At 41.7% G+C, this 1,003,853-nt stretch overlaps 4 protein-coding genes, 2 non-coding genes and 2 pseudogenes across 23 annotated transcripts; 4 read left to right on the forward strand and 4 right to left on the reverse strand.

The window, feature by feature from the left end:
- Window positions 1-278: 278 nt before the first annotated feature.
- On the reverse strand, window positions 279-216,043 carry LOC126337040 (E3 ubiquitin-protein ligase TRIP12). 15 transcript variants are annotated; one of them, XM_050001352.1, is made up of 33 exons: window positions 215,681-216,043; window positions 193,104-193,232; window positions 191,302-192,404; window positions 189,328-189,537; window positions 175,045-175,162; window positions 132,589-132,809; window positions 132,197-132,379; window positions 126,310-126,497; window positions 121,447-121,635; window positions 120,307-120,591; window positions 119,900-120,070; window positions 113,739-113,951; window positions 113,390-113,630; window positions 111,761-111,905; window positions 111,500-111,680; window positions 104,165-104,312; window positions 79,861-80,094; window positions 77,899-78,058; window positions 72,185-72,303; window positions 61,277-61,446; window positions 60,886-61,080; window positions 59,928-60,116; window positions 41,563-41,757; window positions 33,571-33,762; window positions 32,127-32,332; window positions 23,834-23,958; window positions 19,094-19,278; window positions 18,800-18,909; window positions 11,843-12,095; window positions 7,450-7,710; window positions 5,898-6,212; window positions 2,281-2,599; window positions 279-1,984 (listed from the first exon to the last, which is right to left on the reverse strand). In XM_050001352.1, the coding sequence occupies exons 2-33, from the start codon at window positions 193,187-193,189 to the stop codon at window positions 1,788-1,790; spliced, it is 7,107 nt and encodes a 2,368-aa protein (XP_049857309.1). In that variant the 5' UTR covers window positions 193,190-193,232; window positions 215,681-216,043; the 3' UTR covers window positions 279-1,787. The 15 variants fall into 15 exon arrangements, with proteins under 15 accessions (XP_049857309.1, XP_049857312.1, XP_049857310.1 ...); XM_050001355.1 differs by having other exon boundaries at window positions 113,390-113,549; window positions 132,589-132,818; XM_050001353.1 differs by having other exon boundaries at window positions 77,899-78,064; window positions 113,390-113,549; window positions 132,589-132,818.
- Window positions 216,044-241,830: 25,787 nt separating this feature from the next.
- LOC126337041 (zinc finger protein 252-like) lies at window positions 241,831-340,949 on the reverse strand. Of its 2 annotated transcripts, XM_050001363.1 has the most exons (8): window positions 340,639-340,949; window positions 339,543-340,560; window positions 339,377-339,465; window positions 327,712-327,829; window positions 313,867-314,064; window positions 278,134-278,237; window positions 266,596-266,706; window positions 241,831-243,377 (listed from the first exon to the last, which is right to left on the reverse strand). In XM_050001363.1, the coding sequence occupies exons 2-8, from the start codon at window positions 340,534-340,536 to the stop codon at window positions 242,466-242,468; spliced, it is 2,526 nt and encodes an 841-aa protein (XP_049857320.1). In that variant the 5' UTR covers window positions 340,537-340,560; window positions 340,639-340,949; the 3' UTR covers window positions 241,831-242,465. The 2 variants fall into 2 exon arrangements, with proteins under 2 accessions (XP_049857320.1, XP_049857319.1); XM_050001362.1 differs by having other exon boundaries at window positions 339,543-340,949.
- Window positions 340,950-418,703: 77,754 nt separating this feature from the next.
- On the reverse strand, window positions 418,704-459,347 carry LOC126337042 (uncharacterized). Of its 2 annotated transcripts, XR_007565034.1 has the most exons (6): window positions 459,144-459,346; window positions 458,658-458,860; window positions 449,390-449,469; window positions 449,204-449,301; window positions 448,953-449,088; window positions 419,090-419,357 (listed from the first exon to the last, which is right to left on the reverse strand). XR_007565034.1 is itself a non-coding variant. In XM_050001364.1 (5 exons), exons 1-5 carry the CDS (start codon window positions 459,211-459,213, stop codon window positions 419,320-419,322), a joined length of 489 nt encoding a protein of 162 aa, XP_049857321.1. In that variant the 5' UTR covers window positions 459,214-459,347; the 3' UTR covers window positions 418,704-419,319. The 2 variants fall into 2 exon arrangements, 1 of the variants encoding a protein (XP_049857321.1); XM_050001364.1 differs by lacking the exon at window positions 448,953-449,088 and having other exon boundaries at window positions 418,704-419,357; window positions 459,144-459,347.
- Window positions 459,348-460,094: 747 nt separating this feature from the next.
- On the forward strand, window positions 460,095-955,588 carry LOC126337043 (zinc finger protein 395). 2 transcript variants are annotated; one of them, XM_050001365.1, is made up of 9 exons: window positions 460,139-461,128; window positions 601,530-601,690; window positions 740,535-740,624; window positions 816,004-816,131; window positions 856,458-856,627; window positions 943,842-943,942; window positions 946,045-946,181; window positions 948,032-948,129; window positions 949,496-955,588. In XM_050001365.1, exons 1-9 carry the CDS (start codon window positions 460,766-460,768, stop codon window positions 949,700-949,702), a joined length of 1,455 nt encoding a protein of 484 aa, XP_049857322.1. In that variant the 5' UTR covers window positions 460,139-460,765; the 3' UTR covers window positions 949,703-955,588. The 2 variants fall into 2 exon arrangements, with proteins under 2 accessions (XP_049857323.1, XP_049857322.1); XM_050001366.1 differs by lacking the exon at window positions 740,535-740,624 and having other exon boundaries at window positions 460,095-461,128.
- On the forward strand, window positions 507,267-507,338 carry Trnav-cac (transfer RNA valine (anticodon CAC)). Its single transcript has one exon. It is a non-coding gene; the product is annotated as a tRNA-Val (tRNA).
- On the forward strand, window positions 507,496-507,568 carry Trnav-aac (transfer RNA valine (anticodon AAC)). The gene has a single exon. It is a non-coding gene; the product is annotated as a tRNA-Val (tRNA).
- Window positions 694,388-694,505, reverse strand: LOC126337423 (5S ribosomal RNA; annotated as a pseudogene).
- Window positions 804,364-804,481, forward strand: LOC126337193 (5S ribosomal RNA; annotated as a pseudogene).
- Window positions 955,589-1,003,853: the final 48,265 nt, after the last annotated feature.

Raw genomic sequence — 1,003,853 nt, forward strand, 5'->3', positions numbered from 1 at the left:
ACACAGGACAGTGTAAATGGATTGCAGTGACTGAAGTATTTTCAAAGAATTTTCATTTAATATAAAGGAATATGGCATTGTTAGTTAATAAACATTATAATTCATGCATACTTGCTTCACAGTTATGATAATTTGTGGGGAATATGGCATTTTTCATTACCAAACATAACTCCCATATACTTAAATCACAATCATTTTTTTGTGATAAATACAGGAAAACTTTCAGCAATAGAGACTACATTCTATGATGATAGGGATTCTGTGAATCACAACTTCAATCAAATTTCTATTTCTTTTATTCACAAAACAAAATAAATTCTTGGGGATAAAAATAAGGAAGATGCAGACAAATCCACAAATGATGGACTCTTCAACAATTCAGACAATGTACATACAGGCATTTAGAAAACAAATGAGAGAAGGTATAACTCTGATGCTCCAGTTGTAGCTCCAGAAATGTAACAATTAAAATTCTTGTCCTAAAACACTTCTCTGGCCTGATATCCAATTTTACCTGAAATACTAATGCAATAGCCATTATTTCCACACCCTTTCAATCATAAAGTTTGAATGAAAGAGTCAATGATTACTTTCCAAGACAGCAAAGAATTCCAAATTTAAAAGATTATTCACAGTAATTTAATGTTATCTGTGAAGTTCAAATTTGTTCTCACAAACAGGTACACACTTAATCAAAAGATGAATTTAGTAAAGCAGACATAATTTTACAATAATGACTTTTCCTCTGTGTTGGAAAACAGTTTTCATTTAGTTCAAATAGCTTGTCAACTTAATGTGGAAAATTTTAAATAATGCTTACACTGAGTATTTACCCAAATTAACTTCTGTTTAAAAAAAATTTTTATGTGCAAAGTTTGCTAGGTGAAATATCACACTGAGGTTAAGACAGTCTTCCTGCACAACAAAAGAAAATTAAACAATAAACACAATTTGTGATAAGAAAGGAAACCAAAACACAAAACAATTTTAAATATATCAAACAGGGCACAAAGGATAGCTATATTTATGTATCTCACTTCTTTCACTTGTTTGTTCATCCAGACACTCACTCTTACTTCCTCAAATAATATTTTATGAAAACACACTGTCTGTACACTAGGTTCTTCAGATAGGATATATAAAAAGTCCATAAACAATTCTTACTATCAATTTCTTACTTAGTCATTCAGTATTCACTCACAAACACACAAATGCACAATGAAAAATGCAACAGCAGGCCTCTCCTAGAAGGCAGATCATATCACCATTTTCTTCTCATCAATGTAGTTCTTTCAGTACGAAATCACAGTGTAACATTTTAACAGTTCATTTTACACAACACACAAGTGTAAAATTTCATATTCAAACTTTCTCAGTATGACAGCTGACTATGTAAATGTATCACAAGCAGAATAATAATGCCCAGTTTGGAATCTTGAGCAATAGGGCTCACTAATATTTGTTTTAACTTGGGTGACAGTGGTAAAAGCAAGTATTTACATTTGGTAAAAGTGAGGAAAAGTCATTTCACCAAAAATATGTCATTTATGACTGAGCTATTCTGCAAATAAAAAACACACATTTCTGTTATACTGGCGGAACAACCAAAGCTAACAGAGTAATCACAGCTTAATAAAAAAAACAAACACTTCTGTGTTTTTGAAAACAATACTCAGAATTTTCAGTCTGTGTAATAGCACTATTTTCGTTCCCTCTGAGCATCATTATTCAAACTAGCAATACTGTTCAAATATTCTTTATTAATCTCAACAGTCCAAGTGCTGATACTACGATAAATGGAAAGAATGCTGTCCTTCCATAGCAGCAAGTTTTAACTTGGCCTTCATCACTTCAATTGAAGAATAATCTGGTAGTTTGAGGTAGTTTACACAAGTCATCACAGATGGTAAAAAGTCATCGGGGTTCATATTTGGTTCCAGTGTTTTACGAACAACTGTGAGCGGTGGGGATAGACTTTTGAATCCTGTAAATGAAATAATGGTATATATCAGACAATTTGTAACTGTAATGCTTTCAATTTGTACAAATCAGATAAAGTTCAGTTTATAAAGATATTTTCTATCAGAAAGTAACTAACACTACAACTTCTTATGGGGAAAAATGGGAGGGAATATTTTTTTAAGGAAGAAATTTCTGACAGGGCTGGATAATTTGCGTTTTCTGTGAGATTTCATCTACTTCAATTCAAATGCACATTTTAGTTCTTGTTATATTAGTGAACAAAATGATAAGCAAAGGCGGAACAGAAAAATTGTTTACCTCCAACAGGCAGCCTTGGAGACCCAGTAACAAACTGGATAAAAAGTCGCCGTTCTTCACTATCATAAAGACTTAGAATTTCAAATAAGAAACGAATAGCACGAGAGTCTGGTGTATATCCATGATCTGGTCGGCAGCATTCCATAAGCATTTTGACGTCCCAACCGGATGAGGATGCAACACCACCACAGAAAACAGCTTCCAATTCCTCCGGGTAAAACATGTGCAAATGAGAAAGTGGAAAAACAGACTCAAACCCTTCACGAAGGGCTTCCATTTGTCTTGAAACACCTTCAACCAGGAACCAGTGGCAGACAAGCTATAAAAAGAAACCAAATATGTAAGTACACTGCTTTCTATCGTACAGTGACCAAAACTCTCAAATAACTAATAAAACATCTTTCTTGTTTCCACATTCTACAATTATGATGCAGACAATTTATAGAATTGAAGGACTACTAGCTAATGTTTCTCAGTTTGGAAATTACAGGAATGATAATTCTATACTTTAATGTTAACAGTTGAAAATCTAGCAGCTCAATACAAGTAGCTCTTTGGTGCCACTGCAAGTTTAGTTTTATGTTGATGGAAAAAAAAAACCTTATTTTCAGAGATAAAGTGGTGAAATATTACAAAGTGGTCCATTTTTCCCTTAATGAATCACTGTTGCATAAAACTTTATTTCAACGCAATTTTGACAAAATGCAGAAAACAGTAATGGGATGCAGTTGTACATATACAAATAAAGTTTATTAATATTGTTCTATGACGGCATCATATTGCATGCTGGACAAAATGCGTATATATAATTCATATACCTTTTTTTTTGTTCTTTTGCAGAAACCTAGCAACTGACATCCAATACTGGCACACACTGAATTTGTTGAAACTATTCACAACAATCACCAAGTAGACACTGAAGCAAGACAGGATACTAATCAGTAGGTCATTTGTACTATGTATACTCTAAGTCAAATGTTTTCAACATGTACACATTATCTGTAACTTTACTGGTGCTGTTTTAAAGTTCAGTCAACAAAATCTGGATGGACAGCGCAAGTGGCTAATTTCTGTCCTGGGATGGTGATAAAATAAAAGTGATTGTATGTGAAATGCATCAACACTTGGCTAATGCCCTGTTGGGGCCTAAAATAAGCCTCTCTCCACATATGAAACTACTGATTAACAATATGGATCACAGAACCGTGACACATTGACAGTCTTTTTTTACTTTTACTTTTCTGCACAAAGGCTGTACACTGTTTCTAGAAGTTGCGCAGTGCAGAGCTTAGCGGCTGATGAGAATTCAATTCCACTGCACAACTAAATTGTGTGGGGACATGGTCATGAACATGCTCCCGAGGGCAATCATTACCACCTACAATATTTTTCCACGTGAGTTACGCAAAAATTAAATATTAGCATGTGGCTTTTTATACCGGATTATGGAAAAAGGAAAGAGTGAAGAGGAAGATATCATTTTACACAAAATTTTACACAAAATTCTCAATATTTTTGACCTAACATTATACTTTTGTACATTCAACTAGAAATGACGATCTCTGTCATTCAGTGACATGGTACTGTTCAAAGAAACACCATGATAAAGTTTATTGTATTTTTCTGTTGTTGTACCCTTTCAGTTTTTACTACAATGTGAATTTCATAAGGAGACCAAAATGAGGCTGCCTCATTACGATTCAATGGGCAAGTTTTTTTACTATTTTTAATTCACCGAAACGAATATACAGATAAATGAGGAGGAGGAGGAGGAGATCAGTGGGTAACATCCTGTCTACAACAGAAGTGATTAGAGACAGAGCACAAGCTCGGATTAGGGAAGGATAGAGAATGAAAGTGGCTATGGCCTACTGAAGGAACCATCCTGGCATTTGCCTTAAGTGATTTAGGGAAATCACTCAAATTATTTTTTTGAGGTTATAATTTCAGCCTAAAATTTCCGGTGAAGATTTTGGCTATTTGTGATTTCCAATAAACCTGCAATTTCAGAGCTATATGCCAATTATAATATTTTTATCTTCAGGATACCACAAACTCACTCTTTCTTCAATTAAACTTATCAGTTTCTCACAGTTCATATTTCGCGTGTGAGAATTTTGGTCAATTTGACTGAAGAAAACAGCAGCTGAAAATTAGATTTGAACATTGTAGACCTCACTTCAAAATACAAATGAAGTTTATTAAAAACAAAGATTCCAAGACTTACCAAGCGGGAAAGCGCCGGCAGACAGGCACATTAACAAAACACACAAACACACACACAGAATTACTAGCTTTCGCAACCGATGGTTGCTTCTTCAGGAAGGAGAGGGAAAGACGAAAGGATGTGGGTTTTAAGGGAGAGGGTAAGGAGTCATTCCAATCCCGGGAGCAACCATCGGTTGCGAAAGCTAGTAATTCTGTGTGTGTGTTTTGTTAATGTGCCTGTCTGCCGGCGCTTTCCCGCTTGGTAAGTCTTGGAATCTTTGTTTTTAATATATTTTTCCCATGTGGAAGTTTCTTTCTATTTTATTTACAAATGAAGTTTATCATTCTAAAAGCTACAGTAGTTGCACTCAATTCATAAGCTTAGGAGTTGAACTTAAGCAAGGTTATTTTGTAGATTAATTTACTATTTAAAACCACATAATTTGTCTGCATACAGTTTATAGTTGTAGATGATATAAAAATCAATACAAAAGTCCGTTCTCGTGGTTCATTTCCTACATTGTCACTATTCCACATAAGAACAATACAAATGCCAATAGTACACGACATACATATTCATTGGTGTTTGCCGCTGTCTCAATCGAGTTTGTTAGGGTGATAGCATGTAAGTGACGTAACAGCTACCATGGAAGAATACATGGTTTAAAAGAAACCATTCTCTTGTCACTGGTAGGAAAACACTGAAAACATACCGATGAAGTGTTGGTCATATAGGTGTAAATCGTGAACACAGGTTTGCCAATCAGCTTTTCATAGCATATTTGTAGTGAAGTGGCAGTGTTGTGCAAACAGTGGCACTGAGCCGGGCTTTCTGGCCCCTTAAGCAAACCTGCAGCATGATTAGCACTTTTTTCCAGAAAAAAAATAACTTCCTTCTTGAATTTGGCACTACAATGAATGAGATTCATTATGGTTCACTGAAACCAGCACTTCACAAATACAACAAAACAATACATGAAATGAAAATGAGCCACAGCTTACGAACTCTTAAATGTGCCTTATGCACTGCAGGTATTTAGGTAAAGAAACTAATTTTTGTTGCTATGAATATTTGAAAGGCTGCTACATTCGAAGATGAGCAATACTGAATTTTTATTTCCTTTGTTAAGGATGTGTAACGATTCAATGGAAAAAAAGAAAAGAAGAAGACAAAGTAGATTCGTCTGTGTGTACAGTATTATGACTGGTTAATTACAATCCGATAAAATTTTGTGGGTATATCCAAGGCTTGCAACACACGAATTTGTGTGTTAATAAATAAGCTCTCACTATACTGCACACCACACCAGTTTAAAACAGGGACACCAAAACTAATATTTTGTACACTATTAATATTTTACACTATTTTTTTTAAATTTAACACTAATTTAGAGAACAACAAAGATTACCTTAATGTAATGGTCAATTGTATGTACTGTGAGTGCCATGTCTTTGCCACCACGACACATTTCCACATTGGCATGACCAGGTAATGTGAAATCAAGTCCAAGGTCAGCTATAGGACAGCCATCCAGATCTAGATGTTCAATAAGGTGGCGACGTTGTGGGTCCTGGGCGAGGCGATCTCTCAGACGAGAAACCTGTTGGAGTCTACCCAGTGTAGCATGAACTGCCGGGCACACGTGAGCCAGGTCAGGTAGTGAGAGAGTTCCTTCGTGCCCCAGTAGCCAACGATAAAATACAACACTGAACGGCAGATCCAGCTGTTGAAAATTAGAGTATATAATCCCATTTAACAATTCCACAAAAATTTTAAACGTTTCCAATTCTGAGCAAAATAGTAGAATCAACAATAATAATTGTTTATCTTTTAACAGTAAATTCTGATGAAAGCAACACACTAATATCATACACAATAAAGACTAAGCATTTTTTGTTGCCATTGTCAACTCAATATTAGCGTGAACCAAGTTACAGTTTTGCAAAAACACTATTTCTATTACAGGTAAGAAATGTGCTTATTTTCATCAAAATTGCTAGTCCAGAGCTTCAGCTGGAAACCATCACCACAGTGTCAAATATTAAGAGATATTTTCTTCTCGTAATCCAACCCTCTTACCAATCTTGTGCCTTCAGATTTGGGTTATGTCATTTACATAAATATTAGGAAGTATGTGTTTGATACAACTTCTTCTGCCACTGTTTCTCTTGCACTGCCAAATAAATGGCATCAATTATAACTGTAAATGGAAGGCCAACAAAGAGACCAGTATCTGGAAAATGGCAATAGATGGTCAAAATCCAGGTGGTGATGACTGACATGTCGTATTAGAATACTCTTCCACATACAGTAGTTTCAGCAACGCTACGTTATTACTACTTCTGCTGATCTCCAGTGTAATTTGTAAGAAACTCCTAAACTTGGGTAGCAACTTACCATCTCTGTACATCTGAATTACAGGCACTCCCACACAAACTGATGCATCAGTTTTATATGGTCATGGAACAGAAAAGTGCTCTACCCAAGGATTGCATATGCAATTTTTGTGGTCAAAAAGACTTTATACCACATTTATCTTTTCTTTAGTTCTAAATCTTCATTTTAATGTCATTTATTTACAACCACTTTATGACAGAAAGCAAAATGTAACAAATTCGTGGTTTTAGATGCCCAAGATTTGTGTGAATTTGTCAGGACGGAGTGGCATAACTACTCAAGTCACCAATGTAGTTAATAGTAACAGGCTACACAAAATTATGCAAGAACTAAAGTCATGATGATCATGACATCGCTAGCTCTCCTTTGTGAGAGATTACTGAAAAAGAGGAGAATAGCTTCTTTTTAAAAGATAGCAGAAAAGGTTGTGCTAATGACTTGGGTGTAATGATTAATCAGGCAAACCTAATCACATATTGTACTTTTAATGAATTTTGTACATTATACCAGTATCTGGGAGAGATTTAACTGCATCTTATGAAATACACAAAAACTAAACTTACCATTCTGGAATCCATTACAGCTTTTGCCATTAATTTTCCAAGAAACCTAAATTTGCTCTTGACTTTGGCAACAGTACTGGACTTTGCTGTGCGAGGAAGAGGTGTTGGGAAAAGGCCAACCGGTGAATGAATGTAACTGGTGCCACCTTCACTGTCAGTTGGCTCTGTACGTTCTCCATTCCATAACTCCAAATCTGCACGCTGCAGTTCACGAGATACGAGAGCATAGAACTCCAATGTTGGACCAAGTCCTGTTCCCACCTGTAAAATCACAACAAATCAGTGGCCTATGGCCAAATATTGAATGCACTGAAAATATTGTCTGAAAGTTCATACAACTGCAACATATAAAAGAATAACCTTTTTAACCGATTATACACAAACATAACAAAACTGGCAGTTTATATGAGAAATGCTAGAACTTTTTAAATATACTTTTCATTTGAAAACCAATTTAGTCAGCAATGATCTTCTTCAGATAAGTCCATGTTAAAAAATAAAAAAATAAAAATTAGTGCAAAGACTGGCAGTGTTAAAAAATAAAATATGTGCTAAAACTAAAGAACAAACATTATTTATGAACTATACAGTGTGGCCAGTGTCAGCATACTGTATTTGCAGCTGTAGCAAAAGCATGTGTCACTCACAGCATACATGTATTAAAAATGCCATGTATTACGAACCTCCAGGATGATGTGTATTTTGGAGAGAAAACAATTCAATCTTTATACATAGCAGTAAATGAAAAGATTTATGTTAATTTAGGGTGTATATGTGCACAAGTGAGGGGGTGAGAGAATTCTGGATTTCCCAGCTAAAAACACACTTTTTTTGTGTTAAATGACCATATACCTTACCTTCCCTTGGAACTGTGAAAGTTATCAATCCTTTGGATGGTTAAGGTTTTATATACCAGCATAGAACTTTCCAGCACTTTACAAGAAAACAGTAAACCTTTGATGTGCAGCAACATGTATGTTGCATATTTCCATTTTATGATATGATGCAAATTTTCATATTGCGAAAAAATAAATTCAAATTCCACCAATCACAGCACATTAGTTTCTGAAGCATTGAATTAGAGATTGCGATGCAATTTTGTAAGCCAATCATGTTATCTCCCAAGCCGATGGCAGCAGATATTCAGCGCACAGTAAACGTGATGTAGTCAGCCAATAGCAACATTACTGTTAAGTAGTGCGAACACGTAAATGGGAAAGTTAATGGTCTAAATTAATGTAAATAGTGTAGCTACTAGAAAAGCTAAGCTTTTACACGTAATATTGCCCCCCCACCCCCAACATAAATGTCTTGTCTTCTGGGCTCGAAATTCTTTTAAGTGTCTGGTCCTCAAAGCATTAAGTTTAAAATGAGAGTCAATCTCTCTCTGATTTGTAATGCAAAATAATTCATCTGGCATAAAACAAAATTTACTTTGAAATCCACCATTCACAATATTTTCTTGCTACCTGTTAGAAATAGGTTCATTTCAGCAGTTACCAGAGAGCGCCAGAAAATGGTCATTCCTGCGCATCCACAGCTATGTATAAAGCTTTAACGGAGCTTACATTACTTCATAAAAGTAAAAGGATGTCAGATGATACTCTAACGGCATTGAAATTTTGTGAACCATAATAAATATGTAATTTGACTTTAAGTGCACATTTGTATGTCCAGATCCACAATGAAGTAGTCCCCAACCTGATATTAAGCTTTTCACAGTATGGTATTTGGGATGTAAATTCCAATTTCTTTTCTTTTTCCTCCTTTGAATACAACTGTTTTATCTCAGGTTTGGTTCTGTATTATGGCATAGGTTACAGAAGATGAAAATGTGCACTCTAAATTCAACAAACTGTTGAAACTAGGCAATAGTGTGGAATGAAACACTTTGTTTCAAGTAAATTGACTACTTCAGCGGAAAAGATTAATAAAAGCCGAATTTCTTTAGCAAATCGACATAAAAACTTCACCGTTCTGCAAGACATATCAGTCCTTACCAGTCAAAATTACAAGAATTTAACTGAAAACGAAAACAATGAAAAATTTCCAGAATTATCAGAAGTTCCCAGGTTTTTTCCCCATTTTCTACTGGACTAAAAAATTCCTGTGTTTTTCCTGGTTGTCCCGAGGAGTAAACACCCTGCAGTTATTTGCATTTTGCAAGTTCACAGTACTGCTATGAGTACTCTAATGGTAGCTTACTATGCAAACCTGTTCAAGAAAAATATAGCGAAAACTTTTCTAGCATCCAAAATCAAACTCATTATTTGGCCCATGTTCAGTAGTAGAAACTAATCTGGACACCCTATTTTTGTTCTTCCATACTCCTAAAAACTCTTACTTCATCAATCTCTCCATACAATTTTTCCACATTAAACACACAAATCAACAACAAAAATATAAAAAAAGGATAGATTCCTGCTCACCATTTAAAGACGACACACTGAATTACAGACAGATACAATGGAATGATTGTTATAATTTAGCTTTTGGCCCAAGTCTCCTTCAGAAAAGCAAGCACCCATCACACACCCGACTGCCACTTCCGGCAGCTCGGACTTGCATGCATTCCAGTCTGAGGAGCTGTAGATGACTGTGTGCATGAATGTGTGTGTGTGTGTGTGTGTGTGTTTTCTTTTCTGAAGAAGGCTTTGGCTGAAAGCTAAATCTTAACAATCTGTTTACTATTCTTTAATATGTAGGGTGCACCTGACAATGTGGCTTTAGGCCATGAAACCGGTTGTGTTTCAATAAAACAACCATTTTAATGGCTATGAATGGACTTATTCTTAAAATCATGCCTTTCAACAGCTGTGGATGCCCGGAGTATAAAACACTTTGTAACGATCTCTTTGTTGTTCCTGTCTGTAACTCAATTTATCATCTTTACAACTGAGTGGCAATCTATCCTTTTACTTGCATTGTTGATATTCCAACCTAGAGTTTTTATTGTCTGAAATCAACAATAACATCTTTAAACATAGTAAAAGCCCAAGGTACCCCACTAGCACTTTGTTTCAAGTTGGACAACATCCACTTACTATCCACTTATGCCATAACCACCATTCTCTTCATTTCCCAAGTGGAAACTGTATCTCCACCCCATCTTTCCGTCCCACAATCCCCCTTGACCTGCTTTAGTCCTTAATCTGCAGCTGCCTCTGACCCCTTTCTTGTCATAACTGTTACCATTCCATTTACAATCCCTCTTCCGCCATCTTTCCACATAAACACCAACCACTTCGATACTTTCCTTTATTACCCAACTATGCTTGGGCTTGCAGGCTTCAAGTACACATATTGCTATCCTCATTGAACACCTAATCACATTATAAGGCCCTTTTTCTTTTTTATTATTAACTGCCTCTTCTAAATATGATTCTCAATTACAGATAGTCTTTTTGTATGCCTTCAGTTGCACTAAATTTATAACCTGAAGCTGTACACAATACAAGTTTTTATGGTGCATATTTATATTTTATCAGTACAAAGACTCATTAGTCTGTTAGTTCACTCTGCAAGGTATACAGATAAAATACCAGAAAGAGAACTGAATTTTCTGGGACTGTATTCCCAGAAGGTATTGGTTCACACAGTCTTATTCTTTAGTCAGGAATGTTGTAATGAAAAGGAAAGATTTAAGACTTTAGTTTCATAACCCTTGGATTATTTGGGAAATATCTTCAAAATCTAGAAAAACTGTCCATGAAGAAATGTGCAAGTGGAGCTGTGTAAGTTTTAACTGTAAATATATTGTTCAATGACTAAATCCAAAGACACATTTGTCAACAATGTTTATCAGCCAATAGACTGAGAAAGAAAATTTGTTATAAATCACAGCAAGCAACTACAAAAATCATTTACTGAAAAAAATAAATTAATTTCCCAGCTTATGGCAAACAAAAGCCATATTCTTACAAAGAAAAAGTTCACAAAAGCTGAAGCAAGAGAATGTTATTTGCATAAAATTACACTTTGTGCAATGGAAATTATAATTCATTTAATTAAAAAGTTTTTCATGTTTCAAGATGAGGATAAACCATTGAGGTATGTTTTATCTAAACTTCACACTGCGTTAAATTTGTTGGCTGGAAAGTAACAAATATATTTAGATCAAAAAAGGACTACTCAATGGGATAATATTCACTGCAAATGTTTTAAAAAGAGCTACCTACTCCAATGTATTCTTGGGCACTACTGTGTAATAAGCAAATAAGAATTATTAATTTGTTTCACATCACTAAATTTACTAATTTAATGCTAATATAAGACACTACTATACATGTCTGATTTATGCTTGAAACATGGACCACTGTATGCAAGAAAACAGTGCAATATGTGTTGATGATAGTAAGTAGCATACACGAATTTTAAAAATGGCATCCCTTACCTCATCATGATACTGGACTTCGAGTAAAGCTCTGGAACTAGCCAGCTCCTGCATAAGGTGTTCAGCTTGCTTCAATATGTCGTCACGCGATATGACACGTTTACGTCTGTCGAGTCGTGGAGTTACACGTTCCTGGGAATCTGAATTGCTAAGTTCTGGTGTCGAATCCAACAACCGCTGCAGTGCTCGGTCACGGTCAAAGGAGGTTGCATAGAAAAGTAGCTGACGTGTCTCAAATGGAAAAAGAAAGGGGCTGAAACAATGAAAAGTAACTTAAACTGCGTTCACACATTTGGTGTCAACAAACCTGCAGGCAAAAGTATTATTACTAAGAGCATAATTGTGGCCAATGGGAAGGAGGAGGCCCTTAAGCACTAAGTAGCACTGTGCGTAACTTGGTGTTCATTTTTTAAAGCATGTGTTTCTGTAGAAGTAAGGCTAGTCATTCACTCACTTGCACTCTGTCAGCTGTAAATACAACTCTGGATCTTCAATGTACTGGTGTGTGTGTGTGTGTGTGTGTGTGTGTGTGTGTGTGTGTGTGAGGGGGGGGGGAGGGGGGGGGGAGGGGGGGTAGAGCTACTGGACCCTGCCACAAGTTTTTACAAAAATTCATGAGCAGAACAGCTTGAATTTAGTGTAATTACCAACATAAGTTTGAACAGGTTTTTTTACTACTGCTCCTGATAGAGGCAGCTTAATGTTTGCAGCCTCTGAGAGAGAAATAAATATTTTTTCAACTACAGCCAATTTTCTCTTCCTCTGGCAGCACCAGTAAACTTGTCAAGTTACTGTGGACAAACAGTATAATATCACCACCACCACCACCACCACCACCACAACATTATAATGAGTACAGTGGGATTTGAATGTTGGATGTAACTTCCTATGGTAGGCACTACTACTGTGCAGCACCAGAGTATTTATCCTTTTGTTTTTCCATGTTCTTTATCCTTCACTGTGGAGGATTTTTTAGGTATTTTTTCAACAGCTTTAGATATAATGAAATATTGAAAATTTTATGCCATTCAGCTTTGCTCTAGTAATTCTTGATTTTAGCTGGCACTGTGAGTAAAACAACTTGCAACTTTAGATGTTTAGATTGCATGAGGGGTCTTAATGGTAACACAAATGGTGAGCCATCCTCTCTTCCTGTTCAACCAACATTTTGGTTGGTATTGTGGAGATAGTCACCATGTCATAGGCAAACAGTAGCACATTTTATCAAGTATTAGCAACTTCAGCATCCATTCAGATCTCACTGCACGGTCATGCTTTTCAATGTGAGAGCTAAACAAACCATGTCTCCTGCTGATGATGACATACGCTTCAGAGTGCAGTGTACTTAACAAGGCAGATCTGAGCATGTGAAATGATCAGTCTTGCAAAAGACTATAAGAAAGCGAATTAGAATTTCTCAGAGAAGAAATTCAAGTGGATCTGTCAATGACAGAGACAGAGTAATGCACAGCTCAAGTGGTTTGGCCATGTGAAGAAGATGAGAAAAATCTCTATATAGATACGTGCCAGGGGAAGACCAACTCAGAAACAGATGGCTGGATCAGATTAAGAAGTTCCAAACTGGAGAAATGTATTAAGACAAGTAGTATCAAGTGTGCTTTTTAACAAAGTAACATTTTGAAATAAAAATAAAGCAAGTAAGCTTTTCTTAGGAATTTTATTTTTTGATGAAAGCCTGTTCTTTAGTCTACTTTTCTACACAACTCCCATCAATATTAATATGCTTATTTATCTTGCAACCAGCCCTGAATACCATCCTCATAGAAATCTGTTAACTGAGAATAACTTTCTTTAAGGATGCAAGGAAGATGAAAACAATGAAAGCAACAGCAGAGCATTCATCACTTGAAATTCTGGGCAAGAAAAGGTACAACAAATGAGGAACAAAGGGAGGCACTGCTTTAACACACACACACACACACACACACACACACACACACACACACACACACACAAAGTATGTGCTACAGCCTTCAGGGCTGCTGAAAGTACTTACTTTGTGTGATCTCCATGCCTGACTTATTACAATTCTGGATTTCCCATTATCCTGATGAAGTATAATGGAAGCTGTGGTATCTAAAAGAGGTTGAATCAGTGATTTTTTTCTGAAGGACTATCAGTACAGATCTTGTTCAATTCAAGTAAAAAGATTTCTGCGTATCTATGAATCCCAGATGAAGTGGTAATTCACATTTGTCTCTTATTTTTATGACAACATTTACAATTTCTATGTGATCCACTGTAATACATCCATTTCTAATGCCTGCTAGTTCCTCAGATTGATTACATTCCAAAGCTTTTCAAGTGTGGAAAGTGATTATTTTAGTGAATACCTTCAAGATTATGTGGAGGAAACTGACAGGTCTGTAGTTTTTAAATATATTGTTTGTCTCCTTTCTTGCAAAGTAGAATCATTTTGGCAAATTGTCTCCTTTCATGTGTAGTCTGTAAATCCTCCACATATAACCTTTTCCTTTGAAGTATGATCATTCTAGGAGCCTTTCCTTTCTTTACAACTTCGACAGTTTCATGTATCTGTTCTGGCATCACTTTTGGAGTGCCCTTAATCTTATTAACAACTATACGTGTTCCTGGATTTAGCTCTTTTCATTGTTTTCAATTTTTCATTTTAAAAATTTTTCACAATTCCTTCGTACATTGCATTAAGACACAGCTGATCAATCATGTTTAATTCAACATATTCTTTCATGTTAGTATTGTCCTTGTCTTTAGACTGTGCATAAATTGGAAGTACATACTGGCAAATAAAAATGTAGTTTACTGATCTTCACGAAAATTTTAATTATATCAATATGGGAACTAATATGTTTAACTGTATTTGATATTATGATAATGTTCAGCAAGAACATTTCTATTGTTCTATAATTTTCATCATAATAGACTGTGTTTAGGATTGGTAGTGACTTTTGATATCTGGCTAAATAGAGGCAATGTGACGCCACTGACCAGTAAATATCAATGGTGAGTGGCTTTTCCTTCCGCACTGCCTGCATTTCGGTTGGTAAAATGCCCCTGTTGCCATGATGTAAATACACAGTACCACATGGTGTCACACATCAGATGAATCGATGTTCATCAGCTCTCATTGTAAAAGGGTATTCTTTGGCATTCAAGTATTCTCAGGGTTGCCACAAATTTCCCCACGTGAAATTCCCTGAAATTTTCCTGATTTTCAGGCGAGTTTTAGCATGTTCCCCTGACAAATTTTGATACCTCAAAAAATATGTATGAATTTCTGTATTTCTCCCCTGTATGAGCAAAATCTTAAGTACTAACAACAACGTCTTTTGAAATGAACGGTTTTCAGATGGAGAAGGCAAGCCAAATGGTATGTGTGTTTCATTAAGACCATTGTTGTTATTTTATTTTAATAAAATGAAACACATTTGGTGACAAAAATACGCATTTCCTTGGACTCTCAAAACAGATTTAAAATGCCTTCACTGTTCCCAGAAATAACCTCCTCAGAAAAAGTGTGTAAGGCAGGTAAGAGTTATGTAAACCCACACTACAGGTGACTGCCAACAAAATGTTGGTTCTACTATGTTTGTTATTGTCAGTTATCACACACTGCTTTATGTCTGTTATTTGGAGGTATTCTGCGATTTTTCTTTCGAGAATTATACGAGTACCCCAACTGCCACAATTTTCACCTTCTATTTGTCTATAATTTCTAATATATGAAGCGCCAACACATACTATAATAAATAAAATGCTTAAAAATGCCGCATTGTACAATGTACTTGTGGTGAGACAGTCACAATTCCGGAAATTCTTCGCCCACGGCCTCTGGCCTGCCAAGGAGCACCGCAGTCCTGGGTCCGTGGATAAATCACAAAATCCACCGCATTACACCACACACAGACAAACCCAGCCTGCGGGCAGATTGACGGGACTAGATTCTATTGGCAGGGCCTGCACTTTAGTGGGAAATGTTGGGCTTCAGATCAGCAGACCTGATCCATTAGATATATCTGCAGAAATGACCCGTGGTCTTGGCCAGCCACAAAAATTGACTCGCGGGCCAGCTATTCATGTGTCACAGTTACCATGTTGATGAAATGAGACCATGGTGTTTCACTCCATGCAACAGATAACTTGTACAAATGAGGATAGGTAGCAACTCGCCGTAAAGATGATCGATGAGTCACAGACAGGCATGTAGAAAAGACAATCACACTCTCAGAACTAAATTTTCAGCCACAGCCTTGTCAAAAAATGAGAGCACACACATATTCATGCAATCACTCAGATACAACTCGTGGGGATGACTGCCGTCTTCATCCTCTGTGTCTACAATCTCTGGGAATCAGATCCAAACAAACCATTCCTCATGCCTCTCATTGGCAGCTTCTAGGCTAGTGGCAAGAGGTGGTGGCAGCACTGACTGCAAGCTGAGGAGAGTTGTAGAAAGAGAAGTGGCACACATACTCAGCTGCTCCCATCCAGCAACGATGCCTGACACTTCAGTAAACAACCCACTGCATCTACTGAAACAAAAACAAGATTTCCCCCCCCCCCCCCCCCCCCAAATTTCTCTGACATCTTTGAAATGCCCTTATTTCCAGAACTTGTAGCAACCCTGATTCTGTCGTCTTCACGTATTGTGTTGGCATTGCATTTTTAATAACCATGCGCCATGTCTCAACATGAGATTTGCAACAACAGGGCATATATGCGGGGAGAGAGAGAGAGAGAGAGAGAGAGAGAGAGAGAGAGAGAGAGAGAGAGAGAGAGAGAGAGAAATAAATAAAATAAAATTAAAAAACCACCGTTTTCCCAGTTAAAAATACATTTTTTCCCCAGGTGAAACTACACTATACCCCTTGCGAAAGTACTTTCTTCCCTTGTTAAAGTAACAATATACTTATCAATCCTTTGACTCGTAAATGTTTTATACATCAGTAAACACCTTCCCAACACTTTGGGGGGGAGGGGGAGGGGGAGGAGAAGGAGAAGAAGAAGGAGGAGGAGGAGGAGGAGGAGGAGGAGGAGGAGGAGAAAGAAAGAAAGAAAGAAAGAAAGAACTCGTACACTGCACATTTTCATATTACAAAAATATAAGCAGAATGCCACAAAATTTGGCACTGTAGCTTCCTAAACACAAATCGAGATTCCACTACGCAATGTGCTGTCAGCCAATCATAGCTCACGTCACACTATCTTGCCAGCCAATGAAAGCAGATATTCAGAGCACAAGACACATGATGAAATCAGTCACAAAAACAGAGAAAGTTATGGCTTAAATTAATATACACACAGTGGAGCTGAAAGAAAAGCTAGGCTGTCACACCAATAATATGGTCTTTTTTATCGTGTGTTACTCTTTAAAATATCTCAAACATAAATGTGCCTGTAAAATTTTAATTTACTTTGGAAGTAACACTTCTGAAACCACCATTCACAGTATTTTCCCATTATGTGTTAGACATACAATTTACTAAGTATTTTTTAGCCTTCATCCTAAAGTCTTTAACACATTTTGCTGTTGGCAAACACTAGTGAATGCACTCTTCCAATGTTGTGAACGGTGCATTTTATTTTGACATTATTCTCTTGTTTATGGTTTTTGCTTGGTATTATTCTGCAGTAGTAGGCTGAAGTAAAACTGCTACAGTAACAGTTCTTATCTGTCAAAATTACAGAAATTTACCTGAAAACTGAAACAATGAAAACTACCCAGATTTTTCCTGGATAACCTCGGAAATATACACCCCGAATAAAAGTGGTTGTCCAGAAATACGTTCACAAGCTGTAAAGATAATTTTCTGCTGCAAAATATTCATCAAATTTGACATTAGTAATGGACAACATGTCAAACTATGTTGTGATGGACGAAACTCCAATGATGATGTGGGGGAAATCAGATACAGCTAAATCCTGCTTTTACACTTTTGCAGGATCTTTAAAAAATGCAGTAAAATGCAGAAAAATGGAAAAGTGGGAAATAACATTTTAAACAGCAAATGTTACGTATAGGATCCCCTCTTTCATTTTCATACTTTATGCCTGATATCAATGGCAAGAGATTGCTATTTGTTGTTACTTACACTGCTACTTTCTTTGGTAATAATCAACAAGAACCAAATAATAGACTGCATTATGATGATGATGTTCTGAATGAGAGTTTAGCGAAAAAAAATTCCGTTTGTAAATCTTTTCAGGCGCCTCTTTAATACATTGCATTCTGCACAGAAATTAGAGTCATCTTAGATTTTAAAATCTAGTCAGCTGCCGTGCTTCATGTCTGACTATCACTATACAGCATAAGAATAATATGAATATAAATATGACATGATACGTATACTCTTCCGCGTTTGCTGTTGTCTCACTCTAGTTTTGGAGTTTATTAGGCAGACAGGATTTACATGAGATAGCAGCAAACACAAAAGAATACATGGCATAATGTTTACATTCTTCTACCTTTTCTTTTAATTTATTTACTGCCGCAGAGGTTTTGGCACCAGTATTTATCTTTGTGCCTGCAAAGCATGCCTGTGTAACGCTACATATATTCTACGGCAGAAGTTAGTTGTGGCAGCACCTATCAACATTTTTCAGAACTTCTGTTGACTCTGAACTCGATTCTAAGCCGCAGGCAGTTTTTTGGATTACAAAAAACAGAAAAAAGTGCGGCTTAGATTCGAGTAAATACGGTAGTATTTGAAGCTACAAAATCCCATACCGGTAACACAAATGAGTGAAAAAGTTTCTATCAGCAAGGCAGAAATGGTAATTGTCACAACAACACAATTACTCAATATTATACTAAGTGCTGGTCAGAAAGTCAGTGTTTATAATGCTGACATCCCTGTAAGAATAAGACATCAGAATATTTTCTGCCTAATCTCATTTTCAAACAGGAATCGTCATATCCAGAACACGACAACCAACATTGAACATTTCGTTGCTCACCATGCAGATGCTATCTGCTGTAACCATGATGGTAGATTGCCTGTCATTATTACCAACGGATCTTGAAGTTGCCTGCTGGCTTTAGCAGCAATTTTACTGTTTATGAACTCCTGTAAAGCAGTAAGAAAAAGGGCATATATATATATATATATATACACATATATATTAAATAGCTGCAGTACAAGTCAAAAATCTGTTCAATCTTAATAAACAGTAACAAATGTTTCATTAAACAAATGGTGTAGTAAATATGGATTCCATGGATATAATACAAACAACAATTTAACAGCGTACCTGTTGAGTAACAATAGGTTGATATTCAACAGCTGTGTACAAGGTGCCCCAGTATCTGTTCAAAGCATGTAGTACCCTAAGCAGACACAAGACTTCAAGTGAGGCATCCTGCACTGTGACAGAATCAGGAAGACGTGATGTTAAAAATGGCACCAGTGGAGAGTTCAATGATGGAACAATGCCATCTGAAAATGCAACACGAATGTAATATTAGCAAACAAAACTGCCCGACAAAATCTGAAAATGTAACACAAATGTAATGTAATATTAGCGAACAACAATGCCTGATAGCATACACAGAAGTGAGGAACACACACCAATTACTTTAAAATAATGGAAATTCACTGATGGAACAAAACACGCACGCATGCACGCACGCACAAATACCCAATAACAGTAGGTATCACAAAGTTCTATCCAATAGCATCAGGTGTTTTCACCATAAGAGTTTGCATAACACTACTACTCAAAACCATAATCATATTAAAAAGTGGTAGTAGTAGTAATAACAATAATAATACAGCACAGCTTCACTCACTGTAACAAAACTAATGTACGAACAACGTTGAGAAGGAATAAGGGGTTGTGGTGGTGAGTGGAGAAAACAGAAGGGGGAGGGGTGTGGAGACGGTAGGGTGGCAGTGGAGGACAGTTTGGAGAAGCGTGGAAAGGATGATTTGGAAGGCACAAAAAATTGTTTTATTCTAGTCACCCAACAAAAGAAATTTCAAATCTTCTCTGTCCTGGTTAGATATGTAATTTCTGTATAAATTAAAGCAGAGCATTAGCCACATGAAACCTCAAGCTCTGTTGTGATCAGAGTGTTATCTTTTGGTGGAAGTTACTAAGTGCCAAAGTTGTAACTTAAGTTCTAGTTTGAAGGGTAGAATCATTTGAAGAAAGTCAGCCATTGAATGCAATCTCTGCAACACTTACTTATCCACAAAATGTCATTATAAGTTTTCAGAACAGTCACTTTAATGTTTTAGCAACTGTTACAAAATACAAGGATTGTTCCTAATACTACGAGCACAAAAAAGCAAGGTAGGAAGATTAGGATCTAACAACCCAATGGTGATTATATTACTAGAAACAGAGTAAAAGCTCAGAGGAAGGAAGGGAAGGGAGAGGAAAGGAAATTTAAAGAAATTAGAAATGTTCTTTACAAATGAATGATTCTGGTACTTACAATGATCATTATGGTTGTACCAGGGATACAAACCCTAGACCCTTAGGTGGTCAACTAAATATGACAACAGAATCACTGAAACTTTGTGGCAAATTAAAACTGTATGCTGGACCAGACTTAAACCTGCAATTTTTGTTTTTCACAAGCTTATGCTCTACCAGGCTGTGGGTAAGCCATGTCTCCACCATATCTTTTCTTCCAAGAGTGCTGGTCTTGCTAGGTTTGCAGTGGAACTTCTGCAAATTTTGGAAGGTAGACATGAGATACTGGTGGATGTAAAACTACGAGAACGAGTCATGTTCAGTTAGATCATCAGTAGAGCACTTGCCCTCTAAACGCAAAGGGCTCCGGTTTGAGACGTAGTCTGGCAAACTGTTTTAATCGGCAGGAAGTTTTAAATCGGTGCACACATTGCTGCAGAATTAAAATTTTTCTGGAACGTAATTAGTAACTGGCAGCAACTTGACAATGAAGACCAATTATACCTATAAGAAAGTTGTCTGCAGAGCATGCATTAGGAACCCCAGTTTTGAAACAAAGTGTTTCAAAGGCTCGGAGCAATTAGTGTGTAAGCCAAACATCCCATTGTGGGAGCCTCACTCTCCAAGTTGCCCACTTATGAAACCTATAATGTAATTGGATTTATACAAAAATCTGCTTGCCAAGAGGCGGCAGGGGAAAACACACATAAAGGTATTGAAATTTTCAAGCTTTTGGAGTTATTGGCTCTAGCTTTTGGCGAAAGGGGTGAAAGGGGTGAAGGGGGGGAGGGGGGAAGGGGTGAAGAGGGGAAGGGGTGAAGGGGAGAGGAGTGAAGGGAAGGGAAAGGGAGAGGGAGTGAAGGGAAGGGAAAGGGAGAGGGAGTGAAGGGAAGGGAAAGGGAGAGGGAGTGAAGGGAAGGGAAAGGGAGAGGGAGTGAAGGGAAGGGAAAGGGAGAGGGAGTGAAGGGAAGGGAAAGGGAGAGGGAGTGAAGGGAAGGGAAAGGGAAAGGGAGAGGGAGTGAAGGGAAGGGAAAGGGAGAGGGAGTGAAGGGAAGGGAAAGGGAGAGGGAGTGAAGGGAAGGGAAAGGGAGAGGGAGTGAAGGGAAGGGAAAGGGAGAGGGAGTGAAGGGAAGGGAAGGGAAGGGAAGGGAAGGGAAAGGGAGAGGGAGAAGGAGTGAAGGGAAGGGAAAGGGAGAGGGAGTGAAGGGAAGGGAAAGGGAGAGGGAGTGAAGGGAAGGGAAAGGGAGAGGGAGTGAAGGGAAGGGAAAGGGAGAGGGAGTGAAGGGAAGGGAAAGGGAGAGGGAGTGAAGGGAAGGGAAAGGGAGAGGGAGTGAAGGGAAGGGAAAGGGAGAGGGAGTGAAGGGAAGGGAAAGGGAGAGGGAGTGAAGGGAAGGGAAAGGGAGAGGGAGTGAAGGGAAGGGAAAGGGAGAGGGAGTGAAGGGAAGGGAAAGGGAGAGGGAGTGAAGGGAAGGGAAAGGGAGAGGGAGTGAAGGGAAGGGAAAGGGAGAGGGAGTGAAGGGAAGGGAAAGGGAGAGGGAGTGAAGGGAAGGGAAAGGGAGAGGGAGTGAAGGGAAGGGAAAGGGAGAGGGAGTGAAGGGAAGGGAAAGGGAGAGGGAGTGAAGGGAAGGGAAAGGGAGTGAAGGGAAGGGAAAGGGAGAGGGAGTGAAGGGAAGGGAAAGGGAGAGGGAGTGAAGGGAAGGGAAAGGGAGAGGGAGTGAAGGGAAGGGAAGGGAAGGGAAAGGGAGAGGGAGAAGGAGTGAAGGGAAGGGAAAGGGAGAGGGAGTGAAGGGAAGGGAAAGGGAGAGGGAGTGAAGGGAAGGGAAAGGGAGAGGGAGTGAAGGGAAGGGAAAGGGAGAGGGAGTGAAGGGAAAGGGAAAGGGAGAGGGAGAGGAGTGAAGGGAAAGGGAGAGGGAGAGGAGTGAAGGGAAAGGGAGAGGGAGAGGAGTGAAGGGAAAGGGAGAGGGAGAGGAGTGAAGGGAAAGGGAGAGGGAGAGGAGTGAAGGGAAAGGGAGAGGGAGAGGAGTGAAGGGAAAGGGAGAGGGAGAGGAGTGAAGGGAAAGGGAGAGGAGTGAAGGGAAAGGGAGAGGAGTGAAGGGAAAGGGAGAGGGAGAGGAGTGAAGGGAAAGGAAACAATCAGTATTTCCTTTTCATCCTGTCCTTTAAGTCTCCCCTGATCAGGGTTTTTGGCAACTTTTCCAAACTTTCCCCATTTCATCAGCCTCGCTGCTCATTTTCCTTTCCCCTTCAACCCTTCTGCCAGAAGGAAGAGTCACTAGCGTCGAAAACTGGCAAATTTCAATAACTTTGTGTGTATGTGCGCACGCATTTTCTTCTGCCACTGTCTGGTGAATAGATTTTTTTTCTATCCAATTACATTTATGAAACCTGTAGTAATGAAATAATGAGTGAAAGAGGAAGCTCTTCACAACTGAATTCAGTTCAGTTGGAATTGAAAAGGGACCTAGTTTGGTGGTTGGAGAAATGTTCTTACTACCTAGAAGCAGAGAGATTAAATACTCAAAAACCTGGGCCACTGTTCAAACATTTTGTTGGATGAGACTTCCTCTTCATTTACAATAATGCGTGTCCACATCGAACTGCTGTTAGTGATCAATCCATTTTTTGCAATAGAATATGTCACCTGTATGGAGTATCAAGCAAGATTTCTAAAGCTGAATCTCAAAGAGCAAGCTTAAGTAAATGAACTACTGTCCTTCAGGTGCGACCAAAGTTCCTTCCAGATATCTGTATAGCTATTTCTTAAAAGCAAACCTTACTGAATTGAACCTCTTTATTCAATTTACTGACAGCAAGAGGTATTGCTATATATTGTAAGAACCAACAACTGGTAACCAACCATACCCCCATGAACAATTATTATTATTGAAGACATCTGCAGCATTTGCTACCTTTTTCATACATATCTTGTTTTCTTATTGTTTGATATGTAACTTCAGTTCTGCCCTTTCCTGACAGTATGTTTTGGAAACTGCTGAATGCCCAATGCCTCAGTTGATAATTTTGTTCCAAGAGCTTTCTGACAATATGTTCATGTAATCTGCATTCTGACACTGTGGATGACATTCCAACAATGTAGTATGCTAACCACACCCTGAGCAATACACAGGAAATACAAAGTACAGAAAGGCAGTCACTCGTGTTAGAAACACGCGATTCTATTCAGTGCACAGCAGACCAGCGCCTTAACAGTGGCAGCGACTCCCAAAACAACTAATCTAGGATATGCTATCACTGTAATGGAATTATTTACAAAAATACCTAACACTTGCCTCATGAAATGTATGCTTTTACACAAAATATGGCTCCTCTGGACTTAAGTCTACATTTTATCAATGTTACTTGAAGGGTAAATGGACTACCTACATCATAGTGAGGCTCACAAAATCTGTTTTTATGATACACGAGAACTGAATGTGCACTAAATTCCTTTATTCCCTATCAGACCTGGCAGCACTGAGATTTCTTTTCACACGTCTCTATTTCTCTTTTGCGTTTCTCCAAATATGTACTACTAATGTATTACTAATGCCAACAATAACTATAAAATACCATTCCAAAGGCTGTCTCCCTTGCGACTGCGAGAATTGGCTTTTGTGCTGGTACCCTTGCCTTTACGACCAGAACTGGTCAAACTGGGTTTCACAGTTACTGCTGCATCCTCTTCTGGAACAGGCCTGTGAACAGAATGGTTGTAAACCACCACAATGTAGATAAAAAAATAAGAACTTGAGTACATAAAATGTCATTCTGTAATAATTAGCCAACTGAAATAATTTGGCAAAGGTGGGGTTGGTGAAAGCAGTAGCGACCACCCTAACTAAGCAATAAATCATTTAATTATTTCCCGTAAACTGAATGTGTGTGCGGTGAAAGTGTAAACTTTAATTTTAACCACTCTCTTTCTTGCATGGTCCCTCATGTGCCACTAATCTGTACTGTGCCTTTATCCCCTAACCTCATCTCCCTTCCTCCCCCCTCCACTTCCCCATTTCTTCTAAGATGCATCAATTGTAATCACTACAGTACTAGAGTCTAAACGCGTGCAACAGCCAGTCACTGAAACGTCATCTATTTTATGTTAGTCAAGATAAATACTACTGGAGCAAACTGTATCATATTATGAGTTACATCTCATTTTTACTATTAAACCATTTGCTGCTGCCATAAATATTTTTTTTAATTAATTTATATTGTGAGTGTCTCATGCTGCAAAGTAATTCCCATTGTCAAGTGTTGTTTTATTTTTATTACATGCGATCATTATGATATTACTCTGTCACAGAATTTTGAATGTACTGTTACATAGAAACATACACACATAAATCATCACTCATGCAGTTCACCTGAGCATGTCATGAACAGAAATTAAACAAATCAAACACAGAGATAATGTACATGAAATATTATACTGTAAGGAAACAGCATGTAATTACATCAATTTTAAGTTTCTAGTTATCTGAAAAAAATTCTGGGAGTCATGGCGACAGTTCTCAACTGCCCCATTCCAGGCATTACTTGAGCAACTCCTCATCTGTCAAAATCAGAGTTTGGCGACTATTGTTTCATTGAGACTAAGATAGACATGGTGTGCGTGTTCTTTCCTTTTAAACTTACAAATCAACTGTGTATGCACGATTTAGCATGTCCGAGTTTATATAGAATACAATACCCACAATTGCTCAAGTTTCTGGAACAACACAGCAGCTCACAAACAAGAAGCAGCCATCACATTCAAAACGATACATGAAATAAGAGATAAAGCATACATATTAAATTGGTAATGGTTTCCTGGAATGTGTCATATGGGAGACAAATTAAACAAATAAATTTGGAGGATTATTTACATCAGAAAACGAGTGGTAGCTCTAAATCTAATGAACTACTTTCACTTGTGTATGTTTCTGTGTACCATCCAACTGTTTCTGGTGAGCAGGTCCCTTTTTTATTATTTTATTTATTTATTTACTTTTGAAGAATCTAAGTATGTTTGGTAACTGTCAAATATCAGGAGGCACCTATTTAACCCACTGAAGCATTTAACACACACTGTGTGTGTGTGTGTGTGTGTGTGTGTGTGTTTTGCTATGACATGCTTTTCACACTATGACTTTAATCTACTCATTCAGATTACCGTAAACACGAACTACGATTCGTATCTTTCCATTCTTAATGACCAATTGTTGGTTGCTGCTGCTTCTACTTTTTCATGATATGCAGTAGAAGCTCCACCTTACAAGATGACTAGAGTCACTATCACAGGCCTGCACATACTTCATACCTCAACTGGCTTGCTAAATTAACTGCTTGTATTCCTACAGAAAATACTGGGTGATCAAAAAGTCAGTATAAATTTGAAAACTTAATAAACCACGAAAAATGTAGATATAGAGGTAAAAATTGACACACATGCTTGAAATGACATGGGGTTTTATTAGAACAAACACAAAAGTTCACAAAATGTCGGACAGCAAAATGTCCATGACTGCGCATGACAATCGTGTATAAAAGGAGCTGTAATGAGACAGAATCGGATGCGCCAGCAGAAGCAGCATGTTGACGTTACCTGAAAAGGTACTTTTTAGTGAAGCTGTATTATCAGAATGGGGAATTTGCTAGTTCAGTGTTACAATCCTATCGCCATAGGAAGGGGATTCGAACGGGTAAAGGTCCATGGACAAATGCAGCTGTAGCGAGAATGATTTCGAAGTTCGAAGCCCTGGGTTGTTTAGACGTTAGACCTCGTAGTGGCCGACCAAGCACAAGGCGTAATGCTGCTGAGACAGTTCAGGATGAAATGGGTACTGCAGCGGGTTCGTCTGTGCACGGGGAAGTCAGTGCTCGTGCAGTCGTACGTTGCACCGACACTCCACACATTACTGTTTGGTTGGATTTTGTACTGATAGCAACGGAGGGTACCCCTAAGTGCCATCGGCATCATGAACTGTTACCTGGCGATTTAGTGAAGCGGAGGGCATTTGTGGTGTGGGCGTTTCAAAAGATGGTGGAAGATGACAATTGTTTGAGTAACGTGTTGTGGACCGACAATGCTCATTTCACGCTTCAAGGGTCTGTCAACGCTCCCAGCTGCAGAATTTGGGCTACCGAAAATCTTAGTACTGTCGTGGTAACTCCATTGCATGACGAGAAAGTCACAGTATGGGTTGGATTTACCACATCTACAGTTATCAGGCGTTTTTTCTTCAAGGAAATGCGTGATTCTGGTTTTGTAACTGCTACCGTGATGGGTGAGAGGTGCACCGATATGTTACAGAATAGCATCATCCGCAGCCTGGCTGATGAACACCTGCTGGAACGTACGATGTTTATGCATGATGGCACTCCACCCCATATTGCTAGATGCGTGAAGCATCTACTGCGCGCGTCATTTGGTGATGATCATGTGCTCAGCTGCCACTTTCATCATGCTTCGGCTCCCAGATCCCCAGACCTCAGTCTGTGCGATTATTGGCTCTGGGGTTACCTGAAGTCGCAAGTGTATCGCGATCGACCGACATCTCTAGGGATGCTGAAAAACAACATCCGATGCCAATGCCTCACCATGACTCCAAACACGCTTTACAGTGCTGTTCACATTATTCCTCAACTACAGCTATTGTTGAGGGATGATGGTGGACATATTGAGCATTTCCTGTAAATAACATTATCTTTGCTTTGTCTTACTTTTTTATGCTAATTATTGCGATTCTGATCAGATGAAGCGCCATCTGTTTGGACATTTTTTGAACTTTTTTTTTGTTCTAATAAAACCCCATGTCATTCCAAGGAAGTGTGTCAATTTATACCTCTCCATCTACATTATTCCGTGATTTATTCAGTTTTCAAATTTATACTGACTTTTTGATCACCTGGTATCTGCAACTATTTGGTACCAGGGGTGAATCAACATCTTTCTTGCCAGAAGGAGGTGATTATCAAGACACGAGGTGTTGGTACATGGTACTAGCATATTGTCTGCTGGGGTGAAAGTCTTGTCTGATGTGCTTACAGTCACCAATTTCTTTTGATAATACTACTGTCCTTTGATATTACCAATGTACCTGTTTTCTAAAAAAAGCTAACAGGAAAGACAAATATAATCTTAAGACCAAAAACAACATCTAGAAATACTTACAGGGTTAAAACCAGTACAAAAAGGTGTCAAATACACAGATACACACTTATTCATCAACCTGCCAGAGATACAGCATCCAACATGACAGCTGTTATGCACTAGTGCTGAAAAGTAATGTGTGTCTACATCTACATCTGAATGATTACTCTGCTATTCACAATAAAGTACCTGGCAAAGGGTATAATGACCCCCCCTTAAAGCTGCCTCTCCACCGTTCCACTCTCGAACGGCATGCGGGAAAAACAAGCACTTAAATTTTTCTGTGCGATTCCTAAGTAGGTGGGTGCCAATAGAATGTTTTCGAAACTGGAGGAGAAAACTGGTGATTGAAATTTCATGAGAAGATCCTGTTGCAACGAAAAATGCCTTTGTTTTAATGATTGGCACTCCAATTCACGTATCATGTCTGTGGTACTTATGAGCAGCCCTTCTTTGTACTTTCTCAATGTCATCCATCATTCCCACCTGGTGCAGATCCCACATCACACAGCAATACTCTAGAATAGGGTGGACAAGTGTGGTGTAGGCAGTCTCTTTAGTCGACCTGCTTCACCTTCTAAGTGTTCTGCCAATGAATCGCAGTCTTTGGTTGGCTCTACCCACAAAATTATCTATGTGATCGTTCCAATTTAGTGTATTTGTAATTGTAATACCTAAGTATTTAGTTGAATTCACAGCCTTCAGATTTGTGTGACTTATCGCGTAATTGAAATTTAGCGGATTTATTTTAGTAATCATGTGAATAATTTCACACTCTTCTTTATTCAGGGTCAATTGCCACTTTTTGCACCATACAGATATCTTATCTAAATCATTTTGCAGTACGCTTTGGTCATCTGATGACTTAACAAGACGGTAAATGCAGCATCATCTGCAAACAATCTAAGAAGACTACTCAGATTGTCTCCTATGTCATTAATATAGATCAGGAACAATAGAGGGCCTGTAACATTTCCTTTGGGAAGCCGGATATTATTTCTGTTTCACTATATGACTTTCTGTCTCTTACTACGAACTGTGACCTTTCTGACAGGAAATCACGAATCGAGTCGCACAACTGAGCCAATATTCCATAGGCACGCAGTTTGGTTAGAAGACTGCTTGTAAGCAACAGTGTCGAAAGCCTTCTGGAAATCTTAAAATATGGAATCAATTTGACATCCCCTGTCGATAGTAGTTATTACTTCAAGAGTATAAAGAGCTAGTTGTGTTTCGCAGGAACGATGTTATTTGAATCTGTGGTGATAACATGTCAATAAATCATTTTCTTCGAGGTACTTCATAATGTTCGAATACAGTATATGTTCCAAAACCCTATGGTAAACTGACAGTGATATGGGCCTGTAACTCAATGGATTACTCCTACTTCCCTTTTAGGGTATTTGTGTGACTTGAGCAATTTTCTAGTCTTTAGCTATGAATCTTTCTGTCAGTGAGCGGTTGTATATAATTGCTAAATATGGAGCTATTGTATCAGCGTACTCTGAGAGGACCTGACTGGTATACAATCTGGACCAGAAGCCTTGATTTTATTAAGTGATTTAAGCTGCTTTACGATACCGAGGATATCTATTTCTATGTTTCTCATCTTGGCAGTTGTTCTTGAGTGGAATTCAGGAATATTTACTTCGTCTTCTTTGGTTAAGGAGTTTCGAAAAATCATGTTTAATAACTCTGCTTTAGTGGCACTGTCATAGGTGACTTCACCTTTGTTATCGCAAAGTGAAGGTATTGATTGCGTCTTGCCACTGGTGTGCTTTATATATGACCAGAATTTCTTTGGATTTTCTGCCAGATTTTGAGACAGAGTTTCATTGTCGAAATTAGTGAAAGGATCTCTCATTGAAGTATGCACTATATTTCAAACATCTGCAAAACTTTGCCAGTCTCGGTGATTTTGCGTTCTTTTAAATTTGGCATGCTTTTTTCGCTGCTTCTGCAACAGCAATTTGACCCATTTTGTGAACCATGAGGGATCAGTACCACCACTAATTAATTTATGTGGTATATACATCTCAATTGCTGTCGATCCTATCTATTTGAAACCACTCCACAACTTTTCTACACTTACATGATCAGATCAGAAGGAATGATGACAGTCTCTTAAAAAGGCATTAAGAGCATTTTTATCAGCTTTTTTAAATAGATATACTTTGCGTTCTTTTTGAGGAGTTGTGGTATTCAGCCTAGCAGCTACTGTCTTGTGCTCGCTAATCCCTATATTCGTCACGATACTATTTGTCCAAGATTATTTGTTCCTAAGAGGTCAAGTATGCTTTTGCAACCATTTACGCTTCGAGTGGGCTCATGAATTAATTGTTCAAAATAATTTTCTGAAAAAGCATTCAGTACAATTTCGGATGACGTTTTACGCCTGCCGCTGGCTTTAAACGTATACTTTTTCCAGCATATCAAGGGTAGATTAAAGTCATCACTGACTATAATTGTATGAGTGGGATACCTATTTGAAATGAGACTCAAGTTTTCTTTGAACTGTTCAGCAACTATATCTCCACTGTTTCACAGGAACTATCTACTTCAATTTCACTACAAGGCGAACTACTTCTGACAGCAATAAATACTCCACCACCAATTGTGTTTAATCTATCCTTTCTGAACACTGTTAGATCTTTAGAGTTTTTTTTTTGGAAAATATGATTTATGTAACTGTTATGATGGACTGCTCAAAGAGAGAAGATATTTGATTTGTTCCAATTTTAAGACATTTCAGTTTGTAGGACAGAAATAAAGTTGAACTTTTTAAATTTCGGTGATGTGTCAGGCAAGAACTTGCTCAAATTTTGACTCCGTATCTTTTTCATTTTGTGAGAAAATGAAAACTTCAAGAATATTTGGTTTGTTATACTACTGGTAACACTAACAGTAATTTAGGTCATATGAAGAGAAATGGGACGGAACCTGTGTTCAGAAAAGACAATGTAATTTAGATAGACCTATCTCAGGAATTGGCTTTTCAGCCCATATTGTACACAAACCAGTTCAGAAAGAACGGTCTAGTGAAAAATAAAACTATATAATCAGAGTTTAACATTTATATAACTGTTTAAACTTTTAAGTAATTTCAAAAAAAAAATGTCCTGGGTTGGATTGTAAGCCTAAGCACAGAGCGTGTGATTAGTACTGCAAGTGGCGAGGTAGAACGTTACCACTGTTTTTGTACGTCTGTTCAAAAAGCTTTATATTTGAGTTGTTTCTTGAAGAAACAATGTTATACAACATTACAGTTTCTGCTTCCTTTACTAAGTTCAGGTAGTGGTGGTCTTCAGTCAGAAGATTGGTTCGACCTAGATTTCCATACTAGGCTGTCCTGTGCGAGCCTCCATCTGCGGACTACTACTTCAATATATACCCATTTGAGTCTGCTTACTGTTGTCAAACCTTGTCTCCTACAATTTTTACCCTCCAGTAACACCAAATTGGTAAGTCCTTTGGATCTGGATTTATCCTATTATGTGACCCATTTTTTCAGTCTCATTTTCACTGGCCGAGCTAATATACCTACAAAATTTTTCTACTGTGGTAAGTATTTGTTTCGAGTTCATCTTCATTACAATAATGAGTTCAATATGACATTAGTAGCTAACACACATCAGAATTGCTCTTGTATCACTGCTATTTGATTTAGTGCTGATAATTCTGTAATCAACTGTTTCTTTTGCCACTACACTTCACTGATTCCCATTACATCTAACTTCACCTACCCATTCTCTTTTTACATTCTCCAACCCACCTACTCACTAAAGTGACCTAACATTCCATGCTCCAACCTGTAGAACACCTGCTTTGACTTTCACACTGACTACATCCAACGGAGTAGTCACCACCTGGAGATCCAAATGGGGAACTGTTTTACCTCAAGAATATTTTCCCAAGAGGGTGCTATTATCATCAAGCCATACATTAATGCGGCATGTCTAAGGTAAATTACTAGTTTGCCCTTGCTTTCAATTGTTTGCAGAACCAACATAGCAAGGCCATGTTGGTTAGTGTCAAAAGGCCAGATCAGCAGCACGTAAAGATGGTTGCTCCTGCAATTACTGAAAAGGCTGTCAATCCTGCTGTAATTTATTTCTATAAACGTTCAAGATATAATTATATGTGAACTATTTGACTACCAAAATGTCTGAGTAAAGGCTAACTGTAAAGGAATTCCACTTTAAATCAAGTGCATTTCACCCTACTTTCTGCCCGATTTTCTCCAAGTTCAACTGAACTCTCAGAATGTCCACAACCTGTAAAGAGGATCAGAAAAATGGAGGACCGATTTGGTACTGTATTGACTAACATCATGTGCCATTCTCATTGTGTTGTTATTTGCTTGAGAACACCTTCAATAACGACCTGTCACTGTTAATGAATAATATCCAATAGTATACTGATTGTAAGACATTTAAAGTACTACCTAAATGACCGAAGAGGTTTTAAAACTCTGAAATATTAAGTAGACCAGATATATTGAGATGACGAAGTGTTAAGAGAAATATTTTAAGCAGTGAAGAGCAGGTTTTATTTGGAATGATGACACTACAAGAAGGCAAAGAGAATCGTTAAAAGCAGAGGTGGCAAAATGGAGTTGGAGTACAGGACATACGACACACACATTAGGTGACATGCATATGTGAATCTTAAGTATAACTATAATGTTAGTACGAATTACAACAAAGGAAAAATAGTAGTGTCATCACTTACTTGTAATAAATAGTGTGTGTCTGAACCCACACACCCGAATTGCCAAGTGGAGCTTCATTGTCTGTGTCAGTCTCTGACTGATCATTTCCAACTGAACTAAATTGCCGAACAGCTTGATACACAGTCATGTTATATGGTAAAACCTGATCTCCAATCATGAATTGCAAACGATGCCTCGCACTACCTTGGCTAATGACAACAGCAGCCTGAAATTTGATAGGAAGTAATATTTTATTACCAGAGTGAACACAATCTAGAATAAAAAATGCAATTATATTTGTAAAGATTACCTTTACAAATAGAGATGGGAAACAGGATTCATTAACACATTTACAGCCAAGGTGAGAAGACATGGAAGCCCTTACTAGACAAGACATTAGTTTCAATGTGATCTGTGAAAACACATGCAGGAGTCTAATGTATGGAAAAAAAAACTTTAAAAGACCAAATATATTCTTTTTTTTAGTTTGTTCACACCTCTTTATAAATTTTACTTTTATGTGAATCTAAAGTACTTGTGAAATAACAGTCACTCAACAAGAACTCAAGTTCTCTCTTGCCTATGTCCAACAAACTAGAAGAGTGAAGAGGTAGGAAATTCTGCACGATCCTTTTTTTCACCTGATAAATGGAGCCCCATATCTTACCATTTTTCCAACACTCTCCCTTACACTGAATGCCCTTAAAACTGTTTAGTTACTATTTCCTGGTCTGCCACTCCCCACATCACACTGCTTTACTTAGCGTGGACTTATTGGGAGGTAGTATGACACACTTTCCTCCGACCTTTGAACTGACTGACTCCATTATTTACATGAGGGCCTACTGTTTTATATAGACTCTGAACAATGGTGCAACTTTGGAAATTTTCTTAATACAAATCACTGCCGTATGGGAAAGACATGATAAGTGACAAAAAATCATGAACATGAGCGAGGATTGAACCCCCACAATTGGATTAACATTTTGCAACTATCTGACAAATAACAAAATTTCAGTTATGCAATACCCACCTGTGCTGAGTATTTTTATTATAGATTAGTTAATTATTGTTGCTATGTTTCTGGAGAAAATAGCCAAGGTAAAAAACTGCGGAAAGAATTGTTACAGCTTAGAAGCTTCGCATAGCTCATACCAATTTCACGAAACATGCACAGCCCATATTGTAACGGGACTAAACAAGCTACAAGACATTTGCAAATGTGCAGTAAACCTATCTGGCATAATTATATATGGCTATCTTCCATCTCACTTCAAACTTTCTATTAAGTTTTGAATATGCACGGCTACACTTTTGTCTCCTCCCTCTAACCAAAATTGTTTTCCTCACCTCCACTTTGAAACTTAGCTCAAAACTACACCTGCCTTTTACCTGTACCTTTATTCCCTCCCCCCCCTCTCTTTATGTTTAAACAACGATAAACCATACCAACATCTTACATACCAATGTATCGTCAATATCCTCTTCACTGTTGTCATCATCTGACTCTCCAGAATCTTTATCTTTCAGTCTACCATAGCCTCTAACAACCAAGTATCTTTCTATAGCTTGAACTAGTGCAAGTGGATCTATCTTGACTGTTCCTCCTTTCCATTGTTTCAGATTGCTGCAGTCTGGATGTCGTTGTAAATTGCACTGAAAAATAATATAATATTAAAATATAACCTTCATAAAAAATATAATGTAAATGGATAGATAAAAAATCTACTCACCACACACACACACACACACACACACACACACACACACACACACACACACACACACACACACACACACACACACGTACGTGTGGATGGGTGTGAATTTGTGCTGAGGTTGACCTATTAAAATTCCTGGAGTCTCTAAACACCCCTAATTTCACCTGGTCCTATTCTGAATCCAATGCCATTTTCATTGATGTTGATCTCATCCTCACCCAAGGCAAGCCACAGACTTCTGTTCACATTAAACATACTAACAAACAACAGCACTTACATTTTGACAGTTGCCATTCTTTCCATGTCAAACGTTCCCTCCCTTACACCTTTGGCGTTCAAGGCAAACTTAGTTGTTCGCATGCAGACTCTTTACAGGAATACATAATCATTCTCACCTCGGTCTTCACTGGACGTATGTACCCCACCACTCTAGTTCAAAAGCAGATTTCTTGGGCCGTCACATCCAATACTGGTGCTGCTGGTCAGTCCAAAAAAAAAAAGCCGTGAACATATTAATCAGCTATTTCGACAAGGCCATGACTTCCTAAAATCATGTCCTAACATGAGATCCATTCAGTCTGAGATTTTGCCCACCTAGAATAGCTTTTCATTGCCCTCCCAATCTTCCCAATAACCTTGTCAGACCCTACTCTCCTCCTGCACCGATCTCCCTATCCTATGGTTCCTACCTCTGTGACCAAACCCGCTGCAAGACTTGCCCTATGCACTGTCCTACCACCACCTATACCAGCACTGTAACTGGCAAAACATATATTATCAGAAGGAGAGCCACTTGTGAAGCAACACGTCATACATCAGCCGTTGTGTAAACAATGTTAAGCCTTTTACATCAGCATGATTACCACCCAGTTATCAGTCAGGATGAATGGGCACAGCAGAATGTGTATACCGGCAGCACTCAATATCCCGTTGAAGAGCATGCTCGACAATGACTGTTTGTTTGGTTTTGTTTTGTTTAGAGTGCAAAAAGAACTAGGTCCACACATGTCCATGTCAGAAGCATAGAACACGAAGACAAAAAAGAAGTTAAAAGCAACTACATGTTAAGCCCAACTGATGGAAGAAAAGACAGCTAAGAACAGGGACTTGGAGAAAGGTCCATAAAATACTCCATAGAGAAATGGAGATCCTGAACTGAAGATTAAATGTCCTTCACTATATTGCAACAATGGATAAAAAGTAAAACGTGGTCGACGGCCCACATGATGTTCGCTAAAACAGCTGATAACTCAGACGGCAAACATAAATGAGAATGTAAGTTGTTAAAAAGGGGGCATTCTGTCAGAAAATGACAAGCCGTTAGAGGTTGAGGACAATGAGCACTAAGGGATGGACAATGTACAGCATATTGAGGCTCTGAAGGGGATTGAGAGAGACAAGAGCAGGTGATGCAACTGAAAGCCTGTGTCACCAGACGTACTACATGGCCTGATAGGGGGTGAAGAGCTCAACGGTAAATACTGAGCAGTGTTCTGGAAGACAATTCCGAAAATCATCGGGGCCAATGACAACGGCACACCCAACACTACAGTCAGTCCGAGAGCCGTCAGCGTACACAAAGGTACTATACAGCCAAGGCGATGAAGGGTTCACACCCATTGGGAAAGTGGCAGGCAGCGAGAAGTTAAGCTGTTGGACCGAGAGCCGAAAGCAAACTCCAGGAGGTAACAGAAGAGGGATGCATCCCATACTGGAGATCAAAGGTGTCATCAAAGAAGGATGCATAGTGTGGGTGGCAAGGCATGGCAGACAAGTGGCACACGTAGATACACAGTATGACAGTGGTAGTTCGGCAGCTTCAGCATACAGACTCACAACTGGGATAACGTAAAAGGTGCCAGTGGTCAAATGGATGCCACAATAGTGGATAGTACTGAGACAGCATAAAAGGGATGGACGTGCAGAGGCATAAATGGAACACCCATAGTCTTGTTTCAAATGGACAAGGGACTAATACAAACGGACAAGGGTGGTCTGATCCACTCCCCAGGAAGTACCGTTCAGGACATGAAGGGCAATGAGGGACCGCGTACAGCAGGGAGCCATGTAAGATACGTGGGAGGACCAAGAAAGTTTTCTATTGAACATGAGCCGCAGGAATTTCGTAGTTACAACAAAATGAAGAGCAACAGACACAAAATGTAAAGAAACCAATTGCACTGCCAGAAATTCATAGAAACGGTATGGTCAGTGGAAAAACAAAAGCCATTGTCATTGCTCCACGAGTAAAGACAATCGAGACATCGCTGGAGATGCCACCTAAGGATATAAGTTACTGGAGAACTGCAACAGATCACAAAACCGTCAACGAAAAGGGAATTGGAGATGCCCGGTGGTGACAGGCCATTATATGGTTAGTGGTGATAGCAAACAGAATGATGCTCAGGACGGAGCCCTGAGGCAAATCATTTTCCTGGCTAAAGGTGTCCAACAAGGCACAACCAATAAGAACCTTGAAAACTCAATCTTTTAAAATTTCCTGAAGGCAACAGGGCATGTGGCCAAAGAACCCCTGTGTAGACAGTATGGAGGATACCAGTCCTCCAGCAGGAGTTGTAGGCTTCCTCCAAATCGAGAAACACAGCTACAGTCTGTTATTTCTGCAGAAAACCATACATGACATAAGTCGACAAAGTGATGAGGTCAGTAAATTGCGAGACTCGAGCCGGGCATGAATCATACATTCTATCACTTTGCAAACACCACTGGTAAGAGAAATGGGGCAATACCTAAAAGGAAGGTATTTGTCCTTGCTGGGCTTAGGGTATGACAGTGGCTTCACGCCAGCATCTGGGGAATGTGCCCTCTGCCCAGGTGCAATTTCATATATGAAGGAGAAAGTGCTCTCCCACAAGAGAAAGATTGTGCAACATCTCAATGTGAACATCCTCCGGCCCTTGGACGGAGGATTGGGATGAAATGAGAGCATGACTTAGCTCTCTCAAAGTAAGGGTGGTGTTGTAGCACTCATGATTCTGAGAAGAGAATGGTATTGCCCGAGCCACCTACATACGTTTCCGACGACGGAAGGCAGAGTGATAGTGGGTGAAGCTCAAAGTCACCACAAAATAGCAGCCCAATGTGTTTGGGATAGCAATAGGGTCCACTGTGACATCATCTGGTATGGTCAGGCTGGAAAATCGGGACTAGGCCTTAGTCCCATACAGCCATTTGAGATTGGCCCACATGGCGGGATATGGACTGGAACTGTTAAAAAAAAAACTAGTAAACGAAATCCAGCTATCCTGAAGAATGTGACAACAATGTGCATGCAACTGCTTGTAATGAATACTGATGCCCATTATAGGATGGCTGTTAAAAACATGGAGAGCACGTCTCCACCCAAGAATTTTGCTGCAGAATGCCTCAGTCCAACAAGGATCAAGAGACACGGCGCAGTAAAGAGGAAGTGCGAGTAAAGGAACATTCCACGGTGGTAAGGATAATGTTTGTGAGGTATGCTACCTGGTCATCACAACTGGGGAAATTTTGTTTCTCAAAGGTTGCCAGGGAGGAGTAAAGCCTCCAGTCAACATTAGAAAGCTGCCATTTGGTTGTTCATGTAGGAGTTAGAAATTGGATAGCACACAGCAAATGGTCACCAGGTTACATGTCAGAGTGAACGGACCACTCAAGGTGTTGGACAATCTAGGCAGTGCAGTAGGAGAGATCCAAATGGGAATAGGTCTGCATGGAGTCTGAAAGGTATGTGGGTATTCCTGTGTTAAGGCAGATGAACTTGAGCTGATTGAGGTCAGCCAAGAGGGCACCTCTCTGACAGGTTCTGGAAGAACCCCAAAGGGGATGGTGCACTTTAAAGTTACCGAGCAGCAGACAGGGGCAAGGGAGTTGCCCAATAAGCTGGAGGAAGTCTGCCCTGTGACACCAAATGACATAGCATGTGAACAGTACAAAGGGAAAAGGTCAAGTGAGGAAGGAAAATATGGACTGCAAGAGCTTGAAGCCTGGTAGTCAGGGAGATAAGTTGACTATGAACGTAATTCTGGACGAGCAGCATGACTTCCACACAAGATGGAATGCCTTTCTTAGGAAGGAAGGTGAAAGTAGCCCATAAGAAATACAGGAGCTCAAAGTGGTCGCGAGGATGCAATTTTGTTTCCTGGAGGCAGAGAACAAGTGGACGCTGAGTTTCTAAGGGCAGCTGTAAGTCCTCTTTGTTAGATCGAAGGCCGCTAATGTTCCATTGGAGGAGAGTCATAATGATGAAAGGGAAAGAGGTGAAGAAATGAAGGGGTGTCACATCGGTGGCTGGCAAGTATCAGCCTTCAAAGACTCACTACTACAGGATGCAGAGGCTGGAGTATCCAGTTCAATGAGGTGATAAAGAGGTAGGTTAGGCGAGGGTTTCACATATCGACACTATCGACGATTATATCTGATCGGTAAAGGAGAAGACAATTTGCCTTTGTTTGACTTTCCTGTTGGCAGCAGAAGACTCAGGTGTTTGTTGGCTGAAGGGATGTAGGAAATCTTCATGGGAGAATTCCTTTTGTTCTTTCCGGCCTGCGGGTTGTGTACCAGGTGATTTCATCCCATGAGGTGAAAGTTTGGTGGCCCATTCAACAGCTCGAGGAGGAGACAGGGATGCTACCATGACACAGGGTGATTTCACAACCACAGTGCTGAATTTAAGATTGCATGTCTGCGTGGCCATGTTGTTTGTGGAGCAAGATATAGCAAGAACAGTACTGAAAATGCCAGATAGTAGAAAGGAGGGTTTCTGACTAGCCAACAACTTGCAAGTGTCCAGCTAAGGAAGACCCCTTTTCCTTCATCCGGAACTGTTGGAGAGCCCACTCATTGAGATACATGGGAAAATCTCTAGAGCCAGCTGCATGGTCACCTTTGCCGTTGATAAAGTTGGCAGGAGAAGCAGACAATCGCCCTCCCAAGCATCCCTACCACAGCTTACACATATAGCAGGGAGTCGACAGGACATTCTAGTTGGTTGCAATGACGATACTGGTAGCAGTGCACTGGGTTTGGAATGTACAGTCAGACGGTGATAACTTCCTAGCCTGCTTTGATCTTTGACGGAAGCACCACTCTATCAAAGGAGAGAAAATGAGTGCTTGTGGGCAATTACGATGCCTTCACCTTTTTTTAACACCTGGTGGACTGCAGTGACACCCTGACCAGAGAGTTAGGTTTGGATTTCTGCCTTGGGCAGATCATCGAGCAGCATAGTCTAAATAATACCATGTGTTCAATGGGCTTCGACATAAACAGGATAACCATGGAGGAGCAAAGCTGCAAATTGTTGGAAGTCGTGCTTAAGAACGAGAAGTAGCCTCAAAAAGCTAAGTGCCCTTTTATAAACAAGACCAGGATTTCACAGGGCCAGCAATTGCATCAACACCTTTCTGAATAATAAATGGATTAAGAGTAGCAAAGTACTGACCGTCTTAAGTATGTAAAACTTGAGGAACCATGGTGCAGCTGGGAAGATCTTTGAATTTGTAGCCTCATTCTGGGAGAAGGGGTCACACCATCTTAGGCAATTTTTCACACCTCAGATCACACCTCCCAACACCTGACCAAGGTACCAATTGACAATCTGGGAAGGCAGCAGCTCAGGCAATCAACCCTCCCTGGGCCTATCCTGTACCAGGAGATATGTGCGAAACCTACCTGTCAACCTGGGGCTAGTAATTACACGTTACCCAGCCACCTTTTACCCTTTTACATATCAGATGCTTGGGCTGGCCTTCAGGAGTGCACAGGGAGGAGGAAGAAAAAGAGAAACCTCAAAGGCTAAGTGGAGGGGGGGGGGGGGGGGAAGTGGAGAGACTGTTCTGGTATCATATACTGAATATGTGCAACACATTTCCAAAAACATCCCAGATATGTTCCCCAAGGAAGGGGAAAAAGAATATGAAGAGGATAGACATGCAGCACAGAAGGGAAAAGATGCTACAAGGGCTGCGGCCCCGTGATATCCAAGCACGAATGGCACCCCCCCCCCCCCCCCTCCGCCGCTGGATAAATTGTATGTGCAACAATAGAGCAACAAACTGTTGTGGCGTTCACAAGAAACTTGGAAAAACAGCTGCTGAAACCTATATTTTACTAAAAGATGTGTGTGGCGAAAAATGTTTAACATATAAGTGAATTTATGAGAGGTTCAAGCATTTTCAAGATGGCCAAGAAAACTTTTGTAATGACTCATGCTCAGGATGCCCTTCAACATCAAAAATTGATGACAATGTTGAAAAAGTATTAAGCTAATTTGATCTGACCATCGGTTGACTATTCGATCAATTGCGAAAACTTTAGGAATTGACAAAGAACGCTAATGGCAAATTTTGTATAACCTATTTAAAATGAGTAAAGTGTATGAGAAACTGGTGCCAAAAATTCTCATGGTCAATCAAAAAGCAGCTCATGAAAATGTTAATTCTGATACTTTGAATGCTACTGAAAATAGTCCTAATTTCTAGAAAGAGTGGTAATGTGACAAATCTTGGCTTGACCCAGAAAGTAAGTGCCACTCCATCTCCATGCATTGGAAGAGACAGCCAGCCTTTTTTTTAATTTTTTTTTAAAGAAAAAAAGGGTAAGTAAGTCTCTATCACTTTAACTTAGAATTACCACCTGCATTATACAGAAGACAAACAGGAAAAATGCAAACAAAAGGGCAAATGTCAGAAAGCGTCCCTGGCAGACTACAATATGAGTGTGACCCCCCCCCCCCCCCCCCCTGCCCAAATCAGTATTCCATGGCAAATTGATAACTGTTACGGTCTACAGTCTTAGCGAAGTGGACGTGGCTCAATTTACCATCATTTCAGTGCAATGAACTATTGTTACTTACATATTTGCGTGTTACATGGATCCTAACTGCAATCTCTCACTATTATGTGAGACAACGTGGGTTGTTTATGATAACAGCATACTATCTCATTGTAAAATATGGCAACATGTTGACCATTTACGTAACTATCTTTAACATTAATCTTAAGCTACCATTTTCTTGTGCCACACGATAACTAAGTGAAGGTGAGCTCTGATATGTACTTGGTATAGTAAATAAGAGTAACTTCACTTTATATGGGCATCTAACATACGCATGAACTTAGTGATACAGTCACCATTTCCACATCAACAGTGAAACACTAAATACTGGAATTAAATCCTCAGAGACTATTAACTCAGAGGAAAATCCATGATGGAATAACGACAATATTATGGAATGGGTGGATGGACCATGTAGACGAGATACTGAAATGCAGACAAGCACAAAGAGACATTTATACAGTTAAACTTGCAGCAAAAAGGTCTTATTCTAAAGCAGAAAACCACGTGCATGCACCTCCCCCTATCTCCCAACACGCACATGCTTGGGAAGGGGTTAACACACACACACACACACACACACACACACACACACACACACACACACACACTCACTCTGATGTCAGACACTAAGCAACTACAGCTGATTGAAGAATACACCCCCCCCCCCCCCCCCCCCGTCCCTCCAGCCCCATTGTCTGTCATTGCTGACAACAGACCATCAGCTGTACACAATTTTCTCTTTTCTTTTTTCTCACCCAGTTAAATCATTAACAACAACATGATGTTATAATTCTTTCATATTTATTACTTAAATAACTCAAGTTACATAAAGCAGTTCAGAACTAAATACAATGTTGAAATTGAAGTATGTAAAATCACTTTGTGGAAAGCTTACCTTCAGTTGATGAGTGTTGAAAAATTTTAGAGCACTAGTACCGCCTCCTCTGCTAGTACCAGACCCAGCCGGCAAGTCATGCACTTTTACTGGAAACTGTTCTAACTGGGACACACAACCACTAAGTTTGGCCACAAGTGCTGACAATGACGACGGATTCCAATCAGGTGGAGTACATGTGTATTCTGAGTCCAGCTGCCAGAAGAAGCAATAAATTAGAATTTGGATCAAATAAAAATGTGAAATTTTTGTAATTTAAATGTAGAAAAGACAAAGCAATTAATTGTGCTGTTATATTAACACACAATTGTATCAATCAAGTTCTGAAAATTCTTGAACTACAAGCTACAATAAAAAGCAGAGAACAAATTTATGTGCGGCTAGTATGGTAAATATTCAAGTTCATTATGTCTAAAATCCAGTTACTCTGGTGGAACAAACATTTATTCATTATGCAGTTACTCATCATATTTACCCACTGAACTATACTATATGGAACTTTTACGGGCCTCTGCAATCATCAATTACACTATCCAGTCACATTACTGTGACCACATGGCGAAAGCCTGAATAACCCTTTTTGGACCACATCCTGCTACCGAGTAGGAAGGTACCAACAGGGACATAGACCCATATCAACTCCAGTGCTGTGGCCAGCTGTGCTATGTTTCCCAGTGAGGATCCATGTCGTAAACGGCCTGATCATGAATATGTGAACTCATCCTGGTGCTGTTCGAACCACACACACGTACACTATGAGTAGTGTGATATGCTGCATCGTCCTGCTGGCACTTGCCATTGTGTCGAGGAAAGACCAACTGCATACAGAGGTGGACATGGGTCTCTAGGGATACTTCTGTTGAGTCATTGTCCCTTCAAGTATGACGAGAAAACCCAGAGAATACTGCGGAAAGATTCCCCAAACCATCACTCTCCCTTCTGGTTGCAGGTTGCATGCCTTAAGATGTTTCATGCCATACAAACACTTATGCATCAAGGTAGTAACATAATGGGAAAGTGAGAAAATTATATATAAATTTCTTACAGTCTGGCATTGATTGAACAACATGAGCCAGCTGTTAGACATAAACATTCCGACATGGTTAATCAGTCACCAACCATGTGACAACATTTGTGTATTGAGTGTGTGAACGAGCTCAGCAGGAAAGTGTAATACAAGAACAGGCCAACCTGTTTCTGTTACAGAAGCACTGTACAGGACACAACACCGCCTATCTGTTCCAACGCAATACAATCACTACACACTACTAATTGTATTATTACCAATGTCAGCACCACTTAAGTGGAATTATTAAACAATTTCTTGAAATTCCTTCACCACAGAAGCTGAAGTATATATTCCATAATTTGAATCTAGAACTACCAATGTGAGTAACTTAGAAGTACAGATCCTTGTTGTAGCAAAGCATTTTATTAAAGTATTTAATAAAGGCATGTCTTCCGGTCCAGATACCACTAAGTAGGGACCCAAAAAAGTAGCATCTATTTTTGGCAAAACATGAATGTTATTTCTTTGTAAAAGATTAGACACACACAAATTTAAAACGGTGTCAGGATACACAAGTGAAGCCAGACATAGCCTTAATTCTTTGAAACTGAGTTTTAAAATAGTGCTGATTGGGAACTTTTTGACTGTAATCTTTTCTTTTGCAAAAACTTCAACAGCAGCACCCAGCCCCCTCCCTCCCCCTTCCTCTCTCTTTCAAAATGGCCTTTGTTTTCTTCGTTTGATTGTATTTAAGCATTCAACAAATGATTGTTCTGTTGAAATCCAAACAAATGATTGTTCTGTTGAAAAGAAGCACTTTCCCACCACTGAACTGAATGTGTGTAATTTAAGGTGTTTCTCAATAGTCTTCATCTTTTCCCCACTCAATTTGGTGATCACAATATATGTGGAATTTTAATTTCTACTTTTCTTGGGCATTCATAGCTTTGTGACCCATACCTGACAATGCTAAAAGTAGAACTGACAAGGCACTTAGCATAGAAGTAGAACTGAATGTAACTCTACTCAAACATTAGAAAGAATTTCAGTACATCGAAAAACATGACATTTTGTTTTCCTATTAGTAAAAAAGTGCAGACACTATATGGTGACAGCCAGGTACAAGCATAAAATATCTAGAATTTTGATTGCCCGAGGGGAGAGCAATGGTTTGAGGAAACAAGCTCTGCCTCCTTGTCACGGACAGCAGTCTACACCCATGTTCTGCAAAAGCAGGACTAACACTGTTCACTGGGCTTGTCAATCTTTTATGATGTTGTAAGAGCATAATCGAAATCAGTGATGGACCAGGATTATAAGAAAACAAACAGCAACACACAGCTTGCGAGAACAGCTACCATGCAACTGCTTGTTGAAGTTTGCAGAGTACTGTTAACCTGTTAACGAGGTAGTTTAGGCCCAACTTCAAGCAGTATTCCACGCAACCACCATTAAAAACATCAGCCACGTAATTTGCCAATTTAAATTGTCCATATTATAGTAACTTTTGAACTTTAGCTAACGTACATATAATCTTATTTCTCTGTATAAAATGCTAGGTCCCATGGCTGAAGAGTTCATTGCATAACGCGACACTCAACTGCCCACAATTGACATGGCACCAAAGCATTGAGTGCACTGATAAGCTGTGGCATTAGAACAGTTTTCATTTGGCAAATAGGTTCTGACACAAATTATCTTTCCAAATTGGGCTTCACCAGATGCACAATATCAGCCACCTAAGATAGATTACATTTTGACAAGAAATCAAGCTATTTCAAACTACCTCTAGTAAAATAGTTCCTCTGAATACAATTCGCTACGTAGTAGCATCTATCAGGCAATTTTGCATTTCACATTTTGGGGCAGAAGTCACATCTATTTTGCATTTATCACATACCAATAAGGTTCCTTCCAAAATATGCTGATACAACAGCATCCTACTTAGCAATCTTATACAACTGCTCACTCGATGAAAGATCTGCACCAAAACTAGAAGTTTACAAAGGCCACACCAACACTCAAGAAAGGAAATTGGAGTAATCTGCTGAATTACAGACCCATATCACCAACGTCGATTTGCAGTAGGATTTTGGAACATTTCGTTGGCAACACTGCGCCGACGCGGACTCTTCGAGTATTTGCTGCACTAAATAATTATAAAAAGTGTTGTTATTAAGCTATTTTTAAACATCTACAAGTGTTATAAATATAATATAAGTGTTGTTAAATTAGTGAAAGTGTTAGTAAAGTATAAAATAAGATTAAACGGTGTAAGAAGCGTATTTTTCTTCTCACGCCTGTAGCGCGAATCCTAGGCCTAATTTCACGCGCGCATATCATAAGTAAGCAGTGAATTAAACTTATAGGTAAACGTTTCCAGTTGGTATAAATATGTTATAAGTGTTGTTACATTAGTGGAAGTGTTGGTGAATTGTTAAATAAGATTAAACGGGGTTGTTGCTGTTGTGGTCTTCAGTCCTGAGACTGGTTTGTTGCAGTTCTCTATGCTACTCTATCCTGTGCAAGCTTCTTCATCTCCCAGTACCTACTGTAACCTACATCCTTCTGAATCTGCTTGGTGTATTCATCTCTTGGTCTCCCTCTACGATTTTTACCTTCCACGCTGCCCTCCAATACTAAATTGGTGATCCCTTGATGCCTCAGAACATGTCCTACCAACTGATCCTTTCTTCTGGTCAAGTTGTGTCACAAACTTCTCTTCTCCCCAATCCTATTCAGTGATTCCTCATTAGTTATGCGATCTACCCATCTAATCTTCAGCATTCTTCTGTAGCACCACATTTCGAAAGCTTCTATTCTCTTCTTGTCTAAAGTATTTATCGTCCATGTTTCACTTCCATACATGGCTACACTCCATACAACTACTTTCAGAAATGACTTCCTGACACTTAAATCTATACTTGATGTTAACAAATTTCCCTTCTTCAGAAACGCTTTCCTTGCCATTGCCAGTATACATTTTATACCCTTTCTACTTCAACCATCAGTTATTTTGCTCCCCAAATAGCAAAACTCCTTTACTACTTGAAGTGTCTCATTTGCTAATCTAATTCCCTCAGCATCACTCAACTTAATTCGACTACATTCCATTATCCTCGTTTTGCTTTTGTTGATGTTCATCTTATATCCTCTTTTCAAGACACTGTCCATTCCGTTCAACTGCTCTTCCAAGTCCTTTGCTGCCTCTGACAGAATTACAATGTCATTGGCAAACCTCAAAGTTTTTATTTCAACTCCATGGATTTTAATACCTACTCCGATTTTTTCTTTTGTTTCCTTTACTGCTTGCTCAATATACAGATTGAATAACATTGGGGATAGACTACAACTCTGTCTCACCCCCTTCTCAATCACTGCTTCCCTTTCCTGCCTCCCAACTATTATAACTGCCATTTGGTTTCTGTTCAAACTGTAAATAGCCTTTCACTCCCTGTATTTTATCCCTACCACCTTCAGAATTTGAAAGAGAGTATTTCAGTCAACATTATCAAAAGCTTTCTCTGAGTCTACAAATGCTAGAAATATAGGTTTGCCTTTCCTTAATCTTTCTTCTAAGATAAGCCGTAAGGTCAGTATTGCCTCACGTGTTCCAACATTTCTACGGAATCCAAACTGATCCTCCCCGAGGTCCACATCTACCAGTTTTTCCACTCGTCTGTATAGAATTCGCGTTAGTACTTTGCAGCTGTGGCTTTTATTAAACTGATAGTTCAATAATTTTCACATCTGTCAACACCTGCTTTCTTTGGGATTGGAATTATTATATTCTTCTTGAAGTCTGAGGGTATTTCGCCTGTCTCATACATCTTGCTCACCAGATGGTTGAGTTTTGTCAGGGCTGACTCTCCCAAGGCCGTCAGTAGTTCCAATGGAATGTTGTCTACTCCGAGGGCCTTGTTTCAACTCAGGTCTTTCAGTGCTCTGTCAAACTCTTCACGCAGTATCGTATCTCCCATTTCATTTTCATGTACATCCTCTTCCATTTCCATAATATTGTCCTCAAGTACATCACCCTTGTATAGACCCTCTATATACTCCTTCCACCTTTCTGATTTCCCTTCTTTGCTTAGAACTGGGTTTCCATCTGAGCTCTTTATGTTCATACAAGTGGTTCTCTTTTCTCCAAAGGTCTCTTTAATTTTCCTGTAGGGCAGAATCTATCTTACCCCTAGTGAGATAAGCCTCTACATCCTTACATTTGTCCTCTAGCCATCCCTGTTTAGCCATTTTCACTTCCTATCGATCTCATTTTTGAGACGTTTGTATTCCTTTTTGCCTGCTTCATTTACTGCATTTTTGTATTTTCTCCTTTCATCAATTAAATTCAATATTTCTTATGTTATCCAAGGATTTCTACTAGCCCTCGTCTTTTTACCTACTTGATCCTCTGCTGCCTTCACTACTTCATCCCTCAAAGCTACCCATTCTTCTTCTACTGTATTTCTTGCCTCCATTTCTTTCAATTGTTCCCTTATGCTCTCCCTGAAACTCTGTACAGCCTCTGGTTCTTTCAGTTTATCCAGGTTCCATCTCCTTAATTTCTCACATTTTTGCAGTTTCTTCAGTTTTAATCTACAGGTCATAACCAATAGATTGTGGTCAGAGTCCACATCTGCCCTTGGAAATGTCTTACAATTTAAAACCTGGTTTCTAAATCTCTGTCTTACCATTATATAATCTATCTGATACCTTCTAGTATCTCCAGGGTTCTTCCATGTATACAACCTTCTTTCATTATTCTTAAACCAAGTGTTAGCTATGATTAAGTTGTGCTCTGTGCAAAATTCTACCAAGCAGCTTCCTCTTTTATTTCTTAGCTCCAATCCATATCCACCTACTACATTTCCTTCTCTCTCTTTTCCTACACTCGAATTCCAGTCACCATGACTATTAAATCTTCATCTCCCTTCACTATCTGAATAATTTCTTTTATTTCATCATACATTTCTTCAATTTCTTCGTCATATGCAGAGCTAGTTGGCATATAAACTTGTACTACTGTAGTAGGTGTGGGCTTCGTATCTATCTTGGCCACAATAATGCGTTCACTATGCTGTTTGTAGTAGCTTACCCGCATTCCTATTTTCCTATTCATTACTCCTATTTGATTTTGTGTTTATAACCCTGAAGTCACCTGACCAAAGGTCTTGTTCCTCCTTCCACTGAACTTCACTAATTCCCACTATATCTAACTTTAGCCTATCCATTTCCCTTTTTAAATTTTCTAACCTACCTGCCCGATTAAGGGATCTGACATTCCACGCTCCGATCCGTAGAACACCAGTTTTCTTTCTCTTGATAACGACATCCTCCTGAGTAGTCCCCGCCCGGAGATCCAAATGGGGGACTATTTTACCTCCGGAATATTTTACCCAAGAGGACACCATCATCATTTAATCATACAGTAAAGCTGTATGCCATCGGGAAAAATTACGGCCGTAGTTTTCCCTTGCTTTCAGCCGTTCGCAGTACCAGCACAGCAAGGCCGTTTTGGTTATTGTTACAAGGCCAGATCAGTCAATCATCCAGACTGTTGCCCTTGCAACTACTGAAAAGGCTGCTGCCCCTCTTCAGGGGTAAGAAGTTTATTTTCCTTTTTGCACCTATAGACTTTAGGCTTAATTTAACGTGCGCGTATCGTAAGTAAACAGTGACTTAAACTTATATGTAATCACCAGTGTTTTTTATTCGTTACTCTTTCAACATATTTATATCTTCCTGAATAGTTTCTAGGGTCCTTTGTTTAGGTATTTAGCCAGTATTTATATCAGTTTATACGATTTCTGTTTTTGCCATGAGTGAGAAGTCTGTGACATGCCGTAGGATCATTAGTTCCGGGGTATGGTGTGATGGGTCTTTTAGTTTCTTTCGGCGAATGTAGTGGCGTGGGAAATGGGGACATAAATGAGAGTCACCAGTGGTATTGTAGAATCTGCAGTAGAGATAGGAAAATACTGGAACAGGAAGGGAAAATTGCAACTCTTCAAGCTGACCTAGACAAGGCAAGGGAGGATCTGGACAGGTTAAAGAGGGAGAGGGGTGAACAGAGGTGGGAAGTGGCAACAGGTAATAGGGGGAACAGGCAAAGGAGAGCATCAGACAGTTTTGTGATAAATCTTGAAAATAGATTTGACCTGTTGCCTCAGTCAGAATCGGATGAGCCTCATGTAGCTGAAGCTGTAGAAAGGGCACAACAAGCTTTCAAGGACTTGAAAAAGGTAGGGAAATTTGTAAAGAGAAAGAAAGTTCTGTTAGGTAGTTCCCATGGTAGAGGTGTTGGCCAACTACTGCAGGGAAATCTAGGTCCTGAGTACCAGGTCACGAACTTTTTCAAGCCTAGTGCAGATCTGGGTAAGGTAACAGAGGATATAGGTTCTCTATGCAAGGATTTCACGAAGGAGGATGCCGTGGTTATAATGGGTGGTCCGGGAAACAGCACTGACAGAGACTCTGAATATTCCATATAGAGTGACCTGGTGAAGATAGCATCAGCAACGAAGCATACGAGTGTAGGATTTGTGTCCATGTTGAGACGCCATGATCGGCCTCATTTGAACTCTTCTGTAGGAATGGTGAACTTGGAGTTGGAGTGGCTGCTTAGGATGGATATAGGGTCCCATATTGGTTTGATTCCTGTGGATGCTATTGATAGGAGGGACTACACTAGGCATGGCCTTCTCCTCAATAGGAAATGGAAGGGAAAACTGTCTGACTTGATTGCAGAAAACTTAAGGGGGGACACTGTCACAAGTGGTAAAGTACCAGTGGTCACAGGTGTCAGAGCGATGCCTTTTTCAGGATAGGGAAGGGGGATAGAAAACGAGTTTTAAGAGAGATTGGCAGACACACTCAGTTTGAGAAAATAGATGAACAGGAGTCAGATTTTAGCATACAGCCTCCTTTTGAACAATGTTTAACAGAAAGTAATCAGAAACTGCCAGTTTGTCTTCACCAAAGCAGTTATAATCCCATTAGTATGCACTATCAGTTATCTTTATTACACCAGAACATTCCAGGACTCAGAAATAAAGTTGACGAACTACTCATTTGTATCGATGAAATGAATTCATCTAACAAAATTGACATAATCTGCCTCTCTGAACATCAAATGACCACTGGTATAGATATGTTAGACATTTCAGGATTTAAGCTAGCTTCCTACTTCTGCAGAGTAGATATGGATGGAGGAGGAGTTGCCACATTTATTAAAAACTGCCATAAATTCAAGAAAACTGACATTAATAAATTCTGTTTAGAGCAGCATCTAGAAGCATGTGCAACAGAAGTAGAGTTCCATAACAGATCCTATATAGTAGTAACTATTTACCGAGCACCTGCAGGAAATTAAAATCTATTCATAAATAATCTAGAAGCTCTTTTGGGTTATTTAACAGTAAGAAACAAAGAAATTTTGATTGCTGGTGACTTTAATACAGATTTTCTAATTCAATCTTCCAGTAAACATTTACTGCAGTTAGTAATGTTGTCTTTCAATCTAACTCTCACTGTAAACTTTCCAACTAAGATCACTAAATCATCAAGGACAGCCATTGATAACATTTTTATAGACAAATCAAAGGAACAAAATCATATAACAAAACCTGTAATAAATGGACTATAAGATCATGACATGCAGCTCCTTGTTTTAGATGTAAATTATAAGCTGATTATCAAGACTGCTAAATCTGAGTACAGGAGAGTATTCAGTCAACCAAAAATTGAGTGTTTTAGAAAACTGCTCAAAGATATGAACTGGAAAGATGATTATAGTGCTCATGACATGAATGAAAAATATAACACATTCATGAACAATGTCAGTACCATGATTGAAAACTGTTTTCCTCTAAAAGTTACTCAAATTAAACAGAAGTCTATAATAAAACCATGGATCACACAAGGAATAAAGATTTCCTGTAAGACAAAAAGGAAAATGTATCTGTCGACCAAGAATAGATGATTTAGCTAAATACAAGGAATACTGTAAAATATTTAAAAAAGTAATTCAGGCATCTAAACAAATACACTATGAGAAGAAGATAGCAATGTCAGGGAACAAAATAAAAACAATATGGGATATAGTGAAAGATGAGACTGGTAGAACCAGAAAGGAACAGGAGCAAATAGCACTAAGGGTAGATGACACATTAGTAACTGATGGGCATAGTGTAGCAAATCTATTTAACAAGTACTTTATATCCGTTACTGATAGAATGGGATTGTCAGGATCAGTAAATAATGCCCTTGAATATCTGAAACTAGCCTTTACAAATAGCTTCAGGTACATGAATATGTCACTCACTTCACCAAAAGAAATAACTTCCATAATAAAATCTTTAAAAACTAAGTATTCTAGTGGCTACGATGAAACATAAACAAAGTTAATTAAGGCATGTTCATGTGAGTTTAGTACAATTCTAAGTTACTTGTGTAACCACTCAATTATAACTGGGGCATTTCCTGACTGGCTGAAATATGCAGATGTTATGCCTCTATTCAAGAAAGGGGATAAAGAGATGCCATCAAACTACAGATCAATTTCACTTTTGCCAGCATTCTCAAAAATTTTAGAAAATGTAATCTACAGGCAGCTTCTCAACCATCTGACCACAAACAACATATTATCAAGAACACAGTTTGGATTTCTGAAGGGTTCTGATATCGAAAACGCTATTTACACCTACAGTGAAAATGTACTTAATTCATTAAATAACAAGTTACAAGCAGCAGGTATTTTCTGTTATTCGTCAAAGGCATTCGATTGTGTAAATCACAACATCCTTTTAAATAAATTAGAATTCTATGGTGTCACGGGCAGTGCTGCAAAATGGTTCAAGTCATACCTCGCTAACAGGAAACAAAGGGTTGCCAGTGCAAGGGACTAGTGAATTATGTCATCAGTCATCATCAGAATGGGAAGAAATTACATGTGGTGTCCCACAAGGATCCATCTTAGGGCCATTGCTTTTTCTTGTGTACATTAATGATCTCTCATCAGTTACACTGCCAGAAGCAGAGTTCGTTTTGTTTGCAGATGACACAAGTATTGCAATAAATAGTATGTCGAGTGTAGTTCTAGAAAGATCTGCTAATGAAAATTTCATGGATATTAATAAATGGTTTAAAGCCAACTCACTGACATTAAACTTGGAAACGACTCACTATATGCGATTCAGAACCTGTAAGAGGTTTCCACCCAGCATATGCATAAAGTACAAAGAAGAGCAGATAGAAGAGGTTGACAGTCTTAAATTCCTGGGATTAAAACTTGATAATAAATTCAGTTGGGAGGAGCACACCACAGAACTGCACTATGCTCTTCCTATCCACATAAACAATTTATGAGATAGTCTGGGCAGCTCCCTCATATTGTTTGCACATGATTACCATAGTCAGAATATATATATATATATATATATATATATATATATATATATATATATATATATAACAGAAAGAAACTTCCACATGGGAAAAATATATTAAAAACAAAGATTCCAAGACTTACCAAGCGGGAAAGCGCCGGCAGACAGGCACATGAACAAAACACACAAACACACACACAGAATTACGAGCTTTCGCAACTGGCAGTTGCTTCGTCAGGAAAGAGGGAAGGAGAGGGAAAAATGAAAGGATGTGGGTTTTAAGGGAGAGGGTAAGGAGTCATTCCAATCCCGGGAGCGGAAAGACTTCCCTTAGGGGAAAAAAAGGACAGGTGTACACTCGCACACACACACACACACACACACATATCCATCTCCCTTAAAACCCACATCCTTTCATTTTTCCCTCTCCTTCCCTCTTTCCTGACGAAGCAACTGCCAGTTGCGAAAGCTCGTAATTCTGTGTGTGTGTTTGTGTGTTTTGTTCATGTGCCTGTCTGCCGGCGCTTTCCCGCTTGGTAAGTCTTGGAATCTTTGTTTTTAATATATATATATATATATATATATATATATATATATATATATATATATATATATATATATATATATATATATATAAATAAAACAGAAAGAAACTTCCACATGGGAAAAATATATTAAAAATAAAGATTCCAAGACTTACCAAGCGGGAAAGCGCCGGCAGACAGGCACATGAACAAAACACACAAACACACACACAGAATTACAAGCTTTCGCAACTGGCAGTTGCTTCGTCAGGAAGGAAGGAAGGAGAGGGAAAAATGAAAGGGTGTGGGTTTTAAGGGAGAGGGTAAGGAGTCATTCCAATCCCGGGAGCGGAAAGACTTCCCTTAGGGGAAAAAAAGGACAGGTGTACACTCGCACACACACACACACACACACATATCCATCCGCACATACACAGACACAAGCAGACATATTTAAAGGCAAAGAGTTAAGGGCAGAGATGTCAGTCGAGGCGGAAGTACAGAGGCAAAGAAGTTGTTGAAAGACAGGTGAGGTATGAGCGGCGGCAACTTGAAATTAGCGGAGGTTGAGGCCTGGCGGATATCGAGAAGAGAGGATATACTGAAGGGCGAGTTCCCATCTCCGGAGTTCGGATAGGTTGGTGTTGGTGGGAAGTATCCAGATAACTCGGACGGTGTAACACTGTGCCAAGATGTGCTGGCCGTGCATCAAGGCATGTTTAGCCACAGGGTGATCCTCATTACCAACAAACACTGTCTGCCTGTGTCCATTCATGCGAATGGACAGTTTGTTGCTGGTCATTCCCACATAGAAAGCATCACAGTGCAGGCAGGTCAGTTGGTAAATCACGTGGGTGCTTTCACATGTGGCTCTCCCTTTGATTGTGTACACCTTCCGGGTTACAGGACTGGAGTAGGTGGTGGTGGGAGGGTGCATAGGACAGGTTTTACACCGGGGGCGGTTGCAAGGGTAGGAGCCAGAGGGTAGGGGAGGTGGTTTGGGGATTTCATAGGGATGAACCAAGAGGTTACGAAGGTTAGGTGGACGGCGGAAAGACACTCTTGGTGGAGTGGGGAGGATTTCATGAAGGATGGATCTCATTTCGGGGCAGGATTTTAGGAAGTCGTATCCCTGCTGGAGAGCCACATTCAAGGTCTGATCCAGTCCTGGGAAGTATTCTGTTACAAGTGGGGCACTTTTGGGGTTCTTCTGTGAGAGGTTCTGGGTTTGAGGGTATGAGGAAGTGGCTCTGGTTATCTGCTTCTGTACCAGGTTGGGAGGGTAGTTGCGGGATGCGAAAGCTGTTTTCAGGTTGTTGGTGTAATGGTCGAGGGATTCAGGACTGGAGCAGATTCGTTTGCCACGAAGGCCTAGGCTGTAGGGAAGGGACCGTTTGATATGGAATGGGTGGCAGCTGTCATAATGGAGGTACTGTTGCTTGTTGGTGGGTTTGATGTGGACGGATGTGTGCAGCTGGCCATTGGACAGATGGAGGTCAACATCTAGGAAAGTGGCATGGGATTTGGAGTAGGACCAGGTGAATCTGATGGAACCAAAGGAGTTGAGGTTGGAGAGGAAATTCTGGAGTTGTTCTTCACTGTGAGTCCAGATCATGAAGATGTCATCAATAAATCTGTACCAAACTTTGGGTTGGCAGGCTTGGGTAACCAAGAAGGCTTCCTCTAAGCGACCCATAAATAGGTTGGCATACGAGGGGGCCATCCTGGTACCCATGGCTGTTCCCTTTGATTGTTGGTATGTCTGGCCTTCAAAAGTGAAGAAGTTGTGGGTCAGGATGAAGCTGGCTAAGGTGACGAGGAAAGAGGTTTTAGGTAGGGTGGCAGGTGATCGGCGTGAAAGGAAGTGCTCCATTGCAGCGAGGCCCTGGACGTGCGGGATATTTGTGTATAGGGAAGTGGCATCAATGGTTACCAGGATGGTTTCTGGGGGTAACAGACTGGGTACGGATTCCAGGCATTCGAGAAAGTGGTTGGTGTCTTTGATGAAGGATGGGAGACTGCATGTAATGGGTTGAAGGTGTTGATCTACGTAGGCAGAGATGCGTTCTGTGGGGGCTTGGTAACCAGCTACAATGGGGCGGCCAGGATGTTTGGGTTTGTGAATTTTAGGAAGTAGGTAGAAGGTAGGAGTGCGAGGTGACGGTGGGGTGAGGAGTTTGATGGAGTCAGGTGAAAGGTTTTGTAGGGGGCCTAAGGTTCTGAGGATTCCTTGAAGCTCCGCCTGGACATCAGGAATGGGATTACTTCGGCAAACTTTGTATGTAGAGTTGTCTGAAAGCTGACGCAGTCCCTCAGCCACATACTCCCGACGATCAAGTACCACAGTCGTGGAACCCTTGTCAGCCGGAAGAATGATGATGGATCGGTCAGCCTTCAGATCACGGATAGCCTGGGATTCGGCTGTGGTGATGTTGGGAGTAGGATTAAGGTTTTTCAAGAAAGATTGAGAGGCAAGGCTGGAAGTGAGAAATTCCTGGAAGGTTTGGAGAGGGTGATTTTGAGGAAGAGGAGGTGGGTCCCGCTGTGATGGAGGACGGAACTGTTGCAGGCAGGGTTCAATTTGGATAGTGTCTTGGGGAGTTGGATCATTAGGAGTGGGATCAGGATTGTTTTTCTTCGTGGCAAAGTGATATTTCCAGCAGAGACTACGAGTGTAGGACAGTAAATCCTTGACAAGGGCAGTTTGGTTGAACCTGGGAGTGGGGCTGAAGGTGAGGCCTTTGGATAGGACAGAGGTTTCGGATTGGGAGAGGGGTTTGGAGGAAAGGTTAACTACTGAATTGGGGTGTTGTGGTTCCAGATTGTGTTGACTAGAATTTTGAGGTGTTGGGGGGAGTGGAGCTGGAAGTGGGAGATTGAGTAGATGGGAGAGACTGGGTCTGTGTGCAATGAGAGGAGGTTGAGGTTTGTTGGAAAGGTTGTGGAGGGTGAGTGAGTTGCCTTTCCGGAGGTGGGAAACCAGGAGATTGGATAGTTTTTTGAGGTGGAGGGTGGCATGTTGTTCTAATTTGCGGTTGGCCTGTAGGAGGATGCTATGTACAGCCGGTGTGGATGCGGGAGAGGAAAGATTGAGGACTTTGATTTGGGATAGGAGTTGACGGGTGTGTTCATTGGCCGAGTCGATGTATAGGTGAAGGATTAGGCGGGTGAGGGCTATGGATTGTGCTGTTTGGAACTGGTATAAGGACTGATGGAAAGAAGGATTGCAGCCAGAGATGGGAACTTTAAGTGTGAGGCCTTTGGGAGTAATGCCAAATGTCAGACAAGCCTGAGTAAATAAAATATGGGAGCGTAATCTGGCTAGGGTGAAGGCATGTTTGCGGAGGGAATGTAAATAAAATTTAATGGGGTCGTTGTAGGGATGTTGTGAGGTTGACATGGTATTGGTAGGTGGAAAGGGTAATATGAGGTTAAAGTGAAAGTAAAGAGAGATTTATATAGGGAGAGATAAAGGTGTGAAAAAAGTCGAAAAAGTGTTGGTTTGAGATGAGCTATGTTGATCATGTGCTGAACTTAGGTTGGTGAACAACAATGGGTGCAAAGGTTGGGTAGTTATGTTGTCTCCAGATCACGTTAAAGGGTGGGGAAATTCAAGAAAATTTCGAGAAATTCAAGAAAATTTCGACAAAAAAATTTTTCGAAAAAAGTTTCGAAAAAAAGATTTGCGAAAAAATAAAATTCGAAAAAAATTTTTGAATAAAATCTCGAAGAATATGTGTGTAAATGTATTCAAAGGACTGGTTATGTACTGGCAGGTTATGATAATGAGGCTAACAATTGTTTGATGAAGAAATAATAACGTGTAAACCTGTGGGAAGCTGCTAGAAAATGATCGGTTTTGTGGGAAAAACGGGAATGGAAATAAAACGAAAGTTGTTGAAAAAAACTGAGATGGTTGTGTAATGGGTGAAAGGAACTGAAGCTGTGAAATAGTATTCACGAGTTTACACGAAATGTTTGTAAACTTGGAACAATGGATTTTATAGCAGCGGTTATGTTGAAAGCGTTGAAAATTTTTGGTTATGGTTTGGAAGTAAATTACGTATTATTGAGTATAATTAGGCAGGATAAAATGTATGGTAGATTACGGAAAAATGGAAGATGAATACAAAGTGGAACTTCTTGTACAAACGAAAAGAGAAAGTAAGACGATAGAGAAGATTTCGAAATGCAACAGAGACAATAACAAACGTAATTGTTGGGTTCAAATTAATGACGATGTAAATAAAACAGAAAGAAACTTCCACATGGGAAAAATATATTAAAAATAAAGATTCCAAGACTTACCAAGCGGGAAAGCGCCGGCAGACAGGCACATGAACAAAACACACAAACACACACACAGAATTACAAGCTTTCGCAACTGGCAGTTGCTTCGTCAGGAAGGAAGGAAGGAGAGGGAAAAATGAAAGGGTGTGGGTTTTAAGGGAGAGGGTAAGGAGTCATTCCAATCCCGGGAGCGGAAAGACTTCCCTTAGGGGAAAAAAAGGACAGGTTGGAAATTGGCTTAGATATGGTATCCATATGGTGTCAAAAGTGGTAATATTGTTGCTAAATAAGGAATAGTGTGAGTTCGCATGCCATGAGCACAACGGGAAATCTGTTAAATTTCAATTACATCGTGAATCACACAAATTTAAAGGCTACCAGATCAAACCAATTAAATACTTAAGAATTACAATTATGAACAATTTAAACTGGAACATTCACATAGCTAACATGGTGGGGAAGGCAAATCAAAGACTATGTTTTATAGGTAGAACACTTAGAAGATGCAACAGATGTACTAAAGAGACTACTTACACAACTGTTTTTTGTCCTCCACTACAGTACTGCTGTGCTGTATGGGATACTTATGATGGGAGTGACAGAGGACAGTGAAGAAGTTCACGGCAGCGCAGTTTGTTTTGTATTACCAAGAAATGGGGAGAGTGATTCATAGATATGATAAGCGACTAGGAATGGCAATCATTAAAAAACGTTTTTCATTGCTAAGAGATCTTTTCATGAAATTTCAATCACCAACTTTATCCTATGAATGATGAAATCTTTTATTGTCATCAACCTACCTAGGGAGAAATGATCATTATAAAGAAATAAGAGAAATTAATGGAATGGTAGAGAAATAGTCTGAAGGTGGTTCGAAGAACCCTCTACCATGCACTTCTGAATAAATTGCCGAATAGTCATGTAGCTGAAGATGTAGATGTATCAGGGGTTTGACAAAGCAGTTATGATAGTAAAATAAACTGATTACGCCAATACTTCACCAGCCTAGAGTCAGTCGATCAACAGGATCAACGGTATTCATGTCACTCGCACTTTATTCTCTGATTATTATATTGTAATATCTTGTGCATGATTGTTCCAGCCTTGATCATACTCTTGTTGCCTAATGTGATAACCACCAATCCGTAGCCACAGATGACTACGAACCATCATCCAGTACTGAAGCCACCACTGATGGGTCATCCACAAGTCTGCCAACACTGTTCCAAGTCAAGGCACAAATTGCTCTGAAACTTCAGCATCACTTGGGTTTGATTGCCTACAGAACCAGCTAGCCAGGGTCCACATTCAACCCAACATCAAAGCATCATATATCGTGGTCCAACTGGTGGGACAATACAAACAGTGACCTGGGAGGGATAGAATAGTCGATGGGCATTGTGTAAATTACACACACACACACACACACACACACACACACACACACACACACACACGGGTCATGGCCTCATCAGTAGCAGACCAGCCCATGCGAAGCACTAGCGAACCAACAGGTGGGCAACCCACCAACGTATGCTCAGGACTGGCGCAGCAATCTTCAGCAGCCCTGAGACTGTTTCTGATTCCAGCAGATTCCACTCTGGCTTTATGAAGCCACCGGCCATCATGAAAAAAACATTGCAACAAGATTTATTCTGACATCACAGCAGAGGTTCTTTATATAGGGATTGGGGGGAGAGAGAGAGAGAGAATTTGAATTGTTCAGAGGTGAAGTAATTACCATTTAACTGCACCAGAAATTGTATACCCAGAAACGTGTGCAGGTATGGATGCATGTGTGTTAAGAATGTTGTGGCAGTTCTGGAACATTTATTCAATGTTAATTCCTTTGAGTTTTAGTGTACGGCTTAATATTTCCATTCTCCCCCAATGATGTACAGCAGTGCCAGTGCTGCTACAATGACTATTCTCTCTTCATTTTGACTTTCCCCACCGAAAGGCCCACTTAAAATTGGAAGTCCTTGTCTCATTGGGAGGTTGAGATTAACAAGTAGCTCGATAGGAGACTTGCGACTTCTGCATATTATAACATTTAATTAACACAATACTGGGAGAATGCAACTACATACATCTTTATCCATCAGCTCAAAATTTTCCGTTGGCCTACTCAGATAGCCATACCTCCCTACAATATCTTTGCTGTAAAGGGATGGTTAGAATAAGAATCAGTACAAATATCTTATTTACATGTGTGTGCCATTTAAGGAACCTACACACTTGGCCTCATCCTGACGAAACAGAAGGGTTTCCAGCCTAGGAGTGGGTGACCTCTGCAGTAAGAGCCATCTGCCTGATATGAGCATAAAACATGATTCATCTGGAAAGGCCAACTGTCACCACTCAGTGGATGTCCAGTTGCGGTATTGGCACACTAATTCCACCCTTTTTGATTGCTGTTCGTCAGTGACAAAGGGAGTGTGAACCAAGGATCTGCTGTGGAGGCCCATACACAGCAAAGTTCACTGAATAGTCAATGAGGAGAGATTGCTGGTAGCCCCTTGGTTAATCTGGGCAGTCAATTGCTTGCATGTCTATTTGCTCATACGCGTCTCTGTAGTCGTCTTTCAACCGTATCATCTATGGTACGTGGTGCACCAAAGTTGCCTCAGCACTGGTTTTGGATAGCACCATTTTGCCACGCACAGTATACTTTAACCAGGGTTGCAAGTGAACAGTTTACAAATTAGTCATTTCAGAAATGCATCTACCCTTGACCCAATAGCCAATAATCACGCCCTTTTGGATGCCACACAAATCGCTCCGTTTCCACACTATGACAAACGCACTGTTGTCCACATCCCAGCGTGCTTTATATACACTCAACTGATAGTGCTGCCACCTGTCATTTGTAAGTGGTTATAGCACGTCGATGTTGAACGTGGGTGGTGGTCCCATTAATGTTACTGGCTCGTACATAAATCACGAAGGTTCACATACAACTAAATAAACAATAAAAATATGAAAGAGCATTTTAAGCCTGACAGTTACAATAAAGTACTGCTATCAACATATTAAATGCCAAAATTTAAATACACGATAGTAGCGTGTGCTAGTGTATGCTACATCAGTTTAAGAAAAAATTGTAGCCTGATACACAAAAATTAGACACATTAATCTATTCTAGATTATACTTACTGGGCATCCTGCAAAAACATGCAGAAATGTTCGCAGTCGTTGCTCCCTTGAATCCACTGGGCTGTCCTCCTTAGTCAAGTACTGCAGGAGAGCTCTGATAAGACCACTGTGGTTCACTTCAAATGGAGAGATATCAGATTCTATGACAATACTTCGCAGCTCTTGAAGCGCACCCAAGCTTTCATTAGGCTGCAAAAGCAAATATACCAGTAATATTACATAAAATGTTATAACACAAGAGTGACAATTCAAAAGTGGGAGGTAAAAGAATGCCAGGCAGCAGTAAGGAAAGTGTTAACAGCACATTTTGATCCTCAATAGGAAAGACAATTGCATGGATTTGTAGACAATGAAAATGTGTCATGATAACAAAAAAAAGTTATAATTTTAATTGAACAGCAAATTTCTGTTTAAGGAGCATAAAGGTATTGCCTTTCTTCTGACCACAGAGTGAAATCTGGATCTTATTGCAAACCCTTTGACTGAAATTTACGTAACTAATTCCGCACAGGTTATGGAAAGGTTACTTCTTTAAGAAATTGACGGGATGTGGTTAGACTATAATAAACCAGCATAATATAAATTTATTTCAAACCAAATAATATTATATGCTTACGTAAACTGAAAACTTCAGTGGAGAAACTATTGCCGTATATAGACTGTAACCACGATTAGTGCAATAATAGCAGTTTGTATGCATCTATGTGTAGCTGTGCTCATACACATTGGGGAGCCTATGATTATTTGAGCTGGCTGGTACAATTAATACGCACTCAACGTGAATATAGTGAGCAGGACTGACTTCTTTTGTGATGTTCCTTATCAGACAGTATACAGACATTACATAGACATTCTTCTGCTAGCTGGTCGGAGCATGAACTACTACAACACACACACACACACACACACACACACACACACACACACACAAAATAAAATCACATTTTTGATAATATACCTGTGACTGAAGTTTTGTGATGGCTTGAGTAAGTCTAGCAAGAACATTCATTGCTGGATGTGCTGGCCCACTGACTTCATGGCCTGAATAAATTTGAATGAAATGCTGAGCCTGTTCTCTTATCCATGTACGAGCTTTCTCCTTATTACCAGCAGAAAGATTAGGATTACTTGGCGACTTTGTGATGGAAGATTCCTGTAAAAATGAATATGTAACATTCTCAACCAAACTTTGATATTTTCATAATAATTGTATGATAAACTTTTGACAATGCTCATTAAGAAAAGTAAATAGCAAACAAGATGCTGGTGATACCACAAGACTAGCCTCGTAACTGTGTCATTCATTTTCAGAATTGACAAACTGTGAAGGAGGAGAACAAAATACTTACCTTATGAAAGTGTCTCTCTGAGGCTCCGGAGCTACTAGAATTTGCATTGCGACCCCATCGAGCAGGATTAAGACTTGCTAAAAAGCTTGTTGTTTTAGAAGTTGCTCCTGCAAAGCGGGAACGGGCTGTACCTGTTGGTGTGGACCTTCCAGAGCTGCCCAGTGAAGTTGCTGTACACATGCAATGTGAGAGAAATAACATTCACAAAATTTATGCATTTCAAACTAACAATATTATTGAATGTTTCATTTATACAAGATTGACAAAATAATCTGAATAGATTGTAAAGCTATTGCAGGGTGATTTGTTTTACAAAATAATTGTAAAGAAAAAAAAATTGAGGAGCGCAAATTCAAGCAGCTGCCAGGTACAATTAAGTGTCAGTCTTTTTTATAACATAGATGATAGTGCATGAGATTGTTCAGCCATTGGCTTGGGTTTGATTCTTATTAGCGTTCCATGTCCAATTTTTGTATCACACTCTTGTTTGGTTTTCGGAACTGAAAAAGAACATGTTTGGCAACACTGCCTCTGTCTGTGTGCTTGATATTGCGTGCACAAAAGCCCATTATAAAACATTTCCAGGAGCAGATGTTGACTCTGACCACATTCTACTGGTTATGAACTGTAGATTAAAACTGAAGAAAATGTGGGAATTTAAGAAGATAGGACCTGGATAAACTGAAAGAACCAGAGGTTGCACAGAGTTTCAGGGAGAGCATAAGGGAACAATTGACAGGAATGGGGGGGGGGGGGGGGGGGGGAAATACAGTAGAAGAAGAATGGGTAGCTTTGAGGAATGAAATAGTGAAGGCAGCAGAGGATCAATTAGGTAAAAAGACAAGGGCTAAGAGAAATCCTTGGGTAACAGAAGAGATACTGAATTTAATTGACGAAAGGAGAAAATATAAAAATGCAGTAAGTGAAGCATGCGAAACGGAATGAGATCGACAGGAAGTGTAAAATGGCTAAGCAGGGATGGCTAGAGGACAAATGTAAGGATGTAGAGGCTTATCTCACTAGGGGTAAGATAGATACTGCCTACAGGAAAATTAAAGAGACCTTTGGAGAGAAGAGAACCATGTGTATGAATATCAAGAGCTCAGATGGAAACCCAGTTCTAAGCAAAGAAGGGAAAGCAGAAAGGTGGAAGGAGTATATAGAGGGTCTATACAGGGTAGATTTTCTTGAGGACAATATCATGAAAATGGAAGAGGATGTACATGAAAATGAAATGGGAGATACGATACTGCGTGAAGAGTTTGACAGAGCACTGAAACACCTAAGTCAAAACAAGGGCCCGGTAGTAGACAGCCTTGGGAGAGCTAGTCCTGACAAAATTCTACCATCCGCTGAGCAAGATGTACGAGACAGGCGAAATTCCCTCTGACTTCAAGAAGAATATAATAATTCCAATCCCAAAGAAAGCAGGTGTTGACAGATGCGAAAATTACCGAACTATCAGTTTAATAAGTCACAGCTGCAAAGTACTAACACGAATTCTTTACAGACGAATGGAAAAACTGATAGAAGCCGACCTCGGGAAGATCAGTTCGGATTCCGTAGAAATGTTGGAACACTTGAGGCGGTACTGACCTTATGACTTATCTTAGAAGAAAGATTAAGAAAAGGCAAACCTACGTTTCTAGCATTTGTAGACTTAAAGAAAGCTTTTGACAATGTTGACTGGAATACTCTCTTTCAAATTCTGAAGGTGGCAGGGGTAAAACACAGGGAGCGAAAGGTTATTTACCATTTTTACATAAACCAGATGACAGTTATAAGAGTCGAGGGACATGAAAGGGAAGCAGTGGTTGGGAAGGGAGTGAAACAGGGTTGTAGCCTCTCCCCGATGTTATTCAATCTGTATATTGAGCAAGCAGTAAAGGAAACGAAACGAAAGAAAAATTAAATACTTTGAGCTTCGCCGATGACACTGTAAATCTGTCACAGGCAGCAAAGGACTTTGAAGAGCAGTTGAGCGGAATGGACAGTGTCTTGAAAGGAGGATATAAGATGAACATCAACAAAAGCAAAACGAGGATAATGGAATGTAGTCAAATTAAATCGGGTGATGCTGAGGGAATTAGATTAGGAAATGAGACACTTAAAGTGGTGAAGGAGTTTTGCTATTTGGGGAGCAAAATAACTGATGATGGTCGAAGTAGAGAGGATATAAAATGTAGACTGGCAATGGCAAGGTAAGTGTTTCTGAAGAAGAGAAATTTGTTAACATCAAGTATAGATTTAAGTATCAGGAAGTCTTTTCTGAAAGTATTTGTATGGAGTGTAGCAATGTATGGAAATGAAACATGGGCGATAAATAATTTGGACAAGAAGAGAACAGAAGCTTTTGGAATGTGGTGCTGCAGAAGACTGCTGAAGTTTAGATGGACAGAACACGTAACTAATGAGGAGGTATTGAATAGAATTAGGGAGAAGAGGAGTTTGTGACAACTTGACTAGAAGAAGGGATTGGTTGGTAGGACATGTTCTGAGGCATCGAGGGATCACCATTTTACTACTGGAGGGGAGCGTGGAGGGCAAAAATTGTAGAGGGAGACCAAGAGATGAATACACTAAGCAGACTGAGAAGGATGTAGGCTGCAGTAGGTACTGAGAGAGGAAGAAGCTTGTGCAGGATAGAGTAGCATGGAGAGCTGCATCAAATCAGTCTCGGGACTGAAGACAACAACAGCGTCAGAGGCTGATTTCAATGCTAATTAACTCCAACAGTGCAACATATCTAATGTTTTTTATCTATTATTTCTCAAGACAACCTACCTTGCAGCACCTTTACAAGCTTTAAAGGTCATCCTGTATGTAAGAACAATATTATGAAAAGGACAGATTCCTACTTACCTTATAGGGGGACATTAAATTGCAGACAGGCACAATAAACAGCTATATATTTAGCTTTCAGCCAAAAGTTCTTCTTCAGAAGTAGAAACAACACACACCACACACACCACACACACCACACACACACACACACACACACACACACACACACACACACACACACACTTTTGAGCGAGAAGCTAAAAAGTATTGCAGTCTTTTCATTACGCCTGTCTGCGACTATGTCTCCTCTCTATGGTGAGTAACAATCTACCCATTTCATAACATTATTGTTATTCTATCCTGTACTTTCCACCATTTCGTTTATATATAAAAGGTCTGCAAAAAACATCTGCTACATTCGCAGGTATAACAGGAGTATACAAAGATTATTTGAAAACAACAACTTATTTTGTACAGACTGGCATACGTAGAAATGCTAAGTTAAACCAATGAATTTTAAGCAGCTATTATCTCCTGAAAAACTTGTAAGGAGGTCAAGTGTCCCTTACATATTGAGGACAATATATCTTTGCCAAACACAGGTTGCAATAGGTACTATAGATAGTCAAGTGGCCAGTGCGCCAGGTAGTCAGTGTTGAGACTCTGAGAAAGCAAGTTGTTGGCTGCTAAGTGCACAGGGTGGATTTTGGAAGGACGGCCGACCGCATTTACAAGTGTTTGTCACCCAATGATGTGGACGTGACCTACAGCAAATACAAAAATGGCATTAATTGAGCGACTTGTTGATGTGTTTAAATGTTAATTTGTGCACCGTGATTACAAGACAACTGCATCAGGTACCCACAAATTGAACTGCAGTGAGGATTGTGCTTTCAGTGCCACGTGGAGAACATTGGCATGTGACGATATTAAGAGGTGACCTGTGATGAGTTAAACATAATTATTTTGTCAGACGAAAGGAGTACCTGCGTCATTTGTGCTGTTTAAACAATATATACAGAAACTTAACAACACACTATGTATCCATTATTGCTACCTGACATCCTGATTAGTTTGTAGAATTTGATACGAAACAACTCCCATGCAAATATTAACCGATCAGTCTTTATCAGTTGCACATGGTCAAACTATTCTAAACTATTAGGCTATTATTTACTGGTCAACAATGGTGTGTTAATATGGGAGTGCTTCAAACAACAAAATTTTTTAGCTTCTTGTGTCTGCCTGTTTACACCTTATTATGTTTCTTTAAGGCAACATCATTTTTTTTCTGAATCATGTATTTTGTAACATCCTCACTGCATTACCAACAGAAGATTGTAATGGCTCTGTACTAAGAGGAATACAGCAGAGGAAACAATGGAATGTTTCTGCAGAAGGTGTATATATATATATATATATATATATATATATATATATTTAAAGTTTTTAGATTTGGCGTTGTTTCAGCAGTCGGAAATCTTAACTTAAACGTGTCCTCACAACTAAAAAACTTTGTATATTAAAGAATACTCAAGATATCAGTATGAAAGTTTGGAATAAGTTTGTGTATTATAACTAAATGTTAAAAAAATTACCATAGAGATACATTAAAATCTTCCAAATGGAAAAAAGTACAGCATTTTTTTAAAAAAGCTAACGAATGTTTAATTTTACAAAAACTGCAATATCTAGAGTCTCAGACCTGATAGAAAGCTCAAAATTGTTTTAAAATACTCTTAATTGTATAGGTTATTAGATAAAAGAAAAATTATGTTGGCTTTTTAACCTGTTTAATAGTTATCTAATTTTTAAAATAATATTTAAAAAATAAAAAGCACCAATTGACTTAGACACCGAAAATAAATTTTTGTCTTCTTGGAGTAACAATGTACGCTTGGATTTTGTTTTGTTACTCCTGTGTTTTGAAGTAAAAAATTATTACAGTGTTAAATTGTGCTTGGATAGTATTTTATTAAGTTTATTTGAACTTTCAGAACAAGTACTGTTACTTAGTTTACAGAGATTCTTTCCCAATATCCTATAAAAGTAACCAGACCAGTAATCAGACCAAAAGTGAAATCAGTATGTCAGATGTTCAAACCTGTAGCGTAGGGTTATTTAAAAAATCAGACTGTTTCCAAACAACCTACACACCTTCAAAAAAGTTACAACCGGTATCTGAATTGAGTGAGGAAGAAAAAGATTTGATCCACTTATGATCTGGAATTAATCTGTGTGAATTTAAGAATATATGTTCACATCACAGCTACTATTGTTAAATGCTTTTCAAAAGTATCAAATAACATGTGTAGACCCACTAAAAAACCACAAAAAGCCCATCAAAAAAATCGTTGAGAAGTGTAGGCTTGGATCTTTCTAAACAATTACTGACAAAAGCTTTGCTTTTGTGAGGAAAAATTAAGAGTTGAAGTCAATGAAAGTGAAACAGATGATGAAGTCATGGTTGAATTAGAATCATTGGATCCAGAAATGAATCCCTCGTACAAACAAACATTGCTCTTGATAATTTAGGTTTAACACCGATAAAGCTTCACGACTTGTCAGAATGAAGTAAAGGGTCTTATTTTAAAAGGAAGGTTAGTAGTATTGAAAAGACTGCAAAAAAGGCAGTTTCAAAAGCATTAAAATATGATGCACCATGTTCTGATGATGACGAAGAAGAGACAAGTGTGGTTGAGAAAGCAAAGGATTTTGATGTAATGATTTCTTTTATGAAAGAGAAGATTTCATCTGTTGGGAGATCTAGAAAAATCCATATTCTGGCCTTGGCTCCAGATTCTTGGAGCCGAAATAAAGTGATGAAAGAATTTAATGTAAGTGAGTACATGGTGCGACAAGCTAGAAAGCTAAAATCTGAAAAGGGTATTTTGGAAACTCTTGGTCCAAAAAAAGGTAAAACTCTTTCTGAAAATACAGTAAGACTGTAAGACAGTAAGACAGATTTTTATGAAAAGGATGAAAGTTCCAGTAAGTGGTCAAAAAAATGTGTACATGCATTTTGTGTAACTTGAGAGAACTCTTATTCTTTCAAATGGGAGAATCCAGAGGTAGAAGTAGGATTTTCAAAATTTTGTTTCTTGGGACCTAAATGGTGTATCCTTGCTGGTGTTGCAGGCACACACACTGTATGTGTATGCAGTATCCACCAGAATGTTAAACTATTACTGGATGCTGTGAAAATTGAAGAATTTTATAAAGACCTAATTAAGATGCTTGTGTGCAACACGGAAAACCAAAACTGCATGCTACATCATTGCGACAGCTGTCCTGCAAATACTGCACTAACTGAGTACTTAACTGAAAAACTAAGTGAAGATTATGATTCAGAAGAAGAAATTGTAATCAGTCAGTGGGTTAACACAGACAGGGCAGAAATGATCAAACAGTCTATCAGTGTTGAAGGCTACATTTCTTTATTGGTTAGGTCATTGGAAAAGCTCACCCTGCACTCGTTTATAGCAAAATCCCAATCAGCAGCCTTTAAAAGATTGAAAGAAGACCCACCACCCAAAACAGCAATGATTGTGGTGGATTTCAGTGAAAATTATTCCTTTATTATACAAAATGAGATCCAAAGTTACCACTGGAATAGAGGTGGTTGTACTCTACACCCAGTTGGAGATTTTCTAAGAAATGAGGAAAACAATGTTTTTGTTTCCAACCACTGTTTTACTAGTGATTACCAGGAACATAACACTGGTTTTGTTAACTTTGTACAAAAAGAAATTACAAACTGGCTGTCATTATATCATACTGACATTGACTCAGTTCACTACTTTACAGATGGTTGTGCTGGGCAGTACAAAACTAGAAACAGTTTTAAAAATTTGACTGAACACTTGAGAGACTTTAATTTGAAGGCCCAACACTTTTTTTGCAACGAGTCATGGGAAGTCAATTTGTGATGGCCTAGGAGGAACTATTAAAAGAATTTTAAGGAAAGCCAGTCTACAGCTTTCAGACGAAAAACAAATAATGACAGCAATTGACGTGTACAAGTTTTGTGGAAAAAAATATTGAAAACATTCATATTCACTTTATTGACAAAAAGAAGCTGATTTGCTACAGTTAAAACTAGAAAAACATTTTTCAGCAACCCGAACCATTCCTGGAACAAGAAGTTTTCATAACTTCAAACCACTTCCAACAAACAACCTTGAAATTAGAAGGACTACAGATAGTATGAGACCCTCCTTAGGCTTTTCTTTCCATTCTTCTTCTGATTGGGTTCGTATTGAATCGTCCATAAATAGCTATGTGGCTGCAAATTATGATGGTAACTGGTACTTTGGACTGGCAAAACAATATTCAATGATGAAGAAGATGCAGAAATTCTATTTCTACATCCTTCAGAACCAGCTGCATCATTTTATTGGCCTGAAAGAGAAGATTCTTGCATAGTGCCTTTGGAGCGCAGTCTTGTGTAGTGGACGCACCTCAATCAAGCGGCACTGGAAGAATGTATTACTTCAAAAAAGACTGTATCAAAAGAACTGAAAGCTCTTGGATGAAGTGGAAAAAACAGTTTGTCGGCATTAATGTTTATTAAAAAGACAAAATTACTCAAAAAATTCAATGTTTCAAGCAATCAGTTGGGCTATACGTAAGTGTAGTAAATACACTATCTTTGTGCTTAATTCTAATGTAATCTACTATAATTAATAAACATGTTAAAAAGCCATCACTATTTTTCTTTTATCAAGTAGCCTATATGTTTTAAGAGTAAATTAGAACAAATTTGAGCATTCTATCAGGTCTGAGACTCTAGATATTGCAATTATTATTAAAAAAAACCATCCGTTTTTATATATATATATATATATATATATATCAAAGATGAGGGGACTTACCAAACTCTTGGTGGAGTGGGGAGGATTTCATGAAGGATGGATCTCATTCCAGGGCAGGATTTGAGGAAGTCGTATCCCTGCTGGAGAGCCACATTCAGAGCCAGACCCAGTCCCGGAAAGTATCCTGTCACAAGTGGGGCTCTTCTGTGGGAGGTTCTGGGTTTGAGGGGATGAGGAAGTGGCTCTGGTTATTTGCTTCTGTACCAGGTTGGGAGGGTAGTTGCGGAATGCAAAAGCTGTTTTCAGGTTGTTGGTGTAATGGTTCAAGGATTCCGGACTGGAACAGATTCGTTTGCCACGAAGACCTAGGCTGTAGGGAAGGGACTGTTTGATGTGGAATGGGTGGCAGCTGTAATTATGGGGGTACTGTTGCTTGTTGGTGGGTTTGATGTGGACGGACGTGTGAAGCTGGCCATTGGACAAATAGAGGTCAACGTCAAGGAAAGTGGCATGGGTTTCGGAGTAGGACCAGGTGAATCTGATGGAACCAAAGGAGTTGAGGTTGGAGAGGAAATTCTGGAGTTCTTCTTCGCTGTGAGTCCAGATCATGAAGATGTCATCAATAAATCTGTACCAAATCAGGATACTTCCCACTAACACCAACCTGTCAGAACTCCGGAGATGGGAACTTGCCCTTCAGTATACCCTCTCTTCTCGATATCCGCCAGGCCTCAACCTCCGCTAATTTCAAGTTGCCGCCACTCATACCTCACCTGTCTTTCAACAACATCTTTGCCTCTGTACTTCCGCCTCGACTGACATCTCTGCCCAAACTCTTTACCTTTACAAATGTCTGTGTGTGTGTGTGTGTGTGTGTGTGTGTGTGTGTGTGTGTCCCCTTGTTTCCCCTTAAGGTAAGTCTTTCCGCTCCCGGGATTGGAATGACTCCCAACCCTCTCCCTTAAAACCCACATCCTTTCGTCTTTCCCTCTCCTTCCCTCTTTCCTGAAGAAGCAACCGTTGGTTGCGAAAGCTAGAATTTTGTGTTGTCTATCGACCTGCCAGTGCTTTTGTTTGGTAAGTCACATCATATATATATAGTATCATATTTGTCTTCAAATAAGTATAATAAATAAACTTTCTGCAAAAATTCATGATGTTATCTAAAAGAGTTTTTAAGATAAGGAGTTTTAAAGTTTTGAATACAAATTAAATTTACCATTTCCGAAGGTTCAGAAAGTGCAAAACATAAAAACTTTAAAAATTTATAAAAAAACTATAAGAGATACAGCGATAAAATTTGCAGGTGTTGTCAGGATGGTATTAGAACCATTTGAGCCAAATTTCATGAAAATCTAAGGAGGTGGGTGTAAAATTTATTTTTTATTGGGTGATTTGATATGGAATGACCCTAAAAGCTGATGACATGCAGAGCAGTGATTTATAAATCACACTGATATGTCACTTAAATGCACTTTCAGAGGAATGTTTTAACAGTTTTACAGTTGGTTGAATGGTAATCATCCAACAAGCAAAATATTACTTCCAATTTTCCTGGTTTTTCGGGGTAAGGAGTAATCTTAAAAAGATAATAATCGATTTTAGGATTTAAGAAGAGAAAATCAGTCAAATAAACAATACTCATAGTTGCAACAGGTCACAACAGCAAACACAACCTGTTGCAACTATTAGTATTGTTTGTTCGTTTGCAACAAGTCACAACAACGAATATGACCTGCTACAACTATCACTTCAAGTATGTGGTCCAGGACATATTAGGTTATACTACCTGAAGAACTTTAAGCCAATGGTTGGACTGAGCACAGAATTACTGCTCGGAAAACCCATGGCCTGCTGTGTAGGTCGACCTACATGGCAGGATTTTTTTTTAAAAAAAGAAGAAGAAGAAGAAGAAGAAGAAGGAGAGAGAGAGAGAGAGAGAGAGAGAGAGAGAGAGAGAGAGAGAGAGAGAGAGAGAGAGAGAAAGAAAAAAAAAAGAAAGAAAGAAAGAAAGAAAGAAAAAATGCCTCGAGCTAGGAGGTTATAAAACCCCACAGTGCAGATATTCTGAAAGTCTGCTGTTTGTGTGCCCCTAAACTACCGCTTGTGGGCCCCTCTCCCTATCCATCTCCTCATGTACTTAAATACCTATCCATCTCCTCGTCTACTCTCTCAACCTTCCCCCAGCTGTTCCCATCTGCATGTGCAGCCCCTGCAAAAATAGGTTGATAAATCAGCCCAATAGTATGACCTTAACAAGTCCCCCATTACGGGCAGCCTATATGCCAGGGGCTTTGAACCTTTTCTGCCCCTGCCATATAGGCTGCCATGCAAAGCAAGTTGAAAAAGTACGGCAATACTACCACATCACAAGATGCCCATTGTGCTGGGCAGTCTACAAGTCGGGGGCTAGTAAACTGCCCTGCAAAGCAGGTCGATAAGGCAGGCCAATACTTTTCCATCACCACTCCTATTCCATGGAGGGTGGCCTACATGGCAGGGGCTGAAGGGGAGAAATTAAACAAAAAGTTTGCCACTATATTTCCATTCCTATTCCAGTTTACCCCAGACATTACCTACACTGATTGATACCACTTCCATTCACAATAAATTTAACCAACAACCAACATTCATTCTCAGAAAGAGGGAAGAACTAACTAGTCACCCCAAAGAAGTATTCACTTTCATGAAGCTATTCTCAGAGCAGATCTATCCTCATAACAAAGAACAAGGTAAGAGACAAAAGAATTAAAATTTATGCCATTCTCACCAGACGGATATTTAGTTACTGGATAATCTCTTTACCATCTAGATCTAAATGCAATCTAATATAGTGACAATATTTACAAAAGAAGGCTAACATTCACACAAGATAAAATTATGTAAAGAAAGTTCTGTAGAACACGCAAGAAATTAATTTTAATTAACTGTTTTCCTAGTATATGTATTACTAGTTTTTCAACATCTTTCACAGCAAAGTTATAAAAGATGTAATATTACTGTAGAACCTTGATCCAAAAATTTAAGCATATAGTCAAAATCTACTAAATTAAGAAACAATTTTACTTAACACTTATGAGATTACATTAGATTAGATTAAACATTGCACAAACATAGCAAATAAAACACATTCTTTGTGTTCTGGTTCTGGGAAATATGACAAAATGTATCACTAAGTCATCAATTTTTAATTAAAACAATTACAGTTGTGTACCACAGTAATTTTCTTATTTTCAGAGCTCACAATGATATGTACTTTAAGGTTTATAGATTCCTTGGTACGCAAATCTATTAATTTTGAGAAGCCTACCTTTTGAGAAAAAATCCTGCATCACTGAAGAGGATAAACTATCATCTTGACGAGATTTCCTATTTGATGTCATATTTCTTTTAGGTGTTCGCTTCCTTTTTAGAACATCACTTAGACGTCTATAACAAATCACAAATTTTGTTTATTAGCTAACATTATACATTACATCATACAACACAGTACATAGTATTGAACTGTAGCAGATTAGGAAAAACAGCACTGTGCATCACTTAAATGCTTACTTTGGAAATTATAGTGTTTGCTGAAGTCTACAAGGACAAGTTATTCATCCTAACTGTACTCATTCATTAATTCCACACAGACATGGTGAGTTCATTTTCAAATGTCAGCATGCTATTTTACACATTGCATGTATTCAGTAATAAAAAGAACAAGTCATCACATGCAAAGGAACAAAGCTATTTCTGTTGAATAAGCGATACAAACTTATTCCAGCATTAAAACTCCATTAATATATCTCTTCCTCTTAGATTACACAGTATTCAGATCAATTTAATTGTTCTAATAGATCACCTGCCATCACAAACAAAGAACTCATTTTGGTTAATTGTAGAATGTAAAATCAACACAGTTCATATGGTTATTTTAATAGGCATACATAGAACTGTTCCATCAGTATTAAAAGCATAGGTAAATTCTGACAGATTAATGGAGCAAAGTTTATAAGGAAATGAGCACTGATATGGTTAACAGCTTCACTCTTTCTTTTATTTCACAAATTTATTTCACTGCTCAAACAATACATTCTCAATGTTACGTGCTTATGGGATTATGAACAGACAAACAGCATTGTTTCAGTATTGATGAAGAGTGTGGATCTGTGCCATACATGCTATAATTATGGATTTGGCACCTATAACAATACATTAAAGATATATTTTATGGAAGTGTTGTAAGCAAGAAGGTGTGTTCTGATCATCCACATAACTTTCCTTAAATTGACATTCAAATGCATTATTGTAATGGAAGAAATACACATTTTGCTGTGCTATCACACTATCTGCTTTGAGGCAATAAAAATGACATCAATGAAATTCACAAAAGAAATTTACAAGTTAGTTACAATCATCATTCCGGTTAGTAAATAAAAATTAAAGAAATGTATACTGGCAGTTGAGCTTAAGCTGTAATTTCTTAGACAAAGGAAAAAAAAAAAACTTTGTTCTTAGGCTATTCAATTCCATCAAAGCAACATTGATCAACTGTCAACAGCAACAATGCTCTCCTCCAGGCTTGCACCTCACTTTCTTTTCATAATAAGAGTATTTACTTGAGTTTTTTATATTTGTTTATTGCCCCTCTGTTGTGTTAATTATTTCATTTTCTGTCAGTTAGTAATAATTTAGTTTCCAGAAGGCCCATCAGTTCCAGATAACTTCATCACTGACATACAGTTCTCTTAAAATGCGTCACCTGACACCATCTTATTGTACAGGGTGCCAGCCAGTCATGGAATATTTTGGGATTTAGTTTGAAAATTTTATTTCATAGCCCTCAGCCAAGTCTCTGCAACTTTTCTCCTAGCATAACATTTGCCATGACTACGTGATCCAAGATACCTGTGTTTCAGAACCACGGCAGTTCTGTCTGGTTAAAGCCATCGAAAGGTGATGCCCTCAACCCTCTGTTGAATTTGCTGGTGAATTCACACTGTCAGTTAAGCCAATAGCATGTATAGAAGTCTGAGGGTTCTGGAGAGCAGAACACAATGTGCTTCATTTTCTTGCAATTTAGATTTCAACTGGACCAGACATCTCTCTTGGGAGACAGCCCCTGGCTCGATACTCCATAACCGGTCACCAAAAGAACTTAACATGAACCGCCACCTCTACTATTGCCTACTTTTTTAGTTCGTTCAATCTCATAGACTGACCTGCACCTGGTAATTTCCTTCCCTGTGCATCTCACATGTATTCCACATACTGAATTAAATGCTCTTTATTTAATGAAATTTCCTGTTCTCATTTAACATCAACCAAGAGGACCTCTCCCAAGTTCTGACCACCTGACAACCTGCATATTATTTCATTTATGAAACGTGTGATCTGCAAGTTGCAGAGCTTCCCAGTAAGTCATTAATTGTCATTTAAATTCATTTTTTCATGAACAATTCTTTGTTCTATTTTTGAAGAAACAAGGTGCTGGATTTCTTATTACAACAATCCAAGTAATTTGAGACATGGTATTTTGAGGTTCCGTGTAATGGGAGCTGGCCTTAAGAAAATTAAAATTTTACATAAAATCAGAGTAAAAACATATTTTCATGTGTTGTCCACATGTAAGATTTAACACTTTCGAATGTGTTGCATTTTGAACTTTCTTTCAATTTTCCAGGTGTACAATACAGCTAAAACTGACCCACTTAGGGTTTTTGTTCATAACACACAGAAATAACCTTGAGCCTGAGACTGCTAAAACATTTCTGTTATTGATGGACAGGTAGCATTAGGTTTCGAGGAGTGTAAGTGCTCTTTCTTTGTCAACCCTTCACCAACTGCGACCGCCTTACAATCAGTTGTACAGTGAATCCCAGCATTACTGTTACCCTATTGTTGTACCTACTAAGCAACAGCAGTCATTAAAATACAGTATGCCTTAGTAAAGACACAGTACACATTTTATAACTTCGGCTGACTGCGGTGTGTGTGTGTGTGTGTGTGTGTGTGTGTGTGTGTGTGTGTGTGTGTGTGTGTGTGTACTGTCGATGGTTGTGTAGTAACACCTGTACTGTAGTGAGTCCACTAGTGTCACAGTTTTGAAGCGTTGTGTGTATGTACAGGTATTGTACCTATGTAACGGTGTGCTTCTTTATGTTTTAATTCCGAAGTTACAATGAGTGGAAGGAGTAAGAGAAAATTTGTGGTGCTGTGTGTGAAACTAAAGACTTTGAAAAGACGAGATAAAGGAGAAACATTAAAAAAAAAAAACTTGCAATCGAGTATAGAATTGGTGAAGCAACAGTTGGAGACTGGCATAGAAACAGGGAGAAGACTGGGAAGTTTTCATCAAATAAGTGTTCTATTTCGTCATTTGAACAGAAGACAATGAAGAAATCTGAGTACGAAAAAAGGAGTAAAGCTTTGTCTGTTTGGTTTACTCAACAATGACAAAAAGGAAATCCAATTTCAGGAACTACTCTACAAGAAAAAGCTGTAATTTTTAGAAATGACTTGCAGGAAGGTGAGGTAGATTTTACTGCAAGTTCAGGATGGTTGAATTAGTGGAAGAAGAGATACAGCATAAGGTAGTTTAAAATTTGTGGAGAAACACTTTCTGTGGCTTCTCAAACTGTTATACAATTTTGTGAGAAATAGAATAAAAATTATACAAGAAGAAAACCTTACTCCTCATCAACTATATAACTACGATGAAAGAGGGCTAAATTAGAAAATGCTTCCATCAAACTCTAGCCTCAAGAGAAGAAAGGGCTGCCCAGGCAACAAAAAATGAAGAGAGGACAGCAGTTCTTGTTGCATCGAATGCAAGTGGAAACCAAAACTGAAGCTGCTGGTAATAGCAAAGTCTGCTAAGCCTAGATCTTTAAAAATGATCACTTCTTCTGCACTGTTTGTTACAAATGTCCATCAGAAATCTGTCTGAAAGGACAAAAAAAAAAAAGTGATTTTTTGAAGATTCTGTTCCAGAAGCCAAAAGATATCCACAAAAAAAAGTGTTTACCTTCCAAAGTTATTCTACCATTTGGAAACACTGGTTTACACCTTGATGAGAAGGAATAAACAATCTAACGGTAATCGCACAGTGTTCTTATCCACTAATGTGATGAGTTTAATAGAGTCTATGGATCAAACAGTTTCATAATGCTTAAAAAAATTATATTAAAAACTCCCACTCTATGGTAAAAGACTTAGTTTACTGGTCAGCCAATTCATGGTCTGAAATAAAGGCAGACACTAAAAAAATCTTGGAACCAAATTTTACGGAAAAAATGGATACCTACAGTACAGACCAAGATGACCTACCATTGGAAGAACAGATGAAAAAGCTTGCTTGATGTGAAATTGCGAATGCAAGTGATGTTTCATAATGGAACAGTGAAACTGTTTATAGTGGATGTATTTGCAACTGTTGGAATGATTAATGAACTCACTGAAAACAGTTACAATATGGTATTACCTGAAGAAGTTGTGCCAGTGATTACTCACACCGAGGGTTTGGCAGTGCTAGATGGGGCATTGCATTATATTGAGCATCAAGTAGAAGCTACTCCAACTGACACCATGCTAGAAGATAGTGTGACATTTGCTGCTAAAATAAAAACAAGGTTCTATTTTAAACAATGAACTATGGACAACTTCTTTAAAATGTAAGATATTTTTGCAACTTTGACACGTGCACCTATATATGTATATGCAATACAGGTGCGTACCCTTCTTTTTTTACCATAGTGTGCTCATTAACCATTTATTCTTGATTTACTGACATTTCCCTATCTGAGTGTTTTATAATTCAACGTAGTCTCAGCCCCAATTAGCTCAAATTACCGGGACTCTGCTGTATACCATTTTACACTGTGTACTGGATACTACAATACCGAATTAGGTAATGTGTCATTTAATACAATGCTATTTGCTGTGCATCTGGTGTTGCACTAGAAGTCTGCACATTTAAATACCAGCAAACCCCCATGGATGAAGGAATACATATCATCATACTACCTTAAACATTCACACTTACCAAAATATTACTGAGTACAAACTGGTGCCTATTCTGATGAAACATTTTGCTTAAAAGCTGCCTATTTGTAAAATGTCAGTACCTTTCAATAATTTATAATTCATTGGAAAATTTAGAGTGGAGTAAACACAATGGACTTTAATTCATGTTAAACTACAGGTTTTATTAAATATACAAATTTCTCTTATCAAAATTCTGGAACACACTCCATTCTAACAAGTAATGATAGTAAATCATATATGGGTTTCTGTGACACTGAAACAATGCATAAAACCAGAAAGTCATTTCTGGAGAAAAGTCAACACTGAAGTGGCAAAAAGCTACTGAGTTTAAGTTCCTTGCACTATTAATAATAGGAACACTAAATTATAACTTCATAGTTAATTATCATTTCAAAGTAGTAGAAATATTACATTAAACTCCGCTGCATCTGTTTAATGTATACCGTAATTTTGAATTAATATTAATTGTCTGCATGAAGATGTTGAAATGTAAACTTTGTATTGTCTTGAACTAAGGTGCCATGTTTGGCAGTGACAAGCCAGGGAAGGAGGTGCTGTTGAGATATATTATAAGAGAAATTCTCTATACGTATGGTGTTGGACTGTATTAGCATTTATGTTGAAACTTACACAGTTCTGAAATACTTCTGGAGCAAGGAGCTAACATAAACCAAGAAGATCATTGAATTTGACTGTTGGTGTTTTTCATTTATGACAAACTGAATCCATTATGAAAATTTCTGCAAAGATGAAACTGTGAACATTGCGATCAGTGACAATTAAAAACACTCAACACACCCAATTTGCAGAAAACTTGTCGCCAGAGAAACTTCAAATCAAAAAGGTGTGTAAATTAATGTTCATTATTTTAAAATAAAAATTCTGTGAAATTAATACCTGTGGTACAGTCTGACAACTAAAAGTTAACTGCAAGCTGCACTTTGAAATATAAACTACTTAACACAGATGTAATAACGAATATGACATATCACTTACAGCTGTGATGGACTTGGTGACCTCACATCATCGCCCAAGTTAGATGACTCATGCTGCTGGAATATGCGTCTGGCTTCAGGACTTGGATTCAGATTCTGACTGCTACTGCTGCTAAAAACCAGACTTGCTCCACTGCCCAGCTGGCTGTTCAAACTCCCACCTGAAACTAACTCACAGTTAATGACCATCCTTTCAAAGAGCCTCAAAAAGGATACATACTAAAATACATACAAATGAGAAAAGCCAAGAGCTTTATATTAATATCAGCAAAACACAGAGTTAGTTGTCAGATGGGAATATACACAATATTTTGACTGGGAATATACACAGTATCATACAATGTTGTAGCCTGCAGATCTAGATTACTTACATGCAGAAAATAAGTGAAACCACGGAATTATATTTATTTTGAACAAATAATAATGAAAGCATAACTTGATTTTATTTATGTCCCCAGTTCAATTAAATCAATGCTTTAGGTGAAATACAAGTTTTGATATGTTGGTAAATGAATATATTCCCGTCTTAATTGACTTTCATAATAACCAATAATGTGCACAGTTTTGTTAATTTATTCTGGGCACAGAGATAGAAGACCGCAATTTCCTTTCATATTGGGTGTTTAGTGGTGTGAATTTGATCCATTTACGTGAAAAACAGTGCGACAGCAATATAAGAACATGAGGATGACAGCCGCCACATACTACAGCCAAAGCTTGATTTCTCACGTCATCTAACGAGGAACGATTTAGTACCCTTTCAGTTTTGTGGAAAGGATTGTTGTAGGAATCATGTAACATGATTTTCTGAATCGAACATCTTTTTGAAACACCTTGCATATAGAGTACCTGGGTAGTGATTGAGTTACATGCTGTATTGGAAAACAAATTAGTCAGACAACTACTGAAATCAGTATACACAAGTTAAATGGGAGTGTCAGTTTTTCTTTTACTCCCCTGATATGTCACAATACAACAATCTTAAAGCAGAGAAAACAGTGCAACTATAGCAAAGATAAAAAAAAAATCCTGGCAAAGTTAATTGAGTTTTTATTTAAGATAACACTGTATCAAAACTGACAGTATGTCAAAATGGCCATCATTATAAACACAGGCCTTGGTTTTAAGATTTCTCATTTTTACTTGTTATATCCTGAGGAGGCTTTATTTTGTGCATTATCGTACACAGGTAGATCTGAGACGAAATTTTGTTTGTGTTTGCACCCACACTAAGGTAGTCAGCTGCATGACACAAAGATCTAAACATGACAAGTGTTAAAGTATCATGTGGCTAACCCGGTTGCATAGCAAGTAAGACAGTGTACTGTGCGCACAGTACAGAGATTGAAATAAAATGTAGTATCAAAAAATTAAAAGCAAGGAACTCCTTTCCTCTGTTAATTATTTTTAAAGGAGTGATTCTTGAGGGCATTCCATAGAAGCAGGTTTTAGCAGTATCTACAATTAATCATGATTGTAACAGCAAAGAACTCTAGAGTGAAGTTAAAACATAGAAGGAAGTATTGGCCATTAGGAATTCTGTTACATACAAAAGTTTTTAGGTCAAGATTTCTCTATCTTCAAAACAGTATTCTTTGAAACAAACTCATTTCCCTCACTTCCTCCCTTATCTTTGTGTCTTCAAATAATTTGTATGTTTTTTTCTCTGGTTTCCTATGTCTGAACTTTATATGAAGGAAATAAATCAAGGGAAGAACTGTTGGTTTATATCTATAATAAGCCACACTTATAATTTAGAGCAGAACTAATGAGAATTGGATTGGGAAATATGCTGACTTACACACAGTAGAGAACATGGTCTGGCTATAATCAAAATAAGCAATAACTAACCTGTCACATGCAAATAAAATCCATAAATTATTCTAACTTACTAAAAATGCAATGACACTGACATAAATGTCAAGTTAAATTCAGCTTACATTATGTAGTCAGAAAAACTAACCGAGCTGCAAAATGCTGCCATTTGGACTGCTGCCAGTAGGGCTGGTGCTAACAGTTGGCTGGCTACTACCGCTACAGATGTGAGCAGATGAAGGGCCAGGCTGTGGTGCAAGAGAACAAATTGATTCCTGCTTCAGGGGCACTGATGCACCACCAACACTGTTCTGGCCTTTTGGAAGGTTAACTCCTAATGGCACATCAGGATCTGCCAACTGCTTGATTTGATACATCACACCTATGAAGCAAAACCAGTTCTATAAATCAAAAGAACTAATATCACTTGGACACATAACACTACTGTTCTACAAGAAAGATCAACAGTTGATTACAAAAACCATAACTGAAACAACAATACTTTAACACAATCTTCAGCAAATGCATGTATCTTTATTATTTGTACGGCAGCAATTAACATCTCTCATATACACATGACAATTTTCAGAACAACATCTACCACTCACAGGAAGTCCTGATTAGTGGATTGATCCATAAATAACAACTTGGCCAATATCATCCATCCGTCCATCCATCCATCCATCCGAGATGTAAATATCTAAATTATTGTGCTGCAGCTTAATTTTGCCTCTTACCACAGTCAGAACACTGATGAGTGCAAATGTCACCCTCTCTTCTGAGAGAGGGAGCAGAAAAAAAAAATCTTCACAGTTTAAGGACAATCTAACATGCATGTGGTGGCTGCTAATTGCTTAACTTTTTAAGTAGTGGAAAGCTATATCAGAACACAAAAGGTTTATCTTTTCTCTTTGTTCCATTTAATTGTTTGTTACAGCTATCTGAATATCAACTATAAAGTGGATACACTACAATAAATTGCATTATCAAAGAAGAATTTTATTATTTCACATGGGATTAGTGGTGTTAAATTCCTGGGCATTTATAAGTTGGGGCAAATGACCATGATAAATGCTTGGGCAAATGCCTGCAATTCATAAAGCTTGGGCATTTATGCATTTTAAAGATAGAGTAATAAGCCGTGCTTATAAAAAAAATTTAAGCTGGTTTTTCCTATTGCAAAAGGAGTTTTCAACACTGCTTCTTTAGTGGTTGGGTAACCAAGTTGAACAGCTGCTTGAGAGTTAGGGAAGAGTTATATAGGAAATAAACAGGACTGTAAAATTAACTTTTAACATCTTTAATGATGTCAATTTTATCTTCACAACAGTGTAATCATAAGGAAGTACAGTACATAAAGAAAGGAGCAGACTGGTCTGTCTAAGATCTTGCTACATCTGAAAAAGTAATTTATATATATTGTATCATTACACAGCTGTTCAGCACTGTGCGTGTGTGCGTGCTGTCATTAAATGGGATATACTTCATTGTAGCAAGCCACAGAAAGACAGACTATCTTCTCGGCCCAAAACATTTTTAAGAAATACAAAAAGATTATTTGAAGAGGATGATGAAGTTCAAGATGATTTTGAAGGCAAAGTGAACAAATTAAGACGACGAAGTTAAAGTTCAGCAAGAAGATTCAGAAAGAGGAAGATAACAGTGAAGATGAGACAAAATGAATAATTTCTATGATCACAGAGAGTACATTTCTGGGCCAACAATATTATCTGAAAGTTATGTGAACCTATAAGTGTAGACAAAGCATTAAGAATGCCTTTTGAATGTATGAATTGCCTCCAGAAGCCAGAGCGTCATTTCGGCATGGAAGATACAAAACTAGTGATAAAAAAATTTTGAGAAAAAACAGCAACATAAAATTACTTTTTTTTAGTGAAGTATCATAAAAATCAGCAATTTTTACAAAGTATTGCAAAATTTGGAACTCTGCAGTATAAAAATGTCTTGAATATTATTTGTAAATATTTCAAACTAACTCCACAATGAGTTAGAGACTTTCAACTTTCAACACAGCCCAAAAATCGATGGCAACACAATATTAACTTGCTCTCTTGTCACGTATGTGGAGGAGGATACTTTGTGTTTCACTGCTATTTGTCCCCTTTGCTTGATCCTGTCACAAACGTTTCACGATAAGAAAGATTTCAGGTAAGCCTCCTTGTGGAATTTATTCTCTTTAATTTTTATCTTCATGGTCTCTTCACGAGACATACGTAAGAGGAGGCAATATATTGGTTGACCCAGGGAAGAGAAACCAAAATAAACCTTGAATTTACCATATGTCTCTGTTGTAATCTCATCAAAATGTTTGAAAATGAATAATTTCACACAGACTAAACTATAAGGTGCAAAATAAATATTTAAATAAATAAATTTTCCAAATAGATTACAATAGTCCTGAAAATCTGTGTTTTTGAATTTTTAAAAACATGCAACAAGATAATGGGGAGGAAGGTAGAGAACAGCTATTTTTTGAGACAAGTTTGTATCATTTGCAGTGTTATAAAATTGTTATTGACTTAGGTGAACTACTCGTACATCAATTATCTATTGCATGCACCACACAGTTTTAATTTTTAATTTTACAAGTATTCTCAGAACTACCAAATTTCACAAGCACAAATTTTCTGTAGTGTCTGGATTGGGCTAGGAATCTGTGAGGCGATGAGAAATTATTTTATACTTTTTAATCCATTTTAAATAAGTATTTGATTGAAAAGTGTTTTCTTTAAATAATTATGCATCATCTGGATGACTCAGGAATTTATATTGATCTTCATAAGACACTTAAATATTATGGGCCAAAATGTGAAGAAGAATCAGAAGACTAAAGCAGAAACACAAGTAATGGAACTCTTGGTTTACATTATTTTATTGCTTTAGAGACCATCATGCCTGGCATAACTCTCTGCGAGTTCTTTCCATCTTAACTTTTTTTTTTTTTCCTCAATTATGTTCTGCATATTCAGTTGAGCTAAAAATATTCGTCTCTCTTTTTATCAATTGAATTATATACAGTCAATTATCTAAGGGCTTTCATTTCACATTCTTCTACTCACTTTTCATCCTCCTCGTATTCATAGAGCAGTGCACATATAATAATAAAACTACTCATGTATTGCCATAAAGTGAGGTCCGAGCGCATACAAATATGTGCAGTAATTGTTATCCCGCAGGTAAAAGTAAGCGCCCTTGCAGACATTTGCGAGCTATCTGTGAATTTCCACAATAATAATGGCTTTGCATATTTCCAACATGTTTAACAAACATTAGTCAAGTCCCTATACATACATACCCACTTTATTTACTGATATTTTGGGATGAACTTTTACTTGGCAAACATTGATTGGTTTGAGAATGGGCATAATCCAAAACCAGTCACAGACTACATATCCATCCATTTTAGTTGCAACTCCGGCTCTTCTTTTTGCATCGTAACTGCTTTGTAGTTAAAAATTAACAACAGCAGCAAATCTCATTTTATGCTCTTCATCAAATTGTGGAACCTGTGGTCATGAACTCTCATGTCTATTTAAGTCTGTGGACATTCTTAATTATACTTAACAATACACCACATCTGGGAGCTGGTTTTGCAGCCTCCAAAAATTTTTTAATTCAATAACAGAGGTAAAAGCCGTTAATAATAGATTAATAACAATTCCCCTTGAATGTGCAAATAAAGCATACACTTTAATTAATGCCCAATACCAGTCAATGAGAATAATCATAAAAAACCTGAAGGAGTTAAAACGCTTGGTTAATGTTAGAAAGCACCATCTCGAAAATTTTCTCAAACCATGTTAAAAATTTTAATGGTTGACTTTAATGCTCAATTAGGTTGTTGTTGTTGTTGTCGTTGTTGTTGTTGTTGTGGTCTTCAGTCCTGATACTGGTTTGATGCAGCTCTCCATGCTAATCTATCCCGTGCAAGCTCCTTCATCTCCCACTACCTACTGCAACCCTACAAATACTTTCAAAAACGACTTCCTGACACTTAAATCTATACTCGATGTTAACAAATTTCTCTTCTTCAGAAACGCTTTCCTTGCCATTGCCAGTCTACATTTTATATCCTCTCTACTTCGACCATCATCAGTTATTTTGCTTCCCAAATAGCAAAACTCCTTTACTACTTTAAGTGTCTCTTCTCCTAATCTAATTCCAACATCATCTTCCGACATAATTCGACTACATTCCATTACCCTCATTTCGCTTTTGTTGATGTTCATCTTATATCCTCCTTTCAAGACACAGTCCATTCCGTTCAGCTGCTCTTCAAAGTCCTTTGCTGTCTCTGACAGAATTACAATGTCATCGACGAACCTCAAAGTTTTTATTACTTCTCCCTGGATTTTAATACGTACTCCAAATTTTTCTTTTGTTTCCTTTACTGCTTGCTCAATACACAGATTGAATAACATCGGGGAGAGGCTACAAGCCTGTCTCACTCCCTTCCCAGCCACTGCTTCCCTTTCATGCCCCTCGACTCTTAGAACTGCCATCTGGTTTCTGTACAAATTGTAAATAGCCTTTCGCTCCCTGTATTTTACCCCTGCCACCTTCAGAATTTGAAAGAGATTATTCCAGTCAACATTGTCAAAGGCTTTCTCTAAGTCTCCAAATGCTAGAAACGTTGATTTGCCTTTCCTTAATCTTTCTTCTAAGATAAGTCATGAGGTCAGTATTGCCTCAAGGGTTCCAACATTCCTGCAGAATCCAAACTGATCTTCCCCAAGTTCGGCTTCCTTCCAGTTTTTCCATTCGTCAGTAAATAATTCGTGTTAGTATTTTGCAGCAGTGACTTATTAAACTGACAGTTCAGTAATTTTCACATTTGTCAACACCTGTTTTCTTTGGGATTGGAATTATTATATCCTTCTTGAAGTCTGTGGGTATTTCACCTGTCTCGTACATCTTGCTCACCAGATGGTAGAGTTTTGTCAGGACTGGTTCTCCCAAGGCTGTCCGTAGTTCTAATGGAATGTTGTCTACTCCTGGGGCCTTATTTCGACTCAGGTGTTTCAGTGTTCTGTCAAACTCTTCACACAGTATCATATCTCCCATTTCATCTTCGTCTACATCCTCTTCCATTTCCATAATATTGTCCTCAAGTACATCGCCCTTGTATAGACCCTCTATATACTCTTTCCACCTTTCTGCTTTCCCGTCTTTGCTTAGAGCTGGGTTTCCATCTGAGCTCTTGATATTCATACAAGTGGCTCTCTTTTCTCCAAAGGTCTCTCTAATTTTCTGTAGGCAGTATCTATCTTACCCCTAGTGAGATAAGCTTCGACATCCTTACATTTGTCCTCTAGCCATCCCTGCTTAGCCATTTTGCACTTCCTGTCGATCTCATTTTTGAGATGTTTGTATTCCTTTTTGCCTGCTTCATTTACTGCATTTTTATATTTTCTCCTTTCATCAATTAAATTCAATATTTCTTTTGTTACCCATGGATTTCTACTAACCCTCATCTTTTAACCTACTTTATCCTCTGCTGCCTTCACTACTTCATCCTTCAAAGCTACACAGTCTTCTTCTACTGTATTTCTTTCCACCATTATTGTCAATTGTTCCCTTATGCTCTCCCTGAAACTCTGTACAACTTCTGGCTTAGTCAGTTTATCCAGGTCCCATCTTCTTAAATTGCCACCTTTTTGCTGTTTCTTCAGTTTTAATCTACAGTTCATAATCAATAGATTGTGGTCAGAGTCCACATCTACCCCTGGAAATGTCTTACAATTTAAAACCTGGTTCCTAAATCTCTGTCTTACCATTATGCAGGGTGATTCAAAAAGAATACCACAACTTTAGGAATTTAAAACTCTTCAACGACAAAAGGCAGAGCTAAGCACTATCTGTCAGCGAATTAAGGGAGCTATTAAGCTTCATTTAGTTGTACATTTGTTTGCTTGAGGTGCTGTTGACTAGGCGTCAGCGTCAGTTGATGCTAAGATGGCGACCGCTCAACAGAAAGCTTTTTGTGTTATTGAGTACGGCAGAAGTGAATCGACGACAGTTGTTCAGCGTGCATTTCGAACGAAGTATGGTGTTAAACCTCCTGATAGGTGGTGTATTAAACGTTGGTATAAACAGTTTACAGAGAATGGGTGTTTGTGCAAAGGGAAAAATTCTGGACGCCTGAGAACGAGTGATGAAAATGTAGCACGCATCCAGCAAGCATTTGTTCGCAGCCCAGGAAAATCGACTGGCAGAGCTAGCAGAGGGCTGCAAATTCCACAATCAACTGTATGGAGAGTCCTACTAAAAAGGTTAGTTATGAAACCTTATCGTCTGAAATTGGTGCAAGCACTGTCTGCAGCTGATAAGATTAAAAGAATTGATTTCTGTGATTTTATCCTTGCTCAAATGGAAACAGATGAATCTTTCGTTTCAAAAATTGTGTTTAGTGATGAAGCAACTTTACACACTAATGGGAAAGTCAACCGTCACAATGTCTGTATATGGGGCACTGAGAATCCGCGGGAAACAACTCAGTATGAACGTGACTCGCCTAAGGTGAACGTTTTCTGTGCCATTTCAGCCAATAAAGTTTTTGGTCCCTTTTTCTTCGAAGATGGTACTGTAACTGGACTACAGTATCTGGAGATGTTAGAGAATTGGCTGTTCCATCAGCTCGAACAAGAAGCACAACAATTCATATTTCAGCAGGATGGAGCGCCACCACATTGGCACTTATCTGTCCGTAACTACCTGAACGTCAACTACCCAAGGCGATGGATCGGCCGCCAGGCAGCCCGTGACAGAGCACTTCATCACTGGCCTCCAAGAAGCCCTGATCTTACCCCCTGCGATTTTTCCTTATGGGGGTATGTTAAGGATATGGTGTTTCGGCCACCTCTCCCAGCCACCATTGATGATTTGAAACGAGAAATAACAGCAGCTATCCAAACTGTTACGCCTGATATGCTACAGAGAGTGTGGAACGAGTTGGAGTATCGGGTTGATATTGCTCGAGTGTCTGGAGGGTGCCATATTGAACATTTCTGAACTTGTTTTTGAGTGAAAAAAAAAACCCCTTTTTAAATACTCTTTGTAATGATGTATAACAGAAGGTTATATTATGTTTCTTTCATTAAATAAACATTTTTAAAATTGTGGTATTCTTTTTGAATCACCCTGTATAATCTAGCTGATACCTATTAGCATCTCTAGGATTCTTCCATGTATACAACCTCCTTTTATGATTCTTGAACCACGTGTTAGCTATGATTAAGTTATGCTCTGTGCAAAATTCTACCAGACGGCTTCCTCTTTCATTCCTTAGCCCCAATCCACATTCACCTACAATGTTTCCTTATCTCCCTTTTCCTGCTGTCGAATTCCAGTCACCCATGACTATTAAATTTTCACCTCCCTTCATTTCTTTTCTCTCATCATAGATTTCTTCAATTTCTTCATCATCTGCAGAGCTAGTTGGCATATAAACTTGTACTAGTCAATTAGGTAAAGAGAAAAAGTATAAGAAAACTGTGGGTGGACAAACCAAAATAGTCAAAGACATGTTGAAACGTGCAAAAATTTTAACCTTCAATTCACATTATTTTAAAAAGAACCCTTCGAAACAAACTTGGCAGGTACCCAATACATTTATTGGTTAACTTCAAATTGATGATGCAGCAATTTCATACCCTAAATACATAGAAAGTTTAAACGCCATGTTAGGAAAGGGGCTAATATTGATTCGGACTGTTATTTAACGCGAATAAAATTAAAACCTCAAACTCAAAAACTCTTCAAAACAAAACAAAAATGTTATCCCAAAATTTGACACAGCTAAAATAATCCCAGCTCTAGCAAACTTGGAGTGGTTCCACTTCGAAAGAGACAAACAGTTTTGGTGTAATGTGGATTTTGAAACAGCAGTCAAGTCTAGGCACGAGACATTCAGTAACTGGAATAGTAATAAGAGGGATTGTATGTTAAGGTAACCCTTTCTGTACTACTACTATCCATTAATTTATGAATTCTTTTATTCTGGCATTAACATGAAAAATTTGTTCTCTCCAGCGTACTCTCAATTATGCAGAAAAGGATGGACGTTTTAACCCATGCAATTTTCGAGCACCTCAACTGACATACCTTCGATTAACATACAAAAGACTTCCTTCGTCGATGTCAATCCCAATTACTTACTGAAAAGTATTGAAAAATGCAGTTTTTCTCATTTATGCAGATAAGACTAGTTGATGAAATCGAAATGTTGTCAAACAAGGAGGTACAAAATTCAACAAGCATTCAACAAGCTGTATCTAATTGATACTGAAACATTTGAAAAATTTAAGGATGCTTGGATATGCCACAAACAACAAAAAACGAATACATTGCAACAATGGCAAATGGCCGTTGCTGTTCCGTATTTATTGGAAAGCTTTTCATTCTTTGCAAGAGGGAAGGAGATGATGTATTTTAAAATAAAACACTGAATATGTTCAAGAAAAGTGACTAAATTCCTAGTGCAAATGGTGTTGCAACAACTTAAGACACTATAGAAGCAGCGCAACGATTCAAAAAATAATGGGCGATTACAGTCCAAGCTTTGTTATTAATACTCATCAAATAAGTTGCAATTATGAATCAAAGCATCATCAACCACTGAAGTTTTGGAAGATTAAAAACAGTTTTCACACAAAAGAGAAATTTGGCAAAAACTGCACATTTCTGTACAGTTCAATATGCTATCACGCATATTCTTATACATGCAGAAAGCAGAAATACATTCAGACTGAGGGTTGCTAAAGAAACAATTAGTAACAAAGTGATAGAGGGTCTGGCCAGTACTTACCTCAGCTCAGTACAGCCGATAGAAACACAAAAAACAACCGAAAATTTAAGTTCCTAGCTTTTGGAATAAATGTTCCTTCATCAGGGAGGAGAGAGGGGAAAGAAAGGGAAGAAGGGAAAGTGGATTTAGTTACTCACAACCCATGTTATGAAGCAACAGGGAAAGGAAAACAGGGCGGGTAGCAAGGATGGAGGCATGGTTGTCAGAGGGAAGCCAAAGATATTCTATTGTAGGAACTGTGCCAGCTTCAAACCAAAGAGGATGCATACAGAAGTAAAGAGGTATATAGTATAAAGATGTAGGATGAAAAGATGCACAAATGGCTAAAGAGGAAAGGGAAAGAGGAGAAGACTGAAAAGTAAATGGGAGTGAGGTTGGTTAACGTAGGTTCAGTCTAGGGGGATGGTGGAATGAAAGGATGTGCTGGAGTGCAAGTTCCCATCTCCGCAGTTCAGAGGGACTGGTGTCGGGTGGGAGAAGCCAAATGGCACATATGGTGTAGCAGCTTCCTAGGTCCCTAGAATTATGCTGGAGGGCATGCTCCACTACTGGGTATTGGACATCTCCTAGGCGGACAGTTCGTCTGTGTCCGTTCATGCGCTCAGCCAGTTTACTTGTTGTCATACCAATGTAAAAGGCTGTGCAGTGCAGGCATGTCAGCTGATAAATGACATGTATAGTTTCACACCTGGCCCTGCCTTGAATTGTGTGTGTTTTGCCGGTAGCGGGGCTGGAGTAGGTGGTTGTGGAGATGAAAAATGGAAAGGCAATGGGAATGGATGAGATTCCTGCGGAACTGTTAAAGACATTGGAGAAAGAAGGGAAAAGGGAGTTGACTGAATTGTGTAATCAAATATACATGACAGGAAAATTGTGTTCATTGATCTTGAGAAGGCTTTTGACTGTCAGATGGGACAAACTGATGGAAATCCTAAGGAAACATGGAGTTGACTTGAGGGATACACAGATAATTAGAAATGTATATTTGAACCAGAGAGCAAGAGTAAGAATAGGAGGTGTGAAGAGTGAAGAAATTTAACTGGGAAGAGGTGTAAGACAAGGTGGTTGTTTTCAGCAACACTGTTCAATATATATATATGGAGGAAATTATTTGTGAAAGTTTTGATGGAAGGAGAGGAATTTGTATAGGGGGTCGGATAGTGGAGTGTGTAAGATTTGCAGATGCATGGTTGTGATGGAAGAGTGTGCAACAGACGTGGAACAAATGTTAGATAATCTAAACACAAGATTAGAAGAATATGCAATGAAGATCAACAAGAAGAAAACGAAAAGCGTGGTAATTGGAGGAAAGGGGAGAACATGCAGTATGAAAATAGGGAGAGAGGAAATAGAGCAAGTAAATAACTTCAATTACTTGGGAAGTGTAACAATGGATAATATGTATTGCTCAACAGAAATTAGGAAAAGAATTGCAATGGCAAAAGGATGATTTATTAGGAAACAGAAATTACTTTGTGGACCACTAAACAAAGATCTGAGGAACAAAATTGCCAAATGTTACATCTGGAGCATTAGCACTATATGGTGTGGAGTCCTGGACATTGAGGAAGGAAGATGAAAGAAGATTGGAGGCAGTAGAGATGTGAATATGGAGAAGAATGGAAAAAGTGAAATGGAAAGACTGAGTAAGGAATGAAGAGGTATTAAGAAGAGTTGAAAAAGAAAGAAACATGCTGGAAGTCATCAGAAAGAGAAAATTGAACTGGATTGGACATTGTTTGAGGAGAGACTGTTTACTGTAAGAAGGAATAGAAGGAATGGTGGAGGGAAAAGGGGGAAAAGGAAAAAAGAAGATATTAAATGCTAGACAATATCAAAGGGGGCAAATATTCAGAAATGAAAAGACTGACTACTGACAGACAAAAGTGGAAGATGCTTAACCCATGACAAGACCTGCCGTAAGGCAGAATACCATACTACTACTACTACTACTACTACTACTACTACTACTACTCCATTTGACTGCACTGCAACAGAAATGATGCACGGAAAATTTCATAAAATCTGCTTCAGTAATTATGACAGTATGTTGTTATTTGCCATCTGAAGCAACGATATGGCAGGCCATGTTGTATTACAATATGGTACATTAAATTACAGCGACCATACATAAAATGTACAGGTACAAAATTTCTTCCAAACAAATAACTTTCTACTTAAATAACGTACAAATACATTGTGAGTCACTCATATGTGGGAAATTTCGTATGACTGTCATTGAAATACACCCAGTCTTAATTCAAATCAAAGGCAAGTGCAAACTTCAACAGACAAAATTTCAAGCTATGCACAAGTCTTCTATCAGAGCAGTTGAGGTCGAAATTGCTTTACAAAACAATAGTATCTGTGGCAGCAAGTAAGCAACTGGCAGATGCAGACAGTAGCTTTCTTATCTGCTTATACCCCCAGTCATAACCTTATAGAACTTCAGTCGAGGGTGGGTCTCTGTGGTCTTTGTTTCCAAACGTTCTGCATGTAATTCCACACAAATAGTTTAACAGGTCTAACTTATTTTGTATGTTATTATTTGCTTTAGATTTAAATGTATTAACTTACTTTATGATCTGCCTGTTAATACCAACTCACATGAGCTGCTATAGACAAGTGTTACCTCAATTAAAATCAGCTTCTTGTATGTCATTTTCATTTTGATCAACCACCACTTGGACAACAGCAATAAGCAGTGTACTAACACCCACACGGTTCATTTTAAAATATTTTATTACCAGTACGCACATTTCGATTACATTAATGATACATATATTAAAAAGAGTGGGTGAAAGGGAGGCAACTTTGTCTAAATCTTTGGTTTATTTCAGCCACAGTATGTCTGCTGTCCACTAGTTTTAGTTGCATCTTTATTTTGATCTGTAAACCCTGTATGGCTATTATAAAATATGACGAGTTTCCTGTGTTTCTTAAAATTTCCATAGTTTGTTTCAATTTACTTTACTGAATACCTATCTATAATCAATATAAGGCAAGAAAATTTTTTAAACTGAATCACAATGTGGTAGTGAATAAATTGTCCAAGGATGATTTCCCTTTGCAGAAATCATGTTGGACACACATTTTCATACACTCAAGTGCTCTGGTTTTTGCAATACTTGATGCATATTTTATCAGTTCTACACTATCACATACTGGATTCTTCTCATTCTAGCTAGAAGTTATAACATCCTGTAGTTTCTCCAATGTTATTAAGTTCACATTCCTTCCTGCTTCAGCTAGAACCATCTCAGTATGTTGCACATCCATCCAGAGTGTTTTACAGTACTGTAACCAATCAGTTTCAGATATGTTATTTCTGGATTGACATTATGTTCTTAGTTTAAATGTTTCACTATTGTGCTGCTATGTCTTCCCTTCCCTTCATCCATGTTCAATATCTGTAATTCATTTTTCCCAATTACAGTTTTTAACCTTCCTGACTTTGCTGTTGACAAGAGCCAATTTTCTTTTTTAATCCAGTCTCAGATATTGATCATCTGGAATACTCAACATTTTTAAGTAAGCATGCTTCTTAGCTTCAATTAGACTACAAATTTCAGCACCCCAGTATCACAAACACCATTTGGAGGAAAAATAAAAAAAAAAAAACCTTTTCTTTCTTGTACGATATTGCAGTGTCTGTGTTATTCTGAAAAATGATGCTAAGTTTGTTTGGACATGCACGCATATGAAAGTTTAGGTCTGGCCATGAGTCGTGCGTGTATAGACAAATGGTAAGGCGACGACTTGTGATAAGCAGAACGCAGGTTTGAGTACTAGTCCGGCACAAATTTTCATTGGTATCAGTCCATTCTACACCTCATGGTGGTCCACAACCCAACTGCAAATATATTTTATTTATTTATTTCCTGTTTAAAGTGCTTCTGTTGTTGCTTTAATTAATGTTTCCTTTATATTATTAAATTCCTGGTTGATGTTATCCGCTTTTGAACTTAAGACTTTTATATTCTTTGAGCCTTTTCTGAAAAATGTAATAAGATGCCGTTTTCTTGAAGTACATTTATTTTAAATGATATATCAGCGTTATTGTGTTTCTGCTTAGAACTTATCTTCCATCTTTTAAGTAGTTTCATTTTTAAGACTAGCAACAGATGGTCTGAAAAGGCATCTGTACCTCCGACACATTTATGCACTAGATGCCAAATCATCTTATTTGCTATCACATAGTCTAGAATTGTGGCAAAGCCTCTAACTGACCAGGTATCTTTGTGGATGTGTGTATGTCTCAAAAAAGGCTTTGTTGTCCCTAACTCATTATTTAATGACAAGGCCTTCAGCTTGTATCCATTTTTATTTATTTCTGTTCCCCTTCAAAACCAACAAAATTTGCCACAGAGGTGTTACCAATCCTTGCATTTAACTCTTGCTGTTATCAAATAATCATATTTGTTTACCTTACAAAGAGTTCCTTGTAAAATATTGTAGAATTCTTCAGAGTCTTAATCCTGTCCCTCTTCAACCCTACTTACCAACAGGTAAATATCTGTTCACTGATGAAGTGAAAGAGTACATTTTGTTTGTTAAGTCTGCTCGCATAGAAAAGCAATTGCAGCACAGGTTGTTTCCCTTAGAGGCACTCTACTATAGGTCATGTCATCCCTGTTCACTGTTGTACAACCTCTTGCTTCCATTTTAGTTTCTGTTATTTGCCGGTGATAATGTGTCTAGGAAAATTTAATGAAAAATCAAGAAGTTGTGCTGAAATTAATTTGATACAACATACCCTATCACACTGCGGAGAACACAGTGCCCAATGTCATTCTTCCTGTGCCTCATACACCAGTGGAATGAGAAATACCCTCTGCTAAAGACTTCACAGTCATTTACAGAGGTATATGGCTCTGGGTAGCATCAGTGTCATAACGAGGCACAATTTACATTTTGTCAATGATAAATAGTTTGACTAGTTCCATTTCAGGGAGAAGCTGAATAACATACAGAGTATTATTCACATATTTTGGTGAAATATGATTTAGTATGTGTACATTGAAGATGATCTAAATGATTTATTTGCACCCCAGCTCACACATCAGCTTTAGACTAGATTCAGTATAGAGAGAAACCACATGCTTGGAGAACATATCATCGGAAAACACACACACACACACACACACACACACACACAAAGTCAAAGAATTACTGAGAACAGTAAGCTGACTCTTTAACTATCAGAATTAAAGTATCACCAAGAATTAAATGATTCATGGTTTCTTTGCTGGAGTGAGTTACTCCTTGATAAGTAAAAGGATAAAACTACAGTTTTTTGTTTCTTGGCTTAAAGTAAAATGTAAGAGTAACTGTCACATTTACTTCTACCAACCTCAGCAAGCAATTGTGCAGCAGTCGTTACAAAACATTTTGTTTACTCCACCTTGTTTTCAGTTGTGCATTGCCTTTTTTTTCTTTTCACATTTAGAAATATGTGAAGAGGTTAATCCTGGCCCACCAAGGGGTCTCCACATAAGACAAGATTGGCAAACCCTATGTGCCATTTCTGCTATAACTGAAGGACAAATCATGGGTGCACACTGTCAAACCCGCAAGAGGAAGGCATGGTTTGTTCTCCACACAGCAACACAGCTCTCAGACAGTCAAAGTTCTTGTTTGCTTGCACACTCGCTGCCACATTATACCAAGAGCTAGAGACTAGAATCTACAGGAACACTACATAAATACACTGAAGCATCAAAGAAACTGGTATAGGTATGCATATTCAAATACGGAGGGATGTGAACAGGCAGAATACGGCACTGCAGTCAGAAAGGCCTATATAAGACAGCAAGTGTCTGGAGCAGTTGTTAGACCAGTTACTGCTGCTATAATGGCAGGTTTTCAAGATTTGAGTGAGTTTGAACATGGTGTTATAGTCAGTGCATGAGCGATGGGACATTTGCATCTCCAAGGTAGCAGCAGTGCAGCAGGGTTTTCCCGTACGATCATTTCACAAGTGTACTGTGAGTATCAGGAATCCAGTGAAACAGCAAATCTCTGATATCGCTGCGGCCAGAAAAAGATCCTGCAAAAAAAATGGGACCAACGACAACTGAAGAGAATCGTTCAACGTGACAGAAGTGCAATCCTCCTGCAAATTGCTGCAGATTTCAATGCTGGGCCATCAATTTTGGCAATTCCAACAGAACAATGTAATACCCCATACGTCCAAAATTGTTACACGAGTTATTCCAGGAACACACTTCTTAGATTAACACTTCCGCTGGCCACCAAACTCCTCCAGATATGCACATTATTGAGCATATCTGGAATAAGTTGCAACATGCCGTTCAGAAAGTATCTCCAACCCTTGTACTGTTACAGATTTACGAACAGCTCTGCAGGATTCATGGTGTCAGTTTCCTCCAGCACTACTTCAGACAATAATAGAGTCCATGCGAAGTAGTGTTGCGGCACTTCTGCATGCCCACGAGGGCCCTACACAATAATAGGCTAGTATACCAGTTTCTTTGACTCTTCAGTGTATTAAAATGGATAGTAATTCTGCTCTCCGAAAATTAATAACTCAATTTAACTATGAGTCTAATAAGTAACAAAAATGCTCATCTATTTGCACAATTCTAGAATATCTCAAACACACACACACACACACACACACACACACACACACACACACACACAGAGAGAGAGAGAGAGAGAGAGAGAGAGAGAGAGAGAGAGAGATATGCTTTCTGGAGGAAAATGTCCAATAAGTTGGCATTATGGTCCTGAAACATAAGCCCTGTAGAGAAATGCTGACTGTAGCACTGGACAGTGAGTAGAAAGATACTGTGTTGATATTGAACAGTCTTCAAATTATACTTGATGCAGTTGAGGTGTGTTGCAACACCTGCACACTGTCAGCACAAAGCATGACTGTCCCACTTTCCAAGTAAACCTATGACAATTAGAGGGTCAGACAAATGCTGCACTCACCAGTGAAGGACCAAGATCCTTTCCACATTTTTTCTTGTGCAGGTTGGTGCTGAGTGCTTTTGTATTGTTGTTCACAATCAATACCTAAGAGGTCAAATGTGTCATTTTGAGATGGTTATGCTATCTTGGTCAATACAGTTGCCTCCAAAAATGCAGCACATGTCTATGCATTCTCCTCCATGTACCTATCAGCCATAAATTGTAAGTAGCGGTGTTGTGGATAGGAGGTGGCACTTCAGGCAACTCTTCAATGTTTTGAATCTCTCAGTAACAGCTAAATGGCTGTATGAATGACATTGCTGTGATGAACACCAATTCAAAGGGAAACTTTCCTTCTTGCAAAGCACACACAGTCTCAGCTTGAAAAGATCCTTCAATGCACATTGACAGACTGAACAGCCTATGCAAGCCTCTCAGTCCCATTCACAGAGAAATGACATGCTATACTGAACTAGGAAAACGTGTTTACTTTTATCTCCACTGCATTTCTTGCGATGATAAGATTATTGAGGAGGCAGCAAGCTCTATGTCCTTGAGATCTGTGAAGCCTTCTTTGAGCATTTTATACTGACTTGTTCAACACTACACTAGGAAATAAAACTTGGAATAGGTATTACTAATGTGCTATAGATGAACCACCAAAAAGGAGAACTATGAAGGTTTGCTTTCAAGATCTGAGATACTCCTAAAAAGCAGTGGAGCTGTTAATTGCATTATTGAAGGATAGACCGATGCGAAACGGACGTGGTGTATTGGTTGCAGTAAACAAGAAATTAATGCAGTGGGACTGACATTGAATTCCCACACACCACATGCAAATTATAGCTCTAAGAAACCCTAATGTGTGGTACAATAGCAAGTATTCTATGCCGAATACTTCACAGTGTTTTTAAAATTCTAAATGCAGATGTTTGAGTATAAGTAATTGTTCTATCCCACCCTCAAAAGGTCTTTACAGAAAAGTCGCATTTGCTAATATGTGGGACACTGTTCAGTATGCATCGAACAGGATGCAGTGTGAGAAAGTCATGAAAAGATGGAAAAGAGTGGATGTTAAGTAAACTCCTGTAATACTGTTAGATGATAGTGCTGGGAAAGCTGTGATAATCTTCTCCAACTGACAGCTGAAATGGACCAAGATTGTATTTGTATTTGCTTTGTGTGTGATCAATAACATACATTTTCATATTCCATTTACACTAACTTCGTATAAGTTTCATGAAACCAAAAACAATGGAAGTTGAACAAAATTTACCGTCCTACACAATGTGACAGAAAAGTGACAAACATGAAACAAGGGCTGCACTATTTATACTCTAAATAGTACATGAACAAAGACTTGGTAGATGCAAAGAAATGCACACCTTGGTGCACTGTTGAGATGGGTCTTTTGTGAACAAATGGGTCCACAGAAACAGTTCACCAAAATGAACAAAGGAGTGAGAAACAGAGTTCTAAGGAACAGTCTTTCAAAGATCACTTTGGTCATGGCTTTCTACTTATAGTTCCCAGGAACAAGAAATGGTCGGTTCATTCCCGCAGCAGCATGTCAGTCAGTGTTGGTCCAGCCTCGGTCCTGTTTCCGTTTGTCTCAATCTACCCTCGGCCGGAGTCTTCCTCCTTCGCGTGGCCACTCATCGCAGTTCCACTGCCGACTGCTCCTAGTTAGTCAGTTTCGAATTGTTCATTTCATTTGCTGCACATGCCCATTCTAGATCTGTTTCAAACCTTTTTTGAACTCTGCACTTCCGGTTTTTTTCGCGTTCTATTCAGTGTCCACGACCGGTAATTAAAATATATTTTATAATTATGTAAATTACATAAAAATTATGTTGTATGTGATACATACATCTTTCCAGGTAACAATAGGACATATCAGCTTACTTCATTATTTCTATAAACAGCAGAAGACATATTTATAAAAATCCAAGTTTGTTTGTTATTACACATGCAAAGGAAGTTGGCACACAGGAGCGGCCATTTTCAGTCTTTTTTTATGCAAGGTAAAACAGCATGTTCATTGTTATGGAAGGCAGACCGACGTACAATCGAATGAAGCCCACACTCCATAATCGAGTGTACAATATCTTCTACAATATTATTTCAGTGGTACAGGGCGGCACACAAAAAAATCGGCCCGAGTACTAGACTGCTCATTGTCGCCCACCAATCATCATCTATTGCTTTGAAGTGGTTGTTTGCATTAGCTTATTTGTTATTTCTTTACTGCCTAATTATTACATTTTTATCTATTCTGCTAGAATCCCCCAACAAATCGAGCATAATTGACGAGCAGTCTGTACTCACAGCCAGTTTTTCGTGTGCGATGTTATATTATTTCACTACCATCAGCCACATAATGCTATAGTTGGGCTAAATGAGAAGTGTTGTAGAATCACAGAACTCACTTCTTACAAGTGTGTGAGGATTGTGTAATGAATAAAGACCCTGAGGGGAAAGCAAATGCTTCCTCTTGGCGGCCTCCAGCCTTTAGTCACTTATTCCACTCATTTTCAATTTTTTTCTACGATCCATATACCAAGGATGAACGAGTTTGTCCATCTGCAGTGCACTGTCAGTCTTTTTCAGTGACATGCTTCAACAAAATTTTGTTAGTTTACAAGCCATGTAAATGACTGCTGTGGCTTGCACGTTCTGCTTAAATAGATGCAATAGCAGTGTCTGGAACATTCCAGAGAGCTGAAGTGACACATGCACAGAAGACAAGTTGGGCAGATCAGAGCAGCTCAGTCCTGCTGCAGGACCAACTGTTGTCAGATGTGCAATGGGCTGGTGCCACATTTGAAACTGCCACTCCCAGTTCCCTACAGTGTCAAGCCTCTGTCTTTGCTTTTGATTAATGCCCTAAGCCTACCTCCTGCCCTACTACATGTGCAACCCTGGTATCCACTAAAATTGTTGCTGCTTGTTCTATTTTCAGTCACTTCTTTCATAATGGCATCCCAATATTATGATGATTGAGCCAAAGCACTTACATTTTCAAATTATATTTTTATGTCTGTTTTCTAGGTAATGTTCAGCCATGGCCAACTTCTCCGATCTTTTTTTTTATTATTATTATGTTGTGAGTGCTTTGCGCAGTACTCAGTAATAGTGTGAATAGTTTGTCCTTTGTAAATGCTACCACATTCGCAAGGGCACCATTCATGTCTTAAGACTCATATATGGCACCCTGTTAAAGACCACATAACTTATGTTGGAGGTGGGATTGAGGACTTTCCTCAGTCCATGTCTTTAAGCAAGCATGCTATCTTGCTAGTCATTGCTCCACAGTATGGAAGGAATGCAGCCAGCTTTGCTCCTTTAGACAATTCACAAGGCATCTTCATTGGTGGCACATAAAAGCTTTTGCAATTTCTACCTTGCTGTAATAATTTTTCCTGGTGATAACTGTTGTCATTAAAGTACTGGTCAGTGTGTACAGATTTCCTGTACACTGAAAGACGAAGCCAGTGTCATGTCTTATGCTCAACTAAAACATCCAAGAATGGAATTTACTGTCGGAATGGACATCATTCATGTGTTCAATGAACTGCTGTGGGGAGGGGTTGTCAAGGTAGGCTTTCCTGATGTCCAGGATTAGACCTGAGTCTCTTTTAAATGCCATCCAGGGTAATGTATGGGCTTGCAAAAAAGTCTGTGGTTTGAGAATTTTATCACTATCAGCCGATATAGAGCCAGCGAAGACATCAATGGTGAAGCGTGGCAGTGAGTTCCGCCTCAATATTCCACTTAATTTCGTCATTCCACAACAACTGAGGAAACCTGTTTACGTTTTTCGCGTGTGAAGCAACTTGTTTACATGTTTTTCGCCTCACCGTTTTGCAATGGCAAAACAAAGTGTGTATTTAGTGTTTCTTTAACAAGAATAAAAATTTTTGAAACTGTAGAATGGCAGTAAAAATGAATGTGTTTATTGTGCATAATGTAATAGAATTTTCTGTTGCACATAATGGGAAAGGCTGATATTAAAGATTACATGCAAACAGCCAGACATAAGAATGCTGTTACTTCAACTGCCAACGTCAAAAATGAGAATTGTGATCTGGAGTGCGTTGCTAAAGAGGCTACATTTTCATATCACACTGCTAAGACACAAGCTCAGTGTCAAACCATCAGATTGCACATCAAACTGGTTACCAAGTTATATGACCCGAAATTTTCACCTACTAGAACCAAAATTGAGGCAATTACTTTAATATTATTTCACCACTTACATATGACACTGTGTTGTGTACTTATAAAAAATTTAACAGGAACAATGGATGATAACCCAAAGTGAAAGCTCATTCCAATTGTTGTAAGCTTCTAGGGATATTCAATTAAGACTGGCACAAATGCCCATGTAACAATTAATTTTTAAAATATCACTCAGACTTTTGCCCCCTTCATTTTCGTAACCCATCCATAATCGTCTTAATAATTTGTTGCTGCAAATAAAAGTAAAATCTAAACATAATGCAGCTCTTCCAGAACACAATAATGGCAGTTCCATATCTGCGTATTGAACAGTGTCTGTCTGAGCGAGTTAAATAAAATATAAAATTACGTGTGCATTCTGTGCCAGACAACATACAATATAAACATTTTAAAGAAGGAGGGGAGGTAGTGAGAAGGAACTCCCTCGCCTAAGAATATGCTTCGAAGTTTTTATTCGTACAAAAATGGGAACATCCTAAGAGAATGTTCTTTTGCTCTGGGAATCTTATCCAGAGGATGTTATCTTTTTTATTCATACAATCCATTATAGAGGCCTCGTAAACTCTCTTCAAATCATTCCAGGTTTCAATGGTGTATCTTCAAGATAGTTCAAAACTTTATTGCATAGTGCTGTTCACAAAGATCAGCCATGACGATGTTTAGAGTTGATTATGAGTCACATTAATTCTTAATGGCTACCAACACTCAACTGACATCACTGTGAAATTTGCAGTGACTAGTGATTAGAGCACATAATTCAATAGCATATGGGCTGATGTTGCAAGCCAGACTTAACAGAAGGGGTGGGGGAATTCAGTGCCAACTTTTAGTGGACATCTCATATTTCAGTCTGGAGGAGGGCATTAAAGTTAATATTTTAAATTCAAGCTGGTCTTTTAAATTTCAATGCTAAGTTTGCAAAGAAACAGCTCAAAATTTAACTCAAGTGTCTTTTGTAGTGAGTGAAAGAATATGAACTTTAAAGTAATGTAAATGGATACACACACACACACACACACACACACACACACACACACACACACACACAACTTTCACAAGCTTTTGGAGCGTCCTGCAGCTCCTTCTGGCAGAAGAGTTGAAGGAAAAGAAAGAGGCACGAAGGAAAAGGACTGGAGAGGTTTAGGAAAGAGGTACAGTTCAGAAAAGTCACCCAGAACCTCTGTTTAGGGGAGACTTATCAGACGGGATGAAAAGGAAAGACTGGTTGTTGGCGACTGCACTGGACAAGATTTGAAAATTTTGTCAATAAATAATTATTTTTCTTGTTAAACTTTAAGGTAAGTGTGTTACACAGTTGATAACATTAAAAATAATTTTGCCAGTGTGAACACAAAGGATAATGAAAATGTGATCACAAAATGTCGATGTTATGTAGACAAACCTAGTTAAGAGATGGCTGTTCAGCTCATATTGCACACACATTATTTCTGGGGGGGGGGGGGGGGGGGGGGGGGGGGGGGGGAGGTACCCTCATGTCTTGTGAAAAACTTAACTGGATAAATAAAATTTAAATGTTTCAATATACTGTTAAGACTTAAGATAATTATGTCCTGGGTTAGCCCAAAAATAAAAGGTATTTTTGTCCTGGGTTGGACCAAAAAAATATGGCAAGCCTCAACCGTAGCAGTAAGATGGACGCAGAGTTCAGAGCTTACTCCTGAAGATGCTCCACGAAGAAGTTCGCAACAGCTGGAGGCAGTGGGGATCCCGCGGTTGTATTATCCATCATTTCATGACACCCAATGCAGTACAGGAAGTATGTTGTCATTAAGGCATCATATAACAGCTCGATAATCCCAAGCAGAAACTGTTGCACCAAAAAATCCACTGTCTCTTGTATCAGCATACTTTTAAAATGTGACAATGTCCCGATTAGCCATTATATCGGAAGCTTAGCCGCAATCCAACACAAGTCATCAGAAAGACTAGCAGGTTAATACGTGACTCTAGTATGCCAGAAGAAGTAGTGACAAAATGAATGCCACATGCCACCAGACCTCCCAGGCTTATGGATTGCCAAAGACAAGGAAGAGGCTTCTCTCAGGCCTATAGTTAGTGCAATCTGTTCACCCACTTACAGACTAGCAAAACATCTGGCAGGCTATTAGGAATCAAACTGTGACACTGCAATGATCATATTGTTAACTTATGTTCATTCATCGAGACCATCAGGAAAATAAAGATAGGCCAAACATCATAACCGTTAGTCTGAAGGCTGTGTCATTTTTTACGAGAATGCTGGCACAACATAATATGGAACTTTCAGCCTAACAGCTTCCCCTGAGATGATCAAGCTGTTCTGCTATGTCTTAACTTCCTGCACCACAAGGAATATTATGAGATGACGAGTGACAGCCTTGGGATTCCCACTGTCGCAGGCTGTCATGAACTACTTCATGAAACACTGAGAAGCAAACTCTGAACTCTGCAAGGGTGTGTTCATCTCGCTTCTTACTTTCCTGATATGGCCTCACACTGCAGCAGTTCATCAACCACATGAACAGTATATGTCCCAATATTAAATTTACTGTTGAAATGGAGAAGTATGGCAAGCTTCCATTCTTGGATGTTTTAGTTCAGCATAAGGCTGGCTTAGTCACTCTGTGTACAGGAAATCTATGCACACTGACCAGCAATTGAATGACAAGTTTCCACCACCCAGGGCAAAGATTATTTCTGACAACGACCGAGTTTGAATTACAGCATTAGAACAGCATGTTCAGGGAAAACTTTTACAGCAAGGGAGGAATTGCTTTTAAGTGCCACCAACAAAGACTCCTTGTGAATTGGCAAAAGAAGCAAAGCTCGCTGCGTTCTTTCCATACTGTGGAACAATGGCTAGCAAGACAGCAAACATGCTAAATAGACGTGGACCGAGACCAGTATTCTACCTTATCGCCAAGATGCAAGGTATGTTGCACCCTGTTACAGACAACACAAATCTTAAGAGTTCCTGGCATGAATAGTGTCCCCTGCAAATGTGGTATCATTTACATTGGGCAAACTATTTGCACTGTTGCCGAGTGTTGTGCAAAGCACTCATGGCATAATAAACAAAGGGATCTTGAGAAGTCTACCATAGCTGAACATTGCCTAGAAAATGGACAGAAATAAAATTTGAAACAACAAGAGTTCTGACTCAAACATCATTATACTGAGATTCTGTTAAAAAAAGTGGCCAAAAACAGAAGAAGCTGCAATGAGTTTAGCAGAGACCAGGGATACACACGTAGTAGAGCATGGGGATAGGCTTAGAACATAGAGCAAAACCAAAGACAAAGGGTTTCACATTCACAGGGAGGTGAGTGTGGCACTTTCGAAGATAGTGTTACCTGACATCGCTTGGTCCTGCAGCAGGACAGAGCTGCTATGAGGTGACCAACTTGCCTTCTAGGCATGTGTCACTTTGGTTCCTCAGGAAGGTTCCAGACACTGCTACCGCATCTATTTAAGCAGAACATGGTGCCAGCCGCAGCTGTCACTAACTCCTGATGACAAAGATGGCGATAGCCATTAAAAGCTCAAGTATTTTACTTGGAGTGACACGGCTTGTAAACCAAGAAGATTTTATTAAAGACATAGATACTGAAGTTACGATGACCAACAGTTGAAGGGCATGAAGTGGACAGCACAAATGACTGACAGTAGAATTTTGGAGGTCACATTTATTTTTCTGGATATCAGCAAAGTATTTTGCTGGAAAAAAGATAATGGAATTGTTTTATAACCACGAACATCAACATTTTCAGTTTTTCTCTGTTTTCCTTTGCTCTCCCCCTTGTTTGAAACACCCTGTGATTTCTGTACAGCACACTGAAACGTATTCTATCAGACCACCTCTTATGAAAACCATCAACATGTAAATCACTCTCATAACATATTGACAATACTATGAAATTGATTGCTGCTACTCACCACATAGCGGAGATGCCAAGTCACAGTCAGGCATATCAAAAATACTGTCAATCAAAGCTTTTGCCCAAACAGGCCTTCATCAGAATTAGGCAACACACACACACACACACACACACACACACACACACACACACACACAGTCTAGTCTCTCACTGCCCATGTCATACTCAGTCGGACAATGTGTGTGTGTGTGTGTGTGTGTGTGTGTGTGTGTGTGTGTGTGTGCTGAATATTTTTGAAGGCCTGTTTGGTTGAAAGCTTTATTTGGCAGTTGTTCCCCCCCGCCCCCCCAACCTGTGACTCATTGCCTCTTCTACGTGGGGAATAGCGACTACCCTTTTCCTAATACTGTCACTATTCCATCCTGGATTTTTCGTAACATATTGAACAATTTTTAAGATTTGTCACTAAGTTGGTCTTAAGCTATGTACACAGAAATAAATTACAGGATACTGGGACTGCCATTTACTTAAAAACTAAATGGAACACCAATATTCAGAAAACTTACCTTCTCTCCTGAAGTGAACACCAAACACATCAGGAAGCTTTTGCATCAAAATTTCTGCCATTTGTAATGCTCCAACTACAATTCTGAGATCCTGAGAAGCCATCATTCCAGCAATATGGCTAGATACTACCTGGTTTTTTAGTACCTCCTGCATAAATACATTGCAAAAACATCAATTTTACACATTTAATGAAGAGTGCTTATAAAGCCTATTGTGAAAAGAAATCCACTAAACATAATAGCAAGAGAACATAATTTGAATTTTCACTCATTAAAATTCTATTAATAACACTTACTGAAATTTCACTGTCATCTCTTAAATCAAGCACAAGTAACATACAGAAAACTGACAGTTTTAACACGAAATGTAAAAATTTCTGTGATCTAAGCTATTGTTCAGCTTCATTCAATTACCAATTTTTGACTTTTGTTTAGAACATGATAGAAGGATTAGAAATACATAGGTACTAAAATTGTGGAAGAGAGAATGTAATACAATCTAGCTGGATTCAAAGTAAATTCTATACGAATTAAATTTACAAGATTTGGCGTAGCTACACACAGTGTTGATAATGGATGATATATCATCAAGAGAAACACCAATACTGTGTCTTTTAAGAAACATTTATTTTTACTGTCTTTGTGACAAATGACTGACAAACAATTTTGAGTTAATTTAATGCTTACTTCAATAAAAAAAAGATTCAGATACGTCGAAATGTGGAAAGTAAAATATGAAGATAATTTTTAAATATGACTGAATCAAGTCGTCATCCATACATGGTTATGTAACTGTAACAATAAACGACTAAGTATTGCTATGGGCTATGCTACATGGCACATGTAGTAGTGGTTAGCAGTGGATGGTGTGCTGCACGTCATCAGTGCAAATCTGATCACCAACAAATATTTGTTACCTAGTATTTATGTTGTAGGAAACTTCTTGTATAATAATGTAAATACTTGAGGATTTACTTTAGGATTAAAGGACACCACTCACCAAAAAGCAGAATCACTGAGTTGTCAATAGAAACAACAGAAGAAAAACTTGCCAGCTTTCAGAGTTGTTATTTGACAAGCTAGAGAAAAACAACACACACACACCACTAAATGGCACTGGCTAGACCTGACAGTGCCAATGCTATTTTGTAGCAGATGAACTGGTGGTGGTGTGGCTAGTGTCAGGTGGGGAAGTGAGGAGAAAAACTGGGGGTGGGTGGCTGCGGCTCTGATGGTGGAGGCCGGTTTGCCGGTCAGCTACGCGGGAGGGAGGGGTAGCAGGTATATGGGATGGCATGATTTTAGTGCCCAGTGGGAAGTGGCACATGCTGAAGATGACTTGGGAGAAGTAGCGCATGCTAGAGGCGACATGGGGGTGTGGATTAGGAGGAGTTGATAGGATGGAGGAAGGGGAAACTGCTGGGTGGAGGGTGCAAGAACAGAGGGTCACTTGAGATTGAGGCCCAGGGCGATAATGGGAACAGATGTGTTGCAAGTATAACTGCTACCTGCACAGTTCAGATAAGTCAGTGGTGGAGGAGAGGATACTGAGCACTTGGGTTATGAAGCAGACATTGAAACTGGGTATGTTGTGCACAGCTGCATGTTATGCTACTGGGTGATCAACTCTGTTCTTGACAATAATTTGGTAGTGACCATTCATTCTTATGGACAGCTGGTTGTTACACATACCAACACATGAGTTCTGTTCAAAATCTGTACACAGAAGTTTTCTATGCTTATTTTGCATGCTCTCCTTTGAAAAACTCTCCTCCACAATTGATTCACCACTCCCAATGTGTTTCTACTTTTGGAAGCAGTCTTGGTACACCTCCTGCTGGATCATGTGAAGCACTGTCTGCAAATTTTCTTTTATCTATCATTGCAAATCTTTGTCCTTTTAGTGGAGTTTTTAACTTTGGAAATTTAAAAAAAAAAAAAAATAGTCTGCAGGGGCCAGATCCAGCGAATATGCAGGATGAAGCAGCACAGTGATTTCGTGTTTTGTGCTACAGTCCCGCACCAATAGGGATGTGTGTGTGTGTGTGTGTGTGTGTGTGTGTGTGTGTGTGTGTGTGTGTGTGTGTGTGTTTATATCGTGATGCAAGAGCCATGAACTGTCTCATCACATTTCAGACTGCTTCCTTCTCACATTTTCTCGCAGGTGACAAACACATCCTGATAGTACCATCTATTGTCAGACTGTCCCTGTAGCATGAATTCAAGATGAACTAATCCTTCAAAATCAAGAAAAATATCAGCATGGATCTGAAATTTGACCTGACCTGGCAAGCTCTTTTTGGTCTTTGAGAGCCTTTCCCAACCCATTGTGAAGATTGAACCTTGGTCTCAACATCGTAATGTCTCATCACCAGTTACGAATCTCTTAAGAAACATCTTGTTCTTGAACTTAGCAGTAACATGATGCATTCGAAGATGATGATTCAGGATTTTAAGTCATGACTGGTGGGTTGATTTGGAGGGAGGGACCAAACAGCGAGATCATCGATCCGTCAGGTGAGGAATGAATGGGGAAGGAAATCAGGCATCCCCTTGCCTGAAGTGATTTCAAGAAATCACCGAAAACATAAATCAGGATTGCCGGAGATGGATTTGAGCAGCCGTCCTCCCGAACGTGAGTCCAGTGTGACAACCATTCTGCCACCTCTCGCTTGGTCATGACATGATGCAACTGGAATGTTACATTCTTCAGCAATCTTTGACAACCATTCTTCGATTGGCACGCACAATTTCATTAACTTTCTCGACGTGAGTGTTGTTGATAGAAATTGCAGGGTGTCCTGAACAAGGGTCACCTTTAATTTCCCTCTGGTCATTTTTAAACTGTGTGACCCATTTGTAACACTGACCACAGCTTTAGAACTGATCATACACTCCCTGCACCATTTGGTGTATCTATGTACTGGTTTCCTTGAATTTAATGCAAAATGTAATTCATATGCGTTGCTCCTCTATCTCTGCCATCTCAAAATTCGCTAACTGTTCAACACAATGTTCTACTCAATACAGCACTGAACAATAACTAACAGACATAAAACAATGAAACTTCCGGCAGTTACACATTAAAAACAGCTGTGTGCAGGGATGCCAACTGCATTTCACTCCAACTCGCCATTTGTGTGAAATTACAAATGTTACAAAATTTTGTTGAACAGACCTTGTGCAGTGCTTGCATTAGAGGTGGTAAATGACATGCGGGTAATATAAGCTGTGGCAGGAGTGGAGTAGGAGGTGCTGGTTGGGTGGATTGGGCACGTCTTGCATCTTTGTTTGCCAAAAGACTATGATCCCTGTGGGAAGACATTGGGGGTAGGAGTGGCATATGGATGGACTAAGATGATGTGTAGGTCAGGCAGTTGACAGAACACCACTTCAGGAGGGGTGTGAAGGATCATGGGTAGGGTGTCACTCATTTCGGGCAGGATGACAAATAATAATGAAGCCCCTGGCGAAGGCTATGGTCCAGCTATTCCAGTCCAGTATGATATTTGGCTACGATGGGAGTGCTGTGCAAGAGGGGGGGGGGGGGGGGGGTAGTATTGGGTTATGTGAAGATATGGCACAGGATATTTTTTATGAGTAAGGTTTTTAGGTTTGGGAGGTACTGCCTGACTGAAGACATTTGTGAAGTATCCAGGTCTGAGCAAAGGAATTTTCATCATTACAGATATGTTTTACATGGGTGAATAGGCTGTACAGGAAGGATTTTTCATGTGGAAGGGATGGCAGCTAATGAAATGCAGGTTCTGTTGCTGGTTAGTGAGTTTAACATGGACAGAGGTGCAGATGGAGCCATCAGAGAGTTAGATGTCAATGTCTAGGAACGTGGCATGTTGGAATGAAGAGGATCAATTGAAGCAGATGGAAGAGTGTGTATTGAGATTGTGAAGGAATGAGGATAGGGTGTCTTGGTCCCGAGTCCATATCATGACAATATCATCAATGAATCTAAACCAGATTAACGGTTGGAGTTTTGGCAGACTATGAATGTTTCCCTAGACAGCCTTAAACAGGTTGGCTTAAGAAGGTGCCATGACGGTGCCCATGACTGTGTCATGAATTTGTTTGTAAACCTTCTCTTCAAAGGAAAATTAGTTGTGGGTCAGGATACAGTTGTAGGATACATAAAAAGTGAGGTGGTGGGATTAGAGTTTGAAAGAAGATGGAAGAGTGTGTGTCTGATAGTGGCAAGGCCATGGACACAAGCGATGTTGGTGTATGAGAAGTAGCATCAACAGTGATGACAAGGGACCCATTATTTGAAGGAGTGGGGATGACAGGAAGTCAATGAAAAAAGTGGTTAGTACTTTGATATGGGAGCCTTGGTTTCAGGCAAATGGTTGGAGGTGTTGGTCAACAGGAGTCTAAATTCCTTCAGTGGGAGCAAAACAGCCAACAGAAGTCCACTGACAAATTTTCAGAAGTTTTTCAGGGATAACTCTTAGTATCTTGGTATACGGGCTCATACCTGTTTGAATGTTTTACTCTTAATGGATGTCTTATCTATAACAAAAAACATTTATTAATGATTCTGTCAACAGTTGCAGTATTTATATTAGGTGAATAGTTTCAAACCACACAGGTTCATTTTCAAACCTCGCCTACTGAGGATGCACTGCCAGTGCTCGATTTAGTAACACACATGAAAGTGGCAACACATGCTTTACAAATGTTTGCAGAATGAATGCCACAATCCAAACACACCTCATACCAAGTTTGATTTTGATGTGGTAAGAGGCATGTGTGGTTTATGGCATCCATTTTGCAAAAATTTATAAAGTATGTGCTGCCACTTTGATTTTTATTATTAACCCTTGAGCAGGCGTGCCGTTTTCCAGAACACAAGAGACTGTGTGGTGCACTTTGTACACATGTATAAAATAGCTGTCTATGTTACCAAGCTAAACATGTATGATCAAAATCACAGTTTATTTTAGTTTATTTAAACAATGAGAAAATAAACTTACATAATATGAGCTAAAACACTGTTTTATTATATTTAAAAAAAAAAAAAAGAAGAGAGAGAGAGAGAGAGAGAGAGAGAGAGAGAGAGAGAGAGAGAGAGAGAGAGAGAGAGAGAGAGATAAAAATTTTCACTGTAATACTCTCTTGCCAAGAACAGGTGTTACAGAGACAGTAATGACCCATTCAAAGCATTAAGCAATGCAGTTGCATCAGATCCATGCCAGCAGCTTATTTGGTCACTAATTATCTCGTAGACAACTGCCTCAATGTGGGATTATGTTGCTAGTTCGTAATCAGGGTCATTTTTTGCACAGATCATAAAGTTTTTCTCACCTGGCTCACTTTGTATTTTATACTCCTGCTGCTCACTTGGACGTATGAAACACAATTTATCGCTGTTTCACCTGAAGCAATAATGAAGGAATAGGTATGGGTTTGCAGTTGTGAAACAACAATGGAACTATGCAAAATCTTTTTATTTTTGGTTGGTGCATTTTACACACAGGCGCGCCTGCTTGTGGGTTAAAAATCAGACAGTGTCAGTCCAGCCTCTGTAGGCCAGGTTTGAAAATGAACCTGTAAGGTTCAAAACTAGTTGCCTAATATAACTACTGCAACTGCTTACAATTATTAATAAACACTAAAGAATTTAATAAAGTTGCTGGTTCTCTGTCAACAAAATACTGAAACTGAAGTCTTATCTATTTTTACTGTGGCAGTAAAAGTAACTTAAATTGTAATTCTTCATGCTTTCCTGAAGATCTGTTGACATGTCGAAGAATCAGGTTCTCCACCAGATGTTCGCGAACAGCTGGCAGAGACCCTGATTATTCAACATGTAACTTAAATTGTTAAATGATTCTACTTTACCATAGTGCAACTTCAGTTAACTGCAATTCTTTAGACTTACTTATATTACCCTGACACTGTTGTTGTTGTTGTTGTTGTCTTCAGTCCTGAGACTGGTTGGATGCAGCTCTCCATGCTAATCTATCCTGTGTAAGTTCCTTCATCTCCCACTACCTACTGCAACCAACATCCTTCTGAATCTGCTTAGTGTATTCCATCTCTGTCTCTCTCTACGATTTTTACCCTCCACGCTGCCCTCCAATGCTAAATTTGTGATCCCTTGATGCCTCAGGACATGTCCTACCAACTGATCCCTTCTTCTAGTCAAGTTGTGCCACAAACTTCTCTTCTCCCCAATCCTATTCAATACCTTCTCATTAGTTACGTGATCTACCCATCTAATCTTCAACATTCTTCTATAGCACCACATTTTGAAAGCTTTTATTCTCTTCTTGTCCAAACTATTTATTGTCCATGTTTCACCTGCATACATGGCTACACTCCATACAAATACTTTCAGAAACGACTTCCTGACACTGAAATCTATACTTGATGTTAACAAATTTCTCTTCTTCAGAAACGCTTTCCTTGCCATTGCCAGTCTACATTTTATATCCTCTCTACTTCGACCATCATCAGTTATTTTGCTCCCCAAATAGTAAAACTCCTTTAGTACTTTAATTGCATCATTTCCTAATCTAATTCCCTCAGCATCGTCTGACTTAATTCAACTACATTCCATTATCCTCGTTTTGCTTTTGTTGATGTTCATCTTATATCCTCCTTTCAAGACACTGTCCATTCCATTCATCTGCTCTTCCAAGTCCTTTGCTGTCTCTGACAGAATTACAATGCCATCGGCGAACCTCAAAGTTTTTATTTCTTCTCCCTGGATTTTAATACGTACTCCGAATTTTTCTTTTGTTTCCATTACTGCTTGCTCAATATACAGATTGAATAACATCGGGAACAGGCTACAACCCTGTCTCACTCCCTTCCCAACCACTGCTTCCCTTTCATGCCCCTCGACTCTTATGCAGTATTTTTAACAGTTACAAATTAAGATTTCGGTGTACCCCACTGATGTTTTGTTTCTTATCCCCTCATCCAGCCTAATATTTCATGTTACGTTCCCTTGACATTTAATCGCTGTTTACCTTACATATTTTCAACTATGTTGTAGTTGCACACACTAAGTAGCGCCATACACTCTACATGTTAACATGTTTTTTGAAGTTGTCCTCTGGCATTCTATCCTCTCTGATGGCGATAGGTATCTTACAATGGCGTTTTAAACTGAATATTGGTCCATTTAATGAAATAAATTTGTACAGTAGAATGCAGTATGTATTTTCACCGATAAACATGAAAATTTTCTATCAAGCAACAACAAAAAGACTCCATTAATGAAGATTTTTTACATAATTTGCTCAAAGAAATTTATTAGAGTCAACAAACTAATAAGTAAGATAATTTTCATACAAATGTTTGAGTTTATACCTTAAGAAGATCTGGAGAAGCATAATACACCATTCGTAGCAAGGCACGCAAACATTTACAACGAACAGCTGGTCCAGCTGATGAACTGTATACTTCATACAAAACACTGAATAAAGAACGGATGAATGAAGCAGCAAGTCCATGTTCTTCACGCAGACACGCAACACGTGCATCACGGGAACTGTGGAACAGTAGCATGGACACTTAATATCAATTTTCACTTCTTTAGTAACGTACATTTAATCAACACTAATGTATTACCTGTTACTGCCATTCATTTGAGCATTGCTGATTCCACTATTTTCACTCAAGTTGCTTTCTGAATTTGAACTAACTGATGATCCACCACCAAAACAAGGAGGTAGCTGAATACTTGTTGTTGGGCTAACAATGTTTGCATGAGAACCTAAATCATTAATGACTAAATTAGTGAACAGTACCAAATAAAAAGAACTAAAGTAGTTGCAAAAATTTGAAAATGTTTGGAAAAAAAAAAATCAGGGCACACATACTAGTGTATTTAGAAACCATTTTTTCTATCAAGTTCACCAGACAAACAGCACAAGACCCTTGGAAAGAAATCACAGCAAACTATTGTGTAGTAATCTATACACTGAAAATGAAGAAACCATATGGATAAAATTATAGTTCTCCATACAACCAGATTCAAACATACTTATAAGGTGCTAATTACTCTCACACAAAACCCACTGCACTCCATCAAGAACGCATTCTAATGCACACTCCTTGCTTAAAGAAAAGACAAATTTTAACAACAAACAAACCTGGACTAAGGCAGCAACTAAAACTTTTATCATCCAAAACAAATAACAGTCAATGTTAAGAACAGACTGCGAATAATGTAGTTATCAGAAAATACAAATTCTAATAACTTCATTACTTCACAATTAAGGTAGTAATGATAAGGGAATCATCTAGTTTTCATTAATGTATTTTTACTTTACATTTTTAAGGTGGTTTCTCTGTGTCTTTACCTCTGTACTTTTGTTACAGAAATTGCAGGAGCTCAAAAGCTAAAGAAAATAATACTTTCTGTTGAGTGTTTTTATGCACCACACATCAGTAAGCTTACAGCGTGTCCCAGAAATGTTGACAAACTTTGGAGGTTGGCGTTGAGTGTTGAGGGCATCCTGCGGAACAAATCAAACGGGATTCCACGTCCAGAAATGTCATCAACAATGCTACAGAATATCAAAGTAAAAGAGGCTGGCACATGCCAGTAAGCCACCCCTTTGGCAGCAAATGTGACTTCGCATGCTGATGGACAGTAGGTGGATCACCTCACAACGTTGTTATTCAGTGATCACAACTAATTGGCGTGATCATCAGTGGAGATGGGGCTAGATGCTTGGAAGGCTTAGGCTCCTATGAATGCGATTTTCTGTTCCTCAGTGGATGATAGTTTTGGATACAGGTTTCCATCTGTAGTTTATTTTCTTCCTAGATTCCTCTAAAATCTCCAGTGTTTTTTGGTATGCAGGAGAAAAATAAACTGCAGGTGGAAACTCGTGTTTGAAAATGTTATCCACCGAGTCAAAAGAGCATTGCTGGCAGTCAATCACTGAATAACAAACAACTTTGTGAGACATTCCACCTATGGTCCTTTAGCGTAGTCACATTTGCTGTGGAAGGGGTGGCCTAGTGGCACCTATAAATTCAACATTCTATAGCCTCACTGGATGACATTTCCAGACATGGGTTACTATCCTTGATTCGTTGTTCAGGACACCCTCTTCAACCTCTCAAAGTTTGTCACAACATTTCTGTGACACCCTGTAGATGAGCTACTGCCTTCCCTTACTTTAAATATTAAATGAATAATGAAATTACATATGCAATAATTTAGTCTGTATAGCAATAAATACTTACCTGTGGAATGCATATTGTCTGCTGGGTTTGAGCTACTGACAGACATCGAACTGCTTCCAGCCGTAACAGTCCCAGAGCTCATATCCACAGTAGCAGCTAGAGACACAGGATTCAGACGACGCTGGACTGGCCGCGTTGTCCCAGTGTCTTCATTTATCTGCTGCATTGAATGAAAGTCCACTGTATAGGTTCGACCTAGTGTCGATAAGCTGATTTCATCCTCCCCAGACTGATGAGCAGCCTATGTAAGAGTTCGTTTTAAACAGAATCTAGCTCATTCAAGTGACCATTACTTAAAACGAAAGCAGACTATACTGAAGAGTACATGTAACATATAAAATGAACATACCTCAATTATGCGAGAGTCTATGGTACTGTATGGGTGCCACAAGCCACGGTCATCCCTCCACTGCCATTGAACGGTATCATGAACATGGTTATTTGGCCTTTCCAAAAGAGCATCAACTGTGAATATTCCATCAGTAGGTAGACGTGGCATAAGCTCTCCGATAAGGCAAGTTATTTCATACAGCTCCTGCGGGCTGCGAGACACCAGTTCAATCTGCAGAAAAAGGCAAAAAACTGTAACTGTAATACTTCATAAAGCATTCTCAGCTAACATCTCAAATTTCTGCTATTAAAACTATAATGCCATAACATGATCATCATCGTTAGCTATGAGCAGTACTCATTTCCTGTAAGAAATACATATTACGATTAATACACACGAGAGAGAGAGAGAGAGAGAGAGAGAGAGAGAGAGAGAGAGAGAGAGAGAGAGAGAACTAGCCAGTTCCCCTACACTTTGACACCATCCCAGTTAAGATAATGCCATATTTCATGCTCAATCTTTATGACTGCTACAGCACTAAGTATGGAATCAGGCAGAGTGTTTCTAAGATATAGGTTTTGATTAGCTTCAATTTAGAAAAATGATCTTTCTGGCATAGAAGTAGCAACTGGCACACTGAAGTACAGCTGAGGATCGGTATACGCATCACAAAAACCACTTGCCAGGGAAGTATTTAAAAGAATAAATAAAGAAAGAATTGGTAAATGCTTCAATTGACAACACGTTTCCTTTCTTTCCAAATTCTTTCAACATAAGTGTCTTTAGGCTATTACGTTCATTCATATAAAAAATTAATCGTACAATCTGATTCGTACTTCCTCACTGAGCTTTCTGTTCTTTTCTAAATATCTTCATTTTCTAACTTTTGTAAGAAAGGAAAATAATCATTAACATTCAGCAGGCTGGTAAATGCTTGTTAATTACTGAATCAAAATATCAACAGAAGCACTGAAAACTATGACTTTAAAAGATTTTAATGTAGGGGTTCTTAAATGTTTTTGGTGCCGGAACCCTTTTGAAGTACCAAATATTTTACAGAGTCCAAATACAAACAAACCTGGTTTCATTATAATCAGATAACAAAAATCTTAGAAAAAAGATATACCATACACTACTGACTTCCAACAAGAATACATAAAACAACATGCCATAATACAATATACATACAACACTGTATTGCTTCCACTGTAAATTGATACATTTTTTTTTCATTTAATAGGCTTTATGGAGCTGCTTTTTAATTTTGACCAAATGTTAGGTGTCTGCCTTAATAGCAGATAGATGAAAATGATTGTCATGTTCAACATCCATTCTATTCTGGCATTTTGTCTTGGTAGCTGTATAAGCAGAAAATCTGCTTTTCAACCAAGTATGCTGTTGGAAACAGTCAGAGGCTGTGTGGCACTCATCATGAACCCCATTCTGGACATTATCTTTTCTCGCCCAATTCAATGATTACAAAATTTGCAGACGATTAATTTCTATCTTTTGTGGGCATTAATAGCCATGTGATCCACACTTGAGAACGCTACCAACAGAAATGACAAGACACTTGGTGAAGAAATAGAATCAAATGTACAGTAACTATTTTACGGCTAGGATAAAAATTTTGGCAGAGCCGAAAAACATTACAGATATTGTTTCCTTATCGCTAGAGGGTACAGTGTGGGCACTTTGGGCTTTGGTGAGTGGTAGACGGCTGCGAGCATATACAAACCGGAATTTTGATTGCCAGAGAGAAGAGGACTGGTGTGGAGAAACAAGCCTTACCTCCCTTTAGCAGGATGGCAGCCTATAGCAGAACTGAAACATTGTTATAGGGATCACTGATCTCTTCTGGTGTCTTAACGATCTTAATCAAAATCCGTGATGAACCTGGCTTGACCACTTCATTTATTTCAAAATAAGCAAAGAAAACAACAAGCAATGCAAAAGACAAAGCATTTGGGGCAGCTATTGCGCAATAGCTGGTTGATGTTAGCAGATTACACTGATACAATAGCTCCCTACTTATCAATCATATACAACCGCTCACTCACCGATAGATCTGTACCTACAGACTGGAAAATTGTGCAGGTCGCACCCGTGTTTAAGAAGGTTAGTAGGAGTAATCCATCGAACTACAGACCATATCGTTGACGTCTGTTCGCAGTAGGGTTTTGGAGCATATACTGTATTCAAACATTATGAATCACCTCGAAGGAAACTATCTATTGATACGTAATCAGCATGGTTTCAGAAAACATTGCTCATGTGCAACGCAACTAGCTTTTTATTCGCATTAAGTAATGGCCGCTATCGACAGGGGACCTCAAATTGATTACGTATTTCTAGATTTACGGAAAGCTTTTGACACCGTTCCTCACAAGCGACTTCTAATCAAGCTGCGGGCCTATGGGGTATCGTCTCAGCTGTGCGACTAGATTCGTGATTTCCTGTCAGGAAGGTCACAGTTTGTAGTAATAGACGGCAAATCATCGAGTAAAACTGAAGTGGTATCAGGTGTTCCCCAGGGAAGCGTCCTGCGACCTCTACTGTTCCTGATCTATATAAATGACCTGGGTGACAATCTGAGCAGTTCTTTTAGGTTGTTCACAGATGATACTGTAGTTCACTGTCTAGTAAGGTCATCCGAAGACCGGTATCAGTTGCAAAGCGATTTAGAAAAGATTGCTATATGGTGTGGCAGTTGACGCTAAATAACTAAAAGCGTGAGGTGATCCACACGAGGTCCAAAAGAAATCAGTTGGAATTCGATTACTCAATAAATAGTACAATTCTCAAGGCTGTCAATTCAACTAAGTATAAAAAAAAAAAAAAAAAAAAAAAAAAAAAAAAAAAAAAAAAAAAAAAAAAGGCAGCTCGTTTTGTATTATCACATAATAGGGGATAGAGTGTGGCATATATTATATGCGAATGGGATGGAAGTCATTAAAGTAAAGACTTTTACGTCGCAGCGAGATCTATTTACGAAATTTCAGTCACCAACTTTCTCTTCCGAATGCGAAAATATTTTGTTGAGCCCAACCTACATAGGTAGGAATGATCATGAAAATAAAATAAAGAGAAATCAGAGCTCGGACAGAAAGGTTTAGGTGTTCGTTTTTCCCGCACGCTGTTAGGGAGTGGAATGGTAGAGAGATAGTATGACTGTGGTTCGATGAACCCTCTGCCAAGCAGTTAAATGTGAATTGCAGAGTAGTGATGTAGATGTAGATGTAGAATAGGCACTTTACTTTGTGGTGCATGATGCGGGTTTATATAGCCCCAGGTGGTGAAGCACATATGGCGAACTGATGAAATCCTTTGGAGCACCTGGAGGTGATGACAGAGATGGAGGGAGTGAGAGGGAGAGACCAAGACTGTATGGGGGAAGAGAGGAAGACTGCTGGGATCATGCACTGCTTCCTCAAAGTACATAACTACTACTGAATCCAAAATACACGATGACAACATGCCAAAAAGGAAAACGGATGCTTGGGAAAAAACACACACTAAATACAACGCAGAAGCACTTACATAAAGATCACAAGAGCAGCTGAAAGTAATCTGGAAGGACATGAAAGCCAAAGCAAAGAAAATGAAAGCTAAATGCAATCGAGAACAATTTCAAACTGCCAGTGGAGTATGTGAGACGAATATCAATGACATAAGCCAAACGGTTGTTGACATGATCTCGCGAGTTTTAGAAGGGATACTGGAGTCAACAACAATGACACATCTGAAGATAATGTGATTTTTTTTTCAAATGGTTAATATGTTCTTGTTTCTTGTATAGCATAATATATGTTTTTATCATTTCGGCATCATTATAATTTATGTTAATACCAGATTCAAATATTTATTTGAATTTGCATTATTATAAAATAAGTCTTTTTTTCTAGAAATCAAAATACTGTATGACTGTATAAGCAATAAAATGATAATGTTAGTCCTTAGAGTGAGAAGAAGAAGAGAGAGAGGAAAATTCTTTACACTATCTTCTACTTTTGCTAGCAATCTAGGTACAATTTTAATTAAAGTAAGTAAGTATAATATACCTTCTGACAGCTTGGCCTGCAGCACCTGCTTCTGGCTGAAATGCACATTAATGTTGTCATTCACCTCCACAGCATCAGGATGAAACACATCTCTAACTTCTATTCCAAAGTTGTGTAGAACTGCAGCAGCCACAACAACATTCGCACACTTGTTTGGTTTAAATCACGTTGTTTTAGTGAGAATTTGGAAACATTTCTTCCAGACCCCAAAAGCTCGCTCCATTACACATCTGGTAGCAATATGGACTCTATTGTAGTGCTGTTGGCTCATGTGTGGGTTCGGAACACAGGCATCTTAAGATGTTTGGAGAGAGCATATCCACTATCTCCAACAAGCAACCCATCATAATTTCAATTTTCAAATTCTGCAGCAACTCTACTACTGTCCCAAAAGCGTGCATCATGTGTAGAACTCGGCCAACGGCTTACCATATTCAAAATCTTCATATTGGCATCACAGATGATGTGTGTATTGACAGGAAAGAAACTCTTGCAATTTCTGTATAGTTCTGCTTGTGCACCCCTATGACATCTCAGAATCCACCATTTCAACATAATTCCCTTTTATTCTTAGATATGTTTTCTTGGCTCTGTGGCATGGACACATACAGTGGTTTTAAAGCACATAAACTGTTTATCACACTATTAAAAGCTCTTCCAGCAGTAGTACGATGGATATTAATGAGATCCCGTTATGATTTTAGAAGTACCTGTGCAAAAGATTCGCAGTCCACAGAGAAGCAGCAGCCTAGGAGACAAAGCACGTTTCCTGTCAGAATTATGCTGCAGTAACGGCTCCAGAAAGCCAAGCAGCAACTCTAAAAGATTCCTTATGAAATCCAAACCACACTTTGAAATCACTGTCACTATACATCACTAATGGGTCTCTCCTCTCCATTACAATCCTCATACTTGGGATGTTCACCTCTTCCCCCATCTTACATCCTCCATCTTCTTTGTAGTCCAGGTAATCCATAAAATTCGACACTTAAAACAGAACTCAAATATCGCACCTTACACTCTTACTTTACTCCAAATACTGCCTAGGAGTAAATTTTGGCCGCATTTCCTCCTTAAGTTACTAATATAGCAACGTAAGTTACTAATATAGCAACGTAAGTTACTAATATAGCAACGTAAGTTACTAATATAGCAACGTAAGTTACTAATATAGCAACGTAAGTTACTAATATAGCAACGTAATCTTCAAATATGCTCTCCACCAGTAATGGAGTAAATAAATTCACTTTGGAAGTAAATGAAAAATTTACTCCTGGAGTAATTTACTCCTTTAGTTCAGTACTACAGTCAGTAAGTCGCCGATTTCCTTCTCTCTTAGTAAATTACTACTTTAGTTTCACTTACTCCTGATTGGTGCTCCCCACCCTTAGTTCATTTCCACAGAAAACTGTTGCAACTGACAACAGAATAATGGGTACAACTTCAGGAGTTTTACTGTTTATACCACCAATTTTTTCAAATGCTCTAAGTCCGCAATGTAAGATAAAGTACTTCTTGATGTACAGGAAAACGAATCCCATTTGTCGATCATTGTAATTTCTTGTTCATTGTCATCTAAATGTCTTAATTCTCTCTGCACAGTACTGCAATCCTGTTTCATAGAAAATAAGTGGTATCTGTCGCTAATGTGATCTGAGAATACTCATCCCTCTCTTCTGTTATTCCCATTCATTTTAAAGGATTGTGACAATAGATCACTAGGCTGCCTCTTTCTACGGAAACAGCCACTGGACCTGTGAACGAACTTCATACTGCGAACATACTGATGAGGGTGAACAGCACTGACATCACGATTTTGCCGAAGTCTGATAGTTGTGCTGAGAGCAAAATGCCATATTGCAATGCAACTGTTTCGTATACCTCCAAGATGGACAGAGCAAAACTGAGTGATATGCCAGGCCTTGTCATGCCCGCAGTCCACACAAGACGTTCGGCACACCGTAGCCAGATTTGCTGTATAATATGCATAGCCATTGTGAGCTCTCAATTCTTAAATCTGTGTGTGTTCAATTAAAGATATTTAATGTACAACATGAATGGTTACAGTAACTAACATATAAATGCAATTTTTGCCTTAACTGAAGTACAGTTACATACCTCCTCATTACTGCAGTCCCCTGATCCAGTTAGGAGGTAACATAATGTTTCTGCAATGTTCTGCTTGAGCAGAGTTAGTGCAAGATCTGGACAATTTGAACACATCACTGACATCATGCGAAGAACAGTAATGAATGTCCCTGTGCTAATTACTGGTGGTGACAGAACAAGCTGCAAAGTAAATATTTTTTATATTTATGATGTTTGGATATAATAATGATAATAATAATAATAATAATAATAATAATAATAATAACTTTACATTCAAATGCCATCACAATTACAATTGAAATGTTAAGAAAACAACAGCACATATTCAGTGTTTTTTTAACTTCTCCTGAAAAATGATTTATACTAATTTTGCCACTAATGTAGATATTTTTAACTGCATAGATAAAATCTCTTACCAGTTGCTGCAAATTTGTAAGCAGTTCTGGACTGGCTATCTCCTGTAGTTTACAAGGATCTGCTTGGAAACTGTCCACAAGCCGACTGAAAGCTAAGCACACACTCTCAACACTTTTCTTGTCTTGCTGTGTTAGACGATTTGCTAACAAGGCCATTGAATCTGCTACGAAATGGAATTCATCAGCGTGTAAATTTTGGCAACAGTTTGCCGTGATAGCTAAGGCTGCACGCTGTGCATTGATGCTGAAGAAGTCAAGGTACATCAAGCAGGCTGACACACCACGCTGCAAGCAAGACACACACATTAAGTCCATATCTATATCACATACCTGCTAAAAGGTTTACCCAGTCCCAGTTGTTGGTTGTGTATCTAGCTGCTTCCAGGGGCAACAAAAATTTACTTTTCAGTTACTTCATGTAATTATGGATCAAATTTAAGAATTTAAAATGCTGTCATAATTTATTCATTACAAGGTATAACCTCACATTAGGGGTTTGATACATTATGACAAGTATTAAAGTTAGAAACTATGTGCATATCTTTAGACAGTGGAAGTCTGGAAGTCGGTCGTAATGTACCAATTACACAGACAATATTCATCCACTGTTTTAGAATGAGAATGCTCTAGAATAGATGACTGAAGCTGTTTTATAAATGGGAGTTTTAATTTTTTTAAAGAACTGACATTTGGAAGGGGTTACTGTTATAATTTCTAAACTAGTTTAGGAAGCCTGTCTATGTAATTCTAATGTTCCAGAATACTAGATATTTGGCAATAGTATTAAAGATGGCAAATGGTCCTAGACTTTAAATGTTGGCAGAAAAAGCCATGTAGACAGAATCACAGACATCTGTATACCTGTAATCAACACATACTGGCTATCATTCTTTTTAAGCGAATACTGTGTGCTAATGAACTTTTATGTTTTAAGTGGTTAATTTATAGTGTTATCTTGCAAACCAAATATTCATCTTATGTCATTAACTTACAAATATTATGCAGCAGCCACATCCTGAAGTGTCTTCTGCCACTGCACAATGTTCTTGGTGGTGCAAAGACACAAATTAAGAAAACGAAATTCCTGTCCTTCATATTTCAAAATTTCAACACAATACTGTATTATCACTGGTAACTTACTGCTTGGAGGATTGCCTTGCTATGCCTGCGAGACAACATCTCCAGAGCTGTGAGGGACTGTTCTGCAACATCCATACACTGAATCACTTGCAGCTTTTCCAGAAAGACAGGTACAGCATCCACGACAACAGCAGAGGATCTCGGAAGGGCTTCCATCATGTACGTCAAGGCACGACAGGCATGATTCATCTGTATATGATAAATTATTTGTGTGATCCCACTGTATAGCATACATTTAACTGATCGCATGAAGTCCTTATTCTAATAAATTATACACATACCATTTCAATAATGGACATGAGTGATATTTAAAAATAAAATTAACTACTCGTCTCCTAACTTGATAAGTCCACGGAATTTTATCAAGAAAGGGTACAGATTTTCAAATTTTCACTTTTTTTGTAGGTGAATTAATGAGTTTGAAGACGCCATACCAAAAAATGTATATTTTATGGGAGACACTTTAATCTTCACATATACCAAATAAATTGGTAATCATACATTCAATATTTTTGTTTACACCAGCTATTTCATTGTTAAAAAGGCAGTAGTAAAGACTAACATGGCATATACTCAAGAAAAAAAGGGATCTGGATTTTTCCAGCATTTCCCAGTTAAAAATACACTTTTTCCCCAGATGAAACTACATCATACACCCAGGTGAAAGCATATTTTATCTGTGTTTAGTGACATACGTTCCCTTGGAACTGTAAAACTTATCAATCTCTTGAAAGGTACAGGTTTTTCAACCAGCACAGAACTTCCATGCACATGGGGGGAGGGGGGTTTGGAAATATCTTTTATGTGCAGCAACATAATTTCACCAAACACATCATGGTAACATCTGATGCACTGAAATCTAGATAGTGATGTGCAATGTGCTCTTGTCACCCGATCATAGCTCATGTCACCTGATCTCGTCAGCCGATGACAGCAAATACTCAAATAGGGCATGTGATGTAGTCAGCCAATGGCAATATCACTGTTAAGAAGTGCAAACAATTAAATAGGAGCAATTAATGGTTAAATTAATGTGTGTTCAATACAGTTACAAGGAAAGCTACGCTTTCACACATAATGGGGGTCAAAAATATTTTACTGTTTTCCCAAGGGTGTGGTAAGGCAGTATCTTGACAGCACTGCTTACATCACAGCAGCTGAACATTTCTCACAAGCACAATTATAAATTTCACTCCTGCGCATCAAACATTTTGTGGGTTACATAGCTGTTGAGCATTTTGAGTTTTCCATACAAGAGCCTATTATGTGTAAAATTGCTCAAGAATTCACGAGCTCGATCCTTTTTAGCCTGTGTTATTATATAAGACATATCAACACAAATGTGTCACTAAAATTTTAAATAAATGCATAAATGGCTGGTCTCCTGCTTTGGAATTCTGCTAAGTGGCTAGTCCTCAAAGTGAAAGGTTTGAATAAGAGACAAACACTCCTCAATTTGAGAAATCCATCACACGTAACATAATTCATTTCGCACAAAGGGAAGTTTTCTTTGAAAGTAACGCGTCTCAAACCAACATTTGCAATATTTTGCCCAAGACCTGTTAGAAATGTAAACAGTTTTGACATCATACTTCTCGAAAGCAGTTTACTGTTATGAAGTATTGCACAGTCTTCATAGAGCCTTTGACACATTTTGTTGCCAACTGATGATTGTGTGTGCACTGTGTTTTGTTGCTGTAAATTGTGGATTTTCTTTGTAATTAAAGTTTTATTTCGGTGTTATTCTATCTACATCAATAATCTGCAAATCACATTTGTGTGCCTCGCAGAGAGTTATGTTTTGTTGCTGCAGTATTATTCTCCTGTAGCAGGCTAAAGTAAAATTCTTTATTGGAATACCAGTTCCGCCAAAATTTACGAAAAATTTAATTGGAAACTGAAACAATGAAAAATGTATGGGTTTTCCCCATACGTTCTGGGGCACATACACCCTGACTAGGTACTTGATTTTGAAATATAAAATTTACTATGGACGACAAAGCCTTTAAATTATGATCTATAAATACATCCTTAAGTAAATGAACTCTCAATTTATCTAGCAAATTCTTCAAAGCTACAATACAGTTACAAAGATATTTTTTGTTTTGTATAAAATGGGATTGACATTTAAGATTAAAACTCTGAAAGAACAAAAGAAGTCATAATTGAAATAAAACTGTTTGACAGCAATAAAAATTGCTACACAAAACATTAAATGCTCCCTGTAGGTTAAGAAGCAAGTAAGATTTCTTAGTTATTTGACTTTGATGTCATCTATAATGCATTGTTTGCTTGAAAAAAATTAATGTCTGATCATGTTAATAGATGTATTATTTCATTACTCTCTGCTTCCAATTTTTGTTGGGTTGACTGGCATAAATAAAGTTGATTACTGATGTGCTGAGAGCTTTATTATTCAAGACAGTCCCCATCTCGAGTTCAACATTTTATTGTGTTACCAATCCAGTGTGGCTCTATAAATGCAAGTCTAACAGTGTTGCCTCTTACTAAGTTGAAGAAGACGACAACTCCTGAGACAAAATGAAAGACGACAACTCCTGAGACAAAATGAAAGACGACAACTCCTGTGACAATATGAAAGACGACAACTCCTGTGACAATATGAAAGACGACAACTCCTGTGACAATATGAAAGACGACAACTCCTGTGACAATATGAAAGACGACAACTCCTGTGACAATATGAAAGACGACAACTCCTGTGACAATATGAAAGACGACAACTCCTGTGACAATATGAAAGACGACAACTCCTGTGACAATATGAAAGACGACAACTCCTGTGACAATATGAAAGACGACAACTCCTGTGACAATATGAAAGACGACAACTCCTGTGACAATATGAAAGACGACAACTCCTGTGACAATATGAAAGACGACAACTCCTGTGACAAAATGAAAGACGACAACTCCTGTGACAAAATGAAAGACGACAACTCCTGTGACAAAATGAAAGACGACAACTCCTGTGACAAAATGAAAGACGACAACTCCTGTGACAAAATGAAAGACGACAACTCCTGTGACAAAATGAAAGACGACAACTCCTGTGACAAAATGAAAGACGACAACTCCTGTGACAAAATGAAAGACGACAACTCCTGTGACAAAATGAAAGACGACAACTCCTGTGACAAAATGAAAGACGACAACTCCTGTGACAAAATGAAAGACGACAACTCCTGTGACAAAATGAAAGACGACAACTCCTGTGACAAAATGAAAGACGACAACTCCTGTGACAAAATGAAAGACGACAACTCCTGTGACAAAATGAAAGACGACAACTCCTGTGACAAAATGAAAGACGACAACTCCTGTGACAAAATGAAAGACGACAACTCCTGTGACAAAATGAAAGACGACAACTCCTGTGACAAAATGAAAGACGACAACTCCTGTGACAAAATGAAAGACGACAACTCCTGTGACAAAATGAAAGACGACAACTCCTGTGACAAAATGAAAGACGACAACTCCTGTGACAAAATGAAAGACGACAACTCCTGTGACAAAATGAAAGACGACAACTCCTGTGACAAAATGAAAGACGACAACTCCTGTGACAAAATGAAAGACGACAACTCCTGTGACAAAATGAAAGACGACAACTCCTGTGACAAAATGAAAGACGACAACTCCTGTGACAAAATGAAAGACGACAACTCCTGTGACAAAATGAAAGACGACAACTCCTGTGACAAAATGAAAGACGACAACTCCTGTGACAAAATGAAAGACGACAACTCCTGTGACAAAATGAAAGACGACAACTCCTGTGACAAAATGAAAGACGACAACTCCTGTGACAAAATGAAAGACGACAACTCCTGTGACAAAATGAAAGACGACAACTCCTGTGACAAAATGAAAGACGACAACTCCTGTGACAAAATGAAAGACGACAACTCCTGTGACAAAATGAAAAACTTAATAAAAATTCCAGGCTCCCTTTCTTCACTTGCATAATATACAATGGCATGTTCTGTTTGCCACCGATTTATTTTGTCCACAGATGAACAAACCAACAGTACGAAGAGATTCAAGTGGGTGTATTAGTATCGCTCAACCATACAAAACTAAATGTAATATTAGAAAGCCAACACTCGGCTAGAATTTGTGCAGGTGAAAAATACATTATTGTGATTATGAAGTTGTGTGGGAGAGGGAGGATGAGGTCCTGGGTATGGGCAACTGACATCCACCAGGTATATTAAGCCTTGTTTATGTCATCAGTGTTGAGATGGGGTCTGCTATTGCTAATTTCTAGCTGACTATGAGCACAGAAGTCTTGGATCGGACTATTTTTGTAGCTTGATAAATGAGAAAGTGAAGTGAAGAAATGTTATGGAGACAAATCTGTACTTGTTTGCTAAAACAAGGATTATTTCTTTATACACGGTGACAAAAACTGCTGCACCCTTTCCCCTCAATAAAGTGAAGAAATGCAGTGACTTCTGAAATCAGAGTATCTTCCACTATGTCACATAATGTCAAATGAAGCTAAACCTATGGTATAACAAAATATTAACAGATTAAACTTCAGATCAACAGCCTTTATTTCAACACTACCCACAGAGTTCTAAAATACAGTACATGTACTCATGAATGAGTACATTATATTTTCCAGTGTAACTCAATGGATCTTAATTTTTGACTGTTAAATCAATATGGGAATTAATACCAAACAGAGTAAAATATTAGAGGGAAAAGATTGAGAAATTTAGTGCGCACTGGTGTATTTAATTTAAGAAGTCACCACAAACAGTAGAGATGTTGAACCACCAAAAGGCACATTCAATCATTCACAGGTTCCATAAACAAAATCGTTATACTTACCAGTTCAAAGTTATGTTCCATCCCAAGAAGTGTAATAAGTGCAGGTACAACTTGTTTCACCGGAAATCCAGCCAGCGTGTCCTCATTTCCCATAACCAACATCTGACACATCTCCATAACAGCCTGGAGCTGTTGCCCTTCATCACCTGTCGCTTGCACACCTTGAAGTAGCTGTTGTGCTTTGGAAGCTGCAACATGCACAGCACCATCAAATTGGCCCATTTAAGATTTCCATGCTAGTTGCACTGCACAATGCTTTACTACACCACAGAATAAGGACCATTGCAGACAGGTTTTCTTGATTTGTACATTATCAGTTCCGAACACACACAATAATTTAACACTGCACAGTTAAAATAAATTGCACTTTTTAATGTATTATTATTTCCAGTTCATGCTCAGATTAAAACTGCACAAACAACTGGTCTGCCATGCTGGCTACTGAAATTTTCACATTTAAAAAATGCATGCATCCATTTCTTCCTGTGTAAGGTTTCAGCAAAAGCTATGCAACAAGTTAAAAATAAAGCACTAGATAAAGACTCCAAGTATGGCATCCTTCCATTGGTAAATGAACTAGCCAGATATTCTCTTATAGCCCCTTTCAAAGCTTCAACTACTCTGTTCCGATTTGTCTTCTCATAATGTGCGAGTACACCAAACTATGCTGGAGAGCCTCAACAGTATTCGAAAAGTAAGGGAGTTATACTGCTCAATCGAGGCAGATCTGCATAACTTAGATGTATCAAGAGTAATGGGTGCACGAGGTAAGAGAGCAAAAAAATCACATGAAGCAATAGTGTTCAAAATAAATGAAATGCCTTATGCTGAGTGATTAAAGTGACTTATAGGTTTGTTCTTCATGAGAAACCAGCATGAAACCAACTAATTTACATTAGGTACATTTAACCATACACCAAAGTTACAGCAAAGAATTTACTAATTTCAAACATTAAAATCATTTGAAAATAACTGTATATGGGTTTCTAAGGTTCTCCACAACAGTTCATCATCATCATCATCATCATCATCATCATCCTCCTCCAAATGCTCCACTGTTATAAAACTTAACATATGTAAAATATTACAGTGTAGCCTAGAATAATTGCCTTTCAGAAGTTTTTGTAATTTCAGTGCTGCCAAATGAGTGCAAAATTCTATTACCTGTGGTGTTGACCACCTCTTATTACCTTGTCCACTAAAAGCTCATTAATATGCAAGTAGTAATAGTTTCAGCACCTGACGATGTTTAAGTAACATACACACTACAGACTAAAACATCATGCAAGAGTTCATAAGAGCATTGTATGTGGCAGAGGTGGGAGGACACACACAAGGCAGAGGCAGAGGCAGAGGCAGAGGCAGGGGCAGGGGCAGGGGCAGGGGCGGGAGGACACACACGAGGCAGGGGCAGAGGCAGAGGCAGAGGCAGAGGCAGAGGCAGAGAAAATGAAAGATATAGAAAAATTAAAAGGGAGTGAAGAAAGGAGTAGTTACTATGCTGAGACCAAAGAAATTCATGTAAATTAATGCTAGCTGGCTGGCGAGATCCAAGGACATGTGGTAATGCCAGTTCCCACCTGTGAAGTTCCGAGAAACTCAAGTCTGGGGGAGGAATCCACATGGGGCATGTGGCAAAACAGGCACCAACGTCATGACTATCATGCTCTACAACAGGTTTGTGTGTGTTGCCAGGGTACACCCTCTGCCTATGCTTATTCATCGCCAACAACAACTTGGTGGTAGTCCCGTACACGGAAAGGGCCGAACAGTTTTTACATAACAGCTGGTATACTCATATGTCATATCGAAGGTAGCTCTCCCTTTGGTAGTGTATGTCCTGCCAGTTACAGAGCTTGTGTGGGTTGGGCTAGGAAGTTGCACAAGCAAGCCTTACAGTGGAGACTGTCACAGGAGGGGGAGCCATAGGGTTTGGAAATGGGTGTGGAAGGAGCACAGCGCCCGACAGGGATACTGCGGAGATTGGTAGGGTAACAAAAAGCTATTCATATATGAAGATAGTAACTGTTCTCGAAGGAACAGATACAACTGATGACCGTGCAGCTTCTCTAGAATAAATGATAATAAATTGAAACCTTCAGCTGCTGACAGGTGTTGCTGATATACCTCAATGGGGACAGCTGAAAATGTGTGCATTCGTACCGGTTGCCCAAATTCTTAGGGAATCGTCACCTTAGTGTGTGCAAGTAATGAGTGGATGGGCAAATATGTATTAGGAAATTTACATATGTAGGTTGTGGATAGTTGGGAATGTGAGTCTCACGGGAAGCGTGCAAGGGTAAGTCTCTGCAGTTACACTATTCATCTGCAACAAGATAGTTAGAGCGTCTCCCATGTAAGCAGGAGATCCTGGGTTCGAGTCCCAGTCGGGGCATATATTTTCAGCTGCTCCCATCAAGGTATATCAACAACACCTGTCGGCAGCTTAGGGTTTCAATTAATTATCATTTAGAAAAGCTATCCTGTGTGTGGAGGACAAAATGAACAGAACGGACTTCATTAAAAGACTTGAATTTATGAAGTCATAGCCTTGTTGAAGTAGCTGGTAGGTATCAACAGTACCAGGATTGGGTGTGATAGCCTGGGAAATTCTCTCTGAACTAGGCTGGTGGGGTAATTATGTCAAATTAAGGCCGAGTTGAGAATGGTGGTATATTGCTGTAAAGAGTCTGCTACTGAACAAACTGTTTGTCTCTAAAGCCAAGGCTGGATGGGAGCAAACGTTTTGACACAGAAAGGATGATAACTGTCATAATGAAAATAATGTTGTTTGATAGTAAGTTTAATGTGAACAGAAGTGTGTAGCTGACCTTTGTTGAGGATGAGGTCAATGTCAAAGTAAGTGGTATGGGTTTTGGAATTTAACTGGTAGTATGTATTTAAATCAGCCTCAGCCTCATGAACCAATAGGGCAAACATGTCAATGTAGCTAAAAAGAAAACAGGAGCTAAAGGCTTATGGATCCCAGGAAAGCATTCGTTGTTCCCATGGCTGAGCCCCTTATCTGTTCCTGTGTCTGTCCTTCAAATGTAAAGCAGTGGTTGGTAAGTGTGAAGTCAACTAAAGTGAGCAGGAAGCATGTCATAGGTTTGGAATCAGATGGGCACTGAGTGAGGAAATGTTCATGTTCAGCAGCAGACTATGTACATGGGGGATGTTGGTGAAGAGGGAGATGGCAGCAGTTTTTGGCAAGGAAGGTGCGTGGTGGGACTGGGGTGGACACAGATTACACAGATAAAGTTGTTCAGTTGGAGACACTTTACAACAACTACCACCAGTCTCACCTCAGCCTCCAGTGGATGTAATTACCCCTCCAGCTTAGTTAAAAAACTGATTTCCTGTCTCAGCACAGCCAATCCTGGCACTGCTGATCCTCCCAACAAACAACTGAGGAGTACACCCCTTTTATTGCCCAGTATTATTCTGATCTTGAATGTATTAATTGGCTACTTCAACGCGGACCATTCTGTCTGTCATTTTTCCCCACCACAACTCAAATAGCTTTTTTGTCACCCTCCCAACCTCCGCAACATCATTGCCAGACTCTGAGCTGCTACTTTACCCATTTCCCTATCCTCTGACTGTCACCACAGTAAGACTAGCCCTATGCACTCTCTTTGCACCTCCTGTACCAGCTCTGTAACTGGCAACACACATACTAACAAAGGAAAAGCCACCTGTGATGTGACACATGCTGTATAGCATTTGCTATGTGAACACTGGTCTTTCACATCATCAGTGTTACTTCTACCAAGTTCCCATCAGGAGGAATGGCCATAGGTAGATGGTGTATACTGGAACACACAATATCCTGTTGTACAGCATACCTTACATAACACTCGTGACCTCAGCACTCATTTCACCACACGCACCATGGGGATTCTCCTCCCAGACATCAGTTTTTCAGAAATCTGTAGGTGGGAACTGGCATTACCATATGTCCTTGGTTCTCGCCGCTCCCACTTGGCCTTAATTTATGTTAATTTCTTTTGTATTAGTGTTTCTTCACAGTAACTATTCCTTTCGTCACACCCTTTAGTTTTCTATATCTTTCATTTTCTTACATGTGTGTTTTTTCCCTGCCCCCTTCTCCCCTCTCCCATCTGACACATACGATCCACTCAGCTTTCCATTCTTACTGACTCAAGCACAATGTTTAGTCAGTAATCTCTGTCTTGCATATTACCCTATCTTTCACCTTCCAAGCTCTCGTTTTCAAATCTCGTCTGATGCAGTCCCCAATCAATCAATCTTTCCTTCTTATCCCTCTCAGTTAAGTTCCTCTGACCCATGGCTGTGGGCAACTTTCCCGGACTCTCCCCATTTCGGAAAACCTCTTCAGTCCGTTTCCTGCACCCTTCTTCCTTCCCTTCCAACTCTCCTGCCAGAAGGAGCCAATGGCTCTAAAAGCTTGCAAATTTAAATACTGGTATGTATGTGTTTCTCCTGCTGTTGCTTTGTGCGAATATTTTTGTCTATATGATTACATTATATTTTGAAAAATTAATTACACTCCCTGAAATACACATCACTGTCCTGGCCGTGGCTTCACTGTCGGAATCTTCTGGCAAGAATTGTATAAATTGTGTCATTTTCCCTGGTACTTGCTTTGTTTCCATTTGCCAACATTTTCCTCTGTTGCTTTCTGTCATTTTTCCTATGCTATACTGAGATATTTTAGTGTCTTACATATTGCTGTATTAAGTTTTGATTTAATGTTCTCCATCTGAACAACAAACTTAGTCTGCATTTTGAAAATTTAGGTTTGGTGCTGCAAATAATTTATGAGATTTACATTTTGCATGTTCTTTACTGACAGATGCATATACTTCCCTTGTTATAAGCTTTTCTCTCTTTTATTCCATAACACAAATCAAATTTTCTAGGTGTGAGAACATCATTTTGATAATGAGAAAACCATTTGTCAGAACTGTGACAGAACAAGTAAATTCAAGTCAAGAGGACATTCATATACTCCAAGTGTAATACAAGTTAAGAAAAACATACACATAGCAGAACAAAAATGCGACGAAACACAATAAATGAAAGAGGACTGACACAGCATGAAAAAGTCAACTAACAATGACAGAGAAGACAGACTGATTAAAATGCTGAAGGATTGGACAAAGTAATGCACATGAAACACACAGTCTGTTTATCCTAATCTCTTTTCACCCAAATTTCATTCGCCCGAAAATTCAGCACTCTCACAAATTTACAATTTAAATTCTGGAATTGAAAAATATTAGAACATGCATTCATCAGAATTAAGATAATGAAGCTATCAAATATTGTTATGACAAGAAAGCCTTAACTTTTTTCCACACAGAACAAGAAGTTCCTGGTCTTGTTGTATATCAAAAATGACCAAACACAAAAATCATCAGAATAACTTTAACAAAGTAATCTACTCACAAACTGAAAATTACATGCATGTAAACATGTTTAAAATTAATGACTTTCAGCTTTTCAAAATGAAAGTTTATATTTCAGCAGTTGAACATTCACATTTGAAAAATATTACACAGCAAATAAGCATACTTAGAAATAAATACCAAATTTACTTCTTTGTCACTGAATTTACTGCTTTGGAAGACAAGTAAGCACAATGTAAGGTTGCAGGAATAGACTCTCAATATTTATTTCCGAGTACACATCTCAGCCGTAACACATCTTTTATCCTTCAATACTCACATAGGAAACTTCTAACTAAATTATTTAAAAAATGATTATATATTAATTGCAATGATACACACACACACACACACACACACACACACACACACACACACACACACACACACACACACACACACACACACAGAGTCAGGACTGAGACACAAATATAGCAAGAAAGATGCCTTACACGAGCTGGCACCCATACTACGATGCAGAAGGGTTTGCATTCGAGGTCCTAATGCACCAAATAAATGAGGTGGCAGTCCTCTCGCTTCCAAAAGTGCCTGCAAACGTCCTACTTCACTATCATCACTCTCACTGTCTGGAGCACTTGACGGCATTCCTGAAGGAATACCCGATGCTGATGGAACTGTCAAATCATACATGACAATTTGTTATACACATTGTAAAGTTTCCTTAATTTGTTTCTAAAAACTATGTGAGAAAAAATAATGACACCTATGAGGTTTCAATAATTTGACAACCAAGTCACATTACACTGTAACATCAAACATTAACTACTTACACAGAACAGTAACAACATACTTGGTTTACTTCATAATTTTAATTTGCACTCACCTGCAGAGGCAGCACTTGCAGGCTCTTCAACAGGAACTTGATTGCCCCCTGGAACACTGTTTGTTGGATGAGATTCTGACCCCGTTGTTTCCTGGGTACCAGAGGACATGGCAGCTCCTGAAGCAGTTGATGATGTTGCAGCCGTCGCTGTCGCTGTCGCCGCAGCGGCAGCAGCAGTGGCCCCAGGCAAGGAGGCTTTTCCAGCCCGGGACGAGCGGCGGCTGCAAACACTGCCACAAGTCACAGTCCTGCGTCATCTCAACTTATAACAAAAAAAAAATCTTTTGTGTGGTATCAGACATGTGAAATCAATTAGTTGCCCAACTACTATAAATTCTAACAGATTATCCTACTGTGACACTTTCTTCAATAAACAATTGTTACACTGTTTACCTGAATCCAACTTGAATTTTTTGCTAGGGTGTTCACATGATAAAGGTGGATGATCTGATATTCAAAATATTTAACACGTGAAGAACATGTATTACAACAGTTCAAATATCTTGGGCCACAATGTAGGTAGATTGTGTTTAATGATGCATTTAATTTAGTTCAATGTACTACCAACTGCTCTTCCGAACACTCCCTCTTATGTGTTGAAAGATATTTTATATTGAGCTGTTAAATTAATACACAAGGTGGATGAAAATACACCCAAACTAAGCTGGCCTCAAAATATGACCTGTGACAGTTGATGGTAAACATGTGGTGAGTGTGAAAGGCATTTATGAACTTGAAGATGCAGTGCAAGACTACTACCAATTATCATTTCAATCTGTTGAAGTTTCTGTCAGAGCCACAAAAAGGTCCTTACAGATCCAAGATGGTAAAAAATAAGGCTCACACAAATCCAAAAACTCTAGGCTTAATAACCAGTCAAATAAGTAGACTAATCAGCCTTACACTCCAAGAGTTTACAACAAGAAAAATAAATTTAATTTGCTAGGAAGCTGTCTTGCTGTAGAGACTATCGGTAGACGATCATGAATAAATGAAACCTGGAGACACTCTCCTTCAGTTCTCAAAATTCCTGAGCAAGGTTATTTGACAACATTGTTAGGCTGTATGACGCTGCAGGTTGCGATTGTCAACCACAACCAAGAACTCAGCTGACTTGTGCAAATGCTTGTTCACCATAGTTTGGGCAAAAGACTATGTAGTCACAGGTATGGAGAACATTGGCAACAATTAGCTCCAGAATCTAATCATCTCAAAACCCTCAAAAACTTGCCACACAATCACTGCAGATTATGCCTTCTGCAATGTAAGTTGTGTGGAGTATCACATCGTATGAGATTTAATCATGTGAATTTTTTTCTTGCCTCAGCTTCATATGCACAAAAGTTTTGCATTATCTTACAGCATAGTCATATTAAAAGCAGCACAATTAATAGCCTGAAATAATCTGAAGAAAGAAGAGTCATTCTTAACTCATCCACAGACATTTCTCCATTTACGAGGGGTAAGGTGCAAGGAGTGTGAGGAAAGGGACAATGTCCTGAACTACTGTTTCGCTTTTTTTGCTACTTACAGATTTCGCAATCAATCATTTACAAGCCTTTTATGGTTAAAATATGGGTAGTGAGTAACTACAACAAATGTTTGATCTAGGGAAATACTGATTTCCTCATATGATAAAGCTGGTTGCCCTGGCAGTGGAGACCTGTGGACAAGTTAGGTCCTGCAATAGCTCAGAGCCAGTTGTCCAAAACATAAAACATTTCAGATTTGCAGACCAGGTAGTTCTTATATTAGTAACCATTTATTTCATAAGAAGCTTCACAAAACAATTCATCTACTAAGGATCTTTCCCAAAGATATTATGGAGTTTATAAGTCTTCTATTGCATCAATGGCGACTTTCACACATTGTTAGCCATGCCACATGCCAAAGAGAAGCTCGCTTCACAGAATGTTAACGGTTAAAGCAGGAGCATGGTAATCGATAATGAGTATTACTACCACAAAGAACCTACCTACCAAAAATACACTCCTGGAAATTGAAATAAGAACACCATGAATTCATTGTCCCAGGAAGGGGAAACTTTATTGACACATTCCTGGGGTCAGATACATCACATGATCACACTGACAGAACCACAGGCACATAGACACAGGCAACAGAGCATGCACAATGTCGGCACTAGCACAGTGTATATCCACCTTTCGCAGCAATGCAGGCTGCTATTCTCCCATGGAAACGATCGTAGAGATGCTGGATGTAGTCCTGTGGAATGGCTTGCCATGCCATTTCCACCTGGCGCCTCAGTTGGACCAGCGTTCGTGCTGGACGTGCAGACCGCGTGAGACGACGCTTCATCCATCCCAAACATGCTCAATGGGGGACAGATCCGGAGATCTTGCTGGCCAGGGTAGTTGACTTACACCTTCTAGAGCATGTTGGGTGGCACGGGATACATGTGGACGTGCATTGTCCTGTTGGAACAGCAAGTTCCCTTGCTGGTCCAGGAATGGTAGAACGAAGGGTTCGATGACGGTTTGGATGTACCGTGCACTTTTCAGTGTCCCCTCGACGATCACTAGAGGTGTACGGCCAGTGTAGGAGATCGCTCCCCACACCATGATGCCGGGTGTTGGCCCTGTGTGCCTCAGTCGTATGCAGTGCTGATTGTGGCGCTCACCTGCACGGCGCCAAACACGCATACGACCATCATTGGCACCAAGGCAGAAGCAACTCTCATCGCTGAAGACGACACGTCTCCATTCGTCCCTCCATTCACGCCTGTCACGACACCACTGGAGGTGGGCTGCACGATGTTGGGGAGTGAGCGGAAGATGGCCTAACGGTGTGCGGGACCGTAGCCCAGCTTCGTGGAGACGGTTGCGAATGGTCCTCGCCGACACCCCAGGAGCAACAGTGTCCCTAATTTGCTGCGAAGTGGCGGTGCGGTCCCCTACGGCACTGCGTAGGATCCTACGGTCTTGGCGTGCATCCGTGCGTTGCTGCGGTCCGGTCCCAGGTTGACGGGCACTTGCACCTTCCGCCCACCACTGGCGACAACATTGATGTACTGTGGAGACCTCACGCCCCACGTGTTGAGCAATTCGGCGGTACGTCCACCCGGCCTCCCGCATGCCCACTATACGCCCTCGCTCAAAGTCCGTCAACTGCACATACGGTTCACGTCCACGCTGTCGCGGCATGCTACCAGTGTTAAAGACTGCGATGGAGCTCCGTATGCCACGGCAAACTGGCCGACACTGACAGCGGCGGTGCACAAATGCTGCGCAGCTAGCGCCATTCGACGGCCAACACCGCGGTTCCTGGTGTGTCCACTGTGCCGTGCGTGTGATCATTGCTTGTACAGCCCTCTCGCAGTGTCCGGAGCAAGTATGGTGGGTCTGACACACCGGTGTCAATGTGTTCTTTTTTCCATTTCCAGGAGTGTAGTTGGACTATTTTAAGCCAAGTGGCCTAATGGTACACACCTACGAACTTACAGACAATTGCACAAATTTTAGTTGACAATGCGCCTTGTTTTGTCTTTAGGAGATCCTCCAAAGCCAAGGTTTCTGAAATTTTGTTAAGAGGATACAAAAAGATGCTATTTTTGAAGTGGTATTTTTCAATGGATCGTTAAAACTGCATCTCTTGCAGCTGCCACGACTAATTCAATAGTCAGGATGGTATCAGGCACATAATTTTTAAGAATTCTGTTGTAATATCCACTGCATCACAAGGTGCATCCAACGTCTTGTAATGAAAAATATTCAAATCACAGGCAGAATTATTTCTGAAATAATTGTCATAGAGGGCTCTACTATTACGTCTTTATTCTCTAATAGTTTATTTGTGAGAGTTGCAAAATTTATCTTTCAGAAGTGGACTGCTTATCGGCGGTAAATTTTGGCCCAGAAAATGTCTCCCTGATATTTACAAGTATGGAAAAAGATAGATTGCTACTCACCATGAAGACGACTCTTTACTGACAGGCAGAACAATAAGACTGTTCAACATAAGCTTTCGGAAAAGAAAAACACACGCGTTCACACAACCAAGCACACCTCACATACGTCCTGGTTGCTTAGGCCAGACTGAAACAAACACGTTGAATGGAAGCAACAATCTATAGCAAAACATGGAAGGGGGCAGGGATAGCAGTGTGTGGGTGGGGGGAAGAGGAAACAATGCTGTCTGATAGAGTGTACAGACAAACAAGCCTGCCGTGTGCAGTGCCAGAGGGCTGTGGGGCCCGGAGGGATACCCAAACATGGACTTTCCATTGTTTAATTTCCCTAATAGTTAGGTAACTTCGGATTCTTGTCTCAGAATGACTGCTTCTAATGCACTACATGAGACATTCGTTACGAACATTTTTTTTCCACAATAGGATACCAAAATTTCACTTTGTTATGTTCAGATATTCCTAAAATTATTAAAGAAACATTTGTGCAAATTTTTACACGCAAAGGATGTGATTGTTGATAGTCTTCATCATACTGCTGTTTCAAAATTGTAACATGCATTTTGGCAGCACACTGCTGAATAAAAATTGCAGTTTTTAAATACCATAACCAGGTTCACATTTATCTTAAAGACTGATCAGCTAATTCTGAGATTCATATAAATACAGCCAAGAACATTGTAGAAAACGGTTTGGTGCTGATACTAAGGATGGGAAAAACTAACCCAATTAAATTGGCAAAAGTGATCAGTACTATTTTAATAATAATGCCTATGATTAGAATCTATCAACAAATATGATGTACGAGTAGGTTTTCAGAGACAATAATGTGCCTGTCCTGTGGTGTGGCCTAATAGAGAGTACTTGTGTACATGTAGAGTGTGACACTTGCCCCCATTTGGTTGGGCAGTTTTTTGTCTTCGTCCTCAGACAACAGGTATATTGCAAAATGGCACCATCCCTAGTTTGGAAGTGTTTTACAAAGTAGAATGCTCAATTTGCTTAAACGACTAAAAACAGGAGGAGACACAACAAACTTGCAACTTCATACAGGGAGAAAATTACCACAACGTTCCTTGGAAAAAAAAAGGAAGTTTGACTTTAGTGACATGTCTTAAACTCAGGATAATAACTGAATCCTTAATTTCGCAGTTGCTTCAGGATAATAATTCACACCATCCAAAAGTGACAATGCAGGGAAGCCATCAACTTGTGACCCTTCAATCTCACTGTTGCCACGCATGTCCCCTACACCTTTACTCTCTTCGCTGGGGACAGCGAGGCCAATTTTGGGCAAAACATCAACCCTATATCTATCATTAACTCTTACTCCCCTACCTTCTTCAGAATTTTTCAATATTGAGTGTTTATTACTGAAAGCAATAGCAATAAAAAACTGAAAATTGATCGTTTCAAAAACAGGTCATTTTGAGCAGTTTTAACAGTAAGGTTAAACGGGAGATGAAAATAACAGGTGCAACCAAAAACCGATTGTCTCAGAAATCACCAACATCCCTAACTGACTGGAGTTCTCTCGCAACTGTTCGAAGGGGATTTTGTCACTGGCACTTTTTAAGGAAACGGTATATGCTGTGCCAAGAGGCCACGCCCAATATGCTGTCAAGACCTGCCACTAGTGAGACACTTCTTCAACATTCCCAATACTGTTAACGTATTACTTAAGATGTTCCCAGGCTTCACAATGGGCAGCTTAACTAACATTTCTAAACCTCAGGTGGGTTGCCCAATAGATCCCAAGCTGGAATTCCATCAAGAAAATCATCTACCTGCCAGTGCCGCAACAGCTTACATTTTCCATTTATGCTACGAATGAACACATCTAGGAAAATTGTAATGTCAACCCAAAGACAACACTTGTGAGAATATGCTTATCAGGGATCCAGCAAGCGCAGTCGTCCTGAGTAGCCAATCAAACAAACGTGCAAGGGCCCAAGGATGCATCAAACTAATAAAGAGCATCAGTGTCTCCTTACTGGAAAACAGTCTAGTTTGGACTTTTAAGAGCAAAGGTGGAGGACAAAAGTAATCTCAATGGTGGGTGCACACACAGTAGTTCTCACAGGTTACAGCTTTGGTTTGTTACACACGAGAAAATGGTAATAGTATATATACTTTTATTTCATGAATTGACATTTCAGAGAATTTTTGTGCAAGTGGTGTGGATGCAGAGGCAAAAGTGAAATTATACTGTGTCAAATGCTAAAAACTTAGGAGAGCTTGTAGTGTATCCAACACTGACAGATCTGAGAGGGTGTGAAATAATGAACGTGTGCTCTTCCATTTTGAAATTCAACAGTTAGGTTATAGTGAATATGAGGAGGGAGAGTGGGGAGGGCTCAGAAATGAGAATTGTTATCCTCCTCTGGTAAAAATCCAACAGCCAAAAACGCTACTTTGGGGAAACACTTTATTGTGCATTTTTCTGACTCTTATATTTCAGGTCAGACACGAAGAATTATTGTAAGCAGACATTTGAGGACTTTCACAGTGTGTCCAAGGGAGACGAACTTGTGGCAAATAAATCATCGAGAATTAAAAAATGCGACCCTCTTCAGGTAACTAGGCAATTGTCACTTCATCGACATCATGTTAGAACACAATGTAGTTCCACCTCCACGACAATTTACAAAGGGTGACAAATATCAGCATCCATATTATCTGCTTCACAGTTACGAGACACCTGTTGTTGCTGGTCCTTTCACTAAGATTTTCATGAGGAAGGAACTTCAAATCTACACCTTCTGAATGCCTAAGTTGTTAACCATCTGCCTATAGCAGTAACAAATTCACCTGTAATGTTTTGAAAATCAATAAGAAGATCAGAACTGATACTGTAACAGTACTATGTTCTGTGAGGACACAATGTGGAATTTTATTGTCCTTTGAAACTTCTACACATCCTGTAAGAAGTCTAGATGAATATTGTGTTCAGGTAACAGTCACTTCATTGAGAACAACTTACCCATATCTGCATCATGCAAGGTGGAATGTGTAAGACCAAGTTGTCACTGATGTCAACCATTACAATAGTTAACCTGAAGGAAGCCATAGAAGAGACTAGTGTCCCATGCTATTCTGTAGATCAGAAATTTCATTGTGTGTACAGTGCCTGAATATAGTCCGTGAGTTCAATACTGGACTGTTGTGGTATCAAAATGACCAAACTGGTTGTCACTTCACAATCAAATAGATTGAATTTTCAGGAAGTTCCAACAGTAAATGAGATATCACATATCCAATACCTCTGGCTATTATTCTAGACATTACATATCACTGCATTTCTAAATCATTTACCTTGGATGGATGACAAACTACAGTATGGGAAGAGAAATCTCTTACAGAGCACTGGACAAGCGTATAAAGAATGTGTATATTATTGCAGCTTCTCAACAGTTGATCTTTGATCTAAGACAATGGTAAAAACACACACTCAAAATTCAGCGCAACTGTACTTTACTGGTTATATGTGCAAATATGTTAAGTCATGTTGAGTATCATAATGAATGTGTGTATTTCAGTTCAATAAAACCTATAACACTCCACTAGTTAAACCTTCATTTAAATATAGCCATACAACCACTATTTCCCTTAATGAGTATTGTATTTTATTTTTATCCATCACTGTACAGAAGAAAACGAGTAATAGATGAAAACTCGTTATTGCAGACATCTGTCATGAGACTTCAGCAAGTGTGTTAATAATTTAAAAATTTAATGTTTATTTTGCCATCTTACTAAACATTATTCCAAGTGTCTTTAAAAGAACTACGCTGTTCTAATTAGCTTTCAGACGGATAACTGCTTTACTTGAAATGACTGATTACACCACTTCAAAAAATTTCTGTTATGGGAATAGTAACAACATTCATAAATTTCTTCAATTTGTATATAAACTATCTACAAGCTTTTTACCCTCACCCTGAACCAATGAAAACTCATAGAACCTAGTATTAATCCAAAACAAAGGTCTGATCACAATGGAAGATCCTCAGAGATACAAATCTTGCAATAGTGAACAAGTGTAAAAGCCCTTAAGGATCCTGTTCACCATGGTGGTCTGAAGATCACACATTTAATGGGTGATAGGATGCAACAATAAATATGATTTGTTCACATATCACATACTGCATCCTGTCATGAAACACTACTATTCCTCTCCACATCTGTAAGTTATCTTACCTCAAAACAATTAACATCATTTCTCCTTTCAGGAAAGTAGCCCACTTTTCTAGATAAAGGAAAATGAATGTGTACCAAAAGGTATCAGTGTGTGCTACCAACATATGCTGTTTGTCATGTGCTACACTTATGACTGGCCAGTTACGAGGACCACAATACATATCCTTTGCTGTTCCCATTATTTGAAGGGAACCAACAGACCATGCAATGGACTCTTATTTTTGTGTAATAAAAACAGATGGAATCAGCTCAAAAACTGTGCAATAAGACCTGTATGTCACAGTGAAGAACTGCCAATACCAGTCCTCTTTAAAACATTACAGTAATAAAGTTGCATACAGTGACAAACACACAGAGGACAACAAATGAGATATGAATGCTGAACCAACATTTCAACGTCACTTTCAAATTAAATGAGCCATGATCTCAACTATCCTGCCCATGATTTAAATTTGCTGAAGCAACAGATTAAGCTTTAAGGTTCATTATTACAAGGATTGAATCTTCTCAGTGATTAAGGATGTGTTTATCCTGATAGCTATGATTTTTTGCTGAATATTTCTCTGGCCCATGACTCTTGGTCATGATTTCAGTGTAAATAAGGGGTACTCTTTCACGGATTCTAGCAAAGTTAATCTGAAAGTTGTACTTCTCCTAAATGGGAACAAATTTTCTTCTGTTCCAATTGCAGAAATAGTTAATTGGAAGGAAGCATATAAGAATTTAAACTGCTACTTACACTTATACAGCATGAGAAACACACTGCTTTCTATGCAACAGGGACAGCAGAGATGATACAGGAGAAACAGACTACTCAGAATGATCTACTTCCAGAACAGAACATGTTGGTGAGCACTTCTCTTATTACCACCTGCACTGCATATTAAACTGGTTCTCCTAAAAAGAACTTGTGATAGCCATGGACAAGAGTCACATAAATTTGTGTACTTTTGTGAGAAGTTTCCCACATGAGTGACACAAAAATAAAGAAAGGAATAGGACCACAAATTAGTTTATTAATGCTGCAAATTTCTTTGACTTGTTGAGTGATGGAATGGCTCCTATTCAAAAGTGTGTGTGAGAAACTGGTAGGCTAACATAAGGTGGAGAACTACTGTGATATAGTCAAGAACAACTGAGATATACCACCTACGGAGAAGTAACATGCTACTTGCCCTACATTTCTTTAGTGGTCATTAATGTTTCTTCCAAAATAACTGACACTGTTAGTGATGAATATGGAGAACAGTTTCTTCAGAACATTTCTCCAAATGGAGAGCTGTAAGCAATGCAAACAGAATAATGTTGCTGGACTATTGTTGGTCCTTATGAAGCAACATTCCCGAGGTAAACCACCACAGGAAACCTGAAGAAAATATTTTTTGTATGATTCTTTACTTATTCTTTGATGCTTTTGTGTGTTTTTGCTGTTTTCATTTGGAAATCATTATTATCACTCACTTTTTACAAAAACCATTAACACATGGAAACTGATGCCATACAGAAATTCTGAACTTAGTTCTGTAATCAGAGGAAAATTATCTCCCAGAAACATTTTATACTGTTCTTGCAACTCAAAAAAAATTTTTTTTAGACCTAGTCCACAAGATCTTAAGATTTCAAATTGATGCAAAGATTGTGAACTTACTTTGAATGTTCAAAAATGTAAAATTATGCACTTCACTCAAAATAAATACGTAGTTTTCTATGACTGTTGTATCAATGAAATCACAACTGGAATCAGTCGTCTCGCACAAATATCTGGGCATAACAATTAGTGAGTTTTAGAATGGATAAAGCACACAGGGTCAATCTTAGTAAAGTGGGTGGTACACTTTAGTTTATAGGTCGGATACTTCAAATATGCAATCAGTCTGCATGGGAGACTGCTTACTTAACTCTCACGTAACCCATTATAGAATAATTGATCACGTACATTGGAATCTCACGAGAAGATTATCCGGGGAGAAAAAACATAATGTACACAGGATTGTTTGACCAAGGGAGACCATTATGAGCCGTTATGAGAAACTAAAAAACTCTACATGCCAGATGCTTTGAGATAGATGTCAACTATCCTGTGGAAACAGAGTTTTGAGAACCCGTATTTAATAAGGAATCTAGGAATACACTACTGCCCTCTATGTATTGCTCTCATAGAGTGGGCAGAAAATCATTTAACTAACCAAAGCCTGCATAGATGCATATAAGCAGTAATTCTCCATACATGAATTGGATGCAAATAAACATGTTACATGGTACAATTTGAAGTATCCTTTGCCGCACAGTTCACAGCAATTTGTCAAGTATGGATGAGACATGGAGTATTTAGATGTTACAGATTTGACATTTAGAAAACAAAGCCAATTACAGCAGGTCCTTCTTTCCCAGGCACAATGCCAATCAAGAGGAAACTTACATGGTCTCTCCAGCCACCATTTAGGGTTATTCTAAACCAATACATAACTATACAGTCAGATCGGTTTTCAAGTGACTAGTCAGGGTGAAGGCTCCATCATCATGAATAAAATTTTTATGTCAATATCAGTCATCAAAATATTATATGTAAGAGTGAAATCACTAAGCTACCTGTTGTTATCATCACAGTTGATACTCTAAATGGAAAAAATCTTTTTGGTTGTCTTCAGTAGCTTCCATAACAATGATAATCATCCACGGACTGGGTAAGGCAGTTCAATTTATTAAACTATTGAAACATAAACGGAATAAGAAAAAGGATAGATTGCTGCTCACCATAAAGATGACATGTTGAGCTGCACAGTCACGCGCAGCAAAAAGATTGTTACACATTTAGCTTTCAGCCACAGCCCCTTTCAGAAAAAGAAATGCACACATGCAAGCACAACCCAGGCACATATGACCGCCGTCTCTGGCAGCTCAGACTGGAATGCAACTGTTAGTTTGAACAAAAGCAGCAGTCTGGAGGGGGCAGGGATAGCAGAATGCAGGCTGGGAAAGCGGAGAGTGCTATCTGGCAGAGCGTGCTGGGACTGGATGGAGGTTTGACAAGACTGCCACCATGCACAGTGTCTGGAGGCTGTGGGAAGGGGGTGGGGGGGGGGGGGGGGGGGAGAGAACATGACAGGATGTGGAAAAGGAGAGGACCAGGGAAGTGTGGAAAGACAGCCGAGTGTATTGGCAGAGGGCAGCACACACTGAGCGTAATGGGTCATAAATAGAGAGGAGGTGATAGGAGGGAACGGGGGTAGAAACTATTGGGCGAAGGATGTGGGGCAGTAGGTTACCGTAAGTTAAGGCCAGGATAATCTTGGGAGCAGAGAATGTGTTGTTTGGATAATTGCCATATGCGAGTTCAGAAAAACTGATGGTGGAGAAGAGGATCCAGATGGCCCGGGTTGTGAAGCAGCCATGGAAATCAACCATGTTATGTTCAGCAGATGTTATGCCACAGGGTGGTCTACTTTGATCTTGGCCACAGTTTGGCACTGACCGTTCAGCCTGCACCAATAGGACTTACTCTTACAACATATTCTCTGTTGCTCGAACTATCTGGCCTAAAACTACGGTCTGTCTCCAAACACTCCTACAGTTTCTGCCCCCTCTGTCCTGTCACCTACCTATTCACAACCCCTAACCCTCATTGTGTCCTACCCTCTGCCAATGTACCTGCCCATCTTTTCCCTTTTCTACTCCTCTCCTTTTCAGCTTCCCCCCCATCTTCCCTGCTCCACAGCCTCTTGGCACTGCACCCGGTGGCAGTCTTCTCGTGCCACCGTCTAGTCAATGCCCACCCTGCCAGACAGCACTCTTCTATCCTCTCACCTGTCCCCCGTTTTGCCTTCCCCTTCCCCGGCCCCTCCAGATTGCTGCTTTCATTCCATATGACAGTAGCATTCCAGGGCTATTTTCGATAAAGTGTTTTAACACTGCATGGCATGCAGAAACGAGTTACTAATAATACTAACACAAGAAATGCATTTGTACAGAATCTATGTAAAAGTCTGCATATTATTCCACACTGCTAGAGAGGAAATTTATTCTTTGTCATCGTATAAGGCAGCTATAGTATTATTCTGGGAAAGGCAACTTCCCCACCATGAGTGCTGCTCACTTTACAGTTTACTAACTGATTATACCTCCCCAGCAGTTCCTATCCGGTACTCTTATGTGAGTAAACAAGGTAACTTCACAGATCCTGTTTATAAAGGGGAGTTATTTTCAATCTATGAAGCAAGTAGTTACTTGCAGCTGTTAGCTGAGGTTTGATGTAAAAGTGCTCAACAGCTGGAGCTGTCAACTGTCTGCCACACTGAAGACCCTGTCTGAAGTGTAAAGTGCTGTGAATATGCATTCAACAATGTAAATTTCATTGTCTCAACTATCATTAGCTGGAAAACTTTCCAAAATATAAGAGGTATCAATGCACTGTCCAACCTTCACTCTCCCGACATCTGAATACACCAAGATACGTACACAGACTCCCTCTGTAACAGAATTATGTTACACCTAGGTGTTATGGAACTTCATACATTCGAACACAAGCCAGTCAATGCATTACAGCAAATCAATGTTTTAGATTTGGGCATGATCAGCTGTGGATGTGTGGTAAGTGGTTAATTTTGTTATCCCCTTTATACAGCCTCTACAGGAGCCAGCAATTCCTGAGTGGAAGAGATTTATGCAGTCTGCCAGTAACATAGTGGATAGCGAAAGAAATGCAATAACTTTCTGGTCATTCATTAATTCACCACCAAGTGACTACAAGATGGTTACAAAACCTTACAATATTTGTCAACAACAGGTATCAGTAAGATGCCACATTTACCCATCCGATCCCTTTCCCTCTAATACTGTGTAGGTCACTTACCAAATCACACTTACAAATTAAGCATTTCTTTGTCAATGGTAACAGCAACATATTTGACACAAAAACTCACATGACAACTGCAAATAAGGTTTCACTTAATAGACAAAACCAACTCTGAAATGAAAACATAGGCTCAGGAAAGTTATTTGATCTACTTACATAAGAGACTTGGACAGGTAACACTGGGGAGGTATAGTCAGTCTGTATACTGAAAAGCAAGCATTGCTCATGGTGGAGCAAATTGGCTTTCCCAGAATAACGCTTCAACTACCATTCAGGGTGACTATGAATCAATTTTCCTTGTAGCAGTATACAAGTGGGCACAGATTTATGTATAATCTGTATCCTTTCCTTGTGTTAGTGTTATTAATAACTTGCATACATAACCGATGTAGTGTTTACACACTTTGTGGAAGATGAACACCACTTGAGAGTGAGTGAGCACTGCATCACCTGTGATTTGAAGCGAACTCAGGAATGGTCGGTTAGGTTTTCTGTAATACCCTATAGTGGCTTTTTCTGATGTGGTGGGTAGAAGAGAGACTAGTGACTTACTTGCTCACTCTTCAATTCACAATGAAGGAGGTAACTGCATGACCACAATGTCGTGACCCACCTTCTGTTATGTGTTATGCTTCTAATGCCCCCCCCCCCCTTCTTCCTCCCTGTTACACCCTAAGAACACAATCTATCACTTAACAGTTCTGCAGCAGTTACATGTGGTACAAACATTTAATATTTGTTCTTAACGTACTTTAATTTAGAATAATTAATTTTATACCATTAAAACCCTATTTTTAATAATCTGCAATGCATAAACTGTTAGCACCAGGAAAAAAACGATTGGGAACTTTTATGCAGGAAATTTAATGTAGCTTGATTTTGTACTGGGAAAAATACTCACTACAAATCACAGTTTTTAAGAGTCAAGAAAAACATAAGAAAGTTATCTTTAAAATCCACCACACACACACACACACACACACACACACACACACACACACACACACACACACACACACACACACACAGAAAAAGAAAGAAAAGAAAAATGCTACTACTGTACAAAAATTTGTGATTACAACATTTTTTTACCACATTTGACCTGTTTTGATCTTTGTTGAACGGCTTCATTTGATGGCACAGCAAATTAAATTAAGCTAAAACACGGCCCTGGGAGAAGACAACATTACGTTAGACAAGAAGAGAATAAAAGCTTTCGAAATGGGGTGCTACAGAAGAATGCTGAAGATTAGATGGGTAGATCACATAACTAATGAGGAGGTATTGAATAGAATTAGGGGAGAAGAGGAGTTTGTGGCACAACTTGGCTAGAAGAAGGGATCGGTTGGTAGGACATGTTCTGAGGCATCAAGGGATCACCAATTTAGTACTGGAGGGCAGCGTGGAGGGTAAAAATCTTAGAGGGAGACCAAGAGATGAATACACTAAACAGATTCAGAAGGATGTAGGCTGCAGTAGGTACTGGGAGATGAAGCTTGCACAGGATAGAGTAGCATGGAGAACTGCATCAAACCAGTCTCAGGACTGAAGACCACAACAACAACAACATCATAACAATTCCATTTTCAGATGCTGACAGATGTGCAAATTACCGAACTACCAGTCTAATAAGTAATGGTGGCAAAATACTAACATACATCCTTTACAGAAGAATGGAAAACCTGGTAGAAGGTGACCTCAGGGAAGATCAGTTTGGATTCCGGAGAAATGTAGGAACACGTGAGGCAATACTGATCCTACGACTTGTCATAGAAGAAAGGCAAACTTGCATTTACAGCATTTGTAGACTTGCAGTAAGATTTTTACAACGTTCACTGGAATACTCTTCTTAAAATTCCAAAGGCAGCAGGGAACAGTAGGCTATTTACAATTTGAACAGAAACCGGACAGTAGTTATAAGAGCCAAGGAGCACAAAAGTGAAGCTGTGGTTGAGACGGGAGTGAGACAAGGTTGTAGCCCATTCCCAATGTTATTCAATCTGTATATTGAGCAAGCTGTAAAGGAAACAAAAGAAAAATTTGGAGTAGGCACTTCAGGGAGAAGAAATAAAAACTCTGAGGTATGCCAATGACATTTTTATTCTCTCAGCAACAGCAAAGGACTTCGATGTGCAGCTGAAGAGAACAGCCAGTGACTTGAAAGAAGCGAAACGAGGATAATGTAATGTAATCCAATTAAATCAGGTTATACCAAGGGAATTAGTTTAGGAAATGAGACACTTAAAGTAGTGGATGAGTTTTGCTATTTGGGAAGCAAAATAAGTTATGTTGGTTGAAGTAGAGAAGATATAGACTGACAATGGCAGAGAAGCACTTCTAAAGAAGAGAAATTTGTGAACCTCAAAGATTTAAGTGTCAGGAAGCCCATTCTGAAAGTATGGGTGTGAAGTGTAGTCGTGTATGGAAGTGAAACGTGGACAAGAACAGTTTACACAAGGAGAGAATAGAAGCAATTGAAATGTGGTGCTGTAGAAGAATGCTGGAGAATAGATGGGTTGACACCTTACCTAATGAGGTGGTACTGAATAGAACTTGGGGGGGAAGAGAAATTTGTGGTACAACCAGACTAGAAAAAGGGATTGGTTAGTAGGACACATTCTGAGGCATCAAGGGTCATCAATTTAGTATTGGAGGGAAGTGTGGGGACTTAAAATCACAGAGGCAGACCAAGAGATGAATAAAGTTAGCAGATTCAGAAGGATGTAAGTTGAAACTACCTGGCAGATTTAAAACTGTGTGCCGGACCAAGACTCAAACTCAGGACCTTTGCCTTTTGCGGGCAAGTGCTCTACCATCTGAGCTACCCAAGCACGACTCACAACCCATCCTCACAGCTTGAATTGTACCAGTACCTCGTCTCCTACATCCAAACTTCACAGAAGCTCTTCTGTGAACCCTGCAGAGCTAGCACTCCTAGAAGAAAGGATATAGCACTTGTCTGCGAAAGGCAAAAAGTTTCAGATCAGCACACATTCCACTGCAGAGTGAAAATTTCATTCTGGATGTAGGTCGCAATAGTTACTCGGAGATGAAGAGTCTTTCACAGCATACAATAGCAGGGAGAGCTCTATCAAACCAGTCTCTGGATTGAAGACAACAACAACAACAACAACAACAACAACAACAACAACAACAGTGTTCTTTCAAAAACGTCTGAACTATACCAATGTTGGAATGCTGCACATGAAGTTACAAGTGCACGACACAACAGGGTGGTCACAGTACTGTCTGGTTTCTTTGCCCAGGTGTTTTGTCTCGTATCTAAATTATATGTACAAATTAATTTAACACCAGAACAGGCAGATTAATAAAAGAAATCCCACACCTAAATCGAAAGATTTCTACCCCTGACTGATCGTCTGTTTTATATCAACACTCAAAAATGGATCAGCCAATTATGGGGGGAGGACAACAAAGGATATAAATTCTTTTAATATTTTACATAACATGGCTACAAAAACTTTTTGTATACATAAAAACATTAAAAGGCAGTTTATATGGAAAAACTGCAACAGCAAAGCTTTTCTTGTCCAAATGCTATCAATAATTTTCCAAAGTTCCGTAAGTAATAATTCTATTATCGATTTTTCAACAGCAGTGTAAATCACTAAACTAAACTCAATGGACTACATGAGGGACTGCATTCAGACAGGTGCAACAACCAATCAAGTCCTACGAGACAAACTAATACAGGACTTTTAGACCAAATGCAGAAACATACTGGGTATGCTAGTACTGCAGTGTTTCGGAAGACACAGCAAGCAGCACACAAAAATAGACAAATGTCTGATATATTCCAATCAACTTTCCCTGACAAATGTCTGATATATTCCAATCAATTATAACACCACCGTGTGGACTAAAAAGAAGTCAGCCGATACACTGGCATGTTGCATGCTAGTCGACAAAGAAGTTAATACTTATCATTACATAGCACGCATTACCACCCACCCCTCAAATTATGTCTACTAGTGAAAAGTGAGTAATGGAAGTCAAGGAAACTTGTCATGACTTGCATTTTTAATTCCTTATTCCCTTGGCACCTGTTGCTGTAACACCAGTGAAAACATTTTGACTATTGAAGTTCCTTTGCTGACCAAATAGCTTTTATATTGAACAAACAGAAGTGGGTAAAAAGCAATGACCTGATGTTTCAGATCAGCAGTAACGAACTTCATTTCTTGACAACTGTTTAAAATTAGCAGAGTATGGAATAAAATTTCAATGAAATGTACATTAAAGGACTTCTGAAGATCACCTTGAAAAAATTACATACAAGAAATAACAAGCTGAAGAGAGCTAAGTCTTGTACATAAACAAATAATATCACTGAAACTTTAGAAACAGATGTTGAGTACAAATGATCATCTTCTGGGGACTCTTTGCAGGACACTAAACATCAACTTAAATCATGTTACACTATGTGATCAAAAGTATCCAGACATCCTCAAAAACACACTTATTAGGTGCACTGTGCTGCCACCTAATGCCAGGTACTCCACACCAGCGACCTCAATAGTCTTCAGACATCATGAGAGAGCAGAATGCTGCACTCCGCGGAACTCACGGACTTCAAATCTGATCAGGTGGTTGGGTGTCACTTGTGCCATACGTTGGTACACGAGAGCGTACAGGCCAATCTCGTCTGTTGACAGAGACTGCCGAAAGTTGAAGAGGGTCGTAATGAAGACATCCATCCAGACCATTATACAGGAATTCCAAACTGCACCAAGATCCACTGCAAGTAGTACGACAGTTAGGCAGGAGGTGAGAAAACTTGGATTTCATGGTCAAACGGCTGCTCATAAGGCACACATCTTGACAGTAAACGCAAAACGACGCCTCGCTTGATGTAAGGAACGTAAACTTTGGATGACTGAACAGTGGAAAAACATTGTGGGGAGTGACGAATCACGGTACACAATGTGGCGATCTGATGGCAGGGTGTGGGTATGGCAAATGTCCGGTGAACATCATCTGCCAGCGTGTGTAGTGACAACAGCAAAATTCGTAGGTGGTGGTGTTATAGTGTGGTTGTCTATTCATGGAAGGGGTATGCACCCCTTATTGTTTTGCATGGCACTATCACAGCACAGGCCTACATTGATGTTTTAAGCACCTCCTTGCTTCCCACTGTTGAAGAGCAATTCGGGGATGGCGGCTGTATCTTTCAACATGATCGAGCACCTGTTCATAATGCACAGCCTGTGGCGGAGTGGTTACATGACAATAACATCCCTGTAATGGACTAGCCTGCACAGAGTACTGACCTGAATCCTATGCAACACCTATGGGATGTTTTCGAACGTCGATGTCTCTCCTCAGTGCAGCATTCCATGCAGAATGGGCTGCCATTCCCCAATAAACCTTCTAGCACCTGATTGAACATATGCCTGCGAGAGCAGAAGCTGTCATCAATGATAAGGTTCGGCCAACACCATATCGACTTCTAGCATTACCGATGGAGGGCGCCACGAATTTTTAAGTCATTTTCAGGCAGGTGTCCTGATACTTTTGATCACATAGTGTATGTTCAGTCAAAATCATCTTGTGGTATTCATAAATCACTGGTTTCTTGAAGCTCTACTTTCAATTTTGAAATAACTATTAAAAATACTAAATTGCTACTAAATCCATTAACTACATACTAGGCAGACTTAAGTAACAGTGGGCACAATCGATAAATTTGTTAGTTTCCTGTCTGTTTTGTTTGCAATGAAGCTGAACAGCTTTACTTAATTGCCTAGTCACTCACCAAAACGATGTTAATAGCAATGAAGCTGATAAGCCATTCTGAATACACAAACAGCTTTACATGCATATAAAAGGTGTTGCACAAAAGAAAGTAGACATGCTTGATTGTACCATCTAAGATTTCTAATAGACGAAGTAAGTGGATTAATCATCTGTGATAATTATTTTTTTATTTCCTGTCTCTCTAGAAAAACTATCATCAATAGTTTTAAACTCTTTAATGTGAGTATTTCCTAAACCTGCTGCCTCAATGTTTAGTTCTTGGGAACTGATCAAATTACTGGAGATACACGACAATTCAATGCTTATCCTCATCTGAACTGCAGTCTACCCCCTTGTAGTTATTACACATCTTTGAGCCACAACATTCGTTGAAATTTTGTTGTTCCATAATCATGAAATATGACAATAAAGCTGTGGTAATACTGAGACAGGGTCAGCCAAGATGTTTCTTAATGAGTCACAAAGAGCAGAATACTTTTGAGTTATTGTACTTTTGTAACATAATCATAACCAGTCTCACCACTAAGATATTATACGAGACAAACATGTTGTCATAATCCAACATGAGGAGAGAAACAGTGAAGCATCTCAAATATCAGTGCATTCAAATGTTAGGAAACTACTTGTCTGTATATGGGCAACGGAAATTCAAGTCTTTTATATTTGTCACATTGTAGTATTTTTTCCTATGGTAATTTTATCTGCAAATAGTTTGCGCACAATTGCTTTCTAATGCTGTAGTAATTAGTAATCACAAGAGCAGTACATTTTACAGGGCTCATTAACATTTCACATGAACAAACAATGTGATTTTTTTATGCCGAGGAAGTCCATAACATTCTGTGACAATGTCATGACAGAGAAATTATTTGGCATAATTCTGCACGACGAGGACATATTGCAGGGATTTAAAAAAATTAATAAAGTTTTAAATTTCCTCATGCTAGATTCAACAAAAACAGATTTTCCATATTTCTACAAACTTAAGGAATATTTGAAAATGTCTTAGTCCCTTTCTCATTAGTTGAACCATATGTAACTAGTCAACACTTGGATGTAGGCTAAAAGTTATAAGAAGGGAATAGAAACTAGACAGTATTACACATTATGCATTGTTTTTGTTGAGGAGACTAAAATTTTGTTCATGTTATGAAATCATTTAAGAGTTTATTCAAAGACTACAGAATAGAAGATTAAAGAGAACTGTGAATAAATATTGTAGATTATCCTCTTAACTATCGGGTAGTCAGATCCCGAGTCCACAGATAATGAACAATATCATCAGCATTTTTATATTGTTTTCATGCACTAAGTGCATAATTTAGGTTGATTACTGGAGACTAATTATATCTTGAACAGATCCGAACACTGCCATGAACCTTTTCTCCACAAGCCCTAGTCCGACAGAAGTATCAGTCCTTTCCAAAGTCCTTACATGTTGTCCCGCTCCCAACTTTGATCATGCTAAACAGATCTACCATGCGTTATTTACTCTGTCACCCGCCACTTACCGAAGTTCCCACCATCTGGCCACAAACAAGCATTCCCCTTGTGACTCAGTACCACTAAGGATTGCAGCATCTGAATCATATTTTCCACCTTGGTTCGAACTACCTCTTGTCATACCCCAAAATGAGGAATACCCTACTCACTATCCTTCCCACTCCTCCCACAGCGTATTCAGAAGCCCACCAAACCTATGCAATATCCTCATCCATCCCTATTCCACCCCTGCTCCCAATCTCTTGCCTCAAGGCTTATATCCCTGCAATAGACCTAGATGCAAGACCTGTCCCTTACATCCTACCACCACAATCTACTCCAGTCCAGTCACAAGCATCACTTATCACATCAAAGACAGGGTTATATGTGGAAGCAGTCATGTGATCTACAAGCTATGCTGCAACCACTGTGCTGTGTTCTACATGGGAATGACAATCAACACAAACTGTCTGTCCACATGAACAACCACCAACAAACTGTGGCCAAGAGACAGCTGGGCCATCCAGGTGCTGAGCACGCCACCCAACTCAATGCTCTCCACTTTAATGACTGCTTCACAATTTGCACAATCTGGATCCTTTCTACCAACACCAACTTTTCTGAATTGTGCTGGTAGAAACTCTTCCTCCCCTCCCCCTTCAGGTCAACTTGTGTTATTTGCTGTCCTTAACCTGTCTATCACATTCCCTGCTCCCACTCCACCACTACACAGCCTTCTATTCCACCAACACAAAAACAGTCTTTACTTCTCTCCTTTTCCACTTCTTCATCCCCCCCACCCCCTTACCACACACCACCTCTCGATCACTGTATAACCTCTAGACTGCACCTAGCTGCCCTGCTCAGACAGTGGAGATAACACAAACAAACAAACATTAAAAACCACACAACTGAGACAGTTATAAGGTAAAATGTACGAGAAATATTTTCACAAGGATTTCCTAACCCACAAAAAAAATTAATGATTATTATATAAAACATAATAATGTTAACAAAGTCAGATCACCTAGGAGTCTACAAGAATGTAATATTGCCAATGTTGTACCTTTTATGTAGGAGTACGAGACCTGAGTATGGAATAAACTAACACCTAGCAGAATCCATATAGGACAGTTGAAGACTGCCAAAATACCTTTCCATCTGCCAACTAGCAAGCCAAAGAGAATGACTTTATATTCGCAACCAAACCCTTGGTTACGAAAGCTTGAATTTTGTGTGTGTGTGTTTGTGTGTCTATCGACCTGCCAGCACTTTTGTTTGGTATGTCACATCATCTTTTGTTTTTAGATATATTTTTCCCACGTGGAATGTTTCCCTCTATATATATATATATATATATATATATATATATATATATATATATATATATATATATATATAAAGACTTACCAAGCGGGAAAACGCCGGCAGACAGGCACAAGAACAAAGCATACAAACACACACACAGAATTACTAGCTTTCGCAACCGATGGTTGCTTCTTCAGGAAGGAGAGGGAAAGACGAAAGGATGTGGGTTTTAAGGGAGAGGGTAAGGAGTCATTCCAATCCCGGGAGCGGAAAGACTTTCCTTAGGGGGAAAAAAGGACAGGTGTACACACTCGCGCGGGTGCGCGCCCACACACACACACACACACACACACACACACACACACACACACACACACACACTCCATATGGGTGTGTGTGTGTGTGCGCGTGTGTGTGCGCGTGTGCGTGCGCGTGTGTGTGCGCGTGTGCGTGCGCGTGCGCGTGCGCGTGCGCGTGCGCGTGCGCGTGCGCGTGCGCGTGCGCGTGCGCGTGCGCGTGCGCGTGCGCGTGCGCGTGCGCGTGCGCGTGCGCGTGCGCGTGCGCGTGCGCGTGCGCGTGCGCGTGCGCGTGCGCGTGCGCGTGCGCGTGCGCGTGTGCGTGCGCGTGTGCGTGCGCGTGTGCGTGCGCGTGTGCGTGCGCGTGTGCGTGCGCGTGTGCGTGCGCGTGTGCGTGCGCGTGCGCGTGTGCGTGCGCGTGTGCGTGCGCGTGCGAGGGAGCGAGTGTACACCTGTCCTTTTTTTCCCCTAAGGGAAGTCTTTCCACTCCCGGGATTGGAATGACTCCTTACCCTCTCCCTTAAAACCCACATCCTTTCGTCTTTCCCTCTCCTTCCTGAAGAAGCAACCATCGGTTGCAAAAGCTAGTAATTCTGTGCGTGTGTTTGTGTGTTTTGTTCATTGTGCCTGTCTGCCGGCGCTTTCCCGCTTGGTAAGTCTTAGAATCTTTGTTTTTAATATATTTTTCCCATGTGGAAGTTTCTTTCTATTTTAATATATTGCTACACAAATTTTTGAAAAGATACATTGTAAAATCTTCATACAAGAAATTAAGATCACAGTATTCCAAAAGAAGTACTCAATTCTATCAAAAGTTTATATAAACTGTGTGATTAGAACAAACAGTATGTTGGCCACATCATCAACAATACATCAAAAAGTGAAGACAAAGCAAGAAGTGACTAACTACATGCAGTATAGGGATGCTCATAAAAAAAGACAATGTGAGACGGCACACACACAAAAACTGATGACTCACCAAAGCCAAATGGAATAAATATCTACAAAGAGTGGACAAAAATTGCATACCAAAATTACATGTGTATTATGCATTTAAAAAAATTGATTTACTAGGCATCTGCACCTCATTCCATTTTTCACACACACTAAGCACAGCTAGAATAGAAAGTATCGGTAATTCTTTTGTGCTATATGTATAATAATATTTTGTTATACTTCTTTTTAATATCTAGAATTTCTAAACTGGTGTTCACATTTAGTTTATAGTCACAAAATACTTAATTTTATTTTTTAAATAATTGTTTGCAAAGAATGTGTGGTAGATGTCAATATGGCCACAGCCTTAGCTAGCAAAGTGAGGCTTTTCTGCTAGCAAGTACTTTCAAATTTGTCGCTATTTGTATGAAATATGAAACTGAAGAATATTTTTTGTGTTCTGGTAGTGCTTGGCATTATGGGATTCTGCATTCTCTTGTTTCTTTCTGTATACTTATGTTTATACACATGGTTTGTGGTGGTAATGTGCTGTTATTTATGTGATATGGTGATTAGTTTTGATAACAGTAGCAAAATTACAACTATAAAATGGCTAAGCACAATAATATAGTACTCAAATGCCATGTTGATTGAAGAGAAAACTGTAAAAACAGTGAAGAAGCAAATCTATCGTATGCTGTTTCACCAGTGCCTGCTAACCTCAATAAACATACGGCTACAGCCAGAGAAAGTCTTCCCAAAAGAAACTAAACACTGTAAAAAATAAATAAAACACTAAGGCTAGTGAATAGTTTGAAATAATCGATATTTCTATTGTATCTAGTGTTTTGAAGAACCAGGTATCATGCAAACAATGTAAGAGCAAAGGCATGACATTAGAAATAAAAATAAAAAAAGTATCATAGGAATAGCTTCAGAGCTTCAGTTACATCTCCATGTATAAAAGGCAATGTCCTGACTGACTGACTGACTATCGTTGTCCAGCATAAACTACTTAGGGTAGAAACTTTAAATTTGCTGTGTTTGTTAGTCCTTACTGCAGGTATTGTATGAAAAGGGATTTTTCCAAAGAGGAAAGTTTTTTTGGAAAATATGTCACTATTTATTCACTTTTGAAGCTAGATCTACAAAAATTGTTATTTGGATGGTTGGAAATTTAACCCCCCCTGAGTGAGGAATAATGATTTTTTTAATAAGTCATTATTTAATAACTACTGAAGTATTTTTAAAGATGCAACTATGAAAATTTTTATTTGACTTCTCCATTACAAACAGAAAAATACATGTTTCAGTATTTTCGGAAACTCAACCCCTAAGGGGCTGAAACTGGGGATGAAAGTTTTTATCGAAACACTTCATAGATTCAGCATTTGGGTTCCTGGCTAGCAAATGAAAAACTGTGTGGCCAATGCTTTTGGAAATTCAACCCCTATGGATGTTAAATAGGGCCACAGCAGAGACATTTTGATGTCTCAACTTTGGACTCCGTTTTCCGTAAGTTTATTTTTTCAATGCGAAAGGTACATTTTTATAGCTTCTACTCAACACAGATAGCTGCAATTTTCAGGGTAAATGTAAACAGATATTTTGCGTCACCTAAAGTTATTATTAATACAAACAGATATTTTCAAGGGGAACAAGACCGAAATTTAAAATAAAAATAAATAAAAAAATCAGCTTAGAGAAAAAGTTTATGTCTTCCCTTAGAAGAGATAATACTTTATTCCTTCAGCAGCTACACAAGGAATGTATATATGATCCCTACACATTTCATACTTTTACTTGCATAGTTTCCGAGGCAATGTACGTATACGGAATCAAATTTTATATTACCCAGATAGGGCATTCCGTTTCCCCTGATGAATATAAAATATGACTTCATGTATTACTCTTCATGAATGATAAACTTTTATCATGATTAATCTATGGCTCTATGCTTTATACTGCCCACTGCTAACTTATTTCATATTATCACACTTACAGTTTAGTTCACTCACCCTAAGTAATGATCACATTACTCCTCTATGGAAAAGCATGTTAGGCTGTTCAGCTTGAGATGAGAAATAGCATTAATGATGAAGGCTCTCTGAGCTCTTCCCAATGAGGACATCACTTTTCCGAATTACAATTCACAAATGAAATACCCTAAATCACGACTGCAACATACGATAATGAGCAGTAAGTGGCCCTGTTGAGTGATAGCACCCAGTAAGCAATCATAATATGACCTACTATACCTCCTTGAAATTGCAAAGTGAAACTAGTAAGTCCTGTTAGACACAAAATTAAAAGCAGCAGTTTGTCAAAATTTGTACACACATAAGAATCTGTAAATTTACAAGATCTTAGAAAACAATTGCGCAATTGTGTTGCGATGGGCCAAAATGTGAGTAATGCATCACCTGAGAAAGGTGCCGCTTAATGTTATGTAAAGATAATACTTATACATGAATCGTAGACCTTGCTGTTGGTGGGGAGGCTTGCGTGCCTCAGCGATACAGGTAGCTGTACCGTAGGTTCAACCACAATGGAGGGGAATCTGTTGAGAGGCCAGACAAACGTGTGGTTCCTGAAGAGCCTTTTCAGTAGTTGCAGGGGCAACAGTCTGGATGATTGACTGATCTGGCCTTGTAACACTAACCAAAACAGCCATGCTGTGCTGATACTGCGAACGGCTGAAAGCAAGGGAAAACTACGGCCGTAATTTTTCCTGAGGGCATGCAGCTTTACTGTTTGGTTAGATGATGATGGCGTCCTCTTGGGTAAAATATTCCGGAGGTAAAATAGTCCCCCATTCAGATCTCCGGGTGGGGACTATTCAAGAGCACATCGTTATCAGGAAAAATAAAACTGCCGTTCTACGGATCGGAGAGTGGAATGTCAAATCCCTTAATCGGCAGGTAGGTTAGAAAATTTAAAAAGGGAAAGGGAAATGGATAGGTTAAAGTTACACATAGTGGGAATTAGTGAAGTTAGGTTGGGGGCGGAGGGGGGGGGGGGGGCAGGATAAACAAGACTTCTGGTCAGGTGAATACAGGGTTATAAATACAAAATGAATAAGGGGTAATGCTGGAGTAGCTTTAATAATGAATAGGAAAATAGGTATGTGGGGTAAGCTACTACAAGCAGCCTAGTGAACGCATTATTGTGGCCAACATAGATACGATGCCAATCCCTACCACAGTAGTACAAGTTTATCTGCCGACTAGCTCCACTGATGACAAAGAAAATGAAGAAATGTATGATGAGATAAAAGGAATTATTCAGATAGTGAAGGGAGACGAAAATTTGATAGTCATTAGTGACTGGAATTCGTTAGTAGGAAAAGGAAGAGAAGGAAACATAGTAGCTGAATATGGATTGGGGCTAAGAAATGAAAGAGCAAGTCGCCTGGTAGAATTCTGCACAGGGCATAACTTAATCATTGCTAACACGTGGTTCAAGAATCATGAAAGAAGGTTGTATACATGAAAGAACCCTGGAGATACTAAACGGTATCAGATAGATTATATAAGGATAAGACAGAGATTTAGGAACCAGGTTTTAAATTTTAAGACATTTCCAGGGGCAGATATGGACTGACCACAATCTATTGGTTATGACCAGTAGATTAAAACTGAAGAAACTGCAAAAATGTGGGAAATTAAGGAGATGGGACCTGGATAAACTGACTAAACCAGAAGTTGTACAGAGTTTCAGGGAAAGCATAAAGGGAACAATTGACAATAATGGGGGAAAGAAATACAGTAGAAGAAGAATGGGTAGCTTTGAGGGATGAAGAAGTGAAGGCAGCAGAGATCAAGTAGTAAAGAGGCAAGGGCTATTAGATATCCTTGGGTAACATAAGAAATATTGAATTTAATTAACGAAAGGAGAAAATACAAAAATGCAGTACGTGAAGCAGGCAAAAAGGAATACAAACGCCTCAAAAATGAGATCGATAGGAAGTGCAAAATGGCTAAGCAGGGATGGCTAGAGGACAAATGTAAGGATGTAGAGGCTTATCTCACTAGGGGTAAGATAGATACTGTCTGCAGAAAAATTAAAGAGACCTTTGGAGAAAAGAGAGCCACTTGTATGAATATCAAGAGCTCAGATGGAAACCCAGTTCCAAGCAAAGAAGGGAAAGCAGGAATGTGGAAGGAGTATATATAAGGGTGATGGATGTACTTGAGGGCAATATTATGGAAATGGAAGAGGATGTAGATGAAGATGAAATGGGAGATATGATATTGTGAGAAGAGTTTGACAGAGCACTGAAAGGTCTAATTCAAAACAAGGGCCTGGGAGCAGACAACATTCCATTAGAACTACTGATAGCCTTGGGAGAGTCAGCCCTGACAAAACCATCTGGTGAGCAAAATGTATGAGACAGGCGAAATACACTCAGACTTCAAGAAGAATATAATAATTCCAATCCCAAAGACAGCGGGTGTTGAAAGATGTGAAAATTACCGAACTATCAGTTTAATAAGTCATGGCTGCAAAATACTAATGCGAATTCTTTATAGACAAATGGAAAAACTGGTAGAAGCAGACCTCGAGGAAGATCAGTCTGGATTCCATAGAAATACAGGAACACATGAGGCAATACTGACCCTACAGCTTATCTTAGAAGCTACATTACATAGAGAAAGCTTTTGACAAGGTTGACTGGAATACTCTCTTTCAAATTCTGTAGGTGACGGGGGTAAAATACAGGGAGCGAAAGGCTATTTACAATTTGTACTGAAACCCAGATTTAAGTGTCTGGAAGTCTTTCTGAAAGTATTTGTATGGAGTGTAGCCAAGTACGGAAGTGAAACATGGATGACTACTAACGAAAATTCTGCGATCTAAATGGTAAGAATTGTGATATTTTTACAGATACTAACGAACGCCATGCTGCCAAAGCCAGGCACCACAGTACCAAAAGAGAGCCATAAAATGTAATCAAGCATTGACAACAGTTGAGTTTTAAGTTTGGAGTATCTGGATGTATTTGTCAATGGGAAAAGGAAAGTAATTATCTTTGGGACAAATTGGATACATCAGCTATTTTCCGTAGCTGAATTGCAATTTTTTAAGGAGAGAGAAGGCAAAGCCATGACTTTGTAACAGTAATATTAAATCCAGAAAACAGCTATGTCAGTGAAAAATAGCGTTCCTTAGTTGATTGTGAAGTAAATTACATCTAACAGGTCTGGAGATACATTATAAAATAAAGTTGTTGGTTTAGTAATTGGACCAATCATTATCCAGAATTCTTAACTAATCCATAGGCAACACATTTCTAGTAAGAACAGTGACCGTTTTCTCTTACAGTATTGTGGCACTTCGTTATTTTTTGTGCTACAAAATAGGAAGTAATATTTAGAAGTTGATGTGGATGGTACTATTAATATTTCCAGATAGTTCAAACTGATGTAGGACACGTGTAATACTGAAAGTCACATAGAAAACTTTTGCTTATTTTTACCATATTCACAAGTAGTCTTTTTTGGAACTAAAGGAAGCAAGGAACTACATTGTTTACTACTTCACGAACAGGCTGCTTTAAGTATCCACCACTTCTTGTAACCAGTTATTTGTCATGAGTATGATTCAGCAATGCCAGTGCCTGAAGTGGAAGAGTTTCTTACTTCAATGTTTAAAAATAAGGTAAAAATGGCAGTGAAAATTAGTCTTTTTGCTTTTAGGGAAGGATAAGAGTACTTTAAAGTGGGGGATACTGAGAAAGAGTTTATGTACCACAGAGAGAAAAACTGATATTCAGTTACCATAAGTCACATTGGTGGGTGGTAGAATACACATAGGACTGGTCTCAAGGCGTAACTGATAACATGAAGATAGGTGAGGAAACATGGATCCACGAGGGAATGCTTAAGTACAGATCAAACAGATGGTCATTTCCATACAGACCAACTCCACTTCTATATCCGACTAAGAGGACAGTGATTCTTCTTCCTTAGGAGTGGCATAACACAAATATAAAAGTATTCAATGAACTAAGTGTGCTGTTTGTCATTATTGCTTATTTATTACTTAAGAATGTTTCCCTACAGCTAGTTAACGGCCACATTACAAAAAAAAGGTGAAGCGCACTTGCATATTTTAACACCACCACTCTTCTCTACTTGCTCTGTGCAGAACTGCTCGAAGTCATGATTTATTTTAACAACATTATAGTCGCAATTGTCCCACCAGCTAATTCCTGTGTAGACTGACATGAATCAAGAGAGTGGGAAAATGATGGCTGTGTTTGGAAATAATTTGGAACTGTTGGAAATTCACAGGCAATCCAGGGATTTTGCTGTCTGTACTTATTTTCTGCATGCTTTTGAATTACGAACTATATGTCCTGCAGAAAATAAGTCTTGTATTATGAGCTATGGAGGATTAGATACTGCATCAAATGAGTATTTGATTCCTTACACTAGGTTTGGTGGCATAGGAAAAACTGAGCTGGGAACACCCAAGGTTACATATTAATGAGTTTTCACATCATTTTTAAAAATTAAACACATACCAGACACAAAGTACTGATAGTAGGACATCAAATTCTACATTTCTGGATAACCAAGGACAGCACTGCGAAAATTGTGGAATTAAAATAAGAATTTTATATCTTTGTAATCAAAAACTATGAAATAATAAGTTTCTAGTTGACGATTAAATAAGAATTGAAATGAGTTTGGTAACATTCTTTTTATTCTACTTATTATGCTGCAGACAATTATTACACTGGGATTAAAAAAAAAACCTCATAGCTGCACACAGTTCTGGTGGGTACAGAAACAGGTAGTGCAGCACTTAGCATTTTTTGACTCACTTTTGGGAAGAGTGATTGAATTCCATTCTAACAATGCGGAGTTATCTTTCAGTCGATTTCCTAATCAATTAAGATGAGCACTGGAATGGTTTGTTTGAAAATGGTACCATTGATTTCGTACTCCTCTTACCTTAATGTAAGCTAGTGCTACACCTCTAATGATCTAATTGTCAACAGAACATTAAAATCCCAGTTATTCTCTTTTCCTCTTCTGTCCACTTCCACTAATTCTGAAATGTTTGTTTATGATACATTTTTGTCCCACTTTTGAAATAGGGAAACATTTCATCTTCGTTTCCTACTACTACTACTACTACTACTACTACTACTACTACTACTAACAGCTTCACAATCCTTTTAACACTTACAAGACAATGAGCTGAGAAATTCCAGTCTAGTTTTTTTTTGCAGTGACTGGGAGCAGCTCATGCTTTGGCAACAACCAGCTCGTATCAAGGCTATGAACATAACAGTAATGTAATGAAGACGTACTGGTTTGAATGATTATCAAAATATGGGAGGTGAAGTCAATTTTTCTGGTAGTAACCTCCATTTCACCTTCAACAACTTAATGCTTCCAACATAATATTTCCAGAAGCTTGGCAAATTTCATTTCCTCTGTTTAGAGTTGAAAAAATGTCGAACTGTGTGTAGTTTGTGTAAAAACCAAATTTTTCCATACAGTGATTTCTTACCTTGACTCCTCTCATTACATTCCAGCAAGTTCCCTCATTTCCCATAAATATTTTCTTTATTAACACTTACTGTCACTGGCCAAAATGAAGACAACTAGGTCTACATTTTCCACAACTACACCACAATATGAGGAAGCACATTCTACAGCTTTGTTATTGAGTAAGCATCCTCAATAACTATCACCAATAAAGTTCTTTGCACCAATTTTTTTGAAACACATCTGCATGAGACTATTCTGTTGCCTTTATGGGAGAACAGCTTTTTGAAAGTAGCACTGAACACAGTCAACAGCAATGATTTGTGTTCTCTGTGAATATGTTATGTGGCATGTGTGCTCTTATGAGAAGAGTCATTATCATACCCGTCTAAGCTGACGAGCACTAAAAATTTTTAACATGTTCAACATATTGAGACAATTTTTTCATCAGATCCAAGCAACTTTAATGAGAAATCCACCTTCAATCAAAATGAGTGGTGCCAATATTCAAAGGCATGTCCACTGGAGCAATATGTTCCTCAGAAACTTCACAATTTTTTTCAAATAATACTTTCCATGATCAAATTTCAACAAAACCTACAAGGCGAAAGTTATTTTTTCCATCCCCTGTTGCTCAGATACGAACACATTTACAGATTGCCAACTGGGAATGGGTTATGGCAGAGGAATCAAGACACAGTTTACTTCACACAAGTGACACTCCTCATATGGTTAATCCTGTTCATTCTGAGCAATCTTTCACCCATATTTTGCTCTGTCATACAAAATGAAACTTGGATAAACTTTTATGCCTGAAGAGAAAAATCCATAAATAGCTGACATGATAGAATCCATTAGTTTTCATGTTACTGCTCAAAATCTATTCTTCTGATCACATATGACCACAGACCAGACCGAAATTGATCACTTCAACAAGTGATTTACAAACTATTTATACTCTTCATGAATCAGTCATTTTAGATTTAGCTTCCCACAGGTATGAATTTCATGCTCTTACAAGAAAGAAATAAAAATACCTTTGTCACCAACATGCAACTACAAAGCATTTTCTTCTATGCTATGCTATGCCCCCCACAGTTCCACTCTTGCAGTACACTTACACCTTTTTAAGTTATTTACATGCACAATTCGATGCTGTCTGCCTTTATTTTATCAATTTGCTTTCCTACAATACACGCCTAATGAGTAAAATAAGGTGAAATGTATTAGTACTTTAATATAAAATGGGGAAAAAATAGCTTTAAGGTCATATTTCCTATGCTGGCAATTCTAATTTGATAGATCCAGGTATTCATTCAATGCAGAATTTGGTATTCAGGATGATCGGTTTTTAATAAGTCAGAAAAATAAATAAAAATTGAGGCTTTTGTGATCGCTTGGCTTAAGCACACGAAAATTGGTGCAAATAACTAAATCTTAAATTTCATGATACAGCAGAGATGCTGAGTCGCAGACAGGCAGAACACTGTTACATTCCATCCTGGATTTTCCATTGTTTGAAATCTTCAATTTTCATGTAAATAAAAAGGATTAATACCCTTCCCAACTTTCAATGAATTATTTCAAACCACTGCCCTTTTTTCCTATTGTTTCTTGACCTAATACACATTAATTGAAGTATGATATTGCATGTCTTTGTTGTTTAGAAGAATTATGCAATGTTCCTTCGGACATGCAGATCCAAAGGAAGAGGTACTGCAGCAACTACAGCTGGTATGAAATACATGAAATGTATTTGCAGATGCAAATATGAACATCCATCATCTGTATAAGGAAATAATGACAAAGAAAATTTGTGCTGTATTGGGAGTTTAACCCAGATTTCCTGCTTTACACGAGTGGTCACCTTAACTACTTTGCCTATCCGTGCACGACCCACGGCCATACCAATATTTTCATATGCTGTCAATCCCACGTTATAGCCCGTACTCATACATACATTATGTGAGCCCAGCACAGGGGAGGACATTTTAACTAAAAGTCACAGTCTGGTATTGGCGGATAAATACAATATTGCAGTGCCTGTGTTGTTGAAGGAAAGATACGATGTTCTACTGCAATATCTTACTTATCAGCCAATCTCAGGCAACGACTTTCAATTAAAATGTCCTCCCCTGTAGGGGGACTACATAATGTGTGTAAAAGTACAGGTTGTCATGCAGGAATGACGACAGATTTGAATCATGACAATGTAAAAATTTTCCTTGTTGTCATTCCCTTGTAAGCTGATGGTTGTTCGTATTCACAACTATCAACACATTTCACTTATTAACTTATCCAAATGGAGCTCCAGGATATGGTGAATTTCTCACATCAAACTGGCCTACTTCGTGACGTGTTTGCTCCATAGTCTGAAGTTATGGACAGCAAAGGGCTTGTTATTGAATGTCTTCAGCATCAAAAACTCCACTCAGTTTTATCAAACGTTAGTGATGCAAAGAATGCAACTTATCTTGTTTAATGGTATTTTATGTTGCAAAACGACAGGTACAGCTCTCATGAATCTAGTAAGTTGTGAGGAAAAATGATATGCACAGAAACTGAAAAGTTGAACAACCCAGTTAACAAGGGAAACAATACTTCCTCAGATGATTATCAGCACAAAAACTGTTTTCTTGGACTACTTTCAATGTAAGTATTATCACAATGAGTGAGTGTGTAATAGTTTCTTACTGGTATTCCTGATTCTTCATATTTGCAGATAAAAGTGTAAAACCACAGATTTGCACTCAGTAACTTATGGTGGAACAAGAAGTATAGTAAAAAACTATCGGTGATTCAGTTCTCAGACTTACCAACAAGAAAAAAAGGTTAAACTGGAATAATTATATAAAATGTAATAATCAGCCAACATGTGTGTGCAACCAGTTGGCTAACTACTACTTTCTATAGAATTACATACATAGTTGCTGAGCTCACAGCCACAAAATATTGAACTATAATAGAAAATCGAATGGCAAAAAGAAATACAATTTTCTTCACTTCTGGCAGCATGGATAAGAATACACCAATGAAAAGGCAGAGGTGATTCCAAAAATATAATGTCAATGCGTTTCTGATGTCTTACATAAATTATCTTCCTCTTCACTTTTGTACTTATTCAAAAGGAATAAAGATTTTTTTGTGTACAATCAATCTTACCTAGCTGTTTCATAGCTAAGGTAATAAGAAGCACATTTTTATCTGAGGTGTGGAACTGTCCACACTGCACAAGAAGACAAAAATTTTAAGACACTGTGCATTAAACTTTCTGTAATTCTTTACAAGAATCTTTCCATTTACATCCAAATCTTACTACATGATGATAATGGAAACTTTTAATGCAAAATAGTAAACAACTAAATATCAGTTCTTCACTGGGAGACTTTTGTTTTTAAAGCTTAATTTACAGAGGTTATACATTAGTTGGCTTTTGCTAAAAGCAACGTGTATGTTCTTAAGGCATTCATTCAATAGAAAACAAACAGAATTGGAATTTTTGATCACAGGCAAAGTAGCATTAATATGAAGCTAGAATTAAGCAGATAGGTCAAGCAGGAAGGCAGGCTTGTAGATTAAGAATGTCAGATGAGGTATGTATACCTGATTAAATTTCTACAATCACTCAAATGTTTGCACAGTTCAATGGATAAAACATATAGTGAAAATAATGACATTTTACGTGTAATACTAGAATTAATACAAAGGAGTAAAGGTAGCAAAAAAGTAATACTGGGATAATGCTGTAAACATTTTACTTCACAAGAAAAGTGGGTGGGTGGGAGGGATATTGAATTATCAGTATTTTCTCCAAAATGCAAAAGATGGTCACGAAAATTATCTGTAAATCACACAAAAGAATTTTTTGTTAATGAAACAAATGATGAACACACTGGCGTTAGAACTGATTAAGCCCCATAGAGGATATGCAAGTTTTGATTAGAATACAGACTGAAAATAATTGATATAAATTACCAGTTCACTTGGGATTCACAGATTCTGAGAAAGTTTTTGACTCAATTTCAACCAAGTTTGTAATAATAATCCTTGAGAAATAATGCACTGATTCAATGTATGCCTGTTCAATTTAAAATATCTATGCCATTGTTACATCTTCCATTAAACTCGGTAAGAACAGTCTGAAGTTCAGAACAAAAAATAGCTGCTCCGAAGTTACAGCCTGAATTAAACCCTGTAAGGATAGTGGCAAATTCAGAGCAGAAAGAAGACTCAGCCAAGGAAATTCGACAAGGAAATTCCATTTCACCAAGGTTATTCTCAGCAGCTCTAGAGGAAGTTTTCAAAACCCTAAATTGGTAGAAAGAAGGAATGATTAATGGAAAATCTCAAAGATGTGAAACAAATACTAGCAAACAGATAGAGGGGCTGGCCAGTACTTACCTCAGCTTAGTTCAGCCGATAGATAACACAAAACAGAACAGAAAATTTACCTTCCTAGCTTTCGGAACTTTGTTCCTTTATCAGGGAGGAGAGAGGGGAAAAAGGGAAGGAGGGAAAGTGGATTTAGTTACTCACAACCCAGGTTATGAAGCAACAGGGAAAGGTAAACAGGGAGGGTAGCAATGATGGAGGCATGGTTGTCAGAGGGGAGCCAAAGATATTCTACTGTTAAGTATTGTGCCAGCTTCAAACCAAAGAGGATGCATACAGAAGTAAAAAGGTATAAAGATAAACACAACTATGTAGGATGAAAAGATGTGTGAATGGCTAAAGAGGGCAGGGAAAAAGAAGAAGACTGAAGAGTAAATGGAAGTGAGGTTGGTTAACGTAGGTTCAGTCCAGGGGGATGGTGGGATGAACTGATGTGTTGGGAGTGCAAGTTCCCATCTCCACAGTTCTGAGGAACTGGTGTTGGGTGGGAGAAGCCAAATGGCACGTACACTGTAGCAGGTTCCTAGGTCCATAGAATTATGCTGGACGGCCTGCTCTGCTACTGGGTATTGGACATCTCCTAGGTGGACAGTTCGTCTGTCCCCGTTCATGCTTCAAATCCATTCCTATTCCCCTCCCACCTGAAACCTTTCTTGTCACCTTAGATGCTACATCCCTTTACACAAACATCCCACATACCCTTGGTCTCTCTGCCCTTGAACACTACCTCTCCCAACACCCACCCAAAGATCGTCCAAAAACCTCGTTCCTTATCACACTTACCAACTTCATCCTCACCCATAATTACTACACTTTTGAAGGCCAGACCTACAAACAAATCAGGGAACAGCCATGGGAACCAGGATGGCTCCGTCCTATGCCAACCTCTTCATGAGCAGCATGGAGGAGGCTTTCCTAAAGACCCAACAGCTGCTTCCCCTGGCCTGGTATAGGTTTATAGATGACATCTTTGTGGTCTGGACTCATGGTGAAGAAACACTCCTTAATTTCTTCCATAACTTCAACTCCTTTTCGGGTCTGAATTTCACCCAGTCCTTCTCCAAAACCCAAACCACCTTCCTGGATGTTGACTTTCATCTTGTTGAAGCTCACATCCACACCTCTGTCCACATCAAACCCACAAACAAACAACAGTACCTTCACTTTGATAGCTGCCTTCCTTTCCACATTAAACGCTCCCTTCCCTACAGCATAGGTATTTATGGCAAACGTATCTGCTCCAGTGATGAATCCCTCAACAATTACACCAATAACCTGATCAGTGATTTCCTCTCCTGCGACTATCCTGCAGACCTTGTCCACAAACAGATCTCCCGCCCAATATATTCCTCCCCGTCCAACAACAATGTTCCTACCCCCAGACCACACACAAGCATCCCCCTTGTTACTCAATATTATCCTGGCCTCGAATACATCAACAAATTACTCCGCCAGGGATATGACTTTCTCAAGTCAAGCCCTGAAATGAGATCATCCCTTGACAGTATTCTCCCCACACCACCCAGAGTTGCCTTACGGCACCCCCCTAACATCCGTAACATCCTTGTCAAACCCTACAATGTTCCCAGACCACCACCTCTACCCAGTGGTTGGTTCCCCTGTAACCGACCACGCTGCAAAACCTGCCCCATGCATCCCCCCCCCACAACCGTCTTCTCCAGCCCCACTACTGGTAAAACACACAATTCATGGCAGGGCCACATGTGAAACAACATGTCATTTATCAGCTGACATGCCTGCACTGCACAGCCTTTTACATCGGTATGACAACTAAACTGGCTGAGCGCATGAACGGGCACAGACGAATTGTCTGCCTAGGAGATGCCCAAGACCCATTTACTCTCCAGTTTTCTTCTTTTTCCCTCTCCTCTTTAGCCATTCATGCATGTTTTCATCCTACATAGTTGTGTTTATACTATATACCTCTTTACTTCAGTATGCATCCTCTTTGGTTTGAAGCTGGCACAGTTCCTACAATAGAATATCTTTGGCTTCCCTCTGACAACCATGCCTGCATCCTTGTTACCCTCCCTGTTGCTTCATAACCTAGGTTGCTAGTAACTAAATCCACTTTCCCTTCTTCCCTTCCCCCCCCCCCCCCCCCCTCCGTCTCCTCCCTGATGAAGGAACAAAGTTCCGAAAGCCAGGAATGTAAATTTTCTTTTCTGTTTTGTGTTATCTATCGGCTGTACTGAGCTGAAGTAAGTACTGGCCAGCCCCCCCCCCCCCCCCCCCCTCTCTCTCTCTCTCTCTCTCTCTCTCTCTCTCTCTCTCTCTCTCTCTCTCTCTCTCTCTCTGTGTGTGTGTCTGTGTTAGTAAAAAGAAGGAATGTGTGTTAATGGAACTTATCAGAAGCACATTTACTATTTGCCTACATTTAGACAACTTGATACATATGAAAAAAATAATTAAATAAATGCATGAGTAAAATCGGCCTGTAGTGCTTTTAATACACAAGGGTTTCAAAACCATTACATTTTCATAGATGTGAAATGGAAAGTTTACTATCATATATTATCCTTTCTGGTTTCCAGTAGCAACACACAAACGTAATGTGAAACCCATTCAAATGGATAAGGAAAACGACAGATTGCTACTCACCATAAAAATACATCTGCATACGTAACGGAAATTTCATTGTGCCTTTCTGCAACTCAATGTATCATCTTTATGATGAGTAGTAATCTATCTGTTTCCTAATATTGTTGGTATTCCAACCTGGTGTTTCAGTTGTTTTAAACGTACAAGAGAATAGAGTGGAATGAACAATATACACTTTATGAAGTTAAATTCGTAATTGCATCCTGTACCACAAGAATACGAATATTAATCTGCTCAGGTATCTGTTGTGATATGTACAAATTAATTATGGCCCTGCATACCACACTTGCTGCCATGTACCACACTGTGTGTGTGTGTGTGTGTGTGTGTGTGTGTGTGTGTGTGTGTGTGTGTGTGTGTGGGTGTGGGGGTGTGTGGGTGTGTGGGTGTGTGGGTGTGTGGGTGTGTGGGGGTGGGGGGGGGGTGGCGGCACGCGCATGCTTGCACGCATGTGGGCACGTGCACACCACAGCAGAAACTTCAGCAGATTATAATATATACTTGTAATCAGAACAGGATGCACATGCGTACCGTACAACACATTTATAAATGAATGTTGTCTGTACTTGGGGTAACTATGTTGTCAAACTTTCTCCATTCAACTTCCAAATGTTGCTGCAGTTTGAAATCAATAGCAATTCTAAAACATCCTTTTTATATAGTATACCTTAATCACTATAACAAACTGTTTATCAATAAGAACCTACACTAAAAGCTGCAACAGCACAATTCATTAATCTACCGTACAGCACTCTCATTTAAGCAGAGAAGAACAACAGTAGCACATACTCTCAGTCATATAAAACAGGGAAACAGGAAGGGAAAATAAACTGAAAGCACTTAGACAGTCAACGCGCGTCGTGCACTGTGCTGGTATGCATTGATGGAAATCTTACCACATGAAGGAACTGAGAAGTAGTAACTATTCTGTTTATGAGGAAACCATAAATTTTTACTTTCATATTTATGATATTTATGGCTAAAAAACAGTAACTCCAATTTCATACGTACAGCTTTGGAGATCTGAAAGAAAAGTGCTACTTGATAAAAAAATTTACTTTGTATTCTGATATAATTCAAGACAATTATAAAGAAGCATCTCACGATATTCACATAATATCCCAAAAATTATAGCTTACATCTTAAATGCTAGAAGTGACAGCAGCAAACACTAGATATGCAACTGTGTCAAAACCTGAGATTTCTAAATCCATAAGAGTTCATCATCTAGCAATTCTGTTTCTGTAATAAGTGCTAAATAAAACTGATCTTTCTTTCCATCTGCGAGCAGTATAGATAATATACATTATTTTTAATTAAAGGAGTTTATTATACCACTGTCTGAGTAAGTGATCATAATCTACAATTCCTTCCCTAACTTTCAAACAGTGTGAGATATCAATCTTATTCAGCTAACTACTTTCTGTTTTGCACATATCCACTAATTTTGCCTTGTGTTCTGTTCAAAGATCTTATATTTTACCACAATGGATAAAATACCACTACTATTTGTCATGACTATCAACTTTTCTAATATTTCCTGCATGATATTGTGAATCAAATCTAAACTTCTTTTCAGTATTATTTACTGTATATATTATTGGGCACACACAATAAAAAAACTGCATCATTTTTCTGCAAATATCCAAGGATGACAGGAAGATTAGAACTTAACATCCTCTTTACAATAAGACCATTATGGACTGAGCCCAAGCTCAGATTGGGAAAGGCACACCATCCACACACAAAACATTCTGGTATTTGCCTTTAAGTGATTTGGGGAAACTATGAGTAACTTTAACCTGCTACTCACCATATAGTGGAGATGCTGAGTCGCAGACAGGCACAACAAAAGGACTGTTAAACAAAGCTTTCAGCCAAACGGGCCTTCATCAGGATACACACACACACACACACACACACACACACACACACACACACACACACACACACACCCTTCATGAAATCCTCCCCACTCCACCAAGAGTGTCTTTCTGCCGTCCACTTAACCTTCGTAAACTCTTGGTTCATCCCTATGAAATCCCCAAACCACCTTCCCTACCCTCTGGCTCCTACCCTTGTAACCGCCCCCGGTGTAAAACCTGTCCTATGCACCCTCCCACCACCACCTACACCAGTCCTGTAACCCGGAAGGTGTACACGATCAAAGGCAGAGCCACGTGTGAAAGCACCCACGTGATTTACCAACTGACTTGCCTACACTGTGACGCTTTCTATGTGGGAATGACCAGCAACAAACTGTCTATTCGCATGAATGGACACAGGCAGACAGTGTTTGTTGGTAATGAGGATCACCCTGTGGCTAAACATGCCTTGGTGCAGGACCAGCACATCTCGGCACAGTGTTACACCGTCCGAGTTATCTGGATACTTCCCACTAACACCAACCTGTCAGAACTCCGGAGATGGGAACTTGCTCTTCAGTATATCCTCTCTTCTCGATATCCGCCAGGCCTCAACCTCCGCTAATTTCAAGTTGCCGCCACTCATACCTCACCTGTCTTAACAACTTCTTTGCCTCTGTACTTCCGCCTCGACTGACATCTCTGCCCGAATTCTTTGCCTTTACAAATGTCTGCTTGTGTCTGTGTATGTGCTGGCCGTGCACCAAGGCATGTTTAGCCCCAGGGTGATCCTCATTACCAACAAACACTGTCTGCCTGTGTCCATTCATGCAAATGGACAGTTTGTTGCTGGTCATTCCCACATAGAAAGCGTCACAGTGTAGGCAGGTCAGTTAGTGAATCACGTGGGTGCTTTCACACGTGGCTCTCCCTTTGATCGTGTACACCTTCCGGGTTACAGGACTGGTGTAGGTGGTGGTGGGAGGGTGCATAGGACAGGTTTTACACCGGGGGTGGTTGCAAGGGTAGGAGCCAGAGGGTAGGGAAGGTGGTTTGGGGATTTCATAGGGATGAACCAAAAGGTTACGAAGGTTAGGTGGACGGTGGAAAGACACTCTTGGTGGAGTGGGGAGGATTTCATGAAGGATGGATCTCATTTCGGAAGAGAAATGAGAAGTTACTAGGGGAGATTCTCAGGGAACATTTGTGCTGAAATTCTTTGACGTCACATTACGGAGCTCACATTTTACCACGTCATTTGAACAGTGCACGGTAGTCAGACTTTCTGGACAATGCCTTGCCTGAACTACTGGAGGTCGTTCACTTTCAACTACGTCAGGGTGCATCTCCCAGACAAGTTCAGGAAGAGAGTAACTGGAAAGGCATGCCCATTCCCTTGAGTTGTGTTCTCTGCTAACCTAACCCCTCTTAACATTTTCCTCTAAGATTATGTTAAATCCTTTGTGTACTTAACTCAGTAGCAACAGTGTCTGAGCTTATGGAGCATATCTTTACAGCATTTTATACTATCAGATAAGAGTGCGGAATCTTTCAGAGAATCAGGCAAAACATAGTTCGTCTTTGCGCATCATATAAGAAAGTTTCATGGTTGTCACACTGAACATTTACTCTACAATAGTGAAGCCAGATGTTCGGTTTACAGTATTTGATTGTACTCTATGATTACCAAAAGTTTTCCAAACCACACTATTCCAGAGTTTCATTTAGCCTACCAAATGCATAGAAAATGGATAGTGCTGTAGAAACTTCGTATTTCTAGCTACATGTTCAAAATTTCATACTCTAATTGCTTACATTTTTAAAATGTCTTTCTGTTAAATCCTATGTATCTGCAAGTTTAATAAGCCTTACAATGATAAACCAGTTTTTGAAACTCTCTAAATCTGTTCTAAATTGAGTACCCCTTTGAATGAAAGATCTTATACAACAAAGGATAAAAACAGATAAACTTATACAAAATGTATTTTTTAATTGCAACAACAAGGGCATGACACATGGCGGAAGAGAGAACTTAAAACAGTATGTACTGAATGTTGGAACTGACAGGTAAGAATTGGGCAATTACATTCTAGGTCAATAAATCAAATTTTATTTGAAGGGTGAGAAGTATTGTTGCTGTTTTCACCTCAGTTTACATCAATGTTTATTTTTTGTTTTACTATTTTCTCCCTACGATTCTTCTATCGTGGAACAATCTAATGATTTCCCTTTATCACCACACATACCTCTCCTCTCCTGCAAACCAACTTCTCCAAAGAGAATTCTTATGGATTTAAAGCACTAAAATTTTGACAGTTCACTTAGCTCATTGTAGCCTACCCATTAATTTTTCATGATTCAAAGCTAGTGTCAATTATAAACTATAATGTAAGCTATAATTAAAGTAGAAACAATAGCTACTTGTGAGGCACCAGCAGGCAGACAAAAACAAAATGTGACAAAGATGTGAGGCTTTTGGCATCTGATTTTAGTGTTTCCTCCAACTACCAAAACTGGATTCAACAAAATGGATCTAATCAAGATTTTAGTAGGGAAGAAGCAACAGGACAAAAAAACAGGCAAATCAACAGCAAAATGCCAGCAACTCTCAAGAACTGAAAACCTGAGATGGCATCCCACATTCTTCCAAACTTGTCAGCAACCTCAAATCCCTTCATTATCTTCCTTTTTCCTTTATCTCTGATACTTCATTGTTGCTAATTGCGTGTCTCTCATTTTCTACACTTTGACTGCTTTTATGTGTACTTCTAGATTCTTTCTGATCTACTACGATCACCATTAAACTGTCAGTTCTAATGTCTCACATTTTCTGTTCTCTTCAATTCCTGGAATTCCTTGGTGGCTTTGATTTCCTACTTAGCCTTTCACACAGTATTGGACTTTGTAGAAATAAATCTACCTGGCAATTACAAAGAAAAGTCACACAGGCACTAAATCAAACCTCCGCTTTACCTTACCACATTTTAAAAAAGAACTTTAGTTCCTCAAGTGCATATTCATGTCCCCTTTTATTTGTCTGCCTGCTGCTGCTGCTAAGATTGTTACCACTGATGCCCAGCAAGAACAACATTTTCCTATTTTTATTTCAAAAACAACTTTTTGAAACTTTTATTTTAAAGTAAGGTGTCCAATACAAACAAATAGTGAACTTTTCTGTATAGAAATGGATACAATTGATTCACAGCAGGAACAATTTGTAAGTACATGTCACAAATGACTACTGCTCTGAACCAAACTAATCCAAATTAATAATGATACACATTTAAAAACTGACCTGCTACTGGCACACGAACCCGTGGTGGCCTTGCTGCGAGAGGTCCGGCGTAACACGGGCCCCTCACCTGTGTTGGGGCTTTCTGTCTTCTTACTAGATGTAGAGTTTGCAAATGCAACTGTAAAGAGACACTAATGCTAATAATGGTACCTGAATTACAACACCAAATATTTTACAAAAATGTACATTACACAACTTCAGAAGAAACAAATTCATGAATTACTGTTGATATATTCTGCAATCCTCACCGCAGGTATCACGATACACTACTCAGTCCAACTTGAAAATGGTAAGTAGCACTTATCTTAGTAACAAGATTCAAATTTGAGAACAAAGTCAATTCTGTAACACTTGTCCCTTGTTGAAAAAACTTAAGTATTAAATGGAGTGTAAAAAGAAAAAGTTTCCAAAAATTTGTACCATAAATTTTCAAAGCAGTGTTTCTGGAGTGCAGTTTGAAGAAGAATGGTTGGAAGGTAGCAACAGAAGAAATAAGTATCTCAGTGCCCAGAAACTCCAGTCACAGAGAAGCAACTGTTTATGTTAATTACCACTAAATGAAAAAACTACCAGGGACGCAAATTAAACCACAATTGTCCTGACAAAGCAACTGACATGAGTTGTTATCCTATTAACAGAAAGAACTCAATTAAAAAGAAAAACCATTACTTCCATCAATGTTAAGATGGTTCCTCTTAAAACAGCCACACCCAGCAAAATTCCTTCCCACATTCTTAACCATACTGATGCTAATGATCTACTGTGAGTTTCTCCACTTTTAAAGACCCACTCTTTATTCAAAGACAATGTCATTGTTGTCGTCTTTTAAGCTGCTTCATCTCCGAGAAACTACTGCAACCTACATCCTTCTGAATCTGCTTAGTGCATTCATCTCTGGTCTCCCTCTACAATTTTTACCCTCCACATTTTACCCTCCAAACCTAAATTAGTGATACCTTACCTCAGACCATGACCTACAACCTGATCCCTTCTAGTCAAGTTGTGCCACAAATTCCTCTTCTCCCCAATCCCTTTCAGTACTTCCTCATTAATTACATCAACTACCCATCTAATCTGCAGCATTCTTCTGGATCACCACATTTCGAAAGCTTCTATTCTCGCTATTTATTGTCCCTGTTTCACTTCCGTACATGGCTGCACTCCCTACGAATACTTTCAGAAAAGGCTTCCCGACACTTAAATCTATACTCGATGTTCACAAATTTCTCTTCTTCACAAATACTTTCCTTGGCATTTCCAGTCTACATTTTATATCCTCTCTACTTCGACCATCATTAGTTATTTTGCTTCCTAAATAGCAAAAATCACTCACTACTTTAAGTGTCTCATTTCCTAATCTAATTCCCTCAGTATCACCTGATTTAATTCGACTAAATTCCATTATTGATGTTCAACTTATGTCCTCCTTTCAAGACATTGTCCATTACGTTCAACTGCTCTTCCAGGTCCTTTGCTGTCTCTGACAAAATTATGATATCATGAGCAAACCTCAAAGTTTTTATTTCTTCTCCACCAATTTTAATTCGTACTCCGAATTTTTCTTTTGTTTCCTTCACTGCTTGCCCAATATATAGATTGAATAACGTCAGGTATAGGCTACAACACTGTCTCACTCCCTTCCCAATCACCACTACTCTTTCATGCCCCCTGAACTCCTGTAACTGCCATCTGGTTCCTCTACAGACTGTATATAGCCTTTTGCTCCCTATATTTGACCCCTGCCACCTTCAGAATTTGAAAGAGTATTCCAGTCAGCATTGTCAAAAGCTTTCTCTAAGTTTACAAATTCTAGAAATGTAGGTTTGCCTTTCCTTAATTTATCTTATAAGTCTTAGGATCAGTATTGCCTCACGTGTTCAAACATTTCTACGGAATCCAAGTTGATCTCCCTCGAGGTTGGCTTCTACCAGTTTTTCCATTCGTCTGTAAAGAATTCGTGTTAGTATTTCGCAGTCATGACTTATTAAACTGATCATTCAGTAATTTTCATACTTGTCAACACTTGCTTTCATTGGGATTGGAATTATTATTTTCTTCTTGAAGTCTAAGGGTATTTCACCTGTCTGATAACATCTTACTCACCAGATGGTAGAGTTTTGTCAGGGCTGGCTTTCCCAAGGCTATCAGTAGTTCTAATGGAATGTTGTCTACTCCCAGGCCATTGTTTTGAATTAGTGCTCTGTCAAATTCTTCTCACAGTATCATATCTCCCATTTCATCTTCATCTATGTCCTCTTCCATTTCCATGATATTGCCCTGAAGTACATTGTCTTTGTATAGACCCTCTATATACTCCTTTCACCTTTCTGCTTTCCCTTCTTTGCATATAACTGGTTTTCCATCTGAGCTCTTGATATTCATACAAGTGGTTCTCTTAATTTTCCTGCAGGCAGTATATGTCTTAACCCTAGTGATATATGCTTCTACATCCTTATAATTCCCCTCTAGCCATCCCTGTTTAGCCATTTTCCACCTCCTGTCAATCTCATTTCTGAGACATTTGTATTCCTTTTCACCTGCTTCGTTTACTTAATTTTAATATTTTCTTCTTTCATCTCTTCTGTTACCCATATTCACCCACTACTATTTCCTCACTTCCTTTTCCTACTATGGATTCCAGTCCCTCATAACTATTAATTTTTTCCCCTCCCTTAACTATGTGAATAATTCCTTTTATCTCATCATACATTTCCTCAATCTCGTCGTCATCTGAGGAGCTAGTAGGGATATAACTTTTATTACTGTGACAGGCATGGGCTTCGTGTCTATCTTGGCTACAATAATGCGTTCACTTTGCTGTTAGTCACAGCTTATCCGTATTTCTATTTTTCCCCCCTTCATTATTAAACCTACGCCTGCATTACCGTTATCTGATTTTGTATTTATAACCCTGTATTCACCTGACCAGATACCTTGTTCCTCCTGCCACCAAACTCCACTAATTCCCCCTATATCATACATTGACCTCCCAATTTCCCTTTTTATAATTTTGTAACCTACCTACCCGATTAAGGGATCTGACATCCCACACTCCGAGCTGTAGAACACGAGTTTTCTTTCTCCTGATAATGACGTCCTCCTGAGTTATCCCCGCGCAGAGATCTGAATGGGGGACTATTTTACCTCCGGAATATTTTACCCAAGGGGACGTCATCGTCATTTAACCACACAGTAAAACTGCATGCCCTCAGGAAAAATTGCAGCTGTAGTTTATCCTTGCTTTCAGCCATTCGTGGTACCAGCACAGCAAGGCCGTTTGGTTAATGTTGCATGGCGAGATCAGTCAACAATAATCCAGACTGTTGCCCTTGCAACTACTGAAAAGGCTGCTGCCCCTCTTCAGGAACCACATGTTTGTCTGGCCTCTCAACAGATACACCTCCATTGTGTTGCACCTACCGTACAGCTATCTGTGTTGCTGAGTCACGCAAGCCTTCCAGCCTTCCCACCAACAGCAAGGTCCACGGTGGTGGGGGGATTCAAAGACTATACAGATGAGAAGTGAAATAGAACACTTGCTGTCATATAAGAAGCAGACAAAGGAGGTTATGCTGATTGCAAATTAGTTGACTTAATGCCATCAAATATTGCATGGAAATTTTTTAACAGAGTCGTACCTAGCCACCAGCAAGGCTGAACCACTTGGAGACATCTGACAGAAGTTCTGAGGAAATATTGTGGAATTTGCACAATGTCATACGGCGGCAAACCCGTGAAGATTATTTACAACATATCCACTGGGAAAGCTTGAAGAGTCACATACCTGAGCTAGTTTGAAGAGGCTTCAAAGCCCTTAGAACATATATAAATAATTTAAAAATAATCAAATATGTTCTGTAAACGACAAAATTTTTCTGCCACGTTGAGATTCCAGGTTCTGACAATGTAATTTACAGAAGTTATGGATGTAATCTTGTCAATTATGCAACATGTTTACTGGTAATATATCATTTATTAATACAAATGGATTGCTGATGTTCTTTTAAAGAAGTCGGGAAATTCAAAACCACAACTCTGACAGAAGTAATATGGCATTGGCAGTGGAAGAATTTGACACACATTTTAAGGGGTCATAGTCACAAAACATAAAAAGGTAATGAGAAATTACATTAAATCATACGGCATCTACTGGAATACCTCAATATACAGTGAAGGGCATATTGGGTGACATTGTAGGCTTTGCCGGTTTCAATTTTGTTCCAATATTATTTATAACACTTGTTTTAAAAACAATTTTCCAGTAAAAAATTTCATTGTGTAACAAATCAGCAATCAACACAGCTTTGTTTTGGTATCATCCTAATGTTACAGTGTCCTTATAAAGATAAATTTGAGAATCCATGTGGAGTAACATAATTAAATACCATATTCAGTATGGCAAAAGAAGAGCCCTGACACATAAACTGGGCTCGGTGAGATTGCTTTGTGCATCTACCACAACCAATCATGTAACGCAATTTTGCATTTCTATACCAGCACCTCAGTGTTGCCACATTTCTAAAAATGACTATTGTTTTCAGTCCTGTAGCATAAATAGTGCCGGCAGCCATTTCCACTTTACAGTTAAAAGTTTCCCATGGTCAGTCATGGCTCTTTCACCATATCAAGTACAGCAACAATTATAAAACTAACATTTATACTCAAACTGTGAAGAAGGGGAAAAAAAAACTTTACGTTCTGGGACACTAAAGTACTTTACATCCAACCACATCAATAATGAAATGTGTTGGGTGACCTAAGAAATAAAGAAGCCTCTGATGAAGCTGTAGTACACTGTAACTTTAAAAATATGAAACACCACTCTCTCTCTCTCTCTCTCTCTCTCTCTCTCTCCCCCTCCCCCCCCCCCCCCCCACCACTCACCCCTCAAGAACATTTTCACTAGAAGACACTCTTTGAAATTCTTAATGTAGCAGGGTTAAAATAGAGGGAGCAAAGGGTTAGCTATAAATTGTACAGAAACCAGATCACAGTTCAAAGACATGAAAGGGAAACAGAAGTTGAGAAGAGAATAAGACAAGGTTATAGCCTATTGTCATTGCTATTCAAATCTGTATATTAAGCAAGCTGTAGAAAAAAAATCAGAGAGAAATTTGGAAAGAGAATTAAAGTTCACAGAAGAGAAATTGTGCATCTGTCAATAACATGTTAAGTCTGGTAGAGCCGGCAAACGACTTTGAAGAGCAGTTGAATGAAATGGGTATTGTTTCGAAAAAAAGAGGCTGTAAGATGAACAAGTTATTTCTTCAGCAAAATAAGTGACAATCCAAACTAGAGGAGATGTCAACTGCAGGCTGATGAAAACAAGAAAAGCGTTTCAAAACAAAGAATGTGGTATTATCTAACAAGTTTAAGTGCTGGGGAACTACTTCTGAAAAGTCTGCCTACGATGTAACCTTGAACAAAAGTGAAAAGATGGACAATTAGCAATCTGGATTAGAAGAGGATAAAGCTTTTGAAATACGGTTCTACAGATGAATACTGAAGACTATATGAGCAGATATAGTAACAAACGAGGCACTGAATCTCAAACTGGGAGGGGGTAATTTATGACAACTTGCATCACGGAAGTGCACATTTGCTAACAGAAGGAAGAGGATGGGACAAAAATTTTAGATACACCAAAGCTTGAGTACAGGAAGTATCTTCAAATAAATATAGGTTGAGGTAGTTATAGGGAAATGAAGAGGCTTGCACAGGACAGACGGCATAGAGAGCTGTATCAAATCAGTCTTCAGAATGAATACTGCGATTATGATGGCAACAACAGATGACAGGTTGAGAATCAACAAACAATGCCAACAGCGGTCTCTTCTTTCTTCATAGTTTGTCATGATTCTTATTCATAAGACTAATGGCAAAGTTTAGAAATCATACTGTGCTTATGATAGCATCATCAGTTCTCTTCCTTAGCACTTATGGAATAACACTCAAAAACAGTTCAAATATGTGGTATCTTGCACACAATGAAGGCAATTCCAGCAATCCACTAGGTCATTCTACTAACAATCCACAACAAAATCTCTCCTGTAAAACTCAATTTAACAGCAGTGATTTAGTCACAAGTAACCACCACCACCACCACCACCACCACCACCACCACCAGTTCCATATTACTTCTGTCAGAGTTGTGGTTTCGAATTTCCTGACTTCTTTAAAAGAACGTCAGCAATCCATTTGTATTAATAAATGATATATTACCAGTAAACATGTTGCATAATTGGCAAGATTACATCCATAACTTCTGTAAATTACATTGTCAGAACCTGGAATCTCAACGTGGCAGAAAAATTTTGTCGTTTACAGAACATATTTGATTATTTTTAAATTATTTATATATGTTCTAAGGGCTTTGAAGCCTCTTCAAACTAGCTCAGGTATGTGACTCTTCAAGCTTTCCCAGTGGATATGTTGTAAATAATCTTCACGGGTTTGCCGCCGTATGACATTGTGCAAATTCCACAATATTTCCTCAGAACTTCTGTCAGATGTCTCCAAGTGGTTCAGCCTTGCTGGTGGCTAGGTACGACTCTGTTAAAAAATTTCCATGCAATATTTGATGGCATTAAGTCAACTAATTTGCAATCAGCATAACCTCCTTTGTCTGCTTCTTATATGACAGCAAGTGTTCTATTTCACTTCTCATCTGTATAGTCTTTGAATCCCCCCACCACCGTGGACCTTGCTGTTGGTGGGAAGGCTGGAAGGCTTGCGTGACTCAGCAACACAGATAGCTGTACGGTAGGTGCAACACAATGGAGGTGTATCTGTTGAGAGGCCAGACAAACATGTGGTTCCTGGAGAGGGGCAGCAGCCTTTTCAGTAGTTGCAAGGGCAACAGTCTGGATTATTGTTGACTGATCTCGCCATGCAACATTAACCAAACGGCCTTGCTGTGCTGGTACCACGAATGGCTGAAAGCAAGGATAAACTACAGCTGCAATTTTTCCTGAGGGCATGCAGTTTTACTGTGTGGTTAAATGACGATGACGTCCCCTTGGGTAAAATATTCCGGAGGTAAAATAGTCCCCCATTCAGATCTCTGGGCGGGGATTACTCAGGAGGGCATCGTTGCATACCACCTTCACAGTGTTGCAATTTTAATAGCCAGAAATGTAAAGTGTTAATAAAATTGCAAGTTTTATTCAGTGGGTAGGTGTAGGGATTTAGTTTTCAATTACTGTTAATACCATTCATGAATTATCTATTCATATGTTGAATGGACATATGGCCCACCATGAGCTGTTGTATCTTCCTACTAGCTGCACATTCCCTTAGTATACTGCATTATCCTTTCAATACTGTGCCTCCACCTAAGATTGTTATTAAAGCTAGAAGCTCAGTATATACTGTCAAACTCTCTCAAACAAAAATACAACTACCAGAAAGTCCATTCAACATATGAATAGATAATTCATGAATGGTATTAACAGTAATTGAAAACTAAATCCCTACACCTACTCACTGAATAAAACTTGCAATTTTATTAACACTTTACATTTCTGGCTATTAAAATTGCAACACTGTGAAGGTGGTATGCAACGAATATCAAATTGGCCCCAATGGCTCTAAGTGTACCACATGCTCAGATGTGGAAGGAATTAGTATTTCACCACAACTGCACAAAGTAAGTACTGGTTGGCAACGCAAAGTGGTAACCTGGTATTAAAAGGAGCTAACTTGGTCAGGTGACTAGGTACAATCACATTCCAAAACGAAGCAGCACACATTGTTAACTTGCAATGGGAATGTTAAAGTGATCATGAAAAGCGATCATGGAAAAATACCTTCACAGAAAGCTACAACAACTTGCTGTTAATACCATTAATTTTACTGACAATGAAACATGCAAGAAAAAAGTCAATGGTGTACAAATTACCAAAGGAGGGATGCAATACTGAGTGGAGAAATATTCATTTACCTGTCCTAAAGCACAATAAGTAAAATTCACACAATAAATATTTCACTTATGATACAGATAAATGTGTTATTAGGCAGAAATTTCTGTGATACTTTAATTGCTACAAAGAAAATCATCTCTGCAAAACTTGCACAGCTTTTGTTGCACATAACTAGACTTTCAGAGTAGGAAAGAGAGCTGAGAAAAAACTGTTTCCCACAGGATCTAATCTCAAATGGTGCCTGAAGAAATAAGTGATTATTTGTAATTCCTAAGGCTTTCCCAGTGCAACAACATGCCCACTGGCTAAGTTCTTGAAGAAACTCTTGTGTTCATATGTGGCCAAACATGTTCACCATGACCACAGCTCTGAGTATTTCTTGCAATGCCTGAGCAACTACATATTGCAGAATCTGATGTAATTGTCAGTTGTAACGCAGTCTCCCTGTTTACTACAATACCGCTGAAAGACTAACTACAACTGATTACGGAGAACCTGGACAATGTTCTGATGGACCTATTCAGACATATACTGACTCCACTGTATTTTCTGTAGAGATATGAACACACACACACACACACACACACACACACACACACACACACACACACACACACACAGGGAGTGGCCATTGCTAAAGTCAGGTGACAGGGGGCTGCCCATCTGTTCATGGAGTAATTTGAGGAGGAAGCATTAGAGATGGCTAGATACTAACCCATATGCTTCCTCAGTTATGCACATGATACCTTTGTGGTTAAGGCCTCATGGTAGGAAAGAAGAGGGGGGTGGGGGGCACTATCTGAGTTTTTGGAACATCTTGACTCGTGTGATTCAAAGTTCACACTAGAACTGGCTAAGGTTGCCATTTCTGGATGCACTTGACAGAAGAAGAGCAGATGGGTCGTTTGGCCACAGTGTGTACCACAATCCTACATACAGAGGCAAGCTAGTAGCTGTTGTCACCCAACACAGAAAAATGGAGCTCTGGAGTTATAAGGACATTGGTTGACACTGTCAGGCGAACAGTGGACATCAGATGCAAACAACATCCGGGGCACACCTAGCTGAGGCAGGCAACTAAGTCAGCCACTGCCAAGCACTATCTGGATCTTAATCGTGATATGAAGTATGAAGAATTGATGGTTCTGACCTCCAAATACTAGGAAAGGGTTGTGAGAGTCAATAGAGACAATAATGGCAGCAAACCTCATGAATTTTGACACTAGGTACCAACCCGTCAAAACTGAGTCCTGCATGTTGCTAAAAATGCAACACAACAAAAATAAGAACTGAAAATGTGTACATGGAGACTGAACCCCCAGACAGAGAACCACATACACAGTGCAGAGAACAGTATGCCAGTCAGGCACAGTGGACTGAAGACAGAACATCTCAGGATTCTTACTAATGGGCACATCCAGAATCTAAGATGGAGGTAGGTATATATAATGGACCCGTTCCACTATAATAGCAGTTCCAGGTAGCACCTGTTGAAGACAACGAGTCTTGCTGTTGAAATATTGTGCATGGACGACATTTATATCTGGCATAACACCCAACACCACAAAGCAAATTATTATTTTTGATACACGCTATACTGTGCATAGATGTTGAAAATTACAGTGTCTGAGCAGTCTTGTCAAATGTGGTAGGTAATGTTTGATTATTTTGAATACATTGTTTCATTTCACAGTCCGCACAGTCAGTTCTCCCGACACTCATGTAGAAATGGGCAAAAAAATGGTTACACAGAGACCAGGAAAGCAGATGCCACCAATCTTCCCCTCTCTGCTCTACTGACAAAACTGTGCAAGAAAGCTGTCCTATATCTACTGCCACCTTACTACCTAGGCCGAACTCCTATAGAATTGGTCTGGAATCTTGGAAACACTAATATCCATGGTCATCATTAAGCATTTCACTTCCTAAGCCATAAAAATAAATGATGAAGCTTTTGCTACTAGTAAATAAACATCACAAGTCACCTTGACTGGTGCAAGCCATTCAATACACTACTTTGGTGTCTTGCAGGTGGATTTCACTTCACTGTGTTCATATTCAAGCAGCTTTTCACTTGGCCTTGTGTGTGTCTTTGTTCATAACCTTTCACAAGCGGAAAAAATAAGTGGTCGCCCAGAATCCAATCCAGGGCTTCATCGTTACTAACGAAACTAACAAATAATGCTGACCATTAGATGACACAGCTACATTGGTTCTGCTACAGAATTATTTGCTTGTACTCTTGTCATATTAGAAGACTTGAAAGGCAATATATCCTACTTAAGAAAGTGTGTGATGACTACTGGAAGGGAGACACTGATAAGACATGGAAACTGAAAATATAACACAATCAGTAAATACAGATCCAAACGGAGTTGGTATTATCATTCATGATTGAAGCAGCAGATGATGAATCAAGACATCACTGCGGAAAACAGCAACATCTCCAAGAAAGTTAGTTTTACAGGTGCTGCACTGTGAGCAGCTAAGGTGCGAAATACTGTACATTCTGTTTATGTCTTAAATGAGCACTTCATTCAGTGACATGTAAAATGTGTGTAGTGTGTGACAATGCTCCACTTTTAAAGAGTATTGTAATGTACAGGAACTGGACAAAAAACAGTGCAAGAAATGCCCACTTGCACATAAATACAGGCACTAGCCAAGTTTGCATGTTGCACTACTGTATTTGACTAAAACTTGTGCAATGTCCTCAATATGTTGCAAAAGCCAGTCATAGTCAGAAAACTGTTCTGTATAACTGTGAGAGCATTATGTCAGAGCTAAGTGAATTCGAACATGAGCAAAAAGTTGGTGGTCATATGGTGGATATTTCCATAACGAAGGAAGCCAATATGTTCGATGCTTCAAGACACACCATATCTAACAAGGTAAACTACTCATTGCATCCTCCTCAGATTTAGTGGTAAGCTGGCCCATTGGATAGCCCGTCACAACTGGGTCACAGATCAAGCATGATAACAGGAATAAGGTATATTCAGCTGTGGAAAAATAAAGAAAAATAGAAACAGTGAATGGTTCACATTTAACATCTGCAATATTGAGCAACGTTCATCGTGGTTGTGTGGTCATGGTGTTGGGCTGCAACACGGGAGATCTGGGTTCAAGTCTCCCTCGGTTCAATTCTTTTTTTTCTCCACAAAATTACGAACTTTCCGTCCATTCATTGACTTGTCTGTTCACAGTATTGATATTTGTGTATGTGTCTTGGTGTAATATCAGTTTGCAACAGCAATGTATAATGAAGGGACCTTCCGACATACATACCTCATATTTGTTCTACACAGGTATCATATGTTATGCCTCTTGCATCTCATTTTGGAAATTTTGACTCTTTAATACCTCCTTTGCAACATAGTTCAAACCCATTTATTTGTTGTTTTCATTTCTGTGAGAAGTTTATGCACTATCTCACCTGCTCTCACTAGTCATCACATTTACTTACAACGGTAATATATTCTTAGCACATGACTCATATTCTGTGATGAATAGTGACATCAGACGAGATGCTGGGCAGACCTCTCACAGAAATGAAAACACAAACAGGTGTGAACTATTCTTACAATGAAGGAATTCAAGAGTCAAAACTTCCCAAACAGAACACAACACACATAGCTTGTGGTACCTGTGTAGACCAAATAGGAGCTACATATGTCAGGAGGTCCCTTCATTACACGTGGCTGTTGAAAACTGACATAACATCATGACACACACACACACACACACACACACACACACACACACACACACACACACACACATTTGAATACAGCGAATAGACATGTCAGTGATCGGTCAGAAAGTTAGATATTTTGTGAACAAAATAATAATAATAATAATAACAGGACCGGGTGAGATTTGAACACAGATCTCCCACGTTGCAGTCCAACACCGTGATCCCACAACCACAATTGCTACCATTGCTCGATATTGCACATATTAAGTGTGGACTATTCACTGTTTCTATTTTTCTTCTTTCGTCCGCAGTTCAGTCACTACCTTCCTCTTTTCATGCTTGATCTGTGTTCAGTTTTTGATTGACTACTAAATGGGCCAATTTACCACTAAATTTGAGAAGACAGTTATGGGGAATTTACCTTTTAAGATTTATACTGCATACAGGGAAAGCACAAAATCATCCTTTAGGTCACGACCTGGATGAAAGTGTGTGTTAAGTGATCATTACAGATGATCATCAAACGATTGTTACGAAAAATAAGAGGAGGACATCTGCAAAAGAGACTGCAGAACTGAATGCCGTACTCACAAACCCTATCGGCAGCAAAACAGCAAGAAGCAAACTCCACAATCGGGAGATTGCAGGGCGAGCTGAAATTCTGAAACCATTCATTCAGTAATGCAAATGCCCATAACAGGAAAATGTGATACCAAAACCATAAAACTTTGACTATGGAGCAATGGAAGAATGTGTCTTGTTTCACGCTGTTCCCAAGTTGTGGCTGAGTCTACATCCCAACACGGTGAGGTTCAGTTATGATTTGGACAGCCATATATGGTATTCCATGGGCCTCAAGGTTACTCTGGAGGGTAGCATTACTGTCACGGATTACATGACCATTTTGGCCAGTCAGGTCCATCTCATGGTATTTGTTGCCCCCAACAGTGATGCTTTGAACAAAAATGATAAGAGGCCCTGTTTACATAGGTATGACTTGGTTTTGTGAGCATGAGGATGAACTATCATTTCTCCTGCGGCCCCCAGTCTCCTGAGCTCAATATTAGACCTGTGTGGTCTACTTATGGAGAGCAGTGTTTGTGATCACCTCTATCATCATTACTTCACTTTTCCACTATTTTTCGGGAACAGTAGAATCAAATTCCCTTGAAAACCATACAGGACCTGTGTTTATCCACTCTGAGATGACTGACAGCTGTTTTGAATGCCAACATGTTTGCTACATTGTATTAGGCATGGTAATGTGTTGTCCCCCCATATTTTGTGCAGCCCCTGTACACTACTGCTACCATCCGCTCCATCCTAAACATTTGTTGGCTGAGTAACAGCAACAACGCCACCTATATTTTGCTTACAAAGAAAAATTTTGAAGCTAGTTTCTCACTCAAGAATCACCTTAGAATATCGGTTACTTACAAGACGATTATGTAACACCTCACATGAGGAGGAGGAGGAGGAGGAGGAGGAGGAGGAGGAGAAGAAGAAATGTCTATCAAAGTGTGTTGGAATTCAACAGCAGCAAGATTGTGACCTACAAGAATGCAGTTTCTTGTTCTAGGATATTTCTGCTCGCTCTGACCATGACTGTTGTGTGATTATGGAATCGAGGAGCCCAGGACAGTCATTTTCACCATTATTCAGTGTCTCAATGGCCCCATACAACTAGCAGCTGAGAGAACAGACATACTGAGACAGAAAGTGGGCTCGTCTGCAGAAAGACAAGTAAACACACAATCGCACGCGCACACACTTTTCAGATACGTCCTGGATCTGCTTAAAGCATTAGATGGAAATATTCATTTGTGTAAGTTCCAAGGAGAACAGGTGCTGCTAGAGTGGATTTTCCCAGGTTGGCATGGTGGTATGGGACACCACAGGGTACACAATACCTTCTCCTATGGTTCACATAACTGGTAATTTGAACAGCAGGCGTTCCATGTCTGAAGTGTTACGAGTGGTAACTATGCCGCATTTCAATGTATGTACGATATCTTTTGACAAAGTAACTAAAGACCGTACATAAACTGTGTTGTTCTGTCCTATCTCAATTCGAAGGGTGCTCGACTGTTACCATGCCCAGCACATTCATCCAACATCCCATCCATTGAAAACATCATGGGCTGCCAAGTGACTAGCGTCTTACCACTCACCAGCCTTTACAATTGACACATTCTGACAGAGAGTTGAAGCAGCACAGAATGACATACTCTTCACTGCCATGTAGGCTCAGTCCAACTATGACCATCCATGTTAGAGCTGTAGTATACTAAATTCCTCCCCCCTCCTCCACCCCCCAATATATGCCTAAATCACTAGAAATTTTATCATGTATTCTTTCTACTTTACTGTACACGCACAATAGGTAAAAATCTTGTTATTTGCTATCCTCCTTGGCAATGCAATTGTTAAGGCCAGCAATGTTGTAACATCAATTTCACAAAGATTATATACATAAAATTTGTACTTGTTACTGGAATGGAGTCAAGAGGTAAAAATTATTAGCAAAGACTGGAAAATAGATTACATGTACCGCAGAAATGAGGTTTGTGAAAAGACAAATTACGAGGTTCAGGGAAATATAAGAACTCTAATAGTACTTCCTTGAATAAAATGTGGCCGCACGGGTTGCGTTAGGAAACATACCCAAATTTTTGGAGCTTTCACCAACTTTGGCTTTCTTCTTGGGAACCACAGTGATGCGGCGAGGCAACAAAGCAGATGAGGGAGGCGTATAACAAATACTTGTGTTGCTGCTGTTGCCGCTGCTACTGTCACTTGATCCCGGCAACAGTAAATTTTGTTCACTAAGTCTAATGCGATTTCTGAGGGGGTACTTCAGTTCAGCAACAGGTTCTGGAAAGAAAAATGTGCCTATTACTCTAACTACACAACTATGAGCTAGCAAAATTCAAGCTGAAAGCAGGTATTTAAGTAGCGAATCCCCAAGTTTATTCGTGCAGAAGTGATCAGCACCTTCTTGAATTTACTGAATATCTGTGTAACACTGTTGTTATAAATACTGTAACTTACCCGTTCTTTTTCCCAAAATCTGTGTGTTCTCAGCTGAAGTTGCTACTACCGTTTTATCATCACAAATATCCCAGTGCATCAAATACATATTCTCTAGGGATTCTACATCAAAATACACCAACTCCAAGATTCAAACTACAATACTTCTATTTTGACAGTAAAACCCAACAAGTAAAGGAACTAGTTTTAAAATCTGCGAGGTGAGAAGAGTCAATCATCAATTAAGTAAATTGTGCTTCTGTGAGGTCCTTTATTAGTTTGTCCATAGCATGTAGTACACTTTTAATTAAGTACTTCAATACAGCAACCTAAGACTCTGAGCTTGTGTTGTAATAAGTGGTCACAAATTTTTGAGTATCTAGGATTTAGTCTAAAGAACATTTTGTTTGACTTTATGAGCTATAATGTCAGTTCCTCCTCGACTACTAATAAAAAGTTTCACCTCAACAAACTGTACAACAACAATCTCACTTTGTCTTTTACAGCAGAGAAAATCTTGCAACAATTCACTGTTTACTTCGCAGTTACACCTCCCCACGAGTAAAATAGGAAATAATATCACATTTCTCAAATTTACAGCTACAAGTACTAACATCAATCATTCCAGTAGAGGATATGACGTTACACTCACTGCCACATCAACTGAATGCAAGGACTGAGCACACCACACTACTGATCCAATTCCATTGCCCGACAAACTTTTGGTGTGGGTGGGGAGGGGGGTATGGGGATGGGAGGATAGATAAGTAAATACATAAGTAAATAAATAAATACCATATTAATAGGAAGAGAGGTTCAGCAAAGATGTCTGAAAACAATAATGCAATGGCCTCAATAAAGCATACCACTACACACTAACTATACATTCAAAATACAAGGGATTATCATAAGAAATTTGAATTTTCAAAGATACCATTTCGAGGAATATCATCTCAAAATGAAAGTACAATCAAATAACGGCACAAAAATATGTACACATTGGGCAGTAGCAGACACTAACAAATACAACTCAACTGTGAAAGAAAATTAAAATGCAAGGTTAAAACAAGTCACCTTGCTAGTATTAACCACGAGAGACTAGGAAATGTGACAAGTAAATCAACAGTGCATCTCTGATATGAATACTTAAAAGTGGAAAGTATCTAGGACGCAATTATCGAGTGTGATAAGGAAACAACGGACAAGACTGTATCATCCACAGAGTAGACAAAAACTAACATAAAGAGGGAAAATAAACAAATGCTACAAAAGAAACAGCCTACTGAAGAAAAAACTGCACGGTTGGGGTGCAGCAGTAAATGTAAATAGCCAATGTGAAACCAACCAACCACATTATAGTCACGGTGTGAAACATATTCCCATTTTCATAATTTACTGTTGATTAATTCTCATACATTTATTTTTCGTCAGCACCTTTACATTACCCTATTTTCAATATATACTATCTTTTCACTAATGGTTTCTCCCCTCTCTGAGTAGAACACATGTGGAAAGTACTTAATGAAGTATGAAGTCTGAGGAATGACAGAACACAGTCTATAATATTTTTACAGTTAAAGTTTTAAAAGTAAAACAAACATTGCTAACCTGTAACTTTCTGAGAACATGCAGATCCTGAAGAGTGCTGTGCATCCAAGACTTTTTTTGTTTTATAAATGTTCTTTACAGGAGCTGACTGAGAAGTGCTTCCTTCCTTAGCCTGAGATTTTCGAGCTGCTTGCCTCTTATTGTCAAGTGTTGCTGTTCCTTTCTTCAGCTTCACTGTCTCTTGACTGCTTATTGTAACTGATGCCAAATTATTGTTGCCGTTGTATTTCTCTTTACTAGAGGCAACAACAGTTTCAGCTCTAGAGGATTCTCTTGTCTTTTTTTCAACGATTTTCTCACCTTTGCTTTCTTTCAAAGCTCTACGATTCTTTACTGATACAGAATTAGTCTTGGGTGAGGCCTCTGAATGAGAAGTAGGACGTTTCGAATGTGATGCAGTCTTATAACTTATATAAGAAGTAACAGATGCTGGCTTTCTGCCTGATTTCTGTGAAAGATTTTGTACTGGCGGGGTTCCTGAAGGTGTCTCCTCCCCTGGGTAAGATGCAAGGGAACTTGACCGAGAACTGCGAGCTTCAGCAGTTACAGATGCCAAACGAGAAGAGGTTCTGGTTCCTGACACACGTCGTTTCTGGGTGTCCGGCTCGACAGTTTCCAAGTGACTCTTGGTTCTACAGCCGACTGAACTTAAACTTCCAGAACAAGGTGATTGGTTGACAGTGTCTCCAACAGAGGAGCAAGAATACACTGTTGAAGCACCACTTTCCACAGATAAATCTGTTACCCTGGTTCGCCCCCTAAATCTAGAAGGCTTCTCGTGGCTCTTTCCTCCTCCACTTGTATCAACACGTTCTTGTTTTGGCGGCGTCTCCTGTGTTTCAATAATTTCAGTTCTGGCAACAATGGGTCTGTGGCCCGATGCAGACCCCTTATTACTGCGCCCTGTGACACCCGGACTATCGGGCCTGCCACTGCCTCTAGATCTTGCAGGCGCCGTAGCAAATTCCTTACTTTTTCTCGTAGTATATAATTCAAATGGTACAAATTCTCCTTTATCGTCAAAACACTTTGAACGTTTTGAGCTAGCTGGATGATGAGCAGCAGATCCCCCACGCTTTCTTGAAGCAGACTTGACTGTACTCCTGGGTGAAAAAGAAAAGCTTATTTTAGAGAGGAAAATCCTTAAACTATGCATTTAATTTTATGTGAATATTAAGCTTTGTCTCTTAAATAATAATGTATTGTACCTACACTATTAAGGATTTTATTTCTGTTTGTTTGCAATAGTTAATAAAGGGTACGCAAAACTTCATACTTACATGTTACCCGGAAACTTTCAAAAACAATTCAGCTACTGGAGTAAAATATCTTACTCTTGCACACATATAACTTTCAATCTGAGGGATAAACAATGTATTGAGTAAATCCCTAAATCAAGTGACTGTCTCACTATGAAACCTTTAGTGAAATCTGTTCTTTTGCTAAAAACCATGAGAAAGTGAAACAAGCATGTCAACAGCTATTTACCAGTGCCTAAAACCAGTGAAAAGGGCATCTGACATATCATTATCTAGTGCAAGAACCACATACACTTGCATCCTAAATCCTAAACACTAAGAGACATTAGGTATTTGTTTCTCTGTCAAATTGCTGCGCGGGGAAAGGAACTGAAAAGTGGAGAGTGGTGAAAACAGGTGTACCTGTTAAAACTGCTTTACTCTGCTAAACATAAGTAACGGAAAATAAAAAGTGGATATCTAACTGACCAGATAAGGGCCTTCTGGCTGTCTCTTACATCGGGCCAGGAAAGCTATTACCATACGAAGAATATGCATACATACTTATTGGTGTTACGCCTAGTGGCAGCCCCAGCTGTACTGAGAAGCAACTCTGACCCCCCGGGAACACAGTTAGGTTGCTCGGCCATAGACGCTCTGCGTGGACTTGGTCATGCCACAATCAAACTATGCCTGAGAAAAACCAAAAAGAAAAAATTAGTATATACTATCATTATACATAAGGAAAACACACACACACACACACACACACACACACACACACAGACACACACACACAGACACAGACACAGACACAGACACACACACACAGACACAGACACAGACACAGACACAGACACAGACACAGACACACACACACACACACACACACACACAGACACACACAGACACACACAGAGAGAGAGAGAGAGAAAGAATATTCCTTAAAATGTCTAACAACTTACAGCTATTCACATTAGTTTAAGATAATTCATTACAACTGTACCTACTAAAGGAATCTATATTCTTTTTCTCCATCAGGACACAGCTACGACAGTACCAAAATTAGACAGCAGGTTGTGTTATATGCACTAAAAAAACCTTTCTGAATGGATAAAAATATGTACACTGCAACAATATAAAATAAACACTATTTTGCATTTCAATGTGTGTATTTGTCAACTGAAAAAACACTTCCTGTCAACTGTTCTATTGTACCTCATGACTACACCAATGCCTGAAACATCCTCCCTTTCCAGAGCAGTCACCACATTCTCTAAACAAACAAGCCTCTTACTTTACATCACAGACTACTAATGACTTCAAATGCCCAACCAAGGTGTCTCATGTCACGTGCTCCAGTAAGTACTTCAAAATTACCACACAAAGTTAAAAATTCATGCAGTACCGACATAAACAGACATCTCTAGGTGGGTGTGGAACTACCCACTTAGGTCATAGTGCATAAAATTCTGATCTTCCAATATGTGAAGTTGTACAGCTGCTCTTATAAGCAGCGAAAGTTCCTTTAATACGGCAAGTCGTATACCTCTTCTCTTTCACAACTTTTTGAGTTTCAACTGTTACTGTTATAGTGTGTCTTCTGTTGGCACTCTGGTGAGAACAGTCCCATTTATCTTCCAGATAAAATGACAGCACTATTTGAGCTTTACCTGCTTCTAAAGGATGACCATAATAGGGATCTGGTCTTAAAGAGACTCCTTTTACAGACCTCACATTTCTTGTTTTGTCTACTGCATACTTTGATACTGATGGAATGTGATTCAAAATTGTTTTCTTTGAAAATGACTCTGGAATAATAGTTGAAACTTGCACCTGCTCACTGCAGAATGCACAATATTCAACAGGTGAATCGATTTTAGTGAAAAATTCCTGGCAAGATGTGCAAGAGTGCTTTGGTTCATTTTCTTCTGAATATGGAATTTCTACTTTGAAGAGGGCAGTCAGTTTGCTGTAGTGTATTCATCCATAGCTTTAGTACTTTCTCTGTACTTTCTTGATGCATAGAGCTTATGACTCGACTTCACTGATCACAGTTTCTTAACAGGACTAACACCTACCTCTGTAGTTGACTGATTCAGGCTATTTAATTCTTCCTCTACTGATGCAAAATCTACATCAGCATCACGGGAGGCTTCACCTTGTTTAGATACTATCATTGTTGTTATTCTGTCAAAACATTTAAAATGCAAAAAGTTGTCGCTGGAAACATTTTCACTTTGAAACAGAGTCTTCAAATGAGAACACTTATTCCCAACCTGAACAAAATCTGTTTTTTGTTTGTGTTATACATCACTCTTTTATTGATACGCAAATAGTCAGCACACTTCACTTTTCTGTGGCACCAGTCAGAAGACATTTCAAAGAGTCCTTTTCGCAAAACACACAGAAAATGTGTTAACTGGAAAATTCCTCACAAAATCACGGAACTCACTGGGTGGTCTCAGATTACTTAAAAGCCTCATCAGTAAACAGATTTGTACTGAACAACTACAATACAGAAAATTGCAATGAACAACGATGACACACAAACTGACAAGGAACTACAACAAAGGGTAATAAATATCTGGAACAATGAAAGTGAAACGAAATAACTGCAACAAAGACAAAACAAATAAACATTGTAACAATGAAATTCGTAAGAAACAACTTCAGTGAAGACACATGCATTACTCTTTAAAGTTAAAAAAAGGTATATATATATTCCAAGACTTACCAAGCGGGAAAGCGCCGGCAGACAGACACAATGAACAAAACACACAAACACACACACAGAATTACTAGCTTTCGCAACCGATGGTTGCTTCTTCAGGAAGGAGAGGGAAAGACGAAAGGATGTGGGTTTTAAGGGAGAGGGTAAGGAGTCATTCCAATCCCGGGAGCGGAAAGACTTCCCTTAGGGGAAAAAAAGGACAGGTGTACACTCGCTCCCTCGCGCACACACACACACACACACACACACACACACACACACACACACACACACACACACATCCATATGGTGTGTGTGTGTGTGTGTGTGTGTGTGTGTGTGTGTGTGTGTGTGCGCAGGTGCGAGTATATACCTATCCTTTTTTTCCCCTAAGGCAAGTCTTTCTGCTCCCGGGATTGGAATGACTCCTTACCCTCTCCCTTAAAACCCACATCCTTTCATCTTTCCTTTTCCTTCCCTCTTTCCTGACGAAGCAGCCGCCGGTTGCGAAAGCTCGAAATTTTGTGTGTGTGTGTTTGTGTGTTATTTTATTGTGCCTGTCTACCGGTGCTTTCCTGCTTGGTAAGTCTTGGAATCTTTGTTTTTAATATATTTTTCCCATGTGGAAGTTTCTTTCTATTATATAAGCGATACAGATGGCCGTGCCATAGGTGCAACCACAACGGAGCGGTATCTGTTGAGAGGCCAGACAAACGTGGTTCCTGAAAAGGGGCAGCAGCCTTTTCAGTAGTTGCAGGGGAAACAGTCTGGATGATTGACTGATCTGGCCTTGTAACATTAACCAAAACAGCCTTGCTGTGCTGGTACTGCGAACGGCTGAAAGCAAGGGGAAACTACAGCCGTAATTTTTCCTGAGGGCATGCAGCTTTACTGTATGATTAAATGATGATGGCGTCCTCTTGGGTAAAATATTCCAGAGGTAAAATAGTCCCCCATTCGGATCTACGGGCGGGGACTACTCAGGACGTCCTTATCAGGAGAAAAAACTGTCGTTCTACGGATCGGAGCGTGGAATGTCAGATCCCTTAATCGGGCAGGTAGGTTAGAAAATTTAAAAAGGGAAATGGATAGGTTAAAGTTAGATATAGTGGGAATTAGTGAAGTTCGGAAGCAGGTGGAACAAGACTTTTGGTCAGGTGAATACAGGGTTATAAATACAAAATGAAATAGGGGTAATGCAGGAGTAGGTTTAATAATGAATAAAAAAATAGGAGTGCGGGTAAGCTACTACAAACAGCATAGTGAACGCATTATTGTGGCCAAGATAGACACAAAGCCCATGCCTACTACAGTAGTACAAGTTTATATGCCAACTAGCTCTGCAGATGATGAAGAAATTGATGAAATGTATGATGAGATAAAAGAAATTATTCAGGTAATGAAGGGAGACGAAAATTTAATAGTCATGGGTGACTGGAATTCGGTAGTAGGAAAAGGGAGAGAAGGAAACATAGTAGGTGATTATGGATTGAGGCTAAGAAATGAAAGAGGAAGCCGTCTGGTAGAATTTTGCACAGGGCATAACTTAATCATAGCTAATACTTGGTTGAAGAATCATAAAAGAAGGTTGTATACATGGAAGAATCCTGGAGATACTAAAAGGTATCAGATAGATTACATAATGGTAAGATAGAGATTTAGGAATCAAGTTTTAAATTGTAGGACATTTCCAGGGGCAGATGTGGACTCTGACCACAATCTATTGGTTATGACCTGTAGATTAAAACTGAAGAAACTGCAAAAATGTGGGAAATTAAGGAGATGGGACCTGGATAAACAGAAAGAACCAGAGATTGTACAGAGTTTCAGGGAGAGCATAAGGGAACAATTGACAGGAATGGGGGGAAAAATACAGTAGAAGAAGAATGGGTAGCTTTGAGGAATGAAATAGTGAAGGCAGCAGAGGATCAATTAGGTAAAAAGACAAGGGCTAAGAGAAATCCTTGGGTAACAGAAGAGATACTGAATTTAATTGACGAAAGGAGAAAATATAAAAATGCAGTAAGTGAAGCATGCGAAACGGGATGAGATCGACAGGAAGTGTAAAATGGCTAAGCAGGGATGGCTAGAGGACAAATGTAAGGATGTAGAGGCTTATCTCACTAGGGGTAAGATAGATACTGCCTACAGGAAAATTAAAAAGACCTTTGGAGAAAAGAGAACCACTTATATGAATGTCAAGAGCACAGATGGAAAACCAGTTCTAAGCAAAGAAGGGAAGGCAGAAAGGTGGAAGGAGTATATAGAGGGTTTATACATGGGCGTCGTACTTGAGGACAATATTATGGAAATGGAAGAGGATGTAGATGAAGACGAAATGGGAGATAAGATACTGCGTGAAAAGTTTGACCGGGCACTGAAAGACCCGAGTCGAAACAAGGCCCCGGGAGTAGACAACATTCTATTAGAACTACTGACAAACTTGGAAGAGCCACTCATGACAAAACTCTACCATCTGGTGAGTAAGGTGTATGAGACAGGTGAAATACCCTCAGACTTCAGGAAGAATATAACAATTCCAATCCCAAGGAAAGTAGGTGTTGACAGATGTGAAAAATTACAGAACTATCAGTTTAATAAGTCCAGCTGCTAAATACTAACGCGAATTCTTTATAGACGAATGGAAAAACTGGTAGAAGCGGACCTTGGGGAAGATCTGTTTGGATTCCGTAGAAATGTTGGAATAGGCAATACTAACCTTACGACTTATCTTAGAAGAAAGATAAAGAAAAGGCAAACCTACGTTTCTAGCATTTGTAGATTCAGAGAAAGCTTTTGACAATGTTAACTGGAATACTCTCTTTCAAATTCTAAAGGTGGCAAGGGTAAAATACAAGGAGCGTAAGGCTATTTACAATTTTTACAGAAACCAGATGGCAGTTATTAGAGTCGAGGGGCATGAAAGGGGAAGCAGTGGTTGGGAAGGGAGTGAGACAGGGTTGTAGCCTCTCCCCGATGTTATTCAATCTGTATATTGAGCAAGCAGTAAAGGAAACAAAAGAAAAATTCGGAGTAGGTATTAAAATTCATGGAGAAGAAATAAATACTTTGAGGTTCGCTGATGACATTGTAATTCTGTCAGAGACAGCAAAGGACTTCGAAGAGCAGTTGAACGGAATGGACAGTGTCTTGAAAGGAGGATATAAGATGAACATCAACAAAAGCAAAGCGAGGATAATAGAATGCAGTCAAATTAAATCGGGTGATGCTGAGGGAAATAGATTACGATGATGGTCGAAGTAGAGAGGATATAAAATGTAGACTGGCAATGGCAAGGAAATCGTTTCTGAAGAAGAGAAATTTGTTAACATTGAGTATAGATTTAAGTGTCAGGAAGTCGTTTCTGAAAGTATTTGTATGGAGTGTAGCCTTGTATGGAAGTGAAACATGGACGATAACTAGTTTGGACAAGAAGAGAATAGAAGCTTTCGAAATTTAGTGCTATAGAAGAATGCTTAAGATTAGACGGGTAGATCACATAACTAATGAGGAGGTATTGAAGAGAATAGGGGAGAAGAGGAGTTTGTGGCACAACTTGACAAAAAGAAGGGACTGGTTGGTAGGACATGTTTTGAGGCATCAAGGGATCACAAATTTAGCATTGGAGGGCAGCGTGGAGGGTAAAAATTGTAGAGGGAGACCAAGAGATGAATACACTAAGCAGATTCAGAAGGATGTAGGTTGCAGTAAGTACTGGGAGATGAAGAAGCTTGCACAGGATAGAGTAGCATCGATCGAGAGCTGCATCAAACCAGTCTCAGGACTGAAGACCACAATATCCATCTTAGAAGTGGAAGCTCTCCTTTACAGACAATATATGTACAATGTGGTACTAATCAACAGAAAGATTTTCCTGGACAGGTATTTTTGAAAAAAAAAAAAAAATCTGTAAATTATAAAAAAAATCAAAAGGCGACAATAAAAGAACTTTAACAGATATGTCCAAACAGATGCTATCATTGTAATCATAAAGCAATTATCTTTCAAATAAAAAAACTAACAAAATATGCAAAACTGTTACAGAGATACAGCATTTCAAAAAATTTTCCAAAATTCGCAGTGTCATCTTTGGAGGCCTGTATCTCGAGGCAGAAATTTTTTGGAGGAAACAAAAAATACGTGTTTCTTACTTACTCATAAATTTTAACATATGCTAAATTCAATAACATCCAACTCTATGAAGGTAACCCCCCCAGCCCGAAGTGATACAGATTATGCTTTGACAAACAGCAACAAATAACTGTCAACAATTTCACTCAGTATTCTTCAGTGCACCAACCAGTGTTCCAATTTCAATGCCGCTACATTTCAAAGCTGTCACACAGCATCTTTTACTCTTCTCTTTCTTTCTTCTTTGCAAAGCTACCTCATTAAAACTGCAACAGTCTGTTCATTGTTTATCTATCTACTAGACATTTATTACCTTCCAGTATACTCCCTGTCTCTCAGTGCTTGTGCTTGTATCCATGCATACTTTGCACCTATATAAGATTTATATAGTATTTCATTTTACGATCACAGTTTTGTTGCACAAGTCAACAGTAACTCTTTTCTCCTCCCAATCAAAAGCCGAATTATGACAGCTAATAAAAAACAACCACTCAAAAAGCAGTGGTAGGAGCAAAAACGTTAACAATTAAGGAAAACACCCAAGCTTTTGGAGCCAGTGGTTCCTCCTTGTGGCAGAAGGATTTAAGGGGAAGGAAGAGGGATAAAGGAGAAGGACTGGCAATGTTTAGGAAATGAGGAAACTTATGAAAAAAGTCACCCAGAACCTCACGTCTGATGAGACTTAAATGGATGGTATGAGAATGAAAGACAGACTGTTGGGGACTGGCAGTAAGTAAAATATTCCACAATAAATACAAAAGCAGTTCCACATATCTGCCATAATTAAGGTTTCTAATAAGCAATTTACTTTTCTCACTCTTTGATAACTTCTGAAACTCTATAGCATTACAATACAAATTTAGTATCTGCATGAAATGTATCAGGTATTCTAGGTAGTTTGTTGTGTCTCATGTAAACTTCGTGCTTTGCTACTTAAGCAGGATTGTTTCTTCACCACTGCTATACACTGTGAGATCAAATGTATCCGGACACCTGGCTGAAAATGGCTTACAAGTTCGTGGCGCCCTCCATCGGTAATGCTGGAATTCAATATGGTGTTGGCCCACCCTTAGCCTTGATGACAGCTTCCACTCTTGCAGGCATACATTCAATCAAGTGCTGGATTGTTTCTTGAGGAATGGCATACCATTCTCCATGGAGTGCTGCACTGAGGAGAGGTATAAATGTCAGTTGATGAGGCCTGGCATGAAGTCTGGGTTCCGGAACATCGCAAAGGTGTTCTATGGGCTTCACGTTAGGACTCTGTGCAGGCCAGTCCATTACAGGGATGTTGCTGTTGTGTATCAACACCACCACAGACCATGCATTTCAAACAGGTGCTCGATCGTGTTGAAAGATGCAATTGCCATCGTGAATTACTCTTCAACATTGGGAAGTAAGAAAGTGCTTAAAACAACAATGTAGGCCTGTGCTGTGATAATGCCATGCAAAACAACAAGGGGCATAAGCTCCCTCCAGGAGAAATACAACCACAACGTAACATCACCGCCTACGAATTTTACTGTTGGCACTACACACACTGGCACACGATTTTCACCAGGCATTCGCCATACCCACACACTGCCATCGGATCGTCACATTGTGTACCATGATTCGTCAGTCCCCACAACGTTTTTTCCACTGTTCAATCGACCAACATTTACGCTCCTTACATCAAGCGAGGTTGTTGTTTGGCATTTACCGGCGTGATTTGTGCCTTATGAGCAGCCGTTTGACCATGGAATCCAAGTTTTCTCACCTCCCACCTAACTGTCATAGTACTTGCAGTGGATCCTGATGCAGTTTAGAATTCCTGTGTGATGGTCTGGATGGATGTCTGCATTACAACCCTCTTCAACTGTCGGCAGTCTCTGTCAGTCAACAGACGATGTCAGCCTGTACACTTTTCTGCTGTATGTGTCCTTTCACATTTCCACTTCACTATGATTTCGGAAACAGTGGACCTAGGGATGTTTAGGAGTGTGAAAATCTCACGTACAGACATATGGCACAAGTGACACCCATCACCTGACCACATTCGAAGCCTGTGAGTTCCGTGGAGTGCTGCATTCTGCTCTCTCATGATGTCGAATGCCTACTGAGGTTGCTGATATGGAGTACCTGGCATTAGGTGGCAGCCCAACACACCTAATATGAAAAATTTAAGTCTTTGGAGGTGTTCTGTTACTATTGATCACTAGTGTATTTTTTCCATTTAAATTCATCTCTATAATATGGGAGAGACTGACACTCGAATAAGAAGCCAATTTTATCAGTGATCTGAAAAGCTTGGTTGGAAACTTGTGAGCAACTACTGTCAAACAAATTTGCAAGAAAATGTGTGTGAAATCTTACAGGACTTAACTGCTAATGTCATCAGTCCCTAAGCTTACACACTACTTAACCTAAATTATCCTAAGGACCAACACACCACACACCCATGCCCGAGGGAGGACTCAAAACTCCACCGGGATCAGCGGCACAGTCCATGACTGCAGAGCCAAATTTGTAAAAGGGGGCAACAACTTCCCATATTTGAAGCCTCTTACAATGACCTGGATTAATTAGATGGCATATGTACAGTGGAAGAAACACACTACATAAATGTATTGCTCAGTCCTTAAAGAACGAATCTTGGAATGACAGAAAATATGAAAAACCTATATATTTATATTGATACCCATCCAAATGTGAAAAGTGTCTTGCCACTGCGACACCTCGCTCAGTGGTAATAAATCTTATTAGCTCTCCATGCTCTCCAAAACCATGGGAATACCAGTACCCGATGGACACGGAGGTGCAAGGACAACCATAGCTACTATCGTCTAATGCCCCGTCACCAGTGAAGCTTTGCTTCCTGAGAAGCTTTCTGTTCGTAAACCCAAGATATCAAATAACATCAAATGTGCTTCTTTCAGAAACAGTGATCTCAGCCTGTGCTTGAGTAGTAAGACATAGGGCTGAATAGTCCAAGGACAAGGTTGCTGTTCTCAATTTCAAAGGTTGTGCAACAGGGCCTTGCATACTGTTGGCTTAAGCAGAATTTGCCGCACACCTTTTAGTGTTAATGCTTCAGTGCTAATACACTGCACAGTTTCAACTTTTGCTTGGGGCCCCCAAGACTAGCCATGAACTATCAGATCATGCATGCAACATGGCTGAGCACCTGCTGCCAGAGGAATGGAGTAGATATGTATATGTGCAAGTGCCTGGTAGGAGAGCAGCTGCAAACTATTTACAGTGAGTGCTGGGTGAAGATCTGTGTCACAGTAACACCTGTAGATCGAGGTAGCTTCATTTCCCAAAGCAAACAGACGGTTAATTTGAGGAAATTGGATCAAGGAATTAAGTTGGGCATTCACAATTTAACTGTACAGGATAAGTGAATTGTTCAGCAAATGTGTTCAGCGCTTTTAAAACAGAAGAGAATGAGAGTCAAAGAACATAATTAATAGTTCCACTCACCTATTTAAAGTTAAGTGTTGGTGCCGTTAGGTATGTTTCTGTCTCTAATACCCATTCATATTTCAGAGTGATGCCTCCATCCTTGCTACCTTCCCTGTTTTCCTTTCCCTGTTGCTTCATAACCTGGGTTGTGAGTAACTAAATCCACTTTCCCTTCTTCCCTTTCTTTCCCCTCTCTCCTCCCTGATGAAGGAACATTTATTCCGAAAGCTAGGAGCTTAAATTTTCGGTTGTTTTTTATGTCTCTATCGGCTGTACTGAGCTGAGGTAAGTACTGGCCAGCCCCTCTATCTCTTTGTTAGTAATTGTTTCACATCTTTATATGAGATTTTCCATTAATTATTTCAATTACTAATATCAGTATGACAATATGTCACATACAATCATATAATCATGACAGAAATCCAGAGGTAATCACCAACATAGGAAATGTGTAAGAATGTCCAAGCAAATGCTTCAAGATGACTTCTGTGCTTTAGGCACTAGCCAGTTCAATGTCACGCAGGGCAATTGTGTGCAACTCGGGTTGTCCCTGATAGTTTGCAAAGAATGTTGTTTTTTACTGAAATCTTACTTCCCATTTCTCTCAATTTGAGCATCTTCCTGACAAACTGCACAGATTGCAAAACAGTATACGTCACAACTGTATCTAAACAGGGTGAAAGAAGTGAAGCAAACGATCATAGACAAATACCTCTGATGTGGCACAACTGCACTATCCTGAAACATGTTCTAATGTAATGGTATTTGATCACCACAACATGTTCGTTACAGCAAGCTGGACATAGTTATCGATGAGACCCTTCCACAACGGTGAGTTCATCTATAATTCTTGTTCATGAATTTGAAGTGCCTACTTTTGACGTCTTTAAGACATCTTCCTCCTAGCCTCTTCCAAAAGTATATTATTTTCATTGTTTTATTTCAAATATGCCAACTGGCTTCATTCAAATCCTAGCAGTTGTCATATATTCATTCTTTATTTTATCCATTCTTAACTTACAATTTCTGTTGTCAACAGATCACTTTATGCTCGCCCAATAATGGCTGCTGTGTTCGTTCCATAAGTCAATATGACCACAGAAGCCTATGGAAATGTTTCATTAGAAATTATCAGAAATACTACATGGTAGAATTTGGGAGCTTTTTGTATTCTGTAGTCAATGTCTTTACATATAGTATTGCCTGATGAGATAATGCCTCCTAATCTACACTTCATTTTCAATTATTGGATGGAGAATTCTGCTTGACACACAACATACTGTTGTGTTTACTGTTATTTTACAACCCACTGCCATGAATTCTTAGTAACAGATAGATAGTTTGACTGTTAGCTACACTTCTGTCTCACCCCTTATTATTACATAATCAATCAAGATTAGGCATGACTTGTTAGATCCTTTCTACTATTGCACAACATTCTATTTTATGGGAGTATCATCCTCTCACAATGACATTCTAAGGCTTTTACTTATGCCTCAAATATTCCCACATATGCTTATGAAGTATATTACCATGTTCTTCACCAATGTGAAGAAACCCAGAACTTACTCAAAGTATTCTTGTGGCAAAAACTGAGTGTATAAAAAAGACCTAAGAGCTCTAAAGCCTTGTTTCTCCTTGAATGTTAATTCTACTGATTTCCTCATTCTGTCCATAGGAAATGACAGGCTTTTACACCTCGTGAAAGTAAAGCTACACATCTGTAGTTTAGTTACCTCTTCTGACCCTTTTTCAGTAGGGGGATGATGCCTCCCTTTTCCAATTTCAGTGAGTTACTACTTCTTTCCAACAACACACAGTGCCCTGTGTAGCCATTGCTGAACAGTTCCTCCGAGTGCCCTGGTCATGTTGACACTGAATTCATCTGTTCCAGCTGCCTTGATTTCTTATTTCTATACTGTGCGTCCAATTTTGGCCAGGTCGACCTATTTACAATAACAGAATCATACAACTCAAGTGGGTATCTTTTTTCTTGCAATTAAGAGTGTGTATCGTGTTGAAAAGTTCTACTGACTAGATTTGTCGGCCGGTGTGGCCATGCGATTCTAGACGCTTCAGTCTGGAACTGTGTGACCGCTACGGTCGCAGGTTCGAATCCAGCCTCGGGCATGGATGTGTGTGATTTCCTTAGCTTAGTTAGGTTCTAAGTTCTATTGGACTGATGACCACAGATGTTAAGTCCCATAGTGCTTAGAGCCATTTGAACCATTTTGAACTAGAGAGATTTGTTGCAAGTTATATTATTAACAACACAGTACAACAATTTCACAATTTGTAACAGTTTAGAATAAAAACAGTGATCTAGGAAACAGAATGTGTCTCTTTTATTCCACTCCACGATCACAAAACATGACTATTTTTGAGATCATACATTAGAGTAAAAGAAACTATTCTACAGTTTTTTTTTAAATTCCTGACAAGGTTATACAAAAAATAAGACCACAAGAAGCTAATTTGAATTCCTCGCACAAGGTGTAGAAAAAAAGTAAAGATATATGATAAAAATAGCTATTCAAAGAAAACAATGCATTGTGTACACATTCCTGTTTCCAAACAACCAGTATGTTCACAAGTGCCATGGTATAAAAACGGGAAATATGGTTGTTTGAAACAATCCAACTGTCACCCATTTGTATTATTTAACTCAAAGATGCGTTCAAAACTGCAGCACTGTTCATTTTATTTCAAGGTGTTTACATGATATGAGAAATAATAAGCAAATAATGTAGATTTTCAAACAACAGCAATTTCCATCCTAACAGAGTTAGTGAAATGGGCTCTTTTTTTCTGTTGGCAGCTGCAACCAAATATCTGGCCTAAAATATTTTCTAACAGTAAGATGACAATTTACCTTCTGTTCTGCTCAAGTTCCCTCGTGTTTTTGATTGACAAAAAGCTCTTTTGGGCCAGTTTCTAGTCTTGATAGTATTTTTAATATAATTCCATCAGTTGTAATTTTAAGCTCTTGTATTTTGAGCTGTTACCTACATTTATTATTATCTACTAAGAATACTGCAGTCAATTTCAGAGTATCCCATTCTTCATCTACTGATTACAGTTATTCACAAGGTGAAACCTTTCTGATCTGTCTGAATTTATTCTTTTATGCTTGATTCAGTCAGCTACCCAGATTTATTTATTTTATAAGGGCCGATGAACAAAAACAGGCTCATTTTTCCCGCTGTATCCTAGTTTCCCGTCTGTACCACGATTATTACTAAAGAACAGGTTATTAGGTACGATACCCATAGGCAGCAGCACTCTAGTATTGACAGGTTGGTAGCAATGCTGTATTATGTAGAAGCTCTTTGCATTTTGCGTACCAAACAATGGAAATGACCCAAGAATAGCAGTAAGGCACAATAAAGTTGTGTGTTCATTTAAATCACAAAGCCATTGAAACTTGACAAAAGCTGCAACAAGCATACGGTGAATATGCACTACCTTGTGCAACAATGTTTGGGCAGTTCAAGGACTTCAAAGAAGGCCAACTTGTCTATGTTAAGCAAGGTTGTCCTGAAGTCAACTGCCTGTGAGGATCAGTGGGTAATGTTTCATAACATCAGTGAAGTGTTGAGAATTAAAAATGGCTGTGTCTTTACAATTATGCATTATCATCTGAGTATGACCTGTGTGTGTGCGCGCCCACTGGGAGCTGCATCCGACTCCTAAAGAAAAGGCTGTGCAAAAGGAGACAAGCCGTGAGCTGCTGCATCTATTTGCTGATGGTACGGATTTCTTCCTGGAATGTATCATCACCGATGACCAGCATTGTCGAAGTCATTTTGAATCCTCCTGTAGCCATTCAATAACGATACCTCCACCCCCCCCCCCTCCCCCACAGCAACTTCAGCAAACATCAACAGACTGTTGCTTTCCCTGTCCGCAGATCATTTACGTGTATAAAAAGTAACAGCAGTCCTACCACACTTGTCTGAGGCTCTCCAGACAATACCTTTGTCTCTGATGAAAACACTCAGAGCAAAACATGTTGGATTCTGCCACTTAATAAATCTTCAAGCCACTCGCATATCTGGGACCCTATTCTTTATGCTCGTACCTTCACTAACAGTCTGCAGTGTGCACAGGGTTCAGATGCTTTTCAGAAATCTAGGAATATTGAACCTGCCTGGTCCCCTCCATCCATAGTTCGCAGGATATCATGTGAGAAGTGGTCAAACTTGAGTTTCGTATAAGCGATGTTTTCTAAAACCATGCTGACTTGTGACAGAAGCTTTCCTGGCTCATGGAAAATTATGACATTCAAACTGAGAATGTGTTACGAAAATTCTGCAGCAAACCTATGTTAAGGATATTTATCTGTAATTTTTCAGATCCATTCTTTCACCTTTCTTATATGCAGGAGTCACCTGCACTTTTTTTCCAGTAATTTGGGACTTTGCACTGGGCGAGAGATTCGCAATAAATGCACACTAAGTAAGGGGCTAGTGCCATAGAGTACTCTCTGTAGAACCTAACTGGAATTCCATCCAAATGCCAGGGGTGCCCATTACTATGTCCTCCAGTCTGTGTAGTTGTCAAATGGTGATATGTTCGCATGGTTCTCATGTGTGAACTATTTCGTAAATGTGAAATTTAAAACTCTGGCCAGCCTTTTGCTATCTTCTTCTGTCAAACCCGACTTGTCAATGAATGACTGGATAGAAGCAATTTTACATAAGACCAGAATTTTCTCAAGAGCTCCGTAAGATATTTTGCTAAGGTATGATTGTGGTGGTAGTTGTATGCTTTGCCCATCAATCTTTTTACGGATGCACAAATCTATACTAACTTTAGCCTGTCATCATTTCCACTTTCCCTTTTGACCCTAGAGCGCAACAGCCTTTGCTTCTTCAGCATTTTCCGACTTTCGTTTTTAAACCATAGTGGGTCTTTTCCATCCTTAATCCACTTTGTAGCAACAAACCTTAAAACACTTCACTTTGTGCGGACTGTAACTAGCTGCTCACTAGTGTTTCCAGAAAATTATGTTCAAAAGTACTCTGCAAGATTGAATGACTGTACCCCCTGAAATCAAACTATAGACTTCCTAATCTAGACTTGGTAGGTTAAAGTCACTTCCCATTACTACTTCATGATCAGGGTATTTGCGAGCTACTGACCGTAGACTTTCCTTGAATGACTAGAACTGTCACAACTGAATTATACGGCTGGTAAAAACATCTAAAATTAACTTGATTTCACCTAGACCTGTTATGTATGACCAGGTAACTTCAATCACACTTAAATTTGATATCAATACAAACAATATTTTTCTCAATTGCCTCCTATGGTGTCTAATCTGTCTTTTGGATATAGTTTCTATGAATCACTTAATACCTCCGAGCTTTCTACTTTGGGCTTCAGCCAGTTTTTGTTTTCAAGAATAATTAGAGTTCAAGAAATTTCAGAAACTTTGCTACCAATACTTCGACAAATTTACTGATAAAATTTTGACAGTCAAAAGTGCCTTTATCCTGAATGCAGTCTGAATTTGCTATCTACATGTTGTAAGGCAAGAGTTCATCAGAGTACCTCAAACTACCGCACAACCACAAAAAACACTACATGCACAACACAAGCACTCTGCTACCCAAGCAGTTGCTTCCTCTGTGTAGTGCATCCCTGACTTATCAAAAGACATCCTGCCTGAGTGTGTGTGTGTGTGTTTCTGCTCTGGATTTGTTTTTCAGAAGTTAAGAAATGAATATAGTTAGCAAGAATGTATTTATTTATGCAGTAATGTGACATAGAAAATTTTAAAAATATTAACGTATTCAACTTTACGATATTTGGAAAAATTGCAAGGGTGTTGAAAAAACACTTATTTCTCCAACCTGATGGGAACCTACTTTTGGTCTTTAATAATTCAAGGTTTTAGACTTTCTAATCAAATAAAAACATTAATGGACACACAATCTCAAATCAAAAAACTTTACACAGTGATAAAACACAGGTAATTCCCAGTAATGTCTTAATAACTAGCATAAAATTTCTTCCATATATTTCATTTAGTTTTTGAAGGAAGACGTGTAATGCGATCATAAAGCTTACACTGTCTGATGCTTCCCATTTGTAATGCTTTACATTGGGGGGGGGGGGACAGAACTTTACTTATTTTCAACAAAACACTTCTTTTTTCAGATAACAGAAAGAGACTGTATCTTTATTGGGTGCAAATATTTAACAGCCCTTCTCGACTTCTGGTAATAAAGAAAATCAACTTAATTCTACTGGCCAAAACAATGATTTCTTCTATATTCAAAATACTTTTAGACACACTGCTATCAAGGCCATTTTTTTTAATTGAAGCTCAAATTTGATGTAACTAAAAAAAAACCATGAGTTCCAACAGACATAAGATTTAATTTATGTATTAATGTACTGTAACATTCTTCAGAAGGTTTTTGAAGCATATTATGTAGACTGCTAAGCTTCAGTGCATGTATTATGTTTTGTTAAAATAATAAAAGTGCAGAGCCAAAAGTTATAATTTTAATTGAAATATTTTAATTACTAATATTAGCTTTATTTAGGGGTATCATTTTGAAAGTCAAATGAGTGTATTTAAATGATAATTATTCAACACAGACAAATGTTTAAATTTAAAACATACTTGTTCAGCAGTAAAGATTGTTAAAGTTCTCTACTGACAGTTTTAATAACGTCTCTGTTTGAAGCCACAATGAGAAATTAGATTTCACTGCCTTCATATTTGCATTAATGTAATACATTCTTCCTAATGTGCTTGATTCAGGTACACCAACAGTACATAAAATGTTTTCCAAAAGCTCAAAACAAGTGTACTCTTTCTCTGGCTGAAAGTGACACTGCCAGTCAAGGTGAGTGGAGAAAAAGTAGTTCGGCACCTCCTTAATCACACACATTCTTGATTACGGCAAAGTACCTCCTGTCATAATATACAGCTGCCACAAAACAGTTTTCTTGATGATCGAGGAGCATTTTCATTTTGGAAAAATCAACTAAAGATTTTCAGAACAAGGTACTTTTCTAATTTCTACTGAAACACAGATAAGCGATTTGTAATTGTGAAAATTCCCAGTAGCTGGCATTGTGCTGGTTGCCAAACACCTCTTTGAGTTTTTTCATTTGACAATCTACGTAGCAATTGTCTAAGAAAATTTCTCACTATTAGACATGCAGAAATTGAAAAAACCCGATGTAGTTGTTATGAGCTCTTCCCAATCCATCACACACAGATTTACCATGGCGAGTAACAAAAAAGGAATTTTAAGCATCAACGGAAAAATGATTTCTGTGTTCACACAAGTTTTTAAAGCTTTTTTATTATTTTCATATTGAGCAGCACACACACCAGTGGAACAATGCAGTTTCTTGACTTGATGGTAGGGTTCAGCCAATTACTTTCTTTCTGAACGCCGTTTGCAAATCCTACATCACGATTCATATCACCACTTACGAAGCAATGGTTTATTGTTATCAATTTATTTTCCTCCTTTATCACATAAACACAAATGGACTGGATTGTACAGCTGCTTCTTGTCCAGCGGTAACTTCCGATTTCCATCTGAATTACAAAACAGTAGTTTTCATCAAAGTGCATTAAGAGAATTGCTTTCTCTGGAGTTAGCTTTTCTTTCAAATTTTTCACACCCCTTGCATGACATTTAGACATGATTGGGCATATTTTAAGTGCCTGTAATCTTATTACCAACAAATCAGTGTATATTCATCAACAGTTGCAATTGCTTTACTAACTGAGTCCGATGGTCTGAGTTACTCCACTGGCTGTGCTTCAGTTCATCATAAGCATCTTTCAAAAATTCCAACAATTTGACAGCACTGGGAAAACTACCACAGTGGTTAAGCATGTAGTCATAGAATGAGATTTTCACTCTGCAGCAGAGTGTGCACTGATATGAAACTTCCTGGCAGATTAACTGTGTGCCCGACCGAGACTCGAACTCGGGACCTTTGCCTTTCGCGGGCAAGTGCTCTACCAACTCAGCTACCGAAGCACGACTCACGTCCAGTACTCACAGCTTTACTTCTGCCAGTATCCATCTCCTACGTTCCAAACTTTACAGAAGCTCTTCTGTGCAGCACCATTTAAATTATACCACTTTGGTATTACTGAACAAAATTTAGAAAAAAAACAATGTTAATGTTTGAGTTCTCACATCCAAAACAATAACATAGTTCCCTTAGGTTGCAGAGCACAAGCCTTTTTATGCATATACACATTCTTCTGAGTCCTAACAATCATGTACATTCACAATTTTGGCAAAAATCAGTACAATCTTTACTACTACATCAGTGATCATTTTACCCTTTTTGGTTCAGAATCAATTTTTAAAAAAAAAGTGTTTGCAGTTTCCTTGCTTGTGGAACTAGATACTCACTAACATTAAATTCTGATTTTTTTTTTTTTCCCTTTTGACAAGGAGGGAGGAGCTAAAGTAACAACATTAAATTTTTAGATTTCCTTACACCAGCTACTTTTAGTTTCATTAATAATATTATGGCATCAAAGTCTTTGGTGTTATAAATTTAATCAAACATTTTATTCTCCCTACTGTCAGAAATTTCAACATTGCAACCCAATTCCTGGTAAATTTTTTTTCTTCCAAAGCACACTTCACTTAGCTTCCATTTGCCATATGAGGCCTTGCTGTGATTTGGAATGGAATGACGTTTTAAGATAGAGCATCTTTTTTTTCCCTCATGAAATCACCTGGTCCCTGGCACCACTTTCATTTCCCTCCCTGATTTGAATTTTTTTTTATTTCCTCACAAATTTTTTGACATGTGGAAGGTTTCTTGCCTGGTTGGACATCAATTCTACTCACACTTAATGATTAAAAAAAAGCCAAATTTACTGATCTCATGGATTTTTCAACTGTCTGCCTGTGTATTTTGAAAGGTTCACAAGTTCTTTGATGGCTTTCAAAAACCTTTAACGTAAGAGTTACTGAGATGTCCACATATCGTTCTTTCATCATCATTTGGAAATAGTCTACTGAATCACAACACTACAAAATCTTGTTGGTCTTCACTCAGTTCCAAAAATTTTTGAAGAGTTTTTACTGAGATGCAGGTTGTCAAATGTAATGGTGGTGTAAGCAACTTTCCAACACTAAATGAATTAATATTTTTCACTGAAAGTAACTGAGCACTACTGCAGATAAAAATACAATACATTAGCAAAGAAATGATAAATGGCTGCACTACAGACAAATATGACCCTTCTCACAAAGAGAGAGAGAGAGAGAGAGAAATTGTTGCATGTGGGCAATGTTCACAAACACATACCAGCAACTGTTAGTGTTTTCATGTAAGTGCATGTTTCAAGCAAGCTTCTGCAAACACACAGAACACTGTCACTGTGAGTTGGTGATTAGCTACACAGATAAATGCAATTTATTATTTTATTTCAAAAATCACTTAGTTAATAAAATGAAATAAATTTTTCATGTCTAAGATTAATTTGTCTGCCTAGAATAACTGATATTTAAATATGCTAATTCAATACCCTCGCATCTGAGGCAGTGGGTATCACACCTGGCTGAACTTAATTGAAATGATCCGTTTTTCATCACTGTAAAAAGTCTTCTGATTTGCGATTTATTTGTGTATCCATTCACAGAAAACTTATTAATAATTTTTACTTTGTTATAAAACTTACAACATAACAAATTTTTAAGACAAAAACAGGGTTCCCATCTGGTTGGAGAACAGTGGTTTTCAACATCCTTGTAATTTTTCCAGAAATCAGAAAGTGACACACACTAATATTTCTTCTAATTTTCTCCATAACTTTATTGCTTAAATAAATACACTCTTGTTAACTATATGCCACTCAACTTCTGAGAAATAATTCAAAATTAAAAGCTTCATGTACACCTCAGTTATGAGTATTTCTGTAGATAAATACTATCTTGCATGGACATTTTCACAGTGCAAAAATATCAGAACATCACTACACCAAAAAATGAAATCAAAAAAGTTTTAGTCCAAGATTTAAAAGAATTATCAGAAGTTCTTGTTATAAGAATAAGCAGGTATACAATGTTTCGTGAAAATCTCAGATGGAGTGTTAGAAATCCTAGAATTACTGGGCAATTTGACATAGAATGACCCCTTAGGCACAGCCTAGAGCATTGGTTCCAGAATGAATTTTGACTGAAGCACAGTACATGCAGCACACAGGTTTAGTCTGCCACAATTTCATTTTTGTAATTCATCAGAGTTGTAAATGCAATTTTGAATGAGTAATTGTGTAGGAGACTATGTACTCCTGTATTGCATACAATACTAAACATCCTTGTATGTTTATCCAATTTAACTCCCAACAAAATTCAGGCAACATATACAGTCTATGGACGAATAAACTAGTAGTATTCTATCGAGGGAATAATCACCATAACTCCAAAAGAATATGCCATACTAATTTAAACCTTATTAATTAAGACAGCATTAGTATAATATCCCACACATTGATCACGAGACAGTCTTGCAACTAAAATGAGGGAAAGAGGACGATTTTACACTGATATGTAGCAAATACTAAATCAAAAATGAAGTTCACCACTGACTAGTTAGAGTTGTATCAAGTTGAGCTTTATTTAATGTTTATTAAGAGATCCGAGTGGTGTGACTACTACTGAACATACATACAGCAACACAAAAGCACGACAGCTCTGGTCCCTATAGTCGCTATGCCATTAATTACTTTACAGGAAAATGCTACAAACTTGTGAAGGAATCATGACTAATTTCACTGTAGTAACACTGTAGTAGTTAAATTCAGTTAATACAGGCTATGAAATGGATATGGCAGCAGACAGCTTTTACTGTATGCTATATTACGGATAACAAAAAAGCACAATTTCAGACCAGAAAGGAAATTAATGCCATAATATTTCTTTTCCAATTTATTACTTAACATTCATCATTGTTGTTGTTTAGAAATTTTATGGAGGCACTTCAGCTCACAATTTGTGGAAGAAGAGGCTTAAATCCAAATCACTGGTTCAAGAGGAAAACATTTGTCTTATTTCCTATGGATAAAATAAAGAACCTTTGTTTACAGGAAAATAAACTCCACTATAAAAGTGGACACCGAAATGCAAAAATCAGAAAAAAAAACATTTCCATTCTCTTGTGGGAAATGTGCAGTAGAGCCAAGTAGAAAGACTAGAGGCCCTAATATAATTGCAACAGAATGTTCTACTTAGTATCACTCATCAATGGTCCCTTCAATTTTTCGCAAGTACAGGAACATTTCCAATAGACGCGTTGAATGAGTTAATACCTGCAGGCTATCAAAGCGTTGGACTTTACTAATTTGTTGAACTCCTTGTATCGTTTCCGTTTATCGCCACAAATAATAAAGCAAGAAGTCGTAATCAATACAATGACCAACAATGTTTACATGGAAATTATATTCTTCCCTTAATATACTGACAGCTGTGTGCACTCGTACTTGTTCCCACTTTGTTCGTCAGAAAATAAACTACTGCATTTACTGAGAACAACTGATAAGTTTTTTTTTCTATTCCATTTCAGTACTTAATAAAACTAAAGACAATTTCAATTTCATTGGTCCTGATAATACAGTAATTACTGGACGTACCATCCAATACTAACAAGCAGTGTAAAAATCACAGAAACATTATGAGTTTACCTTGCACAAAAAAAGTTTTGACGGCCTACGGCTTGAAAGTGACGTAATATGTACATATTTCGTGATTACATTTGGAAGAGTAATTCCACTGACGTCTTTCAATAAAGACGCACGATTCAACATTTAGAAGCAAATTATACTATCTGCAGTTGTTTAGTTGGACATATATACGACCTTCGGATCATCTGTTCTTAGTTTCATCACCTTTCAATGCTAGATAGACCACGACCATTGTAACTCATTAATCCAACTAGAACTAAATAAAACCATATCCGCGGCATATATGTTGTCACGCTGAACCTATCAACAAAGATGTTTAAATATCGAATTACGTCTTGTACAGTAAGCTGTGTCAACAGACACACAGGTTGGTTATGTACCTTTTTTCCGCTCTTCCAAAGTGACTAATACACGAACATTCAAAACGTATTTTACACTGACGACGCAGCTTGTTTAATGACATTAACTTCCATTTGGGCCGCATTTTTTATGGAATAAAAGCTGTGAATTACTGGAACTTTATATTTCGGATAAGATCAAATTACAACATCCGTTTGCCTACCTTAAACACATAAGTTGCTTATTAAAGGTGAAATTCAATCGCAAGCGATGAGCATAATTACATGTCGCCCATGTCACTGGAATCATGACTAAGCTAGAGGCCTATGATTTACAGCAAATCGTAGAAGCAACACTGAAATGTCACGACGGAGAAGCGAGACAATAACCAAATCCACAATTCTCGAAATAGTCTTACAAGTTCGTCCAGGTACTGCTGTTTGTCCCACACATAATACAAATGTGCACGATACCAACCAAAAGTTTAAAAATGAAACACGAGAATGCTAACAATCCGTTCTCTTTATTCGTGTTAATTTATTTTATCACTCGTGAAACAGAATCGATTGTACGGAAAATTACCGCAATAACTTTTCTTTTCACTCGAATTCGACACTTCCAAATAAAATTTGAAACGGAAACAAATCCGAAATTCACTGACCGCAAAAAAATCTCTACAGTAATGGATCTTCTGCAAGAAAAACAACAGCTCAAAGTCAAGGACCACCATTGTGAACTTGGGTTTCCATTCGCCAAGGACTACAGGGATAAAATTATTAGTATGTACAGCAGAATAAATAAACCATTGCAGATTAACCGTACCTCCTTCTGCAGTCCGAATCAGCAGCATTAATTTTTCCGTATAGGACTGGCTACTGCAAATGCCAAACTGAATCGCCAGTCTCATCAACATCTCTCTCCCTTCTATCGTATGCTTCAGAATTGCACTGATTATGACAAATTCTTACGGCTTCGTAATGGATCCATGCTCTCTCTAATATAGTTCCATCATATTTTACAATTAAGAAAAAAAATCGTCCATGTATGGTTACAGTACGATAGTACAACACACAGCCATATTACAAACACTTCCCTTCAACGAGACAAAGCAATAAAGCTATGTCTCACAAATAACATAGCTCCACAGCTGTTCATGCCCTATCAATACGCACCAAACATGTTTCTCAGCTGCTTGTGACATCGATATTCACAGTCGACATGAAATGTCAAGAAAACTCAAAAACATTAACACACAAGGGCACAAACTTTGTTTCAGTTTACAGATTTTGTGAACATAATTTAATTTTAGTCGCGTAGTAAAAAGCTAAACTCTTTTGCCTATACTTCAGCAGCTGATGATATTCCTGTTTTAGAGATAATCGACCGTTATCGATAGAGAATTAGCAATAGGACAACAAACAAACCCGCGAGTAACAAAATAGGATCATTGATCATAATTCAAGACAAGACAGTTATCGTTTACGGTAAATTAATGTAACTAGCGTCCTAGCGGTCTGTGAATGCGTGTGTGTGGTTGAGGGCGCTCTTAGTTGTCGTAGCGGCGTGTATTATGGTAAAAGTTTCTTCACAGGTGTCAAAACTATCGTCCGCTTTAGTAACGCATATTTTGAGGAAATAATAGTCTCACCAGCTGTGAAAAATGAGTTTTTCATTCATCCGCTCAACATCGGCTGCGTTGTATTGAGCATCTAGGAACCATACCTAAGGGAAAAAATCAAAGGCAATTACTTTTAAGTTTTGTGTATTATACGAACCCAAAGCAAATGTTTAGTCTTGCAGATATGGATATCAGCACGCTGCAAATTGTGAAGGCAGTTTAACAATACTTTTCGAATAACCAAGTAGTCAATTTTACCTACTAGAAAAAATAATAAAAGCAGAGTTAGGAGAAGCAACTCTTGACGTCAAGACCCATAATACACAATGACGACGCGCCGAAGATGGTTGAAGGACAATAAAGAGCGCAAAGTACATCAATGACGTCATCTAGCCCATATTGTTGAAGTCATGCGTCGGAGAGCTTGTGTTTACAGCTGCTTTATTTTCATGCACACGCGTTTCACTTTTACCAATTCACGCTTCAAGATCGGACTATTCATCATCTTCCCATACTAACAATAGCACCAGATTACTTAGATAAAGCAGAGTAGGGGTTTGATAAAAAAATGTTATACAAACAAATAATAATAATAATGATGATGATTATAAAACGTCCAATATTCCACATAACACCTTCACTTTATTATTTTTCTTCTTTTTTCCTTTCTAGAGACACTCTCCCCTCAAGCTATGCATAGCACAATACTAACACCTCTTCCTCTTTCTGAGCTCAACATCTCACTCATTATGAAGGGATGCTGACTCAGTTTTTCAGGATAGCAAATGGGAACTTGCAGTACAGAAAATGGCCCAAGGATCACCTGTGTGTGTGTGTGTGTGTGTGTGTGTGTGTGTGTGTGTGTGTGTGTGTGTGTGTGTATGTAGTGAGTGAAGTGTTATGAAACAATGTGTGTATAGTGTGTGCAGTGACTGATAGTGAAATATGAGTGAATAGTGTGGCATTACATTATTTAATGAGTTATTTGTAAATAAATTATTGTATACCAGGAGTAAAATCTAATGATTGTCTCTAACTAGAAGTCTGTAAATATATGTGTATACGAATTAGCTTATTGTAAATTGATCTAAGCTTGTAAATACTTTGACATGTCCTATATCCTTGTAAAAAGAGATCTACGGATGAATAAAACTACTACTACTACTAGACCAATCTGTATAGGGATTCGTGAGGAGAATGTAGGACGTGACGGGTTTGTGTCGGGCTAGGCTACTATTCCCAGCAATTTTGTTCTGTTGCAACAAGAACCCCAAAACGACACATATGCATATTATTTATAATTATTCCTTCTACCCACAAATGCGAGACTCTATTGTAAATAGGACAGCAATGCTGAAGTTATTGTCCAAAACAATGTGACTGAAATTATTACCCATAGTAATATGATCCTCTGACTACGCTCATATCAGATTAGAATCTGTATGGGATACTGTAAAAAGTGAAACTTGGAAGATACACGAAGAGCTGGAAATTTAACTTGTAAATGCAGTTGGATATAAATATTGGCTAAAAGACATGCCAAATAACATGAAATTAATGTATAAACTCTTCCCAAGCACTTACCTTAAATTTAACACACCAGGGTAAACTTAGGTTTTTGACAGTTACATTCAGCATGACGTTGGTTCCAATTAGTGAGGAGGAAGAAATAAAGGTGATTAAAAGCCTCAAATGCAGAATGTTAGCTGGTGTAGGTGATTTACCAGTCTCACTTATATAACCTATACTGCTTCACAAATCCCCAGGCCCTTGGCTCACAGTGTTAATTTATCATTCACTGAAGCAGTGTTCCCCCAAAGATTAAAATGATTGAAAGTGGTACGTTTTTTGAAGAGTGAGAATAGGAGTATAGCTGAAAATTACTGACCAATTTCACACCTCTTGGCATTCTCAAAATTGATTGAGAGATTAATGAAGCAATGAATTACCAAGTGTGTAGATGACCACAGCATACTGAATAATAAGAAACATGGATTTTGAGTAGGTAGATGTACATAAGCAGTGATAACATCCTTAAGTCCTTAGATTCGTGGTTCCATGCCAGTAGCCTGATCATAAATGTAGTGAAAACAAACTACATACAATTTGGGAAGATGAATCGAAACCAAGATCTCCATCTGGTACTGGGCAGGAATGAGTTAGAAAGGGTGCAGTTACAAAACTGTTAGGAATGTATGTTGACCAAGACCTAAACTGGAAAGATAATGTAACTAAACTCTCCTGGAGATTCAGTTCCGCGTGATTTTCCTCTGAAAATTGTTTCTACTGCTTGCTCCCCAGATGGCGCTAATGGCTTATTTTGGTTACTTCCACTCAAATCTTGTGATAGCTATTGTAGAGTGCACTGTTAAGCTCCTGCATAAAAAATGGTATTTGCTTAATGTACCCTCCTTGTATGTATAAAAATATTTGTTGATGACAAGAGCTAGACTTGGTGACCTGAAAATCAAGCCCGATTACCATAGTTATAATACTCGCAACTGTAAGACGCTCCATATATGCTGAAGTGCCAAAGAAAGAGGTATAGGCATGCATATTCAAATAGAGATATGTAATCAGTCAGAATATGACACAATGCCTATATAAGACAACAAGAGTCTGGTGCAGTTGTTAGATCAGTTACTGCTGCTACAATGGCGGGTTATCAAGATTTAAGTGAATTTGAACATGGTGTTATAGTCGGCACACGAAAGATGGGACACAGCATCTCCAAGATAGTGGTGATGTGGGGTTTTACGGTATGACCATTTCATGAGTGTACCATGAATATCAGGAATCCGGAAAAATATCAAATCTCTGACATTGCTGTGGCCAGAAAAAGATCATGCAAGATTGGGACCAACGTCAACTGAAGAGAATCATTCAACGAGACAGAAGTGCAACCCTTCCGCAAATTGCTGCAGACTTCAAAGCTAGGCCATCAACAAGTGTCAGTGTGTGAACCATTCAACGAAACATCATCAATATGGGCTTTCGGAGCCGAAGACCCACTTGTGCACCCTCGATGACTGAATGACACATAGCTTTACGCCTCGCCTGGCCCTGTCAACACTGACATTGGACTGTTGGTGACTGGAAACATGTTGCCTGGTTAGACAAGTCTCATTTCAAATTGTATTGAGTGGATGGATGTGTATGGGCATGGAGGCAACCTCATAGATCCATGGACCCTCCATGTCAGCAGGGGACTGTTCAGGCTAATCGATACTCTGTAATGGTGTGGGATGTGTGCAGGTGGAGTGATATGGGACATCTGATACATCTAGATATGTCTTTGACTGGTGACAACTACATAAGCATCATGTCTAGTCACCTGCATCCATTCATGTCCATTGTGCTCCCAATGGAATTGGACAATTCCAGCTGGAGAGTTCAACACCCAACACATCCAGAATTGCTACAGAGTGGCTCTAGGAACACCCTTCTGAGTGTAAACACTTGCACTGGCCACCAAACTCCACTAACATGACTATTATTGAGCATATCTGGGATGCCTTGCAACTTGCTGTTCAGAAGAGATCTCCATCCCCTCGTACTCTTACGGATTTATGGACAGCCCTGCAGGATTCATGGTGTCGATTCTCTCCAGCACTACTTCAGGCATTAGTCAAGTCCATGCCATGTCGTGTTGCGGCACTTCTGCATACTCGTGGGAGCCCTACATGATATTAGGCAGATGTACCAGTTTCTTTGGCTCTTCAGTGTAGAACAAGTGAGAATAGTCCATACTCAAAGACATGTGAGCCAACTTGGTGTCATTCTTTACAGTGCCCTGCCAACATACATGAAGAAGTCGGAGTCAGAAAAGGCTTTTAGAGTAGAGTTAAAATCGTTTCTTGCTGGGAAGTATTTGTACAATGTAAATGAAAATGTTAGCTTACAGGATTACTAGGCCTTAACTTATTGTTGACTCTTTTTTGATTCTCTTAGTTGATGCAACATCTATGCTGTATTTGTCTCTGCAAAGAATGTTTATGCTGTTGGTTTTCTGTTTGCTCTGTTTCAAATACAGTGTAATACACAACTTCTGAGAAGGGGTCAGTTGCTAGCCTAGTTGTGAGGCACATAGTGTCAGCAGATTTTCACGTGTTTATGCTTTATACCATACTTTTCAGCAGAGCTATATTATGTGTCCATGGGTTTTATTTTTTCAGGAGTATTTTATCAAAGTTCCATAATTTACCTACATGTTTCAGCAGTGCTTTATAAAGTGCTCATGTCTTTTTCGGAGGTGTTTTACAATAAAGTTCCGAAATTTATCTACATCACTGATTTTCTTGTTGTTCATTTGTGATTTTCAGTAATGTTATGTTATATGTTTCCACTTTTTCAGTAGTGTTTTTATTTTCAAAATTGGTTTTTCAATTATTTATTTCTTGTCCATATTGCACACACAATGTTGACTCTGCCTCTGTGATTGCTCGTCCAGTCATGTATCGAGTGAGACGGGTACACCAGTGATAATGTACAGGAGTTGCATGCAGGAGGACTAGGGTTATTTCCATCAAGCTATTCTGGTTTGGGTTTTCCATAGTTTCCGCAAGTTGCTAGAGTTAGTATCGAGGTATCTCCTTTGATTAGGCCATAGCCAACTTCCTGTACTACCCTCACCTAACCCTCCCTTTCTTTGTTAAACTTTTATATATATATACATTATTTTTGTACTGTATCTGACATGTCCAATATTATTGTACTAATTGGGCATGGATGAATAATTAATAAATAAATATTTAGTGTACAGCCTGTGTGTCAGTCCATGTGAAATCAGCTGGTAGTCTGGTTCATGACAGCAGATTTTGATAATTTTTTGTACATTTATAACAGCAGCTGTTTACATGAAAAGTCCCACTTAAAATTATGGTGTTTGAGTTATTAATTTTTTTAATGTGTTCCGAAATTATGCGATTTTTGTTATGTTTTGAAACCTTAAACTCACCATATCTCAAAAACATTCGTCACACACTATTAGTTAATGTGTGTGCAAAATTTCACGATACAACATATTAAAATTAATTTTATTTTGCTGGGAAGTGCAGCACCTAGTGTTTAGTCTGTAGGACTTTGGACTTATTACTAATTTGTAATGAAAAACAAATAAGGCTGTCAATTCATTTTTTACTTGGTAACAATCAGTTGATTATATTAGTAGGATTATATACTTAAATTTAGTCATATTTGGCTTTCCCACATTACATGTAAAAATATGTGCCCAAAAATGCTACGATCAATTTACCTTAGTTATACCTTCATTTTATAAATACATTAATACTAATCAATGTTATTAATTAAACAACTTTATAGCTGTTATTATTTAACAATGTCTTATTTGAGTGACTTACAATGAGATATGAATGGCAAATGATAATTATATCCAGCAATCATGAAACAAATGCAAGGCTGCTTGGAGAGTTATCAAATCAGAACTGGTTAATAGTAATTGAACTACTTTTGATACTACCAATATCACACCTGTTGAAATGAATAATTTCTTTATTAATTCCGGTAACAAAGGACACCCAGCTCAAGGAAATGACAACTATAAATCAGGTATTAGTAAACATGTAGAGAAGACAAAGTTATTCATATCATAAAACAAACATGGAACAACTATATTCACGGCAGTACAAATTTTTGTCAATGGCATTCCAGTAGCTATGGCAAAATTCTGCAACTCATAATCAGAAGATTTGTATGGTCTGTCAGATCTGTTATTAAAAAGATAGTGGACATTATACTACAACCACTTTGTATACTAATAAATTGGATTTTTGCTAATTGTTCCTTTCCAGCCTGCTTAAAGATAACCGTAGTTGTCCTTGTACTTATAAATGACAAAGGTCATGTGTTGATAACTACTGTCTTATTTCTCTCGTACCAACACTTTTGAAAATAGTAAAACATTGCATGTACCACAAATTTACAAACATTTCAACTACAGTGAAACTCTGACAGACACTCAGTATCGCTTCAGGTAAAATTCATCTACACTGAAAGCTGTTGAAAGTATTGTTTCAAAACTACCCAGTGATTTTGAAGCCAGATCACCTATTGATGCCCTGTTGATTGAGCTGAGCATAGCATTTTAGATTCAGATAGATAAGCTGAGGTCCCATGACATTTGAGATACAGAAGTGACTCCTATAGAATCGTAGGTTAACAACATGAAGCAAAAGCAATACTTCAATATTATGACCTCTGGATTCCTAGATATTTCAAGAGGCATGCCTCAAGGTTCTGTGCTGGGATCCTTACTGTTTATAATCTACCATCAATGGTCTCACCTAGTATCACACCTTATAAATCTCTTCTGTATGCTGCTGATACCACTTTCATTAGAACTAGAAATGACACAGAGGAAGAAAGCAAAGCCAGTCTAAGAATTTCTAGTATCTGGTTTAAAGAGAATGAATTAACTGTAAACCAAAGTAGAACGGAAAATGCAATTTTTAGTTTATGCACTACTAACAGTGATTGTGTGTCTGTTAAATTTCTTGGTGTACACTTGGGTTTCAAAATAACTTGGAACCTCCACACAGACTATGTAAGTCATGTACATATGTAAAACTTAGAGTACGTGTGAGTGAAAACATGATGCTTAGCTCATGTTATGAATTTTTTTCACAGGTACATAAACTTCATACTGCTCTGGGGCAGATCCACAGGAGCAAAAAGAATTTTTATGTGGCAGTAAAGGCTGTCAGAGAAGTAGCAGGTACTTTAAAAAACAAATGTACCCTGTAGGCCACTTTTCAAGGAACTATGTGTCATGACAGTTCCAACATTATTTATAGTAGTTGCCTGTCTACACAAAATAAAATCAAGATAACTGTGGTAATCATTTTGCTGCTGCAAAGGAAAAACACAACAAGCCTTTACAAGATCAAGCAACACTCACAATGGCTATACGTACCTTGGAGTAAAACTGTCCAATGCACTGCCACCTGAAACATTACTTCATTAAAAACTGTCAAAAATGTTCTACAAAACAGGCCTGAGAAGAAGGCTTTGTGTGCCACAGAGAAATATTTTGACTGTGCAAAAGAATATCTAAAATTTTAACTTATACTCATTTCCATTTTTATTATCACATAATATACCATAAACAATCAAAGATTGTGACATAGGTGACTTGTCAGTTTTATGCTATACAGGGTGGTCCATTGATAGTGACCAGCCCAAATATCTTACAAAATAAGCATCAAACGTAAAAACAACAAAGAACGAAACTTGTCGAGCTTGAAGGGGGAAACCAGATGGTGCTATGGTTGGCTCGCTAAATGGCGCTTTCATAGGTCAAATGAATATCAGCTGCATTTTTTTTAAATATAACCCCCATTTTTATTACATATTCATGTAGTATGTAAGGAAATATGAATGTTTTAGGTGGGCCACTTTCTTCGCTTTGTGATAGATGGCGCTGTAATAGACACAAACATATAAGTACTTGGTATCACGTAACATTCCACCAGTGTAGACGGTATTTGCTTCATGATGCATTACCTGTGTTAAAATGGACCGTTTACCAGTTGTGGAAAGGGCCGATATCGTGTTGATGTATGGCTATTGTGATCAAAATGCCCAACGAGCATGTGCTATGTATGCTGCTCGGTATCCTGGATGACATCATCCAAGTGTCCGGACCATTTGCCAGATAGTTACGTTATTTAAGGAAACAGGAAGTGTTCAGCCACATGTGAAACATCAACCATGACCTGCAACAAATGTTTTAGCTGCTGTCATGGCTAATCCGCACATCAGTAGCAGACAAATTGTGCAAGAATCGGGAATCTCAAAAATTTCGGTGTTGAGAACACTACATCAACATCGATTGCACCTGTACCATGCTTCTATGCACCAGGAATTGCATGGCGATGACTTTGAACGTCGTGTACAGTTCTGCCACTGGGAACAAGAGAAATTACGGGACAATGACGGATTTTTTTCACACGTTGTATTTAGCGACAAAGCGTCATTCACCAACAGCGGTAACATAAACTGACATAATATGCACTATTGGGCAACGGAAAATCCATGATGGCTGCAACAAGTGGAACATCAGCGACCTTGTTGGGTTAATGTATGGTGCAGCATTATGGGAGGAAGGATAATTGACCCCCATTTTATCAATGGCAATCTAAATGGTACAATGTATGGTGATTTCCTACGTTATGTTCTACTGATGTTACTACAAGATGTTTCACTGCATGACAGAATGGCGATGTACTTCCAGCATGATGGATGTCTGGCACATAGGTCACGTGCGGTTGAAGCGGTATTGAAAAGCATATTTCATGACAGGTGGATTGGTCGTCGAAGCAGCATACCATGGCCCGCACATTCACCGGATCTTACATCCTCAGGTTGCTTTCTGTGGGGAAAATTGAAGGGTATTTGCTGTCGTGATCCACCAACACCACCTGACAACATGCGTCAGCACATTGTCAATGCAGGTGCGAATATTACGGAAGGTGAACTACTCACTGTTGAGAGGAATGTCGTTCCATGTATTGCCAAATGCACAAATGCATTGAGGTTGACGGACATCAGTTTGAGCATTTATTGCTTTAATGTGGTATTTACAGGTAATCAAGCTGTAAGAGCACGCATCCTCAGAAATGATAAGTTCACAAAGGTACATGTATCATATTGGAACAACCAAAATAAAATGTTCAAACGTACCTACATTCTGTATTTTAATTTAAAAAACTTTCCTGTTACCAACTGTTCATCTAAAATTGTGAGTCATATGTTTGTGACTAATATAGTGCCATCTATCACAAAGTGAAAAAATTAGTCTAACTAAAACATTCATATTTCTTTATGTACTACTCGAATATGTAATAAAAAATGGGGGTTCCTATTTTAAAAAATGCAGTTGATATACGTTTGACCTATGGCAGCGCCGTCTAGTGGGCCAAGCATAGCACCATCTGGTTTCCCCTTTCAAGCTAGACTAGTTTTGTTCTTGGTAGTTTTTTCGTTTGACGCTTATTTCGTGAGATTTTTTGCCCGGTCACAATCAGTAGACCACCCTATATATAATAATACTAAAAGTAGACAATAAAGTAATAATACGTATGGTGTAAAATCTTCAAAGAGGTATTTTAATTGCAATTATAATGCATTGTTGCCACTGAAGAAATCTTCTGCACTATAGTAACATTTATCTTTCAGATATTTTTCCAAGTCTCTTTTGGTATCTTTTACATTTAGGTCATCCATACCTTTCCATATTTTATTTACAAATTTCATGCCCATATAGTATGGGGTTTTTTCATATGATTTTAATTGGTGAGTAGGTAAAATGTAGCTCGTTCTATATCTAGTATCATATTGATGCAAGAAGCAGTTGCCCTCAAAAAGATGTGGGTTCTTTTCGTGAAAGTGAGAGTTTCATAGATGTATGTGCTTGGAATGCTCATTAGATCTAGTTTTACAAATAAAGGTTTACAATGTTGCTTTGGTTTTGCTCCCACCATTGCTCGGATGATTCTTTTTAGTAGTCTAAAAGCTCTAAGTAAATTTGTTTTTCAGACCTCCAGAAAATTAAACTGTACTTTATGACTGAAACAAAATATGCATTATATACAGTTTTTCTTACAGCTAAATCAGTAATACTATACAAGATATTCATAATATATACAAGGCTATCAGTCAAACCAGTATTTTGTCCACATGGTGACTCCATAACAAGTTTTTATTGACTATTACGCCAAGTATTTTGACACAGTCTGCAGTCTCTAATTTTTTGTCCATATACCTTTTTTCACTTATAGACTTTGCAGATTTTTTTGTGGTGAAATAAACAATTTCTGTTTTTGTAAAATTCAATGTCAAGTTACTGTTTTTGACCCATGCCTCCACTTCCCCATGTTTTTGTTCAATATGACAAATTAGGTCTACCTCATTTTTACAACAGACTACAGCTGTTGAGTCATCTGCATAGAAGACAGTACCAGACTGGTCCTGGCATGGCATATCATTAATATAATACAGAAAAAGTAGTGGCCCTAATATTGAACCTTGTGTAACACCTAATTGAGTGAATTTCCAGCCAGAGAGAAATTTCTTACCATTGATGTTAATAAGTACTCTTTGTTTTCTGTTTGCCAAGTATGATGACATCCAGCTAAGAGATTTGCCTTGAAAACCATAGCGTGCCACTTTTTGGAGAAGCAGGTCATGATTTACTATGTCAAAGGCTTTGGACAGGTCACAAAAGATGCCCGACACACACATTCTATCATCAAGACATCTTCTGGCTTTTGCGACTAATTCATTTATCGCATGGATTGTGCTGCGGCCTTTTCTGAAACCATACTGATTGCATAAGATAATGCTGTTAGATGAATTGTAATTTTCAATCTGATCACATTCAGCTCTTTCAAATATTTTTGAGAAAATTGGGAACACTGAGATTGGCCTATAGTTGCCCAATTCATCTTGTTTGCCTTTTTTATGTACTGGCCGAACTTCTGCATATTTTAATTGATCTGGGAAACATCCCTAATCAAAAGATTGGTTGATTATGATAGAGAGTGGATACACAATACTATGACAGACTATTTTTATTATTTCAGTGGGGACCTCATCGCACCCCATAGATTTTGAATTTCTTTGGGACATTATTATTTTGATGACATCTGAGATGGAAACATGAGAAAACTTAAAACATGGGCAATTAGTGTCTGTCATATTGGTCTTTGTTTTTGATGGTAAACAGTCACCAAATTTGTTATAGTTTATGAAAAATTCATTGAATGATTCACAAACGGTACTAGGTTCTGTAACAGCTCTACCATTTATCACTATTTTAGAAGGGCATTTTCTCTCTGCCTCACTGCCAACTTCACTTCTTATAACAGAAACTCAGGGCTTCAATTTATTTTTGCCTCCATATGCAGTTTCCTCTTAGTTGCACTAGACACTCTAATTCCTTTTGTTACTCATGATCTACTTGTATGGGACCTGGTCCTCACTGTTACAAAAGGGAAGCATTCACTGAATATACCCAAGAATTCAGTTAAAAAGTTATTGTAATAAGCGTGTTTGCTGACTGCCCACTTGGTTTGGCTTAGTTTTTTTTTTACAAAATACTTTACATTTTCATAACTGAAATTCCTAAGCCTTTTTGTTGTGCAGAATGAATTTTGCTTCAGTAGTGATACAAATAGCGCTTTATGGTCTGATACTCCTAAACCTAGAAGAAACTTTTTTTCTACATGATAATTACAACTACTTAAAATATTGTCAATATGTGTTGCAGAGGTTGCTGTAATTCTTGTATACTGATCAAAATAGAGATTTAACCCATTTGTGGCTACCAGGTTCTTTAAGTGTGAAGGAAATTTGTCATCAGTCCTTACATCTATGTTGAAGTCACCACATATAACCACTTTCTTGTACAGTTTCTCACTTTTTAATTTATGTAGCAATGTGTCAAACTTATCTAAAAATACAGAGCTTATATGGTACCCAGGGGTGTGATATATGCTGATAATTAATATGTTATACTCTTTAAGTTCTATACAACAACTTTCAAATGTACCTTCTTCATTCAGATGGCTAAAATTCTGTCTGATATCATAGTCTACCAAGGAATGGACTAATATGCAACAGCCTCCATAATACAAAAGCTGGTAGTTTATTCAGGAGACTGATATTTTTAGATTTTAGCCAATGATCATTAAAACATGTTACTTTCACAGATTGTTTCACACTTTCTAGCAAAATTTCTATTTCATAAAGCTTCCTGATCATTCATTCAGACAGACCTCTGATGTTTAAGTGCATAATGAAATTACTACTGCATATATTATTAGGTAGAGGGTCCTTAAAACTAATTTGACTATAAAGTAATGGAGTGTCCACCTGAGTGTTGACTGCTTGTTCTGGATTCATTGTATTGGACAAAATTCGGAAAGAATTAGCTCCTTTCATCAGTTTCCTTGTGTGTGAGCACCTGGATGACGAGTAGGTACAGTTTTCTTGGTGATAATTTCAATCTCTGCTGTATCTTCTGAGGCTGGTTCTGGCACTGTCTCATCTTCTGCATGTGATGTTCCTGTTTGAGCTGGTGCTGTGGTTGTGTCTATGTGTGTGGTTTTGAAATTGTTTTCCCGTTTTTCCATTTCCTTGGTCAAAACTCGTTTCATGGCAGTTGGTTTCCTTGCAATGTTGTCATCTTTTTGTATTAATTTTGCTAGCATTTTGGCAATGTATGCCTTGCCAGCATTATTATAATGTAGTCCATGTTTCGTAAACAAATCTCTTGCAACAGGAAGATCAAAAAATGTTACATTTTGATGAGACTTGCATATTTTCTAGAACTGTCTTACTTTTGCGAGCTCCAGATTTACTATGGAATTGTCTTTCAGGTCGTATCTGAGAGGTAAGCTAGTAACTATGCTGTTCGGAACTTTCATTGTATATTTGTATGCAAATCTACATGTTTTAAATATTTTCTTTATTGTTATATATATCATTATATATTATTCAACTTTTACAAACTATTGATGACAGTAGCATGCAAAATACTCAAAGATGAAAAATATAAATAAAACGTTTTACTCACCTTCAGCGAGACAGACTTTATGGTGATCCAGTAACAATCTTATTAGAGAGTAAGATCATGATTGCAGTTTTCTTTTAAATGAAGTAACTTAGGTCTCCGAAGTAATAATAAGATTTTAATGATGTTACAACATGTCCTTTTCCGTTATAATACCGATGCTTTTTGCAGCTTTTCAACTGACAATCTGTGTGTTTCTGATGACAGATTGGGATTTAATACACAATACATGAAGTTTTTTAGTGCAGCCGTTCCAACGATCCTGAACAATAACATTTGAGAGGTAGACTGATTTTTATGTGATTTTACGAAGTACATCACTCTGCTTAGTCAGTTGGATGAACTTATGCATACAGTAAGTATTGTCCTAGCCCCTTTGACAGAAAGCAAACATGAGACTGTGAAAGCTGCTTTACTTACCTGTTTCACCCAGTTCTAAGAGAAACAAATTCATTTACAATGAAGTTTCAAGTAACAAGACTCCATCACAATTATGGGATCGCCTCCACACACAGATTGATCTCCACCTCATGCCTAACTGTACGCTTTGGGCCTTATAGGTTGTGAAGTCCAACTGGCCATTGTCACTCATGAGTGTGAAACTTTGTGAGCCCACCTTCAACTCACTGATTGAATATATTCTATCATAAAGCACAGGCAATACATAAATTATGTCAACAGCAATGGCAGTGAGTGTGACTTGCAACTACAACAGCAGCAAAACTGACCTCTGTCCTAACACAGGCTGAGCCGTCCTCGCCTGCTTCTGCTGATTCTGGCATCACCACGTGATGATCTTGGCAAAGTGGTGACAAACCCCAGCTTACCCACCATCAGCACCATACTCATGCCTGCAAAGAACACCACCATCTGCATCACACCTGCGCAGAACACCCATCAACTGCACTGCATGCAGAATTCTGATGCCCACGCCACGCCCGTGGCAAAACTGATTTTGCAGGTACCATACACAACATGCCCGTTCCCCACACAACTATTTTCCACCAAGCAATTTCCCAAACTTCACTTATGGACTCATGATTCAGGAGGTGCATTGGACCATACAGTATACCTAAGTCGCCTGGACACTCACAACAATGATGATGAACCACATTGCCCCCAGTTTTCACAAAAGACCCTTTGTACATTATCACATCAGTGGTTGTCTATACAGCAATAACACCAGCTCATATGTCAGTACTTCACTGCCCTCTTTGCCTTGTCGAAGTATAGTCAATGCACCCATACAACTCCATGCAGCAAATTATACGACGATCAAAGTCTAATGTAGCCAAACCAGTTATCAGCACAAACTTTCTCCGTCACTTCCATCTGGTTCCAGACCTGTCTGGAGTCGTGCTAACTTACCCCCACCTTTCATAGACATATCCAACGGTCATTGGCTCCTCCAGGAGTACCTCCACACCATCAACCATATTCAGTGCATTCAGTAACTCTGTTTGAACACAGGTGAAACAAACTTTTCCTTACAACATGACAACAGCATCATGCAACACAGAATTCAAGACCTCAAGTGGTAACTCGGACAACATGGCACCATCTTGATCAGCTACATCAACTGCCTACCCCCGTTGTCACCATCTCACTGACATCTCCACACTATGCCAACTCAGCACCTCTACCACTATCTAGGGCTGTGCTCACAGCACCACCTCCATCTACCACTATAAACGATAGTACTGTGCCGCCTGCCCACCCAGTAACTACTGTGTCCCCAAACATTTCCACACAAGAATTATTCATACAGTGTGGCATTAAGAATGGAACAGTTCATAAGACTATCACCATGCTCAGCTCCCTTGTACTTCACAGACCATGTCGACCGCTGCCAGATCTACTTAGGGCTGCCAAAGCAGCCACAGATGAAATCTTAGAAGCTGCAATTGTTTGCTCATCCAACAATTCCTGGGCTTCACCCATGAAAACAAATCCCCAAAGTTGTGCAGTGATACATAATCTGTAACGCTTGTACCATTGTGGACTGGCACATGGTATCAAATATTCACAACTTCACCCATTAGTTACTGAACGTTTCTGTTTTCTGTGTCATTGACTGTAAGATGTGAGCAGATGTTAATCACAGAACAGCCATTACGATGCCTTTCTGTTTTATTGAGCTTATGTTTGTGTCATGCGGATTAAAAACATGGCACAAATGTGGCAAAGTTTTTTGATGGTTTACTGTCCCATGTCCCATTCTGTTATGCCTATCTTGATGATGTCTTAATTTTCTCATCAGACAATGCCTCCCACAACATGCAATTCAAACAAGTTCTCGACAACCTCTCTCACAACAGTGTCATGAACAATGAAGACAAATTCCAATTTCAATTCAAAGTCATCTTCCTTGGAAATGCTGTGGATATCTGTATCACACCAGAACATGTAGAGACTATTTAGTAACTACCACCACCACAAGACTATTAAGAGCTGTGTTAGTTCTCAGGCATGATAAACCTCTACAGAAGACACCTTCCACAGGCAACCTTTCTACACGAACTGCTAACCCAAGTCCTCGCCAGTAGTAATACCACTGGTAAATGAAAACTCACAGGGATGAACAAGATGCAATCTGCTTTTGAACGCAAAGACTGCCTTACTCTGTCCATCAACTTCGTGATCATAACATCAGCCATGAACAGCTCAGCTATTGGGACTGTGCTGCAACATGAAGTGAAGGATGTTCAGCAGCCACGCCATTTTTGCTTACACAAGCTCACACTATCACAAGACATAAGCACTCTATGAAGCAGTGCACTATTTGAGGTAAGACACAGAAGCACATTCCCTAGTTATTTATACTAATTATCATCTACTTGCCAATTCTATTCAAAACCTAGCTAAAAACCCTTTCCTCTGATGGAGTTGGCACTTAGACTACAATGCTCAGTTTATCACAGATGTCCGCAATGTGAAAGGTGTGGAGAACATTATGGCAGACTATTTCTTGTGCGTTAGTGCCTTATCATCTCACTTCAATTATGAACAGTTTGCTGAGGTACAACAAGATGAACAAATACAAGCCCTCATTCCTGACCAGCCTGCGAACCTAAGAATCAAATTCGACGTGTCTTGATGCAACCCGCCAGATACTCCAACATTTTCACAAAATCCGACATGCACCCTTGCATCTTGACAATTTTGCTGAGGCATCTTCGAATAACTCCTTAATTTACCACATCCTGGCATTTGTCCATCCACTTGCCTCGTGATAGACCTGTTTACAAAACCTAATGTGAAGAAAGACAATAAGCTTTGGGCTTGTGTGTGTGTGTGTGTGTGTGTGTGTGTGTCACATGTCAAAAGAGCAAAGTTTCCCATCATGCACAACTGCCCCACATCACTTTCAAATCCCAAAAGGGTGTTTTCAGCATGTGTATATTGACCTCAGCAACCACCTACACATCTCCAATAGCTCTTGCTGCATTCTCTTGGCGACTGATCATGTCATGTAACGGATTAAAGCAACACACTTAAAACAGACAACAGCTGGACCTACTGCCAAAGCATTTATTGAACTGTGGATCTCATGCTTCAGCTGTTCCACAACTGAACCAGGACCAGCAGTCAACTCTGCCCTCTTCCTAGTACTGTGAAATATGACATGCACTAGGCGCTTCCAAACCACAGTGTACCAAAGTGAGGCCTTGTCATGCACTGCATGTTAAAGGGGCCTCATGTACCACAGAGGACTATGGACTGAGGCACTACCATGGGTACATCTGGGAGTCTGCACAGCACAAAAACATGACCTAGGAGACTCACTGGCTGAAATACTATATTGGGAAACACTGTCCCTGCTGGTGGACTTTGTACTCCATGAACCACCAATAATGCTCCCAGACCTCCACAACCTAGTTTCTCGCATCAGGCAACCCATTGCTCGCATATGCATACCTCTGCCCTTTCTGTACTCGGTGCCTAAAGTCTTTCTACATAAACCACTTAAAGATTGTGACTTCAAAATGTTACCGTCAGCCTTAAAATTGTGGACATCCACAACTTCCTCCTTAAAGAACTCAACATCAAGCTCATGGACAATGAACTCCTCACTGACGATCAGTACGCAGACTGCCAGACCACAGATGGCTCCATCTCATGCCACTTCCGAAAGATCAGCCAATTACTACACAGCACACATTCTCACCTTTCATCTTTTTGCCAACGGGGTATCCTCGCAATCACAGCTCCACACTTGCCTCTGGTGGATCTCACACCAGCACCATCTGGCCCTGGCAACATACAAACCATTCTTCTGACCTTGGACATTGCCACACACTCATGCTATGGCCACCCAAACCATCTGACTCCATGACCACCATCTATATGTCATATGGCATACATCACCTCTTGATACTACTGTGCTGCACATGACAATGTACCTGGAAGACTTCTCCATCACTGAGCAATCTCACCACCCCCACACTTCATGCCTTCCTCACAGTGCTCCACACTGTGGGGGACACTCTCTGTATGAACACTGCATCGACAAAAACATTACTGCATTCACGTAACCCTTCTGGCCTCAACCTTCAATTAGTCACTCTCCTCACTCATCCAGCCCTCTCCTTACCTCCACCCAGTCACCACTTACTATCATGCACTGGTGCTGCTGCTCGCAGTGTGGCTTCAGTTGCCTGAGGCTGAAATTGTGTGAGTGAGTTGCATTTGTGTGTGTGTGTGTGTGTGTGTGTGTGTGTGTGTACACACCTATTGTTGATGAATGCCTTATTTTGTTGTGCCTATCTGTGACTCAGCATCTCCGTTATACGGCTAATAGCAACTTTCCTTTTCATAATATGCCGTATGATGAACAGATGGTGGCCATGGAGGCACATGGTTTGGGTGGCCATAGCATGATTGTGTGGCAGTGAAGGTTAATAACTCAGTGTTTGTGTATTTCTGTATCTCACGGAACGGGAGGTCTCAGCCAAGGATCAGTTATAGAAATCATACTGTCCTGAGGCGGTGCAACAATGTGTGAACTACCAAGAATTTCCAATTTCCTACCATATCTCCATGGCAAATCGGCAGCAGCTGTAGCATGAACATCATCTGCCACCAAGGGGTCATCCAATGCTGGACTTCAGGTCAGTCTACTCAAATTTGGCTAGAATATGAAAGGCACTGACAGATTTGTAAAACTTTTTCCTGTACTTGAGTAGTTTCTTTGAAATATGTTAATACAGCCAATCTCCAAGCTGTAATGAATGGTTTGTAAAATGCAATTTAGTGGCTAAAACCAGACAAAAGTGAGCACAGCCTCCATGTGATATGTTAAATGATAGCTCTTGCAGTGCTGGCCCCATAAAGTATTTCTCATTATTGCTATCAGTACCATTGTTTAGTGGGAAACCTGAGGAAGACACAAAAGTATGTTTTTCAGAAACTCAAAGACGCTACCTTGCTGAATTCATGGATTGACTCAGATAGATTAGCAGTTGCTAAATTAAGAATTAAGGGATCCATACATATTTAATAAGTGCAGAATCCACTTGCGTGAAATCAGAAGATTACAATGAGTTCAAAATGACTGTTGTTCAGAAATTCAAATGTAAGAATGGTATGAAATCCTACAGAGAGCAATTTCACAGTCTGTATATGCAATGAGATCAAACTATCAAGCAGTTTGCTGACAAAATTTTGATCATTAATGCTCAAATATACAAGTTGGTAGAAGAAAAGAATGAGAATCACATTCAGTTGTTTGAAGCCAGTCAGAGAGCTTTAGACACATTCATTCCCGGGTTGCACAGACAGGAAGTAAGCAAAGCAGTCCAACTGGTGCAAGCTGCAATGTAAGACCTTTCAGGAAGCAATCAAAGCAGCTGTTGGCTTTGAGGAAGCATTAAGACAGACACATGATATGTGAAGAGAAGACTGTCGCAGGTTCAATGCAAATGTAGAATGTTACAGATCGAAGAAGCCTGATAATAAGCTTAAGTTCTATAAGAAGAACAGAATTTGCTACAATTGTGAGATACAGAGTCACATATTGAGGGATTGCGACAATAAAAGCAAAGATAATGCGAGCAAGAGACAACTCGGCAGATCATTAAACAAGTACAGGGGCATAAATGGCACCACACAATCTGCCCCCTGCCCAAGACAGTGATTCCTGTTAGCTCCACAGAAAATCAGGTTGAAAATGACTTTATGATAGATGCTGTATATTGTGGACAACAAATTAAGCAACTTACTGACACACACAAATGTGATGTTGCACTGACAAAAGGAACAGGTTATGACTGCCACAGTTATAGGTGCATGGGTTAAATGGCAGGAAGTTATGTAACCATGGAGAGGTTGACATAGAATTATGTTAGGCCAAGATAAATGCACAGCAATGGTGGAAATAGCTTTAAACAATGAAACATGCTACAACAATGTATTTGGACTTTATTTCTTGTCTGCTAACAGGGCAGAGCTAATTGCCACAGAAAGAAAGATCAGGCTAGCATGCAGTAACTATAACGCAGAAAATTATTCTTCAGATCACACTCAAAGCAGCAGCAATACTGACGTCTCAGGATTGGACTACCCAACTGGACATCAGTTCAAATCCTCAGAGTCTATGTACAAATTGATCAACCTCAGCAAATTCCTCAGGGAGCAGGAAAATCAATCTTTGTCAAAGTCAAGTCATCCTGACGCATAAAGGGAACTTTTGCTATTGATTAAGCGGTCAGATGAATGTGGATTACTGGGCAACATGCGCTGTTATGTTGCCAGGACTGGCTGCAACAGTGTGACAGAACATAGCTTAGAGTTCAATAACAATAGTGAACATGAGCAATAAAGACGTTTTATTGTCACAAGGAACGAAGGTTGCTGAAGTGTTGGGCATAAGTAAAAGTAACGTCATACAGATTCCAAAGTATCAAATCCTCCAGTTAAAAATACAGATTCCTATGGTGGTATATAAATTAGTAATGAACTAAAGAACATGATTTGAGATAATACAGAACTTTGACAGTTGAGTAGCAGAAGATTTTAGTGCCTGTTTAACAGAGTATGGGGATTTTTTTTTCTGAGTGTGTTCAAATTTACCTGTAAGTCATTTGGTACAGCATCATATACATACTGGAAATGCAGCACTGATGACTCAGAAACCTTACAGACTATCTTTCAGTCAAAGAGAGCTGGTAGAGAAACAGTTCACGAACAACTGGAAGCTGGAATTATAGAACCAAGAGATCGGGAAGATCCCCCATGGTCTTCAGCAAACTTTCATTGTTAAAAATAAATTTGTTTCTACAGAACCATAGTTCTGTTTTTGCATTGATTACTGAGTTCTGAATGCAGTAACCACATTAGGCATTTACCTCATACCAAACTTGGTAAAAAGCCCACATTACTTGAGCAGATGTCAAATTTTGTTTGTTTGTGATCTAACACAGTGGATATCATCAGCTGACAGTGCATCCAGCTTATCAAGTGAAAACTTTATTTTTTACAGCAAGAGGAGTATGTAAATACTTGGGTGTGTCACTTGGATTTCAAAATGTGCCAACTACCTCTGAGCACCTGATGGATTCAGTTTCATGAGGTTTCACACCAATAAGAGCTATTTTATATGTCAAAGACGTAATAAGTTTCACTGAAAACATGAAGCAGCATACTGAGAGACTTCAAGCAGTTTTCAAGCATATAAGAGGTGCAGATCTGTCTTTATCAATAGACAAATCTCACTCAAAAAAGTCAAGTGAACTTGCCTTGGACATATTATAACTAGTGAAGGTGTCTATCCTGATCCAAAATTAACTGAAGCAGTCAAGAATTTTCTTTAACTACGTAATTAAGATTAGAGAATTTCTAAAGATATTTAAAGCCAGTTATGCATAGAACGATGCAGCTACTGAAACAAAAAAAGGAAGCCACATTTAATTGGTTGACAGATGGAAGAACTTAAAGCCACCCTAACCATAGCTCCAGTGTTAGCCCATCCAGACTTCAGCAAGTCCTCCTCCTTTCAACAAATGCTTCAAATTTTGCTGTTGATGCTATTTTGTCTCAAGAAATTGATGGCCATGAGCACCCAAAATCACTTGCTTCGGGACAATTAAACAAAACAGAATATATTGTACTACAACAGAAAAGGAGCTTTGTGTTTTGGTTTATTGTATAACATATAATAGATGTTTTTTGACACAATGACTGACCATGCTGCACCTAAATGGTTGCTGAGCTTAAAGAATCCAAGTTCCAAACTAATAAGGTAGGCTTTGAGACTGAGTTCCAGTTTAAGGTTATTCACTAACCTGGTATCTACATGTAAATGCTGGTGCAATGAGCCGAAGCATTTGTGTTTGAATTACAAGAAATCATGAGGCAGAGTTAAGAGCAGCTCAAGAGGATCCACAATGCAAAATATGGGAAAATGATCAACATTTTGGCGAAGTAGATGCTTGCTGTACAAAATCATTTGTAAAGAAATCTGCTCGTTATTCCACTAAATATAAGAGAACAAGTCATGATGGTAAAATGCAATTCTTTATCATACTGACACTGTGGTAAAAACACAACATACATTAAAGCAGCTGAGTTATATTGATGGCCCAGCTGTAAATCTGACTTTTTGAGTTTGTTTCATGAGGTGATTCTGGTAACAGATGGAATAATTCGGGAAAATGAAGGCAACATTACAAGAATTATCACAGACTAGTGAACAAATCGAAAAAGTAGGCTTGGATGTTGTTGGACTGTTATCTAAGACTAACACTAACCATGTTAGATCATTTCTCCATATATCTTCTCATGATACAACTACCTGATCAAAGAGATGAGACAGTAGCTATCAGTTTTGTTAAAGAGTGGATTCTAAATTTTGGGTCACCATTAAGGATAATCAGTCACCAAGAACGAATTTCATGACTGAATTGCTTAGACAAATTTTGTGAGTGAATTGCTTAAACAGACTTGTAAGCTAATGCAAATGCTTACAGTGCAAAAATTCCCATGTCAACTGGTCTGAGTCCATATGAAATTGTAAGGAGGACACATTAAGTCTTGGGTTTTGCCTGACTGACCACTGGAATTGGTAATGAACACATAAAGGAATTAATGCACAAGCAAGGAGTTATGGGAGTGAAACAGCAGAATCATCAACCTTTTCTGCAGCAAGCAAAACAACACAATTGCCGGCAGTTGCACCACAGTATCGAGTCAAAGATCTCGTCTGTCTGAGCAACACAGTGTTGAAGAAGAGTCCGGTCAAAAATTTTATCCATATTTTGCAGCTGCAAATGTGACTTTTTTTCAATACACTGAAATTAAAAAATGCCTTCATTTCACAAGTTTGTGCATATTTAATAAAACACAGAAATTTGTTACTGAAGGCATTTTTTAAATTCATACTACAGGTTACAAAGTTTAAGAAGTTTCGCAAATAACAATATCCGATATTGAACTGTTATCACCAGTCACTCTTAAGCTCTATCTACCTTTTTGTTGACTGTTGTTCATATCAACCGTTGTAAAGCCATTTCTGGCTAGACTTCCATAGCATTTCAAGATTGCAAGATGATGACAAGGACTGACTGAGGGACAGAATAGCTGTTCCTAAATCCAGACAACAAGCAGTGCAGTCCAGACTTCGATCCCAAGGCATCAACATACACCAAGCAATCTTCCTTACATCCCTACAATCTTTGAAGATGTGTAGTGTGAGTGCAATGCATGTTTTTATTTCACAACCATACACTTATGTGAATGTGTTGTGCAAATATAGATTCCAGCTATTATACAGAGGACGTAAATATAACTGAAACTTATTCTGCACTTCACCACTAGATATGATTTGCATTACATCCACTGTTTTACTCTAGCGTTTAGAACTAATTAACCATGTTTACTGCAATTCTAATTTTGGAAATGACAATGTGTTCCATTAATGCTATATTAACAGTATTGCATACAACAGGTGTTTTGTTTGAACCATGATCAGACATGGAAGTTTCAACAAATAATGCTAAACTTGTACTTAAATACAATTTGAGATTTAACGACAACTGAGTTTTGTTAAGATGCAAATTGATTTAATTTTCTCATAAAAAGATAATGACATAGTTTTGGAAATAGGAATGTCTTGTTATAACAACTGGACCATTATAAAAATGGAGGTAGAAGCCACATTTGCTGGTTATGAACAAAATACTAGTTGTTATTTTAAACCTTTTACCACACAAAATATGGATTATGCACAAATATGCCTGGTTTTATTTTGGAGGAACTACCTTTTGTAGTGTATTTGGTGCTTTAGCCACCCATGATCTCACATTAAAGACAAAATTTTGCTTTTGAACAACAGTCCAGTATAAATTCAATTAACCTCTGTAATGAAACATAAAAAAAAGAAAATCTAGGATGGATTAATGACAGTATTATGAAAAGGATAGATTGAGTTGCAGACAGCCACAACAAAAAGACTGCTAAACAAGTAAGCTTTAGACCAAGAAGCCTCCCTCTACTGAGACTAGCCAAAGACAGAGGTCATGTGTGAGAATTGCATTTGTGTGTGTGTGTGTGTGTGTGTGTGTGTGTGTGTGTGTGTGCGTGCGTGCACGCGCAATTTTTTTTGGACAAAAGTTAATTTGTTTAGCAGTCTTTTTGTTGTGCCTGACTGCGACTCAACATTTCCACTATATGGCGAGTAGCAGTATATCCTTTTCATAATATTATCTCTAATGAAATAATTATATTAAGGAATATCCAAAGAACCATTACTAGCCACATAGTTTTTATTGAACATATTGTGAAGCAATTCATTACAGATTTCAACATAATTCATGGTGAGATGAATGCTACAATTTGCGAGTTGTTTGAAGGACTGTGTGCTGTGACTGCTCAGTTAGATTTTCAACATTCTGTTGTTAAGAATTACTGACAGTCTATCAAATGCTAGAACTGATGCTTTTATTTTAAGTACAGCTCTAGAAAGTAGTTCTATGATTATTTAAGCAGTGTACTATTGCAATAAGATCAATTCTTACAGATCCTACTATTAATTGAATGGAAGTTAGATGCAATATCTACTTTGATTTACCCTGTTAATTCTTATAATTTATCAGCTTACTACAAATTAGCTAAAATATACTTTTTAATTATGGGAGATGAATTAACTGTTATTCCTACATCAACACACAGTTTTGAAATGCACAAGATTGATTCATGTCATGTATCAGCTAAATGATTATTTACCGTAGGTATTTTTTATCTCTGAATGAGCATGATCTGTATATACGTAAACATAGTCATAAGTCAATTTGCTCAGAATCAGAAATATTCTTAGATAGTAGCATGTACAGCTGAGAGACAGAATTATTTATGAATAATCCTCTGAGAAATGATTGCCCTAGGAATTTAATGCACCTGCAGCCACAATTTCTTAAACAATGGTCTGAAGGTATAATTTACTCTGTCCGTTATAATTATACGGGCTGTTATGCTGTGGTCGGTTGATGAATTCTGTGTCAATTCCCAATGTTTAATTCCATGCCCTCCTCCTTTCGACTGAATTATTAGGGTGTTTAGCGATTTCGATTGCCTCCCTGTAGAGCCTTTCGTAATATCCACTTGTGGCCACTAGTACTTGCGTCTCCTCGAAATGAATATTGTGGTTTCCTGGCTGGAAAGCATGCTCCGCAACAGCTGTAATACAATTACCCTTGTGCTCTTATAAACGTTTAGAAACAGTTCTTTCTTTGGAAGAGCACAAGGGCAATTATAGAAGAAGAGAAACGAAACAACCAGCTGCTGTGGAGCATGCTTTCCAGCCAGGGAACCACAATATTCGTTTTGAGGAGACGCAAGTACTAGCGACCACAAGCGGATATTATGAAAGGCTCTACAGGGAGGCAATCGAAATCGCTAAACACCCTAATAATTTCAATCGAAAGGAGGAGGGCATGAAATTAAACAGTACATGGATGCCGGTGTTAAAGAAGATGTCTACCATCCATCCACTATTGGGTGATGGCAATGGCAATCGACGGCAACAGACAGCGGCCAATTGCACTGATGTTTTCAAAACACGTGATGTCACGCCGCGGCGTGGGAGCGCGCGGACACAGAATTTAGCGGCAGTCAGTAGCGAGCCAGTGGGTGTGATGGACCTTCCATCGAGCTACGGACCCCCATAAAGATGTCTCCCACAGTCGGAGACGAAACATTGGGAATTGACACAGAATTCATCAACTGACCACGGCATAACAGCCCAGATAATTATAATGGACATGATATTTCCGGCCGTGATAGTCTACATTTTAGTATAATTTACTCTTTCAATTCGATTCTAAATATCACCTTAACATTTATAATATCTGGTACACATGAAGTACCTTTCATACTCAAATGGTAATGGTTAATTGTTATTTTTCATGAGATCTGTTTGATATGCCATCTGTATAAGAAAATGTAATGACTACTAACAATGTTTTAACTTCAAGCAAGCAACGAATTGGATTAAATCTGTCAAATCTTCAAGTAATATTAATACATACTTAACTGTCAGTATTGCGTTCTTGCTACTTTTAGTAATTTGTCTTGTGTCTACAGCATGTCATGTATCACATTGTGATTTTAAAAGCCTGTCTTCAGTACCAATCATGACAATAAATGTTGCAATGCCTTCTGATGCTACAACTGGAGAAACCGATTCATAATGCCTGAGTGGTTGTCTGGAGCTCACCTTCTGTGTGTGTGTGTGTGTGTGTGTGTGTGTGTGTGTGTGTGTGTGTGAGGGGGGGGGGGGGTGATGTTTATGAGTCTTGGAATGTAAAATACTATGTCTCAACATACGCTTGTGGCAAGTACCTCCACACACACATTGAAAGTCGAGTCATGTCACTGGCTGCCTGCTTGGACAAAAGTGTTTTTAACTTGTGTGGTTTCGATGTGAAATATGTCTTTTCTGGCTCAAAATGGAGTCTTGACAAATCCAAATTATCCAGTACCAGATTGTCTGACACAGTTGTGACAGATAAGCATTTGCGTGTTTCTGTACCTCACTAAGCCAGTGTCTCCATAGTCTTGACAAGTAGTGTGTGAAGTCAGCCGAGTGTACAAATCCATACCCCCTCATATCAAATGGAAAAAGAGCCACAATCCATACTGGAAAGAATGACAATTTTCCCAACATGCAATAGGAATAATTACATCATGAGATACCCATAGACATTCAACATAACACAGCCCCAAATAAATAGCATTACTTAAAGTGTTGCTTTTCAAAAAGTAAACCAGCAACATATTTAATGGCACTTACTATGAATGCTCTTTATTCCTAAACAATGCAAGAGAACACTGTCACACATATTTCTGAACATGTAAGTGATAAAAACATGCAGTTGTCATAACAAATAAAAAGACACTATACTTTATATATCTGTGTCATAAAACAGATTAAGAGATTCTTCATTCAAAGTTAACATTTGCTGTGGAGGAGACATACATTTTGATGCTTCATGAGTTCCTGAATCACTTTCTTGAGTAAATTTTGACGGTGAAACTGCAGTACCACAAGTATTACCAATATACACACCTGACTTATTTCCTAAATCAGGATTTTCTGACTTACAGCTTGTTAAAATATTTTGTTTATCATTAGGAAGATACACAGATTCAGCACTAGTGTTAAATGCTACTGGAATATTCAGTGTAAATGGATCGTTGTTTTCATGAAATACTCCTGGGTTTTTGGAAGCTTCAGATTGTGACTGAGATGATATAACTATATTTAACATATCTGATGATTTAGAGGAAGGACAGTCTTTAATTTGGGATATATTGTGTGTGTTTTTTAGCTTGGTGCTATACATTTTAATAGCAGTAGTGTTAGCAGTCTTACTTTGATTTACAAAATTAGTATCTTTTTCATCCTTGCATATTTCTTCATAAAAAATTTCATCATTACCCATAGTTTTATTAACTGGACTATATTTCAATGGATAACTTCTTGTAACAGTTTCATCATTACAGTCTTTCTGAACTTGCTGTAGCTTTGTATCACATAAACCAACTATCTGTGGCATATGCAAAGATTCTAGACCTGCATCCTTTGTCTGTGATTTTTCAACTTCTCCCGTTATCCAAAGTATGGGAGAAGAATCTACCATAACATCATGTGACAATGCAGATTGAATGTGACTGTTCGCCAGAAAGATATAGTCATTATTTTGTTGCTTCTTGACCAGCTGTCTCTCTTTGCTCCAAGTGTGGTGCTTTTCTAATAAACTGCATCCTTCTTTAACATTTGCAGCCAATACACCATTTGTGACAATGTGTTTTTCCTGAAACAGAAAAAAAAGATCTATTAATGTTTTCATTGCACCATCAGACGAGCATCAAAAGTGTCCACTTAATAATTTTACTAGACAGTAACAGGACTGCTTATAAATACAGCAAAGATTTTTCAGAACAAATCTGAAACAATGATGATGTGGTAATACAGGCCAGCACTTTGTACTTCTGTTGTTCTTGAAATCAAGCACAGTTGCATAAAACATGATTATGCTCCCCCCCCCCCCCCCTTTCTCTCTCTCTCTCTCTCTCTCTCTCTCTCTCTCTCTCTTGCACAGTAGCCTGACTGGGATGGAAGAATGGTTGATGTGGAAGAAATGAGAAGGGGAGAGGTTAGAGCTTAGGAAACATAGGGGCAGCAGAGCAGAGGAGAAACCTTGAAAACTGCACTAGAATGTTGCTCACAAAAACACAGAAGCAAGGGAAGGTGGGAGGAGAAGGGCAGCACAGAAGACTCGAGGGTGGCAGCTGAGATCCTTACTTCACAGCACTTACGGATAATGTGACGACGTCGCAATTTGCTTCAGTAAATACATTTTTGTGTTTCTATGACTTTATCCAATCACTAGTTCCTGGGAATACCAAGCAGACATATCCACAGGCCTTCAGATCACACACTTGGTTCAAAGATGTTTATGCATGTGAGCACATACTCCCCATTGAACTCCATTTGCCTTCATTTTCTGGAATATGTTCCCAATATTTTTGGTTCTTCCATTTTCTGAAGCCATCACACTGGGCAAGGATCTTCCTCAAGATATTTTGCTTACAACACACTACTTTCTTGTCATCTATCTTTCTGATATTTAAGATCTCAAGTTCCTCAATACATCTAAAATTCCATTATATACCTTTAGTTTTGCTCAAGATAGCACAAGAAGTTATTATCGGTTTCAAGGTTTTTGTGGCCATTGAAGCATGTGCCCTGAAAACTATAAAGCTCCCAACTCAAGAAAATCTAAAATACAAGACTTGCAGTAGAGAACTGCATTGTTACTGTTACTCGAGGGGGGGGGGGGAGAGAGAGAGGAGGGGAGGGGAAGGAAGAAGGGGCGGGGGACTGATTACAGAAGCACTGATGGACCATGAGATCTGTTGGAAAGTCAGCTTCCACTTTTGTGATCTGAAAATCTGTGATGATGTGGAATGATACAGGTGGCACATGTGAAACATTCACATAAGTTGATAAAGTTGTACTGTGCAACATGGCCCACCACTGCATAACTGACATGCCCTTAGTCACAATTTGGTGGTGCACATTTGATTTGTGGTCATGTACACATAACAAATCATGCCATAATTGATAGAGAACTAGCCATATGACATGGCTGAATGCTAGAGGGGGGAGGAGGAGGGGGCAGGAGGGAGGGGTGGGGTGCTGCATGGTACAGATTTTTGTACTTAGTTCTTTGACATGGGTATGACTTGTGGTGCAAGAGTTGGAGTGATTTAATAAGATAGTGAAAGCATTATTGTGGCCAAGATTGACACGAAGCCCACACCTACCACAGCAATACAAGTTTATATGCGAACTAGCTCTGCAGATGACGAAGAGATTGATGAAATGTATGATGAGATAAAAGAAATTATTCAGATAGTGAAGGGAGACAAACATTTAATTGTCATGGGTGACTGGAATTCAATAGTAGGAAAAGGGAGAGAAGGAAACATAGTAGGTGATTATGGATTGGGGCTAAGAAATGAAAGAGGAAGCTGTCTGGTAGAATTTTGCACAGAGCATAACTTAATCATAGCTAACACTTGGTTCAAGAATCACGAAAGAAGGTTGTACACATGGAAGAAGCCTGGAGATACTGGAAGGTTTCAGATAGATCATTTAATGGTAAGACAGAGATTTAGGAACCAGGTTTTAAATTGTAAGACATTTCTAGGGGCAGATGTGAACTCTGACCACAATCTATTGGTTATGAACTGTAGATTAAAACTGATGAAAATGCAAAAAGGTGGGAATTTAACGAGATGGCACCTGGATAAACTGACAAAAATGGAGTTTGTAGAGTGTTTCAGGGAGAGCATTAGGGAACGATTGGCAAGAATGGGGGAAAGAAATACAATAGAAGAAGAATGGGTAGCTTTCAGAGATGAAATAGTGAAGGCAGTAGAGGATGAAGTAGGTAAAACGATAAGGGATAGTAGAAATCCTTGCGTAACAGAAGATATATTGAATTTAATTGATGAAAGGAGAAAATATAAAAATGCAGTAAACGAAGCAGGAATACAAATGTCTCAAAAATAAGATCAACAGGAAGTGCAAAATGGCTAAGCAGGGATGGCTAGAAGACAAATATAAGTATGCAGAGGCATATATCACTAGGTTTAAGATAGATACGGCCTACAGGAAAATTAAAGAGATCTCTGGAGAAAAGAAAACCACTTGTATGAATATCAAGAGCTCGGATGACAACCCAGTTCTAAGCAAAGAAGGGAAAGCAGGAAGGTGGAAGGAGTATATTGAGGGTCTATACAAGGGCGACGTACTTGAGGACAATATTATTAAAATGGAAAAGGATGTAGATGAAGATGAAATGGGAGATATTCCATTAGAACTACTGAGCCTTGGGGGAGCCAGCCCTGACAAAACTCTATCATCTGGTGAGCAAGACATACGAGACATGCTTCAAGAAGAATACAAGCCGACCTCCGGGAAGATCAGCTTGGATTCCGTAGAAATGTTGGAACACTTGAGGAAATACTGAACCTATGACTTACCTTAGAAGATAGATTACGGAAAGGCCAACCTACGTTTCTAGCATTTGTAGACTTAGAGAAAGCTTTTGACAATGTTGACTGGAATACTCTCTTTCAAATTCTGAAGGTGGCATGGATCAAATACAGGGAGCAAAAGACTATTTATAGTTTGTACATAAACCAGATGGCAGTTATAAGAGTCGAAGGAACATGAAAGGGAAGCAGTGGTTGGGAAGGGAGTGAGGCAGGGTTGGAGTGTCCCCCCGATGTTTTTCAATCTGTATATTGAACAAGCAGTAAAGGAAACAAAAGAAAAATTCAGAGTTGGTATTAAAATCCATGGAGAAGAAATAAATACTTTGAGGTTTGCCGATGACACTGTAATTCTGTCAGAGGCAGCAAAGTACCTGGATGAGCAGTTGAAGGGAGTGGACAGTGTCTTGAAAGGAGGATATAAGATGAACATCAACAAAAGCAAATCGAGGATAATGGAATGTAGTTGAATTAACTTGGGTGATGCTGAGGGGATTAGATTAGGAAATGAGACACTTAAAAGTAGTAAATGAGGTTAGCAATTTGGGGAACAAAATAACTGATGATGGTCAAAGTAGGGAGGATATAAAATGTATACTGGCAATGGCAAGGAAAGCATTTCTGAAGAAGAGAAATTTGTTGACATCCAGTATAGATTTAAGAGTCAGGAAGTCGTTTTTGAAAGTACCTGTATGGATTGTAACCATGTATGGAGTTAAACATGGGACGATAAATAGCTTAGGCAAGAAGAGAACAGAAGCTTCCGAAATGTGGTGCTACAAAAGAATGCTGAAGATTAGATGGGTAGATCACATGGCTAATGAGGAGATACTGAATAGAACTGGGGAGAAGAGAAATTTGTGGGATCGGTTGGTATGACATGTTCTGAGGCATCAAGGGATCACCAATTTGGTATTGGAGGGCAGTGTGGAGGGTAAAAATCATAGTGGGAGACCAAGAGATGAATACACTAAGCATATTCAGAAGGATGTAGATTGCAGTAGGTAGTGGGAAATGAAGAAGCTTGCACAGGATAGAGTAGCATGGAGAGTTGCATCAAACCAGTCTCTGGACTGAAGACCACCACAACAACAACAACAACAAATATGTTTTCTCAGAAATTGTAAGGAGACACCTGAGGCACATATGGTGCTTTCTTGTACCACTCCCCCTCGCCACCTCTGCTCTGGTAATCATGATGGCCATGGGACAGGACCTCCCTTACAATCCAATGATGAAGGTGTGTGTCATTCAAGTGTTCGTGGACATTAACATCAAAATAGGCTGGTGTACTGTCATGTTGAAAGCAGATCCTTTCGTGGACAACAATAATTACAGTCTCCAAGAACTGTGGCAGCGTATCTCACAGGAACAGCACGTAACATTGACCAGTCACACATGGAAGCAACAAATAGGTCCTATTTAGGTGATCTTGGTCAATGCCCACCCATACGTTCCATAACACAATAAATATGGATTTCCAACTGTTGGTTTCCTATCTCAATATACTCGGTTGTGCACCCACTATCGCTTGTTTCAATTTTACCCAAGGGGAGCAACTTAAATCACTTAATGAAAGCAAGTCTTCCTGTCTTGATCTTATACTAATCAGGTTGCTTCCAGACTATGCAGATGAAATAGCTCCTTTTTAGCATTCATACGTGACCATGCTCTTGACCAAAGATCTGTTCCTAAAGACTGGATAGTTGTGAAGTTTACACCAACACAAAAGAAAGGAAACAGAAGCAATCCGCTGAATTACAGACTCAAATCACTGTCATCAACTTATAGCAGGCTTCTGAACACACAGTGTGTTCCAACATAATGAAGTACCTCAACGAGAACAACCTACTGAAACACAACTAACATTAATTCAGAAAATATCATTCTCGTGAAACACAACCACCACTTTATTCACATAAAGCAATGATTATAAACAATAGGGGTCTCCAGTTCATTCCATATTCCTATATTTCCTGATGGCTTTTGACACTATTCCCCATAAGTGGTTTCTAATCAAACTGTGTACCAACAGAGTATCATCTCAGCTGTGTGATTGAATTCATGATTTCCTGCCAGAAAGGTCACAGTTCATAGTAATGAATGGGTAGTCATCAAGTGAAATGAAATTTATCTGTGGTTCCCCAAGGAAGTGCTATTTGCCCTCTGCTGCTCTGAATCTACATAAGTGATTCAGGAGGCAATACGAGCAGTCCTCTTAGATTGTTTGCAGAAAATGCTGTTTCTTACCCAGAACAAAAAGTGTAAGGTAATCCACATGAGTACTAAAAAAGTTCCATAAAATTTTGTTTACATGGTAAATAACACAAGTTTAAAGATTGTCAATTCAGTTAAACATTTTGGGATTATAATTCTGAACACCTTAAATTGAAACCATCACATTGAAAATGTTCTGGGGAAGGTGAACTGATGACCGTATTTTAAAAGCAGAGCATTTAGAAGATGCAACAGACCTACTAAATAAAATGCCTACATTATACTTATCCATCTGCTTCTGGAGTATTGCTTTTTACCATGGGATTGGTACCAGGTAAGATTTATGGAGAACATCGAAAAAGTTCAAAGTACAGCACCTTATCTTGTGTTGTCACAAATTAGGAGGGAGAATGTCACAGATGACATATGCAAGTGGAGGAGGTGATCATTTATTAAAACAAAGGTATTTTTGATTGCAGTGATATCTTTTTACAAAATTACAATCACGAACTTTCTCTTCCAAATGCCAAAACACTTTGTTGACTCCCACTTACATCGGGAGGAATAACTATTATGATAAAAGAAGAGGAATTCAAACTCTCACAGAAATATTTAGATGTTCATTTTCCCCACATGCTATTTGAGAGAGGAATGGTTGAGAGAGTGTCTGAGCACTTTCTGCCAAATGCTGAAATGTGAATTGCAGAGCAAACATGTAGATTATCCATTTCAATGACAGATGTCTGGCTGGTGCTGGGATGGAAACACAGCTGAAGATAGAGACTAATGTCGATTATGCTACAGCGGGTAAACACTAATGACAAAAGGCACCAAAATGCAAAGATCATTTATCAAATATTAATAAAGCCAAATACTATTAAAGGTATGGACTATTTGTAAACTATCTATGCATTTACCACACCACATTAATCTGTGGATATTATAGTGTGATTAAAATAACTTGTATGAAAAGAAAAATTTAGTTGAGAAAATTATAAAATTCTGAGACAGAACTGCTGGGAAGGCTTCCTTTCGAGAGGCTAAATCCCAATTCTCAGACATATAAAAATACACGAGCTTGTTTTATCTTTTGTAACTAACAGTGTCTTTCATAGAAACTGGTTTCAAAACTGGCAGCAAACACATCTCAACTTTAGCTGACCAGCATCTCAAACCTGTCACAGAGTGCCTCCCAGCCATCATAAAATGCAACAAACACTTCCTGGAATGTCTTGAATCCTCACTCCCACCTAAACTCCCCCTTTTCTCTATTTATGTGCCCTTGCTTTAAATCACCAATCCACACACATGTGGTATATTAGCCGTAGAGCACTACCTATCTCTCCCAACTGCCACATGAAACTCTTCCTAACCTTTTGTTTATTGTCAGAATTGCCAACTTCATCTCCAGCCAAAACTACTCACGTTTGAGAGCCAGACCAACAAACAAATCATGAAACACAAAATCAGGATGGCCCTGTGCTACACGATCTTTCTATAGGCTGCATGGAAGAGGCACTTCTCCAGACTTGGAACCTGGGCATCACAGTTTAGTACAGATTCATCATCATCATCTTTATGGTTTGTACTCATAGTGAAGAATAACTCCTTCACTTCCTGTAACATCTTACTTTCATTCCCAATTAAAATTCACCTGGTCTTTTTTCAAAACCAGGGCTACCTTCCGTGGTGTTGACTCTCGCCTCACTAAAGCCCGCTTCTAAACCTCGCTCTAGCAACTAATAACTAACAATACCTACACTTTCACAGTTGCCACCCATTCCCCATCAAACACTCACTTGCCTACAGCCAAAGTATTTAAGGCAAACGAATCTGCTCCATAACCAAATTCCTCAACACCCACAAAAACAAACCCTCACGTTTTCCTTTTCCGCAATTACTCCAGACATTTCCTGGGCAGTAGCCTCTTCTCACCATTTGACTGACACAGCTACTTCCACAAAACTCAGAAGCACCCCCCCCCCCTTTCTCACCCAACACCAACTGGCCCTTGAATGCTCCAACACGTTTATTTGCTAAAACTAAGTCCTTCTCAAATCAAGCCTTGAAATCAGATTCTCCCTCCAAATGCCACCCACTGTCACCTTCTGTTGCCCTCTTAACTTCCATAACATCCTAGTCAAAACATGATATTCTCAAACCATTGCTGCTATCCCTAAGTTCCTATCCTTGTAATCGTTCTCACTGTAATACCTGCCCCATGAAACCCCCTGCTACCATTTACTTTAGATCTACTAATGGTAAATATGACAATGTTGAAGGGAGAGCAGTTTGTGAAACTGTGCATGTTGTTTAACAACTAACTTCTGTCCACTGCACAGCGTATCATGTAAGAATGACTACCATAAACTGCATGAGCACATAAATGGGCATAGAACAGGATTTTCCAAACTGGGTCCTTGGGAAGCAAATAACTGGTCTGCAAAAAAATTATTAATAACATGGCTTATTTTCCTGACATTCTGACAGTACTAATTTAAGGGATGTAAATTTCATAACTGACCGCTGTTGGTGCCACAAAACATCATGTGCACGTGATAGGCATCTCTTACAGTTTATATTCTGTATGAAAATAGCTTATGCTATGCTCTCACCATTAATTTGGTACCATACTCTTATGAATAAGCATCTTACCATGTAATTTACCATATTGAACTTAATGGAGAAGCTCATTCAATTAGAGAAAAACGTTTTTTAAGCCGTTTGTAAAAGGCATGGTTATTAATGAACAGACTTCATTACTAATGAACAGACACTGTCACTAATGAACAGACACAGTTACTAAAGAAAAGACACAGTTACTAATGAAAAAACACAGTTACTAATGAACAGACACAGTATCAATGAATAAACACAGTTATCAATGAACAGACATAGCTATTAATGAACAGACTACCAAAAAAATAAATTTGGTACAGTTAGCTAATAATAGTGTTTCACAACACGTCGAAGATCTTTCCGGTGGCATATAGAAGAAATTAATTTATCAACTTGGTATCCACTGCAAACGGACGATCCACAGATGTCACAGGACTAGCTGTATTACTAATATTTGGTTGTTATACATTTAATAAAAATATTGAAGATTTAGTCGTGAGTGCATATTTACATAAAAAACAGGAGAAGATCTATATAGTTGTATTAATGATTATGTTATAAAACATGAGATTGGATGGGAGAAGTGTATTTGTACAGATGGAACTACAACCACGGTAGGAAAAACAAAGAGAGCTGCAACACATATACTGTAGGTATAAGTTGTGCAGGATATGGTAGACGATGTGCAGCGACCAATTTTTGTCTACAGCACTGGGTGATTTCATTCATTTTTTCAGGAGGCCTACAAGCGTTTGCCACCTTTCAGCCGGTCAGCGATGACGGAATAGACGTGCATGCCCTGCAATCTTCGTCAAACAATTTTACAGAACATATTCGGTAAAAAAAATTCATTTTTGCTTTACTTGTAGCTTTGTGTGTCAAGTTTATTATGATGTGTCCATCATTTCATTAATGGTCACAGTTATTGTAATATTTAAGTGGAAGTAAGACACTGCCTGAAATTCAAAAAGCTTGGAATGAAACCAGTCTCGAGAAAAATGATTTGACGTAGCACACTCATTTGCAATCACACGGTGCCAGCGAAAAGGAAGAGTGAAATATCCGTAATATTGCTCATATTTCATAAGCGGTTTGAGATATCAAAATGAGATTTTGGCAAATGATAGCACACAAAGAGGAAAGTATTTTGGTGGTTGGTTATTATGCAAAACGTCTTTGTCTACCACATTATTCTACTAATTACAGACATTTCCGATGAAAGAATATAATTTTTAAGGAGCATCAGTAGCTGGTGATAAGAGGGGTGCTATGGGTTTTGGTACAACGTAAGTGAAGTCATTACACATTTATTTTGTACCGAGGATGTGCTTTTTTGGTAAGATGCTAACTTTACTTTTCCTCACTTAATAAACGACTGTCTCAGAATTCTCTCGCAATTGTGTCTGCACAACAGGTGATGTGAGACTGTGTAAACTCCACTGAGTTTTGGCAAAAGAAGCAAATTTTAACATGACAACAAGAGAAATGTGTAAGTTTTGCTCAAAACTCCCCACTTCTGACAATTCTCTGAAAGTTACAAATGGTTAACAAACAAGGCAAAAATAAATCACTGTATTTTCAGTGGAATTCCTTTTAGATATTAACCAAAGGAGAAGTGACAGATCTTTTTGAATGGTCATCATGCAAGTGTGGGCGTGAAGAGGACCTACTTAATATCCACATAAAATTGTGCATTTTTGCTTCAGTTTAGAATGGCACTTCCTCTCCAGCACTCAGCATTTCCTCTACAGTGCCTGCCCCCAGCCCCCACCACTATTTCTCTCCTCACGCTTGCCCTACCATCTGCGCATCTACTGGCCACAGTATTCTGCATGCACAAAAGCTACAAGAGCCACCAGCAGTCACTCTATTTTTCATAGGCTAGCTCTAGTAACAAAAAGAAATGCCTACTGATTTAAAATACATTTAAATAAAGTGGTGATAATGATAAACTATGTAAAATCTCAACCACTGCAGTCCAGATATTTTTAAATTTTGTGCGCTGTAATGATTGGTGAACACAACGCACTTTTACTCCATACAGAAGTGAGATGGCTATCCAGAGGAAAAGTACAACTGAGGCTTCACGAAGTTCATAGTGAGTTATTGGTCTTATTTAATGCGCAAAATAATTCCATACAAAGTTTTATTGAATTTTTAAGACATCCTTTATGGTTGATAAAACTTGCATGTCTGGCAGACATTTTTACAAACGGCAATAAAATTAACATATCACTGTAGGAAAGAGTGTTATAATTTTTAGAACAATGGACAAAAAAGCATCTTCAGAGAGAAAATTGAAAATAATAATAATAATTCTGTGTGGCTCAATGGCCTAGTGCAAGTCTTTCTATCAGATGCCATTTCGACGACTTGCATGTCCCTAACGTACCCCAGTTGTTGAACTGTGGAAAGTGGACCTACAGTTTAATATGAAATCTAAAACATGTGTTGTTTCTGTTGACTCCTCTCATCACGGAGAGATGAAGACTAGGTTAAAATGAAGACCAGGAAATCCATGGCCAGACCGAGATTAGATGCCGTAATCTCTCAGTTTCCAGGCACACACCTTACCCTAGAGCCTGATGCCCGGCATATAGCAGACAGTTCCCCTATAGGTTTCAATGAGTGAGTTTGTAAGTATCAAAATATGTGACGTGTGTGGTCATACTGTATGTTTTGACTGCATTGACTTAGCAGCTTAAATTATTTACACCAACAAGTGACTTAAGTCCTTAGTACCTGTCATAAATTTCAACTTGATACTTTGATTTTTTGCTGAGAAAAAGAGGTCTCAACAGTCAGACAGACAGATGGACGGACAACAAAGTGATCCTATAAGGGTCCCAGTTTTACCAACTGCAGTACAAAACCTTTTCAAAAATACTAAATACATTTGAAATAAATAATTTTTACTTATTTTTTAAACTTTTATGACTTCCATGTGATTGAAGTAATAACTGAATAAACAAATTTTTCTGATTTTTTAAAGCTTTATTAATTTTGTTAACCTTCAAAATAAGCAAGATGATTCATCAAACCTATTTTATCAGGGGAAAAGTTTGGGAAACCTTGGAATAGAAGAACTGTTTATTTGAGGGACACCAAGTACTCACTGCACATAATTTACAGCACAGTTCAAGGGGCCAGGCTGTTTGGAGCCTCCCATCTACTAGTTTCCCTTAACTCAAGAGGCGGGAATTTTCCCTGACACAACCTTGCATCCCAACTTCTTCCTGGACTTAACACATTTCCCCCTCTTCTTCCTTCATCATCATCACTCTATACTTATTTTTATATGTCACATGTTCTAGTTCCTTTGCCCCTCCCCATCTGCTCACCATCTCTCACAACTCTTTCTCTCTCTTCCCCCCCTCTCCCTGTGTGTGTGTGTGTGTGTGTGTGTGTGTGTGTGTGTGTGTGTGTGTGTTTTAGTGGTGGTGGTCTCCAATTCTTAACTGCACCATTCTTTTCTCTTTCTCTTGGGTCATTTTAATTTCTCACTATGTTATCATATCTAGACAAGCGAGCGTAGTGTTTCACAATATAGATAGCCTCCCTCCCCCAATTTTTCATTATTGCCTTCCTTTGTCCTTAGTTGAGGTGGATTCCTCTCATCCTGGTCTTTCTTTTTAACCTTCCCCAACCAATTCCTCTCCCCTGGTAAGAAAAGAACTATTAACTGAGGAAGCTACTTTCTGAGGGTAAGTACTGGCCAGCATTCTGTCTCTCAATTTTCAAATAATTTGTGACTTTTTACAGTTCATTCCAGAGTAGCGGACATGACCCCATAGCCACAGTAACACCAACAATGACATATTTTGTTCTCCAGCACCACCAACAGGTCGAGAGGTATACTGCACCTTGTTACCACACTGCCAATAACTAGTAGTACATAGTGCTTTTATGTTCCTCTGGTCTCACTGTGACGCATAGAGTTTTCCAGCACTGATGTGTTCTGCATTTACAAGCTATTGTTGTGAACTAGTGTTTTTGTATTAGAATTGTTTTAGTAGGACAGTGATGTGACTCAACATGAGGCTAACTGCAAAAGACATCATCCAAGAGTACAGTCACCAGCTTCAAAGGTACTGAGGGTAGAATCAGAATTCCAATCTGCTGCAGATTTGTGTGTGCTATTTGTACATATGATTAATTGTGGTACAACAGTGGGAGTCTGATATTATATGTTCAAGTGTTGTGGACAGGATAACCATATCACTTAACATTCATAGATATACAATGCTGAGAATTGGAAAACTGAAGGGAAGGAAGGAAAATGAGAACAATGGGCCATCAACAGGTCATTCTCTCTTGGAAACACTGGGCAAGAAATGAATTTACAACACGTAACCAAAATGGATGCATTCCAGCAGGATGCAGCATGCAGAAACATGTATGCTTATTATTAGTGCAAGGAGTACACTACAGTAACCTTCTCTGAAAAGCAAAGATATTTAATGGGAACAATCAGTCTCTTTGAAACTGCTGACAGAAACTTAATTTATGACATGGAAAATGTTTGTCTCTGAAGATACCACCGACATATCACACAGCTGCCTGGAAATGTCAGTATCTACTCCCGTGAGGAGAACTTCATTTGAAGACATCATGTAGATTTGTGAGACATGGGCTAATGCATTTCACACTTTAACAAAAGCTGTATGGACTGCACAGCTGAAGGAACAACAAATACGCCGACAGTAAAGGGCGGCAGCATAATCATCATTCCAGAAAGAAAGGTGACTATCATGAAGAAATAATAATCACAGTTTTCTACAGCAAAATATTCACCCAAATACAATGACAGTCATGAAGCGCATGCGGTATCACTCTGTTGTGTTAGAGCTGAGAGACTGCAGTGGAGGAAAGTGGATATTTTATTTTGGACACAGAGAAACATTACATAGTAGCAAATTGAACCTGGCATCAATATGGCTGATTTACAGGAACTTGCAAAAACTATGTTAACCAAAAACCCCACACTACCAAGTTGTTGAACTAGGTATGGCAATACGGCATAGCATAATAAGGCTTCTCCTGCTCATTTCAGTCCAAATGAACTTATAAGAGCCTAGGTGTAAAGTAACATAGCAGGCAATAAAATGTTTATTCTCAGTGAAATGTAAATTTTAACAAAAGGAGTCATTGAGAACAATACCCCGAGGATTTAGTCTCGAAGTGAGTCATACCACAAGGTAGCCAAGGAAACAAAGACCCGTGAAGAACTGCTGGACACGCAGAATGAGAAGGTGGTTGTTTCTGTCAGCTCCAGCCATGTTCAGATCTGAGGAAGAGGAGCACAATGATTCTTCCCTTATGTCATGTTGCTTACAACATAATCTTGAATATTTATAAAATATTCATTGATGTCACTGTCCAGATTGATACTGTCATTCATTTATTACTTCACAAGGCTTGTGTCTGTGTATGTGCGGAGGGATATGTGTGTGGGTGTGTGTGTGCGAGTGTACACCTGTCCTTTTTTTCCCCTAAGGGAAGTCTTTCCGCTCCCGGGATTGGAATGACTCCTTACCCTCTCCCTTAAAACCCACATCCTTTCATTTTTCCCTCTCCTTCCCTCTTTCCTGACGAAGCAACTGCCAGTTGCGAAAGCTCGTAATTCTGTGTGTGTGTTTGTGTGTTTTGTTCATGTGCCTGTCTGCCGGCGCTTTCCCGCTTGGTAAGTCTTGGAATCTTTGTTTTTAATATATTTTTCCCATGTGGAAGTTTCTTTCTATTTTATTTACATCATCATTAATTTGAACCCAACAATAATGTTTCAACTTTCATGGACATGCATGCACAGGATTCAGTGCCAAATAAATGCAGCTTTCAATAATCAATTTATGTCATTTGTGCAACAGTTTCCAGCACATACAATAAAAGCCACTTTTTTGTTCATGTATAGCAATAGCTGGCTGCCAAGAGCAAAACAGCTGACACCAACTGGTGAGTGGTATAGAGATGTTTGTAGTAACTACTTGCTGAGGAAGATCCAGACAGTTAATTGCAACTCAGCCCGCTATACTTAATCACCTGACATAGATCAACAGTGTGTTGGTTACAGTAAAAGCTGTTAAAATGGTGTCATCAGCAACCTGAAAAATTCATATTTGCAACAAATGTGAATACAGATCCAAATTCTGCCACAAAATATGAAAATGCAAAATTACTTAATAAAGGCTATTTCATAGTGAACTGTATCCAGATGAACTATTTTATTAGAAAACATTTGAAATAGCTTTATTTTATGCATTTTATATTGAACATGTAACAAATGTTTGGTTCCTGGTATTGCACATCTGGCAAAGAACACTTTGGGAAGATTTTGTACATAAGAAAGAGTTTGCAGAATACAGCAATAATGTTAGGAAAAAGATAGATTGCTACTCACCGTAAAGATGATGCCCGAGTTGCAGACAAGCACAATGAAAAGACTGTTACACATTATTTAGTTTTCAGCCAAAGCCTTCTTCAGGGAAAAACACACACACACACACACACACACACACACACACACACGAGTAGCAAACTATCCTTTTCCTGATATTGTTGATATTCCAACTTGGATCTCACACTGTTCGTTATCATTATTGGCTATGTATCACAACTGGAAGGTACATATATGTGTGTCATAAAAAGTAAGTTATAATTACAAGGGCTATAGCTGACTGCTGCAAACCACCTTTAATATACTTACAACTAAAAAAGGAAGTAACTGAACTTGAAATTTATGTGATGTTTTATTATTTACGAATCTTCTCTTTCTCTGTATGGAGTTATTTCTGATATTTGTCAGGAGATTGGAAGTGAGTGTTTATTGAGGCAAAGATTAATATAGGGTGTGGTTCAGGAACTTCCTTATTTGAAATGCACATCAAAAAGTGGCCATTACTCACTGTTTTGTGGGACTGAGCCAATTCACAAGGTTCTTTTCTTAAGATTAGTTTAGTGGCGAACATGCAGTGGAGGGGAGAGAGGCCATGGTGGCTCACTTTTCCAATGGTTGTTCAGTACTTAGAACCCAGTGAGCATTCAGGGAACAGTTTAATATCACATCTGCAGACCATGTTCCTGACTGAAAATCAATTGTTATGTGGGTGGACACATTTATTGATACTGGTAGTGCAGGGGGGGGGGGGGGGAGGAAACCAGGGCCGTCAAGAACCACAAGGACACCAGAAAATGTCAAGAAAGTAAGGCCGGCAATTTTCAATTTCCCCAAGAAACCTGCATGTAAACATTCAGCTGCTCTTGTAACTTCTAATCACACGAATTATTCATGAAGACTTGAAATTTTAATCCATACCAACTGTCAATGGTGCACACACATAATCCACCAAATTTTGTTTCACAAAAACAATGCATTGAAGCCTTGATCAAAAACCTCCTGCCGTACGATGCCATTCTCTTCTTCAGCAACGAGTCACATTTTCATTTGTCTGGATATGTGAATAAACAAAACATGCAATATTGGAGGGGCACAAGCCCCAGAGAACTTCATAAGCAGCCCATGCATACAGAACATGTGACAATTTAGTTTTTATTATCCAAAATTGGCATTGTTGGCCCATGGTTTTTCGAAAAAATCCAATGGGCAGTTATGCTCACTTCTGATAATTATAAAAAATATTTACTATTAAAAACAGTCTTGATCACAATTTATTTCTCAAGGTGACCGGTTTTGACCACTACCTTCAGACCATTGAGTAAGAACTTCTTTCTGTTGGATTCTCCAACAGGAAGAGGTTCCTACTCAATGGTCTGAAGATCACCACAGTAGTGGTCAAAACCGGTCACCTTGAGAAATAAATCGTGATCAAGACTGTTTTCAATAGTAAATATTTATAAGACATTGATCACTGCAGTTTCCGTAATGCATTCAAAAGTAATTCTGATAATTATGTCAAGATGACTGAGGAGTTTTTGTTCCCAAACTTGAAGAAATTGTTGTGGGGATGTCTGATTCCAGAAAGATGGCACCACGGCTAACATGTCACAAACATTGCTTTGCTGGAACACTTCCCCAACTGTCTCATTCCTTTGAGGGGCAATCTTCGTGGCCAGCAAGCTCACCAGATTTAGCCCCTTGCAACTTTTTCTTATGGGTTACCTTAAATCATTAGTCTATACCACCTGTCCATGGACCACGAGTGAGCTGTGGAACAACATTTGTGCTACTACTGCCAACACAGACATGCTGGACAAACTGAAATAATACATCTAATATTGGCTCTCCAGATACAATGAGGAAATGGAGAACACCTTCAAGATATAATTTTCAAAACCTAATGAAATAAAACTTTAAATGTACCTCTATGTAAAGAATAGATAATTAAATTTATTTTTTAAAACAAGAAAGTTCTCATGCCACACCCTGTATTTAAAAAGAAAAAAATACAAGGGACAGGTACAACAAATGAACTGCTATAGATTTCAGCTTCCAGCCCAAAGGCCTTCTTCTGAAGTAACATTGTTGTTGTTGTTGTTTTCAGTCCTGAGACTGGTTGGATGCAGCTCTCCATGCCACTCTATCCTGTGCAAGCCTCTTCATCTCCCAGTACCTACTGCAACCTACATCCTTCTGAATCTGCTTAGTGTATTCATCTCTTGGTCTCCCTCTACGATTTTTACCCTCCATGCTGCCCTCCAATGCTAAATTTGTGATCCCTTGATGCCTCAGAACATGTCCTACCAACTGATCCCTTCTCCTAGTCAAGTTGTGCCACAAACTTCTCTTCTCCCCAATTCTATTCAATACCTCCTCATTAGTTATGTGATCTATCCATCTAATCTTCAGCATTCTTCTTTAGCACCACATTTCGAAACCTTCTATCCTCTTCTTGTCCAAACTAGTTATCGTCCATGTTTCACTTCCATACATGGCTACACTCCATACAAATACTTTCAGAAACGACTTCCTGATACATAAATCTATATTCGATGTTAACAAATTTCTCTTCTTCATAAACGCTTTTCTTGCCATTGCCAGTCTACATTTTATATCCTCTCTACTTCGACCATCATCAGTTATTTTGCTTCCCAAATAGCAAAACTGCTTTACTACTTTAAGTGTCTCATTTCCTAATCTAATTCCCTCAGCATCACCCGATTTAATTTGACTATATTCCATTATCCTCGTTTTGCTTTTGTTGATGTTCATCTTATATCCTCCTTTCAAGACACTTTCCATTCCGTTCAACTGCTCTTCCAAGTCCTTTGCTGCCTCTGACAGAATTACAGTGTCATCGGCAAACCTCAAAGTATTTATTTCTTCTCCATGGATTTTAATACCTACTCCAAATTTTTCTTTTGTTTCCTTTACTGCTTGCTCAATATACAGATTGAATAACATCGGGGAGAGGCTACAACCCTGTCTCACTCCCTTCCCAACCACTGCCTCCCTTTCAAGCCCCTCGACTCTTATAACTGCCATCTGGTTTCTGTACAAATTGTAAATAGCCTTTCGCTCCCTGTATTTTACCCCTGCCGCCTTCAGAATTTGAAAGAGAGTATTCCAGTCAACATTGTCAAAAGCTTTCTCTAAGTCTACAAATGCTAGAAACGTAGGTTTGCCTTTTCTTAATCTTTCTTCTAAGATAAGTCGTAAGGTCAGTATTGCCTCACGGTGTTCCAATATTTCTACGAAATCCAAACTGATCCTCCCCGAGCTCCGCATATACCAGTTTTTCCATTCGTCTGTAAAGAATTCGCGTTAGTATTTTGCAGCTGTGACTTATTAAACTGATAATTCGGTAATTTTCACATCTGTCAACACCTGCTTTCTTTGGGATTGGAATTATTATATTCTTCTTGAAGTCTGAGGGTATTACGCCTGTGTCATACATCTTGCTCACAAGATGGTAGAGTTTTGTCAGGACTGGCTCTCACAAGGCCGTCAGACTCAGGTCGTTCTATGCTCTGTCAAACTCTTCACGCAGTATCTTATCTCCCATTTCGTCTTCATCTACATCCTCTTCCATTTCCATAATACTGTCCTCAACTACATCGCCCTTGTATAAACCTTCTATATACTCCTCTCACCTTTCTGCCTTCCCTTCTTTGCTTAGAACTGGGTTGCCATCTGAGCTCTTGATATTCATGCACGTGGTTCTCTTCTCTCCAAAGGTCTCTTTAATTTTCCTGTAGGCAGTATCTACCTTACCCCTAGTGAGATAAGCTTCTACATCCTTACATTTGTCCTCTAGCCATCCCTGCTTAGCCATTTTGCACTTCCTGTCAATCTCATTTTTGAGATGTTTGTATTCCTTTTTGCCTGCTTCATTTACTGCATTTTTATATTTTCTCCTTTCATCAATTAAATTCAATATTTCTTCTGTTACTCAAGGATTTCTAGCAGCCCTCGTCTTTTTACCTATTTTATCCTCTGCTGCCTTCACTACTTCATCCCTCAGAGCTACGCATTCTTCTTCTTCTGTGTTTCTTTCCCCCATTCCTGTCAATTGTTCCCTTATGCTCTCCTTGAAACTCTGTACAACCTCTGGTTCTTTCAGATTATCCAGATCCCATGTCCTTAAATTCCCACCTTTTTGCAATTTCTTCAGTTTTAATCTACAGGTTATAACCAATAGATTGTGGTCAGAGTCCACATCTGCCCCTGGAAATGTCCTACAATTAAAAACCTGATTCCTAAATCTCTGTCTTACCATTATATAATCTATCTGATACCTTTTAGTATCTCCAGGTTTCTTCCATGTATACAACCTTCTTTTATGATTCTTGAAGCAAGTGTTAGCTATGATTAAGTTATGCTCTGTGCAAAATTCTACCAGACGGCTTCCTCTTTCATTTCTTAGCTCCAATCCATAATCACCTACTATGTTTCCTTCTCTCCCTTTTCCTACTGACGAATTCCAGTCACCCATGACTATTAAATTTTCGTCTCCCTTCACTACCTGAATAATTTCTTTTATCTCATCATACATTTCATCAATTTCTTCATCATCTGCAGAGCTAGTTGGCATATAAACTTGTACTACTGTAGTAGGCATGGGCTTTGTGTCTATCTTGGCCACAATAATGCGTTCACTATGCTGTTTGTAGTAGCTTACCCGCACTCCTATTTTTTTATTCATTATTAAACCTACTCCTGCATTACCCCTATTTGATTTTCTATTTATAACCCTGCATTCACCTGACCAAAAGTCTTGTTCCTCCTGCCACCGAACTTCACTAATTCCCACTATATCTAACTTTAACCTATCCATTTCCCTTTTTAAATTTTCTAACCTACCTGCCCGATTAAGGGATCTGACATTCCACGCTCCGATCCATAGAACGCCAGTTTTCTTTCTCCTGATAATGACGTCCTCCTGAGTAGTCCCCGCCCAGAGATCCGAATGGGGCACTATTTTACCTCCGGAATATTTTACCCAAGAGGACGCAATCATCATTTAATCATACAGTAAAGCTGCATGTCCTCGGGAAAAATTACGGCTGTAGTTTCCCCTTGCTTTCAGCCGTTCGCAGTACCAGCACAGCAAGGCCGTTTTGGTTATTGTTACAAGGCCAGATCAGTCAATCATCTAGACTGTTGCCCCTGCAACTACTGAAAAGGCTGCTGCCCCTCTTCAGGAACCACATGTTTGTCTGGCCTCTCAACAGATACACCTCCGTTGTGGTTGCACCTACGGTACGGCCATCTGTATCGCTGAGGCACGCAAGCCTCCCCACCAACGGCAAGGTCCATGGTTCATGGGGGGTGAAGTAACATACACACACAAAACCACTGTCTTTGGCCGCTGTGGCTGGTGTTTCGTGTTCCAGTTGAAGGACAATACTGCATGAAGAGGGAGGTGTTCCCTCATGACTTGCAGTCTTAGTAAAAGATTGTAAGCATGAGAGGATACAGCACAGGCTATCTTTTTTGGACCAAGTTTGAGGGTTAGTTTCAGTCTCAGTGGGCTTTGTAAGGCCTACAGCACAATGGGAGAGGGCTGCCCATATAGCATGTAAATTTAGGGCCTGTGGGCGGACATGTGCCCTCCAGTGTATTATCTGTGTTCTTGTCTGTACATTTTGTATCTACTGAGGTGTGGGTCTGATGTTTTGTCATTCACTAAATAAATAAATGTGTCTGCTAAACTTCTTTACCATATCTCCAAGTTTTTTGCAAATCTGATCACTGTCTTACTTTTTTGAAAATTATTTCATGTCCAATGGATGCATATTGTGAGTATTGCTTGGAAGCAGAATTTATCAAATGTTACAGATACATTATATGTTGTTAGGTACAGATTTAACTTTATGGCCAATTTTCTACAGCAGTAATTCATGAATAAAGCAATAATAATGATAATAATAATAATAATAATAATAATAATAAGGTATTATGTTAAGAACAACTACAAACTTTTACTGAGTACTGGACAAATTTCCTTTCATCATACCACAAAAGCTAAGACATTGTAGTGTTAACACCTACAGAATTTTGCAGTGACAATAAGGGTTCATTACATCACAATATGGACAAGTACTCCTGTATTATGTTAACAGTACTCATAGGTTTTAGCTTACAGCACACAGATCACTACTGGCACATTACAACTTATAAAGTGTTATATGATGTCAAAAAATTCCTGCCTGGAGTGGAAGGACTTCTATAAAAGTCAATGTTTTATACAGTTTCTGAATTGAACAAGTCACCAGTATCAGACTGGACATGAACCGGTAGAGAATTGCACATTTTGATGCACCAGTAATGTCCTCTTTTGTGTAGCGTGCTGAGATTTGTTTTCTCACTTTGTAACTCTCGTTTATTTTGTGTATCTTCTTCATGATGCATACCTTTCAATTTTTTTTTAAGTGAAGTAAGAGAATATACTGATATGAGATAGTGATGACTCCCACCTTTGTGAATAAATCCATCTTTGTGAATAAATTCTTGCAGAAGTGACTGAGATGGGCTATGTTAAAGACTATGACAACCCTCTTGCAAACATTACAATCTATCCAAGCTTGAGACTGAGTACCTCTGAATATAATATCACATATCATGATATAATGGAAATAATTGTAGTAAGCCTCTTGGGTTCCCTTGTGATCGCAAACAGACCAAATCACATGAATAGCAAATGTTGCCGAGTTCAGTCTTGTACAGAGTTCTAGTTTGTGTACCGTCGAGCTGAGCTTGCTATCAATATTTAGTCCCAGGTATTGGGAAGCTTCTACTCTACTCCTAAAGATTAATAGCTCATCACTTTTTTTTATAACATACAAGGTGCAACCTGAAAGTAAGTTCCAACTGCCAACACAGAAAAATATTTATAAATTATAAATAGAGAGTGTAAATGGCTACTTTTGAACATTGTCACCACCATCATTACGGTGTTTATTGAAACAGCAGACCAACTTTGTTTGCCTGTGAAGTAAAATTGTTGTCTGCACCTCTACACTCTTGTGAAAAAGAGACCACACTGCCTCAGGTTGCCGGAGACTGTAGTCGTGTGTGTGTGTGTGTGTGTGTGTGTGTGTGTGGGCACGCGCGCACGCGTTTATTTTTGACAAAGGCCTTACTGGCCGAAAGCTTTATTTATGACAGTCTTCTTGTGGTGCCTTTCTGCGATTCAGCAACTCCGCTATATGGTGAGTAGCAACTTTCCTTTTCATAATATTGTTACATAGCAGCAAATTGAACCTGGCATCAATATGGCTGATTTACAGGAACTTGCAAAAACTATGTTAACCAAAAACCCCACACTACCAAGTTGTTGAACTAGGTATGGCAATACGGCATAGCATAATAAGGCTTCGCCTCCTCATTTCAGTCCAAATGAACTTATACGAGCCTAGGTGAAAAGTAACATAGCATGCAATAAAATGTTTATTCTCAGTGAAATGTAAATTTTAACAGAAAGGAGTCACTGAGAACAATACCCCGAGGATTTAGTCTCGGGGTGAGTCATACCAAGAAGGTAGCCAAGGAAACAAAGACCCGTGAAGAACTGCTGGACACGCAGAATGAGAAGGTGGTTGTTTCTGTCAGCTCCAGCCATGTTCAGGTCTGAGGAAGAGGAGCACAATGATTCTTCTCTCATGTCATGTTGCTTACAACATAATCTTGAATATTTATAAAATATTCATTGATGTCACTGTCCAGATTGATACTGTCATTCATTTATTACTTCACTGAAGATCAGTTAATGACTACACTTCAAAAGTAGTTTAAATTCAAATGAACTTATAAGAGCCTAGGTGACAAGTAACACAGCATACAATAAAATGTATATTTTGCTGTAGAAAACTGTGATTATTATTTCTTCATGACAGTCACCTTTCTTTCTGGAATGATGATTATGCTGCCACCCTTTACTGTCAGTGTACTTGTTGTTCCTTCAGCTGTGCAGTCCATACTGCTTTTTTTTAAAGTGTGAAATGGTATTAGCCCATGTCTCTCAAATCCACATGATGTCTACAAATGAAGTTCGCCTCACGGCAGTAGATACTGACATTTCCAGGCAGCTGTGTGATACATCAGTGGCTTGTCTTATTACACATGCAATATGCAAAGCCACCAATCATTTGGATTCACCATAATTCATTCTATCAAGAACGATTATGTGATGTCCTATCTCCTACATTGCATTTTATTCTAAAAAGTTAAGTTTCTTAGTTTCAGTATTTAACATAAAGTCTATCTTCATTTCTTTTAGATGCTTAGCCAATTCAGTTTCCTTCTGTGTGGCACCTCCAACATTCCAGGTGGGTAATTTTATCTAATTTGAGACCAATTTTCATTTATGCTCTTTGGCTGCATGTGTCACTGAAATACTGAAGCCCATCCTGTTTTCAATGTTAGTTTGGGTATTGCAAGTAAATGATATTTTTACTACATATGGTTACTACCACCCAACTAACCTTCTACCAGAAAGAATAGGTTTTTTCAGTTTTGGTTCCCCACTAAACTCAAATACAAATTTTTTCCTAGGCTGTGCCAACATGCTTAGAAATGGTTCAAACCAGATTTTGGACCTCCACAAAGTACATCAAAGACCAAAGTTGATTTATATCCATAGATTCACTTTTGCTCCAGACAAACAATTTTCTATTGCAAGCAATGTCTATAGTCAATGGCTTTTCTCCCGGATACAAGTCATTCGCTGGTGAGGAATGACAGATGAGTCCACCTCAGAGCCGAGTTATCAGTGTATCTGACTGCCATGCAGAGGACCTGGGTTCAATTTCTAGTACTAACAGTGATTTATCCTTGGTGAGAGGACCGAAATAGGGTGCACTCAGCCTCTTGACACCAACTGAGGAGCTACTTGACCAAGTAATAATGGCATCACATCTGTTAAACTCACAATACCCAGGAGTGTGGTGTGATGAGCCCCAACCCTCCATGCTGCATCCAAATGGCCCCACAGGCAGAGGATGACATGGTGATCAGAATGGTGGCGCTTATTATTTTTATGGTTAATATACTGCACATTCTGTAAATTTGTACAGGACTACATTTTTTTCTTGATTCTTCAATGAAAAAGATTATTCATTCCTCTTATCCATTATCTGCATTCCATTTACTTACAGTGAATGATAACATTTACCTCTCATGTAACTACAATTCTTTTACCTGAAGAAGTAAAGTTGTAAAGTAACTGGCTGTACCTGCAATGGTTTGACCTCAACAGCTTGTCGCAGTTTCTGCACCAAGTCACTTGACTGCCTCACTACTGTTCCTGGTGGCTGGGATGGACATTTGTGTGTTCTCTGGCTGACCTACACTCAAAGTGAGTGAGCGAAACAAACATAAATACAAGAGACAGTTGAAATAAACTATATGTTTCACATGTATTTATATAGCAACCATTATTTAATTGTCAAATACAATGATATGTTTCTAACTATATATTTCATAGACATAGTAAGCATTTATAATTCATGATAAATTTCAGAAATAGTTTTCTGTAGACTTAGCTAATTAAATTTTCTCCATGACCACGGGCTATTTCCTAATGGTAGAGATGAAGTAAATGCATTTGGCTTACATACAGACTACTGAAGTAACAGAAACTGAATGCAACAGAAGATGCCCCAAAACAAAAACAAAATGGTTAGGAAGTAAATACCATAACATTTTGTTCGCAGCCAGGGTGAACAAACTGAATGGTCCAATAGGAATTCTAATATTAATAACGTGCAATGTAAATGGTGAATGAGTCTGTCTTTTAACATGCTGCATACATGAAACCACATTTTCTCTAGCTCGTTACCTTAGACAGTCCTCCTCAGTGTACATGTCATTTTGCAAAAGAGAAATAACAAATAACAACATACAAGATGCTGCCCACAGCATTTAAGAATATCACTGTACTGATCAAACCAGTAGAATTCCCGCACCATCATCATTCACCAGAGTAGGGAGGATGCAACTTCTACTTGTTCACAAAGATGCAAATCATGTTGAAAGGGAAACATTTGAAATTGATTGAAGACATCCAAGTGAAATCACAATGGGACCTGAACACCCTTCACCTTGCGGATTTCCAGGATTGCTTTCAGAATGGGAACAAAGATGGGGTTGCTGCTAATATGCTACAGATGACTACTTTGAACGTGACTGAGGACATAAGTACAGTTTTCTGATATTTACAATGAAGTTCTTAGATATTCAGGGTAGCACTTTGTATAAGAGGCAGATATGGACACAACAGAGAAAAGGGGAAGTAGATTCAAACAAAAATGGAATGAAATTACAATTGAGTGTGTGTGTGTGTGTGTGTGTGTGTGTGTGTGTGTGTGTGTGTGTGTGTGTTCCAGCAGGTTAGATTAATTTTTTTCTTGTCCTGTGTCCTTCAATACTGTAAAATGACCTGAAAATTAGCTGAAACCTAGCTGAGCAGAAAAGAATGCAGATTCAAATAAATTCTACAAGGAATACAGTAATTTATAACAAATTCCAGGGTCACTTGCACAAAGTTAAATGATGTCTGATGCAAACAGTCACATATTCTACCTGATGTAAAATATCTGGATATTGATATGTAATGCAGGATAGACCACTAGATGTCACAAGAGGTGGGCGCGCCAGTATGAAAGGAGGTGGGAAGTACTGCATTGTCATTAGAGAAGTTGTAATAATAGAATGGTTTGGTCAACAGAGCTCAGTGACTTGGAATGTGGACTAGACAGTGAATGTCACTAGAGTAACAAATCCATCAAGGGCATTTCAACCATTCTAAAGCTACCAACATCAACAACTATTGGTGCGATTGTGAAATGGAAACGCGAAGCAACAATCACATCTAAACCAAGACCAGGCAGACATCTCACACTGGTGGACAGATTGTCCAGCATTGCAGAGGATAGTTGTGGGAGAAAAGTCACATGAAATCAGTGGAAGGAACCACTGATGAATTCCAAAGTGTTACCAAGAGTCCAACATGCACAATAAGTGTGCATAGGGAGTTAAAAAGAATAGTGTACAATGGCTGAGCATCTCCTCTTAAGCCACATATTTCTGTAATCAATGCTAAGTGACATTTAAGGTGGTGTAAAGAGCTTCACCACTGGGCAGTGGAGAACTGGGAGTGAGTGATTTGAATTACTAAATCATACGATCTGATGGATGGGTTTGGCGAATGCCTACTGTTGTGTGTATTGTCAACAGAGAAATATGGAGGAGGTGATGTTGCAGTATGAAGTGTTTTTTGTGATTAGGGTGTTTTCCCCTCATAATGCTTAAGAAAACACTAAATGTGGAAGCATATGAACATACGTTACAGCATTGTGTACTGCATGCATAGAGGAACATTTCAGGGAAGATGATCGTTTATATCAGCATGACAATGTACCCTGTCATAAAGGAGAATCTCCAAGGCAATGGTTTGCGGGCAATAACATTCTTGAAATAGACTAGAGCCCCTATCTGAGTCCAATGGGCCACCTCTGGGATGAGTTAGAGTGTCGACCTCACTCCAGACCTCAGTGTGCCACATCACCACCTTCTCTGGTTTCAGCTCTCAAGAAAGAATGGGCTGCATTCCTCCACATACATTCAGACACCACACTGACAGTGTCCCCAGCAAGTTTAAACAGTCACAAAGGTGGTGGGTTGACCCACCCATGTTAACATCCACTAACATGTCTCAGGATACATCTAATCAGACAATGTAACAAGTTGTCTGACAGTTGTAAAATGCTATTTATTCAAACAAATAGTGTCATTACTGGTTTTGAAACAACAGTTTCATCTTCAGACTTAGAAGCACATTTTTAAAATTTTTACATTAGCTTTTGGCTCTTTAGTCCCCCTTGTGTTGGAAGTTCCTTGTGGTGGTGGTGGTGCCCTACAGCAAGTAACTAAGTGAGAAATGGCCTATTTAACTGCTAACTGTACCTAATAACAAGTGAACACAACATAATCAATTCTTTAAGCTAAAACTGTTTTAGCAGTGGAGAAAATACAGATTGATTCTTGCAAAGAAGAAAACAGCAACCAGCCATTGTTAATAATGCTATTTACTCATACAAACAGTGCCATTACTGGTTTCAAACTGTCATGTTCATCTTCAGACAGCTGTTCTCATTTAGATGCACATTTGTTAAGGTTAACATTAGCTTTCAGCACTTTATTCCCCTCGTTGTGAAAGTTCCTGATATGGTAGTGCCCTACAGCAAAAAATCATGTGAGAAATGGTCTATTTAACTGGACCCACTAACAACTGAACAAAATGTAAACAAATCTTTAAGGTAGGTCTGCTTTAGGTATCCTACATCGAAAATCTCAAGTCATTATGTTGCAATGTTTACTGCTTGTGTCTGTTCAGACAATAGTGCTGGCACGCACAGGTGCACCCTAACCACCCAGGCCAAAAAGCGATTTACACACTCTTCAGTATTTTGTGAATGCAAAATAAACAATTTTTGAAAATACAATGGAATCGGACAGAGAAAAAAAATCTGCTCACCAAGAGGCAAAAGGAGGACATACAAATAAAGCTACTGAAATTCTCCCAGAAGAGTTGAAGAAGAAGGAAAAGGGGAGAAGGTAAAGGACTGGTGAGGTTACGAAATAAGGGAGAGTTCAGAAAAGGCGCTCAGAATCGCCAAGTCAGGGGAGACTTATGGACAGTATGAGAAGGAAAGACTGATTGCAGAGGATTTCAGCAGATGAGATTTGACAACCTGAGAGATTAAAGGTGTAAAATAGGGTAAAATGCAAGACAGAGATTACTGAGAAAACACTGTGCATGAGTTACTAAAAGCAGAATATATGTGTGCACCTGGAAAAATAGACAGGTCAGGAAATAAAAGATATAAAAAACTAAAAGGAATGAGAAAGCAACAATTAATGAGGAGAAATTCTGAGACCAAAGAAATTAATGTAAATTAATGCCAGGTGGGTTGCAAGAAAAAGGACATGCCATGCTGTGTATGTATCAGTGACGGTTCATTTCCTGGAGGTTTTTCTAGGGGGTTCTCTGGAAGGTGGTCTTCAAAGTTTCAAATAATTAACATAGAAAGGCTAATAATGAATAAAAAATAATTGATGTACAAAACACACCTACTTTCAATGAATGTTTGTATGAAAAATCCATTTTACACACATTAAGAGTAGAGGCTCTGTCAATGAAGTGTTCACTGAAGTCTATGATGCTGCATATGAAGTTTTTCTTGCTGGAGAGCATGCTGCTGCTGCTACAAGCCGTGACTCATAATGTTTCCCAAACAAGCTTTTATTTTCTTTAGATCACTCCGCCTCAGACGATGCTGCCAGTATGGTAACAATAACTTCAGTCATTTCACTGTTTCACCAAAGGGCTTCTGCAAATTATTTTTGAACAGGAATTTCAGAAGTGGGAGAGCATCACTGAGAGTTCTAAACTCATTCCTCATGCACTATATCTGAAGTTCTGTTCTCAGCTTATTGCACCCATCATAAAAAAGATTTTTTTGCACGACCTCTGCAAAAATGTTTGCAGACTTGTGTACAAAACAATTTTTTTGAAATAAAATAAATTTGCAGTGGTGACATATCTGTAAAGTCAAAGTGTTCAGCAATCTGATCGATAATTTTATCTCAAACTTTTCTAGCAACAACAGTTCTTGGAATTTGTTTCCATGCCTCTGTCTCTTCACAGGATGCAGCAGCTGTCTGCACATCGAAATAATCTCAATGATGCTATCTCTATCCCTTATTGTGCATTCAGTGGGTCAATTACTCATTTTTGTGATTGGCTGTACAACAGGGCAATGTATAACACAGTATGATTATAAAAAAGACAACCAAAATTGAAATTTGGCTATCTTAATTTCAGGTGGAGCCCTGTTGCTTCAGTGATTGTAATGGTAGTGACTATCTTTTACACAGCTTGCACAGCTCTTCACTGTTTCAATTAAAACAGCTATTTACTGTGAATAGGTATGGAAAGAAGAATCTCACTAAGGTCGGTAAAAAAATAAACCACCTAATATCCATATTATAACTCATTGCATAGGTTTAAAATCAGATTCAACTTACAGCCTTAAGAATGAACAAAACAGGCATGTTTAAAATGTTCTCAGACGAGTCTATGCACCATCACAGCTATGAGAAATAACTTTATTTGTAGTAGTCGGGTGTTCTGCCGGATGTTCGTGTCAAACTTGCACAATATTTCGACAGTGTGCCTCACTGTCTTCCTCAGGTGCAAGTTTGACACGAACATCCGGCAGAACACCCGACTACTCCAGAATGTCAGCATTTCGCCGGGAAAGCATGAAATCATACAACTTTATTTGTGTTTATCCACTAATGTTTCTTTGAGTGATTCTACTAGCACTGTTGGATCATGTTCAAGAAGAATAAGAAAAGTCTAAAATGCTTCTAAAGGTTGATCCTCAGAGAAAACATATCTGATAACTATGACAAACTGTGAAACTGTTGAAATAATATTGTCTTATACATGATAACTGATAGAAAATCAGTGATAGCAATTTTCTTTCTTACTTGGTCACAGTAAACATCCAGCAAACAGGAAAGGAAATCATTTTGAATATGTTTACATATGCCTTTGAAAGCAGTAGCCTTTGAAAGATAATCACTAGGTACAGCATCAAATCTGGCAGTGAAATCTAGAAGTCTGCGGGAAATTCCTGGGGACACCACAGTACACAATTTTAGAGAGTGTGCTATGATATTTGTAAATCTGATCATTGTGTCTTTCGACTGACAGCTTATAAGCACTTTCCAGTTGCTGCACAATATTCCATTTCACTAAGATATTGTGCTCTGGCTATGCAGTCACACATGATATGAACCACTCACCTTTTTTTTTTCTTTTTTTTTCCCTCTCCTGGGATAAACAGCATTTTCTTTTTCTTTTGCTAACAATGAACACAGAAAATCGTATAATTTGTTTGTGACATCACAACCATATATCCAATCTACTTTCTCAGAAATGTCTGGTCTGAAAATTCTTACAATTTTTTTACTTTTATCTTTAGTTTTCTTGGCTAACAATTTCCAGTGTCAGTCTCCTTAAGATCTTGGTCCAAAACTCTGCACTAAAATATCACACATACTGACTACTTCTTTCAGACACTGCATATCTGAGAACCCTCGTCTCTGAACTCACAACTACATATTGAATCTTCCTGTATGACAAACAGTAAAGTTGGTCACAGTAATGGCAACTTACTGCAAACAAACAAAAGAAAACTCCTTCTGGTCATTGCTGGCTTGACTCTTGTCAGTATTTCAGTTTCAGAACTATAATAGCTCACAGGGATCAAACATACAACAGATATCATAAGTTACAGAACAATGTCGATATGAATTATATTCAAAATCTGCTATTCAAGAGTCATATAGGTGGAACAACTGGGAAGGAATAGGAATGGTGTTTCAGTGAGGTTCTACATCAGGAGGGAAAATGGAGGCTCCTGGTGGATACATGCTTGAGCATTGCTCCAATGCTCAGAATAGGAGACACCTGCTGCCTCTGCTCTCTTCTCCACCCCTCATCTACAAGCTCAGCAGCTGGCATGTGGTATTCGGTGGTGCACAACCAGATTCTGCGCACATATCAAGCCAGGCATATGAAAGCTGACCACCAGTTTCAAACATCACTGTAGACGTCAGCAGGGAGGTTCATAAATATTACTGAATAATAATCTGACTGTTCCAAAAGAATGAGCGATTTTAAATTTAAAATCTTTATGCACTATAAAATTCTCTCAGATGTAAATACTTCTATGGAGGTTTACTGTTCTATTGTGACACAGGACGAACTGCCACTGATGTGTATTTTCTCTCTCTCTCTCTCTCTCTCTCTCTCTCTCTCTCTCTCTCTCTCTCTCACTCACACACACACACCAATTTGTTTGTCTCTGAGGGGGGCATCCAACGAAACCTCACTCGACCCCCCCTAACCCCATCCTGTGCATGGATGGTAGCAGGCCAACTTTGGAATCTTCAATGACTACCCTCATTTTTTACTGCAGATTATGATTCTACAGCAAAATCTACCCATTTTGTATGGAGCATTTTCTTCATTTCGCCACAGATGGTGCTGTAATCGGAGGAATAGAAATGGATACACAGTTGCAATTTATAACATGCTACCCAATGACACATGGGACCCCACCTCCATGCTGCGGGAGTGGGACAGGCCAATATTTCATAAGTTCTAATTGGAAACTTCAATGTTGTATTCCTCTAACATATCGAACAGGGCCACTCTGGTCATGGTTCGAGGTGAACGCTATCCTGTTTTTTTCAGTCAGAGTATGTGTTGAAAGATATCTGTTGTGTAAGATAGATACTGCCTACAGGAAAATTAAAGAGATGTTTGGAGATAAGAGAACCACTTGTATGAACATCAAGAGCTCAGATGGAAACCCAGTTCTAAGCAAAGAAGGGAAAGCAGAAAGGTGGAAGGAGTATATAAAGGATCTATACAAGGGCGATGTACTTGAGAACAATATTATGGAAATGGAAGAGGATGTAGATGAAGATGAAATGGGAGATACGATACTGCGTGAAGAGTTTGACAGAGCACTGAAAGACCTGAGTCGAAACAAGGCCTCGGGAATAGACAACATTCCATCAGAACTAGTGACAGCCTTGGGAGAGCCAGGCCTAATAAAACTCTACCATTTAGTGAGCAAGGTGTATGAGACAGGTGCAATACCCCCAGACTTAAAGAAGAATACCAAAGAAAGCAGGTGTTGACAGATGTGACAATAACTGAAGTGTCAGTTTAATAAGCCACAGCTGCAAAATACTAATACGAATTCTTTACAGACAAATGGAAAAACTGGTAGAAGCCGACCTCAGGGATGATCAGTTTGGATTCCATTGGAATGTTGGAACACATGAGACAATACTGACCCTACGACTTATCTTAGAAAATAGATTAAGGAAAGGCAAACCTACGTTTCTAGCATTTGTAGACTTAGAGAAAGCTTTTGACAGTGTTGACTGGAATACTCTCTTTCAAATTCTCAAGGTGGCAGGGGTAAAATACAGGGAGCAAAAGGCTATTTACAATTTGTACAGAAACCAGATGGAGGGTTATAAGAGTCGGGGGACATGAAAGGGAAGCAGTGGTTGGTAAGGGAGTGAGCAGGGTTGTAGCCTATCCCCGATGTTATTAAATCTATATATTGAGCAAGCAGTAAAGGAAACAAAAGAAAAATTCAGAGTAGGAATTAAAATCCATGGAGAAGAAGCAAGAACTTTGAGGTTCGTCAATGACCTGTCAGAGACAGTAAAGGACATGGAATAGCAGCTGAACAGAATGGACAGTCTCTTGAAAGGAGGATATAAGATGAACATCAACAAAAGCCAAATGAAAATAATGGAATGTAGTTGAATTAAATTGGGTGATGCTGTGGGATTAGATTAGGAAATGAGACACTTAAAGTAGTAAATGAGGTTTGCTATTTGGGGAGCAAAATAAATGATGATGGTTGAAGTAGAGAGGACATAAAATGTAGACTGGCAATGGCAAGGAAAGCATTTCTGAAGAGAGAAATTTGTTAACATCGAGTACAGATTTAAGAGTCAGGAAGTTGTTTTTGAAAGTATTCGTATGGAGTGTAGCCATGTATGGAAGTGAAACGTGGACGATAAATAGTTTAGACATGAAGAGAATAGAAGCTTTCAAAATGTGGTGCTACAGAAGAATACTGAAGATTAGATGAGTAGATCACATGACTAATGAGGAGGTATTGAATAGAATTGGAGAGAAGAGAAATTTGTATCTCAACTTGACTAGGAGAAGGGATCGGTTGGTGGGGCATATTCTGAAGCATCAAGGGATCACCAATTTAGTATTGGAGGGCAGCATGGAGGGTAAAAATCATAGAGGGAGACCAAGAGATGAATACACTAAACAGATTCAGAAGGACGTAGGTTGCAGTAAGTACTGGGAGATGAAGAAGCTTGCACAAGATAGAGTAGCATGGAGAGCTGCATCAAACCAGTCTCAGGACTGAAGACCACAACAACAACAATGTTTTGAAACATAGTATTGTCAACTTCAATACACTTAGTGATCCACTTTTCAAAAGACCGTACACAGGACAGAAACATATCTGCGGCAGTGTCACCGCCTGTTGACCCTTGCTGGTACACCCTATCTTTTGAATATTTCCACAGAAAACAATACGGCAATGTCAAATCCAGTGACCTAGTTGGCCAATTACTAGGCCACCACTGCCATTCCACTAAACAGTGTAAACACAGTCTAAAAACTCCCGTGCTTCAATTGCATAATGCACAGGGCAACTGTTATGCTGAAACCACAGAAGTGGTTGTACATCCAGAGCAACATCCTGCAGTAGTACTGGTAATTCCTGTTTCAAAAACATTCCATATTTGTGTCCTTTGAATGTGCTGTCGACACAATACAGACCAATGAGTTTTTTCCCCATGATGCTACACTATATGTTAACCGACCAAGGATGCTGACGGTCAACTTGCCTTAGCCAGTGGGGATTGCCTACACTCCAGTGAGGCATGTTATCACTTCCATCGTTTGTGAATATACACACATCAGAAAAAGACATGCCAATTCACAAAACATTACCCGGTTATGGAAATCAGTGCCATGAAGTTCTTGATGCAGTTACACATGGTAAGGATGACACTTATGATGCAGTACTGTGATAATACTACCTACAGACATACTGTAATCGCAGTTTAACTGCCAAGTGCATATCCGTGGGTTGTTGTGCACCAATACAGGTACAGCTATTTCAATAGCTTCTCTTGTAACAGGTTTGCTTCGTTTCCTGTTGCTAGTCTGTACACTGCCTTCAGACATAAAGCTGTTCACAACTTTGTAAAAGAATGAATGAGAGCCAGCTTTCTCTGGAAAATGCTCGACATACAAGGCAACTCTCCATAAATCAGGATCACTTCAGTTTTTTCTTCTGTGGTTGCAACATTTGTTGTCCATTTGCATGTCCGTTCTCCAAATGATGGGTATATGTGCAAGCAAATATCGTATGTTTACAGCCACTTTCTGTTCTATGTCTGCTTGATATGTGAGCTCCAGTCAATGTGTACTGCCTGTATGACACCTCATAGTTCACAAGACGGCCACGGTGTAGATACAGTGGCGCTCCGAGTAGTCCTCTGTTCGATATGTCGGAGAAATACAATACTGTGAATGGGGTTTTCAATCAAAAATTATTAAATACTGTCCTGTCCTACCCTGGCAGCATAGAGGTGGAGTCCCACGACCCTCTAGATATTCAAGGGCCACTGAGCAGCATGTCATAAATTACGATTGTGTACCCATTTCTATTCCTTTATTTCGCCATCCATGGGAAAATGAAGAAAATTCCTCAGACAAAAATGGTGCAGATTTTTATGCAGAATCGTAATGTGCAATAAAACATGGGGGGGGGGGGGGGGGGGGCTCCTATTGAAGATCTCAAAGTTGGCCCCTGCCACCAAAGCTTCGGGTGCGGTGGGAGCATCGAGTGTGGTATCGTTGGATGTCCCCCTTCGAGACAAACAAATTGGAATTATAACTTTCTTTTTTTACCCAATGTGTAGTTTTCAAGATATTTCAATGCCTTCATTTAAAATGAACACCCTGTAAATCATAAAGTTCTTTATACATTCTTCATTTTTTTGTGAACACAAGTAGTAATCATTGCAATATAATGATGCGGGATTTTCAGTGTAGGTAACTCAAAATTAAAACAGTTTTACCATCAAGATTTTTTTTTTTTTACATTGTGTTCAATAATTATTAGGTACAGCTAAATACGCCATTTCTTACATTTTGTTTTGCTGTAGGGCACCATCACCCAAGGAACTTTCACCACAAGGGGGAGTAAAGAATTGAAAGCTAATGTTAACCTCAACAAATGTGAATCTAAATGGGAACAGCCGTCTGAAGATGAACCTGAAAATTCAAAATCAGTAACAATGCTATTTGTATGAATAAATATCATTATTAACAGTGGTTGGTTGCTTTTTTTTCTCTTTGCAAGAATCAGCCTGTTTTTTCTACACAACCACAGTCTCAAAATCCAATGTTAGATAAAACTGGTATTTTAAAGTGTACAAGATAATGACCTGTGTTACTTACTTGTGATACTCAAACAAACAAGCAGTACTAGAAAGAATAACGTAAAGTTATTACTTGAGTGTCACATAGTTTCCCGATATCTTACTACTAAGGACATCCATATGACACTGTTGTAATTTTTTCATTTATTTTGTAAGTTATAATAGAACCTTTTCCAAGAACTTTCAAGCTGCAAGTCTTCTAAGGCTACAGGTTTGAACACTGCAAATTTATTTGAAGATTGTTTCTCTGATCTTAGAGCTTGTTTCTATAAAGATGAAGTTTGAATAAAGAGAATATTGTGTTGTATCATAACACTTTCATCTGTACCTCTACTTTAGCACATCTACTTTTACTGGTTTCAAAAGGTAGGTTTCTGAAACAGAACGGGGCAGGAGAAGGAACATTTGTCTGTCATGCTATCAAATAAGACCATATACAAAACTACTTGGGCTCATTCCAATTCAAGTGGTATACATTAGTGAAGCACTGCTGCCTGATTATTATATTGCTTTGTGTGAATATAAATCTCATCCAAATTCATTGTCACAATGCCAATCATTTCTAGTTTCAATAAACATATCAGATTACTATGTCCTCTATTAAAGGGATGGAAACTATAATCACTGACCTTGTACCGAAAATTTTTTCCACATGCAGTACATTTGTAAGGCATAACACCTGTGTGAATACGACGGTGTACTAAGTAAGACACTCGTTGACGGAAGCATTTGCCTGCAAATTAAACACATACACAAAGTGAAGAGCATATTCCAAAAGATACTAATTGTTCTACACATATACTTGCTACCACTTACCATTAGTACATTTGATGGTTTGTTAGTCACACGGCACACAACACAGTTAGGTGAAGATCAAAAATTACTGTAGTTTGATCTGAAAAGAGTTTTTAACAATGTTACTCATATCTACAAAGCTACATCAGACATCAAACACAATAAGCTTTCAATTTGAGCTATTAATGGGGAACTTTTGCACTAAACATTTATTGTACTGAAACTAATGCATTAAATATTTTCCAAGCAGTAAGAAATGATTTCGGGTTTTCATATACTGCCATTTATGTAAATAAAATCACAAAATCTACTATAATAATAAGCTGAAGTGGCCTAGTAAAATAGGACTGATCAATAACTTTGAGACACTGCCCACAAAAAAGTGCAGTCTGTATATTTTACAAAACACACATTCTAGTACAAAATATTTTTACAAAAATAAGGTTCCAGTCACTATATTCCTACAATTAGAACTTCCACAATCTCTGTACAAAAGCATTTTGCCAAAAAGGAAACAACCTATGAAAGATATGAAAATTTTGTTTCATTAATGTCAGGTGTGTGCAGAAAGTAGTGCAAGTTTTTTAGCCAATAGATGTATTGTCGATATCGTTACAAACATTTAATATCCTTCAAAGTAGTTCCCTTGGCAACTAAACACTTGTTTCAGCACGTCTGCCATGCATGGTACATGTCCTGGAAGGCTTCAATGGGGCCCTCAGTAAGGGTCCTAGTCATGCCGCCTTGGATGGCTCAACTGACCCAAAACAGATTCCTTTCAGGGTGGTCTTGATCCTTGGGAAGAGAAAGAAGTAGGCCGGGGCCACATCTGGACTGTAGGCATTGTAGTAGCATTATCAAATTATGCTTCACCTGCTCCTCATGGAAGCACAGAGTGGTGTGGCTTGGAGTGTCATGGTGGATCTCCCAGGTAGTGGCAACCTCATTTCTCATTTGGACAACCCTTTTTCACAGTTTTTCCAGCATATCAAAGTAGTAGGTAGCGTTCACAGTTTGGTTTTAAGGAACAAACTTTGTGGGCCATGCCTTTGGCATCAAAAAAATATCAACAGCATTTTCACTTTGACTTATTCATTCTTACTTTTTTTCAGCTTTGGGGACCCCAAGGTGTGCCACTCGCATCTCTAGACATTTTGATTCTGGATCATACCAGAAACAACATGTTTTGTACCCAGTACTGAGACTTTCTAAGAAAGAAGGTTCAGTTTCCACACATTTGAGGAATTCAGTCATGACAGTCACCCAATGAATCTTCTGATCTTCCATCAAAAGCTTGGAAACCAGACTGGCATTCACCTTCCTCATATGCACTTTACCAATCACATTTCATGCAAAATGGTTTTAAGAATGTTGAGAGTTTCTGCAGTCATTTGGACACTCACCCACAGTCAGAATTTAATAGAGCACACACACATGCCAAATTCTCGTTGGTTGTGCTGGTTGATGGCCATCCAGCATAGGGCTCATCGACCACCTCTTCTCAGCCTTCCTTAAAACCTTTCAGCCACCACAAAACTTGCAAATATGATAGAGCACTGTCACTGTAAGCTTACACAATCAATTGGTGGGTCTCTGCAAGAGATTTGTTCAGTTTCAAACCAAAATGTATAGCACAATATTGCTCGAGTGACAATTCCATCACATTTCGTGATACAGACACTAAACGGAGTGCGCAGAGACAATGACCCTGATGCTTGGAGCAGACTGATGAAGGCATGTCTTTGGGGCTGAGAGCCCCCACAACTAACCCAACTGGTCAGAATGCCCTGTGGCCATTTTAACTACATCACAAAAAACTTGAATTACTTTCCTGAACACTTTATACATCCCACAGATTTAAGATTATCATATATCACAGCAACACATGACTGAATGCAAAGCACAACACACGGCACAGCTCCATCTGACATCAAGGAAAACTGAATTTCAATAGTGAATGACACTATACAGCTTTCACCTGTCACACTGATACAGTTTACCATTCCTCCTCTACACTCATAAGCAAGAGTCAACCTGAGTGCCAGAGTACACTTTGTTCCCACTATAACATATAAAATTTTTGACAAAAAAGTGTGTTGTATGCATACTGTGCTTTGTGAATCAGAGTGTTGTCATGAAGAGAGTATTATTTTGTATATATCACAGAAATGGTAGAAACTTGAGGTTGATGGTCTCGCAGATGTATCTGTGAACTATGTACAAACATAAAAGTTCAGGAATTACCAAAGCCCATACCAAAATTTCAGGTAAAAGATCTTGCAGACTGTAGGATCTGCACAGAACCAATGTGCCTATATTCCCTGTCTGTCATATCATGATGAGTTCCAAACCCTTGCCTGCACTAGGTGCAATGATTAATCTATGTGAATAAACACTACATTTCAGTGGTGACCCCACAGATCAGATTAACCCTTTAAGTGACATCGGTAAATGTGTATACCATTGGCTTTAAATGCTGTTTATTACTTTATTTACAACAAACAATAGTTTTACTAGTATTAATATGTTCACAATAGTAACTATTTTTATGTTTCTAAGTTGGTAGGCAAGATATATTAGCAAACAAGTGAGTCATATCAAGTAAAATTTTATCACCTGTGGATTTACTGTTATGATATAAATGATGGTAGGCTAAATTCACAGCAACATTTCCTATATTATAAAATATAGAAGTCATTTTTATGCATATTTACAGCTATTTTTCCTCTGCAGCGTAAATGCATGCAAACAGATTGTTATGAATTCAGTTCTTAGGTACACCCAAATTTACTGATCAAATGTTCTGAATAGCGTCTTTTAATGAAGAATGAACACTGCAGATAATATTGGTTAACAAATTATCTTGAAAATGTTAACCACTGAGATAATATAAAATTATTTCTGCTGATAGTGTACATGTAGGATGATTACTGAAAGCACGCAATGTGACGAAAACAGTTCATGCACACAACCCAATACAACAAGCATATTATTTACTCATTTTTGGTACGTTTTTATAGTTGGAGGGATCATACTGATATATCTGACTATTTCTTCTAGATCTATATAAATAACATCATGAAGGAGGCATAGTTCCATGGCAGATGAAGTTCTGCATGGCTGCATAATGTACTACTGGGAAGAGCAAGCAGAAGAAGAGCAAGAGAAGAAGAAGAGTTGGTGAAGGCGGAAAGCATCGCTCGCGGGGTGGAATCGGAGCTAACTATTTGTAGTATCGTTCCCAGAACCGATCGCAGTCCTCTGGTTTGGAGCCGAGTGGAAGGCTTAAACCAGAGGCTCAGACGATTCTGCGGAGAGCTGGGGTGCAAAGTTCTCGACCTCCGCTATCGGGTGGAAAAATGTAGGGTCCCCCTGAATAGGTCAGGCATGCACTACACACCGGAAGCGGCTACGAGGGTAGCGGAGTACATGTGGAGTGCACATGGGGTTTTTTTAGGTTAGAGAATTCCCTCCCTAGGCCCGACAAGACGCCTCCTGAGACGTGGCAAGGCAGGAGTAGGTAAAATGCAACAGGGAATAACAATATTAATGTGCTAATAGTAAACTGCAGGAGCGTCTATAGAAAGGTCCCAGAACTGCTCTCATTAATAAACGGTCACAACGCCCATATAGTACTAGGGACAGAAAGTTGGCTGAAACCACATGTAAACAGTAATGAAATCCTAAACTCAGATTGGAATGTATACCGCAGAGACAGGCTGGACAGTGACGGTGGAGGAGTGTCTATAGCGATAAGAAGTGCAATAGTATCGAAGGAAATTGACGGAGATTCGAATTGTGAAATGATTTGGGTGAAGGTCACGGTTAAAGCAGGTTCAGACATGGTAATTGGATGTCTCTATAGGCCCCCGGGCTCAGCAGCTGTTGTGGCTTAGCACCTGAAGAATAATTTGGAAAATATTTCGAGTAGATTTCCCCACAATGTTATAGTTCTGGGTGGAGATTTTAATTTGCCGGATATAGACTGGGAGACTCAAATGTTCATAACGGGTGGCAGCGACATAGAATCCAGTGAAATATTTTTAAGTGCTTTACCTGGAAACTACCTTGAGCAGTTAAACAGAGAACCGACTCGTGGCGATAACATGTTAGACCTTCTGGTGACAAACAGACCCGAACTATTTGAAACAGTTAATGCAGAACAGGGAATCAGCGATCATACAGCGGTTACTGCATCGATGATTTCAGCCTTAAATAGAAATATTAAAAAAGGTAGGAAAATATTTCTGTTTAGCAAAAGTGACAAAAAGCAGATTACAGAGTACCTGACGGCTCAACACAAAAGTTTTGTCTCAAGTACAGATGGTGTTGAGGATCAGTGGACAAAATTCAAAACCATTGTACAATATGCGTTAGATGAGGATGTGCCAAGCAAGATCGTAAGGGAAAGAGCCACCGTGGTACAACAACCGAGTTAGAAAACTGCTGTGGAAGCAAAGGGAACTTCACAGCAAACATAAACATAGCCAAAGCCTTGCAGACAAACAAAAATTACGCGAAGCAAAATGTAGTGTGAGGAGGGCTGTGCGAGAGGCTTTCAATGAATTCGAAAGTAAAGTTCTATGTACTGACTTGGCAGAAAATCCTAAGACATTTTGGTCCTATGTCAAAGCGATAGGTGGATCAAAACAAAATGTCCAGACACTCTGTGACCAAAATGGTACTGAAACAGAGGATGGCAGACTAAAGGCCAAAATACTAAATGTCTCCTTCCAAAGCTGTTTCACAGAGGAAGACTGCACTGTGTTTCCTTCTCTAGATTGTCGCACAGTTGACAAAATGGTAGATATCGAAATAGATGACAGAGGGATAGAGAAACAATTAAAATCGCTCAAAAGAGGAAAGGCCGCTGGTCCTGATGGGATACCAGTTCGATTTTACACAGAGTACGCGAAGGAACTTGCCCCCCTTCTTGCAGCGGTGTACCGTAGGTCTCTAGAAGAGCAAAGCGTTCCAAAGGATTGGAAAAGAGCACAGGTCATCCCCGTTTTCAAGAAGGGACGTCGAACAGATGTGCAGAACTATAGACCTATATCTCTAACGTCGATCAGTTGTAGAATTTTGGAACACGTATTATATTCGAGTATAATGTCTTTTCTGGAGACTAGAAATCTACTCTGTAGGAATCAGCATGGGTTTAGAAAAAGACAGTCGTGTGAAACCCAGTTTGCGCTATTCGTCCACGAGACTCAGAGGGCCTTAGACACGGGTTCACAGGTAGATGCCGTGTTTCTTGACTTCCGCAAGGTGTTTGACACAGTTCCCCACAGTCGTTTAATGAACAAAGTAAGAGCATACGGACTATCAGATCAATTGTGTGATTGGATTGAGGAGATCCTAGATAACAGAACGCAGCATGTCATTTTCAATGGAGAGAAGTCTTCCGAAGTAAGAGTGATTTCAAGTGTGCCGCAGGGGAGTGCTATTCACAATATACATAAATGACCTGGTGGATGACATCGGAAGTTCACTGAGGCTTTTTGCAGATGATGCTGTGGTGTATCGAGAGGTTGCAACAATGGAAAATTGTACTGAAATGCAGGAGGATCTGCAGCGAATTGACGCATGGTGCACGGAATGGCAATTGAATCTCAATGTAGACAAGTGTAATGTGATGCGAATACATAGAAAGATAGGTCCCTTATCATTTAGCTACAAAATAGCAGGTCAGCAACTGGAAGCAGTTAATTCCATAAATTATCTGGGAGTACGCATTAGGAGTGATTTAAAATGGAATGATCATATAAAGTTGATCATCGGTAAAGCAGATGCCAGACTGAGATTCATTGGAAGAATCCTAAGGAAATGCAATCCGACAACAAAGGAAGTAGGTTACAGAACGCTTGTTCGCCCACTGCTTGAATACTGCTCAGCAGTGTGGGATCCGCACCAGATAGGGTTGATAGAAGAGATAGAGAAGATCCAACGGAGAGCAGCGCGCTTCGTTACGGGATCATTTTGTAATCGCGAAAGCGTTATGGAGATGATAGATAAACTCCAGTGGAAGACTCTGCAGGAGAGACGCTCAGTAGCTCGGTACGGGCTTTTGTTAAAGTTTTGAGAACTTACCTTCACCGAAGAGTCAAGCAGTATATTGCTCCCTCCTACGTATATCTCGCAAAGAGACCATGAGGATAAAATCAGAGAGATTAGAGCCCACACAGAAGCATACCGACAATCCTTCTTTCCACGTACAATACGAGACTGGAATAGAAGGGAGAACCGATAGAGGTACTCAGGGTACCCTCCGCCACACACCGTCAGGTGGCTTGCGGAGTATGGATGTAGATGTAGATGTAGATGAAGATTCAGAATTTGGAGGGGAGACTGATGCAAATAATTGTAGCTGCTATTTCTACAGATTGAAACACTACTATAGTATGTGATGGTAGTTCGGGATCACAGTGTCAAATGGATCAGTGGGTGAAATGTCTCGTACAGAAACAGAAGATATGGTAGACTTTTTGTCTCTGCTTGAAGACGAATCTCATGAAAGCTGTGAATCTGACTCTGCTACTGAAGCGGTTGCAAATGTGTATTTATATGCGTGGTCTAAATTTGGTATGCGTGGTCTAAATTTGGTTGTGAACCCCAGTTCTTTAGGAAATGTCTTCCTCCTGAGGGCATATGTTTACTAACATAAGTTGCCACTGATAATTTCCTGTAATTTTTTTTCAAATTTACCAATGGAACTACCATGTACAATTTTGTGCTCCTGATTCACTGGCATTAATATTTACTACCTCACAATTCTTGGTGGGCTTGGAAAAACATAATAAGAGTACATACTGATGTGTTTCATTGTTATGCTGGATGAAACAGTCATTTAAAGAGTTATGGGAAATTTGATAAGATGACCAACTCACATGCTCACAATTTTGACTTGTCAGAGAACTCCTACTGATGATGGTGATGTCAATGTTGATGGACTGGTGTCTCCTTTTGTCACACATACCTGACAATATAGTAAACTGCACACTCGCCATACTGGTATTACCATATTTTGTCTTCTAATATGTCAGCTATTATCCTCTGTGTCATGTGCTGCTGTGATACCATCTTCAGTTCATTAAGATAACAAGCCAATCATCTTGATAATCTTTGTGAGAAATGTATTAAATGTCTCTTATTTTACTTTTTTGATGTTTCACTTACTGCGATCAGTATAGTATGAATACAGTGAAATGCACTGTGGCACCCTGTAAGACTAAGGTAAATCACACTGTTGATCAAATGTAACACCTGATTAGAATTTTCTACAGAGCATTACTTTTCTACCAATTTTACTTTTTAGTAAATCATCCCTGTCTTCCAGTATTATTTGCATTCCACACTACTAGCTTTCATTTGGAAAACAGAACAACTAGAAGTAGTACAGAACTTTAGGGCAAATGCAGTATCATGGCACAATGAAGACTATGCCATCTTTATCTCAGAGACAACTTCAGATAAATGTGCAGTAAACTGCTGCAGGAAGGGCTCTATTTACAGAACAGCAATTTGTCAAGTATTTTTCAGAAGTTATTCCACAGATATTGTGAACAACATCAAACAGGTTTTCTGCAGTCTTGGTGGACCATCACACTTCAAGTATAAAACCTAGATTCCACTGCAAAAATGCTGTCAACAAACAGTAATCTCAGTAACAACTAAAATAAATTTCTTAACATTTCTGCTTCACACATTCCAGATGGTACCAGAAATCGTTTTTACACATCTCTCACCTTCTGCATCAAATAAACAGAGGGTAAATCTTTCTGCATAATATGTCATAAATGATTTGCCATTTATGAATCTATTCTCCACTCATTCAGTAGTTATTTCAGCCTGCTCAATGCATACAGGAGTTAGTAACACACAGCAGTTGTCAGTTTGCTTATAAGTTTGAATCTTTAGCCTAATGTCTACCAGTCAAGTTCTCTAACAATGTCATACACACTTCTGGTAACTACCAGCTACGAAAGCTAGAAGGTTTTAAAAATACTGGTCATGTTTAACAAAAACATGTTGCATTAACAAACACACACAAACTTCTTCAAACTGACCATACAGTAAAGATTATTCTATCAATAACATTTCATAACTTACACGGGTCACTTCAGTTTGCTGTAGTTCTGAAATACATTTACCCCATATCATACACGGCTTCATGTGATACAAGACCTCTGAATCTGATTAAGGAGTTGTTTCAGAATGATCAAGTGAAGTCCTATTTGTCTGTTTACAATTATAAGTACACTTGGGAAACAAGACATGCATATAAGTCTCAAGTACCATAGCAGGACTAATTGCTTAGTCATATCAATGTTAGTTTGGCTTCAGTTGTTACACATGCATTGTGCATGTTCTAACCCTTTAGACAACAGACATCACGCCACTGGTAACATGGAACTGTTGAGTGATGGTATATCATGTGCAATGGTATGATAAATATACTAATGATCAGTCAGCAAAATACTAATTAATTGTTTACATTTAGCTTTCAATACAACTGACAACTAACAGACTATAACCATTCTGTACATGAAGTTATACTACATCATTGTGAAAATCCAGGAAATAGCACACACTGCACAACAGTTACACACTCTTTCTGAAATACAGAACAAATTTTGAAATACAATGGAATGTGGCAGCTATTTCGTTTTGAACTGGCAAGTGCTTTCCATAATGAAATTAAGTCCAGCCTCATAAAAATAAATAGATGAAGTCTGACATCTCACTATCATTGTGAATCACTCCTGCTGTTTTTATGACACATGTATTCACAAATCATGTACACTGAAAAGTCAAAGAAACTGGTACACCTGCCTAATATCCTGTAGGGTCCCCGTGAGCACGCAGAAGTGCCACAACACCTGAAGTAGTGTTGAAGGGAATTGACACTATGAATCCTACAAGGCTATCCATAAATCAATAAGAGTACGATGGGGTGGAGATCTCTTCTGAATAGCACATTCCAAGGCATCCCATATATGCTCAATAATGGTCATGTCTGGAGAGTTTGGTGACCAGTGGAAATGTTCAGATTTAGATGAGTGTTCCTGGAGCCACTCTGTAGCAATTCTGGACATGTGGGGTGTCGCTTTGTCCTGCTGGAATTGCCAAAGTCTGTCGGAATGCACAATGCACAATGCACATGAATGAGTGCAAGTGACCAGACAAGATGCTTACATATGTGTCACCTGTCAAGAGTCATATCAGGGATCCCATATCACATGCCCCACACCTTACATAGCCTCCACCAGATAGTGGACATGTAGGATCCATGGATTCATGAGATTGTTTCCATACCCCTACATGTCCGTCCACTTGATACAATTTGAAACGAGACTTGTCCAATCAAGCAACATGTTTCCAGTCATCAACAGTCTCATGTCAGTGTTGATGGGCTCAGATGAGGTGTAAAGCTTTGTATCGTGCAGTCATCAAGGGTACACAAGTGGGCCTTCAGCTCCAAAAGCCCATATCGATTATGTTTTGTTGAAAGGTTCGCACTCTTGACACTTGCTGAAGGCCCAGCATTGAAATCTGCAGCTATTTACAGAATGGTTGGACTTCTGTCAAGTTGAACGATTCTCTTCATTCACCATTGGTCCCATTCTTGCAGGATGTTTTCCGGCAGCAGCAATGTTGGAGATTTCATGTTTTACTGGATTCCTGATATTCACGGTACACACGTGAAATTGTCACAGGGGAAAATCACCACTTCATCGGTACCTTGGAGATGCTCTGCTCCATTGCTTGTATGCCATCTGTAACACCACGTTCAAACTCGCTTAAATCTGATAACCTGCCATTGTAGCAGCAGTAACCGATCTAACACCTGCACCAGACACTTGCTGTCTTATATAGGTGTTGCCGACTGCAGTGCCGTACTCTATCTGTTTACTTGTCTCTGTATTAGAATATGCATGCCTATACCAGTTTCTTTGGTGTTTCAGTGTATTACATGCAGGTAATACGCGGTACATTGGTGCAGCTTGTCTGCAAAATGGGACAATGAGTTTAGCATCTCTACCTGCTGTGGGCCACTTGCTCTTGGATGAAGTGGCTTGTAGATGTGTTCCAGCCATGTAAGAATGGGGTTCAAAATAACAATAGTGACATCACAGAAACAAACAAAAGATGTTTTTAAACTGGCATTCTGCTACTCATTCTCTGATGTGTCAAAATGTATTCATGTACATTCTAATGAGATAAGACATCTGCAATCAGTCCAGGAAATGTAATATGGTTGAGTTATACATATCTGATAGGATTTATCTGATGATGCATGAATAAGTTTTGTTTGTTGTGGTCTTCAGTCCTGAGACTGGTTTGATGCAGCTCTCCATGCTACTCTATCCTGTGCAAGCTTCTTCATCTCCTAGTACCTACTGCAACCTACATCCTTCGGAATCTGCTTAGTGTAGTCATCTCTTGGTCTCCCTCTACGATTTTTACCCTCCACGCTGCCCTCCAATACTAAATTGGTGATCCTTTGATGCCTCAGAACATGTTCTACCAACCGATCCCTTCTTCTGGTCAAGTTGTGCCACAAACTTCTCTTCTCCCCAATCCTATTCAATACTTCCTCATTAGTTATGTGATCTACCCATCTAATCTTCAGCATTCTTCTGTAGCACCACATTTCGAAAGCTTCTATTCTCTTCTTGTCCAAACTAGTTACCGTCCATGTTTCACTTCCATACATGGCTACACACCATACAAATACTTTCAGAAATGACTTCCTGACACTTAAATCTATACTCGATGTTAACAAATTTCTGTCTTCAGAAACGCTTTCCTTGCCATTGCCAGTCTACATTTTATGTCCTCTCTACTTCGACCATCATGAGTTATTTTGCTCCCCAAATAGCAAAACTCATTTACTACTTTGAGTGTCTCATTTCCTAATCTAATTCCCGCAGCATCACCCAATTTAATTACACTACATTCCATTATCCTCGTTTGGCTTTTGTTGATGTTCATCTTATATCCTCCTTTCAAGACACTATCCATTCCATTCAACTGCTCTTCCAAGTCCTTTGCTGTCTCTGACAGAATTACGATGTCATCGGCGAACCTCAAAGTTTTTATTTCTTCTCCATGGATTTTAATGCCTACTCCGAATTTTTCTTTTGTTTCCTTCACTGTTTGCTCAAAATACAGATTGAATAGCATCGGGGATAGGCTACAACCCTGTCTCACTCCCTTCCCAACCACTGCTTCCCTTTCATGTCCCTCGACTCTTATAACTGCCATCTTGTTTCTGTACAAATTGTAAACAGCCTTTCGCTCCCTGTATTTTACCCCTGCCACCTTCAGAATTTGAAAGAGAGTATTCCAGTCAACATTGTCAAAAGCTTTCTCTAAGTCTACAAATGCTAGAAACGTAGGTTTTCCTTTCCTTAATCTATTTTCTAAGATAAGTCATAGGGTCAGTATTGTCTCATGTGTTCCAACATTCCTATGGAATCCAAACTGATCATCCCTGAGGTCGGCTTCTACCAGTTTTTCCATTCGTCTGTAAAGAATTCGTGTTAGTATTTTGCAGCTGTGGCTTATTAAACTGACACTTCAGTTATTGTCACATCTGTCAACACCTGCTTTCTTTGGTATTCTTCTTTATGTCTGGGGGTATTGCACCTGTCTCATACACCTTGCTCACTAAGTGGTAGAGTTTTATTAGGCCTGGCTCTCCCAAGGCTGTCACTAGTTCTGATGGAATGTTGTCTATTCCCGAGGCCTTGTTTCGACTCAGGTCGTTCAGTGCTCTGTCAAACTCTTCACGCAGTATCGTATCTCCCATTTCATCTTCATCTACATCCTCTTCCATTTCCATAATATTGTTCTCAAGTACATCGCCCTTGTATAGATCCTTTATATACTCCTTCCACCTTTCTGCTTTCCCTTCTTTGCTTAGAACTGGGTTTCCATCTGAGCTCTTGATGTTCATACAAGTGGTTCTCTTATCTCCAAACATCTCTTTAATTTTCCTGTAGGCAGTATCTATCTTACCCCTAGTGAATTAGACTCTACATCCTTACATTTGTCCTCTAGCCATGCCTGCTTAGCCATTTTGCACTTCCTGTCGATCTCATTTTTGAGGCGTCTGTATTCCTTTTTGTCTGCTTCATTTACTGCATTTTTATATTTTCTCCTTTCATCAAATAAATTCAATATTTCTTCTGTTACCCAAGGATTTCTACTAGCACTCGTCTTTTTACCTACTTGATCCTCTGCTGCCTTCACTACTTCATCTCTCAAAGCTACCCATTGTTCTTCTGTTTATTTCTTTCCACCATTCCTGTCAATTTCTCCCTTATGCTCTCCCTGAAGAAGTTTTAATATATTGGTATTAAAAGAAGAAATTTTCTTGGTCATTACATAGATTGGGCAAGGATTATAATCATTCTTCAGCCTCTACCACTGAAGACACCAGAAAGGGAAAAGAAGCCTGCTAAGAAGAATAAACGCATGGTTATTCGGAATTGATTAACAGATCCAATTCGTAATTAATTCATGACAAAAGTGACCTCAGAAACTGTATCACTTATCATTTATTGATCGATTAAAGGGACAGATATACTCTACATGTTTGGCATATTGTAATCTGATCCCTCTGACAGTGCTGAGTTCCTGTGTCCATCCTTATCTTCCAAAATCAGCAATGTTTCTCCTGTTCTTACCTGCACGTGCGTGTCGAAGATCCCCCTTCTTACTGGGCAAGGGTGAATGTTGAAACACTTAAATCATGTGTGATTGTTTGTAATCAGGAACTGAACTAGCACATACAGTCATCTTTGATCTGTCCTAACTTGGAATGTTGCTTTGTGGCAGTACAGTGGAAGAATTCATTCACTGGGCCCAGTGATGAGTCCCCACTCTGATGACAACTTTTTGTAAGCCCATCAGGTACTGCTCTGGCACTAGTAGTGCAGGACATAGCTAACCATGAACTGTATGGTGTATGGCTTCCAGCAAATTTGACACTGCTAGTCACAGCATCCAATATGCTGTCAGCTAGCGATTGTAACAGCTTTGTAAACATCACTTTTGTGCCCTAACACTTCCAGTCAGGACTGTATAACCCCCAGGTACGAGTTCACGGTGTTCACTGTTATCTTCATATACTCTATTAACTCCAGTGCTAACTTCTTCTATGTGTATGTATTGTTTAGCATCCCCTGTTCCAAACTTGACAACTATGCACTATGCCATTCTGTCACAGCTTCGTTACTCTGTGCCAATTCCTTTAACTTCCATATGGTGCCATTCCGCTTCAGCATATCACTGTTATCTGCAGACCCTAAAACTGTTTTTAATATCCCCCCCATACAATCAACCCCTCTTGTGCCGTTGCAAGGTAAGTGAAACTGCATCTACTGCTTGCTGCGCTTCCCCCCATAACAATATGTAGGGCATATGCAAAGTGCTATACTTTTCACACATTTCTCTGAACACACCTTCTTCTCGCTTCTCGATGTTACTTTAAAAATGTATCCTCCAATCCCCTCACCTCATTCCTCGTGTCCCCAGCTTTAAATAACAGTCTCAGTGTCCATCATGACTGACGAGAACATTATCTTTCCACCTGGAAAATAACTCTGCACTTTACAACTGATGACTTCCACTCCACCCTCAAATAGGAGTTGGAGCATTGCCATAATTAGTATGCCCCCGATTCCATCTCTGACACACAGCAATCTGGGAACAGGAAGTTGTAATTACTCTCACTTCTTCCCTCGAAAGAGCCAACACCTCCCAACAAAGCTCGTTGAACACAGAGATAAACCACCCATGACATGAAACAATAACAACTACAGCAAAAAACGTTATTCCTTACAGCCCCTTTAACAATAAAATCTTGCTGTGCAGCAATCATATGCTATCCTTCAAAAGCCATACAATACAAACATCTTAACATTACAATAAAGCCTAACCTAACATTGTACCCTCACTAATTGTAACATCATACAGAGGACATTCCTTCATATTTTCCTGGTTTCAACCCATAAGGTATCTCATGTGCCAGTGTTCCAAAATCCCTGTTCCCACCCTTCTTATAGTCTGATATTTACTAGTGTCATTTCTTTCACTTGGTATTGCACCTGGTACCTTGTTATAAATCTTTTCAATTAACCCATTGGGTTATACAAGCTCAATAACATCACTCATTGTCCTGCCCCATAATATGGTAACTTTTGTGTACATTTTCCTTCCTCTTCCTGATGTACCACAGCCTTAGTGTTTGTCTCCTTGTACACATATCCATATTTCTTTTAGTGTCTTGGTGAAATCCTGAACTTGCTGCCCATCCTTCCAAATTTTTTGTCCTATTACGTCAAATGTTGAAGTTATCTTCCTTCCATACACTATCTCATAAGCAGATAGTGCCAGGCGGGTACGAGCTTTGGAATCATATTGCTGCTACCAGTAAGTATTGAAGAGTTACTGTTGATGTTTCGTTGTGTGGTAACACTCCACATACGATCTCTCACCTTAGTTCGTGTATGTCAGCTTTACCTTGTTAATAATATCTGGCGCCATTCTCAAAGTTAATTACTTCCATGGTTCTACTATGGAGTGCCATAGTGCTGTGCCATTGCACTTCTTCACCTCACTGAAATGTGTGGGTGATGGAAGACAGCTCTATCTGTCCAAGTTACAAAATGACAAACAGCTTTGCCTCAACTCTTCTGTATTTTTACACACAATGTTTTTCTTGTACAGCTCCAGTTACAATAAAGGGTGAACAGATCTATCTTACTTTGTATCTCATGACAGATAACATCATAAGTGTATTGCTTTGACATCATCCATCATATCAATGACAGTTCTTATAATGATTTTTCTGCTGTTTTTCCACATTTGCATTCTTGTGCATGTCTCTTTGGTTCTTGACATCAAAGGCACCACCAAGCCTTAATGCCCAAAGAAGCCTCCACAGCAGGTGAAGAGACAAAATTGCTGTTGCACCCTGTCGATGTCCGTACGTGGTGGCTTTCTCATCATGTCTGTACATTACATTAATATCATCTTCCACAGTAGGATGTCCCAAAATTTAAATTACTTATATTTTCAGTTACCACAAATATCTTTCATTGGTCTAAGAGGATAAAAGTGGAACACATTAGCCTGGAGAATCCCAAGATACACCACAGTACTTCGATCATTATGGTGGGAGTTGACATACTAAACTCAACATTCTACCACTGAACGACGCAAGCGTTCTCTTTTTCCATTGGCTTGTGGGTGCACCAGGCTAGTTCTTGGTTTCTGAACCATAGCTAGTGACGTAACTGCTTCATCACGTTTGACATAAAATTAGTACCTTGGCCTGCGATTTCTGTTTCTGGGACCCAAACTACAACAACCACTTGATCACCATTCCCTACACCATTGTAGTTGTTTGTTGATAAGGAATGGCAATCGTTTCCACATATACCAGAAATGGTCAATAATCATTAAAAAAATAACCGTTTCCCACTGAAGTCTGGTTAAAAGGTCTAAGAATATCCATTCCTGTCATTCCAAAAGTGAGGTTGCCACGATTCCAACTTAGTTGACCTACATAACAGGCCACAGTGCACAACGAACTGTGGCTGTGACCCAGTGCTTGCAATAACACAACCTTCCTGCTTCGACTGCCCCTGTTCCCATGCTTCTTGCCAGCTTATGAACAACTTCATAGTTAAACACACTTACAATTAGTCTCAATGCCCAACTTGTAGAATAATTTCTTCCTGAGTTATTTAACTCCTGTGATGCATGAGCCACAGTATGCTCTTCGCCATCTATCACCTGACTTAAAACACATACCAATGCCTGACTGGAAGCATCACTTCATAGTACAAACCCTTTTTAATAGCCTGGAAAAATCAGTATTGGATTTGCAATGACACATACACCCATGTGTCCAACAGAGATTTTATGTTCCTTGTCCTTGTCCTTCCACCCCTCCCCCCCCCCCCCCCCTCCACAATACCTATTACACAACACTCCACCCATGTATCTGAAGCATCAAAATTTAATGGGAACACCACTTAGTAGACTTGGAGTTCCCATTTGTGTTTAATGATTGTCTACTTCCCCCTGCCTGCCTACTCCATCTGTTGCTTCTATGATTCCACTGCCAATGTCCAAACACAACACACTTTTCACATTCAGGCTGATGACAGTGCCTCTGGACATGCCCTGATGTTCTGCACTTATAATACACCTTGCTATCACACACCCCTGTCATTATATCCATCTCTTCTATTTCTGTAGCCAACCTGATAATGGCGCTGAGGTCTTTCTGGTTGCTTATCCAAATCAGTGCAGATATATTAGGTGGCGGCCTCACAGGGGAGAATCTAGTGCCCTATGCTCAGCTTCTTGGAGCGTAATACTATTTGCCTCACTTTCCTCCAGCTCATACGTGTGTACATTTCCATATTCTATCAGCAAAACTGTCCACTGCCTCATTCTGTTTCTTCACTATTCCACTTAACTGCTTGTAGAGAAACCTTGTGCTATTTGCTTCTGTATAGCATTGCCTGAGGCTCTGCTTCAACTCCTCAAACTTCTGGCATTTTTTTTTAAAAGCTTTGGCTTTTCATATTAACCTCAACTTTGCCATTTGCAATAGCTGACTATCCACCTAACCCCCAATCTCTGCTGTGCTTCCCTGTCTTTCCAAGAATGACGTCGTATCCTCAGTTGACTTACCTGAAAAAGGAGTAATCAAATTAGTGCCAGCTGAATCTATTAGAGGACTATCTGCCTTGGACAATACCTCCTTTCCCTCCTTAACAACAATTTGGCTATGCAACAATGCATTATTCACCTGCATTTGCTATACTTTATTAACTAACAACTAAATTGCTTCCTGCTTGGAACCATTCAGTGTATCGGGCTCTGCCTTTGTGGAACCTTTACTCACAAATGCAAACAAAAAAACAGAACTACACAACAACTGTTTACACACTCACAGCTACAGCATCCTATTTGCACATGATGCCTAATTCTTAGCCACTTTGACTCAATACACTGCCCAGCACTATTACCATAATGGTGGCATTTATTTATTTACACGTCAGGTTCCATAGGTCATAGAACGTGTCAGTACATAAAATTACAATGTAAAAGCAATAAAGATAAAAATAAAATGTTTATGAATCAAACAAAAGTCAAGCCAGAAGTTAAAGTAAATGCAATCAACAATACACTATAAGAATCAGCTTAATTTTCCAAGGAACTCCTCGACAGAATAGAAGGATTGACCCATGGGGAAACTCTCAGTTGTGGATTACTGCTAAGATTTTCGAATTCTTGTGGTATCTTATTGGAAATTGATGCAGCAGTAGACTGCACACCTTTCTGCACAAGAGTTTAGGACGTCTGATCCGAATGCACATTTGATTTATGCCGAGTATTAACTGAGTGAAAGCTGTTTATTCTTGGGAATAAGCTGACATTGTTAACAAGAAATAACAGTAAAGAATAAATATGTTTTGAGGCCAATGTCAAAATACCCAGACTAGTGAATAGGGGTCGTCATGTGGTTCGCGAACTTACGCCACTTATTGCCCAAACCACCTGTTCCTGAGCCAAAAATATCCTTTTTGAATGGGAAGAGTTACCCCAAAATATAATATATGCGATGTAAGCAAATGAAAATAGACTAATTTTTATGTTGAATGATCACTTACTTCAGATACCATTTGAATAGTAAAAATGACAGTATTAAGTCTTTGAACAAGATCCTGAACATGGGCTTTCCATGACAGTTTACTATCCCATCTGAACAACTAGAAATTTGAACTGTTCAGTTTCACTATCCATATGCCCATTCTGTGAAATTAAAATGTCGGATTTTGTTGAATTGTGTGTTAGAAACTGTAAAAACTGAGTCTTACTGTGATTTAGCGTTAGTTTATTTTCTATAAGCCATGAACTGCACTAATTGAAACCAAGCCATTGTTGCACACAGCATCCTTTACTAGCAAGCTTGTGTAATCAGCAAACAGAAATATATTAGAGTTACTCGTAATACTAGAGATCATATCATTTATATAAACAAGGAACAAGTGTGGCCCCAACACTGATCCCTGGGGCAACCCCCACTTGACTGTAACCCACTCAGACCCCACATCACAGCCCTTCTCAATACTCTGAATAATGACCTTTTGCTGTGGGCTGCTACAGTAGGAGGGGAACATACTGTGAGCTACTCCCCGTATTCCGTAATGGTCCAACTTCTGGAGAAATATTTTGTGGTCAACACAATCAAACACCTTAGATAAATCAAAAAAATATGCCTCATGTTCAAAACCTCTTTTTTTTTAATCCATCCAGTACCACACAGAAAAAAGAGAAAATAGCATTTTCAGTTGTTAAATGACTTCTGAAGCTGAACTGTACATTTGATAGCAAATTATGTGATGTAAAATTATCAATTATCCTTACATGCACAGCCTTTTAAATAACTTTAGCAAACACTGATGGCATAGAATTAGGTCTAAAATTGTCTACATTATCCCTTTCTCCCTTTTTATACAGCAGCTATACTACTGAGTACTTTAATCGTTCAGGGAACTGACCATTCATAGAAGAAAAATTAAAAATATGCTTAAATACAGGGCTAACATGTGCAGCACAACACTTTAATATTCTGCTAGGCACTCCCTCATATACACGAGAGTTCTTAGCTTTCAGTGATTTAATGACTCAATCTCCCCCTTGTCTGTATCATGTTGTTGTTGTTGTCTTCAGTCCTGAGACTGGTTTGATGCAGCTCTCCATGCTACTCTATCCTGTGCAAGCTGCTTCATCTCCCAGTACCTACTACAACCTACATCCTTCTGAATCTGCTTAGTGTACTCATCTCTCGGTCTCCCTCTACGATTTTTACCCTTGACACTGCCCTCCAATGCTAAATTTGTGATCCCTTGATGCCTCAAAACATGTCCTACCAACCGATCCCTTCTTCTAGTCAAGTTGTGCCACAAACTTCTCTTCTCCCCAATCCTATTCAATACCTCCTCATTAGTTACGTGATCTATCCACCTTATCTTCAGTATTCTTCTGTAGCACCACATTTCGAAAGCTTCTATTCTCTTCTTGTCCAAACTAGTTATCGTCCATGTTTCACTTCCATACATGGCTACACTCCATACAAATACTTTCAGAAATGACTTCCTGACACTTAAATCTATACTCGATGTTAACAAATTTCTGTCTTCAGAAACGCTTTCCTTGCCATTGCCAGTCTACATTTTATGTCCTCTCTACTTCGACCATCATGAGTTATTTTGCTCCCCAAATAGCAAAACTCATTTACTACTTTGAGTGTCTCATTTCCTAATCTAATTCCCGCAGCATCACCCAATTTAATTACACTACATTCCATTATCCTCGTTTGGCTTTTGTTGATGTTCATCTTATATCCTCCTTTCAAGACACTGTCCATTCCGTTCAACTGCTCTTCCAAGTCCTTTGCTGTCTCTGACAGAATTACAATGTCATCGGCGAACCTCAAAGTTTTCACTTCGTCTCCATGAATTTTAATACCTACTCCAAATTTTTCTTTTGTTTCCTTTACTGCTTGCTCAATATACAGATTGAATAACATCGGGGAGAGGCTACAACCCTGTCTCACTCCTTTCCCAACAACTGCTTCCCTTTCATGCCCCTCGACTCTTATGACTGCCATCTGGTTTCTGTACAAATTGTAAATAGCCTTTCGCTCCCTGTATTTTACCCCTGCCACCTTTAGAATTTGAAAAAGAGTATTCCAGTCAACATTGTCAAAAGCTTTCTCTAAGTCTACAAATGCTAGAAACGTAGGTTTGCCTTTTCTTAATCTTTCTTCTAAGATAAGTCGTAAGGTCAGTATTGCCTCACGTGTTCCAACATTTCGACGGAATCCAAACTGATCCTCCCCGAGGTCTGCATCTACCAGTTTTTCCATTCGTCTGTAAAGAATTCGCGTTAGTATTTTGCAGCTGTGACTTATTAAACTGATAGTTCGGTAATTTTCACATCTGTCAGCACCTGCTTTCTTTGGGAATGGAATTATTATATTCTTCTTGAAGTCTGAGGGTATTTCGCCTTTCTCGTACATCTTGCTCACCAGCTGGTAGAGTTTTGTCATGACTGGCTCTCCCAAGGCTGTCAGTAGTTCTAATGGAATGTTGTCTACTCCGGGGGCCTTGTTTTCACTCAGGTCTTTCAGTGCTCTGTCAAACTCTTCAAGCAGTATCGTATCTCCCATTTCATCTTCATCTACATCCTCTTCCATTTCCATAATATTGTCCACAAGTACATCACCCTTGTATAAACCTTCTATATACTCCTTCCACCTTTCTGCCTTCCCTTCTTTGCTTAGAACTGGGTTGCCATCTGAGCTCTTGATATTCATACACGTGGTTCTCTTCTCTCCAAAGATCTCTTTAATTTTCCTGTAGGCAGTATCTATCTTACCCCTTGTGAGATAAACTTCTACATCCTTACATTTGTCCTCTAGCCATCCCTGTTTAGCCATTTTGCACTTCCTGTCGATCTCATTTTTGAGACGTTTGTATTCCTTTTTGCCTGCTTCATTTACTGCATTTTTATATTTTCTCCTTTCATCAATTAAATTCAATATTTCTTCTGTTACCCAACGATTTCTAGCAGCCCTCGTCTTTTTACCTACTTTATCCTCTGCTGCCTTCACTACTTCATCCCTCAGAGCTGCCCATTCTTCTTCTACTGTACTACTTTTCTTTCCCCCATTGCTGCCAATTGTTCCCTTATGCTCTCCCTGAAACTCTGTACAACCTCTGGTTCTTTCAGTTTATCCAGGTCCCATCTCCTTAATTTCCCACATTTTTGCAGTTTCTTCAGTTTTAATCTACAGGTCATAACCAATAGATTGTGATCAGAGTCCACATCTGCCCCTGGAAATGTCTTACAACTTAAAACCTGGTTCCTAAATCTCTGTCTTACCATTATATAATCTATCTGATACCTTTTAGTATCTCCAGGGTTCTTCCACGTATACAACCTTCTTTCATGATTCTTAAACCAAGTGTTACCTATGATTAAGTTGTGCTCTGTACAAAATTCTACTAGGCGGCTTCCTCTTTCATTTCTTAGCCCCAATCCATATTCACCTACTATGTTTCCTTCTCTCCCTTTTCCTACACTCGAATTCCAGTCACCCATTACTATTAAATTTTCGTCTCCCTTCACTATCTGAATAATTTCTTTTATTTCATCGTACATTTCATCAATTTCTTCATCATCTGCAGAGCTAGTTGGCATATAAACTTGTACTACTGTAGTAGGTGTGGGCTTCGTATCTATCTTGGCCACAATAATGCGTTCACTATGCTGTTTGTAGTAGCTTACCCGCATTCCTATTTTCCTATTCATTATTAAACATACTCCTGCATTACCCATATTTGATTTTGTGTTTATAACCCTGTAGTCACCTGACCAGAAGTCTTGTTCCTCCTGCCACCGAACTTCACTAATTCCCACTATATCTAACTTTAACCTATCCATTTCCCTTTTTAAATTTTCTAACCTACCTGCCCGATTAAGGGATCTGACATTCCACGCTCCGATCCGTAGAACGCCAGTTTTCTTTCTCCTGATAACGACATCCTCCTGAGTAGTCCCCGCCCGGAGATCTGAATGGGGGACTATTTTACCTCCGGAATATTTTACCCAAGAGGATGCCATCATCATTTAATCATACAGTAAAGCTGCATGTCCTCGGGAAAAATTACAGCTGTAGTTTCCCCTTGCTTTCAGCCGTTCGCAGTACCAGCACAACAAGGCCGTTTTGGTTACTGTTGCAAGGCCAGATCAGTCAATCATCCAGACTGTTGCCCCTGCAACTACTGAAAAGGCTGCTGCCCCTCTTCAGGAACCACACGTTTGTCTGGCCTCTCAACAGATACCCCTCCGTTGTGGTTGCACCTACGGTACGGCCATCTGTATCGCTGAGGCACGCAAGCCTCCCCACCAACGGCAAGGTCCATGGTTGATGGGGGGGTATAGAGGAGTATTTCAGACATCAATCTTGGAAAATCATTTGCCAAGAGAGTTATACGATTCCCTGTAGAAACTAAATTTTTATTGAATTCACAAGCTCAGAAAATGATTGTTTAATACTGCACATATATCTGATTTGTCAGTAACAGAAATATTTTTACTACGAACTGATTTTATATCGTTGACCTTGTGCTGCTGGCCAAACACTTCTTTCACAACTGACCATATGATTTTAATTTTAGCATGGGAATTCGCTAGTCTATTTGCGTACCACATACTCTTTGCCTTCCTAATGGGCTACTGTAGCTCGATTGTTACTACTTCTAATATTTTGATATAATTCCCACTTTGTTCTACATGATATCCTTATCCCATTAGTCAGCCACCCAGACTGCCTATTACTGCTAGTACCCCAGTTAGAATGTTCTAACGGAAAGCAAATCTCAAAGAGCATGAGAGATGTGTTAAGGAAAGCATTATGTTTGTCATCTATGTTATCGATACTATAAACCTCCTGCCACTCTTGTTCCTTGACGACATTTAAAAAACTCTCTATTGCCACTGGATTAACTTTCCTACATTGTTCATAATTAGATGTGACATTTGTTTGAGTACAAAAGCCTTTTAGTGTTACAATTTGTGCACCATGGTCTGAAAGGCCACTCACCCTTTTATTAACAGAATGCCTATCTAGTAATGAAGAATGAATAAAAATATTGTCTATGGCTGTGTTACTGTTCCCCTGCACCCTAGTTGGAAACAACACAGTCTGTATCAGATCATATGAAGTTAGGAGATCTACCAATTCCTTCTTCTTGCACAATCATATACAAAATTAATATTGAAGTCACAAAATATGACTAATTTCTGGTATTTCCTATAAAGTGAATCAAGAACCCTCTCTAGCTTGAGCAAAAATCCTCTGAACTCAGATTTAGGGGACCTACAAACAACAAAAATTAGAAGTTTAGTTTCACTAAATTCAACTGCCCCTGCACAACATTCAGTGCAGTGCTATGATACGTCTATGGGCTCAAATGGAATACCGCTTTTTACGTAAATGGCCGCACCACAAGGAACTCCTTCAAAAACAGCCAGCTAATCTGTATCCTGGTAAATGAAGCCTCTGAATTGTCAAATTATTTAAGTGGTGCTCCGATATACCAATAATTTCAGAGTCAACATCTATAAGCAGTTCACTAATTTTATCTCTAATACCTCTCATATTTTGATGAAATATGTTAATGACATCCTCTGAAGATGATTCCTTAGTTAGAGGGACTTCTTTTAAGCAAGTATACCTATCAACTGACTTCAATCTAAAAAAGGTGCAGCTCCAACACCAATTACTGCAGGAATTTTTCCCTGAGTGATTCCACCACCACCTACTATACTGTCACCTATAAGCTTTGCCAGCCTGTCCTTCCTATACATATTGAGGTACAGGCCATGCCTAGTGAAACCCATCTACTGACAGACTCAACTGGCACCACTGCAATGTGACCCATGCCCTATGCCATCAGTGCCTTCTCCAACCCCATGTTAATGTGTCTAACAGCCGCATTAAGACTAGGCTGATCATGACTATTAATCAAATTGCATGCATATGGAGTATCATCTCAGTTGTGAGACTGGATTTGTGATTTCCTCTCAAAGAGGTTACAGTTCGTAATGATAAATGGTAAATCATCGAGTAGAACTGAAGTGATATCTGGCGTTCCGCAAGGTAGTGTCATAGGTCCTCTGATGTTCCTGATTTATATAAATGATCTAGGTGATAATCTGAGCAGCCCCCTTAGATTGTTTGCAGATGATGCTGTAATTTACCGTCTAGTAAAATCATCAGACAGTCAATTCCAATTACAAAATGGTCTAGAGAGAATTTATGTATGGTGCGAAAAGCGGCAATTGGCACTAAACAAAGAAAAGTGCAAGGTCATCCAGGTGGATACTAAAAGAAATCTGCTAAATTTTGGGTATACGACAAATCGCACAAATATAAGGGCTGTCAATTAGAATAAATACCTAGGAATTATAATTACGAGCAGCTTAAATTGGAAAGACCAGATAGATGATATTGTGTGGAAGGTGAAACAAGGACTGCGCTTTTGTTGGCAGAACACTTAGAAGATGCAACAAACCCACTAAAGAGACAGCCTACATTACACTTGTCAGTCCTCTGCTGGAATATTGTAGTGCGGTATGGGACCCTTACCATGTAGGATTGACAGAGGACATCAAAAAAGTGCAAAGAAGGGCAGCCCGTTTCATGTTATCATGCAACAGGGCTGAGAGTGTCACTGATATGATATGCGAGTTGGGGTGGCAGTCACTGAAACAAAGGCAGTTTTCTTTGCGGCAAGATCTATTTATGAAATTTCAATCACCAACTTTCTCTTCCGAAAGTGAAAATATTTTGTTGACACCCACTTACATAGGGAGAAATGATCATCATAATAAAATAAGAGATATCAGAGCTGGAATAGAAAGATTTAGGTGTTCCTTTTTCCCACACACCATTCGAGAGTGGAATGGTAGAGTAGTAGTATGAAAACGGTTCAATGAACCTTCTGCCAGACACTTAAGTGTGAATTACAGAGTAACGATGTATATGTAGATGGAGATGACGCTGAAAAAGTTGTACAAAATGTGCATTAGTGCCACCTGTTTCAGTAGCTATCTTCACCAGGTCACCACCTACATCATATTCCCCGTCCCTATCAAGATTCTTCCCTGCTCCATATACTATCATTATCTGATTCTCCTTTGTGAAATTCCTACATAACTCCCCTATGCAGTCAGTCATCTAAGCCAACCCTGCACTAGACTACACAATGCTGGTGGCCTGGTACTCACTCCCAAACACTTCCTGCGATTGCTGGCCCACACCTCTACCACCAATCCACTGATATCAAGCCAGCACATGGTGCACTGTGCTCTAGTAGGTTGCACTGTGAACACCTTACTCGTTGCAAATAGTGCTGCCTGCCATTGCCAAAAAATTGTGATATATCAGCTGGTTCTAACGGCCTCACAAATGCTACCTATTGTGCTGCGGCAGAGGGAGCCATACCAAATAGTGTGTTCCAAGCAGCAAGAAATAAATCAGCTTTATTTATATTGAAACTGAATACAGCAAAATAACCATTTGGACTTGAATACAAACTACTTGGTTCCAATCCAACGACAGTCGCTAACATTGTGCTATAAGACTTCTTTTGAGGTCGACATCTATGAGTAGAAGAGCTTGGGGACAGTTCTGGGGAGAGGTACTGGCCAGGTGGTAGTCATTGCCAGTCGCAGGTAGATGTGGCTGCTGTGGTGAGATGTCACTCTCTGATGAACCGATGATTCAGCCGGCAGAGGAGGGAATGACAGTAAGCTGCACACAAATGGGCTGCTGCAGCCGATGTTGTGCCCAGCATGGAGAACTCTAGCGAGACACTTAGTGATGCCACTGATGTGACTCAGAGTGTAGGCGTTGGTGACTGGTATGGGGAATTCAAACTAGGCACAGAGTGAAGATTCGGAAGGCGGCTCTGAGTGATGACATTGGCAGATGATACAGTGAACTTGTACAGGATGCAGAATGAAGAGTCAGATGCAGGCAGCATGTATGACAGTGAAGGATAAAAGAAGCTTCAATTGAGGGACTGGGGACTGCAGGCAGCACTATAACCCCATATGTGAATTGGCTCTGGTCAGCCTGGCAGTGCCCTTTACAATTGCCTGGCAGAAAAATACTTCCATGAGATTGGTGGGCACATGATTAATACAAGGCTGATTGGTGCCCACAATGGCAACATTAATTATGGCACCTCTTGTGCCTCTAGCGGCAAAGCTGGTGTCACGTATTACCCTGGCAGCTGCAGGAGATAGGATTGACAACAGTGTGCTTATGTTTGTGATCACACTGTTTACCCTGCATCTCTACAGAGGTGTTGCTAGGGCCCTGCAGAGGCACCAGACAACAAAACACACATCTATGATGCATACTGGTGAGTCACAGCAGGACACTATACTACTGTGGAATTCTAGTGACAGTCCAGCCTTACATCCATTTCCCCTGCACACAAAAGTACGTGAAAGAAACCAGTTTGTTCAGTCATCCCACTGTATGTTCACACTGCGAGCTGTGGTTGTGATGCATGTGTGCAGCTGCAAATATTGGCAGTGGTCAACTCTTACGGTACCAACTGTAATAGTTTGGGGTGAATGGCCTCAAGGTGGCAGGGTTGGTAGCGGTAAAGCGTTATGAGAATGTCAGGCATCAGTAATACAAGAAAACAGCATCAATAGTCAAACATTTTGTTCAGACCTAAGGTAAAACAAACATACAGTGTTGCTTCATGGCAAACATGAACCCCCTTTGGTGCATGGTGAAGTCTGGAAGCAGAGGACTGCAGAGGATCACTGAGGCCAGCAGGTGATGTGTGCAGCCACAAATGCAGTGCCATGTGCTATGCATGGCATGGCTGTTTGGGTCAAGGTGTGCCAGAAGCACGGAGGCCCACTGTAATTCCTGTAGGAGATGTCAGCTCACAGAATTGGAACTTGCCGTTGTGAGCAAAGGCAAGCAGTGCCAGGATGCCCACACCAATGGGAGAGGGCGAGCAGCTGCACCGCCCACATCTCAAATGGCTGCCCTCTGGGGCAGAAGTCTGCTGTGACTGGAGTGAGTTAGAAAGTGGCTCTCCAGTGGGAATGCACCAAGTCCAAGCAAGTTGACTCAGAGCCTGCAGTCGGACCAATGGTAGTGATGGTCAAACGTCACGGTGACTGTTTGCAAAACCGTATTGGCCCTCCACCTGGTGCAGAATTCTCCTTGTAGCTGGTGCTGCCAATCTGGAACACCTTTGGCTAGAAATGAAGGGTATTTATTCTGGTTAGGTGTTCATTTGATGCGCCGATGTACCACTTCTAACCATCCAGTATAACAAGTGTCTCACTCAAAGGCGTGGAAGCTTGTCAGCCAGACTCACAGTAGCCCTGTCCTTTTGCTATGTCATCGGTATTGCAATGACTGGCCCAACTTGGCCCTCAAAGTGTAAACAGACCAGTTGCCGTTACAATGTTTCAACTCCTGTTGACTTCTAAGGCTTTTCACAAGGGCTGTGACAGAGCTAATATTTTCTGAATAGTGCCCAAAAAATAGAGGCTGCGCAACAGAATTTTAAGAAACCTTTTGAGAAAAGAGAAACAGTTGTATGGATATCAAAAGCTGTGTTGGAAAGCCACTACTAAGCAAAGAAGGGAACACTGATTGATGTAAGGACTATATAGCAGAGCTCACATGAAGGACAGAAACTTGAAGACAGTATTATTGAAAGGGAAGAGAAAGTAGATGAAGATGATTGGGAACTGAAAGATTACTCAAAACATTCCTCAGAATTATTGAGATCCTTGGAAGCACACACACACACACACACACACACACACACACACACACACACACACACACACACACACACAAAAAAGACCTATATACAAGATTTACGAGACAGACAAAATACAGCCAGACTTCAACAAAAATGCAACAATCCAATTCCAAAAAAGTCAGGTGTGAATATTGTCATACCATCAGCTGAATAGGTCATGTTGCAAAGTACTAATAAAATTATTTATAGAAGAATGGAAACAGGAGTAAACTCGGGGAAGACTAGTTTGCGTTCTGCAGAAATGTAGTAATATGCAAGGCAATACAAACAACATGACTTATCTTAGAAGACAACTGAAAAAAGGCAAACCTATGTTTACATTATTTGTAGATTTAGATAAAGCTTCTGACAATGCTGACTGGAATACACTCTTTGAAATTCTTAAGGTAGTATTGATAAAACATAGAGAGTGGAATTTTACATACAACTCCTACAGAAACCAGATGGCAGTTATAAGAGTCAAAGGGCATGAAAATGAGGCAATGGTTGAGAAAGGAGAAAGACAGTGTTACAGATTATCCCTGGTGATATACAATCTATACATTGAGCAAGCTATGAAAGAAAGCAAGAATCAATTTGGAAATGGAAGTAAAGTTCAGGGAGAAGAAATAAAAGCTTTAAGGTATGCCAATGACATTGTAAATCTGCCTGACACAGCATGGAAGATCAGATGACAAAATGGAAAGCATCTTGAATAGAGGTTATAAGATGAAAATTAAAAAAAAGTAAAATGGCGATGATAGAGAAGGCATCACAATGGCCAAACTAGACAGATTGATTGGGTGATGAGGGAGGTTAAGGAACTAAACAGTAAAGTCATCAGATCCTCATTCAAAGCATTGAAGTTAATGACGTTAACCAGAAATTTGATGGAATTGTAATAGCATGCAGGAGAGGTAAAACTGAGGCACTGAAAGCCATACTGATGCAAGGGACAAAACAATTTTTAAAGAGAGGTGGAAGTATGTAGGTTGGTAGGTCTGCAGGTCACAAAGCAGATGAGGCTTCCCACACAGCTCATCTGCAGAATGAGGCACCTCCCTCAGGTTTGACCCCACCTACACAAGCGGCAAGACGCAGTCAATACCTTCGCTGCGCAGTGCCGATGGTACTGTTATCGACGACTGTGCCGCTAAAGCGGAGTTATTGAACGCAGTTTTCCGAAATTCCTTCACCAGGGAAGACGAATGGAATATTCCAGAATTTGAAACACGAACATCTGCTAGCATGAGTTTCTTAGAAGTAGATACCTAAGGGGTTGCGAAGCAACTCAAATCGCTTGATACGGGCAAGTCTTCAGGTCCAGATTGTATACCGATTAGGTTCCTTTCAGATTACGCTGATACTATAGCTCCCTACTTAGCACTCATATACAACCGCTCGCTCACCGATAGATCTGTACCTACAGATTGGAAAATTGCGCAGGTCGCACCAGTGTTCAAGAAGGGTAGTAGGAGTAATCCATTTAACTACAGACCTATATCATTGACGTCGGTTTGCAGTAGGGTTTTGGAGCATATACTGTATTCAAACATTATGAATCACCTCGAAGGGAACGATCTATTGACACGTAATCAGCATGGCTTCAGAAAACATCGCTCTTGTGCAACGCAGCTAGCTCTTTATTCGCACGAAGTAATGGCCGCTATCGACAGGGGATCTCAAGTTGATTCCGTATTTCTAGATTTCCGGAAAGCTTTTGACACCGTTCCTCACAAGCGACTTCTAATCAAGCTGCGGAGCTATGGGGTATCGTCTCAGTTGTGCAACTGGATTCGTGATTTCCTGTCAGGAAGGTCGCAGTTCGTTGTAATAGACGGAAAATCATCGAGTAAAACTGAAGTGATATCAGGTGTTCCCCAGGGAAGTGTCCTGGGACCTCTACTGTTCCTGATCTATATAAATGACCTGGGTGACAATCTGAACAGTTCTCTTAGGTTGTTCGCAGATGATGCTGTAATTTACCGTCTAGTAAGGTCATCCGAAGACCAGTATCAGCTGCAAAGCGATTTAGAAAAGATTGCTGTATGGTGTGTCAGGTGGCAGTTGACGCTAAATAACGAAAAGTGTGAGATGATCCACATGAGTTCCAAAAGAAATCCGTTGGAATTCGATTACTCGATAAATAGTACAATTCTCAAGGCTGTCAATTCAACTAAGTACCTGGGTGTTAAAATTACAAACAACTTCAGTTGGAAGGACCACATAGATAATATTGTCGGGAAGGCGAGCCAAAGGTTGCGTTTCATTGGCAGGACACTTAGAAGATGCAACAAGTCCACTAAAGAGACAGCTTACACTACACTCGTTCGTTCTCTGTTAGAATATTGCTGCGCGGTGTGGGATCCTTACCAGGTGGGATTGACGGAGGACATCGAGAGGGTGCAAAGAAGGGCAGCTCGTTTTGTATTATCGCGTTATAGGGGAGAGAGTGTGGCAGATATGATACACGAGTTGGGATGGAAGTCATTACAGCATAGACGTTTTTCGTCGCGGCGAGAGCTTTTTACGAAATTTCAGTCACCAACTTTCTCTTCCGAATGCGAAAATATTTTGTTGAGCCCAACCTACATAGGTAGGAATGATCATCAAAATAAAATAAGAGAAATCAGAGCTCGAACAGAAAGGTTTAGGTGTTCGTTTTTCCCGCTCGCTGTTCGGGAGTGGAATAGTAGAGAGATAGTATGATTATGGTTCGATGAACCCTCTGCCAAGCACTTAAATGTGAATTGCAGAGTAGTCATGTAGATGTAGATGTAGATGTAGATGTAGATGTAGATGTAGATGTACCCAATGCAGTGATAATGCAGTAACAGAATAAATAATCCCTTCTAGCCATGTGGAGAGGAAATCTGTAAAAGTTAGAGTGAAAAGGTTAAATACATAATGAACATCAGTAGGACTGACAATAGTACAGTAGGATGACAGAAATAATACATTCAATAGGTAGGTGGGTACAGTTGAGTGTCTTCTGAGACTCAGCAAGTGGCAGGTGAGTGTACCTCCCACAACCACCCAATTCCCGATCAGTTATAGTTAAAGTGTTAAAGATGTAAACAGAAACCACTATCCTCAGAGAAAGAATAAAAATGAGTTCAATTGTACTTCTATCATCAGCTAGTATGATAGAACCATTTTAAAATTTACTAGGGGAAGAGACTTCTCCAAGTACATTTTCAATATTCTCCACAAGTAACATCAGTTTGTAGATAGAAAGGATCCTTATTGGTCTGGGAGCAAACCTGGGCAAGTTTTTGCAGTTAACTCGTTTTTGATTTCCTCTCATAAGGGCCCATGGAAGGCAAATTCTCAGTACCATGAAAACCGGGAGAATTCAGGTCTGTCTGAAGAGATTGCTGGAACCTCGTGAAAACTGGCTGATAACTTTTGTCTTTTTCACTGCACAAGGTGTCTTCCTGATGGTGTCCACTCCTATCAAGAGCTCTTTTTAGGGTGTCACACAGCCAGAATTATGTTCATCTGGCTTTATGGCCAATGTCTTGAGTCACAGTGCCTGTAAATGGACAGGCACCTATTCCTAAAATTGTGTGAGCAGATAACAGCTCAGGCATCAATAACACATTTCCTGTGGCCTGTCAGGGACTACCATCATATGGATACCTGACAACCACCCCCTTGTTGGGTATCAGAGGGACTTGCAGTTGAAGGTCAAAGTAAGATGTAAAATAAATAAACAAAGTTGGACAAGCCGTAATTGATATCATACAAACAAGCTAAGTTGTCAATAGGGAATCTGTCCTATAAACCAAATCTGAGAAAAGACATAGAGAATAATATTGTAGCACAAGAAAGAAAAAGTACTGCACTGGTTTGGAACTCCATGTTTGCCACACACACGCTCACAAAAGAGTTGAGAGCCCCGGGGGTGGAGGGGGGACACGAAATAGAGAGGATATAAAATGCAGACACACAATAGAAGAAAAGTGTTTCTGGAAAAAGATAAATATTTTAGCACATAACATGAATTTATGCACTAGGGAGTTTTCTATGCCATAGCCTTCCACAGAATTTAATGTGGATGATAAAAATTACAGACAAGAAGACAATAGAAGCTTCTGAAATGTGTGCCACAGAAGAATGCAGAAAATTAGGTGAGCAGATCACATAACTACTGAAAAAGTAATGAACTGAAGTAATGAGAGAAGCAATTTATAGCACATCATAACTAAAAGAAAGGTTTGGCTGATAGGACCACATCCTGAAACATCAAGGAATGGTTAGTTTAATGAGAGAAGTGCGATGGGTAAAAATGGCAGAGCGAGAACAAAATGTGACTACAGTAAGCTGATGCAGGTTGTGGTTGTTATGAAGAGGTGAGGAGGCTTGTTCAGGATACACCAACATGGAGTGGCACATCAAACACCTCTAAGGACAACATTTAATACCTTTGTTGAGGTTGTTATGTAGCACCTCAAAGTACTCTCACTGTGATAAAGACTCACCAGAGAGCATTGTGTTAATTTCTTTCCATTCAATATTCAGAAACATCCACAAACAAAAAGAGAAGGAAAATATCCACAAATTTATTTCACTTTACTGTCAAGTTCTGCATGCCAAATTAAACTGAAGTACTGAATACAGCAGATACTCACTTTTGCTTTGCTAACTTCATAGAAAAATATAATCTCATCATCATCATCATCATTTAAGACTGATTATGCCTTTCAGCGTTCAGTCTGGAGCATAGCCCTCTTATAAAATTCCTCCATGATCCCCTATTCAGTGCTAACTTTGGTGCCTCTTCTGATGTTAAACCTATTACTTCAAAATCATTCTTAACCAAACCCAGGTACCTTCTCCTTGGTCTGCCCCGACTCCTCCTACCCTCTACAGCTGAACCCATGAGTCTCTTGGGTAACCTTGCTTCTCCCATGCCTGTAACATGACCCCACCAGCTAAGCCTGTTTGCCCTGACTGCTACATCTATAGAGTTCATTCCCAGTTTTTCTTTGATTTCCTCATTGTGGACACCCTCCTGCCATTGTTCCCATCTGCTAGTACCTGCAATCATCCTAGCTACTTTCATATCCGTAACCTCAACCTTGTTGATAAGGTAACCTGAATCCACCCAGCTTTCACTCCCATACAACAAAGTTGGTTGAAAGATTGAACGGTGCACAGATAACTTAGTCTTGGTACTGACTTCCTTCTTGCAGAAGAGAGTAGATTGTAGCTGAGCGCTCACTGCATTAGCTTTCCTACACCTCGCTTCCAGTTCTTTCACTATGTTGCCATCCTGTGAGAATATGCATCCTAAGTACTTGAAACTGTCCACCTGTTCTAACTTTGTTCCTCCTATTTGGCACTCAATCCGTTTATATTTCTTTCCCACTGACATTACTTTCGTTTTGGAGATGCTAATCTTCATACCATAGTCCTTACATTTCTGATCTAGCTCTGAAATATTACTTTGCAAACTTTCAATCAAATCTGCCATCACAACTAAGTCATCCGCATATGCAAGACTGCTTATTTTGTGTTCACATATCTTAATCTCACCCAGCCAGTCTATTGTTTTCAACATATGATCCATAAATAATATGAACAACAGTGGAGACAAGTTGCAGCCTTGTCTTACCCCTGAAACTACTCTGAACTATGAACTCAATTTACCGTCAACTCTAACTGCTGCCTGACTATCCATGTAGAGACCTTTAATTGCTGGCAAAAGTTTGCCTCCTATTCCATAATCTCGTAGAACAGACAATAACTTCCTCCTAGGGACCCGGTCATATGCCTTTTTTAGATCTATAAAGCATAGATACAGTTCCCTGTTCCACTCATAACACTTCTCCATTATTTGCTGTAAACTAAAGATCTGGTCCTGACAACCTCTAAGAGGCCTAAACCCACACTGATTTTCATCCAATTGGTCCTCAACTAATACTCGCACTTTCCTTTCAACAATACCTGAGAAGATTTTACCCACAATGCTGATTAAAGAGATACCTCTGTAGTTGTTACAATCTTTTCTGTTTCCATGTTTAAAGATTGGTGTCATTACTGCTTTTGTCCAGTCTGATGAAACCTGTCCCGACTCCCAGGCCATTTTTATCCTGTGTAGCCATTTAAGACCTGACATTCCACTGTATTTGATGAGTTCCGACTTAATTTCATCCACCCCAGCTGATTTATTGCACTGCAATCTATTGACCATTTTCTCCACTTCCTCAAATATGATCCTATTTCCATCATCATTGCTATCCCCTTCTACCTCGAAATCTGAAACATTGCTGATCGTATTTTCACCTACATTGAGCAACTCTTCAAAATATTCCCTCCATCTGCCCAAGGCATCCACAGGATTCACCAGCAGTTTTCCTGACCTGTCCAAAATACTTGTCATTTCCTTTTTACCTCCGTTTCGAAGACTGCTAATTACACTCCAGAATGGTTTTCCAGCAGCTTGACCCACGGTGTCCAACCTGTTTCCAAAGTCTTCCCAAGATTTCTTCTTGGATGCTGCAATTATCTGTTTGGCTTTGTTTCTTTCTTCAACATAACTTTCTCTGTCTACCTGAGTTCTAGTATGTAGCCATTTTTGATATGCCTTCTTTTTCCTTTTACAGGCTGCCTTGGCTGTGTCATTCGACCAAGCTGTTTGCTTCATCCTACTTTTACACACTACTGTTCCCAGACATTCTTTAGCCACTTCTAGTACTGTGTCCCTGTACCTTGTCCATTCCTTTTCCAACGACTGTAACTGACTACATTCAACTAACTGGTACCTTTCTGAGACAGGTGTTATGTACTTGTGCCTGATTTCATTATCCTGAAGTTTCTCCACTCTTATCCTCCTACATATGGACCTGACCTCCTGCACTTTCGGCCTCACAATCCCAATTCCACTGCAGATTAAATAATGATCAGTGTCATCAAAGAATCCCCTGAATACACGTGTGTCCCTAACAGCCTTCCTGAATTCCTGATCTGTTATTATATAGTCAATGACAGATCTGGTTCCCCTGTCTTCCCAAGTATACCGGTGAATGTTCTTATGTTTAAAAAATGAATTTGTGATTACTAAGCCCATACTGGCACAGAAATCCAAGAGTTGTTTGCCGTTCCTGTTGGCCTCCATATCCTCTCCAAATTTACCCATAACCTTTTCATACCCTTCTGTTCGATTTCTGATCATGGCATTAAAATCACCCATGAGCAGAACACTGTCCTTGTCCTTTACTCTCACAACTACATCACTGTGTTCCTCATAAAAACTATCCATCTTATCTTGATCTGTCCCTTCACAATGCGAATGTACTGACACAATCCTAATTGTCTTGCTAGACACTGTCAAATCTGTCCACATCAGTCGTTCATTTACATACCTTACTGCAACTACGCTGGGTTCCATTTCTTTCCTGATGTAAAGACCTACACCCCATTGTGCTATTCCTGCTTTGACTCCTGACAGGTAGACCTTGTATTCTCCCACTTCCTCTTCTTTCTCACCCCTTACCCGAATGTCACTAACAGCTAAAACGTCCAGCCCCATCTTACTTGCAGCCTCTGCCAGCTCTACCTTCTTCCCAGGGTAGCCCCAATTGATATTAATAGCTCCCCATATCATTACCATTTGTTTGCCAAGTCGTGTCTTAGGAGTCTCTGGTTTGTCAGTTAGAGGTGGGACTCTGTCACCTCCAAAGGTCCGAGGCATTTTGCTCTGATTGTTGCCAGCATCATATTTAAAGTATCGGGGAAGCAGGTTGCTAGCCTTACTTGCCCCGAGTCCCATTGAGTTTTACCCCTAACGGTTGAGGGACTAACCGGTGGATTTGGTAGTCTTTGCCGTATGAGCACGAAGGTGACCATGACTCAGAATATGCCCGAGATGCCCAGCCTTATTCCAAAGTAACTGGTATCCCGACTGTCGGGACCACTTACTTGGCCACTCATACGTTGCCCGTGGTTCATGAACTAGGATATGACTACAGGAACCCACACCATGAACCACAAAAAAAAAAAATCTACAGTACATTAATTTTCCAAGCATGAAACATTAATACCACACAACAGTGACAGCAAAATATGGAAAATTTCAACCTGAATACAAAAACAAATGCACTGTACCACATGTTTCACATGCAAATGGCTTCTCTCCTGTGTGTATTCGCTGATGGTTATGGAGTGTTGAAAGTTCCTTGAAGGCTCTGTCACATTCAGTACAAACGTGTGGCTTCTCATCACTGTGGTACAGCAAATGTTTATGATATGACTGTTGGAATGTAAATGTTTTATCACATATACCACATCTGTATGGCATTTCACCTGAAGAAAAGAAAGTTATACACAGAAATTGAAATTTCAGCTGTGAAAAGTTCCACAGGACAATATGCAAAAGGACACACTAAATTTATGACTCTGCATGCAAAGTTCTATTACATTTAGCAAGAATAAGAAGTAAGAAATTTTATCAAGACACCATTCCACAGCCACACTCGATTAAACTTCTTTATTCACATTGCCAGCTATACAGGGTGAGGCAGGAAGTACAGCCCATCCCAAATATATCCAAAATGAGTAAATATACCAAGATGCCATTTGGTGAATTATTGAAGACACTGTAGCATATTTTTTCATGCACACAAGTAAATCTGAACATTTATATCTGCAAAATTATAGCATTTTTAATGGAGCCACACACTTTTCTTCCTATGGTGCTGAACAGTCTTTGAAGATGACTTCAGTCACATGAAATGTGGAACTTGATCACACAGAACAAGGTAACAGTGCCACAAAACATTGTCCTGCTCTTTGGAGACAAGCCTCTTGCAAAGTTTTATCTTACTGAACCATATGTAAGCATATACATAACTCAGGTACAGTTCATGTGTACACATGTGTGCTTGAGGTCCTCAATCAGTGCTCTGCTGTTGAAGCACTCAGAGGACTTGCTTGTAAAGCTATTCAGATTTTCACAATCATACCAAAACTGAAAAAGTGGATATGGACTTTGTTTGTGATGAATGTCACCAAACTGTTGGAGCAGCAGTGAGGTTGTATCCAAAACATATCCAGACTGTGCCAAGCACTCATAATCATTCTTTGCAAACATTACAAAAAGTTCAAGTACATCTACATCTACATTTATACTCCACAAGCCACCCAACGGTGTGTGGCGGAGGGCACTTTACATGGCACTGTCATTACCTCCCTTTCCTATTCCAGTCGCGTATGGTTCGCGGGAAGAACGACTGTCTGAAAGCCTCCGTGCGCGCTCTAATCTCTCTAATTTTACATTCGTGATCTTCTCAGGAGGTATAAGTAGGGGGAAGCAATATATTTGATACCTCATCCAGAAACGCACCTTCTCGAAACCTGGCGAGCAAGCTACACCGCGATGCAGAGCTCCTCTCTTGCAGAGTCTGCCACTTGAGTTTGTTAAACATCTCCTCCATCAACCCGATCTGGTATGGATCCCACACTGATGAGCAATATTCAAGTATAGGTCGAACGAGTGTTTTGTAAGCCACTTTCTTTGTTGATGGACTACATTTTCTAAGGACTCTCCCAATGAATCTCAACCTGGTACCCGCCTTACCAACGATTAATTTTATATGGTCATTCCATTTCAAATCATTCTGCATGCATACTCCCAGATATTTTACAGAAGTAACTGCTATCAGTGTTTGTTCCGCTATCATATAATCATACAATAAAGCATCCTTCTTTCTATGTATTCGCAATACATTACAATTGTCTATGTTAAGGGTCAGCTGCCACTCCCTACACCAAGTGCCTATCTGCTGCAGAGCTTCCTGCATTTCGCTACAATTTTCTAATGCTGCAACTTCTCTATATACTACAGCAACGTCCACGAAAAGCCGCATGGAACTTCCGACACTATCTACTAGGTCACTTATATACACTCCTGGAAATTGAAATAAGAACACCGTGAATTCATTGTCCCAGGAAGGAGAAACTTTATTGACACATTCCTGGGGTCAGACACATCACATGATCACACTGACAGAACCACAGGCACATAGACACAGTTGGCACTAGTACTAGTACAGTGTATATCCACCTTTCGCAGCAATGCAGGCTGCTATTCTCCCATGGAGACGATCGTAGAGATGCTGGATGTAGTCCTGTGGAATGGCTTGCCATGCCATTTCCACCTGGCGCCTCAGTTGGACCAGCGTTCGTGCTGGACGTGCAGACCGCGTGAGACCATGCTTCATCCAGTCCCAAACATGCTCAATGGGGGACAGATCCGGAGATCCTGCTGGCCAGGGTAGTTGACTTACACCTTCTAGAGGCCGTTGGGTGGCACGGGATACATGCGGACGTGCATTGTCCTGTTGGAACAGCAAGTTCCCTTGCCGGTCTAGGGATGGTAGAACGATGGGTTCGATGACGGTTTGGATGTACCGTGCACTATTCAGTGTCCCCTCGACGATCACCAAAGGTGTACGGCCAGTGTGGGAGATCGCTCCCCACACCATGAAGCCGGGTGTTGGCCCTGTGTGCCTCGGTCGTATGCAGTCCTGATTGTGGCGCTCACCTGCACGGCGCCAAACACGCATACGACCATCATTGGCACCAAGGCAGAAGCGACTCTCATCGCTGAAGACGACACGTCTCCATTCGTCCCTCCATTTATGCCTGTCGCGACACCACTGGAGGCGGGCTGCACGATGTTGGGGCGTGAGCAGAAGACGGCCTAACGGTGTGTGGGACCGTAGCCCAGCTTCATGGAGACGGTTGCGAATGGTCCTCGCCGATACCCCAGGAACAACAGTGTCCCTAATTTGCTGGGAAGTGGCGGTGCGGTCCCCTACGGCACTGCGTACGATCCTACGGTCTTGGCGAGCATCCGTGCGTCGCTGCGGTCCGGTCCCAGGTCTACGGGCACGTGCACCTTCCGCCGACCACTGGCGACAACATCGATGTACTGTGGAGACCTCACGCCCCACGTGTTGAGCAATTCGGCGGTACGTCCACCCGGCTTCCCGCATGCCCACTATACGCCCTCACTCAAAGTCCGTCAACTGCACAAAGGGTTCACGTCCACGCTGTTGCGGCATGCTACCAGTGTTAAAGACTGCGATGGAGCTCCGTATGCCACAGCAAACTGGCTGACACTGACGGCGGCGGTGCACAAATGCTGCGCAGCTAGCGCCATTCGACAGCCAACACCGCGGTCCCTGGTGTGTCCACTGTGCCGTGCATGTGATCATTGCTTGTACAGCCCTCTCGCAGTGTCCGGAGCAAGTATGGTGGGTCTGACACACCGGTGTCAATGTGTTCTTTTTTCCATTTCCAGGAGTGTATATTGTGAAAAGCAATGGTCCCATAACACTCCCCTGTGGCACGCCAGAGGTTACTTTAATGTCTGTAGACATCTCTCCATTGAGAACAACATGCTGTGTTCTGTTTGCTAAAAACTCTTCAATCCAGCCACACAGCTGGTCTGATATTCCGTAGGCTCTTACTTTGTTTATCAGGCGACAATGCGGAACTGTATCGAACACCTTCCGGAAGTCAAGGAAAATAGCATCAACCTGGGAGCCTGTATCTAATATTTTCTGGGTCTCAAGAACAAATAAAGCAAGTTGGGTCTCACACGATCACTGTTTCCGGAATCCATGTTGATTCCTACAGAGTAGATTCTGGGTTTCCAAAAATGACATGATACTCGAGCAAAAAACATGTTCTAAAATTCTACAACAGATCGACGTCAGAGATATAGGTCTATAGTTTTGCGCATCTGCTCGACGACCCTTCTTGAAGACTGGGATTACCTGTGCTCTTTTCCAATCATTTGGAACCTTCCGTTCCTCTAGAGACTTGCGGTTCATGGCTGTTAGAAGGGGGACAAGTTCTTTTGCGTACTCTGTGTAGAATCGAATTGGTATCCCATCAGGTCCAGTGGAATTTCCTCTGTTGAGTGATTCCAGTTGCTTTTCTATTCCTTGGACTCTTATTTCGATGTCAGCTATTTTTTTGTTTGTGCGAGGATTTACAGAAGGAACTGCAGTGCGATCTTCCTCTGTGAAACAGCTTTGGAAAAAGGTGTTTAGTATTTCAGCTTTACGCGTGTCATCCTCTGTTTCAATGCCATCATCATCCTGGAGTGTCTGGATATGCTGTTTCAAGCCACTTACTGATTTAACATAAGACCAGAACTTCCTAGGATTTTCTGTCAAGTTGGTAAACAGAATTTTACTTTCGAATTCACTAAATGCTTCACACATAGCCCTCCTTACACTAACTTTGACATTGTTTAGCTTCTGTTTGTCGGAGAGGTTTTGGCTGCGTTTAAACTTGGACTGAAGCTCTCTTTGCTTTCGCAGTAGTTTCCTAACTTTGTTGTTGTACCACAGTTTTACTCGGCATGTACCTGTCTAAAACGCATTTTACGATTTCCTTGAACTTTTTCCATAAACACTCAACATTGTCAGTGTCGGAACAGGAATTTTTGTTTTGATCTGTTAGGTAGTCTGAAATCTGCCTTCTATTACTCTTGCTAAACAGATAAACCTTCCTCCCTTTTTTTATATTCCTATTAACTTCCATATTCAGGGTGCTGCAACAGCCTTATGATCCCTGATTCCCTGGTCTGCACATACAGATTCGAAAAGTTCGGGTCTGTTTGTTATCAGTAGGTCCAAGATGTTATCTCCATGAGTTGGTTCTCTGTTTAATTGCTCGAGGTAGTTTTCGGATAGTGCACTCAGTATAATGTCACTCGATGCTCTGTCCCTACCACTTGTCCTAAACATCTGAGTGTCCCAGTCTATATATGGTAAATTGAAATCTCCACCTAAGACTATAACATGCTGAGAAAATTTATGTGAAATGTATTCCAAATTTTCTCTCAGTTGTTCTGCCACTAATGCTGCTGAGTCGGGAGGTCGGTAAAAGGAGCCAATTATTAACCTAGTTCGGTTGTTGAGTGTAACCTACACCCATAATAATTCACAGGAACTATCCACTTCTACTTCACTACACGATAAACTACTACTAACAGTGACAAACACTCCACCACCGGTTGCATGCAATCTATCCTTTCTAAACACCGTCTGTACCTTTGTAAAAATTTCGGCAGAATTTATCTCTGGCTTCAGCCAGCTTTCTGTACCTATTGGCAGTCAAAGAATAAAATCCATCAATGAAAAATAACAATAATCACAAAGACACAGTTTGAAAGGGCGAGTGGGATGAGCCAAAGCAATGTAAAGATTTCCACTTTCCACATTTTGCTTTGTCAACGGGTTCACAAGTTGTTACACTTTTCCGGATAGCCTCTACAAAAAATGTGAAGTAATGTGGCGTTTCTATGCAAGATTCTGTTTATGGATGAAGCACTGCCTACAAACCATGGGGGCAAATCAATCCTCCCAACATGCACTATTGGTCAGTCGAAAAGCCATGTACTTCAGGAAACACACAATAACCTGTACTCTGTGCCCCAGTATATATGCGGGGAAAATTGCAACAAGAGGTCCACAAGGAAAGTTTGACTGTTCTCGAATGCACGAAATGCCTTATAACATGGGTCTTTGCCACAATAAGTCGATGAGAAATTCAAAGTGCAACCTGTCTATCTGGCATTGCTTTATAGTATTTACTAATGCTCAAGGTCCACCTATTTGAGTACTTCTATGCCAGTAACAATAACAAACACATGAACCAAACCCACGTAACTTGTTTCTTTACATTTGGTACAGTACAGCATGACAGTGGTTTGTGGTGCCCTTATCTTGCTGCTATTGATCAAGTTTCACATGTTATGTCTTTGAAATAATCTTTGAGGGATCTTTCTAATGCCACAGAAAAAAGTGTATGGTTCCAATTAAACTTTAAAAAAAACTGTCATAATTTGCCAACTACAATTTTTAAAACTTACTTATGTGCTATTTGCGGGCCAGGAGAAGGTCCAGCAGCAGCTTATGGGCATGTTATCGAATGTGGACACTACAGTATGAACTACCAATACTGGTTCACTTATCATCTAAAAGTGGAATGGCTGAAGTTTGCCAATACACTTTGCTACTCATGTTGCACATGTGCACAGGGCACTTTTGTCTTATCATGCCTGTCACTCTTCTGACAGTGCTATGGTAGGAAGACTATTAAAACAATAAACAATAATCTTGTATATCCCTTCACACAAGCAGAAATTAGGCAAATAATTTGAAGATCTCTGTCAGATTGGATAACTGCCAAAATAATACAAGTGTTTTGTGACCAATTAGAACTGTACAATGAGTGTCTCTTGCAAGGAAGGATCCCAGCACCATGGAAAAATACTGATGTGGTGATTATTAGTAAATGACAAGAAAAGAACCCAATGATACCCAAATCATACAGACCACTTTGCTTTCTAAATGTTCTCTTCAAGATATCTGAAAAACTATCATGCAAGAAACTAAAATCATAGACTGTACATGGAATGAGGCCTCACCAGTACAGGTGTAGAAGAGGAAAGTCAACTGAAGATGCAACCTACATTCACTATATGTTCACTACGGCAATGATGATCAATATTACTGGCTGCCTTTCTTTGTTCAGCTTGTGGAGTTCGAGCATCCAGAGGTACTGTAAAACTGTCTACAGAGCTATTGACATGGGAGACATGCACCTTTCATATGATCACAAATGGAATGACAAAGACCATATCAAAAGGCTATTCACATGTATCCATGTGTGGTTGAGAGTTTTGAAATGTATTATTAGAGCCCATTACAGAAATTACATGACAGCGGTAACATAAGTGGAATGGTAGCATTTGCAAGTGACAAATTGTAGCAGTGACTCCAGAATAACTACAGATATGCAACACAGGGCTCCATGAACTTGACAGATGGTGTCAAAGTGTCACACTGTCACTACCATCTCACTAAGCTATGTACTTTCTGTTGAAAGGAAAAGAGCAAGTAATCTTAAAATAAAGTTAAACAATGTAATGACTAAAAGAAGCATAGGAATGAGATGTCTTGGACGAACATCATAATTTTGCACATTATGTAGAGGAGCCAGACAGAAAAGATTCAAATGTTATAAATAAAATTGAAGAGGTGAGCGGAAGAAAGTGATAACCCGCATTTTGTAAGGGTTAGTCTGATCATGTGTTTTCTAGAGTCTATCTGGACAAGGGTGCTCTCATCTCTGTCCACAAGGTGACAGAAACAGGGGATTGGCTTAAGGAGATGGTGCCCAAGATATTTCCATGGGAGGAAATGACGGTGCTGGTCAAGAGAGTAGGTGAGCTCTTCAAAACCACAGAGATATCAATCTGGGTACCGAACTTCTTTACGGCATTTCTTCTAAGATGGTGTATGAGAAAGTATGGGCGCAGATCCAGAAGATCTCCGTCAGATGAATGGAAGGTAATCAACTGCAAGATTGAGCAGATGGCCAAACCCTTGTGGCTGAAGTCAGCAAGAAATTCCTTATGGCAATGTGAGAACAGGACCCGAAATTGTACTAAGGGTTCTTGCAGGTTGCCATCAGGATAATCAAACACATTGGAAGTGATCATGATGGCAAGCTGCAACACAGTAAAGGGGCAACTGCCACCCTGAGTCACTTTCTAGGAACAGGATGTAGACATGGCCCTGATCCAGGAATCCTATGTGTATAAAGGACACGTTTCAGGCCCCAGAGAACTGGAGATAAGTTGATTTATGCTAGGAATCTAAAAAACTCCAGAACATTCTTTTATGTTAAAAATGGAATTTCATTCATGCAAATGGAGAACTTCTGTTACTGGGACTTAGATACCATCAGGATGAAACAATGGGAGGGAGGTAGCATGAGGGAAATTGTATTGGCCTCAAGCTTTCCTTCCCTACAAGTACAGTACTACTCCTTCTCTGGCAGTTGCTCAGAGCAGAATAAACAATTGCTCGTTAGTTGTGATGCCAACATGCACAAAACAGTGTGGGGAAGCAGTGGCACCAACAACAGAAATGAGTACCGTCTTGAACATTTGATTGAGAGTAAGCTGGAGAGCCTGAATAGGGGCAGGGAATCTATATTCAGGAACATAAGGTGGGAAGAAGTAATTTACAGAACTTTTGGGTCCATTCTAATGGGTGTGCATGTCTAACAATGGCATGTGATATCCACGTCATCCATATATGACTACATGTATATTAAGTTTGAGGTTGAAATGAGTATTAAACAGACCATGGCCTATAGGAATCCTAGAAGACACAGTGGGGCTCTTACAGCATAAAGACTTGAACTCACACTTATCTGAACTCAGAATATTGATAAAGAAAACATTAGATTTGGAGGAAATTTCAGACACAGTGACATTTGTCATTATGACCTCATATTTAGAAAACGGAGCAATCACCGAGAAGTTTGCAAACAGGAATGTACCTCGTTGGAACAATGGCCTGGAACTGCAAAGGAAGCAGGTAAGTACACTGTTCGACCTTGCAAGAAGGAATGGTCAAAGGACAAAATATCGGGAGGCCCTTGCAAAATACAACCTTGCAATTAACCAAGCAAAATTATGATTGCGAGGAAGTGGAAGGTACAACTACTTGTGCCAAACTTCACAAGATCTTCTGCAGAATACCAACTAAACCAAGCAGTACTCTGCAGGAGGAGGATGGTGAGTAAACAAGATCAGTGAATGACGCTGGATGTGTTCCTGAGAACTTAATGCCCTCAGTGCACTGTGGCAGACAACACACACCAAGATTCAATTCCTGAGACACTGGTTTACAGGTTATCAAAGGGAGAACTGGAATCTGCCAGAAAAGGTGTTGATTTCAAACAAATCCAGTGGGCAGTGGAAAAGTTTCAACCATTCAGGCACCACACCGATGGAATCTTTCAGCTCAACTGCAACAGTGAGGAAAGAATTTCGTTAGATTCCTACATAGCCTGTTTGGCATCAGCCTATCAGTAGGAATCATCCCTAATTCTTGAGGGATACAGGATTTTTTTTCATCTTGAAGCTAGTAAGAATTGATGATACTGAGGTCAAAGATATGAGACCGATCAGTTTGTCCTCCTCTCTTTTTAAAGACATTAGAAAAACTGGTTAGGGAAAGGATGCTAATTAAGGTTCCTCTCCATGTAAACCAACAAGCATATCAAACTGGCAGTTCATGAAACAGCACTTCACCTACTTGTTGGGAAGGCAAAAAAAAGAACTACACTTTCAGGAAATTGCTCTAAATACTAGATGCTGCATTTGCCATGGATATGGAGGCAAGTTCGTCTTAGTAATTCTTGGCAAATTTATTAGTACTGTCAGAACTATGACACAAAGTGCATTGGACACCGTGCAAAACTGGTACAAGGAACTGGATCTAAGGGTCATCACCAAGAAAACTGTTGTAGTAGCATTTACAAGGAAGCGTATTCAGCACATGTATGAGAATCTTAAGCTTCTTGATGAAACTCTGCCCATAAGTAGGTATTGCAGTATCTAGTGGTAACCCTTGTTGTGAAATTATGTGGGAAAATTGGAAAGTAAAGCACAATAATTTTATTTCAAAAAGTTTAATACATGACAAAACAAAACAAATAATCACAAACAAACTTACATCTTTTACCTACTTTCCTACATAGTCACCAATGTTTTCAACAATTTCTCCCGTTGTGGTACCAGTTCCATAGAAGCCTGTTTGGCTGGAGAATAACCATCTGTGGACTGCTGATTTCACTTCTGCATCTGTCGCAAAGCATTGGCTGACCAGGGTTGTATTCATGGCGGCAGCATTCATATTGGTCCCATGTTTACTGAAGTCCACCAATACCACACCATGCGTATTCAGAATATTGTCACAAGCACCTTCCTACCAAACTGGGTCACTTTGAATATTTTTCGTACTTGGGTAGCAGCATGTTTCCACTCCACAGAGGCCTGCTTGGTTTAAGACATGTAGTGGTATGCCCACAACTCATCACCAGTGACAATTTCTTTCAGAAACTCATGTCCTTCTGTGGTATAATGCATTCAAGTGATTCAAGCTTGTCATCATTCACTGGCCTTCGGTTATATGTAAGCACCCAGCGAGCATTAACTTTACGACATTTTAACATGTCATGAACAATATCGTACACCACATCATAGGAAATGTTGAACTGCTGCAATAAATTTCGCAGTTGCAAACACCAGTTGTTCAAAATTTCTGCCTCAATGGCACCAACATCCTGCAGGGTTGCAGCTGTTACCAGCTGCCCGGAGCATGGAAAATCACTAAGGTTCACACAGCGCTCTTGGAAGACTGCACATCACCTGGAGACATTGCTACGATCAATACAGTCGCCCCCATACACATCACATATGTTTCTGCGAATTTTACTCGGTTTATGCCCTTTGGCCCACAAATATCAAACTACACTTTGCTGCTCTTCACAAGCTGACAGCAGTAACATGCGCACCATGTTCGTTTAGCAGTTCAGGCATCTCTTGCTAGAGCTGCACATGAAAACAAAATACCCTCTGTAGTGCAAACTTCAGACTATATAGTTGGAAATTTCAACATTCAGCTGCTATACAAGGGAAGCAAAAATTATTGTGTTACTTTCCAATCCTCCCTTGTATCATGGACCCCTTAAATAAAGAAGTATGTTTCCAGACGAATTATGGGCATCAGAATGGTCTGTGTGAAAAAGTAGGGTCCAAACCCCAAGAGTATGTACAGTATATACTTCATTGTAACAAGAAAAATGATTATTTATGGGGCAAACAATGCAACAAAAGATGACTAATAAGGAGCTTGACAAGGTCCCGAGACTGGACTGCTTAGCCATAAAAGGCAGAATTAGCAGCACACCTGCTGCTTGGATGGACACATTGCTGGACATGCCTCATTACCCCTGTGGGTTCAAATGGAGGCAGGGGCATACAGAATGTTGGACGATTGACAATTGCTACCTACTTTGTTGCAAGCAGAAAAATAAGGTGACTGAAAAATTGGCTCAAGGAGCAACAACGATCACTCACGAAAGCTTGGCAAGAGAACTGAGGATGAATAAATAATGATCATCATAACTTCTTCTGTGTTGATGGTCTAACCTTTGGTACAGTACTGGAAATCATTCTCCTTCATACATTGGTCTCCCAGTACACAGGCACTTGCCCAGGTCTTCCCTCCATCCCTGGCCCCCTGGATAAATTTCTGTGGACACTCATCTCAATCATCAAAAAACACAATGAGAGACGCAGTTCCATAAAGTCCGCATTTGTCAATTACGTAACGATGTATTGTTACAGTCAATTCCTTCAAAAAGTTGAAATTTACAAGTACAGTTTCATCTTACAGTATTTGAGACAGTTAAGAGAACTTGTCATACAATAATATTTGCACTAAAAGGATTATATTTGAGTAAGTGATGTATACACAGAGCTAAACATCTGTATATACTTTTATTCATAACTTTTTATCAATTATTTTTTTTAAAAACACCTTCCTTCATAGCCATTCCCTATATTTACTGAGCAACAAGTTATACAGTTCATCAATCTTAACACTTCCGTTTGTATTCATCTGCCCTAACATCCCATGACGACTTATACCAATGGTCATCAAACTGCGGCTCACAGGCTGAATGTGGCCTGATTAAATGTCTATGTGGCCCGTGGTTCTCAACTGTACATTATTATGATATATGGCTGAAAATCATGGGTTGCACTGACACTTAATTGGGCTGCATTCAACCTGCAGGCCACAATTTGATGACCACTGATTTACACATTTTGATGCACTCTAATAATAATTTTCTTTCATCTTTTCACCTTTCATCTTGTCATTTTCACACAACAACAATAAACTAAACCAAATATAACATAACCTCCCTGGTCTCTGTAGCACACAAGAGACTGTCAAAAGATATTTTCATTATAGCTCACAGAGGACAAAATATTCCCATGCGGCACAATAATTCTAGGGAGGACAATATATTTACTAAGTTTTTGATGTTCTAAATATTACTGAATAACCTCTCAACCTCATTTCTAGATGGTCAATATTATTGTGCATCAGGAAATATTGAGCAACATACTGCCCATCTAGAGGCTACTTTTGGATATCCTGAATCCCACACCAGTACAGGCAATGTGGTAAATGCAGGAATTGGCAGGGAAATGCTGGTTGACTATGCAATAACTTACAGCTGCTTCAATAAGCCTTTCCAGGTAACAAATGAAAGGAGGAAGCTGTGGAAGAATGCACCATGACATCATGCAGTAAACATTGTCTGATTTACTGATGGATCGAAAATAGACAAAAGCACTGGGGGCTGGGTACACTGGTACAGTTTACACTAGAGAGCACAATCTCCCTGGGGAAGCTGGCCACGATATTTCAGACAAAAATATCTGCTCTCAAGGTGTGCACAGAGGAGAATTTGCGTAGGCGCTATAGAGACCACAGCATCTACAATTATTCAGGCAGCCTAGCAGCTCTGAAATCTCTATTCGCCCCTGTAATAAGATCAAAGATCATTGTAAAATACTACAAAGCCCTTGTGAGACTAGAAAAAAGCAACTGGATACACCTGCTGTGGGTCCCTGGTCACTCAGGAATCAGTGGCAATGATAGAGCTTACAAGGGTGCCAGTAGAAATGCAGCAACTCCATTTATTGAACCAGAACCTATGTTAACCATCACTAAGGTGACAGTAAAATTAAAACTATGAAACTGGATCAGAAAGGATGTAGAATATTGTACTAGGAATCAAAAATAAAAATATGGCAAGCTAATGACACCAGCCATGTTTTAAAAGTACTGTAATCCTGGGCCTGAACAAGAGACAGACTAAACTCATGGTAGAACTAATGACAGGTCATGGGGAGTGTACGAAACATTTACATGCAATGGTATAGGATACAGAGAAAGAAACTCCTATGTGTGGGATGTGTGGTGAGGGTGATGAAACTGTGCCACACAAAATCTTCCAATGCAAAGCTTTAGAGATTAAAAAAAGACAGAATATTTGAGTTATCAAGTCCTTAAGAAACTGTGTCTAATAAAGAACTAGTAAAAGGCATCCTACTATTCTTTAAAAGTGCTTGTCAGATGTACTAGAACCACAGGAATTGAAACCACATAATAAACCCTATTTGCATGTGGGCAATAATTTGCTAGGACTGCTCATTTTTACCTCCCTGTTCAAATCAAATAAATCATGCAAAATGCTACTACAAATGTATCACTACAACACTTTAACTGTCACCACTGCCTTGTGTTAGCAGCAAAGTTTCTTTCTTGATAACAAACAAAAACTGAATGCTGCTTCTGAAACTGGTAATGTGAATAAAGAAGTCTCATTGAGTGTAGCTCTGGAAGGATGTCATAATGGCTGCAGAACCCTGAACCACGAATAAAGAAAAGTTTTGTAACAACATTGGAGCAATCTTAGTCAGTCAAAACTTTTTCTCCTATGAGCAATATCATCCAAACACATAATGAAGTGCCTGTTGTTAATAAATGAAAATGTGAAGTGTTTATCATGCCAGATTTTGATCATGAAACAAGCAGTAACTAATAATATGACAATATGCATTCTTTTAAAAGAGTAAGTTTCAGGTATTAATTAAATCTTGATTTTCATATTTTTAAAATCTAATGTCAGATCAACTGTGACACTCCTGTTTAGAAATTCATATACTATCAACATTATGACACTTTTATGTCACACGTTAACTGAAGACAATGTTATGAGAAAGTTTTGGTGGCAGTCACACTTATTATATTTCACAATTTCACAACAAACAAAGAAACTCAAGCTTATAGGCTAAAAGACTGGTCTCTCTGCTTATGAGGCCGCATTTTACCTGTACTAGAAACTCAGTATTTGCTTAGACACGACAAAGCAAAAGGAAGAAATAAATCTTGGTCATTGTACTGCTGAAGTAAGAGTCTCGTCTAAGCCTGAAGATATTTAGAGAAATTACCAAAAATTTGATTAGAACATACAAAAGCAACAACTTACCTGTATGAAGTCTTTTATGCTTTTTAAGAAAATATTTTGTTGTGAATAGCTTGCTACATACATCACAAGCCCATTGTTTTCCATCATGTGTCTTCATATGCTGTGTCAGATGATTTTCCTGATAACAACAAAATAAAAAAAAATTATGTTAAATTGTAGTCAGTTTTCATTTCTTTCATAAATTTGAATGTGTATGTGCAAAAATGGCAAAAAAATATAGTAAAGTATGTTTGCTTTCAAACTGAGTATGTAATAAGCTATGAAAATACAAGAAAACATGAGAAGACTTCAGGAGTTTCTTCAGATTTTTGTACACAACAGGGTTGTGTAAATAAAAAGAAGCTAGTAAATTGGAAATAAAATTGATTATTATTATGACAGTACTTATTCACAACATAGCCAAAGAGAAAGAGAAAATCAACAGGATACAAAGATAATGAACATAGTAATTTCAATACCTGGATGAAAGGAAGTAACTGTCATTCCCTTGATTACAAAGAAAGGTTTTATAACAAAAATAATTTTCAAGGTAATTTATAATAGCAAAATAAATAACAAGTGAGAAGATAACTGAAGTTCCTAATGAAACCCTCTCATTTAAAGATATATATCCTCACTTTAGTGTCAGATCAACACACAGCTATCGTACATCTACTCCGGAAACCTAAGCATCTCATATTGTTTCTATGCATTTCCATTCCATACAATCTATAACAAAATCCTCAGTTGAATTCTAAATATTATTTTCTATTTATAAAATACCCCCTATGTTTTTCCAGGAGGGAGAAATTGAATCCTGAAAGTTACTTTCTTTTATGTCTTTCTTTATGCCTTGCAATATACAAGTGCGGTACTGCTGTCAGTACATATCACACTACCTCATCCACAACATGTAGAAATTCATTTTCTAATTGTACTCAATGAACTTAGATGACTTTCCTAATGTGCTATATAGACACAAAATACATAGATAAAAAATTGGCAAGGTTAGAGTACGACTCGTGCACTAAGGATTCCTTACAATCTTAGTTATGTTTATAGACAGTTAACTGATTCCAAAAATCAAAGATTTTTTTATGATTTTTGTCTGTTATCGAGATTGATAATGGCAAGATATTGGTCCCAGGGATTAAGCCTTTCAAGAATGTTTTAATTTCCAGTTCAAAATTGGCTAACAAATGACACAAAAACGTCTTTGGGTGATATCATTACAATATGTCAATTTTGGATTTTTCTCTTACTTGCACTGTTAAACTTTTCTTCTTGCCAAATTTCATGATTCTAAACAAATGGGAAGTACCCTATAGGTTTTGATGAATGAGTTTGCTAGTATCAAAATATGTGACATATATGGCACATCTTCTGATTGTACTGACTTAGAAGCTTCTCTCTCTCTCTCTTCCCCCCCCCCCCCCCCCCCATCACCGACAGACTGTAGACGTCATTATGTGACATAAATTTCAACATTTCAACTTGACATGTGTACCTGTTCCTGACAAAGAAGGGTTGAAACAGTCCGGCAGACAGACAAAGTAATCCTATAAGTGTACCGCTTTTACCGATTGAGGTACAGAACCCTAAAAACTTCATCTTTTTCATTTACTTGTGAACATTCTGAATTCTGTAGTACTAAGGAATTTGGACGTACTGTTAAAGAACTTCTTACATCAGTTCACCAACAGCATGTTTCAAGACTAATAGACTTACATTACCATGTGATACTATAAACTTTCTGGAGAAGGAACATGATACAAACAAGTACTCTTTTCTCAATGGTTTCTAACATAGAGTAATTTGTCACTAGTAGAAATATAAGCAGCAAATATGAGGTAAATGAACATATAATTGCTCATGTTTTATGCCTCATTACCCCTTACAATTCCTATTAAAAAATTCCACTTCCAATTTTGATGTATTTTGAAGTTCCAATTAACATAATAACAGCTGCCGTCCACATTACAATATTCTGTAAAACATACATCAATTTTAAATATTGTTGTTGTTGTGGTCTTCAGTCCTGAGACTGGTTTGATGCAACTCTCCATCCTACTCCATCCTGAGGAAGCTTCATCTCCCAGTACCTACTGCAGCCTACATCCTTCTGAATCTACTTAGTGTATTCATCTTTTGGTATCCCTCTACGACATTTACCCTCCATGCTGCCCTCCAGTACTAAATTGGTGATCCCTTAAGCCTCATGACATGTCCTACCAACCGATCCCTTCTTCTAGTCAAGATGTGCCACAAACTCCTCTTCTCCACAATTCTATTCAATACCTCCACATTAGTTATGTGATCTACCCATCTAATCTTCAGCATTCTTCTGTAGCACCACATTTCGAAAGCTTCTATTCTCTTCCTGTCCAAACTATTTATTGTCCATGTTTCAGTTCCATACAAATACTTTCAGAAACGACTTCCTGACACTTAAATCTATACTCTATGTTAACAAATTTTTCTTCTTCAGAAACACTTTCCTTGCCATTGCCAGTCTACATTTTATATCCCTTCTACTTCGACCATCATCAGTTATTTTGCTCCCCAAAAAGCAAAACTCCTTTACTGCTTTAAGTGTCTCATTTCCTAATTTAATTCCCTCAGCATCACCTGACTTAATTTGACTACATTCCATTATCCTTGTCTTGCTTTTGTTGATGTTCATCTTATACCCTCCTTTCAAGACACTGTTCATTCTGTTGAACTGCTCTTCCGAGTCCTTTGCTGTCTCTGACAGAATTACAATGTCATCGGCGAACCTCAAAGTTTTTATTTCTTCTCCATGGATTTTAATGCCTACTCCGAACTTTTCTTTTGTTTCCTTTACTGCTTGCTCAAAATACAGATTGAATAGCATTGGGGATAGGCTACAACCCTGCTCACTCCCTTCCCAACCACTGCTTCCATTTCATGTCCCTCGACTATTATAACTGCCATCTGGATTCTGTACAAATTGTAAATTGCGTTTCGCTCCTTGTGTTTTACCCCTGCCACCTTCAGAATTTGAAAGAGAGTATTACAGTCAACATTGTCAAAAAGCTTTCTCTGAATCTACAAGTGCTAGAAATGTAGGTTTGCCTGTCCTTAATCTTTCTTCTAAGATAAGTCATAGGGTCAGTATTGCCTCACGTGTTCCAACATTTCTGCAGAATCCAAACTGATCTTCCCCGAGGTCAGCTTCTACCAGTTTTTCCATTTGTCTGTAAAGAATTCGCGTTAGTATTTTGCAGCTGTGGCTTGTTAAACTGATAGTTCAGTAATTTTCACATCTGTCAACACCTGCTTTCTTTGGGATTGGAATTGTTATATTCTTCTTGAAGTCTGAGGGAATTTCACCTGTCTCATACATCTTGCTCACAAGACGGTAGAGTTTTGTCAGGAATGGCTCTCCCAAGGCTGTCAGTAGTTCTGATGGAATGTTGTCTATTCCCGGGGCCTTGTTTCGACTCAGGTCTTTCAGTGCTCTGTCAAACTCTTCACGCAGTATCGTATCTCCCATTTCATCTTCATCTACTTCCTCTTCCATTTCCATTACATTGTCCTCAAGTACATCGCCCTTGTATAGACCCTCTATACACTCCTTCCACCTTTCTCCTTTCTTCTCCTTGCTTAGAAGTGGGTTTCCATCTGAGCTCTTGACATTAGTAAAGCAATTTCCCTCTTGTCCGACCGTTTTGCCAGTAAATTTCAACATTTAATCACACTTACAAATAATCTTGTGGAGAAAGTTTAGGTGGCCTTAGTGGCCAGGCACAAATACAATCACAAGGGAAACATTAAGTTACAATAGGGCTACCATTAGCCACCAGGAATGTGTGAAAATTCCATGCTGGCACAAAGTAATTCATTCCTTGTTGCCACAGGAACACCTTCCAACTATAGTTTTTGTAGACCAAGCCACAACTATCAAGAATCAATACAGCACCTTTTCTTCAGAAAGAAATAGTCTATATGTTTATGTGATATTTCCCCTCCAAAAATGACTCAGATTATCGATCAGTAATATATATCTGTTAACGCTCAAAAACCACATATATGACACTGAAAGAATATTATGTATCAACACAAGTTTCCATAGGTGAGATCATTTCACTGAAATTCTTCTGGATATGTAGTCTAATTAAAGTATAAAATACTTGAACACTAAATGCAAAACTGAGTATGGCCAATTTTGTAATCTCTCACATTACATTGTTGGGTTTTATTGTCTTAATGATGTCTGCCGTAGCTAAGATGAAGAGTAAGGGGCTCGGTGGCTCACCTTGCAACACTCCAACTGTTTGCTGTATTAGGCTGGGCTTATCTATACCATCATGTATTTTCACCCAGTTGTTAGTGAGAAGATCTCTAACGATTGGCAACAGGTAATGTCTTGGACCTAAGGTGGGTTTCAGTTTCTTCATTAGAATGGCTCTATTTATTGTATCGAACACCTTGGTGTAGTCTATGAATATTGCATGGAGCTTTCCCCCTCGGTACGCTAAGGCCATTTCTATATTGGTTTTGAGACAGTGTACAGTTCGTGTCATTGATCTTCCATGTCTGAAACCAAACTGTGAATTGGGGAGTTTCCCATTGATGACATCTCTAAAATTAACATAGCAATTTACTGTCCAATCAACATCTGCTTCTGCAACTGACTGTGGTTGGTTCAACATGGATACTCATAATCTTGAATAGTGAATGATTTCATGAGAGTTCATTATGAAACCTTTCAAAAATTAAACTCTCGATGGTAAGAAAAATATTTTATTAAATGTAACACTGACAGCATCAAGTCCTCATGGTAGATCTGATGATGTGTCATAGTATTACACACACACACACACACACACACACACACACACACACACATACACACACACAACCATTAATTGTAAATAACAGCTTGCCTGCATTATCACTGAATGGGTACAGCAATTCTTTCTATGGAGATACACGTCTGCACCAACATAAATGATTACAGGGTAAGCACATACATAGAAGTCAGAATGCCAACTCAGATGTTACATTTGGGTTGAAAATGCTTGTTGGGTGTGTAAAATACTTCCCTGCCTGTGACTTATTTTCCAATCCAGAATCCTAGGGACCATCCTGACCATCAGTTGAACAATATATAGAAAAGAAGGTTTGAAGTAGACAGGAAGGTCTTTTGGCAGGGTCAATCTGTGGGAGGAGGAAGTAGTCCTACCATATGATCTACGAGTCAGGAGAGGATAGTAAGTCTATCTTTGCACTGCAAAAAACTCCATTCACAGGTCGTGGTTGGCCCATCGGTGCTGTACAACCACCAAGTGCTCCTCTGCCAATGGCATCATTGGACGCTGCATGGAGGGGCATAGGGTCAGCACACCGCTCTCCCAGCCGCTACCGATTTTTGTGATATAAGAGCCGCTACTACTTAGTTGAGTATCTCCTCAACTAACATCACGCAGTTGAGTGCACCCTTTTACAACCCTCCCACCAAAGCAAAATCCTTAGCAGTCACTGGAATCAAACTCATGTCTTCTTGCATGGCAATCAGTGGTGCTGACCACTTAGCTATGGAGGCAGACTTTTGTGCTGAAATTAAAAATATTTCCTATAATTAAAGGTTTGAATAATCATAGGTATCAAAGACCTACTGCACCAAAGCAGTAAAATCTTGAGAAAACCTCTCTATAAACTTTCAGTAACTCTGTCTGTGACTTTTACTTTCACATACACCTTTCGTAAGCTCTAGAAAATTTAATTCTTGCACAAAATAGCAGACAGGAATTCCTCCAACACATTTAAAGTGAGTACTTGGGGCTAAGGAATGAAACCTACATAGAAAAAACAGGTATTTTAAGACTGTGCATAGTATCAGTAGCAGTAGGGTAGCTTATTAGGACCAACCACTAAACCTCTAATTATATACAGAAAAAAATTCCAGTGCTTAAAACAGCTTTCAAATTTTTGATTACACTACAAATGAGTTAATGTATCACAAAAGACTTGAAATTATGCTTAAAGTATACTGGCAGTCAGTAAGTGCCCTCATTATGAAACACTATATATTCCCTTATGAAATTTGTTGATAATAATCCAACCCAATTCAAAAGTAATAGCATTGTGCATACCTATAACACCAGGAGAAAGGATGATCTTCACTATGCAGGGTTAAATCTGACTTTGGCACAGAAAGGGGTAAATTATGCTGCCACAAAAGTTTTTGGGCACCTACCAAACAGCATCAAAAGCCTGACAGATAGTCAACCAACATTTAAAAATAAATTAAAAGAATTTCTAGATGACAACTCCTTCTACTCATTGGCTGAATTTTTAGATATAAACTAAGTAAAAAAAAAAAAAAAAAAAAAAAAAAAAAAAAAAAAAAAAAAAAAAAAAAAACTTAATCATTAGTGTCATGCAATATTTTGTGTAATGTAATTTCTTGTACAGACATCTTTTATTAACCTGACACGTTCCACATCATTACGAAGTGTCGTATTCATGATCTATGGAACAAGTATTAATCTAATCTAATCTATAGTTTGGGAAATTGTGCTCCATTTTAAGCAAAAGCAAGAGTTTCTTGCATCTGAATGTTTATGACATCACATATCCTGAACTACATGTCTTACAATGGCATAATTTTGCAGATACATTCAGTGACATGTGTAAATACTGCCTGCAAAGTGTGTTGTGAACATATTTAGTGTTGAAGAACAACTAAATTAAAGCATCATGCCCGATGCTGAAATTTTACTGTGTGAACAGTGAAAATGCAGGAGGCGATAAATTGTTTTCCTCTTATCATTTTGTATGGGGGGGGGGGGGGGGGGGGGAGGAGGGGTCAGCAAGAAAAAGTTTTGTAGGGTTTCAAATTATCTGTAAAGTTGGTTGGAAGTCACTATGTGGTTTCATTCTTAAATACTGGATGAATAAAGTCTGGATGTTTCCACAGCATCAGTTACGTAGCCTCAAGACAAAGACACAATTTCTATCTGTAATACTTGTTTATTGTGTTAAACTTTTAACATACGACTATACCTCTTAATGAGTAGGTAACGACAGCATTTTAAAATTTTTAAATCAATCAATTATGCAAAATACTGAAAACCAAATTTTTGTTGCTCCTGGAAGCCATTAGACAGACGACTTGCAACTGGTACTAGGTTCCCGGATAGTGATTTACAATGAGAAGGCTATAGACACAGTGAACTGATTTGGCTCACGTTTGGCAGGTCACTTGTGTACAACCTAAAATGAAAGACTCTTCAGGAATTTTGACTTTCAATTTTTGAGAAACTTGACCCCAAAAGTTCTTGACACAAAATCAACTCAGAACTAACAGGACTGAGAGAGAATTGAAAATTGAGCACCAAGCCTTTTCATCAAAATACATGGTCCAATCAGATTAATGTGACCACCATTTACGTTCTGTGTCAACACGCAATAACCACTCTCAGGTGCAAGGGGGTAGCACTAGTAGTGGCAGGTATATAAAGTGTGTCGGGGCAATGCAGAGAACTGTGCAATCGTCTTTGAAATGTGGGAACAGAGCAATTTATCTGACATTCAAAAGGCCTTGATCATTGACTTTCAGGCCAAGGGTGGAAGCATTTCTAAAACATTTAAGTTTGTAAACTGTTTGGGTGCCACCTTGGTTACAGTAGGCCATGCTTTGCAAAATGATGTTATCCAAAATTGGCATTGAGGCAACTGTCGTGTAGCAACAGCCATAGATGACAGGGATGAATGACAGCCACAGACATGAGTACTGGCTAACAGATGGGCAACTATTGAGCAACTGACCACCCTGATGAACGAAGAGGTTACCAATAGTGTCTCCTCAATGACCAATCAGCTAATGTTGCTGCATATGGGCCTACGCAGCAGGTGTCTGGTTCATGCACCCATGCTGTTCATCGGTGATGAAGGCTGGAATTTGCATGCCAACATCACAACTGGATGTCCAATGAGTGGCAACAAGTGGCCTTTTCAGGTGAACAACATTTTATGCTATACAGGTGTGAAATGTCTGAAAGCAACCACCCTGCAACAATCATCGGAAAAGTCCAGGGCCGCAGAGATGTCATGGTCTGGGCAATGTGTTTGTTTTGTCATACGCAGGGTGATCTCATAATTCTGGAATGTATAATGGATCAACACAGGTATGCACCTATCCTTGGGGATCATGTCCACTCCTAGATCCAATGTGTTTTCCTCAGCAAGATTGCACCTATCAGCAGGACAACACAATGTGTCACACTCATGTGTGTTCTCCTGGCTACCAACTGCCGGGATTTAAACCCTGTATTGGGCTGTTTGCACCTTGGATCTTCAACTGAGAAACTTAGCGCAGCTGACCATGGGATTGGATTCTTGACTCTCTTTCTGTATGTCTAGCAGCAGCAGCAGTCTGCTCGGCAAAAGGTGGTTATTCAAGGTTTTGACAGACAGTCACATTAATGTGACTGGGCAGTGTACATGGGCTCCAGAAAAGCATATTTTCCTAAAAGTTGAGGAAAGGAATTTTTTAGGTGCCGCTTACGTATTCGTAAGAACTGTGCCATTAAATGGAAGTGCCACTGGCTTAGCAACCAAAGCACCTGGCTAGGGAGGAGAGAACCTGTGTTTGATTCCCAGTTGCATTCTACAGTCTGTTTTTCTTTAACCTACCCACACAAAAGCTGGTAGGAATATGAGGGTTAATAAGATAAGTAAATCAATGAAGAATAACAACAAAATGAGCAAATAAATTACTCAAATGACTTGGATTAGTAAAGAATTAAGATTGTAAGCCTTGTTGTATGAACACAATTCTGAGAAAGATCGCTGCGAAGATGAGCATTCTAAACATATTATCACACAAGGGAGAAAAAAATAATCCTTCTCCACTTGGCACTGTACATAAAATAACACATTCGTATGTGGCCCAATATTCCATCACAATGTCTGGAAAATTGTTCTCAAACTTTTTCCTGTGCTTATAAGAAACTAATGATTAATTTGGCCCTTGGGGTACAAAAGAAGTCAATCGCTTAACCAACTTGTTAAGGGGATGTTTACTTCACTTGCATCAAATCTGGGAAATACAAAAATTCAATTTACAAAACATATCTTGAGAACATTTTACAACCATATGTTGCTGGTGACAGGTTTTGTTGATATTGGACTCCTGGGGTAGACAACTAACACAGTCATGTGCGACTTCCACAGCAGAAATAATACCACCAAACAGCCGTGTGATGTTTATTCTTATCAACAAGTTTAAAAACTTTATTTCAATGCTTCAAAATTACAGTCTGCTTCTTGAAACCCAACAGAAATAACACAACCAACCAGAGGCAATAAATTTCACAGCACTATTCATGATAAATTTTCAGCACTGAGTTTTCTGACAATGTTATCGTATGTGTAGTATGCATCAAAATTAATTCCCGGCAGAAATATTTTAGAATTTAAAGCAAGTTTGTATTCATCTGAATCTTCAGCAGGAACAACATAGTTGTGCAAATATTATATTCATTACATGTTCTTGATGTTATGAGTATTTTGCTGCAAGTGTTTATCCAACAAGTACCATCCATTAAATCATTGTTCAAAAGGAATTGAGAACAGGTACAATATTTGGTGAAACAAACATTGTAAATCAACCAGGATAAAATTTTAATTCTTTACTAACTCAAGTCATTTGAGAAATTTATTTGCCTACCTTGTAATTATTTTCTACCAATTTACTTACCTTAGTAATCCTTCTATGCCTACCAGTTATGAAACGGAAAAAAATTCAAATAAAAGGAAAACTGCAGAATGCAACTGAGAATTAGACACAGGTTCTTTACTCTCATATGTCTTGGTTGATATACCATTGGCGTTTTCCTTGAACAGTGTTTACCTTATGGGTATATATAAGCAGCAGTTAAAAAAGTTTCTTTATTTGACTTAGGAAAATAAGCTTTTGCAGATCCCATTTATGTTTATGAAATACACTTAATCATCTATCGATACCATCGATACTTACTCGATTGTGAGTCATGAAATTTAGGGGTAGTTTATCCAAAAATGGGTGGTTGTTGAGCCAAAATATCTAAGGGTCTTTCATTTTGGATTGCAAACAAGGGATCTGCCAAATATGAGCCGAATCATTTGGTCGTATCTGAGGTCTTCCCTTGTTAGCGATATAGATGTTGTTCCTGGTATATGCCAATGGCTTTCTACATAGTGTTAGTCACAGCAAAAAAAAAATTTGGTTGATGATAGCAACATTCTAGTCACTGGGAAAAAAAAAACTCTTTCCAAAGAAATCAAATGAAGCCTGCAAAGCTGTTTACAATATGCAATAAATTTGCATTGAACAAATTGCCGTGAAATTCTGTTCGAAGAAGGAAAATCATACTATAAAAATTTAGCTAGCAGTTTCCTCTAAGGACAGCATAACCAACACTGAATTTCTGGGAATGAATATTGATTCTCAACTGAAATGGTATGAACACACAAAAGACACCTGCAAACAGTGTGTTATCCACATCTTGTGGGCATAGAGTCATGTCATCAATGTGTAAAAGTCAGTGCCTTCTAGTTACCTACTAATTGCACCTGCATTCAATTCTCGGCTATGGAATAATTTTATGGTGAACAATTGCACAAAATACGAATACAGTTTCAAACTAAAGTAATGGGACATTGTAACACAATCAAAAATAGTAATGAGACTCATTGTAAGGATTTAAACTACACCATACAAATGCATTTTCCAATCAGTTACACACAGGAACAATAATTTTCATAATTACTGCACAAACATCTTTATTCATGACCATGGGATAAGAGCTAAACTGAACTCATATCTACCTAGAAAGACTAAACAAAAAAAAAAACCTCAAAACAGCTTTTTTTCTATTATGGAAGAAAATTGGACAATAAAAAGGAGATTATTAAATGAACTTATTTCCAGTGAAGGATTACTTCTCGATAACACAGAGTTGGAGTGATTTCATTTCATAACACACTTCTGCACTATGACATCTTCCCTCCTTGCTCCCCTTCCAGGAAACCTTACACCAAAGCACAGCAATGGATAAAGCTGACATGCTCTCTCTGAGCTACACATCTCACCCATTATGTAGGGATGCTGTGTCAGTTTTTCATGAAAACAAACTGGAAGCCGTAGTACACATAGCGGAAAATCCATGTCATTGTCAGCAGAGGAAACAAGAAAGAGCAATAGAGTAGCATGTGCAGTGGTTGGTGCTGTGAAATGAACGACCAGTGTTGCATTATGAATATAAAACCAAGGCAGTACCGTACAATAGTGATAAATGGAGGAACTTTGCACCGCTTTAAACATACTGGCCTTGCATTCAAACACATGCAAGCTCTAATCACCACTGGCCACCCTAATTTCCTAATACCAGAAAGACGAAAGATTCTTATTACAAGAACACAAACAAATAATTACCTGCCTCATCCTTGTCAACCTAGTGTTTTTAACTAGGCCTATTTAAATTCCTATGTACATATATTAGGTGTTATTTTTCCCCTGTTCACTAATTGTAATACTGTGTGTGTGTGTGTGTGTGTGTGTGTGTGTGTGTGTGTGTGTATAAAATACAGGTTGTGTGTACCATTACACTGTCTACAAAATATTTATGCGACAGACTAAAATAACCTGCGATTTCAAACAAGTACTGTGGCATACCTTCTTAAAAGATTTGTCACATGTACTGCAAGTGTAACTTCGATCATCTTTGGCACGTTGCTCATGCTGACTGAATGTCTCCAGTCTTCCTGCAAACATCAACACCATTACTTTTCATGCAAATTATTGTCGTTTATGAAGAATTGTGATCCACAATCTGTATTACCTGCTCGGAAACCATTGTGAGCTACCCGAACATGCACCATTAGACTCCCTTTCATTCTGAATGATTTAGGACACAGAAGGCAAGGGTAGTTTTTCATATCACCAACGTCTGCATTATCAGAGTCTAAAACTGAATCACTGCTTTTGGGGCTCAGATCTGAATGAATCAATTGCTTATGCATTTCCAAAATAGTATCTTCAGTAAATGAGAACTGACAAATCTCGCAAACTGCAGAACTATTAGTACAGTGTCCTGAAGATCCAAATTGATTCGCTATTCCGTTGGACGGGCGGTTCTCTGTGGTGGACTCGCTGTCAGTTACTTTGGTTATCGGTATCGCAATTTCGTCAGCACACACGCTTTTACCTTCAGAGGGTAGCAAGTTGTAAATATTTTGCTGGAAGCTGTGAGTGACCGTCGGAGACGTTTCTGACTCTGTCAACTCTTTCATACTCGCTTCGTTATTGCTGATTATCACACAACTGCTTCCTTCTTGCGTGTTTTCAGACGTACTCCCAACTTCTGCATCATCAACAGCATTCCTACTATCGTCGACGGCTCTACACACTTCACGGACACAGTCACCATGTTCAAATGTCAAATTCTGTATATTACATGTGGTCCGTGAACTCTCTTCCTCTTTGTGCTGTCTGCTATCTTCGTGAACTGGTGAAGATACACGAAAGTCGGCAAATGAATCGCAAATGATTAATGGTTTCTTTAAATTTAAGGATAAAGGCCCAGCGACTTTGGATGATAATACAGATTGCTCTTCTATCGAGGTAGATGACTGGACTCCTTTTATATGTTGCCCACGAAGTATGGAATGGCTAAATAGATGTATTGTAAATTTATCGAGTCCTCTCAAAACATCATTGCAGACAGGGCAGAGGAACTCTCTCGTCGAAGCGTATAAAAGACCATGACACAAAGAATCGACGTTAATGAAGCCCGGCTGAGTACAAATGGGACATGCAAGAAGCGATGACTCCATGTCTGGTACATTCACGTGGCTCGTCTGCAAATATAAACACCTTAAAAACAGCAATTTCTACGTCTACAATTACATGTCACAAAACAAGGTTAGCTATCGCACTTTCCAAAGCCATTAGAAAAGTGGTAAACAAAACACTATTTTCCACAGATGAAACGTTTTATTTATTTATTTGACCTGGCTTATACACCGTTTGGACATTCCACTGTAATATATCTTGTATACATAATAATTGCTTTTCTTGGTATAATTAATCTGTAGTGTCCGTTTCAAGGTAACGTCGATTAAATCACAGTTGACGGAACGGGACGTCAAAACATTCCAGTCCACAATGCACTTCAAATGCCGGTTCTTGGTTCTACAAAAGGGCTGTCAACGGCACGGAACTTCAAAGTTTCTCAGACTGAATGTTTTGACACTGCTATTGGTGGAGGGAATTGCATTGTCGTAACCGATTTTCGTCACACTCACTCATGTTATGATAGTTGTGCTTTTGAATCTTGCTAGTATTTGTTTCATTATTCTGCTTTGTTTTCGCGACAAACTGCAAATATTCCATGACGACTTGGGTGTCAGAATCAGAATTTTTATTGTACCATAACATACAGACTTAAATCACAAGAGTTAATGTACAGGGAACTCGTCAATACCGCAATTACAATTTATGTATATTACAGAAACAATAATTATTAACTTATAATTTACAGAGACTGCGTGTCGTCCTACTACCGCAGTATTACTGTGAAAAGAGAGTATATTTATTAAATTCATTTATGAGGCATAAAACTTCTAAGTTTAATTAACAAAACATTCCAGCCACTTCATTCCTTGCTCAGATTGTCATATAATCTTTACGAAATTCTTCTAAGAAATAACATTTCTGTACTAACAATTGTCATAGTTTTCTTTAGTTGCTCCATCTCCATGAGAGGATTTGTTTCTTTTTAGAATGTTGTAAATTTTCATGCGCATGTCTTCTGGCGCTTGTGCAAATAGCTTTAATCTATGAGTGGGAAGCATGAAATTCTCCTTGTTCCTAGTATTTTATTGATGTTTAAAGTTATTCTCTATGAATACCAGGTGTAATGGTATGAAATGAGCGTTGAGATACAAATGTGTCGATAAGGAAAATTTGTTGTGAACGAGCCCTAATTTTTTTTGTTTGGTTGGTATGACATCTGTCAAAGATATTTAGTATACAACAAGTCATGGAACAAACAACATCATATGTTTTCATCACGTTAACCGGTGTTAACAATGAATTTTGTACCAGAAAGTGATGATTTGAGGAAAGCATTAATTTCTTGTTTTCATTCGACAAAAAGTGCTGCAGAGTCGCATCGAATGCCTGTCGAGGGATATGGTGATCATGCTCTATCAAAAGTAACATGCAAAAAATGATTTCAACGTTTCAGAAACAATGATTTTGATGTAAGAAATGAAGAACGTGGAAGACCGCCAAAAAAGTTCAAGACGCCGAATTGCAAGAAATATTGGATGAAGATGATACTTTGAGTTACAAGCAAATGACAGCAATGCTAAATGTTGCTGGCCGTTTGAAAGGTATGAGAAAGATCCCAATGTGTGGAAAATGGGTTCCACATGGATTGAATGAAAGACAGATGGAAAACCGAAAAACCATTTGTCAAATTTTGTTCCAAAGACATGAAAGAAAATCAATTTTGCATCGAATTGTTTCTGGCAATGAAAAATGGGTTTATTTTAAGAATCCAAAAACGGGAAAAATCTTGTGTTAATCCGGGACAACCATCAACATTGACTGCAAAACCAGATCGATTCGACAAGAAGACAATGCTCTGTGTTTGGTGGGATCAGAAAGGTGTGGTGAATCATAAGATTCCAAACCCCGGTGAAACTGTGAATACTAATCGCTACAGACAACAAATGACCAATTTGAACTATGCATTTACCGGAAAAAAGACCAGAAAGGGCCAGAAGACATGGCAAAGTAATTTTCTTACACGACAATGCAACTGCACACTAGCAAAACTGGTTCAGGATACAATCAAAACACTTGGCTGGGAAATGATACCCCACCCGCGTATTCACCAGACTTGGCCCCTTCCGACTACCATTTGTTTTCATCAATGGGACATGCATTGGCTGAGGAACACTTCGATTCCTACAAAGAAGTCAAAAATTGGGTGTCTGAATGGCTTGCTTCAAAAGACGAACATTTCTATTGGCGTGGTGTCCACAAATTGCCACAAATGTGGTCAAATTTGTATAGAAAGAAATAGTAATTTGAATAAAATGACTTTACTTTTCAATTAAAAATTAGTGTTTCATTTTCACATACAAACGCTCATTTCATACCGGTACACTTAGTAACTTAGGATTACTGTATACAAAAATTATCCACTCATAAATATACATACATGGAGCATTTAATACTTTTAAATTTGTGAACAGTGGGCAACAGGATACTTTTGGTTTTGTATTAGACATATTTCTAACAACTGAGTTCTGTAATTTTAAGGTTCTAAACATTTTGCTTGTGCCCTCCAAAAAATAATGCCATACCTTATAATTGATTCAAAGTAGCTGTGGTGAACTTTTTTTCTTGTCTCCATGTTAGTTGAATATGACAGAATCTCCAGGCTGTTTAATTTACTTGCTAAATACTTTATTTGTGAAGACCAGGAAAGATTTTGGTCCAAATGCATGCCAAAAATTTTAACACAGTCAGTTTCTCTCAGTACTCAGTTTCTAAAACTATTGTGTTACCTTGGAGTATTTAGTTTTAAATTGCAGCAAGTATGTTTTCCCAATATTCAATTTCAGTTCATTTAGTTGGAAAAAATTTCCAAATTATCTACCAGATTTGTGAGAGTTGAAGGAATTTTATTAAGGTCTTTCTTTCAACAAGAGCAGATGTATCATCAACGAATAAAATTTAAGTTCAGGGGTAGATCATTCATATAAAGTCAAAACAAAATTGGACCCAGAATTGAGCCTTGTGGGACGCCTTGCGAAATAACCGTCCCTTCATAGAAGGACTTTACCTTACTTCATGACACAATTACCCTTTGTTTTCTGTTTGTGAGTTATGACCTATTCCACTCTAAAACACAACCCCCAATTCCGTATCTTTCCATTTTATACAGGAGCAAGTGATGGCTTAGGCAATCTGATACTTTCATGAGGTCACAGAATAACCTTGCAACTTTAAGGCGGAATCGGGAGTATAGAACTTGGGCAGTAGTACCCCATATCTTCTCTTGAGCCTGTTTTAAACAAAAGTTTTACCTCTGCATGCTTTGGAACATCTGGAAAATGGGCTTCTTCGAGTGATTTATTAATTATTGAGCAAAGAGGGTGAGCTATTATCCTGGCAGCTGCTTTAACGACATTGGCAGGTATGCCATCCCACACAGAAGAATTTTGTTTTTTTAGCTGTAGTATAGTTTTCTCTACACCTTTAACTGAGATTTTCTCGAATTTGTTAAAGTATTCTTCTGCCTTGTATTAAATGTACTTTCTCCACATAAGAATGTCAAGAATGTACATTTACATCTGATTTAGATACATTTATAATAAAAAGTGTTGAATTGTTCTGACATCTGAGCTGGGTTTGTAACAATTTTACTACCCACCTTAATTTTGAAATTTTTTTTGTTATCAGTTCTAATCCCCAGTTCTGATTTTATGATGGACCATACTGACTTTGATTTGTTTTCATGAGCAGAGACATATTTATTATTAATCATTTCTTTTGATGCTTTTACTATCCATTTAAACTGTTTAACATAGTTGATGAAAACAGGGTCTTCGTCGTACCGGGTGATCAAAAAGTCAGTATAAATTTGAAAAACTGAATAAATCACGGAATAATGTAGATACGGAGGTACCAATTGACACACATGCCTGGAATGACATGGGGTTTTATTAGAACCAAAAAATACAAACGTTCAAAAAATGTCCGACAGATGGCGCTTCATCTGACCAGAATAGCAATAATTAGCATAACAAAGTAAGACAAAGCAAGGATGATGTTCTTTACAGGAAATGCTCAATATGTCCACCATCATTCCTCAACAATAGCTGTAGTCGAGGAATAATGTTGTGAACAGCACTGTAAAGCATTACCAGAGTTATGGTGAGGCATTGGCATCGAATGTTGTCTTTCAGCATCTCTAGAGATGTCGGTCGATCATGACACACTTGCGACTTCAGGTTACCCCAAAGCCAATGATCGGGTCTGGGGACCTGGGAGGCCAAGCATGACGAAAGTGGCGGCTGAGCACACGATCATCGCCAAACGACGTGCGCAAGAGATCTTTCACGCGTCTAGCAATACTTTTTTTTATTCTAATAAAACCCCATGTCATTCCAAGCATGTGTGTCAATTTTTACCTCTCTATCTACATTATTATGTGTTTTTTTAAGTTTTCAAATTTATAGTGACTTTTTGATTACCTGGTACTTCAGTTCCTTGTACAGTTTCTTTTTCTTCACTGGGTATTTTTATTCCAGCAGTGATCCAATTTAGCTTATTAGTCACTTTTGTCTGGCACACTCAAAGTGGAAATATTTCATTAAACACAGGAGTGTCGTCCTAACCACCGTCTGCTTCACGTCTGCTGTGCAGCGAGCTACTTTAATTTAAGTATTAACTGTATTTTTCTTACTTGTCACTTCTTCTACCTTGTGTTTTTGCTTTTAGGAAGCTTAAATTGTCGAGTGCTACTAATAGTGTTCCATAGATTTCGTGTTTGTTTTGAATATAGTCACAGAGTCCCTTTAGTCAGCCATAGTGCAATTAGTGCTAGTGTTTGCTTTCAATACAGGTCAGTGACAGGTAGCGCTATTTTCATTGTTTTCTACAAGAAGTGGCTGGCAATCACAGTTTAGTCAGCCCACTTCAGTGAATTAGCAGTCAAGTTAAAAGTTGATTAACTCTCTTCAGCAAATTGATTCCTTAGGATGGATAGGATGTGTGGCTGCTGTGTACGGACGCAGGAGGAGCTGGCCACTCTTCGCGAACAGTTGAGCGTGTTGATGGCCGCGGTCAGCCGTCTTCAGGCTGCTGCTTCGGAGTGTAGCGGCAGTGGGGAGTCTCGTGCGTCGTAAGGTACGCCCCAGGTGTTACATGCTTCACCCACTGTCCCTGCTGTCGAGACATCTTCGTGGGTACCGGGCGCGGTTGGGCCACCCTCTCCCCAAGGGGAGTGGCGAGTTCAGCGGCGTTCGCGGCGCACGAGGCGGAGGGTAAATGTGGAGGCTGGCCGTGTGGCATCGCCTACTCTGCCTGTGAGTGGACATGTGGCTGCTCCTTTAGCAAGGTCCGAGCAGGCACACGGGGGGAGGTGTTTATTAGTTATTGGGAGCTCCAACGTTAGGCGGGTGATGGAGCCCCTTAGGGAAATAGCGGAAAGGTCGGGGAAGAAGGCTAGTGTTCACTCTGTCTGCTTGCCGGGGGGTCTCATCCGAGATGTGGAGGAGGCCCTACCGGGGGCGGTAGAGAGCACTGGGTGCACCCTTACTGCAAATTGTTGCTCATGTCGGCACCAATGACTCCTGCCGTCTGGGTTCAGAGGTCATCCTCATTTCGTACAGGCGGTTGGCGGAATTGGTGAAGTATCGTTCCCAGAACCAATCGCGGTCCTCTGGTTTGGAGCCGAGTGGAAGGCTTAAACCAGAGGCACAGACGATTCTGCGAAGAGCTGGGGTGCAAATTTCTCGAACCTCGGCTATCGGGTGGAGAAATGTAGGGTCCCCCTGAATAAGTCAGGCGTGCACTACATGCCGGACGCGGCTACAAGGGTAGCGGAGTACGTGTGGAGTGGGCACGGGGGTTTTTTAGGTTAGAGAATTACCACCTAGGCCCGACAAGACGCCTCCTGAGACGCGGCAAGGCAGGAGTAGGCAAAATGCAACAGGGAATAACAATATTAATGTGCTAATAGTAAACTGCAGGAGAGTCTATAGAAGGGTTCCAGAACTGCTCTCATTAATAAGCGGTCACAACGCCCGTATTGTACTAGGGACAGAAAGTTGGCTGAAACCAGACGTAAACAGTAATGAAATCCTAAACTCAGATTGGAATGTTTACCGCAGAGACAGGCTGGACAGTGAAGGGGGAGGCGTGTTTATACCGATAAGAAGTGTAATAGTATCGAAGGAAATTGACGGAGATCCGAAATGTGAAATGATTTGGGTGAAGGTCACAAATAAAGCAGGCTCAGACATGGTAATTGGATGTCTCTATAGCCCACTGGTCTCAGCAGCTGTTGTGGCTGAGCACTTGAAGGATACTATGGAAAATATTTCGAGTAGATTTCCCCACCATGTTATAGTTCTGGGTGGAGATTTTAATTTGCCGGATATATACTGGAAGACTCAAACGTTCATAACGGGTGCCAGGGAAAAAGAAAACCAGTGAAATTTTTTTTAAGTGCTTTATCTGAAAACTACCTTGAGCAGCTAAACAGAGAACCGACTCGCGGCGATAACATATTAGACCTTCTGGTGACAAACAGACCCGAACTATTTGAAACAGTTAATGCAGAACAGGGAGTTAGCGATCATAAAGAGGTTATTGCATCGATGATTTCAGCCGTATATAGAAATATTAAAAAAAGGTAGGAAGATTTTTCTGTTTCGCAAAAGTGACAAAAAGCAGATTACAGAGTACCTGACGGCTCAACACAAAAGCTTTGTCCCAAGTACAGATAGTGTTGAGGATCAGTGGACAAAGTTCAAAACCATCGTTCAATGTGCGTTAGATGAGTATGTGCCAAGCAAGATCGTATGAGATGGAAAAGAGCCACCGTGGTACAACAACTGAGTTAGAAAACTGCTGCGGAAGCAAAGGGAACTTCACAGCAAACATAAACATAGCCAAAGCCTTGCCGACAAACAAAAATTACGCGAAGCGAAACGTAGTGTGAGGAGGGCTATGCGAGAGGCGTTCAATGAATTCAAAAGTAAAGTTCTATGTACTGACTTGGAAGAGAATCCTAAGAAATTTTGGTCTTATGTCAAAGCGGTAGGTGGATCAAAACAAAATGTCCAGACACTCTGTGACCAAAATGGTACTGAAACAGAGGATGACAGACTAAAGCACGAAATACTAAAAGTCTTTTTCCAAAGCTGTTTCACAGAGGAAGACTGCACTGCAGTTCCTTCTCTAGATTGTCGCACAGATGACAAAATGGTAGATATTGAAATACACTCCTGGAAATGGAAAAAAGAACATATTGACACCGGTGTGTCAGACCCACCATACTTGCTGAGAGGGCTGTACAACCAATGATCACACGCACGACACAGCGGACACACCAGGAACCGCGGTGTTGGCCGTCGAATGGCGCTAGCTGCGCCGCCGTCAGTGTCAGCCAGTTTGCCGTGGCATACGGAGCTCCATCGCAGTCTTTAACACTGGTAGCATGCCGCGACAGCGTGGACGTGAACCTTATGTGCAGTTGACGGACTTTGAGCGAGGGCGTATAGTGGGCATGCGGGAGGCCGGGTGAACGTACCGCCGAATTGCTCAACACGTGGGGCGTGAGGTCTCCACAGTACATCGATGTTGTCGCCAGTGGTCGGCGGAAGGTGCACGTGCCCGTCGACCTGGGACCGGACCGCAGTGACGCATGGATGCACGCCAAGACCGTAGGATCCTACGCAGTGCCATAGGGGACCGCACCGCCACTTCCCAGCAAATGAGGGACACTGTTGCTCCTGGGGTATCGGCGAGGACCATTCGCAACCGTCTCCATGAAGCTGGGCTACGGTCCCGCACACCGTTAGGCCGTCTTCCGCTCACGCCCTAACATCGTGCAACCCGCCTCCAGTGGTGTCGCGACAGGCGTGAATGGAGGGACGAATGGAGACGTGTCGTCTTCAGCGATGAGAGTCGCTTCTGCCTTGGTGCCAATGATGGTCGTATGCGTGTTTGGCGCCGTGCAGGTGAGCGCCACAATCAGGACTGCATACGACCGAGGCACACAGGGCCAACACCCGGCATCATGGTGTGAGGAGCGATCTCCTACACTGGCCGTACACCTATGGTGATCGTCGAGGGGACACTGAATAGTGCACGGTACATCCAAACCGTCATCGAACCCATCGTTCTACCATTCCTATACCGGCAAGGGAACTTGCTGTTCCAACAGGACAATGCACGTCCGCATGTATTCCGTGCCACCCAACGTGCTCTAGAAGGTGTAAGTCAACTACCCTGGCCAGCAAGATCTCCGGATCTGTCCCCCATTGAGCATGTTTGGGATTGGATGAAGCGACGTCTCACGCGGTCTGCACGTCCAGCACGAACGCTGGTCCAACTGAGGCGCCAGGTGGAAATGGCATGGCAAGCCGTTCCACAGGACTACATCCAGCATCTCTACGATCGTCTCCATGGGAGAATAGCAGCCTGCATTGTTGCGAAATGTGGATATACACTGTACTAGTGCCGATATTGTGCATGCTCTGTTGCCTGTGTCTATGTGCCTGTGGTTCTGTCAGTGTGATCATGTGATGTATCTGACCCCAGGAATGTGTCAATAAAGTTTCCCCTTCCTGGGACAATGAATTCACGGTGTTCTTATTTCAATTTTCAGGAGTGTAGACGACAGAGGGATAAAGAAAAAATTAAAATCATTCAAAAGAGGAAAGGCCGCTGGACCTGATGGGATACCAGTTCGATTTTACACAGTACGCGGAGGAACTTGCCCCTTTCTTGCAGCGGTGTACTGTAGGTCTCTAGAAGAGCGTGGCGTTCCAAAGGATTGGAAAAGGGCACAGGTCATCCCCGTTTTCAAGAAGGGACGTCGAACAGATGTGCAGAACTATTGACCTATATCTTTAAAGTCGATCAGTTGTAGAATTTTGGAACACGTATTATGTTCGAGTATAATGACTTTTCTGGAGACTAGAAATCAACTCTGTAGGAATCAGCATGGGTTTCGAAAAAGACGGTCGTGTGAAACCCAGTTCGCGCTATTCGTCCACGAGACTCAGAGGGCCATAGACACGGGTTCCCAGGCAGATGCCGTGTTTCTTGACTTCCGCAAGGCTTTAGATACAGTTCCCCACAGTCGTTTAATGAACTAAGTAAGAGTATATGGACTGTCAGACCAATTGTGTGATTGGATTGAGGAGTTCCTAGATAACAGACCGCAGCATGTCATTCTCAATGGAGAGAAGTTTTCCGAAGTAAGAGTGATTTCAGGTGTGCCGTAGGGGAGTGTCATAGGATCGTTGCTACTCACAATATACATAAATTATGTTGTGGATGACATCGGAAGTTCACTGAGGCTTTTTGCAGGTGATGCTGTGGTGGATTGAGAGGTTGTAACAATGGAAAATTGTACTGAAATGCAGGGGGAATTGACGCATGGTGCAGGGAATGACAATTGAATCTCAATGTAGACAAGTGTAATGTGCTGCGAATACATAGAAAGATAGATCCCTTATCATTTAGCTACAAAATAGGTCAACAACTGGAAGCAGTTAATTCCATAAATTATCTGGGAGTAGGCATTAGGAGTGATTTAAAATGGAATGATCATATAAAATTGATCGTCGGTAAAGCAGATTCCAGACTGAGATTCATTGGAAGAATCCTAAGGAAATGCAATCCGACAACAAAGGAAGTAGGTTACAGTACGCTTGTTCGCCCACTGCTTGAATACTGCTCAGCAGTGTGGGATCCGTACCAGATAGGGTTGATAGAGGAGATAGAGAAGATGCAACGGAGATCAGCGCGCTTCATTACAGGTTCATTTAGTATTCGCGAAAGCGTTACGGAGATGATAGATAAACTCCAGTGGAAGACTCTGCAGGAGAGACGCTCAGTAGCTCGGTACGGGCTTTTGTTAAAGTTTCGAGAACATACCTTCACCGAAGACTCCAGCTGTATATTGCTCCCTCCTACGTATATCTCGTGAAGAGACCATGACGATAAAATCAGAGAGATTAGAGCTCACACAGAAGCATACCTACAATCCTTCTTTCCACGAACAATACGAGACTGGAATAGAAGGGAGAACCGATAGAGGTAGTCAGGGTACCCTCCGCCACACACCGTCAGGTGGCTTGCGGAGTATGGATGTAGATGTAGATGTAGAAAGTACTTCGAAAACATGTTAAAATGTTCAGAGATTCGAATCTCTTCTTGGACTTTCCACTGCACCCCTCCTATTTTAGAGAAGCACAAGTTTTCAACAGTAAAATGTCTCTTGCTGTAAGTTATTCTAATACTTTGTTCATTTGTATTAGTCATTTCAATAAACAAAATGGAGTGGTCTGAAAGTCCTAAACCTACACATCGCTTCCTTGCATCATCGAATTTATAATTTGTTAGAATATTGTCGATACCGATTTGTGTATTGACAATTCCATGAAGTTTGACTAGAAACCACAGTTTTGGATTAGGTCCATAAACTGTACTGACTCACTGGTTTCATTTGATAAATTGATAATATCAGTGGCTATTAAAACACTTTTCCTTTTGTCATTACTTTCTGTAAATACCCATTAACATTGGGAAAAATCATTTTGTTACTGCTACATCAGAAATTCTGTATATTGATATAATGAGAATATTTTGTTTCTCTAATTCAACTGAGCATCTTTCAAATATACCTTTCTCATTTAGAAAATTGAAATCAATTTCACTTTGTATTCTAAAGACTTATTTACAAGTATGCAGAAGCCTCCATGTGCACTATTTGTTCTACAGAAACTTGAGCTACAGTGAAATTGTTTAGCTTATTTAAAATGGTGACACAATCTTTTGTAAGCCAGTATTCATTCAAACAAATAATTTTAATACTTTCTGCAGTTCATCAATTTTATTCATTCTATGAGTGGGTGTATCTAATCCCCTTTATGTTCAAGTCTATTAAGAAAGTGGTGGTACTTCTGTCTAAAGTCTCAAAATTAACATTCCTTGTAAGATTTCTACACTGACTCTTTTCCAGTTTCTTATTTATACTAGTGTATATTTGGTTCTACTTAAGGTGATGGTTTCCTCCTCCTCGTGCCTGATGTTAAAAAATCTTTCAGGTGAGATGGAGGCACTGTTTCTCCTGTCTGTTTCACTACACATTTCACTTCCTGCTATTTCCTCTTCTTCTGTTCCTGGGGATGTTTTATCTGCTGGTTCTGGTCTTGTACTGCTGTTGTTCCTATGGTTTGGGACACTTCACTGCACTTTATATGATTACGATTTGCACTTTGTGAAACTATTTGGATTGACTGGGGTAAAGGAATGGCAACTGAGTTGGATGTGCCATGAACATTTCTCAAGATTTCTACAATTTTTTTAACAAATGAAACTTGTTCCCCTTCCCATTAAGGTGCAAACCATGTCTGGTATAAAATTCTCGGTCCATACTCCCAGTGTCAAGAAAGAATGTGTTTTGGAAGACTTGGCAGATTTTATAATACTGCCTGTTGGTTTCCTCAGTCTCACACAGGAGAAACTTGGGAGGTCGAATCTGTGTGGTATTCTCAACACAATTGTTTTTGTTTCTCTATTAGCATCAGTGTTTTTGTAAACGACTTTGTGGCTTGTTTGGGTTCATTTTTATACAAGTCGTTGGAGCGTGCAATTAACACTATGCATTGTTCGTTACTGGTATTGGAGTAGTTCTTTATGATTTGACACATGGATGAAATTGGTGTGACAGAACTGGTGGTGTTTACACAATGTTTATATCGTAAAATTTTGGCGATTCCTCTCCCACGACTGTCGAAATATACAGAGATATCACTGTTATTCTTCTGTTCTTCAATTTCATTTGTCTGGCTAATTGTAGGTGGAATAAGGTCAGGTATAGTGACTGTATTTCGTGATGAGAGAGTTCTTAAGTTTATTTTCCTCCACTGCTCTAATTTCATTTTTAGAAACATTTGGAATGTGTGAACATGGTGTCGGTATTTCGCATCTATTATTTAGCTGTACACGATGGTTTGCTGGTTTCGGCCTAGGACAGTAAGCGCTTTTACACTCAGTGAACTGTGACTGTTTACCACTTGTTGACTCCACAGAAAGCTGAGCAAGGTATCTTAACGCGTCTTCCTTTTTTTTTTTTTTTTTTTTTTTTTTTTTTTTTTTTTTTTTTTTTTTTTGCACCCTTTATTCCCCTGAGGAGTGACTCTGCCACAGAAAGTTCCACACCTTCGTTGTGCAATTATATTGCCGATTCGCGACCGTTACATTTTAATCCGCACTCACGTTTTTTCTTCGTTAATTCGCGCGAAACATCGCCTTCGGCTGTAAGAGAGCCCTGATATCTGAAAACAAAAATGCTTTACATTTTACAATGTGTAGTGTTTCAGAGGTAATAGACGTACATTAAGAACTGATAGGTCATTCTGTAAGGAAAATATCACAAAGAATATAGACTGTTTATTTCTGAATGGTTTACTAGAGACTGCTGTTTCATACTCGCGGTGTTTGGCGTAAAACTGTAGTTGGAAGGTGTTCCTGTGACTGACACCTACGCTGTGTATAAACAGATGAAGCAATTTTCGTTAAATAAGACTTTATTAACAAGGAGACCACACAGCAATCGGATTTTGAAATTTCATATTTATGGTACGTGAATTTCGGGACTCAACTATCAATGCTTCATAGCAGCCCAATGCAATTCCCAAAAAATCCTGAGAAAATCGACTTTGAAATTCTCCGAGCGTCTTCCATACATCAATATATTCGGCAGGAATCTTGGCTCCCTTGTAAGTTGCGTATGGGACGTCTTGCAACACGAACATGTTGTATGCCTGGTCCGCTGTAACGTTTGCGAATCGCAAATAGTGGTTGTTTACGCCATGTTATCATGTACTGTTTACTCAATGTCTTCGTCTTGTAGTGTTTTGAGTTGTGTAATAGCGCTTTCAGCCGCATATTAGTCACGATAATGTCAGCTGTATTTCCCAGGAAATGCACAGTTTCGTGTTCGACAAGGCAACAAAAAATGTTCAGTCAAGTTCATTAGAAGTGCATGACTGGATCGTGGAATTAATCGGACTCGTATAAGGTCTAGTTCACACTTTACTATCACACGGAACTCTATTGCAATTGCGTGAAGGTCTTAAACCTTGTGTTGCTGGAAAGGATTCTGCTCAAACATGGAGGGAAAGCTGAATTCTTCAATGTGATGCCTAGGCGAGTACTGTAATAATTTCAAACGTTGACATAGAACAGGAAAATGTACACATGTCTTATCTGCTTCCAGAGGTTGAGAACTGTTATTTAAAAGAAGTTTCAACCAAGTACGGAAAAGTGAAACAAAACCGTAACGAACATTGTTCTAGCCAACGTACATTGAAGCGACACAAGTGAATAGATACCTCCTAATATGGTGTCTGCCTCTACAGCCGTCCATAGCTGCGAAAATGTTTCTGATGCAGACTTTTCTGGACGAACAGACCTCTCGAATAGGTCCCATAAATGTTCGATGGGATTCAAATCAGGCGATCTGGGCAGCCAAATCAATCGCTCAAATTGTTCAGAATGTTTTTCAAACAAGTTGCGAATAAATTTGGCCTCGTTACATGATACATTGTCTTTCATAAAAATTCCATTGTTGTTTGGTAACATGAAGTCCATGAACAGCTGCAAATGGTCTCCATGTAAGCCACCACCAGCTTGCCCAGTGCCTTGTTGACAACTTGGGACCATGGCTATGTGGGGTCTGGGCCACATTCGAACCCTACTATCAGTTCTTACCAATTGAAATCTGCATTGATCTGATCAAGCCACGGTTTCTCATCGTCTAGGGATCAATCGACATGGTCATGAGCCAAGGAGAGGCGTTGCAGGCGACCTGATACTCTTAGCAAAGGCGTCGGTCTTTTGCTGCCATAGCCCATTAACGCCAAATTTCGCCATGCTGTCCTAATGGATATGTTTGTCGTACGTCGCACATTGATTTCTGCAATTATTTCAGCCAGCGCTGCTTGTCGGCTAGCGCTGACAAATCTATGCAAACGCTGCTGCTCTCAGTCGTTAAGTGAAGGCCATCGGCCACTGTTTTGTCGGTGATGAGAGTTATAGGCTGAAATGTGGTATTATCAGCACACTCTTGACACTGTGGATCTCGGAATATTGAATTGTCTAATTCTTTGTGGATATAAGATGCACGTTACTTACAGTGCGGGAAGAGGAAAATGGCATCTAAACCCAAAGGCGGCTCGTGATGTATACATTCCGAGTGTTCACGAATTTTTAGATGGAGATAAATTTGAGAATATGAAATTAATAGCATCTGCTGTATAACAGTTATGTTGATCAAAAATTTATACAACTACAGGGACTGCCAATAATAACAGCACTAATAATAAGATGCATAATTTATCTGACAAAAGAAAGGATTGTTCATGTGGATCTTTGTTGTTTTCTTACATGATTAGGTAGAGTTTAGGGCGATAAAAAAATAGTAAGAGTTCGCAGCTCTCTGTTTCGCATTTTTGTATAAATGAGACTTTTCGTACTTCTCCATTGTTTCAGACGCTTGTAGAAGATCCTTGACACATGTATTAATTCACGAATTTACTTCCGGACTGAAAATCAGACATTCCTGCACTGCGCCCGTAAAACAGCTTCTGCTAACTGTACACTTCCTCATTAAATGATCGTTTGCAGTCACGCTTATTTGATTTCGTCACTCTCTCAATCAAAGGACCTGTTCTCGGAGTCCCTAGTTCCTTTGAGGCTAACTTTTGCTGGTAATTTTTTTTTCTGCTCCTTCCGCAGCGGAGTGTGCGCTGATATGAAACTTTCTGGTAGAATAAAACTGAGTGCCGCACCGAGACTCGAACTCGTGACCTTACCTTTTTGCGGGCAATTGCTCTACCGACTAAGCTACCCAAGCACCACTCACTACCTATCTACACAGCATTACTTTTCTGTTAGCATTTAAAATTGACTCAACGTAGCTCGCGTTTACACTGCACACGAAAGTTCATTCCCATACAATAAATAACTGATTCCAATCACAAACTACCGTTTGTGGAAGTGATTAAACTGAAGTAGTAGTGTCTACCTACATGGTCACTTGACTGGATTCGATAAGGACCTGAAGAACACCGCCGTCGATCCCACATTTAAGTGAATGTCAGAGAAACCAGTGGTACAGCTTTCCATGAAGTTTCATATGTATAATGTGGGCCTACAGCACACACAAACCTGACTCACCATAAGATCAACAGATTTCAGAAGCATTAAAGAATTCTACAATGTTACAATAGACAGTGATGTGCTTCAGGCCCTTATGATTCTCAGCACATTTAATGGATTACTGTATGACAAAATTCATAACTTAATTTACCATAATATGTCATTCAGAAACCCACAAAAATAAGTTTATTGTCAGTACAACTTCAACGTTTACTGACGTCCGATGTAGCGTTACTACATAGTGAGTAAATTAGCATATCTGAGCAGTGTACAATCATCTAGCAGGATACAACTGAGCGAACAGGGATAAAAGTCTGCCGCAGTGTGCTACCACCTGGTGACACTGATGTACATTTCTCGTTAAGCGGCAAGGGCTAGACGTGCACAGGGTGATTTGTGTACATTGTTTATCAAATCGGTACGTATTTGGCTTATATATAAGGCAATTATGTCATACGAGTCGCGCATGCGCAAAAGCTCCTTAAAACGCGCACAACTGAAGGTGTGCTCACGACCCTCTACACAGCAGCCGCCTCTGTACAAGTCGAACAGGTCAAAAACTACAGGAGAAGCAGTGGAGACAGCAGCACAGCACGCCAGGCCAATCAATGCGCACGCAACTCTTGAGTCGCAATATGCAGAGGCCAATTTCACGCCGCACGCGCGGCAGCTAGCCGCCAAAACGAAACAAACAGACATGTTTATTTCTCGAGCAGGAAAATCTTTTCGGGCAAAGACCTCGATATTGCTTAAAGGCAAAGACTAAAACCGTTGCCTAACGATATTTTTAGCAGCTAAAGATACCCAATAACTCAGTCCTTTCCCGTCAAATGCATATATGTATCACCAAAGGAAAATCCACACATCTATTGGGATCTAATGTACCGTATATACGAGAAATGCCCAGACTTTTTGTAGATATAGACTTAAGGCTCCAAATTAAGAGAGGAAGAAAATGTATAATGTGCCTTTCTCTGTCAAAAAATACATGGATCAAAAATGTTTCAACTGCTGAAGACAACTTAAGTTTGTCTGTGGAAGCTGTAGACATACTAGAAGCCTGAAAATATGTCAAAACCCCTTCGTGTTTCCAAGATCCTCAGTTTATCTGACTCTATGTCGCTTATACAATATCTGAGGCATTGTGGGGAATTGTGAACCAGCAATCTCATCTTGGCAATCATTTGTCAGTGCATTCAGTGTTAAATCCAAAGATAGACGATAGAATTCAAAGTCGATATTTCTGCTAAAGAAGCCACAAGAAATCCGGAACTTTCATCGACCTCAAACTTTCGTCCTCTTAAATTTACCGTTTATCCACTCAGAATGCCTTTAACAAGAGCAAGAGGATTGGACCGTATCTCAACTATTAAGGGAAGTAGTATGCTGTGTTCAGGTTCTTATGCCACATAGACCCTGTTTCTACGATGTTCACTTACCCAGGTGGCTGTAGTCTGTTGATGAGATTCAACCACATATGTTTTCGAATGAATGTCCATTGCAATGGCGTTACTCCAACACTGCTCAGTGACTGTAATAACACATCACATCCTCTTTGCACAATAAGCTGTTTTACAACAACTGTTGTCTGAAAGTAGAGTTTCCCAGAAGTACCACCATTCTACTTTCTTTGAATCAAGGAGGTATATAAACACGTGCGTCTCGCGGGCCACAAGGAATCGTTTCATGACGTCATCAAAAAGGCTAAAAGCGTGACAGCGCTGCCTGGTGACTAGACCTGTAAACAAATCTCTTGACGTAAGTGACGTCACACGTTGGCTACAGCGTTTATACAGACTTGCCTTCAACCGTTGTTTTGGAATGTCAAATCAATCCCGATTGTTTGAATGAAGCTTCCGTTAACAGAATAAAATGTAGAAAGAAGGTTTAATTGTGAATAATCTGGATTATGGTGACATGATAAATCCGCAGCGTAGTCAGTTACATATTAGAGTCGTACGTGATTGATTGAAGCCAACTGATTACAAATTATTGGTTGAAAGGCAGAGTGATTTATAGCATAACACATATTACGCATTGCGGACAATGTGTCTAAATGTTTTTAACACAGTAGCGAATGCGGAAAAACGAATCAAATATGGTAAAGGATGCATAGTGGAACACCCATTGCATTTTTCCAGTTTGTGTACGATATCTGTACGTAATATGCATCAAAACACGTCGGATGCTTGTTCATTTTCTAATATATGTTTTTTGGGGATGATCTAGTAGTTTTATTTTTTTATCTTGAGAAATGCGTTAAATGTGGGAAAGTGCATTTAAATACGCCGCAAACAAATATCAGGCAAAGACACACGTCTGTTTTTACCACAGCCTTTATTTCTCATTCGCTGTGTTCTACAACTGTCAACGAAATTATCGCTTTTCAACCTAATGTAGACCTCAGACTATGCTACAAATAGAGTTATTACTCCAGTCAAGGTTTCTAGTGAAAAGGGGGGGGGGTGGAGGGGGGCGAAATCCAGTATAGTGCTCTAGCCCAGATATGTGCTCTTGCACTGTGTGTGTTACCGATAAGCTTAAATTTTGATTGTTGTTTTTCTGTAAACAAACAGCTAAATGCCGATCACATCTTCCTGTATGTAGTTTCTCAAAAACCAAGTTTATGTGATATTAAGATAAAAAGAGCTCAATGAGGGAATATTAATAGATCGAAGCAATACTGACACCTCCAAATTGTAAGGCTGCTATAGATGCAAGTCAGTGATTGTCAGTGTGTGTCAGTGGGACTAAACATTTGAAGTAAATCACGAAGCTTTAAATTAGTTCAGCTATTACTTCTAATGTAGTAGGCAGTCACTATTTTCTTCCGTGCTTTTATGTATATACATACTACACAAGCAACCAAATGGTACCTGGTGGAGAGTACCTTGTACCACTACAAATCATTTTCTTTCCCGTTCCACTCGCAAATAGAGAGAGGGAAGAAAGGCTGTCTATCATCCGAGACCCGATTTCGCATGCCTTCTAAATTTTCTCCATAGTGTTATACAAAATAATACTCACACATAGTTAGAAACTACTGGTAACCTATCTAGCATCCAGCCTCTGAGTTGCTTCAGTGTGTTGCTTAAATCTGACCTGGATCTCAAACTTTGGAGCAGTACTCATGAATGTGCCTCATAAGTGTCTATACGGGTGGTCTAAGTGATCTTCCCCTCATTTCCAGTCACAAAACGTATTCACTTTCCCAGAGGAAGGAAGTAATGACCGTGAAAGCTAGAAATGGTATTTTTATTCAAGTGCTGTTTTTCTCTCATACTTCGTACAAAGCATTTCGGAATTTTGCAATGAGTACTGTCAGCCCTACATATAATGGTAACTTTAAAACCCTGTCAATTTGAACCTTAGTGTTAACTATCAAATGCATCCTTGAGTCGAAACATTATGTTTAATTATAATTATAGAAGGAGAGGCTAATAAAATAATTTTTTTTACTTTGTATTTTTTTCATATCTTAGGATTTTCAGTTGTCTGCCTGATATCTAGCAGCAACCTGTTAAAAACTTTCGATCAGACTGTGAAATCCGATTCTGAATCGTAGGCAGGGTTGTATAGTCTACATGGACATTGTTTTTGCTTCCAGTATTTTGCAAGTTCATGTCACTGAAGAGAGTAAAATTACCCCTATTATGAACAACAAATACTATTAGGGAGTAAAAATGATGACATGTAAGTGAAAGGCTCCGATGGCCCTGAAGAGACTTCTGTAAGAAGCTGCACTTTCGATTTTACACAATAATCTTACTCACATAGATCAAAAGTTCTGTTAACTTGCCATATCAGATTTGAATAATATTGCAAGCTTTTCATAACAGCCTCCGTCACTGCCACCAGTAATGGTACTGGTATGTAATGGTATGGTGTTCTGTAGCACCACATTAAAAGTGTTTGAATTGCTTCTGCATTATTTCTCTTCCCCATGTCCTTGACATTAATGCTACCAAGTTATGTTCTTGTACGGTAATTATTTTCCATGTTATAACATGTTAAATATAGAAAGTTTACCTGTAACCAAGCAGTTGTTTTCGTTGATGACAATATTAGTTCCAGTGCACAACTGAATTTCAAAATCTTGCGGGGTGAAAATCCGTTACGCTGCTATCTTGTGCTGACAATTATGTGACTTCCATAGAAATACTGAATTATTTCATTTGTAATGCAGTTTCATAGTTTTTGTAGTTGCTCATGATCTTTACATTTGCATGCAGTGGGTGTAGCATCAGCATACAGGACTATCATTCAATTTGAGGAGCAGTATTTTGTCATTTACACAAAGTAACAAAAGAAAGTATCCCAGTACAAAGTCTTGTGTACCCTGTATTACCCATCAGTAATGTTAGATCTGTGCGTGCCACTCGACATCCTTACGAGTAAAAACTGATTTGTGTTAGATAAGCTTTTATTAAACTGTGAACAATTATCAGCATAATTACCAGCCGTTTTCCCTTAGTATTTACTACCTCTCTCTACAAGCAACTGATAGAGATTAGCTAAAACAAATCTGTACTTTCAGATGGAGGTCTGTCTATATCTAAAACTATGTTTCCTTTCCTATCTATAGCTTATCACAGAAAGTTCAGTAACACCTTCAACATGTAGGACTTACATCTTTGAGGACCAATTATTGCCACTTTTTGCAACATCACCATAATGTTTGATATCCCTACTGAAAGATGAGCAGAAATTCTTTGTTACTGGATTGTCTGCAAGATGGCGTCAAGTAAAGAAGCAAGTGATGGGAATGTGACTAAAAGTTATAGTTTTACTGTAAAAAACGGAGTTTCTAATAACTGTAAAAGTGAAATCGAGACGCTGAACGAACGATTACAAAGCCTTCAGCTAGTCGTTGATATTCTGTGGCGAGATATCAGTAATCTTCGAGACGAAAAACGCGAGCTACAAGCAGCAGTTTCAAGTAACATCCAAAGCAAATTACCAGGTATAAATGTGATACAGAAAACTGAAGCAGATCGAAAACTCATGTGCACAACTGGTTACAATGCGTCAGTGGGAATTAATAGTCCAAAGTACGTAAAAAAACCACTCACACTTCAGAGTGAAAATAACGACCAAAACAAATCAAATAGACATACTACTAGGCCTACCAGTGTAAACAACAGTGGACAATGAGAAATAATATCTAACACGGAGTCTAGCGTAGGGAAGATATTCCCTGTAGGAAATGTGCAGAAACATAACATGGCTTCTAGGCAAATACATGTTTCCATAACATCGAGTGCAAAAAAAGTAAAAAACGATCTTTGTGTTTCCATAAAATCGAGTGCAAAAAAAGTTAAAAACGATCTTTGTGTGTTAGGTGATAGCCACGGACGTGGAATTTCTGCACTGTTGACAGAAAAATGTAATTTAAAGGTATCAGGCTTTGTCAAACCAGGAGCGCCGTTTCGTGAGATAGCAGAACAAACAAATTCTGCTCAGATATCCAACTTAAATAAAGATGATTTTGTCGTAATTTTAGGTGGCTCAAACGATGTTTATCGGAATGAAACGTACAAGTTAACAAAAGAACTGAAGAACTGTTTAAACAAATTAATACACACCACTATTCGCGTTGTAAACATACCACCTCGTTATGACTTGCCTGTCTGGTCGTGTGTAAACCATGAAATTTGTGCTGCTAACAAACAAATCTCTGAAATATGTTCTGACTTTCAGAATGTAGAAGTTATTGACATACATGGCTTAGGTCGAAGGTTTTTCACAGCTCATGGACTCCATTTAAATAAATTAGGAAAAGAACTTTTAGCAGAAAAGCTATTTACCAGTACCTGTGTCGTGAGGACACATGCACCAAGCTTAAAAATCGCCAGAAAAACACGAATTACGGATTGGTTTAAACCAAAAACTACAATCTCGTTAGAAGAAGCAGATCACTCTCACCAACTTGAAGGCATATTATGTACTGATGCAGCAGGAGAAACCATCCCACCATCAACAGCCAGCCCAGCAGCAGAAACCAATCCACCACCAACAGCCAGTATGACAGCAACAACCACTCGACTCCCAGCAGGAGAAACCATCCCACCATCAACAGCCAGGCCAGCAGCAGAAATCAATCCACCAGCAACAGCCAGTACGACAGCAGCAACCACTCGACTCCCAAATAGAAAAATCAAACAACCATTGCACTTAAACGATTTTTAGTGCCAGTGAGCCTAAGGCAAATACAAAGGTAAGAAACGTTTTTATTCATGATTGTGCTGGTTCCCAAACATTTCCAACAAAAACTGTAAAGAAGGAAAAAGAGAATAGGAAGTGTAATAATCCTATAAAGAAAACTATTCTTGAAACCTTAGGCAAAAAAACAGCACTTTTCTAATGCACGTGAACGTAAATGGCATGGTTACTACCCATCAAAATGAAAGAATGAATAAAATTGATGAAATACAAATTTTACTCTCTGAATGTAAAAATGTTAAAATTGTTTGTTTAAACGAGCATTGGCTTACAAAAGATAATGTCATAATATTAAATAAGTTAAAAAATTTCAATGTAGCATCAAGTTTTTGTAGAAAAAATAGAGCTCATGGGGGCTCGTGCATACTTGTAAATAACTCTGTAGAATATAACGTAAAAGACGATTTCAATTTTCTAAATGAAGAAGGAGTATTTGAAAGCTGCTCAATTGAATTAGAAACACAAAATATTATTATTGTTTCTATATATACACTCCTGGAAATGGAAAAAAGAACACATTGACACCGGTGTGTCAAACCCACCATACTTGCTCCGGACACTGCGAGAGGGCTGTACAAGCAATGATCACACGCACGACACAGCGGACACACCAGGAACGCGGTGTTGGCCGTCGAATGGCGCTAGCTGCGCAGCATTTGTGCACCGCCGCCGTCAGTGTGAGCCAGTTTGCCGTGGCATACGGAGCTCCATCGCAGTCTTTAACACTGGTAGCATGCCGCGACAGCGTGGACGTGAACCGTATGTGCAGTTGACGGACTTTGAGCGAGGGCGTATAGTGGACATGCGGGAGGCCGGGTGGACGTACCGCAGAATTGCTCAACACTTCGGGCGTGAGGTCTCCACAGTACATCGATGTTGTCGCCAGTGGTCGGCGGAAGGTGCACGTGCCCGTAGACCTGGGACCAGACCGCAGCGACGCACGGATGCACGCCAAGACCGTAGGATCCTACGCAGTGCCATAGGGGACCGCACCGCCACTTCCCAGCAAATGAGGGACACTGTTGCTCCTGGGGTATCGGCGAGGACCATTCGCAACCGTCTCCATGAAGCTGGGCTACGGTCCCGCACACCGTTAGGCCGTCTTCCGCTCACGCCCCAACATCGTGCAGCCCGCCTCCAGTGGTGACGCGACAGGCGTGAATGGAGGGACGAATGGAGACGTGTCGTCTTCAGCGATGAGAGTCGCTTCTGCCTTGGTGCCAATGATGGTCGTATGCGTGTTTGGCGCCGTGCAGGTGAGCGCCACAATCAGGACTGCATACGACCGAGGCACACAGGGCCAACACCCGGCATCATGGTGTGGGGAGCGATCTCCTACACTGGCCGTTCACCTCTGGTGATCGTCGAGGGGACACTGAATAGTGCACGGTACATCCAAACCGTCATCGAACCCATCGTTCTACCATTCCTAGACCAGCAAGGGAAGTTGCTGTTCCAACAGGACAATGCACGTCCGCATGCATCCCGTGCCACCCAACGTGCTCTAGAAGGTGTAAGTCAACTACCCTGGCCAGCAAGATCTCCGGATCTGTCCCCCATTGAGCATGTTTGGGACTGGATGAAGCGTCGTCTCACGCGGTCTGCACGTCCAGCAAGAATGCTGGTAAAACTGAGGCGCCATGTGGAAATGGCATGGCAAGCCGTTCCACAGGACTACATCCAGCATCTCTACGATCGTCTCCATGGGAGAATAGCAGCCTGCGTTGCAGCGAAAGGTGGATATACACTGTACTAGTGCCGACATTGTGCATGCTCTGTTGCCTGTGTCTATGTGCCTGTGGTTCTGTCAGTGTGATCATGTGATGTATCTGACCCCAGGAATGTGTCAATAAAGTTTCCCCTTCCTGGGACAATGAATTCACGGTGTTCTTGTTTCAATTTCCAGGAGTGTAGAATCCCAGGTGTAGAGATAACAAATTTATTTTTGCCAAAATTAAAAAATCTTTTACAGAAAGTCATCAGTGAGAAAAAGAAAAAGGTATTAATAGCAGCTGATTTCAATATAAATTTATTCAATCAGACAAATGACTCAATAAAGTTTATGGACTTAATCCAAAAATTTGGTTTCAAGGTAAACTTCCTGGTAATCACAAGGGAAAACGGAAATACAGGAAGTTGTATTGATAACATTTTAACAAATTATAAATTTGATGATACAAAGAAGTTATGTGTGGTATTAGGACTCTCAGACCACTCTGCTCTGTTTATTGAAATAGCAAATGCAAATGTACCAAGTACTAAAAATACTTATAGCAAAAGACATTTTACTGCTGGAAATTTAAAACAGTTCTGCTCTAAATTAGAAGAGGTGGAGTGGCAAGTTGAAGATGAAACTCCAACCTCTGTACATTTTAACAGGTTTCTAGAAAGTTTTCTACATGTATTTAATGAAATATTTCCACTTAGAGTATTCCACACAAAGGTGTCAAATAAGCTAAATTGGATCACCACTGGAATAAAAATATCCAGTTGGAAGAAAAGACAACTGCACAAGGAGTTGAAATATAACAAAGACCCTGTTTTCATAAATTATGTCAAACGGTATAAAGGCTTATTTGAAAGGGTAGCGAAAGCTGCAAAAGAAATGGTAAATAATACATACATCTTGGCTCATGAAAACAAATCAAAGGCAGTCTGGTCTGTCGTAAAATCAGAACTGGGGATGAGAACTAACAGCAAAGTTATCTCCAAAATTAAGGTGGGAAATAAAACTATAACAAATCCTGCTCTAATTTCAGAATCATTTAACAATTTTTTTTATAAATGTATCAAAATCAGTTGCAGATGTAGATGGTTATACCAAAAAAGTAAAACTAGGTCAGAAGGCAGAAGAATGCTTTAACAAATTTAAAAAAATTTCAGCCAAAGTGTAGAGAACACTATATTGCAGCTCAAAAACAAAAATTCCGCAGGGTGGGATGGCATACCTACTAAAGTAGTTAAATCAGCTGCCAAGATAATAGCTCACCCCCTTTCCTCAATAATCAATAAATCACTCGATGAAGGCCACTTTCCAGACGCCCTGAAGCATGTAGAGGTAAAACCTTTGTTCAAAAAAGGCTCAAGAGAAGATATGGGGAACTACCGCCCAATTTCTATTCTCCCAATTTTCTCAAAAATATTTGAAAAATTGGTAGTAATACAAATAAAAAAATTTATAGAAAAATCAAACATACTGTCAGATAATCAATACGGCTTCCAGAAAGGCAAAAACACAGTAGACGCCATAAATGAGTTTGTGAAAAAAATTTGTTCTGCCTTAGACAAGTCTAGCAAAGGTGCAGGATTGTTCTGTGACCTCACAAAAGCATTTGATTGTGTAAACCATCAATTGCTCCTGTATAAAATGGAAAAATACGGAATTGGAGGTCCTGTTTTAGAATGGTTCAGGTCATATCTCACAAAGAGAAAACAAAGAGTAGTTATATCATCAAGCAAGGGAAATTTCTTCTCTGAATGGATGATTATTTCACAAGGCGTTCCACAAGGCTCCAATTTTATTCTTACTTTACATAAATGACTTGCCACTAAACATAAATTCACACTCAGTTTTATTCGCTGATGATACGTCTGCCCTCATCGAAAGCAATCACTCAGAACAAATTCCCTCAACTGTCACAAATCTACTAGACAGTTTAGAAAACTGGTTCCAACTAAATGGGTTAAAATTGAATATTGGAAAAAACACATTTACTACAGTTTAAAACTAAAAACTGTAAAATAAATGAAATTCATATTGCCTGCAGAAACCAGGAACTGAAAGAATCAGATTGTGTTAAATTCTTAGGCATACATTTGGACCAAAATTTATCCTGGTCTTCTCATATAGAATACTTGGCAAACAAGTTAAACAGCCTGACCTTTGCTATGAAGATTTTGTCATACTCAACTAGCATGGAGATAAGAAAAGTAGTTTATCACAGTTATTTTCAAGCTGTTATAAGGTATGGCATTATCTTTTGGGGCAATACAAGCAAAATCATTAGAATATTAAAATTACAAAAATCAATTGTTAGAAATATGTGTAATGCAAGACCAAAAGAATCTTGCCGCCCACTATTAAGAAATCTAAAAATATTAAGTGCCCCCTGTTTGTACATCTATGAACTGATTATTTTTGTGTACAGTAACCCTACGTTATTCACAGACAACAATTTTAAACATCAATACAGCACTAGAAATAAGACAAACTTCATGCTTCCTACTCATAGATTAAAGTTATATGCACAAACCCCAGAATATATGGCCATGAAAATCTACAACATGCTAAAAAAGAAACAAATAAACAGCATCGAGCTAGGGCAACTGAAACCAAACCTGCACAAGTTACTAGTGGAGAAATGTTATTACTCCATAGAAGAATTTATGAATGATGATGTGGAAGTCTGAGCAAGGAAACATCACCTGTAAATTAAGCTTAGCAGTTTTGTGTAAAATAAATGATTTTAAAAATATGTTTACTACGTAAACACCGCTGTTCTATATTACTTTGTGATACATGTAAACTGGAGTGTTGATATGTTGTTTTTGTAAAACTGTATATACAAATTGAAATTGTAATGTAAATGTAATGTTGACGAGTCCCCAGTACATCAGATCTGTGATTTGACTTTGTATGTTATGGGATAATAAAAATTCTGATTCTGCATAATAGGATTCTTTTTTGCTATACCAGTGCTCAGTAATAACTGAAACATCTGGTTTATTAAAACATGCTATTATGTCCAAATCATTGTGCTTATTTCCTAGGCTCGTAAAGTTTTGGAGGATGATTTTGGTTAGCATGTTGCATTGTCTCCACATATTTTTTTATAACTATAAATATCCTCATTAAGCAAATCAGATGTGCTTGTCAAACTGGGAAGAGGAAACAAAAAGGCCACACATGTACAAAATAATAATAAAAGGAAAGATTCCAAAAGAGTTCCTGACAGCAAAATGTAAAATTGTTTTTGGATATATTACTTACTTATATCCTTCATTCAAAAACTTAAGAAGGCTGTTAGTTTAGTGTCTTCAAGGCATAATGCTGTTTCAGTGAGCATCGCAACAATCAAGTCTGAGATAGTAGTGTACTATGATACTACCTATGAATAAATTGATGCACTGGATGTGAAGTGCACAGTTTAGTCTACCCAGCAGGTGTTCCAGAAAATGAACCTGCACTGTTCTATACCATCATGAATATACCTATACATTAGTGATATATTCATCACTAACAGAAAATTGAATAATCACATTTATGCTTCAAGTTTCTGAAATGGCAGTTGATGAGATCATATCTGAAGAGACAGCTATCAACCCACACTTTCAGCATGAGGTAGGACTAGCAATTACCAGAATTCTGAAATGTGGATCTTGTAAACCTAGAGTTGCTCTAGGAAAACAAGTAAGATGTGACACGTGTTCCAGATCAAAGATGAGAAAGTAAAAGGTTGCTGTATTAGTTATAGCACACAAATATGCAGTGAATGAGAAGTGTGAAATGACTGTGTTCACCGGCTGGGGTGGCCCAGCAGTTCTAGGGGCTACAGTCTGGAACCGCTACGGTCGCAGGTTCAAATCCCGCCTTGGCATGTATGTGTGTGACGTCCTTAGGTTAGATAGGTTTACGTAGTTCTAAGTTCTAGGGGACTGATGACCTCCAAAGTTAAATCCCATAGTGCTCAGAGCCATTTGAACCAACCATTTTTTGACTGTATTCAAAGCTATATAGACTTGTTTAATTCCTGGTTTAAGTAATTCACATTATTTCATTGCTGTTTCCTGCTGTCATCCATTAACACCTTCAACATGTTCACTGTGGCTGTCACAAAGGTCAATAAGAGCTACTAACACTGCTTTTAAGTGTCATCCGCAGTGAATGTGGAAAACAAGAACATTTTTGCAATTTAATTGAAAGTCCTAATTCAGCTTCTTTTTCAGGCATGTTTATTTTTAAATATTAAAACTGATGAGAGTTTCATTACTAGACCACTAATTTTGAAATCTGGATGACATCATCCCAGCACTGCAACAAAATGTGCACCATACACAACAGGTGCAATGCAATCTCTCCTCTCCACAAATTTGCACCTCAGATACGTTGTATGTCATATGATACTACAGTTAATTTTCCATATATCTGAGCAAAACCATTTCTTGCATGTCCAAGTTTATCTCATCTAGGCATTGCCCATTTTTTTAGTGTGCTTTACAATAAAATTTGTATGAAAAGTTTTCTGTGTAAATTACCTATTCTACACCTACAGCTAATGCTTGTGTAACCCAGTGTGCCATTCAGGTTGGTTTATTTGTGTGTCAATATAATTGTCAGGTTTGGTATGAAAGGGTTTCTTGAAATATATTCCCACATTAATTTTTTAATATCTATTCTCAGTTGCAAAATATATTACGCTCTGTCAGTGTCATTTCAATGCAAAAATTTTAAATCATGCTGGGGAATATACCAATAATACAGTTCCAGCACACCTCAGAAATTTGATTTTAGTTGCTTCAACCAATGAGAATTATGGAGCAAGTCTTCCACTGCTCTGTTTTGTGTATTAACCCATTGGCTGGCATGAAGGTGCCGGTGGTCACAGCAGATTGCTCTGCTGGGGCCAGCAGTGATATGGTAACAACCAGGTATCAGCAATTTTACACTTTAATCTTACTGAGGAAAAATATTTACTTATATTTGATTTTCCTTGCCATTTCCAGACTATTTTTGGGTCTGTAGTATTTTTATTTAAAGGTCTTACAAAACCGCTGTTCTTTTTAGCCACGACTGTACAGATTCATATACTTCACACTCAGTTCCTAAATGCCTGCTTAACATATTGACTACCAATGCTGCTCACTGCAGAGCAGGACACTTAATGCTGTATGCCTGACCTGGTGGTGAAATATCCATTACTAATCATGTCAGGGTCCAGAAATGCAGAAGATAATCTCTCAGGGAGTACTATAATCTAAAAACGTAAAATTATAGCCAAAAAGGCCATTTCCAATTATGTCTACCAAGCAAATTATGCTTTCAGTCAGTGATTACTTTTGCCATAACAAACTAGTGAACGCACATGCCAGAGGATGATAAATATTCATACTTTACCTCTGAGAAGCAGCAAAGCCATTAGAAACAGCTATGCACATAGTCCAATTTATGTTGAAATTATCACCTGGGTATTTTAATTAAATTTGGTATAGTATAAGCAACACGATAAAGGAATCAAAAGAAACACACACACACACTGAATTAATTTCTTTATTAACAACGCTCGGATTTCCACATCACCATAGAGGTACCAAGCTTCATGCGCTACTCGTTTTTTTACATGGTGAGTTTCCCCAGTAGGCCTATAAACCATGAAACAGACAAAAAGCTACTTCTCGCTATCTTCTCTTCTTCGGATTTTCATTTCAGAAACTCTGAAACATCCATTACAAAAACAGATTACATCACTTAAAAATCTGGATTCAGTCACTGCAATTCGTACCTATTTTACTGTAAAAAATACTATGATGAATGATGTAATTTTGAAGATTCAAAAGTTTTCAAATGTGCAAGTTACTGAAGTTAGAATACAGTTACTACACAATTTTTGATCAGGAAAAGTTACGATGATTGCAACTTAAATACTGAAGCCATTTGTTATGAGAATACGTCGTTACCACAAATAATCCGCATAGATGCATTGAAAGAAACTTTATGGGTAACATAATGCATCAGAATACTATAGGCACAAAGAATGAAATTTCTGTAGATTTACCATACACTTTACTTTTCTTGAGCATTATAAGATTACTAACGGAAGTTACTTACCGTCCATTATCTGGAATATAAACTATCCTTTCTCTTCTGCAAACATCTGTTTTTGCCAGCAAGTATTACCAATTTTTTTCCGTGACTGAAAAACTTTAACACACACACACATTAGGCATTAGCATGTCATGTTCAAAGAAAATGCGCGTTTCGAAAACTACCAGCGATATTGGCTAGCGTGAGAGACGATCTCATTTCATGATGTGACATCATGATTGCTCGGGGCCAGCGAGACGCTTCTGTATATAAACTATAAAGAGTGGCTATCTATGAGGTAACAGCGCTCCCAGCGACAGCAAAAAGCAACTTCGGCCGCCATTTTTTGAAACGTCTGCATGTCAGTATGTTTACATTTGGTGTCTACTACTGGCGTTAGAAAAACACTGTTTTCTGGTTGTAAATTGTTTTAAAAGACTTATTGACCGATCGCGAATCATGCCCAGTGTATCTGCAGCGTACAATTGCGCTAATAGAAGTGGAATACCATATTTCAGGTGAGTATCTAAATTCGTGTTGTACTTAGCGTCTTGTGGACCATTTTCATCTTTAAGCTGTCTACAAAATGTAAATAAGCTACTGTATGCACGTCTCTCTATTTTTAGATTTCCTCTGGCAAAGAACAGCTGTTAAATCGGTGGGTAGCCAATATGAGGCGAGATAAGTGGCAGCCAACTCAATATAGCTACATATGCTCGTTTCACTTTGAAGATAGATACATGTATTGTACAAATGAAAAAAAGCGACTTCTGGCAAATGCAGTACCGACAATATTTACGTTTCCTGACCATCTGCAGAAAACAGCTATAGTATAGAGACAACCAAGGAAACTGCCTGTCAGTGAAGAATCAGCTTCCTTATGAAGTGAACCAGGTAAAATAGTTTTCCTGTTATTTATTTGATATTTTGCAATCTATTGGTTATGACCTGTAGATGAAAACTGAAGAAACTGCAAAAAGGTGGGAATTTAAGGAGATGGGACCTGGATAAACTGAAAGAACCAGAGGTTGTACAGAGTTTCAGGGAGAGCATAAGGGAGCAATTGACAGGAATGGGGGAAAGAAATACAGTAGAAGAAGAACGGGTAGCTTTGATGGATGAAGTAGTGAAGGCAGCAGAGGATCAAGTAGGTAAAAATACGAGGGCTAGTAGAAATCCTTGGGTGACAGAAGAAATATTGAATTTAATTGATGAAAGGAGAAAACATAAAAATGCAGTAAATGAAGCAGGCAAAAAGGAATACAGACGTCTCAAAAATGAGATCGACAGGAAGTGCAAAATGGCTAAGCAGGGATGGCTAGAGGATAAATGTAAGGAAGTAGAGGCTTCTCTCACTAGGGGTAAGATAGATACTGCCTACAGGAAAATTAAAGAGACCTTTGGAGATACGAGAACCACTTGTATGAACATCTAGAGCTTGGATGGAAATCCAGTACTAAGCAAAGAAGATAAAGCAGAAAGGTGTAAGGAGTATATAGAGGGTCTATACAAGGGCGATATACTTGAGGACAATATTATGGAATTGGAAGAGGATATAGATGAAGATGAAATGAGAGATACGATACTGCGTGTAGAGTTTGACAGAGCTCTGAAAGATCTGAGTCAAAACAAGGCCCCCAGAGTAGACAATATTCCATTGGAACTACTGACGGCCTTGGGAGAGCCAGTCCTTACAAAACTCTACCATCTGGTGAGCAAGATGTATGAGACAGGCGAAATACCCTCAGACTTCAAGAAGAATATAATAATTCCAATCCCAAAGAAAGAAGGTGTTGGCAGATGTGAAAATTACCAAACTATCAGTTTAATAAGTCACAGCTGCAAAATACTAACACGAATTATTTACAGACGAATGGAAAAACTAGTAGAAGCTGACCTTGGGGAAGATCAGTTTGGCTTCCGTAGAAATGTTGGAACATGTGAGGCAATACTGACCCTAAGACTTATCTTAGAAGAAAGATTAAGGAAAGGCAAACCTACATTTCTAGCATTTGTAGACTTAGAGAAAGCTTTTGACAATGTTGACTGGAATACTCTCCTTCAAATTCCGAAGGGGGCAGGGGTAAAGTACAGGGAGCGAAAGGCTATTTACAATTTGTACAGAAACCAGATTGCAGTTATAAGAGTCGAGGGACATGAAAGGGAAGCAGTGGTTGGGAAGGGAGTGAGACAGGGTTGTAGTCTCTCCCCGATGTTATTCAATGTGTATATTGAGCAAGCAGTAAAGGAAACAAAAGAAAAATTCGGAGTAGGTATTAAAATCCATGGAGAAGAAATAAAAACATTGAGTTTCGCGATGACATTGTAATTCTGTCAGAGACAGCAAAGGACTTGGAAGAACAGTTGAATGGAATGGATAGTGTCTTGAAAGGAGGATATAAAATGAACAACAACAAAAGCAAAACGAGGATAATGGAATGTAGTCGAATTAAGTCAGATGCTGCTGAGTGTATTAGATTAGGAAATGAGACACTTAAAGTAGTACAGGAGTTTTGCTATTTGGGGAGCAAAATAACTGATGATGGTCGAAGTAGAGAGGATATAAAATGTAGACTGGCAATGGCAAGGAAAGCGTTTCTGAAAAAGAGAAATTTGTTAACATCGAGTATAGATTTAAGTGTCAGGAAGTCATTTCCGAAAGTATTTGTATGGAGTGTAGCCATGTATGGAAGTGAAACATGGACGATAAATAGTTTGGACAAGAAGAGAATAGAAGCTTTCGAAATGTGGTGCTACAGAAGAATGCTGAAGATTAGATGGGTAGATCACATAACTAATGAGGAAGTATTGAATAGAATTGGGGAGAAGAGAAGTTTGTGGCACAACTTGACCAGAAGAAAGGATCGGTTGGTAGGACATGTTCTGAGGCATCAAGGGATCACCAATTTAGTATTGGAGGCCAGCGTGGAGGGTAAAAATCGTAGAGGGAGACCAAGAGATGAATACACATTAACAGATACAGAAGAATGTAGGTTGCAGTAGCTTGCACAGGATGGAGTAGCATGGAGAGCTGCATCAAACCAGTCTCAGGACTGAAAACCACAACAACAACAACATATTTGCTATATGGGTTATGTGTGACTTTTACTGTTAATCAATGTATGTTTAAAGACAAAAAAACCTTAGTGATAATACTTCATTTTTGTAGGTGAAAGAGTGAATCAGAATGATCATACAGATCATTCTTATTGTTTGCCTAGCTCCAAAAAATTGAAACAGAATTATGAGGCACTACAGAAAAGGACCGAGAAGCTGAGGAAGCAAGCGAAACATGCAAGGCAAAGTGTTTCAAGAAAGAAGAAACAAATTGTGACATATAAAAAAGTGGTTGTAGGCCTAAATAAAAGACTTGAGAACTGTGCTTCTGAAGTGATAGGATATGACAAAAATAGTGATATTCTGAATCAACTTTTTGCAATGCAAACAAATGCTCAATTCCTCAATATCTTAAGATACGACAGTTTGCCCTTACACTCAATTTTTACTCCTCCAAAGCTTATAATTATTTGAGGAAGTTTGTCAAATTACCCCATCCTCGAACACATGGCAGGTGGGGAACTACAGTAAAGGGCAGTACTGGATTTACAGAAGAAAGCTTAAAAAAATTAGCAGATGAGGTTTAACGTAGTTCAGGACCTATTTTAGCTGCACTTATGTTTCTATAATGTGGCTCTTAAAAAAGACTTAATATGGGATGGTAATAAGGTCTGGGGCTTTGTTGACTTAGGTCAAAGATGTGAGGAAAGTGATGATAGCCAAATAGCAAAAGAGGCACTAGTGTTTATTGTCACTGGGATTAATAGGAGTTGGAAAATTCCTGTTGGCTGTTGTTTTTTTAATGGTTTAACAGCAAGTGTGAAACTTAATTTACTGCAGCAGTACCTCTGTAAATTGGAGGAAACTGATGGAAAACAGGTTTCATTGCAATAAAATTCATCAAAAATAGTTTTTATACTGCTCCAAATGGTGTATTCAAATTGTTAACAGTGGCAGAAAGAGTTTTCAGGGACTGTCAAACCTTAATATGGAAGAAGAACTTCCTTCTATAGTTGTGTGTGGAATTGTTCAGAATTTTGGGTGACAGGCCGAATTTATTTACTCGATTTTGACCATCTAATGATGCCATCTTAATTTGGCGAAGAGTCACATTACTCTTTTCTAGTCTAGTATTTTAATTGTAGGTTACATCATTTGTGCAAAAACCAGGCCAATGGAAGAAAGAGGGAAACATATTCGGCAAATATATATAAACGTATATTGTTTAAGGGACAATGAAAGGTCCTGCGCTGTCAATTGATCGTTTTTGGAGCTACTGAACTATTTAAAATTGTTTTTGACCTAATCCTTAATGCATTTTAGCGAAATGGACTGCAACATTTCGAAATAAACTTTTCAATTAATCGATGTCAGAAGTGTGTTTCATTTCCTTTAGCCTTCATCACTATATGTTTTACAGTAGAGAAATCAGATTATCAGTGCAGATTGGCTTTTTTTGCGCTATGCGTAGTAAACAATAACTACATTCAGTATTAGCAGACGACGTCTGGGCTGCACCTTGGCGTTACAAGACATGACGGCTCAGTTTTCAAGTTGCGTCAAAGATGGCAGTGCCATAGCCAGTCTATGTTGTTTATATAGGTCATTGCTATGAATAATGCTAGATGTACCAAAGAGATTTTCAATTTTTTACAAGCTGCCAAGATATCTCTGTAATAACAACACAGCATTGGGAGCTACATTAACTGTTATGTTAATGTGTACTTTATACCTGTTGTTAATTCAGTTTAAGCTTTGAACAGCTGTATTTCCAGTGCTCCTATTTTTTCGTTTTATCTACTAACTTGTGTTGCTGCATAAAATTGTTACACACCATCTTCAACATCTTTTTTAAATGTATACGTTTACGTTTATTTGTATTTTGCGCCATTACAGAACTCTTAATCGTTAATGTTGTATGTATCACTGTCACTGTTATGTCATCAGTTTATGGTTTGTACTAGAGGTCTCTTATTTACCTTTTAGCTGGCTAAGTTGCCATTAGCTCTGAACACTCTTATACAGATGTATTACCTAAAATTTTGCCCATTATGTTTAATGCAAATATGATATACTTCTTTTGTTCTGTAAATCTTTGGATATTATGTGTTAATTGGAAATGTGATATGTGCTATAATCCATATAAATTGTTCTGAGTTAATGCACCTAGTGAAAGTTAGGAAAAGTAATATCGTTGGCAGTGAGTCAGTCTGATGTAAGAGCAGAGCACACAAGAGACTTACTTGGTTGTGAACTGCAAGAGTGAACACACACTTGTGGTGTGCACTGTCTAGCTTATATGAGGTGTAATTTTTAAAAAGAGCATCAAGAGCATAACAAGTGTGGGCAGACTTAAGAGCCTACAATAACATCAAGATCCTGCTCCATAAATGATCATTACAAATCAAAATGTGCCCGCAATATTATATGGAGCAATGCGAGCATTCTAGATGACAATGAAGATGATGGCCTAACATCTGCAAAGAACAGTAAGGTTGTTTTATTCTCGTTCGCTTTAGAAACTTTGTGAGGCATTGCCCAGTGACATTCTCAGTGAACATTATTACAGTAATATGTGTTGTACATAAAAAAACTGTAGGTACCTGGTCCTGTTAGTATTCTCAGACATTGTCATCTAGTTAGGGTTCCAATAATTTTCAGTTATCAAAAACCCGAATGTCTTTCTTTAAATAGTTAAAACAAAAGTCATGAAAGATTATCATTGTCAGTCTTGTTAATTTGCTAAAAAATAATTGAAAGTTTTTAATAATGAAGCCTCAATAAGTTAACAGGTTTGTTCAAGAATATGTAGAGGCAAAGTCATTTTTGATAACTGATTGAAGACAAAGTAATGTAACTTAAAGTAATTCTGGCAACTTCAGATCAAAGAAAAGAATATATTAAGTTCACATATTTTGTAACTGTGTCTACTGTAATAAGAGTATTGTGTTGCCATTGTTTGTATTTTGACGTTCACAATTGTCTAAAACCAACAACTGCTTATTTGATACAGTAAATGTTCATAGTAATGACATTCTACTCAAAGTATGTAGCTTACAATATCCAGGAAACTGAGGATACATAAATAATTGCCATAACAAAAGAGCTAGCTCCATCCGGCCACATTTTCTTCGAAGGTGATAGTCTTATCAAAACTCAAATTCGTTATGCATATGCCAACATGGTCATATTATCACACTAACTGTTTAGTAAGTGGGGAGGTTGCAAGCTGCTGGAGGCTCAATAAATAAATAAGTGAATAACATGAAAAATCGCTAGCAAGAATCACTTTCATGAACTAACACATTTTACAACCTGGCGTAGTGCTACTGACGGTCTGAGGCGGAACAAGCACTCTTGTCATTGCACGAGGTTCAGAAGTGATCCAAGTATGCCAGTGCTTATTCCATTTCACTACTACAGCGCCACATCATAATAATACGCCTTTTGCTCAACATGCGAAGGATTACACCATAACTTAAGAGTGAGATTGGAAATTAAAAGAACTTTTTAAATGTCGTCAGTGTACACTCAAGTAGATTAATGTTAAAACTGTAAAGTCTCAGAAGGGTCAAACGAATATATTAGGCAAAATATACGATCTTAAGAAAAACAGTAAGTAGCGCTTTAAAGATAAAAGTAGGAAGCAAAAAATTGCTTAGAATATGCAAACGTATGTCACAATTGAAAGTTGCAGGTCTCAACTTGATCTGAGCAATATTTTGGTTAAAATGTACGTTTTCATGAAAAATTGAAGATGCTAGATACTATACTTAGAAATCTGAAAATTCGTATGTAGCTTCAATTTCACGTGAAGCGTTAATTTTATGACATCAATAAGCGACCTCCATTAGTTTGAAATGAAAATGTTCTTAATAATCTTCTGTATTCGTAATAGAAAGTTCTAATTGCAGCACTCGATTACATTCATGAAATAATACAGCTGTAAAAACTTAAAGACTGTATTGTAAATAACAATGGATACAACAAATCTTAAGGAGGCAGTTTAGAGTCATGCTCTACAGCGCATTACGTTCAAAAATTTCTAGCGAGCAAAGTTTAAATGCAGTCGAACTAAATCTTTTTCAGTAACTAAGGCAAACTTAACTCTGTTTATACAAACATTAAGAAGATTTAAAATTTTTAAACGACAGAGCTATTTATTATTGTATGTCTGTGAAAGGGGTCATTGACATGCTGCTACCTGTGCCTAGTAATTGAGCGGGGTGGCGCAGTGGTTAGCACACTGGACTCGCATTTGGGAAGACTACGGTTCGAACCTGCGTCAGACCACGCAGATTCAGGTAGGCCGCGATTTCCTTAAATTGCTCCAGGTACATGCTAGGATGGTTTCTTTGAAATGTATGGCCGATTTCCTTCTCCATCCTTGTCACAACCCGAGCTTGTGCTCCATCTCTAATGACCTCAATGGCGACGGTACTTTAAACTCAATCTTCCTTATTTCCTGTGCAAAGGACAGCTGATAACAGATGTTTCGTTTGATGTTCCACTGTGTCCCTATGTAAATACAGTCAGAGTGTCAGTAATTACTTATCACTGAGATGTAGAAGTGTTGGACGCGACAAAATGCGTTTCTAAACCTGTTAGCTCGAAGTTGGGCGTGCACATACTAACCAGAATTACATCTTCTCGCATTTGCTATTATGAAGTCTTACTGATTAACAATACTACAACAAAATTTAATTTAATATCAATACTCGATACAAATGGTTACTACGGCTTACTCTCTTCTGCTTAACAGTCCTCGTTTCATACAAGAAGAGGTGCCTTATGCAGCTGATAATCATTTTGGCATGATTTTCATTGTACTCCAGTACAGCTGTAACAAATTATAAGTAGGCCTATAGACTTCCGGGGAATGGCCTTGCCACATTGGGTACACCGGTTCCCATCAGATCACCAAAGTTAAGGGCTGTCGGGCGTAGCCGGCACTTGGATCGGTGACAATCCAGGCCGCCATGCACTGTTGCCATTTTTTGGGGTGCACTCAGCCTCGTGATGCCAATTGAGGAGCTACTCGGCCGTATAGTAGCGGCTCCGGTCAAAGAAAACCATCAAACGACCAGGAGAGTGGTGTGTTGCCCACACGCCCCTTCTATCCGCATCCTCACTGAGGATGACACGCCGGTGGGAGGGTCCTAATGGCCACTTGTGGCCTGGAGACGGAGTGTTATGGACTTACAGACAATGTAGGACTCCATAATAGCGGATTCCAGTAGAAGATGCAATTATCGTTTTTACATACTCATGTGCTTACTAGTTAACAGGTGTAGAAACGTGGTTTGCTGAGTCGAGCGAGCGAGCGCCGTGGCCTGTCTTTCTCGTAGATCTCGCCCACGTGCATTGTGCTTCTGATGGCGTCAAAGCTGGGTAGACCTGAATGCTCAAATGGTTCAAATGGCGCTGAGCACTATGGGACTTAATATCTGAGGTCATCAGTCCCCTAGAGCTTAGAACTACTTAAACCTAACCAACCTAAGGGCATCACACACATCCATGCCCGAGGCAGGATTCGAACCTGCGACCGTAGCCGTCGCGCCGTTCCAGACTTAAGCGCCTAGAACCGCTCGGCCACAACGACCGCCAGACTTGAATGCGTTTTCGGTAAAAGTACAAAGTGAACTCGAGATGATTGTACACCGTCCAGGATCCCTTAGATTACACAGAAGTAACTGATTGTTTGCCGCCCGTAATGCTGACAAAACTGCGTAGAAAGTGGCGAGGTCATTTTCCATTTTTAAGGCAACCAATTAGTTTCTGCTGGTTAGAAACCAATATGACAGACCAATTTACTTGAAACTTTCTGTAAAGGTCGCCTCTGAAATGTTAATAGCGCTGTTTCCAATAGGGATATTAGTTACAGTACTAAGATTTATATTTTGTGCATATAAACTTATACAGGAAACATGAATCAGTTAATACTCAAAACTTTTTTTATAGTCATGGTCATAGTTCCCGGTCCCACTGAGTAAATACCAAGTAGGACCATTTTCTTTCATTGGGCACAAAGAGCAATGTGAGCTTGCAAACTGGAAATGTTCTCCATCACTTTCTGGCTAAGAGCTAAAATTGTTTTCAGGCTCTTGTAGACGGCAAAGGTAGGTGGAAAGCACGTTGTGTTGTTGTGGTCTTCAGTCCTGAGACTGGTTTGATGCAGCTCTCCATGCTACTCCATCCTGTGCAAGCTGCTGCAACCTACATCCTTCTGTATCTGTTAATGTGTATTCATCTCTTGGTCTCCCTCTACGATTTTTACCCTCCACGCTGCCCTCCAATACTAAACTGGTGATCCCTTGATGCCTCAGAACATGTCCTACCAACCGATCCCTTCTTCTAGTCAAATTGTGCCACAAACTTCGCCTCTCCCCAGTCCTATTCAATACCTCCTCATTAGTTATATGGTCTACCCATCTAATCTTCAGCATTCTTTTGTAGCACCACATTTCGAAAGCATCTATTCTCTTCTTGTCCAAACTAGTTATCGTCCATGTTTCACTTCCATACATGGCTACACTCCATACAAATGGCTACACTCCTCTCTACTTCGACCATCATCAGTTATTTTGCTCCCCAAATAGCAAAACTCCTGTACTACTTTAAGTGTCTCATTTCCTAATCTAATTCCCTCAGTATCACCCGAGTTAATTCGACTACATTCCATTATCCTCGTTTTGCTTTTGTTGTTGTTCATCTTATATCCTCCCTTCAAGACACTATCCATTCCGCTGAACTGCTCTTCCAAGTCCTTTGCTGTCTCTGACAGAATTACAATGTCTTCGGCGAATCTCAAAGTTTTTATTTCTTCTCCATGGATTTTAATACCTATTCCGAATTTTTCTTTTGTTTCCTTCACTGTTTGCTCAATATACAGATTGAATAGCACCGGGGAAAGGCTATAACCCTGTCTCACTCCCTTCCCAACCACTGCTTCCCTTTCATGTCCCTCGACTCTTATAACTGCAATCTGGTTTCTGTACAAATTGTAAATAGCCTTTCGCTCCCTGTACTTTACCCCTGCCCCCTTCGGAATTTGAAGGAGAGTATTCCAGTCAACATTGTCAAAAGCTTTCTCTAAGTCTACAAATGCTAGAAATGTAGGTTTGCCTTTTCTTAATCTTTCTTCTAAGATAAGTCGTAAGGTCAGTATTGCCTCACGTGTTCCAACATTTCGACGGAATCCAAACTGATCCTCCCCGAGGTCCACATCTACCAGTTTTTCCATTCGTCTGTAAAGAATTCGCGTTAATATTTTGCAGCTGTGACTTATTAAACTGATAGTTCGGTAATTTTCACATCTGTCAGCACCTGCTTTCTTTGGGATTGGAATTATTATATTCTTCTTGAAGTCTGAGGGTATTTCGCCTGTCTCATACATCTTGCTCACCAGCTGGTAGAGTTTTGTCATGACTGGCTCTCCCAAGGCCGTCAGTAGTTCTAATGGAATGTTGTCTACTCCCGGGACCTTTTTCGAAAGCACGTATACACTATTTAAGTCTTTTCATAGTGACGTAATGTAGTAAAGACCATTTGATTATTACTCGCCGCTCCACATACGGGAAACTGAAATGTGAAGGTGATCGGTACAAAATAGGGAATTCGATAGGCACTAACAGGATGAAATATGCTGAAACCAGTGTGGGAACAGAGTTAAGATGTGATTGCGGAGTGTAAAAACTAAATTGTGAATGTTAGCCACGGTAACCTTGACCTTGACGGAAGGAGTAATAAGAAGTAGAAGGGGACGGCGCATACAGGCGGAGCTGCACGGACCTGCAGGTTATCTGCAAGATACTGTGCGCGCCCACCAATGTCCGGGCCCCCCTCGGAGCTTCTGCATTAGGCAAAAGCCACCGCCATCATCACCGCCATAGCTGCTGCTACTGCCAGCATATGTCACAACGCATCACACCACGTTTGCTGGTAGGCCGCACTGACATTGCCCGTCGAGGTCAATTAAATTAAGTCAAGAATATTTAAAGTGTTTGTTAATTGCCTCTAACAGTTAATTAAAATCGAATCTACTGATAAAGAAGTTAAGATGGAACCAGTCCCTGAAAATGAAGAAATTAGAAATTGAAATTAGTGAGGATGGTTCTTTCAAAGTAATAAATCCAAAATCTGAAAGTGATTTGACAAAAGTAGAAACAGAGGTAAATTTCAGTGTTACTACATAGTTAGAACAAGTTTATGATGGTGATGAAATTGAAATTGAAGTCAAAAACGGAAAAGTAGAATCAACTGAGTTATCAAATAATGAAACTGAGTTCAATATTTCTAAATTCAGCCAAGTTAAGGAATGCTATAAACTCCTTTAAAACCAGTTGAAACGCCATGGGTCAAGGTAGGGGCACAAAACTGGATGTAATTACTGTTATCTAAACGTGAAATACATCATTAAGAACTGAACAATAAGATGAAATCCAGTAGTTAACAGTTAAGCAGTAAGATTGAATCTAATAATAAAGAACTAAGGGATGAAATGAACTCAAAACTGAATAGCTTAAATTATAAAACTGATTCTAGTCACCATGATCTGCAAGTCAAAGCACGACAACAGCTAACTAAATTACATAGTATTTTAAAACCGAAATTGGTGAAGTTTGTAAAGATTTCAAAGATGCAGATACTCTTGTGGAACGGAGGTTTTCACAAAGAATAGGCAATGAATCCAAACTTTGCTCTAATCGGTTTGAGGAAGTAGCTAATAAAGTAAATGCTTATCTGATATTATCAATATAAAATCTGACTGTGTGAAATTATGTGAGGCTGTTGATAAAAAAATTTCTCACAGAGTGGAGGCTGCAGAACTACAAGCAGAAGAACTAAATACTAGCATTACTAACAAAGAAAATAGAGTAACCTCTGGCAGCTCTTGTGATACTACTGTACAGCATGTTGCTTCAGTTAACACAGGTTTAAACGGATGTCATCAATTTTCACACTTTTATCTAGACAAAGAAAGTCAGCCATTAGCGTTCTGGAATGATTTTGAGGATATTTTACCAAACACATGGTCAGAATGTGAGAAAATTTCTATAATAAGAATTCATTTGTCACGAGGTAATTTGCGATGGTGAGCTGACGTAATGATTAGATGTAAAACTCTTTCTGAATTTAAGGCTGCATTTCTCAGTGACTACTGGTCACACAACAATTAAAACGATGTTTTGAGAGAATTTTGGAGTGGTAAAAATTTTACTCCAGGTCGTGGATCAGTTAAAGTGTTTTCTAGAAAGTGAGTTTAATGGCTTTCACATCTGACAGAAAAGATGAAACCAGAAATGATGATTTTGGGACTAGAAAGTAAGCTGCCTTGATATTGGTAAGAAGTAATCATTCCTGCACCTAAAGATAATGTGAATATGTTCACTGAGTAACTGGAAAGAATGGAAACAGCAGTTGCTGCTGAGGAGCAGGCGCAGAATAATAATAGGTCCTTTAACAGTAGGAACACGAATGTTAGAAGTATGGAAGTTCAGAATACACGATCTAATTCTCATGGTCAAGGCCGTGGGAGAATATGGAGGTAGACAGCTACCGTGCTTCCGCAATAATTATTGTGACGAAGGTAGAAATATAAATAATGTGCCACTGAGACAAAACAGAGAGCAGAATGCTGTCGGAAATGATCCTGAATCGAAATAACACAGTAGGTTGCATGTGGGAAACTACGTCTCGTCTATGAGGAAACTGGCACTCACCATGCGGAAACAGTGACTCAGTCAGTAACAAAACATAGACTACAGTCAGTCAGCGCACACAACCCAATAACAGGGATAATGAAATAGGAACATATAGTACCAGTAATTTGATATATAACTCTCACCTTGACAGCATTTTCGACACGTTAGAAAAATGGGACAAGAAGGAGAAAGATAACGCTACAGATAATAGAGAATAACAGACTGATTGGTTTGAATCCGATGAAGAAAAAGATGAGGTAAAGGCTTACATTGTCGATAATAATGGCACTCTGAATGTTAAAGTTTCGGTGAAGGAAGCAAAGCCAGTTTTGCAAGATTTTGAGGAAGAGGAGTTGTTAGATGAAGAGGTTGCCAATGATGATGAGGTCAGGGAATCTGTTAGCTGTATTAACTTCCCATAACTTTAAAAGCAGTGGACAGTATTATAGACAGCAAAATTGCACATGGACACAGTCGCTCAGAGGTACAGAGTAGTTTAGCTGATGTGCAGCAAACGAAAGTAGAGGAAGTCATCAAGTTCTTTGATTAAAATTGGTGGAGATGTTAGAAAAGGCAGCTGTGGATGGAGAGATTGATGAACCCCACGAATCTAAGCGTAAATGTGCTTGAAACTGAACAAAATTTCTTGGGGACATACTGAAAGTGATTTATTAGAAGACATTCGTGAGGAACATGTTCAAACTGGAATAACTCATGGTATTATAAAAATTAACGCAACATTGTGTTGTTCTCTTGATAGTGGCAACAAAGCAAATGCATTGTCCTAAGTATTCTTTGATTCTGTTCCTGATAAGAATGAGTTAACAGTCACGAATGTAAGAGGATTAAGAATAATAGCTGCTACTGGAAACGTTTCTAGAGCTGTGCAGCATGGAACTTTGATGCCAGTTGGTATAGGTAACACAATAATAGATCATGCTTGCTTAATTGCTTTGGAAGAATGACTTTGATCAGAGCCTAGTGTTAACTTTACTACATTTTCGAGTGACAACAGACGTATTGGGACAAGGGGGGTACAGTACCGTTATCCAAGATGGAGGCGATGACGTCATCCAAGATGGCGTCCGTGATATCCAAGATGGCGGATTTTGGAGGAACCTTAGAAAGGATGGTTATATTATATCTAAGTGTGGCAAACTGGATGTTGTCCACCTAGCAACAGGACAGCCATTTGCTGAGTTTAAAACTAATGGAATAACTACATTTAATGGACACTTAAAAGATCTACACAGAAATCCCACAAGAATGTGGAGCAGAAGAGTTGCCGACATACACACAGGAAGACATGGAATGCTTTAACACTAGCGTCATGGAGGAGATACGTGGAAAAATTAAAATCCCCGAATGCCCTCGCCTAGAAGAGCTGCAGGAAGGAACAGAGCTAATAGTTAAAGCCATAAAACAAGTATTTTTCAGGAAGAAAATTAGATATGTATTATTTAGATATACCTTCTCTGTATTTGTCAGATTACTGGTTGGAGAAAGAAATAGATGATTCAGATGTGGATTAATTTTTTTAAGTTAAAGATAAAATTGGACATTATTAAAACTACACCTAACAAAAATAAAGAAAGAGTTGTTTTCTGTTTGTAGATGTATATGCAAAAGTTAATAAATATTTTGTACGAGAATATAGACCTGTCTTATTTGCTAAGCAACCGAAATCCTAAGACATTTCTCATATACAACAATCTATGTGCCTGTATTTCGGATGTGGAACTGAGCAGTTCGATAACATTGAAAAGTAGTTGAAACCAGGTAGTTGAAAGCATAGAAAACCCCTTTTCGTACCTATATGAAGTGGGCTTAGGTTATTGGATGTGACCCAGCTGGCCAATTTCAGACCATTTTTCCATAGGTGTGACCAATTATCGTGTTGGAATTCGAACTAGTGACCAATTTTTTTATGGGGGATTAGGTTAGTGGACGTAGCCCAATTGGCCTATCTTCCCACCAAAATCCGCCATCTTGTATGACGTCACGGGGCGCTGTCTGGTGGCTACAATATCAACTAAGCCAGTTGGTTTCTGGACCTCGTGGCCAACAGACTTGCAAGATATTGTTTCCATAATAATATAGACAAGTCTGGTTTTTACGCCATTATCGCGCTGGAATTTAAACTTTCCGCCATTTTCTGTGGGGTGTGGGGTTAGTTTAATGGAGGTAGGCCAAGTGTACAATCTTACACCACGTGGTGGATACACTGGATGCAGGCATCTTGATTGACACCATGGTCACCATCTTGGATGGCGTCACGGCGGCGCTCTCTGGTGGCAATGATATGTACTAAGTCAGTTGGAGTCCAGACCTTGTGGTGAATCCACTGGGTGTCCCCATCTTGGATTACGTCACAGATGAGAGCGTCCTCTGATTGTGGCGAATCATACTAAGTCAATTGGTCTACTCTCCTTCCCCAGAATATGTAATTTTATTGCTTTTGCCTTCTGTTATTTTTATCGTATTTTATGTATTCTCACTCAGTTTCCATAATTTTAATAGGTTTTCGCGATTTTACTAAATTCATGGTATTTCCCTCCATTTTTCCGTATTTCATGTTAATTTTTTCTTGATTATACTAGGTTTCATTCAAGTTTTATCGATTTTATGACACTTTTCATATTTTTTTCACAGTTTTCCATAATTTTGACATACCCATGTGCTGTTCGATTTTCTACGAGTATATTTGCACATCTTATACAACACCCTGCTAAAAATCCTAGGACTTGTCCTCTCCCTGATGATACACATGCATACATTTTGGACAGGACGAACATGAAAAGTATACTAACTGTCACTTCATACCTATATGAAACTGAAGACTCTATTTACGCATGATGTGCTGCAGGGGGATGGAGTACATCGCATAAATCTTCGTTCATCTGGAGGAGGGTACCCAAATAGGTTTTCCTTCAATGGACCTGTTTCATCACACATGAGTTAGAAGTTCTCTGATGACTGTAGTATTGAGAGGTTTGCTGATAACGATCGCAGGTAGATAGAGCCCTAAGTCACACAATACATGCAGTTGAATAAGAGTCGAACACAGTTTGTACCACGCCACTGATTTGCGCCGAGAGAACAACGGAAAAAATGGTCAAATGCGCGATAAATGGCCTGCAGTAACATCTCTCTCTCTATAATACATCATCAGTCTACCATTAAATTATACCTCATGACAACCCCATTTTAACCGATCACTAAATCCACTTTCTATCATCTTTAACGTAGATGCATGTGAATTTATTGGCAGATGGTTCTCTTTCCCAGGAAAGCATCAAATGCTGCAGTTAACTTGTGTGTATCACTATTACTTCAAGAGACATACATTAGAATGTTGTTGAAAGAAAACATACAGCAGTAGTTCGTGAGGTATTTGTTAGCTGGCTCTGCAAGATTGTGATTGGTGGAGAATACAGAGAAGAACATTCTAAATATTGTATCTTTGAGTTTAAAACAGCTAAGCAGTCCTGCACATGGTCAAACACTCGATCCATTCTGTAGTTATATATTGCAGTCCCACAGCTGGTAATACCACGTGCTTTAGCTAAGGACACTTTATAATAATCTATAAGGCGGTTGCTGATAACGCTGAAATCACATGTGGGCTTGTAATCCAACATATGCAGATTTAGTACTCTACATTTGGTAGTCAAGCATGTGAAACATTTTGTTCCAATCATCTTGTTGCTGCTGACAGAAACAAAAATTTCCCTGCACCAAGCAGAAGACATGCAAGTACTCCTTCAATTTCCCCCGCATTTTCATGTACTTCCTCAATTTATACGTAATTTCCATCATTTTTCTAAATTTTATCTATTTTATGTCTCTTCTGCAATACCATGATGACATCACTTCTCATCACGTATTCTAACATTACTTCTAAATAAAGTACAGTTGTCAACACCTGTCGCAAATTCACTATTTTTCTGGTCAGACGGTATAATACAGCACTGTACTCAGATGCATCTAGGCACCTCCAACCACATATTCTATAGTTGCCGTATGTTTACTCAATTTTCTGTATGTGTGTGTCTGTGCATGTGTCACACATCGCTCCCAAGACCCAGAGTTGACTCGAGACTATTTTCGAGTGTGGATCTGCCATGCGTTATAACCAGACTGATATTCGGATATGGATTCACTATACACCAAATCTGGGATAAGGTTGGAAGGTGTATCTGCCACGCATTGTATCTGGAGTGACGTCCAGAGGTAGATCAATTGAATGCTATGACCGGGATAGCGTTCGTAAGTGGATCTGTCAGGCTTTACATGTGGAGATCAGCTCTATGCCTGAAGACATGTCCACTAGGAGGAACATACAGATGATACAGCAATTGGGAAGGATGCAGCCGTGTCGGTGCTGAAATTACAGAAAAACTGGAAAAATTGCTAAAGTTGATTTCACTATCAACCGTGATGCTTATTGTGGTGCATTGGCCCATATTGGTAGTCTCTTTTCTATGCCATCTTTCCACTGGTACACTGTTGATTTCCACTTAATGATGGACTGACACCACTTGTTTGAGATGGAGAGAGAGTTTGGTGGGAGCAACGCCTTCCAGGGATGGCCAGTACTAAAACAGTGATCGCATACATGACTGCAATATGAGGAATCAATTGAAATGGAATGCCGAGACATCTGCTACCCAGTCACTGTAAAAGATGAATTTAAATGTAGATGTCATCAGTCGCCTTCAGATAGCTGTTTCGAAACCTACACAATGATGCAAAACTATTCCAATTTCCATATTTTCTGGTTCCTTTCACATTTTTGTCAATTACAAACACCGCCTCTATCTTTTATTTCAATCTTCCTGCGTGTTTTGTGAGAGCAGCCACTAGCTTGAAATGTGTTAAGGTTAGTTTTAGAATCTGGCACTGACATCGGAGTCATGGCGGAAAAGCAAAATGTATGGTGATGTACAATGCTGTAACCATACAGTGCTTAGATATGTTACAGCACAAAAAACAATATATCAGACAACAACACAGGGACCACCTCTTGCGACTGGTAGTGTGTGAGATATGGTCCTCCTACAGTACAGGCGACGAAATTTTGCAATCACCACATAAAGTCAATGTCAACATACAGACAGTAATTGCTTACTGATACATAAGAAGAGAGAGATGCGATAAAATCTTCTCGAGTTCTCTATTGGTTGATGTTAGAATGAACGGAGAGATTTGGCTCCAAATTGCAGTCAACATATCTACTGGAAAGCATAACAGTATAGATCTGAAAAAGCCAGTGTATTGGTCATAGGATTTTGTACATTCCTTATGAGCTCAGTCTCGTATTGCAATTTTTTAAGTGATTTGTCACATAGCTTACCATAAGCTGTAAGAGATCATTCTCAGTCAATCATCCTCCTCCCTTGCCTATACCTCAGTGGATATATCACACAACCATCGAGATAGATTGCGTTACAAATCCTGTTTGTTAGTGTTAGAAAGATCTTGTAGCGGCATGAGGGAGTTCCAAATATCTGTTTAAAACCACCTAACTTAGCCGAATCACTTTCTAAATTCAGGAGCTTACACCGTCGGCGCCATGCACCCGCGCTTTTAGTCTGTTAATTGGCACCCCAGCGATCACTGTCAATATTCACATCGCAGTATTTGTTTCGAAGACCAATTCATTTGGCAGCAAGACCATTGTTGGGGTGTGGAGTTACTGTGGTCAGTGTTCCGATATGTGCAAAGAAAATTGATATGTCCTATTGTAAGGAAGGTATGGATTTGATGTGGAAAATTTGCAGTTTCAGTATATCGATAGCTGTAAGGGGAATGAAAGATTTTATGTAAATAATTATGCCCAGTCATAAGAATGGTAAAGATTTTGATATATCCAGAGCCACAGCCATCATGGAGAGAATATTTCCGATGCTTCATTCATTGTCGAATGTCAACAGATTGAGGCTCCAATCGTAATACTTAATTGTAATTAAACTGATAATGAGGCTGGTTTCCCAGGACGAATCTGCCTGGTGTGCTGGAGCGCGTGGTGTAGGTAGCTTGTGGCTGGAACGACTTGTCATTTCCAGCTTATGACAGGGTGGGGTACAAGACTGCAGCTGACATAACCATGTCGCCCTCTAGGCGAGTGAATATCGAACTAATACTCGGTAACTGTTGGGCAACCTTCTCGATCGCATATGGTGTGAGTGTTCTTGACAATTTGATAAAGTTCAATATGGGCGAGTGTTTGCACTGGACAGATATTCCTTCCCACGTAAATTGACTGCTTGTGCCGGCATTCTACACATTTCCTGTGTTTATTTGGTTGACGGCTCTGAGCACTATGGGACTTAACAGCTATGGTCATCAGTCCCCTAGAACTTAGAACTACTTAAACCTAACTAACCTAAGGACATCACACAACACCCAGTCATCACGAGGCAGAGAAATTCCCTGACCCCGCCGGGGATCGAACACGGGATATTTGGTTGAGAGAACATCGATTGTTACGTGTGTTGTGTGCATCCAGATGATTTGGAATCTTTTATATCATTAACATCGGTATTTCTTAAAAAATACGAGTGGAATAATGGTATGATTTTCTGGCAAACCATGTAAAAACACATATGTTCTTGTAATCCCAGAGTCTGGAAACGATCGCAACTCACCATCAACAGACGCCTTTGTGCTGGAGGATCCAGCCCAGCCTTTGTACGTCATTTCGGAGATAAGGCTCAGATAGCGATTCAGGCTAGTGTGTGATGGGTGCATTTGACATGTGACAGTTGGCTATGATGGATGATCAGCCTACCTCTGAGGAAACATCTAATGCTGCGACTATATATGGTTCGCGTGCTTATGTGTTTTGGGGATCTCTCTGTCTTTGCAGTATATGTATGTGTGTCTGGTGGTCGGTAGTTCTATGCAGGATGCAAAACTGATGATTTTGTATGATGCAGGTTACGAACTGTGCTTACTACATCGATAAAATATGGGGATACAGTTGTTTGTGGTGATATAAACCTGGTTGGAGATCGGTTACACACAAAATAATTCAAGTTATCCCTGATTGTAGCAGAGCAGTGTAATTAAGGAAGTGCCTTTGGCGATAGTTTCTGTATTTCATTTTCTCAGGGTTTAACTTTCAGTGGAACATGTCCGCTATATGCTTTTTTGTTTTTTTGTTTTTTTTCAAAGAAAGCATTTTGCCGCTGAGAGTCTCGTAATTTATCCAACTGCAGAAAGTGGTGGACATTGCTCTAACTCCGAAAGCAGCAATTCGGCAGGTAAATTCAGTAAGAAGCAATCAGCATGCTCCATTCACAGGAAGTTCCATGACATCAGAGACTCACAAGACATCCTTTGAGCAGGATAGGAGCCTCTACAGACTGGTTCGAACAAGGCAGGGGCAATGTATCTACAGAAAGTTCAATGACGTCAGAGAGTCATGTGGTGTCTTCTTTGTTCAAGCATTCATAAACAAGTCCGCGCAAACCATCCTCCCCTGGTTCGAACAGGCCGGAGGTTGTCCCACACCCACCATTGTGGCTTTAGAGAATCTCCAAACCAGCTGTTGTAGAACATAGAATATTCCAACCATTTATCTCGTCTGTGGGACAGTGGTTCGAACTATTTGTTTGTGTGTGTGTGTGTTGTGTGTGTGTGTGTGTTGTTTTTTTCACGATCTGTTGTGGGAGTCGAAATATGCCTAGAACTTTTATATATGTAATTGTTCTGATCTTGCGGTCTGTGCATAGACAGTAGACTGTTTCGAAAAGTGAGGAAAATAAAAAATAAGAGACTTAACGTCCCTGACTACAGCAGCTAATATTAACTAAGCCCATCCAGCGTTTCTGAAAAGTAATGAAAACAACAGTAGGACTCAGAAATTTTTTGTCTCTCTGGCAGTGCCTTCAAACAAGCAGCTAAAACTCGAAAAGTGGTGGGCGTCCTGTTTAGAGTTACAGAGACATTTATTTCAGCTTCCAGATACCGTCAGTTTGGCGTGTGTATAATCGGAATTTCAGCTGATATCGGTTTCGGTATCTATTTCTCCCAAAAGTGCGCCAGGTGTCTTTGGGAGGAAGTCTGGACGGTTTCACAACTGTGCTACAATCTTTTTCGAGTCAGTGTTCAGGTTTGGCGGTATCCCTCGGAATGGAACGTATAATTACATCGCAAATCGTTTAAAAACTCTTGCACCATCTGCAAAACTCTCTCTCTCTCTCTTTATACAAGGGTACGTTTAGTTCCTATGATATCTTCAAGATTTCTGTATGACAATATTCTGAACATCAGATTTAAGAATTCGTAAGCAGTTCATGTTCAGTGACAACAGGTATCTGTGTGCCACAAAAGATGGAAAGTCAGTCCCGATGAGCAGGAGGGAGGCTGCAGGTGTTTCCAGCGGGACAGGAAGTGCTTAGCATGCAGCCTTGCAGTTACCGGTGGCCAGTAGCCAGTGTGAAGTAGCCCGGGGCATAGCTTTTTCCAGTATGCACGTCTCTGGTGCAAGGAGTATGCGTGAGAAAGTTTTTCAGATATCTTTAGTGCACTCTGTGACAGTGTAACTACGTGGTTCCTTTCACTATCGGGATTAAAAAAGTAAAGGTACCACCCTGTTGCTTAACATGGTTTAAATTGTTTAACACCAGTGCGAATTTCGAGGTGTATTGCGATTTCAGAAATAAATAAACAATATGCTTAAACAAATTGTTTAAGTACTGCCTTCTGCGTGCTATATTAGCCTCCCAGTCTAGTAGCTAGACACAAACTGAGCGAATCTCCAACCATCTTTGATTACATTATGGGTCGGGGGGGGGGGGGGGGGGGGGGAAGGGGGATGAAAAACGTCCTCTGGTAGTTGTAATTAAACTGATAATGAGGCTGGTTTCCCAGGTCAGTTGGATTCTGGACCTCAAGGTGAACACACAGGATGGAGCTATCGGTCAGTGACAACTCAAGTTATTTAAATAAACTAGACAACAAATGTATACAAAAAAAGATTTACATCCACCCTATCTGGCAGTCCGACACACTGACTCATTTCCGCCATTTTCGGGCAGGAGAAGGAGCATAGGCAGTGGATGTAGTTCAACTGTTGTTGATTGTTGATTATTTATTATTTGCAAATACTTGCAGGTAAAAGAATTTCCGGGTGCTTGTTTCCAGTGAGTCCCCTCGCCTCTCACTTTCGGCCTGCTTGTTGTCCGTAAATCCCCTGTATCTCACCATTTTATGAAATCAAATGTTCAAAGTGATGACCTCCAACTTCGATGCAGTTATTGACTCGTGCTGTAAATCCCTGTGCACATCTTGATAACATGTCTGGTGTAATTGCAGTGCAAGCATCTCTAATCTTTTCATCATCCTGATAAGCGCTACCTTTTACCCCACAAGATAAAATCCGTTGTGGAGCTTCAGGATTTTCCAAACACTCATATGTGAAATTCCTGATTGCCTTGATATTTCTCTTGTGCTCGCATGTGGATTATGAGGCACAGCAGCTAGGACTGCCACTTGATTCTTTTCTCCACGAACAGTAGCTACACGGGTTCTTTTTTTCTGGTTCACATTGCCTTCCGCATTAAATTGTTTAATAACTCTAACAAAAGAGGACCGTGTTCCCCAGGGAAGCGTCCTGGGACCTCTACTGTTCCTGATCTATATAAATGACCTGGGTGACAATCTGAGCAGTTCTCTTAGACTGTTCGCAGATGATGCTGTAATTTACCGTCTAGTAAGGTCATCCGAAGACCAGTATCAGTTGCAAAGCGATTTAGAAAAGATTGCTGTATGGTGTGTCAGGTGGCAGTTGACGCTAAATAACGAAAAGTGTGAGATGATCCACATGAGTTCCAAAAGAAATCCGTTAGAATTTCTATGAGCGAGAAGCGGCCCGCTCGGCGTAATTCCGACTAAAGTGCGTGTCATTTATGTTGGCGGCCGAGTTTAGGATCATTCTGCGCATCTGACGTCAAAAAATACAGTCAGCCAATGAGCAGAGAACGTCGTTGCCAGATCTCGACTGCAGAGCAGAGCACAGACGAGTGCCTTCAGTTTTAAAAACGTTCAGTCACAAATAAAGTAATAGAACAAAAGCAATGTCTTGATAGCAGACTTTGTTTTATAGAAAGTTTGGAAAAACCATTTTTTATACCAATTGCTTCATATTCTGTTAATTAATTAAACCAAACAAGCAATAAGGCTCCTAATTCAGGCGATATGGTCGATTTTAGTTGCCACAATGTTGAGAATGAAATGTGGACAAGGTACCTAAATTTCATATAAAATTTACTGTATAACAATATCTCATTTAATTTAAGTACCACATAGGTGTCGTATCGACCATACGGAAAGTATACGCAATGGACTTTTACCTCTGCAAACTCTTCAAAATTTCCTGCAATGGTTTACTACATTTAATGCTGCATAATAACTGGGTTGAACATCGAAACAAAATTAAGTCATTTATGGGGGGAAGGTATCAGTCAAGAAGACGTGTAAAAATCTAATTTTTGGGCCAAATAGTTTTTGTGCAATCGAATGATAAGTGTGTCAAAGCAGTCGGAAGACCACGTGTCAGCACAGGCGAGCAGTGCAGCGACAAAATCGCGTACAGCGCGAAATGCCGGGAGCACGTCTCTGTAGCAGCGAAAGGGTTAATGCGGCCGTGGTGGCTTTACTTCATAAACTGCGCTCTCCCCCCTAAATGTAAGTTTGCGAACTATACTGTACTATGGCGCTGCTTCTCCCCGTGCAACTGGCAACGCAGCAATCTCCCGCGTCTGGGCGGGCATGCGCGAGCCGCCAAGATAAAGGAATTCAACTATAGCAATGCTAACTTCGCGTCAAACGTGACAGGTAGCGAGCAAAAGCCGCGAACGCAGTCACACAATGCTGAATGCTCAGACGGATAAAAGATACGGTTCATTTATTACGTTAATACTTATAATTTCTGAAGCACAGTCCTGTTACGAGAAAGGGCGAATTGCTCGTCCCTGCGCTACACATCGGCGGCGCTCCGAAACATTACGCCGCACATCAGCAAGGGCTGGGTAAGAGGATCGATTATCGATCACGACTGAGTGAGATATCGATTAACGTACATGATTCTAAAAATGTGAACGAGGTAACAGCCGCGATAACCCGAAATAAAATAAAGGCCTGAACAATGTGATTTAAGTCAAAAAATTCTTTAACGTCGTTTTCTATATTTTTCCACCCGAATCTAAAAGACTCAAATTAAGCAAGCGCCCCAGTTGAGACTTCTCGACAAGAGTGATTACTCTGAATCTAATTAAAAATAGGTTCGTCAGTCAGTTAGTTTTTTAGTTAATGAGTTCACTCGTTATAAAGTAGGATGTCTGGTTAGTTAGTTAGCTAGTCAGTCGATTTGTTTGATAAGTAAAAGTTGTGTGGCCTCATGACCACGAAAAACACAAAACTTATCCGAATCTGCAGAAAAAATTAATATTTGGGTCAACATTTTTAAAGCTCTAATTCCTCTCTCCCTATAGGGAAAGAGGGAGTTTTAGTTTTAGAGAATCAAAATTTATGAATTAAATAAGTATTTTTTATTAATCCATAACCATTCTCCAAAAAAATGAGAACATGGATTTTCCTGAATTAGAGCGCCAAACAAATGTTTAAGACAAAATGTAAGTAGTTTTTTTTTAGAATCTGATTCTGCAATAAAAAACGGGGGTTCCCATTTGAAATTTTAAAGTTACCTCCCAAACCATCCCCAAGGGGCTGCCTGGGGTGGTGGGCTAATTTTAGCACCAGCAGATGTCCGCCTCAAAATTAATCAACTTTGGATTCTACACATTTTTTCGTGTGAAGCTTATTTTTCGAGTTATCCTAGTTTGTCAACTTAAAATTTACATCCTGTATTTCATAATGATAAATACTTTCTACAAAAGTTGAATAACAATTCAATACAAATAGCCTAACAGTTGAAGTAAAATAATAATTGCTTGAAGTTTCAAGGAACTCATCTTTTTATTAAAATGAGCGATTATCTCCGTAGACTTTCACTTGTATTTTAACCTATTTAGTGTCTTCCAACAATTTTGTGTGAGTAGATAAAGTCTCTTATAATATTATGCTAAGGTGAAGAGTGCCTTTCTGAAATTATGTGTTCTTGTGTTTTTTATGTGTATGTGTTCCTTTCACCTTGTGTTGCAATCGTGCACTATGTAATTCTAGTTCATTTGTGAGTCTTGTATAGTCCCATTTCTTTTCATGTACATCACATATTCTAAAATGGGTATACAAGAAGAGCAACCTACTGTGTTTTTTGCAATGATCCTCATGTTTTTCATTGATCTACATCTTCCATTACTCTTATGTAGTCTCAAATATTTTAAGCTGACACCACCGTTTCTCCATAACAGTACACCACATTTAAGTATGGAGTGAGCATAACTGGAGTACACACATTTGAATGTGTTGCTGCTGATGCAATTTTTTACCACTCTCATCATGTAAAATGCTGTCCTTAATTTTTTGTTTATTTGCGTTCCATTGAAGATGGTACTCTATCCAAAAGTGCAGAAATTTTATTCTATCTGTCTTTATGAATGTTTGACTAGACATTTAAATGCAGGGAGACAACGAAATTTTGCTCTAGACTCTAAGTACATCAACAGTTTTGTTTGTATTTGTTGTTAAACAGTTGACATAAAAACAATTTGAGATGCTATCTTTTGCCTCTTGAATGTGTTTCAGTAGTGTTTCCTTAGTGCTGCTTTTACTCAATACACTAGTGTCATCTGCAAATTGGAATGTCTTTTGCGTATTAACTCTTAACACTGACTCAGTCGCATAGAGGAACAGAGTAAGAAACTGAAATAATTCTTTTGGGGCACCATTTTTTACCTCTAAGAGGACTGGGATATATATCACAATTGAATCAGTTCTCTCCATCTTTGTTGCAACATATTGTTTCCTTTCTGGAGATATTATCCAATCCAGTTATTTTCTGTTCCTTAACACCTATTTTTTCCAATTTAAATGCGGTTTTTCATGACTGAGTGCCACAAATACTTCTACCAAGTCTAGAAATAAAGTTGTTTCGTTTTCTATGCACTGGCATAAATGTTATTGTTTAAAAAATTGGGAAAGTTCATCGAGGAAAGGACAAATTGCTTATATGAGACAAAGTTTTAGAAATCAGATGCCCACATTTTTTATAATAAAGTCTGATATGTTATCTGTGTCTGTTTAATGTTTTACTTTTAGTTTTTTATCGCTTGCTCCACTTCCTACTCCTTTTTAGGGTATAAAAACATTGCTTAACATGATTATTTGATTTTTTTGTTCTGTAGACATTTGGTGCTCTTGGAACGAACTTTTCTGTAAAAAGTCTTTCACAATATTTGTGATGCACTAATCAAATGTGTCAGCTATTTCTACAGTACTTTTAATACACATTCCTTTTTTTAAGTGGTGTTGTTAACATGATTTTCCTTTTCTGTAATTTCTTTTTCTAACACTTCCCTCATCACTTTTGTCCTGTTGGAAGCATATCTCATGTACATATCGTCCTCTAGTCTTCTTGCTTCTTTTATTACTTTTCTCAGGATCGATTTGTGAGCTTTAAAGTAACTATCACAGTCAGATGTGGAGCTACTTTTTTTATACATCGTGTAGGTTTCGTTTTCAGGCACAAGATCTTATCCACTACTCGATAGAGCCACTTTCCTTGTACCAAGTGAGCCACCTGAAAGTCTAGAGGATATACACACATCAAAAACAGTCTTCCATCACCACAGTTTCCAGACCTCCTGAAGATAGACGTTGACTGTGGGTACTGTCTCACAGACACAGTCCCTTTGACTGTTCAGAGGGGTCACTAAACCCGCCCAAAGATGTAAACAACCATGCACGAGCAGCGCCTATTAGACGGAGGGGGTCCGACAGTTGATCAGTTCCAGTCATTTCACCAGGAAGGAGGTACAGGACTTGTGTTGTCTGTAGTTCAACAATGCGTAGACGGTGAATACCGCAGTTCAATCGCGTCTGCATTGTTACTTTGTCCCATGAAGGGGTCTCAACAAGGGAAGTGTCCAGGCGTCCCGGAGTGAACCAAAACGATGTTGTTTGGACATGGAGGAGATATAGAGAGACAGGAAATGTCGATACATACTTCGCTCAGGCCACCCAAGGGTTACTACTGCAGTGGATGACTGCTACCTACGGATTATGGCTCGGAGAAACCCTGACAGCGACGCCACCATGTTGAATAATGCTTTTTGTGCAGCCACAGGACGTCGTGTTACGACTCAAACTGTGCGCAGTAAGCAGCATGATGCGCAATTTCACTCCCAACATCCATGGCGAGGTCTATTTTTGCAACCACGACACCATGCAGCGCGGTACAGATGGGACCAATAACATGCCGAATGGACTGCTCAGAATTGGCATCATGTTCTCTTCACCAATGAGTGTCGCATATGACTTCAACCATACAATCATCAGAGATGTATTTGGAGGCAACCTGGTCAGTCTGAATGCCTTAGACACACTGTCATCAAGTGCAGCAAGGTGGAGGTTCCCCACTGTTTTGGGGAGACATTGTGTGGGGCCGATGTACGCTGCTGGTGGGCATAGAAGGCGCCGTAATGGCTGTACCATACATGAATGCCATCCTCTGACTGATAGTGCAACCATATTGGCAGTGTATTAACGAGGCATTCGTCTTCATGGACGACAATTCGCGATTCCATTGAGCACATCTAGTGAAAGACATCCTTCAGGATAATGACATCGTTTGACTAGAGTGCCCAGCATGTTCTCCAGAAATGAACCCTATCCAGCATCTCTGGGGTAGACTGAAAATGGCTGTTTATGGATGATGTGACCCACCAACCACTCTGAGGTGTCTACACCTAACCGCCATTGACGAGTGGGACAATCTGGTCCAACAGTGCCTTGATGAACTTGTGGATAGTATGCCATGGCGAATACAGGCAGGCATCAATGCAAGAGGATGTGCTACTAGGTATTAGAGGTACTGGTGTGTACAGCAATCTGGACCACCACCTCTGAAGGTCTCGCTGTATGATGGTACAACATGCAATATGTGGTTTTCATTAGCAATAAAAAGGGCAGAAATGATGTTTATATTGATCTCTCTTCCAATTTGCGATACAGGTTCCAGAAATCTCGGAACTGAGGTGATGCAAAACTTTTTTTGATGTGTGTATTGTTGATTTTTTCCGCTGTGTACAAACTCTAGGGACTCGTCGATGAGAGAATATGGAACAAAAAAGGTCTAATGAACTTGTGTTCGGATATGCATACTTTCCATGTTAGAGACCATTTATTCAATCATACATTGTTACAGAGATTGCGGTCTAACACACGCTGTACAATGCAGCCACAGTCACTGTATGCATTGAAAATGGTTTATATGTGCCTCATCGCATGTGTGTGCAGGCCATAACATGTTCTGTCTCACACGTTCACATTGGCCAGGCTGGATCAGAACAGTGTCGAAGGAAGTATGAACATATTGCTCCAGTATCTCTACATGTGGAATGGTCTCTGCATACATGATACTTTTGAAATGGCCCCATAACCAGAAATCGCAAGTGAGAGTTCCAGTGAGCGAGTAGGCCATGCAAATGAACCACCTCGTCTGATCCATCGACCAGGGAAGACACAACTGAGGTGCGTCCAGACATTAACGCCAAAGTGGACTGGAGCCCCATCATAGCAGCCCCACAGGTCTTCGAATCATCAATGGCACTTCTTCCAGGAGGGGAGACAAAGTCATCCGCAAGAAAAGCCGATAGTCTTGGCCTGTTAGGCGTCGTGGAAGGAAGACTGGCCCCAAAATATGGTCTCCAATTATCCCGGCTCACACATTCCAGATGCAAGCGATGCTGAAGCTTCACTGTCACCATACCATGGAGGTTCTGGATACTATCCCACAGATGACTGTTACGAAAGATGGAGATACCATTGCATGTAAAGGTGGCCTCATCTGTGAATAGAATGGAGAACCATGGTTGTTGGTGAAGAAACCAGCGACAAAACTACTCCCAATATGGAAAGTCTGTTGCTAGTAAGCTCTGAACATTCTGCAAGTGATAAGGGTAGTAACAATGGTCATGGAGAATGTTCCACACGGTCGTCTGCCTTAATCTGTATTGGTGGGCCAACTGCCTAGTACTGAAGCAACGGTCGCCTTCCATAGTGTTAACCACATTTGAAATACGCCCTTCATCGTATCCTGCTACCTGAAACGTCCCTATCTCAGACAAATGGCGAAAAGCTTTTGCAAACGTTGAGTGCTGTAGCTGTTGTTTGTGAGGATAGGTCACCTGATAAAATCTTGCTGCCCGCCGCCCATTCCCATTTGCCTTTCCATAAGTAAACACTATGTCGACAAGCTCGCGATTCGAATATGGAACCACTGTGTACAACGCTGTGACACATCCACTACCAGGTGTATCGACAAAAAAAGTGAATCAGACACACCATTACCAATTACTACAGCAGGAGAGGGCGCTAGTGCACGATGCATGAGGAACAGTATCACACTCGAAGAAGAAACCATGCATACTGTAACTGTGGCTGCATGGTTCAGCGTGTTGATAGACTGCTGTCTTTTAATAACAAAGTATGAATGAATAAATGGTCTCTAGCATGGAAACCACGCATTTTCTGACATGAGTTCATTATACCCTATCGATCAATCACTAGAGTTTGTACACCGTGGAAAAAATTACCTTGCCTTTTGCATTTGTTGTTTAATTTGTTACTGCTTTGTATTGAATGGCAATAAAAGAATGAAAAAGTGACTGTGTTATTTTACAAACATGGTGACTGTGACTGTGTATTCTATACTTACTTGTACATATAGATTAGATTAGATTAATACTTGTTCCATACATCATGAATACGACACTTCGTAATGATGTGGAACGTGTCAGGTTAATAAAAGATGTCTGTACAAGATATTGCATTACACAAAATATTGCATGACACTAATGTTTAAGCTAGTTTTTTTTCCCCTCCTTTAATTTCTAAAAATTCTGCCAGTGAGTAGAAGGAGTTGTCATCTAGAAATTCTTTTCATTTATTTTTAAATGTTGGTTGACTATCTGTCAGGCTTTTGATGCTGTTTGGTAGGTGACCAAAGACTTTTGTGGCAGCATAATTTACCCCTTTCTGTGCCAAAGTCAGATTTAACCCTGCATAGTGAAGATCATCCTTTCTCCTGGTGTTATAGCTATGCACAGTGCTATTAGTTTTGAACTGGGTAGGATTATTAACAACAAATTTCATAAGTGAATATATATACTGTGAGGTTACTGTGAGGATCCCTAGATCCTTAAGTAGATCTCTGATTACACGTTTTTAAGCAATGAATACTTTTCTACTCAACGATGAATTACCCCAGAATATGATGCCATGAGAAAGCAGTGAGTGAAAGTAGGCATAACAAGCTAATTTACTGAGATTCTTGTCACCAAAATTTGCAATAACCCTAATAGCATACGTAGCTGAACTCAGACGTTTCAGCAGACCATCAATGTGTTGCTTCGAGTTTAACCTCTCATCAATGGCCACACCTAAAAATTTTGAAAATTCTACCTTAGCTACAGACTTCTGTTCAAAGTCCATATTTATTACTAGAGTTGTGCCATTTACTGTACGGAACTGTATATACTGTGTTTTATCAAAATTTAAAGAGAGTCCGTTTGCTGAGAACCACTTAATAATTTTGTGAAAGACATCATTTACAATTACATAACTTAGTTCTTAGTTTTTGGATGTTATTACTATACTTGTATCATCAGCAAAAAGAACTAACTTTGCATCTTCATCAATGTGGAATGGTAAGTCATTAATATATATCAAGAACAGTAAATGACCTAAGACCGAACCCTGTGGGACCCCGTACTTGATAGCCCCCCCCAGTTTGGGGAATCAGCTGTTGTTTTAACATTACATGAATCACTTATTTCAACTTTCTGCAAACCACTGTCTAGTGCATGGCAGAGGGTACTTTGGGTGGTGCCTCATGTTATGGGTTTCTTCACATACCACACACACATGAATAATGGCTTGAACACCTCATTGTGTTATATCTTCACATTCCTTACAGGAGAAATAAGCAGAGGTCTGAAGAATATACTGGTTTCAGGAATTTCGTAAGTAGGATTTTGTTCTGTAATTAACATTTGTCTTCAAGAGTCTTCTTTTTTAGGGTATTCGACATTTCCATAACGCTCTTCCCTAAATAACAGAAACCTGTGATCATTTTTGCACTCCTTCTTTGTATATATTCAATATCCCTTATTTTTATATTTGGTGTGGGGTCTACACAATTGAGCAATATTTTAAGATGGGATCCGTAAATGATTTGTGAGCAGTTTCCCAGTATCATGCCAATGACAAGGCTTCCACATGACTCACCTATATAAAGTCGTATGGCATGAACAACTGGGAAATCCCAAAGGACATGTCCAGCTGCCTAATTGTAAAGATGTTCCCTTTCCTTTACATCTACGATCTCCTATACTTTGGGAAGTATGAGACCTATGTGCATAAGAGTATCTGTTAAGTGTAGGTGACTGTAATGGGTAAAGGTGTGTAGTGTCGTGATAATGATGGAGATGATTAGAGGAGAGAGTGGGGGAAACCTGGTGCCAGCACATAGCCCATCTTACGTCTACATCTACGTACATACTCCGTAAGGCACCATACAGTGCGTGGCGGAGGGTGGCCTGTACCACTGCTAGTCATTTCCTTTACTGTTTCACTCGCAAATAGAACGAGGGATATACAACTATCTGTAAGCCTCCATATGAGCCATAATTCCTCATATCTTATATTCGTCATCCTCACGCACAGTGTACGTCGGCGGCAATATAATCGTTCGGCAGTCAGTTTCAAATGCCGATTTACTAAATTTTCTTAATAGTGTTCTTCGGGAAAAACCTCGTCTTCCCTCCAGCAATTTCCATGTCAACTCCTGAACCAACTCCATAACACTTACGTGTTCTTCCAGCCTAATGGTAACAAATCTAACAGCCCACCTCCGAACTTCTTCAGTATCTTCCTTCAGTCTGACGTGGTACAGACCCCAAACTCTCGAGCAGTACTCAAGAGTAAGTCGCACTAGCGTCCTATTAGTGGTCTCCTTTACAGTTGAACCAAACTTTCCGAAAAATCTCCCAGTAAACTGAAGTCGACCACTTGCCTTCTCTACCACAATTCTCAGCAGCTCATTCCATTTTTCTACAGTTAGAGCTAGCTACCATTCATCAGACCAATTGGAAATTTTGTCTAGGTCATCTTGTATCACCCGCCAGCCACTCAACTACGATACCTTACTGTATACCAGAGCACCACCAGAAAACGACCACAGATTGTTGCCCACCCTGTCCTCCAAATCAGTTATGTGTATAAAGTACAACAAAGATCCTATCATACGTCCCCTTCGACACTCCTGACGAAAAGTACATTTAGTTACAGAGGCATGAGCATTTTATGTGGTGACGTGATGAAGTTCCTTATGTGATCTTAAGCTGTAGGTACTCGATATAGTAGTAATCTAAAATAAAACCTAACAGATCTTATGATTCCATACAAATATATTTTATTGTCCTACAAGGTACAAAGCATGTTGTTACAAACATCAAGCAGAGTGAACTATCTGCAACTTCAAAGAGGTTAGTTGAGTTACCTCAGGGCAGCAATATTGCTCCAGGCAGCTCCACGGAGCTACGTTCCTACAAAAAAATGAACTACATCCTAATTCAGCGAGCCTCAATTTCATGATTTCGATCATATCTAAAACTGTGGTCAGCGCGCCGCTCTCCCGGCCGTTTGTCAGTTTCTGAGACCAGAGCCGCTACTTCTCAATCAAGTGGCTCCTCAGTTCACAAGTGCTGAGTGCACCCCGCTGGCCGACAGCGCTCGGCAGACCGGATGGTCACCCATCCAAGTGCTAGCAAAGCCCGACAGCACTTAACTTTGGTGATCTGACGGGACCTGGTGTTACCACTGTGGCAAGGCTGTTGACATAATCATCTCTGGAGATGTCAAATGAATGAATTGAGTTGGTAGGTGAGTAATAATGAGAATATGTTACAGGATTATTACTGCACATAAATCTTGTTGCAACTCGGGATACGCTGCCCTCTTGGGATCACGATTAGGTGCTTTGTAGAACAACCAGTGTTAAGTAATGTTAACGTCTGATCCCCAAACCTTTAGAACGTTTTTTTTTTTCGTTTTATTCTTATATTGTGGTGTTTTAACTAACAGTTGACATGTATGTAAGCTGTTGTGTATGTGAACTAGTTGTTGAATTGCTGTAATAGTGCAGTGATATATGTAGTTTTCTGGGTATGTCTTATCTCCTTTCATAATTCAGTTTTTTTAAACATGTCTGTACAAAAGAAAAATGAAAGTGGAACAGAGTGAAAGAGGCGAATATTGGAGACAGAAGAAACAAAGAATTATAGAAAGTTCTTGAAGACATCATGAAAAGCTAAAAATAACATATATCATCAGCAGATTACCAAATAACCAACTCCAGTAGATATACATATTGGTCACCCAGTTGCATTTTGCATTGAGACTTCCACATGGGAAAAATATATTAAAAACAAAGATTCCAAGACTTACCAAGTGGGAAAGCGCCGGCAGACAGGCACATGAACAAAACACACAAACACGCACACAGAATTACTAGCTTTCGCAACCGATGGTTGCTTCTTCAGGAAGGAGAGGGAAAGACGAAAGGATGTGGGTTTTAAGGGAGAGGGTAAGGAGTCATTCCAATCCCGGGAGCGGAAAGACTTCCCTCAGGGGAAAAAAAGGACAGGTGTACACTCGCACACACGCTGGGATGGATATGTGTGTGTGTGCGAGTGTACACCTGTCCTTTTTGTCCCCTAAGGGAAGTCTTTCCGCTCCCGGGATTGGAATGACTCCTTACCCTCTCCCTTAAAACCCACATCCTTTCGTCTTTCCCTCTCCTTCCTGAAGAAGCAACCATCGGTTGCGAAAGCTAGTAATTCTGTGTGTGTGTGTTTTGTTCATGTGCCTGTCTGCCGGCGCTTTCCCGCTTGGTAAGTCTTGGAATCTTTGTTTTTTATATATACATACACTACACATGTGTCCAGGTTCTTCTACTAAAGCTCAGGATATATTTCAAGACGGAGGTGCCACAAGAGCAGAATATTTAGCAAGTATCATCATTGTCGGTACATCTCCTTCTCACTTGAATAGGGCCCCAAATATAGAAAAAAAATGTGCTTCTCAGCTCCTATCGTATAGGCTGCTCTGCATGACACCAGTTGTGTGGGAATAGTATTCTCTCACCTTACTGACCTGTCTTGCAGAGTAGCCTACGAATTTATGCTACATAATAATTTGCAAGCCCATGATGTGTATTCTGCCCTGTATGACAGATATGTACTGCTGGAGTAGTTTCAGCTATCCTTATCAACCTACTTTGCAAGGCAACCAACACATCAGGGGGAAAAAATGGTTTTCCAGCCCTTAAACTGTAGGCTCTCTGACTAACAGGCATGTTATGACAATAGTATCAGCCTCCTTTATTGACTTGTTTTACAAGGGTTATATGTGAGGATAAGCATGGCATGGGAAAGTTAGAGATGGATAGAGGGGAGGATGGATAGAGAGAGGGAGCAGGAAGGCATTGATAAGGAGATAGATGGCCAGGAGGAAATGGACAGAATAATTGGGCAAACTAAGGGAGAGGGGGAGCAGGACACAAACAAAGAGAGATAGAGGGAGAAGGTGATAGATAGGGAGAGGCAGTAGAATGAGACAGACATAGCGAAGGGAAGGTGGAGATGAATAGATAGATGTGGTGGAGGAGGAGTAGATTGATAAAGATGGAAAGAAGCTGGATTTGGACAGAGAGAGGGGCAGGAGTAGATAGGGAGAGGGAGAGGGAGAAGGAGGGGGCAGGAGGAGATGGAGAAATGGGGAGGAGGAGATGGGCAGGGAGGTGAAAGGAATGAGTGGGCAGAGACAGTGGTAGGAGAAGATGGGCAGTGAGTGGCCAGAAAGGAGACGTTTCAGAGGGGGTGAGGAGGCATTAAGTGGAGGGTGGAGAAAGGTATTGACAGATGGGAGAAGGAGATGATCAGAAAGAGGGGAAGGAGAAGATGGGTAGAACTGTGGAAAGAATGCGATGGGAAAGTGTGGGTGGAGGACATTGATGCAATATAAGTCTTGAACATATACACATGTGAAGCCGTGTTGAAAAGGCTAGTTATTAATATAATTCAAATATCAGAGTCTCTGGCCCAACTAACTTACTGGTGTCTTGAGCTGTTCACAAAACTCCAAAAGTATGACATCATTCCTGTAGATTAAAGAATGCCTATGTCAGAATTATAGTGAGTCCCATCAAAGTATTTATCTCACGATTTCTGTGTATGCAGATGGCCAACAACACTAAAATTACAGTCATGATCTCTCATAAACTGCTGGTTCTTTCGGTATGCAAATTGTGTTTATGATATGATGATTGACCTGCGTTGAAAGGAGTGGAGAGGTAGAAGAGCTGATAACATACAAAAACGAAAATCACTAAAATATGGCTAAATAAATCTCAACAAAATGCTGCAATTATGATTAACAAATCATTCTGTTTCATCAGTGGATTACTGGAAAATGGAGTGACTTGGAATATTTACAAAACATTTTCAAAATTGCACCATATTTGTTAACAGAATGGAGGCCTTACGTACAAGGTGTTACAAAAAGGTACGGCCAAACTTTCAGGAAACATTCCTCACACACAAATAAAGAAAAGATGTTACGTGGTTATGTGTTCGGAAACTCTTTAATTTCCATGTTATAGCTCATTTTAGTTTTGTCCACCTACGCTCAATGCAGCACGTTATCATGATTTCATATGGGATACTCTACCTGTGCTGCTAGAACATGTGCCTTTACAAGTACGACACAACATGTGGTTCATACACGATAGAGCTCCTGCACATATCAGTCGAAGTGTTCATACGCTTCTCAACAACAGATTCGGTGGCCAGTGGATGGGTAGAGGCAGACCTCCACGCTCTCCTGGCCTCAACCCTCTTGACTTTCATTTATGAGGGCATTTGAAAGCTCTTGTCTATGCAACCCCAGTACTAAATGTAGAGACTCTTCGTGCCCGTATTGTGGTCGGCTGTGATACAATACGCCATTCTCCAGGGCTGCATCAGGGATTCCATGCGACTGAGGGTGGATGCATGTGACCTCGCTAAAGGAGGACATTTTGAACATTTCCTGTAACAAAGTGCTTGAAATCACGCTGGTACGTTCTGTTGCTGTGTGTTTCCATTCCATGATTAATGTGATTTGAAGAGAAGTAATAAAATGAGCTCTAACATGGAAAGTAAGCGTTTACGGACACATGCCCATATAACATGTTTTCTTTCTTTGAGTGTGAGGAATGTTTCCTGAAAGTTTGGCAGTACTTTTTTGTAACACCCTGTATAATACAAAGCCGGTTTAATATACTACATCTTCTGTTTTTTGCTTTTGTTTGTTTCTCCAATGTTCCAGACTACACACATTGAACCTGGAATTCTTTTCCTATTGTAGTTGCACATGAAAGCAGTTTTTAAAGTAATTTGTTTTACAAGTTTAAGTATTATTATTTATTTCCTTCCTTTGATAACATAAATATTGTCGCAGGAGAAACTGAGCAGTACAGTTGTCGTAGTGTAATGGTTATGCTACTAGACTGTTGCATGGAGTGTGGAGAGTTCGAAACTCCCCTTAAGTGTAACATTTTAATTTCTATATTCGGTTCGAGTACATTCTAGAAGTATCCCCAAATGGCAAGAATGATTGTACTGGAAGGTTCTGTAGCTGTATATATACTGTATATGTTCCGGCCAGAGGCAGTTCACTTCGCGCTGTTGTATGTGCAAGTGCTGAATAAACTTTCGTTTAGTAAAGTTAGTCTTCGTCGTTCATCTACTTACACCTTCTTCTAAGTGACATTATTCTGGTGGAGGCGCCGGGTATTGGAACTTGTCATACCGCACATTATCGACAACGCAGTGGCTCCCATCAGGCCACGACAGAGCCTCCGTTTACGTGGCGAGAAACCCGAGTTCGAGCTATATGCAACAGATCGCAATTTATCGAGACGGAAGAAGAAGAAGGAGATTACAGCAAATGTGAGCCACCACATGAGACAGCCTTCTGGGTTCTCTGGTGACGATGGCCAAGATACAGACAAGTGGCTGAAGGTATACGAGCGTATAGCCAAATGTGATGACACTGTATGTTTGGCTAACGCATTTTTCTACTTGGAGGGTACTGCCAGGCAATAATGTGAGAACAACGAGGAGAAGTTCATACGCTGGGAAGTATTCCAGGCAGAACTGCGCAAGTATGTTGGCGACACACAACGACAGAAGTGCAAGGCTGAAGATAAATTAATGTGCAGGGCACAGCGTCCAGGAGAAACTACAGCATCCTACATTCAAGACGTCTTGGAGCCGTATAAAATAGTGGATCCTAGAATGAAGGAGGAAGACAAGGTCGCACATCTCGTGAAGGGTTTTGCTGCGGACATGTATCAAGCCCTACTCCTGAAGGAGGTTGCGACAGCAGACGACTTCATGAAATGGTGCCGGTCTATCGAGACAATGCATCAAAAAAGAATTACATGCAAGAAGTTTGAACGGATTCCAAACGTTGTATCGATGTTTGTGATGGAGGAAGAAACTGATTTCACGAGTATTCTTCGTCAGATAGTGAGAAAGGAAATTCAGAAGGCACTTGGATTGCATGGCGAGCAAAAAACCGAGACGCTTCAAGAGGTCATAAGGGAAGAAGTGGAACAGACATTGAACCCAATCTTTTGTCCTTCATTTACGTTAAAAATGGTAAAAAAGTGGAGACCCAGGCGGAGTTACGTTCCTACAATGCCACATGAGAACCGGTTTGGGCACCAAGGAAGACTGACGTCTGGAGTACCCAGGATAACCAACCAGAATGTTTACACTGCGGACGAACAGGGCATGTGGTGCGCTATTGTCGAGAAAGGCGGCGGATATTTGATGACGCCAGCGCCAGAAGACAGCAGACCTATCTCAGGCGACGCCAACTCCGGGACGACGAGGATGAACAAGAAGATGTGGGTGCAGGACGACGTAGGTCACCATGGCCGCCAGCTAGTGACTGGAGAGGACGCTCCTCAACATGGCGATCAAGGTCTCCATCGCCGTTTAGAAGCTCCAACCGATCACCTAGCTGCCGCAACCTGGAAAAATTAAGGGTGCGACCTTCATTGGAGGTGAAATCCTCCACTACGAAAATGATGGGAAACTACGTCGATATTCTCTTGGATGGCCGACCAGCCCAAGCTCTTGTGAACTCTGGAGCATCATATTCAGCCATTTCGGAGAAGTACTATCGCCAGTTGCAGAAAACCGTATTCGTCAACAACAAAACATCTCAGGTGAAGGGGGAATGGGAAATACGTAAAACCTAAAGGAAGATGTGTCATTCATGTGGGTATAAGTGGCCACACACAGCCCTTACAATTCATCGTCTTACAAGAGTGTAGTCATGATGTCATTCTCAGATGGGACTTTTTGAAAACTTCTCAGGAAATTATAGATTGTGGTCGCTCGAAGATTATGCTAGATGAGATGAGATACAGTGAACAGGAAGATGCGTATCCAAGTGTGTGGAGACTATGTTTGCTGGATGAAGTGATCATTCCTGCAGTCAGTGCTAGAAAGATAACTGTCACGTGTCATGCCATGCATCAACCATGGATCTTGTAATGGAATGTAAGGGAAACATACCACTGAAGAATAACTTGGTCATCCCATCCTCTGTCGTCTCGTTTAAGAACGGATTCGGTTAATTGTGGATAGTTAACTGTCGCTGAGAACCGCAGATCCTTCGAGGATGCATGTACATAGCAAACGCTGTGCCATAATTGCAGTACAGATGAGCATCACAGAAACCTCCCATGCTGAGTCTGTGAGTGAAATTAGGACTACCACTAAGAGACAAGATCTTCTAGCTCGACTATCACCAGATCTCACTAAGGAATAACAGAAGAAGCTACTTGCCATTCTTCAAGAGTTCTCTGAATGCTTCAATTCACAGGTGAAGAGCAAATAAGACAAATCAACGGTGATGCACCGAATTAGCACTGGAGGCCATCAACCCATAAGCCAGAGAGCATACCGTGTGTCAGCAACAGAATGTCGAATAATTCGCGACGAGGTAGAGAAAATGATGAAGAATGACATCATTCAGCCTTCGCAGAGCCCATGGGCGTCACCAGTGGTTCTTGTCTGGAAGAAGGATGACAGTTGGCGCTTTTGTGCTGCTTACAAGAAGCTTAATAAAGGTGACTAAAAAGGATGTTTACCGTCTTCCACGAATTGACGATTGTCTGAAGGGGGCTAAGTTTTTCTCAATCATGGACTAATACTCAGGATACTGTACAATCGAAGTAGATTAGGCTGATCGTGAGAAAACTGCATTCATCACCCCTGTGGCTCTGTATGAGTTTAAGGTAGTGCCGTGGGATGGATGATGGATAATCTTCTAGGTCAGCTGAAGTGGACGATGTGTCTTTGTTATTTAGATGACATTCTCAGAGACATTTGATGAACACATAAAGAGACTGAGGGACGTTCTTAAGTGTCTCCAACAAGCCAGACTGAAACTTAATACAAAAAAGTGTCTCTTTGGAGCAAAATAAATCAAAATACTTAGACACCTTGTGTCAAATGAAGGTGTGCGGCCAGACCCAGAAAAGGTGAGATCTATAACGGAATTTCCTATTCCTAAAAGTATTAGAGATGTGAGAAGCTTCCTCGGATTATGTTCTTATTACCATCGTTTTATCAAAGACTTTTGTATCAAAGATAGGCCACTCTAAGAGTTGTTAAAGGCCAATGCTACATTTTTCTGGAGTGGTGCTCAACAAGATTCTTTCGATGTGCTGCGATAAGCTCTGACAACCCTGTACTTGGTCTGTATGATGAGAGAGCACCTACAGAACTACACACAGATGCCAGTGGGTATGGGATTGGTGCTGTTCTGGTGCATGTTTCGGATGGAAAAGGGAAGGTTATAGCCTATGCTTCTAGGACACTTACGTAAGCAGAGAGAAACTACTCAACTGCAGAAAGAGAATGTCTTGCTGTGATCTGGGCCATGTGCAAATTTTGACAGTATCTCTATGGAAGGGCATTCACAGTTGTTACAGACCATTCACTTTGTTGGCTGACAGGTCTTAAGGGTCCAACAGGACGACTCGCCAGGTGGGCACTATGTCTTTAAGAGTATGACATTCCCATAGTGTACAAAAGTGGAAGAAAACACCAAGATGCCGACTGTCTCTCAAGAAACCCTGTGCAAGACTATCAAGATTTTGATACAGATAGTGACTGTCACTCTGCACACCAGGATCTCTCTGCTTAATAGAAGGACGCCAAGATATTTCAAGTTAAGCTTGCCTTAAATCAGTCAGAGGATGTGAAAGGACAATTTAAGGTAGTTAATGGATAACTTTGCAAGAAAAACTTTGATCCGTTTAGAAAGAGGTGGCTACCAGTGATTCCTAAACACATACACTTAGATGTTCTACAGAAATTCCATGACACACCTGAGATCGTACATTTAGGATTTATTAAGACATACGATAGGATCTGCTAGAGATTTTTCTGGCCCGGTTTATTTAGAAGTGTCCGTCACTATGTGTCGCACTGTGGAGAGTGCCAGAGGAGAAAGGCAGCTCCTCAGAAACTACCTGGCCGACTCATACCAATTCCACCAGCTGAAACACCTTTCCAGCGTGTTTGGATTGACTTCCTTGGACGATTTCCAACCTCTGCTAGTGGCAATAGATAGATTATTGTTTGCACTGATTATCTGACACGCTATGCCAATACAAAAGCCGAGACAAAAACGAAAGCATTCGAGTTAGCCAAAGTATTTATAGAAGACATTGTATTAACACATGGTGCCCCAGTGTTGTTAATTATGGATCGAGGGAAAGTTTTTCAGTCTAATCTTGTGACAGAGATAAACCGTCGGTGCAACGTTACTCATCACACGACGACTGCCTACCATCCACAAGCTAACGGCCTTACTGAACGCCTTAATAAGACCTTGGCGGATATGCTATCAATGTTGAGCAGAGCAACTGGGATGAAGTGCTACCTTTCGTGACGTTTGCCTACAACACCGCCAAACAAGACAGCACAGGATTACGCCATTTTTCCTGGTGTATGGGCATGAGACGACAACGACGATGGACGCTGTGTTGCTGTTACATACTGACGACGACTACTCGGCCAAGTGTTAACCAGAACTGAGGAAGCTCGGCAGTTAGCTCGACTCCGCTTGCTGCAGGCTCAAGAAAATGATCGCCAAAGGTATGGCGCGAGACATGGCCCTGTTGTTTATCAGTCTGGTGACCTCGTTTGGATCTTCACTCCTGTTCAGAAGGTTGGTCTCTCTGAGAAGCTCCCGAGGCGCTACTTTGGACCTTATAAGGTGCATGGGGGCTTAATTACAATGAAATAAATGCAACAATTTTAGTAGGTGTGTGACCAGTTATGAAGTCTCGTAATCGGTTGGCCCTGACTAGTATTAGCACACAATCTGACTGCATAAAATAAAGAATGACAAGGAATTTCCATTAACGCAATTGATTAATTAATCAAACAACAAAGCACAAGTGTAACTGTTCTGTGTGTGGTAGTGTGACTCAATGTATATGTATCTGGCTCGGTTCTTTCTCAATACGACAAAATATTTTAAACACCATTTACAATGAACTAATTGAAAAACTAGAAATACTATAAATGCACATAGAAACCAGAATTACAAGTCTAATAAATGAACACAAGCCGGATGCCTTGTTGACTGTGCCTGTGAGCATGAGGCAGTGTCATTAAAGAAAACTGTAATACCTTTTTACCTCATTATATATTGACAAAAATTTTCCATTACACCAGCATCATAAATCAAAAGCCCATCTCCTTTCTCAAATACACTCTGACAATTGCAACTTCTTACATCTATTTATTACACCAACCGAACAGCATCTACTCTCTCACCCAACAGAACAACAATTGCCCTCGACATCGCCTGAACTATTACTGCACCAGTGGAGGCGGCGGAATAATAATCTTTGGCGCAATCCCTGGCGCTGTGACTCAGTGTAGCCACCTTTCAGTTGTCTCATGTTACTTATGAAGTTGAAGGTTTCTACCCCAACAGAAGATCACAGAGATCAGAGACACAGTCCATGTCCTTCGAATGAAGGGTAAATTCGAAGCTCCAGTGACAGGCAACAAGAGGAAAGGTGACGAAAAACGTAGCGGCAGGGACAAGGAGGATGTAATGCTGAGATGCTGTTCTGTTATGTATCCACAAATGGCAAGAAGCAGTGTACTGGAATGTTCTGTAGCTCTATATATACCGTATGTGTTCTGGCCGCAGGCAGTTTGCTCTGTGATCTTGTACGTGTAAGTGCTGAAAAAACCTTTGTTAAGTCAAGTTAGTGTTCATCATTCATCTACTTACACCTTATTCTATGTGACAATATAGTTCCCACATTTATAACTAAATTTTGTTTTTACAAAATATGTGTGTGAGGTAAAACATTAATTGCAACGGTATTATTCTCATTCAAAAAAAGTCAACTGTTATACAAATACCTGCAAAACTTCTGCAATAAAGAATGATTTAGAGACATCATAACCACCAAATGCAACACCAAAAGACAGTCTTCGTCACTTACTTACTTTATATAAATGCAAAACTCTACAAATATCACGTTTTACAATTGTTACTGTCATCAGAAACGTTATGTCAAGCAAACAACACTTATTTGATTCTAGTTTTGAATGCCATTTCCTCACGAATTTAATTTCATCTTCACTCATAAATAGTCCTAGGAAATGTTTTACACTTTCATTCCCAGCAAGCCTCACTAGAAGATATTTTCTACACAAACCTTCAAATTTTGCTTAATGTTGACATCAAAGATTAAAAGATGTATTAGACTTTTCGCACAGTTAAATCTAGATGTTCAATTTGCCAGTAAAGTATATTTTTTTTTTAAATTTTTGAGCTTGAGCTACTTTATATGTCATGTATATGTTTCCGAGGTTAATAAAAAAATTTGTTTCATGAATTTTATTTATTTGTTTACCTAATTATTGGTAGATAAGAGAGTACTGTTTTGACAAATACACAGCAGAAAGGCTCGATTATTTGCTGTTTTAAAAGCACCTTATGTTAATTTGTTACCAAAATAACACATGGCTGTTTATTATTGTTATTAAATTTAAAATGATGCTAAATTACTATTCAAAGCCACATCACCATTCGAATAACTCCATTTTACTAAAGAAACTGAAATTGGATTTTGCCTCAGTGGTGTGTTACCAAAGTTATTGACATACCTTTATTTATGTTCTAATTAATTAATAATAACTAGAACATCTTTTAAGTAAAACTGATTTTCAGAATTGCGGTATGTTGACCTTGTGTTTCAGTAAAAATACCTTCATTGCTTCAAAAGACATTTCTAAAAAAAGTGTTCAACTTAAAATGAACAGACTTAAGACGAATCCATTGCCATCATAGATGCCTGCATAGATAACTTATAAAATCTCTATGCATGCAATAAATTTTAGAAAATGTGGTGTGTTCACATGACAGAGTTCCAAGGCCAATACACAACTGCTATCACATAAAAACATTCCACAACGAATTTCAAATTGCGGCATTCACATAGGTTGTCAATGCCACAAAATGTCACTGACAAGGTTCCCTGGGAGAAAGTTAACAGAGCTACATTTGTGGTGGCGGTGGAAAAAGAATGCTAAATAAAAGAAATATAGAGGGTATAAAAATAGTTTCATATGCAAATAAGTGTGAAAAACGTATTGCGAAACAAAATTCTAAGAGAAGAACAAAAAATTAATTAAAAATGTGCTGCAAGTCACATGAATTAAACCAAAATTATGTTCAGTTTAAATTTATATAAGTCCACTTTATTTATCTAATTAACTGATGTGTGTTTCGCTATAGAGTTATGAAACCAAAATATAGAGATTATCAAGATAATGACATTTACAGTTATAATACTGAAGATCTTTTTGAAGATATGGAGATGTAGCTTGGTAAATTTGGTTCTAGTAACTATCCAAAAGAAAATATTTTTGACATTACACAAATAAATAAAAAAGCTTTAGGCAGAACGAAGGAGGAATGTAGTGGAAAAATCAATAAGGTATGTTGATTAAATTGTAAAATCATAAGGAGTTAAGAAATGTATTGTAAAAAATAGGTTTAGAAGATTATAAATACTATCTAATAAACCTGAAAATATAGACCTGTGAGTATAAGCATTAAACATAAAATTTATTCAGTTGAGATAAATAAAAATAGCATTAAGTCCACATGAAGATAAAATACATGGTTTTTGAAAATAAAATAAATTATTTAACATATGTACATTGCCTAGTTAAAGAATTAATATATAATTTGTATATTTTAGTTTTTCAATCTCTTCTTAATCTTTACTTCAGTGTCATCTTCTTTTAATGTTTTTCAATATATTCTTCAACTTCATCATCAAACATGGGAATCCACTCTTTAATTTTAACTTCATCTTTAATAACTGAAGTATTTAATTCAAATTTATTACATAAAATTTATACTTACTCTTCAACTGTGTATATCCATTTGTTGTTTCCTGAGTGTCTTTATATTGAATAAAATTTAATACAAGAATATTGTCTGGATCTGACCTGACTCTAAATAAATTTAAATTCTATTATTAATTATTTTTCAACATAAATGGAAACACTACTCTAGAAATTCAGCAACACAATGACTTTTAATTCATTAAAACAATGAACTGGATGAAAATGTTTTATATAACTGGATGTGAATTTTTGAACACTAGATATGGAAATAAATTTTTTATTGAGCTCAATAAGGAGTTTAAAATTATGTTAACAGACAGGTGTTTGAAATTAATAAGTGGGATTGGTTTTCAGTTTTTTGAAGGAATATGTGTGAAACTGAGATAAAAAGGAGTGAAAGAACTTCTTGAAAATAATAGAAATGAATTTCATGACAAAAAATTCACTATGTAATATCCAGTTTGAAACAATTATGAGGAAAAATTTTTATTCAGGTCCACTAAAAATTCTTAATAACTTTTCCCTCTGTATTATGGCTCCCTTTTCAAATATTAAGAATTACAATAAAATTTAACCAAAATGTAACTAAAAATTAGTAAAACTTCATTATCAAAAAACACTATCTTATCTAAAATCGAAGTTAAAGAACGTGGTATGGTTATAGTCTATGGAAATATGGTGAAGTTTTAGAAAATATTGGAAAATGGAACGGAAATATGCAAAGTAGTGGAAAATAGCGGAAAGGGCAGAAAAATGGTGGAAATGCTCAAAATGGAATGAAGAAACGGTGAATTTTTTCTTAGTTTCCCACTGAGTCTCTTCTTTTTATTACGATGACCTGATTCTTGGGGAAATCGTGTTCTTAGAAATATTGTAATGAATTAGTTGGAACTGAAATTGAATTTTTATGAAATTCTTTATTTTTGAATAGAGAGACATTTAATGCAAATATACCCTACTGTATTCCTATGTATACACTATTTAGGTGTCAGCTTGGTTCTGTTATTGTAAAACCCAAAGCATTTTTACGTTCAGATATCTTGCCTCGATAATGGAAGAACACTGATTGCAGAAATATCTAAGTTGTCGAGGAACATTTGCAGTCTGTCTGTAGCTCTCTTAACTTTCTCCCAGGGAACCTTGTCAGTGACATGTTGTGGCATTGACAACCTATGTGAATGCCGCAATTTGAAATTTGTTATGGAATGTTTTTATGTGATAGCAGTTGTGTATTGGCCTTGGAACTCTGTCATGTGAACACATTTTCTAAAATTTATTGCATGCATAGAGATTTTGGGACTGGATGAAGCGTCGTCTCACGCGGTCTGCACGTCCAGCACGAACGCTGGTCCAACTGAGATGCCAGGTGGAAATGGCATGGCAAGCCGTTCCACAGGACTGCATCCAGCATCTCTACGATCGTCTCCATGGGAGAATAGCAGCCTGTATTGCTGCGAAAGGTGGATATACACTGTACTAGTGCCGACATTGTGCATGCTTTGTTGCCTGTGTCTATGTGCCTGTGGTTCTGTCAGTGTGATGTATCTGACCCCAGGAATGTGTCAATAAAGTTTCCCCTTCCTGGGACAATGAATTCACGGTGTTCTTATTTCAATTTCCAGGAGTGTAGATATGTATGTGATCATCATCAGGACAACATACAGATAGAAAAAATGAAGCTGCAAATTCTCTCATTTGAAGTGTATTGTATGAAGTATGACTACACATTTACAAATAAAAAATTATCTTTATTTACCCATCTGCTATCTGAAGTGTAAAAACCAGCTGTTTAACATATTTTTATCTCCCTTCTATCTCAAAACTTTCTCAAGAAGATATACATCTGTACCGGTATAATACTTTTTCTGTAATTTGAGTTCACAAAAATTTCATTTCACTTCACCATCAAAAACTTTCTATTTGTATGTAACTGGGTTTTTAGCTGAATATCATTTTTCAATATTGTTTTCAGTTCACTAATTCTGATTTTATAACCTACTTTATATTTCGGTTTAGTATCTACCATGTTTGACACATAAACAGTTTGGAATAAATCCTTTTCCTTTCTTGGTTACATCTTTTGGTTTTATTTTCACTATTGAATGCTCTGAATTATTGTGTATGTTAACCAACTTTTTCCTTGTAAGTCAGTTCTCTTTCACATGATTTCCTTAAATGATCTATTGAATCATTCAACATCAGACTTTTTGCCTTTAAATATGTCTGCTTGTGTGTGTGTGTGTGTGTGTGTGTGTGTGTGTGTGTGTGTGTGTGTGCGCGCACGCACGAGTGTATACCTATCCTTTTGGCCCCCTAAGGTAAGTCTTTCCGCTCCCGGGATTGGAATGACTCCTTACCCTCTCCCTTAAAACCCACGTCCTTTCATCTTTCCTTCTCCTTCCCTCTTTCCTGACAAAGCAACCGCTGGTTGCGAAAGTTCGAAATTTTGTGTGTGTGTTTTTTATTATTGTGCCTATCTACCGGCACTTTCCCCCTTGGTAAGTCTTGGAATCTTTGTTTTTAATATATTTTTCCCATGTGGAATGTTTCTTTCTATTTTATAAGGGGGGGGGGCATTCATACTCACCTAGTTGAAAAAATTTCAATCGTTTATAACTACAAATATATAATTACAATGAGCATGAGAAAGTATTGTGTACCCATAGTTTCTTAATAACTGTGCCAAATTTAGTTACATTGCCTTGAAAACTTTGTAAGGTTTCCTTCGAAGCATTGCAACTTAGCAAAGTATTAAAAGAAAATGGATAATAGGATTAGTTTTCTGTACCGAAGAGTCTCTTACCTGTTTTATAAACAGTCTGTAGTTGAACCTGCAATGTACTCGATGGGCAATCTTGTGTGTGTGTGTGTGTGTGTGTGTGTGTGTGTGTGTGTGTGTGTGTAGTGAAACTTAAAATCATATCCTATGAAGACCGTTAGTGTGAAAATAGACTGCAAGTCCATGTACATGTAAGAGCTCGAAACCAAGCTAAGGTGGTTAAATATTGTTTACAACTTAAAGAGACTAAATTCATTGTACAGTAAGGCATTATGAACTACAGCATTCGTTTAGGGTGGAAGATATAATGGGGGTGAAAAAACTAGTTATGAGTTGATAAGTAGTTGATGCTGATTTATTTTATATGTAGGATAAGATCATCGCAACATCACCCATCTAAGGGGAGGGGCTTTGGCTTAAAGCTGTTTGTTATATTTTGCTCTTTCAATTTGATGAATGATGTCCACAACTTTTAAAAGGAATGTTCTTTTTAGTTCAGTACAAGTTTGAGACCCGCCTTCTGTGACCACAATTTTTGTTTTCTTTGTACATGTATTGTGTTGGAGTGAACACAGCATATCTGCAAAATGGAATGGTGGTATCACAGCACACTGTGGCACTTGCTGCAGTGAGTGATTACTCCATCCACTTACATCCCACCTCGAAGGTAAGCTCTGGTCCATGGAACTGCCAGGAGTTCCAGACTTTGCTGTTGATATCTTTATGAAGAATATTTAGTCACTGGTTGATAGCCCAGATATGTGAGAGACAGGCTAGGACTATATAACTTGGGATTGTAAACAGCTGCGAAAGTGCAATGTATGCATTTGTAATAGGAGTTTAATACACATATTACAAACAAGACGAGTCCAAAATTATTCAGTAGTGGCTGGACTTTGAGGTAACTTTTCAGGGTGGCCCACGCATTGCAACAGAGGAAAAGTAGTCTGAAGACAAGAACCTGGTACATGGTACTCCTGCAAATGTTTCCAAGTGCAAGAAGGTGAAATTTATGAACTACAGCAGGTGTAAAATATACCGTACATCCAAACGGACCTTTACAGACATAGTTGCGTCACAGAGTGTAATGCCATGGACAAGTTAGTAACAGTCCCTTACTCAACAGCAGAATGACACCTCTTAAAGACTAGATCTGAGTAGGTTTAATAAGAAATTTACTGCTGACTCTCAAAAAACAAACCAAAATAGCAAAATGCATAAGTACATCAGCCACTTTACTTGCACAACATCAATACAAATGTGCTAGAGTACTGCAACTCTGATCTTCAAAGGCAGACTGCAACAGTCTTTAAACGAACAGACTGGGGAAACCATCATCAACCTACATCCCAGAACATTATTTAATGAAAATACAAAAACAATCGATTCCAAATACCAGTAACTTGGAAGTTGTTTGGAAAGACAGTAACATAATTCACTTAGCAGTCAGATACTTACCTGTGTTGCTGTCTGATTCTTTTTAAGTTTAATTGATTTATACACTATCATTATTTCCTGACATATGTTTGAACTTTCTAAAAACTTATAGAAATTTGTGATAGTGCATGCCCAGAAATTACTTGATGTGTGGTGCGAATGAAAAATAAGTAGACGTGACACATACTGCATCAAATATGACTATTTTTGATGTTTCTGTCAGTGCTTGTTAAATGTGAAATATAGTATGGTATAGAGGTAACCAATAGATATTGTCATCATTTCTACACATAGAAATCAAGTATTTCAGATGGACAAACATTAACATGCCTTTATTGATTGTACATAAATCACTGCATGCCCTTACTGTTTATTTCACACTACAAAACATTTACTTACAAAATGAGTTGCACAGGCAGACTTTTATATAAAAAAAACCAGAGGTGTCTATCAATAAGGCCTATGTCTTCTGTCATAATAGTGATCCTGTCTAGGATGCTGGTAAACACCTTGAGATTGCCATCTCTCACTACGCCACGATGGATTCCTGCGATGTCCACTTCCTTCTCGAGCAGGCCAGTCATAATTACGCCTAGGTTTGTTGTACCACGGATCAACTATTGGAGGTGACATTCTTGTCTTTTGTACTTTACAATATTCTTCATCAGTTTCTGTAAATCTATTTGAGAATTCTGTCTCACACATTTCAATAAACTGTCTCTGCTCCTCTGTCAACATATCTTCTGATGAATTGCTAACACTATTATCATTACTTTCTGAATCCATGACTGCTTCCACTTGCTGTTTCTTCAACCTATGCAACTAACTTTACACTGTTGAAAACCAGTGAAGAAAAACACTGTAGATATGGAGAACTTTGTGATATTTTCGTATTGTTTTCTAGAACTACTCCACAATCTTCACCAAGATGACTTTGGTAAAATAAGGGAATCTGCAACTAAAGAAAAGAAATTTTCAAGTCTTAAGAATCAAAGTATGACATTTATGTTGCGTAATCTGAGTTCAATGCGACATAGATTTACATTTAAGAACCTTCAACATTGCAGCGCGTCAGCAATCGTTTGTTAATATATTAATGGACTGAGATCCACCTCGATTGCGAAAAAACACCTAGTGTTTACCTAGGTTTCAGTGTAGATAACTACACCTTCTTCAGAACAATAAACTCATAAGTGTCTATAAAGACCTTTGTCAATAATTAAAGCTCAGCATAGCTATATATTTATAAAAGAAAAAGATGACACATAAAAGTACATGTGAACAAAGTCAAAAGAATAACTTAACTTAATGGTGTACACTCCACCTCACATCAGCATGTGTTCGATGGGCCGTGTCCCGTCGCAAACTGCAGTTTGCGACGGGACACGGCCCATCGAACACATGCTGATGTGAGGTGGAGTGTACACCATTAAGTTAAGTTATTCTTTTGACTTTGTTCACATGTACTTTTATGTGTCATCTTTTTCTTTTATAAATATATAGCTATGCTGAGCTTTAATTATTGACAAAGGTCTTTATAGACACTTATGAGTTTATTGTTCTGAAGAAGGTGTAGTTATCTACACTGAAACCTAGGTAAACACTAGGTGTTTTTTCGCAATCGAGGCGGATCTCAGTCCATTAATATAGATTTACATTCTTTGGCTATTTTTATTGCTAGACAGTGTCTCTAATATTATCAAAGATAATTTATGGATGAGTAAACTACAACTATGATCAATACAAGTAAGCACTATTAAAAACTGAAATTTAACTTTTGAATGTATTCCAAACAAAACTGCACATCACATTTTGATTATGTATGCTGTATGAACACAATATGAAAACAGTTAAAATGCAATAAAACCACTCAACAAAGTTTACATGATTCACACACAGATGGCGCACACAACTTCCCTCCCTTAGGTCGCCGGAACAACTGTGGCATCAGGAAGGGCATCCAGCCATGAAGTTAAATAATGAACTAAAATTTGCCATTCCTTGAAGAAATGGACCCCAAACCATATAGGATAAACAAGAGAAAACAAGTAAGACAAACATACCTAAGCAGCAAAAGTGGAATGCTGAATTACTTTTGTGAAATAGAAAAACTTAATTTGAGAACAGATCACTTATGCGGCAGGCAGGATTGTATAAATGGGTTTTAATTAATAATACAGTAATGAATTGTTAGCCACCTAATGCAAAAGGAGTGCTTCACGGTTTTTGCTATTTATAATGCTAATAACTGACGTTGCTGTGTGCATCTTTGGCATATTCATGTAGATTCTGTCACAAATCCAGATATGCAAAATCTGTATATTTCGCACAATGTTTTACATGATATATTATCTTGCTGTTTATGCTACTTCATCTTTATTTTTCACTGACTGTACCAAAATTTATGAACAGAGAAATATTATGTATTTCTGGACACCGAGTGCTGCAAGAACCTAGTTCATCCTATATTATCAGTTGTAAACTAAAGCTACGCTTTAAAAAATACCGACTGTAGTATACTCATTCAGACAATCATTCGCTCCTAATTTCTGTGTATATCTACATGAGTTAACGTATAGATTTGAGAATTTTTGTGACCTTAAAAGCTGACACTCATCGTCTGCTGAGGAAATTGGCTTTGGTGGAAGAGGAGGAGGAGCAGCATGCGGGAGACAATAGCAACTTCAAGGGGCAGCGGAAGCATCAGCAACAACAGTGTCTGTATGTATATTTGAGAATAAACAAGCACAGGGAGTGCAGCAAAGCCCTCCCCAAAATCTTGAGGACATGACAACATACATTGATGAGTTATTCCACATAACCATCAAGGTTATTGACACAAAAATGTTCAACTTAAAATACGAACTGACTCACTGAGCAATATCACATGAAAAACTGACTAGGCATATACAACTATTAGAAAAAGAAAATGTTGGTCTTAGGGAGGAAAATAAAAACAAGGCAACAAGATGGTCCAGTCACTCACCAGTGTGACAGCCACTGCTCCACTCACTCAAATGGCCATCACAAATTCAAAGATTGAGACTACTGGAGCCAAAATTTGAAGCAAAATAAAGCAATACTATGTGAACCGAAAACGAAGTGAAGGCTTAAGTGGTAGTGCAAGTTGTCCCAGTTACCATGGCAGAAAGTGAATTAACTGAGTCAATATACAAACAGAATTTCGAGAAACTACAGATAGAAAGCAATTATTAGAAGGAAAAAAAGTCAGGTTTAAAACTGGTCCACAAGAGAAGCTGACAGTAAATCCAATCAGAGCACAGTCAGTTACACAGAGAAGAATATACATTGGATTTTGATCAACAGCTGTCAAGAAATATGTTACATGTACTTAATGCTATAACTGCCATGACTATGAGCACACTGCAAAGCACTGTATGGAAAACAACCTGATATGCTCACGTTGTTGAGAATCTGACCATCTGAAAAAGGACTGTCAAAATAGCAAGTGAGCTCGAATGTGCATTCCATATGTGAAAAGTAAGAAATTGTGTAGGATATGAGATGAAGACTGTGCGACATACCAAATGTTCTTATAGTGGGAAATTAAAAGAATGGATTAAGGATTTTTAGCCACTGGGTACTCTGCTAACAAGCATCACAGAAAACCATAGATGAACTACAAATGCAACAAGTATTAGGTTGACTGTTGAAAAAGATGGACCACTGTCCAGAAAGATAACTATTAAACCCGAGCCCATTGTGCAAATTGATTATAAAAGTACCTGTCACCTTTGTAAGAAACTCAAAACTCCATCAAAAGAAAGCAAGGTAGGGAAAGAGCCAAAATATTTTGGTCCTGTGTGCAGTGTAGAATGAGAAGACAGACAGCATCAAAAACTGCAAACGTGACTGACCACTTAGACAAGAGCAATAATGATATTGACAATAAAAAGGCCAATAATAGGGATAATAGAGAGAAAGAGTGGGGTTTCTGGAAATGGTTAAGAAGAAAGGAAAATAAGAAAAGAAAGCATGTCTACCTTTATACAAGGAAGACTTAAAAGGAGAACACACTCTCAAACTCAGAAAAAGTTGGAAGTGTAATGAATGCAAGGTGACAGCACGATACGTGTTATAGTAGCAGAGTGTGATAGCATGCAATACCTATGACTGAAGACACATGGCGAAACATATGATCACAGATTATAATGGCTCCATAGCTATGTGCTCACTAAATTCCTGTAGCATTCTTATACAATCAACTTGCACATAATGGCAATGGAACACGGACAAATAACTAAAATTGGCCAGATAAATTTGAGATGCACAATGCTAAGGTGATGCAAGAACTTTGGAGTGCTAGAGGAGATAAACTACACATACCATATATACAGGATCTACATTCCATAAATGGGGCATTACACCACATACCAGTTACGGCACAGATCATAGCATCAGGTCATCATCCTACAGCTGCCAATGCCGTGCACAGAGACAAAAATGCATCAGTGTGTGACAAACACACGGTGACAGTAAAAATAATGACTGTAGCCTTAGAAGAACTTGACATAATGGAGCAATACAACAACGTATAGAAAACTTAAAAACAGTAGCAATACTGAGTCAACATGACCGACATTTTTCATAACTTATGCAAGTGCAAATTCAACATTGTGGCATACAGTAACTGATGGAAGAAGACTGTCTTCTGGACACTATACAAGAACTTGGCCTTCGTGTCATGAAGGCCCACCTACTTTCCAATATCTCACAGATAAGGCAACAAATAAAGATATCACCCTTGCAAACTCTCAAGTCAGTGTTGGCATTGCAAAGTGCAGGGTCTGTGATGGACTTGAACCAAGCGCCCATAATTTCATTTATTTTACAATTACAGAAGCAGACAATGACTTAGACACTATAAGACAATCTGTGCAAAGTGAATGTTTACGCAAAGTCGACAAATTGGTGCAAGCATTGCAGATAGTGCAAGACAAGGCATTTCCAACATTTGTTAGTAAGAAAAAAGAGTCCCAACCTACAATCCTTAAGAATCAGAGCAGGGCAGGCAAGAATATATTTCAAGAGACAACTAGAGGAAACAGAATGACAAAGACTGAGTTTCTGTCAATCAGTCAAAAAAATATAAAGAGCTATTACAGAGCTGCCAACCTTGAGAAGAGGCTGTCAGTAATCACTTGCCAAAAAAAAAATTTAAAATTTGAAGTCTCATTTAGAAAGAATGATATACTTAATTGATCATACATTTTATAGTCATATTAAAATTAATACAAATTATCATTTTCGATAAAGAAAACTTCATCAGTCTCAATGTCACTCACATTTCCAATTAATGTGACCTCAGAACCTGCAGCTGATGGTCTAGCCAAAGTGCATGAAAAACTTTGGCACTGCCACTTGAGGGATTCACAGACAGGTAATAGGCATGAGCTAGCAATGACGGCTATCACTGAAACAACCAGTTTTTAGTTTTCCGCAACGGCAGTTCAACGCAACTGTTAAAACTGTTCAAAACAACTGGTTACTGCAATAGCTTATTTTTCTTATTTATTTAACTCGCGCAATACATGGAGAAATAAGAACATTTATGGTCAACAGGTGTAGTTGTAACTCTGACTTGCTCCATACCTTTGGAAGTTGAACACGAAAGGAAAAAACGCAGATACCCCTATCAAACTATCAGCATACAATGTAAACTCACTCACAATCCACGAAGTCTATGAAGTTTTTAAAGTTCTTAAAAACTACGAAGCAAGTGGAAAAGATAAACTGTTTGCAGAACTTTCGAAGTATGCAGCAGAAACAATGAAGGTACCATTACACCAACACACAGTAAAAACCTGCAATGAAGAACAACAACCACAACACTGGACTACAGCTATGATCTATCCATTACACAAAAAGGGAGACAAGTCAAATCTAGACAGCTACTGAGCAAATTCTCTTTTGGATATTACATATAAAGTCATGTCAAGAATTCTATGCAATCATTCTAAATATAAGTTTGAACTGGAATTAGAAGAATACTGAGGAGGATTCAGGCCCTGGAGAAGATTCCCAGAACAGATAATCCCTGTGGGATTGGTAATGGACTACTACAAAAGAAGATCAAACAACAAATCGTAACCTTTGTAGACTTTGAATCTTCAGACCTTCAATGATGAAGACACTAAGGAATTCCAGACTTACAAATGTTAAATGTAAAGTTCAGCGGAGACATGGAGAAATATCTGAGCCATTTACAAGTAAAGCAGAGTATAGACAGGGAAATGATTTACTGTCATCACTTATCAGTTGTTCTCTGGAGTACATGGTGAGGGAATAGCACAAGGAAAATTCTAAAAACATAAGAGTAGGAACCAAGTTAGATCAAATAAACTTAAATTGATTTACTGCACTAGCTAATAACAGTCAAGCAGACAGAAATCAAATAACAAACCTGTAGAATGTAGCACAAAAAAATACGACTCTCTATACCATTTGTGAAGACTGAGAAAATGGTAGCAGGTCCAGTAGCAATAAAGCACATAACAGTAAATAAAAGCAAAGAAAATAGTGATAAAAATTTAAATACCTAGGAGAAATTATAACATATAGCTTGGACGAGTAACCTGCAGAGCCAGAAAAAACTAATAAAATAACACCACCCCAAAAATTAAGGTGGCTTACAATCAATAAAAAGCCTGTCTGTCAAAACTAAATTAACATTACAAGATGTTGGTTCAACCAGACGTGATGTATGGACGTGAAACACTTTTCAAAGCCACTCAGAGAAACAGAATCATCAAAATCCTAAAAGCAAGAGAGAAGAAAAGCTAGATCATAGATAAAGGAAATCAGGGAGGATATGAAGGAGCTACAATTAAACTGGGATGATTTGTCAAACAAAACAGAAAATTTAAAGCTAACTGAAAAACATAACATTTAAACCGAAATAGAAAAACGCACACAATAAAATGGGTATTTGCAGATGAGGAACAACAAAAAAGATCAGAATAAATAAAAAGGTACTGGTCAATTCGAAAAGAAGACATATTAAAGAAGATTACCAGAAAATGATAGACCGAAGTGGTCCACAGAGGTAGAAGTCTAACAAAGATTGATATATTTTTACTCCTTCAATTTCAAGACACATAGAATCAAAATATTAAATTAAATAGGCAAATAGAAAACAACTCAGTCTGTCCAATGTTCACAGTTTTTCTCAAAAAGTGATAAGTGGTCGAACTGCGCAAAAAGCCACCAATATTCTCCTATTAACCACAATTTTCTGAAACTATGCTCAAAACTCATGTTGCAATAGAGGATCATACCATTATTTGCACCTTACAAATAGTCGAAACTAACATACAGACAAGCCTTGCACACTGTATGTGCATGCATACCATCTAACAGGCCACACCACATGGTAACAAGTACATTACTGTCTCAGCAATGCTGCACCAGTTCTTATGCCATGCGTTGGTTGCTTATTTCTGTCGGCACTGTTACTAAAATAATGCTGAATGCTTTTCCATTTTCTATGATAATGCAATATTTCAACACAATTGAAATTTTAAGAAAAAAAGGTTTATCCAGCGTTCTAAATGTACCGATTTTTCGCATGACCAGCACTCTTCCTCGTAATTGATATGCACAGGTTTGACTTTCAGATATAATGCACAATTACCATGTTTTTTTATTATTTGATCTTGCATATTTTGGCACTTTTCATGCACTTTAAGCATTTTTCATGCATATTAAGGTTTTTATGATCCATATAATTCGTTCTCTAATTATCAGTATCAAGAAACCCTACAATCAGAATAAATGACCAATCTGTGAAAAGAAACATCAACAAAAATAAAACCTTTTATGAAAATGCAGAAACTGTCTGCCACAGAGGCTTAAAATTCTCTTTCAGCCGCCTCTAAGTGCAATAAGAATATATCACAATGAAATCTTAATCACTATTATGGCTACAAGTTGAGCATTTAAGGGCTAGAAAGGTAAGGACAACACAGGCTCCTTGGCAATCACAGGGAAGTGTATTACTGTACCTGACAGGTTCATACAGAACGACACTAACTGAGGTGCTGATGGTGACACAACGCTTACTGCCTCTAAATGCAGCAATAAAGAAAGAGAAGTGCACAATGTTGGCTCAAAAAGGGTGAATATCTCAAGGTAAATATGGTACTGGGCACAAGAGCCACATCAAAATAGTAAATAAAGGCACACATTGATACAGAATGGCAAGAAGTCTAAGACAGAGCAGAAACGAAGAGAAGACCTTCAGCTCCTTCCTAATATGAAAGAAAGATCCAGAATTTCCTTCTTCCATCCAACCAGGGGAACTATACACTACTTCTCAGGAAATGGTCCATATCCCAGGTACTTACCAAAAAATACTACAATGCACAACACACGCATGTGAATATGGAACAAGGAGCACGACAGACCACTTTGTCTAAGATTGTGCCATTAGACAAGATGTCACACAACAGGACAGGAATGTTCTTGGCAGTACAACAGTCTACAATATAATAACAAATGAGGTACTGTGGTACAATCTGGACTCACAGACAGCCAAAACATAAGCTCATGAACTGCAAACCTAAATAGCAAAGAGGCAACTATAAAGAGACAATGAGATGCACCTTGGCAGAAAATTCCTGTACAACAACCTTCCAGAAGCAGTGAGAAGATGAGCCACAGGAAAGACCAGGACAGATTTCCCAAGACCCTGACAGCCATCTCCCAATTCTACACTATGAGTGGCACAGCACCCCTGTGAACCCTGAGTTTTGCTTGAATGTGCCAGGGACTAACTCTTCATTCAAATGAGGAACTGGGTTCCGATATCAAGTACTGTAGTGCAATGTGGTGGCAGTGTAATCTTTTATTATGAATTAAAAGTCTGTGATTTAGGAATTGGGCCTAGTTCAGCAGACCAATAGGATGAGCACCATATGGCCAAAGGAGAGCTTGTAGAGTTATAAATACAGGGTGTTTCAGCACAGCAGTTACAAACTTTCAGGAGAGAAAGAGAAAGAAAGAAAGAAAGAAAGAAAGAGAGAGAGAGAGAGAGAGAGAGAGAGAGAGAGAACGAGTACACCTAGATAGCAGAAAATTGCATAGCAACGTACGGTCGGTCAGTTGGTTGGTTGGTTTATAAGAGGGAGAGGACCAAATAGGAAGGTCATCGGTCCCATGATCTACGGTGGCAGAAATCAAGGGAAAAACAACATAAACAGTCCAGTCCAGTCAAAGGGAAGGGATAATGTGCTAACAAGGGGGAAAAGGGACATCAGGGCAGCACGAAGAGAAAAGAACCAGATGGGGTGAGTCGAAACAGATAGAGCAGCGATGCTCCAGAAACACTATGGGTGGTGGGTCACCAGCACTGCCACAGACCTGTCCCCACGCCCACACCATGCCATTATCACAATACAACAGGGACAACGCCAGCGGGACAAGACACAAGAAGAGGGAAAACAAAACAGCACAACAGATAAGACAAAATGCACCTGGCTGGTGTGGAGGCAAGATCAAGGCTTCCAAAGCCAATGCCCATGCTACCCGAGGGACTCAAATTCCAGAGGAAAATTCAAAGACTTATACCTGAGAGGACAAACCACTTTGTAAAGAAAACTGAAGACAGATGTAATCATGCGAGAGTCATCTGCTACCCCCTGAGACAAAGAAGGTGGAAGGGCATATTTCGTGTGATGGGGGGGCAGTCCAGCAAAATATGGATCACTGTGAGGGAAGCACCACACCTAAATAGGGGAAGCAGCTCACTGCGGGGTAAAAAGCCGTGGATCAACTCAGTATGGCCAAGACAAAGATGGCAGAGGATGGTAGATTTCTACCGGGATAGACAGAGGTAAGAACGCCACATTGTGGGAGTCTCCTTGATGGCATGAAGCTTATTAGGGAGGTAGCCTCCCACGAGTCATCCCATGACTGGGCAAAAAGGGATTTGATGTAAAGCCGCAAATCTACCCCCAGAGGGTCGCAGAGAAAGGTGGATAGGTGGCCACCCACACTAGCCTCACGATCGGGAAGTTCATTATCTGGAATACCTATGTGGCCACGAACCCAAAGAAAATCGACCGAACAAGCAGCATCAACATCATCAGCGAGAAGGTCATGCATAGCAGACACCAAGGGGTGGCGGGAAAAGCTCTGAGCGATGGACTGAAGGGTACTCGCTGAGTCTGTACATAAAAAAACTCGGGTGAGTGAGGATTGTATACTGCAGCAGAGGGACCAATAGATGGCCTTGAACTCCACAGTAAACACCTCACATGTGGTAGGCAAGAGATGGAGTCCCAGACGACATAAGACACGAATGCATAATCCATATGATCAGCAGATTTAGAGCCATCAGTGTAAAAAACAATGTCATCCTGAAACTCCCATAAGAGTGTTCAGAACAAACAATGGAACACCACTGGAGCGATGGAGGCTTTCTGACACTGGAAGTGATCCATTTGAATGCAGGGCCGAGAAAGTAACCGGGTGGGGGGGATATGATCAAGAGAGAACATGGGAAAGAGGACAAGTAGGGGAGATGGAAGTCACGGTGGAGAGAAGCAAGATAGAGCCTAACCAGTAAACCCACCTGAGGGCGAGTAGCAAGTGGCCGATGGCCTGAAACCATGAGAAGAATAGAATAGGAAGGAGGGGGGGTTGGGGTGCTCAGGGGAAGAGCGAATAGTGGCGGCATAGGAAACAAGGAGCTGGGACTACAAAATCGAAAGGGGCAGATCCCAGTGTCAACTGAAGACCACTGACAGGGCTAGTGCAAAATGGACCGGTGGCTAAATGGGTACCAATGGTGAACCAGGTCAAAGAGGAGCAGCATGGAAGGGCCAGCTGATCCATTAACTTGACAACCATAGTCCAGACAAGACAGAACTAATGCCCAGTATAGGGGGAGAAGGGTTGAATGATCCACACCCCAAGAGGTGTGGGCAAGGACGTAAAGAACATTGAATTAAGGAAAACAGCCAACCTTCAGGTGAAGGATGTGGTGCAACTGTTGTCAAAAAGACGACCCAAGAAATGGGATTGGGGGACGGCAGTCAGGTGTTGGGTGTTGAGGTAGAGGTCCAGATCAGGATGAAACGTAGTACAGCAACAGAAATGCACCACCCTCGCGACTTAAGGGAAGAGAACTGAAAAATGTGTGTCTGTCCACATAGAAGCATGCCAAGTGGCACCGTGGAGTTGTCATTCCGCAGAAGCCACCAAGTGGGAGCTAACCCAGATAAGAAACCACCCACGTACAGTGCAAGGGTGGCCAACGGTCCAGCAGAGGCCACAAGTACATTAATAGCGATGAGAGAAAGGACATTCAATACGGAGCCCTGTGGTATGTCATACTCCTGGCTCCGCATTAACTGTAATGCAGATACTTTATGTGATTGGTACAATAAATACTCTTTTTTCTCTGCTCCCTGGCCTGTCTTTTATAAGTCACAATTTTAAGGTTTTACAATCAAGGCATCAACACAGTTCTCACAGAGTCAACTGCTGTTCTGTAATTGTATTTTGTATGTATTATAACTGAGATATCTTATTAAACTTAGTTTTCACCTTCAACATTAGTGCATATTATTATAAATTAGCACTATTTTCGAGTTTGTAACACAGGTATGTTAATTACCATAAAGTTGATGAAACAATAGTTTAAGATTGATAAACGATATTTCTTATTTGTGTATAAAGACAAGACACTTGCATTTTATATTTTTTTAAATTTACGTAATCTGAATTGACCACATCAGCAGTCCTATAGAAAATACATATAATTAATACACAATACAAATAAAAAAAGTTTGTAGCTACATGACTGCTAGAAAACATCTTGAATACAAAACATACGAACTGCATTGTTAGCTGCATCGAGTCAATTTTATCCCATGTTTTTCTCTCATTTTAACACAAACAGTTATAAAATAGGCATTGGGTCAGAAAATGGTGCACTATCAACGGTTGGTCACAGTAAGCACGTGTGGTGTGGGGTCTCCACTTAAAAAAATGACAGTGGCTGAAATGACATTGCCCAATACGCAGGCTAGCTGAAAGCATCCCCATATCTCCTCACGAAAAGGGCGGCGAGAGGAAGTTGATCAAACCATTGGGAGGTGTTTAATTTCCCAGACATTGTTCCCGTATAGAGAAGACCAGTGTTCATGCCAGAGTGACAATGTTCCTACATGCATCAACACAGAGATCATCTGAAGGGACAGAATAGCTAAAAGGTCTGGGTAGTTGGACGACAGCCTTTGCAGCAGCTTCATTTTCCAACAATTCTACACACGAACCTTGGCAAGACGCTTCAGACCACATGGCTACCCCATGTTGCAGAGACAATTACTTCAATGGCTGCCAAATACAAGATCTTAGCTGCAAACTACTACAGGGTTCTGATGCTGGAGGAGCCTGATTCATTATTTCTTTAAGGGTATCAGTAAACTCCCTGGGTTGGTCAGCTGACTCCCGGGTAAAGAATCGGTTGGTGATATGAACCTGTGCATTGGAGGCCAACCATACAGAAGTGTCACAGTTCAGTTTAGTTTCGTTTTGTTTTGTTTTACTTTGTTTTAAAGCGTGCAAAAAACAACTGGAATCATACACGCCCAAATCAAAACTATAGAACACAAACACAGAGAGGAGTTAAACGACTATATGTTAGTCCCAATGGACAGAATAAAAACTGGAACTTGGAAAAAGGGCTAAAAATCACCATACAGAAATGGAGGTCCAAAACTAAAAGTTAAATGGCCTTTGCCATGTAGCTTGAGAGGATAAAAAGTACAACGTGGTCGACAGCCCGTGCGTCAATCGTTAAAAGGGCTGATAAATCAGACAGCAAATCTAAGCTGGAACGTAAATTGTTAAAAAAAACGGCAATTCCAGCAGGAAGTGGTAGACAGTTAAAATTTGGGCGGAGTGTGTATGATAAGTATATGATAAGTAAACGTCGAGACTTTAGCCACCACACCAGCTGAGCGTGAATCATACGTTCCATCACCCTGCAAAAACAGCTGGTAAGGGAGATGGGGCGGTAGCTAGAAGGAAGGTTTTTGTCCTTACCGAGCTTAGGTATGGGTATGATGGTGGCTTCACACCAGCATCCAGCAAATGTGCCCTTTGCCCAGATGCGGTTGTACATGTTAAGCAGAAAGTGCTTGTCTGCAAGAGAAAGGTGCTGCAACATCTGAATGTGGATGGTGTCAGGCCCTGAGGTGGAGGATCGGGATGAAGTGAGAGCATGATCTAGCTCCCTCATAGTAATGGCGGAATTGTAGCATTCACAATTTGGAGAAGAGAAGGGTATTGCCCGAGCCTCCTCCACTCGTTTCCGAAGAGCTAGAAACTTCCGCAAAATGGCGGCCCAAGGTGTTGGAGACAGCAATAGGGTCCACAATGACATCATCAGCGACTGTCAAGCCGGAAATTGGGGGAATGGATCTTGGTTCCAGAGAGCTGTCTGAGGTTGGCCCACATGGCAGAGGAAGGTGTGGAACTGCAAAAAAAAAAAAAAAAAAAAAAAAAAAAAAAAAAAAAAAAAAAAAAAAAAAAAAAAAAAATAGTGAATGAAATCCAGCTAGCTCTTTTGCTATCCCGAAGAACGTGACGCCACTTTGCACACATCTCTTGATAATGAATGCAGTTTGCCGGCATAGGGTGGCAGGTAAAATCGCACATTGCACATCTACGTGCGCTAATTGTGTCATGGCATACCTCAATCCACCAAGGGACCGGGACATGACGTGGTAGAGTGGAACTGCAGGGATGGAACGTTCTGCAGCAGTAAGGACAATGTTTGTGAGATATTTGACCTGGTCTTCACAACTGGGGAAATCTTGTTCTTTGAAGGTCACCATGGAGGAGTAAAGCGGTCAGTCAGCCCTAGGAAGCTGGGATAAGAGTCAGCACACGGATAGCACACGGGAAATGGTTGCCCAAGTAGGTGCCAGAAAGAACGGACCATTCAAGACGATGGACAAACTGGGCAGTGCAGAAGGTTAGGTCCAATTGGGGATAGGTGTATGAGGAGTCGGGAAGGAAAGTGGGTGCTCCAGTGTTAAGGCAAAAAAGTTTAAGTTGGTTAAGAACGTCAGCCAAGAGGGTACCTTTCTGACAGGTCCTGAGAGAACCCCAAAGGAGATGATGAGCATTAAAGTCACCAAATAGCAAAGATGGGGGAGGTAGCTGCCCAATAAGTCGAAGATAGTCTGGCCTGGTGTCAGCGAACGATGGAGGGACATATATAATACAGAGGGTAAAGGTCAGGTGGGGAAGGAAAAGGTGAACTACCACAGCTTGAAGATTGGTAGTCAGGGTTGACTATGAATATCACCCCATATGAGCAGCATGACACCCACATGAAAGGGAATGCGGAACTCAGGGGGAAGGACAAAGCAAACCGGTAAGAAATTGGAAAGCTCAAAGTGGTCGTGGGGGCACAATTTCGTTTCCTGAAGGCAGAGTACAAGGGGAAGCTGCGACGCTAAAAGCAGCCATAAATCCTCTTTGTGGGACCGAAGGCCACGAACATTCCACTGGAGGAGAGTCATGATGAGGAAGGGACGTGGGTGTGTCACCTCAGCAGCTGCCGAGTGACAGCTGGGGAAGAGGCACAACTACAGGGCACAGAAGCAGGATGATCCTGCTCCATGGGGTCCACAGAAGATCCGGCTTGCTTGCGCGGTTGGTCTGTGCAGTCCAAGGCTGAAAAACGGTTGTTGGTGCACACCAGCAAAATGGAGGCTGGCCGGGCTAAGGTATCACATGCCAACACCATCGAAGAGGATCATTGAGTTGGCAAAGTAGAAGACAGTTTCTTTGGAGGACTTCTTCGAGCCTTTCCGGTTAGATGAAGCCTCTGGTGTTGTTTCGCTGAAGGGACAGAGGAAGTCTTCACGGGAGTACTCCTTCGGTCCTTTCCAGCCTACCGGTTGTGTGACTGGTGGTTTTGCCTCTGGAGGCGAGAGTTTGACAGCTTGTAGCACAGCTGGATGGGAGGGGGAATGGTGATGCCATCTTGTCACTCGGCGATTTCATGACCTCTGAGCTGAATTGGAGGTTGCATGTCTGCGCGGCCACATGTCCTTCATGGAGCAAGGGGTAAAATGAAATGTCGTGTGACGAGGGCCTCCCGTCGGGTAGACCGTTCGCCTGGTGCAAGTCTTTCGATTTGACACCACTCCGGCGACTTGTGCGTTGATGGGGATGAAATGATGATGATTAGGACAACACAACACCCAGTCCCTGAGTGCTGAGTGAAGAAAATCTCCGACCCAGCCGGGAATCGAACCCGGGCCCTTTGGATTGATAGTCTGTTGCGCTGACCACTCAGCTACCGGGGCGGACATGGAGCAAGGAGTAACAAGAACAGAATTATAGGTACCAGACGGGAGAACACAGGGTTTGCGATTACCTAGTAACTTGCGAGCAACTGGATAAGGCACCTTTTCCTCGAGCCGGATCTCTTGAACAGCCCGCTCATCACAATACACTTCCGAGTGGAGGTGGCATGGCCACCATTGCAGTTTATACAGCGGGGAGAAGGAGGTAGACACAATCGCCCTCGTGAGCATCCCTACTACCAATAACACATTTGTCTGGGTGTTGACAAGATGTTCTCGTGTGGTTAAAATGATGACATTGGTAGCAGTGCATTGGGTTCAGAATGTATGGCTGGACGGTGGTAATTTCACAGCCTGCTTCGAGCTTGGATGGAAGCACCGCTCTATCAAAGGCGAGAAAGGGAGTGTGGGTGGGCACTAAGGAGGAACCTACCTTTTTCATTACATGATGAATGGCAAGACACCCTGATCTGAGAGTTAAGACTGTATTTTGGCGTTGGTTAGACCATCAAGCAGCCTGGTGTAAATTACACCACGGGAAGAATTCAAACTTCTGTGGGCCTCGACATGAACAGGGTAACAGTGGAGAAGTGAGGCTGCAAGTAGTTGTTGTGGTTGAGAGTCAGATGTGGTCTCCAAAAGCAAAAGTTCCATTCAATAAACAAGAGCAGGATTTCACAGAGCCAGCAACTGCATCTACCCCTTTTTGAATAATGAACAGATTTACCATGGCGAAGTACTGACCATCTTCAGTATGTGAGACCACAAAGAACCGCAGTGCAGTGGGAAGGGTCTTTGAATCATTAGCTTCGTTGCATTTACGTTTTGTAGACGTTGAGTGGGAAGGTGATTGACTCATTGCAAGGAAATCCCCCGTAACTGCCAGTGTCTACAATGGTACACTCCTTCCAACTGCGGGCCCCCTTCACAAGGGGGCGCACCCACCTTAGGTGATTGTTCACACCTCCTGAAAACCTGATGGAGGGACCAATCGGCAATTTGGGAAGGTTACAGCTCAGGCAATCATCCCGTCCTGGGCTTGGCCTGTACCAGGGGGTACACGCGAACCCTAACTGCCGACCTGGGGCTGGGAATTACGTGTTACCCAGTCACCTGTTAAGCGTCAGACGAGTGGGCGGCCTTCAGGAGCACACAGGAAGGAAGAAGAGAAAAAGAGAACCCTCAAATGCTGAAGCGGAGGAACGAAAGGAGAAGGGAAACAAAGAAAGGAAAAGGGCGACAATGCAGAACACTCCCAAGAATACCCCAGACATGTTCCCCAAGGGAGGGGGAAAAAGTATAGCAAGAGGATAGATATGCAGCACAGAAGGGAAAATAATGCTGCAAAGGCCAAAGAGTGGTGAGGCCCCTGGGGGGAGAGATGTCCGTGTTTGTGAAGGGGAAGAATGTTTGTCCTTTTAAAACTTCTTAGGAACATGGCATTTGTCATGCATGGACCCAGAAGTTCGCCAACTTGAGATGCACAAAAAGTCATCTTTGACGTAATCCTTTCTAAGTTTTCGTTCTTTGGGTTGCATCACAAGTCATTTTACCAATGTGGGCGAAGGTTTTCTGATATGTTGAGCAACTGTAGTGGGTATAGGTGAGGATGTCACCTTAGCACTATGTCATTTCACAACTGTTGCACCGAACTGGAGATTGCAGGTCTGCATGGCCAGATCTTTCATGGGTCGTGACTTACCAATAACAGTACTGTAACTACTGGATCGTGGTATGCACAGCTTTTGACTAGCTAACATTTGTGAGCAACATTGAGGGGTTCCTTTCCCTTCATCCAGATCTCTTGATCAGCTCACTCATCGAGGTACAAAGAGCATTTGCGGGATGAAGCATTACGGTTGCCTGTTCAGTTGAGGGAGGAGGTGCGCAATGTCCCTTATGAACATCTGTGCCCTAAGTTACACAACTGGCTGCATTTTTGCGAGACACATGGGTACAATTATAATGTTGACATTGGTAGCAACGCATTGGGTTCGGTATGTAGGGTCTGACATGGATGACTTTATAGCCCGCCTTCATCTTCACCAGGAGCTCCACTTGATCAAAAGTTGAGGAAAGGATACAGGCAGGCATTAGTTCTGCATTCGACCCTCTTCGTAAGCCAACAGACTAAAGTTACGCCCTGATCAGACAGATAATGTTGTTCAGAAAATAATTGCTCTCACGTAGGTCATCATGAGCCCTCCCAATGGATGGAGGGGAGAATACCAGGGCTGCAAATGGAGAGATGACCAGCTGAATAAGATCCGCAAGTCACAATGAAGTGTATGGGGCACTGAAAATAAAGACAAAAATATCAAGCTCTGACAGCAAAGTTTCCATAGCTTTACTATGGCCAGTGCACCTAGTTCCACCCCACAAAAGGTTATGGGCATTGCATTCACCCAAAATGAGAAGGGTAGGGGAGCTGAGAAATCAGTGCACACTACACTTTCTGAGACACTTCACTAATGGGAAGGAGACACATTACAAATGACAAAATCCAAAGGCTTCCTCACACGAACAACAATAGCCTCCAAAGTTTTATCAAATAGCACATGTTCTCTGCGGAGTCCAGAACGAGTGTGCAAACTGTGCCTGATGCTCTGTCATAGTCAGCTTGATTCTTAAAATAGCTGCAAAAGATATGGGTTTGCATTGTTGGGAAGCAAGTTTCCTGGAGGGCAATCGAGAAACCAGAGATGATGTAGCTTAGTCAGATGGTGGCAAAAACCACTACAGTACCACTAGAGGATCAGGTTGTCGGTATGAGGCAAAGCAAGCGCTACATCATGTGTGAGATACAGAGGTGACTGTGCCGGGACTTACCCAACTTCACTGCTAGTAGCGCCAAGTCACCTTAACGAGTCTACACGTAGTGCGCATGTATTGCACCACAATTACGTACAAAATTAAGTCAAGATTTATGTTTAAAACTGTGTTAAAATAGAGTTTAGTATAATAATGTTATAAATATCAAGTCTTTATGTACCTAGATATGATAGTTTCCATAAAAAAGGCAGTTTTAAAAGAAAAATAAGTGGTGCTAAATAATAAAGCTAGAAGTTGCTCAAAATGTGCCTAAAGAGTTCATAAATAAGTGGTGCAACTTTCAAAGCTAAAGAGTGATAAATACTGATCCGTGCTCTGCTTCCTCTGGCGCATCGCCAGAGGGGGTCACGGTGCCTAGCGCGCAATCACTGGCAGCTTTTGAAGAGAGAGGACATACTAGAGTACGGGCAGTTTGTGGTAGGTGGCCCATGTGGACGGCCACATTTCACGAGCGTGGTTGTATCATATGGTAAGCTGTTTTGAGGGTGGAAGCCACATCTTGTTGCGGTTTGTGTTGCGACTCATCCAGAAGGGCAGTGAGGCAATGTGCCTGGAGGCATGATGTTCTGCCATTTGTATTATTGAGTTCCCGGCTTTTTGTGGCAAGACTGCTCTTTCCTTATGCATTGTACCCCCCCCCCCCCCCCTTAAAGAAGAGGAAGTGGTGGTTTAAACTGTGGCCGTTGGTCTGTGAAACTGTGGCCGTTGGTATTTGAAGCTACCTCATGCAGACTAGACTCTGGGTTGGTAGTACGTTTCGGTTGTTTGCTGCCCGCAAGGTTGCACAGGTGTGATTGCCTCCTGGAAGAGCGATTCTCACTGTTTGTCAGTTTCAATCTGTCTGTGGTTGCATGTGTGTGTTCACCATTAAATGGTAGATTGTCAACTTGATCTGCAAGTTTGCATCTTGCGAAATCGTGTCATGGCATTCTTGTAGTGTTTCCCAAATTTCCCTGTTGTTGTTGTTAACGTGCACCATTGAGTGACAATTTGTTTAATGGCAAGCAACAAGGGGAGCCTTTCGACAGAGCGACGTTGAGTGTTCAATAAGCGTATAGTTGAAATTACAGTTATAACCAAATACACCGTCGCTCTGTGATTATTAAATACTGTTGGCAAGATTACTACTATTCGACAGAATGACGTTGAGTGTTCACGATGAGCATACAATTGAAACTACTGTTACAACCGAATACGTCGTTGCTCGGTGATTATTAAATACTGTTGGCCAGATTACTACTTTCCGACAGGGCGCCCTTGATATTCCTGTTGTTGTTGACGTGCACCGTTGAATGGCAATTTGTTTAACGGCAAGCAACAGGAGCAGCCTTTTGACAGAGCAATGTTGAGTGTTCAATGAGCATACAGTTGAAATTATTGTGATACCCATGTTGAATCACAATTTGTTTAACGACAAGCAACAAGAAGAACCTTTCGACAGAGTGCCATTGAGTGCTCAATCAGTGAACAGTTGAAAATACTGTTATTACCAAATGTTTTGTGTATGTTGGGTCGCAGCAGGTCTGGCGTTGTCAGCAAGATAACATAGTTCTAGTTTATTTTATTTTATTTGTTTGTTTGTTTATTTTTTTAATTTCCTTATTTTTAATGTAGGTATATGCTGGGTCGCAGCAGGTCTGGCGACTTTCACCGATGAATGTCAACAGATACCAAATACGTCAGTGAAAGATCGAATATTTCATTACATTGTTGTTCATTTGGACCCTCTCTGGTGTGTGTCGACAATCCCAGATATGCTCTGGTGGAGGTCCAAAACAAGAGAGAGAGAGAGAGAGAGAGAGAAAAAAACCATCACAAGTGACCGGCTCTCTCCCGCCAAATCCTTTGTTCTGCTCGGAGTAAATCAGCTTTTTCAGTCTTATGCAAGCTTTGATAATGCGAGCAACGTTTTCTTAATTTTTTTCCGATACCCTAATTTGTACTAAATGGATACTGCAGTAAATCGTGATCTTTTTCATGAAAAGTTAAATGTATTAATTGCAGGTAAACGAGAAGACAACTGTTTTTATTTTTCTCAAAAAAAGTATTCTAAAATACTTTCTGAAGTGGTTTCTGCTAAAATTAAATGCAACACACATTTGGATTACAGATGATTGAAACTGTTTTTATGTTTTAATAGTTAATGATGAAGAGAAGTTAATTGTACAATTAAAACCAGGGGAATGAACATACAGTACTATGTTACCAATGAAGAATTGTACAGTATACTATATGAAACTCCAATCAGAATAGGCCACGGAGGAAGAAACATATGCTTAAAGAGTTGCAAGTTAAATACAAAAATATTACATATGAAGTTGTAATGTTGTATTTAAATTTATGCAAACAGTGTCAAATGAAACACAGTGCACCTAAGAAAGGTATTGTTGTGAAGCCAATGGTTAGTTCTGAAGTAACTCAAGATGTCAAGTTGATCTGATAGAGACGGCAAATATCAAGATCATTTAACTATGTTTGTCCAGCTACGACCTTTGAAAACTAAAAGAGCTGAAGAAGTAGCGCATCACGTTCTCTCAATATTTTTAACATTTGGTGCCCCAGCAATATTGCAATCAGATAATGGTAGAGAATTTAGTAATCAAGTCGTATCCGAAATATGTGCTATGTGTAAAGATGTTAAAATAGTTCATGGAAAGCCTTGTCACAGTCAAACACAAGGCTCATTTGAAAGGGTCAGTCAGGATGTACAGAATATGCTAACTGCATGGACGAATGATAATGATACAAATAAATGGTCAGATGGTTTATACTTTGCTCAATTTGCCAAAAACACTACATACCACAAAGGAAAACGCCAAAGTTCTTATGAAGCCATGTTTAGCATTAAAGCAAAAAGAGGCATAGCATCATGTTTTTTGCCTGGCGAACAAATCGCAAATATTGAAACTGAAGAACAACTCGAAGAAATTGCCAATACTTCTGAAACCGAAAACAGCTTGAAGAAACTGTTAATACTTATAAAAAAAATTTGAGCGCTGTTCATGTCGAAAACCATATTCCAAAGAAAAATATTGAAGAGGACCTACAACCTACAATGTCTTCACATCAAATTCTGTCTGAAAAACACGAGTTGATTTTTACAAAAAGAGCGGTCGTCAAAGAAAATAATCTACTGCAAGCAACAAAGATGTTACGAACCTCACAAAAACAATTTCTTCCTGCTCAAATTAGTGATAATGTACGAATACAAGTCCCTGATGTCGACCGTGGTTGTACAGATAGCCGAAATGTGTTAGCGGTTGTTGTTGGAATAGAAGACTCTGACTTCTGTAAACTGGCAAATAAAAATGGTACCCTCAAGCAGCTTTACACACGTAAACAGTTCATAATTTGGAAAGAAAAATTACTTTCCATAGATGAAATTTCTTTTCAAGAAATGTCGCTGAAGCAGCAGGATCTAATTCGAGAAGCGGGGGGTAAGGCTATACGCACTGTCATTGCAAAAGGAAGTGTTCCACAAATAAATGCAGTTGTAAAAGCAAGGGACTCTTGTGCAATTCAAAGTGTCATAATAGTTTAAGTTGTTGCAATTAATAAGATTTGAATCACATAAGTAAGAAATTTATTATAACTATTATTTTCTTTTCTCGTGTAGAATGTACAGTGTATTTTAAATTCTTGGCCGAAATTTTTTATAACTATTATTTTCTTTTCTCGTGTAGAATGTACAGTGTATTTTAAATTCTTGATCATTTCTTTCAGAAAGAGGCGAAAAAGTTATGTCACACTTGTGACGTTTTGTAGCGACTGAATTACGGAGAAGAAAATATAAATCTCCAACACGTTCAACATTCACCACTAGTGCATGGTGAACGTCAACATCGCTATCTCTGTCAGAGCCTGTATTGCTCGATCCCCCCGAACTTGGCCTAGCCCTCCCACTCCCACTCCTACTTAACAATAAATCCAGACTTGAAAGACGCTAAGTATTGGACTTGGAAACGTAAAAATTTGTTTCATACTTCAGTTCACTCTAAAATTAATAACTGAGAGACCGTGTTAAGCTACCTCTTATAGTTTTTGAGTAATTAATTAAAAACCAAGTTTGTAACTAAAATATATCCAACTGTAGTAGATTAAGTACCCGTAACTTTAATAGTACAGAATTTTGGTTACAGCAGATGATAAAACTCACCAAATAATAGAGCAATACCAAATTTGAGAGTTGTAGTATTAATAACTGCCAAGACGAGTTCTAGTGAAGGTATGGTTCAGAGGTTACGATCTACTGTTAGTTCCACTATATAAATTCTAGAAGGTAAAATTTTTATTCAAGCGAGCTGAAACTTTTTCTGTGCTTTCAAACAACTTGTCTGAATACATATAAATATTAAGAAGTTTCTGCATTAATTCATAATTATGATACTAAAGATTATGTGTCTGAGAAAGCGGTCGTTCTGAGGATGCTGTAGTATGCATAAGGCATATAACGGATGTTCCCTCGGCAGTCCGCATCATGTATTTGGGGTAAAAACAGATAGTGAACTCACGAGGACTGTACACCGTCCTGGATCGCTTAAAATTTGTTGCAGGAACTGTTAATTTACTGTCCGTGATAATAATAAACCTGTATGGCAAGTGGCGACTATTATTTCCACTTTTATGGTACCATTAATTTTCAACATTTATGATGAACATTTGAGTATTTTAGTAAGGCGAAAGACAATCTGGTAGAAACATACTGTAGAGGTCGTCTCTGAACTGCTAGTTCTGCTATTTATGATAGAAAGATTTACTGTGTATCAAACGGGATGGGACATGCACGAGGGCGTATATACAGGGTACCAGAGTACAGACAGTAGAGATGGAATAAGAAGGGCAGTCAGGATATCCAGGACAGAGTGGAGAATAAATAAGGAAATTAGGGAGGGAATGGAACAACTTGTGATGCAAAGAACTGAGAATAGAGCTCTTCAATGGTGTTTGATTTGATTTTGTTTTGTTTCAGAGCGCAAAAATAACTAAGGTCATACTCGCCCAGGTCAGAACATTGAACACGAATACAAAAAAGGAGTTAAAAGCGACACATGTTACGCCCAATCGATGAAAGGAAAGTGAGCTAAGAACAAGGACTTCCTCTTGGAGAAAGATCCACAAAATACACTGTAAAGACAATGGCGGTCCCCAACTAAAGATTAAATGCCCTTCGACACGAAACAGCCGATAACTCAGATGGCAAACATACATTACAAAATAAGTGGTTAAAAAAGGGCATTCAGTCAGGAAACTGGGAACCGTCAAAGGTTGAGGACAATGAGCACAAAGTGGAGGAGGATCACCACTTAACAAACGGCAATGGCTAAAACAACAGTGCCCAACATGGTAGCTAAAATGATCTCCTCGCACCAAGAGATGGTCAGCCAAGCCGCTGGGAGAGGTTTAATTCCCTGGAGCTTGTTGCCATGATGGGGAGACCAGTGGTGATGCCAAAGTGACAGAACCTGCTTACAGACGGCAACATGGAGATCGTCAGAAGGAATGGAAGACCTAGTGGCCCACAGTAGGACGACAGCAGCCTTGGCAGCAGCGTCAGCACCCTCATTTCCTGCCACACTGACATGACCAGAAACAACATGAACATCATAGTGGCCTCCTCAAGACTGAGCAAGCTTTCTTGGACCCACTGCACTAAGGGATGGACTGGGTACAGCACATACAAGCACCGAAGAGCAGACAGAACTGGAGCAGATGACACAATCGAACAGCCTGAGCCACCGGATATACTGCATGGCCTGATACAGGGTGAAAACCTCTGCTGTAGGTACTGAGCAGTGTTTCAGAATCCAATAGCCAAAATTGTCGATGCCCATCATGAAGGCACACCCAACACTATGTTCAGTGCAAGAGCCATCAGTGTACACAAAGATACTATCGCTAAGTTCCATGTGCACTTACAATGGTATACTGAATATGGAGTAGATTCCTTAGGAAGTGAAAGAAGTCAAAGGTGAACACAGCCCTTGCTAAAAGCCAAGGCAGTGAAAAGTTTACGGCCATTAGGAAAGTGGCAAGTAGCATGAAGTTAAGCTGCCGGAGCAATAGCCGAAATCTAACTCCAGGAGGTAGCAGAGAAGACAGATGCACCCCATACTGGCGTTCAACGGAGCCATCGAAGGAGGCGGCATAGGACGGGTGGTCAGGCATGGCAGACAAAGTGCACGCATATCTGCTGAGGAGAACATCACCCCAGTGTGACAGAGGTCGTTCGGCAGCTTCTGCATACAGGCTCAATTGGGCTAGTGTAAAAGGTGTCAGCAGCCAAACAAAGTCCACGATGCTCGATTGTATTTAGGAAATGTAAGATGGATGGACTTGCAGATGCATAAACGAAACACACATAGTCCAGTTTTGAATGGAAAAGGGATCAGTACAAATGGAGAAGAATGGTCCGATCCGCTCCCTAGGAAGTATTGCTTAGGACATGTAGGGCACAGAGGGACCGGGTGCAACAGGCAGCCAGGTTAAAACACATGGAAGGACCAAGAAAGTTTTCTATTGGGCGAGAGCCCAAGGAATTTTGTAGTTTCAGCAAACAGAATAACAACAGGTACAACATGTAAAGATGGTGGAAGCAACCCATTGCACTGCTGGAAATTCACACAGCTGGTTTCAACAGTGGAAAAGTGAAAGCCATTATTGATGCTCCACAAGTTAAGATGATCGAAACATCACTTAAGACACCACTCAAGCAGCCAAGTCCATGGAGAACTGCAATACATCCCAAAATCATCAATAAAAAGGAAGCCAGAGATGCCTAGCGGGAGACAGGCCATAATAGGGTTAATGGGTATAGAAAAGAGGGTGACGGAGACCTGAGGCAACCCCTTTTCCTGTGTGAAATTGTCTGACAAGACAGAACCAACATGAACCTTGAACGTTCTGTCTTTTAAAAATTTCTGATCGGGAAACGAGGCAGGTAGCCTTGGAAACCTCACGTGTAAAGAGGATGGAGGATATGAGTCCTCCAGCAGGTGTTGTAGGCTTTCTCCAAATAAAAAATAAATAATAAATAAATAAAAATAAAAAAGCATGCCCAGTCTGGTATTTCCACAGAAAGCCATTCATGACATGGGTTGACAAAGTGACGAGACGGTCAACTACAGAATGGTGCGCCTGTAATCCACATTATGCAGTGGTTAGTAAATTGTAAGACTTGAGCCATCATATCAGCCATGCTTTAATCATATGTTCCATTGCCTTGCAAACACAGCTGGTGAGAGAAACGAGGTGGTAGCTAGAAGAAAGATGTTTGTCCTTACAGTGCTGTGGTCAGGGTATGACAGTGGCTCCATGCCAGCACCTGAGGAATGTACCGCCTGCCCACATGCGACTGTATTTACATATGAGAACATGCTTGAATGCAAGAGAAAGACGCTGCAACATCTGAATGTTAACAGCGTCCGGTTCTGGGGTGGAAGATTGGGACACAATTTAGCTGCCTCGCGGTAAAGACGGTATTGTAGTAGTCTTGATTCTGGGAGGTATCACCTGAGCGTCCTCCCCTTGTTCCCAATGGAGGAAGGCAGGCTGATAGTGGAGATCAAAATCTCTGCAAAATAACGGACTAAGATGTTGAAGATGACAAAGGGGTTCTCAATACATCACCTGGTACGGTCAGGCCGGAAATTGGGAAATGGACCTTGGTCCCAAAGAGCCTTCAAGGGTTGACCCAAATGACGGAAGAGGAAGTACAACTGTTAAAAGAACTACTAAATGAAATCCACCTAGCTATTCTGCCATCCCAATGAATGGAAAGACACAGCAAACACAATTGTCAATAATGAATACAATTCACCATCATAGGATGACAGTTTAAAAAGACAGAGTACGCCTCTGGGCGCGAACTGTGTTGCAGAACCCTCAGTCTAGCAAGGGACCCGGACATGTTGCGGTTAAGATGAAGTGTGAGCTATGGAACATTCTGCAGAAGTAAGGATAACATTTGTATGGTACAGTGCAGAACGAGAGGTCCAAATGGGAGGTAGGCATGTGTGGAGTCTAAAGGAACATGAGTGCTCCAGTGTTAAGGCAGATGAGGTTGAGCTGATCGAGAAGGTCAGTCAAGAGGGTAACTCTCGGACAAGTTCCGGAGGAGACCCAAAGAAGATGGTGTGCATTAGTCACTGAGCAACAAAGAAGGTGAACTAGCTGACCAATAAGCTGGAGGAAGCTTGCCCTGGTGACACCAAATGACAGAGGGATATTGACGTTGCACAGAGACAAAGTGAAATGAGGAAGGAAAATGTGGACTGCAACAGCCTGCAGCCAAGTGTTCAGTGAGATGGTCCGACTATGAACGTCATCCCGAACAAGTAGCACGGCTCCCACACGAGATGTAATGCTGCCCTCAAGGCGAAGGTCAAAGCAGACTGGAAAGAAATGCAAGAGATCAAAGCAGTCACGAAGACACAATTTTGTTTCCTGTAGTCAGAAAACAAGTAGACACTGCGGTTCCAAGAGTTGCCTTAATTCCTCCTTGTTGTATCGCAAGCTGCAAACGTTCCACTGGAAGGGAGACATGACAGGGAAAGGAAAGGAGGGAAAAAATGAAGGGATTTCACTTTGGCGGCTGCCAAGTGCCAGCCTTCAAAGACTCACTGTAGTGCAGTGGCTGGAGGATCATGTTCCATGTGATCTACAGAGGCATCAGCAGTCTCTCTGGGCCAGCCAACGGATTCAGTTGGTGGGGCGCACCAGGGGATTGAAGGTCAGCCAGGTGAGGGTATCACGCAGTGAGACAGTGGAAAGATCTCAGAGTCAGTGAAGGAGAAGCCATTTGTCTTTGTTTAATTTTTTAGAACCTTTTTGGTTAGCAGATGAAGACTCAGATGTTTTTTCGCTGGAGGGACGTAGAAAGTCCCCACTAGAGTATTCCTTCTGTCTTTTCCCACTTTCTGGTTGTGTAGCAGCTGATTTTGCCACCAGAGGTGATCCTTTGGTGGCTTGCAGAGCTGGAGGAGGAGGAGGAGGAGGAGACAGGGGCACTACTGTGACACTTGGCAATTAGACAACTGCAGTGCTGAATTTGAGGTCGCAAGTCTTCGTGGCCATGTCCTCTAAGGAGCGAGGCGTAGGAAGAAAGGTACTGTAAGTGCCAGATGGTAAAACACAACTAACCAACAATGTTGCAAGTGACAAAGTAATGCACTTTTTTCCTTCGCCCGGATATCCTGTATGGCCACTGTTGAGATACAAGGGACATTCTCGAGATGAGCCTGCATGGTCGCTATTGCAACTGATACTACGGGGAGGAAGTGGATGGCAATTGCCCTCGTGAACATCCCTACCACAAGTAACACATTTGGCCACATTTCGACAAGACATATGATTGTGGTTGTAGCATTGACACTGGTGACAGCACACTGTGTTTCGACTGTACAGTCAGACCGTGACGACTTAAAAGCCTGCTTTAAGGAAGCACTGCTCTATCAAACATGAGGAAAAGAGTGATGCAACCTTAGTGCCTGCATGCAACACTTTTCATTACCTGATGGTCTGCAGTGACGTCCTGAGCAGAGAAGTAAGTTTGGATTTCTCCCTCGGTCAGACCAGCCTAGTGTAAATAACACCACATGAAGAATTCAGCACTCGAAGAGCCTCAAATGAAATGAAATGAGCTTATGGCATCGTTGGCCAGGAGGTCCCATCTAGGGAAGTTCGGCCTCCAAGTGCAAGTCTTATTTCAGTCAAAGCCACATTGAGCGACTTGCGCACCGGTGATGAGGATGAGAACAACACAACACCCAATCCCCGAGCAGAGAAAATCTTCAACCCTGCTGGGAACCGAACCCGGGCCCACTTGCATGGAAGACGAGCACATTACCATGCAGCTATAGCAGGTGGACTGATGGGCCTCAACATGAACAGGACAGCCATAGAGGAGCGAAACTGCGGGGAGTTGTTGGGCTTGAATATCACAATTCGTCTGCAAAAGTGAAGTGCCATTACATAAATGACAGCAGGATTTCATAGGGCCTGTATTGTGTCAACACCTTTCTGAATAAAAAATGAATTAGTTGTAGCAAATGCTGATCTGTATGTGATAACAAGAGCAAGCAAGGTGCAGCTAGGACATTCTTGGAATCTTTAGCCTCATTCCATTTACATTTAGTAGACATAGTCTGAGATGGTGTTTGCCTCAGTGCAAGAAAATTCCCCCCCCCCCCCCCCCACCACCACCACCACCCCCGATTGCCAGTGTCTCTGATGGCACACTCCTTCCAACTGGAGGTCCCCCCCTCAGAGGGCTCTGTTGACCTGGGGCAAGGAATTACGAGTTACTCAGTCACATTTTATACTCAGATGTGTGGGGCTGTGTTCACGAGTGCACAAGGAAGAAGAACAAACATAGAGGAACCTCAAACACCAAAGCAGAGGTAGGATGGGAGATGCAGAACAAAGAAAGAAAGAAAAAACAGTGGGAGGACTGTTCTTATGTCACACTACTGAAACTTCACAACACATCCCCAAAAATATCCCAGACATGTTCCCCAAGGGAGGGGAAAAAGAATAGCAGGATAGACATAGAGCACAGAAAGGGAAAAGGTGCTGTAAAAGCTGAGGTCTCACAGTAGCCAACGACAAATTCACCAAAGAGCGGTGAATCCCCTGGTGGAGCTCTTCAATGGTATGATCATGTACAGTGAATGGAGCAAGGACAATGGCCAAAAGCAATCCTGGAATGGTCACCACATGGAAGGAAGGAGGAAGCATGGAGAGTGCGAGTAATTGGAATGACGAGGAAAAGAGGTCTGTAAAGAGAAAGACTGCCTTGATCATGAAATCTGGCAAATGGAAGCAACTGTCAAAGAGTGTAGAAGCCCTTAAACATAAGTGAGTCTCGTAGCCCTACATTTCTCCCACAGGGTAGCCACAGAAGGAAATAATGTGGGACATATCTCTACATACTGTAATAATCCTTTCTTCCAGAAGAGGCTGGGGAGGGGGATGGCTTGCTAGCCGCTTCATTTTAGAGTTATCCATCGTGGTGCCACCTACTCTGAAAGGGGGTTCTCTCCGCAGGCATCCCTCAGCCACAGCAACAACTACCTGGCTGAGTAACCATTGACCAGATAACACTGTCCGGAGTCCTCATGCCCCAGCCACGTTGGGCACACACTACTTGGCACACGTAGGGAGTTTCCTGTGCAGACATCAATAGTACAATCCCTGCGAGGTCAAGCAGCGACCACCAAGCAGGTACTTAACAATCCCCCCCCCCAACAGAATGGTTACCGTGTTGGATTTTGGATCTATTACTTTTGCCACAAAGAAGGTGAAAAGCTAGAAAGGCACAATAGATGGATTGTATACAGCATCGGATGACTTTTCCCACACAATCCACACTTCTGTAAAATTTGGAAGAGGTGGTAGGTCAAACCTAATAATGAGAATCATATAGTGAAGGATGGAAAGTTGTATAGGAAAAAGAGTACCCAAAATCATAAACCAAATCCAAGTATGGTCAGCACCAGGAAGACCATCCAAAGGCAAGGCAGAGGGGAAAGAAGAATAGTAGAAGAATATGTTGATCAGCAAAATGCTGACCAAGGCCGTATTCAGTATTTTCTTGGCTGCATCGCATATTTTTCCAACACGGCCGCATACCTCCTTCATAACTATGTCATAGCTACGAATAATAGTAGGATGGACTTATAGAACAGGAATGGAAGTAGCACTGCAAGCATCAGGACCCTATGCTTGCTGAGTATATACTATCGAAAGATATGTGGAATTCCTGGGGAGGGGAGGCATGTTAAGGGTAAATAAATTGAACATTGGTATGGACAGTATGCTTTTCATTGTTCAATCTGCATTCATGATCAAGGGAAAGTGACACAATACACAGTCAAATTTCTTAATAAAAATATCTATATTTTCCTGAAATACTGCACAAAAACTTGAGCACACTCTTATACAGAAATACCAATTTAAATGATAGGATGTTTGTAGATCACTTTAAATATACAAAACAAGCTTGGGCTCATATATATACCAAGACAGGACATTAACTGCACTTACCAATAGCAGTCAAAGAACTTCTAGAATGTAATACTTTATGTATGACCTACAGAAACAGGTGAATGATTTCAAATCCGCAAATCTCATGTGAGGTATGGGGAGTCTCACAGATATGTTCATACCAGTCACGACTACCATGAGAAACTACGGACTCTTCTGTCTGCACGGTCTGTTCTGTAACTGTGTATGCAATTTTCTGTTTGGAGCACAATAATGTAACTGAAGAATAATGGTTTCAATAATCTATGTCTATACAGTATATATGAAGTACTATTGCGCATCTGTTAAATCATGATGACAAAAGTATTTACACACAACGGTCTTACTCTGGAAATAATGTTTTTTCCATCAATTCTTAAATCCACGTCCATGTTTACTGCAAGTGTTAGAAGGTGGTTTTTGGTCTCTCTTCCTCCCTCTATTTCTTCCAAACTGATTTTTCATCCAGGATATTGGCGTATGCTGTTTCATATTTTATGTTACAATTCAGTTCAGCTCAGCTTAAATCAAGATACAACACATACAGCCATACACAGGAAGTGAACTTCAACTAAAAATAAAGTTTCCATTTACTTACAGCTCTCTGATATGATATCGTCCACTATCAATGCATAAAAACCCTCACTTGAAGGAAATGACTGTCTGTTATTGGCAGTTGCTAAGGGCTCATACATCCTGTATTAGAAATATATTCACATTAATTCATCAAATATCTTACCATGCAATAATTCAAGGCAATGTTAAAAAAGGATAATCAACATACCATCCTAAATGGTGACCATAATGAGAGCACATACAATTTTTCCATGCATAACCAGGAAACCAAGTATATTCTCTTTGCCACTGAAATAGAGAGAGAGAGGAATTAAGCAAAAGCGCATATATGAAATAACCATCTATATACTTCACACCACAAGATAAGTTATGACACCTGCTGCAAAGCAGCAGTCATGTGACTGTTACCAGACACCCATCATCTCCCAACTATGTTGTGAGAGGCCCAAAACAATATTAATTAATACTAATATTCATATTATATTTTAAAACAACAGAACCATAAAAGCACACTAAGCCCCCAGTGAAAAAAAGTATGATGCTGCAGGCAGGGTATAAATTATTACAATAATATGAGCTGAATATGCTCAATTTAATGATAATTTGAGTGTGTAAAAACACCAGCATAACCACATACACAGAAAACCAGAGCATGTCACACACACACACACACACACACACACACACACACACACACACACACACACTTCCTCCCTACAGGTGGCAGAGATCATGATTTCCTATCAATAATTGTGATTAATTTCCAATGCCAGTTAAAGCTATATGAGCAAGACACTGTAGCTGACAATGAGTCTCACTTTGTTCCCCTCTCTGCACAATCACAAAAAAAGACGACAAAAAGCAAAGAATAGAGGAAAAAAGAAAGTCACTGAACCTGGACTTGACAAGTAATTCGGCTGGTGGTGGCAGTGACCATGGGAGTTAGGTTAAGAGCTAACCCATAGGAAGTGTTATAATTACAACCAGAGTTAAATACACGGGTGTCACCTACCATTAGCTTTACACAAGATAAGTGTGTACAGTTAAACTCTCTCTCTCTCTCTCTCTCTCTCTCTCTCTCTCTCTTTTCTTTTTCTTAAGATAGTGTAAGTTAAATGGAAACAGAGAAAAACTGGTGCCTATGAGGACTTTCTAGGCAAATGGAGCCAATAATCAAAAATATGTCCAGGCACGCTCCGCAAACAAAGAAAGCAAACAAGCAAACACAACTATCAATCCCTGTATCATCTGCTGAACTTTGTCCTCTCTTCTAATATAGATAAACTGACAGAAATGGAAAATGCTATAGAATGAACACCCGGAACGAATGCTAACATTCTGTATTCCAAGCCTGTAGGATATGTTAAGTAAAATTTAACCTTTATGTGAACTCATTTGCTGTACAGGAAAAAGTCATTCTTACAGATGAAGAGTGGTTTGATAGTACATGATGGCAATTGGATATGTCTAAGGCTACTGTAGCTTTACAAATGTAGGCAGCAACACAACACGGGCTGAAGACATGCCCATACATCTTACTGACATCTTTCACACTTTGGGAAAGGTTGAAGATCGGGGCAATACACATGGAAGCATCATATCGACAGATTGCACACATTTGGCTATAGCATCACTGCAAGCTACTGGTGAACAGATGGCAGGATGATAAGAAGAGTAGGCATACAAAACTATTTTTTTTTCCCCATGAGCAGAGCTTTTGTAGCACCACATTTTGCTCTTGTGCGATTGTCATTTTTGCAATGGCCAATTTTCGTGAACAGTGTGTGGTGATGAAATTCTGCTTTTTGACTGGAAAAAGTGGAAAAGAAACTCTTGAAATGTTAAAAAACAGTGTACAAGGATGATGCTATGAGGGGGTGGGGGGGACTCAAGTATTTGAATGGTTTTCCCATTTCAAAAATGCTGGAATGCCAACTGATGACACACCTTGTTCTGGTCATACTTCCATGGCCTCAACACATGAAAATGTTGAAAACATTCATGAAATCATCAACAAATATTCATGACGGGCTAACGAAAAATTTTTGGAGTTGTCGGATATGACTTGGAATTCAATGCAATGAACTGTGACAGAAGATTTAGGAATGAAAAGGGTGGCTGCCAAATTAATGCCATGACTACCAATGACTTCAAGTTCGCCTCGTCCTAAGACAGCTCATCAGGTGAAATCAGTCATTAAGACACAGCTGACTTATTTTTTCGATGTGACAAAAATTGTCCATTCAGAGTTTGTGCCACAGAGTGCAACAGTTAACCAGACTTTCTACCTGAAAGTTTTGAAATGATTGTGCAGTGGTGTGCAGTGGAAGTGGCCTTATTTGTGGCTGTTGGGTAACTGGTTTTTCCATCATGACAATGCCCCTGCTCACACAGCCCTGTTTATACATCAACCAAAAAGAAAAAAAATAGGATGGAGGTGCTGCCAAGCATCACAAAAGAAGAATTTAAACAATATTTTGAGTAATGGAATAAAATGTTAGACAAGATTATTAGTGCAAGTGGAGAGTACTTTGAAAGGGGCTGAAGGTTTCTGTTTAAAATGTGAGTAAATAAGTTAAAAAAGTAAGTTTGGTTTCCTTTGGGTGCACCCTCATAGGGACCCACAAGAGGCTCATAAGATTGTTTGACTAGATCTCACAATAAGGTCCACACCCCAAGACAATCATAAGCTATTATGGTTGGTTGGTTTGTTGGGGGAAGGAGACCAGACAGCGAGGTCATCGGTCTCATCAGATTAGGGAAGAACGGGGAAGGAAGTCGGCCGTGCCCTTTCAAAGAAACCATCCCGGCATTTGCCTGGAGCGATTTAGGGAAATCACGGAAAACCTAAATCAGGATGGCCGGACGCGGTCGTCCTCCCGAGTATAAGCTAGTTTGACTTGATCTTATGGGCAAATGACAAAAGCTGAAATTGATGCAGAAGTTACAGCGTATCGCTACAAACCTTCGGAAACAGATTACAGGTAGCTGGGTTTAGATGTCTAGGCACCCTGTGTCATTTGCTGCCAACACCAAGGACTCGTATGGTGCAGAGCCAGAGTCCACTGGGTCATAAGGTAGCATTCTGTGGTGTTCAGCAATGAGGCTCTATTGTGTATGTGACAGTCAGATTGACATCAACATGTCCGAAAAAACTAATGAAAGGTCACAGGAGAAAGTTATACTCAAGATCCATACTTCACAATTCTTGGAATCAGGAAATGGGGAGCTATTGGATATGACAATAGGACTCTTTTGGTAATTGATGAAAGCAGGCTAAATGCTTGCCATACATGGCAAGAATGGTAAAACTGGTATCATACCCTTCATGACCACAGTACCGAATGATATGTTCCAGCAGGATAATGCAGAACATCACATTACGATTCACACAGTACAAACACCTCAAGATACGTAAGAGTCCTTAACTAGTCTGCCTATCCCTTGATTTGTTGCCCATAGAGCATGTCTTGGATGCGATAGGAAGACATATACTTTTATTTCAGCCTCCTTTCATCAACTGTTATTAACTGACCCAGCATGTGTTTCAGGTGTCGCAAGAAATTCTTCAAGAAGATATCTGGAGGTTATTCACTTCCATGCAGCAATGAATAAAAAGAGTGTATTTATGCTGATGGGGATCATACCTAGTACTGATGTTGATGAACATCAGTTTGAAATAGAATAATTATGTCGTGAACAGCTCCACAAAGTTTGATGAATATTGGGCTGAAACACTTTCCATTTCCAACAACGTAAATGAAAGGAATCAATATATAAGTTACAAAAGCACTTTTTTTTTTAGCACAAAGGGAAAAATCACATTGATAGGTAAAGAAAGGTACAAGGCAAGTAAAACCCACAATTATCAAAAACTGTAGATAAAACATCCAAAAAAATTGTATACAGAGCAGTACTGCTCCATAAACAATTTGTATTTGAATGTCTGCTTATAAAGTCCTGTGTCATATATTCGTATTCATACGTACACGTTTTAAGTAATGACTAACGCAATATGGTGGCTTAAACCATTTTGACCCTTCATCCGTGAAGATGGTCCAAGTCCGAAACCACAGAATTTAAGTTCAAAATAAAAACAGCTGATGGTTCAAATATGCATTTTACACATCCTCTCAGAAGATTGCTACCGTGTGTATGTCATAGAAGCTGTAGCATTCCTGGGACTCTTTTCAGTAGTCACATTTCAATAGGATAATGCTTGTCCACAAGTTGCAAGGAATTTGACCCCTTCTCTCCATTAGATCTCACTTCCTCTCTGGCTTGGCATCCAAACAACACAGTGTCCTTTCAACGTACATGAAAATTCATCATTTTGTGACTCTCATATGGCCAACACAACTGGGTTTTGAACTTTAATAGAAGCCATCTGAATGTTATTCTTTGAGGGAACATTCGAAATCCAGTAAATTTGTTACCTTGATATACAGAGGCTTGTACTTGTAATGCACTGCAGCTGCAACAATAACTTTTAGCACGTAAAACTGTTTTCTTTCTGTAGGCTATACATTCGACTACTTCAGATCGTGTGTGTTATACACATTTCTCATTTCTTGCTATATTGTCACTGTACACTATAGTCCTACTATTCCATATGTAGCTAATGGAATTTGTTATTTGTCTATTGGAACTGGTTATAAACATATTGTTCGTGTGCTGCAATAGTAATTTGTGGACCCAGCTTTTATTCTTATGTCTTTTTTTTTCCTACATAGCACACTTTAATCATGACTGCAGTCTGTGATCAATTATTTCCAGTATAAAAATAAACCATAATTTGACAACAGCCACTATTTAGAAAAAAAAAAGAAGAAAAAAAGGCAGACAACGGCTGAAAATGATCAGAGAATACTCTTGTCTTTCGGCTGGGAAACCAACCTTAAATGATGAAAGAATCAGTAATGATCAATGTATGTGTATGTATGTGTATTTAATGCAATGATCATTGCATTAAATACACATAAACTACATCCAAGGGAAATGTTACTTCTTAATTGAAACAGTGTCATTATGATCTCTCCACTGGCAAACCTTTCAGACCAGTACCACATTTGGATCAACAGGACAGGACTGTCAAGGAAGAAGTGAACATGAGACACAGATTAATAAACAAAAAATAGGGTAACATTCCACGAGTTGTATTAAATTTCAGAAGTCTGTTGTAGATATATGAGGTATCACAGCATGTCGATACCACATGGGGCAACTGTTTTGAGTACAGAGGTCGGCACCAGATGATCTGCTGTTGTCTGACAGTCAATAGTGCTGCCCAACAGCCCACTGCCCAAGTGCTACACCTCCTGATCTAAGCTGCTAACGGTTGTGTGTTTAAGAGGCCGCCCAACTGCAGCTTGCCCCAATTGAGTAGCTCTAGTCTAGCAGCAGTCGACTATAATCGTAGTTACAGTTGCAACTTTCCCTACGAGTGTGGTACAAAAGAACTGTACTCAAGACTTGACTTACATTTAATTCTGTGGATTGCAAGCCAGATGGGAATAGTGGACTGTTCAGGTGTTTAACTTGTCCCAGCATTGACCCTGGACTTACACAGATTTCAACAAGGATTCTTTGGACTAAGTTGAATATATTACAATATTTCTCACAGTGATTGTCCTCTCATTATTTTGATTTCTGGTTCAGAACCCCACACACCATACCAATGGGATACATCATAATTTTGGCAATGAGACTTTCCTTGATCACTTCAATATAGTATGGGTGAACGAAGTGAAGTGGAAAGAAAATAAAGATTGCTAGTCCCTAAATCAAGGGTAATACAAACAGTATCAAAAACTGGTTTAACAGTATGCATTACAAGTATTATAACAGGGCAAAAGTGAGTTACCATGAACAATTCAGTGATAGGATTATTTTCATCAAAACTGAAATTAGACCAATTCCAACAACTATCGTTCAGATATAAATTCGGATGTCATAAAAAGGTGGTGATGAGATAAGAGACTATATGCGGGAGTTGGCCTGTAATTCCATATACAATGGGAAAAGAAAATCTCAACCATGAGGGAATGGAATGCTGCAAGAGAAGAAGCTATAGAAGAGCATAGTTACAAGAGAATGTTGGCTCAGTGATAGAATAAAGTAAAAAGAAAGGCTCCTCAAGTTCTGCAACAAATTTCTGCTAGTAATGGTAAATATACTGTTTTAAAATAACAAGTGATGGAAGCACATTGAGAATACATGGTACTTACAAATGAAATAATTGAGAAGAGAAAGGAAGCTACAGTGGGATGACTGTAGAAAAAATCTGATGAAACAGAAAAAGAAATATCCACTGGAAGGACAGACTGAGTACACAGAAAAGTCAAAATAGCATCAAAATAATTTAAAAGGAAAGGCGTCAACATTGGGAGTGCAAATAGAATTCCACTGTTCAACACAGAGGAGAGGGTGAATGGATGGGGGAAAGGAAAGGAATTGTCTACCAGCATGATATAGGAGGGCTTGGATGTCAATTTGGAGAACATACAGGGCCCCGTTATAGAACTAGCGCAAAATGAAGTTTATTAGAATCAGACATAGGTGTAATTTGAGGAAAAAACTTCTGAGAATGTCAACAGCAATGAGTGAGTGGGAAAGGAAGAAGTGGATGTGAATGGAAGTATACGAGATGCGGTGCACCATAAAGCTACACAGTGATGAGAAGAAGAGGAGGAGGAGGAGAAGATTAGTGTTTAACGTCCTGTGGACAATGAGGTCATCAGAGAAGGAGCACAAGCTCAGATTAGGGAAGGATTGGGAAGGAAATCAGCAGTGCGCTTTCAAAGTAGCCATCCTGGCATTCACCTGAAATGATTTAGGGAAATCACGGAAAACCTAAATCAGGATGCCAAGACACGGGTTTGAACCGTCGTCCTCCCGAATGCAGGTCCAGTGTGCTAACTACTGTGCCGCCTCACTCGGTACAATGAAAAGAAGAGAAAGGATGACTTGAGATTTGTTATATGGGGGCATCAAGTGAAATTTGAGACTGGATTGAGGACTTTTTGGTAGGGAGAACACAACACACTACCTTGGATGAAGAGTCATCGTCAGATGTAAAAGTAATATTGGGTGTACTCCAGGGAAGTGTGTTGGAACCCTTGCTATTGACGTTGTATATTAATGACCTTGCAGACAATATTAATAGTAGTTTCAGGCTTTTTGCAGATGATGCAGTTATCTATAATGATGTACTATGTGAAAGAAGCTGCATAAATATTCAGTCAGATCTTGATAAAACTTAAAAGTGGTGCAAAGATAGTTAACTTGCTTTAAATGCTCAGAAATGTAAAATTATGCACTTAAAAGAGTGAAAAAAATTCTTCTGACTATAATATCAAAGAGTCACTTTTGGAATTGGCCAACTCTATATGAATACCTGGGTGTAACACTCTGTAGAGGCATGAAATGGAATGATTACATAGGTACCGTCATGGGTAAAGCAGGTGATAGACTTTGGTTTATTGGTATGATACTGGGGAAATGCAATCAGTCTACAAAGGAAACTGCTAACAAATTACTTGTGTGATCCATCCTAGAATATTGCTCAAGAGGGTGGGGCCCATTCAAAATAGGATTAACAAGGTATATTGAATGTATACAGAGAAGGACAGCATGAATGTTTAATCAACGTCACAGAGACACTGAAAGAATTTAACTGGAAGACCCCTGAAGGTGAACACAAACCATCCCTACAAAGTCTATTATGGAACAAAGTTTCAAGAACCTACTTTAAACGACGACCCTTAGGAATATACTGCAACCCCTTATGTATTGCTCACATTGGGATCTTTAAGATAAGATCAGAATAATTAAAGCACACACAGAGGCATTCAAACATTCCCATAGTGAATGGAATGGGAAAAACCCCAATAATTGGTACAATGGGATGTACCCTCTGCCACGCAGCTTACGGAGGTTTGCAGAGTACAGATGTAGATACTGCCATAGAGGGCAAAAATCGTAGGGAAAGGCAAATACTGGGATATACATAGAACAAATTATTGACATACTGGGTGTAAGTGCTACTCTGAGATGGAACAAGTTGGCTCAAGGCAGTAAATTGTAGTGGGTCAGTCAGAAGATCTGTGGCAATAACAAAACATACTAAGTACCAAAACAAACCAGATAAATGAGACATTCATAATGAATAGGACTACTATCAGGTCTGTAGTGACAACTGCCTAACTTTACAACTACTTGGTGGGTACAAACACAAATCCTTGCTGTCAGTAAGAATAACTACAGCAGTAAATCCAGTTTCAGTGTGTAACACAACTTAGACCTCAAATTACAATACAGATCAGTCTGTCATCATAAACAAGGTTTCGAGAGGGACAATGTCACTCATTAGCTCAGTTTTGTCTTGTGACATCTGTATGTCGGCATGTAGCATATTCACATTTCCTACATTTTTGTATAAATGTGGTAATGTCAATTGTTCTTACAATTTTTTTATAGAAGGAAATAGGCTTCAGCAACAACCACCACTATCAGTTTATTGCTTCCATTCAAGTTATTTCTGATTCTTCTGGGCCAAATGGCCGTCACCTTTCAATTAATCAATGATTTACGTCATCCACTAGGATGGTCTTCAAATGAAGAGCATCAAATTACCTGCTAAGGATGGTGCCTAAAACTTTGTACATTTTTTCCTTAGGAGGCTTTCCACCTATCTCATTGTCTTCAGTTCCCATGTCTTAATTTCCCCATTAACATAGGCTCTACTTAACAAATGGATACTGATCAGAGCTATAAAAAACACTGCACTAATACAAAGTTAGGATTCAAGTTATGAAAAAAAAAACTGTCTTACAATTTATAATGGCCAATAGAGATGCACTGCATTAGCTTATGAAGAACACACCTCACAATTGCATGATAGTAAGTAAGAAGAATTGAGGGGGAGTCAACATGAAGAGCAAATTCAGGCTTCACCACATTAATACAAAAATGGGGTGCAAATCAAGAGGCAAAGCTATGGGTTATGTGAGGGAAAGTATATGAGCATTTGTCATATTCAAAGCCTTTTTTCGTTAATATAAAAAATAATATAAAATATAATATAAAACTGGTGCAACAGTGCCAGAATCAAGCAACGAGTCTGCTATTCATCATGTAACAACATGGCAGCAATTTCAAAAATGATTTTCAAATTGCATGAACCTTTTGAAATGACTGAAATGGACATTAAGCTTTAAACGAACACAGCACAACCAGGATAGTTCCAGGTATTCGTTGATGCTCTATCATAAGTATCACATTGCGACACAAATATTCAACACCTGAACAACCCTTGAATATTCATCTTTTTAAAAATTAGGATGTAGGTTAAGGGCGGCGGCACAGTAACCCCTCTTGGCACCACGTACTACACAGTGTTCAGTTCAGATCGGCCCACATGATGCAAACATTGAAGTACATATAACAATTTCTTCACAAAAACACGTATTACTTACTTCATTAATTCCAACACATTCAGCTTTAGCTAACGTCACAACGCGGAACTTAATACCCAATGGGTTTTCGAAAATGTGAACATCAACAAACTTTTTACCAAACCACGTCTGGTTACGAAGAACAGTCCCTGAGGGACTGTAAACATTAAATATGTGCTTCGAATGTCCTACATCAGCACCACACTGACGGCAAAGCAGTGTATCTGAAACAAAAGTCCTAGTTAAAACCTAAATTTTTTTAAACCATCTAAACTGCTGACACATAAGCCCTCGTTTTTCTTGAGTTATGTTAGTGTATTACAGGTATTATCATTTCTTCTTATCTTTTCCTAAAACATTGGTTTTCTTTCAGCTTTTCCAGTTCATGACCACTGGAAATTTTCTAAGCAAAATTTCAAATGTGAGTCAACAGAAAAGTTTCCTGTACTCCGGAAAATAAAAAGAACCACGATCAAATTCACGTAAATAACACGGAAAATATCTTGCCTGGTTTTTCTTCGTGAAAACTTCCAACATTAACGAGTGTCAGCACAATCAGTAAAATATCTCTCCGCATCACACTGCACTTAACCTCAACTGTAAATTCTCAATATGTTACAAAATAAACAAATACGAAACATATCGAGTTGCATGAGTCTCTCTTCAGCTCTGTTGCTTATAAGACACGTCATTACTTGAATTATCGTAGCGTTATCAATTAGAATCATATCATTACCATAATCAACAACGAACATTCCATTGCGGATGCATAAGAAATTAATTAGCTATACTACTACACAAATAAGACATTATTATAGGCATAACGAACACAGTAACTTACAAAATATGATGTACCATCAAAAAAATATACCACTGTCTACTAAAAAAAAATGGCTGCCTTTATGCCATGGCGCCAAATCTAAAATTCAAGAACATGAATCTGTTACGAAGTATACCAACTGCAGCTTGTAAATTACACAACTTATCTAAATTAACTTTAGTTTTATTATTCAAAAGTGCACATATTTGTTTTTGAAATCAAAAATTCTGTTGGTAGCGAATACGATAATTGTATATACCTAATAAAAGAATTGATCCAGACGATCTGCAAACTGCGACCTGCTCCTTTTAAGTAGCACTTTAAGCATTAAAAATGACGGTTTTGGTTCCAAAAACAAACGGATGTTTTAACTACGTAATTCACAAAAGTAAAATATTGTAAGCTGTTTATGAGTATGGTAAACATTAATGTCTTCTGCAACTGAACTGTTCCATTTCTTGTTACCAAATCACTTCAAGCACTTTCCAATATCATAATTGACAATTTATAAAAATATTGTCAGTAAACATAACTTCTTTCTCCCCCTCTTCTGGAGAGAACGAACCAATAGGGAATGTAGGTCAGCCTTGATGACGCTGGCCAATGAGATGGCAACCTGGACGTCACGTGGGTTTGTTATCATCTGTCAGCTGTTCGACCCGGGAACCGGCCGGTAAATTTTGCAGCTGAGCTCGGCAAAGCGGCGAGTCAACACGCAGGTACCGACTGCGTTGCAGTGGCGCTCAGCTGATCGCGATATGTTGACAGCCTGGCAGCCTGAGACATAGCGCTGCGTGGGCGCTGGCGTTACTGAACAGTGAATGAGCAAAATTAAGTGTGTAAACATCTTTTTCCAGTGAAGTGGCGATATATCTTCAAGATAATGCGTTAGCAGAATATCTATGTAGCAAAAACTGAATACTCATGTGTAGTGGCTAAACATTGTTAGAGCGCATGGACGAAATGAAACGTGTGGCATGTTCGTAGCGTAATATTTGATTATATGTTCATAAACTGACGTTGCGGTGTGGGAACTTTTGTATCTAAATACCTACACGAAACAGTGACGTGAAAGTGACATGAAATCCAAGTTTCTCATCTATGATCGAGGATGTATTTAGCTGGTTATTTCAACTAATGTGAAACTGGGAGAATTTCATCTTTAGTGAAACTACAACGTTGAAGTTTCTGAGAACGCTAGAAACAGAACTTTAGCCCTCGCGACTGAGTGTGAAGTAGTGCGTCGACTTTCTGACCTCGATTGTGGTAATGGTTGGAATGTGTTACTTATTAGTGTTGTAAAAAAGAAATGTCTACGGGAAAGCGACTTGCCAAACGTTCTATAATCGGAACGAGAGTTTGCGCCCCAAGAGATGACGGGAAGTATTATTCAGGTGTCATACAGGCAGTCAAATCTACGGGTAATGCTCCGGACGATGAGAGTTATTACACGGTACGCTTTGATGACCCTGGTCCCCAACAGAGATTTCTTGGCGAATACAGAGAGGCGGACCTCGTTGGTCCGGGCTTCAGAACAGTATCTGGTCTGACTCTGGTGGCAGGACAACGCGTGTATCTCACTTACAACGGGCGTGAAGTAAGCGGGAATGTGATAACTCACAAGCCTCGCATCGACGAGCTTCTCATCTCCATATCACCTCCGGGGCAAGAGGTAAGTTCGGATTACTCCTGTACGGTCTATTTTTATGTGTAATAAGTTGCAGGTAACAATTGTGAGATTACGAATTCCGTATGTGTGTGACGTTTATTTATTTGTTTGGGATGGGGTATTAGGGTCAGTAATACAAGTTAACCATAAGTATATTTTCCTTCTAAAGCTCAGCGGAGCACAGGTATTCTTGTAACAGTCACAGTGTTTGGGAAAAAAAAGTAGTGTCACCAACTGCGCATTAATTGCTTCAAGGAGCTACTCGGGCCATAAAATTTAGCAAAATGATTTGCAATTAGAAGAGCGTATAGAAAATATTTAATATGTTCCAAGATGTAGAGTTCGTGTCAGTGCTGGAACGTAGTGAGTTAAAGATGTCGAAGAAAAACTGCGAAATTAATTCTATATTAATATGCAGTCACTGGGTATATAGAGAAGTTAGTTTCATTGGAGACCCTGCTTAAAAGTGGAGTTCGCAACTGCGAAACAGAAGTTGCGTAGTTACTTGGTCCTGACTGTTTCTGTGAATGATGTACCGATGCATGTTACAGAACACAGAGGTAATTTGTTGTCGGACAGAGCTCTTTTTGCTTAGTAGGTTGGCTTTCGAATGACATTAAGACGTCACTTCCATTTGAAGTAACAGGGAGCTCCGAGTTGTTCTTTGTTCCCAGCCGGCGAACTCCCCACCACTCACAGCTGACAGGTCACAGCTGCGCATGCTTCGCTCGCGCCGGGGGCCAATGAGGGACCGTGTTTACAAGAGACCATCGCAAGACGTTATCTCTTCAATGCGGGCAATTCGTAGGAGCTGCTGCTAGGAACAGCTGGCACTGTGACATATCACATACGGTGGAGTGAGTAGGAAGGACAAGGCAGTAAGAAGGCATTACAACGCATTTGGGAAAAATGACTATCCGATTCCTGCCTTTTCAATGACAGTAACAACGCCTTTACAATTTAAAGTAGAAGAGTTGTGTGTTGTAATTTTATGTACGAGTGAAGCAAGAGGCATGCAGAAAGAATTGGATTTCTAAATGCCAGTACAGCAAAGAACCAAACTTATCAAGTCGTGTGTGAATTAATGTCCGGTATCACGGGAGACAATATACTCAGCCTTCTCGACAACATAGTGATACGCTGCTGACTCTCAGTGCTATATTATACACGAACACTGGCTGCCTTTAAATTAGGGTGAATATTTCCCCTGGGAGTGACAGCGATTCGGTCGACTTATCGTGACTTAGGGCGTAATCGGGGTTGATAGTGTATGCATAGCTGACCTGAAAGCATTGTCACTGCGATGCGTTTTCCCTAGCCATTACTGTACTTGTGTACTGCAAGGTTACCGCGTGATTCCGATAACAACCACGTGCAGTAAGACCTTGTTTTGTTACTAAATCCTACGTCTCATTTTACAGTCTCTTTTCTGGAGCAGATCTTGCCCTTTTGATACACGCATACGAAGCACTGTCATATCACAGACGTTTGTTGTTTTTCATGATGCGAATATACATGAAATTCAGTACATCTTTTGTAGTCTCTCCATTGAAATGAGCATGACATTTCTTATTTGTCACATGCTATTGTTTTTCTTTCTTTTTTTAAATTGTTATGCAAACGCATTTCACTTGTATGCACATATAGGTATACTTTAAACTGATGGGTGTTTGGTGTTTTTTATATAAAATTAGGCGGGTAATCCAGTCATGTGTCCATAAAAATAACTAAATTCCTGCTTCCAGAAACATTTGACGAAGTATTAAATAAATATTGGTACAAATTACGAAAACGGAACGATAATTCAACATTTAACGTAAATCACAGAAGACTCAGATTCTTCTGGTCAACATTTTTGTACGTTAGTGTGGTAGGTGTAATTTGCAAAGAGACATTGTTAGATTTGCTTGAAAATATGTGGTTTGTCATTGACTGCAGTCAGTTTACAAAAGTGAACATACTGTTGAACAGTATGCTGCATAGCAATGCAAACTTTTATACCGCAACTACTCGGATTTCATCAACTATTACCTACTACTCCATCATCGAAATAATTATGAATTCTTTAAATGAATGTAGTCTTACTCTGTAAAATTCCGAAACGCTGAGATGGTTAGGAAAGTGACTATATATATATAACGCTTAAGACTGTGCTGTATGTGAAAATGTTATTCGTTCTGCTACAGGTTTCTCTTCTAAACCATCTTCAACGGCGGAAGAATTATCACAGATGTTTCACATGTCACACGTGCGGTGACATAAGTCACCACTGAAAACCGTAACTGCCGATGAAAATCAAGTTGTGACAAGATTAAAATACGATGACACATTCTATGCTGACGGTGTAGTGCATTTAAGTAACCACTAGTAGCCTGCGATACAGAACAGCAAATTCAGGCATTAAACAATAAAAGAAATGCATCTCCTAGAGGAGATATTTTCATTTAGTATGATAACCTTGGGAAAAGGTCGTTGACAGGCGAAGTATAGTAGAATTACTAATATGAATATGTGCCTTCAGCAAGATGACGAAATGAACTGAATATAACTGGAAATGGTTTTAGTAGAGCACAGCCACGTGAATACAGCTTACTAATCATTTCCTGTGACATGGGCGGCAGTTCAAAATGCCAGCCGTATATGTGGATGGAAAAGAGCAACGGGTAAAGTAAAAGTAGGAAAAAGATTATAAACGCCGCCATACCTGGACGCTGCGAGGAAGTGATGTCGGGGAAACGAAGAATGCAGGGAAATTCTGCCGACAGCTATCCAAAATAGTCAGAAGTGATGAGAGATTGTAGGATAGACTGGACGGCTGCGGATATTCCTGTTAAACAAGTGCATATAATACGATTAATTAAACTCTCTGAAATGAAGGAAATAATAGGAATACAGTATCGACTGGCCTGGGACTCAATTACTTTGTACGATTATTTATGATGATCAGTCTCGATGGCAATTGTTTCGTTGCCTAGAAAAAATCGCCGATCCATACACGTAAACACCTGGTTTACAGTCTGTCACTATATATGTGGAGCTAACCCAACAATTCCATGATAGACATGAGAAGAATATGTTTGAACTTGTGCTACATATGAATATGATTAATATTTAGTCGAAGAATATATAGACGGATAACTGCGAAAAAAATAGTTTTATCGTTAAGTATTTTAGTTGCATTTAATCTTGTTACAATATTTGTTACTTATATACTGAAATGAACCGAGAACTTGTCGGTAACATTCGACCTGTCGGAAAAGGCCTAAGGCTTAGTTTGTGACTGACTGGTGTTTACCGTCGACGTTAATTCTGAAAAACTGCCGGTGTAAAAACGAGTATACCTTGATTACTGATCCATCCACCCTTGTTAAGGTTTTCAGTGGTTTTCTCAAATCATTCCTGGCATATCGTAAGAAGATTCAGACTGCTAGGCCTTGGTAGATAATTTCCTCTATCTCTGCCCATTATTAAACTTTTAAAAATGAAGCTAATTCTGATGCTGAATTTCCGGCGTTAGTAAACAACGCCACATCACGTCGGTAGACAGATGACGTCATTAACATGCCGGAAATATGGCTCCAAGAAACGACCAGTTGATGAAATAGCAACAAGACAGAAACATTAAAACAAACTGTTCGACTTAACCTAAACATCAGCTTACTCTGCAGATCAGTCTTATCACTGCAACCGCTACAAAGCTGTGTTCCGATGCTGATGTACCTACTCAAGGCGGGACAGTGCTAACGCAAGCTTCTATACATCACTTTTATGTAGATCACCAGCTGCACTAGAACTGTAGAGAGCTAGTGTACAACAATGCGAAACATCTCTCCTTCAATGGATCATCATCTGCTGTAGACTAATGTAGGCCTAGTAAACAGCACGATCCAAGTCATGGCGTGCACAAAGGACTGTGCAATGTATTGTAAACAAAACGCCGGCTGGAGTGGCCGTGTAGTTCTAGGCGCTACAGTCTGGAACCGAGCGACCGCTATGGTCGCAGGTTCGAATCCTGCCTCGGGCATGGATGTGTGTGATGTCCTTAGGTTAGTTAGGTCTTACTAGTTCTAAGTTCTAGGCTACTGATAACCTCGGAAGTTAAGTCGCATAGTGCTCAGAGCCTTTTGTAAACAAAACACTAGACCCGTCTAGTTGTTTATTTTAAAACCGAGAAGTTTGTCTGAAATAGATCCATCGTCGAAGCACGAAAAGTTACAGTAACAACAAAAACTTGATAACAGGGAACATCTAAAGATGTCGAACAGTTACTTCGAAGAAATGTTGTGAGACTTAGTACCAATTTGTAAATTATAAATTGCAGCCATGAGTCGTACTTTTCAAAAAAATTTCTAATTTTTTAATTTTTAAAAAATCTGAAAAAAGGACGACTGATAGCTGCAATTTATAATTTACAAGTCAACATATAGATTGCGGCGATCAGTCGTCTTTTTCAAAAAAAAAAAAAAAAAAAATTAAAAATAAAAAAAATCTGAAGAAGGACGTCTGATCGCAGCAATCTATAATTTACAAGTCAATATAACAGTGGCTGAGTGCAACCGCTTTCTGAATGGAATTTAACCTGGCTTGGTACCAATATTGTCCAGCGCCAAACCCGAGAAATTTAATTATTTTGCCATTTTTGTTCCTTAATGGATTCCGCAGAATTGTTGGAACACGTGAGGCAATACTGACCCTATTACTTATCTTCGAAAATAGATTAAGGAAAGGCAAACCTACGTTCCTAGCATTTGTAGACTTAGAGAAAGATTTCGACAATGTTGTTTGGAATACTTTCTTTTAAATTCTAAAGGTGGCGGGGATAAAATACAGTGAGCGAAAGGCTAATTACAATTTGTACAGAAACCTGATGGCAGTTATAAAAGTCGAGGGGTATGAAAGGGAAGCAGGGGTTGGGAAGGGAGTGAGACAGGGCTGTAGCCTATCTCCAAAGTTATTCAGTCCATATATTGAGCAAGCAGTAAAGGAAACAAAAGAAAAATTCGGAGTAGGTATTAAAATCCATGGAGAAGAAATAAAAACTTTGAGTTTCGCCGGTGACATTGTAATTCTGTCAGAGACAGCAAAGGACTTGGAAGAGCAGCTGAACGGAATGAACAGTGTCTTGAAAGGAGGATATAAGATGAACATCAACAAAAGCAAAACGAGGATAATGGAATGTAGTCGAATCAAGTCGGGTGATGCTGAGGGAATTAGATTGGGAAATGAGACACTTAAAGTAGTAAAGGAGTTTTGCTTTTTGGGGAGCAAAATAACTGATGATGGTCGAAGTAGAGCATAGCAAAGTATGGAAGTGAGACATACATGATAAATAGTTTGGACAAGAAGAGAATAGAAGCTTTCGAAATGTGGTGCTATAGAAGAATGCTGAAGATTAGACGGGTAGATCACATAACTAATGAGGAGGTATTGAATAGAATTGGGGAGAAGAGGAGTTTGTGGCACAACTTGACTAGAAGAAAGGACCGGTTGGTAGGACATGTTCTGAGGCATCAAGGGATCACTAATTTAGCGTTGGAGGGCAGCGTGGAGGTAAAAATCGTAGAGGGAGACCAAGAGATGAAAACACTAAGCAGATGCAGAAGGATGTAGGCTGCAGTAGGTACTGGGAGATGAAGCAGCTTGCACAGGATAGAATAGCATCGAGAGCTGCATCAAACCAGTCTCAGGACTGAAGACCACAACAACAACAATGCTCCGGCGTTTGATTCTGTGTTAGAAAGTTACGTGTGTGTAAAAGACACATTCTTTGGTATCATAGAAACGGAAGTGAGTTAAAATTGTAGACTGCAATGTCAGTATGAGAGTTTGTACCCGCAGCTTTTCGGCTGTGCGCCCTGGGCGTGTTCTGCGTGGCACCGTTCGCTCGCGCCGGCCTTGTGTCGCAACGACTCGGCCCGCAGTGTGTCACGGCCCGCAGCCTTGCACCGCGTTTTGCAAACGCAGCTCGCCTCAGCGGCCACATTTTCGCAACGCCGCCCCCCCCCCCCCCCCCCCCCCCGCCCCCAGTCGGCGAAAGTTCTCCTTATCTCTGCACCTCTTACAGCCGTATCCGCGGAAAATGTAGGCTGATTACCATCTCTGCCGGTATGCGGAATACGAGCACACGACTGCATATGCACATGATGGGTAATCTTTGTCGTCTTGTAAACGAAACGTTTCCATTGACTCGTGGTACAGCGCGACAAAACAAAAGTGTCTGATGAGGAATGCAGAGCTCTGCGGTGATGCACTTTCATCTACATGTAGATAGTGTCTGAAGTTCCATGCGGCTTCTCGCGGATGATGTTGTAGTATACAGAAAGTTGCAGCATTAGAAAATTGCGGCGAAATGCAGGAAGATATGCAGCGGATAGTCACTTGGTGCAGGGAGTGGCAACTGACACTTAACATACACAAGTGTAATGTATTGCGAATACACATAAAGAAGGATCCTTTATTGTATGATTATATGATAGGGGAACAAACACTGGTAGCATTTACTTCTGTAAAATATCTGGGAGTACGCGTACGAAACGATTTGAAGTGGAATGATCATATAACATTAATTGTTGGTAAGGCGGGTGCCAGGTTGAGATTCATTGGAAGAGTCCTTAGAAAATGTAGTCCATCAACAAAGGAGGTGGCTTACAAAACACTCGTTCGGCCTATGTTTGAGTATTGCTCATCAGTGTGAGATCCGTACCAGGTCGGGTTGACAGAGGAGATAGAGAAGATCCAAAGAAGAGCGGCGCGTTTCGTCACAGGTTTATTTGGTAAGCGTGATAGAGTTACGGAGATGTTTAGCAAACTCAAGAGAGGAGCTGTGCATCGCGGTGTAGCTTGCTGTCCAGGTTTCGGAAGGGTGCGTTCCTGGATGAGGTATCGAATATATTGCTTCCCCCTACTTATACCTCCCAAGGAGATCACGAATGTAAAATTACAGAGATTCGAGCGCGCACGGAGGCTTTCCGGCAGTCGTTCGTCCCGCGAACCATACGCTACTGGAACAGGAAAGGGAGGTATTGACAGTGGCACGTAAAGTGCCCTCCGCCACACACAGTTAGGTGGCTTGCGGAGTATAAATGTAGATACTCTGCTATTCACAATAAAGTGCCTGGCAGAGGGTTCAATGAACCACCTTCAAGCTGTCTCTCTACCGTTCCACTCTCGAACGGCACGCGGGAAAAACGAGCACTTCAGTTTTTCTGTGCGAGTCCTGATTTCCCTTATTTTATCGTGATGATCATTTCTCCCTATGTAGGTGGGTGCCAACAGAATGTTTTCGCAATCGTTGGAGAAAACTGGTGATTGAAATTTCACGAGAAGATCTCGTCGCGACGAAAAACGCCTTCGTTTTAGTGATTGCCACTCCAATTCACGCATCATGCCTGTGACATTATCTCCCCTATTTCACGATAATACAAAACGAGCCGCCCTCCTTTGTACTTTTTCGATGTCATCCGTCAGTCCCACCTGATGCGGATCCCACACCGTACAGCAGTACTCCAGAATAGGGCGGACAAGCGTGGTGTAAGCAGTCTCTTTGGTAGATGTGTTGCACCTTCTAAGTGTTCTGCCAATGAATCGCAGTCTTTGGTTTGCTCTACCCACAATATTATATATGTGATCGTTCCAATTTAGGTTATTTGTAATTGTAATACCTAAGTTTTTAGTTGAATTTACAGCCTTCAGATGTATGTGACTTATCGCGCAATCGAAATTTAGCTGATTTCTTTTAGTACTCATGTGAATAACTTCACACTTTTCCTTATTCAGGGTCAATTGCCACTTTTCGCACCATACGGATATCTTGTCTAAATTATTTTGCAAGTCGTTTTGATCATCTGATGACTTGACAAGACGGTAAATGAAATCATCATCTGCAAACAATCTAAGACGGCTACTCAGATTGTCTCCTATGTCGTTAATGTAGATCGGGAACAATAGAGGGCCTATAACAGTTCCTTGGGGAACGCCGGATATTACTTCTGTTTTACTCGATGACTTTCAGTCTATTACTACGAACTTCCTGACAGGAAATCATGAATCCAGTCGCACAATTGAAGCGATACTCCGTAGGCACGCAGTTTGGTTAGAAGACGCTTGTGAGGAACGGTGTCGAAAGCTTTCTGGAAATCTAAAAATATGGAATCAATTTGACATCCCCTGTCGGTAGCACTTATTACTTCGAGTATAAAGAGCTAGTTGTGTTTCACAAGAAAAATATTTTCTCAAACCGTGCTACGTGTCAATAAATCGTTTTCTTCAAGGTACTTCATAATGTCCGTTTTTGATACAGCTCGTCATGCCTCGTATTTATTCATCTCCCTCTCGGAAATCCGAATTGGGGACAAATAAGAGGACTTTTTTAGCATTGGAGAAATCACAATGACTGCTTTTCATATATAGTTTCTGTGCATACTCGTTGTGTATGTTAAGTGCAATGGTTTCCACTACTTTTTTGCATTCTGATGTAGCCCATCGCTGATTCTTCGGCCTCTAGGGACAGTTTCCCTCCCCCTTGGGCAAGAGTGTGTCCTAAACCTCTATCCTCAAGTTTGTTCATACGGATATTTTCAGCAGCAAGAACATAAATATTCAATAAAATTACAAAAACCGTTTAAGTTGCAAAATGGTTCAAATGGCTCTGAGCACTATGGGACTTACCAACTAAGGTCATCAGTCTCCTAGAACGTAGAACTACTTACACCTAACTAACCTAAGGACATCACACACATCCATGCCAGAGGCAGGATTCTAACCTGCGACAGTAGCGGTCTCGCGTTTCCGGACTGAAGCGCTCAGAACCGCTCGGCCACACTAGTTTGGTTTAAGTAGTTTTAAGTTCTAGATGACTGATGAGCTCAGATGTTAAGTCCCGTAGTGTTCAGAGCCATTTGAACTAATCCCTACATGGCGTCCCATGGGGTAAAGTGGCGACATTACTCACCGGGAAACGTGGCCAATGTGTTCAATATAGTAAGAGTTAGTTACTTCCAAAACACACGTATAATAGAACAGATAAAACTGGCTCCTACACGCTATTGTACGTAAGGTAACATCCACCATTATATCCATTTATAACAATTTTGGATTAAGTTATACGATTTACAGCCGTCTCCTTTCTGTTATTTTTGTTCTAATATAAAAGTCCGACAGAAAACCGTATGCTGCAGTCGCCTGGTATTCTTTCAGATACAGGAGCGTGGAAATGCCTGGAAAATGCGGCCAATAATCATGAAAACAAACATAGGATCCTATTGTGGTGGCAATGGCCACATTATGTACATAAGAACAAAGAATTGATTGCTATGAAAGCCTTCCGAAAAGTGCATGTACTTTCAATATATTACCTTTTTCACTTAAAAAATGTTGTGATAATTTATAACTTGTAGATTCAAAACATGTAAATGATAAGCTATCAATTACCGTGATTTGGTAAAAAATGAATTTCTCTTCGAGTAACCATTTAACTCCCCCCCCCCCTCCCCCCTTCCTCTTGTCACTGCCCCCCTTCCAGTGCTGTCTGTCTTAAGCAAAAAAGTTTGACAACTGCTCTAAGATAATAACATTAGTAATGTACCACACAGTAGAGAGTAATTCACAGGTCGCGTCTGCCGTTCCAATTTGTTGTTCATTAACATCATAGGAACAGTATCAAAATCCATTGTATAATCTTTGCAACGATAAGACACTGTAGGTCGTAATTGTAGAGTAGAAAGCGTTGCCTTTCATGGAAATTAGTAAGAAGAGTATTTTCCATTTACATGACATGTAGAATATGGAAGTAATGTTACTTGCCGTATCAGCTGTCTTATAGTGATGTGTAATGACCATATAAAGGCACTGCCTTCTACTAAAGTCTACAAACGTAAAAAGCAATTGTGATGTATAGGATGAATGTTTATCCCTCGATAAGCATAGCAGATACGTATCAAACACTATAATAAGACTAAGTTTACATGGGCTTGCTCAGCAACCCTCTTGGACTTGTAAATACGGGCCCATATCCTAGCTCAACTTTGCCAATGACAAAACAAAATGAAATATATCAAAGGGCGTTTCTTATAGTTATGGAACTGAATGTGTCAGCATGACAAGGCATTTTTTTATGTCACTGTTATGAGTTAACACGTTCCGCTGCCACCAAGAAAACGATTTTGCTCTCGTTTAAACTGGAGAGAGATATGACCAATGTCGTACGTACATTACAGATTTTATGTTATAAAAGCTGTTTTGTTGTGACTTGTGCAGGAGAATGTTTAACAAACTGGCAAAACGACGGAATACCGAGAGATAATTCTAGATGTTTACAGGGATGTGGATTCTGCGGCGTTGCCACGTTTTCAGCTCATGCGCAGCCCGGCTGCAGGAAGAGCGAAGATTCTCTTGCCAGATGGAGCTAACAGTGTGTTGAAGGGAACAAATTTATCTAGCAGTAGCTTTGTAACACACAGGCGATGCCCTGCATCTGGCTACTGGTCGAGTGTGGATTGTAATCTGAAAAGAAAAATGAAAATATTTGTCGAAGGTAAATGAATATTGCTCGAGAAACTGACAAATTATTTTCATGCAGGCAAATTGTAGAGACCTTTTTTGCTACAACGTGCAAACAGGATACCGTGAGAGTGCTGCATCCGTGGTATGGAAGTCGGAGTTCAATCTTTGTCGTCAGCTGACGGCTTGTAAACTAGGCAGCGCTGACAGCTGGCTGGAGGACGGGTGGCCTTGGCGATAGCCGAACCGGGCGCGTAGTCAAATGACGTCAGCACGCAGCCAATGGGACGATAGCAATGGACGCGCTGGCTCGGGAAGAGGAGGGGGAGCGGCTGCGCGGTTACGTAACGCCGCTCCTGTCAAATTTCGCAGGGGGCAGAAATTAGCGTACGCTTCCACAGGTGCGCCGGCGAGAGGGCTCCGAGCGGACCGAGTGAAAGCGCGGCTACGATTTCCCCATCGCGTAGTGGAAAGTGCAAACGAGCGCCACCGCCGACTCGCTCTGCTGAGGCGGCTTTCTAAGCCCGCTTTTCGCTAACCGGCGTGTTAGGAACCACGAGCAGTGATAAGCGGCACCGATCGTCGTGTTTGTTTCTCACTGGGAGTTTGAGACCGTGGTCGGTTCATCGTGGTTTCCGCGAACTGTTGATAAAAGATAGAGGGATAGGTGGAAACTATGACTACTACGGCGTAGGAAGGCTGTTTACTCCTGACACACACTGGTGCAGTTTTTTTTCTTTTTCGTCGGTGCTGAGGCTGTTATTCGTCAAAGCGAACTGAAGACCTGACCAAGATGGCGGCACAGTCTTGTTTACGCCTGAGAAACAGGGAAGGGAGGTAGCCAATAACAAGGTGACTGCAGTCATATGCCACACATCAACACGGAGACTTTCCGGCAGTCGTTATTCCCGCGAACCATACGCGAGTGGGACAGGAAAGGGAGGTAATGACAGTGGCACGTAAAGTGACCTCCGCCACACGCCGTTAGGTGGCTTGCGGAGTATAAATGTAGATTTAGATACACGCCAGTGCCATATATACCAGCACACAGGAAGAGTGGAGCAGGCAGTGAACAATTACTCAAAAGAATTAAGACAGAGAGGTATTACAGACAATGGCTGCGAGTGGACATTGATTTATATCGACTGGTTTAAGTTGAAAATTTGTGCCGGACCAGTAATTGAACCGGGTCTCTTGCTTACTAAGCAGTTGCTCTGGCCACTAAACCATCAGGACGCTGTGATCGTGGCAACTGCTCGGACTGCCGTCAGACCCAAATTCTCGACTTATCCACACACTACTGATGATGTAGTGCTCTGTCCATTGTCCTCATTACTAGTAGTGTGTGGATAAGTTGAGAATTTGCGTCTGACGGGGAGCGTGCTCCAGAAGTTCGCGCACTTGCGACGACCACTGTGTCCGCACTTACAGTCAGAGCGAGCATCTGCGTAGTAAGCAGGCCACATACAGAATATACTCAAAGAAAGGTTTTATGCCCGTATTCAATGGAACTGCCGAGGAAACCGTGGTTTAGTGGAGTAAGAATGAGCTCCTTAAGAACGCGATTACGCCACGGACGTTATTCCAGTGGCCTTTATAAAATTAGCGTTATCGATTCTCCAACGTACAGTCATGACAGAGAAGCAGACACCGATTTAAATCATGTAACGTTAGCATGCACCAGATATCGGACATGGCAAGCGAAATTACATCATAAGTTGAATCAGCTGAAGTCTTCGTCACTGTCCTATTAAGTACGAGAAACAAGGATTTGCCAGATTATAAGAACGTATCCGAAACGATTAGTTACATTTGGCTCGAAAGGCTCTGTATGTTTCTCATTAATATTTACAGTCCGCAAGGCAATTAGAAGGATCACTTTTTTTACGCGGTAATTGCTTTCCATTGCGACGTAGAAGTTCGAAATTTGGCTCAAAGCTGCCTACAACCTTCCTGTTTAATGATGCAAAAGCGTGGCGTGCGGCGTTGTCACGCTTGAACTCTGCGGCGGTTCATACAGCACCGTATCGACACACGCGAAAAAAGGCCAGAGCTCAGTAGTCCATGTGAAGTGTAGGGTTGGTCAATGTGTCACGCTGGCACCAGATTTCACCACAGTTCTGCCCAACGCCATCGCGGGCGTGTCACGCGATGGGTTGATTGCCACACCCCATCTTGTACCTACATTTCAACCGTTCTTTTGACGTCTCTGCAGTGGAGAAAAAAACCGCGACACCCGGAGCTGAAATCACGTGGTTCTCTTATGGATGGCCGAGAAAAACGTTTGACACACCGCAGCTCAGAATCGACCCGAAAAGATCTCACGGGGTGGCTTAAAGTGCGTCAAGGAAGCCACCACTTTTCTTGTGGCGCTGATTCCCCCACATTTAGCGTTGAAAATGACAGTTCGCAATGCATGAGCAACGGGATGATGATCTTGACAAGCACTGACTCTGATGCTCCGCCTCCCTCCATCCCCGCACGATTCGACGGTTTTCAAACGACATCTTGGGCCAGCTGTACCATTGAACGTGGTCGCACCCCTTTGGAGTGCAATTTTTCCTCTGGTTTACGGGATGGACCCGCTAGGCACCGTTCTAAACCATTCCACGAAATTGAACGTGACCCGAAGTTGCAAAGGGTGCTTATACTTCTTCAGCCCTACTGTTTCGCGCCTACCGCAAGTGTGATCACGTGGCGAGGTGGACGGAGGAGTGTTTATCGTTTAGAATCTTTTGTCATTTGTTGGGCCGAATTTCATAATTTTAAACATCAGCTTACGACAGCCGTCGTACACTTAAATGATACATTATGGCAACTGTAGTGACTGGTAATAATCATTGTGGTTGAAACAATTCGAGTGGGAGGGATTTATTCGTTTTTCCTGCCGGAATAATGTACGGTACATTAATGGAAAAAGTAAAGGATCGTTCTTCCTAAGAGATATATAGTGCAGCAATGTTGTACATCATATAGATGGGTCAGTTCCCGACGGTTCCTATTCCACCCTACACTGCCGTATCTCAAACAATAGGTAAAATGCTCTATATGGTTTGAACATTGTATCTGTCGTTTAGAATAGGTAGACAGTCTTGTTTTAACACGCATACAAACAGCAGAATTACGCAATGTCTGAAATCGCCCGTGTACCTCAACTTCCAGTAAACTTTTAAACACTGAAACTATAACTCGGCCAAATTTCCTGACCCGACTAAGTAATATCATACCAAACACACCATATTAAACAACAATTAATGCTATAATGTTCCACGACACACTTAAAGACACGCCTAAGCATCAAACCACTGCAAACTCGCCACCTGTGACGGCAACATAACGTGTGCCGACACACTACCACAACTGACTCACGCAGATTGCGCGAACAACGATAAAGCTGCAAACATTGTCACAGCCAGCGGACAAAATTAACTCGGCGAAAGACGCAAAAGAAAACTAATGTAGTGGTTTAACTAAATTCCCTTTTCAGAGTTTGAGGAAATTCCTTACAGCGAAACTAGAAAAATATTTCTCTAGTAAAATGCAGACCTTAAGAGAGCTGTGAGCACTTGTTTGTTCATTTTCGATACTGAAACAAATCTCTTCTATTTCTAACGCCTTCTTTCCGTGTTTTTGGAGGAGGTAACATGGACCAAAACACGAAAAAAATGTCCAGTAAACATGAGGTCTAAAATGTATACCTTAAGCGCCTATAGTTCTTTTATGCATTATGGAGCCCAGGTTTAATCAACTTTTTTTTCGTGTTCTGGTGTAAGGAACCTCAAAGTCTGAAAAGAGAATTAAGCTACACACTGCATTTACTGGGTGCTCACAATGAAACTGATCCACTAAAGTTTTGCATTGCAGGCTTTGCTGGAGATTTATCCGAAACACTTCCTGTATTAAACTGCTGTTCAAACAGTTCCGCACACGTTTGCCACGAAATGTGCTTCTCATTAGCACTCGAGAATGAGTAGTAGCTGCAGGCTGTTTTGCAATCAGCTGGGCACTAAACACAATAGGTCCTCGTCTCTCATTCACACAAACGTCATGCCACGGCATGCCGGGACATACCGTCAATAAGTAAGACTACACATTGTTTCGCGGCCAATTTCGCTTGAAAAAAAAAATGCGAAATTTGTTGTAGGACGTCGTGGAATATCCTCGCTTCAGCCCTTGCAGTTTTATCAAGTTAGAATAGGTTATAGCGCTATACGTAGCCTTCAAAATGACGCCTGTAGCAGTGCTGCGTCCCAAGCAGAGATTATCTTTAGGCAGAGACCAGAGCATCGCAGATATTTACAGCCGCTTGTAGAATGTTTACGGAGGCCTGACAGCGAACAAAAGCATATTGAGTCGTTGGGCAATGCGCCTGTCATCATCGCAGCAAGGTCGCGCAGACTTGTCGTATCTCCCGCGTACCGGCCGGCCGCTCGCAGTAGTGACTTCTGCAATGAAGGAACGTGCGGACACTCTCGTTCGAGGTGATCGGCGGATATCACACACACACACACACACACACACACACACACACACACACACACACACACACACACACACACACCACTTGGTGCTTAACTGGACGTGTCTGTTGGTAATGCTGATACACTAGTCCACCATTTAGGGGTACTCAAACGTATGCGCCCAATAGGTCCGTCGCCGCTTGCGCTTTACGACGCTGATCGTGACAATTTTTTGTCGAACATCGTCACAGGCTATGAAACAAGGATTAATGATTTCGAACCAGAAACAAAACGGTAATCCATGGAGTGGCGCTGCCTCGCCTCGCCTCCGAAGATAAAATTCAAAGCCACACCCTGGGACAAAGCCATGTCGGTGGTCTTTCGGGACTCTGAAGGGGTTATTTTGATTGATGTCCCGCATAGTGCAAAAATCAACTCGGAAGTGTATTGTGCTGTCCTCAGGAAATTTGAGAAACGACTGCAGTGTGTTCGTCGCCACAAAAAAGCAAACTAACTTCTCCTTCTCTATGACAAAGCAAGGCCTCACATAAGTCTGCAAACCGGAGAGGAGCTCACAAAACTTCATTGGACTGTTCTTCCTCGTCCATTCTACAGCCTGGATCTCGCGCATTCAGAATTTCATCTATCTGATCCAATGAAGGATGCAATCCGCGGGAAACAGCAAGTGGACGACGAGTATGTGAGGATGTTGCAGCCCTACCCCCCCCCCCCCCCCCTCCCCCGGCAGTGCGGTGACTGACACAAGGCCGTCCCATTGAAAGGAGATTATATTGAAAAATAAGATTTTGTAGACAAAATAATGGGGATAATATGGTTTATTGGAAACCTGAATACAACCAACCTGCTCTCAGTAGAAAGTGTGTTGCATTACTTATTGAACGTCCGTCGTACTTTTGATAGGCTTAAGCGACGTAGAACCATGATGAGTGGTGCACACTGGTGGACGATGTGAGGTGTAAGCGGCTCACGGTGGCGCAGACCGAAACTGGAGCGGCGGCGACCGGAAGGTTGACATGCATGCCGTGTCGCCAGTAGTCGCCGCGGGGAAAGTCGACGGCCACGGCTGGCTAACCAGCAGAAGCAGCTCGCATTATCTACACCCGCATTTCACAACCTTTCTTCCTTCGCTGCACTCCCAAGTACGTTTCAAATTTTCGCGACAACCCTACATGTGACTTTTCTTCTGGATGCATAAAAACAAACACATAAAGTACATAAGAAACATTTATGCTTGTAGTCATGTACGTTGTCCGTCCCGGTTGCTGTACCGGCACGGTAACTCAGCGTGTTTGGTCAGAGGGTTAGCTACCCTGTGTGGAGGGGGGGGGGGGGGGGGGGAATATTGAGTTGATGGATCAACGACGAACTGAAACGGGTGTCTTGCGACGTCCGCCCCGAGCGGATGCAACGAACGAAAATGAACAAAATGAGATTTAAAAAAAAATTGTCTGCGCGAGGGAATGTCAATCGTAAGAGCCCGGGTTCGATTCCCGACTGGGTCGGAGATTTTCTCCGCTCGGAGGTCGGTATTATGTTGTCCTGATCATTATGATGTCATCCCCATCGCCGCACAAGTCGCCGAAGTGGCGTCAGATCGGAAGACTTGCACCTCGGCGAACGGTCTACCCGACGGGAGCTCCTAGTCGTACGACATTTTATTTATGGAACGATTTCTTGCAAATTGAGCTACTTGGCAATATTTTTTTTATGTTCCACATACTTAACCTGCGGATGATTAGAAAACATAAAAAGATCGCGACACACAAATGTGTTGTGAAACACTGAGTTGTAGACGACCACAGGTAGTTTGGCGTGCTTCACTACATCGCTGGTAACCTGTAATGAGTAACACATTGACTGCAGCGTAATAAATGTTGCTAGGAGAAGACCGTGCATTACTACTACTACTATTCCTCACACCGTTGTAGAGGGTACTACTTATTGTTGCCTTTACTCATCTCTGGCCTATCCCACTGCTGCAAAATTTTCTCTTTGGTGTCCTGAATAAATACCAATATACTGGTATCTTATCGCGTCCTTGCTTACATCCGTCTTTCTGTGATCGGCACCGTGAGTCGTTTCATATGCCCTTCTCGATAAAGGCCTCCCCTATACTATCATGTGTTCTGAATTAAATATATCCACGTTGGTCCTGCATGTTTTTTAATGTCCTCTACACACTTACAATTAGACCATTATCAAGGTTTTAGTTTATTTATTGGAATTCAGCAAAGGACTTTCTTGATTCAGTTGCCATCCTTTCGCTCGGCTACATTTCCTGCCCAAGCAGATGTAACTTTTATTACAGAGGTAATTACATCTCCCATCCCAATCTGTTCGCTGCTCGATTTGTTCGCCTTTGTCTTTTTTTACTAGTTTTCGTTCTTAATTTTATAACTGTTCCGATAAAAGGTGAAAAAGAATCCTGCAACTGCAACGTGTCGCTTTATTTGATTAAAAACTGTGTGACGCTGTTTCATGAGCGCTGACATATTGCGCTAAAGTTTTATACTGTGTGCTGATTGGTTCAAATGGCTCTAAGCACAATGGGACTTAACATCTTAGGTCATCAGTCCCTTAGAACTACTTAAACCTAACTAACCCAAGGACATCACACACAGCCAAGCCCGAGGCAGGATTCGAACCTGCGACCGTAGCAGTCCCGCGGTTCCGGACTGCAGCGCCTAGAATCGCACGGCCACCGCGGCCGGTTGTGTGCTGATGTTTTCGGGTATAGGCAACAGTATGGTTTCCTAGTAGGAGTTAGACTGAAGTGGATGAAGACGGTGACAGATGTTAGGTCTTGGATTTCATTTATTCTGAGTAATGGAAGTAGAGGAATTGAGTTTTTAACTAGAGATTCAGATTAACGCGTGTAGTGAGAATTATTAGTTCATTTCATTACATTAGATGGAGAAGTTTTAACTTTGCGAATCTTTCATATGAAAAAAAATTCAAGTATGTTGGTCCTTAAAATAAGTTTTTCTATAATTGTAAGAGCAATTTTAGTTTATATTGTATTTTTTATTACGAGGGGCGTTAAATAATTAGAAGAAATTAATGTAGAAGTGCAACAGCTTGTAAGAGTTGGCCGGCCGGGGTCGCCGTGCGGTTCTGGGCGCTACAGTCTGGAGCCGAGCGATCACTACTGTCGCAGGTTCGAATCCTGCCTCGGGCATGGATGTGTGTGATGTCCTTAGGTTAGTTAGATTTAATTAGTTCTAGGTTCTAGGCGACATAGTGCTCGGAGCCATTAGAACCAAGCCATTTGTAAGAGTTGTTTTGTACTTTCATGATTTAAGTTTGGCGTCACTGAGATGAGCTGAGAACAGTTGATGGATACAAACTGTTTCATTTATTATCTCAATATTGCATTTAACGGCGGCGTGTCCGCTTGAAGTTACCACGTTAGTTGAAAAAGTTTAGTAATTAGTTTGCTTTCTGAAGGTGATAAACCAGCTAAAATCTTTTCCCGAATAATTTTACAGTACGGTGAAAAACGAAATGAACCGCGGAAATTTTTACGGCTGTCGTGCAACGTCAACTCCCTCGCTTCAAATTCGCTCTGACGACATTATTCGCAAAGATCGACATAGCAAAACAGTGCTGCGCTACTTTACAATGATAGGTTCAATTAAAATGAACAGTCATGTGGCTATCTCACTATCTCACTGGATGGTATTGCATAGCTTACTGGTATGTACCAATTTTCATCAGTTATCTTTGCACTGTGACACTGCTTTGTAATGTACAGCGCATTTACGATTTGTTTCCTGCTTTATGATTTGATAATGAGCCGGTGTAGCCGAGCGGTTCTAGGCGCTTCAGTCTCGAACCTCGCGACCGCTACGGTTACAGGTTCGAATCCTGCCTCGGGCATGGATGTGTGTGGTGTCCTTAGGTTAGTTAGGTTTAAGTAGTTCCAATTTCTAGGGGACTGATAACCTCAAATGTTAAGTACCATAGTGCTCAGAGCCATTTGAACTTCTTTTTTTTCTTTTTTTTCTTTTCTTTTTTTTTTTTTTTTAATTTACTTCTCCACATTTCATTTAAAGCTCCCTGTCGCAAACTTTGGCAGAATGTCACAGTTTATGACAATTATATGCCAGTCATACATAGGAAGAACTGTAAGAAAACCCATACGTGGCGACTATATATATATTCTTTTTCTGCGAGCGGTGATGAGTGAGTTTAAATGATCTTTCAATAATCTGTACACATAACTGTTGACAAGCTAAAACCGCAACACTGCAGTTCGCAGGAAGTGCTCATTTAGCAGAGGCAAACGAGTGCGCCTGGTGGTTCCACACAGAGCTGTCATCTGTTACTGATTTTGTTTCTCCCTAAACTCCAAAGAAACTTGACTCTTACTTGTCGATCACGCGGTGTCCCTTAAGGAAAAGTCTATGATGAAAAGAACGTTTCAAACAGTCTAGGTATTATGCAATGAAACACTAATTACAGTACTAACATGGTGCTTCTGAGAACGCTGTGTTTACGTCTTTCATGATGGACTGTGAACTGCATAGTGCGATCATCTGTGATACAACAGACAGTGAAACGTTTATCTTCGTTATTCACTTTAATTTTCTTCCACTACACGTTTCCAGACCTTTCCATCTTCAAGAGTCACATCAAAGAAAAGTAACTGATACTGGTAATTGATTTGCCTTAAGTGGTACATAAATGCAATTGTAGATTTGTGATTCCTTGAAGGGTATGTAGGAGCTCCATCATATTCCTTGTCTTACCAAGTGAGGTAGCACAGTGGCTCGTACACTGGACTCGCATTGTCGCAGGCTCGAATCCTGCCTCTGGCATATATGTGTGTGATGTCCTTAGGTTAGTTAGGCTTAAGTAGTTCTAATTTCTAGGGGACTGATAGACTCAGATGTTAAGTCCCATAGTGCTCAGAGCCACTTGTTTTTTTTTTTTTTTTGTTTTTTTTTTATAGTGCGGTTAGGGCTCGAAACTATTTATTAATAAAGAAAATTAGTAATGCATTTTCGACAGTTTTTTGCAAATTGAATTTGGTAAACAGTCGCTCACTTCATGCCATCCAGAACCCTGGAAATTAGTAAATAATGTGATTTCGGCATCTCAGACCGCATAATTTAAGTGGATCTGTAGTCATGGGTGTGTAATGTCTCTTCAGAGTGTTTAATATACCACAGGAAAAAGCAAGCAGTTTGCTTGACCCCCAGCCATGTGTGACAGCCGCCCCCAGGTGTGAGTGTCAGTCCTGCAGCCCGTGCCCAGCAACAAGTCGCAAGCTCGCCTATTCGGGAGTTGGTGTGTGTACTCCGGCTGCACGTGTGCTGCGAGGCAGGGGGACCTTGGCGGTCGTCCTACACGGTGCGCAGTCGACTGCTCCATCGGCCCAGCCCTCCTGCCAGCTGCTCATGTCTGCGTACTCTGCACATACGAATCATTATCTCCGTCATGCTACTGGTCCATGCACAGACAATCGGCTCGCAGCTCACACTGATTAATTGCTGCACACGAAGTACAGATATGGCGTCGTTCGTTGATAGTGCGATTGCTGTACCGAGTACTTGAGCGATGGCTAAATCATTGTTGGCTCATGCTTTGAGAGGACGCTTCATCCTGCAGAAAGTAGTCATTACACGTGATATGGCTGAGTGCAACACCAAGTCCTCACATCAATGAACAGGCTTTTACCTGCAATTATCGTGAGATATAGTCTGTGTCAAGAAAATTCCTATACAGTATAATGCTTTTGTCATGTATATACACTTACTGCACCCTACACTGAGGATTGACGGACTTCGTTGAAATTACTTCTCTCGATTAGCGTTATGAGTCACCACCGGGCTGTATCATTTTAATATTGACCACTAGCACAGTTTGTGGTTGTATAAAAACAGTACCTAATTAACTGTGAGACGATTGTTGTTGGCCGGCCGCGGTGTTCGTGCGGTTCTGGCGCTGCAGTCCGGAACCGCGGGGATGCTACTGTCGCAGGTTCGAATCCTGCCTCTGGCATGGGTGTGTGTGATGTCTTTAGGTTAGTAAGGTTTAAGTAGTTCTAAGTTCTAGGGGACTTATGACGTAAGATGTTGAGTCTCATAGTGCTCAGAGCCATTTGAACCATTTTTTGATTGTTGTTGCTGTTGTTGTTGTTGTTGTTGTTGTTGTTGTTGTTGTTGTTGTGGTCTTAAGTCCTGAGAATGATTTGATGCAGCTCTCCATGCTACTCTATCCTGTGCAAGCTTCTTCATCTCGCAGTGCCTACTGCAGCCTACATCCTTCTGAATCTGCTTAGTGTATTCATCTCTTGGTCTCCCTCTACGATTTTTACCTCCACGCTGCCCTCCAATCCTAAATTAGTGATCCCTTGATGCCTCAGAACTTGGCATACCAACTGGGCTCTTCTTCTCGTCAAGTTGTACCACAAACTCCTCTTCTCTCCAATTCTATTCAATATCTCCTCATTAGTTATGTGATCTACCCGTCTAATCTCCAGCATTCTTTTGTAGCACCACATTTCGAAAGCTTCTATTCTCTTCTTGTCCAAACTAGTTATCGTCCATGTTTCACTTCCATACATGGCTACACTCCATACAAATACTTTCAAAAACGATTTCCTGACACTTAAATCTATACTCGATGTTAACAAATTTCTCTTCAGAAACTCTTTCCTTGCCATTGCCAGTCTACATTTTATATCCTCTGTACTTCGACCATCATGAGTTATTTTGCTCCCCAAAAAGCAAAACTCCTTTACTACTTAAAGTGTCACATTTCCTAATCTAATTCCCTCAGCATCACCCGATAGATACAGACATTTCGACAGTTTATACACAAACCGAACTAGATAAAAACAGCTTCACAATCGCCTCAGAATGTCGAGCTTTATTGAGAATTTTGTCAGTAGAGCGAGAAGGGTAACTGGCGTCCAGGGCAAACTTTTACTTTGCGTCCCCCTCCCCGTTTGTATGCTTATATTACTCCATTTATTTTTAATCCTCATCGCTGATTTGCCTAGACCAGTGCCATTGAAGTGAAAGGTGCACGTTACAATAATTATGTTTGGTGTGATCAATGCAAATCACGGATCAAAACATCTAGTGACATTGTTTGCAAGAGTAACGCTGCTCCTTTTTGTTGATTCGTTGTTGATCAGTGCAACTAGGAACGAAAATATGCGATTTACGCTTCCTTTTAGCTCACTTGTCACAACGAGAGTGCCTCCTGTCTAGTAGCCAAAAACAGCAAACAAGCGTCTTCGTATCAGGAGTAGGTAGGTGGTAGGGATCTGTTGCTCAACATAGTCTAATCCGAATCTCCTCATAATTTTATTTTATAAATCTACGCTCAATTACCGTTTTATTCCCCCTTCCTCAATTCACTCCGTTTCTACATCTACACATCCATACTCCGCAAGCCACCTGACGGTGTGTGGCGGAGGGTACCCTGAGTACCTCTATCGGTTCTCCCTTCTATTCCAGTCTCGTATTGTTCGTGGAAAGAAGGATTGTCGGTATGCTTCTGTGTGGGCTCTAATCTCTCTGATTTTAACCTCATGGTCTCTTCGCGAGATATACTTAGGAGGGAGCCATATACTGCTTGACTCTTCGGTGAAGGTATGTTCTCGAAACTTTAACAAAAGCCCGTACCGAGCTACTGAGCGTCTCTCCTGCACAGTAGTCCACTGCAGTTTATCTATCATCTCCGTAACGCTTTCGCGATTACTAAATTATCCTGTAACGAAGCGCGCTGCTCTCCGTTGGATCTTCTCTATCTCTTCTATCAACCCTATCTGGTGCGGATCCCACACTGCTGAGCAGTATTCAAGCAGTGGGCGAACAAGCGTTCTGTAACCTACTTCCTTTGTTGTCGGATTGCATTTCCTTAGGATTCTTCCAATGAATCTCAGTCTGGCATCTGCTTTACCGACGATCAACTTTATATGATTATTCCATTTTAAATCACTCGTAATGCGTACTCCCAGATAATTTATGGAATTAACTGCTTCCAGTTGCTGACCTGCTATTTTGTAGCTAAATGATAAGGGACCTATCTTTCTATGTATTCGCAGCACATTACACTTGTCTACATTGAGATTCAATTGCCATTCCCTGCACCATGCGTCAATTCGCTGCAGATCCTCGTGCATTTCAGTACAATTTTTCATTGTTGCAACCTCTCGATACACCACAGCATCATCTGCAAAAAGCCTCAGTGAACTTCCGATGTCGTCCACGAGGTCATTTATGTATATTGTGAATAGAAACGGTCCTATGACACTGCCCTGCGGCACACTTGAAATCACTCTTACTTCGGAAGACTTCTCTCCATTGAGAATGACATGCTGCGTTCTGAAATCTAGGAACTTCTCAATCCAATCACACAATTGGTCTGATAGTCCGTATGCTCTTACTTTGTTCATTAAACGACTGTGGGGAACTGTGTCAAACGCCTTGCGGAAGTCAAGAAACACGGCATCTACCTGTGAACCCGTGTCTATGGCCCTCTGAGTCTCGTGGACGAATAGCGCGAACTGGGTTTCACACGACCATCTTTTTCGAAACCCATGCTGATTCCTACAGAGTAGATTTCTAGTCTCCAGAAAAGTCATTATACTCGAATATAATACGTGTTCCAAAATTCTACAACTGATCGACGTTAGAGATATAGGTCTATAGTTCTGCACATCTGTTCGACGTCCCTTCTTGAAAACGGGGATGATCTGTGCCCTTTTCCAATCCTTTGGAACGCTACGCTCTTCTAGAGACCTACGGTACACCACTGCAAGAAGGGGGCAAGTTCCTTCGCGTACTCTGTGTAAAATTGAAATGGTATCCCATCAGGTCCAGCGGCCTTTCCTCTTTTGAGTGATTTTAATTGTTTCTCTATCCCTCTGTCATCTATTTCTATATCTACCATTTTGTCATCTGTTCGACAATCTAGAGAAGGAACTACTGTGCAGTCTTCCTCTGTGAAACAGCTTTGGAAAAAGACTTTTAGTATTTCAGCCTTTAGTCTGTCATCCTCTGTTTCAGTACCATTTTGGTCACAGAGTGTCTGGACATTTTGTTTTGATCCACCTACCGCTTTGACATAGGACCAAAATTTCTTAGGATTTTCTGCCAAGTCAGTACATAGAACTTTACTTTCGAATTCATTGAACGCCTCTCGCATAGCCCTCCTCACACTACATTTCGCTTCGCGTAATTTTTGTTTGTCTGCAAGGCTTTGGCTATGTTTATGTTTGCTGTGAAGTTCCCTTTGCTTCCGTAGCAGTTTTCTAACTCGGTTGTTGTACCACGGTGGCTCTTTTCCATCTCTTATGATCTTGCTTGGCACATACTCATCTAACGCATATTGTGGGATGGTTTTGAACTTTGTCCACTGATCCTCAACACTATCTGTACTTGAGACAAAACTTTTGTGTTAAGCCATCCAGTACTCTGAAATCTACTTTTTGTCACTTTTGCTAAACAGAAAAATCTTCCTACCTTTTTTAATATTTCTCTGTACGGCTGAAATCATCGATGCAGTAACCGCTTTATGATCGCTGATTCCCTGTTCTGCATTATCTGATTCAAATAATTCGGGTCTGTTTGTCACTAGAAGGTCTAATATGCTATCGCCAACGAGTCGGTTGTCTGTTTAACTGCTCAAGGTAGTTTTCAGATAAAGCACTTAAAACCCCCCTCTCCGCCGTCCCAAGTACTTCATGCTCCTCTTCGCCTCTATTTTTGACCTCCCTCACTGTCTGTCACCCATCACAAAACTACGCCCAGAGTACGCACTACGGCTAGTTGTCGGTACGGTACTAAAATAAAAACTGAAAGAAGTGCAGGAGTAAGAAATTCGAAGTGTAAAATAACGCAAGCGTGACAGTGGAACAAACTGCGTGAATCAGTTTCAGAAAGTGAACCTCACAGCAAACAGGTGTTCATATGCACGGTCCAGTCAAATTAATGTGACTACTGCCTATGTTAGACATCAACGTGCAATATTCACTCACAGATGGCAAATGGCAGCACTAACAGTAGAAGGTATATTAAGGGAGCGGGGGACGCGGAAAACAGCGCAGTCGTTGTCGTAAAGCGGATATGGAGCCCTTTTATCTGACGTGCAATTGTTGAGCAATTGACCACCCAGATGAACCACGGGCCACCAGCAGCGTCTCCCCAACGACCGTTCAGCGAACATCGCTGTTTGGACCTCCGCAGCAGGCGCCTGTTTCACACACCTATGCTGACTGTTGCTCACCGTCGGCGAAGGCTGGAATTTGCGCGCCATTACCCTAGCTGTAAGTCGTGTGAGTGGCGACAGGTGGCCTTTTCAGATTGGTAACGGCTTTTGCTCCATCGTACAGACGACTGTTGGCGTGTACGGCTGAAAGCAAACACAAAAGCCGAAGGAGCGAACTTTATGGTCTGGGGAACGTTTTCGTGGCATTCCCTGGGTGATCTCGCTATTCTGGAAAGCACAATGGATCTACACAATTATGCATCTATACTTGGGGACAATGCTCACCCTAACATGCAGTTTGTTTTTCCTCACTGCGGTGACATCTACCATTGGGTCAATTCAGCATGTCACACAGCTCGCAGTGTACGCGTGTGGTTCGGAAAGCTCCAGGATGAGTTTTCCGTACTTTTCTGGCCGCCAGACTCCTCGGATTAAAAACCTATTGAGAATCTGCTGGACCACCTCGAACTGGCTGTTGGCCCCATCGGTCCTCGGTCGAGAAACGTTGCACAGCTGGCTACGCCAGTGGAGTAGCCATGGCTCCCCACATCCTTGTCGGTATCTTTCAGTACCTAAGCGACACTCTTCCTGCACGTCTCGCAGCTATCCGCACTGTAAGATGTGGTTATTCGGGTTTTCTATAGGTGGTTACATTAATGAGACTGCACAGTATATCATAGGGATGAAGACCATTGTAACGGCCATTAAAAAGTACAAAGGTCAACACAGTCTGAGAGAAACAGCTCTTAACACAAAACTGTAGGTTCCTAGGCCTGCCATCTCTTTAAGTTGCCGACCGCCGACATTTGGTTCAAATCGGATTATTTTGCCGGACACTTAAAATCTGTCGAACTGTAAGTTGGCCGATACAAATAAAACAATGCTGAGTTAAAAAATCTTATCGAATATAAATGAAACATATTCACGTAAGTCGTTATACTGCGGTATCAAGGTCAGTCTGCGGCCCTGACGTGTGGGGGCGACAACTATCCTTGCACGATTTCCTTACCTCCGCACAACTGTGAGGCGGGCGGGGCGGTTGAACAGTGAATGCGGTCGTCGATTGTCGATAGCTTCTCATTATTCTCAATGAAGGAGTATTTGTATAGAACAGCGGCGAAGAGAGCTTGCACCTGGTTTTACCGCTGCTTCGCTCACGTAGACTGTACGGCCTGCACAGATTACGTCTTTCTTTTTATTTAATCGAATTTTTATGTTGTTCAGAAACTGCAATACTTTCTAAGCTTTTCACGGTAATTAAGGTCATATAAGCATAGCTGAAGTCCAAAGTTTTTGTTAATCATGCCATTTGCGTTATGGTGGAGATATTTCCTTAGCAACTTCCATACCCTAACAAATATTTCTTTAAATCTAACCGAATAGTGAAATACCAAATTTCATAACTTCAGCTTTAAATTTTTTTAATGTAACGAAATATTTGCTTACAAATTGTCATCCTCTATTGCACTTTCTTAGGAGTCGCCGTTCCAGAAACACTGAAACACGTAATATATTTTTTTTTAATTTGTAACCGAGAAATCCAATACCAATTGTTTTAGATGTTGCTTTAAAATCATTTCTACATCTACATGTACATGACTACTCTGCAATTCACATTTAAGTGCTTGGCAGAGGGTTCATCGAACCACAATCATACTATCTCTCTACTATTCCACTCCCGAACAGCGCGCGGGACAAACGAACACCTAAACCTTTCTGTTCGAGCTCTGATTTCTCTTATTTTATTTTGATGATCATTCCTACCTATGTAGGTTGGGCTCAACAAAATATTTTCGCATTCGGAAGAGAAAGTTGGTGACTGAAATTTCGTAAAAAGGTCTCGCCGCGACGAAAAACGTCTATGCTGTAATGACTTCCATCCCAAGTCGTGTATCATATCTGCCACACTCTCTCCCCTATAACGCGATAATACAAAACGAGCTGCCCTTCTTTGCACCCTCTCGATGTCCTCCGTCAATCCCACCTGGTAAGGATCCCACACCGCGCAGCAATATTCTAACAGAGGACGAATGAGTGTAGTGTAAGCTGTCTCTTTAGTGGACTTGTTGCATCTTCTAAGTGTCCTGCCAATGAAACGCAACCTTTGGCTCGCCTTCCCCACAATATTATCTATGTGGTCCTTCCAACTGAAGTTGTTCGTAATTTTAACACCCAGGTACTTAGTTGAATTGACAGCCTTGAGAATTGTACTATTTATCGAGTAATCGAATTCCAACGGATTTCTTTTGGAACTCATGTGGATCATCTCACACTTTTCGTTATTTAGCGTCAACTGCCACCTGACACACCATACAGCAATCTTTTCCAAATCGCTTTGCAGCTGATACTGGTCTTCGGATGACCTTACTAGACGGTAAATTACAGCTTCATCTGCGAACAGTCTAAGAGAACTGCTCAGATTGTCACCCAGGTCATTTATATAGATCAGGAACAGTAGAGGTCCCAGGACGCTTCCCTGGGGAACACCTGATATCACTTCAGTTTTACTCGATGATTTGCCGTCTATTACTACGAACTGCGACCTTCCTGACAGGAAATCACGAATCCAGTCGCACAACTGAGACGATACCCCATAGCTCCGCAGCTTGATTAGAAGTCGCTTGTGAGGAACGGTGTCAAAAGCTTTGCGGAAATCTAGAAATACGGAATCAACTTGAGATCCCCTGTCGATAGCGGCCATTACTTCGTGCGAATAAAGAGCTAGCTGCGTTGCACAAGAGCGATGTTTTCTGAAGCCATGCTGATTACGTGTCAATAGATCGTTCCCTTCGAGGTGATTCATAATGTTTGAATACAGTATATGTTCCAAAACCCTACCGCAAACCGACGTCAATGATATAGGTATGTAGTTCGATGGATTACTCCTACTATCCTTCTTAAACACTGGTGCAACCTGCACAATTTTCCAATCTGTAGGTACAGATCTATCGGTGAGCGAGCGGTTGTATATGAGTGCTAAGTAGGGAGCTATAGTATCAGCGTATCAGCGTATCAGCGTAACCTAATCGGTATACAATCTGGACCTGAAGACTTGCCCGTATCAAGCGATTTGAGTTGCTTCGCAACCCCTAAGGTATCTACTTCTAAGAAACTCATGCTAGCAGATGTTCGTGTTTCAAATTCTGGAATATTCCATTCGTCTTCCCTGGTGAAGGAATTTCGGAAAACTGCTTTCAATAACTCCGCTTTAGCGGCACAGTCGTCGATAACAGTACCATCGGCACTGCGCAGCGAAGGTATTGACTGCGTCTTGCCGCTTGTGTACTTTACATACGACCAGAATTTCTTCGGATTTTCTACCAAATTTCGAGACAATGTTTCGTTGTGGAACCTATTAAAGGCATCTCGCATCGAAGTACGTGCCAAATTTCGCGCGTCTGTAAATTTTAGCCCATCTTCAGGATTTCTCGTTCTTCTGAACTTCGCATGCTTTTTCCGTTGCCTCTGCAACAGCGTTCGGACCTTTTTTGTGTACCACGGGGGATCCGTTCCATCTCTTACCAATTTATGAAGTATGAATATCTCAATTGCTGTTGCTACTATATCTTTGAATTTGAGCCACATCTCGTCTACATTCGCATAGTCAGTTCGGAAGGAATGGAAATTGTCTTTTAGGAAGGCTTCTAGTGGCACTTTATTCGCTCTAGTAACTATTTATCTTCAAAAAACTTTCACTCATTATTTTAGCCCTTTATTTTCTAACTGAGAAACCATATGCCAGTTTTCGAAGTTCTAGCTTCAAAATTCCCTTAACAGCGAAATTCTGTCAAAAAGCCTTTCATCCTTGTTTCACCGCCTAAGGAGTGGAATTTCGGACAATCCCTTCTTAAACGATGCCTACAGTACAAGACTCACACCCTCTCCAAACTTCAAGTTTCTTTCCTTAGCCATTTGATTGAGCTATGATGAGTGGGTGAACCAGTTTGACCCTATTTCATCCCCCATACAGGGCTGCATTTCCAAAAACAGTAAACACGTATGTTTTCGCCTTTAACCAGCCAAACACCAGTTTCCGAATATTTAGCTTTAAAAATGCTTTCGGAATGAAATATTTTCATAAAACGTTCACCCTGTATTTCACCCCCTTTCGGTTTGAGTATCCAAAAACAGTGTGACATGCTTATGTTTTATTTCTGACAGATTCGTCAAATACAAATTTTCATATATTTAGCTCCAAAGATGCTTGCACAGTGAAATATTCCCATAAAATCTTTCATGCCCCATTTCACCCTCATAGGAGTTTAATTTCAAAAAACAGTGAAAAAGATATTTTTAAATTTCTAACTGGGAAGCCAAATTTAAATTTTCACAAAGATAGCTTTGAAAATATTTCATAATAAAATATTTTCATAAAAAATCGATTCCTTCTTTCACCCCCTTAGCAATTCAATTTTCAAAAACACGGAACACGTATTTTTTCTATTTGTAACCGAGAAGTCAAATACCAATGTTAATAGATGTAGCTTTAAAAATACTTTAGTAGTTATTTAATAATATATTTTCAAAAAACTCTTACACTCGCTATTTCACCCCCATAGGATTAAATTTGCAAAAATGCTGAAACACGTATTTCTTTTCATCTGACCGAGAAACTAAATACTGATTTCATAGATCTAGCTTCAAAATTGCCGTAATAGCGACTTTTAAAAAAAGAAAACACGTTATCCCCTGTTTCATCCCCTTAGGGGTGGAGTTTCGAAAAATCCGTTTCTAAGCGAAACCTATGGTATAAGATCCACAACTTCTCCAAATTTCAAGTTTGAAATGGTTCAAATGACTAAGCATTATGGGATTTAACATCTGAGATCATCAGTCCTCTAGACTTGGAACTACTTCAACGTAACTAACCTAAGGACATCACACACATCCATACCCGAGGCAGGATTCGAACCTGCGACCGTAACAGCGGCGCGGTTCCGGACTGAAGGGCGTAGAACCGCATGGCCTCAGCGGCTGGCTTCAAGTTTTTGTCCTTAGCGGTTTGGGCTCGGCGGTGATGAGTCAGTCAGAGATATGAAACGAACGAAACTATCTACGCGCCATTTCTCAGTTATTGAATCCTGCTTTACCCGGACACATGTATAGAATGCACCCCCTACCCCCGCCCCGCCAGGACGCCCTGAAAACTGGGACAAATCCGAGTCGTATGCGAGCCTTATACGTACCGGAAGATGAGAAAAGAATGACCTCTATTTTTTAGACTTTGTCCATTACAATCTGGATAAGATCGAGTTATTACTCAACTGATTGCTACCCGCGCGCAGATTTGTAGTACTCTCTCACGGCCTTTCGGAATATTTAGATACGTTATATCGAAATGAGAAATTTCTCGTAACGTGACGTAACGCATACAGAAACCTCTGTAACAAGTACGGCACAGAGACGATACAGTAGTAAAGAAAGTGCCGGTCCGCCGCCTATACGCTGGCTCCGGAGAAGGGCAGGCCACATGAGTTGGCAAATTGCCTTTCCGCTGCTACGTCGGCGTAAACAGCTGCCTGCTCGCCGTCACAATGGCGCTCATTAGCACACACAGGCGTCCAGCTTTTAATTATGCTGCAGGCGCTGCGCTGCTTCCTATCATCTCCCTCTCTCCTTCTAATGCCTGCTTTGCTTCCTCTGTCTTCAGCCCGTTTAAAGGCATGTTAACCCGCAAACAAAGTCCACGCTACGTTAACGGACAACTGTCTCTCTTCTGAGGAACGCTTTTCCTCCCTGAGAAAATGCAGCTTACTTTCGGTGCGTCACAGTTAAATATGTAATGAGAAGTTTCACCAGTGTTCGCTACGCGTATTTGTGAGATACTTTGGGACTTGTTATGCAAACGTGGAAACTGGTATGGCTTTTGTTAAAAGTTCTCAGTGCATCTCCCGCTGCTAATCTTGCGGAACTACACTAAACTCTCGCTAATCCGGCCTCTCAATAACCCGACCTCTAGTCACTCAAGCAGAAGTGGCAAGCACAACAATTATAGTGTGCAATAATGTTGAACAGAGCTATACATACTCGAATTTGTGGCTTTCTTTCGAGTTTAGTGTCATGGTTTCTAAAAGGAAAGACCTTACCGTAGTGGTTTAGCACAAACTCAGAATTTCAGGTAAGCTAAATCGAGGTTCTTTGTTGGAATCCCTTGCTGCTGAGTATAGTGTTGCACGAGGAATATTTATGACAACTAAAAGAGAGAAGGTGTTATTCGACAATATGCAGCGCAAATGGAGAGCGAGTTGGGAAAACGCGAAGTTACACAAAAGAGTGAGAATGAGGAACTGGTCGTAGCCGTTTATAGTATGAAGAGATTGCTGCTACGTGGCTGAATGAGGAAAGTATGAGATAGACCAGACTTTAACAGACCTAGAAATTATCAAAAAACGTGCATAAAAGTAACGACGGAAGTGACGAAGAAGAGGACATATAGCACGACGATTTCTCACACTGGTGCTCCTGGAGCTATAGACATTTTCCCGAAGTAAATAGGCAACAGCCTTGTACATGCAGTACCAATGTCAATGCTTGTAAAGCGGTTGTGCGATACAGCTTGCCGCCGTCACCTATAATGATAGCGACAGCTAAAAGTTCAGGACATGTCTCATAGTGAGTTACACTGATCAGCCAGAACATTATGACCACCAACCCGCTATCGATATAAATCCATCCCGGTGATGGCAGCGACACCTGTCTAGAAATGACTGCTAGCCTGACACACGCACGGAACATGCAGTATCATAAGCGCGATGTCCTTGTGTACATAAAATAGGGAAGGTGCGCAATCTATCTGAGTTTCATCGAGGACAGATTGCGATGACCCGGAGCCACGGCAAGAGCATTTCGGAAACTGAACGACTTGGCGGGTGTTCGAGGATTGCTTTGGTGAGTGTCTTCAACAGGTGGCTAAACCAAGTTGATACAACGTCCAGACGCCGTGGGGTTGGGCACCACCCCTCATTACTGATGTCGGCCGTCATAGGCTGGCCAGACTGGTAAAACAGGACAGGCTGCCAACTGGGGCGGAACAAACATCAGAGTTTAATGCTGGCCAGAGTACAAGTGTGTCTGAACACGCAGTATACCTACCACTCTTAACGAAGGAGAAGTGCTTGGTTTTTTAAGTCAGGTGAATGTGGAGGGCGTGACAGGCATTTATTATCATTGTTCTCACCACAACTGATCCATCGAATTTAATAACTGCCGAACATTTAGAGACAAGTGGAGCGGAACACCATCGAAGTCTGCGCGGTCGGTCTCTGGCTGCTGGATAATCCAGTTTCGGATCACTTCCTTGTAAATGTGTCCCGTACTGATCTATTCACTCGAGGAAAAGGAGCAGTAGTCATTACAATGTATTGTACACATTAAGTTTCGGTGATTCAGGAATGATAATGCGGGGATTCTTTCTGCTCCAATTTCGTATATTGTCTCTGTTCATTGTAGCATAAAAGAAGGTGCTACATTATCAAAGACAATTTTCTCACGAAAACAATGCTCTTCCATACGTTTCGAAGTATTGTAGCAAACGGAAAGCGACTGCCTCTGTTCAACGTCAGAGGCAGTAGCAATTCCAAGCGGAAATGTTTCTTCTTGATTCGTTTTCCGTGAGAACTTCCAAACGTTCAGTTCTGATTTGTCCTCGATGTTCGTAGCCTTCTTTCTGTTGATCATGCAGCAAACACTACTGCACGCAACCAAGATTTTCTTCTGTGACTGTCGGCCGTCGCATTGATTTTCCTTTACAAAGGCATCCTGTGATTTCAAAAGGACGTTACGCTCTTGTAATAGACTCAACAAATGAAATTCAAAGAAAGAAGAAAGAGGATACTCACTAAATTAATAAATTAAATAATAGAAGTTAGTGCAGGAAAATAGAGAAACAATGGCTCGGACAGAACTGTCACGGGCATGACAGTAGATAGCGAGACTGACTGCAATTCGTAGCTGTTAGTGTTCAGACCTAACGTTAGCGTTAACTGCTAAGCTGCCCTTTCGTCCAGTATTAAGCAACAAAATGTGAAATGGAGCACAACGCTCTTCTTCGTTTTGTCTCATTAGCTCGTGGCCAATATTTAAGGCTAATTTAATGTGGAAATTTACCATCAATGATGTCCCGTTAATTGCCAGCACTCGAGTAATTAGCCTATGTTATCGAATTGTCTATGTAGCACGTCTTTACGAATGCCCCAGTCTTGCTAAGAGGCGGGAATTAGTTGCAGGGTTCGCCTTTTCAACCAGGATGAGATGTCGATATTATCATGTTCTCGTATATTGTGGTGCACATCTGCATTTCCGAACATCCAGTATCATCGTTTGTATTTGTTGTATATGCACCGAAGCTCTTAGGTAATTCGACATCGATAAGAAAATGCGCTAGTTGATATGGGTTGGTAATCTGATTCGGATGTGGTACACATTTGAAACCTTGCACTCACGTTCTCTGAAAGCCAATTTTCAACACGGCTGTGGCTCCCTAACAAAGTGAATCGTAAATATTATGACACTCTGAGACACAAAGCGAAGGTGGACCTGTCATGAAGCGAAATAGGTGTTCTCACCTACTTGGTGGCTATCCATCTCATCATTGATCTGCAGTCGCGACTAATGTCTTTCCCCGAGAGTGGGTCGTGCCATATATTGAAAACTTCGCGACTGGTTTGAAGAACATTCTGATGAAATTAAATGAAATACCAGTCAAGATATTATAAGGTTATGAAACGTGCGTATCTTCATCGCGTCCTGTATTGTAACTCACACATTTATTGTCGTATGGTTCTACTGTTCTTTATTCTAACCTATATCGCAAAATGGTTCAGATGGCTCTGAGCACTATGGGACTTAACTTCTGAGGTCACCAGACCCCTAGAACTTAGAAGTACTTAAACCTAACTAACCTAAGGACATCACACACATCCATGCCCGAGGCAGAATTCAAACCTGCGATCGTAGCGGTCGCGCGGTTCCCGACTATAGCGCCTAGAACCGCTCGGCCATACCGGACGACTATACCGCAAAATTTAGGAGGCTATTCAGAAATATTTTCTCAGTGTTTTGGTGTAGGGGACCCGCAATCTCCATAGTGGCTCGTTAGAGTAATTTCGTTTCGTCTTATATCTTACCCCCTCTTACCTGTATCGCACTGAAAATATTTACACAACGGTGCAAATCGGAGAATCTGCCGGTGTGCATCTTTTCGATGGGTTTACTGAATTTGGTGGAAAAGCGGTACGACGACGCTACGCTTAGCTGTCCCTGGAGCAACTGCAACCACATCACAGTAGTTTTGTATCTGTATATAGGCGCCCACAACAAACGGATCCTATCGTGTTACCAAAATTCCCAAAAAATATTCCTAAACAACCTCCGATATTTTTATGGGTGTTGTTGTGGTTCAGCCTGTATAGTGTGGCAAACGGTTCAGCATGAAGGTTACGTACTCTACATATCTACTCTCCGCCCACAATATGGTGTGTGGTGGAGGGATTTTGTGTATCACTTTCACTTCCACCTTTTCCTGTTCCAGTCGCGGATGGTCCGCAGGAAGAAAGAGCAGCTGATCCCGGCGGAGGTTCGAGTCCTCCCTCGGGCATGGGTGTGTGTGTTTGTCCTTAGGATAATTTAGGTTAAGTAGTGTGTAAGCTTTGGGACTGATGACCTCAGCAGTTAAGACCCATAAGAATTAACACCCAGTTGAACATTTCTGAAGAAAGAGCACTGAGCTCTAAACTAATTTTATCTTCATCCGTCCGTAACCATACACTGTGGGATATGTATACGTATTCCAATCGTTAGGCACAACGACATTCCCAAACAAGTAACGTAGATCCATCTGAATTTACGGTTTCCTTACATCTTATTTGCATAAAAATTTTATCGAATTGTTTATAGCGTCCTGTTCACATCACTGTAACAGTAATCCGAAGGAGGTCTCAAAAACTACACTGTAAAAAAAAACGCCTACCGAATATGACCGTGTTACTGAATTTTTCACTAACAAAAGAAGCACAATTATTTCAGAAGATTTGGAAAAAGTCTGATAAGATATAAGCTAGGTGGAATTATTACTGTTTGCACTAGAGATTGGTAATGAAATGTTTGAGTCTGTAAGTAGTTCGTATTTAGTTTTGGTTTGTTTCTTTAAAGTAGATGACAGAAACTGGTGATTGATATGTATTTCCTATATTGTAGAGCATATGTAGGAATTGTAGTGGCCGTTGTTGACCCACCCGTATAGCCACGCTCGTTATCACGCCGCTTCCGGGATTCCGGAGTCGCGCCGGACCTGGTCGAATCCGTCCGACAGATTATCGACGAGGATTGGTGTGCCGGCCAGCCAGGCTATGAATTGTAGACGCTTCCCCACATCCTACTAGGCGAATACCGGGCTGGTAGCCAAGTCCTGCCTCAGTCGCACGATTCGCAAATATTTCGAAAAGCTTTCTCGCACTTTTACGAGGCTAACACTAGTCGCAAACAGATACAATAAACAAATTTCGTCGGAGAGTGTGTGTGTGTGTGTGTGTGTGTGTGTGTGTGTGTGTGTGTGTGTGTGTGTGTGTGTGTGTGTGTGTGTGTGTGTGGTGTCGGGGGGGGGGGGGGGGGGGGTAAAACGGCCGGCTACCCTCTACCACTAACGTTGCCATATTCAGAATAACAAGTCAACCACCTAAAGATACGGGATAAGGCCAGAAAAGAAAGTGAATGATGTTGAAATTCAGGCAAATTTTGATTATTTTTATGCTTATCAACACGACCTCTAGCGATGAGAGACGTGAATATACCATGTTTCGTGTGTTCTTAGCACTAGACATTGTTTTCGTGTTGGTTGGTTTATTATAAACGTTGTAATTATGAAATTCTCAGCAAATTACTATCGCTCTTTCATCCAATACACACTGCTTTTTACCTATATCTCCTTCTGCATGGCCGCAATTCAGCTCCCACATGGTTTCATCACCCCGGCGCCCCTTACGTCTCGTTATACTTCATGAGTGGAATTAGAATTTCGAAACCTTCGCCTAGGACAAATGTTGAGGTGGCCTTTCTTGACCTAATCAAGATCGCAACTTCGTCATTATTCGCATCGGCCCTGATTAGAACGCCCTGTACACGATTATTTGTCCTGACGGCTCTTTCGTGACGTAGGGCAGTACTCGCGGACAACCTACAGTTGCAGTGATTCACTTGGGGAAATCGCGGCGTTTGCGGGTGGTTAGGCGGCGGCTTTGTCGCGGTCTCGCGCAGCCGCTGAGGGGTGACGGACGCGGAAGTCGAACTCGTGGCCCTGAGCGCCGGCAAGGCCGCCCGGTGCGCATGCGCTGCACCAACCTGCAGCCGGCAGCCGGCTATAAAACGCACGTCACGGCCGGCGCTGTCTTACTTTACTGCCAAAACTGACCACCCCCAACGCGCTTCAGAGAAACGCGGCGCTGCGGTCGGAAGTCGTCACTGTCATACTACAATGCGTGCTCGGAATAAACTAATTAAACCGTTTTATGCCCATAATATTGGACGCCATCGGTCGTTAATGAAACAACTTTTCTACCTATTTCTTTATCAATAAGCGAATTTTTAACAGCGGAACAGATATCCGTGCGCTTAGTTGTTGCTGCAGCGATATTATCACAATCCTTTTTTGATGTAATTTGCAACAGAATATCGAGCAAATCCAGCTACACGGGCAGATCTTTACTCTTGTACTTTTTTTCCAGAGTGCCGTCTCTAACACAAAGGCGTTTTTCAAAAATGGCTCTGAGCACTATGGGACTTAACTTCTGAGGTCATCAGTCCTCTAGAACTTATAACTACTTAAACCTAACTAACCTAAGGACATCACACACACCCATGCCCGATAGTATTCGAACCTGCGACCGTAGCGGTCGCGCGGTTCCAGACTGTAAGGCCTAGAACCGCTAGGCCACTCCGGCCGGCAAAGGCATTTTTCACTGCGTCAGAACCTTCTCATGAAATTTCAATCATAATCTCCCCAGAGTCTGAAAATATTTTGTTGGCGCCCATCTACATAGGGAGAAATAATCATAATATAACATAAGAAATATCAGAGCTCGGACGTAAAGATTTAAGTGCCCGTTTTTCTCGCTAGCTGTTAGATTCGATAAAACAATTATGGGTCTTGGACGCCTCATTACACACTACTAAATCAGCGAAATTTGCCGATATTTCCAGAGATTTGGTGCGATCGGTGAACCGCACTGAAGAGCACCGCAACAAGTTGGTCGAAACGTCGGCAGTTTACTTATTTTGGTAGTTTACAATCACGCTGCCCGATACCCATAATAGTTTTATCAAAAAAAGCAAAACAGAAGTAGCTTAAAGGTGGTTAATGAACCCTCTGCCAGGCGCTTAATTATGAGTTGCAGAATTCTCACAGCTCGCCTGTTAACTAAGCACCCTGTCCAAACTGCTCGTTCCATACTTAACACTGCCTGTAAATACGTGGTAATTTAAGGCATTGATGTATACGAATTCGTGTTACAGCCATCACTTCCCATTCCAGCCAAAAAGAGCTTTAAATGTCGTTAATCACAGCTTTGATATTGCGTTTTTGCGGTAAAAGAGCAATTGCACTTTGTTTTTAGGTGTTAAAATTAAGTAAATGAGGCGAATTGGTGTAGAACTGTAATCTGAGGAGCATGCCGTCCACTAACTTCAGTGACTGCTCCGTATCAGTATCTTACAGGAAAAGTCGGCTTTAGCGACCACACGTCTGATAACGCTGTGGCGATGCACTTCGGTGCGTGGGAGGCTGGCTGGTGTCTATCGCATTGCTGCTCTTTCGCCGTGGACCGATGTGGGTGGCTTTGGCCACGTGTTCACTCTTCTACCTCCACAGACCCTTCGTAATTGCCGTTCCATAACACTGGACGTAGCTGCTTAGTTATGATCTTCATTTGTTCTATGCGTATTGATCAAGTTTACCGTCCATTGTCAATTGATGCTCACGTTCTTTCAATAATTCTGTACTAGGATTTTAAATCGTGCTACTCCGTTTCTATAAACGTATACTAATTTCCTCCAACACCGAACGCCATATTCCATTCATTGTATTCGTTCCTAATTTTCTAAGCAATCTGCAGATTATCTTTTCTGAAACTGGTATCGCTTGTACAACCTTTGGTTTCCCCAGATTTTGCAATGAAGGCTTTTCATAATACAGCACCTCTTGACTTCCTGATAGTCTGTGGCAATGTTTTTATTGCATAACAGCTTAAACACATTTTCATAGCCAGGACACTCTTAAGGCTAATGTTTGCAGGGAACGGAAAATCCAGCCCGGAGTGTCTCACCTCGGCAGCTCTGTCTTAGTTCCTGATGTCCCCCGTCCCACTTTGTGGTGTTAATAGATTTCTTCGTAGTGAGAACTCCCCTTCTTGAGGCGCTCAACAATGATGGAGCTAGGAGGGACCTCCTAGATATTTTGCGGCGTCATGTTTCTCACGGCGGTTTCCAAATAGGAAACTATTGCACAAGTTCGCAATGGGGAGAGGAGTTTAACTCTGGGGATGGTAGCTCTTAAAGTGTGAAATCCTGGAAGCTAGTTAGGTATGAAGAGATAACGTTGCTCTCAAGCAAAGATGGGATGATTTCAGAAGACGAACACTCTTCTTACGAGCTGGACTGAGTGTTTCCGGCAATTCCCGAGACGAATGTGAGTCAGAATCTTCTTGCTACAGGGTCCCCCACCAAACCTATACATCCAGCATACCTATAGCATTCCATAATAACTCTCTTTCAAATTCTGAAGGTGGCAGGGGTAAAATACAGGGAGCGAAAGGCTATTTACAATTTGTACAGAAACCAGATGGCAGTTGTAAGAGTCGCGGGACATGATAGGTTAGCAGTTGTTGGAAAGGAAGTGAGACAGGGTTGTAGCCTCTCCCCGATTTTATTCAATTTGTACATTGAGCAAGCAGTAAAGAAAGCAAAAGGAAAAATTTGGAGTGGGAATTAAAATCCACGGTAAAGAAATAAAAAAATTGAGGTTCGCCGATGACATTGTAATTCTGTCAGAGACAGCAAAGGACTTGGAAGAGCAGTTGAACGGAATGGATAGCGTCTTGAAGGGAGGATATAAGATTAACATCAACAAAAGCAAAACGAGGATAATGGAATGTAGTCGAATGAAGTCGGGTGATGCTGAGGGAATTAGATTAGGAAATGATACACTTAAAGTACTAAAGGAGTTTTGCTATTTGGGGAGCAAAATAACTGATGATGGTCGAAGTGGAGAGGATATAAAATGTAGACTGGCAATGGCAAGGAAAGCGTTCTGAAAAACAGAAATTTGTTAACATCGAGTTTAGGTTTAAGTGTCAGGAAGTCGTTTCTGAAAGTATTTGTATGGAGCATGGAAGTGAAACATGGACGATAAATAGTTTGGACAAGAAGAGAATAGAAGCTTTCGAAATGTGGTGGTACAGAAGAATGCTGAAGATTAGATGGGTAGATCACATAACTAATGAGGAAGTACTGAATAGGATTGGAGAGAAGAGAAGTTTGTGGCACAACTTGACCAGACGAAGGGATCGGTTGGTAGGACATGTTCTGAGGCATCAGGGGATCACCAGTTTAGTATTGGAGGGCAGCGTGGAGGGTAAAAAGCATAGAGGGAGACCAAGAGATGAATACACTAAGCAAATTCAGGCGGATGTAGGTTGCAGTAGGTACTGGGAGATGAAGAAGCTTGCACAGGATAGAGTAGCATGGAGAGCAGCATCAGACCAGTCTCTGGACTGAAGAACACAATAGCAACAATATGGTACACACACGTTAGACAGCTGGTATGAGGTGAGATGCATGTTTTTGGAAGCACCGCCTCCGTCTGAATGTCTGGAGCCAATCACCACGTTGCTGGTGCCGACACGATTCCTCTTTTGATATCCAACCGTAACTCCCGGCCCCGAGTCATCAGCGGTCGTTTTGTAGGTCGCCATGTACGGCCATCCAGAACTGCGTTCTCCTTTCTAGTCCACTGAGCCACAGCTGAATTGTGTGTGCATTTATCTATCTGTAGAACCCTTCTAGACGACTGCCATGGATGCTGCAGAGTGTGCTTCTGCGATAGCAGCTGTGCGGTGGTGATAACCTTGGCGATAGCTAGCGAGATAAGGGCACGTTGGCGAAGGTCGGCGTGACTGCCATGTTTACAGTTAGCCAAGGCTGCCGTGGTTCCGTGCCCACCGGCGCCGTCTGCCGACATTCCCAACTTCTTGCGGCCGAGCTTGTAACTGCTAATTATAGAACACTAGGCCTCGCCTCTGCACGTCCTGCGCACTGTCTAGATTCAGACGTGCGTAGTGCTTACCTTCGATGACACGCTGGAGTCATTGCTCATTACTGAAAATAAAGGCTGTAACTTCTCCACCGTCATTAGAAATCTACATCTACATGATTACTCTGTAATTCACATTTAAGTGCTTGGCAGAGGGTTCAACCACAATCATACTACCTCTCTACCATTCCACTCTCGAACAGCGCGCGGGACAAACGAACACCTAAACCTTTCTGTTCGAGCTCTGATTTCTCTTATTTTATTTTGATGATCATTCCTACCTATGTAGGTTGGGCTCAACAAAATATTTTCGCATTCGGAAGAGAAAGTTGGTGACTGAAATTTCGTAAATACACTACTGGAAATGGAAAAAAGAACACATTGACACCGGTGTGTCAAACCCACCATACTTGCTCCGGACACTGCGAGAGGGCTGTACAAGCAATGATCACACGCACGGCACAGCGGACACACCAGGAACCGCGGTGTTGGCCGTCCAATGGCGCTAGCTGCGCAGCATTTGTGCACCGCCGCCGTCAGTGTCAGCCAGTTTGCCGTGGCATACGGAGCTCCATCGCAGTCTTTAACACTGGTAGCATGCCGCGACAGAGTGGACGTGAACCGTATGTGCAGTTGACGGACTTTGAGCGCGGGCGTATAGTGGGCATGCGGGAGGCCGGGTGGACGTACCGCAGAATTGCTCAACACGTGGGGCGTGAGGTCTCCACAGTACATAGATGTTGTCGCCAGTGGTCGGCGGAAGGTGCAAGTGCCCGTCGACCTGGGACCGGACCGCAGCGACGCACGGATGCACGCCAAGACCGTAGGATCCTACGCAGTGCCGTAGGGAACCGCACCGCCACTTCCCAGCAAATTAGGGACACTGTTGCTCCTGGGGTATCGGCGAGGACCATTCGCAACCGTCTCCATGAAGCTGGGCTACGGTCCCGCACACCGTTAGGCCGTCTTCCGCTCACGCCCCAACATCGTGCAGCCCGCCTCCAGTGGTGACGCGACAGGCGTCAATGGAGGGACGAATGAAGACGTGTCGTCTTCAGCGATGAGAGTCGCTTCTGCCTTGGTGCCAATGATGGTCGTATGCGTGTTTGGCGCCGTGCAGGTGAGCGCCACAATCAGGACTGCATACCACCGAGGCACACAGGGCCAACACCCGGCATCATGGTGTGGAGAGCGATCTCTTACCCTGGCCGTACACCTCTGGTGATCGTCGAGGGGACACTGAATAGTGCACGGTACATCCAAACCGTCATCGAACCCATCGTTCTACCATTCCTAGACCGGCAAGGGAACTTGCTGTTCCAACAGGACAATGCACGTCCGCATGTATCCCGTGCCACCCAACGTGCTCTAGAAGGTGTAAGTCAACTACCCTGGCCAGCAAGATCTCCGGATCTGTCCCCCATTGAGCATGTTTGGGACTGGATGAAGCGGCGTCTCACGCGGTCTGCACGTCCAGCACGAACGCTGGTCCAACTGAGGCGCCAGGTGGAAATGGCATGGCAAGCCGTTCCACAGGACTACATCCAGCATCTCTACGATCGTCTCCATGGGAGAATAGCAGCCTGCATTGCTGCGATAGGTGGATATACACTGTACTAGTGCCGACATTGTGCATGCTCTGTTGCCTGTGTCTATGTGCCTGTGGTTCTGTCAGTGTGATGTATCTGACCCCAGGAATGTGTCAATAAAGTTTCCCCTTCCTGAGACAATGAATTCACGGTGTTCTTATTTCAATTTCCAGGAGTGTATATCTCGCCGCGACGAAAAACGTCTTTGCTTTAATGACTTCCATCCCAACTCGCGTATCATATCTGCCACACTCTCTCTCCTATTACGTGATAATACAAAACGAGCTGCCCTTTTTTGCAACCTTTCGATGTCCTCCGTCAATCCCACCTGGTAAGGATCCCACACCGCGCAGCAATATTCTAACAGAGGACGAATGAGTGTAGTGTAAGCTGTCTCTTTAGTGGACTTGTTGCATCTTCTAAGTGTCCTGCCAATGAAACGCAACCTTTGGCTCGCCTTCCCCACAATATTATCTATGTAGTCTTTCCAACTGAAGTTGTTCGTAATTTTAACACCCAGGTACTTAGTTGAATTGACAGCCTTGAGAATTGTACTATTTATCGAGTAATCGAATTCCAACGGATTTCTTTTGGAACTCACTTCACGAACATGCGACCAATACGCAATCGAAATTACTAATGTATGGGCAATTGACGATCACTGCCACGTACTCGTGGCTTTACTCATTGGATTCCAGTGGATTCTGTCGACTGACGCGGGTCACCATTGTTGGAACGATAACTGGAGTAAGAACTAAATAAGTAACGTTCCGTCGTTCTGTCCCTGACGGGCCAATGGAGTCCAACACACTGTCGTATCATCCTCTGCCATTGGCTTCATCGGATGCAGTATAGAGGGGCATGTAGTCAGCACACTGCCCTCCCGGTCGTTGTCGGGTTTCTTTACTTTGCAAGCGCTACTAATCGATCGAGTATCTACTTTGTTGGTCTCAAGAGGACCCATTTCAGTCCTCACAGCGAGAAACAATACTGGAAGAACCGGGAATCGAACCGGGGCCCTCCGCATGGTGATCAGCTGCGATGACTACTGAGCTACGGAGGTGGACTGAGCAAACATGTACCGTCTGAACACTTAATGGCAGCTTCGCAGGAGCCCTATACACCTTCCTCACTCAAGCGATGTGCACGGAACAGAATAATCCCTCCCGGAAGCAAAACACAATTTTACACAGATTGGAGGAAGAAATGATTGCTCTTTTACTCAACAATAGTACGCGTATAATGCGTAATTGCAACCGTCCGTGAATCATCGGCATATGACAAACATTCCTACACATTTATATATATAATTTGGGCCTCTAAATAAAAGATATGGACGCCGTTTACAATTTGACCACTCTTATGGTCCATTATCTCGAAGAACTTCGATATGTGCGTCATCTGGAGCGTACGTGTGCAACCAGAGCAGATATGGCCCTGTAATGGCTCAGCAGCCATTGTGTACGTGGTGCGACGAGCTGCAGTTACCAGATGTGACTCTTCGTGACGCAAACACCGCTCACTGTACGTCATGAAAACTTTCGTAACTGACGGTTTCTTTTTTTTCTGTATTTTTTCACGTGCGAAACGTAGTTGTGAATGCCGATAGCGGGGGTAAGTTGCTTACACGGGCAAAAAAAGTACAGCGCATAAATACTGTACATACGAGCACCTTTATTTCTTTTTTGCCTTTTTTGTTTTAGTACACCAACCGCAAACAATGTAGTAATCTAGGTTATTGTCGTCTGTAGCAATAGTGGTCTTTAGGGTGAAAATTGTTTTGACGGAAATCTTCACGCTTTTCTACAAAGTGCAAGCATATTTGTCTCTACATGAATCAGCACGAGTATAGATAGCCGGACATTAGGACTTTGTTTTTATAAAACAGATCTGATGATGGTCATTATAGACCGAAACCGGTAACTTGTTAACAAACAGTATGTGACCACAGACGTAAATTAAAGGAAACTTATTGTATATACGGGTCACTGCTTCATTCGCGACAATGTCGCAGCTTGTAGGCACCGTGAATAGTCCGCTGCGAGATACCAACATTTCCAGCAACTTCACACACCATATGGCCATGTGCACGGCCAAAGACGGTTGCCCGTTTTTGACACACTGTCACGTCTTTACATTGAACCACGTTTACCTACAATGTCAGCTTGAAATATAAATGACTGACTGGTAGCTAATTCCGTGTTCTCACCTAGAGGCAGTACGTGCGGTTGAGCACGTGACTCGATTGCTGAGACATCTGTAAAGGCTAAACGATTCATCAGTGCGTGCGCACTGGGGTGATTAGTTTTCTGTGCGGTGAGCTTAGCAGGGATGCTGAAGAGAACCGTTTTTTGATGCCTGCGTACGTATGTGGTGTTACAAACTCTTTGCATCAAACATCTAGAGATCACGTCAAGGAAAACAAGTTTTGTTAGGAACAGTTAGCTGATGCCTCCCAGCGACGCTGGGCGTCCTTTAATAAGCAGGTGTGCTGCATACTACGTACCCCAGTAGATCGAGAGAGTGATTCTAAAAAAGAAAACCTTATGAAAGAGTGTGTCTAAGCGGAGAAAAATATTTTTTAGAAGCTAATCTGGAACTAGTTTTGCTGTGCCTGTCCCTTTTCATACGGAACAGATGACTGGATTATAAGTTTGACTTCGGTAGCCTGCTGTAATCTGAGCCTTGCTGTACTGAAATGGTATTAGATTTTTAAGATTCCAAAGCGTAACACTAAGCGAATACTCGGCCATTTAATGAGCAGGAAAGCTTTAGCCCAGGTAGGCCTTGATGATATTGCTGGCTGAGTTATGAGTACGATCATGACCGACCCCCACCAAAAAATTTTTTTTTAAAATCAGTTTTACGTTTTTGAGTCTGTTGCCAAAAGTGACACCATTGAACTAATACATCTAAGCTTAACTGATGCTCTTGTGCGGTAAGAATTAATGGTTTGCAAGATTTATTAACGTGCTAGTAAATCAAATCATTCACTAAAAAAAGTGGAATATTCCAAGTTTTAATGTAGTGTGTTGGCAAGACTCGGAGTGGCGAAGGGGCGGTGTAGATGAGAACAGATCTGCTTGGTTTCGCGTTACGTTTGTAGGAGTGTGACCAGGAGGGAGATAATTAACAATAGAACGCGACGCGATAACTTTCAAGGAAAAAAGGGCTACCTAAGAGGTTGTTCGAGGGCACAGATCCACTTGAATTTCTGTCGCTAGAAGAACTTTACAGGCAGGAATATTTTGAAATAATTAATATGGCTATCCAAGAGCACAGTTTTCGAATGCTTGACCAACATGGCACGAAGAAACAGGTCTCATTCGAAGAAGTGTCGTTGTAGAGGAAAAGTACATGATGACGTAGCTCGATACCCGGAAATCGATGTTCAGCCTTTGCAAACAGAACTTGAATCCTGTCATCTACGGAACAACGCAGAATGCCTAAAAACACAAAAGATGTTTTGATTTCTATGAAAAAAGAAGTTCGAGAATTAGTCGCTAATGTTGAAGCTTTGGTGAAGACATGCGCTTGTGTGCCCAGCTTCAAGCTGCGAAGCAGAACGCCGTTTTCCTGTTCTAGGACGACTGGAGAACTATCAGTGTTTAACAATGACGTAACACAGGCTCAGTCGCGTAGCAGTATGCAATCAGCACAAGTTGCTTGTGGATCAAATAGACTTAAGAAATGTTGCTAGGATATTTCTTACATTTGGATCACTATGGAATGAACTGCGTAAGATCATTTTCGCTTGTGCTCTTGAGATTGTATAAGTTATCGTTTCTGACTTTCGCTGGGCTCGCACTCCCTGCGGCTAAGAAAGTGATTGCTTTTGCTGCTATGACTTGCAATCACGACTGCGGGAAACGCCGCTATCTCGTTAGGGGTGCTACGGCAGACACCCTCTCGAGCACCCCGAAGACTTCTTGAGCCCTCGGCTGTGATGGTTTCCAGGCTGTCAAAAGAACTGTCGCGTGTGCATTCGCGGACGGGAGAGAGGCTGAGGTAATTTCGAGTGAACGGGGATGGACTCCCCACGTCCGCAGTTTCCGTAGTGTAGCGGTTATCACGTCTGCTTCACACGCAGAAGGTCCCCGGTTCGATCCCGGGTGGAACAGTATTTTCCTGCCTATGTCGTATTGTACTCCAGGGAGCAACGACATGTGAGGATCTGCTGCATGTACCTTTGTTATGCAATTAGCGCATTTATTTAATTTTTTAGTTACGATGACAACATCAGCATGAGTTGTCTCTAAAGTAAGGCGCACACAAGTAGTTTCCGTGGTGTAGCGGTTATCTCGTCTACCTAACACGCAGAAGGTCCCCGGTTCGATCCCGGGCGGAAACACTTTTTCATCATTAAAAACAAGACATACTAACATGCATCTGCTACTATCTTATGCTTATTCATACTTTCATAGTTTCGCGTTTGTGTTTTTAAATGTATTTTCAATGTTAGAAAAAAATAAGTAAAATCGTGTATGTAATACTCTATTTAGATTTCGAATAAAAATTATGCAGAAGTTTGAATTTTTTTTTAATTTGTAATAGTTTCCACGATTGTTTAGGCCATAACAATATACAAGTGCTGTCGAGAAATGTAATTTGCATGCTGGGTAATCGCAAAATACGTTTTAATCCTGGCGTAAATTGGCACGCTTTAGGGGTTTTAGCTGCCATTGAAACATATGGCCTGAGGCACCTAGAACTCTCCAGAATGTGGTTTTAGGTTCCAATTCTTTCAGCTTTTTTCAAGGGGTCTCCCGTTTAGACACCTCTATACTCTGTCAATTGAATCGTGTCTTCCCCCTCCCCCAAACATTTACTGCAGGTGACGCCCGTGGCGATGACGTGAAACTGCCGACAGCAATGGGCCTTTTCCACAGGCTGAGTCCGCTCACAGATGGCAGGCATGACGTCCCCAGTTGGCCGCCAAGGTGCGGGACGCCGCGCAGGTTTAGCGAGTGAGCGGCGTTTGATGACTCAACGGCTAGCTGCCAGTTTGTGGGGTCGGCTATTTTGAGCTGGCGAGCCTTCACCTTGCTCTCACCCTCATACATGGCGCTGGCCTACTCTCCGTGACACGGGCAGCTGCAGTCTTATTCGAGGTTGTCAACTCCCGGCTTTAAGTACCACTTATATTGCGACTAACTCTTAGTGTCGAGTTGAATAAGATGTGGAAGCAGATTAGGTTGCAGCACGTCCTCGTATCGTATTCATACAGGTACAAATCTATGAATATTTGTCGTTTGTTTTGTGTTGAACATGACACGAACTGTCTGAGTTATGTTGGAGAGTGATGAACGCATAAAAATAGTCTTCATGAATTATCACTGCGTTAGAGATATTATCCCTTTAGATGCGTACAGCCTCTGTTGATAGCTTTCAGAGCACCAGATATGCTGTACAATTCGTCTTTGTGTTCTCTGTGATCCAAGATGATAAATAAGGAAGATTGGGTTATTTAATATAGGGTTTTCTTCAGCGACAATTACATACGTAATGCACAAATTTTAGTGTGTTCCGTAAGAAAGAAGAAAGTTTCTGCTTACATCAGAGAATAATTATAGTACTCTTTTAGCACCAAGAAACTTCTTAATTCTAAATACTGTGAAGGTTTTTCACGACAGCCGCATATTGAACTTTCAACTAGTTGGCACACCACCTCACTACCTTAACGAAGTCTGAAATTACGTCATTTATCGATATGCAGTTGGTGAACAGGTCGCGCGGCGCCAGCTGTCTGCCTTCCGCGTTGCCGGACTTGACACCTCTTGGCTTTTACTTATGGGAATTTATCAGTGACAGTTTTTACAGTACCTCAGCCGTGTACAGATGTCGAGTTCGGAAGATGAATCTACAGCACAGCTGAGAAATGTGATTTCAACATTACGCTGTGGGTTCGGCAAGAAATTCATATCGGACATCTGCTAACTTAACAGTATGTTACTGAACTTCAGAAAGCAATGGGGTAAAAAAAAAAATTGTTTGCTAAGGGATTAGAAACCTGGATGCTTCCTAAAGCAGCGCTAGTTAATATTTCAATGGAATGGTTGCAAAAAATATCTGACAAGAGCTCTAGCTCTGAAGACTAAGGTAGTTCATAAAACATCATTTGACCTTCATTGCCATGTGAACGTTATATAATATATACATGGGTAATTGTATAAAATATACTGGCACATTAAAAAGGCCTTTGTTTTCAGGAAACTTCTTGCTGTAAACATTTAGACTTACTATCATATGTTCCTGTTGTCAAGGAATCGCCGATGCCATCAAGAAAAAAAATGCCTGCATACTTTAAAAAAGCAATCATAGTGACTTCAATAGGTAAAAATACTTAGTTGTATGTTAATCTTACAGCTAAGTACTGCTCCATTTACTTTGACATATGTCAGATACTGCGTCCCGATTTCTGGAACAATTTGGGCAGTGTTAGCGGTGTTAAGGCCGCATGGAAAACAGTAACGCAGCGACGGCTGCGTTCTACCGGCTAACTGACGGCAGGCGCCTGTCACCGACGTGGCAGCCTACTTCGACGGCTGCCATTTTTGCAACTCGGTCAAGGAGAATATTGTAACTTACTCCGGAAAGCTGTTGCGCCAGTTCTCATTAATTATCGCTTGGTCGGCACCGACTGCGGTATGAACCTGATAAGATCCGATGACCTGCAACAGCCACAGTCATTAAAATCAAAACGTGACGTCCGCGCTTCTAGCTAAATTGCTTCTTCCTGTCTCTGGCCTGTTGGGCACCATGTTTTTGAAATTTAAATTCTGTGAGAGAATGTAATGTGGGACATCTGCCCTTTCGTTCTGTAGACCGTCCTGCGTACGTCGTGGGATTACGGTCGCATTTGAACATTGCCAGTAAAGGGAAGTGCCTATAGTGGGAGTTTATTTTTTTAATTTATTGGCCTTTGGCGTTAAACATTAACCCAGAGAAGTGATTAACTACAGATTTGGCATACATCATCATAAATGCATCATAGAAATTACATCAATTCCAATTCATGGTACTCGTTGTATTCACTCACTAAACACAGTCCATGTATCACACCTTCACGCGCTGGGTCCTTTTTGCCTGACTTATAACGGGATATCCGCTTCATTCAGAAACCGGGCAATACTGACATAGACCGTTGTGGACAGCTGTCGAAACAGGTCCGTACAGAAGTAGTTCGGGAATTCCTGTTCGGATGAAGGCCTTAAGAAACTTGCGACCTGTTTGTCGTAACAGCATGTATGACATGGCCGAAGTCTGCTATCTTAGTTGGCTGAACTTCGCGGTACGGAGATGGCTGAACTTTCATCCTATGAAGATGTGAAGAGTAACAGCCGTGACTGAGCCGGATGCGCGTTACAGTAGTGGTATGAAGTCTAGGTAGCTTGATTTGGGAGAACCAAGTCGCCGATTACTCGGCTGTATTGCGACAGAATGTCTCCCATTGAACTTTTGTGAGATGTCCCCCATCTGTGACCATTTTTGATGGACCTTTTCCTGTACGCGAGCAACAAAATCCGTATGTGGAAGTTAAGTGTAGGGAAACTGACCATTAGCCACACTTTGTTTCGCCAGGTGGTCCGGCACCTCACTACATGGGATACCAGAGTGTCCCCTGATACATGCTAACTGGAGATATTTATGTCGACTTTCGGAGCCTCATTGCTGCTTTGGCACGTTTTCCAGTGCACTCCTCAAATCCGTCACAACAAGGATGTCGTCGATCTGATTTACATATTGAAGGGCCCTCTTAATTGCAAGAACCTCTGCAATGAAAGTTGTGGCTTCCGGCGGAAGCTTAAACATAAATGAAGAAAGTGAATCCCCGCAGAAGTAAGAAAAGCTGGTGCCCTCTCTTATTTTGGAGCTGACTTTGACCGATGAGGGCCACGTCGATGCTGTCCACATTGATGCAGTCAGATGGGAAACGCCAGTAGAAGCAATAAAAGTTCGATCCGATCCTCTGGGCAGATGGAAGATTGTGGTTCGGTGGTCCAATACCTCGTCTTCCAGGCTAAATGCAGGAGGCAGAGATTATTTTAGGACAAGGCGTATCACAAATCTTTGCTGTCTTAAACTTGGGACTAGTAGAGGTGCCCTTTTCCTTCTAGTCTTATCGACGTACCTGTAGTCATCAATGAAGCAGTCGAGAGTTCGAAGATGAGGATGAACTGTTTACGCTGCCCTACTAAGGATGAATTTCTGACCCAAAGGAGTCCTACGGAAATGAAGGGGAATCTCCCTTGCCTCCACCAAAGATGCCTTCGCAGGTGTAGAATTCATTGCCCGAAGACGGGTATCGATCTTGCTTAGTAGAGATGTCGAGACACTGCCATATGACGTGCACCCATAATCCAATACAGAATCAGTAAACATTGAGTAGGCCTATAAGATGCAGAGTAATAGGGGGGTTTGGCCATGCTGCGCTGTCACGTTCGAAAGAGTGCGCGCGGATCGTCGCGAAAGGCCGTCCGCGGCCTACTTGGGAGGCTCGGGCCGGCAGCCGGCATTGCCACACGCCGTGGCTGCGTTCCTAGCGTTGCGCCACGCTCCTCTTCCCGGCGTTCTCCCTCCGGCGCCTGTCTCCTTTGCAACCCACACAGCTCTCAGCTGAAAGTGCTTCCAGCCTGAAACCCTGTCTACTCGGTGGACCGTCTTCATATCCTAGTTGATGAATATTGGTGAGGATTTCACAACTATGTCCCCCGAAGGCGATTGTAGCCTTTTTTACAATAGTTATGGTCTTCATTTCGATCTGCTCCATCCGTTGAACTGCTACTGCAGTTAAAAATCTAATAATTTGTTACTCTCTTGTTATTTCTGCTAACTCCTTATGCCCACGATCAGTCCATTGTCTTTCCAGCATCTGTTCGTTTATTGTACCAATTTCCAAATGCTGTCAGTTTGGTCATCTCCGGTTTTTCTCTTACTCTACGTGTAGTTCATCGGTTCGAATAACCAATTCTACTGTATGTCGTTTTGGGGACTTCTCGGTGGCGTGTAAATCTAGCGAAGTGTTTGTGTTGTTATTGTCGCTATAGAGGGGATATGCCGAAACCTGGTACAGGCGTACGCACAGCCCATCAAAAGTCCCGACATAGTTTTTATTCCTGGTGTAAAAGCGGCGTCATCGCAGTAAATACGCTGGTAGCTTGAACGATTATAAAGAACAGATGCGCGTTCGAAGAGACAGTTTGACACACATGGAATCCCGAAAAAAACCTGCACTCCTGCCGCAACTTGACTGAAATACAAAATGGGGACAAATGTTTTCTACAAAAGAATCACGACAGGAGACGAGAGTGTTATAAATACGAACCTATCGCAAAACTGCAAAGTACGGAAGGGTCAACACTTTGACGAGATAACCGACAGTCGATGCATTGTGACACGCAAGGACAATAACATCACGGAAAAGAACTTTTTTGGCAGTTTCACATGGTTTTATGTAGGTTCTGTGCGTGTACTCAAACACGGTGTTAACGAGCGCCGCTACGGGTTTGTCCCTATTCCGTGTTTCACTTACGTACGGTGCTGTGCTCCAGACGTGAAGTTCAGTATTAGTATTTTACAACGGTATAGAGCATTTGTCGAAGTGACCTGCTAGCTTAGCTTAACGCGCACAGCGCTGCGTAACGAGGCAAGAAGGTGAACCAGTCTCGGACCGAATCCTCGATAAGGATTAACGGCAGTCTGTCTCTCAGACTGGCCAACCTGAATGTGGCATATGGTGGATTTCAACGCTCTTTTAGCAAAATGCAGCGATGGTCTTCAGTCTCCACCTTATAAGATACGATAAACACGCAGCTGGAAATGATCGTATGGCATTGTTGGCCGGGAGGCCCCATTTGGGGGAGATCGTCCGCCGTTTTGCAAGTACTTTTTCGTGACGCCATATCGCCGACTTGCGAGTCGATGATGAAGATGATGATGGACACACAACACCCAGTAAAGTATACTAACACACAGTAAAGGGTTGTGCGGTTCTTTCTGAAATTCAATGGCCAATGCGGCGACAGGAACAGAATCCGACCACAAAGTTAGTGTAAAGTAAATTTCTAAAATCCTGGAAAACTTAGGGCTTCGTCGTACGACGAGAGAGAGAGAGAGAGAGAGAGAGAGAGAGAGAGAGAGAGAGAGAGAGAGGGGGGGGGGGGAAAGAGTATTCGCCTTTTTACACCTCTACATTATTTTTGTTCTTGGTTTCTTTATCTTAAAATACTGTGTTAAATATGGTGTTAATTCTTTGAGTTGGTGTCAGCTGGAAGTAGCTGCGTCATAGGTAGCTATGATTCAATTCAGATGATGCAGAGTTAAGGCGAAGACCGTCAAAAGTAGGTATTCTGTTAGCCGAACAGTTTTGTACAGCAATTACGGAAATCCAATTTTCATGATGAGTACACTTGCATTGTTGTTGTTGTTGTTGTCTTCAGTCCTGAGACTGGTTTGATGCAGCTCTCCATGCTACTCTATCCTGTGCAAGCTGCTTCATCTCCCAGTACCTACTGCAACCTACATCCTTCTGAATCTGCTTAGTGTACTCATCTCTCGGTCTCCCTCTACGATTTTTACCCTCCACGCTGCCCTCCAATGCTAAATTTGTGATCCCTTGATGCCTCAAAACATGTCCTACCAACCGATCCCTTCTTCTAGTCAAGTTGTGCCACAAACTTCTCTTCTCCCCAATCCTATTCAATACCTCCTCATTAGTTATGTGATCTATCCACCTTATCTTCAGTATTCTTCTGTAGCACCACATTTCGAAAGCTTCTATTCTCTTCTTGTCCAAACTAGTAATCGTCCATGTTTCACTTCCATACATGGCTACACTCCAAACAAATACTTTCAGAAACGACTTCCTGATGCATAAATCTATATTCGATGTTAACAAATTTCTCTTCTTCAGAAACGCTTTCCTTGCCATTGCCAGTCTACATTTTATATCCTCTCTACTTCGACCATCATCAGTTATTTTACTTCCTAAATAGCAAAACTCCTTTACTACTTTAAGTGTCTCATTTCCTAATCTAATTCCCTCAGCATCACCCGATTTAATTTGACTACATTCCATTATCCTCGTTTTGCTTTTGTTAATGTTCATCTTATATCCTCCTTTCAAGACACTGTCCATTCCGTTCAACTGCTCTTCTAAGTCCTTTGCCGTCTCTGACAGAATTACAATGTCATCGGCGAACCTCAAAGTTTTTATTTCGTCTCCATGAATTTTAATACCTACTCCAAATTTTTCTTTTGTTTCCTTTACTGCTTGCTCAATATACAGATTGAATAACATCGGGGAGAGGCTACAACCCTGTCTCACTCCTTTCCCAACCACTGCTTCCCTTTCATGCCCCTCGACTCTTATTACTGCCATATGGTTTCTGTACAAATTATAAATAGCCTTTCGCTCCCTGTATTTTACCCCTGCCACCTTTAGAATTTGAAAAAGAGCATTCCAGTCAACATTGTCAAAAGCTTTCTCTAAGTCTACAAATGCTAGAAACGTAGGTTTGCCTTTTCTTAATCTTTCTTCTAAGATAAGTCGTAAGGTCAGTATTGCCTCACGTGTTCCAACATTTCGACGGAATCCAAACTGATCCTCCCCGAGGTCTGCATCTACCAGTTTTTCCATTCGTCTGTAAAGAATTCGCGTTAGTATTTTGCAGCCGTGGCTTATTAAACTGATAGTTCGGTAATTTTCACATCTGTCAGCACCTGCTTTCTTTGGGATTGGAATTATTATATTCTTCTTGAAGTCTGAGGGTATTTCGCCTGTCTCATACATCTTGCTCACCAGCTGGTAGAGTTTTGTCATGACTGGCTCTCCCAAGGCCGTCAGTAGTTCTAATGGAATGTTGTCTACTCCGGGGGCCTTGTTTCTACTCAGGTCTTTCAGTGCTCTGTCAAACTCTTCACGCAGTATCGTATCTCCCATTTCGTCTTCATCTACATCCTCTTCTATTTCCATAATATTGTCCTCAAGTACATCGCCCTTGTATAACCCTTCTATATACTCCTTCCACCTTTCTGCCTTCCCTTCTTTGCTTAGAACTGGGCTGCCATCTGAGCTCTTGATATTCATACACGTGGTTCTCTTCTCTCCAAAGGTCTCTTTAATTTTCCTGTAGGCAGTATCTATCTTACCCCTAGTGAGATAATCTTCTACATCCTTACATTTGTCCTCTAGCCATCCCTGTTTAGCCATTTTGCACTTCCTGTCGATCTCATTTTTGAGACGTTTGTATTCCTTTTTGCCTGCTTCATTTACTGCATTTTTATATTTTCTCCTTTCATCAATTAAATTCAATATTTCTTCTGTTACCCAAGGATTTCTAGCAGCCCTTGTCTTTGTACCTACTTTATCCTCTGCTGCCTTCACTACTACATCCCTCAGAGCTACCCATTCTTCTTCTACTGTATTTCTTTCCCCTATTCCTGTCAATTGTTTCCTTATGCTCTCTCTGAAACTCTGTACAACCTCTGGTTCTTTCAGTTTATCCAGGTCCCATCTCCTTAATTTCTCACATTTTTGCAGTTTCTTCAGTTTTAATCTACAGGTCATAACCAATAGATTGTGGTCAGAGTCCACATCTGCCCCTGGAAATGTCTTACAACTTAAAACCTGGTTCCTAAATCTCTGTCTTACCATTATATAATCTATCTGATACCTTTTAGTATCTCCAGGGTTCTTCCACGTATACAACCTTCTTTCATGATTCTTGCATTATAGTAGCGAAAGATATGGACTTCCCTATATGTATAATAGGCACAATTGATATCAGAATACGATTTTTCTTTGTCTCGTTAAATTTCAATTTTCGAGCGGTGCTGTGTCTTTTCTAACGAGTCTGTAGGGTCGAGCACCGAAAGTGACAGTTTTTGTTGACGTAGGAATAGGACGACCGGTTAAGGAGAGAAATGTGCAATACAATTCCTTTCGAACAATTAGCTGAGATATCAGCGTGTACATACTATCGATTGGGCAATTTCTTTGATGGAATTCAAGAAAAAAGGACGAGACGACGAGATGAGAGGTGCAGCAACTTCTTAAAACACGCAGAAGCAACACCAAAGCGTAGGACAACTGGCCGCAACGCACGGAAATCTTTAGATGAGGCCTCCGGCCAGCAGTACCGAGCGAGGTGGCGCAGTGTTTACCACACTAGACTCGCACTTCGGAGGACGATGGCTCAGATTCAGCCCTCCCCCCCCTCCCCCCCCCGGCCATGCAGATATAACGATTACCCTAAAATGCCGGGGTTGTTCCTCCGAAAGAAACACGGTCGATTTTCTTACACACCCTGCCGTTCAAATGGCTCTGAGCACTATGGGACTCAAATTCTAAGGTCATCAGTCCCCTACAACTTAGAACTACTTAAACCTAACTAACCTAAGGACAGCGCATACATCCATGCCCGAGGCAGGATTTGAACCTGCGACCGTAACGGTCACGCAGCTCCAGACTAGCGCCTGCAACTGCTCGTCCACCCCGGCCGGCCATTCTCTCGTAATCCGGGCTTGTGCTCCGTCTCTAATGACCGCACTGTCGGCAGTCCGTTAAATTCTTCTCTTCCTTCTAACCAACGGTGCAGGCAAGGTCGACAATTATGACGACACGAATGTCGAGTTCCCCATTCCCTATGTATTTGTAAACAATAGTTCATCTAATTGAAAGCTATAGCACCTGTTCGTAATTTACAATAATTGTATAGTAAAGATTACTGATGATGTGGGCCACTGGGAACCGTAGTAAAGTGAAGCATATTCACCACTACTCTTAACCTACCACTATTCTCCCACTGTTCGCGGCTCTTGCGATTAGTTTCCATCTCTGCCTTTGGCGATGGTTCGTCAGACCAGGTATTCGTGTGTGTGTGTGTGTGTGTGTGTGTGTGTGTGTGTGTGTGTGTGTGTGTGTTGTGAGTATTGCTGGCAGCGCGCCGCGTGAAGCGCAAGTGGCAGAGCTGCGTGTGGCGTGGGCGCTCGCGCCAGCCGGCAATTACTCGCACCTCCACACAACACGGCTGTGCTTCTCCTACTGAAACACGGACGCTGCAGAACACGAGTGTTGCTCTGCAAACTTTCCAGCTATCCATCTGGGCCGCATGAACGCAGTTTCCGAAGTCCGTCAGCTTTGGTCTCGCCTCTGGGAACGGTCTTCGTTTTGTAAAGGGCAAGATAGGAGGAGGACTTGGTGTAGAGTGCGCACGAAAGTGGTGTAGGAGCACTTGAATCTGGTTAGGTGGCAGCAATAGCACTAGAGGCTACGTACAGCGTGTCGGAGGGACGCGGAAAACATTTCGGTCGTTGTAATGGGGAAACAGAGCGATCTTTCTGACGTCCAGAATGGCATTGATCATTAGCTTATGGTCCAATGGTGGAAGCATTTCCGAAATGGTTAAGTTTGTAAACTGTTCCCGTGACACCGTGGTTACAGTATACTATGCACGGCAAAATGGCGCTATCCAAAACCGGCGACGAGGCAACTGCGGCGCACCATGGGCCGTAGATGAGAGAAGTGAGCGACGGCTGCGGAGACGTGTCCGAGCGAGTAGATGTGCCACTGCTGAGCAGCTGGCTGCCCCCATGAACCGAGGGGCAATCGACAGTGTCTCTTTAACGACAGTTCAGCGGACGTTGGCGTGTGCGGGCCTCCGCAGCAGACACTTGGTTCAAGCACGCATACTGACTACTGTTCATCGGCGACGAAGGCTGGAATTTGCATGCCAATTCGCAACTGGGCGTTCTCTGATCAGCGACAGGTGGCCTTTTCAGAGGACTCGCGTTTTATGCCCCAACGGACAGAGGGCCGCTGGTGTGTACGGCGTGATACGTCTGAAAGCAAATATCTTGCAACAATCGTCGGAAGGGTTCCTGCTAGAGGAGGGAGCGTGAAGGTCTGCGGCATATTTTTCAAGGCATTCCCTAGTGATCTCGTCATTCTGGAATGCACAGTTCACCACCACAGACATGCATCTATCCTTCAGGACCATGCCTAGCCCTACATGCACATTGTCTTCGGCACTATGTCTACCAGCAGGACAATCCAACGTGTCACGCAGTGAACTTGCGTGGTCGAAGAGCACCGGCATGAGTTTACCATTGTGTTGTATTGTTTGTTAACCGGGGACCTAGAAACGACGGAGAGGCTCCGTCCCCGCCGCAGCCGCAGTGGTCCACAACCCCACGACGACTACTGCAGTCCACTTCGCCCGTCCACCGTCCCACACCGAACCCAGGGTTGTTGTGCGGTTCGGCCACCGGTGGACCCCCCAGGGAACGTCTCACACCAGACAAGTGTAACCCCTATGTTCACGTGGTAAAGTAATGGTGGTGTACGCGTACTTTGAGAACTTGTTTGCGCAGCAATCGCCGACATAGTGTAGTCAGGCTTAATAAGGGGAACCATCCCGCATTCGCCGAGAAAGATGGAAAACGCCTAAAAACCATCCACAGACTGGCCGGCTCACAGGACCGCGACACAAGTCCGCCGTGCGGATTCGCGCCGGGGACCGGGTGCTCTTTCCCAATCCGGAAAGCCGTGCGTTAGACAGCTTTTCAGTTTTTTAAATCTCATTTTGTTCTCTTTTGTTCGTTGCATCTTTCTCAGGGCGGACGTCTTAAGACATCCGTTTTTAAGTTCGGCGTTGATCAACTCAGTTTTTTTATTATTATTACAGACGGCAGCTAACCCTCTGAGCTACCGTGCCGTCCACCGCTCGACTAACCGGCCGTACTCCTCTGGCCACCAAGCTCCCCGGATTTAGACCCAGTCGAAAATCAGTGGGATCACGTCGATATAGCTCTTCGCGCCATAGATCCTCAACCGTGAAACCTAGGGCAACTGGCCACATCCCCGTCGGTATCTTCCAGTACCCTACAGACTGCCTTCTCCCACGTCTCGCAACGGTCCACGCTGCAAAAGGTGGTCATTCAGACGTTTGACATGTGGTTACAATGCGACTGGACTGTGTATAAGAAGCTACCATCGAATCGAAACGTTCTACAGGGTACTGGAAACACGCAAGTAAGCGCCTTACTGCTCAAATACACCGAATTTCAATCGGGTCACAATACATACAGATCATTTTAGCAAGCGAAAATAAATGCACTATTTCATTAATTGCACAGGTCGGTCATGAAAACAATTACTTGAGAACATTCCACGTTCCATAATGCATAAAGCTTTGAACTACACTAGTAGCTATAAGTGCACAACATACAGGGTGGTCGGAAATTCCCGTTAAAGGCTTCTAGGACTTGTAGAGGGGAGTGAGTACATGTATTTTGAATAGGAACCCATGTCCGGAAATGTCATCCAACGAGACTACAGGGCGTCAAAGTTCCAGGCGCGAGCTTCTGTAAATATACGTATACACAGGGTGATTCCGTGATAATTATAACGAGCGTATGGCATTGGTGGCCGGGAGACCCCTCGCGGGGCGGTTCGGCCGCCGCTCCACAAGTTCTTTAACGCCACTATGGCGACTTGCTGGTGAATGAGGATGAAATGATGATGAAAGACCCAGTCATCTCGTGGCAGAGAAAATCCCTGACTCCACCGAGAATCGAACCCGGGACCCCGTGCGCGGGAAGAGAGACGCTACCGCAAGACCACGAGCCGCGGACATTCCATAATGATACTACAGACTTTTTAGGATGATGGAGAACGATAAATGTGTTAATTTGAAGTAAGGATACCCGTACCGGAAATGAACGAGTCGAAAGTTATAAACGAAAACCGTTCTGATACCTCTGGTAGTTGAATACATGTACCGGTTCTTGTGTTGCGAAGAGTGTAGGGCTGGTAACTTTCAGCGCTGGTAGTGTGGACAAAAACGAGAAAAAAGTCCAATAAACGTGGGCTCTAAAGTGCGTACCTTAACAGCTAAGAACACTTGCTAGGTAGAAGAGATGAGTTTCACTTTAACGAAGATGAACGAATAGTCATAGCTACTCAGGTATGCCTGTGCGCGGCCACTACCAGGGCAAATTTGCTGATAACTACTGGCCATTTTGTCGCGCCTACACCTGTTATTACTAAAGCTACTTATGATATTTTCATATTACGTTAGTTGCCACATAATATCACTTTCAGCAGTGAGTGATGCCAAAACGCTGACTTTGTATTCTAGCTAATACTCAGTTTCTAAGTCTGTTTTTGATCAAATCCAGTTTTGAAACTGATCTTTTTCCACTGAAGATTGTGATCTTAAGTAACAGTTACGTTCTTATAGCGACCTCGATTAAAAGAGGAGAGTCGTTGGCATTTGATGGTGTGTTATTTGAACGAATTAAAGTTCAGAAGAAATGAGCATTACATGAAATCGGACTAATTTCAAACTGCCGAAATTGCGTTAAAAATTCTTTTAACAGTCTTAGTTGTTTCGCCATCTGCCGTGAAAATGCGTTTTTACCGAATGCCACTGGGAATTTGACGCGAAGAAAAATTTCAGCCCAACAAACCGATACAAAATAACTACTACTACTTTCACAATTACAAAGGGGGCTCGTCCCATAGTAGTAATTTTTTGAATTTTTGTGGTTGTATCCTAGACAGCTTGCGCGTAAGTTGCGGCCCGGATAGCAAATGACAGGACTAGCTTGCAGGATGGCATAGCTGTCTAGAAGTTCACAAATTTTAAATCCGACATGGGCTGCCAGTTTTTCTATTTCACGTCTAAAGAGGGTTGATAATACAATTAACTGTAACTGCACACAATTATTACGTTGTTCCCACTGCATGTTTCGGAGGACTACATCGCAATCATCAGCTGGATCTGTGCAAACAAGTCATCGGCATTTTTTACTTAAAACATCCGCAACTTATGACAACCTCTTCAAATTTTCCGCGCGGTGGGCTTACTGTCTGTGGAAGGTAGCAGCAATTTGCTGTGGCGGTTACGGAGTTGGCGCTCCGGCGTGTAGACAAAGCAGTGACAGCGGGCGCGGGTCATTGTTCGTCCGCGGGCCCCGGAAGCGGGCCGCGTGCGGCAGGTATCGACCACCGGCTGGCCGGCTGTGCCGTGCGGGGCGCGCTGCGACGCCAGCGCCACGCAGCACGCGGCAAACAGGCGCGTGACGTCGCTGGCGCCAAGGACGCCGCGCCGCGCAGCATCTGCGTCGTTGTTTACAGCGCAGTGGGGCTGGTCAGAAATTGTTGTCAACACAACTGCCGGCGCGCAACATGCGCTCGCTTCTTGTCAGTGGGCTGCCAGTTCGCCAGGCCTGCATCCGAGCAGCTACTTGTGCTACTAATAAGTGGCATTTGAAGTGCAGTCGCACTCTTCCGGGGATAGATTTACCGCTACGCACAGCTCAAAAACTCTCAGCATTTGCGGGAGAAGATACGTTATGTCAAATCTCGTTTCATTGCCGCCAAGTAGTAACACAACGCCATGTTTGTTCTTCCGTATTTCTGCAATGTGTCGAGGGTCGACCAGGTAACTTGCGCCGTTGATACTCGCACGAAGATTTAGTCTTCCAGTTTTGTAGTGTATGCGTCCGTCTTATACTTCACATCATCTGTTGTACGAATCTGACCACTGTTTCTGTTTGTTATACTGTGCAGGTGAATTTCGTTGGTGATACTACTTGGAATTTGCTTGTCTTTTTCCTTTGTTCCCACAACTGAAGTAAATTTACGACTTTATGGGATCATCATCCCAAAAATTGTTTGGAGGCAGTTTCCGTTACTGTAACTTGCTAGCGATCCTCTTCCTTTTTTTTCATAACTTATGCTCCGTATCATCGAGGATTTACCTCCAGAAACATGTACATACTCTTTGATAGTTAATTTCTTTCGAACAAAATGACAAACGCCTGCAATATTTCGCGATAGCGTAGTCCATTGTGTTTTCAACAGGTCTAGGCGCCCGTTTTCCAGCAGATGACAGTGCAGCAATGAATGTAGTTAAGATTCTCGTTAGAGCAACGCAAAACCGTATTGAAGTAGTATTGGAAGTACGAAAACATCATGGAGGTACAACAGCAATGCAGTATGTGTACGGAGCTCAGCCACTGACACGTACAACCATTTATCGTATTCGTAAATATATTTGAAGCCGACGGTACTGTTTGGGATGTGTATAAGGAAAAAGATCTTGCCCAGCTTCGAACGCTGCTGTGTTGCAACATTTCACTAAGTCACCTCAATAATGTGTGAAGTAGGGAGCACGTGAAATCGGGCTAAGTCGATCAAACACACGACGAATTCAGAAGGCTGCAAATTGGAAAGTGTACGTTCCAAGATTGCTGCACGCTATGAACGAGGACGACCTGGATAGTAGGATGGAATACTGAGAGTGGTTTGATGGCAAGCTTCACAAAAATGAACGTTTTGCAGGGATGGTTACCTGGCATGACGAGGCGCCGTTGAGCCTGAACGTTACTGTAAACCCCCGCAATTGCGTGTATTGTCATCCTGAAAAATCTCACGTTAACGTGAACAAACATGTTAATCTACCAGGTGTTAATGTGTGGTGTGGTCTGTCATCGCGCGTTTTGATTGGCTCATTCATCTTTGAACGTACCGTAATTGCTGCAAAAATCAGTTTCATCAGCCATCCGAGAGGTGTTTGGAAATGAAAGACTTTACCTACAACAAGATGGCGCTCCGCCTCACTACCACAGAGATGTCAGAGATTACTTGGATGAAAATCTAAGTGGACGATGGATAGGTCGAAGAGGAGCTTTTGCATACCCAGCACGGTCTCCAGATCTTAGGCACCTTGGTTTCTACCTACGTGGGGCTTGAAAAATCGAGTTTATCAACAGAGGCCAGCTACACTAAAGGAACTACGAGAAACCATTGAGGCGTCCTGTGCGCCTATCACACCGCAACACTGAAAGTCTTTTTAGGTCAACAGTTTAGCAGCATTGATGTTGTTTTGCTGTTAATGGTGGTCACGTTGAACACACAAAATAACCACCCCTCTTGCAAGAATCGTAGTTCTGTGCCATTTTGTTCAATTAATACTGACTATAAAAAGAGTCTAAATTTTTCTGGACCCCTCTGTATTTAAGTCTGCTCTTAAACAGGACTGTACGAGTACTCTTGAGAATTTGAGATATATATATGAGAGAGAGAGAATTATTTATTTTGCGATTTGTAAGACTAAAATTTCGAGGAATGAATGTAGAAAATTTTAGCGTTGCAGTTCCGATTAGGTTACGTTTAAATAGCTGTAAAAGCTTCAAGAAAACTGATCATGAAGATTCAGCCAAAAGGTTAACGACCCAACGATACTATATTTTTCCCCCATTCTGCACTAAAATAAAGGTTAGTAGTTTTCAAAATCCTGTAAACAAGTTCTGAATAAATAAAACTATTCCACTGTCATGTTTAAGTGCTCGAAATTGCTCTTCGTGGACTGGATTTGCGCCAGCTATACATTCTCCAAGACAGTTTGTTCCAATACAGAAAAATTATATGTAGATCAGCCGGAAGAGTTCATGGCTACGATCTCTCTCTGCAGCCTACATAAATAATTACTAGTCATTCACAACAGCTGTGCGAACATCTACGAAATGGACCGAAAATTCCCGTTCCGTATAACCAGAAAGGGAGAGCAGGACTTCTGAACTGAAGCGAACCATTGGATGGTGGAGAAAGCACGAATGTACTCCTGACTGCTGTCAGGAATACGGGCTATTTCGCCAGAGACGACGGACAAAAGAGGATGGGAAGAAGTAAGGACCGATGGCTTAAGACCCGCAGGATTATGTCTCGAATTAAATAGCTTTGCCAGCTTGTAGCCAGCCACGCTTGAAGCTCTGCCTGTACAAATAAAATTACCATCACAGTGAGCACGTGGCGCTCGAGAAAAGACAACGTGTGCTTGGCGACTCGTCCCTTCTTTTCGACACATGGAAACGTCCATCACAACGTTCTTTTAATCAAAGTATGGTGACTACGATTTGTGAACGGATGTTCACCTTTACCGCCATTTTAACACTGTGGTGTACCATAGATGGGGTAATAAAACGATACCAACAAATACGATATGAACCCATGACGGAAACTCCATCCAACGGCGCTACAGAGCAGCAAAGATGTAGGGTCCAACGCCCGCCACAAGCCGCAAAATGCGAGTTTGGACGCTGACTGATCACAATCGGAACTTGTCCTTTGAGCCTGTCAGCATTCCGGACGTCAAAACTAGCGCGAATGCGTGAACGCCCGTGGCAGCAACGCTGTATAGAGCAACAACTCACGTTTGCTATCGAAGGGGTGGTCCATCGACAAGTTTTAGCGACTAAAACTGTGCTATTTTGTAGCGTCGCTATGTGAAGCTTCCGGACAAGGGTTGCTACCCCTAGTTAATTCCTGATACCCCTCGAAATTTGTTAATATAGCGTTTCTTGAACAATTTACATAGCATTCCTTGTTTTTAACGTCATTGTTAGGATAATAGGGTATTCGCTACAAAAAGGGCTACGAAATGTATTCAGTGACTATGACAAAGGAGGTACTCGTCGATTTGTATAATACAAACAGGATGAAGAAAAGCTAAAATAAGTCATTGCCGAGACATAGCAAATTCCGAGAAAATAGCGCGGCATCAGTAATCTGTTTATTATTTAGTTACATGTCCCATAGATCATTATCGAAATGATATGGAACGAGTCGGTTTACAAGATACATATACGTAATTGGTGTTAACATTACCGAGCATACTATTTTTAGTCCTACTTACACAACTACGCTTAAAAACCAGTTTTTTTTACAGGCTACCGGTTTTTAAATAAAAATTCGTCCATGGAATAGAAGTTGTCCATGATAAATGATTTTAGGTTAGATTTAAAACTGGCTCTGCTACCTGGCAGAAATTTTACGTTTTCGGGCAAATCATTTTTTTGCTGCATCTTGAACACCTTTCTGAGTCACTGACAGCTTTTAATAATGGTAATAAAGGTCGTATTACCTCTTGAGCTGTGTAGGTATGAACGTCACGATTTTTCTCAAATTCTGATGGATTGATTATGACGAATTTCGTTTGCCAATATATGTGCAGTGATGGACACCACGTACTATTCTTACTGCTCGCCATTGTGCAATCGGTACTTTCTTTCTGAATGATGAGTTATACCAGAAAATTATTACGTACAACTTTACTGAGTGGAAATATGCAAAATATGACTAGAGGTCGCTAGGTTTCTTTTCAAGATTAGCAGTTGTACGAAGAGTGAAAGTAGCTGAACTTAATAATGTATAAGAAGTAGAGCGTTCTAAGCTGTTTACTGAGACCTGCTTGTGTGCTATATCAATTGTTGGTATGACTATTTGTTAAACAGGACTGAATGTAGTGTTTTTTATTTTCAAAATCTAAGGATAGCCAATTTTCAGAGAACTACGTCTTTGTTCTTCAGAAAATATCATTTACCAACTGTTCTGTTGCATTCTCTCTAATGGGATTTATTATGTTACTAGTATTGCCTGCAAAAAGTACCAATTTTGCTTGTTGAATGTTAAGGAGTAGGAGTAAGGAATAGGAGTGGACCCAAAATTGGACCCTGAGGGACTCAGTTTGTTTTATTTTTTTTCTGGGGTCACTAAAATTTTCCACGTTTCCGACATTGTCTGAATTCAGGACAACTCTTTGCTTTCTGTTTGTCAAGGGCAATTCAAACAAGTTGTGTAAAGCCATTAATTCCATAGTATAAAAGTGTCAAAGAGTTTATTGGACGAAACAGTGAACAATGTTCATTAAAGCTAAGTAATTAAGCAACAGTAGGATACACATGTAAACTGTGTAATTTCCTCACATTTTGATACTTTCTTGCTGGCTGATTCTATAAATATGCGAGCAAATACTAGTGTGGCGACTCCACTGAAAGTGCTGGTGTACAGCTGCGCTGCGACTGGTGCGGGGTCCTTGGATTAGTGCGTAGGAACCGGTTCGTCGAGAAGGTTTGTTGTTGCACGCTCCGCTCGTGGGGGGGGGGGGGGGGGGGGGCGTATTCTGAGCCCACGTGTGCGCCTCTCCCACACGTCATTACGGGCAGACTCTAGAACGCTTCAGTTTTACAGCTTACTCGGAAACTGTCTTCAGTGTAGAAAAGGTCGTAACGACGACGGATAGTGGTCTTAATGACACGACTTACTGTTCTTGTCGAGCTGCAGGAAGAGTGAACAACAGGTTGCCGGTGTGTCAGGTCAAAACAGTATACAGGAAAAGTCTGTCTTTTCCTACAGAATGTGTTATTCTGGAAAGGAGGAGGAAATTTCCTATGATAAGTGCGAAAAACTAATACCTGTTGAGATACGGTACGTCTGCCTGTCATTCCATCAGTCTGTTATATAGAAATAGACACTACAGGCAGAGGTGTTTGTGGTTACTTCGCTCCCCCATACATCCTTCAGCCCTTCTTCGCAGTGAAGCACGCACTCTCTACAAATACGCTTCTCTTCTTTCGGATTGCGTCGCAGGCATTGGTCACAGCTCCTGTATTGTGTGCACATTGTCGATCGGATGGGGATACATCAATGCCTCTAAATGTTTCTATAGCCTGAAATACAACGGATTAAGGTTCGGTGAATTCGAAGACTGTCCTACCGGACGACACCGACCAATGCATCGCCCACGAAACGTTGCGGTGAGACACTGTCGCATAATCCGTAGAAAACGAGGTGGTGCTCGTTCGTGCATAAACCACAATCGTTGTCGTTCAGTAGCGCTAGTAACGTACTGCAACAGTACGACGGACTACATTTGACGTGTCGCAAGTAAAACTGCCCCTATCTCAACAGATATTGCTTTCCGGACATAGAATTATGGGAATTTTTCTTCCAGTTTTGAGCAATACTACGTCCTGTAGGATTGAGTGACACCTTTTTCAAATACCCTGTGTTGTACACCTAGTCTCGTTTTTGTCCTGTTTTCGTCAGTCACTTTGTGCTAGTAATGTAGATATATACTGTATATTACAGTCGCAAAAGGCAGTATGTAACCTGCATTACTCTGTATTGTGTGTTGGAGTTTTAGTCTTGTGCCGACGTTGAGCTACATGGGACATGACTATTCCACATAATGAGTCGTCTGGTGCATTCATGCAATGTTGACCGCGGTACTAGAAGTTCAGCACCTCTTTCCCGAATGGATTCCGTTGGAGACTGCTCAGGTGAACGAGCGTAAGTATTGGGACAAGGCCCGTGCCATTTCAAAGTACCGTTATCCAAGATGGCGGCCACGACGTCAGACACACCCCATGTGACGTCAGAGACGCCCCCCCCCCCCTTGTGATATCAATTAAGATTTTGGCGAGAAGTTTGAATTTTGGCGGGAAGATGAGGCAATTGCCCTACCTCCACACACCTAACAAAAATGGCGAAAAGTTCAAAAAACCACGTTAACTTTTAGAGGTGTTAATATTGTTATTGATGACTATGTATATTTTGATGAAATAAGTGTCTCAAGAACATACTGTCTTCATGAATATTAACTTTGATAGGGAAATATGTCGCTGAATAATAGTACCAATATATGAGTGGTTCTATTGGTTGCATTGAACTGTTGAAAGCGGTACAGTAGTATTTTGTCCCACCTGCACATAATGCAGCTGTGGTAGATAGAATACACTGCCGTGTTACATGTTGTCGTGTCTTGCTCTTATTTTTTTAGGTTAGAATTAACTTTTGTACGACAAAATGTAACATAGCAGCATATTATATCTACCACGCAATACGTTTATTGTATGTATAAAAAGAAACATGTATTACAGGCCACTGTAGATGCTTCCCAAATAAAAGAAGCGAAACGCGTATGGCAATAAACAAACTGCCTTCAATTAGTTGCATAGACGGAACATACCTCCAAGAATTTATCGCAACTAAGGGAAAGACGGATAACGGAAAAAGTGACAAATGAACTGATGTTTCTTTTAGTTTCCAGAAAATGTAATAAACACCTTTTTATGTTTTACACGGCAAAATATATCTTCTTATTTTAACTATTCATCAGTGAACAGGGAGAGGTGTCCGTTTTAGCTACTACAGCTATCGCTACGACTTTCTCTTGGTTTTTTTCGGGAATACCATCTTTTACTTTTACGTTGATTGCCTTTAAACATTCTTTGTTTAATTTCGGATGATAGATGAACGACGGGGCACACGTGGATAGTGCTATTGATTTTTCCATGTCGATTTTGGTAAGGCGTTCACAATAGATTTCCAAAAATCTATGTTCATTTCAGATATGGAAGACTTCTACGTTCATCTTGATAGGTAAGAGCATGGAAAAGACGATAAAAAATTCTGACGGCTTCTCACAGGCAAATGGCTGAAAGTTAATACAGGTCAATCGCGATTGTGAAATGCTAAGAAATTGCGAGTATGAAAGTCATATCAATATCCTGTGCACTACACTGCAAAAGTGGAAGAACGATATTCAAATATCATTAATTTTTATTCCAGTTGTTCGTTTCACAAAATTAAATTTTCTCCAAATTTCGTACAACAAAACGCTGCGAGACATTGCTCTCCACTCTTCATTCAGGAGAATTTCGTTCATGCACACACACATCTAAGCGAAGCTGATTTCAAAATTTTACTCATAACATGACCATTTGTATCAGTAAATTGTCTGGTTAGAAAACACTCAAGAGCGGCTGTTGTAATGTGTCACTGACCAGTGGAAATAGAACAAGAACTTCGATAATTATCCATTACGTGGATCTGTGTGCGTATCACGTTTGAAGCCGATGCACTGCGGCGTTGGATAGCCCAAAGGTTTGGCAGTGTTCTTGCTGGAGAAGAGCAATGAGTGACTTGGGACAGAGTTGTCGAGGTTACCGCGCATCGCTGTATGAGTAGCCGGGTCGACCTTAACCTCCACAACGGAGCAGAGTTGGAGAAAAATGCGATAATCGGTAGGCGAAAGCCGCGCGTGGGTCTTCCCGGGGCGCGCTCTTTGGCTGCTTACGTAAGAATCTGCTGCGTCATAACGCCCCGAGGCCGGCTGTGTAGAAACCCGTGTGGGACAGCTGAGGAAACCTACTCACGACCCGTAGGTTCGCTAGGCGGCTGTGGTGCGAGCGACGTCCCCGACATGATCATCGGAGCTTTTGCCACCAACACCTCATCCAATTCCTTTTCCTCCTCCTCCTCCTCCTCCTCCTCCTCCTCATCCTCCTCCTCTCCACTTGTTTTTGCTGTGTGCTGTTGTCCTTGGGGGAGCTACCCACGAACTATGACGACATACTGTTTACACTGCTTCTCACACGATACACAATTTCTCTGATCTACACGTAAATGTAAAGCACAATATTTTTCCTGAGAGCCGTGGACCGTATTTAAATGCCAAATCTGCTTTTTATGGTGGAATAATGACTCTGACACGCGTTGCAAACAAGACAGTTTGAGTAGTTTTTTTAATTATGACGGGCGCATCTGTGCAGACACACAACTCACTCAACTGTCTCCTATAACAACCACAATACAGCTGACGTTTTCGTTTGCCTTTTATATCGGACAGACCTGGATACGAAATGAACTGTTGACCCTGACTGGAACATCGATATGATAGATAAACTGTGAAACACATCTATGTTTTTGCTTGGCACACTTTGCTTCCTATAACTTTTTCTCCATGTGCTCCGCTACAATATTGATAGCATTACTTGTGTCTGTGACCAGAAGCTTCAGCACAAAAAGAATTCGCATACTTGAGAAAATGAAACTACTGAATAAGCGAGTCAGGGTGTCCGGACCACAAGTTTTTAAGGGTTTTATTATAAGCTACCTGTGGTTTTCAGCCCATGTAATAGATCTCCAATATACTTCACTGCGCACCTTCTCCACAGGTATAAGACGATGATTACCAGAAGCGTAATCTGCCACAACCACCATTACTATTCCAGTTTGTTACAGAGTTGTAATGTCTGCTCACCAAAGGATCGTTTCGATCATGAAAAAGGATGAGCACGACGTCCTTACTGGACGGTCCTGGTTATATACAAAATATAATACTGTAAACAAGGATGTGAAAGTACATTCTCAACTGACAGTCAGTTTTAAATATAGCTGTACGAAATGTAATACCAGAAAATAATAAAGACCAACTGTGAGGGAATAAGGCCTGATTTATTGCTCTGTGCACCCAGGACATCAGTCTAAGGCGAGTCCGAAATACAGATGCCCGGAAGCGCGCTGATGTGATGTACTTTTAATTCAAATCGTGTTACTAAAAAAATTTCTGTATATAATTTCAAAAAGATCCTACTACGTTTATTACGAGTTGAACTAAAAAATTACATATACTGGAATCAGAAAACAAAATATGTGGACGCGCTTCTAGGAATTTGCATTTAATATGAGACTCACAGTCTAATGCCCTGGTTGAATATCCTCCAAAGTGCTATTCATTTTTTTTCTGATATTACAGTTTGTTCAGCTATATTTAAAATTTATCCTTAGTTCAGAACGTTCGTTCACATTCTTGTTTACAATATCGAAGTTGTTGTAGGCCTATCAGGACCGTCCGTCGTGCATTTTGTTTTTGATGACCGAAAGGGCCGTTTCGGTAAGCGAACATCAGTATATCTCTATAATACGAGTGGATAAGAATAGTATAATAATGGCGGTTATAGACAGATCACGCTTCTGGTATTTATATTCTTGTATATGCAGAGCAGGTGAGCAGAGATGTATAGTTTGAGGTATCTTAAACAGATAGTTGATGGTAATGCCGCCGAACGGTTCTGGGCGCTTCAGTCTGGAATCACACGACCGCTACGGTCGCAGGTTCGAATCCTGCCTCGGGCATGGATGTGTGTGATGTCCTTAGGTTAGTTAGGTTTAAGGAGTTCTAAGTTCTAGGGGACTGATGACCTCAGATGTGAAGTCCCAAAGTGCTCAGAGCCATTTGAACCATTTTTGATGGTAACGCCCTTACAAACGTGTAGTCTGTACACCCTGACCCCTTGGTTTAGTAGTTTTATTTTCTCCAGTATGTGAATTCTTTTTGTGCAAAAGCTTGAGGCCACAGACTCCAAGAATCTTAACGTCAGTGTTGTACCAAAGCACATCAAGAAAAACTTATCCCAAGGTTTATTCATGCAGCATAAACATGACTGTTCTCCTATTCATCCGTTTATCATAACGCCGTTCCGGACAGAATCAACAGTCCATCGCGAGTGCAAGTCTTTCCGGTATCATGGTGTAAGTAAAATAGGTTGTGTACACCGTTACACATAAATGAGACTTCTTCCCTGTCAGACAGCTGCCGACGCTGGTGTGCTTTGCTGCCTGATGTTGCCAGAATCTTCAACTGCAGCAGTGACTGCTCATTATGGGGGACGTTACTCGATAATAATTACTCTTGTACTCGTCATAACTGCCGTAGCTATATTATCTATTTAATGTAAATATGACACAGTATGTTGCGGCATACCGCAGACAGCTGTTGTACTCCTGCATTCCAGTTCCGACCGTTAGGTATTACGTTTGTACTTGTACCGCAGTGCAGGTGTTAACAGGACGCTGGCGCACGGAAGAGCGCTTAAACGTCAAGGAAATATAAACGTTGAAATGTCTGTGTAGTAAAAAAAAAGGAAAGGGAAAGAGAGAGACGAGACTTGAAAAAATAGATTCATATTTAACAAATGGAAATGGATCATGTAACTTCCGGAAGTTGACACTAGATCTTGTTAGCTACTACTTTTTTGAAGTTATATTCTTAGATGCTATTTTTTGAATACGTGACTAATTTACATTCGGAAAATATGAATGAATGAATGAATTAATTAATTTATAATGTTTGCTCATTTGTAATAGTTTTAGAAATCATTTTACTAAGCAAACAGATTTCAACATCAACAGTTATTTTTCAATTTTACAGACTTTTTTGTTCCGAAAAGAAAAATAATACATATAACTAATTACACCAGACAGCTTACCTCTGAAATCTACGCGAAGCAGTCACCTTAATCCTACCTTGACTACAAATACGTCTTAACAGAGAATAAGTACAATGTCTCTGTATACAGTTGTTCTTTGACATGATTGTATTTTTCTAATGTAGACTGGCATTCATAGTGTAGCTGTGCTTTTACAAAATTGGTTACAACCGCAAACAGTATAAGTAAGTTATTTTTCATAATTGTTTTAGTCACATCGTTCCATCATCAGGCTAAATTGTATTTCCTAAAGTTCAGTATTAATCCGAACGGAACGGAAGTTGGCAAAGATAAACAAAGCCTGTGGCAGCGCCTCTTCTGGATAATGTATGAACTATTTTCCAACCATCGAGATGCTGGTTAGATTGGGGCGGCTGTGATTTCCTGTACATTCCGCTCTGTCATGTAGTCCAAAATAATCTTTCATAATGCCGCCATGTGTCTCCATACATGATAATAATTAATGAAATCTTTCGTGGGGTCGACCATAAAATGTAATCAGTCGACAACGTCCGTTGCCACTTGTTTTTTCAAGTTTAGCATGTATCTATTGAAAAATTATTTAACGTTCGGTATTGTAAATTTTATGATTTCAAATAATCGGTATATTTCTTGCCTACGAGTTTATACAGACATATACATGTATTTAATTTATGTCAGTGAATAGTAATCGCTTTTAGAATACTATTGAAGTTTTGTTCATTTGGTAAGACTGGTGGGAACTTCAATGAAAAATGATGGCAAACTAGTATGTTAATCACTTGAAAATGACCTCAGGGCTCTAAATACTTAGTGCTCTGAATAAAAACCACGTTCGTGACTGAAAGCCGATGTTCCTTTTTTTGTGCTCCTCCTATGAAGCTAGTGAATCGATCATCTACAGTTATTTAAAACTGCAGCCTCTCTGGCACTTCGGTTGGACACACTGGCATTCTCCAGAAATTATTTTATATTTTTGTGAAATTTGTTACACATATCAGTTTATAACACCAGAAAGTGATGCTCTCGCTTCGCTCCTTTTATTCGCAAGAATACGGCCGCAAAAATTTTGATGCCTTTATTGATAAGACGTAACGGTACTATTGCTCCAGTATCCGCAGTTACAGTATCTACTTCTTCCACACTCATACTTTATAAATGACAAAAAAGTGCATGACGGAGAATATTTTCTATTGTTCTCACATGGTGAGAGCAACTTCCTGTTCCTTCCTTTGTACGTGCTGTTATTGGTTCCTTTTCTATTTTCAGGGTCTTTCTGGAGCAGAAGTATCTTTCGCGACTTGCAACTGATACTGCCCACTGAGTCATTAATATAATTATAACTTGTACAGCAACTATCCAGTCATACTCCCCAAGAAGATATACAACATTACTTAAGAGTCTGTTCGTGATTCTTCATTCTAGTTAACGTACTGTTTTCTGTCAGTCAAGAAGATTTAATGTAGTCGCAAATATGGTTCAATGCCTCTTACGCCAATGTATTTCGCTGAACAGTTGTCGACACGGAACAGAGTTGAAAGCCGTATAGAAGTTTAGGATCAGTGTCTACGTTGTTTCCTTTCTTCATTCTCTAAGTCATTACACGGGTATTGCAATAATGTATCTTCGGTTTTTGTTTGCCATGGGTTCTTAAGGATTCTGTCCAAATTGCAGGTTATTTCCTTCCTTTATAGTATAGTTCTGCCTTGTCTTCTGTATTTATTGACCACCTTAAAGAGCAAATTTGCACATCATAAATTGGGGGCTGAGGGAGAGTGGAGCAGTAGTATATAAACAGTCCTTAGGAAGTTTTAGAATATTTGTGATTGCAATTCTAGATCAAACAGATGTCTATAATTTGTTGTTTTAACGGATTGGTGTTCTGCCTTAAATCGTGGTCGTGCATTTGACAATGACTGCTTGTAAATGCTTCCTTGAGGCTTTTCCAAGTATTTTCTTCAGCAATACGCGTAGACGTACGTACGCTTCCATGCTTCGTAATTTCATCTACCAAACTTCCATTAGGTAATCCATAGTCTAACTCCGCGTTCTTACCCCATCTCTTGGAGTCCCATCAAAGACTTTCCTTGGTCCATCTTACCGTTCCCCCCATATCCTTCCTACCTTCAACTTATCTGAGGCCACTAAGTAAATGGTTTCGTAAAACGTAACTGTGTCTTCGCATCGGATACTTATAATTGATCTACGGATCTGGACATAAACTTTTTCACTTGTCACAAGATATTGAAGACGATACTGTATACAGGATGTTAGAAAAAGTATTCCATGTTTTGAGATGTGGCAGTATGGATCAAAACAAAAAACAACATTTCGAGTAAACATGGGCTCTACAATGTGTACCTTAAGAACTATTAAGCACTTCGCTACTGTGAAACACACCTCTACTGCACTGTATTTGCTATTACGAACGGCCTGCGTAATGCAGTAAACAAATGAGGATACAGCTCTGTTATAGTACATGGGTGGCAGTATGAAGTAAACGTTTCTGCTGTTGCTATAAACTGAATTGACAGTTCTGGTTAACTGCAGCGCATACATTAGTTTTAATGGAAACAGTTCGTGTTTTGATCAAATCGTGAAATACCTTCTCATTGTAGTTTTACCTTTCTACTTATCTGTATTTTAGAAACTTACCAAAACACAAACAGGTGCCACTAGAACTACAGTGTGTGCTGCACATACCCTGAACTGTGAATATGGTTTACAGTTTTTACACAACACTTAACACATGTTTACTGTGTTCCGTATCCATGGACAATAACTGAGGAATGTACCGTTACTTGTTTCTGTGTTCTGTAGGACACTGGTAATAATAATGAGCTTGCAGTAGAAAAGATACACGTGGTGTGGCTATAAAATAACGGGACTGTTGGTGTTACGGATAGGTAACTATGCGCCAAAGATGAACAACCAATTGCTGTGAAGCCTTCTCAGCCGAATGTGGCAGTTCAAGTGTCTGTAGACAAATCATTATGGCCGTGGCCTTCATTCTTGTAAGAGTTATTATTTTATTTTGTCGGAAAAATTATAAATGTAATAGTAAAGTAACGGATTGTTGTAAAGTTTCACACGAAACTTGGAAAAACTGCTACTGAAATGTATCTTTTACTAAGAAGACGTGCGTGGTGAAGAGTGTTGATCACGTACGCGAGTTTTGGAGTGGTTCAAGCGTTTCGAAGATACCAGAGATAACGTTGAAGATGACTTATGCCCGGGACGACCTTCAGCATAAAAAACCGGATGAAAATATCGAAAAAGTAGGTAATCTAATTCGATCTGACTGTCGGTTGAGTATTCAATGGACTGCTTAAACTGTAGGAATTGACGAAGAATGCGCACATCATATATTACGCAACCATTTTACACGAGAAAATTGTGTGCGGAATTGGTGCAAAAAATTCTCAGAGCGAACGAATAGCATCTTGTGAAAGTGGTGGTTCTGACGCTTAGAATATATTAAAAATGATCCTAATTTCTTGGAAAGAGTGCTAACGTGTTACTATTCATGGTTTTTCACTTATTATCCAGAAATTAAGCGCCCATCCCTGCATTGGCATAGCACTAGGTAAATAAAGATTCAAACCGGTGATGAAAGGCTTTTTCGATATTCATGGATTTACGTACCTTCACCGGGTTTCTGAAAGTCAGACCATTAATGACCGTTACCGCCTGATAATTGTTTCTCGACTCCGTGAGAAAATAAAAAAAAGACAACCAGCACATGATGGGTTCTGATTCAAGACAACGCGCCGGCTAACTGTGTTACCCACCTACCTTATTCGCCTGACATTGCAACATGTCACTTCATCTATTTCGCAAGGTGAACGAGATTTCAGTCCGTTGGAGCAGTGAAAGAGAAAGCGGAACGGATCATCCAGGAGCTCACAGAGGAAGACTTCTAGCACTCTGTCTAACAATGGAAAATTCGCATGAAGCATTATATGGATAGAGGAGAGGAGTATATAGAAGTGGCAATAATTAAATACACTACTGGTCATTAAAATTGCTACACCAAGAAGAAATGCAGATGATAAACGGGTATTCATTGGGCAAATATATTATACTAGAACGGACATGTGATTATATTTTCACGCTATTTGGGTCCATAGGGCCTGAGAAATCACTACACAGAACAACCACCTCTAGCCATATTAACGGTCTTATTACGCCTGTGCATCGAGTTAAACAGAGCTTGGATGGCGTGTACAGGTACAGCTGCTCATGCAGCTTCAACACGATACCACAGTTCATCCAGAGTAGTGACTGGCGTATCGTGACGAGCCAGTTGCTCGGCCACCATTAACCAGACGTTTTCAATTGGTGAGAGATCTGGAGAATGTGCTGGCCAGGGCAGCAGTCGAACATTTTCCGTATCCAGAAAGGCCCGTACAGGACCTGCAACATGCGGTCGTGTATTATCCTGCTGAAATGTAGGGTTTCACAGGGATCGAATGAAGGGTAGAGCCATGGGTCGTAACACATCTGAAATGTAACGCCCACTATTCAAACTGCCGTCAGTGCTAACAAGAGATGACCGAGACGTGTAACCAATGGCACCCCATACCATCACGCCGGGTGATACGCCAGTATGGCGATGACGAATACACGCTTCCAATGTGCGTTCACCGCGATGTCGCGAAACACGGATGCGGCCATCATGATGCTGTAAACAGTACCTGGATTCATCCGAAAAAATGAATTTTGCCATTCGTGCACCCAGGTTCGTCGTTGAGTACACCATCGCAGGCGCTCCTGCCTGCGATGCAGCGTCAAAGGTAACGGCAGCTATGGTCTCCGAGCTGATAGGCCATGCTGCTGCAAACGTCGAAACGTCCCCATCTGTTGACTCAGGGATCGAGACGTGGCTGCACGATCCGTTACAGCAATACGGATAAGATGCGTGTATCTCGACTGCTAGTGATACGAGGCCGTTGGGATCCAGCACGGCGTTCCGTATTACCCTCCTGAACCCACCGATTCTGTATTCTGCTAACAGTCATTGGATCTCCATCAACGCGAGCAGCAATGTCGCGATACGATAAACCGCAATCGCGACAGGCTACAATCCGACCTATGTCAAAGTCGGAAACGTGATGGTACGCATTTCTCCTCCTTACACGAGGCATCACCACAACGTTTCACCAGGCAACGCCGGTCAACTGCTGTTTGTGTTTGAGAAATCAGTTGGAAACTTTCCTTATGTCAGCACGTTGAAGGAGTCGCCACCGGCGCCACCCTTGTGTGAATGCTCTGAAAAGCTAATCATTTGCATATCACAGCATCTTCTTCCTATCGGTTAAATTTCGCGTATATAGCACATCATCTTCGTGGTGTAGCAATTTTAATGGCCAGCAGTGTATGTATACTTCTTAAATATGTTTTGTACCATCAGTTCCAGTATTTTATAGCTATACCTCGCATGTTTCACAGTACCGCAGATGAAAAAGTGCTCATAGCTCTTAAGGTACGCGTTTTAGAGCCTACGTTTACGGGACATTTTCTCTTGTTTTGGTCCATACTACCACCTCCGAAAATGTGGGATTCCTTTTCCAAGGCCCTGTGTATTACAACTTCATGTGTGGTAGCGCAGTTCCTCAGAGAAAAAAAAGCAAAACACCCGCTTTCACAACTACCACACTACGATGAAATAGGGATTTAAATTGTTTCAGTTCAAATGGAAGCCTTGTAGAATCGCGTCGGTAACAAGTGAGTGCAGCCGGCCGGCCCTGGCCACTACGGCTGCTGCGCCGGCCGCCACGCGCGTCCCGCTGCGGCTGGTGGTGGCTTTGACCCAGTGCCGGCCCACGAGGACCGCGGCCCAGTTATCGATCCTGCCCAGGCGGCCGAGCCGGGCCCAGCGCAGCCATGGCCTTAAAGGGACGGCAGTGTGAGGTAACCTCGCACCCGTACCACCGGCGCCCGTACTCAGCTCCGACTTCGCTGGCATTCGTCTGCTTTGATCTATAAAGTCAGCTGAGTGGGTAACACAGAGTCATCATCAATATATTACTAGCGTAAAACATGCGCTGTAACAAGAGGCTAATAGTGATAATACAGTAGAAAAATAAATATTGTTAGTGTCCTCTCTCTTTACTCGCGCATATGGTGTCGCACGTCACATCATTACGTCACTGGCCAGTTCCGCTGTGTGGTATGGTATCTACAACACGACCAGTGCACTCCGGACCAGCCAATGCGTCATGACCTGTGCTGATACTACTCTCCGCGACTGGTTTTACTTGACGCAACTACCGAGCAACGCTGGTCAAATAAATACTTCGTGTTTGTTTTCACAAGGCAACGAATTACTATCTGAAAAGGAGTAATAAACGACGACTACAGTGCTGTTTGCGTTTCTATTTCGTCATTAATTGGTACCATATATTTTCACCTTCTTTCTTAACGTTTCTGTAATTCCATCTTGTGTAAATAGAATGAGACTACCGCTCGTCAAAGACACGAAGAAAATAGGTACCAATAGCCAAAAATGATGCTGCCCAAATTAGATTAGGAAATGAGACACTTAAAGTGGTAAAGGAGTTTTGCTATTTGGGGAGCAAAATAAATGATGATGGTCGAAGTAGAGAGGATATAAAATGTAGACTGGCAATGGCAAGGAAAGCGTTTCTGAAGAAGAGAAATTTCTTAACATCCAGTATAGATTTGTCAGGAAGTCGTTTCTGAAAGTATTTGTGTGGAGTGTAGCCATGTATACAAGTGAAACATGGACGATACATAGATTAGACAAGGAGAGAATAGAAGCTTTCGAAATGTCGTGCTACAGAAGAATGCTGAAGATTAGATGGGTAGATCACATAACTAATGAGGAGGTATTGAATAGAATTGGGGAGAAGAGGAGTTTGTGGTACAACTTGACGAGAAGAAGAGCCCAGTTGGTATGCCAAGTTCTGAGGCATCAAGGGATCACTAATTTAGTATTGGAGGGAAGCATGGAGGGTAAAAATCGTAGAGGGAGACCAAGAAGTGAATACACTAAGCAGATTCAGAAGGATGTAGGTTGCAGTAGGTACTGGGAGATGAAGAAGCTTGCACAGGATAGAGTAGCATGGAGAGCTGCATCAAGCCAGTCTCTGGACTGAAGACCACAACAACAACAGCCAAAAAAATATTTTGGTACCTCATTTGCACCATATTGAGGCCCATATACAAATAACTAGAATCATCTAAACGTGTATGCTATTATAGTAGCCACTATATCCAAATGGTTTCCGTAGACTTCTTCTCAGTAGACTTGGACCCTCCACAGCCATCCTTCACACCTGACGAGGGAAGTCTACGGAAACGATTTTGAAGATTGTGTCAATGAGACACCGAAACTGGTAGCCAAATAAAATTACGGATGTTGGTGTCTACATTCTCCAAGGTTCCTGTTAAAGGAGGAAGCCAGAAATGAAGTAGCACCGATGAATTCTTCCTCGCTACTCTTTTTTTGTGTATCTCGTTTTATGGATACAGCCGAGTGTCTCATTTCATGGATACAGTCGCTAACATATATCCAGGCATTCTTTGCAAATGTTCTCTCCATTTTGTGGCGGCTGGTATGTTGTTCAGCTTGAAGCGTATTTTCACTTCAGTCCTCATTTCCCAAGCAAAATGCACTTTTCAGAAAAATGCACTAACTCTGTGGCCTTTAGTGGCCGTTGTGTTTGAAGGTAAAACTCCCTGGATGATAAATCCGCGTTTTCAGTTTACTTTCCGAACTCGGTGTTTCGATACTTCTGCTGGGACCTTCCCCAGCAGTGTTCATCATTACGTTCAGTTACAAAATGATTATTTCCCTTATTTTTTTCTTAAGAAGTGGAGTAGTTGGGTGAAATTCCTCAAGCTGTCACTAGTGGGGCGTCCTCAACGGACAGGTCAGTTCTCGGGGCCAAGTAATGAACGGGATGGGGGTGAGTTGGTCGCCGTGTCGCCTTTGTGGTTTCCTGATACAGTGGTCCACAAATGAGAACATGAGGGCTTATGGACCAATATTTGCAGTTCTGTAGAAAAGTTTTTAGTGAACACGACACTGGTTTACTTCACAACTCAGCTACCTAGGGACACCAGGAGATTCCTGGGGGAAGATCCTAGCCAAAGGGGTCGGAACGTAGCGTTCGGAGAATATACGTACGGAGCTATTTAAAGTGGAACGACCACATAAAACTGCAGGGAAGGCAGATGCCAGACCGAAATTAATAGGAAAGGCCCTCAAGAAATGTAGTCCGTCAGCGAAGCAGTGGCTTACAAAACCCTCGTTCGACTAATACTTGAATGCTGCTCGTCATTGTGGGATCCGTGCCCGATATGATTAATAGAGGTCGTTACAGGTTCACTAAATAAGCATGAAAGCGTCGCGGAGAGGCTGAGACGACTCCAGTAGCAGATGCTGCAAGAGAGGCACTCCCCATCACGGTCTGGTTTACTGTTAAAAAGTTCAGAGAGCTAGAAGAGTCAACCAATATTTGCTTCCTCCTACGTGTATTTCGCGAAAAGACGACGAGAATAGCCGGCCTGTTTGGCCGAGCGGTTCTAGGCGCTGCAGTCCAGAACCGCGCTGCTGCTAAGGTCGCAGGTTCGAGTCCTGCGTCGGGCATGGATGTGTGTGATGTCCTTAGGTTAGTTAGGTTTAATGAGTTCTAAGTTCTAGGGGACTGATGACCTCAGATGTGAAGTCCCATAGTGCTTAGAGCCATTTGACCCATTTATTTGGTTTGGTTGAAATGGCTCTGAGCACTATGGGACTTAACAGCTATGGTCATCAGTCCCCTAGAACTCAGAACTACTTAAACCTAACTAACCTAATGACATCACACAACACCCAGTCATCACGAGGCAGAGAAAATCCCTGACCCCGCCGGGAACTATTTATTTGACCATGAGGATGAAATAAGAGATTCGAGCTCGCGCTGAGGCTTACTGGCAATTGTTATTGTCGCGAAATGTTGACGACTGGAACAGGAAAGGGGTAAGTGACACTGGTGCCGTCCGCCACAGACTGCAAGGTGGTTGCGCAGTATAAATGTAGACGTAGATAGTCAAACTGGTGTACGTCACGTTGTGGTCACCTATAAGTAAGGTGATCATCTGCCCCTTTTTTTGGGACAGTCCCAGTTTTTGTGTGTCTGTCCCGAATTTTTTCAAAGGTAATTCGGGACACCTGTTTGTCCTGAAATTAACAATCATGACCCAATTTGTCCCGAATCAGACATTCATTTCACCTGTATCGGTATATTTTATTATTAGTTTTAGTTATGGTGGGAAATTGTTTGATAAGAGGGTACGACAAATTGTCGAAACAGTTATCAAACTGTTTCTACTGTGCAAACACCTGTTAGCCGCAGCTCGAACAGCTAATGGGCAGTCAGATACCACGGCAACTGGGAAAAAGTCGCACTCGAACGCATTCGCGCGGTCGAAACGGTTCTAACCGTAACTCGAACAGAAGAAGGAAGAAATCTGCATATTTTCTGATAGCCATGGAAGAGGCAGAGGTGGTTTTATGGCAAACATGCAGACGAAATACAAAGTAACTCGAACAGACGAACAGTAATATACGCTCTCGTTGACTTTGGCGTCACCATTCTCAAATGTACTCAAGCTAGTGGAGTTTCTTTTCTGCTCGTAAGTGGGCTTTTCTGCTACTGAAAGGGTATTTTCCCACATGAGCAATATATGGACAAGTGACAAAACACAGTTGGCTGTAGAAACCATGAAAGCAACGTTAGTAAGTAGAATAAATTATGATGAAACTTGTGTCGAGTGTTTTCATATGTTGTTGAAAAATACAGACTTTATAAAGAAAATTCACAGCACTGATAAACACAGTTGCCATCATCACACTCATTCATCTTAGAAGGTATTAATAAAATGTAAATGTGCTTTTCTTTATAACAAATTTAATTGATATTTTGTATTTATTACATTTAATTGAAACCTTCTTCTCATATAATAAATCAATAAATATAGACTATTTTGCAAAATTTTTAATGTGTCCCGGATTTGGGCCTAGGAAATATGTCAGTGTCCCGAATTTGAGTGTAGAAAATATGGTCACCTTACCTATAAAATTATCTTAGTTTCACCAGATCGTAGAATGTAGTCTGCTCGAAGACAAAAACCAATGTTGTAAATACATAATACGATGTTTCACCAGGCTTGCTTACTTCTTAAGAATCTGGAGTACTGATTGACTACTTTGACAGAACCAGTTTCTTTATTTTTTATTTAAAGTTTTGAATGTACGTTCGACTTAACAGTGAAACAACAAACAAAATGTGATTACGTAGGCTTTCCCGGCGTAATAAGTCTTGAAAGTCTCTTCGGGTTTGCTGCCGGATCCTAAAATCAACTTGACTCGATATTTCGGCGATCCAACTGGTCGCCATCTTCAGGAAAATGCTGCTTCTGCAGCAGAAGAAGATTTTCCTGAAGGTGGCGACCAGTTGGATCTCCGAAATCTCGAGTCAAGTTGATTTTAGGATCCGGCAGAAAACTCGAAGAGACTTTCAAAACAAACAAAATGGCAAGTGCGGCTGCAAAGGCGAGTGCGAAAACGTACGTCCGAGTCACAACATCGTAAGCAAGCATAATAACAGAAGGGACTTGAAGAGTTGACGGTAATGCAGGAATCCCCGCCTTGTTCCTCATTAGCCAACTTCAGTCTGTAACGGACTGTGTGATGGGGCATAAGCCGGAGGAGCGGGTGGAGTAAGCGGAAAATGCCCAGCGTGCACTGGCAGCACGCCTTGGCAGGCGGGCTGCTTTGTGTGGGCGCGCTGCAGCCCGGCTCGCGGTGACGTAATGGAGCGCGGCGCAGGTTGCGTGCCGCCGGCTGCCACGTGTCGCCGTCCCCTCTTCGCCACTAATTCTTCATGAGAGCTGCGCTAGCGCACCCAGCCAGCTAGTCACATCAAATATTTAAGTGTACCACTATGAATATCGTTCTCAAATCCCGAAGGTAGCCTAGGTGATAAACGCGAGAACTAGCACACAAACAGCTTAACAGCTCGTGCACCCCAGTTACTGCCAAGAAGTGTATACAGAAGAGGTCAAGAGTATCGAGTATGTCAGATCACGGCAACCAAGCGGCCCGCGGATCCTGCCCGCTATTGTTTTCAATATCGCCCGAGGAAGAAATTCGTGGGAGAGAGCGTGGGCGTTTTAGAATACTGCAACTATTGAATTTCAGTGTAATTTATAATCGATGAACTGCAACAAATTGCTTTATAGGCGTTAATTTTTCGATGATGACATGCTAAGACGCATAGCATCCCATCTACAAATTTTTACATTTATTTACGTGTCGTGAAGTTTGTTTCTTCGCTAACGACGTTACCGAATTTTTGAACGAGAATTTTGAAGGTATCGGCTCCTTTTGCAAAACGTCGGAAAAAAAGACACGTAATTAAATGTAAACATCTAAAGATGGAGTTAACATAACATAAATGTCCTCTCAGAAACGTGCGTTTTGAGGCATAATTTGCTGGTGTGGCGTGCCGAGAAAGGGATGCCATTTATATCGGTGCGTTATTACAAAAACATTGTCATCGACGCTACAGTTACGACTTCATGCGCTAGGAGCGCTGCTGTCGCGTCACGTGACGAGGAGCCCCGCGAGCTTAATAAAGGATGTGAACCAGGCCTGCGGGTTACCAAAGCTTGCCCTTGCCTGAGTTAGATGACCAATTTGGCTTTAGAACAGCTGAAGGTACCAGAGAGACAGTTCTGCCGTTGCACGTGATGGTGGTAGAAAAATACACTTGTACTAGAAAAAGCGTTCGACAGCACAAAATGGCGCGCACTGTTTGACATTCTCAGAAAAATAGGTATAAGGTATAGGAAAAGACGGGTGATGTATACAAGAACCAAGAAGTCAGACTAAGAACGTAATATCAAGAAAGAAGTCTTCTTTTTTCTGGCCTGATCTCATACCTTCAGAATCTGTGTATTAATCTGGATTTGGGAATGTTAGTGGTAGAGGATGGATGGATTTCCTTCCTGTCGCCACCCGTTCTCCCTTAGGGACTCGTCTACCTGCGTCTGTGTTACCTCATGTGAAAGTGTGAGAAAGTTTTGTAAATGTCTGCGAATAGTGTAACTGCGCCAGGACGTGGGTGTCAGCCCGATATTTAACTAGTCTGGTGTGTGTGTGTGTGGGGGGGGGGGGGGGGGGGGGGGACGCTAAAACCACATCCACGCTGGCCGTCACGGCAGTCTTCGTCTTAAATCCGCTGGGTGGATTCGATTCGGAGCCAGCGCGTTTCCCCAAATTTCGGAAGCGGCTTGCTAATGCACGCGGCTATCCGCGTCAAGACACAAGAAGTAAGTGTGTGGATTAAGGACGCAAGGCAGCGACACAATCTTCCTCTTTTACTGCTGAACGTATAATAGTATATCGAGGAAACAATGATAGAAATAAAAGAAAGTTCAGGAGTGAGATTAAAATTCAGGGTGAAGGGATTACTGTCTTTAGTGAAATCTAGGAAGGATTGCTTAATAGTTTAGTGGAATTAACTTCTTACTGACCATGGAATGTAGATTGACAGTAGTCCAAAACGACAAAAGCAACAAGGAGTAGTATAAATGAGTTTATTACAAATTCAGTATAAAAAATTGGGGACCATGTAATAAATGAATGATTTCGGCTATGTTTGGACCAAAATAGTGTAAGATTTTCAGAGTAAAAGGATACAAGAAGCAGACTAGCGCAGTCAGAACAGGCATTCGTCGCTAAAAGACATCTGCTAGTATCAAATGGTTCAAATGGCTCTGAGCACTATGGGGCTTAACATCTGAGGTCATCAGTCTCCTAGAACTTAGAACTACTTAAACCTAACTAACCTATGGACATCATACACACCCATGCCCGGGGCAGGATTCGAACCTGCGACGTAGCGGTCGCGCGGTTCCAGACTGGAGCGCCTAGAACCGCTCGGCCACATTGGACGGCTACTAGTATCGAACATAGACTTTAATTTGAGGAAAAGGTTCCGATAATGCACGTGTGGAGGGCAACATTGTATGGAAGTGAATCATGACTGCGCGGAAACCGGATAAGAAAGACATCGAAGCGTTTGAGGTGTAGCGTTGTAGAGGGATGCTGAAAATTAAGTGAACTTACAAGAAATGAAGGGGTCCTCCGCAGAACCGGTGAGGAAACGAACGCGTGGAAGACACTAAGAAGAAAAAGAGACGCCGGCCGGAGTGGCCGAACGGTTGTAGGCGCTACAGTCTGAAACCGCGCGACCGTTACGCTCCCAGGTTCGAATCCTGCCTCAGGCATGGATGTGTGCGATGTCCTTAGGTTAGTTCGGTTTAAGTAGTTCTAAGTTCTAGGGGACTGATGACCTCGGAAGTTAAGTCCCATATTGCTCAGAGCCATTTGAACCATTTGAAAAAGGGACAGAACGCTAAGACGTAGATTAAGACAGTAGGGAATAACCTTCATGTTACAAGAGGTATAGAAGATAAAGCTGTGGGAGAAGAGAGAGACTGAAATATATCCAACAAATACCTAACGACGTGCAATTGCCATTCTGTGTTGAAGGGGATGGCACAGGAGAGGAATTCATGGCGCGTCGCTTCAAACCAAACAGAAGACTGGTGACCATTAAAAAGCTCGGGGAGCGGGATTAAATGGGACAATACTGTAAAATCATGAAGTTTTACGGTTTGGGCATCCACAGCTAAGGTCCATGATAAAATATTTCAAATTTTGCTTTAAAAGACTATTAAATCTTCTTAAAAACTTTTTGGGAGCCGCTTTAACTACTATTTGTTCCTTTATTAGAGGATCATATACAACAGATTTCGCAATGATTTACTCGCATCCTGATGTGTGAACTAATTTTACAGCGGTTCGTTAAAATACACGGTCTCCCAACGTTCAGATGGCGTTCGAATTGCCAGAACCTAGGCGGTTATAAATTGGGTGGTTACAAGATGAAACATCGAAAATTCCAGTGGTCGACAGGCTCAGGCAGTGTACACATGAGCATTGTGAGCCACGAGTGTGGACCAGTGATGGAAAAATCAACATATGCCTGCAAGAGGCACATGGTGGAGATGGAAGGCCAGACAGCCTGACAGCCAAGCTGACATTGTATTCGGAGAAGGGTGTATTTTACTAACCAATGTTAAATTAGACACATTTATGTATCTGAGGACGGGATTAAATCATTGCGAAACCGGTTGCGTATGATCCCGTAATAAAGAATCTGTTAACAGATAATGCGGCTACCGAAATGTTTTTTTAGAAGATTTTGATAATTTTAATTTTTTTTAAATATTTCACTATACAGTCAGTTGGAGTGAAGGCTAATGGAAGACTTTGCTTTGTTGGAAGGGTTATGAGGAAAGTACAGTATATCTGTAAAAGAATTTGCATACAAGATGCTCGTGTGGCCGACTGTAGAGTACTGATCTAGTACATGGATACTTAATTTTAATAAAGGTACTCGGATGACTTCAATGGGATGCTTTAGGATAAAGGCGATGTTTTTGCGAGAAAACTGTATTTACTAATTAAGAAAACCAGCACACCTCGATGGCTCCATAATCCTGCTTGCTCCAGCGTACACTATGTGATAAAAAGAAGTAAAGCACACAGAAGGTGAGGGTCAAACGAAATAAATCTCAACTATTTCAGTGGGAATGTGAAGTTATTTCAGTGATTCTAATATAGTCAAATTTACAAGGAACTAGGGAGCCCACTTACCAGTACGACTTTGCACCAACTCTGGCCTGAGTGCGTGGACTGGTTTAGCAGAGAAGGGTGTGATAACGTCGTTGTAGCCTCTCCTGTGGAAAGTTGGCCAACAATTGTTGGCACTGGGATGGAGTTGACGTCCAAGGTGGTCCGACACATCTATCGGGGACAGATTGGGAATCTTGCTGTTCAGGGGAGTACCTCAACATCACGCAGATAGTTCAGAGAGACCCAGGCCACTTTTGGACGAGCATTGTCCTGTTGAGAAATGACAACATAATTTTGTCACATGAGAGGTAACACACAAAGCCGCAGGATATCCTCGATGTTCCGATGTACCATCAGAATTCCTTCAAACACCACCAGACATAACCTGAAATCATATCGGATGACTCCCCACACCGTGGCACATGGAGGAACAGAGGTGTACCTCTCCAGAACGTTGGAAGAATGGAACCTCCGCAGAGGTCACCGCCATACTTACCGACATTGTCATCCGAAGTAGTGCAGAACCCCAACTCACCTTCGAACATAATTTGAAATCATTCAATAACAGTTCAGGCTTCCCAGTCACTGAATCGTTCCAAATAGAGCCGTTTGTGTTGTGGTATTAATGGCAGCCTTCAGTTACGCTTCGGATGGCAGTTCCTTAATCCAGCTACTGCTAGTCCTTGACCAATGATGCGGGATGGTACACAGTGTTGCAGGAAGTCCCTTACTTGTTATCGGATAGCAGGTGTGTTTGTGAAGGGGTTACGCTATGCTTGGTGCATAGCACGACGATCGTCCCTTATGGTGGTCGGATGTGGTGGACCGGCATCTTGACTAAGAGTATGTCGACCTCGCGTTCCCATGCAGTCCAACGTCGGCCCGCTGTCAGTTCCGAGTGCTTCAGAGATCTCGATATTGCACGATTCTACCAGCTGGCCAAATGGAGACCCAGAATGAGGTCCTTTTCGAACTGTCATGTACCGACAACGCTGTCTATCAAGAGTACGAGGCTTCTCCGTGTCCTTTAGCGATCTCTCAACATCTGACACTGCTCACCCCGTTCGTATACCATACCATACCATACCATACCATACCATACCATACCATCATACCATAGCGAAACTGGTGGAAATGCTGAACACAAACAACACTAATGCACGCTGTGGCCGTTCTGCCTGTTACAGAGAATTGCAGCTCAGAATTATTTACATACCCACCAGTTGTGTGCACGTGTACGAAGTTTCATTGACATCCGACCGTAGTCTGCTCGGTACTCACTCTTTTTGTTATTCAGGGTGTATCTTGAACAGGTAATGAGATTTTTTTTGCGTGGGGAAAGAATACAGTAATTCACCCCTAGCGCAAATACCGTAGCGTTTAGATAGAAAGTATTTATACCCATGGTACTTGGCCGCGGCTGTGATGACTTAATGTTCGCGATCCCCGTCTCATAGTCAGCCACATCAGCACAAACAGAAAACAACCCTATGTAAACATCCGTCACAATCATGTACCCAATACATATATAAACTTGACACTTGCTAACAAACATCTTCCACAACCACTTTACCCAAAGTTCCCAGGATTTCCGCGATGTTGTGGACGCTTACAGCATGGATATTAACTACGTAGTAATATGACCGATTCTTGCTCGAGTGCGTGCGGTATGTATTGTGTTGAGATTATGGGGAATTTTGATCACACCCATAGGACGCTACATATACTAGATGGCATTTCGGCCCATGCAGGTATGAAGTATATTGAATACTCACAACTGGCACGACATCTCAAACTGATGCACATTGTGTGTCGAAAATCAGCATACGCAGTTACACGAGCTGCGTTTTGGTGAGATGACCAGCAATAGGAATTGGTGGTGGTGGAGGAGGAGATTATATTGTTCAACGTTCCGTCGACAGCGGAGCGATTACAGACGGAGCAAAAGCTCGGATTTTCGGAAGGATGGAGGAGGAAATTGGCCGTGCCCTTTTAAAGGAATCGTCCCGGCATTTTCCGTAAGCGATATAGGGAAATCATGGGAAACCTAAATCAGGATGGCAGGACGCGGGATTGAACCGTCGTCCTCCCGAATGAGAGTCCGTGTGCTAGCCACTGCGCCACCTCGCTTGGTAAGACAAGGAATAATATGGAGCTCCTACATACCCTACAAGCAATCACGAACCTAAAATTACATTTATGTACCACTTAAGACAAAACAATTACCAGTATCAGTTACTTTTCTTTTGTTTTATTTTCTTTGATGTGACTCTTGAACATGGGGAGGTCTGGAAACGTGTAGTGGAAGAAAATTAAAGTGAATAACGAAGATAAACGTTTCACTTTGTCTGTTGTATCACATATGATCGCACTATGCAGTTCACAGTCCATCATGAAAGACGTAAACACAGCGTTCTCAGAAGCACCATGTTAGTACTGTAATTAGTGTTTCATTGCATAATACCTAGACTGTTTGAAACGTTCTTTTCATCATAGACTTTTCCTTAAGGGACACCGCGTGATCGACAGTTAAGAGTCAAGTTTCTTTGGAGTTCAGGGAGAAACAAAATCAATAACAGATGGCAGCTCTGTGTGGATGCACCAGGCATACTCGAATGCCTCTGCTGAATGAGCACTTCCTGCGAAGTGCAGTATTGCAGTTTTAGCTTGTCAGCAGTGTCCATCTGTACAGATTTTTGAAAGAGAGCATTTAAACTCAGTCATCACTTACCGCAGAAAAAGAACACATGTAGTCGCCACGAATGGATTTTCTTACAGTTCTTATTAGTACATATGTAGGGACTGGCACAGGATTGTCATAAACTGTGACATTCTGCCAAAGTTTGCGACAGGGAACTTTAAATGAACTGTGGGCAAGTAAATGCTTTTTACATTACCTTAGATCCTCTGTTGCACTATTACTATCGTTTGCACCTAACGGTGTTTGTTCAGGTATCAGTCTGGAATCTCGACATTTCGAGGATGGCTTTCGCTTTTCTCTCACCTTTAAAATATTTCAGTATTTACCGGTACGTAGTTTTTCTCGGCAGCAGGATACGTATTTCAGTTATTGGCGCTCGGCTGGAGCGCGCTCAGACGCCGTTAGCTGTGTACCTAGTGTGGACGTAACGTGGAGCGCATTTAGACGTTGTGCGCCCGGACGGGCTGACAGGCGATCCTGTGCCGGATGCGCCGCGTCCTACTTGCATGGGAAGCAGCCGCGGAAGAAGCGGCCCACATACGCCGCGTATTCCACGGCAAAACTTTAGTGACAGCAGATAACTGCTGTACCAACAGTTTCTTCTCACCAAACGATTCTGCCCAATGTTTCCTGTAGCTTCGATGTTAATGTTCATTGTTTATGGAAGTACTGTGAGACATTGCGTCAAGAAGCAAATTTCGAGACCACACAGCGATTACATATCACTTTTTAAACCGTATGTGTTGATAGATTACTATATTCTTTACTTTTTTCTCCATTTTCCTTGATTTCGTTCGATTTTTTGTATAGTTTTCCTGTTGAAGCTAAATAGAATTGCTACTCTATCCTGTGCAAGTTTCATCATCTCCCAGTACCTACTGCAACCTACATCCTCCTGAATATGCTTAGTGTAGTCATCTCTTGGTCTCCCTCTACGATTCTCACCCTCCACTATGCCCTCCAGTACTAAATTGGTGATCCCCTGATGCCTCAGAATATATCATACCAACGGATCCCTTCTTCTAGTCAAGTTGTGCCACAAACCTCTCTTCTCCCCAGTTCTATTCAATATCTCGTCATTAGTTATGTGATCTACCCATCTAATCTTCAACAGTCTTCTGTAGCACCACATTTCAAAAGCTTCTATTCTCTTCATGTCTAAATTATTTATCGTGCACGTTTCACTTCCATACATGGCTACACTCCATACAAATACTTTCAGAAACGACTTCCTGACACCTAAATCTAAGGTTCGAAATTTTTCTTTTACTTATACAGGGCGAACCACAGCTCCACCGACAAACTTCCAGAAGCTGTGCAGAGATACCTTCCGAGTATTTTGAGACAAGGGACGGGTAGTCTCCAGTGACTCATTACAGAGTTATTGAATTTCATTTTCACGCCACAATTAGCTCTGTACCTGTACTGCAGTGGCAATAGTGCAAAATACTGCAAGTAATGACGGTGTGCGCTGTCACCGTAGCTGCCGTTGACTACAGTAGTGTCCCTAAGTTTACTGTTTGAAGAGTCGGCAGATATGCATCTTGTGTATGGGTTTACTGAATTCACAGTGAGCTATGCTCAGCTGTCCCCGCACCGACAACAGCCACACCACAGAATTTTTCCATCTGTCCATAAACGCCTGCGAGAAGCTGAATCCTTCCGTGTCAGTACGGAAGGTATTGGGTGTACGAGGTATTCTAAAATACCAGATATCGAAGAGAATCTGCTACACGCGGTTGGCGACAATCCTGCCTCCAGTATTCGGCGTACTTCAGTACCTCTGAACACAAGCCAGTCAACTGTTTTGAGAGCCTTACATGAACAGCAATTGCACCATTTATCGTCCACAGAAGGTGAAATCATTGCAGCCAGTGAACTTCCCATTTCGAGTGGCGTTTGCAGATTCATTCCTACAGCAATGTAAATAATATCCCAATTTTCCAGCTGTCGTGTTGTTTACAGATGGAGCCATGTTTACGAGGGATGGCTTGTTCAACAGTAGGATTAGCTCTGTATGGTTTGGCGAAAAACCACACGTACTTATGTGTCGAGCCTATCTACAGAAGTTTCCTGAGACTGGACTGGTCGCGGTGGTTCTGTTCTTTGGCTAGCTCGTTCACCAGGCCTGACACAAATGGACTTCTGTGATGTGTGTTGTGCGTTTTGGTTATTACAAATTATAGGCTTATTCACTGTTGTCAAGATGTTACCACAGAAACAAGGGTGATTATGGCAACAAATCGAATAAATCATAATTCCATTTTTGTTTTGTAAAGATCCGCCGGAGACCGTGGGTTTCTTTCACCAAAATACTCAGAAGGTATCCCTGAACGACCTATGAAAATTTTTAGGTATTCTGGTTCACTCTGTATAGTATTTAGAATAGACGATTATGGGGCGTTTTAACTGTCTAGGGGACAAGCCTTATGTCTATCATCATCATCTTTCGTGTAACATAGCTCTGCTTTAAACAGTTTCTGTTCTGATTGATGACTTTCACCTATCTTCTTGACCGCTCTTCTTCATGTTACTCGTGGCTCTCTTCATTCTTTTATCCACAGGGATTCAGTTGAGAACAGGTTCCATTATTTTATCTTCTGAATTTATATATGTCCAACGAAGCACCTTTGGAGCTCGATCACCATGTTGTCGATAGGTTTGCTCTGAGTGAATTTCCAGGGTGTTTCATCTGATATTAGGTTTGGTCGTCTCACGCCAATGACGTAGCGGAGAGGTTTACTGATAAAAGCTTAAAGACATTTCGTATTCTAAATTGAGTACGAACATCAGTAGAGCTGTGATAGTCTTGGTAACAGACTAAACTGCTTTGCCAAACATTTTTGCTGTCTTCTTTTTTCCCTTCAGATGTATCATAAATGGCGCGGTTTTCTGCACTAGGTACAACCTTTTTGTTGCACTCGCAGTGGGTTAGGACAAATTACGCAGTCATAGTTGGGGAAAAGATTTTTTTACATTTCTATTACAGTATATTTAATAACAATAGCAAATATGACAGCGGTGTAACATGAAACTAATTTTTCATCTTACGTTGACGATGCGACCGCAGTAGCACGAGGTGAATGTAATAAAATTATGTTAGAGGCATAATTTATTAGTGTATCACGAGCATTCCCTCAATAAGTGTAATGAACGAAACTGCCATGAAATAACTTGTGCGGTAAGTCGAGTTCGACAGATCAGAAGCATACAAATCACGCAACATGAACATGAGAAGAAAGCACCTAGTAATCTATAAAATATGCTCTTTCTGCCGCCGTACACTAAGAAAAAAGACATCGCGTCTTTAGCTTGTTTCACACGTGTGATGGTCTCATCCTGCCGTGATAAGGTTGGTTGGTTGATTTGGGGGAGGGGACCAAACAGAGAGACCGTCGGTCCCATCGGTTTAGGGAAGGATGGGGAGGAGATCGGCCGTGCCTTTCAAAGGAACCATACCGATATTTGCCTAAAGAGATTTAGGGAAAGCGCCGAAAATCTGAATCTGGATAGCCGGACGTGGGCTTGAACCGTCGTCCTCCCGAATGCGAGTCCAGTGTAGTAGCTACTGCGCCACCTCGCTCGGTGCCGTGATAAGCTCTGACACTCTGTTACCATAGGAGGCAGTTGAGTGTCTGAGGGGAAATAATTTGATGTAGACGTGTTCTGTTATTTGCTGTAGTGATTTGAGATAACATCGGACGACCAGAGTGGCGATGACTGGAACAGACCGCAAATGGGGAACTCGCAGTTCTTTGCTGTTTTACGGTGGTGCAAACAGAACTTGAGTGGCTTCCACCAACTTCAGTTACGACTGGGCGAAGACATAGCTGTTACTTGAGTTTAGTCCTTCCTGGCCTGCCACTTCCGGGCTGTTGCAATGATCCTGTTTCAATGATGATGATGTTAATAATATAATCAGAAGGTTGACATCCACTGCCATTTTGGTGTCCGGACTGTCGTTGTCTTCAGTCACCCTTTCTTGCATATGTGTAGGCAATCATTCTAAACCCAGCTTTATTCGCAATGGAAGCAGGTGATCGACCAGCGCAAGTACTATCAAAGAACGTACTGACAAGTTACTAAGCTGCTGCCTATCAGGTTTTAAACTGAGTCATATTTTTTATTCGTTACAACAATGCGTATGGGCTTTAAACATATTCACGATAAGCAGAAACGACACGTGTGGGAACTGCATCTCGTATCATCACATTTAATAATCACACACTACAAGGAACGCTAAAGACAATGTTAGAGATTTGAGAACGTCAGTGTATCATGAGAGAGTAATATTGTTCTTAGACAAAAGTATCTACAGAGGTATGGCAACAATCCCATCGTTTAACCCCTGTGCACTTTTGATTACGAAATATAACGGTGGAAAAAATTAAGACACTATCTCCAGCAGTTAATAGGCATTTAACTTTGGCTTTGTGAGTGGATTATGCTACACGTCCAACACGAATACTTGCGCCCGATCCCGGCGATTGCTGAACAGTCACCCGCCGCCCTCTGAGTAAAAATGGTTCAAATGGCTCTGAGCACTATGGAACTTAACATCTTAGGTCATCAGTCCCCTAGAACTTTGAACTACTTAAACCTAACTAACCTAAGAACATCACACACAGTCATGCCCGAGGCAGGATTCGAACCTGCGACCGTAGCAGTCGCGCAGTTCCAGACTGAAGCGCCTAAAACCGCTCGGCCACAGCGGCCGGCCCTCTGAGTAATTGCTACATGTTTTTACAGATTCGGTATATTCGGAAACTAACTCATGGCTAAAAGGTGACAAAAGCTCTGTTGTCTTGGCTTAGAACATAAGCAAGAAGGCGCACTTACAGCTCACGAAGATCCTTTATCAGGCGGAAGTTAAGTTTGTATCCTAGGGTAATTTACCACCATCTGGTCACAGGCTTGGATAATTTGTTTCAAACTGACAGATCGATGGATACAAGAGGAAAAGAAAACGACTCTCGTTTGGCGCAAGTCTCTCACTGGCAAAGCGTTGGCTGATTACGGTTCAGGTGATACCGCGAAACGCACGTCGGACCGCGACTGGTGACGCGTTGGCGGAAAGAAGCTCGTGCGCGCCGCCGCCTGTGCCAGGCACACCGCCTCCCTGTCCCCCGCATCGCGTGCCCCACTTCAGGTCCATGTGGGTCACGTGACATCACACCACGCGCTAAAAGCGCCCACCAGTCGACACAAGACGGCAATTTTGTGGAAGACAACAGAGCTGTAACGCCGGAGAACGACGTTAACGATGTAATAATTCTGTTTTGTTCTGTTTATGTCGACGACAGTTACTGTGATAATGTATAGCGAAAAGAGGAAAAAACTGCAAGGCACAATTTTGATGACTTTTTGTTCAAAAATGTGTAGGTCGCCAAGTTAGTCTAATTACCAAATATAATGTTTCCTTTAAAACTGTTTGCTTCTACTATTTAATTGCAATTCATTGCGGCCTACGTGACGAGTATCTCGTAGCCTCAGCTGAAGCCGTTTGTTCCTCTGAAGCGCCGAGGATGAATTTGCTCCCTGCGCTATCGCTTTGTATACACAGTAGGGAACGTTAGGTAGTAATCACGTGTGGACTGCTGGTTGCCGTCGAAGAGAAGCGGCTAAAACCACGAGCTCGTTTCTGGTCCCGGCATCCGGCTAGGTAGAACCTGAATGAGATTTTCACTCTGCAGCGGAGTGTGCGTTGATATGAAACTTCCTGGCAGACTAAAACTGTGTGCCGAACCGAGACTCGAAATCGGGACCTTTGCCTTTCGCGGGCAAGTGCTCTACCAACTGAGCTACCCAAACACGACTCACGCCCCGTCCTCACAGCTTTACTTGTGCCAGTACCTCGTCTCCTACTTTCCAAACTTTACAGAAGCTCTCCTGAGAACCTTGCAGAACTAGTACTCCTGAAAGAAAGGATATTGCGCAGACATGGTTTAGCCACAGCCTGGGGGATGTTTCCAGGATGGGATTTTAACTCTGCAGCGGAGTGTGCGCTGGTATGAAACTTCCTGGCAGATTAAAACTGTGTGCCGGACCGAGACTCAAACTCGGGACTGGTAGAGCACTTGCCGGCGAAAGACAAAGGTCCCGAGTTCGAGTATCGGTCCGGCACACAGTTTTATTCTGCTAGGTAGGACCTGTTTCCTTCCTAATTCCTTTGTATACCTAGGTCCGGAATAACAGTTACATTTCTAACGCGACTAACTCTCAGCCTCGTTCAAGTTTGGCTGGCGGATTTGCACACCAAACTATGCGCGCCCAACTGTCACACACACACACACACACACACACACACACACACACACTAAAAAAATTAATCGTCTAATTTAATGCTCCCTAGGAAAGCCTACATCTTGACTAGCCTGATCAGGCTCACTAAGCACCTGGGCGCGGACGTGCGTCGCTGGTATTAGTGGCGGTGGGACGTCCCGGAGCGCGTCTTCCCCCCCCCCTCCCCCCCCCCCCTCCCCCTCCCCCCCTCCTGGAGGTACGGGCCATACGGCCCAGCTCAGCTGAGGTGTGGCATGCCGAGCAAGTGCACATTTTGAGCGAGTTTTTTGTTTCTACCTCGAAACTTAATATCACTGTCCAAAATCTTATTGCATTTTAAGTTATATATGAGTAATACACAACCAAAGAGGCGGTCGTGACGTAAGGATTCAGTGGACGAGGACACAGACTGCTTTAAGTTTGTGTTTTCGCCCTCCAATATACTAAAACTAGGACACTACGCACGTACATTTTGCTTTCTCGGGTGTGTCTAGTGATCAGTCACTGATCTCAAATTTAAGAGAGAAACGTTTTTTTTTTTTTTTTTTTTTTTTTTTTTTTTTTTTTTTTTTAGTCCGTGGTTGATGCACCCGACCCAACGGCTGAAAATATCTGTTTGGAGTGTTATGGTGAGGAATGAAGATCTCTTTTGTACTAAACGACTGTACGGTACGGGTGGCAGCGGCGTATATTTCCTAATCAAATAACTGTAGACCAATGTCCCTTTACGTCGGCAATTTGCAGAAGTGCTTCGTGGAGGGAAAGAACGAGATACAGTTGGCAGTGTTCGTGACTGAAAGGTGAAAATTGACCTCGAGCCGTATTTCGATCTAAGTAATCAACACGCTGGAGTTTCATCTTAACGTTGGTTCACCTCAACTACGCTTATCACAAATAGTTTGTAGTCGCGAATAATGCGCCATTTCTCGTTTGAGAAGATATGAAGTGGGCGAACTAAGAGTGCTGAATAAGTCTTCCTCCGGCTTTCCAAGTAGGGTTTAGGTGTTTGCATCCAAACTGCCCAAATTGCAGAATTTGAGGCTGCCCTCCATTTTAGATGACACTGGACAAATATAGTGATGACTTTAAGATTTTAGGGAACAGTCCTACTACCTCACGAAGTTTTAGAGCACAGATTTTAACTGGCATAGAAATGAGTGGTTTTTCGGTATTTTATAGCAGTGGTCAGCCAGCAACAAGCATTTGCAAAAAAAAAAAAAAAAAAAAAAAGAAAAAGCTTTCAGATAGTCTCATTATACGATTTAACTTCTATTTTTTGATTAATACGGATTCTTCAAACATAGACCTTGTGTGTCTGATTGAGTGATGTGAGTCAGGGAGTGAGTATCTACACTGGCGTCCAAATTTAAAGCAATAAACCGAAATTTTGTAAGATTGCGTTTATTGTGCCACAAAACAGTATAATCAGTTGATAGTAAAGTAGAAACAATACAAAATAATACAGAATGTAAACAACTGCAACAATCATAACGGTGGACAAAAATGTTCCTTTTTTCCAACGTAACGGATTTACACACACATTCGACAACTGGCGGATGACCACCTCCGGCAGAAATACAGGGCTGACAAGCGACTGGGCATGCTCTGAATGATGTTATCAATCTCGTATTGAGGCAGTAACGACCATTCCGCCGGTCGCAAGTCTTGGATAGTGGTTGGTGGATGCTCACGTGATGTAACCCATGTCCCTAGTGCATTCGAGACGTGTTCTACCGGAATCAAATAGGCAAACAGTGGTTTTTTGCTTTAATTTTGGACGCCAGTGTATGCATGTACGTGTGTGTGTGTGTGTGTTCCTGTATATGAGATCAATTACAAATGCATCCACTGGTTTATCAGTGACCAGCCACCCCACATTTTAGGCTTCTGTCTTATTATTGGATTTTTCATTGAAATTTGTCTTGCGTCCCTTAGGGTTGTTCTAACGAATGGCTAACAAAGATTTTTACCAGAGCTTCTCTTACAATGAAACTGCAGAACATCACCGCCACGTTTTTCATGCAGTATGTCTCCAACATTAGTTTCGTAAGCCGACTTGTGCAAGGAAAATATATGTGGACGCTATAAGGGGCGATCAGAAAGTTTGTTTGAGGGGTTTGCTGCAGCGTATGTGCATCCCAGCGCGACACCGATGCAAGTATATAAGCACCGACACACAGACGTGTGGTTAAGTGCGGCCATTGAACGGACACTTTTTGATGGCCCCTTAGATGCCGAGCGATCCAGAGTACCACCACTAGTACAAAAACAAGGACAGCCGTTCTTAAATTTTCGCCGCATTCATCAGTGAATCCTAGACATCAAACCTTAATTAGTATTCCTTTTGCGCTATCTGGAGGTCTGTAGAGGCAGATTAAGCTTTCGACCTCTACGGCTTGAAATAAAGTTTTCGTAGCAGTGAATAAGACAGGAAAACTTTGTTCACCCCCCTTCTCTCTCTCTCTCTCTCTCTCTCTCTCTCTCTCTCTCTCTCTCTCTCTCTCTCTCTCTCCCCTCTCTCATTCTCTGAATGTGAGGGGTAAGAGCTTTGTAACTAACAGTACGAGACCATGATATGCAGGCGAGAAATTTCATTTTGTTAGTGTGAAGCGGCTGAGGAAAACCACAGCGAACTCTGCAGCCAGCATGAAAAACCGGCCCGGCTGCGTTGCGTCGGCTGCACCGCCGCCGGGGACAGCAAGCGCACACGTCATGTGGGATCCCTGCGCTGAGGCAGGGCGCAGTCCCAGCTGACGTACGCGTCGACTCATCTCCGCCGCCGCTGCCTCTACGTAGGCGAATAGTCTGACGTAAAGCACCGAAACGCGAACTGCTGTGTTGTACGGCTGATGACGCCTGCAGAAGTTACGACGAGCACAGCGAAAGTGCTGCATTTCCTACTTCAGACATGGAAGTGTGACTCGTAGACATTGGGAGAGGAGTGGTCATGACGAATGAAGCTGCGTCTAAGGCAGTGACGATCATCGAAATACTGTACGTGCGTGTGTGGGATGGCATAAAGCCTTGCTTTTACACTGGCAGCTCTGTTCCGAAACTAATTTTTTCCGACAATGATATCCCTTGTAGAGGTTGCTTTCTACAGAAAAGTGTAGCCACTGGAATTCCTTTTCTACAGAAGCATTCTCGAAGACGCGAAAGAGAAATTAACGAAATGGAGGAAGATAGCCGCGCGGGATTAGCCGAGCGGTCGATTGCGCTGCAGTCATGGACTGTGTGACTGGTCCCGGCGGAAGTTCGAGTCCTCCCTCGGGCATGGGTGTGTGTGTTTGTCCTTAGTATAATTTAGGTTAAGTAGTGTGTAAGCCTAGGGACTGATGACCTTAGCAGTTAAGTCCCATAAGATTTCGCACACATTTGAACATTTTTTTGGAGGAAGATAAGGATTTAGCGATCCGTTAGAGATGGAGCACAAACTACGACAGAATTATGGTAGACAAAGAAGTAAATTAAATATGATGGTTTCATACCTATTGAGGCAAATACCGCAAATTCGTATGTCTGTAATACTGATTATAAACAAGAGTGTAGTGTATGTGCCTCTAGTGGGCTTAAGCACACTGGGCATAAAGTTAGTCAGTCCCTCACCCTCGCCCTCCCCACCTCCCACCTCCCACCTCCCACCCCCTACCCCCTCCTCCCTCCACCTCTTCATCCTCAGGAGACATCGGGCAAGACCATTCTTCAGGTGTACTGTTACGGTAGTGCATAAGTTCGTACCGTTTTTGTTTTTCATGTTGATATTTCCGTTCCTGTGGGTTTCATTATCGGTTGTCAGTTTTTATTTGACTTCACTGTTGCTATCTGAATTTACATACTGTCATTTGGAGATGGTGGGTGCAGCTGTAGACGCCAGAAAATGAGAGTGCGAAGTGGAGATATTGGAACATTTCTTACATATTTACAATAACCCTGGGTTCGGTGCGGGGCGGCGGTGGGATGAGTGGACTGCTGTATCCTGTTGTGGGGTTGTGAACCACTGATGGCTATGGCGGGGACGAAGCTTGTCCGTCGTTTCTAGGTCCCCAGTTCAATACAATACAATCAATACAATACAAGGTGGATGCGGAATGACTTCCTCACCCAGCTCCCGTATAGTATTTTCTGTTAGTCTAGCGTAATGCGGGCGGGCGTTATCGTTGAGTAGCATCACTTCACGCAGTCTTCCTGGCCACTGTTCTTGGACTGCGTCTGCAACACGTCTCAGTTGCTTACAATAAATGTCAGCAGTGATGGTCACAGCTCGGGGAAGCAATACGTAGCACACCACACCGCCGCTGTTCCACCAGATTCATAACATTATCTTTCGTGGATGCACTCAAGTGTTTGTATGGGGAGTTGCTACTTTGTCTGAGCTCAACCATTGCTTTCTTTTCCTTATGCTAGCATAAAAAACCATTTTTCGTTATTAGTAACGGTACATGACAGAAATGGTCGGTGTTGTTCACGAGACAATAACTGACGAGCAACCAGAGTTGTGATTTTGGTTCCCAGCGTGTGGTACCCATGTATCCGATTTTGAACTTTCCCTACTGCACGATGATGAAATGATCCCAGTACAACACATTTGCCGCTTCTCGATTAAATCAAGGTAAACTCACATTGATTATTCATTGATCAATGTTCAGAAACTTGTGGAGCAAATTACAGATTTATATCAATCGTAATTGAAGGAATATGGGAGAAAACTTAACAGGTGATGAATCGTTGACTCCACTGCTAGCGATAATACCACATATTATCAGTGCATCTGGCTGAGCTTATGGCAAGAGGTATCCGAACCTGTTACACTGAACTGGTTCTGGGCACCGGCGGAGGCGTGCAGGCAGACAGGTAGGCAGACAGACACATAGCTGCCGTCGCAGTAGGTTAAATGGAATTCTACAGCTGCTCGTCTGGCAGGAATTTCCGGTTGTCGATACCTACGAGACCAACTCTATCAGACCCAACCGGTATTACACGAAAATCTCCATTTTTATAAAACTTGTTGCACGTAGGACAACACACCGCACTTGTCCCGGTATCATCACAAACAAGAGCAAGGATTTCTATGTACCCTACGTTTCACCTTGGGGCATCGTTTCGTCTCACCTCTTACTTCAGTTGAAGTGCAAGGAGCTACATCGCTGCTGATATCGTGAGCACATTGCATAATCTAAGCTAGACGCGGCGAAATTCTGCAAGTTATCTGTGAAATGGGCGCGAGTCGAGAAATCAGCAATGAGCTTCAAAAAATACCAGCCATGACCTCGTGCTCGGTTAATGTTAATTAGAGCGGCAGTTTCTCATCTAGAAAAATCCACTTGTACCTCCTTAGACATTATGTAAAAGATCGCGGTACAATACTAATCATTTAGCATTTTAATGCGGATCCACATTACCCGAACCACTGTTGGAGTGTTCACACGACCATCCAGAAGCTCTATTGGAAAATCGGTTTACGGAAAAAGAGTTGAACGGTCATATATATATACCGACTAATTGTGTAGAAAGGCAATAACGGATATGTTGATGCTCAGAACATAGCGGTTGGCTATGGTTTTTTTCTTTTAAAAAAATATTCAGTAACGAATAACAAGTATTTGTGCACAGACACGGTCTCACGATGCTTATTAGTACAAATACTTTTGGTTTTCTATAACTGTAATGACGCGTGGGGAGGGGGGGGGGGGGGGGGAAGGCTCAATTGGAATCAGTCAAATCATATCTCGATCTAATAATTCAAGGAAACATTCAAACTGGTTCAAATGGCTCTAAGCACTTATGCTAGCATAAGTGCTAACTTAGCATCTGAGGACATCAGTCTTCTACACTTAGAACTACTTAAACCTAACTAACCTAAGGACATCACACACATCCATGCCCGAAGCAGGATTCGAACCTGCGACCGTAGCAGCAGAGCGGTTCTGAACTGAAGCGCCTAGAACCGCTCGGTCACAGAGGCCGGCTGTGGGAATGTTAACTGGAATGATCACACGTAAAAGAAGGTGGGACACTTCCGTTCGCCGGCTGGGGTGGCCGAGCGGTTCTAGGCGCTACAGTCTGGGACCGCGTGACCGCTACGGTCGCAGGTTCGAATCCTGCCTCGGGCATGGATGTGTGTGATGTCCTTAGGTTAGTTAGGTTTAAGTAGTTCTAAGTTCTAGGGGACTGATGACCTCAGAAGTTAAGTCCCATAGTGCTCAGAGCCATTTGAACCATTTTAGACTCTTCGGTTCATTGGTGGGGTACTCGGACATACGGTCAGTCTACAGAGGGGACTGCCAAGAAACCACTCCTGCGATCCATCCTAGAATATTTTCTCAAGTTTATGGAACCCATACCAAGTAGATCTTACAGGGGTTATTGTATGTGTACGAAGAAGGTTAACAAATATGGGAGAGGTCTGTTTGACTTCTGGTAGAGCGTCTCGGAGATGCTGAAAATCCTGAACTGGCTGACTCTTGAAGGAAGAAGTCAATTATCCCACGTAATCCTGCCTGAAAAATGTGAAGAACTTGTATTAAGGAACATGGGAAAGTACTACGGCCCCTACGTATCACTCCCGCAGTGGCAGCGAAACGAGGTTAGACTGTTTAGGCTATGGTCTCGTGATGTCTATTTTTGACAACATGGCAGCGATCTAGCAAAGCATTTAAATTCGTCCAGCGGCCGATCCACGAATGGAGCGAGAAGAAACCCTAACGTGTGATGCAACAGGAAGTACTCTCTGCCACGTTCTTCAGTGATTTGCAGATTGTGGTTGTAGATGTAGATTTGAATACAACCCGCCTACCAAGAGCGAAAGGTCAGTGGCGAACCGACAAGTAGAAACAAAGGAGCAGAGACAAGGCGGTGTGGCGCAGGCCAGCCAGTCGGTGAGCGGCTGCGATAATCTGCAGCGGGCTTAATTGGCTAAATATAGCGGCAAGTGGGTCAGCGCGGGCGCCGCGTGTGCCGAGGGCACACACAGTCTCCGGGAGTCAACTCGCCGTGGCACAGGCCACGACCTCCTCCCTCTCTTTTGTTTTGTTTTTCACACACCACTCTTCCCATGCGTTGATGCTGTTCTCCACCTTTTCCTGTCGCATCCCAATCCCTTTATCTCTACCCTACGTCCTCTACAACCTCCATATCGTACGAGGGTTGGAACTTTAATAGTGGCAACTATTTATTTACAGCTCGTACAAAATAGGTACGTGTGTCAAAGTTTTACTTACCTTCAAAGTAGGCACCTGCATTGTGGTTAACCCTTTGCCAGCGATGTGGAAGTCGTAGGATACTTTTAGCAGTGCCAGTTATGTTGACAGCTCGAGCAGCGCTGTCTATTGCCCGACGAATTTGTAGCGCCGGCCGCGGTGGCCGTGCGGTTCTGGCGCTGCAGTCCGGAGCCGTGGGGCTGCCACGGTCGCAGGTTCGAATCCTGCCTCGGGCATGGGTGTGTGTGATGTCCTTAGGTTAGTTAGGTTTAAGTAGTCTAAGTTCTAGGGTACTTATGACCTAAGAAGTTGAGTCCCATAGTGCTCAGAGCCATTTCAACCATTTTTGAATTTGTAACAGTTCTGAAGCGAGTGCCGTGAAGTGTTTCCTTCAGTTTAGAAATCGAGTTGAACTCACGGTGGCTTAAGTCAGGGGAGTGCAGTAGGTGTACAGCCCCATCAGTCAAACAAATCAGTAACAGCTTGCACTGTACGTGCTTGAGCATTGTCCTGCAAAATGATGGTCAGGTCCTGCAGAAAGTGTCATCACTTCTGTCTCTAAGCTGGTCGTAGGTTGTGTTCCAAAAATGAACAGCATCCCCCCTGGAACGTCTCACACCAGACGAGTGTAACCCCAATGTTTGACTGATAGGGCTGCTAAGTGCTATACGACCTACAGCACGACTTAGCCCTCGTAAGTTGAACTCGATTTCTAAACTGAAGGAAACACTTCACGGCATTCGGTCCAGAACTGCTAAAAATTTGTCAGGCAGTAGACCGCGCCGCTCGAACTGTCAGCACCACTGGCACTGTTAACAGAACCCAACGAGTTATACACAATGCTGCTGACTACTTTTAAGGTCAGTAAAACTTTGAAACACGTATCTATTTTGTACGAGCTGTTAATGAATAGTTCAAAATGGTTCAAGTCGCTCTGAGCACTATGGGACTTAACATCTGAGGTCATCAGTCCCCCAGAACTTAGAACTACTTACACCTAACTAACCTAAGGACATCACACACATCCATGCCCGAGGCAGGATTAGAACCTGCGACCGTAGCGGTCGCGCGGTTCCAGACTGAAGCGCCTAGAACCTCTCGGTCACACCGGCTGGCTAAATGAATAGTTGCCACTATTAAAGTTCCAACCCTCGCATTTAGATGCCCCTCCTGTTTTTCCCATTATAGTTTCTTTCAGCGCCAAGTTACCCATTCCTCGATGCCGTAGCAGATGTATCACTGATCTCTCCACTCATCTGATAAAGGATCTTTCACAGATTTCGTGATTTACGTATTACTGTTATTAGTTTTATCGATGGCTAAATAATTCTGTCAGAGGGAGCGAAGAATTTGGAAAAGCAGTTGAATGAAATCAATAGTATTTTGAAAAGAGGTTATAAGATGAACGTGAAGTAGAATTAGGATAATGAAATTCAGTTGAATTAAATCAGGTGATTCTGTGGGAATTAGACTAGGAAATGAGACAGTAAGCGAGTTTCGCTATTTGGACAGCAAAATAACTGATGACGGCTCAACTACACAGGATAGAAAATGCAAGCTGGCTACACCATGAAAAGCATTTCCGAAGGAGATAAATTTGTTGGCATCGAATATGAATTTGTCATATTTTGTGCAGGCGTCGCTGTACAACGTCGACATAGATGAAAAATTGTATTGAGCTACACAGCTGTACCTTATTTTTACTAAATCTGATCGATTTCGGTCAAGATTCTGACCAACCTCGTGTCACAAAAAGGTATTCAGTTACGTACTTCAATTGCAATATCCACACACTTGTGCTAGCCCTATTCTCTCACCTTTAACTACAGACGGAGCACAAGCTCAGTATGGTCAGACTGTGGTAGGATTTCTGCAAAGGTTTTTTTCCAAATGCATCGCGACATGCGCATGAAATTATTAAGGGGTGTCGCTGGAAACCTAAATGACAGAACTCGGACGGGAATTTCAACTTTCTCTCCGGGAATACAAAGTCATTGTAGAAGGAAAAAAAAGAAGGAAGATTGGGATTAGCCTCCAGTCGACATTGTTGTCATTAAGACGGAGCACAAGCTCGGATTGTGTCAATGATGGGAAAGGAATTCGGGCGTGCCCTTTCAAAGGAAGCGTGCTGGCATTTGCCTGGAGCTATTTAGGAAAACTACGAAAACCCTAAATCTATATGCCCGGACGCGGGTTTGAACCGTCGTCCTCCCGAATGCGAGTCCAGTGTGCTAATCATTGCGCTACCTCGCTCGATGCAAATCCATTGTGTTAACTATTGTGCAGTTGGTACCATGGAGGATTCAGATGAATTCTAATGCGGCGACAAAAGCGAAATAGTCAGCAATATACAACTGGCAAGGGAAGAAGCGTTGGTGGCGAGCGGGTTTTGATCAATAGGTACGCACAATTCATCTTCACAGTGCGTCATGGAGTGAGAGTTTTCATCCTGTTCATGCTTCGACCGTTGGTGAGGTGAACTTGGCCGGCCAGTCGGTTCTCTTCTTGACAGAGAAGGAAAGAAAGATAATGCTTTAACGTTCGAGTCATTGAAAAGGAGCAAAATTTCGAAATAGTTTCCTAAAATGACTAATACCGAGGTAGAGACATTGAAAAAGATGAGATTTCTCTATCTTTCCTTTCCCAATTCAAGCTTGTACCCCGTCTCGTAATGACCTCACCGCATCGTCATTTAGCCCTCAGACCCAAATTTTCCTTTCTTCCTTCCATTGAGTAGTACGAAGACGGGAGGAAATGACCCTGTCTTTTTCAAAGGTCACCAACCCAGCATTCGTCTTAATCGATTTTGAGAATACCGTGGAAAACCTGCGTCTGGGTGATCTAACTGGTATCTGAACTGTTATCCTTCTGGATTACAATTCAGTGCCACAAACCAGAGCGACACGTCGCTAGGTTACTGTAGAGGAGTTGTCAAAGTGTCAGTAATGTGTGTCTACACTCTCCCTTCTTTCTCACTGTTATCAAAAATGAGAAAAGAACGTAGTCTTCACACGCATTCATCACTTCTGCATTCAACAGTTACACTTAAGATTCACATGCTACACTTAGCGATGGAAAGGCTCTGAGCACTATGGGACTTAACTTCTGAGGTCGTCAGTCCCCTAGAACTTAGGACTACTTAAACCTAACTAACTTAAGGACATCTCACACACCCATGCCCGAGGCAGGATTCGAACCTGCGACCGTAGCAGTCGCGCGTTTCCAGACTGTAGCGCCTAGAAGCGCTCGGCCATCCCGGCCGGCGCGATGGAAAGCTGTCAATGTGTGCAAAGAAATAATTTCCCATTGAAATCCTTGAACACCGCTATACGTGTTTTCTCTACAATAATGCCACAAACCTTAGCTTAGTGACAAAAATTGTGGCAGTAGGGGCTGGAGGACAATCACGGCCCCCTTAAGAGACAACGTTTATTAAAATAATAAGAAGCTCGCCATGTACGAGTAACAGTCTAGCAGTCTTCCAGAGAAGCGTGAGTCGGCACTGCACTGCTGGAGAACACCAGGTGCTTTGACAGGTTCGCCAGCGTCGATAGCTTCGGTGCGCACGTGGAGCCCGGTGGCTTGATCAAGTGACCTATATGCGCGTACAACGCGTGACCTCTGTTGCATGTCCACCCTTACAACCGAACGAACCCAGTGTGGCTTGCGCAAGTTCACAGACGGAGAACGCCGTATCATCAGGAAGGGACTTTGCCTTGTGGTGGGTCGCTCGCGAAGTGACTTCCGGGAAATTGCAACTGAAATTCTTCACACATAAGAAGCGAACACGAAGATATTAATTAACGGCGCTTTGGAAGTGCACTAATAAATGCGTTTACAAAGCAAATTGCAGATATCTAATTGTGTTACTTCCAACTTAACCTAAACGGCAGCAAATAACCAGACGATAAACTCCCCTTACGCATCTACTGAAGGCGAGAGTGACCATTTTGGTTGAATCGAAAAATACTTGCGCATCTACATTTACATCTACATTTACATCTACATAGAAACCCACCGCTAGGCGCGTGCGGAGGAATCCCGTACCACTACTGGTCATTTCCTTTCCCGTCCCACTCGCAAACAGAGCGAGGGAAGAATGACTGTCTATATGCACCCGTATGTGTCTTAATTTCTCGAATCTTATTTTTTTGGCTCTTATGCGCAGTAGAATCGTTCAACAGATAGCTTCAAATGCCGGTTCTCTAAATTTCCTCAATAGTGTTCCTCGAAAAGAATGTCGCCCACTCCCTCCAGGGATTTCCGCTTGAGTTCCCGAAGCATGTCCGTAACATGTTGCGTAGTGTACGAACCTACAGTAATAAATCTGCCAGCCCGCCTCTGAATTGCTGCGATGGCTTCCTTTTGCTGCGGTTTCCTTTACAGATCAACCACTCTTTCCTAAAATAAATCGAAGTCGACCATCAAATCTTCACAGGCTCGTTCGATTTAATACTGCTTTGCAACGTTACTCCCAGATGTTTAAACGACTTAACTGTGTCAAGCTGGACACTGCTAATGCTGTATCCAAACATTGCGGGTATGTTTTTCCTACTCATCCGCATTAACTTAAGTTTTTCTACATTTAAAGGCATCTGCCGTTCATCACACCAAGTAGAAATTTTGTCCGAGTCATCTTGTATCCTCCTACAGTCACTCAACCTTATCATTCACTACATCATTATCAGCAAACATACACAGATTGCTGCCCACCCTGCCCTGTAGATACTTCACTCGAATAAGTTCAGAGTCTTCGTCAATATAGAAAATATAATATTTATTATTTTACTCGTTTATTTTCCGCTGCAGCCTACAGTCTAGAGGCTAATGCGCATCGTATTTAAGTGCCATCTCTAAAACTTGCTGAGAACACCTCTCTCTCTCTCTCTCTCTCTCTCTCTCTCTCTCTCTCTCTCTCTCTCTCTCTCTCTCTCTCTCTCTCTGTGTGTGTGTGTGTGTGTGTGTGTGTGTGTGTGTGTGTGTGTGTGTGTCTGTGTCTGTGTCTGTGTCTGTGTCTGTGTCTGTGTGGGGGGGGGGGGAGGGGGAGGGGGATAGAGGAGAGAGAGAGAACGATACTCTTAGGCTCATTCACTGCCTTCGAATCACCTACGGAAATTGCTCTTAACTGTTCTCAAAATATTGTACGGAAACGTGGAATTACCTATCTAGGAGTAAATCCGCTATTAATCTCGCAGGCGAATGTAGGAATTTGTGTTACCACAAAAAGCCTGTAATTATTTTTTTCGATGTCTTTCATCTACTGAGAGATTCCGGTATTTATGATGTAAGTGCACGAATTGATGGAATGTTACTTTCACTTCGTCATGGATTTCCTGTTTCATGCTTTTATAGCATGAGTAATCAAGGGCACTTGTATTACCACTCTGTCACATTTGATCCTGTTTCATAAACGATTAACTTGGAAGCTGGTTCACTGAACTTCAGCCATTGCTCATTAAAAGCTGTCAGCGAAAATAAACAGTATTCTAGATAGGGCACGAATGAATTATTTTCAGAAGCCAAACGGAAAAAAATTCACAAGAAACAAAAATGGTTTTATTTGCTTCAAATGTTGAACTATCTGAGACTTACCAGGCCAATTCTTCAGGGTGGAATTTTTGTTATTCGCTCGTGTACAAGGGCAATTCTTTTACGTGAAATAGCAGGCACTACTTTTAGCAGTTCTTCGGTGTTCCAGGTGTACTTTCTGTTACTGCGCCCTAAAAATTTCTTTCTTCGTCCTGCAGTAGTGTACTGTTTTTATTGACACCGAATGCAATGTAAAATTTTAACGGAAGAAATCCTCGCTACAGTATTTAAAGTGTAGTTATATTGGCTGTCACCTTACACAATTTTCTTTGTTGTATGCCCTACGAAAGATTAGCCGAGGATTGAGGCAAGGAACTGGTTTCGTGTTTACGCCGTCATGACAACCCAGTACACGTTGCCAAATGACCCACTTTCCAACTCGTTACTATTAAGATCGTCGTGGCGTAACCCAGAGCTCCTTTCGAACGCAGTAAATTCCAGTGTCCGCTGTGTCTGATCGGTCTCCTTACGGCGAAGTCTTGTTTGCGAGCCTTGACTGGTAAAATGTCCGAGTTACGATATCCCCTGGGACGTCGCGTAGTAACTGTTGGCTAAGTCGAGCATGCCTTTTTTCTTTTTTTTTTTTTACTTGATTTCCGTTTACATTTGCGTAAATGTCATTTAGTGTTTCGCCGTACACTGCTTATTTGATAAGCTGCTCCCACTTCTGCGCAATAGTGCTCATTATACAAAAGAAAAGAAAAATAAAAGAAAGTAAATGTGCGATTTTGTGTGGAGAAGTATTGCTGGTGCTCAGTGCCAGAGGTGATGGAAACACATCTCTGAAAAAGTTTCGCAAATTGATCTTCACTTTTAATACCTTTCCCGTCTGTCTGAACATAAATACAGCAATAATTAACAGGAGTCACGCCACTATTAAATAGTTCTCGAAGGTTCTTAAAAAGTGAATGTTTTCGTATCTAAAATCCGTGGTTGCTTCAGTGTGACCGCGGATAAGAAAAGTAATATTTTTCGGTACTATGATTAGTCGAAAAACTGGTTTCGTAGCCTTAGACGGCTTTCAAAATACCCAGGGGTTTTCGCGTTTCACTGGATGCCATATAAAGAGACTATCAGAAGTGATATGCTCTAGATGGCCATTTTGCTGAGACTGTATGTGACGTGCCCGTCTATCGGATGACCTTTTTGAGGAGGGCACTGAGGTAAATGCCAACCGTGGAGAGTTTGAATCGCCGCAAAATGGGATTGCTAAATCCGTTAACAGTAGTGTACGCAAAATAACAACAATCGTACACGTATGTGACGGACTTGCAGCTGGGTCTGCATTCTCATTTTTGCAGTAACAGCTTACCTTACAAGTGATGGAAATTCGTCAAGTTTCCCTTATTCGAATATGAGCAATCCGAGTAAGAAATATACATACCCTTAGCGAACATGAGAGCAGTGACTGAAAACTGCAGCACTTCTTTTTCTCCAGGGAGGGAGGGGCGGGGGAAGAGTGTTTGTGTTTGTGTGTGTGTTTGTGTTTGTGTTGTGTGTGTGTGTGTGTGTGTGTGTGTGTTTGTGTTTGTGTTTGTGTTTGTGTTTGTGTTTGTGTTTGTGTTTGTGTGTGTGTGTGTGTGTGTGTGTGTGTGTGAGAGAGAGAGAGAGAGAGAGAGAGAGAGAGAGAGAGAGAGACTGATTTATACCCACTTTGAATATATTATCTAGTTATGTACTTTATATTTTAAAATTTTGAAAAAATGTGTTGTTTTTAACGATTTCTTGTTCCATATTCGACACCTACATGGCTACTCTGCGAATCATACTTAACTGAATTCATAATAATTCTGTTATTCCACTCTCGAACAGCGCGTGGAGGAAAGATACACCTACATCCTTCCGTGCAAGCTTTAATTTTCCTCATTTTATTATGATTTATTCCGTAATTATTTTAAATTTTTAAGTATAACGTAACCCAAAAATTTAAGTCTTAGTAGTGAATGTGATTTTTCGCAATAAATGCCATTCATATTTTTCAAATTCAGGACACTATTTACACATCTACATACCTTTCAAAAAATGTTCAAATGTGTGTGAAATTTTATTGGACTTAACTGCTAACGTCATCAGTCCCTAAGCTTACACACTACTTAACCTAAATTATCCTAAGGACAAACACTCACACCCATGCCCGAGGGAGGACTCGAACCTCCGCCGGGACGAGCCTCACATACATACGTTTAAAACGAATATTGTGACTAAAAGTCAACGAAAGTTAACGAAATCTGTACTTTCCAAATTTTTGTGGTGGTCATAAAATACGCCTCCTCTCTGTGTACACATTACGGGAAATGCATTGGTATTGCTGAGATTGTGCTGAAAGATTTTTCAGTTTATGGACATGGCTTAATCATCAGCATCTATTTAAAAATGATGTTGTTAAAACTAAGTTTTTGAAAACAGCCGCATGTCGCACTTTGTATTTTTCATTGGCCAGTTTTGCTCTTCAGATGAAGAAGAGCACCATCGGAACGAACAGTTTAAAAAACGAAACTTCCTGGCAGATTACATCTATGTGCCGGACCGAGACTAGAACTCGGGACCTTTGCCGTTCGCGGGCAAGCGCTCTACCTACTGAGCCACCCAAGCACGACTCACGCCCCGCCCTCAGAGCTTTAATTCTGCCAGTACCTCGTCTCCTACCTTCCGAACTTTACAGAAGCTCTTCCGCGAACCTTGCAGAACTAGCACTCCTGAAAGAAAGGATGTTGCAGAGACATGGCTTAGCTACAGTCTGGGGGATGTTTCCAGAATGAGATTTTCAGTCTGCAGCGGATACAGTTTAAAGTTGGCTGACAGCATTTAAGATGGCGTTGAAAGTTGATGACAGGACTAAAGATTAAACTGGCTGTACTATAAGTTTTTAAACTTACGTTTAAAGTACAGCAGTAAATGATGATGCAGACGTTGTTAAAATTAACAATGATAAGCGATATTTGTTTTTTTATTCATTTTGTGGCGGGCTAAAAGTTCTCCTCCTCCTCCTCCTCCTCCTCCCCCTCCCCCCCTCTTGCCCTTTGGTAGTACGTGTTGGGGGAAATGCTCGGTATTGCTATGGTTAATGTACAACTTGAGCAACAAGGATTCCAACACCCTTCGCTAGGGTACACCTGGAGTTGCTTACGCGTCTTTCGACGACTCTCATCGAAGGTGGAGACTCAAAGGCGTCGCCGGGAGGCAAATACAGTACGAGGGAGGCACGTGACTGCGGAGTCAGGGACCTTCACATTACCTGCCGGCTGGTCAGCTGCTGCTCGTACATGCGCGAATGCGCTTGCGTATGTCCGCCTGCTTGTGCCCGAAGGCCGCGAACGTAGCTGCTGCATGTTCGCACGCTCCTAGTGCCGCAAGGTCCGCCAGTCCTTGGCTGCCTTGTGCGATATTTCTTCCTGCGCTACTCGCTGTGCCTTTAAAGACCTTCCAGTGCAAGTTGTACAAGACGACCTCCACAAGCGACTCATTCGTATATTTCGACATCATTTGTTAGTTAATCATTTCTCGTATGTCTGACATCTTGTGTAATGTGTCCACAGTGGAAAATAAAGTAAGCCAGACCACTACATATGCTTAAAATATAATTCTATATACAGAGCTTATCACTGCGTTAGCGATAAAGAGATTTTTAAATTCCGCTTTTCAGACTGTTTCCCGTCCCCTTGGACACGAGTGCCTGGTCTAATGTAATGCACGGACAAATTTCCCTTTCGCTGGCACACACGAGGGACTTTCATTTGTCTGTACTGCCGTGGTCGAACGCCGCAGCACGCCACTAAGCAAATGTGGGTGTGGCCGGGGCTGTGAGCCGTGGACGCTGCTTTCAGAGCAATGCTTCATTGATTTGACGGAGACAGAAGGAATTGCAGAATATTTGCCTCACTGGACGAGGTAAACCCCCTGAAATCCACTCCCAGGCTAGTCTGTGTTCCAGCCGTGCACTGATTCTGAACGGCAACCAGTCTCACAGGCTGTCACTTAGCGCGTTGTATCATCATGATAGAGACTCGCAGCAAATCAAAATTTGCTTTATTCGTAAGGGCTAAATTCAACTGAATACCTAGGTATTACAATTACCAACAACTTAAATTGGAAGGAACACACAGAAAATGTTGTGGGGAAGGCTAACCAAATACTGTGTTTTATTGTCAGAACACTTGGAAAATACAACAACCTACTAAGGAGACTGCCTCCACTGCGCATGTCCGTCCTCTTTTAGAATACTGCTGCGCGGTGTGGGATCCTTACCAGATAGTAATGACGGAGTACATCGAAAAAGTTCAAAGAAAGGCAGCACGTTTTGTATCATCGCTATGTATGGGAGAGAGTGTCACAGAAATGATACAGGAGTTGGGCTGGAAATCGTTAAAAGAAAGGCGTTTTTCGTTGCGACGGGATCTCCTCACGGAATTCCAGTCACCAACTTTCTTCTCAGAGTCAAAAAATATTTTGTTGACACCGACCTACATAGGGAGGAACGATCACCACGATAAAATAAGGGAAATCAGAGCTCGTACGGAAAAATATAGGTGTTCGTTCTTCCCGCGCGCTATACGAGATTGGAATAGTAGAGAATTGTGAAGGTGGTTCGATGACCTCTCTGCCAGGCACTTAAATGTGATTTGCAGAGTATCGATGTAGATGTAGATGGATGTAGGAAGGTCTGTAGGATGAATGAGTAAGAACAGTCCGATGAAGTTTTGTGAGCTCCTAACGGGAGCGCAGACTTGCGTGAGGCTTTTAGTTCTCGTGGAGAAGGCGAACACGCTGAAGTCGTTTCTTCAGTTTCTTGAGGATAGCACAATACCCTTCAGATTTGATCGTTGCACCTCGATGAACGACATCAAACTGAATAATACCTTCAGAGTCACAGAAGACCTTCGCCATGACTTTACCAGCTGGGGGTTCGGCGTTGAACGTTTTCTTCGGGGAAGTGGTCGTGCGCCACCACAACATGGATCGCCATTTGTTTTCCGTTTCGAAATGATGAACATTTGTGACGTTGCTCGTCAAAAATTTGTCACGCTTAGTCTCGTAGCGGGCAAGCAATTCCACACAGATAGTCTTTCGTTGGCAGTTGGACGAGTGTGTCAGAACAACCAACAGAGACGTCCAATAGAGCAGACACGTATTTGAATTTGATCCACCGATCTCCTCGAATGATTGTGTCCTTGCGTTCCATCATTGAGGGAGTCGCAGATGGGTGTGGCCGGGCAGCACGCGGGAGACTGGACAGATTTGCACGACCTTGTTGCGATGACGGCAAACGCTTCGCGCAACGACCTACCGTGCTGTCCTTCACTGACAGGTGTCCGTAGGCATTCTGCAGTGGCCTATGAATGCCGCAGGATGATCTGGTTTTGTGCCTAATAAAACTCAATAACAGTTCTCTGCTTGGAACGCCCCTCCGTTACGGTCGCTTTTTTGAAGGCTACGTATAGCGCCGCAACCAATAGGAACTTTACGAAACTATAGGATCTGAAGCGGAACTATTCCACAATGTCTCACAACAAATACTGCATTTCTCCAATCGACACTGTCCGGGAAAAAATGTGTTGCATAGGCTGTTGAGCGCCCTTCGTACTTAAGGCCGTGCGGAGACGTTTTCCAGAAAAGTGGTAAGCTGCTAGGGCTAGGTGAGCAGTAATCCTTGCCGGCTCTGCATTTGGAGACAAGCGTCGTCCCCGTTGCAGCTTGTTTAGTCCGTCAGCTGTCGCAATTAGCGCCCGGTAGCCGAGCAGAGCGGCTGCCTGAGCGTGCCGCAGCCTTGGTGGGAATACGGCCGGCCTCCAGCTGCGACCTACCGCACCAAACCACCGCATAGCCCGCTCCCAAAACAGCTCACCTGCCAACGGCGCGGTCCGGCGTTTCTCCCAGCTCGTCCAAAGGGGCCTGGAACTTACCTTAAATTGTACAAATTTCTTAAGAAATAAAAATTCTGATCATTTGTAAGCACTTCCTGAGGCCACTTGGTCATTGGAGTCTGTCACCTCGGTTGGCCGACGTAGTTAGACGCGGATTGTTACGCTCTGGTAATGAAACACTTGTTTCAACAGTTCATTTTCAGGAATGATAAAAGTGACGATGGCTCAAAAATCGTTCAAATGGCTGTAAGCATTATGGGACCAAACATCTGAGGTCATCAGTCCCCTAGAACTTAGAACTACTTAAACCTAACTAACCTAAGGACATCACACACACATCCATGCCCGAGGCAGGATTCGAACCTGCGACCGTAGCAGTCGCACGGTTCCGGACTGCGCGCCTAGAACCGCGAGACCACCGCGGCCGGCCCAGATTGTTTTAATACATACCTGAATATCTCAGTAGGTTGAGATCTCTCACAATGACAAGCCACAACGATTACCGGCACCAGCGACCTCTCCCGCGTTAAAAAAAAAAATTGTTTGAAACGCCTGTACAATAGCCGAGAATAAACCTATGTTCTGCTACAACTTCCCCCCAGAATAATGGGACAGTCATAACGAATAGATTAGTATATAGTAAAACAGTTCCAACATTCCATTCAGCCCAGGAAACCTATGGAGGTCAATCTGAGGCAATGATACTTAGGCTATTGTAATGTGTTACGAGAAGCGTGCAAGTTGGAACTGCACGCCTCGTGCCAGAACGTCAATCTCGGAGTCTTTCCCCTCTCTATAAAGCAGGATAGATGGCAATTTATGGCAGATCTGCAACAAAGTATAGTGCTGGCACACGCGGAAGTGTTTCGGAGCACACCGTCCAGCGCACATTATGGGGCTGGGCGGGCAACCCCTATGTTCCCATATTCACCCAACGACATCATCAGTTAAAGTTGTAGCGGGCAATGGATCATCGAGAGCTCATAGCGTAGGTTTCACAGTATGCCTACCAATCGTTCCTTAACTGCAGAAATACGCTCATTAATCAAAACATTATGACCACCTGATTAATAGGGGTATGATCTACCTCTGAAACGCAACACAGCAGCGATCTTGCGTGGCATGAATTCAAGTCCTTGGTCGGTTTCTAGAGGTATGTGGAACTAGTTGTCTACGTCCGGGCTACGCAGTTCCGGAAAATTACGGGTCGGTGGTCTGTGGGCGCGGAGTTGGGTTCCGATAGCGACCCAGATGTGCTCCATCGGGCTCGGACCAGTCGAATTTGGTGGCCAAGAAATAAACTTGAGTTCATTACCATACTCTTCAGACCACTGTGGCACGATTCTGGCTTTGTGACGCGAACGATTATCCTGCTGTAAGGTGCCACCAAGCTTTAAGGGACGCAGATGGTTCCCTATAATCCCTGTAATATAGTCCATGGCTATTACGGTTCCTACGATCATTTCCACAGGTCCCAAGGAAGACCAGGTGGATGTTTTATCAGTCCCTAATACTGTCCCTTCTGCCTTCGTCGACGGCACGGTGCATGCTCAGAGAAACCATTCGCCTGGTTGACGGTGTATCCGGACATAGAACCCATTTGGTGTAACAAGAAACCTGATTCATCTGACCGGGCGACAGAATTTCCATTGTTCCACGGTCCAATTTCGATGACCAATTGCCCACTGCAATTGTAACTGATGATGTCGTTGGGTGAATATGGGAAAACGTAGGGGTTGCCTGTTGCGGAGCCCTGTAATATTGTGCGCTGAACGATGCACTCCGAAACTCTTCTGTGTGGGCCAAAATTGCAATTGGTTCTCAGACCTGCCTAAACCGCCACCTATCCTGCATTGCAAGGGGGCAAGCCTCCGACCTTGACGTTCTGCCACGAGGCGCGGAATTAAAACACCTTGTCGACTACTCTTATTTCCGCAGTTTCACCGTCCTTTAAGCACTTTTCCACATATGCTCACGACAGAAGCACGCTAACAGCCGATCAGCATCGCCGTTTCCAAGATGCTCGTTCCCAGACACCAGGCTATAACAATCCGCCCTTTGTCAGAGTCCTTTATGTCAGTAGATTTCCCCGTTTGCTGTCCGTATCGTAGTTAGAATAATTCCCCATTCCTCTCCGCTCTGCATATATATGTTCTTCACAGTGGCATTCAAACTCGCACTGGCCAGTGATCGTAGTGTTCTGATTCATCAGTGTATTTCTTAAGTTCTGGCGACATGACGACCACGGGATCGTCACGCCCCTTCCGTCCAGTCGTACTAAGACTACGGCAGATGCGATTATGCAGCGTGCGGAGTTTCCTCTGGCTGATTGACTTCCTCCGTGAATAACTTCTTTCTGCGAGACTCATCCGCTGCAGCCATCTTTCCGCTGCCGCTCGCATGTTGGTCTGCAGTGGTACCCTGGAACGTGCTGTCAGCCTTTCAGCACTTTCTGGCATTTCTGATACCTGCGCATGCAGTTAAGTCAGGCGAACTGATGACTGTCGCTTGCTGGTTCAGCGTTCACGGCTCACCGACGGACCACGTTTGACAAAAAGGCCTCTAATCCCGCCTTGCCATATTCCATCTGCAGAGAACAGTCGTATTACTTCACTGTCTTGTCATACTAAGGAAATTCTGTGGTATGCAAATATGGTATGGTGGATACGGAAAAGAGAAAGTCCCACTGTTTGAATTGCGTTTTGTTGAGGCAGTTAAAAAAAGGAAAAAAAATCACCGTGCGCTCAGTTGGAACAAAACTCACTTTGGATGATGAATTTTTGTTCTCGTTGATTGCAATGTTAATGAATTTGACTGAGATACTATTGTGTGCATGATTATGGCGACAGTCAAATTATCACACGAAGGACCATACATATAACAGAACACTGACGAAGTAATGAGAATTACTAATGGATAGGAGACTAAATTGGTATCTTCTACGAACGCCTACAGCGTCATTCGACTTCGATTTACCGTAATAGACTGCCATCAATTAACATTGTCGTTGAACCACTCCTGAACTCTGAAGAGTTACAAAGACTTCAGTAACAGCTGGAAGGTAGTCGGAGGGGGATTCTGAGGGTCATCAGTATTGTGACTCTCTACCCGTCCGCCATGACATCCTGCGCCAATCTGTCGTACCAGACTAGAACTTACATACAAAATCCCCCCGTCCCATACATTTTTGTATAAACTCTCGTCTACCACCGCAGTTTTTGCCCTCTACAGCATCCCTAGTACTGGGTGGTTATAATTAAAGTGCAACTACTGACGGAGGTTCAGTGTGTGCTGTAATAATCGTATGACAGCGAAACTTGGTAGATACTGTAATGCGTTAATACGAAACCTATTTTCACTGGAAAAAACATTAGTTTCAATTTTGACCACCAGGTGCAAATCTGGTGCGGTGAGTTCAAGAAAGACGTATAGAAATGTTTCCATATTTTATGGATTAGGAACGGGGGCAAGGGCAGAAAGGATCAAATAAGCGAGGAAGGCATAATGTTATTAGTAACCGCCGCAGTTTGTTCGACATGAGCACCGAACGCGTCGACGAGATTCTGTGTGGCGTCAGATTTGCATTTGGTGACCAAACTTGGAACTAATTTTTCCCAGCGTAAAACGGTTACACATAAACGCATTAGCGTATGTAGCACGTTTTGCTGCCATACGATAATTACAGCCGACACTGGACCTATGTGAGTACCTGTACTTATAACTATCCGGTACAATTGAAGTTACCTGATGTCGTAACACATGTCCTTCCATTTTGTTCCTCCTTCTAGGGCCTGCCGCTGTGGCCGAGCGCCGGCACGGTAGCTCAGCGTGTTCGGTCAGGGGGTTCGCTGCCCTCTGTAATAATAATAATAAAAAAAAAAACTAAGTTAATGGATCAACGACGAACTGAAACGGGTGTCTTGCGACGTCCGCCCCGAGCAGATACAACGAACAAAATGAGATTTAAAAAAAAATGAGGCGGTTCTAGGCGCTTCAGTCCAGAACCGCGTTGCTGCTACGGTCGCAGGTTCGAATCCTGCCTCGGGCATGGATGTGTGTGATGTCCTTAGGTTAGTTAGGTTTAAGTGCCTTTAAGTCTAGGGAACTGATGACCTCAGTCCCATAGTGCTTAGAGCCATTTGAACAATTTTTGAACCTTCTTCTAGTCAGTGTTTATCTTTCTTTTTGACGATTGTGCGTAGAACCTCTTCCTTTCTTACCAGTCCACTTAATTTTCAGCATATTGTAGAATGTTACCAAAACACAAATATGTCAACTTAATAGTCGATGTTGTCCATTTGCTTCAAGCGTGACAGTGGCCGTTGTGCTACAGAGGTTAGTTGTGGGTACCGAATACACAACACGAAGGCCGTGTAATTACGTACAGACGAAAGAAAATGAAGTTTCATTGCTTGGCCCGCCAGTGGACTGAGCTGCGAAATTCAGTGAGTGGGAGACGGGGTGCATTGCGACGTGCGCACTGCTTAAGGGCACGGAGGGAGACTAGCTACCTGTTGGACACGAATGTTAATCAGGCGCTCCGGCCTAGAGAAATTGCGCCGTCGACGCCGCCGGGACGCGCGCTGTTTACAGACGCGGGTGCGTCGCGACGGCTGCAGTCGGCATGTGGGGCGCGGGCTCGCACGTGTCCAGACTGCAAACACACGGGCCGGCCTCAAAGCGGAATAGCTTCCCGCTGCGTTGGCCAGACACGCGACGCCAGCCGGAATCCGTCAACAGCGGCGTGCTGGCAGCCTAAACAGCGCCCGAGGCTCCCAATATTTTGTGCGCAGCTGGCACCGTGGTGCATTACATGACATTGGGTGCGCACCGTGACTAGTTCACCTCTGCTTAAAGTATTAGGTGTTCTAAGAGTAAAACGAAAAACTTCAGTTTCGACAAGGACTGTATTATGTAGATCACAATTGCCAACTCTCTTCAGTAATAATTATTGATCCCGATGAAGTGCAGATACGCTATTAAAAATCTAATCTCAGGGGAAGTTCATTTAACTAGATACAGTGTCTTTAATGATTTCGTCCTATTTGCTTTTTTATTCTCACGTATCTACAGATGACGTGACATGTCAAAGACTTCTCACAATAACTAGTGTAATTTTCGGATAATAGGATTCAGGGACAGGGTTCTCTGAAATAGTTCCTCCTTACATGAAAAATTTATGGTACTTAGCTGTCAGATCTAGAGAGACATTTTTAATTATGTCAGGGGAGGTCTAGGAATGATTACTTTTGAGTGCTGTACGTACAGACCAGAAAGGACATTGATGGAATTAATGACACTATGTAGCTGCTAATGGACATTGATTCACGTCATAGGGTAATGTTGAGAATTTGTGCCAGACATGGATTCGAACCGGAGTCCTCTTCTCACTAGGCAGATGCTCCGACCAGTAAGCCATGCGGACACAGTGTATATTTGCACCGGACAGCAACAGTGATAATGCACTCGACTGAATGTCTTGTTTGCAGGGTGTTTAACTTGCAAAGTTACCAAACAACTTAGGCTGTTCGGCACATGTTGTGTCTGGAGAACTTTTCAACACGCTTCGCAAGAGCCAGAGCTCTGTCGAATAATGTCACGTTTAGGCACGTCGTTTTTGTGTGCGGAGATTTCCAAGCATTCGTCAACATACTTGAAGTTATCAAGCCATTTCACTCAGAGCCTCACGAGCTGGGAAGAATATAACGAGCCAGTGTTCTAGTCATGTGGTAGCATTTTTTTATTTTTTTATTTTTTTGGCAACATGTCGCATAGCTAGCTAGAGAACTTCGCTGTGCATAATTTGCCATATCTGAAAAGCAAAACTAAAACGAGCTACTCCAGTTGTATATCTGTCACATGTTGCCATCTGCTCTGCTCTGTAGTTGAAAAAGCCTCTGTGTAACTATAGTAGTCAACGTAAAGACTAGCCAGTTTGAACCAGCCGTAGGCGAAAAAAAAAAAAAATTGCGAAGGAATTCAAGGGAGGATGCTTCTTGCACCAACTGCAGGATCCAATGGAGGATCACATCAGACTAGCAGGATAACTACTGACGCGAAACCAACAAAAAGGACATATCCGCGCTGTAGAGTGTTAAGTCTAATCCAATCGAAGTGATGTATCTTCACCTATACTCCACAAGTCCCGTTATGGTATGTGGCTGTGTGATACATTGTCATCGTCCATACTTGTATAATGCCAGTGCATGTATGTTCAGGGGCGCTTGATTGATAACTGGAGTGGAGATACGCTATTAAAATTTAGTCTCAGGGAAAGTTCATTTAACTAGATACAGTGTTAAATCACTTGCGTAGCTTGACTGTATTGCACACGTAATGGCACATAGGGAAGTACCGCACAATTTTAAAGGACCTTTCATATAGGCGAATGAAGTGACAAATACATTTCGCAACACAACTGTTCAAGGAGCAAAGAAAAATGATCTGTAATGTTTGAAACGTTATGCAGTTAATTTTTTTCGATGATTCTGCTAGTACGTGTCAAATTTCTTCTTTAGTGATCCAGGACTCATAGTTTGGAGAGGGTATTGTTTTCTACAAATGTCTTGTTACATTAAAACTCGTGTGACGCGATCTTTGTTAATACTGACGCATTTCTTTTCTTATAAGAGTCGAGGAACCAAGGATAGCGAGGAATCAGTTGTTGTGTCACCCAGTAGTTCATGCATTTGATATCAATTTACAAGTCCATTAACGTTATTCAGCTATTTTCGGTAGGAAGGAGATACTGCATATTCTTTGCATGTTCGTCTGCACATTCATTGCCCTTTGCACCAACGTGACTCGAAACCCAATGCAGAGGAATAAATCGCTTCTTAACTCCGTTGAGAATTCCCAGTACGTCGTGTGGTAAGTGATTTGCAGATCTGCCTCCAGCTGTAGGGCAGTTGTCAAGTCTATTCATATTACTACATTGTTGACTGGTTAAATAGACTGCATAAATTATGGCATGCAAATCAGCACTTAATACCTACGCTGCTGTAGGCAACGAAAAGAACTGTCCATTCGTTTGCCACATTTATTTATAATGTGGTTTTTAAGCACACTATTGAATGTACTACAGGCAGTAAAACAGATAATTTACTAATAGACATCTAAATTTTTAATATAATCAACTGCGTCTCTCGTAGCCATCAGGAAATCGTGGAAAGTGCCACGATAGGCTTTGTTCGGACATTCTATGTAACTATGTGACGAACGGTTTGCCTTGCTGCTACACAGTCGCAATTTGGAGATGGAGTCTTACCCGCATCTCAGTCGAGAGCCCATGTTTATGACACGGTTGGTGCGATTCTGTTAAACGTTGTCCACAATCTACGTGATTGGTCGAAGGCAGAGGGTTTCTGTCTTATGCAGGGCAAGTTCTGCAATGTGGAGGAAAATCTCTGTCCAGTTTCGTTCCCACAGGTCTGTTAGGTCGAACTGAGACGTGTGCAGTTCCATAGCTGTTTTCATGGATGGTTTTGTTGATCGAAGTCGTTTTTTTTTTCTAGGACAGCCGCGTCTTGATGGATAGGGAGTTGCGGGTTGCCCTGTAAGCGTTTAAAATCACAGAGTAATGCTGCTTTTCGTCGAAGTCCAGAGGCGGAATGTGGCTCAGTATGGACAGCGGTTCGACGGGGGTTGATATTAGAGTACCACTGATAATTCTCATTGCGTTGCTCAGCTGTGCGTCAGGAATTTGTGTGGGTACTATTGAGCCATACAGGACCACTACATTCTGCAGCAGAGTAGACTAGCTCAAGTTCTGAAGTGGACAGAGTTTCAGCAGCCGAGCCCCAGCTTGTTCCACACAGCTTGTGTGGGATGTTGTTCCTAGTTCGTTTCTTCGCAGCGGTGTTTTCCCGATGCTTCTTGTAGGACGGTGTCTGGTCCAGTTAACCATTAGATAGTGTGGGTGCTGATTGTAGTGAAGTTATCTGTCACCAAAGTACACCTGGAGCTGTCCATTCGTCGCTCTTTTGCACAAATGAAAGCAAACATTTCTGCCTTGACATGTTGCCATTGTCACCAGATCAGATGCTAAGATGGTTTCTTTTTCTTCAAAATTTCGATGTCCCAGTGCCAGCACTCAAGCATCGGTCTATGTAAACATACGAGATCTTGTTTTAGGCAAATCGGAAATGTACCGATTAAACAGGAGTGGGGGCGAGAACAGAGCCCTGCGGTGGTGCATCATGAAGCAATTTTGAATAGATTATCCTATTTCCCAGTAGAACCCGGAATGATCTTCCAACAAGCGCGGTATTAATTAGTTTATCTGTTTTTCTGCATGCTGTTATGCAATGAGTTTGTAGAGAAGGCCGTGTCTACATACCTTGTCAAAAGCTGCTAAGAGACCTATACATGCCACAAACGTTGTACCTGTATCTCCTTTTTCTTGCCATTATAGTGTTAGTAGTAGTAGTAGTAGTAGTAGTAGTAGTACGGCGGTGAAATTTTTTGGTATGAAGTTCTAGCTTTCTTGCTGAAGATGACGAGTTAACTATCGTATTTGTGGACACTCTGGCCTCCGTGTAGTTGGTGGCACCGCGCTGTGGCAGCGGCCGGAGCTGCGGCGGGCCGTGACGGCAGCCACAGGCGGAAGCGCGCGCCGACGCCCAATTATGTGGGGCCGCCTCGTCCCACAAAGTGTCTCATAGCGGCTGGCCTTCCCCTACACGCTGTTTGTGCCACCTTCACATCACTTGCTTCTTAATCGGCCAGCACTGAGCAAGCAAGCACTGGGCGCCTGTTATCTCCGCCCGGCCGATATACGAGATGATTTTAAACGACGCTCATAAACTGCTGGAGATAACTCCTAAGAAAACGAGGAGCAAATTAAATCTAATGAACGTGACCAATAATCCATTGTTCTACTGGTAGATGCCGTTTCGTTCCAGAGCCTGTTGCCACGAGGGTTCGGATTATTAATTAACCAATTTGGATTTAAATTAGAAGATAGTTTACTCGTTCGGAGTGTGACCCTCATTTCGAGAGTTCACCTTCCTGTTAAGGAAGCAAGATCCGGCATCCGATACACGGCTTTGCCTAGCCTTGAACTAATAGATCGGTTTTTCCTAATCGACGCAATACTGTGGTCCCCAACCTTCCTGAAGCATTACCCCGAGTGTAATCCGTCATTAGCTAGTGCCCCTTGCGCCCCCCCTCCCCTTTCTACTCCAACCATCATCATTAGCGCGTAACTAAACTTTACACCAGGGATTCCCAACCTTTTCTGCTGGTGGACCCCTTCTTCACTCGAAAATCCATGGCGGACCCTTAGTCGGTCAAGAGCACAGTAACTTTAAATTTCAGAGCAAAGCCCATGGGAACTGAAAGCTTCTTAATGCAAGTTCCATGTTCTCAATGACCTCCCCCCCTTCCCCCCTCCCCCCCCCCCCCGCCCCCGAAGTATCAGTAGCCTTTGGTTTGAATGAAAACAACTTGAAGGTCAAAAATTGACTTATGAAACAGGTAGTGCACCGACAAAGTAAGTTTAACATTTAATGATGCCTGGGGCCGCAACCGTGCCAGCGAGCGCTATGGCTGGTCGACAAAGCTCGCTCCGCGCATGCGTAAAAGGTTTCAGTGCATCTACCGCCGTGAGCCGGCGCACAAACGACCCCCGTATTGTTGCGAAACAGTCGATCAGAGAAGCCGCATTCTTCGACACTAAACTGTCTATACGTTCTCACTTAGGAACCGCAAAGGCTGCTTAAGAATACGACCTGAAGTAAAAGTACACGTTTTTCACACGAAAAAAAACTAGTGATGAGTTTGATTTTCACATTTTTATTCAATAATTTTACTCATTATTTTACACGATTTGGTGAAGGGTGGCCGCGGACCCCGTAGAAAGAGCCGGCGAACCCCCAAGGGGTCCGCGGATCACTCATTGGGAAGCCCTGCTTTGCACTGAAAAACAATTTTCTGTGAACACTTCTTTTTTTAAAATGACAAAACATAAGTCGTATCTGTACTTGTTGCTGGCCGTGGTGGCCGAGCGGTTCTAGGCGCTTCAGTGTTTCGGTCGCAATTTCGAATCCTGCCTTGGGCATGGATGTGTGTGATGTCCTTAGGTTAGTTAGGTTTAAGTAGTTCTAAATCTAGGGGACTGATGGTCTCAGATGTTAAGTCCCATAGTGGTCAGAGCCATCTGAACCACTGTACTTGGTCTTTGTAGGTGTTTGATAAAACTTTCGAGTAATTAGTCAAGCAGACAATTGCTACCGCTTGTTTCTAACTACGTTTACTTATACGGGTGCTCACAGAAAGTCTGAAAATCTTGCAGTGGTGTTGTAGGGTAAGTTGCTGCGCCGTTTCCGAAGTAATTCGTGTTGAAGTTAATCAGGCTGTTGGACGCGCAAATTCAAGCAGCCCATCCCATGACCAGTTTTTGCAACGCTCTCTATTTCGGTTTTAAGAAACAAAACGAAGAACACCTTTGCCGACACCGCGCGCAATCGCCTGATTGACCAACTTCAATACTAATTAACTCAGAAACGACGGAACGTATAGGATCGTTTCCTTAACAAATATTCCTCAGCATAACGTACCCTCTAACACCCTCACGAGCTTACAAGCTTTTCACGCTGTTTGTGATCAACTTGTTAAATAATGATCCTATTCTGAATTTATCGCTAGCGTTACCTTCAATTCCTTCTCAGAAAAGAAAGTCTACTATCAGTATTGGAGGCAGACAGTTTTTACAGAACATGTTTCCTCTTAACCGCTCCTCTCCATAGCCACACTTGCTTCATCCTGTACCCACATTAAAAGTCGACCAAGTTAAATGGCTCCACTATACTTATTTCTGAACTGACAACTTGGAAGACTTGTGTCTCGTCTATGCCAGCCATTATGATGTGATCATTATGATGATGACCATGATCCAATGTAGGTCTTACAGTGGGTGGATTTCATGAGGAACATATCTTCGTTTCACAAGCCGTAACCTCCATCCCATTACGTCATACGTTAATGCTAGCATTCCAAAAAAAGAAAAAAAGTAATTATTGGCAACGTATGTAATCAGTATGACAGCCTTGTGAAATAGATAAAATAATCATTATCTTTAAAAAAACAATTTAATTTCATGAGCGAAGCACAATCGAACCCTTTTGTCCCTCAGATAATTTAATTTTGCTGCTCAGGATGTGATTACCCGTAGGCTCGGAAACACGATGTGAAGTGATATGTATGGTGAGTACGAAATAATTGTGGAGTGTTGTCGTCGGAGTGTGGCTTAAGGACTTGAGAGTTTCCCAGGACGTCAGGTATTTTCCAGTACTTTTCTAAGTTAGAAATAATGCGCAAGGCGTTCTAGAAGGAAGTAGTACTTTGGAGAGGGGGACAATGGGATGATCACTGACAGTGCTCGGAATCTATTCGCGAGACTGATAAGTTGAAAGGCCTCGGTGTTGTTAAACAAATTCGGCCGTTGTTGGTAGTTCACAGAATGGAGGAGTCGAGCGGCCGGTCTCCCGAGGGGGTTGAGGCGGATCGTGGCTCCCCGCCTCCACAGTATAGCGGAGGTTGCGTTTCATGTCAGCAGCTAGTGACCCTCTTTAATGGAAAATGCAAGTACGCAGACGCGGAGTTCTGATTAGCCATTTAACGCTTCTGTAGGCGAGTGTGCTCCTCGGAGGGTTCGTATCAGATCCTGGAGCCATTGGGTAGCTGCAGCGATATGGACTTGGAGAGGCCTAATATATGACGATGACCGCCGATACTAAAAATCCTTTGTTTCTCGTCTAGCATTGAACTTTAACCACTTTTCTTTGTGAGGATTAGTGGAGAAGTTGTAAGGAATCAGACAAAGAGTGCAGTGGTCAGGTTTCGGAATCCTTCTGAATGCACTTACACTACTGGCAGAGCACTTGTCACTGGCGTTGTTGGGATTTTGACCAGGAACAGTGCGAGACTAGCGATCCTTACTAAGGCTGTTTGTTAATTGCAGCAGTGACGATAATCGCTGGGAGTCCGCCAATAAAGGTTTTCTTGTAAATAACCCTATGTCATACTGACAGGATTAGTGATTTGTCTCTCCCGCAACAACCTGTACAGTACAGAAGGCCACACAAACCTTCATAACATCCATACGCAGGCTGTGCAGAGCCCCCGTGGCAAGGTGGGCACGAACCGTCACTTCCAACCCAACGGCACTGCGACGGTGGGGATTATTGGCGACTGCCTTGTGGGAGCGAGTGTCGTGCCAACACTTCTCACGCGCGATACGTACCAACGCTTGCCGCACGTCTCCCTACCTCCCTCCCTCCCTCCCCCCTCCCCCCCTCCCCCCTGCAGGAACTGTCATGTGGCTGCCACATTGAAGGTGCCGCAGCCCAGTGTCAACTTACGTCTTCCCGGTCAATGGATTGTTGGACGAGGTGGCCCAGTAGCGTAGCCTCTATCTTTAACCGGACCACAACTCTTTGGACACCGACCCGAAACGCTATCTCTTTTAAGAGTCAGTCAGTTTTAACTGACAAGGCAGTGCTGACTCGAAATGAGGATAAGTCTCCGCGCAAAACAATGAGACAACAATAGACGCGAGAGGCAGTTAGGGTAGAGGCGAGCTGTGGCTGTGGCGATGTGCGAGTAACTGGACACGGGCTGACGGCACGGAAAAGCGAGCAGGGTGCGATGCTGGGCCCTCGTTCCGCGAATGACAGGCTGATGCCGGCGCAGCTGGCAGTGGTAGCGCAAGTGGCCTCTGCTAAGCTCGTCAGCAAGTAGTTCAGTCCTAGATGGCTGTTCGTCGCCCCGTGGTAGTCTGCAGTCGCCTTCGAGGCGCCAACCAGTATTGGCGCACGAGCTGCTTGACCTTTTACTTGTGCACACTTTGTAGAAGATTTTTAACATTTACGCCCACGTGAAGAATCGTGTTTCACTGTCGTAGCATGAGGTGTTAGAATTTATTTGAATTCAACATTATAAGGAAGGACCGTACTGTCGACTACGTAGGCCCGACCTCAACGTCTGCAGATGGTCATGATTTGCGATCAGAGAGAAGGAACTGAATGGCTCTGAGCACTATGGGACTTAACATCTGAGGCCATCAGTCCCCTAGAACTCACAACTACGTAAACCTAACTAACCTAAAGACATCACGCACATCCATGCCCGAGGCAGGATTCGAACCTGCGACCGTAGCGGTCGCGCGGTTCCAGACTGAAGCGCCTAGAACCGCTCCGGCACTACGGCCGGCAGAAGGAACTGAACAGTGAGCAGGAATAGCTGCACATGATATTGACCCAATTCCTTGGGCTGCATCAAAAAATGCTGTCATTTACAGCAAACTTCCCGATTCCTTAAGCAGGGCAATCTTATTCCGTCTTGTTAGCTTAAATCACTCTGCCAGAACGCACAAGGAGCCTATTAGCGCTAATTACAGCTTCTTTATCCTCTGCTCGTGCGAGTCTTGGAACTGTAATAGTGGCAATATTTATTTATAACTTATACAAAATAAACACATCTTTAAAAGTTTCACAGTCCTTCATAGTAGTCACCAGCATTGTATACCCCAGTTTCTAGCGATGTGGAAGTCGTAGGATACCCTTGGTAGCGCCAGTTGTGTTAATAGTGCGAGTGGAGCGGTCCGTTTCCCGACGAATCTCTGCAACAATTGTGAAACGAATACCATGAAGAGCTTCCATCAGATTAGAAATCAAGTTGAGTCACTAGTGCTTAAGTTCGCTGAGTGTGGTGAGTGTTTACAGCACTACCCAGCTCCATCGATACAATAGATCAGTCGCAACTTGCACCATGATATGCGCCCGAGCATTGTCCTCCAAAATGATGTGCAGGTCCTGCACAAAATGTCGGCGCTTCGTTTTTGGAACACAGCCTGCGACCAGCTTAGAGAAAGAAGCGGCGAAGCTTTCTGTAGGGTTACCCCAACCCATCATTTTACATGACAAGGGCGTGACTGATTTGTTCGATCGATGCGACTGTGAAGCACTACCGCCCACTACACTCCACGGACTTGAGACCTTTGTACGAGGATCCTTCAATGAGGTGGATGCCCCACATCTCTTTTTTCTCAGTACTTATTTATTGTTAAGAGTCAGAATTTGGTGACAATATATCTTAGAAGCTAGATTAAGGAAGGGCAAACCTACGTTTCTAGCATTTGTAGACTTAGAGAAAGCTTTTGACAATGTTGACTGGAATACTCTCTTTCAAATTCTGAAGGTGGCAGGGGTACAATACAGGGAGCGAAAGGCTATTTACAATTTGTACAGAAACCAGATGGCAGTTATACGACTCGAGGGACGTGAAAGGGAAGCAGTGGTTGGGAAGGGAGTGAGACAGGGCTGTAGTCTATCCCCGATGTTATTCAATCTGTATGTTGAGCAAGCAGTGAAGAAAACAAAAGAAAACTTCGGAGTAGGTATTAAAGTCCATGGAGAAGAAATCAAAACTTTGAGATTAGCCGATGACATCGTAATTCTGTCAGAGACAGCAAAGGACTTGGAAGAGCAGTTGAACGGAATGGACAGTGTCTTGAAAGGAGGATATAAGATGAGCATCAACAAAAGCAAAACGAGGATAATGGAATGTAGTCGAATTAAGTCGGGTAATGCTGAGGGAATTAGATTAGGAAGTGAGACACTTAAAGTAGTAAAGGAGTTTTGCTATTTGGGGAGCAAAATAACTGATGATGGTCGAAGTAGAGAGGATATAAAATGTAGACTGGCAATGGGAAGGAAATCATTTCTGAAGAAGAGAAATTTGTTAACATCGGGTATAGATTGAAGTGTCAGGAAGTCATTTCTGAATGTAGTTGTATCGAGTTGTGGTCATATATGGAAGTGAATCATGGACGATAAATAGTTTGGACAAGAAGAGAATAGAAGCTTTCGAAATGTGGTGCTACAGAAGAATGCTGAAGATTAGATGGGTCGATCACATAACTAATAAGGAAGTATTGAATTGGATTGGGGAAAAGAGAAGTTTGTGGCACAACTTGACCAGAAGAAGGGATCGGTTGGTAGGACATGTTTTGAGGCATCAAGGGATCACAAATTTCATATTGGAGGGCAGCGTGGAGGGTAAAAATCGTAGAGGGAGACCGAGAGATGACTACAGTAAGCAGATTCAGAAGGATGTAGGTTGCACTAGGTACTGGGAGATGAAGAAGCTTGCACAGGATAGAGTAGCGTGGAGAGCTGCATCAAACCAGTCTCAGGACTGAAGACCACAACAACAACATACATAAACATGTCTTGTCCATGTTCTATTTTTCTACGTAGTCTCCGTCACGTTGTATAGCAGTACGGCAACGTTGTGGAAGAGGATTTATTCCTTGCTGTTAAAACTAAAAGTGGTGCACCCAGCTTTCGTCCTCCGCAGTGATCCGAGACAGAAAGGCCTCCCCGTCGGTCTCAGAACGCTCCAGCATATTAAGATGAAATGGTCTTTCTTTGTTTCTTGTGGTCCGCTGGGAGCATTCGTGGAACCCGTCGAGAGCACCTCTTTGAATATCCGAGAGTCTCGATTATCTCATATGCTCTTTCAATGTTGACCGACAACTGCAGAGCCAACTGTTGAGTTGTGATGCGCCGGCCGGCACGAATAATGGCATCCACACGATTCAGCATGTCTGGAGCAGTGGCTGTCAGAGGATGCCCGGAGCGTGGCTGATCATGGAGTCCTGTTTCTGCATTTCCTGGGGCCGTAACTTTCTTTACCAATCGCTCAACTGTACTATCAACTGCAGTATCGTCGTACACTGTTCACAAACGTTTATTGGTGTTCACCACGGTTTCTTTTTCTGCACATAAGAATTCAATACCTACACGCTGCATGTAACGTGAGTCGTATGTAGACGCCATTTTGACGTTTGACGGCTCTGACATCTGCCAGACCCCTGCGGGTCCGGGGTTTAGAATAGACTCCAGGTATTGCTGCCTGTCGTAAGAGGCGGCCGAAAGGAGTCTCACACGTTTCGGCCTGTCGACTTCGACCTCGACCTCCATCTTTCTAAATTTTCCCGAAGAGCGAACCAATTGGGGAAGGGCAGCTTACATGGTGCATCGTGTCCACCGCGCATTAAGATCCTTAGCACACTTTCTCGTCGTCGCAATGCAGTCCCGCTCATTCTCCATCTCTTGGGCGAGGATGCCTTCCTGGGTGCGTTTTCCACCATGCACTATGCGGTGTTGCTTTCTGCGCCGACGATGACCATGGACTTCTTAGCACCTCATATCCAGCATGGTGACCAGTCCGTTGTGGTAGGGCCGCCATATAGCCCCCTGACAACACAGGGATCTCTCTGCTGATGCCCACGCCGTTAACTCCCCACGTACGCCATGGAGTAGATGCCCACCTCCCTGGGGCATTGGGACTCCCGGCAATGTCCATCCTGCCGGGTGGCCTTTGCTGAGGCTGGGTGGCGCCCGTGGCGAGGACCTGTGGTCGGAGTGGGTGGCATCAGGGCGGATGACACGCCATGAAGCGTAGTACGTCATCTCTTGCTGGTGCTCCGCCGCCAGCAGTCTCTAAGCGGGCAAAGTTCGCTTCAATGCTAAGATATACGATCCCAAATCGTTCCCCTCCCAGGCTACACCATGGGTGGAACGCCATGTTAAGGATGGGAATGAAGCTTATTCGCCCCGTTACCTCGTATGTACGAGAGCTCATGGGGTATCTTTCATGTCTATGGAGCCTCAGTTTCTTGTGGAGCATTTGGAAGACAAGTTTAGGGAGGTGGAGAGCATGTCCAAAATGATCTCTGGGTCAGTTTTGATGAAAACAGCATCCTCTGCCCAGTAACTGACATCACTCGCTTGTGACAAGTTGGGGGATGTTCTTGTTACTGTCACGCCCCATAAGAGCTTAAATATGGTCCAGGGTATTATATTCTACAGGGGCCTTCTTTTGCAGTCTGACGACGAGCTGCGCGCCAATTTAGAGCGGCAAGGTGTTCATTTTGTCCGGCGCGTCCATTGGGGTCCGACGGGTAATCGGGTTGCCACCGGTGCCTTCATCTTGGCCTTCAAGGGTGACACATTGCCCAGAAGGTTAAGGTGATGGTCTACCGCTGCGACGTCAAGCCATATATCCCTCCCCAGATGCGGTGCTTTAGGTGCTGGAAGTTCGGCCATTTGTCTTCCCGCTGTACTTCCAGCGGCACATGTCGAGATTGTGGACGTCAATTACATCCCAATACTCCATTTGCCCCACCTCCCATCTCTATCAACCGCGGAGAGTATCATTCACCTTGCTAATTTTAAACATTGTCTATCTTTCTGCAGTTTCTTCTCGTGCTTTATTCTACTGTTTCCTTTAAAAATAAGTTGTTTTCACCGTTCTCGTTTCTATGATCTACCTCGTGAACTGGTTTTTCCCAGTTCCTAGTTGTTTATGTTGAGGGCTTCCGTATCTTACTTCTAGGGTGTTTAATGATATTACTATCAATTCTTGTTGTTTTTGTTTCTCATTTGTTCTAGGTGTCCGTGTGCTTTGTAGTTTCCATCATTCTCATTCGCTGAGTGGAAGAGGGGGGGGGGGGGGGCGGCGGCAAGTACTTCAAACAGTATTAGATAAGACGGTCTGTTTTGTTTATGAGGTGCAGTACTCGTACACGAAACGGCACCGCTGTTATGTCAGCCAGTTGCTGTGTGTCATCCAGTTGGTCATCAGTCTGATCTCTACATAGTAGGCGACAAAATAAGAATGTGTTGCGAATGGAGCTACTAGAAAAAAGTAATAAATTAAAACGTCATGGCTAATGCTGCAGTTTTAACTGCATGAACGGCGAAAATGTAGTGAGGTTTAACTTTTTCCTTTCATCTTTTTGCGGGGGGAGGGGTCTCAACGAGGAAAAGTATCATAAAAATTTGAAACTGTGTGTAAAGTTTGTTGGGATTCACTAAGCGCCCTTATGTACAAATACTGCATAAATATTGTCCACATAATTTGCATGCCGTGAATTACTCTGCTTAAAGACATATGGACAGTTTCTAACTGTAATACTTCACTTGTATTAAATCCTTAATATAAGACTATAGTTTTTAATGAGTATATTATGACAGCATTTTGAATTTTTAGATTAGGTCAATAACTGTATGATATAATTAAACTGAAATTTTAGTTGCTCACGGGAACCTTTAGATAGACAACCTGCAACTGGTTACGTGGCACAGATTAGCCGATTAGTAATGTGAATTCTCAGAAAATACAGCCTTCAGTATCTTGGCGGCGGAGTTCGTATTCACCCTGTATACTTTCATTTTTTGTTCTCTATGCTTTTACAAAATTAGCTGCAAATAGTCCATTTCTTGTCATTTTCACATAGCTTCACGACAAACTTGTTTCGGCATTTGTGCCATTTTCAAAGCCGCGCGGGGTAGGTCGTGCGGCCTAAGGCGACTTGCCATGTTTCCCGTCGCTTCCCCCGTCGTTGATGAGAGTCCTCCCTTGTGTGTGTGTGTGTGTGTGTGTGTGTGTGTGTGTGTGTGTGTGTGTGTGTGTGTTGTCTTTGGCGTTGGTTAGTTTAAGTTAGATTAAGTAGTTTGTAAGCCTAGGGACCGATAACCTCAGCAGTTCGGTCTCATAGGAACAGAATGGCTGTGAGCACTATGGGACTCAGCTTCTAAGGTCATCAGTCCCCTAGAACTCAGAACTACTTAAACCTAACTAACTTAAGGACATCACACACATCCATGGCCGAGGCAGGGTTCGAACCTGCGACCTTAGCAATCACGCGGTTCCGGACTGGAGCGCCTAGAACCGCTCGACCATCTCATAGGAACTTAGCACAAATTTCCGAAATTCCATTTTCAAGTGTTCCTGTTGACATTACATTTACGTATCATTTTACTGTAAGTCTGAGGAACGGTACTATAAGATTTTTATCTTATAGTTACGTCTAGTTGGAATGATATTCATTAAACATCCTGGAACGCTGTTTCTTTTATTTACTACATTGTTAATACAGGTCACATATTCGCAGCGTATGGAAATTTCGCGTTGTATTTTGACAGTTGTCAAATGAAATATCGTTCCATTGCTGCATTACGTTTAGAAGTAAATTATATCTTAGGTAGTCAGAGATATTTTTGTGCCATAAATATTGATGTGGTCTATTTTTTTATTTATTTTTTTTCGTCGTGATGGGTTCATCCGTTTTCTTTCTCTATTATGTTAAAGTTTCTCAGATAATTTTTATGTCTGAGGTGACTTATATCAACAACGTAGTCTATAAAAGGATTTACGTTAAAAGATGTTTTATGGACGTCGCTCCACCTAGACGTAAGTATAATATACGATAAAAATTCCATAGTACCAGAGTAAAGTGATACATAAATGTAATTTCAACAGGAACATTTGAAAATGGCACAAATACTGAACACGCTTGTTGTGAACATATGTGAAAACAAACCTGTTTGCAGTTAATTTTGTAAAAGAGTAAAAAAATGTCATGTTATGACTTTATGCAAGCTGCAGGCCCAGAAGGGGAGAGATACATTTTACCTCGCTCAATAGGCGTACGGACACAAAGTAGCTAACACTGCTACGAAATAATCTGCGCCGTACGCTGTTCTGTGTAATGTCGCGGTTGTTGTCGATGAACGGGGAGGGGGGGAAGGGTTGGAGGGGTTGTCTGCCTGCAGGTGCCGGCAGGCCGCTGGCGCCTGTCCAAGCGGGCCACTCTCGCCGCGGCTGCAGTATTTACGGCGGTCGCGACCCCCTCCTTCTCCCACTTACCCCCCCCCCCCCCTAGAAGAGGCTTCGGCGAGGCACGCGTCGTAATCGGACGCCCGCCTTCGCAGCCCGTGGCCGAAGTTACACAAGCCGCGCCCCACGTGCGGCTCCCACTGCCAAGTGCGATGCCTCACGCTGCCGCTACCATTGCGGCCTTCTGTTTCCCACACGCTATAGTACATTTTACAACGCGTTTCGATCTACACTACTTGATCAAAAGTATGTAATACGGATTTGAGCACTAGTTGTCACGAGAGGCTGACCCGCCAGTATAAAAGGAGGTGGGGAGTGCTGCGTTGTCAGCATTGAAGTAGTAGCAGCAGAATGACTTAGTCAGAAGAGCTCACTGAACTTGTGCGAAAACTGGTCATCGGATATAACCTGAGTAACACATTTCTGTACTCGTTGCTAAGCGATGCTTGATGTGGTGAATGAGCGACGCCAGGGGACAGCGGATTACTGGAAACGAGTGATCAGCAATTCGATGGAACTGTTTGGGTTTGGCGAATGTCTAGAGAACGTTACCTGCCGTCATGTGTAGTACGTAGGAGACGGTCTTAGGTATGGTATGGGGCTGGTTTTAGTGGTTATCGTGTGAACCTGTTTTTGCGCTTGACATAATTCTAAATGCGGAAGGATGTGAATACATCTTACAGCACTGTGTACTGCGTTCAGAGGTGGTGATTGTTGGTATCAGCATGCCATCGCATCCTGTCATAAAGTACCATCTTAAAGCAACAGCCTGTGTATCTTAACATTCCTGAAATGGACTGGCCTATGCAGAATCCCGTCCTGAACCAAATGGAACGCATTTGGGATGAATTAGAACGACTTCGCTCTAGACCCCAGCGTCCAACATCACTACCTTCTCGGCTCTGTAGGAAAACGATCTGCCAGTTCTCCATGTACAGTCAGACACGTCATAAAACGATCAGAGGACATACACCATATTAATTTCCACTAGTAAGTGTTCGCATACTTTTCATCAGAAAACGTATCTGTAGCCGTGTGTGGAATCCTTAGGCAGAGATAAAGTGGAAGAATGGTTCAAAAGGCTCTGAGCACTACGGGACTTAAAATCTGAGGTCATCAGTCCCCTAGAACTTCGAACTACTTAAACCTAACTAAACTAAGGACAGCACACACATCCATGACCGAGGCAGGATTCGAGCCTGCGACTGTAGCTGTCGCGCGGTTCCGGACTGAAGCGCCTAGAGCCGCTCGGCCAGGCCGGCTGGCAAAGCGGAAGACATCTATAGCAATGGTGTCTGCAACACGCGAAGACTCCACTAAACCGAAACTCTCAGTACTTACAATCAAAGTTCACAGTCATGGTGACAGCCGAGATTTGCACCTCTGAAGTTCTCAGTACAGGATGACGGCCATAAAAAGTTACGGACAGCTGTGTTAGTGTGATCTTTGTGATTAGGGACGGTTGTTAGTACCCGTGACGGATTGTAATAAAAGTTCGCAATATATCCTTCGTTGAAGAAAAATCGACGTCCAGAATGAATCTTTCTCTTATGCAACTATCTGAAACTTCCTGGCAGATTAAAACTGTGTGCCGGACCTGGAACAGAACCGGGATGTTGCCTGTAGTCGGAAATGCTCGTGAAAATCAAAGATCGGGTTCTAGCGCACAGTTATAATCTGCCAGGACGTTTCAAAAACAGCGATCATCTTGCTCTGTACGCCAAAACTCTGTAATTTTTGACACACGCAAGAGTGAAGTTTTCTTTTTCGCTCAGCTCTCAATAACCGTAAGCGGTTCGCAAGCTAGTTGAACGAGCCAATGGCAAGGGGACGCACTTCGGATTTGCAAATATGGATTTTAGCGGGTGCCTATTGTTTCTGATAAAGCCTTGCAGCTTTAAACAGTGTAATAACAGAAGCTGCTCCGAAGGTAATGCCTTCAGTGTGATTACTTTCGATCAAGACCTGATAGGCAGCGATATGCAACAGGGGAGGCTATTCTTTCATATGTATACTCACTTTTATTGTTGATTGATGACTAGTCCGTGATGGCCCCGGAGAAGGCATTTGTTATGGGGCTGTGTGTGAGATACGAGCATGGAACTGAATCTAGCATGATTTTCCCTTTGGTGAGACTTCACAGTGAAGCTAGGTTGATTTCAACAGTCGCATTACTGTTACAGCGTATTTCACGAGGCACACCGCAGCTCTTTGATAAGAGACTTTCTTTTGCAGGTCCATTGCGCCTTACCAGAGGGAACTGCATTGAACTCTTTTGGTACCATGCCAGTCTTTCACAGGTTTTTTTGAGTAACGAGAAAGAGAATATGGTTTGGGTAATATTAAACGTTAAGATGGAAAATGTTTCCCTAAATATCATGCGAGGAAGTTTGCAGAGAAAATTCTCATTATACAAATTAAACGACGTTGTCATTTCTCTGCTGTACAGTTTCCAATAAATCTTAATATGGAGTGATCTGGTATGGGGCCATCAGAGAGGGTTGTGACGGTATTTTTGAGTTCATCGTAACAGCTGCAGGATCGGCGGTTTATAGCAGCTGAGCGAAGCACGGCGCGTGTGCTTTATCGCAGTGCAGCCGTCACCACTGGGCTTATCCACTCCCTTTCGCCCATGTCAGGTTTCTGCGAAAAACTGCTCGCATCTCTGGTTCAATGCCCTAGGCCGCAGAGAAATCGCTCTCGGCGTTCGCTCGCTCTTATGCCGAGACATGACTGCTCGCCGGATGGAAACATTTAATTCGATTCGTTGCCTTACGAGTGGTTATTCAAATTTGAAGTTGCTTTTACCGAGATTTGTCCGAAATTTTTTAGGCTCGCCTTCTAGGCAACAATAGCTGCCGATAAATTTTTTTATTAAAATGTCTGCTGAATGTTTCATACCTGATCTACACATTTTTCATACTAGTAGAACCAAGTTTGATTATGATACTGGCCGACAATATTAAAACCGAACTCTAATAGAAAGAAAAATAATACAGGAAAAGAAGCAGCGATTCTTTCCCTACGCAATGTATTATCTGTTCGTAGAAATGGCTGCCTTGAGGTAAATGTCAACTCTTGCACTTACCAAACTCTCTTGTATTCTTCGTGCATAGCCTACATCTAGCACGGTTGTCGCCAGTTAGTTCCATCCACGGAAGGACCCCAGTGAAAACAGGTACGAGTTCGTGGCAGCTGTTGCTGTCTGTGTAGCTACTATTCCTGTTTCTAATATTGTGCACAAATTGTATTTTAATACGTAACTAGACTGCGCTGGTAAGCTTATGCAAGACAAAGCACTGTCTTTAACAACACATGCGCTCCCGATAAGCGCCAGCCGTGCCCTTGACTTGAACACGGCCTTCGTCGTTGCCGTTGTCCCGGGTGGGTTGGAGGGCTCCTGCAGGTCCCAAGTTTGTGATGCATGGAGTTGCTGCGTATCCGTTGATCGCCTGCCGCATTAAACGGCACTTTTACATTACCAGTATCTCCTATGCAGCACTGCAAAGTAGATGCTCCATACAGCGCCGTAACAGTTTCCTGCCTTTTTTATTTTGCGTCTGAATTTTCATATTTTTAGGTTATAGGTTCACCGCAGCTCCCAATGAATATCGAAAAATTACGCACTTCCATACACAGCTACAATCAACACAAATACCTTCAGAAAAGACTCCCTAACACTTAATTGTCTATTAGATGTTAACAAATTTCTCTTCTTCAGAAACGCTCTGCTTGCCATTGCCAGTCTACATTTTATACCCTCTGTATTTCAGTTACTTTGCTGTAGCACACCACTTGAAACGCCTCTGTTGTCTTCTTGGCTAAACTGTTTATCGTCCATGTTTCACTTCCATACATGACTACATTCCATATAAATACTTACAGAAAAACCTTGTTTCATATGTCCGATAAAATATGGAGCACCTCCGATGCTTTGAATTCCGCGTACCCACATCCATGTTGTCTAGTTCGCCTATTTCAAGTAACCCATTAAAAATGTATGGGTTCTTTAACATGAGTTAACGAAGTCGATTATTTGTCAATCAGTGGTATTATTGGTAAAGTATACACGTTTCGAATTAGACTGGCTTCATCAGCTTCTAATAATGAAAGCACATTACAACCACTTTTAAAGTACTGATAACAGTAATGTCTTGCAATCCAGTTAATCACTTTGGGAATTTTGCTTGTTCTGTATGCAAACTGATAAGAATTAAACGAGACGTTTCATGCGTGTGAAAAATTTGCACATTTTTCTTACTAGAGCTTCGTGAAAGATGTTTTACGTCTTTCTGCAGAACTGCTTCCTTTATTCAAATACCTTTGATTTACAATTTATCATCACTGTCCGTTAATCGTCGTCACAAAATAACGCGTTCAGTATTGCCCGAATGAGGTTTTCTAAGCTACCTGCTTTTTTGGTGGGTTAAACTTCCTGAGAATTTGGCCAATTAATATTTCAGGCATCTTCCTAGCCTTCAGTTGCATTTACGTGGTGTCTTTCCGCTGTACAATGCCCCGTACTCGTACTTACATATATCTTGTGGATGTGACTATTTCCAGTGATCGACCACAGTCGTATAATGGTGCAGTAATGGGTTTTTCTGCCCATTTATGTGGAATACGTTAAATTTACTTACGTTGAGGGTTAACTGCCAATCCCTGCATCAAGCGTCGGTCCTCTGCAGGTCTTCTTGTATTTCGCTACAATTTTCTAGCTTTGCGACTTGCCTTTAAAGAACTGCGTCATCCGGGAAAATCCTCATGGAACTTTAGACTTTATACGCTAGGTCGTTTAAATATATTGTGTAGTGTAACTCTTGGGTTGTAAACTCCTTATTAATCGGTTAAAGCGGCCATACGACCATGATAGCACATGCCTAATGAATTTGATTTTGGACAAGGCTATCGTCTCCGAAAAATAGATCGACTGGTTAGTGGAGAGAAGTGTACAAGAAGTTATTCTAATAAGCAACGTATCCTACTCTAGCACTATCTACTTATATGGATTTTATTTAAAACTTAAAACAGTGCCATCACTCAAGTAAAATACGAAAGAAAAAGGGGTATGACGCGTGTCAGAGTACACTACAGATCTAAATGAAATAATACAGGAATTAATTAATAGGGTCGCCAGCTCCTTTCGGCAGTGTCTGCTCAACATCTAAATCATAATGTGGGCAGCACTGAAGAAATAACTGTTTGATTGTAAGTGTGGCAATAGATTGTCGACATACTTTTCTGACAACACACACGTTATGAAATAATAATGAACAAAAAAAGCAATTGTCTTACATCGTTAACACTCAGATACGTTAATTTGGAAAAGATACTTAAACTGGTTATTGAAAAGCAAATAACTGACTTGAGGTAGCTTTCTTGTTGCGACAACAATCTACGTAACCTTAGATTAACGTCTACTTACATTCATTAGATTCCTGTGTATCTCAAGCTAGTTTCAATGGATTGTAATCACTTTGAAAATTTACTGGGTTAAATGAGTAACTCTTTGCTTTAAACAGACCGGCAACGCCGAAATGCGAACCAAGTCGGCACACAACAGGATTATTACAATAGACACAGATATGACACATATAAATTTAACTTATTCTTTTCTTAGATTTAAGATTGCCAGACTTATTTTTACTTTGCTTTGTCTTAATATAATTAGCAAGAACAACTTCGCTTCTGAAAATTATTGATTAACAGAGTTAACTTATTGAGACTTCGCTATTACTTACTTAGAGTTATCTTTCCGGAAAATAAACAAAGATGGCAATATAAGCTATTTATTAGCGTCTTTAACGACGCTAGGGTATCCAGTAACTGGAAGGTAATGGGATCTTAAGTAGATGACAGTGACTGAGGATAATGACAAGATTAGGAACCTACAGTTTTAATTAATATCACTAACATTATGCCACTGGGTAATGCCTCTCAAAGTTACAAACATGAAAGAAAGTGAAGCGATCTTACACTTCGTTGCTGAAGTTAAGCCATCGTCTTCGTTGCCGTTGACAATGCCCCTATTGCTCTATGTATAATGCAGACACACCTCGATTAGGAATGAGAAATTATGGGGCAAGATCTTGATGTTATAGGAGCCTCTTACATCTGCTCACACTTGTCATACTCTTCGTGTCTCTCTAGTAACAATTCCGGCTCACACAAGCCAGACATTCTACAATACACACGCCACTTGCGTGTGTTCACTCTCTCGTCTCCAAGCCAAGTAAATCACACCTGCGTTCTGCTCGCAACGTCACTCATTCAGACACAGCGCTCCTACATAAGTTTTTGCTCTCTGGCAACGGTATTGCGCATCTTAACTTTCCGTGACGGCTTTCTCCTAGAATAATTACACCTTAATACAGAATAATTTATACAAGTTACAATACATATTACGTTACTGATTAACACACAGTATCTAAAGGTTTACCGAAAAAAAAAAACAAGTATGTCATCACATGTGGAATAATCGGGTCTAAGGCGCTACAGTCATGGACTGTGCGGCTGATCCCGGCGGAGGTTAGAGTCCTCCCTCGGGCATGGGTGTGTGTGTGTGTGTGTGTGTGTGTGTGTGTGTGTGTGTGTGTGTGTGTGTGCTTGTTCTTAGGGGGCACCGGTGAAGAGACCACACCTTACAAGCAGCGCCAGGCGAGCGCGGACGGCAAACACAACGCCCAGCGCCCTCTGGGCATGAATACTGGACAAGATCCTCCAATACGGCAGTCTCGGGTAGCACCTGAAGAAGGCCACGAGTTACGTGGCCGAAATATTGTGCCAGAGCGACACAAACATCCGGCAGTAGACACGATTATTCGACATGTCAAGATCTCGCCTGGAATTTTCAATAAACGTAATAGACAAAAAAAAATTACGTTGCGCATCTGTACTAGAGTGTCACAGGCTACGTCCGAAATTATTGTCAAATCTGAAGATTTTTGTCCTTTAATAATGACGTGCTGTGTTTCGTTCACTAGGAACGAAATAACCCAACTGGCTCGATATTCCTTACGCTCGTTTTGTATTCTGTAGGCGGCATTTTGGAATTGTACCGAGCGTCTTGTGGAAGTCAAGAATAACGCCATGAACCTGGACACCTGTATCTACGCTTTCTGTGTCTCGTGGGCGAACAGAGGGAGCTGGATTTCATAAGAAAGTTATTCGCCGAATCTACGAAGATTCCTAGAGAGGTACCGGCCGCTGTGGCCGAGCGGTTCTAGGCGCTTCAGTGATATAAGCGTCTAGTTTTGTGGGTGTGTACGACGACCCTTTCTGAAGTACGTTAATTTCGTGCGTTTTTTTTTCTGTGGAATTCTGTCGTTGCTGTTTCATTGTGAGAGGCTGTGGGTAGCAAGCTGCGTAATACAGACGTGTGTTTCCGCCGACAGGCGCTGGAGGTGCGGAAGCGGCTGGAGGAGGTGCGGCTGCTGGAGTCCCGTAAGTCCGCGCGGCTGCAGGACCAGGACACGGACTTCGCGCGCCTCGCCGACATGGCGGGCGACCGCCGCAAGGCGCCCTCCGGCTCCATCGACGTGCCCCTCTCCAACGGGTGAGTCTGCAAGTGCCTCGCCCCTGTCTTCGCTCGCTGCTCGCACGCTTCCTGGAGTACTTAATACATCTTTGCGCCAGTTCGGAATCTGAGCCCAGGTATAGGGATGTGGATGTTGTGCGATTTTTGGCCTAACTTCATCGTCCCTGATTCCAGTTGAGCCTGTGATCGTTAAAATCTTGGCTCCATCCTACTTTGTGGGGTCTGATGACCCGCAGCATCGCAGAAACTTATTGAAACCAGTGACATCTCAGGGAGGCAAATTGAGTTTCCTGAAACGCCTTGCCTGCGATACCTTAGTATCGTGATTCAGTTCCCTGCCGGGCAAGCTGTTATCACATGTCGAGAATTATCGCTTGAGGATCTACTTCGTGAAAGGGAAAATAATTTATCCCTTAAAAATTCATATAATGTCGGCGTAACTGTTCCCGTTAAACAACACCGGTAGTTTTAAAGTCAAAAGGTGTTGTGTAAAAGGACCCGATGTTCGGTATGAACATGCACGACTTTACAAGGCATGATCCCATTGCTTTTCGCCATCCTTTGAGCTGACATATCCAGAAAGACATAAGGACCTACACTGCAACGAAGACCCCGGACTAACGAGTAGCTTTGTGTTGTCGCATTAGCAATTGTCAAAGGTGAAGGGATAGATAAACAGACACCCAAATATATACACTACTGGCCATTAAAATTGCTACAACAATAAGAAATGCAGATAATAAACGGGTATTCATTGGACATATATATTACACTAGAACTGACACATGATTACATTTTCACGCAATTTGGGACCATAGATCCCGAGAAATCAGTACCCAGGACAACCACCTCTGGCCGTAATAACGGCCTTGATACGCCTGGACATTGAGTCAGAGCGAGCCTGGATGGCGTGTACAGGTACAGCTGCCCATGCAGCTTTAACACGATACCACAGTTCATCAAGAGTAGTGACTGGCGTATTGTGACGAGCCAGTTGCTCGGCCACCATTGACCAGACGTTTTCAATTGGTGAGAGATCTGGAGAATGTGCTGGCCAGGGCAGCAGTCGAACATTTTCTGCATCCAGAAAGGCCCGTTCAGGACCTGCAACATTCGGCCGTGCATTATCCTGCTGAAATGTGGGGTTTCGCAGGGATCGAATGAAGGGTAGGGCCTCGGATCGTGACACATTTGAAATGTAACGTCCACTGTTCAAAGTGTCGTCAATGCTAACAAGAGATGACCAAGACGTGTAACCAGTGGCACCCCATACCATCAGGCCGGGTGATACGCCAGTATGGCGATGACGAATACACGCTTCCAATGTGCGTTCACCGCGATGTCGCCAAACACGGATGCGACCATCATGATGCTGTAAACACAACCTGGATTCATCCGAAAAAATGACGTTTCGCCATTCGTGCACCCATCTTCATTGTTGAGTACACCATCGCAGGCGCTCCTGTCTGTGATGCAGCGTCAAGGGTAACTGCAGCCATGGTCTCCCAGCTGAAAGTCCATGCTGCTGCAAACGTCGTCGAACTGTTCGTGCAGATGGTTGTTGCCTTGCAAACGTCCCCATCTGTTGACTCAGGGATCGAGACGTGGCTGCACGATCGGTTACATCCATGAGGATAAGATGCCTGTCGTTTCGACTGGCAGTGATAAGAGGCCGTTGGGGTCGAGCACGGCGTTTCGTTTTGCCCTCGTGAACCCACCGATTCCATATTCTGCTAACAGTCATTGGATCTCGATCAACGATAAACCGCAATCGCGATAGGGTACAATCCACCTTAATCAAAGTCGGAAACGTGATGGTACGCATTTCTCCTCCTTACTTTAGGCATCACAACAACGTTTCACCAGGCAACAAGGATCAACTGGTTTTTGTTTATGAGAAATCGGTTGGAAACTTACATCATGTCAGCACGTTGTAGGTGTCGTCACCGGCACCAACTTTGTGTGAATGCTCTGAAAAGCTAATTATTTGCATATCACAGCATCTTCTTCCTATCGGTTAAATTTCGCGACAGCAGCACGTCATCTTCGTGGTGTAGCAATTTTAATGGCCAGTAGTGCATATAGTATTTGAACTGTTGCACATTTTCGTATCAATACAAGCCACCCCTCTGTTATCCGAAAGTACAGAAATGGTTTTTAATGCAACATCAGTATTTTACGGTCCAATAATGAAGTACATCACGATATTTTCGGATTGCAGCAGTAAGTTTATCTGATAGGATAACTTTATTTATTTACAGTCTTACACGATGGTGGCGTTACAATCACAAGCGGAGGTTTGCTTACCACAGTGCATTACGAAGCTTGATCCTATCGAAGTTGGTATGCTCTTGCCTACATATGGCTTGCAAACAGGCTCACCCAGCTGTTATGGGAGCGACATGCAGTTTGATGTCGAATTCAATAGGCTGTGCAACGTAAATTTTCACCCGTACCTCTGGTGTTCCGTGTACATCACGTTAAGTGCCAGAAAAGTTCTATGACCAGTACCGAATCTTCAGATCTATTACTTTGTGTTCAGTTACCAGTAACAATGCTGCACAATCAACAAGTAGTTTCCTTTAACATTAATGCAACTCTATGACGGACGTTAACCTATTATGCTAATTATCCAAGGAGTATATCTGTCAAGTAACTCTAGTGAAATCCTCCACGTTTTAAGTCGATTGTGAGTTATTTCCGTACACTATGTAAACCTGCACACCATTTAAAGGAGAAAAACAGTGCATAAAACTGATTCATTCCCTCTAAAAATGTATATAGATCAGTTATGAGTATGTAAAATTAAGTCATTTAAACAATTGTGAATAGTTCTTGCGTGAACTATTTTGTTTTCCTTTACTATCATAAGAGTTCTAGCGTCAGCTGTGAACGAAATGTAGTTAACTAAGTGTAATACGCTCAGCTGGTGCACGAAGTCTGAAAATATTCGTAACACAGACAGCTTGCTTAATAGCTCATGTCAAATAAAGAAAGAAGGCCACGCGTTTCTCGCTTCATTTATAGCCGAAAAAAAGGTGAAATATGATTTCAGGTGCCATCATATTTACAACATTATTGATATTGAGTTGTTTGGCTTAAAGATTGCTTGATGTAAAAGCAATCGGTATGTATGATACACTGTATGCTTTTATATGCCTTATCCATCTGAGAACAGTAATGCTCTTTACAAGCATAACATATAGTAGTTCATTTGTCTTATTTCTGTTTTTCTGTCTGTCGCCAACAAGCCACGTAGTCAGCAGCAGAAGAACAATGAAGAGACTGTGCAGCGTCTTTTGTTATCACCAAAGTAGTTTTATCCTGCATCGCCTTGAAGAGAAGTTGATCCCATACTTCTGAGCTGAAGTATTACAGTTTGTGCGGGATGAAGTTCATCTGTACTGCTGTCATAACCATCAGACAATTTTCATATAGTCTAAAAAGGGATGTATGAGCAGTACGTAAAAAAATAGTTGTATCCCGAGTACAAATGTATTGTTCTTAGAATTTTCAATTTTTTTTACCGTTAATCTCCAGTTATTATGGTGAAGCGAAATATGAAAATCTCTCTCATACATGTATTTAACAGTACTACAGCGCATGTCAGTTCCGAAGCTCCCAACAAAGGTTTTAAAAAATAATTTTGTGTTGATTTTTAACGATTAATGTAATACTCCTAGCTGTTCTTTGTGGCAGCTTCCTCGAATTGTATTTTCCATTACAAAATGTTTTATTGCTCTTTTTATGTTGTTTCATAAGTGATATTACTTGTGTCAGTGTCATTTCTGTACAGGGTGGGGCAAATAAGTGTTCTGGGCGAGTGGACACGACTGGACGTGAATTTATGGATATAACTAAGGCCCGTCACGCGCTCACCACGTGTACGCCCGTCACGTGATCCACACCGGTTCAGAGCGTAGTGCGGGGGTTGTTGGGGTTGGAGGGGGGGGGGGTTGTTTTGGGGAAGGAGGCCAGACAGCGAGGTCATCGATCTCATCGGATTAGGGAAGGACGGGTAAGGAAATCGGCCGTGCCTTTTCAAAGGAAACATCCTGGCATTTGCCTAGAGAGCGATTTAGGGAAATCACGGAAAACCTAAATCAGGATGGCCGGATGCAGGATTGAACCTTTGTACTCTCGAATGCGAGTCCAGAATGCTAGCCACTGCGCCACCTCGCTCTGTGAGTGCGGGTTGTCGGTCTGAATGGAGCAGTGCCAAAGTGACGGTGGTACTCACAGTGGAGCACCAGCTGTTCGTTGTGGAAAGTTACGTGACAGCAAAGTCGTGGAAACGGTGTGGTCAGCTGTTTGCTGAGAAGTTTAGTGCTGTCAAAGCGCCAACAAAGAGTGCCATGCAACGCATCATCCGAAAATGGGGTCAGACAGTGTCTGGTTTGAACAGGTCAAAAAATTTTCCGAAACGTGCCTGCACACCAGAAAACGCGGGTGCAGTTCACCAGAAAATGCTTCAGAGTGCTATATTTCCTTTCCTCTGCTGCGTTTCTTTGTATTCTTGAACTCTGTTCTACGGGTCATTTTTATTTGCCCCATCCTGTGTTTTGGGTAGTTAAAGATTCAACTGCTTTAAACGCAGCGGTTTAAGCCGCCGGCCTTCTGACTAATCTTGGCGCAGGACTCCAGTTTATTTTTTGCTTGTTGTGCAGTCTAGAATGTTGGCACAGGTGACTGAAGTGCTAAACATCCCAGTCTTCCATTTGCCAACGTCGAATAGTTTAAACGTTTGATGAATTGTGTTGAAAAGTAAATGCGTTAAGCTTCCGAACACAATAAATTAAGTACATTTCAACTGTGAAAAAGAGCGAATAGTGGAGTTCACCTGAACGTAAGTTGTTTTCAGGAAGTAAAGAGAGAATGACAAGAACGTCGAAGTTGTTGTGCTATAGTGCAGCAGATGGGCCACAGAAAATTACGAAAGAGGCAGTGAGGCGACGTGGAGAAACTCATATGAAAACCAAACAAATGAGCACTTTTATATGCTAGTATATCATACATACTGCTTGTTGTGTCGATTTAAGATGGAAGGGTTGCACGCTGTAATAGGGATGACATACATAAAGATTACTGGACAGTCGCGTGTTTCACTTGTTATGGGATACGGAAAATTGAGTAGTGGACTTCAAAGACGGCAACTGGACAACATTCCCGAAACAGCAGGAGGGAGTTGCGCGTCCAGGGTTCAGTTCTGGGGGATAGAAGTTACAGTTTGTTAATGTCTTAATAATTATGATGATAATTCGTTTACATCAATGCTTAACACTTCGCTGTAGCACAACTTCCATTAAATTGCAATTCAAGGAAGTGCAGAATTGGAAAAGGTTTCATCCGAAAATTTAAGTAGTACTGTGTCATGAAATCATGAAACTGAGTTAAGAAATATAATAGCAACAGACTCCCAAAACTTTGACAACGTCACAATTTAATCGATATAAAATTGTAGTGTGCATGTACCATTATCAGTTTTCCTCTTATCACTAAGATTGTGCGGACTATGGCTATTTGAGAATATAACTGCGGGTTTGGTGTGCCGGCCGCTGTGGCCGAGCGGTTCTAGGCGCTTCAGTCCGGAACCGCGCTGCTGCTATCGTCGCCGTTTCGAATCTTGCCTCGGGCATGGATGTGTGTGATGTCCTTAGGTTAGTAAGGTTTAAGTAGTTCTAGGTCTAGGGGACTGATGACCTCAGATGTTAAGACCCATAGTGCTTAGGGCCATTTGAACCATTTTTGTGGGGTTTTTTGTTTCTTTTCTCCGTTTCTACGTCATTTGCTGGCACATAGACATCAAGGCTCCTTTGTTAAATACAGCTTCTGACCATCTAGACTTCGTCACCATTTTCAAAGCTCTTGGTTTTCAAGCTACTTTAGCCTCCGTAAGTTAGGTAAGAAATTTGGAAACTGACCTACGTAAAAATAAACATTTTTGCTAAAGTGATTTTGGGGTGGTGGCACGACCCCTAGGAACCACCCTCCCCCACTGCGGTTGGAATCACACTTGGCAATAGGCGTCTCATAAGAGTGACGCAGTTACCCAAGAGAAGTAATAGTAGACCAGGAACGTGGATAAGGAATTGGCAGTGCGAATAGATGCAGTGACTATACGTTGCTATGAGATTTCACCTCTGACTTTGTGTACCGTTGCCTAGGTGGCCATACAGCTTCTTCTTCTTCTTCTTGCTCTTATTCCGTGTCTTCACGAGGTCGGAATTGTAATATGGATTTGGCAATGTATGGAAGTGAGACATGGACGATAAACAGTTTAGACAAGAAGAGAATAGAAACTTTCGAAATGTGGTGCTACAGAAGAATGCTGAAGATTAGATGGGTAGATCACGTAACTAATGAGGAGGTATTGAATAGAATTAGGGAGAAGAGGAGTTTGTGGCACAACTTGACTAGAAGAAAGGACCGGTTGGTATGCCATGTTGTGAGGCATCAAGGGATCACCACTTTGGTACTGGACGGTAGCGTAGAGGGTAAAAATCGTAGAGGGAGACCAAGAGATGAATACACTAAGCAGATTCAGAAGGATGTAGGCTGCAGTAGGTACTGGGAGATGAAGAAGCTTGCACAGGATAGGGTAGCATGGAGAGCTGCATCAAACCATTCTCAGGACAGAAGACCACAACAACAACAACAACAACAACAACAATGACAGAGGGTGGCCGCCAGATGCCGTTCCTGTCGCCAACCTCCCCCTTTCATGCGTCAGGACGGAGTTTGTCAAGGATTAGGCTACATGCAGACAGTTGGATTACACAAAGTGTGAGAACGTTTTAGAAATGTTTGCTAATCTTGAAACTGAGGCGGGACAAGGGTACCAGCCCGACATTTGCCCAATCGGATGTGGGGAACCACGTTCGGACTGGCCGGCACGCTGGTCCTCTGCGTTAATCCGCCGTGCGGATTCGAACCTGGCCCTACGCGACCGCGTCTGCCCCCCTCCAGAATTCCGGAAACGGTGTGCTAACTTCCGCGGCTATGCATGGGCGTTAGGTGTCGATTCAGCGTCCTCGAAATTAACAATTTCGCTTTCTCGCAGGCTTGGCGCACGAAAACGCTGCAGATCGTCATTACGGGAGGATGAGGAGGGCTCGGTAGGTGCACTGGCGCTGCCGTAGCTCGCCCGCTTACGGTAGCAGTAGCTAAGACCGCGCGGCGAATTGCGCACTGCGTGCCGTCTGGAATCCCCTGTGAGAAGTGCAGGGCCAGCAGCCGCTTCGGCCTTGGTTCATGTTATGGCTTTAACTCGCTGCGTTTGGGAATGCGCGCCGGCTGGAATTTTAAACTGGCGCACACCCGGAAGGGCCGGCAGCCGGCAGCCGGCAGCCGGTGGTGACGTCACAGGGCCACGCGCTGAAGGCCGCAGGCAGGAGGCAGCAGGCAGGGGCGTGCCTCTCACCCACGCCCCGCTGCCGGCCGCGGCTCCGCCTTGCAAAACTCTGGGATCCGGGTGGCGCGTGCACAGGCCGGATGTGAGGAACTGCCGCTCGCAGTCCGTGAACGGTTCAGTCTGAAACTGACGGCCTGCCTCGCCTTGGCACTGCTGGCATTAAGTATCTACGGACGGACGACTCGGCTGTCGTATCGCTAGTAAATTACATACAAAAACGTTACTCGTGATCCAGTTTATTGTACTGAAAACCCGTAGCCGGCCGGAGTAGCCGAGCGGTTCTAGGAGCTTCAGTCTGGAACCGCGCGACCGCTACGGTCGCAGGTTCGAATCCTCCCTCGGGCAGGGATGTGTGTTCTCTCCTTAGGTTACTTAGGTTTAAATAGTTCTAAGTTCTAGGGGACTGATGACCTCAGAAATTAAGTCCCATAGTGCTCAGAGCCATTTGAACCATTTGAACTGAAAGCCATATGAAAATTGCAACAATAGTCCCTTAGGGTAATCTGAATGTACAGAAATTGCGGCATGGTATTTGAAGGCATAGTGGTCTGCATAAAACCGATCGGTAGGGGCAGCTGAATCAGCCTGTATAAACGGAGATGACGTGACTGACTGAGTCATCACTCCTGAGCACAATCTGCTGAGGATAGAAACTTAAAATTTGGAGTCTGTGTTGACCTTCTACTGTAGGTATCGTTTATGAAGGGATTTTTTATTTCCGCCCCCTAATATGGTGAAATAGGTGATGAAATGTTTTTGAAATATGATCGCTGTTAAAGCATTTTTGAAGCTAGACGTACGAAAATTTGTACTTGATTTCTGCGAGAAAAAAAGATATACATGTATTAGAATGTTAGAAAATTTAATCACTATGAGGATGAAAGACCCGGTTAAGGGCTTTTTTGGTGAAAAATAAATCAATATTAAAGATCCACTAAAGCATTTTTAAAACTACATCTATGAAAATTAGTATTTGACTTCTTAGAAAAAAAGTGTTTTATCAGCGTTTTTGGAAATCCAAGAGGGTAAGATAAGGGATGAAGTTTTTGTGGAAATGCTTCATTAAGAAAGCATTTTTCAAACTACATCCGTAAATTTGTATTTGGCATCTCAGTTAGGAATAAAAAGAACAAATTTTGGTGTTATTTGGAAATTCAACCCCCGAGTGCGTAAAATAGGGGATGATGTTTTATGTAAATATTTCGTTAATTAAAAAAAAAACTAAATCTATGTAACGTGGTACCTGACTTCTAAAGAAATGTTAGGGGATAAAAATTTCTATAAAAAGATGACCACAAGAACTCAAAAGCTGTGGTTAATAAAGACTTTGACTTTATCTACGAGAACCGCTTTTTGGTCCGAAGTATATTCACAAATGACCATGCTTCTGTTCCCTCCATCACACTGAAAAATTCATGTGTCGCCATTTTTGTGGACAACAAAAAATTCGATTAAAGGAAAACAAAAAGTCTGTGTAGACCATACAGTCTACGCGATCGAAGTACAAGCTTCTGCATTACTGGTGAGAAATGTATCGTAATATTTAGTGACCGGAAAGGTAATCTAAGTGTGAAAAGACCTCAACGACACACCCCATTACCGGAGAACCTCCCATGTAGGAGTTATGCTATTTTTTCATTTATGAACATAATTGTGGGTACACCATGTAGCTATAGTTAAAATTTAAGTTAAATTGCTTTTAATAGAATTCATGCTTAAGAGTGACTTTGAATACACAGTATCGCAAACTTTTTGGAGTTTGAGGACATAATAAACTAATGGTCGATTATAAATATCCATTTTTTATTGACGTATACAACTTGCTCCTTACAAAAACTACTTACGATCATACCAGTTGTTCAAAAAGGTTGACGCCGGTCTCGTTACCGTCACAACCGCACATAAAATTTTGCCGCATGCTCACAAGTTTTTTCGTTGTTTATTATGCAGTGAGACAAGCAGACAGGACTTTAGCATCTAGTTTCTCCTCTGTTTCTCTTCACTTGCCATTGGCGTTACGGACACCGACCACTTCATGTAGCCCCCGAGTAAAACCTCGACCGCTAACACATCGCTGGCTGTTGAGTATTGCTTTTCAACGTAGCACTACCAACGTCGGTGCGGAAACATAGCTCAGACACGTGCTTCGCGCGATGTACTGTTTAAAATCCTCTACGTAAGGCAACTACAATGTAGTGGCGCACAAATCTGTGCTGCGTTTTGCCTCGCCGACAAGGGGTCGCGACCTGTAGAGGTCAGGCGCCACGCCAGACAACGCCCCCTATTCACGGAACCTCGCTCTCGCATTCTGTTTGATACTGGCGGTCTATACCTGTACTTACGTATTACTTCACATCCACGGTGGCCTACTATGTCTCGACCTATGGGTAATGCATCAAGTCTTTAAACAGATAAAATCTGTTATAAGCCTGCCTGGTTCAGACAGCTTGTCCACATGCATGCACTTCTTCTGGTCATTACCTCATATTCAAGATAATTCACATTACCCACCGAACACAAATATCGGAGATCTTTCAACGGTTTCTTTCGAGAGACATGTACCACCTATAAAATAATTTCCACTGTCCTCTTCGAAGATTCAGCACAGCGATAGCTGTTCGCTCACATTCCGTGGCGAACGCATTGCTGCGGCAAGCTCGCGGATGAATATTGCACTGAATTGTATTACACGATTTTTAATGATTGTGAACTAAGCTATTGACAGGAGCTGAAGTGCAGTAAATGAGTTCTTAATGATAAAATTCTAATCATTCCATTATTCTTCTTATTTGTAACTTCTATTTGAACAGAGCATCTTCCGTGATAATGTGTACGGTCAGGAGCATCATACGGAAGGTATTCTTGAAGTAGCTAGGCTTACCTGCCCCCTTCCGTACCCTTCACCCTTTCAGTGCCTTAAAACTTTTTTCTAAAAGAGAGTGTTGTTAGGGTCGCCTCATGTAAAGCTCCACTTTTCACATTTGCATCTGTATAGTCATGCACAAACCTGCAAGAGTACTGTACTGCACCTGTCCCGTGAAATTAAGGGAGGGAGTAGTCAGTCGAAACATTAATGAGCGCTGGGGACAATGCGGAGATCGCACAATTCTGCTTTCTTTCTGTGTAACGTGTATACTTTGCAAAAAAAGTATTTGTGCATTCAAGTTCTGTATTTTTGTTATGGTTGGTCGTAAAATATGAGATACGGAAGGGAAAACTCGTACCAGCACTTAAGCCCCAGAGGGTTTGACGAGCTTAACGTCGTCGTCCGATCTGCATATCGCGTCTATAATCTCTTACGTCCTCCGTCCGTAAGGCTGCGTCATGCACAATCTGGCGATCGTGGACCGTGACCCACCGCGTCTGTTCCCCTCTCTAGTCATTTATTTCGTCATACTAGCCAAACATGAACAACATTCATTTTTTTATATCCAAGAATGTTTGTGGACAAATAGATCGAAAATGTTGTCCCAGACATGGAACACACGCTAGAGCGTTATTCATTTTGGTCCTATTTTTTAAATTAAAATCCACATTGGGGAAACAGTTCTTCAGAAATTATTTTTCTAACATCGAGTTGCCTTTTTTTCGATAATCCTCACTACACTCGCAAAATGACTTATAAATGTAATCGTCTCTATATCCTTAAATTGTACGCTAGGGGAATGTTTTGAGCTGATAAAATGAGGACGGTTGACCTCGTCACTCATGAGAGACGTACATGCAATTTCTCACGTTACATGCTAGCTGCCGATAGACTGATAGATATGCAGAGGGAGAGTGAGAGGGGGAGGGAGAAGTGTGTGAGTGTGTGTGTGTGTGTGTGTGTGTGTGTGTGTGTGTGTGTGTGTGTGTTCAGGGTTTATGGGCGCTCAACGGCGAGGTTATCGGCGCCCTTACAAATATTGAAATAAACGGATGTGCATAAAAGGGCTAAAAATATCACTCCGTGCGGAGTAAACCTACAAGAAGACACAATTCAGTCAGATATACAGTGCATTCCAGGTGGAATAGTCGATATTCAGCGGTAGGACAGCAACGCTAATTCGAAGCATACCTTAAGAGCTGTTAGCACTTGTTCAGTACAAGAGATGTGTTTTTTAGTAGCGAAGACGAACTCTTAAGGTATGGATTTTAGAGCCCATGTTTACGGCAGTTTTTTTTTGTCGAATGACCTTTCCTGTTATATCGCTGAATATTGACTGTGCCTCCTGGTACACTCTGTATGGAGGGAAAATAAATATTGGCCATGGTAAGGATTTATTTCGCTCCATATAACATAGTATATGGAAGGACTGCGTGAGACTTGTGAACGAAGCGGATTTTCTTTATAATGAGACGAGATAACTCCGTTATTTTAATTTTCTATTTCGTGAAGTTAAGGAAAGGTGAAGGTCTATCTGTATTTATGATACAGTAGCTGGTTAGAATTTTCGTGACAGATCAACAGTAAGAAAGAGGCGTATAGTCTCTGATAAACAGATTGTGTCAGTCTCTTTGCTTAAATTAAAAAATTCGACGCACTTGTTATGGATTGACTGCGTAAGACACTATTGATGGTTACTGGTGCGTCGGACGTTGCCCTCCGATCTTTGTGACGCTTTCCCGGAGAAATAAGATGCGTGATTGCAGAGACCTTAAAGGATGGTCCTTCTAATCACAAACTCATCCCGAGATATATTTGTTGTAACTGACTCCATTTAAAAGCTTTAAAAACCAAATTGTAACATAGTCAGTTGTAATCCACCGTTTATTCCGTCATTCTAGAACAATTCCTCAAGAAATTATTCTGAAAGACTACGTCTCAGGAAAGCCTTGTGATGTAGTGACTAATTGTAAGTTGGGAATAAGATTCTTGTGTCTAGAAAGTAGATTTACCTATTAGTGCGTTTCTACCTCTGTATCTGAATTTATTATAGGCATTCGTTCACTTGCAACACAAGCATGTTCTTTCAACAATTTTCAGTTGCAAGTGGATGCTTTTCATCAACAGAACGAAATGAAAGTCATAAATTTTCTTCGTCAAGCGTACTATGATGGAATCACGGGGACGTAGTTTTGTTCTCATTAATACTTTATTCGTGAATTGTTTATTCATTGCGATACTTTTTTTAAAAGTTGGGTCGCTCTGGCCAGAATTCAGTTGTCACTAAGACTTCGTTCGTAACGACATTTGAAGATATTCATCCACGTTCTAATGGACTCTTGATGTGGTTGAATGTGAAGTCCTATACCCGTCCCTACATGCATAGCATTGGTTTCACCTCTCCTACCCCGTTTCTTCTGCATCTCCGTGCTTTGTATAGCCATAAAACTTGCCAGTTTCATTGGAATTTACTTTCAAATATTCGCAACAACATAGCAAACGGCGCTACGTTAAACTGAGCACAGGAAAGAAAAAGAATGGGAAAAGACAAAGTAGTAGTCACTGAGCGAATGCTACAGTGTCAATTACCACGGTAATTGGTCACTCAGCTTCTGTCTTTGTGTTGTCCGTCTGTCATTCGTGAACTAAGTTGTTCCCTTTATCTCGCTCATATTTTCCTTCCAGTTATCGCAAGTCGTTAAACTGTCCCAAGTCGTTCACCCAGCTCCCAGTTCGTCTTCTCGAGGCAGCCGACCTCAGCCGTCAGCCCTGCTGGCTAACTTCAATGGGATGTCAGTTGTGCAACCCACATATATCATTCACGTAAGATCTCTACTGTATTTTTTTCTTATTTCAGTTGATTTCTATGTCCACCTCTGACTCATTAATAGGGAACCAGCCAGACATTACATTGTTGTGAAATAGCGCCTAAAACGACACATAATGTTGGTCTGTGTACTATAGCAACGTGGTGGGCTGCAGCCCACGATGTCCTTATCAAAGGGTTGAATCTCTGGGAGCGAAGGGAGGGGGCGAGGGGGGGTGTAAGCCGTGGCAAAGGTTGTCAAGAAAATCGTTCTGTTCCTCATCGGGCTGCGAACTGCCGTTTTCGACCGCAAAATGCGTGGGAATCGACACCCCCAAGGAAAGGGCTGGTTTCATTGACCCCCCTTTATGACACCCGCTGAGGCCATTTCGTGTCAATTCTGAGCGGAGGTGTATTTCAGATGTTTTCCTCGGCCACATAGAAGAAAACAGCGTGATTTGAACACTGAGCATCACAGTTCTAAACTGTGTCGCAGAGGCGTCAAAAAAAAAAAAAAGAAAAGAAAGGGGGGGGGTTAATGTGGGTAAGAGGGGGGTGTGACGACCTTAACATCTTTTGACACATCCACGGTGATGTTGGACAGAATTGTAATGAAATTTGGTGCCAGTGTGGCATCACTGCCCACCTTACAGCTCGCATGAACTTCTCAACTCGGGCCTTTTTTTTCGCATATCTAGACATCTTGCTGTTTGAAGCGTCACTGAGCCACGAGGATGATGTCGCAGGACGAAACGATTCTGCACCATTACAGAGAAAGACTGTAGGCATGTTTGAACGAAATTTCAAGCTTATATGTCGTAAAGGGAAACAGTTTCGGGGTTGTAAAAAGTGACTCTTCAGTTGAGTTACGGAGTATACTTCTGAAACATTCAGAAATTCTTCAAATGCAGTACTTCACTGTAGTGCAATTTCTTTAAAGTTGCGCTGAAGTGCCGGCCGGGGTGGCCGAGCGCTTCTAGGCACTTCAATCTGGAACCGCGCGACCGCTACGGTCGCAGGCTCAAATCCTGCCTCGGGCATGGGTGTGTGTGATATCCTTAGGTTAGTTAGGTTTAAGTACTTCTAGGGGACTGATGACCTCAGAAGTTAAGTCCCATAGTGCTCAGCCATTTGAACCGTAGTAATCTTGATCATTGTCATTGTGCTGAAGTTATTTACTAAGCGCTGATGTTAACAAATTAATGTTATATTGAAGCACTTTATACGTTTTGTTGTTTTGATTGTAATAGTATGATTATAATCGTAGACATCTGGAGCACGTAGGGGGTAACAGCAAACTAGATTTGGAAGTGGGGAAAGACTGTGATTACTCCTCCCTCCCCCCCCCCCCCCCCGCCCCGGCCCCCCGAGAACTGAACCGTGATTCCGCACCTCTCTCTCTCTCTCTCTCTCTCTCTCTCTCTCTCTCTCTCTCTCTCTCTCTCTCGCCCACTGTGCGCATTCTGCCAAATGCTTGCCGGAGCCCGCCCGCTGGTTTCGCTGCCACGTCGCTGTCCAGCGCGGCGCGGCCCGGCCGGCAGCGCCCTGTTTGGCAGGGGCCGGCGCTTTCTAACGGCCCGCTGGCCGACACGCCGTTTCATTCGCTTTTTTGTCACGCAGCCTTCCTCACTACAGCCGTTCCTCTAGCGTTTCTCTCACGTCTCGCGCAAGTAAGCAGGCGATATTCACTGCGATATCCTACAGGGCTGCAGGCGGGGGCACTGTGCTCCCGACAACTGAGGTCACCAATAACAGTGTAGTTGATCGGCCCAAATCAGTAATTTGCGTCATCGTCAGCATCGAATATGAAGAATGCATTTTGAAGCCGGACTTTCATGTGTACGTAGTTGGAGATCAGCGAAACTGAAACCGCAACTCACTACTTGTAAGTAGTAACCCACTACTTACAGTTTCCTCTTATTTCCTGAAGAGAAACCCAAAAGATTGTCCTTGTAAATTATATAGACTGAAGATGAATAAGCATTTTCGGATAGTAGTGTATATTTCCTCGTGATTTCCCTAGAACTGTTTAAAGTGCTGGTCATCCGTCTACCAACTGAGGTAGCGCACTTGTTAAGACAGTAGGTTTCCAATCCGCGTCTGGCCATATTCTGTAGCCTCTCCAGCTCTGTCGATTAGACTCCTTAGCTGATCTATCCTCCTACCTTCGTGGCAGCCTCCATTCTCGAATACATACTTGAGATGGCGTTGGGAAGGCGTTGGGGGATGGGTAGTTGAGGTTTTAAGAGTGGCAGCCTCCTCTCAAATGCACAGCTCACACGAATCGAAACAAAGAGAATTATTTAGTCTGTAACCGAAACAAGTGGTAACGGAAACAAAGGAGAAATATGAAAAGGGAATTAACATTCAAGGAGGGTAAATAAAAAAAAATTGATGTTTGCTTACGTAATTTAATTCTGTCAGACACAGCAAAGAAATAGGAAGATCAGTTGAACGCAATGGATAATTTATTAAAAAGAGTGTATAAAAGACCGCTTTGAAAAGCAAAGCCGGCAGGTGTGGCCGAGCGGTCTGGAACCACGCGACCGCTATGGTCGCAGGCTCGAATCCTGCTTCGGGCATGGATGTGTGTGACGTCCTTAGGTTAGTTAGGTTTAAGTAGTTGTAAGTCTAGGGGACTGATGACCTCAGAAGTTAAGTCCCATAGTGCTCAGAGCCATTTGAACCATTTGAAAATCAAAACAACGGTAATTCAGTGTAACCTGATGCTGAGGGACTAGATTAAGAAATGAGACACTAAAAGTAGTTGATGAGTTTTTTCTGTTTGGGCAGCAAAATAACTGAACATGGATCTCTCGAAATGATAGAAAATGTAGGGGGCAATAATAATAAAAAAAATTATGGGAAGGAGAAATGTATTAAGATCGAAAATAAATTAGAGTGTGAGGAAGTCTTTCCTGAAGGTAATTGTCTGAACTATAGTGGTATTAAATTGAAATGTAGACGATAGACTGTTTAGACAAGAACAGAGCAGAAGGTTTTAAAATGCGGTGCTACAGAAAAATACTAAAGGTTAGTTGGGTAGATAGGGTAACTAACGAGAGAATATTGAATCGAATTGGAGATAAAAGAAATTTATGGCGCAACTTCATTATAAGGGGGAACCGGTTGCTAGACCACGTCTAGAAGTATCAAGGAACCGTCAGTTTGGTAAGCCAGAGAAGGGTGAGGTGTAATAATTGTAGAGCGAAACCTAGGCATGAATACAATAAGCAGGTACAAATGCATGTAGGTAGCAGTAGTTAAACACAGATGATGTGGGTTGGGCAAGACAGACGCGCGTGGATATCTGCACCAAACGTTTTCGGGGTGAAGACAACATTGAGGGGAGGAAGACTGTCTGTACCCTATGGGCCAGACGTTCTCTAATTTTAGCTTCCCGATCAATGTGCAACATATATGTATCTTTACTCGTTTAAGAATGTCGGCTCTTGTATTCTTGAGAGTCAAGCTGTCCACCATGCACGCAGCGTTTATTATAGTATCCCCCGATGTAGTTTGCAGAGTATTTACGTAGAACTGTGTACGCTGACTGAACGTCCCCGTGACAGGTTGTGCAACTCTACTTTAAAATTATATCTCTGTTCTGTTAACACAACTTTGTAAGTATCCGAAACTAATGAGAGAAACTTTCGAGTTGCTCGAACGAGGGCCTTGTAAATGGTCTGTTCTACTACACTTGTTCAGGACAATTGCAGTATATCTACGCCTAGCCTCTGCCTTCCACACTTTGAACCGCCCCTGACGGAAATTCCCCTCACTCAGCAAGGATTCACCTAAACCGGAATGAACAGACATGGACTATGATACAACAGGATCTACGAGAACTATGGTGTATAAACACTGTAAACAGAAGTTGGAAGGTACTTTATTGCGATATTATATGTAGTAGAAATCAAATAGCAAAATTCGCAAATATTAGTTTCTGGCACCGAACGAGCTAGCCGAGTGGTTGGCTCACTGGAATCGTATTCTGGAGGACGACCGTCGAGACGCAGATTTTCCATGATTTCCTTAAATCACATAAGGTAAATGACGAAATGGCACCTTTGATAAGGACACGGCCGATTTCCTGTCCCAGCCTTTCATAATCCGAGCATGAGCTCCGTTTCTAATAACATCGTCGTCGATGGGACGTCAAACTCTAATCATAGTTGCTTTCTTGCTTTTTATTTTGTTTATTTGTTCCTAGTATGTTGAAGATTCGTACTTAACAGCTGAAGCTCAGATGATGAAACTGACTAAGTGCACACTGTCGAGGTAAAAACACTATTGAAAAGACAGTGAAGTGATTTTATTATTAAGTTTCCCAAAAGCAAAAAGCTGATGAGATAAAGACACTTGGTCCTTGTTAAGAGGAGTCGTTTGCTGTAACAAAAGACGGGAATGCTGAGCGACGGAAAAATAGATAGCAGACGTGGCGAAGCAGTTGCTGCGCCGGTGTACATTCGAGGGCAACGTGCCACGGTCGTAAAACGGCTCCCACCTCTCTTCTCCTCAGCTCAGCTCAGCCCAGCCCAGCCCTGTACAGCGCTTATCGTAGGCTGCGTTCGTGTCCTGTCTAGAAGGAACGGTTTACCTTTCTGGTCATCGTGCCACGCAGCAATAGTCGTGAACGCCCACCTTAAACACCTCACCTGTCCCTACGGACGTGCACTAAAATACAAGAGCGTGCGAGTTAACGGTGAAACTCAGCGTTCAAGACCACAGCGGCGGTGACCGAGAGGTTGGCCACCTAACGTGGCTCCGCTGTTCCTGAGGTTTAGGAGTTCAAATCCCGACCTGTCCGATCCGATACAGGAGTGCAACGGTTGTAAAGCGAGTGCCAGGAGAACATTAGCCTGGACGCGACCAGTTTCTCTCAATGCAACAGACCCCCGTGGACAGGCTAGCAGCAGTCAAATGTAAAGGACAGTGATACTTCAGTGCTGATGATTAGCGCTTCCATACTAAAAAGGTTTCGTTAGAAAAAAAGATGATTATAGCTCACTGTTTTTCGGCGCCCATTCAGTACACGTAAAAAAAATTTAAAAAACCTAAGCTACTTCCGTGGAAGTGAAGCTGAACATAAACGTTAAATATAGTTGAACCGGCGTGTGAAAAATAAATTTTCTTTTTATAACTCTGCTTTCTGTGAAACAAACAAAACCAACACATTAAGACCCACACAAGATGGCCCATACACATCGAAACGTGACTGGTTAACAAAGAGGAGAGAGAAGCAGTTGGTGTTTCAGAGAATACCAGCTGTTAGAAAGCTGACCCTAGGTGACAAACGAAGGATGTACTGTAAAGATCGATATCTGACATTTGTGCATTCTGCATGTTAACATATCCGGATAATGTATGACAGTACTGTGTTCTTTATCAAGTTTTTGTGCTGCTGATAGGTACGATATTAAAGTAGAGGTTAAAAGTGGCGTCCTCACTCAATGCTGAGCACGGAATAAGGCAGGAATACCGCGCTGTGTTCATGATAAGGACTGAGTCGCTGAGGCACGTCGCTCCCTCTCTCTTTACTCTGTGCGTCTCTCTGTCGCTTCTAGGACATATACGATTATTCGTACACTGTAGTCTTCTGCCTGCTATAGTGGAAATTTTAGGGACTGAAAGTAGTGGAGAAAGTGGTATCCGATTCCAGCACGAGGTCTCTTCCTCCACAATACATCATTAAGGGGTATGCCGAGCTTTGCCGCCTTCAACTCACGGAAATTTTGGGAATCAGGTCGGAATATTTGAGCCCCCACGCCTAGCGCACTCCCCATCGCCGACCGAATTCTGGTGACGGTTATTTATTCCATCTCTAGATTTCGGAAAAAGGCTATCCCGGATCAAGAGCCTTCATATTGACGTGCATTATCGACCCCAACTAAGGAAGTCCGTTCGAGATTTAGATTTAGTTAAAAGTACGTGACTGACTAGACAGCTCCCCCCCCCCCCCCCCCCCTCCCGCCTCTCACTTTCTTTCTTACTTTCCTTCCTTTCTCCTTCCCCTGAAGGGGCCAGCACAGCGCTGCACCACTCAAGCCATCTATGGAATATGTATGTTAAATTACGACAACTAGAGCTGCTACATGATCCATTTAGCAATTAGTCACGATCAAGAGAGAGAACGTGGTACATACTTATGATATTGAACTGAAGAGAAATGTCGCCCACAGGGGACAACGTTATTCGATATACAGATCACTTCCTAAACTGAATTTCCTTTAGAAATTTTTGTAAATTCATTCAGAAAGCAGAACGCATACTCGAGACAGTCACAGAAGACAATGGTACGACCATGGTCGTACAACCAAGGACTCTTGCAGGTGAGAATCATGGTTTGTATAGGACCAAGGACAGTATGGTATAGAAAAGCACTGTCTAGTCTTTGTGGACTGAAATTATGCACAGTGTTACAATGTGGTTAGTAATGTATAACATGATTCCTGTGAAAATTTTGGGGAAGTTCCTTACTTGCCGCGTACATTTTAACCACGAGTTATTTGGAGGCAAGGTATTCATTCAGAATCAAGAAAAAATGCGTTGTGACTAGTGTACCATATAACGGATTGTTCGCTCCTTGTACTGCACCATGAAAAGTACTGTTTGCCAAGAGATCATGGAGTGGATGCGGCAGTCGTTTGCCTGTCTCCAGTCTGCGAACCGTCCTATTATGGTGAACATTGCGCCGCAACAATGTTGTCTACTTCGACAAGCTACTTTCCACACATAAAAACTTGCGTCAGATGTAAGAAAGTTTTGGAAGGTTTTCTGTGCGTTTGTGTATGTTCTGAAGAATGGTATAGTAAGAGAGTAATCGAGTAATCGAGGGAGTAACAGCATTTTGTCTAGTAATAAATTGACGAAAGGTTAGTAAGAGGAAGTCAAACGGAGACGGGCTGTGCACATAGCGAAACGAAATAATGGGTGATTGACGAAGGAGATTCTGTATTGTATTCGTCCGGATAAGCAAAGACAGAGATGTGGACATAAAGAAATGAGGATGACGTTCTGCAAAGTTTCTTTCGTGCGTGCTTCGGAGATTCCGGGGCGTCGCGCGAAGTCTTTCACGCTGTCGCACGCAGTATCCGCAACGTAATGCTCCGCAGATTTACTCTGAAATCCTTAATGGCAAATTCAGATTAATCCTCTGCACTGATGCACTTCTAAAATCAGTCTAAATAAGGGTCGTGGACCTCGGTATGATCCAAGAGACGCGTTTAAACTTCACATTACTCCATAATCGATCGTAAGAGCTGTGTAGCTATCTACTCTCAGGAAGGTACAGAGGTCCGACCACTGGGTATACGTACACCGCTAACAGATCATTCGCCAGCACCAGCTGGCTTATAGCAACTGCCGCCGACAATCTTCACAACAACAAAACATAAATACTGTTCAAACCCAAACGGGAAAAAAGTCACAAGAAAACATCACACTCTATTTTCCACAAACATAAGTATAATTTACTGGTGCCTGTGTCTCTTACGGCTCCTTCACTATACACGACCGCTCCGGTAGCTGCTGCATCCGTGACCTGATATAAGGGCTCTGCCCATCAAAATGAAACATTCCCCAGAAAAACCGGAAAAGAATTAGTTATCCACGCCTGCACGTTGGAACGCTTTTCCCATTGTTGTAGTATTTTATTATTTGAAAAGTAACTTGGTCGCTCGCGAAAGATCACCACTTCCCGATTTCTTAAACACTTTAAAACACCAACTCCGCATCAAAGAGCCAGAGACATCGGACACTACCTCGAGTTCTGTCGGCCGACTTCGCGGTTTCCTGACCACCAGACTGATTCACGAAGTTGTTTGAACATTCAGGCGCTTCAGCCAACCAGGTTTCAGAGTAGAATGTGGACATCTCGTGACCAAATCCAGCTCCTGCTAATAGCACTTCTGTCGAGGAGGGGGGGGGGGGGGGGGGGGTGCTGCTTCCTGTTTCCACCAGGTGCTGGAAAATCACCGGCCGCGTGGCCGAGCGGTTCTAGGCGCTTCAGTCTGGAACCGCGCGACCTGTACGGTCGCAGGTTCTAATCCCGCATCGGGCATGGATGTGTGTGATGTCCAAAGGTTAGTTAGGTTTAAGTAGTTCTAAGTTCTAGGGGACTGATGACCTCAGATGTTAAGTCCCATAGTGCTCAGAGCCATTTTTTGCTGAAAAACCACCGACCCTCAAGGGAAAACTAGTCGCCTTTGAAATCAACCTAGGACCAGACCACTACCCGTTTAGTAGTAGTGCTGTCCTCTTGGCTACCAGAAACTGGCTGCAGAAGCGAACAGGACGAGCACAGAGGCACGGTCTGGAAACGCTACGTTATAATAAAGACCGAGAGGATGGCCTGAAGGAAAATGAACTGCCGTCATAAAGAAATAAGCAGCACCTACTCGAATGCGAAAAGCTGAATATACACAATATGTGTATGGAGAAGTCTGGAAAACGCCTACATCTATCAGTGGATGATGTAAGGAGTGTTAAGATGAAATTTGGATGTGCCGCTTTGGGATGACCCCGTGAGACATCTAGGCAATGGAAGCATGCGTAAGTCACCTGCCCCTAAAAAATTCAAAGCTCTCTGCTCAGCAGGCAAGGCGATGCTTACTGTCGTTTTCGACGTCCGAGGTCCGACACTCATCGAATTCTTGGAGCACGGGAAAACCATTAAGTGTTGTGTACTGTGAGACGCTCCATAGCATACGCAAGTCTGTCAAGAGCAGGTGACCAGGGCTGCTCACGGAGGGAGTGATCCTGCTCCACGATAGCTCGCATCCACATTGGCTCCAAGGTCACACACAGTGTAACGGCCAAGATCATGTAGGAGCAGCTTGAGCATCCGCCGTACAGCCCCGGCATGTCGCCCTGCGACTTTCATGTGTTTTTTTTTCGCTTAAAAAACGTCAAAAGGAACTGGAGGACAGTGGACGGCTGGCTCCTACCACAGCCACAGAAATTTTGGGAACACAGAACCTTTCGAGCCGTGAAACACTGGGATAATTGAGCTCAGTACAACGGTGATTCCTTTTGAATAAGTACTTCAATTGTACACACAGTGTTGTATCGTACCTCTCCTCTTGAACATACCTAGTGAACGCAGGATGATGATGATTTAGTTGTGTATCGGAGGTCTTGGGAACGGGATTACAGGAGGTGCAGGAGGGAGTGAGGTCCGTAACGGGGCCAGGTCACGAGGAAATGGACAGAAGGCAGGCGAGGCGGCGCGGCGGCGCGGCACCTGCGGTAACGGTGTGGCGAGGCTGGGACGTGCCCGGGCCCGCGTCGCGCCCCTAACGGGAATGGCGCTCCTCCCGTAGTCGCCTCTAAACACACGCAACGCCGTCTTCTCACGCCTTACCCAAACTGCCTTTACGCAGCTTCCCAAACCCGGTTTCTCGTAAACATAACTCTCTACACCGTCTCCGGATGGTCACGTATACACTCGAATAAAGAATAATCTAATCAAAGGTTGGTTAGGAAACGTTAGCTAATTCTCTGCAGAGGAGTCGGAATGTGTCTTTATACATTCTATAATTTTTCAGCCATTCGAAGCCTCCAAAATGTTGAAGTACATTACCGTTACAAACGTTATCAAATCTCTGTATTGTTCCTGGACGCACATTAGATTAGATTAGTACTTGTTCCATAGATCACGAATATCACACTTCGCAATGATGTGGAACGTGTCAGGTTAATAAAAGGTGTCTATACAAATATTACATTAGACAAAATATTATGACACTCAATAATCTTTTTTTTTGTAGAGGTTGGGAAATTACCCACTTACTATATCCAAAAATTCATCTAATGACTAGAAGGAGTTTCCATTAAGAAATTCTTTTAAATGCTATATGGCTATCTGTCAGACTTTTGAGGCTATTAGGTAAGTGACCAAAGACTTTCGTGGCAGCATAATTTACCCCCTTCTGATCCAAAGTTGGATTTAACCTTGAGAAGTGAAGATCATCCTTTCTCCTAGTGTTGTAGCCATGTACACTGCTATTACTTTTGAATTCGTTCGGATTGTTAACAACAAATTTCATAAGTGAATATATATATATTGTGAGGCTACATTGAAGATTTATAGCTCTTTAAATAAGTGTCTGCAGGATGATCTTGGAAGAGCTTCAGCAATTATTGTGATTACACGCTTTTGTGCAATAAAAATTCTTTTACCCAATGATGAGTTACCACAGAATATGATGCCATACGAAAGCAGAGAATGAAAATAGGCGTGGTAACCTAATTTACTCAGATGTATATCGCCAAAATTTGCAATGACCCTAACAGCATAGGTAGCTGAACTCAAACGTTTCAGCCGATCCTCAGTGTGTTTTTTTCCAGTTAAACCCCTCATCAATGCATACGCCTAGAAATTTTGAATATTCTACCTTAGCTACCGATTTCTGATCGAAGTCTGTATTTATTAATGGGGTCATTCCATTTGCTGTGTGGAACTGTGTATACTGTGTTTTGTCAAAGTTTAATGAGAGCCCATTTGCAGAGAATCACTTAATGATTTTCTGAAAAACATCGTTTACAATTTCATCAGTCAATTCTTGTCTGTCGGGTGTGATAGCTATACTTGTATCATCAGCAAAAGGTGACACCTACATGAGCTACGTAGATGTAATGCACGGATTAATTGTAGCTGATAAGATATGTAAACATCTATTCTTTCAACAATCTCTTCCACCGCTTCCTCCTCCTCATTGATTCAATAACAACCAAAACTTTCTCGTAACTAAAAATCTTGCTACCGAAATCGGAACAGTTGATTTATAGACATCAGTCGTGTAAAGCTACTGACTCAGGGGAACCCAGATTTGATCGGGTTAACAAAACCGATCCAAGACCAACATTCAAACAGTACACCGAAAATCGGTTCTGAAATTCGATTATCGTCTTCTGCAAGTTGTGATGCGTATAAACGTTCAAACTATCTCCCTAACTAGACGATAGGAAGGCTTGCAGTACCTCCAGAGTACTCTGACATATCGTTTATAGTCTGGCCTATGTGCCAGTGGAAACTCCTGTGAACACTGCTGTGTAAATAACAGAAACGAGAGTTTCTCCCAGGAGGCAGCACTAAGCAGTGAAGTTCAGTTATTGGTAGAGGTAAAGAACCAATGGAAATGTCCATAATGGAGGAAAATACGAATGAATCTGTAACCACTTACTCTGAAACAGAAAATTCTGGAACGTGGATCCCCATGTGAGGTGAAAGGTGATTGCCGTGTGTCATGGCAACAAGTTCATTTCCATGGTCTTTAAAATAGAACGTCTCACCAAAAGGGATCGACGGGGTAAAGTTTCAAGTACGCTGAGTTAGTATGAAATCACAGTTAAATTTTCTTTTGTGAACGGATACTGTGGAACTGGCCATTAGAGATAACTGATGTTGCTTTGCCATTAGTGTGTATCATATCATTTCTGGACTCAAACTGATTGGTCTTTTCGATGGGTACTGTATACGCCAGGGAATTTGCTGCAGCCTCGAGGTAATCGGCTGGTCCTTCCCTAATTCCCCTAAATTGGTTCTGATCAGAGCACACGAGGCCGACTCCACGGCGAATAATAGTATTTTCCAATGTTGCAAAGAAACAGAGTCCTGGCAGAATGCAGCACCTTCCGGGGTGCAGAAAGCAGGAGGAAGCGGCCAATAACGATGCCTACGCTCTGCTCCTGATTTGATTGGTTGTAAGGTGTAATTGTTAAAAAATTTAGTGGGGCGGTTTTGGAGCTCGCGAAATAATCGGCGAGTCAGCCGGCAGTCTTCGAGGGGTGTAGACTTCGTGTGCTTCCTGGAGCGGAGGTGGAATCTTCGTTTGTAGATTTATGAGGTCGTGAATAACTGAGCATTCGTTATCAACCGAGTTATTTTGTGCAGTGAAGAGAGAATATCCGAGGTTTCTTTCCAGTGCGGGCATAAAAGTCCCTGCTTCGGGACTTCCCCGTTTTTCTCGGCGAGTACTGCGGTAAGTGAGGGTGGATTTGTTCGATAAAAAGAGAGACCGCAGAGCATAGTACAGAGCCGGTAGCTACATGGAGATAGTGTTGGATACAAGTGAGGGGCTTGGCTAGAATGAATTCATGACAGCAAATGACATTTGTCTGCGTGCAAACTTGAGTGAGGTGTTTGTCAGTAACCTTTCCCTATTGACGCTGAACTGTGTTTCAGTTTAGCGGTTGTTATGATTGTTGGCGGGAGTTTCTAGTAGCCAGTTGCAAGAGGTGTGCTGAACTCTTAGCGGAAAAGATATACCAGTCCAGATGTCGATCTCGAAATGTTTGTTGGAAATCGTTCGACGCTACAGGCCTTCTAAGTACTGACTAGGGGGTTGTTGAATCCTATATTGAGGGTCAAATCGAGGCTGGCGATCCCTATTTTTACCTGTGTACCAGTGGAAAGGATTAATCCAGGTCCGCCAATCAACTTTTCCGACTACATCTGTAGAGCAGTACATCGCGTGATTTGCGTCGCGCGCCGTACGCTGTACCAAGAAGGTGTGAATTCTGGTCGCGACCGTGAGCGTGATTTCGCGCAACGCCACGGAATATTCTTGGACAGAAGAAAGAAAAATTTCAGGCGTTCAGCTTTTTCGTTGTATTAGGCTATAGATCTATTAACTAAATGCAGGAGTTATTGGTTGAAAGAAAATACTAGGTAGAGGTCATTAACAGTGGACATAAACTATTCAGTTTCTTCGGAAGCTAAATTACTTGATTCAGCGTCACTGTGAGAATCGCATTTTGTATTTACTGTTGTCCATAGACTTATTCTTTTTATGCCATTAGGCTAATTTGAAGAAACATACTTGAGAAATTTTGAGTTGAGTTTATTAGCGATGTATCATTTCTGGTTAAATAGTGAGATACTTGGTTTGCAGTCGCATAGCTACATAGCGAAAGAACGTAGCGTTTTTATATTGTATGTTAGCATTCCGTTTGCTATGGATTATTTAGCGGCTGTCATTTTTATTTGTAGTTCACTGTTATCTGAGTTTACAAATTGTCATTTGGAGATAGTGAGTGGAGTTGTGGACTCTAGAAAATGGAGTGCCAAGTGAAGAAATCGAAACATTTCCGACATATTCTTCTGTTTGAGTTCAGTTGAGGGGTGGCAGCAGCGGAGGCACCCAGAAACATTTTCGCAGTGTATGGGGATAATGTCATTGGACAGAGCATGCCAAGAAAATGATTTTCTCGTTTTAAGGAGGATCGTTTGGACCTAAGTGACTCTCCCACGTTCACGAAGACCTTCGGGGTTTGATGAAGATCGTTTAAACGCATTAACCCACAAAGATTCACGTCAATGTTCTCGAGACCTGTCAAACGTGATGAACTAGGATCATTCCACTATCGTGCTACATTTGCATGCAATGGGGAAGGTTAATAAATCGGCTGTATGGATATGCTCTAATCCAAAATCATAAAAATCGCCGGGTGGCTGTATTTGCTTCTCCGCTTGGTCATCATCAGTTGGCTCCTATCCTATATCTTTACTGGTGACGAGAAATGGTGTGTTTATGCTAATATAACACCCAAGCAAAGCAGCAATTCCCCGTAGAAAGGCCTTCGCGCGTCTACAAAAGCTGTTATGCATCAGGTGGAAAAGCGATGGTGTGGGTACTACGAACTGCTTCCTCGATGTGTAACCATCACTGCTGACATTTATTGTCAAAAACTGAGACGTCTTGCATATAAAGTCCGAGAACAATGATCAGGTAGACTGTGTGAAATGATGCTGATCAACGATAACGCCCACCCGCCTTGTTAGACCAACAAAAAACGCTAAAGTTGGGTTGGGAAGTCATTCCGCACCCACCTTATTCACCTGATCTAGCGCCCTCAGATTTTCACCTTTCCTGCGCTCTATCTAACAACCTTCAAAGAACTTGGTTTCCGGATGAAAATGCACTCCGAGCATGACTATACGAGTTCTTCGCCTAAAAACCACGTGATTTCTATAGTCGTGGCTTCGAAAAGTTGCCCTCGTGTCGGAAGACGGTTGTGAATAGTTAAGGTGAATATGTTATTGATGACTAAAGTCTCTGTTGCGTTTATTAAATTGATGGAAAAACGCTACGAACTTATGTACCAACCTAATGAAATTAACGTTGTAAGAATTGACTGATTAACCTGTTAAGAACCGTCTTAAATAAAGCGCTGTTTGAAAACAACTGTGCCTTGCCGTGAGTACGTAATTAGCGGCGGTTTCCGTTACATTCTTCTGGGCTGTGGGCTGAGTCATCTGGCGTGTTACTGTGTCAATCTGTCTCGAATGTGGAACAAAATATCCGTTGCCTAACTCGAGAGGCCGTACGCAAAGTCTGTGTGCAACGCTCTACATTTGTGACACGGCACCGGACCGTCCTTTCCCAACGGCTCGCCGGCTGCTGCCAAGAATCTGCGCTGACGTCTGGCGTCAGCTCGGGATAACAGCAGTGACTGCAGCGAGAGTAGACCGTGCCACCTGCGTAACCGCCTCCCGCTACACGTGCACCGAACAGCCTGCATTGCAGTCGCGGCTGGCGGTAGCTCACAACGAGCCCACGCGGCAATCAATTTTAGCAATTTTTTTTATAACTATGGTACTTGAAGTCAGAACCCAAATATCTATCTTTCAAAGCAGCTCGTTACCACTCAACAAAAAATTCTCGACAATATCGACATTGAAGTTTCCGAGCGGCTTTAATACTCTAAAATAATAGTCTACATAATGTTCGTCATGATTTCCGCTAAGTAGCCCAGTAGCTCAAGTAGTTTTTCTGCGACACAATCAACACGACACAGTGTTGTTCTTATCACCACCACGCATTAGGCTTTGTTGGCTTTACCAAAAATTTTACGCCCCTCTAACTCATATTATGGTCATTGTTTACGATTACGCTTCTATTTCACCTATATCTTTCTTTGTTCAGCTTTGGCTTGTGCTCGTGTTCTAAATACAGCTGACTATATAGCATGAGTCGCCACTCTGCATTCCTAGTGAAACTACAGGCTATTCAACTCTGAGCTGCCTGATATAGCAGTCGGCTCGGAAACTTTGGATGTTTTCGGATTTCGGAGCATGGAAAAACATGCTCAGCTGGGTGAGCCTCTTCTATTACTACGGTGAATTTTAGCTTTCCTCAGAATTAGAAAGCTTAAATATACGTGACTGAAAATTATCCTGAGGACAAACACACACACACACACACACACACACACACACACACACACACACACACCCATGCCCGAGGGAGGACTCCAACCTCCGCCGGGACCAGCCGCACAGTCCATGACTGCAGCGCCATAGACAACTCGGCTAATACCGCGCGGCGGCGAAGTATAAATCCTGTAGATCCTACCCAACAAATTGTGCGCCGGGGCATCGATTTAAATTACGTAGTACCTTGCAGTTTCTTTTAGACACCACAAGACACTGTAAATGGTTATGCTTTCATGATATGGTGCGCTGAAACCGGGAGATGACTAGGATGTACGCCGGCGCCAGTTTCACCGTTCCCTTTCTCGCATCTCCATCGCCAACAGTAACTCCCTGATGACGCCACTTTACAAGCACACGTTGCAACACGTTTGGCGCATCACTACTCACATTTCACAGCCGCTAATACCGGTTTTATATGTGCACAATAAACAAAAGACCTTTGTTCCTGGTTACGAATAGGAATATCAGTGGCTATTATCCGCACTCTATATGACCTTACTGACTGAGTTATGTAAAGTTTTTTCCACTGCATCTATAAAACATGTAGTTCTGTAGCTTTTAGTAGTCACTGTTCGCAATAATGAGTCGCATTGATACGACGGATGCTTTGCAAATGTCGATAGATGTTGCTCTTCCAGTAAATAAACCAACTTTTAGAATATAAAAATGTAGCGGAGAATTGAGTGTTTGAAGAGGCTTGGAGCACTTTACACTGGGGTGACAGAAGTCATGGGATGCCTCATAATATCGTATCGAACCTCCTTTTCAGCTGCTGAGAATTTTTCTAGGTTGTATGGCCGTGATCCATGGAACTCTTCAATCCCTGACGTTTCGTCCAAGGCTATGTTGGACATCTCAGCAGCTGAAACATCCGGTCGTGAAAGCCTTTATTGTATGATTAGACAACTCTACAGGGAGAATGTTTCAAGGCACCACCGCAGATGTCCAACGTAGCCTTGGACGAAACGTCAGGGATTGAAGAGTTCCGTGGACCACGGCCATACAACCCGGAAAAATTCTCAGCAGCTGAAACATCCGGTCGCGAAAGTCTTCATTGTACGAACCTCCTTTTTCCCGGCGTAGCGCAGCAGCACGACGTGGTACTGACTCAAGAAATCGTTGGAAGCCCCCTTCAGAAATACTGAGCCAGGCTACCTCTATAGCCGTCAATAATCGCGAAAGTCTTTCCGGGGTTAGATTTTGTGCACGAACCGACGTCTCGATTACGTTCCATAAATGTTCGATGGGATTCATTTTACGATCTGGGTGGCCAAATCGTTCGCTCGAACGGTCCAGAATGTTCTTCAAGCCAATCTCGAATTGTGGCCCGGTCACATGGCGTGTTGTCATCCTCAAAAATACCACCGTCGTTTGGGAACTTGAAGTCCACGAATGGCTGCAAATGGTCAACGATTAGTTCAGTTGGAGTAGAGGACCCACTCCATTCCATGTAAACACAGTCCTAATCATTATGGAACCACCACCAGCTTGCATAATGCCTTGTTGACAACTTCGGTGCATGCCACCGTGGGCTCTGCGCCACACTCGAACCCTGCCATCAGCTCGTACCAGTCACAGTGGAAACTCGTCTTACCAGGCCACGGTTTTCCAGTCACCTAGGTCCCAACCGATACGGTCACCGGGCCTGAGAGGCGCTGCAGGCGATGTCGTGCTGTTAGCAAAATTACCCGCGTCGTCTGCTGCCGTAGCCCATTAACTCCAAATTGCGCCGCTCTGTCCTTCGCCGTACGTCATACACTGATTTCTGCGGTTATTTCACGTAGTGTTGCTTGTCTTTTAGCACCGACAAATGTACGCAAATGCCGCTGCTTTCGGTCGTTTACTGAATACCGTCGGCCACTGTGTAAGGCCTGAAATGTGGTATTCTCGGCGCACTCTTGACAATGTGGATCTCGGGATATTGGATTCACTAGTGATTTCCGAAATAGAATGTTGCATACGTGTAGCTCCGACAACCACTCTGCATTCAAAGTTTGTTAAATTCCACCGTGCGGCCACAATCTTGTCGGATACCTTTTGATACGAATCACTAAAAAACTCCACCCTGAACAGGCCTTGAAGGCCCAAGGGTACTGACTGGTCGCCGTGAGTACAAATTACGGTTACGCGAATGCATTGTCCTTTTTTACCTGTGTACACGATACTTCCGCCATCTGTACGTATGTACCGGGTGATGAAAAAGTCAGTTTAAATTTGAAAACTGAATAAATCACGGAATAATGTAGATAGAGAGGTACAAATTGACACACATGCTTGGAATGATATGGGGTTTTATTAGAACCAAAAAATATAAACGTTCAAAAAACGTCCGACAGATGGCGCTTCATCTGATCAGAGTAGCAATAATTAGCATAACAAAGTAAGACAAAGCAAAGATCTTTTTTACTGGAAATGCTCAATATGTCCACCATCATTCCTCAGCAATAGGTGCAGTCGAGGAATAATGTTGTGAACAGCACTGTAAAGCATGTCCGGAGTTATGGTGAGGCATTGGCGTCGGATGTTGTCTTTCAGCATCCCTAGAGATGTCGGTCGATCACGGTACACTCGCGACTTCAGGTAACCCCAAAGCCAATAATCGCACGGACTGAGGTCTGAGGACCTGGAAGGCCAAGCATGACGAAAGTGGCGGCTCAGCACACGATCATCACCAAACGACGCGAGGAAGAGATATTTCACGCGTCTAGCAATATGGGGTGGAGCGCCATCCTGCATCAACATCGTACGTTCCAGCAGGTCTTTATCAGCCAGGCTGGGGATGATGCGATTCTGTAACATATCGGCGTACCTCTCATCCGTCACGGTAGCAGTTTTGCTGTCCAGCGCCATCTGTCGGACATTTTGTGAACTTTTTTTTTTTGGTTCTAATAAAACCCAATTTCACTCAAAGAATGTGTGTCAATTTTTACCTCCCTATCTACATTATTCCGTGGTTTATTAAGTTTTCAAATTTATACTTAGTTTTTGATCACCCGGCATATCGCCATCCGATGACTTTTGTTACCTTAGCGTAGATCAAACGCTATTAAATAACGATGGTGCAGGACGCTCAATTTCCGGCACTATGGTCGGTTCCGAGCTGTGCGTCTGGGGCGTTTGTGGTGTAGGCACGGCGCTACGCAACCTAAGGCCGGCCGCTGGTCGGCGTGCTTGTGGTCCGCTTTCTCCTGCCGTGATAAGGCGACCTGCCTCCAAACAGCCTCGCTTTACGGCCCTGTCACACACACATAAACACACACACGTACAGTCGCCCTCTCAGCAGTACTGTTAGTAGCTGCGTGTTCTCAGGACTCGCCTTGAGATCATTAATGTAACTATCATGGGCTTTTCACGCGGCACGCTAAGATGTTTTTACCACCCTGTCCCCTCCCCCCCCCCCCCCCCCCCGCCCGACCCCTCCCCAACCCATCTCCGGCTTCCGCCGTTCCCCCAAACGATTGCCCCCGACAAAAACACGAAAGAAATTGTTCACTTCAACTACGGGAATCTAAACTATACACCCATATAATTATATTACGTCACTGTATCTGCAACCGGGTTTAACCTTTCGTAAGCTATAAACATTTCGTACTGGACGTCATAGAATACTCCACTAATAAATATAAGATAAAGGAAAGCAAACAAGAAATGTGTTCCGAAGGTAGTCTAGTATACGCTGCTTAACACTAGTGAAATTAAATTGACTGCTGTTCTGGCCATTGTGAGGATACTTAACGTTTGTTTATGATCTACTTATTACAAAAATAATCCTGCATGTGGCTACCTTTTTGGCACCTTGGCCATATTCCGATAGTTTAATCGATCTAGTTCAGTGGAACAACTCATTGCTTAATTTCCAACAGTCATCGTGTGAGAATCTACTTAAAACTGAGCTGTCCCGTTCTGATAACAACATACTGCCTTCATGAGCAATGGATGATTAGATGTCTCACCTACATCTTATGATCGTCATTCTAGTCGATTCTTTTTTGTTTGTGAAGTAATAATCCTATTCTTGCGTAGCAGCTTTTGATGTTTGAATGGCTGTTAAGAACCACTGAAAGAGCTAATTCCTTGGTTGGTACAGAAATTGCGAACTCTTGGACGTCTACATTCAATACGCATGGTCCATTCCATACACGTGAGGGCTATTGCGTCATGAAACAGATTGCATCTACTAGTGCTTGTATATAGGTCATCTGGCGCTAATCGAGGAAAAAGAAAAAAAAATGGTTCAAATGGCTCTGAGCAGTATGGGACTTAACTTCTAAGGTCATCAGTCCCCTAGAACTTAGAACCACTTAAACCTAACTAACCTAAGGACATCACACACATCCATGCCCGAGGCAGGATTGGAACCTGCGATCATAGCGGTCACGCGGTTCCAAACTGAAGCGCCTAGAACCGCACGGCCACACCGGCCAGCGGGGAAAAAGAAAATCTGTCTCGGCGTTTGTGTGTCGGTTAGCAGGAATCATATTTTTATCGTCCAATAATTACAGGTTAAAGTCATATATCCCTGGAAACTGTAAAATTACGGTCTAATAGCGAATAGAAATCAATGAAAGTGTGCCACTTTTATTTTCCTATCAGTGATTTGGCACACACACAACGAAACTCTAATTAGTTCATTAGCTTCTACGTGTGAATGCAAGCTCCCCGTTCGATTTTGTATGCCTCTGTTAGCCTTGTTATATTACAATTCTTATAGTGGGTAATGTGCTTAGCTGATTTATGCCGTCTCATCAAGGTCCAGTGTTTCATATGTGCTAGCAAAATTAAGAACTGAAACTAAATTTTTAAGACATTATTGACGTATGCAGAATATGTAAGGCAACATAATAGATACTGATCTGCATATGACTGAAACATAAAAAACGAAATTTTTATTCTAATGAATATGTGTTACAGGAACATGTAAATTGCACAGGGTGTAGCTGAAAACTCTGCACAACAGACATTACGTTCCAACAAATAATTCAGCGTTTAGAAGTAATAGATTTATGTGAACAAACTCTCCAGGTCTGCAAAGGCAGTTTTGCAGATATCTGACTATTTCGAGATGTGGAACCCACGGTTTAGTCACATTCGTGATGCCAGCTACATTGATTACGTTCAGATGAGCATGCGGAGCATTCATTAGTCACAAGGACTGCCGTATATGTCACCGCTGTTCTGTGCGTCGTCGTAATTTGTGTTATTTTGACATAAACATAAAATTAGCACAGCATTCGTCTATAATTTAAACTAATGTAAGTAATGTAACATTGGTTTTGTATTATGCTATAATTTTAGGTTAATAGCGTGAAATGTAGTTCCTTAAACTCTGTACGTTAAATTATTACAGTCTACTGATGAAAATGATTTGATTACTCCATACCTTCTTACATCAATGCTCTGTCATCAATAGCAGCACAGTACTCCGCCACACACCGTCAGGTGGCTTGCGGAGTATGGATGTAGATGTAGAATATGTACTTAAAAAAAACTAGTAAAGGTCACATAAGTAAACAAGACATTTAAGACGCTAATAAACATCAAATTACAGAGCCTTGTTAACGTTCTGACATTGTACGTCACCAACGCTATCATTGGGCACCACACGGATGGAAGAGCTTACTGGAATCTGCTAAACGAAGTTCTTCAGATTATACCTGAATAACGAGTCCCTGTGTAAAACTGTTGACTTGAATGCCTACGGAATAGGGGAAAGACAAAGGGTCATCTTTGAAGAAACTATGCAGGAACATGTTCTTTGAGTTTGACAGAAAAATAGCGAAGCTAGAAAGTTAGAAATAATCCTAGTTGTCATACCAAAATGAGACGAAATTAAAAAGATATGATATAAATTCTTTTTGTCCTTAGGAAGTCAAGAGAACGAGGATTCTAGATTTGGAAATGCTCCACCAGTTTTTTCTCTAGCTTTTGAAGTTTGTTGGTAGAACTGTCTTCTGCCCAACATACGTGATTAATCTGCCGAAATTAGATCAAAATCCATTCAAAAAGCCTGCATTGTTCGTACTCGTCACTGATCTTACCCAGACCTTTTTGTCTGTGAGAATGCGTCGACCCATCGTCCACTTTGTTAAGAAATGATAAATCCGCTATAATACATAAAATATGAAGTTTACAAAATGAATTATTTCAACGACATAAATTAAATTAGATTCAAATGTTTGCTCTGAGCACTATGGGACTTAACATCTGAGGTCATCAGTCCCATAGAACCTAGAACTACTTAAACATAACTAACCTAAGGACATCACACACATCCACGCCCGAGGCAGGATTCGAACCTGCGATCGTAGCAGTCGCGCGGTTCCGGACTGAAGCACCTAAAACCGCTCGGTCACAGCGGCCGGCAATTAAATTAGACGTGGCGTCTATAGTTAACTTGCAATAATACATGAAAATGTATGAGGTAGGATGATGATTGGTGGAAATACATCGTGTGTTTGGAGTTGACAGTCATTAAGAATTTTTAAAGTTCATAATAAGCACTGTGTTTCACTATTTCTCTTGTTCAGCTGCCGTGCAACGACGGTCTGGACTGTAGTGGAGCACACTGGCGTCACCGGCAGAGCGCAGGCCATCTGTGCAGCCAGTCAATACAGCACTGTTTCAAAACTGAACGCCGGTTTAATCGCGTGCAGGAGACAGTTGTCGCCCTTCGCCCTGCGTCGCTGTGAGCGCAGTTTAGTCTGTCGGCAGACTTTCACTGTGCTGGCGATCCTCGGAGTCTGGCGTTTCGCTTGGTGTCACGCTCGAGGAACGAAGAGGCGACGGCGGCGAGTGGGCGCACGGAATCACTAACTACTGCTCCGTTTCGTAAGGCGCGTTTGGAGCGTTCTGTGGCCGGCCGGGCGCCTTGCGACACGGCGCAGTGGCCGTTGTTTCCGCGCTGCCGCACTGCCGGTCCTCCGCGGTGACCCGTTCCGCGGGACACGGTTCACTGCACGTGTTGGGCGCTCCCGCCTCCGTCGCTGTGTTCCGCCCTTTCTCCTCTCGGCCTCGAATAACGTTGTGCAAGTACAGCTGCCCACGTACGATCGTATTACCGAAGCGTTGGGTCCTGTTCCCAGCACCGTGCGATTTACCGATGGCTTACACTCTGAAGTGTCGAGACGATGGGATGGGAGAAGTAAAGGTCTGTTCAAGGCAGGGCGTCCTACTAACCGCGGTACGCGATCAGACTACTGTACCCGCTCCAGTCGCAGGGAATAGGGTAGCGAGACGTGTTTAAACGAGGAAATATATGCTGAGGAAAATGCTCGAAGAAATCTAGACCGTTGTTATACTCCCTGCCCCCCATTGCAGATGAAATACACTACTGGCCATTAAAATTGCTACACCACGAAGATGACGAGCTACAGACACGAAATTTAACCGACAGGAAGAAGATGCTTGATATGCAAATAATTAGCTTTTCAGAGTATTCACACAAGGGTGGCGCCGGTGGCGACTCCTTCAACGTGCTGACATGAGGAAAGTTTCCAACTGATTTCTCATACACAAACAGCAGTTGACCGGCGTTTCTGGTGAAACGTTGTGATGCCTCGTGTAAGGAGGAGAAATGCGTACCATCACGTTTCCGACTTTGATAAAGGTCGGATTGTAGCCTATCGCGATTGCGGTTTATCGTATCGCGACATTGCTGCTCGCGTTGGTCGAGATCCAATGACTGTTAGCAGTATCTGGAATCAGTGGGTTCAGGAGGGTAATACGGAACGCCGTGCTGGATCCCAACGGCCTTGTATCACTAGCAGTCGAGGTGACAGGCATCTTACCCACATGGCTGTAACGGATCGTGCAGCCACGTCCCGATCCCTGAGTCAACAGGTGGGGACGTTTGCAAGACAACAACCATCTGTACCAACAATTCGATGAAGTTTGCAGCACCAGGACTATAAGGTCGGAGATCATGGCTGCGGTTACCCTTGACGCTGCGTCACAGACAGGAGCGGCTGCGATGGTGTACTCAACGGCGAACCTGGATGCACGAATAGCAAAACGTCATTTCTTTGGATGAATCCAGGTTGTGTTTACAGCATCATGATGGTCGCATCCGTGTTTCGCGACATCGCGGTGAACTCACATTGGAAGCGTGTATTCGTCATCGCCATACTGGCGTATCACCCGACGTGATGATTTGGGGTGCCATTGGTTGCACGTCTCGGTCACATCTTGTTCGCACTGACGGCACTTTGATCATTGGACGTTACATTTCAGATGTCTTACGACCCGTGGCTCTAACCTTCATTCGATCCCGGCGAAACCTTACATTTCAGCAGGATAATGCATGACCGCATGTTGTAGGTCCTGTACGGGCCTTTCTGGATGCAGAAAATGTTCGACTTCTGTCCTGGCCGGGACATTCTCGAGATCTCTCACCAATTGAAAACGTCCGGTCAATGGTGGCCAAGCAACTGGCTAGTCACAATACGCCAGTCACTACTCTTGATGAACTGTGGTATCGTGTTGAAGCTGCATGGGCAACTGTACCTGTACACGCCATCCGAGCCTGACTCAATGCCCAGGCGTATCAAGGTCGTTATTACCGCCAGATGTGGTTGTCCTGGTACCGATTTCTCAGGATATAGGCACCCAGATCGCGTGAAAATGTAATCTCATGTCAGTTCTAGTATAATATATTTGTCCAATGAATACCGGTTTATCATCTGCATTTCTTCTTGGTGTAGCAATTTTAATGGCCAGTAGAGTACTTCAAGCTGCAGATAATCGCAAATTGGGTACTGCAAGCTATTTCATTTTCCCATTCACTTGCGCTGCGAATTCTGATTTATTTTCGAACGCGGATGGCCTTCTGAATACATATAAATTTATCGATTTCATTACAAACCCATATTTTCTACGCTTTGTTGAGCGCTGCTAAATATGTGACATCCAGCTGTGCGCTAAAGCGTTCGGAACATACTCTTTACAAATATATTGCAAGGCGGCTCTGGACGCCGTCTGCAATAACGTGTGTGGTGCACGATTGTCATGTTCGATAACAACACACATAACTATATATCCAATGTGCCCATAGATGTTCACGTGTGACGACCAAAGGCGCTGCAGAGCGGAAGATCAATTCTGAAAACGCCATCCGTGAAAGGGCTTTGCTAAAAATGGACTGTACAGTTTTGTTGCTAAAAAAGTTCTGCTCTGCATTCCCTGTCCAGGACACAATTTTAACTCGCGAGGAAGTTTTAAGAGAGCGCGCAATTCGGTGCGAAATGAAAGGTTCGTTCTGTCGTGTCTATTGTTTGTGCACTCTATCCCAGCAAATTCTGTCACAGCTTTTTCCGCCGTGAGGCAGCTCTCTCTCTTCCTTTCATCGAGTAGTATATGCACTGCCCCATCCTTGTGTGAACTTGGTCGTGGTATCTAATGTTGCGAGGTGTTGTTGGCGTAAACCCGCCGACGACCTCCAGAGTACGCAGACACGCAGCGTGGGTCTGCTGCTGTGACCTACAGCGATGCTGGTTCGTTCCTGCCTTTGCAAGCCGTGACTGGTCGGCAGAGCTCAAGGCGTGCTGTCCTCTCTGGGAGACTCCCAAGAAACGACTGAACTACCTGTTACCGTATTGTTCCTCAAATATACGATTATTGTACAGTGGACAGTGGACATTACAGAAGATTCTATGGAACGAGATGCATATGGAATTTACCTAACAAAGTATTAAGCTGTCGTCTTTATAAGCAACAGGCTACGTGCCCCAATAAATAACGTTTGACATCTTTTACTGAAATAATTAATGACCTTTAAGACCTCAACAGTTGCTTTGCCTCACGAAGACAAGATGCCTTTGTGAGTAGGAGTAATACTGGCTGTTAAACTAGGAGATACCGTAGAACGCGACGGTGTGTGTGTCACATTAGTTAGCCAACTTGGACCTGGCATCTCAAAGAAGTAAAGAAGCCACCGTCAAATAATCACACGCTCGATATCGTTCTTTTTGATTGTATGGGAACTTCGAATCTGTTGCTCGTCCTAACATCTATAAAGGCTTTTACGCTTCTTTACTGACTGAATAGTGCAAAAATATACAACAAGGTAAATACAAGCAGAGAATAAATGTTAGATGGTTAATATAATGGAATAATTCCATAAAACTATTAAGTCTACTAATAAAAATGTACTTAAATGGTCATATGGTTCATACTGCAACAAAACTAAATGTGATGTTTCAGCCCGAGATCAACCAGTGAGTTCCCTCACCCTCTTTAAAACATTGTGGCCGATGACAAATCACAGATCATTTCTCAGGTACATTTACTCACAAGGGCGCCGCAATTTTACTGCTTCCAGCGATGAGTGTGTTGGCGTATAATTTTGAGTGACCTGTCCCAAATTACGTTTTGTATTCGAACTGTACCTTCTGAAAAACACCTAATCGATAGTTTGTGACGAAACTTTGAGCCTTGTTTTATGAACTTGAGTGTCACATGGTGTGTGTATGTCGTGTGGTTGGCTGATGCGTGCTTGCGCAGTGTAACGTGGTGCTAGTTTTAGATTATAAAAATTAAGAGAAGAAGGTCATGAAACGCGAAGAAACTTGATACCGGCAAATACTACTTAGCTCTTGGAAAGCAGAGTATCACGTCTCCAACCAATAGACAAATCACAATCAACAATACCATGTCCCCTTACTCCATGCGACACTATGAAGAAATTTGCAATGGAAACCAGAATGTTGGCACATAGTCTGCTGATGCAGAATTTTATGCATGTTAAAAAAAAATGGCTCTGAGCAGTATGGGACTTAACTTCGAAGGTCATCAGTCCCCTAGAACTTAGAACTAGTTAAACCTAACTAACCTAAGGACATCACAAACATCCATGCCCGAGGCAGGATTCGAACCTGCGACCGTAGCAGTCGCGCGGCTCAAGACTGTACCGCCTAGAACCGCTTGGCAACCCTGGCCGGCCTTTATGCATGTGCTGCTTCTTTTTTTCTTATAAATGATAAAAAACAGGCAATGAAAATTTTTGGACCACCAGGACTTCAATCGTCTTCACCCGCCTAGAGTGGCTACATGTCACTATGATACACAAGCTCAATATAAATTATGTACAACATATATTTCACACCTCAACGAAGAATTTTCGTGTGGTATCGCAAAATTAACTATTCAAAATTAATTGCCGTGGTCGATGTAGTGAGCTCTCCTCACTCACAGAATCCATAGCAGTCTGTATATTACTTGTTGACTGCTGGTATTCGCCACTTGTCTCGTCTTTCTCCACATCTGATCGTCAGTTGTAATTAGTATTTTCTTGACTCATCTGATCAAACTGTGTGGTGCAATGAACGAAAATCACGAGCCTAGCCAACACTGCGACTCACCCAGAAGCGCTGCGGTTGTACATACCTGGTGGTTATAATTGAAATGCAGATAATCACAGACAGGCAGGGTGGGCTGTAATTGTCGTATGACAGCGAAACTTGGTAGATATTCTAATACGTTAATGTGGAACCAGTTTACCACCAGTGTTAGTGCAAGGAAGACGTATAAAAATGTTTCCATTGATAATGGATTAGCAACTGGACGTGGACAGGAAAGGTCAAACAAGTGAGAAAGCCATCACGTTGGTTTTGTTACTAACCACCGCTTTTATAATTTGTTAAATATGAGCATCGGAGACGTGGTATGTGACCGTAGTTCACGGAAGCTCTTGCACGCTCCATCGTTATTCTGGAGGCTGATCTGGTTCCTGCTAAATTTAATTTTGTTAACACGTCTCCCAAAATGCTTTGTCGACTGCTATAGGTACAAACACGCGACCACAACCAAGAGTGTACCGGGGTCTGATTTGGAGGAAGGTTGGAGGAATGGAAGCGTAGTAGTCAGTACTATTGCATAAATTGTTTCTTAATCATCAAACACACTAATACTACCCTTATAATGATAGGAATATACTACCTACAGCGTCCTTAATCGAGAGTGTAGCTTGTATGAGATTTGTACGTAGTATTTTGCTGTTAGGCAGGTAACGTTGAGATGTGTACGAAATCGTTCTGTATACACATTGTTAGTAGCTTTTGACAGGCTGGGAACACGAGAAAAATATCGGGATTGAAGGTCCAACGCTATTGGAAGCTTTTAGTTCCCAAGAGAACAGAGGCGAAGTAGTTTTGACTTTTCATGAGAAATGACTCTGCGTATAATTGCTAATCGCCACGTGTTCTCGCTTTCTTCGTGCTGTTACTGAACAGATAGGCTTGCCTGTGTAGCGGGGGAGGGTGCGACATCTGTTTGCGTAATTGATGTTCTTCTTTCTTGGGAGAGGGGAGATGTCTTACCCCTCCTACTCCTCGTTGAGTACGTCCTTGGTCACTGTTAACAACCGTGCTGCTTACTAATGATTTTTGTCCGGAATTCTCTCCACACGTGTCAGACTATAGGGAGAGTGAGATGAATACCGGAAAAACTTCTATTATGGAATATCCTGCTCGTCTGATGTATAAGTTATACCCCCCCCCCCCCCCCCCCCCCCCCCCACGAAAACTTCTACGAACACACCACTTCTAGCAGACCAGTCTGTCTTCTCCGCATGTAAAGAGATGACGAGAAGAGATTTGGGTATCTGAAAAATAGTGGTTAACTGAATACGTTGTTTGTTCTACACTGGGGCGAGTTCTCGCATGACGCGTGTCAGCCTTCAGTGACCCGCGGGCCTTATTCACGTAATTAAGCTCGGAGACCGCCTAGTCACGTGACACGACGGCAGCGCCCCTATCGAATAAAGTCAAAACTATGGTGTCCATAATGTTAATGCTTTTGCAGTAACGCAACGATATGAATGCCGCCCTTTTTCCGGCACACCACGCAGCAAATTATTCGTCAAAATACCGGTTTTTTAGAGTAAATTCCTTGCTGTTCACTCCATCTTCAGATGTTTATATTTGTTCATGCGTCGTGAATATTGTTTGTTTACTTATGACGTTTTACAGTAAAGGACTTAAAAACTTCCGTTGCAAAATTCTGCAACACCGCTAGTGAGGAAACAGTGTTCACGGTGTATAGAGAGGTTTTGACATGTGAGTGCTGGGAAAAATAAATGCATATGAAAGCAGCTAGATGCAGATAACTCGCTAAAAATCATCTTAAGTCTGATACTCCCCAGCTCTCTCTCTCTCTCTCTCTCTCTCTCTCTCTCTCTCTCTCTCTCTCTCTCCACGAATTTCTTCCGCGGGCCGGGTTGAAATTAATCGGAGGCCGGATCCGGCCGTGGGTCGCCAGTGGCCCGTCTGTAGTACGGAGTAGCGTCGAGGTATGTGGTGAGCACACGTGAGGCTGTAGTCAGGCGGGGCCACTGAGAAGTGAGTAAGGGACGAGAAGAGCGGCGGTGGGGTGTCGCCACAGACGGTCAGGTGCGGGCAGCGGGCAGCGGCTCGCGGATTGCGCAGCCGAGCAGCTAATGCCGGCCGGCCGCGGCAGCTGCGGCGCGCGCGCCACAAAGCACAGCCCGCGCGGGCGCGCCTCACCCTTTGTACGCCAGCACTTGCGCAATGGATGTTCCGGCTCCCGCTCCACAGTCGTAACTTGGCATAGCCACAGGTGAAGGGCGAGTGCACAGGCCCTGCAGCTGAAACACGCTCCTCGACACTTGCGAACAATCTCGGAATAATGTTGTTGCCTGCAGAAAATCATCAGGTTTTAGAACAAGGCGGCTGGCAGTCTGTTACTGTAACTGCTCTACTGACATTAGTTACATGCTACCGACCGACGAGTGGGACTACTTAATGTTCGAAACAGCACTCACCTCTACTCTGACAAGGCTCTTTTAAAATTCACTGAATTTCCCATGAATCAGTTGCCGGGATGCTATCCTCAGCATTGCTCCTAAAGATTTTCTGCCTTACTCTTGATCAAATGGGCCATTCTTCCTTCTGGTCTGATGCAGCTGAGCGTGTTAGTCTGTCGTGTGCAACTCTCGCCATCTCTGCATCACTGCTGCGATCTGTATCCATTTGAACCTGCGTACTGTATTCGAGCCTTCGTCGTGCTCTGCAATTTCTACCCCCTACAATGTTCCGTCAGTACCGAACAGACGATTCCTCAATGCCTCAGGGTGTGTTCTACTACACGATCCCACCTTTTTTTAGTGAGGTTGCACCACAAATTTCTTTATTTCTCCATTCTATTCAGTACCTCATAATTAGTTAATAGCTCTATGCGATTGCTGTCGTTCTAGGCTTATCCCACTGATGAATTCTTCTCGAGTTATCAGCCAAGTGGTGACGTCATCTTGTCGCAACGTTTCACTGAGTTTCGTAACCATCATCTTCGCCAAGTTATTAGCTCTACCCATCTAATCGTCCTCATTCTTCTGTAGCACCATATTTCAAAAGCTTATGTCCTCCTCCTCCTCTTTGAACGGTTTATCGTGCCCGTTTCATTTCCATACAAGGCATCACTCCAGACAAAAACATTCACGAAAGACTTCCCAACAAGTAAATTTACAAAAAAAAAAAAAAGTTCGGATGTGTGTAAAATCTTATGGGACTTAACTGCTAAGGTCATCAGTCCCTAAGCTTGCACACTACTTAACCTAAATTATCCTAAGGACAAACACACACACACACACACACACACACACACACACACACACACACACACACCCGCCTGAGGGAGGACGCGAACCTCCGCCGTTACCAGGTAAATTTACACTATGTAATCAAAAGTATCCGGCCAGCTGGCTGAAAATGACTTAAAAGTTCGTAGCCCCCTCGATCGGTAATGCCTTGATGGCAGCTTCCACTCTCGTAGGCGTAATGTTCAGTCAGGTGCTCGAAAGTTTCTTGGGGAGTGGCAGCCTATTCTTCGCGGAGTGCTGCAGTAGGGAGAGGTATCGATGTCGGTCGGTGAGGCCTGGCTGGAAGTCGGCGTTCCAAAATACCCCAAAGGTGTTCTATATGATTCAGGTCAGGACTCAGTGCAGGCCAGTCCATTACGGGGATGTTATTGTCGTGTAGCCACTCTGCCACAGGCCGTGCATTATGAACAGGTGCTCGATGGTGTGGAAAGATGCAATCGCCATCCCCGAATTGCTCTTCAACACTGGGAAGCAAGAAGGAGCTTAAAACATCAATGTAAGCCTGTACTGTGATAGTGCCACGCAAAAAAACTTGAAAACACGACCACACCACACCATAACAACACCACCACCTCCGAATTTTACTGTTGGCACTACACAGGCTGGCAGATGACGTTCACCGGGCATTCGCCATACCCACACCCTGCACCGGGTCGCCACATAGTGAACCGTGATTCGTCACTCCACGCAATGTTTTTCCACTGTTGAGTCGTCCAATGTTTACGCTCCTTACACGAAGCGAAGCGTCGTTTGACATTTACCGGCGTGTTGTGTGCCTTTTGAGCAGCAGCTCGGCCATGAAATCCAAGTTTTCTCAGCTCCCGCCTAACTGTCATAGTACTTGCAGTGGGTACTGACGCAGTTTGGAATTTCTGTGTGATGATCTGGATAGATGTCTGCCTATTACAGATTACGGCGGCCTCTGTCAGTCAACAGACGAGGTCGGCCTATATGCTTTTGTGCTGTAGGTGTTTGTTCGCGTTTCTGCTTCACTATCACATCAGAAACAGTGGACCTAGGGATGTAAAGGAGTGTAGGAGTCTCGCATCAGACCCAGGACACGAAGTGACACCCAATCACATGACCACGTTCGAAGACCGTGAGTTCCGTGGAGCGCCCCGTTCTGCTCTCTCACGATATCTAATTACTATTGAGGTCGCTGATATGAAGTACCTGGCAGTAGGTGGCAGCACTGCACCTAGTATGAAAAATGTATGTTTTTGGGGTGTCCGGATACTTTTGATCACATAGTGTATTTTCGATGTTAAATAATTTGTCCTTTTCAGCATTGCTTACTTCTGGGAAGATATTTTCTGTCATAGACCAGGTGTTCTTGTTAGCATGTGAGGGCAACATTGTGGTAGTCTCTCTCTCTCTCTCTCTCTCTCTCTCTCTCTCTCTCTCTCTCTCTCGTGTGTGTGTGTGTGTGTGTGTGTGTGTGTGTGTGAGAGAGAGAGAGAGAGAGAGAGAGAGAGAGAGAGAGAGAGAGTTAGTTTTACATGTACGGATGCGCATAATTCAATGCTTTACAAACGATTAGTAAGAGGCGTAAGTGTGTAAGACATGGTAATTAAAGCGCTAGTATACAAAGCTGCAAAGAGAAGAAAATGAGAATGGAAATTTCTTTTGCCTGTGGTAAACGTGGTAGTCATCCTGCGTACTCAACGTACACCAGAAACTAAGGCACGTAGAGTCGATAGTGGCTTACGTTATAAATATGCTAGATGTGCGTCAAAACGTATTTACGCATCTCCCTAGAATGGAATCTTGTACCTGCTTGTTGTATTTAATTAGACCATGGGTCTTAAAGGTCAATAAACTTTTAAAAAATCGATGAGCATCTGCGTCGAACAGACTGCAATATTTGTTCACTATAGGACACTGTATTTTACTCAAGAGAAAGTCTAGACTCTACAGCTGTGGTAGTCAGCCACCCTCTAGCGGGTTTTTCAGTTTTCGTGGTGGATGGTAGGGCTTCTAAAAACATCTTCATTAGGTTTTTATGGAATTTTGACATAGAGCATTTGGTGAGTAATTATTATTATTATTATTATTATTATATGCTTTAACTTGCGGTATCTCTCTTTTATAAATTTTACAAAGTTAAATACTTCTCTACTTCATAAATTACCATTACTGAGGAACCGGAGGGCACTTACAAAATTTTGCTATTAACAGAGTTACAAAAGTGGGCTGTAGGTACAAAAAAAAAGTTATTAACCGTGATCTCTAGCGTGCTCAAGCGTAAAAATTCTGCCGCCACCACTTTTAAAGAATATTTAATATCAGCGACTAGGTTATAGCTTTTTTCAGTATTTCAGGAAATTGAACTGTGTGTGTGTGTGTGTGCGTGTGTGTGCGTGTGTGCGCGCGCGCGCGCGCGCCATTACTGAACCGCGCTGTTGTCTTGCTAGCTACTTGGTGCTCAGCGGCAGGTTCGCGTGGCAAAAGCAGAAGCGAGTTATCGTAATGCGGGCGAGGGTGGTTGCAGTGCTATTTCGCCAACACACCGCCGCGTCGCGCGACCCACATTTCAAAACTGACGCCTCCAGTACAGCTGAACTGTCGCGACTTGAGAACTCACCGCGCTGGTGTCGTTAGCGAAAGTGCTGTGACCTCGGGTATACTCATTTGGGAGCGTGCAACACATCCGACGCCGTCACCGTCGTGCCTGAGATTGTGGCTTTTGTGTGCGGGTCAGTGACTAGCGGTCAGTAGTCGGATTGCGTCACGCCCGAAGTGTAGCTGCCCGCGCGCGCTACGCTTTCCCAGCACAACGAATTACGCAGCAGTTAAACAGCAGCTTCCGTTGCAAGATGATTTATTGATATGAACGGTTTCGCGTGTTTGTCATTATCTCGTTTCTATGAAATGAGTGTTTCCGTCTGAAGGTTGTTGGCGAAGTACATAATACTAAGGAGTGTACAGCACAAGTTGTGAGGCCTTGCCTGTAGGGTCAGTGCTGTTAACAACACTTCCAACTGTAGCCCCTGCCTCACAATCAATTGGCTGGCACGTTCCTCATTGAGGGTTCAGATAGACCACAGGGTACTGTGCTGCTCTGTGGGACTAGACTGAAGGGATTCTATCGTGTACACTTCGTGCGCTTGATTTCATATTAACATACTCCGCTACACAAGTTACGTGTATCTCGTCATATGTAGCCTACCACTACACATACACGGTTTAAGTACCAGCTATGCCCAGCAGTAGTCCGCCGAAAAGCGTCATGACCACATATCTTTGTTTTTAATTGAAGAGACGTGTGCGTTGTGCACTAATTAACAGAATTATACCGAACGAAGTGGCGCATTGGTTAACCACTGGAGTCACATTCAGGAGGTCGAGGATACAAATGTCCTTTAGGCCATCCTGATTTAGGTTTTCTGTGGTTTTCCTAAATCTACATAGCCAAATTCTGGGATGGTTCTCATTTGAAAACGCGGCCGGTTTCCTTTTCCATCCTTCTACTATCCGAGCTTGTGCTCCGTCTCTAATGACCTTACTGTCAGCAGGATGTAAAACCGTAATCACGCTTTTTCCCTTTCGTGTCGGTTATTCTGTACGAGAAGTTATTTCCTCCCAATGTGAGACTGATAACCGAGGAAGGAAGCCTACAATTTAACGTACAATCCGAGCCAAATGTCGTTTCTGGTGATTCTCCACATCATCAAGAGGTGAATGCTAGGCTAAGAGGCAGACTTGGAAATTCGTGGTCCCGCCGGGATTCTATAATGTGACCTTTCGGGTTTCTGGGCACGCACTTTACACCATGCCTGAAGTAAGTAAAACATTCGTTAATCTCCTTGATTGGTTTGCACTTCACAGTACTTACCTTTCGTTTAGAGACGGTATGCCATTCCTTTTCTACGACCTGCGAATCAACTCATCCGCGAAGTTATGAAGAAGCCTACAGTTTAACGTGGGACAAGAAGTATAGCGCGTGACGTCGCTTTTTTGTAAGCTACTGTCAGCGTTGAATATCGCGTTAAGTGTCAGTGTCCCAGATGTGAAAAAGCACCCCTGTACCTGCATCGTTATCCTGCCTATGGGCGAAATACTGGCGTCGGAGAGAGCGCTCAATTGCTTCACAAACGTTAAACAATTTCAGCAGGACACGGGCGCCAGTCATCGGGTCCACGGGCTAATGCATTGGAAGTGGGCGCGAAGTCGACGGAAGGCCGCAGCTAGCGTCCAAATCGGGGACGCGGATCCGGTAGTCGTTAGGGCATAGCACGAGCATCGACTTGGCGGATGAACGCACCCAAGGTCGGACGCAAATGCACAGCTCTAGCTAGATCATTGCGACTAAATGAAAATAATCCAGTGCTGCTATACACAGAACATCTTACGCTGGAAAATGTTGCCAGGCAACTTTGCTACAGACTTATGATTGTTACTTGATGTCTGTTGTTTACTGCTATTACCACGAACAAATCTGAAAGGATCATCTCTACGTTCGAATGCACCTCTCCAATCTATAGACCGCCTGGAAACCGTTTTAGCAGAAAGAGTTACGAATGATCTCGTGTCACTATAGTATTGTATACATCGTGCAGATTCGCCACAGGTGCTCTGCTCGTAGCTTCTGTTACAGGGGGAGCTGTGTGGGTCTGTCCGGATATTGATGTGGCTGAAAATAGTTTCATATCACGTGCAACTGGGACTGTTGCCGTGTTACATCCACTCTGCCTTTGGAAAATCAGGTTACGAATCTTCCTAAGACCCTGTAAAGGTCATTTTAACAGAACGTAACGTTCGCCTCGTTATTAGCGACAGGCACACGCATGTTGTCTCGTGCATCATTGTATACACAACGTCACAAACCACGTAATGTGTCGTAAAAGCTGGTGGTAGGCCACGGAACACGAAATCTTGGAAAGTTGATCTTATTTGGGGAAGTCATCGTATCGCCATACGGGAATCCTAGACAGAGGCGGGACTGCTATTGGTGCCAACTCAGACTTGATATCCCCTCCGTTAATGCTGGCTGTTTTAGAGACATTAAGTGGAACATTATCGCGTTTTATCGCTCAGCTCCCGACCTTTATTCTTCTTTCGTCTGCAGTGACGTAGTATCTACCTTCCTCCTCATCACAGTCGTATGACGTGAGGTACTAAATCACTGACACGTGTTGGAAATGAAACAAAGCGATTTGCGTCAAAGCTGAGAGTGTTATTCATTGGATCGTAAAAACATAGAAAGGCAAAGACATAAATCAGAAACATACTGTCTCATCGTCTGACAGTTGTGTAATGATTCTGTGATTATCTCAGATTTACATTACAGGATCTTAGCCCAAGAAATTATTTCAGTATTTTTGTCGGTACAAATAAAAAATTTAGAAAGTGGAAATGAAGGCGGGATCGTTGCTCGTTGTTGTAAGATGCGATGGGATATGTGATGCGATGGGATATGTGATGCGATAAAGTTCTTGTACTGCCAAACTCAACACAGCAAGAGCGTGTTGGAGGATGCTACAAAGTGAAACGTAAACCGGAAGGCGGTGGAAGAGAGAATCCTCCAGCAGAGAGAGAGAGAGAGAGAGAGAGAGAGAGAGAGAGAGAGAGAGAGAGAGAGAGAGGGGGGGGGGAGGGAGGGAGGGAGGGTGAGTGCCTGTCTCCACGGTTCCCAAAAGTATGCGGCTGGCTGTTTCTCAACCGAGGTCTGATTCATTGGCCGCACTTTCAAAGCTCTGTCAGAGGATTGTTCGTTAGTTCGTTCTAATCCTCTTGACAAAGATTTACTCGATGTTAGTACGCTTTGTGAAAGTAAGAGACGTTGATGCTTCGACTTCCTCTGATGAAATCGGGAATCTGGAAATATGTCCTTGTATTACAAAGCAGTAATTAATCGCTTACTGTCCGCCTCTGTGCCTTGGTCAGCCGTTTGACTGCCATGCGGAGGACTCGGGTTCAAATGTCGGTACTTCCTTCCTTGTGGGAGAACTGTAGCGGGGAGCCCTCAGCCTCGCCAGGCCAATTGAGGAGTTTCTTGAGTGCAAGGTGGCGATTCCAAGCTCTGGGAAGCCGACAGTGGTCGGGAGGGCGATGTGCTTGACCCCATGAATCCCCCCCCCCTTTTTATTCCCCAACAGGCTTCTCACGAAGCCAACGTATTCATCTCACAGTAGCACTTGCAGCGCACGTCCTCAGTTACTTGCTGCATGTATTTCAATCTCTGTCTTCCTCTACAGTTTCTACCCTCTACAGCTCCCTCTACCACCATGGAAACTATTCTGTGACGTCTTAACAGATGTCCTACCTTCCTGTCCCTTCCCCTTGTCAGTGTTTTTCACATATTTCTTTCCCCTCATGTTCTCCAGAGCACCTCCTCATTCCTTACCTTACAAGTCCACCTAATTTTCAACACTCTTTTATATATCTCATCTCAAATATTCCGATTCTCTTCTTTCAGATTGTTCCACAGACCATGTTTCACTACATCACAATGCTGTGCTCCAAACGTCCATTCTCAGAATTTTTTTCCTCGGATTAAAACCTATTATTTCCTAGTACACTTCTCTTGGCCAGGAATGCCCTCTTTGCCAACGTTAGTCTGCTTTTTATGTCCTGGCGGAGGTGCGAGTCCTCCCTCGAGCATGGGTGTATGTGTTTGTCCTTACGATAATTTAGGTTAAGTAGTGTGTAATCTTAGGGACTAATGACCTTAGCAGTCAAGTCCCATAACATTTCACACACATTTGAACTTTTTTTATTTTATGTCCTCCTTGTTTAGTTTGCCATAGATCATTTTGCTGGCTACGTAGCAGAATTCCTCAACTTCATATACTTCACAACCACAAATTACGATGTTAGGTTGAAACGTCCCCTTAGAAAAATTATACGACTATGCTTAAACTGACACACAATATTTTTAGCGCAATCATAAAAGAATGGCCCTGACTAACATTAACCTATACCTTTCACAAATCACTTACCTCACCAAAAATCTTCGTTACTCGAACAACTGCAATACAGCGAGCGCGACTACTGCCAACTAAATAAAAGATTCAAACTACTGAAGGCACTAACTACTGATTGGCATAGTTAGCAAATGAAAGATTTTGATAGAGAACAAACAATGTATTTACCTTAATAGTCACAATATATATAGTAGTTCATGACATCCATTCTTACAAATTTCAAAACTCCGCCATCTCTCCCCCCACGTCCACCACTGCTGGCGGCTCACCTCCAACTGCGCAACGCTACGCGCTGTTAACATCCAGCTGCCCAACACTACAATGGCGAGTATTACAACAATGCCAACCAGCCACTGACTGCACACTGCACAGCCAGTGATTTTTCATACAGAGCGCTATGTGGCGTTACCAATAAAAAAACCCTAAACAGTCTACTTAAAAGGTTCTCGCTGTTCTCATTTCTGCTACTTTTCGTTGCTTCCGCCTTCCTTCGATTTACTCTCAGTCCATATTTTGTACTTATTAGGGTGTTCGTTGCATTCGACGCATCCTGTAATTCTTCTTCACTTTCACTAAGGATAAGACATCCAAATGACGCCACAAGGCGGAAGATGATGAGGCGGCCAGTCAGCACTTCCGGAATGCGGAGCTGGCATAACTAATTACTTAGTACAAGCGTGTAGGAGATTTCTCCCTTATCCTAATTTTCGGGCTCGTGAGTAACTTTTTGTACAGAACCTGACCCATTTCATGTGAACTCAATGTTCATAAAAAAATTGAGGAAGCCAACGATCTCTCCCGTAGACTAGGAATCGCGAGTTCTGTGTTATGGAGAAGTAGTCTGTGTTCCACCGCGCTACAACGGAAGAAAACAACAGGTGCGCTCTCGCATTATTGAACTAGACACGTACTAAACGGTCGCCTTTACATCGAGAGCGCGGATCCTCCTTTTATTGTGTCCTCCTTTCTGCAAATAATCTAAATATTTGCCCTTGAGAAGTACAGAATACAAGTCTTAAGGACGATAGTTTTTTACTTATACTCCTATTTCTTAAACATGAGTAATGTTGTTTTCCTAGACGCTGCAAAAAGCGCTGCAGTGTTACACGGAGCTCCAATCACGCCATGTTATTAAGCATTACTTAATGCAGGACAACAAACCTAAATATGTAGTCATGTTGAAGGTTTAGAAAGCAACCTAACCTGAGTGTATTCGAGGACCCTACTAGCAACGAAATCATTATTGACAATGATGCCGATTCTCTAGTTAACGAGAACATTGCTTCTTGGTCTGTAGGCCTGTCCTGACAGCCCTCTTTGCTAACGAAATGCTCGTTTACATTAACTCCTTTAAATTTTATTTTATATTGACAAGTTCCCTCGTTAATTCTGAAGAAATTAAACCAATCGACATTTATCTACTGAACAAATACAGTTTCATAGAAGTATTTTATTTCTCATAATTACTATGTTGTTACCGATAAAAAATCATACTGTGGTAATGGTAGCATACGTACATCAAATAAAAACTGTGTACTGAGCATAGGCTCGAACCGAAACACGTGCCTTTCGCCGAAAGCGAGGTCACAGTAGTTAAGGTACTAACCTGCTTTTCGGGGCGAGTCAGCTTTACATACTTAGACTACTCGGATTTATGCCGGTCAAGTAATTTCCACGAATCGTTTAAGGCGACTGCCGGCGTGGTCCCTCGGAAAATGACGCAACATATTGCTGTTCCATCTTTTCCAAATGGTGCGCCGTCCATATTCAGCTCGTTTTTAGTGTGTTTTATCCTAACTGTCCTTACTAACCTAATGTTTTGTGCCTTCCGCCGACAATACTCACTCGTTTTAGCACAGCTCATCCGATCATATTCCAAGATTGTCACTGGTTCAATAATGGAGAGCCGCCAGCTACAAATGGAAGCCTCGGCTTAGGTCATTACGCTGACTCGTGCGGCTCAAGTGCAACGCTTTTACCAGGCAAGGCACGTGCCCGACGCTCACTTCTCTGTTCGGCTCACAGTTTGAAATTCTCACCGCAACGTGTAATCGTACTCTGCCAAATGTACAGTGTCTAGAACTTGGGTGGAGAACAGTATTTCACTGGCGCCAGGTAAGTGTTATTAATAAAACTTATGTATTTTGTTGAAGTTGAGATTTCAGCGTCTCTTTGTTCGACTGCCTGTTTCCTGGATCGTAATTTTTCTGCCTTTTTATTTTACGCAGCTGGAACGTCACGACGGCGCCGTTCTCACAGAAGTTAAGAAGTAACCTATAGTCTGCTTCCCTTGAGCTAAGGATTCGATATGCGATGAAGTCGTCCAATGTACAAGGTACATGTTCAGCAATACAAAGGTACATTTTGTAGCTAAAAATTAGAAAACAGAAATAACACCTTTAGAGAGAGACTTGCTTCGGTGACAGCATTTTTATTCATTTGTCGCTCATCAGGGCTACCCTTCTAATCTGACATCTGCTATCCTTGCGCTTCGTTTCTTATTTTCTTAATCTCGGCATTTTGTGGGCATATTTTGTCCATTCTCTTGGCATTCTGTCAGGTCTTGTTTCCCTGCAATGCACTAGGCTCCAGGAGACTTGTAAATGAATGTACGATTTTGCTGTTATTTGAACTGAAATGGTTCTTCTCAACTGGAAAGAAAATTTTTAAAAGCGTAAGACAAATTGTATTATTACCTCCTGTCAGTCGCGGGTGTCCTGTATTGGGGGATAATTTAATTAAGTTGTTACATTACTGAAAAAATTGGGGACCCAAAATTTCGCTGCCATACGCTATAGCCGGCAGCTGCAATTCAAATATTGCTTGATACTGAGTTAAACTGGTTTTAAACATAGTATTTTCCTCCTCGTGCTGCATGTCTACTCCTGCAGCATCAGTATTTCTGTGTACATGAAGTACGTAAAAACTGAGAAGTGTTGTGAGCTAATAGTCGAAAGATAAATGTGGGCGATCTCATCAGTGTATGACAGTTGTTGACTTAATGTAGGAGGTGAGTGTACTGACTCCAGCACGCCTTTTTAAGATGGAGTGTACCTCCTCTGCTGCTGCTGCTGCTGAAGTACAGCTCCTTTTTAACACAGCGTTGTCTTCCACTGTCCATTACCGCCTGGACAAGATTTAGGTTGAATTTGTCTTTCTTGAATTGGGACCTACAGAGGGAGCTTGATATCTCCAACAATACAGCTACAGGCATAGTGAGTCATTACGATTTTGGATCATGGTGTGTACGAATTGTTGCAGCGTAGGAATGGCCACATCAGTGACGGTAACGTTCTAGAGGTGGAGCCATTATGTTGCCTCGACCGTTTGGTGAGTCAATGCATGTTGCTATCTACAGTGATGAGAGCTTATAAGCGAGAGTATCGTGTAGTGAAGCTAGCATCTTTGAACATCAGGTGAGATGGATGTTCCCTGTCCACCGTATAAATGATAGTGGGCTTTCTCTGCGCTCCTGTTCAAGACCCCGTGGAGCCCACACAGGACGTTACAAAGGCCAGCTGAAATATAAAACGTCGACCAATACAAACGTCGATACTTGGAACTTAAATGATCGTACCGAACAGTCGCTATCACTGCTAGTGTCAGTGAAAAAGGCAAAAGACGAACGCAGAAGCTCCGTTCAGTTTAATCATCCCCCGTCACGGACATTGAGTGCGCTGTTTGAAACCACAGATTTAACGCTGAATTCAAATTGTTCGGTCATGTGGCAAATTTGCATTAGGCAAACTGAGCTGAATGGTTGGAAAACTTGTAAAGCTGCAAATCAGTAACACCCCTCGTCGTGTTAATGTCGCTATAGAGGCACACAGAAGTGAGAGTACACAGCTGGTGTATGTAGAAGGTGATGCAGAGCCCACTGCTCGCGAAGGTCTGTGAGGTGGTCGACAAAACTTCAGCATCAGGCGGAGTGAAAAAATAGACAGAAGCAATAGTGTACACTTGTAGACCACCAAATCACGCCGTACTGCTTGTAGTCCAACAGCATCTGCCTTTATACTCCCAACTCACCTGACGGTGTGTGGTGGAGGGTACTTTTGGTACCACTGATCTCCTCTTCCCTGTTCCACTCGCGAATGGCGCTTGGGAAGAGTGACTGCTGGTAAACCTGTGCGTTAACTCTAACGTCTCGAATTTGTTCGTCGTTGTCATTTTGCGATATGTATGTGGGAGATAGTAATTTGTTGCCAGAGTCTGTCGGAACGTAAACTCTCGGACTTTCAATAGAAAACCTCTTCTTGTAGTGTCTGCCATTGGAGTCTGTTGAACATCTCTGTAACGCTCTCGCGCTGACCGACCGACGCCGTGAAGAAACGCGTCACTCTTCGTTGGATCTTTTCTATCTTTTTTATTAATACACCGTGGTAAGTGTCCCAGACAGATGGGATCTTATTTTCCATAGCATTGTTTTATGTGATCATTCCACTTACGGTTTCAAATGGTTCAAATGGCTCTGAGCACTATGGGACTTATCATCTCTGGCCATCAGTCCCCTAGAACTTAGAACTAATGACACCTCACTAACGCAAGGACATCACACAACACCCAGTCATCACTTACGGTTTCCCCTCATGGTTACTCCTAGATAGTTCACAGTAGTTGCTTTTTCCAGCAACTTTCCATCAATAGTGTAATTGTACTTCGGCATATTTTGTCGCCCATTTATGCCTAATTTATTAAATTTATTTACATTTAGGGTCCACTGTCAGTCCCTGCACAGTTCATCAATCCTCTAAAGTTCTTCCTACAAATCGCTACAGACTTCTGGCGTTGCTACCTTTATAGACAACACTATCATCTGCGGACAATGTAACGAAGCTACTGTCGTTTTTATATATATATATATATATATATATATATATATATATATATATATATATATATATATATATATATATATATATATATATATATCGACAGTAATATCAAACACATTTGATATGTGGTGCTGTAGGAGAAAGCTGAAAATTAGGTGGACTGATAAGGTAAGGTACGAGCAGAATTTCCGCAGAATTGCGAGGAAGGGAATATATGGAAAACACTGTCAAGAAGAAGGGAAAGGATTATATCACATGTTAAGACGTCAGGGAGTAATTTGTATGATGCTAGAGAGAGCTGTATAGGAAGACAGAGATTGGAATACATTCAGCAAATATTGCAATTGCTACTTTGAGATGGGAAGGTTGCCATAGGAGGGGGGATCCGTGGCGGGTGGCATCAAACAAATAAGAAGACTGATGACCCCCCTCCAAAAAAAAGTAAATAAATAAAAAAATAAAGACCTTATCACATTTCCTTGGAATACTCCTGAAATCACCTTCGTGTCTGTCAATTTGCTTCGCTTTGAGTGTGTGTTCTGTCTGCAACGACGTGTTGAATTCCATAAAAAATCTGGTCCGTTACCCGTTAAGCTCGTATATACATCGACGGTGTGGAACTGTGTTGAAAACGGGACTCTGTACCATACACCCTCCTTTCTGCATTGAAATAGCGGGACCTTCAGTTATGGCTCGGGAGTTACGACGGTTGCTTGACAGCACGAACTACCTAGATTTCTAAGATAACAAAGAATCTTCCGCGGTATTTTCCAAATGTAGCACACCACACGACCGCTTTGCAGCATTTACCGTTGAACATCTCCCACTTTCTGTTGCTGCTTGGCGTCCATCCAAATGTGATCGCAACCGCTTCGGGCGACACGTATTCGGCTGACGGGTGGGCTGTCTTGGTGTGGGTTTGTGAAACAGCAAAACAGATTTCGAGATGTTCCCGCGTGACCGTGACCGATTTTTCGCACGAAGTCCACCGAATCGCTCCTTAAATCTGTATCCCTGGCGACTTTGGTTTGTAGGCGCCCGTTGCAGGCAGCGGGCCAGCGTTTCCTGGTTGGACCGTAGAGAGAGGGGTCCGCGAAAGTAAAATACGCGCCGGTGCTTCCGCGCCGGACAATGCTATCTGGCTCCAGCATCGCCCGTCCGTGTCCCACTTAGCGGGCTCTCCCAAAATTAATTCTGCTCCCACGGATACTTTCATTCTCTCACCCATATTCCTTCATCTGCGTCCACCAATTTCATCACCACCTCGGAACACTTATTTTGTCATTTCACAATCATTGCCACTAGAACGCTCTCTCTCTCAGCGTCGATAGGCCACACATCTGAAACTTCTCCTGGGAGAACAGTATTCAAAATCCGTGATAAGTTTTCCGGACTGACCGCTTTGTCCCAGTAAGAAACTTGCGAGAGACACGGGATATTCTTAGCGAACAGTTTTGCAAGAGCGGTCGTTACACGGACGCCAAGGAGACAACAGGTTAGTAGGGTCCGAAGAGTAATTCTGTGGACTGGATCCATATATTTAAACCAACATTATTGTTTAGGTCGACACTGCGTCATTTACGCTACAATTTGTATAATTGCCTGATGAGTCTGAAGGACTCTCCACGACTGTGTACAGCCGTGGTGCAAAACGGATGATGGAAGCTAGCAACCTCGCTTGTTTCCTTTGTTGTGTATGGCGTCACAGTCTGTGCAAGGTCTACACATCCTTCCAGCTCGTTGTTATGTAAAGTGATGCTTCAGTATAAACAAGTTCCTTACTGCTTACCTTTGCGTTAGAGTACTGCAAGCTGTCGAAGATACTTTATTCTGAAAGTTTTGTGAAGGAGAAAAAACTCATTGCAATTCAGGCGATCAAATAGTTATTAAAATAGAATATAGAACCTATACACGTATTTTCCAAATATAGATACCGGCGTCCTGAGGTAATTGTACTTGTGAACTGAAAATAAACGAAAATGAGAACGTCTCCGTTAATTTATGTTTTCGTATGGGTCACGGCCTGTCTTCTAATTGATGCCTGTATGTCAGTTAGCGTGTCAATTTTGACTGCTCACGTGAGCAATTGTGATGCACACCTGTGGAGTGTTTCCTGGTACTTGACTTTCTATTCGAATTGAAAATATTTTCCTTTTTGCGAAAAGCTTTTTGATATTATCAGTCTGCATTTTATACGCTATTTATTTCTGTCGTTATCAGTTATTTTTATGCCCAAAAACCAGAACTCCTTGACTCATTTCCTAATCTAATTCCCACAGCTCTCCCTATTTAATTAGACTACACACCATAACATTTGTTTTACTTCTGCTGATTTGCATCCTACAACCTCTTTTCAAAACACTACAAATTCCCTTTAGCTGTTCCTCCAACTCCTGTGTCGTCTGTGATAGAATCCAAAGTGATTGGGAAACTTCAGACTTTTTATTTCTTCACCCTGAACTTTCGATTCCTTTTCAATATTATTTCCTTTGTTTCCTTTACTGCCATGTCAATTTAGAGACACTGGTAAGTTATTACTAGCTGTTAACCACAGCTGTACTCGCAAACCAAAAGTTTTCTTATGATGAGTTATGGTGAGTAAGTAAGCTACTGATACGTACACGAGCAATGCATGCGAACGAGCGTGGACAGAAACACACATCAGTGCATCGTGCTATTAAAGTAGCAATACATTATGCAACAAATTCAGTAATTTTTTAACACGGTTTATGTTCACTGAGGTAAAAAAACGATGTTACATTCTTCTAAGGGGATTGGAACTTAAATAGTGGCAACTATTTATTCACAAAAGATACAAAAGAGTTAGATGTTTGCACAAGTTACTGTCCTGCAAAGTAGTCACCAGCGTTGTGTATAACCCGTTGCCAGCGATGTGGAAGGCGTAGTATACCGTTAGCACAGCCTGTTCTGTTGATGGTGCGAATGGAGCTATCTACTTGCCTGTACAATCTCTGGAACAGTTCTGTAGCAAATACCACGAAGTGGTTCTTTCATCTTCGGAATCAAATCAAATTGACAAGGACTTAAGTCCGTGGAGTATGGTGGATGGTACAGTACTTCCCAGTCCCATCGACCGAACAGAGTAGCCACAGCCTGCGCTGTATGCGCCCGCGCATTGTCGTGCAAAATGATGGGTGGGTTGCGCAGAAAGTGTCGCCGCTTCTTTCGCAGAGCTGGTCGCAGATGATGCTCCAAAAGCGAACAGTAATACTGTGCATTGGCCGCTACCATTCCCATCATCAACAGAACAGGCTCTGCTAACGGGATACTACGCCTTCCACATCGGTGGCAACGGGTTCTACACAACGCTGGTGACTACTTCGAAGGACAATAATAGGTGCAAACATGTAACTCTTTTGTGTCGGTTGTGAATAATTAGTTGCCACTATTTAAGTTCCTCTCCTCGTATATTACTTTCTAAAGTAGCCTATATTTTTCCTCAAGGTTCAAACTCTCTCCTTACTAAATTTAATCGAAATCGGTTTAGTCGCGAAAAGGTGACACATTTACTTTCGCATTAGTAATACTGAGTGATTATAATTAAAGCTGAGCTACACAGGGAGATGCAGTGTGGGCTGTAATCAGCGCATGGCAGTGAAACTCGATACATATACTAATGTCTTAACGCGAAACCGATTTTCATTGGATAAAAATTAGTTTCGTTTGTGGTGGCCAAGTGCAAATCTGGCCCTGTACATTGTATGACGGTACGACATCCACGTTGTCATTTGTCAAGTTATAATGCGAGTGTACAGTATGGCTGTCGATAAGAAAGACGGTGCGCTGTTAATCAAACCGTTTCATGTGATCGGCAGGAATTACAATGTCGCATTGAGAGTGTGTCGCCGAGTGAAAGGTCTGGGAAGAGAGCCGATGTCATTAAATGATTTTAAGAAGTTGATAATGAAATTCGAGAACACGGGCAGGGTTGAGATGGCACCTGGAAGAGGAAGGCGTGCTGTCCCGGTCTAAGCTATTGACGTGGTCGCTGGCAATGCGACGAGTGCCCCGGGTAGTGGTGGTGCTCTTGCAGTGCCACGGAATAGTCCACCCCACGGTCGGTAGCACGGAAACTTTTGCGGTCTATTTTACACTGGCACCCGTACAACACAGAAACGGTGCACCAACTGAAACCTCATAATTCACAACAATGTTCTGAATATGTTACTCTGTTTCTGGCACGAATCGAAGTTGGTGACATTTGACCGGGAAATACTGTATGGAGTGACGAGCCATATTTTACACTAAAGGGTGCAGTGAACACACACAATTGCCAAAAAATGGTTCAAATGGCTCTGAGCACTGTGGGACTTAACAGCTATGGTCATCAGTTTCCTAGAACTCAAAACTATTTAAAACTAACTAACCTAAGACATCACACACTGCCGGCCGCGGTGGACGAGTGGTTCTAGGCGCTTCAGTCCGGAGTCGCGCGACTACTAAGGTCACGCGTTCGAATCCTGCCTCGGGGATTGATATGTGTGATGTCCTTAGGTTAGTTAGGTTTAAGTACTTCTAAGTTCTAGGGGACTGATGACCTCAGATGTTAAGTCGCATAGTGCTCAAGCCATTTGAACCATTTGAACATGACACACGTCCATGCCCGAAGCAGGATTCGAACCTGCGACCGTAGCGGTCGCGCGCTTCCATACTGGGCCCCTAGAACCGCTCGTCCACAACGGCCGGCCCCGTCACAACACCGAAATTAAGCGCTGTTTGGCTGGGTTAGCATTTGGACGGGTGACCATCCGGTTTGCCGAACGCTGTTGCTAAGCGGGGTGCTCTCAGCCATTGTGAGGCAAACCGACGAGCTACTTGATTGAGAAGTAGCAGCCCCGGGCTCGTAAACTGACATACGACCGGGAGAATGGTGTGCTGACCACACGTACCTAGATATCCGTATCCGTATCCAGTGACACCTGTCGGTTTTAGGATGATATGGCGGCCGGTCGGTTCCGTTGGGCCTTCATGGTCTGTCCGGGCGGAGCTTAGTTTTCAGGTATTCGTGTGTAACCTGTTGAGAGGAATAAGTCCGAACGATAGCAGTACCGTATGTCACTGGGTCGTCGTTGGCACACGTTCGACGTCCAGTACAGTCGTTTGCTACGGATTAGTAGAATCGAGGACGGCCGCGTCGTGTCACGGTGATGAGCTCGTCGCTGTCACGACGCGGCGCTGTATCCAATTACAGGCAGGCAGCGGCCGCGTTTGGCGCAGAGAGCGGGCCGGGCTTGCTCAAGCCGCGCCAGGCGCCGCTCTGCCGGCGCCGCGGCACGTGGGGGCTGCCTGCCGCCTCCTGCCGCTCGCTGCGCCTTTGCGAAATCGGAACGCCGCGCCTGGCCGCTTGCCGTAGCGTCCGCTCCGCGCCCCGGGAGAAAGCGGGCAAACCCACTCCGGACCGTCCATCCGACGCTGTCCACTTCCCCACTCACTTAATCGCGCGCGCGTAACCCTGCAACCTGCGCGGTGTCCACGCAGCGTACCTCAGACCACACGGGCAATTACCACGGCGCGCCTCATCCCTACTGCCGACACGGGACGATGTTACGAAAGGTGACAACACTTGCAGACGCTCGGCACTTAGTACAAAGACAGGCAGCCTCATACTCTACGCCATTAAATGTAACGTAATGTGTGCTCGTTTGGCTCAGCAAAGCCCCGTGGCACATACCACAAGAGAGACGGGGCGCATCGCGGAACGGTTCATTGTGAAAATTCCGGCAGTCGGGCAAGATAATAAGTGCTCCTACGTACTACTCGCGAAACGACCATGACGGGAAAACCATAAGGACCTTCCACCATCCAGCGACAGGTGGATATCGGAAATCGTTTCACTACATGATTGAAAATGTCACAACCGTGAAGTCTTTAACAATATACGAGAATGTCGGAGCGATTTGAGGTGAAACCACCAGTATGAAGCTACCTCTGAGGAGATAGGCATACCTGGCACAGACATTCAGAGCAAGAAATGAGATCGCGTACGAAACTGCCGTTCGATCGATTCTTGAGTACTGTTTGCAGTCTGAGACCCTTACCAAATTGAATCAATGAAATGTATGCAGGAGTTTCGACGAAATGCGTAATTTGACACGGACTTGCTCGTTCAGCGCGGTAGCTTCACAGAAACGCTCAAGGTACAAGTGTCGTGGAAGCAAGGTATTGTGCATCACAAAGATTTTTATACTAAAAATTCTGAGGTCCCTACGTTCGCTGCAAAAGTGAAGAAAGATATCAGTTCCTTAAATGTTATGACACCATTAATGTTAATGTTAAATATGGAAGTATTCGGACGTGTTAAGAAACACAGCGACAATCATTCTTGCCGTGAATAGCACAGGGCAGAAAAACTAATACTAGTACGGTACATATAAGTAGAGTGAAGTAACGAATGAAAATTTGTACCAATGTCAGTCTTCTGCTCACACCCTCCCTCAGTGGCTTTGCACAACTGCATGGACTACCCTAGCATGCCTCTCTCCTCAATCCAAATACCCGTTCACGGCTCAGCCCATTTGGTATTCTCCCTAGGCTCGAACAGAATTGCAGAGCCTCTCCAACTGTATTGGAGTACCACCTGAGCATCGAACGAAACGGGGGTGGCGCAGTAGTTAGCGGACCTGCCGAGTGAGCAAGAGAACCGGGTTCGAATTCCGGTCAAGTGGTGACAACTCTTCCTCCTACTTCACCACGACTTTACGACTTAGATTCTCGTGCTGAATCGGGCATGCTGTCTCTGGAGAGGTCGTAGTTCGTTGGTAGCCCACCCGTGCTGCTTAATGTGCAGCGTGCTCAAACTAATTCGCTATACCGCTGCTTTTCCTTATGGTGCGTCTGTCGTAGTTGTACGTGGCGCATCTGAATGGGAACTTGTAAATTCGAACTGAACTGCACAAACTCCAACCCCTGGTCGTTAAATGCAGTTCCGGGTGCCACTGGAATTCACTGTGTATGCGGCGACAGCAGTCAGCTGGCCTTATCGAACCGGCTCGTACTGGCCACTGCCTGCTGCTGGGTACGCCTGCCCAGTGGCGGCCGACAACAGACCAAAGTTGCTCCGGCAGTGGAGCGCCTTTGTACACACCACAGCTTCGGTGTGCGCAGGATTCAGTGTCCACGGCATGCAAACGTTTCCTTGTTCTATCTCACACTGATTTTACATTTTTCCAGTCATGCCTCTGTCTAGTAAATAAATCAGTATACCTTGGTCTTACATAATACTTTGCCCCGTACTGCTGTACCATTTTGGTAATTTAATAAAAATGTTCAAATGTTTGTGAAATCTTATGGGACTTAACTGCTCAGTCCCTAAGCTTAAACACTACACACACACCCATGCCCGAGGGAGGACTCGAACCTCCGCCGGGAGCAGCCGCACAGTCCATGACTGCAGCGCCTTAGACCGCTTGGCTAGACCCGCGCGCCGGTAATTTAATACTACAAGTATTCCATCATGAAAAATAACCCTTCTTTTTCCATTTATACGTTTACTTCTCACCAACGAAAGAAAAAAATTGAGCTGTAAATTGCTTTCAGAAACTTCCATGAAGGTTCTCAGAATGTGAGATACTCCATTCTCTTTTTTTTTAAATTAAAATATTTTATGTGATGGAAACATCACATAATGAATATCTGTCAATGGACTGTGTTCGCATTCAGTGTTAGTACTCGTCTAATTGATTGTGTCAGCCTACCTAGATTCTATTCCTTGCTTCAGTCTGCCTGCAGACGAGCAGAAAATACATTTATGATTTACGTTTCAGTATCACAGTGCGCTACTGGAAACGGCCAGATTTTTTTTAGGTCATATGCGCTTACATTCCTCTGAAGTTGATTCCGTATTTCTAGATTTCCGGAAAGCTTTTGACACCGTTCCTCACAAGCGACTTCTAATCAAGCTGCGGAGCTATGGGGTATCGTCTCAGTTGTGCGACTGGATTCGTGATTTCCTGTCAGGAAGGTCGCAGTTCGTAGTAATAGACGGCAAATCATCGAGTAAAACTGAAGTGATATCAGGTGTTCCCCAGGGAAGCGTCCTGGGACCTCTACTGTTCCTGATCTATATAAATGACCTGGGTGACAATCTGAGCAGTTCTATTAGACTGTTCGCAGATGAAGCTGTAATTTACCGTCTAGTAAGGTCATCCGAAGACCAGTATCAGCTGCAAAGCGATTTGGAAAAGATTGCTGTATGGTGTGTCAGGTGGCAGTTGACGCTAAATAACGAAAAGTGTGAGATGATCCACATGAGTTCCAAAAGAAATCCGTTGGAATTCGATTACTCGATAAATAGTACAATTCTCAAGGCTGTCAATTCAACTAAGTACCTGGGTGTTAAAATTACGAACAACTTCAGTTGGAAGGACCACATAGATAATATTGTCGGGAAGGCGAGCCAAAGGTTGCGTTTCATTGGCAGGACACTTAGAAGATGCAACAAGTCCACTAAAGAGACAGCTTACACTACACTCGTTCGTCCTCTGTTAGAATATTGCTGCGCGGTGTGGGATCCTTACCAGGTGGGATTGACGGAGGACATCGAGAGGGTGCAAAGAAGGGCAGCTCGTTTTGTATTATCGCGTTATAGGGGAGAGAGTGTGGCAGATATGATACACGAGTTGGGATGGAAGTCATTACAGCATAGACGTTTTTCGTCGCGGCGAGAGCTATTTACGAAATTTCAGTCACCAACTTTCTCTTCCGAATGCGAAAATATTTTGTTGAGCCCAACCTACATAGGTAGGAATGATCATCAAAATAAAATAAGAGAAATCAGAGCTCGAACAGAAAGGTTTAGGTGTTCGTTTTTCCCGCTCGCTGTTCGGGAGTGGAATAGTAGAGAGATAGTATGATTGTGGTTCGATGAACCCTCTGCCAAGCACTTAAATGTGAATTGCAGAGTAGTCATGTAGATGTAGATGAAGTGAGGTCGTATATATCAAGTGTTATTTCTAGTTCTACAGTTTGAAATGTAGTAGAAACCTCACTGGGGCTAAATTCTTGATTTAACAAAACGTTTCCATGGGAGAAAAAAGGATAAATACTTTTATATACTATAGAGGAGGAGGTCATTTGAGGCGCAGTCGTAAGCTAGAGATGCAAACAGAAAGGGTGAGAAATCAACCATGGTCTTATTTAAGTAACTACGGGGTCCTTCACGTTGTGTGACTGATGATAAAACCACGAAAGAGCTACGTTAGGTCATCCCTGCCAGAACAGAGACTCACATTAAGTGATAGTAAAAAACCTTACTTGTTTCGATATGTAGTTCGACACGTCTAACCTAAAGCGGAGTACTCTTATTTAGACGTAGTCACTGCGCCCCATCTCAGCTATCACCACTTGCGTCTCTCTTTCTCGTATGTCTGATTAGCTGGTGTCTTGTAGCTGGACAGATGAAAGCAGGCAATGAGAGGTTTCGGTCTGTGGGTGAGAGAAAGTGCTGCGTCCCAGCAACGACTCACCTTTGCCTGGCTCTGCCTGAAGAAATCTCTGGAAAGTAGTGGCCACGTAACCTCCTTACAGCACGCACCTCGCCTTGGAACGCGCGCTATGCGTCGGAGTGTGTCGCGCGTGGAAGGCAAAGAGGACGTTAGGCCGCTACCGACGGAGGACCTACGCTTCTGTCGACCGTATCGTTCATGCCAGGCTTGCAATATTGTTCGCTGGCGTAGAAGCTACAGAGTAGCGGGGCCCGGCGTTTTCTGTGCTGAACAACGGCGGTTCCGCTGGCTGGCGGCGTAGCGGCTCTGGCCGTCTGGGAAGAGAAGCGCCGGCAGCCGAGCGTCGCAGCCGGGAACACTGGACCGTTACAGCGACTGTCTCCATTACGGTGCAGAGGATCAGCGAGGAGCTGGCGCGGCCTACAAATCGTGGTCTACATTTACACCCACACATAGTGCATGGTGGAGCGTACTTTGTACCAATAGTGTCCACTTTGTTCCCTACACCACTTGTTGAGCGACGTAAAAATGACTGTGTGTCTCTGTTCGTACCCTGATTTCTCTTGCCTTATTCTCATGATTCTTACTTGTATTATATACTATCTGATCAAAAGTATCAGGACGCATATTAGGCACTAATATTTGGTGTATACACCTGCGTCTTTATGACGAACTCCAGTGAGGTGTCCGAATAATGTGGTGGAATGGCAGCTCATTCTTCTTGAAGAGTCGAAACCAGAGAAGGTAGTGATTTTGGACTCGGGGTTCTGGAGCGAGTCGACGTTGTAATTCATACCGAAAGTGTTCCATCGGGCTCGGGTCGGGACTCTGAGCATGCCAGTCCATTTCAGGAATGTTCCTATACACAAACCACTGCTCACAGATCCTTCTTTATGTCACAGTGTATTTTCAGTCTGGTACAATCATCGTCTCTGAACTGTTACATGCTGTACGCAGTACACAGTGTTCTCAAATGTGTTCTCATAGCCGCACTTTTCATGATGGAATACTTGTAGTATTAAATTACCGGCGCGTGGGTCTAGCCGAGCGGTCTGAGGCGCTGCAGTCATGGACTGTGCGGCTGGGTCGCGGCAGAGGTTCGAGTCCTCCCTCAGGCATGGGTGTGTGTGTGTTTGTCCTTAGGATAATTTAGGTTAAGTTGTGTGTAAGCTTAGAGACTGATGACCTTAGCAGTTAAGTCCCATAAGATTTAACACACTTTTTTTTGTGTTCTCATACTTCCGCATTTAGCGTTTTCTAAGCGCAATAAGTGGCCCAGACTTCACCCACGAAAAGGTACGCCCACATCGTAATACCACCTCGACCGTATTTCAGTGGTGGCACTGCATATAATGGTAATTTTAACTACCAACACCAAACATTCACCAAACCCAAACCCTTCCATCCGATTGCCACAGGGCATAGCTTGAGTTATCCCTCCAACTCTCATGTTTCCAATCATTCGCTCTTTACATCATCTAAAGACGTTCATCATTAATCTTGTAATCAGATATTATGTGGTTCTTTCTCTTTGTTGTAGGCGTTATGTTACATTAAAAACGTATGAAGAGAGCTGCTATTCATTACGCCATGTGGGAATTTTGTTTGAAGTCTTTCTAAAATCTCCTTCACTGGTTCAACAACTGTGTTTCCATGTACACGACAGTATTATCAGAGAATTGTCTAATAGCGCTACTGCTCCTCTTTCTTAAATGTCTTCAGTGGAAACATTAAGAGATCCTATTTCGCTTCCTTTCGGTTTCTGTTGAACATTCGCCGCCTAGTATACACCAAATGCATTGGGTTCTCATTACCCAAATGAACGGGCAACGATCTTGCTGATGGAACCATATTGGCACTCTCCTTTAGTGGCAAGTTTTTGAAAGAAATCGGTCATCTATTTCCTATATTTCTTGGACAAGTTAAAACAATTTAAGTAAGCGTGAACATTCCTCCCTGCATCTGGAAAGACGGGGAGGAAAATGGCGATATGAGGAGCCCTATCATGGAGAAGAAGAGAAGTATTTTATTACACCTGGAAGATTGGAATGACGAGAGGATGTGTATGTGTCTGGGCGCATTTCGTGATCGTCTAAGGAGACGTGATTGCAGTTTCATTCAGATAAGATGTGCAGAGCATAAAAGTGTAAGGCTGGGGGAATAAGCGAAACAGAGCACGATGGTTGATAACAGATACGAAACAATAGGGTGCTAGGTGTTAAGTTGACGGGAAGCGGAGGAAATCCGATGTTGTTCAATGAGGGACAGCAAGGGGAAGATGATAATCTCATACACCATTGTAATGTGGGATGGAAGACGTATACGGAAGTCGAAGAGGAGTGTGTGGCTTTAGAGGATTTAGAGGGAGCGGAAATCTGATCTAGTGGTTGAAGATGAGCTGAAGAGGGCTTTGCCCTATCTTGCGTGTGCTATTTAACGCAAACCTATGGTGGTCAGACACTGCGCAGGTGGTGACTTAGTAAGAGGCCATGTAGAAAGATCAACTATATGCACTGAGGTGACGAAAGTCATGCGAGGCCTCCTAATGTCGTGTCGGACTTCCTTTTGCCCGGAGTAGTGCAGCAACTCTACGTGGCATGGACTCAAAAAGTCCTTGGAAGTCCCCTACAGAAATATTGAGCCGTCTATCATTGCTAAAGTGTTGCCGATGCAGGATTTTGTGCACGAACTCATCTCTCGATTATGTTCCGGAAGTCATGTGGGGCGTTCGGATTGTCCAGAATGCTCCTCAAACTAATCGTGAACACATGTGGCCCGGTGAAATGCCACATTGTCATCCATGAAAATTCCAGCGTTATTTGAGACCATGAAGTCCATGAGTGGCTGCAAATTATCTCAAAGTAGCAGAGCACCCAGAGGACTCAGTCCATAACATGTAAACTCAGCTCACATCTGTATGGAGCCACCACTAGCACGCACAGTGTCTTGTTGACAACCTGGGCTCATAGCTCCGTGGGGTCTCACCACACTCGACTCCTGCCATCAGCTCTTACCAACTGAAATTGGGACTCAACTGATTAGACCACTGTTTTACAGTCGTCTAGGGACCAAGAGATGTGGTACGAAGCCAGAAGATGCGCTGCACGCGATGTCGTGCTGTTAGCAAAGGCACTTGCGTCGGTCGTCTGCTGCCATAGCCCATTAACGCCACAATTTGCCGACTGTCCTAACGGATACGTTCGTCGTTCGTTCCACATTGATTTTTGTGGTTATTTCACACCGTCTTACTTGTCTGTTAGCACAACTCTACGCAAGTGCCGCTGCTCTCGGTCGTTAGGTTAAGGCCGTCGGCCATTGTGCTGTCCGTGGGGAGAGGTAATACCTGAAATTTGGTATTCTCGGCACACTCTTGACACTGCGTATCCCGGAATATTGAATTCCCTGACGATTTACGAAACAGGATTTCCCATACGTCTGTCTGCAGGTACCATTCCGCGTTCAGAGTCTGTTAATTCCCGTCGCGCGGCCATAATCACTTTGGAAACCTTTCCACAAGAATCACCTGTATACAAATGACAGCTTCGCCAATGGACTGGCCTTTTATACCATGTCGTCACGGTACTACCTGTATCTGTACCCGTGCATATCACTAGCGCATGACATGTTACCTCAGCGTATAAGTGCTATTGTCTAGCACAGGAAATTCCCGTCAAGGCGTACCTGTGGTAGCCCTCAGGGGTAAGACGAAGAACAGGATCTCACGTTATTCTGTGATATTTCACTAGATTAAGAACAGGATCTCAATGCAGAATTCAACAAAACCCTCTATCTCTGTTTATAAAGCCAAGCACAAAGTTGAGCTGGACTGATTCCTTACGACACGATTCCAGTAGTTATAGGTGAAGGCCAAAAATCTTCATTTTGTGATGCTTCGTGTGATGTCCAGTATCGTTTTCGGCAGTCGCAGATCTGCTTCACTCTTGTAAGCTTGTGTAACACTTGTTCCACATAGCAGCCTTCAGTGCTGATTAGTGTGACTGACATATGCTAAGCCGCCCGCTGTGGCCGAGCGGTTCTAGGCGCTTCAGTCTGGAACGCGCGACGCTACGGTCGCAGGTTCGAATCCTGCCTCGGGCATGGGTATGTGTACTGTCCTTAGGTTAGTTAGGTTCCAAGGAACCCGATAAAACTAGCCTTGCGTAGACGCAGAGCAGCCTTCACGTATGCTGAAAGGCAATGAAGTTGGAATGGGTCGAAAACCACACTTAACACAATGTTTTTTCAAAGACACGACCAGTCTTGTTTGAATTACTTTTGCGTAATTCAGGAACGCTACTGACTTGTTAGCTTCGTCCTCTCTCTCTCTTCGCCTTTACAATTCACAGCACGTAAGATATGTCGAATTTAGGCCTGCTTTGATGCATTTATGTGGCTGCATTCTGCGAATCTTTCGAACATCTACACTGCGCTTCTGAAGTTTGAAGAAGAAACGCTCTTCCGTCAGTGTAGCGCCATTCTGAACATGGGATCGCGAATCGCTACCTAAGGAAATGAGAGACTACCCTGCGATGCTAACACATTACGTCTCGTGTTAGCGTACATTAGCCGGTCATCCACCTCCCATTGTTCATTGTCGTCCAGTCCTCGGAAAATGCCGCACATGAGCCTAGTCTCTCAGAGTATAATTGGATTCCCGTTGTAAATAGGTTACTTGTCTGACTTTTAGATATGTTACTCAACAGATATGCTCCTTGTAAGTGCGTTTCTAATACTAACTTTTGTCGGTTGCGAAAGTTTAGCTAAGATACGGAGTGGCATTCCTGCTTGCTATTGCGGCTAAATAAAAAAACGAAGTAAATTATTTAATAATGTATGATATTTACAAGTTTTTGTTCAACATTTCTACGTTTTAGCCTGTTTAGTGTTGTAGAGTAGGCTACATTTTTTCCTAGTATGATTCTATTTCCATATTTATGTTACATCAAACAATGTCTTCACATTATGCTGATGTCAATACTTCCATAATCAGAACGGCTCTGAGCTGTGCGAAGCCCAGAGTTTCCGAAAGAATTGAGGGCACACTGTCGTCGTTATTAGGGGACAAATTGTGAGGTTGCCTGTGAGACACTCCGGCTAGTCTTCCGTACGTCATTTCGTTTTGAGATACAGATAAATGAACGGCAATAAGCAACTAAATCTGTTTCCTAAATTGCCTGCGCCTTGTCTGTTTGCTGGGCTTAGTTGAAAGTAAGTGTTCGTGATTTTTCGAGCTTTACGTTTCTCGAAAATCTTCTCCATGGACTTGATCTTTCCCTTTGTTCTTTTCTTCCCAGGCTTCGGTACCAAATTTTAGTACGAGAGATTATTTTAATTAGTATTAAAACTATCAAGAGGGAATTGAAAACATAATTTGTCGATGATCCAACACTAAACACCGATACCTAAACAAAAAGCAGAAAACCGATAGTAGTACAAAAAGCCAAAAGTCGTGAGAACTAACGAAACAAGATGCCGAAATCATCACTCGACCAATACAGCTCAACTTTAAACGCCGGCTCCGATACAAACCAAAAAGGTAATAGCAATAGAGATAGCAAAAAATCGCACCAATCAACGAAACGCTGTGTCGAAGTAAAAAAATTATAAAATTTGATGGATATAAGTGCAGATATTTTTATATATGGTACCTTAATACGTGCAAAAGTCAGTGTGTTGGCTGGTTTTTCTCTGCGTCGAACAGTCTTCCCACAGACACATCACTAACATTACGACCTGATGTATTCGGCACAGTCATAATGCACCACTCTTAGTGTAGACTAACCATTTTGTGTCCACACGTGCACTCCTGCTGCCCAGGTGAAAATAACTATTAATGACTTGCTCTTGCCACATGTACTTGGAAATACTAACCAACCTATGAACGTATTAGTCTGCAAATGACGTACACACTGATGTGATGTTGTTCAGTACGCTGTCCTCAGTCAACACGAGAAAGATTTACACTTATACCCATTAACGCTGCATATACAGCATATCCTGTTCCCTCTGATACTGCAAGTGAAGGTTCCGTGTACAAGAGAACCAGCCGACTGTAAACGACGCGGTCAGCTCTCTTCGTATTCCCCAACAGCAGTGGCAGTGACCACCGCCCCGCACCAGACACGGGCAGCGGCCGCAGCGGCAGGCGCAGAGCCCCAGGAAACCAGCTGATTACACTTCCGCTGGGGCCTTCCGCAGGCGCCACACCTACCTGCACCTCCAGCCGGCAGGAGAAACCCCTGCGCTACTTTTCCTTTCAGCTCGCTTCGCCTCACCTCGTTACACAGCAAGTGCCGGCTGGATCCGTCTTTCGCCAACAGCCGCGTCAAGGCTAGGTTGCTGCTTAAGCAACGCCAGTTGCAGGTAGCCGCGCGTTTGTGCGGTAACGCCGAAGCACAAATGAGTCGGTCCAGTGCGAGACAATTCAGCACCAGCCTTAGTTTGAGTCTGTGTGATCTCCGAATTGTGCCGCCCTCACCAGCATAACGCCGCTTACTGGAATTGTTCCTTTATTAAATATTCGTTATGCGTAGGGTCAGGACGTGATGACACTGTATAGATGTCTCGAGATATTTCTTTTCTCTAATCTGCTAGTTGGACGGACACACACACACACACACACACACACACACACACACACACACACACACACACACACACCGTTTTGGATGACAGCATGCGAGTGCTGAAATGAGTCGTCTGATGGTATTGCCGCTGTTAATAGATAAAGTTATACCTGCCGGATGGGTTGCATGCGACTGCTCGGTTACTCTGGCAATTATTAGTTCCATTTATTGCGTCAGAATATGTGTATTTGCCAATTTCGGCAGAGCATCGGGAACGCAGAAGAGCAAATACAGCGCTGTGCGGGAGGAAACGTACTCAGTTGAAGTGGCAATGCGAACCAAGCTGAAAGGTAAACATTTATACGTATGACCTCCTCTTAGCGCCGTCTACACACCAGTTGTGGCTGCATCAGCTACAAACACAATGAAGCAGGCGAAGACAGTTGTCGTGTTTAGTCTGCCAAGATAGAAAAACACAGCAAAAAATGAACTATTAAAGTATTATTGTTTGCGTTAATCTAATAGCCGAAAGTTTCAGACAACTGAGCTAACATTGGCAGACGCATAGGTCGTCCGCAGCGGAGGCCCATGTTTCTACATCTACATGATTACTCTGCAATTCACATTTAAGTGCTTGGCAGAGGGTTCATCGAACTCTCTCTCTACCATTTCGCTGCTGAACAGCGCGCAGGAAAAACGAACACCTAAACCTTTCTGTTCGAGCTCTGATTTCCCTTATTTTATTTTGATGATCATTCCTACCTATGTAGGTTGTGCTCAACAAAATATTTTCGCATTCGGAAGAGAAAGTTGGTGACTGAAATTTCGTAAATAGTTCTCGCCGCGACGAAAAACGTCTTTGCTTTAATGACTTCCATCCCAACTCGCGTATCATATCTGCCACACTCTCTCTCCTATTACGTGATAATACAAAACGAGCTGCCCTTTTTTGCAACCTTTCGATGTCCTCCGTCAATCCCACCTGGTATGGATCCCACACCGCGCAGCAATATTCTAACAGAGGACGAACGAGTGTAGTGTAAGCTGTCTCTTTAGTGGACATGTTGCATCTTCTAAGTGTCCTGCCAATGAAACGCAACCTTTGGCTCGCCTTCTCCACAATATTATCTATGTGGTCTTTCCCACTGAAGTTGTTCGTTATTTTAACACACAGGTACTTAGTTGAATTGACAGCCTTGAGAATTGTACTATTCATCGATTAATCGAATTCCAACGGATTTCTTTTGTAACTCATGTGGATCACCTCGCACTTTTGGTTATTTAGCGTCAACTGCCACCTGCCACACCATACAGCAATCTTTTCTAAATCGCTTTGCAACTGGTCTTCGGATGACCTTACTAGACGGTAAATTACAGCATCATATGCGAACAACCTAAGAGAACTGCTCAGATTGTCACCCAGGAGGTATCTGAGCACTGTGCGTTCATTTGTCGAGAATTTAAGTACAGTGTTCCACTTGAGCTCGCCGCCTCTGCTCTTTTACCAGTCTGCCCAGTCTACGACGTCCGACTCTGTAATGAGAGGTGGCCGCCCAACCCCACGACATCTGCACTTGGTTTCGCCTCGTGTTGGGGACACTCACAACAACATTCCTCGAACACCCGAAAGTCGTGCAGTTTCCAAAATGCTCGTGTCGAGCCCCCGGGCCATCACAATCTGCCCTCGATCGATCGCTCGCCTCCCTCCTACTACACACGGACAGCACGCTCACTGATACTTCATGCACCGTGCTTGCGCCTGACAAGCAGTGATTCCTGCCAGGTGGCGCTGCTATCGCCTGGGCGGGTTTACATCGGCAGTAGGTCGGTGGCTTTAATGTTGTGGCTGATCAGTGTATGCGTGAGGGCCAGGCAGGAGCTGTGCAAGTGTGTCGCGACCGTCACCCGCCGGGCACGCGCGGGCGCCGGCGCTTAGCAAGGCGAACCACTCGGCCTGGTCCATTGCCACGCACTTCTACGCCGCACTTACTCCAAGCTGTACTTTGTCAACTATGCTACGCCTTGCTCGCGGGCCATATGTTCCTAAGAACACACGCACACAACTTGGTTGGGCTATGAGCTTCAGATACGAAAAATAAATAAAAAAAACAGTATTACTTGTACACAGGAAAGCGCAGCACTGTAGTAAATGTCAGCAAGCTGGAATTTGATATGATATAAAATGAAGAAACTGAAGCAGTGAATTACAGTGGAAGAATATGTCTAACAAAGGAACAGTTCAATCTCACATATCGAAACCTGCCCTGAAATCTTTATACAGAACGAATACACCGAAAAATTGTCAAAATTTTAGCTGCTGAGACACACTGCAATTATTTAAAAAAAAGTTTGAAAATTGCCAGATTCTTAGCTCGTCTGGCGACTGGAGAGAAATGTACACCCCTGCCGTAGCTGCAGCAGACAGAATATGCGGAACACAGTGGATGCATTCCCTTGATTGACGGCACATCGACAAACCGACAACACTGCACAACGCGATCGGAAGTTTCAAAGTGAATTAAAAAAAAAAAAATGGTTCAAATGCCTCTGAGAACTATGGGACTTAACTTCTGAGGTCACCAGTCCCCTAGAACTTAGAACTACTTAAACCTAACTAATCTAAGGACATCACACACATCCATGCCAGAGGCAGGATTCGAACCTGCGACCGTAGTGGTCTCGCGGTTCCAGACTGTAGCGCCTAGAACCGCTCGGCCACTCCGGCCGGCAAAGAGAATTTCAGTTTCTATTTATAATTTCACTGACACAGTAGTTCGCGGTTACTGTTCGCTAGAATTTGCAAATCATTTATTATCCACAATAAATAGCAGTTGCCTTTGCAGTATCGCTAAGCGTGAACAATGGAGGTATCTCTAAGCATGAACAATGGAGATAAAACTGAATTAATTTACTTTCTGTTTTCTTCGTATATGCTTGCTAATAGCATATGTCTTAGTGATGGTTTCCGAATTTCACAGTAATATGGTATCCAATTAACCATTTTCAATCTCGCAAAAATTAAATAAGATGAACGTGGTTTGCAATCGAAATCATCTACTTCTGCTACAGACCTACATTCGTGTTATTTATTAATTAATTCTTGGACATTCATTCGAATGATGTCGGCATTTTGTTAGAAACTATGGAAACATTACAAAGAAGAAGCGACTCCGGCGATTCGATGAATTGTGGTTTGCGTGTTGATTCTTCAGAGTAAAAATACCTCCCTAGCCAAAACAGGAAGTCACGGAAAGTAATAGCTTCCAGTGCAAAGGAAGGCTGTAAATATTTTGGCTAAACGAAAAAGAGAGAAAGAGCTTGAAGTTAAGCTGTCTGCAAAGCCAGTTTCGTTTCGTAAAATATGAACTTGAATTGTATAAATGGAGGAAAGATTTACACACAGTATAAAATATGCGCCAAAATGAATCTCACAAAAGCGTGAAAGAAAAATTATTCGAAACACTTAGAACTACTTAAACCTAACTAACCTAAGAACATCACACACATCTATGCCCGAGGCAGGATTCAAACGTGCGACCGTAGCAGCAGCGCGGTTCCGGACTGAAGCGCCTAGAACTGCTCGGCCACTTCGGCCGGCTATGAGTACACGATACACTGAGGATATTACAGCGTTTTGTGTCAATAATTTTTGATGTCATAGATGGAGCGCAATCTTCTCGACATAGCAGTGGAGAAGTCGAGGAAATCAGGAGAAAATTTGTAACGACCTAAACGATGGCGTAACCTGTTTTAAACCATTTAGATAAGACTGTATGACAACAGCTCAGCTGCACACGATCTGACATTGGATGGAAATTTCAACTGCCAGAAACGCTGAAAAGGAAAAAAAATCACAATATTTTAAACTGATAAATACGTCAACAAAATTTAGTGACGTTTGACATCGGTGCATGAAAAATTCGATGTAGTGGAAATAAGGTGAAGCTCTGTGTACCGAGGCAAAACGAGGACTGATGCAAACGGAGCGCTGCCACAGTGTGTGTAAGGGAGAGAGCTGATTGAAAAGACACGTAAAGTCTCTTAGTGTCTTTCCTTGTTTCATTACGAAAACAATAATGGCTTTGTCGACCGCATGCCGCCGGTGAGCCGCGATTTGCCGACCACTGGATAAGAAAGGAATTACGCACTGGAGCACTATCGTGAGTTTCTTTCCGCTGTTGCGTACACTCGTTTCAGGCGAACTCTAGTATGGTCATTTTAAGAAGTAATTACTGTTGTCCAATTGAACGAGTGCTCCACCAACAGCAATGCGATATTAACCTTGAAACGCAGACGATGCCACAACACGGTGTCAAGCCTTGAAACTACTCGAGGTGTAGGACGGCTCGCTAAGGTTCGACGGTCAAGTGGCGGTACCATAGCGGTGTGTCGGCGTGGGCTGCTGATTTGGAGACGCGGCAAGCATTGCAAGCGGCCGTAGCGGTTGTGCGGGCTGAGCGCCGCTGTCGGTGCCCAACAGTCAGCTGACTCAGGCGGCGCGGCCCTCGGCCGTGGGCGTCTCCCGGCTCCTGTTCCGTTCCGTCCTGTCCGTAAACCGACCACAGCGCCGCCGCTACCTCCAGCTCCAGCTCGTTCTCGTTCTGCAACTCGTGATGACAGTACCTGGTGCCTGCGTACACCCGGCCTGTGACCTGTTCTTACAGACACCTTTCGGCTTCATATTTACGTGCTTGGAAACAAAAAAAAACTGGAGACGGATCCCACCTCATGCAAGACGCTGTTTTATAATTTTGTTAACTTTTCATTTTGAAAAATTGTTACAACTCTTGTGTGGATTATGTGAATTTTTGTATAAAACTATTTGAATTTGCAAAAAAAAGCGATTATTAGGTTCTAATATTTCACATTAATTTACATATGGTATAGAGTTAAGACACACTTCACTCAGTTTAGGCATTATACTTGTTCGTCTACGCTTTGCGTAAAGGTTTTGATATTATATTAAACATGGAAATTATACAGATAAATATATTTGTTTACTTAACTCCCATGACACTGTTAGTCATGTACGCTGGTAGCTGGATAGCTACCATCCATTCTACTGTTTGTCATCTGCGCAAGCAATGAATCGACACAGTTCGCGCGGCTGTCCCCGTCGGAGGTTCGAGTCCTCCCTCGGACGCGCGCGCGCGCGCGCGCGTGTGTGTGTGTGTGTGCGTGTGTGTGTGTGTGTGTGTGTGTGTGTGTGTGTGTGTGTGTGGGGTCCTTAGCGTTAGTCAGTTTAAGTTAGATTAAGTAGTAGTATAAGCCTAGGGACCGATGACGTCAGCAGTTTGGTCCCATATGAACTTATCACCATAAAAAATCTTTTTCTATTTTTCTCTTTACCGTTAACTTCTGACTGGAAATCACTGTTCATCACGTTATTTTCCCTGTTAGTTAAGATTTTCCTTAATGTTATGGTCATGCCTCGTTTGTTTTTGACGTGTTAAAGGGCTTATTTCTTTTGCTGTTGTCGTTTCCTGCTGCTACACACTAGTTTGTATAACTTGTAAGCAAAGTACAAGGTTTCTCCTGCCATTTCACGTAATGTTGTATTGAAACATCCCCTTTCAAAAATTGTGAATGACTGTGCTGGTAAACTTCTACGTTATTTGATTTTCAAACAGCTCAGTAAAACTCAACGTACACAGTCAGGTTTCTCTTTACTTATTCTGATCATCACTAAACTGACACACAATATTTTTAGCGCAACACAATCTGACTTTCAAAAATCCCTACAAAAGAATGGCCCTGACCAACAATAACCTACACCTTTCACGAATCACTTACCTCATAAAAATCTTCGTTACTGGAACTACTACAATACAGCGAGCGCCACTACTGCCAGCTAAATGAAAGATTCTAACTACTGAAGGCACTAACTACTGATAGGCATAGTTAGCAAATGAATGATTTTGATAGAGAACAAACAATGTATTTACCTTAATAATGTTCAAAAGTCATCATATATATCTATTAATTCATAACAACCACCCTTACAAATTTCCTTTTTCTGGCGGACACACATCCAGATCGTCCGCTTATAGTAACCTCTCAAAACTCTGCCATCTCTCTCTCTCTCTCTCTCTCTCTCTCTCTCTCTCTCTCTCTCTCTCCCTCCCCCCACATCCTCCGCTGCTGGCGGCTCGCCTCCAACGCTACGTGCTGTTGACATCCAACTGCCCACCATTACACAAGCGAATATTCCAACAATGAGTCCAACCAGCCATAGACTGCATACAGCGCAGCTGTCATTTTCATACAGAGGGCTACGTGGCGTCACCAACATAAAAACCTAAACAGCCTACTTGCAATATCTATGTGGTGGTCATTTGTTTAGGTGTTTGTTCGCGTGTAGCTCCCGACTTAAAACATTGTTTATGTCTGAGATGCTTAGCTTGTGTGTGTGGTGTAGTAGCGGGGGGCACACAAAAATGAGCAAAATCCCCCCAAACTTAGCACATAAAGCCTTGAAACATGTCTGGATAATAACAAAGTTATAAAACGATGTCCTGCATAAGGCAGAACGCCTCTCCAGTTTTTTCTTTCATACAGTGTTTTCTTTTGGCGCACAGGCAATACACAGCTCCAGCAAGTGCCTGGGTATCCTGGTACTTGTCACGCAACGAGAAATAGATCATACGGCACGGCCGAGCACTTCCTATCCGAGGGGCACGGTAGATTTGCGTCTTCGCAGTGGTGTCCTGTAAGCTGCGCCCCGAAGAGATCGTCGAAGGGTCCACTAATCTCCCCGTTCGAACTCTGCAACTTACACGGCAGGTGTTTTACCTTATACGTAGTGACCGCCGACGAGGAAGACTCCAATGCGCGAACAAGAACTGTAGTTTTTTACAATCGGAAGTAATCATAATTTCTTTCATTTTCTCTCGGACACAATCACAAAAATTTACTTATGACCGAACCTGCATAAAATACAATGGAAAACACAAAAACCAAATTACAAACACGGAATTCAAAACTTGTTTTTCTTCTGCTTGATAGAGCGTACTTCAGAACAACTATAAAATAAAATATGGTCCAAAACAGCGGATGAGCATAGGGTACATGTAAAGTACATAAGATACATGATGATACTAACCAAAAGGCCAGAGGTTCTCCATGTATACAAGTGACAAGCTGTACGAACTCCTCGTATTACTCTTAGCGCGACTTGGATGTGACTAAAATAGGAAAACCTTTTTCTTTCTGGTTGTGATTCTGCATGTCATTGTCACAGTTGCCAAGTGGAGGATATATGAGGATTATAAAATTGTATGTTATGTGAGATACTCTTTAAAAGAGCAGAGTATGCACCCTAAAATAACTTACGTGATAAGAAACAAGGTGACCCTGCATAACATCATTTTTCATACTACGACAGAGTATACATGAAGGAAGGAAAATTTCTCTGCCTCGTGATGGCTGGGTGTTGTGTGATGTCCTTAGGTTAGTTAGGTTTAAGTAGTTCTAAGTTCTAGCGGACTGATGACCATAGATGTTAAGTCCCATAGTGCTCAGAGCCATTTGAACCATTTGAAGGACGGAAAAGGAGGGCTTAAACGTTAAAACCAGTAGAATGCGTGGAGTATGCGTATGTGGAACATTGTGGCGACTATTGGTGGCGCGCTTCTTCCGGCTACAGGATGTCTACGTTGCTAATCGTTTGTATGGCGGTGTTAACCTGGCTTCAGCAGTTCTGAACAGCATTTCACTGCAGGCATACGGAGCGTTTCACGTAGACAAGGACTGTCAGGTTTAAAGTTGTTCCTAACTCAGTGAGCAGCTAGTTCCCAGGAATACTGGTTGCACATTTCACAGGTTTCCATATGGGCTGAAATTCTACTAGGCGCAGGTTCATATATCCCTTGCAGCGACCGGGTTACCGAGTAGCCTCGATATGTTTATAGTGAATGTGGGCCGACCAGTTTCTTGAAAATCTGCCAGCACCCACGTGAGGTACTATGCAACCAAGTTGCTGAAATACGAGCATGGTTTTCCTAAAGTAAAAAGTCTTTTCGATCTGGACAACGACGGTTCGTTGAAACATTTGGACTAAGATGTTAAATCGAGCATTTACATTTTCCTTCTACCGTTTAATTGATTCGAACATCAATTAATTACAATGCGCACTGCCTTTTTTAAGAGAAAAAGTATGGGAATGAACATTAAAGACAATATTGGTCGCCTCATTTGCTTCAAGTTAATGTTTAGGTACTGTTGGTTTCTGCCCTCTAGTGTTCTGTAACAATAATGCAGTCTATTAAAAATGAAACCAATATGTTTTCATGTATCGTGCTTCACTTATTTGCATTTTTAGCCAATGCGTAGAGCACTAGTTCCTATCTTTTCCACGATAAAATTCGTACGTTCTGTAAGAATTAAATCACCACAGTTTTTCTAATTGCAGACTTCGTAAAAAAAATGCACCAGAAAAACTGCCACTTACAGATACGTACAAAGAACTAAGTAGCGACGTCGGATGTGTACGGAGGCTACCGCCGGCCGACCTCAACATTCGCAGAAACTAGAGATCAGAAATTAGCTCCGTATACTCGCTTTAAACACGCCAGCGAGTCCTGTGAATTCATCTCCGAGCTCGCCGTCTCCGTGTTGCTCGTAGATTTGACCAGTGAGTTTCCGCCGTAGCCCTCTCGTCACTTGAGCCTGTAGTTGAGTACAAGTGGACTCGACTCGCTCAGAAAGGAGAGCCAGTGCACGAGTTCGCAAGTATGACCCCGGACTCGTGACATTCCTACTACATGCGTAACGGTTTTGAAAGTAATTTCCGCCATTATACTGCAAAATACTATTCATCTGTTTCACACAATTTTGATTTTTGCTTTATAACCATTCTCAAGGGCAAGATGTAATGTCACAAAATGACCGACCTGTCTAAATTACAGAAGCAAGCTACATACCAATATAGCCGTGATTATTGTTTTGTTTGTACATACATTTATGAAGATAAAACTTTTTCGAAGGCTCCTGTTAATTTATTTTAATATTTAACATCTATTTAGAGAATGTCTAATAATTACGCTGATACGAAATACACACTCCAGGCACTACCGAGCCTGTAACGACAGTACCAGAAAACATGAGATGAGGATGAAATGTAGTCTCTAAATGGTGATTCATTGTTAAAATGAATTACAGAAATGGATGAAAAGCTATCAACTTGGTGTTAGCCCATAAACACAAGTTGCGTGACCAAATGAATACAGAAATAGTGCCCTTTTTCTGGCGGGAATATAACAGTGACGTTGCTCTGTGTCCAGTTTTCATTTGACGCAGCACGTAAGACTATTCGCGGTGGAAGTGGAATAAACAAGAATACAACCATTTTGTTTGCATTCGGTGTAATTTTCGTCTGAAGCATGGGCTGCAGCGTGAAACTTATTCTAGTTACCACTCCTCCTCCTCCAATAAACACATTTACAATTGTTTACTTTGCATCAATTGATTTTCGTCTTACACCCTCCATAGTCCCACAAAACATACCTTCGTTACAGGCTATATGATCCTACCAATCGGTCATTTCGCCTTATCAGTGCTACTTTACAGAAGCAAGATCGTGTACTCATCTTCTGTACTAAGTCACGAGTAGTCTTACACTTCTGTACTTTTCAGTAAGAGAGAACGAGTCGACGAGTATGAAGCTACCGGAGCGCCACATTTCTTCGCAGAACTACACCTGAAACGAAAGAAGCCTGTTAGCACGTATGTGAGAGATTTGCGAAATATGAGGCCCGAGCATAAGATTCGAACCCGCTTCATTTCTAATCTCCAACAGGGCGTATCATTTTTGGCGTACGCGCGCAAGAAGCGAAGTATTCGCCAACGTCCGACGCGTAGTGCGGGCTGCCTAAGACGCGATAGTTAAGGAGTACACTTCGCGAACTCGGCCGGGGCACCCTCCGTACCGCACACTAACTTGCTCGGCAGTGCAGGGCACTCACTGTACTCGTGTAGCACTCCCGAGGGCTTGATGGGGACTTCCGCGTATTTGTTTCTACTCAAATGTCTCTTTCCGATGGTCAAAGACAACTTTCTGCTTCCGTCACTTCAAAATAAAAGCCTGTGAAAGAAATGTGGAAGACCCCCAATACCGTTGAGATGGAAAATGCTGCAGTCCAGAGACTCCTGGGGAGCTGTGTTGTTCTAGTATGCTGACTGCCTGCCGTGTCCTCGTCCCACGACCGCAGGCAGGAAGCGAAGGAATCCGATAGCCTGAGGTGGCGGGGCGGTTCTGCCTCCTGCTTCAGTCGCCGGAGACCGGCGCTCCACACTTCACAGATACTTTCCGGTGGTGCAGGTTGTAGCGCGCTCTTCACAGCTCAAATTTGCACTGTGAAGCCTTGTGGGAGGGGTGCACCCGGTTCGGGAAGACTGATCGAAATCACTGTTCAGTTAATCAGGTTTAGAGTTTCTGTACGAGAAATAGTCATGAAGTTATAATTATCTCCCCGAAAATCTAAGTAACACAATTATTTTTGTTTGTTTGCAAGTGTATGTGTGCAGTCCTAGTACGGGTTGTACTCTGTGCCACAATACCGCAGCACACAGCTAGAAGAGACGAGACACAGTGGGGCACTAGCGCATCCCCAGCCGGCCTTAACACTTCTAGCGTGATTTCAGTTTTTTTTAATGTGATTGTCATTCTTTAACAATTTTAGTCGCTCCAAATATTTTATGTGCATAGGTACGTACTTTGATTTGATTCATTATGGCTCTTTCATTTTACCATTTTGTCTTGGTTATTTGCTACTTGGTGAAGTCAAAAAAAGTGTGAAATCTTACGGGACTTAACTGCTAAGGTCATCAGTCCCTAAGGTTACACACTACTTAGCCTAAATTATCCTAAGGACAAACACACACACCTATGCCCGAAGGAGGACTCGAACCTCCGCCGGGATCTTTGTGAAGACAGGTAGCTACTCTTTTGTAAGGTGGAAATAAGGTTTTCCTTTCATCTAGTGATGTGCTATGGTACTACGGCGAAGGAATTTATCTGTTAACGAACAAATAAAATTAATTTGCAATATTCCTTGAGGTGATAATTAGATTGCCCTTCGTACTTGTACAATTTGTCGACATCCTCGGCGACGTTCTAAATCGCGTTATTCGTCTTGTAAATCTTTGATGCTGTGCTTTAGCTTAAAATTATTAGCACTTATATCAGGCTTACTCGATTTCGGTGACAGTTTAAATGTACTAAGCTATTATTGCATGGAAGTTAGATTGTTAAAATTCCTGCATATGACTTTCCTTGCCGTTCACATTAATATCAGAAGATGAAACCGAATGAGATGCCACAATTTGAAGCCATAAAGTGTTAAGGGCTGGAGATACTGTTCGCCAAGAGTTCAAATCTCGCCCTCTTATGCTGTTGTAGGTTTTCTGCCATTTCACTTTCGGAGCAGTTCCATCAAGTAGGATTTTACTTCTGCACTCTTGTCTATTTGAGGTAGCGCTTTTTCTGCAACTATCTCATTGCAGACATGACATTTAGTTCCTTCAAAAGACGAATTTCTGATTGAGCTAGTTTTCTTCGCACACACTACGCTGAGTTACTCACGTCTTTTCCTCTTTCTCCTATAATGCGTATTAGAGGGACTTGGGTGCCGAGCGATGGAAATGCGATTACGGAGCGCGCGGACTCGCACAGTGCACGTGGCACTCGTCGATGCAGAAAGAGGCATAGTAGTGGCAGACCCGTGTATGGAAGGAGCTGGGTTAAAATCCTGATTTGAATATTCTCGAAACAGCTCCGCATAAGGCGGGATAGCTCGTTAAATAACACTAAGACGTATCCTGTGTTACTTGCCCAGTTGTTACAGCGTCTCATCCGTACTGACCAGTGTGGGTTGGGAAGTTCCAGATCAAAACAAATGAAAAAAAAATCTGTCCATAACGAAAACACAGCTTGCGTTGTTAGGGTCGGATTACACTGTAAAAAAACTATGTCAAATATCTTTATAAAATATGTGATGGTATACTGAGGAACGTTTCATATCTTTAATAAAAGTTAAGGCTTGGTCCTAGCTGTTACAAAATATTTCTGAATAACCTCTGAAGGAGCTATCGTCACTTCTTTCGTTATTTTGCCTCTGCAACTGAGCTACCTACCTCCAAGTAGCTGTTAAAAAGCACGGATCGCTCTCGTGCATCGAAAATAGGACGACTGCTACAGCCTCTACGAGCAGAGTAACAGTAAAGGCTGAAAGCGAACGCGTGGTATGGATGTGACGCGGCTGACACACTGATCCACTTGCCGCGGCCCACATGGCGCTGCGCTCCCCTCCCTTCCGCTCTTCCCCTCCCGTGCCGCCCGTCACCCTCCCCGCCACTTGCCACCGCCTTCTCTCCATAGTTGCGTTGCGTACGGTTTCGCTGGTCGCATGTCTGGACGAAATGGAGAGCCACTGTCAAAGAGTGGAGAAACGCCGGTCGCGGAATGGGGGCGGGTGGCGTACCAGACCGTGACGCATCCTGAAGGCGGCTCTTACAGGCGGCGGTACCAGCCGCTAAGCCGGTGCTGGACTGGACACCACCCCCACGGGCCGACAGAAACCACCTGTCTCAAGAGACAGGAAGAGAACGAAGTACTGCTGCTACATTCTACGTCCCTCTATTATATTATCGATAAAGTGATATGCGTGCTTATTTGATTCGCTTAGCTCAGAAACAAATTTAAGCCTGTCTCCTTAACCACGTAATTAGTTGCTACGTCCGTTCTTAATAAAGTCCCAGTGAAATATGGTCTTATTTAAATACATTTCAGATTCTAAAAATTGTAATGTCGTCTCCTGTGTTCTCTGACTATTATCTAAACAGATCACTCCGTGAGTTCGGCCGTCAATGCTCTATACTGTCGCCGAATAATACCGAACCTGAAACAGTTTGATTAGATTTTTAAACACCACAGAAAGGGGCTTTCTTTTTTATTCTGTGGTCTCATCACAGAGTCAGAGATATGTTTTTGCGACTCATCACATTTCTATGATACTAATCAGTGATTAACGTTTTTGACATTATGAGCTCAGAATCTTTACAATCCTCGCTAGCTCGGCAGTTTATTCACACGTACAAACAAGTTAGACATGGAGAACACATTGAAAAGTTCATGGTGCAGCTGATGTTACATTAACCATTGTTGGGGAGTGCCAGTATCATTTACACAGTTTTTGCATTTTATCGGCACGTATAGAACACAGCGTAAACGTAACCTATGACATATCTGTGGTATGTAGTGCGGAGAACGTATGACAGCAGTACAGAATGTGTAATATTACTTTATGTAATGTATGTCGGTCAGTTTTTTAGAGGAATGTCTATGAATTATACGCTGCATAGTGATTCAGTGTAGGTTTGTTTCCCACACATATGTGGTGCGTTGTATACCATGCTGCCCTGTGGACGATGTTTTCTTCGAGCTTTAAATGTGCTTGTTCTTGACCAAGGTAACTTGGATATGACATAAAATAATTTTAAACTTTCTCTTGTGGTATTCTTTCTGTTTTGTAGGTCGTGTTGAAATCTATTCGCCAATCATTTTTCACTAAAAGCGGCTTAAGCCAATAAAATGAATTTCTTCAAGTAAAAATAACCTTGAACAGGTTATGATAACTTGATACCACGAGCCCTCCAGAAACGGTGTTGGTCGTTATTGAGAAGCAACCTCATAGCTTCGTGAGCCACTATGACAAGAGGATCCGCATGCGGTAAAGTGTCATTTGTGTCCATTAGCACTCCGATGTCGGGTACGAACCGAAGAAGAGTCATTTGCAGCGAGAGAAGTGCAGTGATTGCGGACAAGGGCGGCAGCTCCTAGAACAGAGCAGCAGCAGCGGCGGCGGCGGCGGCCGCTGTGGCGTGTCCCAGTGGCCGGCGTTGCGTCACGCCGTGTGACGTCACGCCGCTATTTGCCGAGCGCAGCGCAGCCCAGCCCGGTCGGTGTTTGTCGGCCAGCGCGGCTTTCGCAAATTGGCCGCCGAGGTTGGCAAATACCCGCCGCTCCTATTCTTACCTGCCCTCAGCCTTCGGCCGCCCCCTCGCCATGCACTGCCAGCTGACTGAAGCAGGCAGCCGCTCGTCATCATCCGGAGCTACACACGCTTCCTCAACAATGTCCATTTGTTCGGTTCTGTTCGCAGTGTTTGATTACTAATAATGCTTTCGATGGTAGGTAGTAGGGCATACCATCGTGTCTCGCAAGATGCAGGTCGGCTAATATAGAGCGGAGTGACAGTCTCTACATCAAAAATTACTGTTTCACTCTTTGGGCCCTTTTGAAAGTCTTATTGCCATTCGTTTACTTTTGCTTCTAATGATCGTTGGTTCTTGCACCCTGCTGCCGATCTTCCCTGTATACCAGCCGGTTCCGCGTTCTTCTTTACAAGAAAGCTTACCACACAGCGCTGTTCCGCTATACTATACACTTCACTTTCCGCCTTGTTTTTTTACTCTGTTGCGCATACCCAGTCGGCGTTATGAAAGATGTATTAAGTCTGACGAAGGAATCAGGTACATTATCAATAGGGTTACCATATTTCAAATTGAAGAAACCAGGCGGTTTTACAAATTATCTTTACGTGACCTACAATAGCTACAGTTTTACAAAAGTGTATTCCTCGCTACCACAGCATTCTCAAGTATCTCTTTCTTGAATTTGATGTTATCTTCGTATTGAGAAAAAATGAGATTTTTAACAAATCTTTACGTATTGTACAGAAAGTCTACTTCTTTCATCAGACCAATATATATTTAATGAGTAAAATAATCTTTCCGCAGCTGCATTGTGAGTAGGGATTGCAAAAAAATGTTAAACGTTTTTCAAAAGTTGTGAGTAGTCATCTCTAGAAAGATTTTTCATGATATCACACATCAGGCATCACGATCACCTGAAGTGTTGCCAACCTGCTTTCCCTCTGCCAATTCATGCCCATTTTCAATTTCAGTCCGGTACATGATACTTGACATGACAGAACAACGTGACATGGAAGTTCAAAGGTCTGTATCTTCACTGTTTTATAAATTAGCAACCGGGGATTGAAATACGCCGTTAAAACCGGGTAGAATCGGGATAAACTGAGTGATTTGGTAACCCTGATTGTCAAGTCACTTTTTATATTATGATTTCCATGCGGCAGTTGATTATATAGGTGCAGATTAACGATGATGTCACACGTCAATTATGTATTGGTATACAGTGATGACCGCCTCTGTAGCTGAGTGGTCAGCGTGGGTGCCTCGCTTGCGGCGGACCCGGGTTCGAATCTCGGCACTGCCAGGGGTTTTTACGTGGTGAGAGGACTGGAGTGGGATGCACTCAGCCTCCTGATTCCAACAGAGGGACTACTTGACGGCGTGGTAGATGCACCAGGTCTGTTAAACCGATAACGGATGGAAGTGTGTTGACCCCACTCCTTCATACAGGTCCATATGACACTATTGACAAAGAGTGATACAGCGGTCGGTCGGCCCGATTGGGTAGTCTTTAAACAGAGCGACGGTGCGTATTATACGCACTGATGACCGAAAGCATTATGACGCGGTAAGGAAAGAATATACACGAAGGAAAAACGAAATTAACGCCGACGATTCGGACCGCAAATGAGGAAATCCCCTGACTTAACGCGACTTTGACAAAGGACAGAATATTGTGGTCCGGTGTCTCGGGAAAAGGCGAAACTGCTCGCGTTCGCACGCTACCGTGTCATTATAGGAAGAAGTTTAGACTTCACTGACTTTCATTGGGCAGTTGGAAGCATTGATACCTGTGGAGTGGTGGCTGTATGGAGCACTACTGCCAATGATGCCTCATCAGGTGATTGGCAGACAAAAGCGAATCGGCAACGATTTCCTGCATCGAAATATAAGCTGTGGATTCGGTGTTACCTGCAAATCATCTGCGAGGGTATCACAGGCAAAAGTGTGCAGCTACTCTCGCACCCTTTTGGACTTTGAACTGTCTAGTGACATCCAGCAAAGCAGAAACGTCCGTTTAATAATGGGGTCAGTTCTACAGTGACACACTTTAATACCAAAATTATCTTAATGAAACTGACATTGGCAGGAAAAGCCTTCGTACTTACTTACGCTGGTGAGAGAAATTATTACGAACGCCCGCTTAATAGCATGTTGATTCACCTTTGGAACGCAATTCAGCAGAGATACTTCCTGGGGGGCAATGTCAAAAATTTGGTGTGTCCAAACCGATGGAGGTAATGACTTTCACGTGCTTTCGAAAAGCCAAGAAATCTTGGCCAGGTCCAACAATCCCTTCGCAGAAGCTTCTCTATGTGCTGAAGGTGGAATTACTCAGTCATTACTGTTGTGATAATTTGGAAGGAATAAAACGTTCTCAAAGTGTTACATTTAACTCTATTACTTCCTTTCGTTCTACCGTTTTTACGGCAGGTCCCTATAAAAAGCGACGGCCCCTTACAACGTACTTTACTTTAATGTATGTCAGCTTTCTTCAAAGAATGAAAAAAGTAGCATTGCGCACCCTGTATACCTGTATAATTTGGTACAACATACGTGTGATAGAATGAACGTAGAAATATTTGCGATACTAGTTTTGACATCTTAATTTTAAGAAGGGCATGAGACAAAAATGTCATACAGAAAACTATGCTCCTCAGGCTGAAATAACACGACCTTCCATGAAAATATGTAGGTTGTACGAAAGAAATGACTGCGACTGCGACGTGGATTTGCTGAACAGAACTTCCATGGGTTGATTTTCACGGAAATAAAGTAAACGTCTAGAATAACATGTTCTATTTCGCCCAAAAGTTTTTCTCTGCGTTTGAAACAACCGCTAATGATCAGTATGTGGACTTCTTACATTCAACATCATTTTCTTTGGGCCTTTGTCCCGCTTCAGCGCGGGGTCGGTCTTGTTACTATAGATTTGGTAATGTTAGCGTCCGTCGCTCGTGGTCTCGCGATAACGTTCTCGCTTCCCGAGCACGGGGTCCCGGGTTCGATTCCCGGCGGGGTCAGGGATTTTTCCTGGCAAACCACCTCCACTAGGACCTTGCCTAGTAAGGCATCGCGGGTCTCCCGCGTCGCTCCCCTACGCTCTATAAAGAAGCGTCAGGGGGTGGTGGGATGTCGCCAGCATTCGAAAGCAGGTGTTGATTGTTCTCAAAAACGGCCTAGGTTCTTAGGTATGTATTCTTTTTCGATTTTTTTTCTTTTTTTTGTTTCAAGTTGCCTCTTACAATGGGAAGTCGGGCAAATGAAAGATGCGTTATAAAAAAAAAATAATAATAATTAGGCCGAGCATATTTCACATAGAATTACGCCACGAATTGTTCCATTCATTCCTTTATAATAACTATGGCCAATAACAAAATCCGGAAAGATTCATAAAAGGATGCAGATTTGTTTCACAGGCAAGAAACCGTTTTCTGTAGAGGCGTAGCAGAGGATATGAAATCCCGAATCGTGGACGCAGGCACGCTACATCCACATCAGAGAACAGAGTGCTCCTGCGAAGCGTTGGGTGCGCCTTGTAACCAGGCTGTCGTGATAGGAGTCGTGTATTGCCTCCCGGCCGCTGCCGGCGTGGCGCCCAGCGGCAGCGCGACGTCCTGGCCTCCTCCGAGCGGCGCACCGTTACCACGTCCGTAGCGAGGCGCTGCCACGCCACGCCACACAGCGCAGCTGCCCGACACCTTCCCCGACGTCGCTCTTTACATGTTACCGGTCACACTCGCAGCCACCACAAATCCAATTATAGGGGAAACCCCAACTATAGGATCCAACGCCCCAGTTTACCGACAATAATCAGTTGTGTACACTTCTCTGACGGTGATGTGCACTTGACAGATGTTACCTGTAGCCAAAAATCTGTATAGCTCGGTGATCAGCGTCAGGTGGGTCCAGAAAAGGATTATTTACGGATAAGGAGTGACATTCTGTGGATTTTTGTAACATTCGTGGTCTTTTCTTTCCGGAAACGGTGTCCACACAGGTAAGCGGAACCACGAGAACCATCAGTGGCACCATCAGGCGTATCGCACCAAAGTGGTTACCTGCGCTGACAAATGTACACCAGGCAGTTTGAGGTATTATGCAGATATACCCATGTACAACACGCTACAGCTCCTATCAAGAATGCGTTTGAAATTGTGTTGCTGGGTCGTCCTCAAAAGTTATTAATAAGTTCAGTATCGTCAGCCGATGAACAATCTGAGACTAGACTCAACGAAGAAATCTGCAGTGTTCCAGCTTCGGGCTTTCGTTAATGATTGAGTCACGGGAGGTGCGACCCCACATTGGAGAAGAGTGGTTCTCAACAAATTGCTACCTGTGAACTTTCTGCCGAGGAACAGACAGCGACTCACATCGTACAAGAGCCTCCACTCCCATCGTCAGCCGGCAGCTCCTGAAGACCCTGATAAAACAACATAAACTAGCAGTCACAAAGGACTTGTGGAACTCGTGCTGTGCAGAATCTTTGCTAAATCTTAGCGAAATAGCTAAGTGTTTCCCATCCGTACCTTCTTATCTTCTGTAGTTTGTTTTGATGCACTGTCATGACTCGAAATCTGTAAAAGCAGCTTTTCCGCTTCAGCTGCAGGCTCATTTACTAAACGCTAAGTCCTCGGAGAAGACTACGTACTGTGTTCCAGACAAGGGCCTGGCCCAGTTGTTTTTCCTTTGTCATTTTTGGCTTGCGTGTGACGTGTTCTGTTAGCGTAGCGCGCACCGCACTAGCTTGAGAGAGAGGCAGGTGATTGGTCCCATAGGACCTTAGCACAAATTTCCAGTTTTCCACGAGGCAGGTGAGCCAGACCTGGATGGAACGCGCGCTGCTGATTGACGACCGTGGCCAGTCTGCGTGCAGTTTTTAGGTGGTAACCCGCGCTCGTTTAGATAAATGCTGGACTGATCCACCATTTCTGCCCACACTATACGACGTATAGTGTGTTAAAATTCGATCACCCACACAGTTCACAGAAAAATGGCGCACACGACTTCACTCTGCCAGATAACTGACGATTGCCGCGACAGGAAGGGCATCCGGCCGCAAAGTCAAATAAAATAAATGTTCCAAATCTTAAGTACAACGGACGTATTAGGCGGGATCAACGCTGAGGAGCAGGAATACAGATGAAAATTTCTCGATCTGTGGATGACATGGCTTCAGGTATGTACAACTGTTTTTAGCACTAACGTCTAGAGTGTGAATTCTGTATCAGCGATGTCCCAGAGCTTTTCGGACAAATCTCTATTTCATTGTCGTTCGTGATTTCACATCTTTGGTCTTTATCGTACAGTTCCCAAGTGCTAAACATTGGTATTTAAAAAATGAGTAACTTCAGAAGTTCACCAGTAATGTTCCACTGAGACACGATCGCGTCCTTTTTCGCAGTTCCGGGTATTATACTGAGCCTACGTAAGTCATGGGATAACGGTATGCAGGATGACGGTAGTATCGCATACGCAACGTATAAAAGAGCAGTGCATTGGCCGAGCTGCCATTTGTACTTGAGTGATTTGTCTCAAATGGCTTCCGACGTGATAGTGTCTGTACGAAGGGAATTCACACACTTTGAACGCGGAATGGTAGTTGGAGCTAGACAAGTGGGACATTCCATTTCGGAAAACGTTAAGCAGTTCGGTATTCTCAGATCCACAGTGTCAAAAAATGTGCCGAGAATACCAAATTTTGGGCATTACTTCTCACCACGAACAACACAGTGGCCGACGGCCGTAACTTCACAACCGAGGGCAGCGCCGTTTGTGTACAGTTGTCAGTGCTAAAAGAGGAGCAACAGTGCGTGAAATCACCGCAGAAATCAATGTGGAACGTACTCGCCTGCAGCGCCTTTCTTGGGCTCGTAGCCGGCTATGTCGGACCCTAGACGACTGGGAAACCGTGGCCTGGTCAGATGAGTCCCAGTATCAGTTGGTAAGAGCTGATGGTAGGCTACGAGTGCGGCGTAGATCCCGCGAAGCCATGGACACAAGTTGACAACAATACACTGTTCAAGCTGGTAGTGGTTCGATAATGATGTGGGGTGTGTTTATAGAAAACGAACGGGGCTCTCTGGTCCAACTGAACCCTTCATTGACTGGAAATCCATATCTTCGGTACTTGGGACCATTTGCAGCTTGTAAGGGTACAGTACCCTTACGTAGTATCGATTATGCACTATGCAGAGGTCATACATGGTTTAAGCAAAGACTGCAGTGCAGTCAACGATGTGCGTGTTGGTAAGCAGTAGTCGAGTGTTGGAGTCCGTGGGTGGAAGTCGGGTGTGAGATGCTAGAGAGAGAGAGGCGGCTCGGTAGCGAGGCCCTAAATGGCACACAGTGTTTGATGTTCATAAATGTTTATAAATTCAGTGATGTAATTATTAAATTCGAGCATTTAAGAAAGGAGATTTTATCATTTAGTAGTTTTCACAATAACGGAAGTGGACAACAATGAGTTTCATGACAAGGAGAAAAGATATATATTATGCTAAAATAATTAAAATATAACTTCAACATCGTGTGCGAATAATATAGTTCGGTGCGAAACTGGGGGAAGGTTACAAGCTGTTCGTGGACTTAATGCTATGAATGACAGTGCATTATGTCACCGGGCCACAACTGTTCGCGACTGTTTTGAAGGACATTCTGTGCAGTTACAGCGAATGATTTGCCCATCCAGATCGCCCAGCTTGAATCCTATCGAATGTTTTTGGGACTTAATCGAGAGTTTAGTTCATGCACAAAATCCTGCATCGGCAACACGTTCGCGGTTATGGACGGCTGTAGAGGCAGTATGGCTCAGTATTTCTCTAGGTGACTTCCAACGACATGTTGAGTCCACGCCACGTCACGTTGCTACACTACGGCGTGCAAAAGGAGATCCGACACGATATACATGACTTTTGTCTCCTTAGTGTATCCTGTCACATTGAAAGAGAGCTGACAGTCAATTTGCCAGGTGTAGATTTGCATTCGCTTAGTCACTCAGTGTTTACACCTGCTAAAGAGATTTGCCAGTTTCTGATCAGCAAAAAGAAAACAGCAAGGAAGAAACTCGAGATCAAAGAACGGGGAATATTCCACTCCCACGGCCATGACAGACAGTCCCAGTGTGCGCTGGTGTATTTTTTTTACCAGCTGCGGTTAGCAGGCGTTCCGGGAAGCGCCGCTGCGCTGTCAGTACATTAGCCTGCTGCGCGCCCCTCGCCCCTGGTGCCTGCAGCCTGACCACCGGCACGTGCGGTAATGGCCCGGCGCCCGAGTCTGGCTGCGTAGTGCGCACGTGTCCTCCTGCTCGGAAGTCGGAGCAGTCGCTTACTTGCTGTGTAGCGAATACGCTGCGGTGCCGCTGACGCCTGATGTTTTTATTGCTTTCGAACAGGTAAGCACTAAGATTCTTATTGTGCAGAGCAAGGCAGTGTTAAAAGACTGATACGTTCATTGGGTATCAGCCTTGTCACAGCATTCTAAACGAAATGTTCTGATGTAAGAGCCGTCTTTGTATCTGTTTAGTATCACTGCCCCTCGCCAGAGTTCAGTAAACGTGTGGCTTATCATGAGCTCAGGTTTTGAAGGTACCGTGACTCAAGGACGAGCTATCCTTCAAAATTACTTCTATAAATTAACAATTTACCGTTCGCACGTCTCGTACAAATTTATTCGCTTGTCGCTGGCCGCATGTCACCTTTCCGTTGATGACAAGCTTCAAACATATTGACTTTTGCGCGCTTTAATCTTCCAGAAATCCTCTATTTTGCCGTATCATTCCACAAACTCGAATTTTCTTTTCAAGTAAATTCTCTGCAAGCTCTAATAGCACTCCGTATTCAGGCCACGAGTGGCCTACCGGGAACATCCGACCACCGTGTCATCCTCAGTGGAGGATGCGGATAGGAGGGGCATAGAGTCAGCACACCACTCTCCCGGTCGGAAGATGGTATTCTTGACCGAAGCCGCTACGTCAAGTAGCTCCTCAATTGGCATCACGAAGCTGAGTGCACCCCGAAAAATGGCAACAGCACATGGCGGCCCGGATGGTCTCCCATCAAAGTGCCGGCCACGCCCGACAGCGCTTAACTTCGGTGATCTCACGGGAACCGGTGTATCCACTGCGGCAAGGCCGTTGCCTCTGCAAGTTCTACACTTATAATAATTATATATGCAGAGGTGATGCCAATTTCCATTAGCAGGTGTCAATAGTTCCATCACTGTTTTTACTAAAGGCTGTCCAGCACCGGAATATATCTTGAATGGGGAAATGTATCCCGTACTCGAGTCACACAGCATCCGAATGAGTAGGCTATACCGTATTTCTTAATTTTCGACGCATTGGAAACTTTAAAATTTAACCGCCCACACCACGGTATCATTCTTGCATCAATTGAGATGCTTTGTCTTAGATGAAACGTTTCTTTAAAATTTTTGGAAAAATAATCAGTTACGAATTGCACTTTGACGAGCCGGTCGCCATTATCCGGTTTATTGTTGCTGTCGGAAAAATGTAATAATGATATTTGTCTGAATCGGCTGCGGGACATCGTTTTGCGAAATATCGGTGTGTGTATCAACGGATTCGTTGATCAATAATCATCGATCCTTGCTTTTTTTTTACAGTTCCAATAAGGATAGGAAACCCAAACCATTTTCTAAGTTCGGGTCCCATAACGAGGACAAATTTGGCATTTTTTAAATCCACTTTCCTTCTAATGCAATTCTGACTGTAGAACTTGTTGGTTTCGTTGCTAATATATTCGGACAGATCGTTCCTAATATATAATTCTACGATATCCTCGACGCTCTCTGTATCTTTGGGAAATATGCTTGGACCCGGAGATCCTTAAAATTTATCATTGGTCCTCGGTAAATGAAAGTCTGAGCACTGTGCTCTGTCTTCTTCGTCTAATTCAAAATGGTTCAAATGGCTCTGAGGTCATCAGTCTCCTAGAACTTAGAACTACTTAAACTTGACTAACCTAACGACACTACACACAATCATGCCCGAGGCAGAATTCGAACGTGCGACCGTAGCGATCGCGCGGTTCCAGACTGAAGCGCCGAAAACAGCTCGGTCACACCGTCCGGCTCGTCTGATTCAGCCAAATCAGTTGGCAACGGTAGCTTCGCCGGATTCTTCTTGGACGTATTCCACTTGACTATCTTCCGACGATTCTGCTTCACTTTTTTTATATCCAATGTCTTCTTCCCAATCGGCCAAGTCGTCCGGAACGTCAGACAAGGAAATTTAAAAACTCAGTTTGCAGAGCAGTTTCGGAAAAAGTAACACACACAGTAAACGCTAGACCACCAAACGAATCAAAAGGCGACTCGCACCAGAACTTATCGCTAGTAAAAATTAGCGGACAGCAGGTAAGGTAGTATTGACTATGTCCCTCTCTTTTTGGCAAGGGAGACAGCACAGTTCCACGCAGAATTTAAGAAAAAACTCTGCCTCTGTTCACAAGTTTACTCGCTAATTTAATGCCAACTGCTTCCTTAACAACAGTATCCCAATAGCTGGGAGTGCATTCCAGAACCTCCGTGTTGTTATTTTCCTTGGGAAGAATGATCATTAATACCCGTATGTACGCGCCAAAATTGCTTTAATTTCACCAACATCACAGAATTTGGATTGGGGGGGGGGGGGGGGGGGAGAGGCGGGCGAGGGAGTAATGTTTGTCGTGTCGCATTATAGCGAAATTATTCAAATGTCCACCTAGAAAGAAGACTTTTCTGTCGTACTCGTCGTAGGTGGAACACTGTTTATGATAACATGCACTAGCAGTGATGCGGAGACTGGTGGATCAAACAGGCAGTCCCTGTGGTGGATGAGGCGAAGTGAACGACTAACCAGGAGCAAAGTCCAGAGCGTAGCCAAAGTCGTCGTAAGCCGTGCGCAATCAGTCCAGGCAGCGATCCGAATCGACAAACGTAAACACGGGCAAGGCAGTCGCTGTACTATCAATGGCGCGTATGGAGGGGCCTCGCGGTATTTACGGACTCTGTCGCGTCAGTAGAAGCGCATATGTGAGACGCCGGAGGCGTCGCCCTCCGCAGGCGAAGCGCAAGCTGCCACCGTAGTATGACGCCCTGGTATCTGATCTATCGATACTCGGGATGGGTGGGAAAGCCGAATCACTGTGCACTAAAAAGACCAGACAAAGTAGAACAGATGCTACAGTTCGTGATGCCACGGAATACTTTTACCATTCCGTGTGTTTCCCAACGCAGCTACCCTATGATCCCTACAATTATTCCTCACGTTTGATGGCGTCCATTCGTTTACTGTCCAGAGCGACACCTTCCAGCAGCTTTAGCAACAAAAATTCGAGGAAAGTATTGCCAGGGAGGGAAGAAAGAGGTTTTAATCAATCAGTCATGGACAGTGCCGTCTGTGACCGTGTGTGTTCATTAGAACTATTGTTGAACAAGACCATGTTTTCTCTGACGTGGAAAGTTCCTAGAAGGTCACTTCCAACAAGTAACGAACTACGTTTAGGATTCAGAAGGATACTGATTGAATAAACGCAGTTTTTGAGGTCACTAAATTTGAATAAATGTTCGCTTCCTGTTTCTGTCATAATCCTGTTGCGGTATACGTTATCCCAGAACTCTTCTTCTTCACTTCTCGTACTAAGCCTTTTCCTGTTACTGCGTCCATCTCTTCTTTTTGTTCCCAGACGTCTTCGGCCTACCGAATTAGAATTTGTGAAAGTAGTCTGTTGCAGTCCATTTTTGTGACACGCTTACTCCAGTTCCTTTTGTTGTCTTCAGTTTTGTTTCTCGCGTTAATATGTTTAATTCCTTCCTAACGCAGCTGTTTCTTAATCTGTCTACAGTAGTACAGCTTTTGCTAGCCGTACTAAATCTCAAGTCAGCTCGTGGACTTTACTTCGTCGTCTGTAAGCCACCCACTACTCAGTTCCTTAGGGTAGGGTGGGGACGGTCATAACTTTGTAATTTTTTGTGTCTTGTTTCTGAAGTACCTTTTATCGCCGACCGGAGTGGTCGAGCGGTTCTAGGCGCTTCAGTCTGGAACCGCGCGACCGCTACGTTCGTAGGTTCGAATCCTGCCTCGGGCATCGATGTGTGTGACGTCCTTAGGTTAGTTCGGTTTAAGTAGTTCTATATTCTAGGGGAGTGATGACCTCAGGTGTTAAGTCCCATAGTGCCCAGAGCCATTTGAACCATTTTTGAACCTGTTTATCGTTCCATATATGTTTCAATACTTTGCTTTGAGTATTAGTGTCAGTTCCCCCTTTTCCTGTTCCAGTCGCGTGTGGTTCGTGGGAAGAACGAGTTCTAGTCAAATCCCTCTAATTTTATCTTCATGGTCTTTTCGCGAAATATACGGAGGAGGAAGCAGTATGTTGGTTGACTCTTCTAGGAATGTACGCCCTCGGAACTTTAGCAGTAGACCACAATGTAATGCAGAACGCCTCTTTAATCGTCTGCCTCTGGAGTTGGCTGAGCATCCTGTGACGCGTTGGCGCTTACTAAATGAAGCAGTATCGAGACGTGCTGCTATTCTTTGGATGTTCCCTATTTCTTAGATCTATCATAACTATTCCACGACTGGTTCAAATGATTCAAATGGCTATGAGCACTATGGGACTTAACTTCTGAGGTCATCAGTCCCCTAGAACTTAGAACTACGTAAACCTAACCAACATAAGGACAACACACATATCGATGCGCGAGGCAGGCTTCGAACCTGCGACGGTAGCGGTCACGCGGTTCCGGACCGCGGCGCCTAGAACCGCTCGTCCACTCCGGCCGGAATTCCGCGACTGGGTTCCAATACCTACTGATGTGTGGTGACGTGGAATTATTTAGACAGTCATCTCTGTATTTGATGAATTTGATTGGAATCCTAGTGAACCCACGGACCGAGTCACCTAATAACTTTTCTGTGGCGCGTTTAACTGCAGCATCTTCTCGCTCATCCAGAACCGATTCAATACGGGCGGGAATAATACGAGGCGGCAAGAAACAGCCGAGTGCCGCTATCGCGGGTCCTATAGCGGGAGGTGTTGCCTATGAAAGACGCGCGCTTCATAACGAGGCTAACGGTCGCGGAGACTTCCCGTTTCGATTACGCTCGCTCCGTCTCAGCTGGGCGGGCAACTGGTGCGCTAACCCGGGCTCCCAGCACGTGCCGCCGGCCGCTGTGTTCCTCACGCACCACTCTCCGATGTCGGCGCATTGTGCTCTGCCTAACAGCACCGGCCTTTCCACTCTGTTTACCTCCGCGCCGATTCCGCGTATTTGTGTTCTTTCTCGGCCGACTGTTGCAGCGGCTGTCGCGGGCAGAACGCGAGTGCATTCGGTGCGTCATGTGTGTAACTGCCCCATCCGTTAGCCTCTGGAGATGTGTACAGTCGTTTCCTATTAGCGCTACTACCCTGCTTCCTGCTCCATCTCTGCTCAGCTCGCGTGTTCGGCTCGGAGCTGACTTTCTCTGCTCACTCCTGCTTTGCCCAACAGTTCCGTCACGTAGGAGACCAGGGTAGCGTGTTTCTGTTCCTCCTAAATTACTGGACCGATTTCAACCAAACTTGGTGTGCGTATCTCTTGCTCTTAGGCAACAATCGCTGTAGGGGTAATAACCACCTGCCTATCATACGAGGGTAATCCCAAAAGTAAGGTTCAAAATGGTTCAAATGGCCCTGAGCACTATGGGACTCAACTTCTGACGTCATCAGTCCCCTAGAACTTAGAACTACTTAAACCTAACTAACGTAAGGAAATCACACACATCCATGTCCGAGCCATGATTCGAACCTGCGACCGTAGCGGTTTCGCGGTTCCATACTGTAGCGCCTAGAACCGCTCGGCCACCCCGGCCGGCCCAAAAGTACGGTCTCCTATTTTTTTTATAAGTATATAGACCTGTTTATTTCTACAATGGTTTACGTCAGTTTACAGCTTGAACATTTAGCTATTTTTCGACATAATCACCATTTCTGTCGAAGCATTTATGTAGACGCTGTGGTAGTTTTTGTATGCCCATCTCATACCAGCTCCCCGCCCTGCTGTTCGTCATGAATTTCGGTCCGACCAGCTGCAAACACTCTACATCACTTACGAACATTTTTGACATTAGTGCACGACTCACCATACACTCCAGTCAATTGGCGATGAATTTCAATCGGCGCAGTGCCCTTCCCGATCATCCAGGCCGCCATGCGCTGTTGCCATTTTTCGGGGTGCACTCATCCTCGTGTTGCCAGTTGAGGAGCTACTCGACCAAATAGTAGCATAACGACCGGGAGAGCTGTGTGCTGACCCCACGCCCCTCCTATCCGCATCCTCCACTGAGGATGACATGGCAGTCGGATGGTCCCGGTAGGCCACTCGTAGCCTGAAGACGGAGTGCAGTGCCCTTTGCCTTCAAAATCCGAATAACTACGCGCAGTTCGCACTTGGCGGTAACATCCAACGGGAGCTCCACTCTCAACGGCTGCCAAGGCAAGACTGAGCGCCTCAGCGCCGCGTGCGCATGTTCACACACAGTGCGTGAAGCACTCTTCATAACACTGTGACCACGTGACACACAAACAGAGTTCTGTACTTACACAAAAAATAGGAGACCTTACTTTTGAGATTACCCTCGCACTTCAGGAGACATGACATCATAGACAATGAGATGAGTGAAAAACTGCAGCATTGTACGTGACTTTCAAGTTCATTACTTTTTCACTGCTAACTCTATTAGCAACATATTTCGCAGACAGTATCCACGTTTGCCGCTGAATGTACCTACCAACTACGTATTTGTACGAAACATAGTTCACGAGGTATGACATAATAAACACTGAGATGTGTGAAGAAACTGCGCATCATGCGTGAACTTTTTTGAAGACATTTAGTCTTAACTAATAAGACACTCCTCTAGTCGACTCAACTTAAGGAAACCCCTGACACCTGGCAGCTCTTTTGACAGCTTTAGAGTGTGAAACGCAAACGGCTATAACCGCAAACGACAACCGTCTATATAGCTCTGGAGAGGCGTTGCCATAGAGTCGTTAATAAAATCGCGTTGTAGACACACGACGCAGCTGCGCTCAGCGTACAGAAACTGTCTGGGATATTATGCTACAAAGCAGATATCACTTTGTTTCCATTTCAAATAGAAAACTGGGAAAATTATTATCCGGGCGATGCTAGGTTTGTCTGCTAGTAGGTGGATATTCTTTATCCGCCCAGATAACAGGCGCGCCGGCCCCGATCGAATCAGCCCGGCAGATTAACGGCGAGGGCCGTTGTTCCGGCCAGCCTGGATGGAGATTTTTTGTGGATTTCCCACATTCGAATTGGTGAACACCTGCCTGGTACCCACGTCCTGAGTCAGTAACACTACTTCCAAGGATTTTGAGAACGTTATCACACCTGCATGTGGATAACTCTAAACGTAAACAAATGGGGTGGTGACTGGAAGGGCATCCAGCCACCCTCTACCACTAACATAGCCAAATCCAGATTAACACACAGGCACCCGTCAGATACGGGATAACCACAAAAGAGAGAGAGAGAGAGAGAGGAGGAGGAGGAGAAGGTACAGGTATATTATGATTTGCATGTTTTCGCAGGGCTACTTTCTTCTTAGCATCAAGATACAATGGTAGCTTGTACGACGACCTCGGAAAATAGTATCAGAATAGCTGTTTCTTTTTCGTTGCTGTTACGTCATTCAAGATTACCTCTTTACTAAACACTGTCGAGAATTCCAAGATTCACTAATCCATTCATTATATTAGATTCTCCTGTATTCATATTTACGTTCCTTACATTACATTCATTCCTTTTTGAGCATAAACTTTATAACTCTACTAAATAGGTTACTATTTTCGAAGATGAATCTTCCTCGCGGATAAGCTTACTAATTCCTGAATATAATCTTTTCACATACGTATTTCGTACTATGGAAAAGACTGCAACGTCATTTATCATAATTTTTTTAAACATCAACCGCTAAACAGACTGGCAAAATAATCTGATTCAAACTACGAAATTAGTATTTTCCCTCCACTGAAAATAATTTGCTATCTTCTGCAATATTACACTTCAGTTACAGACTATGTAGACCTGGTACAGTTGCATCTTACGGCGGACAATCCTTCAATTCATAGACAGTTTGAGGATTGAATATTACTAAGATTAAACTAATGTAATTCATTTGGTATTTTTTATTTTACAATTACATAGTCGTATTAATAGTCGCAGGAAACGCGAACGAAAGGGCGGAATCCTCTCGTGGCCGCTTGCCGTCTGACCGGCAAGGTGATGGTCCTCTCGGAAAGAAGTACAGGTTGTTTGTAAATGAATATGGGGGTTTTAACGCTTTATAATATTTATTACATTAAACTTACAGTTATAAATGATATGTCACGTGAAAGATCAACTCAAACAGTTTTACCAAGAACCTTATAAATGTTCAATGTGACCAAGCACGCGATAGGTTGAACTTCAGTGTACCCAAGGGCTCGATAGCCCGCAAGGGGCCCAGTGACAGGGCTTGCTTTGCAGGCCTTCCACGTTCACCCGAGGTAACGCCATGCGATATTTTCCTTTGGGGCTGTAACAAGGATCGTGTGTACGTGCCTGCCCTACCAGCAGACCTCCCTGAATTAAGAAAACGGATTGAAGCAGCTGTTGCTACAACCACTGAATACACACTTATCAACGTTTGGGGAGAACCCGGCTATAGACCTGATGTGACAAATGGTGCTCACATTGAACATTTATAAGGTTCTTGGGAAAACTGTTTGAGCTGTTCTTTCATTTCACATTTCATTTGTAATTGTAAGTTTAATAAGTATTATAATGCGTTAAAACTCCGACATTCATTTTTAAACATCTTGTATATGCGGCCGCGTTGCTCTGTCGACGTAGAAAATAAATTAAATATTTTGCAATTATTTCACAGATCTTAATGGAGGAAAATTCGGTCATCATCTTTTAAAATAAATATTTACATTACATTTGATGAGGCATAAATTTGATGAGTGTATTTTCATTTTCCCAGCTTCGTACGCCCCTGCGGCATTCGGCGAGGAATGTAGGAGAAAAACTGATGCACGAATGGTCACCAGGAGCTTCAGACTATTTTGAAAGAGGATGTATCTCTACCAGGATTACCGAGCGAGGTGGCGCAGTGGTTAGCACACTGGACTCGCATTCGGGAGGACGACGGTTCAATCCCGCGACCGGCCATCCTGATTTAGGTTTTCCTTGATTTCCCTAAATCGCTACAGGCAAATGCCGGGATGGTTCCTTTGAACGGGCACGGCCGACTTCCTTCCCCATCCTTCCCTAATCCGATGAGACCGATGACCTCGCTGTTTGGTCTCTTCCCCCAAACAATCCAATGCAATCTACCAGGATTATATTTCTGAAGACAGTTAAAGTATCACATGACTGGCAAACGAAATAAATCAGCAAGTGCTGACAAAACTGTCAAACAAATGTGACGAGAATCCATCATCATTCCCGATTCCCTTAGCACACTTGTGGGATGGTGGCAGCCGGAGGCGCAGTAACCGGTTCAGAGACGGGGAGCAGCAGCAGCAGCAGTGGTTGTAAATGCTGGGGTCGGGCCAGTTTGCTGGCGGTGTGAGTGCGGGCGCCCCTGCTGCCGGGTCCGTCAGTGGTGTACGTCCCAGCACGCAACTCAGCCGCGAAGTCTCCCGTCGCAACAGAAAGGCATCTTTTGAGCAGTTTGGTTTGGACCTACAGCTAGTGTTGGACTTCTTATTGTACGTCTAAGTGATAAAGGAAACGAGTAGCGTCAATGAGATGACGCAACAAGGCACTGCTCAATCCAGATGTCATACATCTGTCACTACTTTCCTTTGTGACCAAACGAGAGAACTCAGAGATTAAAACACTGCACAGACATTCCGGAGAAACATTTATTGAAATTCAGGTGCTTCTGTGAGGAAATTGATCATTCCAGGAAGCTGTATTTTAAAATAGTGCTTAATAAAGTACTACTACCTACGAACATTGCACATTTGTGTTGTAGTCTTCAGTCGTAAGACTGGTTTGATGCAGCTCTCCATGCTACTCTATCATGTGCAAGCTTCTTCATCTCCCAATACGTACTGCAGCCTACATCCTTCTGAATCTGTTTAATGTAGTCATCTCTTGGTCTCCCTCTACGATTTTTACCCTCCACGCTGCCCTCCAATACTAAATTGGTGATCCCTTGATGCCTCAGAACATGTCCTACCAACCAATCCCTGCTTCTTGTCAAGTTCTGCCACAAACTCCTCTTCTCCCCTATTCTACTCAATACCTCCTCATTAGTTATGTGATCTACCCATCTATTATTCAACATTCTTCTGTAGCACCACATTTCGAAAGCATCTATTCTCTTCTTGTCCAAACTATTTATCGTCCATGTTTCACTTCCATACATGGCTACACTCCATACAAATACTTTCAGAAAAGACTTCCTGACATTTAAATCTATACTCGATGTTAACAAATTTTTCTTCTTTAGAAACACATTCCTTGCTATTGCCAGTCTACATTTTATATCCTCTCTACTTCGACCATCATCAGTTACTTTGCTCCCCAAATAGCAAAACTCCTTTACTACTTTAAGTGTCTCATTTCCTAATCTAATTCCCTCAGCAACGCCCTACTTAATTCGACTACGTTCCATTATTCTCATTTCGATTTTGTTGATGTTCATCTTATATCCTCCTTTCAAGACACTGTCCATTGCATTCAACTGCTCTTGCAAGTTGTTTGCTGTCTCTGACAGAATTACAATGTCATTGACTAACCTCAAAGTTTTTATTTCTTCTCCATGGATTTTAATACCTACTACGAATTTTTCTTTTGTTTCCTTTACTGCTTGCTCAATATACAGGTTGAATAACATCGGGGAGAGACTACAACCCTGTCTCACTCTCTTCCCAACCACTGCTTCCCTTTCATGCCCCTCGACTCTTAGAACTGCCATCTGGTTTCTGTACAAACTGTAAATAGCCTTTTGCTCCCTGTATTTTACCCCTGCCACCTTCAGAATTTGAAAGAGATTATTCCAGTCAACATTGTCAAAAGCTTTTTCCTATCTACAAATGCTAGAAACGTAGGTTTGTCTTTTCTTAATCTAGCTTCTAAGATAAGTCGTAGGGTCAGTATTGCCTCACGTGTTCCAACATTTCTACGGAATCCAAACTGATCTTTCCCGAGGTTGGCTTCTACTAGTTTTTCCATTCGTCTGTACAGAATTTGCGTTAGTATTTTGCAGCCATGACTTATTAAACTGATAGTTCGGTAATTTTCACATCTGTCAACACCTGCTTTCTTTGGGATTGGAATTATTATATTCTTCTTGAAGTCTGAGGGTACTTCGCCTGTCTCATACATCTTGCTCACCAGCTGGTAGAGTTTTGTCAGGACTGGCTCTCCCAAGGCCGTCAGTAGTTCTAATGGAATGTTGTCTACTCCCGGGGCCTTATTTGGACTTAGGTCTTTCAGTGCTCTGTCAAACTCTTCACACAGTATCATATCTTCCATTTCATCTTCATCCTCTTCCATTTCCATAATATTCTCCTCAATAACATCACCCTTGTATAGTCCCTCTATATACTCCTTCCACCTTTCTGCTTTTCCTTCTTTGCTTAGAACTGGGTTTCCATCTGAGCTCTTGATTTTCATGAAAGTGGTTCTCGTTTCTCCAAAGATCTCTTTAATTTTCCTGTAGGCAGTATCTATCTTACCCCTAGTGAAGTAAGCTCTACATCCTTACATTTGTCCTCTAGCCATGCCTGCTTAGCCATTTTACACTTCCTGTCGATCTCATTTTTGAGACGTCTGTATTCCTTTTTGCCTGCTTCATTTACTGCGTTTTTATATTTTCTCCTTTCATCAATTAAATTCATTATTGCTTTTGTTACCCAAGGGTTTCTACTAGCCCTCGTCCTTTTACCTACTTGATCCTCTGCTGCCTTTACCACTTCATCCCTCAAAGCTATCCATTCTTCTTCTACTGTATTTCTTTCCCCCATTCTTGTCAATTGTTCCTTTATGCTCTTCCTGAAACACTCTACAACCTCTGGTTCTTATCATGTGCATAGCAACACACCATAATGAAATGAAGATCAAAGTAGAAAAGTTTATACAACTGCACCGCATCTATAGGTGTACTGTTTTCTCAAAAACAATGATTCCGGACAGCAGAAGTAGATAATTATATCATCCTCTAGAGTGTGCACGATCTAAAATCGTGTATTTTAGATCCTGCATATTGGCGATGGGACGAGGAAAATAGTCCAGGCATTGCCGTAATGCGGAAACGGAGCGTTTTACCTGACGTCCAAAAGGGTATGATTATTGGCATTCGGGCCAAGGATGGAGGCATTTCTGAAACGGCTAAGTTTTTTAACTCTTCTTGTGCCGCTGTGCTTCGCATGGTAAAATCGCGCAACCCAAAACCGGCCCCGAGGCAAATGTTGTACACCACGGCCCACGGATGATAGGGGTGTACGGTTGAATAGACGTGCAACTGTTGGGCAACTAACCTCCCAGATGAACCAATGGGCTATCATCGGTGACTGCTCAACGGCTGTTCAACGACCGTTGTTGCATATGGGCCTTTGCAGCAGGCGCCTGATTCATGCACCCATGCTGACTGCTGTTCATCGGCGACGAAGGCTGGGATTTGAACGCCAAAACCGCAGCTGAACGTCCATTGAGCTGCGGCAGGTGGCCTTTTGAGATGAATCACATTTTATGCTGCATCGGACGGACGGCCGCTGACGTGTGCGGCATGAAACGTCTGAAAGTAAACACAATTTTTGGAAGGGTCCAGGCCGGAGAGTACCCTCTGGATGATATCGTCATTCCGGAAGGCACAACGGATCACCGCATTTATGCAGCTATCCTAGGGGACATGCGGTCTATTTTTACTCAGCATGATGGCATCTACCAGCTGAACAACAGAACGTGTCTCAAAGCTCGCTGTGTACGGATGAGTTCGTCGTAATTGGCTGACCACAAAAGTCCCAGAATTTAATACCAATCGAGCATCTGTGGGACTACCTCTATGAGGCTGTTCGCGCCGTGGATGCTCAGTCAAGAAAGCATCCTTGTCAGTACCTTTCAGAACGTCCTTGTCCCTCTACTTGAGCGTTTCGCAGCGATCCGCACTGCAATGTGGTTATGCAGGGTTTCGACATGTGCTCACATTAATGTGACTGGACAGTTTATTTGACGAGGATGATTTACGAGCATTCACATCCGTTGTGGGAAGTCACTGTTTTTGGGAACACACTACATCCAGTGTAATTATATACACTCCTGGAAATGGAAAAAGAACACATTGACACCGGTGTGTCAGACCCACCATACTTGCTCCGGACACTGCGAGAGGGCTGTACAAGCAATGATCACACGCACGGCACAGCGGACACACCAGGAACCGCGGTGTTGGCCGCCGAATGGCGCTAGCTGCGCAGCGTTTGTGCACCGCCACCGTCAGTGTCAGCCAGTTTGCCGTGGCATACGGAGCTCCATCGCAGTCTTTAACACTGGTAGCATGCCGCGACAGCGTGGACGTGAACCGTATGTGCAGTTGACGGACTTTGAGCGAGGGCGTATTGTGGGCATGCGGGAGGCCGGGTGGACGTACCGCCGAATTGCTCAACACGTGGGGCGTGAGGTCTCCACAGTACATCGATGTTGTCGCCAGTGGTCGGCAGAAGGTGCACGTGCCCGTCGATCTGGGACCGGACCGCAGCGACGCACGGATGCACGGCAAGACCGTAGGATCCTACGCAGTGCCGTAGGGGACCGCACGCCACTTCCCAGCAAATTAGGGACACTGTTGCACCTGGGGTATCGGCGAGGACCATTCGCAACCGTCTCCATGAAGCTGGGCTACGGTCCCGCACACCGTTAAGCCGTCTTCCGCTCACGCCCCAACATCGTGCAGCCCGCCTCCAGTGGTGTCGCGACAGGCGTGAATGGAGGGACGAATGGAGACGTGTCGTCTTCAGCGATGAGAGTCGCTTCTGCCTTGGTGCCAATGATGGTCGTATGCGTGTTTGGCGCCGTGCAGTTGAGCGCCACAATCAGGACTGCATACGACCGAGGCACACAGGGCCAACACCCGGCATCATGGTGTGGGGAGCGATCTCCTACACTGGCCGTACACCTCTGGTGATCGTCGAGGGGACATTGAATAGTGCACGGTACATCCAAACCGTCATCGAACCTATCGTTCTACCATTCCTAGACCGGCAAGGGAACGTGCTGTTCCAACAGGACAATGCACGTCCGCATGTACCCCGTGCCACCCAACGTGCTCTAGAAGGTGTAAGTCAACTACCCTGGCCAGCAAGATCTCCGGATCTGTCCCCCATTGAGCATGTTTGGGACTGGATGAAGCGTCGTCTCACGCGGTCTGCACGTCCAGCACGAACGCTGGTCCAACTGAGGCGCCAGGTGGAAATGGCATGGCAAGCCGTTCCACAGGACTACATCCAGCAACTCTACGATCGTCTCCATGGGAGAATAGCAGCCTGCATTGCTGCGAAAGGTGGATATACACTGTACTAGTGCCGACATTGTGCATGCTCTGTTGCCTGTGTCTATGTGCCTGTGGTTCTGTCAGTGTGATCATGTGATTTATCTAACCCCAGGAATGTGTCAATAAAGTTTCCCCTTCCTGGGACAATGAATTCACGGTGTTCTTATTTCAATTTCCAGGAGTGTATATTATTATATTTTGACTTTCATTTCTTTAAGGTGTTTTGTTATGATCTTGAGAGCGAGCAACTCCAGTAACTAGTCGTGTTCAATAAAGCACTAAATTACTGCCTGGTGGAATGATATTTTTATTCTGATTTATCAGTTTGTGGTCCCACCGAGAAGTAGTCGATCAGCTCCTCCTACGTTAATTTAGTTTCTCCAGGGGCATTCTTCAACAACTGCGAGAAAATGCCTAGTCCTTCGTTTCTAAGTTAAAATTAAGGGTTAGCAAGAAAAGAGAACTTTAACAATGTTGATCCCTTCCTCGTTCTATAAGATTAGATATACAGCAACCTGATCGCTGTCTTTTTGATGTTGTGCTCTTTAATTACAACGTTCCCGGTAAATGTTAAACAGAAAGAATTGGCTCTGAGCACAATGGGACTTAAATTCTGAAGTGATCAGTCCCCTAGAGCTTAGAACTACTTAAACCTAACTAACCTAAGGACATCACACACAGCCATGCCCGAGACAGGATTCGAACCTGCGACCTTAGCGGTCGCGCGGTTCCAGACTGTGGGCCACTCCGGCCGGCTGATTAATTAGCGTGTAAGCCTAGGGACCGATGACCTCAGCAGTTTGGTCCCACAGTCCTTACCACAAATTTCCAAATTTTCCACCGCAACGAGCATTACGGAAATTTCTGTCGACTGCTACAGAAGCAAATCAAAGGTAGCATGTCTCGTGTCAGTGGCCGTGAAATGTTGGCGTGACCATGATTTTGAAAGTTATATATACCCGGGACGACAAACACGCTGAGCACAACGCTGTGCTACTACTAAAACAGAAAATTTAAGATTCTGTTGTCAGCCAGCCAGGTGGTCTGCCTCTTTGCTGTTATACGTCGTGTACCTCCCGTAAAGTTGTAACTGGTCTGAGAATAGTTTATGCAAGTGTTCGGTTGGTCTGTCACATGGGGTACAATTTTCCTGCCAGTGGTTCCTAGTGAGTCAGTTGAGGGCAATGGAAAGATGAGTGTGATCCCAGGATCTCTGTAACGGAGTCAGGAACAGGTGACGCAAGGGCTTGCGACACGCTAGCGGCTAGCGGCCAGCGGCCGGCACGTCAGGCCGCGGCGACCTTCCGCCGGAAGACGGCCAGCTGAGGCACGGCTTTCGCCAGCAAGTGGGCCAATGCCGGCGCGTGGCAGCCGGCCATTCCCACGGACGCGCCGCTGAACATAGCGTCGCCACCGCTGGCCGCTTCACGACAGTTGTCCCGTGTACCGTGTGCTGCTAGGCAGTCCCTCGGCCGTATACAGCCATTGGTGTTAGTGCAGACCACAACCGTGAATGGGTGCGGGTTGTCCTTCTAGACAGAAGTCGACACGTCGTTCTTAATGGAACAAAATTGACAAAAATAAAGGTAATTTCACAACTAACACGGGGAAATCTGACTGGGACGTTACTACTTACAGTGTCTCTGGGACGCAGACAATTCAGATGTCTGAAGGATGGTAGCAACTTAAAAAGACGGCAGCGAATTGCAGGAATACCTGCAGAGGACCGATGATTGGTACGGGGATTGCCAGTTGATCATGAACGTAAATTAATTGTAACAAATTGTGCATCCACAGGAGAAGGAAAAAGTCCACTACTGTACAGTTACACTGGTGTTGTGGTCTTCAGTCCAGAGACTGGTTTGATGCATCTCTCCACGCTACTCCATCCTGTGCAAGCTTCTTCATATCCCACTACCTACTGCAACCTACATCCTTCTGAATCTGTTTAGTGTATTCATCTCTTGGTCTCCCTGTACGATTTTTACCCTCCACGCTGCCCTCCAATACTAAATTTGTGATCCCTTGATGCCTCAGGCCATGTCCTACCAACCGGTCCCTTCTTCTCATCAAGTTGTGCCACAAACTCCTCTTCTCCCCTATTCTACTCAATACCTCCTCATTAGTTATGTGATCTACCCATCTATTATTCAACATTCTTCTGTAGCACCACATTTCGAAAGCTTCTATTCTCTTCTTGTCCAAACTATTTATCGTCCATGTTTCTCTTCAATACATTTCTACACTCCATACAAATACTTCTAGAAACGACTTCCTGACATTTAAATCTATTCTCGATGTTAACAAATTTCTCTTCTTCGGAAACGCTTTACTTGCCATTGCCAGTGTACATTTTATATCCTCTCTACTTCGACCTCATCAGTTATATTGCTCCCCAAATAGCAAAACTCATTTACTAATTTAATCCTCTCATTTCCTAATATAATTCCCGCAACATCACCCGACTTAATTCGACTACATTCCATTACCCTCGTTTTGCTTTTGTTGATGTTCATGTTATGTCCTCTTTTCAGGACATTGTCCATTCAGTTCAACTGCTCTTCCAGGTCCTTTGCTGTCTCTGACAGAATTACAATGTCCTCGACAAACCTCAAACTTTTGACTTCTTCTCCATAGATTTTAATACCTACTACGAATTTTTCTTTTTCTGCTTGATCAATATACAGATTGAATAACATTAAGGAGAGGCTGCAATCCTGTCTTACTCCCTTCCCAACCACTGCTTCCCTTTCATGTCCCCCGACTCTTATAACTGCCATCTGGTTTCTGTACAAACTGTAAATAGCCTTTCGCTCCCTGTGTTTTACCCCTGCCACCTTCAGAATTTGAAAGAGATTATTCCAGTCAACATTGTCAAAAGCTTTCTCAAAGTCTACAAATACTAGAAACGTAGGTTTGCCTTTTCTTAATCTAGCTTCTAAGATAAGTCGTAGGGTCAGTATTGCCTCACGTGTTCCCATATTTCTACGGAATCCAAACTGATCTTCCCCGAGGTCGGCTCCTACCAGTTTTTTCCATTCGTCTGTAAAGAATTCGTGTTAGTATTTTGCAGCTGTGGCTTATTAAACTGATTGTTCGGTAATTTTCACATCTGTCAACACTTGCTTTCTTTGGGATTGGAATTATTATATTCTTCTTGAAGTCTGACAATTACACTATTGGAGAAAAATTACTGGAAAGGTAACACCGTAGAAAACGTAGGAGTAACCACCAGGTCCGTTCTACAGTGCAGTAACCATAAACACAAATTGAAGGAAAGCAGATCCCAGGCTGAAATTCGTCGCAAAAATCGTAAGGAAATATAATTCATCCACGAAGGAAGTGTCTTACAAAAGACTTGTAAGATCTATTCGCGAGTATCGCTTATCAGTCTGGGCTGGTTGGATCAATAGGAGAGGACAGTATTTCGTCATGGGATCGTTTAGTAGGGTAGAGACCTTTTCGTAGATGCTCAACAAACTTCAGTGGCAGATGCTGCAAGACGTCATCAGGGAAAGGTTTACTTTTGAAATTTCGAGAGCGTACGTTCAGAGAAGAGTCGAGCAAAGTATTGCTTCGTGTCACGTACGTCTTGCGAAACGACCGCAAAGAGAAAGTCATGGAAATTAGAGCTCATGCGAAAGTCTGCCGACAATCCTCCTTCCCACGCGCTATTGGCGAATGAAATAAGAAAGACGGGAAAACATATTGCTTTCAGAAATACGTTCCGCCACACACCGCGAAATGGCTTGCAGAGTACAGGTGTTTCTAATACCCGTCCGGCCATGCAGATTTAGGTTTTTCATGATTTTTTCCAACCCGCTTAAGATGAATCCCGGGGTGGTTCCACTGCAAGGGAGCGGCCCATTTCCTTCCGTATCCTTTCTCCAATCTGTGGTTGTTCTCCGTCTCTAAAGAAACTCGACGACGGGATACTAAATCCTAATCTTCCTTCCATTCGTGTTCTGCACCTCGGGGCTCAAATCCTTATCCCACCATTGTGATGAACGTCATCGCTGAATTTTCTTAATCAGTTAAGATCTCGATCATTTTCTCATCCTAGTCCAGTCTGATCTTGTGTTCCGTTTTCAATTACTCCTGACTCTAATAAGCTTGTAGCCTACAGTAATTTAGACCCTGAACGCTCTTCCTCCTGAGCGCTAGTTGAAACCGCAGCGGCATAGCACATAAAAGAAAGATTGGTTACGCCTTTTAAGGGGCACATTGAGTGTCGTCAGACCCGGCTTACGGAACCAAACCGCTGATTATCCCTCAAGAAGACCCTGAGTTTCCCCTCACGTGACTGACTACACTCCTACATAGTTTTACTGGTTACCGACAGTGAATCATGTTGGCATCTCAAGTTCAGACTCGGATTATTTCAGAGGGAGCAGGTATTAACGGAAATGAAACCTAGCTGCTTTATAAAAATTGTTACAGAATGAAGAAAGAGTATAGTTGCGTTTGTCTTGGTTTTTCAGTCACCTTAAGTAGGTCTGAGTGCCGTTTTCGGTGCTAATCGTGCTTTATTATTTGAAATTCCACTATTGAAATTTCGGTATTTTCTAATTTCCACATGACGTTAGCAGCTGTCAAAACAACTGAATGTTTCAGTCAAGCGTGAAATCAATAAAAGTTAATAAAGCGAAAGTAATGCTATAGCGCATTCAACGTAGACAGAAGCCGTCTAAGTTCAGCCCTTTTAATGTTCTTACTTCACGTTGGTGAACGCTAATGTTGAAGATCTGACAGCTTGAAATTGGCTTAAAGATCGACATTACGTTAGTGAAATGTTAATTTTTATAAAGTACAGTCAGTGGAGAAAGTATCATAAAAAAACGTCTGTTGTGGGTGACGCACTTTTGTTTTTGTGCATGTGTTTCCTCGCACAGGGCTCTCCTTACATATTTCATTTCTCTTTTTCCACATAACAGATAGCTGGAAACTGTAAAACTCTCAACGCTGCAGTTTGAAAGAAGGCACTGGTTTCTTGGTAGTAATAAGCATGTGGCTGCATGGTAATAGTCAAAACAAAGCACGGCTTTTGGTGGCAGGCAGGCTGGCTGGCTGGCTGGCTGTTGAGCTTATGGGCGGTAAATACCAGGTAAAAGACCGCTTCTCCACTTTCTGGCAAGGCCGTTTCTTGCTATAAACGCAACGAAGTCATGGAGTCAGTTAAACATGACGTAAATTTTTTCTATTCGTCGATTTATACCATTTCTGTCCAAACGATCTCTGAATTCACGAAATGAATTTTTGCAGTAGTTAAAACTCTAGAATTGTATCTGGAATGTGCGCAGTTAAAATCCTAGTCTATCTACTGTGGTTTAGGTGTTCCACAGTTTCTCTTAATCTCTTCGACCGAACAGTATGTCTCGAGGCAATTACCCACAATATCTTTGTCCACGGAAGCTCTAGCTCAAACTATCCTGTCGACAACAAAGAATCAAATTCTAGAAACGTTTTTCATGGCCTCCATATAGCGCTGCGGTATGCTCCAGCTTATTTCGCAGGTGAATTAGACGCTGAATTAGACGCCATAGGTAGCGTCAAACATTCTTCACTGTTTAAGGGTAGCTTGGGTGTGTCGTCATATTGTAATATTATATTAACAGACATATAACTGATCACCGATTGCTTGATATTTCGGTGCATGGTTGATAAAATTGGGGTGTGATCGATTCAGTGTTGAACCACGACACCATCATCTGGCGTGATGGCCGACGTACAGCCTCCCTGACATCTGGGCGTTCTACTACCTGCCCGAACGGAGGCTAACCAAGCTGGTGCCCTGAACCAGAAGATGCCGTTTCTCTCATACACTTCGTCATTTGTCATGCCAATAGTTAATCAAACTGCCGTGGTCCAGTGGTACGGCTCTGTTGTCTGCGTCGCTTCTACATTTCCATACGTACCCAGCAAGCGACCGTATGGTGCGCGGCGGAGGGTACCCTGTACCGCTACTAGTAGTTTCTTTTCCTCTTTCCACTCGCAAACACACCGAGGGAAAAATCAGTATCTGTATGTCTCTGTACTAGCCCGAATCTCTCTTATCTTCGTGGTCCTTATGCGAATCGTCCGTTGGCAGCAGTTGAATCGCTCTGCAGTAGGCTCAAATGCCGCTTCTCTAAATTTTCTCAGTTGTCCTCCTCTAAAAGAAGTCGCATTCCCTCCAGTAATTGCCATCTGAGTTCTCGAAGCAACTCTGTATTACTTGCTGGATTTGTTACCGCTAGGCTCGAACAACATGCAACTCGTCACTGAATTGCTGCGATGTCTTCCTTTAATCCGATCTGGTGCTGATCCCAAACACTTAAGCAGTACTGAAGAATAGGTCGCAGTAGCGTCCTCATGTGATCTCTTTTACACATGAAACACTCTCTCCTAAAATTCTCCCGTTAAGCCGAAGTCGACCATTCGCCTTCCCTACCACAACCCTCCCATGCTCGTTCCATTTCCTATTACTTTGCAACGTTACGGCCAGATATTTAAACGACGCAACAGTGTCAAGCAGGACACTATTAATACTCTAACCGAGCAGTATGGGTTCGATCTTCCTATCCATCCGCATTAACTTAAATTTCTCCACTTTCTGGGCTAGCTGCCATTCGTCACCGCAACTAGACATTTTGTCTAACTTTTCTCGTAGCCTCCTACCATCACTCAATGCTGACACCCTTAACCAGATCATTTATGTATGTAGAGAATAACAGCAGTCCTATCACACTTCACTGTGGCATTGCTGACAGTACCCTTGTCTCTGATTAACAATCTCCGTGGAGATCAAGGTACTGGTTTCTGTTACTTACGAACTTTTCACGTATGTGGGAACCTATTCCACATGCTCGTACGTTGGTGAATAGTTGTGGACATCGTGTGAGAAAAGGACAAGCTTGAGTTTCGTACGAGCGATGCTTTCTAAAACCGCGCTGATTTATCGACGAAGCTTTGTACTCTCAAGGAAAATTATTATATTCAAACTGAGAATATGTTCGAAATTCTGGAGCAAACGAATGTTAGGGACATTGATCTGTAATTTTGCGCGTCCCTTCTTTTACCTTTCTTATATACATGAGTCAACTGTGTTTTTATTTTTATTTTTTATTTATTTATTTATTTTTCCAGCCGCTTGGGGCTTTGCGCTGGGGGAGAGATTCGCGATAAATTCAAGCTAAGTAAAGGTCACGTATGAAGTTAAAATCTTCTGGATTAATAGGTCGCATCATGTTTCTTCTAAAATGTTCGACGTTTCGACCTCTCTGCTGGGGTCTTCCTCAGGATCTTTTGGTGTCCACTACTGCTGGAACACTGTCAGAGACGAGCGTCGCATCCACTTATAAAGGGGGAGTTTTCTGGCGTTCGTGCTGGAGAAGTGATAGTATCGGTTAAAAGTCATATGGCCACCATTGGTGGGCCATAGTCATAGGCTAATATTCCCGCTCTGATGCAGAAGAAGGAGCGTTGGTAGCTTATCTCCTGTACATACCATTGGCGGTCCATCGTCATTGTATAGAAAGGCACTAGTCCACACTTATGCTGGAGAAGGGTTATTGGTTGAAATGCCTGCTACCGCCGTTGGTTGGTCGTCATCAGTGGCTAGATTCAAAACGGACAGAGCAAGAGAGGGGAATGTTTACCCAAAATATTATTGTCCGCCGAGGTAGCCAATGACGATGGACCGCCAATGGTATCCACAGGAGATAAGCTACCAACGCTCCTTCTTCTGCATCGGGGTGGGAATATTAGCCTACGTCTATGGCCCACCAATGACTTTTAACCAATACTATCACTTCTCCAGCACGAACGCCAGAAAACTCCCCCCCCCCCCTTTATAAGTGGACGCGACGCTCGTCTCAGACAGTGTTCCAGCAGTAGTGGACACCAAAAGATCCTGAGGAAGATCCTGAGGAAGATCCCAGCAGAGGGGTCGAAACGTCGAACATTTTAGAAGAAACATGGCGCGGCATAATAACCCAGAAGATTTTAACTTCAGTGACAACGGCCACGAAAGCCTGCAGACTTACATAAAGGTCACGTGTGCTCGAAGAATTTGTGCAGCTGTGCGTGCCCGTATTACATAGCAATCTTTACTGGAATGTAGTGGCTGGCACGGCTTTCTGCTGACGAATTACCAATGCGTTTGCGTCGGTCTCGCTCATTTCTTTCAGCGCGCATGTTTATGAGTAGCGATCACGACCGTGCTTGCGTTCGTGAAAGTAGCTGGGGACAAGTTGGGTTGGCGCAGGCGTGGGCCGCGCCGCGCGTTGAGGCAGCCGTCAGCTGTGCGGTGCTGCGGTGCTGCGGCAGGATGCGGGCAGCGGCCGCGGAGCCGCTTCCGGAGCGCCGCCAAACTCTCGCGCGCCGCTGCCACGTCTTTGGCCGGCACACCTCCTCCCTCGTTACTTTCCACACCGCGGAGAAACATCGCTTCCCAGGATTTTATCCCCAAATACCCCTCGCAGTTGGTCGGACGTGCTTGGTACGGCGCTTACCGGTAACTTCCGCTGTCCACTTCTGTCGTTTGAAACTAAGGGTTCGGTATGTAGTGGTTAATAAAAAAGAAAGAGAGAAGCAAAGAAAAGATTGAAAATGTGGGAAGAAATGGTGAATAAATGGGGGTTTCAAAATCGTTAATCACCGTGAAAAAGAGAAAGAATGAAATGCAAATCGGACTTCGTATTGCAGAAAAGTTATCGGACTTCGTGATTGGGAAAAGCTATTCTTGGGGTCGTCCTTGTGGCGTTTCTGAGCAAAAGTCAAACCGATTTCCACTACAAAAATTATTTGAAAGAGAACAGAGAATAACAAAATGTGATTAACAGGGTGAAATTGCGTAGATAAGTTTGTCAACATGTCTTCTCTCGTGCGGCGTCCAGGTCTTGTTCTCCAAAAATCTCCTGCTTCATTTCTGCGCGAAAAGTCTTAGCTGCTCCGAAATTTTGCAATAAATATCATTGTCCAGGAATTACTAATGTATAAAAGTCAAAATCATCTTGATACTGAATGCAATGTATTTTACATTGCTGCTTCCATCTTCCGAAGTTCATACAAACTTCCACAATACGTCTGCACATCAGTAAGTTTTTTCGTCTTCATCCGACTAAGACTAGCTAATAAGTAAGTTAAGCTTCCGCTCTCAAGAGACATAAAAGTTACAATTGTAGTACCTTCATTTTCTTACTTATTTTCTCTGCCGTCGAGCGCTCATACAGCTGCGACCCCATAATTTATTTCTGAGGGAACGAGTGTAGTGCGGTGAAATTCAAAGTCCCGCTACAGGTAGTTGTTGTACGCTACAGGAAAGACGTAGTAAATGTACGATTACCAGTAGCATTGGTAGGGAAAGAAACATAAGAGTTCGACGAATTGCCGAAACGATGGTTGATATACAGGTATTTTTGGTTTTTGTCGCCGCTTTTTTATTCTCGTTTCTCTTCAGTAAACATCGTTTTCTAGCGCTATGCAATAAATTTGTATTTTGTTCTTTATTTTTACTGCAGCATCCCTGTGACTTAGGAAGTCGGGAGTATAAAACAGATAAGAGGCAATGAACACGTGGCCTGTTTAAGACAATATCAAATATACAATCGTATGGCTTAAAAGATGAGCCATGGAGATTTCAATACCCTAAATACATAAATTACAATCTGAACGTGATTTTAAAAGGTGGCACAGTCTTTTTTTAAAAAAAAAAAAAGGCAATAATTTGCAATATGAAAGTGATTTACAAGGACGCCAATTGGTTACGAACCCAAACAACACAAGGAGCACAACAAGTTAATTAATACAATTTATTCACAAGCAAATTTAAAAACCCCTTTTTTTCACCTATACATAACAGGTTAAATGGCACCAAACGGGCAGTGACGCCAGGCTGCCCTGGGCGAAATGTGACTTAACTTAAAATGCCGGAAGCAGCAGACCAGCCGTCCAAAACATCACCTAAACGCCGGGGCCCAACCGAGAGTCACTTCCCATCAGACGACACGTCACAGGTCCTGTGCACCGAAGCAGAACGTGGCGCCGCTCTCACACACCCCAACACGCAGAAAGCTGGAACACAAAGAAAATGCAGAAAACACAGCAAACACCAAGGAAACATCAATAAAATATAAATATAAAATATAATATATAAATGAAGAACCAATAAATGCTTTCAATAGAAATGACAAGTTATACATCAATATCAATGCTGTAAAACATTTAAAGTAAGAACTGTACACAAATCCAATGCTGAATATATACTATCAGACATTTACACTCTCATAGTTTGCCAAACAATATTTCTACATATGATTAAGGCCGACAATGTGTACAAAGATGAAATGGAAAAAGATTCAAGATAATATCACGTTATTCAAATGCACAATTTCACAACGATACTAGGTTTTGTGCACTTTAATTTGGTTGCGTAGGTCTACAATGTAGCTGCCAATTGTCTAAGCTTGGTATGCAGAAAATTACGACTATCACCTAATATCTTCAATACCTTACAGTTAATATCTCGTTTGGGAACACTGATATTTTAAAGGCAGTAGTGACTGCTGTTCTCCATGCGGTCACACATCTTGCCGGTTGCTCTTACTTCAGCAACACGTACGTTAGGGTAATCAGCCAACAAGTACACTTGCTGCAATGCGAACCGTTCAACGAAACGAAGGCACCAAAATGACTTACATCTTCGCGGTTCGAGATGGTCTCGAGGGATGGGTCTCTCGGAAAAAACAGGCACCAAGGCAATGCGACGAGCAGCGCCAGGAGTTGACATCAGGCAGGTCCACCACAAACTTGCGACCGTCTTGCAAGGTAGAGCGGCCGCGCCGCTGCTGGCCGAGCGCGCGTGTTTTCCTCTTTCTTCCCCGCGAGCACGTCCTTCAGCCTCGTAGCGAGTTCGACCCCAACTGCCGCGACGGCAAACAGTCCCCAGATCACAACAGGGGCAACTATCGCAGTGCAGCCGGGTAATCGATAGTGACGTGCCAAAGAGCTGGTGTGCCAGAAAAGGCTCTTGTTTTACATTACAAATCAACAATTTTCGAATAAAACTTGAATTCAACGTTGACAGCTTCCATTTTGGTTTAAATACTATTGTTTTTAAATAGCAGACAGGAGGATAACTATGTAGGATATGAATATTGCCTAGGTTACGCTGCCCATTGTACACTCCTGGAAATGGAAAAAAGAACACATTGACACCGGTGTGTCAGACCCACCATACTTGCTCCGGACACTGCGAGAGGGCTGTACAAGCAATGATCACACGCACGGCACAGCGGACACACCAGGAACCGCGGTGTTGGCCGTCGAATGGCGCTAGCTGCGCAGCATTTGTGCTTCGCCACCGTCGGTGTCAGCCAGTTTGCCGTGGCATACGGAGCTCCATCGCAGTCTTTAACACTGGTAGCATGCCGCGACAGCGTGGACGTGAACCGTATGTGCAGTTGACGGACTTTGAGCGAGGGCGTATAGTGGGCATGCGGGAGGCCGGGTGGACGTACCGCCGAATTGCTCAACACGTGGGGCGTGAGGTCTCCACAGTACATCGATGTTGTCGCCAGTGGTCGGCGGAAGGTGCACGTGCCCGTCGACCTGGAACCGGACCGCAGCGACGCACGGATGCACGCCAAGACCGTAGGATCCTACGCAGTGCCGTAGGGGACCGCACCGCTACTTCCGAGCAAATTAGGGACACTGCTGCTCCTGGGGTATCGGCGAGGACCATTCGCAACCGTCTCCATGAAGCTGGGCTACGGTCCCGCACACCGTTAGGCCGTCTTCCGCTCACGCCCCAACATCGTGCAGCCTGTCTCCAGTGGTGTCGCGACAGGCGTGAATGGAGGGACGAATGGAGACGTGTCGTCTTCAGCGATGAGAGTCGCTTCTGCCTTGGTGCCAATGATGGTCGTATGCGTGTTTGGCGCCGTGCAGGTGAGCGCCACAATCAGGACTGCATACGACCGAGGCACACAGGGCCAACACCCGGCATCATGATGTGGGGAGCGATCTCCTACACTGGCCATACACCTCTGGTGATCGTCGAGGGGACACTGAATAGTGCACGGTACATCCAAACCGTCATCGAACCCATCGATCTACCATTCCTAGACCGGCAAGGGAACTTGCTGTTCCAACAGGACAATGCACGTCCGCATGTATCCCGTGCCACCCAACGTGCTCTAGAAGGTGTAAGTCAACTACCCTGGCCAGCAAGATCTCCGGATCTGTCCCCCATTGAGCATGTTTGGGACTGGATGAAGCGTCGTCTCACGCGGTCTGCACGTCCAGCACGAACGCTGGTCCAACTGAGGCGCCAGGTGGAAATGGCATCGTAAGCCGTTCCACAGGACTACATCCAGCAACTCTACGATCGTCTCCATGGGAGAATAGCAGCCTGCATTGCTGCGAAAGGTGGATAGACACTGTACTAGTGCCGACATTGTGCATGCTCTGTTGCCTGTGTCTATGTGCCTGTGGTTCTGTCAGTGTGATCATGTGATGTATCTGACCCCAGGAAAGTGTCAATAAAGTTTTCCCTTCCTTGGACAATGAATTCACGGTGTTCTTATTTCAATTTCCAGGAGTGTATATCCTCACTCAGTTTCTGCGTGGTTTACCGCTTCCAGTTTTTAGGGGAATCTAGTATGACAGTGATCGCACATCTAAAAAAAAAGCCATCGTTATAAGGTGATGACTGGAAGGTATGCATCACACCTAATGTACAGGTAATGCGGATACGACCTTAAGTGACAAAACCTTCTACCAAAATTAAAGTAGTTTTCGCGCACTTACGACTGTTTACGGTGGTTTTGCAACTCTTCTTACTAGACTGAACAAAGCGAGAACTCTAGAGTGTCACACGCACTCATCTCCAGATTACACTCATATTTCATATTAGAGGGCATTAAGTCATGCACAGCAGTACCTTGAAACATCTCATGATCAAATAGAATCTTTCGTCAGTAGTGGTCAGTTGCTACGTAGGTGGTAAAACTCGAGGTACCTACCACCAGCTAAAGTAGCGTAGAAAAGTGTCTCCGTTAAAGGATAGGACCATGGCACGAGTAGCAACGTTTTCAACTGGCCGAGAGAGAAGCTGCGACCAGTGTCCACGTCTAGGCGGTGCCGCTGTAAACGGAGAGTCGACCCATTACCTCAGACGAGTCTAAAGTTACCCCAACTTCTCTACAATTTCTTGTGGTACCTATAGTATTCGCAGTACAGCGCTTCCGGGGGCGATGTTACTCACACCGCCTTCGACAAGAGGCTGCCGAGGTATTGTTGTTCTTGTTGTCTTCAGTCCTGAGACTGGTTGGATGCAGCTCTGCATGCTACTCTATCCTGTCCAAGCTTCTTCATCTCCCAGTACCTACTGCAACCTACATCCTTCTGTATCTGCTTAGTGTATTCATCTCTTGGTCTCACTCTACGATTTTTACCCTCCACGCTTCCTCCAATGCTAAATTAGTGATCCCTTGATGCCTCAAAACATGTCCTACCAACCGATCCCTTCTTCTGGTCAAGTTGTGCCACAAACTTCTCTTCTCCCCAATCCTATTCAATACCTCCTCATTAGTTATGTGATCTACCCATCTAATCTTCAGCATTCTTCTGTAGCACCACATTTCGAAAGCTTCTATTCTCTTCTTGTCCAAACTATTTATCGTCCATGTTTCACTTCCATGCTCCATACAAATACTTTCAGAAACGACTTCCTGACATTTAAATCTATACTCGATGTTAACAATTTTCCTACTTTACAAACGCTTTCCTTGCTATTGGCAGTCTACATTTTATATCCTCTCTACTTCGACCATCATCAGTTATATTGCTCCCCAAATAGCAAAGGTCATTTACTACTTTAAGTGTCTCATTCCCTAATCTAATTCCCTCAGCATCACCCGATTTAATTTGACCATATTCCATTATCCTCGTTTTGCTTTTGTTGATGTTCATCTTATATCCTCCTTTCAAGACACTGTCCATTCCGTTCAACTACTCTTCCAAGTCCTTTGCCGTCTCTGACAGAATTACAATGTCATCAGCGAACCTCAAAGTTCTTACTTCTCTATGAATTTTAATACCTACTCCAAATTTTTCTTTTGTTTCCTTTGCTGCTTGCTCAATATACAGATTGAATAACATCGGGGAGAGGCTACAACCCTGTCTCACTCCCTTCCCAACCACTGCTTCCCCTTTCATGCCCCTCGACTCTAATAACTGCCATCTGGTTTCTGTACAAACTGTAAATAGCCTTTCACTCCCTGTATTTTACCCCTGCCACCTTCAGAATTTGAAAGAGAGTATTCCGGTCAACATTGTCAAAAGCTTTCTTTAAGTCTACAAATGCTAGAAACGTAGGTTTGCCTTTTCTTAATCTTTCTTCTAAGATAAGTCGTAAGGTCAGTATTGCCTCACGTGTTCCAACATTTCTACGGAATCCAAACTGATCCTCCCCGAGGTCCGCATCTGCCAGTTTTTCCATTCGTCTGTAAAGAATTCGCGTTAGTATTTTGCAGCTGTGACTTATTTAACTGATAGTTCGTTAATTTTAACATCTGTCAACACCTGCTTTCTTTGGGATTGGAATTATTATATTCTTCTTGAAGTCTGAGGGTATTTCGCCTGTCTCATACATCTTGCTCACCAGATGGTAGAGTTTTGTCATGACTGGCTCTCCCAAGGCCGTCAGTAGTTCTAATGGAATGTTGGCTACTCCGTGGGCCTTCTTTCGACTCAGGTCTTTCAGTGTTCTGTCAAACTCTTCACGCAGTATCTTATCTCCCATTTCGTCTTCATCTACATCCTCTTCCCTTTCCATAATACTGTCCTCAAGTACATCGCCCTTGTATAGACCCTCTATATACTCCTTCCACCTTTCTGCTATCCCTTCTTTGCTTAGAACTGGGTTGCCATCTGAGCTCTTGATATTCATGCACGTGGTTCTCTTCTCTGCAAAGGTCTCTTTAATTTTTCCTGTAGGCAGTATCTATCTTACCCCTAGAGAGATAAGCTTCTACATCCTTACATCTGTTCTGTAGCCATCCATGCTTATCCATTTTGCACTTCCTGTCGATCTCATTTTTGAGACGTTTGTATTCCTTTTTGCCTGCTTCATTTACTGCGTTTTTATATTTTCTCCTTTCATCAATTAAATTCAATATTTCTTCTGTTACTCAAGGATTTCTTGCAGCCCTCGTCTTTTTACCTACTTTATCCTCTGCTGCCTTCACTACTTCATCCCTCAGAGCTACCCATTCTTCTTCTTCTGTGTTTCTTTCCCCCATTCCTGTCAATTGTTCCCTTATGCTCTCCTTGAAACTCTGTACAACCTCTGGTTCTTTCAGATTATCCAGATCCCATGTCCTTAAATTCCCACCTTTTTGCAGTTTCTTCAGTTTTAACCTACAGGTCATAACCAATAGATTGTGGTCAGAGTCCACATCTGCCCCTGGAAACGTCCTACAATTTAAAATCTGATTCCTAAATCTCTGTCTTACCATTATGTAATCCATCTGATACCTTTTAATATCTCCAGGATTCTTCCATGTATACAATCTTCTTTTATGATTCTTCAACCAAGTATTAGCTATGATTAAGTTATGCTCTGTGCAAAATTCTACCAGACGGCTTCCTCTTTCATTTCTTAGCCTCAATCCATAATCACCTACTATGTTTCCTTCTCTCCCTTTTCCTACTGACGAATTCCAGACACCCGTGACTATTAAATTTTCGTCTCCCTTCACTACCTGAATAATTTCTTTTATCTCATCATACATTTCATCAGTTTCGTCATCATTGCAGAACTAGGTGGCATATAAACTTGTACTATTGTAGTAGGCATGGGCTTTGTGTCTATCTTGGCCACAATAATGCGTTCACTATGCTGTTTGTAATAGCTTACCCGCACTCCTATTTTCCTATTCATTATTAATCCTACTCCTGCATTACCCCTATTTGATTTTCTATTTATAACCCTGCATTCACCTGACTAAAAGTCTTGTTCCTCCTGCCACCGAACTTCACTAATTCCCACTATATCTAACTTTAACCTATCCATTTCCCTTTTTAAATTTTCTAACCTACCTGCCCGATTAAGGGATCTGACATTCCACGCTCCGATCCGTAGAACGCCAGTTTTCTTTCTCCTGATAACGACGTCTTCCTGAGTAGTCCCCGCCCGGATATCCGAATGGGGGACTATTTTACCTCCGGAATATTTTACCCAAGAGGACGCAATCATCATTTAATCATACAGTAGAGCTGCATGTCCTCGGGATAAATTACGGCTGTAGTTTCCCCTTGCTTTCAGCCGTTCGCAGTACCAGCACAGCAAGGCCGTTTTGGTTAGTGTTGCAAGGCCAGATCAGTCAATCATCCAGACTGTTGCCCCCTGCAACTACTGAAAAGGCTGCTGCCCCTCTTCAGGAACCACATGTTTGTCTGGCCTCTCAACAGATACCCCTCCGTTGTGGTTGCACCTACGGTACGGCCATCTGTATCGCTGAGGCACCAAGCCTCCCCACCAACGGCAAGGTTCATGGTTCATGGGGGGGCTGCCGAGGTACTAGACCCTTAATTCATAATACGGATTTTGTAGTTTATAGCGCACACATGTACCCGAGAACAGTGTTGATTCCTTTTTAGCATTTCAAAACACTACTTCTGACTTTCTATACTAAAGACATGGTGTCCAATGGTGAAACATCAGACTTCTGTCAGGGAGACCACCAGCCCTAGACAAAAAGTTTTGTTGAAACCGTAGTGTTTCATTCAATTATTAATAGAGTTCCTACACTGTGATCCATCTTTATAGGAGTTGTGTGGATTGACTGAAACGCATATGCAAGTCGTGTAATTAATCGTGGTGACTCTGATGAGATCTTCTACTTTGTAGCAATGTGTTGTGAAGAGGCATTATAACCCTTCTAGGAAAACCGCGAGAGAGAGAGAGAGAGAGACCAGACCAGACTCTTACTTCGGCGCCATCTCGCTCGGTTGCACATAGCTTCCGCATATGTGAAAGCACTAAGGAGGCCACTGCATTAATGTCCCCGTCAACAGCGTCACACCACCTCTCTCTGAGAGTTTTGGCATTTAACACTCGCTCTGGTAATGAGAAATTACGCGCCTCGCTTCTCTACCTCCTGCTGACCAACCTGAGTGACTGGAATTTCTTTTACCACCTGAATTGTCATTAAATGTGGGTACAGGCAGACTCAGTTTAACCGCACTAGCACCACGTTACTCGAGCAGTTAACTTAAAACTTTGACCCTTGTACAAGTTTAAATTCTTGTAAATTCTGTCGGTTAACATTGTAAATATATTTAAATATGGTTTGTAGACCAACTCATCTGAACAACTAAATGATGCTTATGCTGGACAACAATTCGGTACATGTTATCTAGGTTCCTGCTCCATGGAAGACGTCCGACTCACGCCGTTGCTTTGGAATACTGACTATTGCCATCGATTGCGTATTAAGTGTAGCGATCGCGTCGTGGTCAAAATATTCTTTCCAGAAAAGGCATTGATAAAGAATACTTCTCTTAGCCCGGAGGCTATTTCGGATATCTCTTCGTTAATGGGACACTGTACGTAGTAGCTAATGTGAAAAGATATCACTTCCTTCTGTTAATGCCTCTAGCATGGCGGTAATATTAGATATAATGAATGGCGCTGGTCATTAAGAGTGTGAAAATTACGTCTGTTTCTTATAAGAGAATCTGTGCGTCCGAGTTTGTTGTGCGTATGGATTAAGGTTGCTAGAAACTTCATTTTATACTGCATTCTATTTCAAAGATGCATTCATACGAGGCATAAATCCGGTTAAAATTTGTAGCTAGAAATTGTAGTCGACTAAATTCAGAAACGGTAACAAGTGGAGGTAATCACATCATTGTGGACATTGTCACAAAATAATAATAATAATATAATAATAATGTTTGGGGAGTATTGAGTTACAGCACACTTTTTTGTAAACGAATATGATTCACATTACAGTATTATTTCACAGAAGTGTAGTCGTCAATGCAGGAAAATTTCGAATGACGAGGGAGACCGTATTGTACAAATTAAAAGTAGAAAAAAATGCACCCCATTTAAGGTAATTATATCGTGTACTCGTTTTACGCCAAATACGTTTTGTGATTAGTATTATTAACGTGAAGCCACGCGCTCTGTTCAATAGTAAAACTACGAGGAATATGATAAATGTAGAAACCTTGAAGCTCCATTTGAGGGCGCCGTAGTATTACTTGAGACAGCCTGTGAGCAGAGTAAACATTCAAATATGATACATCCGGATGTCCCAGTGTAGCTCTACACCAACAACTAGTACTCGGCCTTCTGTTTATCCGGTTCAAATACAACGAATAAGGCCGATTCCCAATGAGAAAGTGCATCAATCTCCTCCGGATTGGTACTAAGTTCTGCATACTAAGCCACCTTTAACACTCATTCGGGAAGACGACAGCTCAGACCTGCGTCCGGCCATTCCACATTTAGGCTTGCCATGACTTCCCTAAATCGCCCCTGGAAAATGCCAGGATGGTTCCTTTGAAAGAGCACTGCCAATTTCCTTGGCCTTTCTTGACACAATCCGAGCTTGTGCTCCGTCTCTAATGACCATGACGTCAACGATACGTTAAGCCCACTCTTCCTTCCTTCCTTCAACATTCAGTAGCAAGGAACAGACGGGAGAAACTTGAGTGCATTAACTACCCACTGCCGCACACCGTAACATGGCTCACGGGTTATTAGAAATAGATGTAGATACTACTGTTCATGTTTCGTGCTCTCTCATAAACACCATATGACCCATTGCATTCCACAACGTTTTGATTCCAACATTCATATGCTGTTCTTTAATCCTTACTATTTGCGTATTGTCGTGCATTTACTCTGTGGTATAAAGTGAATGGGACATAGGTCGTCACATACTTGGTACCGCTTTTAGAACAGTATATTTATAATTTGCTTTATGACTTAGTTTCTCGCGAGAGTGGTAGATAACTATACGGGAACTATGAATTGTTTTGACTTTCGCCGGGAACGAAGGCAGCGCTTCGTTTGGGTTAGTCACTGCCTGCCTGTCCGTTTCGCCAGGAGTAGGGTCTGTCCCCTCGCCGCGGCTCGCTTTTCTGCGGAAGTTTCGTACGTGGCGCGGGATTTCCCGGAGAAATTACTTCTGCGAAATGCTAGCCACTAGTAGTTACTGCAGTATATTTCACAGAAACCGTCGTCGCTGCAATCACCAACTACCGGCTGTCCTTCTACAAAGTGTGCGTTCTTCCTTTATTTTATCAGTAACTAGCTTTTTACCCGGACTTCAACCGCATACTGCAGAGCTCATTCACGACACTTGGTTCCCGCACTAAACAACACCATTAAGAGATCAATTCGCTGCATACTTTTAAAGTATTCCAAGTCAACAAACGACAGGAAAGAAATACCTGGCGGTGATAAGTAAAATACAGGTAATCGCAGAAGTCCAGTGTAAGCTGTAATTACCGTATGGATGCGAAACTTGGTAGATATTCTAACGCTTTAATACGGAAGTAGTTCCTATTTTGGCTACCAGGTGCAAATCTGGCGCTGTGAATGCAACATAGACGCATAGAAATGTTTCCACATGTAACTGATCAGGAGCGGGACGTGGGCAAAAAAGGTGAGATAAGTGAGGAAGGCATAATATTGATATTAATAACTGCTGCTTACACCATTTGTTCTTTTTAAGCACCAGATACTTCGACGGGATGCTGCATCTATAAAACTACGCGTCAACAGTTGCTCACAGCAGCTTCGGCGGCATCTGAGAAACATCTTCCAGTATACTGACCTAAGATCAGGTACAGACCAACCGTGTCCCTGTAAGCGGGTTCGTTTAAATAGCCTCAGAGCGAAAAGTCACATGGATTCAGATCAGCTGATCTTGTAGGCCATGCATCTTAGGAGATGACACGTTCATGGAAGGTTGCACTAAACAGGTCTTTCACTGGGCCAACGACATAAGGTGTTGCTCCATCTTGCATGAAAACAGTTGTTTCCACACAGTTACGCTCTTCCAAAATAGGAATCACACGCTGTACAAAGAGGTCTCGATGACGTGCGGACGTCAAGGTAAAACTCAGAACTCCGTTGGGTGTATTCTCCTCAAAGAAAAACGGATCGAGACTGAAGGTGTTAGTAAACCACACTGTACTTCCACATATGGTGAGTTCAATGGCCTTCGTGGACGACATACATTTTAACAGCGCTCCAAATTTGCAGGTCTGTGTATTCACGGCACGCTGTAGTGTAAAATGTGCGTCGTCACTCCATAGAATACTGCCCGCCCACATGTCATCAGCTTCAGCCTGTGCCAGAAAGTGAAGAGGAAAATTACAGAACGTTGTTGCGATTAATGAGGTTTCAGTTGCTCCATCGTGTGGATGTTGTTCGGGTACCAGTGTAAAATAGACTGCAAAACTTCCCGTACTGCTGATCACGAGATGGACAGTTCTCATGACACTATGTGCTGCATGGTCCTTCTTTCTTTCCTACTCAATAACCCACACATCATAAACAACTACTGACACCTCCAATTTCGGTCACAGTGACATCATGTCTGTCTGTGAGTGGTTATCACACGTTCACGTCGAGCATAAGCGGTGTTCACATTAATACGACTAGGTCGCGTAACTGGGGCAAGAAAGCTAACGAAAGGCAATAACTCCGTAACGAAAGGCAGGTGAACTTGCGTCCCTTATACCAAAATACTCAGAAGGTATCCCTGAAAAACTTCGGAAAGTTTGTTGATGGGAGTTCTGGCCCCGTCTGCATGTTACTGAGTCCGTTCCGTGTTAATGAGACTTTATCAGTCAATAGTATCAGCGAAAGGGGGTGACGGTTTCTATGTAACCACTCGTGCACGGCTGCGGCCCGTGTGCGGACGTTGCAGACAGAGAGGTGTCGGCAGACGTGCTGGTGGTGACCCCCGGTGACCGGCCCGGCAGCTGGCGGCTGGCCTGTGACTCGTTGCCCCGCGTGCACTGTGCCCTGAGGCCGCGCTGCCGCTAATTGTGGACTGCCTGTCAGCGCCGGCAAGGACAGCTCCGGGCTGGCGCGCGTGGGTGGCGCCGCAAGGCCGCGGCAGCGCCGGCGATCCGCCTTGTTGTGGCCCGCTCCTCCTGTGTCAGCGCCCAGCCTCCCACAAACGCGGTGCAACCAACGCTGCGTTCAGCACCACCCACCACGCGCTTGCCTTTCGACCCCCCCCCCCTCCCCCGCAATCATCCTAAGATAGCATCCACATATGTTGCCGAATGTACCTAGAAAAAAAATCACATTACGGCACGAGGTCTACGAGAAAGGCAGGCCGCGGCGCGTACACCACGAAGGTACTCGTGCGCTCGCTCAAATCAGCAGACAAACTACGTTTCTACACCTGTTAACTAGGCGTGTCCATGCAAACGAAACTGAATCTTCAACTGGAATCCGCTATTATAGAATCTTACTGTTATTAGTCCTGTAATGTTGGGAAGTCAATGGGCCTACTTATAATTTGTTACGGCTGTACTGGCGTACAATAAAATAAAATCGTGCTAAAATGATTATCAGTTGCATAAGGTACCACTTCCAGCATTTGTTAAATATTTTGGCGTCGTACTCGCAGGTAAGCTGCGAAGTTGTTCGGTGTCTCTCTGTCACATTGAGAGGATAGCATAGCCTCTGTGGAGCAGCAACACGTATGCATACTTCACCTCTCCACTACCTCAGACCTGCAGCCACTGTCACTGACGGCCTACAATTACCACGGACCCACCATATATCTAGAATGTCAGACGTCTTTTTGAAATTTAAGGACCTAGTTTTTTATCTCATGCTTTTCCAGTCCTAGTTTCTGTACATATTTAGTACCGTTTCCGTTATTAATTCACTGGCCATGTCTGAGTTAGATGAGACGACCAGATGGCATCGTACTAAGTGACGACGTATTGAATTGCTCACTCACTTGTAAGTTTCGCACCAATAAGTAAAAATGCTTGGAGCGTAAAGTATTCGGTGAGATTATTGTTATACCCAGTTCTTAGAGTTCTGGTTATTCGGCTCAGTGCTGTGTTGCCGTTTTCATTTTCAAGGCGAATCGACGGAAGACGACTGAGTCTCGCACGACAGTTGTTAAGTTTGCTGCTGTGAGGGCATGTTTACGCTATCGCACACACCCTTGTGACGTAGTTCACGTCTTCCAGCGCGAAAATAATTCTAGCTTGTTCTCTCGTAAGTCAACAACGTTTCTTCTCGTTTGCTCTTATTCCTTCACACGTTGTTCAGAATCCTTGCAAAAGGAGAAGAAAACTTTGTTCTTTTTAGATGCCGAAATATGTGTCACAGCTACCGCCGACATTTGGACGTAAGAGTACTGTAATAATGCACACAGTCCCTGTTTGGTACAGTCCGACTAAGTAATTCATGATCTTTCTTTTTTACAAATACTTCCAGTTCATGTATTCCAGCTATTGCAAGATAGCAACCAGTTCTACGGTGTTAGTGATGTACGAATTTCTTTCAGCGTGCCACGTAGTTGTGCTCTCCAGTCCGTAGACTGGTTTGATGCAACTTACCGTGCTACTCAATCCTGTGCAAGCCTCTTCTTCTTCTTGTGCGAGTAGCTACTGCAGCTTACATCCTTCTGACTGAATCTGCTTACTGAATTCATCTGTTGGCCTCCCTGTATGACCGAGCGAGGTGGCGCAGTGGTTAGACACTGGACTCGCATCCGGCCATCCTGATTTAGATTTTCCGTGATTTCCCTAAATCGCTCCAGGCAAATGCTGGGATGGTTCCTTTGAAAGGGCACGGCTGACTTCATTCCCTAATCCGATGAGAACGATGATATCGCTGTCTGGTCTCCTTTCCCAAACAACCCAACCCGCTCTCTCTGTGATTATGATTTTAACCCCCCCCCCCCCCCCCACACACACACACACACACCAGTGACTAAATTGGTGATCCCTTGATATCTCAAAATGTGTCATATCAACCGACCCCTTCATCTAGTCTGATGGTGTTACGAATTTCTTTTCCCTCCAATTCTGTTTAGTATGTCCTCATTAGTTACTCTGTATGATGCTATTCGTAAGTGAAAAAATCTAGCAATAAGTACTGTGTCTGACGCAAGATTTCAAATTTTATATGTGCACCCATTCGTACGAAGGAATGGAAAAAAAGGCAACGTCGTAGATGTCAGAAGTTTAATGCAAGCGGTAGTTTCCTCCAGAGATAGCTCTCTCTCTCTCTCTCTCTCTCTCTCTCTCTCTCTCTCTCTCTCTCTCTCTCTCTCTGTGTGTGTGTGTGTGTGTGTGTGTGTGTGTGTGTGTGTGTGTGTGTGTGTGTGATTTAGCTGGCCGCTTGCGAGTTCTCGCCTCGCAGAAAGAGGCGGTGTTTGGCATTTGGGCCGGACCTGTCCTAACTAGCGGCTGCCGTAAAAACCCGGCGTCGCGTAAACAAGCAGCCGCTAAGTGTGTCGCGGCGCCTGTGTGGGAACGCAGCGGAAGGCAGGCTAAAGCTGCAGTGCTGCTACGAGCGTAAGATGTAGTCCGAGCGCTTGTATTACTAGAAGGCTAACCTGGCTCGTGGCACACGATTCCAATTTCAGGTTCCCTACCCACCAGTTCGCAGGGCAACAAAAATCTGTGTTTCAGTATTTCGTACAATTATTGTCCAAATTTAAGCACTTGAAATGTTGTTAATCTCTTCTCTTTAAGAGGTATATAGTCCTACGTTAAAAGTTTAATACAATAGGACAAGTATCACAGTGACAATCTGTGTATACGTTGGGATGGAGCGTAACTCAGTGCACGCCAATACCCAGACTATATTCATCCAGCCTTTGAGAATGGCAGCACTTACTGGCTTGCAACAAACTCTACTAACAATTTCAAATCTTTTCGACATTTTTTCTCGTTGACTCCCTGCACAAAATCATCAAAGGAAAAAAATGTATCGCTTACTATAAGAACCATCAAATTAAAATGAGACAGATGGGAAAAAATAAATAAACTTCGTTAATTCGAAAGTGATTGCCATAACTGTTAATACATTTATCCCACTGGGAGACTATACGGTCAACACCTTCATGGAAAAATGTTTCAGGTTGCCTATGGATTTTACCCACGGGTGCATCTCTTCGCCCGAAGCAAATAGACGGCCACGAATAAGTTATCTTTGTGCAGGGCTCCAAAAGTATGGGGAGAGATCAGGACTGTATGGAGAACGTAAATGGACTTCGTAGCGAAACTTGTGCAGCGTGGTCGAAACAACAAACACGCCTGCTCCGGGAAAGTCATGATCTTTTTCTTTGACTGCAAGGGCCCGCTGCTCACTGACTTTCTGGAACAAGGCGCCACAGTTACGCACAGCGGTACGTGGACATTTTGCAAAAACTGAAGCGTTCCGTCGAGTCCGGTGAACGCCCAGGAATGTTTGCGAACGACATCGTTCTGTTGAAGGATAGTGCCCGCCCACATGCTGCCAAGGTTGCTTAGGCAACGCTGTAGAAGTTTTGCTGGGAAGCCCTCCATACAGTCCAGAACTCTTCCCATGCGATTTCCATATTTTTGGAGCCATGAAGAAAGATGTTCGTGGCCGTCGATTTGCGTTATACGAAGAGATGCACACCTGGGTACAGTCACGGTTTCGTAGGCATAAGCGAATATTTTCCATGAAGCGATTGACCGTCTTGTTCCACAGTGGGATAAATATATTAACAGCTACGGCGATTACTTTTGAAATAATAAAACTGTTTACTTACTTTCTTTCGATCACTCTCGTTTTCATTGTACTGCTCCTTATACGAGCACTCATACTGACCATGGAGTAAAAGTGCCGCATCAGGCCTGACGTTTTATTACTTATTTACTCCTAACTCTACTCGTGACTCACTTTGCAGACTGTATCTACACATATCAACGAATGTATATGCAAAATTATGGCATGGTACGATACGTAGTTCAGGAGATAAGAGATCATAAGCATTGCGATGCATGAAAAACTTGATTTTGCTTAATATGGATCGTAAATTATCAGACTGTATTTATCCACTGTTTCATAATGAGCGTAATTTCAAACCTTTTCTAAACTTTTTTCTCCCTTAGAAGCTTAACGTCAAATAATTCATTTGGAAATTTGTCAAGTGTTCAAAGCTGTTTTGTGCATACCAGTTCAATTCTTGAAAGAATCGGTGGTTAACTGGTACTTACTAAAATATTCGGGCTATTATGCAGTTGTCGAATCAATATCTTGAAGAAAAAAAAACTAACTAACGCTCCGCCCTTTCTGCGGAGGCATCCTCAAGGGTAGATGTAACTTACATGAAAGTCCCTGGCTAGTTACAGACAGAAGTAATATTGAGTTTCCGCGTGCTCAGGTGCAGGAATGCGACGTCACAGGATTTCAAAACTTGAATGCAATTGGTCGTCCGCTACTGCCATCGCGCCACGGTGGAATAGAGGCGATAGAGATGATTAAACACGGTGATGATGATTGGAAGGAGGATACGAAATGAAATGGCATCTGGGTTCCGGTACTGAAGAAGATGCGTACCAGTCCCGTAACTTGTGACGACAGCAAAAGAGGGAAACAGCATCTCTCAGCGATCAACTGCTCTTGAGTTTATAAAACACGTGACGTCACTTTTCTGTGTGAGAGCAAGTGGAAACGAAATATTTCTTCATTCAACAGCGAGAAAGGGTGTGAAACGGACCTTCACAGAAGCTACAACCCATCTTGTAGATGAATATGTCCTCCGTAGATGGGGACAAAATGTTGCAATTCGCGAAGAAATTAATTCGACCGCGGCATAATAGCTGGAAATATTTTGTTAAATATGACATTTTTACAGACGAACATTAGACTCCAAATTTACGGATAAATAGAAAATTAAGACTATTGTTACTATGTTTTTACCACAGTGTTTGTACGCCATTTATTAACATTTTATCCCTTTTGTTTCGATGAGATAATGCAAGTTAAAGGCCAGATAGTGGCTAGTTGTGCAGTCTACTTAGTGTCAACTATAAATAATGACACGTGCTTTCGAGGCTGGAAGAAGAGCGTGACATTAATCAAACATAAAGAGTAATAAAGCAGTCTAAATCGGATTTTTTTCATTTCTGTTGGTGGTGAACGTGTTTGGTTAGGATAGCCATCATGTGACCAAAATTAGTTTGTGCAGATCATATGAGCCGGTGCTCGGAACCGCGGTGTACTACAAATGGTAGCTGACGCCAAACAGTTGGAAATCAGAAACTGGGAAAACACATACAATTTTCTTGTTTACAATCGAATGAGTTTCATGAGGATAATTAACTAAAGTCACCTGAATTCTAGGCATGATATGAATGAAGCAAAATATGCTCTGTATTTCTTTGTTTGGTTGGTAATCCACTATAAGTAAAGCAATCTACCATAAAGTAACATGGTCACTTTATTTACTCTTTTCTTTTTATTTTCTGTTGCTGAATCGCTTTGTCTCAAACTTACAAATAATAGAAAAAACATCCATATAAGTGTAAGTAAATGCGGTGGCTTGGAGAAAGGGGAGAAGAATAAACAGGAAGCATTTTCAATGTGATGGTACAAGGACTTGTTAAAATAAAGAGATGAACCACGAAATGAACTTTTGAAAGACAAGGCGCCGAAAGAGTGGGATATATAACACGCCGCCGAAGGATACTTAATTTTATAATATTAGGAGCAGCGGAAGGCAAAATTATCAGTACAAAGAAATGGTAGGACACGGGTAACAGATTACGGATAACGTAGTAGGTTTGTACAGATGACAAAATTGGCGCAAAATAGAACGAAATCCAGGATGGTGTCAAACCAATCAAAAAACTGAAGAGAATAACTGCAAGGACTGTATTATAAACTTAAAAAAATAACGTGTGTAGGACTGGGACGCCGTCGCGAATTTCCCTGAACAGAAGTGAATATCCGCCTTCGTACTTCCCACGCGACAGTCAGGCAAGAACTGCCCTATTAAGTTAGTGAAAACTTCAAACTGAAAAGTTCGGTTCACAGTACCGCAGCACTGCCGAGTGATTAAAAAAGAATAAACTGATTTCAGTTGTTTATTACAGGCAAACCATGAAAGAGAGACGTTGCGCATGTCACTGTTGTTTGTTTGTAGCAACAAGACTCCTCTCTGACAAGAGAAATCATTTTGTGAGTTGGAATTTGCGTGAAGTCAGTCCAGTGTTAAAGTGCAACGTGCATTCCGCCGTCGAATCAACAAGAAGCCGCCTCCACACAAGCAGATTTATGACTGGCATAGAAATTTCTTGAAAGTTGGTGGCATATGGAAATGAAACGGTAATGGTCGGCCACGCACGTCTGATGAAAATGTAGAGCGTATCCGGGATACTTGCAGCCCTCAGGAGTCCACAAAACGGACGGGCCAGGAACTTAGAAGTTCCTTCTACCAACAGTGTGACGTGTTCTCAAACTATGCCTCCATATAAAGCCCTGAAAGTTGAATTACTGCAACAACTGTGTCTCGGCAACCAAAACAGAAGTACCATTTTTGCGTTGACATTGTCCGAGGTATGGGAGGGGCACGTTTTCCGAACGACTGGGGCGTCCCACTTCACATCCACATTAAGGTGAGCCGTTATGTTGGCACTACCATCCCACAGCATCGAAATGGAAGCGGTCAACAAGATCTTTTCCATTGTCTTTGGCCTCCCAGGCCACCAGACCTCACACCTTGCGATTTTTTTCTGTGGACGTACTTAAGAACAGTCTTTTTCCCACCTGTGGCAGCTGTTCTTGAACAGCTGAGAAATGGAACTGTTTAAGCTGTCTATTCAGTAAACAGAGACCTGTTGATTCGTTTGTTGAGTGAAGTGGACTGCCTTCTCGATGTTTCTCGAGCGACGCATGGTGCTCTTTTTGAGGGTATAGTATAGTGTGTCTGCAGACATGACACTTTGAACCTGCCGCTATTCAGTGACATCCGCAATGTGTTTCTGTGTTTCACATTTTGTCTATAATAAACAACTGAAATCTGTTCTTTCTTTTTGAAACACGCTGTACTTTGTTTTGGCTTCTCTAGCAGCGCTCTCAATGTGTAGCATAAAATATACTATGTGATCAAAAGTATCCGGACACCCCCAAAAACATACGTTTTTCATATTATGTGCATTGTGCGGCCGTCTACTGCCAGGTACTCCATATCAGCGACCTCTGTAGTCATTAGACATCGTGAGGCAGCAGAATGGGGCGTTCTGCGGAACTCTGTGTCATGCGTCTATACGTAAGTTTTCCACAGTCTTAAACATATCTAGGCCCACTGTTGCCGATGTGATGGTGAAGTGGAAACGTGAAGGGACATGTACAGCACAAAAGCGTACAGGCCGAGACCGCCGACAGTTGAAGAGGGTGGTAATGTGTAATAGGCAGACATCTGTCTGGGCCACCACACAGGATTTCCAGACTGCACGAGGATCCAGTGCAAGTACTACGACAGTTAGGCGGGAGGTGAGAAAACTTGGATTTCATGGTCGAATGGCTGCTCATAAGCCACACATCACGCCGGTAAATACCAAACGACGGTTCGCTTGGCGTAAGGAGAGTAAACATTGGCTGATTGAATAGTGGAAAAACGCTGTATGGAGTGACGAATCACGGTACACAGTGTGGCGATCCTATGGCAGGATGTGTGTATGACGAATGCCCGGTGAACTTCATCTGCCAAGCGTGTGTAGTGCCAACAGTAAAATTCGGAGGCGTTGTTGTGGTGTGGTCGTGGAGGGGGCTTACACCCCTTGTTTTACGTGGCACTAAAACAGCATAGGCCTACATTGATGTTTTAAGCACTCTCTTGCCTCCCACTGCTGAAGAGCAATTCGGGGATGGCGATTGCATCTTTCTACACGGTCGAGCACCTGTTCGTGATGCACCGCCTGTGGCGGAGTGGTTACACGACAATAACAACCCTGTAATGGATTGGCCTGCACAGAGCCCTGATCTGAACCCCATAGAAGAGCTTTGGGATGTTTTCAACGCCGAGCGACATCGATACCTCTCCTCAGTGCAGCACTCTGTGAAGAATGGTCTGCCACTCGCCAAAAAACCTTCCCGCACATGATTGAACGTATCCCTGCGAGAGTGGAAGCTGGCATCTAGGTTAAGGGTAGCCAACACCATACTGAATTCCAGCATTACTGATGGAAGGCGCAACGAACTTGTAAGTCATTTTCAGGCAGGTGTCGGGATACTTTTTGTCACATAGTATACTTAAGTTTTCCGAGGTCACAATTAAAACTCCAAAGGCAGGAGTAGGCAAAATGCAACAAGGAATAACAATATTAATGTGCTAATAGTAAACTGCAGGAGCGTCTATAGAAAGGTCCCAGAACTGCTCTCATTAATAAACGGTCACAACGCCCATATAGTACTAGGAACAGAAAGTTGGCTGAAACCAGACGTAAACAGTAATGAAATCCTAAACTCAGATTGGAATGTATACCGCAGAGATAGGCTGGACAGTGAAGGGGGAGGCGTGTTTATAGCGATAAGAAGTGCAATAGTATCGAAGGAAATTGACGGAGATTCGAATTGTGAAATGATTTGGGTGAAGGTCACGGTTAAAGCAGGCTCAGACGTGGTAATTGGATGTCTCTATAGGCCCCCGGGCTCAGCAGCTGTTGTGGCTCAGCACCTGAAGAATAATTTGGAAAATATTTCGAGTAGATTTCCCCACCATGTTATAGTTCTGGGTGGAGATTTTAATTTGCCGGATATAGACTGGGAGACTCAAACGTTCATAACGGGTGGCAGGGACAAAGAATCCAGTGAAATATTTTTAAGTGCTTTATCTGAAAACTACCTTGAGCAGTTAAACAGAAAACCGACTCGTGGCGATAATATATTAGACCTTCTGGTGACAAACAGACCCGAACTATTTGAATCAGTTAATGCAGAACAGGGAATCAGCGACCATAAAGCGGTTACTGCGTCGATGATTTCAGCCGTAAATAGAAATATTAAAAAAGGTAGGAAGATTTTTCTGTTTAGCAAAAGTGACAAAAAGCAGATTACAGAGTACCTGACGGCTCAACACAAAAGTTTTGTCTCAAGTACAGATGGTGTTGAGGATCAGTGGACAAAATTCAAAACCATGGTACAATATGCGTTAGATGAGTATGTGCCAAGCAAGATCGTAAGAGATGGAAAAGAGCCACCGTGGTACAACAACCGAGTTAGAAAACTGCTGCGGAAGCAAAGGGAACTTCACAGCAAACATAAACATAGCCAAAGCCTTGCAGACAAACAAAAATTACGCGAAGCGAAATGTAGTGTGAGGAGGGCTATGCGAGAGGCTTTCAATGAATTCGAAAGTAAAGTTCTATGTACTGACTTGGCAGAAAATCCTAAGAAATTTTGGTCCTATGTCAGAGCGGTAGGTGGATCAAAACAAAATGTCCAGACACTCTGTGACCAAAATGGTACTGAAACAGAGGATGACAGACTAAAGGCCGAATTACTAAATGTCTTCTTCCAAAGCTGTTTCACAGAGGAAGACTGCACTGTGCTTCCTTCTCTAGATTGTCGCACAGTTGACAAAATGGTAGATATCGAAGTAGACGACAGAGGGATAGAGAAACAATTAAAATCGCTCAAAAGAGGAAAGGCCGCTGGTCCTGATGGGATACCAGTTCGATTTTACACAGAGTACGCGAAGGAACTTGCCCCCCTTCTTGCAGCGGTGTACCGTAGGTCTCTAGAAGAGCGAAGCGTTCCAAAGGATTGGAAAAGTGCACAGGTCATCCCCGTTCTCAAGAAGGGACGTCGAACAGATGTGCAGAACTATAGACCTATATCTCTAACGTCGATCAGTTGTAGAATTTTGGAACACGTATTATGTTCGAGTATAATGTCTTTTCTGGAGACTAGAAATCTACTCTGTAGGAATCAGCATGGGTTTCGAAAAAGACGATCGTGTGAAACCCAGCTCGCGCTATTCGTCCACGAGACTCAGAGGGCCTTAGACACGGGTTCACAGGTAGATGCCGTGTTTCTTGACTTCCGCAAGGCGTTTGACACAGTTCCCCACAGTCGTTTAATGAACAAAGTAAGAGCATACGGACAATCAGATCAATTGTGTGATTGGATTGAGGAGTTCCTAGATAACAGAACGCAGCACGTCATTCTCAATGGAGAGAAGTCTTCCGATGTAAGAGTGATTTCAGGTGTGCCGCAGGGGAGTGTCATAGGACCGTTGCTATTCACAATATACATAAATGACCTGGTGGATGACATCGGAAGTTCACTGAGGCTTTTTGCAGATGATGCTGTGGTGTATCGAGAGGTTGCAACAATGGAAAATTGTACTGAAATGCAGGAGGATCTGCAGCGAATTGACGCATGGTGCACGGAATGGCAATTGAATCTCAATGTACCGAAGTGTAATGTGATGCGAATACATAGAAAGATAGGTCCCTTATCATTTAGCTACAAAATAGCAGGTCAGCAACTGGAAGCAGTTAATTCCATAAATTATCTGGGAGTACGCATTAGGAGTGATTTAAAATGGAATGATCATATGAAGTTGATCGTCGGTAAAGCAGATGCCAGACTGAGATTCATTGGAAGAATTCTAAGGAAATGCAATCCGACAACAAAGGAAGTAGGTTACAGTACGCTTGTTCGCCCAATGCTTGAATACTGCTCAGCAGTGTGGGATCCGCACCAGGTAGGGTTGATAGAAGAGATAGAGAAGATCCAACGGAGAGCAGCGCGCTTCGTTACAGGATCATTTAGTAATTGCGAAAGCGTTACGGAGCTGATAGATAAACTCCAGTGGAAGACTCTGCAGGAGAGACGCTCAATAGCTCGGTACGGGCTTTTGTTAAAGTTTCGAGAACATACCTTCACCGAAGAGTCAAGCAGTATATTGCTCCCTCCTACGTATATCTCGCGAAGAGACCATGAGGATAAAATCAGAGAAATTAGAGCCCACACAGAACCATACCGACAATCCTTCTTTCCACGTACAATACGAGACTGGAATAGAAGGGAGAACCGATAGAGGTACTCAGGGTACCCTCCGCCACACACCGTCAGGTGGCTTGCGGAGTACGGATGTAGATGTAGATGTAGATGTATCGCTCGTACGTTGCTTTGACCGGCCCATGGTAATGGCTCTGAGCACTATGGGACTTAACATCTGAGGTCGTCAGTCCCCTAGAACTTAGAACTACTTAGACCTAACTAACCTAAGGACATCACACACATCCATGCCCGAGGCAGTATTCGAATCTGCGGCCGTAGCGGTCGCGCGATTCCAGACTGAAGCGTCTAGAACCGCTTGGCCACACCGGCCGGCGGCCTAAAGTAAGAAAGTTTTGATAAAAAGAGAAGTGGGGGTAGTTGGATTGGCGGTCGACGAATGTGTTGCCTTGAGGAGCTGCGGGCGGTGCCGCGGTGTGTCGTGTTGCGCACGCTGCCGCGATTCAGGGTGACGCGCGGTGGCGGTGGGGCGGCGGCTACGCTGCGTGCGACCGCGGCCGCGGCCGGCGGCTGCGGCTGGTGCGCTGCGCGTGTGACGGCAAGTCGCTCTGTGTTTCAGAAGCCCAGGACCGATCCGGGCGTCTGCGCGCAGGATGTCCTCCCGGCGCACGTGGAAGTTGTACGTGGACGCGCGCGGCGGCCTCGCCGGGTGCGTACTTCGCTGAAGGCCGAACGGGCTGGGCTCACTGCTCATCACCGCTTCGCTCTTTTCTGCTCTGCTTGGTGGAATGATGCTTCTCTACGACATTCCGCTCGTTCACCATCTATCGGTGCTTCTGGGTTTCATTGCTTTCTTCTTCCCTAGAAACGCCCTTCCCTGAGTTTCATCTGTCAATAATTCCTGCCCAGTTTTCTCTGCACCATTTCGTGTACTGCAAGCTGGCCTTTGAAGCAGTACAAAAATAAAATTCCTGGACTTTTGTAAATATGACTACCTTAAAAAGTTCGCTCTGTAAATAACGAACTTCACTATGTAAATAAATTCTCTCTGTCTCTCTGTCTCTCTCTCTGTCTCTCTGTCTCTCTCTCTGTCTCTCTCTCTGTCTCTCTCTCTGTCTCTCTCTCTGTCTCTCTCTCTCTCTCTCTCTCTCTCTCTCTCTCTCTCTCTGCTGTCTGTCTCGTCCGAAAATATATGCATCACCATTTTCATAAAATTTCCCCATGTGGATATGAGACAGTTCTTGGGAAAGACTGTTTGTATTCGAAATGATTGTATTGTAAGATAGACAAGATGCGATAATTCTGCCTGGAACTCTCACTGATTTGTATGGAGATGTCTTATATCACGAGCATTCACTGATTCGCCATTATTGAAGCCTTTGTATCTGTAACCGACCTCTTCTTAATGAAGAATAGAGTGCAAGTTCACGTTTGTAACTACTCGACTCCGAGCCTTGTTTTATCGAATAAAAATGAAAAGATACATACTGGTCATCATCAAAGCGATACAACCGGATGTAAAGTCGACTCTTCCAGTATGTTCGAATGAAAGTGCTGTTCATTAGCTTATTGAGTTCGTTTCGAAAATGTTGCATCAGAAAAGTAACATTTTGTACGACACTCTTTCCATTAAACTTATTTTTTGTAATCAGCCAGTAGGAATGGAATTTTGGACAATGCGCTGCAGAGGGTATGATACTGACAGACAATAGTCAGGAAAAACACATGTAGATGTAAGCACACGCAAAATGTTTGATGAAACGGAGCTACTTCATAATAGATGCAGGCCCAGACGGACAAATCGATTATCTGTATCACTGACTTTAATGCTAAGCTACAAGATATAGCTAGGTATCAGAAACTGGACACGCACGGTGTCCTGTAAACGACGCCAGTTAAATTCATGCCAAGATGGGGTTGTCCAGGGGCCCACTGACCCTCCTCTCCCAACTCCGCAACTTGTGCCTGGCGCGTCGAAGAGGCGACGACTGTTAAAGAGTGCCTGGTGTTACTAAAATGTAGACTTTCACGGTCGGAAATATCATGTCCATTATAATCATCCCGGCTGTTATGCCGTGGTAGGTTGATGAATTCTGTTGGAATTGACACAGAACTCATCAACCGACCACGGCGTAACAGCCCGGATAATTATAATGGACAGTACCTTGTGTACCGACGAAAACTGTAAAGCCAAACTTTTTACCATCGGGTGATCGTAATTTATTTTCTGTTGTGCGCAATCACGAAATTTTACTTGTGACCGTACCTTCAGAAACTATAAAGGAAAACACAAAAATTAACATACAAACACGGTGTTTAAAAATCGTTTTTCTTCTACATAACAAAATACGAGCAAAACCCGCGGATCAGCATATGGTACCTGTATCTACATAAGATGCATTGTCATCCTAACTAAAAGGACAGGAGTATGGCCGCATGTAGGTAACATAAGCTGTACATAGCTTCTCCTTCCACTCCTAGTGCTACATGTGGTCGTCCTTTATATGTGACTGCAAAACACACAGTTTCATTTATAATTGGAATTCTGCATATCATCCCATAATTGTTACGGAGGAGATGTATGAGCATTCTAAAATTATGTGTATGTAAAGTAAGAAATTTTTTTAATGGAGAGAGTATGGATAATAAAATATTTTACGCAGTAACCATTTTTTTAAGTGACAATGCATAACAATTTTTCGTAATACGACAGCAGCATTTCCGTCATGAAAGAAAGAAAAGCAAACTTGAAGGTTAAAATAACTAGTACGATTTGCATATGTAAGAGAGTTTGTCGTGGAATGTTATGTCGACCATTGCTGGCGGTTTTCTTCCAGCAGCAGGACGTCTTGGTTGTTGGTGTTTTGCACGGCGGCGTCGACGCGGCTCAGGCTGGCCGGTACAGCCCCTCACAGCGGGCCTACGGAGCGTTTCTGTTGGACGAGGAATCTGGAGACCTAGGTAGCCCGTCAAGTACTGAGGACACTATTTCAGGAATACTGGGCGCAAACTTCGCAAATTTTTGTATGGGCGCAAGTTTCTCCGGGAGCAGTTTCCATACATCCGAAACGCTACGTGTGATGTATTGCTGCATTCGCCGTTTTCCTTCCCATAGTTCTACTGGGAAGTAGGGACCGTTCAAATTCTTGCTCCACAGTCGATTGTCGATGATTCTCTGATAATTTTTTCGGGTTCCGAACACTAACGTAGCTATTGAAATTTCACGTTCGTTCTTCTACATCTACATCTACATCCGTACTCCGCAAGCCACCTGACGGTGTGTGGCGGAGGGTACCCTGAGTACCTCTATCGGTTCTCCCTTCTATTCCAGTCTCGTATTGTACGTGGAAAGAAGGATTGTCGGTATGCTTCTGTGTGGGCTCTAATCTCTCTGATTTTATCCTCATGGTCTCTTCGCGAGATATACGTAGGAGGGAGCAATATACTGCTTGACTCTTCGGTGAAGGTATGTTCTCGAAACTTTAACAAAAGCCCGTACCGAGCTACTGAGCGTCTCTCCTGCAGAGTCTTCCACCGGAGTTTATCTATCATCTCCGTAACGCTTTCGCAATTACTAAATGATCCTGTAACGAAGCGCGCTGCTCTCCGTTGGATCTTCTCTATCTCTTCTATCAACCCTACCTGGTGCGGATCCCACACTGCTGAGCAGTATTCAAGCATTGGGCGAACAAGTGTACTGTAACCTACTTCCTTTGTCGGATTGCATTTCCTTAGGATTCTTCCAATGAATCTCAGTCTGGCATCTGCTTTACCGACGATCAACTTTATATGATCATTCCATTTTAAATCACTCCTAATGCGTACTCCCAGATAATTTATGGAATTAACTACTTCCAGTTGCTGACCTGCTATTTTGTAGCTAAATGATAAGGGACCTATCTTTCTATGTATTCGCATCACATGTATTCTTAAAAGAGACAGTGTAACAAAAATACACACAAACAGTTTCGATCAGATCTGACAGTAAATTTCTGTTTGTGATTTCGTAGTTAATGGTTCAAATGGCTCTGAGCACTATGGAACTTAACATCTATGGTCATCAGTCCCCTAGAACTTAGAACTACTTAAAACTAACTAACCTAAGGACAACACACAACACCCAGCCATCACGAGGCAGAGAAAATCCCTGACCCCGCCGGGAATGGAACCCGGGAACACGGGCGCGGGAAGCGAGAACGCTACCCCACGACCACGAGATGCGGGCTCGTAGTTAATGACATGTTGGTAAACGGATGGCGTCCATTTTCATTCTTATGCCACTAATAATGACTTGCATGTCGTCTTCTTCTGCTGTTGGAAACAGCATTTCCATTGTCGTCTGCATGACTACTCTGCAATTCCCAAATATGTGCCTGGCAGAGCTTTCATAGAACCACCTTGAAAGAATTTCCTTACCGTTCCACTCTAGAACAACGCGCAGGAACAACAAACACTTATATCTTTCCGTGCTAACTCTGATTTCTCTTATTTTATTATGATCATTTCTCCCCATGTAGGAGGGCGCCAACAAAATATTTTCACACTCTGAGAGAAATTTCATGAGAAGGTCCTGCCATAGCCATAAACGCCTTTGTTTTAATAACTGCCACCCAGTTCGTGTATCATATGAGAGGCTCACTGTGCCCTATTTCACGATAATACAGGGGGTTTCAAAAATGACCGGTATATTTGAAACGGCAATAAAAACTAAACGAGCAGCGATAGAAATACTCCGTTTGTTGCAATATGCTTGGGACAACAGTACATTTTCAGGTGGACAAACTTTCGAAATTACAGTAGTTACAATTTTCAACAACAGATGGCGCTGCAAGTGATGTGAAAGATATAGAAGACAACGCAGTCTGTGGGTGCGCCATTCTGTATGTCGTCTTTCTGCTGTAAGCGTGTGCTGTTCACAACGTGCAAGTGTGCTGTGGACAACATGGTTTATTCCTTAGAACAGAGGATTTTTCTGGTGTTGGAATTCCACCGCCTAGAACACAGTGTTGTTGCAACAAGACGAAGTTTTCAACGGAGGTTTAATGTAACCAAAGGACCGAAAAGCGATACAATAAAGGATCTGTTTCAAAAATTTCAACGGACTGGGAACGTGACGGATGAACGTGCTGGAAAGGTAGGGCGACCGCGTACGGCAAACACAGAGGGAAACGAGCAGCTAGTGCAGCAGGTGATCCAACAACGGCCTCGGGTTTCCGTTCGCCGTGTTGCAGCTGCGGTCCAAATGACGTCAACGTCCACGTATCGTCTCATGCGCCAGAGTTTACACCTCTATCCATACAAAATTCAAACGCGGCAACCCCTCAGCGCCGCTACCATTGCCGCACGAGAGACATTCGCTAGCGATATAGTGCACATGATTGATGGCGGCGATATGCATGTGGACAGCATTTGGTTTACTGACGAAGCTTATTTTTACCTGTACGGCTTCGTCAATAAACAGAACTGGCGCATATGGGGAACCGAAAAGCCCCATGTTGCAGTCCCATCGTCCCTGCATCCTCAAAAAGTACTGGTCTGGGCCGCCATTTCTTCCAAAGGAATCATTGGCCCATTTTTCAGATCCGAAACGATTACTGCATCACGCTATCTGGACATTCTTCGTGAATTTGTGGCGGTACAAACTGCCTTAGACGACACTGCGAACACCTCGTGGTTTATGCAAGATGGTGCCTGGTCACATCGCACGGCCGAAGTCTTTAATTTCCTGAATGAATATTTCGATGATCATGTGATTGCGTTGGGCTATCCGAAACATACAGGAGGCGGCGTGGATTGGCCTCCCTATTCGCCAGACATGAACCCCTGTGATTTCTTTCTCTGGGGACACTTGAAAGACCAGGTGTACCGCCAGGATCCTGAAACAATTGAACAGCTGAAGCAGTACATCTCATCTGCATGTGAAGCCATTCCGCCAGACACGTTTTCAAAGGTTTCGGGTAATTCCATTCAGAGACTACGCCATATTATTGCTACGCATGGTGGATATGTGGAAAATATCGTACTATAGAGTTTCCCAGACCGCAGCGCCATCTGTTGTTGACAATTGTAACTACTGTAATTTCGAAAGTTTGTCTGCCTGAAAATGTACTGTTGTCCCAAGCATATTGCAACAAACGGTGTATTTCTATCGCTGCTCGTTTAGTTTTTATTGCCGTTTCAAATATACCGGTCATTTTTGAAACACCCTACACATAACGAGCTGCCCTTCGTTGAACTTTTTCGACGTCCTCCGTCAACCATAACTGATGTGGATGGCATACCACACACCAATACTCCAGAACAGGGCGGACAGGCATACTGAAAGCAGTCTCTTTAGTAGACGTGATGCATTTTCTAAGCGTTCTGCCAATAAATCGCAGTCTTTAGTTTGCTGTTCCCACAACGTTATCTATGTGATCGTTCCAATTTAAGTTATTCGTAACTGTAATCCCTAAGTATTTGATTTTACAGCCTTCAGATTTGTGAGGTTTATCTTGTAACCGAAATTTAGCGGATTCCTTTTAGTAGTACTCATGTGGATCACTTCACACTTTTCATTATTTGTAGTCAATTGACATTTTTCGCACCCTTATTGATATCTTGTCTAAAGCGTTTTGTATTTCCTTTTCATGACCTAAGGACGTTCCAAGGCAGTAAATGACAGCATCATTTGCAAACAATCTAACATGGCTATTCATATTGGCTCCTAAATAGTTTATGTAGATCAGGAACAGCGGAGGGACTGTCACAACAACTGGGGGAACGCCAGATATTATTTCTGTCTTATTCAATGACTTTCCATCAGTTATTTCGAACTGTGATCCTTCTGGTAGGAAATCACTAATCCAGTCAAACACTCCATAGGCAAACAATTTGATAAGAAGTCGCTTTTGTGTGCAACGGTATCTTCTGCAAATGTAAAAATATGGGAACAGTTTGAGGTTCCCTGTCGATAGGGCTGATGATTTCGTGAGAATAAAGAGCTAGTTGTGTTTCACAAGAACGGTTCTTCAGAATCTGGTAGGCGTTCCTGTATCCAATGACAAAGCTGTTCCGATATTCCACGATTTCGCATTTTGTTCGTTAAGGGATAGTGCGGGATTGTGTTGAATGTTCCCCAAAAGACAAGGAAACTGTAAACGTCACGATCGCATCTACGGATAGGACGAGCTCAGCGTAATGTTTTAATTAGTGATAAAAATGAAAAATAGTTGAGGAGGTGTGGGCACCCGAGGAGCTCCCAGAGCTGCCAAGCATCCGTGTTCGACAGGGGGCTCATCAGTAGCCGTGCCTTTTACCTTCGCTGTCAGGCTCGGTGCCTCTGTGGTAAAGTGCCAGGTTGCGGAGTCAAAGGTATTATGTTCGATCTCCGATCATTCCTACGAGTTTTACCTGTTACTTTTCTCTTAATTCACCTCTACCAGAGTTTGTTAATGTGAAAATCCCAGATGCACCCTGGGAAGGAATCCAGTTAAAATGTAGCCACCCCCACGCCCCCTCCCCCCTCCTCCTGTGACTAATTGATTGTAGGTTAAGTCAGTTCACCTCCGACAAGTGGTATACTGTAGTCTTCCTGTGACCCTTGAACTGACTTACCCAGCTAATTATTGGGGAGACCTCCAGTTTAACGAGGATTCCGCATCACAGTACAACTCGGCATTTTCGCATTAACATGCACAGTCATGCGTACTAAAGAACTACGGTGTACAAACCAGCTTTCGGGTTAATGACAGCTTGCCTTATCTGTTTGTGTACCGCGCTGCAGAGAGTTTTGAGTTTAAACCCAGAACATTAGAGAATCAGGTGCTCAAGAACATCATGCTGCATCTTTCTCTCTAGCTTGAGTCAAATTCTGATTAAAAACATTTGCACCAGTGAATTCAGAATGGCTGTACTCAGGTGGAGAACAGCGCCTTTATCACTATTTAGCGGCTCTAGCCTTTGAAACTGGCGCCCTGTGACACGAGGCCAGTGACAGAGAAGGCATCGTCTCCGGCTCCGGCGTGTTCCGAGACGGACAGGCAGAAACTGCGGATGAGTGGCGCAGCTGATGGGAGAGCCCACCGTATCGCTAGCGCCGGTATCGACACCGGAAGAGAAACTTGGCGACAACAGCGCGTCCTCAGCACAGGACTGCCACACATCAGCGCCATTTCTGCTCGAGACGAACCTTCTTGGACGTTGCACAAAGCTCTCGGGTGGAAAGTCACCGCCAAACGTCAATTGGATTTTTGTTTCTGCGGTACCCCAGCCATCGATGTGCGGCTGCCAAAACGCTGAGATACACCTCGATGTAATAGACAATTTCTATCAAGACCTTTATTTCGATTCTGAACTTCCTTGCAGGTAGACATCAACATGTCTTTATTAACGGAACAAGGCCGCCAGATAACAAGGTAATTGCGGAAGTACCCGAAAGATAATTAATGGTATGCTGCTTTGTCGAAAACTGACATTTTGAGCCCGTGACTGTGTACAGACTACAGGTTGAGTCTTGCAGAGATCATCACAGCAACCAGCCAATTTTTGTAAAGCTTTATATTTACATAAATAGTGCCATTACCAGTTTCCCATCGATAGGTTCATCACCAAACGGTTTGTTCACCTTCAGATTTATTTTTATTGTAGTTTACATTAGTTTTCACTTTTTAATCCCCCATATGATAAATTTTCTTGGGGTGGTGGTGCCCTACAACTAAAACACGATGTGAGGAACTGTCTGTTTAAATGTAATTGTGCCTCATAACGATTTGAAACGATGTAAACAAATTATTAAAGTTAAAATGTTTTAGATACTTAAGTCTTAATTCATCGCCATTACGCTGCAGTGCTGACTGCGTTTGTCCATGCAGTAGCGAAGACTGCAATTTTCAGCATATGAGGGAATAAACAGTGAAAACTGATGAAAACTACAATAAAAATCTATCTTAACGTGAACAAGCCGTCTGATGATGAACCTGTCGGTTTGAAACCGGTGACGGCGCTATTTGCGTAAATAAAAAATATTATAAAAAGTGGTTGGTTGCTGTTTGTTACCTTCTCCGCAAGAATCAGCCTGTATAATTAAGTGTGCCTTTTCCATCCTACTCTGCAAAGATAGAACACAGCTTATGGTCACTCACACTGGCAGTAACGCAGAAACCAGTGGAAAAAACAGGCAGTTCCTGAGGCCGACGATAGCGGAGTTCACAAAGGGAACGGATAACAAAAAAAAAAAAAAAAAAAGTGAGGAGCCTAACAAACTCGTCTTAAGCGTATAAAATAGTCCAGGGAAAAATCCAAATCACAAGCGCAATCAAGGAAATGTCAAAACTCTAGTGTTCAATGGCACGTAACCATAGGAGGAAGACTGTCTGGCAGGTATGGGCCTCGCCTATTTACAGGCAGTCTCGCGTCGGCGGACGACTCCACGTGACGTGCTTACGGCGGCGGCCGCGCCCCTCGCGGGGGAAAACTGCGGCCGTAGCGTGAAGCCCGAGTGTCTCTGACCTGTCCTCCACATCGATACTCGGGCTGCCCGGGGAATCCCCAATCGCTGTCAGACATTAAAGGGGCTGCAGTGGCCAAGTATAGAGACCGTCACTCTGTGGAATAATTATGTGTGTTGTGTGGTACTGGTAGCAGCATAACACGCAAGTGATTACCACAAATAAGTTTCATGTGTGGTTCCTGAAGAGGGGCAGCAGCCTTTTCAGTAGTTGCAGGGGCAACAGTCTGGATGATTGACTGATCTGGCCTTGCAATATTAACCAAAACGGCCTTGCTGTGCTGGTACTGCGAACGGCTGAAAGCAAGGGGAAACTACAGCCGTAATTTTTCCCGAGGACATGCAGCTTTACTGTATGATTAAATGATGATGGCATCCTCTTGGGTAAAATATTCCGGAGGTAAAATAGTCCCCCATTCGGATCTCCGGGCGGGGACTACTCAGGAGGACGTCGTTATCAGGAGAAAGAAAACTGGCGTTCTACGGATCGGAGCGTGGAATGTCAGATCCCTTAATCGGGCAGGTAGGTTAGAAAATTTAAAAAGGGAAATGGATAGGTTAAAGTTAGATATAGTGGGAATTAGTGAGGTTCGGTGGCAGGAGGAACAAGACTTCTGGTCAGGTGACTACAGGGTTATTAACACAAAATCAAATAGGGGTAATGCAGGAGTAGGTTTAATAATGAATAGGAAAATAGGAATGCGGGTAAGCTACTACAAACAGCATAGTGAACGCATTATTGTGGCCAAGATAGATACGAAGCCCACACCTACTACAGTAGTACAAGTTTATATGCCAACTAGCTCTGCAGATGATGAAGAAATTGAAGAAATGTACGATGAAATAAAAGAAATTATTCAGATAGTGAAGGGAGACGAAAATTTAATAGTAATGGGTGACTGGAATTCGAGTGTAGGAAAAGGGAGAGAAGGAAACATAGTAGGTGAATATGGATTGGGGCTAAGAAATGAAAGAGGAAGCCGCCTAGTAGAATTTTGCACGGAGCACAACTTAATCATAGCTAACACTTGGTTTAAGAATCATGAAAGAAGGTTGTATACGTGGAAGAACCCTGGAGATACTAAAAGGTATCAGATAGATTATATAATGGTAAGACAGAGATTTAGGAACCAGGTTTTAAGTTGTAAGACATTTCCAGGGGCAGATGTGGACTCTGACCACAATCTATTGGTTATGACCTGTAGATTAAAACTGAAAAAACTGCAAAAATGTGGGAATTTAAGGAGATGGGACCTGGATAAACTGAAAGAACCAGAGGTTGTACAGAGTTTCAGAGAGAGCATAAGGGAACAATTGACAGGGATAGGGGAAAGAAGTACAGTAGAAGAAGAATGGGTAGCTCTGAGGGATGTAGTAGTGAAGGCAGCAGAGGATAAAGTAGGTACAAAGACGAGGGCTGCTAGAAATCCTTGGGTAACAGAAGAAATATTGAATTTAATTGATGAAAGGAGAAAATATAAAAATGCAGTAAATGAAACAGGCAAAAAGGAATACAAACGTCTCAAAAATGAGATCGACAGGAAGTGCAAAATGGCTAAACAGGGATGGCTAGAGGACAAATGTAAGGATGTAGAAGCTTATCTCACTAGGGGTAAGATAGATACTGCCTACAGGAAAATTAAAGAGACCTTTGGAGAGAAGAGAACCACGTGTATGAATATCAAGAGCTCAGATGGCAGCCCAGTTCGAAGCAAAGAAGGGAAGGCAGAAAGGTGGAAGGAGTATATAGAAGGTTTATACAAGGGCGATGTACTTGAGGACAATATTATGGAAATAGAAGAGGATGTAGATGAAGACGAAATGGGAGATACGATACTGCGTGAAGAGTTTGACAGAGCACTGAAAGACCTGAGTCGAAACAAGGCCCCCGGAGTAGACAACATACCATTAGAACTACTGACGGCCTTGGGAGAGCCAGTCATGACAAAACTCTACCAGCTGGTGAGCAAGATGTATGAGACAGGCGAAATACCCTCAGACTTCAAGAAGAATATAATAATTCCAATCCCAAAGAAAGCAGGTGCTGACAGATGTGAAAATTACCGAACTATCAGTTTAATAAGCCACGGCTGCAAAATACTAACGCGAATTCTTTACAGACGAATGGAAAAACTGGTAGATGCAGACCTCGGGGAGGATCAGTTTGGATTCCGTCGAAATGTTGGAACACGTGAGGCAATACTGACCTTACGACTTATCTTAGAAGAAAGATTAAGAAAAGGCAAACCTACGTTTCTAGCATTTGTAGACTTAGAGAAAGCTTTTGACAATGTTGACTGGAATACTCTTTTTCAAATTCTAAAGGTGGCAGGGGTAAAATACAGGGAGCGAAAGGCTACTTATAATTTGTACAGAAACCAGATGGCAGTAATAAGAGTCGAGGGGCATGAAAGGGAAGCAGTGGTTGGGAAAGGAGTGAGACAGGGTTGTAGCCTCTCCCCGATGTTATTCAATCTGTATATTGAGCAAGCAGTAAAGGAAACAAAAGAAAAATTTGGAGTAGGTATTAAAATTCATGGAGACGAAGTAAAAACTTTGAGGTTCGCCGATGACATTGTAATTCTGTCAGAGACGGCAAAGGACTTGGAAGAGCAGTTGAACGGAATGGACAGTGTCTTGAAAGGAGGATATAAGATGAACATTAACAAAAGCAAAACGAGGATAATGGAATGTAGTCAAATTAAATCGGGTGATGCTGAGGGAATTAGATTAGGAAATGAGACACTTAAAGTAGTAAAGGAGTTTTGCTATTTAGGAAGTAAAATAACTGATGATGGTCGAAGTAGAGAGGATATAAAATGTAGACTGGCAATGGCAAGGAAAGCGTTTCTGAAGAAGAGAAATTTGTTAACATCAAATATAGATTTATGTATCAGGAAGTCGTTTCTGAAAGTATTTGTATGGAGTGTAGCCATGTATGGAAGTGAAACATGGACGATAACTAGTTTGGACAAGAAGAGAATAGAAGCTTTCGAAATGTGGTGCTACAGAAGAATACTGAAGATAAGGTGGATAGATCACGTATCTAATGAGGAGGTATTGAATAGGATTGGGGAGAAGAGAAGTTTGTGGCACAACTTGACTAGAAGAAGGGATCGGTTGGTAGGACATGTTTTGAGGCATCAAGGGATCACAAATTTAGCATTGGAGGGCAGCGTGGAGGGTAAAAATCGTAGAGGGAGACCGAGAGATGAGTACACTAAGCAGATTCAGAAGGATGTAGGTTGCAGTAGGTACTGGGAGATGAAGCAGCTTGCGCAGGATAGAGTAGCATGGAGAGCTGCATCAAACCAGTCTCAGGACTGAAGACAACAACAACAACAGGTCGGTTACTGTTGACGATTCATCAGTGATTTATTTGAGAAGGTTGTAGGCTCCGCGAGGCTATTCGAGGACGATGTTGTTTCCTATAGGGAGGTTGCAACGCCAGGAAGAACTGCATAGGGGTGACTATTTTGATGCATGTACTCGTACTGGCAGTAGAATCTGAATGTAAACAAACATAGCGCAATACGCGTAAACAGGAGGAGAAACCATCCTGTGCTATGTAAAATGTTATGACCACAAATACAAATTTGTAGGCAAAGAAGATATCAGGCTGGGATTCACTGGGAAAAAAGTTATGGAAATGTAAATATCCATGAATGAAGTGGCTTACCAAAAACTTGTTCGGCCGGTTGTTAAATACTGTTTATCAGTCTGGGACGCTTGCCAAGTTGGATTAATAAAAGAGATAGAGAAGATCCAAGAAATAGCGGCATGTTTAGTTTCGGAATCGTTACGGAGATGCTCAACAAATTCCATTGTCAGTCGCTACAAGACAGCTTTACTGCCGATTTTCCGAGATGATACGTACCAAACACGGTCGGGTAACATACAGCTTCCTGCCACATACGTCTCGTCGTACAATCAGATAATTTTACACCTCGTACTAAGGTTTTTTCTCGACAATCGTTTTTCCCACGCAACATTCTGAATGAAGCAGGGAAGATGTGAATATATGGTACCAGAAATATTCTCCACCACACACCGCGAGATCCCTTTCGGAATACAGAATTTTACAACAGATCCTATGCTGAGTTTCGTCTCAAATTTCTTTGGACTCTACGAATCAACGAAGGCAAGGATTAGAACAACAGAAATTTTTTAAGCTTGGGAAGCCGGCCGGTGTGGCGGTGCGGTTCTAGGCGCTTCAATTTGGAACCGCGTGACCGCTACGGTCGCAGGTTCGAATCCTGCCTCGGGCATGGATGTGTGTGATGTCCTTAGGTTAGTTAGGTTTAGTAGTTCTAAGTTCTAGGGGACTGATGACCTCAGAAGTCAAGTCCCACAGTGCTCAGAGCCATTTGAACCATTAAGCTTGGAAAACCTATCTTGTTGCATGATCTGGCATGCGGAAGAAATTGCGAACTGATCCAGTAGATCCCTAGAATACATTCTATGGAGCCTTCATTGTGACAGCATTTGCCACTGGTGAGTCGTGGGCTCAACTTAGTCGCGCTACGTCTGTGTATATTCTAAAGGACTCGTAGAAAATGCTTCATCGCTTAAATTTCCAGGTTGTTCTCGTAATTGGGGCTACGTCCAGAAGCAACACTGAAAACTTGTATTTAGATACGTTTTAACGTACCTGAATTCGTCGGCAATCTCTTTTACCTATTGTTTCCAAGAAAATGAAGGGTAAGGAAACTAAGTGCTTGATAGGAAGGAAGATACTTGCTTGAAATGTGGGAAACGCATGGATGACACGTGGAAAATTATTTGTTGTACATACCTTTTTGTTAATTTATGGCAAGTATGTTTGTAATTTTATACGTTGCTACTGTAAGACAAAATGGATTCTGGCGTATATGATTAACACAGCTCATGGGCGAAGTCAACTTCTTCATACGCAAGACACCGAAGACACTTTTTCTAAACCCTTAGTACCTTTTAGCGAAGACATTTCTTTAGTAAGGGAAAAAAGCTTTTATTTCAAGTATCTAAGACATAGTTTTAGTGTGATACTACCGAACAATGATTATATTGGCTTTTACCAACATTTCCTAATTTTTATTCCAATGGAGGTACATTAACCAAATAATTGTTTCTGCATTACGACAAAATGAGCAAAAGAAGTGTTCAGTTCACATTATTATCACTGGAAATTATTCGATAATCGTACGTCGTGATAAATGATTGACAATGAGTGAGCTACTTCGAATCTTTCTGCACCAAACAGGCAGTTAATTATGCACCTGGAAGTTTCATTACGAAGTGATTTGTGAAACGTAAATTCGCTTTACTGGTTAATTCTGGGATAAACAGACTGCTAATTTGAGTAGAAGAAGATTGCTCATTTGGCTAGTAGAAAATCAATCACTGGAAGTAAGTACATTCGGATGGAACAAAGAAATTTTGCAAAACCTTTTACGACAGAGAATCGCTCAAATGTTCGAATACTATGGTTCGGGCGATAAATAAATTTCTCTCTCTTAATGGATATTCAAAATGATTTTGCTTTATGGTAAAACTAATCTTTAGCACGCTGCAAACAAATTTGTAGAAATCTCAGGAAAAGGCTTTCTAAAGGTTTTAGAGGCATAGCGTTTCAATAGGTCTACGTTACAGTATTTCCTTCAATCATGTACGTGAGGGCAGAGCCTTCAATTCATAAGGAGGACATGTGCCTCGTCTTCGTCACCCACCCTTCGCCAAACCCTAAAATGTTCTGTGACCTGATGAGGGAAAAACGGAAAAAGTTTCAGAAAAAGTTCTCCTTAAGAGGAATTTATGCACGGGGCCGGGAGGGGGGTTGAGGTAATAGTACGGAACACAGGTAGCTGGTTTTCGGTGTCCTCAATAAGTCGGTTGACCAAACATGTTCAAATGTGTGTGAAATCTTATGGGACTTAACTGCTAAGGTCATCAGTCTCTAAACTTACACACTACTTAACCTAAATTTTCCTGAGGACAAACACACACACGCATGCCCGAGGGAGGACTAGAACCTCCGCCGGGGCCAGCCGCACAGTCCATGACTGCAGCTCCTGAGACCGCTCGGGGTTGAACCATATTGGCTGATTTCCAGTATTTGTTTCACCAATAAGGCAACACACTGGTGATAATACCAACACAGTAGAGATTTGAAAACCATCGTCTGTTACTGTCGACTCCTTATAAGATGACCATATTTAGTTAAAACGAGTGCGGAAATTATGAAGAGACTCGTTTCTCCAGCTTTCTGGCAAGAAAATTGGCTCTTAAAGCTTATTGTACAGAGTACTCTGCTCCATCTGAGTTAGTCACTCGCGTGCACGTTCCTTCTGTGACTGTGCTGTGCGGAATATGCTTTGTCGATGTGCGCCAACTCCAGGTGACCCAACTCCAGTAGCAGAGGTCGCTGGCGCAAGCCAATGAAGTTTCGCTCGACTGGAGGTCGACTAGTTCGAATCCTGGTGGTGGATGATATTTTCGTTACCAGTATTTGGCTGGCGTGGGAGGAGAGGTGCTGCCATCAGGCTTTCTACGCAGTGCCTCATGAAGCGAGGGCATGTGACACTCCTGATGATCTGTCCGTCGGATAGCGACGTTATGCTCGCCAGCGCCCTTAATGCTATTCGATAAGATTAGGTGTGGCCGAGCGGTTCTAGGCGTTTCAGTCTGGAACCGCGCGACCGCTACGGTCGCAGGTTCTAATCTTGCCTCAGGCATGGATGTGTGTTATGTCCTTAGGTTAGTTAGGTTTAAGTAGTTCTAAGTTCTATGGGACTGATGACCTCAGATGTTAAGCCCCATAGTGCTCAGAGCGATTTGAACCATTTGATAAGAGTAGGCTATGTTCCAGGACTAGATTTCACCCTCTCCTTTCTCTGATCATCCTCATATACACACAAACATAACACCACACTATACACGCACCCATTACACTAACTTACACGCAACAACTTTGCGTGTGATGAAACTCTCATGCGTGCGCAAGGAAAGTACACTACTTGCTATTAAAATTGCTACACCACGAAGATGACGTGCTACAGACGCGAAATTTAACCGACACGAAGAAGGTGCTGTGATATGCAAATGATTAGCTTCTCAGAGCGTTCACACAAGGTTGGCGCCGGTGGCGACACTTACAACGTGCTGAAATGAGGAAAGTTTCCAACCGATTTTTCATACACAAACAGCAGTTGATCGGCGTTGCATGGTGAAACGTTGTTGTGATGCCTCGTGTAAGGAGGAGGAATGCGTACCATCAAGTTTCCGACTTTGTAGCCTATCGCGATTGCGGTTTGTCGTCTCGCGACATTGTTGCTCGCGTTGGTCTAGATCCAATGAATATGGAATCGGTGGGTTGAGGAGGGTAAAACGGAACGCCGTGCTGCATCCCAACGGCCTCGTATCACTAGCAGTCGAGATGACAGGCATCTTATCCGCATGGCTGTAACGGATCGTTCAGCCACGTCTCAATCCCTGAGTCAACAGATGGGGACGTTTGCAAGACAACAACCATCTGCACGAACAGTTTGACGACGTTTGCAGCAGCATGGACTATCAGCTCGGAGACCACGGCTGCGGTTACCCTTGACGCTGCATCACAGACAGGAGCGCCTGCGATGGTGTACTCAACGACGAACCTGGGAGTACGAACGGCAAAACGTAATTTTTTCGGATGAATCCAGGTTTTGTTTACAGCATCATGATGGTCGCATCCGTGTTTGGCGACATCGCGGTGAATGCACATTGGAGGCGTGTATTCGTCATCGCCATATCACTACTCTTGATGATCTGTGGTATCGTGTTGAAGCTGCATGGGCTATTCCTGTACAGCCACCAAGCTCTCTTTGACTCAATACCCAGACGTATCAAGGCCGTTATTACAGCCAGATGTGGTTGTTCTGGGTACTGACTTCTCAGGATGTATGCGCCCAAATTGCGTGAAAATGTAATCACTTGTCAGTTCTAGTATAATATATTTGTCCAATGAATACCCGTTTATCATGTGCATTTCTTCTTGGTGTAGCAGTTTTAATGACCAGTAGTGTAGCTATTGTGTGCGGCGGAAGAAAATCCTTCCCAGTCCGGCGGCAGGCCCTACCCTTTGGGGCGAACATTACCGTACGCCTACACTGTACTACACCTGCAGGTGGTGTGCGTCGTGCCGTGCCACAGGAGCGAGCTAAGACCTGCAGAGGCGCTGCCAGCCGGCGCGCCTGCTTGAGCCTGTGGAAACTGGCAGCCTCGCAGGCGGGTGACGCGTCAGCCGGCCTTCAGCTGCTCTGGGGTCGCTGCTGTTCAGTGCCTCGCGTTTCAAGCTGCAACATTTTCCCAGACGTCTCGACAATGGGTTTGCACGTCCATCTGGACGATTGACGACCCCGTAAAGTCAACTCGGACCACCCCACCCAATTCTCCACAAGGCACACCACACACACCGGTTCAGTGTTCTGTTACTGTAACGTCCGTCTTTCTGTTCGACAACAATTTTTAGCCATTTAGGCACGCGCTCAGAATGTAGCTATTGCCTAAGCAGCTCCAATAGCTGAAACGTTCTAAAGACACTGCAGGGCTGTAGACAATATTGTGAAGTGAGACCTTAACTTTTCCCGGCGAATTGAATGTTCAAATAACTTACGGGTTTGCTGCCGGGTGACGTCGTCGACCACCGCCGGTATTTCGACAGGATCACACCTTGCCATTCTCAAGGACAAATGCCAGGAGGAAGCAGTCTGCAAGGTAATTTAATACCTCGGTTCACAGAGGAGAAACAAGGACCATAACACACACATGACAAGTGTCAACACAAACAAAGATAACCAACATCACAAATATCGATAGTGACTATTAATCAACAGGTGAGGTAGCACTAATTCTGTCCCCCTGGTTTTTGATGAGAGACAGAGCCGAATTCCAAGCAGCATTTAAAAAAAATCCACCATCTCTGTTTATAAGGTTGCTTGATAGTTTGATTTCAACAGCTTCCTCAATAACACTGTCCCAATTGCTGGACGTGCAAGCCAGAATCTCCGTGTTGTTGTATTCCATAGGATAACCAGTGTCAAGGCAATGTTCTGCAATAGCGGATTTGCTCGGCTGTTGTAAGCGTGTGTGACGCTCATGTTCAATACGCCGGTCTTCCACAGTCATGATTGTCTGACCAATATATGACATGCCACAACTGCAAGGAATACGATAGACACCAGCCTTAGGCAAACCAAGATCATCTTTTACGGACGCCAACTGGGCCTTAATCTTATAAGGTGGTCGAAAAACACATTTCACATCATATTTCCGCAAAATACGGCCAATTCTGTTGGAAATGCTTCCTGGTTAAGGCAAAAGGGCCGTAGACTTAGGTGCCACTTCGTTGCTATCATCACTCACCCGTTGCACAGAAGGCTGATGGCGCAACGCACGTTTGATCTGCCTCTCACTATAACCATTCTGACGAAAGGTGACTTCGAGATGTGATAGCTCAGCTGCCAAACTTTCAGGGCCTGAGATAACGTGGGCCCTGTGAACCAAGGTACGAAGTACTCCTACACGCTGAGCTGGATGACAACTATCAGCTCGCAGATACAAGTCAGTATGAGTAGGCTTACTATAAACAGAATATCCCAACTTACGATCAGTCTTCCTTCTGAGCAAAACTTCAAGGAAGGGAAGGCACCCATTCTTTTCCACCTCCATAGTGAACTGAATATTCGGGTGGATCGAATTAAGGTGTTCCAACAACCGGTTTACCTTGTCACTACCATGAGGCCAAACAACAAAAGTATCGTCTACATATCTGAAAAAGCACGCAGGTTTCAGGGTTGCTGACTCTAATGCACGTTCCTCAAAGTCCTCCATAAACAAATTGGCCACAGCAGGTGACAACGGGCTTCCCATTGCAACTCCATCAGTCTGTTCGTAGTACTGACCATTGAATAAAAAGTAAGTGGAAGTCAGCACATGTCGAAACAAATTTGTTAACTACGAACAGACCGATGGAGCTGCAACGGGAAGCCCGGTTTCACCTTTCGTCAGAATGGTTATAGTGAGAGGCAGATCAAACGTGTGTTGCGCTATCAGCCTTCTGTGCAAAGGGTGAGTGACGATATCAACGAAGTGGCACCTAAGTCTACGGCCTTTTTGCCTTACGCAGGAAGCATTTCCAACAGGATTCGCCGTATTTTGCGGAAATATGATGTGAAATGTGTTTTTCGACCACCTTCTGAGATTAAGGCCCTGTTGGCGTCCGTGAAAGATGATCTCGGTTTGCCTAAGGCTGGTGTCTATCGTATTCCTTGCAGTTGTGGCATGTCATATATTGGTCAGACAATCATGACTGTGGAAGACCGGCGTATTGAACATGAGCGTCACACACGCTTACAACAGCCGAGCAAATCCGCTATTGCAGAACATTGCCTTGACACCGGTCATCCTACGGAATACAACAACACGGAGATGCTGGCTTGCACGTCCAGCAATTGGGACAGTGTTATTGAGGAAGCTGTTGAAATCAAACTATCAAGCAACCTTATAAACAGTTATGGTGGATTTTTTTAAAATGCTGCTTGGAATCCGGCTCTGTCTCCCATCAAAAACCAGAGGGACAGAATTAGTGCTACCTCACCTGTTGATTGATAGTCGCTATCGTTATTTCTGATGTTGGCTATCTTTGTTTGTGTTGACACTTGTTCTGTGTGTGGTATCGTCCTTGTTTCTCCTCTGTGAACCGAGGTATTAAATTCCCTTGGACATTGCTTCCTCCTTGCATTTGTGCCTCTCCAAAGAGTAATAGTGGTGACTGGAATAAGGCTGACAGTAAGTGGCGAAAATATTTGCTTAAAAAAAAAAAAGCTACTATATGACGTACTATGTGGCTGCTACCACTGCAGTGTTTGATGACTAATCACTTTCACCATCTCCCGTTTTCCGCGTGTTGCCGCTGCTTTTGTCCTCTTTTGGCACCACCCCGCCTCCTCGACCAAAAAAGTGTGTGTTGTAGGAGTGTGGTTGTCAGGGCTGTGCAAAAACTGCCCGCATATCGGCGGCTGCTCCGCTTTCGGGCCGGCAGCACGGAAGCTGTGGCTGCGACTGGTCTGCCTTTCACTGTGTGCCGCGACTACGGCCAGAGACACGGTAAGCAGGTAAGCAGCGGCGCGCCGCCTTTCTAGCGCTGCCGCTGCCGTCGCCACTGCGGGTCACGAACGCAGCTCTCCCACTGCTAGGAGCCCCCCTCCCCATCACAAAAACACTTTCGCTTTCCAGCGACGCTCCAGTATACCACTGGAACGCTTTCCCCGTAGGAAAGCGCTGTTTCCCTCGGCGGACCAAAAACTGTACACCACCTACAACCTGGGTGAACCGTAAAATTACTACTGCTTCATCAAAGTTTACTAATCTCAATCAGTACACAAATTGTAAAGTGGATGTCCGCGCCTCGTGGTCTTGCGGTAGCGTTCTCGCTTCCCACGCACGGGGTCCCGGGTTCGATTCCCGGCGGTGTCAGGGATTTTCTCTGCCTCGTGATGACTGGTTGTTGAGTGTTGTGTGTCTTTCATCATCATTTCATCCTCATTCACTCGCAAGTCGCCGTCGGCGTTCATCATCACTATTATTATTATTATTATTATTATTATTATTATTATTATTATTATGACAACTGAATCGCAATATTCTAGATAAAAACTGAGGTTTTGTGGGTTTGATAGTACAGTTAATAAATAAATAATTCCATAGTTAATCAAAAGAATGCACAAAATTGTACTTAGCATTCAACGCAATGGAATGAATGCCGACTATCCTGACCGGCGAGAAATCGCCTATGGGTTTCTCCACAGCTCAGTCTTTCCTCACATATGTAAACGATTATTCGTATAATACACAACAAGCAGGTTTAATTACTTTTGCGGATGACACTAGTATTGTAATCAATCCACACATTCAAAGAGCAACATAAAAAATAGTAAACAATGTTCTTATAGGTGCCATTAATTGGTTTTCTGCGAAATGTCTCTCTCAATTTTAAAAAGACACAAAGTATTCAGCTCTGTCCGTCTAGGGGTACTACACCCATGATAAGTGTAACATATGGTGAAGAAATAATAAACAGTGTGGAAACTTCAGGGTTGTTAGGCCTCGATACTGATGAGAATTACTGGAAAAAGCATATTTTCAGACAAATTTGCCCTTAGCATCATTGCAAATCTTGGGGCGAGACGAGTCAGTATGTTGACATATTTTGCATATTTTCATTCAATAATGTTATATGGAATAATTCTCTGGGGTAACTCATCTTTCAGAAAGTAAGGCTTCACTGCTCAAAAACGTGCTGTAAGAATGATACAGGGATATATGTGGTGCTCACCCACCATCATCTTGTGCCATCTGTTTAAGAAGTTGGGGAGTCTGACTACTGCTTCGCAGTTTATTTATTATGTCATGAAGTATGTTGTAAGGATTCCAGTGCAACTCAGAAGGAATCAATACCATAAGGAAAAAATGATATTCATCACTCCACATTAAGGTAATCTTTAGCACAAAAAGGAATGCACAGTGCCGCAACTAAATTTTTTATAACTCCCCTAGTGATATAAAGTGTCCAACAGACAGCAAAGTTAAATATGAAAACAAACTGAAAAAGTCTCCTTCACAACTCTTTCCGTTTCGTAGAAGAATTTCTATTATTATAATGTATAAAAGCATGTGGGCATGAATTACTAACTCAAACCTCTACACTTGGAGAAAACCACTTGTAAATGGTCAGTATATAAAATATTTACAAAATAATTTGTGACGTTGCACATGACACTAACTTGACGCCACGACGCGTGTGAAAAACCGAGAAGATGTCATCATTGAAATTCGCCAAGAAAGTCTGCATCCTCTATTTCAACAGTACAGTACATTAGTTGGTTCAAGGCAGCACTCAATCTGACAAGGGCACCGCATTTCATCATAATGAGAATAAAGATATGGTGCTTTGTCATAGTGCGCTGTGACCATACCTCCTACGCAGCTTGTTAATCGTATCACGTTAACTGATACTGAGACAGTGACCGAGACAACTAATGCTGTGGTGGAATGCCGTCCCTGTATCAGTGAACAACCAGGTAAAAATCTTTAACACTAAGCGATTAGTTGCCACTGAATCCGCTCAAGGTTACTGCGTAATGGTTGTCCCATCCTTGTCCGGCTAGACCAGTGTTCCATCACTTGAGTTCGTACTGCGCAGGGAACTGCTCATCTTACACAAAAAACAAGCAGAAGAAGAAAGAAGAAACAGTAGGAAAAAGTTGGTTTTCTACTGGTTTGATCTCGTTCTCTGTATCTTCGTAACGTGCTGTAATCTTTAGCACGCTGCGAGCCAACTCGTAAATTACTTCATTGGTTAATTTTTACCTACCCCATCAATTACAATTATCCTCTGCTGTGGTAATGGTTCTCCATAGCCTTATATTCTCTCATACTCTCCCTAGTACTTCTTCATTTCGTACTCTAACTACCTAATAAATATTTGACGTCTGTCTTATTACATTCAAATTTTCCCATTCTGTAATGGACTCGCTTGTCCACTCTACACCGTCAACTTAACACACAATGTTGCGGACATATGTCACCAAACGTTTTCTTTAGTTCCAAGTAATTTTTCTTGTTCTCTTTTTTTCCGAATGTCACTGTCGTCCGTTTCAATCCCCTACTGATATTTTTCTTTCTTTGGTAACCTTGTATAACCTAAATTCCTAGATGTGAGGCTAGATGTGTTCTAAATTTCATGCTCAGCAAATCACAGTTCTCCTTTCTGCTACTTGTGCTACTTGTTTACAAGTGTGTTAAGATATCGATAGCTCCCTGTAGTTTTGGCATGATAGGGAACTCAGACAAAACTTGGTTTGTTGCGCATTGTAACTATTCACTGTTCTTGTACGCGCCAGAAAGTATTACAAGAATCTAGTGTAAATTCCCTGCAAATTCCAAAAATTAGTTTGTAATAATCGAAATACCATAATTCACTTTGCAAGCATACTCTAATTTGAATGGTTATAATCGACAACCGTTCTGGAGATTTGTGGGTGATTTATAATATTCTCAGAGCAGTATTCCGGCCTTGTCTGAAAGTGTAGACAGTTCTCTAAATAACAAGTGTGACTTTTAGAAAAAAATCGACGTTCACCAAGCTCAATGTTTAACTCGTGCTTAAAGATAAAGTGTGATGTTCACAATTGCAGAAAATGTATTCTCTTGCTCTGCTTCTTTGTTGGCGTGGAGGAAAGGATACCCATATTAGGTCGTATTAAAATTGTGCGGAGTATGGTTAGAATAAAGTTGAGTGGCTCAGATTGCTCCCTAACAGTTGCATGGACTAGGCACAGCAGTTTCGCGGACGTACCTCAACCGATAAAGTAACGCGATTTTGTAAACGTCTCCGTGGTAACGCCTCAGCAATATGACAACTCCGTTGACGGCTGCTGTTTTCGCCTGCAGCCGTTAGCGCTTAGGAATTGAAGCTGGCAGCAGCGATACGCGCTGATCAATTCTGCGAGTTTCTCGGTAACTACAAGGCTGTGGGCTTCAGCAATAAATTCATTTATTTTCATCTGTTTTCATATTTCCACCGGGACAGGAATGGTTCATACGATGTGATCTATGACTTACAAGGAGACGGCGCGACTGTGGTGTCGGGGATTTGTGGTGAAAGAGGACCCCTAACACCTCATGTGATTATTAGGACGCACTACTCGGAAAATACCGAGAAAAATCGAACCAAAGTTTCTAAGGTGCCGTATGAGTATAAAATGTTAGTCCACTCTCTAGTCGCCGTTTGGCCTACCTGGTGAGCGCTCGTACCCTTACGCCAGAGGTCTCTTGTTCGATTCCTCCTCCCGCACTTTTTTTCTTCTGTTGCTTGCAAAATTGCAGCGCATTGTTACAGAAGAATCGTGAAATTAATTCCCGGGAAGATTGTATAAAAATTCATTCTATAATTCACCATCAATTATCATCACCAATTTCCGAGACATGATTCAATATTCCTGGTTTGCCTCAAAATTATCAGAAATTGAAAACATTTTCGTAAATGTTAATGGGGCATGTTTTTGTACAGATTTATTGCAAACGCCCTGTGATTGTAAAACATCCGCTTTTATATGTTGCGCAAGATGTCGCAAAAATTATTGCTTTGTTTGTTTTTACGGTAATTGCCACTGCGGTTCTTGTTTATAATTATTATATGTATAAAAATTGAATGTTTCCCAATCGACTTTGTTATTCTGGTTAAACACCCAATGTTTTTTAGTCATATACTTTAGAATGAAAAATGGACAACCCACCGCCATGAATTGTGTTGTTGGACATAGAGAAAATAATTTTTATTCAATAATGTAACTAATTTGTTAAAGATAATGTAGGTTTGGGAAACTTTCTGAATAATTGGTGGAATAACAAAAGAAAATGAAACAGAAGAAAAAAAAAGTGCCAGAGGAGGAATCGAACCCGAGACCTCTGGCGTAATAGTCCGAGCCCTAAACATCTAGGACAGACGGCGGCTTGGCAGTTCACTAACATTTTATACTCATATGGCACCTAACAAACTTTGGATATATTTTTCCCGGGATTTTCCGGGTAGTGCGTCCTAATATTTTAACCACGTGAGGTGTTAGGGGTCCTCTTTCACCACACAAAATTTCGGACAAATCCCCGACCCCTCGGTCATGCCGTCTCCTTGTTTGATTTTTTTCAGAAATGGACACGTATTTTGACATAAACTTCTCACGGGAGTTACATATTCGTGATTCCTTGCTAGTTGGCCGAAACCTGTCGAAACAGGTCGGCCGCAGTGCTACGTGTGGAAACCTTTAACATCAATTGAAATTGTAAGACACTTCCAGGGGCAGATGTGGACTCTGACCACAATCTATTGGTTATGACCTGTAGATTAAAACTGAAGAAACTGCAAAAAGGAGGGAACTTAAGGAGATATGACCTGGATAAATTGAAAGAACCAGAGGTTGTACAGAGTTTCAGGGAGAGCGTAAGGGAACAATTGACAGGAATGGGGGAAACAAATACAGTAGAAGAAGAATGGGTAGCTTTGAGGGATGAAGTAGTGAAGGCAGCAGATAATCAAGTAGGTAAAAAGACTAAGGGTAGTAGAAATCCTTGGGTAACAGAAGAAATATTGAATTTATTTGATGAAAGGAGAAACTATAAAAATGCAGTAAATGAAGCAGGCAAAAAGGAATACAAACGTCTCAAAAATGAGATCGACAGAAAGTGCAAAATGGCTAAGCAGGGATGGCTAGAGGACAAATGTAAGGATGTAGTGGCTTATCTGACTAGGGGTAAGATAGATACTGCCTACAGGAAAATTAAAGAGATCTTTGGAGAAAAGAGAACCACTTTCAGGAAAATCAAGAGCTCAGATGGAAATCCAGTTCTAAGCAAAGAAGGGAAAGCAGAAAGGTGGAAGGAGTATATAGAGGGTCTGTATAAGGGCAATGTACTTTAGGACAATATTATGGAAATGGAAGAGGATGTAGATGAAGATGAAAGGGAGATACGATACTGCGTGAAGAGTTTGACAGAGCTGTGAAAGACCTGAGTAGAAACAAGGCCCCCGAAGTAGAATACATTCCATTGGAACTACTGACGGCCTTGGGAGAGCCAGTCCTGACAAAACTCTACCATCTGGTGAGCAAGATGTATGAGACAGGCGAAATACCCTCAGACTTCAAGAAGAATATAATAATTTCAATCCCAAAAAAAGCAGGTGTTGACAGATGTGAAAATTACCGAACAATCAGTTTAATAAGCCACAGCTGCAAAATACTAACACGAATTCTTTACAGACGAATGGAAAAACTAGTAGAAGCCGACCTCTAGGAAGATCAGATTGGATTCCGTACAAATGTTGGAACACGTGAGGCAATACTGACCTTACGACTTACCTTAGAAGAAAGATTAAGGAAAGGCAAACCTACGTTTCTAGCATTCGTACATAGAGAAAGCTTTTGCAATGTTAACTGGAATACTCTCTTTCAAATTCTAAAGGTGGCAGGGGTAAAATACAGGGAGCGAAAGGCTATTTACAATTTGTACAGAAACCAGATGGCAGCTGTACAGGTCGAGGGGCTTGAAAGGGAAGCAGTGGTTGTGAAGGGAGTGAGACAGGGTTGTAGCCTCTCCCCCGATGTTATTCAATCTGTATATTGAGCAAGCAGTAAAGGAAACAAAAGAAAAATTCGGGGTAGGTATTAAAATCCATGGAGAAGAAATAAAAACCTTGAGGTTCGTCGATGACATTGTAATTCTGTCAGAGACAGCAAAGAACTTGGAAGAGCAGTTGAACGGAATGGGCAGTGTCTTGAAGGGAGGATATAAGATGAACATCAACAAAAGCAAAACGAGGATAATGTAATGTAGTCGAATTAAGTCTGGTGCTGCTGAGGGAATTAGATTAGGAAATGAGACACTTAAAGTAGTAGAGGAGTTTTGCTATTTGGGGGGCAAAATAACTTATGATGGTCGAAGTAGAGAGGATATAAAATGTAGACTGGCAATGGGAAAGAAAGCGTTTCTGAAGAAGAGAAATTTGTTAACATCGAGTATAGATTTGTCAGGAAGTCATTTCCGGAAATATTTGTATGGAGTGTAGCCATGTATGGAAGTGAAAAATGTACGATAAATAGTTTGGACAATAAGAGAATAGAAGCTTTCGAAATGTGGTGCTACAGAAGAATGCTCAAGATTAGATGGGTAGATCACATAACTAATGAGGAAGTGTTGAACAGGGTTGGGGAGAAGAGAAGTTTGTGGCACAACTTGACCAGAAGAAGGGATTGGTTGGTGGGACATGTACTGAGGCATCAAGGGATCGCAAATTTCATATTGGAGGGCAGCGTGGAGGGTAAAAATCGTAGAGGGAGACCAAGAGATGAACACACTGAGCAGATTCAGAAGGATGTAGGTTGCAGTAGGTACTGGGAGATGCAGAAGCCTGCACAGGATAGAGTATCGTGGGGAGCTGCATCAAACCAGTCTCATGGCTGAAGACCACAACAACAACGAGGTTAGGTACCCAGGCTGATCATCCCGAGCTACGCGTCACACGGCGCTGCAGCGAGCGACCCGGGACACGTGCGGCAGCTGGCCTTTCGCAACTGCCGCCGAGGGCGGCGCTGTTCCGCGAACGTCAGCGGCTTCCGCCTCTGTTGTTTCCCGTCTCGGAAAACTTGTGTTCCGCCCTGCTGGGGGACTCTTTCAATCCTTCGTCCACTGGTCGCGGAAGGTCGTACTACTTGTCACAATCCGTTGTATAAAATCGAGGCACATTTGTCGCTAAAAATATGGTAGGTCCTGGGTAATGTTGGCATTGCTGTTTTCTGAAGGGCAGGATTTTACCTTCCCGCGGAACAATACGATTGATCGGAAAGTACTAACGTAGGTATCAAAAATTCGCTGTGCGTTACGTGACACGACTTTTGCCTCGTTGTGCAAGGCTTTTCTTGTTAACTGGCACAGTCTTCACTCGAAGACTTGCTTCATACAACTTCTCAGGTGACTGCCTGATATGGAAGTCTTTTCAACTCTTCACAAAAATTACAGCTTACACCCTCATTAACCTGTTTCCTGCAGTCAAGTCTTGGTCCGCCTGCCCCCCACGCACGTGCACACGCATTACAAAATTCCCCGATGCCTTACGGATGTGCCCTATGAACAAAGCCCTTCTTTTAGTCAAGTTATGCCATAAACTTTTTACTTCGAAGTGATTCATTGCCCCTTCATCAGCTAATCGAACTACTCGTACCTAATCTTCGCCAGCCTCGGTGGTCTAGCGGTTCTAGGCGCTCAGTCCGGAACCGCGCGACTGCTACGGTCGCAGGTTCGAATCCTGCCTCGGGCGTGGGTGTGTGTGATGTCCTTAGGTTAGTTCGGTTTAAGTAGTTCTGAGTTCTAGGGGACTGATGACCACAGATGTTAAGTCCCATAGTGCTCAGAGCCATTTGAACCATTTGAATTTAATCTTCAACGTTCTTGTGTAACATGACACCTCAATAAATTCTATTCTCATTTTGTCTGTACTGTTAATCGTCCACAATTCACTTTCATAGAAGACCACACTCCAAACAACTGTCTCTAGAAAAGACTTTCCAAAGCTTAAATTTATGGGTCCAAAGTCCTTTTCAAGTCACCAAATCCGTGATTCGAATCCGGGTCTCCTACTAACGAGTCAGATGCATTAACCACCACACCGTACTGACACAGTGGCTCTGCGCAGCTGCACGGAATACCCCAGCACGCCTCTCCTCTTAATCCAAAGTCCCTTTCACGCCTCACCCCGCCTGGTATGCCCCTAAACATGAATAGCATTGCGGAGGCTCTCCAGATGTATTGGAACAGCACCTCAGCATCGAACGAAACATGGGATCCCGCCAGAAATCCAGGTTTTTATATTCGATGTTATGATATTTTTCTTCTTCTGATTAGCTCTTCTTGCTGTTGCCAATACACATATACATGTTATCCGAGCCTATTTAATTCTGCTATCGTCAGTTGTTTTGCAAATCGCAAAATTCCACTACTACGATTAGTGTATCATTACGTAATGTTATTCCCTCAGCATAACGTGATGTAATTATACCAAATTCTATTATCCTTATTGTACTTTTCTTGTGTTAATCTCATCGCCTACTTGCATTCCATTTCGTTGAACTAATCTTCCAGATACTTCACTGTCTCTGACTGGCTTACAATGTCAACAGCATACTTTAAAACGATTATTACCACACTGTCTAAAGACAACAGGCTATACAATCCGGAAAAGGGGTGGAAGTGAGGTTGTCGTTTGCGACAACCAACACTTCCCTGTACACCCAGCACGGCTGTTGTAGCAGTTGAAAATGACTTCTTATTGCTTCTGCCAAATTTAATATTATGTTTCTGGTGAAGACGACGGCGTAGTGCACGTATAAACTCAGCGTAGCTACGACTAGAGCATGAAAACAATGTAAACTATAAGCGCGTGGTGCACTGGCGAGTAGGTAATTTTTCTGTGACCGTGTAAACGATCGCAATCAAACATGTATGGCCGAAAAAGAAGAAAATTAAGTTTACTCGAGGCAGAATTCTTTTTCTCCTCAGAAATATGTTTTGGAAAATGATTTTTCCTTGAGCAGAAAACTTGGTTATGTGAAAAAGAAGTTATAAAATTGAGATCGAAGTGAATAAAACAAGGGGAATGGAGTGTAGTCGAAAAAATCAGGCGTAGCTGAAAAATTTAAATTGGGAAATGGGATACTTAAAGTACTGGATCAGATTTGTTATTCAGGCAGCAATGTAACTGTTGTCTGAAGCAGAGAGAATAGATAATGTAGATGCGTCATAGCAAGAAAAGTATTTCTGAAAAAAGGAATGGTTGACGTCTAAAATACATTTAAACGTTAGGAAGTTTTTCTGAAGCTATTTGTATGAATGTTGCATTGTATACATAAGCAGTTTAGACAAGAAGCGAACAGAAACTTTTGAAATGTGTTACTATAGAAGAATGTTAAAAATTAGATGGGCAGAATCTGAGTAAAAAAGAAATTTATGCCATAACTTGACTAAAAGAAGAGATCAGTTGATAAGAAAAGATCCTGGGCATCAAAAAATCGTCAGTTTGGTACTGGAGAGAAGTGTGCGTGGTAAGACGGCCAATGTGGCCGTGCGCTTCTAGGCGCTTCAGTCTGGAACCGCGTGACCGTTACGGTCGCAGGTTCGAATCCTGTCTCGGTCATATATGTGTGTGATGTCCTTAGGTTAGTTAGGTTTAAGTAGTTCTAAGTTCTAGGGGACTGATGACCATAGATGTTAAGTCCCATAGTGCTCAGAGCCATTTGGACCATTTTTTGTGCGAGGTAAGAGTTGCAGAGAGAGACCAGAGCATGAATACAGCTAGCAGATTGTAATGCACTTAGGTTGCAGTAATTATGTAGAAGTAAAGAGGCTTTCGCAGGATAGTCTACTGTAGAGAGCTTCTTCAAAGCAGTCTTCGAAGTGAAAACAACACCTACTGCTTTCTTTGTGAAGAACGCTATCGGAGGGCGATTCCTCGTCATAGACGTCATGGAGGGAGTGCAGCAGTTAGTCAGAAGCGGATCTTTTCGGTGACAGAAGTCGGTAATCAGTTCTGCAATCATCTTTCATCAACGTCGAGGAGACGCCCAAGTCGAACCTACCTTCCTTCCACCCTCCCTTCTTCCTCACTTCGAGTCTGTGCTTTTATTAGCGTGGGGAAGTATAGTATCAGTTTTATCGGCGCCCAGAGGCCATTGACAAGAACAAGAGAGAAAGGATGTTGGGAGTCAGGTCTAATGGCTGTTACAAGATCAGCGCCGGCCGCGGTGGTCTCGCGGTTCTAGGCGCGCAGTCCGGAACCGTGCGACTGCTACGGTCGCAGGTTCGAATCCTGCCTGGGCATGGATGTGTGTGATGTCCTTAGGTTAGTTAGGTTTAAGTAGTTCTAAGTTCTAGGGGACTGACGACCACAGCAGTTGAGTCCCATAGTGCTCAGAGCCATTTGAACAAGATCAGCTGGCTCTGCAAACAACCGTGCAGTAGTAGAAGAATAACTTCGAGACCCTGGGGAAAATATCTAGAGCTGGTTACGATTTCTTGGCAGATGCTTCTTCTTGCAGTGTTTCGGAAGAGAACAGAATGGGAGCCGATGATTGCGAGGTCCGCGAGCGTCCTTGCCATGCGCCGTCGACAGAGGAGCCTGGAACAAACGGCCGGCGTGGGCGGCCTCTGAAGGCGCTTCTTACGCTACTCTGGCGGACGGTGTTGACACCAGCATACGTCGGAGTGTCCTGACTGCTCCTGGCGCAATACCTAACAACTCTTTTTTTGCCCTTTAAAGCTTATTAGCATACGTCACACACACCATCACACTCCTCCGTATTCCAATAATACCCTAAAGGGAAAGGGTTATCTCGTTGTTGTTGTTGTTGTTGTTGTTGTTGTTGTTGTTGTCGTCATATTATGTTGTTTTGATTGATTTGTTCCTTGTGTGTGTGTGTGTGTGTGTGTGTGTGTGTGTGTGTGTGTGTGTGTGTGTGTGTGTGTGTGTGTGTCCGAGAGAGAGAGAGATTCCATGCCACTCCACGCCACGCTACGCCACGTTAAATCCTGAGCCTTTATTGGTGACTCTTCCGTCGAGCGCTCCCCCTCTTCCTCCCATTCTATTCGAGAGCGTAGGCTATGTGCCACAAACGGGTTTCACCCTCCGCTTCTCTCATCTCTCATCATCATGAACATTTCACAGCACTATAAACACGCAGCCATTGCAGTCACCTACCATCAACAGGTAGATTTAACACTCAAGTGCTTAGTGAAATGTACCATTGAGCTCGAAGCAAGGAAAAAAGAAATCGAATTAGGCGGGTGGAGCCTCGGTAAAAACAGCAAGAGTCGCTTCTTGTCTCTACCGAAATATTCCCGCACCGTGCACACAACCTCAAGAGTCTGGCCACTCAATATGTGAGCAGCTGAACATTTTAGCAGCCACACTTTCCTGGGCTCTTCCGCTGTAAACTGAAGACAGTCTCTTGCAAAAAAAAATAAAGGTGATGCAGAGAGAAGCAAAGCACACAACGAAAATGGATCGCAACTGTCAGGTTTCCGGGCGCAGGCGTCCTCTGCAGCTGGCTAGTGATCGCTTCATGACGTAGGAGAGTGATTTGACAAGACTCAACGGAGCAGTAGCCATGGCCAAAGGCATTATCTGATTAGTTGTAGCTGTGGTAGCAGCTCTGTAAACGGATAGACGTTCATCATTTATCGTTATGATCCAAGTGTACCTTTCGCGGTCTCCTAGCAAACCATGTCATATGACTTGACTTTACGTGAAAGGTTCTTCATTATGGCCAGTGGCAGTTCATCATCCTAAAAATTCGTGCTCACAAAATGTCGAGGAATTTGTAACAGAGAAAAACGGAAAGCGAGCCTGTGGTCTGTCCGAAATACTAACCGTTATAAGTTTGAAACCTTTCAATCGGCATGCTGCCGTTATGGGCCACTTGGATGCGATCGGCGTGGGTTTGACAGTGAATAACTTAAATTTCTTTGAAGTCTGTACCGCCATTACACTGTTTTTTATTTGCACTGTGACATTTACATGATCATGATTTCGGCTTTAAAGTTCTATTATCAAGTGTTTTAATGTTATACAGTGCCTAAGATGGCATACTGGCGTATTTAATATACGCTATTAGACACATTGTGTATTTTAAATACGACAGTATGCCATCTTAGGCACTGTATAACATTAAAACACTTGATAATAGCACTTTAAAGTCGAAATCATGATCGTGTAAATGTAACACTGCAAATAAAACAGTCTAATGGCGGTACTGACTTTAAAGAAATATATTATGACTGTGGCCCCACATTATGAAAAAAGATATTGAAGAATTTCCTTTTCATCTGCGATACAGCTAGAGTGGGACGGCCCTTGCGGAGCTACCTGTTGTTTTGGTGTATCTTCTGCGAGCTGGAAGTATGACTATGCGTGTTCGCAGAGATGGTACAGTATTCACGTGTCTCTGATGAAGTCGCAGTTTCGTGGTCCCAGGTATCGCTATATGAGGAAAGCCGGGTATCCGTGCCGGGGCCCATAAGTGTAGCCACGTGGCTGCGTTCCTTCAGACGCGCATAGCGGGCGCCTGGGTCAAGAGACACCCCAGCAGTCTGTGCCCTTCCACTGGTCCCCGTTTCGCCTTCCCTCTGCGCCAGCACAGCTACCTCTGAGTGGTGTGCAGCCGGCGCCTCCCTTGTCGCTCGTCCCATCCCCTAACTACACTCGGCAGCTACCGTACTCATCTCACCTTCCTCAAAGCTATCACATTCATATGGCTGCAATATAGCCTTAGCACGCTCTTGGAATTGTCCCCGAAATCAAAAATATTCTCCATTTGCCTCTGACCGCGTACATTCCAAAGATATTGAAACATATCGATTAAACACTTTACTATAGATCAGTGGTGGTTAACAGATATTTTTCCTTCACATAAACTCGAATTTAGTTCAGTACATTGTAGAAGCTACAGCGAAGCTGGAATAGCTTTTCCCATGATTCAAGCCTACTTAATTCTGTGAGAATAAGAAGCACAGTCTTCTTGTAAATATAATTAGTGATTTATGTGCTACTAACTTAGTCAAAGATTTACTGTAGAGTCTAGTAAAGGAACCTTCTGTGGTTGACTCATTTGACGTCACACAGTGGGCCCTGGAAGACCTCTGCAGATCAAAGAGCAAAGTAATTCTAATTTCGACGGGCGTGGGGGTAATGCGTATTGTGCCTAGGTATCGTGCTAAGATAAATGAGTTGGGACTCAGTCAGACTGTGATGACCTACCACGACAATTTATACTGGTTCATTTAAAAAATTAAATAGTTTTTAGTTTTAAACCTATTTTATAACATCCTAATCTCAATCTAATCCCGCAGTGGGGGATATGGACGTCACGGAACTGCAGCCATGTATAGCTTCTTTTTAGAACCTTATATCTATATTGTTGTCCATACGGATTCAATATGCGATATTTCCGAGCTCTGTCACCATATAGTTGAAGTAAAGTATGTTTTATATATCTAACGTTATACATCTGACTCGTTGTGTTCAGGGTCAACAGCAATAATAGCGCCAAATGCCTACAGAACAGTGTACTGAGAGAATTTGACGATGCCTTCCGCGAGTGAACATCTGAGAAGCAGTTGTGGACGCGACGTGAAACAATGCGTAACAAAAGGCGACTGATGTTCGGACCGAAGCTTGTAATGCATTTCGACACGAGAATGCAGGCTACAGGAAATTGAACATTTCTACAAGATACTGTACGGTCCTTAGTTGGAAACTCGAAAACACTGTGCAGCACGGACGCCAAAATATTTGAGTTGATCTGGCAGCGTGACATTAATGAACTGCAAACGAATGGTTTCTTTGTTGTAGAAAACAAACAGAAATCTTGTGAGCTTATAGCAACCACAATTTCATTTTATACATTCATTTGCAGGGTGAGCTAGTGGCTGCGCCATATATCTCATGGGTGAACAAGAACAGAGCGAGGAAAATTAGACCGAGCAAAAGGAATTTTTCTGCGACCCATTCGTAAGATCAACATTAAATGGACAAGTAATGGTTGAAGTATCCTTCACTGTTGACAATATATATCGTGCTAGACAGTTCAAAGGATTCTAATCTCACACCTTCTTCCTTTTAAACCACAATGGTAATTTACTTTAACTGTGCTGATTATTATATCTGCAACCAAGTAGTGTCGTACCAATGTCCAACTCTGAGACACACAAAAACCTTACGGTTTTCACGTGTTACTTTATACATAGGGTGTGTTACTTCAACTTAAGACATCTGTATATTCTTGCATTACTAAAATAGGACATTGGACATTGTTACCGCAGTACCTAACTGGTTGCAAACGGTCATAATTTACTATTCACAGTGAATGATAGCCGCACTTTCAGGAATGGCGGCAGAGCGGGGTACATTATGTTTCTCCCACTCCTCCATTTTCCCTAGCTTGTAAGCGCTGCTTTTCGGTACAAGACAGAGTTGAAAAAGATGCCCACCCAGTGCTTACTAGAGGTCCTCAAAGTGGGTAATGGGAAGAAACCCGTGTGTGTGTGTGTGTGTGTGTGTGCGTGTGTGTGTGTGTGTGTGTGTGTGTGTGTGTGTATTTCAGGTAGTTATTGTAGACCTAGTTATCGATGTAGATAACTCAAAAGAATCGCTTGAAATGCAATTTCTATGACGAATCTGAAATATGTCGATGTAATAATGTAGAGGATAAAAGTAGAAAGCTCATCCTGGAATGGGTAATTTCTAGGAAAACGAAGCCGTGGAATGAAATAATTTAGTTTTAAACACACTTGCCGATTTCCGTACGAGAATGAAGCGGGAAGTAAACCTAATATATCATAGAGCAGTAAATACCCTCTACCGTGCAATTCACAGTATTCTGAACACTGTCTATGTACATGTGGATGGAATGGTGCCACATGTGCTAGTCATCAATAATACGCCCAACCTTTAATGTATTTGGAGACTGTGTTCATGGCAATGATGTAAATACTTAAACTACATACACCCGATTGTGGAAAATGTCTTCCGAAAAATGTAGTGTTAGGAATAAATTAATTTTGTTGCTAAGGTCTGACATTTTATTTCTGTTTCGGTGTTACAGCAGAGCCACTGCTGATTTTAAGAAACCCGTTTCAACGAGATGTATTAAAGAGCGGGGGCAAGAGATCGACAAGGAAACAACTATTTGCATACAGCGCAGCCGCCTTTCACACGGTAAAATTCCGTGGGACACGTTACAGTACAATGGAACCCAACTCATTCATTGCAGTATTCATGGCAGTATTGTGCATTTTCTGTGTAAACTATTGCTTGCTGCCAAATGTGGAGGCATCGCTGCCACGGCAGTGGCATACTGCTAAGATCTAAATGTCTATCACAACTCTACCGTACAGGGTCAAACCCTGAACTCAGGTTAGACACTGGACTCGCATTCGGGAGGACGACTGTTCAATCCCGCGTCCGACCATCCTGATTTCGGTTTTCCGTGATTTCCCTAAATCACTCCAGGCAAATGCCGGGATGGTTCCTCTGAAAGGGCACGGCCGACTTCCTTCCCCTTCCTTCCCTAATCCGATGACACCGATGACCTCGCTGTCTGGTCTCCTTCCCCAATACAACCCAACCCTGAACTCAGGTACAAAGTTTCGCTCAGCATCAAAGAACAGGATGAAAATGGAGAAGACCATAGAACTACTAATGGACGTCGGACTGTTGCAGCTGCTTACTGAAAGGAAACACAGCACCAAATTCGCAACCGAGAGAACCTTCGTCTGACCACCAAGATGACCTGCAGAAAATGTCCTCAGTCTTTCATCACACAAATTTTTTGTCAATCTGGAAAAGCTTGTCGAACTATAAAAGTAAAGTCGTGCTGTATGGCTAGAAGGCCCCGATGGATAGGTTCTGCCGAATTAGAGTTTTTTCTTCTTTCGCGCGCACTGGCACCGTTTCGTAGCGAAGTGCGAGTAGTCTCTTAAGCAATTATGTTGAGTGTGGGCTGAAGGCCGGCGTTGCAAAATACTCTACGCCTCTCGTATAGCTCCTAAACGGCCGCTGAGATAAATATCCCCACCAGATGGACGGATAGCCACCAAGTAACCAAGATGCGATCATGTGGAGTGTCCTCATAAAAAATATTGTTGACTCTATGAATACTAAACTGATAAAACAGAGTACGTTATACTGAACGTCGAAAATTCCACAAAAAATGAAACTGGTATCGGGTGTTTCGCGAGGAAGCTTAATACGATGTCTAATGTTTCCAGTACACGCAATCGCATTTGTCAGACGAGCCAGCAGCGCCGTAAGACTGTTCGCTGTCGTATACTGGAAGTATTGTCGTCAGATTATCGTAAGGAGCTGCAGAGTCACTAGGGCAAAATTTGCACTTTTTAAATGTGGATAAATGTAAGGTAGACCCTATAGTGGAAGAACCGGTTATTACCTAACTAAAAGATTTGTGGTTAACATCTTGAGCACGTCACTTCATATAAAAATTTGGGGTAACAGAAGGAAGCGATATGAAGTTAGACCAACATGTAAAATCAGTGTTACGAAATGCGAATGGATTTACGGGAACTGGAATGTATCTATAAATATGGAGATGGTATTTGTTCTTCAAACAGATGAAGCTAACTGGCCAATGATCTTCGCCAGTGCGGATGCACTCACATTGCCCGAACTCTTATGGGAATCGGTAGATTGACTGCCGCGAGTAATGTATATAGTGGGCAGGGGCACTACAAATGTAGTGTGTGGACAGTAAGGAGGAAATGTGGGTCTCACGGGGAGCGTGTCAGAGATAAGTCCCTGCAGTCGCACTATCCTCTGTGCCCTCAGACGGCTAAAGTGTCTGCCATGTAAGCAGGAGATCATCCCGGGTTCGAGTCCCGGTCAGGGCTCACATTTTGAACTGTCCCCGTTGGTATTTATCAACTCCTGTAAGCAGCTAAAGGTCTGGATTTCATTGTAATTTCATGTATCTATAAAGGAAATCGCGTCCAAGACTGTAGAGCGACCAATTATATAGTAGTATTCCAGTGCTTGGAATCCTTACCAAGCAGGCTGCACGGCGGAATTCAGAAACTTGTTGCTAGGATCGTAACAGATCGGTAATAGTCCATTTCGAAAAGTAACAAAGATTCTCAGCGAACTTAAATGGAAACCCTTGAAAGAAAGACGACGATGTTCTCGCGAAATCCAGCTGGATGCATTTAGAGAACGGGTATTAGAAGAATACTGGGCGAGCACTTTGTTGCTGGCGCCGCCTTATATCTCGCAAGGGATCATGGGAATAAGATAAGCGAGGTTATCGGACGTACAGAGGCAAACACTCGCTTTTCCACCGCCCAAGACTCGGATGGATTAGGCCAGAAAATAGATGATACTGATAGGATGGACACATCGCTATGCCCTGTACCGTGGCCTGTGGAGCGTCTATATTACTAAAACGCTGACAGAGGCAACAAATTGATTTTCAATATTATATATAATTAATGACCTAATTTCAAAATTGAAAAGGTGTCAATATACTCGTTTTAAGAGGTGTACTCTAACAGTAAAGGTTTAACGCAGTTAAGTCGGGTATTACAGTTCGAAATTCTGTATGTGTCTTGAACCAGTGTAACTCACGGGGCGCAAATTACCCAGACTATAATCGTCCAGTATTCGAGAACGAGTGAACTTGGTGACTTCCAGTATAACTAAACACATAATTTCAAACTTCTTCGGAACTCTCCCCCTCCCCCCAAATACTCGCCAGAAAATAATGAGAGGAAAAAAGGTATCGTTTCCTACATTCTTACTGTACGTGAAGTACAATTGATGCATCAGTCACGACTTTTTATTACTTCTGAACTATAAACTCTATTGAGAATAAATCTTACGAAGAGTATCCACATATGCCACTGAATGTATCTGCCAAATTACGCAGTTGTGCGATACATAGTATAGGAGATATATCATAAACTGTGAGGTGCGTTTCCTTAAATCTATGCACTATTTATCAGAAAGGCCATACACGAATATATAGAGCGATTATAACTTTTTTGGTTTCCGTGTTTTGATTCTGATTCTCGTTATAGGTCTGTGTATGAAAAATCCAAAACTATTAAAAACGACATAATTAGGGTTTTGCCTCTACAGAAGTAATGACTTCACATGCTTAATGTAAGGTATTTCATACAGTAAATCATTTTAACCGTATGTTTGAAGCTGTATTATACATGTGAGATTTATTCTCTAAAATGGGGATTGTGAAGGTTACTGGTATCGATAGATTATGCGTATCGAGGGTGTCGTAGTCCCTCATTGCTTGAGGTAGGGGATTGTTCCAAGACATCGGGCCAAAGTATGTCGGTGAGGAACTGTATTCCACCAACTCTCGTCCCCTATGCCGGCCACCAGAATTTTTACCGGCTGCGTCAGCGTCGAGCGGCCACTGCACAGGCGAGAATTAGCGACGTCGACTACTGAGTCAGGTAAAACTGTAAACAAACCACACAAGGCGACGGAAAAAAAAGAATCTCGCCGAGCCCTTGCGCAGCTTTCCAGCAACAGGTGCGTGTGCGTGTGCTCGCAATGGTGGCAACGGCCGACCTACTGTGGGACTGCGTCGCAGTGGCGAGGATTCTCGCAGGTGCGATAAACAGATAGGAGCGGCGGCGAAGGTCGGCGCCTAGCCCACGCGCTGGCCTATGTGCGCGCCGCCGCCGCGGTTCCGCGAAGCACGCGGCGTAGCGCGTGACGTCACGGCAGCGGCCGGCGTGACGCCATGAGTCAGAGGCGGCGGCGGCAGCGGCAGAGGTGGCGGAACTGCGCCGCGCCGGCCGGCCGGCTCCGCAGTCTGCGCCGCGCCTCGCTAGCCGCCAGCCGCTGCCGCCGCCGCCGCCGTCGCCGCCGCAGCCATGACGCGCGGAACTACCCGCATGTGAGTACCCGCCAAAACGCGCTCCTCCTGCCGGGAACACACGGTTTCTTACTCAGCGTTCTGGCCGTCGCAGCTAAGTTGTCCGTCGCTTTCGGGGGACTCCTTTCTTGTTGTCGGGCAGCTCCCTCGAGCTATGTGCCGTCGCGAAGGCTGCCGGCATTGTAAGGCGCACGGTGCACCGAGCACGTCTCGACCCGCTCGCTTCGGCGCCGGTCACATGTTTTGGCGCCACAGATGGGACGTGGCTACCCGTCCCGATTCCCCCTCCACTCGGTCGGCCGCCCCCCCCCCCCCCCCCCCCTCCACTGGCGCCCTCCTACGAGCCAGCGGTGCATGCAGCTTTCCGTTACCTTGCTCGCCTCTTCCGTCTTTTCGCCGGTAACGACACCAAACTCCGTATGGCGTTGTGTGTCGTCACTGTCATCTTACGTTCACTGTATTTCTAGTATTTTCATGAATTTGTTAGGGGCGACATTTACCCGATACAAGCTTTGTTTCTTTTTCATTCCGAAAACCGATTTCACGTAATACATTAATTTATCCGTGTTAATGTCAGTGGAGCTACGTCGTTGTCGATTGAATTAGTCGCAGAAATACACCCATCTTCAAATGGCCTCAGACTTTTATATCTTCGTTCACCGTGTGACGAATCTTACGCTGTAACAGTGAACCTTAAAGTGTTTAGGTTATGCATATAAAGGCACATGAGAAGCTACCACTTACAAAAAAAAGGCACATGCAGAGTTTGTAATGCAGTCGATACAGAGGTGTAGGTGCAAATAGATCACGCCAATTGCATATGGGAGGGAAAGCCCAAAACGAGTGTTGGCATAATTACAGCTGCACAAAAAGCTGCTCGGCGCAATGTTTCTGTAAACAAGGACTTCGCGAAGATCCACTCGAGGTTAACTGTACTGTGAATAGGTTGGTACAACTAACTTTGGCAACATCATGGGATACGTGAATTTACCGAAGATTGCCTATTAAACCTTACACCCTTGCCGGCCGGAGTGGCCAGGCGGTTCTAGCCGCTACAGTTTGGAACCGTGTGACCGCTACGGTCGCAGGTTCGAATCCTGTCTTGGGCATGGATGTGTGTGATGTCCTTAGGTTAGTTAGGTTTAAGTAGTTCTAAGTTCTAGGGGGCTGATGACCTTAACAGTTAAGTCCCATAGTGCTCAGACCCATTTGAACCTTACGCCCCCTTCATCCGAGGTTTTTCCCTGATGTCCGGTATCCATATGCAAAGCTTTACAAAGACACGAGAAAATAGGCTGATTTAAATCTAGTGGAATCAACACAATACCGGCAAGCTGTAGCAACTTTTGGAATTGTTCTTGCATTGTTTGATACCTAGACATCGCTCCCTATGTCAACAGAGTTGAGAATCGTCCTTGGGCGTAAGACGCCTCTTGGTATCTCGAGGACGACTGCCTATTTTTATCAAGGTCAGGTTGCGCAGCAGGTACGAGGTGGACTTGCCCACCATTTGGCCACGTTCTAGCATTTTTTCGGTCTCGAGGTTATTGTGTTGATACACTATAGTTCCTTTGTTACGCATTGTTGCTTCATTCATCGGAATGCTCATTAGTTATCTTCTTGTCGACTTCTGACGTATACAGCTTTTCTGATCGGCGTAGCAGAACCATTTCGTCATGGAAAGCAATAAGGAAGTATCCGTGACGTAGCATTGTGCAAGCACTTATGAAGCACTTCCTTCATCTTCTTTGAGTACTATCAGAGTGTGAATTGATACCCCTGGTGTCCTTTTAATGTTCTCGACGTCCACAGACTCCAGCAGTCTCTAATTAAATCCCCCGCAGTACAGACTTTTTAACACATGCTAGGATTTCAGTGTGTTCTCAGCATTTGCCTACTATTCACTGATGGAGACCGGACGCCGATATGTTCTACGTTACCTTGTTTCCTGCTCTTAAATGTGGCAGCACAGCCGAGAAAGAGATTCGTGACAATTATTGCACGTTAACTGCACTGTGATCAAAAGTAAAAGCATCCGAACACCTGATTGAAAATGATTTAAAAGTTCGTGGCGTCCTCCATCGGTAATGCTGGAATTCAGTATGCTGTTGGCCTACCATTAGCTTTGATCACTTCTTCCTCGCGAGCATACATTCAATCAGGCGCTGGAAGGTTTCTTGGGAAGTGGCAGCCCATTCTTCATGGAGTGCTGAACTAAGTATCGATGTCGGTCGGTGAGGCCTGGCACGAAGTCGGTGTTCCAAAACATCCCAAAGGTAATCTGTAGGATTCAGGTCAGGGCTCTGTGCAGACAAGTCCATTACAGGGATGTTACTGTCGTGTAATCACTCTGCCCGAGGCCGTTCTTTATGAACAGGTGCTCAATCGCGTTGAAAGATGCAATCGCCTCCTCCGAATTGCTCATGAACAGTGGGAAGCAGGATAGGGCTTAAAACATCAATGCAGGCCTGTGCTATGATAGTGCCACGCAAAACAGCGAGGGGTGCAAGCCCCCTCCAAGACCACACCATAACACTCCGAATTTTACTGTTGGCACGTCATTCGCCATACCCAACCCCTGCCATCGGATCGTCACATTGTGTACCATGATTCGTCAGCCCCCACAACGTTTTCTCCACTGTTCAATCGTCCAACATTTACGCTCCTTACATCAAGCGAGGTTCTCGTTTGCATTTACCGGCGTGATGTGTGGCTTATGAGCAGCCGCTCGACCATGAAATCCTCACCTCGCATCTAACCGTCGTAGTACTTGCAGTCGACCCTGATGCAGTTTGGAATTCCTGTGTGATGGTCTGAATAGCTGTCTGCCTATTACACTTTACGTCGGGCTGTACGTCATTGTGCTGTACGTGTTCCTTCACGTTTCCACTTCACTCTCACACCGGAAACGGTGGACCTAGGGATGTTTAAGAGTGTGGTAATCTCACGTACAGACGTATGACACAAGTGACACCCAATGACTTGACTGCGTTCGAAGTGTGTGAGTTCCGCGGAGCGCCCCATTCTGCTCTGTTACAATGTCTAATGACTACTGAGGTCGCTGATATGGAGTACCTGGCAGTAGGTGGCAGCACTATGCATCTAATATGAAAAACGTATGTTTCGGGGGTATCAAGCTACTTTTGATCACATAGTGTATGTAAAATGAATGTCTGTTGTTGAAAAATAAACAGTGCTTCATTTGATAATGGTCCAGTGAGAATAGTGTAATGTTGAGTGGCTCGTTTTGTTGTTTATTGTGTTATACCGCATGAATCGTTTATTCGCTATAAAACCTGTCTTCGGCTGCGACATCATCGGAAACAAACAACTACATTTTATATTGAGGAACACGTTCCACACCGGCAGTCGCTATGGGTGAATGGCTATGAGAAAATTGTACGAAATGTAGGTTGGATGTGTACATTACACGACGCGTCAAGATACTATGGCCTAAGATTTGCTGACTCCCACGTTTACACTTTTGATTCTCGTCTATTATGACTGGTAGTGGTGCGCTGATGGGATGTTTTCCTGTGTGCACCACGTGATTCTCACCGCTGACTTCCTGTCCACCATTGGCATTGAGGCGTTGCAACTGGAGGTGCTGTCGAGCGGCAGTACAGGTGTGTACGACCAGAGGCCACGAGGCCGGACGGCGTGACCCGGTCGCTCGCAGCACAGTTGCGACACGACTGAGCTGCGCGGATGTTTCCGTTGCTGACTCACCTGGACGCAGCCGCTACACCCCGCTCAGCACGAGGCGTTAGCGCGTCACTGAATCACACCACCTCTTACCGTGCCGATCCTTTCTTACACCGTTGTCCTTGAGTGACATTAGATATTAGCTAGCTAGCACCCTAGCACCCAACATTCCTAACCCCCATCCCCGAACCGGGAACCGAGTCCCCGCCATTGCCTCGACCATCAGCAACTTTAGCGCCTAGCTAAACTGTGGAATGATAAAGTCTTCTTGGAACATTTCTATTTTTAAAATGATGAAAGATGAATGGTATTTAGTTTTCGTGGTTATTTTATGAAGACATGAACTAATGAGTTAATGAGACGATCAGAATTACTTTATACTGGGTGATTCAAAAAGAGAGAACAGATTTGAATTTTTTATTGCAGTCAAATTATGAACGATGGAAACACATGACTCATGTCTCTGGACAGAGGAGGTTCGAAGTTTTATGTTCGCACAGACACTAAACCAAACACTCCAGATGAATACCATCCCTTGCTCTAGAAACATCGTAAAGGCACTCCATTTCATTCCAAACACGAATCAACAGATCCATGTTTACTGAATCGACAGCTTCAACAATTCGATTACTCAGCTATTTAAGACTAGCTGTTATAGGTGGGACAAAGTCTTTTATGTACGCCCACAGAAAAAAGAGTTATCGTAGACTCGTAAGAAACCAGACGACCGTTGTGAGAGGCAAAGGAAATGAAAGGGAAGTAATAATTTAGACAGGAGTGAGACAAGGGTGAGGCATATCCCCGATGGTATTTAACCGATACATTGAGCGAGCAGTAAAGGAAACCAAAGAAAAATTTCGACAAGGAATTAATGTTAAGTGAGAAGAAATAAAAACTTTCGAGTTTGCCGACGATAGCGTAACTTTGTCAACAGCAAAGGACTTGGAGCAGCAGTTGAACCGAATGCCTTGTTTCGAAAAGAGGTTATAAGACGAACATGAACAAAAGCAAAATGGAATTTAGTCTAATTAAATCAGGGGATGTTGAGGGAATTAGATTAGGAATCGGGACACTGAAGTGATTATGGATGAAGTAGAGAGGATATAAAATCTAGACTGCCAATGGCAAGAAAAGCGTTTCTGAAGAAGAGAAATTAGTAAACGTAGAATATAAATTCAAGTGTTAGTAAATGTCTTCTCAAGTTATTTGTTTGGAGTGTAGCCATGTACGGAAGAGAAACAGTGACGGTAAAGAAGGAAGATTAAGGTTACCATTCCCTCAACAACGAAATTATCGCAGACGGGTGGGCGATAAGCAGTTCAGATAAGAAGAGAATAGAAGCTTTTGAAATGTAGTGCTACAAAAGGATGTCGAAGATTAGATTGGCAGATCGTGTAACTAATGGGGAAGTGCTGAAAAGAACTGAGTGAGAAAAGAACTTTTTAGTATAACTTGAGTAAAAGGAGGATTGGTTGACAGCACACGTTCCGAAACATAAAAGAATCAACAGTTTTCTATTAGAGAGAGAGAGAGAGAGAGAGAGAGAGAGAGAGAGAGAGAGAGAGAGAGAGAGAGAGAGAGAGTGTCCAGGGGGTGGGGAGGGGGTAGAGCGAGCGAGTCCGCGACGAGTGCAAAAAGCAGGTTCAAATGTCTGTAGATTGCTGTAGTTATGCGGAGATGCAGAGCTACATCAAACCAGTCTTGGATAGAAGACTAAAATAACAAGAAATCAAGATCATGTCCATAGTCGCTTGCCAGTCTATTTCCATTTACCGGTCTGACAAATGTTCCTATCTTTGGGCCAGATTATACACGTTTACTAAACCACTGTTGAAACAAACGGGATAAAATTTCACAGGCGTCCCTTTATGCTGAATATGTGATTTTTACAGTACAGCACAGCACTTGCTGATCTACCTCACAGGAGTGTGCACGACAGAAGCAGCAAGACTGTGTTGCGGGCCCACTTGGCAGATGACACTGCTGTCGACAACACCCGTGGATTTATTTGGATAACAGCGAGAGCTTCCGTTAGTGTACTGTATCGCTGTGCCTGAATATCTTTAACATACGCAGAACTTTAAATACGCAGGGTACGAAAAAGCATCACTTTCCAGCGTATTGTGTTACTAGAGGAGGCCGAAATGCACGCGTTTTAGCTCACACAGGCTGGCGTGAGGAGGGAAGAACTATACTGACGCGAGGTCTGGAACATGACAAGGAATTAGAATTCACAAAGAGGACGTAATTATTTTGATACTTAACTTTAATCCATTAATGATGAACGTCGCTCTCGACGGTACATGAGTCACAATATCTGTTCAGGATAGATAGTAACTGAATATGGCGTCTTGCTAGGTCGTAGCAAATGACGTAGCTGAAGACTACGCTAAACTGTCGTCTCTGCAAATGAGAGCGTATGTAGACAGTGAACCATCGCTAGCAAAGTCGGCTGTACATTTGGGGCGAGTCCTGGGGAGTGTCTCTAGACTAGACCTGCCGTGTGGCGGCGCTCGGTCTGCAATCACTGATAGTGGCGACACGCGGGTCCGACGTATACTAATGGACCGAGGCCGATTTAAAGGCTACCACCTCGCAAGTGTGGTGTCTGGCGGTGACACCACAGTATCCTTGAGCTTCATCACAGACAAATATTTTTTCATTGACTGGCGATATAGAGTGGAGCACCGTATGTGCACGAGCTGTTTCCTGATCCTAAATTGTCACTGCCACAGAAAGATTAAGTCTGTCGAGAACACCGTACAGACTAATATGTATCTCTTCAAAGTCTGCCGCGAGTATGTGCACGGAAATGCAGGTATTTTGAATGAATTACTTTAGTTACTTGACGATATTTGTTTAATTGCTACTCATTGTTAGGAATGATAATCATTTTTCCCTTACTGTCTGAATGAAGAACGCTAAGAAAAGACAAGCCTCCTGTTACATCTTTCCGAGCTTACTAATGAAACGCACAGCAGGATAACATAAGAGTTCGAAGTGTACAAGAAACATGTCGGCCAATTCTCCTAGTACAACTTTCCAATACTACAGAGAAGGTAAAAACTGATCACGAGAAGAAACAGTACCGTAGCGCAGTGTTTCTCTCGTGTGAATTCCCCCTCGTTCTGCGCCATCTGTTCGGAACAACTGTCGATCGCGACCAAAGTACTGTTAAGGGAGACTGTGAAATAATATTTAACATAGCTGTGAGAAGACCATCTACTAATATATTTAGGAATTTTGTACAACTTACCTTGTGTTGTGGAAGGTGTGACTCATCTAAAATTAACAATCCTGGTCAGTCCTCACATCTTTACAGCGCGTGCCGGGCTCTCAGAAACTGGATATGTACAGTTCGCACCCGTGTTTGTTTCATACGAAAGTAAAAACAAAAATTAATCACTCACGTGCCTGTGTGCGTGTCCTTTGTTGGAGACAGAGGTTGGGTTCCTGCGTTCAGTGCCCTCGTACCTGGCTATATTAAGCGCTTTCCGGTGAGAAATGCGCCGAGGCCCATTTCCTCTCACCCTGTACAGTATTTGACGCTGCGCCAGGTCGGCTTCCTCCTTGTGGTTCAAAGGACTGAAATACGCTTGCTCCACGTAGGCGGTCGGTCGTTGCAGCAGGTGAGGCACTGTCGAGCATCTTCGATTCGCGTGCACTATGTACATGATTTTTGGCTGTATCATCGAAAAAAAGAAAGAAAAATTCTCTTTGGCATTGGTCTGGGCGCTCTACATTCCTCATTGTCGTGATGGACTCGTTAAGAATATGTCACGCAGTGACCATTGGCGTTAGCAGGCTCAGGATGAGTTCGGGTAAACAGTTTAGACGTCCTCAGAATAGTGCTACCACCTTCACGTTTCTTATAATAGAGCTTTCCGAAAACGTTCCTTCCCATATTCTGTCAGTCGTTCTGGCGTTTTTTGGACTATTTAATTGTTTTAGATGATTGTTTCTTCGAAAGTGAAATAGATACATGAACCAGGTGCCTGTATCAGATTAATGGAACGCTCAGTACACAAATATTGTGCTTCGGATATTGTTATTGTGGGGAGAGGGAGATGGGGAAGGGGGAGAGAGAGAGGCAAAGGTGGGGGGGGTTAAGTCTAGTCAGCCCCAATTTTGAGGGATACTGAAATTGCCTGTCCTCAACGAACTTCCCTACATTCACGTGAAGTTAATCAGGGATGTATCTAAGAAATGTATTGTACACAATTTCGAACCACTTATATGAGTCACGTGCACTATATACATAATTTTTGGGTGAATCAACTCGAAAAACTGACATTAGGCTTGTAGACCTCTGTGCATGTGTTCTCAGCGAACAGCACACGCTGTCAGTGAGTGACAGAGTTCTTCCTTGTTGATTCTTAGATGCCAGCGACTCATGTTTACAGATATATATAGCCTGCGTACACATCCCAACAGCATTAGTCAGAGAGATTCCAGCGGAAGTGTCTCTTCTTCTAGCCGCAGAGGGGGCGGGAGAGGGGGGGGGGGGGGGGCTTTACTTCGCGTTGTGTGTCTCGTTTGAAATGCGGGATGGTATTGGTGGTGTTGAGCATCTTAAAATACTCGTCTTGAATCTGACCACATAGCGTGTCCGCTGGACACAAGCAAGTTATCTCGCGATATTCGTCTGCTCTTCCTGTTTGGGTGTCTGGATAAGCGCATCCGGACTTCTGACACAGTTGTTTCACAGATGCGCCGTGCTGTCTTAGTTATTCTTTGCAAATTCCTCCCTCTGTTGCGTGAGATCAGCGTCTTTCACGCGAGCGTTTATCTCCGGCATTCCTTTTCTCTCAATGGGCAAATATTCGTTAAGTGTGATCGTTTCTTTCTTCCTTGCTCAGTTATGAGAAATTATTGGGAAGCGTTTACTAAAAACGCACAATTTCACTTTCATTCAAATGGAGAGTGTAATTATTTTTCTGGTTTATCGTAGAAAGTCACAAGTCAAGATGTAATTCTTCATTTCTTCGAGACAGTATTAGATTCATAATTACCTTGCAGGTATCTCAAATGCACCACTTTGTGAAATGGATGATTAACCGTTATCTTGACAGCTTATCGCTCTTTTCTGTTGACGCTTGAAGATGTGCAACTTAACCAATAACGCAATCTCTGGAGATAGTTTGAAAACAGCGACGATTTCGCAATAGATCTTCCACCATATCGGTTTTTTTTTACTTTTATGAAAGCCATCGCAGGAACTGCAGTTTCCATTGTTACACCAAGCAGCAGTTAATCTGAAACAATAACGCAGTCGCAATCGTCTTTTCTCATTCTGTGGTATCCTGCAATTGAAATGGCTTATTGCTCGTCAACCGAAAAACTTGTCATTTTTTATGGTGTTACTGGCCAACTAAGGAGCCCGTAAATATAATTATTTACTTCTTTTTTCCTTCATCTTCATCCAAAACTCTTTAATTTTCTCAGAATGAGCTCTTTTCCTTTCATCTGACCTTTTGACTCCAGTTATTTTCCTGATAGATTTACTTCTCCGTAAACCTTTGAATTTCTTGACGTCTAGTCTGTTCTCTAGTGAGACACTCTGCATTTTTTTAGTCCTTTCTCGTCTTGCCTTCCTACCCATTTTGTTTGCCTGTTTTCCTGTTTTGAAAGAATGAGTGGACCCTCTTTGTTATCGTTCATTCTCCATAGATGTCAACAGAGTGGAACACGACTTTCCTGATCTCATCAGTTATTTTGGTGCAGATTGTGAGTATATTCCCTAATTTCGTCCCAAAACCCAATTGCCAACTTCGTTCTTAATTGAATTTAATTTTGTCGTGGGATTCTTCCCTCTGTCGTTTCCAAATATTCTAATGCCCTTTTGCAGCGGACAAAAGCAGTGTTTTCGACCAACAGAGATGCCTTAATTTAACAAATTTAGAAAAAAATTATTGTACAGATATCTCGCAGTCATGTTGTTTCGTTCCTGATTTTAGTTGCTTCGTTTTCGCATTATATATTTGTATTTTCACCCAGGTATTTAAATTTGGCCATTTTCTTGATATTGCTACGCTTGGTTCCTAAAATTCTTGGTCAGTTATCATGTGTTCTTGGTGAGTTACTTTCATGTTCTCAGTGTCTTCAAAACATGTTTGTAGACCTGCCTTCTTAGCTGTTTCCTTCATAACTTGTAGCCTTTTCTTTGCAGTCTCTGAGGTTCTATCTATCATTACGAAATCTTCTGCAAAGGCCAAACAATGCAACCCAGGCTTTGCTCACGTAAAGTGTGTTGAAAGGGTAGGTCATCTAACGCAGATTGACACTTTTTATGGCAGGGTTTCACCTATAAGGCACAAAATGTTAAATCGGAGTTGCATGGTCTGGGAGTTTAAGGCACTCAACTATCATGAAGGGAGAATCCATGCTTATTCTACCTTCAGATAAGTTCAAATGTTATGGTAACGTGATAGGTTGTTATATTGGGAAGAGGAATGAATAAGACACAGGGTTGAAAGTGATTGCAAAGGCTAAGATTGGCCTTCTTGTTTTGTGTGCATGACACCGCAACTAATATAACGTTGCAGTATAGTGACCAGGTAGAATATGAATCACCCAACAGCACGAGTACTTCCTGAAAGCGTTTCGGCCTCCCCTTTCAACTCAAGTTTAATCGAGGCTGCTGACAGGCAGTTTTACTAGGTTGGTGCATAAGTACTTAGCAGTTTTGTTTTGCGTATCGGTATTTCGGTTCCTATCGGTTAATTCAGCGATTGTCACTTTTTGTGTTTACATATTGTCATTTTGTTATTTGGATATAGTGAGCGGAGCCGCGAAGCTAGAAAATGGAGTGTCACTGGAGAAATCGGAATATTTCCGACATATTTTTCTGTTAAGAGTTCAATAGAAGGGTGACAGCAGCAGAGGTAGACAGAAACGTTTGCACCGTGTGTGGCAAACGCAACTTGCCAGAGCACAGCAAGATGATGGTTTACTCGTTTTGAGAACGATCGTTTTAACATTGGTGACTCTCCGCGTCCCAGTAGAATTTCGGGACTTGATGGAGATCTTTTAAACGCATTAACCCACAATGATCCACGTGAGTGTGCTCGAGAACTGACAAATGTGATCAACTGTGATCATTCCGCGATCAGGCATACAATGGGGAAGGTTCAAAAATCGGGTGTTTAGCTACAGCATGCTCTAATCCAAAGTCACAAAAATCAATTGGTGCATCTCTGCTGGCAAATGGTTTGTGAATAAAGCGACCATTCCTATCCTGTACCGTTACTGGCCACGAGCAGTGGTGTCCTTGTGCTCACACAAGGAAAAGAAAGGAATAGTTCAGCCCAAACAAAGAAGGTTCCTTTTCAAAGATCTGAGCGCGTCCACAAAAGATAATGTTACACATCTGGTGGAACAGGGAAGGTGTGTGGTACTAAGAATTACTTCCCCCCAGATGTAACTACCACTGCTGACCTTTATTGTCAACAACTGGGACGTCGTGTTCATGAAATCCAAGAACAACGATGAGGAAGAGTGCGTGAAGTGATGCTACTCCAGGATAATGCCCGCCCGCAATATGCTAGACAGACAGAAAACACTATAGGGGAGTTGGGTTGTCACCCACTTTGTTCACCTATCTTCCGCCCTCAGATTTTCAATTTCTCCGCTCGCTGTAAAAAATAAAAAATAAATAAAAACTGGCTCTGAGCACTATGGGGCTTAACATCTAAGGTCATCAGTCCCTTAGAACCTAGAACTACTTGAACCTAACTCAAGGGCATCACACACATCCATGTCTGAGGCAGGATTCGAACCTGCGATCGCAGCGGTCGCGCGGTTCCAGACTGAAGCGCCACATTGGCCGACCGCTCGCTATCAAAAAAATTGTTCAAATGGCTCTGAGCACTATGGGACTTAACATCTGAGGTCATCAGTCCCCGAGAACTTAGAACTACTTAAACCTAACTAACCTAAGGACATTACACACACCCTTGCCCGAGGCAGGATTCGAACCTGCGACCGTAGCGGTCACGCGGTTCCAGACTGAAGCGCCTAGAACCGCCGGCCGCTAGCTATCGAACGACCTTCAAGGAATTTACATTCCTACCTCAGCGTTGGCAGACTGTTGTAAACAGTGAAGGAGAATATATTACTGATGACTTAAGTCCCTGTTATATGTATCTGTTGTTTATTATCCTAATACACGAACCCAATAATAATAATAATGGGTGTTTGCAGTGTCGTATACAGGTAGCTGAGAGAGACTTTTTTTCTGATTCTTACTCAATGTAAATAGCAATAACAGTTATTTATACTTCTACCGCTTCACGTTCATTAACGTTTCTATTCATTATTAAGCGGCTTTGTTACATCGGTGCAGTTCGAAGCGATGCGCTGGAAGTGGAGAAAAGTCGTTAACTGCAAACGAAAACAAACCGTCGTGTGGTGTACAGGTTGCGTCACGGCGATCGTCCCTGGTCTGGAAGCGGTCTTGTTTACCGCCTGCTTGTGGTGTGCCAAGATAGCAGTGTTTTTACCAACAACAGCCTACGTAACGTCTTGTGTTTTGTTCCTGAAATTCTACTGCGTATCATTTAGTATCGAGGAAAGTCGTTTGCTCAACTCTCCAGTGCAAGCTAAATGGTTATCGTGTGTCGTCGACAAGGAAGGTTAATACCCCCCTCCTCCCCACTCCTCCACCTGTAAACGAACCAGCTACATACTAAATACCATCGCGCTAATTGTTCATGCAGTTGGCTAAAATTGTGTGTGTTTATTTATTTGTGATTGTTGGAAGCTTAGGGCTATGTCAACTTCCTATGCCGTTTATCATTTTCGTTGTCTGCCTACTAGTTGGGTGATATGTAGGTAACAATGATAAGTTGTTCTATGCGTTTTCTCTCGGCGGTTTGGTTTCCTGTGGATAACAACGGAAACAAAGTCTTAATTTGTGTTAAGCACTGCAATATCACTAATTGTAGCACCACTGAAGACAAAATATTCCAGGTTCAAAATGAGACAATGAGTAGCATTATTATTGCGAATAACTTTAGCGTCTGCAATGAAATAATGTTTTCCACTTCGAAGAAGAAACTAGCCCGTTTAGTTAACTGAAACGTTTTGGATGATAAAGATCGATTCCCCACTTCTATTCCATCAGTCATTTTCACGTTAATTTCACAGTGTCTTTTAATGAGAAGATAATTGTTAAGAAAGCATACTGCTAATTCATCCAAATATAAATGCTCAATTCATTGTACTGCGATCAAAAGTTGCTTTGATCTGAGATAACAACTGCTGCGGGCAAAGACTCTTCTGTCCGTCTAATAAGTATTCATAGCAAATATTTAGCCCTCATCGTTTATAATTACAATGACCCGTCCGGGTAGCCTTTCGCGTTACCCTGCCGCTTGCAGAATTCGGGAGCGCACCGGCTCCGAAGTGAATCCTCTCAGTGGATTAATGACCAGCCTGTAGGCTGTTTTTAGGCTGTTTTCCAAATCCGACTAGATGAATACCAGGCTGATAACCACTCCCGCCTCAGTTGTACGATCCGCAAACAGAATACAGTCGAACACTTAGACATTGTATGACATTCGTCACAACAGTTGGGGTACACAAATTTCGTCTTGGAGGTGGGGTGGGGGGGGAGGGGGGTAGCGTTAGGAAGAGAATATAGCCACCTTCTACGACTAAAATCACCGAATTGAATAATTAACATGTTGACCCCATGAGGACACGGGATAAAGGCCAGGAAAAGATGACGATTTGTAATAACAGCATACACACACCGTACACTGTGGTGAGAGGAGTTTATGGGATAGCGATATGCAGATACACAGATGGCGGTAGTATTGCGGACACGAGTTATAAAAAGGCAGTGCATTGGCGGGGCTGTTATTTGTACTCCGGTAATTCATGAGAAAAGATTTCCGACGTGATTATGGACGCACGACGGGAATTAACAGACTTTGAACGCGGAATGGTAGTTAGAGCTAGACATACGGCACATTCCATTTCGGAAATCGTTAGGTAATTCGATATTCCGAGGTCCACAGTGTCACGTGTGTGCCGAGATACCAAATTTCGGGCATTACGTCTCACCACGGACAGCGCAGTGGCCGACTGCCTTCACGTAACGACCGAGAGGAGCGGTGTTTGCATGGTTGTCAGTGCTGGCAGACAAGCAACACTGCGTGAAAAACCGCAAAAATATGTGTGGGGCGAACATATTTATTAGGACAGTGTGGTGAAATTTGCCGTTAATGGACTACGGTAGCAGACGACCGACGCGAGCGTTCTTGCTAACAGCACGACACTACCTGCAGCGCCTCTCGTGGGCCAGTGTCCATATCACTTGGATCCCAGGCGACTGAAAAACCCTGGTCTGGTCAGACGAGTCCCGATTTTAATTGGTAAGAGCTGATTGTAGGGTTCGATGGCGCAAAGCCCACGAAGCCACGGGCCCAAGTTGTCAACAAGGCACTCTGAAAGCTAATGGTGACTCCATAATGGCGTGTGTTGTGTTTACGTCGAATCGACTGGATACTCTCGTCCAGCTGAACCTCTTGGAGATAATTTTCAGCCATTGATGGACTTCATGTTCCCAAATAATGATGGAATCGGAATTTTTGTGGATAACAATGAGCCATTTCACTAGGCGACAACTGTTAGCTATTGGTTTGAACAACGTTCTGAACAGTTCGATTGAGTGCTTTGGCCACACAGATCAACCGACATGAACCCCAACCGGCCGTTGTGGCCAAGCGGTTCTAGGCGCTTCAGTCCGGAACCGCACTGCTGCTACGGTGGCAGGTTCGAATCCTGCCTTGGCCATGGATTTGAGTGATGTCCTTAGGTTAGTTAGGTTTAAGTAGTTCTAAGTCCAGTGGACTGATGACCTTAGATGTTAAGTCCCATAGTGCTTAGAGCCATTTGAACCTGCATCCCACCGAACATTTGTGGGACATAATCGAGATGGCAGTTCGTGCACAAAATCCTGCAGTTGCAATTATGGACAGTTGCTGGTCTACTCCGTGCAAAAGGAGGTCAGAGACGAAATTAGGAGGTATGCCATGACTTGCCACCTCATTGTATATAGCCCGACGCGAGTGAACTTAGATTGCAAGCGTACACCCCCTCCCTGCCCCCCCCCCTTTTCACACACACACACACACACACACACACACACACACACACACACACACACACACACTTGCTGTAGTTGCGGAGGATTCACACACGCGCGAGTGCACGAAGCGGTACTCAAAAGGCGCAACTGGCGATAGGTTTTTATCGGCGCTGCTTCCGCTGCGGTTTCGCGCAACAGGCGAGGCTGCTGTGTGAGGGCTGCCCTAGCGACGGCAGTGGCTGCGCCGCGCCTGACCAGCACACGGCAGCCGGCGTTGGTCGCGCAGCGCCGCGGGCCCGAAATAGCGGCAGGTGGGCGCCAGCCAGCCAACTGCGGAGTTCCACCGCACGCGCTCGTCCCACGAGCCGCTTCCTCTCGTCTCGCCTACAAAGGGGACCATTACGCCTGTTAATTTCGGAGTTAGATGAGTCTCGTGTATGTTGTAGAGGTAGCTCTCCTGAGTACGTGGATAGCGGCTTTTCAAGCAACTGGCCCTTGTTTTCGACGAAATCGATATTGAAGATCTGTGTGTACCCCCCTGTACATGTAACAGAGCGAGCGTGGCATAGCGTCTAAAGGGCAAAGTTTCGCTGATAGTTACTGTCTGATAATTCAGTACGAGAACGTTCTGTTAAGTGTCTGAGAGTCTCACGAGAGCAGATGTTGGAAGCATTTACGCACAGGACGGTGGGAATGTGTGTGAGAGCTGAGAGATTACTCTCCGCGAAAATTTCTCTCGTACTTGGGTGCGTGAAGGAAGAGGTTGGGATGGAAGGGCGTCGGGCCGCAGCTGCACTTTAAAAACTTTTAGCGGCAAAGAAAAAAAGGTAAACGACCGTGCTTCTGTTGGATAAGATGATTTTGAAATATGCAAAAATTTCTATGTGGAGCTTGCGATAGAAAATCCACAACACTATCGAAATTTTACGAGACTGACAGTGATGGAGACAGAAGAAATATTTTACATTATTCGACCCAAAGTTGCCAATCTAGATGCTGTAATACGTAAACCCATTAGTCTTAAAGACAGACTGCTGGTGACATATTTGTAGCATCAGCTACGTGTAATTCAATTGGTTCAATGGCTGTGAGCACTATGGGACTCAACTGCTGTGGTCATTAGTCCCCTAGAACTTAGAACTACTTAAACCCAACTAACCTAAGGACATCACACACATCCATGGCCGTGGCAGGATTCGAACCTGCGACAGTAGCAGTCGCGCGGTTCCGGACTGAAGCGCCTAGAACCGATCGTCCACCGCGGCCGGTCTATGTTTAATTCCTTTAGTATTTGTTAAAGTAAAAATTACGATGAAATAAAGTTTCACCAGTTTCATCTTGATATTCATAGACGTTCAAAAGGCAAGTAGGGCGGATGTCTGATAAATGAAGAAATTTCGAACTCGTATTTATTTCAGTGTTTTTACTTGCATTGACTTACGAACACTGAGAAATTTCTGTAGGTCTGTTCTTCGATTATAATAATATAATCAATAAATCTCACGTCATATAGAAAACGATTACTTTCAAACATAACTTCACACGTTTCTCTGTATTAATTAATCTATGCTACAAAACTACTTTGCCCCGTTCCTTGAATTGTGGTTATTCCGGTGAATTTAATCTGTCGAATTGTTAAAAACTGTGGCCATTTCGCCGAACAAACTTTCCGCCTTATCTCGGTTTCTGTAGCCCAATAACTGTACATTCCATAACGCCGGCCTTTCCTCGTACAATCTATTTAAATGCACAGTTTCCTCCTTCGGCATTTTTTTTTTCCAACGCTTCCCTAACAGACACACTGCACATCCATCGCGACAGTAGTCTGAAGTGTGCCCACAATTCCAGAACTCATTAAGAAAGTGGCTCGTTGCAGCGTTCACGTGGCGCAGTGAGTACCGTGATAGTATTTCATTCATAATTTCATATGATGTAGGTTTTCCGTGATTTCACTAAATCGCTTCAGGTAAATGCCGGAGTGGTTCCTTTGAAAGGGCACGCCTGACTTCCTTCCCCGTCCTTCCCTAATCCGGTGGGACGGACTTCGCTGTTTGTCCCTCCCCCCCCCCCCCCCCTCGTCTCTAAGATAAGAAAGACGCACCACGAAGGAATTACCCGAATGACACGAAAATCAGTAGATGTGATGTACGTATACACACAACTGAATGATTATAATTTCAGAGAAATAGGATGATTTGTTCAAAAGAAAAGGCTTCACAGATTGATCAAGTCAGTAACGCCTTGATCCACCTCTGGCTTTTATACAAGCAGTTATTCGGCTTGGCACCGATTGGCAGAGTATCTGGATCTTCTCCTAAGGGATATAATGGCAAATTTAGTCCATTTGGTGCGTTAAACCGTCAAAATATCGAGCTGGTTGGATGGCCCTGCCCATAACGCTCCTTACTTTCTGAACTGCGGAGAGATCTGACCACTTGAGAAACTCTCGCCGTGTGCGGGCAGACATTGTCTTGCTGAACTGTAGCCCCAGGACGGCTTGCCATAAAAGGGGGGGACGCGGCGTGGGATATTGTCGGCGTACCGTTGCGCTGTAAGCGTGCAGCGAATGTCAACCAAAAAGGCCCTGCCACGAAAAGAAATGGCGCTCCAGACCACCACTCCCGGTTGTCGGACCGTATTGCGGACACCGGTCAGGTTGGTCTCCCTCCGCCGTCTCGCTGGACGTCTTCGCCGGTCATCGGGACTTAGTTCGAAACAGTACTCATCGCTGAAGACAATTCTTCTCCAGTCAGTGAGATTCAGACCGAAGACATGCGTGGAGGCGCGTTCTGTGGCCAGTGGCCACATGTTTAGGGGAGCAGTCAGCTGTATTGGAGCAGCGGCGCCTCCCTCGCTTTCCCCGGCCAGTGTTGCGCAACCCGCGGTGCCCCTGCCCTGTTTGTCTCATTCAGCAACGCGGCCCGTAGTCTCCGCTGTAAACAGTAAGCCTCACTGCGCAGTACATTTCCATCTTGCCCTCAACATGACTCGCCGTTGCCACGATAGAGCACCAAATCATCTAATTATTGCTCCGCGCCGAGCAAGTTCTCCTCCTGTGTGTGTGTGTGTGTGTGTGTGTGTGTGTGTGTGTGTGAGTGCGCTCGCTCGCGTGGGGGGGGGGAGGGGGGGGAGGGAGTTGAGGTCTCATCCCCTCCACTCATCACGTACACAGCTGAAGTCTGCGTAATCGGTTGGAATTTTACTGGAGGGTGATTTCATTTATCACTAAGAAGACGACTTGTTGCCAAGTTTATCTGTCATCGGGTTCTGTTCTTCATTGGAACAAGGCGACGAAATGTTAAAGACACTGCCCTCGTGTTCTAGAGGAGCGGAAATCACACCCCCATTCCGCCATCCTGTTTTAGATTTTCCGCAGCGTCAGGTGGTTCCTTCAGAAACCTCATGAACGTTTTCCTGCCCACACTTTCCTAATTCTTCTTTGTGTTCAGCCTCATACGCGCTCGTCGTGGACGGGTGTTAGTATCTAAATTTCTTGCCCATGTGCGCAGCCTGCGTCTAGCTGCCAAGCATGGAACAAGGTGGAAACAGTGATCAAATTTCTTGCCACAAACTGCTTTAACCAAATCGAATTAACAGCCATGAGTGTTGTAGTTGGACGGTGATACACCGCTGCTGGGTAGGTGTATTTCCTACGCCTGAGCAGCTGAGTCACCTTGCTATGTTTTTCGTTGCCTTTCCAGCTGGTGGCCAAGGCATTTCGTTTGGCACCACGCAGGATCCTTGGCTCAAGCGCTGACTGCAGCTGCACCTGATGATCCCTCACAATTAGCAGAACAGAAACTAAAATCAACTACTGCATCATTTACTGGCGAAGAGCATAACAATGCGATTCACATCCAGAATTTTTATTTTTCTCGTGTGTTTCTACTTCGCATTTCACTTGGTATAAAACCATTTCTGAAGTTTCCTTTTCGTATATGCCTGTGTGTCGTATTATTATAGGATTTTCTCGTCTAAGCCGGCCGGTGTGACCGTGCGGTTCTAGGCGCTTCAGTAGTCTGGAACCGCGTGACCGCTACGGTCGCAGGTTCGAATCCTGCCTCGGGCATGGATGTGTGTGATGTTCTTAAGTTAGTTAGGTTTAATTAGTTCTAAGTTCTAGGCGACTCATGACCTCAGAAGTTAAGTCGCATAGTGCGCGCACACACACACACACACACACACACACACACACACACACACACACACACATTCCCGAGAGAGGACTCGAACCTCAGACGGGGGTTCGGTTGGGTTTTGTGAAGGAGACCAGACAGCGAGATCATCGGTCTCATTGGATTAGGGAAGGACGGGGATGGGAGTCGGCCGTGCCCTTTCAAAGGAACCATCCCGGAATTTTCCTGGAGCGATTTAGGGAAATCACGGAAAACCTAAACCAGGATGGTCGGACGCGGGATTGAACCGTCGTCCTCTAATAAGACGGAGGGAGCCGCACAAACCGTGACAAGGCGCCCGAGACCGCACGGCTGCCCCGCGCGGCCAATGACTCTGAAACCTGGCCTCCAACGAAAACGTATCCTAGTACAAAATTTAACTACATTACATTTCCTATAAAAAGAACCTGTTCATTTTTTCTGTAGGATTAATGGTATATGCACAGTGAACGAGAGAACGTGAAAGTTTCGCGCGTAGTTTTTGAAAGCGTTGTGGGTTGCATAAGACCCATAGATAGGTGCAGCTGAATCACAGAGTATATCCCTAACCTACGTCTGATGAAACGTATATGGACACTTATTAGTGGACATTCACCTTTATGACGGCTGAAACTCTGCTACGTGCACTTTCATTGAGGCATCTGAGCTCTGTATACACAGTCAATGCACAAGGTGGACTACTTGTAGCACTTTGGAGCCCACTATTCATTCCTGACGCGGATTTCATGCGATTATTTTCAAACATCTTCCGCAGTGCTCGGTGGTCCCTAGCAACCCGGATCAAGTTTCCTATGACGCCAGCCTCCTGAATCGTGCGATTCCAAATTGATGCACTTCATGGGTGTGTTTACGATTGAGCGTATCACGCACGACATTAAAAGTCGTTTCCATGTTGGACGAGAAGCTTTTGAAATGAAGGAAATAAGGAAAATTTCAAGGAGTTTGAGTTCAGTATGAAGCGATTGGTACATCGTTGGGAAATGCTTTGCACGTTTCTTCTGTGGGAAGTAAGAACGCTGCAGTGTGTGGCACGTAGGATCGCAGGCCGGAGCAGTGGCGACGTTTGCGATGGACGGGGACTGCCCCGGCGGCAGCCAAGGCCAGCCCAGAAGCGGCCGCCCGCAGCGCCGTGACTGGCCAGCCGCGGCACAGCTTCCTGCTCTCTACAGCCTCAGCACGCGCCTCTACTTCAAAAACTGAAAGCTGTGACATATTTCGCGGCACTCTACGTATCTCATTTATATTAATCACCGGAAATAACTTATTTTCCAGAAGAAAATAATTTTTTTTATCAAGCAAGTATTTTTTTTTTTAGCTAAATGGGAACAAAGCATTATTTGTTCGTTTCGGAGGGGTGAACAGCAGTGCCTCTTTACTGAAATAGCGCCCTCTCTTTTTCATTCGACAATACATTTCGTCTCCTCAAGACCTGTACAAAAACATATAATCCAAGTGAACATGACGTTATTAAAAGTGTAATACAGAACTCACTGACTCTCGTGTACTACGGTGTAGACATACAGACTAAAGCGACGGGATTGGAAACCAGGTCTCCTCCTCACTAAACAGATGCGCTAACCGCTACACCACAGAGGCACAGTGGCTTTGCCCTACTTCACGGAATACCCTAGCACGCCTCCCTGCTGAATGCAAATTCTAGTTCACGACTCAGCCATTGGTATTCCCCTTAAACTCGAACAGCACACAGAGACAGTATAGACATGGCAACAGTCGGAAAATAGACTGTGACTACATTATAGAGCAACGAAGAGAAGGCAGAAATGCTGCTCATCTATGGAGAATGTAAGTTAGCAAAACGGTAACGATCGATCTACATTTTCCTTGCGGATCCATTTGTGCACTGTCAACTCCAGCATGTAGACGAGTTTACGTACCTTCACTGTTCGCTAGTACACGAGAGCCAAACTCAGTTTTTAATAACTACTTCGTCCGCCTCGGTAGCTGCGGAGCCAGTGCGGCAAAGTGCTAACCGAAGCGACCCGGTTTCGATTCTCGGGCGGTAGATGATCCCCGCTTGCGGACTGGGTGTTGTGTTGGGCTTACATTTGTATCGTCGTTACTGACAATAAGTCACCTCAAACACACTGTCGTGTCGTCTTTCCATTATTGAGATGGCGGTGTGGGCACGAACCGAAAGCCAATAAATTGAAATATATTAAAAAAATAAGTTCGTCTTTACCTGAGTCGTACACTATCACACGTTTTTGAGCAGGTCTTGAGGAAAGAAAGAGCTTTACCGAATAAAAAATAGAGGTCATGCTATTTAAAAAAACATGTAGACGCTACTGTTCGTATCTTCGCAACGAACAAAGTTACAAGATAGGAAGTCATGTTGGTTAATGTACCCCCCCGATAACTTAAAATAAACGTAATTTCCTTGAGACTTTTTTTATTTTCGTACGGGACAAAAAGTTTAGAGGAATCCATCCTGTTTTTCTGGTATACGAAAACTTTATGCTATTTAGCAGCATTTCTGACTATACTCCGATAACGTGGAATGTATAGCTGGGAGGGAGTTGTAGGACTGCTGCGAAATTGTCCGAAAAACCTTCCTGTGTGTGTGAAGTAAATTTACCATGGTGTACAGCACAGCCAAATTTAATGATTGCTCTGGCTCTCGAATACTCACTGCAAAATGCATGTAGACTAATATTGTTTGACTAACAACATTTACTCGTACTTTGTCCCAGGATATTTCCGAAGAGAAATCATATCGCTGGTGATCACACTGATAGGAATTTTAGATGTTATGATGTTCATTCGTTGCTCAAAGTGAAAAAAGTATAGACGTAATACATGTTGCATCAGAATCATAAATAAGGTTATCTGTGGACAGTGTATTTGAACATTTGCAAATAAAGCGTGACGTAGATTTTTTGGTTAAAGACTTACGTGGGACGAATTTGTGTGATAACGTACACATACAAGAAAAGGACGAGTGTAAGGTTCAGAGTTGGTAACTTATGAGGCACAAAAACTAGAAGTAAACATTACGCTGTCAAAGAGCGCAAAGTTATTCGTGGTTCGCGGCTAAACTACGAAATTTTCTTATGCGTACTTGGTGTACTCAGTAACGCCTGTACAATTATTTTAGTTCACTAACAAATAGCTTCGACGCTTGATAATGAATGTTGCACTAATTCTACGATAGCAAAAATATCCAGACAACTGCGTTCAGTTAGCACGCATTTGTAGTGCGGAACTGAGCACTAGGTGTCACGAGAAGTGGATCTGCCAGTATAGGTGAGACGTATGTTTGTAGGTATGTCGGTGAAAAGATTTGAAGGTGTTTTTGTATGCTGCATCGTGTTTGTCAGTTGTGTGATTTGAGCTGAAAATGGCAAAGTATTTCAGAACGAAGCTGATGGTATGCTGGAAAACTGCGGCTCAGAAACTTCGCGGTGAGCACGGCGGATCGCTGAGCGAAGGGGCCCGGTTTTGATTCCAGGCTGGATCGGAGATTTTCTCCGCTCGGGGACTGGGTGTTGATTGCCCGTGTCGTCATAACTGACATTACACTGTTAAGACGGCTAAATGGGCGCAACTTTAAAGACAATAAATAGAAAAAAACTGCTGAAGCTCAGTCCTTGAAGTCTCGCTGATGTGGCATGTGGTTCGGCCCTGCCCTAGCTACTTCGAAGCGACGGCTTAGAGCCTAAATTACGGGACTATTAACCGAGCAGGCAGACCTCTACTCTGCAGGCAACACCTATAGTGTAAACTGTTCAAAAAGGATGCAGACACTCCTTTTTCCAAGCTGTCGACAAAACTCGATCCGCTAAACAGTGGTGTCTATACATTCTACTGAACGCCCCTCCGTGGCTGAGAAGTTAGCCTTGCTACGTAGGCCCTATCGTTGGGTACGCGTATCTCTGCGTGCTGATAGCGACTTGGGACGAAACAGTGGGACCTGTTTTGTCCTTCTGTGAGGAACAGCAGCAACTGTTAAACTAGACATTCCAGCCAGCCACTGAAGCAAGGATTTTGGTTCTTTGTATCTAACACTTGAGGTTTATCTATTGATAAGGTCTTTCTTGCACCACCCGCCCGCGCCTCCGGTAGATCATTAATGTAGGATAATTTTCGTGCTTTCTTCTTCTTTCCCGGTGCTCCTCTTGTTACTTACACACTTGGCTCCGCGCTTCGCTTCCTCTCGGTGCTCCCTCACGATAGACTTTATTCCCCCATATTTTGGCGGCCGCTCCTCGTGCGTATCTCGCGGTAACGAGCCCGGCCTGCTCGTTACACGCGGCGCGCCTACCTGAATGCCGCAGCAATGAGAAAATAATGACCCACCGCCTCCTGAATACATACTGCAGCGCAGCGCAGGGCAGGCAGGCTCCGCCCGCGGGCGCCACCGCTCCTCGCCGGCTCCACGTGTCCACGTGGCCGCAGGCCCCACGCTCCACCACAGCCGCGCAGCCTTGTCGACCGTGCGGTTTCTTCCTGGCTACCACCGTACCTGACACGCAATCCCAGAGTCTTTAACATTGCCATAGGCGTTGCATGCTTCACTGCGTTAGAGATGTTGTTGTGGTCTTCAGTCCTGAGACTGGTTTGATGCAGCTCCCCATGCTACCCTATCCTGTGCGAGCTTCATTATCTCCCAGTATTTATTGCAACTGCATCCTTCTGAATCTGCTTAGTGTATTCATCTCTTGGTCTCCCTCTACGATTTTTACCCTCCACGCTGCCCTCAAATGCTAAATTGGTGAGCTCTTGATGCCTCAGAACGTGTCCTACCAACCGATCCCTTCTTCTTGTCAAGTTGTCCCACAAACTCCTCTTCTCCCCAATTCTATTCAATACCTCCTGATTAGTTATGTGATATACCCATCTAATCTTCAGCATTCTTCTGTAGCACCACATTTCGAACGCTTCTATTATCTTCTTGTACGAACTATTTATCGTCCATGTTTCACTTCCATACATGGCTACACTCCATTAGAGATAACTCTAAGGAATTTGGCGAGGTACCATTCAGTGTCTCTCGATTGTCCTGGCCTTGAAAGAAAGGAGGGCAGTGTGACGGAATCGAATTGCTGTTGATATCCACCTGCATCGTCCAATTACACTGGCGGATAAAGGAAACGCAAAACCTTCAAAGAACAGGTCATTTTATTGACAGACATGTGAGATGTTGTTCATCAGTGTAGGAGTTACGGTAACCGCCTTGCTGGACATACATGTTGGCAACAGAAAATAATTCCAAATAAACGTCTTTACGAAAATATTAATTTTTTCAGTAGTAGTTGAAACATTTGATCTTGAAATTTGGTGAATGTAACTCGATTTGTTCCAGATAATAATAAACGTTGACCAGAACTTATCTTTATTTGGTTGCTTCGCTGCAGTTGACGTTTCCTGTAAGTTTTCTCAGTGAAAACGAGCCAGAGAACATCATGGTTGTCAAAAGACGTGAAAAGTCAGTTATTGTCTTAGTTGTACAATTTATGACGTCATGGAGTGCTGTTCAAGACCTTACATCATAATAGGCCTCACATACACTTTCGCGCGGGTCTTGTATGCTCTTTCTAACAACTAATGCTTTGTTGCGCATAGTAAATTTGCTAATTACAATTACAGAAGTTGTTGATCATTATAAAAAAAGTTATCACGTGGAGGTTACAATTGAAATGGCTGGAATGTGATACAAGGACGATTTACATATTCCTTGTTTTCATAAAAAAATAAGTGAAATGATACGAATAAACAATGATGATTACATGTTTGTAGGAATACTTGACATAATATAGTTTTAGTGAAATTAACAATGTTCCTCGTTTCTAAAGGAGTATTTTATTTTTTAGTGCGAACAAGATTTCAATATATAATACAGCAGCCCAAATAAACATTTTGTTTACAATGTTAATCTGTCTTCGTTATATAAATTATAGTAATTACGAGGTAATCAGACGTCGTTATGTTAGCCAATAGCCAACAGCATTGCCGCAGTGGTAACACCGGTTCCCGTCAGATCACCGAAGTTAAGCACTGTTGGGCTGGGCTAGCACTTGGATGGGTGACCATCCGGTCTGCCGAGCGCTGTTGGCAAACGAATTGACGACATACATTGCTACCAATGGTCAGACATAATGTTAGAGAGTACTTTGAGACGAAGTTGTTGAAAATTACGTTATAGTGCCCAGCCGGCGAAGTTACTTAAATGGGTCCTACCTAATTACATAACAGTTAATCTTAAAACCCAAATTAGCTTCGAAATCATATGCGTTATAAGCTGTTACGTTTCACAGTATATGATACCTAATTCAAACAAAATTAAAAACACATGTTACTGTAAAAGGTGTCCAGAGAGTCGTATCAGTACACAGTGTAGCCCCCTCCACCTGTAGCGGCAACTCGGGCTTCTATTCTTGCATGTAAACTATCGTGAAGGAGCCGGATGGCATCCTAGGATAGTTTGTTCCAGCCATCTTACACCTATTGCAGTTTGGCAGTTTTTCTTACAGGCTCTGGAGAATGACTCGAGTTCCCACTTGACCATGTTCAGTTGGTGAGATAGCTGGTGACCTCCTGGTCGGGATAGTTTCACGGCGCGAAGAACACGTCGCTTCGCAGCAGCCGTATGTGACCGTGCAGTGTCCTGCTGAAGCAGCACGCCTAATTCCTATCGAAAAAATGGCCGTAGTGCAGTGCAGTGTAGTGGCCACTGGTTTCCAGCAGAAGCACCAAATGTGGGCGCCATTTGTGCCTGATGCCCCCCCCCCCCCCCCTATACACACACACCCACACCATGAACCCTGTGGCGAGACCTTCATGTCGTGGGCGAATGTATTCCGGAATACGTCACTCACCAGGTCAACGCCGTACACATGTATGTCCATAACTCGCAAACAGACAGAGCTTACTGAAGATAGCAGAGCGCCGTTGCACCCTCCAGTCGACTAATTCGAGTAGTCAAGCTTGGCAGTGTCTTCGTGTCAGTGTTAGGCACACGAGATCTTACTCCTAACCTTTTGGCTCCCAATGTCCCTCGGTGACACAACAGCTGCCACATGTTCCTTGGATGATCTTCGGTCAGCCACCGCTGCTCGCACAATGCGTCGATCTTGACTTGCATCTGCACTACGCTGACATCCATAACTGGCCCGTGAGTCAGGGAATGTTCCACAGATCACATCTGAAAGCTGTGACACACAACTGGTTCATTTGTGCCCAACATCTGCAGCAATCCGTCAACATTTCCATCCAGCTTCTCACAGCCCGCAATGCATTCCCTTTCAAATGGTTGAAGTTGTTCAACAGGAATACGTACTTGTCAGCGGGTCGTGGTTATTCCTTAGAACGCATGTTTACATACGCTATCCACCTCTAAATTCAGCACACTTACTGCCTACTGAGGACGCGCAGACAGGCCTCCTGATCGTCGATGACGACGACAGACGAATCAGTAACACTACAACCACTCAGTAGCACATACTACTTCTTGGTGCCACTGAAAATAACACTGGAGGAAGTTACATTTCTTTCCCGGCAGTGAAGAATAATCTCCTACATTGCTCTGTCCGACGCATGTCCAGTGTTTATCCATACTGAGCAATACCCGTCCTTCTCACATCAAACGGCAGAAACCAACTTTCCACGCTGTTCTTCAACATTCTCAAGAACTACTCTCCATCTGCTCTGCCATGCACCAGGGAATAAAATAAAACACTATAGTGAGACTGAAATTTCGTAAACCACCCGGAAGACTGCCCAAGAATAGATCACTCGTCTTCTACATCTGATGAAGCCCGGAGACAAGATTGGTTTCAATAGCATCCTCTCGGCCTTACCACCAACCGTGACACGAGCAAAATTGGCTGGCTTCAGTCTCCCTCGCTCCACCTACACCAAAAAACTGAGCAGGGTATTCTGAGCCGTGGCTATGGCGCGTACAATGAAAGACTGCGCTCAGTCGGCGTTTGCAGGTTCCGAGGAGGAGCTAAATAAAGTATCCGTTGAAGCAGCCAAAGGGCTGTATTGAATTGGACTTAAAGCAGCGAAAAACGGACAAAGAGCCAGAAGATCTCCATCTTTACTGCATTTTTTGCTACGTTGGAGATATATTTGTCCCTACAATGTTTGTTTGAATCGATTTTTATTGTAGCATCGCATGGCAAATATGTATAGGTAATGTTATTAATGTACGAGTAGAGTTAAGCATACTGCTTATCACAGCTTACATTATTAGCAGTAGTTCAGACAAATGTGGCAAGAAATGCGACACAATTTGAGATCGTAGAATCAGCTAAGGTTACCAATTTCCACTTACTTGTACAAGCTTACATGTTTCACTCCATTTATAGCAGAATATCGAATTAACTGTGAATTGTAAACGAAGAGTTCAAAAACTCTGTTGGTTGCAAATCAGACTCATCTCTCGTAAGATTTATAATTTAAGCAGCAACGAGCTGTTAGTAAGAATGTGGCCTCTTTCACTAAAAGGAAATAATTGACAAAGTTTCAAAATCACTTAATTTGTCTGCACTGGATAGCAGATAACAGAAAAAAGTTTAGAACAGTAAAGTTTGAGACATAAGTGAGATGAATGGTGGACAAAAGAGAACGCATAATTGATTCCATAACATTATCACAGAACGAGCGATGTTTTGTGAAACGTATAAGGGAGTGTGGTTAGGTATTCCATAGGAAAAAAAACTCTGTATACCCCCAGACACTCACTTCTGTTAACTTCGTGATAAAGACAACAAACACATCTTTGCTACAATGCGCTTACTTCTTTCGTCTGCAGAACACCAATTAATACTCATTTGTTCCGCGACGAACTTGCGACTCAAAACCGAAGGAAGAACCAGCTATCAAGGCAGTGTCTCATCTCAGTTCAAACCGTCGTCCATAGCCAGAGATGTGGGATTGTGGTAGGGCACTAACTCGCATTCTGGAGGTTGCGGTTCAAGCCTCTATCCCGTCAGATTTAAGTTTTCGGTGGCTAAGTCGAGTAATAAAAATTCCGGGATAATTACCTGTGAAAGGAAATGTCCGGTTTACTCTCCCAATCGAAGCTTGCGCCCTATCTTTAATGATCTGTTCGTCGACGGGACATTAAACCCAAACCTGGTTCTTTTTTCAATCCGTGATTGCCGGTAATATGAACTGGCTACGCGGTGTTGGAGATACCACAATTTCCATCCGCGACTGGTTTCGAGGAGGGGGACTGCAGGATAAACGCCCGGATTTGGGAAGCGAGCCGACCGCCGAACGCGGTCGTAGAAAGCGCGCCGCGGCTTTCCCTGGCAGAAGTCGGCGTCCCGACACGTGTCGATAGCGAGTGCTGCGGTTTGCTGTCCTGTCAGCAGTGCAGACGCGGATTTATAACTAGTTACACTTAACAAAGAAATTTAATCGTCTAGGCCGTCTTCTCTCTTCTGTTGTGTTGTTAGTCTAACACTAGCATTATGTAGCTTCCTGAGCTGCTGTTAATGGAAATGATACGTAACTTTGACTGGAGTGAAGAGCAGGCCGAAGTGACAGAGTAAATTCCTTACAGAAATGTCGATGAGACGGCGAAATGTTAATGCCGTCACTGAATAGCGAAGCGGGATACAGTTTGTATATTTTTGTCTTGTTTGCGTCCGCCCCCGTTAGCTGAGTGGCCAGCGCGGCGGAATGCCACGCCAAGGGGCCCGCCTTCGATTCCCGGCTGGGGCAGAAGGTTTTCTCCGCCCAGGGACTGGGTGTTGTGCTGTCCTCATCATTATTTCACCCCATCACCGATGCGCAAGTTGCCCATTGTGGGGTCGAATGCAAGGTATTTGCCCTCGGCGGCAGTCCCATTCGGGGGACTCGAGGCCCACAATGCCATACTCTCGTTTCCATTTGTCTTGTTTGCCTTTTGCTGCGTCATAATAATTCGTAGCGTTTCTGGTGTTCTCACTTACGCAGCTGAAAATTGTGATACGTGTAAGTTCAAATCCACTTCGCATGGTCTCATTATTTTCAAGAAAGTTGAATCTCTACTTAAGTTTATGTGCGATTTATGCATTTGTCGTGACAATAAAAACATGACAAACATCGTAACGATAGATTCAAACTTTTTCGCAAATTAACAGGCCATTTGAACTGTTTCTGGGTTAACATACTAGAAAATATGTATTACACAAAATAACAATAGACTGATATTAATCAGCGGAACGCGTTTGGCGTAAAGGAATAGGCTATCGCATTTTCAGTTGCGCAGGTGACAATACCAAAAACGCAACGTATTACAATACAGTAACTTTGTCACTAGGCAACTGACGCCATACATGGTAATGGCGGCATGCTAAATTCAAACAGTTGCTGGGCTTTCATGACACTTTCTCGTTGTGTAAAGCTGTGTGCTGGAATGGGGATCGGACCCCAGACTCTTGCATTCTATGAGCAATGTACATCTCAAGACAGCTATACAAACACGCCCCATGGTTGCATCCTATGCATGCATTACAGCATACACTCCACTGCACACTGAAGGTTCGCTCCCTATGAAAAAAACAAACCAGTCCTTAACACAAAATTGCTTTTAATGAGCGCAGTTCTGTTGGAGGTGTGTGCACTTGTCTTCGGACTGGCTATGGTAACAGTAGTAGGAGGGTCTACAGTTTGTCGTGGACTTCCAACCGCCATACATTGTTGCCCTTGTTGCATGTGAATGAAGGGATAATTTGCTGAGAATTGAACGGCGAGTGGCTGCGTTACTCTGACATTCACTGACGAAGCTACACATTACTCTTTGGGTAATGTTTGTAATTTGAAGTGATGCTTTACAGCTGAATTCCATCGTCATTAGTACGTTACCACGCTGTAAGATGGTTGGTGACGAAACTGCATATAGAGATCTCTTGAACAAAGATTATTGTATCAATGAGATAGTGTGTTTGTGAAGATAAGTCCATATTGTTGTAGAATAAGAGATAAGTTGAAAGGTAGAATCTGGTGACCTAAGATAAAGTTGGGACAGACAATTCGGTGAGGACAGACGATAAAGAGAACAAAGAACTTAACAAACAAAGGTGGGAAGTCGAGGAGATCGTGCAACCTCCTAGGAGGTGATTGATAAGAGGTAATTCCTTTCATGCACAAGTGGAATCCGAGTTGTTCTACAATTTTTGTGATTTTCCTTGGATGATTCAAAAGGGAGAGGGTTGACCTGTTCGTAAAACAAACGCGCAATGCGCTAGCTGAAGAGACGATGAAGGTAGCCAGGTCCGAATCTGATCCACGCGGTCGTCGGTCTGGTATACCGACCGACTTGAATGTGGGTTGTAGACGATCTGCCATGCTTCCTTACGCAAATGCTGGGCTGATCCCCATTCTCCACTTTGAAAATACTATACAGAAACAGCTTAAATACGTTAACAACACGTGCAAGAAAGTTTAGACAATTCACAGGCAGATAGCTGACACGTCTTCTCTTCTACTTGTTAGCTGACGACTATGGAGACATGAATGCGAGCGGTCTAAGGCGTTGCAGTCATGGACTGTGCGGCTGGTCCCGGTGGAGGTTCGAGTCCCCCCCCTCGGGCATGGGTGTGCGTGTTTGTCGTTAGGGTGATTTAGGTTAAGTAGTGTGTAAGCTTTGGGACTGATGACCTTAGCAGTTAGGTCCCATAAGATTTCACACACATTTGAACATTTTTTTGAGACATGGATGGCATCCGCTCACAAATTTAAAATTAATTTGCTAAATCGAGAAAAGAAAAGACTCGGTATGAAGGGATTAATGTTAGGAAAGAGATTTAAAATTGATAGCTTTACTTCGTTAGACAAAATTTTTGGTTAACGAAATCAAACACCGCTTTCGTGCCCGAAAAGTGGACCTAATAAGATTCCTTTATAATGTGATATAATTTTTAAAGCAGTGGATAACCTCGATTACGAAAGAAGATATTAATGGGAAGTTGAGGGAAAACAGGGACTTCAGTGCGGAAAGAAATAAAGGAAGAGAGATTTGTGACAGAACGCCGTTATGCGCTTCTTGCGTTCCCACGCTGTGCGGAGCTGGAAGCCGTTAAAAATTTCCTCGGCGCTTCCCGACAAGTGCGGCACACGGCCTTCTGTCATCCCCGGTAATGCTGAAAGACAAACCGTGTACACAGCGACGGAAGCGCCGGTCACGCAATCCTTTCCGGGCGGCGACCTGGCAGGAAAGGGGGGACCTGTGCCGGCACCGGCGTGAGGACGCAAGCGGAAGGCGGCCTAGTTCGGCGGGGCGCCGCGCAGTTGGCGGCGGCGCTGGCGGGGCGCCGCGCAGTTGGCGGCGGCGCTGGCGGGCCGGCGCGCTGTTGCGGAAGCGAAGCCGGCCGGGCGACGTGTCGGCGTCCTTGGAGGCCGCCGGGGAGAGCCCCGCCCACCGCGCACCGCGTCCTGCTCGCGGGCAGGTCCAAAGGAGGACACGGCAGCGCGCTGGCGTTCTCGCCGAAGCGGCAGTTGCGAATTCTTAGTCACTGGGCGAGAAGAGTTGCTCCGTGAAGCTGTTCGCAGACGACTCTCTTCAATAGAAAGGTTGCAACGTCAAAAGAGTTAAAAGCAGGAAAATCGACTAACCTGTGTTTTATCTTGAGAACTGCTGTTCTACAGGGTGTTACAAAAAGGTACGGCCAAACTTTCAGGAAACATTCCTCACACACAAATAAAGATGTTATGTGGACATGTGTCCGGAAACGCTTAATTTCCATGTTAGAGCTCATTTTAGTTTCGTCAGTATGTACTGTACTTCCTCAATTCACCGCTAGTTGGCCCAATTGAAGGAATTTAATGTTGACTTTGGTGCTTGTGTTGACATGCGACTCTTTGATCTACAGTACTAGCAACAAGCACATCAGTACGTAGCATCAACAGGTTAGTGTCCATCACGAACGTGGTTTTGCAGTCAGTGAAATGTTTACAAATGCGGAGTTGGCAGATGCCCATTTGATGTATGGATTAGCACGGGGCAATAGCCGTGGCGCGGTACGTTTGTATCGAGACAGATTTCCAGAACGAAGGTGTCCCGACAAGAAGACGTTCGAAACAATTGATCGGCGTCTTAGGGAGCACGGAACATTCCAGCCTATGACTCGCGACTGGGGCAAGACCTAGAACGACGAGGACACCTGCAATGGACGAGGCAATTCTTCGTGCAGTTGACGATTACCCTAATGTCAGCGTCAGAGAAGTTGCTGCTGTACAAGGTATCGTTGACTACGTCACTGTATGGAGTGTGCTACGGGAGAACCAGTTGTTTCCGTACCATGTACAGCGTGTGCAGGCACTATCAGCAGCTGATTGGCCTCCACGGGTGCACTTCTGCGAATGGTTCATCCAACAATGTGTCAATCCTCATGTCAGTGCACATGTTCTCTTTACGGTTGAGGCTTCATTCCAACGTGATCAAATTGTAAATTTTCACAATCAACATGTGTGGGCTGACGAGAATCCGCTCGCAATTGTGCAATCACGTCACCAACACAGATTTTCTGTGAACGTTTGGGCAGGCATTGTTGATGTCTTCATTGGGCCCCATGTTCTTCCACCTACGCTCAATGGAGCACGTTATCATGACTTCATACGGGATACTCTACCTGTGCTGCTAGAACATGTGCCTTTACAAGTGCGACACAACGTGTGGTTCATGCGCGATGGAGCTCCTGCACATTTAAGTCGAAGTGTTCGTACGCTTCTCAACAACAGATTCGGTGACCGATGGATTGGTAGAGGCGGACCAATTCCATGGCCTCCACGCTCTCCTGACCTCAACCCCCTTGACTTTCATTTATAGGGGCATTTGAAAGCTCTTGTCTACGCAACCCCGGTACCAAATGTAGAGACTCTTCGTGCTCGTATTGTGGACGGCTGTGATACAATACGCCATTCTCCAGGGCTGCATCATGGATTCCATGCGACGGAGGGTGGATGCATGTATCCTCGCTAACGGAGGACATTTTGAACATTTCCTGTAGCAAAGTGTTTGAAGTCACGCTGGTACGTTCTGTTGTTATGTGTTTCCATTCCATGGTTAATGTGATTTGAAGAGAAGTAATAAAGTGGGCTCTAACATCGAAAGTAAGCGTTTCCGGACGCATGTCCACATAACATATTTTCTTTCTTTGTGTGTGAGGAATGTTTCCCGAAAGATTGGCCGTATCTTTTTGTAACACCCTGTATATCAGTAAAGTTTTGATAGTTTATTTATATACTTCGACACACCACACACGGGGTACTGTGGCAGTTGCGAGGGCGACACCCATCGCAGAATGGAAAAACAGGAAAACCGCAGATACGGAGATAGCGGCACACATCCAGAACTGGCAGCGACAACAGTTTGAAGCCTTCTGACTCTACTCCCTACAGCGAAGCTAAGAAACTATCCTGAGGATCGGTCACCCTCGACACTGCACTTTTCTTATACAAATGACTATTACATCTGACTGTTTGCAGACCAATAAGTGATTTTTTTCGGGGGCGGGGAAGTCATGTCGCGAGTTCAATTGATCACAGAGATAAGGATCAAGTGTTTTGGATAGGTAGTGACTAAAACCATATTTTTTGTATAATAATTATCCGTTAACGAGATTCAGAGGTTCAAAGTTACCTTCTTATGTGCACGAGTTGCTCTGCACCTCAATCTCGGAGAACTATTTCGAGTAATAGATCTTCGAAATAGTACGCGTTTGTCCCACGGAAGTTCTACAGTGCGATTCACGCAAGATTCTAAGCATCAGTAGTCGTGATGTGCGCTTGCACAGGAAACCTTTCAATATCGGAATAGCGTTACTGCTTAGCAGTCACCCTTTTGACAAACTTAGCACAAATTGTGCCATGTGACGGCCGAACTTGTGAAAGCTTTGGTCCGAAGTATCGGTTGCTTTTGCACCATTCACCCGTTGGTGTCACTGAGCTAAATTGAAGTGTATCATATTCCCCTGGTAAGGAGCGGCCCTACTGCTGTCAGGGAGCGCTGGGGGCTTCACTGTAATCCCCTGGCTGGGGTCTCAGTTACCTTCTGACAGGGAGCCCTCCACCAGAACAGTCGCCAATCCCAAGATTTTCTTCGCTTAGGCCTCAAGCATCGAGGAACACAGCTCCACGCGCATACTTTGAAATGTGTAAGGTAGAGGTACTTCCCTCTCCTTCCGTACATTAGGACTGCTTGTCGTCGCATTCATGAATGGAGCGTGGGAAGAATCATTGCGTGTGCTGCTCTGCACGAACTGTTATTAAGTGTAATTTTATCTTCGCGATCTCCGCGGGGTCGGCACGCTGACGGCAAAAGAATCGGTGGGTAGTTTCCACCCTGAAAGCTGGGTCTTGGAATTTTTGTAGCTGGTCCTCTAGGGATACACGGCTCCCCTTTCACAGCGTGTGCTGGTTAAGGTTTTTGTGCACTTCCATTTCGTCCTCTCGCCAGCCAGACCAGCCTGTCTCCAATAGTGCCATCCTTGTTTGTCCACGTCCCTGTAGTTCTTATTTGAGACATACCTCGTACACGTCAGCAGTATTCTAGTACGGACCGTAAAGATCTTTTTGCAGCAATTTCTTTTGCAGTAATACTGAATTTTTCCAGTGGGTCGAAGTTGTCATTTGATGTTGTCATAGTGCCCCAGCGAGCTTACATACTTCAGGTAACTCTTATCCGATGTAGTATTAGTCGTAATAGTAATGGTTTTATTCATCTGTTGGTCAGTTTTACAATGATATTCGAAATGACATGGTATTACAATTCAAGAACCAAGAATCGTAATTAATATATGCAGGCATGTGTATACTTAGAACAGGCTGTAAAGAATTCAGATGCAACTGACGACAGTTTTGTTCAAACAATCTGGTCTGGCGCAACGGAAAGCATAATACTAGTCTCATATGAATATTAATCAAAGACTGGCATTTTTACAGAGTTCATCTAAGATCTTCACTAAACGGTGGTGACGGCCGGACGCTCCTCGCCGTTGTTAAGAAATCGTCCCGCGCATGCCGCTACAGCCCGGTACACTATGCGATCAAAAGTATCCGGACACCCCGAAAAACATACGGTTTTCGTATTAGGTGCATTGTGCTGCCACCTAGTGCCATGTAATCCATATCAGCAACCTGAGTAGTCGTTCGACATCGTGAGAGAGCAAAATGGGGCGCTCTGCGGAACTCTCTGACTTCGAACGTGGTCCGGTAATTGGGTTATACGTCGTACGCGAAATTTGTACACTCCTAAACATCTGTAGGTCCACTGTTTCCAATGTGATAGTGAAGTGGAAACTTGAAGTGACACGTACAGCACAAAAGCGTACAGGCCGACCTCGTCTGTTCACTAACAGAGGCCGCCGACAGTTTGAGAGTCGTAACGTGTAAAAGGCAGCCATGTATCCGGAGCATCACACAGGAATTCCAAACTGCATCAGGATCCACTGCAAGTACTACGACAGTTAGGCCGGAGGTGAGAAAACGTGGATTTCATGGCCGAGCGGCTGCTCATAAGCCACACCGGTAAATGCGAAACGACGCCTCGCTTGGTGTAAGGAGCGTAAACATTGGACGATTGAACAGTGGAAAAACGTGCAATGACGAATCATGGTACACAATGTGGCGATCCTATGGCAGGGTGTGGGTATGGCGAATGTAGTGCCAACAGTAAAATTCTGAGGCGGTGGTGTTAGGGTGTGGTCGAGTTTTTCATGGAGATGCTAGGACTCCTTGTTCTTTTGCGTAGTAGTATTACAGCACTGGCCTAAATTGATGCTTTAAGCGCCTTCTCGCTTCCCACTGCTGAAGAGCAATTCGGGACTTTCCAGCACTTGATTGAACGTATGCCTGTGAGAGCGGAAGCCATTATCAAGGCCAAATGTGGGCCAACGCCGTATTGTATTGTAGCATTACCGATTGAGGGCGCCACGAACTTGTAAGTCATTTTCAGCCAGGTGTCCGGATACTTTTGATCTCACAGTTTATTTCTTCCCGCAGCGATTCGAGTTACTGCAGGACGGCGCGTTGTATTACTAAATATGTTTCGAAAAGATTAATGAAACATTTATCCCCCACTTGTACCTTAATTATGTCGAACTGTGACATTTTTCCACATCGCCCTAGCCTTGTTACCTAGAGGGAATAAGAAAAGGGCACAGAGTGCCGATACGAGTGGACCGTCACGTGGGACAGATGGTAAGCCGTGGCCTGGTAGCAGGAACCGTGCTGGCATTTCCATGAACTAACTTAGGGAGTCCATGGAGAACGCAAAAGAGGATGGTTGGATCAAGTTTGGATCCTCCATCTTCCGAATACAAGTCCAGTCTCTTTAAAACAGCGCAACCTTATTCGCTTTACCCTAGCGTAAAATAATGTTTATAAATAACTTGCTTGATGATGTAACCTTTGTCTCTAGCCTCTGAAATGTCTCTGGATTCAAAGAGCATCCAGTTTCGTCGACAGTCACCAATGCTGCAGTCAAAGTGAAGAAGGGATGTGTTTGCTTGGCCGCTTTGCTCTCTTATTGCCGTTTCCATCTTTATACAAGCACAATGCACGTCTTATGCCCTAGCAGTAGAATGACTGACTTATCCTTGAGCGCTGCCGCGCCCACAGCTGACGGCCTGGCCTGCTTGTTGCAGAACGCGGAAGAGACGGCCCAGCATGTCGCACGCCGACGACGCCAAGGAGCTGGACTTCATGGACGAGTGTATGGCCGCGCTGGTGCTCATGAGGCTCTCCTGCAGCCCGCACTCGCCCAACATGAGAGGTAGGTACCGCTTACTCTCTCTCTTTCCCGCCGGCCTTGTTCGTCTTTATCGCAGGTATGGGGACTCTAACGGTGAGGACGCTGCAGACAGTCGAGGACGACTGCGAAAAACTCAAACAGATCATCGCATGACAGAAATCCACCTAGAAACACTTGATACTTCCCCGTAGAAAAATTAATGAATTACTTAAGTTATTTGATTTTTAAACGGCTGAGCAGAACTGAACGTACTCGGACATTTCGCTCTTTACTTATTTTGATCAACACTATACTGACACACAATAATTTTAGCTCAACACAATCTGACTTTCAAAAATCCCTACAAAAGAATGGCCCTGACTAACAATAACCTATACTTTTCATGAATCACTTACCTCACAAAAATCTTCGTTACTCGAACTACTGCAATACAGCGAGCGCCATTACTGCCAGCTAAATAAAAGATTCAAACTACTGAAGGCACTAACTACTGATAGGCATAGTCAGCAAATGAAAGATTTTGATAAAGAACAAACAATGTATTTACCTTAATAGTATTCAAAAGTCATAATATACCAGTTCATGACATCCAGTTTTACAAATTTACTGTCTCTGATGGACACACGTCCAGATCATCCGCTCCCAAAACTCCGCCATCTCTCTCCCCACATTCACCACTGCTGGCGGCTCACCTCCAACTGCCCAACACTAAAATATTCCAACAATACAAACCAGCCACAGACTGCACACAGCACAGTCAGTGATTTTCATATAGAGCGCTACATGGCGTTACCAACATAAAAACCTAAACAGCCTACTTACACACTAACACAAAGTTATAAACCGAATCAGTTTTTGGTTGCTTACTAAAGAGCTGCATGAAAACTACATTTAGTATGCATATAGGTGGGGAGAATCAGCTGTTAAATATACTTTGTCACCAGAAGGCTAATTCACATCGAAAGTCAATAACAAACCAACAATCGAAAACAAGTCAACGTGTACACGGAAAACAGGCAAAGATAATGCCTTGTGAAAGATAAAAATCAATACAGCGTATGCTAACAAGTGAAGCTTTAATTTAACAACCAAACTAGTACAGTGTGGTCTTTGGTTGAAAGTAAACAAGTTATATCTGTGGAATAGATCGTAAATGTACAGCATAAATAGAAACAAATAAGGGCAAACTGGCGAAAACGGTTAGTAATAAATTTCTAATGACTGTCAACTACATTCAGTTGATCTGAGTGCTTTGGAAAATATTCACATTTTAACCAGAAATACCAAATAGAGGGGGCGTAGAGCAATTTATTTAAATTGAAATTTTAATGTTCCACTTTAAGCATACGACAATGTAATGAAAAAGAAAAGCTAATGTGGAAAGAGAATAGAAGAATTGGGGGGGGGGGGGGACAAAAGACAGCTAAAGGTATTCCCCATGAATTTCAACGAAAACCAGATTTCCTCGCCGAACCTGGCGAGGGAATTGCAGCTTGTGACAGAGCCTGCCTGTCTTTGTCATTCATTACAATACAAGCCATGCAAATCAACAGATGAGTGTGTTTACACCGCGCTCTCGAACACCGTTAAGTGTGTAGTCGACGAAGGATACTATAGCGCTTCAGTGTCGGGTCAGATAGTGGGAGAACTGAACATACAACAAAAATCTGGTCTCTAGCATTTGGGAGGAGCGGTTTTCCTACTCCACGTGTGACAATCCAGATTTAGATTTTCCGAAGTTTCCCTAAATAGCTTAACACGGATGTCCCGACGCTCGTTACAAGAGGATACGAGCGATTTCCTTCTCTATTCTTATTCGGTCCTAACATCAGACTCGCATTTCTAACGACCTGATAATTGAGTGGACGTTAAATTCTAGCCCTACTTCCTTTTTTCTGTAGAAGCTTACACATACCAAAAATTTTGTTTGACACGTAGAACAAGTAGTAAAGTATTAACTGTTAGGTCATTTTCATGAGGCAGTCGTCGTTACGATGCTAAAAACAGTAATGAGGCAAAGAACGCTTAAATGTTGTGCACAGCAGGAAGCGAAATTGCTTCATACGTTGAAATATGTTAAGTGTGCCTACAAGTTGTGTTGCGCTACATTGTCGTTTCGATCGCAAATGTTACCAGGAACTGGAGATTCTCATTACTTGCCTGGAGGTTATCGCGTTGTGATTGTATACGAGGGAACCGTGAGCTCAACAGATAATACACGTGACTGATAATCACTAGTTTCTTGACAAGTCCTGTTTTCCCAGGTGGTCCCACTTTACGGAAAAAAACAGGTCGAAAAAGAAACAATAAGTTTAGCGGTTGGAAACTATTCCTTGCGCCCTGCAGAGCCATCATTGGTTTGATAAAAATGCCTGAAGTTCGTATGTTTTTCATGTAAGAAAATAAATTTACTAATAACCTGTTATAAGTGGAAGATAGTACTTTGTGGTATTCCTTCCTTCTCTCTCTCTCTCTCTCTCTCTCTCTCTCTCTCTCTCTCTCTCTCTCTCTCTCTCTGTTTCACTACCTTAAGTTTTTCGTATTATTTTATTTGTTCCATCTGGATTATACAGTTCCGAAATGAATGAAAGAGGATCACCCTTTGGCAAATACAGAATTATTATTTTACTGTAAAAACCGGACATGTCTCACCACAGTTGTGGCACCATCAGTGTTTTCCTTTTTTTCTTTCCTTTTATTTCTTCTTTTGTTTGCGTTGTTGTGCGTGTCCTGTAGCTGCCAACCAAAATCAGCTCAGTTCTAAATTAGTACACCATCTCATTACTGGTGCATTTGGCTTTCTTGAACTGTGGCTGGTTTTATTTGTCTGTGAAAAGTGTATTCGTTGTTGTATATGTATTTAGAATGGCATTTCCTCCTGCTCATCGGTGAATTACGCGCCTTGTTAGTTGCTGTGGCTTGGACACACGTTTCACCACAATTTTCGTTTTATAGTTATGTAGCGTGTCGCCTGTGACTTGAGACTTGCAAGACCGCAACAAAAAATACATCGCTGATCCTCTGTGAATGTAGCACTGGAATCATAATTTTCTTTCGAATTAGTTAACACACAGAAGACAGAGAACAACTTTTCAAATAACGTGTGTTGCTGTTTTCGTTAGATCATGACATTATTTCGAGTACGCACTTGCATTTAAATATATTTTTTCTCTTAGTCATGTTAGGTACGCAACAGCTTTTATATCTCGTTCTTGTAGCTGTGGTTGACAGTGCTAGACCATTCAAGAAAAGCGTTTTACAGCTTTCAGTGACGAATTAGAACTAACTTCTCTGGCATCGTCTCCGTCTACGAAAGGAAAGAGACAAAACAATGCACAGAATATTCCGAACCCTTCCCCTACTTTGTCACAGGAGCTAAAATCTGTTAACAATTTAGTTGTGGCTTTTGTTTATGGCTTCGTTGGAGGCAGGAAAAACAGAGATACTACAAGTTCCAAAGCGGCCACGTGTTTAACTGGTAACAATGAATCGGCATTTAGATTGTGGAGCAAAGTGCAGGGCATAAAAATCTGTTTCAGCGTAACTTTTTTATTGATATGACTAAATAAAACCTGTCGCGCCTCTAAGACAGGGTCAACCCGTAGATGCGTCTCTTCTTCGGATAGCAGCGACTTTCCACCAACTGTTCTCCATTAGTCAAAACTGTAGGTGATTTTCAATCATCGCTGTTTGCAACGATGTTTCTGCCGAAAACTTGTAAGACGAAGAAAGACGAAAGAAGATGAGGATGAGTGCAGATCTGTAATGAATAGTGGATAGAGATGCTGTTTAGTACAAGACAAGGAAATCCCTGTCCTTTTGATTTTTGGAAGAAGTGTGTGTCTTTTGGAACAACGCAGTTTAATCAGTTTAGGACTTCGAAGGTATTCTGTTGTTGACAATTCGGCCAGCTGACAGCTGAAGGTTGCAGACACCTGTTTCAGCTAAGGACTGAACGGTCTGTACACCGCAACGTCGCTCCCCCTCCTTCGCCGGCCCCCTGCAGCGTCACGAATTTGCGACGTGTGTAGGATACAGCATCGCGTTGAGGAGCTGCATAAAACTGACGCAACAAGGGGCTGCGGCTGCGGCTGCCCGGCGCCTTTCGCCGGCCCGGCAGGCGGGGAAAGCCGTGTGGCGGCGTGCTGGCGGTCACGTGCGCCCTGCCCTCTCTTGCCTTCCACGGCGTCACCTGACAGTGCATGCGCGCACATCCACGGGGTGCTGTCGAGCTGCCCCAACACACCAAACAGACGCCCATGTTAGCAGCTACTGAATCTCTGGCAACAGTAACAGCCGGAAAGACAATTAAACGTCGCACTGGTTGCGTCTCTTTGCGGGGGAGTGAAAGTAATGCATGATGCTTTCGATTGCTTGTGTTCTCTACAAAGTATTCTTGAATTGCATAGTACAAACTTGACAGGTATTTAATAGAATGGTTTTCTGCTGAGGCAGGGTCATTTCAAATGCGGGATTTTCGGCGTAGGGTGCTATTCTACATCTACATGATTACTCTGCAATTCACATTTAAGTGCTTGGCAGAGTGTTCATCGAACCACAATCATACTATCTCTCTACCATTTCACTCCCGAACAGCGCGCGGGAAAAACGAACACCTAAACCTTTCTGTTCGAGCTCTGATTCCTCTTATTTTATTTTGATGATCATTCCTACCTATGTAGGTTGGGCTCGACAATATATTTTCGCATTCGGAAGAGAAAGTTGGTGACTGAAATTTCGTAAATAGATCTCGCCGCGACGAAAAACGTCTTTGATTTAATGACTTCCATCCCAACTCGCGTATCATATCTGCCACACTCTCTCCCCTATTACGTGATAATACAAAACGAGCTGCCCTTTTTTGCACCCTTTCGATATCCTCCGTCAATCCCACCTGCTAAGGATCCCACACCGCGCAGCAACATTCTAACAGAGGACGAACGAGTGTAGTGCAAGCTGTCTCTTTAGTGGACTTGTTGCATCTTCTAAGTGTCCTGCCGATGAAGCGCAACCTTTGGCTCGCCTTCCCCACAATATTATCTATGTGGTCTTTCCAACTGAAGTTGTTCGTAATTTTAACAACCAGGTACTTAGTTGAATTGATAGCCTTGAGAATTGTACTATTCATCGAGTAATCGAATTCCAACAGATTTATCATGTGGATCACCTCACACTTTTAGTTATTTAGCGTCAACTGCCACCTGCCACACTATATAGCTATCTTTTCTAAATCGCCTTGCAACTGATACTGGTCTTCGGATGACCTTACTAGACAGTAAACTACAGCATCATCTGCGAACAACCTAAAAGAACTGCTCAGATTGTCACCCAGGTAATTTATATAGATCAGGAACAGAAGAGGTCCCAGGACGCTTCCCTGGGGAACATCTGGTATCACTTCAGTTTTACTCGATGATTTGCCGGCTATTACTACGAACTGCGACCTTCCTGACAGGAAATCACAAATCCAGTCGCACAACTGAGACGATACCCCATAGACCCGCAGGTTGATTAGAAGTCGCTTGTGAGGAATGGTGTCAAAAGCTTTCCGGAAATCTAGAAATACGGAATCAACTTGAGATCCCCTGTCGATAGCAGCCATTACTTCGTGCGAATAAAGAGCTAGCTGCGTTGCACAAGAACGATGTTTTCTGAAACCGTGCTGATTACGTATCAATAGATCGTTCCATTCGAGGTGATTCATAATGTTTGAATACAGTATATGTTCCAAAACCCTACTGCAAACCGACGTCAATGATATAGGTATGTAGTTCGATGGATTACTCCTACTATCCTTCTTAAACACTGGTGCAACCTGCACAATTTTCCAATCTGTAGGTACAGATCTATCGGTGAGCGGGCGGTTGTATGTGATTGCTAAGTAGGGAGCTATTGTATCAGCGTAATCTGAACGGAACCTAATCGGTATACAATCTGGACCTGAAGACTTGCCCGTATCAAGCGATTTTAGTTGCTTCGCAACCCCTAAGGTATCTACTTCTAAGAAACTCATGCTAGCAGCTGTTCGTGTTTCAAATTCTGGAATATTCCATTCGTCTTCCCTATTACCGTTTAGGAAAGAGTCAAAGAGAGAAATTGTGTCGGTGGAGTGAGAGGCTGAGGCAATATACAACGTGTTGAGGTGAGTCCACAACCGTGTTCTTGAAACTAGCACGCGTGTCAGAAATGTTACGCCTTCACCAACATCGGGTCACGAGAGTGAAGAGAGTACAAACCACGATCTCTTCCGATGCTGTAGTGTGTCCAGTTACAGTCCTGCCGCATCTATACAGGGCTTACACGTTAGTTGCAGGGATGTGTTCCCCCTTCTGAAGACAACAAAAAATTCGTTACAGTATTTGTCCGTTGGTGTCTGGTTCTTGCCATCTTTTGTGAACTGCATTTCACCTGTGAATAATATTAAGGCAGGGAAGCTCGCATTTGTAGTTGGCAGAGCGTAACTCGTAGTGTGTGTTGTGCCTTGTACACGTTGTGAATAATAAGGAACAACTGTCGAATGAGGAACATTCGCTTGCAACACTAACCTTCGTGTGCTGATAGGAGTGGCATGTACAGACTTCAGAATCTCCTTCTCAGTGTCTGGAGTTGACGTTCTAGGTTTTCACTTTTGCAAACCAGGAGATAAAAACTTCGCAAGTACCACAAACGACGATTGGAATGTTCAAATATCTCCCGATTTGGACATCGTTACTGTGGGTACCTCTCCTGGTACAAAGGACGAGTCAGCGCAGCATTGCTGCCCGCCTTACTTTATATGAAGTACACTTCTTCCAACTCGTGATCTGAGTACGTGTCACACGCCGAACACAGTACTCAGTGTACCAGGATTCCTCAAGAGGAACCCGGATGAAAAGCGATCTCACGACAAAGGTGTGACAAGCAAATCTTTGTAGTTAATTGGTCAAAAACTGAACAAGGAAACGACTAAGTTTTGTCGCCATGTGCTGACGTGACGTACTTTGTATTGAATGAGAAGTTTCTTCAACAAACTGACGGAGTGGCTATGGGGAGTTCATTATTCCCAACAGTTGCCAATTTATTTATGGAAGATTTTGAAGACACGGCACTGAGGACGGCGTTTTTAAAACCTTTCTGTTTTTGGAGGTAGTTCGACGATACGTTCGTGGTATGGTCACATGGGAGAAACGCTCTTAACCGCTTCCTAGATCATTGGCCTAAACTACGAATTCTACAGTTTACTTCTCAATTCGTTTGCTTTGCTCTGTTTTTGCGGGCACATTTAGGTATTTACATCTGCTGTATTTTTTTTTTTCCTTTTTAGTTTTGCAGAATACCTGCAGAAGTAAGGAAGCCATAATGTGTGTGACAGGTAGTGATGCATCTGTTAAAAAGTTCCCGTAACTGGCGTTGTGGTATGCAATGTCACAAACATCCTACCACAAACAACTCTGCATTCTGGAGTGCGGCAGATCCAAATCCCCCACCGGCCATCCACATACAGGTTCTCCGTTTCTTTTCTGAATCACTCATGGCAAATTCAGGGATGGTTCCTTTGAAAACGACACAGCTCATTTCCTTCCTCATCCTTCTCCAATCTGACCATCTGCTTCATCTCTAACGACTTCTTCGTCCACGGAACGTGAAACCCTGATCTTCCTTTCTTCCATGTCTGTTTGCACAGGTGACAGCTCCCTTAAACCGATAAACTGGCTGCAATTCTTGTTCAAATTAAGTGCTTTTGGTGTAACACGAATATTTCCCTAAACGACGGTTGTTTTCCACTGTATCACGACTGACAAGCACCACTCTCAAGGATACACATAAATTATGCACACATAATGAATTGTGATCAACTGTGATATAACATGATGTGCCTTCTTCTGGTCGTCATAAAGTCCACGAATACGCGAAGCCTGAATGGTGCTCTTGTCCGTGCAACTTGTTAAATATGCCCGTCGTATAAAATTGCTTGTTTTTGTAGCCCTTCGCTCCGGTCGCAGGTTCGAAACCTGCCTCGGGCATGGATGTGTGTGATGTCCTTAGGTTAGTTAGGTTTAAGTAGTTCTAAGTTCTAGGGGACTGATGACCTCAGCAGTTGAGTCCCATAGTGCTCAGAGCCATTTGAGCCATTTTCGTAGCCCCTGAACCAATTCTCACAAATGTACCCAATCAAAACTAATGGCTAATTCGCAGGTTTCAGCAGATTACGCTAGTGTTCTGACATTATTCGTGATCGGACGTCATAGTATGAAAAAATGGAAAATATCAGTTAAAGCGGAGTAGCAGTAGCAGTAGTAGTAGTAGTAGTAGTATTGATCTGTGTCCGTAGATCTCTCTTACATAGATTCTCGGTATGTCATGCTATTACAATTAAGATCAACAAAAACAAAATAATTCACATATACATTTACATACTATTGCCATGGATGGGACAGATAGTCGGCCTTTGTGTTGTGGTAGGAAAAATCCCAGTACCTGCGTGAAATACGCCGCGCAAACCACTGAAAACAGACATCAGGCTGACTCGATGGAGATTAGAGCCTCCATCCTCCCGAAAACGAGGCCAGTCTGTTTAAAAAGCGCTACACCTAGTGTACAATACTGTTTGAAAATAAGTTCTTTAATATTGTAAATGGTTTATTGCTACATTGTTTATTTCCCACTCTGTCACTGCACACATTATGTGCACTATTATCTGAGGTCTGGGCCACTTTGTGTACCGCAACTTTCCATTTGGTAGCCTGAAAAACTGTCATCATCCTTCTTTAACGAGTGACACGTTTAGCTCAGAAAGAGGATAAGGTGGTAATATCATACTTGACTTAGTTTTGGACGTAAGCCTTTCCAGAAAAGGAAAAAAAAATCAAGGGAAACGTACAGTTTGGTGGCGTGGAGTGGAATGATACATAATTTGTCATTATTATTCATTTGTGATACATTTTTTTACCAAATCCCTACTCTCAGCTATAGAAGCAATCCTTCAGTGTATAGAATATATTACTTAACAGGTGCTTCTTAACTGTACTAATTTTTTCCGAGTATGTAATAAATGGCATTCGGGACCGGAAGTGACTTGCAATTCATGACTCATTGTTACTTCCTCTCAAGCCACAGTGGTCACATTAAGAAGCTGCCAGTAATCAGCCCTGGTATGTCTGGATACTTAAAACACGAAGCGGTCGCTAACTTTCTCCTGAGAAAATGACCAGTACTACTGTAAGTAAGGGTGACGGCGAGACAATTGAAAGCACATAGAAAAGCACTCAACACGGCAGACGGAGGTGTTGTGACAAATCCGTAGCCGACTTCCGGGAGACAGCACCTCGCCGACTAGCTTACTGCACGCTCTGAAGCCTGTGGAGAAAGCGTGCCCCATCCTGGCGGCGTGCCACGTTTATTCTGGTAGCCGGCGAAGTACATACTTCCGCGTTTGGGACGCGGCTGGGTGGTTCTTTACCGCAACGCCGCGTGTCGTGGGCCGACGGTGCCATGTCATTCTGCTCGCGTCGGAAAACCGCTGCTTCTGTAGTAATACCTTTGATTTAATAACACCGTCTTTTCAGCGACTGGACAGTGACGTGCAGAAAATAATTACCATACTAAGTCTGGTGTGTCATCGTAATTACAGGGATGTGGTATCGTATGTGGCTTTACTAGTACCGCTTCATAGCAGTGGTCAAAACATCATCGCTGAAGTAGTAAAAACATTTCCCATTCGCACTTAGCAAGAAATCGAGAGTCAGAAGCGGTCAACCGTAATAGCTATAGCGTTACTAATGTATCATGTAGAGACGAGGATCGAAAACTCACCAAAGTATAGCTGCATATCATTTTCGTCGTAGCATGGTAGTCTGTCATACTCGTTGAGTAATAACTACTGTAAAGTTTGAAGAATTAAAGGTAGCAGTGTACAAGCTGGTAAAATGCTTGGCACCGGCGTAGCCAATAAAAACATGGTACACAGGTTGGATAAAAATAGAGAGACACTGCGAGGAAAGCTTGGTTGAACATAAATAGATATGCTAGCCCCTCCTGCAGGTGGCACTGTGTTTGACAACACACGCCACCTGTGCAATGTCCTCAACAAGTTGCACGCGTCAGTCAGGGTCAGAACAGCGTTCTGTGTTGTTGTTGTGAGTGCATTATGCTGGAGCTAAGTGAATTTTAACGTGTTAAAATTGCTGGTATGGTGTGAGCCTCCGTAAGGTAGCCGAAGTGTTCGGTATTCAAAGAGGCACCATATCGAAGATGTATGCCGCATACGTGGAAAGCACAAAATACGTCATCCGTTAAAGTCACAACGCCGACGAATCCGTCTGTTGAGCGATCGTGAGAGACTCTGAGTGAAGAGAACTGTGACGAAAAATAAGAGGAGAGCTGCAAAAGTCACTGCAGGAATGAATGTCGCACTAGCGAACCCTGGTATCAGGGAATTAAACGCCCGCAACAAGAAAACGTGGTGTCGAAGCCATAAAACGTGGACAGTGGAAAGAGATTTTTTTATCACTTTGAATTCTGGGTTAAAGGGCTCTTCAATTTGTGTTATATCGCCATAATAATTAGATAAGTTTAGAGATTTTGTATGAAGGAAAAGTTCACTATTTACAAAATACGATTTAAACAGTGTTCAGGCCGTGTTGTCACTTGGTTAAAATTCTAGCTTTCGAAGATACTCACTATCATCTTCCTCAGAAGCTCAGTGACTACCGAGACAGTGTGGCTGAAATATTGTAATGTGTAGCGTCCCCTTTGGAAAATTATAAATGATTGTGCTAGTAAACCTCTTACGTTATTTGATTTTCAAACAGCTGAGCAAAACTGAACGTACTCAGACATTTCTTTCTTTACTTATTCTGATCATCACTAAACTGACACAATATTTTTTTTTAGAGGAGCACAGTCTGACTTTCAATAATCCATACAAAAGAATGGTCCTGACTAACAATAACCTATACTTTTCAAGAATCACTTACCTCAGAATAATCTTCGTTACTCGAACTACTGCAATACAGCGAGCGCCAATAATGCCAGCTGAATACAAGAGTCTAACTACTGAAGGCACTAACTACTGATTGGTGTAGTTAGCAAATGAAAGATATTGATATATACTTTGGTACATGCACAATAATCAAAACGTTTATATTGACCGAGATAATAAGGCAAGTACATGTTTTTTAAATGGAAAAGACGCGTATAGTGATGCAACACATGTTGCAATTGTGATTCAAACTTCGCTTAAAAGACGCTGGGAAATATTGTACGATTGAAGGTGGAGGCGGTCGGAAGCGGCTGCAGACTGTAAACACGCCTCGCGGGACCTGCGGGCCGAGTTGCCGCGCTCTCTGCAGCATGCACAGCCTGCGCTACGTAGGTAAACCCTCTTCCGCGCTCTTTTAAGCAAAGTTTGAACCACAATAGCAACATGCGTTACATCACTATACGCGTCTTTTCCATCTTTACAAATTTCCTTTTTCTGGCGGACACATGTCCAGATCGTGCTTTAAAAGTAATTTCTCAAAACTCACTCTCTCTCTCCCTCTCCCTCTCTCTCTCTCTCTCTCTCTCTCTCTCTCTCTCTCTCTCTCTCTCTCCCTCTCTCTCTCCCTCTCCCTCCCTCTCCCCCTGCTGGCACTCACCTCCAACTGCGCAACGCTACGGGCTGTTCACATCCAACTGCCCAACACTACATCTGCGAATATTCTAACAGTGAGTCCAACCAGCCACAGACTGCACACAGCACAGTCAGTGATTTTCATATAGAGCGCTACGTGGTGTTACCAACATAAATACCTAAACAGTCTACTTACAAATAGGCTGACTTTCTGTAGGTGGACTCAGCTCACTTAGTGTGACATCTGCGTACCTAAATGCAGGAGTGTTCACAAACACAAAATGAAAATTTAATTTCAAAAGGAGTGATGGTGATGCAGATGGCTGTTTCACCACCTCTCCCTTCCTCCTCTCCTCCCCCCATCCCAACATAAAATAAAATATGTACCGAGGGTAGGAGCAGCTGCATTCTTCTCACTGTCCATTTCCTGCATTTGCACAGGCAAATGACGCTCCAGGAGAAGTCATTCTATTAAGGCCATTAGTACCGAGCGAGGTGGCGCAGTGGTTAGCGCAATGGACTCGCATTCGGGAGGACGACGGTTCAATCCCGCGACCGGCCATCCTGATTTAGGTTTTCCGTGATTTCCCTAAATCGCTTCAGGCAAATGCCAGCATGATTCGTTAGAAAGGGCACGGCCGATTTCCTTCCCCATCCTTCCCTAATCCGAGCTTGTGCTCAGTCTCTGATGACCTCTTTGTCTACGGGACGTTAAACAGTAATCTCCTCTTTTAAGGCCATTACTATATGAGAGATACACATTGCTCCACCTCTTGTTCACGTCTTGACGAAGAAGAGGGGGAATATCTTCTAAAGGTCTTCTAAAGGCTCCGTCATGAGGTGGCTTTAACATCGAAAGGACTGTGTACATTATCGGACTATGTTGTGATGCTTTCCCAAGTGCCACACAGGCCAGCAGGTCGAGTTCGTGTCTCGGTGATAGTGTAGTGCTCGTAGAGCGTGCAGTGTCATTACCCGTCCGCTGTAAACAAAGCGAGCAGAAACTCGATACACGGGTAACTATTAGCAGGGAATTGGTGGTAGTAAAAGAGAGACTTTATTGCCGCGTACGGTGGAAGCGGACATAACGCGAGCGGGAAGCCAGGCCGACCGTGCCAGAACAAAGGCAGGGGGAGGGGGGCGGGGGGCGGTACGTAGCGGCCGTGCGTGGCCTTGCGGGCCGCGAGTTCAGTGTCCGCGCGCTGCAGAGCCAGAGGTACAGGTGGTGGTGCTGTGCCGTGCCGGCGGCTTTTTGCGGGCAGCGCCGGTGGGCGTGCCCTGCGGCCGGACGGCCAACGGGACCCGCGGACAACGACCGCGTGACGTCACGGCCAGCCGGCGCCGCGCGTGGCGCCTCTGGCCGGCCCGCGCCGTGACTCACCTGCGCTGACACCCGGGGACGTCGCTCAGCCGGCCAGGGCCCAGTGCGCCGCGCGAACCGCCTGGGCGCCATTTCGGGAATGCCATAAGGCTTCACCTCGTCTGTTCCAGGGGATCGCATACAGCTGGGCGTGGAGTGTATGACCAGCCTCTGCCTTCTCAGAATCCACACAGCTTTATATTCGGATGTTACGTTCTTCAGTGCTAAGGGCTTCCCTGTGTCCCAGATTTTTTTTCTTTTCACAAAGCAGTGGTGAAGATCCAGACAATTCACAAAGAACACCTTCAAATAAGTTAATTTGAAAAATACGTAAATTACAATGAAGTCTTTTGTTCTTCAGGTATAGTAAAAAAGGCATAAATCTTAATATTTCTTCTTTCCCCCCCTCCCCCCCCCCCTCTCTCAAATCTCGGTTGCGTTCTCCTCTGTGCACTGACTGAGAACATACCCCGCGCTGCATTCGGCAGTGGTCGGTTATCAGGCTGACGTCCCATCTATCCTGGTACATTCTTTCCATCTGTTCCATTAAAAAGCTGTATCGTTCCATTTAAAGAAACATATTTGCTTAAACATCTCGGCTGATAAGAGAGTTCAGTGGTTTCAATCTGCGCCAAGTTTAAATGCGACTCTGTGAATTATTATACGGCGAAAAATCTGCTTTCGGTATCTTGAACGGCTTACGAACTAGAAGGTGGTTCAGAAGCTTGTATATAACAGTGGCAGTATGGAGAGGTTCGCTGTACATAATCCTCGCGTCACTGTTGTGACGAATCGTCGCGCCTGATAGGGGCCCAGGATCAACTTGTGACGTCACACTAGTCGCCTTGCCGGCACAAATCGCGAACGCTCGGCTACGGCCGGGGCCAGACGGGAATACTCAGTAAAGTCCGTAAGTCCGTCATTACGGAGATTGTGAGAGTATTTAAACGCACAGCTACGAAGTGTGATGTGATCTCCAATTGTAACTTTCTCACCGCTGAAGACGGTCGCTGCAACTCTTAAGACTTGAAGTGTTACGTGCTGTAACAGGGCCCGAATACGTCGCTGGCCCCGGCGCGTAACAGGGAGAGGTGTCTAAGTGCAAGTGGCTCGTGTTACGGGCGGCAGAGGAAGCCCGGCGAGGGCCTGCAGCGCGGCGCGACTCTGGGCTGTTGCCGGAATGCGGCTGCGGCTGCGGGGCGATGTGAGCGCAGGGCGCGGCGCAGCGCCTGCCGGAAGGACGCCGCCGGATACGAGCCCTGCGGGGGTACCGGCCCTTGACGCTCCCGACGTGACGGATTGTTGCCTGCCTGCCTGCTGCCTGCTGTCTGTGTCTGTCTGCTTAATTGCTTCCGAATACCCTGACACAGAGCGTGCTCTCTCTCTCTCCTCCCCCCTCTCCCCTACACACACACACACACACACACACACACACACACACACACACACACACACACACACACACACACACAAACGCGCGCGAGATTTTCAAAGTAAGTTACACTTGTGTCAAACCAAGTAACTTCTAATGAATGATGTACAACACCTGAGGCGCACGCACACATATACATGACACTGTTATTGAATGTAGTCACCAAGTCTGTGCAAAAACAGCGTCGGAACGTTCTACCAATCGTTCAGTTCCTCGATGATAGAAATCCGTTCCTTGGTCACGAACGCATTTGATAACCACTGTGTGAACGTCTTCATCGTAGCAAAATCTCTCCCCAGATGCCCTTTCCGATAGACGACAGTAAAATTACGTGGTGCAAAATCTGAGTGTGTCTGATCAGTATTGCCCATGATTCTGCGGTCTTGATCTAATTGTTGGCACAATTTCACTACTGCTGCACGTGAAATTGCATTTGTCCATAAGCTGCGCATTTTATCTTCCGAGTACGTTTCCAGATGCTGCGCCTATTCAGTCCGACACTGTGATGCAACTATCATCCAGACGGCAGTAGATCAAAGTGTGCAGAAAACCCTGAACACGTACGCTCTTCTGACAATGTTCCTCTATTGTTCCGCAACGGTCGTAGTGTGGAACTGAAACGCGTCAGTCTTCGGACGGACTGACAAATCTCATGTTCTTCTTACGATTTACTTGTTCGTCAAAGTGAGTCATCTTTCTGATCGCTTAATAAGCATTTAGTAATAAATTGGCTCGTGATTGCAAGGATCAAGCCATCCTTCCTCGGTCTAAATCCTGATTGCTGAGACGACACAGCCACCTACTCCTAGGTTAGTTCCCACAACAGGAACACAGCATGGGGCCGGCATTGTCCAGCTGGCACCACGACGCCGGAAGATGCAAAGTCCTTCGGTGAATATAAACGCCCGGATAATTTACCGTGGCAAGAGCTCTTACCCCTGCGCGAAATGTTAAGTCTGCCGCAGGAGCTGAAGAATGCCTCTAAATTCTTGACTTTTACTGGCTTTTGAAACTTTGTAACAAGGCCTTTGTGAGATAGTTCGCGTCTGTCTGTAAGAGAAAGCCAATTCAGTTTCTGCTCTGCCAAACAAACCTCACAGAAAAGAGGGCCCGCATCTCGTGGTCGTGCGGTAGCGTTCTCGCTTCCACGCCCGGGTTCCCGGGTTCGATTCCCGGCGGGATCAGGGATTTTCTCTGCCTCGTGATGGCTGGGTGTTGGGTGATGTCCTTAGGTTAGTTAGGTTTAAGTAGTTCTAAGTTCTAGGGGACTGATGACCATAGATGTTAAGTGCCATAGTGCTCAGAGCCAATTGAGCCAATTGAACCAATTGAACAGAAAAGAGGCATCTAAATGTGTAACAAACAAACCCGAGATTAGTTGGGCTAGTTTAGCTCAGAAGCTGATTGTATTTGGGGTTGCTGAAATGAGGTTCTCGAAGCTGTACGGCATGGACCAATCAGGGCAGTGGCTCTGAGCACTATGGGATTTAACAGCTATGGTCATCAGTCGCCTAGAACTTAGAACTACTTAAACCTAACTAACCTAAGGACATCACACAACACCCAGTCATCACGTGGCAGAGAAAATCCCTGACCCCGCCGGGAATCGAACCTGAGCGCGGGAAGCGAGAACGCTACCGCACGACCACGAGCTGCAGACAATCAGGGCAGTAATACATATGCTGGATTGTCTGCACCTCACTGGAGGTTAAAGGGTACGTAATATTCCCATTTTAAGATAGTAACCTTTGGTGGTTTTCGTCCCCTCTGCAGCCTGTTAACGGAGTTCCAGACTTGCTAGATTTTAGTCAGTGTGTAGTTAGTCAGAAGCGGGGTTGTGGGTGTTGTTCCGACGTGAAAGACTTCAGCCTCTCTTTATAGTTAGTATATTGTAGAACTGTCGGATTGTGCTACTTGGACGGGAAAGTGGAAAGAACCATAAAATGACAAGCTGATGGGTCGACCAGACTCGTGTCCTGGATCCGTGCCTGGTTCACCTCCCCATGTCACGGTGTATTGCCCTAAGCGTAGTGGTGCAGGAGCTGGTTGTATACACCCTGGTCATCTAGGTTCGCCTGCCACAGTTTCTGCACCTGTGTCGGTTAAGTGAAAGATTCGCTCGGCGCAACCTCCGCCGCTTTGTCCGCGCAGGTGTGCGCAGGTCTGGCGCGTGGGACGCCTGGGAACGGCGTGACTCAGTCGGCCGAGTATCTCGCCAGATAGTGTTGCACGGAGAACAATGGTCCACCGTGTCAACACGCAGGTAGCACTTCCAGGTGATCTGCTGCGCTTCCTGCCCCTGCCGTCTCTATCGCCCACTCTCGCACAAAGGCCTTTTGTCAGGAACGCACTCGTCTTCTTTGTGTGGTAAATTTCTGCGCTAAAAGAAAGTAAAGCGTCTGCTTACGCAATAATTCTGCCAGTGATTAAACGTTATTGGTCGCTTAATAGAATGGAAAGCGCAGATTTGAACAGAGCTGTTGGTGATGAGACAGGATATCTTAAACAATGCTGTCTGCTTTAGGTACGCTCCAGTTACCAGTGGCGACGTTGCTCCGAGCTGATTCACTCTATTCCAATACCAACACGGCTGGAGTGATATCAGAGTGATTAACAAACAATACCATATTGTCTTGTCAAGGGAGCATTCTGGTATATAAAACGAGGAATCTGTCCGCAACGTCTCCTGCAGCTCGAGTTAGACAATTTTGGAACGGCGTATTTTAGACCTATAGCGCTTAGTTTGAGTGTCATTGCTTCGTTGCTACAGATAGATCGCCTTCATAAGCAAGATGAAACTTTGTATAAGCGTTTTACAGACGTCTTAATAATCTGATACCAAGAACTGAAATTAGCTTAAATATTTGAAGAGCAATGGTACTGTACTTTATCGCTACAATATCATCGCGCAGTTTTCACTTTATTTACTGTTTTTCGGTAACGGCATAAGAAGTGACAGCGATTTTTTTTTTTACGTTTTCTATTGCACAGATTCTCATTGTAAAATCTGTTCTACTTAATTACGTTACAATGGCACTGTATAGGAAACTGTCTTTCACAGGATTACTTGGATACACACTAGAGTTTGAGAACCTGCATAAATTGGAGGAAATTAATCAGACTGTCATGTATAAATTTAATCTACATATAAACATAGCGTCAGTTTGTGTATACTGACTGGCAGTTTACTTAACACACTTGCAAATTTATCTAGCACTTGTCTCGTAAACACGTGGCGAGAAAATCGCAGAAATTATCTCTACAATACAAAACTTTATAATACCATGTGTCCATATTTTTCGACATTTGAAGTGCCTCATATCAATGTGACATTTACAGTTAAACGTTTGTTGTACATACCTGTGAAAAGTAACTAGTCCCCCATTATTAAAACTCAAACATGCAGAAACGTATATAAAACACGGCGAATATGTGTAATATTCAAGTTTCGCTATTAATGTAGATAGGCAGAGTCGTCCCAAATTTACGTGTCCAGCTCGGTTTGATGTTGTCTCCATACCCGTACACGTCAATTCGGTTTGATGTTGAGTCGGTTATGCTCACTCTATAGATGTACACTGAAGAGCCAAAGAAACTGGTACACCTCCCTAATATCGTGTAGGGCCCCGCGCGTAGGCAGAAGTGCCGCAACACGACGTGGCATGGAATCCACTAATGTCTAAAGTAGAGCTGGAGGGAATTGACACCATGAATCCTGCACGACTGTCCATAAATCCGTAAGAGCACGAGGGGGTTGCAAGGTACCCCAGATATGCTGAATAATGTCTGTGTCTGGGGAATTTGGAGGCTATCGGAAGTGTTTAAACTCAGAAGAGTGTTCCTGGAGCCACTCTGTAGCAATTCTCTGCGTGTGGAGTTTCGTATTGTCCTGTTGGAATTGCTCGTTGGAATGCACAATGGACATGAGTAGATGCAGGTGATCAGACGAGAACCTTACGTTCGTCTCATCTGTCAGAGTTTTATCTAGGTGTATTAGGGGTCTCATATCACTCCAACTTTACAGAGCCTCCACTCGCTTGAACAGTCCCCTGCTGACATACAGGGTCAATCGATTCATGAGGTTGTCTCCATACCCGTATACGTCCATCCGCTAGATACAATCTGAAACAAGACTCGTCCGAGCAAGCAACATGTTGCCAGTCATCAACAGTCCAGTGTCGGTGTTGGCGCGTCCAGGCGGGGCGTAAAGCTTTGGGTCGTGCTGTCATCAAAGGTACTTGAGTGGGCCTTCGCCTCTGAAAGCCGAAATTGGTGATGTTTCGTTGAATGGTTCGCTCGCTGAGTCTTGCTGATGGCCCAGCATTGAAATTGCAGCAACGTGCGGAAGGGTTGCACTTCCGTCACGTTGAACGACTCTCTTCAATCGTCGTTGGTCCCGTTCTTACAGAATCTTTTTCCAGCCACAACGATGTCGAAGATTTGATATTTTTCCGGATTCCCGATATTCACTCTACACTCCTGAAATGGTTGTAAGGAAAGTCCCCACTTCATCCTACCTCGGAGATGCTGTGTCCCATCGCTCGTGCGCCGACTATGACACTGCGTTCAAATTCACTTAAATCTTGACAACCTGCCATTTTAGCAGCAGTAACCAATCTAACAACTGCGCCAGACACTTGTCTTATACAGGCGCTGCCGACCGCAGCGCCATATTCTGCCTGTTTTCATACGTACGTATTTGAATACGCATGCCTATACTAGTTTCTTTGGCGCTTTAATGTACCGGGTGATCAAAAAATCAGTATAAATTTGAAAACTGAATAAATCACGGGATAATGTAGATAGAGAGGTACAAATTGACACACATGTTTGGAATAACATGGGGTTTTATGAGACAAAAAAAATTCAAAAAATGTCCGAAAGATGGCGCTTCATCTGATCAGAATAGCAATAATTAGCATAACAAAGTAAGACAAAGCAAAGAGATGTTCTTTACAGGAAATGCTCAAAATTTCCACCATCATTCTTCAACAATAGCTGCAGTCGAGGAATAATGTTGTGAAGAGCACTGTAAAGCATGTGCGGGATTATGGTGAGGCATTAGCGTCGGATGTTGTCTTTCGGCATCCCTAGAGATGTTGGTAGGTCACAATACACTTGCGACTTCAGGTAACCCCAAAGCCAATAATCGCACGGACTGAGGTCTGGGGATCTGGGAGGCCAAGCATGACGAAAGTGGCGGCTGAGCACAAGATCACCACCAAACGACGCGCGCAAGAGATCTTTCACGGGTCTAGGAATACTTTTTTTGTTGGTCCTAATAAAACCCCATGTCATTTCAAGCATGTGTGTCAATTTTTACCTCTCTATCTACATTATTTCGTGGTTTATTAAGTTTTCAAATTTGTACTGACTTTTTCATCACCCGGTATATACTCCATGTCAAAAGTGCTGTTGGTTATTGTAATTTATGTTTCGTTGATTGTTTTTCCTAGCAAGTCCAGACGGGTAAATTGGAATTCTGTGTTAAGAAGTCATCCTTGCCTAATAAACTGTGGATGAACTGGACACAGAACGCTGACGAAGGAAGGAAAATTCACTTTAAAAGAGAGAACCTAGAAGTTTTGAACACTATTATTTTGGAACAATGAGTTGCCGTGTATAGAGTCTGATAAAGATATAATAGTAAATATATGTGAGTGAGCCATGTGCTTATACTCGGTGTTAGCACTTATCGTCCAGTTACGAAATGCGCTCCTTCTCTTCATAGCTAATCACAGCGAACAGGACAATTCTTGGTAAGTAGTGGCCAGTTTTTTCACATCCCCATCAGCCGTTGTACAGTGTATGGCTGAAACTACCTGTCATCAGAATTGTTTGTTGCCTTCCTTATTCTAGTCACGGAAGTTGTGTACTTGTGATTTTGCTGTAAGGTGTTTGCTCTCACCATTGTTATTGGCGCAACAAAATTTTGTTCATAGTTCAGATGAGTGCCGCAGGCGTGCTGGATTGCATTTAAATAACATCGCTTTTAAGAAGTAAATTCATAAACTGTATATTTCAACAATAAGCAAAGATTTTGTCCATAGACTTCAACCTCTATATTATTTTGCCACATCGGATATAAACTTCCTTTTGAGACACCCAGTACAAGACATAGGAATGAAGGGTCCACTGGACGGTTTGGAAGGCGCCGTATACGGTGCGGTGCGGTGTCGTGTCGTGTGATGTAAAGTGGTGAGTGGCGCAGCTAGGCGACCGCAGCTTCCGTCCGCAGCGTGTACTCGTAGGCGGCTGGCCGGGACAAAGCGCGCCCACAAGTCTCCCTGCCTGCCTCCGCCGCGGCTGCCGGCTGTTCTTACATCCACTACCCCACCCTCGCCCTGCTCGGCGTCCAAAACTCGTTTCACCCGTAGCTGCATTACAACCTGCGCTCCTGAGATTAAGAAAAATGATGGAGGCATGTGCAAAGGGCAGGGGGCGTCATTACATCTGGCATTCCAGGAGGTGCATATCGGCCACGCACCCTTCTCTCCAGAGCAGAGCACAAAAACTCAATAAAGATGAGGTGTGGCAACTTTCACGGCCAGCAGAGATGCTGTAATTCTCTCTCGTGCTCACAAGACCATTCCTGAACGGTGCGAGCTTTGTGGACACGGGCCCTGTTGTCTTAGAGCACAGCATCGTCACTGGGAAACAAACACTCTACAATACGATGGGCCTAATCAGCCAAAATTAACACATGAATTAACACATGCTCTTTGGCAGTAGTGTGACCTTGCTGAGCAACAATGGAGACATGATTACCGAATCCCCGCCATGGTTCGCTCTTAGCACATTGGGAGGGAAGTTGAGAGTGAAACGAGACTCATCCGTCCAAGTGATATTTCTAAGTTTAATGATTTCGGCACTACTGTTTTCTGTTATGAGAATCTGGATCACTGATGTATGGTTTTGAAATTCCAGCTCGCCTTGCAATGCACTGTTTCTGGAGCCCTCTTCAATTTGTTTCAGTGCTTACAGCGACCGTGAGTGCGACAAACTATTGTGCAGTGACTTTTGCAGCTGTCGTTCTTCATTTTTTGTCAAAATCGTCTTCAGTGACGTTTATAACGATCACTCAGCACAAATGTTGGTCGGCGTTCTGATTTATCATATGATGCTGTACAAACCTTCGAGTCGGTACTTCTTCAAACAAGAAACACTTAGGGTCTTTTGGTTACGGAACCACCTGCCATACGAGCACCAACAGTTTGCTCGCATTCGAATTGTTTCAGCTGTGACATAACACTGCACAGATCAGTGCTCCGATCGCGACTGACACTTGCATCGTACTGAGACCACTGCTCAGGTGCCGTTCGTGGTCAAGTACAACGGCGCAACCTGCAGACGTGGCATTTATGCTCATGCATGCAATTCCCACGGTGTTCCCATATTTTTATCCAACCCCGTTACTGAAGACATGTTATTCAGAGGTGGATATATTAATGGGTGTGACGTGATACTACAAAGAATAAAGTCTCCATTTTGATTGGTACTTGCGTTTGAGTCAGACCTTTTAATGCTTATTATTGTACGTCAGTCCCTGCAGTTAGAACAGGTTTCCTTCTTGTTTAGACGACATGGCAATAATTTTCACAGAAAATGTGGTTTTTAATAATAGTATGTTCGGTATGTCACTGTTTTTGTCTGGAATTTCAGATAGTAATTCTTTTGAGATTGTGTGGTATCAATAGCAGGGTGCCAATTGTGATAAATATATTTCACTATTTATTTGCTAGACGCCATTGATATCTATGTTTCGTTTCAACCGCTGTATCTACGAGAGGCGTTTAAGTGATGAACCACATTTTTCTTCCCTGTCGTTTGAAAAAACGAGGCATTTGTTGTGAGACATTGTGGAATATTCCCGCTTCAGCCCCTATAGTTTCATGAAATTCCCACAGCTGGCGGCGCTATACGTAGCCTTCTGTAATAGAGACGCATTCCAAACAGAGATCTGTCACAGAGTTTCTTTTGGCGGAGAACCAGAGCATCACAGATATTCACAGGTCTATGGAGACTTTCCAGTGACCAAAAGCACGGTCAGTCATCGGGCGAGGCATCTGTCATTATCTGAAAAAGGTATCGCAAACTTGCCCGATCTCTCACATGTTTGCCAGCCGCACACAGCAGTGAGTCCTGCAGTGTTGGAACGTGCGGACAGTCTCGTTCGAAGTGATTGACGTATCACAGTCAAACACGTAGCTGCCTAAGTGGACGTCTCGGTCGGTGCTTCTGACACACTCGTTAACCAATGGAGTACTACAAAGTGAATACCCACTGGATTCCTAAACAGAAGACCACAAAGAGCATCGAAGAACCATCTGTGCGGAATAATTTGCGCGTTACGAAGCTGATCACGACTTTTTCTTTGTCGAACATCGTCATAGACAATGAAATATGGGAAACAAAACAGCAATCCATGGAGTGGCGGCACATCACTTTTCCTCTCAAGAAAAAGTTTAAAGCCGCATCGTCTGGCGTTAAAATCTTGTCGACTGTCTTCTAGGACTCTGAACGGGTTATTCTGCTCGATGTCATACCTCACGGTGCAACGATCAACTCTGAAGTGTATTGTGATACCTTCAGGAAATTGAAGAAATGGCTTCAGTGTGTTCGTCGCTAGAAAAACACAAATGAAGTTCTCCTCCTCCACAACAACGCAAGAGGACACATAAGCATGCACACCCGAGAGGAGCTCACGAAACTTCATTGGAATGTTCTTACTCTTACACGCTACAATCCGGATGTCACACTTCTCGACTTCCATCTGTTTGGCTGAATGAAGGAAGAACTCAGCGGAGAGCGTTACGGGGATGATAGGTTGGTTATTGATGCAGGAAAACGTTGGCTCCGACGTCGATCGGCAGAGGGCCTCGCATTAAGATGGCGCAAGGCCGTCGCATTGACCGGAAATTATGTGGAAAAACAGAATTTTGTAGCCAGAAGTGAACAATAATATGGCGTGTTGCAATCCTCAATAAAGCCAACGTGCTTAGAGAAAAAAAGTCCCTGCATTACTTAATGAACGCGGTCGTACATGTATACGCTCCAAAGCACCGTGAGGTGTATGGCAGTGTGTTCTGGTATTCAGCATAGCGCCACATGTTGCGAGTTTCTTCACGTTCCAGTCGCGCATGGAGCCCGGGAAGAATGATTAGTTGTTTAAATCCCTCTGCGTGTACTGGAGGAAAATACCTACGTCTTCTTCACTTAATACTCCTTCGTGAAACGTACCTGAATAATTGCCACCTATCTTCAAGCGTCTACTACGTCAGTTTTTTTGCAGCATCTCCGTGATGGTCTCCACTTATTCAAACAAACCTGTGACTATTCGTGCGGATCTTCTTTGTATGCCCTCAGTATCCTCTGTCAGTCCTACTTATTTCGTGTTTGTCTTCTGTATGTCTTGTTATCACGCTAGGCTTGTTAGCTTGGATCGTTTGATCGATATACATCTGTTGATCGTACGACGTTGTATTAGATCAAAAGTTTCTTGCTGCTATAGGTACGCGGTAATTCCAGTTTTAAAATACAATTACTCAGTTGCAAGCATTAAAATGAAGCGGTTGGTGTCGACAGTCTATACTTGTTCTAGTATCAGAAATGTCCATATGCAAATTAATTCTTCTTTCTTATAACCGTTTCTAAAAATGTTGCATATTTGTAGAAGAACGACTCTAAGGAGGCTTTAAGCTCTCCAGGTTTTTCTAGAACTTTCCTGTAACTACTCGTTCTGCAGAAATCACAAAAGCTTGTGATTCAGAATTCTCCAGAAGCTAGATGTGTTTCATTTGAGTTGCTAATAGTGCGTACTTCTTAGTTTTTTCGTTTATGTATTTTTCCGAGGAAGCGCAGCATCAATAATTATTTCAATCTTATTGACTTTCGCTCATATATATATACCTGGTCTGTCTTATCTGTCAACAGTGGTTTGTCACAATAGAGCGGCTGTTTCGATTCCAAAACAGACGCAAGAGTGTAGTTACAATACAGTGGTGTTTTCTTTCGAATTAATCTATGCCTGTTACTCAGTTGCTGATAAATAAATTTTGATTAGTGATTATGAAAATATCCGGAGGCTATTTCTAGAAATATAGATCAGCTGGCCAGTATATGCTCAATTGGCTGTTATACTATCTCACATTTACTGCAATGTTTCTTATTGTTGTTCTCATCATCAACACCGTCGAATTCAGGATCAAGCCACTTATTTCAAATTTTTCCATCTTAGAGTATCCGTCACTGATCTTGTACATACGTATCAATGCTTTAAAAATTACAAAATTAGGAAACTGCAATTAGTGCTGAACTGTCTATACACTTTTTTGGACAACGTCCTCCTATGACGTTAGCTTTGTGTTGCCTTTACGACATAATATCTACAATATTTGGAATAATCTTTTATCAGCTTCCATTTCACGTAAACTGCTTTGAGTTCTGGATGCTAATTATAATTTTTGTACGCAGTTCATTCCCAGAATTTAAGAAGGGCGAAATCAATCCACAAGCAAACTGTCCTGAAAGCATCTCTGACATAATGGTATTGCGATGTGCACGAACTCATTATCTCTGGTATCTTGATCTAAACTAAAGCCTCATTTCGGATGAGCTGTGTACTTTGCTTCTATTGACTCTCGCGTGAAGGATTCGGACATACTGCGGCTTCAGAGTACAACTGAATGCCGGGTAAGGCGTGGCCGCCGTGTTCGACTGTCAACATCTTTATAGTATATAATTGTAGCAGCACATCCCGGCGACTGAAAACGTGCTCCAAGTAAGCTGCATTTGTTCTTGCTCTCTGATAAGTGTTCCCACTGTTAGGCCATGCTTCAGCAGAGTGGATGCGGATTGATAGGTACAGCTGATTTGTCAGATAAGAGATAAGAACTGTGAAACTACACGAGTCTGATAATAGCTTGACAAAACCATTCGCTGGCAACATCGCGCAAGAGTGTGTATTCTGGATTTTCCCAGGGTGATAATTCACGTCTGCTCATACACAGACAAAACAAAATCTTTCTGCCATCGGCTATCGCACATATGGAATGATTCTACACTGCAATGTGATGCATAGTTAAAAACCTCAATTGGCCAGGTGGGAGTAAGGTTCGGGCAGCGAGGCTTCCGTACAAACTTAATTGCGTATATAGGCAGTCCATCTATTCCAGGAATTGAGAATCTCGGCCAGTTTTGACTGTACGATATTGCAGTGCCTGTGTTATTCTGATGACGATGCACTGCGGCGACCACAGCCGTTACGAAACATTTCAGATGAATTCGCAGTTGCAGATAAGGACTACCATCAGCTCTAGAATGGAATGACGACAATGAAAATTTGTGCCAGCTGACGACGTATGCAAGTTTGGGTTTGGCCGTGAGTCGTGCACGGATAGCCAAATGGTAAGGCGACCGCTCCCGATAAGCAGAAAATCCGGGTTCGAGTCCCGGTCCGACACAAATTTTCATTGTCATTCCATTCTATAGGTGATGCTAGTCAGTATTCGCAATTGGGAATTCATCTTATATTTTTGACTGTTTTCGACATTGATATTGGCAAGATATCGCTCCCACGGATCCCAAAATTTTCGACAATATTTTAATTCCAATAACATAGATGTGACATAAAGCTATGGAGGAGGCAGGCGACCATTCTTATAATAATCAGTAGTTCTGCGTTAAGGCTGACTGAGTAGCAATGGTAAAAGTGAAACATCAAGCAACGAATGACTTTACTGCTAATTTGACGCGTTCGGAATTTGTCCATCATGAGATGTACAGGAACGATTGCTGCGCGTAAATTTTTCTTTTCAAGTTACATGTGAAACGCCCCATTTACTTGCAGCAGTCGCTCTTGGATAGCTGGTGATGGATAAATTCCGGAACGCGTCATATGAGCAGCAGTCATTCCTTGCCTGATGCTTGACTTTCACAATTGTGAATAAATCAGTGTGACTGCAGAACTACTCATTGTTTCAATTTCAAGTTTGACGTCGGATAACAAATGACAAAATATTTTGTCACTTGACATAATTAAAGATTAACAATATTCCAATTTTTTTGCTTTACTTGTACAGTGAATCCTTTCTTCTTGCCAAATTTCAATGTCTTGGGCAAAGGGAAGTACCCTATAAGTTTTGATGATCGAGTTTGCGACTATCAAAATATATGACATAAACCTTTTGTTTGCATTGACTTGTTGTTGTTGTTGTTGTTGTTGTTGTTGTTGTTGTTGTTGTGGTCTTCAGTCCTGAGACTGGTTTGATGCAGCTCTCCATGCTACCCTATCCTGTGCAAGTTTCTTCATCTCCCAGTACCTACTGCAACCTATATCCTTCTGAATCTGCTTAGTGTATTCATCTCTTGGTCTCCCTCTACGGTTTCTACCCTCCACGCTGCCCTCAAATGCTAAATCTGTGATCCCTTGATGCCTCAGAACATGTCCTACCAACCGGTCCCTTCTTCTCGTCAAGTTGTGCCACAAACTCCTCTTCTCCCCAATTCTATTCAATACCTCCTCATTGGTTATGTGATCTACCCATCTGATCTTCAGCATTCTTCTGTAGCACCACATTTCGATAGCTTCTATTCTCTTCCTGTCCAAACTATTTATCGTCCATGTTTCACTTCCATACATGGCTACACTCCATACAAATACTATCAGAAACGACTCCCTGACACTTAAAGATATACTGGATGTTAACAAATATCTCTTCTTCAGAAACGCCTTCCTTGCCATTGCCAGTACACATTTTATATCCTCTCTACTTCGACCATCATCAGGTATTCTGCTCCCCAAATAGCAAAACTCCTTTACTACTTTAAGTGTCTCACTTCCTAATATAATTCTCTCAGCATCACCCGACTTAATTCGACTACATTCCATTATCCTAGTTTTGCTTTTGTTGTTCATCTTATATCGTCCTTTCAAGACACTGTCCATTGCATTCAACTGCTCTTCCAAGTCCTTTGCTGTTTCTGACAGAATTACAATGTCATCGGCGAACCTCAAAGTATTTATTTCTTCTCCATGGATTTTAATACCTACTCCAAATTTTTCTTTTGTTTCCTTTACTGCTTGCTCAGTATACAGATTGAATAACATCGGGGAGAGGCTACAACCCTGTCTCACTCCCTTCCCAACCACTGCTTCCCTTTCAAGCCCCTCGACTCTTATAACTGCCATCTAGTTTCTGTACAAACTGTAAATAGCCTTTCGCTCCCTGTATTTTACTCCTGCCACCTTTGGAATTTGGAAGAGAGTATTCCAGTCAACATTGTCAAAAGCTTTCTTTAAGTCTACAAATGCTAAAAACGTAGCTTTGCCTTTCCTTAATCTTTCTTCTAAGATAAGTCGTAAGGTCAGTACTGCCTCACGTGTTCCAACATTTCTACGGAATCCAAACTGATCTTCCCCGATGTCGGCTTCTACCAGTTTTTCCATTTGTCTGTAAAGAATTCGCGTTAGTATTTTGCAGCTGTGACTTATTAAACTGATAGTTATGTAATTTTCACATCTGTCAACACTTGCTTTCTTTGGGATTGGAATTATTATATTCTTCTTGAAGTCTGAGGGTACTTCGCCTGTCTCATACATCTTGCTCACCAGCTGGTAGAGTTTTGTCAGGACTGGCTCTCCCAAGGCCGTCAGTAGTTCTAATGGAATGTTGTCTATTCCCGGGGCCTTGTTTCGGCTCAGGTGTTTCAGTGCTCTGTCAAACTCTTCACGCAGTATCGTATCTCCCATTTCATCTTCATCTACATTCTCTTCCATTTCTATAATATTGTCCTCAAGTACATCGCCCTTGTATAAACCATCTATATACTCCTTCCACCTTTCTGCTTTTCCTTCTTTGCTTAGAACTGAGTTTCCATCTGAGCTCTTGATTTTCATGAAAGTGGTTCTCTTTTCTCCAAAGATCTCTTTAATTTTCCTGTGGGTAGTATCTATCTTACCCCTAGTGAGATAAGCATCTACATCCTTACATTTGTCCTCTAGCCATCCCTGCTTAGCCATTTTGCACTTCCTGTCGATCTCATTTTTGAGACGTTTGTATTCCTTTTTGCCTGCTTCATTTACTGCATTTTTATATTTACTCCTTTCATCAATTAAATTCAATATTTCTTCTGTTACCCAAGGGTTTCTACTAGCCCTCGTCTTTTTACCTACTTGATCCTCTTTGCCTTCACTATTTCATTCCTCAAAGCTAACCATTCTTCTTCTACTGTATTTCTTTCCCCCATTCCTGTCAATTGTTCCCTTATGCTCTCCCTGAAACTCTGTACAATCTCTGGTTCTTTCAGTTTATCCAGGTCCCATCTTCTTAAATTCCCACCTTTTTGCAGTTTCTTCAATTTTAATCTGCAGTTCATAACCAATAGATTGTGGTCAGAGTACACATCTGGAAATGTCTTACAATTTAAAATCTGGTTCCTAAATCTCTGTCTTACCATTAAATAATCTATCTGATACCTTTTAGTATCTCCAGGATTCTCCCATGTATACAACCTTCTTTCGTGATTCTTGAACCAAGTGTTAGCTATGATTAAGTTATGCTCTGTGCAAAATTCTACCAGACGGCTTCCTCTTTCATTTCTTAGCCCCAATCCATAATCACCTACTATGTTTCCTTCTCTCCCTTGTCCTACTGACGAATTCCAGTCACCCATGACTATTAAATTTTCGTCTCCCTTCACTACCTGAATAATTTCTTTTATTTCATCATACATTTCTTCAATTTCTTCGTCATCTGCAGAGCTAGTTGGCATATAATCTTGTACTACTGTAGTAGGCGTGGGCTTCGTGTCTATCTTGGCCACAATGATTCGTTCACTATGCTGTTTGTAGTAGCTTACCCGTACACCTATTTTTTTATTCATTGACTTAGAAGCCTATATCTACTACACCGTCAAGTATCTATAGACTGTAGTATGTGACATAAATTTCAACTTGATACCTCAAACTGATCCTGAGCAAAACGCGGCGTAATGGACGCATAAACGGATAGAGAATCAGTCAACAAAGGACAAAAAAAAATTCGTGTGATATAATTACAAATTAACGGTGTTCGGATTTTTTCTCTTTGATTGTACTGAGAGTCCTCACTTTATGCCAAATTTCATGATTCTAGGCCAAAGGGAAGTACCTTGTAGGTCTTGACGAGTGAATTTACGCGTACCAAAATGTGTTACGTAAATGGCCGTATCTTTTGACTGTACGACTTACAGGCTTCAGTTTTTACACCTCCAAGGGGTACATAGCTGGTCGAGAGACAGTGGTGCTCAGAGGCACCCACCTCGAGTTCCCATTTCTGTGGTCAACACCAAAAACACATTAAGGCATCCTATACGGGTATTTACAACAGTTTCAAATTTCGTACAATTGAACTAAAATAGCGCCTCTAGATTTTTTTTCCTGTTACTGTAGCGCTACCTGACACACCGACTCAATGGCTGCTGAGTACCTGAGCCTGCGATTATACAGACTACTGATTACCTCACGTCGGAGTTGGTGTCAATAACTTCAGCTAGCGAACGGATCGCATTTTCCAGGATGCCTGGCTTTTACGAAGCCTGCTGACCATTCTCGGCGTGCACGTGCCTTCCCTGTTTCGTTTACTTTGGTTTCTTCATAGCCTGAGTCGCGCAGCGCTGTTGGATTACGCCGGCAAGGCCTAATTTCTCAACAAGGCCTTCGGAACTGCGACCGTAGAACAAAGCGTTCCGGGAAGACTGCTGGTGTAGCTGTTCCGGCTTAGCAAATGCTCTTTGTTTTCTTATTCCATCTTTCAGCCAAAGACACGAAGTTTTCGACAGTGTTTACGTGCCCTTGCATTCGGCAATATCATTATAAGTAGGGAAAAAAATTCTTTGCAGGGCCAGCACACGTGGACGGCCAAGTAATGGCATTTCACAATACTGTATGTTATTTGGGCCAGGAATGCTAAAGCGAGATATTTTGGATATGTTGTACACATAGTTTGGAGGGCGACATCTTTGGAAAATCTGCGGTTGTTGATATTCTGAGTTGCAACCAGTTGTCATCCTGGCAGTGGGACACCGCCGCCGTTATCTCTGGAGGCAGATCCTGTAAAAAACGGCGTGATACAGACTGGATAGCGTTACCTTGGCGGCGATCGTTCTTTTACCTTACATGGCACTAAGCGAACAAAGACACAGTATAGCGGCACGATGAACCTGGTCCGTGCTCCAGTTTGCAGCCTCAGACCGCGAACACAATGGACGCTCAAAAGGTGACCTCATCCAGCCCACACAGCAGTAGCACACAAACATGTTGGCTGGTGGCTGTTTGAAGATGCCACTCGAGAATTACTAAGCGAGGATCCAATCAACCACAGGTGCTCAGTAACATGACAACACTCCGGTCATCTTACTCTTACATATTGTGATACATTTTTGAGCCCCAATATACCCGTCCCAACTTCTTTATTTGTTTCTATAATTCGTTGCACTGCAGAGTTAAGTTGTTTACTGTTAGCCTGTGGTTTCCTACGACGTTAAAGTGTTTTACTCGTCATTCTAAGGTGACAATGTAAGCACCATTTAGCATTACTCGAAAAAATAATGCGTGCCAGAGAGTAATTTACTTGAAACCGAAAGAAACTGAAATGGCATATGAATTAACTAACCAACTAAATCGAACACATGGTTATGCAATTCAGTTTTTCAAGAGCTTCTCTAGTGCCGTTATTACGTACTCTGAAATATAAATATGTGCTTCTTGCGAACACGTCTTATTGCTGAACATTACATACTGCTGATATAAACTCGTAATTACAAGTTCGGAGCAGGAAAGTAAGAAAGTACGGGTGTGGACGCTGAAAATGTTAACACCGAGTCATAGATTTTATAGAAGATATGAAATTTCCGCCCTTATTGCCATATATAATTAGTCGTAAAATTGGCAACGATGAAGTGCCACACATTCTGTGATAACTGACAGTCGTGTTGGAGAGGAGCTTGGTCTTAATAGCTCTCTCCCCATCCTTCTCCCTCTATTCTTAAATTAATTTTTCCACGGTTATTTAACTGCTGGGTAATTTCTCAACTGTGTAGTTCTTAATGCAGATGCATTGTCAGAAACTGCAGTAGCGTCGCCCTTACCTGAAGCAAAGGGTCACAGCACTGTCACAACATGCGTGAACACGAGAACGTTTCAAATAACATTGATTTTTTTTTTTTTTTTCGGGGCCGTTCGCAGACCACGCATTTGTGTACCACGAGGAGACACAGTTGCCGGCCGGAGTGGCCGAGAGGTTCTAGACGCTACAGTCAGGAACAGTGCGAGCGCTACGGTCGCAGGTTCGAATCCTGCCTCGAGCATGGATGTGTGTGACGTCATTAGGCTAGTTAGGTTTAAGTAGTTCTGTGTTCTAGGGGACTAATGACCTCAGAAGTTAAGTCCCATAGTGCTGAGAGCCATTTGAATCATTTTTGAGACACAGTTAGAAATGTTTTACTCAGTTCGGAATACTTGTAGATGATACAAATACTGCCAGCGAACAGCAAACATAATTAAATGGTAGAGTAATGCAGGTAAATAGACAAAAAGATTAGTCATAGTATGACTACACGACAGATTATCAGTCTCTGGGATCTCTTACAACCGTCAACTGTCTAGGAGTACACGGAAAAATTTACGGTGGAGCAAATCTAGTGGTGGGTAAATTAAATGACATACTAAGATTTATCGGAATACGTGTACGTTGGACGTTGCTTGTAAAACCTTCGTTAGTCAAACTCTAGAGTGCGCTTTGTTGGTTTGGAACTCTTACTAGGTGGTTTTAATCGACAATTCAAAGAAAATTCAAAGATTCGTCGCGGATATATTTAGGCAACACGAGAGCATCCCAGAACCAGTGGGAGGCGCCATAGGATAAACGTTCTCTCTCTCTCTCTCTCTCTCTCTCTCTCTCTCTCTCTCTCTCTCTCTCTCTCTCCCCAAAAGTGTTACTCGGTGTATTATCAACTTTCACAGTCTCAGACGAGTCAAGGGACATTTTTCCTTCCTGTGTATATCTCCTCGAAAGTGATGAACGGTAAAATTCCTTCGCCACGTACCGTGCGGTGATAGCGGAGTGCAGATGCCAATGTGGAAGGTCACAACCAGCTCTATCCCTCGCTACTGTCCGTCCGACATCATCTATCATCATCGGCGATAGGATTAAAAAAAAAAATAGGATGGTTGACTGATTAAGACTGGAACTACTACAGTATTTTCGAGCACGGATATGAGAATCCTGTACAAACATGTAAGCGACTACGAAAGTTTATGTTCAAACGTAGCTTTCATTTCTGGTCGCTATTCAGAAAAGTGCTCGCGCTCGAGACGACTATCTGACCGGCCGGTGATCGTCCGAGAATCTGCGGTAGGCGCACTCCACCCGTTGTTAATCACCAGACTGCGTGGGACACGCGTTATCGCATGTGGTACTCGGAGCTCTTGTTTATCGATGCATCTGTGAAGGCGTTCCCCGACGAGCCTAATTTGATGCGCGTGACAGATAGAGCTAACGCTTGCAGGCTTCTGGAAGATTCCGGCAGCACCGATAGGCGGTGGGACGAGGTGAGGCAGCCTGTAGCCGGCAGGAGATCCTGGCGAGAGAGAGAGAGAAAGAGAGAGAGAGAGAGAGAGAGAGAGAGAGAGAGAGAGAGAGAGAGAGGGGGGGGGGGGAGGGGGGTGTGAGCGGTCACGGTGTCCGCGTAACCACGCATTGTTCGCCGCAGCGGCACCTCCCCTCCCCCCCATTGTTCGTCAGCCGGGGCGGCTGGCAGCTTGCGGGCCGGGCTCGCTCTGCGGGGCTTCGCCAGCAGCGCAACATCTGATCGCCCCTACTGCCACCGGCCGCCGGACAACTTACACGCCACGCCACGCCACTCTCGGTGTTTCAAAGCCAGTGGCTCGGTTTCAGAATACGTTTTTCCCCTTACGACATTTAACTCGTTAAATATATTTCTAATCTCTCTTTACCCGAGCGGATGGTGACCAGGAACTTGCGAAACAGAATCCAACACGTTCTCGCGATTTCCATAGTTACCGAGATATGGCCATCAACTTCTTTTTTAGGCTTCCATTTCTCAATCGGTGAAAACGAAACCCTTTATAGGACCACTTCGTTTTCTGTGTCTCCCTGTCTAACTGTTAAAAACCCTTTTCCTCAGAAACGGGTGGACGTCTCAATTTATATCATATACTGACAAGGGAACCTCCCCATCGCACCCCCCTCAGATTTAGTTATAAGTTGGCACAGTGGATAGGCCTTGAAAAACTAAACACACATCAATCGAGAAAACAGGAAGAAGTTGTGTGGAACTATGAAAAAAATAAACAAAATATACAAACTGAGTAGTCCATGTGCAAGGTAGGCAATATCAAAGATAATATGCTCTCAGGAGTGCCGTGGTCCCGTGGTTAGCTTTGGGCAGTTGCCGAACGAGAGGTCCTTGGTTCAAGACTTCCCTCTAGTGTAGATTTTACTTTCTTTATTTTCGCAAAGTTATGATCTGTCGTTCGTTCATTGACGTCTCTGTTCACTGTAATTAGTTTAGTGTCTGTGTTTTGCGACCGCACTGGAAAACCGTGCGATTAGTAGATGAAAGGACGTGCCTCTCCAATGGGAACCGAAAACATTTGATCGCAAGGTCATAGGTCAACCGATTCCTTCACAGGAAAATATGTCTGCTATATTCTATACGACACTGGTGACGGCATGTGCGTCACATGATAGGAACACGTTGTCGACCCATCTAACTTGTACACTTGGCGAATGGGTAAAAATATTCTTCTACCTTGCCCGATTTAGATTTTCTCGTGTATGTGATAATCACTCCCAAAAAAGTGATGAAAACATAAGAGTTTGTCACAGAAACTGCAACAAATGAATGCAACAGTTTCGCAGTCGCACAGTTTTCTCTGTGCTCTGTCAAAACATGTTTTTAACGCCGTCAAATCCTGCATATGTCCAAGAAAATCTGAACATGACCTGGAATTTTGGAGAGCGAAATTGGTTATGTGTCAGTGCTTGAACTTTGATAATTGTCTGAAAATAAAAAATAAACTTCTCACTCGAGGCAAGACTTGAACCAAGGACCTCTCTTTCCGCAGTTGCTCACGCTAACCATGGGACCACGGTGCTCCTCAGCTCATAGTATCCTTGATATTGCCTATCTTGCGCATGGACTACTCAGTTTGTATATTTTGCTTATTTTTTTCATAGTTACACACAACTACTTCCTATTTTCTCGAATGATGTGTGTTCAGTTTTTCAAGGCCTATCCACTGTGCCAACTTATACCTAAATCTGAGGGGGGTGCGATGGGGAGGTTCCCTTGTAAAATCTACAGTTTCTTTGTGCGAAAATAAATTGAAGCGTCTCAGTCAATGGAATCAACAGATACGGCCATTTATATACGCGTAAACTCATTCATCAAAATCTGTATCGTACTGCTAATTGTCTTGAATCATGAAATGTGGCAAGGAGGAGGATTTCACAGTACAAGTAAAGGGTAACATCCTAAATTGTTAATGTGTAATTCTGTCACAGGGATCATTGTATAGCTGACTGTATGTCCGTCCGTCTGTTAGTACCCATTTCTCTCAGGAACGTTTAGACATATGAAGTTGAAATTTATGTCATGTACTAAGATCTATGGTTCTTCGGTGGCGCAAGAAAGTTAGGATTCTACATTAATGCAGTCAAAAATACGGCCATTTACCTCACATATTTTTACGCTCGCAGACGGACTCGTTAAAATCTGTAGGTTACAGTCTGTTAAGTAGATTTATGAAATTTGACAAGAAGTAAGGCGTCACAGTATCAGAGAAGGAAAAAAGTCAGAAAATAGTTAATTTAAATTATGTTGTTGTTGTTGTTGTCTTCAGTCCTGAGACTGGTTTGATGCAGCTCTCCATGCTACTCTATCCTGTGCAAGCTGCTTCATCTCCCAGTACCTACCGCAACCTACATCCTTCTGAATCTGCTTAGTGTACTCATCTCTCGGTCTCCCTCTACGATTTTTACCCTCCACGCTGCCCTCCAATGCTAAATTTGTGATCCCTTGATGCCTCAAAACATGTCCTACCAACCGATCCCTTCTTCTAGTCAAGTTGTGCCACAAACTTCTCTTCTCCCCAATCCTATTCAATACCTCCTCATTAGTTACGTGATCTATCCACCTTATCTTCAGTATTCTTCTGTAGCACCACATTTCGAAAGCTTCTATTCTCTTCTTGTCCAAACTAGTTATCGTCCATGTTTCACTTCCATACATGGCTACACTCCAAACAAATACTTTCAGAAACAACTTCCTGATACATAAATCTATATTCGATGTTAACAAATTTCTCTTCTTCAGAAACGCTTTCCTTGCCATTGCCAGTCTACATTTTATATCCTCTCTACTTCGACCATCATCAGTTATTTTACTTCCTAAATAGCAAAACTCCTTTACTACTTTAAGTGTCTCATTTCCTAATCTAATTCCCTTAGCATCACCCGATTTAATTTGACTACATTCCATTATCCTCGTTTTGCTTTTGTTAATGTTCATCTTATATCCTCCTTTCAAGACACTGTCCATTCCGTTCAACTGCTCTTCCAAGTCCTTTGCCGTCTCTGACAGAATTACAATGTCATCGGCGAACCTCAAAGTTTTTACTTCGTCTCCATGAATTTTAATACCTACTCCGAATTTTTCTTTTGTTTCCTTTACTGCTTGCTCAATATACAGATTGAATAACATCGGGGAGAGGCTACAACCCTGTCTCACTCCTTTCCCAACCACTGCTTCCCTTTCATGCCCCTCGACTCTTATGACTGCCATCTGGTTTCTGTACAAATTATAAATAGCCTTTCGCTCCCTGTATTTTACCCCTGCCACCTTTAGAATTTGAAAAAGAGTATTCCAGTCAACATTGTCAAAAGCTTTCTCTAAGTCTACAAATGCTAGAAACGTAGGTTTGCCTTTTCTTAATCTTTCTTCTAAGATAAGTCGTAAGGTCAGTATTGCCTCACGTGTTCCAACATTTCGACGGAATCCAAACTGATCCTCCCCGAGGTCTGCATCTACCAGTTTTTCCATTCGTCTGTAAAGAATTCGCGTTAGTATTTTGCAGCCGTGGCTTATTAAACTGATAGTTCGGTAATTTTCACATCTGTCAGCACCTGCTTTCTTTGGGATTGGAATTATTATATTCTTCTTGAAGTCTGAGGGTATTTCGCCTGTCTCATGCATCTTGCTCACCAGCTGGTAGAGTTTTGTCATGACTGGCTCTCCCAAGGCCGTCAGTAGTTCTAATGGAATGTTGTCTACTCCGGGGGCCTTGTTTCGACTAAGGTCTTTCAGTGCTCTGTCAAACTCTTCACGCAGTATCGTATCTCCCATTTCGTCTTCATCTACATCCTCTTCTATTTCCATAATATTGTCCTCAAGTACATCGCCCTTGTATAAGCCTTCTATATACTCCTTCCACCTTTCTGCCTTCCCTTCTTTGCTTAGAACTGGGTTTCCATCTGAGCTCTTGATATTCATACACGTGGTTCTCTTCTCTCCAAAGGTCTCTTTAATTTTCCTGTAGGCAGTATCTATCTTACCCCTAGTGAGATAAGCTTCTACATCCTTACATTTGTCCTCTAGCCATCCCTGTTTAGCCATTTTGCACTTCCTGTCGATCTCATTTTTGAGACGTCTGTATTCCTTTTTGCCTGCTTCATTTACTGCATTTTTATATTTTCTCCTTTCATCAATTAAATTCAATATTTCTTCTGTTACCCAAGGATTTCTAGCAGCCCTCGTCTTTGTACCTACTTTATCCTCTGCTGCCTTCACTACTACATCCCTCAGAGCTACCCATTCTTCTTCTACTGTATTTCTTTCCCCTAGTCCTGTCAATTGTTCCCTTATGCTCTCCCTGAAACTCTGTACAACCTCTGGTTCTTTCAGTTTATCCAGGTCCCATCTCCTTAATTTCTCACATTTTTGCAGTTTCTTCAGTTTTAATCTACAGGTCATAACCAATAGATTGTGGTCAGAGTCCACATCTGCCCCTGGAAATGTCTTACAATTTAAAACCTGGTTCCTAAATCTCTGTCTTACCATTATATAATCTATCTGATACCTTTTAGTATCTCCAGGGTTCTTCCACGTATACAACCTTCTTTCATGATTCTTAAACCAAGTGTTAAATTATATCACACGAAAAACGTATATCTTTAGTCATCTGTTATTCGACTTCGAAATTGAAATCAAAACATTCTCGAAAGTCTTTGAATTCCTGGGACCGATATCTTGCCAGTATAAATGCTGATAAGAGACAAAAATCGCCGAGATTCTCGATTCCCGGAATGGGTGAACTGTCTACACACATAATTAAGTTTGTACGAACCCAGAGCGCGCGAGTCGTTCTCGCACCTGGACATTTCTTAAGTGCAGCTACAGTTGTTTCTGGGGATGTAGCAGATTTGCAAGAGACAAATACAATAATATAATTCCGGCTAAATAGTTAGGTACTAACTACGGATGCAAAGGTTGTATTCCCGGTTAGTTCTATAATTCAAATGTGTAGCTGTAACTTCTTTGGCTGTTACTGTTTCTGCTACAGGCCCACTAGAGCAATATTAAATATAGATTTAGTGTGTGGCACATCAGTGACCTCTTAAGTTCTGTGTAAAGCACAATAGTGGTACTGCAGTGGTTGCCAAACCCGCTCACGGTGACAGTTCCTTGGTTGGTGTGATAAGGCTGTTGATAAAAAACGGTGGGTGTTGGCGCTATCAAAGTCGCATCGATAAGAAGCGTATTTAAACATCACGAAGATACAAGCCAGGCGGCCATGGGCACCCGCGGACGTTTTGTTCGTGTGCTTGGTTTTTGAGCACGACACTGTCGTTAAATAAGGCTATTGGAAAACAAACATGGAAGCTAGTGTAAAACGATTTCCATTGCGACACCCGAAGAATCACGGAAGAGGCGTCTAATGTTTCGCACACGCGATTCGAGGACGTACGAAGTCTTTGCACCGATACATCGACTCAGTAACCGCACCGCAGCAATGGCAGCTGAAATGTTTCACAAAACAATTAAGTTATCAAACAGCCCCTAATTCTGCACAATAAATTAAACATGGTGTGTAAAATAAGCTATTGGAAATATATGCGCCTAAGTTTCCTAATAATATTTGCAATTCTCGCCTGTAATGTGTAGCCAAGAGAACAAAGTGTGCAGGGGCGCCTGGTCAAATCGACGTCTACAGAGCCCTCGTAGATACAGTACAGTACGGTAGATATATCTCAGCGAATGCATTCATGTTATGACTTACATTATGAGATCAATCTGTGCACAAACTATACCTATATTGAGGCACTAAGTCCCATACGAATTAGACCGGGAAAATACGCTTGTCAGAGAATGCAATAAGATTCTTAGGCAATAACAGGTTCCTCGAAAACGGTGTGAAAGTTAATGGACGCCGCACTTGCCCACTAACTTTTAACATGTTCCGAGTATTATTTCCTCTTATCGCAAAAGGTACTCCATGTAATCAAAAGTATCCGGACACCCTCAGAGACATAAGTTTTTCATATGAGGTGCATTATACAGCCACCTACTGCCAGGTACTCCGTATCACCGACTTGAGTCGTCATTAGACATCGTGAGAGAGCAGAATGGGACGCTCGCGGAACTGGCAGACTTCGAACGTGGCCAGGTGATTGGGTGTCACTTGTGTCATACGTCGGTACCCGAGATTTCCATACTCCTAAACATCCCTAGGTCCACGGTTTCCGATGGGATAGTGAAGTGGAAACTTGAAGGGACACGTACAGCACAAACGCGCTGCGTCGTTTTCCCTTGAGTTGTCAGTGCCAGCCACGGACCCAAGTTGTCGACAAGGCACTGTGGTAATTGACGGTGGTTCTATAACAATGTGGGTTGTGTTTAGATGGTATTGTCGAGTCCTCTGCATCAACTGAACCGATCATAGACTGGAAATTGTTATGTTTGGGTACTTGGAGACCATTTGCTGCCATTCATGGACTTCATGTTTTTAAATAAGGATGCAATTTTTATGGATGACTATGCGCTGTGTCGCTGGGCCAGAACTGTTTGCGAGCCACCAAGGTTGCCCGACATGAATCCCACAGAACATTTACGAGACACAGTTCAAATGCCTCGTGATGACTGGGTGTTGTGTGCTGTCCTTAGGTTAGTTAGGTTTAAGTACTTCTAAGTTCTAGGGGACTGATGACCATAGATGTTAAGTCCCATAGTGCTCAGAGCCAACCACAGTTCAAATGGTTGAAAGAGCTCTGAGCACTATAGGACTTAACATCTTAGGCCTTCAGTCCCCTAGAACTTAGAAGTACTTAAACCTATCTAACCTAAAGACATCACACACATCCATGCCGGAGGCAGGATTCGAACCTGCGATCGTAGCGGTCGCACTGTTCTAGACTCAAGCGCCTAGAACCGCTCGTCCACAGCGGCTGGCAGACATAGGTCAGAAGTTAGTTCTAACACAGGATCGTGCATCGGTGACAATTTAGCAATTATGGACAGCTACAGAAGCAACATGGCTCAATATTTTTGCAGGGGACTTCCGACGAGTCGATGGCGCGTAGAATCGTTGCACTACGGCGCGCAAAAGGAGGTCCGACACGATATTGGGAGATATCCCCTGAGTTTTGTCATATCAGTGTATGTGTCTGTCCTGCAATATCATAGGCGGTTTCATGATCCAAGGTTGTTCACTGGCGTTGTCGACGAGAAGCTGAACACTACTTTTCCCGACTGAATGTTTCCCTCTGCAGCGGCGAGTGCGCTGTTCTGAAGCTTGGTGGCAGATGGAAAGAGTGCGCCGGACCGGGGCCGGGACGCAGGGGCCGCGCGTTAGGCGGCCAGCAGTGTGAGCTCGTGTGTGACGGCGGCGCGTGTTGCCCGCAGGCCCGTCGCCGAGCCCCGGGTCGGACGCGTCGGGCCGCAGCGGCACGCCCTCGCCGCCGCTCAGCGACGCCGGCTCCGCCCCCGGGTCGACGGCGGCGCTGTGGGCGCACCTCAACGCCGACGAGGGCATCGTGCTCGACGACTTCGACGACCTGCCCAAGCGCAAGAAGGTAGGCGCGCGCGGCCACAGCACTGCAGCTGCGGCCTCCTTTCGAAACGGCTATTAACATACTTTTCACACACTTGTTACGTCCTTAGCATACTGGATTCGGACAGCGACCATTATCTTCATATGCATCAGGACATACTTTTAATTCAGATTGAAGATTGTCAGCGCTGTCCCGAACCCGTAGTCTAACGACCTGACATGTGTCATCATAGAAAAAATTCTAACCTTTCCTCTAGCCACGTAATTGATTGCAGAATAACCTTTCGTAATAGTATCGCGTCACCGTCGACAACGTTGGTTGTAGCTTTATTATGGCTCAAATTTTCGAGTTCTTCTGAATGATAAGACGACTAGAAAACTCGTCGAAGCATTGTATTAGGATAAAGCTGTTGCTTGGGTAACCTGTCTCAGATGATTTCCCAAATTTCCTGAAAGGAGTAACTGTCTTTCCTTTTTTAAATTCTGGTATGACTTTATTTCAATCTGTGATTTGTGTATCAAGCGGTACGGTACAAAATTGTTATTATATGCTCACAGTAGGGCATGATCCATAGAGAACTGTAGGGGGAAATAAGGCAGTTGCGTCGCTAACAATGCAGCAGAACGAAGCGAGGAACAGACACAAAAGTGACACATATGGTCTATAACGCACCGTTTAGAAGTGCAAACCACATTGTAGGTTTTATCACTGTACCAGCATATAACTCACTTTGAAATGGATTAACATAACTCTTAAAATAAAAGCAGACATAACGTTGTCACGGTCGACTTCTTATTTTTCTTTTTTTAACGCTCACCACGCCGTGGGTTTCAAGTTTTCAGAAATTATGTGGACCTATTTTAATGCAATCTTTAAGTCTGTATCGCATTTTTTAAAACATGTTACATAGTACAAATTAAAAACATTTTACAGTTCAAAAAATTTGAAAACGCAAATAACAAATTATAAAATTTTCATTAACTAGCGACAGTTATCGCGGACTTTGTCTCATTTATCATATTAATATGTTGTCTATTTTGCTACAGTGACAAAACACAAACGTGGAACCAACAACAGTTCTGAGTAACACGGGGTTTAACTGGCAGCAGAGTGTAACAGAAATTGTGCGTGTGTGTGTGTCTGTGTGTGTGTGTGTGTGTGTGTGTGTGTGTGTGTGTGTGTGTGTGTCATTTGGTGGCCTGTCCTCTGAAATCCTTGGCATACCGTTAGAAAAACTGGTTTTCACGGCGGAATCTACAAATATTCGTCGGGCACTTAAATGTCTTTTCCATTGGAGAAACAGCGTTAAATTAATTAACAGATGATATTTCAGCTACTATTGTTCTCGAATGGTAAGGGGAGCAATTTTATTATCTTGGACAATAAACTATGCCCTATGCCATCTACTTTCCACTGGTGTTTATCGTATAGATATAGATACAATGTCAAAATAAATTTTATCACTTGATTGCGTGTTAAGGACAACATCAGCTTTATGGGAAGAAGGGAATTTGTGAAACGACCACCAGCCACAGTATTGAGGCAGCATTCAAGTAATTGTAACTCGATGCCATTTTGATTCGTTCTGAGACAGCTTCTTTTGTGACGGTTAAAGCTTGTTTGTAAGAAGTCCGGAACCACGCGACTGCTACGGTCGCAGGTTCGAATCCTGCCTCGGGCATGGATGTGTGTGTGATGTCCTTAGGTTAGTTAGGTTTAAGTAGTTCTAGGTTTTAGGGGTCTGATGACCTCAGATGTTAAGTCCCGTAGCGCTCAGAGCCTTTTTTTCTTGTTTTTTGTAAAAGAAAGTGATATAGATTAGAAATTAAAAGGAAACTCACTTATTCGCGGGATAGATATGCGAGAATAAATCTGTGATTGCTATAGTTTCATTAAAATGGAACTCGTTTATTCGAAGCTCTAAAAGTAGAAAACGATGCTTTTTTAGTGATTAATCTGTTACGTTCTTGAAAATATATTTATTCTGGATTTTATTTTACCTTGTGAGTAGCAGTGGCCCTCATTTTTTTCCTTTAGTCTCTATTGCAGTAGGGGAGCATGGAATTCGTAGATACAACAGGTCATCAGCAAATGTACTGGAGCCGTCCTGAGATGAACTGCCTCGTTACAAACCAGTAATGACAGTGGTTTAAGTGTTTGACCAGACGCGTGGCTGCTAGCTTTCCGCGATCACCTCATCGAGAGGAAGTTAGTTTGGGCTATAGGCGGAAGTGTGGCCGACGTGCGCAGGCATTCAGTTCGGCAGACGCGCGGGTCTGTAGGGGTGCCGGCGGCGGCGGTGGTGGCGGAGGGTGCTGTGCGCGACACGTGTCGGCGCGTTCCACGTGGCGCCGGCGCCGGCTGATTAAGCCTCTCCCTCCGCAGGGAAGCCAGCCGCGGCTCAGGTGCCGGGCTCTCTGCCCCTCAGTCTCCCGGCTCACTGAGCTCAAAAACTTCACGTAGATGTCAGATTTACAAAATAGTTTTACGCAAAATAATTAACATATACGATCATAGATTCTTTACGACAATACACAACCTGTTCGAAATCATTCCGTCACATATTAGTGGACCTTAATATGGGTCTTGTCCCTCCTTCACCTTTAGACGGCCGGCCGCTGTGGACGAGCGGTTCTAGGCACTTCAGTCTGGAACCGCGCGACCCCTACGGTCGCACGTTCGAATCCTGCCTCCGACATGGATGTGTGTGATGTCCTTAGGTTAGTTAGGTTTAAGTAGTTCTAAGTTCTAGGGGACTGATGACAATAGATGTTAAGTTCCATAGTGTTCAGAGCTATTTGAACCATTTTGAACCTTAAGACGGCTTTTAGTGAATTGTTTGAAATTTGTGGAGGAATGGCAGCCCATTCTTCCTCAAGAGCCGAAACCAGAGAAGGCAGTGATATTGGACGATGGAGTCGCTCGCGAAGTTCGTGTTCTAACTCCTCCCGGAAGTTTTCCATTCGGTTCAACTCAAAACTCTAGCAGTCCATTTTCCATGCTGATACAATCAGTCACGACCTCCGAACACAGAACACAGTTCTGTAAGGCGTGGCCATATCCTTCCGCACTTAGCGTTCTCTTCAGCGCAGTAAAGGAACCACAAGGTAACTACGAACCCCCTTTCAACCGTCACAGTACATTCTCGCATACTTCATTGTTTGCACTACATAAAATGCAGGTAATGTTCACCACGGATTTGGCAAACACAGACTATGCCATCGGATTGTCACAGGGTATATCGTGATTCGTCGTTCCATTCATCCAGTGTTCAGTGTATCATCTCGAGCGTCGCTGAACACTGCCTGCAGAAATGTGTGGCCATTATACCCCGTTTTTCCGTAAAGTCGTTGTGCTACCTGGATTGCTGGTAGCAGGTTGGAACTCATGAGTGATTCGTTCCGCTGATTTCATGAGGCGCCCCTACGATGCTAGACGGTCCCTGTCCTCCAGTACACCCGACGTCTGCTCGGCCTTGGTTTACATTGATTGTTTCTTCACGTTTCCATTTCACAGTTACATCTCCAGCTTTCATCTTGAGCTGCTTTATAAGCGCTGGAATTCTCTGATGGATGTGCTAGCCAGGAGATCTCCACGTTCAAGTTCACTGAGCTTTCCTGACGGTCCCTTTCTGCTATTTGCCGCTTCTCTACTGACAAGACGATACGCCACATCATCTCCTTCCGTACTGGCGGGTGCGCCTCTGGTCACATTTATGGGTCAGTTCCGCACTATGCAAGAATACTGCTTTTGATCGGATAGTGTATTCTGGTAAATACAGAGTTTCGGTAGTCATTCTCAGCCTTCACAGAACTGGTCCGTGGTCGCGCCGAATGTATTCCTTTTTCTGCTCTACTGCTATCTTTAGACTGTTTCATTATGCGATTCAGAGCTGTATGATCTCCAGCGTTTTGTCACGGATGTAAAGTGTAATGTTCCATCCAAATTTTAGGCATGCATACGCTTTTTTGTCCGTTCCACATTTCAGGACCTGGAGTGAGAAAACTGACTTTGGGGTATTTAATGTATACTATCAACATTATCTATACAGTGAAAGCTTGCATTCTTTGACTCAGTTTCCCAAGATAAACGTTTCTTGTAAGTTTAAGCAACAAAAGTGTAAGTAACAAAAGCAAGTGTAAGCAAACAAAATTTGGAAGCCCCGAGCATTAATTTTCGATGACCCTATGCATGAACTCTAAGTGCAAACATCTTTGGTAAAACCCCCGGTTTCACTATTCCAGAAAGGGATTTTCCTTGGTCTCACAGTACTCATTACTCGACAATGCAATCTACAGCGTTGCCTGGGGGGCAGTAAATGATGATAAAATTTACAAATTAACATCTTAAAAACTGAACCTTTAATGCAAGTCTTCCAGTTATTGTCCTTTCTGAGAAATTTCAATTACCCTAATCTTACTTAAACCAGCAGTCAAGTGCGTCGCTTCCACACTTACTCACGAGGCAAAATAAGCATAACCAGATTAACAAACAAATCTTTCAGCTTAGCAGAATATACAAGTGAATGTATCAGTTTTGTTTAGGACTTCTAGGAGACTGAAAGGTAACCAGATGATCGGATGTTCACTTACATTAGACCTGATACAGTCAGAAGTGGAACATTGTTTCTCACTTAGTGACGTCTGGCCGTGTTACGGCCGTTGCTCCATCGCACAACTTGTCCAGCGGTATGCTCCATCCGTGCACCCCAGTCCACATAAATGCAGGACAGTGTCAGCTCTTATACCTGAAGCAGTCTACTATCAGAGATTAGAAATAACAACAGTTTCTAGAAGACAAATAGCTTCGACTGCAGCCAGAGTTGACGCCACAGCCCCCAAAAGCGGCCTTTACCAGCGTGGTTAATAAACATCCCGATACAAATGAACTCAACTACTTCCGTGATTAGTGACAATCTCAGTTAACGAATCTCATTAGCACAACACATTCAAACAGCCATTTAGTTTCTAAGTCAAATGTTGCACAATACTCAAGCAATTTGATGCCGATGTACCGTAAGCTAATGTTCAGCCACGATGGTGAGCCTATAATATTGGCGAATAGCTGTAGTCCTTGCAAACCTCCCGTTAACCCTGAGGCTGCATTAACACTTCACGTGTCTGGCCACTTGACACGCGTTACACACGCCGCTGTTTGCTTCGAGCCACCGTTTGTCTCCCTTGTGCACGAAGCAAACCGATCTTGCACCCCCACTTGGCACCCCACTTTGCACACACGCCGAGGTCCATTTTGTCTCCGTGCGCCCGTCTTCTCTCCTCACAACCAGCAATCATCCCCTCTTCAGAGCCTACCTGTTAGACAGATAAACCCCCTTTTGCTCCTCAGGGAAGTTCCTCATCAGATGGGCTAGTGCCAACCTATAGTGCCGTACACGGTACAAGAGGTATGATAACTGGTTCATATTCGCTAATGTTAAACTTATCTCTTCTACTGAACAAGTGTCCATAACGCTTAAGGTATGCAATTTAGAGCCCATGTTTAGTGAACATGTGTCTCTTGTTTTGGTCCGTATTACCTTACTGAAAATATGATCTATTTTTTAACACCGGTATGAATATGTGTTGTGAGTACAGGAATGAGAATGTTTGGAGGGATAATGATGCATGGTTTTTAGTATTCGTGAACGCATATTGGGCTTGCTCATTGGGTGATGAGTCAGTTTCCGCTCAAATATAGTCAAAATACAGAACTATGACACTCGTCACCTTTCAGTGGCCCTGGTAGTTGTTCGGTGACTCGGTGAGGCCATTGCCGTCTTCTTTTTAACCTCACTTCCTGCCAACACGAGACGTCAGTGAGTAAGGTGGGTGATGGCCGAGCTATGCCGTGGTTTCAGCAGCCTCCGGTGTCACCAGAGCGGAAGTGAATCACTCAGGGACGACAGTCGGCTGCAGCGGCACGCACGTGCGTGTGATTCACGCAGCGCAGAGCCGCGCAGGCTGGCCGGTTTGTTTAGCGCGCCCTCTCTCCTCCTCCTCTTCCTCCACCTGCCAGCCATGACTCAGGCCGGCCACGCCCACCATTCCTCAGCCGCCGCGCCCGACCGGCTCACTTGCTCAATACGTTCTCTTACACTCAATACGTAAACATTCGTCACCCTTTGACTATTTGTCGTTTCTTCGGGAATAAAGTCAGTATATCAGTTTTTTATGACTAGCCGTCTTTGCTGCTATACGTGCTGTCATCATTAGGTGCACATCTACTATTTACACATTCTTTTGCGGTATTTTTGTTATTCTTATTGTTGTGTTTATCAGTTTTGATGGAGATATTGTGCTACACAATAACGATATTATTGAACTTGGCATACCTTGACAGCTGTCGGATACATGCGGCGACATTACAGTAAACGAAAACCATATCCATTTGTTCTTCTGTGTTATACACTGGAAGACCGAACAGCTTCACGAACCAAGTATCTGATCATTAGAACATCAGACAACATTCTGATTGGCTTCAAGCACACAGATAAACACACGAGCCCACCCAAGCGCATTCAAAAATGGTTCAAATGGCTCTGAGCACTATGGGACTTAACTTCTCAGGTCATCAGTCCCCTAGAACTTAGAACTACTTAAACCTAAGGACATCACACGCATCCATGCTAGAAGCAGGATTCGAACCTGCGACCGTAGCGGTCACGCGGTTCCAGACTGTAGCGCCTAGAACCGCTCGACCACTCCGGTCGGCCAAGCGCATTCATTCCCAGGTGCAATAACAATATGATCGACTAACATGATGCCAATATAGATATAAATTTCTGGAACATAGTCGTAAACAAAAATCATTACACCGCTTACACTTTCACAGAGCCATGTTAATGGGACTCCGAGAAAGTAGAAGCAGTATTACTGTTTTTAAATGTTTTCCGAAATTACTGCAACTAGTCGTATTTTACGATGATTAGTTTTTATTGTAAATGCCGATTTCGAACCGCACAGCAACTCATTAGATGGTACACAGTTTTAATGATTGTTTGTCGCATTGTAGTGATCTTTGTAAAGACTGTCGGCCTCAGCAGATTTCCGTTAAATCAGTCTGTTGACTGATCACCACCACCACCACCACCACCACCACCACCACCACCACCACCACTGAAGCAGCAGCAACAACATTATCAACAACAAAAATAACTACTTTACTACCACTACTACACGGCACTAAAGCCGCAACCGTACCGGTAGTAAAAAGTGTGTGCCACGCGTGGAAAACAATTTCAACTACCTTTAAACCGATGCGAACACAAACGAACGTGCAACAGCAAACGGCATTTCTTTCCTCTGCAAATGTTAGGTGGGTGTAAGCTAACAGCATTCGGTCATGTCCTGTTCGCATTCAGTTGCGTTCCCTCGTATTCTCTTGGTTATAGGTGTTTTATCCAACCATCAAATGAAGTTCACGTGCTCTCCGCTTTCGTCTGCTTTCCTGCCTACGTTTTTGTTGTTAGCATGAGATGCGTCAGCGATGAAGCGGTCAGAAGAGAATTTAATGTTGCTGATATAAGAATATACGGGCATGGGTGTGTGTTTAAGTAGGTCTAAGTTCTAGGGGACTGATGACCTCAGCAGCTAAGTCCCATAGTGCTCAGACCCATTTGAACCATTTTTGATGGAAGAATACAGCTATCATACGTAGATGGACACCACAAATGCCGAAGAAAAATCAGTATGATTTCTAGAAAATTTCCGAAACACTCAAAGGTCCTTCGGGGCACGCGATTTGACCTGTAAATTCATTAGTTGCTTATATCAGGTAGGGGCAGAGTGAATGGCTCTGAGCACTATGGGACTTAACAGCTATGGTCATCAGTCCCCTAGAACTTAGAACTACTTAAACCTAACTAACATAAGGACAACACCCAGCCATCACGAGCCCTGACCCCGCCGGGAATCGAACCCGGGAACCCGGGCGTGGGAAGCGAGAACGCTACCGCACGACCACGAGATGCTGGCTCAGAGTGAATGCGCACAAGCTTTGTAATATATTCTGTTAAAGAAAAAGAAAGAAAAGCACAGTATATTTCCCTGAAAGCAAATATGTTTAAACATGTATCTCTTCTGTTGATATATTTTCTTGACATTATCCTCCTTACGCGTAGTCAATAAAATCCTTGAAGTATTTCGATTACTTTAGTGCAGAGGTCAGAAACTAGCAGCTATTGAAACGCGAAACACTCGATAACTTAAATGTTTGCGACCGCTAATATTCAGAGTGTAAATGCGAGCCTTTCTTCTTATGTTAGTCGTTTTTAAATTTCCTCCTCAGCCGTGACGGGAAACCAGCGAAAAGCGCGTATCGGCCCAAGTACTGAGGAAAGCTGGAGCTGCAATTCAGTGTTACGAGGACTGCCTACACAAGAGCACTGTCTCCAAGCCTTTCGAGTTTACGTGGAAACTGATACATTTAAACTCTTCCTTTCTTAACGCTGTGTTGATTATTTCAGCGAAAACAGTCCACTTTCCATGCAAAATACGACGGCTATTTTGTTTAAACCTTTGGCCGGTCACAAAATTAAAACCACTGTGAAAACCCTGAGAAGCTTTGTTGCGCAGTGTGCACAGTATGCCCGTCTTCCGCGTCGCGTCGCTGTTCTCAGTTTCGAGCTCACAGTGAGCTCCTAAAAATGCCTAGAAACTGAGTGTCTCCGCCAAGTGTGAAGTTCTGCTGAGAGGTTTCGTCTGATTTCGTGCAAGTCGCACAACATAACTGTCACTCATTTCCCTCTTCGTGACAATCCTTGACGCAACACCAGAGGGGCGAAGAAGGCGCTTCTGCAGCATTTTCGAAGGGAAGTGTTTGATCGCCCACCGTACATCAGGAAATATGCTCCCTCTTGATTTTCGTCTGAGGACAGCTTTTTGGCACAGACAACGAGCTGCAGTCCAGGGTAGGAAATTCGTCGAAAGCACAGGCAGCTGCCTTCTGTGACAAGGATATTGGAAAGTTGGTGCCACGCTACGATAATGTCTAAGGTGAATCGGCGATTCTGCAAAAAACTAGCTGTAAGGTGTATCTAAATTTTACAAATAAAATAGTTTTGGTTTTCAGTGTTGTCTGCATTTCGCGAGCGGTCGCAGGGTGAAAAAAAAGAAAAAAAGAAAAAAAAACATCGTAACCTCTCTGAACATCACTAGCTACATAGTTATATATTCTGTGTGCCGATTATTAGCGCAAAAATAGCAAAAAATAAAAAATAACGCAGCTTGCACAGGCTGCTCTGGTGTTCTCTTTTGTTGCCTCTGGCATAAACGACTATTCAGTGATACAAGCGATTGGTATTGAACGCTGGATAACTGCCTACGAATGTGAATTCCCTAGTGTCCTCTTCCATTCGCTCCGGTATAATGGGGACTTTAGAACGCTCTATGGAGAGCAACGTAGCCGTCTGAGTGTAGTTGCTTGAACGCTAACCGGAATGTTCTTAACGGTGTGAAACGTACGGTACAAGAAATGAAACGAAATGAAACTTTTGACAGGACCTGGCTGGAAGGTTGTTGCTCGTTCTGGTGTGAAGCTCAGACAACAGAAGCTGACGGAGAGCCGGCGGCGTCGGGTTGCGGCTATCTCGCCGCCGATCTGCATTGTCCCGTGTCCCGCGTCCCGGCTCGCGCCCACGCCAGCACTTAGTCACGGAAACGCCGGACAAAAGCCGCGCCGCGCCGCGACCGTCTCTCTCACGACGCGCGGTCACTGGGGGCCACGCGCCCACGACATCGCCAGCACTCGGAATTCCTCTTATCAGCTGTGCGGAGGCGGCCTCCTCCCCCGCAGCTTTCTACGGGGTTCTGTAACAAAGGAAGAGGCAGCGTGTTCTTGTAGTGTACTTCGTATCAGCTGCGTCAAATACTGCACTGGACAAAGATCAGTTGAATTGCGTCAATTTGTGATACAGCATCGCTGTCTCACGCGTTATCACGCTTCTGATCGTATATTGGTGAAAAGTGTTTGTGATAGTTGCTGAAAGTCGAAAAAGGCTAGGTCTGAGGTACACTATCTGATCAATAGTATCGGCCAGCTATGAGTGCACATACAGTACTGGCCATTAAAATTGCTACACCAAGAATAAATGCAGATGGTAAACGGGTATTCATTGGACAAATATATTATACTAGAACTGACATGTGATTACATTTTCACGCAATTTGTGATTACATTTTCACGCAATTTGGGTGCATAGATCCTGAGAAATCAGAACCCAGAACAACTACCTCTGGACGTAAAACGGCCTTGGTACGCCTGGGCATTGAGTCAAACAGAGCTTGGATGGCGTGTACAGGTACAGCTGCCCTTGCAGCTTCAACACGATACCACAGTTCATCAAGAGTAGTGACTGGCGTATTATGACGATCCAGTTGCTCGGTCACCATTGACCAGACGTTTTCAGTTGGTGAGAGATCTCGAGAATGTGCCGGCCAGGGCAGCAGTCGAACATTTTCTGTATGCAGAAAGAACCATACAGGACCTGCAACATGCGGTCGTGCATTATCCTGCTGAAATGTAAGGTTTCGCAGGGATCGAATGAAGGGTAGAGCCACGGGTCGTAACTCACCTGAAATGTAACGTCAACTGTTCAAAGTTCCGTCAGTGCGAACAAGAGGTGACCGAGACCTGTAACCAAAGGCACCCCATACCATCACGCCGGGTGATACGCCAGTATGGCGACGACAGGCGATGACGAATACGCGCTTCCAATGTGCGTTCACCGCAATGACCAATAGAACTTTAAAGAGACTCTATAGATGCCGTATATGTGATTGCTGAATGACCTTATAACAACAATTTCTAAATGATAATTTTATCTTATCTATGACAAGATACCTTATTGTAACAACCCGTGTATGCCTACTTTATCCTTAATTGAATGTCTATAAGACGAGACATTATTTATTTGTTATAATGTATGTTGATTTTATCTGTCTGTATGTATTTAAACATGAAACCATTTGTTCTTGAAAACCACATACGCTAAATAAACAAATAACCGCGGTGTCGCCAAATACGGATGCGACCATCATGATGCTGTAAACAGAACCTGGATTCATTCGAAAAAAAAAGACGTTTTGCCATTCGTCAACCCAGATTCGTCGTTGAGTACACCATCGCCGGCGCTCCTGTCTGTGATGCAGCGTCAAGGGTAACCGCAGCCATGGTCTCTGAGCTAATAGTCCATGCTGCTGCAAACGTCGTCGAACTGTTCGTGTACATGGTTGTTGTCTTACAATCGTCCCCATCTGTTGATCAGGGATCGAGACGTCGTTGCAGGATCCGTCACAGCCATGCGGATAAGATGTCTGTCATCTCCCACTGCTAGTGATACGAGGGCGTTGGGATCCAGCACGGCGTTCCGTATTACCCTCCTGAACCCACCGATTTCATATTCTGCTAATAGTCATTGGATCTCGACCAACGCGAGCAGCAATGTCACGATACGATAAACCGCAATCGCGATAGGCTACAATCCGACATTTTTCAAAGTCAGAAACGTGATAGTACACATTTCTCCTTCTTACACGAGGCATCACAACAACAATTCACCAGGCGACGCCGGTCAACTGCTGTTTGTGTATGAGAAATCGGTTGGAAACGTTTCTCATGTCGGCACGTTGTAGGTGTCGCCATCGGCGCCAACCTGGTGTGGATGCTCTGAGAAGCTAATCATTTGCATATCACAGCTTCTTCTTCGTGTCGGTTAAATGTCGTGTCTGTAGCACGTAAGCTTCGTGGTGTAGCAATTTTGATGGCCAGTAGTGTATGAATGGACAGTAATATAGGTTTCGTCCACCCTTTGCCTTTATTACGGTTTGCATTCTACCGGGGGCACTTTCAGTGAAGTTTCCGAATATCTGTGGAGGAATGACAGCCCCTTCTTCCTCAAAAACCGAAATCGGGCAAGGTAGTGACGTGGTACCGGGGCTGTGGAGCGAAGCCGTCCTTATAACTTATCCCAAAGCTGTTCTATTCGGTTCAGATCGGGACTCTGGCAGACGAATTCCCCACAGACCATTGTCTCACAGATGCTGCTTTATGATGGGCTGCACTGTCCTGCAGGTGCAATCAATCATTGTTTCGGAACTGTTCCTGTATGGGGACGCAGTACACAGTTCTGTGAAAGTGCTCTCATCCTTTCGCATTTAGGTTTTGTTGGTGGGATACGGATACCACACCCTAATCATGATAAACACTGGGTAGGTAGCGTTCTCCAAGGCATTCGCCAAACCCAAACCATTCCATCGGATTGCCACGATATTACAGTAAAATTCATCATTCCAAATCACTCTTCTACATTCATCCATTGTCCAAGCCGTCGCACTTTTCGCCACCTCGTAGGTTGCTTGGCATTGACTGAAGAAATGGGTGGCCTAGAGGACCTCCTCAAACGTGGTAGCACCTTGGAAGTCACGAGTGATTCCTTCCGCTGTTTCAATGCTATTTTTTGTGACCACCCTCCGCAATTTTCGACGGTCCCTGTCTGTCAGTACATATGTGAGTCAGCCTGATCTTCGTGTATCTCTGGTTGCTCCTTCGCGTTTCCACTTCACAATCACACCAGCAGCTTTAGAAGGGTTGAAATGTGCCTGATGCATTTATTACTCAGGTGAAATCCAATGAGTAGCTGCGAGCTAACATCCCAAAGATGTTCGGGCTCACATGCGGTTCCTCTTCGTCGAAATGTCCTGGCTCAACTGGCCTAAGGGTTGAACCGCACGTGTCGTATTACACGTCCCAAATCAGACACTGTGACCCTTTGGTTAAATTGTCTGGCTGAAGGCAAGTTTGCGAAATGTATGAAACATACAACGTTAATATAACATACAGCAACAGTAATTATGATGTCGGGAACTGAATTAACGACCCATAAATGACGTAGACCACACAGTTGCGATTTGGTTAGAATAATGTTTATTCAGAAAGCAAAGTAATAGTGAAAGTGGTCGTATTTAGAGTTACTGATACATTCGAGCGCTTATCCATTTGACACAGTTCGATCAGTCACAATCTCATCGTGAATTAAGTCTAATACTCCACCACGTTAATTAAGCGAAAAGTTTAGAGTTGAGACCAGGCGCACGGCTGCTCACCGCTCAGAGACTAAGTCTCGCTGTAGCACTACGCGAAATTTTCTGCGTCGTTTCACTTCCTACCTAAAGACCGACCCGTCTCCGCCAGCACTGTTCCTCTGCCCGTGCCCGGCCGCGTTTCCCGCGCGCCGAACGTCCTCGCTCAACTGAATAGTGCAATTCTCTTTCCTCACGCCGTCCATCTGATTGGCTACAGCTTATTCTACATTATTTTATATTGTAACATATTTAAATAACCAAAGCTTGGCCACTTACACGTTCTAAATAAAGTAACAATAATATCCATTACATAATAAACGTTAAATTCTGCTACATAAAACCACTACAATTTACTTCGTAACTTTGAATGTCACGGCCATTAGCCTTGCGCCAATGTGCTTTCTGATAAATAAATAAAGAACAAAAGTAACTATTACGTACTAAACTTTACAAAAATGGCTCCAAGCACTGTGGGACTTAACATCTGAAGTCATCAGTCCACAGGACTTAGAACTACTTAAATCTAACTAATCTAAGGACATCACACGCATCCATGTCCGAGGCAGGATTCGAACCTGCGACCGTAGCAGCAGCGCGGTTCCGGACTGAAGCGCCTAGAACCGCTTGGCCCTAAACTTTACAACAAATACTCTGTTACCTAATGATTCAGTAAGGTGTCATGCTGTCATCGTTCAATGTGTTTTGTGTGGAGGAAAAGATGGGCCCGAAACTTTACAACAAATATTCTGTTACCTAATGATTCAGTAAGGCATCATGCTGTAATAGTTCAATGTGTTTTGTGTGAACGAAATGATGATCTGATGCTTAACTGAAAATACTGATAATTTAAATTTACTATATGTTTTAAACAAATAAAGTTACAGAGTTGATATTTACATTTGTGGTGTTAATGATGCGCTTCTATATGAAATGTCGATCGTTAAGATCGACCAAAGCGTTCAGATTTTAGTATTCAGGTCTTTGTCACTTTGACAGTAAATCCTAAGCTATTATAGATATGATCAGTATTCAAGTTTATTGGGATCACCAAGAAAATTTATGAGGGATGGTAGATTAAAATTACTGTGGTTTCATTCCTTGAATTACTACAGAATTAAACAGTTTTCATAAATGTTTCCCTTTATGGCCGATCTTAGGTCCGCCCTATTGAACTCTACGAGGTCTCCCTGGCCACAAAGATCTTCTACAGGGTTTCTCCATGACATAGGTTCTCGTCTGTCTCACTTGCACACTGCAGCACTTAGGCCACATTCAGCACAATGGACTCCTGTGAATTTCCCCGTCTCGTGGCGAATCTGCGCTCTATCTGGTACACGATCCTGGACGATAGGGTTCGTTTCACAATTCCTGAAGGCAGACAGACTCTTTCGGCATATGCTCTTTAACTCATATAGTCCACGTTCTAAGCCATTCTCTTTCTCGGCCTGTTCTGTTGTCACTGCTTCTCTAGTGACAATACTATCCGTCTCATTTTATACTTGCGGGTCCGCCTCCCGTGACACTTAGTGGTCAGTTGCGCATCACATACTTCTGTCTGATACTTTTGGTCAGATAAGTGTACATTGTCTGTACGTGCATATCTTAAGACCAGAGCTTCTCTCGGTTTGTGTGGTGAGTTCCAATTTTCCTTGAGGCGTGCTCGGACATGTCGTTTGATAGAGTCCTCCCGCGAAAGATCGTGTTTTGATTTCGGCATTCTATGTAATTCTGTCAGCACTGTCAGGTGAGCACCCTCACCACGGTGACATACGTTTTTCACCGCTGTCCGCTGCTCGGTGTCGTTCTGATAATGCCCCCAAGTCTGTTATTCCTGTTTGTATCCCAAACATTGCCATTAGTAGCTTAAACAGTACATAATTTGCACGCTTCAGAGCGACTAAAGTTACGTAATGGTCTAGGAAATTGTCTGACATTCCAGAGGAGCTGTGTTCAAATAACCGTCAGAGCTTCCTAATTTAGTTTTTTTATTCGAGCCAGGAGTTGAGGCGAAATTCAGAAAGATCCATGGAAAAGCCCAAAGACGGTTTGCTGCTCCACTTTGTCCATTCACCATGTCTAAGTACTCGGCGCCTACTGAACGTGAAGCTCTAACCTCCCAGTTTTGGCGCTTTAACGTCGCAGTTTTAGCGAGCACCGAGCCGTTCATTAGTACCAATTACGCCACGAAACTAGTTACAGGAGAGGTTATTATTTACAAGTCTCTGACTTTATCGTTCAGTATTGCCGCGTTGTTGTCAGGAACTTCACATGGATAGTTCAGCTGCGTATTTTCAAGATTTTTTATATCTGTATCAATCGGTTCCATTTTTGGTTCAAAAATGGCTCTGAGCACTATGGGACTTAACTTCTGAGGCCATCAATCCCCTAGAACTTAGAACTACTTCAACCTAACTAACCTAACGACATCACACACATCTATGCCCGAGGCAGGATTCGAACATGCGACCGTAGCGGTCGCACGGTTCCAGACTGTAGCGCCTAGAACCGCTCGGTCACCCAGGCCGGCGGTTCCATTTTGAATTACAGTCTTGCTTAGTACAGTGTTCTGTCATTGCTGTGGGATCAGACATGACGTATATCTTAGACGGTAGTCGGGCAGCTGCAAACTCGTGATACATTTTTATTATGTAGCCTGTTGTTTTAAAATGTATTTCACCTCTCTGTTTTAATTTCATTAATTTGCGATTTGGTCAAAAAGCAGTTATACAATTAATGTGGCATCCAAATTGCAATGTCGAGTGTAGTATAGGATGAAGAATACAGAAAACCCACGAAGATGATTTTCCAATTGCTACTCTCTTATGAATGACTACAGTGAAGATACTTTCTCTGAGAGTGCCAGTATTTGATACAAACACTTTCAGGTAAAGAGCGTCTATTGCTCTTACCCACTCTGAAACACGATTGCCGTTGATGACTTGTCTTCCAGCATATCAGTTACGCGTTGTTGCTGTAATGTGTCCATAATTTCTTGTTCGACTTGCCGGCTTCGTGTCTGTCCCGCAGGGTGGTTAACTGGGGTCACCAAATCTGGCAGCTGCAAAGAACAAAGGAAGCCTGTCGGGGTTTGTTTGCGGTCTGGCACACCTGGCTTGTACCTCACGTAAGCGTACGCCACTCGCGTAGTTACGGAAAAGGTGAAAAAGAAAACAGAGCATAGGGCTCAGGTATCGGAAAGTTTGGTTTCTGAAATTTTGTCATTAGTGGAGGGTGCTTCAACGGCTTTAGGTCCTTTCTTTTGCGCAAATCACGTGAAAAGCATTTGACCATCGTGTGTGTGTGTGTGCAGCATTTACATTCGACGCGAGGGAGATGAGAATTTATTCTCAGATATAAGCACTATCTCCATCTTTTTTTCTGTTAATCGGGCACGTAATTGAAGTACAAAACTTTATAAATATGTTGATTAAAGTTAATCTGGTCTTTACATTGTTTTCTTCGACGTTCAGTAATGAGACACAGCTTGCAGAGTCGTTGATGGAGCACTTAGGTGTACGCCGCTCCACCGCCACCTTCTTTCCTCCTTTTCAACCAGGAGTATGGTAAACAGAACTCACACTGTGTTAAAACCACCCCCGTAAGCAAGCAACATATTTGTAACCACGGAGATGTGGCGACACTTTGCGGAAACGGCTGGCTTGCTGCTGCCTCGGCGATGGAAGACACCGATACGCCAATCTCGACGTTCTGGCCGCGCAGTCAAGCCTCTGCCTCCATTTACACTCATGAATTTAAAGATTCGGCCGGCCGTTGCCTCGCAGTAAGATGTCAACGCCGGCTGCTCCCTGGTCGTTGACCCTTCCAGCTGACACAGTATCGTACTGTAAGCGCATCAGCAGAAAGGCGGAGCAGGGCGCCTCGGGAGAGAAGCTGACAGATGCGGGCAGTCACGCTATCTTCTACATTACGTCGTTAGCTCTGCTAGCATACAAATTTCTCATACAAGTAATGTAACAGTGCCATACACGAAGAAATAAAGCCTTGCAAGAATGTTTGCCGTAAGAATTTGAGTGTGGATTGAACGTTGGGGAGGAATAGAGTTAAATTGACCTCCCGGCCGTCCATATCTTACGTTTTCCGTGATTTCCACATACCAATTACTGCCCGTTTTTGTAAGTTGTTTGTGTATTATTTCATACTTACAGTGATAACTGTCGATATCTTCTACCATGGAATTTGTGGTTAACCGTATGAACTAAAAAATGATTCTAATGGCTCTGAGCAATATGGGACTTAACATCGATGGTCATCAGTCCCTTAGAACTTAGAACTACTTAAACCTAACCAACCTCAGGACATCACACACATCCATGATAGAGGCAGGATTCGAACCTGCGACCGTAGCGGTCACCCGGTTCCAGACTGACGCGCCTAGAACCGCGCGGCCACAACGGCAGGCCCGTGGGAACTCATTGAAATGAAACTTCAGTTAACGCTAAACAGAAAAATGATGTGCAGGCTAATGACACTTGTACAGTGAAGACGCATTTTCTCTCTGACAACAAAAGGTGTAATCTTCAACAACTGAAGCAGCACATATCTAATAACATTAGGTAATGTGTGTCATTCAGACGTGGTGGCCGCCAATAGAGGTAAGCTGATGTTCGATGATCTGCTACAATTTTAGCCCACAAGTTGATGGAGAATCGGTTTCGGTGATCTGAAGCGAGCATGGAGTATGGATTCTTATTGCTCGGGACATGGCTATTGCTACAGCTGAAAACATCATCACGGTTGAAAGATGTCCTATTGGCCAACAATACGAAGTGTAGGGACTCCAATAACGCGGTGCTGTCTCACTGGATAACCCACTGACGGAATTGATCTCTCTCTGGATTGAAATTCTTGTGGCTCCACAGCTTGAACAATAGAAGTGTAACTTCGCACATGCACATTAGTGGGTTGCCAAAATCATTGTTGTGATGTTGTAAATGAATATCCTAAACGCGTGACGCAGGGCAGGAGCAGCTTCGCCGAGAGTGGACGGCACCGGATAAAGGCAGCAGGCTGTCCAAACGCGACGCGTGCTTACGTTGGGATTATCAGAGGTTCGCCTCGATAACTCGGGGAACGAGCAGAGTGCGCAGTTGGCTACGAGCTACTGCGCGCGACAAGAAAGCCCTCTCGCCGCAGCCAGCGGCCGCAGTGTGCTGAGGTTGTGCTTCTGGGGGCGATGACTCCCTGGACACGAGCCGGGAGGTCCCGCGCCACGCCCGCTGCCGCTCTCTGGCTCACAATTCTTCGTGACTGTTACAGACTCGAGTCTACCGCGTCTGCGTGCGTTCCAGTACCATTCCCGGCCCCATTGAGCTTGTCCGTAGCAATTGGCAGGGCTGTGGTTTTATGTCTCCCCGTCCGCACACCCCGAACGCCACAGAAGATCACTGGTAAACTGTGCTATAATTGTACAACCGACTAGCTCCACATCATAGCGAGAGGTCGCAATTATGACAGCGGTCCATACAAATATCTAACCGAGGCTTAGACAAGTTTTGGACCTTTTCGGTACTCTGCAGAGATCAACAAATGTCACACTCGAGACAAATGTTACGCAGAAGCGACCTTTCCGAGCGAGAAATTTATTAGGGCTGGACAGATTCTCTGCAGTGCTTCTAACAGAAGTCTACCAGCGTCAAACATTGGCCTCAATCTGAGGAAGAAATTTCGGAGAATGTGCCTTCAAGTTAGTGTATATTACATGAAAGGAAAAATCCTCCAGTTATGCGCCATTTAAAGATGCTAGCAATTCGAAAGCTTCGCATACACGTTTTTCCCCGCCGTGAAAGCACGTTACAATAGCGAGAAGACCGATGCTCATGCTAATTACTAGCATTTGTAAATTCTTTTTCTCCTATCGCTGGATGTTCAGTCCAGTGCATTACGGATGACTTTCGTCATTGTTCATTGACTTCTTGACTGAAATTACAATTGCCACACCGCGAAAGTGTAAGGAAAGAGAGAAAATTAAATTACTTAACCTTGTCTCTACAAAGAAAGGCTCCTTCTTGCGGCAAAATGTTCAGCGAAAGAGTCAACATGGAGCTCACAGCGTTTCGACGTTGAACGGTGGCGGTTGCAATCCTGTTGAAATTGTCCTTCTGTGAAAAAATAACTTATAATTGTGATTAGTTGACCATATATAAAAATGTTTGCTTCAAATATGCCTACTAAATAAAACATGTCTACACAACTATTTCAGAAATTATTAAAAAATCGTTTTACATGAGCGATAATTACAATATACTACGAAGACAGAGAAAGATCAATAGTCTTAAGTTGTTTTAAAAGATAAATGGTAAATATTTGCAATTAGCATCTTAAAATGCACTATCTGATCTCTGCACTACAATTTTCCGGCCGGGTGGCCGAGCGGTTATAGGCGCTACAGTCTGGAACCGCGCGACCGCTACGGGCGCAGGTTCGAATCCTGCCTCGGGCATGGGTGTGTGTGATGTCCTTAGGTTAGTTAGGTTTAAGTAGTCCTAAGTTCTAGGGGACTGATGACCTCAGATGTTAAGTCCCATAGTGCTCAGAGCCATTTTGGTGGTTCAAATGGCTCTGAGCACTATAGGACTTAACAGCTGTGGTCATCAGTCCCCTAGAACTTAGAACTACTTAAACCTAACTAACCTAAGGACATCACACACATCCATGCCCGAGGCAGGATTCGAACCTGCGACCGTAGCAGTCACACGGTTCCGGACTGCGCGCCTAGAACCGCGAGACCACCGCGGCCGGCAGAGCCATTTTGCACTACAATTTCGTGGCATTACGGAATTCAGCAGTACATGGTAATTTCTATGTGTATATATTTTATTATTTTTTTCATAAAGAGAAATGTAGTGTTATAGTGTTACTAAAGGATTCTGAAAACTGATTGGCCATTTAAGAAATGAACAAGTCGTCTGGAGAGTCGGCGAGGAAAGGAACATGTAGAAACGCTAGCTGCAAGAAGGGACAGGATGATAAGACGTGTTAAAACATCAGGGGAAAACTTGCTTGGTACTAGAGCGAGCAGTGAAGTAGAAATATAGTAGGGAAAGAAAGCGACTGGAATCTGCCCAACAAATAACTGATAATGTTGGGTGTGGGTATTATTCGGTGATGAAGATGTTAAGACAGTAGAACAAGTCGTGGCGGGCCCATTTCTCAGATATATATATATATATATATATATAATTAACATTGTGTAATACTGGAATGTAGTTGAATTAAATGAGAAGATGCTACGGAATTGAGGTAGGAAATGAGACAATACTGTAAGCAGATGCAAAATGGCATAGGTTGCAGTAACTGTTCGGAGATGAAGAGGCTTACACTGGATGAAGCAGCTTGGAGAGCTTATTATCAAACCTGTCTTTGGAGTGAAGACAGCAGCAGCAGCAGCAGCAACAACAACAACAACAATAATTCTCATTGCCCTATCATCGCCAGGACGTAACAAGTAAACCTAAACTATATGATGTGAAACGGATAATTTAAGCACGATTTCATTCATGTTTAAATACCGGTTGCTTGATAAGTTACTCTCTGTTTTCAAATTATGGTAATTTTCCTATTAGTTGAACGAGCACATTGAAACATTATGACGACAAATACTAGACATGCAGAAACTGTTTGTTATGAACAGATTTCCGTACAAATCTCTGCTCTGGCAATGCATTTTAGTAAACTATCCGTTATGCTTGCAAATGGTGCTCGCAACTTGTCTTGTGAAATAATCTTGAGTACATAATTAATTTTTACACCCCTTAGGATCAGTGCTTTAGGTTTCTGTCCGTGCATCTCCTTTATGAATCTCGAAGGAAAATGACACGAGACGATACATGTGGTCTGTGAGCCGACCAGTGGGGTGGGTCACACCTATCAGGCCACCGAGCTGTGAAGCTAACATGTGAACACACGCCACTTTCCTTAGCAAAATGTGGGAATACATCGGCCAGCATATTGTGAAGGCGGGCTGTGTTGTTTCACTGAATAATTACTGGCACACGCCATGCCGCAGCATTTCTAGACTATCGAAAACCTACCTACATCGCCAGTTATCGTTCTGTCCAAAAGAAAAGGATGAACGGTCGGACACGTGGTGGCCACACAGTTGCCTTCGGACGTCGCCGATCCAACACATTCTCACATACTCGTTTTTTTCTGATTTTGTTCTTTGCTCTCTCTTCTCATTACAAAAAATTATTCCGAACCTCATGTAGCGCCACTATGTCAGATCTCTTTCAGTTCAACCAAACGGTGTAATTAAAAGCAAAGATTTGTCAAGCATTACCTCAAGGTATAGTGGTACCAGTAGGAAAAATATCAATATCGTTACATAATAATGGAGATAAGCAGCCTGGAAATAGGGAATGCTCACAGATAGCTGGTCGAAGACCTGAAACACTTCAGGAAGCAAATGGATAAAAAGAATCCTATGTTCGATAATTTGTTCAGTATTTATTTCTGACGTGGGTATCAACAACCATTGCATTCTATCCCCTAATGCTAGAATTTTTAGTTGGTTTCGGTTTATCGAACCACGCTGCCAATAGCTTCGTATGAATGTAAAAACATCTTCACAGAAATATTACAAGAGTATTTTTTTACAGAATAAACATGGGCACGTAATTAAAAGCTAAGAAATCTTCATACGAAAGCAACATTAGCTGAAATAGAATACAGAAACAGGACGCGACTGATTTTATGGAACATGGCTCTGAGCACTATGGGACCTAACATCTATGGCCATCAGCGCCCTAGAACTTAGAACTACTTAAACCTAACTAACCTAAGGACATCACACAACACCGAGCCATCACGAGGCAGAGAAAATCCCCGATCCCGCCGGGAATCGAACCCGGGAACTCGGGCGTGGGAAGCGAGAACGCTACCGCACGACCACGAGATTCGGGCTTATGGAACATACACAAGAGGTTAAAGTGTTAGTGACGCCATTGATTAGACACAAAATTTTATAAATACAGATTACTGTCCCATCTAAAATGAAAAAGTACTTTCTATAGTTATATATCTTCATGAAACAGAAGGACTGACGTACGTGTTGGTAGGGGTATCTCCATTTTCACAAAATTTAGGAGTAAGCCTTATTGTTGTGCTCCTAAAAAACTGAACGAAAACAGGAAGTGGTTTTAAATCTCCTTCCTTCTTCTGACATTTGCAGAGACGATTAGTCTCTGTATTTATCTGCTGAAAAGGAAAGAAGTTGAACGATGGTTGTTACCCATTGTTGCCAATGTGGCTAAAAGTTTCCTACTCGCTTCAAGATTCCAAAACAAAACAGACACTCTACTCACATATCGAGTCATAGCGTGGTATTGAAAGGCAGCATCTTCTGCCCATTCTTCATTGACCAGTTTCTGCAGCGATACCTAAAAATTGGAGGGTTACAGAGTGATGTTCATTACAAGGCCAGAGAGGTTAACCTCGTTCGCCACGTAATTCACCTTCACATTGTAAACCATGACTACATAGGCTGTAACCTATAAAAGAGGTATTCTCATATTACTTCTTCTGTTTGTAGTCTTTTCAGTAAACTCTGTGAAATTTGGAACTTCATTTTACTTTACGATGAACTGCAAGACATTTTTTGAGTCTCGTACTACATTATTACGCCTTTACACTGGATAATTCTAAGCCACAAAAGCGGCGTCATCACTTGGGAGAATAAAACTGCGTTAGTTGTACATCTTATAATAGGATTTTACTGAGGAAGAACTAATTTCCGCATGTCCAGATACTGTTATTCCCGCTTTGTTGCCTGATTTCTGTGCCTGTCATTACGGACGACTTGAGACGACCTGCTCTCAAAAAGACATTAGCCGCTACATTTGTATCACCTCTGAAGAGCCAGAAGCGTATCGGTCTGCCTGCCAGCCAGGTCCAGCGATTCATGGTGTCAGTACTACAGGCGCTGAAGACGTTAGTGACTGACCCGCTTCGGGACGTTTTAGCTTCACCGCTTGTGAATCAGTCATTGTTTTTAATGATCAGACCTCCACCTGAAAAGTTAATCGGCCGGGCCTTCCTCTTCTTTGATTCGACTTCGTCCTCACGAATGAGGAGTAGGACGCAAAATGTTGATTGGCCCATTTGGAGCGCAGAAACACGGTCAAAAACATATAGTGTACGCATATTATATAGGTTTTAGTGCCATGTCAGAGGGGCTCTTCCTTTCATGTATAGAATCTTTTTAATCTTCTCCTTTTTCTAGTTTGGTCGTCTCTTGGTATATCCATTACCCTATCTAGTTTACCACATTGCCTCTCACTTTAGTTTTTGCCAGTTAGTTGTGTCTCAGACAACAAAACGGGACCCATCATCCGTTCAGTGGCGAGGCCATCTTGAAGACACCATAATAGCATCTCCTGGCAGATGCGAGTCTTTCCCCGTGTTGCGGACCTGGTTGAAGATACACCGGGCTTGAAGCAGCGCGGTTCGCATCTGCCCAGGATGCCTTCCTCCCTAACGTCGGCGCTTTTAGTCTCCTGGGTTATTGGACAAAAGCAGCACTTGAAGAAAGAAAAAAATGTATTTTTGCGAGACCCTCGTTGTGGTATTTGTGAGTAATTGTGCAAAGGAGGTGGCGCAGTGGTTAGACGCTGGAATCGCATTCGGGAGGACGACAGTTCAGATCCGCGTCCGGTCATCCAGATTTAGGTTTTCCGTGATTTCCCTTAATCGCTCCCGGCAAATGACGGGATGGTTCCTCTGAAGGGGCATGGCCGATTTACTTCCCCATCCTTCATCCAATCAGAGCTTGTGAACCGTCTGTACTGTACTGGGCGTTAAACCCTAATTTTCCTTCCTCCCTTACATCAAAATGATAATCCTTCCGCCGTTTGTTATTTTTTTTACCTTTTGGGCACTTGTGCAATTTCGGCTCTGCAGCCGTTTATAAGTAATTCATTAACACCCTTTCGAAATTACTTTGCATGTCATAATACTTGTCAAGTACACCACACTCACCATTTGACCAGAACAGGGGTTGTCACACGGTATGCCAATCCTTCAAATTCAATGGCAGTTCATCTTACAAAACTTGCTGACACAATACGGAGTGAAAGTATCAAGAAGATCGTCAACATTTTATGTCGTAGACATGGCTATCCCTTTATTGTAAAATGATGAATCTGATTTTCTGTACATGTGGTGCGGCATGCAAATTTCGAAATCATAGTAATTGCGAATCAGTTTAAAAGGGCTGCAGTGGCGAAATGGTCATAGTATCCAAAAGGGAATAAAATGTCAAATAGCGAAAGCAATTTAGACACTTCTATATGACCGTAACTCTTAAAAACAGGACAAATGTAAATTCGATAAAGTACACGCTCATGGTCCTTTCTAACCACTATTACGTCGGATCTGAAATAGACACCGGAACCGCCAAGACGTATTTGATTGCACGTAAAATGGCAGGTAAGCGCCAATTGGCTCTGAAATTCTGTGGAAGAAATTAATGTGTAAGTGATTATTTGGTGTTTTATTATAAGACAGAACGAAGTACACTAAATCGTGTGTGTCGAGGGATCCACCTGCTGGAAAGAACAGTTTCTGTCACGGGTTACTGTAGAATGCATGTGATTCGATATATATGTTCAAAAATGGCTATGAGCACTATGGGACTTAACTTCTGAGGTGATCAGTCCTCTAGAACTTAGAACTACATAAACCTAACTAATCTAAGGACATCACACACATCCATGCCCGAGGCAGGATTCGAACGTGCGACCTTAGCGGTCGCGCGTTTCCAGACGATATATCTGTGATCGATAGTGGAAAGGCAGAAAAAGTATTCGTTATTCGAACCGAAAAGATGTCTTGACTGGCGGTTTAACCAATATGAGATGAACTTTCTGTTTGTGAGGTACTTTGCGTAGGAAATATGTTATTTCCTTGCTAATTCTCTCAGCATTTGATGTATATTAAACTTACCTTCGAAATATACTGTGGAAAGGATGATGATGCCGCTAGGTGGTTGTTTGGCGCTCCATTTAAATGAAACGCTACCTGGAACGGAGTGCTGTGTCGGTGATTATCAGTAGATAAATAATGCATGAGAAATACACAGGGTCGATAATTTTCGGTGTGTCTCGACAGGAAGCGGAAGTTCGGGGTCACGCACTGGCGCCGGTTTCCGTGTGCGGCCGGAAATCTCTGTTTACACCACAGGCCAGCACACCGCGCACGGTCGCACACCCGACACCTGTCACACTGGCGCAACACAGCGGCTCTAGAGTGCTCACGCCACCGTGCCGGTGCCAGTCACCTGACGACACACAGATTTGCCGGAAAGCGCTGAAGTGCTGTGACACGTCGTAGTCTTTCAAATTCGTCCATAATTGCTGAACCATATACTGGTCAGCCAGAACACTGACCACCTGTCAGTAGCCGGTAGTCCACCTCCGGCACGGATAAAAGCAGCTACGCGTGTTGGCATGAATCAGTGAGGCCTTGGTAGCTCGCTGGAGCGAGTTGTTAACACATCTGATCACCCAAGTCACCTAATTCCTGTTAATTGCGTGGAGGAGGGGGTGGGGGTGGGGGAGATCTGACGCCACGTTCAATCACGTCCGAGATGGGTTTGATCGGTTTCAGATCTGGCGAGTTAGGGGGTCAGCACATCAATTGGAACGCGCCACTGTATTCCTCGAACCTCTAAATTACATTCGTGACCTAGTGACGTGGCGCATTATCTTGTTGAAAAATGTTACTACCACCGGGAAATATGATCGTCATGAAGCGGTGTACGTGGTCTGCAACAACTGTACGACACTCCTTGGCCGTAATGGTGCCTTTCCCGAACTCCGCTGGACCCCTGGATGACCACGTGCATGTTCCCCAGAGCATAATGCAGCCGCCGCCAGTTTGTCTCCGTCCCGCGGGTAAAGGTGTCAAGGAGCTGTTGCGTTGCAAGAAGACGGATTCACATCCTTCCTTCGGCATGATGGGAATCATCAGACCGCGCAGCGCTGTAACACTGCGCCAACGTCCAATGCCGATGGTCACATGCCCATGTCAGTCGTAGTTCCCGATGTCGTTGTGTTAACATTGGCACATACATGGGTCGTGTGTTTTCACTCGTACACTGTGTTTTCACTCGTACACTGTGTTTTCACTCGTACACTGTGTTTTCACTCGTACACTGTGTTTTCACTCGTACACTGTGTTTTCACCTGCACTCTGCGCAGCATTAAGGTCTGATATTAGTTCCGCCACAGTTCGCCGCCTTTCCTGTTTTACCTGTCTGGCCAGTCTACGACATCAGACATCTATAGTGATAGGTGGCCGCCCAACCCCAAGAAATCTAGACGTGGTTTCACCCTTCTTTCGCCACGTTTAAAAGACACTCATCACAGCATTCCACGTATACCCGACAAGTTGTGCAGCTTTTCCAGGCCATCACAATCTCCCCTCCGTCAAACTCGGATAGATCGCCGGCCTTTCCCATCGTACACACGGACAGCACGCTCACTGATACTACATGCTCCTTGTGCGTGTCTGACTAGCAGCCATTCTTCATCAGGTGACGCTGCTATCGCCTGGACTGGTTTATATTGGTAGTAGGTCGGTAGTCGTCATGTTCTGGCTAATTAGTGTATAGTTTAGTGGTATCAAAGCATCCTGCATATACCTCTACCGTGGGATAAGCCTAGATCATCTGTTAAATTCGATCATCGGATGATACTGTCCTCAATTCGTGGTCAAGTGGTTAACGTAGCTGCCTGTAGATTAGGGATGGGAAAAACCAACCGGTTAAAACCAATACCAGTATTATAGTTCTGAATAACCGGTATTTTTCAGTATCTGTTTAGTCTCAGTTGTGACAATTTTTTAAAATTTTTACCAGTAACTAGGTAAAAAACCGGCACATCAATTTGCCATAGCTGCCAGATTTTTTGTTTTAAATAAAACTTTTTTATAAAATGAGTAATGTTTATTCGTGAAAATTCCATTGCTTTGATATATTGGGTTATTATAGAAAATTGGAAAAGTGATAAACGCACTTTGATAACAACACTGACAGCTGGAGAAGAGCAACGAGCACATGACATAAGAATTTATGCAGAACTGCTGAGACGATAGTGCGTCTGTTGCCGGGAGGGGCGGCCTTTTTGATGACACAAGTTTGTGTGTGCAGCGTGCAAGACTTTCACCTCGCGTGGTCTATACGTAGTTTATCGCTGTTGTCCTCGGACATCACTTGCGTTGCAGAGTGACACCATCCCTAGTTTGGGAGTTTTTTACGAAGTACGGTGGAAAAGAAGTAAAATATCCCATTTACTTTAGGAGATTAAAAACAGAAGGAGGCCCAACAAACTTGCGACTCGTGTAAGGGGAGAACATACAAACTGTTCCTTGGAACAGAAGGTAAATCCTATTGATATACCTATAATTGCATTTACGTACAATAAAGCTAGGATCATAACTGATACCTTAATTTTGTAGTTGCTTCAGGATGAAAAATTGATACCGCCCAAAAGTACCAACAAAGGGATGCCATCAAACTGTGACCTTTCGCTCTCTCTGTCTCCGCACCCATCACTTTCGCCTTCCTGTTTTTGCTGGAGGCAGTGAGACCGATTTCTGTCGAAGATTCGACCACTTATCGATCGTGTCCTACTGCTTCACAATCAAGAACTTTTCAATCTCTGTTCGAAGTTAGCGTTTATTACTGGAACTAAGGTTTACGTTTATTAGTGGAAGTACTAGCAATAAAGAACCGAAAATCTTTTTTTGTTCAAAAACCGGTTGTTTATATCGATCTTAAGTCAGTTTAAACTGGAGCTGAAAAGAATCGGTGTTACCTAAAACCGGTTGTTTCAGCGATAACAGCCATTCCTACTCTAGGTCGCAGGGTCCCGTGGTCGAATTCCGGCCGGGTCGGAGATATTTTTCGCTCAGGAACTCTGTGTGTGTGTGTGTGTGTGTGTGTGTGTGTGTGTGTGTGGGGGGGGGGGGGGGGGGGTGTCATCATTTCATCTCATCATCAACCGTAGACGGAGCTTCCGGACAATAACGCCGTACCATCATTTCATTACTGTCGTGTTTTGCTAATCACGAAGCCTCTGCCAATTTGGAAAAGTAGGCCTGTCCTAGAGGCCTGCTCGGGTGGCCTGAATAATTGAGGTGATTGCTCACATCAGTAAGAGATCTGGCTTCGAATCTCCTTCTTGAACGAATTTCCATTCATCACGACATAGACATAACCATCTGAGTTATGACGCACGGTGTACTTTACAGGAACAAAGGAGTGCATGGAAACGTTCAAAGTGGTCGCGTTTTCTTCGTATGTTTCTCGGATCCAATGAACGTCGACTACTATTAAGCCAGCGCGGATAACGTTAGTAAACGTGCGCGTCACACGACACGAGCTGGACGAGAAATCGAGGCGGTGCTAGCAACTCGGCGACACGAAACACGAAGTGCCTGTTGCTATTGCTCTCAAAGGTATGTTCGTGCTCTTAAGACGATGGCACTAGGTTTGTTCATAACAAAACGCAAGGGACAATCGTTGCAATTTGTTGCTATTGCGCCGGTGTGAACGTGTCTCTTAAAAGGCTGTCACTCACTGTACACCCGTGACTATTTGCAGAAGATTTATGCAACTATATAAAACCCGAAGAATATTTCAGTAATGGTGCAAACATCTTATTTCGTGAGCATTTGAGTTGTGGCTGTGTCATTGAACATTCGTTGTAAGTGGACACAGTTTTGGCTATAACGTATTTTATGCTTGAAACATTCGAATTTTATTGTTATTACGTATTTTTTCCTGAATGTTGAAATGGCCCCCGGACTACGATCTTTCTTCTTCCCAATTTGTGTGCAATCCGAAATTGCTCTCTTTCTCTAATGACCATGACGTCGACGGGACGTGATCTGTCATTCCTCTTCCTCCTCCTCCTCCTCCTCTCCCTCCCTCCCTCCCCCACTAAACTGATTAGGTTGAACTAAACATAATACAACTGGCGGTCAGTCCAGATCGGAATTAATATGGAATTACTACAGCTTTCATTAAGATCTGTCTCCAGATATCACAAAAAGCCAAAATATCAAAATTACCCATGTATGACATTTCAGTACATTATTTTACAGAAAGATCGAGCCACAATATAGTAACTACTCATGACCACACGAGAACACACGACACAGATATGAACAGCCGTAGAAATATAAGGTACGTCAGCAGTGTCACTGATGAATGCTTTGCGGAATGAACTTTCCAAGTGCTGTCATTCTGCCCTTGATAAGCAGTCTTCTTTTATCGGGTCTCTTGTGACCGAAATCTCCGCACAAGTGTTGTATACAAGTGTGTGTCTGTATTTAATGGCAGCATTGCAACGCCTGATAGTAGAAGGCTTCCTGCTGGACGTCGCATAAGCTTGATAAGCCACCTTCTATCAGCGATACTGGGCATTTGCCAGTTTCCTCTTCTGTTATTTTGCTGTGGTGATGGCAGCAGCATATACCAGCGTCTCTCTTTCGCAAAATGAGATAGTGCGAACTCCTACTAGAAACTTTTCATACATTTGATGGGGTTATGTATCATTATTGATCGGAACCAGCAATAATCCAATTGTACCTGCGGTGTAGCGGATAAATAAATACGAGGGGTGCTCAGTAAGTAATTCAACGCATTTTTTCTGAAAGCAGGTTTGGTTTTTTTTCAGGATTCCAGTACGCCATATTATTCTCCACTCTTTTGGCTACAAAACCTTATTTTTCAACATAATCTCCGTTCAGTGCGACAGCCCTACGCCACATTACAGGAAGGGCCTGTATGCTCGCAGGATACTCTTCTAGCGGTCGGCATCGGAGGCAACGTCTTTATGTATGAATAACATCCCTGTCATACACACATTGCTTCCTGCGGAGTGCATTCTTCGTAGGGGGGGGGGGGGGGGGGGGGGGGATAGACGGAAGACGGAATGTGCGAGATTCGGGTTGTAGGGTGTATGAGGGAGAACAGTCCAATGAAGTTTTGTGAGCTCCTCTCCGGTGCGCAGACTTCTGTGAGGGTGTGACATTGAAATTTTTCTTCTGAGAATAGGTTATGTGGCGTGTCGCCAGTCCGTGGCTTGTTCTTTTGTTTCCGTTTCTATGTGATGAACCCATGTTTCATTGCACATGACGATGTTAGACAAAAAAAAAAGTCGTGATCAGCCTTGCAACGCACAATCTGTTCCGCGCAGATGGTCGGTCGTTGCTTAATGGTCTTACGTTAGCCAACGAGGATCTAGAGTACCCTAAACGCTGGATGAGTGTGTTAGCTCTATAAGCAGAGACGTCCAGTGTTTTAGTGAGGTGTCTGTTTGTGATCCGTTGATCACCTCGAATGAGTGACCGCACGTTCCAACGTTGCAGGAGTCATAGAGGCGTGCGGCAGGTCGGCACGCGTGAGATCAGACAGCTTTGAGCAACTTTGTTGTGAAAATGACAGACGCCTCGCCCAACGAGTCACCGTGCTTTTGTTCATTGCCAGGTTTCCGTAGACATTCTGCAAGGGCCTATGAATATCTGCGATGCTTTGGTTTTGAACTAACAGAAACTCAAGGACAACTCTGTTTTTGGAACGCAACTCCGTTACAGACGCCATTTTGAAGTAATAGCGCTGCCACCTATTGGAACTCACAACAAATTCCACAATTTCCCAATCGAAACTGCCTGAGAGAATAATTGCATTACTTATTTCACCCCGTAAAAATCGTTAGGGAAATATTAGGTATCTCGTTTTACATCCTCTCAATTGAAGGAAATTTAATCATAAAATAGTCAGAAAACCGTCAGGTTATCTGCGCGACTTGCTCAAAGCAAGATTGGAACAAATTACGTTTGGAAATAGCGGAGAAATTGTTGTCGGCGATGCTATGCAGGAATAGCATACTGGGATGACAATCGCGTGGTATTTGAGATTGGGCCTCAGAAGGGGCGCGATGGCACAGCTTGGAGTAGGGTTACCAGCAGGCGGCGCGCTGCGCGTGGCTGCTCCACGGCAGCGACCTACCCCGTCGCCAGGGGTGGCGTCGGCGCCTGAAGCCCCTCGGTGCTTAAAGACGGCTTCAGCTGCGCCAGGAATCTTGACTCCACACAAAGAGGGAGCAAGTGCCGGGGGAAGGCGCGCCCACAGCTCTGGGGAATCGAGGAGCGCCGCGGCAGGCTCGCTGCGAAGAATGAGCTAGCAGCAGCAGGAGCAGCATAAGGCGATTTCTGCTAAGCGTGCAGGAATAGTGTACTGAAAATTCGAAAGACGAGTTGAGAGGAAAATTTTAGGGGCAGACGATGAAACAGTTGGGGGGAGACTTTGTAGTTTTCCTGAGAACAGCATTGATGAGATAGTCCCTAAATTTCTCAAACAATGCTTAAATGTGTGTGAAGTCTTATCGGACGTAACTGCTAAGCTCATCAGTCCCTAAGCTTACACACTACTTAACCAAAATTATCCTAAGGACAAACACACACACTCATGCCCGAGGGAGGACTCGAACCTACGCAGTCCATGACTGCGGCCCCTAAATTTCTCAACCATGACAGCACGACAAGGTTTAGTCAAAGTATACATTGGTTTTTGCAGTCAGCTTGTTGCGATGTTGCTGTGGAACGACTGAGGAAGACGGGAAAAACAATATGCCACAGGAAATGCGAGTTCTCACTGATCTGCTGTAAACACGAGTGTTTAAAACCTCACTCGCTACGTACATCGGTCTTCTGTTCTCTACTGTGACTATATTGTTTGCCGATTACTGTTCAGGATCTCTTACAATTTACCAGAAATACATCATTCAGTGTGCAGATCATCCAGTGTAAGAATACGAAAAATGACACACCAAACCAAAATCGTTATTCGCGATAGCTGTCACTGCGTAAAGCCATGCATTTTTAGTGCACTTGGACAAAACAGTGACGATTTTAGGAAGTTACTTTACATTTTATAACGATTTTGATGGGAAGTTTTTAGTTATTTATAATTTATGAATTTAAGCAAAGTGTCAACGAATTGTAAACTTTGTCGCTTATTATAAAATGTGTATATTACTCTCCGTTCCACACCTGGCCGTCAGGTTTTGCAGCAAACATTAGGTACCTGTAATCTACTACAGTCTGCCCCAGTCGTGTACAGCGTACGGCAGCTTTAAGCTTTTCTCTCGTGCTATTTATGTGTAGGGTGAACCTCCATAGTGGTGATTCGATACTGAAGAGGAGACAAACAAGCAACGAACATAAAAAGTATGCCGAGGACACGACTCCAAATATAGAAACCATTCAGTGTCTCAAATGGAAAAAGAATAAAGATACTCACTGATTGTGGCGAAATTTTCACTGAAGCTAGTTTTGGGAAGACATTAAACTAGCGTTTTGCGTCAATGCGGACCCACACTCCCTTGTTCTACGCAAACACGAACCGACAGAAAAGTGTTAAAATTACAATGAACGTAATGCCTTAGTTACAATACGATTTTGCGATGACGTGCGTATGCCACCTGGTCCAGCCATGTACGATACGAACACAAGTCGTAGAACATCAAAGAACGCTTTTCTCACTTGCTTGTGGCCAGTAGTAACACGTGTTTTTAAAGAGCATTACAACCTACCCGTTACGAAATTGTTACTTACTTCGAGACTTCTTAAATGGGTAATGTTGGATGTAGTAGGATATGGAAATGGAAAGACTAATACTGTACGGGAAGAGATGGAGAATGGACAGCAAACCAGTGAAAAGACTGGTAGCTGAAAAAGTACGTTTGTACGGTGCAGTTGATCTCCAACCTAGTGAGGGGATGCCGAAGAAAACAACAAAGAACTTCTCACGAGTTGATGCGAAGTGAGATATCTAGACAAGAAACCAGATTCGCTCACACCCTACGGTTTGAACAAATGCTATAATTAAACTTTCACTACTTGAGAGGGCGCCATGAAAAACGAGTGATTATAGTGCAGTGAAAATTCGTGGAAATATTTATGACGTTCGGAAGAAAGATAACGAACAAATCATTGAAAGAAACACATTTTAATTTCTACATGAGAGGGTAACATTTGTTAATTGCGTAAGATATTTACGTTCCAGGTTACATACTTTGCTCAATGTGACTACTGTCTGAATACGCGACAGCCTGGAACCGCAATACAGATACCATTTCGCAATTGTTCGCAGCACTTTTCGAATGGTAGACCATGGCATGTTCAGCTGTCGCGAAACGGCTCGTGCATTGCGTGAAGATCGCAAATTGCGTCCACCATTCTGTCATAGCAACAGTAAGTTCTACAATCTGTGGCGCAATTGGCCGCTGGCCTCTCTCAGGAGCAATTTCCAAATCGTCAGTTAATTCGAGCTTCCGAGTCGTGTACTTCAACCTTGGTGTGGCAATAGGACCCCTCCGTATTCCTTTAAAGCGTCGTACTCGCGACGAGCCGTTTAGATAAAAACAGGTTTACGAGTAATTCCTGCTTACCTTGTCCAGACCGATGTTGACTGTCTGCACACTGATGCTTTTAGTCCTATAAAGTTGCGTATCGACACGGTAAATAGTTTTCCGTCTACCCTGGTTCAAGTTTAGAAAGTTTAATCATAACCACCCTGTGCACTGCGCGACTTAACTTCTGAGGTCATCAGTCCTCTAGAACTTAGAACTACTTAAACCTAACTAACCTAAGGACATCACACACATCCATGCCCGAGGCAGGATTCGAACCTGCGACCGCAGCGGTCGCTCGGCTCCAGACTGTAGCGCCTAGAACCGCACGGCCACCCCGGCCGGCTGTGAGCTAACGAATTTAGCATTTTGTCCCCTCAACAGTTCAGTCGTGTTTTAGCTGCACAGTTTTGCTGGCGAGGGGACTTAGGTAGAGCAGAGAGCGTCACTGTTAAAGGAATAGTACGATTCCATCGTGCCTCTTTAATCACTGCCACTAGCTACGGAGAGTGTTGTCGATGCGGCACTGCATATTCCCGCCTGGTGGTATGTGCCTGCCTAGCGTGTGTGGCAACAATAGTGTGCCACAGTGTTGCCAAATCAAGAGCAGCAGTGGAACGTGCACCGTGTCATTACGTGTTACTGGAGAGTGATTAAAGAAGTGCCGTGGCGCCAACAGTGGCGAGTGGGGAGTATCGCGTCACTTCCCGGGCGGCTGTGCAGCGATGCGTCGGCCAACGACCCGCCTCGGCACGCACGCACGCACGCACGCACGCACGCACGCACGCACTACACGCGCTGCGCCACCTGGCCAGGTCGGCCAGACCGGACCGGGCGCGCCTCACTTCCCAAAACACTCCTCGGCTTGCTTAAGCCGAGCTGCGACGGTGCAGAAACCACGCTCAATATGCGGCGGAGTAACGCTACTTACACCTCCAGGAGCCACTGTTGACTGGAAAGTAGGACCCGTTTCACTTTATTTGTCGACTTGCACAAACAGTGTTTGTTGTTGTTGATATTAGTGGGTGCGCCAGTTTGTAAATCTAAGGGCTCGTGGAATGTGCTTTATGTTTTGCCGTTTTTAAAGTTTTTACCGTTTTTTACGCGTCTGTCTTCTCTGCCTTTGCGCTGAATATGTGAATATAGTCCAGTGAATTGGAGCTTACGTCAATATTCGGGCAACCCTTAACTGCACGGCTTTAACAATTCGCTACTCGGAGGGAGTAATAGAAATCTCATTTCCAATAGGAACCTGCCCAGTAATTCGATCTGTTGTTCAGCCCAGACTTCGGGTTGTTTAAGTCTCGGTGTGCGAATGTTTGCTAAAAATTAAAGACTAATTCATTGCACGACAGATCTCATCATCTGCATTTTGTAGGTGGCGTCCTTAAAGAGGTTTACACCTCCTAATTATCTAGAAGCAATCCGAAAGTGAATGGAATTTGGAGATACGTTTCAGTCACAGAATAAAGAGAGACTCGTGAGTTTCGTTTCTAATTGCACGTGATAGCTCTCTGGTAGTATTTGCTCCTAACGAGAAGTGACCTGTACTCTTTCGCCGTCTTGGCACAGTTTTGATGTGAACGAAAATGAACATACAAACAACGACTTTCAAACATTGGCCATCAGAGCATTAGTTGTGTTTCAGATTGCTAAATTATTGAAGCATCCGTTCTGTATCTGGGCTTGGGCACCCTGAATCAGATTAGATTGCAGCTTTGCCTCAAGATCAGGAAGTCTGGATTTTCTGTAAGACAAAAGGTACCTAACGCAGCCTCCGAACGTTTAAAATTGTCTTCTTACAGATTCCTGCTTCTGTTTAGCATCTGGCATTAAATCAGCGTGGTGATATGGAACTTTCAAATACAGTAATGGTCTGGGGTCCACTTCTTTTCTTTCACCACCACCTTCCAATTTTATGGATACAGTGAGAATCATACAGCCAACCAGTTGCACATCAAAAGTTTGTGCAAACCTTTACCTATGTTTCGACAGATACAAAGCTTTCTTCCTCAGAAGAAGTGATAACAGGTGTCAGATACTGCGTGAAAAGAGAAACAGAGTCATAGGGCCTAGTCAACAATAAAATGATCCATACAAATGCTATGCTACAACTGGTTTACTCAGTAGGAAAAATGATCTATTTAATATCTAAGGTAAACGGACATCATACACACAATCGGACAACTTTGTTTGTGTATATGACGCACGTCTATCTTAGATTTTACGTGGATCATTTTTACTGTTGACTAAACCGTATGACAATACCATATGATATGTGTGGATCGTTTTATTGTTGACTGAGCCCTATGACTACGTTTCTCTTTTCATGCAATATATAACACATGTTATTACTGCTTCTGAGGAAGACAGGTTTATATATGTCGAAACCTAGGTAAAGGTTTGATAAACTTTTGACGTGCAACTGGTTGACCGTATGATTCCTATTGCTGCCGTGTTCAAGATTTCCGTTCCATATTCTTTAATAAGGTAACCAGACGATCGAAATTTATGTTGAATTTTTTGGGGGTGTTTTATGATCACTTTGTTAGAAGACGAATAATCCATCAGAATAATAACGCGGTCGAGGATGACCGTTGCTGACACATTTCCACCACAGCTGTGATACAAATCTAATACTGGCGGTTAGGTATACCACTTGAACAGACTAGTACGGCTAACAGAATGCTAGAAGACTGTTGTTGTTGTTGTGGTGGTCTTCAGTCCTGAAACTGGTTTGGTGCAGCTCTCCATGCTACTCTATCCTGTGCAAGCTTCTTCATCTCCCAGTACGTACTCAAACCTACATCCTTCTGAATCTGTTTAGCGTATTCATCTCTTTGGTCTCCCTCTACGACTTTTATCCTCCACGCTGCCCTCCAATACTAAATTGGTGATCCCCTGATGCCTCAGAACATGTCCTACCAACCGATCCCTTCTTCTGGTCAAGTTGTGCCACAAACATCTCTTCTCCCCAATCCGATTCAATACTTCCGCATTAGTTATGTGATCTACCCATCTAATCTTCAGCATTCTTCTGTAGCACCACATTTCGAAAGCTTCTATTCTCTTCTTGTCCAAACTATTTATCGTCCATGATTCACTTCCATACATGGCTACACTCCATACAAATACTTTCAGAAATGACTTCCTGACACTTAAATCTATACTCGATGTTAACAAACTTCTCTTCTTCAGAAACGCTTTCCTTGCCATTGCCAGTCTACATTTTATATCCTCTCTACTTCGACCATCATCAGTTATTTTGCTCCCCAAATAGCAAAACTCCTTTACTACTTTAAGTGTCTCACTTCCTAATCTAATTCTCTCAGCATCACCCGACTTGATTCGACTACATTCCATTATCCTCGTTTTGCTTTTGTTGATGTTCATCTTATATCCTCCTTTCAAGACACTATCCATTCCGTTCAACTGCTCTTCCAAGTCCTTTGCTGTCTCTGACAGAATTACGATGTCATCGGCGAACCTCAAAGTTTTTATTTCTTCTCCATGGACTTTAATACCTACTCCGAATTTTTAGTTTCCTTCACTGCTTGCTCAATATACAGATTGAATAACATCGGGGATAGACTACAGCCCCGTCTCACTCCCTTCCCAACGACTGCTTCCCTTTCATGTCCCTCGACTCTTACATCTGCCATCTGGTTTCTGTACAAATTGTAAATAGCCTTTCGCTCCCTGTATTTTACCCCTGCCACCTTCAGAATTTGAAAGAGAGAATTCCAGCCAACATTGTCAAAAGCTTTCTTTAAGTCTACAAATGCTAGAAATGTAGGTTTGCCCTTCCTTAATCTAGCTTCTAAGATAAGTCGTAGGGTCAGTATTGCCTCACGTGTTCCAACATTTCTACGGAATCAAAACTGATCTTCGCCGAGGTCGGCTTCTACTAGTTTTTCCATTCGTCTGTAAAGAACTTGCATTAGTATTTTGTCAGCTGTGACTTATTAAACTGATAGTAATTTTCACATCTGTCAACACCTGCTTTCTTTGGGATTGGAATTATTATATTCTTCTTGAAGTCTGAGGGTACTTCGCCTGTCTCATACATCTTGCTCACCAGATGGTAGAGTTTTGTCAGGACTGGCTCTCCCAAGGCCGTTAGTAGTTCTAATGGAATGTTGTCTATTCCCGGGGCCTTGTTTCGGCTCAGGTGTTTCAGTGCTCTGTCAAACTCTTCACGCAGCATCGTATCTCCCATATCATCTTCATCTACATCCTCTTCCATTTCCATAAGAAGACTGTAATAAAGTGATTTGGATTAAATCCTTTTCATAATCACCCCGAGGCATCAACTGAACACCGCAAGAACTGTATAGAACTTACGCTCTGCTGAAATAACCGCCACATTCACTTCGTTCTTGTGGAGGTGAGAATAAATGTGCAGCGTCAGTAGATAAGTATATTCAAACAACGGGGATGACACTCGGACAACCTCGAAATAATGGGATGTCTATAGATCTTATTTTCGGTGACTTGTTAGCTGTCTAATTCTTCTCGTCGTTAAGTATACAAGCTTTACGATATAGGAACTTTATCTAAATCTATATAAAAACATTTTCAAGCATTGGTACTGCAAGTCAGCGCAAATCTATGTCGTACGTACATTGTTACGATATACTTAACCAACAAATAGCCTGTTACCAATCAGTTAGTGGCATATAGTTTAATGCACAATATTTGTTTTATGGTTGCACCATTCTTGATGTACAATGACTTACTCGACTCCAAATTAAAATTAATAGAATACATTGTAATTGCTACTCTTTTGGTACGAGCTTCTAATCCAGTCGCCGCTCCTCGTCATAGACGGCGTCAAACTAGCAATGCATTTTTAAACAGTTACCCGCGAGCTATTGTTGGCAGGTAATTTGCTGCAAAGATATTTTAATCCAAACGAAGCAATACGAATTTTAAGTCCTGTGGATAGGTGGAAGAGTGCTCTGTCGTGAGATTTTCGAAGCGCCTGTGTCGGGCTAGGTAGGCCGTCCCGCATAGCAGGCCAACCCCGGCACAAAGACGGCCAGTATGTTTGAGATTCTCGTTGTTGGTTTGTCCCCTACGGCGGTCTGGCGGTTGTGATCGAATTTGATCGCACCGGGTCTTTTTCATGTTATGTCACAAACATACCCATCACACTGTGCGATTTATGAGACAACTTTAAATACAGATCCTATGAATAATTTGTGCAAGGACCACTGCTTTGGCGCACAATGCTGACAGCGAATGTGCCGACAATCAAACACGCACCACATTACACCCCTATGTTGATTCAGAACCAGGGAGAATGTGTTTCAGTAGAATTGCGTGTAACTTATATGACTAAAAACAACTGTTTTCATGTGTCCCTTAGTTCTAAGTCACTGCTGTAGCAAAATAAGCTCGGTTGTGAATGCAGTGGGAACTTTTCTTGGTCAGTTAATAACTGTTTTTTGTCAGTTGATAACGGAAGGCACGGTGAAATATTTTTATTTGGCTATATCCAATGTCCCAGTGACATGTAAGTTCCTTAAAATACCCCACCTGCGTGACTGTGGTATACGAAGGCACGATTAGTGACTAGCAGTTTTTCCGGAATTAGAGGGTTTCAGTATACAGGCAGGCTCACTTATCTTACGATAAAGATAGCAGTGTGAGAACAGACGGGTAGATTTCATGGGCCAATTCGTTGTATTTTATTTTACGCCGATGCGAAACACGCAATACTTTTGGCGTTTAAGAAAGAAAGTGTAAAGCGATAATCATACTGAAGGTTGCCTCCGGCGGTCTAAGGCGCTGCAGTCATGGACTGTGCGGCTGGTCCCGGCAGAGGTTCTAGTCCTCCCTCGGGCATGGGTGTGTGTGTTTGTCCTTAGGATAATTTAGGTTAAGTAGTGTGTAAGCTTAGGGACTGATGACCTTAGCAGTTAAGTCCCATAAGATTTCACACACATTTGAACATTTATTTTGTTGCCTCCGGCACCGCCATGTTGTACTAGGCATGGTTCTCCGGCTTTCCTCGACCTTTAAACTGTTTTACCCAAAACGTTGCAGGGGGCCAACAGTTAATTTAGACTCCGTTGCTGGAGGTAAGAGAAGCGACGAGAGACAGAAAAAATCCTGGACCATCTAAGGATTGAACCTTTCATCTTTCCATTGGTAGTCTGACACTTGTCCACGCAACCACGCCCTTGGCAGTTATTGTACTTTTCATGTATCTCATGTATCGAGCTTAGTGTTGTTGAATATTCGTGTAGGTCCAAGAATCTACAGATGAGGGTAACATCTTTGCGTGCCCCGTGCACTGCACTGCTATGAAATTGCTTTACCCAGGTGAAGGTGACGTTTTTGCTATTTTTGGGTCGGCCAGTGTTGATCTATATTTCCATGTCCCACAGCGCACGGCCCAACGAAATCTCAAGGTCGTAAGATGGTACGACTGCACACCAACAAGTATCAAAGTTTTTAGGTCATATATCATGCTCGCGTAGGTCTTTCGCTAGAATAACTCTGTCGGGCCAGAGTGTAAACGATAGCGTCCAGTTTGTAACATACTGTATATTGTGTACCAGTGACCCTTGCATCGGATGCACCTCTATCGGCCTATGTAATCTATCCTCTACGACCGTATTGCTGCTACAACACGACGTTTTATACACCAGAAGCGCCAATTTGTGTGGCCCGTGGCCTCTAGTTTTGAAAGTGAGCACTTGGTATTCAGTTCGCAACTGCTTTGTTTCAGTTGAGCTCCATTAAGTACTACAGAGATTCTGATTCAATGTGAAACAAACTTCATAACCGTGCTTGGCCATTATCGTAATAACCTGGAATGTCTATTGAATGTACATCTTGCTCGATAGTAAAACGCAATAAGGCCGCTCTGATAGTTTGCACGTGACAATTTAGGAAGGTGTGGATGACAGGTCGTCTAAAACGAATATCGCGCAAATGAGCACCCGAACACTTTATCGTCCCCTGCCCGAAACACGGATCAATATCGTGCCTCGGCACTCGGGGCTGGTCTCTCGAAACCACTGTTTCGAAAGAAAAGGAGGAAGTAAAAGAGAAAGAGCCTTTCAGAGCGCCGCCAGCCCTTTCTTTTTTTTCGTTTTGTTTGTCGAGTGACGCACGCACACAGGCCCGCAGGATCAGCTGTGGGGAAGGTGCGCAGACAAAGAACTTGGCGGCGCGAGGATTCCCAGAGGGTGAGCCCAGGGTCAAGGATGCTCCGCGGAAAGACGCGCCACTCGCCAGCCGCAACGACCGGTCTGTCGCCCGCGCGCCGGCTGCAAATCGTTCCGGGAAGTGCGCCCGCACCTGCTTTTGTCTCGGGGCGGCGGTCAGCCGCGAGTTGTTGACCTTAAACTTGCCCCCTATCTGACACGTGTTGCGCACGCGGAAGCGAGCCGGCCCTACGTCACCGACGGAGTCAAACTAACAGTGCTACTATCCCAAACTGATTTAGACAAACGACTTCCTTGTCTCAGTCGATCAGTGGCAGGCGGGCTACACTTCACGACGGTTCGTGCGCGAGGCCCACGAGAAAGACAGGCTGTGGCGCGTACGTCACAGCTCGTGACACTGCAGGTCTTAAGAGTGTCAGCAGCCGTCTCCGGCGAAAGCGAGTAACTATTTCAGAGAAGTTTAATAATTCTTGATTACGTGTTTAAATGTACGCCAAGTTCTCGATCGGACACGACAAGATTAAGACCTTCAGTGGGTATCTTTTCTATGAAATATTGTTTTCCCGTGGGACCTTTACAGAGCCGAACGTTCGCGAAGTGGGACGTACAAGTCGACGAGTGTGACATCACAAGTTCGTTCTAGGGCTCATATATTATCTCGTTGGCCCTGTTGTTGCTCGAGGCCCACGAGAAAGGCTCGTTGGATCTGGTTCGTGAGAACGTGACGTCTGACGTCAGATACAGCTACCAAAGACCCGAGGAACTGCTATCGACTTTCGTAAGCGTTCGATGCGGATTGCATGGGAGAGACCATATTGAATTCGGTAATTTTCGTATCGTAACTTGTGTATCACAAAAGTATGCCGTTCCAAAGCAACGGCACATTTAACATTTATAAAAACATGTTCTTCGTATGATCTGTTATAATCAAAAGTCACATAATGACGCATCAGCGCCGGCCGTTGTGGCCGAGCGGTTCTAGACACTTCAGTCGAGAACCGCGCTGCTTCTACGGTCGCAGGTTCGAAACGTGCCTCGGGCATGGAGATTTGTAATGTCGTTAGTTAGTTAGGTTTAAGTAGTTCTAAGTCTAGGGGACTAATGACCTCCGATATTAAGTCCCATAGTGCTCAGAGCCATTTGAACCATTTGAATTTTGAACAAATTCACAAGAGCACGAACACGTTCGAAGTTTTCGTTGGTTTTTCAAGTTTTTGGACCCCCTGTGCGAGGCTCATCCTACAACGTGTCCAAGGCCTTCCAGAAATGATTTTTGCCAGCGAAAAACGTGTGTTCTTGATAAGGAATATTCTCCATAGGCCTGTTTCAACTCTTAAAAAGTCACACTCGCGGACTCCCCATGTGTAAAACAAAATTCGATGTTATAACGTTGCTCTAAATTCCGCTGTTTCGTTTTCTTAACACACAACATAAACGCAACTTCACCTATGGTGCTCTCAAAAATCACGTGATAGCTGTACGGAGGTGAAACTCGGCCTGAGGGTCTGGAAGGGGTGAACACACGGGTCTACACAAGTATATCAATAAATGGTTGTCAGATCGCTCGCAGTGTTGACACACTGTTTAGTTTTCTTGCACGCGACGTATATTATGGTCAAAATGGGAGCTGCAAATTCTATATAAAATCAGATAGGGGTCTAATTCGGCCGTGGAGCCTTGTTTAATTTTAGCGACTTTAGCTGTTTCTCAACGCTACTGACACCATATATATGTCACGCAACTTCACGGTAGTGGGAGAAGTAAGCTGAAGCGTTACTGCTAGATTTTGCTGTGTAAAGTAGCAGAAGTTTGGCACTTCTGCATTTGCTTTATCATCCATCGGAGTTAGTGTGCCATTCATGAGTGCCTGGAACCTAATTTTAGTGTAGTTAACAACCTTTACAAATGACTACACTTTCTTTGGGATTTAGCTGTTCTCTATTCGGTAACTTTGGGGGCCTCAGGTACTCCGTTGTCAGTTACATGCACGCGGGAAGACGATTAATTCCAAAGCAGGGTCGGCCTAGGCATTATAAAGTCAGAAGAGGTTCAGCAGTATCGTAGAGAACGATATTGCATTTTTTGTTACGTGAATTGTGACTGGGACAAGTATCCCTGTCGAGACAGGGTCGTAGTAGCTTAAAGAGGTGACCCCGTGTGGTTCGCCTGGTCATGACGACGATATTAGTTAAGGAGTACTGTTTGCACGGAAGAAGCGACAGTGCTTCTCGTGGACGCGTCTGGGCCCGGAGGCAGTGCCTTTGTGGCGGCAGCGAAGAGCAGACGTGTCCAAACGCAGCGCTCTGCCACGCCGGGCGGCCGCCGCACCGCCACACGCTGCAGTGGCCAGCCTCCCCTGTAACAGGCCAGTGTCAACTGTGTTGGCTGCACTTCACTATTCCGCCATCATCTCGAGTACGAAATCCGGAGTACAGGCCCTTCAGACAGCTACAAAACAAGTTCACAGTCGTGACGTACAATAAACAACTCGACGGAAAATAACTGAGCTGTGAACTAGTCAAGCAGCACCCCCAGGTCATTGTTCAGCGCCTGCCATGAGCAGTCACCTGCGCGAGGTAATCGACGTCGCGACATCACGACGCTTCGTAGCCTGGGCGTGTTGTAGGTTAAGCAGTTTCTCTGCTGTTCCTACTTCTTCCATGGGATGGTTGTTGCAGCCTCTCATTGTGTTTCTGCTTCTCTTTGTCACGTTTGGTCTTCATGGCGCGTGGTGTCACTACTCACGCAGCATGTCGTATGACAGTACACCTGTATGCCCAGGCCAATGTCGAGTTGGATATCCGATTCTCGCGATGTCGGTCGAATCGTGTTGCTGACAGCCGGAATCGATGTTTTAACATCGCGAATCCGGCAATTTGGCGCAGCTCTCAGGTCGGGAAGTCATGTGGAAGGTGCAACGCCAATGTGAGGGCTTTATTCTGGACCGTCTGCAACATCCGCACACTAGACAGTCTACTCCAACAGCGACCTGATGAGTGTCAGGTACAGCGTAATGCCGCTGTGCGACGACGACAGTGTCTTAGGGTTGAGTGAGGTGGTCAGCAAGCCCATCCAGCCAGTGCTTTACGCATCACTTCCCGGTTGTGCGACTTCCACCTCAGACGTCTGTCTAGGATGACGCCAAGGTACATTCCAGTGCAGGGCAAAGGGATGGTCCCACTCATGATCTGCACTGGCTGGACACCTGGTGGCAGCCCTGGAGGGTGAAGACCACCACCCGGCTCTTGGCTGCGTTGCCATTTGGCAGCCCAAGCTGGCCAGCTGCAGGCGACGACGCAGCAGTGGAGCTAGTAACGTTTGCAGTAAAGAGGGAGTGCAGTAGGAGTCCGAGCACGAACCACTGTGGTACTCCCGCTCTGATGGGGTGGACAGTCGAAACATCGCGGGTACGAATGAAGCGGGCGGACTTGAGAGAGGTACCCACAGTACAAGCAGCTTGTACAGGAGCCCGTCGTGTCAGACTCCGTCGAAGGCTTTGGAGACGTAATTACGCCAAGGCAGCCGATTACCGGCGCGGAAGGAAGAGTAAAGAGCCATATTAAAATGCGTTTCCTCCGACTTCAGAAGGGACACCGACAACAGAGCAGCGTTACTACTTGAGATGCAGTATGAGCTTTGAGCAACGTGTGTGAGCATTGGATTGCCCCCTACTCTTGACACAACAAATTTGTTTAAAGTTTGCGTTGTGTAGATTTCGGACATTAGCCTCTCAGCCACCCTCAAATACAGGACACTCCACACATTATAATGAGCGATAGCTGTTTTCACAAGTTAAGCGCGCGCGCGCACACACACACACACACCCACACACACACACACACACACACACACACACACACACACACACACACTTTCCAATCGGATGATCGAATTCTTAGTTTTAGATACAAACATTTTAAGTTATTTAAATCACAGTTTGGCCAACTGCTATAAATGTAAATAAAATATTTTTGTGTGTGGACACATCATTTGTTGCAAGTAGTCTTCACTCTTGTAGGCAGTGGTTGTCCATAAGATAGTAAGCGCCATAGTAATCTGGTCGTCGAATGGTACTGCGACAGTGGGCGGCCGGAACTGATGCGACTGGCGTCCTGCGTGCCACAGTTAACCTGTTACAGACAGTGCAGGCGCGGCATGAACTTCCATGATTAGACCAGAGGTGAAACTGGAATGGAATTTCTGTGGTGCATTTCAAGAAAGAACCACGGCCATGCAAGAATGTTCTGTAGTATATTTGCAAAATACTTTCCCTTGTGCTAGTATGAAAGGCGCCACTTGTCATTCCTTAGGGCTCTAATGTGACCTGCTGCCTCCCTCCATACAACTTGAAGTGCCCTGGACGTGAAAGCAAGATTGCGACGACGACTTGGCTAGACGAACTCTCACGTTGGGCGCTGTAGTTAGCGTAATGGCAACGTGGGAATTTCCTTGCGGTACTTGCGAGGGTAGAGCGTCGTGAAGTCGTGGCCGACGTTGTTTGGGTGGGCGTGCCAGCGCCCCCACGCAGTCTCCTCCCCGGGTCAGCTGTCTGGCAAGGTCACCTTGTGGCCCGCCGCAGAAAAAACCCGGCTCGAGCGAGGGCACGCAGGTGCGGTCGCCAGGGGTGGAAAATCCCTGCTCTGATAGTCATCTTTGTATAGATACACTCAACGCAACTGCAGCTGCGTCGAAGAGCTATTTTTTCCGGATCTCTAGAGAAACGCACTTCTTTTTCCCGTAGAAACGCCGTATGAGTCACACTACGCCAACAGCAAGAGGCCTGGAGGCCAAGACACTGAATTATGGAGACGCCGTAAATGAATTCCTCCCCTGCGATGCTGATTCACTTGCCATTTTATGCCTTTGGGGCAAATTCCGCCATCGTTTCCTTCCGGCAAGCTCCGCCTCGTATGACCCGCCTGGAATTACAGCGCCGCCGAAAGCTTGTATAGATAATCGTATGCACAGATAGATTGCTACTTTGGCAATAAAAACAATATTTGCTCTTAAATCTCACCTAACGCTATAGTGTTCTGCCGAGAGTACAACGGAGGATAAAGTAAAACCACCTGAGAAAAAGTCAGAGCAGGATATGGGGCGTCTAATAGAGCAACATTTTCCAAATAAACCACATGTCGGAAATGCAGCGTTGTGGAGCTGCTGCCATAAAGCCCATAAGCGACAACCTCGCGGAAGTTTGACCAGTAAGCGAACGTATTTGTGTCTAGCAGTTCTACCAAGCTGCTGCTATATTATGCTATGATTGTTTGGTATTTTAGAGTTGATTCAACAGTCCAGGAATATAAAGTATGCCTAGCTTTGACTGCTCATTTGAAACCATTGTCTTCAGCTAACTTAATTAGTAACTGCCACCTTTAGCATGACCGGTATTAGCTGCGGCGAGTTATTAAGCGTACGCAGTTCCGCGCGCTCGTCATTGGTTGGCTGTGGAAGGGTACATTTCCGACCTGTGGTTATTTGGAAAATTTGGTTCGATTCGATACCCCCTACCGTTTTCTCATTTAATAGCTAGGTTATTTTTGTTCATGATTTCGATCTTAAACTAACTTTTCACATGATGGTTCTGTGCCAGACGGCTCTCAAAGTACTTCTTATGAGGTGCGGGCACTGCATTGATTTATCATTCTCTCTGGAGGACCCAGTCACATGTGAAGCTTAATCTGTTGCTGTATCGCTTCTCGGAGTTACAACATTTTTTGTGGAGTTTAGTTATCCTGATGTAAAGTAGCAGGTCACCTTGTATATTTATTAACGAGAGGGAAAGTCACTCACGTCTCTTCATAAAATTATGTCGAATATGTCTTATGCTGACTCCATAATCTTACTTCTGTTATTGAAAGTTGGGTCATGCTATTACAGGGTATACAGTTTGTGTGTGTGTGTGTGTGTGTGTGTGTGTGTGTGTGTGTGTGTGTGTAATGGCGTCAGTGCGGGCAAAGGGGCTATCTCGGCGACGGCTTCCAGCCGCTTTGTGTAGGATCAAAACGTAAAAGCTGCGGCAATACTTACAGCAAGTCCTTATAATAGTGACCTAAGAAGGTAAAAAAAAGAAAAAGAAAAAGAAAGTGAAAAGAAGGAAAAACGGAAAGCAGCCGAAGAGAAGAAAGGCAGTAAAAAGAAGAGTGTGAAGAGCGGGAAATATGACCCGAGAAGAATTCTTTTTGACGAGAACGATGAAAGCAAAGATCGCATGTAGTGCGAAGGAATATGCTGAAATTCAAGGCCAGAAGGGCAGTGGATTAAGTAGCAGTTGTGCTCCATCTGGGCTCACAAACTCTGCACGGGAGTTGAGGAACACAGTTTAACTTTTGTTTGTAACAAGGGTAATTCGAAACACGTTTCACAGTAAAAAAATAGTAGTTATTTTTAACGCAGTTTTCATCCCTTATATTTCTATTTAAAGCTAAATCGCCACTTTGCCGTTGTGTGGAAATTTAATTGTTTAATTTGATCCTAAGGTGATTAAACTATTCTATATTATACTTCCGTAGTTGAAGATTATGATCGCTGTTTTCTATGTATTTCCGTCTATTGATCCTCAGCATAAAAATAGGAATACCTTATCCTGGCCACTTCACCAGGCTAGCCCCTGACTGTGTTTATAAGAAAAACTCCTGATGCCGTTAGTTTTAAGCTGAACACAATGACCATTTTTCGTAGATACTCCACCAGTAATGAACAGCACTGTTCACAAGTTGATTGGTAATGAACTCGTCGTCGACGGGAAGTTGAACCATATTGCTCCTATCTTCTTTAAATATATTATCCATCTAGATCCCCACATCCTTTTATCTTGCTTTGTTCATTCAAGATTTACTTCCTGTTCCGCAAGAAGTGGCAGTATAAAAATGGTTCAAAGGGCTCTGAGCACTACGGGACTTAAATTCTGAGGTCATCAGTCCCCTAAAACTTAGAACTACTTAAAGCTAACTAAACTAACCAAGTAACGGTCGCGTGATTCCAGACTGTAGCGCCTAGAACCGCTCGGCCACCTCGGCCGGCAGTGGTAGTATACAATGCTTTTCTTTGTAGATGCTGGCTGGGATTGGAGAATTTGAATAGCTAGGTGAAGTACGTCGCCATTGGTTACGTGATGTACCCATTCGATTTTTTAACTTCTTTCCGTTTATCGTCATTTCTAACGTCCTCAGCCTTTCATAAGTTATCCTGCATGCCGCGGTTGACTGTGTACAGCAATACTGACAACACACGGCACTTCACGACTCGACTGCCGCGTAAACCGGTTGGCACGAATACACGAGCGATGTTTCAGGTTTTGAAATGTCATCTGTGTCGCACCAATATGTATTCCTAACTCCTCATCACTGTCACATTTTTCTGCTAAAGATATTTAATTCAGTCGCCTGCTCCTTGAGGTACCAAATATCGGCGATGAAAACTTAGCACCGCCACATTGACGTTACATACAGAAGGTGGTATGCTGCTGGCTCACTTAAATTTGTTCCATCTGCACTTGCAGCTCAGGCTGGTTGTGAGGGAGCTTCCGCTGCAGGAGAGTAGGCAGCGCGCCCAGTGCCGGTGGGTGTTGCGAAACAGGCGCGGACGACACGCCTAGGGAAAGCGAGCGGCAAATGTCAGGCGCAAGGCCGCACGCCAGCTGTGCCTGCAGCCTGTGCGGAAGCACGCGTTTCTACTGGCCTGTCTCTCCTCTGCGTCGCCTCTTCCCATTATTTAAAGACCAGGGCCTTGCGTTCGCCACGCTCCCTTGCGATTCTTTACTAATGGTACGTGAACGCAGCAAAGACACACTTAAATTAGCTTTCAGAAAATAAAAAGAAATGTTAAACCTTCCTTCCGGCCGCACCTCGTAGTTTATCGGCTCACTCGTGGCAATATGCGGTGCGCGAGACAGTTTATGCGACGTAATGCTATGCAGATTTAGCCGGAAACGTTTATTGGCGGATCCGGATAAGTTCTCTGCCTTGCTTCACCGCCGATCATTGCAACCATTAACTCGCGAGTTGACTTTCCTGTAACGCATACTACGAGATGCGTCTTTGAGACTCCTACGTTTAAACAGAGATTTAAGGCGCAAATCATTTGAAATTTTTAATTAAAGTTCAATAAAATTTTGTTTTAGAATTACTTAAGTGTTGTTTAAATACTCCTCCTTGATTTGTTGCAATAAATTAAGGCTGCAGGAATTTATTTTTAACACAAAAATCACACGATTTTGTGTGGTTTTTTAAATAGTGCACGTAAACGAACTGCTAGACAACTGAATTTTACATTCTGAAAAATTATAGTATCTCTGTGGCAAGTAAATTTTCAAAAAACTTAATTGTAAGGCTTAAACTTGAACATAAAAATTGTCCCCGGTAAGAACAAAGAGAAAATCTGGTTAAGTGACGTTAAGTGCTCGTGTCCATATTTTTTTTTTTTTTTAATCACCACTGAGAACACACATGATTTTAACGAACTCCTCCTAAGGATTTTATTGAAGGAACAGAGGACCCCATCACAAATGTCTTGAAGGTGTTCCTCTGAACGACCCTCCACCAACACAACTGACTCTTTCTTGATCATCACTGCCATCTTTCTCCATCCGCTGAGAAACAGTTTCATCCAACTTAGGATCGTTCAAACTGCGACGTTCCTGCGAGCACATTCTGTACTGTACTGAAGGAAAGAGCTGCAAAGTTCGTGACCCACCTCAGTGTCGGGGCGGCGCCCGGCTCACAGTGGCAAATATCGCGTTGTGCTGTCTTTCTTTGGCTGCCCTGCGACAGACTCTTCAGTTACCGGACTCTATGCCATTAATTTTAGCTGACAACGCCTCATCGGCTAGTTTAGTTTTAATATGTGACGGTGGGTTTTATCATTCTAAGTTTTAGCATATGTCCTTTGTCCCTTTGTGTTCTCCACTCTAATACTTTTAGGCTCGATGTTTTATTGTGTCGTAGAGTGGCTGGCTTTTTCCTTTTTATTCTCGTGGTCGGCCAGCCACGGTCATCTGCTCTCTTGTTTTTATCCCTTCTACCTGTTGCTTGCGTGTCTCTGTGGTTTTCTTGTCCAATTTTGTCCGTTTTAATGTTTGTTGCCTTTCTCTCGTTCTTGTGATTCTTCCTTCATTCCAGTTTGGTCCCTCCCTCCTTATTTAAAACCAACCAGCCAACATAGTTCATGAGGCGCGGTCTAGGAAACCACAACATGTGTCAGTAGCAAGTCTCAACAACAAACAATGAAGGCGATAATGCAACTGACAACAATGTTTAGCGATTTAAGGAGGGTAGGGGGGATATACGCGAGTTAATGGTTAAGTAAGGGTTGCCAGCCTCGCGAGACAGGACTAAACTTCTCACAACTCGAAGTCAATAATTAAAAGCCCTGCGGCTGCCTGCTGTCTAGATCCCGAGACCCGACCACTGGACTGGAATGTCTTCACGGCTAGCAGTTCCATACGCTGCACCCAGCCGGCGACTGGCAACTTCCGTCCATAACGCATAAAATCAAGAATACAGTTCAAAGTCAAAAAGGAATAAGTTGCACAAAAAACATCAAATTTCCACTGAATCAAATATAATATTCTCAAATCTAATACATTGCTTCTATTAAATCTCGCCTGGATCATCTCATTCAATAAAACATCACGTCCAACAAGTTACTGGCTCCGTGATCTGATGTGAGGCTTCTGTCTACCGAGCCACATTCACGCTCACATAAAAGTACACCACCTAGAAACCCAAAAGTGCCTAATCGAAATTCCACGTCGGCTCATAGAAACGTCCTTGCTATTCGTGTAGACTTTCCCTGCTGGAAAATTATCATGGCTGATCACTCAGGATTATCAAATACTGACTTCAGAAACACGCCTTAGACCACCACCTTCGTCCCAGACAACTCTTACACCCGCGACGGCGACAGTGGTGTCGTTTGGCTAAGACAGGAAATATCAGTGTTTATTATCATCACATAGGTGGCCCTCCGCCTGTATGATTAGTCAGCAATGAACTGATTCCAAAAATTAACGAAAAAGTAGGTAAAACTGTCGTTTTTCGACGTCTTAGCTGTCGAACAAATTTACGCAAATTTCTCGGAGTGGGTTGCATCGTGACCAAACAATTTCGGTACCTTATGTTCTGTGATCGTTGGGTTTCAAAATTCGCAGGTGACAAATTTTAGGCACAGGAAATTTGTTAAACTGCATAGAGAAACGATAAACCTTCAGACTGGTGGTTATATAGCGAAGTGGTATAAAGGCTCTGTTTTAAGATTTTTGTAGTAAATGTCATTGAGGCGTTCCAGTATTTCTTACAGTCTAATATATGTGGGTTCAATTTCCACCTCTGTCATCCTTTATCTTTACGCCTGATGTAAATATGACATATATCCGATCTATGGAGTCTGTGCTATCCTTTCAGTTTCAAACACGTTGTGGGCTCGTGTAGTTTGTTTCTCGCACTTAAACGGTACCCCTGTCCATAGTTTGGCTGGAAGCCAATGGTATAGTGTTGCTGAAAGCAGAGATAATAAGGTAAAAAGTGAACTGCAACATATTTTAGTCCTACGTGTGTAATCAGCGCTTCGAAGTAATTGGGACGAGGCATTACTCTTTCACGTGGTTCAGCCCTACATGTACCGTAGTGTTTTGCACTTCATTTTTATTTATAACATTAATGGTTTGAAATTATTTTTTATTACTCGACGCCAATGTACGAAAAGCACGTGACAGACGATCAGTGATTCCTCTCTTAAATGTAGTTGCCTCATTTAAAGATAGGGACGTCGACGCAGAGAAGGGAAGGCCCATTTCTGGCGCATCACCGCCAGGGTCGTTTTTGAGACGGTCTGGAAACGCGGCCCGCGTATCGCTGTGCATCTCAGCAGAAAAAAGCAGTCACGTCTAATAACAAACAGGTTTTAATATTTCGTCAATACCTTGCCGTACTGCCACTTTTGCCCTCCTAACGTCTGTTGACAAGATCTTGAAAGGAAACAACTTCAGTGATATGTCCATTCGACATCTCCTTAAATGATTGTATGTTTCAAATGTGCAGTTCACCTGTAACCATTTTGTGTGTTTTGTGAGGAGAGTTAGCGAGGCAGCTACATACGTAAAACTTAGAAAAGAGGCCAGGTCTTCAAAGATGATACTCTGTGGGTATTATGCACGCAGTTGCCACCAAATAGCACTGTATTCGCTGCACATGGCTTGACTGCAGTAATCACTTCCTCTTTCTGAACCACTCCAGGTGAAATCTTAACTTGGTGGAAAGTTATCTCGAACCACTTTTCCCGTCTTCAGAAGAACAGTTACGTATGGTGACGAGTAGCTGTCATGGCCTGCGGTGTTGGTCAGTTGGACATACCAGTAAATGTGTGACACGTTGTCGCTTCACAGCCGGTGCTCTCCTTTGGGTCGGTCTGGAAACGCTACCCGCTTATCGCTGCGCCACTCGGCAGAACCGACAGTTGGCTGAGGCTAACGGCCGCAGGCTGTTAACACAGCGCGCCCGGTCACGGCCGCGTCAACAGCCAACAGCTGACGGCGCAGCTTGCACGACCTTCCACGAGCGCTCGGTCCCTCCCTGGATTCCATCCAGTGACGCACGAACTTACTATTATTAATTTTCAGTTTCTTTCTCCCTTCATACATGCAACACCCTCTGCGCTCATTCAAACTACGATCTTACGCATTCTGGAAATCCCTATCCTAGTCATCTTTCTCTACCGTTTAGTATGTACCCTCTTCTGCTAACACCATTAACACACGATGAAACTGCATTCCCCCTGTTTATATATAATCTGAATTTAGGTTACAGGCAGCGCTCTTAATCCTGACTGAGTATTACAATAGAAAACAACGAATTCGCTAAAACGCGAGTACATGGCTCGTTGTCCTACAGTCGGATATACATAAAGATATGACAGTTTTAGAACGTCGAGCCATTCCACATACTTCTCTTTCGAATTACAGTTGCCGCACTCTCTTTTTTTTCTCCCTCGTCGTTACCCTGCTCCAGACACTTTAGGGTGAAGCGTTAAATCTTAGCACGACGGCTCTCTTACGATTACTGTCTTAAGGACCTAACGTGTAAGATAGTCGATACTCTTTTTCCCTAGTCCTTTAATGTGTGATTTTGAATTGCGTACAACGTAAAAAAAGGTCTGAGGTGTAAAATTAAGCCGGCCGGGGTGGCCGAGCGGTTCTAGGCGCTACAGTCTGGAACCGCGCGACCGCTACGGTCGCAGGTTCGAATCCTGCTTCGGGCATAGATGTATGTGATGTTCTTAGGTTAGTTCGGTTTAATTAGTTATAAGTTCTAGGCGACTGATGACCTCAGAAGTTAAGTCCCATAGTGCTCAGAGCCATTTGAACCATTTTTGTAAAATTAATTTCGCGTTATTTCAATTCCACGTAAGTAAACTATTAACATCTTACTGATCCATAAAGTTCTTTTCATATGAGTGACATGCTCTGCTACAGCAGGAAAAAGAAGGAAGCAAGCAAAAAAATCCTCCTATTGAAAACAAAAGATGATAATATGCTCTTGTTTAAAAGATTATTACTGAGAAATGGGGTAGAAGCTGCCTCATTCTCCCTTTCTCAGTACATTTAAAAAATTCCCCAAAAAGTTTGTCATGCAAACATATGCGAGCTTTTTCACGTGGAAGAGGAGACAGTGCCAGTGGGGAAAGAGACGGAAAAGTGATAAACACTGGAAGATAGTAGACATTGGCTGTGATGTGGAAAGAGCGAAGGAGACAATGGCAGTGACATTGGAACATAATTGACATTGACAGAACAGTGCTAGGAAGAGACTGAAAGAGACAGTGCCCGTGAGAGAGGAATAAGGAGGAGGAGAGAAAGAGGAAGTGGGCGACAACCAGTGATAATGACAGACAGAGTATATGACAACGTCAACGAGGGAGAGAGAGACAGTAAGAATGAAAAGAGACCGCAGCAGTGGGAAGGAATCAACGAGATAACAGCAGTGAGAGAGAGCAAGGGGGAACCAGTGACAGTGAGAGCAGACGTTAGAATGTAGGAGAGTGTGGTTGAGGTACAGTGACAGCTAGACAAAAGGAGATAATGACAATGAGCCGGGCTGAGTGAGTGGTTAAGAAGAGGCATGTGGCAGCGACTTACAGCGAAGGACTAGTCAGTGAGCAAATTACAGTTAGGCGAGTTGCATATTAAAAAGAGCTCAAATATGTTCGCATGCCACAATTTTTTTGGAAGCCTTTTGAAGGAGCTGAGGAAGTTTGAAGGGGCAGCTTGGTACATTACTTTTCATTCAATCTTCTAAGCAGCAGCTTTTGATACCGTTCCTCACAAACGACTGTTAATCAAATTGCGTGCATATGGAATATCGTCTCAGTTGTGTGACTGGATTCGTGATTTCCTCTCAGAGAGATCACAGTTCGTAGTGATAGACGGTAAATCATCGAGTAGAACAGAAGTGACATCTGGCGTTCCGCAAGGTATAGTGTCATAGGTCCTCTGATGTTCCTGATTTACATAATTGATCTAGGTGATAATCTGAGCAGCCCTCTTAGATTGTTTGCAGATGATCCTGTAATTTACCGTCCATCAAAATCATCAGACGACCAATTTCAATTACAAAATGACCCAGAGAGAATTTCTGTATGGTGCGAAAAGTGGCAATTGGCATTAAACAAAGAAAAGTGCGAGGTCATCCACATGGGTACTAAAAGAAATCCGATAAATTTTGAGTATACGATAAATCGCACAAATCTAAGGGCTTTCAATTCGACTAAATACCTAGGAATTAAAATTATGATAAACTTAAATTGAAAAGACCACATAGATGATATTGTGAGGAAGGCGAAACAAAGACTGCGCTTTGTTGGCAGGACACTTAGAAGATGCGACAAACGCACTAAAGAGACATCCTACATTACACTTGTCCGTCCTGGAATATTGCTCCGCGATGTGGGATCCTTACCGGGTAGGATTGACGGAGGACATCAAAACAGTGCGAAGGACAGCTCGTTTCGTGTTATCGCGCAATAGGGGTGAGAGTGTCACTGAAATAAGCGAGTTGGCGTGACAGCCACTGAAACAAAGGCGGTTTTCTTGGCGGCGGGATCCATTTGCGAAATTTCGATCACCGCGAAAATATTTTGTTGACACCCACCTACGTAGGGAGAAATGATCATCAGAATGAAATAAGAGAAATCAGAGCTGGAATGGAAAGAGATAGGATTTCGTTTTTCCCACGCGCCATTCGAGAGTGGAATGGTAGAAAAGGAGTATGAAAGTAGTTCGATGAAACCTCTGCCAGGCACTGAATTGCAGAGTAACCATGTAGATGTAGACATGCGCATTTTTAGGCTCCGATAGGAGCATTTTTCCGGTGGGATTTTGTATTGTTCTACTTTCTTTTTTGACAGAGCAGGCCCATATTTACATCGTTTACTCGTGTCGTGTGCCTCGCACGCAGCTGGTGTTGCACTCCTGGGAGGTGTGTTACCTGCGCTGTGCAGCCCCATCGGCGGACGAGGAGCCTGCGATCACCTGGCCGCTGACCTCCGCGGAAAGGTCAATGCCACGCCTTGTGTCGGCCAAGCCGCGCCACATACGGTGGCGCTACGTAACGACGCCGCGCCAATAAGCACAATGGGGACACGTCCAAGTTCCCGTCACTGTGCCGTGCATTCACGTGGAGCGAGCATTCTAGTTCGCTGTTTTGTCTCGGCGATTGGGCTTCGGAAAACGTAAGACGTGAGCTATCAACAATCCCGTATTCGTGGAACTGGTGTCTACTGAAGAGCATTCGTATTTTTGACCACCGCTCCGTTATTCCTTCCTCGTCTCAGTCTTCCCACTACAGCCATGCTGCTTATCAATGTTACCGTAGTAAACACTAAATTAGGAGACAAAGCTTCTCAGAAAAAGTTAGAGCTGGATAGAAAAAGAGAATATCGTTAGCATACATGTCTTGACGTTCAATTGACTTACTTCACGTCCGTCCATGCACCGGATTAGCAGTGAACTTGTTGCATTGCATTTCACTGTCTGTTGACTACGTATTTAATGTTTCCAAGTTCCGTGTCAAGCTACTGGGGCTTTCAGTGGGCGCTGAGTACATAATCTTCTGAACAGGCACTGATATCTGAAAACATACCGTTTTCTTATCACTGGGAAAAAGCTCAGAACCCAGCCTGTCCTCTGCCACACATTAGCAATTTGAAGGGGAGAATAATTTACAGATTTCGGTAACTGTTAATAGTGTGAAATCAGCTAACTAACGTGATGTAATGTCCGGTGCTGATCGCTGTCGTGGTAGTGGAACCGGAAGTAGGCCGCCTGCGGACGAGAGAAACAAAGTGTAAAGTCTGACTCATAATTAATGATTCAAAAGTTATTTTAGGTGAAAGTGAGAGAGAAATTACTCCTTACACAAGAAACAGTTCGTTTATTTTTGCTTCACAGAAACGCTGTCTTGCATAAGGCGTAATTTCTTTCCAATCTTTCTCAGTAAGAGTGGAAAGTAAGAAGAGTTAAAACATCTAAAAGATGATTATTCGGGTGTAAAATTTAGGCTCCCAAGCCTTATAGTAAGAGGGGGACTACCTTAAGGCGAGTGTTAGACGGCAGGATGCACTTAACACAAGGTTTGGAATAAAGATTTCTCGTTGTATGTCGACAGCTAGGAAGCTATCCATTAGCGATCTCATTTAGTATTGCGCCACCGGTTTTCTCTGACTCAGGTTTAGGTAGTTTCCGCAGTGCCACCTGCTTCGAACGAATCTCGGAAAGGTATGTGCAGCACGGAGCAATGCACAACTGAGACATAAAGTAAGTTTGACAGGAATCAGTTCCTTCCACCTATATATAATATCGCAATCGTATTGAAAACTGCGTAAGACGAGACGGTGGAGGCCTGCACCCGTATTAACGAGACCGCATGCCGGCTCCCGATCAAATCCGCTGGGCGGATTATGACGAGGGATCGGTGTGCCAGTCAGCCCGGATGTGATTTTTAGGAGGTTTCCCACATTACACTTGGTGAATACCGGACTGGTTCCCGTGTTCCTCCTCAGATCCACGCTACCCAACATTCAGAACAATTTCTGACACGTGCAGACAAAATTCACTCTAGACGCACTCATGTTGGGACACTACTTCTGTCCAGGGGCATGAAAAGGAGCTGCCATTACCTGTTCGTTTTATGCAGCACACGTCGTCTTCAAATACAGTGCGCAAAATGTTTATATTCTCCCGCTCTCTACGAGCAAACTGTTGGCCCTACAGAAAAAAATAACAGGAACTTTTTGTAGGAAATTTAATGTATTTTATACTAGGATACGTTTTCGCTAGGGGCTGTCGTTTTCTAATTATTGAAGAAAAACGTACAAAAGTATCCTTCAGACACATTTTTCATGAATAACTGAAAACTGTGGCCTGCAACGAAAACATATCCCCGTACAAAATTCAACTACATTATATTTCCTGCAAACAGGCTCTGTTAATTTTATCTGTAGGACTGGTTTGCGCGTAGCGAGCGAGAGAATATGGCCAGCCGGAGTGGCCGTGCGGTTCTAGGCGCTACAGTCTGGAACCGAGCGACCGCTACGGTCGCAGGTTCGAATCCTGCCTCGGGCATTGATGTGTGTGATTTCCTTAGGTTAGTTAGGTTTAAGTAGTTCTAAGTTCTAGGGGATTGATGACCTCAGATGTTAAGGGTCATAGTGCTCAGAGCCATTTGAACCATTTTTGAGAGAATATGAACATCTCGCGCGTGGTTTTTGAAGGCGTTGTGGGTTCCACCTTTCGGTAGGGACAGCTGAATCGCCCTGTATAGTAAGAATGCATTAGCGTCTCCGTAATTCCAGTTCTCGCATAAGCGGTAGCTAAGGCTACTTGCCACTCAGTTATGAGCTGATGTCGTTAACGTAGTTTCTCATGTGTGACAGTTTCGAGTCCAGTCACCACTATCGTGTTATTTTGTTCTGGAAAACGCACCCGCAGGACAGCTCCTCCCATACTCCACGGCTGGGAACGCTGTTGCTGCGGCGAGTTTGCGCCTAGCCGTATTGAGGAAAGAGAACGGTAAACTCCGGGCAAACCGCCTTCAAAAGTGGCTGAGCGGGCTTGCTCCAAGGACGCTCGGTGCCAACCGGCTGTTACAGCTGGTGTCGCAACAGGCGCGCGCTTGCGCTCTGCCGCGCACGCTCAGACCACATACTGTAGCACTGTAGACAGACCCGCACACGCTAGCGTGGACGCTCTAGCACGAGAGCGACCCGAACATTGTGTCACGCTGTCTTTTTTAACGTGTACTGATGGTTCCCGTTCTGTTCCAATACTTCACACTTTATCGCGCGTACAACAAGTAATTTGACGCATGCCTGTGAACTCTTCCCTTCGCTAACCACTTATGCCGCATTAGGAAATTCGTTACGAGGATGACTAAACACGGGAAAACTGGACCAACGAAATTCTTTTGGATCACAGTTCAAAACGAGGGGTGTTTACAGAGGAAAGTGATATGCAGGTCATAATTCATGTCTTATGAAAGTGGGATTACATTTCTGTTTCTCACCGATTTGGCTAGTAGGGGTAAACTTTGCACCCCCGATTGTTTAAAGAATCGAGCTCTCAAGTATAAAACAGCTTCAAACGTCTGATTACTTTGCAAATGAGTTGATATGTTAAATATTTGACGTTAAAAATGTAAACGAGAAGAAGTGTAGAAATGGTCAGATACAATATTTAAAGTTTATCATAAGTCATTAAGTGACGTCATTATCAAACACTGGATGAGCACAGTCTGGGTAATTTGCGGGTCGTGAGTTACGATGCGTCGAAACGTATACATAGCTCCTAACTAAAATATCTACCTTACTGTGATAAATCTTTTAACATAAGATTATAAATCTTAATGTGTAATTATGACATAATTTTAAATTTTTATATTCTGCCAGTAATTATTTGGAATTCTGAAAATAAAATATTCGTTGTCCGTGGAAGCAGTTAGATATGCAACCTGTAACTGTGACCTGATTAGCCGTTTAGTAATCAGTAAGGAATGGCGCAGTGTTGTTGCTAGAGAAACTCTGTGCGAAATACAAGGCGTCGTGAAAAACAAGTCCTTGACTAATTCACTTTTCGAGACACCATAGCCTGCAAGGTAGCACCTCCACACTCTCCCTGGATTTCTTGTCAGGATAAACTTCTTAAAAATCTAGTCCACTGAGACTGATTGACGCTGCACGTGCATCTTCATAGGCGCCCGGATCGATTATGCTGAAAATTATCAACGCACCAGGTCCTTACTCGCTGCCGTCTTGTTAAAATTGGAGAAGCGGCTCGGTAAGTAGTAACAGTCCAAATTATTTTAGTAAGAGTGTTATCAAGCAGACTGTGGCCGACATCAATGTTGAGTTGCTACATATGACTGTGACTGCTTTCTCTTACGTTGTTACATCATGGGTGCCATAACTGCCAATATTAGACATTTCAGAAGTACGGCGGTGATATGCGGGAGTGAATTAGGAGCATATTTAGTGCAGGAATGCTGTGAAGGCACCGCAGAAACTGTATTCGTCACACAAGTAGTTGCATTTGCTGCGAAAGCCTGTTATATCAACGTAAAGAAAGGTTTAACGGTTTAAAGGTAATAAAGTAATCTTAACCTAGAGGAAGATGGGTGCCTCCGATTCTGTAGATACAGGCTGCTCATTTTAATTGAAGACGTTGAAATATCTCGGAAAATACACTTCAGATCACAAAAAGTTATGATTACAATCTGTCTCTGAGGGGGATTTCCAACAATACCATGCTCGACCCGCCACTCCACTCCCTTCGTGTGTGGTGGGGGGCAACTTTGAAATTCGAAATTATGAAATACTGGCCTGTCCTACACTCGCAATTTGGAGCTGGGGTCCCACGTGCCATTGGATAATCAAGGGCCGTTGAGTAGCATGTCGTAAATTAGGATTATGTATCCATATCTGTTCCTTCGTTTACAGCGCCATCTCTGGCGAAACGAAGAAAATGATTCAGACGAGACGTATGTAGATTTTGCCGTAGAATCATTGTCTGCGCCATAGAATCGTAATCTGCAATAAAAAAACGGATTATCCCATTGAAGTTTTCAAACTTTTCCTCCGCCACCCACGCACGGGGTGGGGTGGTGGGTCGAGTGTGGCATCATATTGGGCGTTTCATGGCAAACAGGACTGTTGATGCAGCACTCGCGATTGTTTGTAGCTGAAGCCATATGGCGAGCAGCCTCGTTCATTGGAGCACCAGGAAGAGGCGCAGTCAAGACGCGGTTGCGTGATGTTCGTCGTGCCTTGGAAGCGATGGCAGGCAGGTACGTAATGTGACGGCGGCCTCGGTGACCACCGACACCAGGCTGCGTTTTACATTTGGCAGCTCTGCAAGGTCTCGGCCGAGTCTTACAAGGCGTACGCAGTCAAGAACAGGGCGAGCTGGAAGGCTCATCCCAAGCTACTGCCTCGTTGATTCACCAGGCAGCCCTTGTCGCCTTTTCCAGAGAAGGCTAACTGCTCCGCCACGGCTGCAGAATATCCTTCACATAGTTTTTTGCCGTCCTATCGGAGCTATCTTTAGTATACGGAGTTGGTGGAAAACTTGTTCTCTGCCGGGGACGTTATACCTTAAAAGAGGGATTATGTAGATGACAACATGAATTACCTTCAATTAAATATTTTCTCTCTATCTGTTGCCGCGCACATGAAACACACGATTCGCATGGAAACTGCAACCACTCACTTCAAAATGTATTTTATTTTTAAATGGTTCTTTTGAGATGAATATTCATACTTGGCGAGAAGTCAGCCCGACATTCACATAAGTATGTTAAAGTGGCGTGTAAATGCACATTTGTAGTATTTCCACTCAGATTCCGAGTCTTGTTTTACGTAGTTAAAGTGTAAAAATACAAGCATGTGTGCATCAAACGATGCAGCTGAAGGTAAACTCGGCTCGTTGGGCCTTGTAAGAAGCGCCAGAAAAGCAGACTACTGTACAGTGGTATTTCTGTCAAACTTTTTATTTTCATTCATCATGTAGTTCAGCAATGACCCGGCAGTAGAATTTTTGTCAGTGCTTTTTGTGCTACTGTCTACAATTCTTAACTACGAAAGTAGCAGAGACTGCAAATTTAATACGCTGCTCGATCAGCTTTCTCACTGGTACATTGCTAACACACATAATGCAATTACTGCAGTGCAGTTTGTTAGTCCCATCTGTCACATTGTTCGCTCGGTATCTGGAAAGTCCAAAACTCTATATGAGTCTGCACGAACACCTGGCTGTACGTAAACAATGAGAAGTATTACAAAAAAGAAAAGTCTGTAAGTAATTCACTCTGAAAACTGTCATTCTTCACACAGCTCGGCAATATTAACAGACTGAATTGAGACTGATTATGGTGGTCACTTTGCTGTTTTTGTGCTATTGTCCTTCACAGCCACTATAGGAAAAATTTGAAAAATTCTGCTGTGAAAATAATTTAGTATCCGTCGGAAGAATATCGTGTGGGGTATTGCTTTCTTAAGTGACCCATTATCCGGACACCCCAAATCATCTCACTCTCACCTCACTCCAAAACAATAAAAACTTCATCGTTCTCATAGATAAGCATAGTTCGTTTGTTTACGAATCGTTAGCAACAGCAGGTGAAATTTATAGCCGTAGATCTGAGCTGTAGGATGCAACTCGGCGGAATATCGCTTTTTCGCAGTTCTTTTCCGCTATGAGGCTCCTCAGCAGTTTCATGTATGGCCTGCACAAATGTGCAAGTATGTAGCGATGGGAAGTAGGCTAGCCGCTGGAGGAGCGGCCGTTATTTTGTCGGGTAGTGGCAGTGGCACGTAACGCGACGCGAGATGAGGGCCTCCCCTCCCTTCCCCGCCATCCCCTACCCCCACCCGTAACCCCCCACCACACCAAGCACTCCGCGTCCGCGTGGTCCCCCACCCTACTACTGCGCCGCTTCCGCCCTTGCAAGGCCTTTCCGCAAGGTCCCCAGTTCGGTTCCAGGCGCGATCCATAGCACATCATACTCCTCGTTCCTGCAGACGTTTTCAACTGGAGAAATAACGCTAGAATGAACGTAGTGCCCGACATTTCATTAGGAGACAGCCATCGACGCTCACTTTCCACCTAATTCACTCGACATTATCTTTTCATATGGTTGGACCTAGTGATGCAATGAAAGCTGTTGTGGCTTTCAGTGCCTCCCGGTGTGCTGGTGTTTTTTATACTAACAGGTTGAAGAGAACTTGGTCAGAAACGAGAAGTGCGTGAACTATGTACATGGCATATTCATAAGTGTGTATATTGAGCAAGTCGAATATCTTTACTCGAAGGGAACACAAATTCTGGTGAATCCTTCGTACTGCGGGCGCAAATTTCGCTGTTGTGAACTATCCTGGTGGGTTAAAACTGTTTGCTGCACTGCAACTTGAATCAGGACCATTGCTTTTGCAATCCAGTGACCTGCTCAAGCACGCTTCACGGTTCGGAAAAATACCGGTGCTGGTGACAGAGCGGCGCTGTGCAGCCGGGTATGCGTATTTCGTAATTAGTTCAGTCTGTAATAGTGTTACCATTTAAATCATGGGTCTGGAAAAACAAAAAACTTTTCTCACTGCTAGAACGTAACACTCATTGAGAATGGTAGGACATAACGTCTCCGATACGAACATGAATGTGTAAAATTATGCGGTGTTCAAGTCAACCATCAAATACAGTACTTCTGTTGCGGTGGGAAAGACTAAAATTTTTAAATGATCTAGAACTTTCCCATCCGTTGTTACATGCTTTTCACTAACCTTACCAAGTAAGTGAATTGTACTTTGCCTCAGGTACGTCTGAGTGAGTGAAGAGAAGCACTACACTGAAATGAAAACATTTGCAACACACTGGTTCCACCTTCCTTCATCCACCGGAAACATCTGTCTCGCCTCGTGTCAAAGATAGAGAGAGATTGATTTTACTTGCTGCCCAAAAACGAAACCCTCATGGCCTATAGATGCTACCCCGCTCGTCAGTGCCATTAGTACTGGGCAACGGAAAGAAGAGAGGAAGACCACTGAAGTCATATTGTCGTCACTTTTTGCGGCTTCATTTTACTGAGCGGAAGTAGAGCTCCGAGCGGAAGAATATCACGTAACGTGAGCGACACGGCTTACATTATTAATATCAGTCAAAGACACGGTGCAGTTATGACTGATGCGCGCCGACGGGAAGCGCGGAACAGTTACTCCTGCGGCTGGGGCAAGTGGTGGGCGAGCGACGAAGCGGCAACCGCGCCTTGTCACATGGCTTACCGGACCCGCTAATTGCGCTGTACTTAAGTAACGCTCACTGCTGCCTGGCCTGCGAATGGTCGGTCTTTGAATCCTTCGTAGGCGGCACAGTTTTAGAAACGACTGATTATTTTCTGCAGTTGTAGCCTGCAACATATTTACTCATAGTCTTCATTGCAATAATTACATTTTATGGCCGGTTTCGGAAGTTGCTCCTTAAAGGGAGTACCACAACGTCAGGTAGTAAGTAGGTATCGACAAAAATGTTCAAATGTGTATAAATTCCTAAGGGACCAAACTGCTGATGTCATCTGTCCCTAGACTTCCACACTACTTAAACTAACTAGTGCTAAGATCAACACACACACCCATGCCCGAGGAAGGAGGACTCGAACCTCCGGCAGGAGGGGCCGTGCAGTCCGTGACATGACGCCTCAAACCGCGCGGCAGGTATAAACAATTTATGAATGTAATTAGTACGAGGATGTTTCTGCCGATGGCTAAGTAGCAGCAGACAATTGTCATTGAGCCATGTCTATAAATGAAATCGGTACACTCTAGTAAGTTTAGGGTTAGCGGTGTCATTATGAAGCACAAACTCTGAATGGGAATAGATTTCGAGGGGGGAATCGGCGACGTTCTCTTTTAGGTTACCACGCCGGAATTCGTTTTTGGGAAACGGAGGAAACCCTAAATCGGATGGCCAAACGGTGATTTGAACACCGTTCCGGTATCACATAAAGTTAATTGTCTTCTCGATTGGCGGCAGAGCTGCAAGCCATAAATAATAATGCCCTGGCCAAATGCAAAAGAAAAAGAAAACAGGAACAAGAAAGGTGGATTGTGTACTGTGCATGCAATTCGTTGTGATAACTTTGTAGTATGGAAGCGAAACCTGCACACTTTTGAAAGAGAGACTTGGAGAGCGCAATCCACTGATACGAGCTTCCTTCTAGGACGTCCTAGGCAAGATACGGAATGAAGAGGTATGGGACGAAACAAATATACTGGATGTTCAAAAAGAGAACTAGAAGCAAATGTCTGAAAACGAACGTCTGCAAACAAAATACTGGTTGAGAGATACGGTCCATTTTCCGTGTGTCGAGAACGGTCAGTACTCAGTGGTGCAGGCTGTCTCCCTATTAACGTTGATTTCCATTTCTTATTGGTTGTGTTCAAATGGCTCTGAGCACTGTGGGACTTAACATCTGAGGTCATCATTCCCCTAGAACTTAGAACTACTTAAACCTAACTAACCTAAGGACATCACACACAACTTCGGTAGCCCTGTTCACCTAAGATCCTTGATTGTTGGCTGTCGTGATCTCTAAAGGCATCTAAAAGTTTGTCTATAAGTGTGTGTGCCCCCTGCAAGTGATGTAATGAGAGGGCAGCCGGATGTGTTGGCGATTCTTCGAGGAAGGCGGAAGGATGTGTGGTAGCGCCTCCTGTAGTGTCAGCAGATGACTATCATACGATAGGTGGTCCATATGTCACCAAGTATTTGTTTCTGAACATATGCTTGTATGACTTTTTCTAGCTTCGGTGTGTACTATCTCGTGCAATACAATGAATGCGTATTCTTTTTTTCTTAAAGAAACTCGCTGGGTATTATGTAACGGATATAAAGGGTGAATCCAAACTCACCGATAAAATTTCATAGGTTGGCTCTGGCTCTGACCACTATGGGACTTAACTTCTGAGGTCATCAGTCCCCTAGAACTTAGAACTATTTAAACCTAAGTAACCTAAGGACACCACACACATCCATGCCCGAGGCAGGATTCGAACTTGCGACCGTAGCGTTCATAGGTTGTTCAGGCCACATGTTCTGAGGATTTTGGTATATGGGATCAGTGTTCTCCAGCGGCTCGTCAGAGAGTAATTATGTTTCCTTCGATTTTTTACCCCCATTTAATCGTGTATCAATAGTGTAATGAAAATGTCAGCTCAGAAGTGCAAACGTCGATAGTGTGCGCTGTCTGTCTCGTTTGGAAACAAACTAGTTCCATTAACACGCGGTATTTGCTATTGACAATAGTAACGCCCACCTCACTCTTCGCCCTCAAGCTAGCATCCAGTACTACTCTCTCCACTCTGCGATATGTTATTGCGGCAGTGTTAGTTGTACCTTAAAAGGGATACGCGCCAGTACGAATAGGTTTTCTGATGTAAATGCTAGGGAAGAGCGGCAAAACGAAGCTACGCTGGTTTACGAAGGCATTTTCACAGAAAGAAAGGCAACTGGAGTAACACACACAATAAATCATATTGGGAACGAAGTTTTTCGCGACGGCACTTATATGTAAAACTTTCTCGGTATTCTTGCCGCGTCAGTTCTGGATAAAATCTTGAGCTTTCGACGATTACCTCCATCATTATCGTCAGGAGCAGACTGTCTTCACTGCTGACGCTGAGGCTGAAAAGACGAGCATATCCTTGGCTCGAGGTGGTGCAGTTTAGTTAAAATTTGTCATTCCTGCGGTTCCTGTAAAAGATATATATATATATTACGACTCTTGTTGATTGGTCCTAACTGGTGTAACCTGAAACAGGAAGACACACTCTGGTGAGGGATTAGTAAACCTTAATCCCTCAGCAGGTCAGGCCAACGCGTGGTTGGCCTGTGATGAGGTTGTTGGCCCAGTCCACGGGTGAGCCGGTTGCGGGAGCGTCCCGTCTTCTCGTAGAATTTCCTGGCGATGGCGCGAAACCTGCCTCGGAGAGGCAGGATCCCGGTGTCCTCGTGGAGTTGACGCGTCGAGAAGCGCCTCCGAAGATGCATAGCAGTCCTCAAGGCGCGGTTCTATATCCGCTGCAGAGTCACAATGTGAGCATCTGCGGCTTTTGTCTTCACTGCTGCTGTGGTAGCTTTTTCTGTAGCCCGTGGACGGCTTCTGATTGGTCGGCGATTACGGTACGAATTGTCTGGCCTATATAATTGCTTCCACACTCACAGGGTATATTACAAACTCCAGGGACCCTGAGGCCGAGATTGTCTTTAACAGGGATAGCACCGCAGCACTGAAGACAGTCAGCTCCTGACGATGACGATGGAGGTAATCGTCGAAAGCTCGAGATTTTATCCAGAAACGACGCCGCAAGAATACCAAAAATGTTTTACAAATAAATCATATTGTCATTATTACGCTGTAACAAGCCATCGGATACCCCGGGTCTGTTCTACTGCAGTACTCAAACGACACGCCTGAACGACCTTCGAAATGCGCTCTCTTTCTTTCTTTATTTCTGGCTGCTGTTAATCGGCTGAGTCTCAACTGCAGGCAATTTACAGCTAGTGCTCGGAATGTTTGACAGCATAGTTTGTTCGCAGCGAGAACATGGTCCCGCGAGCTCTGCTCCGCATGACGCAATCGGGCGCGGCGGCTGTTTCGCCCGCCTGGCTGCGGAACAAAAACAGCCCGGAGCGCGTGAAGCGTCAGCCTGCCGGCCCTTGCCCCTAGAGCCTAGACAGAGATCGCTGTCCCACTGATGGCTCTAGTTGAGTCAGCTAGTAGCGAGCTGCGTAAAGGTCACAAAGTGCCGAACACACGGCGCCCAAGACCAAAACACTGCGCGAATGAGGTGAAAGCAGTAGTGCCGCTAACAATGCCGTACGCGACACGCACAGCATTATTTAGGCTAGAACTAGCTTTTCTCAGCAAGTGGCATCTGACTTCGAGAATAAAACAAGTGTTTACTGAACGAATTTAAGGTTGTAAGTAATTTTAGTAGTCAGCCCTAAGATGAAGCAGAGACATGTTGGTCACTGTACTTGGTAAAGTGTCGTCGTTAATCTGTCACTGAAATCAGCGTGTTGTATTAAATTGTTCAAACGTTTGTGAAAAAGATGGGTTATCTCTTCAATGGAAACTCAGCCTTGTAATTTTGAAAAATGGTTGAAATGGCTCTGAGCACTATCGGACTTAACATCAGTGGTCATCAGTGCCCTAGAACTTAGAACTACTTAAACCTAACTAACCTAAGGACATCACACACATCCACGTCCGAGGCAGGATTCGAACCTGCGACCGTAGCGGTCGGGCGGTTCCAGATTGTAGCGGCTAGAACCTCTCGGTCACCCCGGCCGGCTGTAATTTTGAACTGGCTGTATTGTTGTATGCAGAAGCCAAAATTCGCCGACCTCAGAACCTGCTTACCCTGCCAGTAGTAGGAGCAAATGTACATAAACTAAGAGTTAGAATTGCAGTGCAACTTATTTAATCGTAACTCATGTACACTAACTACTCTTTCTCACAAGTGACGGTCACTTTATCAGAAAAAATTCTGCGTGCAACCGCCGACCAAACCCAGCGCACAAGCTTCTCAGATTGACAGCTAAGTCCTACCAAGCCACGACTTAGGTTCTTATTTGGTAATGATGAAAGCTGAGCTTCGCGTCCTCTAGTATCGAGTGAAGTGACGGTAATACACGAAGCAGGAGCTGATACGGTAGGCGAAGCTGTTGCGTGTTTTGTGAGTTCAACAGTTGTTCCAAATATTAAAATTTGACGAGAGAGAGAGAGAGAGAGAGACAGAGAGAGAGAGAGAGAGAGAGAGAGAGAGACTCATGTCCATGTTCGATTTTTTAACTAAGTTTAGAAAAAGGGCGACAGTAACTTTTAATATAAGGTTCAGATATTATACCGCCTCCACTTATGGAAAGTGTCAGTCGAACATACTGTGTTCGTTCGGAGGTCAGACATTCGCCATAGAGAAAAAGACATTTGTGAATACTTCTCACTCCGGTAGCAGGCACTCGTTACCGTTGCTTTCGCGCATGCAATGTGTTTAGTTCATGATTGGTGCAATTATAATTTCCTTTATTTTTTTTTATTTCTGAAAAGACACATTTATCCACAGCTGTAATCCGCAACCACGATGCGGTGTGTGACGGAGGGACTAGGTATACCAGATTCACTTCCCGGCTTTCTTGTACCTGTCGCGAATTTTAGCAGTAAACCACTCCGTCATAGCCGGTGCGGCTCTAGGCGCTGCAGTCCGGAACCTGGCGACTGCTAGGGTCGCAGGTTCGAATCCTACCTCGGGCATGGATGTGTGTGACGTCCTTAGGTTAGTTAGGTTTAAGTAGTTCTAAGTCTAGGAGACTGATGAACTCAGATGTTAAGTCCCATAGTGCTCAGAGCCATTTGAACCACACCGTCATACATAACCCCTATCTTTTAGCGTCTACCTCCGAAGTCGGAAAAAGCGAATTTCGAATCGCCGACCGGCCATCTACGTTGAACTATTCTATGGTTTTCTTAAACTACTTATGGAAGCAGCTGGAATGGCTCTTTTGAAAAGGTCGCTCGATTTCGTTCCTCATATTCTTCACTATCTTTGACCTCGTTGTCGACAGGTCTTCAAATCTTAATCCTCTTCTCGAAGTATGTTGTAGCAATCGATTTCAACATACATTTTTTTTCTTATGGAAGGATACAAAGTGTTTGTTTCTTCCTGTTCCACTGAACAATGCGGATGATCTTACTGATCGTGTAATCGAGCGCCTGGATTGTTGGTGATGGTAAGGCTGTTAGTAAAGATTCGTTCTTGTATATTCCTGATTGGATGTACAGACGTTCAGCTAGGAAGACGAATGTATCAACGGGCAGTGGTCCAGAAATGAGAGATCTAGGCCATTTATTTATGCAAGCTCGAAAAATACGCTTCCGAAGTTCGCAGCTGTATTATTACTCGATGCCCAGAAGATCTCCCCTGGTATACCTGCCACTTCGGAACACTTGCTCGCACGAAATGACAACTTAGCCCGATTCTTTTTGCCACAAGTGAGCAATACTCCAACCCCTAAGTCGGTTGCTCTTTCATGGCACAGAAAAGTTTCACAATCGGGCTGTGCTTTAACTGCCTGGAGCTATCCAGCTGATTGTTATTTGGCTGGTTTCCTTTTGTTCCTCGTGAGGTGCTTTATACGTCTTCGGGAAGAATGAGGTTCAGTTCTCCTCATACGCGTTTTTGTGTATAATCACTTGAACAGAGTCCTTCTTTTGTGCTAGTGCTCCGTCTCTTAACTACCTAGATGTCGGCTAGACGTAGGACTGTATCTCTCCTTCTTTGTCCCGAGTGACGTACCTGTAGACTTGTGGTTTCGTTTCGCGTACGTACTGAGTATTCACTTGCTGTGCGACCGGAGGGTTTGTACTAACTTCATGAGGGATGCGACCGTTGACAGGACGTAGAGAGGCGACGACGGGCGCGGGCGCGGGCGCGGGGGCGGCTCTGGTGAAGGCCGTTGACCCGCACACGCGATGCCTCGCCAGCTCTGGCCACCGCTCCCCGCCTTCAGCTCAGCTTCCTGGCGAACCTTTGCCACCGCGTCTTCTGTGTGAATTGCGAGCCACAGCACTGTTCCGTAAAACAGTGGCCTGTAAACCAAAACGTAACGCGTTTACTTAGAGTATCTGTTGAAAAAAGCCTTTTATTCTTACTTTGGTCGGGCTGTGATTACTGCAAAGTGCCATAGGTAGTGCTTCTGAACCTAGGACCTCGCCTCACTTACGTGGCCAACGAGGTAGAGGTGGCCTCTGCACGGTAACCGTAATCTGGCGCAAACAGGTACAATTTTTTCGAGTCATCGGAAAGCATTCGCTCAAATGCGGCAGCTCTCATTGACGCCTTGTCGGCACGAACGATAAGATATTTTTGAGCCATGACATCTAGGCATTGTCTTAATTATTTTATCATCATTCAGAAAATGGCAAGATTGGGCAGTGAAAAGATTGGGAATTTGTACGGAGCTGATAATCACGCAGTTGAGCGCCCCATAAACCACATATCATCATCATCATCATCATCAACAACAACAACAACAACAACAACAACAACAACGTACTACCTCCAATAGGACCACGGCTAGTAAACAGATCTACAACGTTCAAAACAACCGACAACTTGCTCCCCCCCCCCCCCCCCCCTCCTTAGTGTGTCTGTCTTATGACAGTTTCAGCTGGAGCCTCTCCATTGTGTCCTGTTTTGAGCATCTTCCTTCACCTGTTTGTATGTTCGGTCTCTTCCTCTCATTCCTTCCACTTTTCCCTCTATAATGCTTTTTGCAGACAATTCCTACGCAGTTTATGTCCCAGCGTTACTGTTACTTTAATTCCTACTAACATTGTGTCCCTCAGAAAGACTTCGCAGACGGGGAGAAGTAATAAAGTAACAGAGCAGGGGAAAAACGTTGCTCCATATTTCCATTGTGAAATACCTCTACAGACTTTCCTAAACATTGAAAAAGTACCCCAGCACGGTACTCAAGAGGGTCTTGTAGGGTACTTTCTTATCGACAGAAACAGGCGTGTGTGTGTGTGTGTGTGTGTGTGTGTGTGTGTGTGTGTGTGTGTGTGTGTGTGTGTGTGTGGTTCAAATGGCTCTGAGCACTATGAGACTTAACAACGATGGTCATCAGTCCCCTAGAACTTAAAACTACTTAAACCTAACTAACCTAAGGACATCACACGACACCCAGCCATCACGAGGCAGAGAAAGTCCCTGACCCCGCCTGGAATCGAACTCGGGAACCCGGGCGTGGGAATGTGTGTGTGGTGGGTGGGAGCACACGCGCTAGTTTCTGATCCGCTAGGTCAGTTCGGAGTCGACCAGAAGTATTAATTTGGTGCATAAGTTCGTAGCGTTTTTGTTTTGCATATTGATATTCCGGTTACTGTGGGTTTATTTATCGATTGTCACTTTTTATTTGTAGTTGACTGTTGCTGTTTGAGTTTTAGATATTGTCATTTGGAGATTAGTGCTGTGGACGCTAGAAAATGGATTGCCATATGGAGAAATTGGGACATTTTCGACATATTCTTCTGTTTGAGTGCAGTAGAGGGGTGACAGCAGCAGAGGTACCCAGAAACATTTGCGCCGAGTATGGGGATAATGGTACTGAATAGAGCACGGCAAGAAAATGGTTTACTCGTTGTAAGGACGATCGTTTTGATATTAGTGACTCCACGTTCAGGAGGACCTTCAGGGTTTGATGATCATTTGGACGCATTAATCCACTATGGTCCATGTGAGTGTACTCGAGAACTGACAAACGTGATGAACTGTGATCATTCTACCGATGAACTGTGGTCGTTCTACCATCGTGCGATATTTGCATACTGTGGGTAAGGTTGAAAAATCGGATGTATGGGTGCCACATGCTCGAAGTCAAAACCACAAAAATCACCGGATGACCATATGTGCATCTTTGCGTCATCAATTGCCTTGTGAACAGCACCGTGCATTCCTATTCTCTATCGTTACTGGTGACGAGCAGTGGTGTCTTTATGCTAACCTAAGGAAAAGAAACGAATGGTTGAGCCCATATAAAGCAGAAACTCCCAATTCAAAGATTGGAGCGCATCCACAAAAGATACCGTTATGCATCTAGTGGAACAGGAAGGTTTCCCTGAGGTGTAATCGTCACTGCTGACGTGTATTGTCAACAATTGAGACGCAACCCAAGAACAACGATCAGGAAGACTGCGTCAAGTGATCCTACTCCACGATAACGCCCGCTGCATTCTGCTAGAATAATAAAAAACAATACATGAGGTTGCGTTGGGAATCATTTCGCGCCACTGTATTCACCTGATCTTACGCCCTCTGATTTACATATTTTCAACTCTCAATCGGACAGCTTTAAAGTAACTTCCGTTTCGGATGAAAATGCGCTCCGAAAATGACTCGAAGTGTTCCGCGCCTCAAAACCACGATTCGTACAGTCGCGGACTCGAAAAGTTACCCCTGCGTTGACAGACTGTTGTATAATGTGAAGAAGAATACATTATCGACGATCAGTGTCTCTGTTATGTGCATCAGTTGCGTTTATTAGACTTATGGAAAACGCTACGATCTTATACACCAACCCAATACAACAAATATTAACCCAGCACGAGTGTGTTTTGGTTAAATATTATATTTTCTTCTTCTCTTCACTCTTAATTGTCGGCCTAAATATTATCATTGTAAGATAAAATAAAACAAGTAAAGTAGTCAGCAACCTGTACACCTGAACGCCGTAGAGCTCTAATTGGCAATATGCCTTGCTTTCCTGTGACTCTTCAAGCTCTACCAGTCAGTATGAGGGACCTGCTATTTAACGTGGAATCCAAACAATGGCGCAACATTGAATACACTACATGCACAAACAACTGTCCACACTGAAAGCTGCGTTAAGTTCCAGAAAGTATATGGAGGCGACCGATCTTCGCACTTGTGGTCGTCCGCTTAGCCTCTGGGCCTCTGGGTCGTGTACCTGCAGCGGGCGTCTTCCGCGGCTGGAAATAGCTCCTCCCGCTTTGTGTTCCGGCCTTGCTAGTCGTTTATATTTAGACGCCGTTCCCAAATGCCCAAAACAGCAGCTGCGTTGCTGTACTCACTCAATGGCATTTCGTGCTAACTGCTTCCACGCTTGAAAAAAATATGACAAGTGTACGCCTCATCGTTTCCGACTATCCTGCTAAAAGAGAAGTTTGTGAAAGTGATAACTGATTCGACGTATTAATGCGCAGGATAACTGACCCTCTCCATTTTTTACAGTTAATCGGAATATTTGCAACGATGTTCTTTTGTGCGATATTTATTAAGTTTTCCGCAAACTTCATATACTCTTCGCATATGCAACTAGTAAATGCTTAACGTATGAAACATCATTGTTACTGTTTATATTCGCGTAGCTCTGTTACTGTTAATATTCGCTAGCTCTCGTGGTGTTATTTTATGTAATTGTTTACATGATGAATATGGTAACATAGCTAGGCTTTCTTCGACGTAAATCACAGTGCAGAACATTACAATCCTATGACATTACTAGCTGGGGTACGCCGAGGGATAAGATCAGCCACATAAACGGGAATATTTTCTCTCCTACGCGCACATAGGCGCTGTTTCTTCTCAAAGTGTGGCCTTTGTTTACATGAGTTTAGGGTACGTAAATGTGTGCGCATAAAGTGAGGATCATGTTTATGGATGCCGATAACGGTGAGGAAGAGATAGAAGCATTTGAAACCCGGTGTTGACATATCTTCGGGCAGATCATCGCCAAGTGTCAATCGAATCCATGAAAACTGCACCGCCCAGTGAAATTTGCGCCCAACCACAAATCTGTGCCCAATACCTGCTCGTTTTTGTGTCACGGCTTAACTGCGCCGGGACCGTCGTAACTAAACTACCTACTCCCCAGACACAGCCGAACTTCGCCCCGATAGTCCTCAATCACTGTAGCCGACTTTTTGGACAAACACTTTAGTACCGCTGTAGTTGTTGTAGAGTTGATATACTGGGGCTTGTGTATTCCGCTACAATAGTTCTCTTATGGAAATTTCAACGACCGTTCGCGGTAAGCCACGTTGCCACTGTGAGGGTTATTCAAATAGTTATGGGAACGAAAGAAAACGGGACTGAGAAGTGGCACTGTTCAAGACAGAAAGCAAACCACTGCCGACGAATGCTTAAACCTAAGGATTCGACGGTGCTTTTCTCATTCGCGCGTCAATGTGGAGCTGCGGATGACACTGTTGGAAGTAAGGACTTTGAACCAGGCAAAGAAAAGGGCACGAGGGGAGGAGACTTCAATTCAAAAATAGATTCAGATGAACTGGGTTGCCTGCATAATCGAAGGGTTTATTTTGCCACTTAAATGCCAGAGCAGCAAGCAACCAAGAGAGCTTTATACTACCAGCGCGAAAAATCAAGGGGAAATGAGAGAGATCCGCAGACAAGAGAAGAAACTAACCTCGAGGCAGAGTTACTAGCTATGAATGCTGGCAGGATTTTTCTGTTGGGCGACGACACATTAGGAAAAAGGATAATAGTTATTTAGCGGAAGAGCAGGGGGAGAGGTTCTGAGAAGTAAACAAGACATTTTTATGGATTGTACGTTCAAGTGGTGTTGTAAACAGTTGTTATTGCAAAATATACAACATTCACACCGACTTTAGGAGTACAAGTAATGAGACAATCATCTATCCAGTTGCCTTTGCATTATTGCCAAACAAAAGAAAATAGACGTACATCCGCCTTTTCCGAAATTTGGTGGTAAATGTTCCAGAATGGAAACCCGCAAACATGGCCGTAGATTTCGAATCATCAGCGATTTCTGCGATAGAAGTTGTACTACCGATAGCCGAAGTGCATGGATGTTATTTCCACATGAAAAATTCTCTCTGGAGAAAAGTGCAAGATCTAGTAATTACAAAGAAAATAAAGAAGCGGGGCCACGGCCTGAACACATGTGACGGCTGGCTTGAGATACATTCACAGGCACCGGATGTCCCCAGACTTTCTGAGTTCGAAAATCCTTTCAACCGTAGGAGTTGCTACAAAGGGTGCCGTCGAACAACCAACGCTATAGGAGGCTGGCACTACAAAATTAATAACATAGACTACTTGCTAAACCAAATCCAAAATGAATGACGTAATTAAGTGTATGAAAAGAGAAGCAGGAAATTCAGCTTGCGCGTTAATAAGGGCAGTGCTGAGTACGGAAGATAAACGAAAAAAACACAGTCTACATGAAATAGGATGAAAGGTTGGAAAGAATAATAAAAAAGTGCGAAAGCACCTACAAATACTTGACTAAATTTATCAGAAGACGTATATAGCTATAAAATTGCACAAAATGTAAATAAGATCTTTCAAATAAAAAATTAAGAAAAGAATACAAATTATGTTTACAGGCTGATTTGAAACACGCCTACATAACAATAATTTACTTTTGCTATTTAGCCAGTCCAAGCCTGGCTGAAGTGTGGTGGAAATCTGTTTTTAAAACCCTGGGCTCAGTTCTATAGCCGGTCATACCAAATTTGGTTTCCCGTGGTTTCTCAGGTCATTCCAGGCAAATGCTGGAATGTTTCCTTAAGGAAGCCGTTGTTGCTTTCTCATCCTACTCCTATAACCACAAATACGAGCGAAAGCTAACTCTCTAACGATAACAATGGTCGACGCGACATAAAACACCAAATGGAAATGAGGTATGTTGGTGTGACGATATACCGAACTAAAATTAAACAGATCAGTGGAATATAAGCTTTGTTTCTGTGAGCGAGCTTGTCATTCACTTTATAAATCTTCTAAGAACCATACATAGTTCTGTAACGTTAAGATAATACTCACGAGCTATTGGAACAATATTGAATCTCTTGGCGATATCTGCTGCGATCAGTTTCGAACTTCTACAGAACTGTACAACGAATTCCCTATTTGGTTACCTACGCATCCAGTATTTTACTCTGGTTCGGATTCACATTTACGTACTGGCGTAGCTCGATGGTCTGGTAGCCGGTGCAGACTTTTGTCACCCCGTACAGCACTCCCCCCCCCCCCCCTCACATGCAAAAAGAACCACCTCACAAAAGCGTAAAATTCAACATTTGTGTGCAGTAGTTTTTTTCATATGCTTCATTAACTAATCAAAGTATAATTTTAGCTATTTCGCGAACAGTTTTTTGTAGATGAAAACGTATAAGTAAACGAATTGAAAAATATACACAGCTTAATTTATTATTAAGGAAGCTGAATAAGTAACTGAAGATCTCCTTAGTCACATGTGACTACTACGTAGCTTAGAATTTCTTCCTTCTTTCTAGACTCCAAATTTTGAAATTTCCTTATCACTACTGATATCTTTAGCTGGACTTTTTTCATTGAGTAATTGCTAAATTAAACAGTCTTGCTTGGCTCACAGAAGGCCCAGGATAACTCATAATTAATTTTACTTCTGAAAAAATAATGCTGTTACATAGCGCACACAGTGAAGAAAAATCTTAGCGCCAAAATAAAGTTGGAATAGTTTCGGAAAAAAATCTTATTTGTCGTTAAATTTGTGTAAGGAACTGTCTTCAAGAATCTCATAACAATTGTCAACTGATTTTTGTGTAATCGTGGGAAGTTTCGTTTCTGAAGTTTTAATCAAATGACTCGGACCTGAAACAGCATCTGATACACCACTACGCTCCGTGATTTTGCAACGTGTATCGATTTCTTGTAGAAAGCCCTCGTTTGCACTCAACAGTGAGCTTCTCAGTTCGTGGCCTTCTGTATAGTATGAATTGAAAATACGAGCTCGGGAACCTCCACATAGCGTCCCTCAGCTCTTCTACCTGCCAGGCGAGGGGATTAGTGGACCCTTCCTAGACATTTTCTGGATGCAAATTTCAATAGGCGCAGTTTTCAGTACACCGTGTTAAACGTCTCCATCCATGAACCACAGAGGAGAGGTTGGGTAATTAATACAGGACAAAGGCGCGTACTCCAGTGATCAGAAGACTTTCATGCAGCTGACGACCTAATTTCGGTGATCAGAGCTGCTTCTATCATCGGAATGGCTGGGGCTACATTGTTTCCAAAGGATTATGTTATAAGTAATGTCAGAAAGCATTTGCTCCCTAAATGTTTGTCTCTAATTATAAATGAAATATCTTGGTATAAAACAATTCTTGGGACTGCAACAGTTCAAAAGTTAAGATTTCGAAACTACTGAAGAAGCGATAGCAGCTTGCAAATGTGTGCATCAAAAACTTCGTAGATCAAAATTAAGCCAAAGATCATAATTTTCCATTCATCTGCAGTGTGAAATTGTGAGGAGATGAGATGCGGAAAAGTTATGAGAAGTTACAGCCTTAAAATGTAGAAGTTTAATATTTTTGATTTTATAGCTTAGCTTCTTAAGTCTGGCGTTTTTATCAGCCGCTTTCAAAGTGCCCCTCTTTATTTGCGTCACAAGTGTATGGTGAAAAGTGACAATGCGGAAGTATCAATTACGCACAATCTTCCTAAAAGGAAGAAAGGAACATGAACTTCTCGGTTACTTAAAACTGTGTTTCTATCGGATTTATCTTCTCAGTATTTAAGCAGAATATTTATTTGATGTTCTTGTATATGTTGCAATTAAATAGGTCTTAAACTTTCATTTAAGCACAAACTTAGTGACGGTACCTAAATCTAATGTCGAATTTGGAACTGAATTACCACCAAAAAATGGAAATTATTATTTTCTAATAGTTAAAAAAAACATTGCCAGGTTCTCTCTCTCTCTCTCTCTCTCTCTCTCTCTCTCTCTCTCTCTCTCTCTCTCTCTCTCTGTGTGTGTGTGTGTGTGTGTGTGTGTGTGTGTGTGTGTGTGTGTGTGTGTGAGAGAGAGAGAGAGAGAGAGAGAGAGAGAGAGACAGACGTGAAGTACCTGATCATTTTATGCATAAAAGTGCTGACATCAGTTGGGTCTATACTTAAATAGCGAAAGTGAAAATTAACAGTATGTGATGGAATGTACTTTAACGTTGGCGCTAAGTTTGTAACACAAGAAGTTCGTTAAGCGCTTTTTCCATCCGAATAAAAAAAGTGTTACTCTAGGCTAGGCGATGCACAAGTGTTTGAAGTAGAAAATGTGTCATATGCATAGGCAGTAGTACAAGCTGATCTGTTAAAAAACAAAGCCAATTTCACTAACTACTGGTATTTCAGAATGAAAACTGTGATTTACACAAGAAAGTCGGGCATCTAAAGCAAGTTAGTAATCGAGCATAGGAGTGTCTCGCTTTGCATGTCAGCGCCTTCCTCAAAGCTGCCATCAGGCTGACCCAGGAAGCTGAAAAGGTTCTTACCGTTTAACATGGAATCGAAGCCGTGATGCCCACTTGGCATTTTAAGCAAAAATGTAGTTTTGTCTTAGTGGAAGCAGAGGCGGTTATTCTTGTAGCACGTGCTACCGATCCCTTGCCACACTACCGTTATAGTTTTCTTAAAGCAGTGGAAAAAATAGGCCACTGATATTAAATGGTGATTCCGAACGTTTGGTGAATACTTTTTGCGTAATTTTATTTTATTAAACCAAATTTTATGTATTACAAATTGGTACAGGAGTTTTATACACTTGTGTCACTCTACTATAGTTTTCGGTGCATTACATATTATGAACTTGCGCCACAATGTTATTGACAGGTTTGTTCGACGCATGGAAGAGTGTCTCAGAGATGCTGGCGAAACTGAACTTCACAGTTCCACATGTGATTGGAACGGGGCAGAAGCCGCAAAACTTGTACAATGGCAAGCATCCTCTGCCACGCCCTTTACATCGGTTTGTAGAGTATGGCTGTAGATGTAGACAAAAATTGATGTACATTGTTGACAAAGCTCGACTAAACTCGTTTAGTGATGATATATCCTCGCACCAAATGGTATGGTACGGAAGTTATACAATGCGTTGAAAAATTTGTCTTATCCAGCATTGCAAACTTTGTAAGTTTACGGTATATTGATAATTTTTACTTATGGACCGTCTGACAGCAACTGAAGAAAACACAATTTTAGTACCACAAAGGTTTGTAAGTTTACATTTTACTTTTTAAAGTGAGCTTCAATTTTTTTTAAAAAGTCGAGGCTGTTTGTTAGAATCAATGCCTGCAGTGGCGGGCAAATATGTCATGTCTGCTTGCAGAAAAGTCGAAGGCTGACAAATTGAGGGCGAGAGTAAGAATTCCATAGTCATCTAGCCAGTTTCATTGGTTGCAAGGCCTAAGTACGCGCTGGTCCGAAAGTTTTACTTCAGTTTCAAGATGGAGGGACTTAGCTATTCGTAAACAATGATGAGTAGCGTTAGCATCTTGAGAAATGCTGACTGTTTCTCCTACAATATTTCAAAAATCAAGATGCCCTGCATCTTTTATTGGACGTTGCCTTCACATACCACGCGGAAGTAAAACATTACATAAAAAATAGAAAAACCAAATGTATCGAAAAGGGGCCTAGCATTTCATCAGTTGGTTCAAATGGCTCTGAGCACTATGCGACTTAATTTCTGATGTCATCAGTCGCCTAGAACTTAGAACTAATTAAACCTAAATAACCCAAGGACAGCACACACAGCCATGCCCGAGGCAGGATTCGAACCTGCGACCGTAGCCGTCGCTCGGTTCCAGACTGTAGCGCCTAGAACCGCACCGCCACTAGCCGGCTTCATCAGTTGTACGGGCGTCGTACGACACTAAACCTGTCATGGGTAGAATGTAACGTCTAGCGTCAGAAAAATACTGGGATCCTTTGGAATCAAACTCCGCATGTAGAGTAGCAGTAACCGACCTACTTAGCGAGCTATAGACCACATAATTCGTTTTTTTTAAGTAATCTGGGATAGCAGTGTGGAGATATTACCAGAAAGTACAGGTCATGCAGTAAGAATGTAGACGTTTTCTCAGTAACGAAAAAACTGGAAATGAGCTCAACATGTTCTGTTGCAGAGAACGTATTCAGCCCCTTAAAAGCAGTGGCCTGCTGGAAACGGACCGCTGACAGGAGACACGGATAAACGTTTTCAGTACGTCGTGTCTTGAAGCTATCATACGTTGAAACAAAGACATTTTTAAATGTGAAACACCAAAGCTGCTGTTTATTTGCTGGCTGGCTATATTCGGGCATCGGCCATTTTCACAACCTACGTGATAGTATATAGGATATGTTTGGTGTGGACTTCAATGTATCCAATAACTTCATTATCCGCCATGAAATGATCCCCATAAAAAAGGTGGAGGAAAAAGTTACAATAACACCAAAGATAAATAAATCAGCGTGATACACAGCGTAATCAAATAAGAACAAATTGTCCTTTGTATATAAAATATCGTTGTCACGTGGATCACATCATACTGGTTACTGAAAATATGAGATACATTTAAGTGTGATGACATAAATAGAACTGTCCACATCTTAGACCGATGAACTCGTTGTTTGGTCCTTTCCCCCCCAAATCAATCAACCAACTGTCCACACCAAACTTATCCTAAATACACTATTGGCCATTAAAACTGCTACACCAAGAAGAAATACAGATGATAAATGGGTATTCATTGGACAAATATATTACACTAGAACTGACATGTAATTAAATTTTCACGCAATTTGGGTGCATAGATCCTGAGAAATCAGTACCCAGAACAACCACCTCTGGCAGTAATAACGGCCTTTATACACCTGGGCATTGAGTGAAACAGAGCTTGGATGGTGTGTACAGGTACAGCTGCCCATGCAGCTTCAACACGATACCACAGTTCATCAAGAGTAGTGACTGGCGTATTGTGACTAGCCAGTTGCTCGGCCACCATTGACCAGACGTTTTCAGTTGGTGAGAGATCTGGAGAATGTGCTGGCCAGGGCAGCAGTCGAACATTTTCTGTATCCATAAAAGCCCATACAGACCTGCAAAATGCGGTCGTCCATTATTCTGCTGAAATGTAGGGTTTCGCAGGGATCGAATGAAGGGTAGAGCCACGGGTCGTAACACATCTGTAATGTAACATGCACTGTTCAAAGTGTCGTCAATGCGAACAAGAGGTGACCGAGACGTGTAAACAATGGCAACCCATACCATCACTTTGGGTGATACGCCAGTATGGCGATGACGAATAAACGCTTCCAATGTGCGTTCACCGCGATGTCGCCAAACACGGATGTGAACATCATGATGCTGTAAATAGAACCTGAATTCATCCCAAAAAATGACGTTTTGCCATTCGTGCACCCAGGTTCGTCGTTGAGTACACCATCGCAGGCGCTCCTGTCTGTGATGCAGCGTCAAGGGTAACCGAAGCCATGGTCTCCAAGCTGATAGTCCATGCTGCTGCAAAACGTCGTCTAACTGTTCGTGCAGATGGTTGTTGTCTTGCAAACGTCCCCATCTGTTTACTCGGAGATCGAGACGTGGCTGCACGATCCGTTACAGCCATGCGGATAAGATGCCTGACATCTCGACTGCTAGTGATACGAGGCCGTTGGGATCCAGCACGGCGTTCCGTATTACCCTCCTGAACCCACAGATTCCATATTCTGCCAACAGTCATTGGATCTCGACCAACGATAAACCGCAATCGCGATAGGCTACAATCCGACCTTTATCAAAGTGGGAAACGTGATGGTACGCAACCCTCCTCCTTACACGAGGCATCACAACAACGTTTCACCAGGAAAGGCCGATCAACTGCTGTTTGTGTGTGAGAAATCGGTTGGAAACTTTCCTCATGTCAGCACTTTGGAGGTGTCGTCACCGGCGCGAACCTTGAGTGAATGCTTTTTAATGGCCAGTAGTACACAAATGCGTGGCTTCTGAAAATGGCCATTGCTCGAAACTAGCCAGGTAGTAAATAAACAGCACCTTTGGTGTTACATTTTTAAATGTCTTTTCTTCGTGAAGGTATGTGGCGGTTGTAGCCCGGCGCCCCAGCTTTCGCTGTCAGTCAGACCTATCAGAGCAGCGTCCAAGTGTCACAGGAACTGCTTAGCGGCTTCCTGGCTAGCGAAAGCAACCGTGGAATGTTTACTAATGGAAAGGAACTGCGAGCGTCGCGGCTAACCTTGGCACGGCAGCACCAACAGCAGCAGCAACAACAACAACAACAACAACAACAACAACAACGGCATCGCGGCGCAGCGCTGCGCAGACAAGGTATCGACCGGCCTGGGCTGTGCAGTCCGCAGACAAAGGAGGCGAGGCGAGCGCGGGCCAGGCAGCGCGCAGCCACTGCCGGCAGCGGCGGCGGTCGTTGACCCCGCGCGCCGCCTTGTTTACATCGCCGGCCGGGCACGTGGCCGGGCCGGCTCGCGGCGCATCTCCGCGCTTATTGGCGTCGCTATCGCTTTCTGCTGCCACTCCACGTTAACGGCGCCACCTTGCCTAACACGGCCGCAGCGGTTAGTTTGCACCGTGCACACCATATGAACACCTCGTTCCCAGAGCTCGTAACGTCACGAGGCTGTATTGTGTTTTTCTCTCTCGTCCCAATCTCTGGAAGTGTTCCAAGTTGACTGTCAGTCGCGTTGTTGTGTTCATCCAGCTCTACAGCCTCCGTAACAATAATACAAGTTCGCCTGCTCGTATACGCAGTGTCACGACAACATACAGGTTCGTGGGGATGCTACGTCTGCTATCCACAATACTGGAAGAAAAACTTGCTGACAAATACAGGGGGACAGTAAATAGTATTGTTACCTTTGATAGCAAAACCATTGCCATGCAAGAGGCTCCATTCCCTAAAATAAATATAAAATGAATATAAAGTTTATTGGTGTCATTGCGACTGGACCTACAGAAAGCAAAATATCCGTGATTAAGGCACTGCTAGCAAGTGTATATAAAGACGAGGCCTTATTGGTAAAGAAATAAAACAAAACTTGGATTACGAATTAGTGGGAATATGTAATGTGGTCCGACGAGTCTACTTTTCCGCTGTTTACAACCGCAGGTAGCTGTTCTGCACGAACAGCACCAGTAACAGTGTTCAGTTCGGACTTTTTTTTCCAGTCGTACAGCATAGTACATGTTCTGCATTGGGTATGGAAATCATATACTGAAATTCAGCAGATGATATGACTACACTGAAAGGAAAAGTAACTTGTAACGTGCATCCAAACATTCTGTGCTGACGGCATTGTTTCCATACTGTACTGATGTCGGCAATAGGTGCATAGATCGAGGTGAGCTGGCGTTGTTGACAGCGGGCGACCAAGACGGAACCGAGCTACAATGCTTTTTTGTCTCACGATAGCGGTTGAATGAACGAGTAATGTCGCTGTGGTGTACGCCAATTCGGCGGTTAACTTCCCAAGCTGACAACCCCTCTCGTCGTAAAGTGGCAAGAGAGTGCGCCGTCTATACTTGAAATGACCTTTTGAGACATGATAGCAGACTGGACAGCCCATAGCGAGGCTGTGTGTGTTCCCCTATTCACGACTGGAAAAACAGCGCAGTCAACAACCAAACTAAACTGAGACTAAAGGTGGCTGTCCGTTACGTTGTGACTTTGTCAATAGTATTCAGAAAAAGGTTCGCAATTAAAAAAAAAAAAAAAGAGAGAGAGATAGAAGCGTAAGCTACGCAAGTAGTATGAGTAGTACAAAACTTGTTTCGAGAATTTTTTCTCACGGCTGTCGAGTGATCCTGTTGATAAAACTGCTGTATCACGCACTTCCGCGGACCCAAGAAGTGAGTGCCTACAGGTAGAGGCCACCTGGAGCCGGTGTTAGGGAATTGCCGAATACAACGCGGCAGCTCCGCAGGTAGCGATGTGACCCAGTTGGCGATGCCGCCGCGTGCGGCCGTGACCCCCCCCCCCTCCCCCCCCCCCCCCCCCAATCCCCATATGAAGCGGGCTGAGGGCGCGATCGATGCGTCCCGGGCTGCGCAGCCTGCAACAGGCTGCAAGCGACTCTCAGCTGTACACGTGACGCAGCCGCTTTGTGCTGGCGAACAGGAAGCCAGCGCAAGCCCCAAACCACAACCCTCACAAGGAAAGGATTCCGACTGTTACCAGATTTGGTGGTTTTCCTCGTCACAGCCAGTGGACGGCGCTGGGCGAAGAGGGGAGGAGATGATGATGATGATGATGATGATGATGATGATGATGATGATGATGATGATGATGATGATGATGATGATGGGAGGAGGAGGAGGAGGAGGAGTAGACGGTGAGGAAAGCAGTAAACTGTCAGAGGGGTGAAGACTATCCAAGGGAACAAGGAAGAAGGTGAGTTACTGACGAGGAGCAGCCCACGTGTCGGTTAGGAAACCAGGGTTTGATACCGGCCGGAGGTCGAGGAAAGGTCCACTAATACTCGTACCCAAATTCCGTAACTTACCCTTCAGGCTCTGGTTCTGTACCGAAAATAACAGAAATCAAAGAAATACAAACATTCATCTCAAAAAAAATACTACAATGGTAAAATGCAGAAATAGACAGTGCACATATACGAGTGTCTTTCGTATCGAGTTTAAAAGTTATAGTTAGTTAAAATACCTTCTGAATAAAAATATTGGCAGCTGATGCTCCTTATTACACACCTTTTTTTATTTAAACACTTCTTCGTCATTCTTCCTTCAGAGTACTTACGACAATAATTTACCTTTCTTAAAATTTTATAACAACAGTAATTGCTACATTCCTACAAAATGATTTACCGACGTGTTGTGGCGAGTGGCTAAGAGAATGTTGCAGGGCTTCTGCTAGTTGTGGAGTTCTCTCACTGGCGGTAGATGCAGTTTTGGTCGAGTGGCCTAGTTTATTGAGCACATAAAAGTTGACGAGTCGGTGTGAACCGTTGGCAACAGGTCAGTCCGGACTGCACGAAGATTGTCAGTCAGCCACACTGAATGCTATGCATACATTTGCTTAAAGATCGAAGTCAGGTAGTGCTACCACGTTGCCCTGTAGATAGTGCGGTGGAACGGCTACCGTTGTGGGAGCCGACTATGGAACAGATTCCTACTGCATGAGGCTTGTGGCCAGAAAGAGAAATTACATCTATATGAGACGTGTCCCTTCCCTTCTTCCCTGTGGCGCACGACACTGCCCTAATTGAAGAAATCCGACCTGGCGACGTGGAAAACACAAACAATACACCCTCAGTGATTTTGTTATGTGGGGACAAGGCCATAATCTAAAGCATGTGTCTATGTCTATTGTTTCGTCTCGTAATGCTGGAGACATTTTAATGCGCTTTAATGAAGCAGTTAGGATTTAAAGCTACAGTGCTTCATGCACTATGGGCTTGACAACCATCATGTTGGTACTAGAGGACCTACTAGTCTGCAGAGGAACGTTTTCGAGCATTCGTGGAAGATGCTCTGTTAGGAGGCTGCGATACTTGGGCGCGTTCGGTGTTCTCACTGTGAAAAACAAGGATTAGTTGATGGTTCACTAACCCACACCACAAGTTTACACTTCATGGACGTTCTTCATGACTAAAACATGAGGACTGTTAACAGATCAGTAGTGATTGTTTCGGCGGTGTACCTGACTGTGATTGGTAAATGTGGCTTCATAATCAAACAAGACATATAATACATCTAGAGTATACTGTCTTAATACCCATGTACAGAAGTTAACACGACTCTCATAATCTTTTCTATGCAGTTCTTGACGGAGAGAGATGTGATAGGGATAGAACTTATGCGTAGGACATTTGTCCGACTCGTGCCACTTCCTCGGGCGATTGTGTGGGGGGCAAACGTGAGGATCAGTTGCAACAGCAGCAATAAAATTAATTTCCCCCTCTTCCGTCTTCACTTGTTTCCTTCTGTTATGTTGTGTAGGTGCCCCACTACGACCTTAACGTGACTGATTGAAGAAGTTGGAAAATAACTGCCGAGATGGTTGGCGTCAGTGACACACATAGGTGTGATTCAGCACTGCCCCTCACATGCTTGCATCAATCATACATGGAATGGTTTGCATCTGAAGGCTGCAGTATCCATCATAACCCAGTGGTTTTCAATGTGTTTAGTAGGCCTTTTTTAAAGAGTAAATCCATTCGAAAGACAGAGGTGCAGAATAAATGCAATTACAGTTGATACAGCAACTGGTATAACAAAGTACTGCAACTTGGACAAAGCCCAGGATATTAAAATACATTCAAAGATTTCCATCAAAAGCCTTGTAAATAAAAAAAAAGATGAATTTCTCATATCCATTCAGGAAAATGAGAGGTAGATGAAATTTCAGTAAATGTATTGTGCATATCAAAACATCACATGGAAATACTAAATATGAAGAATCCTTGTATTGACAGTTTACAGTCCATCGTCAGGAAGTATCTTCAACGTCATAAAACATTTAGAAACAGCTTTATAAGTTTATGCAAAATTAACTGGAATTATGCACCTGAGCTCTTTATCCTCAAATTCAGAACCTACTGATACATAAATTGTTAAATTGATAGCGAAGCTAAAATTGATGGTGAAGCTACTTGAGATTGATGTTGACCTAGGCTGTGTTGAAAAATACTCTCTGAAGAATGCAGGAATTATCTGGTAAGAACAGAAATCGGTAGATGTGATGTATATGTACAGACTAACAAATGACAGTTTCAGAAAAATTAAATGCTTTATTCAATAGAAAGGGTTTTACAAATTGAGCAACTCAACAACTTATTGGTCCACGTATGGCCCTTATGCAAGCAGTTGTTTGGCTTGGCATTGATTGATAGTGATTGGATGTCCTCCTGAGGGATATCATGCCAAATTCTGTCCAATTGGTGCTTTAGATCATCAACCCAAACTGTTTGGATGAACCTGACCGTAATGCTCCAAACTCTCTCAATTAGGGAGATATCCAGGAACCACGCTGGCCACGGTAGAATTTGACAAGCACGAAGGCAATCGGTAGAAACTCTTGCTGTGGGCAGGCAGGCATTATCTGGCTGAAACGTAATCCCATGGCTTGCCACAGAGGGCAACGATATGCAGTGTTGAATATTGTTGACATACCTGTGTGCTGTAAGGGTGTTGTAGATGACAACAAAAGGGGTCCTACTATGAAATGAAATAGCACCCCAGGCCATCACTCCTGGTTGTCTGGCCATCCTTCCAGTGTTCAGGATGTCTTCAGACTCATCTTCATTGGTCATCGGGACTCAGTTCAAAGCGGGACACACCACTGAAAAACAATTCTACTCCAGTCAATGAGATTTCTGGCCAAATGTACTTGTTGGTGTACAGAGGTCAGTGGTAGAGGACACAAGGGGCACTGTGAGCTCCGTTCCCTTCCTGTCAGCCATCTGTTAACGATCCTTCTGATTAGTTTGACTGCTTTCTTCTAGACACTACATTCTACAGTGGTTCATCCATTCCTGCAAACATCATAAAATAGTGGGGTCGCTTCTATTCAAACATCAAGAAATTCGTCAAGTACTCCAGCTGACTTCTTTGAGCCCAACAACATGTCCTCTCTCAAATGCTGACATCTGTGTATATTATTCACACATCTGTCTGTGAGGCATAGCTACTATCGAAAAGATTACATGGAGTGGGATTTGCAAGTACTTTAAGCCCTAGTATCAACTTGTCCCCTGTATATTAATGTGTGACCAATTTGCACAACTCTTTAATGGTCGGTCTCTCTCTCTCTCTCTCTCTCTCTCTCTCTCTCTCTCTCTCTCTCTCTCTCTCTCTCACACACACACACACACACACACACACACACACACACACACACACACACGTAGCTGCTATTTAGGAACATAAATTTATAGACATACAAATCTGATCCATTTTGAATATAATGATCATTAAATTCTGTCACCTTTGTACTTTTGGGTGTCTAGTATGTGTTGTAGAATTTTTATTTATTTTTTTAATGAGTGCCAAAGTAATCAGCTTGGACCATATTTACTTGTATATTACACTTGAGAGAATTTTATCAGTGTGCTAATTTAACCCTATTTATGAACTGACAGGATATTTTTGTTGCAGGCAATCCGGACAACAGTGTACCACTGCACCTGGCCTGGCTGCCTGGCCATGACCACAACCTGTGCTGCCATTGAATCCCATGTCCGAAAAGCACACCTTGGGTAAGTTGTTCCATTCCAGATGTGACTTCTTGTTAACTGAATACATCAGGCATGCTATTTGAACTATCATACGGTTGCTTACTACAAATCGTACACTAGTTAGATATGCTTATTACATCCTATAAATAGAAAGAGAAGACATTGAACCACTAGACTGTGACATTTTTTAGTGCTCTGATGATTTATAAAATGTCACAGCTCATATGAAAACGAAGTGATGTCATGCTCTGATCAAACTACATTCATAATTTCTCAACATTTCATAGAGTACACACAAATTCAAGTAGATTTGCTAATGAAAACATAGGACCAAACGAAACTAATTGTATGATCTCTCTTATCTGTAGGGACTGTCTGGAAACTGAAATGTTCTGCATCTGGGCTTACATGTAAATTTTTAATCTGAAGTAGGTTGCTCTTGGCACATGGTGCTGAGTTACATGTAGTTCAGAGTCTGCACAAAACAGACACTGTGAACTATATGTAGTCATCTAAGAGCTCATATTTTAGGACCACGGCTTTGTGCTGTATGCACTTTATTATTGACACTCACAGAAGCGATATGTATAACCTTCTGAAGAAGGGCACCAAGTGTCCACAACCAGTAAAGAAATTAAATCTCTTTTATGCAACTGGTTGCTTATTATTTTGTTATGATACATTTGTTTATTTTTAATAGGTATTTAAAATATTGTGACATTAACCAATTAAAATGTATCAAATATTTGATGATCTTTCTCCAGTCCCATCCAATATGTCATATGGTATAATCATTTGAGTTCATATGTGGCCCACAAGACATAAATCTGTGTAACTTTTCACAGAGCACATTTAGAACCGATTACGGAATTTTTAAATTTTCAACTTTCATACTGTTTTCAAATCTGTTGAACTATATAAAATACAGAGGAACACATTTGATAAGTCCACTGCTTTAACATAAAAGTACATACTTAGTATTAGGCCAACTGGACATTTGTATTGACTGATATCAAAAGTTAAGGAATTGAAACAAATATTACAAAAACTTAAGCAAGAAAATCATTGCGGTACTCTTGCACATAATGGCACAGCTCTGTAGTTAAATAATAATAACAGCAGCAGCAGCAACATCAACAACAACAGTAATAATAATAATAATAATAATAATAATAATAATAATAATAATCTCTTTATACGTCTATGTATGACACATTTTTATTATTTGTGAGTTTATTATGGATTCAAATTTCTTGTTGATCAAAACATATATTTAAGCCATTAAAGTAAACAATCTAATATCACAAAACATAAGTTTTTATTCACGTTCCCAACTAAACCTTTATCTGTATTCTGTAAACCACTATAAAGTCTAAGGCAGTGAGTATATTTAATGGCACTGATATTTTCAATATTAAAGTTGATGGAAACTGAAGTATGGTTGAGAAGCTAAAACATGCCTATTGAAGCTGATAGATGGGAAAAGAATGATTTATGGATCATAGCTTTAATCTCATTCATTGCTAAAATCATTACTCCATTTATTCTCCTATTAATTACAGGAGAGTACTTTCAAATAATGATAAAGATGTTGCTAAGAGCTCATATGTAATGTAGTGATGAAATGACTATTGCTTCGACCAGTGGATAATCTGAAAGGGACTACTGCTGGTGTTTCAGCACTTACTTTCAATTTTGTTTTGGCAATGTGTAGACTGAGTTAGCCCAATCAAATACTGCTCATTACACATTTCATGCAAAGTTCACTGTCAACTGAAAATATTGTTTTGTTTCAGTTACTACAAACACAATGAAGGTTAAAGCAGAATTTTAAGTGACCATTCGATAGAGTAATCCCAAATTAGTCTTGTGGAACATTCTATGTAGAGATACGTTTTAACAGGGACACTAGAAAACAGTAATATCTTTGTTCAGCACACCTTCATTTCCTGACTTAACCTTGACTCGTGTGCCTCCCGTGCCTGTACCGTCTACTACTCCATGCAGCAGCACTACTCAGATGCTGCTGGGGTATTGGTTATTCATTGTAGATAGTAGTTTCTTCTAAGTAATGCAGCTTTTGAAATATATTTTCTTTTAAATATCTTTTCTACCTTTGGCAGACGACAAAATGGACCAGAGAATGGCAAAGACTGGGATCATGAGGAAGAATTTTACTACACAGAGGTAGAGATTGGGCTACATGCATCATCACCACCTACACTGTCACACCGTGACATGGCACGTCCACCCTATGAAGGTATGAAGCTGTATTGTATTTTGCTCTAGAGCAATTATGTTAACCTAGCAGATATTTACTGACCAGGCAGAATGCATATGCAAATTGTTTCATATGACTAATTAACACATAACAAGTATGTGTGTGTGTGTGTGTGTTTGGTGGGGGGGGGGGGGGGGGGAGGGGGCATAGTGAGGGGGGGAGAAGAAAGAAGCTAGTAGTGGCAGTAGTTAGGGTAAATGAAGGTGCAGGACAGAGACACATAGAGATTAATATAAAGAGAATTATGGGACAGAAGAATGTTTCAGAGGGACAGTTTTCACTAGTGTAATTCAGAGTAGATGGTATAATACTTTACAGCATACACTGCAACTGGATGCTCAATCTTGTCCTTGCTCACAGTTTGGTTGGTTGTTACATAAAGATTTATGCAGATTTTACTACATGATTTGGCTTCTTTCACAATATGGACTATCTTTGATAGATTGGTATATAGCAATGGCATGAGTGGAATAGGATGTGTTGAATTTATGCATTGAACAGCTCTTGCACATGTAGCATCCACAAAAATTATTAATGTGACAATGTATTGCAAGCAGGTTTGGCGTAAGGATAGACTATTATGTTTTGTAGTTAGGAGAGGGGCAGAAATGCTGCAGATCAAAGGCAAAAATACCAAGGGCATATCCAGCAAATGCTCAGGATACACCTCAAATACAAGAAAGCAGGAGGAGGAGGAGGAGGAGGAGGAGAAGGAGGGGAAAACATATCTTTAAAAACTGAACTCCAATCCTACCCTGCTGTAAAGGCAAACATATAAATTTTGTATCAGTTAGAAAAAACCAAATCACATAGTTGATACTGACTTGCAGCAGTCATTTCTCATGAGTTTTCAGAAATATTTCATCATTCACTGTGAAACCAAGTTGTTTCACTCCCACCCTCCTCCTCCTCTCCCAATGAGATACTGGGTACGACTTTGAAGAAAATCATCTTCAATGATGGAAACTGAAAAATAATTTACATGCATGCAGAATTACTCCAGAATGGCACTGCTGCATATACATAGAGCAGGGGGAGAAGAAACAGAGTAAAGATTAATATAATTTCATTTATAGTCATATGATGCATCTTGTTTGTGACATAGAAGTTACCTGTAACAGTGACAGCGTGAATGAAAGAATGACTGGGTGAATGAATCAGTTCGAAAAGATTAGTAGTTGATTCTAAACCTATAAGTTGTATTACTATGACATTTCAAATGAAAGGTGTGATAGGGAACTGAAATGTTATAATACTAATGAAGCCCTCCTCCCATGTCTCTCGTAAGTGATGAACAATCTTGTTTTCATATCAGTTAACAGATGATCACCTTATCAGATTGAGTCACAGAAATCAAACTAAGATTTTATAAATTACATTAACAAATGTACAGCAATGAAGTACACTTAATATTTGTAGATATGTCATGTACAGAAAATTGTAAAGATATTTTATTGTTAGTATTTTTTATTTAATCCTGATTATGTAACTTTTTGCCATCAGCACATATCTTGCGTATTTTAACTGATATTTTTGGGCGAAAAGGTTTAGTAATCCACAAACCAAATTAAACATTAGGTTTAAAATTATTTGGTGCGTTATTTACATCAAATGAAAACATAGTTGAGATATAGAGAAAATTAGTTTGTTCAGCAACTAAACTTACATTCCACTACGTGTAAGTACACATAAAAGTGCTATTTTGTATACTTTTAGTTATTGCTATTTTACTGATTTTTCTGAAACAACAAAACAAAAGTATTCAAGAAATTAAAAACAATACTGTATTGTATTTGTTGCATTGCTTTAGTGATGAAACTCTTTTACAGACCCAGAGTACCAAAAACAGTTGAAGAATGGTTACCACAAAGCAGGACCCATCAACATTCCTGCCGGCAACTATTCTTCATCAGCATCATCCTCACCGGTAATTTATTAAATCATAAAAGTATATAGTACATATTGTCTCATACTTGATCGTAGCATCATAATACGTGCTAGAAAATTTCTGTTAATACATTTTTAAAATTCGTGCAAGCAAACTGAAATCGACAAACCCTACAAAAATAATATGTGAGAAATCAATATTTTTCTCACATTAACCAGAAAAAGACAAGATGAAATTAAACATATTCATACAGTGTAAGATACAGAACGCATTCTTGTAAGGTAGTGTGAACTACACCTGGGTTGAATTAATGCACTACATTAATGCCTACTTTTTCTGTCACACTGACCAGTATGAGTAAGATTTTAGTCAGTTTCAGGCACCCATTTAGGTGAATGTCACACACAATTCCCAACTTGGCCTCAGAAAAACAACCCTGAAACACAATAAACAGATGAATGGAATATGTTACTTATAGACTACGTAGTACACACACAGCGGCTGTCTTGTCTTCTTCTTCTTCTTCCCCCCCCCCCCCCCCCCCCCCCCCCCCCCCCCGTCCAGGACAGTCCAATGGCATCATATGTCAAAGTAAAATTGAACCTACCAGGTGAGCTGCTTGCAATGTAAACGTATTTGTATTCCGATCTGGTATCACAAATATAAGATAAAAATTACGAAGTATAAAATCGAGAGATACACGCTTCTCAAATCTGCTAGAAGCAATCACACAACCAGTGTTATATTGTGTATATTTTTAATCTTATTCTTTCAATTTAAAAAGTTTCCATCTTCAGACTATCACCTGCGGCCTTCAGTTCCAGTAATAAGAATGCAGATATGTTTACAATGTGTGCTCCTCCCTGGGACTGTCCAGTTGCACTTTGAAAAGTTACCATGTAATGTATTCAAATGTGTATAGTCGTGAGTAGAAGTTATTTTTATTTTGTTATTTAGATTGCTAATACTCCACTATCCCTCCTTTTTTTAATTATTTTGAAACAGATAAACTGATGATGATTTGCTAAGAAGCCAGCACAGGTTGTAACACCGTTTGTGTGATCTGAAGCTGAAAATGAAATACCTAACTTTCCTTTCCTTGGGTTAAGATGACATAATAGCTTGATAAAGGTCTTCTAGCTTCAGCAGGTATAGGATATGTGAGATCAAATCAGGTTTTACCAACATTTTTACTAGTCTTTAATGTTTCAGTAATTGTACAGGCAAATAAACATGAGAAGATCTGTTTTAAAACTGTGTTCATATTTCTTGTGATGTCAGATTTTTATTTTATTGGTAGCATTCAAATTATAAGTAACTCTCATATATGTTAGTAACCAAATATGCAGCTTACTTACTTATTTTTTGCCTAGTTTTTAAAATGTGTGTTTTTATTCACTTTCAGAATTCACCTCTGAAACACCTGAAACTGAGCCCTCGTTCGGAGTCCAGTTTTCCCACATCAACTACAAGCAAATTATTATCAGGGAGCCCCACACGCAAAATGCGAGGAGAAACAAAGAAGTGTCGAAAAGTGTACGGGATGGAACATCGAGAACTGTGGTGTACGCAGTGCAAGTGGAAGAAAGCGTGCACTCGGTTCGGTGACTAAATTTTAAAGCTGTGAGCTGGTTCAGAACTGCTGAGCTTCAGTATTAAAGTGCACTTTAAAGTGAAAATAAAACAGATTTATGGTACATTTTTGCCGATGAATTACTGTTTTGACAAAGCACAAATTTTATAATTGAGTCTTTTATTACTGCCTCGATGATTATAGAACGCACTTGTGATGCTTTCACAGTGGCTGCAGAAATGTGTAAGAGGAGGTCTGTGTTCACGATGTGAACTATCTTCCAGGCCTTTGGGTTTCAATTACAGTAACTGTAATACAGAAAACATTTTTTAAATTGGTGTTCTGCGTATTCATTCCCATCAAAATGAATTGCCTAGTTGAGATCTTGGGTGTGATTTAATATTTTCAGAGGCAGAACACCTATGGTCTGGATATGTGAATACATATGGAGCAAAGAAGTTATTTATGTTACATCATGTTAGTGATTTTGAAGGATTTATAATGAATTCTTACATTTTCAAACAATATTTGTTATTTTATAACAAAGTGTACAGATTTGTTAATTTGTATGCTCAGTTCTGTGAACAGGCTGTAATATATTATATTTGAACTTGAGGGACATTATAATACAAATAAATGATTCAAATGTTTTTGAGATACTAAGATATCTCTGAATGACCTGATGTCACTGCCCATTTAATTCCGTGCCTGTGATTGTATGAACTGAAAGTGATATTAAAGATGATTTTATACATTTTTAAGAGATGTAATAAGATACAGAGAGATACTCTTTGACAATGTTATAAATTTAGCACTCTTTTAAACATCATAGGAACAAAGAAAAAGCACTACTATTTCAGATTTTTTTAAAAAAATGTTAATATTGTCAAAGAGCTGTTTTTCAGTTGTGCTGCAAATGCAGATATTTTAAAAAAAAGTATAGTTGTTAATGATGTTATTGCCAAAAAACTCAAATATAATGATGCTGAACTTCAGTTATTTGTATATTTCCTGCATTAATTAAGTTTCCAGGTGTGATCCACAAATACAGTCCATATTTACTCGTTTTTAAGGATTGAGAGAGAGGAAGGAAGGAAGGAAGGAAAGAAGGAAGATGGGATGTGGCAATATAAAGTGTCTGATGTGGTGCTGACAAAATTGTTCTAAGAGTTTTCACTCACCCTGTACATGTACTGATCCTTCGTGTTAAAATGTTGTAGCCATTAAAACTGTTCACAGTATCTGGATACTTAGGGTTATTATGAATATCCTGTTCACTTAAATTCAGTTGCAGTTATATTCTGATGTTATCTTAATGTGTATTAGTATCACAATGCTCCTAAAAGTAAAGTATGGTTGTTTACTGGGTCTCTTATTATTAATGTTCAGCATACACTTATTAGTACCTGTTTGTTTTGTCAAATGGCATACAGTTATCAACTATTATCTTAAATCACCATGCTTAGGTAGTACATTTTTCAAGAAACACTTCCAAATATTAATTTACATATGGCTATGATTGATATCCTTGTGGATACATTATTTAAAAACCTTATATTTTAAATGTTTTAGTCACTTTTCACTCAGTGCCTACTTTATTTCAGTGGAATTGCCATGAAGAGGGCTATGCTCCTGTACTGTAATATGTGATAACTGTCTAATTGCTGATGTTACATTTTGAATTGCATAATCTCTTTGTAACAAGTAAAGGCGCATAAAAGAAAATGTGATAAAGGAAACAGAACCATTACTGGCAGAGAGAGAAACAAGTTTTTAATTTCTTTCTATCAAACTGGAACTGAAATCTTCTGATGAGGGATATGGAATGAACTTTGGACAAAATTAACATTGAGGACCATCAAAATAACTATTTCACACCAAGGCAGACATTGAGAAATGGCTCATTCAGAGAAATATTTCTGATGTCAACATATTCATACTTTTTAAATTTTGAATCATTGTAGTTTTTTCTCTCTGATATCCCTTAAAGATACGATTTTTTTCTTCAGTTTTCATCTCTAAAGAGTAAACTTTTCCCTTTCAAAAGTATGACATTTGGTTCGCACTGTTGGAATGTTTTTACCGATGTCTCACTGTGTCCATTCTCTCTGACACGGCAGTCTTCTTTCAGAGAGTATCTGATCATTATCTTCAAGCTAGGACTCCCATGTATGTGAAGGATGCTATCTGCGTACTAGTTTTACATAAAATACAAAGTGTTAACTTATTCACAAGTAACTCTAGGGTTTCAGATGATGACTGCAAGGCATACATAAAATACACATACATTAATGTATAGAGCAGTCGTCCAAGTTTTTAACTCATATTATAGGTGCTCACTATATGCACCACTTATAATGCAACAAACATCATTACCTACATGCGTGAGTGACAACTGCCTGCTCTTGAAATCTCTTCAGCGAGTTGCTTATCTGCGAGTGTGAACTAGTTTGATGCAACAATATAAAGTGGCTACCTGTCTACATGTTCTGACAAGCCTGCACCCTATTGGTGCACTCTGTTTTATAACAGTTCTCTGTCCTACATTATGAACTGAAACTTGGAGAGATACCCTATCCACTGGTCTGTGTCATTTTTATGTATGTTTCATAGTGTTGAAACAGTTGCCTTCTGAAACCCAGAGGTACTTATAACCATTGATTCAAGAAAAAGAGTATTACTATTTAAATAATACTGAAAATGATGACATTACTTTGACACAGTGGATTTTATAACATGAGATTATTTTATAATACAAGAGATGAGTAGACAGTATTGAAATATTTTAATTAATTTTGCTCATTAGATATGCCAAGTAATCATAATAATCACTAGTGATGCAACAAGGATGTTCTAAAACCATACAGATTTCTCACTCAACAATTTCTGATTTACATCTCTAACAATGAACATAATATACAAGTATATTCACCTCCTTGATGCTGTTGCTTAGCGAAGATCTATTTGATTAGAAAGCTTTCCCAGAAATCCAGTTGCCATTTATTTTCTTTAGTTGAGTCTTTCAGAAAATTTAATGTTGCCTTATGCACTGTCTCACACAATTTGATTCTTTGGCAGATAGTTGTTTGGATGATTTTATGTCTCCACATTTTTAAAGACTTATTATCTTCCATTTGTTAGTTGAGAACACACAGTTAAGATCCTGCTATGGATCAGGCCCACTCTTACCTGCTGTAGACTTGCAATATCTGATAAAGTTTAGTAGTTATTTAGAAATCAAGAAAGAGTGTCTAATTTTATCATTGATAAAAGCAAATGAGTCCACATTCAGTATACTGTAGTTTTGTGTGTTCTTTTCTTATTTCCCTCTTTTACACCCCTATTCCACTTCCAATGAGCAAAACCTAATTGTATACACAATAGTTTGGATCTTGATACATGAGAAAGACAGTTGTGAGGATCAGTGTCTGAGGTTGCATTAGAATATGGGGGTCTAGTTGAAGAAAATTCTGACTGTGTGAAATCTGTATTTATCTCTGTTAACTGAACCTGACATTTCCTTTTCTTAAATTTTGCTGCTATACAATAACATGCTTAATGAAACAAAATATGGAAACCAAAATTTATGTTCTAAAATTATTTTTCAGATTGATCTGTTTTAATTCAGCTGGTTGTAGAACAGTCAGCGACAGCAGTACTGATTTATTTAATATAAAATGGGTTCTGTAATTCATACAGACAGCTACAACTAAAGCAAAATGTGCTCAGCCAAACAGGAAGGAGTTCATAAATCTTGCCTCTAACTGTTTTAAGAAAATCCCTATGCAGCCCAGGTTGTCCACGAGTGCCTTAGGAAGTGTTGCCTTATATTTTTCTTTTTTGAGTTGTGTGGTCAGTTACACAGAAATACCTGATTATAAAGGAATATGAATATTTCTTTGACCAGCATTTTAAAGTAATTTTGCTTAACTGACTTAGGCAGCAGCAGATATTGTAAAAAACATTAATAAACATATCTTACTGTGTGGCTATTCATATATATTTAATGTAACAGAAGTGAAGAGAATAAGTTCCTATTGAGCTGTAAGCTGAAAGTCAGAAATGTGCATAATTTTTATGTCAGTTCAAATTGTCTAATTGTAAACAAATGCACAGGAGCTGGTGAGCTTTCTGTCAGGGCATGGACCTTGCAAGTTAACTGACTGTGTTAAAGAATGAGTGCACAGTACTTCACAAAAGAGAAGTGCAGTATTGTTGTGAAGTGTAATATTGCAAACTTATCTTTCATTTTAGGACTCCGAAGTTAGCGTTAATGGAATGAGGACTACATCTCGTCCACTTTAGATACCAACTTAAATTTTAAACTATGTGAAAACCTTAGTAGAAGCCCATTTCAAATTTAACTGCTGCTTCACTTCTTTCTAGCTTTGATGAAAAACATGTCACTGTACCAGGAACTCACTTCTGCTTGATGTAAAATCTTATCCATTTGATGCAATATATTCTTTATTATTGACTGATATGATTCTAAAGGTATGTGAGTAATGGGGATTGTGAACGCTATTGAGTCACAAAAATGTCTTAACAGTAAAGAGTAGTCAGTTGTGTGCTTTTTATTGCAATGCGACAAAAGATAGTTTGACATTCCTAACTCTCACCCCCCCCCCCTCCTCCTCCTCCTCCTCCTCCTCCTCCCAACACTAAATTTTGAGGGGAGAAAAAAAAGATGAACTGAATTTGTAATTGATAGGTGATTTTTCTTGGACATTTGTTCCTGAATGCCTTTTCAATGAATGAATATTTTCTGTATTTGGGTTCAGATTCTCCTTATTTAACATTTGTAATTGTTTTCTGTGTAATTATCTTATTTCATTGTGTAATTGATGCATATATATATATATTACTCATAATTAGTAATTTATGAAATTTCTCTCTCTCTCTCTCTCTCTCTCTCTCTCTGTATCACTGAAAAGTATGCTTTTGACAATTAGAAAAGAATTTAGGTGTGGAACTCTGTTGTGTGTTAGTAGTGGGTTATAAGTCCTATCACTACAACATGTTTGCTTATTGTAAGCTTCATACCCCAGACTTTAGTACATCCTGTTTACTCATGGTGGGTGTAAGAAGCAGTAGACTATAATGAGCAAATTTTGACATTGCAGTTATGTGCTTGATAATCTGTAACTTATGTTCTAACACATTATTTTCTATTTTAAAAGTTTCTGTTGCTACTCAAAACTTCTTTTCTATTTGAAACACACATCAAAATAAGAAGCCAAATTTTAACAAATCCATTTCAAAACTGAAAAAAAATTACTGTAAATCCTTTGCACTATTAGTCTATGTCTCATATCATCTACAATTCATGAATTCTTGTCCAGGTCCCTTCCAATGATTTTACACTTAAGCTTTAATTGCATTTTAAGCTGCCTAAATTTTAAATGTTGAAACAAGTGATGAGTGAATCTGCTGTAAACCATTCGTGGCATCTGTTGCTCCTTCTTGTTGCTGAGTAGTGCTCCGAGAGAGTGTTTTATGTTCCTGGCTTCTTCATGTCTTGTAAATAAATCTCATGATACTCGCATAACTTTCTTATACATTTGTATCTAAAATTAAGTTTCATAGTCTCAGTATAGTAAAATTTCGAGCACAGTTTGAACAAGAAAACAGACAAATTATGTTCCAGATCAGATTGTATTCAAAATAAAAAGTTTGTAAAAACAAAAGAAAGTTAGACAGAACATGAGATGGATTATCTTTATTGTAAAACTTTCAATGAGGCATGTGTGTGTTTCTCTCTGTGACAAATTCATCCAATGAAGTTGTTATATATTTGTGTTTAAAAGAAATTTATTTTCTGAAGTCTGCTACCTTATTAATGATTGATCTCATTTTTATCTGAAATTATATGCAGACAAAATGTAAAAGTACAATTATGGCTCAATAAAAATGTTTTTAGAGTTAGTCTTACAGCAGATGATTGCTAATTTTTTATTGGCCTTATTTAGTGTTAACTGTTTTAGGTGGCTTCTACAAGCAGTAATATTAGGAAGCAGTTGACAGTATCTGAAAATGATACTTCATCACTGACTGAAAAAGATTTAAACAAATAAGTAAAATAACAGTAAATTCACTCCCTCACTGCTTTTAGTATCAGCTATTAGGGTCAATCAGGTATACTATCCTTGGATTAAAACATGGCTGAAGAAATAGAATAAACGACAGTTAATATGCTTCGTTAATCAATATATGTCATCTGCCACTATACATGCCAACCAGTTTTGCAGACCCCTCTTCGCTACAGACTTCTCTTTAATTATATTGGTTTGCAAAGTAGCAAAGAACAATGTCTACATAAATTTTACAAGGTACACAGTGAGAATTATTCTGTCTAAACAGAAGGTACAGCATTATGAACATGACCTTCATTGACACGGAGAAGTTACATAGAGAACTGAAAACACAGAAATGCAACAACCCCAAACACCAATAATAATTATAGAGACTATACCAAAATGTGCTGTATTACTATTTAAATTTCAGTTCCAAAACATCTTCCTTTGGAAAAACTAGAGGAAATTTCAACATAAGAATGTCTGGTGAAAGATACTAGTGCTTCTGAAAGTGCAGGAACTTTTTTTTAATGAAAATGGGCAGGTTCACACAACACTATGTGCTCCTACAGGAACTATGGCCCAGCCTTATGTATTTTACACCACAACTGGTTGGCACACAGTAATAACATATCTATATGTTTGTGAAACTCTTCATATAATGTAGGTTTATGACAGCATACAATTTACAATTGAGTAATGGTGTGTACAATCTGAGCAACAGATTTACTTATTAGTTGCTAACTGCCTTTTTTAAAATTAATAATCAGAGCTTATTGCTATGTTTTGAACAAATATATAACTAAGTAGACACCAACATTAATGATGAATATATTTACTTGATTGTGTAATATGAGTGTAAATATTGATATATAGGTTATGCAAGTGTAGACAGGCTTAAAATGTTTTTGCATACTGAACCATAAGTCCCAACTTCTGGAACTCAACTTTCTATGTTAACTTATATTTATACAATAAGAATAAACATAAACTGTAAAGTAAAGTTATATAATTTGATTTTCTTTTCTCTTAGTAGAAAATATGACAGCAAAAATATAGATTATGTCACCAAACCACAAAAGTACAATGTAATGTGATGAACTCATTAGTTAAGATATTAACCTACTCCTATTACTCTTCTGTCTGTTCCAACATATAAAGAAACAGGCAAACCATGTGCTTATTGTTATGCATTCACTGCCAATATGTTGAAAGTCATCTTCAATAAACGATAATATACTTCATAATTTTGATGACATCTTCAATATGAAATTATTTTTCCAGTAATATTTATGAATGTCTGGAGAGGCTTGCAAGGTAAAGGAAACAATTATGTGTAAGCGTGAGTTTTTGAAGGAAGTGTTTATTATTTCATTGAGACTATAAAAATAATAATTCTCGGAGGACATATAATATTTTTAGTTTGAGGTGCTTGTCTTGCATGCACCTTGCATTGAAAACAGAAAATTTCCTTATATAATACATGTTGTTGTACCAGCTACCAATTACTGGGTATTTTAAGTATAGGTTTGGAACAGTGCATGACGAGGACTGTACTGATCATTTTTATTCTCATTAATAACAGCACAGCTCTGTAGTCTCAATACACTATCATCAGTTTTAATTTTTTTACTGTCTCAGGTCACATAAATGGTATCATAACTACTTTTGGCTTAACATCACATCATCAGATGATGTGTTTGACAGAAAGGAGAAAAACAATAAAATATTAAGAAACTGAATTACAAATTAAACTAATTTCTGTACACAACTGTACACACTTCAATACATTATATAGTGACTCATTAGCTGAAGAGGTCTGGAGAGGCACTCACTATAAACATACCTGCACTGTTGGAACTGAAGGATGGAGTTGGTTATGTAATAGTATAAAAATTTTCAGTTCCAAATATAAGTTAAAAAAAGTAATTTGTTACTAGTTTTCACTCTGAGAAGCCCTTTTCTTAAAAGGAATTTTGAATATATTGAATCTTACATTTGTGATTTAAGAGTTAGCAGCTTTATATGATTACACAATTAACTGTAGCCTTCAACTCAGACAATCAAGCATATATCTATTCACATTGCAAAAGTCTCCATGAGCCTCTCCAGTTGACAAGTTACTGTGTAATGTGCACAAAAGTTAGTTTGATTTGTAATTTAATTTTGTAGTATTTTAGTGTCCTCCTCCTTTCTGTCATTTTAAATAGATTGTCTGATAATGACTCAATAATAATTTGAAACTGGTTATGACACCAATTGCATGATCTAAGGGTGAAACAGGTAATTGAAAGAAAAAGAAAAAATTACAAGATGGTCACTATGTTTCCCTAAGGCAGTGTTTTTAGCCTGTGCATACTTTTTTTACATTATAAACAACTGGGTGTATGCACCACTACCACTATACCGCTAAACTGTTTGTAGAATTTGCGATGAGGAATGAGTACTTCCCAGAATGTTGGCCAGATGAAAGAATTTATAACAAGTGAGCATAATTTGTAAGCAAGTCACACAAGAAACCTTACTGTTGTCCAGTAATTTAACCATATTGTAAGTTCAGTAGCTGTACCTGTAATTCCCCAAAAAGTTATTTTGTAGCTAAACTTATTCATCTACTTAAAGCTGCTAAGTTTGCAGAAATTTTAGTGTTACGTACAAAAAGTTTAAATATTTCCCAAAGTATCTTTCTGAAAATGTATTCACAAATCAATAACTTTTCTACAAAAGCAAACTATATTATTTTAATAAGTGACACAAAGAGAAATATTGTATTACATCTTATTGCAATTAATATAGAGTAACTTATAGTCACTGCAGCATTTCCCTAAAATGTAATTTACTTAGAATATAAAACAGTGTGTGTGTGTGTGTGTGTGTGTGTGTGTGTGTGTGAGAGAGAGAGAGAGAGAGAGAGAGAGAGAGAGAGAGAGAGAGAGAGAGAGAGAGAAAGAGAGAGAGAGAGAGAGAGAGAGAGAGCGGAGGGGGGGGGGGGGGGCAGTGCTATAACTGCATTTAAATCGTAACTCTCCAAGAAGAGGAATTATTAAACTATTCAATTTTAGACTACTCAATTTCACATTTTATTAATTAAAGAATGTTGTTGGGGGAAAGACGAGAACTATGCCCAGAGAGTGGAATGTTCTGATTTAATGACATACATAAATTCCTACAATGTTTAGAACGACATTGTTATGTTACTTTTAAAATTGCTGTTGTCTTTAAGAAGCTCTTGATGTAAGTTTGGGTGCCTGTAATATTAAAAACAAAATCACTTTTGATTCTAGGTGGAAATAAGGACAGCAAGTAAATATTATATGACTAATATAATGTAATTGTGGTATGATGATTGTAAATTATTCATTATGGATCAAGTATGTTCTTTTGATAAGATACATATAAATTTTTGGAAGCAAGTATGTGAAGACAGACAAATACAAATAGTGCATAGTGCTGTACTTTATGTATGCTGGTGATTTGGAAAAATCACTAAATTTATACATTGGATCTTTTTAATCTGCTTTGAACAAAGTTTCAAAAACATTTTTTTTAAATACTAGTATCCAAACACTTTTTGTGCCCATCAAATTGATTAGTTACAAAAAGCCAGAATTATTTTCTTTAAAGTATCTGATAGAACTAAATTGAAATAATTAAAATCGGCAACTTAAAAAAATAAAACAGAAGTGGTAAATGAGTAACAGGGCACTTTGTACACCAGCAACATCTTCCCAATAGCCTAGAATAAAATTTAGGCTGCAGTGCATAGCTATTTTGTGATGCTTGTTACAATGCATAACTTCCCAAGTTGTTAACCAAACTTGTATTTTCCAGGAAAATCATTCAAGTATTACGAAACAATGGAAACACCAGGTTGGAGTAGAAACAGTATAAGGAAAAGATAGATTGCTACTCACCGTAAAGATAACAAAATGAATTGCAGAGTGAATTGCCGGAGATGGCAGTCATGTGTGCATGCTTGTGTGAATGAACGTATGTTGCCTTTTCTGAAAAGGGCTTTGGCTGATGTAACTGTCTTTTCATTGTGCTTGTCTTTAAGGTGAATAGCAATCTATATTTTACTTATGAATGGTGTAGGAAAAGACAGACCATCTCGGGTTGGAGATGATGGAGTTGGCAGTCATGTGTGCATGTGGTATGCTTGCTTGTGTGTTTGAATGCTGTATGTCTGTCTTTTATTGATGAAGGCCCTGGCCCTAAGCTTTATGTAAGTGTCTTTTAATAGTATCTATCTGTTTCTTGGCGTGTCTTCTTTACAGTAAGTAGCGATCTGTCTTTTCTTGCATAGTTGGTATTCCTACTGGAGTTTCCATTGGTGGATTACCTTTTCATCATATTACTATGTAATATGATAAGAAATAATTTTCACATGCATGCATTTGCAACTACAAAACACGCAGTTCTTAATCAACCACTTGCACCCGTAATTTCATAATAAACAAACAAACAATGACAATAAATGACAACACTGTGAATCATTGAAAGAACTATACTCAAATGATTCCTTGCCATGACTGAACTACACTTAGCTATTAAATTATCCATTATATTTAATTATTACACTATTATTAAAATAATAATGTTTAAATTTTTGTGATTAATTTCTTCCTGATCAAGAGCTCTATAATAACAGAGGTGTATTTTTTAACATGTATGAATGAATGAATGTGTCTCTTTGTCTAGAATAATTGTTGGCTGATTATTATGCAAATCCACATTTAAGATGATCCAAATGTTGTGATTAACCACTTCATTTTAAATGTGTCATTTGTTATTCTGTTGTAGTTACAGTTTCATAGAAAAGAAATTACAACATTTTACAATGTACAAATAGTTTACTTTTTTCATTATGTTACTGATATGGTACTTCTTTCTAGTTGTATGACGGCATAAAAAAAGTATAACTGGAGGTCTTATGAAATTTGAGGTGAATTCAGACTGTATACAATAAACTTTTACTTCTTAGTTCTAGGAATTAGCACCAAAAGCTGGGAAGAAATTATTCTTCACCAGTGGACAAGAAATAAATGTGACCTATACAATGTGATAGATGAAACTGGAGTGGGGAGGTTCAGGAGGTGTCCCCACATACTTCATACTTTGAAACCAAGTACAGCTTTTCATAAGCAACAAACAGCTATTTTGAAAAAGGGGGGGGGGGAGAGGGGGGGCAGGAGAGACAGCAGCCTTCAATAAACTTTATTAAGCAGCAAGATTTAGGATTTCTAAACAAGATCAGTGACCACTAAATGGACAATATCAGGTAGTAAAATTCACTAAATAAATTTAGGATACTATCTCATACACAGCTGCCACGAGGCCAACGAGTCTTTCTCGTTGGCCTCGCAGCTGCCATTAAGTATAAAGCTTCTTTTCATACTGTGAAACCAAGTCACATTTTCATATGTATTTCATTAGCAACAAATAACTATTTTTAAAGGGGAGGGGGAGGAACAGGCAAGAAAGCAGCCTTCAATAAACAGTTATAGCAAATAACCTTATTGCAGTGGGATTGGTCATGCTCGAATAACACAAAATCCACCAGAAAGTGAAAGAGGAAGAGGATAGGTAAGAGGCAAAGGCAGTTCACTTAGCTTGAGCAGGATGTGGCTGTCCTTCTGCTCCTTAAGATGACAAGAGACTGGGCCGCCTCAGCTAGTGTTGGATCAGTCAAAAAAAATTCCAAAACACACGAGAATGATCTCTAATAGAAACCACTTCTAGGAACAGACAGTGACTGCTTGTGAACCAGATGCTCCACCATCAGGGTTGACCGACCATTGGACCCCACATCAAAAGCCTCGAGCCGCTTGCACTTTCGAGAAAATACTAGATCCTCACAGACCTCACTGATCATGAAGCCTTCCCGCATCATGCTTTTATTGCCAGCGTGAGTGCCACTCACTGAGGCAAAGATGATCCTACAGAGAGGAAATTGATTTGAGTATTGAGCCCCCACAGCTCACAATAGACCACTTGATAACTGTTTAATATATTTGCACTTGCTTAAGAAAAGTGTGACATTAATTAATTAATTAATAATGTGCCATAGATATCATGAAGAAGGAGAATGGGCAACTGTGTGAAACAAATCGTGCCATAAATTAGCAAAAGACATGGAAAAATAATAGAAATTAGTTCTTGTACTGTATTGACATTAAAGTAATAGTGCTTAATGGTATTTGTGCTTATGGCACCTAAATTTAGCCAAGTAGATTAGAAGTCAATGAGCTAGCAATAGTAACCAGAGATTCATTACAGATGATGCAGTTATTTATAAAGAAATAAAAGTATTGAGTCAGATATTGATAAGGTTTCAAAGATGTGCAAAGATCTCATTTATTTATTCATCCAGAAATCTTGTTGTGTTATTACACATAGATGTAGCAACTAGCTGCCTTTAAATACTCAGAAAAGAAAAACTGTGCACTTCACAAAACAAAAATGTAGCACAATATCAATGAGTAAGAACTGGAATGATACAACTTGTACAAATATTTGGGAGTAACACATTGTGGGCTGTAAAATGAAATGATCACATTGTGTCAATCACAGGTAAATCATGTTGAAGACTTCCAAAGTTTAACCTGTATTAAGTAAGAAATCTAGGAATAGACTACAGCTTCATATGTGACTGGAATAGAAGAAACTCTAATATGTGATAAAATAGGATGTATTACAAGAGTTTGCAAAGTATGTCATTTTAAATGGTTGCTGTGTGTCACCGTCTGGTAGCTTGATTTTACTTGATTAACATGATATTTTCAAAGGCATACAGCTCACAGATACCGAGCATATTCTCATCAATAGCTACTCCTCAAGCATTAAACAATGGAAACTCTAGGTAGGAATTTCACTGCTGGAGCTGGCAGTCGTGTGTGTGTGTGTGTGTGTGTGTGTGTGTGTGTGTGTGTGTGTGTGTGTGTGTGAGGTATGCTTACTTGTGTGTGTTTCTCTCTTTTACTGGCAAAGGCTGTGGCTGAAGTTTTTATTTAAGTGCCTATCTGCAACTTTATGTGTATTCCTCAAGTGTGTTATGTTGCAACTATAAGATTAGAACAAGTACTGCTAAATTTACAATGTTTAGAAATCTGAGGCAAGATGGCTTGACAAAGGAAAATTCTGGAAAGTACAATTCATTGTCTTAATAGAGACTATCTTGAATGATAAATTTTCAACAGTGTTTATTCATCAACACAAACACCAAGTAAGTACTTGAAAGGGAAAGATCTGTACCATTGTAGCAGAAATTATAAATTAATCCAAACTGGTAATGTAAGAGGAGGATTTGAGGTATGCTAACTAGTGTACTTCTGAATGAGGTATTGGAAGAACCATATACAGAGTTGTCTTCCCTCAATCTATTTGTGAGCCTAAAAGCAAAAGAAATGATTAGTAGTAATGGTACAAGGTCCCTCCACCATGCCCCATACAGTGACTTGCGGAGAAACTACATAGATGTAGATGAAGATGATTAACATAGATTTTGATTGCTCAAAATCACAATTGTTAGCAATCTTACTGAAATATTTGGAAATCTGTAACATATCTAAAATTCAAACATTGATGAAATAGAATGTTCATTAAAATTGTGACCAATCTGTCCCTGCTCTCATATTATTTCACAATCAGTTACTGTAAATTAAAATTCATGAACCTTGTCTTTGTTTAAAAAATACTACTGGAAGACTGGCCTAATGACAGAAATTAAGAAAAAATATAAATCAGGAAACTGAGAGTTGTTGATCACTTATACAAAAAATGTATCAGGTAACCACCATGATGCTCACTAAAATCTCGAGGAAAAATTATAATAATGTAAAACTGTCCATTAATAAGAAACCTGGCAAAGTTCAATTCCTAACTGCAGGTGACTAATACATTTATCCACAGCACATTTCAGCATAGTGTGGACTGGACTATGGCTGTTTGTTTCATCTGAAGCCTATTATTTCCCATTACAAAATTGATTGGACATCTGCCACACCTACATGATATCCTCCTTACAGCATACCATACAACTATAGTTAGTGGAGCAATTCACGGTATTCAGGTACTCATTTCAGTATCTGTTGTGACAGCCAGAGAAAGACTAGCAGATTTATTAAGCTGTGGTGAAGTGTGTGCTGGAAGAGGAACCCTTTGTAGGCTGAGGAAACAAGTATTTTGAAGCATGCACACACAATTGTTTCTACTAGCACTCATTGCTTGGATTGCCTCATAGGCATTTTTTGTTCTTCCATATGAAATTCATCTTGTTAGCTCAACTTCTTGCATCATTCTTACTTGAAGGTAAGAGTACTTTCAAATATGAACAACTTTGACAAGTTCACTGTATGCTGCTTCCATTTCATGTCAACAACTAAATGTTAATATTTCAAGTGTCACTTTGGGTTACATAGACAAAGCATCCATAAAGTTCCAGTTTCAAAACACTGATCAGAATCATGTCAAATTTGAACAACATGTTATTGATGCAGGGAGAAACATCATGGAACAAAAAAAAAATTTAATGATAATTTTATGAACAGAAAGTGTCTTAACGTAAATGGGGTTAGCTACAGTGATAGATGAATCAAATTAGGACAGCTACAGTTTGAATTACACATTACACCATCAGAACTGTTCAATGTGCATGACGGCACAAGTTTGGCACATGACAGTACTGCTAATTAGGTAATCCCATACACCATGGCAAGACTGTACCATACCAGATGGGAAAAATCAGTTTTTGATTGTCCTAAGGCCAAAAATCACATAAAAATCAATATGATACCAGTTTTTAGTTCTCATGCGATAGGCACAAGACATGTTCAATATCCTGTCCATCTTTTCTGCCAAAAGTTGAAATCGAGAAATAGCATGTTTCCCAACAGATCGCAGTGTCAGAATACGTTGCACAATGCGTGTCTTCAGTTCAGCTATGCTCGTAACTGGAGCAATGAATGCAACATCTTTGAGATAACCCTACAGCCAGAAGTCACACAGACTAAGATCAGGTGAGCTGGTCAGCCAGGGTGATAATTGTAGTATCTCCGAAAAGCCTCTGCAGCAGCTGCAATACTGACTGTGCAATATGCGGAGGAGAGACATCTAGCATAAAAAAGATCCTACCCACACATCCATTATGTTGAAGTGTTGGAATGATGTTGGTACATAATGGACTCTCATGGGGTTTACCAGAAGGACCCACAGGACTCATCTCCTCGAAAAAAATATGGCCCTACGATAATTGATGCTGTCAACTTGCACTACACTCCACCTTTGCAGAATGAAATGGTATCGATTAATGTGCATGTAGATTTTCTGTTGCACATATTGTGCAATTCTGTGTACTGACATGTCCTTGGAAATGTGCTTTATCTGTGTATAGAATGTTCCATGGCCATTCATTGTCCAGTTCCATGCAGGCAAGACATTCCAGACCAAACGTTTGTCTTGCTGGTAGATCAGTAGGAAGCAACTCCCAAACATGGGTGATTTTATATGGATAGCAATGCAAGTGCCTCATAGGATTTTATGCACCACGTCCAACGCTCAGACAATTCTCAGTGAAATGCATATTTGCACACCACTACTCGCCCTTCCAGCAGTGCTGTGGCCATATCCTCGACAGATGTTGAATCAGCTGCTTTCCTCCCTCTGTCACATTGCTCTTCAAAAGAACCAGTCATTTCAAATTTTGTAATCATTTTATTTAGACACTTAGCAGACATCAGTCCAATGCCTTTTTTCATGCTCTTGAGTGTCTGCAACTTCTGCAGGGCTAGTGATGCACAGTCACCGTTACTGTACAAGAGCTTTACTAGCGGCATGTGATGCTTCATGGAGAAAGTTACACTGGGCATCTCAGACCCAAACTGACAAACAACTGTGTGCCACATATCTGTTGGTGTGCATATTCTGATGCTTACAGTGCCATCTGCTGGCCAAATTTTCGTTTTCTTTTTTTTTCTTTTTCCTTCCCCATGACACTTCCCGTGTCAATAGTACGCTGTTCAAATGTGATGTCATTCCGAGCAGTGACACACTTTCTACAGCGTTTTGAAACTGGAAATTTAATTATGGACACTTTGTATATGTTATTAAGTTGCAAACATCTTGCTGGTATATTCTTTGGGAATATTGGAGAATTCCTATTGTAGCTAGCTGAATCTTTATCCTTTTTTGTTTCATTCTGAACAGTAACTTCAGAATGGCTGTTTGTCACAAAAACCGGGAATTCTCAGGGAAATTGATATCTTATTGTTTGGAAATGTCAAAAGAGTCTCAAGGAATTCTAAAGGATTAATGCAATTCTGAAAAGATCGCAGATGATGTCAACTGCCCATTGACAAACAGATATATTGAGTCAATTTTTTAAACATCATTTTGCGAGATTTGGCTTTGAATGATAAGCTGTGGAGTCATCAGACAAGGGGAAGCAAAGTAGCACACTGAGTCATTATAATGTTCATAGCCTCTGGTGTAATGCCGATCTTGGGAGTCCTCTTTGTTACATGTGTATTGTGGTTGACTAGGCCGATTTCCTGTTTCTCAATTGTGAGTGCAACAGAAGTATCAGAATTAGCAACACATCTGTACTTTCCTTGTTCAGAAGCAATGGTAGGGTTACCACTGTCTAAAAATTTATATGTATTTTGAACATACAGTTGTCTATTAGTATTGGTTTTCAGTTTTTGTTAATGTCTATACAGACTAGCATTTTGCCAACAAAAACTTAAAGTTAATGAAAAAATGACAGGCAGTCATTTAAAAACAAAGGCTTCATTGCTAAAAAAGGTTATTAATATTACATTCAATTATAGTACTTAAAAGCACATTCCTGTAATGTTTGAGTGTATACATGTTGTTGCTTAATGATCTGGCATTGCACATAATGATGGCAGCAGTCAATTTCTATGAAAAGAGGTAAGAGTGTACAGCTTTGTTGATAAAACTGTAGGAATTTTACTGGTTGGCAGGCAATGTTTTTGTGTCTAGTTGACAATATGTATCTGCTTTCAGGAGGCAAAATTTCAGGTAGTGTCAATAGAAACATTTAAAATTAGGGAAACTAGATCTGAAAACTTGTATGTTCATTACTCAGGAAGGAAAAATGAATTTATTGGTGAAGGTTGTACAGGAAAACCAGTGTAGAGTCAAGCCAAAAGTTGAGAGTGACCTACCTGTGTAATGATTTCTTTTTCGCCTGTCCTCACACTAGATGGATTTTTCTCAACCTGCCATTTCTTTCTCAGTCTTCTCAACCAGTCCCTCTTTCCTCTTCGTACTGTACTCATAAACTTAAAGTATTACACCAACAGCTGCAGTCAACACATTGCTTTGCTTATCAGATTACTAACATACTTTCCATAAAGTTTATGTTAGCACACACTTTTCATTTTGTATCACACTTAATAATCCAAATTGTTGTTACACTTTTATATTGACATTTGTTATATATTGTGTAACTCATATACAGTGTACATACATTATATGGATATTACATAGCAGTCCATATCAAATACTCAGTTAAATTGATCTATATGCCATTCCCTGCAGACTCTGGCCTGACTTTACAATAACGTTTTTAATTCAACTCAGGAATACAATAAATTATATGTCAGTACTACGTGATAATATAACAAGAAAAACAATAATTGACAAAATTATTTAACTGGACAGATAAAAAATCTGCTCACCAAGCGGTTGCACAACACACACCTAAAAGACAGCTGTAATTGGCAAGCTTTCAGAGCCAGTGGCTCCTTCAGACAGAAGGATTGAAAGGGAAGGAAGAGCGGTGAAGGAAGAGGACTGGAGAGGTCTAGGAAACGGGGTAGATTTCGAGAAAGTCACCCAGAACTACGGGTCAGGGGAGGCTTACACTATGGGATGGGAAGGAAAGAATTATTGGTGGGGACTGCACTGGATGGGATTTGAAAACCTGTGAGCTTAAAGATGGAAGACAGGGTAATATGCAGACAGATTACTACTTAAACACCATGCATGAGTTAATAAGAGTGAAAAGCTAAGTGCAATGTACGAAACACAGGTGGTGGTGGTGGTGGTGGTGGTTTAAAAATAGACAGGAAAGACAATGAAAGATATAGATAACTAAAATTGAGTGAAGCAAAGAGTAGTTACAAGTAAGAAATGCTGAGATGGAAGAAATTAACGTAAATTAAGGCCAGGTGGGTGAGAAGAACCAAGAAACTGTTGTTGTCCTAGTGCCCTCCTGCAGATTTCTGAGAAACTGTTGTCTGGTGGAAGCTACCATATGGGGTGTGTGGAGACAGACACCAAGGTCACGAATGTCATGCTGTAGAGCATGCTCTGCAACAGGATATTGTGAGATGCCAGTATACACCCTCTGCCTATGCCCATTCATCCTAATTGATAATCTGGTGGTATTCATCCCGATGCAGAAGGCCGAACAGTGTTTACATAATAGCTGGTATGTGACATGTGTCCTTTTGCAGGTGGCTCTCCCTTTGATAGTATATGTTTTGCCAGTTAGAGGGCTATTATAGGTGGTGGTAGGAGGGTTCATAGGGCAAGTCTTGCAGCAGGGATGGTCACAGGGGTAGGAGCCATAGGGTAGGGAGATGGGTGCAGAAGGAGCCTGACAAGAATATTGCGGAGATTGGGAGGGCGATAGAAACCTATTCTAGATGTGGTGGGCAAAATTTCAGGCAGAATGGATCTCATTTCAGGGCATGATTTTAGGAAGTCACAGCCTGGTTGAAGTAGCTGATTAACATATTCCAGAGCAGGATAATACTGAGTCACCAATGGTGTGATCTGAAGCTGTTTTTTGGGAGGGATCAGCAGTAACAGGATTGGATGTGATGGCCTGGGAAATCTGCTTTTTAACTAGAGTGGTGGGGAATTATGTGCAGCGAAGGCTGAGGTGAGAATGGTGGTGTACTGCTGTAAAGAGTCTGATTCTAAACAAATATGTTTGCTTTGGAAACCAAGGCTGTATGGAAGGAATGACTGTCATGGAAAGAATGACAACTGTCAAAATGTAAGAACTGTTGTTTGTTGGTAGGTTTAATGTGGATGGGAGTGTGTAGTTGGCCTTTGGTGAGGACTAGATCAACATAAAGGAATACAAGGACTCACCTCCTACATCAAAGATACCAACCATTTCCTAGGTTGTCTGAAATCTGTACCCATCCCACTCCTACCACACATCTTGCTTGTCACCATTGATGCCATGTCCCTCTCTACCAACAATTCCCCACATACATGGTCTGTCTGCACTGAACATTTCCTCAGTCAGTGCCCACCTGATTCCAAACCTACAAGATCCTACCTAATCACCTTAATCAACTTTATACTTGCCAACTACTTCACCTTTGAGGACAGATATTCATATCAGGGGTACGGCCATGGGAATCAGGATGGCTCCTTCCTATGCCAACCTTCTCATAAGTTGCTTGAAGGGAGCTTTCATGGGATCCAAAAGTCTTCACCCCCTGGTTTGGTTTAGATACATTGATGGCATCTTTACCATATGGTCTCATGGTGAGGCTGACCTGCTGAAGTTCCAAGAACCTCTGAATATCTTCTTCCAATTAAATTACACTTGGTCCTATTGCAAATCCCATGCCACTTTCCTTGATGTTGATCTCATCCTCATTGAAGACCAGCTACACATGTCTACATTCAACCTACCAACAAACAACAGTACTTACATTCTGACAGTTGACATTCTTTCCATGTCAAATGTTTAAGCAGTAATCTCTGTCTGCATTTAACCCCTTTCTTCCACCTTTAAGCTCTCAGGTTTTCAAATCTCGCCTGATGTGATCTCCAACAATCAGTCTTTCCTTCTCATCCCATATGGTAAGTCTCCCCTGACCTGCAGTTCTGGGTGACTTTCGTGAAATCTTCCCTTTTCCATAGACCTCTCCAGTCCTTTTCCATCACCCCTCTTCCTTCCCCTTCCCTTCAACCTTTCTGCCTGAGGAAGGAGTCATTGGCTCTGAAAGCTGGCCAATTACAACAGTTTTTTATGTGTGTGTTCTGCTGGCACTTGGTGAGCAGATTATCTATCTATCCAACTACATGTTTGCTTGTGTCTGTGTATGTGCAGATGTATATATGTGTGTGTGTGTGTGCGAGTGTACACCTGTCCATTTTTTCCCCTAAGGGAAATCTTTCCGCTCCCGGGATTGGAATGACTACTTACCCTCTCCCTTAAAACCCACATCCTTTCGTCTTTCCCTCTCCTTCCCTCTTTCCTGAAGAAGCAACAGTCGGTTGCGAAAGCTAGAAATTCTGTGTGTGTGTTTTATTGTGCCTATCTACCGGCACTTTCCCGCTTGGTAAGTCTTGGAATCTTTGTTTTTAATATATTCAACTACATGTTAATTTTATACAGGACTACAGTGTCTGTTCTCTTTATTGAACCTAAACACAGTTTGTGGTTCCTATATTTTGAAAAGATATGTTTATCTAAAGCTTAGAAACTGGAACCTTAGTGTGCATCTTAAGCATGACTTTGTCCTTTGTGGACTGTCATGATTATGACAGCACGAGATGACTTTTGATGCTCTCGAGTACTAGGTATTCACACTTATGGTATTCTGATATTTAAACATACTCTCTTTTACTTCACTTGAATACAGTCAGCCTCTGAAAGGATTCTAACCTAACAGCTGAATAACTGCCTGTCTTTCAGCAACATTAACACTGAACTTTGAACTTTAAAATTGCAAAGAAATAAAATTTTTGTCGAACAGTAAGATTTACTTCCAATTTAATGTTGCATTAATTGTTGAATATTCGACATTTTATGCTGAAATTTATAATAATCAAGACATGTTATTTCATATTATATGATTCTAGATTCTGCTGCAAGATCTTTCCCTACACTGCTGGAGTTCTTTTACCTGTCACACATTATGGAATGAGCAAAAATACATTCATGGCATTGAAACTTCCTGGCAGATTAAAACTGCGTGCTGCACCGAGACTCTAAGTCAGGACCATTGCCTTTTGCGGGCATGTGCTCTACTGACTGAGCTACCCAAAAATGACTCACAACCCATCTTCACAGCTTTAATTCTGCCATGAAGTTTCATAACAGTGTACATTCTGCTGCAGAGTGAAAATTTCATTCTGGATTCACAGCATTACTTACATACTCAAGACTTGTAAAAAGAAACTAAGAACACTTACGACTACTATGTACAAACACTGAAACTACTGTATACCAACGTTCGTCACTGAATATATTTTTTTCAAGTCTTTATAAGGGTACATTTTCTACATCTGCTAGCAAATAACTATGCCCATGTGGCACACACATTATTATTTATTGTTCTGTGTAGATCAATTTTTTTGTTTCTTCTATTGAGCACAGGCAACTTGGGATGTGTTTTAAGTAAAACCAAGATGCCAGTTGGTAACTGTTGCTTTTCTTTATCTTTTCTATAATATTTTCCTTTTCTGACTTGTGTGCACCTTGTTAGGTTACTAAAGGTTTCCTCAGTCATATCTTCCTTGATTTTCATGGGTCTACATAGTTTGAGTAGTTGTGTCAGCCACTCATTGTTCTTACTGGTACTCAGCTGCAGCATGCACACTATTGTAAATATCTTCTAAAATTGACACATAATCTGTCTACCTTGTATTTTGATTAGGAATACATGTTCATTATTTGAATATTCTGTCAACTGGGATGGATATACTATTGCCTGGGGTTTACAAATCTTTGATATATCATCTATTAAAAGTTTCTTAATTGTAGGTGCTGTGGTGAAAATTTACAGTGTGTAATTTAATATATTTCGAGAAGGTGTCATACACTGCTAGTAGATATTTCACTTTTCCCCCTAGCTGTTGATAAGGGTCCTGCAGTACCCACAGACGTTAAGTGTAGTGAATATGCCGGAACTATGGGGTGCAGTTCTGTCTTACACGATCTGTTACTATGTTTAGTCTTTTGACAGGTCATACACATTCTAAGTATTTAGTGTACCTGCTGAGTCATATTTGGAAAGTAGCAGTATTTTTCTACAGTTGTGACAAACTTCCTTATACTACTATGCTTTCAGGTGATGTGTGAGAGCCATACAAAATACTCTGTGCATGAACTAGGGATGTGCACACACACACACACACACACACACACCATGCCCCCGAATTTACATCCTTCCTATAAAATAGAACATTGCCTTCTACTCTATCCTGTCTATTAAATTCACTGGTTGGATCCTATTCAGTAGATTGCTTTATGTTATCACAAATAGTGTCCTCATTTTGTAAGTGCATCATATTCTTGCCCATTCGCAAAAATCTCTGTCTGTATGTTTAGTCTTTCGTAAAATTGTATAACCTGACACTTGCTATATTCATTCAGACAGTTCTGGAAAGCCATGGATTGCCACGATAATACATCCACAGTCACATCGTCTTTGCCATTTATATTCACTATCTGGTATTTATCTATCCTGCAACACTAGCATCCACCTCGCTTACCTAGCATCCAATAGTTTGTAAGTAGGCAAAAAGCTCAAGGCTTGGTGGCCACAAAATGCTTTAATCTGCTTACCATATATGTAATAATGGAATTTTTTCATTGCCCAGACTACAATGAGGCCTCTAATTCCATCACGGTTTATGAGCTTTCACAGCCGGAAAGCACCTGTTTGCAAAACCTATCACTCTGATATCTTTTCTGTTATCTACCTCCTCCATCTGGAACAAATATGCTCTCAGACCACAAGGAGATGCATCTGTAGCAAGGCAAAAATCTTTTCCCATGTTGGGATGTATAAGACATTTGCATCCAACAATTTTTCCATAATACTTTCGAATGCCTGTTGGCATTTGGCTGACCAAAACCACAGTGTGTTTTTATGCAACAGATTTAACAATATGTCATTATTTGGTATTTGGTTGGGCATGAATCTGCAAAAAAAATGAAACTAACACAATAAATGCTTTTAATTTTTTTTTTGTCCAAAGTCTTGGGAATTCAACTATTATTATCACTTTCTTGGCATTGAATGCAATTGTCAAAAGTGAAATATCGTGTCCTAAGAATTTTAGATTTATCTAAATTAGCAGTGATGCCAGCATCTGCAAATTTTTGTAAAAGTTTTATTAAGACACCAACATGTTCTTCCTGTATGATTTTGGTTATCAATAAATCATCCACATATGGGGAGACATTATCTAGTAGCTCTGGACCTAAGACTATATCTAAAGCTGTAATAAACACTCCTGCACTAACATATAATCCATGCAGCAGGACCCTGAATTGGTAGCTCCTCGCTCCAAAGATAAAACTGGTATACTTTAGGGATTCTTCTGACAATGAGATCTGCCAATATGATCATTTGAGATTTATTGACATTAGGTACCTCATACCAAAGAATTTCTGTATAATTTGAGATCTATTGATGTTAGGTACCTCATACGAAAGAATTTCTGTATTTGCTTATCCAAGTTTTCTGGCCTGGTGCGTACCAGCACTATAATTTTATCGATATCTCTAACACCGAAAACAAGTCTGATTCTCCTTCCTATTTTCACCACAGCAACTAGTGGATTACTGCAAGATCATATGGATGGCTCTACAATTCCTAACCAAATCATCTTTCTGATTTCTTCAGTTACTGCTTCATTTTTGGTCCATAGGATGGAGTATCATGGCAAAAGGTTTCATGATGTACTACTTCAATGTTCAGTTGAATACACTCACATATCTGTTTACCAATTGCTTTAGCTCATTTTGTTGCACAGTGTTTAGGTAATTGCATTCTTTTACCTTGGAGCTAATTAACTGTAACTTAACAGGTATATTCTCTTCTGCATTTGAATAATAGCATTCTTGGTCAGATAAACCATTGCTACAGTGCAATATTTTTTGCCAATTGCATTTTATATGAATTCTCTGTCAATACTTGCCATGTACAGTGTGATTACTTGCCATGTATAGTGTGATTATAATTAAAGTTAAACTTTAAAAACACCGCAGATATAACACCACTGGTCAGAATAACATCAAATTGCAAAAGAACATTGTAGGAGAAGGGAGAAAATGTATGACAGAAGAAAAAAAATAGTGTGAAAATTGATCACTAGATGGCGCTGTATGTGTCAGAACACACACAAGAAAACACCTGTTATGCATATGACCCATTGAAGTTGGTATAAACACACTGGGTACACGGCTTTTCCTACTTTTGTGTCTGCGACATTTACCATGACTGTCTCAATGCAGGATCATACTCTGCTTGTAAAGCTGTATTACAAGAATGATGATTGTGCACACATTGCTCCGAAGAAGTTCTGTACACTGAAGAGACTGAAAAAGGCTTTGGTTCGATGATTGCTGTGGGTCTCGAGAAAATGAGTCAGAAATTTGAAAAGACGGGTTCTTTTGGTGTGCAACCTGGTAGAGGAAGGAAATGAACTGATTCGACATCAGTGGAAGCAGTGGCCACAGCAAAGCATGAAGAGATGAGTGGTGGAGTACAAATGTGTGATGCACAGAGAATTGCCCAAACATTGGACATACCTGTGAGCATGGTGTGTAAAATCCTACAAAAGATTCATCTTTGCTATCCATTCAAAATTACCCATGTGCACGAGTTGTTTCCTGTTGACCTGCTAGCAAGAGAGACATTTTCTTTAGAATTTCTTGCTCACATGGAAGTGGACAATGATTGGGTGTGGAAGATTTTGTGGACAGACTAAGCTCACTTCCAACTGACAGAATATGTCAATACACAGAATTGTCGAATATGGGCAACGGAAAATCCACATGCAAATCAACCAGTACCACTTCATCCTATAAAGGTTATTGTGTGGTGCAGGTTTACAGCATCATTTACCATAGGGCCATATTTTTTCGAAGACAGGTGCTTTCATTCCTGTTAGCTTTACTGTCACTGGTAAGCCCTATGAGTGTCTTCTGTGAAACCATGTCATTCCAGCTCTCCAACAGCGTGGATGGGATCATTTTTATGCAAGATGCATATGCAACCTCCGCACACTGCAAATTAGTTAAGCAGTTGCTGAACCACTATTAAATTATGATGCTTACAGTGCCATCTATCTACATTTTGTAACTATTTATTTTTCTTCTGCCATACGTTTTCCCCCTTCTCTGATAATATTCTGTTACAATTTGACATCATTCTGACCAGTGGCATTATTTCTAGAGTGGTTTGAAAGTTTAACTTTAATTATAACCACCCTGTATTTTCTTTGTCTTGGTTATTTCCAACATTATTGTTCAACACCTGTTTTCAATACTAAGTTAACTACTCAAGAGGTGAATTCTTGCCTTCCTCTCTCGTAGGAATTTGCATCCAAGAGTGTAGGTTACTAACAAATCCTTAACTTTTCTTTTCTTATCATTATTTCTACCTGCACCTGATGATTTATCAACTGTGACTGGGTGGCAATAGCGCATGTCACTTTGAAATTTCTCACTGAAAATGTCAGTATCTTCTGGCCCTGACTTATCTTCTTAATGAATTCGAAACATTCACAGAGGGTCGTGTCTCTGTGACCGGTTTCTGCTTTGAGAACTCCTTGTACTACTTCAGTGTATGGTTGTTTACATGTACTAGGTTCAGTTAACAACTCTTGTGCTATTCCATTTCGTTTGTTGTATCTTGACATATTGATCTTGTTTTCTATATAGCTGCTTGTGCTCTCACTCAGTCACATGGCCAACAATGGAGAGGAAATTTTGGCCATATTTGGTTTGTTTGGTGTGAGGGGCTAGGACAGTTATTGTCCATTACCTCTACAATTTGCACACTGTGGGTTTAATTTTGCCACGGTTGAGAACCGTTATTTGCATTTTGTGCCGAAATATTACTTTCATTCCTATTCACATTACGATTGCTTGAACGTGGTGCTTGGTTCTGATTCTAATGAGTTGGGTATCTACCCTGCCACTGGTTCCACTAACCTGAAATGTACCTGTTGCCATGTCTACAATTTCTGTTTAATGGTAAATGACCATTCCCATTTGATGATTTGCCGTTGTTTTGACTATATTCATTTCTCCTATTACCATTATTATTATGCTTTAGAGAGCGGTTTCTGCTTTCATGCTTGTGTAATGATGCATGGTCATTTCCATGCTCACCACTCTCTTTCATCTCCTTTTGAATGAAATCTACAGAATAGGGTAACCAGATTTTCCACATCAAAATGTGGGACGTTGGTGGTAAATTGAAAATAGCCTTTCCATAACAGCATTTGTGCTTGGGACAGTAGAAAAGCAAAGCTCACAAGTGTCTCTATTTTTATGTGAAGTACCTGTACTTTTAAGTGTATGGGATACATTATACCATCTCTTATCTGTTTCCAAGTTAGCTTTTTCCCATTCCTCAAGTTCCTTGGACACAATGTTCTTCATGCAACCTATCTCATCAAACAATTCATCTTAATCTATCTGAAATATTGCACCTCGATTAACAGTCTTAAGACATTTCCTACAATTTGAAAGTTCAACCAAAGAAGCACAATCTTTCAGTGTTATCCAACAAAATTATTTCAGAAGTTGAAATGAAGAAGTCCACTTTTCTAAATAAGTCACAAAAGTGTCACAAAGTAAATTGGTAATCATCTCATATTTTGACTGAGTGAAAACTTACTTTCTCCAAGTTACTTGAAACTAAAGACACAACTGAAGTTAGAAATTTATTAAATTTCCTATTATTGCTTTTGTTTTTTAAGCAGCAGTAGCTGAAATTGAGGTTCCTTTCAACTTTTGGATTAAATTTGAAAACATTTTCAATTGGCCTTGCGTGAAATGAAGCCGAAGTGACTGTGGGTTCTCAAAAATTTGTTTTAGCAATGTAGTGCACCTATCCTGGGGCAGAAAACACAGTTTAAATGGTTCAGACATATCAATAATTCTTGAAACTCCTGGTAACAAAGACAACCATCTAGTTTTAATACTGCCTACAACTTGTTTGTGTTAAGTATCAACAAAATCACAAAATTATTTCGGCTCCTCCACACACACAGTGTAAATGTGAATATGCCAAAAATTTCCTGTTGTTCCTAAGTCAATGGAAAGAATGTCTGCATTTCTTTGAACTCCACTGTATACAACATGGGCTGGACAACCAATGCCTTGAATGTTCATCTTGAGAACACTGTTCAGTCTGAAATGAACATTGTTTGTTTCTGCACTCTCGAACCCATCAAACTGTGTTACAGTTATCTGCACAAAATGTGACAAACCTGTTAATTATACTATTTAGCTTTAAAAAAAAAAATCAAGAATATAGCTTGCTAATAATTCTGCCATTTTGCCACCAGTGTTCCGAAGACAGATTACTTTGCACTGAACACCTTTGGTAGGAATGAATATGTAGCTAGAATTGACACTAGCTTTAAGCCTTTGTGATTTTGTACATTAACCATCACAGACACAAAATTAGCATCTTTAAGTTCTAACCGAACTTTATATATTGCACATAGCAATAAAACATTCACAAAAATCGACTCACATTTTGTCCTAGAACATACGAATTTCTTCTCAAATATACCTCTGATGACAAGAGATGTGCAGAACACTGAAAGGAAAGAATAACTGTCTTTTATGGTATGGAACATAAACAGCCCTTCTTCTGCAGCAATACATTTATCATCTTCCTCTGTATTTTATCCTTACTTACAAAGGAAGTTAAGCTGCTAGAAGTCCTCACAGAAACTACCAACAGGTGCTTCTTTGTCTTTACGTGCTGCATTATATCAGCACATCCTCCATGTTCAATGGAAAAAATACTGAATGAAACAACGTACATTCTGCCGTTGTACTCAAGGTTTCCTTCAAGAAATGGAACTGTTCTTTCATGATTTTTGAGAAAGAACACTTTCTTTTCCCCATGTTCATGGGCATGAGTTAGTTACACACAAAGCGAACAACAGACAATAGAGCACACTAAAGTAAGCTTGCCGAACCCAGTGTTGAAATTGCCGCCTCTTCTCATTGTTGTCTGTAACAGTCTAAAAACATGTGGGTTGCACCTATCGCAAACTTATATCATCTAACAGTGAATAGCTACTTGGTAACTAAAAATACAATTAAACAAAGACAGCCTTATAACGCTCTTCAGTGAAAACTTGTTACATCCATCCATCATTTCTGCAGTAGCAAATAATCAATATGAATCGTGAAGCTCATGCCTAAGCCACTGGCAATGAGTATGAGTATGATGATGGAAAATCTTCTGTTCACACCTCTCTTCATCCCATGACCAAGATAATGCTTCTTTATTCCATCTTTTTATTCAAGACAAACCAAGACTCAAGAAAACATTTAATAAAACTATGGCATAAAATTGATGTAAAACTAAATAAAACACATAAAGGAAGTGAAAAGGAGATAAGGTTAGCGCTGATTACAAAAAAATGGGACATTTGGTGTCCTGTTGAATACCTTGGGGGGGGGGGGGGGGGGGGCAGTCCCTCAGTCACTTTAAAAACATCACAGTATATAAATAAAACCCAGTACTGGGACAGGTACATAATTCAACTACTCAAGTCATGTCTGCTAAATAATTTTAAGGAAAAGTTAATTAATGTACCTGAACATGATCTAAAACATTTCGCATCAGTTATAGATTCTATCTCTTTGGGGGACCAAACATCCTCTTTTTAACAGAAATGTCCCATTTTTTTCATGATCTGTAGTAAACCTTACCTTCTTTCTGCTTCCTTTTGTGTTTTTATTTATTTTTACATAAGTTTAGTGTCACAATTTTTAATATTTTTTTGAGTCTTGCTTTGTCTTGAATGTAAAGAAGGAATTTTATTTTGGTCACAGGATGAGGAGATGTGTAACCAGAAGATTTTCCATAATCATAATTAGTGGCAGTGACTTACATGTGAGTTTTGTAGTTTGTATCCATTATTTGCTACTGCAGAAATGATGCATGGTTTTTTACAAGTTTTCATCAAAGAACATTATAGGGCTACCAATGTTCAATTGTAATTGTAGTTACCAATTAGCTATTCACTGTTAGATAACATGAATTTGCAATAGATGCAACCCACACGAAGTCTTTGGACTGTTACAGACAACAATGAGAAGTAGGCAGCAGTTTCAACACTGGGTTTGGCAAGCTTTCCTTAGTGCACAATATATTCTGTTATTTGCTGTGTGTGACACTAACTCATCCCCATTAATATAAGGAAAAGAAAGTGATCTTTCTCTAAAACCATGAAAGAAGAGTTGTATTTCTTGAAGGAAACCACTAGTGCAAAGATAGAATGTGTGTTGTCATTCAGTTTTTTCCATTGAAGATGGAGCACGTGCCAATATAACACAGCACATACAGACAAAGTAGCACCAGTTGGCAATTTCAGTAAGAAAAAAAGAGGGGCACACCAAAAAAGGAGGGGCACATGCAGCATCCCCCATATGAAAGGATATGTGAAATTATGCCAAAAAAAAATCATCAACAAGAGTAATTATGGTGAGTGTATTATTTACTGTGTATTGCATGTAATGCAAATTATGTGACATCTATAATATGAGAGGTGCTTTTGTACAAAAATAATAATAATACCCGTAATAATAATGTGCTGATTTTATGGGGGGGAACGCTGGGGGATGCATACCCCTAAACGTTTTCGTTGAGAAAGTAATTTTTTTACGATGTTATTATGTGACATCTATAATATGAGAGGTGCTTTTGTACAAAAATAATAATAATACCCGTAATAATAATGTGCTGATTTTCTGGGGGGGAACGCTGGGGGATGCATACCCCTAAACGTTTTCGTTGAGAAAGTAATTTTTTTACGATGTTGAGAACTTGAAAGAGTGCCAATGTTTTTTCGTTCATGGATGAAAAATTTTTATTTCATTTTTTTCAATATGAACGATACCAGTGAAGTTTTTGGTGGGAAAAGCGATGTCATTGTGTCAAGCGTTTCGAAGCTGTGGCAACCGTTCTGGACAACTTAATCGCTGGCGTTGGTAGTGCTACACAGATATGCACAAGCTGAAATGCCGAGCAGATATCTTGCTACTGATAGCAAGAGTAAAGTAAGGAGGTGTGAAGACTACAGCAGCCATGAACTAAAGTCAGTTTGGAAACTGCTGTAATGCTATTAATGTAGGTTTTATAGTTAAATAAATTTTCAGCTGTATTGAAAGTTGGGTCAGTTGAAGCACAGGATACCACCCATCATCTATGGCATTTCGGGAGCCAAACAAGGTTACAAAATATTTTTTTAGTGCTGTTTCTATTGTTGTTGATGATAGGTGTGGATGGTTTTTATTGTATTGTGTCTTTTAGTGGTGTTTTATAGGTTAAAATATGTGTTTGGTAATATTTCCTTGTATTTTTTGTATATTGGAGGGTTGATTGGACTCACCTGCTTCATTTGAGGTGTATTATAGGTCAATTTAAGTGTACGATACCATTTTCTTTTTATTGTTCAGGGGTTGATGGGAATCACATGCTTCATTTGAGGTGATGTAAACTGAAGCATTTGATACCACATTCTCTTGTATGTTTGTGTGTTTCTCAGTATCGCCTGCTTCATTTGAGCTGTAGTAAAGTCAACTAAAGAGTCCGATTCCATTTTCTTTTTTTTTTTTTTGTAGTTTGACATGTTGATGATGTCATGGCTAGAAGTAGACGGGTGGTGTACCATGGTTCAGTATAAGTAATTTTCGCTGCATTACATCCAATGTCGGAGTACCCTCAAACTTTTTTATAGAAAAAAAGCACTGATAATAATAATAATAATTATTACTATTACTATATGATGCACTAGAGAATAAAACATGTACTGCTGTTATGTTAGTTGCAGACAGAACTATTGACGATTATTATCTGTTCATATTATTAACCACACCATTAAGAAAGTTTGCGCTCTCTCTCTTAGTAACTGCCTCTGCGGTCAGTCGAATATATAATTAATAAAGGCTGCTGTACGACAAAAGGTGTGTAAAAGCTACAAATATTTTAATACATGTATTAAAAATGTGTGTTGAAATTATTTAATGTATACTGGTAACATTCCATGTCAAATAATCCAACACTTTTCAGAATTTAGGTCTGGTAGCAGCAACAGGAGGAACATCACTAGCTAGCTACAGCTGCCATTTTTATGTGGTACGTTTGAAATTTTTCAGCTGTGTGAAAGACTTGCAGTGAAGTAACTTAAACATTTTCTCTTCCAGCACTGCAGTGGATGAGAATATTATCTTTTCAAATTAGTTTATTTTAAGTTAATTGGTTAAAAGTAACACAGATAGGCTTTGGCCTGAAATTACAAAGAGAGATAGAATCTTATTTGGAGAATTCAAATGTTTTTCTCAGTTAAGAGCATTTACATACGGAAATCAGATTAGTATCAGAATTTCCAGAATTTTCAACATATTTAGCCAGGGTAACAGTTAACTGAGATTACAAGTAACGAAAAACACCAATGATGGTGCTGACGTCCATTTCATAGCCCAACAATGGTTGCTGCTACAGCTTGTGGCAGGCAGTCACCAGCAAGTAAGGGTGGAAATGATGAGGGGGCAGGTTGGCGTGCCACCCCCCCCCCCCCCCTCGTGAAAGGCCACAGGGAAGGATGAGGGACAACATCTCCAATCTCCATAGCAACATCCTTGCCAAGGTCAATGGTCAGACTAGAGGGTGGGGGTGGGGTGTCAAAAGACAACAGCAATAGAGGCGGCAGTGGCTCCGGCGTCAGGTGCAGTGGGGGCTGCTCCGGTGATGGCACATGAGGAGTGGGGGAAGAGGTAGGAAGCCCAGACAGCGAGCTGTCAGGCAGTGACCCCCGCTGTGGCGCAAACCACAGTGTCTGCAACACATTAACAGGCATCGGTAGCAGCAGGGAAGGGGAGGTAATGGGTCTTCTGGGTCAACCCCAACATATGCAGATGCAGCTGGTCAAAGTGATGGGACATCCAGCTATCAGCAGTGTGGACGACGCATAGATGCTGGCCATGGTGGTGCTCAATGACAGCAGGATCCCAATTTGGCCAGTGGCCAAACGCACGAGCCCAGACAGACACACCTGGATGGAACCATCGTGGATCTGGTGATGCTGGTAGAGTCGGCACCTGGTGTTGCAGATGAAGGAGCGTCTGTGGTGGGGTCAATGTAGGAGCTACATCAGGCTCTTGCCCCCACTGGAGTGAAGCAATACAAATTCAAAAAATGGTCTAAAGCTGTGTCACGGGACCTGACAGATACATACTTCCTCAGCAGACTTTTAAATGTCGAAACCATGCATTTGGCCCCATCATTACATCGAGGATTAAACAAGATGGTGAACACCACTAGCCTGACAAAAAAGATGCAAATTTCCGAGAAACAAACTGGGGCCGTTATTTTTAACCACAGTATGCAGAAGTCCCTCAACTGCAAAAATCTTAGACAGGGCTGAAATAATGGCTGCAGTGGATGGGGACAGAGAACGTACCACATAGGGAAACTTGGAATAAGTGTCCAATACAACTACACAATATGGATTTAGAAACGGCCCAGCATAATCGATGCGTAGACATTCCAATAGGCACTGTGGCGTCAGCCGGGAGACAATAAAAGACACCTGCAGGGCTGCCTGTTGCTGAAGACAGTGAGTGCAAGCAGTGATAAGCCATATAACGTCCACATCTATGCCCCACCAATACACATCCTGGTGGGCCAAAGGTTTCACATGAGAGGTCCGCTAAGATCTGCCATGCAGAAGCCGCAGTACCTTATGATGTAAGGAAGTGGCAATAACAATTCAGGGAATAGCCGTCCTCCATAGCTAGCAAAAGAACCCCGTCCAACACAGAAGGGTGGTGCTGGAGGGAGAAGTAATTACGCAAGGGACCTGAAGCATGGCCCAAGGGTTTTTCCAGCCAACCATTTTGCACAAAAGAAATGACTCAATTAAGTACAGGAACTGTGATGACAGCTGATGCTATCATGGCACTAGTGATGGAAAAAACATTTACTTGTTTCTGGTTCTCAAGATTTAAACGGAAACAAACCAACTCATCCTGGTCACACACCGGGTCAGGCCAATTGAAAGGCAAGAGAGGCATCAGTGCTGGTGTGCTGCACTGACGGCGGTTATGGATTTGATAATTATAACAGGAGAGGAAGAAAGCCCACCGCTGCAAATAATGTGCTGCCTTGTCCAGCTCAGAAGCTGAAGGGTTAAAAAGAGCAACCAACGGCTAGTGATCCATGATTAAATGGAACTTAGAACCGCATAAGAAAATGTGAAATTTCTTGGAGGAGGAACACAACTGGATACTTAACTGTAGAAAGGTGCAAAGTATCAAATTTATGAACTGAAGTTACTATAAACAAACTGTCTTTAGTGCAATGATTTAATTATTTATCCCTCAAACTTTCTCCCATTACAAATAAGAGTATCTTATCATATATTAGTGGTGGTTGCATGATGCAGTTGGCATTGTTTGGTGCTAAAGGCAATTCAAACAGAAACACTTATGAAAGGTGCTAAGTGCCATCGAATTATTCTAGGTTGTTCTTAGTCACTCACCACAGATCTGTATATAATATTCTTTCGGCTCATTCTTTCCCAGGTAAGATATCATAGCCTTTAAATTTTTCTTAGTTTCATCTGTTATTGAATGGATTGAGGAAATAGATTCAAAGGTAGCAGATTGAATGTTTCATGCATGTTTCCCTTTTTTGAGCACATTCACCTTACGGCTCCTTTCCATGTCGGTGTAAAATTCTCTTATTGCTACACGTGCTGCATCTGCTGGGTCATATGTGATGCTGACAGGCTTTGGAATGTTCAGCTTTTCTGTAGAGATTATCTTGTCTGCTACACTTTGAATATTTTTTTAAAAAAAGTATTCATAGACATTACTCTGAAATGTCTCTCAACATTTGCTTCCTCAACCATTTTGCATAGGTCACTGGGTACAAATGCCTTCTTCACCAACTTCCTTCTCTCTATCAAGGCAAACTCAAAGTCACAGGGGAGGAAGCTGTGCCCACTAACAAGAAACCATTGTTCTGTTCGTGTGAACAACCCATTTGCCACCAGAAAAAGAAATACCGTCATTCAGCTCCTGCTTTGTGCAGCACAGTTGTCACTCAAATTAATAAGGTTTTTCTTCATTGTTATCCCAGTGTTTAACACTTTCAGAATGCATGATACGATTTCATTTCTACCCCTACCAATGATACTCTCATCCCATATGCACATGTAAGACTGAAGGGTGTCACAGATACTGCCATGTTGTTGCAAGATAACTGGCAGCGATAAAACAGCTTGGAGTGTGTTAGTGTGGGTACAAACATAACCCGCTGCATATCAATTGATATGCAGCAAAGTGAAACAAACACAACTGACTGGCACATTGCACCATTCTTATGAAATCAGAAGGTAACTTAACACCATTGCCATCTAGTGGTGGCAAATTTACCAGTTTGCAATTCTTGGTGGACATAGCACTGTTTATTTGTAATCCTCCTCAGCATCCTGCACCTTTCAAATCACTCATCAGGTTTTTCATTAATTTGGCACTTAGCACCTATCTACAGTTAAGTATCCAATTGATAAAGCCTTCTTTTCAATCTGAGAATATTGCTGCTGGTTGGGAGTTAAAGAGTTAGAAGCATATGCAATCAGATGTTCAGATATTTCCATGTATTTGTGCATCAACATTACATAGAGACCATGCTGAGAGGCATCTGTAGCCAAGATGCAGCTGAAAAGTGACCAGACATGAGGCAGACTGAAGCTTAGATTTAAGCAAGGCAAACACTCATTCACAAGCTGGGTACCAGAAAAAAAGGCACATTTTAATGCAAAAGTGACTTAAATGTAGTAATCAACTTTACCTAGAAACATCTGCAATTCCTTAACAGAGGTTGGCTGCAGCAAAGCTGCAATTGCATCAATATGGTGACATGGCGACTTGTCCCTTGTGTGAGAAAGCTGAAAATCTAGTTATTCATATGACGGCTGGAGAGGGGGGGGGGGGGGGGGGAGAAGAAGAAGATTTGGCAAGATTGCACTTGAGACAGGTAGACTGCAAAACCTAAAACAGAGATTGGAGATTTCTAAGATGGTCTCTGGTGGAAGAACCCAAATGAACAACATCGTCAAGGTAATTGAGGCAGATGGTCACAGAGGCTCTCTGCTGTTCTACAAAATACTGAAAAACTGCAGGAGCACTAGCAACACCAAAGGAAAGTGTTGATATTGGTATAGATTGTAAGGTGTATTGACAATGAGAAGTTGGCTAATGGCCTCATCCAAGGGGAACTGTAGGTACACTTCCAACAAATCAAACTTGGAAAAACAGTGGCCACTTGATAATTTTGTGAGTAACTTGTCAGGGAAGGGCAAAAGGTATGTATCTGTCACAGACTGTGCATTAATTGCAACACTGAAGTCACCACAGAGGTGAAGATTAACCTTCAACTTCTTAACAAGGGCCAGTGGTGTAGCCCATTCACAGAAAGAACCAGGCTGAATGACATAAATGAATGTCAAATGGCCTAATTTAGCCTTGACAAAGCTGAGCAATGTGACAGGTATCTAATGTGCCCCCCCCCCCCCCCCCCCCCCCCAAAAAAAAAAAAAGTGGGGTGGACTCTTTCATGGTCAATGTGGGCCTGAAAACCGGTAGCACAACTGGGACCGGGGGAAAACAGAGAAGAAAACTCAGGACAGAGGGACTCCAATTGCTGATACAGAACCTGATCTGACACTAAATTTAACACTGGAAAGGTTAGACAAATTGTTCGCTGGACCATGCAATATCACACAGCCATGTCATGTGCCTTGGGACAGGAAATGAGCTTGTTTGCAGCAAGACAAGTACCCACATGGAATGTGTGATGACATCCGGAGCACCCTGGATTGCTATCATGTTGACTATAATAGTGGCTTCCCTTGGCACAACAGCAGAGGGTGGAATGTCAATAACAGTGCACACAGTGACAACAACAGAGATAAAAATGGCACCACATCATCTTTTTCAAATGAGTCCTGGTTGTTAATGCAGCATGAAACTAGACATATCCATGTGTAAAGGTTCCGAGGAGACATACATGCCAATTCCTTATTGCCATATAGGTCCTATACATGGCATGAACTATCACTGGGTACACAACTCATTCACCTCTGATAACTGACAATTTGGGCAGAAACTGTTATGTCTCTGATGTTTAGAGATTGGTGCCTCTGCTCTACCTTTTCAGTTATACTTCAACAAGGTAAAAGCCAGATGTTCTAATTTATCCCGACCTCCCTTGATACAGACACTGTTCAAACTATTGCTCTGGCCAGCACATTATCCAGCTATCTCACTCATTGAAAACATAGCTCTGACAAGCTAAAACAACAGAATATCAAGGATGGTATGTAACAGTATACTGAAAAGGATAGTTGCTACTCACAGGTACAACAAAAACTGTCAGCAAGTGAGCTTGCAGCCAAAAAGGACTTCGTCGAAAATAGAAAAACACACACGCACACACACACACACACACACACACACACACACACACACACACACACACACACACACACACACACACAAAATGCAACTCACATGCACATAATCACTGCCTCTGGCAGCTGAAGCCAGATTAGGAGCATCAGTACACGATGGGAGAGGCAATCGTATGGTGGGGAGGGGGGGGGGGGGTAAGGAGGAGGCTGGGGCAGGGAGAGGTAGGGATAGCACAGCAGGGGTGGAGGATGGTAAAGTGCTGATTGTAGGAGCTTACAGGGACGACTTGGAAGAGGGTTGGGCAGCTAGGTGCAGTCGGGAAGAAGAGGAGGGCGGGCAAGGGAGGAGTAGCGGGAAAGAAGAGAAGTAAAAACACTGAAGGTGCATTGGTGATTTAGAGGGCTGTGTAGTGCTGGAATGGGGGTTGAGTTGGGTTGTTTGGGGGAGGAGAGCAGACAGCAAGGTCATCGGTCTCATCAGATTGGGAAAGGACAGGGGACAGGGAAGGAAGTCGGCTGGGGAAGGGGTTAGATGGATGAGGAGAATGTCTAACAAAGGTTGAGGCCAGGAGGATTACAGGAACATAGAATATATTGCAGGGAGAGTTCCCACCTGTGCAACTCAGAAACACTAGTGTTGGTGGGAAAGATTCATGAGACACAGGCTGTGAACCAGTCATTAAAATGAAGAATGTCATGTTTGGCAGCATGCCCAAAAATGGGGTGGTCCAGTTGTTTCTTGGTCACAGTTTTGTCGGTCGTCATGTCCACATAGAATGCAGTACATTGGTTGCAATTTAGCATGACTGGTTTCACAGGTAGCCCTGCCTTTGATGGGATAGGTGAGGTTTGTGACTGAACTGGAGTAGGTAGTGGTGGGAGAATGTATGTGATAGGTTTTGAATGTAGGTCTGTTATAGGGATATGAGCCATGAAGCACAAGGTTGGGATTAGGGGTTGTGTAAGGATGGGCAAGGATATTGTGTAGGTTTGGTGGGTGGCAGAGTACTCCTGTGAGAGGGGCAGGAAGCATAGTGGGTAGGACATTTCTCATTTCTGAGCATGAAGAGAGGTAGTCAAAACCCTGGTAGAGAATGCAATTCAACTGCTCCAGTCCTGGGTGGTACTGAGTCAGGAGGGAAATGCTCCTCTGTGGCCAGACGGTCAGTCTTTAGGTGGTGGTGCATTACTGGAAAGATAAGGCACAGGAGATCTGTTTTTGTACTATGTTGGACGGTCTGTGAAGGACTCAGTGAGACCCTCAGTATATAATGAGGGGGACTGCTTGTCACTATGGACCCGATGGCAACAGCTGACTAAGCTGTACAGAAGGGACTTCTTGGTACGGAATGCGTGGCAGCTGTCGAAGTGGAGGTATTGCTGGTGGTTGGTAAGTTTGATATGGACAGAGGTACTGATGTAGCCATCTTTGAGGTGGAATTCAACATCTAGGAAGGTGGCTTGTTGGGTTGAGCAGGACCATGTGAAGTGAATGGGGGAGAAGATATTGAGGTTCTGGAGGAATGTGGATAGGGTGTCCTTACCCTCGATCCAGATCACGAAGCTGTCATCAGTGAATCTGAACCAGGTGAGGGGCACGGGATTCTGGGTATTTAGGAAGGATTCCTCTAAATGGCCCATGAATAGATTGTCATAGGATGGTGCCATGTGGATGCACATAGCTGTACCCCAGATTTGTTTGTAGGTAATGCCTTCAAAGGAGAAGCAGTTGTGGCTGAGGATATAGTTGGTCATGGTGACTAGGAAGGAGGTTGTTGGTTTGGAATCAAAGTAGTGTTAAATGGCAGTATGGTCATGGGCATTAGGGATGTTAGTATAAAAAGAGGTGGTATCAATAGTGACGAGCAGGGAACCACATGGTAAGGGAATAGGAACTGTGGCGAGTTTGTAACCTCCCTTGATACAGACACTGTTCAAACTACTGCTCCCGTCAGCACATTCTCCAGCTCTCTCACTCATTGAAAACATCTAGTCAAGGGTTGTCAAGAGAAACTGGCATGTGGAGGAATTGGTTGGTATCTTTTATATAGGATGGTAGGTTGTGGCTAAGAGGCTGAAGGTGTTGGTCTACAAGAACAGAGATTCTCTCACTGGGGGGCACAGTAATCGGTAGGAAGCATGTAGAAGATAGGACTGCGGGTAGTGGTAAAGGCGAGGAGAAAGATCGACTGTGGGGTGGACCTAAGGAGACTGGAGATCCTGTTGGATTTCTGGAATCGGGTCACTGTGGCAGGGTTTGTTGGTGGTGAATGTGACAGCTGGTGAAGTCCTTCTGTCCAGTAATTCTTGCAGTCCAAAACAACAGTGGTGAAGCCTTTGTCAGCAGGTAGGAGTATAATGTCAGAATAAGTTTTAGGTGGTCAGTTGCCAATGTAACGTTAGTTTGAATGTTGAGGAATTTGGGGATCATGGTGAGGCAAGGTTTGAGGTTAAGGAATTTTGTAAAGTCACAGGGGGTGATTTTGGGACAGAGGGAAGGGATAACGGTTGGATGGAGGAGTGGCATAAAGTATGAATGTGTCACCCAAGCTCAGTTTCACTTGAAGCCCAGCTGAGTTAGAGCCACTGTTGTTGTCAGCAATAACAGGTCTCTGTACTAAATTTCACACCCTGTATACTCCCAAATCACCTACAAATGTAATTGTGTACTCTTCATATTGTGCAGTAAACACAAAATGAGTAATATTTTGTTATTTGATATACTTCCTGACATTCCAGTTTTACTACCCAGCAGTGCTAAGACACCCTCAGCATTGAGAGCGAGGCAAGGGCACATCCCTCCACACCTTACTGTCAGCACACAAGACATATGCCTACTTTTCCTTTGTGTTGCATTTCTCATCGATCCTTTGCACATCGTGGCATGACATGCTTTGTGTGCAACAAACCTGGGGACCTGAACACCTATTACTCAGGACAAGTATGGTTTGATAACAGACATTGTCCCTGTACAGTATCCAGCCAGTTTCCAACACAAAAATCATGGCACCAACCAAACTAATGCTTTCGTAATGAATTAAGGGGGTGGATATCTAATTCCAAGTTATGCTGAACTGCATTAATAAATTATGAGACAATCATATGTTGGGGGCTTCACTGCTATAGCCAGCACAGAGCCAAGTTCTTTTTAATTTTTTTAAAAATGTGTGTTCCAAATGATAGACGTAATTGATGTTATATCCAATTCAGTTCCTCTCAATGATTGTAAGACTGCACTTGGCTGTGCAAAAATTAGTCTGTCCATATTGTCTGTAAAAACACCATCCAGCCTTGGTTTCCCAGGCGTGCCTAATTCCTTTTAATCTCCACAAGGCAGTAACATACGTAGTGCAGCTAATTTAAAGTATTCCACAGTGTGGAAATGAACTTGATTATACTACAATGGCGGCCATAAAAAACAGCATTTAAATAACTCCACTATAGTTCGATCCACAAACAACGGCAGTTTGCGCATATCGAGGCATGGACAAGGATCGCATTAATTTGTAGACCAGAAACTTCTTTGTGTATTCTTACAGTATCAAATGCCACCTAACTTCTGTGCACAAACCACTGATTTCTTTGTTTGGCCCATGGCTGAAACTGCCAGGAAAGACTGTGCAGCACTTGCAGTGGTGGGCATTATAAACTCAGCAACACCGCTACAATGCATTCCATAGGCCAGACTGAGATTTATTGGAAGAATCCTAAGGAAATGCAATCCGAAAACAAAGGAAGTAGGTTACAGTACACCCACTGCTTGAAAACTGCTCAGCAGTGTGGGATCCGTACCAGATAGTATTGATAGAAGAGGTAGAGAAGATCCAACGGAGAGCAGCACGCTTTGTTACAGGATCATTTAGTAATCGCGAAAGCATTACGGAGATGATAGATAATCTCCAGTGGAAGACTCTGCAGGAGAGACACTCCGTAGCTCGGTACGGGCTTTTGTTGAAGTTTTGAGAACATATCTACACCGAGGAGTCGAGCAGTATATTGCTCCCTCCTACGTATATCTCGCGAAGAGACCATGAGGATAAAATCAAAGAGATTATAGCACACACAGAGGCATACCGACAATCCTTCTTTGCCTGAACAATACGAGACTGGAATAGAAGGGAGAGGCGATAGAGGTACTGAAGGTATCCTCCAGCACACACCGTCAGGTGGCTTGCGGAGTACGAATGTAGATGTAGGCCAACATCTCAACACACCAAAGCCTATGCACTGTCTAATTATCCTCACACACAGATAATGAATTACACAAGCATGAGCTCATATATACTAAATTGCCATTAATCAACGAAGATGCTGTTGGATTAATTTCAGACCACAGCTCAAGGAGAAGCAGAAGCAATGTATTCAAATACTCAAGACACTCCTATTTCACTGTCTCAAACACATGATATTTTAAGGATGTGCGTGTGTGAGAGTGGAAATGTGTCTACTGTGTCACGATTTATGTGTGTGCAGGATGGATGTGTGTTACAAGAAGGCTAAAGTTGAAGCGGTCCATCAGCGGTGACAAGTGGTGGCCGTGCACGCCTTGGAAGCCGTATGTCCAGTACAAGGAGTAATCGAGGGCTACTCTTTGGCAGTGAAATAGTAGTGACTGTTGGGAACAAACGAAATATGCTTTATCTAGAGACTCTTATACTCTGTTGTTTGACTTGCTAGGAGCAAGAATTGTTTCGACAAGGCTTATTAAGACCAGATACTGTAATGGTATATGTTAAGTACTAAGGTTTTCCAGATGTAGTTGATTTACGAGACTTGAAAGAACATGCGAAACTTGTGTAGTTGTCTTATTGTGAAAAAGAGAATATAGCGGAGTTGATAAAGAAGTATTCTTAGAGTAATGAATCATTTCAAGGGTAGGAAAGTAGTTCAGTAATATTTCCCTAACCAGCAGATAATCTTAGGAGAAGAAGCATTGTGAAGATCGAAGCAGCTGTCTGTCCTGAGAAGAAGATTGGCTGCACACAATATGTAAATCACGTGTGAGTCTTGCACCTCAGTACCACACAGTCTCTGGACCTCAGAAAAATGTTAGAGTACTTTCTGCTGTTAAGAATGGATGACCCGGACATTTAATGACACAGTCTGACCAAGGCTTTAGAACATTCATCTTGTTTTGCCACAGACTTAGCAAATGCAACTATTTCCTAATGCTCGCAATGGCAGATGAGGACTGTCAGATCCTTCCACCACTGCTCTAACCATATATATTACAGTTGCTCCACTGATCTAATGGGGGGGGGGGAACAGTGCCTGAAGGTGTTAGCACTGTCCATGGACAGTGGCCTGGTATTGGTTCTTTGACACTGAATGGATGGTTTCAGTTAGAAATGCTGTTAACACCAGAAAGCCACACTGCAGTGTTTGTCTACCGATGTAAATCTGAGTGCCCTTTCAAAAGGATGTAATTTAGTACCACAGGTTCATTCAAAGCAACAGTGTGGCTACTAGCCACACTGTTGCTACTAGACTCCTATAAAATTTGAAATTTTCCCGGTGAATCAGCTGGTCAAAAAGATTTCAGGTTTACGACAACTGGCTGCAAACACGAAATCTTTTTGACCATCTTACTCCTTTCTGTGCAACACTAAGGTTGAGTGAACAGTAGTGTACATCATTTCTGCTTTTAATATTTTATTTATGAATGTTACTGTTGTTTTCAAACTGTGATTTATTATCGACAATCTTTATAGTAAAGCAAAAGTAATGTGAGGCTGCTGTCAGTATGCCCAACTGTTTAAAAAGCAGTCTACAAGAGATTCTAAAGTGAGCACCACATATTATCATTATCGTTACACACTGCTGTACAACAAACACTTTCTTCCTCAATTATGAGTAACCTCATAATATTCTACACCATAAAACATCAGTGAATGAAAATAGCAAAAATTAGTAAATTTTTTGACATTTCCATTTTAAAAATCTGATATCAGATCTTAGGTGTTTAACAAGATTTATAACATGTGACGTCCACTAGAGGTTCTTATCTTCATAAACACCTAAGATTTGAGAATATTCTGTCTCACCTACTGATTTGCCCTCATGCATAACTTATAATGATGCAGTCATGCCATGTGCACTATATAATTGTCTGTGTGATGATTTTTTCTAGTGATCCCTGTAGTACACCTGCAGTGGTTATTCCCCATTCTGAAGAAGCTGACCCAGTGTGTGTCCTTTAAAGGTTTATTTATGTGACACACTGTATCCTTTAAATCAGATGTAATAACAATCAATTACCAGCAAGAGATCTGATACAAGATTGCTTGAGTTTCTCTAGGAGGATGTTGTCAACTACACAATCAAATGACTTTACCAAGTCACAGAAAACTAGGTGACAACAGTTCATCATTAAAATTTTGTATAATTTGACATACGAATTGCCACATGGAATGTTCTGTGGCAAGACCCTTTAGATAGGCAAATTGAGACAAAGTGACTATTATGAGAAAGATGTGTTTTGATTCTTGCATACACAATTTTTTCCCAGTACTTTGAGATAAGCTGTGAGACTTTTCAATAATTATTAATAATTGTCTTCTTATGAAGGCATCTGACACAAGCATATTTCAGTCTGTCTGGAAATATGTCTATGATATTGATTGGATAATATATGTGACTGAATACAAGTGAAGGGTTTTAGTAATTAATCTGAGATATTATTAACTGTTAGAGCGTTGTTGCTTTTGAGCTAGTCAATTTAGTTACCACTTTCCTTGCACAGCATGGATTCATTGCGATTTGCTAATATGTGGGAGGTGACATTGCTTCTTATACGTAGTTCACTGCTTTAGCCTTGAACTATACAAGCCAATCTTCTGAGCAACTTCCAGGAAGTAATTATTAAATATTTCACGATGTTCGCTTCCTGCTACTCTCATTTATTATTTGGCTCTTTTTTAATATCGAAGTCCTCCCATTCCTTTACTGGTTTCTTGTTTCTCACTGAACTGTTGCCATTTAAATTTAATTTTATCATCTGAATGACTAATTTCGGACATTATACATTGATGTTTTGATTGTTTAATCAACTTCCTTAAGACAGTTTTGGTAATGTGAGATCAGTTCAATTTCTGTTTGTCCCAACCATATAATACAATTTACTTTCCTTGCATGATAATCTGTATCCTTTGGTAATGAAAGACTCTTGATCTCTTATTAGTGCCATGCTTTACTACTTTCTTGGGAAAACAGCTGCTAAATATTGATAGAAATTTCACTATAAATACATTAAGTTTGGAATTCATGTCTGTCACATCATACACATCCTCCAGTCAACTTCCAGCAGGCTGCCTTGAAACTTTATCTTGTAAATTAATTAATTACTAATCTGTTTTTTTTTCTCCTCCAATACCACTTCACTGTAAATAGGCACGTTATTTAGCATGGCTACTTGTGCATCATGGTCAGAGAAACCACTCATTATTGAAGAAACATTTATAACACTAAGTGTGCATCTACAAATATGTTAGAAGTGATTTTAACGCTTCCTTGTGCCAGAATTTACACTGCCCTATATGAGATGTAATATGCTGAGATTTGAAGCACACTCCCCAAAGCAATATGATATGATGGAGCATTCGCACTGCAGGTGATGCAGTGCAGTCTGACCAACAGGTAGTAGCTTTTGAGCAACCTCGAAAGATTAGATTAGATTAGATTAGATTAGATTAATACTTGTTCCATAGATCATGAATACGACACTTCGTAATGATGTGGAACGTGTCAGGTTAATAAAAGATGTCTGTACAAGAAATTACATTACACAAAATATTGCATGACACTAATGATTAAGTTTTTTTTTTTTTTTTTTTTTAATTACTTTATATCTAAAAATTCAGCCAATGAGTAGAAGGAGTTGTCATCTAGAAATTCTTTTAATTTATTTTTAAATGTTAGTTGGCTATCTGTCAGGCTTTTGATGCTGTTTGGTAGGTGCCCAAAGACTTTTGTGGCAGCATAATTTACCCCTTTCTGTGCCAAAGTCAGATTTAACCCTGCATAGTGAAGATCATCCTTTCTCCTGGTGTTATAGGTATGCACACTGCTATTACTTTTGAATTGGGTTGGATTATTATCAACAAATTTCATAAGGGAATATATATACTGTGAGGTTACTGTGAGGATCCCTAGATCCTTAAATAGATGTCTGCAGGATGACCGTGGGTGGGCTCCAGCAATTATTCTGATTACACGTTTTTGTGCAATGAATACTTTTCTACTCAACGATGAATTACCCCAGAATATGATGCCATACGAAAGCAGTGAATGAAAGTAGGCATAGTAAGCTAATTTACTGAGATTCTTATCACCAAAATTTGCAATAACCCTAATAGCATACGTAGCTGAACTCAGACGTTTCAGCAGACCATCAATGTGTTGCTTCCAGTTTAACCTCTCATCAATGGACACACCTAAAAATTTTGAAAATTCTACCTTAGCTACAGACTTCTGTTCATTTTTCCTTTACTCAGCAAATATGCTTTTAGTGCGAATCAGTGCTCTCTTAATTCAAGGCAGTCAAGAATGGGTACATCAAATCAACAAGGAGAGTATGATTGTAGCAGAATCCCCTTAATTACACACTGATTTGTGAAAAGATGAAGATAAATTTTGAAATTATTTCACAATGCGTACACTGACATTGATTATATAGTGTCATCTGCTTCAGCTAGATTACAGAAGCAAACCCCAAAAAATTGGAAAGGCTATTACAACTGAAAAGAAATTTATGACAGATGCTAATTAGTTTACAAAACTTTTTTACTATCAACAATTTACAAATTGTGAGGAATTCGCAATAATTTCCAATTTAGAACATATCCTGATGAGCCAAAACATTATGACCAAATGCTTAATAATATGCAGTTCCACCTTTGGACTGCAATACAGCAGTGATTCTGCATGGCATGAATTTGACAATACTTTGGTAGGTTTTCAGAAATATGTGGTATCAGATGTCTACCCACAGGTCATGCAATTCCCATTAAATAGGGCTCCACGTATGTGGGAGTGGAACTGGTGGGCAGTAATATCTCAGATGGTCCATCACGTTCAGATAAGATGAACTTGGCACATCAATATCAGTTCAATATCGTGCTCCTCAAAATCTGGCCTCAGGGCACCAACAGTTATCCTGATGGAAGATGCTGTCACTATCAAGGAAGCCATCAAGCATGAAGGGATGCAACTGGTCCACAATAAAAATGAGAGCACTTAGAGACTTCCAACAAACTCTAAACATAATTTCAAACCCTTTCCAAACTTTTCTAGCTTACATGCTGAATGTTGGCTATTTAACAAATTAACTCATTTGTAGAGTATTGGAAGTCTGAAGCTTTTTATCATGGGAGTTCAGTTCTTTAAAGGAACATGGATTTACAGATTTTATATCATCATCATCATCATCATCATCATCATCATCAACAGAGTTATCACAAATAGTTCTTTAAAGGATTGTGGATTTACAGGTTGTATATTATCATGAGTTATCTCCAATTGCTGCCTATCCTGCTTTGCAGAGTGACCGAGCGACCAACCTCTGTGATAAGACGTATGCCTTGTCACCTACAATTGGTTCCATCATTCCCCCATCCTTCAACCACTTTTCAAAATTGGTCACAATGGTAGCATATGAACAGCTTTGCTGTTTCCAAGATACTCCTCTCCGAGCACTGGGCCATAACATCTGCCCTTTGTCAATGGATTTCCCCATTTGGACCTATATGCTTTGTCACGATCACCTTGGATGAGTCTCACGAGCCAGAGAATGAAATGTGTGCCACAATATGGGAAATTTTGGGCATTGTACACATACCTCTTGTTACTATGCCACAGCTTGAAACAGCTGCACAAGATGTGCACCAATTAGAATTTCTAGAATGATTTCCCATTAATCTCTGTTCTGCTACTTTCCCTACCAAGAAATGTACCCACAATGTCACCAGCAGGCATTCAGTCTCATGGTGGGCAGTGGTCAAAATGTTTTGACTTAACAGTGTAGCTGACTGGGAAGTGGTAATAATATTCACAACAGTCCACTGAAATTATGAAGCTTCCATAAGGTTGGGGATTTGGAACATTTTTAGCTTCAGGATTTTCAGGTCTGTAATGAGACAAGTAGAAACTTTCATTACAAGAGGCTGAATAATGTTGCAATTATTCTAATAAAATCTGCTACATTTTAATTCTAGCTCTCAACTGAGCCTCAGGTGAAAGTTCCAGAAAGGATGGACAGCAAACTCCATTCAAAATGATAACTATGATCATGCCTCTCTGAATTTGAATTTTTGTTTTTCTAAGTACAGCAATCCCCTTTTTCTTGTCTCATGGTTTTCTGGGCATTTAGAGAGTGAGAGTGGAGGCATTGAAACATTGCCCTCTGACGTCCTTCTAATGAAGATAGATGTTATTGCCTATTGAAACACAATATGAATCTGTAAAAGCAGCTATTGGCACTAGTGCATCACCGTGTTGAGATGGGATATGTTTCTGCAAGAAATATAGAGCCATACTTTATTTTGCTCTATGAACTATTACTTCTCGTCAGTCAGGAGTCAAAATGTCTTTCACAAACGTCAGTACATCATATCATAAACAATTTGACTGAAATCTGGAGTGTCACCTTCATTTTCAGAATATTCTAGACAAGTCATTTTTAGTTCTCAATATAACATGTCATAAGTATTCCCACTTCATTTTCATTGTTTCACCTGGAAATAAATGCACAAACAATTCAGTATACTTTATTCCAAGTACAATATTTTTTTGTCCTTGCCACATCAATTGCAAATCTTTACGACGATTCTTCACTTCATTCAATATGGCTCATTTCATTGTTTTTCACTTTACCCTATTAGTTGGTCAGGATCTTACCATGCTCTGTCACAGTCATCTTGGATGGGTTTCACTACAGCCAGAGAATGAAATTTGTGCCACAACATGGGAAATTTTGGGCACTGTACACCTGCCTGTTGTTACTATGCCACAGCTTGAAACAGCTGCAGTGTGCCAACTGAAATTTCTGAAATTATGTGAAGGACATTGACAGTCAGTACATTCAGGTTTGGGGCTCTCGCAGTATGGGAATGTATTACAATTATATTTTAACTAGCTGCAGCCATCACTAATTGTAGAATAATAGTAATTTATGGTGGAGGTTATGGCAAGCAGTCAGATGGAAGGGATACTTAGAACAAGTGATTCATAGATTATTATTCGAACCTTCTCCTTACCTGGCACCACTATGCTTCAGTAAAAACCCCATTAGCGTTTATTCCCCGCCACCCCCTCTTGCAAAATTTTATGCGTATTTTTTCTGGGTTGTCACTGAGGGAGAAAAAAAGATTATTTAACAAGAGGTTATTGGAGACTAGAATATCTGGAACACACATAAACAGATGTTATTATTCAGTACATCTATGTCCTGCACAACATAATAATCCATATGGGTGGGCCTGATGCCTCCTTTCAATTAAGTATTGATTAGTATCTAACCAAAAACAGTGCTCTGGCAGCATACTTCCAAAATGATAAGAGATACAGTAATGTTTAAGTAAGAGTGAGGAGATGTGTCAGATATGCATCCAAAAGCTATGCCAAAAGTCATTCTTGTTAACTTATCACATGAGGATTCACTGAATACTGTAACTATTGTATCACTCCATTATCAAAATGATAAAATTTGTACATGATGTGATAATATTCCCAAAGTTTTGTGTTACTTATTTGTAGTTATATATTTTACTGCTTCATGCTTATTGTCTATTTCACAACCTAGAATTTCTGCATTACAAGCTTGGAATATCAAATCCCTATTGTGGAAGTGTTTGTTGGTCTCATCCAACAACATGTTCATCATCAATGAGCACTTCCACATCCATTGCAAGAAACCACTTCAGATGTCTGCATGAAACACGAACTCACTTATAATGGCATTGGTGTCATTGCAAGACATCTGTCAGCTTAGACTGCAGACTGAACAGGTATCTTGCTATGCCATTGTTAAACCAAGAGGATCTGAAATGATTTTAGTGTCTGTTTCTTTCTCCACATTGCTCATGGAGTACTGCAGAGTAGTAGAGAGTATAACACAATCTATCAACTTTTGCTAGACTAACTGTAATTAATTGTTAAAATTTCAGTGTACTATAATTTTTTGAAAAATACTTTGATCTGGATGTGCACCACAATACCTGGAAGGAAATCATGAACTGTACCATTAGTATGAAAACCAAAATAAGAAAACACATCTAAAAACAAAGATGAGGTGACTTACCAAACAAAAGCGCTGGCAGGTCGATAGACACACAAACATACACACAAAATTCGAGCTTTCGCAACCGGCGGTTGCTTCGTCAGGAAAGAGGGAAAGATGAAAGGATGTGGTTTTTAAGGGAGAGGGTAAGGAGCCATTCCAATCCTGGGAGCGGAAAGACTTACCTTAGGGGGAAAAAAGGATAGGTATACACACACACACACACACACACACACACACACACACACACACACACACACACACACACACACATCCATCCGCACATAAACAGACACATATTCTTCCATAATTTAAGTGGTCACCGTTTCTTCTCCTTCCTTGTTCTAACAAACAGTTGTCATCACTAATTCTGTATCTATTCCTGCTATAGTCAAAGCTTATTTGCCGGTTAACTTCAGTAACTCTGCAAGAATGACCAGTTTAGTCATCCCGCGATTATTCTCCGGTTAGGCATCGTTACATGTTCGTATAACGTGTTAGCCACGCTAGTTTCAGAATAGACTTTAAAACGGCTGCTAGCTGGAGACTGTACAACTGGCCCTTGTTAGTATAGCGATCTGGCTAAAAATTTTCTGTCAAAATTTCATTTTCCTGGATACACCGAGAAGATAATACTTGATCTTTCTTACCTGCTATTCCTGTTAGTTGTTTATTTGCACTCTGGTAGTCTGAAGCTATGAATTTCACTGGTAATCATGACAATGCTCATAATTCGCAAACCCAATCAACCACATAATCAGACAGTGGTTGGCTTTCTTTTCTTCGGCTATACTCTGCTCAGCTCGTATAGCCCCTTTTGTCTGCAGGGTAGTTTATTTCTAGATGTGACGAGGATTCCACTGGCAGAGACATCACGTACACTATGCACGCATTCACAAATCAACTTATGATTCATTCAGAAATAAACTTAGAATGTGTTCAACAATGTTCAAAAACTGACAGGGACATGTTTCAAAGTCATACGAATAATCAATAGACCAACGTGCACTGGATGCTAGGCGCTTTTTGAAACAAGGTTTTTTTCTTAAGAATATGACTTTGCTCCCTCCACTCATAGATCCAGGGCTGCTGCGCATGCATGAATCTCGCAGCTTGGGCGCGCCAGTAAAAATTTTTCCCAGTAGCGACTGCTTACACAGCCAACAACCACGTTTCTGTAGCCAGAACCGGAAGAAGATACTACTCAACTGCGCATGTGTATGATGCCACTCGTAACTGCTAAAACAAATCTAATGTTAACAGTTGTGACATCATGTTCATCTGAGGCAATCTGTTGTTACATAGCATTGCATAGCCTCCCTAAAGCCTTTGACACATTTTGCTGTTGGCAGACACTTGTATGAGCACTGTGTTTTGTTGCTGTACATGGCGCAATGCTTTTGCAATTTAAGTTTTATTTTAGATTTTTCTCTCATTCATGTTTTATTGCTGCAGTATTATTTTGCAGTAGCAGGATACTGTAATATCCTTTGTTAGAGTATTGGTTCTTACTAGTCAAAATTACAAAAATTTCACTGAGGGAAAAAAAAAACAATGAAAAATTCCCTGAATTCAAAAAAATTCCCAGGTTTTCTTGGTTTTCTCCTGGACGAAAAAATTCCCCGGTTTTTCCCGGATCTCCCGGTTGTCCCGGGCCATAGACACCCTGAGAAATGTATTAAATCAGTTTGAGGAGCTTATAGTGACCTAACATGGCTGTCTTTGCCACTACATTCCCCTGATCTGAACCCAATGGAATACATACAGGGTACTATTGGGCACCATCTCTGAACCAACAAACCATCGCACCTATAATTTACAGAAACTGGATGACCAATGCATAGCGATCAGGTGCCACGTACCTCCAGAAACCTTTGTCACACAGGATCACTGCTGTATTGCATTCCAAAGCGGATCAACACAAAAGTGGTCATAATTTATTGGCTCATCGGCATATATAAAAACCAAGAGAACAAACATATTGGATTGGTGAAGGAAAAAGAGGCAATGACTAACATCACTAGTATGAAGTAGAAGTAATAAATGAACACACAGCTTAATTTGATAGTTTCACAGGATACAAACAATCATCATCATCATTTAAGACTGATTATGCCTTTCGGAGTCTGGAGCATAGCCCCCTTATAAAATTCCTCCATGATCCCCTATTCAGTGCTAACATTGGTGCCTCTTCTGATGTTAAACCTATTACTTAAAAATCATTCTTAACCTAATCCAGGTACCTTCTCCTTGGTATGCCCGACTTCTCCTACCCTCTACTGCTGAACCCATGAGTCTCTTGTGTAACCTTGCTTCTCCCATGCCTGTAACATGACCCCACCATCTAAGCCTGTTCGCCCTGGCTGCTACATCTATAGAGTTCATTCCCAGTTTTTCTTTGATTTCCTCATTGTGGACACCCTCCTGCCACTGTTCCCATCTACTAGTACCTGCAATAATCCTAGCTACTTTCATATCCGTAACCTCAACCTTGTTGATAAGGTAACCTGAATCCACCCAACTTTCGCTTCCATACAACAAAGTTGGTCGAAAGATTGAACGGTGCACAGATAACTTAGTCTTAGTACTGATTTCCTTCTTGCAGACGAGAGTAGATCGTAGCTGAGTGCTCACTGCATTAGCTTTGCTACACCTCGCTTCCAGTTCTTTCACTATGTTGCCATCCTGTGAGAATATGCATCCTAAGTACTTGAAACCGTCCACCTGTTCTAACTTTGTTCCTCCTATTTGGCACTCAATCCGTTTATATTTCTTTCCCACTGACATTACTTTCATTTTGGAGGTGCTAATCTTTATACCATAGTCCTTACATTTCTGATCTAGCTCTGAAATATTACTTTGCAAACTTTCAATTGAATCTGTCATCACAACTAAGTCATCCGCATATGCAAGACTGCTTATTTTGTGTTCACATATCTTAATCTCACCCAGACAGTCTATTGTTTTCAACATATGATCCATAAATAATATGAACAACAGTGGAGACAGGTTGCAGCCTTGTCTTACCCCTGAAACTACCCTGAACCATGAACTCAATTTACCTGCCTGACTACCCATGTAAAGACCTTTAATTGCTTGCAAAAGTTTGCCTCCTATTCTATAATCTCATAGAACAGACAATAACTTCCTCCTAGGAACCCGGTCATACGCCTCTTCTAGATCTATAAAGCATAGATAACACTTCTCCATTATTTCCTGTAAGCTAAAGATCTGGTCCTGACAACCTCTAAGAGGCCTAAACCCACACTTATTTTCATCCAATTGGTCCTCAACTAATACTCGCACTTTCCTTTCAACAATACCTGAGAAGATTTTACCCACAACGCTGATTAAAGAGATACCTCTGTAGTTGTTACAATCTTTTCTGTCTTCATGTTTAAAGACTGGTGTGATTACTGCTTTTGTCCAGTCTGATGGGACCTGTCCCGACTCCCAGGCCATTTCAATTATCCTGTGTAGCCATTTAAGACCTGACATTCCACTGTATTTGATGAGTTCCGACTTAATTTCATCCACCCCAGCTGCTTTATTGCACTGCAATCTATTGACCATTTTCTCCACTTCCTCAAATGTGATCCTATTTCCATCATCATTCCTATCCCATTCTACCTCGAAATCTGAAACATTACTGATCGTATTTTCACCTACATTGAGCAACTCTTCAAAATATTCCCTCCATCTGCCCAAGGCATCCACGGGATTCACCAGCAGTTTTCCTGACCTGTCCAAAATACTTGTCATTTCCTTCTTACCTCCCTTTTGAAGACTGCTAATTACACTCCAGAATGGTTTTCCAGCAGCTTGACCCAATGTCTCCAAACTGTTTCCAAAGTCTTCCCAAGATTTCTTCTTGGATGCTGCAATTATCTGTTTGGCTTTGTTTCTTTCTTCAACATAACTTTATCTGTCTACCAGAGTTCTAGTATGTAGCCATTTTTGATACGCCTTCTTTTTCCCTTTACAGGCTGCCTTGTCTGTGTCATTCCACCAAGCGGTTTGCTTCATCCTACTTTTACACACTACATACAAACAGTAAGAAGATGAAAAAGCTGTTATGGTATTTTTGTAGCATATTAAAATTTTATGTTCGCTTGATAAGATCCAGCTCTTGCTATCTTCCTCAGCCATCACTGACAAGACATATTTCGCGAATGAGTGAATGTGCCCACTGACAACCCTCTATGCAACGGGGATAAAGTAAACATTTCATTACAACCTACTCCTACTCCTACCACATTTGATCATAAAAAAGATTGATTCCAATGACTTACTAATTTCCTGTTGTCATGTTTGTGGGTGGCCTTGCAAAATCCTTTGATAGCCTCAACTATAAAACTCTATTGTGGAAATTATTATATTAATTGTGACTGCCCTGAACTGATAGTCTTATCTTCATAACAGAATTCCAAGGATTCCATTGACAACTGCATGACACGACTAAAAACAAACAACTCAGAATGAACTTTCAAAGATGTCAAATAACTGTGCAAATGCCAAGATGCTGGCTGCTGATACAAGATTATTAACTGGTGTTTCCCCCCTCCCCCCCCCTCTCTCTCACACACACTCTTCATTCTTTATCCTCTCCCATCACCATCATCATTTGAAGGAGTTGACTGAAGGCATATTGTGGTGGCATTTGTATCTACTAATTTGCCAACATATCTAGGTCACAATGATGTCCTGCACAAGTCATGGAACATGTATATGCTACTAAAGATTGTCTGTCTGTGATGGAGTAACACTAATAATGCCTACAAACCCATTCGTACGTAAACAATACTGCTTATTTTATTTCAACCGTGAATGACGACACCCATATCCACTAAGAGTAAATTCTCTGTTCAAGTTACAATTATTTCATTCACATGGTGTACATCTTGTCACAAAGATGAACCTTAAGGGATATGAGCTATCATGTTATACAATAAACCTGAAAATCAGCGACTGCATGCTACTTTTATAAAATATATCAGCAGCTAATTATAAATAGTGCTAACCTATTGACACTGATCACTTCTAGAGTACTTTATAAATTTATATGTATACCAATCTGCAAACCATTCAGCTGCACCAAGCAACAAGGTACATAAGAAGAAATATCTTGTAAGGTTTTAGCCTATAGCTCTTGTTTTGAGATGTTACATAATTTAGGCACTGTAATTATTTGAATTAACTGTGAAGAAAAATAAAAATATGGAGAAAAACATGCATTATTATTGTATACTCCAATAACATATCTTATGCAGTTCAAGAAAAAGGAAATTCATAAACCTGATTTTATTATAATATCAATTCTTGGTAATATGTGTGGAGATTCCCTGCTTCTTCAAGAAATAGGCAATCAACTGCA

The sequence above is a fragment of the Schistocerca gregaria genome, chromosome 2, assembly GCF_023897955.1.
Source record: "Schistocerca gregaria isolate iqSchGreg1 chromosome 2, iqSchGreg1.2, whole genome shotgun sequence".
Lineage (NCBI taxonomy): Eukaryota > Metazoa > Arthropoda > Insecta > Orthoptera > Acrididae > Schistocerca > Schistocerca gregaria.

Excerpts from the sequence above, each read along its gene's own strand:
- LOC126337040 (XM_050001345.1), bottom strand. The coding sequence starts at position 193,189 with ATGGCCGAGCAACCTAACTGTGTTCCCGGGGGGTCAGAGTTGCTTCTC. Across the intron at positions 120,592-121,446 it reads GCAAGGCAATCCTCCAAGCA|CGTGGTGTGTCAGCCTGCTT; the intron begins GTAAGTTACCAG and ends TCTTGCTTGCAG. Across the intron at positions 18,910-19,093 it reads AACCTATTGTTACTCAACAG|GAGTTCATAAACAGTAAAAT; the intron begins GTACGCTGTTAA and ends ACTGCTTTACAG.
- LOC126337041 (XM_050001363.1), bottom strand. The coding sequence starts at position 340,536 with ATGGAGTCATCGCTTCTTGCATGTCCCATTTGTACTCAGCCGGGCTTC. Across the intron at positions 339,466-339,542 it reads TCACAATGGTTTCCGAGCAG|GAAGACTGGAGACATTCAGT; the intron begins GTAATACAGATT and ends TGATGTTTGCAG. Across the intron at positions 278,238-313,866 it reads ATTTGCATGTGAAACATGTG|GCAAATGCTTCCGTCAACGA; the intron begins GTACAGTGCATT and ends TTTAATTTGCAG.
- LOC126337042 (XM_050001364.1), bottom strand. The coding sequence starts at position 459,213 with ATGCGGAGAGATATTTTACTGATTGTGCTGACACTCGTTAATGTTGGA. Across the intron at positions 458,861-459,143 it reads TTTTCACGAAGAAAAACCAG|ATACACTGCTTTGCCGTCAG; the intron begins GCAAGATATTTT and ends CTTTTGTTTCAG. Across the intron at positions 419,358-449,203 it reads CGATATCATATCAGAGAGCT|TTGCAGATTCCCTTATTTTA; the intron begins GTAAGTAAATGG and ends TCTTTTCTTTAG.
- LOC126337043 (XM_050001365.1), top strand. The coding sequence starts at position 460,766 with ATGTCTACGGGAAAGCGACTTGCCAAACGTTCTATAATCGGAACGAGA. Across the intron at positions 461,129-601,529 it reads TATCACCTCCGGGGCAAGAG|GCGCTGGAGGTGCGGAAGCG; the intron begins GTAAGTTCGGAT and ends TTCCGCCGACAG. Across the intron at positions 740,625-816,003 it reads GCGCGCGGCGGCCTCGCCGG|AACGCGGAAGAGACGGCCCA; the intron begins GTGCGTACTTCG and ends TGCTTGTTGCAG.